This window comes from Heterocephalus glaber, unplaced genomic scaffold (assembly GCF_053883595.1).
Source record: "Heterocephalus glaber isolate CG9 unplaced genomic scaffold, H.glaber_assembly_v1.0 deba00001577, whole genome shotgun sequence".
NCBI lineage: Eukaryota > Metazoa > Chordata > Mammalia > Rodentia > Bathyergidae > Heterocephalus > Heterocephalus glaber.
Window position 1 is genome coordinate 9,215,324 of NW_028258358.1, and position 1,153,433 is coordinate 10,368,756.

Sequence of the window (1,153,433 nt, forward strand, 5' to 3'; positions counted from 1 at the left end):
TTGTTTACACTAACAGTTTCTCACACTAGGGAAACTATTTGCTATTTACACATGTGTGTCCTATTTATTTCACTTAAGAGTATGGCCTCAATATGCATCCATTTAGCTATAAATGTCTCTAGTTTCTCATTCTTTATGGCTGAGTAGTGCTCCATTTTATTAAAAAACCCATATCTTCTTTATCCAGTTTCCAGTTGATGGGCACTTGGGCTGTTTCCAAGCTTTAGCTATTACAAATAGTGTCGCTATAAACATAGGTGCACAAATATCACTATGGTATGATACTTTTAATTCTTTTGGGAAGATCCTCAGCAGGGAAATGGCTGGGTCAAATGGGACCTCTAGTCCTAGTTCTTTGAGGTATCTCCATACTGATTTCCACAGTGGTTGCACCAGTCTGCACTCCCACCAACAATGGAGAAGGGTTCCTTTCTCCCCACACCCCCACCAGCATTTGTCATTGATTGATTTCTTGATAGCAGCCATTCTTTCTGTGGTGAGGCCAAATCTCAGAGTTGTTTTCATCTGCATTTCTCGAATGACCAGTGATGTTGAGCATTTTTTTCATACATTTATTTGCTGCTCTTAATTCTTTGTCTGAGAAATGTCTGTTCATTTCAGATCCCCATTTTTGAATTGGAGTTTTTAATTTGGGGGGGGTTTGATTTTTTTCAGTTCTTTATATATTCTAGATAGTAGTCCTTTGTCTAAGGTAACAGCTGCTAAAATTTTTTTTCCCCACATTGTAGATTGTCTGCTAGCTCTGTTGGAGGTTTCTCTTGCAGTGCAGAAGCTTTTTAATAAGATGAGATCCCAGTTGTTGATTCTTTTTGCTAGTTCCCATGATACTGAGGTTTTGTTCATAAAGTCTTTTCCTATGCCAATGTCTTCAAGAGTTCTACCTAACTTCTGTTCCAGGCAGCTCAGCATTTCTGTTTTAATATTTAGATCTTTAATCCACCTCCGTATTAGTTTAGTGCATGGTGATAGGTACGGGTCTAGTTTTAATCTTTCGCAGGTTGAAATCCAGTTTTTCAATACCATTTATTAAATAGGCTATCTTTCCTCCAATAAGGGTGGTTGGCTCCTTTGTCAAAGATGAGGTGGCTGAGTATGTCTGGAGTTGTTTCTGCATCTTCTAATCTATTCTACTGATCCGTGGGTCTGTTTCTTTGCCAGTATCAGGCTGTGTTTATCACAGTAGCTTTGTAGTACAGTTTCAGGTTGAGATTGTGATACCCCCAGCCATGTCTCTGTTGCCTGGAATTGCTTTTGCTATTCTAGGTGTCTTCTGGTTCCAAATAAATTTTTGGATTGTTTTCTCTAGTTCTGTGAAGTATATTGTTGGAATTTCAATCAGCATTGCATTAAATCTACATAGTAGTTTTGGAAGTATGGCCATTTTTACTATATTGGTTCTTCCTACCCAGGAACAAGTGATGTCTTTCCATTTTCTGATATCCTCCTCAATCTCCTTTTTTAGAGTGCTGTAGTTTTCAGTGTAGAGGTCTTTTGCTTTCTTTGTTAGATTGATTCCTAGATATTTCATTTTTTGGATGCTATTGTAAAAGGAATTGCTTCCCGAATTTCTCTCTCAGTGAGTCTGCTATTTGTGTATAAGAAGGCTATTGTTTTTTGAGTGTTGACCTTATATCCAGCTACTCTACTGGATCTGTCAATTAAGTCTAAAAGTCTTTTGGCCAGGTTTTTTGGGTCTTCTACATAAAGTATCATATCATCAGCAATAATGACAGTTTCACTTCTTCCTTTCCTATCTTTATTCCTTTTATTTCTTTCTCTTTTCTAATTGTTGTGGCTAATGTTTCCAGAACTACATTGAACAGGAGTGGTGATAGTGGGCATCCTTGTCTTTTTTCTGACTTTAGCATGAAAGTTTTCAGTTTTTGACCATTTAGTATGATGTTGGCTGTTGGTTTTTCATAGATAGCCTCAATCAGTTTGAGATAAAGACCTTCTATTCCAATTTTCTGTCGGGTTTTTATCATGAATGGGTGTTGGATTTTGTCAAATGCCTTTTCTGCATCTATTGAGATGATCGTATGGTTTTTGTCTTTGACTCTGTTAAAATAGTGTATTACATTTATTGATTTATGAATGTTGAACCATTCTTGCATCCCTGGGATAAATCCAACTTGGTCAGGGTGTATGATCTTCTTGATGACCCTCTGTATTCTGTTTGCCAGTGTCTTGTTGAGGACTTTTGCATCTATGTTCATTAGGGAGATTGGCCTGTAGTTTTCTTTGTGGGTTGGGTCTTTCCCTGGTTTTTTAATCAAAGTAACACTTACTTCCAGGAATGAATTTGAAAGCCTTGCTTCTCTTTCAATTTCCTTGATGAGTTTAAAGAGTAATGGCATTAGTTCTTCTTTAAATGTCTTGTAGAATTCAGCAGTGTTGCCACCAGGACCTGGGCTTTTTGTTGTTGATAAAGTTTTTATTACATTTTCAATTTCACTTGTAATTGTGGGGTGTTTATAATTTCTATATCTTCTTCATTTAACTTTGGCAATTCATATGTATCTAGGAAGCTGTCCATTTCTTCTGTGTTTTCCATTTTATTAGAGTACAAGTTCTCAGAGTAGGTTTTGATGATCCTCTGGATTTCTGCTGGGTCTGTTGTAACTTCACCTTTTTCATTCTTAATTGCATGGATTTGAGCTTTTTCTTTCCTTTTTTTGGTAGGGTTGGCTAAAGGTTTATCAATTTTATTTATTCTTTCAATAAAACAACTCTTTGATTCATTAATTTGTTATATCATTCTCTTAGTCTCCATTGCATTGATTTCTGCTCTGATCTTTACAATTTCCTCTCTTGTATGAGCTTTGAGTTTGTTATACTCTTCTTTTTCTAGGAGCTTGAGGTTCTGCATTAGATTATTTATCTGAGTTTTCTCTGTTTTCCTAATATGGGCATTCATTGCTATGAATTTCCCTAGTAGAACTGCTTTCATTGTGTCCCATAGATTCCTGTAGCTTGTACTGGCATTGTCATTTACTTGTAGAAACTGTCTAATTTCCTCTTTAATTTCCTCTGTGACCCATTGGTTGTTCAGAAGGGTGTTATTCAATTTCCATGTGTTTGTGGAAGTTTTGTGGTTTCTTATGTTACTCATTTCCAATTTTATTGCACTATGGTCTGATAATATACAGGAGGTAACTTCAATTCTTTTACATTTACTTTCCTATGAGCTAGCATATGGTCTATTTTAGAGAATGACCCACGTGCAGCTGAAAAGAATGTGTATTCTGATTTTGTGGGGTGGAACACTCTGTAAACATCTATTAAGTCCATTTGTTTAATAGCTTGGTTCAGTTCTAGAATTTTGTTGTTAATTTTTTGTCTAGATGATCTGTCTATTTGTGATAGTAGGGTATTGAGGTCCCCCACTACAATTGTATTAGTGCTTATTTAGTTTTTCATGTCCATTAATATTTGTTTTGTATAGTTGGGGGCTTTCATATTTGGTGCGTATATATCTATGATTGTCATCTCTTCCTCTTGGATTGTTCCCTTCACAAGGATGTAGTGACCATCTTTGTCTCTCTTGCTTAGTTTTGGTTTGAAATCTACTTTGTCTGCAAATAAGATTGCTACCCCTGCTTTTTTCTGGGTTCCTGTCATATGGAGAACTGTTTTCCATCCTTTTACTTTCAGTCTGTGAATTTCCTTTTGAGATAGGTGTGTTTCTTGTATACAGCATATTGCTGGATTTTGCTTCTTAATCCATTCTGTCAGTTTATTTCTTTTGATTGGTGATTTGAGACCATTAACATTGATAGTTATAATTGATATATATTGACTCATCCTTGACGTGATGTTTTACTGTTGTTTGCTCTTTTATTTCTTATTTTTTTCCCCCTTTCCCTTAGTGTTTTACCTTGCCTTGTGGCTTCCTTCTGTTGGGCCTCATGGAGTTGTGACTTCCATTGTCTTTTTCTAGGATATTGCTTAGAATTGTTTGGAGTGCTGGTTTGCTGTTCATGAAATTTCTTAGGTGTTCTTTGTCATGGAAGTATCTAATTTCCCCATTGATTTTGAAAGGTAATTTTACAGGATACAACAGTCTAGGTTGGAAGTTATTTTCTTTTAGGGTTTGAAATACTTCACTCCAGGCTCTCCTTGATTTGAGGGTTTGTGTTGAGAAGTCTGCTGTGATTCTGATGGGCTTTCCTTTGTAAGTGATTTGTTTCTTTTCTCTAACTGCCTGTAGGATTTTGTTCTTCAGTTGGGTTTCTGGGATCTTGACTATTATGTGTCTAGGTATAGATTTTTTTTTGATCATGGCTAGTTGGAATTCTATATGCCTCACTTATCTGTATGTCCAATTCTCTACCTCTGTCTGGGAAGTTCTCTACTATTACTTGTGTGAATAGTTTTTTATGTCAATTGTACTTTCTCCTGTTTTTTTCTTGGACTCCTATCAATCTTATGTTATTCTTCTTTGCATCATCTAGCAGCTGCTGGATTGATTTCTCGTGGTCCCTTATTATTTTTAAGAAATCTCTGTTTTCATGGTCCTTAACTGTAATCCTGTCTTCTATATCTGATATTCTATCTTCAGATTCCCTTACTCTGCTGGGGATACTTTCAATGGAGTTTTTAATTTCGTGAATATTTGTTTAAATCTGTTTCATGGATTCCATTTCTTTCTTATGTTGGGTGATCATAGTTTCCATTTCTTTCTTATGCTGGGCATTCATGTCTTCCAGCATATTTCTGACCTCATCTATTTTTTTTTTTCTGTTTCTGTTCTAGAGCCTCTGATCATGTCTTTCACTCTGCTCACCATCTCTGTAGTTATCTGGGAGATTATTTCTGTTTTGAATTTTTCTAGAGCCTCATTCATCTGTTTTGTTACTTCCTGTGGTATCAGTTCAGGGTGTCCAGGTGGTTGATTATCAGACTTTTCCACCTCGTTTCCCCCTGAATTTGCCCTTGTGGGGTGGTAGTCTGAGTTTGTGCCTTACTTAAATGTCTTCTCATTTTTGTTTTTGGTACTGTCTTTTGTTTAGTTCCTGGGTTGATGCTTTGAAGTTGCTTATTGTAAGTATCTTTGTTGATGTTTTTAGAACCCTTATGGAATGATTGCTTCTCAGAGGTGTTTTCAAGAATATAGCCGGTCTTTGGATTTTGAGTCTCTAATGACTCTGAGGTAATCTAATTTTCATTATACCAGGAAGGACAACTGATTAGATCAATCACAACACCTTAGTCCAAGTGATACAATCAGCAACACCATAGCATCAAGTACCTCTTAGAAAATGACAATTTGTGGTAGTTATTAATCTATCACCTTTAACTGTGTGAATTAGATCAAAATCAAGGACCAACCCAACATATGTTTATAGTGAATAAACTCTTCAATATAGCAATTTTACCCTTCAGAATGGGGAGTTAGAAGGAATTGGGGAGGGAGGTAAGTAGAAGGATAGGGGAAGGTTATCAGTAAGGCCAGAGGGCACAGGTGAGAGAAGGAAAGAGAAGAAAAGAAAAATAATGAAGAAATACAAATTAGGGCCAGAACAGGAACACAAAGGGAGATGAAAAACAATGTGGGACAGCAAGGGAGCAAGGGAGAGAGAGAGAGAAAGAAAAGAGAATATAAATAGAAAAATAAAAATTTTAAAAGAGTAGAAAAAGAAGAAAAAAAAATTTAAAATAAGAGCAAAAAAATATTGTGGTAATTTGAAAATAACAAATAAGAGATAAAAGTGAAGGCCCTCCTTCAGGGTATGTCTCTGCTGTCACAACAGACAATGTGGGCAGCAGTGTGCAGTTATAAGTCAATGAGTCTCAGTAAGCCAATCACAGACCCGTGAGATTCAGGCAGATTTCTAGCTGCAAGTCTCAAGTTGAGCTCCCTGTCCTCCTGCAGGGTTGAACTGTGCAAGGTTCTATTGCAGGTTCCAGCTGCCCTTCCCCTAAAGATAGTCCATGTTCTGATGGGAGGTGATGATCCCTCCAACTTACCAAGTACAGTGGTCTGGTGTGCCTTTATTGCAGAGATTCTCTTCACTTTACCAGTGGGTTTCAGTTTTCATCAGGGAGCCTGAGAGGCCCTCTCTCAGTTCACTTCTGCAGCTCAGGACAATGGCTTTTATGTCTCCCTGTGCCTCTGTAGTATGGAACCAGGTAGCTACACAGCCAAGAGCCCAGAGGTGGGGGGAGGGCTCTGTTTTAGGCACCCATGGGACTCGGCAGGCAGCTGGTGGGTGTGCCCGGGGGTCCTCACTGGCTCCTGGTCGCAAGTGGGCGTGGCAGTTTGTAGAGGTTTCAGCCTGTAGTTGGCTGGCTCAGAGGCAGGGTGCTGTGGCAGAGAGGCTCCACAGAGGAGAAATAGTTTGAGGCAGGCAGGCAGAAAGCAGCAGCCTAATGGTTTTTAATTTAAAATAAAATGGAAGTGAGCTTGCTTTTTCTAAACTGTAACAGAGTAATAAAGCTTAAAGGTCTTTCAAAGACATTTTTGGTAACTTCCTTGCCCTTCAGTAGGATAAGGACAGAATGAACGTGTATCAGAGGATGTATCCTTTGTGTCAGCCCCTTGCTGGGTGCTTTCCGTGCAGTATCTCAGTGGAGCCCTCTAAAATGGTATTATATGAGGCATTGAGGTTTAGAAAGATTAAGCAATTTGCCCAAGGCCACAGTGACAGGAAATGGTAGAGTCACATTCCAAGTCAAGTCTTTCTGGTGGAAAGCAGAAAGTAAGCAAGTCCCTGGTCCACTTTTCAGAGCAGAGGCAGTGGTGCAACTAAGGGGTAAAGGGGAGCTTTTCTTTCTCTAGCCATGAGCTTACCCTAGTTATAACTCTGGTTATATAGTTATATACTAAGAAACTAGTACCCTAGCAAAGCCAGTGATTACCCTGTCTCCATCCCAAATTTCCCTGCTGGGCAGGGTGCAATTGGGATTTGGGGTTTCTCCTTGAGGTGGCTGTGAGTTCCTGAGTCAGAGGAAAAACAAAGTGAGAGAAGAATATTTATGTGGAAGACCTGTGTAGATGATCTGGTATTAATATTATATAATACAGAAAACACTTGCAGCATTCTTTATGATCTCTCAGGATATTTTTATTACAATTACGAGCAACAGCTCTTGAAAGATACACCCACAGCTCTCAATTTACCCAAGCAGCTACCATACTCTTTTTTTTTATTTCTGCTCTCACATTAAAAAAAAAAAAGTTCAAGGCTTACATATTACCTTTGCTAATTTTGAAAGAGAAAGAAAATGTGCTGAATGGAAAGCTCAAATAGCTCACTTTAAAAGCACTTGAGAACAAGAGAAAGTTTTATGTGATTACATTAATAGCAGTGACAAATGCATATGAAACACTTAACCATGATCTGTGATGCAAAGAAAACCCATTTAGGTGTCATTCATCTTTTTCACATTAGTACAATGAGTGCTCTCTGCTCTATCTTCTTCTCCAACAACACTTGAATTATAATGCTGCATTTTCCAGAAGCAATCCTCCTAACTTTTCTTTCTAGTATCCTTTTATATAAATGGTTAAAACTCTGAAACCCAAAATAGAAAACGATGCATTTTTTCCTCCAAATTTGATTTCTCAAAAAAATATTATTTTTTGGAAACACTTTTGCTTTGAAGGGACATGATTTTTATTTACCAATTTGTTATCTCTAGTACTTTTCCTCCAAAGAAAATAAATGATGAAAAAATAAGCTAGAACCCCTGATAAGGTATTTCCAAGGTCAGAATCATGAACAGAAGGGAAATAAAGGATTGCAAAGAAAACATCAAGAAACTTCAGCAAGAGTCCTCCTAAGCCCTCCTTCCTCCACCAAGTTTTACAGGTGAGAGAAACTGTATGATGTGGTGAGGGAAAAATAAGGAAATAAAGGATTTTATTGAGAGTCAGGCTGTCTGTCTCTGTGACTCAGCAGGTCAATGGATTGCTCCAGCCTCCTGTTTCCATCTAGAAAGAACAGGAGTTGAACTTGAAGCTTTCATTGTACCTTTCATCTCTAACTTACCTGAAAATTAGTCCTGGAGAAGTTACTTGTGTCAAGTCATTTAGCTAGTTAGAGGCAGGGCCAGGCTAGATGGAGGGTCTCTAGAGGAATCATTAAGATTTTTATAGCTTCCTTTGGGTGGAGTGATCTGTGAAAAAGTTTATTCTATAGCCTACTGCAGGCGCCCATCTTTCTGAGCTGCTTTGTTTCCCCAAACTTCTTTACAGTTTTGTCTTTTGTTTTCCAGTTTTCCTTGAAAGGTCAAGTCGGCCTGTGTAAGATATCCCAGAAATACCAGCTGGCTCATTCTGACTGTGAAAGTGGGAACCCTTGTAAAGAGCAGTCTGTTTATTAAGGGGAGGAAGGAGTAGTGCCTCACTAGAGCAGAAATTAGAAAGCAGGTAGGTAAGGGCTTTGGAGGGTAGAGATGGAGAATCAGACCCTCTTTCTTCACTGTAACCTCATCCCTTCCCCACATCTCTACAGGGAGACTCAGTGGACAGGAGGTCCAGTGTTGGCTGTCTTTCCTCTTTGCCCTCCAAATACACATTTAAAGACTCCCAAAGGGATTCTTGCAAACTTGAGTTTCTGACGTGGAAGGAAATGTTTCCAGATATTAAAACTTTTAGAAAATCACAAGCTTCAACATCACACAAAGAAAAATACTTAGATTTGAAACTTAGAAGGAACATTAAATAAGTGGCAGAAAATTTTGGTTATGCCAGATATGAATGCCAGTACTATAGGAAAGAACCTCATAAAACATATCAAGCCCAGGTAAAAATAAAACAAGTAAAAATAGAATATCATTTGAACTATAGTAGGCCCATAAATTCACTCCAAAATTATAAACCAACACACATGCCATATTGTACAACTGAGCCTGAATGGGGGAAATTAGCAATAAACCAAAAAGCTTTTAAGAGTAGCATATTGAAGTAGAAAAAGAAATGCAAAGCTACAAAAGTCAGAATAAGTAACTATCTGGAAAGAAATACCAACCAAATATGTGCTTTTCCTTTTTAAAGATTCTGGATTACAGAGTGCATCTGAGACAGTGGATGAGTCAATATGGGTGGGTAGGTTCAGTGTGTTTGACAATTAAGTTTTGCTTCTCACCAGGACATTTGGATGCTACATAAATAGAAAACTTCTTTTCATCTTGAGAAGCATAAGGAAATGCTTTCTCAGAGTGAATATTTTCCTCAAATCACTTGGAAAGGAGAAAGAACATTTATTTCCATGTTTCTCATATCTAGCAAACTCTATTGACCTTAGGTTGAACTTGAAAACATTGTTCTAGTACAGCCTCTTTATACATTCCACACTTGCCTTTCCTTACCATCTGTCCGTGATTTTAGAAACATCATCTCCTGAATACCTCTCACTTTAAAGAACACATTTTTATTTTGGGGGGATGGAGGGTAGAATCCTCTGTGGTGTAAATGCCAGTGTGTAAAGTGGGACACGTGTAACCAGAGCGAGCACACTGCCCGTCTCTCAACAAACCTCTGTGATTTCTGATTAGGCTGTGGTGTTCCACCCTGGTGTTAGAAAACTACAACAAATCTACCTCTGAAAATCTTGATTTATTTGCAATTCTAAGACGGAGAACCACCCTCCACCAAAAATTATTCAAAATGCTTTGTCCAGCCCAAGGGCAGGTTATATTTATAGCCTGGGAAACGGAAGTGAGGTAAAGAGGCAGCCTGATTGGTTGCAGCTCTCTTTGAACCCAGTTTGATCTGTCAGCCGTTTGTGATTGGTCAGCTATTTGTTAGGCGGCTAGGTTGCAGGTTCTTTACATATCATGTCAGGATGCAGTACCCTAGGTATGAAGCGACCTTTAGGCCGAACCTAAATATGTCAGGACGTAGCTTTTAGGTGAATAATTCATTTTAACACTGGGTAAGACAAACCAGAGGCCAGTTTGACATCCACTTGTTAAAGTCAAAGTGTTGTTTTTACATGGTTGACCCTACAGTTCACACTTGTGGTCTGGAGGGAATCCGCTGCACGTGTGTGGGAAGGAGGCCCCAGTGCAGGGCTCACTGTGCCAGGTTGCTGTGCTTGCGGAAGGATGCACTGCACTCACTGGAGTTCGTGCCTGGGCTAGAAAGCAGCAGGGGAGGCTGTTCCCTCAGTGCTCCTGTGTTGCCAGGGCCCGGTTCCTGGTTTAAGAAGTGGTTCTGTTTTAGAAAGGTGATAGATACCCTTGCTCTCTAGTTGCTGCCTGCTTCTTACCTACAATGTTCAGAGCACTTTGAAATTTAAAATTCAGATTCACCACTCACACCTGCCGTTATTAGACTTGTTTATTTCAAAAGTGTGTGTGTATGTGTGTGTGTGGGCGGGGGGGGGTGGTCAGTGAATATATATGGGCTCTAAAGAGTAAAAAAGAATTGTCCAAAGGAAACAGATCAAGTGCCTCTGTTTTTTCAATTTATTTGCTCCTTGGCTGCTATTCTCTTTGAGTTCTTCTTATTTAGTCTCTGACCCACAGTTGGAGCAAGAATACAGATCATTATCCTTAGAAGGAACTTGAATAATTAAAGGTCATTCAATATACTACCATTCTTTCATATAACCTCCAAGGGAAAGGCCTTAGAGCTAACAATTGTGTCCATTTCCACTTTGTAAAAGTAGAATTATAATTGTAATTCTAGAATGCCATGCTTTCTATTCAGCATAGGCCTTTATGCCCTTTTTGAATAGTTGTGTTTAAGTTTATTTGTTGGAGTATGTAATGGAGTGAACATTCTAAGACATTCTGTTTCTTCAAAGAGCTGATGTTTGAAAATCTCTAATATTTGTAATTACTTTCATTGCCAAATATATACATATTTAATGGACAAACACATTTAACTGCCAAATATATATATATATATATATTTAATTACATATATATACCCCCATAACACATTCTGTTTTCAAAAACACTCAGATTTTTCTCATGTTCTCTTTTAAATCTAATCTCAAATATAAGATACAATCATTTACTTATTGTTTGCTTATTAAATACAATTGTATGAATATTGAATATCCTATGAATGCAGTCTTGAAATTCCATGGAATTTGTATGGCAGCTCTTTTTTGCTTGCCTGGAGATATGTTGGAGAAAGGCAGAGACATGTATGCACATTTCTCCTGTTGCAGAATGTCTGGTTGCAAGAGTGGCAGGTTTTCTCTACTTTGAGGCAGGTTGTTTAGACTGAGCAAGGGGGAACCTGAGGTTAGGTTCCCCTAACTGATACAGATTCTTTAACTCTGCGTTGGGTTGTCAAAACTAGATATATTTGATTTTATATTACTTGTTGCTTTGTGTCTAAACAGCTTCCCAACCTTTTTTTAATGTGATGTTAACTCAGAAAATAAAAATATTCCCAGCACTGAGGAAGGCTGGAAGGAGGATCTCAAGTTCAAGACCTGTCTGGGCAACTTAGCAATTTTCTGTCCAAAAAAAAAAAGACCTGGGGACCTAGTTCAGTAGTATAGCACCCCTGGATTTGATGCACAGTACAGCAATAAATAAATAAATAAACAATGGAGTAAACTTAAGAGTATTTGGAGAATATCTCAGTGGTAGCACCAAGAAAAAAATATAAAATTTGTAATACAGTTGAGGATACTCCATGCTGCATGTGACTTGCTCAAGGGGTTGTGTCACATCGGATCCCACCTGGCTAACCAAGCCCTAGCATCCTTATCTCATAGCACACTAGTTGGAATTCAAACTCTATTTCAGCAGTCCTGCTAAGGAGTTCATAAAGTAAGCAAAATTTTATCTTTTCTCCCTATCTGGCTCAATTTCATTTAATATCATAAATATGTAATAAACCCCAAACACACAGTCACTGGGTTCTAAAATGCCCTACCTGTGATCATCACAGCTATTGAGTACATGAAACAAAAATCTGACAGTTGCATATCTGGGTGTACTACTGTTATTTCGACATGTATTAAAGGAAAAAGTTTATTATTCTTCATCTTTAACCTCCAATTGCTCTATCTACATTCTAGCTGTCTACATATCTTACTCAGGATTGCCACTATTTCAAAATCATCACTTTCCTACCCCAGTTAAAACTTTCACTCTCAAATAATTAATTAAAGTAATTCAGGTTAAGAAGGGAATGAAGCTTAACTCTATCCATTTAAAAGAGTCTGTGACTATAAATCAATCTTTAATTATTGGAAGCAGAGTGAAGCAGTAGGCATTCTTAATTTTCTCACCAAGTCTCTAAGACTTTCTCTTTCTTTATCTCATTTTTCAGAGAGTGAATATAGGGAAGCAATTTTTCTGTACCAAAGAATCCTATGCTGCCCTCCCTCTTCCTCCCTGAAATTCTCGTTCTTCCCAAATTTAGGAAGAAAAGAGCCATGAGTTTGGGAGAATGTACAGGTAGCTCAATTTTGAAAATTTAAATCTAAACTTGACAAGAAGTGTTTCTTTTATCCCTTACTAAATTGTCTTGAGAGGTTTTGTTTGGGGTTAAAAACAAAAAATATCTGAAATCTCAGCTTCATGTTCAAGAATAGAGAAAATGAGGGCCAGGGATTTAGCTCAGTTGTTCTGCCACCTGCCTTGCAAGCACAAGGTCCCAAATTCGATCCCTGGTAACAAAAAAAAAAAAAAGAATAGAGAAAATGTTTATAATGTCTTGAAGATGAACCAGTTTAGCTCCTATTTGCAGCTGATGCTTGATTGTACACTGATAGAACAGCCCAGAAATGGTATCATGAGGACAGAAAAACCAGAGTAAGAATTTGAACAACTTGAGTTTGAATCCTAATTTGGCCACTTCATGTACAAGTGATTTTGTCCTGATTTCTGAAGCTCTCTGAATTGTCTCTGCTTTCTCATCTGTAAAATGGGCTATTAACCCAAAGCGAATATGCTGATGTGCCAGTGAAATGAGATATGAAAGTGGCTGAGCACATAGAATTGCGTTTATAGTAGCCTGAAATTAAGTGGATAGTGCTAGTTTCAAGTTTCCCTAGGACATTCCTTAGACTTCTCCACCCTGGCACATGCTTTTAGATTTTGATTAGGAGAGTTGGATGTATTTTTTTCCATCCCCATCTTGGAGGTACATTTAATCTGGTCCCAAAGTTGTAATATCAAGGTAGGCCTCCCTAGGGAAGCAAAGATCCCTACAGGGATGCTTATATCATGTTGAAGACATAGCAAAGCCTGGGGCAAGGCCAATCTTAGGGTGTTTCTGTTTGTTCTCTCTCTCTTCAGGACTGAATCTCTATTCCCAGTGCTTGTTAGAATTTCATGTGGCATTTAAAAGAAAAGTGCTGATAGATAGCAAGTCTCTCTCCTCAGAGATTCTGATTTAAATGGTCCCAGTTACATCTGACAACACTCAGTTTTTCAATGCCTCAGTTGATCCCAGTGTGCTGCCAGAGCTGAGATCCACTGGTCTGGACATTGCAGATCTCTCATCTTGACATGTAAGGGGTCAAGGTTATATTGGAAGTGTCTGATGACCTGATACTGAAGAACCCTCCCTCTCTCAGGTGTTTCAGCCATTGTGGCAAGAGCAGAAAGACAGGAGTGGTGTGATAACCTGTCTTCCAAAAAAATAAATAAATAAATAAAATTAGCTCCACCTGGAGCAAGTCCTAGGCGACAATAAACACTCTTCCTTGCCTGCCCAGGGGTTTCAATTTTCCAAGTAGCTGTTGCATAAAGAATACTGCAGATTTTTACAACATAACTTTAGAAACTTCATTTAAGCTGCTATCATTATGGACTTTTAAATCTCCTGCCTACATTTAGTTCTCTGCTTTCTGAATTAAGAAGTACTTAGAATGTAATGACTTACTTAAGATTGCTTGTTCTCTAATGGTGGTTACAGAGCTGTGCTCTTAAACCACCGCACACAGAGGATATTTTGATCAAGTTGCAGTCATTGTCGTAAAAAGCCAAAGTCAGAAAGAGCAGTGTGAAAGCATTCAAATGATGGGAAAAGAATCAAACTGTCTTGATTTCCAGTCCTATTAATTAAACCACATAATAAAACACAGAGAGGACTACTCCTCTCCTTGAAACAGTGAGGTGTATGTGTTTTTCCTTTCTTTGCTGAGGAAGATCTCTGACCAGTTTTAATAACATTTTTCCTCCTTCATCTGATAAAATCATTTTCCTGTAATGAAATCTAATTTCTATTTTCATTCTTGTCTATTCACACCCCCAAGTAAATAGAAGGTGCTTTTGTTAGATACCATGGTCTCCACTCCCCTTCCTCGTGAACAAAGCCTCAGACTGAGCCTGTGGTGGTGTTGAGCATCTTAACAAAGCAGAAGCAACATCTCTTCTGAAATTGTTAAATAATTAGGAGATACTACAAGCACTATATGAAAACTATGCAAAACTGCACAAGGAAAATATTCATTGAATTACCTAAACCTAAACCAAAGTCTTAGGGCCTCACTGTCTTTCTACCACTCCTTCTCCCCAAAGATACTAATTTTACTCATGAGAGAGAAAACTGATAACCTGTGGACATCTGATATTAACTAGGATGAGTTTGATTGCCTTCAGTTAATTTGAGTAGAAAAGTATAAAGGTGGCTCTGAAATTAAGATCCTACTAAATCAGAGCCTGTATATAAGTCTAATGATGGGAGGGCTAAACAAAAGAACACAGTTTTACCATCTAATTTGCAGGTGGCAGATGTTGTAGGAACCAGGGATGACAGTTCCATAAAAGAAAGCACTTCAGAAAGTGAACTCAAGATTAATTACTGGTTCATTTTGCATAGTGGATTCCTTTGTGCCACAAATATTTATTAGGTATGAGGCACTTATTAGACATAGCACAGTGAGTTTATTGGAGGTGTAATATCTCGTTAGGCAAGCGTGGTGACTCTGGCAAGTGCATCAGCTCAACTTAGTATACCCTGAATTTAAAATGATCTTGGCATACTTGGTTCCCTTATAAATGACTTGAAAGTCTCTTGAAAAATCATTCACTTATTTTAGCTTTCAATTTTATTTTTATAGTGATAGATTCTCCAAAATTACAATTCCTCACATTTTCTATCTGTGGTCTCCAGGCACTTCACTATTTCCTTGATTTCATGTAAAAATCTCTTAATTATATTTATTCAAGGCTTACCAACATAGTGTACTGTTTATCAGTAGAAAATTGACTCATGTATACAGATGATTGTTATATATCATAAATACATAAAGCATTAAGTGAAAAAACCAGGGTGTGGAACAGTGTTTTGCTATTTGGATAAAAGTTTATGTGACATGTATTTATGGGAATGAGATGAAGGACTGGACAAAGAAGTTAGTTTTCATTCCCACCTTTTTATAGCACTAACATTCTTTATCACAGTGAATAATATTAATACATAACTGTTTTAAGTGAGTTGAAGGGAATCCAGATGGACATCTAGATGGGGCTCAGCACACTGGGGGCCTGTTTTCAAAGCACTGTGGTCTCAGCCATGCAGGCTTAGGTTTCAGTCCTGTGGAACTTGATTATGCTTTTGATAACTGGCAGAGTGTCATTGGAGTAGACTGCCAAACACTTAGGGAAAGTCACTTGATCAACTTGTCCTTGGCACAAGGGCCATTCTGAAAATAGACATCCTCAAGTGAAATGGGTTATACTAAAAACATATTCCTACTTCTTAGTTAACTTTCTTTTTAAAATGTGGAACTGTTTCATGGTAATGGGAAGAGCTCTGCCTGAATTACAGCATTTCACTTTGAGCCTGGTCTTCTATGACATTAAGTGTCCTTCTGGTCTGAACTCCCTTGCCCTTGTCCATTTAGAGATTTTCAAGGGTTTGGGGCATATGATAAATAAGGAAAGATTGCTATGTCTGGAAGAGAAAAGTTGACTGTGTACCATGTAGTCAAAATTGTTTGCACAAATATGTATACAAAGAGAAAAATCTCTTTGTAATAAAAGTGACACATATAGAATTAACTTTTTATATAAAACAAATTTACAAATTCAACACATACTCAGAAAAATGAACAAAGCCTATAAACCAACAGTTCTCAAGAAGGAAATAAGATTCATTGAATAACTTAATTTCTATTGAGTCTTTGAGACCAGGACATCACATATTTGACACAGGGCTCCTAAGTGAGACTAATCAGCGTTGGAGACTAGGAGGAGAGGACCTCACCTCCTACACATGAGAATCCTCCATCATTAAGTCTTGGTCTGTGACCAAAGAGAACAACACTGTGACCTAACCAAATGGATTTTCTAGGAGCATGGTGATACCTCCCCACTTCATAGGGGTATCACGTGTTGTGCTTGCTTTATTTGTAGCTTTCAGCCACTGCCAGAGTCACCTGTAACTGCCAATAGAACCTGGTACCTACTGTACTTTAACCTTTGGGCCTCCCTTCTGCCATGCACAATTTCTATGTGCCTCACTAATCCTGTTTCAGCCCTCCTTTTCACCTACTGGCCAAGGACTACTTAGCGATTTAGGAGATTGAGATTGTGGCTGACAGTAAGGTAGAAGCAAAAGGGACAGAGAGAGTGGATAAATTCATAAACTACTTCAGAGATGATCAGAACAGAACCCATGGAGTTACAGAGGCTGTGGGTGAAGAAAAAGGGAGGAGCAATAGATGATTCCCAGGGTTTTGACAATGTGAGCACCATGGGCACTGCAGTGCCAGTAGCCAAAACAAAAACCAGAGAAATGGTATGAGAAGGACAGAGATTCAGATCTGAGCATGTTGGGTTTGAGGTATCTGAGAGATACCAGAGCTGTTGCGAAGGGTTTGATTATATTCATCCTGAATTATGCAAAGAGATTGGGGCTGCAGATACATATTTAGTTGTCATCAACATAAAGATGGGAATTGAGCCATTCATAGGTGTGGATGGGATTGCTTAAAACTTGCTTGTTGTGTGAGATGATAAGAGGATAAGTAGGTCCCAGCTAGAGTCCTGAGTAACCCATAATTTTTAGGGGTGGGTCAAAGAAAAAGAGCTAATAAAACAACCACAGAGATAGAAGGCAAACTGGAGCAGTGCCTTTGTTCAAAATGATTCCTTTTGCTGGACTAACCTTCCCATCTTCTTTACATGGTAAAATACTGCTAATCCTATGGCTCCTCTACAAGACAAACTTTTGATTTGTTCTCCAATTCCCTAGGTAGCCCATAAAGATTTCACTGCTCTCTATTCTATGCTTCTATAGCATGTCAAACAAAAGCAATAGTGAAATTGTGAATGTGGCCACATCTCCCTCCTCCCCATTCTCATCATTTTCTGAGCTAGTAGAGAGTAAGGACATGGTAAGTGATTCTAATTTATCTTAGTTTCCTAGCACCAAGCAGCAGCTATGAAATGGCCAATAAATGTTGAACTGATTTTGTCTGCTTAACATTGAAAACATTGTTCCTTATTCTACCAAGGATTTAGGACTAGTGGGATATACTATTCAAAAAAATCTGTAAGTTTTTAAGAACTTTGGCTTCATAATGGAATCTATTTTTTGTGCAATATTGCAAGTTAATTAGTTTGTTATTATTCATGCCACACCTACTTCCAAAAAGAATTTGAGATAGCTTGCAATGAGTCATCTGAATAATTACATCTTTAAAAACAGCATGAAAGCATCATGCAAGGGAGAAGGGTGATAACATCAAGCAATAATTTGGACCAAGGAAAGTTGCTGCAATTGAGATTAAAATATAGCTTTGCACTTCTTAGTAGACCAAGTGAAAGGATATTTTTCTCTTTGAACAGCCCATAAGTTTTTGTGGGGCTTTGTGTAGGTAGAAGACAGCACAGAGCATTACATACACCAACTAAAATTCTGCTAGGATGGTTTATATCCTCAGTTTCTTTGCAAAGTTATATATAATGTGCTTAAAAGTGATCTGTGAACTAAAAGAAAAAGAAAAAGAAAAAATTGACTTGCAGAAAGAACCTGATAAGCCTTCTTCCATGGAAAATGGGCATTCCTTTTAGGATCAAAATGTTTCCTGCTATCTCATAATTGTTCTTAAGCAACATATGGTAGAAAAATTACCATAAATTGAATAACCCTTAAATGTTTTCCATTTATTAGATCATAAAAGTAAATGAATATATTTTAAAGAGATGGCACAAAGATCTGCATCAGCTCACTTGTTTAATACAGAGGCTCTGCTGGTAAACATGTCTGTTTGAAATGTTTTTGCACTAATTCCAGTAGTCTTCTAATCAGAGACTGGGAACCTGTGGCCTCAGTTAGTGGGTTTTCAAATTGTTATTGTAATTAGTTAATTTGTTTAGCTGTAATTAGTTATAGCTCCTTGTTCAAAGAATGCATGGTTTGAAGATCAGCAAATCAGAGCTCTGATTAAAGTTGGAACTGAAGTCTACCTGCTAGAGGTCTGGAAAAGACCTTATCAAAAAGCCTACCATCATCCCACCAAAATTATCTTAAAAAGAAAACTTTTAAATCTCCCCCCATTTCCTGCATGACGATGAGTATCTTAGTATTTAAGATTAGCTTCAGCATATTTATTTATTTATTTTACCTTCTCAGCTTCCATTCACCAGCACATTCATTTAAATAATCATGATTCCATCTTCTTAATATTTATAGAATTCAAAAGATATCATTTTGATTAATAATTTCTTTACATCATCTTTATTTCTTAATTTGGTAGAATGCAGAAGATTTAAGAGTCTCTCTCAGTGTGTATTAAACATCTCCACAAGCCATCATATCAATATCATAGCTAAAATCATATACGTGAAGAGCAAGATTATCCTTCCTACCTTCATAAGCCACCATTTCTGAATCAGCACTCCGTATCATTTTGGGACATCATCCAGCTCAGGAATTCAAGGATTATCTCTTGATTTGACATAGATCCCGAACGCCGAGAATTTGCTACTGACTCAAGCAACTTGAGGGCAGAGTCAACTTTTTGCTTGCTGATTCTAGCATTTCTGAGAGCAAGTAGCAGTCTGATGGGTCCCTTTGCAAGTATAAAGGAGGAGTGAGGTCTTTCTGTCCTCATAATTGTTGCAACCCCATCCCCTCTTCCCCTGTGATCTCCTCAGGCCAACTCTACCCTTATCATCCATCACGAGATCTCCTTCACACCCAGCATCCTTCTTCCTGGACTTGCTTTTAGACTTTTGAAAAATGCTATTTTGTTTTTGAGTAGAGTATCTTTCTCAACCTTTTCCTTGGCTAAGATATACTAATTTTTCAAGTCTATGATTTTTTTTTGCCTCTTCTCTGGGACTATCTTATAACTCCCCCAAGTCAAGATTAATTAACCCTAAAACTGTGTTCTCCTAACAATAGCATCGTAGTTCTCACCTACTGAGTTATCCCCATTAAGTTGTAAACTTGAGGTGGTAGACAGACATTATTTGATTCACCTTTATATTCTCATAATAGTAGCATAATGAATAAACAAATGAATGAATGGATTAGTGCAATCACCAGGAATCCTTTCTCAACAATCCTTTCTCCCACCTTCAATTCAGCAATCACAACTTCATTGTTGACACAGTAGAACAGTTTCAGGTAAATCCTTCTTTCTGTGGTTATAAGAAAAATTGATAAACTTGCTAATGAAATTGGAAATGCCACAGGATCAAATCTTGCAGCCACTATCATCCTGCTCTTGGTAGTCATTGGTGGATTTCTGGCTCTTTCCCTCCTGCTGAAGCTGGCCAACCTGTCTTCTTCTGAAGTTCATTTTCCTTTTTCATCTGGTGAGCCTTTGGATATGGAGATGTGGTCTCTATGTTATCATTTATTCAACAAGCATACAGTAAGGACTTTTATTTAAAAATAAAAAAGTTGTGATCTTGCCATTTAGCCATGCAAAAGCCAGAATTCTTCTGAAGCATACCATCATCTCAACCATCAGGAGCCAACAAATGCCAGGCCAAGAATGGGCAAAGGAAAACCCTCACAAACCATTCCCTGAGTGCTCTTTAAGTTATAAATATGTATTGGCAAAATCCTTTCATCAAATCTCAATGTGTGCCTTTCCTCATAGTGAGGAATCATCCTACTCTCTCTTAAAAACAGATTGAGGCACACTCAGAGCCATCTGGAAGGCGACGCTGGCTGATTAAGGTTCAATCTTACCCCTTAGAGAACAGCTTACACAAAATTACACTGAATAGAGTTTCAGAATCAAGCTGCTTTTCCCTTTTGCTTTTACAATATGTACTTTACCAAATGCAGAATGGTCTCTCTTAAGACATTTTTCTCCTTTATTTCCTAGTCCCTTTCTGACAGGAATTCTTTTCTTTGCAGAGAAATAAGGGTTTTCTTTCATTGCTTCTATTCCCTTGATGACATGAAGTGTTCAATCACAACCAATTTACAGATAATGTTGTGCTCCTTTCTTGCGTGTATTTGTCAGTTTCGTCACCTGTGCCAGATTGTCAAATGCATGCCCTAGATAATGTTACTACCTTAATCAACAAGTTTCATCTTGCTTCTAAATGGAAATGTTTTGGAAAATTTTCTCTTGGCTCCTTTTTTTCTAGCCTGCAACCTTTTGGATGGCTTGGAATTGGCTTTTGTCTGGCTAGTGCCTTGTGCTCTATGGGCTGACAGTATTCGTTCAGTCAGCATGCAGACAAGTTGTCAAACTGATTTCCCCACATCACTATATATAGGTCACCAGCTGGAAAATGCAGAAGGGATGAGAACAAAGCAAATCCTCTATCAACAGGTCAGAAATGTGTATGGAGGACCTTCACTTTTGATCTTAGCAGTCAAGTGAGCCCAGGGTCCTAATATGGTTCCTGGTTTCCCTACAAAAGACAAGAAAAAGTCCAAATGATATGAATTGCTGCAAAGAGTCCACTTCCAATTTTTTCCCGTATGATTTGACTAAAAGAGCTTAGTAAATGTTACTTGGAAGTATAGCAAAACTATGGTTAGAAAAAAATGAATTTTGGTGAGGGGAGGGATTGGCTAGTTTCATTGATCTCATCAATACTGATGATCTAAATTACTTTGCTGAAAATAAAGTGAAAGAAAAATAAAGTGAAAGATAAGAGGCAAGGTAGCTATAAACGAAAGATTTCTAATCCCCAGATCTCTGCCTCTGTATTTATGCAGCCAGGGTTTGGCTTTTCCTTCTTAGTCAACAGCAAGAACTGTGTGGGTGTGTTTGTTGCCTTTCCTCTGATAAGCTGACAACCCTAACAAAAAAGCTGGCATGTCCCTGGCTTGTGGCATGAGGATGGCATCTGATTCTATGATGAGTTATTAGTAGTCAGAGGCAAGCAGCAGTTACAAACAGTAGAGGTGAAAGTTCTGAATATTCTGATCCCCATAAAGGACTGACTTCGTAAGCCTGTGACCAGGGGCATTCCAAAGAGACAATTGTCGTTGGTCGGGGCCCTTACTTAAAAGTTTTGTGCTTGGTTTAATAATTTGAGGTTACTGTTTTGATGTCTATAAAAATTTTTGAACAAAGGATTTCACATTTCTGCTTTGCACTCAAAGTTATATTCCCAGTCCTGAATCCAAGATTACTATGTAGCATGAAAATGCAGAGTAGAAAACTGTATATAATATGTGTACAAAAACAGAGCTCTATACTTTAACTACCTTCCTTCCCCACAACACACACACACACCCCTCTATGTCTTTATTGAGAAGCAATTATTCAACTTTATTTTTTATTAGTACATGTTTATAATACATAACGATTGCATTACTACTGGGGAGTTCACACATGCACATAACACATCTTTTTTTGTATTAAATTCTTTTATTGGTACATTGTAGGTATACAACACAATTACATTTCTCATTGGGAATTGTACCTTTACATAATGCATCTTGGTTCTTATTTTCTCCCCATTCCTAGCCCTCCCTTCACGCCCTCCACCCTTCCCTCTTTACAAAGACTTTATTTCCATTTCTCAGCATTTTTCCTTTCTCTTCTTTCCTTTCCCCTGCCCCTCCCACTACCCCTACCCATTTGGATTTTTTCTTCCTATTTTACATTATCGATTATTCATTCTAATCATTGGTACATTTTAGGTATACAATATAATGACATTCATCATTGGAAATTTGCACCTTTACATAGTCTCTCTTGGTTCTTATTTTTCCCCCTTGCCCAGCCCTCCCTTCAACCCCTCCAGTCCTCCCTATTTACAAAGATTTTGTTCCTATTTTTCCATTTTCTCATATTAATCCCATTCCCTTCTATCCTTTCCCCTAGCCCTCCCACTTCCTTCCCCTTTGCCCCTTTTCTTCCTATTTCACAGTACCTATTATACATTTAGTCCTTATTTACACTTTCAGTTACTCACACCAGAGAAACTATTCGGTATTTACACATGTGTGTCCTATTTATTTCACTTAAGAGTATCACCTCAATGTGCATCCACTTAGCTATAAATGTCTCTAATTTCTCATTTTTTATGGCTGAGTAGTACTCCATTTTATTAAAAAAACACATTTTCTTTATCCAGTCTCCAGTTGATGGGCATTTGGGCTGTTTCCAAGTTTTAGCTATTACAAACTGTGCTGCTATGAACATGGGTGCACATATATCACTGTGGTATGATTCTTTTAATTCTTTGAGGAAGATCCCCAGCAGTGGAATAGTGGGGTCAAATGGGACTTCCAGTCCTAGTTCTTTGAGGTATCTCCATACTGATTTCCACAGTGCTTGCACCAGTCTACACTCCCACCAGCAGTGGAGCAGGGTTCCTCTTTCCCCACAGCCCCTCCAGCATTTCTTATTAGTTGATTTCATGATAGCAGCCATTCTTTCTGGAGTGAAGTGGAATCTCAGCATTGTTTTCATTTGGATCTCTCGAATGACCAGTGATGTTGAACATTTTTTCATGTATTTATTTGCTATATCTACTTCTTTATCTGAGAAATGTCTGTTCATTTCAGCTGCCCATTTTGCGATTGGGTCTTTAAATTTGGGAGGTCTGATCTTTTGAAGTTCTTTATAGATTCGAGATAGTAGACCTTTGTCTGAGGAAGAGCAGGTGAAGATTTTTTCTCACATTGTGGGTTGTCTCTTCACACTGCTGGTGGTTTCTCTTGCTGTGCAGAAGCCTTTTAATAAGAAGAGATCCCACTTGTTGATTGTTTGTGCTAGTTCATGGGCAACTGAGGTTTTGTTCATAAAATCTTTTCCTGCACCAATATCTTCAAGGGTTCTACCTAACCTCTGTTCCAACTGGTTCAGAGTTTCTATTTTAATATTTAGATCTTCAATCCATTTTGATTTTAGTTTAGTGCATGGTGAGAGATACAGGTCTAGTTTTAATCTTTGGCAAGTTGAAGCCCAATTTTTCCAGCACCATTTATGAAAGAGGCTGTCTTTCCTCCAGTGAGGGTGTTTGGCTCCTTTGTCAAAGATGAGATGGCTGAGTGTGTCTGGCATTGTTTCTGCATCTTCTAATCTGTTCCACTGGTCCTCAAGTCTGTTTCTTTGCCAGTATCATGCTGTTTTTATCACAGTAGCTTTGTAGTAGAGTTGCAGGTTGGGGATTGTGATACCCCCTGCCATGTCTCTGTTACCTAGAATTGCTTTTGCTATTCTGGGTCTCTTCTTGTTCCAAATGAATTTTTGGATTGTTTTCTCGAGGTCTATGAAGTATGCTGCTGGGATCTCAATTGGAATTGCATTAAATCTATATAGCAGTTTTGGAAGTATGTCCATTTTCACTATATTAATCCTTCCTACCCAGGAGCAGGGGATGTCTGTCCATTTTCTGATATCATCTTCAATCTCTCTTTTCAGAGTGCCATAGTTTTCAGAGAGGAGGTCTTTGATTTCTTTCGTTAGGATGATTCCTAGGTATTTCAGTTTTTTGGATGGTATTGTGAAAGGAATTATTTGCCCTATTTCTCTTTCAGAGAGTCTGTCATTGGTGTAGAGGAAAGCTATTGATTTTTGTGTGTTGACCTTGTAACCAGCTACTTGACTAAATTTGGTTATTAAGTCTAGAAGACTTTTGGTGGAGTTCTTGGGGTCTTCTATATAGAGTATCATGTCATCTGCAAATAATGACAATTTGACTTCTTCATTTCCTATCTTTATTCCTTTTATTTCTTTCTCTTGTCTAATTGTCGTGGCTAATGTTTCCAGAACTATATTGAACAAGAGTGGTGATAGTGGACATCCTTGTCTTATTCCTGACTTTAGTGTGAAGGATTTCAGTTTTTGACCTTTTAGTATGATATTCACTGTTGTTTTTTCATAGATAGCTTCTATCAGTTTGAGGTAGAGACCATCTATTCCAATTTTTTGTAGGGTTTTTATCATAAATGCATGTTGGATTTTGTCAAATGCTTTTTCTGCATCTATGGAGATAATCATATGATTCTGTCCGTGGCTCTCTTGATATAATGTATTACATTGATTGATTTTCGTATATTGAACCATCCCTGCATCCCTGGGATGAATCCCACTTGATCAGGGTGTATGATCTTCTTGATGATCTTCTGCATTCTCTTTGCCATTATCTTATTAAGGATTTTTGCATCTATGTTCATTAGTGAGATTGGCCTATAGTTCTCTTTTTCAGTTGGGTCTTTCTCTGCTTTGGGGATCAAGGTGATGCTTGCTTCCAGGAATGAATTTGGGAGTATTGCTTCCCTTTCAATTTCACTGAAGAGTTTAAACACTAGTGGCAGCAGTTCCTCTCTAAATGTCTTGTAGAATTCAGCAGTGAAGCCATCAGAGCCCAGGCTTTTCTTAGTTGATAAGATTTTAATTACACTTTCAATTTCATTGGTTGATATTGGGTTGTTCAGAATTTTTAGGTCTTCTTCATTCAACTTTGGTGATTCATATGTATCTAGGAATCTGTCCATTTCTTCTGTGTAGTCCATCTTATTGGCGTATAGGTTCTGGAAGTAGGTATTGATGATCCTCTGGATTTCTGCTGGGTCTGTTGTAGTTTCACTCTTTTCATTCCTAATTGCATGGATTTGGGCCTTTTCTTTCCTTTTTCTGACAAGGTTGCCTGAAGGCTTGCCAATTGTGTTTATTGTTTTGAAGAACCAACTCTTGGCTTCATTGATTTTTTTGTATCATTTTCTTAGTCTCCATTACATTGATTTCTCCTCTGATCTTTATAATATCCTCCCTTGTATGAGCTTTGGGGTTGTCCTGCTCTTCCTTTTCTACAAGCTTGAGGTTCAGCATCAGGTTGTTCAATTGGCCTCGTTCTGTTTTCCTAATATGCGTATTTGCTGCTATGAATTTCCCTCGTAAGACAGCTTTCATTGTGTCCCATAGATTTCGATATGTTGTATTGTCATTGTCATTTAATTGAAGGAACTGTCTAATTTCTTCTTTAATTTCCTCTGTGACCCATTGGTTATTCAGAAGTGTGTTGTTCAATTTCCATGTGTTTATGAAACATTTTGAGTTTCCTTTGCTAAGGATCTCCAATTTCATCACACTATGGTCTGATAATGTACAGGGGATTACTTCAATTCCTTTGCACTTACTTAAACATGTTCTTGTGTGAGTATGTGGTCTATTTTGGAGAATGACCCATGTGCAGCTGAGAAGAATGTGTATTCTGATTTTGTGGGGTGGAAAACTCTGTAAACATCTATTAAGTTCATTTGTTCAAGAGTTCGATTGAGTTCCTGTATTTCATTACTTATTTTTAGTCTAGTTGATCTATTTGTGGCAGTGGGGTGTTGAGGTCCTCCACTACAATTTTATTAGTGCATGTATGACTCTTCATGTCTGTTAGTATTTGTTTTATATAGTTGGGTGCACTAGTGTTTGGTGCATAGATATTTATGATTGTCATCTCTTCCTCTTGGATTCTTCCCTTTACAAGGATGTAGTGTCCTCCTTCAACCCTCTTAATCAGTGTTGGTTTGAAATCTACTTGATCTGCCAAGAGGATAGTTACTCCTGCTTTTTTTCAGGTTCCTGTTGCATGCAGTATTGTTTTCCACCCTTTAACTTTCAGTCTGTGAGTTTCCTTTTGAATTAAGTGTGTTTCTTGTATGCAGCATATTGTTGGATCTTGCTTCTTGCCCCATTCTGCCAGTCTCTTTCTTTTGATTGGTGAATTGAGACCATTAATATTTATGGTTATAACTGAAACATATTGACTTGTCATTGCCATGACTTTTTCTTTTTGTTGGGTTCTCCCCCTTTCCATTTAATTTCTTGTCATGCCAGGTGAGTTCATTCTGCTTTGCTTCCTGGGGTTGTGATCCTCAATGTCTGTTCCTAGGCTATTGTGTAAAATTCTTTGGAGTGCTGGTTTGGTATTCACGAAGTTCCTAAGATGCTCTTTGTCATGAAAGTATCTTATTTCTCCATCAATTTTGAAAGCTAGTTTTGCAGGGTACATCAATCTGGGTTGGAGGCTGTTTTCTTTTAGGGCTTGGAATATGTCACTTCAAGCTCTTCTTGCCTTGATGGTTTGTGTCGAGAAGTCTGTTGTGATTCTGATGGGCTTTCCTTTGTATGTGATTTGTTTCTTTTCTCTGACTGCTTGTAGAACTTTGTTCTTCTGTTGTGTTTCTGGAATCTTAACAATTATATGCCTATGTGTAGATTTTTTTTGATCAAAGCTATTTGGAGTCCTATATGCCTCACTTATCTGTATGTCAAGCTCTTTTCCCATGCTTGGGAAGTTTTCTGCCATTATTTCTGTGAAGAGATTTTTTATGTCATCTGCACTCTCTCCTGTTTCTTCATTGAGCCCAATCAGTCTTATGTTATTCTTCTTTGCATCATCTAGCAGCTGCTGGATTGATTTCTCATGTTCCCTTATAGTTTTGAAGCAATTTTTCTTTTCCTGGTCACTAATTGCAATCTTATCTTCTATATCTGAAATTCTGTCCTCATGTTGGCTCATTCTGCTGTATAGACTTTCAATGGAGTTTTTCATGTCCTGGAAATCTATTTGCATCTGTTTTATGGATTCTATTTGTTTCTTATGTTGGGATTCCACCATGTTCCTGAGCTCCTCTCTAGATTTATTAATCATGTCTTGCAGTAGGAGCACAATTTCTCCTGTTATCTGAGAAATTATTTCTGATTTCATTTTTTCCAGATCCCCTTTTGTTGCCAGTTCAGTGGGTCCAGGTGGTTGAGTATCAGAGTGTTCCATCTCATTTCCCTTTGTGGTTGCTGTAGGTGATCTGGAAGTCTGGTTTTGAGACTTATTTTTGTGTTTTCTCATTTCGACTGGGCCAAGGGGCTGTTAGCGCCTGTACGGATTACCTCCTCTAAGCTGGCTGAGGTGGGCCAGGGGCTGCGAGCAGCGGTAGGAATGCTGACCCAAAAGCCCTTTCCTGTGGGCTGGGAACAGTGGGAGGGATGGTGTCCGGGAAGCCCCTTCCTCTGAACCAGGAGCAGTGGGATGGCGGCTCAGAAGCCCCTCCCTCTGGGCTGGGAGTGGTGGGAGGGATGATGGCCTGGAAGCCCCTTCCTGTGTTCCAGGAGCAGTGGGACAGAAGGTGGCCCAAAAGCCCTTTCCTCTGGGCTGGGAGTAGCGGGAGGGATGGTGACCGGGAAGCCCCGTCCTCTGGATGAGGAGCTGTGGGACGATGGCTCAGAAGCCCCTACCTCTGGGCCGGGAACAGTGGGACTGAGTACCTTGGTCTGGTGGTCTGGTGTCTTCTGCGTCTTTGTGGTGTGGAACCAGGTGGCTGCCTGTCTGCAGCGGGGTGATTCGGTGTCTTCCGCACTACTCAGGACCTTGGTAGTGCATGCACAGACCTTCCTGTGTGCAGCAGGCTGATTCGGCGTGTTCTGTGGGACTCAGGACCTCGGTAGAGCATGGGCAGACCTGCCTGTCTGCAGCAGGGTGATTTGGCATCTTCCGTGCGACTCAGGACCTTGGTAGGGCGTGCACAGACCTCCACATAACACATCTTAATTCTCTTTCTTCCCCTTTCCCTTGACCCTCTCCCTCCATCTCTTGGTCCCCCTCCTATTTACAAAAGATCTATCTGCCTCTTTTCTATTATCTGACTTTTATTTATATTTTGGGTTTCTCATATAAAAGAAGTCATGCAATATTTAAGCTCGTGCTTCTGACTTATTTCACTTAATATTATGGTCCCAAGGTGCATCCATTTTCCTACAAATAACTCTAGTTTATTCTTCTTTATGGTAGAGTAGTTCTCTATTGTGAGAAGTAACTTTTTGCAGTTATTAATAGTACAGATTTTGCAACTAGATTGCCTAGATTTGAAGCTTACTATACCCAAGTTACATTTCAGTGTTCTCATCTACAAAATGGGATAAAAATAGTATCTATCTCACAGTGTTACTGTAAGGATTAAGTGACTTAATAAATAAAAAATCCTTAGAGTTCTTCTTTGTCCTTAGGAAGGCTATATTAACTGTTATGTTGTTATTAATTCAGAATGTTATTGTTATTTACTTAGATTATCTCTGAAATGCTATATAATAAACTAGTGAAAGTGGCTCCCTCTAGAAACAGAGACTAAGGAAAAGGGGTCAGAGCAGAGGTGGATTTTGTGAGATTCAAATTTACACAATTTTAGAGACCTCTTTTTTAAAAAAAGACAAGTTATAAATGAAAACAAGGCAACCATTTATTTAGAAAGAAAACATTTTAGTGTTCACAGATACTACTTAGTGCAGAAAAGACAAAATATTTTTCTTTACTAATTGGTTAATAAGCCTGTAAATTACTTCTCCCACATTTTGGCTGCATAATTTTTGATTGCCTCCATTTCCCAATAATTTTATATCCTTTTAAATTGTGAGAATAGAAAGAAAATTCACCTTTTTTTCCTGTATACTTGCTATAAGTATTCTTAACATGTAATTAGCATACCCTAAAATTTATCATTGTAAGCCAGGAGTGATGGTACACACCTGTAATGCCAGAACACTGGGAGGCTGAGGCACAAAGGTTCAAATTTGAGCCCAGCCTGGACAACTTGGTGACTTAGTGAGACCCTGTTTCAAAATTAAAAATAAAAATGAAGCTGGGGATGTAGCTCCATGCAAAGGACCTGGGTTCAACCCCCAGTATCAAAAAAAAAAAAAAGATACACAATTTGTTGATGTTTAGCATGGTATTAAAGTTGTACAATGTGTTTTAAAGCTTTTCTACCAACTCAGAACATTCTGCCATGACTATTTGTACTTGTTTTCTAAATTTTATTTAAATTAAATATTTTGTTTTGTTTTATTTTAGCTTTTGATGTTATTGTGAGTGGAATTATTTTAATGTTATTTTCTGACTGCTTTTTGCTAATATTTGGAAATAGAGTTGACTTTTTGTTTATTGCCTTTGTATCCTGTACCCTTGATAAACTTAATTATTAGTTCTAGTAGTTGTTTAGGGTTTTCTCATATGTATTTCTTATGATTTTCTACACCTAGGATCATGTTGTCTGTCAATAAAGATAGTTTTACTTTTTCCTTTCCAATTTGCAAGCCTTTAATTTTTCATGCCTGCATTATTGTGCTGTCAAGAAGCTCTTATACAACGTTGTATAGAAGTTGTGAAAATGGAAATCCTTAATTGTTCCTTATCTCAGGGGAAAGCACTCAGTCTTTCACCACTGAGTATGAGGTTAGGCAGGGTGTTTTTGTCTTCTAAATATTAACAGGTTGAGAAAGTTCTCCTCTATGATGGTTAATCTTGATTGTCAACTTGATTGGTTTGAGAAACATCTAGGAAATTAATAAAGCACAGTTCTGGGTGTGTCTGGGGGTATTTCTAGAAACAACTGGCATGGGGACAATAGACTGAGTAGGGACCTACCCAGACTGAGTGTGGGTGGCAGTGCCTAACAGGCTGGGAGTGTAGATTGTACAAAAGTGGAAGAAAAAGGAAGCTTTGTAGTACACACTTTCTCCCTCTCTGCTCTCTGCTTCCTGCTGCCAAGTGGTGAGCAGCTTTTTTCTGCTTCACCTTTCTGCCATGATTCTCTGCCTTTCCACAGGCTCAGAAACAACAGAGACAAGTGACCATGGACTAAACCCACTGAAACAAGGAGACAAATAAATCTTTCCTCCTTTGAGGTGTTTTTCTCAGGTATTTGGTCAATGAAAAGCTGATTAACACACCTTCTATTATTAGTTTGATGAGAGTTTTTATCATGAATGGATGTTGATGTTTTTGAATACTTTTGCCAAACTTTCTAAGATGATCCTGTCGGCTTGTTCTTTAATCAATTAATATGATGAATTACACTAATTGAATTTCAGATGTTAAACCAACCTTGCATTCCTTAGTAAATGTATATATTCCCTTTTTAGTATAATACTGGAGTTGGTTTGCCATTATTGTGTGAAAGACTTTTGCATCTATATTTACAAGGGACATATATCATTTTCATTTTATGATATGTCTATCTGAGGAATAAAGGTCTCATGGAATGAGTTGGAAAGTGTTCCTTCCTTCCCTGTTTTCTGAATGAATTTGAGTTGATCTTTTCTTAACTATTTGAGAAAGTTTACCAGTGAAACCATTTAGACTTGGGCTTTTCTTTGAGGAAAGATATTAAATTACTAACTTAGTATGTGAATTTGTTACACACTTGATTTAGCTTTCTATTACTATAATGAAATGTCTGCAGATAACTAACTTGTGAAGAGAAAATGTTTATTTTCACTCACAGCTTTGGAGTGTCCAGTCTATGATCAATTGGCCCCATTGCTTTGGTTCTGTAGTAAGGCAGCACATCATGTGGAAACACATGGCACAAGTGCATGATGAAGCAAAACCACTCGCCTCATGGTGAGAAACAAAATGGCCAGAAACAAAAGAGCAAGAGAAAGGGGTAGAAGTCCCACAAGAAGACCTAAGAACCTCCCACTAGGCCCACCACTCAAAGGTCTTACCACCTCCTAACTTGGGACCCTAGGGAAAAAGCCATGTACACATTGGCCTCTGGAGAACATTTAACATCCAAATTATGTAGCAAGGTCTATTTAAATATTTCATTCTTAGAGTAGAAGATGTATAAACCACATAACTAACATACAATCTCCACTAACTTGTTTCATTTCAGTGCTACCACATTTTTTTTGTGACTTACAAATTGAAGAATTTTCATTAATTCTATCTTGTGCCATTTTTATTGAAAAAATAACCTTGTGGAACTTTATAATTCTGCACACTATATATTTCTGACAAGAAACAACTTATATTTTGAATTAGTGAGAACTGAAAGTGCTATTTGTAATTTTACCTGCTTGCTGTCAGCAAGAATGTGTATGGCATGGCTTCTGGTTCCATATAATTCACTAGTTTCATTTCCATTGCATACACTTTCATTGCTATGCACTATGGCACACTTTTATGTACTGTGAACTCTAGTCTCCATACCTTTGTTTCACTCTCCCACTTGGGGTGGGAAAATGGTCAGTGCAATTATTCTTGGAGGCCAAGCCTACTTTGAAACTTCTAGTTATCATGTAACTATACACAGTAGTGACTTCAATCTGTTTTAAAAAGTACTCCCAACTCAATTTCCCTGTAACTACAATCCTAAAATGCTCTGGCCATTCAAATGCCAATAAAAAATGGGTATGCCTGGCAGAGTAGGGCTGGAAAGAATGTTTTTGGGCCAACTATAATTAAATTATCTAACTTTTGCAAATATTATAAAAAATATGACCACGTGAACATATTGCAGAGTCTCTCTAAGAACACTGGAAAGATTCATGCAAATGAGGGGCTCTGAGGGTCACACTTTTTAGTCTGTAATAAATCAACCACTGGGTAGAAGAAAGACTTACTCCAAAAAGTACTGGGTTCCAAACCTTGCTCTCATCATCTTAAAAAATATATAACTGATGTGTTGGATAAAGCTTCTGAGCCTTAATTTTCTTACGTGAAATTAATAATTACTATCATTGACATCTAATATCCACTTCCCTCATGCTATAAACTTTAAGTACATTATCTCAGTTAATTAATTCTCATAATCTTTTGACATAGGCTTTATTAAAGTCCCCATTTTATAATTAGGGAAATTAAATGACTTTCCTGAAACATACTAATAATTACCTCACAGCATTGCTCTGTGCAGTTAATGTGAAAATAAATGTAAACATGTCTTGTATGCTCTGAAACATTACCCAAAGACCATTCTCCATCAGAGAGCTGTGAGAAATTTGTCAGATCAGTGACAACTCAGGGGACCATTAACCACCAGAGTAGAGTGAGGTCCTGGAAGAGGGCCAGCCTACTGTTGCTGCTCATCAAAGTACAAGTCCAATGGGTAGGGCAGGGAATAGTCACACAAAGTATGGTGCAGTGGTTTTCAAACTTCTTTCAATGTAAGGATTATGAAGAAGAGGTTGTAATTACTGAAAATGAAAGTTTCCTGGATTCCAGATATTCTGATTCAACAAGGCAATCATGGGACTTGAGGATTTGTGCTTTATTAAGCAGTCTATTTCACTTGATGTAGGGGTTCTGGGTTATAGATTAAGCATAGAAGAGCTGTCTGTTAGGGGAGAAAGCTACTAGTCAACTTGCTCTCCTTTTTTCTCTATCTTTGTATCTCCACCTTAATAAGAGAAAGAATGAAGAAAAATTATTTGCCACAGTTAAATGCTGATGCTTCTGGGACTTTCATATGTTATTTGTATTTTACTATGAATTTCAAGGTTTTCTTAATAAGAAAGACCTGGACAGAAGAAAAGAATGAAAGCACTAGGCCACTGTAACTGAAAATATTTCCAAAAAAAAAAAAAAGCATAGAACAGGGAGGATAAACTTGCCAATTTCTTCTTCTTACAACTGTAGGAAATCCAGGCAGGGCCTCAAAGCAACTTGTTGCTTTGTGGAGCAACTGTGGGAAGACCACAGCACTAATTCATCCACCTTGGAACTCAGAGAAATAGGAAGATCTGAAGTTTGGGAATCATTATTAAATTTCGAACATAAAAATATAACAGATTGAAAGACACCATAAATGGAGACACTATGTTCAGATTTACATTTTACATAGGGATATTGACATTTTCTCCAAAATTTGTCCATAGATGTCACCATGACCAGACATCATTGAGATTCACTGACCTTTTAAATGTAAATAAAATTTAAGTAGATCACAGTCCAGGTGAATTTAGTGAATCAGAACCTTCTGAGTTTTTCTCTATTTTTCTAGAACAATTTTTTTTTCTATAAATGGCAAGATAGAAACTATTTTCAGCTCTTTAGGCTATATAGTTTCTGTCACAACGTTAACCTTGACATTAAAGTATGAAAACAGCCACGGGACACATATAAACAAATGAGTGTGATTGACTTTCAATAAACATTATTTACACAAATAGATGGTGTGCCAGACTTGGCCCACGCACATGGCACCCAAAATGTGGAATGCTTACTGCTTACCTGCTGTCTTTGTCCATTAGGGCAGCTATAACAATATACTATACACTAGGAAGTTCATAAGTGATAGAAATTTATTTCCCATAGTTCTGGAGGTCAGGAACTGCAAGATCAAGGCACCAGTAGGTTCAGTATTTGTGAGAGCCCATTTGCTGGTTCACAGATCTTGTCTTCTTGCTGATCCTCACATGGCAGATGGGGGAGTCCTCTTGGAGCCTCTTTTATAAGGTCACTAATCCTAATTATTTTCCAAGAGGCTCGTTTTCTAATAAAATTGCATTGGCGGTTAGGTTGCAACTTGTGAAATGTGAGAGGTACAAACATTCAGACCATAGGACTTATATATCTCTGGTTTGGAGCCCCTGCTTTTGCTGAATTATTTCCATTTACTAGTCATTTTATTATCCTGTGGATAGCCCCTTGTTCCACGGTGTGTAAGGCTAGAAATAGAGCTTGGGCAGCCTGCTAGGAAGCTCATTTATGCTAGGATCCAATCAGGATCTAATCATGATACTTGTCTCTTGTTGATAACTTGCTTGGCATGCTCCAAAGTCTTATGTAATTCTCAGCTGATTCACCCTTTGCAATATGGGAAACAGGTTATACCACTTCATGCCAAAGGCAGCAGGCATGGAGCTGATGCTTTTTTAGCAATTCTTGGGGCAGGGAGGGGGAGAGAGATTGGGTTCCATATATTACTCTGTAAACCAACAGGCTAAGGCTACAAATTTGGCTGGTCTACTATCAATTTATATTCCCTAACTGAAAAAAAAAAAGTAGGAATTGCTCCATAACACATGGAATGTCACATTTCTTTGCTTTGTCAAATTAATTAAATTTTTTTTTTTTGGTACCAGGGATTGAACTCGGTCCTTGCGCTTGCACAGCAGGTGGCAAAACCACTGAGCTAAATCCCCGGCCCCTTTGTTAAATTAAATTAATGTAGCCTGGCTTTTTTATTTTCCAAGATGGGAAGAAAGTCAGACTCAATGATTTTTTTCCATGGCTCCCCTACTTTGGACTTTATAAGGACCTCCAAGACTTGTGTGGTACAGGAAAATGGAGGATGCTGCCATTTCTCTGTCTCTGCCGGCTCCTGAGTTCTGCATCCAGGTTTTAACGGCTTACTCCGATGTGAGCAGCTCTTAGGAGGGTCCAGTTTTGCTAGCCAAAGATGACTGGGAGCACTTAGCAAAGATTCAAAGGTCACAGGATAGAGGTTTACAGTCTTTCCAGCAGTAAGGGCTACTTTGTAATGAGCTCTGATCTGTGTCACTTGTGCAAACTTATCTTCTGTTTCTTCTTGGTTGTAAGAATCAAACCAATTTCCCAGGAAGCTGGTTGTTCCTCTTATTTTAAATCACCAGGCCTCCAAATCCTTTCCTTGTCAGGCAATCCAGGTTGATATTCTTGGGCCCAGAATTTCAAAGGTACACATTCTCATGTCTCATAGAGTGACTGATTTTACTTTAATCACACTTCAATCCCTTTGGGGCAGGCAGGTAATCTCTTGTTTACACTCTGCACCACTCTAGTATCTTGCTCCAACTAGCTATATTCATTGCCATTGCTCTCTGGGCTTCGAGAGGAGGTGGAATAATTGCTTCTATTTCTTCCTGAAGAGTTTATAGTGACAAAAAAGTGTACATGATTTTTCCACAGGTTATCTTATATAATTTTTTAATTCCTTTGTTGCAAAGGGGCTATTTATCTAGTTCACTGAATCTACTGACGGTCCTTTGACCAGAAGTGTTCATGTGTTCTGGAAACTTGTTAAAATGCAAATTCTCAGGTCTACCCCAAATCTACCTAAATAGAGTTCTGCTGTGGACCCAATAATTTGCATTTCAGAAAGCCCCCAAGGCAAGTGGGAGAACAACTGTTCAAGAACCTATTGAGGGGCTGGGGATTTAGCTCAGTGGTTCCAGTGCCTGCCTCACAAGCGCAAGGATCCGAGTTCGATCTCCAGTACCAAAAAAAAAGTGTCAAAAAACCCCACTAGCAAGGACCTGAGTTCGATCCCCGGTACCAAAAAAAAAAAAGAACCTATTATGCTTTGGGTGTGATAATTCACTAGAGAAAGGTTTAGAATTCTTGATAACTGCACAAAATACATCTAGTTTTCTGTGCCTTTCTTTCCACATACTTTTTTATTTTCTCTTGGAGTGCATATTTGCTCAAACTTTTAATTGATGCCCTCTTGTGGTTATAAGAATTCCCAAATGTATAATTATATCCTTGTCCTATTATTTTCTTTTTGGCTTTTTATTACTTTAACATTTCAGAAAAACTCAATTTTAATGGTATGACATTGTTGGAAACTATATATATCATCTTATCCTTTCACACAATATTTTCTTCCCTCTTTCCCTTTTTATCAGCAATAATGTTGCAACAGGACTGGGCCTAGAGTGAGCTGAATGAATCACTCACTTCAAATTTTAGGGGAGCAACAGAGTCTCACTAACTAATACAAATAACATTTTAATGAGGTATTTTAAAGTTAAAATTAATGCAAGAAAATCCATTGTGACCAAAACAATTTTTAAAAAATTTTTTTGTATACATGCCATGTAAGTCATATTGGAACTTGAGGCAAAAGGAAAATCAGTAATACTGATCATGATATTTGATTCAAGAATTTTAGTATTTTTTAAATCACGGTTCTTTGTGTCAGGTAAAAAAGCCAAAAACCAAGACCAGACCAGCCACAACAAGCCTTTATTGCAGGGACAATCTGCCGGGCTGTCTCTGAACAAAGGAGAGACAAAAGCAATATGGCCGGGACAGGGAGTGCATCTTATAGGAGCTCGGGTGGGGCTTGTAGGAGCTGGGGTGGGGGTTGAGTGAGGTAGTGGCTAGGGACTGGAGGAGCCTGTGACATTACTAGTTGCTAGGAGGAGAGCAAGTATTAGGTTACTCTTTGGGCGGGAATAGGGGCATATTGGGAAGAAGGTTGTCCTTTGGTGGGAGAAGCCATTTTGAGATGGCTTTAGGCAGGGAGCAGGGCATTATGGGAAGAGGGCAACTATTATATATAGTAACCATGTTAGGGTGAGGGAAGTCTATCGCTTTGCATATATTTTTGTTTTTAAAAACATTGCATTAAACTATTACTTAACTATTGTGTAGTTTGGTGCTCATTTTAATTTTTGTGCCTGAAGCAAGCTATTGTTCTCTTCACCAAATTTGAAAGTCAGACCATAAAGTTTTCTCCTATGCCTCACATAGCAACAGGGTTCTTGAGAAAGGGGCCTCTTCTCTGTTCTCAGAAGTCTACTTGTTTGCATGTGGAGCCAGCAGGCAGGAAAGAAAGCTGATGGTATGCAGTGATTTGGGAGGCACCAAGAAAGGCCACCTGATCTGCCAAGCTCATCTCCTCTCTCTGCTTTCAGTTATTATGGCAGAGTTAATACTTTCTCCAAGAAGAAATAAAACATATTTAGGATTCAAAGGGGGAAACAAAGCAAAGTCTGAGATCCATTGCTATGTCCTGTATTGGTTTAGTAGGAAATGGTGCTCCAAGACAGTAATTTTCCAGGTAAGAGGAATATGGAAATGTAAAGAAGGAGCCTAGAGGTGGAGAGAGGGACCATTGCTTGCTCATGGCTGGTGGTTAACTGCTCATGATATCTTTAGCAACCGCACAGTCAGTGTATCCTAAACTTGCTTGATACTTGCTCACAGACTGCTTTGTAATTTGTCTCTGGATGAATCACTTGTGTATATTTGTCTTCTCCAACTAGATTGTACTTTTTTGATTTCAGGAACCATGTTTTCTCTCTCTCTTTGGATTCTATTCCTTAAAGAGGATGAACTAGAAATCCATTCCAGAAACATTGCCTGTATTATATGTAATTGACTTCATTCGGTTGTTTATTCAGTTCACAGTACACTTGAGATTGAACAGAACTGCAGCAATGTCATGAAATTCAACAATTCAGCATTTTAGCAAGTTAGAACCCTGGTTACCTTTGGTATCTATTAATTGGTGTGAGTTGCTGTACATGGAGATAATCTCAGCTTTCCGGGAGCTTCTAAAGTAGCGAGATGGATGCTTCTACTGCAAATATATGTGATTAGTACATATAAAATCATTTAACTCTGTGTATCAAACAAATTGACAGTTAAATCATGTTCTTAAGGCATAGCAGTGTTTCTTTCATATATTTCCAAACAAAATGCTTCATGTACTTATAGCCAAACTCATGGGTCTTTGAAGATGTGAGCATTCTGAGCACAAGTTTACCTTTCATGTAAAAATTTCAAAACCCGGTCCACAAACATGCCTTTCATAAATCACCAAATAGTCTCTTCTGTTGTAATATATATGAATTAAAATTGTCAAGACTGATTTCCTTTTATAACAATTGATTCACTATCTTTTAAAATCCTCAAAGCTGTCAGATCTCTACAATTTGAACTGCAATAAAGAAACTTAGTATTTAGAGGTTTACAACATAGAATTTCAAGATTTGACCTGTTTAAAAATTTGCCTCAGTAGGTTGAGATTTTATTGCTGTAGTAATGTAACAAGATAGAGGTTCTTAAGGACAATTTTCCATAAGATTTCCAGGAGATTTTTCCATTTATGACTTGAGAGAACTGTCTTATTTTAAAAATTATACATTGGGAGGTTATCTTTCATTGGAGGATTTATTTTTATATTCTTTCATGTTCTAGAAAGAAATCACAAATGCATTAAACAGATTATCCTTTGGAACATTTCTACACTGGTGAAAAGTTGTTTTGCGCTTCATGCCATCAAGTCAGTGAATGCGCTAATCCATTCTTCTCAGGTCACCACCAGGCAAGGAGGAATCTGTGTCAACTGCGTAGTGACTTAATTTGTATTGAACTGATAGGTGTCTGTGTGAAATGCCAACAATTGAGAGAAGAAAGCAATTCCCATACTAACACAAGTCCCAGAGATTCACCTAGGGAACCACTTGTAATACATCTTCCAGGCAATATTGCCCCAATATCCTGTGTGTTGGGATATGTGACAGAGAGCTTATTGCAATGGATTTCCAAATCTATGAGGCAATGTAGGGCAGACAGGCAGACAAAGAACAGCATACCCATTTTTATGTATCACGTCTACAGAAGACTCAGCAAAATGGTACCTGCTGGTCTAACACAAGGAGGAGATCACGGTGATTTTATGCATCCACATTTCAATACCATGAAGCACATGACCAGGTGTAGGTCAGGTGCTGTCTAATCACTTACTGTCCAGGGGAATGTGAGTCACAAACAGAAAATTCCAAAACCTTCAGTTATTTTGCAGTCAAATGCTCTACCACTGAGCTATACCCCCATCCTTCAGTTATTTTGTACCACAGTATATAAAAGTAAATTGTGAACCAACTTAGACTGACACTAAATTAACAAGAACTTTTCACTTTAGTTTTACAATGAATTTCAAGAATTATCACAGCAGAAATGGGAGAGAAAATTCATGTGCATATGTTTGCATAGTGTGTGTGCTATGTTCTTCTGGGTTTGCTCTCTCAATACCTGCTAAGGGTGAGTCACTTCTCTTTCAGTTGGATATAATTTGCAGACACATTATCCAGTCTAATAGGAATAAAAAGCAACCAGAAGGATTTCCTAAGGAGTAGCTGCCACATACAAATGTGAAGCTGCTCATTTTAATTTTGATTGTCATGACATTTCCTCAATTACCTCATTGACCTGAATCACACTTCCTTACCCCGTTTTCAGCCTTACTAGCTGGAAGATACAAGCTTGTTTTCTTATTTGGACATCCCAAGGAAAAACTATGAGCAAATCTGAAGGTTACGCTACTTTCGAATGTTTCTTGAATACAGAATGTATTATTTGAAGCTTTAGCCTACGAAGAGTATGATTGAATGAGCCGGCCAGTCAAACATTCATTGTGTACATTTCTTGCCTAAAGAGATATTCCTAGATGATATCTCCATTTTACAAATTTAGAAAAATGTCAATTGTTATGGTTTAGGTGTGATGTCCCCCGCAAATGTCTCAGGTGTTTAGAGGAAGAGCTTTGAGAAAGTGATTGGATCATAGGGGTGCTATACTCATCAATGGATTAATCCTAGCTGCATGTGCTGTTAGGAGGTGGAGACTGGTTGGAAGAGGTAGGTCACTGACAGTGTAACCTGGAAGGATATATTTATGTCCCCAGCTCCTTCCTCTCTGATTCCTGGCTGCCATGCTTTGAGGTGTTTTCCTCCATCACACTTTTCTGCCATATTGCTTCTACCCTAGAGCTGGCAGACTATGGACTAAACCGTCTAGAACTATGAGTCAAATTCAACCTCTCTCTGTTTAAATTGTGGATGTCAGGTATTTTTTCCCAACAATGAGAAAGCTGCCTAATACATTCAGAAATGATGGGTGGATACAGAGCACACATGGCTAAGAAAAATAATAAAACATAAATCTATTCATGTGAAACCTACTGGAAGGCATGGATAAGAATACATATTTGTTCTATAAAGCAATCTCCCCTTATTTCTCCAGGTAAGTACCTAAGGAGTGCTATTTATCATCTTTTCTATAACTTGGATAATTATATTCATAATGGCTATCAGTTGTGTTTCAAAAGAGAAAGCAGAAAAGGATTAGTCAAAGTTTTGTAATCACTATAATTTGTCTTTAGGAGAGACATTTGGCACATATTATAGATCTTTTGGATGATCATTATCAAAGTTTTAGTAGATATTGAACAAATATGTGAATCAATCACTTACAAATAAATATATAAGAAACTGAAAAAATGTAAAACTTTCTCACCCAGCAATAGATAAATTATGGCTTTCCATAATAAGGAAAGAAATAATCAGCCCTAGGTTGATATCTACATGGTCAAGTAATTTCATAAAATTAGCCCAGCCTGGGCAACTTACAAATCTTACAAGATCTTGTCTATAAATAAAACACAAAGGAAAGGCTGGGGATGTAGGTCAGGGCAAAGGCCCTGCATTCAATACCCATTATAGCAAATAATAATAATTATGCATATACACATTTAAAATTTTCTTTTCTTTTAGCTTGTTTATACCTTGCCTTGTTAATGAATGGAGTTGACTAAATGAGTTACTGAGGGAAATGTAGGGAAATACAAGTGGAAGCTCTGTTAATTTTCATTATGTCCAACCTATAAAAAAAATGTAGGCTGCCCTTCCCAGAAGTGATGAGGACACACTGTGCATTTGAGATCAAATGGTCAGGTGCACAGCCTTTGTGAATAGGCCTGATCTGCTAATGTTTATGAAAGACCACAAGTTCCTGTATCTGGAAGATCTAGGAGATAGCCTATTGTTTGAGCAAACTGAAGCTTTCTTTGGAAAATCTTGCCAATGGGAAGTGGATTTGCATATTTATTTATAACAACTGTCATACATTTTTCTCTGTGGAGAAAATAAGTCTCTAATTTCCTATTGAACTTGTTCAGTTGACAGAAAATTTCTTATGCAGCAGCCTCATGTTTAAAACATGAAACAAGAACAAACTACCAGTACTATATGGAAGTTTTCTGAAAGAAAGATCTTTTTGGTTTGAATCATTTACATTGGAAACACAAAAATGATCTTATTGAAAGCAGTCCTGTATGAGGTAGATGGCTGAAATAATTTTCAAGTTTCACCTCTTTAGAGTCCAGAGAATGTAGCAGTAAATTGTAACAGGCTCATGGTGATGATTTTAGGAATGGGGTTGCAACCCGATTATGTCACTTTTTTCATATCATCTCCTAGTGTGATATTTTCCAAATATTGCAGAATACTGGAAAACTTATTATAGAGATACACAGACTCCATTATCTGCATGACTTTTAGTGGCGCATACGTAGCTATTAGTATGTGTAATTTCCTAGAGGGTCTTGTTACTTCAGCATTGCCTTAAAGCACAGTTGTGTTCATGTGGAAATGCCATTTGAGGAAGACATGCAGTTCATCAGAGCCTTTTATTCTCAAGTTCCACCAACCCCACCACCTTGTATTTGCATTTACTGGCCATGCCCTGTTCTCCAGATTCCATAGTCCTCCTTCAAAGCCTGAGGACCAAGTTAAGTCATAAACCCCATAGTAACCTCAGCAAGTCCTCTAGGCCTAATATACCTTTCAGAAATTCTGAATGCAACTTACCTTCTGTGCCCCCCACCCCCAAAGTTGTTTTAAGCCTGTAAAGAAATAGTCTTTTGAACAAGGCTTAAAAAACACATTTCAAGCATTTACCTGGAGGTCTTCAAGTAAAATTATATTCTCCAAAACAGACCCTACTTTTCTGAACAGGTATGATCTATCTTAGCAGTACTATGAGAACGCTCTGGAATCATTCAATCAACAAGGTACTTTGCAAGCTAATTAGCTTTCAGGTTGCTGATAGAGAATTTTCTGTTACCATGCATTCTACTTCCCCAACATGCTAAACTGGCCTGCTACAGTATGAAAAAATATTATGTATGTTTAGTCTACCTGTGTAATTATCTTTATATTCTTTCTGCATGAGCTGATCAAGTATTTTTATTGAGCACCTTCTACTGCTAAGCACTATGTGAGATAGTATAGGTTATAGGAGGAGGCAGAAGGTTCAACCCTTACTTTCAGGTTTACAATTCAGTTTGTAGGATCAAATTAATGCAAGCATCCCCCAAAACGTATCTTATATTGAGTTTAGCATAATATAAGTTGACTGAAGAGTGAAAAGACATGTTAGAGCCGATTTGGGAAAGGTTCAATGAATGAAACAATACTGCGACTTACTGAAGGATGGTCTCTACAAGCAGTGAGAAACAAACTTCCAGAAGGAGACAATGGCATTTCACAAATGCATCCAAAGCAGAGGAGAGAGGAGAGACTTATTTCACATTTACAAATATGAATGACAAGTAAAAATGTTCCCCCTCATGTAACTGTCTTAACCATGTAATTTCCTTCTAAGGCAATACATTATCCTGGATATGGAAAATGAGCACCTGAAAGAGAAACTGTTGTTTCCTCAACTTTCCTGAAATGAAAGTGAACTTTTTTTTTTCCTTGAAGGCCAGAAAGCTAATATGTTAAACACCGTATTTTAAACTGTGTTCTTATTTTGCTACCGGGGATCGAACTCGGATCCTTCCGCTTGCAAGGCAAGCGGCAGAACCACTGAGCTAAATCCCCGGCCTTAAACTGTGTTCTTAATGTCATTAAGCAGAGTGAGATTTGTGGGATATAATCTTAACTAAACACAACCCAATACTTTATAACCTATTGCATGACTACAACACTCTATGGTATTTTAAATACCATAGTGAAGAAGGAAAAAAAAAATACTTCTCACTAATATATCAAAATAAACTACTTTAAATGCACTTTAAGTTTTTTAGGGCTCTAATAATACAGGAAGATAATTATGATACATGTAATTCAAGTAGGTAGCTCTACGTGGTAGCACCTTCCTTTAGCTAGAAACCAGTCTTTTGCACAAGAGTGGTTCCAAAACAAGCAAACAAGCCTGGCTTCCCTAAGTGTTTTCAGGATTGCAATGTTCCACGAAATGTCCCTGAGGGTATTACAATGCCATAGAGCTCTGTACTTCGAATGAACCATTGAGTTCATCATCAACCCTTTCAAGTAACACTAATAAAATTAAAGAAACACCGCCTTATCTCTGCCTTGCTTTAGATTCGGACCATACTGGACTGCTTCTAAATCTCCTTCTCCATGGTAGTCTGCACCCTAACACTTGGAAGCCTTCTGAGTCTAGTCAAAGTGTGACAGGACTTCTAGGGTCTTGGGGGACTTATCTGTGCCTAAGGACACATAAAATGTAGACCACAAGGTTTCCAATTGGTCAGCTAGGGAGGGAGCTGTGCTAAGTACATGTTTGAATAAAGGCGACTGTAGTCAGCCTGAGGCCAAAGAAATGCCTTGTTTTATTCTTTCCCCCAACCAAAAAATTCTGCTATATAAAAGCTGCAACCCACATTCTACCTTTAGAGATGGAGAATCAAACTTGTAAAGCAAACAGAGTAAAATCCTAATAATAGGCTTGTTTGTCATGTAAAAGATAAAAGAGAAGTTCATCATAGTTCTTAAGGGGAAACTTAAATATAGTGAACTAAATTAGTTTCAGATGTTTCAAACTAAGAAGTAAAATTATCTGTTTGTTAATGCAAATTTAATGTATGTTTTAGCAGTTGCTACCATGGGGATAATATTTCTTTTCTTTATACTGAATTGGATTCTTCTGTCAGGTTTACATAGTGTGGCCTTGAACAGTGATATTTTTTTTTTTTGTATGAGATTCTTTCTCTCTCATCTCCCTCCCCAAGGAAAATTGAAGCCATTTCAATGCAGACTTGATTTTTACCTTGTCCTGGAGGACACAAGACATTTCATGGTGGGCAACCTGAAATGAAAGATTGTGGTCTATTTAAAGCTAATAACCAGATTTGGAAAAATGTATTAAAGTTTGTGTGTCATATGTGGGTCAGGTTGAGGTTGTAGAACCAGACCACACTTCTATACATGGGAATTGTGGTTTCTCCTAAAACAGTGGAGAATCCATCCACTGTCTGTCCTTCCGAAAAGAAGCAAATCTTGAGATTGGAAGTAAGAATGCATGATTATAAATTTTAGACTATTAAGTCTGAGGGGCAGGGTGGGGGTCTTTTCTCTTCTCTCTGAAAGCTTATAGGGTCCAAGTAAAGCAGAAATGCCGGAGCGCACACCTGCCGAATGGTGGTTGACTCTTTTTTCCAGATGGTCCCACTCTGGGAGGAAGATAAAGAAGTATTATTTAGGGTCTCCCTGAAGAATGTCATCCTGGTCTTAGTGCTTAGTGTCATTCTGGCCTCCACAGTACGTTATAATTTATTCTGTGTGTGCGTAGTCCCTTCTATTCTCCATAAACTGTCAATAAAGCCTGATTAGAAGCTACTACCTGGGCTCTGCTGGAAGGAAAGAGCAGCATCTCCTTTCAGAGGCGTCAGGGCTGTTTCTTTTGGTCCTCAGTAGAAGAGAGTTGTGCCTTATCCAGACAGCATTTGACAGAGGCTAGCAGCCCAAAGGCAACAAGGTGGCAGTGATGAATAAACACATGAAGAAGAAAAAGAGAGAGCCAAGAAAATGTGGGAGAATACTATGATCATGTCTCAGAAATGGCCCAGAGACACTCTGAAGTTGATTGATTTATGGAAAACCAGTAGGTAGAACACAAGCTATCATTTTCAGAAATTTAAAAGAAAATGAGATCTTATTTTAGATTCACATATATCTGAGGCGTGAACACTTAATTATACATATTTGTGTAATAAGTACCAGAGACTGCTTTTTTTTTTTAAACTGCTGAACATAGTAAATTACCATGCAATGGACCATTTTCCAGAATTTCAAGAATAATTTCTTTAGCTAAATAAGTATAGGGTAACTATTGAATAGTCTTTGCCTGGGGGAAGAGTATGATGGGAATCTTTGGTGGCCTGACCAAGACTACCTTTTCATCATACCTCTTAATCCGCACAACTGGTCCCCAGAGAGGAGCCTGATGAATTGGTATGAGGAATCTAGATTCTTTGGAGAGAAAGTGACTCCGATCCTTCTCACATCTTGTGGTGAATCAGGATGAGTAGATAAAATATTGCAGAGAGGACATTAAGGGCTTCGAAGAGAATTTTACCAACAAGAATGGGGTATGTGACATGGTGATCCTTGGTCTACCTAAGAGGGAGGCTGTTTGTGTGTGGGAGGGGGGGTAATGGCTGAGATTGGAATTCCCTTTGGGTCCAGCTCTCTTGGCGTATTGTGGTTTAAGAGCAAAGGCTGAGCATTTGAACATGGGGCACACTTTGGTTTAGGTATGAGGGATCATTGGTGCCTTTGCAGCTCAGTGCAGAGCTAGTTTCAAAAGTGAAATTCAGTGCATGAAAACAAAGAGTAGTAAGGATCAAACTTCTTTCCTTATGGGACTGAGTAAGGCTTGGGCTTCTTAAACTTACCAAAGGGTCTGTAGGCGTGTGGGAGGGGAATGTTTTCCTGAGGAAGTCTCAGGGGTAAGCTGCTAGATTCCCTACTAACAAGTCCTATGGATGCATACAGGAAATATAAAAGAATATGACTGCTCTGTGCCACTGTGTTACTGAACCAGGATATGCTTACTACATTTGTAAAATTAAAGAGAAATACAGTGTTACATTGTATATGGTAATCCCAAGTCACAGTACATACTGTGATCTCTCTTTTATGTTTATTAATTTGAATAAAAAGTCCAGGGAATCTCAGATTAGCAGAAACTCTGGAATCCTGAAATAAGATTTGGTCTCTTCTGGGAGGTCTATGAGAGTAAGTCAGCACAGAAATTATTTTGTGTGGCTGACTAGAGACTAATTCTTAACTCTCCCCTATAAGTGTTAGTTTACAAAATATATCAATGCTGGGTAATCTGTCAACCAGTGGCTTTATATTTGAGTCAATATTAAATATATTTTGTTTTGTTTTGTTTTTTGTTTTTTTGGTACCGGGGATCGAACTCGGGTCCTTGTGCTTGTGAGGCAGGTGGCGGAACCACTGAGCTAAATCCCCGGCACAATATTAAATATATATGATGTGTTATATAACTTCATAGTCACAAAGTATTTTCATATGTTATTTGTGCCTCACAGCAACACTGACGATTATGTAGAGCAGTGATTACCTATGTTATTTAATATATAAGGACACTAGGGTTCAAAGAGATTAAGTGATATAACTACAAATGATTGCCAGAGAGAGATTCAATTTAAAGAATAGGTACTTATTAACTGCAAAAGGAAACAAGTAATTTTACAGTGGAGAAACTGGCAGACACTACTTTAACCAAGTGGTCAAGGCTAACCTCACCAATAAGGAAGCACACCGAGATTGTTTGCCTCCTCATATGCTCTGGACACAGTGTCACTGCTCTAGGATTGCTGCCAAAAGTACATCACCTGGATCGTGAGGGAACATTAGACAAACCCAAGGCAAAAGATCACCTGTTAAATAATTGACTGGTACTATTTAAAAGTGTCAAGGCCATAAAAGACAAAAAGATGGCAGAATTGTTCAGAAGGTAGGAAACTAAGGAATGATGGTGGCTGAATTCAGTTTGGGGTCCTGAATTCTGCCCTCTGAGGAGGACACTATTGGGCCAACTGGTGAAATTTAAATAAGATCTGTAGATTAGTCAATAGTATCATGGTCAATGTTGATTTTGTGAATTTATTAACTGTGCTCTGATCATATAAGATGTTAACATTTGAGGAAGCTGTGGAAAAGGTATACAGGAAGAACAGTGTAGTCTTCTCCCAACTTTTTTGGAAGACTGAAATTATTTCAGAATAAAAGTTAAAATAGCAAATGTTTCCTCTTGTAGCAGAGACAATATTTCTCCTCAAGGATGATTTTAAATAACCTTAATTCCAACAGCTTATCTAAATAAATAGGCCATTTGCTTGGATAAAGGACCCATTATGCTAGATTTGGATATGAATCTGTCGGTACTTCTACCAGGCTCTTCTGAATTCTGGGGAAGTAAAAATGACAGGTCTTGGATTTGGGTAGAGCAGATTTTAAATCTTAGCCCTCCCATTTTCTACCTATGTGACCCTCAATTTCCTTATTCCACCCCCCAAAATGGCGATAAGTAACAAAATCACAGTGGTTCCAAATTTTGAAGTATAATCAAATTTAAATAAAAAGGTAGGAAAGATAGTTTTGTGGACAAGTCACCACTTTTTGTCAAATAACTACTTGGGTTGATACATCAATTTAAATGGACATGTTTACGCATAAGCTGCTCAAGTCATGCTCAGAACTAATACAAAAAGGAAACCATGCCATTTGCACAAATTCCCCAGGGATGTTTTGAAAATGATAAGTGAATCTCAGCTCAAAGCTTGCCATGGAAAACATCTCAGCTGTCACCACCACATCTGGAGTCAGTTGGGTCCTGTCCCTAGAAGACAAAGTGGAAAAAAGGCTCTGCCCACAGGTTCAGCGCCTCAGTGCTAGGGAGCAGGAAAGAAACCATGATTGCTCCCAGGTCCAGCCAAGCCTGTCCTGAGTGGGTGGAGAGGGCTCTAAATACTTGGACAGGCTCTTCAAAGAACAATTAAAAACAACCTCCCGTGGTGGGAGGTGAATCTGGCAGGAAAGCTCCTGCTTTCTTTCCCCAGGGTGGAATTCCCAGGCTTCTGGATCCTGGTGGAAAGCCCTTGGCAGTGAACACTGACCCATGTTCCCTTTTCACTTTCCTGGGGCTCAAAGTGGTGGTTTGTAGTACACAGGGCAAAGAACATCTGGCTCTCCTGAAGCCGAAAGAGATCTGAAGTCAGCAGGTGGGGGTTGGAGGTTTATGAAAATAGTAGAATGAAGTTCATTTTGTGGACAACTCTTGACCATGGGTGTTATTTATTCCAAATTTTACACTGCTGAGCTCCTGTGGACCTATTGCAGATCTATTCATAAACAAACACACTCTAAGTTGTGTCCTGGGGATAAATGATGAGGTTATGTGACTTTGGGGTTGCATGTTAGAGGTAAGAGGGGAGCCACAGCTGAGGACTTGGTGTAATATACTGAAATTCCAGGATTCTCCTCTATTTAGCCAAGAACTATTCACAAGTTTAAGGCACAATATTAATATCTTTAACATTTTGAAAAGAATTCTGTGAACTAAAGAAAACAAATAATCCCACAGAGTACACAGCTTGCTTTAAGATTATATGAAAAGATGTAATAAATATTTTTGGACAACTAATGTCCTCTGTAAAATAACCTTAATGTGTTTTTAATATTTCTAATAATAGTGATCCAAAATAATCATTTATTCAATCATCTTACAAATATCTGTTTGAGTGTCTGTGATGTATGAGAACTATGTATGAGCCAAAATTTAAATAGCTTATCATAAATATTTTTGATGGCTTGAGAGCTTTCCTTTAATAAAAATGCTTTTCATCATGTAATGAGCATTGAGAGAGCTCCTTCCTAGCTCATAATTGACCCCTGTGTGGCAATTCCATGTGCACATAGGCTGGTATCTCTGTGTTAGAAGTGGTAAAAACTCACTTAATGAATTGAGTTGTCTTAAGAGGTTTATGTATGGGAGTCTGGTCTCAACAGTCAAAAGGAACCTCTCACATCCCCAAGATGCATATGAAACAAAAAGATGTTAATGTCTCACTATGAAGTTCATCTCAACGAGATCTTGGGAAGAAAATTCATCATCAAAGAGAAAGGATTGTAGCTATTACATAAAATCATGAGTCCACAGAGTCTTTTTGCCACACAAAATGTCACAGGTAGCCAACAATAGGGTTGAAAAGAAAAAAATGAGAGAAAAATGAACAAAAAATATATTGGAGATGAGGAGAATTAAGCAGAAGAAAAGAAAGATTAAAGTTAAGCAGGAGAAGAAAAATGGACAGCCGTGGGAGAAAAGAGCTCCCTTCTGACTTTCCTGACCCCCAAATGTGACTTAGTTGTTCCTGTAGCATAAGATGCCCTCCCTGTTTCATTGCCTCACCTCCAAGGGAGGTCCTTCTTCAGACACAGTGGCCAACAGCTTTAGATAGGGCACAAGCCCAAGATTTGATGGCAAGATCATGGAAGGACCGTGCTAGGTAAATAACAGCTGGATGATCTGTTGTAAGTGGAGTAACCCAGAGTGTGCAATGGAGTGAACTGAGTTCCTGGTAGAATCTGCATGTATCTCTGTCTATTCAATAAATAACTTTATTGTACCGTGACATATTAAACATGGTGATTTGAGTAATTAACAAAACAATAATTAGACAGTTCAAGATTTGTTAACATAACTTATCAGTGTTTATTCAGCCTTGTCCATGGGAAAGAGGAACTCTATCTGACAAAAGCATTTACTCCAACCATTGCAAGGGTGAATTTGGCACTTAGGACAAAGACTATCATCTATCATCCACTTATCTATCAGTCATTATCTATCTATCTATCTATCTATCTATCTATCTATCTATCTATCTGTCTGTCTGTCTATCTATCATCTTTAAATTCTGATTATCAATTGTATTCAATTTCCTCTTGCCACAACAAATTTGGGTTCTTTAACATCAACTCAATGTGTCCCCTGATAATCTTTCTCCTTGTCCATTCTAGCTGATTACCTTAGTATACTGCTCTGATCACCTTAAGTTTATTATTGTCACTACTTCTGCTATTGAACCACACATCCTCTCTGTTTGGGAATACTCCTTTGAACTTCTTGTAAATCTTTAGTCTTTAGTACCTGTTTTGCTTGACTTCTTTGAGGTACTTAATTCTATTGTTCCAGAAACTCTCTCACCATTTGGTTTCTAGAAAATCATTCTCTGTAAGGCTAAATTCTCAGACTCTTATCTGCCTGATTTCTCAGACTCCCACAGTGGACTTCAACTCTCCCACCTTCCTCCTCAGTGTTACTATTTTGGCAGGGCTCTGTCCTGGCCTCTTCCTCCATCCTTCTCACTAGGAAATCTCACTTCCCCTAAGTGACTCACTTCTTTGCTCAGCACTACCAAATGCAAATCTCCAGGTCAGTTTCTTCTCCATTGTTGTAAAAAGAAATAAGTAAAACACAACATGTCTGAAAACAAGCCCTTATTTTTATTTTTTCCAAACAGGCTCCTGTAATCTTTCTTGGCTTGGTGAATCACATGTCTATCCAAGTAACCCAAGACCAAACCTGTCTTTGTAAAATATGTGTTTGTAAAATTGTTATAAGTGGAGTAAACCAGAGTGGGCAGTGGGCAATGGAGTAAAACTGAGTTCCCAGGTAGAATCTGCATGTTTCTCAGTCTATTCAATAAATAACTTTACTGTACTATGACATGTTAAATATGAGATAATGGTGATTTGCATAATGAATAAAACAATAATTGGATAGTTCAGAGTTTATAGATTCATCTTTTTCTTTCATTTATTATATTCAAAACTTTATCACCTTAACATTTTCCAATCCTCTCTTCTCAAGTCCATCCCCATATCTAGGCCTCAATATAGATCTTTTTATTTGGGAGAGTCTTAGTACTTTCGCAACTGGGTTTCCTGCCATTATTCCTGCACACAACTAATTGATTATTCACACTTTATCCAGAATGATAATTTCAAATCTAACTAAATTATTTCTCTACTTTAAATCTGTTATTATTTAATGGACATTGGATGCTCTTAACATGCTGTAGTAGCTTGTTGTAGCCCACCCTCTGCCTGATTCCCATATCTTTTCTTCTTACTGCCACAGGCTGTGGTCCAGCCATGGCCTAGCAAAAAAGTCAGAGCAGAACAACTCAACTGAAAGATTCTACAGCTTTTATCATGCCTCAAAAGATAGTCTCAGATAGCTAAGAGTAATTGAGCTTGATATTTCATTTGCCTCTATCAGCATACCCTTTGATTTGTGTATTGTGTTGACTTTTGTCATTATTGACTATTCTTTTGATAGTCTGCTATTTCATTTATACTAGCTGTTGAGGACCCATTTGTTGATCTCACATTATATCCAATATTTGCTCTCATGAGGAAAGGAGCCTGTTTCATGTTCTAACAAAAATGGAAACATTTAACATCATATTGCCAGGATCTGAGGATCTCTTGCAATACCATATGCCATAATTTCAGATTTTGATAATCCAAGAAGTATGGAAAATTCCCACCCCCTACTCTTTTGTAGATTTTGCAACTCTGCCAAATTTGAAGCTCATCAGGACATTTACAAGCTAAATTTTGAGCTGTGGAAAAAAGAAATCTTCACATCTTTAGTTAGAAGTTTTACAAAGAGCATTCAAATAAGGCAGTGTAGTGGTGAGGGAGGCAAAACACTGATTTCATTTCAAGCTTTTCCAGGAACAAGGTGTACTGATTACAGACAAATTCTTAAGTCTTTCTGAGACTCACTTTCCTCATTTGTTAAATACAAGCCTTGGCTAATCTTTCTGAGATTTAGTTTCCTCACCTATTAAATGAAACCCTTTACTAATCTCTTAAGTCACTTCTAGCACTAAAACCAAACACAAACAATAAATTTGACAATTTCATTTCATATTTCTGCCCAGCTAACTGACTATAGAATACTTCCTGCACAGAGGGGGGAAATAAAGGAGGTTTTCATACTTTTTGAAATTAAGTGTCATTAGGGCCTTCAGCCCTTTATTGCCTACAAATGAAGTTATGCCCATTTAAAAGTAGTTACTGAAGTCAGGCATGGTGACACACACAAAATCCCAATGCCCTGTGAAGCTGAGACAAAAAGATTTTAAGCTGGAGCTCAACCTGAGTAAGTTAGTGACTGAGTGAGACCCTATCTCAAAATAATGGATTTAGTGCAAAAGCCCTAAATTTAATCCCCAGTACCACCCTCTCTTCTCCAAAAAAGTTACTGAAAAATTGAGGTCAATTCATTTTTTCTCACTAACTGATCTTACTGGCAAAACTGTTCCACAAATACTGAGAGTTTGACACAACCTGAAGAGAAAGTCTTCTGCTTTCTATACAGGGAAAGCAGTTTTTACCAGGGTAAGAAATATCCAAGAGCATTCACTATCTTGAAGTTAGTGTGCAAAGATGAAAATTTTAAAATTTATAATCAGTCAATGGCTGACCCTGATGAGTGAGGAGTTTGGACCAGTGTAGGAAGGGAAAAGGGAGAATTTGTGTGGTAAGTGACCCAAATGAGCCATTTTCTATAGGAATGTTACAGGGAGGTCCTTTCAATATCCTCGGTCCTTCTACATTTCCCGGAAGAATGTAGGAGTCTTTTCTTTCTTTTCAGGAATGCAGCAGATGTATAAACTAGCCAACATCACAGCCTCATCCAAATTAGAAATCATGGCATATTCTAGGTAACTGTGTTTTCTGATTAAAATATGAATTAAAAATTGGAAATGGAAATATATCTGAATTTTAAAAGCCATACATTTGAAAATCAGTACATGGAAATATATGTATATTTATAGAATAATGCAAATTAGAAAATATTCAGAATGTAAATATGTAAGAAAATACTATATAACAAAATTTATGGGAAACCACCAAAGCAGTAATGAGATTTTTAGCTTTAAATGTTATATTTGAATAAAAGTTAATGAGTTACATGGCCACCTCAAGGAGTTAGAAAAAAAAGAAAACTAAAAAAGAAAAGAAGAAAAAAAAGAGCAGAAATTACTTAAAATAGCCTACAGCCTTACATAAAAATACCATATTAATGATTTGTTCTTTGAAAAGCCAATAAAATAGATAAATCTTCCATAAGATTCCTCAAGGAAAGAAAAACAGAGTAAAAACAATAAACAATATTAGACATAGAAAGAGGAATATATTGCAAATACAGCCTAGATAGAATATAATAAGAAAGTACCATCAATAATTTTATATTAATAAATTTGTATGCCTGAGTGAAGGAACAATTTCTTGGAAAGATATAACTCACCAAAATCGATTCATGAAAAATGTGGTACAGTATATATGACTATGCCTCTTACCACACACACTCTCCTCTCACACACAGCCGACACCGCTTAGGCTATTGTACAAATTCTACCAAGCATTCATGAACTAGATCATTTGTTTCATATGCAATTGTTCTAGGAAAGTCTAAAAGAGACCAGTCCATAACCCTTAACCATATATTCACACAGAACTTGATCAGAAAAATTTATGAAAGTCAGAAAAATGTATGAAGTCAGAAAAGTGTATGGTGAGAAAGAAAAATTATACATTAATTTCCTTTATCTTTGTAAATGTAAACTTCTCTTAAACAGAGAAAGCCAAACCTAGCAATGCAATAATTTAAGTATATTTTCTATAATATAGATTTTTAAAAATTAAATATAGTATGATAATCTGAATAGGTGTAGGAAAAATTAACAATATTTAGCAACATTTGATTTGATACTCTTAGAAAACTAAGAATAAGACTGATTTATTCATCTTGATAATGTCTTTCAAAACCCATAACAAACATCATGCATCACAGGAATTAAACATTCCATTAAAACATGAAAATATTGAAACAGGAAGCAAGACAAAGATACTCAATGTAACCACTTCAACTGGAGTCTAATCAGCACAATAAGACCAATAATAAATAAATAAGGAAAAAAACACCTATTATGATTACGAATTGGGTGAGTATAAATACACAGAATAAAAGATAATCTGCAGAAAATGATAATAAATAAGGGATTTCAGAGAGGGTATAGAATAAAGAATCATTATGCAACAGAAATAACTTGCCCATACATTATTCTAAAAGAGAAAATGAATTTTAAAAATGCAATGTTAACAACAATAATATAAGATACCCAGAAATAAATCTAACAAAAATGTACAGGACCTTTTAAGAAATCATTATAAACTTATGGAAAGATATTAGAGAAGCTCTAACTACATGGAGAGACGCACAGTGTCCAGCGGTGGGAAGAATCAATATTAAAAATGATGTCAGTTCTCTTATAATGCACCACAGTCTTAGGCAAAGCCTGACCCATGAGACAATTCACTATATTTTAACCAATGTGCCCCAAACTTACTTTGTTCTTATTTACATACTTTTACAATAGTAGTCACAAGAGCCAAATCAAATTGTGCTCACTTTTAAACAGACACAACGAAGGTCCTTTATTTATTTCTGGCACCCACTGACCCCACAAGTAACACCACTTTTCAAACACTGACAGTCTACTATGCAGTTTGAAGACAGTACACAACTCTTCTAGGTTTATTTCTAGGCTGTTTTCTTGAGGGATTTTTGTGAGTCAGAGGAGAGACTTGCTGGCCAAGTAGAACTATAAAACAACTTCGCCCTTGGCTTCTTCTCCTACTCTGATTTGCTGAGTACTCACTGTTCTCAAAGTAACAGGAGGAGGAAGTTTTGTTTTGTTACAATAGATGGGGAAACTGAGCATCGTCCACTCCTCTGCATGAGGATGGGTTTCTACCTGGAGAGGAGCGGAGGTGCTTCTAGCCAGGCATGGTCCACCTCACCCTTAGCCCCATTATCCTAGAGAGCACTGTCCTGTTCCTTAACTGCAGATCAGCTTCCTGGACAGCAAGTGAAATGACACAGAAAGAGCTGAGGGGCACTGCTTTTGTTCAGGACTGGGACTTGTTCCTTTATTATTAGCCCCATGACTAGGTTGTCAAATGACTATGGCAACAACAGACATTGGATCTCAGAATCCAGCACAAGGAGAGAATGTTGTGAACGTTTCAGTCTGTCTCTCTTACTGAAGGCTGTTTTCCCCTTTTAAATATTTTTCCTTTCACCCTCAACCCGCTTCCCCTTTTCCTCTTATTCTCCTCTGTATTACGTCTTTCCTGTCATTATCACTCCTTTTGTTTTGTTCAATTCTCTCTCCTTCTTATACTTGCCTCTTATTCTATCCTCTCCTACTGCTCCCACCCCATTTTCTCCAGTGTCTGGGTATATCCTTGTGCTCCCACCAATTTCCCTAGATTCTCCTCCTCCTTGACCCTTTCCCCTAGCTGTTGTAGTTCAGACCTGGAATGTCCCGCCAAACCCTCATGAGCTCAGATGCGGGGCTTTTGGAAGGTGGTTGGATCATGCGAGTGCTATACTCATGAGCAGATTCATCCATTAGTGAGTTCAGCCGCTGAGTGTGCTGATGCAAAGTAGAGTCTGGATGGAAGAGGGGGCTCACTGGGGGCATGATGAAAACCAATACACTTGTGTAGGAGACACAGGATAATACCCTGACCTGAAGGATTATCAACACGGACACCCCATGCCTGCAGATATCTGCTCTGAGAACAGGACACTGCTTTAACCTAAACCTTGCAAGAGTAAAATCAGACAAACCCAAATTGAAGACTAGTTCTCCCTCCTTTGCTGTCTGCTTCCTGGCCATGGTGGTGTGAGCAGCTTTCCTCTGCTATGCCCTTCTGAATGCTGTTTTGGAGCTGGCCAACTGTGGGCTGTGAGCCAAAATCAGCCTTCCCACCTTTAAGTTGTCTGTCAGGCATTGTGTCCCAGCCAAAGTGACTAAGACATGAGCACTTCTAGCATTCACTCTTCTAAAACTTTTCCTCTTTTCACCTCATAATGACATGTAGGCCATCATTCTAACACAAAGGAGCAACAAGGTACCCCGTGTAGCAGATGGACATGAGCGGAGCACAAGCATCATCCAGATAAGACTTCTGCTGTTTACTTATCTCCAAACCTTCTCTTCTCTCAGCATATGTGTTTCTTTCTTTTCTTTTTGTTTTTCTTGGGCAGATAACAATTCAGATAACACCCCAGAGATTAATCATCATGAATTAGCTCATTCAATTTTTACTGCTATTTTTTTTATTACTTTATAGTTAAGTATTGGCTTAGCTAAAATACAAAAATTCTCGCTAGAGCTCTATGTCTCAGTTATTTTATCAACAAGACTGTTACAAAAATAACCAGATATTTGTGTTTATGAAAATTGTAATCACTTGTATGTGCCTCAAGAAATTAGAAGCCAATGATTTGTTGAGTTCAGAGGAAACCAGCATCCTGATAAATTTGCAGAAGATTTTTTTGTTCATTGTGCCTAATATGGTTTCTAATGTCTAGGATAATCTCAGTAAGTGCTTGTTGAAGCAAACATTGGTTTTCATCCAGTGTATCTTCCTCAGACCCTCAAACACAAAATCAGAAGTGTTCCTATAACTATCTTTGTCCGCTCCTACAATGAAGTACAAAATTTGCACATAAAAGATTAATTAATATGACTGAATTATTTCTTGGCATTCACAAGCCATTTGGGAGTTTTTATGAACTGGCTATTCATTATAAAAACTCTATGGAAAAGGAATCTTCATGAATATATTGATGGCAAACCCAAGGATGAAAACATAGATGCACACAAGGGCCACTTTTCTCCCCAAGTTTAATAAAAATATTAAGCAATAAGAGAAAATGATGTATTGTGACACATACTACAAGCATCGCTTCTCTAATAGAGTATGTGAATGAATGGTATGAGCAGGACAAAATAGTAAAACAGCCAGGGTGGACTTAAGGGGTCTCTGGGTTTGCATGATTCACTTGAACACCTGGCTTCCTCCAAGCTTCCTTCTAGGCAAGTACAGATATAGTAACTTAACAGCAGAGCCCACTGCAGGATTACCCAGCAGACACTGTTGGCATGTGTTGGGAGTAACAGCAAAGGAGAAGCACAAATTATTTTTTTTAAGTTGATACAGTATGTTCATGTATCAACTCCTCACAATAAATGTATTCAATATGTATCACAAGCATGTACCAATAAGCAAATAAAATTGATATTTCAAAATTAAATAGGGATCCCAAGAATAGAAAAAATTTTGGTCATATTTTTTTGTTATAGCCTTGGAGTTTAAAAAAAGATTGTCAATTATATAGAGAAGGTGTTGAGAGAACTATAGCAAGGGATGATGTACTGTATTGAAAAGGCTTTAATTCTCTTTGTAAGGAACACAAAAGTTCTAGTTATCTCAGTGTGGTAGTTAAAATAATTGGCCTCAACATGTCCATGTCCATAATCTATGGAACCTATGAACATATGACCCCATGTGCCAAAAGTGATTTTGCAGACATGATTTTGAGATGGGAAGATTAGCCTAGACTATGTAGGTGGAACCAATCTAAATCACTTGAGTCTTTAAAAATGAAGACCCTTTTTCAGATGTGATCAGAAAGAGATGTAATGGCTAAGTAGTCCCAAGGAGGTGCTTTCAGCACTCGTCTTGAAGATGGAGGAAAGCAACCAGCAGCCAGGGAGTGTGAGCTCCTAGAAGCTGGAAATCAGGGAAATGGATTCTTCCCTACAGCCTTGGAAGGGATGTAACTATGCTGACACATGATTTTACCCTAGTGAGATTTTATCAGAATTCGGGAACCGTACAGTAATAATGTCTGTTGTTTTAAGCCAATTAATTTGTGGTAATTTGTTACAGCAGAAATAGAAAACAAAGGCACAAGGGGACAAAAATGAAGGACTTTAGACAAAGAGAGAGGAAGAAGTATCAAGCCAGAGCTATGGGAAGATGACTGGATCACTCCCTTTCCTTGGTCAGGAGGTGATACAGTAGGAGCACTACTATGAGCTGACTGTGGACAAAAGCATAAGCGGGCATTAAAATGTAATAAATCATCTGCACATATTTGCACACTTAAAAAAAACTTGGTTCTCCATTCCGGAGCATTTCTTCTCTAACTCTCTCATTTTATATCACTTTTGCTGTTTATTACCTTCCTATAACTTCTTATGGGTGCCAACATCTTGTTTCATTTCTAGATTATATTTACTACTTTATTTCACATTAAAATATAAGCTCTCTTATTCCACATTAGACTGTAAGCTCCAAGAACTAAAGGGCTGTGTGTGTCTATTCATTATTGTATTTATAGTGTTCACTTACTGCAGAATGAATGGGGCCATTTCCCATCTAAGCCTGCCCTCCTATCCCACACAGACTACCACAATATCTCAGAAAGATAGGTGTGAATACAGGAGGAAACTTGCCCTTCAGCATTTCATAGTCAAGGAATTGATTTATTTGCAGTAGTTAAATGATTTATTAAAGTTCATTTTGTTTTGTCCTTTGGATTAACCTTAGTCTTCAGATATGTGCACGATGAATGTTAACTTTTAATAAGATCATGGGATGATTTTGAGAATCAAAACACTAAAATAAATAGTCATCATACAAGGGGAGCAAAATATCTGTCTTTATTCAGTTAATTTGCTTGAACCTTGAAAGTCCTTGAAAATTGCAAGGAAATTGATCCGAAGGGGAGCCAAAGATTGGACCAGCCAAAGGTCATATATAAAAAGACTGGGTGGAGATGAAAAAGAATCTAGGTTTGATGTTTAATTTAGAGGTTTTTAGGTTTGGGTTTTTTTCTCCTTGTTTTTTCTTAAGCACTGTCTTTCCCCTGCAGGGCCATCTAAAAGAGGGTGGGACCTAGACAAATTCTGCTTTATTTTGTGTTTTTTGGCACCTCTCCTTTACTTCCCCCTCAATTATCTTCGTACAGTTGAAATTAGGTGAAAAGATTTATGAACTTCAGTTCTCGGTGCTTATAAGCACCAATTGGTCAGGGGAGAGTGGGCAGAGCTCCTTTCTCATCTGCTGCCCATTCATCCAACCCAGGGCAAAAGGCCCCTCCCAGCATTGCCCAGGGGGCCCATGATTGGATCCTTAGAAGTTGCTCAAGACCTTCAGACACAGCCACAAGAAGCAAGTGAGTTGCCCTTCCCTTCTGCAGCGCTTTTCTCCACTTCCTCCAACTTCTTACTGGTACCTCATGTTTTCCCTCAGACTGTGATTCTGGAATCTCCCAGATAATTCTGCTCTTGGCCTGTCCCTGCTCTGATATTTAGAAACTGACCTGGCCTTGCTGCGCTACTCCACCTCTGGCTTCCTAGACAGGACTTGATGTTCATCCTGGTTTCCCAACCAAGTACTGGCCTGCTCCAAGTTTCAGTCTCTAACTCAGCATGTGACATGTCTGTGCCAGGGACACCTCTCTGTTTTCCGCTTTCCTTCGTTTTTTCTCACCTCCTATGGTAATCAATGCATGAAGTATTCATAGTGGAATGCTCTTCTCTTCTTCTTTTTTTATTTAATATTTTCTCTTTGGAAATCAAAAATAGAATGGTGGTGGCCAAAGCCTAGAGAAAGAATAGAGAGGAATTGTTTTTTCATGAGGATAGAGTTTTAGATTTGCATGATCTAGATATCTATAGAACTATATTTACAACAGTTGAATATACTTAGCACTTTTGAACTGTACACTTAAAATTGTTGGCATGATAAATTTTATTTTTGTGTGTCTTTTACTTATGTATTTTTAAAATTCCCGTGAGGGAGTTGCACCATTCCTGGAGATACTACAATAGAAGGCTGTTGGATGGAGTGAATTAAGCAAGCTCCTATTCCATTTCCTGCTCCAAAAATCATGTAATATACTGTCTGTAGAAAGAGGATGTATCAGATAGTAAACTGATAAGAACAGATATTATACTTGATCTTAGCCAAAAGGCTAAGAAGTGAAGTGTATGCTCTTTTTAAGTAACAGGTTTTTTTAAAAAGTAAAATAATTTTAAAAATATTTTCTCCTGAGTTCTGTTCTTTATGCTTTTTGGTATTGAATTGGCTGCCAAATTTATAAATGCTTATGCAATTGAATTGTTTTAGAAATAAAACCTAACCACATGCATCTATCCTTGGATTTACCCGAAACATTATTTCTTATTCACAAACCGGATCCAAGCAATATAGAAGTATACATTCCACAAATCGTACGTGAGCACCAACTAAACACTGCTAAACATTGCTGAACACTGCCATGAAAGATGAATTGAATACAGGCCATTGTTACTGAAGTTTATACTCTAATAACAATGATAGATCTGCCGTTTACTAAGGTTATTCTGTATAAGGAACTATCTATGTGTTTTGCACACATTATTTCTTTTACTGTTTTAACAATTGAATATTTTTTTTCTCCACTCTTTGGAGATATTTACCTACTTGGAAAACAAAAATGACATTAAGCTCTATTGAAAATGAAATTAATGTCTGCATGCCAAGCCAAGTGCTGAAGAATCTAACACATGACAGTTTTTCTCTATTTTAAAGATAAGGAAATTAAGGCTCAGCCAGGTTAAAAGTATTTCCAAAGGCCATTTAGTTATGTCTGGCTGATCATCAAACCTGCATAAATCTTTCTGCCATACCACACAGTCTTCTTATATAACAACAACACACATTGGGAAATCGTTAAGTGTATTATGTATTCCACGTGAAATAATATAAGAGAGAAGAGATTTACCTCTATCTGGAACTGGTCAGGTAAGAAAAGGAAGCTAAGAAGGAGGAATAACATCAGTAAAGGAGCAAAACGAATGCAGGGCTCGTGAATGGTAAACAAGCAGTAGAATTGGCTGGAATCTCCCAGGAAAAAGCAGAGCGATAGATTAGATGGAGAGGTGAAACAAAGGCCTGAGCTTGCAGTACTCTGATGTCCACTTAAGGACTTTGGTCTTCAAGATCTATGTGGTGGAGAACCATTAAGATTTGCAACCAGAGAAAATTATAGGACCAAGAGTTTTTCTCTAGGTATGTTCATCTAGCAAAGGTACGTGAAATGAACTGGGGAGACGTCAGGAGAACGTAAAAAAAGTTAGCTGACGCTTCTTCTCTCTCTTTAATTCTACCTCTCTTTAGATTAACATTGGCCTTGACACTGAAACACATCTTCAACAAAATCTGTGACTCAATAGTGTACATGTCTGAAATTACTTGTTTTTAAATGACTTAAATATAATATTTTTTTACCTTTCCCACTAAAAGTCTGTAGGTTTAAAACATAATTTGAATCTCATTTTCCAGAGAGAAATCCAATTTGGCTTTGTTGTTTCTGGTCAGATATTATATGATTTTTTTTTTTATTGCAAGCTTTTAGAATGGTTCACAGATGTTGCTGCTAAAATAGATCCTCCTGGAACTATTTGGTTTGAAAAAAATCTCTGTTGCCATGGATTAAATTAATATGAGACCTCTTTTTAAAATTCAAGGCCATATTAGCTTTAAGAAAATAATAGTATTTCCTTAAATTTCTATAAGGCAGTCATGGGGGCAAGTGACATTTAGAATGCAACCATGGATGCACACCATTACACTTAAGGTTCAGTTATTCTGTGTTTGTATTAAGGCCACTTGTTCCCAAATGAACCAGGCTAATGTTTTTCTCAATTAAGACATTCACGTTCCATGTGGTTAGTCATACTGGAGAAATATGATTATTAGAATAAGACTTAAATCTTACATACGGAGATGCTGAAATGACTTAACAAAATGTTATCAAAGTTAAATATCTGCTAAATAGCCACTGGTCCTGAATGAACTGACATCACATAGGCAGCATCCAAAATGTACCCCTTTATCTCCTCTTTTGCTCTTCCCCTTAGCAAGCTCAGCCTTTTCACTGAGCTCAAGTCTTCATTGCCATCCACATATGAAGGACTTGTACCTCTACATCTCTACTTCTGACCCATTTCTCAAGACCCAAATCCACATCATTCTATTATGCATGCTCCTTTCAAGCACCTGACATTTAAAATGTTAAACCCAAATTTGCCATTTAATCCACAACACTGCTCCTCCTGTATCTGGTGCCCAAAGTAGGACAGCTATATCAGCAGTTTCCTGATTATGTTACACACCATACACACACACACACACACACACACACACACACACACACACACACACCCCAAAAGTTTAAATAATGAGATCCATGGTAAAATAAGCCTGGAAAATTTTATATATCACACTTACTTGAAGGTTTTCAATGAAAATTAAACTTCTAAAAGTCTCCTCCATCAGAGGGGCTACTGGCTAAAATTTTTTCCCACGCTGTGGGTCTTCTTTTTACTCTGTTTGTGATTTCTTTTATGGTGCAAAAACTTTTTAATAAGATGAGATCCTAGTTGTGGATTCTTTGCACTATTTCTCATGCAGTTTGGGTTTTGTTCATGAAGTTGTTACCTATCCCTATGTCCTCAAGGGCTCTACCTATTCTCTCTTCCAGAAGATTTAGTGTTTCTGTTTTAATATTTAGATCATTTATCCATTTTGATTTTAGTTTAGTAAATGGTGAGAGATATGGGTCTAGTTTTAATCTTCAGCATGTAGAAAGCCATTTTTTCCAGCACCACTTACTAAAGAGAGGCTAGCCTTCCACCAGCAAACATGTTTGGCACCTTTGTCAAAGTCAAGGTGGCTGAGTATGTTTGATGTTGTTTCTGCCTCAGGTCTATTTTTTGGCAGTGCCTTGCTGTTTTTCTCATAGTGGCTTTGTAGTATAGTTTCAAGTCAGGGATTATGATGCCCCCTGATTTGTCTTTGTTGCTCAGAATTGTTTTTGGTATTCTGTTCTAGAACATATAAAGAATTTTTAAAAATCAGCCCCCCACAAATTTAAAGACCCAATCCAAAAATGGGCATCTTCATCTTCTCAGATGAAGAAGTAGAAGTGGCTATTATCAAGAAATCAACCAACAACAAATGCTGGTGAGGCTGTGGGCAAAAAGGAACCCTTCTCCACTGTTGGTGGGAGTGTAAACTGGTGCAATCATTATGGAAATTCCTCAAAAAATTAGGATGAGAGGTCCCATTTGACTCAGCTATTCCCTTGCTGGGTATCTTCCCAAAGGAATTAAAAGTATCATACCACCGTGATATATGTGCACTCATGTTTATAGTGGCACAGTTTGTAGTAGGTAAATCTTGGAAACAACCCAAATCCCCATCAACTGATGAATGGGTAAAAGAGATATGGGGTTTTTTTTATACAATGGAGTACTACTCAGCCGTAAAGAAAGACAAACTTGGGCTGGGGATTTAGCTCAGTGGTTTTACCGCCTGCTGCGCAAGGGCAAGGACCTGAGTTTGATCTCTGGTACCAAAAAAAAAAAAAAAAAACCAAGAAAGATAAACTTGAGAGTCATTTATAGCTAAATGGATGCAACTTGAGACTATACTCTTAAGTGAAATAAATCGGACACATATGTGTAAATATCGCACTGTCTCTCTAGTCCAAGAAACTGAAAGGGTAAATAAGGACCAAGATGTATACTAGATAATATGAAATAGGAAGAAACTGTTCAAAAGGAAAGGAAAAGTGTGAAAGAGGGAGAAGGGAAAAGAAAAAAAAATTGATAAAAGAAGGAAAAAATGGAAACAAAGATTTGTAAATAAGGGGAGGTTGAAGGGAGGGAGAGAGAATGGGAAAATAAAGAAGAATCAAGCTACATCATATACAGGTACAAATCCCCCTTGATGAATGTGATCATTATGTATATTTAAATTGTACCAATAAAATTAATTTTAAAAATAAATAAAAGTCTCCTTTAGTAGAAAATATGTTATTTGATGTTAAAATTCTCTGCTAAATAACATCTATTAACAGTCTGAAAACCTAGTGTTTATAAAAGACACTTTTAAAACAATGATTGTAAATCATTTCTTGCTTCTCCTATCTTCTACCTGCTACATACAATTCATTATCTTCTTGTGTAGTTATACCTAAAAGTGTAACTGAAAGTAGACTGCCTGAATTCTCCTCCTCACTTCACCACTTATCAGTTAACACACCTGAACAAGTTACATCATGTCTCCACTCAGTTTGCAGATCTTTCAAATGGTTAACCTTTCTTAAAAGATTGTAAGGATTAAATGAAATACTGTTTTCAATACATTTAGAACAGTGCCCAGAACATAATATCCACTCAGTAAATTTCTCTATTATTACTGTCATTGCCACCTCTAAAATGTCTTTTAAATATGTGTTGTTTCCCAAGGCCCTTGACACCTCCACAGTTTAGGTACTCATTTCTTCCCTGAACCATAACATTAGCAATTTGCACTTAGCTGGTTATTTATACACTTACTCAATGTTTTCTTATACATTATCCAATTAACCTAATAAATGCTTCATTTACCCTGTTCACAAATTCTCTACTTTGCAATTTACTTGCCACGTTGCTATTTAATTATTTTGAAACACAAATCTAATGATACCAGTCCATGCTCAAGAACATTTAATGATCCTCCATTATCTATGTAATAAAGGTAAGTAACAATGCCCCATCATGGCTGACACACTCCTGCCTTTGCACTCCCACCAGACAGTTGCATAATTGGGCCACTCTGCAACACTCATCCAGTGTATAAAATATGTATACTTCCTCTTCCATTTTTTAAAAAATCTTACTCATTCTTTAATTTAATTAGTCACATCTAATTTCACCCACTCTATGAAGCATTTCTCAAATTAATGTGATTAGCATTTTTTATATTTTAAAAATATAACATATAATATTATGCTATATCTCACATTATCAATTGTACAGTAATCAGTTTACTGTTCCTCAATAAATTGAGCTCAATGATGAAAGGTGATGTCCCATCTGTTCTTTTGTACCTTATACACCAAAAGCAATGCCTTACATATATAGTAGGAGCTCATGTAAATGTTTATTGACTACATTTGTTTATATAGAGGATTTCTTACCATTAGCATTACACTTTAAGCAAATGTTACACTTATAAGAGTCAATTATTTGTTAGTTATTTCCTAGCCAAAAGTTTCTGCTCTTTACAAAAGAATTCACAATGAGCTTCTTTTAATAGAAAGGGAGGCAATATCTTTAAATAAAAACACAGTGACGTGGAAATTTTGCAAAACACGCCTACAGCACATACCTATATACACCAATTTTCCCAGGATTCAGACTTCTTGGGATAGTATCATGTTTTTGTTGGGATTCTCTTAAAATAAATATAAAGACCAATTAATATACTAGCCCTATAAAAATATGATATTTTCATTTTTCCAATGGAGATTTCCAGGTTGGGTGTCAGTGAGGTGATCTAATCTGTAGCTCACTCTCTAAGTTCACTTGCAGGTCAGATGTCCCCAGTTTGTTTCTGATTCGATGCCTCATCTCCTTCAAGAGCACTATACTTCCTTCACAGGCCACTATTGGAAAATCACGTTGGAGGCTCACCTACAACAGAAGCAAATTTTCCATATCTAAAGTACAGTACCCAGCTGCTTGTCTTTCTCAACACCTCTTTCTCTGGCTGTTGATTGGTTTTGGAAATACTGGCTGGAAATAGGAGGAGTCATTTCTGAACAAACCTCTCATTTGCCTATAATTACATTTAATCTGTTTCCCAAAGAAGTTTAAGTGTTTATACTTGAAAGGTGTAGTTTTAAATTTTTTCTTCCTTTGTGACTGCTATAGAACTGGTGTCAGATTTAAGTAGGAGATGCCTCTGAGGCAGGAAGAATGTAGGGCTAGTGTTGTGCATTCTGATTTTCACTGATTCACACCTATTATGCACAGCACAATGCTCTGGCCTTCTTAGTCATTACTTCTTCCCATACTCAGATAATCTGATTCCATTTTGTCAGTTAATAATAAACTATTATCTATCCCTGCTACATCTCTGCCAAGAACTTTTTTTTTTCCCCCAGAAACTACTTTATAGTTATTATCTAATCTTTATAAAACCATGGAGGAAGTTTTCCCATCTAACAGACGGTAAATGATTAAGGAGCAGACAATTAAAGAGCCTGCTCAAGGTGACAAGGCAATTCACAGTGGAAAAATACTGAGTGTTCATTTTCCAGTTGCTACTTTTCCATAGTTCAACTTGCAAACCTCATAATATTGCTTAAGTTTATGATTAGTTACAGTTGCCTCACTTTTCTTACAAGTCACTGAATGGCTGAACAAAATAAGACCATGCATATGCATAGGTGTGACAAAATTAAAAGTGGTCACGAAAGACTTATATGATAATTCTATTATTGTTTTTCACCAAGTCTGGCTGTTATTCTCATATGTATGAAGCAATTGCTTAATTATGAAACCAGTTACAACCATAGGTGTAACTACATACATATAGCTATTAAGACCTTCCCAGAAATTATTTAAATTCCCAAAATCATTTTGAAGAATATATTTTATTTAAGTTAAAAATGTTTAAAGGTCTTTCCTAGAATATGTTTGTACTCATATTAGTGCTATACTCTTTTATTAACAATATAATTTGTTACTGACTAACAGCTGGATGGAAGAGGTAAGAAAATGCCCTATTGGGGGTTATCTTCACATTTCTAATAAATATGCATCATGTTAATACTTAATGCACAAATAATGACTATATTATAACTGCTAATTTTTAAAACAATTTTTATTTTATCAGATTCAATATACTCCTTTTTTTTTCTAGAAACTAAAAGTGCCTAAAATCACCTTACATCCCAGAGATTATCGTAATCCAATCCCTTCCCATTCTGCACATTTGACCACGCCACTAGATGTTAGAGCCTAGGCCTATCAGGATAAGACCCCACTACAGAACATGGTCTCCACAAACAAAGGCTTGAGTCATACCTGCTTCATGTATCTAAATAAGTGCCTAGAAACAGTAGATGTTCAATAAATGTTTGTTCTGGGGAAGGGTCAGGGAGGGAAGACTGTAAAGGTCAAATGAGTCTTTCTCTAGTTTCTAGGTTGTAGGAGGAGCTTTTGGATATGGATTTATCATAGATATTCAAAAGCAAATCACTTTTTAAAAGAAATAGTTCATTCAACATTTTTTAATTCAACATTTTTAAACAAAAATGTCGGTGTGTGCATTTGATTTTATATGTAAAACATGTGATGAATGTAGGAAATTTTTAACTGTTCTGAGATGCATGTCTACACCCTGTAAACTTCTTGCTCTATACAGCTAATCATTGCTGAACTTTGAGCGTGCAAGTAGATTTAAAAACACACTCACTGTGAAAATCTGTCACTTCTGAGAAAGACAGACTTTTCTACATTGTCTTAACTCCAACATACTGTATCAACAGCTAGGCCTGGCCGACTTATTTCAGAGTGTGTAGTGGTCCCCACTCACCAATAACTTTTTTCCCTGAATCCGCAGAGAGGTTACATGTCCAGCCTGTGGTTAAATGCCAGCCAAAGGAAAGTAAATTGAAGTGCTATGTATCACTTCCCAGCCAAGTGTAAAATGTCCCATATCTGTTCCCTCTTTCTTCCAGAAGTCTGGAATGAAGGAAACTTCTAGGTTGACCTTAGAATCTATGTGTTAATAATAGCAAACTGCCAGATCATGTCCCTCCCTGAGTGACTATAGTCTCCTGATGCATATGGTGGCTTATTTTCCAAGATGGTTGTCATGAATGTCTGCCTTACCTATCTGTGCACATGGTATTTCTCATGAAGAAATGGAGTCTGTTCCCCTTCTCCCTTTAAATCTAGGCTGACCATCTTCCCCTGACTATTCAACAGAATGAAGTGCCATCCTGTGACTTCTTAAAGCTCCATCTAGGCTTCTTAAAACACAGCCACTATTCTATTAAGAAGCCCAAGGAGGCTTGTTGGTTGACCCCCACAAAACCCTTATCAACTTGCCAGACATGTAAATTATCCTGGAAGGGCATTTTTCCAGCCTCATTTGAGCTTCCTTCTCAATACCATATAGGGCAGAGAACTGCCCAGTGGAAACTTAACCAATTTCTGCATCCACAAAATTCTGAAATATAATGAAAATAATTGTTGTTTTAAGCTGCTAGATTTTGGGGTTATTTAATATACAGAAATAGAAAGCTGAAGCACTACCTAACTTCCATCCCAACACCACTCTGAAATGAAAATGTGTAAGAAATAAGCTTCTATTATTTTGAGGCTATGTGCTTAGGGTCTTTTGTTTTCGTTTGTTTTGTTTTGTTTGCAGTTCTTAAGATTAAAGCCTCAGTGTTTGCACTGAGCTACATGCTTGCCCCTCTCCCTACTTTTTTGATTAAATTTTGAGATAGGGCCTTGCTAAGTCTCTGAGTTACCCAGGCTGGCCTTGAAGCTTTGATCCTTCTGCCTCAATCTTCCAGAGTACTGGAATTACAGGCATGTGCCATGGCACCTGGCTCCTACTTAGGTTTAATCAGCATTACAGGAAGAGGAAGAGATATGTCTTACTCTTTTAATACAATTATTGTAATAACAGAAAGTTGGAGAAAGGAAGAAGAGGCAGAGACAGATAAACACCCCTGGTTTACCCTCTATGTATTGAAATTCATGAGGTGAGGAAAAGTTCTTGAAATCCACTTTGGAAAACAGGGAAGAAAGGCTTCTGCCAAACTTTCCATTAAGATCTGGGAGGAAATCCCTTTGAAGACAGACACTACATTTTCGGGGCACAGCATAGGATAGTGTGCAAGAAGTTGGTTATAAACACAGAGAACATCAAGTGACAAGTGAAATATACAGAGCCCTAAAGTTTCCACATTCCCTAAGAATGGGGGTGGAGTACAGCTAGCTAAGAATTGAGATGGAAAAATTTGATTGGAGAGACCCTGGTAGGAAAAATTGGTGTCAAAGCCAAGAGCCAGAAAGTTGACAGGGACAAACCTGGAGTCACAACTACATTTATAAAGAAGGTGAAAGGAGTCACGAATTTGAGGAATATGGTTAGGCCCTGTCAAACTGAGAGACCAGTGCACAAATTACACTGGCATCAGTCCCCAACAGCAGAGATCCCCAGACTCTGCAGTGACACAGGGGAAGGAACACTCAGGCTCCATCTGTCTTCAATCCAGACATAGCCTAGAGCAACTGAAGACCCTGTCTCCTTGGCGCCACCCTGAAGTCACTTGAATCACATTTCTCTATATGTTTCATCGTTCTTCTTGAGAGAAGCAAAGAGAGAAGCTCATTATATATGAGAGTTTTATCCAAATGAGATTGAGAGTTTTTCTAGAGCTATTTTAAGATATTTGATCAGAAAACACTGAACTGGTCTATAATATCATGTTACTACATCACAGCATTGTGGAGACTCAGGGAAGAAATAAAATCAGCTAAAGGAAAAAATAGAGAGGATCTTTTTGAGTGCTTTTGTTACACCAATGGATGTAAGTCTTAATTTTACATAAGTAAACCAAGTCATCAAAGTCATAATTATATCTATAACACAACATGCCCTAACTGCATGTGGAGTCTTTTCAGGCTCAAACCAAGTGAGCTTTTTGTGTGTATTGTGTTCTTCCTGTCCTCATGGTGGAAATTCATTATCCTGGTTGGGACCTAGACTTCAAATGTAAATCCTGAACTCAGTTTTGAGATCTAGATTTAACCAATGGGAGAGGAAGGGAAATATGGATTGACCACAGGATGCACACAACTGCACACACACATCATGCAGAATCTTGTAAATCTGAACAGTAAATTTTTTCTGTGCAATTATTCACACACAAGCAAACATTGCAGAGTGCATGTGTGTGTGCACAATATTTTGTCATAATATGCGAAGAATGTATTTTGCATACTTATCTTGTGGAACTATGGATACCTGATGAGTTTTGTTAGGCTCAGGGAACTTGTTGTTCCTCTGCCCTATGGAGGAATGTCTGAAGAGGACTGTGGCTTGTTTGCCAAGTACTCTAGTCCTGTGAAGTCCACCACTTCTAGGAGGAATTGAAGGGCTCTACGCTGCCTTGGGTTTGCTGGGACACCTCGGGGAATCTAAAAGCACACTCCAAGCTAGAAGAGAGTTGAGGATCTATGATCTACCTCCGGGACTAATAAATGAGTGTCAAATATCTGTTAAACGTGTGATATCTTGCAGTACCATGAAGATTAGTTTCCTCAAGTGACTTTATAAGACCGTGGACATTCTCTATAAGTATTACATGGTCCTGGTGGACATAACAGAGTAAGGGGTGCTCTGTGCGTGTGATGCTGTCATACCCAAGGGGATTCCAGCAGTTCTTGGCTACTTGAGGAAGTGAGAAACAGTGGCGATCTTACAGAATATTTGGCTATAAGGAAGTGCTATTGTCCATCACCCATGAGTCATCTTCCACAGACAGGGGTAGCAGCTACAGGAGCTACAAGGGGGCACCAGAGGGAGCCGCTAAGGAGCACCACAGACAATGACTCCTAGAGAGGACTTGTTACCCAGAGCTCCATTCAGAGTGAGCTTTTCTTTGCAAGAAGGACATTTTTTCTTTACAAATCATCAGTATGGGAGGAAAAGTGAAGTTTCTTATAAAAAAAACATTAGTGGACTCAGAAGCTCAAAAATTCCAAATTAGAGTTTATGTCAACAGAGACTTGGCCTGCAGCCTCTCAGCCTTGAGAATTAGATTCAAAGAGAGCTGCAAAATATAAAGTAGTGAGAAAACGATTGCTGTTGTAACCTTAAAATCAACAGAGTTTCAGTGAACAGCCCTTTTCTTCTCCATTTGAGATACAAGCTGGGAAACTTTTGAGTTTGAGGGGCTTATTTTGAACAAAGTGCTGGTACTCATGGAAAAAAAAATACCATTTTTAAAAGCAATATCCTGAAACAAAGCTAAAGAGCAGCAGGCATCTCAATCTATTAAGAAACCTCTGTAGTCATGAAATAAATAGACAAATAAATAAATGAATGAGGCCAGCATGTAAGAGGAGTGTTAAGTTAATGTGTTGACTCATACTTGATTTCTAAGGCTTAAGTAAGTATGAAATTCACCTGCTAGAAGTACTCTGTGTTACTGATCTTTGTTCTTAGGTATAGTGACAACTCTTCAGTTATAATGAATCTCTATTCTTTAATTTATCCATTTTGCTATTTTTTACCTTTGCACATTAAATGTTAGTCATATCCCAAAATTCACTTTTTAAAATACATGTTTTCCAGAGCTAATTTCACTTAGAATTACATAAGAAGATAACATGATCATCCCAAGTACAATTGTGTTTTTGCTGTATGGTAGGCAGTATAAGCGCATGGCAGGTCTCTCCAATCACTTTTGAGGGGTGCTTTGTTGGCAATTTTTTGTTGTTTGGTTTTTTTGGTTTTGGATTTTTGTGACAAGGTCTTGCTATGTAGTTAAGGCTTTCTATTTTTTTTTTTTTGGTAGTTAATATCTTCTGACCCAGCAGATTAGTTTGAAAATGATAACTTGACTTAGGAAGAACTCTAGAAACAAGACAAATTCCCCTGTGGAATGCCTTAAACAAAGGAAGCAAAGAATTAGAGTAAAATCTGGAAGATTTCTTTATTTCTATTTCAGATATATTTTAGTCAGATAAATCCCTATCCATATTTTTTAATGAAAAATAAAGAAACTGGAAACAGCAGCTCCTTTGTGCTATGATGCTGGTATTTGTTGAGTGGTTGGATTCTGTGATTACATTGCCTCTTAAGCCACAGAGACTATGATCCTCATAGCCAATTGCCAAAAGCAAATATTTTCTAGAAGTGTTCTTTAAAAAAGAGCAAGTCCACATTTTCAGTCATTTTTCTTGCAACTTCCCTTTCCTTTTGCATACCCATCCACGAAATATGTGGAGAATGGATGTGTGTCTGATCCAATCAACTGTCTTCTATTAATATTTTGCACCCCAATATTCAGGGGAGAATTGAGAAATTGCTCATTTATTCTGATTACATATGGTAACAAAACTATAAAATGTGGCTGTAAAATACAAGAGAGTAGTTTTAGAGCTAAATAAAATGAACTTTTAGAATTCATTGCAAAGAGAAAGAGATATTCTGTCACAGATAGGAAAATCAGAGGAAAAATAAAGGAAGAGAATATGGAAAACAACAGGAAAAGTATTTAAATTTCCCTTCACCTTTGCAACTTTAGTTTTTGATGGAAAGTTTGCTACATAAGCAAAAGCTACTGTGTAATCTATGTTCTCCTAAAAGGCAAGAAATAAAGTTATTGTGGAGTTAGACTGGCAAGAAAAGAGAAAGGGCTAGTATCAGTGAAGAAAAGAGAATTAACAATAAAAGCATAAAAAAGATTCCTGGCCACTTCTATGACTTAGTGGGTACAATTTGGTCTTGAGAAGTTGCCAGACTGAATATAGAATTAAATGTGTTAAGGTCATGTGCTTCTATGAAAAACCAAATGAATGTCTTTGAGAATGCTGAATGCTGAGATTGCAGACTGAGATTTCTTAGGAATCTTCAATGTCTGTATGTAACCTGTTCCTTTAATAAGTATGTGCATCAAAGAAAGAGATGGATAATGGAAATGTCAACAAAGCAAAATCAAAAATAAATTTAGTTATTTGTAAAAAGAATTATTGATTCTCTATTGCTTGTCTGTTTATAAGTACTCAGGACTCAAAAAATTCTGTTCCTTCATATAGTTTATATTCTTATAAGAGGATACATCCAACTGGCCAAAATAAATACAATATGTATATTGATGATAAGCTCTATGGACAAAGTAAAGCAGTCAGAAAAGCTCTTACTGATAAAGTCATAATTAAGCTTATACTTGAAGGAGGCACCAGAGCAAGAATGGGGACAGATGGGGGACATTCCAGGAAGACAACAGAAGCAGTATAAAGGCCCTAAGGTAGTGAAATGCTTGATACATTCAAATTAAAGTTCAGAGTAAAATAGATGAGAGAAAATGTAGAGGAAGAGAAGTTAAAAAGTTACTGGGGGCGGGGGATTTAGCCCAGTGGCGCCACGCCTGCCTCGCAAGTGCAATGTCCTGAGTTCGATCCCAGTACTGCAAAAAAAAAAAAAAAAAAAAAAAAGCTAACTGGGAGTTCTAGTATGAAGGATCTTATAGGACATACATATGTTACCTATTTCTTTTTTTAATTCATTCAGTTTATTGGTACATTTTAGGTATACAGTATGATGACATTCATCATTGGGAATTTGTACCTTTCCATGATATTTCTTGGTTCTTTTCCCGCCCCCCATTCCCCTGTCTTCCCTTGAACCCCTCCACCCCTCCCTATTTACAAAAGCTTTGTTTCTGTTCTTTCCTTTTCTCATATTTATTCCTTTCCATTCTTTCCTTTCCCCTACTCCTCTTACTTCCCCTTCCCCTTTGCACCTTTTCATCCTATTTCACATTATCTATTATATATTTTGATCCTCATTTACACTTTCAGTTTCTCACACCAGAGAAACCATTGGGTATTTACACACATGTGTCCTATTTATTTCACTTAAGAGTAAGGCCTTGAGGTCTACGGACGCCCTACCGAGGTCGCCAGTAGCGCAGAACACGCCCTGGCAGCAATCCACTGGACACACACACCCACCCCCTGCCCCCGCTCCTCTGGCCTCTTCTCTGTACAACCACCTGGTTCCACACTACAAAGACGCAGAGGACACCGGACCACCACACCAGTCTACTGCGTAAGTTGGAGTCATCTTCACCTCCCATCAGGACCGGGACTATCTTCAGGGGAAGGGCAGCTGGAACCTGCAATACAACTCTGCAGAGTTCAACCCTACAGGAGGACAGGGAGCTCAACTTGGGACTTGCAGCCAGAAATCTGCCTGAATCTCACGGGTCTGCGACTAGCTTACTGAGACTCATTGACTTCTATCTGCACACTGCTACCCACGTTGTCTATTGTGACAGCAGAGACATACCCTGAAAGGGGCCCTTCATCTTCATTGTTATTTTTTATTCCCCAAATTAGTATTATTAGTTTGTTTTTTTCTCTTTTCTTTTCTTTTGCTCCTCTTATCTTTAATTTTTCTCCTACTCTTTGCAAATATTTGTTTTTCTCTCCTTTTTTTCTTTTCTTTTCTTCTTTCTTTTCTCTTTCCTTTCTCTCTCTCTTACACTCACTCTCTTGCTCTCCCACATTGTTCATCTTCCCTCTTTGTCCCTGTTTTGGTCCTCATTTGGAGTTCTTCTTTATTTTACTATTATTCTCTTTTTCCTTCTTACCTGTGTCCTCTGGCCACACTGCTAACTTTCCCCATCCTTCTTCCCAACTGTCCCTCCCTCCCCAACCCCTTCTAACTCCCCATCCCAAAGGGTAAAGTTGTTATATTGAAGAGTTTATTCATTATGTGTTGGGTTGGTCCTTGATCTTGATTTAATTCACACAGCTAAAGGTGATAGATTAATAACTACCACAAAATGTCATTTTCAAAGATGCACTTGATGCAATGATGTTGCTGATTGTATCACTTGGGCTAAGGTGTTGTTATTGATCTAGTCAATGAACCTTCCTAGTATAAGGAAAATGAGATAGCCTTAGAGTCATTAGAAACTCAAGACCAGCTATATCTGGAAGACACCTCTGAGAAGCAATCATTCCATAAGGGTTCTAATTACAAGCAACAAAGATACCTACAATAAGCAATTTCAAACTATCAACCCAGGAGTTAAACCAAGGACAGTACCAAAAACAAAAATGAGAAGACATTTAAGCAAGGCACAAACTCAGACTTCCACCCCACCAAGAGTAAATTCTGGGGGAAATGAGATGGAAAAGCCCCATAACCAACCACCTGGATACCCTGAACTGATAGCACAGGAAGTAACAAAACAGATGAGTGAGGCTCTAGAAAAATTCAAAGCAGAAATAATCTCCCAGATAAATACAGAGATGGTGAGCAGGGTGAAAGACATGATTAGAGGATCTAGAACAGAAACAGATAAAAAAATAGATGAGCTCAGAAACATGCTGGAAGCCATGAATATCCAGCATAAGAAAGAAATGGAATCCATGAAACAGATTCAAACAGATATTCAGGAGATCAAAAACTCCATTGAAAGTATCCCCAGCAGAGTAAGGGAATCTGAAGATAGAATATCAGATATAGAAGACAGAATCGCACTTAGAGACCATGAAAATAGAGATTTCTTAAAAATAGTAAGGGACCATGAGAAATCAATCCAACACCTGCTAGATGATGCAAAGAAGAATAACATAAGACTGATAGGAGTCCATGAAAAAACAGGAGAAAGTACAATTGACATAAAAAAAACTGCTCACAGAAGTAATAGTGGAAAACTTCCCAGACAGAGGTGGACAATTGGACATACAGATAAGTGAGGCATATAGAATTCCAACTAGCCATGATCAAAAAAAACTACATCTAGACACATAATAGTCAAGATCCCAGAAACCCAACTGAAGAACAAAATCCTACAGGCAGTTAGAGAAAAGAAACAAATCACTTACAAAGGAAAGCCCATCAGAATCACAGTAGACTTCTCAACACAAACCCTCAAATCAAGGAGAACCTGGAGTGAAGTATTTCAAGCCCTAAAAGAAAATAACTTCCAACCTAGACTGTTGTATCCTGTAAAATTATCTTTCAAAATCAATGGGGAAATTGGATACTTCCATGACAAAGAACACCTGAGAAATTTCATGAACAGCAAACCAGCACTACAAGCAATTCTAAACAATATCCTAGAAAAAAGCAATGAAGGCCACAACTTCATGAGGCCCAACAGAGGGAAGCCACCAGGCAAGGTAAGATACTAAAGGGAAAGGGGGAAAAATAAGAAATAAAAGAGCCAACAAAAGTAAAACATCATGACAAGGATAAATCAATATCTATCAATTGTAACCCTCAATGTTAATGGCCTCAAGTCACCAATCAAAAGAAATAGACTGGCAGAATGGATTAAAAAGGAAAATGCAACAATATGCTGTATACAAGAAACAAACCTTAACTCAAAAAGAAACTCATAGACTGAAAGTAAAAGGATGGAAAACAGTTCTCCATGCCACAGAAACCCAGAAGAAAGCAGGGGTAACAATCTTATTTGCAGACAAAGTAGATTTCAAACCAAAACTAATTAAGAGAGACAAAGATGGTCACTACATCCTTGTGAAGGGAACAATCCAAGAAGAAGAGATGACAATCCTAAATATATATGCACCAAATGCGAATGCCCCCAACTATACAAAACAAATATTAATGTACATGAAAAACCAACTAAACACTAACACAATTGTAGTGGGGGACCTCAATACCCCACTATCACAAATAGACAGATCATCTAGACAAAAAGTTAACAAGGAAATTCTAGAACTGAACCAAGCTGTTGAACAAATGGACTTAATAGATATTTACAGAGTGTTCCACCCCACAAAATCAGAATACACATTCTTTTCAGCTGCACACGGGTCATTCTCCAGAATAGACCACATGCTACCTCATAGGACATGTCTAAGTAAATGTAAAAGAATAGAAGTTAACCCCTGTGTATTATCAGACCACATAAAATTGGAGACCAATAAACATAAGAAACCACAAAACCCCAACAAACATATGGAAACTGAATAACACCCTCTTGAACAACCACAACCGATGGGTCACAAAAGTAATTAAAGAAGAAATTAAGCAGTTTCTACAAGTAAATGAAAATGCCAGTGCAACATACAGGAATCTATGGGACACAATGAAAGCAGTTCTACTAGGGAAATTCATAGCAGTGAATGCCCATATTAGGAAAACAGAGAAAACTCAGATAAATAACCTAATGCAGAACCTCAAGCTTCTAGAAAAAGAAGAGCATAACAAATCCAAAGCTCATACAAGAGAGGAAATTATAAAGATCAGGGCAGAAATCAATGCAATGGAGACTAAGAGAACAATACAAAAAAATCAATGAATCAAAGAGTTGGTTTTTTGAAGGAATAAATAAAATCAATAAACCTTTAGCCAATCTTATCAAAAAAAGGAAAGAAAAGGCACAAATACATGCAATTAAGAATGAAAAAGGTGAAGTCACAACAGATCCAACAGAAATCCAGAGGATCATCAATACCTACTTCGAGAACCTCTACTCCAAAAAAATGGAAAACACAGAAGAAATAGGCAGATTCCAAGATACATATGAATTGCCAAAGTTAAATGAAGAAAATATAGAAATTCTAAACATCACAATTACAATGAGTGAAATTGAAAATGTAATAAAATATTTACCAACAAAAAAAAGCCCAGATCCAGATGGCTCCACTGCTGAATTTCACAAGACATTTAAAGAAGAACCAATGCCATTACTCTTTAAACTCATCAAGGAAATTGAAAGGGAAGCAACACTTCCAAATTCACTCTTGGAAGCAAGTGTTACTTTGATTCCAAACCAGGGAAAGACCCAACCCAAAAAGTGAACTACAGGCCAATCTCCCTAATGAACATAGATGCAAAAATCCTCAACAAGATTCTGACAAACAGAATACAGAGGGTCATCAAGAAGGTCATACACCCTGACCAAGTTGGATTTATCCCAGGGATGCAAGGATGGTTCAACATTCATAAATCAATAAATGTAATACACCATATTAACAGAGTCAAGGACAAAAACCATAGGATCATCTCAATAGATGCAGAAAAACCATTCCACAAAATCCAACACCCACTAATGATAAAAACCCTACAAAAAATTGGAATAGAAGGTCTTTATCTTAACCTGATTAAGGCTATCTATGAAAAACCAACAGCCAACATCATACTAAATGGTCAAAAACTGAAAAATTTCATGCTAAAATCAGGAACAAGACAAGGATGCCCACTATCACCACTCCTGTTCAATATAGTTCTGGAAACATTAGCCACAGCAATTAGAAAAGAAAAAGAAATAAGAGGAATAAAGATAGGAAAAGAAGAAGTTAAACTGTCATTATTTGCTGATGATATGATACTTTACATAGAAGACCCAAAAAATTCTGCCAGAAGACTTCTAGACTTAATTGACAGATTCAGTAGAGTAGCTGGATACAAGGTCAACACACAACAATCAATAGTTTTTCTCTATGCAAACAAAAGACTCACTGAGAGAGAAATAGGGCAAATAATTCCTTTTACAATAGCATCCAAAAAAATGAAATATCTAGGAATCAATCTAACACAGGAAGCAAAAGACCTCTACACTGAAAACTACAGCACTCTGAAAAAAGAGATCTAAGAGGATGCAAGAAAATGGAAAGACATCCCTTGATCCTGGGTAGGAAGAAACAATATAGTATAAATGGCCATACTTCCAAAACTACTATATAGATTCAATGCAATCCCAATTGAACTTCCAACAATATACTGCACAGAACTAGAGAAAAAAATACAAAAATTCATTTGGAACCATAAGAGACCTAGAATAGCTAAAGCAATTCTAAGCAATAGAGACATGGCTGAGGGTATCACAATCTCCAACTTGAAACTATACTACAAAGCTACTGTGATAAAATCAGCATGGTACTGGCAAAGGAACAGACCCGAGGATCAGTGGAATAGATTTGAAGATCCAGACATGCTCAGCCACCTCATCTTTGACAAAGGAGCCAACCACCCTCACTGGAGGAAAGATAGCCTATTTAATAAATGGTGTTGGAAAAACTGGATTTCAACCTGCCAAAGATTAAAACTAGACCCATACCTATCACCATGCACTAAACTAAGATCAAAGTGGATTAAAGATATAAATATTAGGACAGAAAAACTAAACTTGCTGGAAGATAAGTTAGGTAGAACTCTTGATGACATTGGCATAGGAAAAGACTTCATGAACAAAACCTCAGCAGCAGGGGAACTAGCAGAAAGAATCAGCAACTCATCTTATTAAAAAGCTTCTGCACTGCAACCAACAGAGCTAACAGATAACCTACAATATGTGAAAAAAATTTTAGCAGCTGTACCTCAGACAGAGGACTACTATCTAGAATATATAAAGAATTGAAAAAAATCAGACCCCCCAAATTCAAAGACCCAATTCAAAAATGAGCATCTGAAATGAACAGACATTTATCAGACAAAGCAGTAAAAGCAGCAAACAAATATATGAAAAAGTGTTCGACATCACTCGTCATTCAAGAGATGCAGATGAAAACAACGCTGAGATTCCACCTCACCCCAGAAAGAATGGCTGCTACCAAGAAATCAACCAATAACAAATGCTGGTGGGGTTGTGGGGAGAAAGGAACACTTCTCCATTGTTGGTGGGAGAGCAGACTGGTGCAACCACTGTGGAAATCAGTATGGAGATACCTCAAAGAACTAGGACTAGAGGTCTCATTTGACCCAGCTATTCCCCTGGTGGGTATCTTCCCAAAAGAATTAAAAGAATCATACCACAGTCATATATGTGCACCCATGTTCATAGCAGCACAGTTTGTAATAGCTAAAGCTTGGAAGCAGCCCAAGTGCCCATCAACTGGAAACTGGATAAAGAAAATGTGGGGTTTTTTTTTATAAAATGGAGTACTACTCAGCCATAAAGAATGAAAAACTAGAGTCATTTATAGCTAAATGGATGCATATAGAGACCATACTTTTAAGTGAAATAAATAGGACACACATGTGTAAATACCAAATAGTTTCTCTAGTGTGAGAAACTGTTAGTGTAAACAAGAGTTAAAATGATTAAAATAAATAATTGATAACTTGAAATAGGAAAAAAGGTCCAAAGTTAAAGGAGTGAAGGGAGGGAAGGGGAAAGGGGAAGGGGAAAGTAAAAGAGGGAAAGGAAAAACTATGAGAAAAGAAAAAAAAATGGAAACAAAGTCTATGTAAATAGGGAAGGGCAGAGGGGGTGAAGGGTGCACAGGTAATGGGAAAAAAATAAGAACCAAGATACATCATGTACGGTACAAACACCCAATGATAAATGTAAACAAATTGTATACCTAAAATGTACCAATAAAATGTACCAATAAAATTAATTTAAAAATAAAAAAAAAAAGAGTATGGCCTCAATGTGCACAAGTTATCTATTTCTATATAACAAGGTTGTGCCCAATCTAGTATCTTAAAACATTTGCAATCATTTATTTTGTGTACAATTATGCAATTTACTTTAGGATTTCTGTAAATAGCTCCTGATTGCCATTTACAGGATCAGGCAGCTTAACTAGGACCTGGAGCATCCACTTAAATAATGAGTAATCATAGTCCTGGCCATTGGTACTGTCTGTAATCTGGGATCTCAGGCAGAACTGTGGGCCACAGGGATCATTCCTCTTCTTCATGATCTCCCTTAGATGTCTTTGGATTTTTCACACAATGATTTCTGGTTTCCAAGTTGAGCTTCCCAAAAAAGCAAGGAGGAAATGCATGGCATTTATGTAAACTAGCTTTGGAAGTCACAGAGTGTCAGTTCTGACATACTCTGCTGACTGTCCGCATAAAGATCTGACCAGGCTCAGTGCAGAGATATATAGATCGCATTTCCTTATTGGAGAGTGGCACGGCTCTAGAAAAGCACAAGGATAAGAGATAGTGCATGATCATATCTGAAAAATATAATCAGTCATACCATAATATTGGCTTTGGAATTTATTTCAAGTAAAATGGGGACCATTATAATGTTGTATGCAAAGGAGTGACTTAGGTTTTCAGTAGTTGGTTTATTAATATTCTTTCATGTTGAAAGTAGACTGTGTGAGCAAGGGCTTAGACAGGTCCAGTGGTAAAGAAGTTACTGCTATAACAAGGTGAAATTTGAAGGTGGTTTGGACCAGAGTTGTAATAGTGGTGAGGGTGAGAAGTGGGAAGATTTTGAATATAGTTAGAAGGTAGAGCCAACAGAATTTTTTTCTGTGTGACATTATACTTATTATTTTCTAATTTTTAATTTTAATATAATATGAGTAAATATTAATAAAGAAAATATAAAAGCCAGTCTATGAAAAAATACTTTTTCATACCAAAAGTGATTAGAGAATAACAATGGTAAATACACTGAGAGCCAACAGAATTTATAAGAGATTAGCAGTGGGGTATATGAGAGAAGAGTTTTTGACTCCCTGATGTAATGGATATCCTTATCATGCTGTAAATGATTAGCTTTTATCAGACTAGTCCTCCTCCAAAAATACTTTGAAAATGGAATAAAATACAAAATCTGTTGAAGGTGACATAAAGCTCCAATGCAACCATAACTTGAGGGCCCAAGGTATCCAAGAGAAGGAAACACATGCAGTTAACCCCACTTTTTCTCTCTGCTTTTTATTTGACACATCTGTCAGATTATAAATGAGGGATGGCTGAGAGTGGAGAAGTTGAGCACACAAAAACAATCCTTTAAGGAAGGCCTGTGACACTTACTCTGACATCCCAAGGAGAAATTATGCCTATTATAGCATTAACTCTTGGACTAGTTCTGAATTATCTTCCAAATCATGCATAAATTTTCCCACTCAAAAGAATCCAATTTAAAGGATGCGTGCCTCAGTATGAGGCCACACCTGAAGAAGTATGTAGTTTTATTTGTCATGGTATCAGTGTTGGGAACCAGGTGCAATGTCCAGAGGATCACAAGAGGTACCCTCAACACAGGCCACCCTCAGAGGATGTTTTCTTTTCCTTCCATATGTTCTTTCCAGTGAGGCATGCAGTGGGAACTTTGGGGATGCTCCTGGAGCATCTTTTGTTTCTGAAAAGCTAATATTCATTTCCTCATTTTTCTTGGCAAAAAATAAAACAACAATAGTAATAACACTTGGCACCAACAATGAGAACCCAGGGGAAGATTAAAAGTAGCAACTAATTAAGCTGCTCTACTGGATAGATACTTTCAAGGGGATGCTCAGAAAATCCACTTAAAAGCACCAATTTGTACATAACCTCAAACTTTTCCATTCTCATATATTTTTCATGAGTTTACCACACTCATAAAAATTAGACATAAGATGATATTATTCCAACTCTGAGGCTGAATGGACGTTAGGTCTTTTCCTGTACAAGCCTTTCTTTGCAGAGACCAAGTGTCTGTCACTTTTATCATGCTTTTTGCCCACCCTGCCAAGGGCTTGTGAATTTCTCTTAGTTCTTGTACTTGCACAGTCATGCAATGTCTTCTTTAAGAGGAAAAATTAAAAGAACTTGAATAAAACAAACAGTTGATATTGATCTAAGCTCACTACAAAGGAAAGTAATTAAAGGACGGATCATTATTTCTCTGATGCAGGTTTTAGTCACCCCCACAATAAATTCTCCACCCTGATTATGCTGCTACATTCAGAGATTTGGGCTATTGTGTTCGAGGTTTCATGCAGTATAGTTCAATTATATTACTTCACGAATGTGATCAAGGCATGTCTATTTGGTTCTTGTTTTAGTGAGTACTGTCTTAGTCATGTGCTGTGTTTTGTTTTGAGACTCTGTATATATAATTTCAATAGCAAGAAAGAGTTTACAGAAATGTAGCTGTATCAACAATAAATGAGTTTCCATTCACTGTTAGTCCAATTGTGTTTTGTATTATTCCATTGAATTTAAATGAAAGGGAACAGTCTTTAAATTTAAGCTGCAGCCCTAGTTGCTTTTCCTCCATTTTGTATATAATGCCTAGCATATCGTACACACTGCTGTTGAGTAAAATGGATAGTTTCAGTCCTTGTTGAAAGGAAATTAATTTTACTCACTAGTGACAAGCCTTTAAAGCCTATTCCTCATATAAGAAGATAGGATATATATTTTCATTGTTGTTTTCATTTCATTGATTTGATAGTTATTTCCTCCTGTTTTGAATATTGAACTACTCATAATTTTGGAGTAATAGCATTTAGGAAGGTTTCATCTCTCATTCTTTTATGTGAAAGTGGTTTTTTTTCTATATTTATCAGTATATTATTTCCTTCTTTTTCTAAGTGCAACCACTGTTTTTTGGATGTTTTTCTTCCCTGATTGGATTGTACTTTTCTTGCACAAAGAGAAGTATGTCTTTCCACCTTTGTATTTTTATTATCTCAGTCTTGCAACCTTACAGAAAATGGAGATATGTTTAGGATTATAAGTTGGAATTTGCTCAATACAATTTTTCTTTGAGACAAGATTTTGCTATGTAGACCAGGCTGGTCTTAATTGCACTCTGTAGCCCAGGCTGGCCTTGAACTTTTGACAATCCTCCTATCTCAACCTCTAGAGTGCTGGGATTACAGATGTGCACTACCATACCTGGCTATAAATATTTTAAGTGAGAAAATATTAACATAATACATGTAGGATACTATTACAACAAAGAGGATACAGACACTATATTTATACATTATATAACATCCTAGCCTACAGAATCATAATAAACCTTTTGTCTTTATAAATGACTCAGTGTCAAGTATTCTGTTCTAGCAACAGAAAGCAAACTAAGACACCACCATTATATAAATCTAGATCTTTTATTTAATCTATAAGAAGTAAATGTTTCATGTTGCCAATGGTGTTGGTTTCTTTCTAAATTCCATGGAAGATAACAAAAAGGAAAGCACCTTTTCACTAAACTGTGCCACATTAAAGGACAGACTTTGTAAAACTGAGAGAAAAGAAAACTTCTGAATCCAAATCAGAAAATTTAAATGGGAGATGATTCAATGAGCAAAGGAAATTCCCAGTAGAGAAATAGTTGCAATATAAGGAAGAGAGTAAAGAGAGGAAACTCCCAGCTAACAAATTGTGATAGTATAAGGAAGAAAAGATGGTGGTATACAAAGAAATGATATGATTGTAATATTTGGTTTTAAAAGAAGTGCAGAGGGAAAAAGATATGAAGAGATATGAACAGAGTATTTCAGGCAACATCCATAGCAAATATTATTTGCTCCCAAAGAAGGTACCAAGTGCTAGGAGACTGTGGAGGAAGAAGACTTCCTACTACATATTCTTTTTAATGCTTTGCATTTCATATAATAGGACTTTAATACATAATAAAGAATTTAAAAATTAATGATAAGATTGATGTGATTTCATAATTATATCTTGAACTCAGAGCTAAAAAATATTTTAATAATAATAATAGCTATAAGAAGGTTTTATATATATATATCTTAAATGTACACTATACAAACTATTTTGGATAAACTATATAATTTAACTATAATTTTATGTTTTCCCTTAAGAGATGGTGTTTTAAGCTCTATTTCACAGATAAAAGAACTTAGTTTAATCAACTTGACCCAGGTTACACAGTTAATAGATGGCTCTTGAATGTTTTGAGTCTAAGTCAATGTTCCCCATACAAAACATAGCAGAAGAGACAATTCAAAACAAGAAGAATCTCCCTAACTTCTTAGAATGTAGCAAACCAAGTAAAGCCCAGATCAAGATATAACTAATAGAAGTTCAAGACTGAAATTTTTAATATGTTCAGAAAAAGAACAGAGATTTCATGAACCTACCACCTGTGAAAGACAACAGAGAAAAGATGAACTTGGCCACATTCTAATTTGCTTTTATTGTCTCTGTCAACATGATTGACTGGAAGAAAGAAACAGACTTGAGAAGAGGCAACTGAAGCCTGAGATTACTTAAGGCATAAAAAGAGAGTATGTAATTACTCTAATAAGCTTGAATCTCATTACCATACAGATTACATCCAGGGTACAAAAAGAACTTGTGTTAGTGATCTATAGAGGACAAGGGAAGTGTGGAGTGCACAAAGGATGAAGAAAATGGATCTTGCAAACCACATGCACTTACTGTTGACTCAATTCTAGACAGGATTAACAAAAAAGTAGCTTAGAAATCCTTAAAAATGCTCTAGTCATAGTAGAATCAATGTTTCAACTAAATTATGTATTAGATGCCTAAGGCTGCCATAAGAAAGTACCACAAATTGAGTAACTTAAACAACAAAAATTTGTTTTCTCATAATTCTGGAGGCTGGAATTCTAGGATGGAGGTGGTGGAAGGTGGGTTTCTTCTGAGGCCTCTCTTCTTGGCTTATGAATGGCTGTTTTCTCTATGTGTCTTCACGGAGGTTTTCCTTTATTCCTGTTTTTAAATTGCCTCTTCTTATAAGAACATCAGTTGTATTGGCTTAGTCCATGCTAATGATATCATTTCAAGTGAATTGCCTCTTTAAAGACTATTCTCAAATATAGTTACATTCTGAGATGGGAGTTAGGATGTCAATATAGAACTTGGAGAGGATACAATTCTACACATAACAGATCAAATTAGATTTCTTTTCATTTCTAATGATGATACAACTGAAGAGAGCTAAGTACTACTGGCTCATAACTAAAATGGAAGATTGGTATGTTAGAAACTCCTCAAGCATTTTGTGCAAATTTTATCCTGTTTCTAAACACATGGCCATGTACACGTGGAGATTCTGATTACTCAATATTCTCCCACAACTTGCTGAAGCAGGAATATGTGATAACCTTTGAATGATGTGAATATAGGAGAACTGAGAATATGGTTTCTTGCTCCTCAAAGTCCAGGGCTAGGGTAACAGGAAGATGTCTGATGGCAAGTGTCTGTGATCTGCCTGCCAGCAAGAAAGGGAGGTCTCTGAACTGTCCAGAACACAGAAGGGACAAAACAAGAAAGTTCTGATGGTACCTCAAAAAACAAGATGATTTAGTAAATGGACAGGAGTCTTTTTGAGACTATGAGTTCCTTAAAGAGGATGGATAGAGCTGTAGAGGGGGCATGTGTTGAGGATAAGTGTTGATAGATTCTATTATAGGTCTATTAACTCTGTTATTGATGATTATAATATCATTGAGATACAGAAATTAAATGTACTGATATGGAAAAGTTTTAGTTAACTTAATAGATTGAATATTAAGGTAGTTGTAGAAGCAAAATAAGTAATGTGTTCTTTTAAGATTTGCTTTACCTGTAACTCCTTGTTTAAGGTGAAGATTGTCTGACTCTAACCAGTAACTTCATTAACCTAAGAAAGTTACCATGCCAGGGTGAATTTACAATGTATATGTGCCTATCATGTGTCTGTGACTTGTAAATAGGAACTGGAATTGTATTTACATATCAAAGACCACTAGGGATGAGATAATGGCTAAAAAGGATATAAAAGGGAAATGCTGAACAAAGGGCATGGATATTGACCAGACTGGTTTCTGGCATGCCCTTCTGCTTGCTTGAAGAAATTTTATTATTTTATCTGAATTCTGTGTCTCTGTGTATTTCTTTCCACGATTTCCATAACAGTACTATAGGTGGATTAAATAACTCAAAGGATAGGTTCAGTTCTAGAGGATACACTCAAGATCATGCATTGATAAAAGAATGCTGAATATTAGCGTGTCTTTATAGAACACAGTGTTTCACAGACTTTATATCCAGTATCTACATTATCTCCTTTAATTATTTGAAGGTCAAATCACTCATCTAGCTTTCATTTTTACCACTGATGAATTGTTTTTAAAAAAAGATTTTCTGTTTTCTGCATAAAGTAAATGCTTTTTTCTGCCTTACCTTACCAGACCCAAACTTTTTCTATTCCTGCCTACCATAATGCCACATATTCCTAATTCCATTCTTATCTCCTATTGCCATTGTAGACTATTTTTCCTGCACCCTGAAAAGTTAGAGTTCAGCTGGGTGTGATGGCCCATGCTCTCAGGAAGGCAAAGACAGGAAGATAGCAAATCAAAGCCCAGCCTGGACAACTTAGGAACTCAGTGAGATCTAGTCTCAAAATAAAAAATAAAAGGGCCTGGGGATGTAGCTCAGACCAAAAGACCTGGGTTCATTTTCCAGTATCAGAAGAAGAAGGAGAAGGAGAGAAAGGAGAGGAAGAAAAAAAGGAGGAGGTGGAGGAGGAAGTAGAAGAAGAAGAGAAAGGAAGGAAAGAAACAAACAAAAAAAAGATTGTTTCTTGGAGTTTTATCCTTGCTTCTATTCACTTTTGAAGCTCCATATTTGCCAGATACAGTCACACCTAAACCCATGGCTTTAACCAACAGCTAATTATCGATGTTTCCCAAAAAACTCCATCTAAGTCATTGTTCTTGATCTTCAAACCAGTTTTTCAATCATATGCTTCATGTCTTCACCTGGACATCCCAGAGGATTTTCAGCTTTGGCAGGTCTAAAATGGAATGAATCATTGGCTTCCTAATTTCCTCCTTGCTTTTCTCTAAGTGTTTGTAGTGTTGTTGGATTACAACATTGTTTCCCAACTTCCAAGCCATTAATCTGGAGATTATTCTGGATTTTCTGTATTTCACACACATAATCAGTTACCAAATCCTACTATTTCCTAATCATCTCTTGAACCTGTTCCCATTTGCCAGTCCTTTGTTATAGCTATTTCTCCAATAGTTAGTATGCCTTGCTGGGCAAATGTAATAATCTGCTGCAGTCAAAGATTTCAACCTCCGCATCACAGCCCAGGAGATCTTTCAAATACACAATCCTGTGGTGTCACTTCCCTACCACTATTGCTCATTATTTCCTTCAAGATTAACAAACTTTCACCTTTGAATGGAGTACATTCAGGCACATATCTACTTTAGAAAACTTATCACTCACCTCTCCTTCCTAAATGCCACGTTATGTCCACCAAGTCACATTGTCTCTGGATACTTCTGATCTCACATCATACTCTACCATATCTCTGTGCCCATACGGCCCCTTCTCTTGACCATTTTCCTCATTTTTCTCCTCTTGGACATCACTTCCCTTCTGACATCTTTCCTAGGTGTCCCTTTTCCCCTGAGGAATTAAGATTGCCTTCCTCACTTCTGGGGCAGCCTGTGCAAAGGTCTCTGCCTTTACTTATTCCATATGCTGAAAGTCCATATATGATCTGTTTCCTTCAAAGATGTAAGCTCCTTAAGGAGGTTCCATGTGTGTAGGGAACAGGGAAAGGGAACGTCACTAGAACCTCTGCAGTAAGTCCTAGTCTCCTGCGAGCCACGGCAGCACAAGGCAAATTACAGGAAAGATAGGAAAATGAGACTAAGAAGCTGAGTTTTGGGTCTGATCAGTGCTGCTCTGGGTGGCAAAGACAAAAGCCCTGAGTTTACAGAGCCTTTTATTCAGTACATGGGGAGAAATAAATTTAACAAATGACTTTCAGAGAGTTCAGTACATCCACGTAAACAAGATGTAACAATCCAAGAACAATGAGGAACTGAGTAGATGTTTGTTCCTCCCAGGATGTTTTCAACACCCAGGATGTTTCTTGTCCTGGAGAATCACAGCATCACCGGATCATTGAGGTCTCAGTTGTGACCAGAGGCCAAAATGGAATTATGTCCTAGAATTCCATAGCTGGGCTGTAGGCAAGAGAACTAGGCTAACCAAATGATTTTTCCCTAAAATTATGTAGCATTGCTCCCGACACATGTGCATTTATCTTTATACCTTGGCAGCTTACATAAAACAAATATTTGTTGAATGAACAAAACATATCTTGATCAAGGATAGGGGGAATATTAGCCAAAAAAAAAAAATCCTAGAAGAAAATGATAAGCTATGATTGGTTCCCATTGCAGACCATTTCAGATGCAGTTCATGCATCTGTGCCAGGCAAGCCCACATCACCTGAGGTTATTGACCTCCTCATGCTCTTGCACTGCACTGCCAGGACTCCAAGAAAGAAATAAACAAGCCCTTGAGTCTTCCTAGCCCATTGTAATCATCTGGGTAAGTATCAGTGGCTTTGACTAACATCCTAGATACCCATCCTCTACTCCCATTGGCTTTAACAAGATAATGAAGAAGATAGGAAAAAGGGGAAAGGGGTGAATATATAAAAGGAGGTGGGGAGGACTTTTTGGAGAAAGCCAATATCAGCAACCAGGCAGCAAAAGTTCAGCTTTCTACACAAATGGGGAACATCATGTGTCACAGTTCCCAACTGCAAGGGAGACTCAAAATATTAAACAAACCAAGTCAGAAATCCAGTAATCTTTTTTGTACCAGGATAGATGACTTGGCATAATGTTAATATGTTCATAAATATATTCTAAAGTGGCAATGCAGTTCTGTTCATATGGGAAATATGAGCCAACTTTTCTGACTCTGAAAAATCATTTATTAATTCTTTATATAATTATTTGCTGATTCTTTCAATGTGACAACCAAAAGGTTAGGCATTATGGATCAAATAATGAGTAAGACTGAGCTTGGTCATTCAAAGAGCTTATCATTTAGTTTTAGAAATAGACAAATAACCAAACAATTACATGGTAGTGTGATAAATAAGAGTGTAATGTGACCAAGGATAAGTAGCACCCAAAGGGGCAGCTAATCCAGTCCTGTTGTCCAGGAAGACTTCCAGGGGGACTAATGTCTGAGCCCAGGCCTGAAAGAGAGTCCACAAGGCTGTGCAGAAAGTGCACCAGGCCAAGGGAGGAAATGCATACAGAGTCCAGAGGAATGGAGCATGTGTAGGGAGGGAAAACGGAAGCATTCATCACATTAGGAGTGAAGAGACAGAAAGTATTGGGACATGATCTAGAACATGTAGCCAGGGAATTTTCAGAAGTTTCATACATTCTGATAAGGAGTTAGAACTCCATTTCAAACAATGTGAGGCTCATTAAAAAATTTGAAGTACTTTACATAAAGTAGAAATATAAATATATAAAAGTGAATACAAAATTCAAGCCTAAAAATAAACGTGTAGGAATATTATCCTGACGGTGGTGGTGACGGAGGTGGTATGGATGGTGGAAAGTGGGAAGGATGCAGTGAAACAAAATCTCAAAAGAGAAAACCAAAAAGGGAACCAATGAATTTGATTACACTGAAACTAAAGACTCTGCTCACTAAAGGATCCTACAGGCAAAAGTAGTAAAGAGCTAGAGATATCTAAAATTAAAAAGGATTATATCTACATAAGCAATTCCTGAAAATTAGTAAGAGAATAATAGGAAATGTAGTTTTAAAAGATAAAGTATAAAAATGAGCAATTCAGAGAAAGGAATGCTGATTGGCTTAGCCTCACTAGTAAGTGGAAAATTATAAATTAAGACAACTGAAATACTCCTCCACACAATCAGACGGGCACACTTTAGATGAAGTTGTAAGTATACAGGGAAATAGAACTTCTCAGCTGCTACTGGTCAGTGTGGGTTAGTGGCATTTTGCATAGCAGTCTTTCAGAACTCGGTGAAATGAAATATGCTAGCTTCCTACGCTACAGCTGGGAAATTGTACTTCTGTACAGGGCCCAGAGAATTGGGCATAAGTTCACAGGAAACATGACTGAGATTGATGACCACAGTGTGTGGTGTTGCAGGACAGCAAAGAGTTGGAAGTAACCTAGAAGTCCATGCCTAATGGCATGAGTGTACATAAAATGTGGTATTTGCTGTTGATGGAATATATAGCAAGAAGAGGAAGCTAAATGGACACCTATCAACGTGGAAGATCACAAAGATAAAATAGAGTCTGAAGTAATTATGAAATAGACCATTTAAAAACACTATTTATACAAACAACACTGACTTTCAGGATGCACATTTAGATAAGCAAAGACAAAAAAGGTGGAATATAGGACATATATTGTAAAATGAATAGTTTCTACCAATAAAAATTGAAAAGACTGGGAGAAGAGTAAAAGGGAAAACAATAATAATAAAATAAAAGCTGTGCTACATTAAACAGTCCCCCTCCAAAATTCATGTCCTTCCCACAACCTCAGAATGTGATATCATTTGGAAATAGTGTTGTTGTAGGTGCAGTGGTTAAAATGAGGCTGTATTGGCACAGGGCAGGGCCTTAATCTAATATAACCAATGCTAAGCAGAGAAGGGAATAGAAACAAACACATGCAGAGGGAAGATAAGGTGAAGACACACAGAGAGAACAGCATGTGATGAACAAGACAGACCATTGGGAGGCTTGGCAAAGCAAGGAATGCCATGGATTGCCAGAATCTACCAGAAGCTAGTAAGAGACAAAGAAGACCCCCACCTAGAGCCTTCAGAGAGAGAGAGAGAGAGAGAGAGAGAGAGAGGCCTGCCAATACCTACATTTCAGGTTTCTAGCCTCTAGACTGTGAGACAATAAATTTCTCTTATTTTAGGTGATTCAGTTTCCAGTAGTCTGATATGGCAGCCCTAGAAAATTAGTACAAAAACAAAAAAATCATGCTTGGATCCATAATAATGACCATGAGCTGATATATAGGCACCTGTTACTAGAATAAAGAAAAGCTATAGTAGAATTATTTTTTTAAATTGGGGGATGTCTTAGTACAGGCTGCTACAAAAATGCTATAACAGATTAGTGCCAGCATGGTGGGGTTCTAATGAGCGTTCTTTTATAGGTTGTAGGCTGATAAACATCCTTGTATTTTCACATTGTAGAAAGAGGGAGACTAGCTCTTTGGCCGTTCCTTACAAGGGCTAGGGTTAATCCCATTCTGAAGGGTACAGTCCTCCTGAACCTAATTACCTTCCAAAGACCCCGCCTCCAAATGTTATCACACTAAACATCAGATTTCCACATTTGGAACTGATGAGAGGGGGCACAGTAAAGATATAGCACAGAACCATCACCTATACGGGAAGCCCACCTTGTGTCACCCAGGAGTGGCATTGTACTGTCTAGCATTGTTCTTTGCCACTAGTGTGATTTGTGCTTCCACTGTGGTTGGGCACAAGCACCTGTCATCAAAGGGTGCTCCTCCTTCGTATCTAGAAACAGCCTCAACCTAAATCAGAGTATAAGTAAAAAAGAAATACTGTATTTAGACAAGCTTGTGTCAGTCATTTCTATGAGAGTTTCTTAGACACCTACCCTACCAATGAACTTTACTTCTGGGAACAGATATTTTAAATTGTGATGAGAAACAAAAACGCTAACACTGGTCCAAAACTTCTCAGTTAACATTTGGCACTTGAAGAACTATAAGCAAGCCTTTTAGATTATACACTTTTGCATCTCACTCATTCATAGAAAGACCAGACACAAATGTCCCCAAAGTTGGAAACAGCCTGAGCATCTTCTTCAGGTAGGTATTAATCTGAATGAGGAAGCAGACCGGGCCACCTGTCCCTGTTCACACCCACAGTGAACCCTCTGTCTCCCCCTTAGAACACTTCCATGGCCTTTCAGACCCAGGACCTTAGCTATATTACCAAGAATCCCAAGACACATTCATTTTCAGGGACAGTAGTTTCCAATTGAGATGCTCATAAGTTCCACCTGGGTGTTTATTCAGTTGTTGATTCTCCACACTCATTTCACATCCCCAGAAATTTTTATCCAAGAGCTAAGTTGGAACCCAAAATATATGAATTTTTAAAATAAAATAAATAAGTAAATAAAATAAATAACATGATTGTATGTAGGTTCTCTAATAATCCTTTGAGAAATATGTTTCTACTTTTCAACTGTAATATCCCTGGAATCCACGTGGCATTTTGTTCAGATGCAAATTCTGATTCTCAGTGGATTTAGGGTGAGACTCAAGCTCTGGCATTTCCCATAGGCTCTCGAGTGAGGTGGGCACAGCTGACCAACCAATAACGATTAAAGTGGGCGACTATTGACATCCAGTTGCCCTGGCATCATCACAAACCAGGTCATTCAGAATCTCTGTGAGTGGCACCTGGTGTGTGTCCCTAGTGTTTCCTGGGTGCTTCGAACCCATAGCTAGGTACTGAGCCAAGGGCTAGTGAGCACTTCCAATTCAGACTCGCTCCAGTCACAGATTAACAGTAACAAACTTCCCAAAAGAAGAGATGACTGACTTTAAGAGAGTAAAATTTAAGAAAAATAAAACTCTGACATAACTATGATATTTTCTATTTAACAAAATCATTATTTTGTTATTGTTTATTATTATCTGCCTCGAGGGACACTTAAATTACTCTTAATTTATTGTTTCCAGCTAATTAAAAACTGACAATTGTGGGCAGGTCTCATTATGTTTTTGTCCTTTGAGAATAAGTTTATGTTGACATTTCTCTCCTTTGTAACTTGATTTACTTACAATTTCTAAACTGCCAAGAAGTGGTTCAGGGCCATGGCCAGAAAGTCCTCCATGTGCTCTAATGACAAGACTGTGAAAGACATCAAGTCAGCCACATACCCAGCTCAGATACCCACCAAGTTCCTTCAAGTTTCCCAAAGGACAACTCATTTGTGGTCAGGAACTACCTTCTGGCAGCAGATATTTGGAGTATTTATTATGTCCAAATCTGAATCTAGGTTTCAAATACTCCTTTTCATTATCTGTGTGTTTTACCTTTCATCAAATGATTGATTTACAAGGAAGTGATTTATGGAACCCCTTTCTGTTTCTGTACTTGTTTCAAAGGGACTTCCAGGACTTTTGCTTACTGGGATGATCCTCTTTTCTTTATTTCCTAATTCCTAAAGGGGATTATGTCTTCTTCGGAGAGCACCCAGTAAATCCCGGTGTGCTAGGTCCTCTCTGCGTTGATAAGAGAGGTAATCTGAGAGAAGCCTTCATCTGAAGGGCTCAGAAGTAGTATTTGGTTAAACAATCAAGACTTGTACCTAAAAGAAATCACTTAAAAATGGAATCAACTTTCAAAATGTTGCTTTTTAACATAAAATGTTGATAGGCAGAATTGACATTCAGCCATCATGCACCAACATGGCTGGACAATTGTTTAAATTCATCCTTTTCAATGGGACAGGCATTTGTTTGGTCAGTGTTAAACCATATCAGTTATTAAATATTTAGATACAGTCCCTCTATGATCTTCAATCTTTTGACATAATACCAAGGTTATTTCTTTCTGTAGGGGTCATCTAAGGAATTCTGAAATTTTCTTTTGTCCATCACAATCATAATATATTATCCTTAACTTCTAGTTTCAGTTTCTTTATTGTGCATCAAAAATTAAAAGTTGCTTCAAATACAAAGTACACATTTCCACAATTTTAAAGTTTTGCCCCTAATTTTTAACATATTTCACTTATATCTCTTGTCATGAGAGCTATAAAATCTTACCATAATGAATCCTCACAAGCATTCAATCTAGTTTTCACAGCATCAACAACTAACATTTCCAACTCATAGTTATATTCTATAGGTTTGTACACTACCCAGTTAAATTATGTAATTATAAAAACCATTTAAAAATATTCAGAAACAATCACCTTGATAAGCATAATTCAAGTGGTGTGAGTGGAAGCTTTCAGGCATTTAAACTACTATTTAGTTCACTAGCCCTAAGGGTTTAATTTAGCAGGAAAATTGGTGTTAAGTGGAAATACATGAAAACATTGATCTGTTATCATTTTTTGACCCACAGAACTATACTTTAATATGGTTCAACTGGTGTGCATTACAGAGTGATGAAAAGCTGGTCTAGCAAGTTAGTTAAGTGCAGGTTAGTGGTGAATTAGTTACCTAACTGCAGGTTAGTCTGGTGAGTTAGTTAAATGCAGGCCAGCTAAAACAGCTTCTTTTGCAATATTCAAAGAACGGAGCTGCTTTTCAATACTGTGTTTCCTCTGTAATGTTTGTGAACTGCCCTTATTCTTCTGTGTGAACTACCAAGTGTTTCACAGAAAGCTTTCCTCTAACTCTGAGCTCCCCCTACCCACCTCCCAAATGCTATGTAAATAACTTTGGGAAACACCACATACCATTTCTATCTAAGAGATTCATAATGCTTGCTAACATATTAAATAAAGGGTCTGAGAAGTCCAGAGGCAAAGGCCTTTGAGTCACTTCATTTGCCTTAGGGTTTCATAAATTAATTTGACAAAAGTGACCATTTCATGTAACATCTAATCCCAAAGAGCTAATGTTTAATGAAACAAGCACACTTTGGTAAACACTGCCCAACCAACATTAAGGAAAGTATTATTCTGACTATGCAGTAGATTAAACAAACACCATCTTAATATCTGTTTGAAACAGCACAATTTGTGCAGGTGTCCCAGGGCACTGTACAAATTGCATTCAGAGGGGATGTTCCCCCCTTGTGCAAATAGAGAAGCAAAGGTACAAAGAAGCATTAGGTTGCTTGCCAGAATACACACAAGACTGAGACAAACTGGAACCAAAGCTCGCAAGTCCTAACAATGACTTCTAAGCTGTGTTTACAAACAGAACCGAACTGCACATTGTAACACTGGCCCTTTCTAGCTGGGAGTATCTATTTAAGAACTAAGTGAAAATTTTACTCCTTGAACCAGAAACAGAGAATCAGACTTTGGAAATTACGGAGAGGTGAGATAGTCCTGTGTGATGGCAGGTGACTTTTATCAATAAATGAGAACAAGATTCTGTAAAATCTCCAACAGCCACAGCCACTCCAGGATCTATTGTCTTAGCTCAGACACTCATTGAAAAAAAAAGAAAAGAAAAAGAAAGAAAGAGAGAGACATAAATATATAGCTCTCTGTTGGTGAGATTCTGACCTTGAGAAAATGAATCTGTCATTTCTAAGTTTAAATAGATTTATGTGTTCTGAAGCTTGTCAGGGTAATGGGTGTTTCCCAGCACTTTGGAATCACATGCTATGTGACATGCTAACAACTTTTAGAGACTATCTGCCCACTGGCTCTGCTAGGGGTGCAGGTGGAAAGCGGTGAGGTGAGACTTTAAGAATCAGATTTATAGACTTCCTTGCTCCATCTGAGTTATCTTTGAATATGCTCCCACACGGCGGGCCTTGTTGCCTCTGTCAAAAACAATATTTGTTATTTCAGAACACTGCAATATTTTACCTCAAGGCTAAGTGAGAGTTGTCAAATAAAGATGAAGAGCCTTTTGGCAAAAAAGTGCTCTTAAAATGTTTACCTTCTCATACCTAATGGTTTTAGATCATATCTTATTAGCCTAGGAGACCATTATATAAAGCACAATTAAGATCTCCTTGACATTTTCTAGGAGTTCCAATTCAGCTTCGCTAATAGCCATGACTGCATTTCTTTCTTTCTTTCTTTTAATTTAATGCCACACAGTGTTGGAAATGCAATTTACAATAATAGGGACTACCCAGGTTGCACTTGCAGTAATTACACAGAATGTCAACTGCCTCTCAAGCTGAGTCCTGTGTTGATTGCTTTTGGTGTCATTTGAATCTGGACAGCTTGCTGGAATCACACCTCTACCTGCAGGCTCCTACCTCCCTCCAGGACTGTCTAAAAAAAGGGTTCTCAAAACTTTTGTGTTGATCTCTTCTTTTGTGTTTAATATTTCCTAGATTGTAGAAAGAAATTAGAGCAAGGTCAAAGAATAGGATAATTATTTCCACACATCCCACCCTATTGTTGGCAACTTTTGTTCAAGAAATATCCACTGAATGTCTTAAATGCCCAGCCTTGTTCTAGGCACTAAGGATACAGAGTTCAATAAGACCTTTTGTTGTCACTTTATCTACTGAAGTAGGAGAACTGAAAAATGTCTTTCCAGTCAGAAAAATTTCTGCTCAGAGTTAAAACTTGAAGAATAGAGTTCTGTTCCATATATCCTTTCTCCATTTTGTCCTTAATATTTTTCCTCTGTGGACTCATGCTTTTCTGACCCCTTGTCAGCAACAAGTTTTGTGTGGCTCACAATTTGGTAAATAAATAATATCTATTTATGTCATGCCCACTCTGTACCAAACTCTGTTATAACCTCTGGTATATGCCAATTCATTTAATCCTCATGATAAATCTACCTGGCAGTATTATAATCTCCATTTTGTACACAAGGAAACTGAGGCAGAGTTATTAAGTGTCACACAGCTGATGAATAGAGAAGCTGAAGATGGAACTTAGATTATTTGCAGTCAAACAGTCTGAAACTGCTCTGCCATTAAGAGGAAAGTCTCGATAAAGATCAGGTGGTAAATTAAACAAAACAGTTTCCAGAAGAAGATTAATGTGTGCCATAAACCAGGATGGCTGAAAATAAGAGGGTCTGGACAAGATTAGAATAAAGACTTTTCTCTTAACTGTGCCTGCGATAAGTACCTATGACCCCAATTCGTTTATAAAGAGCCATAAGGGCAAAAACAAAAACAGCCCTCTATGTGGTTTAAGTGTAGAATGCTAATACTTATGCTGTTTAGTGTAACTGTGCTGATACTACAGGAAAGGTACATTCAATTGAACTAACCGCTTTTGTGCTACTTATAAATTCTGTCCAACATTATTAATGAAGAAGCTTCAACAGGTAATATCCCCACCTGACAACTGCCCCAGGACTCTGCTGCAGGAAGTGAGCACACCAGGAACTCCTTACCAAATCTGATTGAATCAGGTTCCTCTATTTGATATGTGTGATATATCATTTTAACAATAAAGTACAAACAGGAAGCCAAAAAGGCCCAAATTACATTATGCTCCCAGGGGGTTAAGGAAAGAACACATCTCTGGAAATACCAGCCAGCAGTGATTTCTGAGCTATTCAGTATTTTTCACCCCATTAGGAATCTGGAAAGGAGGCATGAATAGGCAAACAGGTTAATTGCTCAAGTTAGCACTGACCCGAGAAGGTGCCAAACTACACTTGGGAAGTGTTAAGTCCCTGACCACAGAGATGTCCTGCCTGTTGTCTCAGAAGCACAGTTATTCTCAAGCTCAGCAATGCTGGAGCTAGGTTTGCTCTTTATAGTATCGATCATAGTTTTTACTTGGTTGGCTGGTTAAAGAACAGGTCTGGTCTTGTCACTAGATTTCTTCAAGGTTAAAACGTGAAAGAATTCAAAAACAGTTTAGCTTATTTGAATGGGGTTCTGTTACATTGTCTTTGAATAAAATTTATTATATGCCACTTATTTTCTTAAGCTACATAATTACCTTTTTTCCCTTTGACTATGAATCCATTTGAAACTCACTGAAATACACTGACTTTTATTTCTGATTCTCTTGGCCACTGTTAGACTTTTGATCATACTTTAGATATTGTCATACCACACAAAATTGATTATAAAGCTTGTATATTTCCATAACTGTGTTGGCTAAAAAATCTTTATAATGCTCTATCAATAATTTGAAACACTCATAGATACACAAAGAGAAGATGAAGTATTCTTGAGACATTTATTTTTGCCCTGTATCTACATGAGAAGCTTTTAAAAAATTGTGTCATTATTAGCTACATCTGGCTTTATAACCACATATGTATGCTGAACACTGCATTTATAAAGTTTTAATGTAACCTCTTAAGAGTTCTATATTATTAATATAATGTGGATATATTTATAGTGTTTTTAAAAGAATGAAAAGGAGGAGTCTTGTTATGGATAACACAAAAAATAAAATATTGCCTTCACATATTCATTCAGATGAGATGAATTTACTGAAATTAAATTGTTACCTTTTACTCTTGAGTACACTATAGGATATGTGTGACAAATTAACATATTTAGTGATTATAAAACAATATGGCATCACCAAGATTTACTATTTATGATGAGAGCATGAGAACAAAAGGTATATTGGCCAAAAGAAAGAAAACAAGATATAGAATTGCATGCCAAAAGTTATACATGTTTTATTTGTTAAAATTTGTTAACTTAAGAGCTATACATTTTACTGTATATCAATTACTTCTCAAAAATTATACAAAGTTTAGATACTTATGAAATATGGACAGAAATATGGGTATTTTATTGATATTTTAAATTTTTATTTAAAAAATAATACATAGCACAGTTCTATGACTTTTACTCATGGATAGATTTAGTACATTTAAAAAATTCCCTTATGTTGTCCATTTTTAGTTACATTTTTGCTTCATTTTTACTTCTTGTCAATCACTAATCTGTTCTCTTTTTAACTTAGTTTTGTCTTTTGTAGTGCAACATATAAATGGAGTCAAACTGTATGTAACCTTTGAGGCTCAGTTTTTTTACTCAGCATAATGCCTGCCAAGTTTTCTATATTACTTACTGTAGTTCATTCCTTTGTATTGCCCTATAATATTCCATTGTAATAATGTACCACAATTCATTTGTCTACTTAGCCATTGATGGATAGTTATAGCTTTGACAGTTTAGAATTATGAATGTATATGCTATCATCGGTTGTTTACAAGTTTTGGGGTAACTATAAAATTTTATTTCTTTAAGTGAAATACCTAGCAACAAGCTTGCAGCATCTTATGCAAATGTTGGTCTAACTTTATAAGAAATTGCACACCGTTTTCCAGGGTGGCTATGTCATTTTGCATTCTCACCAGTTCCAGTTGCTCTACATCCTTGGCCAGTATTTTATATTGCCAGGTTATTTTTTTATAAGTGTGTTCTTTGTATCAACTTTCTTTGTATCCTTATAATATCATATCAGGCCTTCTTATCCATCAGTACTACAGGTCTTCATTTATTTGGGTTTGAACAATTTTCAGTAAAGCTTAACAGTTTCTTCATTAAGGTAACAAATCTTCTTGCATGCTTGATAGAAAGTACTTCTCAGTTACTTTTGAGGGTTTTTTGTTGCTATTATAAGTGATATCTTTTCTTAAATTATATTTTGCTTGTTAGTAGCATACTGAAATGCTATCACATTTAATTTAGGTAGGTTGATCTTAAATCCAGCATCTGTTATTTCTTTTGGTCTAAGTAGAAATTTGTAGCCAGGGATTTAGCTCAGTGGTTCTGCTGCCTGCCTTGCAAGTGCAAGGTCCTGAATTCGATCCCTGGTACCAAAAAAAAAAAAAAAAAAAAAGTTGTACTCTATGAAGAACTGAGTTGTTTCTTCATTTCCTATCCTTTCACCTTACTTTGTGTCTTCCCACACCAGCGGCATCTCCAACACAATGAACAGACACACTGATTGAGGGCTTCCTCCTCTTGTCTTGACCTTGAGTGTATTACTTCAAATGTGTCATCATCTATTAAACATGGGACTTTTTCTAGGTTTTCTGTAGATATCATTTGTGAGGTTAGGATAGTTCCCTTTTATTCCTAGTTGCTAAGAGTTTGATTTGTTAAATGGGTATTGAATTTTACTGAATACGTTTTCTGCATCTACTGACCATCTTTTCCATTTTTCTTTTAACCTGTTAATGACTACATGAGTTCTCCTACCTCCTGAAAGATACAAAATAAGTTAAAATACAAAGAAAACTTTTAGTTCTTTAGGGTTTGACTTCTTGAACTTAACACAAACTGGCCGATACAGAGACTACATACGAGAGAAGCTGTTTCTCCTGCCAAGTGTTTCCTGTATGACTGGTTTCCAGTCAAGGCTGGACACAGTGGGCAGGAGGCCAGTTTAAGGAGGACTGCTGAAGCCCTGCTGTCAGGCTCAGAAGAGCCCAAGGAACAAGGGACACAGGTGACCTGGAGGACACAGGGTGGCTGCCAGACTGGAAAGGGGACAAGGTAGGCACCTCCTCATCACCCAGCTTTTCCTGAAGCCAAAGGATCCCTTCCTTTCTAGGCAGCCTGGGAGTGGGTGGACCCTCTCCCATGCTCAGACAGTGGTAGACACAGATAACTTTTTTTCCCAAAGAATTCCAGGTGCCAGCAGAACAGTGGAGAAATAATACCTGTAGTAATAAGATTCACAAATGCTGGGCTCACCAGAGAGAAAGCATGCACATCCTGTCATGGCCTAGCAGTGCACTGAATAATTTCGCCTGGTGTGTGGGGACTTTTAGGCCCAGGGAACCCAGGCCCATGAGCAGGTCTTGACTATTCTCTTCATAACTCCAAAGTATTGCCTGGAGAGTGGCCACAGAGGGCAAATCAGTATCAGCAGGAGCTACTTTGGGAAGCACAGAGGCTGACTGAGCACAAGGAAAAATGTTCATACTGCCTCTCCTGATCGGCTGGGAGTGCCCATCACAGCAAGTGAGCAGGGACTTGATGACCAGTAGCCAGGAATTTTGTACAGCAAATACATATGAGGAGTGGGCTGCTGACCTCTGAGGTCCCTTAGCCCTGGAATGTGAAGTGATACTGGCTAACAGAAATGCTTGGGTTTACTTGAGAACCAAGCTAATCAATGCGGTATTTTGGCTCAGGACTGCTTGGCTCATGGCACCATTCCATAGACTTCCCTCCCTGCCCTTTATGCCACTGACTTTCACAGCTTTCGACCCCTGGGTTGACCTGCCCTCTCTCCATGAGCTGTGGAACCTTTAGAAGCTGTATGCTCCTGCATATTTTGCAAACTGGATCAGCATCAGGGACTTAAAACCACAGGAAGGTGCCAGAAGGCAGAGACCTCCAATGTGAATTTTTACTGGTGGAGGGAAAGGGCTGCTCCCTTACTCTTTTTCACGCACCAGTGCAGCGAGAACAGAGGCTTTAATGGTGGGCTTGAGAACTAAGACTAAGCCCAGCATGAGGATTATGAGGGCACGGTACAGTGGCCAAGAAATAGGGATAAGGGCACCAGCGTCTGTGGTGCTACTGCTTCGGGCACTTTGTCTCTTCTCAGTTCTTAAAGGAAGTCTGCAGAAGAGGGTTCAGCACGTCACAAACTGGTGTGTGACCTTGTAGATTCCCATAGACTCCTGGGCCTTTTTGTCAGTCAGTCCAGTCCTTTTCTTGCAGATTAATGTCACTGAAGACAGTCCCTGCCTCCATGTCCTTAGCAGCAAACCCTGTCTGGGACTGAAAATCAACTGGTTCGAGGCCCTGGCACTCAAACTTCACAATTGTCTTGAACTTCTCATTATCTTCAGCATGATAAGACCTGGTGATGCTACTCAAAATCTTAATGGAATTTTCCCATGCTCACAGGTTGCACTTATGGACCACAGAGGCACTGCCATGCTCTCCCTTCAGTGCCACACTGTCCATCAGTCCATCAGTATTGCCACTTCTCTGAAATCACAGTTGCGCATTTCATCTTCAGGTACCACCAGAAGTCCTCGCCCAAGGCTAGAGGTTGGTGATGTTTCCCAACGTGGCTTTGAGCTGCAGCATTGTTTTCCCTATAGTAATTTGGCTTAGTGCAGCAGCTGCTACTTTATCTAATTATTTTTTTTAATTTAGTCATTCTAACAGATATGTGATGATAGATAATTGAGTTTTAATTCACATTTTTTTCTAATGGTAATTATGTTGCACATTATCAAGGATTGTGATGGGTTGGCATATTTATATGCTAACAAATTAATCTACCACAGTTTTATGAATACTTGACAAAAGACATGAGATCCCTTGATCAAAGGACTAACAGCCATAGCAGTAGCTAGAATATCAATATTTGTATCCATTTCCTAAGATGCATTTCCATAGGTTAATGTGACTAGGGCCAGGTGACACTGGCATATGCAACTGATTAAGTTACAGGAAAAGAACCCTGAGCCTAGAGAACCTAAATATTTTATAATAGGCAATGATCCTGTGTATTTGTATTGTGAAAGGAAGTGCCATCTCAGTCTTCCAAGGCTGTTTGCTACACAAATATCCTTGAAAAGATTGTTTGAGACAAATGTAGCTAGTGCCTCTGATCTAATCCTTGGGGCTGGCAGAGAACAACATTCTTGTTCTCATGGAGATTACAACATAAAAAAAGAAAGAGAGATGGGTCTTGGAGGAAATCTGGCCAACAGTATGCTGCCAAACATGAAGTAATGAATAGAGGCAAGGCTTGGCCATCAAGATTGCAAAGACCAGATAGGTGTGACAAGAAGACATTTAAACAGAGATGTAGGATTCATCTTAACTAAGCAAGAGAGAAAAGAAACAACCACTCCCAAATATGTATTTTGTTTTAAATTAAGTTTTATTAATAATTTTTAAATCTTTAGTTTTTGAAGACTGTTTTATTTAAATTAATACTTTTGCAAAATAGCTATTAGATATAGCTTCAAAGCCTATATTAAAGAAAGTTATAAAAATTTGACATTATATATTAAATAAAAGGTATTTAGCAGTTGCATTTTAAATGTCAGACTATTCAGTTGGTGATGTTGAAATCTTTTATGTTATTTTATTTATTTTGGCTTTTTGCCGTTTTATTTCCACATGCAAAATTGGAGTTGAAATATATGTTTTCATTCCTTTCAAAGGAAGACTGTGACTGTATCAGGTAAAGGCTGCAAACATAGTTTTAAGCGAAAGTTTCATTATGGGACTCTTTAAAATTAGAAGTATTTGCTTCTTATAAAAAATAAATGTTTCCCCCTTTAATTAGTTCTCAAAAGTACAAGATATGTATTGAGACATGGGCTTCAATAATCTGATGGAGACAGAGGTGAGATTATGAAAGATAAAGGAGAGATCACTTTCCCTTTCAAAACAATGTCTAAGACAATATTTTCTTCCCTGAAAAATAAGCATTATTTCATATGAATTCTTAAAGCAATCTTCTACTTCAGTGGGAACTTTTGTTTGGGAAACTGAGGCTCAAGAGACTGGGCTGGCTGAGGTTACACAGGTTGGCAACCTGTAGAAATAGACCTGGAGCTACATTCTTCTTTCCAGAGGCTTTTGACCCACCTTGAAGGCACCCCCTTGCCATAAAAGGAGCTATATTGTCCCTTGTAGACCTGCTTACAAGATAGAAAAAAGACCTTGAGACATGCTGAAATCCAATCTGATTTTCACTGGAGATTTGTAAGGCTGATCCAACCTTTTACAAAGCGCCTCTTCTAGGGTTCATTGCAGCCATCAGTACAGAGAACTCTCAATCCCCAGGGCAATTTTACCTGTGCTCTGTCAGTTAGTCCTCTTTTCTGCCAGATGCCAGCCACTATTTCCTTCTCCCTTGCTCTGGGTCCCTTTGATCCTGCTGCCACCAATGATGACTGTTGTAGCGCTGGTGCTCTCCACAGCCTCCCTCATCGGTGGCCACTGATCATGCCCACACTGCAGCTGTGACTGCCCAAAGCATCCATCTCAAAGCTATTAACCTACAGGAAGCTGATTTTTCAGAAGGGCTTAGCCCTATCTTCCAGAGCTCCAGGCGTTCCTCATTGCCAAGGCTACCAGCACAGAGATGCCACTTTGTACTCTTAACATGTGTACCCTTAATATCCAGGCAGATTTTAGTGAATCCCCTCTGTTTCTGTTATTTTTATTTATACACCATGCTTTTGGCCAAAGACTCTTAGAAGCGGGTAAAATATCTGAGTGGCAGACATAGTGTGGTTCTCACAGTATCTTCTTCCTTTCCAATATCAGTCTGTATCTTGAGTCCTTATTTATTACTTAAGATGAGTCTCTCCTAGGATTCCTCTTCACTCAGCCATAAAGGACTCATCTCTGTTATCCTGCACAGGTATCTGGGTTTGCTGAAGCTGAATTGTAAACAACATCATTGTTGATAAGTTTGTGTGTGTGTTTGTGTGTGTGTGTGTTCTCACAAGGTTAATTACTCTTCATATTTCTATTAGAGCAGTGAGTAACATTCCTAATATGCATATCTCCTATATTTTTTAATAATAATAGTGGCTAACATTTATTTATCCCCATATCCATCATTTCACTTAACACCGTCAGTAACCCGAGAGGGGAGGTGCCCTTGTTTCATTTTACAGATGGAGAAAACTGGCACGCTATGAGATTAAACACCTACCCAAGATCACTTAGACTGCGAGTACCAGCAGTGAGTTTCTACTCCAGCTCTCTCTCCAAAACTTAAGATTTAGATCTCTTTCATGTAAGTAGAAAGATGTTTGTTATAAAGTCTGCAAGGAGATCCTTTAAATTGTTTAATTTTATTTTAATATTGCTTTTAAATTGACATCATTGTACCTGCATTTTTGTTAGCCCAGCTTTGTCTTTCTCATATTGTTTCTCAACTTATGTTCTTTTGTAGAACAAAATTTTGTTATAGAAAATATGCCATAAGGCAGCTCAGATAGTAAAATTATATGAGATGTAGTTTTTTTATACTTTCATATAAAACTTGCCCTCATTTTAATTAAATATACTAGAAAACGATTTCTGGGCTTGAATGAAATAGCCCTTTTAAAAATCACAGAAAAGTCTGGCCAAATAGTACATCATTATTTCTCTGAAGGTTACTAGTAGAAACTCCAGGACAACCAGAGTTGCCATGCTCTGGAGCACCATGGGAAAATTATGCATTGTAGAACTCAAAGGGGCCTACTGCCCTCCTCACCACAGGCCCGAAGGAGGGAACTGCCACAGTTCCACTGCCCAGGCCTGCAGATCTTCTGGCTGACTGTTTGGTTCTCCATGTGTGTTAATCATTCACCTCAAGGACCTCCTAAGAGTATTTATTCCCAAAATAGAGATGTGGAAGTCAGCCTGTACCACTTGGCAATAATTCCAGCTCCTGTAACTTTCCCATAGGAGTAAATCTGATCAATGTCACTATTGTTGAAATTATACAAGTAAACCAACTATACAGTGGAGCTTCCCCCCTGGCTCCCGCCCTCTTGTTTTCATGTACTTTGCAACCTGAGGAGAAGTTTCCATAAGGAAGCAGAGTTCGGGCTGAAGTTACCAAGTGACATATGGAAGATCTTAAACATAGAAGCTGCCTTCAGACTTTAAACAATAATAAATGTCTGTTGTGTTCATGGTTGATCCATAAAAAAAGTATGCTTAATTAGAGATGTGAGGTGCCAAGGGTCCTTCCCTCATGTCAGCATCTTTTAACCTGTCCCCTGTCCTCCATTTTGACATCCCCATGTGACAGAGCTACCCAGAGAACATTGCCCATGAAGAATTTCCATTCCTTGGCAATGATACTTGCTCATGATTATGTAGGCAGCATACTTTACTTAAGAAATAATTTCCTATTGTATTGATTCCTGCCTAAGTATAAGCTGCCCTTACATACATGAAACTAAACAAAAAATTGAGTTAGTTATCTAATTCTTCTGGTTAATATTTCCATTTTGAAACAAAAGTGAGCAGGCTTTATAATTTTTTTCTAGAATAATTTATTTAAAGCCATGTAACTGTATATAAAGTTACACTTTAAAGTTGTCAAAGCTTCTTTTCTCACTTTCATCTTTACTCAAAATTGCTTACTTTTTATCTTGTCCATTTCAGTTTTACTATGGAAATTAGTATAATAATGTCAACATTCTGGAGCCACAGCATTTAATAGAATTGAATAAAAAGAAAAATATTTCACCTAGAAGTTTTTGACATTTGGCAGATGAGTTTTACATTTGTTTTCTAAGATAATTACTTTAAATCTAACTCAAGATATAATTTTGTAGGTCTTGCTTTGTATATTGGCACTTAGACTCACAGGACCCATAAAATTCCATTTAATCATTTTTACAGCCAAATTGATTCCAAACTGAGGAGAAACTTTTATCATGAACACAGCCTATTTCTATAGAAATAAGGAAAAATTCCCTAAGGCCCTCATCTATTACTTCAGGGACATTTTCCTTCTAGCCTGTACAAGGTAGATTTGTATAAAGGTCACTGCTAAGAAGGGCTTCCTTGTGTATCCTAAACTTGCATTAGGTGCTTGGCTCAGTCCCTTGCACTAGCTTGGCTGAATGAGTAGGGAATAGCTATAATCATCTAGGGCAATAATTGCTAATTTGTTTAAATTGTTGGATTTTGCCTATTGGCATTTTAATTCTCAGATGGATAGGTGTGTTAAGTGGTGGTCATTGTTCCCATTGGAAGCTAGTAATTCCAAAGTGATGCCAGCACAGCATGATACAGTACTAGTTGCGAGTACTAGGTGCTCCAACACATCCAGCTGAGTGCTATATGCTTTTCATGTACTCCCTCATATCCTTCCAAAACATGAACAAAGTGCAAGTCAGCTCTATCATTATCCTCAGTTATAGATGAAGAGTTTGAGCCATGGAGATTCATGTTTTGTGTGCTTGTTGAATTTGATTAATGGAGAACCTAGAACTGAAGAGAAACAGAACTAACATGCATTGAAGTCCTAGTATCTGCTTGGCACATTATATACAGTTTAATTTAAACCAAAATAAAGCTTAGAAAAGAATTATAGCTCTACTTTAGGCAGGAAGACTAGAGTCTTAAAGCCAGGAGTGTTGGCACACACCTGTAATCTCAGCACTCAGGAGGCTAAAGCAGGAGGATTGTTACAAGTTCATGGCCAGTCTGGACTAAATAGTGAGACCCTGTCTCAAAAACCTAGAATCTCAAGAAATCAAATAATTTCCTAAATGTATTTAGCCAAGAAGTAAAAGTAACAAGAGAGAAATCCAGAATTCAGAATCTGCCCATTCAAGATAAATGAAGGTTCCAGTTAATAGCCCCCCCCCTTCCAGTGCCCTGTGTAATTTCACTCCATCCACAAAGAGAAGGAAAAAAATCTTTGGCATAATGGATATGGAGACCCAGGAGTTGATCATAATTTCTAGGGAAATAAATTATGACTATGAATTTCTTCTTTGTTTGGAACCAAGTTATCTAGAGAGCTTAAATGGAATTTATATTATTTTCCTAGGGCTGCTGTAACAAAGCCACACAAATTGCAGTGGTTTAAACAATAGTGGTACATTGTCTCACAATTTTGGAGTCTGGAAGTCCAAAGCAAAGCTGTTAAGGGCTAGCGCAATGTGAGGGCTGTGAAGCAAAGGTCTCTTAAGGACCTCTTTCTTTGGGTTACAGATGGTCAGCTTCCACCGGTATTTTTTCACACTGGCTTCTCTCTCTGCATGTCCCCTTTTTATAAGGACACCAGTCATTTGGGATTAGAGTTCATCCTAAGGGCCTAATGTCCACTTGATTACCTCTGCAAAGACCTTATCTCTAAATAAGACCACCTTGGAGGAACTGGGTGTTAGGACTCCAACATATCTCTTCTGGGGGGGGCGGGGGGGGGGAGAATACAATTCAACCCATAACAGAATTGAATCTCAGATTCTTCAGAACATGAGCTGTGTTAGGCCCGTGGCACAACCTAGGCTTCTGGGCATCTCTTTTGGCACTTAATCTTGATATGCAGCCTTGTTTAACAATGAACCACTAACAAATGAACAAAAAAGAAATAAAAGTATGGAATGGAATGACTTATTCTAAGTACTATAACTTGTAATACTATCTCCCCCCGGCTGAGAGGTATTGTTCAGCCCCTTTGTTGAGCTTCTAGTCCCTTCGTCATGGTGACGAACATCTTTCCACAGTGACTTGGTGCTGAGTGGGCTTCTGTTATAATTGAGGGAGCTGGGCTGACCTACTTCTTAATCAGGAAACTCAATTGGTTTGTTTCTCTTTACGCTCTTCAGAAAGATCTCTCACTATATCACAAGTGGTTTCCATATTGTTTATGCTTATCTTTTGAACAATGATAAGCTACACTATTTTCTTAGAATTTTTTATCTTCATATTTCACTTAGTTGGCATGTCAAAGAAATGCGACTTTTATATTAATCTAATCTGCCAAGATGGTGCACAAAGAGACAGGCAAATATAGAAAACGCCTTTATTGCAAAGATATTCAGGTGAAGATTTATCTGTAATTCTTTTCAATGTTCAAGGACATGGGTTCTGTTTGATAAGATGTGAAAGTTCACAAGAAAAGAGATAATGTAGATCTCTGAGGCCAAGTTGGGGGTAAACGTTGCTTTGTTATCTCAGCTGATAACACACATGGTACTTATTGTGGGATGTAGGCTAAATTAGCAACAAGGTGAATAAGACACTGAAAATAAATAAGAAAATGATAAAATGGAAGAAGGTTTACTTTATGCACATATCCTGCCCATATACACATAGAGAGAGACAGAGAGACCAAGAGACTAAGAAAGATAAGAGAAATTCTGTAGAAGTGTTTTTGAAACATTCATGGACTACTCTTACAATGTAAAAAGGCATAACTAAGTCAGCACAATCTCCCATCGGTAAACCAGGATGATTTTTGTTTATTTTTATTCCAAGATCCAAAGAATTGCAGTTATTAAAGGTAAGGGATTTCCTAGTAGTGAGAACACAGACATAGATGCCTAAATCCCCCCAGATTCTGACTGAGATCTCTCATTAACTGATACTCAATACTGTTTCCTGCACCAAGTTCCTGTCTGGAGGTTTGTTTCTTCCTAGTGATGGGCAGGAAGAATGATCTTGTCTTTTACACTACGTCCACTCCTACAGAGTGGTGAGGCCTTTTTCCCCAGTGAAAAACTATGTCAGAACACAACATAGCAATTGCGCACTGTCTTAGTCACTTTCTTGTTGCTAAGATGCAATTCCTGCAACCACAACCTGTCTATATCCCTCTAATGTGTCCCTATAGTGAAGGGTCTAGTGGAGGAAAGCTGCTCATGTTAAGGTGGCCAGGAAGAAGAGAGGAGCTGGGCTTGGACAGATAACCCTTCCTGCTCACACCCCCAGTGACTCCTCTCTTCAGATCAGGCCCCACCTTCCAAAAGCACACTCAGCTGCTGAGCTCACCAGTGGTTGAATCCATTGCACCCCCAAGATCCAGTTAACAAGATCCTTCTACAAGCCCTGCCTCTGAGCAAATGAGGTTTTGGGGAGCCATTCTTGATCTGAACCCTAACACACACTAATAGTCATAGGTGTGTTGATACTTCATTATCTTTGATCTTTTGTACCCATCTATAACACTGTTGCCAATGTGGAATGTACCCATTTGGTTTTTGGTTCTATGAATCTTGAGATATAATTGTCTTGAGATGCTAATTGTCCTTTGATATAGAAATGTGTTGCAATTTGGATGGCAAAGCTCACAGACCATGTCTCGGTGTCTTTATTCCTCTCATTCTCCCATCTCCTGATCATTCATGGCTATCAGCAATTTTCAGAAAATACAACCCAGGAAACTCTGACTTGCCAAGAGCCAAGCCAAACTCATTTCTCTTTCTAGGCTTCTCCACCATTAAATCAGCACATTTTTCAAGTCTGCATTTCAGAATTGCATACAGAAGTGTGCAAGATGCAGGCCTTAATCTTTCAGTTGTCTGTTTTAGTTTTTTTGGTACCGGGGATCGAACTTATGCTTGGGAGGCAGGTGGCAGAACCACTGAGCTAAATCCCCAGTCCTGTCTGTTTTAGTTTTATTACTGTATTTTATTTTATTTTTATTTAATTTATCTATTTTGAGATGGAGTCTCACTATGTTTCCCAGGCTGGCCTTGAACTCACAGGCTCAAGCAACCCTCCTTAGTAGTTTAGATATAGGCATGAGCCACCATACCCAGCTGCAGTTGTTGTTATAATGCATTCAGTTAAGTATTTCTCCTTTATAGGCAGTACATATTAACCCATATTTTCCTTTTTGAAAATGACTCCTGTAACTGTGCAGTTATTATTACTTTCTAATAATAATATAATCAAGTACTATTTTTAAATATTTGAAAACACTCCTAAAATATGAATTGATTCAGAATAAATATATTGTCCAGATTTTCTTATCAATGGGGTAAAATATTTTGTTACTTAACCAATTCTCTAGGTTTCAATGGCTTTTTAAATCTAGTCTAATTTTCCTCAGGATCTCTGATAATTCATGAGTATAAGAAAACCATGAAGTAGAAAAAATATAGCCATGACAAATAGTGATGTATAACTGGCAGTATGCTAAACTGTGTTTTATGGTAGTTATATGATGTTTTCTGCAGTCATAATATGTTTACCCTCTTGTCTCCTTACATGTGTTTTGAAGAAGTTGCAGAGTGTGATTTATTATGGATTATGAAAAGTGTCCATTACAGGTATAAAAGGAACACATGTGTATCTTCATATGTATATTTCATCTATCCAATAGAAAAGAACCTAATTTTGGAAGGAATCATATTATTTATAAAGAAACTATATATTAGATTTCCCAAAGGGACATTTTTTATAACGAATCCCACTCCAGAGCTGGGCCCACAGCCCTGAAGATGGATAAAAGAAAGTCTGTCTTGGCATATGTTATAATGAGCTGTAAATATTGGCTAAAAGTAAAATTTCCAAGTAGTAATTTTTTGACAATATACAAAGTACAGGAAAAGCTTCATAACCTTCCCAAAAGAAAATTTTAAGTATTTAGGAAACTAATTAATACACTCTTTAAATTACTTTTTAATCAAAGATTTCTATTGAAATAGAATTTGGGTAAGCAAGATTTATGTAGTAAAGGCAGAAAAAATTTTTATTTACATATTGCCTTAAATTGGGGCCAAGTAATGACCTCCTTTTTATATTATGATAACCACTGCATCTTACGACTTAAAGAACCAAAACAAGTGTTAGAGAAGTTATAACAATTCTGTATATTTTTTTTAATGTGAAATTTCAGAAAGTTTGAAATAGTTATGGGTGCAAAGTGAGAATAAAGCACACTTTCTGGTTCTATTGTGACCACAGTCCACTTGTCAGAGGCCATCTGAAAGTATGAACAACAAAAATAGTGATATAATTTTAAGGATATAGATGTGTGTTGCGATATCCATCTTCCCTTTTCCTATACATGATTACCATACCAAGTCCTATGGCCTGGGTGTAGTCGGTGTGTCCCCTATTGGAACATAGTGATTAAAGGTGTGCACCCCAGGGGTACTGTTGAGGGAGTGTTGGAACCTTTTGGAGACAGGGCCTCATAGGAGCTCCTAAGGTCACTGGGGACATTAGGGAGTTTACATGAGACCCCATGGTAGTTCCCAAGCACGTCTGTGTTCTTACAGGAGGATCATCCCAAGAGTATCAAGGTTGTGGTATAGACCTGTAATCCCAGACTTTGAGAGGCTGAGGTAGAAAGATCACAAACTCAAGCCCAGCTGGGGAATTTAGCAACTTAGCAAGACCCTATTTCAAAAACAACAACAACAACAAATGTTTAAAAGTTACAAGGCTGACCCCATCTTTCCCACCATGTGCCACTATTCCCCATCCTAATCAAAGGCCAATGGAGCTCACTAACCATGGACTTTGAGCTTTCAAAAGTGTGATCTAAATAAAACATTTCTCCTTACAATTTAGCTGCCTCAAGTATTTCACTGTAATAATGCAAAGCTAACCAACATACCAGTTTCCAATAAAATTGATTAGTGAACTATTTCCATAAGTTATTAATGGCACGCTTGCCATGATTGACTTTTTAGTGTTGCCTTTGTAGGCACACACCAGCAAGGCATCTCTATAGAATAAGAAGCTACTAGGGAGACATATGAAGCAAAAAGAAGGAAACAGAAAAATGTCCTGCAACTATGTCTTACTCACTTTCTTGTCACTGGAACAAAATACTCAACACCCTGGGACTCTCTTCTTATAGCAAAGTCTTTCAAATGAGTTTACTTTTACTCTTTTGCACTGTTAACCCAGGAAAGGATCAGGCTTTGCTTATTTCTGAGATGCCCTCAAGGCATCTTTCCTATGTTTTTAAAAACCATGTTCTCCTTTGCTCCAACTTTGCAGGCACTTCCTTTGTGGCCAAATTCCAAACTTCTTGCATCTTTTGGCTCTAATAATTGCTCTTGATTTTCATTACAATTATGGCTAAAAGCTGCCATCAGTACCTATGCCACAGCCTGAACATTGGTCTGCCTTGAAATTTCTTCTACCAGATTCATTAGTCTGCTACCCTTAATCTCAGCCTCCTGCAAAGACTAAGGACAAGGGCAAAATGTAGACAAATTTTCTACCACAGCCAAACAAACATGGTCTTGAGTCCAGCTGCCAAAGCAGTCCTTGCTCCCAATGGAAATATATTGAGCCAAGTCTTTTCGGTCCATATTTCTATCAGCGTTCTGGTCTTCTCAGCTCTGTCTAGAACCTCCCATCAAGCATTCTAGGGTTTCTCTAGCTGGTATCTCCAAACCTTTCCAAAGTTGTCCTACAAGTTCCAAAACTTCTAAAGTCCACAGTCTAGTGTAATCATGGTGTCTTAGTTACTTTATCATCACTGAGACACAATACCTGACACCCACAGCTCTGAGGAGGAAAGGTTCATTTTGCCTCAGAGTTTGTACAGGCTTCAGTACATAGTCAACTGGCTCCAAAGTAGGGTGGAATGGCAGAGGGGCACAAAGGAAAAGTGCTTTCATGGCATGGAGACAGGAAGCAGAGAGTGAGATCAAGAGAAGAGGGAGGAAGACACATTCCTCCAGGCCATGCTGCAGTGACCCACCTTTGACTAGGGCCTACCTCGTAACATCACATTTAGCTATAAACTCATAACTGGACTAATCCACTGATGAGTATCACAGCTCTATGATTCAACCACATCCCTAAATCCCACCTATGAGTGCATGAAGCTTCTGGAGGACGTCTAGATATAAGCCATAACACACAACAAAAACCCCACTTCTCTGGCACCAGAACTTGTCTTTGTCACTTTCTCCTTGCTGAGACAAAAATACCCAACACCCACAACTTAAAGGAGTAGACGTTTATTTTGTCTCATGGCTTTTTAGAGGATTCAGTCCATAGTTGGCTGACTCTAAGTAGGAAGGGTGTGACGAGGAAAGGCTGAGTAGAGAAAAGCTGCTCACATCATGGTGGCCTGGAAGCAGAAAATGAGGGGAGAAGCCAGGAAAGAAAATATACCCTTCCAGGCCACACCCCAAATGACCCACCTCTAACCGGACCCTGCCTTCTAACAGCAGATTCAGCTGCTGTACTCATTAGTGGATGAATTCACTGATGAATATAGTGCCCCCAGTGTTCCAATCATCTTCTAAAAGTTCCATCTTTGTGTGCATGAGAGTATAGGGGGAGATTCTAGATCTAAATCATAATAAATTATAATCCCAAAGAGATTAAGATTACTTTCTTATATTTCATTTTAATGGTATTTTTCTGGTATACAATATAATGACACTCATCATTGGAAATTTTCACCTTTACATAATCTCCCTTGGTTGTTATATTTTCCCCCTTCCCCTGCCCTCCCTTCAACACCTCCCATCCCTTCCTATATACAAAGACTTTGTTCCATGTTTTCATTTTCTCATATTAATTCCATTCCCTTCTTCCCTTTCCCCTACCCTCCCACTTCCCCTTTCCCTTTGCCCCTTTTCTTCCTATTACACATTATCTATTATACCTTTTAGTCCTTATTTACTCTTTCAGTTTCTCACACTAGAGAAACTATTCAGTATTTACACATGTGTGTCCTATTTATTGCACATAAGAGTATTGCCTCAATGTGCATCCATTTAGCTATAAATGTCTCTAATTTCTCATTTTTTATGGCTGAGTAGTACTCCATTTTATTAAAAAACCACATTTTCTTTATCCAGTCACCAGTTGATGGACATTTGGGCTGCTTCCAAGATTTAGCTATTACAAATTGTGCTGCTATGAACATGGGGGCACATATATAAATAGCATTGTGGTATGATACTTTTTTTTGTATTAAATTCCTTTATAGGTACATTGTAGGTATATAACACAATTACATTTCTCATTGGGAATTGGACCTTTACATAATGCATCTTGGTTCTTATTTTTTCCCCATTCCTAGACCTCCCTTCATGCCCTCCACCCTTCCCTCTTTACAAAGACTTTATTTCCATTTCTCAGCATTTTTCCTTTCCCTTCTTTCCTCTCCCCTGCCCCTCCCACTACCCCTACCCCTTTGGATCTTTTCTTCCTATTTTACATTATCGATTATTCATTCTAATCATTGGTACATTTTAGGTATACAATATAATGACATTCATCATTGGAAATTTGCACCTTTACATAGTCTCTCTTGGTTCTTATTTTTCACCCTTGCCCAGCCCTCCCTTCAACCCCTCCATTCCTCCCTATTTACAAAGATTTTGTACTTACTTTTCCATTTTCTCACATTAATCCCATTCCCTTCTATCCCTTCCCTTAGCCCTCCCACTTCCTTCCCCTTTGCCCCTTTTCTTCCTATTTCACATTACCTATTATACATTTAGATCTTATTTACACTTTCAGTTTCCCACACCAGAGAAACTATTCGGTATTTACAGGTGTGTCCTATTTATTTCACTTAAGAGTATCACCTCAATGTGCATCCACTTAGCTATAAATGTCTCTAATTTCTCATTTTTTAATGGCTGAGTAGTACTCCATTTTATAAAAAAACCACATTTTGTTTATCCAGTCTCCAGTTGATGGGCATTTGGGCTGTTTCCAAGTTTTAGCTATTATAAAATGCACTGCTATGAACATGGGAGTACATATATCACTGTGGTATGATTCTTTTAATTCACTGGGGAAGATCCCCAGTAGGGGAATAGCGGGGTCAAATGGGACTTCCAGTCCTAGTTCTTTGAGGTATCTCCATACTGATTTCCATAGTGCTTGCACCAGTCTACACTCCCACCAGCAGTGGAGCAGGGTTCCTCTTTCCCCACAGCCCTGCCAACATTTGTTATTGGTTGATTTCATGATAGCAGCCATTCTTTCTGGAGTGAAGTGAAATCTCAGCGTTGTTTTCATTTGCATCTCTCGAATGACCAGTGATGTTGAACATTTTTTCATGTATTTAATTGCTATTTCTACTTCTTTGTTGGAGAAACGTCTGTTCATTTCAGATGCCCATTTTTGAATTGGGTCTTTAAATTTGGGAGGTCTGATCTTTTTAAGTTCTTTATAGATTCGAGATAGTAGACCTTTGTCTGAGGAAGAGCAGGTGAAGATTTTTTCCCACATTGTGGGTTGTCTCTTCACACTGCTGGTGGTTTCTCTTGCTGTGCAGAAGCCTTTTAATAAGAAGAGATCCCACTTGTTGATTGTTTGTGCTAGTTCATGGGTAACTGCGGTTTTGTTCATAAAATCTTTTTCTACACCAATGTCTTCAAGGGTTCTACCTAACTTCTGTTCCAACTGGTTCAGAGTTTCTATTTTAATATTTAGATCTTTAATCCATTTTGATTTTAGTTTAGTGCATGGTGAGAGATACAGGTCTGGTTTTAATCTTTGGCAAGTTGAAGCCCAATTTTTCCAGCACCATTTATTAAAGAGGCTATCTTTCCTCCAGTGAGGGTGTTTGGCTCCTTTATCAAAGATGAGATGGCTGAGTGTGTCTGTTGTTGTTTCTGCATCTTCTAATCTGTTCCACTGGTTCTCAAGTCTGTTTCTTTGCCAGTACCATGCTGTTTTTATCACAGTAGCTTTGTAGTAGAGTTGCAGGTTGGGGATTGTGATACCCCCTGCCATGTCTCTGTTACCTACAATTGCTTTTGCTATTCTGGGTCTCTTCTTCTTCCAAATGAATTTTTGGATTGTTTTCTCAAGGTCTATGAAGTATGCTGCTGGGATCTCAATTGGAATTGCATTAAATCTATATAGCAGTTTTGGAAGTATGGCCATTTTCACTGTATTAATCCTTCTTACCCAGGACCAGGGGATGTCTGTCCATTTTCTGATATATCTTCAATCTCTCTTTTCAGAGTGCCATAGTTTTCAGAGAAGAGGTCTTTGATTTCTTTTGTTAGGATTATTCCTAGGTATTTCAGTTGTTTGGATGCTATTGTGAAAGGAATTATTTGCCCTATTTCTCTCTCAGTGAGTCTGTTGTTTGGGTAGACGAAAGCTATTGATTTTTGTGTGTTGACCTTGTAACCAGCTACTTGACTGAATTTGGTTATTAAGTCTAGAAGAATTTTGGTGGAGTTCTTGGGGTCTTCTCTACAGAGTATCATGTCATCTGCAAATAATGACAATTTGACTTCTTCATTACCTATCTTTATTCCTTTCATTTCTTTCTCTTGTCTAATTGCCATGGCTAATGTTTCCAGAACTATGTTGAACAAGAGTGGTGATAGTGGACATCCTTGTCTTGTTCCTTATTTGAGTGTGAAGGATTTCAGTTTTTGACCATTTAGTATGATATTGGCTGTTGGTTTTTCATAGATGGCTTTTATCAGTTTGAAGTAGAGACCATCTATTCCAATTTTTTGTAGGGTTTTTATCATAAATGCATGTTGGATTTTGTCAAATACTTTTTCTGCATCTATGGAGATAATCATATGGTTTTTGTCCTTGGCTCTATTGATTTAAGGTATTACATTAATTGATTTTCATATATTGAACCATCCCTTCATCCCTGGGATGAATCCCACTTGATCAGGGTGTATGATCTTCTTGATGATCTTCTGCATTCTGTTTGCCATTATCTTATTAAGGATTTTTGCATGTATGTTCATTAGTGAGATTGGCCTATAGTTCTCTTTTTCAGTTGGGTTTTTCTCTGCTTTGGGGATCAAGGTGATGCTTGCTTCCAGGAATGAATTTGGGAGTATTGCTTCCCTTTCAATTTCATTGAAGAGTTTCAACAGTAGTGGCAGCAGCTCCTCTCTAAATGTCTTGTAGAATTCAGCAGTGAAGCCATCAGGGCCTGGGCTTTTCTTAGTTGATAAGTTTTTCATTACATTTTCAATTTCATTGGTTGATATTGGGTTGTTCAGAATTTTTAGGTCTTCTTCGTTCAACTTTGGTAATTCATTCTTATCTAGGAATCTGTCCTTTTCTTCTGTGTTGTCCATCTTATTGGCATATAGGTTCTCGAAGTAGGTATTGATGATCCTCTGGATTTCTGCCGGGTCTGTTGTAATTTCACCCTTTTCATTCCTAATTCCATGGATTTGGGCCTTTTCTTTCCTTTTTCTGACAAGGTTGGCTAAGGGTTTGTTGTTGATTCTTTCGAAGAATCAACTCTTGGCTTCATTGATTCTTTTGTATCATTCTCTTAATCTCCATTGCATTGATTTCTCCTCTGATCTTTATAATTTCCTCCCTGGTATGAGCTCTGGGGTTGTCCTGTTCTTCTTTTTCTAGAAGCTTGAGGTTGAGCATCAGGTTGTTTAATTGGGCTCGTTCTGTTTTCCTAATATGCGTATTCACTGCTATGAATTTCCCTCGTAAGACTGCTTTCATTGTGTCCCATAGATTCTGATATGTTGTGTTGTCATTGTCATTTAATTGAAGGAACTGTCTGATTTCTTCTTTAATTTCCTCTGTGACCCATTGGTTATTCAGAAGTGTGTTGTTCAATTTCCACGTGTTTATCAAACCTTTTGCTATTGATCTCCAATTTCATCGCACTATGGTCTGATAATATACAGGGGATAACTTCAATTCCTTTGCACTTACTTAAACATGTTCTCTGTGTGAGTATGTGATCTATTTTGGAGAATGACCCCTGTGCAGCTGAGAAGAATGTGTATTCTGATTTTGTGGGGTGGAAGACTCTGTAAACATCTGTTAAGTTCATTTGTTCAAGAGTTTGATTGAGTTCTAGTATTTCATTACTTATTTTTAGTCTAGTTGATCTATTTGTGACAGTGGGGTGTTGAGGTCCCCCACTACAATTGTATTAGTGCATGTATGACTTTTCATGTCCGTTAGTATTTGTTTTATATAGTTGGGTGCACTAGTGTTTGGTGCATAGATATTTATGATTGTCATCTCTTCCTCTTGGATTCTTCCCTTTACAAGGATGTGGTGTCCTTCTTCGTCTCTCTTCATCAGTGTTGGTTTGAAATCTACTTGATCTGCCAAGAAGATAGCTACTCCTGCTTTTTTTTGGGTTCCTGTCACATGGAGTATTGTTTTCCACCCTTTAACTTTCAGTCTGTGAGTTTCCTTTTGAATTAAGTGTGTTTCTTGTATGCAGCATATTGTTAGATTTTGCTTCTTGACCCATTCTGCCAGTGTATTTCTTTTGCTTGGTGAATTGAGACCATTAACATTGATGGTTATAACTGAAACGTATTGACTTGTCATTGCCATGACTTTTTCTTTCTGTTGGGTTCTCCCCCTTTACATTTACATTTAATTTCTTGTCATGCCAGTTGGGTTCATTCTGCTTTGCTCCCTGGGGTTGTGATCCTCAATGTCTGTTCTTAGGATATTGTGTAAAATTCTTTGGAGTGCTGGTTTGGTATTCACGAAGTTCCTAAGATGCTCTTTGTCATGAAAGTATCTTATTTCTCCATCCATTTTGAAAGATAGTTTTGCAGGGTACATCAATCTGGGTTGGAGGCTGTTTTCTTTTAGGGCTTGGAATATGTCACTCCAAGGTCTTCTTGCCTTGATGGTTTGTGTTGAGAAGTCTGCTGTGATTCTGATGGGCTTTCCTTTGTATGTGATTTGTTTCTTTTCTCTAACTGCTTGGAGAACTTTGTTCTTCTGTTGTGTTTCTGGAATCTTAACAATTATATGCCTATGTGTAGATTGTTTTTGATCAAGGCTATTTGGAGTCCTATATGCCTCACTTATCTGTATGTCAAGCTCTTTTCCCCTGCTTGGGAAGTTTTCTGCCATTATTTCTGTGAAGAGATTTTTTATGTCATCTGCACTCTCTCCTGTTTCTTCATTGAGCCCAGTCAGTCTTATGTTATTCTTCTTTGCATCATCTAGCAGCTGCTGGATTGATTTCTCATGGTCCCTTACAATTTTAAAGCAATTTTTCTTTTCCTGGTCACTAATTGCAATCTTATCTTCTATATCTGAAATTCTGTCCTCACATTGGCTCATTCTGCTGTGTAGACTTTCAATGGAGTTTTTAATCTCCTGGAAATCTGTTTGTATCTGTTTTATGGATTCCATTTGTTTCCTATGTTGGGGTTCCATCATGTTCCTCAGCTCCTCTATTTTTTGTCTGTGTCCTCTCTAGATTTATTAATCATGTCTTCCCTTATGGGCACAATCTCTGCTGTTATCTGAGAAATTATTTCTTATTTTATTTTTTCCAGATCCTCTTTTTTTGCCAGTTCAGGGAGTTCAGGTTGTTGAGTATCAGAGTGTTCCATCTTGTTTCCCTTTGGTGTTGCTGTAGGTGATCGTAAGTCTGGTTTTGAGGCTTGTTTCTGTGTCTTCTCATTTTGACGTGGCCTAGGTGGTGGTGCTGGAACTCACCTCCTGTGTGCTGAGATTGGTGCTACAGTGGCTCAGAAGCCTCCCCCTCTGTGCTGGGAGCCAAGCTAGGTTGGGTTGGAGCCTCTTCCTCTTGGCTGGGAGCAGTGCTATGGCGGTCCGGAAGACTCCTCCTCTGCACTGGGAAGATTAAGATTGTTTTTAAAACTAACTGATTTTAAAAACAGAATCTAAACTTTGCTTATAAAAAACTTGCTGGAGCTGTAAAACATGTGAAAGTTCATCAGGACCACAGAGGTTCCAGCCTTCGCCATCAGCCAGCCCGGTGTTAATGTCCATACTCAATATACATGAGCAGCTCCTCACTAACAAGATCCTACCATACATGAAGCTGTATATATTCCTTTTAAAATAAATAAATAAAAATAAAGAGTTTCTCTGTGTAAGGAGGAATCTGCATACTTATGAGGAAAAGTCACTGATAAATAAACCAATAACATCATTTAAGGGTCTCATAGATTCAATGAAGAAAATGAATAAAGGATTCAATATAGAGCAATTGGGTCAGTTTAAGGCAGGTAGAGTTAGGTGTTATTCATAGTGTGATCATGGATGGACTGGACTAGAAAGCAGAAAGGCTGGATTCTCACCCAACTTCTATCACCAACCTGTTGGTTGATTTCAGACAAGGGACATCTGTGGAATGAGAAGTTTGTTCAGACTACATCATTACAGAAAACTTGTACAGTTCTTGGTAGGCAGAATGCCACCCCCCATGTCTATGCTCTAATCCTTGAAACCTATGAATATATTGCAAAACACAGTAAAGAAATTATTGAGTACTTTGAAATGGGGAGATTATCCTGGATTACTTGTAAAGGCCCAATCTAATCACCTATAATCCTTATATGCAGAAACTATTCTCTAATTACAGAATAGGAAAGCAGAAAAGGAATGCGGAAGAGAGATGAAGCAGAAAAATCAACAGAAAGGAGAGATTTGACATTTGAAGGGAGTTTACCTCCATTGCTGAAAGGTTCTACACAGAAGTAATGTGAAGGAATGCATGCTGTCTCTAAGAGCAAAGGCTTGCTCCCAGTTAACAACTAGTAAGGAAAGGGAGACTTGGAGCTACAATTCCAGAGAATTGAATTTACCTCACAACCTGAATGAACTTGGAAACAAATTTACTTACATATCTTCTATGGGGGATGGAGCCTTGCCAATACCTGAATTCAACTTTGTGAAACTCTAAGCAGGAGATCTAGATGAGATGAAGTGTGAGAAATAAATTGGTGTTGTTTTAGGCTGCTAAATTTGTAGTAATTTTTACAACAACGAAAGAAAAGTAATGCACAACCACTGAAGCAAAACATTGGAATCAACCTATTGTTCTTCCCGTATCCCATCCTGTACAGTCTCCCTTGCCATCTCTAAATGATCAATAATTTGTGCTAATTCTAACTTCAAAACATATATTGATCCCACCTTCTCATCTCCACAGAATTTAACTTCATCTATCCCTGGACTGTTCCAAAACTAATTCCTCTTTTCCTGTTCTGACTCTTAACCCTAAATCTGTTCTCCAAACTGTGAATAATTTATTTTTTTAAAGTTGAATCATGACATCTCTTTGTATACAAGCTTTCAAAGAGTGCATATATCCAACAGATCCAAACTCACCTTCTCTTCATGCAACAGTAACCCTAGGATGGCCCCCATCTAGCCTTCCAGCCTTTGTACTCACTTCTCTGCCTTATTCCTTAGCTTTCATGATACAGAAGTGTAATTTCCCTTCCACTCTTAGATTCAGGCACACAGGATATCTGTGCTGACTTTGTCTTTAGAATAGTTGGTTCTGGTGGTCTTAGGTCTTCCTTACAGATGAAGAATCAATATAACTAAAGAGAATTCATTCAGACTCCAAGCTGGAGTCTGTAAAATGACTCAAAGCCCTTTTCAAGGATAGCATTGGTTTAATCCCTGAGTTTATGCTCTGAAAATTAGACTGGTCTTCTAGGCAGGTCTGAAGTGTGCTGGCCAACAGGCATATATTAGCATCATTTCCAAAGAGATGAAGGGAGGGAGTAGATACAGAAGAAAAGGAAATAAGAAAAGGGGAAGGTGAGTGCCTTAGTTTATTTGAAGTACTTTAACAAAATACCATAAACTGGCTGACTTAAACGAGAGAAATTTCTTTCTCACAATTCTCGAGACTGGGAATTCCAAGATCAAGGTGCTGACAGATCTGATGGCTCCTAAGTGTTCTCTTCCAGATTTCCTTACATGGGTGAGGGGCAAACTAAGATAAGGCAATTAATCCCAGCATGAAAGCTTCTTCCTGAATTAATTACTTTCCAAAACCCCATCTCCAGACCCCTTTACATTAAGAATTAGAGTTTTAATGTATGAATTTTTGAGGAACACATTCAGCTTTCACAGTGGGCCTTGGGCTAAAGATTAGTTCTCATCTCCCATTACATTTCTAGCCTGGAATTCCAATAAATTCTAAAATTCCAAATTATAACCCAGCCTGCCAGAATATTATAAAGGTATATTTGTCAAGGTAGGAGGATAAAATTTGCTTTATGTAGTAGTTTGTTAACTTGATTTATAGCTTCTATTTAGATATAAGCTACTCAACCTCTATTTGCACTCTTGCTTTGAACCCCACAAGTGGCAGAGGGATGTTCTCCCCCCACATACTGTGACTTCATGTTGTTTCTTCCTGTGTTGCAGGCTCTTCCTGGGCCTGGAAGGGCTACCACCATTCTTCATTGGCTGATGCTCCCATGTGGCTCAGGGCTCCAGTTGCCTGCTCCAGGGAGCCTTCAATGACTATCCTTTAATGCTCCCACCCACTCCTCATGTGCAAAGGTGAAATGATTGACTAAGTCTCTCCTATACTGTAGGATGAAGAAAAGAGAATACACTTTATCCATTCTGATGCTCACTACTGTGGCGTCTGGTACACGGTATGGGTTTCATTAAAGTTTATAGGACTGAAAACTGAAAGCAAATGGTAAACATTTTATTCTGAATATATTCAGCACCCATTCAAAGAGAGAAAAAAGAAAATTATTGGAAAGGAAGAAAGGAGATGTGGGAAATTTCTTATTCCAAGTAAAATAATAGTAATAGTTAACATGTCTTGAGCAATAAACATTTGCCAGAAACTGTGATGAGAATTTTACATGGATTATGCTTAAACCTTCCACTTTGCAAGGTAGGAACTGTCATTATCTTTATTTTATCACTGAGGAAACTGAGAGGTACAGAAGCTAAATGATTTGCCTAAAAACCCACAGCCAGGAGGCAATAGAAACTAGAAGAATCCCAGAGCCTCTAACCATAAATGTGTGTTGCTCCCTGATATCCCCCACACATAAAAAAAGAGATACACCCGTCATCCAGTTTTTTTAAAAGAGACTATACAAATGGTAACTCTTAAGGGCATGCATAAATATTGGTTGAAAATGAATTGCATGTCCTCAGGAACAAATATAGGATATCTGAAATGCGTAAATATTAAGACTAGAAAAGTGGAAAAGACAATTTGGATTACAGTAAGAAAATGATAACGTATTCTGCTGACATTGAGGAGGGGGTGTGTCCCAGAGGACTCTGGGAGGTCTTCTCTGGAGGCCCTTGCTGCGGTAGTTCTGGAAACTTCCTCACACAGGATGTGAGAGGGGAATGTATGGGGGCTGAGTCGGTCTTCAAATTCAAAATGTAATACCAACACAAGTTTTACATTAAAATATTTTAAGATATAAATTGTTCTTCACAACAGTTTTTCATTTAAAAAAGGAGTTACCATGTTTCCTAAAATGTTATTTAAGGACATTTTACATGCCAACTTATTGGACTAAATTATTATTTTTTAAGTCGAATTTAGAAAAGTAACAATTTTGCAACTTGGGAACACTACGTTTGTGCCAAATAAGCGGTAATGTGTGTAGCAAGGGGGGAAAAAAAAACTTTTGTAAAAGAAGTTTCTCTAGCTTATTTTGTTATAACTGAACTTAGTATTTATTTCAATTCCCCATTTGGCAAAATGACTCAAAATGGGATCTCAGTTAATACAGTATGGTCTTGCATGCCCCTTTTACCTTTCCTTTCATTCCTCAGGATTAGGTCTAAATTTGGGATGGCTTGAGGCCTAGGCAAGGGCTGGAGGGAGGGATGACATCGACACTGCCCTATCTTTGTAGGTCATCGCTGCATCTCTGCCCGTTCACGACCTCAGACCTCGGGTGGACCTTCCGCTCCTCCATTTTGTCCATCTTCCATGGGTGCATAGGATAATCCCTTTTTATCTGAGTGGAAGAGTGGATAGAGAACTTAGTGAGGTTGTCTGAGCCCTGTCTGCCCAGCACAGCTTCTACTCCCTACCATGAAGTCTGGGAATGCTGAAGACTTGTTCCTACTCTAAAGCCTAAGGACTCAGATCCACTTTGCTCTTGGATCTTCCAACTGCAACCAGGGCTCTGTGGCACCTTCTTTCGCTAGGCATTTGACTCACAAGAAGCGGGTCACAACAGGCCCTCTTTCCAGAAACCAATAGTGCCTAACCTCAGCCTCTTCCTTTTGAACTTCTATTATTTCCTCATCCCAAATAATCTTTAGGTATCCTGGGGCAAAAAATCTTACATCACTGCTTTTACGTCATTATACGCTGTTCTTTTGTCTCATTCCAGGGTTTAAGCTTATGAAACACCAAAGCCAAGAATAAAGTTCTTTGACTGGAATTTCTCCTTTCCTGTAACACCACCTACAAGAAACTTTTAATTTGTGTGGGTTAAAGAAGCATCTTTGATGAAGTGGAAAAGAGACAGTATAATAAAGTTACAAAACACAGTGCAACTGCCACAGCTCAGAGAAAAACACCAGATTGGGAATCAGGAGACTGGCCCTGGGAGTATGGGTAGGTCATTTCCTCTTAAGGCCTTGTTTTTTTCATATAATTAAGGGTATGAATAGACAACTTCCCATGTTCTCTTTTGACTCTAGAAATTCTATTTTATCTGATTTTTAAACTGTTTTTTAATGACATAGTTGGTATGATACACAGTATATAGCATGTATGCTGTAAAATGCCAAGGCCATGTTTTTAGTTTTCAGTCAGTGTAAGAAGAAAATTCAAGAAAGAGTCTAATTTCATCTTTGATGTTAGATCCCCTGTGTCTTTTTAGGAATTTCTTTAACCTCATTTGAATTGAGTTTAAGAAAAATGATTTCTAAGAATTCTACCAACCCTCAAAAGTATTTGATTCTACATTTTTTTCTTAGCTCTCAAGTAGGAATAACAATATTTGTAGTATCTATCTCATAGAGTCAATATGAGAATCAAAGTTTTTTTAGTCAATAGAATCTACAATTTTGCATTTACATAATTATTTGCATAAAGCCAATTGTCCCTGTAGGCTTTTAGCTCTAGGAGGAAAGGGAAAATGTCTGCCCGATACACTGCTCTATTTCTAGTACCTAGTAGAGATCATGGCACAGCGTAAGTCTATCAAATAAGAAGAATCAACCAGAGCCAGGGATTTAGCTTAGTGGTGCCACTGCCTGCCTCATAAGTGCAAGGTCCTGCGTTCGAAGCCTGGTACCAAAAAAAGAAGAAGAATCAATCATATTTAGAGCATTGATGAGAAGCAGCAACATCTCAACCCTGCTTTCTCAGAGAAAAAGATACAGAAAATGTGGACATGTTGTTTATCAACCATTGCTAAAAATCAAACTTTTCTATAAGAGAAAAAAATTTGAGCCACTCCAAGTATGGGGCCAGACCAGCAACAGCAATATCAGCTGCGATCTGATTACAAATGCAAATTTTCTTTCCCTACCCAACAATTACCAACAGAAAGTCTGAGGGCAGGGCTAGTATTCTGTGTTAACAAGCTCTCTCAGTGGTTCTGATGTACACCAGAGTTCAAGAGCCCGTCTCCAGCAACTTTCTTTATGTATTACATGCATATTCTTTTATTTCTCAGGGCATAATTAAGTTTCTAGCTTGTGCTTTAAAAATAACAATTTCATCAACAATAAGAATAATTAATGCTTTTTGAGTGCTTTACAAAGCTCTAGGGATCTGATTATAATTCATAAGTCTCACAGAAACTTTTGAGGTAACAGACATCATTCTATTTTGTGAATTTTTAAACAACAAGATTTTATTAAATTTCTCCATGGGCTGTAAGCTAATGCTTCAAATCTCAGTAGCCTGATACTGGAGCTGGGCTTTTAACTACCACATCCCACGGATCCGTGCCAATCACCTAGCTGAAGGTAAACTCCTTATGTTTTGGATCCCTATATAGTGAGGGGCGTAGGTGAACAAGTCCATAAAGCTGACCACTCCACATTTAGAGGAAGAGTGAAGCCTCTTCCCAAGAGACTGGTATTCGCATGCCTAGTGTTGGGATCAGATTATTCTGTAAGAATTATCTGTGGACCTTTTCTCATGCAAGGGTGAAATTGTTTCTTGTTATCTACGTAAATGTCAGTGAGTGCCAAAAACTGATTACTTTTACTTTCCAGACTTAATACTAATCAGGCATTTCTGGAAGTACTTAGATATAGCATCCATTGTTTCTTGAGATTTATTTTCTCCATCCTCACTGCAAAAGAGAATTTTGAAGATAGAAGAAATATATTGAGGTGGGATATAGGAAGAGGAAGCTTGTGTAAGAGGAGAAGAAAAGAAATAGCATGTTGATGTTTTGTCCCGTTTTTCATGGTTGGTGTAGGTACAGTCTCACGTGAGGATTCAGGAGTGGGCACAGAGGTTGAGGCCCACCTACGCAGAGGGTCACAGCAAAAGGTGTAGCAGGGTTGGGGAACTGCATTGGCTCTGCACATGTGGGCCTGGGGAGCGCTGCTTACAGTGGAGGAAGTTGGCAGAGAAATGGCACATGTGGCTAGCATGACTCATATTGAAGAAGAGGCAGGGAGGACAGCAGATGGGTCATGGTAAGAGGCACCAGAGTTCCCAAAGAGAAGCTATGCTAATAGAGTGGGGCTTTCTCTGAGACCTCTCCTGGGACTTGCCTTTTCAACAGCAGCCAGGGTGGTCTCTTTGAGGGACCCAGTCCATGGCAGTGAGGAACAGTAGAGAACATTGTTGACTGAGTGCCTAGCTTAAAATGCATTCACTTCTCTTTATACAAATACTGGTATATCCCTCATATCCAGGAAGAGGAATTAAATTCCTTGTTTCACAAACAAGGACACCGAGATTTGAAGATATTAACTTGTCCAAAATCGTGAACTGGATCAAGAAATAAAGCCAATCAACTTTCTCCTACTCATTGGGAGTTTTACTTTTTTAATTTTTTTGTGCACTTGTTTGTTTTTCTAAGCAAGTGCTGCTTCTTGGAATGATGGGAGGGGGAAAAGAATCGAAAATTTTAGGAAACAGTGCTACACCCTAAGGCTAAATGGGACACTCTTAAATGAGACTGGTTATCTGAATTATTGCTCTTTTAAGTGATTTTTTTCAGGTGAGTTTGATTGGGTCTCTTGGAGGAAGTATTTGAGAAATAGCTCATGAATTAAAAATATTTCAAAAATGAATTAAAAATACCCCATGAATTAAAAATATTTAAAAATGTATATAATTCTGCATCACAGAGTGATGAGAATATGTGCTGCAAAATGTATTATTAGGTGATTTTGTCATTATAAACATTATAGAGGATTTAGATACAACAAAAAGTCAGTTATATAAAATGAAAATGATAAGGGGTATATTTTCAAACAGGCTATTATACTGATTTATTTTTAATATTGAGAGACTTGACTAAGATTTAAGAGGATGAGATAATCTTATTGGGGCAGGGTGACACAAAATAGACAATAAGAATATGTTCCAAGAGTGGGTACATTTGTTCATTTTTTTTTAAAGTAGGACTTAAAATTTGTTTTCCACAAGACACATAAAGGATTTTGTTTCTCTGAGGTTGGGGTAGTCTGTAGATGGTGTTATTAGCAAAAGAAGTATTAAGAATTGTGGCCAGGCAAAGAAACAGACCTGAGGACCAGTGGAACAGATTAGATGATGCAGAAACAACTCCAGATACACTCAGCCACCTCATCTTTGACAAAGGATCCAAACACCCTCACTGGAGGAAAGACAGCCTCTTTAATAAATGGTGCTGGAAAAATTGGGCTTCAACTTGCCAAAGATTAAAACTAGGCCTGTATCTCTCACCATGCACTAAACTAAAATCGAAATGGATTAAAGATCTAAATATTAAAACAGAAACGCTGAACTGGCTGGAACAGAGGTTAGGTAGAATTCTTGAAGACATTGGTGTAGGAAAAGATTTTATGAACAAAACCTCAGTTTCCCATGAACTAGCACAAACAATAAAGAAGTGGGATCTTTTCTTACTAAAAAGCTTCTGAACAACAAGAGAAACCACCAACAAAGTGAAGAGACAACACAGTATGTGGGAAAAAGTTTTCACCTGCTGTTCCTCAGACAAAGCTCTACTGTCCAGAATCTATAAAGAACTTAAAAAAATCAGACCTCCTAAATTTAAAGACCCAATCCAACAATGGGCATCTGAAATGAACAGATATTTCTCACACAGAGAAGTAGACATGGCAAATAAACATATAAAAAATCTTCAACACCATTGGTCATTTGAAAGATGCAAATGAAAACAAGGCAGAGATTACACATCACCCCAGAAAGAATGGCTGCTGTCATGAAATCAACCAATAACAAATGCTATTGGGGCTGTGGGGAAAAAGGAACCCTACTCCACTGCTGGTGGGAGTGTCAACTGGTGCAAGCACTGTGGAAATCAGTATGGAGATACCTCAAAGAACTAGGACTGGAAGTCCCATTTGATCCAGCTATTCCCTTGCTGGGAATCTTCCCCAAACAATTAAAAGAATCATACCACAGTGATATTTATATATGTGCACCCATGTTCGTAGCAGCACAGTTTGTAATAGCTAAAACTTGGAAACAGCCCAAATGCCCATCAACTGGAGACTGGATAAAGAAAATGTGGTTTTTTAATAAAATGGAGTGCTACTCAGCCATAAAAAATGAGAAATTAGAGACATTTATAGCTAAATGGATGCACATTGAGGTGATACTCTTAAGTGAAATAAATAGGATACACATGTGTAAATACCAAATAGTTTCTCTAGTGTGAGAAACTGAAAGGGTAAATAAGGACTAAAAGGAATAATAGATAATGTGAAACAGGAAGAAAAGGGGCCAAGGGGAAGGGGAGGTGGGAAGGGTAGGAGAAAGGAAAGAAGGGAATGGAATTAATATGAGAAAAATGAAAAAACAGAAACAAAGTTTTTGTAAATAAGGAGGGATGGATGGGAAGGCAGGGGAAGGGGGAAAATAAGAACCAAGAGAGATTATGTAAAGGTGCAAATTTCTAATGAAGGATGTCATTATGCTGTATACCTAAAATGTACCCATAAAATTAAATTTAAAAAAAAAGAATTGTGGCCAGGATGCCGTAGGATACCCAAATACTCAGTTGGTCCCAGCTGTCCTCCATTGCAGGCCTCCTGGTATCTCCTGGTGTTGATGGCACTGAGAGACACCACCCTGAACTTTGGTAGATTGAGTTCTAAACTCTGTTCTTCAGGGCTGACCCCAAATGAGCTGGGTAGGACAATCTAGAGGACCCCTTTTCCTTAAACTAGTTAGACATGAGCACGATGCTAAGTGAAAAAAGGCAGGCAGAAAAGGCCACACACTAGATAATTCCATTTAAAGTAAAGGACCAGAATAGGCAAATTTATAGACACATAAATTAGTTTGTCCTTGTCAGGGACTAGCGAGTAGAAGAATTGAAAAGTGACTGCTCGTGGGTACAGAGTTTCTCTTTGGAGTGCTGGAAATGTTCTAGAATTAGTGACAGTTGTTACATAAACTACAAGCCATTGAGTTATGTAATTTAAAATGGTAAATTTTACATTATGTGAAGTACATCTCAATTTTTATTAAAATAAAAAGGTTTGGTTTAAAGCAGGCCATAAAAGTGATTTTGTTTTCTGCACTCTTCCACCTATGCCAAACTGAGCCAAAACTCAGCTCTACATTGATAATAGAAGGGGAGGCTAGAATCATGTGCTTCTGTAGCATCAGAAAAAATGAAATCAGAAGGAAAATAAATGGTAACAACAAAGAGAAAGCGGAATATAAAGAACGTATGTGCTTCTGGAGTCCAAGACTGTGCCGGCCTGGGCTTGGTAGCAGTAGAAGTTTTGTTCTGAGTAGCAAACGTGAGGAAGAGAAGAGGTGAAAGGAGAGGGAGCCGGAACCAAAGTACAGTACGGTCACAGTACGGAGTCTGTTCTTTGTGCGTGAAGACGGGCTCCAGCCTGGAAGAGCAGATGAGGGAGGTGTGGCTACGTCAGGTAACTCCTGTCCTGAAGAAGATATTTTCTACCCAATGCCTCGAAAGCAGACAATTCCACATCAAAATTTCTCTTCATTGGAGGCAAATTGAAAGAAAGAGAAGAGATGGTTTCCTTCTCTGCAAGTAAAATACACGCTCCCAACTGCAGATCAGACAAATGAAGAATGTCCGTGGAAAGAACAAAGGTAAAAAAAGTGAGGCAAAAATAAAACCAACTGCCAGCACTTTCTGTTATCCCCTAAGCGGTTTTTTGTATATCCTTTTATTGGTACATTTTAGGCATACAATATAATGACATTCATCATTGGAAATCTGCACCTTTACATGATCTCTCTTGGTTCTTATTTTCCCCCTTCCCCTGCCCTCCGTTCAACACCTCCATCCCTCCCTATTTACAAAGACTTTGTTTCCATTTTTCCATTTTCTCATATTAATCCCATTCCCTTCTTTACTTTCCCCTAGCCCTCCCACTTCCTTCCTCTTTGCCCCTTTTCTTCCTATTACACATTATCTATTGTACCTTTTAGTCCTTATTTAACCATTTTTGGTATTCAAGAACAACTTGTGTCAGGGAAAGTTGTTGCCAGAAAGCTTAAGAAATACCTGGTTTTGAATAAAATCTAGTCCCCAGGGAAACTAATACAATCTAGGGTAAAATCAGCATGTCAGAAAGACCTTATGACAAGCTTCCAATCTATCCCATTAAAATGCCCTAAAAAACAAATGCCCTAAATTACTAAATGCCCTAATAAATTAAATGCCCTAAAAAATAAATCCTGAGTTGGAAAGGAGGAATAAAATTGAAAAGGAAAGGAGAATTGAGGACCTGAGCTTTGTTCCCTTTCACTCTCGAGGCACGTGGGAAATGGCATCGTCTGCAGGAGAGTGTTTAGATAATTTAGACATGAGACCTGGGCTCCACTATATCAGCTTAAGGCAGAAGATGTTTCATAACTCTAGGAATGGCTTCCTCCTATCCCTTGTAGTTAGGGTCTTTGCCTGGCTATACCCCAAACTCCACCATGGCTTGGAAGAAGTGAACTGCTTCTAAGAGCAGCACATCTGTGGCTCCTAGGACCGGTAGAAAAAATAAGATCCTGTGGAGAGAGACCTGAGTATTAATGGCGGAGGGCCAGAGGGGACAGCTGCAATCTCAAGCAGCACAACCTTCGACAGATGGTTCAGTCGGTCCTCATGGTACCCCAGATATCAGCAGCACTGACTGTCCTTGTCATTTCCTTCTTCACAAGGCACTTTCTCCAGCAGGTTTCTAGTCGTCCACATCTTCTGATTCCCTTCCTATCTTCCTGATGTCTTCTTCAGTCTTTTTTACTGAAACTTCCTCTTCTATGCTATCTAGAAAGCCCTAGGGCTCAGTCTTATTCTCCTTTTCCTTCTCTATTTACAGATGTATCCGAAACCTTTCTGTGAAATCCCCTGCCCTATGCATCAAATGCCATGTCAGGGAGGCTTGTATTATCTAACCAATTTGAAAGAGTAGTCCTCAGTTAGGATTTCCTGTTTCCATACACCTGGGACTATTTCCCCTTAGCAATTATTACTACCTAATAGCATGTATGCAAGTATAAATATATATATACATATGTTTCTGTGAAAACACAAACTTTGTTTTATTTGTTCTATAGACCAGAGTCTAAAACAGTGTCTGTTACATAATAAGTGCACAATAAATATTTCTTGAATGAAGAAATTATCTCACAGGCCAAAAGTCCTCTTCCAAATCCTGGGGCAGGGTGAGGAAAGGATGGAATCTCAGATAGATTAAAGTTGATTTCTCATTATTCTTAGTGAAAAGGAATTTATATTAGAATTAAAGATAGCAAAGAAAGTTATTTGGCAAATTTGAGGTTGTAGCTTTATAGTCACAAAGAAAATTAAAGCTCATTTGAGAAACTTACAGTGTTGAGTAGTTCTCACCTTTTTACTTTATTAGTTGCCACATATTTAGTCTCAACAAACCTTTACCTGCAATGGCAGTGAATTCTAAAATATGAGATGTGAAGGAAAATTATTGTGAATGTTTAAATTTCAAAAGAACATTTATTACAATAAAGGACACATTGCCATTAATTCCCTCAACATATTCCCCCTTTCTCTGAGTGCACTTATCCGATCATTTCTGCCTCTTTCTGAAGCCGTTCTGGAAGTTCTTCTTCATGAATGTCTTTAATGCGTTGTCATGACTGCCTCAAGGTCTTGAACCTATTCAAAACCTAGTTTTAATATATAATATCCTATTTCATCTTACCATGAAGATAAAAGAATAAAGAAGTGCGTATTTTTCTTTAATAAATACTTATTCACCATCTACTCAGGCTCAACAGTGGAGCCAGAGCCAAGTAAACTGAGGAGGCCAGGGTGGCAGTGGATGATTTCTCTGAGAAGGCAAACAAGTCCACAGAGACGAGGGTACAATAGCAAGCTGCTGTGGAGGCTATATCTGTCCACAGGCAGAAACATCTGTCTCAGTCTTGGGGAAAAATGGATGTAGAACTTGCCAGCAAAGGCTTCCCAGAACTTAAAACACCCTAGGATGAAGAGGAGTTACCCCAATACAAGAGGGAAGGTAAGGTAGGCTGACAAGGATTTGGTGTGCTGTATTCAGTCTGGCACTCAGACGAGAGAAAGAAAATAATTTGGGAGTGGAAATTTCAGTAGAGGAATGAGGTTCCTGTAGTCTGACACCATGGCTGAATCGTTCCTGCTCACCCACAACCTCAGCCACTCTTTTCAATAGCAAATGGGAGAAAAGTGAAATGGACAGTCTTCTGACAAAAGAGGTGGGGATGAAGGGTTCAAAAAAGCCAGAAGGTAGTAGAAATTGATAGACAGTGGTTATAAAACATATCCTGGAATTCTAGGAAGCTATGTACTTCAAGGGATGGAGGTTTAGAGAAAATTATGGGACCCACCCAAATGAAAAAGGTGGTGTGAAGTCCTATTATGGCTCAAGCAAAGAAGATGGCTTGGTAGCAAACTGAGATTTTCAATGTGGATGGCTGAAAGCTCCAGGAGTGTGGGGATTTAGATACCCACAGTGGGTGTGGCACAGCCCCTCTGAGAGCAAGAAGCACATGAGTGAGTGCATAGAGTTGCCCATTCAGCTCCTGACTCAGCTTCGTGGGCCCTACCTAAGCCATTCAGAGAGCCCTGCTGGGGAAAGGTGAGGAGAGGCCTCCTTCCAGGACACTTTGGTAGGTGATGTCCTTGGCAGGTGATATCATTATGTAGTATACGTATGGATTTATGTTTGGATAACAGTGACTTACAAGATCAGGAATCAATTAAACCTGGGCATATTCCTCAAACTAAGAGACTGGAACATTGCAAGCAGAAGAATGAGGGAAGCTTCCTGGGAGTGTGCTTCCTGGGAGCACACTTTAGAAGGAATGAAGTAGACAGGGAAACAGAAACAAATACTTGGAAACCTAATGGGCAGGCTTGGAAGTTGCTATAGAAAATAGGACAAAGTCCAGCAAGCCTTTTCTGCTACCAGGCCTCCAGCAGGGCACCTGGTTTATGGCCCCTTAGAGTGAAAGGCAAACAGAAAGGGTTCATATGCCTGTACCAGAAGAAAGAGGATTAGGAATGATGAATATAAAATTGTTTTATGGTTTAATGAGCCTCTCTTTCACCTTTAGGGAAATAGTGACAACTGTATGGCAGTAGTAAAGAAAAGATTTTAAATGTCCTAAAGATTTTAAATCTTCTAAGATTATAAATGTCCTAAGACTTTAAATGTCCTAAGTACCCTACTTTTCGGCTTTGCTCTCTGAAATACATGCCCCCAGCAAAACTCCTTTCCTGAGTCCACACCCACAAATCAGCAATGACCAGAGACTTCAACCTGGAGGTCATACTGCACTTTGGAATCCAAAATGATCTCATTGTTTCCCTCTGTTATTCACCAGTGTGGTTTTCTTCTCATGTTTCCTCCAAAACACTATCACTACTTTTCAGCTGTATAGCTTCAGACATGGGAACAGTCCTTCCCCAACCTGTTTAATCTCCACAGCTAGTCAGTACCTAAGTGCTCTTCAAGACATGTTAATGCTTATCACAGTCTTATAAGATACATCATTTTGTACCCATTTTAAAGATGAAAAATTGAGGCTGGGAAAGTTCGAGTTACATAACTAAATATGGCCAAGGCAATTAGCGATAACTACATGACATGCAAAAAGGTTTCCATCATACTCAGAATAAAAAAACCTTTAAAGAAGAAATCAGCACCTGGACACCCCTCCTTGCTTAAGCCCTATTGTGTTTACCCTCAGGCTCCTTGTTCAAGAGTTTATCCATGCTGATGGTGCAGGAACTCATACTGAAGTTCCTGGCTTGCTATCTGTAGCTTCTTTTCCTGGGAATGGCTCTCTCCTCTATCTTCAAGGCTGCCTGCTCTCCTTTGTGTGACTGCACTGGGGACATCCACTGAGCGGCCTCCTAAGACAGTGCTCCTACTTGGTGTCTCCTCTCTTCCTAGCTGTGTATTATCCAGCACATTCACCCCATGTAAAGTCTATTCTGAGCACAAGATTAGGTTTCTTCTGTATCTCTAATACCGAGAGCATTTATCACAATGGGGAAGACATTTTAGAAATATTTGACAAAAGTGTATTCACCCTGGCAAACCCTTCCCGGGTCCATCCTGGCTCCTCTAGTCCAACAATTCTGCCTTGGCTCAGGTCCTAATGATAGCCCACCAGGACTCAATTCTGATCTCTGTTTAGTTGAATCCAGGGTTTATTCCTAGCTTTTACATTGATGACAAAGTTCTCTTCTTATATCTTATGGATTAGATCTTACATGTCCCCCAGAGATGAATGTACTGAGGGGTTGATCCCCAATAGAGTAACAATTTAGCTAGAGAGCTGACTGGGTCATGAGGGTGCTGACTTCATGGATGGTTTAATTGATGAGATCTCATAGCTCAGACAGCTTATTGGGAGGGGTAGCCTAATTGGATGAGGCGGATCACCAGGTGGACTGAAGGGTATATGCTACCATTTCTCTCTCTGGCTATTCCTTGTTTTCTCAGCTTTCTATTTGTCAGAAGGTGACCTCCTTTCCTCTCCCAGGCTCTTCTGCCTTGATGTTTCTGCCTTGAAGTCAGCCTACCATGGACTGAAACTGATAAACCATGAAAATAAACTCTTTCTCCATTGAGTTGTGTATGTTAAGCATTTCTTGCCAGTAATAGAAACATGACCAATATGCTATGTTACACACATCTGTTATGTCATTTGCCTTCTCAAAGACTTTCACAACCCTCTACTTACTATCAAAAAAACCCCTGCACTTCTCATTGTAAGATTCACAGTACCACAATTTTGCCTCTAATTATCTTTGCAAAAATTTTCTAGTATCTTGTGTTCCAGACACACCAAGCAGCTTGCCAGTATCTGCAAATATGACCAACCTTCAGATATTTGTGTTCTCTACTCATTGCAATTCTTCAAGAACTATTTCAAATGCCATCACCAAAAGAAGAACTTTTGGGACAGTATTTGAAGAAAGGGAGAGAAAGAAAAGAGCAACTGCTCTCATGGCAAATGAAAACAGGTCAAAGTTGGAGAGAATGGAAAACAATATGAAAAGGAAATAGGAAAGAGTCTAGAAACATAGTGGCTATAAGAGAAGTGAGGTTGAAAGAAAGTCATGTTCATTGGTGAAACTTTTTATTTGGTACTAGAATAATTGTTTTTTCTACTTTGTTTTAAAAGGCTGATAAAAATGGCTGTAGTTTTTTTTTAATTAAATTCTTTTATTGGTACATTGTAGGTATACAGCACAATTACATTTCTCATTGGGAATTGTACCTTTACATGATGCATCTTGGTTCTTATTTTTTCCCCATTCCTAGCCCTCCCTTCATGCCCTCCACCCTTCCCTCTTTACAAAGACTTTATTTCCATTTCTCAGCATTTTTCCTTTCCCTTCTTTCCTTTCCCCCGCCACTCCCACTACCCCTACCCCTTTGGACCTTTTCTTCCTATTTTACATTATCGATTATTCATTCTAATCATTGGTACATTTTAGGTATACAATATAATGATATTCATCATTGGAAATTTGCACCTTTACATAGTCTCTCTTAGTTCTTATTTTTCACCCTTGCCCAGCCCTCCCTTCAACCCCTCCATTCCTCCCTATTTACAAAGATTTTGTTCCTATTTTTCCATTTTCTCATATTAATCCCATTCCCTTCTATCCTTTCCCCTAGCCCTCCCACTTCCTTCCCCTTTGCCCCTTTTCTTCCTATTTCACATTACCTATTATACATTTAGATCTTATTTACACTTTCAGTTTCTCACACCAGAGAAACTATTCAGTATTTACACGTGTGTCCTATTTATTTCACTTAAGAGTATTGCCTCAATGTGCACCACGCAGCTATAAATGTCTCTAATTTCTCATTTTTTATGGCTGAGTAGTACTCCATTTTATAAAAAAACCCACATTTTCTTTATCCAGTCTCCAGTTGATGGGCATTTGGGCTGTTTCGAAGTTTTAGCTATTACAAACTGTGCTGCTATGAACATGGGTGCGCATATATCACTGTGGTATGATTCTTTTAATTCTTTGGGGAAGATCCCCAGCAGTGGAAGAGTGGGGTCAAATGGGACTTCCAGTCCTAGTTCTTTGAGGTATCTCCATACTGATTTCCACAGTGCTTGCACCAGTCTACACTCCCACCAGCAGTGGAGCAGGGTTCCTCCTTCCCCACAGCCCCACCAGCATTTGTTATTGGTTGATTTCATGACAGCAGCCATTCTTTTTGGAGTGAAGTGTAATCTCTGCCTTGTTTTCATTTGCATCTCTCGAATGACCAGTGAGGTTGAACATTTTTTCATGTATTTATTTGCTATTTCTACTTCTTTGTCGGAGAAATGTCTGTTCATTTCAGATGCCCATTTTTGGATTGGGTCTTTAAATTTGGGAGGTCTGATCTTTTGAAGTTCTTTATAGATTCGAGATAGTAGACCTTTGTCTGAGGAAGAGCAGGTGAAGATTTTTTCCCACATTGTGGGTTGTCTCTTCACACTGCTGGTGGTTTCTCTTGCTGTGCAGAAGCCTTTTAATAAGAAGAAATCCCACTTGTTGATTGTTTGTGCTAGTTCACGGGCAACTGAGGTTTTGTTCATAAAATCTTTTCCTACACCGATGTCTTCAAGGGTTCTACCTAACCTCTGTTCCAACTGGTTCAGAGTTTCTATTTTAATATTTAGATCTTTAATTCATTTTGATTTTAGTTTAGTGCATGGTGAGAGATACAGGTCTAGTTTTAATCTTCAGCAAGTTGAAGCCCAATTTTTCCAGCACCATTTATTAAAGAGGCTATCTTTCCTCCAGTGAGGGTGTTTGGCTCCTTTGTCGAAGATGAGATGGCTGAGTGTGTCTGGTGTTGTTTCTGCATCTTCTAATCTGTTCCACTGGTCCTCAAGTCTGTTTCTTTGCCAGTACCATGCTGTTTTTATCACAGTAGCTTTGTAGTAGAGTTGCAGGTTGGAGATTGTGAAACCCCCTGCCATGTCTCTGTTACCTAGAATTGCTTTTGCTATTCTGGGTCTCTTCTTGCTCCAAATGAATTTTTGGATTGTTTTCTCAAGGTCTGTGAAGTATGCTGCTGGGATCTCAATTGGAATTGCATTAAATCTATATCAGAGTTTTGGAAGTATGGCCATTTTTACTATATTAATCCTTCCTACCCAGGAGCAGGGGATGTCTGTCCATTTTCTGATATATCCTCAATCTCTCTTTTCAGAGTGCCATAGTTTTCAGAGAAGAGGTCTTTGATTTCTTTCGTTAGGATGATTCCTAGGTATTTCAGTTTTTTGGATGGTATTGTGAAAGGAATTATTTGTCCTATTTCTGTCTCAGAGAGTCTGTCATTAGTGTAGAGGAAAGCTATTGATTTTTGTGTGTTGACCTTGTAACCAGCTACTTGACTGAATTTGATTATTAAGTCTAGAAGACTTTTGGTGGAGTTCTTGGGGTCTTCTCTACAGAGTATCATGTCATCTGCAAATAATGACAATTTGACTTCTTCATTACCTATCTTTATTCCTTTCATTTCTTTCTCTTGTCTAATTGCCATGGCTAATATTTCCAGAACTATATTGAACAAGAGTGCCGATAGTGGACATCCTTGTCTTGTTCCTGATTTTAGTGTGAAGGATTTCAGTTTTTGACCATTTAGTATGATATTGCTGTTGGTTTTTCATAGATGGCTTCTATCAGTTTGAGGTAGAGACCATCTATTTCAATTTTTTGTAGGATTTTTATCATAAATGCATGTTGGATTTTGTCAAATGCTTTTTCTGCATCCATGGTGATAATCATATGGTTTTTGTCCTTGGCTCTATTGATATAGTGTATAACATTGATTGATTTTTGTATATTGAACCATCCCTTCATCCCTGGGATGAATCCCACTTGATCAGGGTGTATGATCTTCTTGATGATCTTCTGCATTCTGTTTGCCATTATCTTATTAAGGATTTTTGCATGTATGTTCATTAGTGAGATTGGCCTATAGTTCTCTTTTTCACTTGGGTCTTTCTCTGCTTTGGGGATCAAGGTGATGCTTGCTTCCAGGAATGAATTTGGGAGTATTACTTCCCTTTCAATTTCATTGAAGAGTTTCAACAGTAGTGGCAGCAATTCCTCTCTAAATGTCTTGTAGAATTCAGCAGTGAAGCCATCAGGGCCTGGGCTTTTCTTAGTTGATAAGTTTTTAATTACATTTTCAATTTCATTGGTTGATATTGGGTTGTTCAGAATTTTTAGGTCTTCTTCGTTCAACTTTGGTAATTCATATGTATCTAGGAATCTGTCCATTTCTTCTGTGTAGCCCATCTTATTGGCGTATAGGTTCTGGAAGTAGGTATTGATGATCGTCTGGATTTCTGCTGGGTCTGTTGTAATTTCACCCTTTTCATTCCTAATTGCATGGATTTGGGCCTTTTCTTTCCTTTTTCTGATAAGGTTGGCCAAAGGTTTGTCAATTTTTTTGATTCTTTTGAAGAACCAACTCTTGGCTTCATTGATTTTTTGTATTGTTCTCTTAGTCTCCATTGCATTGATTTCTCCTCTGATCTTTATAATTTCCTCCCTGGTATGAGCTCTGGGGTTGTCTTGTTCTTTTTCTAGAAGCTTGAGGTTGAGCATCAGGTTGTTTAATTGGGCTCGTTCTGTTTTCCTAATATGCATATTCACTGCTATGAATTTCCCTCGTAAGACTGCTTTCATTGTGTCCCATAGATTCTGATATGTTGTGTTGTCATTGTCATTTAATTGAAGGAACTGTCTGATTTCTTCTTTAATTTCCTCTGTGACCCATCGGTTATTCAGAAGTGTGTTGTTCAATTTCCACGTGTTCATGAAATTTTTTGAGTTTCTTTTGCTAAGGATCTCCAATTTCATCACACTATGGTCTGATAATATACAGGGGATAACTTCAATTCCTTTGCACTTACTTAAACATGTTCTATGTGTGAGTATGTGGTTTATTTTGGAGAATGACCCATGTGCAGCTGAGAAGAATGTGCATTCTGATTTTGTGGGGTGGAAGACTCTGTAAACATCTGTTAAGTTCATTTGTTCAAGAGTTCGGTTGAGTTCTAGTATTTCATTACTTATTTTTTGTCTAGTTGATCTATCTATTTGTGACAGTGGGGTGTTGAGGTCCCCCAGTACAATTGTATTAGTGCATATATGACTTTTCATGTCCGTTAGTATTTGTTTTATATAGTTTGGTGCACTAGTGTTTGGTGCATAGATATTTATGATTGTCATCTCTTCCTCTTGGATTCTGTAGTTTCTTTATTCAATCAGATTCAGCCTAAAACATTTTGCATTTACAACTTATTTAATATTCATACCCTTCAGAGGAATGATTTAAGTCATCTCTCAGTAGAGAGAAGTGAACTTGCAATGATTTGTTCAACATTACAACAGGTAATTAGAAAATCCATTTCTGGACCTAGGAAAATCTGAACACATGTCTCAAGTTCTTTTTATTGCACCACCTGATACCTTGGAAATTAGGAAAAGTGTCCTGAGTAGTTGCTTTTCCTATGCTCTCATTTCTGTCAGAGGCATCACAGACACAGCTACATGTAGTAGCACACTTAAAAGTACTGTTCCATACTAATTTATAAAGTACAGAGTCTCAATACCAGACAGGTACCAATTTTTACAATAACTACCTATACATTTCTCCTTTTAAACATACCTTTCTTTACTGGGGTTAGTTTTAGTTCTCCTTTTTTGGCAGAAAGAAATGATAACTCTACACCACTGTTTTCATAATACCTAAATTTGAAAGTAAAAATTCTGAAATATATACCTAGTAAAACGATACACATTAAGGGGCTAGAATACAATAAGTTAAATGAATGGGCTTTGGAGTCAGCAAATGTGGGTTTCAGATGCCAGTCATGCCATATATTTGCTCTGATACCAGGGAAATTTTCTTAATTTCTTTCCAAGCTTTATTTCCCTAATTTACAAATTAAGGTGCATAAAAGCACTTGTCTTGTAGGGTGTGGGAGACTTCAAGACCAGCTCTTAGTACTAGGAGTAAAAATGACAATATTGGTAATATTACTTGTAAAACAGAGTAAGGAGTTCATCTGGAATCCCCATGTCTTTTCTTGGATACAGATCTATCTGGGTATGATGAATTGATAATGTTATCCTGAAGTATCTACAGGGGGTGGCAGTTTACAATAAGAGAATTAGTGAGGTAGATATGCATTAGTCTATGCATTGGATAGGGTGATCTGAAGATGGACAAAAACTTAAATTCATCTTTTTTTTTTTTTGGTACCGGGGATTGAACTTGGGTCCTTGCACTTGCACAGCAGGTGGCGAAACCACTGAGCTAAATCCCCAGCCAGATTTTTTTTTTTTTGGTGCAGGGATCGAACTTGGGTCCTTGTGCTTGCGCAGCAGGTGGCGAAACCACTGAGCTAAATCCCCAGCCAGATTTTTTTTTTTTTGGTGCAGGGATCGAACTTGGGTCCTTGTGCTTGCAAGGCAGGGGGCGGAACCACTGAGCTAAATCCCCGGCCCCTTAAATTCATCTTTTAGTTCAGTGTCTCTCACAATTCTCTACATCCAAAGGACTTGTGAGAGGTGGGCTATATGGAGAATTTTAAAGATAGCATGTTTTCAAAACACTAGCAGACATTGAGGCACAGGTGATACTAATATTCCACTAACCAAAAGTAATGTGAACATGGCTTTCTCCTAGCAGTGCTATGATACAGTGGGTCATTTTACTGTCCTAACAACTCTACTGCATCAGTGGCAAATGAGCTGGTGTTAGCAAGGAAATTAAATGAGCATAAGGAGAGCAGCATCTGGCAGATCTGGGGCACCAATGAAGAGATGGAGGCTACTGCAAAAGGAAAATATACATAAGTAGAAAGCAGTTGAGAACAATGGCATATTCTTTGGACTTTCTCAGAGATAGACTCTTAGGGCTTTACAGGAAGTTAGAAATTCTGAAATAGTGGGAGTATATATGAGTAATAATATGTTTTGGGATAATAGCCAGGGAAATAATCCAGCAAATTTTGTGACAACTACCATGTGAAAGAACCTAAATTAGCCTAAATGATGGAAGATTGCAAAAACCAAAAGGCCATGAACTCTGCTTATCCCTCTGTGACATGACTTTGTATCTCTTCCCACCTGTGATGGTTGAGTGATTGCATCAACTTGAGAAGTTTGATTAAGAGAAACTTAGCTAAATCAGCTCAGAAATTTCACATCCTAGGGTATGGGAGATCCACTCTAGGGCTGCTCCTTGCCTGGATGTTATAAAGGGGAAATGAGGTTGGAAGCAGCTTCCTTTGGAGAAACTCTTGTCTTCGCCTTGGATGTCATCTCCTGCCTTCCAGTGCTGACTCTTCCACTTCTGGCACAAATCCTTCAGCCTTTCAGCATAGAGTCTTTAGCCTTCCTTTGCAGACCCATCGGCCTCCTGATACGAACCTCCACAGGACACTGCAGTGAGCTCCAGACCTTTAACTAAATCCTTCGGTCTCCAGGGTGCAGACAGACCCCCTGGACTCCTCCTCATCTGAGCACTGTAAGCCAATCTTGTAAATTCTCATATATATTTATATATCTTGTGTTACATCTGTTTCTCTAGTAAATACTGACTGATACACCACCAAAGATAGTTCGTTTTCTTCATTGCTGAAGTCTGGGATTGGTGAGCTCACCTGCTTTGGCCATCTACACATCAGCAAATGTGATGAAAGAACTTGAAAAGTGCTTATAGTGGGATTATCCCTTCTCTGTTGCTCTCAAGAATCCTGTAACCATCATGTGAAAGAGCCTAGCCTAACTCAGTTCTCTTCCATCCCCTCAAATAACCAATAGAAAACAAAAGTGTGAGTAAGGACGTTGGCTCTCAACTAACTTACTACAAAGCATTGAGTCCAAGGAGAGACATGAGTTATCCCAGCTCAACTTTGCACAACCTATATGGCTGACTGCTAAGGCCATTGTTATGGCCATCCCATCCATCCCTAGCCACAATCTCTACTGAGGTAACACAGAGAATTGTAGAAGATATATAATGATAGGAGGCATCAAAGAATTCTAGGAGATATCAGGAATTGTTGTAAAGAATGGAACATGATGGGAGAGAACAGAATTCTGGAAAGGAAAAGACAATCATGAGAGAACATGGAAGACCTTGGGAAATTGCAAGGATTGTGGGTGAGGATGGAAGATGGAGGTGGAAAACTGGATTGTGGAAGAAAACAATGGTGGGAGAAAGCAAGATGGTGGGGAAAAACATAATTATGGGAGAGAAAACAATTATGGGAGAGAATAGAGAATTGTGGGAGTACACAAAGGATTATGGGAGAAAACAGAATTGTGGATAGGAGACGGAACCCCATGTGCTTCTAGTCATTGCTTCTACAAGATCCATCCCTGTCAGATTCTAGCTACACCTTCAAATATGTCTGAGGCATGCCCCTCTCTCTGGCTACACCATCTTTGCTCCTTTATTACCATTCTCCTCCCTGTCCCACAACAGTTGTCCGGCTGGAACCACATACCAGTTATCAATGGCCCTTACCCCACAGTCCAAAAATAGCTACTGAAAATTGTAGGACAGACATGGGAAACATGGGAGAGAAAGAGATTTAGGGAGAGACCTGAGAATTATGAGTGAGAATGAAGAATTGTGGAAGATTCAGGGACTTTTGAGAGAGCCAAGGAATTGTATAGATATAGATAAATGGCATTCTACACTTAGCTTAGTCCCTCCCACAGGAACCATACCCTATTCCTTATGATTATGCTCCTGAAATCAGTCTGAGCCATGGTCTCTCAAAATCACCCACTCTCTCCTCTCTGGCGTGGACCATTGTTCCACTATTCCCCTCCAATTCTTCACCACCACCTCCCAGCCATCTAAAGCCAACCCCTCCACTTCACAAGCTACACTTGTCCAAGCCAGGCCACATCCCTTCTCCCTCCCTACCATGCCCCTCTTTTCCAAGACAACTGTCTGTTTTCTTCCTTTATCCCAACTCTAATGGCAGGGCAAAGCTGATTTTGTTCTGGGCTTCTCCCTGCCTCAGATTCCACTCTTGTCATGGACAGGCTGGGTCCTCTAAGCTCATCTGTGTGCACACTGCTGACCCTAAGGTCACACTTCTTGCACTCTGTCCTAACTATGCCCTTCCAGTCTGCCATGTCCTTTCAGTAGAGGCCAGTTTACCTGCACCATGCCTCTTCCTTTACCAGCTGGACCATGGCCAATATGCTCTGACATAGCACAGTCTCCTGCACCCACCATTCCAAAAAAGTGACCCCCCCCCCCGCAACGTCACTTTTCTGGCTCATCTCTGTTTCTTTCCATGATCACTTTCCTACGACCATATTAATGCCCCATTCACTCAGCCTGTTCTTGGTTCTCATGTCTAGCCACAGTCCTTCCCTAGTCTCTGCCTTGCCTGTCCTGCCTGGGCCATCCTGTCTTTCCTCCCAGGCCACACCCTTGCCCTTTACCAAGGCCATTCCCCTTCCATCGGTCATGGCCATGCTCATTTCATTCCAGCCCAGGTGGGTGCTCTCTGTATCAGTTCTTTATGACATGCAGGCCAGGCCCCCTTTTCTGGAATCCCAAGAGGTGCCTGAAGTAGTTTGGAGTGGGTTAGAGAGAAAGAGGTTAAATCTACTGAGTGGCACTTGTAGAGTAAAAGGAAACTTGTAGATCTGCAACCCTTAAAAACGACTTTCTTCAGGTTTTCCCCAGTTCCAAATGCTCCAACTTGAACAGTGACCCAGTGGTTCAGTGGGGAAACAATTGGGAGATGGATCACAGAACCATGTTCCTTCCAGCTAATTTTCATGTTCACCAAGCTGGTACTTTTTTCAGCCAGGTTTTATGTCCTCTAACCTAGCCTGTTGACTGTGTTCCTTCTGGTTCCTCGCTGATCTTAAATGCCAGGAAGAAGCATGGAGAGAGACACTGCTTTTTTGTGTGTCTTTCCAGTGACCCTTCTTAGTTACCCAGTGCCCTCTTGCCATCTCATGATTGTCAGGAAAAGCACATTTAGACCAATCCTCTGATTGCAAACCTGTGCTCTGAGACTACTCTCCTTTCTATATTCCTTCCATTTGCAACTCTGAGTCTATAAGACAAATGTCAAGTTAATATAACTAGCTTTTTTCCTCGATAGACTCACCTGGGGGAAGGGCACTTTTGGTTAGCCAGTTTATTACTCTTTCATCAAAACCCATGTTTATTAAGTACTGTACATATTTCAGTGACAAATAAAGAAGCTTCAAGAAACTTACAGCATGAAGTTGCCCTACTTTGGATCTTGATAGCACAAAAATTACCTAGAAAGTTAAGGGGCACTTTATAGGTGGAAAAGTGGTTTATAGATGGAAAAGGACTTGATAATTGCAGATTTTCTTGATCTAATTAGGAATGTTTTGGGGGTAGCAAATATAGGAAGCCACTTTCTTAGTTTTTATTAAAGTCCTTCATACAATGAATTCTCAGTCTTCATTGAATATGAAGAAGAAGACAAAGAATTTATTCTTTGATGAAGAAAGAGTTGTAAGGTCTGTCACAAGTATATTAGTGGCTAAAACTCTAAAATTCGAGAGCAAATCATTGTTTAAAGATAAATCAGAATTGATTCAAGAGTGTCACTATTAAAAAATTGCTTTGGGTCATTGGCTTTGTTAATCATGGAGAGAAATGGGTGTGGGAAAGCCTACAACTGGGGGTTGAACTGGATGCTGTCATGGGAGAGTATCATGAATGTGATCCTCATCTATTGTGCGCATTGAGATAGGAAAAAGGCTGAGAATTCTGTCTTAGATTATCTTCTCTATCATTATTCTCATTTAGGCATTTGCCAAGACTTTGATGACGGCTGAAAGTTACTCTGTGTAAAAGTGTGTTTCATGTCCCAAGGATGCTCTGGGAACACAAGACCACATAAGTTCATATTCTGCTTTCAAGTCAAGACACTAGATGGGCATTCTCGTGTTGCTTTTCTTGTACTACAAAATCAAATCCTTCCAACTCAGTGGCTCACAGTGTCCATAGTCTAGAAGTCTAGACATGGCTTAACTGAGTCCCCTGCTCTGAGTCTACCCAGGCTGAAACCAAGGTGTTACCCAGAGCAATGACCTTATCTGAGGCTCAAGGTCTTCTTTCAAGGTCACTTGTTATTGGCAGGCTCCAGTTCCTTGCACAGCTAGGACTAAAGCCTTCAGCAACAGGCCTCTAGAGAATCTTGGGGCCTTTTCAGAATTGTGCCTTCCACTCTCGAGATGCAAGACACTTCCCTACTTTAACATTTGTTAAAACTGTGCTGCTGCTGAAATTCTTGCCTTTCACAATCTTAATTTTGGCCTTGGGTGGGAGAGGAATTATCTTCATAAAACTGTTGCAGAAAAGTTACTTCTTCTTGGCTACTTGGCTATATTTCAGATTTAAGGCACTTGTGTTTGTTTGTTTTGTTTTTTTAAAATGGCTTTTCTATCACAGTTAAACTGTGGGAAGTTGTGTGGGAAAATAAGACTAGTTAGTTGCAAGAAATGTAGATCATGAAAGAGACTCCACAAGAAGAGGTCAAGGTACCACTAATTAAGAAAACATTTTGTTAAATAGCCAGTCACCTGGAGTAAATTAAGTCCATTTCCTTGACTACAAGGCGCCTGGACTCTGACAATCAGTCCGTTCTAGAATCCCTCTGTGCCTTTTCAGTAACTCAAAGAAAATTTAGTATTCAATACTTTGAAACCATAAATCCATTAAAAAAATAAGAGTGCACATTACTCTCTGGGAGGTCTGTTTGCTCTAATGAGCAAAGAATAAAATAATTATCTCACACAATGCTGCAGGTGTAGGGTGGAAGAGCAACTTCAATAACTGTGCAACTGATAATAGGTCTCCAGTGAAAGCACATTTTTAGATCTCCTTTTTCTCATGGTTTCCTTTCTGGTAAAGCAGCAGATGCCAAAATTAGTTCAATTGCTCTTCTTGGGGCCTTCAAAAATTGCAGCCACGTTATTGGGTCTTTTGTTTAATATATTCTATCCATATGTGGCTGGCTGGCCTATTCAGAAAGCTCAAACCTTTGTGTTTACGCTTGGAAAAAGATGGGTGGCCTTGGTTTTGAGTCAGGAAGTACAGTTTCTTATCCTGATTCTGCCCCAACTTAGGTTCAATTGCTTTGGTTCCATTTTTAAATGCTAGTCAAGCTGAAAATGTCAATAGTATTCCAAAAATACCTTTATTTTTGTCCACAAGTAATTGTTAAGTCATTGTATTAAGAACTATAAAGACTAGTTGAGTAGTATTATTTGAAGATGCATCTGTGAGTCGGATGTTGTGAGATGCACGTAGAAACGGATTCCTTTGCAAATGATTGTCCTGCCCATAGTTTACAAAATGCCAGCTGCTTAAGTAAAATACAGACAACAAAAACTTGGCTCTGAACTTGAAAAAGCTCAAAAAGAGAAGGTTAATTTTTAAAATGAAAACATTTTTATTGTATTAAGTAAATTAAAAAACAATGAAATTAATTAAAAGCAACTTAAGTACTAGAAACGCTGTAGCTAACTGCCCTGGTCCTTGCCCCACCTCTCAGCAGATGACCTACCTTACTCCAGAGAAAACAGACCACCCCAGGTGGGAGCTCCACAACCTCCCTTCCTACACTCTCACTGCGCGCTCACCTGCAGGTGCTCCGAGGTGATGGTGGAGGAGAATGGGAGCATGAAGTCAGTCAGATCTCTATTCTTGACTCTCGTACTCTTGTCAGGTAGAGAGATGCACTCCCCTTGCATAAATAAACCTTCGGGGACCAAGTTCTCCATTTGGAAGTCGGCTCCAGTCTCCAAAGCAGTTCTTAAATGTTCCCTCTTCACCTTTCCATGGACCTGGCTCCAACAATCCATCTTTTTATATAACTTACATCTTTCTTAGATTACTGTGTGTGTGTGTGTGTGTGTGTGTGTATTTATACATGCATGTCACAATTTATTCAGGCATCCTTATATTGATAACCATTTGGTTTGTTTGCTTGCTCTTATACACATCTCTGTTTTCTTTCACATATATGTAAGAGCTTTTCTACAGTTCGTGTCTTCAAGGGTCCTATCCCAACCTGATTCTAGGGCTGATTCTTTTTTTTTTTTAACTTTTTTATTTTATTTTATTTTTTTAAAGGGCTGATTCTTGTAAGTGTCACAGGTAATTCTAATAAGCAGGTCAGATTGAAAACTACAGCTCTAGTGGAAGAGAGAAACGTGAAGGGTGTGTACATTTTAAGATTTGCCATATATTGCATAATTATTCCCCCACATAGATGTACCTGTTGTCTGTCCCAGACGTAGAAGAAAGATTTTGTGTTGCTTGATTGATCCCTGTCAGATTTTTTTATTTTTCCAAATGCAGGCATGAAATTGCATTTCATTTTATGTTGGTTCCGATTGTCCCCAATTACTGATGAGGAGAGGCATCTTTTCATGATCTTTTCTATTGTCACATGTGTTTTTTCTCTAAATGGCCTGCTCACATCTCTTACCGATATTTCTCTGGGTGTGTTTATCATTTTCTTATTGACTTATAGGTAGTGTTTAACATATATTCTGTGTAATGATCTTTTCTATGTTTGCAAAGTATCTTTTCCCAGTCTGTTGTTGGTCTTTTAAATCTGTGTGTTCTTCAGTGAAACTCCTTGAATTAAATTTCTATTCTGCTTATGATAAAATTGTTCTTTCCTAGAACTAGAAATAACTATTCTTAGATTTTTTTCATATGGATCTTAGTACTAATTTGTGAAGCCTAATGAAAATGTTGGGATTCTGTCTGTAATTGTCTTAAATGTGTACACTACTTGACATCTTTAAGTTGGAGTCTTCCTTTTCTTGAAAATGAGGTATCTCCCCATTTATGTAGATCTTACTTTGTCTTTCAATGTTTTAAAAATTCTTCATAATGGTCCTCTACATCATTTTAATATCATTCTAAAATGTATTTCTTGATATCTATTTAGAGCTTTTATTGCTATTGTAAATTGGATCTTTTCGTTATGATTCTTGCTTGGCCATTACTGATATTGAAGATGGGTATTAGTTTTTATATGTCAAAACTTTTCAAGTAATCTTGTAAAGACTTATTGCCTCTGGAATGTCTTGGGTTTCTATGTATATGATTTTATTGACTGCAAATGATAGCTTTGTTTTCTACTGATCCAAGCCTTACATCTCATTTCTATCTCTTTAACTGTGTGGGATGTTGAATGGCAGTAGTGTGTAAGGGAACTAGGATACATTCCTACAACCCCCTTTAGGGACAGATTTGTTGCCCAGGCTGAGAGGAGCACTTCCAGCCTGCAGTCTTCAGCTGGTAGCCCCCTCAGGGTGATTTCCTGTGCTGCAAAGTGCCTGAGGTCATTCCTTTCCTTTCAATCATTATGGATCTGGTCCCAGCTTTAGGACAACTCCAATGAGCAATTCTACCTCTAAGCTTCTCTACATTAGCTGAGGGTATTGCTGGGTCTACTTTGCATTCAACTTTCCCCTCACCCAGTCTTGCTTCATTCTGAGCTTTCTTGTTGGTGTTGATCCAAGAACACTTAGTAAACACCCTGCAGGCTACAGTCTATCCCAGAGACTGCTTTTACAGTACCAATTCTGATATAATAATTGTGGGCATCCCTGAGCTTTGCAGCCAATCAGAGTTGGGGGTTACAAGAACAGAGAATGTCTCTGTGTTGTTTGAGCCAAATGTAAGCTAAGGAAATGGAGGGTTATTCATCTGTACATACTTTTTAAAGAAAAATGCATTGAAAAGACTTAGGGCAGTGTATAAGTGACCAGGAAATCCATAGATGTAAGCTTGGGAAGACAGAAACAAAAGGGAGACTTGCAAGCAAGACAAACTCAAACATTGCTGGTGCAGCCAGCATCTTCCCCTGTATCACTGCCTCTAACACCACATGTTGTTGCCATCTCTGCCGAAAAAGTCTTTTCCTGTCCTGTTTTTCTTTCTTAGTTCATATCACTTTCTGCAAAATCAAAGTCTACAAAGGAATGTCATGTGTGCCCATCCGGGCTGCCAGTGTCCTGGATCTTTTTGGCTTTTGAAGTAGAAGCTGGTCCCTGTTCCTCAGCAGGACTTTTGAAATCAAGAACTCTCCAAACAACAATGAAAATTCAAATTCTACACAGCCAAAAACATGAAAAATATCTAGTGTAGCTTCTAAATTTTTATTTATAGGTAGCACTGTGCTGGTAAACATTTTACAACTGCTGCTCCAGGAAAAAGAAAAATTGGTTTGTAGCATAAACCAATTTCTGGGGTGAAAATTCACCCACCATTGTTCATTTCAGTCTACCAACATGATATTTCTTAAGAAAGAGTTGAAAGGCAATGAACTCAATTCTCTCTCATAAGCTGGTATGAGTCAGCCTGAACACATCCGCAATAGTGTGATGATTGTTGTAAGCTTGATTTCTCTTTTGTAAATTGTCAAGAAATTCTGCATTCCACTTTTGGTACAGTTCTTTACATCTGATCACCATGGAAGGACTCCCCATTCTTGCTAATTCCCCCACCTCAAATCTTTCATCCCTTGTCTCTAAGTCCACCCATCAGTCTGTATTATCTAATCAGGTCACAGGGGTCAAATTCCTCAACACTTGCCTGTGTTTCGTGCACTCCATATTCTCTGCTGTGGACTTCCATGTCCTTTGTGCAACTCTTCTGCTAGCCTCTGTCACACCTCGGTGGTCTGCTGATACTCCACCAGGTCGTTTCACTCCTTCTCAGTCTCTTTTATAAATGTCTCTTTTTCTGATCTCCCCTAGGGCTGGAATTCCTCACTGCTATTTCTGGATCTCTTTTCACACCTCACCACTCATAAAACAGAGGCTTCTCATGTATCACTGTTCTTTTTCATTGAGGCCCAGACCTATACAAGTCCTTCAAACTGCTTTAGGACAAATTTGCCTAGATTCTTCAAACCTGACATGCTTAAAACTGAACCCTTCACCTCCCACCCATCTTACTCACTTCCCCTGTTCCAGTTTTTACCAACACTAGCCAAAATCTTTTCCTCCTATGTTCCTTAATAAAACCAGAATATATGAATGAACTTCAAGTCTTTTCTTTCCCTAAACCTCATCAAACTCTCACCTAATTTCATTTGTGATGCCATGGCCTCAGATAAAGCCGCCATGACTCTTGATGAATGCAATATTGTTCTTACTTGCTTCCTTGCACCACTGCAAATTATTGACCTCCCCAAACACAGGTGTTCTTGATAAAGGCACCTCTGATATTGCCACTGTTTGTCTTAAAATCCTTCAATGATTCCTAAAAGTCTTCAGGGGGAAATTTTTTCATGTTCTGTATTGTTCTTTTTTAAAAGTTTTTTTTGTTTGTTTTTACTAGTACATGTTTGCAATACATAATAATTATATTCTTCATGGGGAGTTATGCATTGTACATACCACATAAAATTCTTTTTTCATTCCATTTCCTTTTCCTTCCTTCTCATTTCCCCATCTCTTGGGCCCCTCCCTTTTGGAAAAAATTCAATCTTCCTTTTTGCTATTATCTATCTTTTGTTTTGGTCTTTATGTTTTGAGTTTTTCATATAAAAGAAATTATGCAATATTTAAGCTTGTATGTATGAGTTATTTCATTTAACATTATGGTTTCAAGGTGCATCAATTTTCCTATGTATTCTTCTTTACAGCAGAGTAGTACTCCATTGTGTATAAATACAACATTATCTTTATCCATTCACCCGTTGATGGACATATAGGCTGTTTCCAAGATCTAGCTATTATGAATTGTGTTGCTATAAACATCAGTATGCATATATCAATGTAACATGATATTTTAATTCTTTCAGGAAGATATCTAGAAGGGGAATAGCTGGGTCAAATAGAATTTCTAGTTTTAGTTTTTTGAGGAATTTCCATACTGATTTCTATAGTGGTTATAATAGTTTATATTTCTACCAACAATGTAGAAGGGTTCCTTTTTCCCTGCAGCTTCACTAGCATTTGTTATTTTTTAATTTCTCAGTGGTAGCCATTCTTCCTGGAGTAAAGTGAAATATTACTGTTGTTTTAATTTGCCTTTTTTAGGTGGCCAGAGATGGTGGATATTTTTTAATGTATACATCTTATTCTGAGAAGTGTCTATTCATTTTAATACCCTACTTTTTGATTGGGTATTTTATTTTGAGGGACCTAATTTTTTGAGTCTTTAAATATTGTAGATATTAGTCTTCTGCCTGAGGAATAGCCTGCAAAATTGTCTTTGATACCATAAGCTGCCTTTGTGTTCTATTTGTTGTTTCTTTTGCTATGCAGAAGCTTTTAATTTGGTATGATCCTACTTGTTGATTCTTGGTGTTATCTCTAAAGCAATTGAGATTTTGTTCAGAAAGTCCTTGCCTATGCCTATGACTTCAAGAGTTTTACCTGTTTTATATTCCAGCAGATTAAGTGTTTCTGTTTTAACATTTAGATCTTTGCTCTATTTTGATTTTAGTTTAGTATATGATGAGAGATATGGGTCTAAATTTGACCTTTTGCATGTAGATAGCCAGTTTTCCCAGCATCATTGGGAATAAGAGATGGAGGGATAAAAAAGGGAAAGGAGAAAAAAGGGATTTAAAAAAGAGAATCAAAGAAAAATGAAAATAAAACCTTTTCAAGTGGGAAGGGGAACAAGAATTGGAGGAAGTAGAGAGGGATGGGAGAGGAAGGGGATAAAAAAAGAAGGTGTGCTATCTATGCACATGTATAAACTCCCCAGGATAAATGTAATCATTATGTACTGCAAACATGTAGTGGTAATAATTTAGAAAAAGCTATCTTTCCTCCAGTGTATTTTTTTGGCCCCTTTGTCAAAGATAGCTGAATGTGCTTGGAGTTTTCCTGCATCCTCTGTTCTACGCCATTGATCCACACGTCTGTTTTTGTGCCAGTATCATTTTGTTCTTATCACTGTAGCTTTGTAATATAACTTGAAGTCCAGATTTCAATGCTTCCTGCTTTGCTCTTTTTGCCAGGATAGCTTTTGCTAGTTTGGGTCTCTTCTGGTTCCATGTGAATTTTGTGATTGTTTTCGCTGCTTCTGTGAGGAGTGCTGTTTCTATTTTGATTGGGATTGCATTGCATCTGTGTATCAGTTTTGCAAGTATGCCATTTTGAATATATTGGTTCTGTTTATGCAGGAACATGAGATATCTTTTCATTGTCTGATGTCCCCTTCAATCTCCTTTTTCAGAGTACAATAGTTATAACTGTAGCGTTCTTTTACTTTCTTGGTTAGGTTAATTTCTAAGTTTTTAATTTTTCTTGATGCTATAGTGAATGGTATTGTTTTCCTAATTTTTTTCTTGGTGAGTTTATTATCAGTGTACAGGAAGGCTACTGATTTTTGTGTGCTCATTTTATATCCTGCTACATTGTTGAATTTGGTTATTAATTCTAGGAATCTTTCAGTAGAATTTTTTGAATCTTTTATGTAGAGGATCATGTCATCTGAAAATAATGATAATTTGACTTCTTTTCCTATATATATCCCTTTTACTTCTTTCTCTTGCCTGATTGCCCTGGCTAATGTTTCAGTTACTATGATTGAAAAGAGTGGTGATAGTGGACATCCATGCCTTGTTCCTGATTTTATTTATTTATTTATTTTGGTACAGAGGATCGAACTTGGGACCTTGCGCTTGTGAGGCAGGCACCGGAACCACTGAGCCAAATCCCTGACCCTTGTTCCTGATTTTAGAAGGAAAGCTTTCAGTTTTTCCTCCTTTAATATGATGCTGGCAGTAGTTTTCCATAAATGATTTTTATCAGATTGAGGTAAGGTCCTTCTATAACTATTTTCTTCTGTAACAATTTTTATCATGAATGGATGTTGGATTTTGTCAAAGGCTTTTTCTGCATATTTTGGAAGGATCATGTGTTTTTTGTCCTTGCTCCTGTTTATGTGATCTATTACATTTATTTATTTGTATATGTTGAATCATCTTTGCATCTCTAGGATAAGCCAACTTGGTTATGATGTATGCTCTTTTTGATGATTTGATGCACTCTGTTTGCCAGTATCTTGTTCAGGATTTTTACATCTGTGTTCATTAAAGAAATTGGCCTGTAATTTTCTTTTTTGGTTGCAACCTTGTCTTGTTTTGGAGTCAGGGTAATGCTAGATTCCTGGAATGACTTTGTAAATACTCTTTCCATTTCAAGTTTATTGAAGACCTTGAAGAGTATTGGAATTAGATGTTCCCTGAAGTTCTTGTAGAATTCAGTGGTGAATCCATTGAGTCCTGAGCTCTTCTTAGTTGATAGGTTTTTAATACTACTTCAATTTCATTGCCTTTTATTGGATTATTCATAGTATTTATGTCATCCTGGTTCAGTTTGGTTAATTCATATATAACTAGGAATCTATTCATTTCTTCTGAATTTTCCAAAGTTTTAGAGTACAGGTTTTTGAAGTGGTTGTTAATAATCTGAATTTCAGTGGTTTCTGTAGTAATTTCACTTTTTTTCACTTCTAATTGCATTGATTTGAGTATTTTCTTTCCTTTTTTGAGTAAAATTGGCTAAGAATTTATTTATTCTTTTATAAAATCATCTCTTGGATTAAGTCTTTGTATTTTATTAGTCTCAAAATCATTAGTTTCTGCTCTGATCTTTATAAATTTCCTTCCTTGTACCAGCTTTGGATTTGGGTAGTTCTTGTTTTTCTAGGACCTTGAGGTACACCATTAGGTTACTTATTTGGACTCCGTTGTTTTGTTGTTTTGTTTTTCTGATGTGGGCATTCAAAGCTGTAAGTTTCTATGAACTTCTATAGACTTCTCTGCTAGGACTGCTTTCATTGTGTCCCATAGGTTCTGGCAAGCTGTACTGGCATTATCATTTGATTCTAGGAACTGGCTAATTTCTTCCTTGATTCCTTCTGTCACCCATTGATTATTCAAGGGTGTATTGTTTAATTTCTATATGTTTAGGTAATTTCTGTGGTTTCTTTTGCCATTGACTTTTTTTAGTTTCATTGTGCCATGTCTGACAAGATGCAATTCTTTTGCATTCACTTAAGCATGATTTATTGGCTGATATGGGGTCTATTTTGAAGAAAGTTCCTTTCTGAAAAGAATGTGTATTCTGTTGTTGGGTGGAATACTCTGTAGATATCTATTAAGTACAAAGGATTGGTTCAACTTTAATAGTTCTTTGTTGATTTTTTTTTGTCTAGTTGATCTATTTGCAACAGTGGAATATTGAGGCCTCTCACTATAATTATGGTGATGTTTATCTGACTTTTTATGTCCAGTAGTGTTTTTTACTTGAAGTTATGTATATATGTTTATATGTGTGTGTTTTATGTATATATGTTTATAATTGTTATCTCTTTCTGTTGAATTGTTCCCTTAATCAATATGTGTGATTTTCTTTGCTTCTTCTGATGAGTTTTGGCTTGAAGTTTACTTTGTCTGAAAATGATAGCTATTTCTGCTTGTTTGGGGGTTATTTTTGTATGGAATATTGCTTTCCAGCCTTTAATCTTCATCAATTTCTTTTTAGACTAAATGTGTTTCTCCTCTACAGTATACCATTAAATTTTTGTTTCATGATCCATTACATCAATCTGTGTGTTTTTTTGGTACCAGGGATCCAACGCAGGACCTTGGGCTTTCGAGGCAGGTGCTGGAACCACTGAGCTAAATCCCCGGCACAAACTGTGTTTCTTGATTGGAGAATTGAGACCATTCACATTGAGAGTTATTCCTGAAAGGTGTTGACTTACTTTCCTGTTGCTGACTCCCTTTATTTCCTTCTGTTTAACTGCTCATCCTGCTGCATGTATTCATTCTATTATTCCTTTTGGTATTGTTAGCTTCATTGTCTCTTCTAGGCTAATTTTGAGAATTTTTAAAGCACTGGTTTGATGGTCATAAATTTTTAAGGTGCTTTTTTCATGGAAAGACCTTATTTCTCCATCTGTTTTGAGACAGTTTTGCAGAATATACATCAGTCTGGATTGGAAGTTGTTTTCTCTTAGCACTTGAAACACTTCACTTTAAACTCTTCTAACCTTTAAGATTTGTGTTGTGAAGCCTACTTTAATTCTAATGGCTTTAGTTTGATAAGTGATTTGTGGATTTTCTGTAATGCCTTTCAAGATTCTGTCCTTGTGCTGGGCTTCTGGGATTTTGACAGTGACATGCAGTGGAGATGTTCCTTTCTGATCATGGCTGCATGGGGTTCTAAATGCTGCAATTATCTATATGTTAAATTATTTCCCTATATATGGATCCTTTCTGCTATTACTTCTGTAAACTGTTTTTTATGCCATTTGTGCCACGTTCTGATTTTTCACTAATTTTAATTTTAGGCTCTTCTTCTTTGCATCATCTAGCAGATTTGGATCCATTGTTTTTGTTCTCTTATTATTGTAAAGACATCTCTGAATAATTGGTCATTGAAATCAGCCCTATCTTCTAGTTCTGACACTTTATCCTCACATTGGTCACTTCTATTTCCTATACTTTCAATAGAATTTTTTTATTAAGTTCATTGGTACATTTTAGGTATACAATACAGTTCAATAGAATTTTTAATCCCCTGGGTTTCTGTTTGGTACTGTTTCATGGGCTCTAATTCTATGCTAAATTGGTCGTTCATGTTTTGTATTATTTCTTTAGCTCAGCTAGCTTTTTATTAGTGTCTTCTGTAAACTCATTGATCATTTTGCTTGGTTTTTTTCCATTTTTGATTAGTTATACCACCTTTGAGCTCACCAAGCACTTTATTTATTTGCTTTTTTACAAATCTCCCCTGTGTTAGTTACTTTTCTCATTGCTGAGACAAAATACCCGACAACCAAAGTTAAGGGAGGAAAGGTTTATTTAGCTCATAGTCTGAATTAGTTTCAGTCCATAATTGGTTGGCTCAAAGGCATGGTGGCATTGCAGAGGAGAAACAATTCATGGTGGGCAGAAAGTAGCAAAGGAACAAGGGATGATCACAGCTCTTTCTATCCTTTATATCTTATCCAGGGTATTTAAGGTGGGTAGCACTCACACCCTTAATCTTAGTGCCCTTGAGCCTAGCATTGCACCATGGATCAATCCCAGCATCACACACTCTAGATCCAGCCACTTCTGAAAAGAAACCCCACTTATGACTGCATGAGGCTTTGGAGGGACATCTAGGCACAAGCCATAACACCCTCTTTTATCATTCCTAGTAACTCAGCTGTGTGGCCTTTGATGCCTTTCCCCCTTGATGCCTCATGGGTCATATTTGGGGGAGTTGGGATTTTTTGGAGGCATTTTGTTGTGCTGTCTTCTCATGTTTCGTGTGTGTATATGTGTGTGTATGTGTGTGTGTGCATGTGCTGAGTTTTGTTCATTTATTATAGTTGACAGACTTTGTTGCTAGTATGGAGACCTCTTCAGTTATTATCTGCTTTTCACTGATGTGCTCTGGGTGTGGTTAACCTTCGCCTCTGTCCCAAAATCCAACCACTTCCATTAATTTAGGAAGGGATCCTGCAGTGCAATTGACCCAGCATACAGTTCTCTGGGAATGGGCTGCAGTATTGTTAATGACACAAAGGCAACCCAGATATTGGCATACAAACAAAACCAATTATTCTCAACAACTATGCCTTACTGTCAATAGCATTTAAATCAGGAACAATAATAATGTCAAAAACAAACTGGATATTAATGTACACTAAGAACCAGTAATGTACCACCTTAACCAAAGAAAAGAGATCTATAATTATAGTATAAACATTAAAACAAACCAAATATTGACATATAGTAAATATCTATTAAATGCAACAACTATGCCTTCACTAACAATAGAAAAGTATTCAGCAATAATTGCATAGGGTTAATTGTCTAAATATTAATAAATTTAATGGCTATACTAGTAAAAATAGAGAGGGTGGCAAATAGGGGAATGAAAAAAGTAAAATTTGAAAAATTAATCAACGGAAAATGAGAAGGAAGAGAGAAAAATGAACTCAAGTATCCTGTTAAGAAGTAAAAGAATATTAACAGCATTAGATAGAGCAACAAAAAAGACCTGTAATGGCTTATATCTAGATGTTCCTTAGAGGTGTGTGTCAGGTATTATGTCTTAGTGATTAGAAAGTAACAGATTTTGGTCCAGATAAGTAAGGGTTACTGTGATGCTATGTGACCTTATGTTTCAGAGGCCTTTGGAACTCGCTAGCAGGAGGAATTTGGAAAGATTTGGAGATGCTGGCTGGAGAAGCATCCCTGAATACTGTAAGCTGAATTTGGTGGGACATTCTGGTTAGTGCTCAGAAGACCAGCATGCTGACAGAAATACAGCTGGTAAAGACCAGGATCAGGAGGTTTCAGTTGGGAACAAGGAGTGCATTGGCAGTTGGACTCTAGGCCATGTGTGTTATGCTTTGGCAGAAAATGTGCCTACATTTTGCTCGTGTCGTGAGACTTTGCCAGAGACTGAGATTAAGCATGGCTGACTAATTAATCTGGTGGAGGAAATGTCAAGGCAGCCAAACACTCAGGCTGTAACTTGGGTACTATTGGGGATTTTAGCCAGCTCTAACTTGAGAATCAAGAGCTAAAAGCACAGCTGAATGATTTTAAAAGTTTTGAGTTGGGCCAGAAAGGAAGCTCCTATAAAGATGGAGCCTGCAAAGATGAAGTAGATAAAAGCTTGATTGCTAAAAAGATTAGCATTAAAAGAACCCATGAAGGGGAAGTGAGAGGGGTAGGGGAAAGGAAAGAAGGGAATGGAATAAATATTTGAAAAGGAAAAAATGGAAACAAAGTCTTTGTAAATAGGGAGGGGTAGAGGGGGTTGAAGGGAGGGCAGAGGAATGGGGAAAAAAATGAGAACCAAGATACATCATGTAAAGGTACAAATAATCCCAATAATGAATGTCAGCATATTGTATACCTAAAATGTACCAATAAAATGAATGAATAATAAAAAAGAAAGAACCCATGAACTTGGGATCTGGACAATACAACGATGCCTTGAAGGCATGGGAAGAATCTCAAAAAAATCCACCCTTTGCAGGCTCAAAACTGCAAAGGTTAAAGATAGTGCTTTGAAAAGAAAGCCCCAAAGCACTCTGTCGGAGAAGGACCACCTAGGCAATTGATTCCCCATGATTCAGTTTACTGCGCACAGCCAGCCAGCCAGGAACTTGGGAGGCCTCTGCAACCACCAGCAAGATGCAAAAGGGCTCATCTATGACTCCAGATGGCAGCAGACCTTGGCATCATCCACATTCAGAATGCAAGAGTTGTGGTGACAGGGAGGCTTCCACCCAGATATCAGAAGAAGGCCAGGGAGTCCAGGCAATAAGCCCCTGAGAGGTCAGTGTGTGAAGCTAGAGGGTGAAGTGCAGTGGAGACCCTAGGGTGTTGGAAAAGCCAGGAATGTGGAATGTCTGAGGAAAGACAGCCCAAGGAGAAGCCAGAAGGGCTACAACCATGGGCATTGTTCTCGAGGTGGGGCCACTGAAGCCCTTTGGAGTTCATATCTCACCACAACTTGCCCCAGGTGCTGGATATGGAACTATAGGATTTAATGTTCAATGTTTGCCTTGCTGAATTTTGGTCTTGCTTTGATAACATTCCTTTCTATCCCCCTATGTCTCCCCTTTTTCCCTCTCAGACTAAATGTATTTTGCATAAAGAGATGTACATGAGTTCTTTGGGGGAGAGAAATGGAACATTATGGTTTATATTTATATATCCCCCAAAGCCTCTTACATGGGGCCTCATAGGCGGGGATTTGGGGAGGTGACTGAATCATGACACTCATCAGTAGTTTAATCCACTGATAAGTTTGTAGCTAAAACACTGAGGATGTAGCTCAGCGGCAGTGTGCCTGCCTGGCAAGCACAAGGTCCTGAGTTCGACTTCTGGTACCAAAAAAAAAAAGTTTATAGCTAAAAGTGATGTTGGAAGGTGAAACCTGGTTGGAGGAGGTGGGTCACTGAAGGTGTGTCTTAGATGGGTATATCTCCCTCCTTCCTCCCTTAATTTTTCTCTGCTTCCTGATGCCATGCCATGAGCTCTTTCTCCTCTGCCATTGCCCTGTGTAGGAGCCAATGGCATATGGACTGAAACTATTAACAAACTCTGAGCCCAAAGAGCTTTTCCTCCTTAGAGTCGTGGGTGTTGAGTATTGTGTCTCAGTGACAAGGAAGTAACTAAGGTAAAAACAAATAAGAAAAAGAAGAAAAAAGAGAAAACTTGGAGAAAAATAAAGGAAAAGAGAAAAATAAGAAGGGAAAAATATTACAGAAGAAAGAAAAAAGAGAAAAACCCCAAATCCCCCAAAACAATGAAGGAAGGAAGAAAGAAAGAAAGAAAGAAAGAAAGAAAGAAAGAAAGAAAGAAAAAAAAAAAAAAGAAAGACAGACCAAAAATTGCTAAGTATTTTTTTTTTTTTTTTTGGTATCGGGGATTGAACTCAGGTCCTTGCGCTTGCGCAGCAGGCGGCAAAACCGCTGAGCTAAATCCCCGGCCCAAGCTAAGTATTTTTGAATGGGTGCTTTCTTTCCAAGATCTGCAGTCTTGGAATCCAACAAGTCATGCTTTTCTCCCCCTGATTTATGGCCTGTGTTTTTGTGAGGTGCTCCACCCTGCTCCAGAGCTCCCTCTATCCATAGACTGCAGACGGTGATCACCACCCAAGTCAAGATGTATCCTTGCTCACTTTGGTAGATGGAGAGAGTAATCGAACCACTAGTCTCTGCTGGATGTAGGCAGTGGGGTAGGGGTTCAACAAGACCACTGGACTTAATGCCAGATCCAGGCCCTTCTGATAGCCACGTTTGTCGGTCCTAACTTCTCAACCTGGAAGGCAGAATCTGTGTTTTTCCCAGCCTGCACTTGAACTTCTCAGGGCATCTGTGTCTACCCATACCCTCCCTACAGCAGTCTCTTGTGGCTTTCTCTCACCTAGTCACTGTGGCAGAGTAATACTGGAGACCTTGAGGTAAAGTTGTTCTGTGCCTCAGGCTGAAACAACCTCTTCTCAAAATGGCACCTGATTAAACTTGTTCCAATATAGATTTCTTCTGCACCTCTAGCCTGCTGTGAAGGAATCACTTTCAGAGTAAAACCCTACATTGTTGTGTCATTTACAATAGCTGTGGGCTTTTCTTCAGGTTAGCATTGCTGGCCCAGTCCATTGTTTCACCCTAGAGCTGCTAACTCTCAAGAGCTTATCTTCTGTCCCATGGTGTTGGCCTTATCCCCATGGTCAGGTGGGTCAGTTTGTGCCGAGAGGAAACAAAATGGAGGGAAGACTTGAAGTTAGTGAGTGGATATGAAATCCAGGGCACCAAATTGGCTGGGGTGAATGTGCAGCTTCCATCTATACATGGATATGGCCTCCTTGCCTGTATTGGTGTTTGTGATTTATCCCTTAACCTCATTCTCAATCCTATCATCTTGTTATGCAGAAGTACAATAGTTTTAGGAATTGAACTTTGCTTCAGAGCTCTAGCCAATCAGAGTGATCTCATCCCCTGAATTAATGATTGATTTGGAAACACAGGGCTGAGACAATTGATGCTGATATTCTCCTGGAGACATTTATTGGGGAGCTGTGGATGTGGTGACTAAGTTGAGCCAATCTAATGCTGAAATGAAGCAGTTATATTCCATGAATAAGAGACTTCTTTATTTTTCCATGCTAAGGTCAACAATAAAGAATATAGCATTGATTATTTTTGGCTGCTGCTTTAATAGGCTAAAATTGATTCCATGGAACACAAAGTAGAATGAAGGAAGAAACCAGTCAACACCAAGCATGCCATGATTGACTTTATTTTTTAAAAAACTGATTTAAGGGTTCCTGTCCACGACACGGTGAAGTCCCAGGAGGGGTTTGGAGCCCTGCCTTCATCCAGCGCTCCACTTAGCCATGCGGGCGCCTGCAAGGCCCAATTCCATCCATCCCCCCCCTCCCCCGCCTTATGGCTCTTCTACTACCTGGTCCCTCACTACTGAGGCACAGGGGATTATATTTCACATAGTTAAATGTGATAAACTAATAACTACCACAAATTGTCATCCTCTAAACTGCGCTTGACGCTTGGTATTGCTGATTGTAACATTTGGCCTAACATGTTGTGATTGATCTAATCAGTTTTCCTTCCTGGTATAAGGAAAATAAAATAGCCTCAGAGTCATTAGAGCCTCAAAACCTAAACACAAGCCATATCTGGCAGACACCTCTGAAAAGCAATCATTCCACAAGGGTTTTAAACACAAGCAACAAAGATATCTGCATTAAGCAATTTTGAAATATCAACCCAGGAATTAAACCAAGGACAGTACCAAAAACAAAAATGAGAGGACACTTATGCAAGGCATAAACGCAGGCTTCCATACCATAAAAAGGAAATTCTGGGGGAAACGAGGTGGAAAAGTCAGATAATCAACCACCTGGACACCCTGAACTGATGGCACAGGAAATAAAGCAGATACATGAGGCTCTAGAAAAATTCAAAACAGACATAATCTCCCAGATAAATACAGAGATGGTGAGTAGAGCGAAAGACATCATTAGAGGCTCTAGAGCAGAAACAGACAGGAAAATAGATGACATCAGAAACATGCTGGAAGCCATGAATGCCCAGCATAAGAAAGAAATGGAAACCATGATCACCCAACATAAGAAAAAAATGGAATCCACGAAACAGATTCAAACAGATATTCAGGAGACTAAAAACTCCATTAAAAGCATGCAGAGCAGACTAAGAGAATCTGAAGACAGAATATCAGATATTGAAGACAGAATATCAGATATAGAAGACAGGATCACAGTTAAGGACCATGAAAACAGGGATTTCTTAAAGATAGTAAGGGACCACGAGAAATCAATCCAGCAGCTGCTAGATGATGCAAAGAAGAATAACATAAGACTGATAGGAGCCAAGAAAAAACAGGAGAAAGTACAATTGACATAAAAAAATTGTTCACAGAAGTAATAGCAGAAAACTTCCCAGACAGAGGTGGAGAATTGGACACACAGATAAGTGAGGCATATAGAACTCCACCCAGCCATGATCAAAGAAATCTACACATAGGGATATAATAGTCAAGATCCTAGAAACCCAACAGAAGAACAAAATTCTACAGGCAGTTAGAGAAAAGAAGCAAATCACCTACAAATGGAAGCCCATCAGAATCACGGCAGATTTCTCAACACAAACCCTCAAATCAAGGAGAGCCTGGAGTGAAGTATTTCAAGCCCTAAAAGAAAATAACTTCCAACCTAGGCTGTTGTATCCTGTAAAATTATCTTTCAAAATCAATGGAGAAATTAGATACTTTCACGACAAAGAACACCTGAGAAATGTCATGAACACCAAACCACCACTCCAAAATTTTATGCAATGTCCTAGAAAAAGACAATGAAGGTCACAATTCCATGAGGGTCAACAGAGAGAAGACACCACACAAGGCAAGGCACTAAAGGGAAAGGGGGAAAAATAAGAAAAGAGCCAACAACAATAAAACATCATGGCAAGAATGAGTCAATATCTCTCAATTATAACTATCAATGTTAATGGCCTCAATTCACCAATCAAAAGAAACAGACTGACAGAATGGATTAAGAAGCAAAATCCAGCAATATGCTGTATACAAGGAACACACCTAACTCAAAAGGAAATTCATAGACTGAAAGGAAAAGGATGGAAAACAGTTCTCCACATGACAGGATCCCAGAAAAAAGCAGGGGTAGCAGTCTTATTTGCAGACAAAGTAGATTTCAAACCAAAACTAATTAAGAGAGACAAAGATGGCCACTACATCCTTGTGAAGGGAATAATCCAAGAGGAAGAGAAGACATTCCTAAATATTTATGCACCAAATATGAATGCCCCCAACTATACAAAACAAATATTAATGGACATGGAAAACCAAATAAGCACTAACACAATTGTAGTGGGGGACCTCAACACCCCTCTATCACAAATAAATAGATCATCTAGGAAAAAAATTAACAATGAAATTCTAGAACTGAACCAAGCTATTGAACAAATGGACTTAAGAGACGTTTATAGAGTGTTCCACCCCACAAAATCAGAATACACATTGTTTTCAGCTGCACACGGCTCATTCTCCAAAATAGATCACATGCTAGCTCATAGGGCAAATCTAAGTAAATGTAAAAGAATTGAAGTTATCCCCTGTATATTATCAGATCATAGTGCAATACAATTGGAGATCAATAACATAAGAAACTGCAGAGCACCCACAAACACATGGAAATTGAATAACACTCTCCTGAACAACCAATGGGTCACAGAGGAAATTAAAAAAGAAATTAGACAGTTTCTACAAGTAAATGATAATGCCAGTACAACACACAGGAATCTGTGGGACACAATGAAAGCAGTTCTATGTGGGAAATTCATAGCAGTGAATGCCTATATTAGGACAACAGAGAGAACTCAGTTAAATAACCTAACGCAGAACCTCAAGCTCCTAGAAAAAGAAGAGCATAACAAACCCAAGGCTCATACAAGAAAGGAAATTATAAAGATCCAAGCAGAAATCAATGCAATGGAGACTAAGAGAATGATACAAAAAAAATCAATGAATCAAAGAGCTGTTTTTTTGAAAGAATAAATAAAATCGATAAATCTCTAGCCAACCTTATCAAAAAAAGGAAAGAAAAGGCTCAAATCTATGCAATTAAGAATGAAAATGGTGAAGCCACAACAGATCCAGCAGAAATTCAGAGGATCATCAGTACCTACTTTGAGAACCTGTACTGTAATAAAATGGAAAATACAGAAGAAATAGACAGATTCCTAGATAAATACAAATTGCCAAAGTTAAATGAAGAAGATATAGAAATTCTAAACACCCCAATAACAATGAGTGAAATTGAAAATGTAATAAAAAATTTACCAACAAAGAAAAGTCCAGGTCCTGATGGGTTCACTGTTGAATTCTACAAGATGTTTAAAGAAGAACTATCGTCATTACTCTTTAAACTCATCAAGGAAATTGAAAGGGAAGCAAGGCTTCCAAATTCTTTCCTGGAAGCAAGTGTTACTTTGATTCCAAAACCAGGGAAAGACCCAACCCCAAAAGAGAACTACAGACCAATCTCCCTACTGAACATAGAGGCAAAAATCCTCGACAAGATACTGGCAAACAGAATACAGAGGGTCATCAAGAAGATCATACACCTTGACCAAGTAGGATTTATCCCAGGGATGCAAGAATGGTTCAACATCCGTAAATCAATAAATGTAATACACTATATTAACAGAGTCAAGGACAAAAACCATATGATCATCTCAATAGATGCAGAAAAGGCATTTGACAAAATCCAGCACCCATTCATGATAAAAACGCTACAGAAAATTGGAATAGAAGGTCTTTATCTTAACCTGATTAAGGCTATCTATGAAAAACCAACAGCCAACATCATACTAAATGGTCAAAAACTGAAAACTTTCATGCTAAAGTCAGAAACAAGACAAGGATGTCCACTAGCACCAGTCCTGTTCAATATTGTTCTGGCAACATTAGCCATAGCAATTAGACAAGAGAAAGAAATAAAAGGAATAAAGATAGGAAAGGAAGAAGTGAAACTGTCATTATTTGCTGATGATATGATACTTTACGTAGAAGACCCAAAAAACTCAGTCAAAAGCCTTCTAGACCTAATTGACAGATTCAATAGAGTAGCTGGATATAAGGTCAACACTGACAATAGCCTTCTTATATGCAAATAGTAGACCCATTGAGAGAGAAATTTGGGAAACAATTCCTTTTACAATAGCATCTAAAAAAATGAAATATCTAAAAATCAACCTAACAAAGGATGCAAAAGACCTCTACACTGAAAACTACAGCAGTCTGAAGAAGGAGATTGAAGAGGATATAAAAAAATGGAAAGATAGCCCTTGTTCCTGGTTAGGAAGAAACAATATTGTGAAAATGGCCATACTTCCAAAACTACTATGTAGATTTATTGCAATACCAATTGAAATTCCAACAATATACTTCACAGAACTAAAGAAAACAATTCAAAAATTCATTTGGAAGCAGAAGAAACCTAGAATAGCAAAAGCAATTCTGGGCAACAGAGACATGGCTGGGGGTATCACAATCTCCAACTTGAAACTATACTACAAAACTACTGTGATAAAAACAGCATGGTACTGGCAAAGAAACAGACCCGAGGATCAGTGGAATAGATTAAAAGATGCAGAAACAACTCCAGACATACTCAGCCATCTCATCATTGACAAAGGAGCCAATCACCCTCATTGGAGAAAAGATAGCCTGTTCAATAAATGGTGTTGGAAAAACTGGATTTCAACCTGCCAAAGATTAAAACTAGACCCATACCTATCACTGTGCACTAAACTAAGATCAAAGTGGATTAAAGAGCTAAATATCAAGACAGAAATAGTAAACTTGCTGGAAGATAAGTTAGGTAGAACTCTCAATGACATTGGCATAGTAGAAGACTTTAGGAACAAAACTTCAGTAGCATGGGAACTAGCACAAAGAATCAACGACTGAGACTTCATCTTATTAAAAAGCTTCTGCACTGCAAAAGAAACTACCAACAGAGCTAAGAGACAACCTACAATATGGGAAGAAATTTTTAGCAGCTGTACCTCAGACAAAGGTCTGCTATCCAGAATATATAAAGAATTGAAAAAAATCAGAACCTCCAAATTCAAAGACCCAATTCAAAAATGGGCATCCGAAATGAACAGACATTTCTCAGACAAAGCAGTAAAAACAGCAAATAAATATATGAAAAAATGTTCAACATCACTGGTCATTAGAGAGATGCAGATGAAAACAACCCTGAGATTCCACCTCATCCCAGAAAGAATGGCTGCTATCAAGAAAGCAACCGATAACAAATGCTGGTGGGGGTGTGGGGAGAAAGGAACTCTTCTCCATTGTGGGTGGGAGTGCAGACTGGTGCAACCACTTTGGAAATCAGTATGGAGATACCTCAAAGAACTAGGACTAGAGGTCCCATTTGACCCAGCTATTCCCCTACTGGGTATCTTCCCAATGAATTAAAAGAATCATACCACAGCAATATATGTGCACCTATGTTTATAGCGGCACAATTTGTAATAGCTAAGGTTTGGAAACAGCCCAAGTGCCCGTGAACTGGAAACTGGATAAAGAAGATGTGGGTTTTTTTTTTTTTATAAAATGGAGTACTACTCAGCCATAAAGAATGAGAAACTAGAGACATTTATAGCTAAATGCATGTATATTGAGGCCATACTCGTAAGTGAAATAAATAGGACACACATGTGTAAATACCGAATAGTGTCTCTAGTGTGAGAAACTGAAAGTGTAAATAAGGATGAAAATGATTAAAGTGAATAATTGATAATTTGAAATAGGAAAAGGTCCAAAGGTGGAGGGGTGGCAGGAGGGGAAGAGGAAAGGGAAGAAGGGAAAGGAAAAATTATGAGAAAGAAAAAAATGGAAACAAAGTCTATGTAAATAGGAAAGGGTGGTGGAGGGTGAAGGGCGCATAGGTAATGGGAAAAAAAATAAGAACTAAGATACATCATGTTCAGGTACAAACACCCAATGATAAATGTAAATGTATTGTATACCTAAAATGTACCAATTAATATATAAATTAAAAAACTGATTTAAAATTATCATTGATATTACAAAGTTCTTCATGATATAGTGCCTAATTACCTTTCCAACTCCAACTCTCCTATTTTGACCTCTTGCAATCAATGTATCCTCAGAGGACTAACAGCATTGGCATCATCAAAAGATTGCTTAGAAATTCAGAAGCTCCAGCCCCTCCCTCAAGTTACTGAATCAGAATGTGCATTTTAATAAGATCCCCATGTGAGCATATGTTCCTTAGAGTTTGAGAAGTTTTGTTCTTGACTAGTGGTTCTCAAAGTGTGACTCCCAGACCAGCAGTATCAGCACCAGCATCTCCTGAGAACATAGGAATTAACATGCTTGGCCCCAACTTGCACCGAATGAATCAAGAAACTCTGGGGTTGAAGTCTAGCAATCTCTTTTAATGCCTCCATCACTTCTCCAATACCATGCAGAGGATTTGCATTTTTAGTTGATGTGGATATTACCTGACTAGACTGCTCTTTTAGAACTACTGCACTATAGCAGTGGGTCCTAAACTTAACTTCATGTTGAAATCACTCAGAAAGCTTTAAAAATTACTGATGTTTCCATCTCATCTGCAGAAATTCTGTATGGTAGATATGGAGTGTAACTTAGACATTGGGGAGTTTTTCAAAGCTCCCTAGGTTAGTCTAATTTTCTGCATACTTGAGACCACTGATCCATACTCTAAACATACTAAATTGCCATTGCTGTTTCTCCAAACCACAAAGCTTTCTCCTTTCCTATTCTAGTTCATTTGTTTTTCCCTTTTCATCTATCCTCTCACCTGACAGATTTGTATTTGCCTTCTATGACTTGGTGCAGGTGTCACTTCTTGCGAGAAGATTTCTCTGTTGGCCAAGTTTGGATTAAGTATTACACAATCATACACACACACACACACACACATATACACACACACACACATACTCATATACCACCCTATATTTCTATGACATCCAGAGCAATTCTCACACTGTATTCCACTTCGTTTTTTTCTGGCCTGCTTCCTCACAGAATTGCAGACTTTTGGAGTGTGGAAAATCAGTCACACACTTTTTCATTCCTTGTATCTAAACAAAACGTGGCTTTAAAAAACTGGATGCTCAGTAAGTATTTGTTAGATAAACGCATTATGGCAGAGATGTGTCTTCTAATTCCTTGCTGATTTTTATAGTGTCTGATAGATATTGATAGTTCCTCAAATATTTCTTAGCGGGATTCCTTTAACTTCTTTCTTTATTTACTTTTCATTTTGTCTTGTTTTGAGACAGGGTCTCACTATGTTGTTCAGGCTGGCCTTGAACTCACGGCTATTCTTCTGCCTCAGACTCCTGAGTGCTGGGATTACAGGTGTGCACCACCATGCCGGCAGGAATTCCTTTACCTTTAAATCTTCAAAACAAAATGAGAAAATGCAATAGATATAGGAAAACTAGGGCAAATAAAACTAGGTGAGCATAGTTAATGCCATTGCTTTACTGCTGAATAAAAACAGCACATTGTGTTAACTGTGTCAGTTTTCATGAGGGCCAGGATGTGGATTCTGACTAAGAGTGGATTACCATGACGACTGGATACAGCATCAATGTGATTAAGAGCCTGGATATACAGGTTAGCTTTGGCACTTACTCATTGTGTGTGTTCCTGACTTCCTTAAGCCTCAGGGTCTTTACCGCTAACATCAGTATAGCAATGTTTGCCCTGCAGGAGTATGTAAGGATTAAATGAGACAATATTTATTAGGCACATATTATCAGGGGCACATAGTAAATGCAAGAGCTCTTCAAGTATTTCTAAATTCCACTTGGACTGTGAATGCAGTTTGTCCCTACCTTTGCTGATGAAATTCTCTTAAAAATGTAAGTGTAAGCCAGGTGTGGTGGCACACACCACTCATCTTAGCACTCTTGGAGGCTGAGACTGAGAATTGCATGTCTGAGCCCAGCCTGGGCAACCTAGCAACTTAGTGATACCCTGTCTCAAAATAAAAACAAAAAGGGGCTAGGGTTGTGACTCAGTGCAAAGCCTTGGGTTCAATCCAATCCTCAGTATAATGTACCACTCATATTCATTCAGATACATATATTTATTAATATAAATAATAATAAGTGCAGCACACTCAGAACTTTTCCATTCTATACTTAATGCCTCATTATCCAAGAGCAAAAACAGAAACTGTCTCCACACCTACTCATTTCCTGCACCCACACAATCCTCTGTTCTTGTAGGTATTAGTTTCACTTCTTTCTTCAGAACAATAGCTCCTCTCAAATGTTTCTTCAGAGCAATGAAAAAGCCCAAAAGATGATCAGTAGGAATGGAAGGACAGTAGGGCTAATTTGTGGGTAACTGATCCACAAGCAACAAATTGTCGATCCTAATTGAAAGCCCACACGCAAGAGGAAAGGAGTCACACAATTCTCCTTGAGGTTGAGTTGGGCCCATAGCTATAAAATACAGGCTTTTGTGTGCTGAATGCTGAAACAGGACACATTAAGACAAGGAGTGTTTATTTATGGGCATCAATAAAGTGAAAGCATAAGCTGTATGAGCAGAATTGGGCTGACCAAGGACAGCTAATTCCTGCAAATACCTTGTTACTCACTGAATGTAAATGATCTACTTCTGCATTTTATCATATTTACTCAGTGATATTTTGTGGTGGTTGCTTCCAGGTTTATGTGTATTTTTAATCTGGGAAAGTCCAAGGTTTATTCACTCTTACGTTGAAAAAAAGGTCATTGGTAGAAATCAGGAACAAATCTATAGCAAGAAAGAGATGATAAGTTTGGCTAAACAAATATTAACTTATTTCAATAGCTTCTTTAGAAATCTATTATCTTGAAATAAGAAATAGCTTCTCACATTGCAAATAAAAGATGAGATATTTCAATGAGGTGAACAGTACCAAGAATAAGATCCCAAATGTTTCCCTGGGCATTCACTGGAGTCACAGAGAGGCAGTTTTGTGCAGATGTGAAGGGCAAAAGTGAGAGAAATAAGCAGAACCTCAAACTTTAGACACCATATTTTATTTAAATATATATCATCCAAGGAGTTATTTACCATGCATTCTTCATATTTTACAGGTATAAAGAATTCAGGAATCTGGAAGCCTGATCCATTTACCTGAAACAAACACTACTAGTAAGCTACAGGATTGGTCACAACATCTAGGGTTATTATTAGCCTAATTGAACCCTGAGCTTCCCTCTATAATATGAATATTATTCTTGCCTCTTCAGAAAAAATTTGTATATATTTTCTTTATTTATGATACAACTCCACACTGGTAGCTGACGAGTTCTTTAGCACCATGAAGACTGTGTCCTAAGATATGCACTTGAGTTCTAGGGCTATTTTTAGGTCAGGAGATTTCTGACAAATTTGTTAAATTTTGTGGTCATCAGTTTCCTTATCTGTAAAATGGGATAAAGATCTACACTTTTAATGTCACCATTTGCAGGGCATAACTTTTATAAACATTTTCCTTCTGATTATTACATGGACTACTCCATTTGAGCATTTGATATGTGTGGATCCTTGTGGATGAGTGAACAAATTCCTTCTATCTGTGTGTCCCTTGTTGAATAATACACCCTTTACTTCTTAGGCAGAATTTCCCAAAGAAAAACCACAAATTAAGGAGAGATTTCTTTTCCAGCCCTCTTATCTCTCCTTTATGTATCTTTCAAATGTTTCACTCTACCCATTTCCACTTGTGTAACTCCCAACCACTGAAGCCAACCACAACCACTGCCGCAGAAAAGAATGCAGTAACAGAAGGTATTTTGTACTTTCTTTTTTTTCTCTCTTAATCCAAACCTGTTCCTCAAAATACATTTACAAACACATTCATACTAAGGTGTGATTTTTGCCCTTCAAGGCTCACGTAGTAAGTGATAAGCAGCCTTAGATAAATACATGAAGTCTAATGTGTAATTTCAAATACTATGTAAACAAACAGGAAATATAGTCACTGGGGAGGTGGGTTAGACCACCTTTGAACTGACCATCAAATAAAGTAGTTATCAATCTGCATAGGTTTAAGCCACGTACCATCTTACAGTCCATACTCACAAGCAAAAATATCTCTTGTACTGTACTTTCCAGGAGCTTGAAGGGGAAGCGGCCCCATGTCCCTTATAAGGCAATGATGATGATCAAATGGTCTTTGCTTTACATCTGAAGGAGAACCTGAGAATCCTAAAGACAGGGTGTTCTGAGACAGGCAGAGGACAGAACCAGCATGTATCCTCCTTTCAAGGCAATGAAACAGACTACTTTCTCAACTCCCTTGGGGAGGAAACAGGAGTGGAGAGTGAAGCTGATCTTCCTGAGCATTGCATTTGAAACACATTATCCCATGTACACCTCCGACACTGCAGGGGGATGGCACTGTTACTGGCAGTGTTAGATATGTATGTCCCCTGGGGCAAGGGACTTGCAGGCATTGCTCTGCTAGAAAACTGAATAACCAATGTCTAAGACCACTCCATCTGGTCTTAAAGTGAATGCTCTTCACATTAACATTTTAAATGTAAGATTTAAACCTTGTGTAACAAGGACCAAGGCTGCAGCTCTGTCAGGGTATTTTATCCAAAGGTTCTTTCTTAAACTTGCTGTCCTAGAAACACTCCCAGTTGCACTATTCTACCTAGTTTATTTGGCATACATGAAGAAGAGTCTGTCTCCAGTCTGGCAGAAAGCCCTTTTCCCCACCATCATGCCCCTGATAGCCATGATTGAGGTTACTCTCAATCTGTACATTTACTTCAAAAATGTTATTTGTGAACTGATGCCAACAGACCAGTGGCATTTTCTGAACTCTAAGGCTGAGGAAGCTCTTAACAATAATGTGTTTTAAAGAAGCGGAAATATAATGGGGGAGCCCCACTTCTGCTGATAAGGAAGAGAAAAGATGCCAAACACAAGCATGTGTGGGGTTTTATGGAGCAGTTAACCTTGAGACTTACCTGCATGTAAAGATAAAACTGTAACTTCTGCCTAACAGATTTATAGAGCTCTACAAATACTTTGGCTTCAGCATTTATGCTTTTATCTACTTTTGGACTTTATTATTGGTTTCTGTCCAGTGATAGTCTTTATATACACAGACTGTCATGAGATTAAACAGTGAAGTCAAAAGGTTTCCTTTGCCATCTTTGATGTCTTAAAGGTTTTAATAGAAGCTCACACCTTCCATCAGTTAGCAATCCACAGAAAATGCCACCCTTTGCCCTGCATGGGTGACAAGCATTTTACACATCACACTCCCCAGATAAGGGACAAGAAAATGTCAAAAGAGTACTTCTTCAAGGTTATAGTGGAAAATAACTAGTTTGTGTACATGTAGAAATCTAAATATGTAAGTTACAGTCAGTACCTTGGTGAATAAACATGTCAGTTACACATGATAAAAAAGAGACTATTGTTTTGACTTACGTGAAAGAAGATAGCCATATCAGTGTAGAGAATGAAGTTTTTAAAAAAAAGAAAAAAAAGGAAACACACTTTCTTTAAGCCCCATCTGGGATGAGAGATTCTGATATTACAGAATTTCTCACAAAAGGCAGGAAATGACAGTGTTAGAATAAAATACATTAATATTGGAAGAAAAAAGAAAACAATGGTATGAGGAGGTGGCTTGTTCCCACTTGCTCTGGCTGTGAGAAAGTATCATGTAGGCTGTGCCTTCTTTTCCCTGCGATGTGTACTGTCACAGGGGCTGGCTGATCATCCACTGAACGCCCCAACCCGAGAGAAGCATTTCTCATGGGAACACTAAGTTTCTCATATACATTTCTATGTACTCAGCAAGAACAACAGTCAACATATTTTTTTACTTGAAGAAAAATTCAATTTTCTGATTAGAGTGAATTGTGTGCATCAGCTGCCATTCCGAGTTTCACAATTGTTTTAATCATGATTTTTAAATTCAACCATAATCAAATAATTCAATGAAAGCCATTGCTAAATACTTTATGGTCTCAATTTGGGGCTTTCCAGCTGTGAATTGTCTTAAAGAATTTCCCCTGAAAGATGCAGAAGTACTGAAGTCAGAGAAATGAAAAGACATATACATATTTGAATTGGTGTAAGACTGTGGGTTGAAATAGAAATAGGAAGGTAATCTGATGCTAGTCGGTGTAGTCATTGGCTGAGTGTGAGCAGAAGCTCTTGGATAAAATGGCACTTGTATTTGTAATTGTCTTCAAACTTTTCCTGGGAAGTGCTTTGATATCTTGATAAACAACCTATTTTTAAAGTTTTGAATAAGAGAATTTCAAGCTTTATCATAAAGTATTACAGATATGTAGGGAAATTCCATTGAAAGATTATGGAATATATTTCAATAACCCTCTCACTGACATGTAAATAGTGTGTATGTACGTATTCATTTATTTATTTGCAGTGTTGGGAATTAATCAGGGCCTCACACTTGCTAAGTACACACTCTAACACTGAACTACACCCCAGCCCTAAAAGTTTCATTATAAATTATTTTATTATGCTCCTTAAGAAAACTATTTGTATGTGTGTGAAAGCACTTAAGGTATGACCTAGTTTTTAAAAAATTTACTAGAATGTTCATTTTTAGGAATAAAAAATATCACTAGATGGCCATTGCCTAAATAACAAAGTTCAAATTTCAGAATTTAGTCTTTAGAGCTCTGCGATCTAGTTCAGAGTATGCTTTCAACTTCACTATTTCTCTTTCCTTAGCAAAACCCTGTCTCTAAATTGGATCACTTATACAACTGTCACTGTTTTCGAGTGCTTATCATGTGCCAGGCTCTGTGGACACAGATGAACAAGCCACCATCTCTGCTTGCTAACAGCTCAAATTCACTAAGTAGACACACAGCAAAGGATGTTGAGGCAAGGGAACAGCATGTGTCAGGAATGTATGGAAACAATTAAGTGTATCAATAACCAAATAAATATAAATCCAATCAAATAGAGCTTCCCTAGAAGTTCTGAGGATATAGAAGAATTAGGTAAAAAAAATTTAAGTCAGGCATGTGGGGTACATAGCCATTTTTGCTCAGTAATGGATCTCCTGTTATATAAATAAGTAGGGCTCCTTATTCCAAGATCCATAATTTTCCCATCCATGTTGGGAAGAATACATCAGTGTCTCAAAATAAGAACTCTGGTCTTATGGCACTTCAGCCATCTGAGAAAGTAACCTCTAAATGATATGAAATTTTATAATTGTTTCCTTTTGATTCCAAGACCATTTATAATTAAGTATAAAAGTATGTGAGAATCAAAACCACAGGGTTAATATTTATGAATAACAAATCTGTGTACATTTAACACTATGTGCTTGTGATGACTGAGAGAACTTTGCTTGTTAATCTTATGACTCTAATGTAAAATAAGTCATTTGAGAAATTCTTTGTGGAGATGGGAAGGGGATCTGAGGATGGGAGATGGGAGGATGGGGAGGGGAAGGGGAAGTAAAGATAATTAAGATGCAATATATGTATGCACCAGTTCCCCTAGATTAATGTAATTATAAGGTATCACAAACATATACTAATAAAAATTATAAAAATTGCATTGAACTAAACACATACAGACAGAATAAGTACAAGTGAAACTTGGGAAACCTCATCAAATTTTATGAATTGTATTAACATCAATATCCTGGTTGTGATGTTGTGTAGTACTGTAAGATTTTTTAAGGAAAACTAGACAAAGGGCACAGAATCTGTCTGTATTATCTCTCGAACTCGGGTCCTTGTGCTTGAGCAGCAGGCGGCAAAACCACTGAGCTAAATCCCCGGCTATATTATCTCTTAAAACTACCTGCAACTCTCCAATTATCTCAAAATAAAATTATTTTTATGGAAAAATGCTGACAAAATTAATTAAATATTTTAAAATTTTAAGTTGAAATCTTACATTTACATACGAAACTGAAACAGAATTTTCAAAAAATCACTGTACTCAAAATTTAATAGACTTATGAGAATTGGGACTGCTTGTTGTTAATCTATTAAAGTTCTCTTTTTTTGGTACTGGGGATCAAACTTGGGACCTTGTGCTTGTGAGGCAGGCAGTGGCACCACTGAGCTAAATCCCCAGCCCTATTAAAGTTCTTAAAAGAGAAATCAGTTGTATAAAATTTACAAGTTCAGTTTTTAATGTTGAGGAGAATTTTTTATGAGATCCTTAAAAACTAATGTTATATTTATAGATTTATAAAAATAAGAACACCTATAAGTTGAAGTAAAAAGGTAAGGAAGAACTAAGCTTTGGATTTCTTACTTTAATAAATACACTTATTGTTTAACTAAAGTAACTTCTGCAAAGTCTTTGTGGACTAAGGACATAACAAAACCCAAACTCAAGGAAAAGGTAGGGACCTTTATAGTAGGGATCAAATATGACATTATCATTAATGGGACAAACTGCATTACATCTCTCCTGATGCAATGCACATCACCTATATAGCATCCAGGCTCAAACATGTCTAAGCTGAACCTGGTCATAAACAAACAAATTTACACTGAGGGACACCTTCCAAGCAAATGGCCAAATTCTCCAAAAGTGCTGTTATCATAAAATACCAACATTAAGCAAACAAACCCTCCAGACGTACAACAAGCAAAGATGAAGAGAACAGATGAAAAAGGGCTGGTGATTGTGTGATCCCTATTAGGATCTGGATTCCCAAAGTAAAAATCTATGAAGGACCTTACTGAAATATCTTCATAACTTTGGTAGGAGAATATCTTTATTCTTAGATCCTAAAGTGTTCAAGAGAAAACAATAGAGATGCCCACAATTTGTACTTTAACAGTTAAAAGCTGTGTAGTATTGTGATGCACTGCAAATCTAGCTGGATGGTGTTCATTGTTGTTTTAAACTTTTCTTCAAGTTTAAAAATTTTCAAAATAAAAATTGAAAAAGAAAACAAACAAAAATCTCCAGCTCACTTTGAACCCCCATTTTCCTCCTTCCTTTGAAGCTCTTACCTTTCAGAAGTTGATCCCAACTTTCCACACAAAGGGACTGCACTGGTCTAAAATTTCCTCATCAAGGACTGGCTCAGTATTATGCCTATTTCTAAATTTGGACCAATAAAACTGGAAGAGAGGTTTGCTAAGGGCTTTCCTTTCCATTTGCACTTCTGGGAGAATTTCTAGGTACCGTTTCCTTTTTCATGGTTATTATACTCATGTGTGAGGCCTGATAACCTTGGAAGCTTCCAGAAGGGACAGGGGTGGCAAGATTCAGTGAAGCACAACAGGAACTTTGGGATAAATCAATCTTGAAGCAATTCTGCTTCCTTTCCAGCTTTGAGGATCAGTCAACAACTTCATTTTGTGAGCAAAATGCATCATCTAATCTGAGCCTTAAATTGCAGCTGCCCTCATATTCAAGTGCCACATCCTTCAGGAAGCTAACTTTAATATCTCCATTCCAAACTGCATCTGGCACCAGAATTTTCACAAGGAAAATACTACCTTCATTTGGCAACATATATAGATTGGTCAGGTAGAGAAGAAAGTAGGACTCCCAAGGTCAGGGGGATGGACAGTAAGTAGCTCTAGTAACCACGTAAATGGATTCACTGGTCGGGGTCCTCCAGAGAAACCGAAGCAACAGATGTGTGTACTTACATATAGAGATTTATTTAAAAATTTGGCTTATATGATTGTAGAGGCTTACAAATCCAAAGTTTGATGAGGTTGGCTGGCAGGCTGAAGACTCAGGGAAGCACTGCAGTTCAAGTCCAAGGGCAGTGGGCTGGCAGAATTTCTTCTTGCTTAGAAGAGGCAAGTCTTTGTTCTATTTAGGCCTTCAGTTCATTTGATGAGGACCACCCACATTATAGAGAGTAATCTCATCTTCTTTGTTCAGAATCCACCTACTTAATGTTAACCTCATCCAAAAACATTTTCATAGAAACATCCAGAATAATGCTTACCCAAATATATGGGAACTGTGGCCCAGCCAATGTGAGACAGACAATTAAGCATCACAATGGAGAAACTGCTTAGTGTGAGAGATGAGCACACTTGGCTTTGCTTTAGGAGAAGCTGGACACGGGAAGAGGAGAGATGGAGTAGTGAACTAGATGCTTTCAAACTATTTCTTATATTCTTTCTAAAACACATATGCTTTCTAAAGCACATGCTTACTCCATGCTGTGCCATGCCTTGCTGATCTGTCCCGTTCCATTTCATTCCGTTCTGTTCCAATCCAATCCATTCCACAGATAGCACACAGCAGATCTTGAAGTGAACCTTAAGCCAAGAATAAGGTGATTGTGAAATTGTGATAATGCAAGCAGCCCTGCCTTCTTTGTCCCCAAGTTTGTACTCTCAAAGTTTACAGAAATCTTCTGGAGCCTTTGATTTTCCATTGGGCATAGAATAAAATCTAGGCTTTTATAATACAACGTACATCTCAGGGATGGGAAGTCCAGTGGATTACTTGTACTACAGAGCTATTCTCTCTTCCTCAAACTTTCATAACACTTTGGCCAATTCTGCTGCTGCCTATCCATTTATAGCTTAAATATATAGGAATCGTGTATTTATCTACTTATCTTAATAAGCTGCAGCTTACTTTGGTCAAGGATTTTTGTCTTAAGTACAATGTTTTCATATCTCTTATCAAGAAGTATATTCTCTCTATAGAAGAGTAACTCAAATATGTGCTTTTATTTTATGCAAATAAAATTGCTATGAGTAACTATAGTAACATGGAGTTATGAGTAATTGAGCAGAATAGATGTCATGTAATTTTCTAACTCTATCCCCATGTTTTAGGTACATCAAATAGAAATTGCATGCTCACTTAGATAATATTAATACATATACAGTAATGCCTCAGTTTATGAATGTTTTTGTTCACAAACAATTCTGTTTGCAAACAGAAGCATTCAGCAAAAATTTGCTTTCATTCATGAACTCCACATATGGTGATGAACACAACCTTGGTCATCTTCCCCAGAATCATGAAATGAATGAAGTTCATGAACCGAGGTACAACTGTAGTACAAAGGAAATCAACCCAAGGTTTCAAATGACTATTTGGACTCATGCAGAGCTTATTACACAGCAATGGCTCCAAATCATCCATGAAGAGAAGTTAAGTTCCACAGAATGAACAATGATGTCTAATCCTCCGTGGCCACATCCCCTGTGGCCTACTCTATGGTCAAGCATTAGAGGGTAGAAGGAGTCTAAGACTGAAATGACCTGTATCTTTGGAACAGATGGAAAATTCTAAGGGACCAGGACACCACAATAGCTCATGGCATGGATGTTCAGTGTCTTGCCATCTCTTCCAGATAAAAGATTGTAATATGTGAATGGAAACTATAATTACTGGAAGAGCAAGGGGCTTTCATGATGGCTATACACTTAATTCTTGGTTGGTCCTGTTTTTAGAATACTTACATAAGTCTGTGTTGCTGATGTCATCATGGTCTTATATAACTGGCGCTCTCTCTCTCTCTCTCTCTCTCTCTCTCTCATACAAACACATACCTAACACCATAAAAATATTAAAGAAAAGAGATCATGTAGAAGTTGTTTCTGTATAAGGAAAATGTAATTTATTTCTGAAATCCACATCATTCAAGTGTTTGCCGTGTAGGCGTTCATTGGTGAATATAGACTAAATGGGAAGTGATGTAAATTATACTTATTACACTGTTGGGAGAGAAATATATTAAATCCAGAGAGCACATGGACAAAGCACAAGGACCTCATTGTGTTGACAGCAACCATGTGATTCTGGTGGGAAGACAATGCAGTATGTACTGTGAAAACCTGCACTGGCCATTTGGGACTAAAACAATTTTTCTAAGAGAATACCATTTTGTTATAGCACTGAGTTTTTTAAAAAATAAAGCCCGAAGGTATTTTTAATCTTAAGCATCCTGGTATTCTATACTTTTAACTATTTCATGCTGTTGTTTCCTAGTCATTAAATCAGAGAGAATAAAAAACAGTGAAACTATCAGTGTTTAAGTTGGAGATCATAGCTATAGCCCAAACACCCTGAAGAAAGGCAAGGGTGAGGAAATGACCAAATTATCTAGCACCTGTATAATTCCAGCTATTGATGACGTATGTATCCAGGAATCATCTGCTTGAAGAAATATCAACAAATAAATTACCTTGAGAGCATGGCAACATTCTTGAGACTTTTCTCATTGATCTATTGGCTGACAAAGCCTCCTGGTGTGAACTGAAATGCAAATAAAAACAAGGCTGGAGAGCTGGTTTGGATGCTTGTGTGGCCCAAAGAAAACCCTCAGGAAATCAGGACAAAGACATATAAATCTAACCTACAGCTTGCCATTTCATTACAAAGTCATACCCAGAATGTAGCACCTGAGTAGACTGGGTGCACCCGGCCTTGAAAGTGTTACCATACCTTACCCAAGTGTGGACAAAGCAGACTCATTTACTGACCCCTGCCTTAAATGAGTATTTCTATGACAGTACACAACTAAAAGCTGTACAATGATTTAGCAAAAAGAGACTTCATGGTTTACTGCCTCAACTTTAAAGAAATATATAATCTTTTAGTGAGTAATTTCTTTTGTAAGGCTGATTGTTGTAACTGCCAGTAGAGTGCCTAGGAGGCTTCACTGTGAGAGGAAATGACTTCCCTAAAACTTATCCACAGTATTCAAACAGAGCTGGGTATGGGAAAGTCAAAGCAACAGTGCATGGAGCTTCCCAATGAGGGAGGGGGTGGGCCTCCATAGGAACAGTGTGTGAGGCTAACCTCGTGGCACTTTCCAGTGTCTCTGAATGCAACAGAACATCATAAAAATTTGGAAAGGGTTTTGGGACAGTAGTAAAGTGAGTCAAAAATGTAACTTTGGTCTGATTTTTTTTTTTTTTTGCTAAGTATGAATGAAGGATAGTATTTTGATGTTTTTATATTTATTTGTACATACATAATCAAAGCTATCTGCTGCACATTTTCATGATATTGCTATTCATTCCTTCCCACTTTACCCCTCACCTCCACCTTCCACCCTCTCCATTTCTTTAACACATATCCTTTAGTGGCTAAGGACACTAATCCTACAACCAGACTGACTGGGAAAGTTGCCCAAAGTCGGAGCTTCCTTTTTTCTTCTGTAAAATTAGGACATGGACAGAATATAACTCATAATTTTTGTAATGAATAAGGGGAACAAATATAATACTGAGGACACTGCCTAGTAGCATTTACTACCATTCTTTTTGTAGAAGAGACTTTTCTAGATCTTCAACTGAGACATTATATAGGAAGACACAGACAGACTTTTTCAAGAGATTATTTTACCAATTGCTTAAAAATATATCATACTTATTAATAGTCTAGTTTTGGTAAGTATCTATAACCCAGTTTTCTTAGCCTACAGAAATCAGCTTGCATTGCTATATGGATTTTAAACTTAAATGATACACAAAGTCTGAAGAAACTGTATTCATGAGGATTTGATTCTGAACTCAAAAAGATGTATCTTTCATATCAATTTGATATTTCTGCACCACTTTTTAGTATTGTATGAATTAAAATTTTAAGTGAAAAATCTCTCAGATGCTAAAAATAAGAACTTCATTTTTAGTGTGGATTCTATCTTGTTCTGTTTCAAATTACTATACACAAGTAGGAAAACTTTTCATAACAAAGGTTTAATTAGGATGGTTAATAACTATGATTTCCAAAGTGTCTGAGTCAGCCTTAGTAATAATTAGGGAGTTTTATTCCATACAAAATGCTTTATTTAACCTTCATGCCTTCATTCAGATAATTATACAAATGCATACAGTTAAAGGTTTAAACTCTATTTCGGTTCACAGCTCAATTCATAGGAAAGTTGAATACAGAAAAGCAATGCACCAACAGAATATGTCTGAGACACCATTAAAAACGATAACACTTGTTCATTTAAATCTCTGAGAATAGACTGGAATAATCATCCTCTGAGAGAATCTCATTAGGAGGGTCTCCCTTTACATTATCATAGGGGAAAAAAAAATCACCATTTTACAGTAAAAGGAAAAAAGCTCTGAATATATTTACAATACATACACTATACATAAATACAAGAACAACACTTACATAATATTAATAAACTTATAACAGGGATTGCCTAAACACTAGAGAGTATATAAATGCAGAGGAAACTATTAGGAAATTAGAACTTTAGATAAGCCGGAGAAATAAATTCATTTGCAATTAAAAACTCTGAACAGAAAACCAAACGAAGACTTAAGAATTCAACACATTTGCTTGCCGTCATCATTGGGGGACTTTATCCTTTAATGTGTAGGGTCTCCTCTGGGCCCACTAGCTCTCTGGGTTCAGAGACCCAATAGTCTTTTGTAAATTACATCCCTAAAGTGAATCAGATGCAGCTCATTTATTCAATTTGCTGTTCAGAGGCTTCAAGCCTAGAATAACTGCTTTGTAAACTAAAAAATATTTTTGTATTTTTACACAGAAAGATCTTGTGATCCAATCACCATGTATAATGAGCTAAATGTCAAGAAAAAGAAAAGGGATGCCTGCTTGGTTTGGCCAAAGAGGATATTTTCTTTATTCCTGTGTATTTTTTCAAATATGACTGGGAGATTTATTCAAAAGAAAATGACGTTTGAATTGACCCCCACACACCAAGAGCAAAGTCTAGACTACTACTAATTATAACTAAGTCATTTTAAGTGGCAGGTGGGTATCTTAAAGGTGGTCTGTTCTCATCATTTCACAACACATAATGTTCTGAGTACATTCTTATATGGACAAACATGAATTTGCTGGTTTCTTTTTTTTAAAAAAAATGACCATGATACACATAATTGCATTATGATGCAGGATGACATAATACATAAGACAATGTTTTTAAGCTGGTTTTGTTAAGTAGTTATCTCACATCCACAGAGTTGGTTTGTTATGTGATGCAATGTGTCCCACATAGACATGAACAAAACAATACAGCCAGCATCCCATGGGGGGACAGTGGTTTTAAAAAACGAATCTTTAAACACAACAAATTGTGGACAGACAAGTTGATAGGAAAGAGCCTTGTATATAGGCACCAGTGCCCCAGTTCAACAATACCCATCCAATGTAATAAAGGTTAGAGGAACAAAATATATTCTATGGTGTGGATGTAATCATAAATTCTGCCATGGAAAAACTAGAAACATGAGCGGGGCAAAAGCATTTTCTATTATGTTTTATGTTGTATCTTTAGAGCATGAAATTAGCAGAAAGGGAAGATATTACTATGTCCTTAAAATATATTACTTTTTGATTGCTTGGACATTTTTACTACTAGATTTAGACCCAAATCCTATTCTTCTGTGTTCACCCTCATTTCTCAGTAAAAACGAATCTCTGTGAAAGTCCTGGTTAACCTGCTTTGGAAAAAGCTAATTCACTGGTCACTGGTTCTTGCCTTGCACAAAGGGCAGATTCTGTGGCCTGAAACACTTCAAATTTCTAGAGATGAATTCCAGAAAGAAAAGGTATTGATGTGATTATTTCTGCTATTCATCTCTTTTCAACTCAAAGTGGTGGTTTTGTCATTGAGAAATTACCGCTGGTGAAACTCAATTAACTGAGAAGAGCCCCCATTTGCAAGTAACAGTTGCTTTCAGCATGGAAGAGAATTTGTTGATACAGGTTTTATCTCTTCCCCCAGCCAAGTAACAAGGAGAAAGATCATAATTCAGAGGACTCATTTTCAGAAACCGAAACACTATGAGAAATAACATTCTCTCAATGTTTTCAAAGTCCATTAGTACTTTCATGAATCAATACTGTCAGAGACCTTGTTCTACACGGAAGGGAAGGGATTTCATTTCTCTGATGTTGGACAGCTTCTCACATAAAACTCAATTAAACTAACAATACTATAAACAAATTATTTATAAGATTATTTAAAGCATTTCAAGATGGTGCTGTTAAGTAAGAAATCTGAACAGGAATTATCTACTGACCAAGGCTGATGTTTGTGACTGCCACCCTACTAACACCTGCAAGTGAATTCTGAATTAACAACCAGCTCCACGAAGGTAGATTCTAGCAGGTCTACATAGGTAGAATTGAGAAAAATCAACCTGGGCAAAAATGCTAGTAAACTGGAAAAAGTTTTGATGATTCTTAAGCTCCAGGCCAAACATCTGAGAGGAAAGTGACAAGTTCAGGGAGATACCTTGTTGTTGCTCTTTGTTTATAATGATCTTTCATAATGAATTTCCAGTAAAGGCCTGATTTCAAATATTCTGCACCATTGTCAAATCATGTGTTGTATCACTCCTTGATTGGAAAATGACTACTTGTGCAGGGTGCCCATAATAAAACTTAGAATCATGAAAAGGTGGCTTCCAGGAACACATATCCTGTGTGGGACAGTGGAAATTATGGAGACTTCACAGCCACAGACAGGTGGCTTCATAGTCCCACTCTGGTATTTCCTTCCTTTGTGTCCATGGATATCATCTTTGTACCTCAGTTTCCCAACCATAAAATGTAGAGCTATTGTACAGATCAGAGGCAACGTGTCTAAAAATGTCTCACACTGTCTGGCATGTCATGTTTAATAGAGAACAGCTATACTTTTTATGGTTTGAAGTTTTGGCCTTCCGAGACATTTTGGTATTTTCAGACAACATGCAGACAGAAGCTCAGTCAGAAGACTTAACTTCAGTGGGACTAAGGAACACACCAGCTTCCTGTGTGTGCTTTACTGGTTATTTCAACTCCTGTCCTAGTATAGCTTCTTCTCCTTTTTCTCCCTTCTAAAATGTGGAGGAGCAAAGAGTAGATGGTTTTCTAGGCCTGTGGTCGAGGCCTGGAGAACACTCTCTCTTGTGGTAGTCTACACCACCTAAAGCTCGAGGATTTAATGACAGTCATAATTTTAAAACTGCTCTTACCAAATGTTTGGCTTGGAAAGTGTATAATTTTGCTGATAGCCTCAGCAGCTTGTTTGGGTGAAATTTGTGCTCTGAGATGGTAGGGTTGGAGAATTTCCAGGGTTCATGTCTTTTCACATAGTCTCATTGTTGTACATTTCTACCCAAGACTCCACTCCTAGCAGTAAACTAATTTTAGAAAAAACTTGTGAACTTCTGTATATAAATCAGGTAATTTTCATGACTAACTGCAAAACTAGCTAAAGGCTAGGTTTACCGAGTATCAGTAGTACTTCAGTAGACTTTTTGGGAACATGTGATTTTGTCAATTCATCCCAAAGTGGTTCTTAGATGACAACAGGAAGTATTTTGGGAAAAAGGAATAAACAGAATGATAAATTTGTGCATTGGATAAAATAAAGCAGAAAAATATCCCTCAGTGATTTGCTCTAAATAAACCAGTATTTTTAACTGAGCAAAACTTTTTGAGCCATATATACTGTTTCATAATTTGGGGCAAATCACAGTAAAATTTTCATTTGAAAACTGCAATTGCCACACGCCTGGTGTACACTGAAGAAAACCATAATGTTCATATTTGCATTCTTACATTCTGCAAGAAAAATCAAATTAAGAAATGTTTCTTGCAAATAAGATTATTTATACCTAACAGATAAATGCTTTTTTCCCCCTTGTGGGTATAGGAACGAATTCAATTTACTATGTGCATACATTTACTCTGTGTGTATGTGTTTTCAAAATGTACAGGGAAACTCCAGTTTGATGAATTATTGCTGTGTAAAAGTATAGGAATATCTCATTGGTCATATTTATTGACAGGCACTTTCAGCATTTAATTCATTTCTGAAAATGGGCATTAGCTTATTCCTGTTGCCAGTATAAATTCATTTAACATGTGGCCATACCCACAGCACTTAATCTTGCCAACATGAAGCTATACCTAAAAGCAATCCCTCCAGAATTAAACAAGGAAAATACCTGCACAGTTTTGTGATCAAGAACCACTTAGTTGAGGAGAAAGATAACTAAGAGAGCAATCGCTAGATGCTCTTAGCACAAGTAAAATCTAGCTAGCTGTTTCTCCTTTTTCAGGAAACGACATTATGAGTTTGGAATTAGTTGTCTATAGCAAGTTTAAAATGACTTGATGGGGTTTTAAACCATCTTGGCTAAAACCCTAACAAGTGGCCATTCCATTTTGACAGAGCACAAAGAACATACATTGAGGCAGTGGGACAGAAATCCCATGGCAATATCCCTAATTGTGTGTAAGATATACAAGGCATATCTGAACAAGGTTTTTTTTATTGTGATGAAAACTAGAAGCTCTTTCCCCAACATACTTCATCAAACTATTTATAACCTTTGTAAAACTTGCATGTTTGAAAATACTTTATCCACTATCACGTTACGAATACAGTAAAATATCTTCACTCTATTTTTTAAAGATGCAGTATCCTTCCATTTCATTTTCTTATGAAAATCTGAGTTTCTATAGCAATTGCTCAGTATTTAGCATATTCAAAATACCAATGGACATGGGTTGCTACACAGACATTACTCTATAATGAAACTGTGAAAATATAGTATTTTTAATTTTTATGTACATTTCTTAACTATAAAATGCAGGCAAAGTCATATATAGTATTATAAGCTGATTTCCTAGTAAGGTAAATAACTTACATTTCTAGATAGTATGGATTATTACAAATTCTTTTTTTAAAAAAGTTCTTTGTTGGTATTCATGACCCCACTGGCTGCTGCATATACAGGTGTGTGTACACATGTGCATATGTTGGGGCTGTCTGTTCAGGTAAGTTGAAGGCAGTACGGGGACAAGTAGAAGTGTAAATGGAAGACAGGACTTACCAACCCCTTTCTAAACTAAACCAAGTCAAACTGAAAAGGCTATTTTTTATTGTATGCATTACCTCAGAAAAACTAGAGGAAGGTATTTGGTCAATGATGTGCTAGAACTTATTTACCTAATACATTTGTAGTTATTAATAAAGAATAAAATCTGAGAGTGGATTATGAACTATGAATATTAAGGCTTTCTGGGCCTATTATGGTTTATCAAAATTATCTCACATTCAGTCCCTTCTACTCACTCTGTAGCACAGATGCTGGTATTGTTAACACTGCTTCAGTTCTGTCAGTGCTCACTGTAAATGTTAAGACAGGTGTACAACAACATCATGGCTACATTTCTAAGCTGTCAAAACAACATAACAAAGGCGTGTTAATACATCTGAAGGCCTCACCTCACCAGATTTATTCAATTTCAGCTTTGGTAAGTATAATAAATAAAGTACAGAATAAGGAATACTGCATCTTTATCCATATACATTTTATCATTCTAATGAACTGATTTCAAAGTGCAGAATTTATTTACGTTTAAAACATAAATGGCAATTTAAAGTTAAAACAGTTGTATAAAAATGAACACAATCTTTGCACACGCCATTCCAAATTTCAACCATAATTAAAATGGCCCTCCTAATCACCTTCGACCTGACCTGGCATTTATAAACACTGTAGCATTTTGTGAGTTTGACAATCTACCTTCCTTTTTCCCACTTAAATTTTAAAGTGAATAAAAAGTGCTCATTTTAAAAAGTGGGGTATCCAACTGCTTTTGAAAAAAATACCCTATGAGTTTTGTAAAGGCAGCAGTATAATCCCTATGAGAAAGCCATTTAGAGATCTTGGTTTAAATGCCTTAATAGAACTTAAGACAAGTCACCAAGTAGAGTCCGCACACAGCTGGTGAGGTAAGGCAGGAAGTGGATGGGGAAGTGTGAATCTCTCTCCAAACAACTCAGGATCACAATATAAGGGACTCTGTTGAAACTGCAAAGACTGAACCTCATAACTTTTCAAGTACCATAACTTCTTGTAATCTAGTCTCTGCAATGCAAAGAGAAAGTCGGCTCTCCTGCAAGTTTACGTGATATAACTATGAGTACGTGTATGAAAGTTCCCCACTATGCACTTTATCTCTAGCTGCAAGTTGAGCAGCTTCAAACTTAAAACCAAAGAATGTTTCTAGTTAGAGAACAACTTAAAAAGTCCTTTAAGATTCTATCCCTTTCCTGTAATTCATCATGTACTGTGCTTTTCCAAAGAGATGGAAAAGAGGCCCATGAGACAGAAAAGATGCTTTCCTGTGCCTAAAGACATCCCATTTCCTTCTGCTCCAAACTATTTTCCTTTACACAGGAAAACAGTTTTAGGAAACTCACCAAAGTGAATTTGCTTTATCTCAAGACAAGCCCCAAATAAGTTTCAGTTCTGGGGCTAGCTCAGTGACTCACTCACCTACTTGTGCTTGGATCCCTTCTTAGAACTGTGATGTCAGAAGGGGAAATGGTGCAATGCTGCCGGTTTTGATCAGTTAACTTACAATCTCAGTCTAGTTTTCACTTTGGAAGGTGAGAAAAGCTTACTTCCCTAACTCTTTCTGATATTATTAGACAAGTAAAGCTCATTTAGTTCTGTGCTAACTTTAAATCAAGCTGTCACTCAGGAAGACTCCACTACCTGTCAGTTCAATTAATTCTAAAAACCTTGTCTACTTGCAATACTCTCAAGACACCTCTCAGCAGAGAAAAGGGTTGGCTCTTTTGAGAGCAGGCAGGACCAGCTCAAATCTACACTTTGCATGATGACTCCCCTATTACCTGCCAACAAGGTGCTGGGACCAACCTTGGAAGTTCATAGTTGTGTTTGCTTCTCTTCATATTCTTTGCCATTGACCAGTAACCAGTGCTGGCATGCATCAAGAAACCTTTTTCTATTGTGAATGGTCATAGGCAATGCAAAGTAGGAGTTGCATACAGTACAGATAAAAAATGTTTCAGTTGGTTAAAAAAACCCAAAACCCATGGTTGGTGGGTAGCAAATTGTTAGCTGAAGAACCTGTCAATAGAATTGCAGCCCTTGTTGGAGGGAAATTGCCGCTGAATTTTTCAGATCTGGCAGAAAATATAGAGCACATATTTGTGAAGCCAGAATTTGACCTGAAATTCCTTTTAATACCACCCAACACAAATCATCTTTGTTGCAATGTTCATAGTTCTTGCTTCATCAGAATAAGATTATCTGAATTAGAAGATGATCTTAAAAATTCTGTCACTGGAAATAATTTCAGAATGTTCAAACATTTAAAAATGAGCTAGGAATATTGTGAGGTTGATTTGTGCAATTCTCCAAATCAAGTGTTTGTAATTAAAATATATGCGCAAAGGTCTTTGGTGGAGACCTTTTATATCTAAGCTATAAAAAATCCTAACATCAACAACAATAACAACAACAACAACTACAACAACAACAACAACAACGACATCTTACCAAGCCCCTTAGCCACATAAAGCTGGGAAAAAACAGCTTTTAGTGGGGACAAAAATATGATAATTTTTCTGAAAGAATATTTGTTGGTGCTGCATTGCTTTATTTACTGTATACTTTGCTAGCTGCAAAAGGCTCAAGATTTTTGAGGGTTGATGGGATTCTACTTTCCCCTCATCCTCATCTCAGGATGAATAGGTTCAATATCCCTGCAGATGCCAATGCAGGACCACTGGGTCCTAATACAGTTTAAAAAATGAAATGTGTATAGGAGAACCAACTGGAGAGTCACTTATCCTTGGCTCTCCAAGAGAGGAAGCTAGCACCATGGCAGGCTTTCTACGGAGATCAGTCCCTTCCCACCTCCTCAGTTCCAAGGAGAACTGACCCATTAATCAAAGAGTTAACTCCCAGCTATCTCCTTTGCCTTTCTAGTCACCAAATAACTGTTTTCAAACAAGAAAAGGGGAGGATAATCTTTAATTGTGGTACTCAACCAAGCAGGACAACAAACAGCAGAAAGATTACCTCAGTGCTGTAAATGTAACCAAGACATCTAAAATGCTGGGGTGCTTTTACAATCCCTTTAGTAAGTATGAAAATTGGTAACGTGAGTCCTCAGTGAAGTTACTGTAGAAAAGTCCTTTTATTCATTATTGCTTTTCTCCTCAGGAGGCACATTATTTCCATCTCTGCTTTGTCTGATTTTTCACGTGCACTGACTTTGCCTGGGCAGCCCCACCTCTTACCTTGGTGCCTGTGTGTCTATGAAAGTTTTTTCCCCCTATTCCTTGTAATCAAACACTAGGGATAGGAAGAAATGATGCCTAGGTGACAGAACACTGCAATTTGAAGTGGGGCAGTAGTTTTTTTTAGACAGGCTCTTCCTATTCAACTACAGAACATCTCTGTACCAGTCCATGCCAGGGCAGAGACCAGGACTAGACTTCAACTGAAATGTCGCTGCCCCTCTGCTCGAACAGATGAACAAAACGGAATCAAAACAAAATGAAAACAATCAATGACAAACAAATGAAAGATTCAGTGTTGGTTTTCTTCAGGGCATGGCATGATGACAAGCTGTGAGTGGTATCTAGTTGCTGCCATCACTATTGCAAAGGGCTGCTTGAGTGCACCTTTATTTTCAGGTAATGGAACCTCTCCAACAACTTCTTCCTTTCTATGTTCATGCTGCTTGCTGGTAACAGACTGGATGTGTGTTCTAGCTTACTTAGACAGGAACTCAAATCTTTTTTTTAAAAGGGGCCAAGGAGGGTGGGGTGTGATGAGAGATTTATCCAAATTTAAAAGGTCTTGCTCTAGCCATCAATTTGTGGTAGATGACCTTTAAGGTATTGATAATAAAATGTCTGACAGCTCAGAAAATGTACAGGCTACAAACATCTTTAAATGGCAGAGGACACAGCACGGAAACAATGCCTGTCTCTTCAGCATTTGTGTGGCTGAACTCCCAGGCCAGCAAGAGGACGTCTCTCGAGCAGTCAGGATGGGGGTTACCTTCAGACCGAAAGGAGAAGTGTTCCTTCTTGTTCCTGCTCTGGTTTCAGACATCGTGGGACGGTGATGCCCTTTTGTGTTAACACTTCGAAGGGGATTCAGCCCTGCTGAATTGGAAGCTGCTAAGAGATCCAGCTCTTATGCCCAGCTGGACAGATAGCCTTCCTCACACCAACATATGCCTCCGGCGGTGCAATGCCAAGTGGTCTGACCGGGAAAAGCTGCGATCGCAGTCCGCACACTTGAATGGCTTCACTCCCGTGTGTTTGCGGTAATGCCTCGTCAGTTCATCTGAGCGGGCGAATTTCCAGGTACAGCCTTCCCAGGTACACTTGTAGGGTTTCTCCCCTGGAAGAGACAAAGGCACAAAGCTTTGGTGCTCTATCACTTTTCCCTAACAACCCAGCCAGAACTGTGAGTGGGGAAGACTGGTGTTTTCAATGGGTTTCCCATTTGGTAAAGCTTTGTCGGGAATTCTTACCATCCCTCCAAGAGGGTTTGAGCTCACACAGTTCAGGGTTTCAAACTCGTCTTTCCTGTCTTAACATCAGGCAAATGGGTTAACACTTGCATCCTTAATTTTGAGGAGTGAATTTGTAGCCAAAATATCAAAAGGCATAGGTTGGCTGTCACTGATCACCTCAGGTGACTGGAAAAGGAACATTAGGTCTCCAGTAAGTCCGATTTAGCCCTAAGGCTGGAAGTCAGAAGGAATCATCAAGGGTAATTACATTCAGTTATACTCTCCCTCTCCCAGCAATGTGCATGGCTTAGATGGTTTAAGGCTATTTTAGGACAAAACGTCCATTTATCAGTCACTTAAGGTATATACACAATTTCATTAACCTTTTTTTAACAAAAATTTTAGTTTCTATCTAAGTAAGCTATATACATGTCTAATTTGTAACAAGTAAGCAGTATGAAAGTAGAAAGGAAGAAACTGTATGAGATGTTCCATTTCCTGAAAATAAAGGCACACTCAACCCCAGAAATTAGGCCCATATTATTGATAAACATTGATGGTTTGCTAGGACTCTAGATACCTCAGTAGCAAAGTCTTTAAATATTTTTTCAAGTCTTAGGATTCAGGGTAAGCCTGAGGTCCCATCAAGGTGAACCAAGAGCTGAAACTCCCTGTAAAAAGCGGTGAAGAAGTCTGTAATTTGACCAGGTCCCTCACTCAACCTGTAAGGACTGTCAACTATGCAACGGCTGTGCTGGGAAAAGATACTGTATCCATTGTGCACATGCTGGGGGCTGGGGCGGATAATAGGTGACACAGGTGAGCTGTTTTCCTGGCCCTCATTCAGACTGGGAGCCCTGTCCCCACGCAACCCCACAAACACTGATCTCTCTTGTACCTTCCAGCAGGCAATCCACACAATGTGCGTCTCACTGCACAGGCCCTCTACTGGAAAAAGGGAAGAGAGCTATTTGCTGACCTTTCCCCATATAGAAGCTGCAACGTGAATATTTTTAATTCCACTTTACAGATGAGAAAACCATGACTCTATGCAGCAAAGTGACTTAAAGCCAGTAAAATGATGTATGTGGGTCATAATCCAGTGCTTTCACCAAGGTTCAGAGGAATGGATAATTCTTACCCTGTTGCCTCCTCAGAGTTAGAGCTGCTTCCTATTTCTATTAAATCATCTATCACAATATACCCTAAAGATTTTGTTTTGATGGCTTTCTCATCTACCAGTTGCCGAATTCTTGGAGGCCAGGGACCACGCATCTGATTTCAGTATTCCCAGAGCATAGAGCAGGTCCCAAGCAAGCACCTGCATGAAGAGAACTGCAACACACACACACACGTGCGCACACACACACACAGAGGAAATTACTAAGCCCTATAAATGAGATGTACAAAGTAATGCCTACATAGGAAAGCTAGAGCAAACTAGACTGGATATTTTTCATCCAACTGTTAAATCAATGTTGTTTATATGGGTCCTATTAGGATGGAGCAGCCCTTCCAGAAACAGTGGATGAGTACTTCAAACCTTTGAGATCTAGAAATGCTGATGCGCTAACTGTGGCCCACAGGAAGCCCTGAAAGGGCTCCTTTTAACCAAAAGCCCACGGACTGTGCTGACTCAAAACCTCAACTTCTAATTCATTCTCGTTGTTCCAAGGAAACAAACTGCATTTGTATGTGTCTACTGACCAGAGCTGGATAGAAATTAAATAAAAATCAGTAAAACCTCTAACTTACAAAACTGGAAATCAACTATATAAATTATCAAGGGCGATGATTAACATGCTTTTACATGCTGAGTACCATCTCTATGCTTTTGAAATTTATTATCATGAACACGGGTTCTAATCTGAGCTTAAGATAAATCAACTCTAAAAATACCTCCACCTTTGGGGCACTGTGCTTAGGGAACTGGCTGTCACCAAAGCACATCTCCTAGCTGTGTCCTGTGTTAGGATGGAATCAGAGATAGGGTGTTGAGGATGAAGGAACGAATCAAGGACCTTTGGAATCTGTGTAGGAAGAGGAAGAACATTTTTGTTGGTGGGGAAGTGTCATATGCAACTAGAAAAGCCACTGGACCTGCCCTGGTCATTACAGAGAGTAGAAGGAGGGGCTCTGTCACCCAATGGCCCCAAAGGGAGTAGGGGCAAAAGGAAGCTGGTGAGACTTCCAGGCCCACCCCAAGGAGACATGAAAGGCTGACCATGGCCTTTAGGAGAGTTGGTCATTACCTCAGGTAATGGTCTCAATTTCCTTGTACACTCAGTTTAGGCACATAAAATTCTCTTAACTTATTCCTCAAAATTTAGACAGTCATAACCTCATTTTTATTTTGGTGATTTTATTCTTAGTGGTAGTCCATCTTCTTTCCACTTAAAAATCTATAGCTGGGGTTGGTGAACTGTGGCCTCTTTTATATTTTTAAAGGCTGAAAAAATATCCAAAATGGATCAGTATATGCAAAAGTATATAAAATTTAAAATTTAGGGTTCACATTTGTTTTAGTTATTTTCCAATTGAATTCAGCAGTTGTAACAAAACACGTGGCCTTCAGAGTCTGAGATTCTTACTATCTGGCCCTCTGCAGAAAGTCCACGGACCCCAGATATTAAGAATGGGCGCTTCTGCCCTTTGTAGGCTTTCTGAATACATTAATCTACTGAGTTGGTGCATACAGTACATATTGTTAGTTTAGGATGGGAGGCATGGGAGTATTTTAGTTATGGTATCTGAATTCTCAAATTATAATCCTCAATTCAAATTTTAAGAATTTTCTCAGTAATAAACACAGATATTTCTGATCTTTATTTTATTTTAAAACATTAACTTTAACTGCAAATACGTGCTTGTCATCAAGCCACAGGTGGGTGGGACAGTTCTATGTAAATTTAGTAGGCGTCTTTTAAATACATATATTTAGCTGATACATAAAAACTGTCTATACTTGGGCCGGGGATTTAGTTCAGTGGTTCCGGCGCCTGCCTCGAAAGCAGAAGGTCCTGCATTTGATCCTCTGTACCAAAACAAAAACAAAAACAAAAAAACCACTGTCTATACTTATGGGGTACCACACAGTACACACTGTGTATGATACATACACTGTACTGTTTAAACCAGGTGAGATATATCTTCCTTTTCAGACTCTATCATTTCTTTGAGAACTTTCAAAATCCTTTATGTAGCTTGTTGGAATGTACAGGACATTACCATTATCTGTAGTCTAGGGGTCTTCCTGCCCCTAAGTGTAGCTTAGTACACATTGATCAACCTTGCCCCACCCTCTCTCCACCCTGGTCTCCTAAGTCTCTAGTAGTAACCACCGTTTTCTCCACTTCTACAAGATCAACTTTTTATATTCCATGTATGAGTGAGATCATATGTACTTCTCTTTCTGTGCCAGGCTACACATGCTGTTTCATAACAAACGCTTTAAACTGAGAGTTCTATTTGAAAGAAATTGAGTGACTACCTTAAAAGGCTCACCCAATTTCTATCAGACTTAAAAAAATATCTTCAGGATCTTTTCTGTTCACTAAAAAAGCATCTACGAAGGTGAGGGTCAGAATGGTGCCTGCATCAGGAACACTCTCCAGACTTTACGTGGCAACCCAGAGCAGTGATTCCACATCATGATGGAGTCCTGCTCTCCAACTACCTTAAGATCCCTGTGTTGAAAAGGTTCCTGCAAGCAAGGACAAGTTACCACTCTACTGAGTCAGGCCAAGGGTGACCTTATGGGAAGGATCACACAGTAGGAGTTTAGATATTGCAAATTGTTTCCCAGATGGACATTTTAAAGGGGAAGAGCTGGGAAAGCACCAACTGGCAGCAAGGAATTGTTTGAGCCCATATCATGGAGCAGGGAAGCAATTTGTGAGGTGATCATCAAGCATCATAAGCCATCAAGACAAGGAAAGAGGTCTCATGAATACCAGAAGCAGAAATTTCTGCATGTCCCTACTGAAAACCAATGAAAGTGACCCAGAAGCTTATAAGTTTTGGGGGACTAAATAACAATGCAAACCTTCTCTACTAGGGGAGAGGTAAGGGAGAAAATAGTAAATGTAATTATCTGGGTGATAAATGACTTTCCTTATAAAATGTATACTTTCTTTTTTACTGTTCAAAAACCAAAAACCCCTGTGCATAATATTATTGCATCCCTTGCCTCATTAATGAAATTGGAGTTTAAGCATCCTTTCTCCTTTTAAGAAAAAAGAGGAAAAAAGAAAAGCTCTCCAACATTCTTCAAAATTAGAGGCTGATCTGTGAGCACTGGGGTAGAAGACATGTATCCTCTGGTCAGGCAGGGGGCTGGCTTTGGCCCCTCACTCAAACAAGACCTAGGTATCGATTATATCTAAGCAGTGCATAGCATTTCATTAAAAAAATCAGTAAGTCATTAAATGCTCTCTTTGGATTAGTCAAGTTTTAGAAATGGATAAAAAATTTTAGTAGATATTACACTGTTTTTCATACATAATGTTTATGTTTGTGCTCTGAAAAAATTCAAAGGGTACAATCATATAAAATACATTAAGATAAGAGGAACTAACTCCACAATATGAATAAAAACTAATTAAAATGATAAATGTTTATGAGATATACAGAAGTATGTGTAAATAAGCCCTGAGAGGTGTTAATGAAGAACAGAGTCTATCTTCCATTTTGTCTCTTTCCCTTTAAAAACTTACTAAATAATAAAAAGCTAAGCTTAATTTTAAAAAGCCAGTGGCAGGAACAGAATGGTAGGTGAACTTTCCATGATAATATTCCTATGGGAAAGAGCTGGCGTGGATAATACCACAAGGCAGACACCTCTGGGCTCGGCTGCTGCTACAACAGCTGCTCTGCAACTCGATGAGCACGGCAGTGACAGTAAACAGGATTTCCATTCATTTCTTTGGGAATAGTGAATTTTCCTTACATTGATTTGAACTGGAATTCTGTAAATGTGTTACTCCAAACTCCTTTCCCTGGAAATAAGCTAAAAATAAAAATGGCAAGCCTACTTCTTTCCTCCATGTTTTTAACCCACACATATGCCTCTAATCCTCCTCTGGCAAAATCTTTGAAAATTAAATTGAATATTTTTCAAAATGACCTTAAGTTTTGATTCTAGTATCAGATCAAGGTTGATTCTGGTTACTTATGTTAATCTCACAGGAAAAGGTATGGTGTATTTCTTTTTTCTTAATGGTATTACTTCTTTAGCAATAAATCTTGGTATGTGATTTTGAGACTTAAAAGTTGACAAGAAATACCAAAGGGTCCTAGCTGAGTGATTGGTGGCTAGTGGAGCGACGACACACCACTCTTTGGGGGTATAGTTCATTACCTTCTAGGTTTTTACTTCTGAAATGATTCTCTCTATGCGCCAGGGCAAGTTTTTATGCCATTTCTTCCTTTTGTATTTTAATAAAAGGTTGTGCTAAAAAGTTAATTATTTTATTAAGCAGATATCTAAAGATTAAAAATATAGAACATTCCCCAAAAAGCTTGCTACTTTTGGTTCTAAAAAATCCTTAACTCCATGTTTAGTGTTCAGGTTAAATACAACTTTATTTGCATGTGTAACCTGTGTGCACGTGTGTGTTTGCAGGTATTCAACAGAATAAGTATCTTGGAAAAATAAAATACAACAGAGGGGTTTTTTTGGGGGGGTGTCATAAAATAGTCAACACAATCTGACTTATTATGAGAAGGCTGTGTCTTTCAATCTTGGTTGAAGAAAAGGATTAAGAGTCACTAAATGCATTTCCATGACACTTACCCAGCAGAGGGCATAATAATGTCTAAAGAAAACATCAGGTAGTGAATAGATCCCAAAACTCACCAAACAAAACTTACTTTTTCAGGTAACTCCCATGTCACCCTGTGAAATACTGAAAAGCAAATGTGAACTGAGACAAAAGCCAGGTGCCCTTTCATATTACAATGACATGTGAGCAATAAGCTTGGAGGAATGTGCAGTTGAAAAAGGCCTGTGCTAAACAAAACACCCATGTTCTCATCAGCTTCTATTATTTTCTCAAGCAACTGAAAAGGACACCTTCTGCAACAGGAAACACAGGCATTTTTCTTAGGTTCAGAAGTACATTTCTGAAATATGTCCCTGTTTAACTTTTATAAAGTTACAGGGCCCAGACACTGACAAATGAGCTTCATTACGTTCAAGGCTCAACATATTTGCTGTGACAATCTGTTTCACATGAGGAATGGTATTTGCATATGAGGCGGGGGGGGGTGGGGGGGGAACAGAATCAAGATTCCTATCTTGTCTTCTGGTTTCTGTTACATTAGTTCATGAAAGTTCACAGAATTTTAGATTGAGAAGGAAATTAGGTACTTTCAAGATGAGGAAATAGAAACTTTGAGACCAAGAGGCCAGCTTGTGTGGCTCACCTGAGTCATCCAGGGACTGACTAGGCTACCTTTTGCCTTCATTGATAAGGTGGTATTAACTACCACAAGCTATGAAATCAGACAGAATGCACGGCCAAATACAGGTGCAGTCATGGATTCACAAGTAGATTCTGAGCTCAGACTTAAGCTTCTGGAAGCAGTTTTTCCATCTGTAAAATGAGTATGCTATCTATTCCTACAGAAATTGAATTTGTGAAATTCAAAAAATGCAGATGCCATGTGCCTGGCAAATGGCAGGTTCCCAATAAAGGATATTTAACTTTGTAGTCATGGAATTATTGATTTTTCTGTTTCTGCAAATACATATATTATAAAGTTAAAATAGATCCTGTTTGCTATTCCTAAGGAGTCTTAATCACTTCTCGTCGCTGAAACACAATAACTACACTGTGATTTAGGGAGGGCAGATCTATTTTGGCTCAGGGTTATAGTGAGCTGGGTCTGAGGGAGAACAGCTTGGCAGAGGGGCAGAGTACAGGAAAAAAGCTGCTCGTGTCATTGAGGTCAGGAAACAGCGACAGAAGGGAGGAGCCAGGAATGAGATACACCCTTCCAGATGGTGCACTCGGTGACGCAATTCTTCTGCCTAGGCCCACTGGCAAGTCAGCTGTATCAACTCCATGATCCAATCACCCTCCCAAAGCCCCACTGATGAGTGCATGAGGCTTGCGGTGGACATGCTCAGTTTAAACCATAACAAGAAGTGAATTAAAGTTATCTGGTAACTGGATGCCAATCCTGACCCTAATTTTTAAAAATATTCTAAGTACAAAGCCACTATACGGGCCAAGGAAACCCACAATATTTTGATTCACTGATCTTGGCAATTTAATCAAATAATTAGAAATATGCTATCTCTGCTCTCCTGAATTGTCTGGAATGAACTGACAATTTTTTCTTTATGTGCAAGTAAGATCCAGGGAGTCCCTTCTTCCCTCCCCATGCACTTTTGCAATGGATATTTTGGATAAAGTAATATTTGCTGAGACACATAACATTTTCAGGTATCATATTTTGTCTAAGAGCTTTAAGGACATTAACTCATCTAACTTTGACAACTTCCTAATAAAGGAGTTGCAAAAACTGACCCCTGCTTCTCTCAGCCATCCAGTTAGCATGTCTTAACCACTACGCACCATGCTTCTCAATGTTTTAAACTACTGCTTTAATGAACCAGGGTATCTGGTCAGAGCTGGGGAAGCAGACTGAGATTCTGAGTTACCTCTGACAGGACAGACACATTGCTAACACAGAACCTAGCCCTCCTCACCCAGAAATCAAATATAAATAAATTGTACATTTTACTGAAAGTCAAAAGTGCAAGGTCAAAGGACATTATTTTATTTGGCTGTTCGCAGCTGAAATTTTCAGACACTGACAACACTTATTTTCCTGTGTGTCTGGTTACTGTGCCTTCAGTGTCTTTTGCAGAGACATTTCCTTTACCTGTCACATGAATGTTTTCCAAGATTTTGACATTCTCTTCTTACTTGCTCAGGTTCTCCTTGGCTCTCCCAATTTCCACCACAGCTTGTAAGAGAAAGACTCTTAAGTAGCTGTGCCTCAGTCTCCCTCCTAAGCATTACAGAGGGTATAGGGCATTTCTAACTGGAGGTTCAAAAGCAACCTCAGCATGACTGAAACCTTATTCAGCAGCACCATCTAAACAAGACATATTCATCCTCCTGTTTGCTATCAGAAAAAACATAACCTCATCAACACAAGACCCAACTCATAAACTTCTAGTTGGAGACATTTGTTGGGCTCTTCCTTACAGAAGCAGGGCAGGTATTCCATATCCACGACACCCCAATGATTATATCTGCCACCTCTGCCCTCCCAAAACCTGGCCAGCGGTCCTCCCCAGTGCATTCCCATGATGGTCTTCTACTTTTAAGTTCTCACCATCTATCAACAGGAAAAGCTTCTGATGGTTTTGTTTCCCTGTCATGTGTCCTACCCCCTCAAGTTTACTCTGCCTTGTATTGAAAAAATTTTCTCAAAAGAGTGTGATTGTGTCACTCCTTGACCCCACAGTTCCCTGGGCATGTTTACATTAAAGCTCTCTTCACAGCACGCTGTGACAGAGGATTTTCCTTTCTTTTTGCTCATTCATCCATGTGGTACCAAGGATGGCTCTGAGCCCTTTTCATCACTGTAACCTCAGGGGCTTACACAGTGCTTCGTGCTAATAGTAGCTGTTGACTAAATGCACAAAACCACTTTAATTCAAAAACTTCCTTATGAGATTGATGGTGTGGCTCGGTAGTAGGATGCTCGCCTAGCATCCTTGAGTCCCTGGGTTCCATCCCCAGTACTGCAAAACAAAACCAAACCATCTTCCTTTTCTTTTGAAAACAGAACATATAAGAGTCAACATAAAAGTCATCTATTTTGTAAGATAGTTTTACTTTTCATGTTCTATTTATCCTATGATCTTTTCTAGACTAATAAATTTGAAAATATACTTTTGAAAAGGAAAATAAATTTGAGAGGTTTTATTTAAAACGCTTGCCACATACAGATCTGCAAAGAAGAATCTTATTCAAAACTTTGAAATTATTAACATAATATGTGATTGAGCCTTATATTTTTATTGTTCAAAAGAATATTAATTATTTTAATCTTCAAGGCCATGTTTAAAATTCTTTTTATTGTTAGTTATGATTTTTAATTGAATTAACTTAAGCATTATGAATAAACATTTTAATACATTTTTAATGGTGAATATAGTCTACCAATTCTACCCAAATAGAGTTCCTTATTCTCTTTAATACGTCCTTTGAAAACACAAATTTTGTTAGTATCAGTTAATCACTCCATTAAGGATAAGATCAAAATCTAGTTATTCTCAAGCAGAACACAAGAAAGTACCAAGCCTGGAGATATTATTCACACCATCCTTTTCCATAGTTTTGATGTATTTATTAAGAAAACAGAGCCAAAATCAAAGGAAGATCCATAATGATTCCATGGAAATTTTAGTTTTCCACTGTCATTGGTGATTTATGGGCTAATATAATAAGTAGAATTCAAAAACAAAAGTCATTTAGTAATATATTTATTTAACTGAGATAATCATGGTAGGCTGTTTTAGAAGTCTCTTCTATGTATATGAAAAAAGGTCAACATATTTTAAAAATCAATTCAATAAGGTAAGATTCACAACAACTCTGAATCAAATATGCAGAGCACAGGTCCATTCAGGTATCTTAGATCTGATGTGTTTCTAAACAGTAATTCTCTGATAGGTTAAAATAACTCTCTCATTAATGAACACAAGTACAACACCTACAACACTTCCATAGCATGTTGCTACCAATCTAGAATGGAAATAGGTGGAAAACTTTCCTAGTCTGAGGCGGCCCTAAAATGTGCTTGTTTGTGTAGGTGAGGGATTCTCACCACATCCCTCTAGGCAGGGCCAATTACTTCTTCAGCACAGATAAAGCTCACTCCTGTTTGTTTTCCATGGTGGATATTTGTGGAGGTGGCTGTCTCTCCCCTACCCTCCACCAGTTTGAGGACTCTCTGCTGTCTTCATCTTTATATCACATTCACGAGTATGCAGAGGGATATGAGATGAGCAACCACCACTAGCTGCCTATTTAACGTTATTTTATGATGAATGCTTCTGGCTTATGTTCACTGGCTTTCTAACAAGGAAGATTTTAGTAGATTGGGAAGAAATACCAGCTTACACTAGTAAAAAGACTCAAAAGACAGACCACTGAACTCTCTTGCTATCTCATTATTTCCCCATATTTAAATGGCCAGGTATACATGCACAGGAATGCAGCTCTAGTGAAGAGATGAGTCTGGCTGATCACTAGCAAACCCATCTGAGACCGGGTGTATGACAACAGCACAGGCCCTAAGAAACTACAGCCTCAATCCCAGCTCCACTGCTTTTCTGCTATCCGGCCACGGACAGGTACTCTAAGCCTGCTCCATTGCAGGGATTTATATAGGTGATGAAAATATGTAATGTGCTTAACGAGCTGAGCACAATGGTTGGGACACCACAAGTCCTCAGGAAATACTAGCTCCTTCTGCTTGTGACCTCTGTCTGATAATAACATCCTAACCACACATGCTGGTCATCCTCCAAGTCTTCCTTTCCACTACCCTCATGTCCACTAAGCTGCCTTGTCTGATGTTCCTACTGCTTCAATGTTTCCCGCATACCATTCCTTTCTGCTATCCAATCTCTGAAACAGGGAATGCACAGAATGGTGTAGGGCCTGGAGGATGGAAAGTAGATGGAAGACTGCAATGTTTCCGTACATATGTAAAATATGTTCCTTAAAGGACTATTTATTTATTATAATGTTGATAAAATGGGCTTATTAAATAAGTTAGCTTTACTCCAAATTTACATATATGCTATGTACATTTTAAATTTAGTAAGCATATGAAATAATATTTAATTAAAGCTCACTGACTATGTCCTGGATTATCCAGTTTTTTTCTTTGAACTTAGTGCTCTCAATAACATATATCTACATCTATATCCATGTATACTTTACTTCAACAAATCATTATTGAACCTCTATGCTGTGTTAGTCACCCTATTTACTTGGGATATAAAACTGATGTTTCATGTGACAATTATGCAATGACTTTCTATTCCATAACCATGTTCAAAGTTAAAGAAGAAAATCTGAGATTTATATAAGTTAGGCAACTTCTCTAAGTTTATCAAAAGGGTCAAAGAAAGATTCAACCTTTTGTCTCCTGACTTCAAGCTTAGTAACATTTATATTATTTTCTTACTCCTTGTCAATTACTCACTGCCGTGGTTTGAAAGTGATTTGTGTCCTCTAAAGCTCATGTTGAAATTTAATCTCCATTATGAGATTAGGAGGTGGGACAGGCAGAACCTTTAAGAGGTGACTAGGGCCTTGCCCTCGTGAGTGGGTTAATCCATTCAAGCAGCTGATGGATTAATAGGTTAATGAAGTAATGAGTTTGCTCCAAAGTTGGTCTATTATAAAAGCCAGTTTGGCTATGCCTCTCATGCACTCCCTGCCTCTCACCCTGCACCAGCAGCGAGGGGCTTCGTTTGAAAGCCCATCATGAACAGAAGTGGCCCTTCGATCTCTGACCAGAACTTTGAGCCAAAATAAACCTCTTTTCTTTGTAACTCAGTCAGTCTGTGGTACTGTGTTATCAGCAATAGAAAATGGACTAGGACAACTCTACAGCTCATGTTTCTGAGCTGTCTGGTCAGGACTTGAACAATTTACTAGGAAAGGACTTTTTTCCCTGAAAAAATCAATCTGCTCTTCCGTGATTTATTATCTCGGCACCATTAAGCCCTATGCCTTATGTAACAACTAATCTATATGAGGGGTCCGAGAGAGTTTTACATGCAGTGAGATGTTTAATAAACAATCAGATGTGAAGTCATGAACAGGGCCACTACTCCACCTATACAGAAGGAAGACTCGGTAGCCACACAGCTTCTGTGAACCAAAGGCCAGTGGAAGGGGCAGGTGTCACAAAGCTCACGTTTTTCTTTGTGGCAATCTGAACCACTTCAGAATCTCATCCAGTAAAAAAAGATGGCAAATTAGAAGCAAGAAATACATAAGCAGAAATACACTGGCAGCAAGAATGGATGAGGTAACAACAAAAAAGTACAGGATCTTCAGGCATTTAGGATCAATGTGTCTGAAGTGGGTGTATATGTATATTTTAAACATATAATCAAATGTAACTAGTGCATAATAAATAAGTTAATTAATAGCACTTAATCACAACGGCTTAATTCATCAACAAGATAGTTGTTAAATACTGTTTAGGTTCCTTCATTTATAAAGATAGGGAAGGACAAATTTTAGAAACTGCTTGCAGGGAGTGGAGGGGAAGTAAAAAGAGTTAAGATGTGTTATGTACATGTATCATCTTCCCACGGTGTCACCACTATGTACTGAAAACATGCATAATAAAAAATATTTTTAAAAAGTTGGTTAGTATTTTTAAGGATCCATATGAATAAACTTTCTTAACATGCAAAATTCTGACATGAATTATCGTTGGTAAAGCCAGATGTATAAGAAGTGTGACTGCTTTAATTTGGCTAACTTTTAAGACAAAGAGTTTTCAAATGAATTAAAATGATTATTAAGTATGACTGGCTAGTGAGTCTCACAGATTTATTATGCAGTAAGATATAAATTTGGAATATAAAATATTTCCAGGTTCATCTGAAATGGAAAACTTCCAAGTGTTCTAGTCACTTTTTAAAAATCTGGTCTTAAATTTAACTTTATCTTTTTAAAAATTTATCATTAAAATGCAATACTCTGCAGAACACTGACAATCATGTTCCATTTTAACATCATGTCATACACACCAGAAGAGTTCTAGCTTCCTCTTTTCAGACCCTCAGCTAGTTTAAAACAACAACTGGGCCTAGTGCTCCATCTAGTGGCTGCATGAATCACCAACGCCTCAATTTTATTTGCTTATACTGCACTTCAGAAATTGCCACAGCAGTTACTGAATAGAAAAGTGGTAATTCTAAACAGCAATACCCAAATTATCTTATGAAATGCAAATTTAAATTATTTCATATTCAACACAATTCTTAAAGTGTGGACATCCACAGTACATAGTATTTATATATAGCACAGATTTAAATGACTTAATTTAAATATACTGCATATTCATTTAAATACTGCAACCTGCATCATGTAGAAGAGACACCCAATTTAGGCCAGTTCATACTGAACCTCCTGACAATAACACAGTGTGACTGCTGAGATATATTTTTCCTTTTTAACATGCCTTAATTTATCATTGAGTGTTAAGATAGTACAGGCATGTCAAACTACTTGGCCATGTCTTCAAGTTATTATCTAAATTGGACATCAGTGAAAATATATTTAATTAATTTTAAATTTAAGAAAGTACTCCTACTTCTATAAATTCCTTGGTAATATCTTGAAAATGTTTCTTTCACATTTCCATAAATACGTTTGAAATATTAAGTCTTAGACAACTGATCAAGTATGAATAAAGCACAGAGAGATTTGGTGTTAAAGGCAGAATTAACGTGACTTTCTCATAGAATGTTCTCCCTGCTGCCTGTTCCCCTCCTGCAGTGTGAGTGGTTTTGCTAAGTCATTTGCTATTATCCCAAATGCCACAATAATTATTGTTGGTCACACACAAGTAACTTACTCAATATGCCTGAAGCAAGGGGAAGGTTAAGAAGATATTTATTAAAAGCATGTGAACCAACCTGAATTTCTATAGAAAGTGTACATTCTGAACACTAAGTTATGAAATTTTGTAAATATTTATAAATCAGAAGCCAGTACAGGCTCACTTTGAACCAGTTACAGCAATTAACCCAATTTCAGTTCTTTTTCTTTTTTCCTATTTAAAAGTAATATTATTCTCTAATTATTTTTGTTATAAAAATTATTTTTTCATAGAACTATTTTTATATTTTCTTTATTAATATCTACTTGTATTACATTAAAAAAGAGTAATGCAACTGACTGGTAGTTTAGAAGACCATGCCTGCACAGGCAACAGCCATTTGTTGGTATCCGGGGGGATTGGTTCCTGCCCTTCATTGCAAATACAAAAATCTGCAGCTATGCAAGGCCTTTATATGAAATGGCATTTACATATAACCTACACACATCTTCTCACATACCTTAGATCATCTCTGTATTAGTTATAATACTATCTAACATGCTAAACAGGTGTTGTACTATATTGCTTATGGAATAACACACAAAAAAATCCATGTTATTTTCAGAGCACGTGCAATTTTTTCCCCCAAAATAGTTTCTATCCAAGGGTGGTTGACTCTGCACAGGTGGAACCTGCAGATATGGACGGTCCACTATCACAATTTGTCTGCTGCACGGATAAATGGTTTGACACATCTTGGTTTGGGGCAGGAATTTAACAAGGCTATTTTGATGTAGGTGTAAGACAGAGATGTGGGTTGGAAGTAGGACAATTCAGTGGGTTCTTAGCTATTAAAGAATTAAGACCCATCTGGATGGAGGGCCATAGATCATGTCTCAGGGGATTTTTCTTGAACCTGTTTTATTCAACAACCCAACCATTAACTAGCAAAGATGGAGGAGCTGAAGGAGAGAGCTAACATAGGAAAAACAAGGTGGGAGGGAAGAGGTTTCAAATCATTTCAATTTATTAGAATAATGTACCAAACCGATACAATGGGTATAGAATAACTATTTCCCAGACTGGAAAAAGTATGTGCAACCTGCAAAATAATGATTCTGTCCTCTATCTCCAGCCAATGCCTAAACACTTATAGTGACAGGGAACAGACTGCCCATAGAAAAAGACATCATTTGAGAGGCAACTACTACTGGGATAAAGTACATCCAGTCTGTAGCAGTCCTTGATTTAAATGACCCAACAGAGTCAACTCGTAGAACACTTAACTATCTTTGCATATATTTAGAGATGTCCATAAAGGGGATCTCTTCCCCTAATGTGTGGCATGAACATTTTAACAGACACAGTGATAAGCTCCAGTATAGAAAGAGTGCATGACGCAGGGGTATCTGATTTGGAGAAGAATGGAGATGTAAGTGGCTCCTGATAGTGCTGAGAACATCAGGGCCAGTAAGCAGGGATTACAGTGTAATCATCAGAGATGCCCTACTCACCCAGCAGGTTCTGAGTCCCAAATAGCAAATAAGTGGCATGGACCCTGCCCTCAAATCCACCCAACTTGTCTTGCAGAAGAATAAACTGTTCCTTGAAGTATATGATAAGAGATGGGAAAACCAGTGTTGTGGGAACAATGCTCGACTCAGAGCCACACTTGAGCTAAAGAGATGAACAATGGCTACCATCAGGTTGTCATGAGGATCAAACAGGAGAAAGCCAGTGTAAGTGTGCAGAAAACTGCACAGCAGTGACATGCTCTCCATCACACCGCAGGGAAAGGATTCCTCTAATGAAGAAACATAACAGACTCTGTGACATACCAAGTCCACTGTGACCCTCAGTCTACAATCTCATTTTACTAATAAGCCAAGCTAATTAATTCAGCACTAGTATTCCAGATTTATATTGTGTTAAATTATGGCGCATAAAAGATGTCTCCTTTACTATCACAGTATATGCTAAATCTTGTAAGGTGCAATCCTGTAATGACACCATGGCATTAAATCCCTTAATAGTACCTGATGAAAAATCTGCCTTTGTTTCACTCATCACATGGGTAAGTAAAATAGAGGTGTCTGTGTTAAAATGAGGCTAATATGTATTCCAGAAACCTCAAGAATAGGAATAACACAAAATATGCAACGATTCATTGAAGACAGATCATTTTTCTAAAGAGAAACAATCCCATAAAAAGAGTCAGTAATACGGCCCAATCATAATGCTTGTTCTGATTTGTGTTCACTAAGTCCCAATGGGATGGAGCATGCTTCTTTGATGTTCATGTCTTTACACCCATTCTTTGTCTTAATGATGAAAAAGTTGATTCAAAAATAGTACCTAAGAAACACATGAAAACCTCTCATGGAGAAGCTCGGAATCAGGGAGAAGGAAGAATTTGGATTATATAGAAGGGAAAAGAATTTAGTGCAGAGAGGAAGTGTGGAAAGGGCAACTTAAAAAATGTGTCCAATTAACCACCTTAGAAACATTAGAAGCATAACATGCTAGACGAACAAAAGTAAACTCCAGATTCTGTGATGCTTTCCTGACTTCAGGCAAGTCTCCCATGCCATGACTTCATTGTGAAACAAGGATGCCCAGCCCTGAGGTTCAGAATCCTGGGCCTGTGTTGCAGCTAGACAAATAGCCTGATGTAATCACAAAGATAAGTAAATGGCAAGGAAGGCCGATTTCAATTACTCTGCTACCTGAGCTTGGAAAATGGTTTGCAGCATGTGGTTATTCTGTTTTCCATGGGAATCTTATTTAGATGGCCACGTGGGAATCGTTCCACTTGACGCTTCCAGTTAGAGGCAGATGCTGCAGTCTGATTGCTGTCCAGTGCAGGCACTGGACTAGGCTGCTTGTTGTGTGGCATGTTTTACCAGGAAACTGTGGGAAAGCATTTCCCTCTCCTACACAGTCTGTGAATGGCACCCTCCAGTCTCTGGTCACTTTTCCTAGGAAAGGCAGTGTGATTGTGGGCTCTCTTCCCATCTTCAGTTTTGCCTATGACCCCCACTGTGAGCACACAGGAGCACCCAGAAACCCAGGAGATGCTGGCTCAGGAGCACAAAAGGCAGAGCATGGGTGGGCAAGGGCTGTGACAACTCGTCAGCTCCTTTCCCAGGCAAAGGTATAGATCACAGAGGGTACAGGGGTGGTGGCAAAGGCACTGAATGACCTGTCGTGGCAATGTTTTTCCCTGTATACGGTGAAGACTAAAAAATCCTCTCCCTACACACACCAAAAAACAAAAATAACCCAGTGAGAATAAAATAGAATTATGTGGAGATGTTTATAAAACTTCCCACGAAGCTATATATATGTGAATTTTATTTTTATTTTATTTGCTTAGTATTTAGAGGAAACGGATTGAAAGGAGAACAACGTAAGTGGGGAGGTGGGTAAGATGTAGTTTTAAAAGAAGAGAATAATTCTATTCATCTTTTTGATTACTATGCCATATGGACATTTTCAAATCTGATACACTTCATACTAAGACTTCAATTTTTTTAATGGCAAGAAAGAGGAGAGAGAGAGAGAGACAGAGAGAGAGAGAGAGAGAGAGAGAGAGAGAGAGAGAGAGAGAGAGAGAGAGAGAGAGAGAGAAAATTCATGATACCCAGAAGAAAGGAACTAAATAATTCAGGACAGATGAAAGATAAGATAGGCGAGGGCAGCACATCAAGGGCTTCAGCGCAGAGCTGAGATGCCGTGCGGGCCTGTACCTGTGTGTGTCCTCCGGTGAGCTTTCAGGTGAGAACTTTTTGTGTACACTTTGTTGCATCCCTCGAAGTCACATCTGTGGATCCGCCGTTTCCGGGAGTCTGGGGATTCAGACCGTCTCTGGCGTCTTGTGCTCTCAATACTAAATGGTGAAATTGAACTGGAAAAAGGAAAAATGGAGTTCATGGTGAGAAGCACAGCGCTCTATTCTTGGTCTAGTGGCTATGAGCTTCACAGACCCAAGGTTACCAGGACCACATTTCCTGTCACCACTTTCTTGGACTCATTACTTAATCCCGAAAGTCGGGCAGAATAGCTTATTTCTGACCAAACAGTTCCAGGGAGAGAAAGACATGCTTAAAATGACAACAACAGAGCCAACAACCTAAAACCAAGTGAAAGTAGTGGCAGGCGAGTAAATCCCTCTTTTCAAAAGAGGCCATCTGGTGGTAGTAAATCAACACCTTAATAGTTTTGGACTCTGGAATATCCTTTATAGAGACTACTTTAGGAAGCCCTGCTACAGAGAGATGAAAAGACGATGCATTTAGAAGGTACCAGAAGTGGCTGACTTGCGTGCAACAACACATAAAATCGTGTAAGATCACAACGCAGAACAAGTGAGGTCAGGCTGAGCCGAATGACATCAGTACATCAGTAACAATGACTCACGACAAGCTATTTCAGTGCAGCAAAACACGCCTGACATTTAACTTTTCTCCTTGGTGGTTTCTCATGGTGAGGAATAAAGTACATTGCATTTAAAGATTAGCTGTACTACTATTATGAAAAAAAAGTTTTAGCTATGAAGTTTGGCCCTGACTTGCATGTTGTTTAACCCTAATGCACCAGTAGAAAAACAGGATTAGACTGTAATATTAGGTAATTGATTAACATGCACCCTTTTCAAACCTTAATCTCCTTTGAGACAGAAATAAAGATTATGATTCTCCCTTTTAGTTAGCCATGAAATTCTTTACAATTATAGTGAAATATGATAAAAAGCAATGACCTGTATTTCTATCACAGAAATTCACCACTCTTTATCCTGACAGTTTGTTTTTCCATGTTATGATGCTTTTAAAATTAGTTTTTATTAATGAATCACCTCTTTAATGAACTATATATTTTGGGTAAATATAAATTTCCTACTTGTCACATACAACCCCCCAGATCCTTGCTCTTCTTCTCAGGGAAAAGCTCTACTGTTAATTTTCTTTAGATCTTTCCCATTCTTTTTAGTTATGCTACATATCTGCATTTGTAGAAATTCATAGTATTTTCAACTGAAATCATATAAATAACATCATGTTGTTCATATAATTCTGCAAAGTATTATTGGCCTTTTTTCATTCAACATTAAGCACTTGAAATTTATCCATATTGATAAAATGTGAGTTTATTTGAAGTGCTGTCTACTACAACTCATCAAGATGTATTTTTTTATATTTTGACATTTCTAATACCAAGAAGCTTCTTGCTTGTTATTGTTCAACAGGAATAATTTTTTTATTGGTACATATAGTAATGGTGCATTTAACAATAGATGGCATTTCAACTTAGATCAAAGGCTGGCAAACGTTTTTTCAGTACAGAGAGATAGTAAATACTGTATTTCAACTTTGAGGGCCTTAAGTTCTTATGCTGTAACTAACTGACTCTGAAATTGTATCATGAAAGCGGCTACAGACAATATATAAATGAAGAAGTGTGATTCCAATAAAACTTTATTTACAAAAACAGTGGGCTGAATTTGGTCCATGGCTGACTTTGATGAAGTTAGGAAGTAGAACAATAAATATTCATCCCAGAGCTTTAAAAAAATCCATTTTCTAGGTGACAGACACATACACTATTTCTAATACTGTTCTATCATATTGCTGTGGTAAACTTTCCTAGTATATCTCCTTCTATACATATACCTTTTAAGTTTTCAACATATTTTTCCTTCTACAAATGAGATGAGGCATCCAAGCTTTGTACTAGGTAAGATCAAATATGATGGTCTGTCCACCTGTATCTCAAACTGCATTATGCAAGATCTTTATTAGGGTGAACGAATATGCGCTATGTATGGGTGAGTAAATTTTCTCAGCCTTTGTAGTAGATTTGTGGTTTTCCACATGGCTGTTTCAGGCAAAGAGACAGGAGTTTACTGTGAAGAGACAACTGTGTGCCTGGCTGTCCCATGACAGAGCAGGCTTAGTCACTACTCATACCTATACCGATGCTGGGTGTTAGTCTCAGGAGTAAGAAAGACTGTGTGTGCCACAACATGGCAAGACTACTTCATTTGTTGAATAAGTAGTCATGAAAATAAATAGGAATTTTGCCATCAAGGACCTCAAAAAAGGAAGTAATTTATTGTGTTGTATGATGTTTGACATCTTTTCAAAAATCAAGGAAAATGACAGGTATTTGTTTCCTTCAATGTAAAACTAAAAAATCAGTGGGGTGTCACGGCGCATGCCTGTAATCCTTGCACTTGGGAGGCTGAGGATTCCTGAATTTGAGGCCAGTCTGTGGTACACAGTTAAGTTCAAGGCCAGCCTGAACTACATAGAGAGACCCTGTCTCAAAAAAAAATCTGTAATATTGTTTTGTATATTATTTTTCGATATTAATATGTAGAAGTCTAAATGTAACTCTGCATAAACAAACATAAAGTTTTGCCTACAGCTGATGTCAGCTGTTTATCTTGCTATGGATTCATGTATACCAAGAAAAATGAAAAATAAATTTGAAATTAAAACCAACTAACTACTACACAGACATTAAGGAACCAAGAAGCAAGACTGTGACAAAGTTCATCTGTCATTGACTACACAGCAGGCAAAAAAACAAAAGCAAAGGCCACAGAGTGGCATGAAATTGCTTCAGAAACATTTCTCAAGTTCCACTGGGAGGAGGACAGTTAGATGTCTGGCCTCACCGCTGAGAGACCTCACACCCTGGCTTTCCTCATTTTAAAGTAAAATGTTTTAAGACATCATGAAGAACAGACACCTAAAGGTTTCTGCAATAAAAATAACTTTAAAGACACCTTTTAAAAAGGCATGTGCAATGAGTAGTTGCATTCAATAAAGCTAACTTTGAAATTATATTCAACAGGCAAACTATCTCCCGCATCCCCACATTTAAATGGCACAGAAATCTTTGGGAGATTTCTTTGGAGGAGAGGAAACTTTGTCTAAGCTATACCATTCAGAACTACTTACTTGATCTCTTGTAGAAAAACAGGAAGGTAAGTGTGGACAAGGAAAAAGGGGCTACAAGCTTCAGAAGAGTATAAAAACCCAGGAAGACGAGTGGACAGTCCACTGCCAAGACTGACTGTTGTTGAACCAGACCCACGGCACATTCCACGGTCATCAGGCTGCAAGCCTGGGGGTTTGGCTGAGGTACGTCCATGACCAAGTCCACTACCATGATAGCCAAGGGGCTGGTGCCAAGTAATTTCTTACCTCTAGAGCCTAGGGCAGTGTAGACAGTCAAGAAATGTTGGCTAGATAGAATGAATAAGTGAATTTAGCCAGGCATTCTGAATTTTTAATTTCATATACTTCATAAATATTTAATCAGTTAATGAATCCTTACTATGTTCCTTTGATGGTGAGTCTTCACATAATGGGCACTCAGTTCCTCACCCCTACACCCATTCATTCCCTCAAGGTTCGTATTTTAAATGCTACTAGATAACAGGGCATCTGGGTAACTGTCAAGAAATGTGTATATAGAAGGGTCTCAGTTCTTTCCACTATGTTCAAGAGGAGGACATTCTAAAATATGGGTTATAATTAAAATTCTCAGCGTGAGGCCATTGTGATAGCTATGTAGGATGCTAGTAACTGATGAGACAAAAGTCTTTTAATTCTAACAAGTATCTAGGTAAGCAGGACAACGAAAGGGTGATCCTGACTCCCAGTTATTTCATGCTGTCCCATCTTATTCCAGGGCTACCTGTAAGTATGGGTGTATAGCAACAGAACACGGGACATTACACTTCTGGTTTTCTACTCTTGCCTTCCTGTATTTTCTCAGCAATATGTCCTTTGTTTACAAGGCACTGGCGATGTCTTCAAATGCTTATATACTTCACAAACAGGACTTGTTCTACAGGAATGAAAATGTACAAGAAGCTAGTGCATTACATTAGGCAGCACAGAATTCTCACAATAATCCTTGTTATAATTTTAGCATGAACAAGATGGCCGAGGCAAAGCAGTTGTTACTGTGTTCTCAAATACTGTACTAAATACATCTATTCAGTGCACAAGAGCAATAACTAAGGCCCACTCCCTTCCCCAGGAGGTTGGATCATTTAAAGTGTGAATGCCTGCAGGGCCTCCTGGATACCACGTGGTAATAATTAGATCTAGAGAGAACAAATGAGTGAATCATGACTCCAGCTGTAGAACAGTCCTGCTTGGAATGGCAAGTTAAATCAGAATTACACCTAGAGAGCCTTGAAAAGTCACATCCAGAAAAAGCTCTATTTAAATAGAAGGTACTGCATGGCTGCCATGAAAGAAATTAGGGTTAACTGTAATCAGCAGGTAATAAAAGACCATTTGTCATGGGTGACCTCAGTGTGATGAGATGCCCTTCACTGAAATTGAAGTTCCTATAGGAGTTAATAAAAAAAAGGCTAGGGCAGTTTTTCAAGGCTAGAAGAGGACACATACAGAACATTTAAAAATAAGAGCAGAAAACATGGCCATGGAAGGGGCTTTCACAAATTTCAAGTCACAATCTCAACAGGGCTCCAAGAAGCCTGGCTGAGGATGGTGGTGACAGTGGACGTTTTATGTGCTTTATGCTTCTGAGCCGCCCTCTGAGGGAGATACCATCAGAAGTCGTATCTTACAAAAGAAGAAAATGAGGTACAGAAAAAGGCAAATTCAAGACAAAGATGGTGGCTATTACAGGATTTGGACTCAAGTGGGCAATTCCAGATCTGAATCTCAGCTATTTCATATACTGATTCAGACAAAGAGGTAAGCATTACAAACCACCATATGTTAATATATGAAAAACAACAAACTTATTGGTATCACTTAAAATTTCCCTCTAATCCAGTTATATGAAACAACTGCATGTTAAATGTAGCTAGCTGTCTATAAGACATTTTTAAATTGATAATTTTAAGGTAAGCTGAGAGGCACGTAGTATATTTACTATTTTCCTCCTTCAGAAAATTCTTTCTTAAAGTTACAAACTATGTATTTCTTCCCAGTGTTTATTTTTTTTAATTTATTTGGTTTTTGGTACTGAGGATGGAACCTAAGATCTTTTGTCACAAGTACTTTATCACCAAACCACTCCCCTTGTGAAGGAGGGTCCTCTTTAAGTTCTCCAAGCTGGCCTTAATTGTCAATCTTCCCATCTCAGCCTTCCAAGAAGGTGGAATTACAAGCCTGGGCCACCACTCCTGGTAGGGAAATGGTTTTCTTTTTAAAACCTACAGCTGGCAGTAGTATGTGACAGGGACCATCAATGCCACAGAATTTGCTTTCTCCTGGCCATCTTATCTCATTTACAATTGTACTAAAAGAATTCTGAGTTGGCTACACAACAGAGTTACCTTATAGAAAATGAGGGCACTGCTTTGAAAAGTATATTTCTTACTGCTTTCAAGGTTTATTTTTAAATTATTCTGATAAAGACATTTAAGCATCACCTACAGGAATTCCTAATTAGCTTCTGCCATGTAAGTAGAACAACTTCCTTGTTAGTAATCAAACACCACCTTGGGAATGAATTGCCAAGGCCAGAGCTAAAGGAGAGTGGAGAAGTCGTGGACTTACACAAATCCCAGGAAGAGATTCCGTACACAGACGTACCAAGCACCTGCTACTCAGTAGGCTTTCTCTCAGCCAGCAGATGGCTCTCAGAAGCATCTTCCATGCTACAACACACCTTCCTCCCATCAAACCACATCCCCTTTTTCTTTTTTTGGTGATATTAACTAGGGGAACAGTGCCATTTAGATACTCCCAAATCCCCAAGAGTACACCCCAAAGCAGGATGATTCACCAGTGTAAGATTCTCCTTCATCTCTGTCTATAGTTTCCTGAGTAAGACTGGTATTGAACAGACTGAAATTCTAAGATTAGTAGGTGTCACTCTTTCCAGAAGCTATGACTAAAACATTATAGCACTTCACATTTGAATCTGGATTCAATAAAAATGTTTTCACAAAATGTATAAATCAAGAGCAATGGATTTGCTACAATGTGTCAAAAGCTCAATCAGCATATTCTCAAATTAGTTTGACACTTTTTTCATATGAACAGAATACACCTGAGATACATTTTTAATTATAGTTTTATTTTAGTAAATAAAGTCTCCTGCCAATTTGATTGAAAGAAAATGGGTTTATAAGCCTTTTGGATGTGAGGGTTTAGGAAGAATTCACAGTATATCATGATTTTACTCAAATGTAACAGCTGTCACTAGGTGTTTTTCCTCATCATTTTCTAGACCACTAAAAAAATAAAAAATCTTACAGGTTTATCTTCTTGCTCTTTTTTTTTTTTTTTTTGATGATCACATCTTAGAAAGTAAGATCATCAGCTCTATTAGGGAAAGTTATTAAAAATAATCAAAACAGAAAAATCATGAATGGCAGTAGCCATTCATAGTTTTATTATTATTGTTGTTTTTATTATCAAACTTTTATGATTAAATTAGACCATCAGTTGTGAAAAAGGACTGTTTGTAAATAAAAAATAGATCTATTTCAGATGTACAGTATGTATTCAAAGTGGTTACTTTGGGGGCGGGGGATTTAGCTCAGTAGTTCCTGCGCCTGCCTCATAAACACAAGGTCCCGAGTTCGATCCCAGTACAAAAAAAAATGTAGTTACTTTGGGAAAAACACTATGAATTGCAAATATTTTACCCCCAAAATGAATTTATAATGCAAGGTGAAATAAAGGCTCCAAAACAAAAGCTTGTGAACATGCCTATATTCCCAGCATTCAGGAGGGTGGGACAGGAGGATCTCAGTGAGTTTGAGGCCAGCCTGGGCTACATAGTGAGTTCAAGGTCAGCCTGAACTGCACAGTGAGACCCTGTCTCAAAAACAAATATGCAAACATCAAAAAAAAAAAAACCTGTTTAGATATTTAGAGGAACTTCCATGTAATTTCTTCAGAAAATATTGGTTTGAATTATGTTTTAAATTTTGTTTATGCCAAGAGTCATAGCATGGTAATTTCAAAAAGCTTTCTAGGTCAAAATTGGATTACAGATGATTATTTTAATCTGAATGCCTTTAGACAAGCCCACCCCCCTTGCTGTGGCATGGTCCTTGCGTCATCCCTATTGTTTTATAAGACCACCACTTTTGTAACAGCCTATCCTTGTGGCTCTTGCACACACCTGATTTTGAGATACTCTATAATCATGATTATTTAGAAATATAAATTTTCTTTATTTAGCTAAAGATACACTTTAGCTATTGCAGAGTGAAGACATGGTCTTATACAGTACATGCTTCTGTATTATCAGTAGATGTTTGAAAGGAAAGGAAAAGAAGGGAAGAAGGAAATTAGGGAGCCTTTTCTACCTCTGAAGAATTTTTCACACACATCCACTAAAGTCTCAATGTAACCCTGTTCAAGGGCAGCACTATATGGTAAGGGGTTCATTTCTTCCGTACCAGAAGATCTTACAAAGTAGATTCACTAGTAAGGTAGTCCTAAGGACCTTCTCCAGGCAAAGACAGTACATAATGAATACAATGAGACTCTGTGTTTTAAATATTATAACATGTAAGATGTTTCAAATATATAGTTCCAACAAAATATGGTAAAGTAACCATAAAATAAACTTTTGACATGACTATCAAAACAAGTTTTCATCCATTTTATGGTGATCATTAACTAGATCTATGTTACACTAGAGATTTGTTTTATTAAAGAGCACTGAAATTATAACAGCTAACTGTCTGGTACTTAAGCTTACATAAATTATCGAAAGTTTTTATTGCACACATGGGGATATATAAACAACCAGACCAAACAGGACTCACTGCTAGTGCTCCACCTGAGTATCTTGTGGTGATAATGACTATCTGGTACCACAAATACCCACTTCTCTCACTATAAAATGGGCATGTATTTGAATCTGGGAACATCTAAAAATCTTGCCATTTGAAGGAGGAAAGAATATTCCATCTGTTTTTTATTCCCCTTCCTGAAAACCTCCCTGAAAACGTCAAATACTCTACCGAGTTAGTTTTGGACTAGCAAGGTGATACACTAATGGCCCAATTTAATATTTGGAACACATTTGGAAGAAACTGAGGCTCAGGAAGATTAGAAGAATTACTGTCCCAAGGTCACAAAGCTCAACAGTGGCAGATATAGAGTCAGACATCATTAGGCTTCCTGAACCTTCAAACTAAGATTGTCACTTTTCCAGTCAGGTTTTAGAAAGATGTACGTGATAATTCTTACTAGCACGAAGGAACTCTTGCTTGGCAATACTAACACTGTTCTCTGTCTTCATCAGACAGAATGACAAACCCCACTTTATTTACTTTTTTTGCTTTGTTTGCTAGGAAATGGAGACACAATGAGTTCTGATGTGTTTATTTCCTGCTCTGTAAGATGGGAAGCACAAAACTATGACTTTAATTTTATAAGGTGATTTTTCAAATACGTGTGTCATGATACTCTTCCTGAACTAGGTTTGTTCATGATAAACATGGAAATAAAAACAAAAAAAGAACATGCTATTCTCTAAAATGGAGAAAAAACATGGCTAAGGGTGAAACTCAGTGGTAGAGTGCTTCTGCAAGGCCTAGGTTCAATCTCTAGCACTATTAAATACATATACAATACATAAACACACTTTTAAAATAAAAAAGAATTAAGTTTAATTTACAGACTTTTTAAACTTTTGCAACTAATGAGCTCATATTATCACTGAGAAAAAAGATGAAAATCCTGATTTTTATAGAAGAAAAATACAAAGGACTCATAGTCTGAAGATATGCATATGAGTATAGCTTATTATAAAATACTATCTATGTGTCTCAGAATTTAATCTGATTTTGATACCCATATTTCAGATGTGTATTTCATAGTGACTACTGAATGCAATTTTCATGAAATGTAGCTAAGAGTAATATCCAGTATATCCCCTATACCTCTTAACATTGTACTTCTTTTTCCCGTTTTAATAACTTTATTAAGATATAATTCACCTGCCATAAAAATCACCCTTATAAATTGTACAGTTGAGTAGCACTCAACAATTCACATTTTTTGTGCAACCATTAACTTCCTCTAGTTCTGAAATGTTTTCATCACCTCCAAGGAAAATCTACTACTCATTACCAGACATTCTGCCTTCCTTCTAGTTCTTGGCAACTCATAATCTACTTTCTGTCTCTATAGATTTGTCTATTCTGGACATTCAATAGAAAGAGAATAATACAATACATGGTTTTTATGTCTGCTTTTTTTTTTTTAACCTTAACATAAAGTGTTCAAACTTCATCTTCTGGCATGTGTCAACAGAATATGGACTATCATCAAATATTAGTGAATTGTATGTATATACTGTATTTTATTTATCTACTTCTCAGTCGATGGACATTTGAGTTGATTTCACTTTTTAGCTACTGTGAATGATGTTGCTATGAATATTGTGTAGAAGTTTTTATATGGACATGTATTTTAAAATCTCTTGATTACATACCTAGAAGTAGATTACTAGGTCATAGAGTAACACTATTAATATTCTGAAGAATTGCCAAACTGCTTTTCAAAGTCATAAACATTTTATAATCTTTCTAGCACTGTGAGAAAATCTAGTTTCTCCACATCCTCCAACATCTCATGTCTGTCTTTTTAATTTTAGCCATCTTTAAAGGGTATAAAGTTGTATGACTGTGGATTTGATTAGCACTTCCCTATTGACTAATGATGCTGACAATCTTTTCAAGTACTCATAGGCCCATCTGTATATCTTCTTTGTAGAAATGCCTATTCAAATATTTTCCCCCTTTTTAAACTGCCCTGTCTCTTTATTGTTGAGAGTGTAAGACTTCTTTATACATTCTGAATATAAATCTCTTATCAGGAGATTTATAAGTATTTTCTATAGGCTATTTTTTCACTTTATGTTCTTAAAGCACAAGTGTTTTAAATTTTGATTAAGTCTAATTTATCTTTTGTAGTATATATATTTGATGCTGTATCTAAAATAGTTTTGACTAACTTAAAGTCTCAAAAGATTTACTACTGTTTTAAGAGTTTTGTATATGTAGGTCTTTGATTTAGATCTATGTCCCATTTTTAGTTAATGTTTAGTTAATGTTTGGAAATGGTGTAAGAAAGGAAGAAGGGCCGGGGATTTAGCTCAGTGGCACTGCGCCCGCCTTGTAAGCACAAGGTCCTGAGTTCGATCCCCGGTACCAAAAAAAAAAAAAAAAAAAGAGTCCTTTTATTTTATTCTTTTGCATGGGGAGATCTATTTATCCTAGCACTTTACTTATTCGTTCTTCATTGAATTGTCTTGGAGCCCTTGTCAAAAGTCAACTGATCATAAATATAAGGATTTATTTCTTGGATCCTTTCTTTTATTCTACTGACATATATAAAATATAAAATGTATAATTATCTGAGTGTGAATCTATCTTGATTTCACTGCCCTGAGATAAACTGTAAAACAGGAAAGTATTAGTTTTCAAATTTGTTCCTTTCTTCCCCAAGATTGTTTCCATATGAAGCTTAAAATCGTCTTCTCAATTTCTGTAAAAGAATATGCAGCTGGATTTTGGATAAGGCTTTCACTGACTCTGTAGACCAATTCTTAGAACATTGTCATTTTACAACATTGAGTCTTTTAGGTCATGAGGTCTTTCCATCTAAGTACACAAACACCTTTCTAACAGAGTTTTGTGGTTTTCAGTGCTTAAGTCTTGTATTTCTTTTGTGAAGTTACTCCTAGGTATTTTCTTCTTTTTCGTGTTATTATAAGTGACAGTACTTCCTTAATTTCACTCATTTTCAGATTGTCCATTATTAGTGAATAGATACACAACTCATTTTTGTATACTGATCTTGTGTTTTGCTTTGTTGAACTTGTTTATTAGTTGATAGTTTTTTGAAGAACTCTTAGAAGCCTTTTCCAGATATAAGATCATGTCAATTGTCAATAAAGATAGTTTTACTTCTTTTATTCCAATTCAGAATTATTTTTCTCAATTGCCGTGGCTAGAATGTTGAAAGTTGTCAATCTGAACATCCTTGTTTTGTTCCTCATCTAAAGAGAACAAAAGACTAAAGGGATTCAGTCTTTCACAGTGTATTTTAGGCGTGAGTCTTTCATATATGCTGAGGATAGTCCCTTTTGTTCCTAGTGTGACGAATGCTTTCTCCGTGAAAGGATGTTAGATATTTGTCAAGTGCCTTTTCTCCATCTATTGAGATAACTGTGTGCTTTTGTTGTTCATTCTATTAGTGTGGTGCACTGTGCTTATTTTCATATTAAACCAGCCTCATTCCCAGGTTAAGTGCCACTTGTAGTGACATACAATCCTTTACATGTCACTGGGTTCAGTCCTTGCTTATACTTTGTGTATATTCATAAGGGATACTGATGTGTATCTTTCTTGTGAAGTATTTGTCTGCTTTCGGTATCAAGTTAATGTTGGCTTCTTGGAATAAGCTGGGAAGTGTTCTGATCTCCTCTCTGACCTTCAGATCTGTGGTACTATGTTTACACTAACAACTGTCTGTTGGGGCACATCTGCTATTTGCCCTTCTTTTCAACCTAATTTTTGCTCTCAGTCTGCTTCCACAGAGTTGTACTTTCTGACATTTCTATGTTATTGGCCTTAATCTCACCAAAATGTCTCATTTTACTTCAAGTCTCTGGGCTGTGATGCCCACCAAATGCACAGATCTGGTCTGTGGTCTGTCCACCTAAGAAGGGTTACAGAAGTACTCTGTAAGTTCTGAAGTACAGTGTCCATATTATTTACTTTCCAGATTTCTCTCTTCTCTATCACTGGAAGAAACTGCCCACAGTGTTCATGATTAAGAGTATTGCTAGACAGTGTTCAATCTTCAATGTGTACTGGACTATTTACTGTACACTTAGTGTATACTGGTGCAGGTGGCATAATAATGGATGTTTTACACATAAACTTGGAAGATTATCACAAAAACTGTATAAAGATAGGCAGAGTAAATCAAATTACTACTACTGGCAGTCTTATAGCCCGAAACAGAGGCGAGAAGTAAGTAGCTTGGAATGGGTAAGTGCCTGAGAAATGATAGTTTTAATACCTCTAGTCTATACCTCCCTCCCTACATCACATTCCATAGAAAAGATGAAAAGTCTTTCATATATCAAGGTGACAACAATAAATCTCCCGCTCCATATTTACTGATGATTAAAGGTTATATGCCCCGTTGATTTTTTTGTCTCTTTCTTGCTAAGAGAATCAGTAAGATAAAAGTAAATCAGTAGTCATTCACACAGGTATTTTTCATCTTAATACTACTGACTCAATTAAGCAAAGCAAATATTTCCTGTGAATTCACCATAGGAAAGCAAGTGGCCATGCCAAGGCATTCTCAGGGAGTTTATATTCCAGCCCAGTATAAGGTTTGGATATTTACCTCAAATATGCGAAAAATGACTCAAATATTTGGCAATTGAATGACATACAGAAATCACAGTATGTATAAATTTCTGGTAAATTTGTTTTCAGGGCTACCTTGGTCACTATCATTAATTTTGATGCTAGAACCATCATTTTCTTCAACTTGCACATCAAGAAAAACCATACAACCCCATTTCAGTGTTTAGCGGCCCTTTTTATGAGAGGCAATGGGACTCCTAGAGCTTTGGCTATCTCTAATGTTCCTTCTATTTGTAAAATGGTTTTGGCTACCTCTGCCGTTCACTGGTCCTACCTAGCCACCTCTCTTCATCCTGATATTCACATTCCTTCATTCTTTCATTCTCTCTCTCGCATCTCTCATCTCTTCTCTGGTTTCTTCCCTGTGCCCATGCCAACTTCATGCAAGAGGAAAACAACAGACTGCTTTTGACACGGGCAACTTTCCCCCACCCAGAGCCTTGAGGGTCGGATCCAAAGAGTAGGTGGGTTCAGTTCAGTCTCCTTTTGAGCTTTCTAAAGGCACATTTTACACATCAAGAGTTTTGTTCTGGAGGAATTTGGTGCCAGCTGTTAAGATAATAAAAATTTCTCTAATTTATTATGTATGCAAATCATAATTACCTAAGCCATAAAAGTGATATGTGATAAAGAGAGGCATAGTAAAATGCTATGGGAGCCAGGGGAGAGAGCATCTAATTCTACAAGGGAAAATCAGGGCAAACTTAATGGAGGACAACAACTAGTGAGTCTTAAAGAATATTGGTAAGTATAGCTGCTGGTGGTAAAGAGAAAGAAGAAAGAGCTGCTGATTGTGGAGACTTAAAAAACTCACACAAATCATCTTCTTGTTATTAATTTGTCCAGTAGGTAGCTGAGTAGGAAAGGACACAGACAGACAAAATGACCAGGGCCAAATGGTATGGCTTTAGGATGTCTCCTCCAAGAACCATTTGTTTTGTAGGGCCTGGAACTATCATGTTTTTAGTAGTTTTTCTCTTCCTCTTCCTTCTCCTTTTCCTCCTTCTTTTCTTCTAAGAGGAAAATTCTGGCTTATGAAAGGATTCATAGAAGGAAGTGATTAAAGTCAAGGCCTTTACCAATTACAGAGCTATTTATTGCCATCACTGAAGTAAGTAGTTCCTATCTGAAACAAAGTCGGGTCTTTAAATCTGAATCAGAGGGGACCAATTCGTCGGCATTTCATAAGTAGAACTGTCAGTTCTTGGTGACTGACTGGATAATGGGGGAAAAGGGAGACAGGAATGAAAGGTGACCCCTGCAAACTAGCCTGGGCAACCAGGAGAATAGTGATGTATTAATCAGCCTGGAGTCAGAGGAAAAATGGCAAGACACGAGATGTTAATGACTGAAATTAATCTCCATGTAAACAAGAGATTTATATTTAAAAGACAACAGGGTGGCATTTTCATCTTCTAGACAAGAAATAATGTAAAAGGGTAGTAGTAACTAGCTAATAAAGAAGTATTTTCAGGGATAGCTTGAATGGATTTTATAAAAGAAAGGTCTTGAAATAAATTTAATAGTAATGGAATTTCATTAAATGCTGTCCAGTATGTAGTTCTAAAGGCCAGGTACTTTGTAAAAAAAAAATTAGACTAAAAATGCACAGCTTTTGTTTATTCAGTCAATTAACACTCATTAAATTCTTTTAGGGATATTATCAAGTTTATAGTTGGCAGTTTACATACTTGATGACCTAGGTGATTGTTTTTCTGATTGTTTTTAATTATAGGAGTTTGTTTTTCAGGACCTCAAAGGGATACACTTAAGTAGAGGGAAGGACAAGGGATCAAAGAAATGAGCTCTGACTCACTTACGATGCATGACCTTAGGCAGCTTGCTGAATACACATTAGAGCAGCTTTAAGTGTGGATCCAGGTCTCAAAGATGAGAGCTCAGAACTACCGGAGCAAGAATCCTGCCTATGAAGTTTCAGCTGTGCTTCAGAAAAATCCACCAGCTTTCCCATGCTTCGGTTTAACTACCCTTTGCAGGGTCATAAAAAGGATTAGGGCCTTCGAAAAGAAAACAGCTTGTCTGAATAGGTGGATATTTGGGAGATGGCTGAAGCTCCTGTTGTTTCATCTGTGCTGACCTTAATTATTAGGCCTACTTTACTCGATGAGAAATCAGGGGTCAGTTGGGCTAAGGAACTCTCCCAAGGACACAGATCCTAAGAGGTGGGAACAAAGGCTGGTAGGGGGCCTGCCCACAGAAGTGAGCAGCATTTGAAGGAAAAGCACCTCGCATCTGTGTGTCTCTTCCTGTCCAGAGCTCCCTGTGCAGGAGGGTCCCTGAGCTAGTCCTTGGGCCGCCTCTCTGGGGTTCAATCCTCCCCTGTGACCTCACTCACACTCGTGTTTTGTATGGTGTGCTTCCTATACTATCTTTTCGTAGGCTATGTGATTCTATTTCAAGCTCCCTCTCTCCTGAACTCCAGGCTCATAGATCTTTCTTACCCTCCACTTGTGTGTTAAACACACAGTTCTAACTGAAACTATCCAAAGTTGAACTCGTGACATTCTCCCCCAACCTACTCCTTCCTACTCTTCCCAATCTCAAGAAATGATGAGGGAGAAGGGGGAGGGAAGGGGAAGGGGATAAAAAAACCGTAATAGCTACATGTAACCGCTCCCCAACATGACTGTGAACTGCACTAATTCCAAACATGCACTAATAAAAAAATAACTAGAAAAAAAGAAATGATCACATTTCTAGCAGTTCAGAATAAAAATGGAATTCCTTTGTAATTACTGCTCTCTTCTACTACTAACAGTCTGTCATCAGTTTCTATTTGTTTGATTTTCAAAATGATTTGTTCTATTTCCAAAATGCACCCCTCATCTGAGTACTTCCCACTGTCTTCACAACCATAATCTCTCTTCTGGCTTCAGGCCATGGCAACTGGGACTCCTCCTTTTCAACCTTCCCATAGATCCTTCTGGTGTGTGATAAAAATGCACACAGGATGATATTGACCCCTTAGCCATTAGTAAGTGTACAATTCAGTGGGACTAAATATACAGAAATTATTGTGCAATTATCACCAATATTTTTATCTAACAAATTTCCATTATCCCCAATAGATGCCCTGGTTCCCTGTCCTCACTGTACTGTAACTACCTGTCCCTTCCCTTTCCCTCAAGCTCTGGGAACCACTACTGTACTTTTTGACTCTAAGAATTTGCCTACTCCTGGTTCCTCATATAAGTAGAATCACACAATATTTGTCATTTTATTTGTTTTATTCCACTTAGTACGATGTATTCAAAGTTTATCCTTATTGTAGTATGTATCAGGATTTCATTTCTTTTTAAGGCCAAATAATACTCCATTGAGTGTGTGTATTCTGCTTGTACTCCGTATTTTATTATCCATTTACCCACTGACAGGCAATTGGATTGTTTCCACTTTTCAGCTACTGTGAATAATGCTGCCTATGACTAGTACCTGAGTCCCTGATTCCAATTCTTTGGGGTACATATCCACAAGTGAAACCTCTGTATCATGTGAAAAAAGTTATGTTTAACTTTTTGAAGAATTGCTGAACTTTTACATAGCAACTGCATCATTTTACAATTCTGCAAGCAAAGCACAGGGTTCCAATATTTTAATAGCCCCCTCAAATACTTACACTTGTTGTTATTCTAAGAAATCAAAGGCCCCCTAACAGATGTGAGGCAGCCTTCCAGGGTCTTTACAATACAACTGCGTCCTGTTAAGACACCAGTGGTTTTCCATTTTGTTTAGAACAAAGCCCAAGGTCTTAGTATCACCAACAGGTTCTAAAGGAACCCTGAGAATCCTTTGGCTTCCTTTGCTCCAGCCACAGCGGCCTTCCAACTGCTCCTGGATAGTGGTCAATCCAAGTCAACTCAGAGCCTTCATTCTTGCTATTCTATTACCACGTCACTTCAAGCCTTTCTTAATTTATAACTCTTACCAAGGAGGACATCCCCAGCATCTGATCTAAACAGACTCAACTGACATCCTCTCACTGTCTACTGCTTTCCTTTCCTTCATATCCACTATCACTCCTAACACAATACGGTGTACTTGTCTCTTCATCACCCATCTTTCTAGATAGTATGCAAGTTCCACACTGTGAGGGGACTATTGCTTACTCAGTTTTACATCAAACTGTGGTTGGTAATTATTAAAAGATGAATCCTTGACAGTTTGGGATTTTTGAGGTAAAGCATTTTACTATACTTATTTTTCATCATTTTTCATGTGAGATGTTCAAAGATTTTTTTGATGCTTCACAAATACAAATACACACACACACACACACACACACACAGAGATCCCTTTTCCTTTTGGAGAAGACAGATTTTGCCTCTACCTATTGATCAGTTAAGAAAATATTAGTAATCTTTTGACTAATGTACAGTAACTTCATAAAACCTTTACTTGTACCCAGGACTGTGCTAGGAGCTTAATATACACCATGTCTAATTTTCATGAAATTCTGCAGAATATTTACACTTTGTGGGTGGAAAATTAAGATCACACAGCAAGCAAGTGAAATGCTGGGAGCTCCAACCTGGAAATGTCTGATCCAAAGCTCACTGCTTATCCCTGCCCAAGCCATTTGGCAAAGAAATAACACTCATCCATCTGAAGGCCATGGGCAATTATACCCCATAATCTCTGCCTTGAGATGTTTCATTTATAGTAGGCCAAGGCACATATCCATACACACAATTTAAAAGACATTAGTCAGTAAAAGGTGAAGAATTGGTGCTCCCGTGATTGTTCGAGATCACTGGAGAAATGCAGAGGACAGAGCCACACTGGGGCTTGAAGGTCTGAAGAAATGGGACTTGAGTGGGTCCTGACTGTTGAGTGAGAATGAGATAAGGGAGGCTAGGGGGAAGGTGATGATGTCACTCCAGACTGGACGAACCACCTGAGTGGCCCAGGAAAAAAAAGGTCAAAAAGGTTTGTCTGCTTGAAATTCAGTTTACCTTTGGAGGAAGAGCAGAGGAGACAGAATATTGGCTGGTGTTTACTGAGCACTTGATAAATGATGCCAAGAATTGTGCTATGTGCGTTATAAGGACTACCTATTTAATTTTCAGAACAACTCTATGAGATTGATTCTGCTGACCTCCATTTAACAGGAAAACTCAAACTAAGGGAGTGAGAAGGATGCATAGTGTGATAAGGATACAAAGGCACATTCGGGAAAGATTTTGAACACTGTGACAAAGTATTTATCTTTGTCCTCTATGCACTGATTTATTTATTCTTTTATTTTTTAACCTGACTTGAAGTTTAACTAGTGGTGCCACCTAGGTGTGGCCTTAAGACTTTCAGCTTCCTTCTCACCAAAGCTGTCTTGAATATCACACTGAGTGCACATGTGTCAAGGTAAGTCTGGTGGCCTCTTGCATTATATCAGCCCCTACCCTTCAGTCACTGCCCAGCTGACTGAAATCCCTTACCTGCATATACTACAGCTCCTTGTGCTTCCATTCAAGGATCCATTTACCAGGCACCAAAGACACATAATGTAACTCACTCATTGCTACAGAAAATGGCTGGAGAGTTTGAGAACGACTTCATAGACTTAGTGACATCAATTAAGAATATTATCTCCAGAAAGCCTGGAGTTTCTATAAATTATGATCCATTCCTCCTAACTCAGAGGGATAATTATCAACATAATAAATATTTGATTCTTCCAGCTGCCAACATAAACTACAGTACTTTAAGACTATCTGTCTGACTCCAAGGAATCAGTGAAATGATTCATATCCTAAGATTCATACACCATTTTATAAATCCACCCATCATCTCTCATAATTTCAGTATCAGGTGATGTAAATGTCTGTATGTTAAGGATCCTATTATTAAGCAGGAATTTTATATATTTCCAAGCATTTACTGTGTTTATATAATAGGTAATGTGTAAATCTTTCCATAATGTTTATTATGGCGCCCAAATACTGGCACAGGTGTTGGTTGTCAGATGGGTTGCTGTCAGGAAGGATTAATGGGGTATGCTGTGGTCAAGTGTTCAACCACATTTAACATCATTAGTGCAAGGTCAGGTTCATTCAAAGAGCAAGAAGGCAGAAAAATAAAGTACTAATGCTTATTATGAAACAGAATGACCAAAACAAAAGGGCTTTCCAGTAGAAAGTTACATACTAATAAATACATTCTAATCCTGTTTCTAGCTTTCATTTTTAATTTTAGAGCCACAAATGAAATATTTCTTTGTTTGTTTTACAGTGTTCTCCATTATAAACTAAAAATGCAATGATGTTCTAAGTAAAACAAAATAAAAATCCCAAAAGAGTACCTACCCTTGGATTTCTGAGATTTCTTAATTTTTTACCCTATTTTCCAATCAGCAGCCTAGAGTACCTGAGGGCAACTCCTGAAGTTCTTCCAGAGCTGTACTCCTAACCTCTCAGGTCAACATACAGCTTAATGTGTGCACTACTGGCGATGTGAAAGAATCCTGTTAATTTCATATATAACATCTTGCTTTTTTCAGCTATAACTGCAACTTTTATCTAGTAAATTGAAAAGAATTTCATCCAGAACTGTATTTATTTATTCTTCAAATTTACTTCATTAGCTACTGAAATGGCCTATTTTTAACATTTTTCAAGAGTTCTTTGCTTACGAGTGTCAACAATGGAAACGTGTTTTTCTTAGCTAACCTTTGACAAGTAAGTTAGCATACCATGATTCTACTTCCTTCATTTTTAAAATAAGAAGGTCAAAATCAATAATCTTTCCTGCTTTTCAAATCCTATTATTCTATTATGCTAAAATACTTCAGGCCGACACTGAAGAATTAGAAAGTATCTGTGAATTAGAGACAAAGTTCATACTAATTCCAAGCTTAATTTTCCTTGTCTTTTGGGCAATTAAAATATACTTTCATATAGAATAGCAAAGTTTTGGCTTATAATTCTGTGCATGAATATTAAGCATATATGTAAATATGGGAAACTATCTTGTTTATCTTTACTTTAAAGCATTTTTTATAGCAAGAGGATTAAAGAATATGTACATTATCAATGAGAACTAACTAAACATCTTCTTCAGAAAAAATTTTGTCAGAGCTTCTCTGAAGACAACCAGATGGATAAAATGCAGCTTGGCATTAATATGTGACTGTAAACCAGTGGCATGGAAATATGTAAAGATTACATTCTGGCAGGTATGAGAAACAGCTTCATAATTAAAATCAAGATTATTTTTTAACTTCCCTAAAGCCATATCATTCAACATACATATTTAAGTATTCACTCTATACCTATTTTTTCATGTCATTTTTGGAAAAACAGACTGGTACTAAAAGACACTGTCTGATCTGTGGAATTTCAAATCTAAGTAAATGTGCATTATGTTTGTGAAACATCAGTAACAAAAGCAAAAACCAAATGTGAGCCTCAGACACAATCTCTGCATGCTGGGGGATCTGACAAAAATGGTAGATTACCTTAAAGGGGTGATGTAGTCAAAAAGTTATTAAGAACAAAGGCCATGATAAGCACAGTCATGATGATTTCCATTTAGCTTCATTCAGAATTACAGTAAGTCCCCCACTTAGGAACAAGTTTCATTCCAGGAGAACTGTTCATTAAGTTGGCTTCTTAAGCCGGCAGTGGTTCTAACACCTGCGAAAGTTCGCAACTTGAAGTTGGGGACCTATTGTATTTTGAATTGTGGCCCCTTGGCCACCTATGACAGGAGGAAGGGGGGTTGTATTTAAGGTTCTAGTGCCACAGTCAGACCACCCAGATCTAGCCATGTATCTGTGCAACTCTGGACAAATAACTTACAGCCTCTGTGTCTCAGTTTCCTTTCTATAAAATGAAACATATACTTGTCTTAAAGGATTGTGATAAGGACTAAGTCAGTTAATATATGCAAAGCACTGAACACTGGGTCTGGTACTTGGTTGGGCTAAAAAAAAAGTTGTTTCTCTGTTTCTGGGTTGGAAAGTTTAGATTCCTAATTCTGGGTTGGAAATATCTTACAGGATTGTTGTTTACCTTGTGGGAAATCACAGAAGAGCTCAAATAAAATTCAGCTCTAAAGAATGAATGTCATATAGCCATTTAGGATGTAAAAGTGAAGGCTCCAAGTTAATTAAACATGGAAAGGGTTTTGTACCTCTAAAAAAGGTTAGAAGTCATCATTCTGAGGTAAAGGTTGGGGAGTGAAAATACCACCTCTCTCTCTTTTCACTGCTGTTACCTAATCCTCTCTAGAGGCTCTTACAACACTGTGCACTATAAATAACTTCCAAATCATTTGGCATTTACAGCATTGATGATAAATAATCAGAAAAAAACATATTCACTAACTCTGCTAGTGATAAAATCATTTGTAAATTTATCTGGGGTTAGCACATTCTTGGATAATTTTATTTTTTTAGCAAGTTGTCCAGTTTCCAATTTCCAATCACAATTTTTTTCCTTTTAACAAAAACATTACCTCCTGAGGTGTGTTAATTAAAAATCTGGTAACATGCACAAGAAGTCACAGTTAGCTGTCCATTCAGAGCTGAGCTACAGGGCTTGAAGGGCACAGCATTTGCTGAGTTATTTTATTTTGTAGTCTCTGACCAAGAACCTGTGACCTATCTGAATGCTTTCAAAATGCAACACGAAGCCTTGACAGAGAAGTCACAAGAAGGAACCAAAGCACACCTGAGTCCTAGGGTGCTACAGTGCGACGTCTGTGTTCCCCACAAATTTCTGTGAGAAGATCCCAGTTGGAAGAGTATTAGGCAGTGGGGCCTTGGGGAGGTGATGAGGTCGTGGGGTGGTGGGGTCAGTAAAGAGGCCCCAGGGTGCAGCAGTGCCCATTCCGCTATGTGAGAAAAACAGAGAGGGTATCGCCCAAACCAAGACGGTCCTCACCAGACACCAATCCTCCAATACTTTGGTACTGGACTTCCCAGCCCAGAAAAGAGTGGGAAATCAATTTTTGTGGCATGCAAGCCCTCAGGTCTGGGATATTTTGGGAGAGCAGCTTGAACAGAGTATGTCACAGGGTAAGCCTGCTTCTGCATTATCACAGACTATGATCTGGGACTAGCCATGCCATGCACACTTTAGTTTTATTAAATGAGTTCAAGTCTTAATTTATTATTTCAAGGCAACTATTTGGATGTGCTCTGCCAAATGTTCTTTTCTTTCAAGAAACAGGAATCAGGGAAGCCATTCTTGCACCACCCTCTGCAAGTCCTGGGGGAACTCAGCTTATGCTCTAACATACGTCTCTGCAGCAGTTGGTGCGGGGGAGGACAGAGGAACAGCAGCGAAGTCTGCTCTGGCAGACAGCACAACTCCCAGATGAAGAGTCCATGCAGTGCTAATGCGATTCACACACCCAAGACAGGCCTAAAAATTCCAGAAGCAAAAGGAAAACATATAGGGTAAAATGGGACACCATCTCAAGGTGCTAAGTATGTTTTTTCATGTTCCTCTTTCTTTTAAGCTTATAGTAACTTCTTCCATTGCTATAATGTCTTTCCTTAGAGGAGTTAAATGTCCTGTAAGGACTTTTTCGGTGGTGGTGGTGGTGCTAAAGATTGAACCCAGGGCCTTTGCACTGTAGTACATCTCCAGCCCCTTTTTTCTTACTTTTATTTTGGTAATGGGGATCGAACTCGGGTCCTTATGCTTATGAGGCAGTTGGTGGCACCACTGAGCTAAATCCCTGGCCCCTTACTTATTTTGAAACCAGGTCTCGTTAAATTGCCCAGGCTGGACTTGAACTCTTGATCCTCTTATATCAGCCAGAAAATGCTGGGATTACAGGCATGTGCCACCACACCTGGCTCTTTTATTCATTTTTAATATTCCAGTTCACCTTGACAACGTTTCTATGGAACAGAAGAAAACTGCCTCCACCTTACAGGAGAGAAAACCCAAATCCCAATTAGTCAAAAGATGTCAGCATGAAGAGTGCAGGGGAGGATAAATCCAAGGTCCACACAAGCTCTGCTGTGGCCCAAGCTCAGAGGCTTGTCAGGGCCACTTCCTGACCCTGGTGAGGTTATACCAACAATGTTCCAAGACCCACAAAAATCTTTGGGTTAGTCAAGCATAGCTATGGTTTCTAAGCCTTAAACTCTGGTTTTCTTGAAGGACAGAAATCTTGCTTTCAAATTTGGATACAGTCATATGACACGCGATGGAAACACAATCTGAGAAATATGTTATTAGGCAATTTCATCCGTGTGTATCCTTAACTACACTTTCAGTTTCTCACACTACAGAAACTATTCGGTATTTACACGTGTCCTATTTATTTCACTTAAGAGTATTGCCTCAATATGCATCCATTTAACTATAAATGTCTCTAGTTTCTCATTCTTTATGGCTGAGTAGTACTCCATTTTATAAAAAAACTACATCTTCTTTATCCAGTTAATGGGCACTTGGGCTGTTTCCAAGCTTTCACTATTACGAACTGTGCTGCTATAAACATGGGTGCACATGTATCACTGTGATACAATTCTTTTAATTCTTTTGGGAAGATACCCAGCAGGGCAATAGCTGGGTCAAATGGGACCTCTAAACCTAGTTCTCTGAGGTATCTCCATACTGATTTCCACAGTGGTTGCACCAGTCTGCACTCCCACCAACAATGGAGAAAGGTTCCTTTCTCCCCACACCCCCGCCAGCATTTGTTACTGGATGATTTCTTAATCGTAGCCATTCTTCCTGGGGTGAGGTGAAATCTCAAGTGTTGTTTTCATCTGCATCTCTCGAATGACTAGTGATGTTGAGCACTTTTTCATATATTTGCTTTTATTTCTTTGTCTGAAAAATGTCTGTTCATTTCAGATGCCCATTTTTGAAGTGGGTCTTTAAACTTGGGGGGTCTAATTTTTTTGAGTTCTTTATATATTCTAGATAGTAGTCCTTTGTCTAAGGTATAGTTGCTGAAAATTTTTTCCCACATTGTAGGTTGTAGCTTTCTGATTTATAAGAATGACAGCCAAGATTTCCACTGCAATTCACTGGATCCAACTATTCTTACAGTCCTTACCCCAGTAACATTGTCTTAGGTCCAGGGCAGTGGTTTTTGAACCATGTACTTTGGAACCACAAGAGCCTCAGGGTCACTAGTTTGAATTATGTCAATTTCAAGTATGTAAGGCTAATATATTAAAGACTACAACTCTCAACACTGATCTCCCACATCGATATTGCATGTTCATCAATACCACTGTTCTCAGAGGTTGACTTTCCACAAAGAGGCTGCCTTTCTTTTAAAATATTCCATGTAAGTAAAGGTCTGTTTTTTCCATAAAATCTCAAGGATATCTCCTTGTGAGATTGGTCACTCCTTTTATCACGTCACAGGGATTTATTGAGCACTTACTATGGACCAAGTACAGCAATAAGCTCTGAGGATGTAGCTGGGAGTGAGGCTCTACTCAGCTACAAGTCTAACACAGACTGTGGATGACCAGAAGCGCCACACTCCTGGAGCCACTAGCAAAGACCTTACTACTGAGGCAGGAGAGCCTGGGAATGCGGTTGTGGTTGTTGCACGGAGTTCAAAAAGTCAATAAAATAAAATAAAATAAAATAAAATAAAATAAAATAAAAATAAAATATAGGGTATTCAGAGATAGAAGCAAAGGGGGAAAAAGAGATCAAAGTCCAGGGCTCAGATTCTTGCATTAGATTTGTTAAAGTTTCCTGAATATTTAAGGTTTCCTATGGAACACTCAGTTTTTCACTGAGCAAGCAGAAAGTTTTAAGAATTGAACCAAATCTCTGAAATTATTTCCCAGTTTTACTTCAGTCATTTCAGTCTCACTTTAGAGCATCACAAATAGTAATTTTCCTTTCATTGAGCTTTTTGGTATTCAAATCATAATAGCTAACAACAGGTATGAGTTATACAGCAATTTAATGTTTGCTAGATACTATATTAAATAATTTACATGCATCATTTTACTTTATTCTCCCAATATTCTTAAGATGATGACATTATTATCTCCATTTTACAGCTGAGTAACATCATGCTTAGGAGATTAACCAACCTTAAACAGAATGAGGTCTGACAGTAGAGTACCAGGAACATCAACCTCCAGTACTACAGTTGGTAGAGCAGATGCTTTCAAATGAGAGCTCAGAAATGTAACTTGGTATTTCTTTTAAGAAAACATTATAGGCAGAAAAGACAGTAATAAACTATCCCATAAAGCATTTGGCATGGCCCAGCCTCTCAATGCTCAGAGAAATGACTTTTCTTCAGCTCTATGCTATCATACTCACTAAGTCAGGGAGAGTCACAGCTTCATGCTCTTCTGGTTGCAAAGAAAACATTAGGCTTTAGCAGCACTCCTGTGGTATTCCGTTCCCTTGTGTGTGAAAGGTCCTGCATATTTCCATTACTTTCTCCTCTTAATGGGTAAATTGAAAGTAAGGAGGCAGGAAACAGCATGGACCATTTCAGATGGGCGTGCGCCTGCGTGCGTGTGTGTGTGTGTGTGTGTGTGTGATATTTATTTTACAGTACTACACATCCTTTTTCTTCAGCTCTGGGGTCACTTTATTCCCCAAATCTAGGCTTAAAACATGAGCAAACTCTGATTGAGGAGTTAGGCATATTCGTGTAGGAATGACAGGGATTGTTACCATTATTCTTGCAGAATATTTACCAACACTCCCCTAGGACTGACTCTTGCTCTACAGAGACTTAAATTCTGTTGCTTGATCAGTGATATACAATACTAAACAGAATAGTGTTTTAAGGTCTTGCAATCATCAGAGAATATAACTTTGACTTAAGGATTACTACATAATTATTTAACAAATGCAATGTATCTAAAAATTAAAGAGAGGAGAATACTAGAAGGAACATTCTCTGATTCAATTAAAATTACATGCAAACTTCTTTCCCAATGGCTAGAGAAAAGCCACCAAAAGATATAGCATGTGTATTATATTATAGTCATGGGTTTATGTGCATTTATGTGTATGTATTTGGAAAAGGCTGATTTGAGCAGCAGGTTTTTAAAATGTTTTGATCTCACTATGGCTCAGAAGCACCACAAAAATTTCAGAATAATCACTTATTTTTAAAAGTCCTGCTGTGCAAATGAGAAAAACCAAAGTTGCAGTTTCTAAGAGACATATAACTTCCAAAAAAGGGAGAAAAAAATCATATGACTATAAGTACCTTGTGAGCTCCTATAATTCACCACTTCCTTGAAACATGGATTGTGTCTGAAGCATCTAGATATAGGAAACTAATTTATATCGTTAAAAAGGACTTTAAAAGAACTTTCAAGAAAACCAGTAACCCTACATTTATCTGGAAACTTCTTTATGTAAGCTAAGTCTCCCATCTACATATATTTTCCCAAATGCCTAGACCTATGGCGTCTTTGAAGTGAAGTAAAAGAAAGTTAGTAAGTATTTGGTTAGGTTTTCCATGTACAAATAAGAAGTCCAGTCAGATTTGGATGGCATGACCAGGGTCAGGAGATTGAGTACTTCATTTGGAACGAGACTATGTACATATGCCAGGAATGTTGCACAGTGGCTTTCTATGTACAAATCACCAACTATTTCAGACCCACACTTTTATCAATGATGAATGGGGGTCAATGATACCTAATGTGAATGTCCTGAGTGTTAGGTATGAATTTCTCATGAGAATGAATAAAACAAGAGTTTCAAAGATGCCTGTAGATCTCCTATGGCAGGGGCCTTTTCAAAACCCTTCTGCCATATCAGTGGTAGGACTGGAGCACAGTGGCTGGGTCCGAATGACAGACATGCTGGGTCAGCTAATGAATCTGGCCTAGTATGAAAGGAAGGGATGACAGCCAGTGGACCAGGCCAGGGGAAGTACAGAACTTCTGCTTGGGGCACCAGGACTGTAGAAGCAGGCAAGGAGGTGCTGAAAAAGGCATACAAAAAAAAAAGGAAAAGGAAAAGCTAGGACCAGCATGCAAAAATAGTGAGCATCACTTGCAAAACTTGTATAAGGGCACGTAAAAAAAACCCTACAGGGTAATGTAGGTATGTGTATGCATACATCAATGTGTGTGTTTGTCTTTTCATGAGAGTTCACTGATTTCTGAATGTTCCTAGTTCGGTTTACTTTCAATGAGGGCATTTCAGAAAGGAATGTGACAATTAAGCATCCTGGTGTTGGATCCTCCGGCAACAGCTGCCTGTAGAGGTACAGAACCTTCTAACTGTAGCTAGCTACACTTTTGGGACCAGGGCTTGCTAAGTAATCAGTTGCTTTTGTAAGTACTTTATTAAATTACAGCTATTATATATTTACTAGATAAACTACTCATTTATTATTTATAAGAATTTGTACTTAATGCATTGGTATTCATTTTTTAAATCATAGTTCACTGCCATGAATGATCGGTAGTATGGGGTGGTTGTTTTTATATGTAGTCTTTGACTCAAGGGGACATAAAAGAACACATATTGCAAATGCATCTTCATTTATAAAGCACATGCTTAGGTAAGAAAAAGGTGACACTACTATAATCCAGTTGTGATGAAAGTTGTGAAGTTGGTTAAGAGTTTACTATGAATAGTGCTGTGTCAGTAGTCTAGAAGCCAGCTCTGGTTTTGTTCCTCCAGTGCACAAAATCACCTGATAGGAAACTAGGGTATAGAGGGCTAAAGGATATGCTCGAGCCCATATGACTGTAAGTACACATATTTATAAATAACAGATGCAATTATTATTATGCCTAACATATCTAACAAAAGTTATGTTAGACAACAATTGTATTTATATTGTGAGAAGCTATCACACGCAAGAATGACTGTATCTCACATCCTAGGTCAAAGTCCTTAGTGCAAAAGAAAAAGGAAATGCTCTTTTGTCAACATCTGTCACTGTTCTACACATATGTAATTTTTAGAACAAGCATCCAAATCTATTAATAAGTACCAACTTGCAAAACCAAGGCACTGCTTTAGATGACCCCAAGGAAAAGTAGCACAGTGATTTTTCATTTCACTTAATGTTATTTTCAACATTCTCACCAGTTTGAAAGCTCCAAAGTCAAGGACATGCCACTACACAACTGAATCAATAGCAGTAGAAAATGCCAGTTCACAGTCGCCTGATATGTGATGTATCACATTTACATTTCAAGTATAGCAGTACATGCTGCATGCATGGGGCCAAAGGCCATGACAGAATGTCTGGTGCCTTCAAAATGAAGTCTTTTGACCCAGAGAAAAATAAGCATTCTAAATTATTTCACAGTGGAGTGGCTTCCAGCTGTAAAGATCCATACATGAAACCAACAAACAAAAATATTCTATCACCACAATTCCTAGTATTGTAGAAAGGTAAGTTAATTAAATATCTTCTAGGCAGACAGACAGGGCTGCCCTCAAGGTGCCAGCCCTCAAGGAGCCAACATAGTGAGACGTCAACATAGAGAACAACTGTGGAACATTCACTGGTTAGCATTATGAAAAAGAAAAGATGAGTCACTACTTCCCCTAGAGATAGATAGCAGTGATTGATATTCTAAATGGGAAATTCCTTGCATGTGACTTGTTTCCCTTTTTGATCCCTATTTAATCAATATTACCTGGGTGACTGTGCTTATAATCTTATTGGTTGGTCATGGTTTTGTCCCACCTCATGCCCACCTTGTAATTTTTCACTGGGTCTTATAGTTTTGTCCCATTTTTTACCCGACTCACCTTATGGCTTTGCCATATAAAACACCTTTGAAAGGCGGCAGGGTGGGCAACCCATTTTCCAGTCCCCCTTCTGTCCCAGACAGAAGCTATCTTTCTCTCAATAAGTTTTTCCTATTCTTAACCTCTGTTGCTCCTAGAATTCATTCTTTGATTTTAGAGAACACGAACTTGCGTTTCATCTATCCAGCAGGTTTGGGTGTTATATCTATTGCCCCATATTACTAGCATATATGTATACATGTGGCAAACAACAATGGGACTAGATTAGTTTAACTATTTTCCTCTTTTCATCTGTAGTAAGCACACTATGAGAAGCAATGAAGGGGCAAATGAAGTGAAAAAATGTAAATAATTTCTCATATTGAACAAGGTTTAGTCCCAGAGCCATGATGAAATAGCTAAATACATTAAACTGGTGAGACACAGGAAGACCTACCTGTGACAAAGTGGTGACATTATCTCTATAAGAGACTGTCAGCACATAGCAATAATATAACTTTGTTAACTCATTCGTGAGAGTGTGAGTCCCCCCATGATGGAAGCTCCTTGAAGATACTTTTAGATTCCCAGCCTTAGAACAGTGCTTGGCACATGGAAGGTACTCAAAATATGACAAACTTCTAACTAGCTACTTTAATTACTCTCAGAGTAAATCTTGGAAAGTCTTAAAACATTCAAGTTCTGTGTGTCTTTCTAAAACATTAAGAGTGGTTTAGTTTCAGAGTTGGAATGGGAAGAATCACGATACTTCAGTTTAGACATGTCCTATCTTTTTTACTTCTTCAAATGTTTAAGAGCCTACTACGGGCCAGGTTTTATGCTACATGCTGGGGACTTACAGTCCCAAAGAGAGGCATACATACATACTGACATGCACACACTTAAGTTATGTAAAAGAAGAAGAGAGGATAAGAGGGATGATGTAGATAGATAAGCCCATGTCAGCTTAGTGATAACACACTGAAGAATAATATTAGGTATATATTAGTTATGCCACTATATAAACTAGTCTTGCATTTCTTTGTAACAATGATCAACATTTATGGAGTTTGCTAAATACTGTCCTTAGAGCTTTATATGTAAGACAACACATTTAATCCTTATAGCAATCAGGAGACAGCTATTATTAGGAAGCCCCATTTTATAGATTAAGAAGCTGAGGCAGAGATATTAAATAACTTGCCTAAGGTTGTGGAGTTACTATGTAGTAATGGAGACTTGAAAATAATCAGATTAATCCTTTAAGCCCTACTCTATTTTGCCTCTCTTGATTTTAAAGATTAGTAACATCTTTCAAGACATCTCACAGAATGGTTGTAAGAAATAAATGAAATGGCATACTTGAAACTGTGTGAAAGTATAAAAAGCTTAAGAATATAAAATATCCTAGAAAAGTGGTGCTAATGAGTGATTCACTCTCCATTTCTGGTGAAATCATTCTTCATTGTTTCCCTTTAGGGAAGTGAAGAAAATGAGGAGTTTGTGCAGAATCACTCTGGAGATTTACCTCTACTACTAGGGGCTGAATTATTTACCAGCAATGTAACAGGATGCCTGGGAGCAAATTATTGATTCCAAGGCCTATTTCTAATCGCCTATCAGATTCCTTCCTTTGTTACACAGAAGGCAAAGTCAGACACACATGATGTTTTGATGATTGGTTTTAATGATAATTAAGAGTCGGCACTGTAATGAAAATAACTAACATATATGATTCTGCTGTGAACTTGAATTAATAATTATGAACTGAATGTTTGTGTCCCTCAGAATGCATATATAGAAGCCCTGTCCCGCAATGTGATAATATTTGAAGACTGGGCCTTTGGGAGGTCATTCAGTTTAGTTGAGGTTATGAGGCTGTGGCCACTGGATGGGGATTAGTGTCCTTCTAGTAGAGGAAGAAAGACCAAAGCTCGCTCTATATATACTCTGTCAAGACACATAAAGAAGGCAATCCAAGAAGACAAGTCCTCACAAGGAACTGAATTAGCCAGTGGCTCGATACTGGACTTTCCAACCTCCAGAAGTGTGAGAAACAAATTCCTGTCATTTAAGGTACTCAGTCTATGGTATTTTGTAATGACAGGTAGAGCTATGACAAATCATTTAAATTTCAATCTGCTAAGCTCTGGAAAAAGATATTTTTGTTGTTATTTAACCCCCAAGGAATTGGTATTGAGTTTGATGACTTGCTTAAGGTCAAAAGCCAAGAGCAGACAGGATTAGAACCAGCATCCCTGGATTCCAAAGCCTTGTTTCTTCCACTGAGATGCTTGGACTCCTATTCTTTGTATTTCTTCACCCTAGGTCAGTTTTAGAGGACTTAAACAAATAACTGGAGGATAAAAAAAATATACAATCAGTACTTCAGAGGCTACATCTCCCTCTGTGGCCAATTAAAACAGTAGATTTGCTTTGATGGTCATTTCCTGGAGAGTGAACTGTCTTCAGGTTATTATCATTAGGAGGACCTTTCAATGCATGCTCTGGGACCTTAGGTCCACAGCTTGCTCCCATCCTGGGGAGGCCTGGCTTCTTAGATCTTGGAAAGATAAATGATTAACTCTTTTTACCAACATGGACCAGCACTCTGCACAGTGCCACTTAAAATTCAGTACCTGTTGAGTCAGCTAGCAGACTAAAGAGAAAAAAAAAGATATGATATTTATTCTTTGTTCATGTAAAATGTTATATGCTTTAATCCTATTAAACCCCAGACCCAGAATTTATATGTTGCTCCAAATCCTATTTCCAGAGTTGTGATAGTTGAGGGTGTTTGTGTTTTGGAAGGCATGACAATGAAAAACACAAGGTTCATTTCCTAATCTATTAATGTATACCAGAAACAAAAAGACATTTAAATTAGCTCACTCCAAAAGCAAAGAATTAAAAACAAAAAAGTTGTCCACACAAAGCCCATCCAGGAAGTTATCTTTTTTTATTGGACTAAGTAATATGAAAGGGCAAGTTTTTATTAATCAAGCTTTTTACACTCATTCTTGAAGAACTGTTAGGCAGAAGAAAGCCGAGACACAGTGTTAATGTAAGCCTCATAATGGAATTCAGGATCAAATAGATCAGAAGGAGGCCCACAAGAGTCAGACGGAGGTAGCACCTGAAACCCTAATCCTTTATACTACATAGTTTGTAGAAACAAGATGAGAAAAGAAAGTTACCCAGTTTTTAAAGCATCAATTAGGAAGGTTACATTTAGAGAAAAGTGAAAAGTGACAATACCACTGAAGTATTTCATAGCATCTTGCCTTCTATGGCTAAACGTACTTTCCCACATAATCTCATTTATTATCACATCATCCCTGTGAAATAAGTAAGCAAGAGCAGGCATGAGGGATTCAATCTCTTCCCAAATCACATGATTAGGGAATGACAGAACAGGTATCAAATTTTGGCTTCCAAACTTCAGGTCTGTGTTCTATCTTCAAATATTTTGTTAAACATTAATAATTATAAACAGAAAAATGGCTAAGATGATGTAACCAATGTTTAAATGTTTCTAATATGAGAAAACTTCTCATTGCCTTCTAAATATTTCTACTTTTCTTTGAATACTAAGGAGCGAGAGATAGCCAGCCATCAAAAAGCAGAAAAGAAAACACTAAGACAAAATTACCTAAGCTCTCTGAGCTTCAGTTTCCCCCACCAACAAGGTGAAGATTTTAAAATTCATCATTGTGCACTAAGCCTGCTGTACACACATTGTGCTCCCAACCAGGAAAAGACGATCCTCGCTTTGGAGGGCCTCAGTCTTGGGGAGAAGGCTGGAAGAGCACCATGCTCAGGCCAGTAAGTAAAATAAACTATGACAAAGGCAATAACACGGTGGTACACATAGTGGCCTCCAATCATAAAGGAAGAGGTGGGAGGAGGACCTGTAAGGAAGTCTTCTGAGAAATTTTTAAGTTCTTTGTTTAGAATTGGCTTCCTTGGTGACCAAGGTGTTTTGGACAATGTAACAAATTCAGTGTGGCTGTAAGGGAGGGTCCATACGCGATGAAAAATTTCTAGAAGTGAGACAGGAAATGAGGAAGAACTGTGCAAAGCAAAAGGCTTCATCTATTTGCAAGTTGTTCCTCAGGGCTTTGGATTTGTAAATGATGGCAAATCAGAGCAGAGTTCTAAAGACAGGGAACATCCATTTGCATTTCATAATGATCACTGCAGGCATGGTGAGAACTGAATTGAGGTGTAGAAAGAATCTGAATCTATACAGAGCAGGTAGGAGCTTAGAGTGATACTTCAGGTAAGAGATGATGAGGGCATACAGGGTGAAGAAGGTCAATGTTGCCGAAAAATATTGAGGAAGAGGAGTGCTAGAGCTGGAATTAAATATATATGGGTTTTGACAGAGTTAGTATGAGTTTTCTAGCTTGGGACACTTTGCAGAAGTAAATGGTAAGGAAACTGAGCTTTGGGGATATGAACAAATTCAGGGGTTCTTTCAGTGCTAGAATCTTCTCATGAAAGAGATCAGGGTACTTGGTATGGGGGGGGGGGTTGGAGTTCTCATGTATTAAGAGAGACTTATTTAGTTGGAATTGAGTGTCTAACCAAGCAGCCCCGGGCTAAACATACTGAGGGTAGGTGGCAGTGTTTTACGAAGGGCCATTTGTAATATGTGGAAGTGGGACAAAGAAATGGGCTGAAACTTAAAGTCTTTTATACACTGAGGACTCATGTAGGTGGCTTCAGGTGCACCTGAAATAATTTTTGTTCGATTTACCTGCAATATTTGTGGCTGCATCTCTGTGCTTTTGTAGAACCACCAACTTGATTGCAAAATTTTTTATCTTTATGTTTTCTTTATCTCAAAAACTTTTCTGTCCCTCATCATCTAATACTGATACTTACACAGATATGCCCCCTTGGTTAATATCATTTAATGTCAATGGTGCCTGTATTTTAAACTATAGACATGCCTCTCCTCCAAGGTCCCAACCACAAACACAAGTTGCTCATCCAAAAACTAGACATCATCCTCCAATTCTTCTCCTTTCCTCATTTCCTTCCACATATAGGTACCTTCACATGTACACCCATTTCATCCAAAGCTCTTTCTACTGATATCGCTGTAGTATAAGCCAGCAGCATCTTTCTCCTCTGCCTCAGACACAGCCTCCTCATTGCTCTGCCTCCACTCACACAATCCTATCCCCATTGAGCAGCCAGATGAAGCCCTGAACATATCACTCAATCATTTCACTCTCCTGCTCCAAGCCTTTCATGGCTCCCGCTATACCCACACTGCAGACCATGTTTCTGCTCCTGCCAACTTCCCTTACTCTGACCTGTTTTGCCTTTTTTTGTTTCAAGTCCACCAATCTCCCTTACCCCCCTCACATGAGTTGTTTCTAGCACCTGAATTATTTCCTCCAGATCCCCCTGCAGCTGGCCCCTTCCTGTCCATCAGCTTGTAGCTTCCACCTCACGTTCTTTAAGAGGCTTTTTCTGACCAAGCCCCTAGCTGCTTCGTTATCTGCAGCCACATTTCAGTCAGTGTACTTAGCATCACTAGACATTGGCTGGTGTACTGTGCCTGTGCTCCCTTGTAAGCTCCATGAGAGCAAGAGCTTTGCTGTCCTGTTAAATGAGCTGTCCTCAGAGGCCTGAAGAGTGGACTGCCTACCATGATAACTTTACTGAGCAAGGGAATAAGGAATCTCCACAAATATTCTGGAACAGTGATAAGTAATTGAGGGTTTGTTTTTTTTTAATAAAAGATAATTTCAGGAGTTTAAAAAGTGGCCAGTTTATAAGCAAAATAGAATCTAAATACTTAAACTACTGATTAGAATTAAATACTGGCTGAGAAAAGATAAAAATGGCAAGTGGATGAAGGTCCACAAAGCTGCTCAGCAGAGGAGATTCAGCTAAAGCATTCTATAAAAGCAGAAGAGTTTAACATAAACAAGAAATACTATGATTGCTCTTCTCATTTGCTAAAAGGTATGGTTGGTATCTTCTGGTAGTTTTTGAAGTCCTTCGCTTCTGAATACCATCACAATCATCAACATTCAATCAAGTCTCCCACTCAGAAGACAGAGAGGCAGACGTGGAAACTTCCATACTTTCTCTAGATCTTCTCATCACTCCATGGCCGTCTGTTCTGCTTTAGTGTTCTTGGGAGCATCCTTCTCATAGAACACAGAGTGAACAGCGCAAGATTTCTGGCTGTTTAGGTTTCTTTATTTCCAAGTATCTTCCATCAAAAAAAATCCTGACAATTTTTTTTTTTTAAATTAGGGCTACATACAGTCAATTCCTAATAACCCAAAGGACAGCATACCAATTACATATGCTTCTAGACACTGGTTGTTATGGCTTTTGTCTAGATGACACCCACCCACCCACCCAACGCCTCATGCAGTCATAGGTGGGCTTTTTGGAGGTGGCTGGATTTGGAGTGTGTGATGCTGAGATCAAAGGTGTGTGATTACTGAATCAGTCCACCTGATCGGTCTCGCACAGTTCTGAGTAGGATTAAGGCTGTGCCACCTTGGGTGTGAGTGCTACCCGCCACAAGGGTAGGTAGCCTAGATAAGATATAAGGGAGAGAAAGAGGGTCCTTGTTTGTTGCTTGTTGCCTTGTTGTCTTCTGCCTGCCATGAACTGTTTCTCCTCTGTGATGCCTCTCTGCCATGCACCCTGCCTTAGAGCCAGTCAACTATAAACTGAAACCTCTACGAACAGTGAGCCAAATGAACCTTTCCTCCACTAACTTTGGGCATCTGGTAATTTTCTCTCAGCAATGAGAAAACTAAGACAGAATTTGGTACCAGAGTAGTGGGGTCATTGCTGTGACCATACCTGACCATGTGGTTCAAGAGCCTTTGGAACTGGCTTGTGCGAAGAGTTTGGAAAGGTTTGGAAATGCTGGGTAAAGAAGCAGCCCTGGAATACCTTAAGATGTACTTAATGGGAGATTCTGGTCAGAGCTCAGAAGACTGGAATGCTTATAGAAATGATGCTGGTAAAGACCAGCCTCAGGGGGCTTCTGCTGGGAAGAATGACTACATTGGCTGTTGGGCTCCAGACAATGTGTGTTACGCCTTGGCAGAAAGTCTGTCTGCATTTTGCTCATGTTCAGACTTTGCCTGAGATTGAGAATAAAGGCAGCAGACTAATTAATCTGGCAGCAGAAATTTCTAGGTAGTCTAATATTAAGCCAGTGGCATGGCTGCTGTTGGGGGATTTTAGCCAGATTTATGTGGAGAATCAAGAGCAAAGAGCCCAGTAGAATCATTTAAAACATGAGTTGGGCAAGAAAGGAAGCTCCAGTAGAGTTGTGGCCTGCAAAGATAGAGCAGAGAACTTGGCTGCTGAGAAGCAACAGGACAATGGAAGAGACGGCCTGACAACATCACAAGAAACAGCAGGACTCCAGCCTTTGCAGCCTCAAGGTTGCACAGGTGAAAGAGTTTGCTTTGAGAAGAAAGCCCCAGAGCACCATGATCCACAATGGCAGTGGTTTAGATAACCTCTTCTTCTGGATTGAGTTCAGAGTACTCATTGATCCAGTAAATTAATCTCTACAGCCAAGAAAGAAGTCTGACTACTGCTCCAGCTGGCAGCATACCTTGGTGTCATACACATGGTGTGGGCTTTCGGTGCACGCAGAATGCAAGAGATGTAGGGTCGGGAAGGCTTCCATCCAGATTTCAGAAGAAGGCCTGGGAGGCCAGGCAGTGTGCCCCTGAGAGGGCAGTGTGCAAAACTGTGTGAAGCTACAGGTGCAGTAGAGCCCCAGCCATTTGGAGAAGCCAGAACATGTACAGATTGTCTGAGGAAAACTGCAAGGAGGGAGCAGAACCGGCCCAACAGAGAAGCCATGGAAGCTAACCAATTGCAGTGCTAAAGGGGCAGAGCCATCCAAGCCCTCTGGAGTTTGTATCTTGCCACAGATTGCAGGGGATACTGGACATGGAACTACAGGACTTAATGTCTGCCTTTCTGGATTTCTGACTTGTTTTGGTCCCACTCCTTTGTATCTCCCTCTTTGTACCTTTTGGATTAGATCTACTACTGATTGGTTTGGTATAATTCTGGGTAGGATTAAGGCTGTCCCACCTTGGGTGTGAGTGCTACCTGCCCTAAGGGTGGGTAGCCTAGATAAGAAAAAAGGGACAGAAAGAGGGTCCCCCCTTTGTCCCTTGCTACTTTCTGCCTGCTATGAACTATTTCTCCTCTGTGATGCCCCTCTGCCATGCCACCTTGCCTTGGAGTCGGCCACCTGTGAGCTGAAACCTCTATGATCTGTGAGCCAAACAAACCTTTCCTCCTTTAACTTTGGGTATTGGGTAATTTTGTCTCAGCAACAAGAAAAGTAACTAAGACACTGGTGCTGCACATAGTTTGAGGTATCAGCCTAACTCAGGTGAGGCTCAGGGCCTGATCGTGTTATTCGTGTTCTCTCATATGTTCCACTTGCTATTTGCCACTTCCCAGGAGAAAGGAGGCACACCAGCCACACAATACCATGAAAAGTGTGGTCTCAATAGAGCCTCTGACATAGTATTTGAAAAAGCTAGCCTGGAGTGTAGAACAGACATTCTCTACAGCCAGTGTAATGGTGGCTTCCAAACCACTGAGACTGTGTCACACAGGAGGAGGACTTCCAGTGACTTAGTAATCTGTTGCTATGGGCAAAAATGGTAAAACCAACTGAAGTCACTATAATTTCACTGGCACACTACAATGGGAGTGGTGGAAGGGATGGATTGAATCTAGTCCCACTTACAGGTGGAGATTTAGTCATCCAGCTGCATTTCAGTTTTAGGATCATCCTACATCTACTCTAAAGATCATTTCTTAAGTAATCACAGTGCATGCTCAGAATTTATCACCTTTTACCTCTAGGTGGCAGTAGACTTCTTCTGTTCTTAACATGGCTGCCTTTGGCCTTTTGTTTCCTACCTCCAATATAATTCAGTACTCCCTTGTCTTTTACAAATAAATACTTCTCAGCCTGTGTAGTGTGGGGAAGATTACTGTAAGTCTCTTTCACTGTAAGAAATCAGTTCATTCTTCAGTTAAGTAACAGGGTTCTTCAAAGAACACAAAATAATTCAGGTCTAAAGTGAAAAATAATAGTAAGGTATTTTCTTTCTCTGTTCTTACAAATACCAAGAAAAGTAATGCACCCCCCCCTTTTTTTTACAGACTTTTGAGAAAAAAGAGAATGAGTAGAGGAATTGGAAAATAGATGGAATTGGAGAGACCGGTATTTTATAATGACATCAATACTATGGGCGACTGAATCATTGCTTTTCTACAAGCTGTAACCTGATATGATCATTTATAAGGGTACACCACATATACTATAGAAGATATAATAATCACATGAAAATTATTACTATAAAAGTTACCTTTCTGGTTTATTTGGTGTTCACTGAAACTGAAGGAAACCGGCTAAACCGCCCTTATTTCAGCTTAGATGTTGTATGTGCCCTTTCTAACACACTTATTTACCTAATGTTTGGAACCACAGTCCAATTTAAACACACCCATTCTGAATTGTTAGAGTAAAGAGGTGTAAATTACAACCTCATTTGAGGCTGTAATAAGTGGTGGGTGTGTCACTGAGTCACCTGAGTGGTAGTAAAGAGTCTTCTTTCATGTACAGTTTAAACTCCATTGTGGGCTAATACCTTGGTTTTATGACATACTTTCTTCCAAGGTTATACTATGAAGAATACTGTCTCTTAGGCACTCTTCCTAATACCTCAATTTAATACCTTGGGTCAAGCATCATTCATTCATTTACTTAAGAGAAATGTGAAATGCAGAGGACATGAAGACTAATTTAGGAGCTGGGGATATAGCTCAGTCATGAATGTGTGCCTAGCATGTGTGAAGTACCCAGCATTCCAACCCTGGTGCGTACGCGCGCACGCACGTGCGCGCACACACACACACACACAAACAAATTTAGTGTAAGTGACAAGCTTATAGCAGAATGCAAGATTGTAGACATAAGCTTTATGTATTTTATAGGAGGGCCTCTGTTTTCTGCCTATTTTATATATCAACACAATAACCACATACACTTAGGTTTAAAGGATGTATCTTTAAATATATGACTCAAAGCAAGATTTTGAAGAAATGATGGGTCTAGGTGATTAGGATCAAACGCTCTGTTTCAAGGAGATGAGGGTCAGAGTGTATTTTGACTAAACATCTTTATGTGTTGCCTATTCAACAACCAAGAAGACCTGAGAGAAGCCACACACCTTAGTTATTAGCGTACCTTTGTTAAACAAGAGAAAATTATGGTTGCAAAATGAAAATATTAAAGTGCATAATTTTGTCATGTATCGCCAACATATACTAGTAAAAGTGCATCATACAATAAAAAATAGAAAATAATACAAAAAAATAAAGTTCATAATTTTGGAAAAGTTGGTATCCTAAGTGACAGTTTTTAGTTTTAACAGACGGACCAATTGATGGTGCTAGTTTATGAAGAGCAGTCTTTTCCTATCATTTTTTGGTACTAAGACCATCTTTTCCTCTGGCAATTATTTCTCCCTCAAGTGGCCTCAGGCTTGTTAATCAAATATCCCCACCCCCATCCCCACCCTGGCAGAGGGCTGGGCACCTGTCCCCAGGCTGAGACCAGTCATCCGAGGTTTCTTTAACAGTGATTCTGGGTGGTGATGTAATGGAGCTGGAGCTGAGGTACTCTAAATTCTGCTCCTGGGTCCCAGGTGCTGTCCTGGTTCCTGTGTTTCCTGAGGCTCCACTCTCCTTGTATCCTTTTGAAAATTACCTTTGCTTAAGGCATCCAGATTCAGTGAGTTTCCATTACTTCCAGCAAAAGAATCCCATTTGACCAAACTGAATGAAAATTCAGACAGCAATACTGGCCACAGGTGGACAGCTGATTCCAGAAAGGCAGCCTGTCCTCCTGCTGGTTCTTAGCTGTGGGCTTCTGTACCTGTGAGCAACACTGGGGTACACCAGCTTGGTTTCAAGTTTTTGATATATACACTATCTGTTGTACTTATAAAACTGATTATGAGAAGTATATTAATTATGAGGGTACTACTCTTACCTTAGGTGATCCAATGCTATACCGAGGAATGGAATAAATAGCCAACTCTAAGAAAATGACTAAGAAATTTTATGAAAATCAGTGGTCTGCTGAGAAAAATAATATTTACGGGGTGAATACAGTTAGTTGATCTTAAAATTGCTAGTTACAGAGAAACCTTTGGTTAGAAAGATGACACTGAGAAAGTAACTGACAGTTTAAAACCCAAACGAAACTTCTGGTATATGGAACATGATTACACAGAGCCCTTAAAATTTATTATCCTGATACTCTTAAGTGAAATAAATAGGACACACATATATAAATACCGAATAGTTTCTCTGGTGTGAGAAACTGAAAGTGTAAATGGGGACTAAAATGTATGATAGGTAATGTGAAATAGGATTTAAAGGGGCAAAGGGGAAGGAGGTGAGAGAGGTAGGGGAAAGGAAAGATGGGAATGGAATTAATATGAGAAAATGGAAAAACAGGAACAAAATCTTTGTAAATAGGGAGGAATGGAGGGGTTGAAGGGAGGGCTGGGCAAGGGTGAAAAATAAGGACCAAGAGAGATTATGTAAAGGTGCAAATTTCCAGTGATGAATGTCATTATATTGTATACCTAAAATGTACCAATGATTAGAATGAATAATCGATAATGCAAAATAGGATGAAAAGGTCCAAAGGGGTAGGGGTAGTGGGAGGGGCAGGGGAAAGGAAAGAAGGGAAAGGAAAAATGCTGAGAAATGGAAAAAATGGAAATAAAGTCTTTGTAAAGAGGGAAGGGTGGAGGGGGTGAAGGGAGGGCTAGGAATGGGGAAAAAATAAGAACCAAGGTGCATCATGTAAATGTACAAGTTCCCAATGAGAAATGTAATTGTGTTGTATACCTAAAATGTACCAATAAAATAATTTTTAAAAAATTTATTATCCTGAGCAGAATTCCCAGGGTATTATGAACACATTAGGATTTTGATTGGACTTTAATTTTAATCATTATTCTTTCAAATATGTATTTAGAAGACAGCTATGGTTCATAATTGACAGCCAACTTTTTAAGTCAAATGTATCTACTGAATAACACTACAAAACAATGAATTTCTTAAGCTATATAAAAACTAGCATCTTTCATTTTAATTTGATATGTTAATTATAACATGAGTGGTACTATGAGTAACATATATTTTTTCATATCAAGACAGAATTTTCTGTATCCTATGTTAATGACTCCCCTGGGTCTCCATGTTTCACTATAGTATGATCATTATTTCAAACATCTGATCAAAGTTTAAAAAGAAGGGAGGAATGCTATAAGACAATAATTTGTGATGAAATTTAAACCTGTAAGCAGCAGACCTCTAAGCAGCTTTCCCAGAGTAAATCAGGATTCCAGATTGTGAATTTTAAATACTCTTTGCTGTATAAAATCAGCCTAAAAATAATGATTATATGCAAATATGGTACAAATTCCAGAAATATAAAAAAGTAGTCATTTTTACATTGACAACTAATATCTCTTGGTCATGGTATGATGACACAGATGTTTTATTACATTATAGTGCTACACCTAACTACAGTTCTGAGAATCAACAAAGAATATACGAGATGTTCTATAGTTTCATGTTATCAGATTTTTAATATAATGCTCTATGGGCTAGAGCTATAGGCTGCTAAAAAATATTCATGGACCTTTAAAAGAAAAATATCTCAGAAGTGTGACTTTTAAGGCACAGCATGATCTTTTAGCCCTAATTCTCCTATAATTAGGGAGATAATTGCAGAAAAATAACCTACTTTAATTCCTTTCCTAAATCATCTTTACTGTGACAAAAGCAACACTAAAGAAAAAAATCAGTTGATACTAATAGGCATGTGATCCCACAGAGGTCTCTCTAGCTGAAATTCAGGGTCATAGTGAATTTTTAAAAATCAGGCCAAAGTTCTTTCATAAGGTCAATTTGGAAGATGGATCACAAGTTTAAAGTACACGTAATTGTTACCAGGCTACATTTGAGGAGGTAGTTGAAGTTATTAAAGAATTAAATAGCTCATATGGCATATGCAATAAAAGATGAGAATTTGGAGGAATTCAAGATATGGGTGCACCCTGACAGAACTTCTTTTTATGTTATTTAGTAAATATGCAGGAAATGGGCAACAGTGGTTTGTGATTACATCAACTATGGCCCAGTTTTTAAGTCTGTTTCCAAATCTGGAGGAGCATGTTTCCAAACCAAACCTAAAGGCAAACCCATTACTTATTTACCAATACATACATACATATATATATATATATATTTACCAAACTTTATATATATATATATATATATATATATATATATATATATATAGTTTAAAACAGACAAAAAAAGAAGAAAGGAAAAGAAAAGGAAAGAAAGAAAGACAGACAGAGAGACACACACACACACACACACACACACACAAAGGCCAGGCACTCTGAAAACAGAAATTTTCATATATTAATGTCCACATATAATGTCATAAATTTCTCCTCTTTAAGTCCAGATGCAAGGTGTGGAAAACTCTGGTAATTAAAAGAACACAATCAATCTTATGTATACATATTGAGTATGCAAGGGTTTGCAAGATGATGAGTCAACATTCCGGCAGGCAGTTAACTGCCACATATTTAGTGTGAACAGCCACGTCTTCATCATGTCTTTCCTATCTCTCCCGCGTGCCCAGCACATTGATCTATGGGAACAGCCCAGGCAAAATCCTTCTGCTTAACTCATGATGAATTAAACATTCATCTTACTTATCTGTAGCATTTCTCTTGCTTTCCATACTGGTAGACAACTGCCTCATGGTGGAAAGACTACTGGACAGGTGTGCAGGGACTTGGATTTATGCCCAGGTTTGACAGCTTACATTTTTTGTCTTGGGGCCTCTAATTCCTTACATGTAAAGTAAGGAGGCCGATCTGAACTTCATGATGCTTGTATTTCCTTGACACCTCTGAAACTGACAATTTGTAAATGCCCTGTCCCTTCTTAAAGGGCTGGTTCTGAATCAGCTTTCTGATAGCAACAATCTCAGTGCTTTCTCTATTATGGGAAAAAGTTTAAAAAAGAATGTTCTTATTTTTATGGCAAAAACTCACCCTAGCTATATCCTTCAAAAAGATTCCATAAAGTCATATGTAACATGTGCAGCTCTATGCATATAAATATTTAAGTTCACTGTAGCACTATATATTCAACATTAAAACATCAAAGTGTGAAAATGCTCTTCCTGCCCTCTACAAAAATTTGTTACACAAAACTTTTACATATCCAAATGTTAAATGTAATTCACATCCAGACTGTATCATAAGTTGCCTAGAGACTTTATTAAAATTAGAACTTTTTTGTATATATGGCTCTAAAAAAATCTCAGGCATATTGGTAAGAAATAAACTATAACTGAGGCTGGTTGTGATAGCATACAATTGGTTAGAGAAAATTACTTCTGTTTTACTGATGACTATTTCCATTAATAAACAAATGCTCTATTTTCGGTGTCATAGAAACAGCCCGTGAAGTCTCCATTATGTGGCACCCACTGCCACTGTTATGTAACAGTGTTTTGGGGACAACACCACTGCCGTCAATGCCAAACAGCAGGTGCTCAAGTCCTGTGCACCTGTAGGAAAGAAGCAGGGTGGAGCAAACAGGCCAGAGGAGAGAGGAAAGGACGAGATAGTAAACATGAGCACACACAGATGTGCACACACACTGATCCTGGACAGTTCTGGAGCTTTATTTCAATTCAACGTCCATTTCACAGATACTCCCCACTAAACCCCTCACAGTCCTTCTTGCTCTTGTCTACACATGTACACCAAAATTCCACTGGAATTCCACAGATTCCAGGTTCATACCCCATCTTCAGGAATAAGATAGCAGACTGTGAATTAGAAACAGGCACTCTTCTGTGGGTTTGATATCAGGATATGATAGCTTTATGCAAAAATATCTGTACATATTCACATCACTCCTCCAATAAGGAATTCCCTTTTTTGCCCCAAGTGGAGCAAAGCATTTTCTTCTGGTTATATTATATGCAAGAAAGAGTGGCAAATGCTCTCACAAAAGGTCAGATGATGAAGGATGACAGCATATGCTACCCCAAAATATGCCAGTTTGGCATAGGAATTATTATGAGCTAAAGACAAGTCAAAGAACAGATCCAAAAAAAACTCTACTCTTGCCCTTTCTTGCCAGGGAGGCCAGGACAATTCTTAATCATGAGAGACAATTTTCCTTATCAACCCAGGAAGAACTGACACAACAAATCTTACTAACCATCCCTAACCTGCCCAGTGGTTTCCTGCATTCTTTACTTCTCATAATTTGCCACCCCTAAAAGTCCTTTTCCTTTATCTTATCACTTCACTAAAACAAAAACTGTTGGGCCGGGGATTTAGCTCAGTGGTTTCGCCGCCTGCTGCACAAGCACAAGGACCTGAGTTCGATCCCCGGTACCCCACCCCCACCCCCGCAAAAAAAAAAAAATTATTTCGTGAAGATGTTGCCTAAGCCTAAATCCTAACCGCCTCCCCAAACTACTCAGCTCTGGGTACTCCCTCTGTGTTCATGTACGTTTCTTTCCTTTTCTCTTATTAACCTGTCTTCCCTTGGTCTAATTCACAGGGCTCCAGCTAATGAACCAAAAATGGGTACAAGGAAAAGATTTCTTTCTCTCCCCTGCAACAATTATTGGCCAAAGGAAGACACTGTCATGTCTACTTAGGGCCCATGGCAATGAAAAGAGAAGAGGCCTGAAGCATAAAACAAAGAAATTCACATGGTTCATCAAATCTTCAACAAATATTCCTATCAGTATGGTGGCACTGGGGAAAAGGCATTCTGACAGAGTTTATATCTGGACTGAATTGCTGCCTTTGATCAGTTCTATAGTAAGCAACTTGTGCAGTGATTTGATATTCTTTATTGGGGTGTTAATACAATCTGCAATAAGTTCTCACTGTTATTCTTTAATTCCTAAACCAGTACATTCTCCTCCCTGAAGAATGCATCTCCTCCCTGGATAGGTAGACTGTTAGCATATTTTCTCTGGGTTCTAGCAGATTTTGTTTGTCCTGGGCAGTTTCTTGTCCACACATTTCTTAGGCTCCAGAGGAAATGCTACCACACAAAAGAGGCCAGCTGATGCCACCTCTTGAATGAACATTATGCAAAGACAAACGCTACTTAAAATTTTAAACTCTCTTTACTCAGTAATAAACACTGGCTGGGTAGATGTCAACTGCAGCCACTGACGTCTTGAATCTACCAAATGTCATGCATTACTATATATAATCTAATAAGTTTAAGGCCTCTCATCTTTAACCAAATTTTAATTGCTTATTCGAGCATTTGTTAACCTACTTCATAAAATCACTATTTCTAACTCTCAAGCATGTGTTTGTAGATCTAACTCAACCCAGAGACAAGCTAGTGATGAACTTGACGTCTAACTCTATAAATTTTCTTGAACTTCTACACTGAGGAAAGTAACTATCCCTTTCCCTTCTTCTCCAGCACTAGATGAATATTTAAACCTTCTGAATTTTTCAGTCAGTATTTAATGAAAAATATCACTTGTTTATCACTTCACTAGAAGGAGATCCTGGGTGATTCACGGGGCTTTTTTCTAGCCAGGTGATTTATTTCCATGAAGGAGTCTCACAGTATTTACCTAAGGAAGATTCAAGGTGGTATATATCACAGAAATTTTAGCTAACTCCTGACCAAATAAAATATATGTTATCAAATTCATGCATGCTCTTGCTATAGTTAACTCAGAAATGTCTCTAGGACTTTATATGTCTTGCTTCAATCTATAAAGGAAGCATTAGCTCAACTCTGCTTTCCCTACTAATTCTAGCTCTTTACTCAAAAGCTTTCTTCTCTGAATTTTCTAAGTCTCTTCCTTAGTTTACATTTTCTCCTCTCCCTATGATACATTCTCAAACTGGTCTTAAGTAGAGTTAATAATTTCTCCTCCAAAGACTGCAATATAAATACATTTCCACAGAGTATTTGTTACATTGCATTATACTGTATACTATGTGTTCACCGTATAATGCACGCGTGTGTGATAGCCATGTATGCACCTAGGAGCGATGGGAGAGCATCACACCGCCCCCAACTGACACCTACACACCTCTCCCCTACAAGACAACCCTGTGAGAATATCCAAACCATGCCTCATTTATCTTTCTAACCTAGTGCTTTTAGTGTCTGGTACTATACATAAATGTTGCTGAATAAATAAAAGTTGAGTATTCTCAAGGCTAGTAGGCCAAATCTTTTTTGTTTTTCACGGATTACTTCTCTGGAGAGAAAAGCAGTTACTAACTAAATAATTTGCTATGAATTATGAAGAAACAGGTTAGCATTACTCCAGTAGTCCAGAAAGGAAAAAGGGAAGAAAAGAATATCTATTATTTACTCAGTGTTTCAGATCTTCTGAGAAGGAAGAAGTAGAAACTGAATTTCATGACTGATTATTCCTTGGCTCATGTTGCTTACTTGAGTATCTTGCATTCTGTACATGTAATGAAGTTTCTTTAGCACAATATGCCTTGTATTGAGAAGTTATAAATTCCATGTAGTCAAAAAGAGACCTGGTTTTTTGCCTTTCCTTCCATGTAATGACCAACAGCATTACTATTCCCACAGCTTTCCAGGTTTCACAGGGGACAATATGCTTTAGCTATCGTGAGAGGCCAGGAAGGATGCCCTAGCTTTTGTGTGTAAGTAAATGGTTGTATCCTCTGTGCTCCATTTCCCTCTCTGTGAAAAAGAAAAGCGTAATATTTAACAACGTCTCCAAGCTATTGTGAGGGTTAATTAGATGTAATGGGGGAAGGGAGGCAAGCTGATTAGGTACTATTCAAATTCAAAGTATCATTATTTTGTATCTAAAAATAATCCTGATTTAGGAATAAAAATAATTTGGAAGCTCAATCTTTGGCAATCATGTTCTCATGCTTAAAAAAAAGTTTCTAAACAGAATCCTATTCTAGGTACAATAAATGGAGATCTGTAAATTTCCATGGATCTTTGTAACAGCATACTGCACAGCTCAATTCTTTTTTCTCTCCTTTTATTGATAACATGCTGAAAGGTTAATTTTGTGGAATGCAGTAATGTAAATAAACAGAACCCATATTATTTTCTTTGTTTCCCAAGAATATTTATAAAAACCTTTACATTGCTTCAAGGACTCAATAATCAATATTTTGTGGTTGAAATACTTCTCAGATTGTTTCATTAAGTTCCGTTTATAATTTTATTCAAGAACTTGTCAATTAAAGATCTTAATATGCTCCAAAATTAAAAAAAAATATCCCTAGATATTTAAGGCTAAAGCCAGGGTGGGAGGAATTACCTCAATAGTAATCACCAAAATTAATTATAACACACTAAGTAACTGAAAATCTTCATGTGCATGTGAAGGCGGTACCTGAGAAAAGTCTTGGTTGTTGAGTAAATTTCACTAAAAATAGGGAAACATTTTTTTTAAAGGTTATGGTTGAAAATCTTGTGAAACAAGATCATATCTGTTAGAAGAAAATGTTCCATTCATAGTTTTCGGTAAGAGTTTTGGCTGAAAAGGAAATATGACTTTCTTTAGAACTGTTCAGAGGAAATGGACACTGCATAGTCCATTTAGAAATATAATCTCTATATAACAATGGGAATAATTCTCTTTAACATAGCCTTATTAAAACTCACCTAGACTAGACTTACTAAAAATAACCAGAACTTAAGACTGCATACTCACCAAGAAAACTTCTGGTTATTCATTCGATTTCCCCGGACCCTTGATACTGGGGATGGATGTACCCTGTAAGTAAATAAGAGTAATACAATCACTGAAAAAGCCTATTCCTGATTGCAAATGAAAAAAAATAGTACCTCTTTTAGAAATAATTGCTTTAAGGTTTGTTTCAGATAAAATGCCCTGAAGTTGATTGCCTAATAAATGGATGTAAATTCCTATGCCCACAAATCTGCAGGCCTTTTTCCTTCTTTACCTCTCTCAAGATAACAAGGGCCTTGTTATCACCTGGTTACTGGGAAGCTACCAAAGGCAGGAACACCAGTTTCAAATCTTATAGATAGCTGAGCAGGCAGACATATTATAAGGCAGTCAGATAGGGCTTTGTCCTTGAGAGTCAGGACAAAGGTGAAACACACCACAAGTGCGGCCAGAGACATATCTGTTGGAGACTGGGCCTCAAGATAAAGGCAAGATGACAGACTTGTATACTTCCTCCAAGGATAAACACGGAGCCTAATGAAGTCTAGATAGACATCAGCCACCTTAGTAGGTGACCAGGACCTCTGGATCCATCATTTCCTAGAAGAAGTCTTTGTTCCTTCCATCCATGCTTATTACGTGACTTGTTTCCCAAGTGGACCACTATTACCTAAGAGACTATACTTGTAACCTTATTGGTTGATCATGGCTGAGTTCCACACTGTACCCACATGGGTTTTGCTCTATAAAATTCCTCTATGAAGTAGGGTCCCTGGCTACTCATTTGGGTCCCTGGTAGCCTCTCAGGAGCTATTCTATCAATAAATATCTTCCTACTTTTAACCTCCATTGTTCCTAGAATTCATTCTTTGTATTTTAAGAGAACACGAGCTTCGCATATCAGACAGGTAACAGGCTAGGAGATACAATATTTTGATATTTCATCTCTGGTATCATTTTCTGTATCACAAAGACCTGATGAAATCATTCAACTGAACAGTGACTGAGCGCCTAATCTTTGCCAGATACAGAGTGGGAACAAGTACGGTTCCTGTCCCCCGTGAGCTCAGTTTGTACCTGTTCCTGAAAGGGGTACACAAAGACAGCAAAGAGTCAAATCTTAAATTGACTTCTAGATTTGAAACCCCAGAAAGCAAAACTTTACCCAAGTGTGCAGAAACATTATCTTGGGGCTGAGAGAAAAAGCTTGAATAGGTATTTCTGGGAGAAAGGCTTTCTGGAAGCGACACTGTACAACTGGGCTCTGAGGAAGGCGAGTTGATTCAAAACTGAGGAATATAAGGCTTGGCAAGTTTCCGGGGCTGGTGCCATTCAGGGTTGCAGTTGAAAGCTTCCAGGAACTGCCCATGGCCTCTAATCAGATGATAGCTGCTGGACCTCCATGTTTTCGTGAGTCACCAACTGGCAAAACACTATGCCAGCTGCCTACTTCCAGCTTCCTGGGAGCCAACATCCTGCTCTGGTCTATCTTTCTCAGGCTTTGTGAGCTCTACACAGTCTTTTAGCTTAGAGTATCTTCAAAATTTGTGCTTCAACGTAACTTTTATTCACAAGACCAGAAAGATAAATGAGGATTTTAAATTAGTTCCATGTCCAGTTGTAACCAACAGCTCCAAGGTTCTTTAAAACCTCAGTTCCTCCTCAGTGTTAGCAAGTGAGAATCAGGTCAAAACAGATACTGCAGTTCCAGTCCCTTCCCAGGCCCAACTGCACTTTGCACTCTAAAGGCTGATTTTTTTCCAGCATCCCTTATTAACATTCTTTTCCTTGCAGGCTTCTCAATGGCTGCTGCAGTTCAGCTGCTCAGCACAGATTTTCTGCTCGGCATGGGGGAGGGGGTGTTAATTATGCAGAAAGATGGAGGGAGGCCAGACAGCCCCTCTGGTGAACTGCCTCATTCAAGCGGGGCCCACTTCCTGCTGTTTTGCAGCTACAAGGATCACCTGTTGGTCTTGGCATCTGGCCAAACTGGGGCCTAGCGGAAATGACAGACTCAGCTAGAAATGAAAGCCGGCTCATATTCCAGGACCTCAAATTAGAGGGAGAAAAGGAAAGAGAGAGAGAGAAAGAAACGGAGGTGAGAGAAAGGGATATGGAGAGAAAGAGAGAAACATGCAACAAGAACACATTAAGACTTACAGAAAAAGTAGCACAACTCTTTCCCTCTGTCTGCATGAAATATAATCCTCAAAATGGACATGAGCCAAAAAATTTCTCCCCAGATAAAGCACCCTGACCTAAAGGAAATGCAAGAAACCCCCTGAATTGTCTCTGTACCCTCCCTGAGGTATGAGAATCCTGTTAAAGTGTCAAGGAGTAATCAGCCCCAAGTTCTCACAGTTCTTTCATTTACTCTATATCCTTTACCTCTTTACCCCTTTTATTGTATCCTAACCCTAAAAATACAAAAGAACTGTTTCATTTCACCATGGTAATTCTACCCACTCAAGTATGATGATGGAAGCTTCCTTTCATTGAGCTGATTACGATATAAAAATTAAAATAATTAAAATAAGAATAAAATAAATACATATAATAAAAATATATATAAAATAAAAATTATAAATATACAAATGTAAATATATATAAAATAAAATATAATAAAAATTAAAAAAATAAATATATATCGCTGGAGAAAAATGGCCTTGTTTAATCCATAATAACAATATTTTCTAGGCATTTGCATCATTTAGAAAAACTTGATTGATCACAGGTCTGATGCCATAAATGGATAATTTCTCTAGTGGCAGAGCAGTTAAATTAGGAAAATAATTTCTTAGGAAAATCTTAGAAGAATTTCTGATTATGTGTATGATCAAATACTTGTAAGATCTCTTAAATTAAAAAAATAAATCAACATGTCCCAGTACATTGATAACCTGAAGCTTATTCCATCCAAAAAACAAAACAAAAGCATTCCCTTCAGCCATTTTATTTCTTCAAAAGAACAGACAGAATTTTCATGTGCTGGGTCTTCACATGGGGACACTTTCTGCTATCAGCCTTCTCTCCACATATAGCAGCCAGGCAGGTAGCAAAGTCAAAGCCCCAGTAGGAGAAAGCACCATCTCATCTGCATGTCATGCATTATTCATGACCTCCTGATTCCTGCACCTGCATCTAGGCAGGAAGCTCACAGGGAAGGTTCATTCTTCTTCTCTTAGTCTCACGCAGGCTCCATTACTGCTAGGCCACTTTGTTCTGTAACTAAGGGCTTTAGGCCCTGCTACTAACTGCTGGATATGAAAAGAAAAAAACATACCTGCTGAAGAAAAGAGCAGTATCTTGGTTGTTGTGTAACTTACTGAATCCTACAATATGTTGTACTTAGACTGATAGCTTATATCAGATGGAAATGCTCACATTGGGTGATTAACAGTACACAGAAGAAAAGTTATGTCATCAAGAACATGTATATTAATCATTCTATTTATATAAACTTTCTCATCCAGGGCAGAGTGCAATTCAGAACTTAATTTAGCTTTCTTCTCAAGCATCTAAGAGCTTTGTAAATGTCTTAAATATAACAATGACTCTTCCTTGTTTGGGTATAAACACCAAAAAACCTGATTCTCAAATCTCGTACCTTAAGGACTCACATGCATAGTTAAGAGAATGTGACTGCTGTATTTCTCAATGTTTTCACCAACCTACCTGAGTGACCGGTGGCTGGAGATGGGATGTGAAATTCGGTTTCTCAAATTAGGGACCAAATGAGAAGGGCTGGTCCTACCTCCTTATCTGCATCACTGAAAAGCTGTGGCAATCTAAACCCATATTTTTCACCTGAAGTGGAACTGGGCTAAAGAGTGGCAACTGTGGCTTACCTGGGACTGAATTCTAGCTCCACCATTTACCAACAGTGTCATCGCTGAGCAAGTCATTTAGCCTCTCTGTACCTCAGTTTCCTCATCTGTACAAATGGCGGGGATTACAGTCAAGTGCACATAACAATGCTACTTTGGTCAATTATGCATTGCTTATAGCATGATGGTCCCAACAAATTAAAATAGAGCTAAAAAGTTCCCATCATGTGGTGACATCATAGCCATCACAGTGTCACAGCATAATGTATCATCCACATGTGTGTGGCGATGCCAATTTAAAACCTGTTGTGTTTTCAGTGGTACAAAAGTGTTGCACATATAATTATGTACAGCACATATTTGATAATGATAATAAATGACTGTTACTGCTTTACTACTGTATACTTTTTAATTAAAATTTTACAATGTACTCCTATTTGTTAGAGAAAAGTTTATTGCAAAACAGTATGTCATGTTCTACTGGCAGTATCCTCAGATATTTCATGATTACCAAGTCTACTGCTTCTCTCAAGAGGTCAGGTTGGTGCTCCATCTGTACCAGCTGGGTTTGTGTAAGCACACCCATAGTGTTCCTACAGTGACGACATCACTGAACAACATACTTCTGAGAATGATGTAATAGCTGTAAGTTGTTTAGAAAAGTGCTTAATTCCCAGGAAAGTCAACGCACATTGCTGATTGGAGTGGGCAGGATGGGAAGATGGAAGTAGAATGTGAAGCTAATTCCAGGTGATGGAGATCACAAATGTATTCTACAGAGCTTGCAGATTTAATGATGATGCTTACACTTTACTAAAGGGAAGGAAACAAGAGAAATGAACATATACAAAATAAGATGAACCCAAAACTGATTTACAAGGTATGGTTTGGTCTCTGACATCTCAGTTTTCTGATCTTTATTAGAAGATTTTTGTTTACTAGGTTGTATAGTGTTTAGCAAATTGATAAGCCTATCTTGTTTACTACATTGCATACCCATTCAAGAACAAGACAGCATTCATAGGAATACAAATTTACTCCCACTTAAGGGGGCCTTACTAAATGACTCATATCGTGAAATACTTAGATATTTTATCTTAATTTATCCATGTATCATTATTGTCTGCATTTTATCTTTGAGAAAATAGGGCTGAATGAGTTAGGTTGTTAAGTGCCAGGGTTCCACAGCTACTGAACATCAAAATTGGAACTTGACCTCAGCTATGTCTAATGTGTTCTCCACATTGTCATCCAACACTTACACTTACATACTCCTATAGATTTCCTTCACCCTATCCCACAGGAAATAATAAAATGAATTAGTACCAGGAGCTTTAATGAGACTTAGCATTTATTTTAGCTCAACTGAATATTCTATGAAGTAGATATAAAGTGGACTAATATTGGCATGAGACTTAGTACAGCCACATACCATGTAACAATATTTTGGTGGAGCAACAGACTGAATGTACAGCGGACTGAATTTATGATGGCATATAACATATACCATACAGGACAATGATGCAGTAGGCCATCTCTGGTATAAGTAGGCTATACCATCTTATTTTTCTGTTCTTTATTAGAAGAGTGTGTAAGCACACTCTATGATAGTCACACAACAACAAAACTGCCTAATGACACAGTTCTCACAGTGAATCCCTGTTAAGTGATTAGTAAGTATTACAAGTACTTAAAATACAATCAAAGTAATATACTTTGTTTTCCCTTTAATTGTTTATGAAAGTTCTTTGTTATTACAGTTAAGTCCCTGACTTACACACAAGTTTCATTCCAGGAGAAATGTTTGTAAATTGGATTCGTTCCTAAACCTAACCCTAATCCTAAGCCCACAAAGTGAGTCTTATACAGCACACCTGTGAAAGTTCACAACTCGAATGTCTGTAAGTGGGGGACTTACGGCATTAGCAGTGCTATCTGAATATGTAATTATGTAACATGTGAACTGTAAGAAGCAGAAATTACTTCTAGCTATATCTACACTTCCTCACATCCTATTTTCTCTAGGACCAAATCCTGTCCAGTTTGTGTCCACACACTCTGATGAAACTAGCCTTGCTACATTCATTAATAACCTTCAGGCTTTCAAATCTAGTGGCTAATTCTCAGTTGTCACTGTCAAACACTGACATACAGATCACTCCAGCTTTCTTGACCCAGGATCAATGATGGTCTATTGGCTCTCCTCTTCTTGCTTAAACTTTCTCCCCTCATTCTTTCAACTCCAAATGTTTGTGCGGCATAAGGACACTTTCCTATAATCTTTTTTCTCTCCTCTTTAAAGTCATCCTATAGAGCCAGGGATGTAGCTCAGTGGTGCCACACATGCCTGGCAAGCTCAAGGTCTTGAGTTTGATCACTGGTATTGCAAATAAATAAATACATACATACATACATACATAAGCAATACAAATAAAGTCACCCTATAGTTGAAAGCGTCTCAAATACAGCTGCCCTCACAACCTTAACACCCATATAACAATGACTCCCCAATTTCCATCTGCAGTCCTGTATCTTCACTGAGTATCAGTGTTGGGCTCAGAAAACGAACCCCCAAAACAAAGGCCTTAGAACCAATGTTTCCCTCTGGCCCTCTACAGGCACAGAAACTAGATTTCCTCTTTCCCAAAGCAGGCCATAGAAAGCAGAACACCTTTCATCCCCAAAGCCAGCCATAAAACCTAAAAATACTGCTTTAACTTTCTTCCACCTTTCTGTGGCCATGAGGACACTCTGACCTCCCCCATCTGATTATGGGTCCTAAGACCCCCATTTCAGAAAGATCTTTTGTCAGAGCTACAGGAAAGGATGCTGCATAAGAGACCAAGAAGAATCTGAACAGAAGTGCTCGCTCTTTGCTCTTGCTAATCTGTTTCATGTTATTACAGGGGTGACGGTAATAACCCTTGATTTGTGAGGAGGATTACTACCTCTTTTTTTTATTCTCCTGTCCTGGCTTGGGTTTCTCAATCCTAACCCTTCTTTGGAGGAAGAAAAACAGGACTTGTCTCCTCTTTTATCTTCTCAGTCTCAGGAAGTGGCAGCATTGCTCACCCAGCGGCTCACTGCAAAATCTGGAATAATACTGAAGCCCACCTGGATGCTTTCAATCCCAGGTTAGAGAAGTTGCTTCACACTGACAAAAATAGAGGCAGGAAGATCGCAAGTTTGAGCCTAGCCTGGGCAACTTAGTGAGACCTTGTCTAAAAAAAAAAGAAGAAATGACACATCAATACATTTTTCTTATAGTACAGTATTCTTGTAAGATAAACTAGTTTATATTTAATTACTAGAAATTATGTACAAATATTTGCTCTTCACAAGTTCAATTTTTCTGTCACATGATAAAATTAGCTCATATTTTCATCTATAAATTGTGCAACATAATGGAAATTTTTTTTTTTTTTTGGTACCGGGGACCGAACTCAGGTCCTTGTGCTTGCGAAGCAAGCGGCAAAACCACTGACCTAAATCCCCGGACTCATAATGGACATTTTTAACAACTCATTTTACATTTGTTGAAAATTAATCTAGAAATAATTCCACAATTATGAAATATCTGAATATTCCTATACTGAAACACATGAAAGATAATTTTTAAATTCTTGGTATTGCTTCCTTCTTACATATAGCTAAATTAAATATAAGTTCTCATAAGTTTTAGGTAGTCCAGATGTCATTTTAATAGATATATATGACAACAAGATAAAAATAGTACAGTGTTAGTGTTTAAATTAAGTAGGCCCTTTTTATTCTTAGCTGTTTATCAAGCCAGTGACAACACGACCATGAGAAATACCATATATCAAGAGGCGGGGTTGTAGCTCAGTGGTAGAGTACTTGTCTAGGAAGTGTGAGGCCCTGAGTTCAATTCCCAACACGACACCCAGACACACACACAAAACCAAACAAACAAAACAGCCCAAAACCAGAATACCATTTTAAAAAATTCCTTTTATCCATTCCTTTTTTATACTTAAAATTCAAGCTCACAAAAACAAACTGATGCTAGTTTTAGAGGAATGGGGGGCTGAACTTAGACCACCACTTAGAATTAATATCCTGATCATTTTTTTCACTATTTGCTGTGACCGTTATTCTAATGTCATAGACACTTAGACTGTTAGGGTAAATTGTATTAAAAACCTAGCACCTTGAAGGGAACAATAACCTTTATTTTTACTCTATCTCCACATTCAAGGAATTCTGAAAACAGAACATGTGGTGCACAATTCTAACGCTTTATTATTCCCGACCCCATCTCCCACCATCCCCGCCTGCCGTCTCTTCCCTCTTCGCCTGTTTAGCTGAGGCCCAGCTCTAAGAAGAGGTCATCTCTGACCTCCAGGTCTGTGAGCCTCTCTGAGTTCCCATTTCATAGGGCATTTCGTGCGTGTTCTATGGAGATACTGAGGATACTTAGTTTATTTTGTCTCTCCAACTCAACAGTGTATGCTCTACCTCAAGAGTGCAAGGAGCTTTTCTCTTTTGTCACATCTCCATTACCTGGCAAAAAGTAGGCACTCAGTAGAGAGATTTTGTATGATCAGTCCTATTTTCCTACTGAACTATAATTTCTAGAATAAAGAGCAAAGACAACACTGGCACAAGCTGTCACCACTGTATCCTTAGGACTTAACACAATGCAGATCCCACAGTAGGCATCTAATAACTAGTTGTGAAGCAAAGGCATGCAGAAAGAGAAAATGTTTTAGATTTATAAATTACAGTTATTTCACTGAGCTACTTACTGAGAACCTGCAGTGGAGCTAAAGCATCAGTAACTGAGCAATATTAGTTCAATACAAGACACCTTGCTCATCAGCTACCATGCATGAAGTCTTGCATTGAGAAGTAGACACGCTTCTTGCCCCAAAGCAAGTTACAGTCTAGCTACAATAAACAGACAGGGAACTACCTATTCCCTACCATAAACGGCCATAAACCAGGGCTGGGGATTTAGCTTAGTGGTTTCGCCGCCTGCTGTGCAAGAGCAAGGACCCAAGTTCGATCCTCAGTACAAAAAAAAAAAAAAACTGCCATAAACCAGGGTAGGGAAATTAGAAGAGATCTCAGGCTTTATAAGAATAAGAGGGCCACAATCAATTCAGATGATGAGATACCAGAGGTTTCAAGAAGGAAGAGTCCTTTGGGAGAAGCTATGCAGCGTAACAACAGTTTCCAGAGAATCAGACAGTGGCAGGGATACACTCCAAGATACACTAAATGAGCCACCTGAAAGAAAGTGAACTGAAGGTGTAAGGTGAGTAATATGGTATGAGCAGAGGGGAATGTTTCTCAGAAATATTTGTGGGAGCTGAGCTAGAGTTAGAGTACAGATCCATCAATAAACGTCTGACTGAAGAATTAGGAATTGGGGCAGGGAGCCGAGGACCAACATCAACATATCCTCTATTGCTTAGAGACACATATGCATCTCTTGTACCTTTTATTTAGCCAATGTGTTGTACACCTATTATGTCTTAACTAATTTAAACATTAATTGGACATTTCTCATACCAGACACTGGTTTGAGGCTCTGAAGTGTGTTCTAGGCTCCTTTGTGCTGTGACTGTATTCATGCCTGGCTCCTGGCTTAGAAAGCCAATAATCCATTGTGAGTTTACAACAACTGGCCATTCTGGTGAGATGTGATAAACAGCGGTGGGAGCAAATAAACCACAGAGCACTGAATTAAGCTTTGGATTAAACATAGAAGTCTCCTAGGATGATAAATCAAGTAAATTTTAAGGGATAAGATTCTCAGATTTGGATGAGGAAAGAGGAAATCCTTCCAGAGACATGGAAAGGCACTGAAGGCTGGGAACATAGACAACAGCAAAACTACCACTAGAAGAGAGAAACAGAGTAACCACTGGGCAGGTACAGAAGGGGAGGAGACTAAGTTCTGTGAGTCATTCCAGCCAGTGACAGGTCTTGAGTGGGGATTAAGGAAACCTTCCAATTTGCAGGTAACCACACAGAACTGCGGGCAGTCTTCAGAAACTGAGGCATTGACCTGTACTAACTCTGGGTAGTTACTTGAAAACTGAATTGAATTGTTGAGAGCCCCAACGAAGGCAGAGAATTGGAGAAATGCTTCTTTCTTAGAAAAATAATCATACAATTTATTATTCCATCTACTCTAAAAAGGGCTTTCATAAGTCTCTTATTTCCTTTGTGGGCAGGTAAAACATGAGAATTATCCATAGTACAGCATTATCAACAACTGAGATTATAACTTTCAAAGATTATAATTTTCAAAGCATCTATTAAAATTTGTGCAAATTTTTTGCTGGAACTATTTCCCTCAATCATTGTTATTAGAACATGTAGATGGAGGAATAGCCATAAAATAGAATTAACCCATATTTAAATCTACCAATCCTAATATTCTTTTAACTAATAGACAAACTTGATCTACAAAATAAGATTAGATCAGTTTGCTAAAATTTGTAGCCCCTGATTAAACAGAGATGTTATGCAAAATAGACTAGGTCTGGAAATCACCCATAAATACAGAACATTTCCCTGAAGAACTTTCCAGGATAGAGGAATTTAATGCAAAGGCTATACAATACTTAGTTAAGAGTACAAGCTCTCGACCAGAATGCCTTGCCTCAGACCCAGGCCCCACCATTCACTGACCGTGATGTCTATGGGTGAGAAATCTAATTTTCTATGCCTCAGTGTTCCTGCCTTGACAGTGGGGATAATTACAGCCTCTCATCCAAACTATTGTGTAAAGCACGTTTTCCCAGACAAGCCACGGTGCAATGATCTCATCCTTATTCACAAAAAGTTCCCACCTTGAAGTCTCAGTGCCTGTTCCTGGCTTTCCCATGTCCCTGTGCCTAACTTTCACCTAAGGTAACAGCAATAACTAGTTAAGAGGATCCTATTTCTCTGGGGGCTGGTATTGACCTACCCCCAAATGCTAAGAGACTAAAACGGACTATTTCAAAGTAGCCAGCTCCCAAGTTGCACATAACAGGGAAATTTATCATGGGGAGATGTTTAAGTGTTTAATTTTAGAATAAAAAGTAACCAGAGTATTGCCACACTCTGTTAAGTAACAGGATAAATCCTGTAGCTGTGGTAGACTGGATTCTATAAGAATCCCAGAAAAACAAACATTTTGGAAATTTAATGTTAAGTGACTATATAAATTACCTGCTGATTAGGAAGCATGATCCAGTAGTTGCAAAGTGACTTAAGGTTTGAATCTGTGTATTTTCAAATTTGGTGTTGATTGTATATCAAATGAGTGATTAGCATGGCAGTAAAGAAAGTACTGTACTTCTGCAGAAAGCTCTAATTTGCCAAGTTGCATCCTAATCATGACTTGTGTTTACAAATGCACCCACAAATTGGACAGGGCAAAACAGGATATTCAGTTGGACTGATTTGCTGTATTCTGCATGAAAAACAGTGTTAAATGACAGAAACCTTGAAATTCTCATCTTACAAATATATCATTATGCTACACACAGGCTTGCTCCTGTGTGAAATATTCACATTGGGCAAAACAAATCACAGACTGAATTACAGTTGTTGCAGGTAACAGCAAGAACCATTAGAGGGGTTTAAGGGCTTAAAAATAGAAAATTTCTATTTTGCCAAGGTGAATTACTGTGAGTATCTACAGTGGAGTCTCACGATGGTTTGTGTATATCCTACTTTTCTACTTTGAGCATGGATAAACTCAGATATAGTGATTTGGAAATGTATTTGTCCAATACCAAATGGAAGTTATAGCATCTTGTTCTCTTAATATCTTCTATAATGTTTTAATATCTTTGTGATCTTCTGTGTGCTTTGTTGTAAACCAAATACAGGTCTCACACAAACACATCCTTATAACTGGTTATTATGTTAAATTTCTATTTTATATATATATGTCTACTAATTCCAAACCACCTCCAATTTAGCCAGCCCACAGAATAGTGCTGAATTTAGTTAGAACCTCAATAGCAGTTTTGAAAATGTTAGCAACATTTTAATTTCTGAGAAGAAACATCTGCTTTAAATAACTTCTGTTCACTAAGTTTCTCAGCTCTTGCATTCAGGAATACAAGGCATTGAGTTCCTTTTAAATAAACAGAAAAAGGTCACAATCTCAAGGTTCTTTCACAGCTGAATTTCTACAATGCTCTACATCTGACTCCAGATCTTACCCATCTTTCTTTTTCTTTTTCTAATTTCTTGTGTTCTGCTTTCCATTTTAGAATTGATTTTAATTCAGTTTAAACCTAACTCACTATGTTTTTTTTTTTTTGGCAGTACCGGGGATCAAACTCAGGATCTTGTGCTTGTGAGGCAGGCAGCGGCACCACTGAGCTAAATCCCTAGCCCAGTGACTATCTTTGTTGATTCCCACTCCCTGGACACCAGGCCTAAAACTGCACTTCCGTTGGCATCCACAGTGTCTGTGTTGTCCCCTACCTCCACTCTTCCCAGTACTTCTGACAGATACCACCATCTAGGCATCCCCTCCTCTACGCTCTCGACCCTCAGTCTCCAAGGGTAGTAGAGCAAGGATCTTTGAAGAACATCATGTTGGTTATCTGCAAAAGATATCTTTGACCCAAATCTTGCCTAAATTTTAACTAATTTTTCACTTTGAATCTTTTATCTGATATGTTCACTTGTAAATTAAATCTCATTATCAATAAACTCAGCACATTTAAAATCAAATTTATGTTACACTGGTTACCAATTCTCGACTCACATTCCTCTTACTAAAATGAATTTTTTTCAAGTTACCAATCTTCAAAACATGTAACTACTGCTGACTCTCTGGCCCTTTAAAAGTCACTCTGAACTTGTGATTCACTCTCTGAAACATCTCAGTCCTCCTTATTCTCTGTTGTGCAATCCCTCTGCTGGATGCCACGCGTCCATCTCTGTCTTGCCAATCCATCTGACACACCACTAATCGATAAGCCATCTGGGCAGTACTGGAATTTGGCTTGCTCAACATCCATTCCATCCCCATCCTTTTATTTTTTGGCACCTTAAGAGTCTGGGAAGCTAAACACAACATGGCCCAGAGACTTTTGCAGCTAAGGTTCTGTGTGTAAGCTAGTGCTCACCAAGCTAAAGCATGGCAGCTGTGGGCAATGTGTAGCAGCAGCCCTGTGCAGAGAGGCTGGGTTTCGGGCAAGAGGAACAGCAGAGACTAAGTGCTTCTGGGGCAACTGGAAAAGGATTCTGGCATCAGGTTCCACTTGGAGGTACAAGTGGGCAGGTGGAGGCAGAAGTGTTTTACTAAAAGTGTACTCTGGTAGCTTTACTGGCATAATATTTAATAACTCATTTTCACTATAAATATTAAGACTAGATTGTACAATCAGCAACTAAGAACCTTAAAACACTTCCCACACTCTACTACTACTACTACTACTACTACTACTACTACTACTACTACACTACTACCCTCATTTACCTCGCTAAGGTGACATTAAAGACCCTCATGGCTTGGCATCAACTCACTGGTGCTACTTCATACCACTTCTCTACAAGAACCTTTCCTTGTAGGCTTGTGTTTCTCTGCTACAGAGATTTAGTTCACACCACTTCACTATGGGAAATGTCTTTCTCTGTCTCCAAGTAGAGTATACAGATCCTTTCAAAGCACAGGATGAGCCCCATCTCTGTCATAAAGCCATGCTTAACTACTTCAGGAAGAAGGCATCTTCTCTCATTCACCTCTTCAAACATACAGAATATATACTTTCCCTTATGGTCTGTGTTCTTGATCATCTCTTCCTTTTTGTGGGGTTTTTTTCTAATTCTGTTTTTTTTTTTTTTTTTGGAGAGGGTCTCACTATATAGTGCAGGTCCTGCTTCAGCCTCCCAGGTACTGGAATTAAAGGCATGGACCACCATGCCCAGCATGACTTTTTTGGGGTGGCTGGTGTTGGAGTTCAAACCCAGAACCTCACACATGCTTCCACTGAGCACATCATCAACCCAGCATGGATTTTTTTTCTTGTTCCTTCTTTCCTTTCCTCTTCCCTCCTCACTTATTCCCCTTCTCATCTGAACATTTTCTTCCCCATTTCCCAATGTCTATTGTACATTTTAGTCCTTATTTCCTTTCCACTTTCAGTTTCACCGAAACAATGTGGTATTTAAACAAGTGTGTTCGATTTATTTCACTTAAGAGTATGGTCTCAAAGTCCATCCATTTAGCTAGCTATCAATATCCCAAGCTCATCCTTCTTTATGGCAGAGTAGTACTCCATTGTACAAAAAAAGCACACTTCTTTTTCCATTCATCAGTTGATGGATATTTGGACTGTTTCCAAGACTTAGCTATTACAAATTGTGTTGCTGTAAACATGGGTGTGCATTTATCGATGTGGTATAATGCTTTTAATTCTTTCAAGATACCAAGAAGGGGAAGCTGGGTCAAATGGAACCTCCAGTTTTAGTTTTTTGAGGAATCTCCACAGATTTCCACAGTGGTTGTACCAATCTACACTCCCACTAACAGCCCTAACAGCCACTCAGCCCCACCAGCATTTGTTATTGGTTGATTTCTTGATAGCAGCCATGCTTTCTGGAGTGAGGTGGAATCTCAGTGTTGTTTTAATTTGCATCTCTCAAATGACCAGTTATGTTGAACATTTTTTCATAAATTTATTAACTGTTTCTACTTCTTCATCTGAGAAGTGCCTATTCATATCAGATGCCCATTTTTGGATTGCGTTAAATTGGGAGGTGGTCTAATTTTTTTGAGTTCTTTATAATATATTCTGGATAGCAGTCCTCTGTCTGAGGAATAGCTGGCAAAAATTTTTTCCCACATTGTGGGCTGTCTCTTCACTCTGTTGGTGGTTTCACTTGTTGTGCCAAAGCTTTTTAATAAGATGACATCCTGGTTGTTGATTCTTTGTGATAGTTCTTGCACAACTAAGATTTTGTTCATAAAGTCTTTGACTATACCAATGTCTTTGAGAGTTCTACCTACTCCATCTTCCAGAAGATTGTTTTCATTTTAATATTTAGATATTTGATCCATTTCTATAGCCTATTTAATAAATGGTGCAGGAAAAACTGGCTTTCCACTTGCCGAAGATTAAAACTAGACTTGTATCTTTCACCATGCACTAAACTAAGATCATTTCTTCCTATATATATATTCATATGCTCAATAATTTTCATTCTTGAGGAATTTAAGTTTTCAATATTCATTAATAACTATACTGCTAATTTATTGAGCAACTAACTTTTTTCTCTAGGCACTGGAATAGTTCCTTTTCCTATCTTGTTCCTGAAAGTATCACATGACAACAATTGGTTGCAAACAATCCATTTTATGGATGACGAAACAAGTTCTAAGAAATTACACAGCTTGTCCAAGGTTGGGTAAAGAAGTAGGAATTATACTCAGATCTAATATGGATACCCAAGCTGAATTCTTGGGAGGGTAAAATATAGTTCCTTTACAAAGTTAGTGCTGAGTAGATACTTTATCTGATTAAATAATCAGTGCATTAATTTTCTTTTTTTTTTTTTTTTAAACTTTCAAATCTGGTTTTATTTTCTAAAATGAGATTTACATCTTTACCTCCTCCCTTCTGATCAACTTTACAGCAATCTTGAAAATATTAAAAATGGTTCTGACAATTTTTAACCTGAATACACTGTGGAGTCTTTTATAAGTGATGAGATAACCTATAAGCTCTTGCTCAGGAATTTAAACTCTGTATACTTTTAAGTTCCTCATGTGGACTTGATACCTTCCCACACAGCTCATTTTAGTTCTGTTTCTCAAAGGCTATTAGAAAAAAGATTCAGATTCAAAATTGTGTTTAGTGCATTAATTTTCAACTGAATATTTCTTAAGCACTATTTGCCACATTCTCTTTTACATATTTATGTGTTGCTGTATTTAATCTACTCAACCACTATACAACTTAAGTTCTTTACATATTTTATTTTATTTTGGTACCAGGGATCGAACTCCGGATCTTGTGCTTGCGAGGCAGGCGGCGGCACCACCGAGCTAAATCCCAGGTCCTCTTTACATATTTTGAGGATAAGTAACAATCAAAGGAACTGGAGCTTAAGAGAAATCAGGTAATCTGCCAAGATCACAGAGCTGCTACAAAAATCATCTGGCTCCACAGCACATGTGCTGGGTTATGTCTGCCCTCAAAGACAGATTTGGCTAGGAGGCCACTCAATGAAATGGGTCATGGAGAATATTTTCCAAAGCACATCAGAGACCATTTTCTTTATTAAAAGAACCAGTAGGATTACTTGGACAACTTTAAAATTTCTAGTTTTCAGGAGGTAGAAATAGCAAACAATTGCAAATCTCATAGGAAATGAGGGGAAAGATAGAAATAGGGTGAGCAAAGGAATTCTGGGGGATGGACACATCAATGGAAGGCAGGATGGCAACTGACACGCTGGTCCTCCTGACAGAAGTCTGCATATGTTTTATTTAATGAAAATAATGACTAAATTATCTTGGGGATTCTTATATTTCATTTCTCAATAAGATACTCTTTAGTTCTTTCCCTGTTTAACTTACTTTCAATTATGTAAAATAGTAGTGTGTTGTTTATCTAGTGGTAAATAGTACATTCTCCTAGGTAAAATTATCACTATAAAAAAAACAGTAAATATAGTAAATACAGACAATTGTATTTCTTTTGGGGACTCACTGATAATCAACTTGTTTCAAAGTTCAGGTTTTAAACAACTGATCTAGAAGATATGGTAGGGAATGTGAAGTGTTTGTTCTAGCTCATCCTGAGTGCTTCTTTCCTTTATACTGTATTTTTATTTTTTCAATATTCATTTTAATCATTCAGGGAATCAAGGAAGAAACGAAATAATGGCTTATAGGAAACAACAAATGCACTTACATTTCAAATGCAGATGTAGGAATATGTGTTTCAGCACCATTCAATTCGGTAGTATGAGGAGGGGGTAGTTGTGATCCCGAGTACAGGTCTGTAAGGGTTAGGGGCTCATGCTGGGGGCGTGGAAGCCACCTTTGTACTCTTGTATCAAGTGCACATAATATTCCTTTTGCCCAGATGCCTAATTTTTTAAAAAGATTCTGTTTCCTCTATTAATTTGCTTTTACCTCATTTTGCATTTTTGTTTCAGAAGATTTCAATTATATATTACATTCCAAATTAAGTAACTGATAGACAAATGGGAATCAATTCCACTTAATTTTCTTATGGAGAATGAATCTTGCACCTACACCTTTTAATTATGATGTAAATAAACATCCTACTGTAGTGAAAATTGCTCCCTTTTTATGGCTTTCTAGACCACATTATGCTTGTAAGTTTCAGAAAACTCTGCTGAGTTCATTCTAAAATGTTCCATTTTGTGTACATTTCAAAATTGTTTGTTGCTACTTCTGAACACTATGATGGCAGCATTTTCTTCAAATTGTAACACTTCTAGTCATTAATTAAATACAAAATTACTGAGACTTTTCAGAGTTAAGAACAGAACCACTCCTAGTAATACGCTGCCATTGCATAAATCACAACCTATAAATGGAAGGATTACACACCTTGTTTTGCTACATAGTTTCAACCACTGTTCCTGAAGTGAGGGTGATTACTGCATCACAGTGACACTCTACACATGTGAGATACCTTAGAGTCACATAACACCTTCTCACATATCATCTGGTCCACAGAACATTCCTGCAGCAGGAACAGAGGCATTAATTACTGTATTTCCATTCTGTAAATGAGCACCCTGACGATTTCAGGGACTAGATGGATGTTACAACAGTGCTAGGCAGATTGCTCATGAGCATGAACGCAATCTTTTTCTACCATTCTGAGAGAATACAGAACCAGAAAACATTTTGGTGTTCACTGGGTCTATGCCTGCCTTGGCCCTAACCTACTGACTGTAGAATCATACTCCATCTACCCCGGGTCACAGAGAGTGAGATTTTGGCCATGCATGGACTAAGAATGTCTGTTCTTTCACTGTGCAATGGAAAGAAGAAAGGTTTCAGAGTCAGATAGCTAGGTTGGGACCCTCATTCCAAAAATACGACACCTCTAATATTGTATCAGTTATCTGAACTTGTTCAACTTCAGATTCCTCAGCTCTGAAGTGGGAATGATAAGACCTATTTTGTGCAGTGGTGGGGCTTGAAAGCAGGAAGGGATGGTATACCCGACACATCATATTACTGCACAGCACATATGACATCTTCCTCTTTTTCCAGTTCACTATTTAACTGGGCTGCCACAGTTTTGATCTTAAGTGTCTCCCTAATGTCCATGTGTTAAATGCTTGAAATCAAGCAGGATTCTACTGATCAGGCCTTGGAGGAGGTCTGCAAGTCACTGGGGACATGCCCTCACCCAGGCCGCTTCCTCTTTCTCTTCTTTGCCATGGTTTGTTCTGCACATATTCTCACCATGATATTCTACCACAGGCCTGACGGAATGGGGCCAACTAATCATGGACTAAAACCTCTAAAGCTGTGAGCCAAGATCTATCTCTCTAAGTTTACTGTCTCGCATACGTGTTACAGTGATGGAAAGCTAACACAAATATCTAGCTTTCAAATTTCAAATTCTAAACTAAAAAATAATGCAGCAATCCCTAATAGCTTATGAAAATGGGCTTTAAATGATTTTCTTTCATGGGTAATTCTTAACTTACTTTTAATTGATTGCTCAAACTTTTCACTACATGTAGTCCTTTTCATTAAAACACTGTGGTAAAATTTGCTATTCATTTTAGAATTTAAGGTTTTAGTAGGACAAAACCTACATCAATCTGTCCTGCCCAATGTTATTTTTTGATAACTTTATTTTTATACTCTCTTATTTTATTATACTCTTTGTGATTTGACTGAAAATTATTAAGTATTTTGTGAAGGGATTCACGCTGACACTACTTTGCAGCAATAAAAACTCTTAGGCAGTACTAAAAAGCAAGATATAGAGATGGATATAATTTTGTACTGCATTCTATCTGCTGCATGTAATGCTGGGCATGATTCCCAGGTCATAGAAAGCATCCTTTGGATAATTTTTTCATCGAATGCATTTAGAGCCAAATTTAGTAAAAAACTGAGGAACTCTCCAGCTAGAACTTGATGTTCCCCTCTTTGCAATCTAATGAGCAAGAAAGGTGCAGATATCCTTAACTCTACTTTGCAGATGTTGATGCTGAGTCTTCAGGAATTGCAAAAGGATCCAGCCTGGCACAGAAGTGGGCTCCTATTTAGGACTAAGGACCCCCACGCTGGGGGTCTTCCAAGTGAGAAAAACAACATATTGTCTTAGATGAAATCTTTTTCTATTCTGAGCTTGATGTTTTTGATGAAAAGGGGAAGTGTTCCTTGGAAAATATGTTCTGTATTTCAAATTCACCAGAAATACATTTTAAAAGAGTTTACTTTTATTCTTTCCAAGATTTCTAAACAAGTTCCCTTTACTTATTTTTGTTATCTGAAAATTAAATGGTCACACAAATACAATAGAGTAATTATATGTAATTCACATTGTTATAAAGCCAAAGCATAGAATTTTTTACTAGATTTAAGTGAAAGTATAAATTCCTATGTGCATTCACACGTAATGAAAGTTAAAATTTACTATTACACAATTACCTAATGTCATTGAAATTAGAAAGTCTTTATAAAAATAAGTGATACTATGGCAGAATTTCAATGCAGTTTGTCACATTTCCTCTTCAAGTTATCATTTTTTCCTGCCACGTTGACTGTTTGTCATTCCAAATCAGCTGTCAAGTCAGAAAGATTCATTTCCTTCTTTACAGCAATATTTTGTGGGTATTCTTCTAAAATAAAAGTCTTTGAAATGTGTCTTTTGGGTATACATAGATGACACATCTTGCCTCTATTTATTAGACAGCCTTTAGGCCTTGCTTATCTAGGTATGAACATTTCTCCAGCTTTATCCAGCTGTTCTTGCAATATTTTCCCTGTACCTCCTTTTATTTGCTTAGTTGTTATTTTTTCAGTGATATTACACTGGATGCATTTATATAAATTATTCTGAAATTCCCTTTAAAATGGTAAAGAGAAGAAGTAAAGATACAACATTCCATTCAGTTGTCAGATTAAATGTCATGCCTATTTGGTGTGGGATTATGAACCTTCCAGATCACAGAATGCAAGCATCAGAACAGGAATCTAACTCGGCATCATGCTGTAGTAGCCTCAAAAATGATTCTCTATGGCATGGTATCTTGGTTAGAAGAATGTACTAAACATGGCAAGTCACTGACTGCACCAGCCATTTCAATTGCTTTCCTCCATGTTCACAGACATGCATTGCCTATGTCCACATAGTCCAGTGATGGCGAACCGTTTAGAGGCGAGTGCCCAAACTGCAACTCAAAGCCCATTTATTTACTGCAAAATGCCAATACTGCAATTAAATCTGAATACTGAGATTTTAGCTTAGAAAAAACAATTCATACATTAACATCTTTTGTCTTCAAAGAAAAACAACACACGCGCCACCAGATATAGTCTATAAATAGTACTCACATCCTGGAGGAAAACTGCTAGTTAATTCTATTGGAAGACTTTTTACCATAAAACCATACAAAGAATCCCAAAGTATAAAAAGATAAATCAAGAGCTGAGTGTAAAAGTGCTCACATTTAATCCCAGCACTCTGGGAGGTTGGTGAGGAGGATGGCAAATTGTAGCCCAGCTTGAGCAACTTTGCAACCTAGTTAAGACTCTTGTCTCAAAAGAAAAAGAACTGGGGATATAGCTCAGTGTGGCGGCCCTGGGCTCATTCCTGAGTACTGAAAAAATAATCTAGTTATAATAAATTTACTTTATGAATGAAAATCCTTAGTAATTCTGAAGTGAATATTCTTTGTAATATCCATGGCAACATCCAAATTATCTTGTATTTTATTTCCATCAGAGAATATATAAGAATCTGGATCCACTGAAATTCTCCGTTAAAAATGCTAAGAGTGGGGCTGGGGATTTAGCTCAGTGGTTCCACCACCTGCCTCGCAAGCGCAAGGTCCCAAGTTTGATCCCCGGTACCCCCTCAAAAAATTGTAAGAGCATTCAACAAGCCGTCTTGCATTCTGGGAAGCCTCTTCATTAGCATAATGCAGATGACCATCAGGAGAAGTACTAAAATAATCTAGATTATTACTGGGGTGGAAGGGCTAAAGCAAAACTTGCAAGTGCTCAAATTCTTGATCTGTATGAGGGGTCACTTGAATGTAAAATATGTAAAAATTCACTGGACTGTACAATTGAGATCTGTACACTGAACAATGGAAATGTTGTACCTCAATAATAAAACAATGACCCAGAAGCTTGAAAAATAATTTTTGATGTCAAAGTTAACAATTTCTAACAACAGTGTAAACTGTTCATCATTATGATAAACATTAGAAACTTAAGAGCCAAAATGATTTATTATGCATTACTGTGGCTGCACGTATTAGCATTCACTTGTTACACAAGCATCGGCCAGGCCATGCAGAGGGCACATGGGGAACACATGTGCTTCACTCTGGATGAGTTTAATCGAGGCTGGCACATGTGTGCTCCAGTCAGGTACTCAATTGTGCACGGAGATGTGAGCAGACATATGCATGCCCAGATTTGGAAAGAGCTAGTATAAAGTGACAACCTTTCTAATCAATGATTTGTCATGAAAAGTGGTAACAGGAAGCAGCTACGACTAACATTTATTGAGGATTTACTACATCACAGGCACTGTGCTAAATTCTTACACTCACCGCCTCAGAAATCACATTTTCAGGAATTTTAAGCACATGAGTCAAGAGGGTAGAAGCTCTGTTTTGTGATCTGCTCCCAAATCAGATAATCTGGTCATGCAAATTAACACATTTACAGGCTCCAAGTTTGTAAACATGTTAGCACAGTAGTTCACTTATATGTGATTTTATCACTGCAATTTAAAAATAATTAAAATTCACTGAAAGGAACCCTAAACCCTAAATCTACAAAACCTAGGTATCTTTTCTTTCCTTTTTTGTTGAGACAGTATCTCATCAAGTTACCTAGGCTGGTATTGAACCTCTGGGCTCAAGTAGTCCTCCTGCCTCAAATTCCTGAATGTCTGGGAAAAAAGGAGCAACACCACAGTTGTAGGCGTCTTCAGACATTATTTTAAAAAGCACTTTTTCTGAAACTAAACTCTTTATTTTCCCATTCTCAAGAGTTCATAGTTGTGAAAATCCTTTGTTAGCCTAAAATAAGAACAATAAACTTGGAGCTGTGAATGAAATTCTCTAGATCAGGATTCTCTTGCTGAACAAGCATTATCTTTGTAATTAATATTTTTCACACATAAATTTCTTAATATTTTGTACTGTATCTCTTAGAAACCATCTATTATTACATTAAATCTTATTTAATAGTTTTACTATAGAAATTCTAAATTCTAAACTCATTTAAATATTGAAATAATTGGTTATTAAAGAACTGTGCAAATGTGAATCTATGTTAAATCACAATACACATATTCTTTAAGGGGAAGCTGTCATTTCAGACATAGTCACTGTGTGTCCTAATAACAAAATGGAAACATAAGCCTTGAACCACTTGAATAAATGGCAGAGGGAGTATTGTGGATATGAGAAGTTACATTTACCAAGAATGGCTCAAGTCTTTGAAGTATATGAATAAATCTTTCAAGTATGTTGTCATTACATAATACACTTAAATAGGACCTACCTGAGAAATAATTTATTCTAAACTCCTTATTTTCTTGTTTGGGGCAGGGGGAAGGTTCACAAAGGCTGGCTAATACTTTGGGTACACTGCTTTACTGTGAGGGAATGGAACCCACTCCTCATGCCACCTGTGAAAATGATTCTACTTCACGTATTGGGATAACTTTTCTTAAAAATTACAAATTCATAATTATATACATCTATAAAGATATTTTTAAACATTCAATATTTATATGTAGAGCCATATATACATACCTTAATACATACTGACATAAACATATTCACATTCCAGCTGAATCACATATATAAATATTCCAGTTGAATCACAGTGCAACCCTGCCTATTGTCTGACAATAAACAATATATTTGAAGACAACTCTGAAAACATCTGTTAAGTTCTCTTTTCCCTGATGAAGCAATGTCAAAAACTTTAATTCCTCCTGTTAGTATATCATTCCCACCTTTTTTTTGTCTGTTTTGGTGCTGGGGGATCAAATACATGCTCTATCACCGAGCTATACACATCCCTCATGCTGACCTTCCAGCTCTCTTAAATTTGTCACAGTTTTTCTTTAATGGATATTTTTAGTAGAATGCAAGGCCCGTGAAGGGATGTTTAGTTAACCTATCCCCTATGGAGAGTTCACTTCTTTTAAAACTAGCCCACAAAATTAAAAACCATTATACAAACAAATTGATTACATTGCTTATGTACTCTGGGTGACACCCTGCGTGGGATGTTTGACCTCAGGTGTACAATGAAGGGGTCCACATGCATCTTTGTAATTCCTTTGACTTCCTGACAAAACCAGTATATTACTGTTCTGCTCTATCTATTTTCAACTTGTTTCAAAATCAACGAAGTCTGGATCTTAAAGTATCAGATTTTTTAAATAGGTTTGGATAATATTTTGGGGGCCAAAATTGGTTAGACATTTGGGGTAATCTTGAATCTCATTTTTCCCCACGAGGAAGATAGTTTTTCCTGATTCACGCACACCTTCCATAATGATGGATGATTTCTTGGCATATACTGGGTACTCAATAATGTACTTCCTCTGGGAAAGGAGCAGAAATTACTACAATGCATAGAAAAATGTTACCTCACGAGAAAATTTTTATTGAATGAAAATACCCTGTTATGATGGGAAAAATTAAATTTTTGTAGTTTGACAGAGATGGCACTTTAATTGTTGCCTGCATATCCCTCACATGGAGTCTTACATATGGCCAATGTTCAATAAGAATTGAATGAATGGAGCATGACAATGAAGTAATTCCCTTCTGATGCTGGTCATGTCACTATGTCGAACAATGCATTCATTTAAAGTGAAATGGTAGGAGTCTCTAAATAAGTAAAAAATGCTTATCTGCACTTTGATTTTATAATCTTAGCTCTACTCAAATAAGCAACCATGTAGTGCCTGTGTGTGTTGGAAGTACATAAATCCAGAAAGCATTTAGGAGACTCATTTCTTCACATAATTGGCAAAGGGAAGGTCAAAGTGTCAGAGTGCTCTAAAGTACTATGGAAAGAGCAAGGGAAGGAGCTACCATAAAAAGAAAAGCTCCTTATTTTCTTATTAGGATGAAGTGTCACCTAATGTACAATTTGGGGTTATAGTTTACAAATATTTATTCATATTTGAAGGTCAAAGATCAAAGAAAGAAAGGAGAATCTCAAATTTCATGTGGAAAAAATGACAAAGATGTTGTACCTAGAATGAAAATTAAACAGAGGAGAAGATAAGAACAACTCTGGCTGATATTGGGCCTTTCTTAATGCCTAATACAGTATTCAGCATTTTTAGTGGATACATCTTCATGATTGCTCCTTATACCAATTTATCCAGAAAATTATCAGATAAGCAAGTTTATTTTACATGGAGAGGCAAAAGCCTATGCCATTATAGTGTTTTTTCAAACACAATTATTCGAAGAACTGTCTAAGCTTTGTCCTACTCTGAGCATACCACTGACTGGTGTATACAAATGACCATTACTATTTCACTTGTCATTCTTATTTTTCTCATCTCCCTTAGAGCCATATTTCTTATATTGTACATACATGTTCATATAGCCTTATTCTAATGGTCCCAGACAGAAAAACCCAAATGTTCATCAAGAAGTGGGTGGATAAACAAATTATTTTATATCCACACCTTGGAATACCATTTAGCAATGAACAACATGTGAGAATCTCAAAAACAGTATTCAACAAAAGAAGCACGAAACAAAAGAATACATCACAAATGATTCCATAAACAAAGATCCAGAACTACCCAGCTATCAGAATTTGGGAAGAGAATTCACTAGAAAGAGACACAAGGCAACTTTTCAAGCAATGGAAATGTATCGTATATGAAATGTATTTTATATAAAAGTAACCTTAAAAGTAGTGTTTTACTGTACACAAATAATACCTAAAAAAAGAGAGAAATCCTTAATAATTTTTCTATGTCACTGACTAGTTTTCTATTTCCAGTCCTTCCTGCCTGGTCAGTTATGGCTCTGGATCTTCAAACAGCAACAAGAGAGCTCCATCTAGATGTTTCATCATTGCCTCAAAACTGTTACCCACCCCTCTTTCATCCCTTGGTATCTCTGGGGAACTGTCTCAAGGAGGCCCTCGGGGGTACCAATATCCATGACTGTTCAAGTCCACTGTATAAAATGGTGTAGGCTTTTGCAAAGATGATACACATATCCTTCTGTATACTTTGAATTGGCTCTAGATGACCACAATACCTAACACAATGTAAATGCTATGTCAAGAGTGGTTATAGCGTATTGTTTGGGAACACAAGGAAAAAAGTCTGTACATGTTCAGTAGAGATGTAACTTTTTAAAAGCATTTGTGATCTGTGTGTGGTTGATTCTGCTGATGTGGAACCTGTGGAGATGGGCAGCTGACTGTACACCATGCAGCTCAAAGGTAGAATCACACCTTCTCTCCTCTCATCCTTTACAGTCTAGTTACCATCAGAATCATCAATACTCCCTTTGAAATGCCAACATAAATCCCTTCCCTTCAAGAAAGAATGCAGGAAACAGCAATTTCAATACACGGTAGAAAGAATATTTAATTTGGTATCAGATTCATCACTTTGTTTTATGAAACTGGCTAAGTCTCCGCATTTCCCTGAGTCTTTGAATGAGAGAATTCATTCATGGGCTCTACCAAGGAACACTGTGAACTATAGATAAGTAAGCTGATAATTATAAAGGATTACATTTTTAATACATTTAGAGCCAATGAGGGTGCCCTCGCCCAGGCCTAGGGCTGCTTGTGTCTGAACTACTTCAATAACTTTTGACTTTTTTGGCATGTGACCAATCTGTTATTTATTTTCATGACCAATCATTCACCACGTAATCTCTTGTCAAATACTAGTATAATCATGCTCTTTTAAAGATATATTTGTCAAGATTTATGAAATGCCACCATTTGTTTCAAAGCACAGTACTTTGTGAACTGGTGTCTGGGTAAAAATGTTAACACTCCTACCCAATAAAACCCTTTTTTTTTTGAAACAGGGTCTCACTATGTAGCCCAGGCTGGCCTTGAACTCATGGCAATCTTCCTGCCTCAGCCTCCCAAGTGCTGGAATTACAGGCCTGGGCCACCACACCTGGCCAAAAATATACATTTTTATATCAAGCCGACTTTTTGATTGTTTGTAAGGGATAACATACTTTTAATTCCATAACTATTTTGTTTTTCCCCTCTTGAACAATTTCTAATTCTGCTGGATATTTTTCCCATTATAAAATCTTTAATGGTTTGGTGACTTGACTGGCTAAGTCCATAAAAATTGTAATAAAAATTAATGTTTGAAATGCCCAATGTATTCTACCAAATAAAAATGGCAAGAAAATATTTTTAAGTTTTTGATTGAAAAAAATCATTCATTTTTCCTAATCAATTTTCTTATTTGCCTATTCTTACACAGTAGGAAAAGTTTTTCTAATATAAAATTTAAAAATTAGTTTTATGTTTCCATTAGAAAATGAATACTCCAACTATAAGAATCAATTTCATCCTGTCTCACTTGTAATAATGAAGACAAAATGGAGAATGGATGCACAATTGGAAGACCAAAGCACTTTTCTACTGAAAGGCCATGAAATTCTAGCTCAAATATTTTATTTTCAATTATCTGAATAATAGTTTGAATTTTTATGTTATTAGTGTTGTTACTATTATAGCCCATAGCTATATAATTCCAGAGATCAGAGTGAAAGGGCACAATAGCTAATAATGTTTGGTTATTTTGTATACCATGAGAAGTTAATCAATGTTAATTTGAGTTTATAAATTCAACATAACTCATTTCACCGATACTGCTTATACGGCTGGAATGAGTCTTTCATCAAGTTCTATATTTTAATAATGGTACTCTGACATTCTTGACAAAACAAAAAAATTTTCTGGAGATAGAAGAATTTACATTAAGACATAACAAATGTACATGTTACTACTGATTTTAAAAAAAGATATGCCATTCAGTCAATCTAGGGCAAAGAATTTATGAGAATCACCAGAACCATCTAGAAATTTTATAGCAGAATGTCACTAAAATTTGCTCTATCTTCAGAAATTAGATTTAAAAAGTGGATAAATTAGTTCACTTGACTTGTTTCTATTAATAGTGTCTCTTTTCAAAAATAGTCATAATTTTCCTAAAGACTCCTATTCTCCACAGGAGGAGGAACCTATTTCCAGCCCCACTGATAATGGGCTTGATCATGTGACTTTATTCAGATTACAAGAGATCCAGAATTTTATCTAAAAGCAATCATTTTGGCTAAGAATATCTACTTATATTTATGTTAAAGGATCAGTTTTCATATATTAGATTTTGCTTTTCTATAAATAGGAATAAAATAGCACTAACAATGTCTCAGACAGTTAAGTTAAAAGTTTGGAATTCTTTCCCTGATACTAATATTTCACTATAATGATCATGAATATAATTCTTAAAATTTGTAGCCCTTTTACTATACCAAGTGTACATGGTTTGGGATTTAATTTTTAGGATAAGCCATGATGTATGATGTAGTAGATTTCAACTGGCTGACAACCCTTGGCTATGTGACTGTGAAAGTAGATGGCATAAAATGTTAGCCTGATAAGATTCACTTTATCCAAGCTATCTTTTTCTATCTACATCAGATTGTTCTATACAGCAGCAGGCTTCCCCTGAAAACATCTTTCACATTTTTACTTCTACCTGATATATGTAAGCAAATTTATTTAATAAGATTTAAGCATATGGGAAAATATTATAAACTAAGGAAAAATTATAGTACAATGACAGTAATTCATGGACAGTAATGAGAGAATGTCCAGAGCATCTGACTGGAAATAAGAGATTCTACATTGGTAAACTAGGTTAATCTCAAACATATTACTGTTTGGTTTTCATCATGTGTACTTTTACTGAGTATATTAACAAATGAAATAGTGATGAATGATTCTGGGAACTTGCAATGAGACATTAATATTTCAACATATCCCTGAGTATTTATGTCAGCACACATTAAAAAGGCATGAGAAATGGCTACCTGTACTCAATAGTTACATTCATTAAGAATACATACATATCAGAAATATAAATTGTATAAATAAATTTGCAATGCAATTATACATAGAATATATGGCAAGAAAAAGCAACATAAAGCTCTCACATGGAAATGTCAAACAACTGAATTAAGAATTGCAATCAGTTTGGAATAAACTGTATGACAACAAGAAATACTGCATTTAAATTATAAGTTCTTAGAAATTACTAACACTAAAATAAATTACAAACATAGTTTAAAAGCAGCAAAAATAAACAGCTACTACCAAGTAAAAGCAACTTGTCAATTCTATTCATAATGTAACTTTTCGACCCTCTACTTAAAAAAAAAAACAACAAATATTTTGTCTTTAAAAAATTTAATTTGGGGCCGGGGATTTAGCTCAGTGGTTTTGCCGCCTGCTGTGCAAGCACAAGGACCTGAGTTTGATCCCCGGTACAAAAAAAAAAAAAAATTAATTTGTTTTAAGTTGATCACCAAGAAGTAATAAAATTCACAAAAGAATGAGGCACAGCACTTTTAAAAAATTCAACATTCAATTAACTCAATAATTTCCAAATGGTTAGGGAGGCTAAAAAAACCCAGTCTATAGGGCTGAAGGTATAGCTCAGTGGTGGAGGGCTTTCTTAGAGCACTCAGGACCCTGGGATCTTCCCAGGCACTGAGGCAAAAAAGGAGGGAAGGGAGGGAAGGGGAAGATAAAAGAAAAGGTAAGTCTATAGTGGGGTCAGATGAATGGTTCAGTATCATGCACAGAGTATAAAATGACAAGCACGGAGATAAGACCTACAAATCATTCTCAGGACAGTAACATCTCTGTGGCAGCTTTCATACAATATCTTTTAATCATCATAAAGTTTGATGAACAAAAAATTGTGAAGATAAGTTCCCTCTTGGAACTAAAGTTACACCATTTTTAGGAATAAAGTCCCTATTGAAAAATACTAAGAGTTACTTGAAGATAAATAACATGTAAAAAATGCTGCAGGACAGTAAACGGTTTTGACTCATCAGGGGAAATTTTATGCACTACTGAGGAAAAATAAGATATGCTCCATAAAAGCACTTTGAAAGAATCAAGTAATACAAACGCAAACTGTTATTATAATTAATAATAACGTTCACATTAATACTGACACTCTTCCTTGCACATGTGTATGGTTTTTGTTTTTGTTCCCCACAACTTAAATACAAAGAAATGCCTACATGTATATAACAGGATTTCAAGAGGCTAGGCAGAAAAAAAAGGTACAAGTAAACAAATGTTTGGAAAGAAAATTGTTTTACTTGATTGGTGTGGGTAGGGAATTAGGTTAAACAAAACTCTGTGTGGATCCTCTTTTTTAAAAAAGCAATTTTATAACAGCATAGAGACGAAAGCAAGTAGGAATAAAAAGATTCATTCCTGACCGCTTCTCCGATATGATGTCAATCTCCTCTGCAAAATGAAGGCATTATAATTAATGTTCTTGAGCTGGTCACTTATTCACTGTAGAATGCTCCTGCCTCCGAGCAGTTTCTCTGCCTGGGATGCTCTTATTTTAGGCACCACGTGTTTTGACCTCATATCTCTTTTGATCTCAGTCATCTAAACACAGTCTCATAGTCTTCTAAGAGTTCTTCCCTGAATCTCTTACATCAAACAGCATCTCTACCTCCAGCCCCCCCAGTGCCTGGCTCCCACACCCTCCACCTTTACCTCCATCACAGACATGGTGTGGAATTACACGCTCACTCTCTGTTTCTGCCTACCTCTCCACTAGGAGACAAGCACCGTGAGCTCAGTGAGTGTCTAGTTTACTCACTGTTTTTGTAGTTTAAAAACAGGGCCTGGCCAGACACTGTGCTAGCCTTGGAGATACAGAGAAGGCTCGCACATGTTATTTGACCCCTGAGCAGCTCAGTGTATAACAAAGTCATATGCTTATGTCTTACATACAAGTGCTTGTACCACAAGCTGCTGGGTCCAACTGTGGAGGCTGTGGACATCTAGGTTGCACTATTCATATCCAAGATGATAGGAATGGCAACTTTTGGAACATACGGTGCTCAACTTTCACAGTACCCAGATACCTGGTATCTGTAAAGCACGAAGTTGACCACTGCTTAAAATCCACTGGTGGCTCTCCACTGTCTATAGAGAATAAATCTATCTTTGCTGATCAAGTCTCCACCTACCTCTGCAAACAGCATCTCCTCACGCACTGCTGCCCCAGGCATCATGAACTTATGCATCCACTCCTCATGCTAATGCTCTCCTCTGTTACAACCTGACTTCCATATTTTCCCTCTGTCCTCTCATAGCAGCACCTCTGGCTTTTATTCCAGTGGACTTTAATTCATCTCATGTACTTAGACTATGAGCCCCTTGTGGACAGGAACTGTAAGTCCTTCATTCAGTATCTCTAACATGTAACACAGGGTTCAATGAATTAATGACTTACCAAATGAACACATGACTTAATTTGATAATTCATAAAATGATTCAGTATTAAATGACTACCTTTAATCATGACATCGTCTTACTTACAAAGGGTCCAACCAAAACAGGTAAGAGAGACTGTGAGGACATACCATCTCCATTTGTGCTTAAATACCCAGGGACTTAGTTAATTAAGTGACCACTATTTTTAATTTTTTCAGGTGCACAAGACTGTTGGGTTGATGATGGACAAGCACATACTTTAGATTTTACCTGAAATCATTCATAGTAAATCAGGGCTTTTTCTGGTCTCCTTAAAAAAAAAAAGAGCAAACAACCTTGGCCAGTGTGAATGCCCTCCCTGTCTCATGTTACACCAGGAAAGGAAGTCGGTCATGCTATTAGAGACTTACACTTCTCAGACAAAAGGTATTTCTATGAAGGATTTGGTGAGGTTCTGAAGATGTCTCAGCTCCATTAGGATTATTAAAGGAACAGATAGCCTCTTACTGTCCCAAAAGTCTGGAAAGCATTTCAGAGAAGCCCAGGAAATAATTTAGAGAACAAATACACGAAGCTCTGACTTTTTCACAGAGCAGAATCAACTCAGTCTATCAGTAAAAAAAGAGACATAACCCAAACATGCTCAAATCTTTCAGTCAAGGTGTGAAAATAAGATCATAGCGACCTTTCAACCTTTAGACAACTTTTTATTTTATTTACAGCTGGGCAGAAAGCAATTCTACAAAGAATATTCACTTGGGGGCTTGGAAGTGTCAGCATAAATGTTATATTAAACCACACCTGAAATTACATTTTCCCAGCAATAGTTAAAAATAAAGAAAATAGTAAATAGCATTAAAGCTTAGTTAAAGAGCACTCTTACAGTTTATATTATATTAATACTTTATATTATTTCTGCATAGTTCAATACAATGCTGTGATTTACAGAAGCTGAAGCTAAATCTTTTTTTTTTTTTTTTAAATGGCAGTGGTACTAGGGATTGAACCCAAGGCCTCTACACTGAGCTACATCCCCAGACCTTTTTTGATTTCTAATTTTGGGACAAGGTCTTGCAAACTAAGTTAGGCTTCATTGGAATTTGCAATCTTCTTGCCTCAGCCTTCCAAGAGTGCTGGGATTACAAGCATGCACCACCACGCTCCACTGCTAAATCCATTTTAGAAAAACATTTCTGAGAATATATTTGACAGAATTTTTTCTCCCTATACCAGATTATTTTTGACGTAACAATCATTAGGAACTCTATAATTATGTCACACAAGTTATATGTTTACTGAGGTTTAAGGCTCAAAGACATGCTGATTTTAAATAGTTATGGTACAGAGATTTTTAAAGCCATAACAGAAGAACAAGGGACTGTTAGTACCCTTTAAAGAGGGATTGCAGGTTTGCAAATTTGAGTTTGTATATGAACTCTGCTAATTACTTGCTGTGGGATCTCCAGGAGTTGAATAAACCTCTCAGTGTCTCTGTTTCTTTATTTGTGGGATGAAAACAGTACCATGGGCAAATTAAATGAAAATTAGGAGTTATCACAAAATCTGCCAAAAGTATGCTCTCAGTAACAGTTTCTGTTTTCTCTTCTCTAGCACCTTCTCTGCTATATTTAAGAGACCTTAACACAATCATCCAGAGGAGATGAAATTAAGAATCATGACGTTTGAATTACCTACAAGGGAAGTGTCAAGGAAGTTATAGGGTATCTAACTTGCTACCATATCAGTTCTTCCAAATAGCATTTAAGTGATTAAAAGCACTAATGGTAAGACTATTCTTTTTCAGAAGCTCACAAGTTATTTGTCTTCAAGAGGAGGAACATGTCACATAAGCCATATGATAAAAATAGGGGAAGGAAGACATGTGTTTTAATTAGCTTAAGTGTGATTGACAAAAAGCCTCTTACAAAGAATATCATTTTAACAGGTGCAGGTATCAGTAGGTTAGTCACAGTGAAAGTTAGTAATGTTACTAATTTGGTTGTATTTGTTTCCTTTTGAGAGTTATAATCAGGATCAGAGACAGCAGGCCAGGCAGATACGGAATGAGTGACTCAGTAATTTGCATTTACCAATTTTGAAAGGACTCATCCTGGGAAATGGGAATATCTTCAACAAATTTCCATCTGCTTCCTCCGTCCTCTACACACCCTTTCTACATTTCACCCTGACTGAAATTACTCTTTCTTTATTATTTTATCTGGATTCTGGTAAGACAGAAATTCCTCTGGTGAGGACCTTCTTTCACTTATTAATCCTTTATACTTTAGTTTAATGGAACTTGATTATTCCATGTACATTAAAAAATAAGGATCAGGCAATGGTTGGAATTAAGACAAAGTAAAAAGAGAGAACAGTAACTAGAGGTTCTGGGTAATAAAACTAAACTTTACTACTTAAAAAATATTGTTATTTTTGTGTAGGATTTGAGTTAATTATAATAATTTGTTCTAGTCATGTGCCTTTACCCCTCTTTCTCTAGACACTTATTTCATAATTATGTCTGTCAAGTTGTTAAAGAGACCAAAACAAAGCAGATGTTCTATGAATCGCTGGAAGTTGGCTTTATCAGAATTACTGAATGCCTGACTTCTGACATGAGCAGTATCTATAAAATTGAAACAAGAGGAGAGCCCATCTGTGAATATTTTTGTAGCTGCTTCCTCCAGTTTATGTGAATTCACTAATGCCAAACTGACCAACAGGAATCAAGTTAATCGATGAAAATGTGGAAATGATCAGTTCAAGCATACAAGTGTAGTATATTTGGACAGTTTGCACAATTCAGCACCCTCACTGCATAAGTCTGTATAAATTGAGGTGGCCTCAGGGAACTGGTCTAGTCACCAAGCAATGTTCTTTAAAGACACACATATCTGAACATCTGGGGAGAAAATGCATTTTGGCTAACAACTTTTACATTTCAAATCAAGGGAAACATTTTTTAAACCCAAGTTTTCATGAAAGTTCATTTTAAAAAACATTAACATGCATAATACTAGATAATTAGAGGGGAAATTTCTAGCACATTAAGGTTTGTGCTATACATATGAATGTCATTTAAACATAACACCAAAATAAAAATTCAAACTATAATGGTTATGCATGAGGCAATATGAACCAGAATGGGGAAGGGCCAAAGTGTTCCCACTGAAAATACTTAACCCATGGTTTAGCATTTTGTCAGAGACCCACACAGAGAAGAGGTGGCTTAGAATAAGGCAGTCTGATGCCCCTGTAGCATTAATCTTCCTAAATACCCTTCTTTTTCATCTTTTTCTCATCACCAATGCTCTACTGATGGCCCCAAAATGAAGAGATGATAAACCCCTGAACCCTTCTTTACAAATAGCTCCTTTAGTCTTTGCTTGGAAAGGCAAATGTGAACTCATCTCTCAGGGTTTTTAAAACTTGCTTCTTACATTACAAAGAAAATTCTGACTTTTATCAATATTCATCCTTCTTAGTCTTAGAAAAGCCCTAGAAAGTGCTAGAAATAAAAAGATCAATAGGTAGCTTTAGAAATCCTCTTCTAATTTACAGGCCAAGTTAATGTCTTATCCCTTTATTATTTAGCACACTAGCTTCTCAATCATATACTAGAATATATGGGTTCATTTTTGGTTTTGACAGCTTTTTTGTTTAACAGAAAGCATCAAGATACAAAGGCAAACAGAAGAAAAGGGAAGAAAAGTTTACAGTGAAACAGTCATACGCGTTAAGGAGAACTAAGGGGAAACTAAGTAGAAAGACAGGCTCACAATTATATATATTCAAAGTTGAATATGAGTCCACCTATCTGCACAATTTAAAAAAATGTTATAAGAATTATGTATGTATTTAAGAATAAACATTTTCTTCACTATATTATTGTAAGTTTTGGTAGACATCTATTTCTAAGAGGTCTCCGAGGACATTCTTGTTCCTTCACCTAACAGCATCTAGCACTTCCCAGTGTTTACACAACATACCCAGGCTTGAATGACAACTTATTAACTGTTGATGGACCTGGACACTATAGGACTTCCTAAGTAATAGCGTGGTATATTCTTTACCTGTCTTTTAATGAAAAAACCATGACACGAATAATACAACTGGCACATCCTAATATACACATATGATTTAAAAACCGAAATTTGCCCTTTTATACAAAGTACAATGGCTTGAAAAGTGTATAAAAAACAAACTGAAGAGCTATCACTTATGTGTGGAATCTCAAACAACCAAGAGTCGAATCCACAGGAACAAAGTAGAATGCTAGTTTCCAGAGGCTGGGGACAAAAGAGGAAATGAGATGTTGATCAAAGAATACAGCTTCTGGTTAACGTAAGCTCTGAGACTCTCATACATATCATGGTGTCTAAGATTAGTAATAATGTACTGCAGTCTTAAAATTTTTTAAGAAATAGATCTTTAGCATTCTCACCAGAAACCACAACAAAAAGATCATTATGTGAGGTGATGGGTGTATTAATTAACTTGATCATGGTAATCATTTCACAATGTATATGTGTATAAAATCAGCATGTTGTACACTTTAATATATACAATTTTGTCAGATATACCTCAATAAAGCTGAAAAAATATTCTACTAAAAAGATGACAAGGACTGACACAAGTTCAATTCTAGACAAAGAGGTGACAATGATAGAACAGCAGCTATTTTCAATAATCAGGGGCTGGAATCTAGACCTATGTTCTGGGTAAAAGGAGAGAAAAAAATGTCCTTTGGAAATTATGTATGATTCCTGTATTTCAAAGGGCTAACATATTCCAAATTTAGTCTTCCAAAAAGCTATTTTGTAATTTCTTGTCAAAATAAGATACTTGCTATGTTTTCTTTCTCTTCATTTTATATATAAAAATGATGACGATACTAGAATAATGATATTAAAAAAGAATAATTTTTTTTCCCCCTCAGAGTTCAGTGAGGTGCAGAGGATAGTAGGAAAGATGCAAGGAGGTCTTGCATCTAGTCAGGACACACACTTCTATCTCTTTGAAGATGCTCCATGCTTCACCCTAATCTGCTCCCGTGGAGCACTGGCTGCATGGAAAGATGTGGTCATGTGTGCCAGTTGAGAGCTAGAATGACACGCCTGGGGAACTAGAGATGTGGCAGTTCCCATTATGCACTGATCACCGTGGCAATTCTCATTTCATCCTGAGAATGTGATACTTACTCTTGTACTGCTCTGGCTATGGAAAGGGCCGTAGATCCAGTTTCATTAACGCTATCTAAGGTCACATTTGGCAGGTCATCATCATCACTGTCACTTTTACTTTGTCTGGGAGATAGGCCTCGGGGGTCCATTTGTGCTAGGAAAAAAAGGCATATATAATGAATTAAAATTAGTGTGCAGAAGTTAACCTTGTCCTGGACCAATATCAAGCATGGAGTATCTCTTCTGTGCATATCGTGCAAATGGAATTCTCTAGATATTACAGGAATTAGTGAAAGCTAGGTATTGTATGTACTGAATACGCACTGACTCTTTCTTCCTTGTTCATTTGACTAACAAAGTCTACATCAGACTCCAAGAGTTTCAGGGATGACTGCAGAATAGAAACTATAATGTCTACAATATTATAAATTCCTGGGTGGTTGAAAGTTGATTTTGTGGCTTATGAGTTACCTCCCCACCCTTTAGTTTCTTCTCTTCCTCATTTTTGCTGCCAGTATTCTGGCTAAAAAACTGCACATTAGCACTTTCTCTGGAAGGTTGAAAACATGAGGCAGAAGAGGTATTATTTGCTTAATGTTCTCATGATAAGTTTCAAAAAGAAAAAACAAGGTTGACATGACTACAATAAAGTTGAAAGTATATTTCATACTTTAGTGAACGGTCATCTTGCAGTTCATCATTGTTGTAAGTGCAGATTTGAGTGCATAAAAACAGCAGAGGTGGTGAATAGGTTTATATATGCTAACAAGTGCTCATCTCCATTCTGACTGCATTTTCCGAAAAGGTATTTTCAGATATCATTTCTCTCTAACCATAAACTTGCCAAAGCAAGCTATTGAAGTCCTGACACCAAAAACCAGAACCATGAAATCCTTCAGTAACATGCAGTATGTAAAAATATATCTTTAAATTAGATTTTATTTCTACCACCTTTTCTCTGTGAACAGCTTTAGCAACCACTGCCTACAGTTTCTACTGGCCCTCACCTCCAGGACAAAAAAGCATATCTTCTCGACCAGAAGTTTGCCCTTGGCTACAAAATTGTTATAAAAACATACATGATTTTCACAGATTTATCCCAGAAAGATGTTGCTTAAAGATGTTTACATAAGATTTCTAAACTACTACTCCTTGTAAAGGAAAGCAAAATATATTTTAAATAATGGTTATAACGACATTTGGGTACAAACATTTAAAATCATGGTCACAACATTTGGATTTTGGAAAAAAGACCTTTTTTCTCAAATTGTTTGCTAGTAAATTACACATTAGACAGAATCAAATGGAAGTGATGATAATTCACCATTTTTTAACCTACAAACAAGCGATGCCTTATGATTGTACACAATATTTACAATACACAAAAAAGAAATAACTATATCTATAGAGTTTATACATATTTCTAACTGAAGTTGGTTAAGAACTGGTTTCTGTTTGACTTAGTACTGAATATACTAGTGTATTTGACATACATTTTGCCTGGAAGTAACTATAAATCAAAATGTGTTTTTCACAGTGGAAGTGCTTAGTAAATGCTGGTTGAATTAAAATAATTCAAACAATATAAAGCAGTCTTCAACTGAGGGCAAATTTGCCCTCTAAGAGATTCTGGAAGTACCTGAAGACATCTGGTTTGTCATAACTTGCTGGAAGAGCGAAGGTTGCTGATGGTATCTAGTGGCAAGAGGTCAAGATATCTATCGTCAGATATTTAACAATACACTTATTGGCAATTGCATAACTATGCTCTAGTTTCAAAGTCACTAACAAAGAAGTTAAGTCATACACTGGATCATCCATATTTTCTGGCCTTGTCCTCCAATGAAACAATTCAGTTGTCAGGGACTGAATTCATGACTTATTCAAATACAACACTCACTTCCTCAAATGCCAGAAATTATGAAGTAACAGTCATAGAAGCTTTTGAACGTCTGCTTTGTAGCACACACTGTGGAACAAAATCAGTTAATTTCCCATCTGATCTCTAGAGAAGGTGCCCCAGAAAGGGGTTTTTGGACAAACTGCAGGACTGTGGTTCCATCACCAACTAATAACACAGAGCTTAGCTGTGCAGCCAGTCAAATGGCACTGTAGGAACCATATCACTTTAGATTTATTTTGGCTTTAGGTAACAGAAACTACTTCAAGCTAACTTACACTGAAAGGAATACACAGTCATGCATTGCTTAATGACACAGGTAGAAAAATGTGTTGTTAGGTGATCATTAAAGAGTATGCTTACAGCTACAAAGGCAGCAGGTGATATCATCTCATGGGACGACTGCTGTTATGTGTGGTCTGTTATCTGAAACACCATCTATATGGAAAGATACTGAGCAGCTTGCAGAACAGAAGATAAAGATGAATAATTCTTACAGGACTCAGGGAAAATATAGGCACTTTGAAGGCAGGAATTCATAGACAGTTCTTTTTGAGCAATCCTGTTCTAGAATGATTCATTTAACAGCTGTTCGTAATTATTCAAAGCCAGCCAAGAAAATGAACATCAGATCTATCTAGGCTTCTGAATCCCATACTGTGTGGTGTTACATATGCCTTGAAATGTCAACAATACAACATTTAAAGCTGGTGAAACATTGTACACTAAGACACATTTGCCAAGTATCAAACTGACAAATAGCCAAAAAAGAGAATATTCTGGTGGTGCTTTCTGCCCAAGACAACTGGAATTCTCATGGGTAAGTAATTCAACTCAAGGAAAAAACAGGCAGTTAACCAAGAAGCAATCTGGCTCTAGAAGTTCAAATTATTCTAAATAACTTGCGTAGGAGTTGTAGCATGATCATCTAAATTATGTTATGTTTATATCTTAATGAAAGTATAAAATATGTTAAATAACATATCTTTTTTGATGTACTTTTCAGGAGCATCATAATTGAGGATTTCTTTCCAATATTTTCAATAAATATTATGAAATACATCTGATACCATCATGCTGGGAAACTCTTTTTATCCATACATTCAGCCAAGATGAGGAAGTAATTAGAAAGGTTTTTTTGAAAAATTTGCATTGCTGATTAGGTCAGATGATTAGCTTATCTACATACTTGCATAATTTCATTCTATTTTTATTAAATGCAGAATAGGGACATCTACCCTAGTTAAACCTCCATTAGTCTTTGCGTATCTGAACCCATTTAGAAAGGGCTAATTCTATGTGGTACTCATTTAGGGATAATATAAAAGCTACCTGAGCAACACCCCCTCACACATACATAAAGAATCTGCTTCCCTAAGACAGCAGATGATCTATAAACATCTAAATATAATTTACCTTTGGGATTTTATTTTTTTAAAATGAAACAAGGATCAGACAGTTTTGGGAAACAGAATTTGGAGGTATGCTGGAATACTGTATGAGTTTCATTTTATGTAACAAAATCCCAAAATCTCAAAACCTGAAATTGAGCCTATGACTTTAAATACCAATCTACGATAGACTGATACTACGAAGGTCCTCCCAATATATCCCATCCTCCTGTACCCATCCCTATGTGGCCACTTCTCACGGTGACTGGGTTTGACTGTATGATTTAATGTAGTCAATGAAACATTAGCAAACATGACACAAGTAAAGGCTGAAAAGCACTTGCACATTGGTTTTTTCCTCTTTCTTGCTGCTTTTAGAAGCCAGTCACTATGTAAAGAAGCCTGGGAGAGCCTGCAGGAGACATACTGTTGAACTGGAAGCCAGGTCTTTAGACTGACCAGCCACCCTCTGCCTTAGACGTACATACAAGGGACCTCAGGTGAGGCCAGCATGAAAGTTCCCTAACTAAAGCCTTTCCAAACTTGTGATCCACAGAACTATCAGTAAATATTAAAGTTGTTGTTTTATGCTACTAAACCTTGGGGTGTTTTCTTAGCAGTGCAAAATCAAGGCATGTTACATTCCTAGCTTCTTCCATATATTTCCTAGCAATGTGGACCAACTACAGCTACAATTACAGTCAACCTACCCTACTCTTGTGGATTCTCTTCCCAAGTGGCAAACTTGCCTTCAGTGATAAAATTTTAAGTGGGATACTAACATAAAAAGGAAAATAAAAGGTACATAACTACATTCGACATTATTGACTTTTAAATTCAAAATATTCAAAATGTGGTTACATGCGTTCTAATTTTACAGACATCTTCAACCCTTTGTTATTGCTCAGGCAGGGCTCCTCTATTCCAAGGGCCCACCTAATGGACATTACTGCTCAGGAGAGCCAAGCTCAGCCACCCCTTTGCTCACACTCATGCTTGACAGGAGGATCCTCCAGGTAATCCTCCCAGGAATGTGGTCACCCAAAGCTTTGTGTCATATATTTGGCTCCTTTCAACCCACACAGTAGATTTAAACTTTACAGTCATACATTGGCACCTGACTTCTTTGAAATTTGGCCCTTGGCATATTTTTTTAATGTAAAAATTTTGTCCTCATTTGTTTGTTCCTCAACATACAAAATGTAATTTATCAATGTCGACTGCCTTGTAACTTGCTTCCCTTCCAACCAAAACAATTTGTTTGCTACTCATCACACATCCCAGAATCAATTAACAGTGAGTACCAAAGTACCACTGTATTTATTTCTCGACATAACAGTGGACTGATGCAGACACATGGAGCCAATGTCCATTCTGACAGCCCCTTCTCCCAGCCCAACCTGGATGCTATTGAGTCTAATCACTCTAACTTCTGCAGAAATCACCTTCCCATTCAGCATTCACAGAGGAAATGAAGTTTGCCCCTAAGTCTGTGTTAAATAAATACTATTCAACAATCTATGTACATTCATTAAAACTTACAGACTAGTATGAATGAGAGGCCAGTAGTGTGATTCAGGGGTCCTGTGTCTACTTGTCATGCAAAAGTCACAGGGTCTGATCCCCACTACCTCAAAAGCAAAGAAAGAAGAAGAAAAAAAAGAATCCCACATGGTGGTAGTGGATCCCTTCTTTTCACCCATCGGGGCTGGGGGCAGGGATACCCACAGATGGAAGGGGTGAGAGGCCATTGGGGAGGCAGTGGCGCTGGCACTGGTGGTCTGTCTTCTCTCTCTTCCAGCCACTGACAGACTGTCTGCTACCTGCAGATGTCCTACTTGTTCGCCCTGCCAAAGCTAAAAGCATATCCTATTAGAGAACACCTGGTTTCTAGAAAAGCTGCTGCTATATATTAAAAACAAGAGGAGTGGAGGGATGGGGTGGGGATGCATCCTTGGGGAGGAATCTGTAAGGGAAGATGTGTAGAGAAATAGTCAAAATATCACTGAGGAGAGCAGTCTTCCTCCAATACATTCAATGCAGAAATCATTCCAATAAAGGAGTCATAGAGCCTCTCTAAGATAAAAACACAGCTCTTGCTTCAGAGAAAATGAGGTGACTTCTGGCCCCCATCATTTGCAACCATCTGACTTTGGGCACTTAGTGGTCAACCATCACCTAGCTTTACCCTGACCCTAAACATACTGTTTCTTCAATCATCTCCTAATATGAGATGTGATCGAAAATACACTGAAGAGTAAACAAAACACACTGTTATTAATCCCTCTCAAAATTTTCCTCACTTTGAACACATATATTCCATCATTCTTGCCACTTTCTGAAGCAGTTCTAGAAGTCTTTTGTGAATGTCTTTTCACGGCTGCCTCAATGTCCTGAATTGATTCAAAATTTTTACTGCAATTTCTGTCAAAAACATTATGGTGTGTCCTCATCCACTTTATTCATCAGATCTGGCACCATGCTACTTCTGGTTGTTCCTCAACATCAAAATGACCATGAAAGGTAAATGTTTTAAACCAATTCAGGTTATCTAGGCAGCCACAACAGTGCAACAGAAAGACACCAGGCTTGAGTGAGCTGGTTTCTTCTTGGTTGTGACTGGGGAAGGGGGGGTGTTGAGGCATAAAGAAAATAATAGGTGCCAAGACTTTGAGGTGGGCATGTGTTCTCCATGTCTTAGCACCTGCAAGAGGGCTGCAACTGGAACCAATGAAGGGAGAAAGAAGTGGAAAGGACAGAGAGAGGAGAGCATGCAGAGAACAGATTCTGAGTTTTGCTCTAGGTTGAGAAAGAAAATCATTAGAGGATAATGCCAGAAGAATGACATGATTGAGTTGTCTTTTGACAAGGATCCCCCTGGCTATGTGTGCCAGGGCACCTGGCTGGAGATGCACACATAGGACTCATTAGTGACATTAACATTACTATTCTCTAAAAGCTGCTCTCACTTTTTCTTCTTTGGTCACTTCATGCTGGCTTCATGCAGTAGTCAGTTAAAACTCAGGGCCATAGTACATGAAGGATTAGGAAGCATCATCTTCATAATATACTTGTACAACTGAAATTCTGAGCTCTTTCTGTTTCAGAGTAACAGTTGTTCAGGTATATGACTGATTGCTCTATCATATCAAGATGTCATGAGAGAAATATCCATGATTAATAAAGACTGACTCAAACAGTGGTGAACTTCAAACATTCAAGCCTGCTCTCCAGGAGCCCAGTCTGCGGGCGGGTGTTCTGACTAAGCCTTGTTCCTCGCCTCCTTTACTTTGCTCCAGCCAATGAGACTGTCTGCCTCCACAGAATGGCAACTGTGACTGCTCACATCACCCCAAATGAAGATTTAAAGTTCAATCAAGTTTTGCAAATTCTGGAATGTTAGCACTGTGAAAATGTAGTATGCATTTTATTCATCCTGCCCCTGGATTCCTGTTGTACACACACTTGACAGTGTAATGGTTTCTGCTACCATTATGTGATGAAAATAACCTCTTAGTGTTCTTACAGTTCCCTCGTGCATGGTCTACTTCCCAGTTCTGATGGGGAGGACTCTGCATAGGTTTCAACAGTGCTGGCCAGCAGCCTTCTTCATAGTCATTTCCAGGTTTTTAAAACTTTTTCCTTCTCTTGGCTTCAGGCATGGGAAAATTAAGGCCTGGGGAACTTGTCACTTGATTCTAAAGTTTGTGAGTAAAGTTTTATTCAGCCATGCTCATTTATAACCTACCTGGATGTTGTAGCACCATAGAAGAGGACAGAGCACTTGTCATGGAAAGCCACCCAGCTCACCATGAAGTACACCTGGCCCTTTACAGGAAGTGTCTTCTTTCTCAGTGGTCCCCACTGCACTCTCTGATTTTTCTTTCTCCCCTGATTTTCTACCTTCTATCTTCTCGTTTTTCCTTTTTTCTGCATAGCCCTAATAAAGGGTTTGCCTGCTAGGTTTCACTACCTCCCTCTTCTTTCTGTGTCTTTATTGACAAGCTTCTTAGCAACTCCACCAATTCCACAACTACTATGTCAGGAGGAATGACTACCAAATCCATGTTCCCAGCTCTAACGTCTCCCCTAACTCTAGGTTCATAGTTCCACCATCCTACTGACTACTCTACCAGCATATTCAAAATTACCACAAACCATTCTCCAACTCATCTTTCATTCACAACTCTTACTCCAAGAGTCCCTTCATCCAGCTTGATCAGACTATACAGAATTCAGCTAATAAAAACCTAGCTATCCTGTAGAATACCTTCTTCAAGAACCTTCCTTTCACTTTCTAATTATACGTAATCTCTCTTTAAATCACACAAAAAAAACAAGGGCCAGAGATTTAGCTCAGTGGCATCGCACCTGCCTCACAAGCGCCAAGGTTCAATCCCCAGTACCAAAAAAATAAAAATAAAAACCAAAACAAAAAAACCCTGATACTCTGAATTTATATATTTTATGGGGTTTTTTTTCAGTGCTAAGGATTAAGTCTAAGGTCTTGTACATGATGTTAGGCAAGTGATCCCAACTACTGAGCTAAAAATTCTAGTCCTATTTTTGCACTTTCCATTGTGAACTACAGTTAAGTAATACTTATTTTACAACCTCTGTTATTCTATCTGTTATATGAAGGGAGAGGCCATGTCAATTATGCTCCCTTGTACAATGTAAAATGTAGTTTTTACTGGTGCAGATGATGGTAATAAATGCAGAGCTCTACTTAGAATAATCACAGTGGTTCTCACTTGGCAAGTTTCTGCAATATAATGATAAAAGTGTCCAATTCACATTTTACTTTAAAAATTGCATTCTGACTTGCATTCTAATACTAACATTTGTGGAGGGAAAGTCCCAATCATTACATTTCCATTACTCTGTGAAGTCTTAGATTATTATATTTTTGGCTTGAACGGGCCATGGGATGACATAGAAATGAAAATGTTTGTAATTCCTATTCACTTTTCAGCTAAATTACATTTAACAGGCTTACGTTCTTTTCAGGGAATCATTTTAAATACTTCTGCATACTTTTATTTCTATTGCATGAGTTACTGCAATAGGGAAATATCATTTAAAATAAATTTAAAAATTAATGTTCATTGAGATCATCACAAGAGCTACTAGGATTCCATTTTTCTAGAGACTCATGACTAAAATTACTCCTCTTGTTTGTAAAAAGAAAATGAATACAGTTTTACAATTGACTTGTGTTCCCTGCAAGTTTGTCTTAAGAGCACAAAAGTCTTTTGTGATAAAAAATCAAAAAGCTCATAAAGTTTTCCATTAATAAGTGGGTTTTCCATGACGCTGGTCCTCTTATGTCACTCCCTGAACACCAGGGACTGAGGTAACAGCACACCATTATTCCCCACCACCTTTTCATTCTGCCAATTCATTATAAATGATCCAAATAGAGCCAACCAGCTCCAAGTGACTTATTCAAAACTGAATTCACAAGATTTACAAGTTTTACTAATAAAGTCATTTTGTGGTGAGTCCACAGGGGAAATAATGAGATCATCAAACTCAAGCTTATTATGCACAGGGAAGATTTTAGCTATTTATTCACTTTTCTTATCTCACCTAGTTGGTTTTTCTGCTCTATCTGCATTTTCTGGGAAAATTCAGTCCTTTAAAACATAGATTGAGATCTATAATAATAATTTCAAGTATTACTGAATCATGGCCCTCATCTGAAGTGCTTTAGAGTTAAGAAATACTTAAGGAAGGAGAAAATTTACCTTGAACTTAGTTTTATTTCTATATCAGCTCTGCCTTGTGCAGCTAGGAGGCACATAAGTGAATGATCAGAGCGAATGCTAGTTTTAAAGTAAAAAGGTTAAAAAAAAATTTGCAGGCAGAACCAATATGCCACACTGAGAATCAATCCATTTCCCTCTACCCCTCTTCAATTAGTCAGCTCTGCATGTCTCATTTTAGAATAGATTTAAACCTGCTGGACCAAGGATAAGTTGATATGTAACAGTTATGTCATCTGTCTTTTTAAAACTGCATAAACTTGGCATTCTTGAAGATCTGATCAAAGACTGTCAGCAATCCTCAATTTTGCTATTATTTATACATGATATCTGACCTCTCCATAACCTTCAAGACATGGTTTTCCCTCTTTGTGTTCATTTCTAGTCTTCAAACTCTCTCCTCACGTGGCTTTGGGAAGGGCATACCTGTCCCAATACCCAGCAACACATTTCCATCAACAGTGACACATTTCTTGTGTACATGCTTCTATCACGTGAAAAAAAAAAAAAACCTTATGAATGTTTTCTTTCTCATTTGGTTATCAGACACACAGAGGTATAGAAACCTTTCTGAGAATACACAGCACCACTGAGTCCTGTTGATGAGGAGGCTCACCGTCACATGTTCCCTATGCACATGATTCTAATTTGCAATGTTACACAACAGAAGTAAAGACTGTGAACAGCACACCTCTTGGGCATTGTATGTGTGAGTGCCAGGGTCTACCATGTCAAAATCACAAAGAGCAATGTTAATGTTGCAGTTCTGCTGAGACACTGGCTAGCTGAACAAGTGTTTTGGGAACAGTTTCTAATACGTGCTATGCTACACCAGAACAGCATAGGTTAAAAGATCTACAGTAGGCATTTCCATTTTCCAAACTTAACACTGGGTTTATACTAATGTCTATGTGAAAGCCCACTCTTGATTTTGTGAGAAGAGTGTGTTTCTGAAGAAGATAAGGGCTGTGAGGGAGGATGAGGTCTTTGGCTTTTCCAGACAAATGTCTGGTACACTTGTGTGCAGCTTACACTTGGAATGGTTAGTTTTTAAACTCAAATGTATGATATTTAAAAAATATGGTAATAAAGAGAAATAAGACTTTTTACTGTTAAAAACCAGTAGCATTTGTGTTTAGATAACTTTTAAGGTGTATATTTTTGCAATAATACATATTCTGAGTGTTGTCTAGATAGTTTTCTTGACCAAAGCTGACAAGTTACCTCAGCCCTAAACATTGGTGTTCCTGAGGCTAAACTGTGATCTGAGAGCCTGGGTGTCTCATTACAATCTAACTGAGCTCACCTGCTAATAGGAGAGTGGCTGAGCTCCCTATGTGCCTGCCACCTGTAGACTATCAATTAAATAAGATGTCAGGGGCCAAATCAGTTCTTTACTATTTTATTCCTTTACTCTTTCCTAAAAGGAAAATTCAAATTCTGAAAATTATTTCTTTCTATTATCTTTCACACCCAACTGTCCCTGATTTTAAAAATATAAAGTAAGAAGAGCCATTTGGGAGAGGATCCAGGCCTCAATCTTTCACTAACTTGCTTATAAATTTGAGTTAAATTACTTATCTCTTTTTGTCAAGTCATTTAATTCCAAATATACACATAATGAGCATCTATTCATTCTTCTAGAAGATTAAAACAAAACTGTAATATTTTTACAGTATTTTCTTTAAAACATTAAAAAAAATTTTTAAATCAGGAAGGTGAAAGCCTCTTGGGATTTTTTTATTCATATTTTATTCCCTTCTTTTGCAGTATCCTGGTATCTAACTTTCTTATATATGTATGAATGAATGGTATCCGTAAGATTTTTTTTGTACACAACATCATATTTTACAATTTTATTTACTTAATATAGAAACTGAGATTTAGTCATTTATTTTAATTTCTGAACAGTATAGTAATAGTACAGAATTGTATTCTTCTAAATAGACCTCTATTATTCTTGTAGTGATGGAAAATTAAGTTATTTCAAACATCCACTGCTAAAAGTACAGCTGCCAAGCTGGGGATATAGCTCAATGGTACAACATTTGACTAGTATGCGTGAGCCCATCGGTGCAATGCCCAGAATGGCAAAAATAAATAAATAAATAAATAAATAAATAAAATAAAAAATAAACTCACAAAACAAAATCACTACAAGTTGCTTCATACTACATAACTGAAAATCAGGGGTGTGCTTGTTATTGAATTTTATCATGTACTGCCAAATTATTCTCCAAAGTGGCTGGATCAATTTATACTCCCATTGGTGTAGGAATGCATCATTTTTGCATATTATAAAACTTAGTAATGCCAGATTTAAACACTTGTCTGAAGTCTAAGATCACTCAGTGTTGTCTATTCTTCTCCCAGACACAAGATTCAGCTTTCTGGAACAACCCAGTGACATGTGCATCCTCCCTACGTATCATTTTAGCCTAGAAATTTGGTGCATGTTTTACTGTCAAGAGATAATTGAAAATTATATTTATGCAGATATGTATCCACATTTCAAAAACCAGTCTGAAGCTCTTTCTTCTTTGGTTATTTTTCTTCTTTCAAAAGTATATCCTTTACTAGTCCTCTCAGCAAATTTATGTGAACAGTAAATGCCTAGTCAATCTACATTGATTTTTTTTTCTTTTACTGTTAATTGAATTTTACTGTAGCTAATGAGAGAATTCTAGGATCCCTAAGCCTTTTGAAGAGGCTGCCTCATTGTTCTCTGGCATTTGCTGCTGCTGACAGCCTTTGTCATTCTTAAATTACTTTGCAAATAATCTTTTTTTATTGTTGTTGTTATTTCTAAAACAATTATTTCTTTTTTATTTGTTAAATTCTTTTATTGGTACATTGTAGGTATACAACACAATTACATTTCTCATTGGGAACTGGACCTTTACATAATGCATCTTGGTTCTTATTTTTTCCCCATTCCTAGACCTCCCTTCATGCCCTCCACCCTTCCCTCTTTACAAAGACTTTATTTCCCTTTCTCAGCATTTTTCCTTTCCCTTCTTTCCTTTCCCCTGCCCCTCCCCCTACCCCTACCCCTTTGGACCTTTTCTTCCCATTTTGCATTATCGATTATTCATTGTAATCATTGGTACATTTTAGGTATACAATATAATGACATTCATCATTGGAAATTTGCACCTTTACATAGTCTCACTTGGTTCTTATTTTTCACCCTTGCCCAGGCCTCCCTTCAACCCCTCCATTCCTCCCTATTTACAAAGATTTTGTTCCTATTTTTCCATTTTCTCATATTAATCCCATTCCCTTCTATCCTTTCCCCTAGCCCTCCCACTTCCTTCCCCTTTGCCCCTTTTCTTCCTATTTCACATTACCTATTATACATTTTAGATCTTATTTACACTTTCAGTTTCTCACACCAGAGAAACTATTCGGTATTTATACATGTGTGTCCTATTTATTTCACTTAAGAGTATCGCCTCAATGTGCATCCACTTAGCTATAAATGTCTCTAATTTCTCATTTTTTATGGCTGAGTAGTACTCCATTTTATAATCCTTTGAGACTTTATGTATCATACTTGACAATTTCACTGTTCTGTGACCACAGATGTACTTTTTTTACTTAATTTGTGTATATTCTGAGATTCATGAGCTCCCTTAATTTCTTCAAATTTCTGGACATCTCTCTGAATACATTCCTTTTTTTATAGATGTATTTTAAGATATATTTTGGAATATTTCAAATGACATCTCTTCAATTTTATTTCTTGCTTTGTCAACTTTTCTACTCATGTTATTTTATGGGTTAAATTCTCAATATAATCTTTCAATTGAAATATTTTCCACTGAACATTCTCAACATGTTTCAGCTTGCAAAACAAGAACCAAGGAAATAGTCTACATACTTCTTTTTCTCCATCCTTAAAATTCACTTTGGCCAGTAAGTTCTATCACATTTCTATTGATACCAACTCTGGCTGAACCCTTAAGCTCTCCAATGGCTTCAGAAATAGCATTCCAATTTGTCTCTTTTTCTGTGTTTTTCACTACATTCATCTTTTGGCCCACAGATTTCATGTTAACTCCTATCTACTTCTAACTTTCTGTCTGTAGCTCTCAGGAAATATAAACTTCTTAGCTTGGCACACGATGCCTGTGGAAACTGAACCCAGGAATATCCCTTTTTTGCCTCGTTTGCATTTCTTATAAATACTCTTCATTTGAATCATATCAACCTATCTGCTTGTAAAAACCTACTTCCATCAGAACCAGGACACACTATGCTCTTTGATGTTTCCAAGACTTGCATTTTAAAACATGAGCTTCCTTCCCCATGTCAACCTGAGTAATATAAATAAATACACAAGCCTTTCCTGTGAGAAGCAGCCTTCTCCTGAAGTGCAACCACTTCCTCCCAACGACTGAGTTTACTGCTTCTTTCCCAGGAGTCCATCTCTGTCGGGCTGTGCTCATCTGTATTGCATAACTTGCCTCATTACAGATATTTTTGGTTCAGTCTGTGGCTTGTTGTGGGTATGGTCTGTATACTGTATATGTGGCAAAATGAGGAATGTGTATTAATGGAACAAGTAAGTGAATGGAAAGGAATATGCTGCAGTATTCCTGGGAAAGGCAAAAGGCAAGTAATGAAATTAAAGGATATTTTTAATTCTTAGTTTTTCAATCTAGTAGTTTAAATTTTATCCAGTTTGACGAATCAGGGAGCAACAAGAAAATGGACTGGTACTACAATCATCACATTTGTTTAAACAGCAAACATGAAGACTCTTATTTAAATGGTGCAACATATGGTATAAAATTCTAGTTTATAAACCAATTAATTTCTTTCATTTATAAGATACAAGTTTCTTATAAAGGTATTAATTTATATGAATATACACATATGTCCACATATATACATCTTTATGTGTACATGTGACCTACATTTACAGTTGCATGCCTAAAGAAGGTATAGTATGAAGTTCTAATTTTAGTATATTCTAACATGCCCAGACATTGATTGTATTATGAACCTTACAAATACAGAAGGCCTCTCTACATAAACTGGCTGAACAATAATATCCATATAATTTACAGTTGAATTACTGACTGAACAATAATAGTGAGGTTGATGTTCCTTGTATCTTTCTTGGAATAAGGTATGGAATAAATAAATAATGTTTACAACTCAAGTCTGCATCTGGGAATGGTATGCTCTTGCCATTAAGGATGATTACATTCTCAGTGTTTATCATAATTATAAAACACAGCATACCACTAAAAAATAGTTAATAACCATTCAGTGGCTTATTTGGATCTGTAAATGGAAAAAGTTGCAATCTTCTATTTATAGCAGATCATGCAAAATAATACAGTTAAAACTACTTATCTTTCAGACAAGAGATGAATGGGGAGGAAAGGAAGCAGAAAAGGATTTCTTAAAAAGAGAATCAAAGAAAAAAATGGAAATAAGAGATTTTTTAAATGGGAAGGAGATTAAGAGTTGGAGGGAGAAAGGAGGGACTGGAGAGGAAGGGGAGAGAAAAGAATTGAGGTGTGTTATGTACATGAACAAATTCCCCATGATAAATGTAATCACTATGTATGGCAAACTTGTACTAATTAAAAATACATAATTAAACAATACTATCACAGAAAGAGGTTTACTTTTAAGCACTGAGGCTTATGGTGATTAACATTAAAAATGATCACAATTGGCCAAAGAAGAAAAAATTTAAAAGCCCGGGCCTTTTAACAGTTGAATTAGTTGCAAGGTAGATATGAGATAATAAAACACATAATTGGAGGTTATACTACCTTGATTACTGCAGATTATACCAATGGGCACAATAATGCCACCAAACAGTGCATCACCAGCTACCACTCATTTATTAGATGATAAATGGAGTATGTTCCATTAAAATCAAAACTTTGGGAATACAGTAGTAAGTATCACCACATATTATCATGCCAGTACATTTTGGACAGCATGCAAGGTATTTTACTCTTCGACGAGCTTAATAAATAGCAAAATCTACAAAAATACAGAAAAGATACTGAAATAAAAACTGAAAATTTCCAGCTCTTACTATAAAGCTATTCTCCTTAACCAAACATACACCTTTTTTTAAAATTTACTTTCCAATTTCAAAGAAAGCATTTTTGAACATCTGCTATATAAGCTAGGATAATTCTAAGACTGTAATGTTATAATGATTATTAGCTATTGGCTAGTGCTAAGAATTTTATTGAACTCATTAATCTAAGAAAAATAAACATAATTATAACAGTAATAATAAATGTTAGCTGTGTCTTTATTTTGTGTTTTGCCCTTATGTTTTTCAGAAAATAACACTATTAAAACAAGGCAAGATAGAACAGCCACGTCTGTGTTCTATGTGTCTTTGTAACCAATTTCCTGCTCAAAAGAGCTGCAGGCAGGGACCAGATATGTCTAAAAATGACACAGATGTCTATCTCTGAAACTCAGTGAACCATATTTGACCAAATTTCCCTACACCTAAAAATGTTAACCTACAGCTTGAAGCTGTTGTTTTCCATGCTGAAAAATGTTGCAGAAATAGAAATACATAAGATCTTACTATTATGTAACACTTAGCTACATGAAATTAGGTAACATAATTTATAAACATATATACACTTAATTTTATAAGCATAAATTTCATATTTAATAAATTTTAAACCTTAACAAAAATGAACTAAAAATATAATACTATACTAATTTGAGGCAATATAGAGTTGAGATATTTAATACTGACAAATTCTCTAACATTTCATCATTAATTCTAAATACTAAAAAATGCCTTTGGAAGTATTTTAAAGATTTTATTTAATTCAAGGCTCTACCACTTTTTAGCTCTGCATTTAAGAAGTACAGAACGTTACACAAATCTCAGTTCTCTTGTCGATAATGACTGCAAGTTGGTTATTTCAGGGCTTAACAATAACATGTAAAGCACAAAGAATATGTAGGCATTCAGTAAAGTTAGTTATTTAGATGGTTTTAATAAATATCTTTGTAAGATTTATTTCATATTTTGCAGCCTTATTCAAATAGAGGGAAATAATTTAACCTTTCTTTCATTACTAATAGTCATTATTTCAAAAGCAATTATTATGCTGTAATAAAGTATTATCTCCAAGGACTGAAGAGCTGTGTAAGCCTATTTGCTTCCATCTGGAAAGATCTGGCTGTGATTATTCAAGTCCTTATTTTAATAATAATTTTGACATCTTTGTTGGCTGCCACTTTTTGCCTTTAGTGTCCCTAAAGAAAAGGGAATTTTCCCATTGTGTGTAAGGGGTTACCACATGAGGATCATGTTATCAAATGTCTGTAGACTGGTAATGTAAACTTCTTAGGGCTATTTACTTTTTCATTTTTATTTTTAGCAAAGAAAACTACAGAAAGTGAAATGGTACCAAATTTTTGTGGCAAATGAGAATACATAAAAATCTACTGAGAAAACATTTTAGAAGACCCACATTATAAAAATAAAAACTGAGAAACATTCCTTTCACTTATTTTACCTTGGCTGTTTCTATTTGCAATTATTAATCTGTGCACACTTGGAAAAAATCATATTCACAAAGAGCATAAGAAATAAATCTAAAAAATAAAAGACTCTGCAAGGGAAGATCTTAGGCCCTTTCCTGTAAGTAATGTACAGTCCACATCACACATGCAATGTATGTATTAGATCACATGTGCTCTGTTATGTGAGAATACATCCCAGCCAACATTTCAATAAAACTATGCTGTTCTTCATTCTTTATGCACCCTCCATTCTCTGCTCTCATTGTTCACTTTCTTCTGGTCTGGAATAGTCCTACCTATTCTGAGCAATATGCTTCTTCAACTTTTACCTCAAATGTCACGTAGTGTACCTTCATTATAATTTACAACTTCCTCTAGAGTTTTTTCCACATTCTTGAAGGATTTATTAGCTAGGTCTCTAGAAGGTTTCCTCTGTTTAAAAGGTCCCTGTGTTTAGAAGGACTGATTTAAAACATTCACTCTGATAGATGCCACGCTGGAGATGATCAGGGAGCCTTTGGGTTTAATACAGAGACAAAAAAACCAATCGAGAAATTGACAATTTCTTCTAAACACAGAAAGATTTGAAACAATTCACAAAAAGCTATTTTCTGAGCCTAGGTTTACTTAAACACACCTTGAAGTTTACAGACCTGGGGAGAGAAATCAAATCTTTGTTTTATGGATGTAACAAATGGGCCCATGACGCTGAATACATCATTTATTCTTTCTCACAAAGAGACATTTAACCATGTAGTACAAATAGAAGTAGCATTTTCCTTCTACTTAGGTTAGTTAAATATAATTTATGCTTTTAACACGCACTGCAAAAACCAAAAACTGATTGTACCATTATCAGCTTTTAAATCAAAACAGCTTGGTCTCTGGTAAGGACAGGAGAACCGCTCGATTTATTTCATAAAACTTTATGTACAAAGAGAAAGTATCTATGAACTTAATGGAGGGAATATAGAGTCTGGAGGGGTAATTTTTATTACAATTTATAGTGGGATTATTCATACTCCACTGTTTTCCAATTTTGATTGGACTGCGACGCTGATGCGGTTAACTGCAGTAGGGTAGGAGTTATAATTTGTTTCACCCTGACTGGGTGATGAAACCGAAATTACTATTATACAACAAACCTAGCTGACTCTACTAACTGCTTAGATCCAACCAAAGCCATAATTCATCCTATGTTCATAGGTAAAATATTTCAGATGAGAGTAAAAGTATAAATAAGAACTGACCATAATTTTCATAAAGCACTATCTTTCTATTCATACTGGTTTGGAAGTTATAGAATATTTTTTACTTGCAGGGCCTCAACTCCAGAAACTATTAAGACCTAAATCATTATCAAGAATCTATAATGGGCCACCAAACATTATTTGAAAATATTAAGTAGTATGAAATAGAGCAAACTTGGGAAACAGCAGAAATAATACATAGTCAAGAACACCATGGAAGTACGAATAGCTCATTGAATAAAGCAGTAACAGCTTTGCGAATGGTATTCATTAATTCTGTAAACATTCAAGTGTGTTTACTGCAAGTGAGGCACTGGTCAAAGCAGTAAGAGCTGTGTATGTGTATGAAAAGCCTTATAATTCATTAAAGCAAAGGAAGACCTCACACACATACCTTTTTTTTTTTAACCTGGTAGCTTGTCACCATGAAAAGCTATGGAACGTGGCTGGGACGTGAGACATATCTGGTATAACATGTAAAAGGCATGGAGAAATGATAGGAACCTTGCTGGCTTTTATGTTGTGGCACTTCCTACTTTAGAGTACAAGGGAGTCTTTTTTGTTTAGTTTAGGACCACAGATCAACATCTGCCACAATATTCCCAAATACATCATATAAAACACCACCACTGCTGGGTATACTAATTCACTCATTTTTTAATCTCGCTCTTCATTCAATAAATATTTACTGAGCATTTCCTGGTATCATACACAACATTAATGAAATAGCACCTAATAAAGCTCTAACGGTACTTTCATGAAGTTTAAATTTCAGTGAATAATTTTGGTAGACACCCCACCCAGCCTACTGTACTACAGGAATATGCTGTGGCTTGTGTCTAGATGCACCCCCTAAAGCCTCATGCAGACACAGCTGGGGCTTTTTCAGAGGTGGCTGGATATAGAATGTGTGATGCTAGGATTAAGGTTGTGTGATTACTAAATTAGTCCACTGCTTGGTTTGGCACCCGCCCTAAGCCCAGCAGCCTGGACAGAATATAAAAGGGGCAGAAAGAAGCTGCTATTATCACAGCTTTGTGCCTTTTGCCTTCTGTCTTCTGCCCATCATGAACTGTTTCTCCTCTACAATGCCACCCTGCCTTGGAGCCAGCCCATCATGGACTGAAATCTCTATAACCTGTGAGTCAAATAAACTTTTCCTTGTTTAATTTTGAATATCGGATATTTTGTATCAGCAAAGAGAAAAGTAAGAGTGATAATTTATAATAGTATAAAACACATGAACAACTACATTTGTCATTAATAGCAGAGCTTATTCTTATCATAGGTCACCCAAGTCCTGCTAGGTCTTTCTATCCTCAAGAAAGTCTGACACCCATGTTACAGGACTACCTTTCAACTCCTACCGTTTCTACTGAAGTAAGCTCCTAACTAGTAAGGAAGCAGTTCCTCTCTCATGAATTCTCCAAGGGCTATCCCAATTCTCCCAGGTTCACCAAATTCTTTTACAGTTTGTCCTTTTGAATTTTTGCTGTCTTGAGATATAACTTTCTATTTTAATTGTATTTTACTCTATAACATTCTAGAACACTGGTTTCTTTGCTCAGTGGGCTCAGCTGTCCGTGAAACCTGCTAACAGCACACAAGTTGGCAAGCATATGTTTCCATTTAGCCTACAAATATAATCCATAGTTTAAAAAAACACTGTACACATACACAGAAAGTAGCATTTTATTTAGAGCCAATGCTGAAATGTACAGGGCAGGAAGTGGGATGAAGGGGTAGAAGACATGATTTTTCTTTCTGGATCAAATTAAACATAAAGAAATTCATATACAGTACTAGGGCTTTAAAAGCAAAGTAGATAAAATAAGTTTCAAATTAAGGTTTGAGTATTTCTTAGGACTATATTCATTGGTTGGGGAAATCCAGGGACAATTCTAGAAAAAAATAAATAACTGTATTACATACAGTTCGTAGTTGGTCCGTTCTCGTTGCTCCAAAATTCTCCACTAGATGGCAGTAACAATGTTGTCATTTTCTAAGTGTCCTAATTCCATAATGTATGATAGGCATAGGTGATTTAGGATAGGTGATTTGGTTAGATATGGAGAGCAAGAACAATCAAAATTCAGCAAAAGCATAGTGAAGGATGAAGGGAGATAAAGAAGGACAACTAAAAAAGAAGATACAAAAATAGAAGGGAAATGGAGGGCAGAGAAAAGGAGGTAGAGCCAAGGTGTGTAGCCTGAGAGGGAAGTGCAGAAAGAAAAAGGGAAAAAGGAAGGAGCCAAGTAAAACTGGAAAATTTCCCGTGAGTTTCTTTCAAATTTTCTGGATGGAACCACAGTAAAACATATACTTTATCAAGAGCCAGCTAGTATGCCGCATATGCACGCATGTGCGCACGCACACACACACACACACAGCTTTACATTTGCAGGTATGTAAATAACAGAATAATCCACAAGTTTTATGAAGTAACACTTATTTTGGTGAGGGCCTAAGATGTTTTTAAATCTCCATTCTGTTTCATCTCTTTAAAACTGCTGACTGTGAGCTACTAAACTAGTTTCACAGGAAATGACCCACAATGTATAATATTATTGCAGTGCATTATAGACTACAGCTGGCGTTTAAGAATTACTTTTCTTTAAATTACTGTTGCTGGGAGTTAAGGACATTTCTGGCCCTAACTGGTTCATACAACATTTACTGAATGAATGAACTAATTATTAGGAGAAAAAAGGGTGATGATGGTGCCTAATCATGAAAAACACAAACAAATGGTCAGTAATCAAAGTACTATTTCACCCTAGGTAAAAGTATCTAGAAAAAGAATTGAGTATGTGATTGTTACTCTGTAAATTGGTAATTTCTCTTTTATTTACTAGACAGACAAATATCAATTAAGTATTTTCTAAAGACTACAAAGCAGAATACCAATTAATCAATTCTGCATTAACAATGGAAACTACAGTGAAAGAGCTAAGAAAATAGTAACAGAGTTTGCAACAGAAAAGAATTATTAAGGGAATAAGAAAAAACAGAAAACACTGCCTCCGAGATATAAATTATTAAAAGGCTAATTTAAAACAGTGCCGGCAGTGATTCTAAAACTCAGTTTCCCTGTTGGATCTTATATTGTTCCTTCTTTAATTTGTTCCTACTTTTATGTATCAGTAGAGATGCCCAAATACTATCAAAATAATTCTATGAAAAACTGCAATCTAATATGTAAAATAAGAATTCCCATGTTGCATAACAGTACCAGGGCTATATCAAATTATGTTTAAGAACATTATTCCAAAAGAACAAATATTTTTTAGAAGTATTCACAAAGGAAATGAAAGATACTATACATAAAAGTCCAGTATATAACATCCTGTGTACTAAATATCAAAGGGAGCTTTTCAGGTGTGGTGAAAAGTGATTATGAAAGCTACATTAGAATACTATATTAATGAAACATAACACTCATGGAGAAATCTATTTAAACATAAGTTAGGTGTCTTTGCTACTGGAGTAACTTGTTCTAACAAATAAAAATGGTAATGTAAGGTTATTTTATTTAGTAGTTCTTAACACTGCTTTAAAATGAATGAGCAAACTATTCTGTTAGCCTCTGCCTTTAGCTACTTTTCCTAGTAAATAGATTTGTCTCTATCTTCACTTCCTTAATACATCTATCACTGAAAGAGGACTGTCCTAGATATCCAAAATACTTTTTGTCTTCTTTTTCCCTTTTTACTTGCATTTATTATTTAACTCACATGGTGAGGAGCCAACCAAACTCATCCACTGGCATTTAACAGTCTGTGAGGAGCTTACCTGCAGTTTTCTCTTTTCTGCTAATTCTCTTACAATAATACAGAGAGCTTCTATTTCCTCTTTGAGCCAGTTATTTTATTTAATCTTAGAATTCAGCCAGTCTATGCCACATGAAGTGGTGGAATCTACAGATTGTAGATATTTCAGATAAGCAAGAGCACAAGAGGTCAGTTTTTTTATGGAATATATTCAACCTCATTGCATGACCAAAAGTGAGAAAATACAAATAAGTTTCTATTCCATACTGAAAATCAGGTACAAACAAATAACAAATCACCGAATTTATCTACAAAATAAAGCATTCTGAACTTAGTTAAAATTAAATTTTCCATAAATATAGGCTGCCTGCCTTCTCTATTTAATAAGCTATCTTTGTTTCACAGTAATAAGTGAAACACAGCTTCTTATCAAAATCTATTATTTTAGAGTAATAAACCAAGTATAGAAACACTTTAGGCTCATTTCCTAATTACCAAAGTTCAAAAAAATAAAGAACATAGGTAACTGTACGGTTTTTTGGTAAAAAAACACATTTAGAATTAAAGTATTGGTCTGTACTTAACAAGTACCACACATAAGAATAAATAGAAGAAAATTAGCAAGAGAAGAGATGGTAGCTCAGTCACACAAGAAGCCAAGACAACTGTACATATAAGCATAGGTCGGCTGCCCAGGACTATTTTGGTCATATGGACAGATGACACCAGGATCCTACCCAACGGTGAGCTAAAAGAGGACAGTCATGTGTAAGGTGGACAGAAGGAGTGGGTCTGTGACAAGAACCACGACCTGAAATAACAAGACATCACAATCAACTTGTGGGAAATCTGACGGCAGAAGGAAATTAATGAAATCAAGAACTCTGAAATGAAGAATATCACGGGAGCAAACTTCCAGCACGTTTAATGGTTCAGGAGCCAGGGTCATACTTTCCAGCAAGCTGTGCAGCAATCACTGTGATGGCCGTATTTCCTTTTGCAAAGATAAGTGGCATGAGACTAAAAATACACTTGTGGCTTCTTCCTGTAGGCTGCTGAGAAAGGCAACAGCCTGCAGGAAGAAAACTATATTGGCCACACCCCTTTGAAACTCCTGAATGGGTGCTATGAAAACAAGGTATATTTTTGGAGGGTTCTTCACTGAATGTCTATATCTAAATAGAACAAGAAAGCAACACTCTTTCAAATGAGAGAACAAAGAAATTTCACACCTAAGTTGGGTTGGTTTTTAAACAGCTGAATCAACATGTTCTTAGATATTTTAGGAAAACAAAGTACTTTATATTCAAAGACCTACTCATACAATTGTTTTAAATAAGGAACAATGTACTAAGGATTTATAGTAAGGTATTTACCAAATATAACACTATTCCAGTAAAAGCTTTTAATGGAATAAACATGTATTGTATAATTCTGGTGAACTCAGCTGCTCCCATCACATCTGCATAAAGAAAATATGGTTGCACAGGAAACTGAAGCTAGGGTCTTTACCTTTAGATAAATCTATTTCACTACTGGACAATGGGTGGTTAAGGAGAAGATAATGATAGAAAAGAGAAATGACAGGCCATCTGCATAGGCTAATGATGAAGAAAAGGAAAGTGGTTAGGGACGAAAACTGGACAACAGTGAAACACTCACCCGGCTGTACCAGGTCTTTTCAGGCCCTGACAGTTCCAAAACCACTAATTCCTCACATCTTTGTCTCATCCTAAGTATCAAAGTTACCTGTCTCTTCAACTACATGTACAAATGATCAGCTCACATATGAGATGGAAGTGATAATTCCAAATATTTTAAGCTCTTTGACTGGATTTTCTGAAACTAGTTATAGCATAAATCTTTATGTATTTTGAGTTTCTAAAATTAATATGAAACTATTTTTTATATCCCTTTCAAAGATTACTACAAATTTATTACAAATTATTTTGCTGTTTTAATTAGTCTGTGCATTCTACTAAATGAATGAGAAGTATCTGATCTTTATTTATATTATTCTGGCATCACTTTCACAATTAGCAGTAGAACCCAATTGTACTTATCTTTTATTTGCTTTCCATTGTTTATCCCAGATATCAGTATCTTGTTTCTGTATTTGTAATTGTCAATGGAACCAATTTTACTTTATATGTTTTACATTTGTCAATCCTAGATCACTATCTTTTGCTTTGATATTTTCTTTCTTTTTTCATTATGTATCTTTTTCCAATTTGACTTTAGAAATAAAATTAATTACTGTAAAATATACATTACTCCACAGTATAATATAAACAATAATGTGCAATGAAGAACTTAATGGACTCAGCTTCTAATTCTTCCCTCTATAGCAGTGGTGCTGAATCTATGGAATGTGTGCTGCAGCAGGCTATATCACTGAAAGCTCTAAAAGGTTTGCCATTATTGCTCTATAGAACTACCGTAGCTATTTTCAACTGTCTACTGGGTAATTCTTGACAGCACACAATTAGGCTATGTGCTATCTCCCACCTTTGAAACTCTCCCCAGAGTGCAAAATGCTTTGCGAACTATCATCCCCATGTCTACAACTCATTACAATGAAACCACTCCAAGAGAGATGTGTAGATTTTCAGACTCCCATTTCCTTCCCCTCCCATCTGAATAAGAGCTCACTTCAGTCTTTTGTCCTCTCACTCTACTGACATGAACTTCTCAGTGTCACTGATGAACTCTCTGGCCTAGTCCACCAAACTCAGTCCTCATTGAATTCAGCACCAAGAAGCATTCGATGATATTGACAAATCCTTCCCGAAAACATTACTCACTTGCCTTCACTTGAAGCTTCTCTTATTTTCTTCACAGCACATGGGTCCCACTTTACTGGATCTTTCTTCTCTTTCTAATCTCCAAAGGCTGAATTGCTCTATCTTCCATCCTTGCTTATGTTTCGGCTCTCACCCATGATGATTCATGGCAGTCCACAGCATTAAACACCTCCTCTATCCAAAAGCATCTCAAATTTACTTTTCCAAACCCTTCTTTCTGAGCCCTAGGCTCACTTGTCCTACTTACATCTCAAGCTCTCCAATCAGAAACAGGCATGTGAAACTGAACACACGCAAAAGGGAATTCCTTTCCCAACCTCACTCTTCCTGTCCAAGTAAAGAGCACTATTTGCTAAATGACTCAACCAAAGGCCTGGAAGTCCACCCCTACCTCTGTTCCTTTTCTCATATCCCACTGCAAATCATATTGCCATAGTTCCTTATCAGGCCTTACTATTTTTACACCTGACCCATATTCTTTACACTATACCATGATTTTTTGTAAAAGATTAAACAGAACCTGTCACATTCCTCCTCTAAGTTCCAGTTCCACTGGCTTCCCATCATTAAAAACCCAAACCAAAACATTTATACGCTGGCTTTCCAGGCTCTACCTACTCAGGCCCTGCCTACTCCTGGGCGTTCATTTCTACCACTTTCCTATTAGCTTACTCACCCCAAGTCCCACAAGCTACCTTGCTATTCCCCCTCACACAGGCCACACTCATTTGAGCCTCAGGGCTTTGAACCTGCAGTTCTCTTTTTCTAGAACAGTCCTTCCCAAGTAGTATTAACATAGCTGATGTCTCAGAGAAGCCTTCCTTGATTAAACATAAAGTTGCATTCTTCTTCAATTAAGTTTTCAACTAAGTTTCTACTTAGGGTTAATCACGGCCTAGTTTTCTTCATAGCACTTTTAAGCCATCTGACAAATATTTTTTCCTATTCAATGTAAGGTCCAGGACAGCAAGTACATGCTTACCTTGCAACCGTAGTTCCTAGAATTGTGCTTGGTGCACAGTGAATATACATTATAAACTCAAAGCAAGGAGAATTCTAAATATGCCTAACTCTTGCATTGTTCAAGCAATAATGAAATGAAGAACTTTTTATGTGATTTGCTAATGACACTCTGGTTTTCTGCTAGCAAGTATCTGTAAAAACCAATGAAAATCTAGGAAAAGTGGCACAGACTTCTCCAAACTGGAGTGCAATTCCTGGGCTGATATTATGAAGCCAATAATCCTTTTAGGGTCTTGTTTATAGATGCCATGTTGTCAAGGCCAAGGCTCCCCAAGGGCACCTGGAGAAGCGTTCATTTAGTCCATATAGTCCTTTGTTCTGTGAGTTAATTCCCCAATAAAAAAACAAGATGTGGAGCCATTCATCATCAAAAGAGCAGCGTCAGAGCTCAATAGCTCCTTGTCTTTATTCCTTCAGCAAAAGCAGCTACTAAACAGCTACAGTGTTCTTTAGTTTACAGCAGTTATAGTTTCTGTGATCAGCTTACTGGGACATGGTGAGAAAAAACACCTGCTGCATGACCTTGACCATGTTGCACATACATGCTTGAGTATGTTGAGTCACTCTTATATAACTGTGGCCCATTATTAGCATGCCCCTGAGAGTGGTGTTGTGACCTTAAGTGTCCTCAGGTGCACTTGTGTTTCCCAGGCCTTGAGTAAAATCAGAAGTGGCACCCCACACAAGTCCCAGCTTACATGGTAAGGACACTTCTACATGCAGAGCTCTGCACTCACAACATCACTTTGGGGCTAAGTGCTACCTGTCCTTTTGGTATCAAGTGTAAAAATATCTTCCTCAGGAGACCCCTTCTCACATCTTTACTCTCCTAGCACTATTCTGAGTTATTTTCATTTACTGTACTTTCTAGGATATTATTCCATGTTTGTTCCTATTTTATATTACATTCAAGACCTCACTGAGATATGGGCATGCTCTCATTTAACTAACAACTCTCCCTTCCTTTAAGCCAATACTATTTACCTACTTGGATGGGCTCAAGTTTAAGCCTCATCAAAGAATTTGCATATCTTCCTGTTGATTTCTTATGGAATCCTAGCCCACCACATCCCCAAACCCTCATCATTTTCTCTTTATCAGGGTTAAAGTATTTCTTCCACCCATATACAGCATCCTATATGAAAACACTTTTATGAGAAACAACTTTCTTTTTTAAAAATTATAAACTCCTTCCACTGGGCATATCTCTGGCAGTCTGTTTTAATTCAACTCTAGGCAAAATGAACAGTTTCTATAACTTATTTGTTTAATGTTGATGTTTCCTATTAGACTTTAAAGACTATAAGATTAAAACACCAAGTGTTTTGTTTAACACTGTATCCTTGGCATCAACAATGCTCGATAGTGATAGACAATAAACACTTGCATGAACAAATGACTCAAATTACGTGCTATGTTAGCTTAGATATAGATGTATACATCCATATTCTTTTGTGTAATATGACATATGATGGTTAATATTTTTCTATTAGACATCAGATACATTATACAAACTTTAACGGTAATTAGCCAGTACAGTTATCTAATTCATATGATTTAAAATTTGGTATTTTTTTTTTTGGTATCTTTATCAATACTTTTGAAAATCCAACTCCTATATGGTCTTTTCTTTCCTTCACCCATACCAGATATACAGGTCCTAAGCAGGAAGGGAAACAGGCTCCCTTTATCACTCAGTCATTTTTTTGCTGGTGCAATGTCCAGTTGCATATATGCAAAATAAGACTTGAGGAATTACTGAAATGCCCTTTCCTTTATTCATTCTATGCTGTGGGCAAGCCTCCTCCACTGGACACTTTTAGTATCATCTAATTGATCAGTTAAAGATAAAAAACTTACAAAATGCTATAGCAGTATTTGTAGAATATGATGATTATAAAAAATTAATATGAACTAACAAAAGTAGTAAAATGTGATCTTTCCAGACAATTTCTCACACTAATCTCTCATCATTTGTAATATTATTTTAACAACTTTGAGAACCATCATCACACCAACATTTTGGGATTGCTTTTTTTTTTAATATTCAGCAAAATTTCTTTCTTCCAACTTTGTTTTTACAAGAAAAAATTTGAACATTAATGCTTCAGTATTTTTGGAGAAAGAGAATAATAAATTACTACAAACATTTATTGATACTTGATCACTGTTAGACCTTTACAGTAGACATCCAGTAGAAAAGGCAAGCTTGTAAAAACATTACAGTATGTCCTCATTGACTTTATTCACTACATCTGGTACCATGCAACTTCTGGCTCTTCTCCAAAGTCAAAATGAAGCACAACTAAAGATAATCACTAAAGAGGACTTCCAGAACTGCTTCAGAAAGTGGCAAGAATAATGGGAAAAGTATGTGTGAAGTGAGAGAGAGTATTTGGAGGGGAATTAATGGCAATGTGTCTTGTACTGTAATAATTTTCCAAAATATGTATTTAAACATTCACATATTTTTCAATAATACCTCACATTTAATATATGTTATTTATTTAAACCTCCAGTTAGTTTATTGCTGTTTAAATAGGTTAATTTGACCAGAAATATAGCTACATCAAAGAAGATTTGGCTGGAGTAAAATCAATGAAAAAAGCTTCCTAGTTCATACTTTTTCTCTACCCGTTCATTATAGGGTGGTAGGACTACTCCCTTGCCCATAATACCAAGAAAGACACAGGCTACCAGTGAAGTTGAAAAGATCTTGAATTTGCAAACTAAAATTCTCCTATGCTCTGAATCATGAAATTTTAATTTTGTTAAACTGGGAAGGGGCAATTTATTTCAGAACTGTGAAGAAACTCAATGTAGGTAAAACAATAATTTGTCAATGGTGAATATACAATTTTGTAGTATACGTTTGCAAAAATTTTTCTAAGTTTGCCATATTCTTCTCTATTGAATTACACCTTATACAAGAACCAAAATAATGTTTACTAGCATTTTATGAAAAGACGGTGTTTCAATATTTACCAATCACACTTTAACTATAGGTTTCAGTAGTGACACAGTTTCAAAGCAAAAAGTAATATGTCTTAAAGTAGCATCATATTTAGGCCTTAAAGACAAAGGAAATATAGATGTATTCAGTTTAAAATGGAGCAGGTCAGTGACTATGAGATTTTACATTTCTATGGAAAGGCGGCTTCTTTTTTAGATTTGTGTACAGAAAAAACATTTAACAGGATGATGCTATCACAATTCATTCTAACAAAAATGACAAATATAAGAACTTAGAAGTAGAAAATAACTTTAGGATAACCTGCATAACCATGAAATTAGGTGAAATAACTAGATATTATTACACACATTCATGTGGCAAAGTACCTTCTAAACCCTACACAGGAAAATTAAAATTGCATTTTGAAATATTTCCCCTAAATTATCCTGTTATTTGAAATAACTTAGACTCTTAAGATTATAAGAATATAAATATCTTTTATAGCCAAATACTTGAATTCAAATTATTTTAAGGGTAATCTCAATGTGAATGATTAGATTCTAGGGATTAAAACTTCAAGGCATTTATATTACTTCAAGGTATTTTAATATCTAAAGAAGTTTCAGTCTGAACAAAAGAAAAAACATTATGATTTCCTTTTTAAAAACTTTATAATGCATAATTTTCTATGAGGGATTTATGTATTTGTACTTCCTAAGTAATTCTACTAACCAGTTTGGCCTTTCCATCTGAACATTTACATAAGGTAACATTATTTTAGCATTTTAAGTACCGAATGCAGACATTAAATGATTTGATTTTAAAAATACAACTGAAGAAAAACCTACATAAATAGCTCCTGCTACACTGTGCTCTACTCAATGAGCACCTCTCTGCACAGAGCTTTTCGGATGCAGTTTTTACATACAATTAAGGTTCCATTCATTGAAAAAATTAATAGTTATCAGTACTGCTGAAATAAATCAAGGCTTTGTGTCTCTTACCTTTGCCATGGCTTCTCCCATCCTCCAAAAGCGGCACAACAATAGTGTTGTTCACATTTCCAGGTGAACGTACAGCTGTGTAGACAACAGGCACCGATTGTACCACCACGGGGATTCGGTGAACGTGACTCAGCTTGTTAGACTGTAAATTCATGGGGCTCGAAGGCGGTACAGGATGGATAATGTGCAAAAACTGCTGGCCCCCCACACCAGATGCAGAGGCAACAAGGGGTCCTGGAGTTAATACTGTTGACGAGGGTGATGCTGAAGACACTGATGTTATAACAGTTGGGGATGAGGCTGGGCGACTGGAAGATGATGAAGAGGTCGAAGTGGAAGAAGGTGAGGAGGCAGAGGCTGTCATGGAAACTGGGGAGGATGAAACAGCAGTAGGGGATGTCCTGGCTTTGTTGATTGACAAGTCCACAGGCTCAGTCTGTGTTTGGAAGTGATCTACCGATAATGAGTCCTCCGCAGGCTCCCCTTTCACGTTATTTAGCAACAGGGGAACGGCTTCCATATCGGGATAGTTATGGACGTTTGGAGACTGTGGGGAGAAAAATGGAACACATATTTATGTGTTAATCACACATTTTAATAGATGCATGACTTATTACTTGATATTAATTTCCCTTTCTGTAAGATGCCAATTATATTCCCAAATATTGGAAGCAGTGCTCTATGACAGTAAGAGTGATTAAAAGTGGAGGTACAAAAGTACCAGAGTAAGACAAGACATCTACCAAAGAGACATTTCATTCCAGTGAGAAAGATAATTGTTAAAATGGTCTAAATCAGTTCTTCATGGAAGTGGCTATAGGAATCTTAATAGGAACAGTAAATTTACATATAATTGTTGAGAAGACAAGTCTGGAATACAAAAGATTACTTAGAATTGTATAAATACAATATTTAATTAAAAACATTCATTTTCTTGGTTTGATTCACTACTACATTTAAGAGTCTCACTTTCTTGTTAAAAGACTATTGAGTTTTCATTAGATAATTATCTTTTCTAGCTCTAAAATTCTATAATTTACGGATCGTGCCCATACCCAACAGTAATCTAATCTGAATGCTTACTACTAACTGGCAACAATAGCTGGAAAACTAACTACAACACTACTTTCATATTTGGTACATGAGCTAATATATTATGTTCATCTTGGGCATTAAAAAAGATAAAATTTTACAACTTCCCAAGCTCAATCACTAAATTACTAAATATGAATTATTTATAATGACTGGATTATAACTTTTAGTGTAGAATAAATTTTTTCATAAAATAACGTACAGAACTACTACACTAATATTTTAGGAAAATTTTATATTATAAATTTTAAATTGTCTATAATTTTTTGTTTAATTTAAAATAATGATAAATTTGTCCAAGGTTCAATTGAATTCTTATAATTTCTACTGAGCAAAATTTAATAATAAAAGAGTTTAACATTTGACCCAGACTAATGTTATCCACATGCTTTTACTGGGCATGAAAATGTATATCTATTTATATACATATTACCTTATAAATTCAACAAGCATTTATTGAATTCCTACTTCTGAGGCACAATATGGCCCAAGAGTTGCACTGATATATGTCAATCTGACCTTGACAGAGCAAGCTAGACTATCTTCGTTACATTTACTTTAAGTAGGCTAACATAGACACTATTGTTCTATTAGATAGAGACCAAAATCTTTTCCTCAGCTTTATTATGGTAGCAGAACAACACTGTCAAAAATTATGTTAAGTTTGTCATTTCACTCTGGTTTACTGTTCACCCTAAAAATGTGAGCACATATTTAAAGGAACAAAACATTCCTTAAAGCCTTTCTTTATAGAATATAAATTATAGCTCCATTCAAAATATAAAATAGGCAATAGTGCAAGGGGATTTTGTTCAGCAACAATGAGAAAAGAAAAAAATACATCAACAATGGTACCAGATCAACTAAAAAAGGAACTGGGTTGGTGTTTTAATGTTTCCTCCCTTCTTAACTAACATAATTACTTATTTACAAAAACATACAAAAGTTTACATACCATCAAAATCTGTATGAAATTCTAAATGGCAAGATTTTCATTTCATGTGCTGAAATTGAGAAACTTTTAAAATCTCAAAAACATTAAGAAACAAAAGAAAAACACTATAAATCAAACTATTTTATAAAAGCTGTTAGCATCATCTACTTTTCCAACTAGAATATTTCAGCTCTCAGATTATCATTTAATTTCTTTGCAGAACAATGTAAGGTGCTCCTTATTGATATGTTTACCCATATAGAAAATCGCTGTCAGATATTTCTGAAAGTCTTATTTTGGAAATAGTGATTATTTCCACTGCAAATTTGTTTTTTCTTAACTCAGACACATTTGTGAGTTAAGTCAAGGGCTGAGCACTGTACATCGCTATAGAGACAGCTCCTAAGCCAAATGAAGGACTACTGTGGCTAATGATGACAAGACTGGACTGAGAAATATGGAGATTATCTGTAAAGAGACTGAGTCTCTATTAAGCTTCACTGAGCTTTGAAGCTGCTCAGATTCTTTGAAGGACAAACAGGAGTCCATCTTCTGTAGGTCTCTATTTATTCCTTCACTGAGAAAAATCTCTCTTCCTTAAGTTCTTTTACAGCCACAGAAGAAGAATATTTCTCTCCTGAATCTGCTGCACATGCTAGAAATCTGCAAAGATCAAATAGTAAGACCCTCAGATGCTTTCAGAAGCTTGAGAATTATATAGCTTTCTCATATTCTCAAACTAAAATAATCATAAAAATAAGCAAGGATAAAATAAACCTTTGGATCAAAGACTTGGGACCTTGGAGAAATTATTCATGAATATATAAATGCAAACATCAGACAGACATATGGTGTTTTCTTTTTTTTTTTAATATGTGGCATTTGAAATACTGCCAGCATATTAAAAAATAATACTTCATCAGTAGAAAGAGGACAAAATTCTTATTGCACCATTCATCTGTTTTCAGTGTTGATGAAGCATCCCATACTGACAGCCCCTACTAACCTCCTATGATGTGATGACAATGTGTCAGGTAAAGCCATCCATTATTCTAGATCTGGGCTGCACACACATACTTGTAAAGCCAGCAGCAATATAAAAACATGGCCTCTTTCACATGAAAGGCTCATGCTCAACCCCAGAATCACCATTAGGAATTCATGTCTTTACTTTTAGGAAGTAGAAACTGAAATGCATTGGCTCTGAGGTTTGGGTCCCTAAATAGAAAGCTATGGTAGATGCTGAAAGCAGAGCAGACAGCAAAAGGGGAGTGAAAGCCATGGAGAAACAGAGGGAAAACATAAAATGCAAAGCACTTAACCAGCTAGAGGCCAAAAGGAAGGACAGTAAGTCCATACTTGAGAAATTGAGAGGGGGCAGGGGTGTGGCCCTTACGGGGTAAAAGTACTGAAAACACAAAGAGTTTACAAATTTTAAGCATGATGAAAAAGATATGTTTCTTCCAAAAAGAGGACTTCATACTAAAATTTTACCATTGATTATTAACTTGTCAATTCTGGATGCAATAATAATGGGCTACTTGTGGCAGTGTCAACTGTTTGTTTTTAAATAAAATCTATCCATATTTTTGCCTAGGAGTGCTGACATCAGCTGAATTTTTGCTGTTGATGTCCCTGATATGAAAAGATCAAACTTATTATGTTTCCTTGATATGTACTATCAAGCAAATACAACATTCCTTCTAAAGGCATGAAGGTTGTATGGAAATACTGGATTTTTGTCAAAGAGAAGACTGATTTCATTTTCCAAAAGATTAAATAACATCCATTGAAAGGGTCTAGTAAAGCTTACATTTTTTTCACAAAATATTTTAAGAAATAATAGCATGAACAGTAAAGTCTGGAAAGATAAATACAACAGTATACCTATAAAAACAATGTGTGAAAACCTAAAGATAAATATAAGCATATTATTTTCTTCACAAATCCAAGTTAGTTTCATTCACAATTCACTTAAAAAAATATTGCACATAATCTTCTAGTGAACATATTCCTATAATAAGGACCATATTTGAACTTTTCTAATCAGAGTTTTTTCCTGAATAAACATTTTAATCTAACTTCATCTTTAAGCATTTTGCTGAATGAAGGAATCTAAAACCTCCCACTTGTTTGTTCCCAGAGTACTGGGTGTACTTCCTACAGTCAGCCCTTACACCAGGTGAATCTTATCATGGTCTTTCAGTGAATTCCAAGTACTTTTAATGCTGGTCATGGATTTTAATCACATGAAGCCTTAAAAGAAAAAAACAATGTTTAGACATTACCCTATCTTTGGAAAGGTCCCCATACAGTCCCTTGAGTCATCAGGATTAAAGACCATTTGCATAATACACTGCTAAATGTTATCCAAGATTTATATGCAGTCTGTTTTGCCTTCAACAGCACCAAGGATTTTTAAAGATGTGGGCTTTATACACACAGATGATGATGACAACTGTCCATTCATCATTTAAATAAATTATGGTTTAGTTTGCTTCTACACATTTTTGGGGAAATAATTGCACAGCAGTTCTTAAAAAGGATTATAAAATGACTTGCCTAATATTTATAATTTGTGGCTTAATGATGACAAGAATCCTTACTTTGTGGCCTGTTGTGTGATATTATATTATAGAAAATAAGAACTGTATATAAAAGACTAAAACTATGACCTACTCCTGCTGCATATGAGCAGTGCCATTTTGGTACCATCACTAAAATTCTCTAGTTCCCAGCTTTTCTCAATTGATAAAAAAGTAACATTAATTCCAAACACAGAAAATCCTTGTGAATTTGAACTGAAGAATCAGGTGTTTTTAATAGCCAGAAATGTGACAGCCAAGCAAATGAGCACAATTCTATTGTCTTAGAAATGGAAATTCCAAACACAAGGCAGTCTGTTACTAACACTACCTCAGAGGTGACTTGACTAGCTAACTTCTAACTTGGGGTCATATAAACAGAGCAATAGGGTTTGCTAAACAACCAAATAGACAGGTTGTATAAAAGCAGTTGAACAAGCTGCCTTTAGGGACCAGTCATGTTTTTAACAATTCTCTTGAAATATAGAAGGCAGTGATATCATGATGCTTGTTGGTTCTATACATTTTTATATATTTTATTACATTTTTATATTTTTATAATCAGGTTGAGCCACAGGAGGATCATGTAAGAGCTGATGGAACACATTTTAATGGACTGATCTGGTTTTTAAATTTCACATTATAAAACCAATATCAGTCCATCATTTAGCATATTCTGAAAGTAATGCATAAATATACTGAAATGTCTAGCAGATATTGGTCCTTCTTAACATCTTACCATGAATGAAACAGCAGAGCTTATTTACTTCTTATGGCTTCTAAAGTTCAAGTCTGACTTAATGATTAATTGAACATTAATTATCTTTTATGGGCTAGTTTTAAAAAGCTTACTGTGCACTTCATATAAAAAAAAGGAATCAAGGTGAACCCACACACCTGTAGTTCTTGTTCTTTTGGGTTATATTGCTTTATTTTAAATGCAAGCATATTTTAAATAATGACTAACTTCTTTTTGAACACAGTTTGTATAGTAAGTACAGACCTTAGTTTGTGTACTTCATTAAAACATGAAATTTTAAAGATATAAGCACCATGCTTTAAAAAAAATCACCTTGCAACAATGACTAGCTGTTTTGGTCTAAGTGTCTGTTAAAAGTCACTGAACATTTATTTATGAATAGAACATGCACTTTACTCTCCTTCTGTTCTTTTATTAAAAAGGGAAGACTTTCAAAATTTGTCTTGCCTGTGTCCTGATGGTCATAATTTACCTTGTTTTCAGTGATTTTTCTTCTTTATATGGTCAAGGGCATGGTCTCAAATATAAGTGCCAGAAAAGTGTGAATTTATAAAAGTGACCAAGAAAAAAAATTAAAGTAAACTAAAAAAAAGATAAATTATAATTCCTCTAGAAGTATACACGATAGAGTAAAAGGAAACAAGTAGAATTATCCTAACCTGACAACCTGGAATTTAAAAGTATTGAATGAGTTATCTAATGCAGGTAAGGGCAAAATATTTAAGTAAATATTTAACTCAATTGTTTTATATCAATATCTCAAGAGTCAATTAAGAAATTATCAATTCCTTAAGAAAACTCAGAACATATACATAATAAAATGAACTCTTTGGACTTTTACATTTTGTTTGTATGCTTTCACATTTTAATTTAAAAGTCTAATACATTTAAGTTGCCTGGGTTGTTATATTTTCCGATAACATATTCTTGGACTGTCATAAATCGTATTATTTACCTAAGTCAATCAAAATTCATGTTTTTATAATTGACTAGAACTCTGAAACTCTGGTATGGGACACATATTATTACAAAGTAGGATTGGTAAGTAAGAGAATGGACTTTGTACATTTTTCAGAGTAATAGTGGGGATCCCCAAGAACTCAAAAGATAAACATGTTTGGTTATAAATGTATTATATGTAAATATACAAATACTTAGCAAATGGTAGCTTTAACATTACCTAACCGATGAATATTTACCACATTTACTACAAGAGAATATGGTCCTCAAGATATTTTGGAACTTAAGCCACTTAAACTCTGTCCATTTGGTCAAATTACATGAAAAAGTACTGTCATTAAAACAAAGGTTAAAAAAGGAAGTCTAGAAAGCTAGTTTAATTGTTGTCCTCTTAGACTGCTTTTAAATTGAACCTCACAAAGGACACCAAGATATCTTTGGAATCGGTTTTATCACTTTAACTGTATGCCAAGCCAAAACTATTTAGACAGTAAACCAATCAGTGGCCACTAAGGATTTGGGGGAAGGATGGATGGTGGGGGGGGATGGGTAGAACACAGTGGACTGGTGGATTAGTGAAACTGTAGGAAACTGTGCCGCAGATACACATTGCTATGCATTTGTCAAAACCTACAGAACTCCACAATAGAGAATGAGCTTTAAATTAAATTATGGACTGTACAGTAATGATACTGTATCAGTATACCTTCATTAAATCATTAAATGCAACATATATTACACTTACACAAAATGTTAACAGGGGAAATTATGTGCAAAGATGGGTATGAGCACCTCATGTACTCCCTGCCAAGTCATTCTGTAAATCTAAAATTTGTACTAAAAATGTAGTCTAAATTGTTTTTTAAAATTAAATTCGCCACTGATGTTGATGAGACCCTATTTCATCTTGCAAAATTATCACTTTAAACCTATTATGACATTTACAAATTTTTAAAGAGATAACTATTAAAGGCTTGTCTTTTCTATCTTCTTTTAGCTTTAAATTAATATTCAGTAGATGATTTAAATATTAAAGTTTTTGTATAAATGAGAGGAAAATGTATTTTACTGACTCTTAGATAAAAGCTTCATTTACATATTTCTGCTGAACTATAATCTCACTCCAGTACTTGAGACAAATATTCTGTGCTACTTTCATATTTTAATATATACAATACTGTTTACTATACTTAAACAGATCAATCTTCTCTGTTACCAGATGGGCCTTGCTTCCACTTTTCAAAAATGTTCACGGTAAACAGTTATTTTTATAACAGTATCTCACAGAGGCAAACTACAGTGGACCCTTGACTTACAAACTCAATTTGTTCACGAGGGCTGGTTATAACTCAATATGGTCAACTGAAGGCTCAGGCACCTCTACACAGCCTTCAAAGTCTCTCCCCTATATATAGGCAGATCGCAGTGTCCCTAGAGAGATCTGGCCCAAGATTTTTCAATTAACCCCACACAGGAAAGGTTGTTGTAATGTTCCTTCCAGAACTCTTTAAAGGTTAAATCTGTATCTGAGACCATCTGGAAACACAAGCGGCAGACATTTGGGTGGTAACTGGAGAATGTGTTGGTAAGTTAAAACTAAAATTCCTAGCGTATCCCCAAGTTGTTTGTATGTCAGGCGAGTTGTAAGTCAAGGGTCGACTGTATATCAAATTTCTGAGAAAAGAAAACTTGACCTCACAGTGGCTGTGCAGTCAAATGATACATCAGGAAACCCTGACACCCCCCAAAAACCCAACCTTTTCCATAAAGAAAGGTCTACTGGCAAATAAGAGTTTCACTTTTGGGATAAATAAAGCAAGCCAGTAGTCTAGAAAAGCCTGTGCTTGTCTGCTAACAGAAAAGTTTTAAAGAGAGAGAAACCATCAGGCTGAAACAAGACCAAAGGAAAGAGAAATATCAACCTTCTTTCACTTCTCCCTGGAAACAGAGGTGGGTGTGACGGACAAGTACCACAGGTAGGAGAATAAGCAGTTCCACAGGCCTGAAAGGTTTTCATGAGCAGTAGATTTTTTTTTAATTCTTTTATTGGTACATTTTAGGTACACAACACAATTACATTTCTCATTGGGACCTTATACATTCACATGATGCATCTTGGTTCAGATTTCTTCCCCATTCCCCTGCCCTCCCTTCACCCCCTCCACCCTTCCCTATTTATAAAGACTTTATTTCCATTTTTCTCATTTCTCATCATTTTTCCTTTCCCTTCTTTCCTTTCCCCTGCCCCTCCCACTACCCCCTACCCCTCTGGATCTTTTCTTCCTATTTTGCATTATCGATTATTCATTCTAATCATTGGTACATTCTAGGTATACAATATAATGACATTCATCATTGGAAATTTGCACCTTTACATAATCTCTCTTGGATCTTACTTTTCACCCTTTCCCTGCCCTCCCTTAAACCCCTCCATCCCTCAGTATTTACAAAAATTTTGTTTCCATTTTTCCATTTTCTCATATTAATTCTATTCCCTTCTTTCCTTTCCCCTACCCCTCCCATTTCCCCTTCCCCTTTGCCCCTTTTCTTCCTATTTCATTTTATCTATTATACGTTTTAGTCTTTTTACACTTTCAGTTTTTCACACCAGAGAAACTATTCTGTATTTATACATGTGTGTCCTATTTATTTCACTTAAGAGTATCGCCTCAATGTGCATCCATATAGCTATAAATGTCTCTAATTTCTCATTTTTTATGGCTGAGTTGCACTCCATTTTATTTAAAAAAAAACACTTTCTTTATCTAGTCTCCAGTTGGTGGGCATATGGGCTGTATCCAAGTTTCAGCTATTACAAATTGTACTGCTATGAACAGGGGTACACATATATCACTGTAGTGTGATTCTTTTAATTGTTTGGGGAAGATACCCAGCAGGGGAATAGCTGGGTCAAATGGGAGTTCCAGTCCTAGTTCTTTGAGATATCTCCATCCTGATTTCCACACTTGTTGCACCAGTCTACACTCCCACCAGCAGTGGAGCAGGGTTCCTCTTTCCCCACAGCCCCACCAGCATTTGTTATTGGTGGATTTCATGATAGCAGCCATTCTTCCTGGAGTGAGGTGGAATCTCAGCATTGTTTTCATTTGCATCTCTCGAATGACCAGTGAGGTTGAACATATTTTCATGTATTTATTTGCTATTTCTACTTCTTTGTCTGAGAAATGTCTGTTCATTTCAGATGCCCATTTTCGGATTGGGTCTTTAAATTTGGGAGGTCTGATCTTTTTAAGTTCTTTATAGATTCGAGATAGTAGGCATTTGTCTGAGGAAGAGCAGGTGAGGATTTTTTCCCACATTGTGGTTGTCTCTTCACACTGCTGGTGGTTTCTCTTGCTGTGCAGAAGCTTTTTAATAGAAGAGATCCCATATGTTGATTGTTTGTGCTAGTTCGCGGGCAACTGAGGTTTTGTTCATAAAATCTTTTCCTACACCGATGTCTTCAAGAGTTCTACCAAATCTCTGTTCCAGCCAGTTCAGCATTTATATTTTAATATTTAGATCTTTAATTCATCTCGATTTTAGTTTAGTGCATGGTGAGAGATATAGGTCTAGTTTTAATCTTTGTCAAGTTGAAACCCAATTTTTCCAGCACCATTTATTAAAGAGGCTATCTTTCCTCCAGTGAGGGTGTTTGGCTCCTTTATCAAAGATGAGATGACTGAGTGGGTCTGGCCTTGTTTCTGCATCTTCTAATCTGTTCCACTGGTCTTCAAGTCTGTTTCTTTGCCAGTACTGTGCTATTTTTATCACAGTAGCTTTATAGTATAGTTGCAGGTTGAGGACTGTGATACCCCCTGCCATGTCTCTGTTACTTAGAATTGCTTTTGCTATTCTGGGTCTCTTCTTCTTCCAAATGAATTTTTGGATTGTTTTCTCAAGGTTTGTGAAGTATGCTGCTGGGATCTCAACTGGAATTGCATTGAATCTACATAGCAGTTTTGGAAGTATGGCCATTTTCACTATGTTGATTCTTCCTACCCGGGAGCAGGGGATGTCTGTCCATTTTCTGATATCATCTTCAATCTCTCTTTTCAGAGTGCCATAGTTTTCAGAGAAGAGGTCTTTCATTTCTTTCGTTAGGATGATTCCTAGGTATTTCAGTTGTTTGGATGCTATTGTGAAAGGAATTATTTGCCCTATTTCTCTCTCAGTGAGTCTGTCATTGGTGTAGAGGAAAGCTATTGATTTTTGTGTGTTGACCTTGTAACCAGCTACTTGACTGAATTTGGTTATTAAGTCTAGAAGACTTTTGGTGGAGTTCTTGGGGTCTTCTATATACAGTATCATGTCATCTGCAAATAATGACAATTTGACTTCATTTCCTATCTTTATTCTGTTTATTTCTTTCTCTTGTTTAATTGCCATGGCTAATGTTTCCAGAACTATATTGAACAAGAGTGATGATAGTGGATATCCTTATCTTGTTCCTGATTTTAGTGTGAAGGATTTCAGTTTTTGACTATTTAGTATGATATTGGCTGTGGGTTTTTCATAGATGGCTTCTATCAGTTTGAGGCAGAGACCAACTATTCCAATTTTTTGTAGGGTTTTTATTATAAATGCATGTTGGATTTTGTCAAATGCTTTTTCTGCGTCTATGGAGATGATCGTATGGTTTTTGTCCTTGGCTCTATTGACATAGTGTATTACATTGATCGATTTGAGTATGTAGAATCATCCTTGCATCCCTGAGAGGAATCCCACTTGATCAGGGTGTATGATCTTCTTGATGATCTTCTGCATTCTGTTTGCCAGTATCTTATTAAGGATTTTTGCATCTGTTTTCATTAGTGAGATTGGCCTATAGTTCTGCTTTTCATTTGGGTCTTTCTCTGCTTTGGGCATCAAAGTGATGCTTGCTTCCAGGAATGAATTTGGGAGTATTGCTTCCCTTTCAATTTCATTGAAGAGTTTAAACAGTAGTGGCAGTAGTTCCTCTCTAAATGTCTTGTAGAATTCAGCAGTGAAGCCATCAGAGCCCGGGCTTTTCTTAGTTGATAAGTTTTTAATTACGTTTTCAATTTCATTGGTTGATATTGGGTTTAGAATTTTTAGGCCTTCTTTGTTCAACTTTGATAATTCATATATATCTAGGAATCTGTCCATTTCTTCTGTGTTGTCCATCTTTTGGCATATAGGTTCTGGAAGTAGGTATTGATGATCCTCTGGATTTCTGCTGCGTCTGTTGTAATTTCACCCTTTTAATTCCTAATTCCATGTATTTGGGCCTTTTCTTTCCTTTTTCTGATAAGGTTGGCTAAGGGTTTGTCAATTTTGTTGATTCTTTCAAAGAACCAACTCTTGGCTTCATTGATTCTTTTGTATCATTCTCTTAGTCTCCATTGCATTGATTTCTGCTCTGATCTTTATAATTTCCTCCCTTGTATGAGCTTTGGGTTTGTTCTACTCTTCTTTTTCTAGAAGCTTTAGGTTCAGCATCAAGTTGTTTAATTGGGCTCGCTCTGTTTTCCTAATATGAGTATTCACTGCTATGAATTTCCCTTGTAAGACCACTTTCACTGTGTCCCATAGATTCCAATATGTTGTACTGTCATTTTCATTTAATTGAAGGAACTGTCTGATTTTTTTTCTTTAATTTCCTCTGTGACCCATTGGTTATTCAGAAATGTGTTGTTCAATTTCCACGTGTTTATGAAATTTTTGTGGTTTCTTTTGCTATGTATCTCCAATCTCATCACACTATGGTCTGATAATATACAGGGGATAACTTCAATTCCTTTGCTCTTACTTAAACATGTTCTATGTGTGAGTATGTGGTCTATTTTGGAGAATGACCCATGTGCAACTGAGAAGAATGTGTATTCTGATGTTGTGGGGTGGAACACTCTGCAAACATGTTAAGTTCATTTGCTCAAGAGTTTGAGTTCTAGTATTTCATTACTTATTTTTTGCCTAGCTGTTCTATCTATTTGTGACAGTGGGGTGTTGAGGTCCCCCACTACAATTGTATTAGTGCATATATGACTTTTCATGTCCGTTAGTATTTGTTTAATATAGTTGGGCACACTAGTGTTTGGTATTTTGATATTTATTGGTATTTAGATATTTGGTATATAGATATTTATGATTGTCATCTCTTCCTCTTGGATTCTTCCCTTTACAAGTATGAAGTGTCCTTCTTTGTCTCTCTTAATCAGTGTTGGTTTGAAATATACTTGATCTGCAAAGTGGATAGCTACTCCTGCTTTTTTTCGGGTTCCTGTTGCATGGAGTATTGTTTTCCACCCTTTAACTTTCAGTCTATGAGTTTCATTTTGAATTAAGTGTGTTTCTTGTATGCAGCATATTGTTGGATTTTGCTTCTTGCCCCATTCTGCCAGTCTATTTCTTTTGAATGATGAATGGAGACCATTAACATTGATGGTTATAAGTGAAATGTATTGACTTATCATTGTCACGGCTTTTTCTTTTTGTTGGGTTCTCCCCATTTACATTTAATTTCTTGTCTCACCAGATGGGTTCATTTTGCTTTGCTTCCTGGGGTTGTGATCCTCAATGTCTGTTCCTAGGATATTGTGTAAAATTTTTTGTAGTGCTGCTTTGGTATTCATGAAATTCCTAAGGTGCTCTTTGTCATGAAAGTATCTTATTTCTCCATCCATTTTGAAAGCTAGTTTTGCAGGGTACATCAGTCTGGGTTGGAGGCTGTTTTCTTTTAGGGCTTGGAATATGTCACTCCAAGCTGTTCTTGCCTTGATGGTTTGTGTTGAGAAGTCTGCTGTCATTCTTTTGGTCTTTCCTTTGTATGTGATTTGTTTCTTTTCAATGAGCAGTGGATTTAATTCCATTGCAGTTCACTACAAAATTACTAAAATGGTCTCGTGCCAACCAATACTTTTAGTCTAGGCTATTGGCTTCCAGGTAAAAGGAATATAGACTCACACTGGTCTTCTGATATCTGAGAGGGTAACATTGTTTAAATGTTGTATTAATGGTCCCCTTTTGGCCTACAAGCACCATGGGACACACAGGTCTATCCAATTAACATATTTACATGGAATTAATTATACAAATCATGCCCCCACTGACTATTCCCATCAAGACAGCCACACAGCAGAGGAGAGACAGAGGAGCCCCAGAGGTAGAGGCAGAAACAAGAAGGCAGAGAAGGAAGGGCTGCTGGTGTCGCCCCAGAGGGGGTCATGTCAGCCCTAGGAGAGTTCTGCCAATCAGGTGTAACACAGAATGAAGGGGGCAATCTCAGTCCAGTGCACCTCTTGGCTGGGACACTTATTTATTCACCAAAAATAAAGACTGTAAAAACCCGTGGTAGCTATGCTGACAAGGATATTATAAAACTGACACTGTATCATGCGGCCGGATAGGAGTGTGAATGGTACACACTTTCAGAAGCACTGCTGAGCTGTGCCTCAAAAGTCTTAAATACCTTAGAAGCAATAATTACATTTTTCAGAATCTAGCACTGCCATCCTTCTCTCTATTCTTCCCTCACTCCTGCAAACATACATGTCTCCTGTGAAGCAGAAAGGAAGTGACCTTCTATTCAGAGTCCACTCAAGATACGTCCCCAATTGTGCTGTTTTAAAAAGCAAAACAGTGTTTGGAAATCACATCCTCAATCAACACTGCTGACTTTCAGGAATCACCCAAAGAGAATATAGTGTACTTCTGAAAAGAGACGGATAGAACAAAGAAGTAAGAATGCCAAGACTAGTAACAGATTTAGTCATGACCCCTGTGTTACTCAAAATGTCAAATGCTGGCACAGAGCAGCAGCTCCTCTCGGCCATTCTGTCTGGAAGATTACACATGCACCAACCATCCCAATTTCACACGAGTTGAGTGCATTGGGGACAAATCTCAGAGGCACAATCACTGCTGACTTAGATTTAAAATGTTCAATTAAAATGTATGCAGTATTTTACAGAAAATGTGATTTTAAAACTTGTATAACTATTATGTTTAAATTAACAACGAAATTACATATTCAAGTTGGTCATAAAATTTTCTATCTGGTAAAATAGGTGATAACTGAGGGCAAGGTGCTGCATGCAGACATACATGGAAATATGGGATTTTTGACAAAGAAAAGTACATGGACACTTACCTTTGCCTTATTTGTAACAGAAAAATTAGAAACAGAAAAGCAGGCATAAAAATAGAATCAAATTTAGAACAATGATTTTTATGGTAACTATGAACTGGGTCTATCTAGGAAACATTTCAAATATGCACAGGACAGGTACTAATTACTAATGGTAGTGGGTATGTTGCACATAACTCTATTTTAGTTTTAAAAACATTTATGATGATTGCAATGATCAGGCAAGCTGAGAAATAATATTCAATAGTATTGGAAGACACTATTCATATAATTCCAAGAGTAAAAATTTACTGTACAAAATTGTCCCTAAAGAATGAGCTCAATTTTGTCCCCAAAGCATTTTTTGCACATGAAAATGGGAAAAACTAAAGAAAAATACTCCAGAATGTTAAATAAATGGTTTCTCCACTAGGTGAATAGAATACATGGATGAACTATATTTCCTTCAAAAAATATTTTCCTATATATTCTGTGTTTTCTAAAGCGAATGTGTGCTACTTTTAAAGTTAAAAGGTTACACTTGCAGAGAGAAAAATATATTAGTAATTAAAGTTTTTATATAAATGCATTTTTAATTGATTTGATTTTTTCTAAATCACGTTAATCCTTTTTTATATTAATATGAATATATTTTAAGAAAAAAATTCAAAAAGGAAGAAGAGTCCTTTCTAATTTTTAACCTGGTTTTTGTGTTTCGGGACTGTAGTGAACTGTAATGTTATTAGAAGAAAATAACTACATTACACTGTGATTAGAAGAAAATTACAGATTCCTATTAAAGTTCGATTTGTCAAGGGAGTTTTTACTACTATCAGTTTTAGATTAGAGACATGGATAGTCTATAGAAATTAATGTGTGTATCCACCTATAATTTGAATTAAAGTATAGAAATGAATTAAGCATAATTGATAGCTAAAGGTATACAATTCCAGTCACCCCAGTGTTAGAAAACCACGCTATTCCTTGGATATACAAAACTGCTACATAACTACTGAGCAAATATTTTTGTATTGAGAAACTACCACAAACAATTCTGAACCTGTTTACAGAAGCTGTTTTGGCTTCTGATGAAAAGCTTTCACTAATCAATAAAGGCTTAGTGAACATTACTATATAATCAGCCTAGCACTGTGATAAATCTGACGATGCTACCAAAGATTTTTAATCCTAACCCTGATAGCAGCAATCCCTCAAAATCAAAGGCATTTCCACCACTTTTTGGTTAGCTGCATTTAGAAAATATGAAATATATAAGTAATGCAGAATATTTCAACTTTACATTTCATAAAAATAAGAGATTAAAAGTGAATTTAAATCAACCAAGTGTACAAACAAAAAAGCAAATGTTTAAATAGTATCACTGTTACAGTAATGTCAATTTTATTAATTATTTTTCAATACCAGGAAAATAAACATTTATAATCATACTATATTATCTGGTAAACATTTTCCCCTTCATTTTGTAAATGAAGAAATATTGTCTCATAGAAATCAAAGAAATTGCCCAATGCTATAATGCTACTTGGATCTGTCATCTACACTTAAGAGTAATTCCTAAGACTTAATTGACTCCCCCACACTGCCCTCATAACCCCTGGAAATGGCAGAAAAATAGTTCATGGCTTTGAGAATTTTTCTCATGCAGTTCAAGTGAAATTGGTACTTGGTAATACGGAACTGAATTCAGACAGTATAATAAACACTTCTAGGATAGTTCTTTAATAAGCTGCAACCCACTTCACCAGTGTACCTACAAGTAACTTATTTAATAGCATGGGGCAGATATCAATTACCCACACCATAAAGTCCATTTCATATTTAGTTCCTATATTACCCAACAGGTTTTAAGATAACAGTAACCAGAAAATCATTCTTAATTTGGGAATAGCATCCTGCATTTTGCGTACTGGCTAAACTGTCTGGAATATACGTTTGAAAGGAACATGAGAAAAGATGACAGAGTAAAATGAAAAAAAATCAAAAGTCTCATTTAAAACAGGAGTAATTAGAAACATAAGTGGAAAAATCAGTTGTCAAAATTTTATTTATTTTCCTTTTAACACATAGGAAATAAAAAATTTACCTTATTTTATTCTGGGCCACTGATGCATGCTCCCTTACAAAAGTGGTGTAAGAAAACTTTTTTAAAATGAACAGTCAGTGACAAGCAGTGGAGTCTGGTTTGGTAAAAGGGGCACATGCCTGAATTCCCATCTAGGTTCTACCGCATTTGACCAGTTCACTCATCGTTTCCCTCACTTTGACTACTAATTGAAATGACTGTGATTATGCTTTTGCAGTCCTACCAGAGTTCACTCACCCTGAATTAGACACACTCTTCTGTGTCTCTAAAGCATGCTGAGCTCTGGGAGTCTTTCACTTTCTAGACAATGAGCCCAGTGAAGACACAGGTTTCATCTGGCTGCACTGTAGTGCAGCACCTATCACTCCAGGTGGAGTGAGCTCTTATTAAAGCTCATAGGGAAAGCTGTCTACACCTTTATGGTTCTTAGATTCAGAGTCTATGAAGTTGGCCCATATCTAAAATTTACACAGTAAATGTATGAACTTAATTGTACCACATATACAAATTAGGATTGAAGCTTTCCACCTAGTCATTCTTTAAGAATATTTAAATAATTAGTTGCTACTTTATTCATTCCTCTCACTACAGAAATTCAAGTGAATGGTTTCAATGTAGTAGTATAAATCTTTTTATCTTTTATTAAAAAAAAGGATGAAAGATACATATATCCAGTGGGCCTAAACCAAATGCAAGAATAACATTTTAGCAGGTGTGCTGGTGCATCCTCTAATATCAGTACTCTGGGAGGCTGAGGCAGGAAAATCACGAGTTCAAGCACAGCCTGGGCAATTTAGTGGCATACTGAGACCCTTTCTCAAAATAAAACAGAAAAAAGGGTTGGGGAAGAAGCTCATGAAAAGGTGCTGAGTTCAATCCCCAGTACCACACACACATACATACACACACACACACACAAGTCACATTTTATATTTTTGTTAATTTGAAATATATTACCTAACAGGAAATTTCATAGATAAGAATCCAGCATATAAAGTTACATAAAATTTAAAAATAATGTTCTCACTGGTTTCAAAATTTAGTTTAAACATCTATCAAATTCCCTGAAGTTAGTTATGACTCTGTATAAATTGTTTTCTGCTAATCCGGTATACTAAATGGCAGGGAGATTATAAATCCTATAATTAAGCACAATGAGAAAGGTATGTGTCTGATGATAATTGTGTTGATGATTCTACCCCAAATGAAAATAACAAATGAAAGGTGCTACTCAAATCCTTTCTATGTGGGGATGTCCTGACTTGATTTCTTTCTTCCAAACTCTAGTGCATGCTTTCAATATATAGTATTTAACTCCACTCTTCCCTTTTCCTCCTGCATAGTTCTTGCACTCAGCATCACCCTGTTAATCTTATGCTTTTCGAATTTTTATACACTGCATCCTACAGCCTCCAATTTCACCTGCATATCTAGCATTCCTATTTATATCTAGGGAGTGGTTTTCAGCCATTGGTGGTGATATCCCCCAGGGGACACAGAAGAATGTCTGAAGACAATTCTGATGGTCACATATGAGGGAAAGTTGCCAGGGCAGTTGCCAAAACAAGGACAAAGGATCAGTAGTAGTGCCAAAGTCAATAAATTCTATGCTAAGCTATCACTCCTTCTATCTCTGCTTTTTCTCTAACATGTATTTTCCTATTTGTGAGATTCTTGTACTTTTCCCCCCTTAGTTTTTCTTCCTCTAATTCTTCTACACATATTAGTCATGCAAATATAACCATAAAGTCCAAACTTGCATGTATGTAAATCCTGTGGGCATGGGGATAGAGTTTATATGCTGGTATGAATGCTAGTAAGTATATATATATTCTTGTGATGTCTTAGCATGAAAGGCACTGAAAAATAGGATGAATGACTGCAAGCGTGGGTGTGTGTGTGCACATGTCTATGTGCTGCAAGGAGGCAAAAAAAGTTAATTTGAGGAGTCAGTTTATGACCTATATGTACAAATGCATGTATGTGTACATATACATATGATGCCCTCATTTTTAAGTACTGTGTAGCTTTCATACTTGTGAACAGAAGAGTGTAGACGTATGTTGTTTTAATCAAGGATGTGTAAAGCTAGGTCACACACTTTAAGTCACAAGTGCATTAGATGATATCCCAAATCCAAAGAATCTGCTTTTTTTAAAATAAGGATTCTGAACATCAGCTCATAAGATGTCTGCACTAGTTAAATCCTAGCCCCAAACCTGAATCCCTTTTGCTGCATTTAAATGATATTTAAAACTTAATTTTGCCTATCACATCACAGTGTATTGCTTATTCTTCACAATTTCTCAGTGTAGAAAACTATTATTAATCAGAGTTTACAATAAACTGTGAGTTGGAGAAGTCAAGAAATGTTCCAGTGGTTCTACAGGTGATAAGTGACAATGTCAAAACACAATTTTTTGTGATTTTTGACAGTGAAATTCCTGGCCTTCATATTAGTGTAATACTAACTCCTACATTTGAGTGTCTAATTTGTGCCTAAGATCAAGAGGCACTGCAATCACTATCATCACTTGTATAAAACATTTTACTTTTACTTCATGCAATTTACAGAATACTATAATATTGTTTAATAAAATTGAAAGGGTCTAAAATTTAAAAGCTTTCAGAGATGTCCCAAACATATTTTAGCATATTTTTCCTATAATAATTTTCCTTACATCTCTTAAAAAAAAACATCTGTACATTATTTAGTTGTTTATTACTGAACATAGAAGAGTCAAGCACATTAGTCACTTCTTTAATCCAAATAATAGGAGTTCAGTTCCCATGAGATAAAAATTACTTTGTGGTTTGGATTTAAATGATTCCTGTGATGAAATCCCAAATTAATTATTAAGTAAATAAGCAAACTTATGCTTACATAGTTCATTTTCTTCTCAACATAAGAACTTACAGTGTCAATAAAATACCCCACATTCAATCATCTAGTCATAGAAAGGATCACTGTGTAAGTTATCCCAAGTGACAGATAATCCAAAAAGCATTTGTGTTAGGTTTTAAATTCATTATATGATTCCAGCAGATTTACTACCATAATTGTAATTTTTTTCCATAGGTTTACACTAAAATCTCATTTGTAGTTCTTGAACACAAGCCAAGTGACACCAGGAAAGAGGACCTCAGATACAAGGTGCATAAAAAAAGAAACTGAGTTGCTAGTAGCATTTTGTTACTGTAGATAATAGACATGAAGATAAGAATATCAGGAGTTGATAATGAACTGTCATTTCATATTTAAGATTGTTGTGCAGGTCATTAAAAATGATATGTTACAATAGTTAGGAGAGATGTTAAAGGCATGGGCTATGGATTTCAACAGCCTTAGATTTGTGGTCTGGCTCTACTTCCATTCTATGATCATAAGCAAATTCTTAATTTTCTAAATTTCAGTTCCTCACTTATGAAATTGTATTAATATTTTATCATAATTTAAATAGAGGTCTGAAACTAAATTATTCAGTGTACACTGCCTGACACACAGTACTCAAACTTAATTGTGGTTCTTCTTTTTTGTTGTAGCTATTATCTATTTCACTCAAGGGCTAAAACCAAGGAGAGATTACTGCATCATATACTTTATATTAATTCGGCTTCCATAAAATAATGTGACCTTTGAATATTCACTAAGTCACACAGTACATTGTAGGGCCAAATGTGGGGATATGTTCGTCACTTGTGGAGAAGACATTTAAACCTACGCATAACTATCAGAACTAACGGAAAAAAACTGGAAAACATGATTTCTTGCTTTAAACTTATGTTATCATACATGGTTCAGAACTCAACAATTTCTAAATGTAAGAGCACACTGCCAGGAGGGCTTAAGGTGGTGCTGGATAGTCATAAACATTAACACATTTGCAGTAAAGGAAATGAGCATTAACAATAAATGCTATAAAGACTCTCTGCACATCCATCAAGCTTTTTAAAAAATAATTTTCAAAATTTTAAATATTGTAGAATTCAAGACAAACTGTGAAAACAGATTAAATGATACCATTCATATCAATTCTACAGTTTTTCATTAATACATATCAAAGTATTAGAGTTAAGATAATCAAGGAATTAAAGTCTCTTGGCTTATATAAAAGGGCCCTAGATAATTGTTAATGCAACTCTAAATAGTAAATCTAATAATTATTCCTTAATTTTAAAAAGATGGCAGATATCCTGAGTTTTACAATGCTGACATTAGATGGCATTATTTCTGTACCCTTACTTTTTAATTAGGAATCAATTTATTTTCATACTTTACTTTCATATTTACTTACTGGTGAGTTAGTTGGATTATATGATTTGAGTCTTAAGCTATTAAATTCTTCATTGCCTTTACTGATCAGTAGAAAAGACAGAACATAAACAACAGGGTAGGAATTGGAACCGGTTCTTGTGGAAAAACACTCTTCTAGACCTATACCTTCTTACAAATACACACAAATTTTATCATATTTGAAACAGTCCCCACTATGAAGAAGATAGAACGATGATGCAAATTTGTAAAAGACTGAAGGAAAGAATTTATATAATCACTAAACAGACATAAGCAAAGGAAACATTGACTATAAATCTAGTATCTCTAATCTGAAGAATTTTAAATTATAAAGTTGTTCAAAAGTTATTCTAACTGCCAGGCCAGAGTTTGCTGAAAATTCTGTTTAAGGGAAACATCGATCAACACAAAGTCCATCATTCAGGATATGCTAAAGTTTCAGGAAGATGTGACATGAGGGGATCACAGCAAAATGAAGGAATATCATAATAAAAGTGATATGTAAGGAAATAACATGAAAATAAGGATTTTAAAAATGATTTCATCTTGTAGATTTTGAGTAATAGCTTTTAATCTAATCTAGAGAGTAAGGGGGATTTAAAAGCTTCACTTCCGCGAGGACAGGTCTAAGGAGAAGCTATATAGAAAATACATGATGAAAGCCAGGTGTGATGGTACATGCCTGTAATCTCAGCACTTTAAGAGGCTGAGGCAGGAAGAATGAAGTTCAAGCTCAGCCAGGGCAACTTAGCAGCTTAGCAAAATCTTGCCTCAAGATTTAAACAAAATTTGAAAATTGAAAAGTGGCTGGAAATATAGCTCAGTGTGAAGGGCCTGGGTTACATCATTTAAAAATATGTAGGGAATGAAGGGTAATCTACATGCCCCCTCCACCCAGGGGAGTCTACAAGTGAGGTAAATATTAAGGTCAACTTCACTGACTGATTGCAAATTTAATCTTATGTTTTTAGTCAACACAAAAACTAATAGTGATACATGAGTAGCTCTGTATATCACATCATGTCACCTGAAGTCCATTCTCACTTTTAACACTGTTTCAAAACTCACTTTGAACTGCACAACTTTATCCTGAGAGGCTTCATGAAAAGAACAAAGGTAATGAGATGAAAAATATTTTAAAACAATCCCAAAATTAGCCTTTAAATTGACAGAGAAGTAGAGATTTTGCATGGCAAATCCTAAATAAACACATGACCCCCAAACCAACAGAAAATACTTGAGGAAATACTAGACAGAGTCAGAGAGGTCACCAACATCACAAGCCAAAGGAAAGTATACATTTAAATGAGTGACTAGTTAAACAAAAGAAAAGAAAAGAAAGAAACCAGGAATTAAAAAGTAATACAATAACAAGGTTCTATAGACACCTTGTAATAATAACTCTCAATGTCAATGATCTCAACTCCACAATCAAAAGAGACTGGCAGATTAAATTTAAAAATGCAACCATATATTGCCAGAGGAGACATAACACCACCGAAAGGAAGTACACAGACTGAAAATTAAACGATGGGAAAACTATACTCCATTCAACAAAAGCCTGAAAACAAGCAGGAGTAGCTGTCCTATTTTTCAGACACAATGGACATCAAGCCAAAATTGATTAGAAGAGTCAAAGATGGCCACGATATACTGACAAAAGGGAGCATTTCAAAAGGAAGAGATAATAATTGTAAATATCTTTGTACAAAATGTTGGCATACCCAACTTCATAAAACAAAATCTACTGCATTTAAAAGGACAGACAGAGCCTTACACAATCATAGTAGGGGAATTCAATATACCACTCTCATAGCTGGACAGAGAAACCAGCCAAAAACTCAACAAAGCAACATGAACATTAAACCAAACCACTGAACAAATGAGTTTTATCTACAACGTGTTTCATCCAACAACACAACACATTTTTCTCAATGGCACATGGAACTTTTTCCAAATTTCATCATATCTTAGGCCATAAAGCACACTTAAATAATTAGAAGAGAACTGAAATAATCCCCTGAATACTAATGGGATCATAGTAGAAAGAAACTAGAAATCATAGCAAAAGAAGCCACAAGTACTACACAAAAACACAGAGATTAGATCAACACAAAAACTAATGAAATTGAGACTAAAAAATACAAGGGATCAATGAATGAAACACTTGGTTATTTGGAAGGATGGGAAGGGAATCTGAGGAATAAAAGGAGACAAGAGGGAAGAGAGGGGTGGGGGTAATAAAAAGGAACAAGATTTAATATGTTTATGTACCAATTCCCCCACAATTAATGTATTTATCATACTGCAAACATGTATTAATTTTAAAACTGAGGGAAAATCTCCAATCTAATCAATTTATAGCAGTAGAATATGGAAAAGGACTGAATTTCCACTCACCTAAGGCAGGATAGCTTGTAGATCAACATCCTTACTAAAGCAATAGTGACAAAACCAGATTATCTTGGTAACTTTGAAGAATGACCTCTTGACAAAGATGATGAAAGTCATGAGGCAATAGGGAGAACATTTAAATTGCTCAAAGAAAAAACTCAGTAACTTTAATTCTTAAAAGATAAGTGTCAGAAGGCCATGTTTTGTGTGTGTGGTTAGAATAGTTGTCTTAAATACATATTTAAGGTGATACTTGTTCTCAATGAAGGTTAATCTTGATTTTTCAACTTGACTGGGTTGAGACCACTAGAGAAGAGACAGGATTATAAGGGTGCTCATCCACTGAAGAGATCACAGCTCAAGGGACTGTTAGGATTTTTTTTCCAGGATATCATTACAATAAAGGTAGTTTCTTTGGGAGCACTGGGGGTCAGGAAAAAATTAAATTTCACATTTTACATAACATACAGACAATTACAAACTAGAGCACTCTTCTCGTTATGACTTGGGGTTGCTTGTCATTGACCATCACTGCTTTCTCCTACTTTTCCAAAGCAGAGGGGCTAGAACTACAGCTTCCCTTACATGAAGGTTCTAGGTTCTGCCAGTGAGGTTCCCTCATGCAATCATCAGAAGGTGCAAGTGAAATTCAGCCCAGCTCCTTGCTGGTGTGGCTGCTGGCTACAATATTCAACGTAGCAGAGTTCAGTTAGCAATCTGTGTGACAGGCAATTGAATCAGTAGTAGTAAGGCAGTCTCCCTATCTGCTTCACAGCAGTGACACTGTGTCCTGAAATCAATGACAGGGAGGCAGACCTGACTCTATTCCTTTCTATTTCAATAAACTATTTATTTCTCTTTAATTCCTGTCTGCCTGAAATACCTACAGTGGTCACTGTTACTTGTGCTAAAATATGACATAGTTGTTAGGAGGATGGCAAATAAATAATATGAATGTAAATTTTTTTAAAAAAGGTAAACAGTGGAAATAAAGAACATGATTATCCACCACCAAACACAAACTAGGTTCCTGACCACTGGATGATGGGGTTGCATGGTCCCAAGCTTGCCCCTCATCTTCTTCCCCTCCCTCCAGCTGCCTGAGTTTCCTTACTTTCGTGACACTTCTGGGTCATTCACACGTTAGTACTTATGCACGTAATTTTTTCCCAGCCACTTTTTCTTTACACTCAATATTTTCTTAACTTCTGCACATCTTCAAGATGTTCATATATTTCCTCTTCCACTCTAATACTCTCTTTAGCTCCATCAGGAGCTTTCTTCTGGAATCCCATTATACTCTGTATCTACTCAATTTTTCCACTATGTTCCACACACAAAAGATTGTGATTATCTTTGCAGTTTTGAAAGATATTTAATAAATATCTGCCATAATAAACAAGAGAATGATTCCATAATTTTTCACTGGTCCACCATCCTGAAGAGACTAATTACCATCAGTTTAGAAGAATATGCACCCTCATTTATACAAAGAAATGTTACAACTTTGTAGGGTTCACAGAAATAACCACATTAAGGCTCTAATCAAAGCAAAATTTCCTAGAAAGATTCTAATTCCTCTTATAAGCTACGTGTTTTAGGATGGATGAAGGCTATGTGTGCTTGGTGCTGTGCCCTATACTACGGGAACTTATCTGACATGTTCTATTCATGGTGACTAATTATACTTTTAATCTCAATTTTCCCACATGTTTGGACATCCAACTACAAATATATCTCAAAATATACACATTTGAATGTCAGCAACACTAACCTTCACCCTGAGTAAACTGATTAGCTGAAGTCTCACATTTAGATTTTTAAATCCCTTCCAATAGGAATGACATGTACATGTGGAATATATACATATATGGAATACAACAAGCAGACTATTAGCTTCATGTGGTATTTTGAACACTAGGGCTTTTATACAGTTTGGCAATATACTGATAACCTAGACTCCTCACAGTGTAAGGTGGAATTGCTCACACAAGAACTGGGACTAGACCTCTGCTGAGATAGGAAGCTGGCCGGAAATCCCAAGCACTAAGAACAGGAACCTGGGTGAGACTGATTGAAAAGTCCACTGAATAGACAGAAGGGGAATAAATCTGGGAGCACTGAAGAAGCCACTCATCATCATGGATCGGTGAGAAATCCAGTTCTTCATGGGCAGAATCCACTCTGATTGGTCTTTTCTCTACTTGCTTTCAAATGTTTGTTTCACCTCACATAGCTAACACATCTTCACAAGTTTATATGGTAGTAGTAAATGGGGTGAGCAACAAAATATTGGTGTTAAGTATTGTCTGACAAATTAAGAGAATGTTAAGGAAAACAAGAGTCAAACTTCTAGGAGTGAACGTCCTTAGATTCAGCTATGCAAACAATTGTGAGAAGTCAAAGAACTGAATAAATTCTTATGACAGTCTTTATTTGTTCTCTGCTACATTCCAAATACATGGCATGTTTGTGAAATGAAGTTTGGTGTTCATAGGTGCTTATCTTTCTCCTATCTGCTCATTTTTCTTTTAGATACTGCCTTTGTTCATTGCACTGACCATTTCATCTGCCATAATTTTCATGATTTTAAGCCTAAAGGAAGAATCTCTACTATATCAAGGGTATGTGAGTATGTGTATGTGTGTGTGAGAGAGACAAAGAGAGAATATAAATGTAAACAGAATTATATGAAACATCAAGGGTGAAAACCTAATCACATTTATTTTACCCTAGAACATTCTGATGGATCTAGCAACTGATGTAAATACCTAGTTTTATGACACTGGCTATCTGATAATGGCCTCTTAAAACAAAGTAATCAATGATCAATTTCACCAGTTTTGCTGTCACTTCTGTTCCTGTTAAATAAGAATCTCAATAAGTAGTCAGAGAAGGGCTCGGGGTTACCTCTGTGGTACAGCCCTTGAGTTTGAACCACATCACCACACACAACAAAAAAAGGTATCAAAGAAAATACTTCAGTAAATTCATCATCTAAAGTAAACAAAGGGAGAATAAGTAAAAACTTAAAATGAGCTTCGAGAATCATTTATCAGACAAGTTTTCCAACAAAGCTTTATTAAGTATGATTTGAGATTTCTATAATTTTATCATGAATGTAATTTTAAATAGATGGCAATTCTCAAAACTGTGTCAGACACTGTTGAGAAGCCATATGCATCTTATACATAACTATAAAATCAATTTACATAGAAGGCTCCAACTTACCAAAATTATATTCTGCCAGCAAAGCACTGGTAAATGAGATACTAAAAATATACCTTATTACTCTTTTTGACTTTTCTGAAAACTATATGAACTTATTCTTAAGCATGAACTCTTTAGTAAAATATTTTGTCTAAAAAATAACAGATGATACAGTAGAACTCAACCAAAACAAAACTGAAAAGCACTTAAACATTTTTCCATATAACTTAAAAAAGCATCTCAAGCACCAAGACGAAACCAGAGGATGTGATTTGTTTCAGAAAGATCCCCAAAATCAACACTGAACAAATAATAATCTGGAAAAAAACTCCAGTGAGTTAGCAGACTCCACATAAGGCAAACTTATGACATGCGATGGAAACACAATCCAAGAAATATGTTATTAGGCCATTGTAGTTTTTTCCCCTTGCACTGTTCTTCTTTGAATGGTATGAATTTTTTGTATGTGTGTGTGTGTGATAATAAAGGTACTTAAAAAAAAATAACAGATGAAGTTGACTATGTTCTATTTCTGTTCCAGGTAAAAGAGATGTAACATGAAAAGAGTCATATACTATTCTCGGAGCAAAGGAAATAGTGAGTTATAAACTATCAGTAAAGTGAACTAATAAGGCATTTCAAAAATATCACAAAATAATTCACATTGGTGAATGATGTATTTGAAAGCCTGACTACAGTATTTAAGAAGGCACTCAGAATCTGTCATTTGAATAGTAAACATATGGCACCACTCAAAAAAAAAAAAGAGCACTGAAGAAAATAATTCATTAAAAATGCAAATAAATACAAGTGAAGTTGTTTAGAAAAAGCAAGTCAGGGAACCAAAGGCTCTAATGGCAGTACAAGGCACGGTCAAGGGCTGTCCACAGTGGAGAATTCTGATGAGGTCAAGCACAGCCTTGGGAGCTGTGGGCTACTTATTGAGGAAGTGGCTGTTCTGAATTTTTATTACTGAGCTTTGCTCATACTGTGATGATTTCAAATAAGGCATTTTCGGATTGAATGAGTACCTGACCTTGCAACTACTTTATAGACCCAAGATACATTGCTTCTTATGGAGAAAACAGGCAGTTCTATGTAAGTAATCATTCATATCATCAAAAGAGAAAGAGCAAAATTGGCTGGGGCAGAGGGAGTGAACAGGGAAACCTCTGCCTCTAAGACATTTTGTGCCTATTCAATAAGTTTCAGCAATTATGCAAGCAATAAATTAGAATACATTATAAATCAATTAGCGAATCTTACTAAAAAGCCAAATACCCATGTAAAAGAAAATACATCACAATGCCATTTTTACAATAAAATTTAGTCCTTACAAATTCAGTTATTTAGAAAAATACAGTGATTTCAGTCTACTGAGAATTATAATCGGCCCCAAAGCAGACTTATTTTCTTCAGAAGAGAGCACTGTTTTTAATGAAAAGTCTAGTAAGCAGCCACATGGACTTGAGGATTACACAAACACATTCTTTCCTATTACATCACCCATCACCTTGGCAAATGCCCTACCTTGACTGACAGCATTAAATACTAACAATTCAAGTCAGTGAAATCAACCAGTATGAGAGAACTGGACAGCAGCTTGTTGATTGTATTATTTTCCTCAAATACAATGTTAGGTTTGGAATTTTCAATGATTCATTTAAAGAAGACCTCATTAAAATATTCTCTGGATATGATACAAACTGAAGTGAAGTACAAAGATTTATAGCTCTTAAAATCCGGTACAATAACATACATCTCAAATCCCCAGCTACTCAGTGCAGAAGGATCATCTGAGTCAAGAAGTTCAAGGGTGATCTGGACAATACAGTGAGATTTGGTCTTAAAATTAATTAATTAATGTATAAAGTTCTTTGCCCTTATAAAGTTGCAAATATCCATAGCCACTGCTAAATATTATATTTTAATTAATCATTTCAATGATGAGACAAACAAAAAAACACTCAAAAACAATTTGAGCATTATTTACTACTCTATCAATATTGGTCATTTTAACTTCATATTCTGTTTGCAAAAGAGAATTTAAAGGAAGAGAACAGAATTATCATGGACAAATTAAAAAGATCACAGACTATTCAATATGTTTAAAAGATAATTTAAGTAAATTAACTTTTGTAATATTTGATATATGCAAATGAATACATAGTAACACAGGGAAGTTATGAAATATAATAAAACAAATGCCCACAATTAGCATTTCTTTTCTAATATATACATGAATCTATTTGAAATTTATAAATACCAGTTTTACAGCATAGTACAAATTTTGATATGTAATAGCTTTATCATATAGTCCTGAACATTTTCATAAATTTCCATTGTAATTTCTAATTAGACTCATGAACAGCTTATAAAGATGTTAAATTTAAATATCCTAATACTATTATCCTCTAATTAAGGACAGTAATTAGAAAATGTACTCTATGATAAAAATTTTTAGAAATTTGCTTTTCACTTTATTTCACTTATTGTGTGATCTACTTTAGAATTATAATATATCCTTGAAAAAAATTCCTACTTTCTAAATTGTTGGACAGAAGGATCTGAATATGTTTATTCTATTTATCTTACTGTACTATATAAATCATCACTAATCTTTACTAGCATCTCCTGCTTGACATAAAAATAACTGACAAGGATGAATTAAAATCCACCTCTATGCGGTAGAAGTTTTCCAAATTCTTATATTCAAATTATCTTGTTTTATATATTTTCATGCCATTTTAAAAACTGCTTACAAGTTTAGACTTGCCATATTGTCCTGATAAACTACATAGTAAAACTCTGTATTTCTACCTAATTATGTTTTTCATACTAAAATCTGAACGGTCTGAAATAAAATGGATGCATTTACATGGCAAACCTCTCAACTTTTTTCAAAAAAATTTTTTTTAAAATTTACTTTCAAATTTTTTTATGTTAAGGTAGTTTTTTTATAAATCATATATAGTTATACTTTTAATTCCAAACTAATCTCTGTTTTTTTGGTCTTTTGTTTGCAGTCCACTGTACTAGTTTTCTATTGTTGCATACATATATTGGCTTAAAATAACATTTATTATTTCACGGATTCAGGTTCACAGTCCAACATATTTTAGTGAAAACAGTTCTCAGCTGTCAGAGGTTACCTTCAGAACTCTGCAATGTGGCATTTTGAGACTTCCCTTTCTAAGTCTTGACTTTCTAAAGTTTTTCCTTTTTAAGACATTCCTTCAGATTAACTGGAGAAAACTTTTTAAAGGCTCATGTGGTTAGATCAGATCCCCTGAGATACAATTACATCAGATCCACTCTCAAAGTCAACTGTGCCATGCAACATAATCTAATTACAAGCAGGAAATCCACCAAATTCACAGTTCCAAGGATTATGGGGGGCGTGTATGCTGGACCTAGGCCAACAGGAACTCTTGCAGGACAGCTAGAATTCTGCTTACCACATTCACTGATATCTATTATAAGCAGTTCTATTCAGATTTACTTTTTTCATCATTTTGCTTTCTATTTGTCCTGTCTTTCTGTGTATTTGCTGTAATGACAGAGAAGGGAGAGAGAGAGAGAATTGTTTTACTATTTGCTTGTCTTATGCATTTTTCCCTTACACTGTTAGTTTGGGGAATTATGTAATGTATTCTTATTCTTGTATTATTTTGGTGTTTTTAAAACCCAGAATTATTAATTAATAAGGTTAAACACAAACAACATAAGGACATTAGGAAACTGACTCCCACTATCTCTGAATTTAAAACGTTATCATACTCCAATGTTTTAAGTTTTATTGCTTTATTAAAATCCTACAAATCAAATATTAGTAGTGGTACTGTAAGAAGAAAATGGGTGTGAACTTATGAAATATTCCCACTTTGGTCTTCATTCTTTTTACTTTTCAGATCATCTTTTTGGGACTTTTCTCCTTTTCTTCAAGTATAAATGTTAGAATTGTTTAGAATGAACTGCATTTACTTTAGGTGTCTCAGTTTTTAGTCACTCAAAAATGTCATTTTTGCTTATATGTTGGAAAATATTTTATGGAATTATGGTGAGTTTCCATACAATTTTATGTGGACATTTTTCCTCAAGACTTTGAAAATATTAACCCACTGTCCTGAGATGCCATCATTGACAAAAGTTGAGATTCATTCTACTAGTGTTTCCTTACTAAAGTGATACATATTTTTTCTTGCTGTTTATCATAAAGAAATTACTTTCATCTCTTTTCAATTTTAACAGTACAGTTTGGGCTAGGGATGTAGCTCAGCAGTAGAGTGCTTATACAGCAAGCACAAGCCCTTCATTTTGATGTGCTACACTGCAAAGAAGCACAGCAAGTGTTGTATAACTACTGAGTCAACTATATTTGTACCCATAAAAATTCGTTTCATTCTCAATTGAGATCAGCCCTTGCTCCACTATTAATTGATTTAAGAATAATTCCAATTTATGGCTTCATGATGAAGTTTTAGTGTGCGTGTGCGTGTGTGATTTTGTTGGTAGGGGTAATTTAACAACTGAGAAAGGTAGGAGAATCTAGAGATCCCTTACTTTTTTCATTGTTTTGTAGTAGCATGACCATCAGTCCTTGGTCCTCCACACTGCAGTTACATAGCATTTTCTATTAAAAAAAAATTGATCAAATTTTTAACTATCAATTTAAAGTTGTTTTCTTCCTTTCTCTGAAGGTCTTTTTATTACCATACTTTGTACTACAGACAAAAAATTTCCCATAGTTCTAAATTTTTCGCCCACATTTTGAAGAAAGTGCATGCCAACTAAAACTTCTAGCTGATATAGCATACCAAGGCCTACCTATGGGAAAAAGCTGGATATGCCAACAAAACAACCCTTAGCATACAACATTAAGGTGACTAGAGTAGTTTTCTTTAGGCATAAACATATAATTTAAATAACAAAACTGAAAAAACTTACAACATATGCAGTGGTATGTTGCTGAAGAATTCTCTTCCAAATAAGTCACTGTGGTGGTAGATTGCTGACATATACAGAGGGAGGGAGGGAGGGAGGGAGGGAGGGAGGAATAGTTTCCCGACTCTCATCTAGAATGACTGAGAACACTCTTTGTTTAGTTTCTCCTGAATTTAGGTAATTGTACCCTGCATCCCGTGCCCCAGAAGGAATCAAGATACATGGAATATTTATCTGGTATAAAACAGTTGTTTAGTATATTCTTTCTGAGGTCTGGAATATTCTCCCTCCAGAAACAGACACATGTATAGTTAATACATCCTTATTTTATCTACTTGCCACTTTTCTTACTACTTTATCTGCCATAAAGAACTTCATGATAAAACAGTAATAACTCCATTGGCATTTTCCATTGACCTTCAAATGTGAAATGGTGTTAATAGATACTTTGCATGAATCTTCAACTCTTAATGGGTCGTAAGAGTTACACTGACTTTATCCCTGGTTTTGGAAAAGCATGAACTCAAAGTAAATTTAATTACTTATTCTACAACCTCTTTTCTCAACAGAAAATTATATTCTACATGGATAATCACATAAAATTATATAAAGACTAATAAAAACTGAAAAATCTTTTTTTTTTCCCTACAGGGGCCATATAGTCATAAAACTTAACCTTAAAAGATCAGTATTTTTTACATAAAACTAGACTTTTATCTGGGCATGGCATAATGTCAAAAGTAAAAGAGAATGAAGAAAAATATTTAAAAAGTATAAAACTTCTATTAATTATTTCAACATATTTCTGGCTTAACTTATCCAGAATTTGTTCTATGCTATACTGCTCATAATTCCTCAGCTTTGGCTCCAGTTATGTCCTTGTTTGCCTCCTGGTTCTCAATGACTTTGCAGTCCAGCCTCTACAGTAATATCACTTAATTTCCCAAAGAAAGATGATCTAACAGAAAAGATAAGGCAGGAAAAGGGTCCCAAGAATGACACAGGAGGAAGAGCTACTCGAAAGGGCTGTGTGTAGGTTTGTTGGGTAAGGTGAGATTCGGTCTGAAATCTGAATAAAACAAGGCTGGTGTCCTTGTGAAGGGTGCTGCAGACAGAGAAGCCAGAAAGGCAGCCTTCTAGGCAGACCTGAAGAATTGTATGGATAGTGCAGGTGGAGCAGGAAACACAGAAAGCCTTGAGGTCAGACTGGAGTGAGAAACTAAGCGACATAGGACTTTCAAGAGATGGCAAGAATTTGGGCCTCTGAGAAGGGAAGCTGTGAAAAATAGACGTGATATTAGACTCATGTTTTAAAAACGTCATTTTGACTGTGATAAGGATCAAGGTCTCTACAGAACAGCAAGAACTTTCTGAGGTTTACAAGATAGTCCAAACTCTGAGAATGTCAATTATGACACTTTTAAAACAAAAGATAAACCAGGTGCAAGGGCACATGCCTGTAATTCCAGCTACTCTGAAGGTGGAGACAGGAGGATCACAAGTTGGAGGCAACATAACAAGACACTTTCAAAATAAATTTTAAAATGGGCTTACTCAGTGGTAGACTGCTTGCCTAGAATGTGTCAGGCTCTGGTTTCATTTTCTAGTAACCCCCAAACAAAACAGAAAACAAGAGACAAATCTATATACTTCTTAAATGCTATGTTTACTAAAGATCTGAGCTACTTGGTGCTCAGTAAGTATTACACTGTCTTTCACGTTATTTTTTATTCTTACTTTTTTTTTCTAGCTCTGGGAATTGAAGCCAGGACCTCACACATGCTAGCCAAGCACTCTATCACTGAGCTACACCCACAACCCTTTGCTTATGCTATTTCTTATATCTAAAATATCATTTCTTCTTTCATTGCCTGAAAAAAATCCTACTCATCTCTTATATGAGCCAGCTTAGATGTTATTACTTGGTGAAGTCTACCTTTATGATCTCAGGATATTCTCTTCTACAACACTTTGAATGTGGCACTAACTTAAGACAAGAAAAGAAAATATAGTAAGACAGAAGATTATTATACTTTGTAGATCAATGCTATTATTTGTAAGCTAAGAAATGTTAGATTCTCTGTAACAGAAAACATGGATCAGATATTAAAACACGTGGTAAAACTACAGTATTTTTAAAACAGAAAGAAATATTGACAATAAAAATATTGACAATAAAAACAATAATAAAGACTGTATACAGTCTAATTACATCATATACAGATCAATATTATGAAGATATTAATCAAAGCAATCACTAAATTATTCAAAGGACTAGAGGGTCTTAGTACTAAAGCAACCTCTCTTCACACCAGAGTTCCACAAACGGGCTTTTGGGCAAATCTGACCAGACATTAAACACATCCATGACTGCTCAAGTACATGTTGTCCAGGGCTGCTTTTTCAGAACACTGTAGCCCTGAACCTTTGAAGGAGGCCTTAGGGGCCACGTGTCCCGCATAGTCAAATTTCTATAGCCATTGCCAAGTGAAAATTAAACAGAAATTAAGCATGTTGTAGAAATGAAAAGGTAAATTGGGGAAAACTATTCCAGTTTTACAATTCAGAATTATAAACCATTATTTACAAAGATGTAAATTTCATTTTTATAATTACATTTTAAATGTAGACTATGTAGACTCACTGTATGCTATTTTTGGCAGAAGATAGAAATATTTAAAATATTACTTTTTTTTCCTCCATTAAGTTTATTGGTACATTTTAGGTATACAATGCAGTTACATTCATCATTGGGATCTTGTACCTTTACATGAGTATCTTGGTTCTTACTTTTTCCCCCATTCCCCTGCCCTCCCTTCACCCCCTCCACCCTTTCCTATTTATAAAGACTTTGTTTCCTCTATTTATTCCTTTTCTCATATTTTTTCTTTTCCCTTCTTTCCTTTCCCCTACCCCTCCCACTTCCCCTACTCCTTTGCCCCTTTTCTTCCTATTTCACATTATCAATTATACATTTTGATCCTTATTTACACTTTTAGTTTTTCACACCAGAGAAACGATTCGGTATTTACACGTGTGTCCTATTTATTTCACTTAAGAGTATGGCCTCAAATATTACTTTTTGTTTGAAATTCTCCAAAATCTTAACGCAGCAAAATGAACTTTTTAGCAAGGTACATTTTTCTTATAATGAATATGACAAAAGCAAAATATTTCAACCAACTTATTCCCTCAAAAAACAACAAAATCTAGCAGAAGATCTAACTTATAAATACTACAAAACCTAAACCAAATGTTGTTTATCAGCTAGCAGTGAAACAGTAAGCAAGGCTTAATTTACACTAACAAACCTAACAATTATTCACACTTGCTTTTGCATTCCAAATTTCAGGCAACTTTAGAAATCTAATCCTGGTCCTGGCCCAGGATTGTAAATGTTCTTCCAGTTTTTATTTTGTATGTTAATAGAGGAATGGAATTAATTCTTAACTCAAGTAATACGACATTATGTTAGCCTTATAACACTGACAAAACTTATCATAAAATACAGAGCTAAGCCAGGCATGGTGGTACACACCTGTAATCCCAGTACTCCGGGAAGCCAATTCAGGAGAATCACAAATTTGAGCTCAGCTGGGGCAACTCAGTAAGACCCTATCTCAAAAGTTCAAAAGGGCTGGAGATGTAGCTCAGGGTGAAGACCCTGGGTTCAATCCCCATTACTCCCAAGAAAAGAGAAGAGAAAAAGGAAAAGTCTTTCCAGGAAAAGTCATACTCATTCTCATTTTTATTTACATTTTATTGTTAAATTAGTGTCTTTGTAAACCATCCTTTGTGGAATTAAAACAAACATCTTTGAATGTAAAATTTACTAATTCATTGTTGGGAAGCTTGCCAAATTAAGAATTCCTTCTCCTAATAATTATGAATGACATAAACATTATATTGTCCCCTTTTTAAATGCATCCTCGAGTTTGTTAGTAGCTGTTAAATAAAAGATTGTCTTATAATTTATCTTCTCATTATAAAGCAACTTCAATAAGAATGGCAACAATATTAAAAACACAGTTATTTAGATGAGAAAAATGATTAGTATAAAAAGTCTCAAAAGTTCCTCTATGCTGCAACACCAGCTTTTTCTATGTAGGTCTTTAAAAATGTATGCCATAGTACTGCAGAAAAACAAAATGATTTATGCATCCTTGCTAAATCAGTAACTTGCCTTACTTAAACCAAATGATATTCAAAGGACTACAAGGTAGCATATTTTTGTATTTTTCTTCCTTTTTGGGGGGGAAGGGAGGACATTGAAGAGATATGCCAGGGAAGGACACCTAAGATCAAATTCAAAAGGAAAAGAGATAAGGGACCACTGTGGGCCTGAAACTGAATCAGCAGCAGTAAAACAGTAGTAAATTCAGTCCAACTTCCATCTATTAAATGTGTAATTATTGCTAAGTTTGGGCAGAGCACTCCAGAATAGAGGAAAGGTATGTACGCATTTCTATGTCAAGGAGCTTGCAACGCAATATGAAAAATAAGTATGTACATGGTTAATAAATTGTAGGAAACAACATGACAAAAGCAAAGATATTTTTCTATAATGGACAGTTGATAAAATAATTTTAACATGCTATTAACAACACACTACTTCTCACTGGATGTTAAATTTAGGGCATGTTCTATATGACAATGGGTAAGACGAACCACATTCCTACTCTATACTGCATGGCTATTTTATTACAGTACAACCTTAATTACATATACAGGTGTTTGGAAAAAATGCCACCCTGAGGCATCTTCCCCAAATTTAATATAGTTGGAAAAAAAAATTATGCTCAAACTTTAATTTCTCTTCTCAGTTTCTAAAGATTTAGAGAACAAAACCTCAGTTTACCTATAATCTCATTTATTGAATAAGATAGAGTTCTTTTCTCATCAGGAAAATAAAACTATTAACTTAATCAACTTCCTAAAGTTGTTCTGAGGATTAAAATGTGTTGTTCTGTCTAAAACACAAGTGTCCCTATATTAGCCTCTTTCCTCTCCTGAAGGGACCTATCAATGTCCTCTTGTGTTATGAATCTTACTCACTTTCAGGCTGCGTAAATTCTGCTTATGAAATAAAATCTTCCTAGACAACACAAGCCCTCTGTCTGCCATGTCCTTGACCTGCAACAGATGCCACTTCAGGAAACAACTATGTGGAAGACAAGTGAAGGAGGCCAGAGGAAATGAAAGAAACCAATGAGATCTGAGTGAGCAAGCAGGGAGACAGAAATCAATTTAGACAAAAAGCATATTTCAATGTGGAGGTGACTGAATGAAGGAAATCAAGGATAATTCCTATGATTTTGACGTAAGAAACAAGGAAGGTTGATGTTCCCTACCGAGATAAGTCAGAACTCCACGGAACAGCTTTGATGGATAGTAATGAAGCAGGCTAAAACCAATATTTCTGTTTTGTAAGTTCCAAAATGGGACAAGGGTCACCAGGTATAAGTCTATCTGTAGACTTATTACAAAGTAGAAAATCTTAAATTCTAGCCTTCAAATGACATTTACCCTCAACATGCCAACAATATTTAAGATGTGGGAGTGCTGCCACTCTGCTAGTCAAAACAGTTTCATACATGAGTATGGGGTACTCAGAATCTCTCAAATTCTGTCTAGTTACCACCTAAGATGCTCTTTACTTCTTCAGGAATCTGTACTCGGTGATAGAAAATTGGGGTTCAGTAGATCTGCTCATCTAAATAAGTGTTAATATCTTTGTAAACTTCAGGATGAAGATTTGAGATTAGCCAAATATTCCTATAAAAAGAAAATGACTGCTGAAGGTGCTCCCTTAGGAAAACCAACTGAAAGACTGCATGATGGAAAGTGATAATACATAATAATATTTTGACCTTGTATAAATTTTATGACTACTGATCATTCTCTGCAGCTGATAAGAACTACAATTTTAGATAAAAATAGTTTACACTACAATGGCTTTTGAACTTGTATTTTAATTGTAACAGATCTGCTAAATCATTAAGACTATCTTGGGCCAGGGATTTCGCTCAGTGGTTTCGCCGCCTGCTGCACAAGCGCAAGGACCCGAGTTCAATCCCCAGTACCAAAAAAAAAAAGACTGTCTTATAACTATGAAGGCTTTTGGTGAGGAAAATGGATTTTGCTACTATTCAAAGTACTAAGGACAATATATAAGGATATATATATAAGTATTAAGGACATATATCCTATGATATATATAATTCTATCACTCATTGTTTCATAAAGTCTTTTATGAGAATAATAGATCTTGTTCTTTTTTCATTTGTGTTAGTTAAAAAGAGGTTATTAGAGGCTACTGTGGTTTGGTGTTTTATAAACAATATGGTAAATAATTGCCAGGGGGAGGGGGGATATGTACATGCCTTACTGGGACTGTTCAGAAAGAATCATTCTGCAGATAAATGTTTTTATGTTTTACAAATCTTCCTTTCTATGTCATTTGACATGTAAGAAATCTCATCAGATTTTAGGGACATCTGAAGACTCAAGTCTTGATTCTTCGCTCTGGTCTGTCAAGCTTTGTGCTCTTTGTTTATCCTGAAGAAGCCTAACTATGGAGATTTCACTGCATTTGGAAAAGTCACTCAGAAATTACGGTAAACAACTGAAACACTACTAAAATTTCTAGAAATGTGTTCATATAAATCTCCTGCAAGATAGTAAAGACACTGATTTTTGTAAGCAAATGGGATTTTATAGATTATTTTAGGCCCAGATTGATTTATTTACATTTATAAGAGTCTTTTGATATATTTAGTTTTTTTTCATTACAGTTTCTAGTAGAATCCACATGAATTTGTGTAACCCTGCCCATCTTTTAAAAGAGGGTAAGAGAGTTGAGCAGAGGCACAGAAAATCACAAGATAGGCAGATATTTGTGTGTAAAATGGACATTTATATACAAAATGTCCGTATCAAATATATGTGCATAAATGTGTGTATGTACTGTACGTACATACAGTTTACAGTTAAATCTCCATTTTATCTATCTCTTTATTTTGCAATGATGTATGGTATTAGGGGTCTAAACTACAAATTACTCTAAACAGCTGTAATAGTACTGTCTCTGAAAACTGGGATAGGCACTTACAATACCCTAACTCTTAATGTCTACAATGCAGTCTTCATTTAACATATTCAAAAAATTTGAAATCTGAGAGGTTAGCTTTCTTTTAAAGTCTGACCATAAAAATTTAGAGTCCAAGGGATTATTCTGTTTTTCTCACTAACCATATACTGTGATTTCAATCTCCACCTGCTAAAACATATCTATAGAAAATTCAATGACAAATGTGTTATGTAATAAGTATCAACTTTTGAAAGATTGCTTTTTATTCAAGAGAATCCAAGAGTATCCCTGAATTTGTGAATCATTAAAAAGTTTCAGCAAAGATAATGTAAAACTAGTAGATTAAAAAACAAATTTAAAATCTAAAAGCAAAATAAAATTTAAAATAAGCACAATGCTGCTGTGCTTCTGCTTTTTAGAATATTATGAGATAAAAGGAAATACATGTAATCATACTTTTTCAAACAGTAGGTTGTTAAAGTATCTAATACAAAATAATTTTTACAAGTTTTTAAATTAAAAAAAAAAAAAAAAAACAGAGCCAGGGTGGAAGAGAACCTGACTAACGTGCACAAGACCCTGAGTAAATTCCTAGCATTGGCTCCAATAAAAGCAGAACAGTGCTTGGCCTACTCTTAGATTTCCTCTAAGTACTCATGTGGTTAAATTATGAATATTATAAAGATGTCATAATTTGCATTATGAGGCATACACTGATGTTAAGCAAATCTGAAGCAAAGAACACACAAGAACAAGTCCATAGTAAAGCATGTCTACCCTTATTTGTACTTTATTAACATCAGATAAATAATGATTGATTTCCTCTGACTCACTACCCACCCAATAAACTATTCCTTGTCATTTGCCTCACATAAGCATCAGATCAGAGTAATGGATTTTACGAGCTTTATTTTGAGCTATACTTCAAAATAATTATCACCAAAAATACCTATTTTTAAGCAACCATTAAAAAGTCAATCATAAAATTGCTTAAACTTTCTGATTAGAAAGCAAAATACACTTTCCACAAAAATTTTCATTTGAAATCAAGATTTTCTCACAAAGGAAAAAAACCCTTTTCTCTCATTAAGTCTTATTTTTTAAAAATCACTTTAACATTTGTAAGTAGGGTTATTTTCATATAATGTTAAATGCTGTGATGGAGGGAAAATAGATTTAAATTTTCTGGTGAAATCTTTAAAAATTGATGGACATTTGTTTTAATGGCTTTTATCATGTTTTAAACAAAGTTTGTGTGAGGCCACTGTGTTGGACTAGCTTCCTGCACAAGATTCCAGAGGCCAGGCCAGGGATTTAGCTCAGGGGTTTCCCTGCCTGCTGCGGCAAGGACAAGGACCTGAGTTCAATCCCTGGTACCAAAAACAAACCAACCAACCAACCAAAGATTCCAGAGGCCACAATGGAGTCATCTATGCTAAGTGCTTGTAATCAAACTGAACTTTAAATGGATCAGTTTGCCAAAAAACAGGAAAACTCCAGTCAACCTGAGTCAAGATAGTAAGGAAATTTCCTCTACTTCAATCCCTAAGCAAAGTAACCTGGAAATGAGCAATCCTTTTTTGTTTATTTTGGCCCTTTGCTGCCTATAAAGCCAACCCTCTCTTCTCAACTCACAAGAACATTTATTTGACTTTATGGAACCAAGTGCTGCACAATTCTAGAATCCTAAGTAAGAACAATTTGATCTTCACATTAAATTTGTTGCAATTTTGTCTTTGGCCAATGTATAATCCAATGATTTGTTCTTAAAGACAGAATTCAAAAGAAATAAGTAATTTCATACTTTTAAATACAATGTCAATGAAGAGGAAAAAAACTGTGAAAGTGCTTAAACCTTCCATGAACATCTCAAAAAATGTGAATTCTAGCATTTTAGCTGACACAGCAAAGTAAGGGGTGAATTTTGCTAGGCTATCCCAATACTTTTCACATTAAAAGTAAAAAGTCAAAGGCTAAAAACACATATTTCCAATAAGAAGTTGAAAGCAAAAGATATTTTGATAGGGAACTCTAATTTTTAAGAAGATATGCACATATACACAAATATACTCTCATTGTACGGGTAAGGGGGAAAGAAAACATTAATATGTTTGGGGAAAAAAGAAAACAAATATTATTTAAAATATATTTTCATATATTTAAAAAAATGGACATCTCTCACACTATTACTATGTATAAATAAAAATCCCACTTGCCTAGAATGACCTAAAGTGAGAACTGTATCTTCTCCTCTGAACAGCTGAATATATTAACACTGGGACAAATAAAGGTCACTGTTCAAATTTTTATATTAATGCAGTCAGTAACTAAATTAATTCTGCCTCAAAAATGAAACTTAAAAATAGACTGAAGAAGTACCATTTTGAAGAATCTTGAGAAATGACTTCTGAACAAGTTAACTTCAAAGTAAGCATAATCAAACTGGCTTTGAAAGAAAACACTTCTTATGTAATTATGCATTTCCTTGCTTTCATAACCAAAATGGAGATGCATACACTCTAACTTCTTCCTGGGTTGGACATGTTTATATACCTCAAATTTTGTCTTCCTCTAAAAATGTATTTGCTGTTGCATGTGTAGATGACAACAAACTGGGAAACACTAAAGTTTCCCTCAACTTCTATTTCTAATGAAGTTTCCACTGATAGCTTGCATTTTTATTCATATTTCTCATGAATTAGGCAGATTAGATGGAGGGGGAAGGTAGTAAAGGGGGGAGGTAGTAAAGGGGCTCTGAGCCCAGAGCCTGATACATGGTGGGCCAGCACTCCACCACTCATCTCCATCTCCTAACAAAAAGCAATGCTGACCTCCAAACCAAAGCAATAATTTTATAAGTGGTGACCAATCTTCCAGAAAATAGCCTCCTCACTGCTTTTACGTATAGTCAACTTGTCAGAAACATTCATTTGTCTTATTTTTGTGTTGGCACAAGTAGCTCCTACAAGTTAAGTATTTATCTTAGAGCCCAGTCTGTTGATTCAACTGACTTAGAAATTCTAATGCTTAGATTAGGATATTTAAGGTAGGCCTTGTTTGAAAATCTACAAATTCTTCATCATCAGAAATCTTTCCTTGTTTTATAATCTGAGTAATACTGTGGAATAACCAACAAAAATAACAAGAACCAAGGAAAGCAAAGAGTTAGTGAAACTATTCCGTATGTGATCCCTCTTCTTCAGGATGAACTTCCTGAAAGAACTTTTCCTGAAGATTTTGAAAGATGTTAGAATCAAATATCTACATATATATTCAGGTACATTTGAAACTATGGCTAGTAAGATTTTCATCTGCTCTAGCAGATATTTAAGTAAAACAGGAACATTAACTATGACCACACAGCCACACACACACACACACACACACACACACACACACACACACACACACACACACAGTGCTTATTTTGCTTAGGTCTCACATCCACCAAAATAGAAGCCAGTGCCAAAAAATCAAGTGTCCATCAATAAGGAATCTGACAAAGAAAAAAATCTGCTGCATCCACATATCAGAGTACTATGCAGCTACATATTTTAAAAAAGCACAAAGTTACTGACTACACAGAAGAGGTCTAAATTATTCTTTTTAGTGAGAAAAGTTGAAAATTCAATTTGCACAGCAACATGCAACCTGCATATTCCTAATATATGCACAAACCATTATCTCTGCTGCAAGGAAGCCTGATCTGGGTTACATGTGTGGAAACAAAGGTGGATGGAGTGAAGCTATTATTTTTTTTAATTTTTTATTTTAATATAATACCCATTTTTTTAACCACAATCTACTTTGAATTTTTGTCACATTATAATGATGATGATGATGATGATGATAAAAGAATAAATAGAAATCCACACTTTTGCTAGTAATGTAAGTTTATTCAGATAACAGTGTTCAGAGAGCACTTTAAAAGTTCAAAAGAAGGTTCTTCTCCACTATTTTCTTGAGTGCTTCTCAGTCTTCAAAGTTGACTTTCCAACATCTTATTCTGAAATGGCACTCTTCCACATATCCCTGAGCCACACCTCTGCAATGCTTCACCAATTAGCCCTGGGTCACAGAAAAGGGCACCTTCGAATCTCTTTTCTAATGACTGACTAAACAAAATTTATGTGATCTAGTTTAATTATGTATATTGTGTGGGTCTTCTCATTAGCTTTCATTGACTGAATATCTGCAAGTAATTTGATGAGTACATTTTTTCTCAGCCTCATTGTTTTATAATGCATTCAATCAACAATATTGATTATTTACTATATGCCAGGTATTGTTCTTTTTTAAGTAAAGGAAAGCACAATCGTGCTTCTACATAATTCAATGTTCAGTCAAGAAGAGGTATTCTACTGAGTATTTAAATGGAAGAAATTGAATGCAAGTGACAACAGGTATGAGAAACAAAAAAAAAAAAAAAAAAAGAGGAACAGTGAAATAAGCCAGATTAGCAACAGTGAAAAGCCTAAAAACTACTTTCACCTCTAGAACTAAAAAGACAAAAGAAGGAAATGTCACAATACAGGGATGACTCCATCCAAGGGGAACAAGATAACAGAAGAGGCTTCCTGGGTGGCTGGATGACCACAGCTGAAAAAGCTGCCCAAGTCAGTGACACAGTGAAGTGCCGTTTTGGTGGGTTCTTTAATCATCTAAGATGCTTTGCAATGCCTCTCTTTGGCTGAACTTTGCAATCCAGGGGGTGTGGTAACTTGGGAAACAATATTTGCACAAGTGAGGAAGGGAAAAGACAATGCAGGAATAAATCCAGTAATAATCAGCACTTAAAGTACTCAAAAATCTATAAAACTATCTGCTTTTATAAAACTATAAAACTTTTAAGATGTCTTAAAACGAAACATGCACACATCCTTGACACCAACATACACATAAATACACCTGGGGAACCATATTCACCATAAATTGATGTTCCTGAGTAATATACACAGTACAGTTTTCAGAGCTTACAAGAACCTAAGACTTTTGACATTCCATTATTATCTACTTTTTATTCTTTTAAAATTTATCTTCAGGTAATTCACAATAGGTTGTGACCATAAATGCCATTATATCTTCAATTAATGATGCACAGATATGCTATTTTCTTTAGCATTTTTACTAAATGAGTGTTTTCAGTACTATTTCTCTACTTTGAGGTATTAAATCAACTTCTTTCAAACTAAAAGAATTTTTATCTAACTTGATCTAGAATTTACTTTTTGTGTTCCATATGTACATTGAGTAGATTTTCTAAAACAGTAATAATAACAATTGCGCTAGTAGGCCATTTTCTGATTATAATGGAGACTTTAGGTTTTTTTAAAAAAAATTAAATATCCTTTTGACTGTTGGTTAGAAAAAAATACCCATTCCAATAATAATAAGTTCTGTTTTTATTTTTTTAATTAATTAATTTGGGGGGGTACCGGGGATCAAACTCAGGACCTTGCCCTTGCGAGGCAGGTGTGGTGCCACTGAGCTAAATCTTCAGCACAATAAGGTCTGTTTTTAGAGATTTGTAACGCATAGCTATGGGGTTCCATCAAATTTAATGAAAGACTTACAGAGTGATAGTTCTTATTTAACAATGGATTGCCTTCTTGTTCTATCTCCTTTTCCTCTTATTTCACCTGTATCTTTTGGCTTGTGTCCTAGTGACTTTTTCATTGCTGGGACAAAATACCTGACACCTACAAGTTAAATGAGGAATGGTTTATATTAGCTCAAATTTGTAGAGGTTTCAGTCCATAATCAGCTGGCTCCAAGGTAGGGTGGTGTGGCAGAGGGGGATGGTAGAAGACAAATAGCCCATGGCAGGGCAACCAGGAGGAAGTAGCATAGCAGCAATCTTTCTTTCTCTTTTATTCCTTTCAGGCTACAACCTATTAATTGATGCCATCCACACCCAGGGTGGGTCTTCCCACTATTTCACTATTTCACACCCAGAACTGTGCTAAACAAATCAATGGACTTATATATTGCACACTCATAGTCCAGTAGCACACTCATGATCCAGCCACCTCCTAAAAGCCCAACCAAAGCACAAGGCTTTGGGGTGACATCCAGATATAAGCCATAACATATTGTATCTAAAATTTCTTGGCATTTATAGTAAAGCCAACCCACAGAGGTATTTCTTACTTTCTTTGTGGTTACATTTTAGTTTATGAACTACACACTCACAGCCTTTGTTGAATCTGTGGTACTTCAACACTCTTTCACTGGTTTCACCATTGCTGGATAATGAGAAATTGTTTTTTTGTGGACAACTCCTTTCAGTCAGGATTCAGATTCCAAGTTGTTCTAGATGGGTGATGTTACCTAAAGTGATAACTTTCATATAACAGAAAAATATTGTACATATTCCTAAGACCCTAGAATTGCTAAAGACTTTAGAACACCTTTATTCACACTGGACAGTAAAAATAAAGCAAACTACCTACAGTCTAGAAGTAAGTAATTTTTCCAGTAATATGCAAAAGTGTCACGCAATGTTAGGACAAAAATCTCACCTAACAACCTAGTATTATTTTTCATGTACCATAATGTTTCTCTCATGCACTTGATTTGGATAGTGGAATTTTTAACATATGAAATTCTATTTAGGAACTGAAACATTAAGAAAGGAAATTAGGCAGTTTGATCTATAACAGCTACAGTACCTTCTTAGTCAGTGGCTAGAAATGGTAATGGTGAAGAAAAAGTTTATATACAGTAATGTTGGAGCCATGTATGAAAGAGTAGATGGCAGTGAACGGGTACAGAAGGAATGTCCAGGACACACCAGGTAGAACCGAGTGACAGTAAACAATAAAATCCTGCCCTTAGTTTTATATTAGGCCAGCAAGTTTTACAGCCCTAGATCAGAAGTCCAGTCAATGAGAAATGAACACAAAACTGGTAAAACAGAAAATGAATTATTGAGGAATCAGATCCCAAATATACTTCACCTTTACAAGGAGATGATAGTATCAAAGTTATTTACTATAAAGCAAAACATCACCACCTTCGTGTTCACTGTTAATTCAGATTGTAGGTTATATGAAACAAATAATTTCCAATTAAATAATTTTAAAACTTCTGATGAGAAATTGTTTCTGGTAAAATCAAACTGTCATAATAAGAACTGTATTTTTTCTCAAACAATATACATACATGTGGGTGAGAGGAACAAAACTTTCTGAATGTCTCCTATGTCCCAAGCACAGGATGGTGGTGATGACTGTTGATCCCTGACACATAAGTCAGGGAACCTCCAAATCCTTGACCAAGACATTATAAAAAGTTGATAATTCTCCAACATTTCTCATAATCTGATTTCTCTTTGTTCTTCTAAAATTATGTTAGACAACTCACTTGAGCCTACTTGCTCCATAAGCTTGCTCCATAAGCTCCACAAGTCCATTCTGGACTTTCAATAATTCAAGTTTCTGTGTTCTCTCTTCATCCTGGTCTCTTGTAGAGTTATCTCTGCCAGGAACACTCTTCTTCCTCCCTTCCCTCACCTGCCTAATTCCTACTTTTCCTTCAGTCATCTACTGAGCCTTCCTTTCCTCCAGGTGGGTTACCTTGACCTCTTAAATCTGGAGTACTCTGCCCTCTTGGCTGTATGCTTCCCATTAAAGCACTTTTCTTCCTCTTATTAAAATTTCTTCCCTTTTGTATGTGCCTGGAAAGGAATAAATGGCAAACTATTCAGAGAGTTCATTAATCTTTACTAAAGGAGGGACTAACAGGTTAGTAATTGTCATATAAAAAGGATACCAATATATATCCCCTGCACCCTGCACTCCATCCTTTCTCTTTTTCTCTCTCTCAACCCCTCTCTTTTCTTGTCCCTGGTTTTTAGTTTGGGTTTTGTCTTACTTGTTTGCAGTTCTAGGGATTGAACCCAGGATCTTGTGCACATTATGCAAGCACTCTACCCTCTGCTACAACTATATTCCCAGCCTTCTTCCTACCTCTTTATCTCTGTCTCAGTCTCTCAAAGGAATTGTATAGTTCTTGTAGAACGTTTCCTATTGTACTAGATTTGTCCACTAACCCCAAACTGAAGCTAAAATGAAGTAAGCCACTTCCTTTTAAAGAGAGTTGTAAATATCCAGGGCCAGACAATTCTCTCAGGATCCTTTTACGATGTGGCAGAAAAATCTGTGCTATTCATAACTATCACCTTAACCTGAGCCACTTGTATGAGTTCATAAGAAAAAGGTAGAGAGGGGAAAAAAAGAAAATACTAGAGTTATGTGTTTGCTGGGTGGGCAAGGAGAATACAGGCAGGTGATTAGGTGCTTACCCTAACCAAGGACAAAGGGGATAGATGCCAGTAGACCCTATCATAAATATAACAGTATCTGCAGGAAGCAAGTATTATTTTTCAGTCAGCTGGCCAAACATGCATGTAAGCAATACTCCCCAATGATTATCCACCTCTTCAGAAATGGATAAAAAAGAAATTAGGGACTACAGATAACAGAAGGGGTGGTGGGTTTACTGCACAGCCTACACTTCCACCTTTTGGCATTATAATGATATGAGAGTTCATGAATTAAGACACCATGTAGAAGGAAGGTGGGCTTGTACCTCAAAAGGCACCTGCAACAGAAAGAGGCTGTGAGATATGATTTTTTGTCTCTCTGTCTCTGTCTCTGTTTCTGTCTTTGTCTATGCTTCTGGCTCTGAGTCTGTGTCTCTCTCTCTCCCTCCCCCCTTCCCCTCTCCATGTTACTTTGATGGCAAGAGCCCAGGGAAATGGGATGAAAAGGGATATGCCAGCACCAAATAGCCAAGATCAGGACACTGGAGCTGCCCAAGAGACCACCAGGTAGGGACACTCTGTCCAGAGAGGGGCACTGAAGACAGGGACCACTGGCCAACTGGGAGGTAATATGGCTGTCCAGTTCTCTGAGGTTTTTGAGAAGGTGAAATAAAAGGTATTCGTGATATAAAGAACATCACAACACTAAAGCCACCTACAGCAAAGAACCAGACGAAGCCAGATCAGACTGTTTGCACTCCATTATTGCCTTCTCTCCCCATTCCACCATTCACACCTATTAGAAAAGGGAGAAGGAAATAACAGAGTTCAGTAATGTAGTCCTCTACCACCTGCAACACATTCCAAAATGAATGACAGAAAGGTAAAGAAGCAGAATGTACTTTCCTCCTCTAAGACATTTAGAAAAGGGAAAAGAATAAAGAGCTTAAAGTTAGATAACAGTCTGAATTATGAAACTGAATTTAAACTTTTTTCCTTTAAATAACCAAAAAGTCATTAATAAGTTATAGATAGTATTTCAAATGTCAATTATAAGATGGCAATAAGAATTCAGAAGACTCAGGAAAAGTATAAAATCATTTTGTATTTATACTTTAGCAAATTATGTCTATTCAACAAACTGATCAGAGGTCTAGTCATCATAAGACATTCTACCCATACATGAAAATAAAACAATGATTGTCCAGAGCACAGAAGACCTGACACCTAATTAGACCTTCACATATCAAAGAGAACATTCATTTATACTAGCCCATATACTCCATACACAAAAGCATTCTGTTCATAATCACTTCTCCTTTCAAGACATTTTATTAATTGCTAATTACAATAACTACCAAAACAACTGTCCAAAAAACACAAAAATTCATTCTAATACATTTTTTCAATATAACCATTATAGCATGAATTTAGACATTAGTGAAATTCATTCATTCAGAGTTCTATATATTAACGGAATGATTACATGGTTTCCAAATATGGTGTTATGCAATTACATTATCACTCATGAAAAATCCCAGTAGGTACACAGAATATTGCCTGTGAAACTCCTATAGTTAATAATGTCTAAGAAAAATGACCATATAGTAAAATATAAAATTTTGCAATGCTACAATTGAAATCAATTTCTTGAAAAAAGTGAGGTAAAATCATTTTGCTGCCAAAATTAGTCTAATTTCTACATGCTTTTCCATTAGCAATGACAATGTATTGGTTTATTAGATATATTGCTCATGGCTATAAATGCAGGGAAACAAAACACTCCAAACACATTCTAGTCAGAGTGAGATTACTGTTGGCCCATATGCTTTTAATTTTATGCCTAAATCTAGGAAGTTCTGAGTTCCAGTTGTAAAAACAGAAGATAAATCTGAATCGTAGACTGTTGAGCCCCTGGAAAACACTCCAATGACAACCTGATTCAAAGGCTGCTTTGACTGAAGTGTCTTCCCCTAAAAGAATATGGACTTCTAACAGTGTAAGTGGCATATGCACTAAATTTACTTTACAAACGGTAGTCACTCTTGTGTTTTTGTATTGCTGGTTATGTTGTCTGGTCAGACACTTCATCCACATTCAGCAAGCATCCTATAATTAGCTATGGATTCATCTACAGAGACAAATAGCATAGTGATCTCAGATTCTTAATATTCTCTTGGAATTTATTTCAAAGCTGTGCTAAACAAATCAATCAGTCACAAAGCATCAGCCAAGCAGTCCACCCACGTTCAGAAACCTTTCTCTACCTAATGATAATTACAGTCTGTAGAACAGGCAGCCTCTAATAAACAGCACCAAGCCTAGAAGACAAATATCTGTAGGGGCCTTTTTGTTGCCACAGAAATATCTTCAGGCCACCTTGTCCTCAGTACTAAACATTACCTTCCTGTTACTCTGCTATTAGTGTGTGTGTGAGCCTGTATGTGTATGTTAGGCTGGGTCGGGGGTATATATATATTAGCCCAAATTATGGGTTAGTTCACCCTGGCCTGATGGTTACAAATGATAGAGAGTCCTTCATTCTAAAACATTCCCCAAAATGGAGAGCACAAATCTTCTCAGTGACAGCAGCCCCTGACTAATAGGCTCTTGCTCTCTGGGCTCAATTGAAAACTTCCCTAATGCAGCAGAGCAATAAAGATCAGCTGAGAATTCTCTATATCCTTTTTCTTCATTCTAAGCCCAGAAGGCAATGGATTCTGAAAATAAAGGTATTATCCACAGTTGTAAAACAGGAAGACAAATCTCTTCAGGTCAACCCACACATAAATAACATTTTAAGAATCATTAACTGAGGGTGGTGAGCAAAACTGCTCACTTGTTTTATAATTATTTTAAAAATTGTTTTTAAAAGAATAAAATGAAATTTGTTAAGGTACACTAATAGCTAAAAAAAGTAGTAATTCATTTCACATACATGCAAATACTTTCAGTGGAAACCATACACAGTTGAGACCACAGGTGTAAAATAGAACTTAGTTGTGTACAGTGGTTGTACTTTAAATATGTAGGTTTTAAAGGCATTTAAACATAAAATCCTACCACAAAATAAGGGATCACTTAAAAATAAAGCAACAAAAGTATACTTAGTTGGACTTATATTATACCAAAATTTTTACTGTGCATCAAGGAATAAAGAGGAATGGAATGGGAAAGAATGCTAGAGGGGAAGAAGAGTGAAAGTAGAGGGGGCCACTGGTGCTCACCTGTGTCTCTTAAAAGTCACTCTATACACGCAATTTGCTTTAGTCAAGACTGCCAGGCACTGTAACTGGTCCTTTGACTTGGGTTCTCTCAATTACTTCTAAAAAGCCACCTAGAGAGGAGGTAGTATTAAAATATAATTTCCATTTTAACAGAGGCAGACGCAAAGCCTAGGAAGTTGAAGTGATTTGCCCAAGTTCACAGACCTGCTCTTTCTAGGACTTCATTACTACATTACTTTAGGTGTTCCTTTATTTTGCCTAATGGCCATATTTACATAAAATATTCTAAAAAGTTCTTTAAGCTGGCAGTGAATAAACTTCCTCAGTTCACACTAATCATTTATTCTTAAAGCAAGAATCGGAAACATTTCTTCTTTCTAGTTTTTAATGTTATTCTCCAAGGTAATTCCTAATTGTTTAAGTACTAAAGATCCCATGTTACTTTCACTGAGATGATATAGTTCAGAGTCAACTTTCAATGAGATGACGTAAAGTCCCTCGTTACTTTCAATGAGAGCATTATAACTAGGACTGGAGAAAGTCTAACACAAGGCGAATCCTAAAATTAAGTACCCTCCAGCTACCTGACCTTGAGTTTTGTTATTTTTTTCAACGCTACTTCTTTCGAAGAATCACAAAGGCATGTATCTGTACATTCTCCATTAGTTTATGGTAACAGGAGACAGCTGCATTATTCAGTTCCTCTGATGTGCCACTGGCAAATTATCACTATAATTTTTTTGACAAAATGTCAGCCTACAAATCAAGACATTATCCTTTTTCATCTGTGCTAAACAAGAGTTTTTATGCAACATGATCTAAAAGAAATATCTTCTCATTTGGCTCTGTCTAACTGACACATTAATTTTCTGGCAATATCATTTTCTTTAAAAGAGCTGCTGTCTGTGTGTGGCATGTGTGTGTGCCAGCAATCTCCATGCTGAGACGGCAATGAAGTGATCTTCACATCGAGAGATGGGCAACAGACACTGAAATTAACCACAGGGTCTAAACTCTTATTAATTACAGCATTCTACAAATACACAGAAGACTGTAAGTACAGCAGTGACAAGGAAAATAAAAGAGAATAATAAATTTGACATAATATTTGGAAATATACCAAAAACATAAAAATCTGGCCACCTTTCTCAGATATTAATGTGAGCACGAAGTAAAATCGAGTTTATAATTAAAGTCAAATTCAAGAACAGGATTGTGCATTTACAAGTCTATTCACACATCAAGTCATAAAACTCCCAAATAAGTAGATCACACTAAATTTAAACAACAGAGTACATGGGAAAGTTAATGCCCAGAAGTTTCAAAATGTCCCATTGCTCATAGGCTCTACCAAAGTCAAGCTAAAGATATACTAGTGAATATTTTTTAAAAAGGCCTACGTCAAGGTTGACCATATCAAATTTTTTTTATAACAATTACAACATGAGCAATCAACAACCTTAAGAAAACCTCAGGAAGGCAGTTACAAGCAAAAGGAATGCTGGAAATAGAAACTAAATAGGAAAACTGCAATCAAAATTATCTCAATCATAGTCAGATGAAAAGTTAGTCATATTTAGAAGATAGAAACATTGATTATAACCATTAAAGGTCATTAATAAAATCTATAACTCTATAACAAATCTCAAAATAGTATTTTCTGGGATATACAGTTTGATTTATGTAACAATAATTTCTCAAAAATATCTGAAGTTGTTTCCTTTCAACATGCACAAAATGTTAATTCTTATTGAAGAAAGCAGAATAATATATTTAACTTTATCACCTTTACTAAGAGATGGAAAGGTAGTTTCTTATTTAGTTGGTTTTGTTTTTTTTTAACTAACTTAATTTAACTGTGATCCCATGAACTCTTTGTAAAATTTGAGTCCAAAAAGGTGAAAAATATATACTAATAGGAATCCTAGTTATTTCCAGGAAAATACTTGTCAATTCACTTTAGTGATGACTTTAAAAATTAATACAACAAAATCCTGGATCACTTTATTACAGGAATATCCCATAACTTCAGTGTCTGCACTTGTTACATGTTTATTACCATCATACTAACACCACACTAAAATCCAAGTTTAAGCTCCAGGTTAATTTAGCAGGAAAGGAATAGAAGCCCACTTAACAGTGATGCACAGAGCTGAGCACAGGCCCACTGACAGCTATAACAATGAATGGTCTTCATGTTGACAGCAATTTACAATCAGTTTAAAAAAACCATTATCCATCAGAGAGGTAATTTGAATTTTATACCTTTCTGAAGTGTTGATTCCATTTAATTTACATATGTTACACACAAAGCCTGTTAATATACTTATTTCATGCACTATTATGCACCAAAATTTAAATATAATTTGAGCTACTACAGATTTCTTCTCCTTTAGAAGGATCCATTCATAAAATAAAAAGAGAGAAAGACATGCATAGAAGGGAGGAAGGAAGGGAGATAGGGAAAAATAAAGAAGGATCCCGTTCATTTCTCAAATTTAACCTGCAGTTTACCATTGCTTAGCGTCACCTCTGATTTTCAAATTATTATTTTATTTGTGCAAGTAAAAGGCTTTTGGTCTTTTTTCCCTCACTAAAATCTGGGGTAATGTGTTATCATCATGGTTAATTATTCCATTGGTATATTAACAATAGATAACAGTACAATAGCTTTACAAATACATCATTAGGAGTAAAACCAACAAATTTGTGTCCATGTCCAAAAATTTCTTCAAAGATTATCTCCTGCACTCTTGCCATTGTTGATTTATGTTAAGAAAACTGTAACTTTGAAAATTTAATTTCCAAATAGTTTAGTAATAAAATTTATACTGTATTATTCTTTTTATTACACCACTGTGATACACACATAGAAGTAGACTACATACTGAAATATTGTACTGAAAATGACCCTTGTATTTTCAACTCTGAATACATAAAAAAATAAAATTTTGTGATGATATATTTTTCTTTACTTAAAACATCCATCAGAAAATTTGTAAGTATTCATGAGAATGGATTCTCTACTTGAAATTTTCATTTCAACATGCTATTGTTCCCCAAAATTGCTGTGTCTAAAACTAAACATACTTCTTTCTTCACAAAATATTTTAGCTTCCCTAATTGAGAGTTAGTTTATCCTTCTCCAGTAGCACTCACAGTGCCAGGGGAAAATGAACCAACAACGAGCATTTGCTAGTCACCAGACCCAGGGCTTACATGAGAGATCTTTCAAGGAATTACAAAATCTTTAGATGGTACTACGAAAATACTATCTTCTGACCTTTCTATCCCAAAGAATCCCAAGTAAAATTATGAAAAATATTCAACTAGACACTGTTCCTGTGCTACCAATGATTAAAAAGAAAGTTGTCAGAAAGGATTCTCATATGATATGATTCCCAAATCCCCCACTAGATTGGCCATACACAACTTCAGAGAGTCCACATTTTTAAATTATGTTGCTATAACACTATCTTAGTTACTTTTCTCATTACTCAGACAAAATATCCACCAGCCAAAGTTAAAGGAGGAAAGGTTTATTTCGGCTCACAGTTTGTAGAGGTTTTAATCCATAATCAGTTACCTCCAAGGCAGAGTGGCATGGCAGAGGGGAATTATAGAAGAGGAACAGTTCATGATAGGCAGAGGACAGCAAAGCATAAGACAGCAAGCAGTGAAACAGCAGGTGGCCAGCAGCTCCAGCAGCCCTCTTTCTGTCCCTTATATTTGTCCAGGGAACATAGGGCAGGTAGCACTCACATCCGGGGAGAGCTTTCCCATTATCCATTCCGAGAATTATGCCAAACCCACAGTGGACTAATTTAGTAATCACATACCCTTGACACAGCATCACACACTTAATCCCAGCATCACATACTCTAGATCCAGCCACCTCTGAAAAGCCCCACCTATGAGTGCATGAGGCTTTAGGGGGTGTCTACACACAAGCCATATCAAACATATACAGCATTTCCAGTACAAAAAACAAAGGAATTTTGAAAGTAGTAGTATCCAGCCATCTGTTAATCATTAATGTACATGTACTGAACATTCACTACATCTCAGAAATGCTTTCTATTACACATACACAGCTTTGAGCAGTGGCATTTAAGCATCTATGAATCTTGCAGTTTTCTTCACTCAGGCCACATTTTTCTATCTTGTATAAATTTTTCCCAGTTTTTATTTTTTATTAGTCTATGTTTGCATTCTATCAAGATTATATTCTGAGTGGGGGATTGGTACATATACATGACACATCTCAATTTTGTATTCATCATCTTCCCTTCCCTTCCCTCCTTCTCCCGATCCCTTTCCCTACTTCCTATTTCCTATCTTTTATTTTGCTATTTATTTGTATTTTGGGTTTCTCATATTAGAGAAACCATGTGATATTTAAGCTTATGTGTCTGACTTATTTCACTTAACATTATGTTCTCAAGGTGCATCCAATTTCCTACATCCAATCTTCTATTAATGGACATAAAGGCTGCTTCTCAGACTTAGCTATTATGAGTTGTGCTGCTATAAACATGGGTATGCCATGTATCTGTAATATGACATCTTTAACTCTTTTGGGAAGATACATAGCAGGGGACTACTAGGTCAAATAGAATTTCTAGTTTTACTCTCTTGGGGAATCTCCACACTGATTTCCATAGTGGAAATATGGAAATATTCCATAGTGGTTGTACTATTTTTCATGGCCACCAATTCCACATAGTGGTTGTACTATTTTTCATGGCCACCAACAATATAGGAGGATTCCTTTTTCCTCAGAAGCCTCACCAGCATTTCTTGTTGATGGCCACTCTTTTTTAGGGTAAGATGTTTTAATTTGCGTATCTCTAATGGTCACTGATGTTGAACCTCTCTTCATGTATTAGAAATTTCTGAGATGTGTAGATTCATTTCAGAAAGTTTGCTATGATCTTAAGCAGCTTACTAAAATCAAAGTTTTTAACTTTTTCTTGATCTGCTATTGAAAAATCCTCTCAATACATTTTCTAAAAATGTAGTTTTGCAGTTCTATATTAATTTACAAATTTTAATGTTTGAAACTTTAATTCTCTAGATGTACACGATAACTAAGCCAAGTGAGTAAAAAAGAAATTCCTTGATCCATCTATAAATAAGCATAAGCTCACAGACATTATAAAAGTTGGGTGTGTAGCTGGTATCAAATTCCAAGCCTTTTGACTCCTCATTTGTACTAGGTCTTCTCTACCTTGCTCACTTTCTAAGCATTTTTTTTCTTTGTAATTTCTAGGTTTACTCCAAATTAACACAATCTATTTAATGTAATTTTCCAAAAAGAAACACTTGTGTATTGACAGTAACTTTAACATCCCATAGTTTCTGAGATCCACATGTTGGCCTTATTTTTGAATGGTACTATCCTTGACAGAACTAAAAGCAGACTTAATACTGCTTTTTGGCACTGTGTGTTCTAACATTCAAATGTCAAAATATATTGGAAAACATTCGACCATCAAAACATGAATGTAACACTGTATAATAAAATAAAACTACAGATTGTTTTGCTATTAGTCTTTATTAAGTTAACTGAATCTTAGCCACAAAATTTGTAGCTAATGGGAATATTAAAGTATGTAGTGATGAATTGAAGGGAAGGGAAGGGAAGGGAAGGGAAGGGAAGGGAAGGGAAGGAAAGGGAAGGGAAGGGAAGGAAAGGAAAGAAGGAAAGGGAGGGAGGAAAGGAAAGGAAAGAAAAGGAAAGGAAAGGAAAGGAAAGGAAAGGAAAGGAAAGGAAAGGAAGAAAGAAAGAAAGGGGGGGTGGAGAAAGAGGGGAGGGGAGGGTGAACCTTATAAAACAGTTAAGGGATTTGGGAAAGGGAGTGATGAGTTGTTGATCAAAGGGTATAGAGTTTCAAAATAGGAAGAATAGGTTTTGATATCTATTGTACAGAAAGATGATTATAGTTAATGATGTATGTAGCATATATAGTATTTCAAAAAAAAGACTAAACTTTAAATGCCCCACTATGAAAAATAATAGATAAGTGAAGTAACAGATTTTTAAATTCTACTTTAATCATTCTATACTGTAACCATATATCCAAATACTGTATCCCATAAATATATACAATTATGATCTATGGATCAAAAATAATAATTTTTAAATACTTAAAAGACAAGAGTATAAGGTATTGGTGTTAGATGCATAATGAGAATATTTACTTAAACTGCATGGCTTATAAAAATGGAAAAATAATATTAGGAAGCTATTTCACCTTTTTGTTCCTATGGGAAATAAAAATGATAAGAAGGAAAAGATGACTGTGGCATAATATTTGAAGAGGCACTTCAATACAACTCAGGGGCTCAGTACTGCTCATGTACCTTGTATGTTAATAGCCACACATGTTCCTACAGTCATGAAACAGTGAGAAAAGTACAGTTTTTAAGTTTACAGAAATGTTCTTGAGAAAGTACATATGCAATGAATGTCTACAAACTGGAAAGCATTCATCCACTTCTCTATGTATGTATGTAATAAGCACTACATTAGGAATTATAGAAGAAAAACATTCAGATAAGAGCTTGCATTCTGTTTTCCATCATAGAAAGCTACCTTGTATATTTATGCTTTCATTCTATGATTTCAAAGCAAATATGTACAACCTTTTAAATAAACTGCTTTGTGGGCCAGCAGTCCTGTTGCTAGCTTCAGTGTTTCTGTTCCCTCTATGCTTCTATAAAGTATAATGATTTAGCTCCGGACATGTCTACTGCACCCCCTAAGGACCTGCTGAAGGCTTACCTACTTATTCTACCTCACAATACTTCCACAAAGGGAGTTTCTCAAATAGCTTCTACACAGCTGCTTAGAAAATGCTACTGTTTACTTAATGAGGGCCACTAAAGTTATTAATGTTCAGTGTTCTTTTTCTCAGTTCACTGTGTTCACATTTGCCTTTTTCTTCTGCAGGCTATTTAAAAACCACCTTGGTCTTTCAGCCCACAAGTGCAGGTTTCCACTGAGTGGTCTTCCTTTAAGCAGCGCCCACGGGAATATATAAATGTAAACACTCTCTTACGGATACTGTTTTGGATTGAATTGTGTCCCCTAAAATGATTAACACCCAGTACCTCAGAAGGTGACCTTATTTGGAAACAAGGTCATTCCAATTATGATTAGTTAATGTGAATTCATGCTGGAATATGAAGGGCTCTTAATGCAATATGACTGGTGTCTTCATAAAAGGACAAGACACACAGTGACACACAGGAAGACAGAGACAGAATGGAGCAATTCCTCTGCAAGCCAGGGACATCAACGTCATTTTGACGAATGGCAGAAGCTACAGAGATTAGGAAGGATTCTCTCCTATAGGTTTCACAGAAAACGGGGCCTGTCAACACCTTAATGTTGGACTTCCAGCTGTGAAAGAATAAGTTTCTGTTGGGGTAAGGCACCAAGTCTGTGGTAATTTCTAAAGGCAGTGATTGGAAAAAAATAAACACACACACAGGTGTGCGTGCGTGCACACATGAACTCACTACTGTTCTTCCACTCAATCTTTTTATCTCTTCTTCTGGTTTCATCCTCCTCCTCCAGTGTAAGGTATTTATATTACCATTCGTTTCTCTTCTGTCCTTTCCCAATGTTTTCATATCATTAACTCATGCTCCAATTTTATTTACTCATTACCTTCTCCAGAAACCCTTCCCTAGCCTCCTCCCAGACTGATTTTTATGGGAGCTTGTTTTCCTCAACCACAGCCTTCATTTGAGCTCTTGAAACATGGTGACTCTTTTATCATTTCAGCACAGCCAGGTCAGAACTTAGCATGAGGCACAGTGTTTGTGGCACAGGTGAACTACGTACCACCATTTGGATTTCTCTGTGCTTCCCTTTCTCCATTATACAGTCTCTTCTACTATCCATCACTTAACTCACTAATTTGAAATACTGCAATTTCAGAGTTTCCTTTCTTTGAGGAATTTCCTATGCATAGCTCTAGGAAAAACCAGCTGTTGCAGCACTTAAGGGCCACAGCCCAGCTATAGGAACCTCACAATTCCTCAAATTTGCCAGAATTTTAATCATCACCTGTAAATCATGGGACAAATTCCATTCAGTCTGCCTGTCTGTCCTACTAGTCAGCAGCCAGGCCAGTGGGAGCAGCATTCTGTGTACCCGAGCATAAGAGAATCTTTCCTTCCTCCTAAGTGAAACAAAGCTCTGACTCCTAAGTGTCTCCAGACCACAGTGTTCCTCCCCTAGGGCGAAGGGAATGGACCTGAACTGGCTAGGCTTACAAATGAAAGCAAGCATTTATGTCCACAAAGGCCAAAGTAAGGGATTCAAACTTGGCAAAGGCCATAAGCTTTATCTACCTTTTAAATAAAACACAAGTTTTAAAATTTTATTCATATTTAGAAAACACTTTCATGTATAAAGTACTGTTACCTTCAGTGTATTTTCAGCTGTTACTGTTTTAAGAGCAGCACTTTTAAAACTGTACAATATAGGCAACATATGCCAAATTTCTAAACATGGCACTACAAACTTAATATAATTGTATTCGGGACAGCTTTATAAGCACTTTCTGTTAAAAGAAAAAGTAAGTTAAAAAAGAAAGAGCACAATCAAATGTTTTGTAAGAAATATTTTACACATAAGGGCCAGGGATTTAGCTCAGTGGTTTTGCCGCCTGCTGCGCAAGCGCAAGGACCCGAGTTCGATCCCTGGTACCAAAAAAAAGAAATATTTTACACTGCATAGCCATGAATTAAAGGAACATATTTTTAATCTCTTGGTCCCTAGGCCAGACTGGTCTGAGTCTCCTGCTAACTGGTTTGCTTCTCCAAAATCAATCAACGAACCCTGGCACCTTCGCCTTTACAGACTTATTTCTCCAAACCACTATGCTTTGACTTACTTTAGACCTCAAGGTCTGACATCTGCTGCTGAGCCCTTGAATTTCCCTTTCCAGGTCTTTCTTTGGCAGCCTGGATGGCCATTTCAAACAGAGCCACTCTCCCCTGCAGCTCACTCTGCCCTGAGTCTGAAGTCCGGAGAACACCACACAGGTGTGCTGGGACCTTCAGCCTGATATGGACCCTCACTACCAACTGTTATACTCCAGCCTCAAGAGTTTCACTAAAATGATGTGTTTTCTCTAACTCTTATCTCTACTACACTTCAGTGGTGCACACAGTAGGCAATGAGATATATATGAAATGAGCCAAATAATTTTTTCCTTATTAAGAAAAAAGTTACAAAATTGTAGGTATCAAAAAAGCTAAATCCTACAGCTGGCTTTTGATAATAAGCATGAATCCAGGAAATTTATTCCAAGTCAGGAGACTCCACAGTGAAGGACCTCCTATCTTCATTCTCAGTTTTCAAGAAGAAAGAATTCAGAAGGCTGCCCGCAGGGCTGTCAGCACAATCTCTTAGCACTTGCTTTGTACCACATTTGGGGTTACTTTCAATTTGAAATAAACTGAAACTTACATGAGAATTACAAAAACAAAATACAAAAAAAAAATCCCACATATACTTTTACTTAGATTTTAAATTGTTGCTCTTTTTATATCCATTTGTACATGATCATATCCAATTGCTTAATCATTCATCTCTTTATCTCTCATCTAATAGCAAGGCATTTATGTGTGTGTATACACACACATATGTATATACACATTTACATATATACACACAAATATATCTGCACAAACATCCATTTTTTCCCTGAATATTTGAGAGTAAGTTCCATACATATTGCCCCTTTATTCCTAAATAATTCAGCATGTATGAATATAGTAAGAACAAATGCACAGTTTTTGCAAATGAATGTTCAAAGCTATTTTTTATTATTATTTTAGTTTATTGGTGTATAAGAAACCCTGAGCAAAAATATAGAGCAAAGTAGAATAAAGATAATTAGGATAGGAAGTAGGGACATAGATTATTCTCAGAGGAGAAGGGGATCAAGTGATGGAAGGAGAGTGAAGGGAGGAGAGTTAAAGATGAAAACAAGGAATTGGGATGTATTATATATGAATACCTACTCCACCAAGGAATGGAAACATTATGTAGTGCAAAGATGTACACAAGAATATACTCTCTTATATAACAACAAATCTAATTCTCAAAATCAATTAACACTGATTTAATAATAGTACCTAATCCACAGGCAAGGATCAAACTTTTTTAATGCTTTCCTACAACTTTTTAAAATTAGTTTTATTGGTACATTTTAGGTATGCAGTATGATGACATTCATCATTGGAAATTTGTACCTTTACATAATCCATCCTGGTTCTTAATTTTTCCCCATTCCCCTGCCCTACTTTCAACCCCTCCACTGCTTTCCTACAACTTTGTCAGAACATTTATACAGTATTCTTCTATTCATGTACTCATCTTTTTTTCAGACTTAGGTCTACAAGTAAAAATACTGAATGTTCACTATCAATATATTCCCTGTCCTCCCTTGTTTGTCAAAGCCATCCTCTTAAAGTCCTTAACAGGGTTTCTTGGGTGCTAAAGTCCTTAAGTTTTTAATCTTTAGAACTGCTTTTCCATAGTTTTGATACTTCATAAACAGACTGCCTGGATATGAAATTCTCGGTCCATATTTTGAGTTTCCTAAACTGTTGCCTCTTTCGTATGTTTCTTTTCAGAAGTTTGAGACCAGCCTATATTATCTTGCCCTTATTATTTGAGTGCATACAGTTGGTGTTTTGTTCGGCTTTGTTCCTGAAGGCCAGGGATCAGCTTGAATGTTCTGCGGAAGGGCCAGGTAGCAAATATTTTTGAGACTCTCTGTCACAAATACTTTGTTTCATAATCCTTAAAAAAATACAAACCTTTCCTAGTTCTAAGCTATGTAGTTTAACAACCTCTGCTATAGCCATGGGGATTTTCTCTTTATCATTAAGGTTCTCTCTTCTTAGTAGGCATGTATAGGAATTGATCATTCCTCGTCAATTTTCCTAGGTACATGGAATTCCCTTCCATTTTGGACATTCAGGTCTTCTTTTAATTCAAGAAGGTTTTCTTAGATTTAGTTTTAAGTATTAGTTCTGTTTCTTCATCTGCAGAGATTCCCGTTTTGTATGCTGAATATTTTGTCTTTCATCTTAATCACTTCTGTGAGACCAGTTTTGCCTTTTCTTTACCTTATTTCCTTTCACTTGCTTAGGTTTCTGTATCTGTTTGATGCTCTCTATTAAGGTTTCCTTCTAACACACTGCCTTTTGAAAGTTGCTTGGGATTTTACTCATTTTTTCCCCTTCACTTAAGTACATCTTGTTTATTTCTTCCCTTTTTGGTCTATTTCTTTTATTAAATTTCAAATTCTAATATAAGAGTTTCCCTTTCCCCCATAGTCCCAAATAATTGTTTGGGACAACTAAACTGAGTTTGCAGTGATTGAGGTTTTAAGGAGAATTTACATCAACCGACGGTTTGATTCTGATTTTGTTTTCTTCTTAGAGTAGTTCTAAAACCTATCTATATCTGCATTTCATGAACAGGGATGATGGGTTGGGAAACTTAATATAATTTTTAGTTGTTTGTTCATCAAAATGTAATTAAAAATTAATAAATGTTTGAAGGAGTGATGGGCAGGGAAACTTTTCCATTTACTTTTTTTTTCTGTCTTTTAGGATCCTAAATTTTCCTCTTGGATCTTTCTTTTTTTTATCATAGAATGCTCAAATTTCCTATTTGCCTTCTATATATTAATAGGGATGGTTCCTTTAGAGATTCCAGGTGAAAATCCATTCATAATTTTCCAGCTTTCAGTGTTCTTGGCACCAGCCCGTACTACTCCAATCTCTGTTCAGTTCTCACTTTGCCTTCTCTTTTTCCATACTCAAGTCTCTTTCTTTCTTTCTTTTTTTTGGGGGGGGAGGTGTTACAATGTCACACTTCAAATGGAAACAAAGTCTATGTAAATAGGGAAGGGTGGTGGAGGTGAAGGGTGCATAGTTAATGGGGAAAAAATAAGAACTAAGATACATCACGTTCAGGTACAAACACCCAATGATAAATGTAAATGTATTGTATACCTAAAATGTACCAATTAATATATAAATAAATAATTTTTTTTTTTTAAAGTCACATTTCATTTCTCCATTCTTTCATGGATAGACAGCCAGGTTGCTTCCATTACTTTGGCAATTGTGAATAATGCTGTTATGAACATGGTTATATAAATATCCCTCTGGGATTCAGTTCTCAATTCATATACTCAGAAGTGGGACTGCTGAATCATGTGATAATTAAGGATTTCTCAAAAAATAAAAAATAGCATTATCAAATGATTCAAGTCTTTTTCTGTTTCTCCCTTACAAAGACACTTATAATTTCATTTAGGGACTACCCAGATAATCCAAGATAATCTCATCTCAAGATCCTCAACATAATCAGATCTGCAAAATCCCTTAGGAACAAACAGGTCGCAGGGACCATCACCTGACTGCCTACAGGGGTCGAAGTCTGTCACATCTTTCCCCCAAGCAGCAGTAGCCTCTGAAAGCCTGCTTGCTTAAGTCCTACACACTTTACATCCATTCGACAAAGTCAGTACCTCTTTATTAGCTTTTGTGAAGTTAGGACTGAGTTTCTCCTTTTGAGGGTTGATGCTAGCTCAATTATATGTGCTTATTTCCATATATTTCTCCCTAGAAATCCAGCTCTTTACATAGAATTGAGAAGGAAACATAAGAAATAAATTCTCTGGAGATTGATGTTTGCCTTTCTTCTTACAGGTTATTTGAAGTTTATAGTGTACTCTGTTTTCTTATTATATGTAAAGAACAGGGTTTTATGGTTTTATTTGTTCTTATTGATATGCATTGATTTTTAAAAGGACGATGTAGTAAAGCTGTCATAATTACGAAGCATAAATCCTGTATGAAACAGGCAAATAAAGAGTACTCCTGTTTGAGGGAGAGTAGCTTCTGTCACACATATACACATGCACATGCACACACACATGCACAAACAGGCTTAAAAAGTTAGTAATTGTATATAATGGCTAAAGTCTTATGTAGTTATTCATAGATAACAAGCAATTAAAAAACATAGATTTATGGAATCTATAAAGCTATCAAGCATTTGGGAAATCTTTGCCTGGCTTTAACAGGGAAAACACACATATTACTTCTTCTGCAAGCATCACTCTTCATCATTGGAGTCCAAAGCATTAAAAACCTGTGAATTATTATCCTTATGTTGAATGAAACACTCTAGGCACAATGCTTGTAAATAAACACCGTCAATGTCTTTGCTTTCTATTATCTGTCTATAAAAGAGCAATCATAATATTTAAATAAGAACCATCTTAGAAGGCTTATGATAAATTAGCCAGAGTCCCTAAGTCACTTTCTAAATGAAGGTTTAAGTACAATCATTTAACTTGGATGTATGGAGTGATGAAGCAGAAGTTTTAATGGCAGACGGTAGTCATATAAATTAATATATTAATATTTAACAAAGAAATGGGAGATGAGAAATCGGGATGTCTGCATCTTGCCATTAGTATTCCAGGGTGTAAGTGCAAGGACAGGCTTTATGCTCTTGAAATGGTGTCACTGTTTTTATTTAATTGCTGAATTCATCTGTTCCCAATTAACAGATATAAAGGACACTTTCAAAGCAGTGAAATGTGATCAGCAATCATTCTGAAGGTAGGAATCCTTGAGCCACTCTCCTGCACAAATAAGTCTAAGAATGACCATCTCTTTAAACTACCCTCTGTAACTAACTACTGTGCAAATTTGAGTATGCATCAACAAAATATACTACCCACAAGTCCCACATGAATTGGATACCTTGAGTTAGGGGAAAATATTCCTTCTTCTTAGTGCCCATTTTATCTTTTTATCTGCTATAAAAATGCTTATAAGTGCTATTAAAATACTCAGTACAGAGCATTTTAACTAGGAAACATACTTATTATAATAACAAATTTAGACACCTTTCCTGGCCTTGTTCCCTCTGGTTAGAATGATTTTTAAACAGATTGCTCTCGTCTTTATACCTCTTTAGAGGTCATCACCTGGGACTTTCCTAGATTTTTTTCCATCAGATATAATCACCACCTGCTTAGGCATCCATTATTTGTATTCACTCCTATTATTTATTACATACATACATTATACCACCATACAGGTAGTATATATATTTAAAAGCTCAGTATTTGGCTTACATTAGGTATCAAGTTATGCTAAGCAAATTACTTGCAATTATCACCCTGATTGCCTGGTCTTTGAGATTTGGTATTTTTGAGGAAAGAAGAAGATAATAATAGCTGATTTCCTAGGTTTACTGGACGAATTAAATGAAATAATATGTGTAAGGTGCTATGTGATGGTTAACAGTGATTCTCAACTTGACTGAGAGATGCCTTAGCAAGGTGACTGAGCTGTGACAGAGCTCAACTTATCAACAGATTAATAGCTGGATGGGGCATCATTGGAGGAAGCAGGCCACCAAGGGAATGCCTTTGCAAAGTGTATCTTTTCTTGGGCTCTCTTCCTTTCTCTCTGATTCCCGGCTACTATGAGGTGAGCAGCTTTCTCCACCATGATACTTTACCTGGGAGACACCCAACAACGGACTGAAGCCTCTGAATGCATGGGCCAAAATAAACCTTTCTTCTTTTAAGCTGAATGTGCCAGGTATTTTGTCCTGGTGAAACAAAACTAATACATTCTGAATCTAGCAAGTAAGTAGTAAACATTCACAATATTCAAGTTCCCTGATACAATCTTATCCTGCTTTGTGAGTACAAATTCTCTTTGTGTCAGATATTGTCATGTTATTTGATGTCCTTGAAATATCTAGACTAATGCCTTGAACGACATACTCACAATGCATTTTTTTAAAAAATCAAACAGAGGAAAAAGTAACCAAACAACATCTGCTGAGCTCTTCCATCGTAAAAATACAGTGAGAAATCGGGAGAAAAAATTACTCCTGACCTGTAAGTAGGTAACTGCTTAGTGTAATTTTAAAAGTTAGTTGCGTAAAAGGCCAGGTAATTTGCAGGGGGTGTTTACTGGAAATCGAACTCAGGGCCTTACGCACCACTGAGCCACATCCCCAGCCCAGGCTAGTTAATTTTTAAGTGCCAGTTTAGTTAAATGTATTTAGTTCACTGACAAGACTGAGTGAAAAGGATCAAGGGGAGAAGCTGGTAAATGCTAATCAAATTAATTTACTTAACACAAATTTAAGAAATCAAAATTCAGAACTTCATTTTCTGTCCTTCATTTTTTTTCATATATACTTCCTCTTGCAATTCTCCTTCCACCTACTTAAATCTTTGCTTCCATGACAAAGTCCCCACCTTGACATTCTACCATTGGATGATGTACAAGTATTCCTATTGTGCTGTCTTTTAAACTGCTACTAGAGAAATCCAATTCTCCATAGATGAATTATATAAATATCTCCTAATAAGACACATTTCTTTTCTCATCCTCCAGTATTATGTAGGAGTTTTTACACAGATCTACTTTAGGTATGTTTTAATACTTGATAACAAAGGGCAACATTGAAAGAGCTACCTAAGAATCAGAGGAAGAGAGACAGAAAAAGGAGAAAAAAAAAACACCAAAAGAATCATCCAACAAGGACTTATTTTCTACTACTTGATCTTGAGTTTGGCTAGATACTTGATTTCTCCTGCCAGAACCTGGGAATTGCTAAAGGAACCCTAATAGCTATTGTGAGTTTTTCAACTGATGTATTCTAAATCCCACTCCTATTAGGCTCTTTAATAATGCTTCGTTTACTCCTAATTCCTCTGTTTTGAGTTGTGCTGCCAAAGTTCTGAAGATCTGAAACACACTATTACCTCTGAATTGACCTGATCTGATTACTATGAAAACTAATCAGATTCTAGAGAATACCTGACGATGTCACAAGCTAATGGACTGCCCTGTAATCAAACTATGGATGCTAATACTGTACCAGGTCTTCTCAGGAGGTCCCTGGATGCTCAAAAGACCATTTTTAAGAAACCTCAAAACTGACATTGGATTCAGAGATTTAGTTCAGGTGTTCATCCAAGAATTCCTAAGTAAACAACCACCAGAGAATCACCTATTTTTACAACGGTTATCCACAAGTCAAATCAATACCCTAAAGCAGTGGTAGTGAACCTATGCCACACATGCTGCAGCAGGCTGTTTGTATCACTGAGAGCCATGAAAGGTTCGCCATCACTGCCCTATTACATTTGTTGACTTCATGGCAGAGTCTGGCTGCTATGGCAAGACAAAACCCTAACTAGGCCCATGCCATAGCTCATTTTTATGATCTCTCTAGACTGCATAGAAACAACCTGGATTTTCTCCCATTTATTTTGATATAAAGATGGAAGTTGTTATTTACTACATTCTAAATCTAAAATCAACAACAACAAAATTAACTCTTAATACCAAACAAGAAAAGCCAAGTCCATTCAAGTTGTAATTACATCCAAATTGTAAGTGGTATACAATGTGTCCTGTTGAGTTAAATCATTGTTTAATTTTTTGTGCACTTTACTCACCTGTGATTCCAAACTAAATCATGAACATAATACACCACTGTCATGAGTTAATCCTTAAAATTTCATTTGAATGCATCCAGAAATGTGGATCTTATATCCAATATTCCATAAAACAAAATACCTTCCCAAGGTTTTGCAATGGAAAAGCACTGCTTTCATTCCTCACATGAGGTGCGTTTCAGTACAAGTCTGCCCTCCAATAGACTGAGGCTATTCTTAGATTCTGACCCCTTTTTCAGAGACACCCAACCTAACTGCTATTATTATTTATCCATATTTTTCTCCACCAAATTTCTTCAATTTATGAAAATAGAGGCATTCCACCTGGCAGCAGCAGTTACCCCAAATTCCAATGAGGGCTTTCACCATACAGACATCTCTCTCTTTTTTTTTAGGGACTCAATTATTGACATTGGTCCTCCTTTCAAATTCAGAAAAATAAAGTAGTTTGAACAGCCTGTTCTAAGCCATGCAACATCGCCAATACTGTGAGAAGTGCCTCCTCTTTTTTGTGTATGAGCTTATTTATGTATAAATATACATATATATAAAAGTTATATGAATATACATGTATAATACACACATATATTTGAATGTATATAAATGTATAAAAATATCAAAAATAAACTCATACATATGCAAATATGTGTGCAATCTAGATGTATTTGTGAGTTTATTTTTTAAAATACACAGTAAGTTAAGGCAAGCAACCTTATGGGTAAACCACAGCAAGGTCTCATTTAAGAAAAGGCCAGCCTAGTATTAAAAAAGAAATGTAGGGATGGGGATTTAGCTCAGTGGTTTTGCTGCCTGCCTTGCAAGCACAAGGACCCGAGTTTGATCCCCAGTACCAAAAAAAAAAAAAAGCAAAAAACAAAACAAAAAGAATAAAATAAAAAATAAAAAAGAAATGTAAGTATTCAGTCAAGTCTTTGAACAAAACATTAATAATTAAAGTGTGGTTTTAATCCACAGACTTTTGGGGATGGGAGTGAGATGAAGTTTCTCTCTGTAGTTCATTCTAGCCTTGAACTCACTATGAAGCCCTGGCTGGCCTCAAACTTGCAGCGATTCTCCTGCTTCAGCCTTCCAAGTGCTAGGATTACAGGCATGCACCACCACGCCCAGATAAGACTTTTAAAATCTTATTTTCCTCCTCTTCCCAATCTGAAAACATGGCAAATTCATCTCTCCCTGTCCACTCAACTTTTAAACTTTTTATCCAAATCTGCCAAAACATTTAGTGACTCTACTTTCACCTCCATATACCCTTTCAAAGTTAGTATTCTCCCACTTGGAACCATTTTCTATCCTTTCCAAAATAAGTCATAGCATACTGGTTTTCCTTATTTTTACCTCTAGCCTCACCCACAATTGTCATCTTTCTCCCATTATCCAGATTCTGTATAAAAAAGGCCTACCACAAAGCTAGCAAAAAGAAGAGATTATAAACACTTAAGCATTCATATTTTCCTGTCCATGTCTATAAAAGAATGTGCCTAAAATAGCAATTTTCATTATCTGTGCAGTGTGGAAAGAATACTCCTAAGCTTTGTGGTCAGATGGACACTTACAGATTTGGAGACTTCATTTCCTCAATTGCAAATGCAGTTATTTTAAGGATCAGATGTAGTAATACACGTTAAAAGACTACAAAAATGTCTATTAATAGAGACTGATCTCCATTTCCCCTCTAGTTTTAATATATTCCCTAACATAAACTCGTTTTTAGCTTAATACATTTTAAAGCAGTTTAAGTATCTAAAAATTGCCTTCCCCCAGTACTAAATAACATACCTATTGAAAACCCAGGCTATAAGCGTTCTGAATGCCATGACTTTTGATTTTATTTTAGCTGTATTCTATTCTCTACCATCAGGAAGAAAAAATCCTCCAGATTTGTTAAAGCTAAAAGAAACCCAAAAAAATAAAAAAACTTTAAAGCTCTATTATCACACATAGAAGTTATATAGAAAAGAGGGACTTCAGAACCTGTGGGCTTCCTAACAAGTGCTTGCAGAACCAATAAATAATATCACTTTTTAAAAACCATTCACAATTTCTCCCTTTTTCAAAAGTCATGTACTTCAAGCAGCACACAAAAAAAGCTGAGGATTTTCTACTATCGCATAGAGTTGTTTTGGTATTTCTTTCACTTAATTATCTAGTTTCAAGGAAAATGTTTTCTATTTATATTGGTATTACTTTCCAAGAATAAAACCTTCATATTCTATATACACTGAAAAGTACTTGATTATTGCTCTTCTTTGATTTGAGAGTTGACTGAGGAACTACAGACCACAGTTATGTTTACTTTTTCCTTCAGTGGCCTATGATGGAAATCCTGCAGATATTCTGATGTTGTAAGTGGGAGATCCTTCATGCATTCAAATATAGTATCAAAGGTGACTCAGCATCTCAGTATTCACGGAAAAAACTGGCAAATTAAAACAAACAAGTAATACACTGCCAAAAAAAAAAAAATCAGAGACTGGATTCTGGACATTTAGAAGCATAATTAAAGGGGAGAGGGTAGCACGGGCTTTGTAGATTCTGTATATTTGGGTTTTTTTATTGATTGTGGGTTTTTTTGAAGTTGAGGGAATGTGATCTCTTTTTACAACCAGGACAGTGGCAGACTTCCGATAATTTATGTCAGAGGAGAAGAGAGAAGGATTCTCTCCAACAATTCCTTGACACTGTATCACAAAAACACAGTCACAGCTCTCTAGTCAGGAGGAAGAAATTCATAAGAAGTAAACACAGATCAAGAGCTTGTTTTGTGCAATGACCTAGGTACTGTGCAAGCCCACCAGTTCAAACTTTTTTAAAAATTAGAAAAAGACACTTTTTCAGTCGAATAACTAGGAGAAGAAGTCCCAGAAAAATCACACACTAGGACTCTCAATTGGCCAGGGGAGCAGAAATTGATTATTAACCCCAAGGCCCCCTCTGCAGGGTGGCTTTATGTGGCACTCAACCGGGCACTGAAGCCCTGCTGCTAGGCATTCAGAGGTGAACTCAGAATCCAACAGGTTCACTCCAATAGTGAATATCATTCTATATAAAAGAACTGGAATCTTTGGAGACATCATTTAAAATGCCAATTTTCATGCTTCCTCTTCGGAGTTATGGCACTTATAACATCAATATTTTAAACAGTTCAAGTATTTTTTAACTTCTAAATGAGTCATTTACTCTCTCAGTAGAGAAGAGGTAAAATAAAATGTCAATGACTAAAATGTGAGCTACTTCTTCAAAGACAGAGTTAAGTACATTACTCACGATTCAGTGGTAATTGGCTTGGAAATTGGAAATACAATGCTGCTCATGACAATGGCGATTCACTGGTATCTGCAGGAATTCAAAGACTACTAGAGAAAGCGGCCCAGTATTACCTACGTCACACTTACTGTACTTCTCTTAGGGCAATTTTCTCACCACTCTCACTGAGTTTTAAAGGAATCATTTGTGCCACTCAAAATTTACATTTATCTACTAATCAATTTTGGGTATTGAAAGTTCCTAAGGTGTCTCCAGATCACAGCACCGCTGGCCACTCTGATTGGTCCAGACCATCAGCCAGGGCAGTTTTCTCCAAGAGTCATAGGTACCATGTGAAGTTTTCAGTGATTCCTTTACAGAAGAGAGGTTTAGGTAGCAGTGGCATCTCAGAGTCATAGTAACCAGAGGCCAAATGAGCCAGGACCCATATTACCTCACTGTGTATCAGGAGGTGCCAAAATGCTGTGTGAGACTCACCTGGGAATTTGCTGAACAGAATTATTTTTTCCTATTTGCAGGTGGTGTCTTGATAAAGGTTACGTTCTATGCCCCAATGTGCTAAGTCCTGAGACTGACATATTTTTCCATCAACTCAGCTTGGCTCATGCACTGATCATCATTTGAATGCAGGAACATCAGCACATAAAACTATTTATTGGAAAAAATTATTAAACTTTACTACATCTGAGTAAATACCCTACTTCTCAGTTTTCTCTTATAAAAAATAATGACCACACTATCTTCTCAGTGAATTAATAAAGCATCACATAATAATGCATAAGAAAGAAAGTGACCTGAAGGCAAAGGTTATATACACATGTAAAAGAAAGCAAAGGTTATATACACATAAAGTAGTACTCAGGCACAACATGGGCAATTCTTTAAATAACAAAGCATGTAACAAAGCATAATATCCTAAAATATGCATTATACACATACTTTTCAATATTTTCAGGGTTCTCCTACTATTGATGTCTGTTCCTCACTGCCTGATTGTTTTTTAGTACAAAACAAGGAGTCAATGATATAGAAGGATAACTTAACTTGCAAAATGAATCAGACTATCAGTCTACGTCAAGATTCAAAGACACAGAATAAACAGTTGGGGTTGAAGTACCTGTCATTTCCCTGCTTGAATTACCCAAATGACTGTGACTTTGCAGAATCACGCATATTCAGTACACATCTGTAGGACTTTATGATTTTGGTAAAATGGAGTGTCAGTAGGATCACACTCACGACATTCTGGAAGTCAAGTGAGAATATGAAAACGCAGCTCTCAACTCCCTGGTTCTGTAAAAATACGGAGCCAGAGCAACCCTATGGCTTCTTCCCAAACTGTTACACAGAATTATAATAAAGTCATTAAATAAATAAAATGGTATAAAGAATTTGAAAGCGTGTGAAGCATGAAATACAAATGTCTAACCACTTAACTATAACACTATAACACAGCTTTTATGTGAACAAATACCAATAATTCCAATTTTTTCTAAATATCTTCTGGAACAGTGAACAGGCTTGAAAACTTAGTACCACAGAAGTGGGAAACTGCAAAAATGGGTAAGTGGAGAAGGGAAAGAGAAAAAAACAGTATTTCCACTAGGAGTGGAAAGATCTTCAGAAAATGTGGATTATCAACACCACCACCTGCCTCCTCTAAGAATCAGTACTTAGCACTCTTCTTCTACAAGTAACTGAATTCCAAATAAAAGGATGAAAATGCCCACTTTTATTCACAAGTATCTGCTTCCAGATGGCAGTCCATATGAGGACAAGTCCTGTTTCCACTCATGACTTCCTCATACCCAACTAAGCAAGTTCCCTTCTCGGAGTCTTCTCTCTATACCTCCTCTCTCTACTTTGACCAATAAGACTGGACTTCATGGCCACCTACATCATGAGGCCATCACTTCCCCATACCAGGACTGTACTAGTAAGAGCATGACACTGTTCATTCACAAACCTCACTAAAAGCCCAAATACGTCAATGTATCAGCACTTGAAAGACGCAGCCAGCTAAACCTTTTAGCTAAAGGCTAAGTGGTAGAGCCTTGGGCTATATTTCCACAACTGTCACTAATTATCTCTGGGCTTAGGCAAATGATCTCATTGTTAATTCCCAAATTTGCACGTGGAAAAACAGTGCTCATAATACTCTGTGCCATCTTCTCATTGAACTGATGCAAACATCAAATAACAGATAACATACAAGTGCTTTCCCAATTCTACAAAGGAAACACAAACTCAAAAGGAGTCAGAGAAAGTGCCATCACAACACCTAGATTGACCAAAACTAGATTGAAACTAGATTGACCAAATCAGTTTCGGGAACTAATCAACAGATAAATTATTTCGTTAAGTATTTTTCATGAAACATAATGAAATAATGAGAATAACTTTCAACATCTGTAAAAATAAATGATTTTCCATGACACTTTCACAGAGAATGTTTTTAATCCTTGTTAAATGGTAGCTTAGTATCACAGAAAAGTGTTTAAGATCAAACAGAGCTGTTACGACACAAAGCTGCTGTGTGAGTTTGAATTTCATCATTGTTAATAACCACTGCCCTCACTGGGAAAGTGGGATGATCCCTGCAAAATGACCAGATGAAAACATAAATGGCAAAGCACATACAAGTGACCATAATTGGTTCCCATCATTTATTTCCCAATTCTTATAGGGAAAGTTAAAATTAAAATCAGTCTCCAAATAAAGTATGGTGGTCCTTAGACTCTTGCCTACCTTCATCCCTAACAACCCACCATATTTTTGAGACTGTACTGACAAATGAACATGCTTGAAATCAAGCTGAGAAGAGAGTTCAAATACAAGATTCAAGTTGAGGTCAATTAAGTGCTAAATTGGGTGGACAGTAACCATAAGTAGATTGAATAAAAGTGCAGAGAAGGCAAAGATCAATGGGAATGCTTTGTGGAAGAAGGAACCTGGGTTGGAACTTGCAAGTTAGCCATGACTACAATGAAAAAGCAGAAATGATATATCAGGTTAAAGCAACAGCTAGTAGTTAATAAATTTTACATGTACTAACTCCATTATGTTACCCAAAACTTCACGAGATAAGTACAACTATAATTCCCATATAACAGAAGTACACAGAGGGATTAAGTGGCTTGCTTAGCTCACAAAAAAACAATATTAGAATTAGAGAAGTAAATATAGGCAGTTGTTCTCTAGAATCCATATACTTATTCATAGTCACTGAGATAAGTCCTGGTATAGTTACCAAGAAAATGAATATATTTCTCTTTGCAAATAACAGAATTCACCCTAATTAAAGTGGAGAGAGAAGTTTTGTTTTTTGGGTTTTTTTCTAAATAGCTCAGAAAATGTCTGGGTAAGTCAAAGAATCAAACTTCCTTACCACATAGCCAAAAACAATATGGGTGGACCAAAGGCCAAGCATACTGGGTCTCTTCCAATAAAAATACTACTACAGCTGCCTCCCAGTATCTGAGGCCAGAAAATATTCCATGGGCTCCCCAGAAGACCCATAGCCTCTGCTCTACTATTGCATCTACCTGAGAGTACAGCAGACTTTATATACAGGGGAGGACCTGCTTTTCTGCCTTCTGCAGCCAGTTCCTGCATGCTACAACTTACAGCAAGCACACGTCCTAGCTGCAAGAGAGTCTGGGGAAGGCTGATTCTAAAAACTCTATCTTGGAGGATTAAAATCACAATATGAGAAGCTAACTAAATATCAAGATGATAAAAGATGTCCGGTAATCATAAAGGGCCACTACACACTCTGATGATGGGCAGGCTAGAAAGGTTTGGGAAATAAACTCCGGTACATAAAGTAGGATCAAGCTCATGTAGGTGCAACTTCACTTCATTTGGAAACAATTTATTCCTTCCAATTCCTTCCAACAAAGGTTGTACATAGGTCCGTTATAATAGCAAGGCATTTTTCAAATCATCCTATAAAGACAATTGATTAAAAAACTATGAATAGCAAGTTCTTGAATTTTTTCCCAATGATTTCAAATTGTTATTTTTCCATAAGACAAAGCTAACTATTACATAAAAGCTATTAAAAAGCTGGTTACTTCATATATCATACACTACTTTTGTCTCTCACAGTTCTCTTATCTTTCCCTGAGGATTGTTTTCTAAGGCAGTGGATTGTAAATGGTTGGAATGTTTTATCAATTTTGAAACAGAAATATGAAATAAAATCCTATATAGTCACTATGTATTTTTAATTTTGGAATAAAAAATGTTAAAACATCACTCACTTATCATATATGTCTCTCAATAATATTTCAAATGTTTTGCATAGTAATAATAGTTCTAATAGTTTAAGAAAACATTGCCACATACACTGAGACATAGTATTTCTAAGTCTAAAAATACAGAATTAAAAACATCTACTTTTAAGTCAGTCTATTGGAAAAAGACAACTGTGTAACAACACAGTATCAATATATATTAGTTATTATGTAAACACATACATTTTTCTTTCCTGCTAATGGAGTCATTTGAAACAGCATCACCTTAGAACTTCATTAATGTTGAATCATTTGCAACATTTATGTAAATAATTAGACACAGACAGTATTTTAATTTTCAAATGCAAAATATTTGTATCTCAAAATGAAAGAGAAATGCAGATTAACAAAAACATATGCTAGAAGAGTTGCTTTTTATTACTCAAATCCACATAGTGTACTATGCTATCATATCTATATAATTTTATTCTAGCTTAATTCTATACATTTTACTATATATAGCATCTGAATTTAAATAGGAACATGTTTCACAGCCTTCTCAGAAACATTTCTGTACCCAACAGCAATACCCCAAAGAAGGTTAAGGTAAAATCTCCACTTACATGCATTTATGAATGTCAGTGTGGAAATGAGAAAGCAATGTGGTAAATAAAATTTGGCGGAGAGCAAATGACAACACACAGTCATGTAAAATGAATGGAAAGAGTTCATCTCAATATCTGTATCTATGTTCTGGCTTGAAAAAATAAGACATTAAGGTTTTTGATGATGATGTCTATGAAAATCAAGTCATTCTGCAAAACAGTTGATGGCAAAGATTGATAACGCTTTTAGATATACACACACACACACGTATTAGTTTTTAGTGAGAATACTATTGCCTGGGGGGAAAAGTATATGATCTTGTACATGAGCAGGTCCTATGTAACATGAAAATAATATCCAGACTCCAAGTTCCCTAAAATGTGCAAATAGCAACTGCAGTGTTCATACAAAATTCTTTAGCAGCGCCGCCCTGGCGCCGAGCCCGTGGACAAGTGGCTGCCGCTCCACGGCCCTGAGGCGCTGGTCCACCCTCCCACAACCCCCCTGGACAACGCCTCCTCGCCGTGGCGCCCGGCGCACGGGTCCTGACACGGTCAGCGGCCAGGTGGGCCAGGTACTGCGCGCCCGGGTTGTCGCAAACGGGCCTTCCCCACTCCGCCGGCCCCTCCTGCTTAGACTCGGCCCTACTTCCAGAACTCCCGGGTCACAGTCGGAGGGCCGGGCTGCACCAGAGGCCAAAGAAATGGGAATCTCTCCGCGGTGTACCCGGAACCGCTACTTTTTCAGGGGAACCAGCTGTGTCTTCGAGGAAACCTGAAGCCCGTGGTGACCCCTGATGACCTGGTTTGTTTTCGGTCCTTTTCCAAACAATTGGGGAATCGAAACTCAGCAGCCCTGGGGGCGGCCCTACGTTGCCTGGGTTCAGGCTGTCATGGATGCACTGGTAGAAGATGATATCTGCATTCTGAATCATGAAAAAGCTCATAGAAGAGATACAGTGACTCCAGTTTCAATATATTTAGGAGATGAGTCTGTTGCTTCACATTTTGCACTTGTCACTGCTTATGAAGATATCAAAAAACGACTTAATGATTCAGAGAAAGAGAATTCTTTCCTAAAAAAAAGAATAAGGTTTTTGGAAGAAAAGGCTTGTAGGAGCTCAATTAGATGAAGAAACAAGTTCTGTGGGACGAGAACAAGTAAATAAGGTCTATCATGCATATCGAGAGGTTTGCATTGATAGAGATAATCTGAAGAGCAAATTGGATAAAATGAATAAAGACAACTCTGAATCTTTGAAAATATTGAATGAGCAGCTACAATCTAAAGAAGTAGAACTCCTCCAGCTGAGAACAGAGGTGGAAACTCACCAGGTGATGAGGAATTTAAATCCACCTTCATCAAACTGGGAGGTGGAAAAGTTGAGCTGTGACCTGAAGATCCATGGTTTGGAACAAGACCTGGAACTGATGAAAAAAGAATGTAATAATCTCAAAATAGAGCTACAAAAAGCCAAACAAATGGATTCATCTCAGGAAGACAGTCTGAAGAGTAGCGATCTCCAAAGACTAAGCATTTCAAGGCATCAGACACCTAACAAGATAGTGAAGAATCTCTGTGCCAGGATTTGGGGAGGCTAAAAAACCAAGGAGTGATAATATGCAACATGCATACTGGGAACTGAAGAGAGAAATGTCTAATTTACATCTGGTGACTCAAGTACAAGTTGAACTACTAAGAAAACTGAAAACCTCAACTGCAATCAAAAAAGCTTTCACTCCAGTTGGATGCACTGAAGACCTTGGGAAAGACTGCACAAAATTGCACTTGACAAATTTCACTGCAACATACAAAAGACATGGCCCACCTTCACCAGATGGCAAACCTCTTTGTCATACTATATCTTCCCCTTTATCAGGGGATATAAAGGTTTTATCAGAGAAAGCAATTCTCCAATCATGGACAGATAATCAAAGATTGATTCCTAATGATGGTACAGACTTTCAGGAACACAACTCTTGTGGCAGAAATTCTCTGGAAGATAATTCTTGGGTATTCCCAAGCCCTGCCAAATCTAGTGAGACAGCATTTGGGGAAATTAAAAGTAAAACTTTGCCTATACCCAACCTGCCACCACTGTATTACTTGGATCAACAAAATCAAAACTTTTTATAAAAGTTAATTCTGAAGAGATTTGTGATTTGATCATGAGGTCACTGTATCTCTCAGTGGTTCTCCCAAGAAATTATTTAACAAACTGAAAGTGGATTTTGATTAAAATTTTGCATTTCTTCAGTATGTACATTTCAACATAAGGTATTAGTTGATTTTCCAATATGAAAGAAGAGCACCCTTCAGCTTCTAAGAATCAGATAATATGCTAACTATACTAATGAATAAATTTAAGGGGTTTATGAAGATAAATCTGCCATTTATAACAATTGTGAAATTTACTATAGGTAAAGAATAGAATTGGAGATATTTGGACATGGTGTTACAAAGTATATGAAATGCCTAACTATCCATTCATTAAAGGAAAAGGAAGCCTTTAATACAGGAGAAAAACCACGTACATTGGTTCAGAATGCATAAAGGGGCAAATGACAATGCGAATAGGTTATATTTGTTGACTTTATGATATATAAAATCATGAAATATAATGGAATAAAAGTATCTAGGTTATTACAAAAAAAATTCTTTGGCATAAATTTTCTGCCTGTTTTTTCAATATATAAGATAATATAATGGGTAATACACTTTTAAAGGGTCCCAACATCCATCTATGTGAAAAATGTAACAAAAGTTGAAGCAACACAGGATTGTTCTACGACTTTATTATAGCTGACTTAGCCAAGAGAAGCTGGAGCTTTTAAACCCACACTGGCATGAATTTCTTTCAAGTTAAAAAATATTTTTCAAGTACATAACAGAATTTTTTGAAAAAGAAAATAAAGAAATAATTAAGTTTTAAAGAATAACAAGACTGCCTTACTTAGCTGATGCAGGCTTTCAAAGTGAATGATCTACCTCAATCATCACCTTCAGAGCTTCACTGCAAAGATATAATTAGTTATGACATGAACATAGGAATGGAATTGAAGTTTGGCAGTTCAAAAGAGAATTAATTATGGTGACTATGACTCATCACAGTGCATTTGGGAGTGATGAGAGAAAAAAGTTCATGTTTCTTTACTAAGGAGATTTTCTGGCAATACTTAAACCTACAAAAAGGACTGACCACTGACAGATGGCACAGTTTCATTCTTTTATAGCCACGGATGTGACCACTCACTAAGTCATTAAATTGATCACACTTGCTTCTAGGTCAAAGGCCCTGGTAACATTGCATAATTTTTCCTTCAGTGGTGACACTGTCATAAGCTGAAAAGCAATGAGGGAGGTGTTGACATCTTTATGTTGTCATACGTTAATGAAATGCAAAGTCCTCAAAATGAGAGAAAGATAGAATCATTCTTAGATGCTGAATCTAAAATATATCAGCTCTGATCAATCTACTGATTTTGAAAGCAAATAAAGTAACAGTGAAACTAACAGACAAATTAATAGTGAAATAGAGGTCTGCCCATGTGATGGACAATAAGATGGAAAACACAGAAGAAATGGAGGAGAAATTCCTATGAATTACCAAAGTTGAATGAAGAAGACCTAAAAATTCTAAACAACCCAACATCAATCAACGAAATTGAAAATGTAATTTAAAACTTACCAATGAAGAAAAGCCCAGGTCCTGATGGCTTCTCTGGTGAATTCTACAAGAAATTTAGAGAGGAACTACTGCCACTACTGTTTAAACACTTCAATGAAATTGAAAGGGAAGCAATAGTCCCAAAGTCATTCCTGGAAGCAAGCATCACCTTGATCCCCAAAGCAGAGAAAGACCCAACCAGAAAAGAGAACTGCAGGCCAATCTCACTAATGAACACAGATGCAAAAATCCTTAAGATACTGGCAAATCAATAAATGTAATACACTATATCAATAGAGCCAAGGACAAAAACCATATGATCATCTCAATAAATGCAGAAAAAGCATGTGACAAAATCCAACATGCATTCATGATAAAAATCCTACAAAAAATTGGAATAGATGGTCTCTACCTCAATCTCATCAAAGCCATCTATGAAACACCAACAGCCAATATCATACTAAATGGTTAAAAGCTGAAATTCTTCACACTAAAGTCAAGAACAAGAAAAGGATGTCCACTATCACCACTCCTGTTCAATTTAGTCTTGGAAACATTAGCCATAGTAATTAGACAAGAGAAAGAAATAAAAGGAATAAAGATAGGAAATAAGTCAAATTGTCATTATTTGCAGATGACATGATACTCTATATAGAAGACCCTAAGAATTCCACCAAAAGTCTTTTAGACTTAATAACCAAATTCAGTAGAGTACCTGGATACAAGGTCAACACACAAAAATCAATAGCTTTCCTCTACACAAATAACAGACTGACTGAGAGAAATAGGGCAAACAATTCCTTTCACAATAGCATCCAAACAACTGAAATACCTAGGAATCAACCTAACAAAACAAATCAAAGACCTCGTCTCTGAAAACTATAGCACTCTGGAAAGAGAGATTGAAGAGGATATCGGAAAATGGAAAGACATCCCTTGCTCCTGGGTAGGAAGAATCAACATAGTGAAAATGGCCATACTTCCCAAACTGCTATATAGATTCAATGCAATCCTAATTGAAATCCCAGCAGCATACTTCATGGACCTTGAGAAAACAATCAAAAAATTCATTTGGAACAAGAAGAGTCCTAGAATAACAAAAGCAATTCTAGGCCAACATGGATATGGCAGGTTGTATCACAACCCCCAACTTGAAACTATACTACAAAGCTACGATGATAAAAATAGGTAAAGAAACAGACCTGTGAACCAGTGGAACAGATTAGAAGATGCAGAAACAACTCCAGACACACTCAGTCATCTCATCTTCAACAAAGAAGCCAAACACTTTCACTGGAGGAAAGACAGCCTCTTTAATGAATGGTGCTGGAAAAATTGGGTTTCAACTTGCCAAAGATTAAAACTAGACCTATATCTCTCACCATGCACTCAACTAAAATCAAAATGGATTAAAGATCTAAATATTAAAACAGAAACACTGAACTGGCTGGAACAGAGGCTAGGTAGAATTCTTAAAGACAGTGGTATAGGAAAAGATTTTATGAACAAAACCCTAGTTGCCTGTGAACTAGCCCAAACAATCAACAAGTGGGATCTCTTCTTGCTAAAAAGCGTCTGCAGAGCAAGAGAAACCACCAGCAGTGTGAAGAGACAACCTACAATGTGGGAAAATTTTTTCACATGGTGTTCCTCAGACAAAGGTCTACTATCTAGAATCTATAAAGAACTTAAAAAAATCAGACCTCCCAAATTTAAAGACCCAATCCAAAAATGGGCATCTGAAGTGAACAGACATTTCTCACATAAAGAAGTAAAAGCAGGAAATAAACATATGAAAAAAATATTCAACATCACTGGTCATTGGAGATATGCAAATGAAAACAACCCTGAGATTCCACCTCACCCCAGAAAGAATGGCTGCTATCATGAAATCAACCAATAACTAATGCTGGCAGGGCTGTGAGGAAAGAGGAACACACTCCACTGCTGGTGGGAGGGTAGACTGGTGCAACCACTGTGGAAATCAATATGGAAATACCTCAAAGAACTAGGACTGGAAGTCCCATTTGACCCAGCTATTCCTCTGCTGGTTATCTTCCCCAAAGAAGTAAAAGAATCATACCACAGTGATACATGCGCACCCATGTCCATAACAGCACAATTTATAATAGGTAAAACTTGGAAGCAGCCCAATTTCCCATCAACTGGAGACTGGATAAAGAAAATGAGGTTTTTTTTATAAAATGGAGTACTACTCAGCCATAAAAAATGAGAAACTATAGAGACATTCATAGCTAAATGGATACACATTGAGGCGATACTCATGTGAAATAAACAGGACACACATGTATAAATACTGAATAGTTTCTCTAGTGTGAGAAACTGAAAGTGTAAATAAGGACTAAAAGGTAGAATAGATAATGTGAAATAGGAAGAAAAGAGGCAAAAGGGAAGGTTAAGTGGGAAGGGTTGGGGAAAGGAAAGAAGGGAATGGACTTAATATGAGACAATGAAAAAATGGAAACAAAGTCTTTATAAATAGGGAGGGATGGAGGGGTTGAAGAAAGGGCAAGGGAATAGGGAAAAAAATAAGAACCAAGAGAGATTATGTAAAGGTGCAAATTTCCAATGATGAATGTCATTATATTGTATACTTTAAATGTACCAATAAAATTCATTTTTTAAAAAATAGAGTCCTTCTTTGGCCATTGAATCATATTTGATATCTTATAGTTACCTATAAATCTTTAGCTCTCTTGCACTTGCTTTTAATTTTTTAAAATGCTGAACTGTGGTGAAGAATACATAACATAAAAGTTATCTGCTTACTATTTTCAAGTGTTAACTATATTCAAATTGCTGTAAAAGAGATTTTTAAATTTTTTTTACATCTTACAAAACTGAAACCCTATACCCATCAAACAACTACCCCTCATCCTTCCAGCCTGCACCCAACGCAACCCCTGGCAATCCCCATTCTGCTTTCTCTTTCAACAAATCTCAGTATTCTCAATTCTGTGCTTACACTTTTGACCCATCTGTGTCTTTATAGTTACAGATTTCTTTTAGATGGCATGTAGTTTGGCCTCACTTTTATTTCCAAAATGATAATCTGCTACAGTTAATAACTGAAATAATTTTACTATTTGTATTTGATGTAATTATCATTATATTCTGTTTAAATCTTTCTATTTTCTTTCTATTTTTTCTATCTCCTTTGTTTTTCTTTCTCGTTTTCTTTTCCTTCTTTTTGATAAATTATTTTTTCCATTGTTTCTAGCTCATCTTCACTACTGATTTACTATGTCAGATTGTGTGCATAGTTCTTCTATGATTTAAAATATATGCTTCTCTTTATCACAGTCTACCTTCAAATAATACCATGCCACTCCTCACATAGTGAAAGAACCCTACAGCCTTATACTTCCTTCCATTCCTGCTCTCTCTGTGCTAGTTTCTTGTTTTCATTCAATGTTAGAAACTTCACAATAATCTATTTGCTTTAAGCAGCCAATTCTCTGTTTAAAATATCCTTAAATCTTTTATTTTTGCCCATATATCTACCATTTCAGGTGCTCACTTCCTTGGCTACATTCAAATTTCTATCTAGTTATCCTTTTTCTTCTGCCTAAAGAAGTTTACCCTCAGGCCCAGGAATTTAGCTCAGTGGTTCTGCCGCCTGCCTCTCAAGCGCAAAGACCCGAGTTCGATCGCCGGTACCAAAAAATAAGTTTACCCTCAGAAAAGTTAAGTCCATCACCTCTCCTCAGGAGGAAAGTTTCTTCTATCCTAAATACTACAGTTTGACAAGAAGTCTAAATTTCATTCCTTCATATATGAAGTATATTTCTCCCCTCTGGTTATTACTTAGGCTATTTTCCTTCATCTCCTTTTTTCTAGCAATTTGATTATTACGTGTTTAGATGTGGCTGGGGTTCAATGAACTTCTTGGGATTTGCAGGTTCAGAATTTTCATATTTGAACAATGTTCAGCGATTATTTTTTCAGATATATTTTATGATTCTCCCCTCCTGATATTCCACTTGTACTCTTGCTAGACAACTCAATAGTGTTCCATGGCTCACTGAGGTTCTGTTCTTTCTTTTCAATTTTTATTTCTCTTTGTCTCGTATTTTAGATAATTTCTGTTGCTATGTATTCATAATCATTGATCTTTTTCTTCTGAACTGTGTATTAATGCGGCCGATGTTATTTTTAAATTTTCAGATATATTTTTCATATCTATTTAATTCTTAATCTTTTCTCAAATCATTCATGTTTTCTTTCAAATTCCTAATATATTTTTAAGATACAGATATTTTAAGGTCTTTGTCTACTGATTCATTATTTCTGTCATAGCCAGATGTGTTACTATTGATTTTTTACTTGGTTATGAGTTATATTTTTCTCCTCCTTTGTACATCTGGTAATTCTGACTGGATGCCAGACACTGTGATTTTGACATTATTAAGCACTAGATTTTGTTGAGTTTCTCTGGAGAAGATTTTTATTCTGACACACAGTTGAGTAACTTGAAGATCAGTGTGGTTCTTTCTAGGGTTTGTCATATTGGATTCAAATCAGATTTTTCTCGGACTAACTGTATCCAAACCCAATACTAAGCTGTGACACTTCTACGGTCTGTCCCCAGTGCCCTACATGTGAAGAAGTCTGTCCATTCTGGTTTGAGTGAATTTTATGTGAGCTCCAAGAAAGGTTTAGCCTGTTGCTTCCAGACGGTCTCTCCTCACCTTTCTCAATAGTCTGGAAGACAATTACTCAGCCAAATGCTTATGGGGACCCCTCCAAAGACCTCCACAACTCCCTCTTTGTACACTCCCTCTCTGATATTGTTCCCCTTAAAAGTTAGCTGCCCTGACCACTTCCAATTCCTATCTCTGCTTAACTCAAGGAGATTGCCGGGCCCTGACTGAATTCTCTCTCCATACATGGCCTCCAAAGCAGCAAGCTGAGCCACTAGCAGAGCTGCTTTTCTCCCAAGACTCACTGCCTGCTATCCAATATGTGCCAAACTTTTCATTTACATTCCTTGGTTTTCTAGTTGTTTATGGTGGGAAATCAATTCCCACAGCAGCTCATCCTTCATGCTCAGAAAGTAAAACTCCTGTAAGAGTTAATAGGCTATTTCTGTGAGGTACTGTAAATCAACTTGCAAATGTTAGCACAAGAAAACAAACCAAATAGAGAAAAATGCATACATATCTCATGGTACAGGTACTTTTTTCTTCTACCACAAAGACAAGTAGACAAACTAGACTACAATCTTACATAAGCTGAAACACTCTGGAAAGGTTAATTTGCCTCAACTCACAATCTCCAAATTATTCAGAGCATAAAATTTCTTTAAGAAGTATTCTTTTTTATGAAACACTGACCCTATAAAAATGCAAATAACTCTCAGAGAGGACAGCATTTCATGTTTTCATTTAGTGAGACTACAGTTACAACTAGGCATCTGTAGGTACTTTGAGCACAATGAAACCATCAGGGTATTAGGACTATAGGTGACAAGAGAATCAAGTTGAAGGAGAAAGCACACTGCTAGTGAAGGAGGAGGAAAGGAAGAAATATCAACTTCATAGCAGTGCCCAGGGCAGGCCCTCAGGGAAAGGATTTGTCTGCCTGCTATATTTCCCTTGAGAACTATCTGTAATTACTATCACAGCTCATTGATTTTCAGTTCTTTCTATTAATACATTTATTGGCCATTCTGACATTAAACTCAGTCCAACTCTGCATCTCTAGTAGAGGATCTCTCTTCCCTAAAACATGAGTTCTGCAAGTGCAGATATTTCTGCTTAAAAAAAAAAAAACCTGGTCTTCTCACATTAGCAAAAACACAGCTTCAGCATGTATGTCTTTGAAGCTACATAGTGACAAGCAAAGATTTCACTACAGATCAAAAGATTTCAAGCAGTGGGTCATCAGAGAATATTAAATGATAGGCAAATTCATATTCCAAGATAATTCTACCAATTTACTAGTGACAGGGCCCCTGTTCCACAGTAGGAGGGGAAATAATGAGCCCCTATTAAAGGGTAATGTAAGTGGCATTTTAATAAATGCCTTTTCTTCCCTTCTGATTAAAATAAGTGTCTTACTAAGCCTCACACACAGATGTACATTAAATCTTTAATGTGAAATTAAACACAGAGGTTTGTTGAGGGAATAAGTAAGGTTTGTTGTTGCGCTCTTTTCCCCTAATGCTACTGAATTTTAATGTAACTGCCTGTCTGAAACAAGCATTGCATACTAGACCTCTGGGTTCAGCTACAATACTTGTACCTGTCTATATTTATTTATTAAGCCTAAGGAATGGATGTTTTTCAAAACAGCACTGGTCTCAAAATCCTTCCCATTCTATGGTGTACCAAACATGCCCTCACTTCCAATAAACAGTATCTGAGTGAATCACAATTTACTGAGCCTTGCCTATTCATAAGCTCCTGGGCTGAGCTGATGAGGAGTAATGAGAAGCAAAAAGCATAAGCTCTACTCTTCAGGAAGTTCCATTATAACTATTTCATGGTGCTAGTCAGCTCTTTGAGATACAGGAATATCCTTAACACAGCATTACAAATGTCCTACAGAATGGTTTGTAAAGCTACTACTGCAAGCTACCATAAGGGAAAAAAATCATTGCCCTCTTTTGTCTTATTTCCAAAATAAGGGTGCTCCTAGGGATCTGTTTTAGGGTAGGCTGAGATGTCCAGCTGGTAAGAAAACAGGGTGACCTATATCAGTCACCTTCAACCCCTGCAGCCATGCTAGGTACATGGCAGTGTCAGGAGGAGCCTTAGCCTTTCTCCCTAAGGAGTAACACAAGAGTCTTTCACCACTCAATTATTGGCTACTTGCAGCACTTAAAATTGACCAACCACTCCTTCTCTTCCCTCCTCTCTCTGCCACACTAATACCACTCTTCTTCACTATGGCTCCATAGGGAGAAGGCAGGGTAACAAAGGGCTCAACACTCTAGTGGCTGGTTAGGGATTCAGGTCAGCTCCTCCCCTATGGCAGATCTACAGGGCTTAGAAAACTGGCAGTGAAGGAGATCAAGTAAGAAATATTTCTTTCATCTCTCCTTTATAAAGCTGCTGCACTTATGTAAAAAATTTCTCATATTTTTGTTAAGAATTATTTTCTTTTTACAGATTTTACTTTGTAGAATTTTGAACATATACAAAATTAGGCAGAATATACAAACTCCTCTTGCACCCATCACCCAATTTCAATGACAATGGATTCATGAACTTTCTTGTTTTATCTCTATTCATATGCACTCTCCTCTCCTGTTCCTTTTACAGCAAACCCCAGACATCTTTATCATTCCATATGTAAATAATTCCATAAATATCTTTAAGGAATATTAACTCAGAACTTCATTTTTTTAAAATGTGGCCAAACATCATTATCACACAAAAATTTTTATTTTTTTATATAGTTATTTTCTCATCTCATTATTCTTTTTTCACATGATAAATCTCACCAGAATTTGAAATATTTTTGTAGGTACATTTAAATAATACAAATTTTAAAAGTTTTATTTTGAGATTTATCTTAAAACTACTTGTAGGATTACAAAGTGATATCAATTTTGAAATCTCTGCTAAGTATCTCATGAAAACTGCAGGAATAGAAATGGAAACAACAGAGCCTTTTCTCCTGTTTATCTTCAAAAGGCAAATATTTGTTCGCCACCTACCACATACTGCAGCCTCCTTTGAGTTTGGGTGGTTAACTCCGCTTCCTGGCCCAGGGTAAGTAAGGTGACAGAGACTAAAGGGAAAACTACACAGCTGGTACCTAGATGAACAAGTGTCTGAACTAAGTCTGCCTCACTTGAAAGAGTAGGCACTTTTGCTTCATTGTAATATGATCATTAAACTCATAATAAGAAATGCTTTCTCTCTGCCTTTCCTGGGATCTTAGAGTATCAGTCAAACCTAAGAAGGAAGGGCTGGTTTCCAACACCCCAGCTGCATGGATAAGCACTGAGAGGCCTGGAGGTATGAAGGAACTTTCATATCTTTCACACTGTCATTCAAGTTAGTGACTTCAGGCCCAGGAATAAAATCACATTTTATGTCTTTGAGGCAGTGCCCTTTCTCCCCATACTGCCTTATCTCTGGGAATAATAGTTCCAAAACTCTTCTTCCTGCTGTAGTTTTTTGCTTAATAACATGTTAGAACATCCAAAGGCTGACAGCATTTGGGAAGCTCTTGTAACAGCAGGGGACAAGCACCAAAGGTCACAGACAAAGTCACTCAAATGTTCCTCGCTGAGGCCCCGAAGCATATCACAAGAGCACATACTCTTCCTGTAGACTGCTTAGCAGCATGTGTTCGATTACCAACAAGCTTGAAGAAAAGTGAAGTCACATTTCAGGAAACCCTAGTGATAATCTACTGAGATATGCCACAACTGAAAACATGAGACAGAGATATCCACAAAGAAAAGGATTTCAGAGCTGCTACAATACTTATCTGGTTCACATAGCCACAGGATCAAGATCTCCACATCATTGAGAATGTGTATGTTTTTGGTATTTCCAATATGACTTGTATGTTCACAATAGCTTCATGAAGCAGGCAAAGCAGGTTTCCAGCTAGCTACAGATGGGTTTTATACTTTACTCCATACACAGTAGTTATAATGTGTAGACAAGATGAATAAATCTTGTCTTTACTGACCACTTACCTTGTACCAGGAACTACAAGAGATTCAAGGGAGAAATGTAAAAAACAGGATTCACCCTCAAAGAGATCTCAATCTGACTGAAGAGACATGACCACAAATACAGACCACAGGACTTATTAAAGAGAATAGGACACTGTAGCAGAATTTTTCAGGTAAGAGGCTTGGTCTGGTGTAGAGTCTTCTTTTAACCCTTGAAACATGCTCATCAGATTCTGAGTTCCTTAGAAAGATGGGAGACATGCAGAGACCAGCTGACAGCAAAAGACCTGAAGGCCTGCTTGCTTGATTGCTTATTTATTTATTTATTTATATCAAAAATAAACTCAGACCTTGCGCTTGCGAGGTAGGCATAGCACCACTGAGCTAAATCCCCTGGCCCATGAAAGGCCATTTATAATAAGCGGGAGGGAACAAACATATCCCTCAATGCTGCATATGAACAGAAGGCCTATGAAAACCAGCATCTTTAAAATGCTGCCTGCAGCCTGAAAGAAACACCAGTTTTCTCCATCGAAGACTGAAGTTTAACATCTGGGTCTCAAAGACAGAATCTCTGCACTAGGTTTTTCAGAGTGATTATGAATGGATCAACTTCAGGCTTTCTCATTCCCTTCTGAGACACCTTCAAGTTTTTGTAATTTTTTTGCTCATAAACATTTCTCATCTTTTCAAAACCACATGTGATTACTTTTATTTCATTAACATATTTATATTTTCTTATAAAGAATCAAACTTGAAGTTATAACAGCCGTTACGTATAAATAAGCACAAAGTTTTAAAAAGCCCTTCAAAATTCTAGCATTCCTTATAAAAAAAATAGGTCTGAGATTCTGAAATTATATGGTAGATGGCACCTGCCCCATCATCTCCAATGAAAACCCCAAAGTGGCCTAAAATGAAATCACCAAACTTCTATATTTTATTACTCATTTTAAGTTGCAGACATAAAGTATTACAAATTATTAAATATAAATTACTGTAATCAATAGTTAAGTTCTAATCCATTTCAGTAAATCCTGCAGACTGCTTCTCTGAGGCTTTCCCACAAAAGAATGAAATTATATTTGTCATATATTTAAGAAGTACATATAAAACTAAGGAAAAAATAAAGTCCCCATTTTGTGCCAACATACACAATCTAAATTAGGGTTAAAGTACCATTATCAGGGGCCAGGGATTTAGCTCAGTGGTGCCTCACCTGCCTGGCAAGCACAAGGTCCTGAGTTTGATCCCCGGGTACCGCAAAAAACAAAATACCATTATCATCTCCACTCACAAGAAAGAAAACTGACTTTAATGAAAAGGTATTAATACTTAAGAATCCTTGTCCCTCTTTAAGGACAAGAAAAGAATTTTCTAAAAATAATGTGATATAAGATTCTTATTCATCACACAGGAAGGGCTGTGCACACCCTACCGAGGTCCTGAGTCACTCAGAAGACACCGAATCACCCCGCTCCAGACAGGCAGCCACCTGGTTCCACACTACAAAGACGCAGAGAACACCAGACCACCAGACCAAGGTACTGAGTCCTGCTGTTCCCGGCCCAGAGGTAGGGGCTTCTGAGCCATCGTCCCACTGCTCCTGGTCCAGAGGAAGGGGCTTCCCAGTCACCATCCCTCCCGCTGCTCCCAGCCCAGAGGAAAGGGCTTTTGGGCCACCTTCTGTCCCGCCGCTCCTGGCCCAGAGGAAGGGGCTACCAGGCCACCATCCCTCCCACCCCTCCCGGCCCAGAGGGAGGGGCTTCTGAGCCGCCATCCCACTGCTCCTGGTCCAGAGGAAGGGGCTTCCCGGCCACCATCCCTCCCGCTGCTCCCAGCCCACAGGGAAGGGCTTTTGGGTCACCATCCCTACCGCTGCTCCCGGCCCCTGGCCCACCTCACCCAGCTCAGAGGAGGTAATCCGTGCAGGCGCTAACAGCCCCTGCCCCAGTCGAAATGAGAAAACACGTAAATAGTCTCAAAACCAGACTTCCAGATCACCTACAGCAACCCCAAAGGGAAATGAGATGGAACACTCTGATACTCAACCACCTGGACCCACTCAACTGGCAATAAAAGGGGATCTGGAAAAAATGAAATCAGAAATAATTTCTCAGATAACAGGAGAAATTGTGCCCCTAGTGGAAGACATGATTAATAAATCTAGAGAGGAGCTCAGGAACATGATGGAATCCCAACATAAGAAACAAATGGAATCCATAAAACAGATGCAAATAGATTTCCAGGACATGAAAAACTCCACTGAAAGTCTACACAGCAGAATGAGCCAATGTGAGGACAGAATTTCAGATATAGAAGATAAGACTGCAATTAGTGACCAGGAAAAGAAATACTGCTTCAAAATTATGAGGGAACATGAGAAATCAATCCAGGAGCTGCTAGATGATGCAAAGAAGAATAACATAAGACTGATTGGGCTCAATGAAGAAACAGGAGAGAGTGCAGATGACATAAAAAAATCTCTTTACAGAAATAATGGCAGAAAACTTCCCAAGCAGGGGAGAAGAGCTTGACATACAGATAAGTGAGGCATATAGGACTCCAAATAGCCTTGATCAAAAAAAATCTACACATAGGCATATAATTGTTAAGATTCCAGAAACACAACAGAAGAACAAAGTTCTACAAGCAGTCAGAGAAAAGAAACAAATCACATACAAAGGAAAGCCCATCAGAATCACAGCAGACTTCTCAACACAAACCATCAAGGCAAGAAGAGCTTAGAGTGACATATTCCAAGCCCTAAAAGAAAACAGCTTCCAACCCAGATTGATGTACCCTGCAAAACTATCTTTCAAAATGGATGGAGAAATAAGATACTTTCATGACAAAGAGCACCTTAGGAACTTCGTGAATACCAAACCAGTACTCCAAAGAATTTTACACAATAGCCTAGGAACAGACATTGAGGATCACAACCCTAGGAAGCAAAGCAGAATGAACCCATCTGGCATGACAAAAAATTAAATGTAAAGGGGGAGAACCCAACAAAAAGACAAAGTCATGGCAATGACAAGTCAATATGTTTCAGTTATAACCATCAATGTTAATGGTCTCAATTCACCAATCAAAAGAAATGGACTGGCAGAATGGGTCAAGAAACAAAATCCAACAATATGCTGCATACAAGAAACACACTTAATTCAAAAGGAAACTCATAGACTGAAAGTTAAAGGGCGGAAAACAATACTCCATGTGACAGGAACTCGAAAAAAAGCAGGAGTAGCTATCCACTTTGCAGATCAAGTAGATTTCAAAACAACACTGATTAGGACAGATGAAGAAGGACCCTACATCCTTGTAAAGGAAAGAATCCAAGAGGAAGAGATGACAATCATAAATATCTATGCACAAAACACTAGTGCACCCAACTATATAAAACAAATACTAATGGACATGAAAAGTCATATATGCACTAATACAATTGTAGTGGGGACCTCAACACCCCACTGTCACAAATAGATAGATCAAATAGACTAAAAATTAGTAATGAAATACTAGAACTCAATAGAACTCTTGAACAAATGAACTTAACAGATGTTTACAGAGTCTTCCACCCCACACAATCAGAATACACATTCTTCTCAGCTGCACATGGGTCATTCTCCAAAACAGACCACATACTCACACATAGAATACGTTTAAGTAAGTGCAAAGGAATTGAAGTTATCCCCTGTATATTATCAGATCATAGTGCGATGAAATTGGAGATCCATAGCAAAAGAAACTTAACAAATTCCATAAACACGTGGAAATAGAACAATACACTTCTGAATAACCAATGGGTCATAGAAGAAATTAAAGAAGAAATCAGACAGCTCCTTCAATTAAATGACAATGACAATACAACATATCGGAATCTGTGGGACACAATGAAAGCAGTCTTATGAGGGAAATTCATAGCAGTGAATATGCATATTAGGAAAACAGAACGAGCCCAATTAAACAACCTGATGCTCAACCTCAAGCTTCTAGAAAAAGAAGAGCAGGATAAACCCAAAGCTCATACAAGGGAGGAAATTATAAAGATCAGAGGAGAAATCAATGCAATGGAGACTAAGAGAACGATACAAAAAATCAATGAAGCCAAGAGTTGGTTCTTTGAAAGAATCAACAAAATTGACAAACCTTTAGCCAACCTTGTCAGAAAAAGGAAAGAAAAGGCCCAAATCCATGCAATTAGGAATGAAAAGGGTAAAATTACAACAAACCCAGCAGAAATCCACAGGATCATCAATACCTACTTCCAGAACCTATATGCCAATAAGATGGACAACACAGAAGAAATGGACAGATTACTAGATACATATGAATTACCAAGTTAAACGAAGAAGACCTAAAAATTCTGAACAACCCAATATCAGCCAATGAAATTGAAAATGTAATGAAAAACTTATCAACTCAGAAAAGCCCAGGCCCTGATGGCTTCACTGCTGAATTCTACAAGACATTTAGAGAGGAACTGCTGCCATTACTGTTGAAACTCTTCAGTGAAATTGAAAGGAAAGCAATACTCCCAAATTCATTCCTGGAAGCAAGCATCACTTTGATCCCCAAAGCAGAGAAAGACCCAACTGAAAAAGAGAACTACAGGCCAATCTCACTAATGAACATAGATGCAAAAATCCTTAATAAGATAATGGCAAACAGAATGCAGAAGATCATCAAGAAGATCATACACCCTGATCAAGTGGGATTCATCCCAGGGATGAAGGGATGGTTCAATATACGCAAATCAATCAATGTAATACACTATATCAATAGAGCCAAGGACAAAAACCGTATGATTATCTCCATAGATGCAGAAAAAGCATTTGACAAAATCCAACATGCACTTATGATAAAAACCCTACAAAAAATTGGAATAGATGGTCTCTACCTCAAACTGATAGAAGGCATCTATGAAAAACCAACAGCCAATATCATACTAAATGGTCACAAACTGAAATCCTTCACACTAAAATCAGGAACAAGATAAGGATGTCCACTATCACCACTCTTGTTCAATATAGTTCTGGAAACATTAGCCATGGTAATTAGACAAGAGAAAGAAATAAAAGGAATAAAGATAGGTAATGAAGAAGTCAAACTGTCATTATTTGCAGATGACATGATACTGTATATAGAAGAACCCAAGAACTCCACCAAAAGTCTTCTAGACTTAATAACCAAATTCAGTAGAGTAGCTGGATACAAGGTCAACACACAAAAATTAATAGCTCTCCTTTACATGAACAACAGACTCACTAAGAGAGAAATAGGACAAACAATTCCTTTCACAATAGCATCCAAAAAACTGAAATACCTAAGAATCAACCTAACAAAACAAATCAAAGACCTCTTCTCTGAAAACTATGGCACTCTGAAAAGAAAGATTAAGATGATATCAGAAAATGGACAGACATCCCCTGCTCCTGGGCAGGAAGGATAAATAGAGTGAAAATGGCCATACTTCCAAAACTGCTATATAGATTTAATGCAATTCCAATTGAGATCCCAGCAGCATACTTCATGGATCTTGAGAAAACAATCCAAAAATTCATTTGGAACAAGAAGAGACCCAGAATAGCAAAAGCAATTCTAGGTAACAGAGACATGGCAGGGGGTATCACAATCCCCAACCTGCAACTCTACTACAAAGCTACTGTGATAAAAACAGCATGGTACTGGCAAAGAAACAGACTTGAGGACCAGTGGAACAGATTAGAAGATGCAGAAACAACACCAGACACACTCAGCCATCTCATCTTCGACAAAGGAGCCAAACACCCTCACTGGAGGAAAGATAGCCTCTTTCATAAATGGTGCTGGAAAAATTGGGCTTCAACTTGCCAAAGATTAAAACTAGACCTATATCTCTCACTATGCACTAAACTAAAATCAAAATGGATTGAAGATCTAAATATTAAAATAGAAACTCTGAACCAGTTGGAACAGAGGATAAGTAGAACCCTTGAAGACATCGGTGTAGGAAAAGATTTTATGAACAAAACCTCAGTTGCGCATGTACTAGCACAAACAATCAACAAATGGGATGTCTTCTTATTAAAAGGCTTTTGCACAGCAAGAGAAACCACCAGCAGTGTGAAGAGACAACCCACAATGTGGGAAAAAAATCTTCACCTGCTCTTCCTCAGACAAAGGTCTACTATCTTGAATCTATAAAGAACTTAAAAAGATCAGACCTACCAAATTTAAAGACCCAATCGAAAAATGGGCATCTGAAATGAACAGACATTTCTCAGACAAAGAAGTAGAAATAGCAAATAAATACATGAAAAAATGTTCAACATCACTGGTCATTCAAGAGATGCAAATGAAAACAACGCTGAGATTCTACTTCACTCCAGAAAGAATGGCTGCTATCATGAAATCAACCAATAACAAATGCTGGAGGGGCTGTGGGGAAAGAGGAACCCTGCTCCACTGCTGGTGGGAGTGTAGACTGGTGCAAGCACTGTGGAAATCAGTATGGAGATACCTCAAAGAACTAGGACTGGAAGTCCCATTTGACCCAGCTATTCCACTGCTGGGGATCTTCCCCAAAGAATTAAAAGAATCATACCACAGTGATATATGTGCACCCATGTTCATAGCAGCACAGTTTGTAATAGCTAAAACTTGGAAACAGCCCAAATGCCCATTAACTGGAGACTGGATAAAGAAAATGTGGTTTTTTCATAAAATGGAGTACTACTTAGCCATAAAAAATGAGAAATTAGAGACATTTATAGCTAAGTGGATGCACATTGAGGCGATACTCTTAAGTGAAATAAATAGGACACACGTGTAAATACCGAATAGTTTCTCTGGTGTGAGAAACTGAAAGTGTAAATAAGATCTAAATGTATAATAGGTAATGTGAAATAGGAAGAAAAGGGGCAAAGGGGAAGGAAGTGGGAGGGCTAGGGGAAAGGATAGAAGGGAATGGGATTAATATGAGAAAATGGAAAAATAGGAACAAAATCTTTGTAAATAGGGAGGACTGGAGGGGTTGAAGGGAGGGCTGGGCAAGGGGGAAAAATAAGAACCAAGAGAGACTATGTAAAAGTGCAAATTTCCAATGATGAATGTCATTATATTGTATACCTAAAATGTACCAATGATTAGAATGAATAATCGATAATGTAAAATAGGAAGAAAAAATCCAAATGGGTAGGGGTAGTGGGAGGGGCAGGGGAAAGGAAAGAAGGGAAAGGAAAAATGATGAGAAATGGAAAAAATGGAAATAAAGTCTTTGTAAATAGGGAAGGGTGGAGGGCGTGAAGGGAGGGCTAGGAATGGGGAATAAATAAGAACCAAGATGAATTATGTAAAGGTACAATTCCCTATGAGTAATGTAATTGTCTTGTATACCTACAATGTACCAATAAAAGAATACAAAAAAAAATTTCTTTATTTTATGAACATCTAAATCTTTCAGGCAAATCTTACTGTTACACTGGAAATGATAGTGAAGGAGAAACTCTCCGGGTACTGTTAAATGTCAAGGGACAGGTGACAAAAAGACTTTGTCACTTTGACCATTGGTCCATGTCACAATTTTTGACTACAGAGTTTCTATAGTTTTTGCCTTTGTCCAGCATCAGTGGTTTGAACAGATTATTGCTATTTAAGTTGAAAAAAGTATTATCAAGTAAAACCAATACTATGAAATATGAGACATTTTCCTTCCCCAAAAAGCATTAAAAAAGACTATTTTCCCTGAATGAGACTTTATGATCTGTACAGACTATGCAGAAATTTATTTTATTAAATTCATGCATCTACATTTTAAGAAATGAAATGAGACATCAGCATTCTAAAGAAATAGGACAAATCTTTCTTGTGGTTAAGTTAATTAATCAAGGTTGAAACTACTGTATCTTCATAGTTTGGAGGATACATAGAGCTTAACTGGATGAGTTCCGCTAGAAAATCCAGGTGAACATATAACTTTTTCTGAAAAGCTGTCTATGAACAAATAATGTAGTAACTTGCATAGTTTTTTCTTTCATGATGCTCTACTCCCTCAGTTTTGGGAAGAATCTTTACAAGCCTGTCATTACACCATGCAGGGACCTATGGAGATGTATTACTGGTTGATATAATCCTCAAAGTTCATCTCAGAATTACAAAACTCAATGCTGAACACAAGAGTAAAAATGACATCCTCTACTATACGAGATCTGCTTCAAACATAGGCTTACACTGAAAAGAAAAAAATCATACCAAGATGGCATACGCATGCCACAAAATGTGGACTGTGGAAGACACCAAGAAAACCATCTAACTGCCACTGTCTGGGTCCATAACCTCGGATGGCAGCTTTCGCTTTTGTCTGCCTGTGTCCTAACCATTAACTGGAATCCCACATGAACTCATCTACAATAATTTTCATATTCTTAACAATAAGATTTTACACACATTTAAAATTTCTCTTTTGAGCACTGAAGTACAAAACATTGCTAACTATAGTTCCGATTTTTAAAAAGGTATAAGATAAAAATTATATATTTACTTATGTATGTCCTTTTATCAGTCATCTGTGCTGCCTTAGTGATGGTGGTTTAATGAGACAGGCAGCCAACACACACTTGAGCATATGACCAGTACTTTCTCTTTGAGATATAATATATTTATTGGCCAATGCTGCCACCAATTATACTGTCCTTATGCTTTTAGTGAAGCTACCAATGTTAACAATTATAAAATGCCCTACCTTCTTTAAGAGACACCTTTGCTCTTAGTGCTTATATTTTAAATATTCATAAATTAATTCATCAATTTGATTATACACTGCTAAATAACCATTATCTTGCTTTTAGGCAAATTTTAGATTCATTGATTTCAATGTCATCAACCATTCCCTATTCCTCATGGAGCTAAAGAAGGTAAATACAAATGTCAAAAGAAAAATTCATCCAATAAATACTAACATTCCCATACCTGTACTTAGAATGAACCATGATATTTTAACATTAAACTTACATTCCCATTTTATTTCTTAGTACGACTTCTTTGCTTAGGATTTTTATTAGCTTTTGAAAATTTCACACATTTAAATATAACAATATGGTTCTTATAAGGCCATTGTCCCTTCTAATTCGAGCACTCTATCCAAAGGACTGATATTTAAGCTTGTAACTGGGTGAGAATCAACCAAAATCTGAAAATGATTTTTACCCGAGAGAAAAAGCTTAGGCAATGGGGGGGGGGGCACACACAAATAAATGGAATTGTTCTGCAAGCCTCAGGACAGTCTAGAAATGAATGGCGTGATGAGAAAGACCAAGGGAGACATCGCTGGAAACTTCTGCTTACCCCTTGTTCAGATTCCAAAAGCTCTGTTTTGACTCTGACTGCCGGCATCCCATCAAGCATTAACATTCTGTTCTCAAAGGTGTTGATATTCTGAGAATAAAAGAGAGAGGGGAGAATCAGCTATAAAGCATCAAAAGAGGACATCTGGTGGAGTCTTCCTTCATTGGAATATCTTTAGCATTGCTAACCTAACTCTTTTAACAATGAAGTATAATTAAATGAGAGTATCAGCATAACCAATTATTTTGAAATAATGGCCAAGAAGTTGAATTAATCAGTCTGATTCTTTGACCTCTGGGTTGGAGGTCAGACTGTAATAAACTGAAGTGTGGTGACCTTACATTAATTTATATGGGGCTGAGACAATTTATCGCAGTTTCTCAACAGTGAAAGAAACTATAAGGCAAGTTTCTCTTCTCCTTAGTTCTAGAGGTTGTCTCATGTATAGACATCCACAAAGGAAACAATCAGATCAAAAATAACCTATATATTCTCAAAGCCTAAAAGCCAGAAAAATATAATTCTAGAGTAAATGAATTTATGTGGTATAAATTATATGGCAATTCTGACCAAATGAAAATTTCTGTATACGAACCGCCCCCCAAATATACTTTAAAAACAGCCCACATAATTGTAGCTTAAGAGTGACTGCTTAAAGCCATAACAGACTTTTTTGCCCCTGTTTTCAGGTATGTTTGGCTCAATTTACTACCTCTTGAAAGAGAAGCCTTATTTATATTCTGGCTCAATAGAAATTTAAACAAGATTTGTAAGAAGATTAAATAAAGTTTATTCTCTACTACTTTTTGTTGCTTTAGGAATTTTCTTAAGTCAGTAACCTATGAAAGGAGTCGGAACATCACACTACCAATGCTTACCTAAGACCAAATCGGGCTTGTACTTTAGAATGTGTTTAGAATTCCACCTTTACCATCCTGGTGTACTGAGTGAAGTAAGAAACTGACTGAGGTTTTAGAATGCTTATTTTTGCTCAATTACAGAATATAACCATGATGCTAAAGTGATCTTGATACAGGGATGATACAGAAGATGAAACAGGATCTCCAAATGATGTAAGGAAAATACTATAATTCTCAACCTGTTAGATGCCTGATACGCCAAGTCTGTGTTCTCTAAAATCAAAGAATGAATTCTAGGAACAATGGAGGCTAAGAGCAGAAAATATTTATTGAGAAGATAGCTCCTGAGGGGCAGGAAGGGTCCCAAATGGGTGTCTGAGGACCCTACTTTACAGGGAAAGTTTTATAAAGCACAACCACTTGGGTATTGGCTATGATCATCCAATAAGGTCACAAATATAGTCTTAGGTAACAGTGATCCAATGGGGAAACAAGTCACATAAAAAGTGTACATGGAAAGAACAAAGATTTTTTTCTAGAAAATGATGGATCCGGAGGTCTTGGTCACCCTCGGGGTGACTGGTGTCTATCTAGAGACTTCATTAGGCCAAGTGTTATTGCTTATCTTGTCCTTTGGGGAAGTACGCAAGCCTGGTCATTTTGTCTTTATCTTGGGGCCTGGCCATGGTTGTAATGTGTTTTTATCTTTTGCACTCTCTGGAGGACCTAGCCCTATCTGAGTGGCTATGTTTTTACTTAACATAGCTGTCTATAATAATTTTGCTAAATGTAAAAAAAGGTTTAATTATTAAATATTTTGGATACAGGTTAACAAAGTATAATTTCTGAACCTTGTTTTTTTACAATTAAAAAATTTTTTATTTGTACATGTTTATAGTACATGATGGTTACATTCATCATGGGGAGTTGGTACATGGACATAACACATCCTGATTCTTTTCACTCCCATCTAAACATTGATATTTTTGCCTTTCATAAAAATGCTTTTCCATAAAATAGTAAAAGTCTCATTTCAATCTACCATAAATTAAATGTTTTTATTACTAAATAATACCAACAGAGTACAGTATAGTGAAGCTCTACTCATGTTTCTTCATTCTACTTTTTAAGAAAAATATGAAATAAAACTTATAGGGCCTCATTAAAAATTGCTCTGAGAAGCCAACAAGAAAAAGCAAATTTATTCTAGTTATCTAATAAGTATTTTTAAAAAAATCAATGCCACCTAGACTAACTAGATAACAAAAAGAAGAAAACACATTACTGTCCTTTCCTTGAAAATACATGGTATTTTCAAAATTGGGAAGACATTTTTTCTTAATTTTTGCTTTTGATTTGTCTTGGGGTGGGGGGGTTGCTCCTTAGAGCAGAAGGAACTGTGGTATTGCTGGTGAGCTCAGTTAATTTGTTCCAAACTTAAAATTCTTTCATCAAGGCCTGTGGTTGTTTACACACTGGGCACAGATCTCAAACCCTAATGTGATCACTTGCTTCCGTCCTTGGAAGTGGCCAACTTGGCATGCTACCAGCCCAGTCTCAGGAAAGCCTTCCTGTAGCCAGAAGCCCTCAACTCCCAGCCTCCCACAGCAGTTCGCAAAAGCCTCCTTAACAAAGCATCCCATAGCCTGCTTGGTTGGTAGACAATGAAGGATGAGTTGAAATTGCTTCCTACCCTAGAGGTCTTGCCTGGATGAAAAGGGAAGAAGGTGCCTGGTAATGGAGCCCTAAGCAAAGGCAGAGAAAAGACAAAGAGCAATTCTGGAAAGACAGGTTTAATGAACTGTTAGAATCTGATTAGAGGCTAATGTCCCCTTTAGTGCTTTGTACCAATTTACAGCTGATATACTTTAACCATTTTCCCCACTGGCTGTGATAAACTCATTAGTTTTAAAAAATGCAAGCTAACCAGAGTCTTTGAAGTTAAAAACGGATAAATCATGAAAACCTGGTTGGGTCCATGTTCCACTTAGCACATTTAAATATGTCTTCATTTTCATATTTTTTTAAATTTTTCATTGTTGGCCATGAATAATTCCAGATGTGTTAAGAGCTGGGATGTACATTTTAGTTCATGTAAAAGAGAAAAATTATGAATTTTTAAAAACAAATCAAGTTTTCCCTGGAAATACGATTTTACCTTCTATGATTTTCCAGGATCATTCACAGCCATAACTATAATAAATTCAGTACCATAAATAACAATGTTAGTTGTTAGGGAACCTAGTCTCAAATGTCAAACTATTTCAATTAGTGTAGATAACGTCCAGGTATGTAGGGTAACTACAGTGTATATATGGAGCACATTATTCTGTGCATTCCTGATTCTAAGCCTGCTTAGCATACAGATTAAGCACTAAGCACCACAGCATGTTCAAACCTCCCAGGAAAGTGTATGGTTTTTAATTACACAGCATTGAAGATACAGTCCTTGGAACAAAATATCAATAGATTTATCTCACTAAGCTCAGACACATACAATCTCAGGTGACTACAGACTTTAAATATGTGATAGGTTCTAATAACATGGAATTACTGTCAAACATATCTTGCTACAATCTTAAAACACATTTGCTGTGAAATCAATAGCTCAATTGGTTCCCAAGAGGGAAATAAAATTATAGAGTCATCTATTTTAGATGGCACTTTTTGTATATTTATGGTATAAGCTCTTGATATATGATCCTAGACTTATACTTTATGTGTAATATGTATTATATACACAGGTGCACAAGCTACCTGTGTACAAGCTACCTGTTTCCTATGAGTGAATTTTATCAAGTAAAATCTACTACAGGATTTGTTAGAGGGCTTCTGATCAATACCTACACTGAGTAAGAACAACAGAGCTCTGGATAGCCCTACTTGCCAAATAAGATCTGACAACACAGCAGCATACAAATTATCAGTTTTCATACTCAAAAGCCATACCAAGTACAATAGCCATTTATCCCAACATCTCAAAATATCCACAATGGCACTTGCATCAAGGAAAAGGGACAGGTTTTCAATGACAGCAACTCATAAATACACACAATGAGGGTGACTCATAAATACATACACTAAGGGTGACTATGCAGGCCAAGGTCTACTATGTGCCTTCCTGCCCCCACAATGCAGGTCTTTCTCTTCCCCTCCTCTTGACTGTGGGTCAGTCTGCAAAACTGGAATAAAAAACTAGCCAGTGAATATTCAGCAAGGTTTCCTTTCCTAAGCCAAAAATGTTTTCTGTTGTTTTGCTCTCTGTAGATACAGGGCATATTTACTTATATATGTATTGACCTAAATCTTCATGATTGGTGACAGATGATGAGGCACCTTCACCCCATGCCCATTGTATTAAACAGTGATGTAAGGAAACAAGAAGTGGTTCAGGATTCACCAAGTCAAGTTTCTGAGGTACTTTCATGGCAGACCCTTAAAGCTTTATGATGCAAGCATGTCAAAAGCTAAGTGTCATCCTATGGGAAACAGCAACAGAATCACATTACAGGAAAATGAGTTTTGCATAAAAAAGACTTGTTATAGAAGTCACATCTCTCCTCTCTCTTGGCTAACCTCTACATAGTGACAACAATTAAAAAAAAAATCCAACAAGATCCTGAGTTCAATCCCTGGTACAAAAAAAAAATAGCAAAATTTTTCAAATTCTACACTAAAGATGTGCCAGATCAACCAACTAAGGAGCTAATAACTAATTACACAACATGTACAGTGAAATACAAGAGAATCAGTGAAATCCTCTGGATAATGGGCTATCAAACTAATCTTTCTGGACAAAGGGCTATCAAACCTAATACAGTGGACCCATGCTTAGGTAATAATTTTAGTTATCTCTTGCTATGTGATAAATCATATAGTGGCATGAAGCAAATAATCATTCTTATTATCGTCTTGGTAACATAATAACTCATGTTTGCATATTTCCATGTCCTAAGAGTTACGCATACAGATACTCATTTAACTCTCACAGAAACCCAAGAAGTTGAAGCTATTATTATCTGAAATTAAAACATCTGAGAGACAAAAAGGTCAAGTTGCCCGAGGACACACTATTAGTAGGTAGTGCAGCTCTGTTCTAAACCCAATCAATCTGACCCTAAGCTTCATGTGATTAACAACTATATGCAATCTACTGCCCTCCTTTCCTGTCAATATGCACCCTCCACACATACAAATGGAAAAAATATGAGCAACCTTACTGAAGGTCTCACCAGAGGAACTCTGGAATCTAGGTAAAAACTCTTCCCAGGACTTACTTGACTTACCCATGGAACTAAATGTGAAGTTTCTTGTCACTGATCAGTATCAATATTTGGGAGAATAATAATATTAAGTCAAATCAACCTGTGGTTTTGAAGCTATTTCAGATTTTTCCCATTAAATCAAGTTTCCAGTATATTTTTTAACTTAATGAGATTATATATTCCTATCCTAAATATTTCCCATAATTAATTTAGCAAATCAGTTCATCCTGATTACCATCCAGAGTAACTATGGTCGTCTCATCTGCTATGCAGTGTTTTGAAAATATTCACATATTTGGTGACTGAATATTTTCACAACAATTTCATGTACTTGGGTAAAATAGTAACTTATTCTTCTACATTTTACACTCAAAGATAGATGCATTTTGGCATTATATTTTAGTTTATAATTGTCAAGATTAAGTGTAAAAGTTCTTTTTCTATGCTCACATATCCTTCTTAGTAATTCAATTTTATACGAGATACATGAATAACCAAAGTATCTAAAAAGGTACAAAATAAACATCACTTCAAACAGAGACTTTGCCATTTGAACCTAGCCTTTCATCTTTCATTCCTTTGCAGATCAGGAGAATAAATATCACATTACCAGCTCTATTTCATTAACAGAACTAAGAGCCAAAACAATGGAGGGTCCCCCCAGTAAGATTCTCAATTTAAATCTCATTCATGGTTTCAATGATCCATACATCCATTACCCTGAAGTATTTGCTTTCAGTCTTTTTTTTTTTAGTAAATTCTTTTATTGGTACATTGTAGGTATACAACACAATTACATTTCTCATTGGGAATTGTACCTTTACATAATGCATCTTGGTTCTTATTTTTTCCCCATTCCTAGCCCTCCCTTCACGCCCTCCACCCTTCCCTATTTACAAAGACTTTATTTCCATTTTTTCCATTTCTCATCATTTTTCCTTTCCCTTCTTTCCTTTTTCCTGCCCCTCCCACTACCCCTACCCCTTTGTACCTTTTCTTCCTATTTTACATTATCGATTATTCATTCTAACCATTGGTACATTTTAGGTAGACAATATAATGACATTCATCACTGGAAATCTGCACCTTTACATAGTCTCTCTTGGTTCTTATTTTTCCCCCTTGCCCAGCCCTCCCTTCAACCCCTCCAGTCCTCCCTATTTACAAAGATTCTGTTCCTATTTTTCCATTTACTCATACTAATCCCATTCCCTTCTATCCTTTCCCCTAGCCCTCCCACTTCCTTCCCCTTTGCCCCTTTTCTTCCTCACATTACCTATTATACATTTAGTCCTTATTTACACTTTCAGTTTCTCACACCAGAGAAACTATTCGGTATTTATATATGTGTGTCCTATTTATTTCACTTAAGAGTTATCGCCTCAATGTGCATCCACTTAGCTATAAATGTCTCTAATTTCTCATTTTTTATGGCTGAGTAGTACTCCATTTTATAAAAAAAACCCACATTTTCTTTATCCAGTTTCCAGTTGATGGGTATTTGGGCTGTTTCCAAGTTTTAGCTATTACAAACTGCACTGCTATGAACATGGGCACACATATATCACTGTGGTATGATTCTTTTAATTCAAGAACTCCACCAAAAGTCTTCTAGACTTAATAACCAAATTGAGTCAAGTAGCTGGTTACAAGGTTAACACACAAAAATCAATAGCTTTCCTCTACATAAATGACAGACTCACTGAAAGAGAAATAGGTCAAATAATTCCTTTCACAATAGCATCCAAAAAACTGAAATACCTAGGAATCAACCTAACAAAACAAATCAAAGACCTCTTCTCTGAAAACTATGGCACTCAGAAAAGAGAGATTGAAGATGATATCAGAAAATGGACAGACATCCCCTGCTCCTGAGTAAGAAGGATTAATATAGTGAAAATGGCCATACTTCCAAAACTGCTATATAGATTTAATGCAATTCCAATTGAGATCCCAGCAGCATACTTCATGGACCTTGAGAAAACAATCCAAAAATTCATTTGGAACAAGAAGAGACCCAGAATTGCTTTCATTCTTAAAAACAAAACCTTTCCATAAAAATCTCATGGTGAAACACATGCAACAATCTCTCTCCACAGGACTAGCTGAACTCTATGTATAATGCAACAACTTATATCATCCTAACAGCAAGAATCACTTCTGTTTCCTATATCAGTGAAGTATTAAACTATCTCAATGATGTATAATTTACACAAATATTTTAGAAATATTTCCTATAAATGAGTTGCTAAACTAGCAAAGAAAAAAGAAGTTCTTACACAAATTGCAAACAGACACTTTCCAAAATGGCAACCAAACCAACCCAAACTGAAATCCAAAAATTACTAAAGGCATGTTCAAAGAGCCACAACAAAATCATGTATCATGTGGCAAAACTTCCGATGGACCACACAGACAACAGTGGTCCTACAAGATTACACCAAGCGAGGTTGTAGCCATTCCAAGTACATACAAGTACATGCTATGCTATTTCCACAATGAGAAAAAAGCTTAACAATATATTTCTCCAACCATCCCCATCATTAGACAACACAGGGCTACAAACTTTTAGAAGCAACAGGTACATGGCCTTCTAGTCTTTGTTCATCCTACAGAACCGGTTAAAATGACATCTGAGCTTCCAAATAACACTTTCCCACCAGCATTAAAACAGATTTTAATAAGAAGGTATTTATGTCATCCACACTCTATAAAGAAGTACACACACTTGAGTTTGTGAGTGGGTCCATGAACATCAATGAAGGCCTCTGCTGTGTCAGAGTTACTGCCTTCCATCTGTATCACCATATTCATGAACCATGAAGCACTATGGAAATATCAGGAGCAACCCGCAGACTGCAGAACAAAAGTGGTCAGAAAACAAGAAACAACAGTGGCAAGATAAGTGCCAACCTACCACCAACCAAACCGCTGAGAGAAAGGACAAACTCCCAGTTTCTCTAGGCAGGAATCAGAGCCTCAGTATGTGAGAGAAGATACTTCGTGTCAAGAGGGACTGAAAAGTGGGCTTGGTATCAGGTGAAGATACCAGAGAATTGAGTTCAGTTCTAGAAAGGAAGCCAGAAACAAGATCCTCTCCAAGAAACAGGGCTAGCAGGAAATAATTCTCAGGGCCTAGTCTGAGCAAAGTCCAGAGCTAGAAAACAGAAGTGGGAGTCAGAAAACTACCGTGTGTTCTATCCTGTTTTCCAGACCTTCTTCCCGGATACATACATGATCACAGAAACCAGGGCAGAAAGGGCCAACGCAGGAGAAAGGCCCCACATACAGACAATTAGGACTAATACTTGTGACACAATGACAATATGAACTCAGGGGTTCCTAAATTTTTTAAGAAGCAACAATAACATTTATTGAACATTTATATACCAGATGTTGTTTCATGTGCTTTATATTCACTACATCATTCATTTATGCCTGCAGTGACTCATTTAAAAAACAACTAATGATGACCAGGCACTCTTTCAGCTACTTAGGATTTAACCATGAACAACAAAGAAAGTTTTATGGGTATCATTCTAGTCATTTAATTCCCCAAACTTTTTTTTACTACAGTACATCCATATTAGAAAAGAAAATTATTAATGTTCAGAAAGATTAAATAATCTGCCCCCAAATATGAAATGATAGTACAATCCTGATACAAACTGTTTTTCATTGCCACCAGAAACACAGCTCCTTGCCACTACAACACAGCTATAATATAGTAAGAACTGTGCCAGCTACTCCAGCTAATGAGCTAGAACTTCTAACATGATAGCAGGCTGAGATGAGAGTTGCAAAGCAAAAGCAACTGGATCATACATGCACAGAAAGGAAAGAGCACCAACCTCATGGGAAGTCCTTACCCTTCCCCACAGCAGGAACCTCTAACCATTTACACATTCCCTTCTCTACCATTCTACTCAGGCTGTATCTTGACCATGTTAAAAATGTTCCCACCTCCAGGGCTGTGAATATTCTACACCACTGTAGTATTCACACACAACAGATTCTGTACACTAGCGTGTAAATGTCAAGAGGCAGAGATTTGTCTTTTTGTCTATAACAGTCCTCCTATCCTCAGATTTAACACTGTGTTGAACACATAATATGTCCTAAGTACTTGTTAAGATACTGAAAGAAAAATGTAAATGAATAGGTCTAAGATAGACAGAATATAGTAGTCAAAATCTTAAGAGCTATGAAATTCTTCATTAAAAAAATGCTCAAGAGAAGAATAAAAAAATTTAGTATCACTAGAGTATTTCATTCACTGGAGCAGTAACTGATCAGACCAGAAAAGGAACTTGGTGTCAAGTCACAAAGTGTCTTGTAAATTATGGTAATTTATTGATTCATTCAAAAAATTTCTCTAATTCTGTGCTGTGTGCAAGTTGCTAGGGGTACAACTGAATCAGACAAAAAGTTCCTTAAGAGAATCTGGGCGGAAAAAATTAAAAAACAGGGAAGAAATGTGTTTGAGCATAATATAATAGGTTGTGGAGGTCATGAAAGCTTATTAAGCAAAAGCGAATGTGTTTTTCTTTTATAAAGATAGCACTGAAAGTACTTGGAAGATGGCTTATAAAGAGGATATAACAGAAGGGACAACAAGCAGCTCATAGTCTACTACCACTGCCCAAGGGAACAGTAAGGTCTGAATTCATGAAGTGGCAGCAGAAACAAAAGGAAGGAAAAATATTTGGGTGAGAGAGCATGGAAGAATGAATAGCCTTTGAGGAAAGACCAGGTAGAAGTGTGGTGGTAAAACAGAGCATGGGGAATGGCATTGGTGTGTCTAGATTTTACACTGAGGTTGAGGTAACCAAACCACGTTATTCCTGTGTCCCATGCAAGGCCCACAACACTTGGAGAGAGGTGGATATGTGCGCATACTGTTTGCATTGTTGTGCTCACTCAATATTTTATCACAGAGGAGAAATTTTCTCTTAAGATGAGTATGTTTGAGTCATATAATAAAAATTTAAAAAGTAAAATGTAACCAAACATGGAAATACAGTACAAATTTGGTTAAAGTTTAAGAAGCTGTATAAACCAATTCTCTTGGTTAACTATATTATTTTTTAATTCTGTTTTTACTATCATATTTTATGGGATTTATCAATGCTACAGATGGCTGTAGTTATCAAAACTTAAAAAAAAAACCTCCTATTTGCCAAAGCAGAGGTTTTAATACTGTACAGTGACATTCATCACTCATTTCCCTTTATGAAAAGTCATTTGTATAAAATGAAAAGAATATCCAGAACAGTGAATGGAATAAGTAAGGAAATAACATCTCTGGTCTTTTGTGCCTAGAGAAAATGAAGATTACTATCAAGAACTGAGTCATTTATTTTCTGTAGAAAAAAGGAAATGATTATTGACCTATATATCTACCTTTCCTTGTCCATAATAATGTCAAGTGGCTCCATTTCAAAACCAAAATAGATTAACCTTCTAAAACATGAGCTGCTGAGTATTCATCTCCTCCACAGATTAAGGAAAAAAAACTTAGGAGTTGAGACAAGTAAAAAAAAGTTAAAGGAAAAATAAAAATCCAAGTTAAGTTTTTACAATTATGACTATTCTAATAAGAACAAAAAAGAGAATGAATAACCTTATAGTTATCCTCACTGGCCAAAACCTGCAAACTGCTAAACAAGTATACAAGAATTTATTGTTTTCTTAAAATAATCCAAATTAATTCCCTATTTGTATTTCTGATTTAACCCTTTAGTTAAGACTGTATGACAAATATGTAATTTTATCTTCCTTGAAAGATCTGAGTAATGACTTTCCTTTCTTATTTTGTCCAAGGTTTATCAAAGCACGTAAAAGATTATGTAGTACATGGCCATTAAAAATTGTAAGGAAAGCAGTTAGTATTAAAAGATTGTATCAATAATAACCAAGATGCAACAGTTTGCAACCCCCAGACAATAAAACCCGACACATAACAACAATGGCCTCCTCCCTCGACTGGCCCAACTCTCTGCATCCTAGGAATACAGTGGAGAACATTAGTCATTGGCCACCAAATAAACAAAGGCATAAAAACTGTAATCTGTCAATGTCCATCTCGAGCTATGATTTTGCCAGATTCTAAAAATCATGTCAGCAGTTACCATAATAAAAAATATATGTATAATTCATATAAGAGTATTCACTGGACATTTTTTACTGGGATTGCTATTAAATACTTATTTTCATTTTGTTCCCAATATCATCCTCAATAATTCTACTCATCTTTCATCTTTTAAAAGCATTCTGTCTTCTGCACCTATACTTTCCTCTGTTCATTCATTACTGTGTAATACTATAAATTAGAATAGGATATTGCCTAGGAGCATGGGATAATCAGATATTCCTGATTTAGTCCTTATGATTTTACTTTTCTTATCCATAATATGCTAATAACCTATTTCATAGAATTTTCAAAGGCTTCAAAGAGAGAATGTATATGAAATGCTTAGCATGTACTGAACTTTTATAAATGTTAGTAGATAACACTTAAAAAATTACAATTACTAATAGAAGTAAGTCATTAATATCTCAAATAATTCTCAAACTGATGGGGTCCTAATCTGGTTTTGACTCTGCAGAACTCACTAAGTTTTATGTATTAGCTTCTCTATATGAATTACTCTATAATAAGAATGAAAATGTTACATTTGAGAGAGAAAAAAACTGATGACAGGAATTGATGAAAGACTAACCTATGTATGATCTGTCTATCTATCTCATGTAAATAACAGCAAAGAACTATTTTATCTGTTTAATTAGCTAGGGACACAATTAACCTCTCCATGGACATTCTAATGAGGACATTCAATGTTTTCTGACTACTAAAGACAACCATTACCCAGGTGTGGTGGCACATACTTGTAATCCCAGCACTCAGAAGGCTTGGGCAGAAGGATCACCATGAGTTCGAGGCCAACCTGGGTTACACAGTGCGTTCAAAACCAGAGAGACCCTGACTCAAAAAAGCAAAAAACAAAAAACAAAACAAGGATAACCATGAAGTGTCTGACAGCCCTTTTTAAACAATCAAATGCTAGATTTGATGCAGTGCTAAATAAAAAAGCATTAGTTCTCCTTCACATGACTATCAGAAATACACTGTTTTAAAAAATGATATTTACTGCTGTAACATATTAACTAATACATTATTGGATAAGTTACCGACAAAATGTTCTGTAATTTAAGCTTACAAAGTTTCAAAAGAAATTTGTGGAAAACTTTCAAATATCATTTGAGGAAGACAAAAGAAAATAAAAATAAATCCAAGCTGCTAAAATTTTAAAATTAGCCTGCATGTAGGGCAGGAGAGGCCAGTGATACTAACACCTCCCTGCCATGACACATGCTGCTCTCAGCAACCAGATGATGTTCTTTTCTCCATCCCTCTTTTTCCATTTCTATTCCTTCTTGGAATATTTAGTGTGTGGGGGGTACAAGGATATATATATATAAACACACACACACATTCAATCTACAGGTGTCTTTCCTTTTATGAGTACTTCTGACATTTTTAAATATAACACAATGAAAGAAAAGAAACAAAACTCAATAAAACTTTAGAATACAATTTTTTATTAAGGAATTATATAACTAGACAGCATTTACTCAGGCTTTGTTGCTTCCTGCCCACCTCTTAATAAACCTAACTCATAAAAATAGAAACAGTATAATTTTGAATCTGCATAACTTATTATACCCAGGAAGTTTCTATTACCTTCTATTACCTTCTGCTGTTATTTGATACTGAACATGGTTAAAATGAATGTACACAAAAGTATACTTTCAATGGGCAATAGGGCTGGTAAATCTGCTCTGCCTAATAAGCCCATTGCTGTAACTCAGATGTTCTTTTAGACCAGAACATCTCCGCTGTGGACATTTTCACCAGACAGCCAGGGGTCATCTTGTGCACTGAAGAATATTTAGCAGCATCCCTGCCTTCTACTCTGAACACTCTCAGTTGTAGCAATCAAAAACATCTATAGACATTGCTAAATGTTGCGGACTGGGGACAGAGGTGCCCTACTGAAGAATCATTGTTTTATAATTACTGATATTATGAACTCACTAGGAAAGAAGCTTAGTTTTACATTGAATTATGCTGTCTAAGAGAATAAACAGTGCCTCCAAGCTAAAAGACAGTACTTGATATAAAGAATATTTATAGTCAACTTTGAAAATTACATTTGTCAAGAACTTAGGAATGTTTTATATGATTGTCTTATTTGAATTCCTTTGCCCTTTCTGCATACAAAAATTCCCACTAAACACAAGATCGATCTCAGAAAGGAACTGGGAATGTGCTTATGTTCAAGCAATGGGAACTGAAAGAAATCTATAGAGATTTTAGTGTTAGCACAGCACTCGGGGGAGAAATTCAGTCTTATTCTTAGATATGGCCAATTAAAAAAAAACAACCAAATTAGCCTCAAAAACCCCCAAAATAAGAAAACTGTAATCATCCAAACATCTACAGTAATTGAAACTTTCACTGCTGAACTAAAAGATACAGTTTTCATCTTGGGTCCTATAACTAGTTGCTCTGTGGGCTTTTTATATTTTGTGTTTCTGAAAAGAAATAAGGATGGCTTCTATATCAAGGACAAAGTATTTCATAATATGAACCTCTGAAATATAAGCCTGTTTATATTCACATTACTAATAATTTTGTTAGAAATGTTTTTAAGTAAAGTAACGTAAAAGTCAATATATCCTCGTGACGATCCTTCTACTCCCTGGGAACTAAAAGAACACCACACAGTATATAAATGAGGTTTCCAAAGAAAAGATGTAAAGGTAAGGTGCTTTCTACAAAGAAAAAAAGAAAAGAAAAGATGAACCTGGGTGTGGTAAGTCACCCCTTTAATTCCAGCACTCTGGGATGCAGAGGCAGGATAACAAATTTGAGCCCAGTCTGTGCAATTTAATGTCAGAAAGACACGGTCTCAAAGTACAAAATAAAAATAAACTTTTAGAAAAGAGGACTGGGGATATAGCTCAGTGCATAGGCCCTGAGTTCAATCCTTAATGCAACAGAAAAAAATAAATACAAGATGTGAGAGGTAGTACGGCAAGAAACAGTTTTTACTTTTGAATCTTCTAGGAGATCTATAAGCTGATTCATACAAATAAAAGGAACTGTTTTTAGAGGGCAGGAAACACACTGAAAAGGCAAACCCCAAATTCACTTCCCATGCTATATGCAGTTTCTGTACAGACTCGTGCTGTCTGGGTAGCTACAGAGCAGCTAAAAATGACTAGTCTACATCTAAATGTGCTTTATATGTAAACTGTCCACTGGATTTTTGAAGATGTAGCATTAAAAAGAGAATTTAGAATGCTTTGTCAATTTTGAATTAATTATATATCAAAATGTTTTTAGTTATATTGGGTTAAATATTAATTTTTTAAGTTTTCTAATGTTTACCAGGAAACATTAAAAATCATTACTTTTTAGGGTCTACTAGAAACTTTAAAATTACAAATATGGGTTATATTGTGCCTTTTGGTTAAAATTGCTCTACACTATCACTTCAGCACATCTCAAACTGAACTGGTACCATAATCGTTCCTACAGCCAGGACATAAGGAAACTGGGGGAGGGAGAGGGGGAAGGGGAATGGAACATTTTGAAAGTCATAAAATTGGAGGAGTACCATTGACCCTTATTGCCCAGGGATGCCAAAAATCCTCAATGCATGAGGTCAGTCCCAAACAATAAAGAGTTTCCCAGCCCACAATCTTAGTTGTATTCCCACTGAAAAACGGGCAAGCGATCTCATCTGCTAACCAGACCCCAGCATCTAGCTCCTGGAATCCAACTTTTTATTTTCAGCCATCATTTCTTTCTCTCAGTATCCAGAACTACATTCCAACTGTCCCCTTAACATCTCCAATTGCACATTCTGTGGGCATGGTATAATTAATAAACCTAAACCATGTGTAGTAACCCTCAACTTCATAACTCCTTAAAATTTTTAAAAATGATTTTTTAAATAAAGAAAAGCCAGCAAGACCTTGTTCTGCTTTGTGAATTTTCCCTTGAGGAATGACATCGTCATCAATCATTTTTCCAGGCTAGCAAACTTTCCCGTACAACACTACATGGAATTAGCTACAGAATAGTCAATCACTATTCTGATTAGTCTTTGATCCATTTGTGATGGTCCTGCTACCATCCCTTTTCCTGGCTTACTACCAAGACACCTTGTGTTAGAGAACAATTATTCCTCTGTATCTACAGTTTAACTAATTTTGACAGTAGCAGTGGGAAAACTTGGCAAACTTTCATGCTAGCTAAAATGTCAGGTCATAGGAAGACTTAGGTAAAATAGAACCCTATTTTTTAGGACGCAAAATTAGTCATGTTCTCATAACTTTAAAAATAGTGCTTATAAAGGAGAAAGGAAGAAAGAGTGCAAATAAAATGATATATACTCAAAATTTGGGCCAACAGAATGTGGGCTATTTTTCATTCTTACTTCGATGTATTTTCTTATATTTTTATAAATTCCATATACTATGCAAATAATTAAAAGAAATGTATGACAGTTCAGAACGTTAGGTAAAAAAAAAAAAAAAGAGCTAAGCAAGCTAAAAGAAAAAAGAAATGATCAGTACAGAAATCAAAGCTCTTATACAGGTTGACATTCAACAATGTTCTCTAACCAGGAAAGTACCCAGACATATAAACATTCTTGTTACAATGAAATTATAACTAATACAAACCTAAAAAATATGCAGGAAAAGGCTAGGGGTTTAGCTCAGTAACAGAGCTATAAATTTCAACATATAATAATTCAAAATTAATGGAACATTCTAAACTCTTTTTCATGGTACATTTTCAAAATTCAGTGGACAATTTATACATAAAGCACATGTAGATTTGGACTAGTCATTTTTAGCTTCTCCATAGCATAACTGATTTCACTCTCAAGCACCACCAAAAACCAGGTGAAACTGGAAGAACTTACTGCCTGAATTACATTTTAACTGATACACTGAATCCTATATTGTTTAACATAGCAATGTGCAGAGATATGTGCTATATTTTTATCTAATTTGAGAATGATATAATCTTTTTGTGTTCTAGGGAAATCCATGACAATAAACGGACATGTTATACTACTATCCTCTACTCAATATGTAGCATTCTGAAAAAAGCAAGCATGTAAGTGTATGAAATAACACCCCCCTAACAGAGGAGCCAGTGACTATATTTCAAAATATTTTAGCCATATGGAAAATCAATCTTTTCTGGTTTTTTCTGGGAAAGCATACAGGAGCAACAAGATTTATACTAGACGTATTTTTTTTAAACAAACTATACTAGGTTACAATTATCACAATTAGACTCTTTGGCCTTTGTGCTGATATCTCATACCCCTGGGTCTTTCATCATTAAGCCACATTCTCAGATTATATAACAATATTGGAAATGTTATATGAAAATTTCCTAGAGAGTTACTGTGAAAGAACTGAGTTCTTAGCAATAATACATTTTTGGAAGAGCTAAACCTGTCCTCTGGGGCTTCTAGTTTGCTCTCCAGCATGTAAAAACTTGTAAGTCACCACTAAGTCCTAAAAACAATAAAAAAGGCAGAATAAACTGAAAAAAAATCAACAGTTCTTAGGTTCATTGAGAAGTAAGGTCATAGAGTAAATCTTGCCCCCAGTAGAAAGACAGGAGGTCAAAGGGAAACCTGACTTTGGGACCAGTGTCAGGCAAGAAAACCATAGTGTAACTGATAAACCTGCTATATGTGGAAACTTCTGAGAATTCTGAGAGTTAAAAACTCCATGGAATCAAATGACAGGAGAGTCCCCTGCATTCCTACAGTGAAATTCATAATCTTTTTAAAAGAAAAGTCTCATGTTTAATAAAAGCAATCTGGATTAGTCTATTTAAGGCAAAAGACCTGAGCAGACACCCTATCAAAGATGTCACAGATAGTATGTAAAAAATTGTTCAACACCATATCATTGGGACCAGGGATTGAACTCAGGACCTTGTACTTGTGAAGCAGGCAGCAGCATCACTCAGCTAAATCCCTGGCAAATCATTAGGGAACTGAAAATCAGAATAATGAAATACTCTACACTCTTACTAGAAAGGTCAAATCCAGAATACTAACAACACCAAATGCTGTCAAAGATGCAGGGCTACAAGGATTCTCATTTGCAAAATGGTATGATCACTTAGGAAGATAGTTGGGCAGTTTCTTAAAAAACTCAATATACTTTTATCACAGAACCCTCTATCATACTTCTTGGAATTCACCCTAAGGAACTGAATATGTATACAAAATGTTTAGAGCAGCATTATTTATAACTGCCAGCAATCAAGATGTCTTTCAGTAAGCAAATGAATAAACTGTGGTATATCTAGACAATGAAATACTATTCAGCCTTAAAGAACAATGGCCCGTCAAGCCATGAAAAGACATGGGGGAAACTAAATGCGTATTACAGAAAGAAGCCAGTGTGAAAGCGCTGTGTAATGTATGAGGCCAACCATATGATATTCTGTAAAAGGCAAAACTACGGAGACAGAAAAACCATCAGTGGTTGCCAGGGTTTAAGAGGAAAGGAAGGGTAAACGTGAAGAACATAGAGGACTTTAGGGCAGTGAAACAATTCTGTATGATATTATGATAATGGATACATGTTATCACCCATTTGTCAAAACTCACACAACATAAAACAAGATAAGCCCTAATATAAACTACAAATTTGGATGATAATGATATGTAAATTCATCAATTATAAAAGCCATACCACTATGGTGTGTGTTTCTGCAAGTGGGGAGATTATGCATGTGACGGATGGAGAAGTGTATAGGGAACTCAGTATTTTCTGCTCAATTTTGTTTTGAATCTAAAACTCTCATGATAATTAAATTTATTATGTTAAAATGCTTTTAAAATTTAATTACAAATTCCACCCTAAAAATTCAAAACAAAAAGAATATATTCTGTACAGCAGTCCCCCAAAAAATAATTAAATAAGTGGGAATTTACTACTACAATTCTTACTGCATTCAGAGGATACTGGAATAATTAGTTTCTGAAAGTAATCACACTGCCAAAACACAAAACTATGCAAAGTAGCAGGGTGCTGCTAAGAGTTCAAAGGAACAGACTTCTCTCTCTCCTACACTATTTCATATTTTTAAAGCATACTTACAATAGAAATTTGAATGTAATTTTATTACCCTACATTAATTTTAAGCATTTTGTCAAGACCAATACATGGGACTGTGTAATAATTTTAACTATTGGGGAACATATATCATTCTGCATTTAATTGTTTTTCTCTTGGCCCTCAACTTTTTCAATCTGTTTCCAATTTTAGAGTGCAATAAATACACATTAAAAATAATTTAAGTAATAATAGGTTTTACTAGTTCTAGAAAATAGGACAAGTTATTCAGTAATGTTTTCAGAATATTTATTTCTATCAGTTATGCTTTCAGCTAAATAATGTTCAGAAAAATAATTCCATTTTTCTATGTGGAAAATGTCTTGATAATTTAGTACTTATATTTCACCAATAATGGCAATCGATAATTTTTTATTTTAAGTACTCAATTTGACAGACTGATTTAATATATAGACAGAAAATAAGGTGTCAACCAGAAGCAGAAGTGTTAATACATTTATCTACACATAATCACAATAAAACATTGTTTATATTTCTACAGGTTATTAAATTTTAAATAAGAAACCATGACAACACAGATGCTCAAATCTAGTTCTCTGGTTCACAAATGCAAACATGCAAGACAAATGGCAAGAAGACTCCCCCCCTCAATGACAAAGGGGAAGAAAATCTGTGAGGAGACTAGGAGAACCTGACACTAACAGTGTCTCAAGTTCAACACATGAGCATATTTTTACAATTTTAATTACCAGTGAAACCAGTGAACAGTGAAACTAACTTAAAAGCACTGATTGATCCTTCCTAAGGTATTGTTGCAAATGTCTAATATGTAATATTATACCATGCAAAATCTTCAAATAGTAGGCAATGAGAAAATGATCTGTGCTATTGTCACTGAACCTTTCACGGGAAATTTAGGTACCCAGTACTTTTTCACATTAAATGAACTATACTCAAAGATGCAGAGATACAAAGATTCCACAAGAAAACACAAATATTAATAAGCAAGTCCAAACAATGATGAACTTCTTAATGACTCCTTCCAGGGTAATGGGCATGGAAGAGAGAAAAGCTACCGTACAATTTCATAAACATTCCTAGAATCTTAGGTCACCCTAGGCTTAGTGTATATTGCCTTAAAAAGCTCTTGAAATTTCCCAATTCTTGAAATACGGTATCAGAGTAAATTGCAATAGGCGGACAAAGAATAAGAGTTGATCTGAACCTGACTTACAATATTCCAAGAAAGCCAAAAGCAAAAATAAGGTCTGTGAGCCACGCTTCCCCAGTGTTTCACACTATGCATTGCACAGAAAGGGTCATGGCTCTACTGCACAATGGGGCAAAACGATACAGCTGGCCTGGGGAAGGAGGCCCAAGGGCTGTTACCTCTGGTACACCTGTAACCCATATGGGGGAAGCAGTATGGCCTGACAGGCCATACCTGTTGAAAAGCTTTACCTTAAATATGGTGTCCTTAGCATGACTATATTACACCCTTCAAAAAAGTGCTGTGAATCAAAGTACTGTTCTGGGCTTTAAGATTTTTATTTTAACAGATAAATGCTGCTGCCATTTAAAGTCATTTCCCCAAGACAATACATCAGTCAGATATTTATCTCAGATGAAAGACTACAAGGGAAACATTTTAATCAAGTTCTCATAAGAAATATTTTATTTTACAAGCACACATTAGTTTTGATGGCCCATTCTTCACTGTTCTCCAAAACTTAGAAACAGTCTTAGCCTCATCTTTCTAACTAACATTTACAGGGATTCCAGCCTCAATACAATTCTACCCACAAAGAGTGATGAGATTAGGTCTGATGGATGGGGACTCTAGGGTAGCCCACTCAGAGACCTTGAACTTTTATCTACATCCCACCCTGTACAGTCCATTAAGGAACAATGTGAAGGCCTACTCTGACATACTAGGAGGAAATGTGGAAAATATTCACACACATAATTGCTCCAAAACTGCTATTCCTTTTTCACCATTTTTTATCTTTTCAAAAGTGAATAGGTTAAAGTTTCTCACTCTCACCAAAAGTCATAAAGTGAACAGAATTTCATTATAGTTATTAAGTCCCTACTATGGCACGCTCTTCAAGCTAGAAGATGACCACACCATGCCCGTAAACAATCTCTTCTAAGCTGTTGTGATGTAGATGCAATATAATTAAGAGCAGGTCACTCTCATACTCTTGTGGGTTGAACTGTAAACTGCAGAAAATTTGGCAGAAAATACCCACAGCCATAAAAATGCAAATGCCTTTGGTTCTAGAGACTATACCTCCTGGAATTCATCCTAAGGTAATAATTAAGGATGTGCAAAAGAATATTTATTTCTCTGCTGTTCATAATTACCAAATCTTGCAAGCAACCTAAACTTCCAAAAAATAGGACAGTAGTTAAATAAATTATCAAAGACCCATTAAGTAAAATATCACAAATTATCATTTTTAAAAATGCAGAGATGTACCCACAGACATGCACAGGCTTCCACTATATATTTATATTCTTATATATAAAAATCAAACTACAGATGGAACATAATGTTACTTCATTATTCTGTGTGTAGTTAAAATGACAGTAGCTTTACTATTCTTGTGTCTTATGTTTCAGAGGTTTCTCTAATGAGTATAGTAAGCATGTACTATATTGATAAAGAATAACTATACGTGGGGGAAAAAAAACAGTGAAAGTTAAAAAAAAAAAAAAAAGGATACCAAAGAAAGGAAGGTATCTGAAAGAGGAAAGATTGGAAATAAGAGTCAGAAAGAAGTCCTTACAAGTGTGATTGTGAGACTCTGAAATGTGCAGTCAAGAGAGGTCATGGAATCTCTTTACCTTGGGGATTTGTAAGAAAAGGGAAGCCAACTCTCATTCGAGGACAGCTTGAAAAGAATTCTGACCTCCGTGCCCTCTGTAAGTCTATGTCCAAAACAACTGAGCCAAAGTACAATTTTCACTCACTGACACACAAAGTACTCAATTTCTTATATTGTCCCCAATTCTCCACAATCCTTTACCCCTTTCAAGAGAGAGTAATCCTAACATCTCCCACCCAGCACTAACACTCAATGACCTTCAATTTATTTATCTAGTAACTTTCCAGTGCATTCTTCAGGAAATAGAATGCAATCTTAGTTAATATTCTGCAGTGCACAACGTTTTATTGAGTGACTTTTCCACACTAAAAAATAATTATAACTAATTTCACCCACTTAAATATGCCACCTGAGTCAAAGAAAATGGTGGTACCTATGTAAAATCATATACGTTTTTCTGTAAGTTTTATAGCAAAAACACAATGACTAAAATAATTGTTGGAAATGGTTAAAGACAAAAATGTTCATTTCTGACAAGTTTCTTTGCTTTAAAAAGGCCTCTGTCTGTTTTCTGATCTCTCCTATGAACATAAATGTAATGTTTTCCAAGACTATAATTAAGTGCATTTTTTTATTAGAAATCACTTTTCTTGGCCTAGGTAAAGAAGGAAAGAAAATAAGAGGTTGAGTGAGAGTCAGCAGAATTAAACCAAGAATGATCAATTAAGGTGTGTTTACAGCAGTTCTCCAAACTGAGAAAATTAGTTTGAATCAGTGAACAATTTATAGAAATGCCAAGATGAGGTGACCAGGCAGGACACACGGTCAAAAAACAGAAATCATGCACGGTGGTGCTCAAAGTCCAAAGAAGAGGGTGGATGATGGTAATGGGCTGTTAACAGACTCAGTTCCAATGGGAAGTCAAGTCTTGAATAAAAGCCCATCCTGCTGAGCTCAGGTCTTCCACAAAGAAAGAACCTTGGCATCAGCTTTGTAAGGCAGGCATCTGACACAGGTAAAGCTATGCAACACTTAAGGACTATTATTCTTTGCCCCAAATAGCTAAGTTTTGTTGTTTTAATAGAACATGGTCACAGAAAAAGTCTGTCCATTTATCAATATGCTTCATTTAAATAGTATTCTTAGGGATACTGTGGGTTTTTTTGGACAGGTGAGGGGTTCTTTTCATTCTAAATTTAAAAGAAATACATTAAGCACTTAGAAACAGTCCTAACATATCTTACATAGAAGGTAAAGGACATAAGCTAACTTTTTCTTGATGACTCAGACTCTTAATTAGGAACATCAATGACCAGAGAATGCTGCACACAGAGAGAACTTCAGGGCTCACTGAAGTGTGTCTACACTAAATGACTTGAAGCTGCAGGGCTCCCGAAGTTCTAAAACCTGCATATTAGAATCTGGCAGGCTAATGTTAGTCCTTGATCTTGTCAGGTTCTTTGTATTAATGTTCCTGTTCTGTTAGGTGGAACAGAAAGAACAGTGTTTCAGGGGTGATCAAAACATATAATGAATGTATGTTTTTTAACTTAAACAAGTTAAAAAAAATTACAGTAAAAAGCACCTTGTCATCAACTCCCCTCAAAGTGATCCTCCTCACTTCAAACACACTTACCTCACTGTTCTTGCCACTTTGTGAAGTCCTGTTTCATAAGTGTCTTTAAGAGCTGTGGCCAAAACTGAGATAAATACTGCTGCCAAGTGTCACCCAATGGAAAGGCAGGCTAGTAAAGACATGAAGGTGTGTCCTTATCCACAATATCCATTGAATCTGGTACCATGTAACTTCTGACTCTTCCCTCAAAATCAAAATGATCATGAAAGGCAATGCTTTCAATTGAGGTGGCTGTGACAGAGCAGCTAAAGGCACTCAAAAAAGAAGATTTCCAGAACTGCATGAGAAAGTGAAGAGGAGGAGGTAAGTGTGTTTAAAATAAGAGGGAATATTCTGAGGCAGATTCATAGCCGTGTGTCTTCTACTGTAATAATTTTTAAAATTTAAACATCATATTTTCAACCATGCCTCATTATGATTCACACTGATTTAGGTTATCATTTCTAGCAAAATGATCTTGGATATGTTACTTAACACCTTTAGACCTAAGACGAAGAGTTTTTCAATTAGGTAACTTTCAGGCCCTTTTCTTTATGTTTCCCATCATGAAACAGAAACATAAGTATACAACTGCTCTCTTGTAAGTGACATGGTTCATACCATTTTATTATAGTTAGTTAAGTTAATTAGATATCTTATAGGTGCCAGCCCTCCAGGAGCCAACACAGCTAGGAGCCAACATGGAGGACACTGAAGACACATTCACCGAAGGCCAGCATTATAAAAGGAGAGAAATTAGCACACCCATGTAAGATAAATAGCAGTGACTGATATTCTAAACAGGTATCAATCACCTGGGTAGAGGGCCAAGGTCTTAACCCAGCCTCTCCAAAAAACATCCCTGACCTACCCTTACTAAAAATCGTTGTATGCTTGCTACATGACTTGCTCCCCCATTTGAGCCCCATTTAATCAATATTACCTGGGTGACTGTACTTGTAATCTTATTGGTTGGCCATGGTTTTGTCCCACCTGATGCCTACCATGTAAATTTCCATTGGGTCTTAGTTTTGTCCCACTTTGTACCCACCTCACCACATGGCTTTGCTGTATAAAGCATCTTTAAAAAGTGGGGTGGGTGGGCAACCCATTTTCCGGTCCCTCTTCTGTCCCTCTTAGGGAAAAGCTTTATTTCTCCCAATTAATTTTTCCTACTTTTAACTTCCGTTGTTCCTAGAATTCATTCTTCGATTTTAAAAAACATGAACTCACATTTCGGATATCTATTAGGTTTGGGAGTTACATCCCTTCCCCCTATATCACTTTGACATCTATTTGTCTTTTACAGAGCACTTACTTATATGATTACCAATGATTGGTGGGACGCTAGATAGTCATGGTTTCTGGATAATGAACATCCTGCTAGTGACAGCTCACTATATTTCCATTTGCCTCTACCTTAGATATTATCAATACAAATCACTGATTATTTGATACTAGTCTATATCAGCCCACCTAAAAGTAAAATCTATTAAGTCTTCCCCTCTACCTATGAATGTGAACAACCTGACTGTAAAATTAGTACTGTAATTTGGAGACTTGATTAACTGCTTGCTTAGGTTACAGAACTCCTTAAGAAACTTTACTAAAATATGATACTTCTGAAAACATAATACATAGAATATTTCTATAACTCCTGAAGAGAAGGAAATGTATTCATCTTTTTATTTTCTGAAGTCTCTAATGGAAGCTTTCCATCTACTCATTTAATATCATCAGCTGGAACCTGAAAATCCTACACCATAGTCTGTATCTCTACCCCCTACACAACGGTCCCTGAGAAATCCAAGTTGTGCTCACTGCTACAATTGCATCTGTAGCTCTCTACTGAGCTCTGGATCCCTACGTCCTATCACCACATCAGTCTACTGGATTTCACATAAACTAGTATCCAAAAATATTTATATAGCTTCCTTGTTTCCTATATTTTTCCCCCTACCCCATATTTTGAAAAATCTATTGCAACTTCATAGTTTCAAAATTCTACTGATATATGATATGTATATGTACCAATTCCCCAAGATGACTGTAATATGTATTATATACAAATTTTAATAAGAGAAGCTACTAAAATCAATCTGTGGCAAATTCTCAAATTTTTCCATCATATTGGAGCAGATGGATACTAATTCAAGAGCAATACTGGGCTGTGTCTGGGCCAGGACTCCAATATGGATCCATGTTAGTAAGGGGCCAGAATACAAAGCCTATCTTCTCAAAGGGCCTACAACACATCCTACATAGCTATTATGAGTAAAGAAAATTTATATGGATGGGAATGCATTGACTATATGAAGATATAAAGGAAAATGGGTTATAAGCCCATGTTCTTGGGTGCTATGTACAATTCTCTTCCCTTTATCCTACATCCAAGAGACCCACTGAGGCTGGGTTAGCTTTGTGACCTCTCTTCTATTCCCCCCAACAATGTGCAACCACTAGAATTTGTTATACTCCCTTCTACACCTTAGACAGTATTTACCTAGGAGGAATACCCTTTCCTCCTTAGTTTCAGAACTCTTACTCATCCTTCTTCAAGTCCTCATTCAATTATGAGCCTATAAGTATTCTTCTATCTCTCCCATCCTGAAGAGTCATTTCTTCTAGTAGATTGAAAACTGCTTGAGGCTAAGCCCTATGTATTACCTGTCTTTGTATACATAGTCCTCAACATACTGCTTGGCACAAAGCATATCTAAATAAAGCATGCAGTACACTTGCACTGATCTCACTTAACAATATGCCGTTCTCCCAATCCTCCTCATTGAGCTACCATCAAATCTTTTTAAAGCAGTATATTCAGAGAAAATGTTTTATTTATGTCTACCTGCTAAACACATAAAATATACATCTTCACTTAGCCAATGTTTGTTCTTAATGTTTAACCTTTCAGTTTCAGACCTCACCTAATCAAACCTTTATTAATCCCATAGAACTTAATTAGGAGCAACAAATTTTGTTACTAGTTAAATGCCTGATGCTAGTGGTACAAGCAGAGGTCTTGGGTCCCCAATTTGATGTATATTTGATGCGATTTTATATTACACTAGGTCAATCTTCAAGAGACAATGCCTTATTTTTAGTGCTGCATAGAGAGAACACAGAAGGTGCAATCTGATGAGACGGAGAATTTAAACAACAACAGTTCCAGCTTATGTGGCTAACTTATCTGTAAAATGGAAATAATATCAGTAGCTTCACAAGTACTTTTTGATTAATCAAATGAGAAAAAATGTGGCACTGCACCTTATAAACCATGGAGCATTACACAAGTATTTTTTTTTTTACCATCATGTATCTTTTATAACAACATAATAAAGCTCAGTTTTACTGTCTTGGCTACCTCATTTCCAATCTGAGTAGATAATCTGCCCTAAGAGTTCTGATTTTTTTTCTATCACTGTCACGTGGGATCTAGGTAAGCTTCTTGAAGCCACTATGGACAGGCTGAGGAAGCTCATTAGTATCTATATGCTTCCAGGTAGGTGGGGCCAACTTATGCCAGTTCTAGCATATGCCAACTGGCTAAACACAGGAGCATTCTAATGCTACCAACTCCCCATACACACACCCACTTCCACCCCCAAGAGGTACCAGACTGTTGGACAACTTGGCAGCTAGCCTATGAAAATATGGAAACACTGTAGAAACATTAGCCAAGACAGCACATACTGGCAGCTGAATCAAATGTTTAGGCTCTTAGATGTACCCAAATAAATCACTTGTGTGTTCTAACAAATGTTTTCTTTGGAAAGCATTTCTCAGTGCAGATGCTGTCAGAAGCACCCATTTTCAGTGGGTTAAATCAAGGCTGGAAACAGCATAAAGGGAGGGGGAATTTTTTTTTTTTAAACAAAATTGCATAAACCTCAAAAAAAGAGGGGTTAATATTGACTAAGGGAGGACATCCTTGAAAAACAGGAAAGTTTTTAGTGGTATTCAAAGTTAAATTTTTACAAATTGAAAATGTTACAAGATTATAAAAATTCCAAAAGATGAGAAAGTTACCAGAACTTGACAAGTTATAAAAGTCTGGGCAGGGCCAGGGATTTAGCTCAGTGGCACCACGCCTGCCTCGTAAGTGCAAGGTCCTGAGCTCAATCCCTGGTACCGCCCCCCCAAAAAAAGGTCTGGGCAACTTTTAGAGAGATAGATATACAGGTATATCAATAAAGGAAGTTGGCAAAAAAAGGAGGAGGAAGAAGAGGAAAATGTGCTCCAACAAGGAGTAAAAAAGTAAGCAATTATACTCTTTGGTTGTCAGAAACTTTTAACAAGCAATCAGTCACAAACACATTTAGAAGTTTTTATATTGAGGTTAATCATTTGGGGGAAGAGTCATCATGCAAACCAAATATATGAACATGCTTGCCAAAATAAACTGCAACCAAATCCCAGACAGACCTTGCGACACCTGCCAGCTTCTAGTACAGGCATGATAATGTCCTCTAAGAGACCCAAGCAATGGCCCAATCTCTGTGCATAGGCAGTGATGAGATGCATATGTAATTTATCTGGGCTGCAACACCCTTTCCAGTTTAATTCTAACTCCATAACAATGCCTTCAGAGACAGGAAAAGTTATTAAACCGCAAACTATAAAGCTGAGTCCTTTGAGAATGCTTGTTAAGAAATGCATGGTAAATACTTCACCTGAGGCTCAAAAATAGAAACTATCATTAAGATAGTGGGAAGTTTCATCACCAACAGATTTTATATATAACTTCTGATAACCATGAAAATACTATATTCACAGGGCTACCGTGAACTATGAATAAATAGAGGTAATAGAATTTTTAGCTGAATTTATCAGATGACACACGGGCAAAAAAGAAAGTTTTTTCAAAATGTTTCTCTTTCATACTCATCAATTGGCTGTACAAATAAAAGGGCTAAATCAATGTGATTTTTGGTGTTAGTCATCAAATGTCTATTAAATTAAAGCAAAAGTACAAACTGAAGGATACAAAATGATGTTCAGAAAAAGAAAGGGCTGATTATGACTGTCAAAGAAAACCTTAAAATTCTAGAATGTTGAAAGTTGAGCCAGGGATTTAGCTCAGTGGTGCTGCACTCCCTCACAAGCATAAGGTCTGGAGTTCGGTCCCCAGAACGAAAAAAAAAAACAAAACTAGAATGCTTCAAGAAAAGGGGGTGGGGGAATCAATATGTATGAATATGAAATCACCACAACCTGTTAAAGGTAATGCTGTATAAGAATTTTAAGACTATTTTAATGAGTTTTGATTCATCAGAACAAAAACAACAAATCAAATTTTCTCCTTTTATTCTGACACATTTTCACTGTAGATTTCATTTTCACTATAAAATTTTTCATTTTTAATTCCATTAAAGAATCATGTAAGGTCCGTAAAGCACTCTTAGAAGTTTAAAGTCCTATAATTAATCCAAACAATAAAACTATCAATTAAATAATAATTGGTAATGGCAGAGTGGTTCCTCTGTCACAGATAGTCAATTTCAAGGCACATTTCATTATGAATAATGAACATCCTCCGGGTCATCTCAAGAGTACAAAGTATCATACCAATTGCATTTATGCACAAAGTTCACAAACTGGATTCAAAGGGAGATTTCAGATTTCCTGTTCACTTTATAAATTTCAATTTATTTTTATCATCTGATAGATCTTAGGTGGAGTTCAGAGCAATCACAGCTACAGTGGAGCAACTTCAAACATAAACAAAATGAATGACTAGGAGGTCAATAGGTGACACAGGCTGGACTGAATCTCGCCCTGGTGTGACCCATTACTGCCCTTTTGCACTCTGAAGACTTAATGAATCACCAGGAGCACAGTAAAGATGGTGTTATGTTTTGCCCAAGTGACAACTGGATTCATATCAGTACCAAAAAAGGATCATGCCCCTGCCACGAAACAAACAAACACAGTGAAGTAAAGCATGTTTCCTCAGGGTCCTGGAAAGAATGGTTTCATGCAGTTGTGTACCTGTGTTATAAAAGTTTAAATTGACAGAAAATCAGAAAGTTGAATGAGGGAATAATTTTAAATGATAGGTACTCTATAGCTATCTATTTTCATGTTTACACTAACAACACACAAAATTGCTAGCTGGCACTAGCAATATGCAAAAAAGGAGAAATATTCAGTTTTCTGAATATATTTTGCTCTAATAAATGTGTAAAATGACTCTACTATTTAACTTTGAAGATGCTCCTAGTGGCTCCAAGACAATTGTAAATACTTAATTAACATGGTAAAAAAATTTCAGTTCTTTAATATAAATCCATTCAACAGTCTCATCTTGGTAAAAAGAAAAGCCACATTATGGTTTATAACTAGATCTCCCCACAAGAGCCTCATATGCTCATAGATGGGGCTTTTAGACAGACTGATTACAAGAGCTTATACAATAGCTGACTTCTTGTTTGCAGGTGGGCTCTGGTGGGAAAAGGCGGGTCACTAGGTGACTGGAATGGGATATCTCCCTTCTGGCTCCTCCTTTGATGCTCTCTGTGTCCCTGCCTGGATGCCATGAGCTCTCCTCCACTATGTGCCTCTGCCATGCTGTCCTTCCTTGGAGCCAGTAGATTATGGACTGAAACCTCTATAAACTGTGAACCGAAATAAATCTTTCCTCCTTTAAGTTACAAGTGTCAGGTAAACAACCCGTCTCCAACTTTCCTAAGGAAAAGTTTCACACCACTTAGCTGAAAGGTATAGAAGCAAACTGTATGACTCTCTAAGTAAGTTTTATACTTGAATGCTCCTATGAAAAGACATAATGGTTCGCACATGGTCAGAATGGATAGTGGAGACAAGGATATTCCAACTGAGATGGAATGCAAATAATCCATCCCAGAACTTCCTTAGAATAAATCCCATCCCAGTCCTCACCCTAAATTACAGCAAAACAGAAGAGAGAATAACTAATTCTCAAACTGTAGCCCCCAATGGAAATCAGATAGGTCTACTATAATATCAAAATAGAAGGAAGGATTAAGTTACCATGACAAGTTAAAATAAAATGATAGGACAGATACGCAAACATATGACAGGACAAAAAGGAAAGCAAAAGGAGGAGATATTAAAGAAAATAAAAGATAGGAAACAGTATGCAGCAGGCAGAAAACACTCATTCCCAAATCAAACACAAGCTAAAAGCTGAAATCTTCATATTACAGAGGATGTCCAAAAATTAAAGAAAAAGAGGGCCAGGGATTTAGCCCAGTGGCACTGCACCGCCGAAAGTCCAAGGTCCTGAGTTTGATCCCCAGGGCCAGAAAAGAAAAAAGACAAGACAGGACAGGACAGGATAGGACGGGACAGAGGGAAGGGAGGGGAGGGGAGGGGAGGGGAGGGGAGGGAAGAGATGAGATAAGATTAGATTATCAGTGGACAGGGTTTCAAGGATAAAAAAGTAAAATAGAAGTCTAAAAGATTTTGCAGAGGCAACAAAACATACTGAAGATGAAAAACTGTCAATAAAATAAGAAAATAAAGACATAGCTAAAAGATGCAGTGACATAGCTAAAAACTGAATTATTAATATAAAAGAAAAGCTTAATTTAATTCCAATGAATATAGAGGACAAAGACAAATACATTTTTTCAATAGAGAAAAGATATAAACAGCCAGAAAAATGCTCATAGTGAAAAAAAGAATCCAAAAATTGGATAGAAAAATATTTCAAGTAATAATAGTATGAACTTTTGCTAACATGAATAACAGACTGAAATAACAGACAATGTTCCAGGAAAAAGTAATACAGAATGATCCAAAAATAAAAGTTATATGCTTAACTTCACTGAACTTCAAGACAAAGAAAAACACTGTAGGTAAATAAAAAATTTTTAAAAACAGTTCGGGCCAGGGGGATTTAGCTCAGTGGTTCCACCACCTGCCTCGCAAGTGCAAGGTCCCGAGTTCAATCCCTGGTACCAAAAATTTAAAAAACCAGTTCACTTTCTTGGCAGTGAGGTGGAGATATCAGATTGGCCTTACCCTTCAATTAGGAACATTTAACACTATATGACAAGAAGTAATGTCTACAGATTTCTAAGTGCAACCCAAGCACTTTACAATGAGGCCAAAATGCTTTTAATGTAAAGATATTCAAACATGCAAAAATTCAGGTAATACAGTATCCATAACATTTATAAAATGAATTATTCAACATAATAAAATCCAATTAAACAAGTCAGTAAGACAGAAACTGTGGCAAAAAGATGACTTTGCCACTAAATTTCTATAAATTTCTGAAGAAAGGTGTGATCCAATTACTTTATTAAGTCATGCTGGCCTGAGAAAATAAAAATAGCAAATTAATATGTTCAAGCACATATCTCAGATAGTGCAGAACTTATGCTATTTTCCTAAAACTATTTGACAGTTAACTGTTAAATCTCATTGACCACAAAATACATTAAAAAATAATTCAGAATGAAAGAACCAGGGATGAATATCAAACTGATTTAAATTCAAGAATATCATTTGCCAAATAATAAGATCATTTCATACTGCAGCTTTCTTACCTTTGTGGAAGATCAGATAAAAAATTCTATGCCAGCATTTTACCAATAAGTTTACTAATGTCTTAATAAACCATTAATAGGAAACCTTAGAACAATAAGAATTGCAGTTATACTGTAGTTTTATCATGTGCTTTTAATTCTTCAATTAATGAAACATTAATGTTCATTTAAAAATCTAAAATCCCAATCAAATACATATAAAGTATGTAATACAAAAGTAACCTTGTAACGCCAGAATACTTGTTACTCCATTAAATATGTATACAGAATCTTTGATTTAGAATCTCAGTATTTTGCAAGTCTGATCTTCCATCACCCAAGTGCTATGCTTTGGTGTCTTTTCTAACTTCCCTTGTATCTTCAACCCCACATACATTCATTCAACAACCAAAACTCCATTTCTCTAAATATGCTTTGAATCCATCTGTTTCTCTTCACATTCAAAGCTGAGCCAAGACCCACCTCAAGCACACCCCTCATCAGGTAATCAATATCAGCCCTGTATCTGGAAATCCTACATTATTTCCCTACCCAATGCTTTCTACGTACAATCAGTTCTCTAAAATGTAAACTTCATCATGTAAACTTCTTCTGGAAAGTTCTTCAAAAGCACCTCACTGCTTTACAGAAATACTAAACTTCATAGGCTGTAAAGGTCTTTATGCTCCTCCCTCAGCAGTTATGTTGCTCTTACCACTCTATTCTTATATTCCTTTTTTAAAACTTTATTGTAGATATTTTCTTTTTACATACTTTATATTTTTATTAGTAGTATATGTTTACAGTAAATAGTAATTACATTCATCTTGGGGAATTGATACACACACCTCTTCTCAGTCCCTCAACTGAGTCATGATCTGCTTCGCACTCATGTCTTTCTTCCCAGTTACTAACCTTTCTGTGGCATCTTTAAATCTCATTCACCTTCAACCTCACTTTCCATGGAAAACCTTCATAATAGTTGAAGGTTTTTCTGCAAATCTGGGTTGAGTGCACCCACTGTGTGCTATCCCAGAACCATGTACAGTTATGCGTGGCTTAATGACAGGTCTGGGTTCTGAGAAATTACTGTACAAACGTTGTAGAGCTGTAATAATGCAAACCTGGATGGTTAGCTTACCACACACCTAGGCTATCCAGTATATACATATACTGTAACCTTTTTCTCCTAGAACCATGATGGACAAAACAATACAAGATTAAATAAAGAACAAGAGAAAACCATGCAACAGAGAAGCACGTGAACACAAGATGAATGAGACTGCTGCTAGTGTATATAACATGACATACTGTTTTACAGTGAAATTTTTTAAGTAGGCAAATCATCTACAGTAATGATGAAATGTATAGGAAGAACATAAGCTAGTAACAGTCATTTATTGTCACTACCAACTATCACTGTACATAAATTGTAATGCTTTACCTCACTTGACTGGCAATTGCAGGTTTAACATCAGAATCACTGCAAACATGTGTGTAATACATTAGGCAACGGCATTAATACAGCTGCAAAGTCACTGGGGGATAAGAATCTTTCACCTCTATTATTATCTTATGGGACCACCATTGTATATATGCAGTCCACTGATGACCAAAACGTTACTATATGTCACATGACCTTACATCTCTGACCAAAGCTCTTCTCACACTGTATGGATAAACAGCATGGACTGGTCTATATTTACTAATAAACTTAGTGCAGGCACATACTAAGCCCAGCACAATCATAGCTGTCAGTCAAGAAAATGAAAATGACACTGTTCCTAGCATACGCTAAGTCATCAAACAAAATTTAAAAGGTTAGAAATTAATGGATGTGCCTTGAGCTAAGTTTTTTTCAGAACAAAAATATGAAGGTTATTTTTATCTTCGACAAAGCAACAAGTATTAATGTTTTGTAGAGATGTTCAATAAGTTCTTAAAAAAAAAAAAGTAGATGCAAGAAGTACAAAATTAACTTAGGAGCCTGCCCCTCTGGCACTTCAAATGTGTTGAACTACGAGCTCAAGGAAACAGATGCTAAAGACAGAAACTAAAGCTTCATCATTTACACACTTTGTCCCTCATCCTCAACATCACATCATCCATCTGTCTATTCTCCCACAGAAATATGTAATGAACTTCTGTGTATCTACATGTCAGGTGCCGACACTAACCCAAGCCAACACCATCTCGTACTCAGCTACAATAGTGTTCCCAACTCTAGTTTTTTTGCAACCTTTCAATGTATTTTTCCCATATGAAACCCATGTCATTTTTATAGAACTCTTGAGTACACAGCCCTCCTGCTTACAATATTTAAATGACTCCTGACTATATTTAGAGTGAAATGGAATAATAACCTCCCAAAGGGAACAGTAACTACATTGCTAGAGTATGTATGTTAAATTCTGACCCATGAGGTGTATGGATAAAATGCATTTGGAAAAAAAAGGGAGGTCCGTAGGCATAGGGCTGATTTTCCAAAACAATTAAAAAATTCTAAGTGAGTATACATTGATTTAGAATAGTTCAATATGTGTAAAGCTAAAACACACAAAAATACAAAGAGAAATTGATGGAGCCAGAGTAGGAATTAAAGATTTCAAACAACTCTTTCAGTCATAAGAAAATTAGCAAAAGTATATTTTTGAGAAAAATAAGAAGCTTTATCTAACAGACAAATATAAAATTATATATATTGATATATAAACATACATTATTTTCCAACATATAAGGCAATTACAAAAGTTATCCTTGAGCTAGGCCATATAGTATCAAGACCATAGTATCAAGTAGATCCCATGATACAAATATAACACAAAAAAGTTAACTGATAACTTAAAAATAGTTCAGAGTATATATGAGAATTAAAACTTTAAAAGAGTTCAGAAAAAAATTACGACACAGAAAATACTTAAGATTGAACAACCCAGAAAACACATGGAAATTCATGGTATTTCATCAAGTTCTTTAGTAGTTCTCCACAAACTTATTCTAAAATTTATATGAAAAGGCAAAAATTCCCAGAATGACCAACACAATAGTAAAGGAGAATAATGTTGAAGGTCTAATACTACCTGATTTCAAGATTTACAGTACAGCTATGATAATCACCACTGTTTGGCACTGGCAAAAGGACAAACAGACTAATGGAAGAAAAGAGAAAGCCCAGAAATTGACCATATAATATATTTAACTAATCCTTGACAAAAAGAATAAAGGTAATACCATGGTGCAATGGCAGTCTTTTCAACAAATAGTGTTTGGACAGCCACATGTCTAAATAACAAAAATAATAACAAAAAAGAATCCAGACACAGACCTTATGTCCTTCACAAAAATTAACTCAAAATAGAACACAGGCCCAAATGGAAAAATCATAAAACTTCCAAAATATACCATGGGAAAAAAATTTAGATGACTCTGGATGCCTTTTTACATGCAACACCAAACACATAACCCAAGAAAAAAGTTGATAAGCTAGATTCCAATAAAATCAAAATGTTTTGCTCTCCAAAAGCCATTACTGTTTTTGGTGGTTTTTTTGGTACCGGGGATTGAACTCAGGACCATGAGCTTGAGAAGCAGGCAGCAGTACCACTGAGCTAAATGTCCAGCTGCAAAAGCCATTATTAAGAGAAAAGAAAAGCTACAGAATAAAAGAAAAATTTGCAAAGGACATAACTGATTAAAGAACTTTTAAAACAAGAACAGAAAACAAACATCTTGATTAAAAAGTAAACCTCCTAAATGGAAACTTTGTCTAAAAAGGAATACAGATAGCAAATAAATATGTGAAAAGAATGACCCCAAACTTCATATCATATGCCATCAAGACTGAATGTAGTGTCCCCTTCAAAACTCATGGTCAAGCTTAATCTCATGTTATAAAGTGTTCTTTACAGTCTCCAGATGCAAACATAAAACCTAAACCACAATGTTTGTCTATTTAAGACTTACGAATTTTTGTATGCTGTAGGAAATAGAGTTTTTTCTACATGGACAGCGACAGTATTATTTAATGAATTCAAATTCCCAGATGTATCAAAAAAGTTCCCATTAATACACTGATCTGGATTGATTTCCCTAGGTTTTTGTTTTTTCCTTTGCTGCTGTATTTTTTCACTATTCAAATGTAATATATGTATTTATGCCATGTGCATGTATACCTGTATCACCACTGCAAAATCTCGATATATTTCCTTATTTCTTAATATTCTTAGAAGTTCTGTTTACTCTATTTGTCTTCATATAGGGAAATTTTAAATTTTAAATTTTTTCCAATTTTCTAGGAATTTGCATACCTGAGTCTATGTAGTGACAGCTATATGTATACTTCACTTTTCTATCCTCTAAGCCATGATGGTGGGGGATTGGGAAGGGTAATTCCTCAGAGGAGGCTTTGTACCCCCTAAAACAATTTTTTTAAAAAAGAAAATCTCATTATGATGGTCTTAAGAAGTTACATATTTGGAGAAGTGATTAAGTATGTGAGAAATAAATTTCTGTTCTTTATAAATTTCCCAGACAATGGTTCTTTGTTATATTAGCACAAATGAATTACATCAGGAAATGCAAATGAAGACAATGAGATACCACTACAGAGTATTAGAATGGCCAAAATCCAGAGCACTAGCAACACCAAATGCTGACAAAGAAAGCAACAGGAACTTCCACTCACTGCTGTCAGAAATTCAAAACTGTGCAGCTACTTTGGAATACAATTTGTCAGTTTCTTGCAATACTAAATCTACTCTTAAAATATGACCCAGAAATTGTGCCCCTTGGAATTTACCCAAAGGAACTGAAAACTTACACTTATACAAAACCTTATATACAGATGTTTATGGCAGCTTTTTTCACAACTGCAACATCTTGGAAGCAATCACAATATACTTCAATAGGTAAAAGAACAGACTGCAGTACAATGAAATACTATTCAGAACTAAAAATAAATATTTTATAAAAAATAAATGAGCTACCACAAAAGTCACCTAGGAAACTTACATGCATATTGCTACATGAAAGAGACCAATCTGAAAGGGCTACATAATTCCAACTACAATGTATGACATTCTGGAAAAGGTAAAACCACCGAGATGGTAAAATAATCAGTGACTGCCAAGAACTGGGACTAGAGAAGATGAACAGGCACATGCTAGTGATTTTTAGGGCAATAAAACTATTCTTTGTAAAAAAAGAACAAAACAAAAAAAAAAAACTATACTGGTAGACACATGTTGTGTATTTGTCAAAACCTATAAAATGTACAACACTAATAAATCTTAAGGCAAAATATGAATTGTAGGTAACAATTATATACATTAATGTATGTTCATCAATAAGAAATGTACTACACTTGTGGGGAATGTTGATAGTATAGGAGACGAGGTGTATGTTGGGAAGAGGTAATTAAGACAAAATGAAGTTCAGTGGTACAATCTAACCCACTACTATCAGGTTCAAGAACAAAGATTAGGACACAGTTACACAGAAGAAAGAAAAAGCTAAGACACAGTTCAACTGCAAGGGAAGGGAGAAATCAAGTTTGCCAACACCTTATCTCGGGCTTTTAGCCTCCAGAAATGGCAGTATGCTGATAAATTTGAAAATGTAAACAGACAAAATACAACCTACTAAAACTGACACAAGAAGAAACTTAAAACCTAAATATCTGATACAGTGTCAAATTTTATCCACAGAGAAAAGGCTAGTGCCAGACAGTTTTACAAACAAGTGCTATCAAATTTTAATTCATTAATTTTATTGGTACATTTTAGGTATACAATATTCTGGCATTCATTATTGGGAATTTGTACAAAGACTTTATTTCTATTTTTTCCTTTTCTCATATTTATTTCCCTTCTTTCCTTTCCCACACCTCTCCAACTTCCCCTTCCCTTTTGGACTTTTTCTTCCTATTTCACACCTACTATCAATTTTGATCCTTATTTATACCTTCAGTTTCTCACACCAGAGAAACTATTCGATATTTACACGTGTGTCCAATTATTTCACTTAAGAGTATGGCCTCAGTGTGGATCCATTTAACTGTAAATGTCTCTAGTTTCTCATTCTTTATAGCTGCATAGTACTTCATTTTATTTTATTTTTTTTAATTTTTCTTTATCCAGTCTCCAGTTCATGGGCACTTGGGCTGTTTCCAACTTTTAGCTATTACAAACTGTGCCACTATGAACATGGGTGTGCATATATCACTGTGGTGTGATTCTTTTAAATTCTTTTGGGAATACACCCAGTAGAGGAATAGCTGGGTCAATGGGACCTCTAATCCTCATTTTTTGAGGTATCTCCATACTGATTTCAACAGTGGTTGCACCAGTCTACACTCCCACCAACAGTAGAGAAGGGTTCCTTTTTCCCCACAGCCCCACCAGCATTTATAACTGGTTGATTTATTGATAGCAGCCATTCTTTCTGGGGTGAGGTGGATTCTCAGTGTTGTTTTCATTTGTATCTCTCCAATGACCAGTGATTGAACATTTTTTCATGTTTATTTTCTGTTTCTTTTTTTTTTTCCATGAAGTTTATTGGTACATTTTAGGTATAAAATACAGTTACATACATCATTGGGCTCTTGTACCTTTACATGAGTATCTTGGTTCTTTTTTTTTTTTCTTCCCCTGCCCCCCCTTCCCTATTTGCAAAAACTGTTTCCATTTTTTTCCTTTGCTCACATTTTTTCTTTTCCGTCTTTCCTTTCCCCTAGCCCTCCCACTTCCCCTACTCCCTTAGACCTTTTCTTACTGTTACACAATATCAATTATACATTTTTAAAATTACAATATCAAGATCTAGAAGATATTACCACAGATTTTATAGAATTTAAAAGGATATAGAAAGCATATAACAAAAATCTTTTTTGAAATAAATTTGACAACTTCTGAGAAGTACCTTATTTGTACATCTTTGTCTAAGAAGTGTCTGTTCGTTTAAGATGCCCATTTCTGGACCAGGTTTTTTAATTTGGGAGGTCTGATTTTTTTAAGTTCTTTATAGATTCTAGATAGTAGACCTTTGTTTGAGGAATAGCTGATAAAATTTTTTTCCCACATTGTGAGCTGTTCTCGTGATGCTCTGGGTGGTTTCTCTTGCTGTCCAGAAGCTTTTTAGTAAGAAAGAGATCCCACTTGTTGATTCTTTGTACTAGTTCACATGTGACTGAGGTTTTGCTCATGAAATCTTCTACGCCAATGTCTTCAAGAGTTCTACCGAACCTCTGTTCCACCCAGTTTAGTGTTTGTTTTAATATTTAGATCTTTGATTCATTTCAATTTTACTTTAGTGCATGATGAGATATACAGGTCTAGTTTTAGTCTTTGCCAATTTGAAACCCAGTTTTTCCAGCACCATTTATTAAAGAGGCTATCTTTCCTCCAGTGAGGGTGTTTGGCTCCTTTGTCGAAGATGAGGTAGCCAAGTGTTTCTGGAGTTGTTTCTACATCATCTAATCTGTTCCACTGGTCCTCAGGTCTCTTTCTTTGCCAGTTCCATGCTGTTTTTATCACAGCAGCTTTGTAGTATAGTTTCAAGTTGGGGATTGTGATACCCACCCGTCATGTCTCTGTTGCCTAGAATTGCTTTTGCTATTCTAGGTCTTTTCTTGTTCCAAATGAATTTTTGGATTGTTTTCTCAAGTTCTGTGAACTATGCTATTGGAATTTCAGTTGAGATTGCACTGAATCTATATAGCAGTTTTGGAAGGATGGACATTTTCACTATGTTGGTTCTTCCTATCCAGGAGCAAGGAATGTCTTTCCATTTTCTGATATCTTCTTCAATCTCTTTTTTCACAGTGCTGTAGTTTTCACTGTAGAGGTCTCTCATTTCTTTCATTAGATTGGTTCCTAAGTATTTCATATCTCTGGGTGCTATTTTGAAAGGAGTTGGTTCTCTAGTTTCTCTCAGTGAATCTGTTGTTTGTGTATAGCAAGGCTATTGATTTTTGTGTGTTGACCTTGTATCCAGGTTCTCTTTTGATTATTAAGTTTAGAAGACTTTTGGTGGAATTCTTGGGGTCTTCTATATAGAGTATCAAGGTCATCTGAAAATAATGACAATTTAACTTGTTTGTTTCCTATCTTTATTCCTTTTATTTCTTTCTCTTGTCTAATTGCTGTGGCTAATGTTTCCAAAACTAGATTGAAAAGGAATGGTGAGTTCCTGAATTTTAGGGTGAAGAATTTCAGCTTCTGACCATTTAGTATGATATTGGCTGTTGATTTTTCATAGATGGCTTTTATCAGGTTAAGATTGAGACGGTCTATTCCAATTTTCTGTAGGGTTTTTACCATGAATGAGTGTTAGATTTTGTCCAATGCTTTTTCTGCATCTATTGAGATGACCAAATATTTGAGGACTAAGTTATTCTATTTTTTCACATTCTAAGAAGAGAAAAACACAAATTGTAACAATTTTAAATTTTAATTGATAATAAAAACCCGCCAGAATACCATGAGAAATAAAATTTAGAAGCCAATCTCACTTTGAAAATGGATCCAAACCTCCTATATAAAATATTACTAAACAGATTTCAGTAGGATATATTGTCATGATCAAGTTGACCAGAAAAAGCACTAAAGAGAAATTTGTAAATTCAACCAAATTAGCTATTAGAGCTAAAGTAAAATTGAATTCTACAGTCTCTGAGAAAATACTTCTGTCTCATATATTTTATTAAACCCAAAATCTATCCAAATTTTTTAAAATCCATACTATATATATTAAAAAATAAAGGCATGAAAATTAATCCTATAGACAATAAAATACAATCAATTAACTATAAATAAGAATGTGCAATAAAAGCTATAGTGTGATATTTATTAATACATACTAGATTAATAAAACTTTACATGTTAGAGAGATAGGTGTTAAGAAAGAGAACAAATGGCACTACTAAACAGTTTTATTAACAGTGAATTGCTACAACCCTTTGGGTAAAGAACTAGTCATTATCTTCCCAAGTTGTAAAACAGCATAGTCAACAATCTAGAAATCCAACTCCTGAATAAATATAGTAAATATAATACACACACACACACACACACACACACAGCACACTAGGACACATTTAAATGACTATTCATAGCAACAAGGCAGAAAACAGCAAAAAGTTTCAAAACAAAATGTCCACCGCTGAAAAATGACCAAATAAATTATAGCACACTCATTGGATAACAAAATCCTTTTTACTTGTGCAAATGAATAATCTCACCTATACACATCAAAGAAAACAAAGATTGAAAGCAAAAACTTATGAGAACATTAACAGTATGGTACTGTTATTACAATGTTCCAAAACAAGCAAAGAAATAAAGACTATATAGTTTTGAATATGTAATTACATATAATGGAATATATAATAAAAAGCAAAGAAACTAATGCAAAATTCATGTTAATGGTCTGTCTATGACTAAAAGGGGTCTTTAAAAATACTGGAAACAAAATCTATTTCTTAAGTTGGTGGTTTGTTTGATTATACTGCCTTGTAATTTACATACTTCTTAAGTTCTTTTGTAGCTATCAACTTACTGAAAGCATTCATCCCTGCTTTCTCAATTAGAATGATTTATTCTTTTTATTGGTTAAGTTAAATTTTTTAAAGTACTTATCTTGAATAAAATGATTTAGTTGGCTAGGATGAAGACTATATTCATCACAAAACAAACAATTATTGTTTGTTTGTTTGTTTTTTAAGTACCGGGGATTGAACTCGGGACCTTTCACTTGTGAGGCAGTGGTGGAACCACTGAGATAAATCCCAGACCCCCAATTATTGTATTTTTAAGGCAAAAATGGAAGCTTAACCTACAATACCGCTAAGGTACAGAAAGAACATATGAAAAAGTGAATAGAGGGACCCATTCAGAGCACTCTACTTAACAAACTAAACAAAAGGTGTGTTTGTTGTCATTCCAATAGCATATAAAGTAAATATAAGCTTAGATAGGCAAAGAGAACTGTAAAAAAGCACATCATCTTTCACCAAAAACATAAATAAAACTTAAAAATATGTAAATATATATCAGAAAAGTATTTACTTCCCAAAAAAGGTGCTTTTGCTAGATGCCTGATATAAAATTACTGAGCTAGGCATATGCTACTAATAATCATAAGTACATTCAGTATAAGAAAGTATTTTCTTAACATTTGTTACTATACTGAACCATAGCCCAAGCAGTAAATTCACAACATTTTACAGGAAGACAGACTAGCTGAATAAGGTAACTATTTACTCAACTCCCAGACGGTGGAAAAGTCAACTTTAATTAAAGAAATTTTCAGCATTTCAGGTTTTACGTGACTCATCTGCCCATCTTTCAGGGTATCATTTTTCTTTCTCTTCCACCCCCATACATAATCACATTCTTTTTACCTTTTTTCAAGATAAGGAAAAAGGTAACAGATTCATTTTCATTCTGTTTCTCACCACTACTACACCCCCCAACCTTGAGTTCCAGGTGCCCAAGCTTAAGTAACACTCCTGGCTCAGCCTCCCAAATAGCTGGAACTACAGAAATGTGTTGCAGCCACCAGCTTTCCTCATATCCCTCCCCTCACTCATGTTTTATCCAGTTCTTTATTCAAACACTCTTTAAAAAGATACATATTAGGCATCTTAACACTTGAAACAAATTCAGAAACAGGTAGGAGTTAAACTTACATATTAAATAGGGTTTTTAAAATCTGTGAATTGCAAGTAACCATGTTCCTGACATGCTTTTCTTCCTTTCTTTCTACCAAACTCACTAATCTATAACAGGATATATAACCTTAAGCAAGTAGCTTAATTTTTATTGATCTTTTTCCTCCTATTTATATCAGCCAGTTAAATGAGATAATTCTTATAGTATTATCCTGTTCCACATTTCTACATTTCTAAGACATACGTCTGAAATTTTCGGGACTACTTGAGAAGAAAAATGCTGTTTTTCTGCCAACAACAGCATCATCTCCCTCACATGTAGACCTGCATCCCTGACTACTTAACAAGACTCCACCTACATAAAAAGGGTAATTAGCTAGTCCACTGTTCACAATTAATTTCCTCTCTCACCCTGTACACATAATTCAAGGTGGAAAGAGCAACTGTTATTACCATCAGTTTCTGCTGGGGCTTTTTATAGTATCCCAGTTTCATACACAGCGGTACAATAGTTAGGATCCAACTTCTCATTCAGAAAGCATCAGAGATATCTGTACTATAACTAAAATCTTGTATTATAACAACATATATTACCTTTGGCAGAACACGAAGTCAGCAGTTCCTGTATAATTATTCAAAACAAGAGAAGAATAGAGTCCATTCTCACTTAGTGCCAATACAGAAATCCCTAAACCTTTTGTCTGTGCCTCTCTTTGACTTCTTATATGGCTGCTAGCCAGCAGTGGGCACTGGACTTGCCAAAATGCTTGCCAGTGGACTTTTGAGTATCTGGTATTTAAATGCTTTGAACTCTTATGGGAAGAGCTGAGAAGATGGAGCTGCAATCCTTAGCCAGTTAGACAAGTATTTAAGATGCTTTTAAGTCCTCCTGGAGAGCACAGAGAAATTATACACATAAATCTATCATTTCATTCCTTAAAAAATAAATTTTGCTTACCACTTCTCTACCTGTAATTGCTCAATCTCCTCCCCTCCCACACAGATATTTTCACAAGTACCACCTCCATCATAATTTCTCTGTTGGAGTCTTTCACTCTAAAAGGCTCTTTTAGACATGATGTACAAATAAATGTTATAAAACAGCGATTAAATATATTCAGTTTTGTTGTAACTAGTGTGCAACCTGAGGGTGCAAGCCCCTCAGTGTTTCAGGGACTGATGAAGGTTGTCACAGATGAAAATAACAAATCTGGCCAGAAGCCAAATCCCTACATTCTTAGACGAAAGGAATTTATAAGCAAAAATATGATCAAGTCTACATACAACTTTCATAGCAATAGTTCGGTAAGATTAATCTCCATGAGCCATTTTTACCATTTGGAAGGACTGAATCCACAACAGGAATAACCAGGTAAAGTATTTTTATCCCTTCCTTTCTAGTGTTTTAAAAGACTAAATTATATATTCAATTCAGTTTAAAAGTAATTTAGCAATTGAAAAAATAAAATTAACAACTCAGAAAAACCTAGCAAGCATGTACCCACAGAAAACTCACTCTCGCCCCCACCATTGTTGAAAGAATAAATTAAATATTCTAGTACTCTACTAGTGGACTGATCTTTCGACAATTTTTTAGTTCTTATTCCTTCCTGATTAGAATGCAACTTCTGAATTCATTCTAAATAACAAAATACAGTCAAATCTTTTCTGTGGTTAGTTACAGGATCCTGGGATTTGTAAAGCCCAGTTATTTTCAAAAGCCTTTTATTTTCATTGCCTGAATCGAGACCAACGATAGCTCCTTCTCCCTCTCTATGCTATGGTCACTCACTTCACCAAGTGTTCCTTTTGGCAGCCCTGCTGTACAAGATTTCCTAGTCTTATACCACAGCTTAAACAGAATCCCAGGAAACCTCACCAAGATGAGAGTGCCATGTTGAGATCGGAGGCCATTTGCCACTCTAGGCTTCTTACAGAAATACTACCCTGTGCCAACATGCTCCCTGATGCCAGCATGCTTCACCTTCACAAATGCTGTTTGATGTGGCCCTTAGCTCTCAAACTGCCTATCTATTCCTCTCTCTCTGTTAGTGCTTCCTGGTCCAAGAAACTATGTCTGAATTACAACCTGCCTCCACATTAGATGCTCCCCAGCATCTGTGTCTTCCCAGTTACTTCCTGTCACCTTTGCCTCAGTCCTACTGCTGATCCTGATAGTTATACTCTTGACTACAAACCACTGATATCACTGATGCTCATAATTCTGCTTTAAACTTTACTACCCAAATAAGCCCTTCACATCCATAATACTCTTGTATTTCTACCCTTTTTCTCATGTATGTGTTACAACCTTTCTTATACTCTCAGTTATGCTCCTCTGGCCACATGCTCCCTGGATGAATGGAGTGACTTACAGTCAAGATGCAAGATCCAGGGAGAAGAGTGGCCTCCATCACAACACACAGCAGTAATTGAGTCAAGTCTCACATGTGGAGAAAAGAAGAGGCCACAAATTATCTTATAGGTTCTCAAGGGATGAGTGGAGTTCATAAACGGTGAACCCGGGCAGATGGCCTTCTTCCCAGGGAATGTTTCCTTGTGTGGGGGCAGGTCCTCTTCACCACAAGGTTGCATCCCAGGGGCAGACTTTCAGGTCCTCAGATAGGAATGGAAAGATCAAGCGAAAAGGGCAAGAATCAAACTGGGTCTGCCATCATCTATAATCCTCAGGTGGGGAGAAGGGTGGGGAGGGAAAACAGCAAGAAGGGAGATATGAGACAACACAGGACTCAGCAGATCTGAACAGTCTCTACTTGGCAAAGCCCGAAAGCGTGATCCACATAATTCTCTTCCATGCATAGTTCCAGAGCTCTAGCATGTTAAGAGACATTCTGGTGGGATGCAGAAGACAGAAGTGAGGCAGCAGCCACAGCATTTCACAGCAGGAAAGTTAATGCAGGGCTCCGGGCCGGGGAGCAGGTTGCACAGTGGTCCCTTGATGGACTTGCTCTACTAGCTGGACAGGGAAGCAGGAAGCCTAGAGCTCCTCCAGCACCCACAGGATCTTCCTCATCAGCTTATCTGATTCTTAGGCTGTGATATGTTTTCCTCAATGAAGGGTACCAGCTTTTCTCAGAACCATGGAAACTGAAGATCAGAGAATAAGCAATAAGAAATCCACGTGGACCTCAGCATGTCCTCAGTCTCCACTCCGTTCTTCCTCTCCACACTTCATGCTCATCCCTGCTGAGCCTGTCCTGCCAACTTCATTCAGTCTGCCCCCAAATATACAGAGGCAATAGAATTTGCTTAACTAGTTCTCTAATTTCAGAACAAAGCCTTAAACCAAATTCCACAATCTACACCATTCCCATGGTTCTGTTAGATCAAACTCTGACTGATATAAAGAATTTGGGACAAAAACTGGTTCCAGAAAAACAATCTTAAGGATTCCTCCAGTTTGAAAAATGTACCAGGGCTGACACCTTTTTCCTGAAATCTTCATTATGATACTTCCACTCACAGGAGCTCTTCCAGAATATTGCTACTCCCAACAAAATGGTGGGAATATATTTCCTGTCCCCTTAAAATTAAGGGTCAGATCTCTATAAATACCTGATGAATAGGGTATACAGGAAGCAAAGTGACATGGCTTCCAAGATAAGGTCTAATGTTCTCACCATTCAGTTGCCCTTGGAATGTAGCTTTTCTTTGCAAAGCAAACTCAAGCCATATGAAAGTGTTGTAGCCAACAGGCCCAAGTGAAACAGAAGCATATAGCCAGCAACAAGTGGCAAACGCATCAATGAGTCTTCAGAGCACTCTGGCCATCAACCTGTGAACTATCTCTGCAACCATCAGACAGAGCAAAGAAAAGCTATCTCCACCAAACCCTGTCAAAATAGTAGTTTCAAGGGCAAAATAAGCATTGCTTTTAAGCTACTCAACAGGAGATTATTTGATCTGCAGCACTAAATGATGAAAGAGTGGTTGCCACATAGTCCTGGATTCGAACTCTGTCAGTTAGAAAGGATACTCCCTAGCCCCTGGGACCCCATCCTTCAATGTGGATGCACAATGACTGATGGGGAGAAGGACTGGCTCACAGCAGGAGGATGCAGAGCAAACACCAATGGTTCTCACTATGTACAACATTAGAGGAGCACCACTATGTACAAGGCCGGGGCATCACATCCCAGCCTCTGCCCTTGTAACTACTGTCCTCTTTATTACTTACAGTCCTGGCATGGACACCTTTCTCAGAGTTTGCTCTCAATCCTTCAGCTTATCTTTATCCAGAGGTCAGAGTTTTTCTCCTAGATGCAGCAATCAGCATTGTGCTGTGGAGCTCTGAATATGGCTAGTGTTCAATCTCACAGTCTGTGCCCTCTCAGACATACTCATTCACTGCTGTGGGGAGATGGGTAAAGTGAAAAGAGCTATACAAAACTCCCCGATCCTCCACGCACCCTGGCTCCAACCCTGTTCTAATGGACAGCTGCCAGCCAGGTGTTAACTAAAGTTTACTTCCAACTCCTGAGCAACTGCTACAAGATGTACAGGTGTCTCTTGCGCTCTTCTCTCTCTCTCTCTCTCTCTCTCTCTCTCTCTCTCTCTCTCTCTATATATATATATATATATATATATATTTCCTGTGTCACCACAGAAACTTTAATAAAACAATCAATCATGTTTTCTGAAAGGAGAATTTTAGTACTATCACATACGCTCCACATCACAGAGTGAAGACGTTTGCTGGTGAATTCTAGAAATATTTCCTTTAGCATTGAAGACACATGGAACACAACTATCACCATGAGAAACTGGGATAATGGAAATGGTAAGATGAAAATTCCCTCAAAACGTGCAACCACATGTGCAAGGCACCTGCAGTCTCAGTCATGGACATTCTTTTGGCAGTGGAATGGTCCCCACAGATGTCCATGTCCTATTCCCTGCAATCTCTGACTGTAAAGGGCAACAAAGGCTGATGAGAAAAAAAAGTTAGCTAATTAAGTGGCCTTAACATAATCAATGATCCTGGATAACCTGGTGAGCCCAATGTAACCACAAAGGTCTCACACGTGGAAGACAGAGGCAGAGCCAGACAAGAGGGATGGCACTATGAGAAGGACAGCCCAGTGCTGCCTTTGAAAGCAGAGAAGAGGACCAAGGAATGGGCCTCAGAAGCTAGCAAGTGTACGGAAGTAGGCTAGGCCCTAGGTGGAGCTCCCAGGATAGAAATGCAGCCCTGATAACATCTTAATCTTAGCCACACATGATCACTTTGGACTTCTAATTGTATGTCCCTAAGATCATAAATTTTTGTTTTTTCTTTGAAAAAGCACTATTTATGATGATTTGCTACAACATTAAAAATAAATTCAGAAAATTTCACAAAAGTAAATTCACTTCCACATTAAACTCTCTTGCTCTAAAAACATACAGGGTAGCTGGGCACAATGCCAAACACTTGTCACACCAGCATTTAGGGAGGCTGAGGTAGGAGGATTGCAAATTCAAGGCAACTTAGCAAGATTGTCTTTAAAAAGCATATTAAGGATTAATACTCAATTGACACTTAAACTGGAATGCTGGCAAGCCTTACATTAGGCTATAAGATATATTGTAGAACTGAATTACATAATATAAAGAATTATACTTATTGAGCAAATAATTATTCATGTTTCATTAAACAAATTCTAGAGAGCTATAAAAAATTAATCTGCTGCTAACATAAACTTGAGAAAAGAAATCTGCTTTAAAAAAAATGTACATTGATCACCTAAAACCAGATACTATACTTTAATAAATGCTTTTTAGTAATTATTGTTACTCTAACACAACAATGTTCTTATTAAATCAAAATTATTTAATGAAAATGGTTACATGTAAAAGATGTTCATATTTTTATGATCACCTGAAATATTCTTGCAAAATATACAGGCTACACTGGAAAAGCACTCTATGTAGAATGACAAAGTTTAGCTGAAGAAACACTATAATCATGCGGCAAGAAAAAAAATGTATAAGGCAAGGAAGAAAGGGAGACAGAGTAAGGAGGGAGGTGAAAGGAAAAAGAAGAAAGTCATTTGGACACACACAATATGAATCTCAAAAGATTCTGCCTGAACTATTTAATACCATCACCAAATAGTATATTTATCCTTAACTCTAACATAAAATTCTGTAGAGTACTTTTGTGACCAAAGTCAAGAAAATAAGTTTTGTATTTGCTAATAACTAACTGGAAGTTCCTGAACTTCCTTGATTGCTCCCATTTCTTCCAGTCAACATCATATTGTCACTGAAGTCTAAGCTTAAATGACACTTTCATATTTTTCAAAACTGTGTTAAATATATTAAAGCACTAACTACATCAAGCTTTGGTAACTTTTTTTTTGCACTGGAGATGATGAAAACATGAAATAAGGGTTTAAACATGATTTGTCTTTGTACCTCAGTGTCTTAACAAGTAAGGAATGCTAAATGTACGGTTGCTGAATTTGATCACACTACAGGATAGATACTGTCAACATTCTAGTGTCTTCAAGAATTTCATTTTCGCCAGCCCAGAGGAAGGGGCTTCTGAGCCGCCGTCCTAGCGCTCCCAGCCCAGAGGAAGGGTCTTCCGGGCCACCGTCCATCCCGCTGCTCCAGGACCAGGGGAAGGGGTGCTTTTGGGCTGCCAGCCGGCCGGCCGCTCCCAGCCCAAAGGAAGAGGCTTCTGAGCCCCTGTCCCACCCCTCCCAGGTCTGAGGAGGTAAGCCACACAGGCACCAATAGCACTCCGCACCCCCGGGTCGAAATGAGAAGACATGTAAAAAAGTCTGAAAACAGACTTCCAGATCACCAATGGGAATGCCAAAGGGAAATGAGATGGAACACTCTGATACTCAACCACCTGGATTCCCTGAACTGGCAACAAAAGAGGATCTGGAAAATATGAAATCAGAAATAATTTCTCAGACAACAGCAGAGATTGTGCTCCTAGTGCAAGACATGATTGATAAATCTAGAGAGGAGCTGGGAAACATGATGGAAGCCCAACATAGGAAACAAATGGAATCCATAAAACAGATGCAAATAGAGTTCCACGAGATCAAAAACACCACTGAAAGTCTACACAGCAAAAAAAGCCAATGTGAGGACAGAATTTCAGATATAGAAGGTAACATTGCAATTAGTGACCAGGAAAAGAAAAATTGCTTTAAATTGTAAGGGACCACAAGAAATCAATCCAGCAGCTGCTAGACAATGCAAAGAAGAATAACATAAGACTGATTGGAGTCAAAGAAGAAACAGGAGAGAGTGCAAATGATATAAAAATAAACTCTTCACAGAAGTAATGGCAGAAAACTTCCCAAGCAGGGGAAAAGAACTTGACATACAGATAAGCGAGGCATATAGGACTCCAAATAGCCTTGATCAAAAAAAATCTACACATAGGCATATAATTGTTAAGATTCCAGAAACACAACAGAAGAACAAAGTTCTCCAAGCAGTCAGAGAAAGGAAACAAATCACATACAAAGGAAAGCCCATCAGAATCACAGCAGACTTCTCAACAAAAATCATCAAGGCAAGAAGAGCTTGGAGTGACATATTCCAAGCCCTAAAAGAAAACAGCCTCCAACCCAGATTGATGTACCCTGCAAAACTGGCTTTCAAAATGGATGGAGAAATAAGATACTTTCATGACAAAGGGCACCTTAGGAACTTCATGAATACCAAACCAGCACTCCAAAGAATTTTACACAATAGCCTAGGAACAGACATTGAGGATCACAACCCCAGGAAGCAAAGCAGAATAAACCCATCTGGTGTGACAAGAAATTAAATGTAAAGGAGGAGAACCCAACAAAAAGACAAAGTCATGGCAATGACAAGTCAATACGTTTCAGTTATAACCATCAATGTTAATGGTCTCAATTCACCAATCAAAAGAAATAGACTGGCAGAATGGGTCAAGAAGCAAATTCCAACAATATGCTGCATACAAGAAACACACTTAATTCAAAAGGAAACTCATAGACTAAAAGTTAAAAGGGTGGAAAACAATACTCCATGAGATGGGAACCCAAAAAAAAAAAAGCAGGAGTAGCTATCCACTTTGCAGATCAAGAAGATTTCAAACCAACACTGATTAAGAGAGACAAAGGACACTACATCCTTGTAAAGGGAACACTCCAACAGGAAGAGATGACAATCATAAATATCTATGCACCAAACACTAGTGCACCCAACTATATAAAGCAAATACTAAGGGAGAGAAAAGTCACATATATGCACTAATACAATTGTAGTGGGGAACCTCAATACCCCACTGTCTCAAATAGATAGATCAACTAGAAAAAAAACAACCAATGAAATACCAGAAATAAATCGAACTCTTGAACAAATGAACTTAACGGATGTTTAAAGAGTGTTCCACCCCACAAAATCAGAATATACATTCTTCTCATGTGCACATGGGTCTTTTTCCAAAATAGACCACATACTCGCACTTAGAACATGTACAAGTGAGTGCAAAGGAATTGAAGTGATCCTCTGTATATTATCAGACCATAGTGGGATGAAATTGGAGATCACCAGCAAAAGAAACGGGAAAAATTTCCTAAACACGTGGAAACTGAACAACACAAATCTGAATAACCAATGGGTCACAGAGGAAATTAAAAAAGAAATCAGACAGTTCCTTCAATTAAATGACAGTACAACATATCGGAATCTACCAATATGCCAATAAAATGGAAAACACAGAAGAAATGGACAGATTCCTAGATACATATGAATTACCAAAGTTGAACGAAGAAGACCTAAAAGTTCTGAACAACCCAATATCAACCAATGAAATTGAAAACATAATTAAAAACTACAAAAAGCCCAGGTCCTGATGGCTTCTCTGCTGAATTCTACAAGACATCTGGAAAGGAACTACTGCCACTACTGTTTAAACTCTTCAATGAAATTGAAAGGGAAGCAATACTCCTGAATTCATTCCTGTAACCAACTATCACCTTGATCCACAAAGCAGAGAAAGACACAACTAAAAAGAGAACTGTAGGCCAATCTCACTAATGAACATAGATGCAAAAATCCTTAATAAAATACTGGCAAATAGAATGCAGAAGATCATCAAGAAGATCATACACCCTGATCAAGTGGGATTCGTCCCAGGGATGCAGGGATGGTTCAACATAAGCAAATCAATCAACGTATTAAACTATCAATAGAGCCAAGGACAAAAACCATATGATCATCTCCACAGACACAGAAAAAGCATTTGACAAAATCCAACATGCATTTATGATAAAAACCCTACAAAAAATTGAAATAGATGGTCTCTACCCCAAACTGATAAAAGCCATCTATGAAAAACCAACAGCCAGTATCATACTAAATGGTCAAAAACTGAAATCCTTCACACTAAAATCAGGAACAAGATAAGGATGTCCACTATCACCACTCTTGTTCAATATGGTTTTGGAAACATTAGCCACAGCAATTAGACAAGAGAAAGAAATAAAAGGAATAAAGATAGGAAATGAAGAAGTCAAATTGTCATTATTTGCAGATGACATGATACTCTACATAGAAGACCACAAGAACTCCACCAAAACTCTTCTAGACTTAATAACCAAATTCAGTAGAGTAGCTGGATACAAGGTCAACACACAAAAATTAAGAGCTCTCCTCTACACGAACAACAGACTCACTAAGAGAGAAATAGGACAAACAATTCCTTTCACAATAGCATCCAAAAAACTGAAATACCTAGGAATCAACCTAACAAAAGAAATCAAAGACCTCTCTCTGAAAACTATGGCACTCTGAAAAGAGATTGAAGATGATATCAGAAAATGGACAGACATCCCCTGCTCCTGGGTAGGAAGGATCAATACAGTGAAACTGGCCATACTTCCAAAACTGCTATATAGATTCAATGCAATTCCAGTTGAGATCCCAGCAGCATACTTCACAGACTTTGAGAAAACAATCCAAAAATTCATTTGGAACAAGAAGAGATCCAGAATAGCAAAAGCAATTCTAGGTAACAGAGACATGACAAGGGTATCACAATCCCCAACTTGAAATTATACTACAAAGCTACTGTGATAAAAACAGCATGGTACTGGCAAAGAAACAGACCGGAGGGGGCTGGGGATTTAGCTCAGTGGTTTCGCCGCCTGCTGAGCAAGCACAAGGACCCAAGTTTGATCTCCAGTACCAAAAAAAAAAGAAAAAAAGAAAAAAGAAACAGACCTGAGGACCAGTGGAACAGATTAGAAGATGCAGAAACAACTCCAGACACACTCAGTCATCTCTTCTTCAATAAAAGAGCCAAATACCCTCACTGGAGGAAAGATAGCCTCTTTAATAAATGGTGCTGGAAAAATTGGGCTACAACTTGCCAAAGACTGAAACTAGACCTATATTTCTCACCATGCACTAAACTAAAATCAAAATGGATTAAAGATCTAAATATTAAAATAGAAACGCTGAACTGGCCGGAACAGAGGTTAGGTAGAACTCTTGAAGACATTGGTATAGGAAAAGACTATGAACAAAACCTCAGCTGACCGTGAACTAGCACAAACAATCAACAAGTGGGATCTCTTCTTACTGAAAAGCTTCTTCACAGCAAGAAAACCACCAGCAGTGTGAAGAGACATCACACAATGTGGGAAAAAATCTTCACCTGCTCTTCCTCAGACAAAGGCCTACTATCTCGAATCTGTAAAGATCTTAAAAAGATCAGACCTCCCAAATTTAAAGACCCAATCCAAAAATGGGCATCTGAAATGAACAAACATTTCTCAAAGAAGTAGAAATAGCAAATAAATACATGAAAAAATGTTCAACATCACTTGTCATTCGAGAGATGCAAATGAAAAAAATGCTGAAATTCCACCTCACAACAGAAAGAATGGCTGCTGTCATGAAATCCACCAATAACAAATGCTGGCGGGGCTGTGGGGAAAGAGGAACCCTGCTCCACTGCTGGTGGGAGTGTAGACTGGTGCAAGCACTGTGGAAATCAGTATGGAGATACCTCAAAGAACTAGGACTGGAAGTCCCATTTGACTCCACTATTCCACTGCTGGGTATCTTCCCCAAAGAATTAAAAGAATCATACCACAGTGATATATGTGCACCCATGTTCATAGCTACACAATTTGTGATAACTAAAACTCGGAAGCAGTCCAAATGCCCATAAACTGGAGATTGGATAAAGAAAATGTGATTTTTTAATAAAATGGAGTACTACTCAGCCATAAAATATGAGAAATTAGAGACATTTATTGCTAAATGGATGCACATTGAGGCTATATCCTTAAGTGAAATAAATAGGACACACGTGTGCAAATACCGAATAGTTTCTCTAGTGTGAGAAACTGAAAGTGTAAATAAGGACTAAAACGTACAATAGATAATGTGAAATAGGAAGAAAAGGGGCAAAGGGGAAGGGGAAGTGGGAGGGGTAGGGGAAAGGAAAGAAGGGAATGAAATTAATATGAGAAAATGAAAAGAATGGAAACAGTCTTTGTAAATCGGGAGGGATGAAAGGGTTGAAGGGAAGACAAGGGAAGGGGGAAAAATAAGAACAAAGAGAGATTATGTAAAGGTGCAAATTTCCAATGATGAATGTCGTTATATTGTATACCTAAAATGTACCAATGATTAGAATGAATAATTGATAGTGTGAAATAGGAAGAAAAGGTCCAAAGGGGTAATGGAAGTGGGAGGGGCAGGGGAAAGGAAAGAAGCGAAAGGAAAAATTATGAGAAATGGAAAAAACGGAAACTAAGTCTTTGTAAATAGGGCAGGGTGGAGGGGAGGAAGGAAGGGCTAAGAATGGGGAAAAAATAAGAACCAAGATACATCATGTAAAGGTATAAGTTCCCAATGAGAAATATAAATGTGTTGTATACCTAAAATGTACCAATAAAAGAATTTTTAAAAAATTAAGAATTTCGTTTTCTACAAGAGAAAGCCAGATGTATCTACTCCTAAGGAACAGAATGTTACAATTTTGAAATATCCAGTCAGACCCTTAATCAGAACCGGATATAGATGGAGGACAACCAGTGCCACTCTGCATAGCAGCATACTCCTTAGTAAGAGCAAAGAAAATACACAAATACTCCCGTGTGCAGCCAAATCTCCTAAAGCCAAATTGACTACACTCTAAACACAACTAACATGACTTAAATTTCAATTTTTTCAAATAGATGCTTCAATGAGTACCAATAAGTACCAGGCAATATGCTCGTTTTGAACTTTTTTTTTTTTTTTAAGATTGGGTCTTGCTATGTTACCCCAGCTAGTGTCAAGCTCCTCAGGTCAATTGATTTTCCTGTCTCAGCCTCCTGAGTAGCAAGGACTACAGGTTCCTGCCTGGAAAATATTTTTCTCATTTAACTTGCACAACAATTTTAAGGACTAGGCACTATTATTATCCTCCCAATCACAAAAGTGGTAACTGTGACATGGGAGCAAATTTAAACCTGGGCACCACCAAGAGCAACACCAACAGTAAGGTTCACAACCCTGTCTTTAATCACTACACTACAGTGAGTTCAATACTCTCTCTGTGGCCCCTAAGTGCCTTTAAAATCCACTGGAAACTTATAAAGTAAATTCAGGAGGGAAAAAAGTGAAAAATTCCATTTTTAGTGGTGGTGAAGTAGAAAAGTCACAAACTCAAACTGCTCATCAAAGTGTTCTGTCAAATTGTGTGACATGTGTGCCAGCCCAGGAGATGACACACACCTCCTCGGACCTGGAGCAGAACACAGAATTTCCTTAAAGTACAAATCACCGCTATGAAAGGCCTAGCCGGTGACCCTTGGATTAGCACAGACATCCGGCATAATCAAATAAATACCGATCAATAGCTCAGAAAGCAAAGAAGTTGGTGATAAAAGAGCAAACACAGACACAGCACGTTACAGGGCCTCCTTCATCAAGGAGGCCTACAGATGTGAGCAGGAAGGAAGACAGGAGCCCTTGTCTTAAGAGACTTCGCTGCACACCAGAAGTAAGTGAGACTTGGAAAACGGCATCTTTATTTACAAAGTAATAGAAATAACAAACCCCAACCAAAGATCTGGACATAGGCAACTTACACCCCAGGCCTTAGTGCCCCTGCTCACACTGTACTCTTGCAAATACTGTAAAGATGGGTAACCATCAGGGAGAAGCCACAGAGGCACTCTCTGTGAAAGCAGCAAATGTCAAAAGCAAGAGAGGAACGTAACCAAAAGGCCAGCGAAGAACAAACATCACAGGAGGAATTACCCAAGTGAACAGATTAAGAATTTAGACAAATCGGGCTGGGGATTTAGCTCAGTGGTTCTAGCGCCTGCCTTGTAAGCACAAGGTCCCTAGTTCGATCCCCGGCACCAAAAAAAAAGAATTTAGACAAATACCTCTAAGAAAACTTAAAAAAAAAACAAGTTGAAAGAAGTAAAAGTGTGAAGAAATACAGAGTTTTAAAGAATAAAAGAGAACTAGAAGACATGAAAATAAACTGGCAAAGCTATGAAATACAGAGATGAAAAGCCTCTTCAGAGACAAAAATATAAATGAGTGAAAACATAGTAAGAAAAAATGTTGAATGGGAAACAACATTAAGTGAAATAAAGATGAAAACCACAGGTCAGAAAATCAAAGAAAACCATTATATATATTTTCACAGTAAGGAAGAGAGTAAAACATAAAGCAGACTATAATTTTGAAAGCTTTTGACATTAAAACTAACTCTGCTTCTCAGAGGTCACAGGCAAGATTCAACAACATAAAAAGATGTGGAATGATAAAAACCAACACATAATCAATGAATTTACTGAACTTCTAGGTTAGTAAAAACAATCCTTGGACAAAAAAGCAAAACAAGAAGAGGAAAGATCAGTCTGCTTCAGCCTTCAGTGACACTGATGTTAGATGACAGTGATGCTATTTTTTTGATGCTTCTGAGTTATGACAAACAGGTTTGATAAGAATCAGAAAATAATGTTAATAACTTTCATTTTAAAGAATAGTAAAACAAGATTGGGAGAAAAAGAATTAGAAATGTCACTAATTATCCCATCTTTAATAGCAAAACTTAAAAGGTGCTGTTTAAAATCAAATTTAAACCAGGCAGAGTGGCACATTCATGTAATCCCAGCACTCTGGAAGGCTGAGACAGGAAGATTCCAAGTTCAAACCTAGCCTGGACAACTTAGCAAGACCCTTTCTCAAAATAAAAAATAAAAGGAGAGGCTGGGGGTGTGAATCAGTACAAAGGCTCTGGTTCAAACTCCAATCTCTCCTCCCTCCAAAAATAAAATAAATAAAATAAAATAAACTGTGTGACCAGAAAGCCCTAGAACTTTATGGAAAAGAAATTTAAAGTACTCACAACGAACACACCCATCACTCTGAAACAAACCCTTTTTTGTATAGAATGAAAGCACTCACAGAGGAGCTTGCTGTTGTCCTCTAGGTTTCCAAACACGAAAAGGAAAAATCACCCCACAATAACACTAATGGTTTAAGCAGCTGTTCATCAAATGCAGTCACAGAGCAAAAGTTTTTATGTGAACTCTGATAAGTAGGTCTAATGTAAATGCATGTGCAAGCTTTGAACATCTGCTCTAAGTCAACTGCTGAGAAGCACTGGGTAAACATATGAAATGGCTAGAAAATCAAGGAAGCAAAGAGCCAGGTCCACAAAAGGATACCACACTGACAGTAAGAACTGCTGAAATAAATTAAAGAGTATATATGCCAGATTTTATGCTGATGTTTTTGAGTGGGAAATGACGAAAGGCTGGATCTTTTCAGAATGCACTGAATGTTTCCTATTGGCATATGATAAACAGGCAAATTCATGTGGGATGAAATTGAGTAAAGGAACAAACTCAATGCTAACACATTTTTTAATGAAAGGGCAGATGAAGACCACTCCTAGAAGTAAGAGCCTTGCACTCAAAAGAAATTTTATAAAATCCCAAGTCAGCTATTTACATTAGAGAACCTAAGTAAAAAGGCACGACAGGATACTCTGTGGCTCTTGGCATGATTTTATCATCACTGGAAAGCTGGAAAGGTTCAGAATTGTTTAAGAGCCGTATTCAAGTCCTTTTTCAATTAAGTGGTCTGTGGCAAGTGTTTCCACAAATGACATTTTTAAAACTTCACATTAATACTGAGCTTGTTAATGTAGTTAAAATGCAGAAAACATAAATTTCAAACTATACAATTTTCTCTCTGAATCAGACTGTGAAAACTAACAGCAGCAGATTCAAACAGACTTAAAAATAAGCATCAACATACTTTTGGTTTTAAAGGATCTATAACTAAAAATATGGAAAAAATATGAAAAAGATAACCAGAAAAAATGTCAAGTGACAAACACAATAAATGAAGTACTCACTGTTCCTCCCCCCATAAGGACTTTTGAACCCATGAATAATCAACTATGAGGCATGATCATTAAAAATTAATCACATACAAAAATTAAAACCATTCAAAGAACAATGCAAGGGAAAAAAACTAGAATAATATTAAAATACAGTAGAACTCAACCAAAACAAAACTGAAAAGCACTTAAACATTTTTCCATATAACTTAAAAAAGCATCTCAAGCACCAACAAGACAGCAGAGGATGTGATTTGTTTCAGAAAGATCCCCAAAAACATTGAACAAACAGTGGTCTGGATACCAAGATGCATGATGTAAAGGTACAATTCCCAATGAGAAATGTAATTGTGTTGTATACCTAAAATGTACCAATAAAAGAATTTAACAAAAAAAAAAAACAGAAAAAAAAAACAGTGGTCTGGAAAAAAACCCCAGTTAGCTAATTTAGTTAATCAGTTAATTTTAGTTAGTTAATTTTTGTATGTGTGTGTTTGATAAAGTTATTTAAAGAGAAAAAAAATGAATCACATATAATGTAGTCAATCATTATATTCTCTATATTCTATGGGTAAGTAGTAATATGATTCTGTCATCATCTTCACTTGTCATTCTAAAATTAGTAACAGAGCAAGGACATTGCCAAAATTTATAAATTTATAAAGCTAACACCAATCCAGTCAATAAAAATTTAATGACAACTGAATGAAAACAGAGTAATACTATATCAACATCATACATAAGGAGAAAGCTAAAGATATTTCACACGATAATGAAGAATACTTTCATGTTTATATAAAGCAAAAAAATTAAATTTACTGCTTTTGTCTCACTAGTCTTAAGGAGTATATAATTTCTAACTTTACTGTATGGGTGGAATTATCAAAGATGTGCTAGAGCTAGCTCATATTCAGGTTTTAAATGCCACTTGTTAAATGTTAAGGATTCTCTCAAGCCAGTTGGTAAACTTCTGAAGCCAACCACAGTAGTAGTTACACCACAGGAATTGATAAGCACAACAAAAAATCAGGCCTTTCCCCATTCTCCTTCCCAAGAGAACCAGTTTATTTACATTACTGTTCCCCACACAAAAAAAGTACACAATACAAGTAGCTCTCACAAAGTAAATGAAACCACCCAGACAATATTGAGGTCGTGAGAAAGAAGACTTTCTATATCCCATGTCATAGCTTGTGTCTAGGTGTCCCCCCAAAAGCCTCATGTGGTCACAGGTGGGACTCTTGGGAGGTGGCTGGATCTAGGGTCTATGATGCTGGGATCAAGGATATGATCCTGGGATTGATTCATGGTGGGATGCTAGGATTAATGGCCTGGATAAGATAAGGGATAGAGAGGGTTGCTTGTCACTTGCTGCTTTGCTTCTTCCCTACCTTGTGATGCCCCTCTGGCATTCCACCCTGCCTTGGAGCCAGCCAACTATGGACTGAAACCTCTATGAACTGTGAGCCAAATAAACCTTCCCTCTTTTAACTTTGAGTATTAGGTATTTTGTCTCAGCAATGAGAAAAGTAACTAAGATACTCCTGCAAGTTTCCCTTATGCCAGCTCTGAATCAATCCTCCCTCTTTGAACACTTTTCATACACAAATACTACAATGGAAAAATTTTAGCAGTGAAGATGGAAGAAGGCACTTTTAAGGGGAAGACATAACCTGGAAAAATCATTTGTAAGTAACTGTGAAAGCTGGCTGGCAGGAAATGACATAGCATGCCATACATTTATTTGAAAGTAGCCACAGTAACTGGAGAAGGGAAACATGGTATTGTATGTATTATGTAACATATGAAGAGTTACGAGGCATCTATCTTTGAACCAGATCTGTTCAGTATTAAGCTATTTAACAGATAGTTTAATATACTGTAATTTCTTTAGTGTTACCTATGATTTTTACATTATAACCAGTATGAAGTGCAAGAAAAACTCAGATAACTACCACAAATAAAGCAATGCCCAGAATTTGATTTCTCTAAAATCCACAGGGTTTCCCCTCCACTACTTCACATTTGTGAGAAGCCACAGTAAAGCCTTTCATGGTGATCCTGCTTCTCCCCAGAAAGCTGACTGCAGGGGCAAAGAAGACCGCATTTGACAGAAATCAGCATCATACAGTGGTGGTTCCAGATTATGCTTGTGGGAACCGATGTACCTTAACAAAATCTGGCTGTTTGGAGGGGTCCTGGTGATCAGTTGTTATCAAGTGGTATTCAATTTTTTAATACTCATCTAAAAGTTAATTCTTAAAATACCAGTTGAGGTTCTGGAAAAGAATGACAGCTACACTTGCACAAAAATAGGTAGCTTCCCTATAAATGTCTTTATATTTAAGGGCTTAAAAAGAAAAATCATGGGAACAAAGATTAACCTCTATTTCATATTCAGTCAGACAAGGAAATGTTCTAATGGATTGCCTAAAAGTACTGTTCAAAATAGTAGTATTTTCAATGCAATTACAAAGCTTGACCAACCTTTATCGTTTTCCTCTTCATATGGATACTCATACATCCATTTGTTAAGAGAGTCACATTGATCCTATAAGAAAGGCACAGAAAAAGATAATAGTGAGAGTAAATTCTACAAGTTGATAATAAGTCTTTTAATGGGAAAAAGAGAAAAAAAACACATCTCAATCCTATATTTAAGCTCAGGAGCAGTGAAGCAACCCGCTAAAAAAAAATGGTTGAGGAGTATCTTTTGTTTATTTGCTCTGTCTTTGGGTTTTGTTTTGTGTGTGTTGAGACACAAGTCTCCCGATGTACCCGAGACTGACCTCAAACTCAGGCCAATCCTCCTGCCTCAGCACCCCAAGGAGTGCTAGGATTATAAGCATACACACCACACCTGGCTACCTAGTGCCATGTAAGCACAAACGGAGAAATGAGGGAACAGAGGAAGCAACAGCAGCTACGCCAATATCTTGAAAACAAGATGACAAAGATGAGTGGGAATCAAAGGGGACTGAGGGGTGCAACAGAGAAAGATGAGCAAAAAGGGCAAAATGCAGCTTCTGTGTGAATTTCTTGTATGAAAGAGAACTCACAAATATTCAAATTGGAGCACAATTTCATTATTCTTAGCAATTAAGAAATTTTAATGAAATGATCTTTTAAGGAGGAAATGAACATTTTTCTCTTTACAACTGATACAAATGTTCAAAGTAATTAAAACAAATTTCCATGACTCAATGTTGGCTAATACCAAAGTAACTTTTCCAATTTTTGAAAAATGATTAAAGTTTCCATGTTATTTCTTAAAAGTTAAATAAATAGAAATTAAAATGTTTATGTGATTTATAAAAGTTCCCACATCTCCAGGACTATTTAGATTTTACCAAATATAATTTACTATTACTGGATTGGAAAATTCTGATTACAATAAACCATTTGCCCCATTTGGATATACAGTATCTTAAGAGTCTATTTAGTTGCTCAGCATTATGTAACTGGCTTCAGAATTTCCATTTCATGAGGCTAATTTTCTTTGGCATTCAGTTGAGGCAGTTTATTAGGCACAGATTGATTTCTTTTTCTTGGGTTTGGAATTACACTCAAATGGGGCCACACCTTGGCATTCTTAGTAGCACCCATTCTGTCCCAATGCCTCTGCAAGGGAGCAAGGGGCCTGGCTTCCTGTGTATGTAGATCCATGCACAGGGACAAAACAAGAACTCACTCATGAAGCCCTCGAAATGCAGCCGAGATCACATTATCCACTGGATTGGCCTTTCATTTTATTTAAATTTTAATATTTTTCTCACTCTTACAAAAGATATCCCCTAATATGTATTGTAGTTTTTACTACTGCTACTAAAAATGCTACTAACAAAATCAAAAATGCAGTATTTACATATTAAAAGAACAGAAAAGAATTATTCTCTTAAAATTCAGAATATAATTGTTTTACATATGAAACCATAATATAATCATCTTCTGAAATCCTTAAAAGTCATCTAAAATTCTTGTGTTCTCACCAAACACATCTTGTCTTTTGTACTCTTCAAATTCTATCTAATCCAATCAGATCCTATACCTCAGAACAATGTACAAAGTACTTCAAAACCAGCTTCAATCTTATATTCTGCCTTTACACTTCACAATGTGATTCTCTGAATTTTTTCACATGCTAATATGTAGTTAGCCCTCCATATCCTCAGGCTCCACACCCATGAATTCAACCAAACACGGATCTGAAAAAATTCAAAGAAAAAAGTGCCATCTGTAAATGAACATGTACAGACTTTTTTCTTGCCATTTCCCTCTAAACAATAGAGTATAATGCCTATTTGTGTAATATTTATATGGTATAAGCAATTTAGAGATGGTTTTAAGCGCCCAGGAGATGTGTGTAAATTATAGATAAATACAATTCACATACTATAGGAGACTCACCATTCTCGACTTTGGTATCCAGGGGATTCCTGGATCCAACCCTCTGTAGATACAAAGGGACAAAAGTACCATGAGTATTTTCATTTTAAAAGGATTAATTCTCTGTCCAAAATTTTAATATTGCATTGCAGCAACACAACATTAATTACGCCCTCATTTTCGTCTAGTAATTTATGATTTTTACTATCAATAAGATAAATATTCTTCCACATGAATCCTCTGCCAATCTGGGTGATATCTGTGCAACCAGAAGAGATGCCTCCTCTGGACAGACACAGACAGCTCTAATCAGGAGGAGAAGGGAAGCCTAGTACTACACAGGTTCCAACCACCACTGATCCTCAGAGTCACCTCCATCCTACTCCATTGTTCTCAGCTGTACCAATACACTGTATAGCCCTATTAGAAGAAGGAAGACCACCAACACAGGGCTATTCTCATCTCTGCATCCCAATACATAGCAGAAGCCCTACAGTAGCAAATTTTAAGAGACCACCAAATGTTTAGGATGAAGGAATGAAGCTAATAACGAGAAACAAGAAAAACCAAATAAAGAAAACTCCCTTCTACATGAATGATGGAGATACATTTTACCTAAGTGATTTAGGCTTTATTTACATAATCTGTACTTTTAGGTTTATACACTTAAACATTAAATTATGTGAACAATAAATAACACAGTATTCCACATTTTTTGAGCATTTTAGTAATCAAAAAATATCCTGTTATCATTTGTTCTGAAAGTAGTTCAGTGAGTTCAGCACATGAACTACTTTAAGATCCACTTCATAATGGTAGAAGTTATCAGAGGTATATTTTATACCCTACATAACAAGGTAGGTAGTGTCAGGATCTTTTTAAAACTGCTATTTGAGTTCCAAGTTTTACTGCATGGCTCTTCATGGTTTATCTTACCAACTGGTCTTGTAATGACTGATAATTTGAATGTATACTTCTATACATTTTGAAGTCAGAGAAGGTCTGGCGTAATACTAGTTTTTGCTATCCATCAATTCAAAAGGCTAAGAGAGTGTTCAGAATCCATCACTTGCTCTTTAGTCCCCAACACCACCCTCTGAGGAGCACAAATGAAGGTAAGCAGACAAAGACAGTTTACAGTTGAGAAGATCTGTCCCTCCTCAAACCTCTAACAAGCACTGCCTATGAAATCTTAAACAGCTCATTCAACATCACTGAGTCCAATTCTCTTCACAGAATCAAGGATAATTCTTCTGTCTCCTCTGATTCTAACTTAAGTAACTTAACAATCTGTAAAATGATAAGTGCCATACACGGAGCAAATTGTCACTCCTTAGTCATGGCTGAGATATTTAATAGGGAACACAAAAAAAGATTTTCCTAAAAAGAGGGCACATGATAGTACAAAAAAATCTCTAATTTCATTCACACTAAAGGGCTTTTGGGTTTTTTCCCCAAACCTTTATAAAAACCAAACTATGATACAGGAAAACTACATATTTCCCCTAACGGTATCTCATCAATTTCTAAATTAAATTTGCTTTTTCCTATCAAATATGTAAATCTTCCCCCAAAGCACAAGTATTTTAAAGGCCAGTGTCCCCACCAAAACAATCATTACACATGGATATTGTACTCATTTTCCTGCTTTAAAGAGTATTTCCAATTGCCATTAGGTGCAGGCCAGCAAAAAATTAGGCAGTTATTTCAGTGTCAAAATGTGAGAAAGAAGAAAAGGCGTAAACTTACATCCTGGGAAAAATGTTAAATTTGCTTTAAAAAAAAAAATAGTGCTACCTGGAAACACGGGTTAACACTGGTATTTTAGGAAAGGGTGGAGAAATTCCAGTTACACCTGTTTCTCTTTAGCAGCTACAGGAACAGAGAATGATGTCCTAAAGACCTTACTTCATTTTCTCTTTTGAATCTTTTAAAAGTTTCTATACATGATCATCCATCTTCCTTTATAATTCAAAGAGAGTGCACTCTGGGCAACAGAAATGACCTTGGCCATAATGGGAGTGGATACAATCCATGTTAGCAAATAAGGAGTTACTCTGGAATAACTACTTCCATAGTAGAGACAGTATTCTGTAGTATCAGGTTGTTCACTCTCAACTACCTCAACAAATGATCTCTTAGGTTGTCAATCTTTAAAGGTTAGTGTTTCATACATTTAAATACCTCAAGACCAAAAGTAGGCTTTGTTGCTGGTGCCTCTGAAAAATCCCTTTATGGACACTTTAAATGGAGACTCAGAAACACATTTTGGATGTGTTCATAGACATCTGACTAGTCAAGGCATTCCACTCTCTGCCCAAAGGTAACGTAGTTGTTCTGTTTCAAGTAAATTGCATTCTGATGCTGATTCAGCAATCCCATTTGGAATACCATCTTTTAGATTCAGGTTTACAAATCACTACTTCATTAGTCGTGATTGTGTTTTCCAGTACTGATAAAAAAATTTTAAAAATCAAGTAATGAAGGTTTATATACATACTCAGTTCAATAACCATAACTTTAAAAGATGATGGAACTGAGATGCATACTTAGTGCATCTAAGTTTGGGATATTATATAAGAATGCCAAGTTTTCCTTGCTCTGAGTCTCAAGGTTCCTACCATGTGAGCTGATTTTTGTTTCATTTAAAGTTATTTCTGTTTTATCTGTCACAGTAAATTATCTTGGGAACTAAAAATATTTGAAGGCTACTCTAAATATTTCTGGAGATAAATGCAAATCTAAAAGCTATGTTTTCACAGCTATTTTGACTTAAAGTGAAGGAAATCTAAAGATATAAAGCAGAATGCCTGTTGCTAGGTGACAGGTAATACGGACTGTATCTCCTCTAAATTTGTACATCACAACACACCTTGCTACTGAAAAACAAAAACAGATTTCCACTGAACACATGTCATTCTGCACAGAGATTTTTTTTAACATAGGCCATAAGGAATTAGAAAACCCTATGTAAAGACAGACACCTCTAACAATAGTAGAGGACAGTACTTTACTTTGTATTTAGGTACAAATGTTCTATATTCTAAATCAAAAAAACTTCAATGTAGATGATTTCCTAGACATAATTTGTAATTGCATACCTACTTTCTAATATACTATCCCTTTTTCTGAACAAAAGTCCATGAACAAACTTCTACCTACTCTCCTTTGGCTCAACAAGGAAAGGCAGGTGGCAATACAGAAATTTCAGAAGGCCATTAGACCCAAAATTTCAGGATCTCACATGAATGAATGGCATGCTCCCACCACATGTGAGACCAGCATCACAAAAAAGGTCCAGATATGAAACCCAGACAGAATGAAAACAAACTTTAACAACTGGGGGCAAGGTGGTTACTTTATTATCCTTAGAGTTTTTGTTTGTTTTCCAGTACCAGGGACTGAACTCAGGACCTTGCAATTGCGAGGCAGAGCAGTGCCACTGAGCTAAATCCCCAGCCCTAAGGTGGTTACTTTATAAATGTCCCTTTCCCTCCTTTGTTAAATGTGCACCATATATACCTCCTTTCTATTTTAAGTAAGAATACTGAAAATGAGAATGTCATAATGTGAACACTAGACTTTCTGGTCCATATTAGGTATTTAATACATGTCAGTCCCATTCTATTTATAATCAAGTAAACAAATTCCACTTTCCACTTAAAACTTTCCTGAGAACTAAAGGGAAATTCTGACCTACCTTAGACAAAGTTCCACTTCCAGAATATGACCTTCTACTATGATAGTGTGTTTCTTATGGGAAAGCCCTGGGCATATAGAAGAACTAATATCTCTACACTATAATCTCATAGTATGGTCTTTATAATTCATTTATTAAATAAACTCAAAGATACAACAGCTAATTGAATTAGAAGAAAAGTAAGTCAAAGGTTATTAATAACCCATATTCAATAATGTTCTCCATAAAATTATAATGGCATATAAATCCATCGAAATTTTTCCACTTGTAAAGTATCCTTCCCTACTTCCAGTTTTATGTTTCCTTGAAATTGTGCTTACATGTAGGAATTCTTCACTATTAGGAAAAAAAGCCAGTAATAATAAAGACAAAAAACTAGGAATTAAGGTCCCACTAGGAATAAAGTCTGCCTGGAAGCTTGAGTAGTCATTTAAGAACAGAGTTGGCTGAATAAACAGCCCATTTTCAAAGGGAGGAGGTAAAGAGCACACTGACATGGAAATTACTCCTTTAATCTGTTTTCAGCTTCTATTCCATTACATGGAATCATTCTGTGCACCCAGAGAACAAATAAACCTTTAAAGGAAAATAACCATACCAAATGAATTAAGCATTTCTTTTATATACATTGTACTCAATAAAACAGTTTGAAAAGTAATTTATGCTATGCTTATATTCAAGTATAATTGCCATTTTATCAGGACTGCATAGTCAAAACTATGATTTTTACTGTGAAGGATTGACAAGATGAGTAAATTTTGCCTTTGTGTGAATGACGTTGTAGGAGAATACAAGCATTTGCCGTTTGTACTTGTATATAAGTGCATGGGTACTACAACATGTACTACTACATTCTGCCAATAAAAATATGGCAACACACACAAGTTCCCAATGTCAGATGAAGAGCACTGAAATACTTCCCTTAATCCTAATCTATCAAAAAGTGTTTTTAACCATCATGATAAAGATGTTAAAATCTTTGGTGTGTTTAAGAGGTGATGAGAGTGAGAACAGAATGAGCAACTATGGATTAATCTCCCATTTGTTTTTTGATACTATAAATAAGTATGATTCTGGGATTTATGCATAAAAAGGGAAAAAATTTTAAGAGAAAATAATCATAAACACATATTTCATACCCATTAAAAATGCTAGTTCACTCACTAATAGTTTATCCAGTACTTTAATGGGTGTTGTCTCAGCATAGCTAGACACAATGAATTAAGTGGCATCTAAAACTTTATACATTAAAGATCTATGATATAATGTAAAAAATAACTCACCTTATTCAAAATACAGTATACATATTTGGCTTTCCTATTAATTATTTCTTTGTATGCTTAATCTGACAATGCTAAGATAAATCCAATTCAAATTCACAGTAAACAATTTGGTTAGAGAATAAATTTATTTTCTAGTCCATCACAACAATAGTTGATTAAAATATGTTGTTTTTGTCCTTTTTGAATTAATTCACGTGAAATACAGCAAATATTTATTAAATTATGGGGAAAACATTTCATCAAACTGTAAAACCTGAATAGAAAAACAAATGGCACAAGCTTAATTATGGTTGACATTTAAATGAAATTTGCATTCTCAAAATATTTAGCAATAGCTAGAAAGTATCAGACAAAGTATTTTTAGGATACTTTTATGTTCAGTCTCTTCACACATCTGAATCCAAAGAAGTTTTAATGAAGGTAGATTTTACAACATAGTTTGAAAGATGGCTCAAAGAACTAAATAATTTGTTTTACTGACATTTTGATACAGAAAAAGAGGATTTATTTTGATATTTTTAATGAATATCTTATGGTCTACTGAGTGCCTTACTGAATGATAGTTTTGACTGGCTGAAATCATTCCTCCAGTCTGTGCATTTAAACGTCATTATCTTTGTCTTATGTAGCTCAAAATCTAGCCCATAACCCAAAGCTGGCTATCTTAATAAATGCACTTTCCTAATCAATTACTCTTTCTTAATGATGAGAAAATTAATAGACTGTCAAATGGATTGCTTAAATATGCTTCTTTTGTAACTAACACTACAAAAATCTAAATAGTACTTTATGAGAATGAGAAGCAATTTATTGTTTATAAGACCCAAGAGACTCCCTTAAAAACTGACAAATACTGAAATTAGACAAAACAATGCAAATATACTCTAGCAACTGATAGGACATGATTAGAGTCATTAATCTGTAACTATGCTATGTACTAGATGGTAAATATATTCTGTTATTAATTTATGTCATCAATCACCTATATCCCAGGGACCAAGGACATGAAGAATGATATGCCAAAGTACCTGCTTTAAAGATTATAGTCAACAAAAATGAGCCAAATAAAAGTAAAATAACTAACAATGTCACAAAACAACTTTTCAGTGATTATTATGTTTAATACTGACTAGGTACTCTTATGTAGATCACTCAATTAAATCATGTGTAAAACATAGCTATTACAGCTGTAATAGATTTTCATACTTCACAATGAAAATAACTGATTCAAGTCAATTTTTCATCACCCTTATCAAGATGCCATCCTTACTAACATCATAGGAGTAGTGCTAAAAACACGCATACAAACACAAACACGAGTATTCTTTGAAGTAACACATTTAAACTAGCCACCCTTTCCCACAAAAAGAGGAACTCTAATACAGATTTGTTTCGAGTAAATAATAAAAAACAATTCTAAAAGTCCAACCTCCAGAGTTGCAGGCGTACAGCTGCTTTACAATGTAAAGGGATTCACACTATTATGCTAAAATTGGGAACTCTGAAGATGAAATTTCTATGAAAATCCAACTTAAAAATTTTTATTAACTATGTTGTACTCTAAATAATTCTTAATATTCTAACTTCTCTGATCATAACAGATCAAATATTTTGGATTATCTATTATCACATATGAATCAATGAAAATATGCTCCCACTGGGGTACGTGCATGTGTACACAAACACAGCTCAGCACTGGTGAAAAGCTGAGCAGAGATAAATTCCTGAAGAGTCTGGAATTTATGTAAGTTTATCTTTTGTTACAAAAACACTTCCAAAAATAAAACTATTTCAAAAAAAAATAGTGTAGCAGTCAAAGAGTGTCAAAAGCATTTTAAAAAATAATCTCAAAACAAATATTGTAAAATTATTTTCCATTAACTATTAATATAACAGGGTGACCATAATCTGTAACAATTTATATATTTAAAAATAACTAGACCAGTTGAAAGATATCACTAGTTAGACTGGGACTGTGTCCACCAAGGGTTCACATTGGAGGCTTGGTCCTCCACATGGTGAAGGTGGGGGGGCAGTGGAACTTTGTGAGATGCAGTCTCATGCAATGTGACAGGCTCACTGGAGAGGTTGCCCTTGGAAGAAATAATACAGTCTTCATGGGACTCTTGTTAGAAAGAAGATGTCGCAACAGAGCAAGTCTGGTCCATCCCACTCTCCGTGGTCTCCCATCTCATCTGGCTGTGTGATCTCTCCTTGTACATGTCCCCTCCAGGAGCCATCTGCCAGGATGTAGCCAACAGGAGGCCTAACCACAGCTGACCATATGTCAGCACCATGTTCTTGAGCCTCCGAAACTGTGAGCCAAATAAAACTCTTTTCCTTACAAATTAGCCAGTCTCAGGAATTTTCTTATAGCAACAGAAAACTAACTTCTCAGAACACAGAAATTAGAAAAACATGAAGAGATGGAATGATAATGATTCCAACTTAATCATTACCCATTGTGCACATGTATTACAATTATCAAATCTACAATTATGTATGAAGTTAATAAAAACTGTCCAACCACAGGCTTACAAACCTATGTGAAGATCTATATATATGTATAACTATTAATATCAAGTTTGGGCCTGTAAGTTTAAAAGAAAGACAATTTCTACCTTTGGGGGGGAGGGCTTAAGACAGAGTCTCACTGTGTATTCCAAGCTGGCCTTGAACTCACTACGTAGCCCAGGCAGGCCTCCAACTCACAGTGATCTTCCCGCCTTGCCCTCCTGAGTGCTAAGATTACATCATGCCAGGCTTCTACCCTAATTTTCAAGAAACATTCATAAGTGAAATAATTTGATCAATATGTTTTTATATATTAGTTTAAATATACTACCATTTGAAAGACACCAGGTTTTAAAAGAATGCTTCAAATTCTCTAGCTTTATTCCTGAAGATGGCTAGTTACATCCTGGGAACTAAAGAGAAGGAAAATTGTGAGCCAAAGAACTAAACTCAAATCGTTCTCTGCGTGGATTGCTGTTAATTTTCAGTAATAAAAGTAGCAGAGGTAACAGTGGTCCTAGCACCAGCAAATACTTAACACAAATTTAATAGGTGATAGTACTATTCCAACCGCTTTATCATATATTAACTTGTGTTATTCCTTACAGCTTTGTGAGGTGGATGTAATTATTGTTCTTAATTTGTAGATGTGAAAATACAAGTAACTGGCCTAATAAGCAGCAAAATCAAGATTTTTAGAACCCAGCAACATAGGATGAAAACAGCTGCACTTCAATCCAAGAGAAACAAGCGGATGCCAACTTCCTAGTAATCAGGAGCACAGCTATCAAATATATGCATGAATCTGTTGTGCAACTTCAGTGTGAAAAGAGCATCAAAACAGAATCCAAATGAACACAAGAGCAAGGTGTATACTATTTGGAGCTCATTTTAGATAGCAATTTTGCCCAAAAGCATCTGAACTTTAGGCTAGTTCTACTTTACACACAGTTATAGACCTGTTTCTGTCCCTCCTCAGATGTATGATCAGAGTTCAAATCTACACTGGCCCCACCCCCACTTCCAAATGACTGCTGTTTACATTGAATATGTACCTGAAAATTCAGTTTCAATAACCTCTCTTATTCTTATCTCTGTTCTCTCTAATCATGACCGTTATATATTTTTTGAAAATCCTATTGCCCTGAAAAGGAGTGTCTTTCAAGACTGTCCTTAATTTCAGATGTGCTTTCTCTGTGTTCCATCTCTTTGGCAATTCAAGTACCACAGTCTCAGTTATTAACCTCCATAAGTAGCTTCCAAATCAACATAAATACACCAAATTTCCCATTGTAACCAGAGTCTACTATTTCTCTACTTAGCTATCATTAAATAATCCAACATACATTTATCACCTTCTGACCATTTGTCTGGTACTGTGACAGACACAAGACCTAGAGCCATGATTTCTCCCCTACACACAACCAGCCCATCACCCTCTGGGCTAGACAATGCCACATGCAAGAAGCCAAAACTGAAGCCAGTATTTTTCTCTCAAGGAAAATCCTATTCCCAGTTTCCCACTTCAGTCTGTGAAGCCATCAACAACCAATCAATGGAAGATTACAACTTTGGCTCAATTTTAACTTTTTTTTTTTTTAACCATCATATAACAAAAATCCTAGTGCTTACTCCTTCAAAAACCGTTCAGACTTTTTTCTGCAATTTTCCTCCACCATCTTATCTCTTTTAGGACCTCATTTAACAATCCAGAGGGCTGGGGATTTAGCTCAGTGGTTCCACCGCCTGCCGGCCTTGCAAGCACAAGGTCAAGTTCGATTCCCGGTACCAAAAAATAAACAAATAAAAAAAAAAACCAATCTAGATTAGTGTTAGTCTATGCTCTTTTCAATGTACATGAAAAACCAAGCTGATATTTAAAATAACATGTTATTCTTGATCTCAAGAACTTATTATTTCCTTCCAATTAACTTCAACTTCTTTTGACTTTCATGAAGTTTCCTAGAGGTTTCCTCTCCCTTATGGGAGAGGTTTCATCTCGGCTTCCAGCCTAATTTCTCCCACACTACATGCCCTCAAAGAGCCACAAAAAAGCAGTAAGTAAAATCAACACTGTCATTTTTAAAATCAATAAATCAGTAAACCTTAAAATCTAGAAATAAAACAGAGCAACCATTAGTTATCTAGGCATGTTGACATACAGACTTATAATCCCAGCACTTGAGAGGCTGAGGCAGGAGAACTGCCTCGAGGCCAGCCTGGGCTACACAATGAGTTTAAGACCAACCTGAACGATATAGCAAGACCTCGTCTCAAAAAAAAGGGAAAAACAAGCAAGGCATTTTCAGTAAATGATGCTTGGTCAACTGAATACCTTATGGGGAAAAAAAAGTAAATTTTAACCCTTATCTCTCACAGCAGCACACAAAAATCTATTTCAGATGTACATGGATATAACATGAAAGTTAAGTCAAAGTTTCTAGAAAAATAAAGGAGACTATCTCCATAATCTCATGACAAGCAAAGATTCATAAACCAGGATACTAAAAGCACCAATCACTAATAAAATGTTCAAGATCAACATCAAGAATGAATGGGACTGGGAACACAGCTCAGTGGTAAATAAAGCACGTGCTTAGCATGTGAAAGGCTCTGGATTCATTCCCCAATGCTACAAATTATTTTTTTTAACTCAAGAATGAGTTCATATCTGTACCAAAATGAGTATATACTCAAGGAAATATAAATAAAACACATAAGCACAATGAGAAATACAATTGTCAGTTACAAAACTGCACACGGGATACTTTTCTGTATATTCAAATTAATAAATGGTAACGGAGGGCCGGGGATTTAGCTCAGTGATTCCACTGCCTGCCTCCCAAGCACAAGGACCTGAGTTTGATCCCCGGTACCAAAAAAAAAAAAAATGGTAACAGAAATCAAAGTAGTGGTTACTTTTGGACACAGCAATGAGTGGAACTGAAAAGAAGGGAGACTTTTTGGATGAGAATGTTTTAATTTTTTAATTTGGATGTAGTAAAATGAAATGTATTCACCTGGGAAAATTTACTGAGGGACATAAGATGTCATCTTTGCACCTATTTTATTTCATGAAAATGAACCAAAACAGCTTTCCTGAGTTTGATGTGACAAACTCATAACTGTAAGTCAGATTGCCTAAATTGACGGTGATGTCCTGGGTGCATGAGTCACCCAATCACCCAGGGACCACTCAGTTAAGAAGTCACGAGTGGCCAAGTAGCTCAAAACACATGCAGCACTCCAGCTCTCGGGCAAACCCTTTTACCTACCAACAGTGTTTGATGCACACAAGTTACTGGGTACATTTTGGGGAAATTTCTGTTAGCGATATTCTGAATTATTGTAGCAATTACTAGCTATTATATGATTGGAGATATGTCTAAGTAGATGAAAAAAAGCCATAGAGCCATCCTTTCTTGCGTTTTTTTGTTTTGTTTTTTTTTTTGGTACCGGGGATCGAACTTGGGTCTTTGCGCTTGCGCAGCAGGCAGTGAAACCACTGAGCTAAATCCCCAGCCCAAGCCATCCTTTCTTAATTACATTACATTAGAGGCATTAAACACTGTGTTCTAGCTAGCAAGTTAAGCTTTCTGGGCCACAGGCAGTCATCTACGAAACTGAAGGGTAAAGGATCTTAACATCTCCTTCCATTTTTAAAGCTGAGGATCCTATGAATCCAACATGTTAAAAATGCCCAAATCTATATAAGGCATATGTAATGATCTGGGATAAATTAATACTGTTTCAGAGTTTGAGTTCTTATCTACATTGATGAACTCATAATGTTCTCATTTCCAGCAGCTCCTAACCTGCTCTGGACAGTGATAAAATGGATAACTATTATGTCAACTGTGAACTACAACTCACATTCCTCTTGACTTTAACTATACAGTGTTCTGAACAGAAAATTTTAGGAGGTAAAAATGGAGGCCGTGGAATGAAATATTTTCACTATTTCCCAGCTAAGCCTGTGGACACAGCAGTAGTTGAATGATCCTCTGGAGATAGCAAAAGATGTACTCAAGGCTTCGAGAATTTTGAAGGTGAGCAAAGTGGATTTCTTTGCTAAGCACAGTTCAATAAAGCACAGCATTATAATAGAGTTTATCTGTGACTGTAAATAATCTCTTTCCCTACAGTTTTACCACAGCTACTTGGAGGGCTCAAAAATGTACCTGTCACTTTGTCCTATATAATTTAAAGGAGTGCATTATTTACAATAGTATCTCAGCAGTAAAAATACAACCCATGAATCAAGTATGTGCCACACAGATGGTAGATACTTCACACACATTATCTTCCGTAATCCTCATGGTAACCTTGTGAAGAAAAGGCATTAACCTCCACTTTACAAGTGAAGAAATACACAGTTTGATAGCCATAGAACTGTATAGCTGGGATTTGGACTCACTTTTGTTTGATCCCAAAAACATACTGTTTCCCTCATGCCATTGTGCCTCTTACTGAGGCATTGAGCTTGGCACAACATGGAGGTGGTGAGCCACTGCAGCATCAGCCAGATGATGAATGGGAGAGCAACAAGAGATAAGGAGATAAATAAAGGATGGGATTTTAACAGCTCCAGAAGCAGCGTATTTAGACACGACTGGACGTCACTTGTGTGTACTGGAAGCATGGACAGTATGTGTGCCAGGTACAGACATAGCAGGTCTCAGGTGCTTCCCAGTGTGACATTACAAGACTCTTCACTGCAGCACGGACTCTGGATCCAGGCAGCCACTGAGGAGTCACATGCTGTCCACGAGGAGCCACAGGCAGATAATCCTGTTGCTCTCTGGGTAGCACTTCTCCACCTGCATTTGGTAGACTGAAGCAGTCTCAATTCAAGTCTAACAGCATTTGTTTGACAGAGCATTGTGTTTGTAATGGAGCTTTTCTCAGAGACAAGAGGCAAGAGCATCCCTGACAACAGCCACACACTCCTAGCGTGAAGTTTCAGACTCACAGGTCACCGGAAAGCAAGGCCCAAGACACTGATTAACTGCAAGGTTCATCAGAGCAGGTTATGTTTCCTTCAATCACTTTACCAACCTCCTGATGTTGGGTCAGACTTGAAACCTTATGCCCCTGAATTCAAATTCCACTTTTCCACCACCACCACCAAGTGATATAGCTCTGGCTTAGTCACAGAATCTCTAAAGTTCCATTTTCCCACATCCATGAGATTGCTAAAATAATACCTGCCTCACGGTATCTCTGTCGTATTTGAAGGATGTAACAAATGCAATTTCCAGAAGGCATTTGATAAGAATAGTCATTATTAACTTATATTTTTCTTATTGATAAATATATTTTATGTTTTTAAAACACAGAACTAAGCAATACTATTAAGTCACAAAAGTTGCTTGTGCCCAAGATTAGGAAAAAGCCACAGAAGCCTCTTCTCATCTTAAATTATGCTAGGAAAGGGGAAATGCCCCTAAAGACAACCAGATTTACAGAAAACATACATCATCATGTCACACTCTCCTTTCACAGAAAAAAAGGCAAAAGACTTTTCATAGTAATATGATTCAAATACATTAAAACACTTAGGAGTACAAGATTATTTGGAAAAACCATCATCCAGAATTCCTGCTCAAGGAGATTTTTTATTATTTTTAAAAATGTAATCTATTCTGGACATAGGCTTTGATTTTCGATGTTGTCTACATGTACCATGTTATTGCTCCTTTAATATCATTGTGCCTATTAATTATTAGGAAATCCACACCTTTATTACTTTAATCATTCACTACATCAAATACTTAAAATCCTCCTCTTTCCAACTAAATCACTAGTCTAGTTAAAAATAAAAAACTCTACATATCAGAAGGAAACATGTCACATTTTTACAAACATCATGAATGTCTGAATCAGACTACTATAAAATCTCTGCTCATAGAACTGAAGAGGCACACTGCTCCCTGTCACTTCACGCATGTTCATGGAGCATAGGAAATGTGGTTGGCCCAATTTCACTTCTGTGAGCATGAAATACATACCAGATTTTGAAGACACTGTAGTAAAAATAATTAAATGTTATGGTTAAAATTAATATCCACTATGTCTTTTTATTTTTTAATGTAGTGATTAGGAACTTTAAAATTACTTAAGTGGCTTGACGTTTTTATGGTACAGTCTTGGTGGAGGTCCCACATTTCAAACCCTCGTGACCTTTTACAACACAATGGAAATTTTCCTGGCCTTTTATTTATTTTACATAGACCTTAATGACATGTGTGCTTTGTCCAATAATTTTCAAAAGACCTATTTTCTTGTTTAATCTAGCATTTAATGTATTTTGATGTAAGTGTATCACAACATATACTGTTAATTTAGCACAATCTTCTATTCCTTGGTGAGCTATGATTGTACAGAATGCATCTGATTCTTGCTGGTACCTGATTTTTATCTCACCACATTATCAATCTTGAGCTCACTGAAATTCTTGCAAAATGATCTCAAAAGTGTGTGTGTGTGTGTGTGTGTGTGTGTGTGTGTCTTCTGCAACAGTCATTCATGCACAGCCATGCTTGAACAGAAGTGTGTCAAGGGCTTTCCATAATCCTCATAGCCTATTAAGACTTAACAAGTCTCAGAGGACCAGAAACAGAGCCCAGTATCCACTCCCGGGTCCACTGTTCTGTCCTGAAGCACAATTGTGTTTAAACTGATAAAATGAAATGTAACCTATTCTGCATCACACAGCTAATCCACTGGTGATGGGAAATGTACTGGACAATATACATCATTAAGCTGAATACAGGCAAGAATACTGTGTTTCTGTGCCATTTGGAAACTTAGGCCAAATACTACTAATTTCTAAATGTCAAACATACTGACAATAACATTTTCATTCTGTGTCTTACTATTGCTCCTTGTACCTTTCTCCTGAGGCACTCCTCTAAATAAACAAATTTTATTAAGAGTTTAGAATTTTCATAATGTGTAATTCACAAAAGAGCTCACTGTACATTTAAGGAACTGCATAGCTCTTTAGCTCTTTCATAGACAACTAGCAATACCTAAAAAGAAAAAAACCGCATATTATAACTAATCAGTCATTACTGTTTTATTCATGGAGCTATATGCAGAGACAGCATTTTCAAACATACAGTCGTTAACAAATATCTCTGCCTTGCTTGGAGAGGGCACTTAAACTGTGAGGATGCTGTCATCAGGGCCATATGGTCACATAAATAGGGCAGTGCTCAGGGGACACTGAAACTCTGATGAATCAAAAAACCTCAAACAGCAGAGAGAGGACATACCAGGTGAAGAACACGTGGATTTACTTCTATGTCTGTAGAAACCCTAAAGCTGACAGTTCTCCACAGCTTGGAATAAACTCAGGAGAAGCTCCTATTTAAAAAGATACTCTGAACCCCCAAGCTTGGGACAGCCTGGAGGTGCAAGGCCATGCATAAAATTACCAAAAGGTGAACCAATGCTTCCCAACTATATTCACAACACCTCATCATATCTGTAACTAACACACAGTGTATCACTGGGAAGCCCTGGGCTCATTTACTTTAGGAACAACAAATCCAAATGCTCATAGAAGGTGGGAAGTTCCAACAAAGGAGTGCAGGTAGCCAAGGTAAGAATGAAAGTCACAAGGCCAATGAATGTCCTCTTGGAAAAGGCCTCTGGTATGGCACTCCTGACAACCTTGTAGTTGCAACCCAAAAAGAATAAAAAATCAGTACCTACCTATGAAATCTAAGTTTTAAAATATGGGATGAATTATTTTAAACTGCTGTACTGACCCCAAATACATTTACACATCAGCCAGTTGATATGTGCTATACAATTCTCACCTTCAATTTCAAAATATCCAGGATGACAAAAAAATTACAAACTATAGAAACCCCAGATTTATTTGGGACCTTGCAATGGTATGCCAGAGAAACATAAATTCATTGAATAAAATATGGTGCTTCTTACTGAACCATCAATCTCTATTTTTTTATTTTTTTGAAAATTTATATTAAAACAAACACCATATTGTGAATTTTAAAATCACATGATTTAAAATAACAAGAGAGTCGTGGGCCAGGGATTTAGCTCGGTGGCACCGTGCCTGCCTCATTAAGCACAAGGTCCTGAGTTTGATCCCTGGTACCAAAAATAAAATAATAATAAAAAAAAAGTAACAAGAGAGTTAGATTAAACTCCCTGATCACAGGAGGCTACTTTCAACCACACAATTGGAATTATTTTCCTGTCCTAAGGAAAAGTTTGAGAAGTAGACTATGGGGTGATTCTCAAAAGTGACAAGAATCTTTTATAATAGCTATGAAAAAATATGATTTTTCAAAGATTCTCCCATAATTTAGACTTCCAGTCCACTGTGGGCTATTGAAATTTGTTTAAATACAACTTGTATTGTCAAAATGTTCTAGAAACCCTCAAAACATTGTGTTTGAGTAGTTTGGGTACATTATCCCAATAGAGGACATTCCACTAATACAGTGAAAGATTTCCCTAGCCCACACTAATAAACAGTCTTCATTGAGTGCCCTGCATTTATTTACTGGTAATGAATAAAACATTAAGATTGCCATTTAGAATGTAAAGCACTCTAATTCCTGCAAAAGGTAAAGTTATCCTGGCTGCAGTTTAAGGTACTGAGGCTGTTATGTATAGAATAAAACCCATTATCACTACTCAAATATTGAACGAGAATAGTTTGTATTCAAAGATAAAGTTGCCACAAGGGACTACTGATATAGGAAATGTGGCTGGAAAGGTACAGAGCGTATATTAAAATTTATATGCTGAAAAGAAAAAACGCAGTTAACAGGTATACTTAATATTCCAGTAGCATCAACTGCAATCATCAAAGTTTTATTTGCTGACATTTCAATTATAACCTCCTTTTTTCAGAGCCTTCCGTCCAATCGAAAACTTTTCTTCAGGGCCCAAAGTAAATACTTTACAAAGTCTCAGTGTGCACATGAATTTTTTTTGTTAGTGTTCAGCAGATCAAAACTTCAGGAAACAGATGAACAGCATATGCTTTGCTGCACAAGATGACCAAACTTTGAAATGGTCAAAATACAGGCTTATGACAATATTTTTCCAAGTGATCATGAGGTTAAGAGTTGTCACAGCTAAAGAGCAAGTAATGGTGTCAGGAAACAAATCCAGGAAGAGGAAGGAGACGTAAAAAGAATTAAGATGTGTTACATACGCGTACCTACTCCTCACTATAAATGTAATCATGTACTACAAACATGTACTGATAGAAATTAAATGACAAATTTTAAAAAGAGAGAATAAGGGAAGTTTTTCAGTTTGGGGGTATTTTTTTTCCCACCAGCTCTTAGGAGTTCCTTTCATCAAATATAACCTGGATTATTGTATTTGTTATTAGATCTCTAGTACCAGCTTAGTGCTGGACACCAAATACTTGATAAATTTTTTTTTGTAAGAAAAGGAATCAAACCCAAATTCTATGCTCAATAACTTCCATACTTGCCTTTTATTTATCATAATTGGATACAAATAGGTTTATATATAATTACCTCTAGTATTATGTATAATATATAATGTATGAAGTATACTATATATTATATAAATATAGAATTTTAAAACAATGCTAAGAATGTTTATTCTTACCTCTTCCAGTGTCTTACAACTCTTAACTGTTATCATATACAGACCCCACCACTAATTTAATTCTGTAACCCTTGATACATTTACAGTTTAGAAATTACACAACAAATTACACATATAAAGTCTTCACTAGATTATAAGTTCCATGAGCACAAAGGTATTGCAGGACTTACTGAAGATACTTAGCCTCTCTACAACCAATACCCTCAAATATAACAAACAAGTAGTAACAGCGCCTGCGCCATGAACTGGCTATGGGAATTCAACAACATAATGCAAGTAAGTACCGAGCACAATGTCCAGCACACAGTCAGCACTCAGTAAATTATGGTGCTTATCATCATCATTGTCGTTAATACTTTTATCCCCATAGTGTCCTCCTGACTTCCACGGGGTTGGCACATGAGAGGTGCTCAGTAAATAATATTTTAAGACATTTTTTAAAAAATACCACATATACCCTTTCTCTCCACAGACATTATGGCCTCTCAAACACGAACATTTACACTATATACTGTTCCCTCTACCACAATTTTGCTAACTCCTACTTTTCATTTAAGTTTGGGCTCTTTTCTTGTTAAACCAGAGACTTACCAAGCCCCACATATGCTTTCATTGGACACTCCCTTAGCCCTTAATTTCTGAACAAGTATTCTTGATGTCTTTTTACTTACCCTAAAATACCACTGAACTGGTAGATCCTTAAACCAAACACTATCCTATTACCACTGTAAAGGTACAGACACAAGAGGCATTCAATAAACACTGGCTAAACAAATGAGCAAGTAAGTATTTCTATCTGAATGACATTTCCATGATTCTTACCCTCCCTACTAAATGTCCTATTGTATTTAGGCTTTGGTTCAATTTTAGAAATATTAAAGAAAAAGAGATAAGCCACTATTTTTAATGGACAAGAATAAAGTGGAGTTCTTTCCAAGAATACGGGGACAAATGGACATTAACATGTGAAAGACATCAACACTGACCATTGAGTATTAATTAAAATCATGAGACACCGACATACGGCCACTTAAATGGCAAAATGTGAGCATGAATACAGAGAATGGTAAGAACATGGGAGTATTTTGAACCCTCACATACAGTGGATGAGTCTAAACTGATACAACCACTTAGGAAAACTGTTTGGCAGAGTCTAGTAACATGGAAAAATATTCCCTAAGACTTAGTTCCACATTTACAAACATACCATACAAAAATATGTACACAGTGTGCTAAAAAACACTTAAGAAAATTTACAACAGTATACTCCCAACAGCTAATAAACAGAATCAACCCAAATATCTATCAACAGTATAATGGATAAACTGGACAACGTAAGCTACACAATAAATTTCTATGAATAAATATTATATAGCAATGAAGAAGGAAAAAATAAATGTGGATCCCAAAAACAATTCTGCATGAAAACAGCTGTACTCAAAAGGGGCATATGTTCCTCTACAGTGCTCTGGGACAGATGGTCTCTGGTGATGGAGATAGCACCAGAGTTGACTTGGGCAGGTAGCTGCTGGTACTCTTTTATGACTCGATCTAGGTGGATACTGCAAGTATGTGTTTGTTTTGTGTGAGTTCATCCATCTGCATGTGTCTAATATGTGTACTTTCCTACATGTGAACTACACAGATAAACCGAGAATGAATATTCTCAACCAAAAGTAAAAAAGTCAGCAAAGACAATTCACACAACTTCAGGAAGTCTGAAATCCTCTGAATGGTACGTCGCTTATTTCTATTTAAAATGAGATCTCTTCTTGATTGTATTACTGGGATATTCTATTTTAATATATTTGCTAAATGTACACTACATAGACACAGGTCTACTATGGCCATAAAAACCAACAGAACAGCAGAAAGAGGGTCATTTTCTCTTTAATAAGAGAGAGAAAAGGAACAAAGAGGTTTTACCAAGATAAACTGGCAACTGTCCGAAGAGACAGAAATCTCACATACGTGCGTGTGCTCACTTATGTATCTCAAATGGCCTGAATTCGAAGTACTTGGCCAAACAGCAATGCAAGCCACAGGAAAGTGGAGGCTCTCAAGTTATCAATGATTGTCCATTCCCAGGGGAGCAAAGGGAACAAGAAAATTTGGGAGGAGACAGTTCCAGAGCTGTTGGCAAGGGGCACTTTCAACTGTACTACAGACTAAGAGCGTGTAAGGGGTACTGATGATTCACTGGACACGTGCCGCCTCCACACTACCTTCCTGAATACTGGCAGGGGAGAAGGGGAGAAATCAACATTGGGACAAACACAGCCATGGGAAAACTTTTGAAAGTCTTTATAATCACTGCTTTTCATTTTATTTTTATTGCACATATACCCACATACCCTTATATGTTATATACACACATATATATTATTTATACATACACATATACGGATACTATCCACAATAAGAGAAACTCCAGTGGCATTTTACCATTTTAAATTAGTAATAACTTTTTGTACAACACATTCTTCATTTCCAAATCTCTTGCTCATTAGAACTTTTAAAATCTCTCTATCCTTCCCCTATCTCTCCCTGTACTCACCTACTTTCTTACTCACAGTACATGCCTACTTATCTCCCACAGAAGTGACTTAAAATGTACAACTGTCTACAGAATGCTTCTGCTGTAAATGATGTAGACGAAGTAAATCCATACATGTATTTCAACAAGGCAAATAAAATATCATTCATAAATGTAGTTTAAACATTTCTGTCTCACTGAAAATTGTATATGAACTCGTACCATTCTAATAGCCATCATCCTCGCCTTATCATAGTTGACTCAGCAAGACCTATTAAACTAAAAGCCGTACCATGTTTCTTTTTTTTAATTAATGTAAGCAACCAATCTCAGGTATGGTTTATTGATCTAATAGAAATTACAAAGTGTATACAGACCAAATATGTTTTATTAAAGTCTGAAGAGAAAAATATTTCATTTTAATTATAATTACCTAGAAAGAGGTCCGCATTTTTGGATCCAGAGCTCTTCACCAGACAACTGAGTCATTTTAAAAGTCTCATTTAGGAATATTCACTAACAAGCACATATATAAATAAATTTTAATTTTAATGAATTATGTATCTAATATAAATAGGCAGAAACTAAGACTGGCCTTGTGTACTAAGGTTAAAATTTTAAAAAGTAATTTTGCCAAATAAAATTAACTCACTCTCAAACTTTCCATTCAAAAATATATTTCTATTTCCATCTATATATAATGAAGACATCAAACTACAGCATTTTCAGCCATAAAGCAATTGAATTCATTGAATTTCACTGTCATCCTCTTTAGATAGTAAGTATTCTCATCATAAATCAGTACAAAATTATAGAATCATCACAGAGAAAAAGCAATTTCTATTGATGTTGTTCATCAATGTAATCAGATTTGTCTGTCAAGAAGTTTACTGACAATAGATATATATATATTTTTTTTTTTTGGAACCAGGGATCAAACTTGGGACCTTGTGCTTTCGAGGCAGGTAGCAGAATAACTAAGCTAAATCCCCGGCCCAACAACAGATCTTTTAACTTAATAAAATCCTCTTATAATCCAAAAATCTAACATTATATGCTTAAATAAAAGTAAAGAACAGATCAAGGTAACTTTGCATCTCTTCCTGTAAGAAATAAAGTTTATTCTATTCTTGGAAATTTCATTTTATGGCACAAAATGCTTCCGATTTTAACATTTAAGAAGATAACAATCTACTCCTTCATTACCTCAGCAAAAGCTGAGACTGCAAACCACATTTGAACCCTCTGGTTTTTTCTGCCAGTTGCCTCCAAAACAGTAACTCCATTCCATGCTTCCCTGCCCCTTATGCTCTTACTGCTCAGTGTCATGGCTTAGACATTAAGTGTAACTGTCAGGCAGTCATAAAATCTCAACAATTCCAAAATATTTAGGGATCAAATATAAAATGACATTTTGTTATGTGGGGATTGAAATCCCACGGCCTGTATTCATGTTTTAAAGGAGTTTGAGAGGCTGGGAAAGAAAAGAAGAAAAACTCAAGCTGCCTTTAAAACAAGATCATTCTTACACGGAATGTGTTTGTAAAAGAGACATATTTATATGCACTAAACTCTTTTCATGCATATATCTCCAGAATCAATTTCAGAAATTTTTAAACTCTGATTTCTTTAAAATTTCCAGGACACATGAACAAAAGTAACATCCACACAACCAAAGCACTGCAGAAAAAGCAAGCAGTCCATGTCAGTGATGGAGACAGGCTCTTCCAACTCCCTACTAAGCCTTTTACAGCTCTGCTGAAGAAAAAAATGGGTATTCTACTCACTACAGGGCAAATCCTACACACACTGTAGCACTCCTTAGTAATATATCACACTTTAGGCCTTGACACTGGTAGAAAAGTTGACAAAACGCAATGATTTAAAATGCACTGATTTCTAAAGTCAGTATTATAGCCAGAACCAAAAAAAAAGAAACCTAAGATGTGTATTCACAGATTTATAACCAGGAAGAAATTGAAAAAGAGGAGATTAGGTAAGTATTTAGATTTTTCACCAAAATACAGAATGGAAAGGGAATATTAACATCAGCAACTTCCTTCACAATTTTGACGAAGTCAACTGTCAGTTTTCATAGTGTTTCATTACCATCAAGATAGAGACCCCTTCCATGTCTGCTACTATAAAACTATATTAAGTATACTCTATCTTGGAGAACAGTGGTTTCACGTAAAGCCTATGCAGAAAAAATAGAAAAATTTTTGAAAACACTTTGAATTAAACTAAAAAAAATTAGTTGGTATCACAAATAAAATCAGTTTGATTTGTTACTATTAAGTACTAAAAATTGCTACTCACATCTGCAAAAATCTTTATTAAACATGATAGCAAACACACACTTTCGTCATGAAGAACAAAAGAGTCAGACATACAGAGACAAAGAGACAGACAGAGATAGAGACAGAGACAGGGTAGGGGGAGTTCTGCTACCATGATGAATTTGTATTTTGGTTCAAAGAGGCTTGTAGTAGAATATTTGAGGGGTCCTGTATATAAATGATCTGTGAATATGGAATTTCTCTTCTTTTTTTTCCTGTATTTGTTCCTTTTATTCTTTTATCTTGCCTCATAACTTGGGCTAAACTTTTAAGTACTATAATGAATAGAAGTGGTGATAGCAAAGCATCTAGTATGGTTTATACCTAGATGTCCCCCAAAGCTTCATGCGCTCATAACTGGAGCTTTTGAGAGGTGATTAGATCATGGAGGTATGTCCATTGATGAGTCAGCTAAATGTGATGTCAAGAGGGGAAGCCTGCTCCAGGGAGGAAGGCAGATCACTGGAAGGGTATGTCACTCACCCTCCTCCCTTGATCTCTCTCTCTCTCTCATTACACTTCTTGATTTACATATGTTGAACCATCCTTGAATTTCTGGGATGAAGCCTATTTGGTCATGATGTATAATCTTTTTAATGATTTGTTGCAGTCTGTTTGCCAGTATCTTGTTCAGGATATCTGCATCTATGTACATTAAAGAGATTGGCCTGTAATTTTCTTTAGTTGGGTGTTGGTATGGTTTTGCAATCAGGGTAATGCCAGCTTCCAGGAATGGGTTTGGCAGTACTTCTTCTCTTTCAATTACATTAAAAAGTTTGAGGAATACTGACAATTAGATCTTCCCTGAACTTCTTCAAGAATACAGTAATGGGTCCGGAGATTTAGCTCGGTGGTTCCGCCGCCTGCCTCATATGCGCAAGAACCCCAGTTCGATCCCCGCTACCAAAAAAAAAAAAATACAGTAATGAATCTATCAAGCCTTGAGGTTTTTTTAGTTCAAAGGTTTTTTATTACTGCTTCAATTTCACTACCTATTAATGGATTTTTCAGAATTCTTATATCATCTTGGGTCAATTTTAGTAATTCATATACATCTAGGAGTCTATTCATTTCTTCTGGATTCTCCATTTTACTGGCATACAGGTTTTTTGAGGCAATAATAATTTTGTGGAATTTCAGTGTCCATTGTGATTTTATCTTCTTTTTTTTAGTACCGGAGATCAAACTTGGGACCTTGCTCTTGCAAGGCAGGTGGCAGAACCACTGAGCTAAATGCCCAGCACATCATCTTTTTTTATTTGTAACTCCTTATATGGATCTTTTCTTTCCTTCTTTTGGTAAGACTGGCTAAGGGTTTGTCTATTTTTGTTTAGTCTTTCAAAGAATCAGCTTTTCAATTCATTCATTCTTTGTATCGTTATTTTAGTCTTAAATTCAGTAATTTCTACTCTGATCCTTACAACTTCTTTTCTTGTAGTAGCTTTAGATCTGGGTTGTCCATGTTTTTCTAAGACCTTCAGGTACATAACTAGACTATTATTTACGTTCACCTTGTTTTCCTGATGTGGACACTCATAGCTATAAACTTCTTCTTAGGACTGCTTTCACTGTGTCCCATAGGTTCTGATATGTTGTACTGGCATTATCATGTGATTCTAGAAGCTAATTTCTTCCTTGATTTCTTCTGTGGCCTACTGATTCAAGAGTGTTGTTTAATCTCCATGTGCTTGCATAATTTCTGTGGTTTCTTTTCCCACTGATTTACAGTTTCATTGCACTATGACCCAATAACAGGCATGGTATAATTTCAATAGTTTTGTATTTATTTAATCATGCTTTATGGGCTAGGATATTCGCTATTTTGGAGAAAGTCCTGTGTGCTCCTAAGAAGATGTGTATTCTGTTGTTGTTGGGTAGAACACTATGTAGGTATCTATTAAGTCCATTTGTTTGAAAGTGTGCTTCAACTCTGATATTTGTTGATTTTTTCCTAGTTGGTCTATTTGCTATGGTGGATAGCATTCCTGTATACCAATAATGAACCCACTAAGAAAGAAAACAGGAAAAACATTCACAAAACCTTCAAGAAGAATTAAATATCTAGGAAATAACCTAACAAAGGAAGGAGAAGACCCCTATAATCAAAATTATAGCATTCTGGAAAAAAAAGAGATCAAAGAGCATATTAGACAATGGGAAGATACCCCTGTTCCTGTACAGGCAGAACCAATATTGGCAAATACTACCAAAACCAATATATAGATTTAATGTAATCCCAATCAAACTACCAACAGCATCCCTCACAGAACTAAAAAAACAAAAGAAAAACAAAAACACCAAAAAAAACTAAAATTCATACAAAGCCAGAAGAGTAACAAAATAGCAAAAGCAATCCTGGGCAACAAGAGTAAAGTAGGAAAAGCATCATAATGCCTGAGTTCAAATTATACTACAAAGCTACAGAGATAAAAACATCATGGAGGGCCTAGGATTTAGCTCAGTGCTGCTGCATCTGCCTGGCAAGCTCAAGGTCATGAGTTCAATCCCCAGTACTGAAAGACAAAAAAAAAGCACGGTACAGCACAAAAACAGATATGTGGATCCATAGAATAGAATAAAAGATACAGAAACATTCCCAGGCACATTCAGCCATATGATTTTTTAAAAAAGGGGTCAAAACCATACGCCGGAAGAAAGACAGACTCTTTAACAAATGGTGCTAGAAAAACTGGCTACACACGTGCCAAAGATTGAATCTAGACCCCTATCTCTCACACTGTACTAAAATAAAATCAAAAGGATCAAGCGTCTGAATATTAAAACAATCTGCTGAAAGACAATACCAAGCAAAATTCTTGAAGACATAGTCATAGGCAGGGACTTCCTAAACAGAACCCCAATGGCACAAGAAATAACATCAAGAATTAACAAATGGGATCATATCAAATTAAAAGACTTCTGCACAGTAAAAGAAACAACATGGTGAAAAAACAATCTACAAAATGGAACTCAAAACAATTACCCCCAAAATAAAAGACTCAATAAAAAACTAGGCAACTGAAATGAATATACTTCTCAGAAGAAAAAGTACAAATGGCCAACAAATACACAAAAAAACATTCAATGTCTCTGGCCATCAGAGAATGCAAATTAAAACAACACTGAGATGGACCAAGGATTTAGCTCAGTGGTGCCACTGCCCGCCTCACAAGTGTAAGGTCCCAAGTTCAATCCCCAGTACCAAAAAAAAAAAATTACTGAGATTCCATCTTACTCCAGAAAGAATGGCTATCATCAAGAAATCAAATAATAGCAAATGCTGGAGAGGCTATGAGGGAAAGGAATTCTACTTTGTTGGTAGAAATGTAAATGAGTACAACTATTACAAAACTCAGTATGAACATTTTAAAAATATAAATTGCATTCTACCTAGCTATTCCCTTTCTAAGTAGAAAATATTTGAAAGCTATGTGTTCTAGCTAATAACACCATAAAGGTCATTATTCATTATTGGTGAAATTCTTATGGGTTGGATTTTGCAATATACACTTGGTGGGAATTCTTGAAAGTAAATATTAGTCATAGCTATCTGTCATTCTTAGGTGTCTAAGAATCATTACATTATTTTAAGTTTCATATAAATCTTTTGATGTCCATTATAGCATTTTTTTTGGAAAGGAGACTACATTAGTAAGAGTTAATGGCGTCTTATTATAGGTGATACGTGCATACCCAATGTTTACAGCAGCACAATTCCTAACAGCTAAATCTTGGAGGCAACTTGTATGTCCTTCAACAGATGAATGGATAAAGAAAATGTAGAACTTATACACAGTGGAAGACTACAAACTTGAGTCATCTGTAGGAAAATGGATATACCTTGAGACCATAATGTTAACAGTAATGCAGGGAATTCTGTAAAATGACTTGGAAGGGGCAGCTTTGGTGTAGGAAGCTGCCATAAGCATAAGCGAGTTTATTATTTCCATCTTTTCACAAGTCTATGTCTAGTGAAATGAAATAGTCTGCATATTTATGTCAAAGAAATTAACAAATCAAGTGAATACTTTTTATTCAGAAGGCTATTCATGAGCCATTTACCACTGGGTAGTTCTAAATCACAATAATAATGTAGTCTCCTTTCCAGGAAAATAAAAAGTGTCATTTATGGTGTTCTTAGCTAGCATACATAGCCTTCAAATAGTTTAATAGCAGCCAAATCAGCAGTGGAACTTAGGAACAAACTGACAAAAAGAAACAAAGTTATGGGTTATCAGAAAGCCAGCAAAGCACATAGACTTGACAGCACAAAATGAAAGTCAATACCTTGGCATTCATTCCAAGCCCTCTACATGAAAGAGATGTACATGAAATCTGATGTTTTGAACATATTGTCATGATGTAAGAAATAGCAACAATGGAATAGTGCAAATTAGTCACCAGCGCAGCATCACCACGCAACAACTTCTCTCTTAGTCAACAACACTATATTACAGGCACAACCCAAATGACAAGTTTCTTTGCCAAGAAATGGGTGTCTAGGAATTCAATACATAATACATTCCCTGCAAACAGAATTTAAGAAAAAAAGAAAATAACGTATTATACATACACTTTTCTACAGCACACAAAACCCTCCCACACATACACTCTACTCACTTTTCATTGGCCACCTTTTTTTTGTAGGAAGCTGTACCATGTTTTTCTCTTAGTTTCTGGTGCTGTCAGCAGACCCTGGTGTTCCTTGGCTTGTAGTCACATCACTCCACTCTCTACCTCTGTCATGTGGTGCTCTATGTGCCCGTCTCTCCTCACCTTGTAAGAACACACTCATTACAGATTCAAGGCCACCCTACTGCAGGATAACCTTGCCTTAGAAACTACACTGCAAACCACCAACCCTATTTCCACTAATCACATTCTGAGGTTCTGAGAAAGACATAAACTTTGTTGTGCCACTATTTAACCCAATATAGGGGGAAAAGGGTTGAGGAATATAGCAATTATGATAAGAAGAATCACTGTTTACTATAAACAGCAGATTAGTCAAATTTCTAGGCACTTAAAAGAAAACAAAACAAAACAAAACAGGAGTACATGAAATGCAGCTATAGTTAAGAGTGTCCCTAAGAGATTAAAGTAAAAAGAGATTCTACCACCAGTGCACTGGGGCCTGTTCCAGCTCCCAGAGTCTGAAATATCAGTTGTGTATAACTTATAACTTTCAGATTGATATTTATATTGTCAGAGCTACAGCAATACCAATAAAAATTCACAAGAAAACAAACATTTCCCTGTAATGTGTCAAATACTTGGTTACCATAAAATGGTAGTACCATATAATAACTGGTGGAGGGAAATTATAAAAGAAATAAGCTTTGAAGCTTAACAAATACATACCAAGCCAACTATATTCATAATTCCAACTCCACATCCTAACCACCAGCCAGCAAAAGAGTGAATTCTCTACAGTTTGGTTTTATATTTAGCAGGTGTGTATACATTACTATACTCACCAGGAATAATACAGAACTTTTCTTTCCAATAATCAAAAAAGTTAGTATGTATGATATTTTTGGCATGTTCAAAACTTCTTTTTGATATACAAAGAGATCTTAAACAATGACAGCAATGATCAGCTGCCAGAGAGCAAGCATACACATAATGAATATATATGATGCAAAATATTTTAGGACAAATCATAAATCCATAGGTACAAATTAGCTCCATCTCCTGATACATTTCATCTTCTTTGGCTTTAAATACCTCGCAAAATAACTGGCAGTATAAACAAATCAGTATGATTCACTAAAACATTATTTTTAGGGAAATAGACAAAATAAAAATCATCTCTTTAATCTAAATTTTGTTTCTATAAATGCAGACATGCCTAAGAAGGACAAAGCCTCTCTAAAACAAAAAATTAGAAGAAATTCCAACAAATCTAATAGATTTTTATCAATTACATTACTTCAGCTACAACAGATTTCAGATATCTGAGGCTGTTCAAAAAATGCATCTACTTCTTTCTAGACACCTTTCAAACTTTAAAAACCCACTGTTTTTTCAACTAAGTTACATTCTAAACATAAATAAATCTTCCTTTTTAACACAGCTCAGAAAGAAAAAAATCTCTTCTATTTACTAAGCTGGCATTTATTTTGATCTCTTACAAACGCATTCAGGTAGCAATTTATATATAATAGGGTTTAAAACAAGCAAACTCCTTTGGGAATTTAAAATACCTCAGAAATCATGAACAAATGCAAATAAACTGCAAACACAAAAGGGCTGTATCTCTTTTGCTTGCCTTTGCCTATTTTGTTTGACAGCAATGTTTTACAACATAGGCGAGGAAATAAATCCTTCCATTTGGCTGTGATCCTTGGAAAGAAGCTTAAAGCAGTTTAATAACAGGAGTAAGATTAAACCATACTTCTAAAAAAAAAAATTCAAGGTGGTAAAAGGAAGTGCCTTTATGCAAATGCCACTCTTTCCCAATGACTTCTATTTTCCAAAAATGAACTCTGTGGGCTAATCCAATCAGATGAAGGGTCCAAATACTACATTTGATCCCTATCTACTGCAATAGCATTACGGTCAGGTAGAGCAGTCTTAATTGTGCTAAAAATAGGTTATGAACACTGGTAAATTATGCATGTTGAACAGTTTTCAGAGTCTGACATTACTGAATATTTCACTTAGATGCAAAGTCCTGGACACTTTGCTGCCATAGGCTACCCAGTACATAATAATCATTTACTAACATACACTGAGCATGAAAAGTACCCAAAGAAATTGAGAATAACCTAAGTTTATACACCATCTTAGAAAAAAACAAAGTCACTGTCATAATCAATGCAGATTATATCAATAAAGATAATGCAGATTATATCAATAAAGCAAAATGAAATGCTGATCACTGATAATATAGCCATACTTTGGTACTTTGATACTTTGATAATTGCCAGACAATCATTTCTCTGTAATCCCCATAAGAGTGCTGAAAACAATTATTTGGTAAAATGCAAAAGTGATGTCCTTAAAATAACTTAGATTTGCCAAAAACTTTTTGCTAAGTTTTGTTTTTGGTAGTCTTACTCAGAAACTTGACATTATCAGTAATCATAAATCATGCCTACTGAAATGTACCCACAACTGTCAGTTTCATGATAGTTTTATTAAGAATGATTGCATGTATAATTCTAGGTAACAGAGACATGGCAGGGGGTATCACAATCCCCAACTTGAAACTATACTACAAAGCTACTGTGATAAAAACAGCATGGTACTGGCAAAGAAACAGACCCAAGGATCAGTGGAATAGATTAGAAGATGCAGAAACAGCTCCAGACATACTCAGCCATCTCATCGTTGACAAAGGAGCCAACCACCCTCATTGAAGAAAAGATAGCCTATTTAATAAAAGGTATTGGAAAAACTGGATTTCAACCTGTCAGAGATTAAAACTAGACCCATACCTATCACCATGCACTAAACTAAGATCAAAGTGGATTAAAGATCTAAATATTAAGACAGAAACACTAAACTTGCTGGAAGATAAGTTAGGTAGAACTCTTGAAGACATTGGCATAGGAAAAGGTTTTATGAACAAATCCTCAGTAGCACGGGAGTTAGCACAAAGAATCAACAACTGGGATCTCATCTTATTAAAAAGCTTCTGCACTGCAAGAGAAACTACCAACAGAGCTAACAGACAACCTACAACGTGGGAAAAAATTTTTATCAGCTGTGCCTCACACAAAGGTCTACTATCAAGAATATATAAAGAACTGAAAAAAATCAGAACCCCCAAATTCGAAGAACAAATTCAAAAATGGGCATCCAAAATGAACAGACATTTCTCAGACAAAGAAGTAAAAACAGCAAATAAATATATGAAAAAATGTTCAACGTCACTGGTCATTCGAGAGATGCAGATGAAAACAACACTGAGATCCCACCTCACCCCAGAAAGAGTGGATGGTTTCGAGAAATCACCCAAAACCAAATGCTGGCGGGGGTGTGGAGAGAAAGGAATCCTTCTCCACTGTTGGTGGGAGTGCAGACTGGTGCAACCACTGTGGAAATCAGTATGGAGATACCTCAAAGAACTAAGACTAGAGGTCCCATTTGACCCAGCTGTTCCCCTGCTGGGTATCTTCCCCAAAGAATTAAAAGAATCATACCACAGCGATATATGTGCACCCATGTTTATAGTGGCACAGTTTGTAATAGCTAAAGCTTGGAAACAGCCCAAGTGCCCATCAACTGGAAACTGGATAAAGAAGATGCGGGTTTTTTTATAAAATGGAGTACTACTCAGCCATAAAGAATGAGAAACTAGAGACATTTATAGCTAAATGGATGCACATTTAGGCCATACTCTTAAGTGAAATAAATAGGACACACATGTGTAAATACCGAATAGTTTCTCTAGTGTGAGAAACTGAAACTGTAAATAAGGATTAAAATGATGAAAATGAATAATTGATAATTTGAAACAGGAAAAGGTCCAAAGGGGTAGGGGTGGTGGGAGGGGAAGGGGAAAGGGAAGAAGGGAAAGGAAAAATTATGAGAAAAGAAAAAAAATGGAAATGAAATCTACGTAAATAGGGAAGGGTGGAGGGGGTGAAGGGCACACAGGTAATGGGGGAAAAAATAAGAACTAAGATACATCATGTACAGGTACAAGCACCCAATGATAAATGTAAATGAACTGTATACCTAAAATGTACCAATAAAAGAATTAAAAAACAAAAAGAATGACTGTATGTGGATACAAGTTCATCTCATGAAAAAAATATTTTTAACACCTTTGAGAGAAATCTCTGCATTATATAAAAATTAATTTGAAAGAACCTGACAATATTCCAATTACTAAAATATATATGCAGAAAATATATAAGGGTGGAAAAAATAAGCAATTTTCAATTCAAAAAAGGGGAAGAAGTTTGCAAATCAACTTTTTTCAACTTCATGATGCTCTAACGAAACTTTATAGTTTTTTTTAAATCATATAATGAATAAAAATCATCTCATAGTTAACATATAAAAATGTTAAAATTATAAATGTGTCATATTTTACAACATAAAATAAAAATCATACTTAGAAGTGCTACTATCATAAAATAGGGAAAGAATGGTTTCACTTTTGAGACTTATATATGCATGCAAATATAGGTTTAAGTACAGTTTTACTCTTTCAGGATGAAAATTAAGTTTTATTCATCTATGTATTCTGGTAGATTAGAAGTGTTTGTTAAATAAACATATGTAAAAGTAGTTAAAATAGGTTAATATATGCTATAAATCTTGTATTAGTATTTTTTTTAAACAATATAGGGGTCAGGGATTTAGCTCAGTGGTTCTGCCGCCTGCCTCACAAGCACAAGGTCCAGAGTTGGACTTAAAGTATTAATCAATGTTATTCACACTGATGTCTATCCAGATGAATCTGAACATTAATGGTAACTCCTATTTATGTTCTAGGATAGGAGTTAGAGGCCCAAAGGTATCTAAGAGTCTAACAGGTTGATCAGCTCCCCCACAATGAAGTTGTGTACCCCATGTAGTTTTTCTGGTCCCTTCCTGTGTGAATCACCAAAAGTGAGAGGCCAGCTCAGGGTTTCAGAGTTTCTAACAGGAAACAGTGCCCCTGAAGTGCAAGTTCACGTGGTGGGTAGTTGTAGAGCTGAGGCAATCGCACCAGCGGAGGAGAAAGAACCTGTAAGTGGCACAGTGCTTCTCTTAAACCTAAAATGAGTAGTACAGAAACGAACAATGACAAAGAGATGCAGAATTAGTTTGACCAAAAATACAAACCAACTACATATCAATAAAGCTAACTAGGATAGCTGGTCATATAGTTTATAGAGGAATGAAAACTCAGAGTAAATCTATTTCCTTCTAAATTTCTGTCTTCTTCCTTCCCTAATCTCCTCCTCCTTTTCTCTCTAGTTCTCACATCACCCCAACACTCACTTTCCATCATCCAGTGATGCATCTCAAGGAAATCCCCCACCCTTTAATGTCTATTTATTCCAACCCTCTCCAGTTTGTTTTGGAGGAACATCTGACATTGTTTTTAAAATACTAAGGTCTATTCTCCTACAAATAAGGCAAAAAAGAAAGCTAAGGAGGAATACTTGTATAGTTAGCTTTATAAAACATAAGATAAAGATTCCCCAAGGCTGTTTTTAAATGATCATAAAAACAAAACATTGCTTTCCAATTCTATGTACAGTGAATTGGCCTTTTAATGGAATGAGTTCAAAGCAATGTTAGCTTAAAGCAAGTAATCAGGAATTAAATCTATAACCCAGAAATACATATTTTTCAAGTTTTGGGGTTTTTTTAAAACTTCTAGTTTCAATTATGAGCATGCAAACTCATCAGGTAAAAAGTCAACATGGGACTAGGGGTGGAGATGAGTGATAGGGCTCATTCTTAGTATGTGTAAGGGCCTGAGTTCAATGCCTAGAACCAAAAAACAAAACAAACAAACAAAAACAGGCAAAATCAGCAAATTTCATTAATGGTTTTTTCTTAGCTCTAACCACATATAGCTTTATTATAATTATTAATAATTCAAGATTACTCAGATTACTCCAAGACATGACCATTTACTTTTAATACAAAATTCAGTACACAACCAGATCATTTTTCTCTCATGTAAAGAAAAAGAAAAGGTGGATTATCACTTAGCACTGATTTAATTAGCCAACTGTACCTATTGCCATTATTTCCATTGCTAAAAAGTGATAGAAAGGACCTTATTCACAAGCTGCCTCTGCATATCAATGATCACAACTCTCAGAAAGGCACTTTAGTTTCGAGAATCAAAAACAGAGTCACTGAATTGGTCAGCTTTCCCTTTCCTGGGTCAAAATACCTGACACTCACAATTTTAAGGAGTTTACTTTGGCTCACAATTTCAGATATTTCAGTCCACTGTCAGTGGGCTCCATGGCAAAAACCATCATAGCTGAAGGGCATGGTGGAGAAAAGCTGCTTAACTCATGGTATCTGGGAACCAGAGGGCAGAGGAAGAGCCCCAGAGAGGAAGAGGCAAAGAACATGACATAATCCCCAAGGACATGTGTGCCCCCCTACAACCCTCCCCCTCCCCACCTACCCAGGCTCACCAGGAAGTATGCTTTACTAATCTCCCAGGAATCTCTTGAGCCAATTAGGCTAATGATCAAAATTAACCATAATATTCTTTCAATCCATAATAACATTCCTGAATTAGGTCTATAACAAATGGAAAAGTCATCAGTATAAAATGGTCACTGAACTATTCTTCATAATATTAAAAGTGGAAATAATTCATTATGAGAAAAGTTGATTTATGATCTTTAAAAATGATAGTCAAAAAAATAAGAACCTAGATACATCATGTAAAAGTACAAGATCCCACTAATGAATGTAACTGTATTTTATACCTAAAATCTACCCCAAAACTTAATGAAAAAATAAACAAAAATATGATAGACTGGTATGCTGGCATGAAAAGCTTCATTTTTTAAAAATGACAAGCTGGGCATGGTGACACGGCTTGTAATCCCAGCATTTCTGGAAGTTGATGCAGGAGGATCACAGGTTTGACTCCCAGTTGGGCAATTTACTGACACTTTGTCTCCCCCCCAAAAAGAAAAGGGTTGAGCATTTAGTTCCATCCCCACTATCACACCCCCAACCAAAAAAAGGGAGACAAAGGAAAGTAAAGGAAAATAAGGAAAGGAGTTTAGTTTAATATGCAATTTTAATAAAAGATGACCTGTATATGAAGAAGAATGAGTAAAATACAAAAAAAATTGGCTGAGTATGTGTGGTAGTTTGAGTATGGTTTTATCCTATCTTAATTTGCATTACTATCATAGTTTCATAATTTTTTCTAAGAACCTAAGGATACACTCTTTATACATATTTTGCAAGTATATTTCCTAATATTTTAAAATATTAACAGATTTTTAAATAGCAACATTTTTTAAATACTAATGTTTAGTAAACTCATATCTAGAATTGCTCTTAATATGAACAAAATAAACAGGGATCTAATGTGAAAAATGTTTCCATTTTTTAAATGTTTATATTAATATGATTTTACAAAGCATTTTGCTAGGTGCTTCAGATTTACAAGTGTGTATGAGAAAGAAGATAATAACATTACCTTATAAGCTTACATTAATGAGATAGAGAGCATTTTCAATTTTTTTAAAAAGGATCATCACATTATATAACCAATTACAAAGCTCTAGAGAAATAACTGGCAATAATACAAATTAAAAATGATTTCCAATTATCATAAATATTATATTCACTGCATACTCATTAGCATTCATACTAATATAGCATTCATTGAGTACTAAATTCTAGACACTGTGCCAGATGTTTTCCAATATTTTCAACATTTGTTAGTTTTGAGACACTATCAAGCAGGTCTTTTTGGTAGCTGTAGTTTGTAGATGAGGAAACAGAAGCTCAGGTATGAATTGTAACTTTTCCAAGATGACGCGGAAGATATCTGATCAATAATAAAAGGATTGGTGGAGCTAGCACTTTAACCAATCCTGATCCTATACTTCATACTTTTCCCAAATACTCATCAGTCTTTAAAAGAAGAAAACACTTTATAAATCACATAAAGCCAGCAGTTTTATTTCTTTATGTAACTATATTGTTTGTTTTTACTCAGCTATTTTTTCTGTTCTTCAAATGGTAAAATTGCTAAACTATATACAAGAAAATTTCACCATGATGTGTCATCGATTTCATTTTTAACATGTTTCCTACTAAGTATCTCCAACTACACTGAAATTTTATCTTTCAGATTATAAAACTGACACAGGAATGTTACCTGATCATACTTTTTAAAAGTCAGATTTAACTACCTCAAAACAAATCAAAAGAAATTGGCAAAAATTTTTTCCTCTAGTACAGAAGTCACTCGTGATGCCTCGGGTAAGTTCGTTGAGAACCTAATCATGGGTTGGGGCATCTCAGGCACTGAGTATTACCCTTACAATTTGTTTGCATGCTTTTACTTTCTTTTTACTTACTCTGTTGTTTTAATGAGACAAGGTCTAGTCACATAACCCTGAACTCACTGTGTAGTCCAGTCTGGCCTCAAACTTGAGATTCTTCTGCCTACGCCTTCTGAGTGATAGGATTACAAGCATGTGCCACTATGCCCAGCACTGCTTCCATGCATTTCTAAGCCTGTCTCGTTCTATACACCAGGTCTTAAGAGGAACCTTTAACAAACAGCCTCTTCCAAGGACCTCCTCACAGGCAGGTAGCTCCCCTCCTTGCTAAAGAAATTTTGTCTTCCATGAGTTAATTTTCATAGTTTAACTCCTAAGAGCATTGTTCATCAAATCTCACCTCTGGACTAGAGAGCAGGGCCAAATACAAAACACTAAAGAAGTGTGGGAAAAAAAGGACAGTTGTTGCCTCAGGTAGAACCTAATTTACCTACACAATAAGTGACCTATGTTATCTGAAAATCTATACTTTCTTATGGACAGATCTAAATTTTCTCTATAAAACTCCCCTGTAAATTGTTTTCTGGTATATTAAAAAATGTTTAAGTGACTATGAGCCATGAATTATTTCATTGCATGAGTGGCCTCACATACAAATCAAATACCCTTATAGACCTGGATACCTGATGTTGTGGCTTGTGTCCTGATATCCCCCAAAGCCTCATGCAGTCTTTTTTTGAAGATAGCTAAATCTGGAATGTGTGATGCTAGGATTAAGGGCCTGTGATTACTAAACCACTACACATGAGGATTGGTTTGGCCCTGTCCTAATCCTAGTAGTCTGAATAATAAGATAAAAGGAGCAGGAAAGATGCTGTTAAGGTCCCTTGTTTTTTTTTTTCCTATCTTCCGCCACCATGAACTGTTTCTCTTGTTGACTTTGCTACTTGTCCGCCATCCCTGCTTTGGAGCCAGCTGTTTATGGACTGAAACCTCTACAAACTGTAAGCCAAATAAACTCCTTACCCTCTAACTTTGGGTGCTAGGTATTTTATCTCTGCAAGGAGAGAAAAGTAACTAATACACCTGGTTAGAATAGAACAGTCCTGCCTGGGAAGGGCCAGGGGGAGCATGTTTTGCTTTAACTAGTGGGGCAAAGGGCTTGCTAGAAAAAAAAAAAAGAGAGAACAAAACATTACCAAGAATTGAACTCATGGAGGACAGAAGTATCACCAATTTGGGCAAAGCAAAGAAACAAACACAATCAGGAAAGAGACTATTAAAGGAAGGCAAAGGAGGAGAGAGCTCTCCACCCTACATTACATAATTCTCTTCCTATGTTATTGCCTCTCCCTGATTCAAAATGTGTGTTAATTGATCAGGTCATTCTCTGGTCCAATTAAATGCCATTTCTTTCATTAAAAGGGGGGTGGGTATCTCTCATTCTTCCTTTAGATGATCCTTATTCTTAAATAACTAGATGAGGAAGAGGAAAGACCCAATGAGCTCTGTTGTACCAGATCAAAAAATTGCTATCCTTTGCTCTCCTCCTTCTCTCTCCCAGTTTGGACCTCTTCCAATTGACAGAGAATTTCAAGAGAAAATGATTATATGCCACAGATAACATTCAAGCCACTTTGCATCACTTCTTAGCCACTAAGAGAAGAACATAAAGAATATAGTTATATGTTAATGTATCCCACAAAAGTAGCATTCTGCCATGTCCCTGTGTCTCTTATTTAAGGGTAACATTAAAGCACTTTGCAAGACTGACCTCATTAAAATCAGAAATCTTGAAAATAGAGAATCAACATACCATCTTCCAAATAGGGACACTGTAACTTGAACAGTAAAAATCTTGACTAGTTTCATAAATACAAAGCTCTGGTTAAACCAGGACTCAAACTGCAATCTCTTTTACCCTAAACTAAATTTTGAATTGCTGTTCTGTATGTACCAAAGGTTGATGAAGTCTGCTTTCTGCATGAAAATGTCTAAGAAGTAGGTACTTTTGTTTTTTTGGTACTGGGGATTGAACTCAGGACCCTTCCTGCTCTTCAGAGGCAGGCAACAGCACCACTGAGCTAAATCCCTGGCCCTAGGTACATTTTTTTAAAAAAGAATTATGTACCAATACATACAAAGCCTTGTACGGTATCCTATAATTACAAACATTAAATAATAGTCGAAGAAAATAAAGGTTCAAAGATTCCAACAATTTGTCATCCCTTCTAGATACAAAACATGTTGTAAGTCCACAAGTCCCCATCTTTAAGGCTCTTTCAAAATTTTTGCCCACTTTCTCCACAATATCTTCCTTGCAGAAAAAACACTACAGCAATACTCTTCTACTAGCATTTTTGGTCTTATATAAGATTTATAATTCATTCCTGTGATTTAAAATTTGTGTTTGAACAGCTTTATACATTAGATTTACATTCAACAAAAAGACCATCTTCTGCTTTGTTCTAAATTACCAGCTGTACCTACAACCCACTGTATACTGTGTATCATGTAGATTACACAAACCAGTCTAACTGGGTATAATCTCAGGTACATACAAAGCTGATTAATCTTGATCCTAGATTCGTGAAAAACTATTATCATAGGTCCTTTTTATTTTCTTTAGAAGAGATATATGTTACTTGTAATACCCTAGTTCTTAGTTGAGACACACAAGAGGCTATTTAATAAAAATGATCTGTGTGATTTAAATCCCTACTACGAAAAAGCTGTGATCTTTTACCACATCAGAATTTATTTTTTGTATATCCTTAGCATGCTGCCTAAGTCAAATACAACTCTTTCCCGTTAGGTGTACATTAGAAAAGAATAATTCAAATAACAAAGTACCCATTATCCTGGTAGATATTCTTGCAGGTTGCATAGAAAATTGAAAGATTTATTTCAAAACATATTAAGATGATAACTTAGTATTCCACATGATTCTTTTCCAAGAAATAAAAATCTTCTGAAAAGTGTATGCTTTTTAGTGTTCATTCAGTTAAATATACATACTTCAACAGATGAAACAGGCTTAAGTATTAGTCTAAGTGAGTAACTCATTCTTCATTTTCCTCTTTTCAGTATTCACTATTTTAGGCAAAGAATCAGCAATAACTCCCTTTTATGATTAAGATAGGAGGTGACAAGACAGGCTAAATGCCATAGTGGGAAGCCAGAGGGGGGAAGCCAAGGTAAATGATGTCCAAAGCCCCCTCTCAGGGCAAATTTCCTTATTTAAGAACTCTGTTCACAAGTGTGCAAATCCCTGCTTATACCAAACAAGTTCATTATTTCTCATGCAAAACTCACGGAATGCTGTTAGTATACTATAAAAATATAGTTTGAAAATAAAACTTGTGATAAATGATAGGAACTTCCAAATCTGTTAGGCACAGATTTAATTATGGGACTTCCTTCAGTATTTCATAGAAACTAAAGAGGAACTTGAGCCAAACAATATAATTAAGGTCTTACAGAGTGTTGAAAAGTACATTTAATGAAAACCTTCACACTTAAGTTTCCCAGCGGAAGCTATATTCTCTGCCTTGCCATACTTCCCACCACTCCAGGTCAACCAGCCAACACCTACTGAATTTGCTGCCTGCTCATTCCACTCATTCTCGCCTCCACTCGAGTTATCTGCTGCCAACTGCTGCTGCCCCCCAGCTCTTACCCAGGCTGTCAACTACGGGCTCACTTTCTCCAAGAACCCGCTCCATTATACATGAGTACTACTCAATCTCATCTACCTCATATACAATTCTCACAGTCTTAACACAGGCCTATATTTCTACATTTTCATCTCAACTTTTTATGATTTATCATCTGGTCATATTTTGTCTTAAGATATAGGACAGTTCTTCCTACAGTTTTGTTTTCATACCTAGATTATTAATTCTGCATCATATAATTCTTTGCTTCTGGCAATATTTGGTCATCAGAAAATAAAATTACCATTCTATGCAAGTAATTATACTTTTGGTTTGACACTGTACTTTTTCATATTGATTTAATGGCTGGTGGTAGATTTTATAACCAAACCAGGTTCTCATGCAGTACATAAACTGTAGATGCATGTCCTTGTGTTTTGTGTAATTGTTGAAGTGCAATGATGTATAAAAAGTGGATTCACCTGTTTTTAACAATAAACTATTGATGATAAAAAAAAAAAAAGAAAAGAAAATTACCTTTATAGAGCTTTTGTTTTTTGACTTTCCAAAGAGTATTGTTATGGCTTATATCTAGATATTCCCCCAAAGCCTCGCTCACTCACAGGTGGGGCTTTTCAGAGCTGGCTGGATCTATGGTGTGATACTGAGGTTAGGGATACAGCAGTGGGATTATTAAGGGTGCCCCACTCTGGGTATGGGTAGGACAGCCCAAAGGGCAGGTAACCTGGATAGAGAGAATATAAAGGGACAGAAAGCAGGCTTCTATTTCTGATGCTCCTGCTACTGCTTGCTGCCTTCTGCCTGCCCTTCCATGCCACTGACTGTTTCTCCTCTGCAATGCCCCTCTGCCATGTCAACCTGCCTTAAAGACTGCCGATTACAGGCTGAAGCCCCTACAAACTGTGAGCTGAAATAAATCTTTCCTCCTTTAACTTTGACATTTGGTATTTTGTCTCAGCAACAAGAAAAGTAACTAAGACTAGTATTTACATTTTTAAACTAAAATTTGTTTAATCTTCAATTATTTTTAATCTTTAAAACACCATTTCAACTGGGTGTGGAAGTGCATGCCTGCAACCCCAGCACCAGCAATCAGAAGGCTGAGCCAGGAGAATCCCACTGGTTCAAGCCTCGGCTGTATAGTGAGTTCAAGGCTACCCTAAACTACATAGAAAGACCCTGTCTCAAAAACAAAAAACAAAACTTCTTTGCATCCATCCTAAAAGTTACCTCAGCAAAAATCACTTCCTAATTACCTAATGATACCCCAAGGCTATTATTTAAAGTCAACTAAATATGCTAATCATTCATTTTCCTTCATCATTTCCTCAAGCAAAATTTGACATACACTTTATAAATGAAAACTAGTACTCCCTGCTGTTCTAAATATCAGTTTATTATATAATACAAACATTAAAATATAAATTATTTTATGATATACACACAGCATTTAGTAAAGTACTATGTAGTTTGACACAAACACTATTTAGTAACCTTCTGTATCAACGAATTCAAAATTACTTCATTTATAACGGCAGCCTAGGGCTTCTTCTATCAATGTCATATTTATTTATATCTATAATAGAAATTTTGATTGCTTCACAATTTTTAATTTTAGCAATAATCTGGTAGCATCACTGTAGCTAAATCTCTGCATATAGTGTATTCATGATTACATTTTTGGAATAAATTCCCAGAAATAAAATTTCTGGGTCAAAGGTAATCACATTTCAAATGTTTATACACATTTCCAAAGAAAACCCTTTAGTTTGCACATGCTTCATCAATGTATAGACAAGCATCCTTACCACACCCTTCTTACTAACATTAGATACAGTCATTTTCAATTTCATTCAAACTGACAACAGAAAATTGAAAGTTTTATTTCAATCTGTGTTTCTAGTCCACCAGTTGGATAAAACATCAATTCATCCACTTGTTGGTCATTTGTATATTTTCTCATATGAAATTCCTGTTTAAAATTTTTCTGTATTTATATAGGGGCAGCTGACTAGTTCTAGTCAAAAAATTTCTTCATTAAAAAGGTACCTTTTTCATTGTCACAACATTTTCTCCAGTTCATAGTTGATCAAGTAAATTTAAAAGTTTTTTATTACAAAGATGTGTTTAATTTTTAAGTTGCCAAATATATCAATGTATGTCCAAGTTATGACTTCTGAATATGGAATTAACTCTTGACATCTCTTTTCCACTCTAGATTTATAAAAATATTCACCTAAATATTGCTTTTGTACATTATTCAGAATTTGTTTTGTTTTGTAGTCCTGGGGATGAAACTCAGTGCACCACTTGCACTAGGCAAGCATCCTACCAGTGAGCTACACCCCAGAGCTGATTCAGATTGTATGAAGCACAGCATTAGGGAGATGGATTCAAAACCTTAAGAATATAGTTTCTGAAATTATTTCAGGATGTACAAACCATAGGCAAAGAACAACACTGAGACAGAAAACACTTTATGTAATCTTCCCAGAGTCTACACTATAAAAATATTTCCCATATTATCACTATGTTAGCAGTTTATTCTTATCCAAATCCATATACCTCTGTTCTGCTTTCCAGGCTTGTTTATCCCACAGAGCTCACTTCACATCTGTTCTCAAAAACTACTTCCTCAAGAGAAGAGGGTCTCACCAGGTCCCTGTTTTAAGCACTTCTAGAACTTTTCCCTTTATTTAACTGCAGGTTTTAGTTGAAAGTAATATACCAGATGTGATCAGAAAATATGGTGAATATTTAATTTTTTTTTTTTTTTTTTTTTTAATTACAGTAAAAAGACACATTGCCATTTATCAGTTTTCCCTCTTGGACCAGGGATTTAGCTCAGTGGCTCCAGTGCCTTCCTTGCAAGCGAAGCACAAGGTCCTGAGTTCGATCTCCGCTACCTGCCCCCCCAGAAAAAGTTCTCCCTCTCACTTCGAACACACTTATACCATCTTTCTTAACCAGTTCCAGAAGTCCTCTTTCATGTTTTCAGTTGCAGTCAGTCATGGCTGCTTGATCGCCTGATTCAATTTTAAATGCTTACCTTTCATGGCCATTTTAACTTTGAGGAAGAGCCAGAAGTTGCTAGAACCAGTGAATAAAGTATATGATGATATAATGTTATGTTTTCTATTGGACTGCACTTAGAAGCAGCATTCATTGTATTTTTTATCACACCTCATAAAAACACTCATGAAAGAGGACTTTCAGAACTGCTTCAGAAAGTGGCAAGAATAATGAAATAAATATGCTTAAGCAAGTGGGAATATTTTGAGGGGAGTTAATGGCAATGTGTCTCTTACTGTAATAAAGTTTTTAAATTAAACATTCATTGAATATTTTGATCACACCTTGTATATATATACTGTTTGACTTATGGTAGGGGTTACAGCCTGATAAACTCTTCATAAGTCAAAAATATTGTATGCCCAAAATGCATTTAATACATTGAACTTAGCAAAACTCACAGCTTGGCAATACAGGACATTGTAGGGCAGTGTTTGCTTCCCTCCTGACCTCCTGATCCTATGGCTGAAGGGGAGCTGAGATTCAAAGCCACTGTCCAGCATCATGATATCACATACTGCTAGCCAGGAGAGGACCACAAGCCAAATTATGGTTGCTACTGAATGTGTATTGCTTCCACACAAAGGTAGGGTTGAAAAATTTAACTCAAACTAGTACAGGTCAGGGAGAGTCTGTATTTTCATATTAGTTTGATTATTCTGACCTTGGCAAAGATGATGGTTATATTTGAAGCCCAGTGCAAGACCTGCCAACCAGGACAGGACAGAAGATAGGAAGAAAACTCATCGGATAGGTTTTTGTTTTATTTGTTTAATTTGTTTGTTTCTGTAAGAAAAAGTCTGAACCTAGCTAAACAAAGAGATATTACACAGTTGTTCTTTGGAAGTAATGAGTCTTTCTCTCACAGATTTTTACAAAAGCTAAAGAATATAATCATTCTAAAATCCACTCCTGGTGGGTTGAAAGGGGAATGCATCTTTTGTTCTAAAATGATCTGCTGCATCGTTATTTCAAGATCATTTCACATTCTTAAAAATGTGTAAATACCAGCACCTTTTCAGAAGCTATAAAGTGTGCACAATAGAAATTTTAAAAAACTGATTTCTGAAACTAGTAATCACAGAATAAAAACTCAAAGCTAGATAGGGTTTTTTAATGTAAATAACTTTTATACAATCATTTTGTTTTTTGGTTTTTTTTTTACTATTACTGCAATCTAAAGATAGGGATTTCTAGTCAGAAAAGAACTCACCTTGAATGAACCAATCTAGTAATTGGAAGGACTTGAACCCATAACATTTGACCAGGTCCTGCCCACACATGGCCCAGCCTGCACTCAGCCGAGCTCCCAGCCCCTACAGCTCTCTGCACCTGTCTGCCATACCCAGCAGTCATCAGCTTGTATAAACCATCTCAAAACAGACTCCAAGTCTTCACCAGTCTCCCTCAGATCATGTCCATAATTTTAACAACATAATCTTTTGTGCTTAAACAATCCTTTTTATCATGGCCTATAGTTTTGCATTACTGGTAAATCTCTTTTTCTCCTGCTTATAGATAAATCCTCAAGAAATTGTTAGCTCCACAAACATTTTTTTTAAAGATCTCAAATTACCTAAGAGTTAAAAACTGATTGTTAATAAACTGGAACCAGGAAGTAATGTTCTCTAAAATGAAAAACAAGCTATTTTTAAAGACCTTGCATGACACCCAGGCTCACTGTCCCCACACCCACCTGCAGGCTCCCAGATCCACTCACAACTCATACACAAGAACACATGACAGGACCAATAGGGACACAGTGTTCCCAGGGCAGGCTAGAGGTTTTTAGTCCTGAGAATGTGGAAGACTTTTCTATCCAAAGGCTGGGGCAGTATCCTGTGGATGCTTTTCTCTGCAGAACAGGTTTTTCCTGCTAGCTTCTGCCCAACAACAGTGCCATGGTGGGAAAGGAGGCAGCAGAGAAGGAAATGAGTCAGCAGGGGACAATCTTCTCACTGCCATTGATGCAATTCCTAAGAAGCTCCCATTACTCCATCTCCCAGCACCACGAAATGTGCAAGAGTAAATGAGGGCAGAGGATGTAGACACTCTTCTCTCCAAGCCAAGACAGCTCTCACGTTGGTGCCTTTGCAACCCAAGTATAAACTCTGCCATGTTGGCTATTTTTACATTTGTAACATAAAAGATTTTCATTTTAAAAAATGTGAACTATTTCTTATAAGAAAAAGTTCTACAAGCTCCGGCTTTTTCCTTCTATGTCAATTTGGTATTCGCTTCTAAAAACACAGATGGTTAAATTTGCAACCCAGTCTACAGTAGCCACTGCAGAGGATGGATTTCCTTACAACAAGCAATCACATGTTTAGATACCCCTGGGCCTGCCAGATGCATCCATCTTACACCCACAATCATGCCAGTTAAAACCTGCTTGACACTCCAGTCCATTGCATATGAGACTATGGATTCTTTGCTCATAAGATTTTAAGATGTACTTGTCAATATTTAACTCATTAATACTGTGAATCCTGGTTTTTAGCATTTTATTCCTACTTTGAAACTTTATGTATTTTCTAGATAGTGAATATAATATGTTCACCCCTACCAGCCTCCAGCATGCCAAGGAACAGACTTTCAGAACTATAAACTCAGTGCCAACACCAGTACGCCTGCATTGCCTTTCCATTTTCAAACTATGTTGATTGACTAAAAGGCTGTTAGACTACTTCATTTAGACCACCTGAATATACTACACAGAAAAGTTGTTAGCATAAACGGGCATTTTCTCTGGCAATTTTTTTTTAGAAAGTGCTCCCTCTCCTTCAACACCTGTCCTGTATGCAACATTACCTCACACAAACCAGTGTTCCAACAGCTGAAGTTGTCAATAATGTTCATGCCAAATGTCACAATAATCCTTACTTTAGCAAAGCAGGCCAAAATGAAACCCAGCTTTCCTGATGTATAGCCACTCTCTCCAAAGTCTCCTCCTCTCAAAAGCTGATCATCCTTGACCCTCTTCACTCACACCTTTCCCATTTATTAGATGCCAAGTCCCAAATTCTACCTGAGAATACAACCTCAAACTACGTCTCTAAAGTAATTCCCCCACATGCCTTAACCAATAATCATACCAGACTAATTGTGCAAGCCGTTCCTCCTCAGAACCTGTGTCCACATCACCCCTTCTTCCCTAAACACCTCTATGGAAACCATCTTCCTCTTGCTCTAAAGTAGCTTTCTCAGCAAAAGTATGTCCTAATTCTCTGCCATCTCTGAACCCCTCCAATATTTTGCACCATTCATATGCCTCTCTGCACAAGTACTCATTAAACTACTTATAATGGAAGTCATTACTGGAAAGGAAGACACATTGTTCCACACAGCTCAGGGAGGTATGTTATTTGTGCTAAGTGTCCCTCGCGGGGACATTGTGCACAAGGTGTGGTTAAGAAGCATTTATACAATGACACTGACTATGTATATTCATGTTAAGAAACTTATTCTCAAACGCAACCATGATGTAATATAAGGACTTTAATAGCTTACTGTAGCAATTGGTCTTTCTAAAAACTCATTTTTAAAATCACTAACATCCACAGCTCAACTTAATAAAAGAGGAATCCAAAATCAAAGACATGGTGATTCAATTCTTGGAGACAGATACCCAAACATCCTCAGGTCAGGATAACAAGGTTTTTAGAGCTCTTTCTGGAGTAAGAAAAGTTGGTGCAATCTTGCCCCCACCACTTGTTATTGTATAAACACCAACAAAGCAAAGTGTAGCAACTCTCTAATTTTATCATCAATAAATGACAATTATAACTGTTTAATTCATACAAAATGTGCATGTGCTTAATAAGTGCTATGTTTGCTATTATTTTCTGTAATATATATAATTTAATATAACGTATGTATCAAGAATGAAGTTATCAGGCTGGGGACTTAGCTCCATGGTAGAGGCCCTGCCTAGCCCTTGGTTCAATCTCTATAACCACCAAAAAAAGGAGGGGAGTTTCCGTCTTATTTCCTTCCAGGGCTGATGCTCAAACCTAGGGCCTGAGCTATACCTCAGCCCTTGTAGCTAATCCTTAATAAATAAGTTCTCAAGTGCAATTAGCATGAGGAGTCAATCCTGAAAATGTATCTGACCTTGATGCATCTCCTGCTGCCAAGCAACACTCCATGTTTTTGGTATGATTATAATCTCAAAAGGTCAGAGTGTCTCCAAAGTCTGCTATAAGGGAGCAAACCCCAAAGAGTACCCACCCTGACTCAGCTATGTTAAGCACTGTAGGGGTTAGGGCTAAAAGAATCCATGTTCCAGTGTGAGTTTGAGGTGAATGAAAGACTTTATAGAGTGCTGAGTCTTAACATCAATTAAGTAAGACCTGATAAGTCTGTCCAAAAGGGCAATAAAATAATTCAAGAGGCTCTCATAAATATGTAACATCAAATATTTGCAAAGTATCACTTAAACAGATAAGATCTATGCTTCAGAGAACAGAATCTCACAAAGCATCTGAATGAATAAGAGAGGAAAGCATGAACTGAGACACAAATTAAAAATGAGACAGTACAGTGCATCTCTCTACGCAGGAAGCCTTTCTAGCGCCTAAATATACTAAGAGACAGAAAAGTAGGAAGAAACCTAGAGAATAAGAATCAAAGATTCAAGGAAGCAGCAGGGACTAGTCAGGATCCTCTTTCACAATATTATCAAAATACAAGAAAGAAAAGATAAAAGGTAAAAAGGATTGCACACATGATAAGCAAGGTCTTACTAATTGAAAAACCTCTCCACAAGGTTAAGCTGAGATTGCCTTCATGAAATATTATTTTTTATTAAGACTGTAAACCTGAAAGATTGGATGAAACAAGGGTCCAGCGCAGCTCAAACTTTTCTAATTATACAACTAATGGCCAGAAGGAAAATAAAATTAAGACCCTCATCCTTTGACAGATTAAACTGTTTCAAATATGAAAAATTAATGCATTCAAATGCTTCAAAAGAACAAGAGTATATTTAGTGACAACTAAATACAGGGATGGGGGATCAAGGACAAGGAAAATTCAAGCTCTACCTTAGGCTACTCTGTCTGTGATAACACAGAAGCAATGAAACTGAGTCAACTTCAAACTTCAACTCAACTTCCCTATAAACACTTAACTGGCCCTAATGCAAACATGAAAATCTACCATGAGAGAGTGTACATTTGAGTACTCTGCTGCTGTAATGTTTTGCCCTTGATAGCTTACTCAGAAAGAGTAAATAAAGCAGAACGATATGGTTACCTTAGTCCTTGACCATGACAACCAGTAAAAGCTACCCAACTCCCATTTCTGAGCAGTACTGATTGGTGCAGAGGGATAAAAACAGTTTATGACAGTGTGAGTTAAAATTCTTTCCTTAGAAAGAGATTCTTGAAGAAAGCTTATGTTTCTCCGTTCAAATTAATATGTTTCCAATAAATGTTTCCTAAAATTGTAAAAACTGGACAATGGATCTAGTTGTAATGAATGAGGCAAGTCCTCACAGCAATTGCAGTATGGGTTGAAAGAAGGTGGGGGAACAGTAATTCCATTAAAACCTCCCAAAACATTCTGTGTGGATGATCTTGTAGCAAATTCTACATCCATTTTTAATGCTATCAACAATATATAGTATCTTTAACACATGTTTCATTTCTATGGCTGTTTGCCAAAACTGCAAGAAAACAAAGAAAATGTAGTCAATCAATAAATAAATTCTCCAGTTAGAGCATAAATAAAAACTTTCTTACACCTCACTGGAGTACCCAGGAAAATAAATCATCTTGCAAAAATATCCACGAAAGAGAAAAAAGCTATCACTTCTTCATTACAGAGGAATCAAAGGGAAACTATCCCAAAAGAAGACCTCTTTTTCTTCACTCTGATACAACCTCTTCCACTCCTCCTTCCTTTACTAGCGCTATCATTCAGGGTGTGTTCCATTCTCTAGCTCTCAGATCTGGATTTCCAATCAGAGGAACTATGGTTCCTTAGAGAAATTACTGATTCTGGGATTGGAGCTGGAGATACACAAGATAAGAAAGAAGCATCTTGTAGTGCCATAAGGCAGAGAAATACTTTTTTTTTTTTTTTGGTACTGAGGATCGAACTCAGGACCTTGCGCTTGCAAGGCAGGCTCAGAGTCACTAAGCTAAATCCCCAGCCCAAGAAATACTCTTTTTAAAAAAGTTATTTAAACACAAAAATGGCAGTTGACCAGGATACAAGAGTATTGCATTACAAACTACAGTATGAAATAAATATCCCTGAATCCATACTTATACTAGAAAAAACAACTGACAGATCGACAGACAAATAGACAAGAGAGAAGGGAAAAATACCATCAGCAAGTTTCCAAGTAAATTATGGTATACTTCATAATCAAGGAATTGAAGTGTAAAACCCCACTTCTTCCTTATGGAATACACACAATGACTTCCAAAGACTTCAGTAAGGAAAGGTGGAAAGAATAACTGTACAGTGAAAAAAACCTGACAAACCCTACTTCACACAGGTAACACAGGAAGTCATTTTGATAGTATGAACATTTATGATTTGATGTAATGAGAATGGCAATTTACCTCTATGGTTCTCCTCTGAAAAAAACCATAACTGCAGAGACTAATCATGAGAAGAACGTCAAGCAAACACCAATTGAGAGGCATTCTATAAAATACCTGACCAGTACTCCTCACACTGTCAAGGTCATCAAACAGGAAAGTCTGACAAACTGTCATAGCCAAAGAGGAGTCAAAATGATGTGACCACAAGATATTATGTGGTATGCTGGATGTGACACTGGCACAGAAAATGGGGCTGTAGGTAAAAACTGAAGAGATCTGAATAAAGTATGCATTGTAGTGTTTTTTTAAGTCTCAAAACTGGCTCACTAAATGAAACAAATATAACATCCCAGTGTAAGATGTTAATAATGGAAGGAGGGCACATGGGAACTCTGTATTTTTCTGTAAATGTACAACTTCTAAAAAATATAAAACTTATTTTTCAGAACTGCCTTCCTTACCTTCCATACAAGGTTAAATTTTCACAGGCTACATTACCCACGATATATTAAAAAATACATGTATTTTTCCAGATGTTTTGGAAAAGAAACAACATATTTCATTTGGTTTGGGCACCAATTACAAATTTGTTTTTCTATTTAAAAACACAACAAAACTGAGAACATCTGTGACTGAGTGGGGCCCTTAGAGAGAAGCTCAGGAGATAGTTATCTGTACAAGATTACATATTAGAAATGAATCATACAGGTTGTTCCTTTTTCAAGTGTGGCTAAGATTGTTCAGGTACAGTGTAACCACTCTCATATGAATGCTTAATTATCACTCATAGAAATGACTGATTTCTACTTATAAAATTGTTTTTCAGTAATGGGGATGAAACCCAAGGGAATTCTTATCACTGAGCTACATCCACAGCATTTTTTTTTTTGAGATGGGGTCTCACTAAGTTGCCCAAGCTGGCCTCAAACTTGTAATACTTCTGCTTTAGCCTCCAGAGTAGCTGGAATTACAGACATGTGCTACTATGCCCAACCCATTATGATTTTTCTTAACCACAGATATTTTCATTTGATCATCTTACCACTGACTGTTCTACAGAGGCAAAGAATACTTTTTACTTTCCCTACCATATCATATGCATTAATTTTATTTTTAACTATTTTAAACTTTTATTTTTATTAGTACATGGTTATAGTACATAATGATTACATTCATAGTAGAGTTGATACATGTACAGAACACATCCTCACTCCTTTTTACTTCCCCTCCCTGCCTCTCCAGTTCTCATTTGTAAAAGATTCCCCTGTTACCTGTTATTTCTTTTTATTTTGCTCTTTTTTTATACTTTGGGTTTCTCATATAAGAAAAACCATGCAAGAATTTAAGCTGTGTGTCTGATTTGTTTCATTTAATATTATTTCAAGTGCATCTGTACATTCACTTTACTACAAATGATTCAAAGTACTCCATTGTGTATAAACACACTTTCTTTATCCATTCCTCTGAAGATGGACATACAGAGGGCTCCAAGATTTACCTAGTATGAGTTATGCATATATCACTGTAATAGGATGTATTCAACTCTTTCAGGAAGATACTCAGAAAGGGAATAATAGCTGAATTGAATGGAATTTCTAGTTTTAGTTTTTTGAGGAATATCCACACTAATTTCCACAATGGTTGTACTAGTTTACATTCCCACTAACAATGTAGAAGGGTTTTTTTAGTCTCTAAAACATCATTGATTCTCAAAAATCAGTCATTTTAACATTATTGCTTTCTTTAGAATTACCCAAAAATGGGAAAAATTATCAAGAAATTTACATACATATATAATTTTTTAAATCATAGTAATGTGAAGGCTGAATGTATATAATGCAGCTGGACATGTATATTCTTAACATTCTTTTCTACACCAGCCCTCCTCCATTCTAAAGAAATTCTGTGAGCATGTGCCCTGTGCTTAGGTACGTGTGTCCCTTCTCTTCACACCAGCAGTGGGCATGGATCCCATGTCAGAAATAGGGGAACGGTGAATAGGTGAACAGAAGAATGCATGCTCTTTCTCGGCGAATACAGGATTCTGTAATGATGGAAATTTGAGGCAGCCAGCTGGTGTACTGCTGTCACATTCTGACAGCCTGAGAATAACGTCAGTAGAGGCAACAGGCTACAAAGTGAAGAGAAATAGAGTACTAAGGGTACTACGTAATTGCTGCATGAAGCAGTCAAGGGCTGCCATGGAAACTGTATTACCCTCATCTTTCAGAACCCCTGTGTATTCGAACTCACAGCTCCACCTATCCCACCCTAATGGCCCCATATGGCAACTTGTTCTCCAGCCATCACATCCACATTCCATGCAGAAAAACTGAAGAAAGGATGAGGTGTTGGGCAAAGGAAATGTACCAGGTGACTTTGAAGGTGGTTTCTTAGAAGCAGCTATACTCCACATCCATTTAATCCTCACTGGCTAGAACCTACCTCACCACACTCAGAGGCAAGAAAATGTCATCTTTATTCTGGACACTCATGTACCCAAGTAGAAATCCTATCATCGTGAAGCAGGCAGTAAGGAAAAGCTTCTGGGGGACAATGAGGCTGTCATAGTTGGGTTTCTATAATTTCCAACACAACTAAAACAAACTACCTGCTACAGAACAGGTGTTATCTCAGTGACTATTTTATTTTAACCTCCAAACTGTAAGGCACTAATCACTGTAGTATTTGTTTTAGGAATCCCACATTGTAATGACACGCACATAGAAGATAGCAATTTTAACACCTAATTTAACATTTTAGAACATTAAAAGCTGAGAGTAGAGCTTTATAACATGACCCAAAGTGGCCAACTCGAGGGTTTAAATTTAATAAGAAATTAAAATCCAGAAGAAAGAAATTCTAAGAACCAATTTTTAAAAACCCCAAGAAACCCAAATTAAAAACCTAGCAAACCATACAGATGACTGACAAAGGCACATTAACAAGGTGAACAGGAATATGACTTCTGAGCAAAATAGCAGGTTGAGCATATGCACAGCCTTTCACCCTCTTCCCCCATTCAAGTAAAATGAGAGGTAATTAATTTTTCTTTGGGTATAGAATATAAAAACAAAATTATTTTCAGAAAAACAAAAAACAGATGAATGAAAGGTAAATGATTTAACAGAAAGCTGAGTTGAGACTACGCCAATGGGCATGAGGAAAACTGAGGAGCAACCTGAATCATCTACCCAAACCTCCCAGAATCTTGGAAGCTGTCACCTTCATATGATTGGAAATGGAAATAAAAGTCTAGCTAACAAGAGAGACTGGTAGACAATACATCTAAGAATTAGAGCTCCTAAGAGACACAGCTAGGTTACTGCTCTCCTCTTATTTCCTAGACAGAGTGAAACAGGACTGTCCACCAAGAGACCAAGAACACTGCGTGGGAAAAGAAATCAGACTGAGGATGGACCAAGAGAGGGAAGGATGATGCGCAGCGTGGTCCGGTCAGTTCTTATTCAGGCTATGAGTTTCCCACCCTCATTCTCTATACTCAGGATCAGGTGAGGAGAATAAGTTTTACAGTAGTACTCTTAAGAAAAAACAGTACCCAAATCCTCTGGTATGTCCCTTTACCCCTGCTTGCCATTCTAACTTGTGACATAAATTAACTTGTGTAACAAGGGATTTCTACATTTGAAAAAAAAGAAAAAGATCCCTAAAATGAAGGATTTAAGTTTACAGAATGATTGAGGCCACTGAGTACCCGGTGAAAGGAGACCACACATAGGTACATCATTGAGAAATTCAGAACACTTGGAAGAAGACATTTCTTTTTCTTTTCTTTTTCTTTTTTTTTTTTTGGAGTACTAGGGTTTGAATCAGGACCTTTGCACTGAGCTACATCCCCAGCTATCTCTTGTAAATTTTTTGAGACAGTGTCTCACTGGGTCACTAAGTTACACTGCCTCAACTCGAACTTGTGATCTTCCTGCCTCAGGCTCCCAGTGCCTGATTACAGACATGTTCCCACCATGCTGATCTACTTCTGTAAGATTCTAGAGAGAAAGGAAAAGAATGGGGGGGAAGAGTTTAATTAAAAGCAGAATTAGTACTTATAATGGCATCCGAATGAAGAAATGCTTTAAAATTCCAAAGGAAAATTACTTCCAATCTTGAATTATAGACCCAAGTACACTACCAACAATGTGTGAAGATATTTTACACATGCTAGATTCCAAAACACTTACCTCTCACACAACTTCCCTCCTTAGAAAGAGGAACATGCTCTGCACAGAAGGGAGTATACAAAGAAAGAAACCACAAGATAAGGAGACAGTGGGCACAAAGAGAAGAAAGGATGGCTAGGAAACCCCAGAATGAGAGCAGGACACGAGACAGAGCAGACTTTATGGCCTCCAGAAGATGGACGTGAGAGAAGAACATCTCCTGCTATCTGAGTGTACTGAGAGGAGAGCAAGCAGCCCTGGGCCTGAAAACTGAACACTGAAAACAGGTCAAGCTCCATAACTTGATCTCAGCAGTGATTTTTTTGGATATGATTTCAAAAGCACAGGCAACAAAAGTAAAAACAGAAAAATGAGACTGCATCAAACTCAGAAGGTTCTGCACAGCCAAAGAAATAGTCAACAGAGTGAAGGGACAACCTAAGGATGGGAGAAAATATGTGTTAAACATATCTCTGATAAAAGATTAATATGAAAATTATAATAATAGAAGCTGAGAGCATCTGAGGTATACAAAGGGAATGAAGAAGCCAAATATGGTGGGTGAACATTATGGAATACCATGCAGAAGTAAGAACCAATAACTACACAGATGTAAGTTTAAAACACAAAGTGGTATAAAACTTTTTGGGGTTTTATTTTTTTGGTACCAGGGATCAAGCTGAGGACCTTGCACTTATGAGGCAGGCGTGGTGCCACTAAGCTAAATCCCGGCCTGGCATAAAACTTTTAAGAAAAGGAAAGTTTTATAGCACAGAACCATTTGTGAAAATTGACAACACCAAATACCAAGGCCATTTTGCAAGGACATATTTCAGGTCCATAAGAAAGTGTGGTTGGGTGGTAAGGTCCAGATATAACAGGAAGAAAGGGGGATGTAGAGAATGAAGATGAGGAAAGTGAAATGAATGGAACGGAAGAGGTGTCCTCCTGATACCAAGAAGGGTGCTCAGGCGCAAACTGAGGGGGAAGATGGACTCAACTGTCTACCCCAGAGGATCAGTAACACTATCACCACTCACCACCAAACCCCAAACAGAGAAAGAGGAAGAACAACAGGTTTGGTATCAAAAAGAAATGGAAATGGGATCCAATATAAAGAGGATTTAAAGTTGATATTAAGACTTCCAAGTTGGCTCCAAAACCTGCAATATATGTGATTTTAAAACATAATTTTCACCTTTCTATGCCTCAGTTTCTTATAAATATAGATATAGATATCATATAAAAAAGACACAAGTAACTTCTTCGAGTGAGGGTTAAATTATAAAATTTTGTATAAATATCATGTTTTTAAAGCCCTGAAACCAGAGAAGAGCCTGAGTGTAAAGTCTCCCCCTTATTGGACATCACAAACACGGACCCCAGGGCAGGTCTGTGGGGTAACTGCCACATAGATAGGATTCTCAGGTTTTGTCCACCTGCTACGGATTAGATAACTCTGAAAATTACACTTTGTTTTTACTTGTATTTTTTATTAGTATATGTTTGCAACACACAATGGATCTACTCATCACTGGATGTTGGCACTTATGCACAGCGCATCTTGACGCCTTTTACTGCCCTCTCTCCATCCCCACATGCCCTACCCATTTCCACAAAGTCTATCTTGCTGTTTCCTACCCTCTTTATTTTGCTCTTTAAATTATTTATATTTTGAATCAATTATTCTAGGCTTCTTGGCTTTTTTTTTTTTTTTTGCATTTTCTACTATTCTCATTCTTGGTAGAACTATTTATACTGAAAATAAATTATGAGGGTACTTTCTAGAAAGGACATAACAATGAGTCTCCTTATCGAAGTTATCTACCCTACCCCACACCACACTCTATCTTGGCCAGATCTCACCTCATAGGACTCAAGAGGGAAAATTCTTCCCTGGAGCAAGTTTCCATTTCTGTTCCCTACATTTTAAAATCAATGTCCACAAGGCAACACTTGCACACCACAGCCACAGCAAAGTAACAAGCAAAATCAAGTCACTGCAGCTAGAGAAGGTCACCCCTCCCAATGTCTGTTCTTCTCTATGACAACAGCTAAGGCAAAAAGTTCAAGGACAATCGGTGCTCTTTCTCCCATGCATAAAACTGGCTCATTTCTTCCCCCAAACTACCCAAATATCCTACTCCTGGCTGCCAGTTCTTTCCCTCAAGGTCCCAGGCACTATCTTTGCTTTCCCTCTAAAACCAAGTCTTCCTGGCTGCTTCATCCTCTACCTCCACCACAGCTACACCAGATTAAGCCTGTTCAGAGAGATGATCTGACACCTAGCCAGGAGGAAGCTATGGTGTCAAACAGGAAACACTAGTATTTAGATTTTATTTTCAAGTTAAATGTATGGTGATAAGGAGCATTTTTCCGAAAGCAACAAAATACTTGAAATAACTAAGGATAAATTATGTCTAAAGTGTGCCTAATGTATAAGCATGCCCTATACTGAGTATAATATTTACAAAGAAAATAATTCACTTTCCGTTTATGGTCAACTGACTATAAACATACTTACACTTAATGCACATTGCTTGTAATAGATCTCTCAATTTTCCATTGAACTACAGAAATGATGACGAGGAAAAAAATTTTATTTTCTTTGTCTTTCCTACTACTGCAACTATAAAGAATAGCTACCACCATCACAAGGGTTATAATGTAATCTACATTATAGATTGTCCCATGCCTGTCCCATGCCCTTTCCACATATTAAGTAATTCAATGCTCTCAACAACCTTATGAGCCAGAGTTGACATATTTATTTTACAGATAAGGAAACTGAAGTATAGACAAGTTAAAAGACTGCCTTTGTCACATGTAAGAGAACAAGGAACAGGATCCAAATTCTAGCAAGCAGACACTGGAACTATTAACTGTTCAACAGACTGCCCTCCATCAGCTTCCATAACAGCAGGGCAATGCTTTGAAAAGGTACAGGCTACAGGCCTGGAATATAGGACTAAGCAAAAATAGACCTTTAAAAAGCAGAGAATGAATGTTTGCAAGCTTGAAATATTACATCAATCTCTTTCAGCTAAAAAATACTTTAAATAATTATATTAGTACGTAAGAGAGAGAGAAGATAGTGTAGAGGAAAAGCAGAAAACTTTTTGGCCTGCCTGCATGTTGGTCACAAGGAAGGGTAAAACGAACCTAGAGATGACATTCACTGAAAAACTAGAGCTAAACTGACTTTGTGGGACTAGTGGGTGCAGAATATTACCTTGAACATTTAAAGCACACTAATTAGTGATCTTTTTTACACAATCCTAATCCCAGCAAACATTTCTGTATATTTCATCAAGTAAAATATGCTTATGGTGTTTTAAATTCAAAAATGCTCCAGAACATCTTCAACAGGAACTTCACACTATTTACAGATTAGAACAAAGGGAACAAAAACAAAATATATAAAGTCCACTCCTAATTCTAAAACCTGATCATCAACAGGATCTCAAGTTCAACCCCAGACTGGGCAACTCAGTGAAACTCTGTCTCAAAATTTTAAAAGGGCTGGGAATGTAACCCAGTACTAGTGTGCTTGCCTGGCACATCCAAGGCCCTCAGTTCAATGATCAGTACCTTTGAATACACACATGTGTGCACATACACACACACACAAACACACACCAGCTTAGACTATTCTCCAAGTAAGTAAAGCACCTGACTTCAGAATAATTAAACTTTGACCAAAAATAGTTTACACGTGATACAGAATATTTTTAAAAAGCCATTATGGGCAATGTGGTTAGAAGCTGTAGTTTTTCATGAGTATCAAAAATCCAAGTCAGTTCACTTCAGCCTGCATCAATTACCTCACAGAAGGCTACCTGATCCTGACAGGAGGAGCTGGCTAGGAAAAGAAGGGACGTGGACACTTGGTTTTAGACTGACAGAACAAACAAACAAAAAAAGGAACTTTACAATCATCAAGTTCAAATGCCTCAATTTACAAATAAGAAAACTAAAAACTTACACAAGAGCACGTAACTTCAAAGATCAGAGCACAGATACGGTGGGTTACTGCCTCCTCTGCCTCCTCTGTTAATGCAATCTAGGGAGGGGTTCTTACTATATTATAATGCCTACATGACAGCTACATTAACACCAGTGTTCTTTCCATTCTTGACAGAACTGCTTAACTCTCATTTTCCAACATTAAAACAAAACAAAAGGAATGTATATGATCTTAATGACACATGCACTTAAATGATTTCGATGCACATCTGTCATCATTTCAGTTAACAAGCAAAGATTAAACACTGAAAAAAGTAACAGAAGTTTCATTATCATATTGTACTTTACATTGACATAGACATTTATTCCGAAACATCACAGTAGAGCATCACAAATCACAGTCTCTATGAAGAAAATGGAAAGAATTACAAAAATTAACATCCACGGGCAGGGTAATTAAAACAGAGAAGTTAAATGTTCCATTCAGGAGCATCTAGCAGGATTTGCAACAACGAATAAAACTTTACAAGTCTCAGGGTATCAGCCACTGACAATACCAAATATATTTTAAGGCATCAAATATATTATATTAAGAAAAGCTGCCAAAAGAAAGCTAACTTTAAATTTTAATAAATCAAATTCTGCCCTTTATATCCTCACCAAAATGCCCTGTACTCTTCCTATCAAATAAATTGGAAATTTAGATTTCTATTACTCAAATCGGTTCTACTCACTTATATGCCTTTAAATAAAAAGCAAAACCCTGAAAAAGCAATTTTTACTAGGGAAAAGTTACACTGCATCAAGAAATAAACATTTATTTACTTTGCCATTAGAATATCTGACGATACCTGTAAATTCTATTTTCTTCGTTCTTTACATAATGCAACAGAAAGTGATAAAGCTTCCCTTAGCAAGTCCGGTCTCTATATCACTGTGCACACATAATTACTATCACACAAGAGTATGAAAACAAATTGCAGGCACAATCAACACCCTTTAACCTACTTTCCAGTGTTTTTATAAGAACCTTCTGCCTATGGGCTCATCTTAGCTTCTCTGCAGCTGGAACTCAGTGTCTCCAGCCAGAAAAAGCCAAGATGGGTCCCTAGGAGACTTTTTCATGAAACATAGGAGGGGAACAGCTATGCAATAATGATTGGAGGGAGGGGACATCAAATTACCTGAAACCTTGAGTTACTCCAGATAGCACATGGCCAGTAAGCAATGAGTGTAAAGCACATTGAAGCCAAACTAAATAGGCAGAGGAAGCAAGGACTGGGGAGGAGTCGAGCACAGGAGTAACACTACGGAAAGCAAGCGGCCATGATGTGCACAGGTGAGCACAAAGGCAGCAGAAATGAAGACAAGAAGTACTGAGCATGAGTGGTACCAGCACCTTCCAATGCTATCCTCAAATGAGTTCGGGAAGGATGGGGCCACCTGACCCCTAGATGAGAAACCTGCAGGCACTCAACCAAGGAGAAAAGGAGGTGGCTTCAAGCACAAAAATGTTTAGTAGGATTAAGAGAGGGAGGGAGAGGACTCACACTGTGATTTGAAGAGAAAACCAAGGACCATATTGGGCACAGACACCAGCCTGTCAGTTATGTAATATACATGTAACCCGAATTTCACTGACTGTCACTTTTTCCCAAAGCATCTGTTAAGAAATTTGTTCCTGTGTGTTTGTTGGCAGTTTTTTAAGGTCTGACTTTTATTGCTCACTTGTCATTCTACTTACAGTGAAGATTAATAACACTGCATATGGTGCGTGATGAATAAGAAATTCAACTTACATGGCATTAGGTATAAAAATTGTACAGTATATCCCTCTGAGTATATAAAAGTTCTGTTTAACCTGAAGAACTCCCTACACAGAAGAGAAAAGTGAAAATTATCTGAGTACTTGCCATGTCTTGGTATACAAACAGGGTTGGGAAGGTAATCCAAGACAATAAAAACTATTACTATACTGTCAAACTAAAATAATGTTAGTTCAGAGTTACAGTAAACTCCCACTCACCTAAAATCTACCAGACCAAAACACTGAGTTTTGGCTTTAATTCTGAGTGCAAGACAGGAATGGAAAAAATATTCAATATCCATGTCTGACTTCTTTGGGAAAAAGGAGAGTAAAATTCATCTCAGTGGAAAAATAAATCTGCATACTTCCCCCTCCCTTGTGGGGGCTTGGAAAGGAGGGAAGACAACCTGGGGAAAATATTAACAGGGCTCTGGATGAGCCAGAGCAGGCCCAGACTGGGTCTGCACACAGACGCAGAGAAGGCTGTAGTGCTCTGTGAAACTAAGTGCTCAAAAATAATTTCTTTTAAGTTGCTGAGAGAGAAACAGACAACCACATTTATCTGCACAGCCCAAGCTGTTAGATCCTAATGAGTCCCTTTTGAAAAATATGGTCTAATATTTAATATCATGCTTTTTTGATTCTGAACTTCTGAACTTTTCAGTTTCCCTTATCACCACAAAGTTTACTCAACATGCTCTTTGAAGGAAAGAAAGCGGGTGAAAGGCTGTGTTTTTGAGTGGGTAGGTACAAAGTGCAACACAGCCAGCCAGCTCAAGACTGTGGGAGAGAAACAGAGTGGGGCTCTAGTTGCCCATAACCTCCAGTCCACCCCCAGAGACAGGAGGGAAATGTGCCCTCCACTAACCTCATGCCCCTGGGCTTGCAAAGTTCAGGCTACCAGGGTATCTTCTGCACACTGAGAGTCAAATTTAAAAGCAACTAGAATGGTGGCTACTGTGGTGCCTCCTAAAACCAGAGCACACAGTTTGTGTAAGTAGAAATGTCCATACATGAAAAATTTTTAAGATATGCATCAATAAGCCATTTCCAACTCTTAACCTGGGATAATAAATTAGTTCTATCATTCGTCATTTTCACAGGGGAAAAAAAGGTGGGAAATTTTCGATAGCACACAATGATACAATAAAATAAAAAGTAATTCAGAAACTATATTATCTGTTTTTAGAATTGAGTACAAAAGTTCAGAAATTATTAGAGACAGCAAATTCTCAAGTTATTTTTGCTATACCCATAGGAAATGAGGCAAAATTAAACAGGGGAGTGGTAATATTCAGCAGGAAAAGATAATGGGTAATGAGTATGAGGCCCAGAAGGTACACTGAAGGAGAAGAATCCAGTGAAGATGGAATATGAAAAAACAAAAATTGAAAGTCAAATCCAACTGCTTTTTAGCTCTGTCAGCTTTGGTAAGCTTCTCAGAACTTTGGTTTCCTCATCTGTAAAAAAAAAGGTATAAACGAGTTTCCTTAATTTTATCTTTGTTTAAATACATACAAAAGTGACACATATAAAATGCATACCCACAGACAGCAGAATATAAAATGTATAAGAGGGAAAGAGATTTAAAATATGACAATGAACAAGATCTGCTACTGTGAACTTAGGATTATTCCTATTTTTTTCTCTGAAATGTTCACAGACCTCTGCTGACAAGTTTTAACTTCTTCACTTGACAACTGATAAGTACTTATCACTGCCTACTGGAGGCACTAGTATACACAAATGAGGGGCGTAGTACCAACTCATGGGCTAAATCTAGACCTGGGTCCCTTTGTGTGGTCCAAAGCTTTTGACACAAATGAATTAATGGTCTTGAGGTACTATTCGGTAAAATAACATCATTCATCAGAGCAACAATTCATATTTACTGTCTTTTTATGTGCCAGGCACCATACTGGGCATTTCAGATCTATATTTTAGAACACCAAAACAATCCTTGTAGGTAGTTTTATTATTAAGCTCATCTTACATAAGGGAAAACTGAGGCCCTGATACATTAAGTAACTTGCCTGGGTAACACAGTAGTAAGGGAAAAGATGGGTTTCAAACACAGATGGGTGGATTCTATAGCTTGTCTTTTAATCACTACAACAAATTTCATGATCCTTAAGTACTTCTTTCAGAGAAGGCTTTAATATACAATTTTTCCTAATTCCCCCCAATAAGTGGCAAACCAGTTATTGAACCCTCTCAGATTCTATCGCCATCCAATTTTCACAATACCTCGATTGCAAGACTTCAGATAAGAAAGATATCTTTGGCTACAAATGCTGCTTCAACTCGTAGGTAATTACTCAGTAGCACCTAGCCCACCTCCCAGCTATCCCAATGCTATTCTATTCTTTTCCTTCTGGAACATGATGGCAAACTGAATAAATGCATTACGGAACAGTTTGAAGAAAGTACCTTCCTATATAAAGATCACATTGCTATGAATGTTTAAGTCAGAAGTCAAAGCCATGCGCATACCTTAGTTTATATGAAAGCTTTGGAAACTTAACTGTTTCTAATAAGAAATCTCACAGTTGAGCCTTTTTAACTATACATTTTAAAAAGTAAAAAAAGACTACATGTGCTTTAGTAATATATAAATGGTTATAATAACAGGGGAAGAGGGCACTAGGACTTGCTGTTCAGAATGAAAGTGCCAGCAGACTCTGTCAGTTGTGTGAGACTGTGGTTACCCTATTTCTAATAAACAAGGCAGCTTCCTGTCTCTGGCTTGTCATTGCTAAATCGGGGCTGCAGTCCTGACCCCTGAATGCACTCATGCTAAGGACTGCGTGTCACCGTTGCTTTGCTCCTTATCATAAAAACCTATACGGTGAGTGCTTCTTCCTTCTAGAATCTAAAATGCAATACTTTCATCAGTGACACTGAAAAAAAAGTTCATTTCTTACACTCAGAACTTGATATCTCATTATCTCTAAATTTATCTCCATTTGGTTGAAATATCTGGACCTTTTCTAAGTCCCCAAAGGGATGAGGCTTTGTGTGTATTTTCAGAACATTTCACCACTGGTTAAAACAGAACCAGCAGATAACTCCATAATCAAATGTTCATTTATGCTTTTGTTAAGAATTTGTACAAACAGCTCACAAGGCAAAGTTCAGACAATTAAAAAGTATTTCAGTCCAAAAATCAATTTTTTACAAATGACAGATCATTTTCAAGAGGATTTAAAATGCAATTTGCCAATTTTTCCTCCCACTTTGGGATTCTTCTGAAGTCATTTATTGTCTGGGATGGTATTCTATTTGTTTCCACTATGCTGGTAAGTGATGTGTGTCCTGCTTCCTTTCTTTTGCTCACAATCTTACAGGACTGTGTCAGCAGAGAAGAGATGTATTTCTGACCTTTTCTGAGTTAAAGTTGGGGGGTTGGTTCTATAAAGAAAAGATTTTGTCTCTAGCTTCTCCCATCATGATTGCCCTTGACCATCACAACCTATCCCATTGGCTGGGTCAGTCTCCTGACAGTGCCAAGGATCTGTCACCCCTCCCGCTAGGCCTCTGAACAAACCCCCCCCCACCCCCACTTCTCAGAGGCATCAGGCCCAGCCAGTGTGAAATGGTGATGCTTTCTGCTTCTGCAAACCTGCCTCTCAGAGGTTTCTCTGTGCCGCACCTCCAGCTGCCTCGCTGCACCATGTCCGGTATTAAAATAGCTCGGGCTTGATGACTTCACTAGTTCTCACAAACAGGCCAGTTGGCAGAAAGCTAATGCAGTCTGCTCCTGCATGGAAGGCATTTTCTTCTTTCCCCACCAGCCCCTAATATGAATACTTAGTTTCAGTATGACTCTGGAAAAAGTCTCCTTTCTGAGGTTCAATGCAGCACAAATGTGATGCAAATATCTCAGAATGTCTACAAAAGGTTTGAACTAAAAGAGGTCACCTAAAGCCAATCACTACAATCAGGCTGTATAATAACTTAAGTGAAACCTCAAGGACACCAAAACTGCTAGGTAAGCTAAGCCTATGGAACACATTCACGTACTGTTTATTTTAGGGCCAAATATTTTAAGAATATTAGTGATACCTGATAATCAGACAAAAATTTTAAAATCTTATTTCTCATGTTTACTCCATGACCACAAGAGGTCAACATCAAGTATTAAAGTAAAAATAAATTACCATTACTAATCAACATAAAATGACAAAGGGCCTTTAAAAGGTTTTTTGTGGTTTTTTTCGCCATCATAGCAAGCTTCAGAGATTAATGCTCAGAAGAATTTGAATTTTTTTAAAACATCTAAGGCATTCATGCAATCAAAAGTGCTTTTCTTATCGCTTCTCTGCCTTTTGGCTAAGATCAAGTGCAAAAGTGCTTTTCTGTTTTAGGTTATCACATTTTATTGTTTATAATTTTCCCTTGGTTTTTCATTTCCTTTTGTAACTACCACATACTAGTAAGAGAACATTCTATGAGGAAAAATCAGACTTCTAACGTCCCAGTATCTTAACTCAGTGCTATGTCTGCACTGCATTTTGATTCCAAAAGACAGCATTTAGATTAACTGCTTCAGTGCCCTATGGACACAAGATATATGCCCAGAGAAAAAGCTCCCATATGACTCTATAGACATAGAGCTAATGAAATAATTTGGTTCACTGCTTTAAGATGGTTTCTCTAATAGGGGTGCAATCACTGTCCCCAAAGAGGGAATATCACAAGCATTTTTTCCCAGCACCCCTCAGTTCCTCTCACGATCAGTGTCAGTTACAAAAGTATTGACAACTTGTAATCATGATGGGAAAACCCTCTACCAGTCCCAACCAAAGCATCATAGAGAATTTTTCAGGAAACACATGACCACATATTTGACAGTGAATTTCAAAATGCTCTGCCATGCAATGATCTGGACATTCCATAAACAGCTGCTGAATATCTTGCATGTGGCAGGCACAACGTGTGTCACAGATGAAGGTGACACCAAGATAATCTTCAAAATTTTTCTGTCTTTTATTCGGACAAGAGGGAGGATACCAGGGATTGAATCCAAGACTTTAGCTCTGAGCTGCATCCTGGCCATTTTTTATTTTGAGAGAGGGTCTCACTAAGTCATTAAGTTGCCCAGGCTAACCCTTAATTTGCATCTTCCTGCCTCAGCCTCCTAGAGTGCTGGGATAACTGGTATGTGTCACCATGCCCAGCCAGTCAGTCATTTTTAGTTAAATATTACACAGCTACACAGCCTTAGCAAGATGAGACATGACCTGCTACAATTTATTTAACTTATGCTAATATGATTATGTAGAAAGTTTAATATTGGTATATATCTTAGGAACTGTTACAATTTTCTTAATTATAATAACCAAGAGTATTTTGGGCATAACTCACAGAAATGCCATGAAATTAAGAGTTACAGTGTCTTTCTCCTGCAAAAGCTAATAAACAAAGACACCTGAAGAGTGTGAATGGTGAAAGGTTAATTATAAATGCTATTATAGGTAAAATAATTCCTACAGTGATCCAGTGGTGGCAAACCTATGGCATATGTGTCATTACGTTTTTCTTTCAAGACAAAAGATGTTAATATATGAGTTGTTTTTTGTAAACTAAAACCTTAGTATTCAGGTTTAATTGTAGCACTGGAACTCTGCAATAAATAAGTAGGTTTGGGGTTACAGTTTGGGCATGTGGTCTCTAAAAGGCTCACCATCACTGGAGCAGGCTGAGCAGCTGTTAACTACACTAACCACTAGATTTTAGAACCAGAAAAACCTAAGCCTTAGGTGGCTATTAGATCTAAAATTTCACATATTCTAATGATGCCTAGATAGACCACATGAGTTATACAAAGTAACAAGTATAATAAAGTTATATTGAAATCAAACAAATAAGATAATTTATGTTGGAATCAATATTAAGTTTTATTTATCCTGTATTTTCCCATTATACTACTCTGAATCTGTGCACATACACCTATGCATACAGTACTGTCTTACTCCTGTTGAAATGTACATGTATAGAAATAAATATACCTGTCCCCAATTCATACACATTCTACTGTTCTCCAATTCACACACACACACACACACACACACTCTACGACTCTGCATACCCTGCTTGATCTGTATATACAATTCATACACTACGAGGCCTGATTCATACTTATCTAATTTATATGCAAATTCATATTAAATACATACACACTAAAATATATTTTTACAGTGAGAAAATGCAAATGTGAACCAGTCACCCACTAACTACAGTACTTCAAAATTAAAACATATTATGTGTTAATTTATCTGTACCCTCATTTACATCTAAGACTGCCCAGGGACTTGCAAGGAATGAGATCAATGACCATGTGGAAATTTGGTCAGTCTCTGGGCATCCAGTGGCATGAAAATTTTTATTTCTTGGTTCAAGGATGTGGCTATGAGTGTTATGTTGTACTGTTCTCTAGACTATAGGTGAGTGAGGTACACAAAAACTAGGGACAGAAAATAGCATTCTATGTCTTTGCTCTAGGATAAATTCCCAGTTTCTGAGTCCACAATGCAGGACTGAAGTGGGGGAAGAGCATGCACAAGTGGCTTGGGACTCTGGCTACCAAGTGTGACCTGATGAGATATTCTTCCCTTTGGCCAAGGGCTGACAATACAGAGAGCACTGTACAATCTCTCAAGACCTATAACATCAGTATTTCTACAGTAGTTAGAGTGCGTAATGATTAGGGCCTCTAAGTGATTTATGAAGAGGAAGGTTTAAGACTCCTCATGGTAACTCAATGATTCCATGATTCATGAGTACCTTCCATGCCTCTTGGGACTCAGATTTAAATGGATTAGAGCAGACATGGAAAGGAGCTGAAGGTGCTGCAGGATCAAGTACGTGCATAAAGAGAAAATGAGTTGTTGTGGGTGTTTGGCAATGCCTGTGGACCTGCAGGCAAAACTGAAAAGATGCAAATATGAAGAAGAAATACAGAACTGAATGACTATAGTTTCAGACTGTACTATGTCATTCTCAAAAAATCTAGTGAATCAGAAAGCCAATATTTTGAACATTTGCTTTCTTAAGGTACTTACTCTATTAGTCTAGACAACTTTTCTTTACCCATAATTTCCCTAGTTATTAGACATAGCTATTACCAAATAATATATACATTATATTCAAAGATCCTCTATATTGAAACTATGAGGTATTATGTTTATGATCCTTTTGTAAAATATCCTAGTTTTAATGAAGATCTGAAAAGAAAACACCATGAGTAGTAGTGGTGATATAATATGTCAAGTATACACCTCTCCGTGTTTTATTTATTTAAAAAATAGATAGCTACTGAAAGGGTCCTCCCAAAATGGATGGAACTATCACTCTGGTCTTGGAAGGCTGCTATAAAAGTCACTAATCAACTCTTAAGAAGGAGTATTACTCCTCAAAAGGAAATGTGAAGCTTTAAGCAAATAAACCATAGGTACTTCGAAGACCATTTTAAAGACTTTTATCCATAGCCCAAAATAAATGCCTGCTAAGGATTAAAAAGATCAGACCCTGGGCAAAGATTTAGAGGGCAATTCAGGCTGGAACATAAATAACTAACTGCTTTTCAAAAATTGGAATGAAAATCCTTCTATCAAGAAATACAAGGAAACCTGCAGTTTAGCAGGTCAAGTACAAACTAATAATCGAGCCTGCCAAGAAAGAATTTGAGTAACCATGCAAAGTACTCCAAAGACAATAAAAAATGTTGCTTATTAAGATAAACCCTTTAAAAATAAAGGATCTTCTGCAAAGCTTGTATGTAAGATGAAAAAGAAATGTGTATAAAACTGAACAACAGTTTCCTTGGTATTTATTAGGAGAAGTATTAATATTTCACAAATACCAACTTATCTTTCAAAACAGATTAAAGAAACAAACAGCAGTGACTAAGGAAGAATCTAAAGCTAATTCTAAACTAGATAATTATAAGGAAGACTCTAAACTTCATTCTAAACTAGATATAACAAAATCAAAAATCAGATTGACATTACCAGGGTTAAAAGACTCAAGGTGGAATCTTTAAATTAAATGTTGAGGCAAATGCAAATGTAAATTACAACCAGGCCACTACACAGAAGGATGTAATTGTTAACAGGGTACCTAAGCACTGAATTTGCAAAATGAATTCATTCCAGTATTGAAGAAAACACAATGAGGGAAAAGCAACCAGGAAATAATATGACTACATACTCTATTTAAAGGCCATCAACAGACACAGACGAATTTTAAAATTACTGTATGCTAGAGTTTAGATGCAAAGTGTCCCTGAAGGCCCACATATTAAAGGCTTGGCCACCAACCTGTAATACTACTTGGAGGTTTTGGGACCTTCAGAAGCTAGGGCCTAGAGAAAGAAGGTCACTGAGGGCACACCTTTGAAGAGGACTTATAGGAACCTGGAGCCTTCTTTTCTTTTTTGTTTCTGAGTTGCCACAAGATGAACAGACTCCTCTCACAGGCATTCCCTCCATGATGTACTGCCTCTCAAAGCTCCAAAGCAATGGAAACCAGAAACCATGAACTGCAAACTATGAACCAAAATAAACCTTTCCTTCTTATAAGTTGATTGCCTCAGACATTTTAGTCACAATAATAAAGCTAACTAGTAGACTAAAACCCAAGACTTGTTTTAAAAATTACACTTAACCGATCAGCCTGCTGAACACAGGAGGGTCTGTGCGCGCCCTACCAAGGTCCTGGGTGGCGCGGAGGGCACCGAATCACCCCACTGCAGACAAGCAGCCACCTGGTTCCACACTAAAAAGACGCAGAGAACACCAGACCACCAGACCAAGGTACTGACTCCCGCTGTTCCCGGCCCAGAGGTAGGGGCTTCTGAGCCACCATCCCACTGCTCCTGGTCCAGAGGAAGGGGCTTGCCGGGCACCATCCCTCCCGCTGCTCCCAGCCCAGAGGAAAGGGCTTTTGGGACACCTTCTGTCCCACTGCTCCTGGCCCAGAGGAAGGGGGGTTTCAAGGCCACCATCCCTCTCACTGCTCCAAGCCCAGAGGGAGGGGCTTCTGAGCCGCCATCCCACTGCTCCCAGTCCAGAGAAAGAGGCTTCCAAGCCACCATCCCTCCCGCTGCTCCCAGCACACAGGTAAGGGCTTTTGGGTCACCATCCCTACCACAGCTCCCGGCCCCTGTCCTAACTCACCCAGCTGAGGATGTAATCCGTGCAGGTGCTAACAGCCCCCACCCCAGTCGAAATGAGAAAACAAGTAAGTAAGTCTCAAAACCAGACTTCCAGATCACCTACAGCAACCCCAAAGGGAAATGAGATGGAACACTCTGATACTCAACCACCTGGATCCATGGAACCGGCAACAAAAGGGGATCTGGAAAAAATGAAATCAGAAATAATTTCTCAGATAACAGGAGAAATTGTGCCCCTAGTGCAAGACATGATTAATAAATGTAGAGAGGAGCTCAGGAACATGATGGAATCCCAACATAAAAAAGAAATGGAATCCATAAAACAGATGCAAATAGATTTCCAGGACATGAAAAACTCCACTGAAAGTCTACACAGCAAAACAAGCCAATGTGAGGACAGAATTTCAGATATAGAAGATAAGATTGCAATTAGTGACCAGGAAAAGAAAAATTGCTTCAAAATTATAAGGGAACATGAGAAATCAATCCAGCAGCTGCTAGATGATGCAAAGAAGAATAACATAAGACTGATTGGGCTCAATGAAGAAACAGGAGAGAGTGGACATGACATAAAAAAATCTCTTTACAGAAATAATGCAGAAAACTTCCCAAGCAGGGGAAAAGAGCTTGACATACAGATAAGTGAGGCATATAGGACTCCAAATAGCCTTGATCAAAAAAAATCTACACATAGGCATATAATTGTTAAGATTCCAGAAACACAACAGAAGAACAAAGTTCTCCAAGCAGTCAGAGAAAAGAAACAAATCACATACAAAGGAAAGCTCATCAGAATCACAGCAGACTTCTTAACACAAACCATCAAGGCAAGAAGAGCTTAGAGTGACACATTCCAAGCCCTAAAAGAAAACAGCCTCCAACCCAGATCGATGTACCCTGCAAAACTATCTTTCAAAATGGATGGAGAAATAAGATACTTTCATGACAAAGAGCACCTTAGGAACTTCGTGTATACCAAACCAGCACTCCAAAGAATTTTACACAATAGCCTAGGAACAGACATTGAGGATCACAACCCCAGGAAGCAAAGCAGAATGAACCCATCTGGCATGACAAGAAATTAAATGGAAAGAGGGAGAACCCAACAAAAAGAAAAAGTCATGGCAATGACAAGTCAATACGTTTCAGTTATAACCATCAACGTTAATGGTCTCAATTCACCAATCAAAAGAAATAGACTGGCAGAATGGGGCAAGAAGCAAAATCCAACAATATGCTGCATACAAGAAACACACTTAATTCAAAAGGAAACTCATAGACTGAAAGTTAAAGGGTGGAAAACAACACTCCAGGTGACAGGAACCCGAAAAAAAAGCAGAAGTAGCTATCCTCTTGGCAGATCAAGTATATTTCAAACCAACAATGATTAAGAGAGACGAAGAAGGACACTACATCCTTTTAAAGGGAAGAATCCAAGAGGAAGAGATGACAATCATAAATATCTATGCACCAAACACTAGTGCACCCAACTATATAAAACAAATATTAATGGACATGAAAAGTCATACATGCACTAATACATTTGTAGTGGGGGACCTCAACACCCCACTGTCACAAATAGATAGATCAACTAGACAAAAAATAAGTAATGAAATACAGGAACTCAATCGAACTCTTGAACAAATGAACTTAACAGATGTTTACAGAGTGTTCCACCCCACAAAATCAGAATACACATTCTTCTCAGCTGCACAAGGGTCATTCTCCAAAACAGACCACATACGCACACATAGAACATGTTTAAGTAAGTGCAAAGGAACTGAAGTTATCCCCAGTATATTATCAGACCATAGTGCGATGAAATTGGAGATCCTTAGCAAAAGAAACTCAAAAAATTTCATAAACACGTGGAAATTGAACAACACACTTCTGAATAACCAATGGGTCACAGACGAAATTAAAGAAGAAATCAGACAATTCCGTCAATTAAATGACAAGGACAACACAACATATCAGAATCTATGGGACACAATGAAAGCAGTCTTACGAGGGAAATTCATAGCAGTGAATACACATATTAGGAAAACAGAATGAGCCCAATTAAACAACCTGATGCTCAACCTCAAGCTTCTAGAAAAAGAAGAGAAAGACAACCTCAAAGCTTATACAAGGGAGGAAATTATAAAGATCAGAGGAGAAATCAATGCAATGGAGACAAACAGAATGATACAAAAAATCAATGAAGCCAAGAGTTGGTTTTTCGAAAGAATCAACAAAATTGACAAACCTTTGGCTAACCTTGTCAGAAAAAGGAAAGAAAAGGCCCAAATCCATGCAATTAGGAATGAAAAGGGTGAAATGACAACAGACCTAGCAGAAATCCACAGGATCATCAATACCTACTTCCAGAACCTATACGCCAATGAGATGGACAACACAGAAGAAATGGACAGATTCCTAGATACATATGAATTACCAAAGTTGAATGAAGAAGACCTACAAATTCTGAACAACCCAATATCAACAAATGAAATTGAAAACGTAATTAAAAATTTATCAACTAAGAAAAGCCCGGGCCCTGATGGCTTCTCTGCTGAATTCTACAAGACATTTAGAGAGGAACTGCTGCCACTACTGTTGAAACTCTTCAATGAAATTGAAAGGGAAGCAATACTCCCAAATTCATTCCTGGAAGCAAGCATCACCTTGATCCCCAAAGCAGAGAAAGACCCAACTGAAAAAGAGAACTACAGGCCAATCTCACTAATGAACATAGATGTAAAAATCCTTAATAAGATAATGGCAAACAGAATGTAGAAGATCATCAAGAAGATCATACACCCTGATCAAGTGGGATTCATCCCAGGGATGCAGGGATGGTTCAACATACGCAAATCAATTCATGTAATACACTATATCAATAGAGCGAAGGACAAAAACCACATGATTATCTCCATAGATGCAGAAAAAGCATTTGACAAAATCCAACATGCATTTATGATAAAAACCCTACAAAAAATTGGAATAGATGGTCTCTACCTCAAACTGATAGAAGCCATCTATGAAAAACCCACAGCCAATATCATACTAAATGGTCAAAAACTGAAATCCTTCACACCAAAATCAGGAACAAGACAAGGATGTCCACTATCACCACTCTTGTTCAATATAGTTCTGGAAACATTAGCCACGACAATTAGACATCAGAAAGAAATATAAGGAATAAAGATAGGTAAGGAAAAAGTCAAATTGTCATTATTTGCAGATGACATGATACTCTATATAGAAGACCCCAAGAACTCCACCAAAAGTCTTCTAGACTTAATAACCAAATTCAGTCAAGTAGCTGGTTACAAGGACAACACACAAAAATCAATAGCTTTCCTCTACACCAATGACAGACTCACTGAGAGAGAAATAGGGCAAATAATTCCTTCCACAATAGCATCCAAAATACTGAAATACCTAGGAATCATCCTAATGAAAGAAATCAAAGACCTCTTCTCTGAAAACTATGGCACTCTGAAAAGAGAGATTGAAGATATATCAGAAAATGGACAGACATCCCCAGCTCCTGGGTAGGAAGGATTAATATAGTGAAAATGGCCATACTTCCAAAACTGCTATATAGATTTAATGCAATTCCAATTGAGATTCCAGAAGCATACTTCATAGACCTCGAGAAAACAATCCAAAAATTCATTTGGAGCAAGAAGAGACCCAGAATAGCAAAAGCAATTCTAGGTAACAGAGACATGGCAGGGGGTATCACAATCCCCAACCTGCAACTATACTACAAAGCTACTGTGATAAAAACAGCATGATACTGGCAAAGAAAAAGACTTAAGGACCACGTGGAACAGATTAGAAGATGCAGAAACAACGTCAGACACACTCAGCCATCTTATCTTCGATAAAGGAGCCAAACACCCTCACTGGAGGAAAGATAGCCTCTTTAATAAATGGTGCTGGAAAAATTGGGCTTCAACTTGCCGAAGATTAAAACTAGACCTATATCTCTCACCATGCACTAAACTAAAATCAAAATGGATTAAAGATCTAAATATTAAAATAGAAACTCTGAACCAGTTGGAACAGAGGTTAGGTAGAACCCTTGAAGACATCGGTGTAGGAAAAGATTTTATGAACAAAACCTCAGTTGCCCGTGAACTAGCACAAACAATCAACAAATGGGATCTCTTCTTATTAAAAGCCTTCTGCACAGCAAGAGAAACCACCAGCAGTGTGAAGAGACAACCCACAATGTGGGAAAAAAATCTTCACTTGCTCTTCCTCAGACAAAGGTCTACTATCTCAAATCTATAAAGAACTTCAAAAGATCAGACTTCCCAAATTTAAAGACCCAATCCAAAAATGGGCATCTGAAATGAACAGACATTTCTCAGACAAAGAAGTAGAAATAGCAAATAAATACATGAAAAAATGTTCAACATTACTGGTCATTCGAGAGATGCAAATGAAAACAATGCTGAGATTCCACCTCACTCCAGAAAGAATGGCTGCTATCATGAAATCAACGAACAACAAATGCTGGTGGGGCTGTGGGGAAAGAGGAACCCTGCTCCACTGCTGGTGGGAGTGTAGACTGGTACAAACACTGTGGAAATCAGTATGGAGATACCTCAAAGAACTAGGACTGGAAGTCCCATTTGACCCCGCTATTCCACTGCTGGGGATCTTCCCCAAAGAATTTAAGGAATCATACCACAGTGATATAATGTGAGCCCATGTTCATAGCAGCGCAGTTTGTAATAGCTAAAACTTGGAAACAGCCCAAATGCCCATCAACTGGAGACTAGATAAAGAAAATGTGGGTTTTTTATTAAATGGAGTACTACTCAGCCATAAAAAATGAGAAATTAGAGACATTTATAGCTAAGTGGTGCACATTGAGGCAATACTCTTAAGTGAAATAAATAGGACACACATGTGTAAATATCGAATAGTTTCTCTGGTGTGAGAAACTGAAAGTGTAAATAAGATCTAAATGTATAATAGGTAATGTGAAATAGGAAGAAAAGGGGCAAAGGGGAAGGAAGTGGGAGGGCTAGGGGAAAGGATAGAAGGGAATGAGATTAATATGAGGAAATGGAAAAATAGGAACAAAATCTTTGTAAATAGGGAGGAATGGAGGGGTTGAAGGGAGGGCTGGGCAAGGGTGAAAAAGAAGAACCAAGAGAGACTATGTAAAGGTGCAAATTTCCAATGATGAATGTCATTATACTGTATACCTAAAATGTACCGATGATTAGAATGAATAATTGATAATGTAAAATAGGAAGAAAAGGTCCAAGGGGGTAGGGGTAGTGGGAGGGGCAGGGGAAAGGAAAGAAGGGAAAGGAAAAATGATGAGAAATGGAAAAAATGGAAATAAAGTCTTTGTAAATAGGGAAGGGTGGAGGGCGTGAAGGGAGGGCTAGGAATGGGGAAAAATTAAGAACCAAGATGCATTATGTAAAGGTACAATTCCCAATGAGAAACGTAATTGTGTGGTATACGTACAATGTACCAATAAAATAATTTAATACAAAAAAAAAAATTACACTTAGCCAGGGCCGGGGATTTAGCTCAGTGGTTCCACCACCTGCCTCACAACTGCAAGGTCCCGAGTTTGATCCCCGGTACCAAAAAAAAAAAATTACACTTAACCATGGCCAAAGCAGGAAATAAATGACAGAAAACTGGATGTATATCCATTAAGGCTTACAAGAGACATGTACTCAAAGTGGACTTACTTAACATTTTTATAAATGATGTGAGACGGAAAGTAGACAAGTTTGTACCAAGCTCTTCTAGCTACCAAAATGCCAAGTAACAGAGATAAATGCCCTTTTCGTATCCATCTGACAAATATGGTAAGATCCTTTTAAAGGACATCCACTTAACCAACTGTCCAGATTAACCAATGGTCTCCATTTCTTTTGTAAATCATTTTGACTGACACACCTGGAACACTCTCAAACAGTCAGCTCCTCTCCAGGCAAAGGAAAAACCTCTGCTCCCTGTGGCTGAGCTATTATTTTCAATAAGAGTAGTCTTTATACTAAGCCTGCTTATGCAATAAATAATATCATACCGAAATATGATTTAGATGATAAATTGTTTAAAGAAGTAAAATTGGAGTATAAAAAGCAGCATAATACCTTTTATATGAAAAAGTAAATATCTTAAAATGCTGGGTGGCCAACCATAAAAAATTTTTAAATTGCCACTGAATAAAGTATCATAATTATACAACAACAGGAAAAAAAGTAAATCAGAAATACCCTCAAAAGTTTTACTTTAATTTAAAGAAATATATTAGAGGTAACAGAAAATCCATAATGAGTGTAACTTTCTGTAGAAAGATAACACTGCACTACATTTGTGGACCCACACCAGAAGTCTTGGCCTTCTATCCAACATTTGCAAAAGAGAGTTTAACTTTCATTTTTGAATAAAATACTCACGACATGTATTATCATTTTTGTGCTCCTCTACTGTCACCAACTTTGGACATTTGATTCTTATTTGTTCTGTCAGGAAGCTCCAGTGTATTCATTGGTATGCCTACTAAGTGCCAGACACTTTATTAAGGAGTGTGGATGCAGAAAACAATCAGAGCTGAGTTCTTCAAGAGGCCAAGTGCAATAGGGTGGATGGACATGACAATGAGGAGAAGCTGTACATCACACTAATCACTGTAAGAAATGTACTCTAATAACCATAAAAACATAACTTGGTCGGTTGAAAGACAGATTGAGTTGATGGTGGTGAGACTTTGAAACCTGAAGAGTTCAGGTGATGTGAACTAGGTAGGAAAGCAAGTACTCCCAGAGCACAAAGCCAAGGCAGCACTAAAGAAAGCCAGGAAGCGCTAGATACTAAAAATTACCACAGTGGAGAAGTGCAAAAATAGAATGGGAGCCAGACCACAGAAGAGAGACCATCAATTATGAGGAATCATCATATTTTAAACAAAAGAATGCCAAAATTATATTTCAGCATCCTTTCCAACAGTTTAAACAAAGAAGTGGAGGTAATTCAGGAAGCATTCCATTATCAGATTATAAAAATGGCCTAATAAAAATGGAATAATAAAGGAACAATATTAAAGGTAAAATGAGTATGACTTGGTGACTGAAGAGAGATAAAAAGGTGAAAGGGATAATAATGACTTAACAATGATTTTCAGGTTAAAGGATTTAGCACCTGGTGGTCAGAGATTCATGAAGTTAAAATAGAAAGCGAAGGCATTTTGAAAGAACAGATAAAGAACCCAGCTGGGAACATGATGAGTCTGAAATGCTACATGTTACATACAGAAGGAAATATTTAATTGGAAGTTGACTACCTACATCTAGCACTCAAGGAAGGTAAATTAGTCTATTTCTGTGTGTGTAGACTGTGAAGCTGCTGAAATAAATGCGCAACTTATGTAAGCAAATATAGAAAGGAGAAAAAAAGATGAAACTCTTCCAAATACAATGCTGGAGGCAAGAAGAAAATATCAATATGAGAAACTAAGAAGTGACAGAAAGAAGCAATGAATTTCAGAAAAGAGCTTCTAGAGGAAGATGGATACAGTTATTACTATGGAGACCTAAACCCACCCAGTATCCATTTTGAGGGCCCCACTTTTTAAACTCTAAACATTTTTTTGTTTTTGTTTTATTGAGAGAGGGTCTCACTATGTACTTTGAGCTGTCCTCAAACTCAAGGCAACCCTCCTGCCTCAACCTCCCAAGTGCTGGTATTACAGGCGTGCACACCAGGCCAGTGAAACTCTAAATTGTACTACAACAAATCATAAGGCACTGAAGCTAAAGAATCCAGTCTTTCTGCTGTATTACACACTACATGCGTATGTGTCCCACAAATTCATATGCTGACAGCCTAAACTCCAATGTGATGGTATTAGGAGGTGAGGCACCTGGGAGGTGATTAGGTAATTGGGTGGAGATTAGTGTCATGAATGGGGTTAGTGTTCTTATGAAAGAGATTCCGGGCTGAGGATGTAGCTTAGTGGCAGAGCACATGCTCAGCATGCACAAAGCATTACAAAAAGAAGGAAGGAAGGGAAGGAGGGAGGAAAAGAAGGAGATGCCAGAAAACCCTCTTGCACTGTTTCTGCCACATGAGGATACAAGAAAAAGTCAACCCTCTGCAATGAAGAAGAGGAGCCCCACCCAAATCTAACCATGCAGGCATTCTGAACTCAGATTTCCAGGCTCAAGAACTATGAGAAATAAGGTTGTGGTAGAAGGAAGAGAAGAGGAAAGGAAGGAGAGAAGCAGTGGCGGCGGCAGCAGCAGCAGCATAGGAAGGATACGAGACTAGAGAAGGAAACTGAAAAGACAAGCAATTGACCATGTCAAATGGAAAAGCAGGGTCAAATCTGCCAACTCAGGAAACCACTGCATTTAGCAATTCAGAGGCCAGAAGCCAAGTGGGAGCCTTACAGCAGGTACACACATACACTCAAGCACACGGGCTGCCGATGGAATGGAAGACAAGGAAGTGGAAATGAGCTCTTTTCTCAAGTTCTCCTTCAATTACGAGCAAAAGAGAATGAGAATCTATCCCAGAGAATAAAACAAAGTAAAGGAAGACTTAGAAACAAAAGTACGTGACTTTAGAGGTTTTTCACCTGAGAAAGGAAGAGCTGGCAGAGAGTAAAACCTGTAGGAGGAGACCTGGCATGGGCAGTTCAGAGAGGCAAGCAAGGAACTAGATCAAGAGGACCAGTGTCAGCAACAGCCTTATCCAAAGAACTCACCCACTGTGGAGTGAGAAGGAAGGAGGGGCGACAGCCCTATGCAGTGATCGTTCCCTGCCAGATCCAGGAAGAAATCAAGGAAGTTTCTGAATTAGAGACAAGATTAATTCAGGAACCCAGAGACCTTCAGAGGCTCTGGGGTGGGTTGACAGTATTTCCTTATGGATAAGCACAAGGTACTTCACAGGAGAGGAAGCATCCATTAAGTTTTTAAAATCATAGGAGGCAAGTTATTAATACACTTAGGGAATGGGTCTTATAGTCATTATGAGAAATTAATACAAGATACTTAATGCACACTTAAAATACAAACACATTAACAAAATATGAGCATCACCAAATGGAAATGAAAATAAAGCATACATTACCTTTACAGATCTGTGATGCTTGTCATACTGTTAACCACCACACTTTCCTAAATAACGTTAAAGACAATTAATGACCGTAGTAATAGGATGCCATGTTAAAATAATGTGTTTTAGTCTAGAAGCATAAGCTAAACAATCTACATGCTCCTGGCAATCATAGACTTTCCAATGCAACTTGTCCACCTCACCCTAACATCAGTACACCCAGGAGTATCGCAGTAAAACCTGAAAGAACTAGAAATAAAATGGATCAAACACTATTTTATGGCAGGCAGTAGACCTACATAAAATAATTCCTTAATCCACAAGACTAAAGTTTTTATATCATTCATGAAATGTTTTTAAATGAATGGATGCTCCAGGTGGCAGATGCCGATCATCTTAACTACTCAGGAAGCTGAAACTGAAGGGTAGTAAATGCAAGGCCAGTCAGGGAAATTTAAGGAGACTTCTTCTTAAAATAAAAATATAAAAAGGTCTGAGAGTTGAAGTGGTGGTGCATGCCTGTAATCTCAGCACTTGGGAGGCTGAGGCAGGAGAACTGCCCCTGTAGTTCAAGGTCAGCCTAGGCTACGTAGTGAATTAAGGGCCAGCCTGGAATACACGGTGACTCTCAAAAAAAGCAAAAACAAAAAAACACTGGGATGTAGCTCAGCAGTATAGCATTTGTATGGCACAGACAAGGCCCTGGGTTCAATTCCTAGTACCACCAAAAATAAATAAATAAAATTTTTTTTAAAAAAAAGATGGCAAATCAGGGGCTGGGAATTTAGCTCAGTGGTTTCACCACCTGCTGCACAAGCGCCAAGGACCCGAGTTCGATCCCCAGTACCAAACAAAACAAAACAAACAAACAAATCCCCCCCCCCAAAAAAAGATGGCAAATCAAAATGGATTCAACAGAAACAAGAAACAAGGAGCAGTTTTTAAAAATTAAAATATGAGTGGATGATGTCAAATAGGCAAGCTATCATGTTGCTAAAAGAGAAAATAACTCCCTAATTGGCTGTGGGTCTGATCTAATATGGTGGGTTTTTTTATTATTTTAAATCAATGCTGATGGGAAAGACTCTCTATATACTAAGAAAAAGATATAAAAAACAATGGAAACTAATAAGCAACATCTCCTAAATTTTCCTTTTCCTCAGAACAAGTGGACAATCTACCAAAGAAATGCAGATCACAGAGTACAGAAGGCAGAGGAGTATTCAGACTTCCTTATGAACCCTCTTATTTGCTTTGCAAAAGAAATTCAACTAGAAATACAAATGTGTCTGGAAGTAAAACACATGCAAGCAGATCTGTACTTGACTTCACTCCAAATTATATTCCATCTACTACACTTAAGTGTTAGCATATTAGCATGTATTCTTCTATACCGTTAGAATTTAGCACAGTGTGTGGTGTAAGATACATGCCCCCAGAAAAGAAAAATTCATGAAAATATGATTTTAAAAATACATGAATAAATGTTTGCCAACCTTTATAAAGCTTTACTGTATCTAAAATCTTTATAGTACATTATACAAATTGATACAAAAGATTATTCCTTTTTAATTATCTATAAGACCCTAAACATGTTAGAAATAGCATATAATCACTACAATCATACACACATACAATCACCTGCAACTTTTACAACTTCTGAAACTTTCTTGTGCTTAAATTAGCCACCATTTGTGTTGCCACAATCCTAGACATTACTGAAGATTATCAAAAAGTAGTGATACAATCATCTGCTTAAGTATTTCTTGTTTTGTTTTTTCCTTAAATACATTTTTAGGGTCAGATGCCCAAGGCAAGAGAAGGGAAGAGGAATCAAGAGCAATCATGTTGACCTTTGCACTTCCTTAAATCTCTCTAACTCTTTTGAGGGATAGGAAGTTCCAAATCCTTCTCCACACTGCTTCAGGAAATGCTTTGTGCAGGCTGTTTTTAGAGAAAATAGTCAATGGCTATGGTGCTCCTTTGAATTCAGCTGCACCAGCTGCTGGCTTAATGACACTGAAATCACGAAGCTGTGTTCTAGTGGTGGCCACACAGAAACTCCTTTGGTGTACTGAAAGTGTCCTCAACAAACAAAATCTCTTAAAAGGCGCACACCAATCCACACATGTCCACAGAATAAATTATTTGCAGAATAGAACAACCAAGTCAAACAGCCCAAATAAGTGCAAGAACTGAGAAGGAAATGCAGTAGAAGGAAAGAGCCTCCACGACTGAACTCCTCTGGCATCACATACAAAAGAAAAGCAGAATTTACTTCTGAAAATATTTTCCTAAAAACTTAGGGCATGCCATCTCCAGTTAACATTATTCTCTTTCCCATATATAAATTTAATCATGCCAACAGTGGCACTGACGACCGAAACAGAAGAAAACCTCTTACTCTGCAATCTTCCTTCCCCTGCTTCATTTCCAACAGAAGCACCACAGCAACATCCATTACTAGTACAGTACTCGCAAGGTGTTTTCTATATGCTGAATGGTTGTGAAAAGCTAAAAATAACAACATGAAAGAATTACCTACTTTATAAAGCAAAGCAAAACATCAGCCCTTGTGCTACTGATCTCTCACTCTTAAACAGGTGGGTGTATGTGCATTTTACTGCTTCAAAGCACTTTTTTCTGTAACTTTAAAATATCTAAACAGCTATTGGGAAGCACAGGAGAGAGGATCAAACCCAGTGAGCACAAGTAGGCTGCGACAGGATCACAGCAAGCCACCTCCCCACCTGTCTCCAGGGAAGAAAGTTTTTGAGGGGCCTAATAGAATGCTGGGAGATGAAGCCTGCAGGTCAGGCTGTAGAAGTTCTGGATGTCCTTCTCTGGCTTAAAGCCCACCTATCAGACTGCCCCTTTCCTCTATCATCTAACCTGACCTGATTCTGATCCTACTCAAACCTGTTTGATGGGTTTGTGACTCAAGGAGAATCTAAGAGCAAAGTCACTAGTCTTAGCCAACTCATCACAATGGCCTCATCCTGGGGAAAGCTGGAGTGTCCCTGAATATAAAAGGTAAAAGACACAAGTGAAGAAGCGACAGACAATGCTTGGAATGTTCCTGGACATCAAAAAGGCACAATTTCTACAAAAGATTGGAGGCACAGAACACAGCATTAGGCCAAGAGGGCTCAGCTGTGGTGCCATTCGATTCAACAAATATTTATTAAGTATCTTTTGTCAACTCAAATATAAGAAGGACTCGGAACTGTATTTATAGCCTCAGGATATAAAACAGTGCTGGAACAGATAGTGGGCATTTAATAAGTGTGGAAGGAAGGAAAGAAGAGAAAGAAGGGTAGTAAGCAACTTCCACATGACAAGTATTTGCTGAAGTCCCAAGAATGCAAAGGTGAACAACATGGCAAACAAGTTTAAGAGATGCTGGCCAGTGATTTAATCATGGCTTCAAGCCCATCTTCTAAACTAGTTTTGATTCAATCAATCTTTTTTCTTGAAGGTTCAAATGAAAAAGACAAAGCAGCTTTTAAAAAATTAAGCTGCTGATTCCTGGTTACTAAAATTTCAATAAGAATCTAAAACAGGGATAGGGATTTAGCTCAGTGGTTTCGCCACCTGCTGCACAAGCGCAAGGACCTGAGTTTGATCTCCGGTACCAAAAAAAAAAAAAAAAAAGAATCTAAAACAATGGATCTCAATACTGCCAAACACTGGAATCATGTAGCAAACCTAAATTTGTGAGCTATCAACAGTGAATTACATGCCAGATCAAATTATCATTTAATTACAATCTCTGGGGAGTAAGTAAAGGTACTAATATTTTTAAATACTCATGCAATTCCAATATGCATCAAATATTGAGAACCATTGCTCAATAAATAACACTAGTTTTAAAGAAAACTTTATGTAACATTTTCTGTCCATGATCTGTTATGAACCTAACTAAAACTAAACTCTAATGTATATTTAATAACAATATATATGCTTATAGTTCCTACTACAATATATGAAGCTCACCTGTCTAAAAAAAGACAGCCTCTTCATGTCCACAACTCACCAAAATAAGAGTAGAGAAATAGTAAGACAATGATATAATAAGAAAAAAGGCCACACACAAGCTCTTTATAGTTTCCCAGCTCAGCATGCTGGCAAAAACCCTCTCTAGATGTTAGAGAAATAATTATGACATAATCAAAAGTTTCCAAACACTATTCTGACACTAATTTGAAGATTGTTTTAACAACCTATACTTTTTTAAAGCAACTCTATTCTTTATTGACAGAAACTGAAAACAAGCCAGATGTTCCTGAATACTACTACTTTTATAAGTATGTGTTCTTACATTCTAAAATTAACTGCGATGGTTACAACTATATTAACCACACTAAAAACCACTGAAATGTACACTTAATAAGTGAACTGTTTGATACGTGAATTATATCCCAAAGTTGTTATATTTTTTAAAAGTAGATTTACTTTCCTGACTATATTTTTTGCTTGTTTGTTTTTGTTTGGTTTCTTTTTTGGTACCAGGGATCCGACTTGGGACCTTGTGCTTGTGAGGCAGGCGGTGGAACCACTAAGCTAAATCTCCAGCCCCTGACTATACTTTAAATGAGTGTTTTAGTAATTGAATGTCTTAAGTTTTTGTGCAGCTATAATAAATGCCCAAGAGTGTGTTATTTATAAAGGACAGAAACTGAATTCCTTGCCATTCTGAAGACTGGAAGTCTAAGATCAAGGCACTGGCAGGTTCAGTAACCTGGCAAGAGCAGCCTTCTGCTTCTAAACTGGCCCCTTGACATTGCATCTTCCAAAGGGGACAAACACCACATCTTAATATGGAGGGAGGCCACAGGACAGGTGAGCTGCTTGAAGACTTATTAATAAGGAACTTGATCCCACTGATGTGGAGAGGGGCGCTCAAGACCTAATCAGCCTTTAAAAACCCCACCTCTTAGTAATGCCACATGGGTCATTAAGTTTCAACACCTGAATTTTGGAGAGAATATATCCAAACCAAAACATTACACAAGAACCGGAAGTAGTTCACAAAATATTACTACAAATCACTTTTTAATGTTAAATCTCATTTTCTTTTTCCTGTTCTTCTCAAAGAGTACATTCTTCACTGAACAAATATGTGCTTTTACCTTTCAAAAATCACAAACTGCAGTAAAAATTTGAAACCATAAAAATTAACACTAAAATATCATAGTTAATGGTATCATAATTGGAGGTAGAGGCCAAAATGTGATCAAGTTAGTGAATCACTAAATTGGATGCACTGTAAATAAAATGAGCCTAAGAGCCAGAAGTCCCAAATACAAGTTCTGGAGCTGGGGATTCAAAGTCCTGAGTTCAAGTCCCATGGGGAGGGAGTATCCTTGGACAAATTACTCAAAAAGGCTACAAAAATTATAAATCACAAGTATATTGTGAGAATAAGCTGAAACAATGTGTAAGAAATCATTTGAAAATTGTGTGGTGTTTTTAAAAAAGTGTTGAAATCATTTTGGCTTTATAACAGAAAAAAAGCAACAGGTTCTTATAGGTTCTTTCTCCGAAAATCTCCAAAACTTTGTTCTCAACACACTGTTTTTTGTAGCATTAAGCTGTTTAAACTTTTTTGTGTCTGTATTTTTTATCTAAAGAGAGAGCCGATTTGTCTTTTAGAAATTAAAATCTCAATTAACTCTGAAGGCCCGGCTTCCTTTAGACCAAGGAAAATATAAGTGTGTTTTTATAATATTTCAATAATTACACGTTGGTCTTGTTTGTTTGTTTTGTGGATTTTTTGATCACAGTCCCAACCAGGCAGGATAAAAAGCTAGAAGGAACAGTTACTAAGGGACATGAGAATTTTGGAATATAAAAGAGCAGATTTTTCACACTGGTTATTATACGGAAAGGTCCATTTTTACGTAAAAGCAACAAATGTAAAATTCTATGCCTAGAAATGTAATCATTTTACAATAATTACTGTCTTTTCAAAAGTCCCATCATCGAGCACTGTGCAAATAAACTGACTTCCTTTCCAAAAAAACACTTTTCTCCAAAGAATGGCATTGCTATCACAAAAGTATTAAATTCATTTAAAATGCTTCCCATCTAGAAATGGAAAACACAAGGTTGAGGAATTGTTTTTCCAAACTTTTCTGAGCATTACTTAGAACTCTTACAAGGAATAATTATAAATGACAATAAATTTCATACTACATTTTGTTAAGATATTAACAAACTTCAACTGTTCAACTTCAACTAATTTTGTTAAAGATTATTTCTTATACTAAATTTCCCTCATTGCAAGGCAATATGGAAATATATTCCCACATATGTGTGAGCTGCTCAACTGTAATTAATGATATACCCTTAGTCTCTATGATTGTGTGGAAAATATTCTGACACAAAATAAATGAAGCATAATCATACAGAGAAATGATTTAAATGTACTGATTAATAACACCAAATAGCTTCCCTGTTTCTGAGTTAAATTAAAAGATTTACAGTCTGAAAATAGTAAGGGGTATCCCTAAATGAATGCTTTCTAAATAGTCATTTTTCTTCACAGAAATCACCTACCCTACTTCACTAGAAATGAGTGCCCATAGATTGTAAAATGTACAATTATTTTATGTCCAAATAAGGAACAAAAGCATGTCCAATTAAACCATTATACAATAAATATTTGGCAGAGGGGAGGGGGGAGAGAATATCTGCACAAACATTTCACAGCAGCAATATTTACAGAAGTCAAGAGGTGGAAACAACACAAATCTACATCAATGTATGAATGGGCAGTATACACACTACTGAATATCACTCTGCCTTAAAAAGGAAGGAAATTCTTCCATATTCCACAACTGGGATGAACCTCAAGGACATTATGCTAAATGATGTAAGCCTATCACACTTAGATCCTACTTATTTAGAGTATCTAAAATAGTCAAAAGCAGAACTGTGGCCAACAAGGGATAAGGAGTTTTTCAATGATTAGCGAGTTTCAGTTTTGCAAGCTGAAAGATTTTGGAGGGCTCCTGCACAGCACTTTGAATACACTTAACATAGTGAATTGGTTTTCATGCTTAAAACTGATAAAGATAGAGAGAAAAAGAAAGAAAAGTATTCAATAAGTAAACAGAAGATTTTCTGGGCCCCAGCCCAACATAACTGACTTTGAATTTCTGGGGATTGATCTGAAATTAACTGGTGTTTGTAAAAGGCCTCCAAGGTGATGACCTACAATCAGCATAGATCTATCAATTACACTACTCTCCAACAAACATAATAGCATATAGCAGCCATGTTGAATACTTCATTATGTTTTTAATATTTGCTTATGGTCCAAGGCCCAGGGGTTGGGGACCACAGTCTTCTACTGTATCTCCTCTTCCACTGATAAACTGACACCACTGGGTGTAGCCCAGGTCCACTGACAGCAGTAATATTTGCATGACACACCAGTTGAGGAAGAACTGAAGTATGAAACCGGGTTTCTAAGAATCTGGAAAGTCTCTGGCATGAAATTCTACAATGGATTAATCCTAGGAGCCTTCCAGGCCCATGAACCACCACCAAAAGCACTGAGGAGGAGCCTTCCTAGCCACCAGACTATTGCCCACAGCACCAAGGAGGTGAGCAGCACACCTCCCCCCTTGAAATAAGAAAACATGTAAACAAGTATCAAAAACAGACTACCAGATCACCTAAAGCAACACCAATGAGAAACAAGTTTGAACAATCTGATACTCAACCACCTGGACTCCTCTCAACTGGCAACAAAAGACAATCTAGAAAAAATGAAATCAGAAATAATTTCTCAGATAACAACACAGATTGGGCCCATACTGCAAAACATGGTTAATAAATCTAGAGAAGACACAGGTGAAAAAATGGAAGAGCTGAGGAACATGATGGACCCCAACATAGGAAACAAATGGAATCGATAAAACAAAAGCAGATTTCTAGGAGATTAAAAACTCCACGGAAAGTTTACAAAGGAGAATGACCCAAAGTGAGGACAGAATTTCATATATAGAAGATAAGACTGCAATTAGTGACCAGGAAAAGAAAAATTTCTTTATAATAGTAAGGGAGCATGAGAAAGCACTCCAGCAGCTGCTAGATGATGCAAAGAAAACAACATAAGACTGATTGGAGTCAATGAAGAAACTAGAGAGACTGCAGACCACATAAAAAAACTGTTCATAGAAGTGACGGGAGAAAACTTCCCAACTAGGAAAAAAGAAATTGACATACGGATAAGTGAGGCAATAGGACTCCAACTAGCCTTGATCAAAAAAAATCTACACATAAGCATATAATAGTTAAGATTCCAGAAACCCACCAGAAAAACAACATTTACAAGCAGTTAGAGAAAAGAAAAAAATCACATACAAAGGTAAGCCCATCAGAATCACAGCAGATTTCTCAATGCAAACACTCAAGGCAAGAAGACCTTGGAGTGATGTATTTCAAGCTCTAACAGAAAATAGCCTCCAACCGAGACTGATGTACCCTGCAAAACTATCTTTTAAAATTGATAGAGAAATATGATACTTCCATGAAAAAGAGCACCTTAGGAACTTCATGAATATGAAACCAGCACTCTAAAAACTTTCAGGCAATATCCTAGGAAAAAACGAGGATGACAATGCCAGGAAGCACAGCACAATGAATCCACTGGGCACGACAAGAAATTAAAGCAAAGGGGGAGAATCCAACAAAAAGAAAAAGTCATGACAATGATAAGGCAATACATATCAGTTATAACCATCAATGTTAATGGTCTCAATTCTCCAATCAAAAGAAACAGACTGGCAGAATGGGTCAAGAAGCAAGATCCAACAATATGCTGCATACAAGAAAAACACTTAATTCAAAAAGAAACTGACAGACTGAAAGTTAAAGAGTGGAAAACAATACTCCATGCGACGGGAACCTGAAAAAAGCAGGAGTAGCTATCCTCTTTGCAGATCAAGTGGATTTCAAACCAACACAGATGAAAAGAGACAAAGAAGGACACTACATCCTTGTAAAAGGAACAAACCAAGAGGAATACATGACAATCATAAAAATATGCACCAAACACTAGTGTGCCCAACTACATAAAACAAATACTAATGGACATGAAAAATCAACTAAGCACTAATACAATAGTATTGGGGGACATTAATACCCCACAGTCACAAAAAGAACAACTAGACAAAAAATAAGCAACAAAACACTACAACTCAATCAAAGTCTTGAACAAATACACTTAACTGTTGTTTACAGTGTTCCGCCCCACAAAATCAGAATACACATTCTTTTCAGCTGCACATGGGTTGTTCTCCAAAATAGACCACATATTTGCTCATAGAACATGTTTAAGTAAGTGCAAAGGAAGTGAAGTTATCCCCTGTATATTATCAGATCATAGTGTGATGAAACTGGAGATCCATAGCAAAAGAAACTGCAAAAATTTTATAAACACAGGGAAATTGAACAACACACTTTCGAATAAGCAATGGGTCACAGAGGAAATTAAAGAAGAAATCAGACAGTTAATACAATCAAATGACAATGACAATACAACATATCCGAATCTATGGGCCACAATGAAAGCAGTCTTACGAGGGAAATTCACAGCAGTGAATACTCATATTAGGAAAACAGAGTAAGCCTGATTAAACAACCAGATGCTGAACCTCAAGCTTCTAGAAATAGAAGAGTAGGACAAACCCAAAGCTCATACAAGAGAGGAAATTATAAAGATCAGAGCAGAAATCAATGCAATGGAGACTAAGAGAATGATACAAAAAAATCAATGAAGCCAAGAGTTGGTTCTTCGAAAGAATAAGCAAAATTGACAAACCCATAGCCAACCTTATCAGAAAAAGGAAAGACCTAGATCCATGCAATTAGGAATGAAAAGGATGAAATTACAACAGACCCAGCAGAAATCCACAGGATCATCAATACCTACTTCATGAACCTATACGCCAATAAAATGGAAAACACAGAAGAAATGGACAGATTCCTAGATATGTATGATACAATTACCAAAGTTGAATGAAGACCTAAAAATTGTAAACAACCCAATATCAGTCAATGAAATTGAAAACGTAATTAAAAACTCACCAACTAAGAAAAGCCCAGCTCCTGATGGCTTCACTGCTGAATGCTATAAGACATTTACAAAGGAACTACTGCCCCTATTGTTTAAACTCTTCAATGAAAATGAAAGGGAAGCAATACTCCTGAATTCATTCCTGGAACCAACTATCACCTTGATCCACAAAGCAGAGAAAGACACAACTAAAAAGAGAACTGTAGGCCAATCTCACTGATGAACACGGATGCAAAAATCCTTAATAAGATACTGGCAAACAGAATGCAGAAGATCATCAAGAAGATCATATACCCTGATCAAGTGGGATTCATCCCAGGGATGCAGGGATGGTTCAACATACACAAATCAATGTAATACACTATATCAACAGAGCCAAGGACAAAAACCATATGATTATCTCTATAGGCACAAAAAAAGCATTTGACAAAATCCAACATGCATTTAAGATAAAAACCCTACAAACAATTGAAACAGATGTTCTCTACCCCAAACTGATAAGAACCATCTATAAAAAGCCAACAGCCAGTATCATACTAAATGGTCAAAAACTGAAATCCTTCACACTAAAATCAGGAACAAGAATAGGATGTCCACTATCACCACTCCTGTTCAATATAGTTCTGGAAACACTAGCCACCGCAATTAGACAAGAGAAAGAAATAAAAGGAATAAAGATAGGAAATGAAGAAGTCAAATTGTCATTATTTGCAGATGACATGATACTCTATATAGAAGACACCAAGAACTCCACCAAAAGTCATCTAGACTTAATAACCAAATTTAGTAGAGTAGCTGGATACAAGGTCAACACACAACAATCAATAGCTTTTCTCTACACAAACAAAAGACTCACTGAGAGAGAAATAGGGCAAATAATTCCTTACACAATAGCATCCAAAACACTGAAATACCTAGGAATCAACCTAACAAAAGAAATCAAAGACCTCTTCTCCGAAAATTAAAGCACTCTGAAAAGAGAAATTGAAGACAATATCAGAAAATGGAAAGACATCCCCTGCCCCTGGGTAGGAAGGATTAATATAGTGAAAATGGCCATACTTCCAAAACTGCTACATAGATTTAATGCAATTCCAATTGAGATCCCAGCAGCATATTTCATGGACCTTGAGAAAACAATCCAAAAATTCATTTGGAACAAGAAGAGACCCAGAATACCAAAAGCAATTCTAGGTAATAGAGACATGGCAGGGTGTATCACAACCCCCAACTTGAAACTATACTACAAAGCTATTGTGACAAAAATAGCATGGTACTGGGAAAGAAACAGACCTGAGGACCAGTGGAGCAGATTAGAAGATGCCAAAACAACTCCAGACACATTCAGCCATCTCATCTTTGACAAAGGAGCCAAACACCCTCACTGGAGGAACGATAGCCTCTTTCATAAATGGTGCTGGAAAAATTGGGTTTCAACTTGCCAAAGATTAAAACTACACCTATATCTCTCACCATGCACCAAAAATAGATTAAAATCAAAATGGATTAAAGATCAAAATATTAAAACAGAAACACTGAACTGGCTGGAACAAAGGTTAGGTAGAACTCTTTTTTTTTTTTTGGTACATTTTAGGTACACAATATAATGACATTCATCATTGGAAATTTGCAGCTTTACATAATCTCTCTTGGTTCTTGTTTTTTCCCCCTTCCCCTGCCCTCCCTTCAATCCCTCCATCCCTCCCTATTTACAAAGGCTTTGTGTGCATTTTTTCATTTTCTCATATTAATTCCATTTCCTTCTTTCCTTTCCCCTACCCCTCCCATTTCCCCTTCCCCTTTGCCCCTTTTCTTCCTATTTCACATTATCTATTATAGCTTTTAGTCCTTATTTACACTTTCAGTTTCTCACACTAGAACTCTTGAAGACATTAGTGTAGGAAAAGATTTTATGAACTAAACCTCAGTTACCCATGAACTAGCACAATCAACAAGTGGGATCTCTTCTTATTAAAAAGCTTCTGCACAGCAAGAGAAACCACTAACAGTGTGAAAAGACAACCTACAATGTGGGAAAAAATTTTCACCTGGTGTTCCTCAGACAAAGGTCTACAATCTAAAATCTATAAAGAAACTTTAAAAAATCAGACCTCCCAAATTTAAAGACCCAATCCAAAAATAGACATCTGAAATGAACAGACATTTCTCACACAAAGAAGTAGAAATAGCAAATAAACATATGAAAAAATGTTCAACATCACTGGTCATTCAACAAATGCAGATGAAAACAACGCTGAGATTCCACCTCACCCCAGAAAGAATGGCTGCTATCATGAAATCAAGCAATAGCAAATGCTGGCAAAGCTGTGGGGAAAGAGGAACACTGCTCCACTGCTGGTAGGAGTGTAAACTGGTGCAACCACTATGGAAATCACTATGGAGATACCTCAAAGAACTAGGACTGGAAGTCCCATTTGACCCCGCTATTCCACTGCTGGGGATCTTCCCCAAAGAATTAAAAGAATCATACCACAGTCATATATGTGCACCCATGTTTATAGCAACACAGTTTGTAATAGCTAAAACTTGGAAACAGCCCAATTGCCCATCAACTGGAGACTGGATAAAGAAAATGTGGGTTGTTTTTTTTTAATAAAACAGAGTACTACTCAGCCATAAAGAACATGAAACTAGAGTCATTTATAGCTAAATGGATGCATATTGAAGCAATACTCTTAAGTGAAACAAATAGGACACACTTGTGTAAATACCAAATCGTTTCTCCAGTGCAAGAAACTGAAACTGTAAATAAGGACTAAAACATATAATAGATCATGTGAAATAGGAAGAAAGGGGGAAAGGGGAAGGGGAAGTGGGAGGGGTAGGGGAAAGGGAAGAAGGGAATGGAATTAATATGAGAAAATGAAAAAATGGAACCAAAGTCATTGTAAATAGGGAGGGATGGAGGGGTTGAAGGGAGGGCAGGGGAATGGAAAAAAAACAAGAACCAAGAGAGATTATGTAAAGGGGTAAATTTCAAATGATGAATGTTATTATATTTGTATACCTCAAATGTACGAATAAAATTTTTTTTTAAAAAGAAATTAATCAATAACAAACGCTGGTGAGGCTGCAGGGAAAAAAGGAACCCTTGTTGGACAGGGTTTAAATTGGTAGGACCACTATGGAAAACAGTATGGAGATTCCTCAAAAAAAATAAAACTAGAGGTTCCACTTGACCCAGCTAGGTACTATTCCTAAAGAGTTAAAGTCATGTAACCACAGTGATACATGCAAAAAAAAAAGACTAATCCTGATCCAGACAGTTCCAGAGAACCAGTAAAGTCGTTCAAAAACAAAACAGTAAAAGAGGTTGACAATTCTTATAGCTTAGCCCTGCCACTTAACAGCTTGGTGACCTTGAGCAAGACATTGAGCTTTGATCACATCATGGAGGAATAAAAAATGATGTTAACAATCACAGATGCCTGGCAAAGATTCATTGAGATAATGCATGTAAAACATTCAGCACAATAAATGATGCAAAACAAGTATTCAGTAATTAGCAGTTGACATTATCAGTCCAGGTGGCCCCTTCAACTATCTGCTCTTTCATTAAAAATTACCTTGTTAAAGTACTACAGAATTCAGCAATTATGGCAGGCATGGTGGCACACTCCTGTATTCCAGCACTTGGGAGGCTGAAGCAGGATTGCCATGAGTTGGAGGCCAGCCTAGGCTACATAGTGAGTTCAAGGCCAGCATGAACTACATTGCAAGAGACTGTCTCAAAAAACTTAAAAAAAAAAAAAAAAAAAAGAATTCAGCAATAATCACTCCATTATATGCACTGATCTTTGTGTCTACTTCTAATATATCTCAAGGGCCCTGTTTTATATTATTATAGATTTTTCTATGTTCTTTGAAGCTCTTCACATGGTACTAAGCAGTAAACATTTATTTACCAACTCAATCATCTGCTCAACAGAAAACAACTGTACATGTACCATGTGTCAGGAACCATCCTAAGCCCTGGGAACACACTGGTCTCTCCTGAGTTAACAGTACAAGCTCAATAAAACCTATTCTATTTTATTATTCATTAAGACAACACAAACATATACACACTGTTCCATACTGGTGTGAACAGCCTCCTTCCACAGATTTATACCTGTTCCCCACATTCAATTCCTGCCAGAGAAAAACCAGCCAATTTCAACTATATAAACTATGGTGTCTCATGTGCCAACCTGCTCAATGAATAGGTCTACAAATGAAAAACATCTATACATACTCAAAAAAGCTTGCAAAAGACTACTGCAAGAAAGCCAAACAGATAGGAACAGTGGCTCCAGCCTCTAACACTCTGGGAGGCTAGGCAGGAGGACCACAAGTTTTAGCCCACCCTGGGCAACGTGATGATTAGCAAGACCATGTCTTTAAAAAAAAAATTTTTTTTTTTGGTACCAGGGATGGAACTCAGGACCTTGCACTTGCTTGCAAAGCAGGCAGCGGAACCACTGAGCTACATTCCCGGCCCCTCTTTAAAATTTTTAAAGTAAAAAAGAGGGCTGGGAATGTAGCTCAGTGGAAAGGCCCCAGGTTCAAACCCCAGCACTACCAAAAAAAAAAAAAAAAGACTTTTTTACGAAAATTAAGGTATGACACTGCTACATTGTTAACTAAAGAACAAAAGGAATTCATATAAACAAAAGCATTTTATACCTGATGCTATAAAAAATTTTAATATATTCAGAGATTAAGCATTCAAATTCCAAAATGTCTTCCTCTCAAGTAAAATTTCTTCCAGTTAGGAAAAAAATATAACCATATCTTGAGGAAATTAAACTACAGGAAAGAATCTATTAATAAAGCAAAGGTCAGATTTTCTCCATTTCTGCAATACCACCCACTTCTCCCAACCAAACCCTTTTCCTTCCAGTTCCACTGACAGCCTCACCCCTCCTCCAGATTCCACACGGTTAGCTGAATTCTCCTCTAAGAATGATCAAATTCAACACATTTTTAGTGAAGAGGAACATGTACATATTTTTGTTCAAGATGAGTATCTAGTTTGCTATTTCTGGCAAAAGGGCAGGAAATATCCAAGGTTGTCAGTATAACTTTTATCTCTTGTGATTTAACTGGACCTTTTAGCAAGCACAGAATTTAAAACTTCAAAAGAAAGAAAGGATTTTTTTCCATGATTGAACAAACAAACCCAGAGAGCATTTTCCCCAGGGTAGAGAACACACTGACAGACCTTCAAGCCAGAGTTAGGTTGGGGAGGGAGGGACAGGGACAGAGGGACAGAGGGACAGAGGGAGAGAGGGAGAGAGGGAGAGAGGGAGAGAGGGAGAGAGGGAGAGAGGGAGAGAGAATAAAATAATCTTTACTTTTGCATTAAGCAAAATGAGAAAAGTATAGACAAAGTAAAGAAAACAAAAATCTTTCTACAAAGGTAACCCAGTGTAAATCTAAAACATAAGGACCAATCACTTAAGGACAAGAAGTTTAACTCTGGTTACCTAATAGTAATATTGAAATAGATTTGGAAATGGATTTGTAACCAAGTACACAATAGACTAAAATATCCTGACTTTAAAATGATGTGGCTCACAGAACAGGTATCCTGTCTAGATCACCAATTATTAAATGTGTTTATTTATAAAGAGTAATGACAATCCAACTGAATTTACTTCATTTCAACAAGCCTTTGGTGAACACATTGCCATCTATAAAACACTCTAGTTCGCTAATATTAAGATACATAAATTCAACTCAAAAGTATGTTTTAAGTAACTCAGACAACTGGTTATTTTCAAAAGCTTTTTGCAGTTTATGTTGAAATATGTATTAGCTTCAACTATATGACTCTGTCATGTTTTCTAGCTTAAAAATATTTGCATAATGGTAATTTCACAGGCTCAATTGGACCTACCTTTTAAAGCTAATGAAACACAGCGGACCCTTGACTTAAGAACTCAATTCATTTGTGAGGGCTGGCTATAACTCACATTGGTCAACTGAAAGCTCAGACTCCTCTACGTAGCCTTCAATGTCTTTCTCTTGTATACCTCAGATCTCAGTGTCCTTAGAGAGACACTGGCCCAAGATTTCTCAACCCCACACAGGAAAGGATGTTGTAATATTCCTTCTAGAACTCTTTAAGGGTTAAACCTGTATCTGAGACCATCCAGAAGCACAGCAGCCAGCATTCAGGTCATAACTCAAGACTTTGTTTGTAAGTTAAAACTAAAATTCTGGTCAAACCCAAGTTGTTCGTATGTCAGTCTAGTTGTAATTTGAGGGTCCACTGTAACTTAAATAGAAAGGAGTCTATGCAAAAATGCCTCAAAGTATGCACATTAAAATGCCAAAAAAAAGAATTTATTCTGACTTTGGAAAGCAGGATGACCTCTTGGAGCAGAGGGCATATGAACTAGACATGAGAGTTTTTGAGAGTTGAAATCTGAGAAGAAAGGATATAGTGAGTTAGGATAAACAGGGATCTTAGATGAGAAAATCAAGAATGTTAATGGAACATCCTAAAGCATGAAAGACTAAGTCCAGGGTCAAAATCATCTATTGTAATGTTATGAAACAGGGATGTGAAATTCACTATTAGAAAATAATTCAGGCAGAATGTGGCAGCGGCAGTGCACACCTGTAATGCAGCACTCTGGGATATTAAGATGGGAAGATCCCAAATTCAAGGCCCGGCTGGGCAACTTAGTGAGACCCTATATCAAAATAAAAATTTTTAAAAAACAAATTACAAAGCTGAGAACATAGCTCAGTGTGCAGGCCCTGGATTCAATCTCCAATATCAAATGAGAAAAAAAATTTTATAAATTCAACTCAGTGATTTTGATACTGTATCTCACACCCAATAAATATCTATAATGAAGCAAATATAAAGGTTTTCTGATAAACTATAAAAGAAAAATGAAACAAAAGCATCAAATCATGCATTCCCTCTAAAAAGACTACAAACACTCAACTTCATAAAAGTCTCATCACAGAACCTGACAAGCTGTTACTCTATTACAGATGCTACAGGACCAGGAATCTGTTCAGTAATGGGCTTTAGATTTCCCTTCGACTTTTCCTTACCGCTGTTCCTGGCATCAAGGTTCCTGAAACTGCCCGAACATTAAGGTTTTGGAAAGTCTCATTAAATTTCAGAAGTCAAATTGTTCTCACCACCCATTTACAGATCAATAGAAGCTGACTATCATTTACCAACATAGTGACAAAACATAATAGTGACTACAATTTATTGAATGCCTTGTGGGAGTGCTGGTTTTTGCCTGTTTATGAAGATGATAATGAAGTTTAATCTACTGCTCCATTACACATATTATTCTTAGCCACAATAACAGTGTTCCGTTTAAACTTTAGGACTGTATTTAAATAGACGGCTTAGGAAACAATAAAGCCAAAAGAATGCTGTAGGTGTATTCCAAATTTAGAATGAGTAGGAAATATCAGAAGAATTTAATCTATTTCATCGCACAATAAAACACCCTGAGCCAGCAACAGAAAAAGGCAAAAAAAAAAATCAGGGGATGGGAAATTTTTTTTTCCTTTACGGGAGAGTCACCGTGCTAATAAAAATATTCCTCAAAGGGCATTCAAAGTCTTGTTATTGTTTGTTGGAAGTTCTTTCTAAGGACAATGTTAAGTGCTGTTCCTGTTATATAAATATTGGATCCAAGTAATATACTACAGTTATATATCATGACCAGTTAACAATCAAGACCTAGGCAAGAATGGAGTTAGAAGTCAAGTGAAAGAGACAACTACTCAGAGAAAGAGACACAAATACCTAAAGAAAGAAGCATGCAGAGAAAAGTACCAACAATCAAACCCACAAGATCAGAGAATATTCTAACTGCTAGATCTTTCAAAGCATTTTCACTGAAGATATCTGTTATGTTTTTATGAACATGTACAAAAATGGGAATACTTCTGACATGGCTGAGGGGTCATAAAGAATTATCTCCATGGTTAAAGATAAAACACATATTCCAGAGGTTCTTTCCCAGCTAAAGCCCACATAACAATTTTAAAGCCAAACACTGGAAGGATACAGATAGAATTAAAACGGGCACTACTACAATGACTCCTAAACTTTCCTAAATCCAGCATTCTTAAATTCTGGAAAAGGAACTTAACCCAGATGGTTAGAGTTGATTCTGAGCGGCCATCTACTAGCCAAGAGACCTCTAACCTTAGAGTTCGTCACAAGCAATGGGGGACATGTTAAAATGCCAAATGATGGGCATTACCTGCAAAGGTTCTGATTTAGTCATCTGGGCTTAGGCCCAGGACTCTGCATCTTAACACATACTTCAGGTAACTCTGGTGTATATACTGTCTGTGGAAGAAACGATAAGAAATCTACAATGCAACTTCCAAGCAAAAAGAGCAATTCTCTATATTAGAATAGATTATTTACACCTTCTAAACTCTTAATTTAAGCAAATGATTATCTTCAACGAGTAAAAGCTGCAGTAAATTTTAAAGTAAACTGTACCTTTAGCCTGTTTTTATAAATTATGAAATTAATATTTCATATGAATATAAAAATTGGCTTAAGTTTGGAAAACTTTTTTTTGTACTAAAGAATGCAATAATGCTTTAGGTTCAGTGAGGGGTTGATCACCTGCTGGCATTTTTGTTTTAAAGGCTTTAAATCTGTAATACCTCTCTCTTGTATCTTCCAAAATATATACTATCTAGAACTTTATTTATGTGCCACTGCGCATGGTGAAGAATTATCGCATTATTTTGGATGATTTCATTTACAGTTAATTCTGAAAACACAACTTGTTGAACAGGGAGTAGAAAGCACAGCTCAAGGAGCAGCTACAGGTGTTCTGCCATCAGTAGCACATAGGACCAGAAGCTCCAGCACCAGCAAGAGCACGTGACTGAGTATGGATCCAGGTCAGAGGCAAGACAGCAGAATGCTTTCAAAAACTTTTTTTTTTTTTTTTTTTTTTGAGGATTTTCACACCCATGAAAGTAGCTGATGCCCTCTGGGAGCTGGTATATCCAGGAACAGTGCAGAATCTTCTGCCTAAGCAATCTCACAGTAGAACAGGTGGGATGATGCTGCATGGGATGGAGCAGGGACTCAATATCTACTCAACACACAGAGGATTCTGATCATGCGCCAAGACCTGTGCAGCAGGGAGTTTATGATCTCACTGAGGTCAAGTTTTAGGACCAGGTGCACCAACTTCCAGCTGTGTCATTTCAAGTAAGTCACTTAACAGTTACTGAACTTCAGATGTTTTTAATTGTAAAGCAGAAAAAATAAGTTCTTTGGGTTGTAGCATCAAATGAGAATATCTGTAAAGTGTAAGATATTAATGTATAGTTAATTGGTATTTCTTAGTGCACTATGGAGAGAAAGCTAGAATTGGGCTACCAATGATGCTCAATCAATGCACAAACAGTAAATGAGCAGAAAAAGAAGCCACCAGTTACTACACTCAAGTCCACTCCTAATGAGTAGAACACTGACGAGGGGCGTGACCCAGTGTACTTTTTACCAAAACACTGTATTCCAAGAAATTTCACAAAGTGAGTGATGGAAAAGGGGAGTAGTATCTTACAGACCAGGAATAGAAAGCATGGTTCTGCCCTCTCTCAGCATCAGGGGGCCCCTAAGAGATTGAAGTATGATTTTTTTTTTAAACTGCATGAAAGATCGATGGTAAGCTCAAGGCCAAATACCAAGCAATTCTCACTACTAAGCAAACTCTCTCCTCAGAAATTCCATTAAGGGTAAATACCCTTCTTTGAAGAAACTCAATGTATCACAGAAACTACTACACTGGTAAAAATGTTGGCTACTGCTATTTTTCAACTTTAGAACACCAAAGGACAAAAAGAGAAAAGGGGCCATTCAAAAATCAACAAGGTCATTAGATGGCACTTTTATATATACAATCTGATTTGCATGAAAAAAGCACAGGGCTGTGATTCTCTACACCTGAGCTCCTATCTTTACCATATATAGACTGGCAAACCTAAAGTTTTCAACAGCCAAATTTGTTTTTCTGACAAATGAAGATAACACTAACTTGACCTTTTCTGATAGGCTTTTGATGACTAGATGGGATTATGAATGTGAATGCACATTGAATTATTAAAACTACTCACAAGGAATTATGATTAAAGATATAAACTTCAACCATATGCCCAAGGGAACGTTGCAAGACAACAGGCTTTCATTATTCTGGATTGCACTGCAAACCACTTTATGACGAAGCTTTGAGAAATAAGAAACCTATGCAGTAAATTATTTTAATACCTCTAGTGGAAACTGACAAATAGTTGTAGAATTATTATGTACTAATAATCAATAAAAACAGTTAAACCATAAATGTAATTATAAACCTCCATAAAATGCATTTTACTCTGTTCACACTATGAGATAATCATTGCTTTCAGACACAACACAATTGAGTCATACATATGAAGGGGAGGAGACCGGGACTGGGACTGGGACCAGGACCAAGACCTTTCTACCCAAAAATAAAAACAAAGGTAGAGCATGGAAGATAAACCAGGTCCATAAATACAATAAACTCTGTTATCCTACTTTCGAAACTATTACTGTATTCACTTTCCAAACCTAAAAAATTAAGTTCCTTTCAAATGTGATGGTGAACGTTAATTCCTAGGCCATTTTTCATATAAGTATATATACTTAGATAAGCCCATAAAGAATGAGTCACCAATAACAAGTTTAAAATTTCACAGATAATCTAAGTATTTAGGCATTTATAAATGAATTATCTGTGACAAAGACACCATAAGAAAACTGAAAACAGGTATCTCTTATAAACACGAATGCAAAAATCCTACACAAAATACCTTCAAACAAAATCCAGCAATATAATTATAAAAAACTACACACCATGATCAAGTGAGATTTATCCTGGGTTTCCAAAACTAAGCTAACACATGAACCATTATTTGATGTAATACACCACAGCAGGTGACTAAAAAACAAAACCACCTGATCATATCAATAGATGCAAGGAAGGTGACAAAATTCAAACACTTTTTTTGACAAAAACAGTCATACTACGGAAGAAGGGAATGTTCTCAACATGACATAAACATCTACAAAAAGAGTCGAAAATAATAGCAAAAGATTTTTCTTCTAAATCAGAAAGAAAATAAGGATGCTTGCTCCCACAACTGTAATTTAACTCTCCATTGGAAATTCTAGCTAATTAAGCAAAGTAAAAGGCATCTTGATTGAAAAGAAAAAAAAATCTAACACTTCACAGATGACATGGTCCTGTATATAAAAATTCTAATACAGTAAAAATGAGAATTAGAATACGTGTACCCAGCAAAATTGCTGGATACAATATCAATATATAAATATCAACTGTATTTCTATACATCAGCAATCCATGAACAATCCAAAAAGAAAACAGCTCTATTTACAGTAGTATTGAAACTGATAAAATAAGAATAAATTTAATAAAACTACAAAACTATAATCTGAAAACGATAAAACACTAAAGGAATAAAAGATTTGCATAAATGAAAAAAGTTCTTAGATTAGAAGGCTTAATACTCTAAGATGGCAGTATTCTCAAATTAATTACTTACTGAAAGCAATGCCTATCAGAATTCCTGGGCACTTCTCCCTAGAACTTGGAAAGCTGAGCTGGGTGTGCTGGTGTATGCCTGTTCTATTAGCTATTTGGGAGGTTGGCTTGAATTCAGGAGCTCACGGTCAGCTGGGCAACATGGCAAGATTGTGTCTCAAAAAATGGAAGGATGGGATGGGGATTTTGCTCATTGGTCCCGCCACCTGAGTTCAAGCCCCGGTAACAAAAACAAACAGAAATTTTCCAAGATTCATATAGAATTGCAAGGGATGAAGAATAGCCACAATTATCTTGGGAAGGCTCATGCTTTCTAATTTCCAAACTTACAACAAAGCGTTGATAAACAGGACTCCATAAAGATATGCATCAATGGTACAGAAATGAGAGCCATGTGTCTATGCTCAACACATTTTTGAAAGCAGTGCAAAATCACTGAATAGAAAAAAGAACTCTGGCGGCTGGGGATTTAGCTCAGTGGTTCCAGCGCCTGCCTTGCAAGCGCAAGGTCCCGAGTTCGATCCCCAGTACCAAAAAAAAAAAAAAGAAAGAAAGAAAAAAAAAAGAACTCTGTGTATCTGTGTGTTCCTGTGTGTGTGCATTTGCACACATGGAGGAATGAACCTAGGTCTTTGAGCTACACCCCTAGCCAAAGAATGATCTTTTTAATAAATGATGGTGGAAAAATGTATAACCATACACAGAAGAACGATTTTTGACCCTTACCTCACATCATGTGTAAAAGTTAATTAAAAAATCAATTGGAAGTCTAAGAACTAAAACAATAAAATTCTTAGAAGAAAACACTGAGGATGTTTCATTTTATGACCTCAAATTCTGCAATGATTTCTACATATGACACCCAAAAAAACCACAAGTAACAACAAAAATTATAATCTTTTTACTGTCTCTATATTTTTGCATCTTCCAGAATGTTATATAATTAGTATCATATGGTTTAAAGTGTTTTCAGAATGGCTTTTTTTTTTCCTATTATGAATGTAAATTTCCTTCATGTATTACCATGGCTTGACAGCCATTCTTTTTTGCATTAATAATATTCCATAGTCTAAATGTACACAATTTATTTATGCATTTACCTACTAAAGAATATCTTGGTTGCTTCCAAGCTGTGCCACTTATGACTATAAATGTAAAAAGATCACTAGTTGCCAGGAGTTGGAGAGGAGAGAGAGAGATGAATAGATAAAGCACACAGGGTTTCTAGGACAGTGAAAATACTCTATATGGTGCTAATGGTGGATATGTATCTTTATAAATTTGTCCAAATCCATAGAAAGCACAATACCAAGAATGAACTCGTGAACTATTTAGATTGTACAATAATGACTTGTCAATGTAAGTCCATCAACTGTTACAAGGATACAACTCTGGTGGAAGGATGTCGATTATGGGACAGGCTATGTATGGCTACACAATTTCCCTATGAATTTGACACTGCTCTAAAACAAATCAAGTCCTTAAAAATAAAGATTAAAAACTGGATTAGGGCCAGGGATTTAGCTCAGTGGTTCTGGCACCTGCCTCACAAGTGCAAGGTCCCGAGTTCGATCCCTGGTACCAAAAAAAAAAAAACTGGATAAAGAAGATGTGGTTTCTTTTTTTATAAAATGGAGTACTACTCAGCCATAAAGAACGAGAAACTAGAGTCATTTATAGCTAAATGGATGCATATTGAGGCCATCCTCTTAAGTGAAATAAGACACACATGTGTAAATACCAAATAGTTTCTCTAGTGTGAGAAACTGAGAGTGTAAATAAGGATTAAAAGGATTAATAACTAATAATTGATACTTTGAAACAGGAAAAGGTCCAAAGGGGTAGGGGTGGTGGGAGGAGATGGGGAAAGGAAAGAATGGAAAGGAAAAATTATGAGAAAAGAAAAAAAAAATGGAAACAAAGTATGTAAATAGGGAAAGGTGGAGGGGTGAAGGGCGCACAGGTAACTGTGAAAAAATAAGAACCAAGATACATCATGTACAGGTATAAACACCCAATGATAAATGTAAACATAATGTATACCTAAAATGTACCAATAAAAGAATTTAAGCAAAATAAATATAAGTTTGGCTTCATCAAAATTTAAAAACTATGTGCAAAGAGCACTATACTTTCCAGAAAATGAAAAGACAACCTACAAAATAAGAAAAAAGCATTTTCAAATCATTTATCTACTATTGGTCTAGTATCCAGAATGCATAAAGATTCCCTAAAGCTTAGCAACAAAAAAGCCCCATGAAAAAGCAAACAAAGGACTTAAATGAACATTTTCCTCCAAGAAATTATGAAAATAACTAACAAGCCCAGGAAAATATGCTCAACACCATTAGTCATTAAGGAAATGCACATCAAAACCACTCAGTAGGATGGCTATAAGAATCCCCAAAAATAAGCACAAAGCCTGGCACACAGAACTTTTTCAGTAAGTGGTTTTTCCACCCTCACAACCAAAAAAGCTTCTACATCCATCATTCATTCTAAGTGTATTTTTGAAGCTACATACTTTTCTATAAAACACCTCATGTAAGTATTATAGGCTACAATTATTCTACTCAATGTACACAGTACTACTTCTTTTACTTGTTTTCCACCAAATACTGTTCAAATTTCATGGGAAAACTCAACTGAAATAAAGATTTCTGAGATTTGACATAATAAAAGTCTGCATTTTATGGACTCTGATCATATATCCTGCAGACTGAGAAGTTCACATTTGTCAAACTTCCAGTTATAGAACAAAGATCAGTTCACTACCTTTTTTTCAGATCCACGTCTTTCTCGAGATAACTTTCAAACCCCGAAAGGGATGTCAGACTAGATATTTCAGAAGTTTATGACAATGAAACTGCAGTGAGTGATACTTCAGTTTTCTAAACTCAAGAAGTAAATCATCTGAGATGGGTGAATTTTTGTTATAGTGAACAATTTTAGTGCCATATTTTTATTATAATTTTTAAGTGAAATGTTTCTAAGTTACACTGTATTTATCCAATACCTTACAGAAACTATGCTAAATTCAAAGGGCTTAAAACTGTTGTATCTTGGGTTACCATTTTGAACTGCAGAACATCTCTGTGCAGAACAGCTAGCTCTCGGGATGCTGGGTTGTCTTCACAAAGACATTCTGGTAACATCAAGGACCAGTTCCATGCACAAATCCATGTATCTCTTACACCTTCATGAAACCCTCTGATGGAGGTAGAAGGCTTTCTACCAGACTCCCTCTTCTGCCCATCACTTCATAGGCTGTTTTGATCAGAAGAGACTCAATTTTACACACACTGTTAACAGTTTCCTTCTGTCATGGTTATTTGCTGGAGAGTATCCAGAAGCTGCTCCTGAAGGTTTTCTTCTTCCCTAATTATAAAACTCAGAATGCTTGCATCTGAATTAATGATACTGAAAGGTACCAAGTTCAAATAACCTAAAGTTTTCAGTGGAAAGGATAACAAGTGTTTGTCATTAAAGTCTAAGCTTTGCTATGTTTACTTTCCTTTGTACCCACTGTACCTTTCACAGGTACTCAGTACAGTGCTCCTAGGCCACATAGTTCCAGCAAAAAATAAGTCCCCTATTTCTCCAGCACAGAAAACTAAGGACAAGCACAAAGTACACAATCACAATGAACCTCTATCTAACTTTCACAGAATCATCTACTATGCAAAATGTATTCTAAATAAAATGCCATTGCTCAAGATTCAATGATTTAACTTTATTCCTTCAGATAAACTATTTTAATGGCAGAAACAAAACCCTAGGTTCCTTTAAGCTTTTGCAAATCAATATTTGTAAATCACGTTTCTGTTTCCTCGGAAATTAAGTAGGTAATACCTATGGCAAGAAAAACTCTACCAGTGTCATTTTCCTTCTATCCTTGGCTCACACTCATGGTTACTACTTATTAGAAGAAAAGAAATTACCTTCTAGTATCATTGAAAATCACAATAAAATGGGAACGGAGACAGAATGCCAATTTCTCAGCCTGTCTCGTTTCTTATGGCCTGACAGAAGAGTAAACAGAATGAAATCCTCCACAGAGAGCTCCGAAAGGCTGGAAAGTAGTTTACGCTCCAGTTTAATGCATGCCCAAGACAGTGCATGGCACTGTGAGACAAAAGAGTTTAAAAGCTGGATTCGCGCTGGGGATTTAGCTCAGTGGTTTCGCTGCCTGCTGCACAAGCGCAAGGACCTGAGTTCGATCCCCGGTACCAAAAAAAAAAAAAAAAAAGCTGGATTCGCTACAAACACCAGGCCAGACATTTCGGAGTTTAAATTCCAGCTCTCTTTCCCTTGGATAAGTTACTTCACCTGTCTGAACCACATTTTTCAACTCTCAAAATTCATATTGTAGAAATATGAATGCAGGTAAAAATAAACATAAAATACCAAGTTCAAGGCTATTTTCAACTCTATAGACTCCAAGCACTCTGTTCAAAGATGATAAAACTGGTAGTTTTTGTTTTTGTTTTTGTACCAGGGATCAAACTCAGGACCTTGAGCTTGCAAGGCAGGCGTTGGCACCACTGAGTTAAATCCTCAGCCCTAAAACTGGTAGTTTTTTAAGAACTTTACAACAAGTATAAAATAAAGTTTCTTTCTGAGTTCTTGTCTGCAAGGTTTACACGGAATGAGAGTATGAAGCTCCAAAGATTCAATGGAAGATCACATCTACAGACATCTGCCAGTGACCTTTCAACTTGGAGGATGTGATTTTTTTACTGTACATTTTTGCTAGGACTGCATTACCTAAGCTTGCTCTGTTTCACGAATAGTCAAATACAGCAAGAAAACAAGGCACTAATCATAACACGATTGAATTATACAATATTGAGCTCCACATTTTTAAAAAACACTATTATTAAAGCACTATAGTTGTAGGGCATCACAACCCTGGTCCAAAGATCCAAAGACTACATGCTCCCGAGATTTTTCAGTTCAACTAGACTCAGATACTACATCCCAACAATTTTAGTACATTTTAAAGTATTTTCCTAAACATTTAACTGCACAGCATGCTTTAAAATATAAATATATTATACATATATTCATGTGCCTTTATGATTTAAAAATTTGCAATTGCAAAGCAATTTTTTCTTTACACCAACTCATTACTTTCCATACAGATCTTAACACAATGAACTGCTCCTCTAAATATGTTTGTTTAATTCCTTTTAACTTACAGGTGGATCTACTGGCCCACCCTGCAGATAACCAGAATTCAACTTTTTATTCTTTCTCTAATAATACATTCATATCCAAAACAGAAAAAGACTAAAAAGTGGCAACAACCAACCAGTTAGATTTATTTTCTTAGGCTACAGTTAGCCTCAACCATCAGGTTGATATTTAGATACTGCAGCTTTAATTTCCATAAACTGACCACTCTGTACCACTCACCTCCCAACAAAATCCCAGAAATCATGATCCCCAGGGATGTAGTCATTTCAGCTGTAATATTAAGCTAAGGGTAATTCAGATCTTTTTAATCATCATACTAATGCTGAACTTCCACCTTACTATCTTGAATTACACAGCACAGGACACTGTACACATCTTTATTAAGTACTAGAAAAGGACCAAGTGATTATTAACCACCACCCATTCTGGCAAAAATCTGGTTTATAAATTACTAAGCTAATCAGACAGTAATAATAAAGATAATTATAATTACCGCTACTACCAAACCCAAAAGCACTAAGACTTTGGAGGTACAGATTTTGACCTCACACCTGGAGAGCTATACAGGTTCCTATCTCTACTGAACTCAAACTCTATGACCTAGTGCAAGTTACGTCACATTTACCTAAAAAAGAAAGATAACTTCTAAATTTCCTCCAATTCCCCATAACTCCTTAGGCCTAATGCCCCAGAAAACTATATAGTGTATAATGAACAGGAGAGGCAGGCCTCAGACATGTATTTTAAGCCAAGGTTCAAATACACATTTCCCAAATATTTAGCCAATACTACAAGAATAATTCTGTAAAGCCAACCTTGATAATCTTTGTTTTTAAACTTTTTTTATGCAGTCTCCATAATAGGCTAAACATTATTTAGAAAATATTTTACTAGGTATTTATGTAACATTTATTATTAAGCAATTATATTCAAAATATAAACAGGCTTAAACAAACAAGTAAACAAGTTCACACAGAACACTTAATATTTTCAATCCTTAACACACTAATATGTTTTAAGTCATAGGTCTTGTTATACAACACAAAGTAAAGTTTCAATAAACTAGGTTAACTTTCTAAAGGTTAAGAAGGCCTCTTGTCTTATTAGTTTTTTGTTTGTTTGTTTTTGGTGGTACTGGGATTGAACCTAAGGCCTTCGCACTGAGCTACATCCCCAAGCCTTTGTTTTTATTTTGAAACAATCTAAGTCACTAAGGTACCCAAATTGGACTTGAACTTGTGATCCTCCTACCTCAGCCTCTCACAGTGCTCAGATTAAAGGCATTCACCACCATGCCCCACTGGGAAGGTCTATTTTTATAATTCCTTTTTTCTACTGGACTTACTAAGAATCACTATAAATTCACTATAAAAATGCTTTTAGAAGCTGGGCGTGGTGGTGCATGCCTGTAATCCCAGCACTTGTGAGGCTGAGGCAGGAGGATTGCCATGAGTTCAAGGCCAGCCTGGAATACATAGTGAGTTCAAGGCCAGCCTAAACTAGTGAGACCCTGTCTCAAAAAAAAAGAAATGCTTTTAGAAAAATCACTGTGCCCTATATCAACCCCCCTAAGTATCTGAATCTTTTACAATACAAATTTTCATTCTGCTCAGAAACATAACTGGTCATTCTGCAACCAAGAAAGGAAGAGTGGGTGACCATCAAAATGAAGTACTGCTCTTACTATTCTCACATCCTACAGCTCTCAGAGTCACTTCTTCAGCTAATCCTGCACCCTGAACATATCATACACCCATATGTCAGACACTAAATCCATTCAATAAAGCTTAGACTACAACCATAAGAAGAAAACCCAAGTACAAGGCTCAGGGATACAGCTCCAAAATACCCTGCTCTTCCCATGTTGTAAATCTCATCACAGCAAACTGCAGTTTTGCCCCCCAGCAAGCTCTATATAGTTGGAGTCTGTCAATCTTCACTTCTGCACCAGACCTAGCATGATGCCTCAACACACGGTAAGCATTCGTTTTTTTAAAACATAAGTGTTGATCTAAACTGAAAATAGAAAAGAAAGTACCTTATAACAGTATCACAATATAAAATGATGTATGGTTTTCAAATTCAACTAAAAACTTTACTGTATTTTATGCCCAGCAGCATCCAAGGAAGTGCAGGAAGTACTAGAAAAGGAGGAGGATGGCCCACACACAGGGTAGCATGCCTGTGGCACCAAGCCCCTGGAGAGCTAGACAGGGAAGACAGCAGCAGGAAGCACACACAGCAGCTGTCAGAAACCAAGAAAACAGGGAATTGGGCCGGAGGAGAAGGAGACAGGAGGAAGGCAAGACAGACAGGACAAGCAAAATAAGGAAAATGATTAAGCAAATAAAATCCTAAGGACTTACCAAAGCCAGGTATCTCACTACTGTAGCAGGTATTTACAGAAAGAACAGGTGAAGAGTGGAGATAACCCTAAAGTGTTAGATTGAAACTGGAAATATCAATATGAAATTGTAGTTTTAAAAAACATGAAAACAGATGTAGGCATAGCTATAAATATATGTACTATGTGTGTACATATACATGCAGATACATACAGTTTACGGTGTCTGCTGAGGACCCAGTACATACACGCACATGAAATGCTCAGATTTTAGTTTCTAAGTACCACACCCCACTGCAAGTAACCAGAGTTACTGAGAGAAAAGGCTTATTACAAGGATGGGACAAAGAAAGTACAAAGGGAGCCTACTGTGGCCCCAAAGGAGGGAACTGTCCAAAGACTGATGAGGATAAGAGCCACCCTGAGGATCTCTCACTGATTAAATGACAATATAAACATCCCAAATAAATAAGAATAGTAATAGACTATAGCCCATTCAGTAAATTAGTAATCTGTGATATAATACATGAAAAACACAAATGAAGGAGAAGGGAGAGCTCTTTCATAAAGCAGGCTCCTGTAGAAGAATGACAGAAAATGAAAATCACCACCTGGCAAATATCACTATGGTAGCTGATTCAGGCACAGGAGTCAATCCAGTGGGTGGAGTCTTGATGAGGAACACTGGTATAACCTCAGATTATCTCCCCTGACAGCTATACTTATATGATAATGTGCTGTGTTTTATTTTACAGATATTTTTGGAAGGGAAAGCATAACCATTATTTAAAAATGTTTTTATTTTCCTTGAGATGATCCCAAAACAAAAAGACTTCAAAATTACTATGGTATGTACCAATGAGCAACAATTCAATTATGCCTAATTTCAAAAGATCTGATCTACGATACTATCAAAGTCTAAAGATTATACATAACTCACTATCATACCATGCATAGCATCAGTTCACATAATGACTCAAACAAATGATAGAAGTTTGGCTATACATATAAAAGGTTAGCTGAAACTTGACATTGTGATAGATTTGAAATTACATTTAGTATTAGAAAGGTGAGAACAATTTTCCAAGTGCAAAAATGGGTCATGTTTATTTTATCCTACATTAAAATATAAAATATACATCTCATATAAAAATGGAGAAGCATATGGAGATTAGGAAATTTATCAGATAAAGAGTTTTAGAAACCTATGAGTCATCACTCTTGAACATATTTTTAGTACATTATTTCAGTGATTTGTACATTTTGTTTCTGGACAGTTTTGAGTAGTGCATCATTACTCCTCTGTGGACAGGTAGAGCTGTTTGATGAGTGATTATACTCTTGCTCTGTGTTATCTCACATTCATTCAACCCTAACTTTACAGCCTGACATTTCTGCACATTTGCATAAATTAGGATTCATGGCAATTCACACAGTGTAGCAAAATTTCTTGACTTGTGAGTCTTTTGAACTATTAAAGAGTAAGTGCTATTTAACACCATACAGTTTCAGTGAATGTGCTCACACACAGTTTTCAATGACCAGGACCCAACTTTCTTGGTCAACTCAGATGTCAGTTTTACTAGTCTGTCTCTAGTTCTTCAACATTTGTTTCTGTGAATGGCACCACCACTTTCTCAGTGTCACAGACTTAATATATAACACTGCTTGAGCTAGCATACAATTTCTGGAGTCAATAATGTTCTATGAAGAAAACAATTTTCCTACTTTATAGTGTATAAGTTTATACACACAAACATACACACGCACACACACATCTTGCTCCTAATTAAATCTGAGAAGCTCTAAATTCATTAGATTTATTTTAAGAAACAATATAATAGCAATAGGAAATAGAATTGCAATTGAAAACCAATACACAGGTGACTGGGAGACAAAACATATATGGCACAGACTCTCCTTTAAACTTTCACTACTAACCATTAGTAAAAGTGGTTTAGATCCTCTGTTACACTCTGCCCAAATCCACAATAGCACCATGTGCTTTTCCCCTCTCTCTTTTTACTCATTCTTATTAACTTCTAAAATTAACTGTTAAGAGTCTGTCTTTTCTTTCAGATCATAAGCTGCATACTAAATAGTGAGTTGGGTCCACCATTATATTCTGTCCTTTCTCCTGGGACAAGCACAACAGAAGTCACTGACTGAAAATCTCACTGTTTAATTAAATAAAACAAAGTTTACTGGATGACTAGATTCATAAACCGTTCAAGTATATTGTAAATAATTATGCAGTTCAAATGGTCTATAAGAAATATCAGCAGATATACTGTCCAAGAAAACACTGATTTGTTTAGCAGTTTCAAAACTCTCAAAATAGAAGTATCTTCTAGAAATACAACTGTGTGAGCTATAAATCTCTCAAACAGAATAAGGTTTGTTCCAATTATTCCTATTTCGATTGGTAGGGCGTTTAATTTTTTTAAATATCAATCTGATTAATGAAGGAAAATGGGAACCAAAGCACATATTTATATATACACACACACATATATGTATCACATTTTTATCACATTTGAAATAACAGCATCATCCAATACACAGTAGAACAATTTGACATTACTATTGCCCCTCCCTTATACACAGGAAATACAAGACTCCCAGTGGATGCCTAAAACTGCAAATAGTAACAACCCCTATATATATGATGTTTCTCTCCTATTTTATAAGACTGTGATAAAGTTTAAGTTATAAATTGGTTAAAAAGATTAACAATAACTAATAAGTAGAACTCTAACAGTATACTGTAATAAAACTGCCAGCCAGCATCACTACTCTAACACTTTGTGACCATTATTAAGTAAAATAATGGTTAAACACAAACATCATGACACTGAGACAATGTAAGTAGATAATGGAGATGGTAAAGTGACTAACAGGCAAGTGGCATATACACCATGGATACACTGGACAAAGAAAGGGATGATACATATACCAATCAGGATAGAGGGGAACAGTGCAAGATTTCATCATGCTATTTAGAATGGTTTACACAATTCAAAACTTGTTATTTCAGGAATTTTCTAACAGATACTTGCAGGTAACTGAAACCACAGAAAATGAAACCACAGGTAATAAGGGGCCACAATGTTGTAGGTTTATTCACAAAGGAAAAAAAAAATACTGTAGTGAGAAGGCAACTGGGGAAAAAAGGGTAGACAAAAGAGGAACAGGTCATTGTTAAGAGAGTACACTCATATGGAAAGGAAGGCACAAGCTGAATTTTGGGTGACCTCATCAAGTATACAAGTAGAGCAGATATTACCTTAAGCTAGTATTCATCCAAAATGATTCTGAGATTATTTTGATACTACAAGTATTTTAACAACTATCTGTACTAATTTTTAATTGGCCATTTTAGACATTAAAAGTTAATTCAAATATTTAATAAAATATTTCATTTTCCAAAAAGTTTATTATTTTAAATATTGGTGAAAAGCATGATTCATAAAACTGACCACAAGAAGAAACAGTGTCTAACATAATAAAACCGAAGCATATTTAGCATACTATATAACTGAATTTTTGTTTCTTTTAACCTATATTTCAAGACATAAATTGTTTAAATTTTTTAAATATACATTTTATTGATTAGAAATACAGATATTTACTACATACTTCATACAACTGTATTCTTAGGAATTCAGGACCATGAGTTTAAATAATGTTCCACAAATCAGCTGCCAAAAAAGCACATGAATGCAATATGCTAATCAGATGATCACCAGACAAAAGTTCAAACGCAAGTGCTATTAGATTATTTTTTTCTATCTGCAAAGACAATAAGGTATATATTAACTCGATGCTCTCTTCTCTGTTCATATAACATGGCCAACCCAAATAATTCTGAAATATCTCTTATCCTTCCTTTGTATCATTTCATTAAAGTCTTTACAAGGGAGTTCCAATTCAAAAAAAAGTCAAAGGAAAAAAGGCTAACCATGATACCTTGGTCTATTTGGACTACTATAACAAAATATCTTAGGCTGGGTAACTTATAAATAAAAATGTATTTCTCATAGTTCTGAAGGCTGGAAAGTTCAAGATCAAGTTGCTAACAGATCTGCTTTCTGAGGAGGGCCCAATCCTCAGAGGTGGCACTTTCTACATGTCTTCACAATTGGGACTGAAGGGTTTCACCTTTAACCTCTTTTATAATAGCACTAATCCTATTCATGAGGGCAGAGGACTCAGAACCTAATTGCTTTCCAAGGGGCCAATTTCTAGTACTACTGCAGTGAGGATTAAATTTCAATATGTGGATTCACCTCAGCAGATGTCTTTCTGTGATTCAAATGTATTCAGGCTTCGGTTTCTAAATATTCCAGATAGGGGTCCTGTTTTCTCCAAACTTTCCAAACAGAATCTGCAATGGCAGTACCACTAAGCTAAAATGAAGAAACAAGTTGAATTGCAAGATAATATTTCTACAGAAGCAACAATAAGGAAGAGTGTTAACTCATCACTTTCTCAGACTATGTTCCACTTAAGTGTGAGGGATCTCTCTCTCTCTCTATCTCTCTCTCTCTCTCTCTCTCTCTCTCTCTCTCTACATATATATATATATACACACACACATATATATACATACACACACACATTAACACATTACATATCAGTTTAAAGAAGAAAAGGCAACTTAAAAATAAACCATATATGAGAAATTAGAAATCATGGAAAGCAAAACAAGTTTACGGCTTCTCCAACATTGGAAGAATAGTATACCTAAGGTGGGTCACAGCCAGATTTGATTAGGAGCAAAAAGAAGGAGGGAACCCAAACTAAGAAATGACTTTTGAATTAATATGAAGATGTGTTCAAAACAAAATCTCTGTACAAAAATTTCAGGAGAAATAAGAAAAGGCAAAATTATTTGATCATAAGATATGATTTAAATAATTTGCCTTGGTAGTAAAGTTTAGGCTTAGTACTATACATATGACACTTTAATTTCCATTCTATGAATATGCTAAGCCTTCATTGAAGTTTTAAGTCCCTTTTTTAATATTCTGCCTCTTCCTTTGTGGCATTATTCATTTTCCTTTTAAGAAACTAAATATATTACAGATATTTAACACTCACTATGGATCATAAAATAGCTCCAAGTTATTTTATGTTACTCATCATCATGAATAGATTATTATGTTCTCTTCAATAGTAATAATAATGTATTCATGTCTGTACCATTCTGGTTTTCTTAGACTCTTTGGATCAACTTTTTAAATAGTTATCAAATCAGAAGGCCACTGCATTCCTATTTCAATTGCTGCAACTCTTTTAGAAACTCTGAATAATGTTCGCTCACATACTGTCTTACTTCTAGAAGCTGAGCAAAATCAAGCACAAAAAACAAAAGTTAAGATATTTACATCAAGTTTTAGACAGTAAATCCTAGTCACACATTATGCGATAGAATTTCCAATAAAATCCAAAGTACCAAAAATACATATGGTAAATTGCATGCATATAAATTTCTAGAAATTTGTAGCTAAAAATAAAGTCTAAATGCTTTGAAATTAACGATTAGAAAATGCAATAGCAAATAAAAAAAAAAAAGTTTGAGGAGGAGGATCAAGCCTACCCTGTGCATCTTAGAGACTTGATGAAACCAGTCTCAAAATTTTAAAAAGGCTGAGGATATGGATTAATACAAAGGCCCTGGGTTCAATCCCTACTACAAAGAAATAAAGAAAAGAAATACAAGAAAGAAGAAAGGGGAGGAAGGAGAAAGGCAGAGTGAGAAACAGAAGATGGATGAGTTGGGCTCAGTGCTAGAGCGTTTGCATAGCATGCAGAAGGGCACAGGACCTGGTTTCAATTACTAATATCGCAAAATGAGCAAGATAAAACAGAAAACTCATTATATGACTATTTTTTCAAATAACAAACTATAAATTAATTTCTTTTTAAAGATATAAAAATATAAAAATCACGAAACTAAGAATTACTTTTAACCATGAAATAAAAATTTTAAACATATGCTGTTTTTAAATTTCTGCTACTAAACTTGAAAATACCCAAAGAATTCTGAAAGGTAATTTTAAATAGTAAGATTGATTTTTTAAAAAACAAGAAAAGTGACTGAGTCAATCACTACAAAACTGATTTGGTGGAGTGCAGGGGGGGAAGCAAGTAAATATTTATTTAAAAATTCAAATGTTAAACATTAAATTTTGCAACATTTAAAAAACAATGTATTTTACAATAATTTTCAAGAGAACAGACCATTCCAATGCTACAAGAACTAGTGCATGGCACAGAGAAAGACAGAAAAGCTTCTAATCTGTTATTTGAAAGCCACACACCACGAGGCCAAAGCATCACAATTTCAAAGAGGAAAATCCTAACATAAGGTGTTCGAATGCATTTGATAAAATTTTAAATGTATTCTTGTTCAAAATTCTCAGTAAAAACATAGAAATAAAAATAAGTTATTTGCTCATAACATGTCAATCCAAGTGAATGGAGCTTTCCTATGTAACATACCAACAAAGACCACTTAGAAAATACAAAGACCAGAGGGGACTGTATCTTAGCCAACTTTCCCACTGCTGGGTTGCTGGGACGAAACACCTGACACTCACAATTTAAAGGAGAAAAGGCTTGATTTGGCTCACTCTTTTAGAGGATGCAGTACAAAGTCAGCCAGCTCCAAAGCAGGAACATCATGGCGGAAGGGTGTGGCAAAGCAAAGCTGCTTAGTTCATGGTCTGCCTGGAGCAGAGCAGAGGGGAACAGTGCCAGGGAGGAAGGGGTGAAGGACCAGACAGCTATCCAAGGTCCCGCCTCCAGTACCCACCCAGGCACACCCACCAGTGTACTCCACCAACCCCACAGGCAATGCCAAAGCCAATCAGGTTAAAATGCCACCCTAATTGCCACAGGGACAATAGTAATTATAAATATAAAATATTAGAGCTGATCTAAAACTGAATTTTACTAAAAACAAAAGGTCTGAATAAACTGGAAATACATACCATGTTTCCACAGAAACAAAATAATTACAAATATCAAATGGAAGAATTAAGTAACAATAATAGTGGGTACATTTCTGAAAAAGAATAATGAAAGAAATCTGAACTAAATTATTAAAATGTCTTCAGAATATTAATTTCAGTGATGCAGGACTAAAGAAGGTAGTAATTGTTTTAAGATCTTTGAACTTTTCAAGAGAAATTGGAAATCTACATTTTTTTTAAGTGAAATATCCCATGTTTCTCTATAGACTGAAATCTTTGAAAATGTTAGGTGTTTCCAAAGAAAGCCTTTTGTGGGCTAAACTGGCCAGAGTGGACCTCGCCCTATACACACCCAGTGTTTCCTGCCTCACCCCTAGCTCCAGTTGCTTCCTGAGTGTGGACAGCCCTTTCCTCTCCCTCCACCCGCTCTTGTGCAAACCACCCATCCAGGTGTGGCTCTCCAAGCATTCCCTCTAAAAAGCACTCTCAGAACCCCTGGGAGGGATTATCACTGCTCTCCCTCTACTGTGACAATTACTGTTCTTGTCATTGACTTTAGAAGGAGGTAATCCAAGTCTTCTGGTCTCTGCCTCTGGCTTGAAAAGTAAGGATGGCATCTAACAATAATACTAGCCTACTATCTACTGGCCAAACCCCAAGCCAAGCACTGAAATGATGCTTTGTACACAGCTTCTGTAACCTTCTCAACAAACACAAAATAGATATTATCTCCACTTTACACTCAATGTCATGCTCAGAGAGGTAAATAACTAAATAGATCCTGGGAAAAAACTAGATTTAAATTATTTTTTAATCAATCACACCACAGTTGACGGTCTCAATTTAAATAAAATGCCCTCGGGACCTTATCTGAGAAGAGAAACAAGACGAAAACAAGAGCGAGCGTTAAGAGTAGAGACTAGAGTTTAGAACCTACAAAGAGGTTATAAGTAGCACATGAAGCACAAGAAGACACTAAGTAAAAACTATTCTAATTCTGTATTTGAGGCTGATTTTACTAATGTAATTGATACCCAAAATTACCTTTTGCTTTAGCAAATTGAGTCACTTGAACTTGACACACTTAGCAGGAAAAAGAAGAACAGATGGGAACTATACTGTCATAAAAAGTTTGAATTGTAATACATCTTTTAAAAATATGCTTAATATTCTTATTTTAACTTAGATATAAAGGCTTTTCTGATAGCTACTTTATATCTGTTTTGTTGGAAATAAATCATCCTATAAAGTCTTTTTTAAAAACTTAAATAAATCACCTCTAATCTATCTATACCAATTTACCCTAAATGAATTTAAAGTAATTTTAATGTAACTTGCCGACAATTTCTAAAGCTACCAGCTCTTTAAGATGTTTCAGGGCCTGAGACTGAAGAGAAGACAATCTAATAATAAAGTTCCTTCAGATTATCTAAAGCATCCAATTAATCATTCACCCTAAATAGAACACAATTTTGAAGGATCTTTAAAAATTTAACGAAACATTGCACATAGGGAAACATTTGTGCCAATGAAGGGCAGTCTGTTCAGAGTGCTATTAGTTACCTCACTAGCAATGTATTGCTGCAGAGGTTAGAGGAAAAAGTCCAGGTGTTTAGCTTCTGTGCTTCTTTTTAGAACCCTGGAAAGTTTTTACAGGTTCACTTACAAAGAAAGAGAAAATGAAGAAAACATTTTTAAACATTTTTCTAGCTAACCCTAACCTGTATTCGATGTTTACGGTTTAGAAAGCCATAAATTGCAACTGCACATCCTGTGGGCTCAGATTTTAAATTATTTGTATTTGATACCTGTTCTTTGTAACAGAGACACTTGACTACCCTGTAGTAATAAAGCAAGAGCCCTAACTTACCACATTATTGCAGATGTTGGTCAGCCAACTTTGCCCTGTGAGCCAAATACAGTCTATGACCTCCTTCTCTAAGGCATACCCTTTGGGAATAATAGTTTTTACATTTTTAAATAAAATTTCAAAACAAAACAATAAGAGAACAACAGTTAAATATAATTTGTGTCATTATCTTCAAAATAGTTACTCAGAGTATAAGACATAAACCAAAAAGGTTATTACAAAGAAACAAACAAACATGAATAACATTAAAGGGGTCTTAAAAACACTTCTGTGTATGCACGCAGGTGCAGATCTGTACATATGGAGGGCCATTCCTCAGTATCTGTAAGTTTCTCATGGCCAAATTCAACCAACCATGCACCAAAAAAATATTTTAAAAATACTAGAGTCTATTTCACATAATAGATAATGTGAAATAGGAAAAGGGGCAAAGGGGAAGGGGAAGTGGGAGGAGTAAGGGAAAGGAAAGAGGGAAATGGAATTAACCTGGGAAAATGAAAAAAATGGAAACAAAGTCTTTGTAAGTAGGGAGGGATGGAAGGGTTGAAAGGAGGGCAGGGGAAGGGGCATAAAATAAAAATCAAGATACATCATGTAAAGGTACAAATCTCCAATGATGAATGTCATTATACTGTATACCTAAAATGTACCAATAAATTTTTTTAATATTAAAAAATTTAAAAATTTTAAAAATACTAGAGTCTGAATTAAACATGTATAGACCTTTTTTCTTGTCATCATTCCCCAACTACTCTAGTACAACAGCTATTTACACAGTATTTACATTGTATTATTGTAAGTAGTCTAGAGATATAAAATATATAAGTACTTTAAATCAGTACTAAATAAGTACTATTTAAAGTATATAAGCACAGCTATTTTGCAAATGCCACACTATTTTATATAAGAACTTGAGAATCAGTGGATTTTGGTACCCAGAAGGTCCTCGAACCAAACTCCCAGAGGTTAGGGGACAAGTATTACAATATATATGTATGTGCAGAGAACTCACGTGGCTGGCAAAGCCTACAATCTTACTGTCTGGCCCTAATGCAAAAGCTTACTGACTTGGTCACAGAGTACGAAGTTCTTTATCACTGTGGTCTCATGTGTAAGCCACTGAATTCATACTACTCCTATTCCCTAAGCTGCCAAAGTGAGTGAGTCGGGAGAATAAATGATGAAGTACGGATAGCGAGTGGTATTTGAAATTTCTAGAATATTTACTGCAGAGACAGGCTACTAGGGTATGAGACAGAGCAGCTTCCAGTTGACAATGCAGTGTCAAGACATATCTCTGATCTCAATACTTGAAAATACTTTCAAAACTTTCAGGCCGGGGATTTAGCTCAGTGGTTCCACCGCCTGCCTCGCAAGCACAAGGGCCTGAGTTTGATCCCTGGTACCAAAAAAAACCCCAAAACTTTCAAAAGTTCTAGAGGTTACACCGCTCATTTTCCAGAACTTTCCAGGAACAGAACATGCCATTTCACACACGCTTCCCCCTGCATCTAGTCCTCCATCCCCTTCCTCAACCCCACAATTCAAATGTTTCTTCCTCAGTGACTCCTCCAAATCAACAAAGGTCCTTGTATCTTTCAATGTTTGCAGAATATTCTATACAAACACACAATTTATTGTAATGCTTTATTGTAGGATTTTTTTGCTTTTTGCTTAATTTTAAGAAACAGAATTGTTGTATCAAGGACCTTGTCTTGCTCAACTCCATACCTATAGCACTTAGCATAATGCCTTCCCAGCTGTGTTTATTAGTTTGGTATGGCTGCTCTAACAAATTATGACAAATTTAGTGGCCAGTAATAGAGGTTATTCTCCAACAGTTATGGAGAAGGTGACTGCAAAGCCAAACTTCCTCTGAAGCCTCTAAAGGACAATCCCTTCCTTGTCCCTTCCACCAACTGGCAGCCACTGGCACTCCTTGGCACTCCTTGGCTTGTAGCTACATCACTCCAACCTCTGCTTCCTTTTCACATCATCTTTCTTTCTGATTCCTGTAAGGTCATTTGTCATTAAAATTTTCCTGGACTGGACAATCCAAAGTGTTCTGATCTTAAGATCTTTACATCAGTAAAGATCCTTTACCCAAGTAAGGGCACATTCACATGTTCTATGGATTCAGACAGGAACATATTTTTTTGATAGGTACCATTCAACTCACTATTGTATTTAGTTAATATATTTCTTGTCTTAGATGCAAATGAAATACAAAAACCTCAATAGGAGGAAAAGTTTTAAAATCTTTATTTCCTTCCCTTCTCTGCCAAATGATCTGCTTGAAAAGGAACCACTGATGGATAACATGAAATCTTCAACAGCATTTTCTTGCTGAGCTGTAAGAATTACTCTACACAATGTCCTCGAACAGATCAATGGAGACTATTTTTCTGGTCCTAGGAAAAATAGTCCAGAGTTCTATATTCTTCATCACAAAGCAACACTCTTGATCACACAGTAATTTTGCAAAGACCTGCTTTGAGTGAAGTTTCAATTTCTTTAAATTCTTTATACATGGTCATGAATGTTTTATAGCATGTGTAGTTTTACTTGAGTGACAGAAAGTCAAACTATTAAGAACTCATTCTTATAAGAAACCTAACCAAGTATTAAAACCATAGTTCTCAAGATCTTAGGCTCTCAATCGAGACACAATCCCCTGCATATTATAAATACTCAATGAGAATTAGTTGATTTCCAAGGCTGTGACTGTTCCCAGCACACAGTTTAAAATGTCATAGGACTTTTCAGAAAATATTTTAATCAGACTGCTGTGCTCTTCAAATGTGAGAAATAAAAGATAGCAATTTCAAAACTTCTTTAAACTGTAATTAGGGCTGAAATAATCTTTCCGTTCAAGGTTTGCATTAACTGAAGAGATGAAAGAACTAATATAAAAATATCTAGCAAGTTATAAAATAGTGCTAGTAGTACAACATAACCATAGGTTCAAATTCCTATTATAAGCCAAGTGTGGTGGTGCATGTCTGTACTCCCAGCACTCTGGGAGGATGAGGCAGGAGGATTACAAACCCGAGCCCTGCCTGGGAAACTTAGCAACTGGGAATTTAGCAAGACTGAGAATTTAGTTTTATGAGAAGGTCCTGAGTTCAATCCCCAAAACCACAAATAAATAAATAATTACTCTCATAGCATCTCTAGTACTCTACCATACCAAATCACCAAGATAGTAAAAACTTACAAAGAAATGCATGTAAGAAAAATTATAATGACTTCAACTTAAGACATAGTGAAAAATCTATTTTCTCTACTGATACACAGCATACTAGATTATGAAATCCCAAGTAATTAAAGTTCTCCATTTCAAAAAATTATTGATATTTCATTCACTTATTGGTTTACTATGAAACAACAGTTACAGGAATTAATTTTGACCAACTATGATTCACAGTGAAAACAACACTTACTAAGTAACAAAAATACCTGGCACCCAGATCTTGTTTTCTAAATATCATTCTCCAATAAAATGAATTTAAAAACCCTTGGAGAAATGGCTGATTTAGCAGCTGGAACACATAAAATTTAAAATCAGCATGGAGAATCTTCTAACATCAGTCAGTGAGAAAGTGCTCAACAAAGAAAAGAATAGAGGGATGTCACAAGGACAAAAGAGTAAGCCTGAAAGAGCTCTTTTGCCAAAGTTGGGAAAATCTGAGTATGAAATAAACAACACAATATTAGATTATGAATCCATAACTGATAATCATGGATTATGAATTCACATAATTCATGTGTCCATGCTAATGTAAATTTTAAATAAATAAGAGAAAAGAGCTACAGAATTCTAAACATTATGCAAACTATGATCAACAGATATGATGAATTTTTTAAAATTATTACAATGAATGACACATTCCCACTAATCCCTCTCAAAATCCTCCACCTCACTTCAAATACACTTTCCCTTCATCCTTATCATTTTCTGGAACAGTTCTAGAGGTCCTCTTTCCCTTCATGAGTGTCTTTGCTTGGGCTGTTCTGGCTAACTCACTGCCCTGGCTACCTCACTGCCCTGAGTTGATTCAAAACATTTATTTTTCATGGTTGTTTTGACTTTGGGAAAAAGCTAGAAATCATACAGTGCCAGATCCAGAGGGACGCAAACACATAGTAAAATTTTTGTAAGCTTGCTTTTCTGTTGGATGGCATGTAGCAGAAACATCTACCATGTTTCTGATTTCACCTTATAGACACTCATGAAAGAAACCTAAAACTGCTTCTGAAACTAGTAAGAACAATGAGATAAGTGTTTTCAAAGGAGGGAGTACTATGAGGAAGATACTGAATGGCAATGTGTCTTTTATGCTAATAAATTTTTCTTAATTTAAATATGCACCATATATCTTGATCATACATTGCATGTAGTTACTTTCACCCTCAACTACCACCATAGCAGTGGGTAAAAGTTAGCAACTCATTTCTAAAGAATACAGTATGGGGAGGGGGGGAAGCAATTTTGCAGTGGAGAAATGGCAAAAACAACTTTAAGTGAATATGTAAAGTTAAGTTCATAAATGGTATCTTGTGGATATCACGTTACAACACAGTGATTACACTCTTGATGTGATACACTGAGAAGGGCACTTGATCTCACTTTTTTTCTAAAACCCCATAATCCAAACTAATCACAAGAAAAACATCAGACAAACTAAAATAAAAGGAATATCCTATAAAAATGACTAGTACTCCTCAAAACTGTTAAGATCATAGAAAAGACAAAATATGAAACTCTCAGAAAACAGAAGAAAACAGGGACACAGGATAATTCAATTCAATGTACTACCCGATTTGTCTCTGAATAAGAAATAAGACATTAATAAAAACTGGTGAAATCCAGTAAAAGATTCAAAAACATTTAAAAGATCTATGGTTCAGCCTGCTTTCTTTAAATAAAAGTTTTTTTAACAAGTTCTATCATATGACCATTTGTGAATTTGATATATTATGGAACATACTATATAGTTAGTTCTATCAAATAAAATTCCTAAGTCTCTGAAGAAACAAATATCATACAGTATTGTCTATATGCACTTCACTTGAGCTGCAAAGGAAAGCTCAGTTTTTTTCTAAGTAAAAACCCTTAGGAATCCTGTGACTGTCTATCCAGGTGTTAACCCATTTCTTGGTTGATAAGAGGATGAAGGACAATGTGGAAGACAGCTCTGAAGGTGGGTAGAGTGCGGCAAAGAAGGAGAAATGCATTCTCAGGTGCCTTAAATTCATTAAATTACGGTAAATAAAGTTTCAAAATTGGATATAAAAATGGAAATAACTCCTTTTGATATACTGTCATCTCCAACTAGTTTACAAATCAACTTTCCCAATGACCTTAACTGTAAGAATTTGCAAACAGCTGCATGCATACATTTATAAACAAACACACATGCCACCCAAAGAAGAAAGTAAAATTACAAGTTTTTTAAAGGAAAGAAATGAAAAGATACAGTAATTGGAAAACAAATCCCGAAGACCAAACATGAATAAGAGGAAACTAAAAAATAAAAAGAAACAGATGAAATATAATGTACATATTTTAACTGCCTGCTCTCAATACAACTGCAGATTCAAAGGGTCATTAATAAATAAGGATTGATGAGAAATGTACATTTTTTTGTCATGCACTAGCAAAAACCCAAAATTCCCGAGATAATTTTTAAAAACAAAATATTTATACACGCAAATCGTTCAAAATAAAAAGCAAGCTATTACTATAACCATCAGAAATGCATTAATTATAATGAAAAATAACCCGACAGATTTATTTCTCTGGAGGTAGATTAGCTGGTTGGTTCAATTGTTCAAAAGGCCATGAAGAACACATTTCCATAAGACTTACTATGATGAGTTTCTTCTGAAACGCATGCTCATGCTTTCAATTCATGCTTTCAATTCATTCTTGCAAAGTAGATTCTACAGTTGCTAGGCATGGTGGCACACACCTGTAATCCCAGCACTTGGGAGGCTGAAGCAGGAGGATGATGGAGAGTTCGCGGCTAGCTTAGACAATATAGTGAGTTTAAGGCTAGTCTGAAGTACACAGTCTCAATAACCAAACCAAACAAAAAAGAGTCTATAGCCTCAAACAGTAAGTCGGCCATTTTTGAGTATCTGTCCCATTTTACCAAAAACAAATTCCAGCACACCTTAGTTTACACCTAACTACTTTATCCTAGTTGAAGAAGGATGAAACAGTATATATACAGCTTTCAGTATCACTGTGAAGAGAAGTGAAGGTTAGACTGCTGGAAAAGGAAGATTAGGGAATCAATTCACTGAGAATACAAAGGAAACATAATCACAATAGCAATCGGACTTGTACTATAAACAAGAGGTCTAGGAAGATGGTGATAGGTCTCTCTAGTGAACTGAGGAAAAAAAGAAACAGAACCCAGGCACTATTCACTCAACTTAGTGAGAAATATTTGAGTATATTTAAGGGTAAACAAGAATACATTGATAATTATATTAACACAGCCCTTCTATTGAAAATACTGAATCATCCTAGCCAAATAACAAATGAATCAGAGCAGTGCTGAAAACTCCAGCTAAGAATATAGGAAAAAATGAAAAAGTAATGGGAAATAAGCCATTATGTAAATAATCATACCAAAAATGAATGACCTGAGTATATGCAGAATAATCACTAAGAAGGACCTGCAAAAGGATTTCTGAGAAAAAAACGTAGGAAAAATTTCAGCAAAAATGAGCAGATAAAAGCAAGAGAACAGTGGAGCAAAGTGCACCAAAGCTCCCATCAGGTGGGAGAGGTAAGGAAGGAATTTAGAGTTCTCACTGTGTTGAATTGCTTTCAAGTAAAGAGAAATGTACCTCTAAATATAAGTAGTGCATATACTCTGTGGTGCAAGATACATATACCAAGGGCATCCCAACTAAGAGGGGCCATTCACACTGCAGACATCAAAAATGTGTGCATCTGTCACTAAAATGTTCGCTGGTGGCAGTACAGTACAAGTTTTTTCACACAGGTGGCTTAAGGAAAGGAAACATAGACATCATTATAGTATGAGCTGGTGATGGCTATAAAAGTAAAGCTAGAGAAAGAAAAGTGACCGCTATCATGCAGCATAGCCCAGCATATATTCCAAACTGATAGAGGTCAAGTAGGAAAGAACAGGAAATACACACCAATTTGAAAAAATAAGCAGTAGAAAAGTTTAAAAAATAACTAATTCCAAAATCTTAAGAAAATCAATCACAGATATAATTATACTAAATGTGATTACTAAAAAGCAGAGATTAAAAGGAAAATCCAGACAAAGAAAAAGAAAAAAATTACTCTATAGCAAAAAACAAACAAATCTAAATAAGAAGAAAAGTAACTGCCTGAATAAAACCTTAAAAAGAAAAAAGATGAAGAAAATGAAGATCCAGGCATGGTAGTACACGCCTGTAATCCTAGCACTCTGGGAGGTTGAAAAGAATCATAAATTTGAGCCCAGCCTGGGCAATTAAGTACACCTTGGTGAAAACTTATCTCAAAATTAGATAAAAAAATGGTTTAGGATATAAAGAAGGCCCTGAGTTCAATCCCCAGTACCGCCCCCAAAAAAGAAAGAAAAAAATCAATCTGGGATGAATTATGAATTGAATGCATCTAGTAGAAAAAATAAACAATTTAATAAAGTAAACAATTTAATAATCTTTAGGAAGCTAATGTATTGAGCAATATAGAGGTAAATACACAGAGCAAGTGCTATGAAAAAACTGAATGAGGTAATACTATAAAATGTTTAGGAAAAAGCAGAACAAAGACACCAAAAGGATAGACCAAAAAAAAATTGGACTATATCAAAATTAAAGACTTTTGTTCATCAAAGGACACTATTAACAAAGTAGAAAGGTAACCCCCACAGAATAGGAGTAAACATCAAAAAATTACACAACTGACAAGGTGCTAATATCTAGATCACTGGTGGTGGACCTATGCCATGCATGCGGCAGTAGGTTGTACTGCCCAAAGCTCTAAAAGCCATCACTGATCTATGTAAAGAATGACTACAATTCAACAACTCTAAAAATGCACCAAAGATTTAAACAAAAATTGTTCTAAAGAAGACACTCAACTGGCCAACAGGGAGATCTGTTGCGCTGCAACATGAATATACTTTAACATCACTGAACTATACACCTAAAAATAGCTACAATGGTTAATTCTAAGTTACTTACACTTCACCGCAATTTTTAAAAATAAATTTTAAAATGCAACAGAAGATAAAAATTTGATTAAAATGCATTCAATATGGGTGTGGTGGTGCATGACTATAATCCCAGAACTGTGGGATGCTGAGGCAGGAGGATCACAAATTCCAGCAGAATCTGAGCAACTTAGCAAGATGGTGTCTCAAAATAAAAACAAAAGGGCCAGAGATGTAGCTTAGTATGAAGATCCTGGGTTCAATCTCAAATACATCAAAAACAAACAGTTAAAATGTAGAGCTCAGCATACCAATTCAGCGAATAAACCAAAAATAACTAGAACATAGAAGGATTTAAAGCAAATCAATACTCAGTAGATTAAAATGGAACATCATATTCCTCAAAAGACAAGATGCCTCTGATCAAATCTCTACAGAACATTTATAAAATTAACTATTGCTTAGCCACAAAGATTATTACAATAGTTTAAAAATCAGAATTTTTTACAGGTTCCAATTTCTAAATATAAATATATAATACAGGGCAAAGAACTTGTCAGAATAGTATTTATAACTTTAATGTCTTCATGGTTAGGTTTTTTAAAAACTAAAAGAAAAGAGGAAAGCACAGAATTAAAACTGTAAGTCATAACTGAAATTTTAACTGAAAGTCATGCAAGAAAACAAGGAAAGAACAGAGCAAAACTAGTGAAAAATCCAACATTTTTTTTAACTACAATGACAAAAAGATAGTAAACTAGCTTGTGGAACATTTAAAGAAAAAAGAAAAGTAAAAAATAATATGAAATACAAGACAAAAGTTATATATGTTTATAATATAATTATAAATTAGAGAATATAATATGCTATCCTGATGCAAAAAATTAAAAATCAATAGCCTAAAGCAAATAAGCAATTTTCTAATTAAAGCTTGGTACAAAAAGGAGTAAAAAACTTTAATGGATAATACACAGAACAGGCTACAAAAATAATAACAATAATTAGCTAAATATCTACATATAATTCAATACTGCCTCTAAGGAAGTGAAAATTCCAGTGACAGCTCATGAAAAGGCACAAGTGCTTTTTCAACTCATTTATGTAACCACCAAAATATTTATTCAAAATTCTGGCATACCATCCAGAGAAATTAGATCAATTCCACTTTGGAATATAAGTATACATATTCTAAATATCATTCCAATTTTGCAAAGAGAAGTAAGCAATACAAAAATAATAAATAAAAAGCAAGATTTGTTTCACAATGCAAGGATAGTTTGATGTCAACAAATCCTTCAATATAATCATTTATAACTGTCAACTAAAGGAAAAACAATAGATTAATCACTAGATTTGAAAGCACTGATCAAAAAATTCAATGGTATTTTAAAATGAATGCATTTAACATAAGTAAGCATAGAAAGAAAATATTTATATGAGGATCCTACAAAATTACTGTTTTTAAGCCCAAACAGTTCGCTGAAGTCCAAGGAACCAGACGAACTGAATTCCAGCAGGTAACATTCCAGAAGGTAATCCCCATCACAGAGAAACAGGAGATTGTATTTGGCTAAGAAAATGGAAATGTGTCAGGTCATAAAAGTAGGTAAGAAACAGAAAGTAGAATAATAGTTGCCAAGGGCTCTCAGGTGGGGGACCAAGGCACTGGTATTCAACAGACATGGAATTTCAGTATTGTAGATGAAAAAGATCTAAAGATCTGTTTTACAACAATGTGGACGTAGTTAGTACTACCAAACTGTACACTAAAAATTGTTAAGAGAAAATTTGTTATATGGGTTTTTAACCACAATTAAATCTTTTTAACTTTAAAAACCCTGTTAAAAAAAAAAACCCACCAAAATCTTAAGCTTTAAAGCCTGAATGTGGGCTAACCAAGCAACTCAGTATACCAGGAAGCCTGTTAGGAAAGTTCACAGCCATGTATGTGTTATTTGCACAACCCTCTTTCAGGTGCTGAGAAAAACAGATTAGAAAATAACAGGAGACCTTCCTTCTCCTTGGAAGTGCTGGCATGCACGGAGAGATCAACTACTACTTGGGCACAAGCATAAAAATTGGCGTCATCTCAAACTGTACTATCAAATGAAGCAAAGCTATATGCCACAGAGAAGGGGACAGTAAATACTCCTGATTCATCCAAGCAAAAGTAGTCTAACACTAGTCGAAGATAAAATGGTACCTGTCACTAAGAGAGAGTCAAAGGACCCCTCTTTCAACCCTTCTCCTCAGAGTATATTATAGAGACAAGGTAAAAATGAGACAGATTCCACCGGTCTCTGAACACTAGGTAAAATACATTGCTCTTGGGTCAAGGCAGGTAACATTCAGGCTCAGAATCTTGCAGTGACATGAAAAGAGTTTGGCCAAAATGATGGAAGGATCAGAAATACACTTGCTCAAAAGCCTGCACTTAACAAGGCAGCTTGGTTAACCACAGGAAGAAATGGCAGGAATGCTGACAAGTCACAGCCCAGACTTGGGTAAAAAGGATCTGCCAAAGACTTCAATTGGTGTATGAGAACTGAGAAATGCCCCCAATCATAAACACAGACACACAGACAGAGACACACACACACACACACACACACACACACACACACACACACATTCAACCCTGTCCTATGGAGGAGATAAAACCACAGAGAGGCCTCTTGCGTCCCTGGAGATCAGGGCTGGCTGAAAGTTGTGGACATAACAGGAAGACTGAAAAGAAAACTCTGTGGCAGACTTGATCACTAATAACAATTCAACAGCAAACTCAACAAATCTAGTAATCACCAACTGACTAATTTTACCCCTCCACAAACACACCTTGAAGAATCAAAGACATGTCCATTTCCTAGCATAGTAATTACTCTTCTCGGTCTCTCCTGTTTTTATACATGCTTATGAAAAACTACAAGACACAAAAATTAAGCAAAAAAACTTACCCACTGTCAAGAGATAAAGCTGTCGATACAATTAGACCCCAAAGTAGCAAAGAATGTTGAAACTATCAAAGAGATATTTTATGATAACTGTGATTAAAATGTAAAACTATCAAAAGGAAAAAAGTGGATAATATGCATAACCAGAAATTTAGCAAGTTGTAAGTGGTAAAAAAATTTTAGAAGTCATGTGAGAGGGCCAGGGATTTAGCTCAGTGGTTTTGCCGCCTGCTGCACAAGTGCAAGGACCGGAGTTCGATCCCCAATACCAAAAAAAAAAAAAAATAGAAGTCATACGAGGGACTAAATGGCAGGGCTTTTGCCTTGAATTCCCATGGGTGTGGGCTCAATCCCCAGCATCCAAAAAGAAATTTTAAAAGTCATATGAAACTACTAGATGAGTAATGATGTTAAAGATGGAGAATTACTTAACTGGGCTTACAAAGAGATACAATATAAGAATTAGTAAACCTGAAGATAAATCAACAAATTACTCAGACTAAAAATTGAATACACAAAGGAAGGGTGCAGAGGATCCAAGATCTGTGCAACAATATTGAATACTCTATTTGTCAATACAGACCAGAAGCAAACACAGAGAAAGAGTGGGAATAGGAAATGTTTGGAAGTACTGTACAGTACATAATAATTTATGAAAAATTAGGAAGGACATTAAGTTAGAGAAAGCACCCTAGAAAAAAATAATATAACCAAAGCTGGTTATTTCAAAATACTGATAAAACATAAATCTCTAGCCAGACTGGACTGAAAAAGTAACAAGCAATCACTATCAGGAATTTTTAAAAGGAGTAATATCAATCCCCATCCTATAAACATTAAAAGAAAAATAAGAAAATGAAAACACACACCAATAAGTTCTACAAACTAGATAAAAATGTTAAATTCATTCAAAAATACAAACAAGGTTCACTTAAGAAAAAACAATCAGAATCCATCCTGCAAATCAAAGAAAAGCCTCCAAACCCAGATGGATTCTCCGGTGAATTCTTCCACAGTTTTTTTGGAGGAGAGGGGGTTGAAACCAGGGCCTTGGCACTGAGCTACAGTCCCATACCATTTTTATTTATTTTGAGAAAAGGTCTTGCTTAATCACTAAGTTCCCCAGCTCAAACTTGGAAACCTCCTGCCTCAGCCTCCTAATGTGCTGGGATTACAGGTTTGCACCACCATGCCCAACTTCTTGCACACTTTTAAGGAAGAAATATGAACCAATTCTACACAAAGTAATCCAGAAAACAGAGAATGTGAAACTCTCAAAATCAATTTATGAAGCTGGGAATTCCCTGAAACCAAACTCAGACAAAGACATTAAGGTGGGGGGGGGGGGGGAACACCTACCAAACCTTCACAAAATAAAATCCAGCTACAAATAATATCAGGATCAAGTAAACCTTGTATAAGCAAATCTAAGTCTGATATAACATTCAAAAATCAATTAATGTAATTCTATACAAGCAGACTAAAACAAAAAAACCATATTATCTCAATAAAGTGGCCAAAAACCTGTAAAATATTTAAAAATAAACTCAACTGAAGAGAAAATGACCATTACAAATAAATATATATGTAAATATTCTTAAAAGATAAAAAATAAGACATGAGCAACCGGAAAGCCAGCTAGGATAAAACAAGGCATTACAACTAACATTAAAATGTTAATTATCCCAAGATTGCAGGTAATTTATTGCAACCGCAAATAGAATCACAACAGGGCTTTATGTATTTTTCCCCAGGGGAGGTGGGAGGCTATATGCAGCCCTCATATATTAATTACATAATATATATAAGGTATAATACAACCCTTATATAGTAACATTACTTACACATCTGAGAATACCTAAGAAAATTATTTATTTTTTTTTAAATCTGGTACTATAGGCTATAAGAGAATGGCAAGTACAGCAAATGTATTTATATTCTCTGAAAAAAAGGAGATGGTACTTCAAAAATGATACAATGCTATGGCTATGTGCATATCTGAAAAAAATAAATATATCCCTTTCATACCATATTGAAGAAGTTCCAAGTGAATCAAAGACCAAAATGAAAAGAAAATTAAACAGGTGTAGATTGTATATCCATCTTATCAGTGGAGAATACCTTAAATCAGAGCACCATATGGAAAAACAATTGTTCACATAAAAATGTTAAAAGTCTACATCATACTGAGCAGGGGAAAACTGAAAGCATTTCCTCCGAAACCAGGAATGAGACAGGGTGCTCATTCTCACCACTCTTGTTCAATATACTACTCAAAATTCAGCTAGAGCAATCAAGCAAAAGAAAGAAAGGGGATACAAATAAGGGAAGAAGTAAAATTATCCCTGTTGGCAGGTTACATCGTTTTTTACATGGAAGACCCAAAAAACTCCACAAGAAGACTCTTACAGACAGTAAATTCAGAAGTGACAGGATACATAAACCAACACACAAAAATCAATAATGTTCCTCTACACCACTAATGAACCTAAGAAAGAAATCAAGAAAACAATTCCATTCACAATAGCTTCAAAAATAAATTAAATACCTAGGAATCACTCTAACTACTGAGGTAAAAGACTTCTACAATGAAAATTACAGAAAGAAACTGAAAAGGATATTAGAAAATGGAAAGACATCCCTCATTCTTCGATCAGAAGAACTTATATTGTGAAAATGGCATTATTACCAAAAGCAACTTACAGATTCAATGCAATGCCTATTAAAAAGATCAACAACATTCTTCACAGAACCAGAAAAAAAATTCTAAAATTCATATAAAATCATAAAAGATCTAGAAGAGCCAAAGAATTCCTGACTAAAAAGAGCAATGCTGAAGTCATCACAATATCAGATTGCAAGTTATACTACAAAGCTATAGTAATAAATACAACATGGCACTGACACAAAAATAGACATGTAACCCAACACAACTAAACAGAAAACACAGAAACAACCCCATGCACCTTCAACCACCTGATTTTTAACAAAATCATATGCTGGATAGGCAGGTCTTGTGGCTCACCCCTGTAATCCCAGCACTCTGCAAGGCTGAGAAAGGAGGATTGTGGAATCAATCCAAGCCTGGACAATTCAGCAATTCAGCAGCACTGCTTCAAAATTAAAAAATTTTAAAGGGCTGGGGATGTAAGTCAATGTGAAGGCTACCAGTACAATCCTCAGTACCTCAAAAAATATATATACACACACACACACACACACACACACACACACACACACACGCTCACACACTGGATGGAATAAAGCTTCTTTAATTGGTGCTAAGAAAACTGGATATCCACTTGAAGAAGCCTGAAACTAAATCCCTATCTCTCACCATGTACTGAAATCAAATCAAAATGGATCAATGACCTAGATATAAAACAAAAACTTTGAAAGTGCAGGAAAATAACATAGGGGTAAACACTTGAAGCTACAGGCACAGGCAAAGCCTTCCTGAGTAGGATTCTGTTACCACTGGAAATAATATCAAGAATCAACAAGTAGGATTGTACCAAATTAAAAATCTTCTGCACAGCAAAGGAAACAATCAACAGAATGAACAGACAACCTACAGGATGGAAAAAAAAATTGTAGCTATTTTTCTGATAACTAATATCTACAATATATAAATAACTCAAAAAATGGGCAAATGAACTGAATAGATACTTCTTGAAAGTACAGTAGTAGTATAAATATCCAGTAAGTATATGAAAAAATGTTAAACATCTTTAACTATTAGGGAAATGTGAACCAACACTACTTTGACATTGCATCTTACTGCAATCAAAATTGCTATCATCAAGAACACAAACAGTAAACACTGGTGAAGATGGTGAGCTACATGATTGGTGGGAATGTAAACTAGTACCACTATGGAAAGTATAAAGTATAAAGATCCCTCTGAAAACGAAAAGTAGAAATATCACTTGATCCAGCTATCTCTCTTCTGGGTATATTCCCAAAAGAATCAAAGACCATATGCTATAGTGATAATATGCATACCTATGTTTATAGTAACATGATTCACAGTAGCTAGGTTCTGGAAACAGGCTAGATGCTTGTCAATATATAAATGAATTAAAAAATTGATACATATATGAATATTATTCAGCCATGAGAGTAAAATCATGTCATTTGCCAGAAAACAGCCAGAACTAGTGACCATCATGCTAAGTGAAATAAACCAGTCAGAAAGAAACATTGCATGTTTTCTTTTATATGAAAAACCAATGAATGAATGAATGAACGAGAGATGCCAGGAAACTAGAAGGTAAACTTTGAGAGAAAAGGATTAGGGGGAAAGAGGAGAAAAGGGAGACAGGGGTAATGGGATTTTAAATGATCAAGATAGGTTAAGTGAACGTACCAAATTCTCAAAACAAACATCACCATTCTGTTTTACTAACATGAACTTTAACAACAACAAAAATATTGCTAAAGTTTAAAAAGTTAAAAATGAAAAAAATTAAATGCTTCATATCAAAGGTATCTGATGAACAATCAAGAGACCAAAAAAAATCAGTTTTAAAAAAAATGATTTGTAATGCAGCCACAAAACAACCACCACCAAATAGAAAAAAAAAAAAAAAAAGAATGGCCAAAGAAGATGTAAGTACAATTCTTAGAACAATCCAATTTGCCTACGAACATAGGAAAAGTTTCAGTCACTAGCAATCAGGAACTCAAGTAAAAATCAGATACCACTGTAGTATACAACTACCAGAATAGAAAAGTGTCAGCTATTGCTGGTGAAGTTTCCGGGCAAGGATACTTGTCTGCATTGCTGGTAAAAATGAACTGTTATCACCTTGAGAAGTAATGATGTGGGGAGGCCGAAGCCAGGAAAATGGCGGCCGGTAAAGGCGGGACAGGAGAAGCCTGAGAAGCCTAAGGGAGCCGGAGGCGCCAGAGGACCTGAAAAAGAAGCAGAAAAACCTGTGAAAACTAAGACTATTTCTTCCAGTAATGGAGGGGAAAGTTCCAGTCGCAGCGCTGAGAAGCGATAAGCTGAAGAAGAAGCTGCAGACCTCCCAACAAAGACGACAAAGATTTCCGAGTTTGGATTTGCCATAGGTAGTCAGACAACAAAGAAAGCACCAGCTATGTCCATCAAACTTCGATCAAATAAGCCTAAAGAAACTGTTCCAACTCTTGCTCCAAAAACCCTTTCAGTAGCAGCAGCTTTTAATGAAGATGAAGATACTGAACCAGAGGAAATGCCCCCAGAAGCAAAGATGAGGTTGAAGAATATTGGGAGGGATACACCAACATCAGCCGGACCAATCTCTTTCAATAAAAGAAAGCGTGGGTGTTCTGATAACCAGAAGCTATGGGAACGAAATATAAAATCTCATCTTGGAAATGTCCATGACCAAGACAATTAAATGATGTGTTCTGAATTGGGGTGTGGGGTGAGTGTAAAGTTAAAAGGAACACTTTCCTTTTTTAAAATGGTATAAGGCAATCTTTGGAGCTGCTTTTTATTTTTATTTTTCATTTTTTTTAAGATTGCGTGGTACACTAATAAATGAGAGTTTGAAATTAGAGGTAATTTGTTTTATATACAGATTTCAAGACATTTGCTAATTTTGTAGTTTCATGTGATTAGTTCCCAAAGGTTACAGATAATAAAGAAATCAGAAATGGTACCTTTTTAAGAATTGCATATTTTTTGAGACACAACTATTAGCACATTAAGAGGGAAGCAAAAAATAACTCTATTTAAAACTGTCAGCAGTTACTCCTAAATTAACTCCCTCGTTACCTAAACTGCCTTTCTGGCTCCCAGGAACAGCCTTATAAAGGGGGAATATTGTATTGAAAGGAAAATGTTGCTGGACTATTGACTGAAAGTAAATTTAGATAAAATTTAAATAGTTTTTTTCTTTATGGGCATTTTTTTTTGTTATCATATTATTAGGTATTGCATTGCTATCAATGGATACAGATGCTTAGCTCTTTTACTAAAAATAATTTTTTAAAAAAATTTCTATGTGAAGTATCGTATTTGAAATAGCCCATTTCACTTTAATGGTCTTTTCTACCTTCATTGGTCTTCAAAGAACAGCCATTTGCTACCAAAGTAAATCAGTATTTTGAATGTGCTTCTCTTGGTTTTTGTTTGTTTATTAGGTAATTCTTGTAAGCATTTCCACCAGAACTTGAGGAAAATCATAAGGAAGCTGTTTCTTTTAAAATAAAAACCACCACCAAAAATTTAAATGTACATACTGTTTAAGTATTTTTTATTTTTTTAAAGGTATAAACACACAAAAAATTTTAAATTGTAGAAGATGGAAGACAATAAGATGCATTTTCTGTAACTCTGTCTACACATTTACATTACTAAGTTGTTAAATCCAATTTGAATTGAACTCACTACAGAATTCCTTATTAGAACAATTATATGGTTTAAGTGTATACATACTGCCCAGTGGCCTGGGCTTATTGTAGGTACTGAAAATGAAAGAAAATGCATCTTCAAACACATTTTATAGAATTGTTCATCACATATACTGTTAGATTTGTGTACTGTAGGGTGTTTTGTATTTTTGTATTGTATACGGACTTTTTTAAAGTGACAGTTAAACACATCTTTGAAAGCACAGTCACAGACAAAAGAAAAATGATACAGTGATTTCCTTCAGAATTTCTACAATGTTAAATTTGGAGGCAGCTTCAGACTATTTTATTGGTGGTAGTTACTTGCTGATCTTTTTTAATAGTAACTTCAGAGAAGAAACCTGCACATATGCCTAATAAGTTGTTTTTTTACATTAAAGTTTAGATTAAGCCCCAAGTAAAACAATGGAAATATATACAGAACTATTAGTTCTTACATGATTTAATTATACCAAGATACATGAATTTAACTTTAACTTTACTTTTATGTAGGCAAACTGTTCATTTTTGTCCACTTTACTGTTAAAATAACATCCCTCTCCTACATACTCTTTTCTTGACCCAAATGAAATACTAATCTAAGGTTAAGATGAGGAGAGAAACGACTGAGATGTCTTTACTAAAATAACCAATAAATTTTGTCAAACTCAAAAAAAAAAAAGTAATGATGTGACATTTATGAAAATTAAATCACTTGTCTATTTGTCCCTCTCCCTGGGAATTTATTCCCTAGGTCTATCAGGATTTAGCTCTAAAGACATTACAACATTGACTTTAGTGGCAAGAACTAGAAACAAAGTACTCCCCCCCATCAATAAATGAATAAACAGACTAGAATATAATTGTTTCTCAGAATACTACACAACATTTTTAATGGATTACAGCTGTAGAAGCTCATAAAAGGATTTCCCTTAAGCAGTACTGATTGAAAATGAAAGAAAAAAATTTAATCTCACTTTTACAAAAAGTGAACAAGAAAACTTTGTCTTCCTAAAGTGGACATGGAGAAAAAAATAAAAGGATATATAATAGTTCTGATGATGTGGGTTACAGACAAATGGAATACTATTGTTACCTAGAGGAAGAAAGGGAGCCAAATAAAAGATACAAGAATTCACTAAAAAATAAGAACTTTAAAGTCTCTATCAAGTAATACACTTATAAGAAAGATACATGTGTAAATATTGCCCATGAAAGTTATTTTCTGCAAAACAAAGCTTATTGCCTTTGAGAAACTGAAGTTACAGAAGTAAAAATTAATTGACATTTAAATATCATAAGTAACTATCAATGAACTGGTTGATTAAATGAGATAATGCCTTTAAAGGGCATCACATACATTTAATGGCAATAAATGTTTAAAAATTTTTGAAAGAAAAAACTTGCAGAACAACGCTCAAATAAAGATTTTTCTCATAAGAGTAAAAGTACTTTTAAAAGACTAAAGCATAAATTTTAAAATATGTAGGGTATTTTTAAAGACACCTTGAAGAACTTCATGAAGAAAATAAACTGAACCAGAATACACTCTGGCCTTCCTTTGGGCTTAGCTATGATGCCTCTTTCCTTATCTGCCTACAGCCCATGTTTTATGGCCCTTCATATTCTTAGCACCTAGCACGAGCTCTGGCACATGGTGAGTTATGAGCCATTACAGAGTATGGATGTCTCCAACTACACAATCCCTTTCACAGCTGATTGGGCTGATCTCTTAGGATTGATACATATGGAGTTTTTAATCCCTTTTTAAAGAGCATTTTGGAATAAGGTAAAAATTCATCCAGTATAACTGAGCATTTCATATGAGATAGACAATAGAAGGTGACACCATTTTTGTACAATGCGGCCTTTCCAATTTTGACTTATTGACACTAAATAAAAGGAAGACAAGAGGAATGAGATGAAATGGAAGAAAACTTTTTTATGAGTACTGGCAATCAGGGTCCAGCTCTGACTTTGCCACTTTCTAGTCATTTTACCTTTTATCTTTAGTATCCTCATCAATAAAATGGGTAACACAGGTCCTACCCAACAGGACTATCATGATAAAATCATCCTGTAAACCACTAAGCAATATGTCTCAGTTCACAGTTCTCAAGTATTTTAAAGTGTTATAATTTCCAAGCTATTTATAAATACATCCCAAGTGCTTCAGTCAAAAGTCTTGGTGTAGTAGGATATAACATATTTTTAACCCCACCATACCACAGAGGGCTTAATATAAAATAAGAAAGCCACTAATGCTTTTTATAGACTCATTAACAGTTCACTCATCATATAATCTCTCCAAATGAAATATTTTGTGTTTACTAAGAGTTCCTGTATTTACACATAAAACATTAGCACTAAATCATGTTCCAAAGGATGTCACTCTTGAAATATATTCATCCATTTAAACTTTCTTTCTAAATGTCCCTTCTAGCAACACAACTAATAAACTGCAATGGATTTTGACCTTCTCTACAAGTTTTGTTATCAAGTTTCTCCTTCCATTGTTCCTATCTTTAAAAAACTTCTTATGCCTACATTTAAAAATTTTTTTATCGAGGCTAAAATTCCAATCGTGTGAAAACAAAAAATTATGCACTGAAGTATAATTTGCTACATAAGTATAACTTCCCCTTCTTGATTTTCAGCTAATAACAATATCTTTCCTATTTCTGTATATGGTTCCGTGTACATACAAGTTAAAAAGTATAGGTCAAATGGATAAATGCAGCACTTTTTTATAAAAATGTTTTTATTACTTTTACTATGGCTCTAACTTTAAGAGCTTCATCTACTGGCAGAATGGACATTAGCAAGAATTTATTGTCTACTATTATCACTATTGTGGAATATCCTATAGCAGTTTCCTTCTAAAACAATTTTTTGGATTAGATCTCATAATTTTAGTACATATTATCAGCAAACGTAAGTGGCTCATGTATAAATACTGTAGTAAATGTAGTCTAGATGTACTAAACCAATATAATCTATAACTATTTAAGCAATAGACTCTAAACAATACTTATCTGTATTAATAGTCCCATTTTTGCTGTATTCCATAATAAGACTAATTCTAGTATATTATATTTAATGATAGTCAAAGAGAAGAGTCACAATGGGAAAGTTCAAAGACCTTTCTAATGTTAAAATCTCTACTTTAAATCTAACTGGCCATTGCTCATGATTGTATTACTTAACTTTACTCATAATCTGCTTCCACAACTATAAGATAGAAATCATAATAGATACAAACAAATCATAATATAGCATAGTGAAATAGAAATCATAACATAGTACAAACAGTATAGATGTACCATACATGTTACAACATTTTGTATATATTATATATGATACATATCCTATATGTGTATATATGATGCATATATCATGTGTGTATTTGTATATGATACAAATATCAATATTTGTTGAATAAAAGGAATCTCATGTTTTTATATATAATGCACTACAGAAAATTAGTACAAACTCAAGTATGTCAAATTCAAAGGACCCAATATATTTTAAAGAAGATCTATTCCCGCAGACAAAACGAAAATTACCAAACCAGTAATTGTATGTATTCTATTAAATACAATCATTAAAAGTAACTGTGGAGTATTTTGTACGTTCTATATTTTATTATTTTGTTACAACTCATTGACTTAACTCTTATTACACACTTTCAATAAAGATTTACCACTTTCACCACACTGAATGATTACAGCCTCAATTATTATCAAGATAACATACCTTATTCTGCATAACTAGAAGCAGCACTTTCATTTTCCGTTTCCTATTCATTTTAGCAAAATAGGACAGGTCAAAGCAATAAAACTTGCAGATAATTTTTGAAATTACTGCCATAGTAGCAAACTTACTGGGTGGGGAAGGGATTAATTACTTGGCAAGAAAGCATCATCACACAATAGCTCAAAAAGTGCATTCGTCAAATGATATTAATAAATCAATATCCAGCATATAGAAGAAACTTCAGGGGTCACCACATAAACTAGTCTATGTGCCAATGACTTGAAAATCAATTACACAAAAGCCAAGGGCTACTGGTACCTATTCACTAAAGAGTAAATGTTAAATAAGCTAACACATGAAAGGCCTAGTGACTAACTTCTGTATTATGGTAACTCACAATAGTGAGGAGCTATTTTATTACTACTATTATCTTTTTGTTGGTGCTGGTGATGATGTTGTTTCCAGGATAGCATTGCTGGGGATTGAACTCAGGGCCTCATGCATCCTGGGCAAACACTCTACTAATGAGCCATATCCCCACTACTACTCATTATGAATGAGTAGAAGAGTTATTAGTACACCAGAGCAGAGTTAATATTTAATGAACAACAAATATGTATAAAGTTCTACACTAAATGCTTCAAACACATTTTAATCCTCAAAAACATTCTGGGATGTTGCCATAATATTTATTGTTATTTCTGTTTTTACTTACTAATGAATAAACTGAGATTTGAAAAAAAAATCTGCCCATTAGACAGCTAATAACTGGGTAATGTGATGTTTCAAAGTCTGTCGGTTTGACATATTATGACATGGCTTCGTTTTACAACAAGAAGAAAAAAAATTCAGGAAAATACAGTGGATTGAGGAATAGTTGAATAAATTTAGGTACAGACAATGACCTAGGTAGGAAAAGACCATGATAGTGGCATTTAGCTACTAACAGAACAGTCTTAAGGACTGAAGAGTAAGTATCCTCACTATGCTCTTCAATATGTTTTTCAGCACTTACTATGTATCAATTAGTGTGGTAGACTCTGTTTTAGATGCCAGTAAAATTAACTATGAAGAAGATTAATTCCTACTTTCTTTTGGAAGAATCAAGGCAAATTAACAAGGAACAAATATATTGCACAGCCAAAGAATAAAGACTGGAGCTCAGAATACTCTTAAAGCAGGGGATGATAAAGAAAAAAATTCCACGGACCATGTTGTTGATGTTTACAGTGATAGTTGCAACATGAACAGGAGTCAGGAAAGATGGACTATTGACACATAAGGAGTAAGTGAATGATATTGAGGAGTTTGAGTCTGTTTCTATGCTCTGGCAAGAATACAGTGTTCAGGCAGAGTGTAAAACAAGAATACAATGTTTAGGCAGAGTGCAAAAAGGATGTTTTTGTTTCTTTTTTAACTGGAGAAAATCCACTCTGGGAGAAATCATGTAAACTAATATCCTTAATTTTCTCAAATTTGTAAGTATAATGAAATGTACATGATGGAAAAATGTGTGACTATAAATGTGTTCCATAAATTTTCAAATAACAATATGAGATTCCCATCATCTCCCTTTCTTTATAGTGTACTTTAAGCCACATATCAATCATAACTTAATCAACAGAATCTTAAATTAACTTGAGATGTGCAATTCAATTCACTGTCCTTAAATACATTACAAATTGATTTTTTTAAAGGGTATGTTTAATGACCAGCTGAGAGGAGCTTTAGCGGACTCCTTGAAGTCATCTAAAGGTTTTTCAATCTTTAAATAAACATTGTTCATCACAGCTACTCCGAAGGCTGAGACAAGTGGATCAGAGGCTTGAGGCCAGCCTGGGCAACTTAGAGAGACCCTGTCTCAAAATAAAAGATAAAAAATAGGCTGGAATGTATCTCCCCCTCTCAAAGTCTTGAGTTAAATCCCCAGTACCAAAAAGAAAAAGGGGGGTTTGGTTTGATGGTTGAGTACACCTGTGTTCAAATCCCAGGTGAGAAAGAGGTGGGGGAGGAGGGTAATGTTAACCTTTACTTTCAATTTTCTCTAAATGATCATGTTAACTGCATTTTTATGCACTTTTTTTCTTTTGAAAAGCTCAGATACTTCATCTGTATTATATAAACGTTAATCATCAGTCACTTTTATACCAACTACACAGAAACTTTTTCCGAGTGACTTTCTCAAGGTCATGGAGGAAACCTCTGGTGGAGACAAGAATGGAATTCACGACCTTTGACTGCCAGCAGTTTTCTACCCACACGGAAATTCCTTCTCCATAAGTGTAATTTATATGCTCACTTTCAGAAGCTAGAGAGCCCATCCCTTTTTGTGGGGTGGGAGATACAGGATGGGGGTGAGGGGAGGAGTTTTCCTAAGGAATCAGTTGCTACACTAGTACTTTACAGTACAAAGTGGCTTTTGCCCACATGACTTCGTTTAATCCTCATCACAGTTAAGAAATTTGACCAAGGTCATCCAGAGTTAGTAAGGAAGAGAGGGCAACTCAAATTGAGACATTCTGCCACTGAGATGAGAGCTCTGATTCCTTAATGAAGAGTTTCCTTTATTCTTATTTCAATTTTCTTACAATAATTTATGTTAGTTGCCTTTAGTGGGTTTTTTGTTTTGTTTTGTTTTTAGAGGTGGCATGGTTTTTACATGTTGTTATGGACTAGCTTGTTAATCTCAAAGTGAGAATAGTACTGTATTACTAAAGATAGAATTTTAAAAATACAGACTCAGTGTGTTTGTCCTTTTTACACTGTAATTGTTGGTCAAAATGTGTATTATGTAGGGGTATATATCCAACATAGAGAATATAAAAACATAGGCACAAATACAATACTATATAGATATATGAATAGTAAAACTACATCACACATAGCATATACATACACATCATGACAAAAGTATTGTCAAAAGCTGTATCAACTGAAAAGCTCAATGAATACTGCCCTTTGGCATATAATTCCCGGCTATCAAGGCCCACAGGTAGTAACCCACAATAGATTCTACAGCTTCTGATGGAGGTGAGAAAACTATCCTAAAGCTTTCCAATTTTTTTTCCCTCTCACCTTCCATGCAGGAAAACAATCACAAGGGGTTTCTGCTACTCTCTACCTAAACAATACCATTTGGACCAGGCCAATTACTACATAGACCATGAGATAAGCAACAAAAGAAAAATACTGCTTTAAGTTAGAAAAAAGACTATGCTAGAGCAGACTGCTTTGGGTGAATATCCTGTATCTAGTGCCAGGCCAAAACAAATTTTCATGGAGCAATATGATTACTCAAGTAGCCACTTTATGATAATAAACACCCAAAACCGAAAAATCCTTTTGTAACATAATTACTGAGAATATACAGAGAAAGTAACCATTTAATCCACAGCATGTGTTCCTGACCAAAGGAACTCAGTAGCTGACATCAGATGGGGTGTGGCCGGCCTAGGCCCTGAAAATGAATTCTGGCCAGTGGCAAGCAGGCAGCTCTCTGGCAGGGCTTGGAATCTAGAAATCAAGCAGGACTGACCAAGCCTGAGGCAGATGACCTTCTGGGCATAGGGCAAGGCCCATCTGTTTACTCCCATTCTGCTTCTGGGAGGAGTGGCTGTGGTGGGTGAGTTGAGGCTGTGGTTCTAATAGGGTGTTGCCAGTGACTTAATTTTAATATTTTTACTCTTACATTTTGTACACATTTAAAGCTGAAAGCTGTAACTTATAGACTGAAAAATTTTTTAAATCTTAATTTAAAAAGGCAAACACACGAACACAGCAAAAATACAGTCATTTCTAGTCTCTTCTCATATGGTATTTTCAAAACACTCACAGATAAGCAACTACCACCCATTTCAGAATTTATAAAAATGAAAGTTATTTCGTGAACAAAAAAATACAATATATCAATTTTGATTGTTTTTTTCTAGCTCTGGTGCATTTATTAATCAACATGAACGTACAAGTGGGTAAACATTTATTCAAAAAAAGAGGAAAAGTTTTTGAGTTTTAAATGAATTTGACACAAACTACAGGCTAGATTATGAACTTGACACTCTAAAGATTGCCTCTCTCAAAATACAAAGAAAACAAGCCACTTAAAATCACAATTTAATATAATTATCCTAAAGTTATTTAATTTGCATAAAGAGGAAATTCCATTTTTTTCATTTTGAATATGGGAGAAAATGCCCAGAACCTCTGTATGTTCCACTGTTTTCCAGTATCATCTCACTGGGTAAGGTTACTCAAAACTAAATTAACCAACATTTCCAATTCAAAACGCCCTCAGTACAAGCCTGAAGGCCTAAGCACTTAAGTCTTCTTTGCTGAGATGAAACATGCCTATGTTTTAGATCAAATTATTTCATTAAGTTGATAACAGTCTGCTTCGCCATGTAATACCTGAAAACTCACTCTGAGGCTGTGAAAATACATGTTTCCCTTCTCAGGCCAGAAGAAATCCCTGAGCAACACATATTTTCACATGACCAGAACACTATGGATACACTACAACCGATGCACATTCTGTGAACTCAACATAAGGCTGGATTCACTCTCCCCTGGGCCTGGGAGAGACAGAGCGATCGAGCAGGGAGTTTGCTTGCAGTCCCTTCCCATTCAGTACACGCTAAGGCTGCAGCGGGTAGTAAACAACCACCAGCCAAGAGTTGCTAAGGTCAAGGTCTCAAATGCTACACCAGGACCATTTCCTTCCAAAAGACATGCATTTCTTGAAAAGGAACTTGGAGAGAGGGGAATATTTAGAGCTCATTAGCACAATAATTTTCATTCAATAATCTAATAAAAAGCATCCCCTCGATAAAGTTTAGCTGACTGAAGTTTCTTTCAAATATGCCCTACTAAGTAACAGAAAACATAGTAACTGAAGGATTTCAAAAATAAATCCTTCAAAAGTGTTCTAAGCTGACATGGCTATATTAACTACAATGTCAGTTCATAACCCATGAAATTTTTATGTGAAAAATATGTTTTACCACCCTAAGTATATTTATTTCACAATAGTTATGAATTGGTAGAATGCTGTCTTTCCTAAATAATTTCACAAATTTCTGCCAATTCTTGTGTGCCCACACTGATCTCTCCTCAGCTCCAAGGAGTTTAATATACTCAATCTAGTATGAAGATTAACCAGGCTGCAGAGATAAAGACGTACCTTGTGCAACTGAAATGTCTGTCCTTCAACATTTTATTTCTACAAAGATAAACTATACCTGATATTTTTCTACCCTAACAGTCTGTAACCCCTTTTAATGTTACCTATTTCTGAGTTTTTTAAAATTGTAAGCAACATGCGAATGAGGTCTGCCAAAGGCACAAGCAGGTTTATTCTCCTTTGGGAGGAAAGGGTTCCGCTAGAATTAAATGCCAATTCTAAACGCATTTCTTAGAATATAGTCCGCTCTCTTCAAAGTGCCCACTCCTATTGCCATCACAAGCTGCTGCTTGCTAAAAGCCACCAAATTTATTTCAGTGCATTTACTTATCTAATCAACTCTATCCTCCACTAAGAAAAGGGCATGGAGGCACCTAGGTGGATTTGCAGAATGACGTGTACGTGATTGGCAGATGTCTACCGAAGCAACTAGATGCACATGCACTAAATGTAAATAGCGCTGCTTGGTGTTCTAGAGAAAACATTATTAAAGCTGAATTAAAAATACCTGTGTGCTCGGCACAGAATTCTATTAGCCAGTGGAATTACTTAAAACAATCCATACAGAAGGATACTTGAGCCATTTGTACAGTTCAATTAGAGACCTGACAATACTACCCACACAAACTGTTTATCCAGATTACACATTCCGTCGTACTAATACTCTAGCTCAACAGTCAGCTCCTATCAGCTGAGTTAAGGTTATTACTACTAAAGTATGCAAAACTCGAAGAGCAGGGTGAAGGGGGTGGGGAAGCAGCAGGGCATATAACAAAGGAATTGGTACTTTTTTCAGGCATTTGCCTCCCGTGCACAGTGAAACAAAACTGTTGAGTGCACCTCACCCTTTTCCCCAAAGATAAAAGTTTTCAAAGTTCCAGGAGGCAGTTCTCTACCCAACAAAAGCAGGATTGATTCTCCCTGTAGGCGAGCATCTAACAGGAACACCAACTAAAGTCGTGGAGTTCAAGTCCGAGCCCTGGAGCGAGCTTCTACCGCACGAAGTGGCTCTCCGGCTGGCTCCGCGGGCTTCCCGGCCCAGGTGGACGTGCAAAGTTGCCCCTTGTCAACTCCGGCCAGATCCCCCGTAATTGAAAATAACAACCACCGGTCAGCCTCTGGCTACCTCCACGGACCAAGCACTGTAGCAACTGACAGTTACACATCATTACTACCGGAGACAATAATGAATGTAGCACCAGGACCACTATTCATGCCAGCAGTGTCATCGCCGCCTTAACCCCTTCTCCTCCGCTCGGCAGCGTGCACACACAGCCCACACGGCCCGGTGCGACAGCGATTCCTCCCACCCACTCTATTCCTGGGGCCAACTACTTCCACGACCCCCACCCCCACCCCAACTCAGCCCTGGGGTTTTATGCCTCATCCTTGGCAGCTGTCAGGCCAACACCGCAACCAACGATCCCATTAGGGGTAGAAAAACATTTGCTCAATTCACGTTACTTGTTAAGTTCTTTTTTTAAAAAGAACATTTTTTTAGGGGAGTGGGGGAAGTAACCTCCCTCTTTCTTCTCCACGAATCCGACCGACGCTACTTGTTTAGCAATAGCATTGCATTTCCCAGGCCCCCTCCCGCTTCCCAACACTTTCCCCCTTTAAGAGCACAGACCAACCAAAATGATTTAACTTGAGCAGATGACAGAAGGAAAATAAAACACGTTAAGAGAATACGGTCTGATCTGGGATGGCAAAAAAAGGAGGGGGTTGTTTATTTTGATAAGAAACGGAATCGGCACAGACCTGAACAGAAGCTGCAGAGCAGGAGAAATTGTTTTCTTTCCCTCACACAGAGTCCCTCTCTCCCTCTCCCTCGCCCTTTCTCTCTCACACGCGCGCGCACACACTCACACGCACACGCACAAGCAGAGCCTCTCAGCTGCTCTCTGCAGTTCTCAGGAAATGAATGGGGGGCAACCCAGGGAACTGTTGTACTTGCAAATGACTTACCCGGATCACATGATGCGCTAAATGTAGGGTGGGCCGGTGGGTGGAGGCTGCCGAGACGCTAGCCCGGGTCTAGCGTGGGGAGCCTCTCCAGGCCCGCATCGAATTACCCCGGGGCCCAGCCGAGGGGGGTTGCAGGACGCCGCTTCTCCTCCCTGGCAGCCCGTGGCTCAGGAAACCCGAGAGGCGCAGGGGGTGGGGTAGGGTGGTGTGGGGTGGGGTGAAAACACCAAACCCCCAAACAAAAGAGCTCGGGGTCCTCCTCCCCAGAAACAAAGCTCCGCCGCTGCGGGCGAGCCCCGGGGTGGGGCCGAGGGCGGGGGCGGCGGCGGGGAGGGGCTCGCTCAGCAGGCGCTAAGTCGCTTTATTGCCATAAAATGGGGCCCGGAGCCGCTCCGCCGGAGGATTAGGAGGCGGGCCCTGAGTGTGATGGTTGAAATCCCCTGTGGGAAACTAACCCCTCCCCGCTCGCAGAGGTAGAAGCCAACACCCACCGCCCGGCCCTCGCCACCGCCCGGCCGCGGGCTGGGGGTGGGTCCGCCGCGCCCCCCGCCCGCCCCGCCCCCGCCCCGCCCCCGGCCGGGCCCTCTGCCCGCGCCTCCACCTGCGCCACCTCGCCGAGGCGCCCCACGCGGCCCTCCCATGGCCCTCGGAGCGCCGGCCGCCTCCGGCCGAGGGGGCAGTGGTGGGCGCGGGCGGGACGGAGCCCCGATGGCAACTCGCCGGGCGCGGGCCGCGAGAAAGTCCCCTCTTTTGTGTGAAAGCGCGCAAGGCAGCCTGAGGAAAAGAATTCGGAGACGAATAAAGCGCCGGGCCGCTCGGGCCCCGCTCCTCCTCGCTGCCGTCCGGGTGGGGGCGCCGGGGAGGGCGCGCGGGAGGGGTCCGGGCGCCCGCGCCCCCCCGGCTCGGCTCGCCCGCCTTCGAACTTGGAAAGGTGTAGGCGGAGCCGGCACGGGCGGACAGCCGGGCTGCGGGGGCCGCTCGCGGGGATCCCACCGGGCAACAATGGGGGTCCCGGCGGGGTCGGCGGTGGGCCGGGAGGGGGAGCAGGAGAATCATTGTTTGGTTCCGGAGCGACGCACGTTGCGGGCGAGGCTGGGGCGTCCTCCCGCTGGCGCTTCACCTTGGCGGGATGGATGGGGCGAGGCGGAGAGGGGCGGCGCCGGCCCGCCCCGAGCCTTTAGAAAAGCTAGGGAACCTGCGGACGCCCGCCAGGGCCCCGGGGCAAGAGGCTGCGCCCCGCGGCGGAGTCCCAGAGGCGCGCGCGGCGGGGCGCCGAGTCCCCGGTCCCCTCCTCAGCAACCCCTCCTGCCCCGGGGACTGGATCCGCCGGATTCTGGGCCGGTAGATGGAGGAAGCGGCCCGGCAGTTCCCTCGGGGCTCGGAGGGCGTTGGGTCAGCGGGGTGCAGGAGCTGGGCTGGGCCGGCAGGCGGTCACCGATAGGCGGTGACTGCGGGGCCGCTTTCTCGAAAGCCTAGGTGCGCGGGATGGGCCGCCGGGGTAACCAGACACCGCTCTGCGAGCCACGGAGCCCGCCGGCCTAGGAAGGCAGGGAAGGGGAAGTTTGTGTTAGGAGAGAAAGATTTGCAGTCTTGTGGCATGAAGTGGGGTGGGAAGAGAAACGAGAGAGGCCGAGGACTTGGAAATGAGAGCGAAGGAGCTTATTCAAGCCTAGAAAAGCTGGGCTCTACTTCTCTTGTGGCACTGTGGCATTTTTCAAACAGTTCTTAAAGCTGGCTGTGCGTCGGAACGAAAACAAAGGCGGGGTACTGCCTGGAGCGCATGGGCCCCCCACCACGTTTGGTGCTATGGGATGGGGAAAGGTGGTCCCTCCCGCCTAGTGGAGGAGTCCTGACGAGATGCATCTGCAGGCCTGCGTCTTGTTAGAATAAAACAGGTTTGATGGAGCAGTCCTGGGCTCAGGGTTTCCAAGAACAAATGAGATAAGTCTGAAAGTGTCTGAAATTTGAGGAACAAAAGAGCCCTAGACCAGAAAGCAGTAGGAGCGGGAAGGCGAAGGATTTTGGAATCCTGAATGGAAACGGGGTCTGGACGCAGAGTTTCAGACCCCACCCTCTGGTGATTCTAGGCAAAGGAGCTTTCCACTCTACCGCATCCAGCTAGAAACAACATGAGAAGACAAGTTTGGAAAACGGTAGAAATACCAACAAATGCACAGCGTTTAAACGGAAAACTTGCCTGTACTGGAATCACTGCAAAGTTTCACTCTGGGTGGGACAGGGAGTGAAGGAAGAGAGTTTAACCATGAGGCTGGAAGGATGCTATAAGAAATTATGTCATCGTGGCAGTTCTTGCACCAGCAGCTCTTTTGCAGAGAGCTGGGAGCTGAGTGCTAACAGACCATAAGTATGTTCTATAACGAGTGCTTCTACACGTGGAAAAGCAACTGCACACTCCCTTTCTATGGCAACAGCCACGGGCATGTTAATAGAATGATGAAAGATAGGAAATAATGTACAAGAATTCATTCCAGAGGGATAAGAAATTAAGGGGAGGTCAAGGTTAATATCTACAGTCTGAACAGGGTGTGTGATTTAAAAAAGGAAGTACATCAAGTATTACAAAGAAGTGCTAGGAGCTTTTTAAAAGTTAGGTGGTGTTTTAAAAAAATAGAAATGTTAAAATAAGGCAACTCCCCATTGTAAAAAGGGAAAAAAAAAACGAGAAGGGAGAACCACTGTGTCAGTGGATGTGGAAGAGCTAAAACAAAGAATTTGAAAGGGTGGATGTTATTGGCAGAGCCCTAGACTGTGTGTACATGGCACACTTTTTCCATGCAGGTCATATCAACTGCCTCCATATAGAGCTTAACCAGTGAACAGAAGCGAAGGAAGTACCCTAGCCTGGCAAAGATACTTGCATTTTTTGATGTTTAGACCTTTCTACTTTCTACCTACATATGTTTCCAGAGATGTGAAAAATCAGGAAAAGTAAAGATGGCAAAATTGTTTAACCACAGTGTATAATTCTGACAATGTGTAAAAAGAAATTACAGAATCCTAGAATGTGAAGTTCAAAGAATCTGTCAAATAGAATCCTATATGATACTCACTTCTAAATGTTGACCCATTTACCTAATTTTAACTGTATGTATTTCATTTACTTAGTCTGTATCAAAATATCCATTAAAAATGAAACAAATTGGGGCTGGGAATTTAGCTCAGTGGCGCCGCGCCTGCCTTGCAAGCACAAGGCCCTAAGTTTGATCTCCAATACCAGGACAAAAAAAAGAAGTAACAAAGATGGTAACAACTTGGTATTCTGAGTTTCTTATGCATGATACATGTATTGAATATTTTTTGCCTAACACATAGCCCGAAAAGAGCACCCCAAATACCCCAGAGCACATAATACGTCCAAATCATACTGATGATACAGTAAAATTTACAGCTAGAGATTTTAAGTAGAGAATGTAAAAACAAATGTTAACTACCCATAAACTTTTTTGGTTTTTTACAACTTAGGCAGTGGAGATACTGTTTGGAATATTAGTGTCTCCATTTGAAAATCTTTTCTAGTTCTGAGTTATGTTACCCATACTACTCCCTAATGTCTGTCGTATAAAGACTCTTGAATGTGTATGCACATTTAAAGTTTCTAAGTCTTTGAATTAGGACAAAGATTGCATGAGTGATTTCACACTAACATAATTTGGGAGATGGAGGAGAGTCCATTTTCGGAGATAAACACTTTTTTGAAAGATCAGAATCAACTAGAAGTAAAAATAAAAGTGATTCCCAGAGTTATACATAAATTTTAAAATACAGTCCTGATTTTTCCTAGGGCCAAATGTGCATATGTACTGTTGGGCTTTCAATGCTTATATTTTTACATGTCATATTTTGGCAATAATGTGCAGAAAAGAGGAATTTTCCTCTTCAAATATGGAAAAGACATTTAAAAGCCTTACTACAAATTCAAACAGCTGGTGATATTACGTGATTACATGGTAAACAACATGTTTTGATTTGGGTGAGGAGCTGTCTGCAAATTAGGAGAAAAATGCCATTTTATAAGTTTGTTGCAATCAATACAGATTTTCGTTCTTTTGCTCTACATATCTTCACATTTTCAGATGGGGACTCGTTTCCAAGTCCCTCCATTCACTTTCATTTAGATCTTTTCCAGCCGGTCTCCACTATCACATCCCCTCCCCATCCTCCAACTCTACACTTCTGGCTCCTCCTTCCTAGATCCATTTCACCTTTCCCAAGGCAAAGCCTTAAGTATGGCAACCTATATTTACAAAGCTAAATTGGCACAAATTAGTTTCAGTACAATATGATGCATAAGGGCCCTATTTCAATTTCCATATCTCATACTTTGCCTTCTAGCCCAGGTAGACAGCTTGTCATGCCGCATCCTACCTAGATGCCTTTACGCTACTGAAGGATGCCCTTCTGACTCCTCCCATTGAATCTTCTGGAAATGATTTGATGACACTCCACATAAATATGGACATAGTCCATCCTCTCGTTAAAAAATAATCTCTCCTGTCTTGAAGATTCTTTTGGTGTAATGGGAAGAGTACCTCAGCCACTGTTAATTTAGTTTTTAAGCTTCTTTCTGATTCTCATTTTTTTCCCGCCTACTTTATTTTTCTCGTATTGAAGGACCAATAATCATTGGATGCCTACTTGGGCCAACGTTGGCCCAGGTCAGCATCTAACAAACGTTGCTTTCCTTACTTATCCATAAGGTGCTAATACCTTTCTACTCCCATTAACTACCATTGGTTCACCTCGTATTACCTGTGATCCTTTAAGAATAAGACCTGCACCTTAGTCACCTAGCTTTTCTTTTATTCTTCACGCTGTTTTGTACATACTAGGTAATTAATGCTTGTTGAATCAAAGAAACAATTGTATATAAAATTAGAATGACATACCTTAAACATAATTCAGCAGAAAACTTGAGGTTCCATTTGGTTGCATATATTGAAAGTAACAAACAAAACTCTGGAATATGCTGATAAATACCTTTGAACATTAATTTTGCCAACATCCTTTAAACAGCTTTAAGTTAAAGTTTTTACATAAATTTGGAGCATTCTACTTAATTTCATTGTCCTTTTCATGTTTAATCATTTAAAAATTATTCAATCAATTGCACTATTTTTATTAGCATTATATACCACTATGCTGAATTAAATAAAAATTGGATATTTTGATTGCAGAAGGAAAATTCTCAGCAAAATTAGTTTCATAAACTGTTAGGTTATAAACATTGAAGATGTAATAGAGATAATCTGTAATTTCAAATATAATAAATTGAGGCATATGAGATTTGAAATTTTAATTTTGCAAATGTAAACAATACCCCCATGGAAATAATTTAATTCAGTAAAAGTATAGATAATTTACAAAATACCACTTTAATTTCATGCTATATGCAAAGCACTAACATATAAGTGTAGGAAGATGAGAAAACTAAAAATAGCTAATAGCTATAATATGAGGTACAATTAAAATACTCCAGATGAAATTATATCTACTTAGAAATATTAACACTATGGAGAAGGTTGTACTTAAACATCTTCAAAAACTGAATTAGATATTTTATTTCTTAATATGAACTATGTCATACATGTGAAATATGTTAAGGTATGTTCCTGTGGATGCTATCTGCCTCGGGACATAGAATGTTTGCAATAATCTCTAAGCCTCCCTACCCCACTGCACCCACACTGTGGTCATTACATCAGCTCTCCCATTTCTGTCTCTTTAAGAAAATTACTTTCCAACCTGGGGTTTATCATTTCATTGAAATTTTTATTAGTACTTTAACCTTGCCCTTAAGTTTTCATAGTTATCATTTTTCCTACCAGTAGATTGCCATTATTCATTTAACTTCTTATCTCTGTGTATTAGCTTTTCCACTGGTGGACAGAATACTTGACACTCAAAATTTGAAGGAGGAGAGGTTTAATTTAGTGAATACTTCAAGGGACTTTGTCCATGGTCAGCTGGCTCCACGGCTTTGTCCATGTGACAGAAGGGCACAGTGAGGCAAAGCTGCTTAGTTCATGGCGGCAGGAAACAGCAGACTAACAGAGGCAGAGAGGAAGGGCTGAGGGACCAGATATAGACCCTCGCAGACCCACCCAGACATATCCAGAGCATGCTGCACCAGTGAACTACACAGATCCCCAAGCCAGTCAAGTTGACACTGTAATCACCTATCCCACTGTATTGGAATTTTTCCCAAATTTTTTCAGTTGTCTTTACATTACAGTAAATATCTTAATTTCTGTCTTAAAAAAATTTTATAGTTTCTCCTAAGTTATGTTACTGAAAGAGAATATAAAATTTCAACTTTACAGAAATACACTACCAAATTATTTCTTTAAAAAATTTACCCATTTACAATGACAATATCATATCTGAAATTGCCATTTTCCCTATGTTCTTGTTACAATTGGATGATTCTTTAGTATGCTGTTTTTTAAAAGATGAAAAACTGGTAACTAAGAATAACTTCAGGTTTAATTCTTTGATGAGTAAAGACTTACTCTGGAATATAAATAACATATTGTCAGGAAGGATGCTTTACTCTGCCATAGCAGAATAATGCTATTGCCATAGCCTGGTTAAGAGATCAGGAGAGTTTGAAATCGAATAGTTATGATAGAAAATGAAGATTGGAACAGCTGTGAAAGTCATTAAAATTCACACTCTAAAACCCTATAACTTGTTTGGGAAACGCGTACAAGAGAAAGAGAATAGGAAACCATGTCTCATATTTCAAGTCTTAATTCAGTATGATTAGTTTGGTTTTAATTTCGATAAATGTGGGCGACATCTAAATAGATCATTGATTCTTCCACAGTTAAAGCTAAAATAAATTAGCTGATAAAGAAGAATGGAAAGGAAGAAAGGAAGAAAGAAGTGAAACCTGGGCAGAAACTTGAGAATAGAGTAAAATGAAATGAAAATAGGAGGGGAGAGAGGAAAAGAAGGGCCGAAAGGGAAGATCATGAAATTGATTGGTATTGCTTTCATCTGCAGAAAACAGAATACTTCTTGAATGTAAACCTAAGATTCATATATTTTGTTCATCCCTTGTATTGGGATGAAAAGTCTAAGATAGGAAGCCATTGTTGAAGACTGTGCAGCTGCTCTCTGGTACCAGGAAATGCCCAGCTTATTTTACTTTCCTGTTCCCCTTCTTAAAGTGTAGCTTCCCATCTCCCCCTGCCCTCCCTAGTAGGAAGAAAAGTGGCTAAGAGCAAAAACTAAGTCTCTTCTTTTTAGAAAGATTCCCAGAAGCCTCATTCTTGTTATCTGCTTCTATTCATTGGCCAGAACTGGGACACATGACTTCCTAGAGACCAGTCACAGGAAAGAGAACATGGAGAAGGGCCTCTTGGGTAGTATTTGAGATAACCAACAGAAAGTGTCTGCCTTTTTTGCTATACAGGTTTTTTTTAGTCTTAAATGAGAAACCATTATATTACCAAGGCTTTCTGCTGAATTTTTTGCAGGCAGAAGATTTTCAAAAAAAGAAAAGCACAAGCACAAGTTATTGCCACTATCATTTTAAGGACAGTAATTTATAAATTACATTTTTAAAAAATATTTTGTATTGTTTCTTAACATGTATTTGCCACACTATATGGAAAATAAATCAGTAAACTATACAAACCATAATCTCGTCCCTTTTAGATTAATCCATGTGTGATTTACCTAAGGCAAAATGTGAATCTCAATTTGCTTTACCCAGTTATATAGTCTGGTTATGCCTCATCTTTCCACTCTATCAATTTACATGTCTTTGAAAAATGAACATTACTTTTTAAAGATGGATATGCAAGTCACAATTAGGTAAATCTATGCCACCAAAAATATAAACTACATTTGCATTTCACATTCAGATGCTAGCCAGACTCCTAAGAACCAGAAAGATCCAAACTGATTCTGGGTTTGTTGCTCAGTTGTGTCCTTTCACAGCAGATTGCTCAGGTTTTATTGGTTTAAATTACTTCTCGGGTACCACTGGGCTGGCACTTTTTTTATACAGATGTGAAGAACTAATGCTTCTTAACATACTTTCCCTTGCAAGACTGTAATCTCCATGAGGCTTGGCAAGAACCGTCTAACCACTTCTCAGTTATTTCACCAGGGCCTAACTTAGCACCCTACACATGAATCCTCAAAGCTTTGTGCTGAAGCCAGGCATGGTGGTGCAGCCTGCTATCCCAGCACTCAGGGATCCTGAGGCATGATGATTACTAGTTTGATGCCAGCAAGGGAAACTTAGAGACTGTCTCAAAATTTTAAAAAAAAAAATTAAGGAGTGGGGATGGGGCTAGGGTTGTGCCAAGACTGAGGGTTCAATCCCCAGTATCACAAAAAAACAAAAAAGCTTTTTTTTTTTTTTTGGTACTGGGGATCGAACTCAGGTCTTTGCCCTTGCAAGGCAGGTGACAGAACCACTGAGCTAAATCTCCAGCCCCCAAAAAAGATTTTTGTTGGACAAATGAAACTTATTTCCAAATCACCTAGTATATTGTAGGTGGCGTATAATTATTTACTTGCCCTTTGTAATAACTAGAATTGTTAGTGTCTTTAATACAAATAACTTACTATTTGAATACTATTAAAATATACCTAAATATAATCACCTACCAGAATAGTAGAGATGTTTGTTAGGAAAAATAATCTAAAGAAAAATATGTGATTTCTATACTCAAATTCTATAAAATATTAACAAGCAGGTAATTCAGGCTAGGGATATAACTGAGTGGTAGAGTGCTTACCTAGCAAATCTAAAGCTTGGGTTTGAGTCACAACAATGCAAAAAATAAAAGCTAATTTGTTAAGGTTAATATTTTTCTAGATTTAATATGCACCTGTTTTGAGTGACTCAAGTTCTAAGTGAAAATGTGTATATAATTAAAATAAATTATATCTATGACTTAAAACTGTTATACTTAAAATAGATTCTTAACAAAGAATTTCCCTCTGAGCATAGTGCCTCTGGGGGACTGAGGCAAGAGAACTGTGAGCTCAAGCCTAGCCTGGACAATTAAGCAAGATCTTGTCCCAAAATAAAAAAGGGCTGGAGTTAATCTCAGTATGAAAGAAATATGTCTCCACAGCCCACCTCTCCAGTAGGAGCTCCACAAGGGCAAAGGACTTTTCTGTCGTGGCCTCTATGGCAAGTCATTGTGTGAAAATATACCTAGTATGTAGTAGACAATAACTATTTGTGAATGAATGAATTTGTGTTGCACAGGTGAGGAAACTGAGGCATCTGATGCTTTCATATTGCATAATCTTCAAAAATACAATGACCAGGATTTTGTGCAATTTGTCATTATGTGTTATGAAACAAAGCATTTTCACATGTTACTTGTTTGCAGGTGTCTTAGCATCTCTTTTCATTGCTGGGACAAAATATCCTCAATCTAAAGGAGTAAAGATTTTCTTGGCTCATAGTTTACAGAGGTTTCAGTCCATAGTCAACTACTCCAAGGTAGGGTAGTATGGCATAGTAGCAAGGCAGAAGAGAAACAGTTTATGGCATGTCAGGTAGGAAGCAGCTAGCCCTCCTTCATTCCTTTTTCATTCCATTCAGGCTATAAGCCTATTAGTTGGTGCCACCCACTCCCAGAGTGGGTTTTTCTTTTTCAGTAAATCCATCATCCACACCCAGAACTCTGCTAAACCAATAAGAAAACTAATCCAGCATCACACACTCATGATCCAGTATCACACACCCATGATCCAGTCACCTCTCAGAAGCCCCACCTATGAGCACATGAGTCTTTCTGGGGACATCTAAATATAAGCCATAATAGCAAGAAAGAACTTGCTAACATTAACAGGCCCAGCAGATGAGTATGGGTCTCAAGAACTCAACTGGTTATCATAAGGTCATGTTAAAAATGAAAGTTTACTCAAACATGGTAATGAAACCAGGACAAGAACAATCAGATGCATGGCTATTAGCTACCACCAGTGTATCTGCATATTTGCATATTATTCGTATCTAAATAAACTACAGGGTCATTTCCAAATCGAGTGCTTCATGTTTTTTTTACATCAATAAATACATTGTATTTATAGATCATAAGGCATTTTCAGTCTCAGAAACTAAGCAGAGAAACATGGGGGAATATATGCATGGCTGAACACTGTACTTTAATTCACTGAGAAAAATTAGAATAATATTTTCATCCACATATTATGCCTGGTACTTTTATGCCTAAGTATTAAGATGATAGGTGTTATAGAAATAGTAAATAAATACAACAGAATAAGTCTATTCAGTTATTTTAGAACTGTTTTGTTGAAATACTGTTTTGTTTACAATTTTCAACTCCACCAATCTTCATCAATTATTAAATATTTTTCTCATTGAATTAAACAGGGTGGCTGTATTTTCTCAGGAGAAAACATCAGGTGAAATGAAAGGCTTACTTTAAACAGATATCAATTTTTCTACATGGAGGGAATTCTCTAGCTTAATAATACTGCCTTCCCCACACTTAACAGGAAATATGGAATTCAATTTATTACATAAAGAGAAATACTTAATTTATTACATAGAGCGAAAATGAATTTGAACTGCATTTTTCATTTATTTATATTTAAAACTACAAGCAGTGTTTTTCCTATTGCAATGAAAAAAATAAACAAAACGTTTCATAGAATTTAACATTGGGTTAGACAGTACTATGCTTGGGCATGCCCTGCTGACTATATAGTTAACAATGCAGGTAACTGGGGAAAAGGCAGGGAGTAGATACAGCCATCATGTCTTACTGTGTGAAATGCCATACAGGCTTTCACTATCAAAATTCTGATTATTTTTTCAATAAGATGATTATGTTAATACATTTTTCATTTATCAAAATTAGTTATTAAAAATTTTTGGTTGAGTAGTGTTCATTTTAGCAATACAATGGGCTGTTACCGTGCCTCTTTGTTTCATTATGAGCTATACTCATTGTTTATGTGGCTGCTTCCCTAGAACTGTTCCCCACATGCATGAATTCATTGGGCAGCCACTGAGACAAGAAACATATGGCTGGGTCTGCTGTGAAAATCTAGACACACACCATAGGTAACTCTATCTCTTTTTGTGCATGTGTTTGACTTGTGTCCATTCATGCACATCTACTTTTGGGATCTGTATCTCTTACAATCATTTGGTAATAAAAATATTTATATAATTTAACCCTAGCACTACTTATAAATATCTCCTTTATTTAGCAACATATAATCAAGCAGCAAAAAAATATTTTGCCATTTTATCTGGAAATAGCAGAATTAGAAGGAAGATGCATAATTCTCTAGGGATTTGGCAATAAAACCTAAACTTCGGTTTTTTAGTTCCTATTTCTGAGCTTGGTCTTGGATTGGGGTCCAAGGTTAATAACAGACATACTGAAACTCATTTTAAAACTTAAACGCAAAATGTAATTCTTAACATCACATGGTCTAAGAATTATCTTCTTACAACAAGCAGGCAAACTTAGTTCTTTGAAATTTCCAATCTAAAGGAAGGTTTTATTTTTAACTTAAACATGTTTTTAAAAACACAATTCCTATAATTATCTTGGAATTTTATCAAAGTAGAACTCTCTGAAAATTGGTAGGTCCAGATTTTAGTGTGAACATAAAAAAGGTACTTAGAGGGCATTAATAGCTAGCAAAGCGAGTCTAAGTTAAAAGGGGAAAGGTTTAAATGGCCAGAGACCTTAGAATAAAAAAGAGCATTAAGCAAACATCTTAACCACAGAGTTATAAATATGTCAGAAGTACAGACTTTCCCATTGGTCTATGGGCAAAATGACTGTGCCATGATCTTAACCTTCACTAAGTTAGTTAACCCTTCTGTAACCTTTATTTTCCTTCAGGAGCAATACCTGCTTGTAAAAATAATGCTAGACCACAGATCTAAAGCAGTGTTATTTTATTACTTTTATTATCCCCAACAGAAAGGTCATTTCTTTCTGTTGTAATGTAGTAGAAGTTTGATAAACCTCTTGTGTAGACTGTTGTCTAAATACTGGGGGAGAGGGGTTCAGATTAGAGATACTGGTTTTTAAAGGGATAAAGAGCAATAGATTAGAACTAAATTTACTTTTCTTTGCTATGCTATTACAAAAGAACTAATGCTGCTTTACAATTTCATGTGAGTTTTAATATATAGAATGTTTTACAAAAGTGATTGCATTCTGTTTTTTCCAATACATGTACAAAAAGATGCACTGTTTGATGTGTATTTCCTCATTTAATCCTCACAGCAGCTGGTAAAGTATATGTCACCTTCTTTTTCTATCTTACAAAGAAGAGAGCTGAGACCCAGGGAGATTAACTTCTTTTCAAGGTAACACAGTTGGTAAGATGTGGAGCTGAGATTTGCTTCTCTGTTGTCTGAGTTCAGGAGAGTATTTAGAATTTCTGTGTATTCTCTACCCACTACTGGTAGACAGGTGACTTGTTAGTGAACATTTAGGCAATAAGGGTTGAAGCCTTGCTAAGATCACATAGTCTGTGTATGCCAAGTTTGGGATCCTGGATCAGAGCACATTGTTCTTCTAATGAAACTAAATTATGGTTAAGCTTTTATAGCCCCTGCCCATTATGAGGCATGAATGAGGAGCTTCAGGAAAAGATTAGTGAGTTTTTCCCTAATCCCTTACCTAGAGTTGGTGACGTTTTGTACTTTTCGTCTGGTTTGCATACTGTGCTTTGTAGATGAAATGCAAGGACTGCAAGAGCCTTCCTTAGGGAACAGATAGACCTCTTCCATGACGCTGTAGATGTGTCAGTGATTTCCGAGAGTGGAGTCAGTGGACTACTATTTGATTGGATGCAAGTAGGTGATATTACAAAGAGGTCTGTGCTCTCAAACATTTGGAAAAATTTTGGCTATGTATATTAAACATCTTTCTTTGATGAAGATGCTACAGAGGCTAATTTGTTACTTGATATATACTGTGACTCTGAAAGACGACCCCACACAGTATACAGTGGTTTGCCAAAATATGTAATCACACTCTGTCAAACACACTTTTTAACCTTTTGGGAATCTTTGCCCAGGGAACTTAGGTTCTGAGTGGCTGGTGTGTGTGTGTGTTAGGTACTGCCCAGAAATCCTGCATGATCCCTCAACCCATTGACTGTTTCATACCTCCTATCTCACCTCATCCTTCTAATACCTTGTCCCTCATCCACATTCTCCATTCATGGGCTTGCTTCTTATTTCTCTGAGAAATAGAAGCCATAAGGAGTAAATGAGTACATGTGTAGTTTCACACTGTAACTACCAGCTTCTTACATTTTGCCTTCTCTGTGCTACGAAGGAGAAACCATCAATGCTCCTGTCTAAGGCCAACACCTTCACTTTGGGTATTAGATTGCTTGTCTCCTCATCCACTCGTGTATATTGTTCCAAGAACTACTTCCTCGCTTCTGCATCACCAGATTTTCCTTCTCCACTGAATCACTCCATTCAGCATGCAATATGCTATCATTTACCCAGTATTAAAAAAAATACAAAAACCATTCTCCTGGCCACATAGTCTCATCCCATTTCTCTTATCTTTGTAACCACAAAAGTCTACCTAAAAGCACTCTATTTTTTTTTCTGTAGTATTCAATTTTTTTTCTGTAGTATTCAATTTCTTTTCTCCCATCTTCTCTTGAAACTAATTCAGTAAAACTTTTGTCCTACGAGTCTATTAATCTGCATTGATTAAGGTTAGCAACAATTAAATCCAGAACATAGTTTAATCATAGTTAGTGCTTGGTCTTCATCATCTTGACCTATCAGTACTTTGGCATGGATAGGTAAAGAAGATGAAGTTAAACAATAAGACTGACTGTTGAATAGACAGTTGCACCATTTTCCTCCTTAAAACATTTTATTTTCCTGCTTTCCAGAACATCACATCCTCTGACCTCTTTTTTCTCCTTCCCTCCCTCTCTCCCTTCCTTTCTTCCGTTTTTTGGAGATAGAGTCTTCCAATGTCTCCCAAACTGGACCTGAGCTCCTGGGCTGGCGTGATTCTCCCACCTCAGCCTCCTAGTAGATGCCCTATAGGCAGATACTACAGAGCCAGGCTTTCTGATTTTCCCAGTGTTCACCAGTGGCACCCTTAACTATCTTTGCCTTGTCCTTTAGTGAGCTCATATAATACTGATGACCTTAAATGGTATCTATACACTGGTAATGTTCCAATGTGTATGTTAAGGTGCCTTTAACTCTAGATTTGCATATTCTACTTCCTCTTCTATCCTTACACACATATCTGCTATAAGCATTTCAAATTAACTTGACTAAAACTAAACTCCATTTCATATGTGATCCCAACTTGGTCCTAAATCTACTCCTTGTAGCCTTCTTCAATTCAGTAAGTACAGTGGACACTCGAGTTACAACTGACCTGACATATGAAAAACTTGGGTTACTACCAGTATTTTAGTTTTAACTTATGAACAAAGTCTTGAGTTACTACCCTAATGCCAGTTGCTTGTGCTTTCAGATAGTCTCAGGTACAGACTTAACCCTTAAAGAATTCTGGAAGGAACATTACAACATCCTTTCCTATGTGGGGTTAACTGAGAAATCCTGAGTCAAGGTCTCTCTACTTAGATTTGCCTGTATACAGGAGAGAGACTTTGAAGGCTGTGTAGAGGAGCTTGAGCCTCCAACTGAGTTACAACCAGCCCTCGGGAACAAATTGAGTTCCTAAGTGAAGGGTCCACTCTAGTAATTTCTTGTCCTCCCCCATGCTTAGGATAAAAGCTTTAGTTTCATTCTTGGCTTATTCTCTTATAGTTCATTTATGTTTAGTTAGTAAATCCTGCTGAATCCTACCTTTAAATTATACCTAGAATCTGGTATTCTCTCACTTCTATTCTTACAGGGCTTCATTCTTCTCTTGGATTATTGCAGAAGACTCTTAAATTGACTCTGTGCTTTCACCCTCCCTTCTTCCAGACTCAGGATGCTATTGAGAGGGATCCTCTTAAAACAAGTCAAATCTTATCTTACCAACCCTCAGCTCAGCACTCTCACAGTATGACCCCTTCTATTCACACTGCAAAGTTTTTCTCAAACACTGTCAAGTCAGTCATGTCTGGCTACCTGTGATCTCTCCTATTCATTCCATCAATTGCTTCTTCCTTGTTTTCCTGCCCCTCTGATCTCCTAGTGATTTCCGAAAATATCAGGCCTCTTGCCACAGGGCTGTGCAATTGCTATTCTTTCTCTCTCTGCCTGACATATGCTATTCTTGCATTTCCTCCCTTCTGTTATCTTCTGACCCTGTCAGTGAGATTTTCCTAGAAAAACATTTGAAAAACAGTAAGCTTCTTCCCATCTTGTCCTATGCTTTCATCTGTTTTCTGTTGCTATAGCAGAATGCCAGAGACTGATTAATATATAAAGGAAAGAGGCATACTTTGGCTCACAGTTCTGGAGTTCAGGATATCCAAGAACATGGAACCAATTTGTGCTTGGCTTTTGGTGGTATCTCATGCTGCTTCAACTCATGATGGAAAGTGGAAGGGCAAGTAGGTGTACATGGAGGAGATAAAACATGAAGAGTACTCACATTTCAAATTAGTAAATCCAGTCTCACAAAAATTAATCCAGACCTTTGTGAAAGGCATTAATCCCTCTTAATAGCCTGATCACCTGTTGAGGGCCTTGGGATAACCACACTGTCAATCAAATTTCAAAATGAGATTCTGAGGGGACACCATATTCAAACCACAACTTTCTACCTTCTTTACCCCCCTATATTTTTCTCTACATATCAACATGAGCAATAAACATACTTTATTTTTTAATTTTTCCTCCCTATTATGTTATAATCTCAGTAAGAACAGATTTTTTTGGTATATTTTGTTAACTGATGTATTCACATTACCCAGAAAAGTGCCTGGAATATAGCAGATATTTATTATCTACTGAATTATTATTATTAGCAATACTGGATTTAAACCCAAGGCCTTTGCACTGGGCTGTATCCTCATCCCTTTTTTATTTTGAGACAAGGTATCAATAAATTGCTAAGTTACCTAGGCTGGGTTTAAGCTTGTCCTGCTGCTTCAGCCTCTCAAAGTACAAGGATTACAAGTGTGTGACACCAGGCTCAGCTCTGAATTAAGTTTTGAATGAATGAGGGAGATACCTTTCTAACTTATAGCCTTATATACTCATACATGGAACAGTATTGTTTTCAGTAGAAAGGCTTTTTTCCATGAATTAAAAAACAAAATTCCCTTTACTATTATTAATTACTTGTAATATAATGAAATGGTGGTACTGTCTCCCTGATTAGGATTTTCAATAAGTGAGTTTATTTCCAATTAGTTATATGAATGTAAACTCATTTAAATCATTAGACGTGTGGATTGAGAGATTTCTTTAGAGTATGGACAGGAGACTGAAGACTAATAGCTCCAACCTACAGATCTTGAGATAGCATTAAAAAAATGCCATTTTTTGAAGGAAATCCTAATTCCACTTTAAAATACCAATTACAACTAGATAAAAATAAAATGTAATTAGGTTTTTAGTCAGACAAAGCTGTATGAACCCCAAACTAAGAAGCCCCACAGATAGGAGAAGGTCCAGGGAAACAGTAAGAAATTCTGGTTAGGAAATGATTGAAATTTATAAGCACACAAATCATCAGGAAATAGACTTGACAGAAGTAAGTTATCTCCATTGAGATTTGAAAACATTACAGTAACAACATTTGTAATAAAGATAGTTCCTCATATGCTGGTGAAAGTAATATGAAAGTTAAAAAATGATCTACTTAATTAGTTTAAAATGTTTGCTGGAAAGAAGACTGGTGGCTTGGACCAGGATGAAATAAAGAGTATTGACACTCCCAGAGAATAAAAAGAGATGCTTACTAATGTAAGAATGGTTCGTTTTTGGCAATATTTTCCAAGCAAGAGGATGGCCTGACTTTGGAATATAAATAGACGTCTTTGGTGACACAGTCTGTTAATGGAGAAAAATAGTTCACTGGGCTCCTAGAGTGATGAAAATAACCTTCAAGACCACCCAGCACATCACCTTTTATCCTAGACTTACCAAGACATTTAAAACATTTTTATTTTTCAATACAGGCTGGTGGGCAGGGATATTAAGCTAAATTTCTCATTATTAATTCTTTGCCATCCTTGTACCAATAATTCATATGTGATAAAGGGCCCAGTCTATGGCCATACCACCCTGAATGCTCCTGATCTCATCTGATAAAGGGCCCAGATAAGCTTGTTTTCTTTTTCAGGTGAAATTATAAGGTAGAGGCATTTTTCTAGAGTACTCCCCATCAGACATTATTCTTTATCTTCAGGTTTCAACCCCATATCCTTCCCATGATTGTGTCACTTCCCTAAGAACCAAAGGTATATTTGCTAGTACTTTTGTGCCACCTGATAAACTTATGGGACATTTAAAGATGTCTGTTTTTAGGCAAGTGCTCTATGACTGAGATACACCCTCTAGCTTAGATATTTGTTTTTAAATAGAGAGCTCTTAAGATCTAAAGGTTGGCATAATCAAAGCATAAAATACAAGTAAAAGTTGAAAGATACAACATATTAAATAACAAGAACCACCATTTATTGAATGTTTGCTATGTGACTTGTTTTCTTAACATATATGTTATGATTTAAAACATTTGGATGTTAAGAATAAAATTGCTTTTTACTCCTCCATTATAACTCATACTACTGAAATTTAAGACACCCAATGTCCCTGATGGTGGAAATTTTTGTTTTGTCAGTTCAAGTTTACTCATTAATTTCTTGAATTCAATGCAGTGAATTTAAAATTTCAAATCAGTTCACAATTTGCTCTCATTTTTTTTTGGAAGCCAGGAATTAAGCTAATACGGGGTCAGAAAGTAATTGAAGGAGGGACTGGCAAAAACATCATCCTGGCCTTAGGATGGATCATGTGGTGCAGTTGTGATATCCTCTGTGCTTATTCAGTCCAGGACATTGTAGCTGGTTCTTCCTGGACTTGAATACGTGGTGCACTCCCCAAGGAGTCTCTAATTCTCCAGTGGCTTCTGGAGGTAAGACCATGCTTTTTTCATCTTCCTTATTCAAACATATAGTCTCATATGGACCAGCTCTTGTCTCAGTGCAAGCCCCTAATGGCTTTCTACACACTGAACTTTAGGTTAGGGATCTCTAAGATCCAAGAACCTGGAAACTTTACTCTGCTATTGTTAGCCCACAGCAGTGGTTTGATGTTGGAATTTAAGCTTCTCTAGAACACTTGCAATGCAGTGGGGAAACTAAGCTAGGTCCTTCTGGTCTTGGATCCTCTTGAACCTATTGCCCACCATCCTAGGTTTCTAAACATGACCCTTATCTTTATACGTGCTCATTCTAAATTTTTATTTTTATTTATTTGTTTATGTTTTCATAGTACCATGGATCAAACCCAGGACCTCATATATGAACAAATGCTCTATCACAGAGCTAAACCCCTCAGCTCCTGCTCTGAATTTTTAAACCCCTACTTTCAAATTTAAAATGATAGAGTAACTTTTTGCCCCTCCTTAAGCAATAAATATTACTTATCCAATAACAATTAGAATGGCTACATTAGAGAACATTAGAATGACTACAAACATGAATTATATTTGCTAAATTTTCAAAACCATTAGCCCCTTTCTTTTATACTTCTAATATGTATTTGCACCCCCAAAATTATTTTTCCAAGATGATACTGGCTTTACTCAAATTTTGTTCATCTACTAATTTACCTTCCCTCTAATCTAGTCTGAGATTATAGAGATACATGTGCATTAGAAGGGAACTTGTTGCTTGTTTCATAATTAGGTTGCCATGATTTTCCTAAGATTTTCTTTTTCTTTTCTTCCCTTTCAAGTCTGTCCTATAGAAGGGACTACCTTGAAGTTGGCATAACTGAAGGTAAACAGGAGTTTGAATTTAGGCTTGCAGGACATGATTAATAGCATGTCAGTGGATATGACTGTCCCATCATTGGGCCCTGAGGCGCATCACCATGGCACCTTCATTCTTCAGGATGTCAAGGTCCCCCTTGCCTATTTAGCTTTTGCATGGCCAACTGGGAGTTCTCTTTGCATCTTGAACCTGATGTCTTTTTCCTTCTTCCAAACTCAAACTCTTTAAGCAACCTGCCATCTATCCCATTTCTGGCATAAGTTGGTACCCATAAACTTCTATGACAAAAAAGTTTCTTTCTTTAAGCATTTCACAGTCAAAGCTATTGGCTTTAAATACAACACTCTATATCACTTCCTTTATTTTTCTCACCTGATTGTCAATATCTGCTCAGTGTACTTGATATCATGGCATAAGGTTGCAAACTTTGACTTCACTTCTTTCATAGGATCATGGTTCTGACCTGCTCCAATTCTTTTCTAAGGTTTGAATTACTTCATGGTGTAAATATGCTTTGCACGAATGTTCCTGGAATTCAGGCACATCTCCACATGTAGCACATTAAAAATGTTACAGTCCCCAACTCAAGATAACTAATCATTGATAGTCTATATATTGCCAATTGAAATTAAATATTCAGTTAATGTGCTATTCTCTTCCCATCTTTCCTTCTCTTCTGGTATAATCTGTGTTAAGATGAATGCTTTTGCCTTTCTGTCATCCTGGCTTTGGGGACAAGTATTCATGCCAAGAAATTTCTTTTGACCCTGCTGGCTTCCAATGAGATTTAGCTCACCCTTATTTCTTCCTTTTGTAGTGCTACTAATGCCACAATTCCTTCATGGCCTGTTGTCTCAGCATATGCATAGTCTTGTTCCTCTCTTGACTGTGCTGTTTCTATGTTCATGGGAACTTTCATGTAAACATCTTTCTCAGTCCATTTTTTCTACTCTTTAGGTGCTGTGTTGGAAACTTGCTCCAAAATACATCTTCCAAAATTGTATCTTGGGAAGCTAAGCCATAGTCCTTTCTGCTCTCAGAATCTCCCCCAAAATAGAGAGTTACTCACTGCTAGCCCTCTTCTTAATTTTCATTCCAAATTGGTACAAAATTCTGGGGACTTCTCAAAGACCTCTGTATGATCTAATCATGTTTGTTCCAAATTAATTAATTCCAGCCATCTAATTCCTCTCTTATCTCCTTTGGGATGAGGGGAACTGCTCTGTTTTCATCATGTGGAGTCTTTGATACTATAGTTTATAGTATAAAATCTATGTAGTAAGTCAGTCAAGCTCTGGATCTTTGTAACCCACAAATCTCTTTCTTTTTAAGGAAGTCCAGTTCTTGTGAACCAAAAGTGCTTTGCAATATTGACATGAAAAATATTGTGTGTGTCTGGATTTCTCCCTTCTTTGCATAGAGAAAAGACAAAAACCAAAGGAAGAAAAAGTAGATATTAGGATCTATATTTAATCAACTGGCTCCAAAATCATGTAAGTGTGGCCAAAAGCCAGAGTAGGAGGTGGAAATAAGCAGCACAGAGGATTAGAGCTCAGATGGAACCACTTGCTGAAGACCAGGAACTCTCCAAAGTGCAAACGCTGGTCACTTGTTTACAAGACTGGGGTCAGAACTGTGTCACCAGGGCTGTCCCAGAGTCCCTTAAGATGTGCGTGGGTAAGGTATGGAAAAGAGGTGTGGCTAAATAGCCACATGGAGGAGCCATCACTGTAGAGAAGAGTCTGCCTCTGTGCTAGCACACAACAGGAAAAGTTTCTGCTGGGTGGGCTTCCTGAATCAGTGACCCATGCAGAAATGTATATAGTCTGATAAAAAGTACAAAGTAAAAATATGTAAAACAATAATAAAATTTTAGCTGTAGATAAGGAACATATTTTGAACATTATACAGCATTCCTAGAAGAAACTATGAGCATATGATTAAATATCCAGCCAAACTATCCTTCAAAAAAGAAGGCAAAAGTCAGTTGAGAAACTTCTGAGCCAAGAAGAACACAGGAAATATTGCCTCAATGAACTATTTTGAGAAAATTCTTGCAGACAACTTGGGAAACTTTGGCTGGAGCTTTCATGGAATATTGAAAGTATAGGGAAAGCTTCAATCAAATGTAAGAGCACATGATGACAGAATAGATATATATGTTCTATATCCCCAAATGCAGAAAGTATATAAACAAAGAAAATCTGAAATGAGTAGGGATGAGAGTTGGAGTAAATTTGCTGATGGTTTCCTCTGTAATAGTTGAAAGCCAGGAGATATGATTTAAAGCAAACAAATCAAGTGACACAAAGATTTGCATATGTAACTACACTATTAAACTCTAAAAAACATAATAAAGAAGGGGAAGGAGAGAAGGGAAGAAATAGGAAACATGCTAATTTTATCATTGCTCATGATAGAAAGTTAATAGGAGGACAGGCTTTCCATCAGCCACCAGGACAGGGTAAGGAGGACCCCCCCCCCGCCCGCAGGCCCACCAGCTGATGGCTTGGCTGTGTGGGTGCCTCCAACAATCTTCCCCATTCCCCCCCCCACCCCACCTCCGGCCTTTTGGCTGTGCAGCTACTTGGTTACACACTGCAGAGGCACAGGGGGACAAAAGCCATTGTCCTGAGCTCCAGAAGTGAACGACAGAGAGAGTGCCTGTCTCAGGCTCCCTGATGAAAACAAGCCCACTGGAAAAGTGAAGGGAATCTCTGCAATAAAGGCACACCAGACCACTGTGATTGGTAAGTTGGAGGGATCATCAGCTCCCATCGGAAACTGGTCTTTCTTCAGGGGAAAAGCAGCTGAAACCTGCAGTAGAAACTTGCAGAGTGCAACCCTGCAGGAGGACAGGGAGCTCAACTTGGGACTTGCAACCAGAAATCTGCCTGAATCTCACGGGTCTGGGACTAGCTTACTGAGACTCATTTACTAATAACTGCACACTGCTGCCCACATTGTCTATTGTGACAGCAGAGACACACCTTGAAGGAGGCCCTTTATTTTTTAAAGGTAATAATTTAGTAACTACCATAAATTGTCATTCTTTAAGAGGTATTTGATGCTATAGTGTTGCTGATTGTATGACTTGGGCTAAGGTGTCGCGATTGATCTAAACAGTTTTCCTTCCCGGTATAATGAAAATGAGATTGGGCCAGGGATTTAGCTCAGTGGTTTTGCTGCCTGCTGCACAAGTGCAAGGACTCAAGTTCAATCCCTGGTACCAAAAAAAAAAAAAAAAAAAAAAAAAGAGAGAAAATGAGATAGCCTCAGAGTCATTAGAGACTCAAAACCTAAAGACCAGCTATATCTGGTAGACACCTCTGAGAAGCAATCATTCCATAAGGGTTTTAAATAGATCAACAAAGACACTTACAATAAACAACTTCATAATATCAACCCAGGAACTAAACCAGGGACAGTACCAAAAACAAAAATGAGAAGGCATTTAAGCAAGTCACAAACCGAGACTTACACTCCACAAAAGGCAATTTCTGGGGGAAATGAGGTGCAAAAGTCTGATAATCAACCACCTGGACACCCTGAACCAATAGCACATGAAGTAACAAAACAGATGAATGAGGCTCTAGAAAAACTCAAAGCAGAAATAATCTCCAAGATAACTACAGAGATGGTGAGCAGAATGAAAGACATGATTAGAGGCCCTAGAACAGAAACAGATTTTTAAAAATAGATGAGCACAGAACCATGCTGGAAGCCAGGAATGCCCAGCATAAGAAAGAAACAGAAACCATGATTGCCCAACATAAGAAAGAAATGGAATCCATGAAACAGATTCAAACAGATATTCAGGAGATTAAAAACTCCACTGAAAGCATGCAGAGCAGATTAAGAGACTCTGAAGATAGAATATCAGATATAGAAGACAGGATTGCGGTGAAGGACCACGAAAACAGAGATTTCTTAAAAATAGTAAGGGACCATGAGAAATCAATTCAACAGCTGCTAGATGATGCAAAGAAGAATAACATAAGACTGATAGGAGTCCAAGAAAAAACAGGAGAAAGTGCAATTGACGTTAAAAACCGTTCACAGAAGTAATAGTAGAAAACTTCCCAGACAGAGATGGAGAATTGGACATGCAGATAAGCGAGGCATATAGAACTCCACCCAGCCATGATCAAAAAAATCTACACTTAGACATATAATAGTCAAGATCCAAGAAACCCAAAAGAAGAACAAAATCCTACAGGGAGTTAGAGAAAAGAAACAAATCACCTATAAAGGAAAGCCCATCAAAATCACAGCAGACTTCTCAACACAAACCCTCAAATCAAGGAAAGCCTGGAGTGAAGTATTTCAAGCCCTAAAAGAAAATAACTTCCAACTTAGACTGTGGTATCCTGCAAAATTATCTTTCAAAATTGATGGGGAAATTAGATACTTCCATGACAAAGAACACTTGAGATATTTCATGAACAGCAAACCAGCACTCCAAACAATTCTAAGCAATATCCTAGAAAAAGGCAATGAAGGTCACAACTCCATGAGGCTCAACAGAGGGAAGCCACCAGACAAGGTAAGAAACTAAAAGGAAAGGGGGAAAAAGAAATATGAGCCAACAACAGTAAAACATCATGACAAGGATGAGTCAATATCTTTCAATTATAACTATCAATGTAAATGGCCTCAATTCACCAATCAAAAGAAGTAGACTGACAGAATGGATTAAGAAGCAAAATCCAGCAATATGCTATATACAAGAAACAACCTAACTCAAAAAGAAATTCATAGACTGAAAGTAAAAGGATGGAAAATGGCTCTCCACGCGACAAGAACCCAGAAAAAAGCAGGGGTAGCAATCTTATTTGCAGACAAAGTAGATTTCAAACCAAAACTAATTGAGAGACAAAGATGGTCATTACATCTATGTGAAAGGAACAATCCAAGAGGAAGAGATGACAATCCTAAATATATATGCACCAAATACGAATGCCCCCAAATATACAAAACAAATATTAATGGACATGAAAAACCAAATAAGCACTAATACATTCGTAGTGGGGGACCTCAATACCCCACTATCACAAATAGATAGATCATCTAGACAAAAAATTAACAATGAAATTCTAGAACTGAACCAAGCTATTGAACAAATGGACTTAATTGTGTAAGCATGTTTCTGGATGAGATTAGCGACTGGATGGGTGGGAACATCTATCTCTAGTTCTTTCTATTGGGCCTCTCCAGCTTGGCAATGGGTGCTGGGCTCCATAAGGGCAGCCCAGGGCTCCAAATTCACATGGAAACAACACTAATTTTATGACTTAGTCTTGGAAGTCACTAGAAACCTGTCCTCTAAGAATTGAGGCAGTCATAAAGACCCACCCAAATCTGAGAGGAAGGGACATAGATTCTGCCTTTTAATGAGGGAAGTGGAGGGAAAGGTGGTAGCACTGTTCTGGAAGACCATTTTTTTATTGGCAATACTACTGTGACCATTTGTAGGAAGTACTGTCTGCAAAAGTACTTTCAAAGATTTATCATACATAATATTGCATGTAGCTGTGGTTTATTTGCTTTAACCATTGTATAAAAATACTTCAGTTTATGTAGACATTCTTCTGTCCAATGATCTTTGACTTGTTTTCATTTTTCTTGTGCTTACAGTGTTATGATATGCTAGTCTTGTATAAGTCTCTGGATAGATGGATGTATGTGTGCAAGTTCTGTCTCTTGAAAATATGCCTAGGAGTGGAATTGCTGCTATGTTACAGAGTTCCCAGATGTTCAACATGGTGGCCCAGTACCAAATTAGCTTCCTCAGGAGTTGAGCCATCTACTTTTGGTTGCTTCACAGTACACTTCCCCTTTATAATTATAGTAATACAAAAATGCATTACATATTTTACAAAGTAAATTTGTAAAATTAAAGAAGGTTTTTTTCTCACCTCTACATTCTAAGTGCCTAGAATAATGCTGGGAAAAAGATGTTGAAAGAATAAAATGTTCCATTATGTGATAAATAAATGAATTAGATTTGGAGATTTGTTTAGAAGTTGAAATTCAACTATTCCCTTTTAAAATTAAAGAGATTTTATTTCAGATGTGATACATTACAAAAAACATGGAGAAAACAAGCAAGAAAAAATTTTTAAGTGGCATGTGGATTTAGAGTCCACTGTCTCTTCTAAAAATAATAAATTTTTTTAGAATTTAAGGACAAAAATATAACTGTTAACCCACTATATTTGCCGCATAATGTTGTATTTCTTCTCTTTCTTGAGGCTCTGAGCCTTAGCTTCCCTATTTGAGTTTCATTAGTGGTGTAAAATATTGAAAGAAAGACATATTGGATAATATTTCAGAAAAGTTTGTCACTGTTTTCTCATATTATGTACAGTAAAAAACTTTTTTGGGGGGTATTGGGGATTGAACTCAGGACCTTGCACTTTCAAGGCAGGCATGGTGCTACTGCACTAAATCTCTGGTCCCAAACAACTATTATGTTAGAGAGGGGATAGTTATATGGGTGAGGCACTTGCAGCTCACCATAGGTAAAAGAATTGTCCAGGATCACATGAGTAGTAATTGGGAGTCACGATTTGAAACTACACCTGTCTAATTGCAATGTCTATATCCTTTTCTTTTTTCTACCCTTAAAATAAGGATAGATAATTAAGTTTTTTTCCTTTAACTTCTAAAAAATATTAATTTTACTTTAGCAAGTTCAAAGAATACAGAAAGAGGAAATGTTTGAAATCACTAAAATTCCACATTGGAGATTTGATAGGCACCGTTCAACTTTTTGTTTGTTTGTTTGTTTGTTTGTTTTTTGGTATCGGGGATCAAACTCGGGTCCTTGCGCTTGCGCAGCAGGCGGCGAAATCACTGAGCTAAATCCCCGGTCCAACTGTTCAACGTTTTGATGAAAGTTTTTTCTGTTTGTGTATATGTGAGGGGTATGGGTGTATATACATCATAAATGAAATTATAGATGTTGTTTTTGATACTTTTTTAAATTTAGTAATGAACTGCAGGGAACTTTCAATATCAATCAATAAAGATATACACTTTCAGGCTGGGAATGTAACTCAGTGGTAGAGTGCTTTCTTTCTTTTTTTTTTTTTCTGGTACTGGGGATCAAACTCAAGACCTTGCACCTGCAAGGCAGGAGCAACGCCACTGAGCTAAATTCCGAGCCCTAGAGTGCTTTCTTAGCATGCATGAGGCCTTCGTTAAATCCTCAGCACTAAAAAAATGAAAAAAAGAAAGATATGCACTTTAATGGCTGCTTAGTGTTCTAATATATCGATATGTAGCAATTATTTTATTAGTCTAAATATTTGACTTAGTAAAATTTTACAAATATATAAAATGCTGTAATAAATACTCTCACACAAGTATCTGTATTTTTCACCAATTATCTTTTTATGAAGATATTTCTAAAATGAAACAGAGCTCATATGATGAAGCATTGATTTACCTGATCCTACACCCAAAAGGTCCCTCTAGCAAGGCTGAAGTTACCTGTTAAACCAAACTCTTCTATTGATCCAGAGCTGATTAGGTGGAAAAAAGCATTATATTTTAAAGAACATGTTTCCCTAGAGCTAAGATTTAACTTTTGTAAGAGAGAGGGCAGAGGTTGGTTATCCTTGCCTATGCTGAACTGAGGTAAAGCAGCAACTCATGACACTGTGGACACAAATACTAGTACTATATAGGGAAAAAGAAGAAGAGCATAAGGTGGTAATTAGAGGCCACCAATTTATTGCCATATTTTGCCTGACTACTTAGGGTTCTTGTGGATCCCTTATAAAATGCTGAATAGTACCCTAGACATGTCATTAATCCTAATCCTGCCCTCAAACCTTCAACAGAGTATGCCACCATGCTGGGATAGGCCTATTGTTTAGGTCAGAGAAACTTGTTAAGAACAAGGAGTTTAGTGACTCGGGGTTCTGGTTTTCTTAGATGTGATTTTCTTGGGTCTTGGTTGATTGGGACTAGGGAATATGCTTATTGAGTTGGTAGAGATTTCGCCATCTTAGATGACATGAAGATACCCTTGCAACCAACACCCCTTTGTGTAATAGGTACAATCCCTTTTACTTCCTGTACCTCTTTCCTCCTCATTCTTCTCTTCATCCTTGTATGAGACACTTCTCCTTAACTTTTTTGGCTTGGTCTTATTCAAATTTAAAATATTAAGGTATTTAAAATCATGTTTTTCTTTAAAATTCCCTTTCTAATGACCTTGGTGAGATAAGTGGGGTGCAGAGTGAATGCATTTGGACAAGACTGAAAGAAGCAAGCATGGGAAGTGGCATGCTCAGGACTTCAGGGAGGGCTCCGTGGGTGGTCCAGGGAAGTCCGTGTGAGGGCAGAGACCTGTGCAAACCTGCAGGAGTGAGAGTATGAATGGACACACATGTGTGGCTGCAGGATGTTTGGCTGGATTCCTTCTTAGCCACCCTGGTGGTGGTGGGGATTTGGAGAGGGTGTAAGATGGAGACCTGGGTGCTGCTCATGTTCTTGGAGCAATCCCATCCTGGGACAGAGATGTTGGTGACCTGCCAGTATTCCAGATGTGAGCAGTTCACCACCTGGGATCAAATAAACAGACAGCCACCAGACTTCTTCACTCATTCTCTTGTTTTCCTGTTAAAATATACTTTTCCTGAATTCCTGAACTTGGATTACAAAACAATAGGTAATGAGAGAGAGAGAGAGAGAGAGAGAGAGAGAGAGAGAGAGAGCGCAAAACAAGCATGTCTCAGAAAGAAATAAATCTTGAGGCAGTTCACTGGGAAAGGAAAACATGGACAGAAGGAGTTGGTTTTAAAGAGAGATGCCTAGATTATTAGCATACAAAGGTCATTTTTGGATGGAGTGCAGGGGTGGGGATGGAATAAAATATGTAAGAATATGTAGAAAACATTGAAATGAATAGGGTGAAGTAAGCTTTTCACGATCTGGGACCTTGCCTGACACATAGGTCATTTGCAATGAATGTTCACTGAATGATTATATAGAAAACTGTTCAAGAAAAAAATAAATTTATAAAAAATTCATTTATCAATTCAGATTTATTTATTATTTATTTTTTTATTTTTATTTTTTGGTACCGGGGATCAAACTCAGGACCTTACACTTGTGAGGCAGGCACAGCACCACTGAGCTAAATCCCTGGCCCTATTATTTGTTTATTTATTTATTTATTTCGGTGCAGTGGAGAGCAAACTCAGAGCCTATGGACAGTAGGCAAATGATCTACTACTGAGTTACACCCCCAGCTCATCAATCTGGATATTAATGCATCAACATTTTGTAAAAAATTTTAGAGTTAAAAGAAATTTCAGAGATGATCTGTCTTTCAACAAGCATGAGCACCTCTGACTACCACTGGATATTCCAGAAACAGTCTGACTGAAATAAAAAAAATTCACACAAAGGTGGCATCTTGGAAGGGGGAGTTTTTAAAAAAAATGTAATTTCACAATAGGATGGCTCATATAAGTATGGTACAAAGAAAAAAATATATATATAAGTTTCTGTCAGGGAAAGGTGAATCTAAAAATGTACTGAAAATAAACGAAGAGGTGGGTAATAATGCTGAAAAGTCCAATACTGAGGACAACTTTATTACTTAAACTTTTGTCCAACAATGAAGAAGAATGAAAATTGAGAGCTAGGTAATGTACATATTCCATTATCACTTTAGCTCACTCTTGAAAAACATGAGAAATAGTCCGCTTGGCACGTGAAACCCCAAGGTAGATAGATAAGTTGCTGTATGCCATAGGGTCATTCAGGTATTATATTCTATTCAATAACCACAGATAGTTTGTACTTTTAATTTTATTCCTCAAGTAGACATTTCCATTTAGAAGGTACCTTTCCAAATGTTGAAGTGAGCACTACAATCTACCTAGAAGTTAATTTTTCAGTGTAATTGGCATTTTCTCTTATGAATGTGTTGTAATTTGGTTGGTGTAAATTAGCTCCCTGGAGAGAACTGAAAATACAATTTTTGATTTTGTAAAAGTAAAGAATATAATTTTTTATTTGATCCAGGACTGTGGCATAATGGTATGTGTTCCACATTCTGCATGTGTGATATTTCTCCTCCATGTATGGAAATTCTGGACCCATGCAGGCTGCACTGATCTAGTAATATAATTATAATAATACTTATAATATATATAATAATACATAATAATTATTAATAATAATGAATATCTAATGGTACTCATTCTAAAATATCTAGCTAGTAGGACTCTCATACCCATTTTATTTATATAATTTATAACTAGGTGCTCATTAAGTACAAGAAATGGAATTAATTCTTGTATACTCCTCATTGCTGGGAGAAACAAGAAAGTTTATCTACAGAAATGTTTCTATGTGTTTAGGGAGAGAGTTTCAGTCTAATCCATATACATATCCAGGCATTTCCAGAGGACAGAGAGCATAGAACAAATAAAATGTTTTTAAGTAAGTACTGCCCAAGCAAGAGAAAGGTGAGAGAAAGATGATGAAAGGACACTTGGGGTTTTGGCTTCTTCCCTGGAGCCCCATCTCCAGAAATCAAGATAAAGAGTTCCTTGTTTAGAGTATTAGAAACAAAGGTGCAGACACAAAGCTCATGTTTCGTGGAAATTAAAGAAATTCTGGTAGACAAGAGGAGAGAATAGTTTCATCACACCATCTTCAGCAGGGCAGCCTCAGAGCAGAGCAGGGGAGCAGCCGTGATGAAAATACAGGTAGGTGACATTATAACAAAGAGGCCAAGGTGATCACGTGGGATGTGTCCATAGGATGGAATGTAGGTATCACTTTGGGACATTCAGGGGTGTGTGTGTGTGTGTGTGTGTGTGTGTGTGTGTGTGTTTAACTGACAAAAAAGTGTTTTGAGTGTACTACGGTAATGCTTCATAAGCTGGAAAAGCAGAATTTGGGAAGGGTGACTGAGTTGAGAGTTTCAGCAAACTTATGGATCTGAGAAAATAGGTTGAAATTTAATCCTATTGTGAAGTATTAGGAGAGTCAAAACTTAATACAAGTATGGAATTTGGAGATGGGACCTTTAGGAGGTAATTAAGATTAAATGAGGTCATAAGGATAGGTCCCTAATCCAATGGGACAGTGGCTCTTTAACAAGAGCATCATAAATCTGAGCTAGGATGTTCTATCAGGCTACATGATACCCTATGCTGCCTTCCTTGCCTTCAGAATCATAGGCTGAGTAAACATTTATTCATTGTAAATTACTCAGTCTGTGGTGTTCAGTTATAGCAACAGAAAACCAACAAGTTAAGCTTCTAAAATAAGATAATCTTACCTATGGACTGTTTTCTCTATCAAAGAATGCAAAGGGACTTTTAGGCACAAAAGGAAAGAAGGCTGTGTAAAGATGGAGACAGAGATTGGAGTGATGCATCTACAAGCCAAGGAAAGGCTTGGGTTGCCAGAAACTGCTAGAAACTGAATTCTCCCTCAGTGACTCCTTCTTACCCTGCCCACACCCTGTCTATGGATTTCTGGCCTCTAGACAGAGAGAAAACACTTCTGTAATTTTAAACTATGAAACTTTCCATAATTTGTTACAACAGCTCTAAGGAAACAAGTATCTAACCCCTCACCCAGATTCCTCAATTTTAGATCCAGCCTAGGGTGACCTGTGGAAATCTGGACTGTGTATTTATTATTTAGCTATTGAGTTGAGATAATTTTCATTCTTCCTTACCCTTTTCCCCTCAATCACTCCATATACATAAGCAAACTACATACCAGTGAGTGCTTCAAACAGACAAAGGTCAGGAAGAGTCATAAGAAATATCAGAAGGGCTGGGCAGCCTTACCACAGTCTGCATTGCCTAGGAGCAGAGCTTCCCCCAGCATAGAGGAGGTGAATCTTCTGGGCCGCTGTACCACCAGCCTCAGCACCAAGGAGGTAAGCCACATGGGTGTCAGCAACACCCGCCCACCCTTTGAAATGAGAAGACACTTAAACAAGTCTCAAAACCAGACTCCCAGTTCAGCTAAAGCAACCCCAAATGGAAATGAGATGTAACAATCTGATACTTAAACAACTGGACTCCCTGAACTGGCAATGAAAGAGGCTCTCGAAAAAATGAAAAGATAAATAATTTCTCAGATAACAGCAGAGATTGTGCCCATAGAGCAAGACATGATTAATAAATCTAGAGAGGATACAGATTAAAATAAATAGAGGAGCTAAGGAACGTGATGGAATCCAAACATAGGAAATGGAATCCATATAACAGATGGAAACAGATTTCCAGGAGACTAACAACTTCACTGAAAGTTTATGCAGGAGAATGAGACAATGTGAGGACAGAATTTCAGATATAAAAGAAAAGATTGCAATTAGTGACTAGGAAAAGAAAATTTCTTTAAAATAGTAAGAGTCCATGAGAAAGCAATCCAGAGCTGCTAGACGATGCAAAGAAGAATAACATGACTGATCAGAGTCAATGAACAAACAGGAGAGGGTGCAGACGACATAAAAAAACTGTTCATAGAAGTGATGGCAAAAAACTTCCCAACCAGGGGAAAAGAAATTGACATACAGATAAGTGAGGCATATAGGACTCCAACCAGCCTTGATAAAAAAAAAAAATCTACACATAGGCATATAATTGTTCAGATTACAGAAACCCAACAGAAGAACAAAGTTCTACAAGCAGTTAGAGAAAAGAAACAAATCACATATAAAGGAAAGCCCATCAGAATCACAGCATACTTCTCAATGCAAACACTTAAGGTAAGAAGAGCTTGGAGTGATGTATTTCAACCCCTAAAGGAAAACAGCCTCCAAGCCAGATTGATGTAGCCTGCAAAACTATCTTTCAAAATTGATGGAGAAATAAGATTCTTTCATGACAAAGAGTACCTTAGGAACTTCATGAATACCAAATCAGCACTCCAAAGAATTTTAGACAATACCCTAGGAAAAGACAACAAGGATCACAACCCCAGGAAGCCCAGCAGAATGAATCCACTGGGCACAACAAGAAATTAAAACAAAGGGGAAGAATCCAACAAAAAGCAAAATTCATGACAATGGTAAGTCAGTATGTATCAGTTATAATCATCAATGTTAACAGCCTCAATTCACCAATCAAAAGACTGGTGGAATGGGTCAATAAGCAAGATCCAACATTATGCTGCATACAAGAAACACACCTAAGGGCCAGGGATTTAGCTCAGTGTTTCTGCTGCCTGCCTTGGAAGGGTAAGATCCCAAGTTCGATCCCCGGTACCAAAAAAAAAAGAAAGAAAAAAGAAAGAAACACACTTAATTCAAAAAGAAATTCATAGACTAAAAGTTAAAGGATGGAAAACAATACTCCATGTAACAGGAACCCCCCCAAAAAGCAGGAGTAGCTATGCTCTTTGCAGATCGAGTGGATTTCAAACCAACACAGATTAAGAGAGACAAAGAAATACTTTACGTCCTTGTAAAAGGACCAATCCAAGAGGAAGAGATGACAATCACAAGCATATATGCACCAAACACTAGTGCACCCACCTGTATAAAACAAATACTAACGGACATGAAAATTCAAATAAGCACTAATACAATAGTAGTGGGGGACCTCAGTACCCCACTGTCACAAATAGATCAATTAGACAAACATAAGCAATGTAATACTAGAAGTCAATCAAACTCTTGAACAAATGAACTTAACAGATGTTTACAGAGTCTTCCAACCCACAAAAGCAGAATACACATTCTTTTCAGCTGCACATGGGTCGTTCTCCAAAATAGATCACATACTTGCTCATAGAACAGGTTTAAGTAAATGTAAAGGAATTAAAGTTATCCCCTGTATATTATCAGACCAGAGTGTGATGAAATTGGAGATCAATAGCAAAAAAAACTGCAAGAATTTCATAAGCACATGGAAAGTGAACAACACATTTCTGAATAAGCAATGGGTCACAGAGGAAATTAAAGAAGAAATCAGACAGTTCCTACAATTAAATGACAATGACAATTCAACATATCCGAATGTATGGGCCACAATGAAAGCAATCTTATGAGGGAAATTCACAGCAGTGAATACTCATATTAGGAAAACAGAGCGAGCCCAATTAAACAACCTGATGCTGAACCTCAAGCTTCTAGGAAAAGAAGAGCAGGACAAACCCAAAGCTCAAACAAGGGAGGAAATTATAAAGATCAGAGGAGAGGGCCAGGGATTTAGCTCAGTGGTTTTGCCGCCTGCTGTGCAAGCGCAAGGACCTGAGTTCAATCCCTGGTACCAAAAAAAAAAAAAGATCAGAGGAGAAATCAATGTAATGGAGACTAAGAGAATGATAGAAAAAAAAATCAATGAAGCCAGGAATTGGTTCTTCGAAGGAATAAACAAAATTTACAAACCCTTGGCCAACCTTATCAGAAAAACAAAAGAAAAGGCCCAAATCCATGCAATCAGGAATGAAAAGGATGAAATTACAACAGACCCAGCAGAAATCCACAGGATCATCAATACCTACTTTGAGAACCTATATGCCAATAAGATGGAAAACACAAAAGAAATGGACAGATTACTAGATACGTATGAATTACCAGAGTTGAATGAAGAAGACCTAAAAATTGTAAACAACTCAGTATCAATCAACGAAATTGCAAATGTAATTAAAAACTTACCAACTAAGAAAAGCCCAGGTCCTGATGGCTTCAAAGTTGAATTCTACAAGACATTTAGAGAGGAACTCCTGCCACTACTGTTTAAACTCTTCAATGAAATTGAAAGGTAAGCAATATTCCTGAATTCATTCCTGGAAGCAAGCATCACCTTGATCCCCAAAGCAGAGAAAGACCCAATGGAAAAAGAGAAATATAGGCCAATCTCACTAATGAACATAGATGCAAAAATCCTTAAGAAGATACTGGCAAATAGAATACAGAAGATCATCAAGAAGATCATATACCCTGAACAAGTAGGATTCATACCAGGGATGCAGGAATGTTTTAACATACACAAATCAATCAATGTAATACACTATGTCAGTAGAGCCAAGGACAAAAACCATATGATCATCTCAGTAGATGCAGAAAAACTATCTGACAAAATCCAACAAACATTTATGATAGAAACGCTACAAAAATTTGGAAATAGACAGTCCCTACTTCAATCTGAGAAAAAAGCCATCTATAAAAAACCAACATCCAATATCATACTAAGTGGTCAAAAACTGAAATCCTTCATACTTAAATCAGTAACAAGACAAGGATTTCCACTATCACCACTCCTGTTCAATATAGTCTTGGAAACATTAGCCACCACAATTAGATAAGAGAAAGAAATAAAAGGAATAAAGATAGGAAATGAAAAAGTCAAATTGTCATTATTTGCAGATGACATTGATACTCTATATAGAAGATCCCAAGAACTCCACCAAAAGTCTTCTAGACTTAATAACCAAGTTCAGTAGAGTAGCTGGATACAAGGTCAACACACAAAAATCAATAGCTTTCCTCTACACCAACAGGAGACTGACTGAGAGAGAAATAGGGCAAACAATTCCTTTTACAATAGCATCCAAAAAACTGAAACACCTAGGAATAAACCTAACAAAAGAAATCAAAGACACTAAACTTGCTGCAAGATAAGTTAGGTAGAAATCTTTAAGATATTGGCATAGGAAAAGACTTTATGAACAAAACCTCAGTATCACAGGAACTAGAACAAAGAATCAACAATTGAGATCTCTTATTAAAAAGCTTCTGCACTGCAAGAGAAACCACCAACAGAGCTAAGAGACAACCTACAATGTGGGAAAAAAATTTTAGCAGCTGTTACCTCAGACAAAGGACTACTATCTAGAATATATAAAGAACTGAAAAAAATCAGACCCCCCCCAATTTAAAGATCCAATTCAAAAATGGGCATCTGAAATGAACAAACATTTCTCAGACAAAGAAGTAAAAACAGCAAATAGGCATGTGAAAAAATATTGAACATCACTGGTCATTGGAGAGATGCAGATGAAAACAATTGTGAGATTCCACCTCACCCCAGAAAGAATGGCTCCTATCAAGATATTAACCAATAACAAATGCTAGTGGGGGTGTGGGGAGAAAGGAACCCTTCTCCATTGTTGGTGGGAATGCAAACTGGTGCAACCACTGTGGAAATCAGTATGGAGATACCTCAAAGAACTAGGGCTAGAGGTTCCATTTGACCCTGCTATTCTGCTGCTGGGTATCTTCCCAAGGAATTGAAAGAATCATACCACAGTGATATATGTGCACCCATGTTTATAGCGGCACAGTTTGTAATAGCTAAAGCTTGGAAACAGCCCAAATGCCCATCAACTGGAAACTGGATAAAGAAGATGTGGTTTTTTTTTTTTTTTTTTTTTAATAAAATGGAGTACTACTCAGCTGTAAAGAACAAGAAACTAGAGACATTTAAGGACATACTCTTAAGTGAAATAAATAGGACCCTTAGTGTCTCTAGTGTGAGAAACTGAAAGTGTAAATAAGGATTAAAATGATGAAAATGAGTAATTGATAATTTGAAATAGGAAGAAAAGGTCCAAAAGGGTAGGGGAAGTGGGAGGAGAAGGGGAAAGAAGGGAAAGGAAAAATTATGAGAAAAGAAAAAAAATGGAAACAAAGTCTATGTGAATAGGGAAGAGTGGAGGGGGTGAAGTGCACACAGTTAATGGGGAAAAATAAGAACCAAGATACATCATGTACAGGTACAAGCACACAATGATAAATGTGAACGTACTGTATACCTAAAATGTACCAACAAAAGAATTTGGGCAAAAAAAAAAGGAAATCAAAGGTCTCTTCTCTGAAAACCATAGCACTCCAGAAAGAGAGAATGAAGACAATATCAGAAAATGGAAAGACATCTCTTGCTCCTGGGTAGGGAGAATCAATGTAGTGAAAATGGCTATACTTCCAAAACTGCTATATAGATTCAATGCAATCCCAATTGAAATTCCAGCAGTATACTTCACGGACCTTGAAAAAACAATCCAAAAATTCATTTGAAACAAGAAGAGACCTAGAATAACAAAAGCAATTCTAGGCAACAGAGACGCAGCAGAGTGTACCACAACCCCCAACTTGAAACTATACTACAAAGCTACTGTGATAAAAAACAGCTTGGTACTGACAAGGAAACAGACCTGAGGACCAGTAGAACAGATTACAAGATGCAGAAACAACTCAGACACAGTCAGCCACCTCATCTTCGACAAAGGAGCCAACCACCCTCATTGGAGGAAAGATAGCCTCTTTAACAAATGGTGCTGGAAAAATTGGGTTTCAACTTGCCAAAGATTAAAACTAGACCTGTATCTCTCACCATGCACTAAACTGAAATAAAAATGGATTAAAGACCTAAATATTAAAACAGAAACACTGAACTGGCTGAAACAGGGGTTAGGTAAAATTGTTGAAGACATTGGTGTAGGAAAAGATTTTATGAACAAAACCTCAGTTGCCCCTGAACTTGCACAAACAATCAACAAATGGGATCTCTTCTTATTAAAAAGCTTCTTTCTGCACAGCAAGAGAAACCACCGATAGTGTGAAGAGACAACCCACAATGTGGGAAAAAATTTTCACCTGCTGTTCCTCAAACAAAGGTCTACTATCTAAAAATCTATAAAGAACTTAAAAAAAAATCAGACCTCCCAAATTTAAAGACTCAATCCAAAAATGAGCATCTGAAATTAACAGACATTCCTCAGTCAAAGAAGTAGAAATAGCAAAGAAACATATGAAAAAATGTTCAACATCACTGGTCATTTGAGAGATACAGATGAAAACAACGTTGAGATTCCACCTCACCCCAGAAAGAATGGCTGCCATCATGAAATCAACCAATAACAAATGCTGGCAGGGCTGTGGGGAAAGACGAACTCTGCTCCACTGCTGGTGGGAGTGTAGACTGGTGCAACCAGTGTGAAAATTGCTATGGAGATACCTCAAAGAACTAGGACCGGAAGTCCCATTTGACCCAGCTATTCCCCTGCTGGGTATCTTCCCAAAAGAATTTAAAGAATTATACCACAGTGATACACGTGCACTCATGTTCATAGCAGCATAATTTGTAATAGCTAAAACTTGGAAGCAGCCCAATTGCCCATCAACTGGAGACTGGATAAAGAAAATGTGGGTTTTTTTATAAAAGGGAATACTACTCTACTATAAAAAATGAGAAATTAGAGACATTTATAGCTAAATGGGTGCACATTGAAGCGATACTCTTAAGTGAAATAAACAGGACATGTGTAAATACGGAATCGTTTGTCTAGTGAGAGAAACTGAAAGTGTGGATAAGGATTAAAATGTATAATAGATAATGTGAAATAGGAAGAAAAGGTGCAAAGGGAAAGGGGAGTCAGAAGGGTAGGGGAAAGGAAAGAAGGGAATGGAATTAATATGAGAAAATGAATAAATGGAAACGAGGTCTTTTTAAATAGGGAGGGAAGGAGGGGTTGAAGGGAGGGCAGAGGAATGGGGAAAAATAAGAACCAACAAAGATTATGTAAAGATGTTACTTTCTAATGATAAATGTCATATTGTATACCAAAAGTGTACCAATAAAATTAATTTAAAAATATATTAAAAAATAGAAATAGCAGAATTTCATTCTCTGATTAATCAAATACTCAGAAACAGAGTACTTGAATCGCTTTAAACACCCACACACACTTGATTGGTATCATCTAAGAAACTTTTAAAGAAAATATTTTAATTTTCAGAGTTCATTTTAATAAAGTATACAAATGCCACAGTGAGGTGGAATGCTGAAAAACTGGCAGCAACAGATAGTACTTTCCTTTTCAAAAGCAAAAGCTTTAACTACAGAATCACAAATCAACCAAACCTGTAAGAACAACAAAGAAACATGAGACTTTTTTTGTCAGTGAGCTGTTAATCCCACAAAAACAATATTGTCCTTCTCTTTGTTGTTTGTCTAGTGCCTTTCTCCTCACCACACTGGATGAGTGACACTACAAAAGCACCCTCTTGTTTGGTAACAAAGATTGATCAACATGAGAGACCTTGACCAATGTCTCTTTATCTCTAAACAGGTTCTTTCTGTTCTACCACTGACCTCTTCAGGTTCAATTCTTCAATTAATCCAGATGCTCCACAGAGGGATTCCCTATGTCTTCCTCAGGCAGCAATTCTAACAACCTGAAACCTTGATCACTTTTTCTGTTCTCTATGGCTGAAATAAAGTGGCTTTGAAATAGTACGATTTAATGTTGCTGATTTCACTTCTTTTTTTTCTCTCATTCATGGCTCTCTTACCTTTTGGGAGTCCCCCTGGCCTGCTTTTTCTCTCCTACATCCTCAGCATGTGCACTGTCTCTATTGCTTGTCAGAGGTCCGTGGGGCAACTGTGGAATGAAGTGCTTTGACAAGAGTGTCAGCCCCTGGTCCTTATGATTATTACTGCCCTGCTAACTTTGGAAAAATGGCAGGGAATAATGAATAAATTAATAAATAAGAAGGTTGTGTATTTAAAAAAGAATTTTAAAAGTGAAAAAAGATCATAAAACCCAGATGTAAACACTGGAATGAACAGAGGCAAATAAATGAATTGGTAAGGGCTTATGAGTTTACGTTAAGGAGAGAAAATTGATGACTTGTTAGAAAAATGGAGATACCAGTGGAGGGTTAGTAAAATAACATAAGAGGTAATCAGAGGGGAAGAGAAAGTTCATGTGACAGAAAGAGAAGAAACAAATGAAATGAAAAAGAAAAGCAAAAAAAAAAAAGAGGAAGAAATTTTAGTACAGTGCAGAAGAACAAGAATAAGAAATAATAAAGCAGGAACTTAAAATCACGGACTGAAATTTTGGAAAGGTCACAGCTGGCCATTGTTTCCTAGGGAATGAATTTCAATAATTATGTCAGTATTTCTATTTCTTCATTTAGAAGTTTGATATAATAATAGAGTACAAAAATATAATACAGTGAGAAAAACTTTAGTTTGAAAAAATAGTGTTCTAATCTTGCTTGTCACTGTCTAGTTGAGTGATCACTGACAGATCACTTAATCCTTCTGTTTCTCCCAAAGGTAGAATAAACACATATTTGTGATCTTTTTACTGTCTAAGAAGATATCCCTTTATATATCTCTTAAATAGACTTTAGTTAAAATGATTAAGCAGGAGCCAATATGGAAATGTTATCTTAGAATATCTGTATTTATTTGTATATTTGTGTTTTTACTCCACGTTAGTCCTATTTTAATTTTCTTGTATAGGCTTTTTTATGTTACCCAATGGAAAGTATTAACACATTCAGATATGTGGAGCCACTTTGTCATGCTTAAGCTGTCTGGGTCTGTGACAATAAAAGAATATGTTAAATTATTTTATTAAATGTTAGTTGGAAATGGTTTGTTTAGTTTCTCAAACTATTGAAGAAATATATATATATTTTAAAGCATAAAACATACGCAGAAAGTTATAGTTTCATTGGCCTGTATGATCAAGAGATGAAATGCTTTTGGTAAGAGATAATCCAGCTAAAAAGTGGCTTATACAAGTTGCATATGTAGAAGTTAGCAGTTGTCGAAATGTTATTCAGGAATCTGCCTTTTTCCATCCTTTCCATCCGTCAAGCTTACCATTCTCAGTGGGCTTTTCAGATTTTCATGTTTGCACTTTCATCTCATATGTGAAAGATAGCTGCCACATCCATCTCCAGGTATTATATCTTCACATCAGTATCATAAATAGAAAAGGATAAGCTCTTGTATTTTCCTTTTTTAGGTTGGAAGGAAAATATCAGCTTAACATTGAAGTTTCATTGGCAGGAAGTGGTTCACAGGCCACTTCTTGTCCAAAAGAGAATGAGATTTTTATGAAGGGCTAATGGAAACTCATTCTATAAGGCTGTGTCAGGGTCCTATTTTGCGTGAGATCACCAGTTCTCTGGCCCCTGCAAAAATCATCTATTTGCAGAGAGGAAATGTTTAATGACTCACTGGATAAGCAAGTTATAAAAAAGACTTGTGATATCTAAAATAGTTCTATGTACAAAACTTGAAAAGGTATTTAATTGATAGTTGTTAGTTCATAGTGAATCACTTGTGTAGGATTTTGAACTAACATATAACATTCTTTTGCTGAAGAGAACATTTTATTTCTTAAATCATTTTGGAATGAAATCATGAGCAAGTATGAATTTAAAAAAATCTCTGAGTTCAGTGATACATTGCTTTGACTCTTTGATGCTCTCAAAAAGCTCAATAATAAAGCACATAAATTCCACAATAATGTCATTTAAATTATAAATCACTACTACTACCTTCATCATGATCAGTATGATTATGGCATAAAATAGTCTTGTCTGTGTTGTCAGATCACAACAGACTAGAAATAACATGAGGATCAAAATAATGATCAGTAAATAGAAATTTTAAAAAGATCTGTACTTATTTTTAAGTTTCTCATCTCTATTTCATTGCTGGAGTTCTCCAAAGATATTTCACACATACTTGCAGGTACAGATCTCAGTGACTGCATGGTATGCACCATTTTCCTCTCCTGCCTGCTGTATTTCCCTGCCTTCATCAGCTCTGATGCCTCCAAGATGTCGATTAAGGAGATACTGCTTCAGGTGGCTCTGCCAGACACTTGTGAAACGGCTCCCTATTGCTTCCAGTGCTCCCTTTTGACAAATGTGGGCCCTCTGTGACATGCAGAGGCAATGTAATGGTCAGTTTTATGTGTCAACTTGCATAAACACTTTCTTTTTAAGAACTAAAAGATACTCTAAAAGGGGATGTATTATATGAGTATGATCCATCTGAGGGTATTAGGAGACTGAAAACTCCAAGCAAAATCATGTGTAAGAATGCAATTAAAAAAAAATTTCCAGAAGGAAACACTGAGGAGTGGAATGGTCAACTTACATTAGAAAACTGTGATTGGCAGTGTGCACATGTAGTACAAGCTACATGGAAGGTTAAGGTAGGAGGGTCACTTCAGCCAAGTTCAGGACCACCCTGCACAACATAGTGAGACTTTATCTCAAAAGCAACAAACAAACAAACAAAATATAAGAATGAAAAACTCAATACAAGTTCTCTTGATTTCACTTTTTATATATATTTCCCTCTATATAAATTTTTCTAGTATTTATTTTTAATTTCTGCACTGATTTGCCCCACTCTTTCTGTCTACAAATTACCTTTCATTTTTCTTTCATTTTTCTGACTTACATCTACTTGTTAGTAAACACAGAGTAACATACATTTGATACTAATAAACAGGTTTTTTTATATTCTTCCACACTTTCTTTAACCTCTTCCAGATGCTCAATTGACTCTTTTCCCACTGATGCCTGGATATATTGACTGATTTGTATCACATAGGCTTTAGTTGTACAGTTTTGGATGACTTAGTGTCCTGAATATTTGGCAGGAGCATTCACCATATTTCTGGTCACATCTTGTAAAGACATCAACAAAAGAGAACTGCTTCAGAAAGTGGCAATATTGATAGGATAAATGTGTTTGAAGCAGGGGGGAATATTTTGAAGGAGTTCATGGAAATTTGTCTATTATGGTTTAGAACTAAAATGACCCCCAAAAGTCTCATGGCCAGAAGGATCAGGTCACTGGGGCATGACTTGGAAGAATGTATTCTTGTCACTGGGTCCTCTTTTCTTTGCTTTCTGGCCACCATGCAATGAATAGCTTTCTTCTGCAGTGCCATTCTGTCATGTAGTTTCTGCTTGGAGCTAGCCAACTATGGACTGAATCTACTGAAATTGTGAGCCAAAATAAACCTCTCCCTCTTTAAACTGCAGAAGCTGGGCATTTTGTCCCAGAAATAGGAAAAGGATAAATACAGAATTTAGTACCAGGAGTGGTATCATTGCCTAAGACAGAAAATTGTTACTGGGGATGAGACCACTGCTGTGGCTGTGTCTGAGCATATGGTTCAAAAATCTTTGGAACTGGTTTACAGGAGAAGTTTAGAAAGGTTTGAGATGTGGGCTACAGAATCCCAGATTGTTATGAGCAATGAAAGATATGTGATACTGGCCAGAGCTCAAAAGACCAGAAGGAATATGGACAGTAAAGGTCAGGCATAGGAGGTTTCAGTTTAGAACAAGGACTTCACTGATAATTGACTAGAGGCCATGTGTGTCATGCTCTGGAAGAAAAGTTGTCTACATTTGCCTCTGTCCTGAGACTTTGTGGGAGACTGAGATTAAGGGCAGTAGACTAATCTAGTGGAGGAAATTTCAAGGAAGCCCAAAATTCAGTCTGAGCATGGGTACTGCTGGCTGCTTTTGGCCAGATTTACTGCAAGAAGCAGAAGCAAAAAGCAGAGCCAAATAATTTGAAGCTTGGTCAGAAAGAAAGCACCTGTTAAGTGGGGCCAAAGGGACTGTAGTTGCTGAAATTACCATTAAAACAAACCATGTAGTTTGCATCAGGACAATAGGAAAAATGGCTTGAAGGCATCTCAAAATTGGCCAGACACCAACCTAGGTAGGCTCAGGGGTGCAAAGGGATAAGGTAAACTTCTGTGAAAAATTTTGCTTTGAGATGAGATGAAACTTTGACTTTGAGATGAGAGCCCTAGAGTGCCCTACTCTAGAAGGGCCTCAGAGGATTGGTTCTCTGGGATTTGATTCATTGTGCTCAGCCCTCCAGACCCTCAGAGACATTACAGCCATGGTTCAAGGTGGCAGCCAGACTTTTGCATTATCCATCTGGTATGGTTTTTCAGGCATGCAGAATGGAAGAGTTGTGGGGTCATGAAGGCTTCCATCTGGATTTAACAAGAAGACCTGGGAGGCCAGGCAGTGTGTCCCTGAGGGGGCAGTGTGTGAAGCTGTAATAGTGAATCTGAAGATGAAGCAATGCTTAAACTGTTAAGATTTTGACATCTTTTACAGATGGACTAAATGCATTTTGCATAATGAGATGGACATAAGCTTTTTGGGGGGCAGGAAAAGTATGTTACAATTTAGGTCTAAAATGTCCCCCAAAGTCTGATTGCCAGGTGGGATCAAAAGGTATGAGTCATTGGGAATACGACTTGGAAGGGTGTCTTCTTGTCCCTGGATCCTGCTTTTTGTTTATTTTTTTGATTTTTCCTCTGATTCCTGGCTGACATACAGTAAACAGCTTTCCTCCACTATACAATTCTGCCATCTCATTCCTGCCTTGGAGCCAAGTAAACATGAACTGAATCCACTGAAACTGCATCCTGGCAATGAAAGTGGGTTATATAGCCTGGGAAAGTGGCTAATATAGTGGTTTTTATACTGTAATGAAAATTTTAATTTAAACATTCACAGTACAGTTTGATCAATGCTTGTATGCACTGTGATCCTTCCATTCTTCTCTTCAGAGATATTTGTGGTCATTCTTGTGCCTTTATAATTATGCAGAAGCAAGTGCAGACAAACAAAATCATATTTTCTTTTTTCACCAAACTAGCTCTATGTATTGATCCTTTCTGCTCACCTTGAATTTTTTCATGATTATAAATTCCAATGTCTATGTCCACATTCACACATTCTCACCTTGAACCTTGTTTATTCTTCTAACTTTCTTTGCCTCTTTATCTGGCTAGCAACTGCATATAGAGGTGCTTAACCAAAGAATGCATCAGAGCATAACTGAATGGGCTTTTTCACCCACAATGTGTCTTGTGGGGAGATGTAATTCTTGGAACATCTGATATACCTCTTTCCTTTGTTTACAGAGGCCAGAAGGGACAGGATAGAAGGATAGAGGTTTGGTATTAGGTGCACAGGTACCAGTATAAACTCAAGTGGAAATTCCTCCTTTTCTAGCAGCTGTTTTTAAGTGCAGTTAGGGAAATACATAAAATGAACTGGAACCTCTCATGTTCTAAAGAGGAATATTTATTTAATTATTCTATCAACTTTCCACTCATAAAAAAGTTGATAGGATTGAATATGAAGTGAAAATTTAGAAAAAACTGGTAAGTCTGAGATATATGAAATATCAACCAAAACAATTTGGGACTGAAAATGCATTTCTCATTTCTCTAGAAGGAGCTAATATTAACCAAGTAGCTACCATATGCCAGATTATTCTTAATCTCAGATTTAATATAACCCATTATTGAACTTAATCCTCCATTGCACTTCGTTGTACCTGTGTCTGCATCACAAATTTATAGAAAATCTTTTCTTTATTACTATCAAAGCAGCAAATGTCTCATTAAGTTGTAGCTAACAAAGTTTATTTGTTAATTTAATTAATAATTTCATATAGTTTATGAAAATATTTATTAAATGATGCAAGATATTCAACAAAATGCATTTAATAAATCATCCATAAAATTATCATAAGTATACTTTAGAAATATGAAACTAAAATATGAGAATGCTTAGGCAAATTGGCTGTACATCTTTAAATTGTTCCCAAAGCAGTAAAGTTTTATACAATGCCTATTGAAATTCAAAATTTTCCAGTTATTGAAATGGTTATACTAAAGGTTAAGTACATATGAGGTATGATTTAAAAATCCAGAGAATATTAAATAAAAATTAAAAGTATAGAAGCAAAAGACACATTACCATTAATTCCCCTCTCACTTACAACACACTTATTCATTGTTCTTGTCACTTTCTGAAACAGTTCTAGAAATCCTCTTTCACTAGTGTCTTTAGTTGCTCTGTTATGGCTGCTTCGTTGTGAATCAACTCAAGACATTTATCTTTCATGGTCATTTTGACTTTGGGGAAGAGCCAGGAGTCACATGGTGCTAGAACCAGTAAATAAAGTGGATGAGGAAACGTCATAATGTTTTTATTTTACAGAAATTTCCATAAACATTTTGAATTCATTCAGGACAATGAGACAGCCACAGAAAGATACTTATCAAAGACTTCTAGAACTGCTTCAGAAAATGGTAAGATAGATGGGCAAGTGTTTTCAAAGTGAGTTGGAGTATTTTGAGGGGAATTAATGGTAATGTAGCTTTTTTTTTTTTTTTTTTTTTGGTACAGGGATCGAACTTGGGACCTTGTGCCTATGAGGCAGGTGGTGGAATGACTGAGCTAAATCCCTGGCCCCTATGGCAATGTAATTTTTACTGTAATACATTTTTCAAAAAATTATTCACTGTACTTTTTTTTTTTTATCACACTTTGTGTTTCTTGTACAATTGAGGTGACTTTACCATTAAATGAACTGACTTTAAGCCTGTAATCTTTTGTGTATTTATCTGATAAGATATCAAGGTTTTGGAAACAGTAGCTGTTTAAATTCTCTGCATCCTGAGTCATCTCTAGCTGTATTAACTGGTGCCTGTGAGACAATGAACCTACAGCATTCTTCTTGCTGGTGCCCCCCATGAACAGTTTTAGGATGGTCCTCAGTTTTAGCTGCTGTGTAGCTTGCTCCTGTCCTCTGACCCCTGACTGGACTCTGGCTCCATGTCTTATCTCCCTCCCTGTGTGACAATTACTTTTGGCACAGGCCTGCTTGCTGTCAATGTTTACTTGTGTACACCTAACACTGCCTCTGAGTTTTAACTTCTGCCCAGTCCTCTTGCCAACCTGGGTGTAACAACTTGTGAAATAGTCTATGGGTGATATTTGACACAGAGACCATGTGCCTCTCAGTGAAAAGATCAAAGCACTCCCCACATCTGACCTGGTGCTGGCTGGAAAGGCTGGGTTATTTCAGCAAACAGTGACTACAGTGTGTGAGCTTTCCTCAAGGCCATTGCTGACAATTTAAAATGAGGCATGTTGTTAGAAATTGAAATAACTGGTGACAAATAATCAGTAAATTAGGAGGCTGCTGAAGAACATCTGGAATTTGTTTTTGGATAAATCACCTATAAACAATTTATAATTTGAAGAAGTGGGGCTATATTGGTAATTTTAAGTCCGAAGATTCTCTAGAGGATAATTTGATGCCTCTAGGATGAATCAAAGAAGAAAAGGTTATGTGTGCTAATGGTGGAGATTCTTATGATATGGATTAGGGATTGAAATTTATAGTCCTAGAGTATCGCCTTGTACTTACTGGCTAAGAACAGAGCATAGACCAACCATGGCTGGAGACAGCAATGCTTTTTGTTGATTTATTCACTATTTGGCAGCTTTGTAGAATAAATTCTAAAAGATTTTATGGTTCATTCTGAGGAGAAGGGTTAATATTTGTGGATTTTTTTAACCAGTGCTATCCATTCATCTAAATTATAGGCCAAAATGTTAAGGAAAAGTATTATCTAATAAAAGATTTTATTGGGACAAAACCATGACTTTCAATAATATTGTAACATCTTAATATGCAATTTTTAATGTTATTTTGGCCATAGAGTTCTACTCAGATAATTTATTATTAAGTAATTATCATAATTTATTATTATTAAATAATTAAAATGTTAAATTTAGATAAATTAAATTAGATATGTACCTGGTATATATCTGATACTGTGAAAAGTGCATTATAGATATGATCTCATTTGTGTAGGTATTTTATTCCTGTTTTATAGTTGAGAATATTGATTCATAAATACATTAAATAATTTGCCCAAGCTAATAAGGGGCAGAATGAAAATTTAAATCTAGGTATCTTTTTCTGTCTATAAAATGGAGATAATGATAACTAACACACAGAATAATTCTAAGTTTAATGAAACTATGTGTAAGGAAGTATTATGTAAGCATTAAAGTGATATGCAGCAGTTAGATATCATCAATATTGTTGATAGGCTTTGTAATAGACAACTGTCTTTTGCCCTTGGACAATTTGAAGTATTGAAGCACATATTGGGGTGTTTTTATTCTCCGCATGGTATCATCAGATTGTGAAAATGATGTAAAAGAGGAACTATAAGTTGAAAAGAAAATGCCTCTGGACCATTGAGTTATGGTGCAGAAACAAAAGACAATGCTTTAAATGGCATGGAGGAGGAAGAGACCTGTGAACCTGAAGATTCTCTGGAGGGTGAGAAAATCACTTGGGAAAAGTCTGCTTGCTTCAACTTCAGGTTCGCTAATTAGCTTTACAGAAAAGCAGCTGTGTTACATTGCCCAAGGGGTCAACAGCTGCACATTTTTCTGTCCACCTTTATGTGAGTCAAATTATTTAAAAGCAAATAAATATTAGTGTTTCTTTTTCAGTAAGCAAAAGTTGGATACATTGGTCTAGTCCTTTCCATCTCAGCCTTATATCTCAGATAAGTTTTTCACATCCACATTTATAGCTAACAACTATAAACCACAGCCAAAGATATTTATGATTATGAACTCTCAAATCCTTTCTAAATGTGAAACTATGCCCTGTATAATCTTCTAAAGAGGCAAGAAATTATAGAGTATGCTACAGAAATATTTTCTATTGAAATAATTAAAATGTTAAAATTGTTTTCAGCTTTCAGTTTCAGTTCCTGGAAATATGTTTAATTAAGATTTATATGTTAATTATTATTCAATAAGAGTTTACTGCTATTGACTATTTCTATTGTAAACTGTTAAATAATAGTTTATAATTTATGTAGGCTTTTATATGTTTGATGTACTGAGCCCTGGGAGTGGGGCATTATTATCCTTATGATTTGAGAATATAGTACCAAGAAAATGCTATACATCCTCAGAAGAGCTGATAACCATTCTCCTTAATGTAAATCACAAACACATAACCTCATTTTCCCTTCATGACCTGGCTTCTAGGAACATCAGATTCTAATGTGATGAATATTTTTGAGTAATGTATCAACCTTTATAATTAACACACTTTCTTTGTTTTGTTCTGATTTTCTATTGCTGTTTTGAGAACCTCAAGATGACTACTGTATATATGATTTTTCAAAATCTGTTTCAAATGTGTGAAAGAAGGTAGTATGAGAAAAATAAATTAATGAATAATTTGGCTCTCCTTACCTTAATTTTAGAGATAAGTGAAGCTACATGAATTTTATAAGCTGCGGCGCTGGGCCTTCAACCCAGGTCTCTTGACTGTCTTGTTATTTTTTTTCCCCCCAGAGCATTCCATCCCTTGAGAATAAAGTGAGCTAAGAATTAATGCCTTGCCTCAAGGGGGTGAAACTATCACATTTTCTGCCCAAGGTTGTGCAAATCCACACTGTTGTCTCCAGTATCTTCTTGGTGATCTTTAAAAGCCAAAGAAAAAGCAAAGAGACTGCTCTTGGCATTCTCTGTTTCACACATTAATCAGGAATTTGGCAAAAACTTGGCAGGGGGTGGGAGGTGGAGTGGGTGGGGCATGGGATGATGAGGGAGGGTGGTGCAAGAAGGGGGCTGGGGTACAGGGGTGAGGAAGGGAGGTGAGGGAACGGGGCTCTGGAACAGCCAGATGACTACTGTGCACATACCCACCCATCTAATCCCAAATAGGAGGAAAAACTGCTTCTTTCCAAACAGCTCATACATCTTTGCCTGTTGAGATATTGAAGCAGCTGCCACCCGGTTCTCCCTGCAGCTCAGCATGAATTTTTCTCTTTGTTGGAAAGATGATATAAAAAGTCAATGCATTATTTATAGTAGTTATTTTCATCATTACATATTCACAATAATTGAAAGGTGGGAGTAGAGTATAATAGAATAGAATGGGAAGTAAACGATCTGCAGTAACTTCAAACACATTCATCAGAAATGTTCAGCTGCTTAAAAATAACAAAAACAGAAGCCAAAAAAAACCAAACAAACAAACACTGGATCTTAAAATACTACATTAGCCATCCACATCTGCAAAGCTTTATTTCTGCTCTGATTTATTTGTCCAAAGCGATAGCATTAGTGTATTATAGAACCTGAAGGAAAATTCTCGAATTTCTCTGTGTTGCAAGGCGTATAATGAAGTTATTTACTCTTAGATTGAGCAAGCTTCTGATGTTTAGCCCACCATCCCAATGAGGCCAAGATAATGGGTTCTGCTTTGACACAGCTATAGTCCCTTTCACATCCAAGCACTGTATCATTGACCTCTGCCAACTGGCTATTGAGTATGTGTTCTCGGTTATAAGGAGAACTGATTTAGATAATGTAGATGAAGCAATCCAAATTTATCATCCTCATGAAACAGTACTATCTTCATCTACCAAGGATGCTATGCACTGGGCAGGTATTAAAAAGGTATTTTCTAAGACAAGGCACTAAACCTTGCACTCCCCATGGCAAAAAGGCATATTTGGGCTATTGACAAAAAAAAACATAACCTATCTTAAACACTAATACAATAAAATTGTATTGTTTTACATAATAAGAGTTCTAAAGGCTCTCTCTGAGTGTCTCAATGGCCAGTTAATTTAGTGGCTTAATGATATTATCATTATAGTTTTAGACTCTCTCCCACATTTGGCTCTTTTATGCTCCTGTTGACTTCACCTTGGTCCAGCTCCTACTTGGTCACACGGTGTTCACACAGTTCCAGGTGTTGTAGGCATGTACAACAAGATTAAAATGAAAAACAGATCCTTTTTTCATGAGTCTCTTATTAGTATTGAAACCTTTTTCTGAAGGCATCGTTAGATTTACTTTAATATTTCAATGGCCATAATTGTCTCAGTGCCTTTTGCTATATTATAGGCAAAGAGAATGAAATAACCATGGTTGGCTGAAGTCAAGAAAAGAATAGGTCACCTGAACAAAATTTTAATTTTGTCCAAATGGAGGAAGTGGGGGGAATAGATGTTTGGTTAACAATCAAAAATGCCTCTTTAGTATTACACTTGGTTCAGCCACATGTAAACATATACCATTTGCCTCATTCTTACTTGGTAAAAAGTACTCACATCTACATAAAGCACACACACAATTCTCCTTAACCAAAGACAACCTATATTCACTTCAATCAAGAGCCAATTCTATGTCTAAGATTTCTGGGCTTTAAAAAATATTTATTTATTTATTTTTAATATTTTTTGTAGTACTGGAGATTGATCCTATGGCTTTCACATTGAGCTACATTCTAAGCCCCTTTTAACATTTTTATTTTGAGACAAAGTCTCCCTAAGTTACTAAGTTGCCTAGGCTGGCCTTGAACTTCCAGTTCTCTAGCCTCAGCCTCCCAGAGTGCTAGGATTACAGGAGTGTGCCACCAACCCCAGCTCTCGGACTGCTAACCTTTACCTATTCCATCCTGGTCTGTGAACAATATGCTTCAAAACCAAATTTTCCTTAATAGCGTAACTAATATAAAATAGAATAAAGTTTTCCCTTAACCTCTACTGAAAATCAATTTTGATTCTGAAAAGAAGACAATTGGAAACAACCAACAACAGTTGGTGATATGTAGCACTTGCCCTCCATTGGATGAGGGCCGAAAGAACTTTGTACATATCTTGGCAAAAGAGAAGGGATGATGGTCACCAATTGTATAGCCCAATTCTGCCCTCAGGAATAGACTTTCTTTTCTTTGTTGTGGTAGAAATGGCTCACAGAATTTCAATATTTGTTATTTCTTCCTCTTGGGGACATAGCTTAGCCACCTTTTTCGGACTTTCTTGAATTTAGTGGTGGCCACATAGACTGACTTTCATCCCATAGGATAGTAGTAGAACTATCATGCATGACTGTCTGAACCATAAAACCACCAGCATATGTGCATACATGCTGTCATCGTTCCTCCTTTCAGCTCACTGAAGTGGAGCTACCTGATAAATTTAAGCGATATGTGTTACATAGGGTAGAACCTCTTTCAGCTTGGATCCCTGAATTACCATGTGGATGAAGGCTATACTACCTAACTTTAACCTGGCTTAGTCCTGTTACGTGAATAAGAAATAAATTCTTATTATATTTGAGATATTTAAAGGCTGGGTCTATTTATTATGGTAGTTACCCTACCCAGATCAGTATAATCTTCCTTTGTGGTAACACTGGAGATGAATATTGAGGAAAATGTGTTTCCTGGGTCTACACAGCTTTAGTAGTCTATAACCTGTTGGTGAAAGTTTAGGAGATAGAGAATTGCCTTAGTAACTGAGCACTCACAGGCCATTGTTTTTTAACCTTGGGCTTTCTTTGGTAATACAATTCCTGTAAGAACTCAGTAGGTTTCAGGTGCTTCCAGTCAATTCCATGGGCTAATAACACAGCCAACAGTTTTTTCTAGAAATAGACTGTGAGTCTGTGAATTCCTGACTCTATGCCAGGGACTTCTACATGAGGCTGGTGTTCCTAGACCTCAGATTGATGACCCTTGCCCTGAGGCGATTTAAAACAATAACCTTGGGTAGGAAGGCAATACTCATAATCCAATCTTTGTCATCTGGAGTTTTCTCTTTGTCAAGCGGAAACAACTTTATAAAAATTATTTAAGACAGGCCTGGACGATTAAACTTGTCTTTTGACTCAGATTTATCTGCTGCTGCTAAATCTCCTGTTTTTCTCTTCAAGATGGTCCATCATCAGTGGCAAATTGTCCCTTTCCCGTGGAACCTCACTGAAAGGCATCTACTGATGCTTCTCCCCCTTCCCCTAAGATCAATGTCTCCCAAGGCTCCAGGTTTGATTTAACCGATTGCTTCACTACTTCATAAAAGGAGGTAAAACTCTCAGGCCATCCACCGAACTTCTCCCATTTACCCATTTTCTCATTTAGTCTCTCTTGTTTTCAGTATCCCATTTTTATTTCAACACCTGCCATCATAGAGTTTTTAGTTTCTAGAATAAGAAGTCAAATCTACCTAAGAACAAATTGAGTTTACTAAAAGGAAATTAGGAATCATATGGGAATGAAAAATCAGGATCAGAGATTGCGTTTTCAGGGAAAATGGCACAAATCACATGCAGAACTCCATGCTTGGGTGAGAACACAGCTTCCATTGTCACCAGGTACAACCCCCCTGCAGCTCACACTGCTGACACCTTCAGAATGGAGCACTGAGTGTTGTCATTGCCACATGCTGCTCTGGGATATTAATTCTGCCTCCTTTGCTGTGCCACAATAAGAATTTCTTTGTCATTTCACATTTCAGATCCCAATCTCATTGGACTACTTTAGGTCTCATGGATACTCCTGACCTGCAAGAGAAACTGGAAAAAATAAGGTTCTAGCATTCATTTCTAATTTTAACTCATAAAATAGGAACTCCCTCAATTATAAAAGTAACTCAGAGAGGGTCGGGGATTTAGCTCAGTAGTACCATGCCTGCCTTACAAGTGCAAGGTTCTGAGTTTGATCCCTGGTACAAAAAAAAAAAAAGTGACTCAGAGAAAGGGCAGCCAGAGAAGATGAGTATTTCCTATTGTTCTCTTCAGCAATTTGAAAATTGTACTATCACTACTGCTATTTTCTAACAGAAAGTTAGAGCCTACAATTCATATTAGTCCATTCAACAAATACTTCCCATGTTCCTTACGCATGACATTCAGTGATTAGTTGATTCTCTGATCTTTTCATGTCTTTGAGAGTAAGAATATCCTTTTTCTAGATCTTACCTCTGATAGATCCCTGTCATTGAGAGATTTTTGGTAGGAAGTGGTTATCTGGAGACTATGTAATTTTAATTCCAGGCCACCTGGATTAGAATTTAGTTAGAGACATTATAACAATTTCTTAGCAATGTTTACACATGATCCCAGAGCAAAGGCCACAAGAGGCTAACACTATCTGTCCTAGGGCAAACTCACCCCTCAGCCTGAGCTAGGCCTTCAAGCTCATCCTCAATGTTTCTTTCAAATCCTGATGCCAACTAATTCTGTGATACTTCTCAATCCCAAGGAACACCCCCACCCGCCAGCGATCTGGCAATCTATTCTCTCTGTATTGTTACACCAATGATTTTCTGTATTTCCATTACTCTGACTAGCTTCTTACTGTTCATTCCCTTGCAATAGTTTAGATTTTTAGAAATATCACTTCATATTGAAGAAAAATTCCATTACCCTGATCATCTTCCTAGATAACTCACTATACCTTCTTGAAATTAATTTGAACTTTGTTTTCTTCAAAGCATATGATTTCCTTTAACCATTTCAATGAAAACTAATTATTTCTCTCTTACAGTTTAGATCTAGAATGTCTGCCAAGAGGCTCATGTGTTCAGAGGCTGGGATTTTGGAGAGTGATTTGATCATAGGGTGTTAAACTCATGAGTGGGCTCATCCACTGAAGAGTTCGGAGCTGACTATGTTGTTAAGAACTGGGGTCTGGTCAAAAGGGGTGAGTCACTGGGATCATGACCTGGAAGGGTTTGCCTCCCCCCAGTTCCTCCCTTCCCTCTTTTCTTCCTGGCCACCATGACCTGAACAGGTTTCCTCTGCCAGACCCTTGGACCATGCCCTCCAGCCTTTGAGCCAGCTGGCTGTGGGGTGAATTTTCTAAACACTATGAGCCAAAATAAACCTCTTCTCTTTTAAATTGTTGGTGTCAGATATTGTGTCCAGTGACGGTAAAGAGACAAAGACATCCTCTTTACCATTAGGCTTTGGTATATGTATATGAGGGAGATGGAGGGGAAGGGAATGCTCAGTACTGCTTCCAAATCATTGCCCCTCTGTGATTGTACAAATACTCTTTGTGTTATGATGGTTAGTTCCCTATTGATAATCATCTATAAATACGTGGAATTTTTCATTTGGCTTACATTATTGACTTACATTACATTTCTCTTTACCTCAACTCTAACCATTACTTTGGAAAATTTGTCTGTCCATGGGGACAAAAGCCCAATCTTCTAACTTCAGGGTACCTTGTCATCCTCACCCTATTAACTCACAACTCTCACTTCATGTGTGTCCATGACTATTTAAGGGTGTTTATTCCCAGGGACTTCTTTGACACTACAACTTTTAACTCAGATTTACCATTCCTCATCATGATCTCCTGTTCTAGTATTTTCACATCTATTATACTGATTCGTTCATGCATCCAGACATTCAATTGGTTAGTCTCTTGATTTTCTCCCAATTTTGTTAGTCTCTTCCGGTTCTCATTTTCTTTCTCATCGAATCTAAACTTAGGGACCTGATAACTTATTTTCTTATCAATAGTCTCAACTCTCTTGCCTCATTACATTTATATCTTTTCCTTCTCTCCTCTCCTCAGGAGAACCCATGCTTTATGTCAATCTGTGAACTTCGTTAGCAACTCCACTTAGATTCACACATTAACTGCTTAATGGATATTAATTTAATTAAGCTGGCTGTATTTGTTGCATTAGATAGCACCATTGTCTCTGACCATCGTAGAGCTGAACATTTTAGCTGCCTTTTGGTTAGTGGGAATCGACTACAATGAAGTTACCATTATAGCCAGTTCTAAAGCATCTTTCTTGATCTCTCTAACAGTATATTATTATCACTAGTTAATAACCAGAAACCTGACTTATCTGATGTAGATTATGAATAATTCTTTTCAAAATTTTAATAACTTCTATTCTAGGATGTAGAGGGAAGATACAAAACATGAGCTTTGATTCTCTACATCATCAGAATCATCTAGAGCTCACACCATTGAAGCTGAGTCTTGGATTCTGAACAGAAGATCTTCTGGGAGGGAAGAAGAACAAGACACTTTAGGCAAAATTATATGCAAACTCAGAGGCTATGAACATGTATGGTATGTTTGGGGAAAGGCCAAGGAAGGCAAGTCACATTTTATTACTGCCTATTTTTGTTTAACCTTATATAAGATGCTTTATAAGCATTACTTAGTGGTTCAGTGAGCTTGAAAATAGAGAACTTAGAAGAAGAAGGTAATGGAAAGCGGTGCAGGGAAGCTGGAGAGTTAGCTTATTACAAGATTCTCAAAGACCTTACAGGCCTTTACAAGCTTTTAGTTTTACTTATAGGTTATGGGAAGTCCCTTCAGGATTTTAATTGAGGAATGACATGTACATATATATATGTTTTAGAAATCAACACAGCTAGATTGGCAGTGGCATTAAGTAAGAATTCCAAGTTATTTGGTGGCACGAATCGTATGTATCTTTCAACACTATTTTTTCCTCAGAATCCACTGTTGTGCTTGACATTCAATAAAGAGCTGATAAGTGCACCTAAAATAATGAATGAGGCCAAACATAGGAGAATAATCTGGGGGTGGGAAAACTGATCTGAGGCCATGGTGGTGCAAGTGGAAAAGAGAGCTTGGAAAGATGGGGAGTGGAATGGGGTAGAGACTTGATTTATGATTAATGATTTAAATGGGACAGGAAAACTCAAGATAACTAAAAGATTCGAAGCTAGGTAATTCTTTGATGTCTTGTGATAATAATTTCTACTCCAGTGAATTTTACATCATCAAATATTAACGAGATAATATATGTAATATGTTATATGAATGAATGGATGAAATATCCTTGAGGTTTGTATTTGAAAGCAACAGAAAGTTCTAGTATCTAGACTTAACATATGCTAGGAATTTTATTTTCTCACATGAAAAAACTCAACTGATGTAGCATTTTACAATGTTACCAAGGAATCTGTTACTTCTGAAACTGGCTCTGCCATTTTTATTAATGCATGGTTTTGCCTGGTGACCACCATCTAGTCGCTATTTGGGTGCATATTTCATAAAGGATAAGGGGCAGAGGAGATACGTGGATTGATTCTGCCCCCTTGTTCGGTGTTTCCAAAAACAGTGAGTGGCTGCAACATCACATTGCTCCTGGCAAGAATAGTTTTTTTTTTATTAAATGCACTGAAAAGCAGAAAAAACAAACAAACAACAAATAAACAAGCAAACAGAGAAAAGAGGGTTCTCTTAAAAGGCAAAATGGTGAACAAATATGAATGGCAACATTTAGCAATGTCTGCCACAGCTCTAAGAAAAAAGAAGGTAAGAGTGTTTCCTGATAGCTTTGATAGTTTCTATCTTAGAAACACTAGAGTTTTTCCTTGTGCTCCTCTGTGATATTCACAAGAACAGAAGGTTCATACTGATACTAAATTTCAGGAAATTGGATGAGGAGTTATAGAAAAAAGATAATCTACCAATAAATATTTATTTCATTAGGGGGCTAGTTCATCTCCTTAGTTCTTGAAGACATACATTTCCTATTTCTGTATGTACTCCAATATATAGGTTGAGTTTGAGCCCAGGAAAAACTCTTTTGTTAGGGAGAGTTTCTTTTTTTGGTTCCGGGGATCGAACTCTGGTCCTTGTGCTTGCACAGTAGGTGGCAAAACCACTGAGCTAAATCCCTGGCCCAGGGAGAGTTCTTTGATTAGACCCTCTCCAGTCCCAGAGTCTTTTTGTAATGCTTTGTTTCACTAGTAACCCAATGAAAAAACTGGACTCCCATTTTTGCCTGGCCTCATCTCTATTTTTATTAACATTTTGTAAACTGTTATTCTTTAGTTATCATCTTTTTCTACTTTTTAAAACTATAACTTTTGCCTTATCCTCACAAATGAGATTATGGCTGTTATGCACAGTTTCTGGTCATTAAGTACTTACTGTGTCTGCTGTGTTTATGTGCATTAGATGTTTCTAGACCTGTCATTATTGTCTTCCTTTGCACATACCTCAAATCTAGGCTGTCAGCCTGGAACATGAAACAAATTATTCAGGTTCAAATGCTTTAGATTCTCAAACCCACAGTCTTTGAATATGAAGAACAGAGAGGCAAGAAAGTCTTATGTGTGTAACAAGAGCCCATTGGACAGCTGCAGAGGCTGAGCAACATGCCTGTTAACAGAGATGAATAAAACCATGTAGTGATTCACATGTACATTCAACATGATTGATTTGATCTGTCCTGCCGGAGAGATAGTTGCTTCTCTGACAATAACAGGAGGTTTAGGAAGGTGCTTTTACTCATTACTGCTATGTTGGAACACCTACGCTACTTACTTACCTGTACTCCTTTTACTATGAAGCAAAATGTAGAAATAAAATAATTCAAATGAATTTAGTCATATTATCTTGCCTGGAGATGTATTGAAAAATTAGGTTCTACATCAGGAGAAAGATTTTTACTTCAGTCAGTAATGTAACATCTCCTGATCTCTATTTGAAGACAGACTGATGGCATGGTTCTTCTGCCAGCAAGTTTGATTCTATGTAGTTTTTCAGTGGTTTATGACACTGAGGTTGTTTTGTCAAGATCAACAGTAGAAAGTAGCATTCTTCTTTGGATAAATACTAACAGTTTTATCTCTCTTGTTGCTGTGAGTGAATGGAGTTTTAACTCAAAATTACTTTAATATGTCCTAAGAAATAAGATTTCAGGTGTACAACCTGTTCTCTCCAAATGGTCCGTCGAATCAGCACCTGGTAATGTTGAATGATTGCATAATTAATTTGTATAAAAGGTGAAGGAAATTTCTTATTCATGTTGAAAAGCAATAGTTTATGGGGGAGCAACTCTACTTAAGTTCAGAACATGAAAGGGTATCTTAGTATATAGCCAATTTGGAAGGCAAGGATAAAGATATCTTCACATATCATTTGCATGCTTATTTGAGACTTTCTAGCTCATTGCTTGGCTGTTTAAAAGTGTTTTGATTAACTGGTTATGGAATTATGCAATGGATTACTGTTGTGGATTTCTCCATGGAAGGTAATCCCAACCTACATATCAAACCTGAACTAATAGTTGGTGTTTGGTGTTCTTGATTGGGCAAAATGCCTTAACAAATTGCAAAGACTATGTCAAAAGACAGATTGAGTTGGTTTGCTGAATTTAGAGAATTGCTTGGTCTGACAGTTAATCAATTGAAATACCTGCAATTGAAAGATTGTGTTACTAATTCTCTTCACAATTTATCTTTTTGTTCCTCATTTCTTATAAGTAAAGGCTCAGAAATTACTGCCTTTGCCAATGAAGTGACCCATTTAGCATGGAGCTTTTCTTAAACAGGGATGGCTAAATGGCAAAACACTTAAGGCAGCCAGATACTGCTTCTGAAAATAATTAGATTTTGCCTTGTATGTTTCTTTGCAGTCCTGGTATATATGACACACATATATAATGCATTGTGAACTCTAATGATTTCAAAGTAATTCACTGAAGTACCACATGTACCCCACTTCTGTGTATGATTTTTATGTATCAATTAAAATAAATATAACTAGTAAAAACCCCCCAAAATATTAAAGCAGTTAAAAAATCTAGATGGGTAGAGGCAAATATTTTGAGAAGAATGTATTAACTCAACACACTTAAATATTTGACTTAATCAAGACTGGGCTTTGTGAGCTGGGCATGGTGCTATTTGCCTGTAGTCACAGTTACTCAGGAGGCTGAGGCAGGAGATTCATTAAATTCAAGGCCAGCATGGGAAACATACCAAGACTCTCATCTCAAAAAAACAAAACCAAAAAATATCACCAACCAAACAGAAGAAAAAAAAATAGCAGTAAAGAATGGTTATTGTCATGTGTAGGAATCAATGAATTTGGGTTAGAGTACCACCTAATTCATAGGAATGACAAATTACATATATAGAATTTCTTTATGGAAATATAGTTACTTATAAGGGAATGACCACTTTTTCTTTTAGAAATATAATTATTTTTCCCAGAAACTATTGATTTTTCTCTACTAAAACCTAGTCGAGGACAAAAGATTGACATTGACAACATAAATGTTGAAACATTAATTCTATTTCATTTTGTATGTTCCCTGCTCAAATTTTAAGAGATAATCTACTTATTTAATTATTTCATGTCTTTTGACTATATTAGAAAAATAGGGTCTGGAAAATATCTTAAAAATACATGTAGTGTGAAAAACCCACTGCAAATTGTAATAAAAATTGTAAAAAGGGAAACAGGGATGAAAATTGAGCACAACAGAAGAGAGAAAACACTTACATCTATGAAGGAGTTTTTTGGATCTTGATTTCATTTGGATATACACATGGTATAACTGTATCTTTGAGATAACTCAGAATTTTGAATATGAAATACATATTATGTAATATTCAGGAATCATGAATTCTGTTAGGTTTGATAATGGTAAGGTATATATATGTGGTATGATACATATCATGCTGCAAATATGTCTTATCAGTTAGAGGTGCAGAGAGTAGCAAAGATTTCACAGTTGAAATGGCGTAATGTCTGGAGTTTGCTGTAATTCAGAAAACAAACAAAATATGTTGGAGGACATAAATGAAAACCAACTGACGAATGTCATACTTGGTGGATGATGAGTATAAAGGATTTTTATACTATTCTTTCTGCTTCTATCTGTAGCTTAAATCTTTGCAAAATAAAAATTTAGAGTCTCAGTTCATTGTTTTAGAAAGGAACAAGTGAGCAAATTAGAAATAACTTCTTTTTCTTTTATTAGCTCTTACTTTGGGTATATTTAATAAGGAATCCTTTTTAGAGCTATGCACATAAAGCCAAAGTCAGTTTTGTCTAGGGGTATTTCATTTCTCTGTTCACAATTATCAGAGAATTAAAGGAGAAGCTGATTGCATCGTTGTAACACTAGTCTTAAATTAAGTGGAACAGTCTGCTAACACCACATACATGGTGATGTGCCCCAGGCTGCAGTAAATTTTAGGGGAATGGCCAGGATTTACTTCCCTTTCTGTTTCCTCTGCAAAGGTGGAGGTAGGAATGGCCAGGATCAGAAGGCCCTCTCCTGTCTTTCCCAGCTTCTGAGGAAAACCAGGAATTCCCTCTAACTGCTGTGTACAGTGTTCATGAGAAAGAACAGAAATCCCATTTTGCTGTGAGGAATTCAGAAAGAAACATTCTTGGCATTCTCATATTAGTGTAAGCAGCGCACTTCCTTAAGGAAATCAAGGGATTTCTTCTACAAAGTACTAACAGACATGTGGAGGAGCAAGAGGAATGGGAACACACCACATAGATACATTTGGGAACTGCTTGGGTAAATACTTTAAGAATTCCTCCCCTACATACATAGTAGGTGCATAATGCCTTAATACCCATGACAGGCTTCCTTAAGGGCATGTCTGGGGGACATCAAACACTGTATTTCTCAAATTATTTGGACTACTAACCTTTTTAATCCCCTAGAAACCTCCTGGGAGAGTAATATTTCTTGGAACATACTTTGGGAAAGGCTATCCTTGACCAAACTATTTTCAACTCAAGCCTCAAGTAAACAATGGACACATACTTTTCTTTCTTTTGTGCTTACTTCAGTCAGATCAAACTTCCCTTCTAAGAGCATTGAAATATTTAATGTCTTCTATATTCCTATAGGAGATAAAAGGATGAATAAGACGTGGTCTCTGCCTTCAAGAGGGTCATATTCTACTATCACCACTCTTGCTCAATGTAGTTTTGTAAACATTAGCCACAGCAACTAGACAAGAGAAAGAAATAAAAGCAATAAAGATAGGAAATGAAGAAATCAAATTGTCATTATTTCCAGCTGACATGATACTCTATATAGAAGACCCCAAGAACTCCACCAAAAGTCTTCTAGACTTAATAACCAAATTCAGTAGAGTAGCTGGATACAAGGTCAACACACAAAAATCAATAGCTTTCCTCTACACCAACAGGAGACTGACTGAGAAATAGGGCAAACAATTCCTTTTACAATAGCATCCAAAAAACTGAAATACCTAGGAATCAACCTAACAAAAGAAATCAAAGACCTCTTCTCTGAAAACTATAGCACTCTGAAAAGAGAGATTGAAGATGATATCAGAAAATGGAAAGACATCCCTTGCTCCTGGGTAGGAAGGATTAATATAGTGAAAATGGCCATACTTTCAAAACTGCTATATAGATTCAATGCAATTCCAATTGAAATCCCAGAAGCATACTTTGAGACTTTGAGAAAACAATCCAAAAATTCATTTGGAACAAGAAGAGGCCCAGAATAGCAAAAGCAATTCTAGGTAACATAGACATGGCAGGGTGTATCACAATCCCCAACTTGCAACTATACTACAAAGCTACTGTGGGAAAAACAGCATGGCACTGGCAAAGAAACAGACCTGAAGACCAGTGGAAAAGATTAGAAGATGCAGAAACAACTCCAGACACACCCAGTCATCTCATCTTCGATAAAGGAGCCAAACACCCTCACTGGAGGAAAGATAGCCTCTTTAACACAAGGTGCTGGAAAAATTGGGTTTCAACTTCCCAAAGAGTAAAACTAGACCTATATGTCTCACTATGCACTAAACTAAAAATGAAATGGATTAAGGATCTAAATATTAAAATGGAAATGCTGAATCACCTGGAACAGAGGTTAGGTAGAATTCTTGAAGACATTGGCATAGGAAAAGATTTTATGAACAAAACCCCAGTTGCCTGTGAACTAGCACAAACATTCAACAAGTGGGATCTCTTCTTATTAAAAAGCTTCTATGCAGCAAGAGAAACCACCAACAGTGTGAAGAGACAACCCACAATGTGGGCAAAAATCTTCACCTGCTGTTCCTCAGACAAAGGTCTACTATCTCGAATCTTTGAAGAATTTAAAAAGATCAGACCTACCAAGTTTAAAGGCCCAATCCCAAAATGGGCATCTGAAATGAAAAGATTTCTCACACAAAGAAGTAGAAATAGCAAATAAATACATGAAAAAGTGTTCAACATCACTGGTCATTTGAGAGATACAAATGAAAACAACACTGAGATTCCACCTCACCCCAGAAAGAATGGCTGCTGTCATGAAATCCACCAATAACAAATGGTGGTGGGGCTGTGGGGAAAGAGGAACCCTGCTCCACTGCTGGTGGGAGTGTAGACTGGTGCAACCACTGTGGAAAACAGTATGGAGACACCTCAAAGAACTAGGACTGAAAGTCCCATTTGCCCTAGCTATTCCCCTGCTGGGTATCTTCCCCAAAGAATTAAAAGAATCACACCACAGTGATATATGTGTACCCATGTTCATAGCAGCACAATTTGTAATAGCTAAAACTTGGAAGCAGCCCAATTGCCCATCAACTGGAGACTGGATAAAGAAAATTTGGTTTTTTTTGTAAAATGGAGTACTACTCAGTCATCAAAAATGAGAAATTAGAGACATTTATAGCTAAATGGATGCACATTGAGGAGATACTCTTAAGTGAAATAAATAGGACACACGTGTAAATACTGAATAGTTTCTCTAGTGTGTGAAACTGAAAGTGTAAATAAGGACTAAAAGGTATAATAGATAATGTGAAATAGGAAGAAAAGGGGCAAAGGGAAAGGGGAAGTGGGAGGGGTAGGGGAAAGGAAAGAAGGGGATGGAATTAATATGAGAAAATGAAAAAATGGAAAGAAAGCCTTTGTAAATAGGGAGGGATGGAGGGGTTGAAGGGAGGGCAGGGGAAGGGGGAAAAATAAAAAACAAGAGAGAAGGGGGGAAAATAAGAAACAAGAGAGATTATGTTAAGGTGCAAATTTCCAATGATGAATGTCATTATATTGTATACCTAAATTGTATCAATAAAATAAAATTTAAAAAAATAAAAAATAAATCACAAAAGGGTCATATTCTACCAGAGGAACTCAATACAATGCAAATGATCTGGTTAAGTATTCCCAAGCCCTAGGAATGTGGCACATGGCTACAACAGCCCAAAGAAGAGAGTAGTTGTACCTTAAACTTGGGGGAGTAACATGGGAAAGAAGTGTACCTTCAGGCACTGACTGATTTCTGGAATCTATTCCCCACCTCCTTGGCATTTCCTTTGGTTCCTCTCAAGCAGGAGCCATCACTCCCTCTCTTTTGATCTCTCAGTTTCTGTGTGGACCTCCTTGCATTGCCAACTACTAAAGAGAGTTTTCTTTTTTTTTGCTTAAATTCTTTTATTGGTACATTTTAGGTATACCATATGTTTACATTATCATTGGGTGCTTGTACCTGTACATGATGTATCTTGGTTCTTATTTTTTCCCCATTACCTGTGTGGCCTTCACCCCCTCCACCCTTCCCTATTTACATAGACTTTGTTTCCATTCTTTACTTTTCTCATAATTTTTCCTTTCCCTTCTTCCCTTTCCCCTCCCCCTCCCACTTCTCCTACCCCTTTGGACCTTTTCTTTCTATTTCAAATTATTAATTATTCATTTTCATCATTTTAATCCTTATTTACACTTTCAGTTTCTCACACTAGAGAAACTATTCGGTATTTACACATGTGTGTCCATACTAAAGAGAATTTAATCAGCACAATCCATCCCTTGGGACAGGGTCAGGTCCAGGAGCAGTGAATGGCCTGAGCCAGTCCAGTTAAAGTTCAGTTACAGGTACTCTATATGGAATTCTGTGACCTTGAGTTTTTGTCTCCTGAAATGCTGCATTCATTTCTGCTACTTTGAGAAAAATCAGCCTGGAGCACAGTAGGAGACAGAGGAGGGTGAAGCTGCGAGAATCACAAGGAATGGAGCAAAGACCTCAATGAAGCCCATGCTATTTCTGCATCTTTTAGTTCTCTGAGTAAAAAATTTCCTTTATTGCTAAAGCTAATTTGTTTTAGATTTTGTGTTTCTTGTACCTGTAACGTTCTAATTGATGTATTCCTGCACCTGTACCTTTGCCTCATCACTCTCTTCAGCCAAGCTAGTTGCCATTCCACTCATCTAGGTCCTACTGTAGTTTCATCACCCTGTATCCTCCTGCACCAGCTAAGCTCATAGGGCTCTCTCCCTCCTGTACCACTTATTTGCACAATATTCACTTAGCCCTTGGATACTTTTATGTGAAAACATGCACACATACATGTCCAGACACTCAGGTGTATGTTTTATCTCCTATTCTAGATTATAAGACCTTTGAAAATGTAGCTTCTAAATGCTTAACATTAAATGGGATGCAATGCTCTATGAACATTTTTTGAATAACAATTAAACTTTTTCATCATGCCCCATTTTCTGTAGTTCTGATCACAATACTTGTCATATATCAGAGTTCTATCAGTCGTCACATTTTACTTAGCTGCCCCATCATCTTGGTATTTCCCTTGATTCCTCTCAAGTAAGAGTGATCCCTTTATATAGCTATAGTATCATCACAGTTATCACACTATTGCTTTTGTTTATTTTTGAAGCTCTTTCCCTGCTAGATTTTAGGGACAGAGCATATTTTTCCTTTGTTGTTTCCCCAGCACCTTATTAGACACACAGACTCCACAGATATGTATTTCTAGTTCTTACAGTGGCATTAAAATCTCTCTACAATTCCAGCTGATACAGTAATTCTTCCATTTTGGGCACACATGTCATAGAGAACAGGCCAAGTGGTAAAACAGGGCTAAGCTGTACATTTTTTTCATGCATTCACAAACAAAGCATATTGGTTCAAATATAATCTTATCAGAAAATTTTTTATGTCAAAGTTTAGTGCTAGAAAATGATTTCTATTTCTGGGTGACAACCTATACTCACGCCACTTTCCTCACTGTGATAAAATGAATTGTATTGAATCTGAACATAAAGTAGAAGAGAAGCAGGTATTATTGAATTCTGTTACAGCACCATGACCCTTTGATAAATACTGAGTTTACCCGGTGTGATGGCTGGAATGGTAAATGCCTTGAGTGGCTGCCCTAGGAGATAACATATCATTAAAGAAGCACAGTGGCTAAAAAGCTCAGCCTCCTGGTCAGCCTTGTATCTTTTTCTCTTTCCCAGAGTTCTTGACCTTTCATGGATTTGTATTTATCTGAGCCCCATTTCCCAGGTTTCTTGGTTTTTAATGGATCCTTCACATCTGCCCCTTTGCTCAAACTAAAATACTTTTTTTCTAAATGCTACCATCGTCATCAGCCACATGATGTTTTATCTAGTCTCCTTGGACTGTCATTCAGAAGCCATTATAATATTTTTTCCTAAATCACAAAAAATTTTTTTTTCTGGTTATGGAAACATCATCATGACTATCCATGATACTTGTCATGCAGGGCAAGATATTTATTGGTGCAATACATTAAAACCTTTACAATGTGCATTCAGGATCAACAGATCCTTGGCAGTTAGGGAAAATATTGAGGAATCCTTCTTTGATGTCACAGGCAACACATTTCCCACTTCAGGATAAGTAAGAAAAATAGAGAAAAACATTCCACCTATGGTACGCTTGGGAAAGCTAAGAAACATTTTTAAGAGCACTTATACTGTACTCTGTTGAAGTTATAGCAGCAATTTAAATATAGGGCACGTTGCTAAGATGTGATTCATGGACCAGCAGCCTCAGGATCATTTAGGAAGTCAGTAGAAATGCAGATTCCCAGGCCCCATTGTAGCTTCCTGAGACAGAATTCACATGTCCTCAGACAACTCCTATTAAGGTAATGTTTAAAAAACACTAACTGTAAGTACAAACTCTTAAACACCAAAACATTTTGATTGCTATTGTTGACAGATTTTTAATTTTTATACTGTACTAAGCTTTCTGCCATGAAAATCCACAGTAGATAATTTTCCAAAAGATAAATAAAATATAGTCTCAGTCAACCTAATGCTCACAGACTTATAAGGACAACAAACTTGTATGAGAGCTCATAAATGAATGTGGTCAACTCAATATAATAAACCAGGAGAATATTCAGTCAGATATAATATTCCCACTTGACTGCCTCCCAAGGATGCTGTAATTTTCAACTCTGTAATTTATGGAACACAGTAAGTAATATGTATTGAGAAAGAGCTGTGAAACCAACATTCTTGCAAATCATGTTTTGATGAGGATTTCCTTCAGCAAATATTTTCTCCATTATAAAAATTTCAACAGCATGCTCATATCAACCATAATTACCAGAGACCTTGTAATTACGGATGTGATTTCCGAGCAATCCACTGTAGGCGATGGGCTGCATTCACAGAAGGGTGCAAATGTTTGCAGGAACCAAGGGACACAGTATACACAAACACAAGAACCAATAGAATTCTATTGACCAACTGGCCTATCCAGAAATAAAAATATGTTTACTGGTCTTGTTTTCAAGCCATATTTAAGTTTCTATATAGAAAACCTGCAGTATTTATCTAAAATATAGAATAATTTTGTTATCTCAGTACATGTACTTCAGATCCGACCTTTCACTACTGAAATACAAAGCTGGCATTAATTTTACATAGCAATTTGATACAAGTATTTCAGCATCATACAAAGTATGTACTAAGTGCCCTTTAAAGTAGGTGTGATGTCTCTGAAAAAGGAGATCAAGGAGGATATAAGAAAATGGAAAGACATCCCTTATTCCTGGGTAGGAAGAACCAATACAGTGAAAATGGCCATACTTCCAAAACTACTATATAGATTTAATGCATTGCCAATTGAAATTCCAACAATATACTTCACAGAACTAGAGAAAACAATCCAAAAATTCATTTGGAACCAGAAGAGACCTAGAATAGCAAAAGCAATTCCAGGCAACAGAGACATGGCTGGGGGTATCACAATCCCCAACTTGAAACTATACTACAAAGCTACTGTGATAAAAACAGCATGGTACTGGCAAAGAAACAGACCCAAGGATCAGTGGAATAGATTAGAAGGTGAAGAAACAGCTCCAGACATACTCAGCCACCTCATCTTTGACAAAGGAGTCAACCACCCTCATTGGAGGAAAGATAGCCTATTTAATAAATGGAGTTGGAAAAACTGGATTTCAACCTGCCAAAGATTAAATCTAGACCCATACCTATCACCATGCACTAAATTAAGATAGAAGTGGATTAAAGATCTAAATATTGGCGGGGGATTTAGCTCAGTGGTTCCAGCGCCTGCTTCGCAAGCACAAGGTCCCGAGTTTGAGCCCCGGTACCAGAAAAAAAAAAAAAAAAAATCTAAATATTAAGACAGAAACACTAAAATTTCTGGAAGATAAGTTAGGTAGAACTCTTGAAGACATTGGCAGAAGAAAAGACTTCATGAACAAAACTTCAGTAGCACAGGAACTAGCACAAAGAATCAATAACTGGATCTCATCTTATTAAAAAGCTTCTGCATTGCAAGAGAAATCACCAACAGAGCTAAGAGACAACCTACAATGTGGGAAAAATTTTTTAGCAGCTGTACCTCAGACAAAGGTCTACTATCTAGAATATATAAAGAACTGAAAAAAATCAGACCCTCCAAATTCAAAGACCCAATTCAAAAATGGGCATCCGAAATGAACAGACATTTCTCAGACAAAGAAGTAAAAGCAGCAAATAAATATATGAAAAAATGTTCAACATCTCTAGTCATTCGAGAGATGTAGATGAAAACAACACTGAGATTCCACCTTACCCCAGAAAGAATGGCTACTACCAAGAAATCAACCAATAACAAACGCTGGCTGGGGTGTGGAGAGAAAGGAACCCTTCTCCATTGTTGGTGGGAGAGCAGACTGGTGTAACCACTGTGGAAATCAGTATGGAGGTACCTCAAAGAACTAGGACCAGAGGTCCCATTTGACCCAGCTATTCTCCTTCTGGGTATCTTCCCCAAAGAATTAAAAGAATCATACCACAACGATATATTTGTACCCATGTTTATAGCAGCACAGTTCGTAATAGCTAAAGCTTGGAAACAGCCCAAGTGCCCAAGTTTCCAGTTGGAAACTGGATAAAGAAGATGTGTGTGTATTTTTTAAATAAAATGGAGTACTACTCAGCTATAAAGAATGAGAAAGTAGAGACATTTATAGCTAAATGGATGCATATTGAGGCCATACTCTCAAGTGAAATAAATAGGACACACATGTGTAAATACCAAATAGTTTCTCTAGTGTGAGAAACTGAAAGTGTAAATAAGGATTAAAATGAATAATTCATAATTTGAAATAGGAAAAGATCCAAAGGTGTAGGGGTTGTGGGAGGGGAAAGAAAAGAAGCGAAAGGAAAAATTATGAGAAAAGAAAAAAAATGGAAATGAAATTTATGTAAATAGGGAAGAGTGGAGGGGGTGAATGGTGCACAGGTCATGGGGAAAAAAATAAGAACTAAGATACATCATGTAAAGGTACAAGCACCCAATGATAAAAGTAAACGTACTGTATACCTAAAATGTACCAATAAAAGAATAAAAAAAATAAAGTAGGTGCGATGTACAAGTGATGTAGAAAAATAACCCTACCCACAAGACATGAACTTATAATGTAATATTTATCTTTACCTAGTCTAGTCTAGGTCAAGCAATATGAGGTCAAGTTTCCCAGCAGAATTTATGTATGTGCCAATATTTTCTTTGAGATATGTTGAGAAACAAATTATAGCAAGAAAAATTAGATATGCATTTCTATTCTATTAATAATTTAAAAAATATTTAAATCCTTCTCTCTCATCTCCAAATGCTCTTAAATGGCCTAAAAAGTTATAGCAATGGTATTACTGAGGCCCCTAAAACAACTCAGGAGACTAAGAACAGAGTGAGGCAGCTGTATACAGCAACAAGCTAAGCAATAAGCAAATAAGCACGTTAGTTGATTAATAATAATAATTTCCAAACTGACCAACAACTTGGTGTGTATTCCTCACCAGAGGGTATGTTGCACTGTGAGTCTGCAGGCTTAGTGTAGTTTAAGGCCACAGAAGTTCTGGCTGTTGGAGAGCAGTTGGGAAAGGCAGGAGGGGTCAAGTAACAGTCTTGGAACTTCTAGCTTGGTATGGTGCTAACACTGGTCAGACTAATGACTTTCACTGGTAAGACCTCTTCAGTTTGCTGTAGGTCATCTGGAGTTCTTTAACGAGCACAGTGATGAGCCAGGGTTCTTGCTATGACTGATGATTAATGAAGCATTTTGGAGGACTGAGGTTTTTAGACACACTGGCTGATAATGTATCTGTTAAATATGCAACCATAGAGCAATCACCAGATTCTTCCAGAAGAAAAGCACAACAAATAGCTGACAGATATAATCTTACTGATCATGTTTTTCTAAATTTTTTTTCTTGGGGGACATATAGGAAACTAATTTGTTAAGAGCCTCTCTTGCTGTTGTATTCCCATTTTAATATGTGGTGATTGTAATGTATTTTACTTAAAACTTACTAGGCTCAAATCCCCTTACTTGGACATGGCCCTCCCCTGATGTTGATATGAGGTCATGGGGACCAAACTCAACTCTGGGTTTCAGGTCACAGAGTGGTCTGGGCTGTTGCCTTCATTCCCAGAAGAACAAGCAGTAGCCCTTGAACCTGAGGCAACTTAAGTTCTCCAAAGGTAATGTTTCAGCATGAATTGATGAAGACCAAAAACATGCTGGTGGTCAGAGAAATATCATCTAGATCATGAGAGTGGTGGATATCACCACATAACATCCCAAGGGGTGGTCTACATTCCTCCACCCCTTCCATTTCACTCCATGATTCTTCTGTTAAAGTGCCTTTTGCTGTTTATTTAAACCACATTAAAAAAATTGAGACACATAGAGCTTACTATGTGCCAGTCATGATCTAAGTTCTGTGTTTATGTAATTAACTCATAGAATAAAACTAACCGTATATATGGCATGTACTTTGCCCTTTCACACATGAGGAAAGACAGATGAGACACAGCCAGTAAGTGGCTGAGTTGGGATTTAACCTAGGATTTTAGATCAGTTATCTTATGCTCTTAATTGCTGCTGTCTTTTGTTGTATTGAATACTCATAAATGAGACCATCAAAATAACAAAAGACAGGTTCCACACATAGAAGATATTCCAGAAAGATTAGCTCCTCCAATGTAAAAATGTATTTGCATATGCTTGTGTCTAGGGAGAGCACAGTCCCTTATTGTTTGGGAGTTAGGGTTATAGGTTCATGAGTTAACCAACATGGCTTCAAAATCCTGCCGTCCCTTAGTAGCTGTGTGGTCATGGGCAAGCGATATCACCTCTCTTGCCCTCATGAAAACAAGTGTCACTATCCCAGAAGGTTGCTGTGAGATGGAATACTATGGAAAGTTTTTGCACAATTCTCCATACATAGTTAAGTACTCACTAGATTTTATTGTTGCCTAAATGGAGTGATTTAATATATCCAGCACTCCATGGGGAACATAGTAGACAGTAAGTAAATATTTAAGGAATGACTGAATGAAAGTATGACTTCATTAATTTGCCCAAGTCTGATTTGCCCCAGGGATGTCTGGGGGCCAGAGTGGTTATACAATGTTTTCCGGTTCCCTGAAGGGGCCGGGATGACTCAGCAAGCTCTCCTTCCAGCACTTGACAGTGACATGCTAAGCTGCTTGGGCTCTGTCTGACTTTGACATGATCCCAACTCTGACGCATTTCATGGTTGGAGACACTGACAAACCCAAGTCAGGACAGTGCTAAGGTGCTGATGGTTGCTGCAGATCCGAAAAAATTACAGCTATTTACAATCACTCATTAAATGTAGCACATACAACTTTCTAATGACCAGAACTTACTAAATGAAAGTTATTACTTTTTGAAAATGTACCTGTATATAACAAAGATGGTGTTTACAATGCTATTCCTTTGAAATAACGTAAGGTCCAGGAGTACATTTGGAATAACAAAAATAAAGCCAAAAGATGTGGCTTAGTAGAGCTGTGGGGTTTTGTCTACATGAGTCTAATTTCTTTTAAATTAATAAGTAGGTAAGAAACCAGGTATGGTGGCCCCAGCACTTGGGAGGCTGAGGCAACAGGTTTGCCACAGTTTTGAGGTCAGCCTGGGCTGTGTAGTGAGTTCAAGGCCAGCCTGGACTGCACGGTGAGACCTTGCCTAAAAAAGCATCCCTCAAAAAACCCCAAAAACAAAAAACCCAAAGCAAAACAAAAACATTATGTTATCTAGTATATCCTATTCATCTAAAAAATATTTATCAACTACCAACTCTGTGTTGGATACTGTTTTAGGAGTTAAGGATATACCAATGAACAAAACATATCAAAATGAGGGCTGGGGATTTAGCTCAGTGGCACTGCGCCTGCCTTGAAAGTGCAAGGTCCTGAGTTTGATCCCTGGTACCAAAAAAAAAAAAAATCAAAATGATATCAAATAACCAGGCTATACAGTAGAAAATTTACATTAGATTATATTACTTTGATATAACCATAATTTTCTGATAATATAAATTATTAGTCAGCTTTTCTTCACTATTGTAAAATACTGGTTATTGGGTAACTGTATCAGTAAAGAGATTTGTCCCACAGCTTTGGAGGCTGAAAGTCCAAACATCATAGTTTGGGTTCTGGAGAAGGCCCGTCAGGTGGCAGAGTGTGCATGGGAGAAAACACCTTGAACCTGGAAATAGAAAGACAGGGAGGGGCCAGGCTCACTCCTTTATAAGCATCCTTGCAAGTTGAAGTGTCAAGAAGCCATAGGAGAAGTAGCTCAGTCACTTTTGAAGGTACACCCCCCATGGTCCAAGGACCTCCTGCTAGGTCTCATCTCTTAATGATTGCACTGTTGCCCAATATCTCCACCCTGGGGACCAAGTCCTTACCATATGGATCCTTGGGGACACTTGAGCCATAGCCAAACCATGGCATACCATCAAGCTGACACCTAAAGTTGATAACCCAAGGTTCTGCAGTTCTAAGCCCTTATCTTTACTAAGTCGAAAACATACTTAAAACATGTTATTGTGTCTTTTTAAAAAACCGTTAAGTTGTGGCTCAATTATTATTACCTGGTAAAATACGATGTTAAAATCTTTTATAGCTAACAGAGCTAATTTCTCTAAAGCAAGTTTTGGATATGATTTTCTGTGGGCTGTTACTGGTATTCAGTTTAAAAACAAGAAGTATTTTTTCTGCTTAAAGAAGTTAGGAGATGTTCCTCTGTCTCATGTATATGCAAGAATGAAAAGTGACACTCAAGGTTGTGCAAACCTCTTTGATTGTGGAACCCTTTTTCTAGCAGAGCTTTTTGTGGAACAATTGCTTCACCAAACACAGTTTGGAAAAAAAAATTGCTAAGCTTCTTCAATAATTTATTTGCAGTGCATAGAGAAATTAAAGACATGGGTAGGCTGGGTAAGAAAAAGAAAAATTCAACTTTTCATCTGGTTTTGTAAGATCAACAACAGGATAACAAAAATGTTTCTGAGATCATCAGCTTTCTTTCTTGAACAAGGTTTGTATCTGGCACCTGCTCTTCACAGTGGAGAACTCAAGGATTCTTCCCTTTTTCTGCTGAGGCAAATGACAACAAATTTGTTCTTTATTTACTTTATGTAGCTGACTCTGTATGTGGGACTGTCCTTATTTAACAGCTCACATTCAAGCATCTCTCTGGTCAGTCCTTTTCCATTTCTAGGGCTTGTTCAGATCACTAACATTAGAATCAAGGAGATGGTTTCATTTTGTTTTGTTTTGTTTGGAGATAATACATTCACATGGCTCAAAACTTAAGAGGTACAAAAGAGTGAAAGATGTCTCTTTCACTCCAGTTTTCCAAACATTTGTTTCAACCAATGCTGCTAATTTCTGGTATATCCTTCCAGAGAATTTTTTATTCCCATATAAATAACATGTACATATCCATATTCACCTACCCATATGCACCATACATACTTTTCACACCTTTTCCTTTTGTTTTAACAAGTTATATTGGAGATTATAATTATTATGATAATTGCTATGATTTTGCTAATAGTGGGAATCTAACCTACAGTCTCACTCATGTTAAGTAAGCATTCTATCACTGAGCTACAACCCCAGCCCCTGTCCACCCATATATAGTATACATACTTTCCATACCTTTTTCTTTTCAGTTATGTTGGAAGTTATTATTATTATTGTTGTGGGACTGGGGTTGGAACCCGGGGCCTTCTCACTAAGTTACATCCCCAGGCCTTTTTATTTTTTATCTTGAGACAAAGTCTCATTAAAGCTAAATTGCCCAAGCTGGGCTCTTGTGATCCTCCTGTCTCAGCCTCCCAGTGTGCTGGGATTACAGCATGCACCACCACATCCTACTGGGAATTATTTTTGACCAGTCCTTGAAGAGCTTCCACATTCTTTTTCTTTTTTTCTTTCTTTTTTTTTTTGGTACTGGGGATCAAACTTGGGTCCTTGCACTTGTGCAGCAGGCGACGAAACCACTGAGCTAAATCCCCGGCATCACATTCTTTTTCTTTTTTTTACTTTTTTTTTTTTCACATTCTTTTTCTTAATGTGTGTGAAGTATTCCATTGAATAGATGTGCCATAAATTATTTAATTAACACACTTCTAGCTAATATTATTTCCAATATTTTGCTACTGCAAAGATTACCACGAAGAATAACTTTGTCACATACATCAGTTCACATGCTTGAGAGCATATTTTTAGTATGAATTCCTGAAGTGGACTTACTGAGTTAAAATATATATATTAGTAATTTCATAAATATTGTCAAATTACCCTCCACAGGGGTTGTACCAATGTGCATTCCCACCAAAAGTATATAAAAATGTCTCTTTCAGCTCCATCCAGGACAACAGCGCACCCAACTTTTTTTTTTTCGGTACTGGGGATCGAACTCAGCACCTTGCACTTGCGAGGCAGGTGGCAGAACCACTGAGCTAAATCCCTGGTTCCCCCACTTTTTGATCTTTGCCAAGGTAGTAGGTGGGAAAAAAAATCTTAATCTAGTTTAAATTTCAAGTTCATCTCTTAAAGAAGAATGAGCTTTTAAATTAATTTTTAAATTTTTCTCTTTTGTTTTGGTGATTGAACTCAGGGCCTTGCACATGACCACTGCTATATCCCTAGACCCAATAGATTTTTTTCTTAATCGAAAAATTCTAACAGAAATAATTTAAGAATATGTTGCATATTTCAGTGGTCTTGGTGTACAGCCTGTACTAATGTTAATCTTTCTTTGATAATTCACTGATGTCATTATGGACATAAATTATGTGCTGTAATAAAGTGATACTTTTAAAGGGCAGTGGTGAATAGTGGCCTTTTGTCATGAGTCGGGTTGAGTTTTCAACACTGCTCAGGTTGTTCTTCTGGCTAGTTAATTTCTTTCAGCTGATACTCTATGCAACTATCATTTTGGCTTCTAATCTGTTTCATAATTAATATTTTATCATCTGAAGGGAAGGATGAAAGAGACTCCTAGAGTCTACAAAATAATAATTATGATAGCTACCATTTACTAAGTGTCTTTTATGTTTCAGGTAGATGTTTATATGCATTAACTATTAAATATTCATAAAGACCATATAAGGTAGATATTATTTGCATTTTCCTGATGAAGTAACTCAGCTACTCCACAGTTTATAAATTGGAAGGCTGGGATTTAGTGCTCCACAGGCCATATGGACTCTTTCCTTCCTGCAGAAGTGACAATTGTTTCCCTCACTGTCCCAAGACCTTTCTCTCCACTTATTCCCAGATGGGTGGTAGGGTCTGAGGTTACTCTCCTCATGACCTCTGGAAGCACAAGGCACAAATACACATTACTTTACACTCAATATGCCTTTGAAGCCAGAAGCTTGGAGTTTCTTAATGTGAACCAAAATAACTAAAACACCAGGTCAGCAATCATTTTAGCAATAAATGTCTGCTTCATTATATGGTGAACCTTCTTGCTAATGAATTCTCTTTTCAGAGGATTTTATGTGAAGCATGTGACAAGCAGTATATTCTGTGTTTGAGTTAGCAAGGAAATTCAAAGAGCTTGGCATCTGTATCACATAGGTGGCTGATTTATCATTTCCTATCTGGCTAAACCACATGTGAGGTTTCTTTATCATTGCTTTATCACAAGATAAGATTTTTCTTTCTTGACCACTCTTAGTGCCATAAGAATATAAATCTCCAAAACTCTGGAAAAATCTTTGTATTTTGACTTAAATTCATTCTCTTTCAATTTATGTTTAACAAAGCACTATCAGTCCATTCTAATACAGTCCTGGGAAGAACTCATTTCCCCTCTTGCTTCTTAGTAGTTAATGAGGTTAATGAGAGACACATGCTTCCATGTTCGGGCTTCAAGTTTCTTGTGACAAAGACATAAGTGGTCTTGGATGTTTCCTGGTGTTGCCCCCAAGAAATTCTCACTAGGTGGCTGTGCACATCTAGCACACAGCCCAATTTAGAAGACCCATTAGGAGGAGCTGAGCCCCTGACTTACAAGAATGGGTCATTCTTAAACATCCTAAAAAAGCTGCATGCTTAGGGCATCAGAAAGGCCAATTCAGGGGTAGGTATTTGGTATATGTAGGCTGTAAAATTTTATCTTGGCCCACACTATTCAGTATTTTTACCTTCATCAGCTCTGCCTTACAAATAGAAATGACTTAAGATCTTCTCTCAAGATTTTATGATATTTATTTTTAAAAGAAATTGTGATGGACTGGGATTTTTCTCCTTTCAATTCAAATCACCTATGTTGATTGGGCATCAATGGGTTTTAGGTTTATGGTCCATTTTAAAACCTCAACAGACACATTCAAACTCAGATAACAAAGACTTGTAAATGAAAGGCAACAAACTGGTGAGCACTTGAGAAATTTGTCCTTCCCTAAAGAGCAGAACAAATCAAAAGGAATGCCTTTGAATACTGACCAAATTTTAATCCTTTCTTTTTCAAAAAAGCAAAGAGTAACAAATTACCAGTGGTGGACTATAATAAAAGCAAATCAAGGAATGTGTTAGTAATATTATAAAAATATTGCTTATAACTTCTTGTTCCAGTTTGATTCCTTTGGCAAGCTATATTGCAGAGTTATTTAATTTAAAAAAGCCACAGTTTGTTAGATTCGTGGAATAAAAGTAACAATTTAATGTAGGTCTCCTGATTTTCCCTTTCAAATATTACTATAGCGTCTGATTTTACTTGGAAAAAAAGTCACTTTTCAGACATCTAAAAACACTTATTGGATCTGTTACAAAGATATTATGAATTTGAAAGGTGTGGTGGCTCTGTAATATGATTTATGCATGTTTATTATATTTTGGTTTCATGTAGTATGAGATGTGATCGCAAGGTAATGAAATGAAATTTTGAAGTGGCATGAGAAATCAGTTCCATTACTTCATCTTTTAATAGTTTGACACACGTTTCATAGATTGGACATAAGTTGTCAATTCAATGGCAAAGTTATTATCTGCATTTGGATGACTTACATTAAAGAAGAACCACTAAGAGAAATTATTTTTATGCCATGGATATTTTGGGCAGTCAAGTGAAATATATAGACTCCTCCAAATAATTTTATAATTCTTAAAATACATAGGTTTTCAAGAAAACCAATTATGTTAACATAGTTTATTCTTTTTTCCACTACTTTCTGCCATCTCCCAAATTATCACCATAGGCCCCCCACAAAGGATATATAGTTGAAAGTGCTTTCTTTCAAGATGTTTCTTCTTAGCAAAAGAGAAAAGATGTGGAAGAAGCCAGCAAGTCTAGCTGTTGCTCCTTCCCTCAGCTACTTCCTCCCCTGCTCCACATATCTTCAGGATGTCTATTCTCTTCTTTTCTTCTGGTCTCTTCTCTCAGGAGGAAAGTCCTGATCATTACAAGTACATCCTTATTCAATAATTTAAAATGTGATTTGCATTGTAATAGCAATGTATGCTTATGTTCTTTAGTTTTGTCCCTTGTCTTTTATTATAGCCTTCTGGAGACAATGGGTTTCATTATAAGGATGGTGATTTGTTTTGTTAAACATGTTTAGGGGTTTGAATACACAGATGCATCTCAATAAGATGAGGTTATATTCTGATAAACTCATCATAAGTTGAAAATATTATAATTTTAAAATACATTTCATAACCTACCTACTGATTATAGCTTACCTGTGTCTAACTTGATGGTACCCAGAACACTTATATTAACTTACAGCTGGGCAAAAATCATGTAAAAGAAAGCTTATTTTTTAGAAAACAAGCTTTTGCACCATATCAAAAAAACAAAAAACAAAAAAACCCCCCCAAAACCATAAGGCAACCATCATAAGTTGGGGAAGGTCTGTTTAAGTTTGTTGTAAAGGAAACAAGTCATTTCTCTTTTTTCCTACAGGGAACATAATTTGGAGGACTGGGACCATTCTGGGGAGGAAGGATGAGAGAGGGAGGACAAGAAAAGAGAAGACAAGAAATGACAAAGATGGATGTAACATCTCAAGGTATCTACTAATGTTATTTTGCAGGATGGTAATGATGAAAGCCAATGAAGGAGGCACTTTTTGTTTGTAAAGGAGAGTATGAATGATTCAGGAATCAGAATGACATTAATAAACCTGAAATTTTATGGTAAATTCTCTAAATCAACTTATGAGTAGTTAATGGATATTATCATAATTTGTTTGTGTTGCAATAACAAAATGCCTGAGGCTAAGTAATTTATAAAGAATAAAAATTTGTTTTCTCACAGTCTGGAGGCTGGGAAATCCAAGATCAAGGTGCGGACAGACATGGTCATATGGTAAGGGCTGCATGCTCCTGAGGGGAAGAGCGATGTAAGGCAGAAGAGCAAGCTAGGCTGACTTCCTTATTGAGCCTCTGCCCTTCGCTGTCTGTGTGGTACTGGGGACTGAACATAGGGCTTTCACATTGAGCTACATCATCTCCAGACTTTTTTTCTTTTAATTTTGAGAGAAGTTCATGCTAAGCTGCTAAATTTTTCAGGCTGGGCTCAGCCTCAATACTACTGCCTCAGCTTCTCAGAGTGTTGGGATTATAGGCCTATACCACTATCCCTAGCTCATCAAGTCCTTTTTTAAGGATACCTAATCCTTCATGACCCAATCAATCACCTCTTATAAGTTTTAACTCCTATCACATTGATGATACCTGAATTTGGGAAGGAACCCGTTCAAACCATAGCAGACACCAAATATATCATACTATAAGGACTAAGAGGATCCCAGATGACTTTTGAGCTTCACATTTAAAGATGCTTAAAGCAGCTGGGTATGGTGGAGCATGCCTGTAATAACCCTCAGGAGGCTGAGGCAGAAGGATCACCAGGAGTTTGAGGCTAGGGTACACAGTGAGTTCAAGGACATTCTGCACTACATGATGAGATCTTGTCTCAAAAGAAAAATGCTTAAGAGAAAAGAAAGCAAATAAACTCTGGTGTTTTCAATGCCAGGTAGATGTCACTCGCCCTTTTCATACAATGACTCAGAGCACTTTTCTGCTTACCCCATACTACCCCTGAATGTGGCCAGTCTCATCTGTCTACATTGAGAACCCATTGGATTACTGTTTTCCTTTCATATTTTTTGGTTGTATCTATACAAGCCTCTTCACTGCTCATTGTCTTCTTGCTTCAACTTTCTCTGAAGTACCTCTTTCCAGACTCAATTCTTTGGAAGAGTTTGCTGTTGAAGTTTTAGTGAATTAGCTAGCAAAAAGGGTGAACAGGTCACTGGAGCATTGGCATCGGAAAGATCTCTTTGTAATTGTATCTTTGGCTACTGATAGATCATGTGATCTTCACTTGTCCAAGCTCCAGTTTCTTTATCAGCAAGAATATCTCATAAGATTGTAGTAAAATGTTTTTTGAAATGTACATCACTTAGTTTTTTTTAATTTAAAAACATCAGAACTTAATTTAGCCAGTGTTAGAAAATAAATTTATTTAAGCTATCTTACAGACTGTTTGGGATACATAGAGGCCTCACAGCCAGAAAATGCATTGAATCCACCTCCTTGCTGGGCCTGGCCTTGGAGTCCATACTGAAAGACTCAAGAGAAACTTCCTGCTCTGAACCCTGCCTGGGTTCTGTGCCAGGATCCACCATGACTGCTGAGAAAGGAAGTCCTCATTCTAGCATCTTTCTTCCTCATTCTTCTCCAAACCTGTCTTGGATGAGTCTCATTGGTCTAATCTAAGTCTGAGGCTGGACTCAGTCTTAGTTCTACTTTGTGATTCCAGAATCACAAAAAGGGAAATCCACAAACATGACATACCTATTTCAATTCAAGAATGTATGACACCTGGCCCATAATGAAATCTCAAAAGATATATTTATTATTGCTACCACAAGGTATTGTGAAAAGAAAGTATGATCTTTGCATACTCTTTCATAATTTCTAAGCTTACATCTGGTGCAAAGTATTTTTATTTTTTTTCGTACTGGGAATTGAACTCAGGACCTTGTGCTAGAGAGGAAGGCACAGCACCACTGAGCTAAATCCCTGGCCCTTGGTGCAAAGTATATTAAAGAGCATGCATGCAAAAGTGCGTCCTCTTGGACACATGCTGCAAGATGTGTCAGAAGTTTTTCCTCTTTCCTTCTAGCTTCACTTTTCATTTTCCACCCTACTCTGGAAACAAGGACTGATGTCCACCAGCAGGCTTCCTGAGCCTCTGAGTACCAGGTGATTCTGCCATGGGGAACACCAGCTGGAGGGAGGGGAAGGGGAAAGACAGTGAAGACAGGAGATTGGCTCCCCAAACTCCTTGCAGGGAGGAAGGTCACATGAGGTTGGCTACATCCGTTGACCTAAAGTTACAGGTGCTGTTAGAGAGGAGGTGACAGCGGGTGGTGGAAAAGAAGAATACACTCACTAGATGTCATTTAAATGCTATTTGTATTTGTAACAGAAGTGTGATTGTGCTCTTTAGTTTGGTTTCTTTGCCTTTTGGCAGGACCTTTGAAGGATGGTGGGTTTTGTTAAGAATTTTTCCCCTAAGCTTTCTCCATCTTGGAGTTCTGCTCCATGGTTGTTTTAGCCTAAGGGTGGTAACAATGTCCCCCTGATTCAAGGCTTGTGGCACAGCACTGTCTTTTCTAAGGTCTCTACATTCTGACCAGACCCTCAAGAGTGATTCCTTTATTAAATTCTCTCCAAATTGTACAGTGTAAAGGTATCCTCTTTTTTCTATCTGGACTCTGGTTTATACCCCGAGATTGGATTGTTAAAAGATATGATAGGATATTGAGCAATATTTGTTTAGAATATAAAAAATTATGCATTTTCTACATCTTTTTAAGTTAATTTAGTTTAAAAATGCACATACACATAGGAAGAGTAATAAGACAGGATATTAAGGTGTGGCCAATGAGCTGAGCAAGTGGGTGTGACCTGTCAATCACAGAGATCCAGGACGATTGCACAATTCTCAGCCCCTGCACCTGGACCAATCAGGAAGTGAGATCTTCAGTTCTGGTGTGAAATCAATCAGGCTTTGGATAGGATGGTCTAGAACTGAGGTCAGCCCAAAGAATAAGGGATAGAAAGGCATTAACCTCATGGTCATAGTGAACTTCCTCAGTGGCCTGCTTTCACTCTGCAGAGTGTATTTCTCTTCCTGCCTTTAATAAATGAAAAACCTCACTCCTTTTTTTTCATGTCTTGTCCAATTCTTTGTTCAGGATATCAAGGACTTGAAAAGAGTCTGTGGACCCCCAGATCCTGGTAACAGTGTGCTCAGGAGATGATAGGGAAAGATGAAATTTCACTTCACCATTAACTAATTTGGTGAGCATTTATTTGGTGTCTTCTAAATTCCAGACCCTGAACAAAAATTTCAAATAGTAGGATGAATATGACTTGCATTCAGCTTTAAGCCTTAAAGGGGTAAGGTCTCAGAAAACTAAAATTTATGGTTTTTACAATAATTTTCAAATATATAATAGCTACTGAAATAGAAATAATGACTAGAATAATTCATATGGCTATAATAAATAGTCAACAGAAAAAGAAAACATACAAAAACTATTTAGATTTTGTTTCCTTGTGATGGTTATTTTGAATTAGATCATGTATTTTTTTCAAGTTCTTTACAAATTGTAATTTTTGAGATATAAGAATATTGAGAAGGAACCATCAAGTTTTCTCCAGGCAACTCAATTTTCATGAAAGTAAAGTAAAGTTAGTTGGTATGTGACGTAAAAATTCCAAAAGTGCATAAAGATTATTCACTTAGAAATGAATTCTTTCAGGTGTTCACACACACACACACACGTACACACACACGTGCACACAAAAATATGCATCCCTCCGGAGAATAATTCTTACACTTGTAATTTTATTTTACACCAGTGATATTATTTTTGGCTCTCTCTGCATAAAGACGTAAAACATAGACACTTTTTGACCTCATAGTTAGATGGATGTATAGTAAAGGAATATGTACAAGTATCTATCCCAATCATCATTTTATGCACTTTAAAAATATAATGTAATAGCTACGAAGAGTTTTAAAGTCCTTCATGATCATTGCTATTTTTGTCACCTAGATGAGTGTAATAGGTGTTTTAGGAAATATTTTCAAATCCTGTAAGTTTTATTTTTGCCTCTGAGGCTCCCCACCCATTTTGTCAATGGCAGTTTTCCCTCTGGGAGGAGGGTGGATACCATCTCTAACAAAGAGGGCATTGATCAGCCTTGAGTTTCAAAGCCAATTTTAAAAAAAGATTTCCTAGCGAGAGAGTCAAGCCTTTTAGATAGTGAGTTTTCAAAAATGCTGAAAAGGATTAAAAAAAAAAAGAGTAGAGAGAGAGAGAGACAGAGACACAGAAAGGGACAAAGGAAAATAAACCCTTCCTGTTCAGATATTAAAATCAAAGACAGTGAATTTGGTCTCTAAACTTCAAGTAGACAGAAAGCAAGAGGAAACAGGGGAGAGGCTCCTGGTGAGAGACCAAGGCAAGCAAAGAGCGGTGTCCTGGCTTCACCTCTGAGGCTGAAACCCCAGGGCGTGAAGACAGCAAGTGTAAGTGGATGTGTTGCTTAGAAGCTATTAGAATAAATATAAAAGGCAACTGTACGGTATCTCAAAAAGGTGGCACTTGCTCTTCCCAGCCCTGAACAAGCCCTGTGAAGATGAGATATCACAACTAAGCAGTGTTCTGTCCAACATGGCACGTTCTAGATGAGCGGTACTCTAAGGATGGTTCCACCGAGATGCTGGTCCGCAACCTTTTGTGAGAAGATCTGCCATCCCAGTAGAGGAAAGTTGTGAAATGGAGCATCAGCCTCTAGAAATTTTGTAGCAATTTGATAGACTAATGTTATGCCTGTTGAACCAACTTTTTAGAAACTGGGGCTTGTATTGTGTACCTCTGTCATTTTTTCCTAATAATGAATTTTTATGATATTTTACAAAAATATTAATGCAATGGATTTTGGGGAAAAAACCCACCACAGATAGTTTTCAAAGTGTTGTACTAGGGTATATTTTACAAGTGACCCAGTGAGGGATTGAGCAGAGGGCCAGATGTTCTGCTCCCTACTTCTTCAACTCTCTGTTCACACCTGAGTCTCATGATCCACGGAAAGGATTGAGAATTATGTGTGCTTGACCAGTAGGAAACATAGAAGATGCCTGGATGGAGAATCCATGAATCAGCTTTGGGAATAAGAGCAGAATGACCCTGTGTTGTGGCTTGTGTCTAGATGTCCTCCCAAAGCCTCATGCAGTTTTTTTTTTTTCCAAGATAGCTAATTCTGGAATATGTGATGCTAGGATTAAGGGCCTGTGATTACTAAACCACCCATGCAAGTACTAAAAAAAAAAGCGCCTTACTATTGATTGCCCATGGTGGACTTGATGGAGAAATTAAATATATTATGCTTTACAAACAAACAAACAAACAAACTACTACATGTGAGTGATTGGTTAGGCACCTCCCTAATTCCAAAAGGCTGAGTAAGATAAAAGGAGCAGAAAGACACTGTTAAGGTCCCTTGTTGATTTTTGCTGTCTTCCACCATCATGAACTGCTTCCCTTGTTGCCTTTGCTACCTTGTGCATACCATGTTGTTTCTCCTCTGTGATGCCTCTCTGCCATGTGCCACCCTACTTTGGAGCCAGCCAATTATGGACTGAAACCTCTATGAACTGTAAGCCAAATGAACCTTTCCCCCTTCAACTTTGGGTGTTGGATATTTTGTCTCAACAATGAGAGAAAAGTAGCTAACACACTCTGCTTCTGTAGAGTAGGCATCATTAGACAGAGGTGGAGGAAAGACTTGGTTGATATTCAGGCCCACAGTACCAGTGAGACCCACATGGCATCAAAGCAGCAGAAGAGTCCATGAGGCCACTAGAGCCAGACTTCAGTAGCTGAGCCCACAGGTTGTCCAGTACCCAGCAGATAGGGCATCACTGTACAGGTCAATGAGGTCCCAAATTTCATCCATTTCTATGGACAGCCCTGAGATGCCTCTATCCCAGTAATTCATAGTCTTGAAAGTCCTCCCTGGATCAAAGGACCATTTTGGAAGTGCAGGTGAAGAAGAATAGAAGGACTGAGGATTTACTCCATAATGACTGACCTAAAGATATTTTACATGTCATTAAATAGTCATGTTGCAGTGTGGTAGCTTGAGAATAAAATTAGATTAAGTGTACAAAATAAAAAACTACATTTTCTTTCACTCTTGACTTGCAAGGCATAAATTATTGACCTTGCCATACACTCAATAAATTGTGACAATAAAAATCGTGCCTGACATATAGAACACTCTTAAAAAAGGCTTGCTGAAATATTGAAGGAAACTCTTAAGAATGTCACATTTCAAAAGCAGCCACATATGCAGAATTAGGATGTTATTGAACCTCCAGAGTCTGTCTCCACTAGGGTGCCATAGCCACCGCTTTGTTGCTAGGAAATTTAGGTGAAACCAATGAATTATATAAGAGAGTTGTGGCCATGTTGACTGACAATACGATCCTGAGTAAGTGATGAGAAAGGAAAATTTTCAAGTCATGGGAATAATTTTTGGGGGAGAATAGTCACAAGTATTGTATTTAAAAAAGATTTGCTCAGCTTCTCCAAAGAATGGGATACAACAAATGCAGGTGATCTGCCTCCCTAATCCAGAGATTTCCCAAGTCCTCTCACAGTCATTATCTGTGACTTTTGCTGATATATATACACTAGTAACACATGCTAATGACTTCTACTAGTAAACACCTAGTAACTGTGCTGATGCTGGACATTTAAATATTAAAGATGATTTTTTCTCAGATTTAAAGAGGATTTTTCACACTCTTAAAGAAATCACATTAAAGTGGGAAAAACAGAAATATTACCTGAGAAGACAATGCTGTGATCATTGCCATATGCAAGAGAGCAGGAAGCCATAGAAAAACAGAGGGAGGAAACTCTTAACTTTTGGGTCTTACTCAATAAAATGTTCCTTGAGAAAGAAATGTTCTTTTGGGCTGAGTTCCTCAAATGTAGGTGGTGGATTGGGGCTTAACAGAGGAAGAAAGCAGTGGGAAGAGACAAAGCTAAGTATAAGATAACCAAGGCACCAGAGTTGATAAGTTTAAGAACTTGAGATGGCTCTGGAACTGGCACATTAAGAAGGGGAACTGGATGGATCTGCAAGATCTTATTGTGTGCTAGGGAAGGTTTAAAGAAGTTGTATGGCAGGCAGAATGGAGTGGGAAAGGATAGAAGTTAAAAGAATTTAAGGCCAGCTTGCAAATGACCTGGTAAAAGATAATAGTCAGGATCTTCTGCTGCCCAAACCAGACTCTCTCAGGCTTTCTTAGGAAAAGGGAGTGACATCTCATGCAAACTAGACATGGCCAATATGATGTCTGTGACATACATTCAATCAGAGAAGCATTTCTTCTTCGCTTCGTAGTTAAATGCCTCTTCTTCAATAGCCCATTGTCTCAGTTTCTCTTACTTCAAATCCTAGTTTGCACACTAATATTACCCTTACCCAGACAATCTTTCTTGGAATGATTATTACTTTGGTTTTCTTATAGTGCTGGGAACCTGGGCATAGGTGAATGAGTTTTAGGCTTCACTCTGTAGCACTAGAAATGCCATACCCACTTGGGTGCTAGCTACTATTTTATTTAATGCAGATATACCTGAATGATTTATTTGTTTTTAATAACCGAGCCCTTTAACTATCTTCAAATCCTAATCAGGAAGGTAGTTCTATTCCCAAGATAGTTTTTCATGTTAGTTATTTTTAGTGAATACAAATAGGGTGTATCTTTTAGTCTCAATAGAGATTTGATTAGAACAGCTGAGGAGGATACTATGAGGGATAAGTGTTTCAACATTTTTATCTTCTGCATCATTTGTAAACCTTCTTTTACACAGGCCATTGGTGGTCTGACTCTTCCTTTTGCCTGATTGGATTATTGCTGATTTTAGCAAACCTTTGGAACCATAGAAAGCTGCTAGGGATAGAGATCTGGCTGCAGATAATTAATTTAGAAGTCCCACTCCAGCCCTATGCCTGTACTAGGCACATCTTTTTCTTGTAAGGTACCATGGAGCTCAGAATGTGCCTACATTTGCTTCTTTTTCCTCTTCTTTTTTCATGCCAAGCTTGGAATACATTTGGCTAAATCTTCTCAAATCATGTTATCTACTCTTTGGTTAAGCAAATGTAAAATTCATGTCCATGTATTTTTATGATACTCTTCCTCATATTTGAGATAAATCCTATAATTTTTAAAAATATATTCCTTTTTCCCCCTCTACACCAATTTTGCACATCGCTGGATCTAATGCTGCATTTGAATAGTCATGACTAGCCTGCACTTCATTCTACTCTCAGGGGAAGCTGGTGAATGCAGAGATGTAATTCAAAGGGGCCCAGGAGTTGGGAAAGCCAGGCTCCTCTGGCTCTTCTCAGATGGCTCCAATTGCTAGTATGGTAGTCTTTGCCAAGCAGTGCATTAATTTTAACCATAGAAACCTGCCAAGTCGGACAATTCAGCTTGACATTACAATTCAGCAGCGGGAACTATTAGTTTTGGATCTGATTTTAAGTGGTCTCAGAATACTGGTTACAAACAGAAAGGGTTTCCTATAGCCAAGTCATATGGTGGCCCTGAGTTTCCTTATCTGCTTTCGGCCAGGCTACCTGGGACCAGAGCATGTGCTTCTCTATGGCAGCTCATCTAATTGTATGAGAGGCAGTCATCCAGCTCTGCTGTTTATGAATTCCATTTTCCTTCTCTTTTTTCTTCTCATCCTTGCTTTATTATTTCTTTATTCTAAAATCAGTACATTTACATTGTTAAAGAAGGAAAGAAAATACAAATAATTTGGGAGATCTCAAAAATATCTTGCATTTCCACCATGCAAAAATAACTTCTTAGCAACTTGGAGCCTCTTCTTTTTGAAGGGGTGAGGGGGGACTCAGGAAGAGGGAAGATTTTACTTGGCATTTCCTATGTCCTTGAAATTGTTCCAAAGCAAAATGACCAAAGCCTTGGTTTCACTAGGGTCACGACCACTTCATCTTTGCTGCACATAGATGTCTCCGTATCCATCCTGGAAGGAGGTATCCCGTCTTCCACAGTCCTACAAACAAATTCACACCCCTGCTAAGGCAGTGGGACTTAAAAACTACTCAAGATTTCCCTATCTTTCTGGTTGCATGCATAGAAACTAATCTCCTTAATAAAAGTAAGTGTTCATTATGTGCATTTGTATGCCAGATTTGCAATCATCCATCGGTCTATGCTTCAGCACTTTCAATTTCTCTTTTTTTCTCACACAAAATTCTTGGATTCATTCAGCTTGTCCACTCTGCTCTCTTCTTTCTGTGGATCTGTCCCACTCCTCCCATTCCACATCCAAATTAGGGGAAGAACTAATCTGCTATAGTAGCTACTGCTAGGCAACCTCATTAATCACAAGCCAGATTCTTGAGTCAGGTGTTTGCTTTGATCCATTTAGTGGGAGAAAAATGAAATAATATTTCTTTTCTGAAAGAGGAAGGGTGAGAAAGGCTGGATGCTGTGCTAGATGGCAGGACTAGTGTTTCAATAATGAGGTTGCAGTCAAAAGAAGTGCCAAAGAAGGTAAGAAGTGATTTGAGTGAAAGTTGTTTGTAAGTTAAAAATGATGGGATGGAACTTAGTGATTATTACATTCTTAGATTTTTGGCTTAGAATGAATGGATTAGATGAGGTTCTATTAGGAGAGACACAAAGCATAAAAGAGGCATTTAGTTTCAGAATTTATGAATATATTTAGTTTGAAGAATGTGGGGGGCATCTAGGAGTTGATATCTCTCTGCCAATATGAATATAAATCTAGAGCTAAGAATAGAGATCTGGCAGCAGGTATGTCTTAGTTACTTTTCTCATTGCTGGGACAAATTACCTGATACCTACAAGTTAAAGGAGGAAAAGTTTATTTCAGCTCACAGTTTGTAGAGGTTTCAGTAGCTGGCTCCAAGGCAAGGTGGCATGGCAGAGGAGCACCACAGAGTTGAAACAATTTATGGTGTGGTAAGCAGAAGCAAGGAAGCAATGAGGGGCAGTAGTGACAAATCTGCCTTCTTTCCGTTCCTTTATATTCCATAATTGCTGTAAGCCTACTGATTGGTGCCTCCCATATCCAGGGTGGGGCTTCCATATCCATGCTCTTAATTCCAGTATCACACACTTAATCCACATTCACACATCTTAATCCAATCACCTTCAAAATTCCCCACCTACGACCACTTTCAGGGATGTTTAAATTCAAGCTGTAACAAGGTATTTAATTGGGGTCATCATACATAGATTACAGATCTCAGTCTGTTGCTCAGGAACCTATGTTCTCTCCACCTCAGAGTAAGACTAGATGTAAGAAAATGGTAGCACACATTTGGGCTTTGGAGGGAACATTATCTATTTTTAGAGGTGGTCCTCTCATCAGATTTATAAATTAACAGCACCAGTAGCAAAAATCAAGCATCAGTACCTTAGTAACTTTGCTAACAAGACGATTATGATTCACCGTGACTCTTGATAGGCTCTAAGATGAGCAGGCTGTTAGGGCAAGGCAATTAAAGGTAAGGCCAGTGAATTGCAGCTGCCATCTAGATGCGTAATGCTGAAAACCAGGAAATGTTATGATCCTATGCAATGTTAAAATATGTAGTTGACTTGATGGTTTATAGCAGCAGGTAACTTTTCTTGGCAAAGAAAATTTAAAATGCCCTTCCCCTAGCTGCAGGACACTGGAAGTTAATTATGGCAGGGAACACAGCTGCCAAAGAGAAGGCAGACCCAGTGCTCAGGTTACAGAGACAGAGAGCTATGTACAGTACCACCCACCTTTCCCGAGGCCAATATAGGAGGCAGCTTACCAACGTGTAAAACAGTTTATGAATATTCAGTTGTCAAAACCTCCATTTTAAACTTGCCTAAATGGATTCTCAGAAGAAGCTAAGTTGGAATAATTAGATACAGAAACATCTTTAAAAGAAGATGTGGAGACAAGATGGATTTTTTTTTAAGCATATAATGAAAACTCCAGAAGATTAGGGAGGCGTTACAAGGTGTGAATGGACATTTTGCAGTGTCTTCCTCACTACATCATTGCTGATCCAAGGGATTTGAAATGATACAACTCTTGTTTTACATCCTATTCTTATTATTGTATGATATGTATGACATTGGGCAAGTTAAATTTCATCTGTAGGATGGGAATGCTGCTTAGCACAGTTGCTAAAACTGAGATAATGTATGCAGAATGCCTGGTACAGAAAAGAGATTGAAATGTTTGCAATTACAAGCTAAAAAATTCTTTTCCAGTCAATACAAAAACACCTATAAGAGTTCCAGTCGGCCTTATATAATTACTTAATTCATTTCCTACTCTGTTTGGAAGTCTGTGAGCCACAAAATTTTTCCTACTAAAATCATTTAGAATTTTAGAAATCTCACCCTACCATTTGAAAAGAATTTACTATAGTTTTGAGGGATACATTGAATGACTGTTATTTTTCTCTAAATCTTAAGCAATTTTCAAATGTAAAAACATGTTGAAGATTCCATTTTGTGTGTAAATCTGGCTATTACTTGCATGACTCAGAGACCCAGGTTTCTGTGTGGCATCTGGAAAGACTTCGGGCATCTGAGTTCGGGGGGTGATTGCCCTACTATTGCTGCATGTTTGGGATTTTTGGGCTACAAAGAGTGGTGTAGCATCCTAGCAGCTATTTTCTAGTTTATTGTCACTATTGCAAATTTCAGGAGGTCTCTAGCCCTTTCACAAGGGACCTTCTACAAAGCCAGCAGCCAGGCAAAAGGAAATCTCTCCTGAGGGCAGAAAATGATCATTGAGGCATCTTCCAATTTACCTTCCTTTGTAATATTTGGAGAGCCAGCTTCCCTTGAGCTTGACATAGTGCTGTATTTATTTTTTATCCTTGTTTATATTTTGTTCTGTAAATATCCTAAGAGTTGTATCACTAGTAGTCATCTATATTAGCAAGAGGCCAAATTCTGTAAGGACAAAGGCTGATAGCAAATTCCTTTAGATAGAGGGATATCACTAGATATGATATTTTTGTATTAAACCAACTTAGTGAATGAAAATAGCTGGCAAACTTCTATTGCACAAGAAAGTGTTGTCAGTAGTTCTTTGCGACTGTATCTGGGATAACATGAGAAGTAACTCATCTTCCTAACATAACTAGAATCTTTCCTCCTGAGATTTACTGGGCTCCCCAGAAAGCTAAGATGGCGACTGAGGTTTGCAACACATCTAGACTGGCATTGGGCACTTTTTTGTGTCACTTCTTTCCTTCCCAAGTGCAAAGAATAAGGATGAAAAGAATTATCTCAAATGTGATGATTGCTTCTGACTTAGCAAACACACTGTGGCACATAAAGTTTGGCGGCCATATATAATTGAGGATGAAATTCCTTTTCTTGCCATGTAACTTTTCTAACTCTCACAAGGACAGAGAGAAAGGACAGGGTTCCCTTGATATTATTCATAATAAAGCTGAAGAGTCAAGGGAAACAAAGGCATCTGGGGACTGGAACTCCTCACTGGGTAGAAAGGATGAGGCGGTGCTCAGCTGAGTTGAAAGCTGCAACAAAATGAAGGGACAGAATGTGTGTACAAAAGATCACAGAGATTATATGATTACAACAGAACTGCCAAATATGAACTCTGCCACTGGTAAAAACCAATGGGGTAACTTGGGCTTCTACTTGCCTCATAGGTAATGTCTGATACTGAGGTGACAGTAGATGAAAGTTTATGAACATGACCTTTGAGTTGAATTGTCATACTGGAGAGACCATTTTTTTCCCTTTTGTTCTTTGCTTTCTAAACTTGTTTATGATCCATTTCATTAACCTGATCTTCACATTTATGGCATTGTATCCTACCATGACAAAACCTAGAGATATAATTGTCAAGAAACATGGTCTCATCTGTTTTCATTACCCGTTCATAATTGGCACCTTCTTATTTTACAATACATTAACATTTTGCAATAGCTGGCTTAAAGAACAAACTTTATAACACAGAGTATAAATAACTATATTTAAAGTATTTTTAGATGGAGAGATAGTGGTGTACAACTCTGGTTATCTTTGTTATAAAAACATCGATTTTACCTAGAAGTTATGGATTTTTCAAGTATTTTAAAGTAGTATTAAACAATAGACTCATTCAGTTTCAAACAATTACCTCAGGTTTCCTTTCCCTCCATTCCAGGCAACCGCTCTGAGTAGACTATTTATTTCTGGCTACTCTGGTATTTTCCTTCTGTATTCTTTCCTCTTCTTTGTGTTCTCATTCACCCACAGGAAATTGGGTAATCTGTATAAATTATCACTTCCCTTCATCCACTGATCCAGGGGATATGAGCTGCATTGCTAATTTTCTAACAGGGAAAATGAAAAATGTTGATTCTAGAATGAGAATGAATGAGCTTATGGTAAAAACTGGTGGTGTTGATCTACACTTTGTTTTTCTTATAGGCAGTATGCTCACTATGCATAGGATTATGAATAACAAGACAAAATACAACCTAATGCATTGACAATTCATTTAGTCCTGTGCATTAGAACAAAAACCAGAACAGTTATAAGTCTAATGCCAGTCTGCAGGAGTTTCTAAATGCTTGGAATCTGCCTCCTTGCCAATAATATACTAATTAGCACTTTTCTTCTGCTTTACTAACCTTGTCTACATCATGCACAGCACATAGTACAGGACAGGAATGTATAGTTGTTCTCTTTGCTTAGGACAGAAACTGAAGGTCACATGTTCTGAGTGGCAGAAAGAGGATTTCACCCATCCTCAAATCAAGTGACAGCCTGTTCATTTTTCAGACCACTAGGGCATATGCTTAGTCGACTGTTCCCTTTTATTTTTTTAATCTTATCATGATTTCTTAAATCAGAGCAAATCATTTTACCACTTGAAAACTGTGGTGAAAAATAGAAAGTATAATTCCTAGTATGCTATTAGGTTGGTCTACAACACAGGCAGTGGTCATGAATTGTATCTTTCTAAAGTGAAAATGAATTGTAAATATCTTTCTGAAAAGTATTTTACAGATTTTGACTCATCATTGAATTTGACTTTTTTGGCAATTCTGGAGATCAAACCCAAGGCCTCATGTATGTTAGGAAAATGTTCTAACACAGAGCTGTAGCCAGCTTCTGAATTGGACATTGTAAAAGTGTCACTTCTGTGCTCAAAAAAATGCAGGCTAAATTGAAATTCCAACAATATACTTCACAGAACTAGAGAAAACAATCCAAAAATTCATTTGGAAAGAGAAGAAATCTAGAATAGCAAAAGCAATTCTAGGCAACAGAGACATGGCTGGGGGTATCACAATCCCCAACTTGAAACTATACTACAAAGCTACTGTGATAAAAACAGCATGGTACTGGCAAAGAAACAGACCTGAAGATCAGTGGAATAGATTAGAAGATGCAGAAACAACTCCAGACATACTCAGTCACCTCATCTTTGACAAAGGAGCCAACCACCCTCATTGGAGGAAAGATAGCTTATTTAATAAATGGTGTTTGAAAAACTGGATTTCAACCTGCCAAAGATTAAATCTAGACCCATACCTATCACCATGCACTAAACTAAGATAGAAGTGGATCAAAGATCTAAAAATTAAGTCAGAAACACTAAACTTGCTGGAAGATAAGTTAGGTAGAACTCTTGAAGACATTGGCATAGGAAAAGACTTTATGAACAAATCTTCAGTAACACGGGAGATAGCACAAAGAATCAGCAACTGGAATCTCATCACATTAAAAAGCTTCTGCACTGCAAGAGAAACTACCAACAGAGCTAAGAGACAACCTACAATGTGGGAAGAAATATTTAGCAGCTGTAGCTCAGAAAAAGGTCTACTATCTAGAATATATAAAGAACTGAAAAAAATCAGACCTCCCAAATTCAAAGACCCAATTCAAAAATGGGCATCTGAAACGAACAGACATTTCTCAGACAAGAAGTAAAAACAGCAAATAAATATATGAAAAAATGTTCAACATCACTGGTCCTTCGAGAGATGCAGATGAAAACAACACTGAGATTCCACCTCACCCCACAAAGAATGGCTGCTATCAAGAAATCAACCAATAACAAATGCTGGCGGGGGTGTGGAGAGAAAAGAACCCTTCTCCATTGTTGGTGGGAATGTAGATTGGTGCAACCACTGTGGAAATCAGTATGGAGATACCTCAAAGAATTAGGACTAGAGGTCCCATTTGACCCAGCTATTCCCCTACTGGAAATCTTCCCCAAAGAATTAAAAGAATCATACCACAGTGATATATGTGCACCTATGTTTATAGCGGCACAGTTTGTAATAGCTAAAGCTTGGAAACAGCCCAAGTGCCCATCAACTGGAAACTGGATAAAGAAGATGTGGGGTTTTTTTATAAAATGGAGTACTACTCAGCCATAAAGAATAATAAACTAGTGACATTTATAGCTAAATGGATGCACATTGAGGCCATACTCTTAAGTGAAATAAATAGGGCACACATGTGTAAATACTGAATAGTTTCTCTAGTGTGAGAAATTGAAAGTATAGATAAGGATGAAAATGATTAAAATGAATAATTGATAATTTGAAATAAGAAAAGGTCCAAGGGTTTGGGGATGGTGGAAGGGAAAGGGGAAAGGGAAGAAGGGGAAAAAAATGCAGGCTAAAAAATTTACCAAGTAAAGAAAAAGAAAAAAAATGCAGTTATAAGCTTAAGATCATAGATGTTAATCCCATTTTGTAGTATTATGATTGTTTACTAATTCAAAATCCTGTTTGTTAGGTCAGAAGGTATGAAGTATTGAGATCACATTTTTACATTAGTAATACGAACTTGCAAAGCTGGGTTATTAGAATCAATACACTGAAGCTCTTTTTGAAATCTGTCTAAACTCTATTGTAGAAATCTTGATGGAGAATTGACTCTCAAACCTTGTAACATGATCTTGTAACCACTGGAAATTCTCAATGCTATGATTTGGTACGTTGAGTATTTGAACTTTTGTAGCCAATCTATTACTAATATGTGTAATTAAAGAAAAAAATATACAGCACTTCAAAATTAAAAGCGTATTTATTATTATTATTGTTATTATTATTTTTGTTTGTTTGTTTTTTGAGTCAGAGTCTTGATATGTAGTTCAGGTTGGCCTTGAACTCACTATGTAGTTCAGCCTGGCCTTGAACTTACTGAATCCTCCTGCCTCAGACTCCTGAGTGCTAGGATTACAGGTGTGTGCCACCATGCCTTGCTTGAAAGTATATTTAAATACACACCTATTTTATCTGAGAATTTTTCTAACATTAATATTTTTGAAGTAATATTATAATATTAAAGAGAATATATATTATTTTGTTAAAAGGCAGAGGTAGAGTCCTTAAACTGAAGAGATGATCTTCTAAGCTTCTACTTTCCTGTCATAATGGATCATCAGAAAATCTTTTGGTTAATACTTTTCAATGTAACAGGACTGTACTGTTAAAAGTGTTGAAAAGCATATGAATATCTGGGTTATATGGCTCAGTGATAGAGTACTTAAAACACACACACACACACACACACACACATGCAGAAATGCACTCATGCCACTTCTTCAAGAACCAAACTTCTTTATTTTGCACTGGGAATGGGAATTGTGAGCAAACTGTACTTTGGTTACCTCTGCAGTGGCCTAAGTGCTGTGAAAGAGAGATGAGAAATTTCCAAAGGATTTCATGGAAGGTCACTGAATAGATAAAAGATTCTATCTCAATTCAATTAAACACAATCTTGAGTGACATAACAGTGTACCAGGTTTTGTGGAAATAGCAAAAAATAAAAAAATGTCTCAACACTTAAGGAACTTACAATCTTATCACACAGGCAAACATATTAAAAGTATGTTCCATAGCCAAGGATAATGACACAAAACCCATTTGTATTCTGTAGATAGCAGATTCTGATCTTTACAGTGTTCAAGTTACCCTCTGTGAACTACAGTGGGAGCCACATAATTTCCTTCCTGTGAAATCTGAATTTCCTAGGTTAACATTGAGGAAAAAGCACTCAATCCTCTTTTATTTTTCAATTAAAAAGTTATTTTAATTAGAAAACATTAAATATTTACTAAAAACTTCTGGGTATTGAAATTGATTTTTTTAGTCACTTCTGGCTCCTACTGAATACCCTGTATATTGGTTAATACTCTAATGTTTGATAAGATACTCTGAAAGAAAATATTTTTGATTAAAACAATGAGGGGAAAAAGAACACACACACACACACACACACACACACAATAACAAATACACAAACAGCTTACAAATTAAAGATCTGGGTTAAAAACCCCATGGCTGTATCTTAGAAGCTGCGTGATCTTGGACAGGTTATGTAACCTAAAAATTTGTCCAAAATTTCAAATGTAAGATTAGGTAATTGATAGAACTTTGTGTGGCTTTAATGAAATGATGTATATAAATGTGCCTATGTAAGTTCATGCACATAAACTATGTTATTTAGCACATAAGTGCTAAATGATTAACTATATTCTTTTTTTTTTGCTTAAATTGTTTTATTGGTACATTTTAGGTATACAATACATTTACATTTATCATTGGGTGCTTGTACCATGACGTATGTTGGTTCTTATTTTTTCCCCATTACCTGTGCACCCTTCACCCCCTCCACCCTTCCCTATTTACATAGACTTTGTTTCCATTTTTTAAAATTTTCTCATAAATTTTCCTTTCCCTTCTCTCCTTTCCCCTTCTGCTCCCACTTCGCCTACCCCTTTGGACCTTTTCTTCCTATTTCAAATTATCAATTATTCATTTTCATCATTTTAATCCTTATTTACACTTTCAGTTTCTCACACTAGAGAAACTATTCAGTATTTACATGTGTGTTCTATTTATTTCACTTAAGAGTATGGCCTCAATATGCATCCATTTAGCTATAAATGTCTCTAGTTTCTTATTTTTTATGGCTGACTAGTACTCCATTTTATAAAAAACCCCACATCTTCTTTATCCAGTTTCCAGTTGATGGGCACTTGGGCTGTTGCCAAGCTTTAGCTATTATGAACTATGCCATTATAAACATGGGTGCACATATATCGCTGTGGTATGATTCTTTTAACTCTTTTGGGAAGATACCCAGCAGGGAAACTATAGTCTTATATTTAAAAAGATTTGAGACAACACTGAAAACATACATAATAAAACTAGAAAAAAGATAATCAGGATATATTGTTGATACATAAGCTTTTCAGTCTTTGTTCAGATATATAAAGTTGATTTGTAGTTCTTTAAAAAAACCCACAAAATAGGTAGTATTTTATGGAAGAAGATAGATTTTTGTTAGATATGCAAAAATTGTGTTAAAGTTTATTCTTTACATCATTATTTGGGGAATGAAAAATATTCTAAAACAATGAATGGAAAATAAACTCAAAATACTATTGCAAACTTCTCTCAGGTCCTTAATTAATAACTAATGAATTTAAATAGTAGTTGATTTAGGTTTTTATCAAGCCATAGAAAACAGTATTCTCTAGGAATTCAGATATAGGGTGCTAAAATGCTGACTCAATAACTGACACACTTTTTCTTAATGACTATGGTGAATGAAGAAGCTTCTCAACAAATGCTCAGCTCAGTATAGTTCCCTTCCCTTTCACCCAATTGTTTGCCTTCGAAACTTGTTCAAAGACTTTAAAACCTGTTGTTTCTTAAAATCTATTTTAAGTGGCTGTCCCCTTAATCTCTTGGTTAGCTATTCTATGAAGTATTATCAGCTTTCTATGTTAGACTGTTTTGAACTGTGAGGTTATGCTACTTCCTTTATCTATGCCTCTTTCAAGGCCATAACATCTGGGTGGATTGATTTCTTCTATGCCAGGTATGATCCAAAGCTACTGAGCCTTTTTTAAAGTTGGAAATATCTATCACTTCAGGGCCTGCCCTTCAGTTCCCCTTCCTTCATAGTTTAAGATCAAATCATATGGTTTAAAATCAAGTTCCAGACATGGAACCCTGTAACCCAGTCGGTTTCTTGGCTTCCCACAGTAAATTATTTCTGTTGATCTCCAGACCTGGATCCAGTGTTCCCTTAGGAGTCCAGTAAGTATCCATGTTTCTTCCAAGTCTTGGCAGTCTACTAACGTACAGAAATTCTTAGTCTGTTTTGATCTGACGTTTGCATTACTCTTTGCACACTGAAGTTGGCCCAGTAACCCTGCCCAGCCTAGGTTAGGAGCAAAGAGCTCACACCAAGTGTGTGGTGCTCTAGCCTGAATAACGTCTGAGTTTTTCTTCAAGTCTGTGAGCCCCCAACACAACTAAAGAATGGTGGTAGGTTTCCACACAGATTCATACTGTGTTGCTTAACCTATTCCTTCCTTTCTTATGCTCTGGCCTTTTTGGAACTCTTGAGCTGACTCTTATCTAAATCATGACTTTAAAAATAAAATCATGACTTAACCTAGAATGCTGCCAGAGGCTGTATCTCAGCTGTTCAGTGGCATCTCCAAACTTTAGCACTTAGCTTGAGTCAGATCAGTTCTTCTAGGTCATTGACAGTCCAAGGTTTACGTCTTCATCCAGTCCCAAAATTTTCCACATTGAGCAGACTTATCATGATTAAGGCTTCAATATTAAAACATGAGCTTCTCTCTCTACTTGATGTGAGATATATATTCATGTTTTCCACTACTAATGTACATATTATGTATCATAAACATATACTAATAAAGGGGAAAATTTTAAAAAGACTAAGAAAATCTCCATAAAACAGAACATGAACCCAGCCATCCACCAGATCAGTTTGAGGACTAGGGGAAGTATTTCAGAGAAGTACCTCACATTGAAAGATTGTCTCATTAGTCTTGTTGTTGCATAGGATATTGAAATTAGTGACAGTGCCTTTTAAGTGAAAGAGCCAGATATATCTATTTTTTTCCCTTAAAGTTATTTAAAGCCGAACACCGTGCCTAGAGTCAACTTGGATGTATAGAGCTTAAAAATTTTTTAAAAATCACAGATATTTTTGAATGTAAAAATAAAGAATGTGACATAATGTTTTTTCAAAGGGAGCCACTGGAGGTTTTCAAGAGACAAATATTTATTAAGGGCCAGGTATTGGATTAGTACTGGAGAGTAAAGAATAACGAGATCAATGTCCAGTGTTTACTCTCAAGGAGCTAACATTCCAGTAGGATAGTGACTTTTATTTTCAGCTGAAACTCTTTAATGCAGTCTGGTTCAGAAGTTGGTTTATTAACCAAATAAAAGCTTGGTTATTAGAGGGAATTAAAAAATACATTTGTGTATTTTAATTTAAAACATAAAATTGTACACCCTTTCACTGATCTTTTGATATAAGCCATGGCTTTCCTTTTGGGTAAGAATCTTCTGCTTGTAATTATGATTGCTTTTTTCACATAAGCAATGTACATAATGCATGGCATATGGTTTATTATTTTTATTTTTTAGAGGGGAGTAAAAAATCAAACTTGCAAAGCCATGAGTGAAGATATCACCAGGTCACATTACTGTAATTATGTGAATTAATATTTTAGTTTTTATTTTGCCAACATGTAATGCAGTAGTAGTATTACTTTTAGCAACTCATCTTTATCCAGTCTTTAGAATAATCACATGTATTTTCACAGAAACAACTCTTCTCACATGTTTCATATATAATTTAATCATGTAATTAAAATGGTAAGGAAAGCTGGTTTGGGAAGAAATGTTACCAACGTTTTGGCAAATGTACCACTAGGCTGGCAGAAACAGAAGTTCATGGTCAGACTGGAGAACAGCTGAAAGCTAAGAGCACGGTTTGAGCATCAGCTATTGTATTTTACAAAGGGAGTGGACACTGTCAATCTGGTTTAGGTATAGAGACTGGAGATTCATTAGGAAAATTTCTGCAACATGAAGACAGAACAAGCTCAGATGCTGTGGGAGAACAATCTAAGAGAAATATCATATTTACTGTATACATACTGTTATAAATAATAAACCAAGGGGAACTCATGGCAGAATTGTGGGAAACATCAGCCTTGGGATGAAAGATTTGTGATATAACTGTCTTGATGAGTGTAAATAACAACAAACTTTCACAATCAAAAGAGAATTAATTAGCTACTTGGGAAACTGAGATGGGAAAATTGCAAGTTCAAGGCCACCCTGGACAACATAGTGAGAATTCATCTTAAAAAAAAAAAGTTTAACTCATAATAGCTTTCATAGAATCTATCCTGTTTAGTTTGGGTGAGACAGATGGAATACAGATGGGGAGGGTGACCTGAAATTACAAGAGGCAAAAAGGGAGTCATTGGAGACAAATCTCTTCAATTTCACTGTTTTATTCAGGGTCAATTCTTCTCTAAAGTGTAGAAGACTACATGGAAGTGATGTAAAAATAAATCTGTGAATTCAATTTTTGTAACAGTGATAAGTTTACTGAAAAAAGAAGAAAGAATGAAGGAGAGGGATTATAAGAACGTGATTTTTTATGTAAGAAAAATAGAAACGTTTTTGTAATCAAAAAGAGAGTGGTACTAATAAAGATATATAAAATGTAATTTCCATGTGTAGAACGTTCAGAAAAATCTGGAAAAGTAAAAACTGCATACATATATAATTAAATAAAAGTAAAAGTCACTTTTAAGTCTTATTCACAGAGATAACCTATATTAAATTCTGTTTCATTTTTTGAAGTATTATTTACACACACATACACGGGATCATACAAAACCTTTTTTGACTTTACAATATATTGTGCCATTTTTTTATATTGTGGCCATTTTAAATGATAATTTTATTTTTTCTCATCTGTGGCGTTAGGTATGATTATAATTAATGAATTTTAGTGTTGAGAACAATTCTATTTATTTATTATTTATTTTTTAAAAATTTACTTACATTCTTTTATTGGTACATTTTAGGTATACAACACATTTACATTTCCCATTGGGAACATGTACCTTTACATGATGCATCTTGGTTCTTTCCCCCCCTCCCCCATTAACTTTATTGGTACATTTTAGGTATAAAATACAGTTACATTCATCATTGGGATCTTGTACCATTACATGAGTCTCTTGGTTCTTATTTTTTTTCCCCTTCCCTTGCCCTCCCTTCACTGCCTCCACCCTTCCCTATTTGCAAAGACCTTGTTTCCATTTTTTCCTCTTCTCATATTTTTTCCTTTCCCTTTTTTCCCTTCCTCTACCCCTCCCAATTCCCCTGCTCTTTTAGACCTTTTCTTCCTGTTACACAATATCAGTTATACATTTTTAAAATTACAATATCAAGATCTAGGAGACATTACCACAGATTTTACAGAATTTAAAAGGATATAGAAAGCATATTACAAAAATCTTTTTTGAAATAAATTTGACAACTTCTAAGAAGTAACTTAGAAGATAAATTAATGAAACTAACTCTGGAGGAAATATAAAATTCAAACAGCACCTATTAAAGAAAGTATACTCCTAGCTTGAAAACCTGCCTATATGACAACAGCAGGCTCATAACTGATAAATTATATCAAACATTTAAAGCAGAAAAAAGAAGGAACACTTCTCCCCTCATTTTAGGAACTCAACATTGTGCTAATCCTAAAACTGGATAAAGATAATAGAAGAGAAAAGTATGAACATAGATAGAAATTTGTTTAACAAGACAAACTCTTAGAAGTCAGATCTGGCAGTATGTAGAAAGTGGTTTTATTATAGGGATGGCAGTGTTGGTTCAGTATTGGAAGATCCACCCCAAAAGTAATCATTTTAACAGAGGAAAGGAGAAAGCCATATGATCCTGTCAGTAGTTGGAGAAAAAGTATTGGACTAAATTCTGCAGGTGTTCATGGTAAAAGCCATCAGGAGACTAGAAGTAGAACAGAACCTTCTTAACAGATCAAAGACATATACTCCATACTTCCAACAAAAACTCCTTCTATGAATGGAGATGATACAATGCTTTCTCCCTAAAGTTGGGAACAAGGGCATATATGCCTACTCTTCATCTGTCCATTAGACTTTGAAACACAGGTCTAAACCAAAATAGTCTGGCAATAAAATGACACAACTAGGATAGGATTGGCATGGCAGAAGCAAAATCTTTATATGTAGATGAAATGATCATCTACAGAGAAAATACTAAGAAATCTCTAGGAGCCCCTAGAACTTGCACTTTAATTTAGCAGGATTAGAAAACACAAGGTATATATAAAAATTCAGGTCTGTGTATACTTGCTATAAATGAAGAACTGGATTTTGAAATTTAACAGTTATGTAGGAGTACAAAGGACCCAGAAAAGCCAAAAACAAAAACAAAAACAGTGTTGGAAGACATTTAGTACCTAATTTTAAGACTTTTTCTAAAGCTACAGTAATCAAGGCAGTGTTGGTGTAAGGAAAGACATATAGATCATTTGAATAAAACAGAGAATCTAGAAATAGAACCACACATATATGGTCCACTGAGTTTTGAAAGATTATTTAATATTAGCATTTTATAGAATATAAACTCGATTCAAGAGCTGAGGAAGAGATAGTGTCTTCAGCAAACGGCACTAGAACACCTGGTATTCATATATAAAAAATTAACCTCAACCCTTATTTTCCATACATGAAAATAACTTGAAGGGATCTATGAACCTAAATAAGAAAGCCTAAAAGTATGAAACTTTAAGAAGAAATTATAAAGGAAAATATTTATGAATTCAGGGTAGGCAAGAACTACCTAGGATACAAAAACCATGATGTATAAAAGAAAAAAAATTGATAAATGAGATTCCTTCAAAATTTAGAACTTTAAATGACATCATTAAAATGAAAAGTAGTCCTCAAACAGACCATATTTACAATGCATATAACCTATGACCAGAATATATAAAGAATTCTTAGAGCTCATTAATAGACAACCCAATTAAAATGTAGACCTAAGAAGATGATAAATAGCCAGTATAGCACAAGAAATGGTGTGCAATTCTAGAATCAGAAAAATACTAATCAGTACAAAAATAAGATTGAATTATACACTCATTAGGGAGATGAAGTCAAAAGTTTTAAAAGCCTTGTCATGACTTTTTCTTTTTGTTGGATTCTCCCTCTTTGCATTTAATTTGTCACGCCCAATAGATTCATTCTGCTGGGTTTCCTGGGGTTGTGATCCTCATTGTCTTTTCCTAGGGTATTGTCTAAAATTTTTTGGAGTGCGGGTTTGGTATTCATGAAGTTCCTGAGGTGCTCTTTATCATGAAAGTATCTTATTTCTCCATCAATTTTGAAAGATAGTTTTGCAGGGTACATCAATCTGGTTGGAGGCTGTTTTCCTTTAGGGCTTGAAATACATCACTCCAAGCTCTTCTTGCCTTAAGGGTTTGCATTGAGAAGTGTGCTGTGATTCTGATGGGCTTTCCTTTGTATGTGATTTGTTTCTCTTCTCTCACTGCTTGTAGAATTTTATTCTTCTGTTGGATTTCTGGAATCCTAACATTATATGCCTATGTGTAGAATTTTTTGGACTAAGGCTAGCTGGAGTCCTATATGCCTCACTTATCTGTATGTCAAGTTCTTTTCCTCTCCTTGGGAAGTTTTCTGCCATCACTTCTGTGAACAGTTTTTTTATGTCATCTGCACTCTGTCCTCTTTCTTCACTGACTCCAATCAGTCTTATGTTATTCTTCTTTGCATCGTCTAGCAGCTGCTGGATTGATTTCTCGTGATCCCTTACAATTTTAAAGCGATTTTTCTTTTCCTGGTCACTAATTGCAACCTTATCTTCTATATGTGAAATTCTATCCTCACATTGGTTCATTCTGCTGCGCAGACTTTTGATGGAGTTTTTAATCTCTTGGAAATCTGTTTGTATCTGTTTTATGGATTCCATTTGTTTCCTATGTTGGGATTCCATCATGTTCCTCAGATCCTCTATTTTTTTTTTATCTGTGTCCTCTCTAGATTTATTAATCATGTCTTGCACCATGAACAAAATCTTTGCTGTTATCTGAGTAATTATTTCTGATTTCATTTTCCCCAGATCCTCCTTTGTTGCCAGTTCAGAGAGTCCAGGTGGTTGAGTATCATAGTGTTCCATCTCCTTTCCCTTTGGGGTTGCTGTAGGTGATTTGGAAGTCTGTTTTTGAGGCTTGTTTATGTGTCTTCTCATTTCCATGGGGTGGGGATTGCTTCTGGCATGCACCCAGCTCACCTTCTCTGCCCTAGGAGCTTGGGATGGCAGCAGGAGAGCTTCCTTCCAGGAGCTGGGACTGGCTGAGCTTCACTGCCCTAGGAGCCTGGGATGGAGGTGGGGAGCTTCCTTCCGGGTGTTGGGGCCGGCTGAGCCTCTCTCCCCTAGGAGCCTGGGATGGAGGCGGGGATCTTCCTTCTGGGTGATGGGACTGGCTCCAATTCTTTTTATTTGTAACTTGTCATTTTTTTTTTTTTTTGGTACCGGGGATCAAACTCAGGTCCTTACACTTGCGCAGCAGGCGGAGAAACCATTGAGCTAAATCCCTGGCCCTATAACTTGTCATTTTAATGACATAGTGGTTGTTATAGTTTTCTGGAAGTCATTTTTAACAGGTAAAGACAATCTCATTTTTTACTTGAGTCTTTTTTATTTCATTTATGTCATCAATGGATGCAGAATTTTATCAAATAATTTTTCAGCATCAAATAGAATTGATTATTGGGATTATCTCCCTGAAATGGTAAATAAAATAAAATATATGGGTGAAAAGTTCTCCATTCCTTCCTTTATTACTTCTCTCCCTTCTTTCCCTTCCTTTCCTCCAAGTTTAATTCATTTGTTTTCTACTTGAAATATTTTTTAAAGTTTTCAGATATAAAAGCATAAGGTATGTACATAGCTTAAACAGTAAAAATATCTTTAGAGGGCTGGGGATTTAGCTCAGTGGTTTCGCCGCCTGCTGCACAAGTGCAAGCGCAAGGACCCAAGTTAGATCCCCGGTACCCCCCTACCCCCCAAAAAAATCTTTAGAAGGCTAAATATCACACTCAGCCTCAAATTACTGATTCTTGTTTTCTATTTCACAATTTCTGTTGGTGATTTCTTTTGGCATTTGTTTTCTTATATTCTATCCCATTATCCCATTGTTTCTTAACTTGCTAATTCTAATCATTATATTTTTCTTTCCTCCTTCTCATGTTTCCTCTCTCTTTTGCCTCAATATAATGCTTTATAATAGTTTTGTTGACTTGATCAGGATGTAACTATGATTATGTTAATGATGTTTAGTGGTGAACCAAATAGTATAATTATATTTTCTATGTTGTGCAATTTTTGTTTTCCTTAGAGTTATTAATTTCTTCATTTTTTTTGCTTGCCTAAATTTACATATCAGCCATTGAATTAAACTCTCCAATAAGGAGCCATAAGTCCCTTTTGAATCTTGGGTTTCCATATGATCAAACACATGTGGGATTTTATCAGTACAGAGCCCTCTCTCCCCCTAGGCCTTAGAAACCCTCGAACCCTCCTTCTCCTCTCTCCTGTGGGCTAATTTCTCCTTAGAGCAATTGCATACCTATTAAAAACTTCTCTCTCCTAGTCTGGGTTCCTTATTTTGAAGATTCGGGGTCTATAACCTCATTGTACAGTAACTTTGTGATATAATGTGCATGGGAAGTAAGTTTTTCAGGGCTCGCGTATCAGAAAATGTTCTAATATGCTGCCACACTTGATTGATAGTTTGGTATAGATTGATTGGTAGTTTGGTTTGGAGCAGAATTTTAGCTTGAATAAAAATTTCCCTCAGGAAACTGAAGATACTGCTTCATTTTCTTGCTGCAAACCTGGCTGTAATGTTGTCTGGTGATATAATTTTAGATCTGTTTTCAAAATATATTTCTCTCTGAGAGCATTTGTAATATTCTGCTTATCCTTAGTACTCTGAAGTTTTAGATGTCCATTAAAACAAGCACTCCGCCATTTATTTTGTAGTGATTCTTTTTTGTAAACTCATATTCTTGGGTTTTTGGAAAATTTCTTGAAATTTTGATAATGTCCCGTTACCTCCTCACTCATCTTTTTGAATTCTGATTTGTTGAGTATTGTATCTCTTGAACTGATTTTAAAAATTACTTTATAATTACCTTATTTTTATACCCCCATGTTTCATATTTTTATCTTTTTATTATGATTTCTGGTGGAATTACTCCATTTTATCTTTTACATTTCTGTTAACTTTTTAATTTTATCAATTTTATTTTTATTTCTCAATAAAAATGAAATTATTCTCTGATTATTCCTTTTATCTTGTAATTATTTTATGCGTGAAAATCTTCCTTTAAATCTCTAGGGTCAGGGCTGGGGATTTAGCTCAGTGGCACTGCTCCTGCCTCACAAGTGCAAGTTTCTGAGTTTGATCCTTGATACTGAAAAAAAAACTTTTAAAAACAATAATTTTAACCTTTTTCCCCCCATTATAACATTGCTCATTGCTTCCTTTAAGATGCGCCCTTTCTCTCTCTCTCTCCTCTCTCTCTCTCTTTTATATTCTCACCCTTATTCCCAAGGTACTGAAAGCACAATCAAGCAGTTTGTTTCTTGGGTCTCTTTTCTGAAATTGGACGCTTTCCTCAAAGTTCTGATGATTTAAAACACTTTGTATTTAAGAGAAAGCCCTGAATGTATTGATTGGAAACTCTGTGTGGTTATATTTTGTTCCCTGATGGGTCAGCTTTTGGAGACCTGGCTGTTTTGTTTTAGAACTCCCCCTTTCTCTCTAATGTCAGTACTCATGTGTTATTTCTCTGGACCAGAATTTTGCAGAAAACAAATTAACAAGCTATTCCTCCAGTGTTCTTCCTGCTCAGTTAGTTCCTCACTGCTTTTATTATTGAAATGCAAGAACACAGAAAGGCTGAGAAGGTAATTTCACTGTGTTTAATATAGATTTGTAATTATCCTTCTATTTCCAGGTCAGCTCCTTTCTTTTCTCTTCATTCCAAGTTGTGGTGCCCAGAATATGGAGCAACTTTTGCTAGAACAGGAAAGGGGAGTCATCAGCTTGTTCCAGGATGTGGGCAAGGGCACAGAGTCCAGTCTCTTCTCATACCTGCTCTCAGAAAATGGCAGTTGGAATCTCTCCATGCTTTTTATGGCCAGGCACATATCTTGGAAATGAGCCTGCCCAGTACTCCTGGCTGACTCTGTTGGCCTTTGGTATTCACTCTTCCAAGTTCCCCTAATTCTAATTGTTTGCATCTTCCCTGAGTTTGATAGCTCATTTCCACTGTAAAGTCTTTGCCATTTTTGTTTGTGTGTGTGTGTGTGTGCATGTGTGTGTCTGTTTATACTTTAAAAAATTCTTTAAATTTTATTTTAGTGAGGCTAGGTGCTAAATCATGTAGGTATTCCATTTGCCTTGACTAAGTGGAAACTTAAAAATATTAATCAAACATATTAATCTTTGTCTGAATGGTTTCCATGTGGATGTGTGCATGTGTGGTGTTTGAGATGTGATGTTTAGATAGATGTTTGTGTATTGTAAAATATAAATTTAGAAACAGCCATTATATTTTTATCAAAATCTTTTACATTATATTACTATCCCACACACACATACTGTACTAAAAAGATCATATAATTAAACTCTGATTGTTATAATATATGTATACATTATATATAGATATAGTATGAGATAGCCCAAATTTTCTCATACAGAATAATTTCGTCAACATTCAGCATATGCTTAATGTGGTATTGTGCATAACTGATGATATCTATCAGCAAATGAAGGAACATAATTCATGCAGGGTATTAACTTGTACTGAAAATCAAACGAAAAAAGAGCCAAATTCAGACACCGGATTTTTTCATGTTATACCAGATTCTATTAGTGCTAGGAAACTTGAAAAGCCTTTTTCATTTGGAAATAAAGATTAGTAGACAGCAAGACAATTCCTATGAGACTGAATTGGTTTGGGCACAGTAGCATAGACAAGAAAGAAAAAGATATAGCATTAAGAGTCACTTAATACGGATCAATCCACGTCAGTACAGAGGGTTAAGTAAAAGAAAAGTAGAGGGCACTTTCTCTGCAGATTATGCTGGAAACAGTGTCCCTGAGGATGGGCAGCATGATACCCTGCCTGAGCCTTAGCAGATGCCCTGGGTGAGTGACCACGGTAGAGTGGGTGACCCTACATTCTTCATTTATCTTTGATTTTTAAGAGAAGTGTACATCAGGGTATACGATGAAGTGGAATGTGGTGTCTTTAGCCTGTAATCTCAGGACTTTGGGAGACTGAGGTAGGAAAATCAAAAGTTCAAGCCAAGCCTGGGCAAATTACTAACTTAGTGAGACATCTAAAAATGACTGGAGATGTAGCTCAGTGGGAAGGCATTGGGTTCAATCCCCAGTGCTAAGATAAAAAAAAGTTACGTGATGAAGAGAAAGATGTAAAAAGGAGTTTTCAAACTTTTAAAATTAGAGTGATGATAAAAGAAGTTTCAGAAGCTTGGAAAAGGAATTCTATTAATAATTTTGTGGGGACAACAGGCTTAAATCAACCAGGGTTGTTTAGGAAACTTAAAGGCACATTTATTTCCCTTAAAGTTTTCTGTGGCCAGTAGTCTTAACCCACTGTGGCAGAAGGGAGAGTGTCAAAAATAAGTTTAACTGATCGACAATGAGTACCCTCTCAGCACTTTTATATTTGTAGTAGTTTTCTGTAGAAATTTATGACTTCTTGTTAACTATTCACTTAACAGTCGGCTTATATGACACAAATCTTGAGAATTATTTTATTACATGTTTTCCCCCATATTCGCCAGTGGGAAATATCAAGGGATTTCTAAAATATCCAGAGGAAAATAAAAACCATAACTTTCTAGAAGATATTGATTTTCTTCTTGGTGACTTGTAGTAAAACTATTTTTGATGTGTAAAATGTCTTCCACAAAATAAAGAGACCTGAAAAATTATTAATTGCTACATAAAGACACAGGATGGTGCAAAAGAAACATGGAGAATGCCAGAGACCTTATTTCTTCTTAACAACATAGCCACATGCTAGATATTCTTTCCAGAATTGTGAAATGACTTGTTTAGAATTTTACATAGTACATCATTCATAATGATGCACTGGAATGTATAATCCAATTCTTCCATATATTGCATATAAACAATCCAACACGTTGCTCAAATTCCTCCCATGATTCCTGGTGTAAACTGACAGTGATATATTCAGATTGGAATGAAGCTCTAGGCTTGCATAGTGGGTTCCATCCTAGACAAACTCCAAACAATATTGCCAGGATTTGCTTGCTGTGAAGTTGAGAGGTAAAACTGTGGGCCTGAAAAAAAATTGTGAGATCACAATCCCCTAGTGTTTAGGTTCCTCAACATAACTGAAAAACTGAAACACTTTTTTGAGGCCACAGGAAGTGGTTTGGTCAGCCTCTACTTCTTGAGATTGTTATGAGAATGAGTGTGGGGGAAAGAAAAAAAGACCCCAAGACCCAGAAAGTGGGAGAAAATAATAAGGCAAGTGAAAAGGAGTCAGTAAGAAATGAGAATTTTTTGCTTCATGCAGTTTTGCTTTGATTTGATTTTAATTAAATCTGAGAAATGTGGTAGTCTGGGAAAAACAAAGGTCAACTTTTGGAAGAGTAAGACATGAATCATTCTTTGTAGGTGAAAGTGATACAAGCTGCACCCACTCCTGAGGTTCTCATGGTTTTAGTTGTTTTTCCCATTTTCTATGCTCTACACAGCCACGTCTTTTCCCTTGCCATGGGACTTGGGTAGATTTGAAAGCCTGGCTCCTTGGATGAAAAGGTAAGCCACAAAGTCAGATTCTTTGTGCAGAGCTAATTGACTTACACAGGACACAAAACTTCACAGTAGATTTCATGAACATCATGTCCTGACCAACTAGGGTAACAAGACTAAACATCATGATGGTAGGTAGCTGCACAAATATAATTTCATAATAAAAGTATCAATAAATATGAGATACTCCTGAAAAGCTTTTTCTTCTTTCTGAAAAAATAAATTTCTTTCCGAAAATTTTTTTCTGAAAAAACATGACAGCAAAGAACACAAATAAAACAATATTAAAAGATCCTCTTATCTGTTACCCTGAGAATAACTGCATTTATACTCTTCTCAACTTTTCTGAATTTGTAAACTTATAGAACATAGAAATTTATAATTTTAAAGTGTATTTGATCAAATGAAACATGCTGTTCATAACTTGCTTTTCACCTTTTATTTCTCCTACTTATTGTAATATTGAGAATACCTTTCCATGTAAGTAGAAAAGATCTTTATAATCCTCTTAATGCAAATTTTGAATGCATCATCTTTTATTTCAACAATCCCTTACTGAGGGACATTTCACTTGACTTTAGATTTTTCAGAAAATAAGCAAATTTGTAACAATAAATAACCTTGTATGGTATGTACATCTTTTCACACTTGTCTTATTATTTCTTTTAGATAAAGTCCTAGGATTGGTGGTACAGGAACTACAGATGAGTATAATTTATGTAAAACAAAAACCAAAACTTAAAAAAAATTTCTTTAATGGGTCTCTGCTTTGTTGTTGAAAGTTTATTTCACCCTTATTTTCCCTCCAACTGCAGCACAAGCAGTTACCATTTTCACTTCACTTTAAAAATTAATTCTAAACTGATACATAAAAAACATAAAGTGTGTACTTTCGTACATTGGGTTCCATATGAGATTTCAATGTATGTCTTTATTGTATGATGCTTAAATCAGGTTAAACATACCTTGTCTCCTTAGATACTTAGCATTTCTTTATAGTAAAACTTTTGAAATCCCTTCCATCTTCTTGGTATATCCAGTACTTATTAATCACTATCTTTAGTCACCCTCCTGCGCAGTAGGACATGGAAACTTCCTGCTGCTAAGTCAGTATGGGATGATAAACCTTTCCCTGCCCCTCTCTTCGTTCTATTTAACCCTTCTTCCTGAATGATATTTCTGCTGTGTGTGGAATTCAGATTAAGCCATTGAAGGAAACTTTCTACAATCTTCAGAGTAAGATTGCTGTTGTTGAAAAGTCAGCTCTTGGTGTTCTTTGAAGTAATCTATTTTTGTTGGCTGGTTTTAAGAATTCTTTGTCTTTGGATTTCTACAGCTGCACTCAGATATGTTCAAGTGTGGAATTTTTTCTTTACTTTTAAAACTTGATCCTTAAATCTATGCATTTCATCAGCTTTGGAACTATCTTAGTTATCTCTTAAAATATTATTTCTGTCCCAACTCTCTCTTTTGGAAACTTTTGCTCTGACTTCTATGTTTTTCTCATTTATTGTTTTTCCTACTTTTCATCTTTTTTGTGCATTGTTCTGATCATTTCTTTTGATGAAACTTCCAGAAAAAAATTTCTTTAATTATATTTCAGCGATTGTTAAATTAAATTCATGGTATTTTTCCTCTCAGCTCTGGAGATGACCTCAGAGCTTTTATATTGAGCTATGTCATCAGCCCTTTACAAACCATTTTTTTTTTTTTAAGTTTCAGACAGGGTCTTATGAAGTTGCAAAATTTCCCTGGCTGTGCTTGAATTTACTATTCTTTTGCTTCAGTCTCCCAGATACTGGGACTAGAAGCATACACCTTTATGCCTGGTTTAAGGTCCTGCTTTAAGTTTTTAATTTTGATTGTGGCGTAGAATAATGTCTTTGAGTGTTTTCCTTACTTCATTGAATTTTCACATTATAGATTTTTGTCTTCAAAATAAGTCATTATTCTGTTACATCCCAAATATTGTTAATTATTTTAAAAGCAGTAATTTATTTACTCATTTAATTGACAAAGAAAAACTGTATTTACAGTATGTAACATGATGTTTTGGTATTTGTATACATTGTGGAATGGTGGTAGCAAGTCACTTTGCATATGCATCGTCCCATGTGCTTACCATTTTTTGTGGTACAAACACCTAGTCTACTTTCTTAGGTATTTTAAAATAAACAATATAATGATATAAATTGTAGATACCATGATATACATTAGATTTCTTAAAATTTTTCTTCTTGTCTAATTGAACTTTTTTGTCTTTTGAGCAACACTTCCCTAGTCTGCTTACCCTCAGCCTCTGGTGATCATCATTCTACTTGTTTACATGAAATCAACTTTTTCACTCCAAATATATGTGATGTCATGGTTGTACTTGTCTTTCTGTGCCCAGGTTTTTATTATATTTTAAAGTTTTTATTGGAGTATTTTTTTCCCCCTTGGTACCAGGGGTCAAGCTCAGGACCTTGTGCTTGCGAGGCAGGCGTGGTGCCACTGAGCTAAATCCTCGGCCCATTATTGGCATATGTTTGCAACACAGAATAGTCATGTTTATTTGGGGGAAATGGTACATGCATATTACATATCTTAATCATTTTTGACTCCTTTACCTCCTTCCCTCATCCCTTTCCCATTTCCAACATTCTTCTTATTTTCTACCCTCACTTCTCTCTCTCTCTCTCTCTCTCTCTTCTCTCTCCTTCCTTGCCTCCCTCCTGTCTGCCTGGTTGGTTTCTTGTATAAGAGATAAGAGAGAACCTGCAATATTTAACTTTCTGTGTCTGATTTATTTCACTTAGCATTATAGTCTCAAGTTCCATGCATTTTCTTGCAAATGACATGATTTAATTCCTCTTTATGACTGAATAATATAATAATATTCATATATATACATATATATGTTACATTTTCTTTATTCATTTCTCTATTGACAGACATATATTTGTGTTTTCAGAGATTAGAGAGTTTGGGAATTTACTCAGGAGGAATATAGCAGGATCAAATGGAATTTCTATTTGTAAGTTTTGAGAAATCTCCATACTGATTTCCATAGGAGTTGTACTAGTTTACACTCCCACCAACAATGTAGAAGGTTTCCTTTTCCTCCATATGCTTGCCAGCATTTGCTGCTTTTTGTTTTAAATGATAGCCATTCTGAATAGGTTAAGATGGAATCTTGAGTTGCTTTGATTTTGTATTTCCCTAAAGCTGTTGAACATTTTTCATATACTTATTGGTCATTGGTACTTCTTTAGTGAAATGTCTTTCAGTATATTTACCCAGTTTTAATTGGATCATTTTTGTTAGGTTTTGTTTTAGTTCTTTGTATATTCTAGATATTAATCCTTTATCAGAAGAGCAGCTAGCAAAATATTTTCCATTTTGTATGTTGTCTGTTCTCTCTGTTGATTGTTTCCTTTGTTGTGCAGAAGCTTTTTAATTGGGTGTAATATCATTTATTGATTCTTGGTATTATTTCCTATGCCATAGGAGTTCTCTTTACGTCTTTACCTGTCTTTACCTGTGCCTATGGCTTCAAGTGTTTCCCCTATGCTATCTTCCAACACTTTCAAAGTTTCTGTTTTTATATCTAGGTATTTGATCAATTTTGCTTTGATTTTATTTAGTACAAGTTGAGAGATTGGGATGTAGTTCAGTCTTCTACAAGTACATACCCAGTTTCCCCAGAACTATTTGTTAAAGAGGCCATGTTTTCTCCAACATATGCTTTTGACCCCTTTATCAAAAATTAGACAGGTTGTTTCTGTGTCTTCTGTTGATTCCACTTCTATTTTTGTGCTAGTATGATGTTGTTTTTGTTACTATAGCTTTGTAGTATGACTTTAAATGAGTTATTATAATGCCGCTCAGTTTGTTCAGGATTGCTTTGCTATTCTGTGTCCCTTCTGGTTCCATATGAATTTTAGGATTGTGTTTTCTAGTTCTGTAAAGAATGCTATTGGTATTTTAATAAAGATTTCATTAAATCTAGATATCGTTTTGGTAATATGGCCATTTTCACAGTGTTAGTTCTTCCTACAACAGATGTCTTTCCATTTTCTAATGTTCTCTTCAGTTTCTTTCTTCTGAGTCCTGTAATTTTCATTACAGAGGTCTTGCACTTCCTTGGTTAGATTGAATCCTAGCTCTTTAGTTTTTCAGAAGCTAGTGTGAATGGAATTGTTTTCTTGATTCCTTTCTCTGGTATGCCTGGATTATTTCACTTAACATGATACCCTCCAGGTTGATCCATATTGTTGTCATAAAAAATGACAGGATTTCCTCCTCCTGCTCCTCCTTCTTCTTTTGAGCAAGAAAAAGTAAACGCAAAATTTAGTACATGTGTAAGGCATGGGAGTAGTAGCCTCCAGGATTTCTTCCTTTCATAAGGCTAAAAATTATTCCATTGTATATACCACAATTTCTTCATCAGAGTCTTGAAAATATTTTATCTAAGTTTTTCAATTGTTCTGATTCACCTAACTTGCCATTACTAAAAACTTATAATCATGTTAATCTTACAGAATTAAATTGAATTTTTTTGTGGTACTGGGGATCGAACCCAGAGTCTCATGTGTGCTAGGCAAGGATTCCATCACTGAAATAAATCCCCACTATTACTTAGACTTTTTTAAAAAATAAAGTTATACATTCTCTTTCTATTTCTTTCATTGTTTTCCTGTTTTACATATTTTTTCTCTATATTTTTATTTTTAGTTTCCCACTTTTTTTTGGATCACATGGAAATTCCATGGCCCATACTTAGTCCTGCATTTCTATAGCTCTCGTTTTCTTAAACTTATTTCTTCAATATAAGCTTTGGTGGGCAATACTTATTCTAATATTAAAATGAGGAAATTATCAAAAGTACACTTCCTTACATTCCTATCTTTCTATTTTTCTTTCCTATTTTTGCTTCCTTATGTTTTGTAACAGGTACCTTGTTTTTATAACAGGTTGTTAGAACCAGTTTATATCATGTGGCCCTATGTTTAAGCACAGTTGATATTAGATTTACAAAGAGGCAGTTTTGTTTGCTGACACTGTTAAGTCAGGGCAGCATGATCTCAGGAAACTGCAGCCTCAGTTTGGGTTTGTCATTTCTGGACAATTTTCTAATAAGGTCTACTCTGTTTGAAGGCCTCATCCCTCCTTTCCTGTGGGAGCTCACAGCACAGGTAGAAGGACAAGATTCATGGCACAGCCCCATAGCTCACAGGTCATTTACTTCCAAATTCTCTGCTCAGTTAATGCTACTTACTGGTTCCCTTCTCCCCTTCACCCCATCACACTTGAATGCTCTTTATCCAGTATTGTTTGGTGGGGTGAGAAGAGATAGAGCACATGTGTGCCTATGTAGGCATCTCAGTTATCCTCTTGATGCTGTTTGGTGCTAGTTTGACCTCCACACTCTCCCTTCTCATCCATGATCCCAATTTTTGTAATTTCGATTTAAAACTTTGGTTAGCTTCTTGGGACACTCCAATCTTATTTCAGAGAAATTTATACTTTAAACGAGATCTGGAGGGCATTGAATTAGTATTTCGCATCCTCTTTGAGGTTAGAGTAAATTTCCCTGTTTTGTAGTTTGGATCTGAAATGTTTCCCAAAGGTCCATGTGTTGGACTTGGTCTCTAGTGTGGTGCTATTGGGAATGGTAAGAACTTTTAAGAGGTGGAGTCTAGTGAGAAGAAGGGCTGGTGTGTCCTTAAAGGAGGTATGGGGATCCCAGCCTCAACAGGTAGGAGCAGAGAACACATCCGAGTTCTTCTATCTTTTCCAAAGCACATGAATCTGTTTCTGCAAGCTTTATTTCTATTTATTGATTTGATCATTAGCATCTGTGCAACTACTATACTTTTTCAATTGCTGAAAGTTTGTACTGTATTTTTAAAATTCTAGAGCAAGTCTGTTCCCCCTTTAAATATATTTCAATGTTTAAACAAGTTAAATATGTTTAAACATGTTGAATATGTTCAAAGAAGTTTAAATATGGCTTTGTTAGTTACTAGCACTTATTCTGCTAAAAAGATTTACAACCTATTGACAATTTTGAAGTAGTCATATTGGAATTTTCCTTGTAAGTTCACTAAGTTCTCAGATAAACTTGAAGGGTTTGATTGTCACTCAAATATTAAATCTGATAGACTAAATAAAATAATCTCTAAATTTTGCACTCTTTAAAAACAGTTACATTTTATTGATAATAAAAATGGAAAATATGTTATTCTATGATAACAGTGGTCATGTTGGTCTTAGTCATTGAAATAGTCCCAGAACCTAGCACAGTAGCTGGCATAGATTATAAATTTATACAATAGATGAATAAAACAACAGTTGACTTTAATAAAGTGCATACAGTTTTTAGCAATAGCATTCTTACTTTGTAGGACTGAGAAAAAAACTACTAACCTTACTTAGTTTAACAGAGAGCTTTGAATGAAACATGCCAAGATAGAAGGAAATGAGTACATAACACTCCTACCCTTTTCCTTTTGTGGACATCTGTATCTTTTTTGTAGGGCTTTGAAAACTTTAAAAGGACTTAATTTATTTAGCTAGGATGTTCTATATGAAAATTAGGAAAGAAAAGTAACTTACTTTTGAGCAACTGTATTGTAAATATCTCACTTCCCTTCCCTTATTACAACTGAGTTCTTCCATTATAAAGCATGACTTTCTATAAAGTGATGGAACCATACATGCTATAAATAATATCTAGAGTGTACAAGTAGAATTCCTCTTAAAATCTACTGCCATCCTCCCATCTAATTTTTAGACTCTTATGCTATGGTTTATGTATCTCATTGTACTGAGTAGGTATTTTTATTTATCTTCTCTGGATTCCTTGGATCTTCTTGACCATAAGACAGTTTCCAAGTGAGGAACATGGTCTTGCATGAAGGACTAAAGACCTTGCTATTGAACTCTCTGGGACCCAGGAAGGCCTTCCCAAGCCCATGTCCTGAATGCAACAGAAGTGAAGGATGGATCTTTGTGTGGCCCAAAAAGCCCAGGGTATTTATTTCCTACCACTTTCATGTTGGGTCATCCAAGCTGAGTTGCGTCAGTGTCAACATATTTCAATATAGATCGGTCTCAGTCAATTTTCTATTTCACTTTGAACTGTGGAGTTTTGACTCTGTGCTGCTGACTCTGCAATGGCTCACACTGTGTGTGAATAGTTTCAGACCTTCACAGCCACATGGATTGACTGCCTGTGACTGATTCTTTATGGTGCACACCCACATATTTCACTTGCTTTAACTTCCCCACCCATTTTTTGTCACCAGTGGAGTAGGGAAAGTGAAAGCTACCTGTCATGTCTCTGAGGCCATCTCACTTATTTTCTAGAAGAGGACTTTGTACATTGAAGAACTGAAGTGTTAGCTGCTTTCCTGTCTGCTCCTCCTATTGTGCATTTCCACTAAAAAGCAAAATCTTCCCCAGAAACTTTTCCCTTTCACACAAGATAGGAAATCCCTCACAAATGTTTTCATCCTACATCTCCCAAAATTCCAAATACAAATAAATCAATGACAGTGGAAAAATGTAATCAACATATTCATTGATCATCTACAGAAAAATAAAGACCTTTGATGCTTTATGAATTCATGCATGTGTTCAAATAAGATTTCATTGCAGGTCCTGGGTTACCTGCTGGGCCCAGGAAGAAATCATACAAATATATTTTCTAGACCTTCAAATCTTTGATCATAGGACTTCTCATACTTAGGTTAGTGAAATTTATAAAATCCAGGATCTTAAAGTTTTCTATATGGAAAAACCCAATACACTAGTGAATCAATTAGCCAACCAACCTATTACTCTACACAATGTGATCAATTGGTACTAAACGGAGATTTTTTTAAAAAGAAGAAATATTCATTATTCAATGTCCCTAGCATCTAAATTCGTCCTCAGTTTTATCACACACAAGAACCACTATAGCATATAACTGCTTAGAATTTACTGTTTTAAGTCTCTATCAAGTAATCAAGAACACAATGTATGAAAAATTCTATTAGAGTAGTAGGTCTTACTCTGAGTTGGTAGCATTTTTTTCTTTCAAAATATCTTATAATAGCTTTGAATAAGTGATATATTGAATAAATATTATGAGGAAAAATTTGAATTTAAAATATTGTAATTTTACCAAGCATGCCAAACTGTTGGTTTAACTTAATCAGAAACACAATTTAAAGAATTGGCAAGTAATTGGAATTCACATTATTACTTGTTTAAGTGAATGAAAAGAGACATGGTAAAGCAGAAAAAATACAGAGCATTTTGATGTTGTCTTCAAGTTTTTCCTTGAAAAGAATATTTAGGAAAACTGGGACTTTCAATTAACTGAAAGCATTCAGGCTTCCAAAAGACTTTCTCTTGATTGTATGCAAGTCAGAGAATATCAGTGACATAACATAACAGAACTAAGCAGCAGCTAAAATGTAGTACCTCAACCATACCTGGAAACATAAATGTTTGGGCTGTGGTATCCTCAGGAAGAATTTGAGAGTCAACATGGATTATGCATGTAGTCTTCTCTCCTCACACCCGATCCCTTGATATTCTCACCCTATTCTGAAGTTTCAATTACACTTCTACAAAGAGGATACCCAAGACTAGAATGAGTGTCCCTAATTTCTCTTTCACACCCAAAATTTTGATTTCACACTATCTCAAGGATATTAGTTGATTTATTGTTATCAAAATTATGTTGGTAACATGGACATAGTTGTGTTTTCTTTCAAAGCACTCCTTTCAGATGAATCTCTAAATGCCTTTGAGATTTATTTCCTACCTCTTCTTCATGAAGTATTGTGTGTATCCCTGGATTATATGGCTATTATTCCTAAAGGGCAATTACTTATTTGTACAGTGTCCAAAAGTGATAATCAGCCATTCATTTATTGAACACATGCCATTTACCAGGCTAATTAGAGATATAGAAAATTGAAAGGTCAATGAAATCCAGTTCCTACCCTTGAGAATTTTGTTTTCTATTGAAAGAGCTCTGTCACACAGACAGGTAGAGTTGCAATAAAATGGAAGTAAATGTAAAAATAAAGAAAAAACAATATGCTCCATGGATACAGGGAAAATTAATTTTGTCAGGGGAAATTAGGGAAAGGAAAATAGATTTTTCATATGTGTCTGGAAGGATGAAGAGATGTCAAGGCAGAGAAAAAGGAAATGTTTGCAGCAGGGCAAATAGCATGTGCAGTGGCCATGGAAGTATATTCTGCAGTGGTGATGGATAGAAGATGGTGCTAAGTTCAAAACTATTCAAACTGGAAGCATGCTGACTAGATGTTGGCAAGTTGTATTATGTCCCCTTTTAAAATGTGCTTTCATACTATGTACATAAGTTTGAGTTTTGTTTATCAGATATGTTATGAAATTATAGATTTACAAAATGGTAGACAGATGAGTAATGGGAGTAGATTTTTTTTAAAAAGGAAGCTAACTTTGGAAGTTGTGTGAAGGGTGACCTAAATAAAGAGAAAGCTATGAGAGCAGAGAGAAGACCAGTGTCATAATCTAGGTGACAGTTGATGGAACCTCAACTAAGAAAAGGCATTGGCTTGGGAAGGAGAGGAGGGATAGACTAAAGATTATCTGAGAAATAATAGGCAGGACTTGGTAATGATCTGGGTACGTAAAAAAGAAACATATCTTTGGAATTTTGGGCATGGGGGGCTGGATAAATCTTGGAAGACATTAAGTAGGAGAAGCAAGCTAGCCAAGAGAGGAATGTGTGTTTTATCTTGGATGTATCCATTTAATAAATTTGTGGGACATCCATGTGGACATGTCCACTAGGCAGTACAAAATATAAATCTTCTGGGCAGGAAGGCTAGCAATGGAGGTTTTAGTATCATTAACAAATAGATCATGATAAAAGATATGGGTTATGGTGAAAAAAATTAACACAGACTGCTCATATATTAGCACTCTGTACTCTTAGAGAGTGTTGTACTTCCATCATATCATTAAACCACATTATTCCCTAAATTAGTGTGTTTGTGGTTAATATTATATCTCTGTGAAAATGAACTGTGAAATGAACTGTCTTACTCATTTTTTTATCACTCCTAATTGAACCCTGATGTTTCTTGCAGAGCGGTTGCACAGTTATGGTAGATAAATTGCATCTTCTCATAGTTTTGTCATCTCTTTAACATTATAGAGTCTCAGACGGTAATTCATTTATATATTAATTTTGAATCCCTGACCAAAGTGTGTGTGTGTATGGGAGTGTGTGTGTGTGTGTTTGTGTGTGTGTGAAAATGGCTCCCTGCTAAAAGTTCTTTTTCTCTTATCTGCATCTATTGCCAAGGCCAATGATAAAAATAACTCGAGTGGTTATAGAACCTACTCTTTACAACATTAGTCTTCTCATTCAAGAGTGGAAAATATTACAAGAAAGGGGATAATTCATGGAAATTTATCCTTTATTCTGATCATGAACAGATACCTACATGTTTATATACTTCCTCTAAAAATTCCTCATTTCTTTGTGAAAAGGAAAATATAAAACCATTGTCCAAACAAATGATATTTGAGCTGATACATCAGGATAATAGAGAATCTGATCTTTTAAAAATGTGTTCAATTTTTTTAGTTTTCCTCTTTGATGGAAAGATATCTAGTCAATTTTCATGGACCTTAGACAGAACCAAAGATCACTATGTTGAAATTAATCAGTAATTTGAAATGCCTTTTTCATGTGTTTAGAAGAAAAAGAGACAGATTGCTGTGAAAGTATAAGATGTTATTTCTGCAAAAATACTTGTATCTCTACCAATTTTAAATGTCAGTTTTCTTCTCCCTAAGTTTATTTTACCTGCCTACTTGGATGAGATTCAGAACGATCCACTCGGAGGAATATTATCTGTCTCTTCTACATTTTGCTGTAAAGCATTTTGTCATATACTCTGTGCACTGTATGTTAAAAACTCTGAAACCATATTATACCGTAGAAACAATTTGAGTCTTACCTTGGAAAAGAATCACAAATTAGACTGAAATGAAGGTAATATATTCTGGAAAAGCAAACCAGTAAAAATTGAACATGTTATGTTCTAAAATAATGAGTTACATTTCTTTAATCCTTGAAATAACATTACTGTAATAGTTTTCCATGAAATGTTACATATTAATAAGATTTTAAGTTAGAATGTGATTTTGAGGTCACTTTGGCCACTTATACCACTTCATGGATAAGGAAATGTTAAGCTGAGGAATGTTAAATCCGCTTTCCAAGACCACAAAGGAATCAGTAGCGGAACGTATGTGGGAATTGAGGTTGTATGATTCCAAATCTGTGAATCATTTTACCTATATGTTGTGTCTATATGATATGAATTTAATTACAATGTAAGGAATTACAGTTTGATTTAGATTAAGTGGAAATAATGGAACAGAGTATTTGAAGTAAAATGTACGGCCACCTCATTGTGCCCTAAATCAGTGCACTTGATAATTACGACACAAGTATATTTACAACATTATTTACTGATGCCCTTAGGGTTTTTTCCCACTGTGAAGATTAAATTCTGATACTTTTATCAGTTTTCATAATCTTCTTTAAATTAATTTAAAAAAATGAAAGAAACCAAACACTGATGCTGCATACTTAATGAATAACTTTTAATATCATTTGATTCTCCATCATTAAATATTGGGAACTCTCAGTACTTACCAAAAGTAAGTACAGTGGATCTTTATATTCTAGGAACTGACATGCTAAAACATGCAATAATGAAGACCATCTTAAAAAAAACAAGGAAACAAATAATCCCTTGGAGTTGCTAGTTGAGGTGGTATTATATATTCACCAAAGTAATTATGATGCCATATGACTGGCTTCCTAGACTGTTGGAGCTCATCATCAAAGTTATGTCACTCTTATGTACATTTATAAGGAGGATAGTCTTTAAGAAGAATCAAGTGTATGGCTTAGATCTAAAATGTCCCCTAAAATCTCGTGTGCGTGCAGTGTGATTTAGAGTGCTATAATCATCAGTGAACTCACTGGGGACATGACCTGGAAGGGTGTATTCTTGTCCCCAACTCCTCCCTTAGCTCTCTGCTTCCTGGCTGCCATGGATTGAGCTGAGCACCTTTTCCTCTGCCCTGCCCCTCTGCCATCCTGTTTCTTCCTTGGCATCAGGTGACCATGGACTGTAACCATGAGCCAAATTAAGCCTTTCCTCTTTTAAGTTGTGGGTATTGGGTGTTGAATTTCAGTGATGAGAGAGAGACTAAAATATAAGATAAAAATATATAATAAGCAACATGTCCCTAAATATTCTGAAGAATACATTTTTAAAGAGTGAAATCCTGTCCCTCCACCCACCTCTAAGGGCCTTTGACTCCTGGATCCATTTTTCACTGTTCTGAATATTTAGGGTTCACAAGCTCTCTCTGTACTCGCCAATAATTTTGTGTTTTCCTCTGCTGTATGATGTGCACAGTTGCTTGTAAAAATAAGGAAGTACTGGTGAAGGTGATGCATGGTAACAAAAATGTTTATACCTGTCAGACTCGAAAGGTTGAGAATTTGGAAGAGGTAAAAGCTTATGATGATAGTCTTAATTAAAGAAAATTATTCACTTGCATAAACACTTGGAAAGTCATCTAAAATAATAACTACTTCGTTTAGATTCCAAAACTTAAAAGGCAACTGTTACTTTGCAATTTTTTTCCTGAGTTCCCTAAGGACAGCCTGGGAACCACTAAAAACCAATGGCTGAACCTAAGAAAACAATGCAAGTCCTATTTCATTACAGACTATTTCACTCTTGTTTCTGTAGTGTTCCCAACTAATTCCAACTCTCCATTTTCTAAAGTGAGACATGCTTCCATGGCCTTTTCAGAGTACTCTGAAAGGTACAATGGAAAGTGAGAAAGATTCAAACTATTGTCTTGTCATTTGCTGTGTGAAAATAGGTGTGTTATTTGATTTTTCGGAGAAGCACTTTTCTCATCTTTAGAATGGGATCATAGCATCTTTTATACTTGATTTTAGCTAAAAGTCTGAGAAGTGATAGATAACATCTTTTTAAATTTTTTTGTTGTAGAAATTAAATATACAGAGTGCATACTTATTAAATATACAGAGATTTAGAGTACAGAGTACATACTTATTAAATAATAGTTATGATTGTGTATACTCTACTCACTCTGTTCAAAAGCTGGACTTTTCTCCAATCCAGAACTCTTCAGTTATACTATGGTTTTTCTAGTCCACTACCCAAATAGGCAACAGTTGGTTTTGTGTGGAAGTGAATGACTGTGGAGACAAAAGATTTTCTTCTCATCCCTCACACCTGGAATGAGATCTGTTCTGAGACACCTCATTCTGTTGGTCCAGTCTTGGGAATGGTCCATGCATGCATCACTGCTAGGTGATTAATTATGTATTGTTCCCAGGATCAGCCTCTCTAAACCTGGAGTTTGGTTTCCTTTTTATTCTTCCATCTCCTATTGACCGCCCTCCCAAATTCCTTCCAGTAAATCTGTGGAATTTTTATTCTGCTATGAACCATATTTTTATCCCTTTGCTTTGATTAAACTTTGCCTAGACTTGAAGGGCACCAATTATCTTTTTGTCATGCAGAATTCAAAACTCAGCCATCAGTCTTCATCTCAGTTTAATTCTTACCACTTCTACCCTTGTGTAAGCCACTATCATTTCTTGCCTGAAATGCTACAGTAGTCTATTGTGGTTTTGAATATTTAGGGTTTACAGGGGCTACTGTACTCAGCAATAGTTCTATACTTTCCTCAACCTCATGGTGTGCACTGGTGCTTATAAAAGTAAGAGGAAGGTGATGCACAGTAACAAAATTTTGCCTTTGCTATCTCGGTTTCCACCTTTACCCACTTATCATTTGTGCTCAGCATAGTGGCCATGATGAGTCTTATAAAGCTAATCAGATCATATGGCTTCATTACTATTTCAGATTAGAGGCCATGCCATTTTATCTCTGTATCTCCAATGCTTATCATTGGAGCTTTATAAACAACAAATATTTTGCTGAACAATTAAAACTAAAAAAAGAAAGAGGGGGAAAATATGCCAATTATTTGCCACATCCTCTCTAACCTCTTGAACATCTTGACAATACCTTATTTTGTTATTAATGACACATGATTTTATTTGATGAACAAATATATATATATGATGAACATATATACATATATCTGCCCTACTCTCTCTCTTTCTCTCTCTCTCTGTCCCTCTCTCTCTCCTCTCTCTCTCTCTCTCTCTATATATATATATATATTATTAGTATTAGTGAGATTGAGGGCTTGGATTTGAATTCAACCCTTTTCCTGAAATTTTTTTGCTGTTTCTGTTATGCCATACTTCACCTACACATTTGGGGATCATTTGGCCTGCTCATCCCAAGTGCGTGATTTCACAATATTTGTTGCTTTTGGAAATATGTCCTGCAAAGGCCTAACTCTGACACTGCAGGAAAACATGAAGTGGTTGTGGAAGCTTGTCAGTCAGTTCGATTCCTTCTAAAAACCTCTTTTTTCATACCAGCTTCAGAGTACAAATCATTCAATATAGAACCAGGGGCACCAGAATTATTATTATATACTTGCAAATAGCTTTGACTCAGGATTTAAAGAAAATAGTCTACCATCTAGGAAATATGATTTCTTAAAATTGTTTTTCATTATTACATTAGATCTGTTTAGAGAAAAATTGACAGAAAGCATCTGACTTATTAAATCAGATATTCAAATATATTTAAATTTTTGTCTGAAATGATGATATATTATATTGATGTTAAAATTCTAGAAGGTGTATTCACTAGATGAATTTATGGTGTAACGAGATCTCAGAGGAACATAAATGAAATTACCTTCCCTTGTTAATAATCATCTTCCAAAGGGCCGGAGGTTTAGCTCAGTGGCACCAGAGCCTGCCTTGCAAGCACAAGTTCCTGAGTTCGATTCCTGTTTCCGAAAAAAAAATCATCTTCCTTTAGACCCTTGCTAACAGGGGTAGAGGTTATAAGGCAATATGAGAGGAGGAGGGAGTTCTGTTAGTTTTATCTCGTGCTTCCAGCTCCAATCCTAGAATAAAACTTTCCTTTTCCAAAGGCTACAGATTATTGTGATATGAACATACATTTCTGAATAGGCTTTTATTTCCAAAATGATAACCGTGGTCAACTAGATTTACACGATTCTTTGCAATTGACTCTGTTATGCATCCATTTGCCAGTAACAGAAACTGCTACATAAAACTGACCTTGATGGTTTATTCCTTCACATTTATTTGCCTAATTTTTTGAACTAGACTGTGATGAGAAACTGTCTTGCTCTCATAATGTCCTCATTTAAACTCCCACACCTCTAAGTAATTATTTCAACCTAAAAGATGATAAATCAATATTTCTGAGAAATTTAGTTTACATTCCAACAAGAGTATCTTAGTCTAGGTTCAAGGATTTCTAACTTCTGAAAATGGAAGCTGTATCAATAAAAGATTTTAACACACCATTTAAAGCAGTTTTAAAAATTGATAGGCATCCACTCTATGGCATCAGAAGTGTTGATTTGTGCCATCTCATGCAAGTTGGCACAATTAGAGTAGAATCACACCTCTTCTTTCCAGGAGATCTAAATGACTATTGTACACAGTCTCATGAAGGCCATTGTCAAAGACAGTGGGGCTCCTTGGCTTAGCATCAGGGAGCTTTGATTCCAAGGTTTTGGTTTGGACCATTGCAACCTGGCTTATAAACCAGGATTTCCCTTTAAATGAAACAAATGAACAGGTTCACATGTCGAGAAAGCTACTCCTTTGATTTGCATGGGTTTTACAGGAATAGCTGTAGCCATCAGAGGGACAAGACCTTTGTGCACCCACCGGACACACTGTTCAGATCCAATTTGATTATTCTCACTCTATGGCCCAGCAGCTCCGACCTGCTCCATCTACTACCTGCCCTTAAAGCATTCCTGCAGTGGGCAACTGTCCCCTCAGATGCCTGTATCACATATCCACAGCAAGAAGATCATGAGGACACCTTGAGGAGGGTATTTTTTTTTCGGTACCAGGGATCGAACTCAGGACCTTGAGCTTGCAAGGCAGGCACGGTGTCACTGAGCTAAATCCCCGGCCCTAGAGGAGGGTAATTTAAAAGCAACAAAACATATGTTGGTGCCAGTTCTTCCAGAAGCATATCTGTTATAATGCAATTCCTTTGTTTCTAGCTATGTATTAGAGTCTGGAAAAGCATGATGATGTTCAATTAAAAAATAACTTACTAAATGCATATTAAAATCCTTCAGCCAATTAAACATTCTATATGAAGATAGATGAATGAAGTAATTTTAACCTCAAATTTGGAATATAGTTTTTAGAATTAACAGCAGAGGATCTTTTATCATAAGGCAGACTGTCATTTTATAGGCACTTGAAGATCATCCTATGACAAAGATGTATTATAATATTAAAATTGTCATCCTAATAAGTGATATATCAAAGTTGCAAGATACAAAATTCATGTACAAAATCCATAGCTTTCTTAAATACCAGAAATGAACAATTCAAATTTGAAAGAAAAAATAATACCATTTACATTAGTAACAATAAAACATATTTCATAAATCTAACAAAATATGTACAAGTTCTAAACAAGGAAAATTAATAAAACTCTGATGAAAGCATCAATATTGGAACATAAATTGTAACCAGTGCTCCAAAGGAACACAAAATATAAATAATAAGGGGAATCAGGGTAGAGAGGAGGTATATAGGCTCTCTGTACTCTGTTCAATTTTTCAACAAACCTAAAACTGCTTAAAATATAAAGCCTATTAAAATAAATGCCCTCGAAGTGATGTAAAAATGCTGCTACATTAAATATAGCACACAGACAGAAATATGTCCCAGGAAGCTGTTCAGCATTTGCCGATAATTTTCTGAGAAGAAGCATAATACAGTGTAAGACCCAGCTTTTTAGAAACAGACAATTCTGGACTCAATTTGAAATCTACAATTTGCAAAATTTGTGAAAATCAAAACAAATGGCTGAATTTTTTCTTAGATCTTATTTGTATCATCTATAAAATATGGGTAAGAACAGCTACCTCATTTAAATAACATTATTTTGGCAAATTTTGTAAAACACTGCATGACTCATTGTAAATGTTCAGTAACTGGCCATACTCAGCCCTTAATAAACAAAACTTAATACACAAAAATTAAGAGCTGTCCATTTCAAAAGCTATCAGAATGAAGCTAGGCATAAGGAAGGTTATTGGAAGGTAGGAAAGGTCATTATGCAACAAAGAAAAAGTTATTCATTTGTTTGGCTATACATATACATTGAAAGTCCATTTATTTACCTACCTTTGTAGATTTTATTTCTGTTATTTGTAACTGAAAACTTTTTTAGAGATCTCTCTTCAAGTCTCTTTCCCCAGCTCCAGACTCTCTCTCTCTCTCTCTCTCTCTCTCTCTCTCACACACACACACACACACACACACACACACACACACAAGATTTTAATAGAAACATTTTTATTTAGTTTGTGAAAAGGTTTACATTTATGGTATGTAATGATAGATTTATCTATCTTTTATTCTATTTTAAAATATGGCATCATACAGTCTGTATGCAAAAAATCCAAAATGATTTAATGACACCTATGTTGGCTTTTTTTCTTTTTTAACATAGGATCACGCTATGTTGTCCAAGTTAGTCTGAAATTCATGGGTTCAAGGGACTCTCCTCCTTTAGTCTCTTAAGCCCTGGGGCTACAGGCAAGTGCCACTGTGCTGGGCTTCTACCCCAGTTCCTGGTAAAACAGTTGCTGAGAGTGTTTACCGACTCATTTCCTGAGGGCAGGTGTATCTCAGAGCTCTGAGGGACACAGGATGTCTTTAACAAAATTGACTAAAGTACAAGTTGGGCTTTCCTTTCTCTTGTTTTGATGCCTGGTATAAATCATCGAGGCAATAGTTTCATGCAGTTGCTAATTGTGGTAGGTGCTGGTAAGGAAAACCAGAGGCATTTCTCATCTTTGAAGCAGATAAAGCAAATTGGTGAAAGAAGATTTGAAAAGCCAAGCAAACTTATTTTCAGCTCCTTAAATACTATTTTCCTGGATTTTATTTTAAATTAAAATTCCTTAACAGCATATATGAAAGCATTTCAGTAGGTCAGCAGTAGAGTTTGGATGTCTATATACTTTGACTCTCAGCAGCCCAGTCTCTAAATTAGGGTTTTTTTCTTTTTTTGGTGCTGAGGATCGATGCCAGAGCTTTGCACATGCTAAGCCTGCAGTCCACCACTAAGCTACTCTCCCAGCCCTAAAGCAGAATATTAAAAACTTTCTACTCACTTCAAAGTGTTATTGGAAATTAAATTTGAAAACAAAATTATATATCTTCATGATGATTAATCTTCCCTGAAATATAATATGTTGATTAATGACATTATTACTTCTAAGAAATATCAGTTGAACAATCACATTTTATAGAAGGTGCATTTAATCTTTTAAAATAGGCATTTTTTTGGGAAATAGTTTTATATGTTCCTGCATTTTCTTTGACATACATGTGTGTATATGGGATATAACAAAGTAGTGAGTCTGGTTTCTTTGTGAGTTTTAGTTCTTTAGTGTTATCATCCAGTAAGTTGTGATTATCTAATACGGTGCTAGTTGTTGGACAGGATACTGGAGACACAAAGAGAAAAGAGGCATATCTCTATTTGGAAGACCACACAATCTAAAGGGGGTGAACCTGCAAACACATCATTACCCTGCACTGACGAGAGGCTATCAGAACCAGATGTGGGAACCTCTGAAGACCTGGAGACAGAGCTTTCTCTCCTTATGCAACTGTAGCAATGGAGCATTCTTTAAAGGAGTGTTTTTTTTGAAATACAGTTAAAGGTTCCAAAGTTGGCATAGGGCCTGCAATGATAAAGACGTTTTAAGCAGTGAGACCAGAACGTGCATGCAATGTCAGAGGCTGTAGTATACCAAATGTACACGTGACACATTTTATCAAAAACAGTGTTTCATTGTTTTTAATTTATATACACTGGGGTTAGAAGAATTGAATGTGCCTTCACTAACTGAGTATCTGAAACATCTACTACAGGATGTTTACCAAACGAATCATTATCACAGTTCCTTTTGTGGTTGAATTTTTTTGTTTTTTACTTCAAAGCACTAGAGTAAAAAGTGTCACTTACCTTCCCACGATCAACTCTTAAGTGATTGTTAAGAATTTCATCTTTTGCTGGGACCACTGCTGGAATCTCCACTCTAGTCTTTTTACCTATACATCACTTTACCACCAGACATATCATAAATATGTCGAATAAAAGCCTGTGGTTTTTATTTCTAGGAGATCCTGTCATTCTTTTACCTTAACATTCAGAGGCTCCACATTACTAAAGGGACTAAGGCTTATTATGACAATGCTCTTCATGAGCTGGCCCTATAATTCTTTCCAAACTCATTCTAAACTCATCTCTTTCTACTTCAAATCAAGTCTACTAGAATTTTATCATCATACACTATTGAGTTCCATTGTCTCTCCCACATTCTACACCCTTTTCTAACTTGTGTACTTATGCATAAAATGCACAGAGTGTTGAGATAAGGGTCATTTGCTATGTGAGGAGCTGCAGGTGGGACAGAGTGGAAGAACGGGATGAGGCACCTGACATAATGGGGTGGACCAGATGATGGAGAATTACAAATGCTGTGTTAAGGCTTTTCTTCTGTGTTCACAATACTTCTCAGACATTTCAGCTAAAGAACTCCAAAGAAGGAAGAAGAATATCTTGCTTACTACCATGAGTCTAGGGAGCAGAGCCTGAAGTGGGCCATTACAAGGGAAAAATTTAGGTTTTCCTCCATAGTTTTTGCATTCCACAGTATATTCTCCTACTAGTTTTAATACTAAATCAATATTCTTAATTTTCACCATTAAATAAAATTGAAGTTTGAAGATGACATTCTCAAGTGTTCAGTTCTTCTGGAACATTGCCAGGTTTTCTGGGAAATGTATATTCTGATTGAGAAGCACATTTGGGTGATGGAAAAACAATGCTGATAGCAGAAAAACCTTGTTGTTACGTGTTTTAAACTTACAAAAGGAATGGGTATATACAGTTGGGATTTGGAAAGGTCATTCTGGTGGTGCTCTGGAAGATGGAATGGAGGCATGAAGATGTAAGAGGAAGAATGCACAGTCAGGCAGGTACCAGTTGGATGGCTAGAGAAAGTATTGAGGAAAATTCTCAGTTCTTGGGTTTGCTATTTGAAGTAGATATTATTATTAATCCAGAGAGATACAAGAATAGGTTTTTAATTTTGAACATGAAAGCTTAAGATGAATTTGGGATAGATAGGTGGAAACATTCCATAGAAAGCTGAATATAAGGTTTGGAGATGGGGAAATATGTCTATCTATCAATCATCTATTTATCTACAATTGGGAATAATAAGTCTGTAAGTGGAAAGTAACATCACATGAATAGATGAAATTGCACAGGAAAGCAATATAGGGTTGGAAGGAAAAATTGTTGCATAGATAAAAAGCAACAACAGTAAGAAAAATAAAAGAGTCCTCTAGTGAAAGTTGAACCAGTGAAAGAGAATAAAGAAAGACCTCAGAAAAAATGTTAACATTATAAACAGATTTAGAGACCTACTAACTCATTTTCTTATTGGATAGATTAAGAATTTAAGGCTTAAAAACAGTAAAGATCCTTAGTCTTTGTTTCATTTTCTCATTTTGGTTGACTGTTCCTTACCATATTTTATTGATCTTGCTTTGTCATGTTTATTAATTAATCTTGCATCTACTATGGCATATAGAAGATGTTTTGTAAGAAGTGGTCACTTAATTCAAATTTCAAGGAAAGAAATGAATTGACCATTACCTCTTAGAAATAAAGGGACAACAACTTTATTTTGAATGGACCAAATTAAAATGAAAGACTAATAAGGAAATAAAAAAATAATAGCAAGTACTTATTAAGGGATCAATGAAACATAAATTGATCATATGGAAAAGGTAAGTTTCAGTACCATTTCCTTGAATTTTTTTTGAGGTAAAGCATTGATTCATGTCCCTTCAGAATTTCTTTGTTCCTAGAGGTCACTTTCTCAAATCTCCTTTGATGACAATGCCCTCATCCTGCTTTCACATGACAAATGCCTTAGAACTCTAGTCATAAATGTCAGAGGAAATAGTGAGCAATTTCAGATCTGCTTCTGTTAGAAATGAATGCATGCTGCTTTAAATGGATGACAACTGTGTACTTTTCTATGCATTCATGGGAGGACCATGTGGTTGTAGGATTTGATCAAATTCTGCTTGTGAGTTCCAGGATGAAATAGAAACAGCACATTCCTGTACTCAGAGAATCAAAAGGTGGGTGGCTCCCCACGAAGACAGCTCATTTCCTACGCTGCTTTTTTGTTCTTTGGAAAAGAAAAGCTGAAACATTTAGAACGTTGCCTAGGCTTATTCCTCAGGCTTAAAAAGCTGAGGACTCTGTTCTTTGCTGTCATCCTCTAAGTAGTGATTAGGTTGAGTGAGGCAGTATTTGCCTTTTTAAAACACAACGGAACCACTCTCTCTTCCTCTGATAAAACTGAGTGGCTGCCTGCCAGAGATTTGTGCAGTTTACTGGCTTTAGAAGGTAGAAAAACCTGCACAAACCAACACGAGGGACGTTTCAACTCCCTTCCCTTCACCACGCACCTATGGCGACTCCCCAGAGATGCTGGACAGATGGCAAAGATCACCTTCCATCAGAAACCCAAGCCTGTTTAGAGGGAGGCTCCAAGGAGAAGGAGTCTCAACACAGTGATGCTCGTGGGCTCTTTGAAGCCACAGTGCTGTGGCTGAGATTTGCCTTTGGATGTGGCAAGCACGAGAAAGCACATCTGGCACAACGCTAATGACAGTAGTAGTTCACAGTGTTCAAAAAGATGAGGGAGGGTCGGAGAAGTTAATTACTTGTATTAAAAAAATCTAAATGCGCAGAGGAATTAACTGGTATTCTATAATTAATTTAAAAAGCGACTCTTTGAGTTGAAAAATATGATCTTAATATAGACATCAGTAGTTTAAATTCCATCCATAGTTATTGCAGTCTGTGAAAATGATCTCATTGTCCTAATAATGAGTTTGAAGGCAATAAGTTACATTTTTCTGGGGGACCAGATTTCAAAGGAAATAAATTGAGGGTACAAAAAAGACAAAGCAAGGAAAACAATACCTTTGATATGTTGCTTTTTACACTGCAGTAAAATGAATATCACAAATGATCTTGATGATGTAGATGGGTTTAGATTGCTTTGAACCAAAAAAGAAAATGACAATATAAAATAATTTCCTTATTATGGATTTTATGGTGGACAAGGATGACATAGATTAAATAGTCATGTTACACTGTTATGCTATCTCTTTTGAAAAAATATCACAGGCACATGGGCAATGTGGGATATCTTTGCTACTATTAAATTGAATTTTCCTCTGTGATCAGTTTTCTGGTACTTATGAAGATGTACCAGCCTTGTGCATAGGTGGAGAAGAAAGATGAAATATTTTAAGCATCGTGCCTTGTTTTTCTCATTTCCCAACATAGACCTCAAATAGCACTTTCATCCTACTCATTCTGAAATCCTCCTCTGATGTCCTTCTGTGGAGACTGCAGAAAAGGATTTCTAAGATTTAGTCAATAAGTGGAATACAACTGAATTCTGAGAATTCACCTATTAAGCCAATGCATAAGAAATCAGAGTTGTGTCAAGTTATCTTAGAATGATTTTCAGATCTATGAGACTTAACAGTAACCAGGCTGAATGAATTTATGTTGTTAAATTTATGTTGAATTCATCTTTCAATTAAAGCAAGGGGTGGGGAGGACTACAGAGGCCATGGTAAGTAGATGTCATCCAAACACTGCAAAGAAGAGAGAATAGGACCAACAGAAGACCAGAGTTCCTGCCCTGCTGATGAGGCTTTTCAGTATCATAGCACCTTATGCCTCAGGCCACCATCCTTTAACACTACTATGATGTCAATTAAGTAACACCTTTTCCCATGATTCTAATTCCCCAATAAGCTTCTGCTTATAATTTGGCTTTTCATATAGGACAGTGATGGTAAACTTTTTAGAGCCTTCAATGATACAAACAGCCTGCTGAGGCATGTATGCCATAGGTTCGCCACCACTGATAAAGGGGAAGAGTACTGATTATGCCAATTCAAAGATTATAGTAATGCTACTTTGTAATGGGTGATTTGCAGTTGAGTTTTGGTTTCATCTGTTTGTCAGTTTTATTATTGTGAATTTACACTGAGGATATGTATTCACTCTTAGTGCCCTGGAAATGTTCTGGTTTTGATCCCGAGATGTCGGAGCAGCCAGCATGTGTTCCTCTGCTGAAACAGCAATGGCGTGCATTGCTGTTGGCTGAGATGCACACCATTCACACTCTTGTAATTGCCATTTGAATTTCTCTTTTCTTCTACTTTAGCAAATGTGGGGATATTGGTTCTAAAAGCAAACTTCCCATTTTATCAGGAAGAAGAAGGAGAGCTCAAGGAAAGTAGATGAGACAGCCTTCGTCAATGAATACAGGTCCAGCTAACACTTAGTCGTAAGCTAAGCTTCAAATTTAGAAGCACTTGGGAAGTTACAGAACTTATTTTATTCAGTTTTATGTTATAGACGGTCATCTAAACACATATTGCCACTGTCATAACAATGCCCACCATTAAAATCTGGTCTGAAGTTTATGGCTCATAAGAGACTAGTCTTCTTGGTTGTTTTTCTCTTCAGCTGTGAGTGTGTGAGCTGGGAGGGAATAGACACGGGTTTTAATCATTTGGGATTTTATCAAATGAACATGAGCAGGGACCAAGCCACAGTGGCAGCAAAGGTGTATGCCAAGGAGCACTCACGATGATCAACCATGAATTTCAGGAGGGAAGGAAGGACATGAGAGGGGTGGAGGATATTGAAAATATGGTAGGACCAATGGACAATTGGTCTCATCTCGGGGAGCCTGAAGGATGATGAGGTGGTGATACTACAGATGTGAACTGGAAACATTGGAAGTGGTGGTGGGAAAGTAGATTGTTTGAGACTGAGAAACTTCATAGGTGCTGGAATCAGGAAAACAGGAGTTCAAAACCTATCTCTGACACTTGATATGTGGTGATGCTAGTGACTTGCCCTTGCTCTGTCTCAGGCCTTTATTTTTTTTTAAGTTTCTAATGTGTGAAGAGTAATGTTTACTTTATGGAAAAGCTAAAATGATTGAGTGCTGAAATGCATATACAGAACCTACCACAGTTACTAGCACAATTCTGATAGCAATTGTCAAAGCTTGCATTTCTACTATGCAGTAAAGGCTTTGAAAGCAGGAGTATCTCAGACACACACACACACACACACACACACACACACACGCAAGCACTAAGAGGAATACATGTTCGATGAAAGAGAGCAGAGCTGGGCCTGGTGCTGTGGGAGTAAGGGAATGAGTCTGACCATGGGGCTTCTCAAGATTTCCCCAAGCAGCTGAGCCTGGTGGGGTTCAGGTGGGGGTGGTTATGTGAGAGGCGCTTCATCACAGCAGGTGAGAGCTGGGAAAAACCACAGGCTTTCTTATGTTTTAGATTTGGTTTTCATCAACCATAATTCTGTTTGAGAGAAGCATATGGAACCTGAAAGTTCTAAAGAACAGTTTTTTTTTAATATGTAAAAAATGTTTTTGAAAAAATTTATTCTGTCTCATTGTTCTTTTGAGGAGTAATTAAGAAATGCTCTGTGGGGTCCTTGGAGAATATTTTCCTATTTTTGCATAAATAAAGAAGAGATTCTTCAGCTATTCCCTGATGAGGCAAATGGATTCAGTGGACATTGCCTGGAAGTTCATGGAGCCTGGGTGCCACACTGGGGAGGATCCTGGCTCTCTTTCTGGTATCCAGATCACTAAACAGTATCCATACTGTGTGGCTGTAACAGCCTGGCTGGAAAAATTCATTTGTAGGCTCAGTAATGAGTCAGATTTGAGACATCTATGCCATATGTCTGAGGTGCTCAGTTTGGAGAGAGGAAGGAGAAGTCATTATAACAAACCAAGATGAAAGATAATCAAGTCCACACAAACACAAAATCAGTAAGTAAATGGATGGATCTACAGAATGAGTCCTGCTTTGGGAGAGAATTCAGAGTGGGGTAAGCTCTTCAGGGAATGAAGAAGATAAGGACAAGGAGTCCTGCAAACCTAGAGCAGTATGTTTGGAAAAGGAGCTTGGACAACATCTGTTTTATTTGTGCTTTAGGCAGTGAGGAATGGAGATGACCAAACTGTCACATGGTTCCAGAGAGATCTTGAGATCGTGCACAGACACTGCAAGGTCATCAGCAGGTAGGGTGTGGACAAGAATTGGCAGCCAATGAAAGGAGGAACTGAGAAGAACTGGAGGAGAGGGATGCTGAGGAGCAGGCTGTAGAAGGTTAGAACCATCAGGGACAACTAACGTAGGAGCAGAGTAAGCTCTAGGGACAAGGTGAGGACGAAGCAGGCCAGACCTAGACCTCTTGGTGAAGGGGTTCAATCCTTTTTTTCTGGTAACAGGAATTCTGCCAATTCTGCACTATGGCTGTCAGGCACTTCTTGTGTTTAACTCACTAGTAACGGATGGGCTTTTATATCAAACTTAAAGAAATGAAACCTGCAATAAAAATCAACCTAGCATTGCATATTTTATATATGTTTTTCTAACCATTACATGCATTAGTCACTCTGCTGAACAAACAATGAGAAGACAGACATGCCAAAAGTGATAGAGAAAATATGTTAACATTCAAAGAATAAATAATGAAAAGTGTGGCTGTTTTAATACCACAAAAGGAGTCACTTTCCAGTTCTTCTCACACCCATGATGCCCATTCCCTGGATACAGCCATGCCTGTTTCCTGATCTGACCCCACCACAGGCAACAAGGTTAACAAAAACTTTTTCATAATAGCTCTGAGCCTGGTGTTTGTTGTAACCAAATAAATCAGCCAGATATCCACCAACTGAACTGAAGTCTTCTTGGCCTCATCTGTGCTTTCCTAATTTTCACTGTTTTTACTTTCTAGATCTTCCTTGTGCCTGGGTATTTGCCTTCTTTCTTTTTTTGCATAAATTCTTTTATTGTTACATTTTAGGTATACAGTTCGTTTACAATATCATTGTGTGCTTGTACCTGTACATGATGTATCTTGGTTCTTGTTTTTTCCCCATTACCTGTGTGCCCTTCCCCAGCTCCACCCTTCCCTATTTACAGAGACTTTGTTTCCATTTTTTCCTTTTCTCATAATTTTTCCTTTCCCTTCTTACCATTCCCCTTCCCCTCCCACTTCCCCTACTCCTTTAGAACTTTTGTGCCTATTTCAAATGATCAATTATTTGTTGTAATCCTTTTAATTCTTATTTACACTTTCAGTTTCTCACACTAGAGAAACTATTTGGTATTTACATGTGTGTCCTATTTATTTCACTTAAGAGTATTGCCTCAATGTGAATCCATTTAACAATAAATGTGTCTAATTTCTCATTTTTTATGGCTGAGTAGTACACCATTTTATAAAAAAATCCCACATTTTCTTTATCCAGTCTCCAGTTGACAGGCATTTGGGCTGTTTCCAAGTTTTAGCTATTACAAACTGTGCTGCTATGAACATGGGTGCACATGTATCACTGTGGTATGATTCTTTTAATTCTGTTGGAAAGATACCGAGCAGGGGAATAGCTGGGGCAAATAGGACTTCCAGTCCTAGTTCTTTGCGGTATCTCCATACTGATTTCCACAGTGGTTGCACCAGTCTACACTCCCACCAGCAGAGGAGCAGGGTTTGTCTTTCCCCACAGCCCTGCCAGCATTTGCTATTGGTTGATTTCATGATAGCAGCTATTCTTTCAGGAGTGAGGTGAAATCTCAACGTTATTTTCATTTGCATCTCTTGAATGACCAGTGATGTTGAACATTTTTTCATGTTTATTTGCCATTTCTACTTCTTTGTCTGAGAAATGTCTGTTCATTTCAGATGCCCAATTTTGGATTGGGTCTTTAAATTTTGGAGGTCTGATTTTTTAAAGTTCTTTATAGATTCAAGATAGTAGACCTTTGTCTGAGGGACCGCTGGTGAAAATTTTTTCCCACATTTTGGGTTGTCTCTTCACACTGCTGGTGGTTTCTCTTGCTGTGCAGAAGCTTTTTAGTAAGAAGAGATCCCAACTCTACTTTATACAAATGGAGTCAAGTTGGCTCTCACAAAATGCTTTGTAGATCTCTCTAGTAAACCACATATTCCTGAAGTTTTCTTTAGAGGTACACCTCTTGAAGACATAGGCCCAGGTAAGGGCTTTCTGGAGAGAACCTCTGTGGCACAAGACATAACACCAAGAATCAACAAATGGGATCACATCAAATGAAAAAGCTTCTGCACAGTAAAAGAAACAATCAACAGAGTGAAGAAACAAAATGGGAAAATTTTTTTGCCAGCTATTTCTTGCACAGAGGACTAATATCTAGAATATATAAAGAACTCAAAAACATAAGACCCCCCCAAAAATAAAAGATCCAGTCTAAAAAATGGGCAACTGAAATGAACAGACACTTCTCAGAAGTACAGATGGTCAATAAATACATGAAAAAGTGTTCAAAAAAAAAAAAAAAAGAAGAAGAGATCCCACTTGTTGATTGTTTGTGCTAGTTCACCGGCAACTGGGGTTTTGTTCATAAAATCTTTTCCTACACCAATGTCTTCAAGAGTTCTACCTAACCTCTGTTCCAGCCCAAAAAACCAACTCTTTGATTCATTGATTTTTTATATCATTCTCTTAGTCTCCATTGCATTGATTTCTGCTCTGCTCTTTATAATTTCCTCTCTTGTGCAAACTTTAGGTTTATCATGCTCTTCCTTTTCTAGTGGCTTGAGGTTCAGCATTAGGTTGTTTATATGAGCTCTCTCTGTTTTCCTAATATGGGCATTCACTGCTATGAATTTCCTGCATAGAACTGCTTTCATTGTGTCCCATAAATTCCTGCATGTTGTACTGGCATTATGATTTACTTGTAGAAACTGTCTAATTTCTTCTTTAATTTCTTCTGTGACCCATTGGTTGTTCAAGAGAGTGTTATTCAATTTCCATGTGTTTGTGGGGGTTTTGCAGCTTCTTATGTTATTGATCTCCAATTTTATTGCACTATGGTCTGATAATATACAGGGGGTAACTTCAATTCTTTTACATTTACTTAAACATGGCCTATGAGCTAGCATATGGTCTATTTTGGAGAATGACCCTTGTGCAGCTTAAAAGAAAGTGTATTCGATTTTGTGGGGTGGAATACTCTGTAAACATCTATTAAGTCCATTTGTTCAATAGCTTGGTTCAGTTCTAGAATTTCATTGTTGACTTTTTGTCTAGATGATCTATTTGTGATAGTGGGGTATTGAGGTCCCTCACTACAATTGTATTAGTACTTATTTGGTTTTTCATGCCCAATAATATTTTTTTGTATAGTTTGGGACATTTGTATTTGGCGCATATATATTTATGACTGTCATGTCTTCCTCTTGGATTGTTCCCTTCACAAGGATGTAGTGACCATCTTTGTCTCTCTTAATTAGTTTTGGTTTGAAATCTACTTTGTCTGAAAATAAGATTGCTACCCCTGCTTTTTTTCTGGATTCCTGTTGCATGGAGGACTATTTTCCATCCTTTTACTTTCAATCTGTGAATTTCTTTTTGAGTTAGGTGTGTTTCTTGTGTACAGCATATTGTTGGATTTTGCTTCTTAATCCATTCTGCCAGTCTGTTTCTCTTGATTGGTTAAATGAGGCCATTTACATTGATGGTTATCATTGTGGGGTTTTAAAAAAAATTTATTGTGTTTTCAATGGAGAAATACATCACCTGTTTACAAAATAGCTCTTGAAAAATACAAGGAGCACAGATACTATAAAACAAAGCAAACTCCAGTCATGAGACACTGCATACATCATGCGAAAGCAACAGTCTGATTTCCAGATTATGAGACTAGAGTTAAAAAGTCACTACACAGAGAAAGTCCAAGTTTACAGCTTGGCAAAACTTGGATGCAGTTACATGAAATGTTTAATAAACTGAAGTTTTTTCCCAACGTGTAAACAAAATGACAAGACTAAATCTGTGCCTGCCAATTTCAATCTAACTCTGAAGCTACACAACACACACAGACACCTTGTACACTTCACCTGCTAGTTGACCATCTTTCCTTCCTAGGTGGTTGGGAGGAATGGCAAGGCGACTGTGCGGAGCAAAGATGTGGGAAGTAGAAATATTGCATACTAGATATTATAAAGTCATGGGGAAAAGAAAGCCTCAATTAATGCATAGCCTAAGGGGAAAAGACTATACTCCAACTTCAGAAAATTAATTTAGAAGGATGGGGAAGAGTCGTAAGTAATTGCAGTTTAATGTGAAAAATGTACATGTGATAGAATGGAGCACAATGGAAGATTCGAAAACATGCTCACTGGAGAAATCTTGTTAGGTTTGCTTTGTCCAGATTAAGAAACAGTAACTTTATCAACATCTGGCATCCCTTATACATTGTGAAGATGGATGTTATGTTGCTTTATAATGAGAAATTATTTTCTTTACAGAAAGGTGGTTCTAATCCTTTGCTGGAATAAAACAAAACAAAAAAGGAGTAAAGAGCTGACTAGATGTTAAGTGCTTGCTAGAAATGATTTTTAAAATGTTTTTGTATGTAAAATTTGCTGACAAATTTTGGTAAACTAGTTAAAAATAAAAATTAGTTTAAAAATCTTGGAGAAAATGCCTTTTTGCCCCCATGCTTAAAATTGAAAATCAATTTATAGACAGGGAAAGGAGATCTGTGGAGTGTACAAAATTCCTCTGATTTAGAGATCAAATGGCCATCCAAGTTAGATATCAGTTTCACAGAGTCATTACTTTTAGTAACCATAAAATTTCAGCCATGGGACCAAAATTTAGTGTCCTGTGCCATGTAGCCACCCGGTCACTGGTTTCACGTCATGGCTTAAGAAAATACTGGCATTTTAGTTTTTGTGAAGTAAGTCCTACCACCTTGTGCATATACACAAAAATCTAAAAAGGGGAGGGGGCTCAAAAAGGTTTTTCATTTGTTTTAAAGATAACAGATAGACGGCAAAAGAATATGGAGCTTCAGTAAGCTCAAAAAAATATATTTGCTGGCTGATCACTGATTTGTATGCACTACAAAATGATTCTATAAATAAAACCAATATATCATTTCTTAATCATAACCCCATCAAAACCAAGTATTTCCTAATTATTCTTTCAGTGTCAAACGTACACCCAAGAGTTGACATTTCATTTTTCCGGGCTACCGCTACCTCACGTGGACTGAACTAGATGTACTCTCGTAAGTAGGCCAGTACGCCCCTGCACAATGGTATCCAATTTGAAAACTAAGGGTAAAGGAAATTCTTTGGGAAAAAATGAAAACCCATCAAGCTGAAAAATCTAAAATTAGTTCTACTTTCTAATAAAAAATACATAAAAGTGCATCATCAGAATAAGGAATTCTTATGCCAGTTTGTATTGCAAATTTTCCAAACAATGCATCAAACATAAATCAAATCCAGATGTCAATTATGGATACAAATATAGCTTGAGGTTCTTTTTTTTAAAGGCAGTAATTTTTTTTTTAAATAGTTAATGCAACTGTTGCTAACACAATAATAATAGTACTCCTGGCTTCACATACTAACCTGGACTTCCGATCAAATGCTGATTAGCCCAGTGAGGGAGGTCACCAAAAAAACCTAATAAATTTTCAGTCTTGTCTAGTCTTGTACCCTCCATTCTCCTTTTTTAGCATTTGAAGACAACAGGTTGAATTAGCAGATATTGTTTATGGACCCCTGAGGTTGTTTTTACCGATTCAATCTCAATTTTATTGAATTCTTGATAACCAGAATAGGATTTGCAGGGAGAGCAGGGATATCAGAAAGGTCTGTACTGGATGTTTTCTGAGAGGCCAACAGAGAAGCCGCTGTCTGAGTAGTTTCTGATTGAGGTGTACTTGTCTCTGTATCAAGTTGTTCCTTTGCTTCTGTTTTATCATGTCCACTCAAAGCAACACAGCATCTTCACTTGTTTCATCCTCTTCTGTTTTGGGTTTCTCGGACTCTCTTCTTTATGAGGGGAAGATGTCCTCTTGACTCCTGCTATAGTATTAGGTATTTTTGTTGCTGCGTTTCCTGAAGGTCTAGGTGGTGGGTTTACCAGACGTGTTGTAGAAACAACTCTGGAGGCTGTAGGCTTTGGTGGTGGCAAATTGGCTGGCTGTGTGGCAGTTTGAGGAATGCTTTCACTCGATGTACCCCCTGAGCTGTCACTGGAATTTTTTTGTGGCACGGAGACTTTCAGGAGACTGGAAGTTGGTCACAGATGCTGCCGTCACAGCTGGAGCAGGACTGTTTCCGCCCTGAGAGCTGCCAGAGCTGTTCAATGGACTGGTCTTCGTAGCACTGGTGGGTGAAGGCACAGACATGCTGTTGTCACTGTCCATAGACAAGTCAAGGCTGCTGTCGTTCAGAGCTGTTAATTTTACTCCTTCTGTTGAGTGCTTTTTCTCTTTCTGAAGCACATGATGTAGTAGTTGATGGAGTTGCTTTCTTTTTACATGCATTGTAGCAATTTTCATATCCACCTCAAACATCTTGCTGTTTATTGCTTGCCTATAAACTGTATCTGTGAAAGACTGAATATCATAGGTGAGATCAACACTGAGATTTTCAGAATTTTCTGTTTTTTTAAACACTAACCCAATCACCCACATTGTATGAAATTCTTCCTTGTCAGGATTTTCTTTGGGTGCTGGAAATGACTGGGGAGTCACATGAGCCAATGTAATAAATTCATTCTTCTCCAAGCTTCCAACCAGGATTCGGATTTTTGATTCCACCAAACCCACCCATTCTAGGTGCAGTTTTTCCGTTGGTGCACTTGCTAGAAGTACAATATAATGCTTGTACTTTTGAAAGAAGTTTGGAGCTTCAAAAAGTTTGGACCACTCTGCCTTCTCAGCAAAATTTCATCTGTGATAGCAAGACCTTGTTTAAACTCCTCAAACATGACCATCCGTGTTGAAACGGACACATTGTACGTGGAGTTCTGTTGTGGGTATGCTGGTGTAATTATAGGCATAAGATGGTACCTATCACTGGGGTTTACCCTTGGGTCCCATACAGGCAAATTAAGATTGCATTCTTCAGGCTGTTTCAATAGCACTGGATTTGGCCATTCCCATTTAGAAAATACCAAGAAAAATTTATGTACAAGAGTTGATGCTATTGCATTTGGATAAAGCTGGCAAGTTCTTGCTACTAGCATAGCCCAGGAAACACCACCGAGGAAACCTAATATATTGGAATAGATGTTGTGGCGTTTGGCCCACAGTTTGATAGCTCTCAGAGTTAACCTGAAGTTGTCAATGTTTGGTACTAGATGTAAAATTTCATCGGTTACCCTGCAACCATTAAGACTTTTTATGCATCTTATATCTAAATTTTTAAGCAGACTGTCATCTCATAGGTCCAAATCTTCGGGAATAGTCTGCAGTGCTAGTCTTGGAAATAAAATATCAATCTCTATCCCATCAAAACAGAATTTGATGACTGGTACAAATGCCTCTTCAACAGCTCTTAAATCTTTTACTTCTTCCTGTAATTTCAATTTATCATAGAATGAGGTGAAAAAGTCACTTCAATCAACGTGTCTCGCTGCAACACATAATGCATCAATATCGGCACCTTTTGTATGTACTCCTAATCTGTAAGATCCAAATGTAAACATTTTTCCTCCAACATTTTCAGTTACAGACTGAGGAAGATTCTTGCTTTCACTGATTTCTCGTATCCACACTTTCACCAGGTTATTTAATTTTCCCAAAATTAAAATCCTGCGCTGCAGTTCTTCTTCCTCTTCAAAAACCCCTAAGGGCTTCAGAGTCTCCATGAGTTTCTGCGTCAGCACCCAGTCGGTCTCCTTGGGGGCTGCTAAGTTGACAGGCGAGGCGATGCCATAGTGCTTCGGCGGCGGCTGCGTCTGTTGTGATCCCTGTGTTGTAACTGGAAACGGCATGGTCTCCTGCTGCGCCAGCACCGCCTAGTCACCCCCCCCCCCCCCCCGCAAGCGCTGCCGCTGCCGCTGCCGCTGCCGCCCTGGGCATGATCCACTGAGGCAGGAGGGAGTGGAAGCCTGCCGCCTGCCTCAGCCGTGGGTCCAACCCCGCTCCCGTGCCCGCTCCCGCCGCTTTAAGCGCTTCTCCTCCTTCCCTTCGTCCTAACATGGCGACCGTGCGCTACCACAGCAACGTTCTCTGATGGTTATAATTGCTAGATATTGACTCGTCCTTGTCGTGATGTTTTACTGTTGTTGGCTCTTTTATTTCTTATTTTCCCCCCTTTCCCTTTAGTTTCTAGCCTTGCTTGGTGGCTTCACTCTGTTGGGCCTCATGGAGTTGTGACCCTCGTTGTCTTTTTCTAGGATATTGTTTAGAATTATCTGGAGTGCTGGTTTAGTGTTCATGAATTTTTTCATGTGTTCTTTATCATGGTAGTATCTAATTTCTCCATCGATTTTGAAAGATAATTTTTCAGGATACAACAGTCTAGGTTGGAAGTTATTTTCTTTTAGGGCTTGGAATACTTCACTCCATGCTCTCCTTGACTTGAGGGTTTGTGTTGAGAAGTCTGCTGTGATTCTGATGGGCTTTCCTTTATAGGTGATTTATTTCTTTTCTTTAACTGCTTGTAGGATTTTGTTCTTCTGTTGGTTTTCTGGGATCTTGACTATTATATGTCTAGGTGTAGATTTTTTTTGATCATGGCTAGGTGGAGTCCTATATGCCTCGCTTATCTGCATGTCCAATTCTCCATCTCTATCTGGGAAGTTTTCTACTATTACTTCTGTGAACAGTTTTTTATGTCAACTGCACTTTCTCCTGTTTTTTCTTGGACTCCTATCAGTCTTACGTTATTCCTCTTTGTATCATCTAGCAGCTGCTGGATTGATTTCTCATGGCCCCTTACTATTTTTAAGAAATCTCTATTTTCATGGTCCTTAACCACAATCCTGTCTTCTATATCTGATACTCTACACATTCCCTTAATCTACTGTGAATGCTTTCAATGGAGTTTTTAGTCTCCTGGATATCTGTTTGAATCTGTTTCTTGGATTCCATTTCTTTCTTATGTTGGGCGATTATTGTTTCTGTTTCTTTCTTATGCTGGGCATTCCTGGCTTCCAGCATGGTTCTGTGCTCATCTATTTTAAAAAATCTGTTTCTGTTCTAGAGCCTCTAATCATGTCTTTCACTCTGCTCACCATCTCTGTAGTTATCTGGGAGATTATGCCTGTTTTGAATTTTTCTAGAGTCTCATTCATCTGTTTTGTTACTTCCTGTGCTATCAGTTCAGGGTGTCCAGGTTGTTGATTATCATATTTTTCCACCTCGTTTCCCCCAGGACTTGCCTTTTGTGGGGTGGAAGCCTGAGCTTGTGACTTGCTTAAATGTCTTCTCATTTTTGTTTTTGGTACTGTCTTTGGTTTAATTCCTAGGTTGATACTTCAAAATTACTTATTGTAAGTATCCTTGTTGCTTGTGTTTAGAACCCTTGTGGAATGATTGCTCTTCAGAGGTGTCTTCCAGATATAGCTGGTCTTTAGATTTTGAGTCTCTAATGACTCTGAGGCTATCTCATTTTCATTATACCAGGAAGGCACTCACAACATCTTAGCCCAAGTGATACAATTAGCAACACCATAGCATCAAGCACAGCTTAGAAAATGACAATTTGTAGTAGTTATTAATCTATCACCTTGAACTGTGTGAATTAAATCAATATCAAGGACCAACCCAACATATGTTTATAGTGAATAAACTCAATATAGCAACTTTACTCTTTGGGATGGGGGCTTAGAAGGAGTTGGGGAGGGAGGGACAGATAGGTAGAAGGATCAGGAAAAGTTAGCAGTGAGGCCAGAAGACACAGGAAGATCACACAAACTCTAAGACACTATTGAAGGCAAGAGGAAAAGGCAGAATGAAAGAACAAAGATGTGAACAGATTCACCTAACAGCAATAGGGAGGTTAGATACTGTATTTACTTTCCTTTAAAACTAATGATAATCGAGGGCCAGGGATTTAGCTCAGTGGTTCCAGCACCTGCCTCACAAGCGCAAGGATCTGAGTTTGATCCCCGGTACCAAAAAAAAAAAACAAAAAAAACAAACCTAATGATAATTGAGAGAAGGAAAAAGAGAAGAAAAGGAAAAATCTGAATTCAGTCCGGAAAGGAACAAATAGGGAGATGAAGAGCAATGTGGTATAGCGAGAGAATGCATGACAGAGAGAGAGAGAGAGAGAGAGAGAGAGAGAGAGAGAGAGAGAGAGAGAGAGAGAGAAAAAGAGGAAAGAAAGAAAAGCAAAAAAGAAGAAAAAAATACAAATTTGAAAAGAGTAGAAAAAAATAAAAATTAAGAATTAAAAATAGGAGAAAAATTTTTTTTTGCAAGTAATGAAAAATAAAAATGAGGGGCCTCCTACAGGTTATGTCTCTGCTGTCACAATAGACAATGTAGGCAGCAGTGTGCAGATATAAGTCAATGAGTCTCAGCAATCCAGTAGCAGACCTGTGACATTCAGGCAGATTTCTGGCTGCAAGTCCCAAGGTGAACTCCCTGTCCTCCTGCAGGATTGGACTCTGCCAGGTTCTACTGCCGGTTCCAGTTTCCCTTCCCCTGAAGATAGTCCAGGTTCCCATGGGAGGTGATGATCCCTCCAACTTACCAAGTACGGTGGTCTGGTGTGCCTTTATTGCCGAGATTCTCTTCACTTTTCCACTGGGCTTCAGTTTTCATCAAGGAGCCTGAGAGAGGCCCTCTTTCTATTGCTCACTTCTGCTCTATCTTGTGGAGCTCAGGACAATGGCCTTTATGACCCTCTGTGACTCTGTAGTGTGGAACCAGGTAGCAGTAGAGCCAGGAGCCAGAGGTGGGGTGGAGGTGTATGGAGCGCAGGGAGGGAGAGGGGACTTCCAGCTGCACTGGGTCCTCACCCTGAGCCCTTTCTCGCGTTCTTTCATAATGTACTTAGTTAAATTCCTAATGCACAATTGCCCTTGGTTGCTTCTGAGTTGGGCATTAAATTTCTCGCATCATCCCTCTCCTCTCTACCCACCTCAGTAGATGAGGAAGGTTCAATGTCTGAGTTGGCTGGCTGATGATCAGAGGTAGATCCTGTTCCCTACAGTGGGGAGGACACTTGCAAGGGAAACCAAGCATTGCATATTTGAACGGATGGGTCAGTTAGACAAGCTGGCTGTGACAGGAGGGTGAGTTAGGGAGCCCAAAATATAATATTCTTTCTGGCACAGAGAATTCTGTTGACCTCCAGGCTCAATGACTTAAGACAGCTCTGGGCACTTTCCAGACCCCACTGGCAAATGGGCAGAGGCAAAGCTTCTAATTCTGCTGGGCTGAATCAGTCATTGGTGCTTAGATGGGCGTGGCTGAAACAGATGGCAGGTAATCATTAGCGGGGTTAGGATGGGGCTGGGACAGCCTGAACTTGACAGCTGTGGTCTGAGTCACACAGGCAGGCACCCATTTCTCCAAGGACCATGCAATCCACTCATCTTGTTCTCTCTCTCTGCATGTGTTTCTCTTTCTTTATCCCTTAGTTATTTACAAACTATATAAAAATTACATTATTAATGTTACCCCATTTTTTTGTGTGGTACTTGTAATTGATCCCATGGCCTCAGGCATGCTAGACAAACAGTGCTCTATCACTGAGCTTCATCCCTGGACTCATTAATACTAATTTCTAAATGTGCATTATTAACCAAAATCTTGTTGACCCTCCGATGATTCTTGTTACTGGTCTCTGACCTCCCAGGGATGCTTCCATGGAAAGTCAGCAGAGTCAGCTGACTTCTGTTCCTTACACATCATGACATTGGCTGTGGTTGTCGCTGAAGGGTCTGCCACAGAAATGTGCTACACTCCGGCCCCAGGCTCCATTTCCTATACATCCCTTTCCTGTCATTCTTAGAATCACCCTTTCTGTTTGGCCAGGGTACATCATCAACTTCTCAGGAAAGACGACCATATCACTGCTATTAACTGCCCTGCCACCTCAGCCTAGGGAGCCCCTACATTCCATTTGGAAAAGGACAGGGAAGGTCTACCTCTGAGGGAAACAGCACTTAAACTATAGCATTCCTTGAAGCTTAACCATTGCTTTCTACAGGCATTAGGTTCAGTAGTATGAAAGCAAATTATGTGTTTTCATTAACCATGTTGTATAAATTCTTCCTTTAAAACTGTCTGAATCACATCAGAAACATTTAACTACAGCACCAGCTCTGATCCATCCCCCTTTCCTTTTTTTTTTTTTTTTTTTTAAATAAATGATGTGGAAGTTTGAATCCCTTGTTAATGTAGATTATTTAGCAAAGAGTGAAAACTCCCTAGTCTAGATTGTCACTACATATTATGTCTTTAAACCCTTGGGATCTCCTCTAGCTCTGCCCCCCACTTTGAAATATCTATGTTTTGCTGAAATACCTACATTTTGTAGTGGTGCACACCTGTCATTCCAGCTGTTCAGAAGCTAAAGCAGGAGGATCACAATTTAGCAGACCTCTGTTTCAAAATAAAATGAAAACGTAAAAGGGTTATGGATGTAGCTTAGTGGTATAGTGCTTGCTTAGCATGTATGAGGCCCTGGATTCAATAATCAGTACTGAAAGAAAGGACTGTTTTGAGAGTGTGGTAAGAGATCAACATTTATTACTATATATTTTCTAATTAACATTAATTTGGAGTACTATCTTAAAAATATGTGGTCTCCATATAACCAGCATTGAGTTACTAGAGGTGTTTGCTAAATCATCTGACTGTGGGCAGAAAATCAGTAGTCCTCACAGGCCTGTACCTGCTGCTGCACCCCTCAGCATTCTTCAGCACAGTGCCTTTCTGGAACCTGCATAGGAAGGCTTTGTGTGCCACAGTGATCATATAACGCCAAGGACTGTTTTAAAGTGGACCTAAGAGGTCATGAGTGGTAAACTTGTCTCTGGAAAAGGCCTCAAGTCTCTTCTGGATATTAAAATTATGAGTGAATAAAAGTGAAAGGATAGAAATGAAATGAAAAGATAGAAATAAATGAATAAGTAAAAATATCTTTAATTAGCTATCATAACAGTTAATTTTTCCTCTCAATTCCTACCTTGGGTTATCTATTCTGTCCATTTTTCAAAAAGATTAAATCTCTTTTCTATTAAAACCTGCAAGCCTGTTAGCATCCATGGAGCTATCTGCCTTCTAAAGTGATAATTTTTTTTTATTTTAGCAATGTTATGTTCAACAGGGAACAAGTTCACGAACTATCTTAAATTTTTTTTGTATTAATACGTTTATAGTACATAATCTTTATGTAAACATGAATGTTATCTTAGGGAGTGGGTACATATACCTAATATACCTTGATTCTCTTTATTTCCCTTTCCCCCTCCTCCTTCCTCCATCTCTAGATCCTCTTCCTCCATTTTCATTTTTCAGTTCATGTTTGTGACACATAAGGATTACATTCATTGTGAGTAGTTGGTGCTGTGCATGATGTGTCTTAGTTCTCTTCATGTCCCTTTCCCTTCCCCCCACCCTCCATCTTTTGGCCCCTTTCTACTTGCAGAAGATCTATTTCCCCATCTTTACCTTTTACCTTTTATTTTAATTTTTACTGTATTTATGCTTTGGATTTCTCATATGAGGGAAACCATATGGTATTTAAGCTTGTGTGGCTGATTTATTTCATTTTATACTGTGTCTTCAAAGTGCATCTATTTTCCTACAAATGAGTCGAGTTTATCCTTCTTTATAACTGAGTAGTATTCCATCATGTATTGACAACCTGTTCTTCATCCATTTGTCAGCTGATAGACATGCAAGTTGCTTCCAAGATTTAGCTATTATGAATTGTGCTGCTGTAAACATGGGTATGCATATATCACTATAATATGATATCTTTAACTCTTTTGACAAGATGCCTAGTAGGGGAATAGGTGGGTAAATGGAATTTCTATTTTTAGTTTTATTGAGGAACCTCCATGCTGATTTCAATAATGGGTGTACTAGTTTACATTCCCACCAGCAATGTAGGAGAGTTCCTTTTTTCATTCCTGCCTTGCCAGCATTTGTTATTACTTGATTTTTTGACTATTGACATCATTTTTGGGGTAAGATGAAATCTCATTATTATTTTAATTTGCATTTCTCTAATAGCACAGAGATTTTGAACATTTTTTCCAGATATTTATTGGTCATTTGTGTTTCTTCTTCTGAGAAATATCTATTCATTTCAGTAGCCTATTTTTAATTGATTCTTTTATTTTGGGGGGCTCTAATTTTTTTAGTTCTTTATATATTCTAGATATCAGTCTTCTGTCCAAGGTATAATGGTAAAAATTTTTTCCCATTTTGTAAGTTGTTTCTTCACTTTGTTGGTGGTCTCCTTTACTGTGCAGAAACTTTAGTTTGATATAATCCCATTTGTTGACTCTTAATGTTATTTCTTGTGCAATTGGAGTTCTATTCAGAAAGTCCTTGCCTATGGCTATGATTTCAAGAGTTTTATCTACCTTACCTTTCAGCAAGTTAAATGTTTCTGTTTTAATATTTAGATCTTTAATTCATTTTTATTTAAATTTAATGCATGGTGAGAGATATGGGTCTAGCTTCAAACATCTGCATGCAGGCAGCCAGTTTACCCAGCACCATTTACTAAATAATCTACCTTTCCTCTAGCATATGTTTTTGGCCCCTTTGTCAAAGATCAGCTGACTGAATGTGTCTGGCATTGTTTCTACATCCTCTATTCTGTTCCATTGATCCACATGTCTATTTTTGTGCCAAAATTATACTGTTTTTAATCACTGTAATTTTGTAATATAACTTGAAGTCACATATTATGATCCCTCTTGCTTTGCTCTAGAATTGCTTTTGCCATTCTTGGTCTCTTCTTGTTCCATATGAATTTTAGGATCATTTTTTCCAGTTATGTGAGAAACACTATTGATTTTTTGATTAAGATTGCATTTTACATCAGTTTTAGTAATACAGCCTTTTTAACAATATTGGTTCTGCTTATGCAGGAACAGGGGATATCTTTCCATTTTCTGATATCCTCTTTGATTTCCTTTATCAAAGCTCTATAATTTTGGCTGTAGATATCTTTCATCTCCTTAGTTAGGTTAATTCTTAAGTATTTAATTTTTCTTGATGCTATTGAGAATAGTATTGTTTTCCTAATTTCTTTCTCAGCAAGTTCATTATTGTTGTACAGGAATATTCTTGATGTTTGCAAGTTGATTTTATATTCTGCTACCTTGCTAAATTTAGTTATTAACTGTAGAAATCTTTTAGTAGAATTTTTGAGTCTTCTATGAGATCATATCATCTGCAGGTAAACCTGATTTTTCCCTTTCTTGTACAATATTATCTTTTTTTTTTGTAAGACTCAAAGTTCTTTTATTAAAAATATTAATTGTACATATTAACAGGGTTCAGGGTGGTGTTTCAATGCACATATACAGCACTCACTGATCACATCCACATTCTTACATTCTTTTCATCCACTTACCCCTTTTCAACCTCTAACAACCACGCCCCTACATTCAGGTTCACTTTTCTTAAACTTCCATATGAGAGAGAACTTAGTAGTACTTGTCTTTCTGCATCTGCCTTATTTCATGTAACATAACCGTCAGCTCCATCCTTGGTGCAAACAACAGGGTCTCATTCTTCTTTATACCTGAATAGTGTACGTATTCCTCACTTTTTCCATTCATCAGTTGATGAGCACCTAGGATGATTTAACATCTTAGCTATTGTGGGTAGTGCTGGATAAACATGGGCACACAGATATCCCTTTGGTGTGCTGACTGCATCTCCTTTGGATATATTCCTAGAAGTGGAATACCTGGATCACATAGTAAACCTATTTTTAGTTTTATGAGGAACCTCCATGCTGCTCTCCACAATGCCTGCACTAATTCACGTTCCCATCAGTGCTGTATGAGAGTTTCCCTTCTCCACATCGTTGTTAGCATTTTTTAAAAGAAATAACTATAGCCATTTAAACTAGGGTGAGATAGTATCTCATTGTAGTTTTGTTTGGCCTTTTCCTGATACTAATGAGAAAATGATGGAACTGAATATTACATTGTTTTATTAAAAATATTAGATTGGCTTGTGAAAGGATATAGGGATTATATGTATCTCTCTGTGTGTATGCATATGGTGATTCTTAAGACCACTTTGTGCAGTTTAAGAATTATAAATGTTATGAACTTTTAAAAATATCATTGATGTGTTAGCATCAGCCAGGATCTCGACTGGATAAAAGAGCCAGGTAATACCTGTGTTCCAGGAGGAACAAATAGAAAATAGACTATGGTCTATCTCTGATAGGTTGGGGAGGTGGAGGCAGAAGGAGGGGTCCCGAAGGCCCAGGAGGCTGCAGCACCCACTGTCCTGGAGCCTGGGGAGGGGCGGGGCTGTGGCTGAGCCTCTTCTCCTCACCCCTCCCCCACCCCAGGAGCCCTTTGTGATGAGGAGGACTCAGCTCTGTGATGCAGGCCTGGGCCCTCCTCCCTACCCCTGGAGAGAACTCTCAGGGCTCAGTTGCCTGAGAGCTACACTGTGATTCAGATAATGGAGAATCTTCTCGTTCCTCTGAAAAGCCTTATTGCCACATGGCTGAGCCCCAGCCACACTACCTTTGCGATGGATATGATCCTCACCTTTGTGGGTGGAGTGGGGCTCTTCCTTTTGTTACTGCCCTGGCTCCAGGGTAAATCAACCTTACAGCCAGGGAGGAAAACTAGAAACCTCAGAAAGGTAAGAAACTCTCAGCCCAGAGCCAGCAGAGAATGATTCTCTCTCCTTTTACCACAGTTTCCACTTTTCCGAGTCAAGTAGACAGATTGGTGAGAGGGAAAACTTAGAAAAGAACACAATATCCTTCCTCTGGGACAGGCAGGGCAGGACAGGGGAAGTGGGCCCCAGGACATCTGTCTGGCAATCTCAGATCTCTGGGTAGTTTGCTGGCCAGAGTAAAGGAGAACACAGTAACTCAGTGGATGAGGACTGGATTCCTGAGAGTTGGGGATCTTTGGGGAGGGCCAGGCCCTGAGCACTGGTTCATTGTCCCAGTCTCATGGCAGGTGTCTCAGGGCCCAGCCTTTGCTCTGTGTTGGGCTGAATCAGGCTATGCTGAGGGCCTGAGTCCAGCCCCATCCCGGGCTACAGCTGCCTCTGGTCTCTAGCAGGTGAGATGCATGTGTAGAAGTGAGTTCTTATACGGGATCTCATGTTAGAAAGTTGCTGTGTTTCTACAAGAAGGACAGAAAAAAATACTGTAATTTAAAAAATGAGTAAAAGGAAAGAAAAAACACAGGTTCCTTAATTCATTGTTGAGTAGCATAATATTCGTGAGTACTGAATGTCTGCAGCTTGACTGAGACAGGAGAATCCAACCTGGGCCTCTCACTGTTTTCCTTCTTTCTCAGCATCCAGTGCTGATGAGGTGGAAGCGCAGGAGTAGGAAGAGGACAGGTGCTCACCTAGGTAAGGCTCTGCCTTTCAGTCCTGCAGTCCCAGAATTAACATGACCTTGCTTACCCCTCAGGGGCCAACACTGGGGCTCCAAGGTTGTCAGCTGCGGAGCCCTGAGGGAGGGGCTCCAGGAATGGCAGTCAGCAGGGGGGATGCTTCTTAGGCTCCCTGCTCAGAATGAAGCTGAGCTGGGAAGAAGGGTTTTGTTCAGTAGGGGGCAGTGCAGGCAGCAGAGGAGCAGTACAACCTGGATTTGGAAATGGGACCTCCAAGTCCAACTGAGGCCCAGCTGTTAAAATTGGCAGAGGCTGATTCCTTTGTGAGATGACCCCATCCATCCAGCACAGCATAGTTGTGAGGACCGTGGATGTTGAAGGATGTGGAAGCACTTTGTACTGATAAAGTGCTGCCCATCTGTGTACTATGTAACCACTGTCAGCCAGGGCCAGAGGGCATTGGACACCAATGCTTGGGCTCTGGAGTCAGACCTCCAATGGTGTCCTCTAAGGGGACATTCTCTTCAGCCTTCTGTAAAATCCCAATCCCTCCCTTACCCTTCATCCTTTATAACCCAGTTTCCCACTTCCCACCTTTTGCAGACTACCAGATTTACCGGAAGTTGGATAAGAAGCTAATTTCCCTTTTGAAAAGGTAAAGAACTTTGTCCTTTCTTCTTTCCTTCTAAAACCTGTGATGTCACAAAGCAGCACTGGTGTAACCTGGGAGGGGAAGATCCTGGGAGTGGGGGATGTTAAGACCCTGGGGTGAGGAGTAGTAGGAAAACTAGAGTTGGGGTATGGGGCAGTGGAAGGGCCAGGGCCCAACTGAGCTCACCCCAGCCCCTAGCTACAGTTACAACTCCTATTTATTACAGCTTGCAGAGGCTGTTCCCTGGCCTAGGATGCTCTCAACAGCCTGTATACTAACACCACCCTGCTGATGTGTGTACAAGAACACCTGTCATGGCCCCACAGCCAGATGGGGAGAAAGCAGACCCTTCTGCTCCTTCCCTGGTAGAGGCTGCCCCCTCTCCTCTCATTCTGCACCTTTCTCCTCCGGCCTCCTCTCCATCACCAGGCCCATCAGCAACCTCCTCCGATTTTGTGTGTTCACCCACACCCTTTACCAACTCTCAAACCCCAGAGCACCTGCTTCCCCTGGGAAGACTTTCACCCCGGCCACTTGCACTTTCCCTTTCCCCACCATGTACCCCAGATCCTGCCACAACCCCGCAACCCTGGTGGGACACAAAAGAGAAGCCAGAACGGCAGCTCGGTCCTCAGCAACTCTCATATCCCAAGATCCTGGGGACCTACTTTTGGCAGAAATGGACCCAGCTTTTCTGGGGTCTGCCCTCTCTGCACAGTGAATCCATAACAGCTGCTGCCTGGGTCTCTCAGAACCCTCCCGTTCCACACCTTCCCACCTTCTTATTCAACAGAACCTCACCTGTTTGCCCAGTTCACACACAGGATCAAATGTCCCTGCTGCTTTCCCTGGCCCAGGCCCCATCCTGTCTGGAGCCCCAATCCCAGGCCCCAGCTCTGGGTCAGGCCCAGACTTGGACCCACCTGCAATCCTCTCCCCCCATCCTGTTAGCACCTTCTCTGCTCCTCAATAGGGGCTGTGGATCATCCTGTTCTACATCCCATAACCCACAGTCACTCATCTCAGATGAAATTCAACACCCAGGAAGGCCCTTGTCAAAGAAACACCTAGAACATGGGCGGACTGTTCCCTCAGCAGTCCAAAGCCCTCAGAAGGGTTACTTTCCCTCCACTCCCAACCTTTGCCAAGGCAAGGGTGCTGCTACCACTCTTCATGAGAATTTTTCAATCAGCTCTGAGGACTGGGAAAAACTAGAGCAACACATTTGAAAGTGGCACATTCATCACCAGTGGGACCTGCCCTGCAGGATCCAGGAGTCTCAAGAACTCACACAGCCTCAGTGTGACTTAGCTCATTCACCTCAGGTAAAGGACAAACCCGGGCTCTCACAGTCATCTGTGCCTACAGATGAATGCAGCAAGGATGTGCAGAAGATGAAGTTCCAGCTAATGAGGGACTCAGGCAAGAATTTGGGGCATATTCTATGCAAGGTACCCAAAGATCTCTCCAGGGACCTAGGAAGCTCCCCCAGTGAAGATTCTGGAGACAGTCTCTGAGGAGTCAGAGAGAAACCTGATGTGGCCCATAGACAGTGACACAAGAAATGACTCATTCGGAAGCAGAGATAAGACATGTCTAGAAGTCATGCTGAAACCACATTTGGATGTGAAGATGTGGCAGATCGGTGAGGGGCTGATCCCTCTGAGAGTGCGCCGGTCCTGGCTCATTGTAAACGGTGTCTTTTCCACGACTCACACCCCCAAGAAAACCAGAAATCCAGCATCCTCCAGGAGTCAGAAAACCTGTGTGAGCACTATCCAGAAGTTTTTCCCCAATCCACACACTCTGCAGGACCTGGAGATGCACAGTACAAGGCTTAAGGTGTGGCACAGGTGGAGCCTCCCCCTCAAGCTCCTCAAGGTTGTAAACATCTTTAAGTCAACAAAGGCTGCACCCTCACCCTTTCCACAGTGTGCCTGAAACTGGACAGCTCAACAGTGAGCAGCAGGGCCAGAGGCATCCCCACCCCTCCTTCCCCATCAAGGCTGTGTCCCCAGTCAGCCCCTCCCAGTGTGGCCCAACAGTGTCCAGGGCACCAGGCCAACAATATTACTGTTCAAGGCATAGTATTCTTCAGAGAGGTGTCTTGACTGGACAACAGGGAAATTTCTCTCCAGGTTGTCTTAGTAGGAAAACATATGTCCAAGAAAAAAATAATCTATATAGAGGAAAATGATTTTTCTCATGTTATGCATCCAAGATATTTACTGTAACCCAAAACACCGATGTTTCCTCCTAAGAGAAATGGCTTCTGTCTGCTCTGTGCTTGGTGTGGGCTCTGGTGTCTAGAAGGGAGCAGTGTAGTGGAGGTGACGGGGGTACAAGCCCACCTTCATCCTTATTTCCTTCACTGATCCTTGCTTCCATCATTACAGGAACAAAAACTCTAAAAACAAGCTGGGGAAAACCAGTGACAATCCTCCAACCCCAGGATCTGGTTCAACCCATCTTTCCACTGCTCCCTGCTCCCCTACCTTATGGCAGTGGTAGGACCAGGGACACAGAGACATTTTAAGCTGAAAATTCCCCCATAGGTTCCACAAGGGTCAGAGCCACATAGCTCCACTGCTCCCAAAATGGGTGGCAGTTTGCACGTGAGGATGCTGGGCCCTGAGTTCAGAAGTGGGAGAAATCTTGCCCTTGATCTCCTGGTGGGGGACAGATGATGTCCACCCTTGGGAAGCCCCTCCTCTCCCTGGCAAAGGCCTGGATAGAGAGGACCCTTCTGGGTTCAGCTGAGATGGAAAGTTCAGAATGCCCATCCCAGGGCCTTGGCCCTCCTCACACTAGAGCAGCAGTGAGGACAGAAAATCCAGCTGGGGGGGAGGGGGCGTGGCTAGCAGTGGTGGGGGGCCCTCCTCATGGGTGAACAGATGGTCCTGCTCACAGCTCATTTATCCTGGTGCATCTTGTGACTCCAGTTAGTGGTTCTGGGTGGAGGCACCAGGGCTGTGCCAGCACAGTAACTCATGGACAGTCACCGGGAACAGGGAGATGTGGAATGAGAATTGAAAATGCTGGAGCCAGGCAGGAAGCAGAGTGGCACAAGGATGGTGAAGGGAATGGGGCGCTCCCAAGGTTCCGCTGTCATCCACCAGCAGACAGGAGGCGACATTAGGGGCCAAGTGGCTCACCCTGGCCCTGTCACAGGGCCCTACCTGCTCCAGATCCCAGACCCAGAGAAGCCACCTTCAGCTCCCACACAGAGGGCCAGATTTGAGAGGGAGCAGAGCATGTTAGCAAAGATCGATTTCTTATCAATACATTGGGTAACTGGTATATGCTCACCTCTTGCAGAAAGGATGAACTGACAATGGTGGAGAACACAGGACAAGGGAACCTGAGATGTGACTCAAAGTCTGGTGACCTGTACATGTGTATGCAGCCCCGAGCCTGTCCCTAGAGGAGAGGAGGGACTCAGAAGGGTCCAGAGCCTGCTCAGGAGTCACACAGCAAGTCTTGCCTGGCTCCCAGCCCTTGCTTAGTGGGGAGCCCACAGGGGAAGAGGTGGTCACACAGGGTTTGTGCCACAAGGAGGCTGGAAGTGACCTGTCCAAATCCCTGGGGGCTGGGCCAGTCCAGGAGGAGAGCACTCAGTTTCTAGCATATGTTTCCTTTCCAATGGGCCCTGGTCCTCATGGAAAAGCAGAGGAGCTCAAGTGGCAGGGAGAGGAGCAGCCCCTTCTCCAGAAAGCATTTCCTGTGGTGTGTGGCACACTGGGCAGCCACAGGCACAGCCGGGGGGCCTCAATCCTGGGGCACAGCATCCTACACCAAGTGAAGGTTATCCAGACAAGGGGAACAGGGACAGAGACCCTCCTCCAAAGAGTCCTCTTGGTCAGCACAGAGACCTCTCAGTCAGTCAGCACACAAAGACCCCCCACTCCCCAGAGACCCCACAGATTCTTCAGGTTGTTCTCAATCATTGCAGAAACCTCACAGAGAACCCTCAGACTCCACAGACATGTTGCAGAGCCCTCCCACAGACACCATGCTTACACTTTCCACAGAGACCTAACTCAGCCCTTGGTAGAGACTCCCACAGAGCTTGAGCAGAGACATCACATTGCTCAATAGAGCTCAAAATCAGGAACCTCTGTCAGAGACCTCATGGGACACAGCCTTCCCACTGCCCCACGAGCCCACACCCTCCACAGAGCCTGCACACGGACTTCTCACAGGGATCTGTGCTGCCCCACAGGCCATCACACAGAAACCCAGTACAGAGCTTTCACAAGGGGCTTCCCTCAGAGACTTGACAGAGAGATGGCTCCCACACAGACACCGCAACAGAGCCCATACAGAGCTCTCCCACTCCACAGAGTCCTCCTGTGGAGACCTCACACAGAAGCTCCCAGGAGACCACAAAGCTCACAAGGAAACTCTGTAGTCCCCACAGAGACCTCATCTGGGGTTGTCTCCAGAAATGGGGCACAGAGACCTTACACAGACACCTCACATATCCTTTTTAGAACCCTGAGCAGCTACTTTTTGACAGGTCCTTCCCAGGGGAGGTGGAATCACTGAGCAAACTGGCAGCATAGGTGGGATCCCCATGGGTTTTGCCCTTGAGAATCTCAAGACACCCAGGCATTGTCAGCATCACACTACCGCAGACAGCTAAATTAGAAAATATTATGAGACAGTTGGTGATATATGTGCACTCATGTTCATAGCAGCACAATTTGTAACAGCCAAAACTTGGAAGCAGTCCAATTGCCCATCGACTGGAGACTGGATAAAGAAAATGTGTTTTTTAACAAAATGGAGCACCACTCAGCCACAAAAAATGAGAAACCAGAAACATTCATAGCTAAATGGATGCATACTGAGGCGACACTCTTAAGTGAAATAAATAGGACACACATGTGTAAATACTGAATAGTTTCTCTAGTGTGAGAAACTGAAAGTGTAAATAAGGACCAAAAGGTATAATAGATAATGTGAAATAGGAAGAAAAGGGGCAAAGGGGAAGGGGAAGTGGGAGGGCTAGGGGAAAGGAAAGAAGGAAGTGGAATCAATATGAGAAAATGAAAAAATGGAAGCAAAGTCTCTGCAAATAGGAATGGAGGGGTTGAAGGGAGGGTGGGGGAATGGGGAAAAAATAAGAACCAAGAGAGATCATGTAAAGGTGCAAATTTCCAATGATGAATGTAACTGTAATGTGTACCTAAAATGTACCAATAAAATTAAGAAAAAATAAAAAGACGGGCAGGGCTGGGCCCTCAGAATAGAAAACAACTGAGGCACATTCACTAAAGGTTAACATTAAAAAGAGAGAAACTACTACCCCCACGTACTTCCCCTAGAGATGAAGAGCAGGGATTGATATTCTAAATAGACATCAATCACCTTAATTGGGGACCAAAACATCCCTAGTTAGTCCATTCCTTCCGGATAATCCACGTACTCTTACTAGGTGAGTAGCTTCCCCTCTCATCCTCAGTTAATCAATATTACCTGGGCGACTGTACTTGTAATCTTATTGGTTAATCATGGTTTTGTCCCACCTCATTCCTACCTTGTGATTTTCCATTGGATCTTCAATTTTTTTTTTCTGTATTAAATTCTTTTATTGGTACATTGTAGGTATACAACATAATTACATTTCTCATTGGGAATTGTACCTTTATATAATGCATCTTGGTTCTTATTTTTTCCCCATTCCTAGCCCTCCCTTCACACCCTCCACCCTTCCCTATTTACAAAGACTTTATTTCCATTTTTTCCATTTCTCATCATTTTTTCCTTTCCCTTCTTTCCTTTCCCCTGCCCCTCCCACTACCCCTACCCCTTTGAACCTTTTCTTCCTATTTTACATTATCGATTATTTGTTCTAATAATTGGTACATTTTTAGGTATACAATATAATGTAAATAGGGAGGACTGGAGGGGTTGAAGGGAGGTCTGGGCAAGGGTGAAAAATAAGAACCAAGAGAGACTATGTAAAGGTGCAAATTTCCAATGATGAATGGATCTTACAATTTTGTCCCACTTTGTACCCATCTCACCTCATGGCTTTGCCCCATAAAGAACCTTTGAGAAGTGGAGTGGGTGGGCAACTCACTTTCCAGTCCCCCTGCTATCTCTTAAACAAAAGCTATCTTTCTCTCAATAAATTTTTCCTACTCTTAACCTCCATTGTTCCTAGAATTCATTCTTTGATTTTAGAGAACATGAATTCACATTTTGGATATCTAGCAGGTAGAGAGTTATAATATTTCCCTTATTTGGATTACTTGGTCCTCTATATCAACACCAGATGGGATTCTCTGCCAGGGGAGATGCTCACAATGTGTTTTACATTTTCTAATTCCTTTGTCTCTGAATAAAAGAATTATAGGTTCTATATGTAGACTTCCAAAATTCTTTCTTTCACAGGTTTTCATGAGCTACAACTCTGACCCACCATGAGTGAACCATACAGCAGGACAACTGCTTGTAGCGTGAGTGCAGTAAATCTTCAAGTGTTTTCTAGAGCCTGGCTTTGGTGAGCCAGCATACTAGGCATAGAGTCAGCAACACAGTAACTTTACTCTCGGGACAGTTACAATGCACTGCCAGAAACAGGCATGCGGACATATACCATAATTCTAGCACTCTAGAAGGTGAGGCAGGAGAATCACAAATTGGAGTCCAGCCAGGGCAATATATGAACTTAGTGAGACTCTGTCTCAAAATAAAAAATAAAAAGGTATGAGAATGTAGCTTACTGAGAAGGTCCTGGGTTCAATCCCCAGTGCTACACACAAAAAAGAGGAAAAAACCCAAATACCATGCTGCTAGGAAGCTCAAAAAAGGGAAGGCATAAGGTTTCCCCTCAGAGAAGCCAGGGAATGCTCCATCTTACAGCTCTGCAGATCAGACACTTTACAGAGCTCTTCTTGGATAAAATCCATGAGTCAATCAAACCATGTTCCTTTTTTTTGGAGACTTTAGGGGTGAATCTCCATTTTTACATTTTCTGCCCACTCATGGCCACTTCTATCTTCAAAATAATCAGACCACTTTTCCTTCTGTTTTTTCACATCTTCTTCTTTTCCACTTTTTTTTTTGATAGTATCTTGCTATTTTGCCCAGGCTGGTTTAAAATTTTTGTGATTAAACAGTGTGCCCACCAGGATAATTCAATATAATCCTATTTTAAAGTCAGCCAATCAGCAACCTATCTGCAATTTTAATCTTCCTTTCCCATTTAAGGCAACATATTAACAGATTCTGGGGATCAGGACTTGGGCAACTTGGATGAGTCACTCTTTTGCCTCAGAGCATGTTTCGAGTTGTTGGTGTGAAGATGACTGACAGTGCTTTGGCAGGTGCTCCAGGACAGGCAGGGTGCTATAAATGCAAAATTGGGGGTACTGGGAGCTGTGGCACGTCAACCTAGAAGCCTCCTCTGTGCTGGGAGTGGTGGTAGGTTGGCCCAGAAGCCTCCTACTCTGCACTGGGAGCTGCTGCACATTGACCAGAAACCTCCTCCTCCACACCAGGAGCCATAGCTCAGCAGAGAGACCTTGCCCAGCATGGACAAGGCCTTGGGTTCAATCCCCAGCACAGAAAAAAAAAAAGTGCAACATAGAAAAAATCACTGAAGTGTTTTGTGCACTGCTCCTAACCATAAACCACATTTATACAACATATATGGGGTGGCCAGGCATGAGTGTGTATATACGAACATGTGAGGGTATGTACATAATTACTAGCTTGCTCCTTAGGGTTATTTTTGCAAGCTTGTGTCTGTGTGCATGTGTGTGTGTGTGTGTGTGTGTGTGTGTAATTTTGAATCCATAGCTTTTCACATGCTAGGCAAGCAGTCTACCACTGAGCTATACCTGACCCCTACGTATTACTGTATCACTGATGCTTATAACAATATATGGCACACAGAGAGTACTATCAAGATGTTTGTTGATTACATGAATGAATAAGCAAACAAAATGTACAATTCAAGAAAAAGAATCAAGACTGAAATACAAAAATACCTTAATGTATAACTTAGTATCTAACAAGACTGATTCAATAATGTGTTTTCAGAAGTTATAAATACAGATAAAGCAAAGACATGGCTCTGATACATGATATGCTTCAACAGCTTATCCCAAAGAAATTGAACTAGCTATTTAATAAAGTGATCTACAGGAGTGACTGTTATTGCTGTAAATCAAAAACTCCACCTATAACATAAAAGCACTGGCAATTAAATATAATTTAATTTTTCCCTCATGTAATTAAGCAATGTAACCAGAATGTTATTCTTTTTTTTTTTTTTTTTTTTTTGGTACCGGGGATCGAATTCGGGTCCTTGCGCTTAGAATGTTCTTCTGCATCTTTAAAGAAAGCATAGGATTTATGGGGAAACAACAGCTTTAGAAAATATACAGAAATATGTGCTTGAAAATACAAGTGTATAGTAGAAATACAACATTCTTTAGTGGCTGCATTTGAAAATATAAAATATCCTACCTGCAAAGTACAGGGGAGTGGCTCCTGATACATTTGGCCTGTTAATATCAGCACTACTGTCTAGCAAGCATTGCACAGTGGTTTTGTGACCATTCTGGCAAGCCACGTGCAGTGCTGTCTGCCCCATCTCATCCTCAACATCAACATCACTGACATGCTGCACGAGGTCACGGAGTAATTCTGTACGTCCATTCACAGCCAACCAGTGTATTTCTGTAAGACCTTCATTATTACAAACATTGACATCAGCACCGTGTTCTAATAATTTACTCATGCATTTCTTCTGTCCATTTCTAGCTGCCAAATGAAGGGGTGTACAGCCTGAAATATCTTGATAGTTAGGATTTGCTCCTTTCTTTAATAGCAGAACCAAGCATTCTACCGATCCACAATTTGCTGCAATGTGAAGTAAGCTTCTTTTCACACATCCAAATGAATAACTGACATCAAATTTTGAATTTGATAGTAGTTCAGAAACAGACCTTAAATAAGAGGGCTCAGCTTCTTTTCATTGTTCTCAGACAGCACAGTGTCTTACTAGATTCTTGAGAAATAAAAAGAATAGATCTGGTTGCTCCCCTGCCAAAAATTTGCACCTAGCTGTGTTGATCAGCCATAACCATTGGCATTAACGTATAAACAGCAGTTTCATTATCCTCGGGCAACTCCACAGTGTGCGCACGGCGGAGCGAGCGCGTGAGGCGGTTCAACGGCTCCTTCGCTCTCTCCATCGCTCTCTCCATCGCTCTCTCCATCGCTCTCTCCATCCTCAGCGCGCCCTCCGCAATCCCCTCGCGCACTGCGGCCTCCGCGCCCAACGCTCTACATCCCGCCCCAGGCCCGGTGGTGGGCGCAGGAGCTGGCTCCCCGCGCCGGGCACCCGAGGCTGTGACCGCTACACTGGGCCGCGTCCTCTGAGCACAGCGCCCGGCGGCCGCGGGACACACCACTGGAGACCCGGACACCCACGGCAGCCGACCCCACTCGCGCCTTTCCTGCCGCGGTCACCGCTTCCCTCCTGGGCTCGCAGGGCCTTCTGTACAATATTATCTTGAGGTTTACTTTGTCTGAGAGTAAAATTACTATCCTGCTTGTTTTGGGTCCTGGTGTTTGAAATACTGTTTTCCACCCTTTGATTTTAAGTCTATGAACTTCTTTTTGGATTATATGAGTTTATTGAAAGCAACATCCAGTTGGATTCTGTCTTTTGATCCAGTCTGTCAATTTGTATCTTTTAAATGGGGAGTTGAGGCTATTTACACTGAGAGTTATTACAAAAAGAAATTGATTTATTCCTATCATTGCATACCTTTTCTGTTGACGACTCCTTTATTTTTCCTTTTTTTGTATAACTATTTGCCTTGCTTGATGTATTCATCTCATCTGATTTTTTTGGCTTCGTTGTCTTCATTTTTTCTCTCTAGGATATTTTTGAGTATTTTTTTCGAGTGCTGGTTTGGTGTTTATGTATCTCTTAAAATGTTCTCTATTTTGAATGTCCTTATTTCTCCATCAGTTTTGAAAGATAGTTTTGCAGGATATATTAGTCTGGGTTTGAAGTTGTTTGCTTTTAAGGCTTAAAACACTTCACTTCAAGTTCTCCTAGCCTTTAAAGTTCGCGTTGAAAAGTCTGCTCTAATCCTTATGGGCTTACCTTTACATACAGTTTTTTGCTTTTCTCTGACAGCTTTTAAGATTCTGTCTTTTTGTTGAACATCCGAGATTTTAGCTAAGATGTGTCATGGGGACCTTCTTTACTCATTTTACTTGGTTGGTATTCTGTAAGCTTCGTTTACCCATATTTTGAAATCTTTTCTTATACTTGAAAATTTTCTATTATGATTTCTCTAAATAGATTTTTAAAAATTTCATGTGCTGTCTTCTAATTTCTCTCCAATTAGCTTTAAGTTAGTCTTCTTAGTGTCATTTAGTAGCTGTTGGATGAATTTTTCTTGTTCTCTTATCATTTTTAAAGCTTCTCTGAGTAATTTGTCGTAATTTACCATCTTGTCCTCAATTTTAGAAACCCTGTCTTCTTATTGGTCATTTCTGCAATTTACAAATTCTATACAATTTTTTTTTATATCTGGTATTTCTTTTTGGTACCTTTTTGTGGAAACTATATATTTGGTAAATTTATCATTCATGTTTTGAGCCATTTTGATCAGCTCTTCCAATTTTTTTGTTTCTCCTATATCCACATTGGTCAGATTGTATGTTAGTTCAATCATATTTTGTGTCATGTCCTCTTTGAACTCACCAAGTTTTTTTGGCTGTTCTTCAATAATTTTGCAGACCTCTGCTACCTGGTGCTTGCTTTCCTTTTCATTGGTGCCACTTAGATCTGCATTGGGAAAGTTGGGAGACTTTGGGGGGACTTTTGTTGCCTTGCTTTTTCATGTTCTTGTGTATATATATATATATATATATATATATATATATATATTTGTTTTGGGGTTTTTTGGTACCAGGGTTGAGGTCAAATGGAGTGAGGAGATTTTGTAGTTGATATGAGGATCTTTTTATTTAGATTCTGTTTTCCAGTGTTGTGTTTGTGACTTTATTTGTCCAGAGATAGTTGTCACCCCATCAGCTATGCAATTTAAATGGTTTGGACTCTGTCACTGTGTTGTGAGGAGAGTATTTCTACTGCCTGTAACAGCGTTAATGATCTGATCATACATCTGTCATGTGAATTAAACTTTGGTTTTACACTTTTATATTTTTCAGTACTCTTTACCATCAATAGTTTATTGTTAATAGTTCTTGGTCTGCAATGTGGAAAGAAAAAGGAAAGGAGAAAAAGGAAGAAATGAGGGTAAATCACTAGGAGGAGAGGTAGATAGAAGAAATAATAGGTAAAAAAATAGTGGATCAGACTCTGTGGAGCAAAAGCAAGAATTGAAGAAAATGAATAAGGAGAAGAGAAGAGAAGTGAAGAGAAGAGAAGAAACAACAGCAACAACAATAAAAGAACAAAACCAAACCCAGTGAGAACTCAGAACAGGCACTCTAACAAGAGACTATACAAACATTCCCCGCATGGCCACTTTACCATAAAGCCTGACTATCCACACAGTTCCCTTTCTGCTTTAGCTGTAGTGTGTTTTCAATCAGCCATACCAATTTTCAATCTGTCTGTAAGATGTTTACCAGCCTAACCAGGAGTGGTGAGGAATGTCAATTTTTTTTGACTCCACCTCCATGATGCACGTTGTGCTTAAGGTATGTTTAACTGGTCTTTTGTCTATCCCGTAATCCAATCACCTCAACTGATTTGAGAAGGGGAGGATGTGAAATAATTTTCCTCATGCCAAGCTCTCCTTTACCTTCTGCCAATGTTCTGACTCCTGCTGATGATGCTGGGCAAATCTTTATATTCTTGATTCAGACATTTTTCACCTAGTATATCTCCAGAAGTTCCCTGATCCAGCCTATTTCATCTTTTAATTTGTACTCAAATCTCAAATTGAGACTGTCTGAAGAGCTCCTCTTTCCAGCTAGTGGAATCTGGCATAGTCACTGTGCTTGGTTCAGGGACTCTTCCTGCTTCCAAGCATGACAGATTTTTATTAACTCAGATTTTTCCAGTCTATGTGGAAATGACAGAGAAGAGCTCATTCTGGATTAGCTGTTTTGTCACTCCCTCCTTTGTGTCTCCAGGGATGTGAACCATGGGTCCCTGATGACAGATTAAGTCCTGTCCCACTATTTTCTGTGTTTAGCTTTTCTTGGCTTAGAGTGTGTGTGTGTGTGTGTGTGTGTGTGTGTGTGTGTGTGTGTGTGTATGTTGTTCTCTTGCCCACTGTGAATTCTGGAGAGGAAGCTGCTGGGACATAGTGTTTCTTAGTGTTTAAGGGGATAATGAGGGGAAGGGGCTGAAATATGAAGCACCTATCCAAGGAGTCTGGCCTCTGCAATAAGCCCGTTCCCTCAGGTTGTTAGGGCTGCTCACAAAATGGCTGCTCCATGCAAGGTGTGGGAGAGGGAGTGATGTGGCCAGCCATGGCAGTGCTGCTTTCCCTTTACAACAATCCAGATATTTTATTTGATTTACATGGATCATCTTTCAGATTGATTTTTTCATTTCTGCATGTAATTACCTCCCCTATTTCAGAGTACCTTTCTGGTAACTCTTCACTGAATCTCTCTGACATACCACCTCCTCTAATCAGCCATGTTAGATCTCCACCTGAACTATTTTTACCATTAGAAAAAGTACACTTATTTGCACAAGTCCATCATTAGGGAAATAATATAGATGGTGTACTCACTATTTGGGCTCCTGTCTTAGTCACTTTCCTCATTGCTGGGACAAAATACTTGACACCCGCAATTTAAATGAGGAGAGGTTTATTTCGGCTCACAGTTTCAGAAGTCTCAGTCCTTGCATGGTCTGCCAGCTCCAGGCAGAAGAGCCATGGTGGAAGGGCCTGGGAGGAGAAAAACCTGCACACATCATTGTGACCCGGAAGCAGAGAGTGAAGGTAGATGTTCAGAAGGGAGATAAATCCTTTCTGATCATGCCCCAGTGACCCAGTTCTTCCAACCAGACCTCACCTCCTAACAGCATGCCAGCTATATCACCGCATGATTTGGTCACATTCCAAGTACATGATACTTTCAGGGGCCATTGTCAATCCAACTCTCATGGTGCCCTTTAGGTTTTTAAATATGAAAATGTTGGCAGGAAGAAATTTTTAATGTTTTCTAAACTAAGATTTCTAAATTAAAAGCATAATTGCCCCTCCCCCAAGCCTCGCCTACATAATTTGCATTTGCTAATTGATCCTGTGAACTTTAGAACTAATTCTTAATTATTGTTTAACTCTTCATGCATTTATAACTAAGTTATCTCTACCAGGTATATGTATATGTCATGTAGAATTGTATGTTTAATGTATTTTATTGAGTGACTTATTCTGCTTTTGCCCATTAGAAAGACTAAATGCTAAATATGAGCATAATCTTTTATAAGAGTGAACTTTTTTGATGTTAAGTTATTTAGAATGAGGGAAGTCCTGAAACAAAAAAGGAAAATCAAGATGCAGGTTCTATGCAAGTAGAGAGGGAACTCTATTTATTTCAGGTTGTCCTCTGTTTTATGCTTTTAGATGATAATTATTATAATGGTGATAATACAATCATACACTAGATAATGACATTTTGATCAATGATAGCCTGCACTTATGATAGTGGTCCCATAAAATTGTAATGGACTTGAAAAATTCTTATCACCTAGTAATTTTCTCTATGTGTTTTTGTCTATGTTCAGACATGCTTAGATACACAAATATTGTGCTATAACCATCTGCAGTACAGTCTAGTAGTAGTCAGTACAGTACTATGCTATAAAGGTTTGCATCCTAGAAACAGAAGACTATGCTATATAGCCTAGGTGTATAATAGGCTATTCCAGCTCGGTTTGTGTAAGTACATTCTATGATCTCACAGTAATGAAATCACCTAATGATGTATTTCTTAAAATGTATTCCTATTGTTAAAAAGATACTTGACTATATTAATTACCATTTGTTGTGTACTTATGGCCTGCAGTGTACCAAGCACTCGTTATTTCTTTTAATTCTGAAAACCAGCCCAATGAAACAGGCATTATTAATGTAATTTCCCAGAAGGTTATAGATATTTACAAGTTGAAATTTGTGTAGATATGCACCAAAGCTGAGATTTGAACTCACTTGTATGTGACTGTAAAGACCATGATCACAATCATCCTGTCATATGAATTTAGAAGTCTTTGAGTGGATGCCTGAGGTGGTCAAGGTTAAAGGTAGCCACTTCCATGTGGAATGAGACTAGGAGTTGTCAGGAAACCACTCCCCAAACCAAATACAAATACATACATGTTCTAAGCCATAGCATCTTGTGCCATGTTGTGTGTGTGCGTGTGTGTGTGTGTGTGTGTGTGAGTAAGCATTATTTCTCTTTTTTACCCTTTAGATGTTAATAAACCACATTGAAATATTCAAGCTTTACCTCAGTATGAATAAGTAAGATGGCCTCAAATGGACCCCAGGAGTCATCAACTAGAGGTGGTCTTGGAGAAGGGGATGCAGCAGAAGAGATTGCTTCTTTCCAGAACTGGCTGCTTTAGTTGCTATCATGATCTCTAATGACTAGGATTTATATTTAGAAATTTAGGCATTCTAAAAATTACATCTTCTTTAACAAATGTTTAGAAAACTAATGAAGGGACAATTTCTCATTATCATTTTTAAGGCCCCATAATGCTCAGCTTGGTAATGTGTCTCCAGCAGATCCTTAATAAATACTGGTTAATAAAGGAGAAAAATCCTCTTTAAGTTAATAATGGAAGATACTTGGGCAGAAAGACAAACTTCCCTCAGCATATTGGTTGTACCAGGATGTAATTTTGGGACTAATATCACACCACTGTTTTTGAAGTATACTTATTTGCTTAAGATAGAAGGCTAGTGGAATTTCTAGTTGCTTAATCAATTTAGTGACATTTAGCCTTTTATGTTCTATCATTTAACAGCAGGATACTAATCAGAATTTGATTTATCTTTCAATTGTATGATGTAGTGAGACCTAAAATGGATATAATTTCAGGAAGTTGATTTACCAAATTATTTTAGACCTGAGAAGGATCTCCACACAACAGTTATTTGTAGCTTGTATTATATATATTGTATGATTTCTACTTAATTAAAATTGTATCTATAGCCTAGAAATTATTTTTCTAAGAAGTGCTTTCTTGCTAAATGAGATTTTTATGTAAGGAAAACTAACTCTATCCACTGATGGTTGCTTTTTATTGAGGAGAAAAATGTATTTCCACAAAATTCAAATACAATGTTTGTCAGTTCCAATCTAATGCTACCATGTACTGAGATGAGGACTAGTTCACTTAAAGAAGTCAAGCACAAACAACTTCCACTTTGAGATACAGATCCCTGACAGTGGTTGGAATCAGCATTAGATGGCTAGATTAGGGTGAGGGACAAACCACAAACACAACAGAACAAAACAAGGAGCCTAAATAAAACTTCTGCAATTCCTATACCTGCTCTGACTCGGTTTTGTTTTGTGGGTCTGGTTCCTGTTCATTGCAAATGAAAAGATTGGCACTTCATGAAAAATCCAGTACCATGTGTGCCTGGGCTTGTCTGTATTAAAGATTGGTGCAGTAAAACAACTGTCGTGAAGTGACCAACAGGGTACAAACACATGAGTAGGTAAATTACTGTGGGTGGAATGATGCAACTTTTAGCATCCCACTGTATTAGCAGAGCAGTTCAGCTCTTTGGTTCATCAGCACAACATTCACAAAACTCTGGTGCAACAGGGGTTGCCTTCATTGACTTTTTCTAGAAGTATTTAGCTTTAAACCACCTTTCTCTATTTTATTTTCATTTCTTAGTTTCAGGGAGTGATACTTTGATGAGCAGCAACTCTATATTAATTGAATGGTCTTGTCTGTATTTAATAACAAAGTTCACTTAGATACATGCCTTATCATCACTAGAGGGTACTGAACCTCCTCTCTTACACATTAACTTCTATTATCTTTCAATCCAGAAAAAACACCACATGGCAAGTAGACAAGTTTTAGAATTTCAGGAATCAGGATTTTTTTTAGTTTAAAATCTGCTCTTATTAACTCTAATGGTTACTTCCTTCAAGGTGGCTTGTCTGAGTCAATTACCATACCTGTATATCTAAAGACAGGTAGCAAAACAACAATTTTCTACTAATTTTGAAGGCTTTTCCCCTGTTGGCAGACAGCTGGGGGTTGGGTGCACTTGACAGAGAAACAGGGAAGAGGAACTTATTCTCAGGCCTCCACTCACCACGTGTGTGCCTTTGCTGAAGTCATTTCTTTTCATTGAGCCTTAGTTTCTTTATGTGTAAAATGACTGATCCAACTAGATGTTGTTTAGGTCTTTATTAATGCTGAGATGTCCTGATTTCTTGGGTGCTTGTTCAGTGTGAGGTAGTAGTTAAAACAAGCTTGGGCCAATAACAGGGGCACAATTACATAATTACATAAAACACGAAAAAGTATATTTTTGTAAATGCAGGATTGAACCTTCAACAAGGGAATATCTCTTTATCACCATCTCCAAACACTCTTCATTCTTTTTTAAATTTCCTTAGTAGCTTCTCAGACTGGACTCCACCTAGAAGCTGACCCTGAGATAAGGATTTGGTGCTGCATTTGGAGGTGATCCCAGAAAGCCTGGTTATAGAGAGGAGGAATAACAGAGAGAAGGGAAGAAGCCTGACTTAAATATTTTATGTTCTCTCCTGCTGGAGACCTCTGGAAGAGTGAATAGAACATGCTCAGAATTCTCACTCTGTGCTGCAGCAAAGGAACTGGAGTGCTAATACACTGATTTCTATCCTTTACATATTAAGGGAGTTAACTCCCCCAAATTTCTAGCCTGTGCCATAGATAGATCAGGAACACTTTTGTGGCTACAGAAAGCCCAAGGGTGAGAGTCACAGATGCTTGTGGTAGGTAGCAGGTGGTGTCTATGGAAATGGGAATAGGCATGCCAAGGGGATTCGGGCAGGACACCAACAGCATCTGCCATACTACCCTAGTCCAGGCAGTAATACATTTGTGCAAGGATGTCCCCTTTTAGCCTCAAATTCCATTTATGTCTACCTTCTAGAGCATACTTCTTTCAATATTAAAGGTTCTACTGACATTTATTTCCCTTCTCTTCTATGATCAAGACATTACACACATAATTTTGCCTTCTATTTTTGCTAAGTTGTCTCTTGGAATATGTTCCCCAGTCATTTACGTGAATCCACATACGTCTTAGCACACAGAATTTTCACAGAGAGTGTTGCCTTTTTTTGTTCAGATTGAATTACATGCCCTCTGACGGTTTCTCTCTTTCCAAAGCCCAGTCTTACATTAATCTGTTAGCCAGTGCCCATTCAGTCCTGCATTCTCCTCCTTTTCCTTTGCTTACCCAATGTTATTAATCCTTTTAGTGTAAACATCATTCACTCACAGAAGCCTTTCCTTATCCCCATGATTAGATTGGATTTACTTCTTGTCAGTTCTAAAAGCATGTGATGATTTTCCTTGGTGTTGCTCACTACATTTGTGATTTCTATTCACTCTCAGCCTTCCAGGATACACTTCAAAGGCCATGAGTCCTGCTACTATGACTTGTTCACTCTTACAGTGCAACAGCTAGAGAGGCTGGTATGCAGTAGGCACTGATTAAAACTTCCCGAAATACTGTCTGAATAACCTATGCCATTTTGGGCTGATTAACATTTTAAAGAATAATGGATTTTATTTTTTTTTTTTGAGCATTTTTCTAATGAACTCATACATATACTAAAGGTGAGGACTGTTTCTCTTGCATCCCCTTTAAGGGCCATCTCTAATGTTTCACATACACTAGGAGCTTCCAAATGATTTTAAACTAAATGAACTTAATAACAGTGAGGTCACACATTACATGCATTGGTAAGCAATAAGTTTGACACCCACAGGCATGTTGTTCTACTCAGATGAATTTCTGTAACAATTTAAATGGAGTGAATTAATTGCTAGAGAGGGCCTAATAAATAAATAAAATTGAGTTTCAAATATGAAAACAATGAAGACATGTATCTTATGTTTAGAAAAGGTTACAAAAGTACCAAAATGGAAATGGACATTAATTGTAAATACATAAGGAATGCTTGGAAAAATTAAAATATTGCAATACATTTGCCAATTGGTCTTAATAACACAAGCAGACCAGGAAATACAAATTAATTTAAAGAGCAAGAGCAAGCATAAGATTTATAGGTATTAATTTTGGAAAAAAAAATAGATGAGAGCAAAGAAAATTAAATTAAAAAAACTAAATAAGTTAATTAAGATCAATATGCATTAAAATAGTAGATAGCTTTGAAAATATCTATTATTTAACAGATTAATATTAGTAATTATTATGTAAAGAAAAGTCCTCAAAATATTTTGTGCTTTCCTCGTAAAAACACAAAATTTGAGAACAAACAAAAGAAAAGAATATTATTATTTTTACACTGATACATTTTAAGTTCTTATGGACTCAATTTTCATAATATATATGTATATATATACAGACTTTTTATAAATAGAGGCATGAAAATAAAAATATCTCAAAATAAAAAGTACTTTTGCTAAAGTATTATATACAGTATGAAAGGAAATTTTACTTGTCCCAGAGTATTCAAACAAAATTCAGTACAAATTTACTAGCTTTTCTTGAACATTATTTCAAAAAAAGATAAAAATGAATAGTATAATGTAGCAAAATATCAAGTAATAGACTATGTACTTATAATCAGCCTCCACCTTTAAAAATACATATAAAGAACAAATACACAAATACATAAACAGATATGCATGATTTGTAATTTAGTATCTTTTAGTATTTCCTGTAGATATTTAAAAAATTATATGTGAATATTAATAATGACAAAGAAATTTAGTTGTACTCCATTTTGTTTTTTATGGCATTGATTTGTCATAAAACGGTTTGTCTTTAAATATCTTCCTGAAAAAGTGTGAGCACACAGCTACAAACATATGCCTTATAGTACACCAGTAAGCAATGCTTGCAAGGTGTTCTTGTAAACTCTTAGCCAATGGCGGCTGCATATGACATTGAACACGCTCAGACAATGAATGTTAGCACTTCATTCAGTGCTGTGCTCTGCTGTCCTGTCCTGAGTTGAATGTGTGCTGTGCATTTTGGTGGGACATCTCTTTTTGCCACATACTTCATAGTCTCGTCTACAATTCTGAACAATTATGGCTTACAGAAGGTGTGTAAATAAATGGTCTTCAAGGAAACAAAAGAAGAGTATTATAGTTGATGATAAAATGCATGTTTTATATTAACTCAATATATTTGCCAAGAGGTAGCTAACTAGAATTGAACAAATGAGAAGTAACTTGGAGTTACTGTTGTATCTTTGCCATTGGTAAAGACATTACTCATATTGGAGCTGTAGCTGAGAAAGATGGAACAATGTAATGTGAATGGTGGCTGGAAGAACATGACCTGAGATATATCCTAACTTTATGGGATTTGGGGAGAACAAAAGAGCAATTGCAAATTTTAAATTTTAAGAAAGTATTTCCATAGGACACCTGCTGGATCCAGATTCAGTTACCACCTCCAAGCCTAGGAATGCCTTTGTGAATAATAATGTGTTTACCACAGGCTCCAAAATGTTGTTAATAAATATCTTAGGGATAGATAGGACCCCTTAGGTAAGGTCAGATAGGACCCCTCAAGAGTTTAGGAGAAAAACCATCTCTGCAGTGTTCCAAAAATGTAAACAACAGATAGTCAGCTGTCTTGCTTTTGTAACATCTTCCACATTGTTGTAATGTGTACCCAAGATCCTCTATTAGCCTGTGAGACCCACACTCCTAGCAACAAACCAACCAATTGGATGGGGCTGCTGCCAGAGGGCCGGACCACAAGCTTCACTCCAAAAAACAGGAGCACTTCCCTTTTCTCAGCCCTTACCCAGATCTGGGGTCCCTACTCCTCAGAGTGGTGTTGGCTTTGCACTATTTTTTGGCTCCTCTTCCTCTTTCTATCTCCGAGAGATAAGCTCAGGAAATTTGAGGGTGGGCTTGCAACACCAGATCCACTCAAGGACATGACAATATTAATTCATAATAATTCTTAACAGTGTGAAAATACAGAAGAAAACAGAATAAGATTTAAGTATAAAATACTAAATACCAGCTTCAGAGTCAAATAATTTCCAATAGCTCCAAGACATAAAAAAGGAATGATTAAATGGATGAAGATTATTAAAGAAAAGGACATTTCATTTACAAAAGGGGATAGGTATTAAAATAAGTTCTTTGTACTTCTAAAATACTTCTCATTTATAGCTCATAATGCCACTTAAAAATAAAATAATGCTCCACGCTCATCTTTTCACATTTAGTAGCCATGAGAAAAACCAGATATAATTTTTTTTTTGGTACCAGGGCTTGAACTCAGGACCTTGTGCTTGCGAAGCAGGCGTGGTGCCACTGAGTCAAATCTCTGGCCCAAAACCAGATATAATTTAAATCAAATGCTCAAATCCACCCCAAATTCAGAGAAACTGAATAAAATAATGTTAAAGATGTTGTTCACATTTAAATTGCAACTGTGTTCAGGAGATTAAAAGGAACAAACTACGAGGTAAAGATGGTGATCTCTGTGAGTACATGTTTGAGTAAAGCATATAGAATTAGGTGTGGGAGACTTGCTTTCTTAAATATCTGTCAGTTTACGTGTACTCTGTATGACACTCATTCAGTTCTATGGAACTGATATTCACCTTTGCCTTATCCACACTTCTTGCAGAACATCAAGTTTAACTCTCACTTTTCTTTCTGGGAAAGTTAGTTGGGGCTGAGGATAAGCAGACATTCCCTCTACTTCATTAGCTTGGATCTGGATATGTAACTCTACTTCAGCTGACATAATCTCCATGGATTCATGATCATTTTGAAAAATCTTGTTCTTCACTCCTATTGACTCTAGAATATCCCATCAATATCCTCCAATTAACATTTTTTTTCTTTATGGTCATAGTCTTTTTTTTTTTCCAGGAAAGCAAAAGCCTTAACTAGTTTGGAAGTTGGTTCCAAGAATAGATTATATACTCAAGACCTCAGGGAAATGAGGAAATCTGGGTGTGTGCCCAGCATAATTAGGGCTAAAACCAGTGAAAATACAGCTGTGTTAATGATGAAAGATGACAGACAGGGCAGACCATGATAAGGAGTAGTTACCTTTCCTGTCATTACTTGGAATTCAGTGCACAATTTGGTCAGACTTTGGATATTAGCTTGTTGCTGGTAAGTAACGGCTGAAGGAATTAGAATGGAAGTAGGATCAGGTGCTCTTAGCTACAGTGGGTGTCTTTAAAAAAGAAGAGAACAAACTTAAGTAGGAAATTCTTAAGTCACAAACTTAATGTCCAGGGGCCTGTATCTGTTGCTGGTGCTATCTTTTGACTCTTACAGCTATAGAAAAAGCTGAGATACTCAGTGACCAGATGAAAAGGTTGGTCTTGGGGTGTCAAGGTAGCATATTATTTAATACATCTCCTCTCCAGGTTTCTGTGGTATTATGGTTTGTCTCTAGATGTCCCCCTAGAGCTGCAAGGCTCTCAGGTCTGGCTTTTGGAAGATGACTGGATTGTGAGGGTGCTATAGCTGACTTGCTGTTAGGAGGCAGGGCTAGTTGGAAGAGACCACTGAGTGTGATCCAGAGGGTCTGTCTTCCTCCCTAGCTCATTCTTTCCCTCTCCACTTTCTGGCTGCCATGAGGTGTCCACCATACCTTCCTGTGTTGGAACTGGCCAACTTGTGCCAAAGTTCTTTTCTAAATTGTGGGTGTCAGGTACTTTGTCCTGGTGACTAGGAAAGTGACTAAGACATGTGGAAAGGTTAAAATATTAAATGGAAAGAGGGAGACCTTAAATATTAAATTAGGGATATATAGAAGTATCTGAAGTTCTTGAAATTGCAAAGAATACTCAAATCTCTAAGCTTCCCTTGCCTGTTGATGGATTCTAAATAATTAAAGTGGACTTCTTTTTTTAAAAATCTTAAGAGGTTGTTTCTCCCTTGCTTGAGTCACTTCTCTGAAGTTTTTTTACCTTCTTTCCCTATTTTCAACTCAAATCAATATCTAGAGTTGGATTTCAGCACACTCAATTATGGTGTCAATCTTTGTTTTGGGTTTAGACAACAGAACAAATATATGTACAAATTTAAATAACAAAATACCTAGGTAGGGAATATATGGGACTAAATTCTGAACCTGCTCAATCAAAGAGTGGAAAAGATAGCTTTAGTTTAGTCTAAAAATATAGCTTTAGTTTAGTTTGGTTTTTTAAAACCAAAAACACAAGTGTGCAGTTATCTGAATTCCTTGAGAAGGCAAAGTGGTTTTAATTCTTAGGTAGGTTGGTGAAAAGGAAGCTGCATTGAAATGTGATCATGCTAAAGAAAGATAAGATGCAATGAATTATTTTCCATAAAATATAGAAAAGAACTGAAAAAAAAACCCCATCCCATCCATTTCCTAACTGTATTCCCTAAATAGACACAGAACACTATCCTTGTACTAGGGTCTTGAGAAATAATTCGCTGAGGGAACAACTGGCCATATGATTATGGCTTCTGCTGTAGATTGGGGATATTGCCGGGGGGCACTAATATTGAAATGGTCTGCCTGGTTCCAGTGAAGATGGGATAGATCTGGTGGTACAGGAGGGCAGGTACAGAAGCTAAGCCAGGCACTTAACCTCTAGAGGCTTCGTATCTGCTTTTTCCCTAATAGGGACAAGTGGGTATTTTACATTGATTTATTGATCATGGAGTCTATAGATCTAAAATATATGAGCAATTCACAAACTTCCTAATAAATTTGCATAAATTTTCCACATCTGAAATTTAAGATTGCCAAAAGGGAGACACAGTCATTACAGTATTTTCAGGCCTTCAGAGTTCATTTTCTGGTGTAAATATATTCTGAAAAAAGAATATATGTATAGCTTTCATTGGCTTTTAGATAATGGCTCCTAAATTACATATTCCTGGTAAAGAAGAATGGCACTGTGGTTCCCAATGGTTAGAAGCTCATGATGTTCAGGTGACAAATAGAGTCTTAATTCAAGTTCATCTCATAGTAGGCACAGTGGCACTTACACACATCTTCTTTTCCCTTCATTTCTTGAATGTGTTCTGGGAAAGATAATCTAGGCAACACATTTGCTTCTTGACTCAACAAATATGAATTATTATCAGGGAAAGGAACAGGATGGAAAACCTAGATCTCACCTTCCTTAATAAAAGAATACACCAAGAGCAATACAACACTTCTACGGATGCCCAAAGATTGGTGCCATCACGAGTGACTGAAAAGATGGGGAGTGGTCATTTCCACCATAGCTCCATTTAGCTCTCCAGTTAGGCTGATGGGGAGGCCAGATGGGTCTTGGAGAATGGGAGTGGATTATCATAAGCTTAATTAGGTGGTGCCTCCAAGCACAGCTGCTATTCCAGATGTTGTCTCCTTACTAACTCAAATCAGTACAGCCCCTGGCAGTCAGTCCAGGCTGTGGTGCAATCAGCTCTACCTGGCAGCCCATATGACCCAGCAAATCCAGTGAAGCTTGAGTAGTTTGTGGCAGATTGGGATGTTTTATGAAGCCCCAGTAGTAAATTCACAGTCAAGACTCCTCATATTTTTGAAATAAAAGGTATGACTTCTTCAGCAATTATTCCTCTTTGGAGAAACACTCTTTAATTATTACTGAAACCTGGTAGAGACTAGATCCCTGACCTTGTGATTTGGGTTACCCATTCTGAACCGGACTTGAAACCATCACTGAAGAGTAAAGCCCAGCACACAGAGGAGTACTCTATCAAATGGAATATAAATGAAAGAACTGAAACAAGCCACTGTTGAGTATGTACATTAAATTAAAAAAGAACACTCATTCTCTCCATATTTGTCTTCCTGTTGTACATTACTACTTTCTCTCAACCCCATAGGAATGGCCTTATGGAAGGATTCCCCTGACTAGTTAGGAGACTGAGAAGTCAAATAGGTACATAGGTAAATGGAGACATAGGTAGGTGGGTCAGTAGATAGACAGATAAATAGCTTGGTTTACAAATGCTTCTTGCTGATTTTCTGGGGCCAGAGTGGGAGGGAGGCTTTATAATTTTATTGCACTGCTCAACTCAGTGTTGGACCTCAGAGGAGGCATATCTTGTTGCATATTATTTGGAAGATGTCATGAATTTCATCAAATAATAACACAAAACAATGGGTAATGGTTAATAGTGGGAGAAGGTGATTAAAAATTTGGAAGTAACAAGACTATTTTGGTTGAGAGTAGTGAGTAAACTTCTTCCCGGAATGCAGCCAGAATGGGAAAATATTAGTGTACAAGTTAAATTGTTCTCAAAATTTTTTTAAGGTCAGGACAAATGATAACCCACTCTCTGGAGGTCATTCTGCCTTTTCTTCCATTTTCTCAGTGCTCACTTAATGGTCTAATGAATGAATTAGCAATAGTGATAATGATGAAATTTATTGTAGTGGGTTGAATGGTGACCCCAAACACATGTCCATTTCCAAATATTCAGAACTAGTGAATGTGACTTTTTTGAGAAAAGATTTTGTGGATGTAATTAAGTTACAGAATTTGAAATGAGGTTATCTGGATTACATGAATGGGTCCTAAATCCACTGAAAATTGTCCTTATAAGAAACAGAAAGACACGGAAAAGTCAATGTGAAGATGGAGGCAGAGACTAGAGTCATACAGCCACAAGCCAAGGACTACTCAGATATCACCAGACCCCAGGAGGAGCAAGGAATGACTCTCTCCTAGAACTTTACAAGGATCAATTCCCTATTGACCTCAATTCTGACTTCTTGCCTCTAGAACTGTGAGAGAATGAGAATCAAGATAATATGTTGTTTTAAGCCACCAAGTTTATGGTAATTTATTATGGAAGCCACAAGAATGATATACCAAGAATTTCTCTATAGAATTGGTGAACCTGAACTAAGGAGCTAGAACCTGGGAGGAACTCTTGACAGGTTAGTTTGGATGGCTTCCATCAGGTATTTGTGGCATTGACAAAAACATTTAGGATATGGATTTTCTTTTCCTGCCTTTTATAGTCTAGAAGAACCACTGGTTATGGACTTAACAGGCACATTTTACTCCATTAAAATATATTGTTCAACATTTCTCTGGCTATGCACCTAGATTATAGTGAAGGCAATCAGGCAATCTGCTACTGCTCACGAGATTGATGGTTTTATCATGTAGCCCGTCATCCCAAAGCAGCTCACTTACAAAATACATTAATTGAATGGCCTCTTGAAGACAACCTTATGATCCCATCTAGGAGGTTTCCTTCTGAGGTTGGAATGCCTATTCAGAAAAATGACACACAGAGCAATTTCTCTCAGGGGAGAATATGTGAATCTGGTGAGGAAGTGTTAATAGAAGTTTCGATTTTCTCAGGATACACCTTATAATGTACTCTAGAAGCTGTGCTAATTCCAAACACTTCTGAATTTGAGGATTTCATAAGCAAGAGATGAATGTATCCATCAGGTACCATAACAAAGATTCTCTTGAGTTAGGGGCTTAGACAGACACTTGGTGGGCTAGGTTCTTCATATGAGCTGAATATATTTAAAAAAAGGATTAATGTGCTCCCTTGGATGATTAATCTTGACACTGAAGGAAAAACAGAGTTTCTAGTCACAATGGAGTCAGAAAGGAGTACAGACAGAACCAGCTGAGACAAAAAATAGGGGCTGAGATTTTTGTATTGACATGTCTAACAATGAAGATACTGATAATGACTTCAATCCTATATTGTAGCACCATCCACAGCTCAGAACTCTCTAAGATAAAGTATTGAGATACCCAAAATGTAAAGTTACTCAGCCAGACTCTGTTCTGACTGACAACAAAGGAATCAGGTGGGGGCATATTTGTCTTTATGATTTTGCATAAACAAGGATTGTAGACACTTCTATATTACCTTACTTGCTCTCTCTCTACATCTTTCTCTCTCTGTGTATGCACATATTTATATATTTAACTCATTTACCTTTTATTTTTTGCTTACTTGTACCACTATTAAATATGTTTTAGTTTAGAGGATGAACAATGTTTTATGGGATGGAGAAAAATAAGGAATGGATGCTAAAAGTCTGAGACATGTAGTTGGATTTATATTTAATGAGACTGGATGGTCTCCTTGTTGTAGAAGTAAAAATGTGTGTTTTAATTATATGATACAATATTGTATTTTGTAGTAGAACATTTATAGGAGAAAGGTATACCCTATGTGGATTTTAGTTAGTGAAACAATTATAATGTATGGAAATTTGTCATATTTTTTGCTGCCTGGGGAATCAACTTGTGGATTTCCATTGTTTGAGGCAGTATCCTTACTTCCACTTCAGAAGCCCAAGAGGGGTAAATATTCCTCTCTGTCTGTGAGGTAGGGTGTGTACACATGAAATTTGGATGAAGTGAAGCACTCATGCCTAGAACTTTTGAAACTGGAAGAAGTGATGCAAAGAAACTAGATGATATCCAGTCATTTTGAGGGTGACATTAGTGTTGCTGGCACCTGGGATGTGTGGTACTAGTTGTGGCAATGTTAGTGGGGAGTTTGAGGGAAGTTCATGGAGGTGGCTGTTGTGTCCTGAGGCAATCATCCAGTGGAAAAGACTTGATGGTTATGCTGGTTCTTTTTTTTTGTTTTTTGGTACTGGGAATTGAACTCAGGACCTTGTGCTTTCGAGGCAGGTGGTGGAACCATTGAGCTAAATCCCCTAATGCTGCTTCTTACTAATTTCCTGAGCCTGAGTCTTCAGTATTAATAGAACATAAAATCTAGCTGGTCTTTGTTCAGGTTACTAGGATGGAACCTATAAACGCTCTGAATTTCCTGTGGGATATGCATGTCTTTTTATTCATGATGGACCTTTCAAATCACATCTGGTAATTATTGTGAACATGGTGACTTGTGAAGACCCTTAGATAGTGACTCAGTATTAGCCTGTTCATGCCAGAATGCTCCACCACATGACTAGAGAGTTGAGATTTTGAACTACAGTGTATCAGCTCAACCTAGTGACTTTCAATTGAGGTAAGGAGAGCTGGAGATTGAGTTCTACATGTGGCCAATGATGCAGCGAATCTTATGAACATAATGAAAGCCCAATAAAACTCTGGACACCTAAAGTATGAGTGAATTTCCCTGGATAGTAACCATACATTGGTGTGCTGGGATCTTGAAACATTCTGAGGACATGAAACTTTATGTTTGGGACATTCCAAGACCTTACCATACATCTCTTCATTTAGCTGTTCTTATTTGTATCATTTATAATAAAAATTTAATGATCAGTAGAACACTTTCCTGAGTTCTGTGAGTTGTTCTACAAAATTATTGATCATGAGAGGGTAATAATAACCTTTAAATTTGTGGGTAGGTGGTTAGAAGAGCAGTAACCTGGGAACCCTAGATCTTAGGATTGATGTCTGATGTAAAGAGACCTAGTGAAATTTGATCTAATGCTGAGCAGTGAGGATCAAAGCTGGATTGCATCTAACTTTCCTGTCAATTCTATGAGCCACCTAATATTACTGCAGCAAATCCTTTTGTTTTCTTAGATTAGTCAGAGTAACTTTCTGTTGCTTTCAATTAACAGAAAGCACCTGATTGGTATAAAGAATAATAGAAACAACCCATACCAAAACAATATTAGGAGCCAAGGGTAAGTTTTTGACATTGATCTGGAATATTTATTTATCTAATTTTTCTTTTTAAATGAACTATGGTCAAGAAATAGTAAGAACATAAAAAATTCTAAGGTAATTTTGTGTTTTCATATCACAGAGAATAGACATTTGTGAGGCAAGAGAGCCTCTTGAGATTTTTCTTAAGTTGCACCTGTAATAATATAATTTTTTCCTCAAACAAAAATCGCATCGTTAATACTGAACCCCACTTCCTGAAATATCTTTGTTTTAAATTTCATATGAAACTTTATTCTCATTTATTTATTTTTACTCCAGCTGTTATCTGCTAATACTATGTTGGGAACTGGGAGTATAGCTCAGTGCTAGGGTACTTACTAGCCTGAACAATGCTCTGGATTGATTTCCAGTGCTAAAAAATACTTTTTTAAAAAACAGAAAAGAGCTAGGCATGGTGGTGCATGCCTGTAATCCCATCACTCTGGGAAGCAGGAGGATCTCAGGTTCAAGACCCGCTTGCATAACTTAGCAATGTAATGAGACCCTATCTGAGAAAAAAAGATTTAAAAAGACTACAAATGTAGCTCAATACAAGGGTGCTGGGTTCAATCCTCAGTACTGAGAAAAAGAAAAAGAAGACTGGTAGCCTACAGGAACTCAAAAAACAGTGGCAGCATAAAGAAGGGTTAATTTTTTTCTTGTGTAAATTGAGTCTGTGAGTCTAGAGGTAGGTAAATCAAGTATGTTATGCACAATATTATAAGGAATCCAGGCTCTTTGTACCTCCATTTTTTGAATAGCTCTCTTTTTCATGATTTCAAGATAGCTTTTGTCCTCATGGGCATAGTGACCAGACTATATCTAGGAAGAAGAGCAAAGTGCAAGGAGCAAGAACTCATGCCACGGAAGTACAGAAGTTTTTTTTTTTTTTTTTTTACCATTCTTGGCTGCAAGGAGTCTGGGAATGCAGTTTATATTTTGCTGCATATATTGTCCTCACAAAAATAAAAATAATTTACATTTCTGCCAGTGTAATAGTTGATTAATAATGGATGGATACTGCATTTGGCAACTATTTCTACAATGGCTAAATACTCATGAGGGATAAAATTAAGATTTCTATCATATTACCTTGGTGGAAATTCCTGCCAGTCACTCCTTGATTGTCATTGAAGAGCAAAGTTAAAATATCTGGGAGGAAAGCGTAATAAATCTCATAAATAATTGTATAGACTGAGAAGCCGTAGTGATGCTGAGTATAACTTAGTGTTGTAGGGTGTGTGTATGAGAGCTGTCATAGTAAAATCTTTGAAAAGAGAATGTGTCTACACACAGAGCCTGAAGATAAGACTGCAGACTTTAGACAGGCAGATCTGGAAAGGAGGACTGGCGTCAGACGTGACCTTGGAAGGGACATAGATAGAAAGTTGTAGGACATCTAGGGAATGCAAGGAGAAAGACTTGGAAGAAACAAGAATGAATGCACCCACTAAAGTGGTACGAAGAAAGGGTATTCTGAAAACTACAATCTTGATTATTTAGAATTAGGCTATGTGTCCAGAATGGAGAGGGAATGATCCAAGAAATGCTGTCAGGTTGAGAGCAGACAACTGGAGGAGGATTCTGATTTGTAGATTGAAGAGTCCTTGATATAACATTCATTTCTGAATGAGATAAACAGGTGGTGGGCAAGGAATAAAAGTAATACCGAATTTTGAAAAGGATAGACTAGCTATAAAGGTAAAGATGTAAGGAAAAATTGCATATTCTCTTAATGTAAATTAGGCAAACTGGGTCAAATGAGCCTGGTAAACCACAAATTTAGCAGCTCTTTTCCTTCTGGAAGAGTTGTGTTCTACTGGCTCTCTTTCAAATAGTTTTAGTTTTTTTCTTTCCTGCTTGGAAAAATGTAGAGACAGAAATAATGGCTAGGTAGTCATGACAGAATTCCTTATTTTGTGGCCTTAGTTATGATGCATCTGGAGAAATAATGCCAGATTTTGTTTGTTTGAAATATGAGAATAAATTTTTTAATATGACTTTTTAAGTTGTAAATAATTCACTAATGCCCTTTCTGTTTTCTATATAAGTAATTTATAGTCTTTCTCCTTGGACTTATTTCTTTTCCTTGGGAAGTGTATCTGTGCTGCCTTGAAAAATGTTTAGAATTGATTTATTACTCATTTATTCTTGTAACAGTTTTGATATCCAACATTTTCTTGAGCATGTGAAAATCTTTTCCCCTTATTTGTGAAGTTTACTTTTTATATCAGAACTCACAGTGGTAGTGTCCAATTCTGTTAAACTCTAATAGTATCATGCCTGGTAATTTTTATGACCTTAGTCTTCAGTGGTCAGTAGAAGAGCTATAACAATAATAAGAATTATAATAAACCTGAGTGAGTTGCAAACTAGAAGCCTGACTCCCACTGAAACTGGAAAGAAGATTTGGAATATCTTTTGCCTTTTAGAGGGTTAATAAATTTGTTTCAGACTTACAGCTTTCTGGGAAAAGAAAGATCACCCAAAGGATTTCAAATATTACTGAGATTATGTAATGCATGGCAGCTGGTGGGTTGAAGACAGATTCCCCTCCCCAGTTCTTACCAAGAAATTTATTTCATTTGTGTCTTAAAAATAATCTTAAGCATTATTCTAGTGAAATTAAGTGATAATTACTCTAATATGGACCCTACTATTATACAACACACAAAGGCACTGGTCAAACATCACAGTATAATTTAAAATAGAAGACTGAACATGAACTTAAGACCAAACCCTGCGCTGAAAGGCATGCACCCCAAATCATCTTAATTTGACAAAAATCTATTCTGTAGTAAATTCCTCCAGGGAACATGATTATACAACCTCCACCTTTACCCAACACTAATGTTTACAAATCTTCTCCTAAGGATATACTTTCTTATACTTTATATAAATCCCTATGTGGAAGCTTAAACCGACTACTTACTTTCCTAGCTTTAGTGAAGATGTAATACAGCTGCCCTTTCCAGACGGTCTTAAAAAAAAAAGAAGACATAGGGCTTATTTACATATAATCAGCTCATATATCCCTTCTCTATCCCCATCAACAAAAGAAAAATATTGCAGTGTCTCATCTTACATTCCTTATTCTATCTAAGGTTGCACATTACCATTTTATGATGTCTTTGTAGTTAAATCTTTCTACCTGCCCTTAATTGTTTCCTTATGATCAATTTCCAGAAGAGAAATTCCAGGGTCAAAAGGTAAGCACATTTTAAATATTTTTTATTCATATGGCCAACCTACTTTTGAAAAAAATTGTTCTTATTATGTATTTGTTGTCTGTGTGGGAAAAGAAATCTGCTTTCTTACACTTGCCAATGTTGTATGTTTTCATTAGTTTTGTCCTGGCCAATTTGACGTCTTTTCCACTTTAAGTTCTTTTCTTATCAGTAAGGAATATTTTTTTCATGTATGTTGGGCATTTATTTTTACATGTATGTAAGAATTTTCTTTTTCATTCCTCTGCTCATTTTTATATCGATATTTTCTCATATGTAATAGTTTTTTTTTTTGTAGAAAAGAAATTAACCTGTTCAGTGCATTTACCAATAGAGTTCTTCCAGTTGCTTGTTTTTTAATTCTTTCATGTTTGGAATAAATAGATATTTTAAATTTTTATGTAATAAAATTTATTAATCAATAATTTGTGGGTAGGGCTTAAGGAATTCATTTACATCTCAACAACATCTAACTATTCACTAGTATTCCAAGGATATGTAAAATGTGCATCAATATTTCCATCATTTCAGGGAAGTAAGGCAAAGCCCTGAAAAGGTAACATTTGAGCAAAAGGTCTGAGTAGGTGTAGACAGAGCTCACATGCATATTTAGGCACAAAACATTCTAGGCCAAAAAAAACATATGTGCAAAATCCTTGCTACTGGAGCTTTTCTGTGTTGTTTGAGGAACACAATGTGTTTGAGGCAGAATGCCTGAAAGTGAGGGAAGTATGAAATGAAGTTGGTGAGAAAATTTGAAGTATGTTATATAAGGGTCTTAAAAGTACTTCGAACTCTTTCCTCTTGGAGAGGTGGGAAGCCATCACAGTGTTATAAGCAGAGAAGCCATTTGACCTAATTTTCATTTTAATAGGAGAATTCTTTATTTTATTATAGTTTAATCAGTTAACTTCAAAGAATTTACTGAATAATCTATTTTTTTTGTAGAGCTAGAAGATCACTTTAAAAAAATACAACTTATATAAAGTATTAAATTCTTATATAGAGAGTTAATATATACTTGGAATTTTCATTTTATCTGCTTTACTTTTTTGAATTTTTCATGCATAAATACAATACTGTTTTAATTATTGAACATTAAAATATATTTAAAATAAAATTGGACAGATTGCTTTTTATTACTCTTCTTAAAATTTTCTTCTTTTATTTTTTCTCTATAACTTTAATAGGATCAAGTTAAAAGATTTCATTGACTTTTGATGTTGGAATAAATTACTCGCATTATTTTGAACAAGAATTGAAATCTGTACAATCCTGTCTTCCAGATATCCAGGCTTGACTTAAAGTTCTTTGGTAAAGTTTTTTTCACATCTACTTCTTGCCCATTACTTGCTTATTCTATGGTTTTAAGATATCTTAATGCTTATTGTAACCTGATTTCAATATTATAAAAAGTATTTTTTCTAATAAAGCATTATACAAATGAGTTTGTGTTTTCCTGTTCCTCTTGCTTTATATACTTTGTACTCGAAAGTATTTTGGTATTGTTGGAAGAGCAAGGACAAATTTAGACTTAAATTTTGGACAAATCTAGATTTAAATCTTGGTCCTACCACATAAGTTGCTTTGGATGTTTATTTAACCTGTTTAAGTCTCAGTTTCCTCTGTGGTATAATGATATAAGGCTCTTATTGAGATTAACTGAGGTAAATTATGCAGGATACAGTGCAAAATAATCATTCAATACATTTTATTTCCTTGTCTTTGTAGTGATTTGTATTTTCCTCCTAGACTTACAGTCTATATTTAACCTTTCCAGCGCAGATTCAGCACCACACAAAAAGTAGATGATGTTTCTACTAGGTGCCTGGAGGCTTTTGGCTCTCAAGAGCCTTCACACTTTATTTTTTTTTCCATTTTCTCAATCCTATATAAACTAGTTCTCTCTAAATCATTCTGAAGTGTTAATAAATAATATACTGAGAAGTGATCCTTTGTGACAGAAAGCAACTTCTAAATATAAGGATTCCAGTGGTCTTTGTCATGCATGTCATTGAAATAACTTTCTGTTACCACCAACTGGGAGATTTGAGGACGTTTTCCTCAAAAGCTATCACTACCATGAATCACTGCCTTGCTTGTCTGTTCTCTGAAGTAGCATCCCTATCAGTAAGGCAGGAGAAACACCTGAATGAATGAAACAAGGCTTATAACAGGGTTAGGGAATTTGGGGTATTAACCATGTACGGGATAGATAATTATTGATCTTACCTAGCCCAGTTGGTTTGACTCAGTCAAACCCATCCATTTTCATTCCCTTCTAGTTGGCCTCTTTGCTGTATTTGAACACAGTCTTTTGTTCTCATGGTTTTACTTTTAACTCCTACTCTGAGTGTGAGCTAATTTTCTTCTGCTTGCAAAAGAAGACTAGAGCAGCAAAGTCCTTTTATGTCTGGAAAATACACTTGCTCTACAAATTCAGGTAGGCACTGCTTTCTTTTGAATTGGGTGCACACTCTAGACAAGGCCTATAACAGTGCCTTTGGTAGGTCTCTGGTGTGTTTCCCTATATAATTCTCCTCAAATAACCTTCATTTGTGTCTGTTTTAGGACCTGACAGCCACCTGATAGCCTTGGCATCTCCACTGCCATAATGGTTGTCTTTTTGCTCTCTATTCTCATTTACTGTAAAATGATAATACATGTCTTCAGATTGCCTTCCACAGAAAAGTCATTTTTTTCACTTCAGGAGGTTATTATATATCTTCATGTCTACACTTTTTCTCCTGCCATTATATCCTTCTTGAATTCTGTTGGTCTCTGTGTGTCCCTGGTGGAATATTAGTCTTACATGGTCTCATGATATATGTCCATAAAGTCTTATTGATCTATCCATGAGGATCTGTTTTGCTTCACTCTCCCATTCATGAATTCTCTTTACCTGTTGCTCTCTGGTTGTCATGTTATACTCCTTTGGATTATCCAAGAGGGTACTTAGTGTCAACCACATGCCAGTTACTAGACTAGGTACTGAGAATACAAAAGTGAGCAAGAGAGAGTAGCTGCCATTTGGCTTGCCAGAGTGGGTAGCTAGGCATGCAAAAATAACTGTCAGTAGTCTATTGACACAAACATAGTGAGGAGATGTAATCATAAGGCAACCATAGATTGTTCCTCAAAGCTCCTTAAAATGAACTCTACAGGGCTATTTCCTTCCTCTGGGTAAAAACTTAGAAACTATGACTGTTATTCTTAGGGCACAGAAGATTCTTAGGTCTCAGGGCTATCTCAGTTTAATGGTTACAATGTCTTGTTCCACGGAGTGATTACAAATGTCCTTGTGTCCTGCTGAAATGTCTCTCACTGGTACTCAGACTTGTCTCAGGTTGGGAGTTCAGGATTGAGAGATGGAGATTACATGGCTTCTCCCTCTCTGACTTGCACATCTATCCCTCCTCATCCTATTTGTAGGTTTTTCTTTTCCCTTTGGGGTCATATCTGGGGGAGGAGAGTAGAAGGAGAGAGAGGGTTTGGGACAAGCTGTTCTGCAAGCACCTTTCACCACTGTGTTTTATGTGGTGGTGTTTTCGGTTCTTGTGGGTGCATAATGCTGCCACTTGCTTCATTCAGGGTTTTCCAGAGCCTCCCTCTCCTCCAACTTCCCAGCTTTCCAAGCATCAGTGACCTAATCAATGCCTGAGGATTTCTACGTCTATTTGGGCCAATCATCCCCTGTTCCCTCCGTCCCTGGGATCCAAGGATACTTCCAGGTTGTCTGGTGAGGTCTATTCGTACTTTGGATAGCTTTCTAGATCAGGACATAGGATGACCACAGACAATTCCTCTTTCACATATTTGGCTGCATCTGGGGCAATGGAAACTTTCATGCATTCATTGTCCAGCCTTCTTCTCTTCCTGTCTCCATCTAAGTTATTGGTTTACACACTGATGCCAGGTCAGCAACAATGCTCTTCTGTTCTTCTCCAAAGGAACCTGGAAGTCCACCTCCTAAAGGGTCTACTTGCCAAGTGAGAATGAAGGCATCAGTCCTCTGACACCATACTGCCAAGGAGGGATATTAAATCCTTCCACTTGTCCTTTTAAAATGCTCTCTTTTGACCAGAGACAGCGGATAAGCACTGTGCCCTCTGTCCAATAATTCTTCCCAAAACCGTTCTCAGTCTCCACTGTCAATTGTCTCAGCTCTTCATAAATTTTTAAAAGTCTGTTGTCATCACAAGGACTACAAAACTAATTTTCTGCCATCTTAATTTTTTTCAAATCTCACTGTGAAATATGCTATCTATTATTTTCATGCCCCAGCCAAAACACAGGATCTCAGTTTAATATCCAGTTACACAATTATATTAGGGTGTCAATGTTAGGAAGGAAGACTCAGTCTCCTGATCCTCTTATTCCCATAGTGGAGGATGGTTTTTGCTAGGAAGAGGGAATGCTTCACATTCCCCAACTTCCACTATCAAGGAGCTCAGATAGTATAAAACTGGAGACCCTTTGAGCTACATCCCATGTATGAATGGCCTATGTTGTTCTGCCCACTTTGCTCTTTAGTTGATACTAGACAGCTCCATATAAAGGTATTGTATTTCGATCAGGTCTTTGTGCTTAGACTTGGCTGAATGGAAGACACATTAATAGGCTTCTCAAAATAAATCTTTCACATTGGTAAAATATCCTCTGACTTATAGTGGATAAAAGTTTTTTTCTTGTGCAATAATTCAATATCTTTCAGAAAGATTTCTAATAAACAGGAACTTTGTTGACATTTTCCTTAGTCACAAGTGCTTTTTAAGGAGTATAATTAAAGTACTGAGCTTTATTCAGCATATTAAGCATAGTGATGGAGCATTAGGTCTGTATCTGATGCACAAAAAGTTGTAAGACATTCCAGTTTTAGAGTTTAGCTGGAACAAAAAACATAGCATGGGAAAGTACATCAGAGGGGTGTTCCACAGTGGACTCATGGAGAAAGACCACAAAGTACACAAAGAGAATGGTCAAGAGTTGTAGAGCTAGTTTGGCCTGAGTTTTTTTTTTTTTAAGAAAACTCAAATTCCGTGTTAAGAAGCTTAGATTTAGTCTCATGGGTGAAGAGGTTCAAAAGCTTGAGCAAATATATGGGAGCAGATGAAAGTTTGAAAGCTGAGCTGAGAGATATACAAGGACATTATCTTAAGCTCAGAATCCTGGAAGTGTAAAATGTCCTTGGACAGGACAGTAGGATAAGGATGGAGTCTAGTGGTAATGTTTTACTCTACCAGTCACTGTGGGATGTCCCTAGGGTTGAAATGGGCATATACATCTTCCTTTGTAAATGTATATTGAGTAGTTGGTAAACATATTAATAATTGTTAGGATTTATTTAATTTTACTTCATCTCATATAAATAATTACCAATCCTCACAATCATGCTACAAGTCATTCTTATCTTTCCTTTATAGGTGAGAACACAGATGCTCAGAGAAGGTTAAAGAATTTTTCCAAGTTTCCAGAACCATGACTGTGACCTGATGGGGTCTAATGGGATTTCTAGGTTTTCTGATGATCAACTTTAGCCATGCTGCCCCCAATACAGAACTCCCTGAAATCATTGGAAACAGACTGATCTTACATCTATTTCTTGGATTGTTGTTAAAGGTATGGTGAAGGAAATGAACTTGCATTATTACCTGATTTATCTTTCAGTATTTATGAGGTTTGATCAAATAATATGCTGAATATTCAATTTTTAAAAAATTTGTTACAGTAAAACTTCCATTGCTATTAATCCCCTTCATTATGAATACACTTTTCCCATTGTTCTTGTTGCTTTCTGAAGCAGTTCTGCAAGTCTTCCCTTGTGAGTGTCTTTAGTTATTCTGTTGTAGTTGCCTCAATATCCTGAATTAATTCAAAATGTACTTTTTATGTCATTTTGACTTTGAGGGAGAGCCAAAAGTTGCATGGTGCCTGAGCTGAAGAAGAGTCCACCTTTGTATTGGATTACATGCAGAAGTCACATTCACTATATATATATATATATATATATATATATATATATATATATATATATATTTTTTTTTTTTTTTTTTTTTTTTTTTTGGGTACCGGGGATTGGACTCAGGACCTTGTGCTTGCATGGCAGGCACCGAAATCATCATATTTTTGATCATACTTCATGAAGACATGAAAAAAGACTTCCAGAACTACTTCACAAAGTAGCAAAAATGATAGAATAAGCATGTCTGAGAAAGGGGGCTTTTTGGGAGAGGAATAATGACAATATGTCTTTTATTGTAATAAACTTTCAACAATCTTACACCTTCACCTTATCATATCTTTTGAGCATACCTCATAGAAACACACATTGGAAATATTCCAATCTGTGTGGAAATTATGTATCCTGATAGTGTAAACTGCACAGCTTGGGGTGTAGTAGGGAGGCAGGTGAAAGAGACACTGGGGAACACACATTTTGGGATGGATGATGGCTGGTCACACTCCCGAGTCTTCTGCAAGTCGGTGGTAGAAAGAGCCCCTGTTGGGTGATGTCAGACCCAAGAGTGCCTTTGGTTTGCAACCACTTGGTGAGAATCATAGAAAACACTATTTCGTTAGCAATCCTATTTAATCTTTTCCTCACAGACCTTTGAAAACAAATCTAGCTCCATGTAGAAACCACGCCCACTGTTTTTGGCTAAATACTGCAATCATAACAACTAATAAAAAATGGGTAAACTGAATTTCAGAACATGTTAACTTTCTCTAAAGATGCAATCTAATAGCCATGACTTTTGACATGTCTGGTCCTCCATCCCATGGCTAATTTACCCTCAGGTAGAATCTCTGTGTAATCTATTATTTCTAGATGGCCACCTCCCATGGCTGGTCTTGTGTATCTATGCTCTGTTGTATCTTATTTTTATCCTCAGTTTTCTTTTTTTAACCTTTTCTTTTTAAAACTAATTTTAAAGCACTCTTCTATTTTTTAAAAAGGTAGTATCTCGTGAAAGCCACATGCTGTGTCCCACAACCTTTTATGGATGGTGATTTTGCTTGGTAGGAATGCAGCTTGCCCTCCACACCTGGATGATGAGGCACCTTTACCAGTGACTACCACCAGAGGAAAAGGCAAAGGGTACTCCTGGCCCGCTTTCCCTCAAAACTTGAAAAGGTAAGAATGAAGACTTCTAGGATGTTAAATATTTTGGCATAACAAATGAGGACAAAAGACAGAAATGGTGTATAGTTATTAATCAGAGAAAATCAGTTCTTGTCTTACATAAATAAAACTAAAGTACTAGGATATATACTTTAATGACATAAAACTATAAATACATTCAGAAATTATCTAGAATCTACATTTAGGAGCTGACAAGTATTTTCTTCTGTCATGGTAATGGAATGAGGCTATAAAATGAAGTCAAAATATGCACAAATTCAGTGGCTCACATAAATCAATTTTTGATCTTGGTTACAAGGCATTCTCCAGTTGGGAAGATTGTTGCATTCTTCTTGGTGGGCAAGGAATATATTTTTCCTGCACAATATTTCAATATCTCTCAGGGTAGTTTGAAATAAATGGGAACCTTGTTGACATTTTCTTCAGGTAGATGTAAAATTGTTCCGACTAAACATTGCTAGTTTCTGCAACTGAGAGATTTCCCTGAAAATTCTTTTCAGAGTGGACTCCCTTTTGCCTGCAGAAATAATGGTTTTCCTTTGCACACACCTTTAGATGCACAGCTCAGCCTCTGAACACTCAGGACCATCTCAAAGTTCAGTTCAGTCAACCTTAGGAAGATCAGTGAATTACTGGAGGAGGCTGGTGGGAGAGAGGTGGAGGCTGCAATTTCATCACAGCCCTAGCTTGGATGATTCAGTTTCTAGTGGCAACAAGCTCAAAGTTCCTTAGTGAGGTAGGTCCATAATTAAATGTTAAAATAAAAACACTTTTCCTATGCAGAGGCACACTCTTCTTCTCAAAACTTAATATTCATCTTCAGTGTTCTGAGAGTAGTAGAATATTCAGTATTAAGATTCTACAGGTAGGATGTGATTAGGACAATGCCTTGGGAGGCTGAGACAGGAGGATTCCTTAAGTCCATGAGTTCGAGATGAGTGTGGACTACATAGCAAGAACCTTGTCTCAGTAAATAAATTAACAAACAAAATGAAAAACTATGGTTTTGTTACAAGACTTTTAAATCTGTGCTCTGTTTCCCCACATATATGGTTGATGGCTATTCGCAATCAGATCTGTATATTCCTCCATGTTAATATCCACATAGCGCCAGCATTTTTCTGGAGCCTCCTTGTAGGAGGTGGGCCCGAGAGAGTGAAGCACATTAGTGGTATGATGTTCCCGAGAGCTACTGGGTGATGATGCGAAGATCCTTGCACACCAGCCTGGCCTCAGTGTGACAGAGGGAATGAAGGGCAATGAAGTAGGCATGGTCACACAGCTTAGGGCCTCCCTTAGGATTTCAGTTCTGTCGCTGCTATGTGACTTAGGGAAGGCACTGAACTTCTCCAGGCCTCAGTTTCCCCTCAGGTGTGTTCTTACCATATGATTCATTAAATAGCTTATAATTCTAACATTCTAGTGTTCCATTTCCTCTGCACTCCTATTTTTTTTCTTAAATTCTTTTATTGGTACATTGTAGGTATACAACACAATTACATTTCTCATTGGGAATTGTACCTTTACATAATGCATCTTGGTTCTTATTTTTTCCCCATTCCTAGCCCTCCCTTCACCCCCTCCACCCTTCCCTATTTACAAAGACTTTATTTCCATTTTTTCCATTTCTCATCATTTTTCCTTTCTCTTCTTTCCTTTCCCCTGCCCCTCCCACTATCCCTACCCCTTTGGACCTTTTCTTCCTATTTTGCATTATCGATTATTCATTCTAATCATTGGTACATTTTAGGTATACAATATAATGACATTCATCATTGGAAATTTGCACCTTTACATAGTCTCTCTTAGCTCTTATTTTTCACCCTTGCCCAGCCCTCCCTTCGACCCCTCCATTCCTCCCTATTTACAAAGATTTTGTTCCTATTTTTCCATTTTCTCATATTAATCCCATTCCCTTCTATCCTTTCCCCTAGCCCTCCCACTTCCTTCCCCTTTGCCCTTTTTCTTCCTATTTCACATTTTAGTCCTTATTTACACTTTCAGATTCTCACACCAGAGAAACTATTCAGTATTTTATACATGTGTGTCCTATTTATTTCACTTTTTTTTTTGTTTTTTTTTCTCTTTTCCCACTAAGTTTATTGGTACATTTTTGGTATAAAATACAGTTACATTCATCATTGGGATCTTGTACCATTACATGAGTCTCTTGGTTCTTATTTTTTTTCCCCTTCCCTTGCCCTTCCTTCACCCCCTCCACCTTCCCTATTTGCAAAGACCTTGTTTCTATTGTTTTCCTCTTCTCATATTTTTTCTTTTCCCTTTTTTTCCCTTCCCCTACCCCTCCCAATTCCCCTGCTCTTTTAGAGCTTTTCTTCCTGTTACACAATATCAGTTATACATTTTTTAAATTACAATATCAAGATCTAGGAGACACTACCACAGATTTTGCAGAATTTAAAAGGATATAGAAAGCATATTACAAAAATCTATTTTGAAATAAATTTGACAACTTCTAAGAAGTACCTTGGAAGACAAATGAATGAAACTAACTCTGGAGGAAATAGAAAATTTGAATAGCACCTATTAAAGAAAGTATATTCCTAGCTTGAAAACCTACCTATACGACAACAGCAGGCTCATAAAGATTTTAACTGATAAATTATATCAAACAATTAAAGCAGAAAAAAGAAGGAACACTTCTCCCCTCATTTTAGGAAATCAACATTGTGCTAATCCTAAAACTGGATAAAGATAATAGAAGAAAAAAGTATGAACATAGATAGAAAATTGTTTAACCAAACAAACTATAGGAAGTCAGATCTGGCAGGATGTAGAAAGTGGTTTTGTTATAGGGATGGCAGTGTTGGTTCAGCATTGGAAGATTCACCCCCAAAAGTCATCATTTGAACAGAGGAAAGGAAAAAGCCATATGATCCTGTCACTAGTTGGAGAAAAAGTATTGGACTAAATCCTACAGCTGTTCATGCTAAAACCTATCAGGAGCCTAGAAGTAGAACAGAAACTTCTCAACAGATTAAAGACATGTGCTCCATACTTCCAGCAAGAATGCCTTATGTAAATGGAGAAGATACAATGCTTTCTCCTTAAGGTGGGGAACAAGGGCAGATACACTTACTCTTTATCTGTCCATTAAACTTTGAAACCTAGTCCCCACCAAAATAGTCTGGCAATAAAACGACACAACTAGGATAGGATTGGCATGGCAGAAGCAAAATCTTTATATGTAGATGAAATGATCATCTACAGAGAAAATACTAAGAAATCTCTAGGAGCCCCTAGAACTTGTACTTGAATTTAGCAGGATTAGAAAACACAAGGTATATATAAAAATTCAGGTCTGTATATACTTGCTATAAATGAAGAATTGGATATTGAAATTTAAAAGTTATGTAGGAGTACAAAGGACCTAGAAAAGTTAAAAACAAAAACAAAAACAAAAACAGTGTTGGAAGATGTTTAGTACCTAATTTGAAGACTTCTTCTAAAGCTACAGTAATCAAGGCAGTGTTGGTGTAGGGAAAGACATATAGATCATTTGAATAAAACAGAGAATCTAGAAATAGAACCACACATATATGGTACACTGAGTTTTAAAAGATCATTTAACATTAGCATTTTATAGAACATAAACTCAATTCAAGAGCCAAGGAAGAGATAGTGTCTTCAGCAAAGGGCACTAGAACACCTGGTATCCATATATAAAAAATTAATCTCAACCCTTTTTTTCCATACATGAAAATAACTTGAAGGGATCTATAAAACTAAATAAGAAAGCCTAAAAGTATAAAACTTTAAGAAGAAATTATAAGGGAAAATATTTATGAATTCAGGGAAGGCAAGAACTACCCTGGATACAAAAAACATGATGTATAAAAGAAAAAAATTGATAAATGAGATTCCATCAAAATTTAGAACTTCAAATGACATCATTAAAATGAAAAGTAGTCCTTAAACAGACCATATTTACAATACATATAACCTATGACCAGAATATATAAAGAATTCTTAGAGCTCATTAATAGACAACCCAATTAAAATGTAGGCATAAGAAGATGATAAATAGCCAGTATAGCACAAGGAATGGTGTGCAACTCTAGAATCAGAAAAATACTAATCAGTACAATAATAAGATTGAATTACACACTCATTAGGAAGATAAAGTTAAAAGTTTTAAAAGCCTTGTCATGATTTTTTCTTTTTGTTGGATTCTCCCCTTTGTGTTTAATTTGTCACACTGAATGGATTCATTCTGCTGGGTTTCCTGGGGTTGTGATCCTCATTGTCTTTTCCTAGGGTATTGTCTAAAATTTTCTGGAGTGCCAGTTTGATATTCATGAAGTTTCTGAGGTGCTCTTTGTCATGAAAGTATCTTGTTTCTCCATCAATTTTGAAAGATAGTTTTGCAGGGTACATCAATCTGGGTTGGAGGCTGTTTTCCTTTAGGACTTGAAATATATCACTCCAAGCTCTTCTTGCCTTGAGGGTTTGCATTGAGAAGTCTGCTGTGATTCTGATGGGCTTTCCTTTGTATGTGATTTGTTTCTTTTCTCTCACTGCTTGTAGAATTTTGTTCTTCTGTTGGATTTCTGGAATCCTAACTATTATATGCCTATGTCTAGATTTTTTTGATTAAGGCTAGCTGGAGTCCTATATGCCTCACTTATCTGTATGTCAAGTTCTTTTCCCCTCCTTGGGAATTTTTCTGCCATCACTTCTGTGAACAGTTTTTTTTATGTCATCTGCACTCTGTCCTCTTTCTTCATTGACTCCAATCAGTCTTATGTTATTCTTCTTTGCATCGTCTAGCAGCTGCTGGATTGATTTCTTGTGTTCCCTTACAATTTTAAAGCAATTTTTCTTTTCCTGGTCACTAATTGCAATCTTATCTTCTATATGTGAAATTCTAGCCTCACACTGGTTCATTCTGCTGCACAGACTTTTGATGGAATTTTTAATCTCTTGTAAATCTGTTTGTATCTGTTTTATGGATTCCATTTGTTTCCTATGTTGGGATTCCATCATGTTCCTCAGATCCTCTATTTTTTTATCTGTGTCCTCTCTAGATTTATTAATCATGTCTTGCACTATGAGCAAAATCTTTGCTGTTATCTGAGTAATTATTTCTGATTTCATTTTCCCCAGATCCTCCTTTGTTGCCAGTTCAGAGAGTCCAGGTGGTTGAGTATCAGATTTTTCCATCTCGTTTCCCTTTGGGGTTGCTGTAGGTGATCCAGAAGTCTGTTTTTGAGACTTGTTTATGTGTCTTCTCATTTCCACGGGAGGGGGTGCTTCTGGCTCCCATGCTGCTCACCTTCTCTGCCCTAGGAGCTTGGGATGGAGGCGGGGCCTATTTATTTCACTTAAGAGTATTGCCTCAATGTGCATCCATATAGCTATAAATGTCTCTAATTTCTCATTTTTTTATGGCTGAGTAGTACTCCATTTTATTAAAAAAAACCCCACCTTTTCTTTATCCAGTCTCTAGTTGATGGGTATTTGGGCTGTTTCCAAGTTTTAGCTATCACAAACTGTGCTGCTATGAATATGGGCACACATATATCACTGTGGTATGATTCTTTTAATTCTTTGGGAAAGATACCCAGCAGTGGAATAGTGGGGTCAAATGGGACTTCCAGTCCTAGTTCTTTGAGGTATCTCCATACTGATTTCCACAGTGGTTGTACTAGTCTACACTCCCACCAGCAGTGGAGAAGTGTTCCTCTTTCCCCACAGCCCTGCTAGCATTTGTTGTTGGTTGATTTCATGATAGCAGCCATTCTTTCTGGACTGAAGTGGAATCTCAGCATTGTTTTCATTTGCATCTCTCGAATGACCAGTGATGTTGAACATTTTTTCATGTATTTATTTGTTATTTCTACTTCTTTGTCTGAGAAATGTCTGTTCATTTCAGATGCCTATTTTTGGATTGGGTCTTTAAATTTGGGAGGTCTGATCTTTTTAAATTCTTTATAGATTTGAGACAGTAGACCTTTGTCTGAGGAAGAGCAGGTGAAGATTTTTTCCCACATTGTGGGTTGTCTCTTTACATTGCTGGTGGTTTCTCTTGCTGTGCAGAAGCTTTTTAATAAGAAGAGATCCCACTTGTTGATTGTTTGTGCTAGTTCACGGGCAACTGAGGTTTTGTTCATAAAATCTTTTCCTATACTGATGTCTTCAAGAGTTCTATCTGACCTCTGTTCCAACTGGTTCAGAGTTTCTATTTTAATATTTAGATCTTTAATCCATTTTGATTTTAGTTTAGTGCATGGTGAGAGATACAGGTCTAGTTTTAATCTTTGGCAAGTTGAAACCCAATTTTTTCCAGTACCATTTATTAAAGAGGCTATCTTTCCTCCAGTGAGGGTGTTTGGCTCCTTTGTCAAAGATGAGATGGCTGAGTGTGTCTGGCGTTGTTTCTGCATCTTCTAATCTGTTCCACTGGTCCTCAAGCCTGTTTCTTTGCCAGTACCATGCTGTTTTTATCACAGTAGCTTTGTAGTAGAGTTTCAGGTTGGGGATTGTGATACTCCCTGCCATGTCTCTGTTACCTAGAATTGCTTTTGCTGTTCTGGGTCTCTTCTTGTTTCAAATGAATTTTTGGATTGTTTTCTCAAGGTCCATGAAGTATGTTGCTGGGATCTCAATTGGAATTGCACTAAATGTATATAGCAGTTTTGGAAGTATGGCCATTTTCACTATATTAATCCTTTCTACCCAGGAACAGGGGATGTCTGTCCATTTTCTGATATCATCTTCAATCTCTCTTTTCAGAGTGCCATAGTTTTCAGAGAAGAGGTCTTTGATTTCTTTTGTTAGGATGATTCCTAGGTATTTCATTTTTTTGGATGCTATTGTGAAAGGAATTATTTGCCCTATTTCTCTCTCAGTGAGTCTGTCATTTGTGAGGAGGAAAGCTCTTGATTTTTGTGTGTTGACCTTGTATCCACCTACTTGACTGAATTTGGTTATTAAGTCTAGAAGACTTTTGGTGGAGTTCTTGGGGTCTTCTATATAGAGTATCATGTCATCTGCAAATAATGACAATTTGACTTCTTCATTTCCTATCTTTATTCCTTTTATTTCTTTCTCTTGTCTAATTGCCATGGCTAATGTTTTCAGAACTATATTAAACAAGAGTGGTGATATGCACTCCTATTTTGATTTTCAATATGTTGACAGATTTTTTTGTTTTCCCTTTTTGTTAGTATACATTTGTGATACATAACAATTACACTCATTGTGGGAAATTGGTACATATGCATATCATATGCTGATCCTTTTTACTTCCTGTTTGTTCCATCCCCAGATTCCCTTACCATCTCCACAGAGTCTATCTCTCTGTTTCCTATCACTGATCTTTTATTTTGTTTTTTATATTTATCACAGCAAAATTTAGATGTGTCTCGATTTGGATGACACATTGAAATGGTTTAGCAAGAATATCACTTAAAATGTGGCTAAGAAGACTTAAAATTCATAAAATTCTTCAGTGTCACAAACAAATATGCAGGTTCCCAGCCTTCCTGATTAGTGAAACCAGAGGAAATGCAGAATGCAACCTGCCCAGAAAAATCCTTTCTGTGACAATCATCTAAGACAGTTAGAAAATGTCCTCCCAAAGCTCAAGACTATATTAATACCTACTACATATTTTCAGTGGTTACTTCATAAATATTCTAATGTAAATATGATGCTTTCTTTTGATTATGAAAACTAGTTGGAAGAAAGTATTAGTATAATCCAAAACTTTCATGAAAACCTCGATTGCTATTACCCCCTGAGCTATAATTTGGAAAATAACAAAACAATTAAAAAATGCAGATAAGTTCACTGGAATAACAAAGAACTTTTGCATTAATAAAACTAAAATCAATTCATCTAGACAAGGTATAAACTAAAGAATCATACCGCATTCCCACGTAGCAGCTCCTTCTCAGGTGTTTTGAGTTTTTCTTACTCTGTAAGGAGTGTATGTATGTCAATGGTTAGATGAGCATGAGTCTGGAGGTTAGGAGAATTTGGGTTGGAGATTGCATTCTTTCATTGTTTTGCTCTGTGACTCTCAGCACTGCCAACCCCTGTGACTTTGTCTCCAATTCTGTTAAAAATAAAGAGGAAAGGCTAGGGGTTTAGCTCAGTGGGAGAGCACTTGTTTAACATGTATCGGATCCTGGGTTTGATCCCCAGCACTACAAAAAATAAGTAATATGGGGTTAATGATACTGATATAACCCATGTGAAATTACAGTTTGGATTTTGGGAGACCTAGAGCCTATGCTTTTCTGGAAAACATAAATGATTATTTCTATTTGATTGAAACTTTTGGCAGAAGTATTATCCATAGGCATGTACAAAAGTACTGTAAGAGCTGGCACATTGGCATGTACCTGTAATCCCAGCTATTCAGGAGGCTGAGGCAGGAGCTTTGGGAGTTTGAGGCCAGCCTGGGTAGCATAGCAAGATCCCATCCCCCTGCAGAGGTCTTTTATGTTTCCTGGCATTGCTGAAGATGTTCAGCCGTGCTTATGATTTTTTAGTAGGTAGACTCACCCTTTATCCCCTCAAGTCCACCTCCTCACCTATACCTTGCAATCCCACAATGAAGCTAGATGGCAGTAAAAAGTGAAAAGTCAGGAGTTGGCAAATCTCTAAAATAGACTCTGAAGCCAAGTTGTACTGGAGAGTAAGACCCCACCTCAAAGAACAAATGTAAAGTAATGTGATGATGTTTGTAGAACTTCATTAGTCCAGTCCTCTTTCATTTAAGTAGTAGTAGAGTTGGAAGCCAGAGCCCTGCCCCTTCTGGCTGTTCCCCACTTGCAACTGATTCTTCCCTTCCCAGTGAAGAGGAAGAGAGAGCTCTAAGCCTTATGGGCTGTGGCAACTGTGGAGGTGAGGGGAGGTCCTTTCAATGGGAATATCACTGAAGGAAGTACATGCCTCACTTCCGTGTTCTCATCTCTTCAATATGGTCCAAAAACTTCATAGTATTTAGCATATGTCATAGAATCTTGACAATATTCTTTTTATGTCAATTCTCATATCATATTTGAAAGTGGGAATCTATTGGTTTTCACCTGCCATAAACATGACTTTTTGGATAAGACTGAGCTCCCTTAAACGTGAGCTAATAAATCCCACTGTCATGGCCATAAGATCAAAAGTTTATGCAAGTTTCCTCTCAATTTATCAAATTTCTCACTATGTGAAGGAGGACAAGTAACTTCATACATCAATCCATAGGGCTCATGGTTTTTCTTGTGGGCACATGAAATGTACTTATAACATTTTATAAGATTAATTGTGTCAAGGCACATCCAACTGATTTTTTCCACACCATAGAGAATCTGGCTTCTTGTTAATTGCAGCAGCAGTCTCAAAGCTCTTTATAGAATCTTTCATAAGTTATATTAATAGTAATGGTGGTCTTTTATTAATAATGCATAATAACAATAGCTCTCATTAAAACAACATCAGTTAAATGATTAGAGAAATGGCTAGAGTTGTGGTTAGAAAATGGGCTTGTAGACATCAATACTACTGAAGTAATTTATTCTTCCCCCATAAACAGAAATAAATATAATGACCGATTAAGACTTAATAAAATTCTGCTACAATTGCATAACTGCAGACTAGGGTTTTCATTTATGGGAGAATCTTTAGTGGTATTGCATGATGCGGCATCCCCAGAGAAAGAACAAAAAACAAAGGATTATTTTTGTGATGTTCCTTTTTTTTTTTTTCCTTCCCAGCTATAGTTACCATCACTAGCAGAGATGTGAGACTGGGACTTGTGTTCTAGTCAGTCCTGGTTTTATTACATAGTGCCAGGTCACCACATGATCATGACCTTGAGGCTCACTTCCTCAAAAATGTGAAATGGAAAGGATTACAGGTACTGGGTAGAACTTTCATTTAGATTGTAAGACAAAACTGCTTTGGATGCCTTGTGAATCTCTTTCTAAACACTCCCCTAAAGATGATACCCTTTTTCTTATACTCACTCCTCTGTTCCCAGCTTCTCTGCTTCTACCTGGTAGAGCCCGCCCTTTTTAGATGCTGAGTGCTTAAGTTATCTTCTTAAGCACATGGAGGCCTCTTGTGCACGTTCAGGCTTAGTGCACTGTCTTCCAACCACTACTCTGTTCCTTTCCTATATTCCAAAGGATAGTTGAGGATACACATGCTTAATAAATTCATCATAAGTTACTAAATGTTGGCAACAAGGTTATGCCGCCTCTTCATTTTTTCTTTCCACCTGCTACTTGGGTACATCATGCCCACTTTTAAATATGTGAAAACTATAAAACAATTAAAATGAGGTAGAAGGCCATTGTTTGAGTGATGGAAGATCGAGAAAGTATATATGAAAATCTCAGCTAGGGAAGCTACTGAAATTCATGCTGAAATTTTTTAAACATTGAGTTTCCAGGCAGACAAGGGAAGGGAAAGCAGTAAGAAAGTATTCAGGGGAGGACAAATTTTCCCTAAGTCTAAAGTCTTAGAAAAAATTTATTTTAGGTATATTTTTAGGCATATAAATGAGAAGGTAGATAATATCTTCAGTGCAGGTTATTTTTAAAGTGAGATAAAATTTTCATACAGGCATGTTAAAATATTAAGCATTGATAAAATACAAACTGACCTCACTTATACAGGGACTTGTGGGATATTTACCTTTTTAAAGTGAACTCTGATCTTAATCCCAAGATTACCTACTAAATCAATATCTAGAGTGTTAGGGTATGGAGACTCATTTTATAAGCAAGAATCTTCACCATAATAATAGCCCCGCACTTGCTTTGGCTTTGCCAGTGTATTTTCCCACTCTTGGGTTCAGGGTGCCTTTTGTGGGTTTGATATTCCTGTGTAGTTTTTTGGAATGGGGACATAGAAATGGAGATGGAGCCTTGAAGAGAATGGCCCAGAAATTATCTAAACCAAGTTGAAGCTATCATTTTAATTTCCTTTGGAAGGAGAACGCCTTGAAATTATGTCTCATATAGCCTCTCAAACATATTTTTAAAGAAACTTCATTAATCATTTTGTGGCGGTTTCCTAGCCCTAGTCCCAAAGGTCTGGCAAGCTTTAAATCCCTAGTGACACCTGCTGGGCAGACCTCTGCTCACTGTGGCAGGCTTTCCACCAGCCTGCCTCTTCTTTAACATGCAAAGCTGCAGGCCCTGAGATGAGGGGCGGGCTGCCGCCTCCTCAGCTCCCAGCCAGTCTGCTCCTTGCTCACGCAGGTGACCTCTGACGGTGCTGTGGTGTGCTAGAGTCTTCCCGCACTCTCTTAGGGAGAGATGATTTCCAACCTGTCCAGGTCCCAGGAAACAAACAAGACTACATCAAAGTGGAAGAGGGAGGAGGGAGAAAGGGGGAGAGGGAGAGGGAGAGGGGGAGGGGAGAGGGGGAGGGGAGAGGGAGAGGGGGGAGGGGGAGGGAGGGAGAGAGAGAGAGAGAGAGAGAGAGTGTGATTCAACACTATATGCCCCACCCCAGTCCCAAATTACTAAGCTGCTTCTTTGTCTGAAAACTCAGAGGTGAAAGATGCTACTTGAGCCGTATGTTTTGTTCAAGCACAAACCAAATTATGCTATACTTGCTTATATCTGAACATATTGGTTTATCTTACATAGACTTTAATTGATGCAAACTTGAACTTCAGTATGTTAGATTTTCAGGGAAAACACCATCCCTGTAATTTAGATTGCTATGTTTTTCTTTGAACAAAGCAGAGGAACAAGGCAATTACTTCCTGCTTCGGTTTATTTTTTCCATATTCACCAACCATTACAAAAATAATGTTTAACCTTTTGTAGAGTGACCTCTTCTGTCCTTTACTGTCCAATTGCAAGATTTCTTTCTGAGCCAACATCTGCATCCTTGGACAGATCAACTTGTGTGCAAAGTCCATGTTAGCTGATCAAGCATGGCTTTGTTTGCACTTATTCATTGCTCATCCAGCACCGTGTAAGTGGTTTTGCATATTAACTAAGTGCACAGTAACCTTCCTTTACCTCCTTAAAGCTCCACCCCCTCCCACCAGGCCCGGGAAATCAACACTGTTACTTGCTGAGGAAGCTGCCAAGAGGTTGCCATGGCAACTGTTCTGCTTTCAGCAGCTACTTTTCTGGCTTCAAGGGGAGGGGGATAGAAAAAAAAGAAACACAACAAACCTAAGGAGAACTAGGCAGCTTTCTGATCGGAGTTCAGATAAAGAAGGTCACAGTAATTTGTGGGCACTGACTAAAATAACTGATTTGAGAGTTACTGCATATGGAGCAAATAGACTAAAAAGGTAAGAGAGTGGATGGTCAATAATTAAATTATTTGTTAGTGGTCTTAACCTGAAGCATTTCGAGTTTATATCAGCCCATGTCATCTTGGATGCTATTTTGGAGTTTTTCGTTTTCATCCCTAGCCAAAGAAAGATGGTGAGTTTTGCGGGATTCCAAAGGGCACAGAAGCAATGCAAGAGAGTGAAACAGCCCCAGAAGAGAAACTTGACATCTGAAAGTCATTTTCCAAAACTTCATTCAGCATAAGAACAATGCAGCAGTCAAGCATGAGGAGTTGGAACTGGGTGCTGTGCCAGGTCAAATCACAACCTCCAGCTCCCTTCAGCAGGATGGCTTGCCAAGGTGGGCCAGGACACAGTCTGATTTCAAAGGAAGGGCTGGGGCAAGGCAGGGAAAGGTAGAAGGAGTCAACAAAGGAAAGTCAAGAAACCTAAAACTGGTGGGTTTCAGTAACATACAGAGAGGGTGCAAAATCTATCTCTGGTTACCTAGAATTTGGAAGTTATGAAAGAGCGAGCTCGTGGTGACTCTTGACGGAAAGCTGGAAAGGTGGCCACAACACCAGGCCAGGGGCACTAGTGACTTGGAGCCTGTGCTTCTTCCTTCCTGCCTGTCTGCCTTTCTTCCCTATAAACACCTGCTCTCAGCCGACCAAAAAGCTTTTCAACGCTCCTCTGGGTCAAGCTTCTCTTGCATTACTGATTCCATTTAAGAAATAGCAATGATAATGTAGTGCTGTAAACCATCCTCTTACAAATTACTGTGTTCCAAGTCTTTACAGTTTTGTTTAGAACCCAACGGCAGCTCCACCTAGATGCATTTAGATTTATTGTGGAGAAGTGAAACAGATATTAAGAGACGGCAACGCAATGTTGTTCCAGTGACATAGTCATTAACACTCTAGTGGAGTAGTTAGGGAAGGACTAAGCTTTCAGGGGGTCAACACTTCTTTAAGGAGGTGTCCTTGCATTCATGCAATAAGACGTGCTTAATTTGAACCAAAAACAGCTAGGAACTTTGCTCATAGGAACTTTGTCCATAGGAACTTGGTTCTGATCTGAGATATGACCACGTTTGCCTAATCTCATATTGAGGCAGAGATAATAGGTTTATAGTCAGCTTTCAGTAGACTTTTGTCACTTGCATTGTAAAGATATTTGCCTCTAACAATTAGTTTTGAAGTAGGAAGGAAGAGGTAAAAAGAGAAGGAAGGAAATGACAGATACTGGAAACAAGAAAAGAAGAATAAAGAAAATACACTAAAATAGGGTTTAATATTTTACATGGTCTGTATCCTGAATGATCTTTGTAAATGGCAAGAGACAGTAAAACAGAAGTTAGAAGAGGTAAAACAAAATAAGACCAAAGACCTGGAACATTTTATTTAGGTAAAGTTCTATAACCAAAAAAGAGACACGTGTGGTCGAAGGGCTGCCCCCTTCATGGGAGATCTCACTTAGTATGCTAGATCAAAGTACTCAGTGTTGGACAGAGTAGGCTCTCCGTGGGTCACCCATGCAGCTGAGGGCCCTGGCTTACGTAACACAGTAACAGGATACAGAATGACAGTTCCTCACAGCCTACAGTATGTGATTAAATTATCTCATCAGCCTCACACTCCTGAGTATTTCTACAATGCCCAGAAAACCATCCATTAATCTGACCCATCTGCTGGACCCCTGACAGCACAGACTAGAGATATTAGTATTCAGAGAAACTTCCCCCTCAAATGGCCGATTGGAAGGATACCAAGTTTAGCCTCTGCAGCCGGACACCAGGAATGCGATGTGGAGAAATAATAAGGGGGAAAGAATAAAAGTGGAGAGCAAAATTCAGGAATTTGTTTTCACTCTGCCACAAATTCTTTTCCATTTCTTTCCACTGACCTGATCTAATTCCAGCAGCTATTATCCCTGTGAAACACTGCCACAGCTGAATTTATTTTTATTTTGCCTGCTCAAAGGCAATGTAAAGCGAATCTGAGAGCACATCACCTTCAGGGAAAAGACTGCAGCGTATTACTCACCACCTCCCTCCTCCCCTCTGTGTGAAAGGTTAATTTGAATAAGGCTGCTGCTTCCACAAATAGAACAGTAAAGGCATACCGAGGAGCCACCAATGAGAATGGTTTGCAATGATGTCATACTTATACCTGCTTCTTATTATTTGCTGAGTAGTGACAATATTTTCCTTGAATCTCACATTTTATTGGTTAAAAGCCCTGTCATTCTGAGTACTTCTGGAGAGTTTTAGGCAATGTAGTTTCTTTATATACCCCAATTTTTTTCAGTTGCTGCACTTCAACAAATTGTTGGAGCATATAGAGTGTTTTAAACATTTGTTTACCTGAAAACAAATAGGACAACTTTAAAAATCTGTACCTGACTTACATAATCTCTCACACCAGTTCCATTTACAGGGAAAAACAGTATAAGAAAAATCAGATTTTCGCTGTAAAAAGAAAGCAATACTTGAACAGAACTTTTATTGAAATGCTCATAGAAAGAGCATGCTTAGTTTAACGTTGTCCAATGGGTCTAGTGAAAAACAAACTCATTTCATTTATTCTACAACTTACTGTTTCATGAAGCAAGGGCTTTCTTAAATAGAACTAGATCCACATTTTACTAGGTTGTAGGATAGAGGGCTTCGGAGGAAGGGAGACCTGCCCAGTTTACTTTTCTCCTGAGTATGTTTTATTTTAAAACCAATTAGTTTTTTGTGTCATTAAGATGTGTGCCTCGGGTCACTCAAACTCTTGGGCTTTTCCAGGGAAACTCCTGCAAACAAGTTTGAAAATCATACTACCTTGCACTGAAGGTGACCATTAGATAAATCAGTTTTGCCTGAGTTAGGAATCAGTCAACTAACCGGAAGATTTAAAGGCATATGCTGGTCAACATGAGATAACAAGTATGGGTGGAGGCCAAAAGTAAATGTTGGTGCTCAGAAAGTCTCATAATATGTGGTGGTGAGGGAGGCCCTGGGCCGAGTCGGATCCTCAGAAATACAGAAAAAAAAGTCAAGCTGTCCACAGTCAGTTGGTGGAGCAGAACATGTATAGAGAAGGTTAATCCATTACACAGCCAGGACAGTGCATTAAATGCTCTGGCGAGGAGGACAAGACATTAAAAGAACAGTCAGATTTTAAAGAGCAGAGTGTTGGAAGTGTTCTTGTGTAAGAGAACAAAATGAGAAAGGATGAAGATTATGGCTTCACTGGATGTATGTATTTTGAGAGAAATTTAGAAAGGCAGTTGCACGGATTAGCAGAGATGATGTAAATTAGAAAGAAATAGACAGTAACAAATACTCTGAACATCTACATCTCCAAATTTTGTAGCTAACATTAAGTAGTTTTGAAAATGAAGTCTTCTCAGCTGTGTATCATGGCTTATTTTCTTCGGGGCTTCATGAGGGACTAGCTAGATGGTATAAACATTTGATTATTTTTGTACCTTATGTAAACATTTACACAAAATTATTATTGTCTTTGAACATGCAACAAAGCTCTTGGTTTGTCAAGAGCATGAAAAATAAGAATAAAAATAAAACACTGAGATTCCACCTCACCCTAGAAAGAATGGCTGCTATCAAGAAATCAACCAATAACAAATGTTGGCAGAGGTATGGGGAGAAAGGAACCCTTCTCCATTGTTGGTGGGAGTGCAGACTCGGGGGAACCACTGTAGAAATCAGTGTGGATATACCTCAAAGAATTAGGGCTGGAGGTCCCATTTGACCCAGCTATTCCCCTGCTGGGTATCTTCGCCAAAGAATTAAAAGAATCATACCACAGCGATATATGTGCACCCATGTTTATAGTGGCACAGTTCATAATAGCTAAAGCTTGGAAACAGCCCAAGTGCCCATCAACTGGAAACTGGATAAAGAAGATGTGTTTTGTTTTTTTTTTAATAAAAACTGGAGTACTACTCAGCCATAAAGAATGAGAAACTAGAGACATTTATAGCTAAATGGATGCATATTGAGGCCATACTCTTAAGTGAAATAAATAGGACACACGTGTAAATACTGAATAGTTTCTCTGGTGTGAGAAACTGAAAGTGTAAATAATGATTAAAGTGAATAATTGATAATGTGAAGTAGGAAGAAAAGGTCCAAAGGGGTAGGGGAAGTGGGAAGGGTAGGGGAAAGAAAAGAAGGGAAAGGAAAAATTATGAGTAAAGGAAAAAATGGAAACAAAGTCTTTGTAAATAGGGAAGGGTGGAGGGGGTAAAGGGAGGATAGGGAATGGGGAAAAATAAGAGCCAAGATACATCACGTAAAGGTACAAGTACCAAATGATAAATGTAAATGTATTTTATGCCTAAAATGTACAAATAAAAGAATTTAAGGAAAAAAAATAATTGTGATAAAAACCAGAAAATAAAATTCTACCATTCTGTTGAATTGAGTATTGAAAGCTGTATGTACTCTACTTGAACTTCACAATATTTCCACTAATAAAGTGCATGTACATTTTGATTTGAAAGATCTGTGTATAGTAACAGATGAGTGAAGTATCTGGTGTTAGATATACTGGGTTCAAATCCCAGTCACTTAGTAGCTGTAACCTCCCTAATTAATCTCCCTAAATTTTAGTTTTCTTGAAGGATCATGGGAATATTGTGAAGATTAGATTGAGTACTGAATATATATGTATAATATATATATATATTTTATTAGTGTCATACTTATCTCAGTAAATGAAAGATTTTTTGTTCATTGTTTTAATCTTACTATGATCTTAAAGTACTTTAGGGACATTACATGATCTGGCTCTTGGTTGACCATTTCCTCTTCTCCCTTATTCTGATACCACCATATTGACCATCTTTCCCCTTCCCTAATTTGCTTATGCCAGAGGACTTAGTCTTTGCAGCTTCTTTTGTCTGGAACTCTTCACCTTTCAAATCTACCTTCATCACTTTACTCAGACCTTAGCTCAAATATAAACAACCTGGAGAAACCTGACTGTAATTGCTGTCCAACACAGATTTTGTAATGCTCTTTCTCATTTCTCCATGTTATACTTCTTTTATTGCCACCCATCGCTACTTGACATTAATTTTTGGTTGTATTTTTATTATCTGTTCTTCTCAATTGAGTGTTAGGTCCATGTGAGCAGTGACTCTGTTTACTTCTGTGTCCGAGAGCCTAGAAAAGTGATGGGATATAGCAAATTCTCAAAAATCATTATTAGCAAACTATGATGATGAACACAGTGATGGGAACCATAAGTGGTTCAGGACAGTGATCACACACATGTGGGTACAATGACCAAAGAGGGTTTCTTGAGCACCTGTGACTCAGTCTGATCTTTAAGATGTACACAACCTTTTCTTCACTGAGCCAAGAGGAAATATTTCAACATGACCACCACAAGTAGAGGATTAAATTAGAAGGCAATGGGACTATATCATTTTGATATTCTTTACACACAGGTCCTAGTGCTTATAAGACTAGATGCTTATAAGAAGTAGAGTAAGCTGGGCCAGTGGTCCAGAAGGGATTTCAGGAAAGGGTTGGGGAGGATTATTAGTTGATTTGCCCTTTCTGAAGTCCACCATTTCCCCCCTCTCGACTGTTTCAAGTTTCTGTGTCCCCAGCACCTGAAGGTCAATATAAAATGGCATAGAGCTTATGTAAGCATCATACCTGCTGATATTCCAAATGAGCAGTTCAAATGTTACCTAATCATTTGAATACAGCTTGGATTTGTCATTCTATAAAATACTATATTTGAAGGAGCATCTGCCTTTTATACTTCAGTCAGGTCAGCATGTGTGACTACATCTAGAAACCTCTTAACATAGCAAAAGTAATATAAAACAAAACCATTGCTAACCAGAATGCTTTTGAAATCTTGTAGATTAATGGTGAAGATATTGTGGGTAGATCCCATTTTAAAGATAACTGATGGTCCTTTCATGCCTTTCTCTTCCTGGCTAGTTTTAGCTCTCTTAGGTTAGTGCGTCTTGTACTTTAAAGTAAGTATAATCATCCACAAATCACAGGGCTTTTGTTAAAAAACAGAATGTTTTAGATTGTCTAGAGTACAGCAGAGGATAACACATTTCCAACAAATTTCCAGGTGAAGCCACAGACCAGAAGGTCTGTGGACCACACCGGGGAGTAGCACAGGTGTAGCTGACATATTGCCTCCTTGGTTCTCCTGTTCCAAGTTAACATAAAGATTTTGATCTCTCTCTCTCCCTCTCGTCAAAATATAGAGATTTTATTTGGAGGTAAATTCACATCCAACTGAAAACGAAGCCCTTTTGAGTCTCTGTAGGGAAATTCTTCTCTACCTAACCCCAGGGAGCTGCCTCAACTGAGGCTTTTCTCTCTTTCCCTGCAAAGCTGAAATAACCTCTATCTTATCTTTGAAGCTCCAGCCTTACCTCCCCCTCCAATTCATCATCTTATAATTCTGTCACTTTATTTGCTGTTCAAAAAACTTTTTATGAAGTTGATTAAAGCCTTGATTAAAGTCCCCTGATGGTTCTTCTTTCTTAAAACAGAGGTTGACACACTCTGACCTGACAAACTTGGACGGAGCCTGAACATCTTCAGTTTCTTTCTATGTAACTTTGGACAAACTGCTTAACTTCTGAGAGGCATGCCTCCCTCAACTGCAAAGTGGAGATGCTACCACTTATTTCATAGTGTTGTCACACAATTCAATGAAAAATCATACCTAAATCACCTAGTACTATGCCAACCATATAGATGTTTAATAGTTTAATTACTCTTCCATCCACTTTCCTTCCAGCCTGACCAACTTCAGCTTCTCCATCTTCTTATATAGATCCTCTTGACTCCCTTTCTTCTTGTCCTCTCTCCATTCCCTGCAGGCCACTCATATGCCTTCCTCAGCCCCACGGAGCATCTTATTTCTTGATTTCTATTGAGAGATCATTTCTACTCTTATTCATCCAACGTATCTCCCAGGATTTACTGTCTTCCCTTGGAAACACAAGTCTTCATACCTGGCAGCATCTGGCACTCATTTCTTTCCTCCCCAGCCACTCTCAGAATGTTCTTGTGGTGAGATTCATCTCACAAGGTGTTGCCCTGATGGATGCTTGTCACCGTGGTCTCAACTTGATTGTGGCTCTCAGTGGCATGGACTTTCCCTTATTTCTCAGTTCTCATGCCTCCAACATTTGTTTAATAAAGAACAGGATCAATATGGTACATCGTTTAAAGAAATTGGTACTTGAATACTACATTCCAAAAACCACATACAGAGAAAAGTACTTCTAGCACATTTTAATTGTTCTTCAGGACTCATTTTAAATGTTTTGCATATACTATCTCTTCTGATTTCTCAGTTATTCTCTATTGCAGGAACTGCAATACCCATTTTACAGATTGGGAAACTGTTATTCAGAGACATCAGACAGCATGCATGATTAAAACTTATACTCCTTACAGCAGGGATTTAGACTTCCACTTACCTACTCCAACATTTATCTTCTATACTGTACTATCTCATACAACTTGCTGCCATAGCTTGGTTTCAATTTCTTCTTAAGTATAGATTAAAAGCACAGATAGAGATCTTTACTAGAGGAGAATTTGTGAGGGTGATAAAAGTGATCTCTGCAAGTCACATATTTAAGTGGTTTGGAGATAGTTGTTATTAGGTAGATAAAACATAACTCAGAAGTATAAAATTCTAAAATCTGGACAACTTGTAAATTCTTTCACTTATGCATTCTGAAGAAGGAACAAAGCAGTCTTGCTCCCAAGGGAAAACTATGTCAATGATGCCTTTTTTATTTTTTAAAGGTACTTTTCACTTTACCCACACAAAAGTTTCATAGAAGATCCTTATTTGGGTGATTTTCTTGATTAAATCATGTAAGAGAGATCATTCCTCTGGTTTCAAGGAAATCAAGCTAAAGCCCAGGTAAATAATGCAAACTGCTGTCTTCTTATCCTGTCCAGGGAGCTGCTGTTTGTTACTGACTCCCTAAGCATTTTCAGTGGGAAATGCCTACCTATAAAAGCCTAGTGATATAGGAAATAATCATATAGCTAATTGTATGTGTAGTTAATGGTAAATCTGTAGCTTTGTGAGCACTTGTGATCCTAAATATGTTTGAAATACCCTCTTGTTAAGCCAACTGCAAATGACTAGAAATATTCTCAGGGCAGACTCTAGGAATATATGGATGAAATCATTCACTCATTCATTCATTTATCAACCTTTTGGAAGCCTCTCCAACCTAGAAATACTTGGCATTCTAGCAGCTTTATAGGATTTTTAAAAATCTGTTGAACATGTTGAGATTTGTTGTATACTGGAATATTTGGAAACAGGAAGCTGATCCCTAGGAATAATTTAATGCCTAGATAGGATTTCTCAAAGTGTATGTCCTGTTGCACTAACTTAGAGGCTATTTAGAGATCAAGTGGAAAATACAGTGTTTAAGGCCAGTAGACGGAGAAACACTGAGTTTACTTGCTAGTGGGCTTCTCAGAATCTTTAATATGTTATGGTGTATTATGATTCTTCTGGGATAGAGATACATGTTGCTTAAATAGTTGTATTTTCAATTTGTTATGTTAAGAGAGTATCTCAAAATTAGCAATATGAAGGGTTGGAAATGCACACCCAAAGTGTCTCTGGAGGCACTGTGGAGCTGTGAGAACTATATTTTCCCCCCTGTGGTGTGGATAGATTTTGTTCAGCTGGGTGCTAATATCCTTCTCACTGGAGTATGATCATTATAACAACTTTGTGCAGACTAGATGTCTACAGTGATACAAAAAGAATTCTACCTAACACAACAATACAAGGAGAAATAAAGCTGTTATAACCCATGATATAAAGGGATTTCTGTAATTATAAAGGTAGAAAATTTAAGAATCAAAATATTCCATACAGCACTTTAATCAGGTTTTAAATTGAGTGAATTCATTTGGATAAGCTTGACATTTTATATTTTCTCCACAGTATTGCTGAGAACACTGTTAATTTTCAAGAAATGTCAAATTATCACAGGTAATAATAAATACTGATGAGAAATGGAGAATTTACATTTTATATAATCAGACACTTATGATATTTTAGAAGTCAGGTTATCAAGATCTCTGTGTTATTACTTCTTCCTCTTGTCAGTTTTACCCTCTGGGAATTGTGGCTTGTAAGTACCTCTACAGTCCAGCCAAGAGAAATGAAACTAAACATGTTCTACCGTTGTAGCAGAGTCAGTGGAGAAGACTGTAAACCTCAGTTAACATGAAGTCTCAGTTTTGTCATATTACTGATAACGGTGGACCCTCTCACTACAGATGCCAAGTAATATGATAGCATCAAATGCTTTTCTTTTTTTTCTTTTTTTTTGGTACTGGGGATTGAACTCGGGTCCTTGCGCTTGCGCAGCAGGCGGCGAAACCACTGAGCTAAATCTCCGGCCCCAACATCAAACGCTTTTCTAAGAAATTCACCAAAAGACAGTGGGAGCAATAAATTGTGTGACCAAGAAAAGAAAATGATATGGCTATGAATGTCCGTATCGCTGTAGATGGTAAAGTTGGGCAGGGGTCAGCCACTCCTACCCTGCTTGTTAGGGGAGCATCTACTTCATTAAAGATGACCTCTAGAACTAATAATTTAGTTCCTCAACTGTAAGAGCTATATCTCAAATTCTCGAGAGCCATATGTGGCTAGTGGTTTCTGTGTTGGACAGTGCCAATAAAGAACACCTCTATCATTGCAGAAAGTTCTATTGTGCAGCAGTGTTTAAATACAGATCTCAGACCCATGTGGGAGGTGGAAGTAGGGAAAAAGAGAAAAAGACATTAAAATGGCAAGGTTTTATCAGCAAGTGTTAGTTAAATTACAGAAGATGGAGAAATATAATGTCCTGAATTCTTTGAAAGTTTTGAGATCTATAAAAAGTTTTATGTATAAGAATAAAAAAGTATTAAATATGCAGAAACATAGAGAAAAATAAATTAACTTTAAGCTTGGATGAATTTCTCCTTCTCAGTTTAGTAATGTTAAGGAAGGAAACGGAAGTTTGCTTTGCAACACATCTTTGACTGATTGAAATCAGGAATTTCTGGGTTTAAATGGCTTCATAGGAATTCAGTTCCATGAGTTCACTGTGTTTGTCCAAGGATTAGAGCTGGATCAGCTCCCAAGAGCTGAATTCTCATCAGGGAAAGAAAAGGCAGTGTAGAGGATGAGGGTGCGACCACGGCAGACAGAAGTTAGAGAAATCAGTTGAGATTGCCCAGTGCAGTTTCAGGGGCTACAAAAATATGAGTGGGAGTGGGGAAAATATTAGTTTCAGCCCTACTGGAAAAAAGGTATGGGATTTCTTCTAAAACTAAAAAATAGAACCACTATATCATCATGGAATTTCACTACTGGGTATATATCCAAAGAAAATGAAATCAGAATGTTGAAAAGGAATCTGAATTGCCATGTTAATTGCAGTACTATTCACAAAAGCCAAGAGATGGAGATAACCCAAGTGCCCATCAAAAGATGAATGAATAAAGAAAATGTGGTATATATACACAATAGAATACTATTTAGCCATATAAAAGAGTGCAACAGCAAAATGAACTTGTGGAACATATATTAAGTGAGATGATCTAAGAACATGAAGACAAATATCACTTGATCTCACTCATATAGGAAATATAAAGAAGCTAATTTTAAGCTGGGAGTGTAATTCAGTGGTAGAGCAGGTGCCTGGTATGCACAAGGCCCTGAGTTCAACTCCCAGCAACACACACGCGCACACACCCACACCCACACACACACACACACACACACACAGTTGGCCACCAGAGAGTGGGTGGGTGTGGGGTAAAGGAAAGGTGGGATAGGGAGAAATTAATCAGTGGGCACAGAGTTACAGTTAGATAAAAGGAATAATTTCTGATGTTATATTGCATAGAAGGGGACTGTGGTTAACAATATTGCGTTGAATATCTTGAACTAGCTAGGGGAGAAATTTTGAATGTTCTAACCACAAAGAAATGATAAATGTTTGAAGTGATGGGTATGCTGAATACATTGACTTGATCGTTACATAATGTATACATTTATTAATATATCACACTATAATCCATAAATATATACAATTATTATCTACCAATTACAAAAAATAAGAAGGTAGAAGCTTTTAGTGCTGGACCCAAGAGAAACACTGGTTGAAACCAATAAAGTAAATGATCAGATGACAGTTTGTTGAAAGTGAGCACTACTTTTTAGGAAATAAGAAAGGAAGTATGTAAAATAATAAAGAGTAATAATAAAAAAGGATTATATTTGAAAAATGTCCCCCACATCAGTGTATAATTTTAAATATGAAAAACACTGTAGATTTGTACTTTAATGTTAAATATGTCTAATTAAGACTGACTTACTATTTGGGAACAAAGTTAAATACAATTTTTCTGTGAAGGCATAAAAATGAAGAGATCTTAGAAACATGGAATTATTTTAGTATTAAAAAATGTAAAGTTAAGTCATTTGGGTCCTTTATTTGCGTGGGTCATTGTTGTAGATCCTGGGGATGGGACAGAAAACAAAACCAAGTTCGTACCCTAAAGGAATTTGCTTTCTAAGGGTGAACACAGGCAATAAGCAAATCAACAAATATATCGGATGTCAGATATTTATATGTTCTTTGGAAGAATAAAGAAGGCTGCTGCAAGTACTATTGACTAATATCAGTGGCTATTTTACATAATTTCAGGATGTTCTCGTGGAGGAAAAAGATTGCACTAAAATATATATATTATGCTACTTTAAAAAGATTGCATTTGAGTAGAGATATAAAGGAAACCTAGGAGCTCACGTGTGACCACCTAGAGGAACACTGTTGCAGTATAGGAATTAGTTTATGCAAAGGCCCTGAGGCTGATGGACCTCTTGGACTATTTGATAAATTGCAGGGATCTCAGTCTGGCTGGAATTAAGTGAATGACAAGGAGGAGGATAAGCTGGTTCATATGGGAAGGAGGAATAGAATGCAGATGGAAATCTAAGCCTTTGTAAGTGTACTGGATTTTCTCCGAAAGAGATAATTCTAAGGAGGAGCAACCCAATCTGACCTGGGCTTTGCAGGTGATTTTTTTGTCCTTGCATCTCATGCATTCCTTGCTCAATACCTCTTATTTGTTTGTCTCTTAAACTGCAGTAGATATAGTCAGTTGTGTTACTGTCATCATGTTCCTTCCTACCAAATTTGGAGCAAATATAGTTAACTGTAGAATTTCTATTGTAGTCTTCAAATAATATCAATTTGCCTTAGATTACACAGAAATTATCATCAAAAGGCAATGAAATTTAAGTTTCTTTACATCTCCTAATACTTTTCCAATTTTAAACAAACTGTCCTAACTTGAAGTGCTTATTAAGAGATATTTTGAAAGGGAATGCCGCAGACGATTTGATGTAAAACTTTCAGCATATGTATGTCAGGAAGGAAATTCAAAGCGGGGAAAGTAGAACTAAGGAATTGTCAAGTAGTGCTCTTGTCTTCTACTTCTTCTCTTTCTTCTTCCCCTCTTCTCCCTTCCCTCTCCCCTTTCCTCTTCTTTATTTAATCAAGCACTCTGTTGCTTTTTCTGACAAGTAAATCTATCTCTATTTGTTTTAGATTGCTGCCATATGATTTTCTTTAGTTCTACAGAGTAGCAGTCCTTTAATTTCTAAAAGTATGAACAAGGTGGGGCTGTCACTATGACTGCTAAAGTTTGAAGGTCAAAGAGGCTACAAAGATGTGAGAATTAAGAACTCATGTTCAAGGGGTCTGGGGTAAGGATAGACATATGGACGTGTTTCTTTTTTTCTCTTCAATCTCCACTCAGCTGGTTTCATTTCAGAGAGAAAGACCACTGTCGTTTTACCATTGCTTCCTAAATTAATGACTGAGAGTATGGAGAGTGAAAGATATGCCCACACCTTGGCCTGGAAGTGATCTCATATAGTTGTTGTATAAGATTCACCTTCATTTTGTTTGCCATCTGATAATATTGAGGAAAGTTGAATGGAAAATATCTTAGTGATCATGCTCAATAAAGAAAAGCAGTTTGCAGAATTATCTCAGAGGCTAGTTTGTGGAAAGTGCACAGTTGGGCCTGGTTGCCTGGGAATGAGGAAACCAGGTGAGTGCTGAGCCTTGGTGGACTGTCTCTGTGCATGCTCATGTTCCTGCACTTGCTCCCACAGGCTGACAGTGGCAGACAGAGAACTTCCTGAATTTATTCTTTGACTTAGGACAGTGATTAAGCCAACAGTATGTTGATGAAAAGATTTTCATCAGGGTTTGGTACGTTGAAGGTTTACTATTTCTAAGTGACTAGCTTCTTAAGTCATGGTCACAAGTCAGCTAATTTTGATGTGTTGAAAAAAACCTTTCTGACCCACCTAACTTTTAATTTTATATTTAGTAGTATTCTACAATGAAGAATAGCACTGCTAGGACAGTATTTCAGTACAGCCTTTAGTTGATTGTCTTAAATATACCAGATCTCTGATTACTTTTGCAGTTAACAATGTGAACCCAGAAAAATGGAAATCCTTGTCTTCCTAAGCACTGACTCTGACCACTGTACTAGAAAGGCCACCCAAAATAAGTCAGGGCCATAATTTCCATGATGACAGTCCCCAGTACAGCATTTTGTTATTGTTTCCTTCAAAGCACTAGAATTCTTCCCATGTACTGTCATGTCTTTCTTCAGATAACAGCCACAGGGAGATAAAATGTGATTTTAAATGAACTTTTACTTGTCTCTCTATATTCTTCCTGGATTTTATTATTTTTACAAGCAAGTGATGAAAGGTTATTCCTTGAAAGATTTAGCCAGTTAAACATGCAGCCTAAAGACCTGAAGCCCTGCAGTCAGACACAGAAAGAGCAAAGGAAGAAATGTGAAAATGTTCCATTGGGGCTGCAGCTTTTTAGAGTATGCAGGAATGACGTCATTTGTTTTTACAAAATCCAGTTTAAATTTGTTCCTGCCTTTCAAGAACTGCAGCAGGGAGCATCTGTGGAGACTCCTGCATACCATATTTCAGGATGTTAGAGTGTATGCTGCACCAAAATCCAGCCAATCACAATGTATTGTCTTGCCCTCCCTAGTTTGCCTTTGTCCCCTACCTGAAGTAGGAGTGTGCTGTGGGTGTGAGGTGACTGGCCAGCACCCCCTAACTGTGTTACAACTGCAGAGCCATCACTCTGCACCTTACATGGCTTAAAGGAGAACAATGTCTAAATAAAGGCTTCCTCTGGTCACCCCAAGTATTCTTTTCACTGACAGGTAACCTCAAAGGAAAGGACTATCTCTGAAGGCTGTTTTGGTTTGGTTGACTGTACATTAAATCTTAGGCTTTTGTTTTTAGCAGCCCCTAGGTAGCACTGGGATCATCCTAAGGATCATGGAGACAGACATTCTGGGCTCTTGGGCTGTCAGTGGCAGAAGTAGGACCTTCAAATTCTTTGCCAACCATAACCTTCTACCAAGCAAAGCCATTTCTATGTATATATATATATATATCCACATTCCATGATTGGAAAATAAGCAATGCAATTGAAATAGCATTTTAAGACTGTATTCAAGTGATAGTAATTATGGCCTGAAGTTCTTAACAATAGTTAAGATACAAAGTGAACAAGAGAGTGCTGGGTGGTCCACCACCATCTCACTTTCCCTTGGGTCTTCCCTCTATATAGAAGTGCAGCATATCCACAATAGAATCAGTGTGGATTTTGTGACTATGAGCAGCAGAACCTGAACTCTGACTAAGTAAACTGAAAGGGATTTATTGGAAGTCTATGAGAAAACTCATAGAATAAAAGGAAAGAGGCAGAAACTGACCCATAGGTTGTAGAGGTCATGCTGTGATGGGGTCTCCATAGCAGGCCCAGTGTCAGTCTCTCTTAGAGTGAATGGTCTTCAAGTGTCCCTCTCTCCCCAATTCCTGTCACTCTGCCCTGGAGGCTAAGATCCAGGAGAGCATGGTTTGGAGAAAGCAGACAGATTTCAATTTACTGATTCACAGAGACTCCTAGCAAAGGGAGAGGAGAAATTCTCTCACGGGAGGTAAGATTCTGGGTCTAGAAGAACAGGGGAAATGGGAATTATTTGCTCTTCTCTATACCTTAATCACTGCCTTGGGTTCGAGCCATATAACTTTCTTGCCTGGGCTATTGGTCCTTCTCCTTTAACCCACATTTTAAATGTTTTTAAGTGTTGCTTATTTGTAAGGCCCAAGTCAGGACAATTTTGAAAATGAAGAGAAATGCTATTGGTAAGTGTACCAGGACAAGAGGCATAAACTGGGGCCATTTTTGGCAAATGAAGACACATGGTCATGCTTCCCTTTGTCTTACTTCTGCTTTTCTAGGCTTATCCAATAACTAACCTATCCTTTAAGTGTTAAAAATTCAAGGAGAGCGGAAAGCTCTGTAAGGATGAAAATTGTGCCTCCCTTTCTTTGTGTCTTCAGCATCTCATCTGGTGTTTGTCACATGGCAAGTGGCCCACTCTGTCCTCAGGATTAATCATAAGAGTGTTAGTCCTTGTTGGGTCTCAGATCCTGCCAAAAGATTTTTCCTTAAGAAATATCTTCCTTAGAAGACACTGTTTACAAAATTCTTCCATTTTTCTGCACAGATATATCTCAGAGTGAGAATTAGAGGCGTTCTAGATCAAGTGGAACCATACACAGATTCCTTGAAGGGCTCTTCGAAGGCCAACCTAACAAATTAATGAGCTGAGCTTTACTCCATGCTGATCACCATTCAGCTTTCAGCTGGGCACCATGGGCACGGGAGCCCAAGCCTAATGAGCTACAGTGAGTCACAACATAGCCCTGTGACAGAGGCACCAGTGTTTTGTGTAGACTGAGGCCCCAAGACAAACTATCAGAAAGCCAGACCAGCTCATACTGTTCTTCCACCTCATCCATTCTGTTTCTCTTTCCTGAGAATATTTTTTCTATCAGTTGTTCCAACGCACCACTATTCATTCACTCAATTCTAATCATGTTTACTTTATGCTGACTAATATTTTTTAAATTTAAGTAGGGTTTATTTTAGAATATAAATTATTTGGGATTGAAGTTATCAACTTGAGAGAAAAATGAGCTAATGGTAGAATAAAGAGAGGAGAATAATTTTATGCCAGGGGTGAAGAGTCTCTTAGCCAGTTAGGAGGTATGGTGGGTAAACAGTCAAGTTTACTATAATGTACCATGAATGAAATGCAGCAGAAACTAATCTGTTCTTGGAAAACTCAGCTGAAAGTAAAGAAGAGCAACTTTTGAGCTAGAACATTGAGAAGTTTTTAAATAAACAATGCATGCATTAGTACTCATCAGACATTAAGCCCTACAAAACAACAAAAAGTATTTTTCATGTTAGAAAGACTACAACATTAACATTTTGTGTTGTTCCTTGTAGCAGCAGTTCATTCTTCCACACTGTTATGTTAGATGCCCTGGTCAGAGTCTGTGTATATTGTCAGAGTTAAGGGAAAGATGGGTAATAATTGGGGCAGTTCAGTGGTGTAGCTGGTATTGCATTATTAAACTTCCTACTCTTCCCTACTCATTCTATTTTCCCTTGTAGCAATCTTGAGGGTATTATTTTCTTAATCTTGGATTATCTGGATAATTGTTTCTGTTTTTTACATTCTTAGAATATACACAACTTGACTGATTTCAGTAACATTTCTTTAAAATCTCCTACTCTGCAGAGGTATCATGGTGGGGTGGATAAAGAGTCACATTTCCTTTGGTTGTACTACTGATCTTGTGAATATTAAAAAAAACTATATATTTAAAAAGTTGCTTATGTATTCAAGCATCTTCCCATCCATGTATTGGAACTGGTTTATTTACTTACATTAAACTTCTCTCCGTTTAACTTCATACAACTCTTAGGCTACTGAGGGTCACAAAATCTTTCTCTTTTTTACATTGTTTTTTAGCTTAATTAAAAATTGGAAAAATGATTAGTGTGTTTTCTCTTTCTCTCTCTCTCTCTCTCTCTCTCTTTCTTTAGGTTTAAATTCTGTGAGGGCAGGACCTATATATTATCTATTTACAATAAAAATGCAACTTTATCCCAGTGATTACAGTTCAGGTTGACTCAATGAGATCAGTCAAATTCAGTGTCAACCTTTAAAAAGAAATCTTTTTCATCTTGCTGAAAACATCTTTCTAGTAAAACTTATTTGTTAAATGACTAGAGCTCCCTTAACAAATAAAACATAACAGTGTTTGCTGCTCTTTGCCTCTGAATTGATGATAAATTGCTGAGGAGTAAAAGCCTTCATACTAATAACAGAGGAAAATTGACTCTAAGATCCCATCATTTTGTTTACCAGCTGTCTTTACAATTCTATAATAACCCAGCCCACATTTAAAAAACATTGTTCAGAGTTAGTAAAATAGACAAGAAGCAAATGATCTCCCTGCTGAAATTAGTTTAAGCAGGGGAACAGGCTGGAAAGAAAGATATGATCCAGAAACTTACCTAGCTCTCAGGCATGATACTCGGTGACCACACACTCGGTGCTGAAACACAACTCAGGAGCATTACATCATCGTGACAAACTTTCATTGGCTGCAGAAACCCCAAGGATAAGACAGGCTTTTAAGGTGCTGTGTGAAAGCCCCTGTTGGTTTATCAGGGTTATGGGCAAAATATTGAAAGAAGGACTTTTCCTCTAGCCATGGCTGGGCTGACAAAACATCATTAACCATTTGTTATGCATGTTTTTCTCCACTTTAGTCACTAGTTTTATATTTAACTCTAACCTGTTGGGAAATTTTTTCTTATTGAGAAAATTTTTAAAAAATCATTGTTTTTACTTTAGCTTGTTTTTATTGAGGGTGCATAATATCATTCTTGTGAATGACTTATTTCTCCTGTTACTCTTCAGGCCATCTTTCTCATTTTAAAAACTACATTTGAATCAATAAATCCATTTTCCTCTCTCTTATTTTGTTCTTAGTCTCTCTAGGCAAGGGGGACAAACACCCACAGATTCAAGTAATCACAAATGTGTTTATTTATTTATTTTGAGCAGTTTAAGAGGAACTAGTGCACTTCTTCCTAATTATCATTTTCATTGTTAGAATTCTTTCTCTGTTGAACTCTAGGAGTTATTTATGTCATGCTTATTGCCATGGTGATTTACAAACCAAAACCATGTGTGTAATTTGAGAGCATGAGGAGCTTTAAGTGAGTGAAAACGATTCCACCACCCCACACCCCTCTCTGCTGCCTAAGGGGGAAGCATTTGATGTAGGAAACCGTGCTCTGGTTATAAAAAGTGGAACATTTGGACAATTAGACTCAACATTACTAGTGAACGTCAGTTTCTCTTTCTTTATCTCTGTGTCTGTCTCTCCTTTAAATTTAGAAGTGTTGAGAGGGAAGAGAATGATGATAAGAGTGAACATCAGTGTCTTTTTAAAGTACTTCATGTGTACTTTAAAGATTTTGATTCCTCTCTCTCTCTACCTGGGATTGATCTCAGCTATCTTTGCATTGAGCGATATCTCCAGCTTTTTAAAAATTTTGAGTCTCACTAAGTCACTAAATCACCTAGGCTGAGCTCAAACTTGTGATCCTCCTGCCTCAGCCTCCCAGGGCACTGGGTGTTTTAATCATGTTCTTGTTGCTGCAACAAAATACTGGACATCTACAACTTAAAGGAGGGGAAGTTTATTTTGACTGTTACAGTCCCTGGTGGTCTGGCTCCAAGGGAGAAATTACACGGTAGAAAGGCCTGGGCAGAAGAAAACTGCTCATGTCATGTCAGCCAGGAAGCAGAGAAAGAGGGGAGGAGCCTAGAAGGGAGCTACACCCTCTGAGCTCATGCCCCCAGTGACCTGCTTCTTCCAACCAAACCCTACCCCAACAGCACATTCAGCTATAGATTCATCAGCGGGTAAATCCACTGGGAATATAGTGATTCCATGATCCATTCACTTTCCCAACTCATGAGAATTTGGGGGGGCATTTTACATCCAAACCATAACACTTGAATTATAGGCATGTACCATTATGTCCCAACTTTCTATATAGCCATCTACATACAAATACCATCCCAAATTCCCAGAAGTAGGAACTGAGAAATGTTTCCAGTGCATGCCTGGGCTGCTCAGTTCTCTTGCAAAAGTCCTCTCATTCCTCCCAGACTCCCTTTGCCAGCCATGTACTTTGGAGGAGGCCAAGCGACCCATTGCAAGAGAAGGCTTGGCTGTTTAGAATATGACCTACAGTGAGGTCTTTCTACCATTTTTTCTTAGACTCTGGCTGGTCTAAAAAATTTGGTGATCATTTTACCATTATATAGAGTGATACTGAGGATTCAAAGCCCTAGTTAGGGTTTCTGGAGCTCTAGGAGTATTTCTGACATTGACCAGAATGAAGAGAGAAGGCTTTATTATTTCGGCTCCACTAAGAGGAGGGAAGGAATAGGCCGGTCAGTCTTGCTGATCTGCAGCTAGAATAGGCAAAGTAGAATACATCATATTATCTTTTCTAGAGATGTTTAATGGGGGGCACCATTAATCCATAATTATGATTAAAGTATGTTAAAATATGATAGACATACACACATTTATGAGCATCTAAATGAAACCAGAAGTGCCAACAAGAGAGGCATTTGAGCTTAATTTTGAAGAAGGGTTGGCTAGCTGAAGAAAGTAAAGAATTCATTGAAGAGAAAATAGAATAAAAAGGAAGGGGGAATGAATACAATGTTTTGGTTGGGAATCAGCAAGTAGTTTTCTGTTTATGGAAGGAAAAAAAATGATGTTGAAGCTAAGGTTACTAAGGTTAGATCAATAGATATGGAGGGATTTGTGAGCTAAGCTAAGGGATGTGGACTTTAACTTGAAAGCTATTCTAGGTCCCTAAGGACCCAAAATCAGATTTGTAACTAAGCTGTATTAGTCTAGTGGTGGCCTGGAATGGATGGGAATGGGCTGGATCCAGGAACGTGAGTTAGCATATATTTCAGTTAGAGTCTTGTCAGGAAAAAGGTGCAACATTCAGATGGTTTATCCATAGAGATTTTTCTGAAAGGATCATTTCCTGGGATGAGGACAAGGTGAAAGAAATCAACAAAAGACAGTAAAGCATCCAAGAACTCATAATAGTTCTGTTATCAGAAAGTAAACCTAATAGGAAGCCACAGAGAAAGAAATCTGGATGTTGCATTAAGTAGAGGTTAGCCTCTTGGGCATATAGAAGGATAGAGAAATGTAGAGAAAATATGCAGAGGTCAAAGGAGATTTACTTAGCAGACCTGCTGTGTGTGTGTGTGTGTGTGTTTGTGTGTGTGTGTGTGTATGAGAGAGCAAAGAGAGGGAGAGAGGGAGAAGGGGGGATAAAAACAGAAGAAAGTGAGGGAGAGGGAGAGAGAAAAGGAAAACAAAACTATCAAAAGTATCTATATAGAATAACTTGTGAATTGCTTTTAATCTTGACAAATGGATGAAGCATTGTTTGAAAAAGACTGTGGATATATGCTAGCCTCAGTCTAGAGAAGTTTCGTGTGCATGATCTTGGTTTATGTAGACAGAATATCAAATACTTCTGCATCTGAAGTTCAGAAGAGCAGTCAGGAGTCAAAGATGGGAGATAAGAGTGTAAGCATCATCTCTGTGGCAACAGGTAAAGATGAACTCAATGAGAAAGAGGAAAATGTGGAGAGAAGGGGACTTGGGAACACTGACCCTGAAAGGGCAGCTTGACTAGACAGGTATTGAGAGGAAAAGAGAAAAAATTTTCTAGAAGGAGAAAAGAGAAACATAGGGAAGGGAACTGTCACAAAATATGAGGAAGAGCAAAGCTTCCAGAAAAAGGAAATGACCTAGAGAACAATTATGGAGAAAAATCAAGTGAAATAAGAATAACAGAAATACTGCTGGTTGGTATGCAATACAGGGATCATTGGTAATTCTGGAAAGAATAGGATCAGCGTAGGGATTAGAAACAAGAATCAATCCAATATCCACTGCTTTTGAATCACATCTGGCCTTCTACCTTGTTTTTGTGAAACCAATAAACTAAAAATATTTTTTTATAGTTTTAGATGATTGGAAAACACTTTAAAGCCAAAAGGTAATTTTCCATTTAGAAAAATCACATTAAATTGAAATTTCACTGGCTATAGAAATTTTATTGGACTGCAGCCAAGATCATGTGTTTATGTATTTTTGTACATCTGTTTTTATGCTGTAACGACAGACCTGACTCATCCACGCAGACTTATGGTTTGACAAACTTAGGAAGGCCTTTGCTGAAAAGGGTGGTGACCCCTGGTTAGTAGAATGTTGATGTCAAGTTTTGGGAAGGTGTCATGAATGTGTGATGAGGAATTGAAGAGAGCCAGTATAGATGTCTTCTGAGACCCGGCTATGAGGGAAAGGAAAGAATTAGAATGGTCCCTGAAAGGAGATGCAGGGGCGAGTTTTTTCCTATTGTTTTTTTTTTTTTAAATTAATAGGAAAGAAAGATTCTTGCTTGGAATAGGATAAAATCAAAATATTTTAAAAGTTAGAAAGACAGGAAAAAGAGGGAATAAATGATTTAAAAGTGTCCTTTAGGAAGCAGGAATGAATTGGGAAAGTTTGCTTCTTCAAATATGATGGGGAAGGCAAATTACAAAGCTCTGGGTTTCCCAATTAAGCAGTTGGCAAAGTCACTTGCTGAAGCCCGAAGAGGGTGATAACAGTTATGAAGTTTGAAGAAAAAAGTGAAATGTTTGAAATTGAGGAAATTAGGAGAGGAAACTGAACAGAAGCACAAGCAGTAGGAATCTATGGTGATACCAAATTAAACTTGTTTGATTTTCCTCAGTAGTGTTTGGCAGAGTAAGTGTGAGAGAGATGAAATGAAATAGCTCTATCCGTTCAGGCTTGGGATTTGTAAGGCAGATGCAGTAGGAATAAAACCTGAGCAGGGTAAGTTAAGAATAATGGTTAGAGTTTGTGAGAGGAGACAATCATGGGTTTTATCCTCATTCTTTTCCTAGCACTGGTTGCAAACTGTTACCTGGAAGATGTATAAACTTCCCACCAGTTGGACCTCTCTCGTGGACACCTGGAAATGTCCACACAGAAACAATAAAGCTAGGTCCCCAGCTCTGTTTTATTTTTTATTTTGAGACAGGGTGTCAGTTACTAAATTACCTAGGCTGGGATTGAATTTTAAATCCTCCTATCTCAGCCTGCCAGAGTCCTGGCATGCTACCGTGATGTTCATTGTGGAGTTCTTGATGAGCTGGTGAGTAAGGTTAAGGAAAAAAAAAAAGTTAAAAATTAAAAGCTGAGAAGATAAGCTGTTGTATTCAAAGAAAAGTTTGGACTTTGGTGTTTTAAAGGTCATGTCCAATGTATTAGTCTGCTACAAAATACTATAAGCTGGCTGCCTTACATAACAAAAATTTATTTTCTCATAGTTCTGGGGGCTAGGTGGCCAAGACTAAGGTACTGCCAGGTTGACTACTCCCAAGGCCTTGCCCCTTGGCTTGCAGATGGCTGCCTTCTTGCTGTGTACTCACTTAAACCTTCCTCTGTGTGTGTGTGTTGTTTGTTGGTTGTCTCTTCCACTTCATATAAGCACGTCAGTCATATTGGATTGGGCCGCCACCTTTAGGACATTCATGAACCTTGAAGACCTCATTTTTTTTTTATTTTGTAGATCCTTTTATTGGTACATTTTAGGTGTACAATATAATGACATTAATCATTGGAGATATGCACCTTTACATACTCTCCTGGTCCTTATTTTTTCCCCCTTCCTCTGCCCTCCGTTCAACCCCTCCATTGCTCCCTATTTATAAAGACTTTGTTTCCATTTTGTCATTTTCTCATATTAATTCCATTCTCTTCTTTCCTTTCCCCTACCCCTGCCACTTCACCCTCCCCTTTGCCCCTTTTCTTCCTATTTCACATTATCTATTATACCTTTTAGTCCTTATTTACACTTGCAGTTTCTCACACTAGAAAAACTATTCGGTATTTACACATGTGTGTCCTGTTTATTTCACTTAAGAGTATTGCCTCAATGTGCATCCATTTAGCAATAAATGTCTCTAATTTCTCATTTTTGATGACTGAGTAGTACTCCAATTTATAAAAAACACACATTTTCTTTATCCAGTCTCCAGTTGATGGGCATTTGGGCTGTTTCCAAGTTTTAGCTATTACAAACTGTGCTGCTCTGAACATGGGTGCACATATATCACTCTGGTATGATTCTCAAATGGGACTTCCAGTCCTAGTTCTTTGAGGTATCTCCATACTGATTTCCACAGTGGTTGCACCAGTCTACACTCCCACCAGCAGTGGATCAGGGTTCCTCTTTCCCCACAGCCCCACCAGCATTTGTTGTTGGTTGATTTCATGATAGCAGCCATTCTTTCTGGAGTCATGTGGAATCTCAGTATTGTTTTCATTTGCATCTCTCAAAAGACCAGTGATGTTGAACATTTTTTCACATGTTTATTTGCCATATCTACTTCTTTGTGTGAGAAATGTTTGTTCACTTCAGATGCCCATTTTTGGATTGGGAAAGACCTCTTAAAAGAGCCAAATTGTGTTACCCATTCCCTTCAATGCACAACTTTTGAGGGGACACAGTTCAGTCCATAACACCTAAGCAGAGTGTGAATAGGGGAGAGGCTGAATTTGGTGGTTCTGGTGAAGATCAATGGAATTAAAGCTAATGCCTACTATATTCGCAATAATATGATCCACACTTAGTAGTTGGATTTTTTGAATCATCATGTCCCAGTGGTTGTTGCCACATGAGACTAGTAGAATAATGAGCACCACTAGCAGTAGTATAATTACCAAATTTATCTACGAATCTTGAGGATAGGGTGAAGTATTGAACATTAAAAATTGTCCTCCATTTATAAATTGAAGAGTCTCTCTTCATATGTATATATGCATGTATATTTCTGTGGATATACTATACTATGCTAACATACTGTTTATTTTGCCTCTGGAGAAAGTTATTTGAAAGGAAGTATAATTAGTATGAAAATTCTCATAGAATAGTTTAAAATGAAATTCATATCAGATAGTCTTTTTTTCCCACACTGAAATACTCTTAAGGCCTCATAGAGAATGATCTAATTCTGAAAATGGTCAATACATACTTAGTTGTGTTTTTATGTATATATTTTTGGCCATTATTTTTAGTAGCTGGTAAATGCTAGAGAAAGCCTAATCAAGTATTACTCATTAGTCTCATTTCTCTGAGAAAGAAACTGAGGCTTGAAAACAATATATAATTAGTAAAACACTGGCAGGAGATAGTTTACTACTATGTTTTCCACCTTTTACATTGACACATACTCAACTAGTTTTTTGTTTCTAAGTAAATGGAGTTGTTGTAAAGTTAACTCATTATACATATCCTTTCTGTGAGGCATATAATTGTCATTTTAAAGAAAAAGACAGTGAGTGGAACCATGTACTTAACTGACTTGCCTATCTTCGACTCAGTGTAGCAACGCTACTCAGATGCCTGCCCCGTCTTAGCCACCCGAGGCTATCCCTCGGGCAGGTCCCTTTACATACATCTCAGGCTTCAGTTGGCTCATGTGAAGACGATTTTTTCATACTCTCAGATCCTGTGTCCCTAACTCTTGCTTCCCAAGAATTGTAGGGATGTCCAGGGAGCCAAGTTTAGTGCGGCTGTAACCCTTGAATGCAGATGATAGTACCAGGGATGTAGCAAGGGATGTGGTGAATTCTGAAGATTGCTTTCATGTGTGAGTGTGTTTGGGTATGCCAAAAGGCATTGTGGACATTAAAAAATGAGATTAATTGTATTTGGCTTAATTCATACATATCAGAGATGAGAAAACAATTTAATGTGTTGATTGATCAAATGTAATTATTGTCAAAATTCAAAGACTATTGAAGCCATTAGTATTAAGAGTTATTACAGAGATCGGAAATTATTTTTTAAGGCGAGGAAAAATTAAGGTTTTAGAAGCACTGACTATGCAAAGAAAGAAAATTTAGTTATAAAACAAGAAGAGATCTGAAGTTTAATAAATGACACAGAACCTATGAAGAAATAAACAAAAACTTTGATTACATCACAAGATTAGATCTCAGAGATAGATTATGTGATATAAAATTCAGGTTCCTTCAAAATTCTCATTTTAGGAACATGGTTATAAAAAGCCCAAAATACTTACAAGATATTGCTAACTAGTGGTTTTTGGCTCCAAATGTAACTGCCATTGAGCAGTTCAAAGATCATTTCTGAGGCAAGCTGTTTATGGCAATTTCTAAGTACAAACTTTCCCTTGAGGCTAAGCATGTACATGCTTTAAGAGACTCGAAAGAAAGACTGGAGAAAAGAATAAAATAAAAATGACAATATCACATTAAGAAGATGTCTGGATTACCAAGTGTGGTGGTTAATTTTATGTGTTAATATGGCCAGGGAATAATACCCAGATATTTTGTCAAACATTACTCCAGGTGTTTCTGGGAATATATTTTAGATGAGATTAACATTTAAATCAGTAGAATGTGAATAAAGGAGATTACCCCCCATAATGTGAAAAGACTTTGTGCAATCAGTGGAAGGCCTTAAAATACAGCAAACTGGGGCGATTCTTCCAGACAGTGGCCTTCGGTCTTAAATGGCTACACTGGTTTTTTCCTGAGTCTCCGGCCTGCGGGCCTTCTTAATCTTAATCAAGTGGGCCAATTCCTTAACTAAATCTCTCTCTCTTTCCTTTTTTTTTCTTTTCCCAGAGGACCCTGAAAATATACCAAACTTGCATCTAATGGAAAAACAAAACAAGGGAGAATTTAAATTGATGACAGAAAATTAGGACCTCTTTACCATTTCAGTTAAAATTCCAAATCTGGAATACAAGCGAAACAATCAAGCATAGGACTAAAAAAAATCAGTTTAAAAAATTTAACTTTAGTATTTCATTCATTTTTGCAAATCATTTTTTTGTTGAAAAGCAAAATGATTTCCTAAACATCATCAATTTTATTTTTCTTGCTGGATATGAAGTATGCCAAGCTCACGTTTTGTCTTGTCATGTGCACGAGAAGCCCAGCCAGCAAAGCACAGTGACACCGGTTGCTCAGCCCCCCTTTCCTCCTGTGGAGCTGTGAGGGGATGCTGCCTTTCCACTGTGCCCTAATACTTCCCGTCCTATGCAAAATGCATTTTTTCTATTTTAAAATGTCATCATCATTACTGCTTTAAAATAGTCATAACAATTCTTGGAAGGCAGGTGTTCTGGAATGAATTGGGTGAGCATTGAGGTGGGAAAAAAAGACCTTAATTGAACTAAAGAAAGGTTGGATTTTGAGGTGTTAATTTTCAAACAGCTTCTCATTGTCTGCAAATTTTCCAGCCATCTTTTCTCACTTTGGAATCAGATATTAAGTCTTCCTAGATTCATGTATTGCATAATGTTATTAATTCTATACTAAGTATTATGCAAAATTTCACAAGAAGTTTCAGACTTGGCAAGTTAAATATGCTCTTTGAGTTTGGTTTGACATTCATGATCTGTTGAGGAAGTCCTATCTCTTAATTTCATGGCAGGGATTTAAAAACAGGTATTTTTATGGACTAAATACATAATTTTCTCCAGAAAGGATTGCCTTCCTCTCCAGCTGGGCCACACAATATTCCAACTGTGGCTTTCAGATGTGGGTAACTGCACATATTCTTTTTTTTCTGAGTTCCAAACACAACATACATAAGAGAAGCAAACATTCTCTAAGGTTCAAAATTGAATGGCAACAGGGATGCACATAAAATTGTTCTTACCTGGGGATTATCTCTCATTGGTGACTAATAGACCTTTTTTTTGTCATAGAGAAATCAAGATGCTACTTTTATGGTTGTGGTCCTAGTATAGTCAGAGAGTTTATTTCTTATGTTTTGTCATTTATTTGAGAATGTAGTACTTTTTTTTACTCAACTCCACAGCAACCAAGTACCAGATTCTCCCTCACACAGCAGCCATCAAACAACAGTAGTCAAGGAAAGAAAGAGAGGAGGGGAAAAAAGAAACCTCCTAGTAACTGACAGCCTAGAATAAGCCCGGGCTGTGCTAGACAAATGTGTTTGAATGGACTACTATAAACACAAACAGGAAGGGGAGTGCTCATACTCTTCCCATTGATTACTGTAAGTAATCTGTAGCTTAAAATTTTATATCTTAACAGAAGGTGGCTTGGCTTGTTTATTGAACAGAAGTGGACTTCTTGCTATACATATTATGAATAATCACATTTAAAAAATTCTTGACCTGGGAGAGAGCACAGCCTATAAATGATCTCAGATTTTACCAGGAAACAATGTAGTTCACTTATCATTTTTTATCCTCAACAGTGGAAATCTATTTTTTTTTTAAAAATTAATTTTATTGGTGCATTTTAGGTATATAATATAATGACATTCATCATTGGAAATTTGCACCTTTACATAATCTCTCTTGGTTCTTATTTTTTCCCCATTCCCCTGCCCTCCCTTCAACACCTCCATCCCTCCTTATTTACAAAGACTTTGTTTCCATTTTGTCATTTTCTCATATTAATTCCATTCCCTTCTTGTGTTTCCCCTACTCCTCCCACTTCCCCTTTCCCTTTGCCCCTTTTCTTCCTCTTTCACATTATCTATTATACCTTTTAGTCCTTATTTACAGTTTTAGTTGTTCACACTAGAGAAACTATTCATTATTTACACATGTGTGTCCTATTTATTTCACTTAAGCGTATCACCTCAATGTGCATCCATTTAGCTATAAATGTCTCTAATTTCTTGTCTTTTTATGGCTGAGTAGTACTTTGTTTTATTTAAAAAACCACATTTTCTTTATCCAGTCTCCAGTTGATCGGCATTTGGGCTGTTTCCAAGTTTTAGCTATTACAAACTGTGCTGCTATGAACATGGGGGAACTTATATCACTGTGGTATGCTTCTTTTCATTCTTTGGGGAAGATAAACCAGCAGGGGAATAGCTGGGTCAAATGGGACTTGTAGTCTTAGTTCTTTGAGGTATCTCCATACTGATTTCCATAGTGGTTGCACCAGTCTAGACTCCCATCAGGAGTGGAGCAGGGTTCCTCTTTCCCTACAGCCCCGCCAGCATTTGTTATTGGTTGATTTCTCTTTTTTTTTTTGGTACCGAGGTACCGAGGATCGAACTCAGGTCCTTGTGGGTGAGCAGCAGACAGCGAAACCACTGAGCTAAATCCCCGACCCTGGTTGATTTCTTGATAGCAGCCATTCTTTCTGGGGTGAGGTGAAATCTCAGCATTTGCATCTCTTGAATGACCAGTGATGTTGAACATTTTTTCATATGTTTATTTGCCATGTCTACTTCTTTGTGTGAAAAATGTCTGTTCATTTCAGATGCCCATTTTTGAAGGGGGTCTTTAAATTTGGGAGATCTGATTTTTTAAGTTCTTTATAGATTCTAGATAGTAGACTTTTGCCTGAGGAACAGCAGGTGAAGATTTTTTCCCACATTGTGGGTTGTCTCTTCACACTGTTTTGGTTTCTTTTGCTGTGCAAAAGATTTTTAATAAGAAGTGATCCCGCTTGTTGATTGTGCTAGTTCACGGGGAACTGAGGTTTTGTTCATAAAATCTATTCCTAAACCAATATCTTCAAGAGTACAACTTAACCTCTGTCCCAGCAAGTTCAGGGTTTCTGTTTTAATATTTAGATCTTTAACCCATTTTGATTTTAGTTTAGTGCATGGTGAGAGATATAGGTCTAGTTTTAATATTTGGCAAGTTGAAACCCAATTTTTCCAGCACCATTTATTAAAGAGGCTATCTTTCCTCCAGTGAGGGTGTTTGGCTCCTTTGTCAAAGATGAGGTGTTTGATTGTGTCTGGAGTTGTTTCTGCATCTTCTAATCTGTTCCACTGATCCTCAGATCTGTTTCTTTGCCAGTACTATGCTGTTTTTATCACAGTAACTTTCTAGCATAGTTTCAAGATTGGGGTTGTAATACCCCCTGCCATATCTCTGTTGCCTAGAATTGCTTTTGCTATTATAGGTCTCTTCTTGTTTCAAATGAATTCTTGGATTGTTTTCTCAAGGTCCATGAAGTACGCTGTTGAAATTTCAATTGGGATTGCATTGAATCTATATAGCAGTTTTGGAAGTATGGCCATTTTCACTATGTTGATTCTTCCTACCCAGGGGCAAGGGATGTCTTTCCATTTTCTGATATCCTCTTCAATTTCTCTTTTCAGAGTGCTGTAGTTTTCAGAGAAGAGGTCTTTGATTTCTTTTGTTAGGTTGATTCCTAGGTATTTCATTTTTTTGGATGCTATTGTGAAAGGAATTGTTTTCCCTATTTCCCTCTCAGAGAGTCTATTGTTCGTGTAGAGGAAAGCTATTGATTTTGTCTGTTGACCTTATATCCAGCTACTCTACTGAATTTGGTTATTAAGTCCAGAAGACTTTTGGTGGAGTTCTTGGGGTCTTCTATTATAGAGTATCATGTCATCTGCAAATAATGACAATTTGACTTCTTCATTTCCTATCTTTATTTCTTTTATTACTTTCTCTTGTCTAATTGCTGTGGCTAACGTTTCCAAAACTATGTTGAACAGCATTGGTGATAGTGGACATCCTTGTCTTGTTCCTGATTTTAGTGTGAAGGATTTTAGTTTATTTATTTATTTATTTTGGTACCAGGGATCGAACTCGGGACCTTGCGCTTGCAAGGCAGGCACAGGAACCACTGAGCTAAATCCCCAGCCCAGGATTTTAGTTTTTGACCACTTAGTTTGATATTGGCTGTTGGTTTTTCATGGATGTCTTTTATCAGATTGAGGTAAAGACTGTCTATTCCAATTTTTTGGAGAGTTTTTATCATACATGCATGTTGGATTTTGTCCAATGTTTTTCTGCATCTATTGAGGTGATCGTATGGTTTTTGTCCTTGGCTCTATTGACATAGTGTATTATATTTATTGTTTTGTGTATGTTGAACCATTCACGCATCTCTGGGATGAATTCCACTTGGTCAGGGTGTATGATCTTCTTGATGATCTTCTGCATTCTATTTAGCAGTATCTTAATAAGAATTTTTGCCACTATGTTCATTAGTGAGATGGGCCTATAGTTCTCTTTTTTGGTTGGGTCTTTCTCTGCTTTGGGTATCAAGGTGATGCTTGCTTCCAGGAATGAATTTGGGAGTATTGCTTCCCTTTCAATTTCATTGAAGAATTTAAACAGTAGTGGCAGTATTTCCTGTCTAAATGTCTTGTAGAATTCAGCAGTGAAGCCCTCAGGACCCAGGCTCTTCTTAGTGGGTAAGTTTTTAATTATGTTTTCAATTTCACTTATTAATATTGGGTTGTTTAGAATTTTTAGGTCTTCTTCATTCAACTTTGGTAATTCATACTTATCTAGAAATCTGTCCATTTCTTCTGTGTTTTCCATCTTATGGCATATAGGTTCTCCAAGTAGGTATTGATGATCCTCTGGATTTCTGCTGGGTCCATTTTCATACTTTTCACTCTTAAGTGCATGGTTTTGGGCCTTTTCTTTCCTTTTTTTCTGATAAGGTTGGCTACGGGTTTGTCAATTTTGTTTATTCTTTGGAAGAAATTCTTGACTTCATTGATTTTTTTGTATCATTCTCTTAGTCTCCATTGCATTGATTTCTGCTCTGATCTTTATAATTTCCTCCCTTGTATGAGCTTTGTCCTGCTTTTCTTTTTCTAGAAGCTTGAGGTTCAGCATCAGGTTGTCTAATTGGGATGGCTGTTTTCCTAATATGAGTATTCACTGCTATGAATTTCCCTTGTAAGATTCCTTGCATTGTGTCCCATAGATTTTGATATGTTGTATTGGCATTGTCATTTAATTGTAGAAACTGTCTGATTTCTTCTTTAATTTCCTCTGTGACCCACTGGTTATTCAGAAATGCATTGTTCAGTTTCCATGTGTTTATGAAATTCTTGCAGTTTCTTTTGCTATTGATCTCCAATTTCATCGTACTATGATCTGATAATATACAGGGGGTAACTTCAGTTTCTTTGCATTTACTTAAACATGTTCTATGAGTGAATATGTTATCTATTTTGGGAACTACCCATGCACTGCTGAAAAGAATGTGTATTCTGATTCTGTGGGGTGGAACACTCAGTAAACATCTGTGAAGTTCATTAGTTCAAGAGTTTGATTGCGTTTTAGTATTTTGTTCTTTATTTTTTATCTAGTTGATCTATCTATTTGTGACTGTGGGGTATTTAGGTCCCCCACTATTGTTGTATTAGTGCTCATTTGATTTTTCATGTTCCTTAGTATTTGTTTTATATAGTGGGGTGCACTAGTGTTTGGTGCATAGATATCAATGCTTGTGATCCCTTCCTCTTGGATTGTTCCCTTTACAAGGATGTAGTGTCCTTCTTTGTCTCTATTGTGTTGGTTTGAAATCCATTTGATCTGCAAAGAGGATAGCTACTCCTGTTTTTATTCAGGTTCCTGTCACATGGAGTAGTGTTTTCCACCCTTAACTTTCAGCCTATGAGTTTCTTTTTGAATTAGATGTGTTTATTGTATGCAGCATATTGTTGGATCATGCCATCATTTTCTGCCATCATTTCTGTGAACAGTTTTTTTTATGTCATTTGCACGGTCTCCTCTTTCTTCATTGACTCTGATCAGTCTTATGTTATTCTTTGCATCATCTAGCAGCTGCTGGATTGATTTCTCATGATCCCTTAGTATTTTTAAGAAATCTTTCTTTTCCTGGTCACTAATTGAAATCTTATCTTCTATATCTGAAATGCTTTCCTCACATTGGCTCATTCTTCTCAGTAAATTCTCAATGGAGTTTTTAATCTCCTGGAAATCTGTTTGCATCTATTTTATAGATTCCATTTGTTTCTTATGTTGGGATTCCATCATGTTCCTCAGCTCCTTTATTTTTTTTAATCTGTGTCCTCTCTAGTTTTATTAATCATGTCTTGCACTATAGGCACAATTTCTGCTGTTATCTGAGAAATTATGTCTGATTTAATTTTTTCCAGTTCTTCTTTTATTGCCAGTTCAGGGCATCCAGGTTGTTGTGTATCAGATTGTTTCATCTTGTTTCCCTTTGGGGTTGCTTTAGGTGATCTGGTAGTCTGGTTTTGAGACTTGTTTGCATGTGTTTTCTCAATGGGGGACAGGGATGTGTGCTGCTGGCACTCATGTGACTCACCTCCTTGGCACTGGGAGTGGTGTTATGGTGGCCCAGAATGTTCACCTCCTCTGTGCTGGGGGCAATTCTGCTCCTTGGTGCTAAGGCCCACGTAGTCAGGAACCTGGCCTGCCAGGTCACTCCTGTGGCACAGACTCTAGGTGGTCAGGTTAGTCAGTCACCTGTTGCTGTGTCCAGGAAGCCACTAGGATGTCCCAGGGTGGGGGAGAAGCCTGAGGCAGAAGACAGTTCATGAATAATAAGCACACTCTCTTCCCATCACTAGCATTCCATTCTAACAATACAAATGAGGCCTTCATTTGGAAATTTCTTTAAATATTATGTATAGCATCCACATGTGGTAATATAGAGATTCCCATCATACCATGTAGTGTTAACTGTGACACAGAGCTTTAGTTTCTCTTTGTTATTTTAGTTCTATAAGTGTTACTGAGTTTCTGAAGTAACTGTTTTGGTGTTGATGATGCAGGATTATGAATTTGACTCCCCATAAAGATCATTTCTTTTTTGAATATGTGGGATTCCAAAAAGTTAAAGACAGTGAGGAAGAAAGACCATAGTAGAGTTATGAGTGATAATTTTTGTTATAACTTAATTTAATTATCATAGATAATTTAATATTATTATGCAGAGTAATATTGGTTAATAGGGTCAGGGTTATGTGAAAGCAGAGCATTTGTATGGAAAATACAAATATTTACAATATCTATGATGTATTCACTTATGTTTTACCTACTTTTGGACAAATGGAAGAAAGTGAACACTTATTGAATACTTCCTTTCAACGAAGTGTATGTCTATTAGTGCAGTTAGTGCTCTCAATATTGATACGCAAGTAGGAAATGCAATTTGATCACTGTTGAGAGACTGGATTTATTCAGATCTGTTTTATAAATCTGCATAGTAATGCCTCTCCATTTAAATACACCAGAAACTACTTTAAAGATCATTAAGTTGGCTAAAAGTTACAGGAAAAATAAACGCTTTCTTCTTTTATTGCATATTTTTGAATATTTTCAGTAGTAATGATCAGAAGCTGAATACAGCTAACTGGTTGAATGTATATAATTTGCTTCTTCTTAGAGCGTATGTTTCATCTCATGACTTCCCAAAGTAATTATAATACTAGATATATCTATTAATTCCAAAAAAGTAAATAAAGCTATGGTGAGCATATATAAATGCTAAATTACTTGTTGCTAAAGGAGCTGGCCGCAAATATACAAAGTATTTAGTACCATTACCATTTTAGATGCCAGAAATTCTCCACTTTTATTTTCCTGATTTCTTTTAAGCTCCTTAGGTACTCTAGAAAACTCAGTCTTTTTTTCTCTATGTCCACTAGGAACCTGTTTTGCTTTTTAAAAACATTTCATTTCTAGTTATCTCTGTTTAGTTTCATAATCTCATAATTAACTTATTAGAGTTACATACAGTATATCATTTTATGACTAAAATATGAATATATATGTATTGATATGGAAGCCTATTTCTGTTGCCTCAACTCTACATTTATTGCACGTTCATCAATGGTTCTCTCAATCTTTTTTGCACCTGTCTTTATTGATTAATTGACTCATTCATTTATTCAGCACCCACTATTGAGTGCTAGTTGTATGTAAGTCATTAATCTGGTGTTCTAGAAGAAATAAAGATGTCTCTTAATTGATGCTTGCTTTCAAGAAGGCTAGTTGTTATCTAGTGGATAAGAGAAGTGTAGGAAGAACAAACTATGACTCAAATCAGAATTAGATTAAACTACATGTTAGGAAATGAATGAGTTAGCTCAAAATCTTCAGTGGTTTGCACTCTCCTTAACCTTATACAATTTGCAACCAACATTCATGGATTCAGTGATGATTTAATTTTAATCACTCCAACCATATCTAACCATTAGCCTTTAGTGTTCAATGTCCCCTAAGTATATTCATAATCTTACTTTAACCACATTCTCTGGAAGGTTTTCCTTACCTGGAAGCATCCTATTATTAATTGTTATTAATTACTTTTTTCTCTTCCTATTTGTGCTACTACTTTAGTATTATTGTTTAATTCATTAAGTTGATAACACATTTTATTCATGTTTCTGAGTGTGACTTGTTTCCTCATAAAATTCTAAATTCCTTAAGAAAAGATCAAGTATATGCTTCTCTGGATTCTCTGTGGGATAATCACATAGCAAATATTTGTTGATTTATTTATATAGCTTCAGATATCAGAGCATATGTTTGATCAATATTTTTTAAGCTTCCTTGCAAATGTAGTTATTGAGAATAATTGCACTGCTGGTATTAAAGTGCAATAATATTATCTATTATGAAGAAATTGGCATTTAAAAAAATTTGGCCAAAGTATTTTTTGTAAGATCAAAATTTCATTGTGAGATATTTTCATGAGAAACAAGAAATATAATTCAAACTACCATAATTCACTATTTAATATCTAATGAATGCATAGAAATGAAATGGCTAACCTAAGAAACTAAATAAAAAATTTATCTATTTAAATTTAACATGCATACTTGCACAAATCACAAGAATACAGCCTGATTACAGTACACCCATATGATACAGAATACAATAGCTACCTCTTACTATGACTTATTTTAAAATTTACAAAAATTTTTTCTCCAATTTTCATTCCCTCCATGAGAATACAAGATTTCCAGTTCTTCACTATCAGTAGTTTTATCAATCTTCTTAATTGTAGCTATTCTATATTGGCTTAATTTAGAATGTGTAGCATTATATCATGTTTTGCATTTTTGCTTTTTCTTCATTATGATCATAATAAGTGTGCCTGTGGGTTTTTTTTTTTGTTTTTTTTTTTGTACCAGGGATGGAACTCAGGACCTTTTGCTTGCAAGGCAGGCAGCAGAACCACTGAGCTAAATCCCCGGTCCAATGTTCCTATGTTTATTGGCAATTGGTACTGCCTCTTATGAAGACTCCTAGTCTTTTGCCTATTTTTCTATTTAGGATTCCTCTACGTAGTTCACCCAAGTGTCATTTGTTGTTAACAAGTGTTTCAGATCATATCTTCTCCCGGTGCAGCTAACCTGCTAAACATTTTACGGGTTTATTTGATAAAAAGATTTTCTTAATTTTATGACTAACACTTTTTATGTTCTGTGTAGAAAATCTTTGTCTATTGCAAATTCTTAGATATGCTCGTGTTACTTCCCTGAAGTCATATATTTTGCCATGTACATGTAAATCAACAGTCTATTTGGAATTATACATGGTGTTAGTTTGAAGTCAATGTCATGTATTTCCCTTTGGGTGGCCCAGCATCCTTTTTTGAAAAGTACATCCTTTACTTACTATTTTGTAGTATCACTTTTGTTATAAGTCAAGCATCCTATTACATATGGCTTTGTTTTAGACTTTTTGCTGTATTTCCAAACTAGAGATTTAAGAAGTCATATAAGTCCTCAGAACTTTTAGACTGCAGGATTACAACACAGAGCTAGAGGGTGTCTAGGCCCAGCACATTATGCTACCTAAGAATATACTGGTGTTTGAAAAAAATGATAAACTTCACCTATGTTGCTATTAAGTACACTATTTACCAGGTATTCCCAGGTTCCTATCTGTAAAGCACTCTCCTGAGTACAATGACAGAGGTTCCTATTTGTAAAGCAATCTCCTGAGTACAATGACACATACTTTTTGTTTTCTACTTGGGAATGAAAAGATTATATACACTTTAAGTGTACTTTTTTTCTTAAATGAAGTGTATACTCTTAAGAAAAATGCATTCAATGTTACATGTTAGGTAGATAAATACCATCTATGTGCTTCCTTCAGAAATGGCTACATGTGTGTGTTTGAGCCATTTCTGTGGGTCTTCCTTCAGGACTACTGAGAGAAAATGGAATGCTTTTGTGCTGCCGAGAAATGATGAAGTCTTCTTTGGTTTCACAGATTTGCATCTGATGCTGGGTGTTCTCCTGAGGGCAGGAGAACAGAATAACTGAGCCTTCCCTGGGGATGCACAATTGTCTCTTGAGCTAATTAAGAAGTAATACTTTGATTTTGTATCTAAGAAAATTGAAAAGAAAAAAGTATTAGGTGTGTAAAGTTTGATCTTGTAATACCTAACCAAGCCAACCTATAAAACAAGGCTGGTACCTCTCTGTTACATTCTCTACCATAACCCCCAATTTTTTATGTTGTAAGTGCCTTGTGGGAAGAGACTATGTTGTCTTTATTTCTGCTTTTTTGGCAGTGTTACTATGATATGACTACATAAGGATTTCTTTTAACTTATCTTGCTGGTGATTTGTTGGGATCCTTGAATCTGTGAATTGATGTTTCTCCTTAGTTCTGGGAATTAATTATTTCTCTAAATAATACCTTTATTTTTGTACTTTCTGATGTATCCTTCTGCTCAGAGTATTCTCTTTGTCTTTCTATTCGGTATTATCATCTCTTTGTCAATTTATCATGGATTCTGGATAATTCTTTATTGTCCATTTTCCAGTTTATGAATTCTTTCTTCAGCAGTATCTAATTTTAGGTAAAATATATCTATTGAGCTCTCAGCTTCAGAGCTTGGGAGCTGAAATTGGGGTCTGGTTTATTAGCATTCCAAATTGGGGATCCTTGCTTTGACAGCTCCAGTAATCTATAAGAACATAAATCTGTTTTGATGATTTCCTCCCAATTAGTAAATGTCTATCATGGTTTGGTTCTAAAATGTCCCCCCAAAGTCTCATGTGTTTAAAGGTGTGGGTGTTTGTTTATTTTTGGTACCAGGGATCGAACTTGGAACCTTGAGCCTGCGAGTCAGGCAGCGGAACCACTGAGCTAATCCCCAGCCCTGGAGTGGGTTTTTTTGAAGTGATTGGATCATGATTGTACTATGCACCACAGTGGATTAGTCCACTGATAAGGTCATACTTGAATGTGTTGTTGGGAGATGGGACCCAGTAAAAGGAGGTGGGTCACTGGGGTGGGTCTTTGGAGAATATCTCCCTATCTCTGGCTCTTCCTTCCTGCTCTGCTTCCACATTTTTATGAAGTGAACAGATTTCCTCCACCATACCCTTCTGCCATGATGTTTCTGCCTTGAAGTCAGCTGATCATGGACTGAATGTTCTGAAACGATGAGGCAAAACAAACCTTTTCTTCTTAAGTTATGGGTATCACATATTTTGTCCTAGTGACATAAAAGTGACTAATACAATGTCCTTAAATTAAAGAAATTTTGAGCTCCAGTCTTATTTTTCTGGTTCTCATTTCCTGAGGTCTAGGTCAGAAAATTATTCACTATGTTATCATCAAATTTTTATTTTCAGGAAATTACAAAAACTTTTAAAAAGCCTTTTTAGTTACCCTAAATGAGAGAGATGATGCTAATTACACCTTTACTGAAAGTAGAAGTCTCAATATTTGTCATTTCTTAACTTGTTTCTTAGTTGAGTAGCTGAATAAATGAATAAAGTGAGTTGATGTTTATGACTAAAGATGACAGTATCATTCAGCTTCTAACCATACCGCATTGCAGTGCTCAGTAGTGGTGAGTTTGCATACCCTTTTACTTTAATGTGGACTCCACTGTGGCATTATCACGTGTATGCAGGTCCTTAGAGCTGACCATGGTGCCATTTTCACTTGAGAATTAAATAGCAAGCAGTGACCATGCAAGTCCTTCTTTCAATCAATTTCCAAGGGCCTATATAGCCAGAAGACTGTGGTGAAAACTGATCTGCACATTAAAGATTAGGGTTTATTAAGTACATATGGAAAGATTTATAAGGGTGGGATGTTGTTTAACATCTCTATTAAAGTTTTGGCCCTCTCAGCTTATGGTCTATAAGTGAGGCTTTTATTTTGTGTAATTTGGCCTTGGCAGCATAACCTTACCGCTATAATTAGCCTGTCTTACAATGCATTCTGTTACAAGTAGATGGTTTGCATTAAGGTGTTATTTTTTATGTAACAACAACAACAACAACAACAAAACATATATAGCACATACTTTGTGTCAGAATCTCTTCTAAAATCTTTACATTTTAAAAATAATTTTATCTTTCTAGTAACGCAGAAGGATATGAAAGAAAGATACTTGGTAAAATTGCACAATCAGATGAAGGGAGACAATAAGGGATCCCAGATAATCTTAGAATATAATTCAAACTCTAATCTGCTATAAAAACATAATAATTACAATAATGACCACCGTTCAGACATTTAGATCTCATTCATGAGAGAAATGAAGATTACACCTCTCTACTAAAGCTCTAGTTTTTAAGGAGGAAGTTGAAAGAAAAATAAAGAACTACTTCGTAAGTGAGTTGTCAGATCAACAATGAAATGATTTTTCCAAGGGTATAAAGCAAGTGTCACAGCCATGTTTTAAGTCGGTATTTTCACTAGAGTTTGGTCATATGTCTATATAAGAACAATGTCAAATAAAAGCTACTGAATCACTTAATTTTACAAGGTGACTACTGTGTGTAAGCACTTCTGCTGGATCTGTGATTTACACATCTTTCAATCACGGATAAAGACAAAACCACTCTCAATGTAGCCAAGAATTCTCTACTAATCTGGCTTCCTGCCAAAATACACTCAGCTTCCACACTCTGCTGTCCACATTGTTGCCTGCCCAGAGAGAATAGGAGAGCTTTGTGGCTTTTTGGTTCTTCTAGTGGAAAATTTCCATAGACTAAGCAGAGAGATAGCACAAGGCAGACAATTTACAAATAGATACCGTTCCATGCCAAAGGCGCTAGAGATTATTAAAAAAGAAAGAAAGGAAAAAGAAAGAGGAGAAAGAAGAGAAGGAAAAAAAAAAGCAGACTCCTCCAATACGGATCTGCTAGTTTCATATTGTAAATGGAAATTGTTTTTTAAAATCTAAAGAGGTTGCAATGACTGAACATCAGTACTATTTGGCTTTGTCTTTGATTAAAAAAAAATGGCAAAAGGCATTGATCTCAAACCAACCAAGGAATGATTAAGAAAAGGTCTAGATAGCACCAAAGGACATCACAAAAATGTATTCTATAAACTAATTGCTGAGAATGGAAAAATCCATTGAAAGTTTTGTATGAATATGTGTGTTTCCTCTATGTGTGTTTTCACATAAATAAGGAAGCATGCATTTGTGACATGATTAATGGTAAAATTTTCCTCCTATTCAACAGGAATTATATGGCCTTTGTTTATCTGTTTAAAAGATCATCTAAAGAGGTCAATAACTTTTTAGTTGGAGTCAGGAAGGTTGGTTACAGTATTCAGAATTTGTTCTGATTTGTTCTTTTATCTTTTTGGTGAAAAGTCCCAAATCACCCTAATATATTCAATGTAGTGACTGTTTATGAACATGCCATATAATTCTACTTGTTTCATGAAGTAGATAATGCTTTCAAGTGGTCCTGGGGTTTCTAAACTAGCGAGCAATACACCTGATCCATGGTTTTTTTTTTCTTTTGGTACCGGGGATTGAACTCGGGTCCTTGTGCTTGCGCAGCAGGCGGAGAAACCATTGAGCTGTTCCATGATTTTTAAAAGTTATTTTCATTTAAAATTGTATAAGTAGAGACCATTATGATTTTTCTCTCCGAAACTGTCACTTGCATGGGAGTTACAGTCAATTAGGCTAATGATAAACATACATAAAACGTGGAATGGCTTTAGGAGATAACCTGTGAAGGTAGCTTTTGCAGCTTGTTAAAACTGGTAACTTGCATATAGTAATAAACTCATTTTAGTGAATTTATTAAACAATTTGAATATAGATTGGGTCTTTAAATTTCCCACCTTTTCTATATATTGTTAAAAATGCAAGTAAATACAGTACATTTTTGTGTCAGTCATATGAAAACCAATTATGTTGTTGTAACAAACAATTTTTAGGTCTTCTTGGCCTTCAGCTACAAAAGTTTATTTCTTACATAAATTGCCCATCATAAGGTGACTGGAGATCCTGGTATACGCGTCTTCACTCCAAGACCCAGGCTGATGGAGCAGATCCTATCTTGACAGATATTTTCAGCCAATGCAGGTGGAAAGAGAGTGTAGTGAATTCTCCACTAATTTCTTGAATCTTACACCTGGAGATGGCACACATTACTCCTGTAAGAGGTTTTGTGTCATGTAGTTTGATAGAGAACCACAAATATTTGGTGAAGAGCATAAATGAATACTATAATATTTGGTCCCTTATAATGGAAACAACAAAACCCAAAATGACAACAACAACATAATGAAAGAACAACAAAAGGATGAAAGCATGCATGTTAAGAAGCATGTCAGAGTGCAAAACTCCTCAGGTTTGGGCAAGCAGGGCACCATCGGTGTAGTCTCAGTTCCCTGTTGCAGCTAACTTTTGTGAGTTAGTTACACTGCTTTCTACTGATTCCTACTCATTCTCTCAGTAACCTGTTCTAATCTCGGCTCTTTTCTGGAGCCACAGCGGCCTCTATAATTTCTTCCATGACCATATGTTTCCTTCCTTCTTTTTTGTTTGCACTTTCTTTCCTTTTTCTTCCTTCCTGGTTTCTTCCTTCCTTCCTGGTTTCTTCCTTCCTTCACTGTGCTTTCCTTTTTCCCTCTCTTTAGTTTTAAACTTTTGATTCTGCTATTCTAGGAGACAAATTTGGGATCTCTTTCTCAATGTGAAAGAAATATAACAGTTCTCTTAGATGGTTTGACTTTTTTTTTTGTATTAAATTCTTTTATTGGTACATTGTAGGTATACAACACAATTACATTTCTCATTGGGAATTGTACCTTTATATAATGCATCTTGGTTCTTATTTTTTCTCCATTCCTAGCCCTCCCTTCACACCCTCCACCCTTCCCTATTTACAAAGACTTATTTCCATTTTTTCCATTTCTCATCATTTTTTCCTTTCCCTTCTTTCCTTTCCCCTGTGCCTCCCACTACCCCTACCCCTTTGGACCTTTTATTCCTATTTTACATTATTGATTATTCATTCTAATCATTGGTACATTTTAGGTATACAATATAATGACATTCATCATTGGAAATCTGCACCTTTACATAGTTTCTCTTGGTTCTTGTTTTTCACCCTTGCCCAGCCCTCCCTTCAACCCCTCTAGCCCTCCCTATTTACAAAAATTTTGTTCCTATTTTTCCATTTTCTCATATTAATCCCATTCCCTTCTATCCTTTCCCCTAGCCCTCCCACTTCCTTCCCCTTTGCCCCTTTTCTTCCTATTTCACATGATCTATTATACATTTAGTCCTTATTTACACTTTCAGTTTCTCACACCAGAGAAACTATTCAGTATTTATACTTGTGTGTCCTATTTATTTCACTTAAGAGTAGGGCCTCAATGTGCATCCACTTAGCTGTAAATGTCTCTAATTTCTCATTTTTTATGGCTGAGTAGTACTCCATTTTATTAAAAAACCACATTTTCTTTATCCAGTCTCCAGTTGATGGGCATTTGGGCTATTTCCAAGTTTTAGCTATTACAAACTGCGATGCTCTGAACATGGGTGCACATATATCACTCTGGTATGATTCTTTTAATTCTTTGGGGAAGATCCCCAGAAGTGGAATAGCAGGGTCAAATGGGATTTCCAGTCCTAGTTCTTTGAGGTATCTCCATACTGACTTCCACAGTGCTTGCACCAGTCTACACTCCCACCAGCAGTGGAGAAGGGTTCCTCTTTCCCCACAGCCCTGCCAGCATTTGTTATTGGTTGATTTCATGATAGCAGCCATTCTTTCTGGAGTGAAGTGGGATCTCAGCATTGTTTTCATTTGCACCTCTCGAATGACGAGTGACGTTGAACATTTTTCATGTATTTATTTGCTATTTCTACTTCTTTGTCTGAGAAATGTCTGTTCATTTCAGATGCCCATTTTTGGATTGGGTCTTTAAATTTGGGAGGTCTGATCTTTTTAAGTTCTTTATAGATTCAAGATAGTAGACCTTTGTCTGAGGAAGAGCAGGTGAAGATTTTTTTCCCACATTGTGGATTGTCTCTTCACACTGCTGGTGGTTTCTCTTGCTGTGCAGAAGCTTTTTAATAAGAAGAGATCCCACTTGTTGATTGTTTGTGCTAGTTCACGGGCAACTGAGGTTTTGTTCATAAAATCTTTTCCTACACCGATGTCTTCAAGGGTTCTACCTAACCTCTGTTCCAACTGGTTCAGAGTTTCTATTTTAATATTTAGATCTTTAATCCATTTTGATTTTAGTTTAGTGCATGGTGAGAGATACAAGTCTAGTTTTAATCTTTGGCAACTTGAAGCCCAGTTTTTCCAGCACCATTTATTAAAGAGGCTATCTTTCCTCCAGTGAGGGTGTTTGGCTCCTTTGTCAAAGATGAGATGGCTGAGTGTGTCTGGCGTTGTTTCTGCATCTTCTAATCTGTTCCACTGGTCCTCAAGCCTGTTTCTTTGCCAGTACCATGCTGTTTTTATCACAGTAGCTTTGTAGTAGAGTTGCAGGTTGGGGATTGTGATACCCCCTGCCAGGTCTCTCTTACCTAGAATTGCTTTTGCTATTCTGGGTCACTTCTTGCTCCAAATGAATTTTTGGATTTTTTTCTCGAGGCCTATGACATATGCTGCTGGGATCTCAATTGGAATTGCATTAAATCTATATAGCAGTTTTGGAAGTATGGCCATTTTCACTATATTAATCCTTCCTACCCAGGAGCAGGGGATGTCTGTCCATTTTCTGATATCATCTTCAATCTCTCTTTTCAGAGTGCCATAGTTTTCAGAGAAGAGGTCTTTGATTTCTTTCGTTAGGATGATTCCTAGGTATTTCAGTTTTTGGGATGCTATTGTGAAAGGAATTATTTGCCCTGTTTCTCTCTCAGTGAGTCTGTCATTGGTGTAGAGGAAAGCTATTGATTTTTGTGTGTTGACCTTGTAACCAGCTACTTGACTGAATTTGGTTATTAAGTCTAGAAGACTTTTGATGGAGTTCTTGGGGTCTTCTATATAGAGTATCATGTCATCTGCAAATAATGACAATTTGACTTTTTCCTTACCTATCTTTATTCCTTTTATTTCTTTCTCTTGTCTAATTGCCGTGGCTAATGTTTCCAGAACTATATTGAACAAGAGTGGTGATAGTGGGCATCCTTGTCTTGCTCCTGATTTTAGTGTGAAGGATTTCAGTTTTTGACCATTTAGTATGATATTGGCTGTTGGTTTTTCATAGATGGCTTCTATCAGTTTGAGGTAGAGACCATCTATTCCAATTTTTTTTAGGGTTTTTATCATAAATGCATGTTGGATTTTGTCAAATGCTTTTTCTGAGTCTATGGAGATAATCATATGGTTTTTGTCCTTGGCTCTATTGATAGAGTGTATTACATTAATTGATTTTCATATATTGAACCATCTCTGCATCCCTGGGATGAATCCCACTTGATCAGGGTGTATGATCTTCTTGATGATCTTCTGCATTCTGTTTGCCAGTATCTTATTAAGGAGTTTTGCATCTAGGTTCATTAGTGAGATTGGCCTATAGTTCTCTTTTTCAGTTGGGTCTTTCTCTGCTTTGGGGATCAAGGTGATGCTTGCTTCCAGGAATGAATTTGGAAGTATTGCTTCCCTTTCAATTTCACTGAAGAGTTTCAACAGTAGTGGCAGCAGTTCCTCTCTAAATGTTTTGTAGAATTCAGCAGTGAAGCCATCAGGGCCCAGGCTTTTCTTAGGTGATAAGTTTTTAATTACGTTTTCCATTTCATTGGTTGATATTGGGTTGTTCAGAATTTGTAGGTCTTCTTCATTCAACTTTGGTAATTCATATATATCTAGGAATCTGTCCATTTCTTCTGTGTTGTCCATCTTATTGGCATATAGGTTCTGGAGGTAGGTATTGATGATCATCTGGATTTCTGCTGGGTCTGTTGTAGTTTCACCCTTTTCATTCCTAATTGTGTGGATTTGGGCCTTTGCTTTCCATTTGCTGACAAGGTTGACTAAAGGTTTATCAATTTTGTTGATTCTTTCAAAGAACCAACTCTTGGCTTCATTGATTTTTTTGTATCGTTCTCTTAGTCTCCATTGCATTGATTTCTCCTCTGATCTTTATAATTTCCTCCCTTGTATGAGCTTTGGGGTTGTCCTGCTCTTCTTTTTCTAGAAGCTTGAGGTTCAGCATCAGGTTGTTTAATTGGGCTTGTTCTGTTTTCCTAATGTGTGTATTCACTGCTATGAATTTCCCTTGTAAGACTGCTTTCATTGTGTCCCATAGATTCCGATATGTTGTATTGTCATTGTCATTTAATTGAAGGAACTGTCTGATTTCTTCTTTAATTTCCTCTGTGACCCATTGGTTATTCAGAAGTGTGTTGTTCAATTTCCACATGTTTATGAAGTTTTTTGAGTTTCTTTTGCTATGGCTCTCCAATTTCATCACACTATGGTCTGATAATATACAGGGGATAACTTCAATTCCTTTGCTCTTACTTAAACATGTTCTATGTGTGAGTATGTGGTCTATTTTGGAGAATGACCCATGTGCAGCTGAGAAGAATCTGTACTCTGATTTTGTGGGGTGGAAGACTCTGTAAACATCTGTTAAGTTCATTTGTTCAAGAGTTTGATTGAGTTTTAGTATTTCATTACTTATTTTTAGTCTAGTTTATCCTTTTGTGACAGTGGGGTGTTGAGGTCCCCCACTACAAATGTATTAGTGCATATATGGCTTTTCATGTCTGTTAGTATTTGTTTTATATGGTTGGGTGCACTAGTGTTTGGTGCATATATGTTTATGATTGTCATCTCTTCCTCTTGGATTGTTCCCTTTACAAGGATGTAATGTCCTTCTTCATCTCTCTTAATCAGTGTTGGTTTGAAATCTACTTGATTTGCCAAGAGGATAGCTACTCCTGCTTTTTTTCAGGTTCCTGTTGCATGGAGTATTGTTTTCCACCCTTTAACTTTCAGTCTATGAGTTTCCTTTTGAATTAAGTGTGTTTCTTGTATGCAGCATATTGTTGGATTTTGCTTCTTGACCCATTCTGCCAGTCTATTTCTTTTGATTAGTGAATTGAGACCATTAACATTGATGGTTATAACTGAAACGTATTGACATGTCATTGCCATGACTTTGTCTTTTTGTTGGGTTCTCCCCCTTTGCATTTAATTTCTTGTCATGCCAGATGGGTTCATTCTGCTTTGCTTCCTGGGGTTGTGGTCCTCAATGTCTGTTCCTAGGATAGTGTGCAAAATTCTTTGGAGTGCTGGTTTGGTTTGGTATTCACGAAGTTCCTAAGGTGCTCTTTGTCATGAAAGTATCTTATTTCTCCATCCATTTTGAAAGATAGTTTTGCAGGGTACATCAATCTGGGTTGGAGGCTGTTTTCTTTTAGGGCTTGGAATATGTCACTCCAAGCTCTTCTTGCCTTGATGGTTTGTGTTGAGAAGTCTGCTGTGATTCTGATGGGCTTTCCTTTGTATGTGATTTGTTTCTTTTCTCTGACTGCTTGGAGAACTTTGTTCTTCTGTTGTGTTTCTGGAATCTTAACAATTATATGCCTATGTGTAGATTGTTTTTGATCAAGGCTATTTGGAGTCCTATATGCCTCACTTATCTGTATGTCAAGCTCTTTTCCCCTGCTTGGGAAGTTTTCTGCCATTATTTCTGTGAAGAGATTTTTTATGTCATCTGCACTCTCTCCTGTTTCTTCATTGAGCCCAATCAGTCTTATGTTATTCTTTTTTGCATCATCTAGCAGCTGCCGGATTGATTTCTCATGTTCCCTTACAATTTTGAAGCAATTTTTCTTTTCCTGGTCACTAATTGCAATCTTATCTTCTATATCTGAAATTCTGTCCTCACATTGGCTCATTCTGCTGTGTAGACTTTCAGTGGAGTTTTTCATGTCCTGGAAATCTATTTGCATCTGTTTTATGGATTCTATTTGTTTCTTATGTTGGGATTCCATCATGTTCCTCAGCTCTTCTCTAGATTTATTAATCATGTCTTGCACTAGGGGCACAATTTCTCCTGTTATCTGAGAAATTATTTCTGATTTCATTTTTTCCAGATCCCTTTTTGTTGGGCCAGTTCAGTGGGTCTAGGTAGTTGAGTATCAGAGTGTTCCATCTCATTTCCCTTTGGGGTTGCTGTAGGTGCTCTGGAAGTCTGGTTTTGAGACTTATTTATGTGTTTTCTCATTTCGACTGGGGCGGGGGGCTGTTAGCACCTGCCCATATTACCTCCTCTGAGCTGGGTGAGGTGGGACAGGGGCCGGGAGCTGTGGTAGGGATGGTGACCCAAAAGCCCTTTCCTGTGGGCTGGGAGCAGCGGGAGGGATGGTGGCTGGGAAACCCCTTCCTCTGGACTAGGAGCAGTGGGATGGTGGCTCAGAAACCCCTCCCTCTGGGCCAGGAGCAGCGGGACAGAAGGTGGCCCAAAAGCCCTTTCCTCTGGGCTGGGAGCAGGGGGAGGGATGGTGACTGGGAAGCCCCTTCCTCTGGATCAGGAGCAGTGGGACTCAGTACCTTGGTCTGGTGGTCTGGTGTCCTCTGCACCTTGGTAATGTGGAATCAGGTGGCTGCCTGTCTGCAGTGGCATGACTCGGCGTCTTCCGCGTGACTCAGGACCTCGGTAGGGCGCGCACAGCTGACTTTTTAAGTATTCTATTCTTATTCTCCAATGCTGATCTTTGAGAATTTACAAATGATTTTTTACTTTTATTTCCTTTTAATTTGCTAGACAAAATGTTATTTTGGCCTAAAAATGATGCATTTTAATTTATCTGATAACCTATTGTGCTTTTAAGAGTATGTTGTTCAGTTTCTGTGTTATTCATACAATTTCTAAAGTTGTTGATTTGTAGTTTTTTTCACTGTGGTCAGAGAAGACAGATGATATGATTTCATTTTTTAAAAATTTGTTGAGACATGTTTCTGGCTTAATATATGGTCAGTGTTGGAAAATACTTTGTGTGCTGTTGAGAAGAATGTATATTCTGCCAATGTTGGGTGAAATGTTCTCTAAATATTTGAGAAATCCATAAAAGGTGCATGTTTTACATCTTTTGTCATATCTGAGGGCAATGGAATGTATTTTTATAAATATTTCACTTAAAAATTCTAGTCAAATAAACATAAATATGTAAAAGTGTCTATAGAGCCTCTCATGTTCTGGGAGAGTTTTACAGCACGGAAAGAACTCTCCTTTCTGGGCCATGTAAGATACTGTACCTGAAGATCATTGTTTCCACTAGACTACATCACTGAGTCATAAATATTCCCATCTCTCTGGCTTGTTTTTGCATTTACTCATTTCAATACTGTTAAAGAAAAATAATGTGTTTCCCATTTTAGGACAAAGGTAATCAGCTTGATCTGACACTTGGTTTATTTTTCAAATTATTTTTTATTAGTACATTTTTTTAGTACATAATATTTACATTCCTTGTGGGGAGTTGGTATGTGTACATAATAAATCTTAATTCCTTTTTTCAACCCCTTCCCCTTCCCTTCTTCCCTCTATCTCTTGGTCCCCTTCTCCTTTAAGAATGATCTATCTCCCTACTTACTATTATCTATCTTTTCTTTTGCTCTTTATTTATACTTTGGGTATCTCATATATGAGAAACTATGTGATATTTAACCCCAAGTGTCTGATTTACTTCACTTAACATAATGGTGTTAAAGTGCATCCATTTTCCTACAAATGACTCAAGTTTATCTTTCTTTATGGCAGAGTAGAATTCCATTCTATATAAATACCATATTTTCTTCATCTATTCATCTGTTGGTGGACATATAGGCTGCTTCTAAGATTTAGCTATTATGAATTGTGCTGCTATAAATATTAGTATGTGTGTAGCATTGTAATATGCTATCTTTAGATCTTTTAGGAAAATACTTAGAAGGGGAATAGCTGTGTCAAATGGAATTTCTAGTTTCAGTTTTTTGAGGAATCTCCATACTGATTTCCATTGAGTTGTACTAGTTTACATTCCCATCAACAATGTAGAAGGCTTCTTGTTTTTCTGTTGCCTCTCCAGAGCCTATTTTTCTTCACTATGACCATTGTTTCAGGGGCAACATGAAATCTCAGTGTTGTTTTAATTTTCATTTATCTATTGACCAGTAATGTTCAGCATTTATTCATGTATTTATTGACCACTTTTGCTTCTTCTGTAAAGTGCCTATTAATTTTATTTGCCCATTTTCCTCCGTAAGTTTATTGGTACCTTTTAGGCATACATTATGATCACATTCATCACTGGGAATTTGTACCTGTACATGATATATCTTGGTTCTTGTTTTTTCCCATTCCCCTTCCCTACCTTCCATTCTTCCTCCCTTCCCTATTTACAAAAGCTTTGTTTCTTTTTTTCCCTTTTTTTCTCATGTTTTTTCCCTACTTTCCTTTCCCCAACGCCCCTCCCTCCTTGCCCTTCCCCTTTGAACATTTTCTTCCTATTTCACATTATCTATTATACATTTTGGTCCTCATTTATACTTTTGGCTTACCCATTTTTGATTAAGTCTTTCATTTAGAGGGATCTAATTATTTTGAGTTCTTTATATGTTCTAGATATTAGTCCTCTGTCCAAGGTGTAACTGGAAAAATAGTCTCCCCATTCTGTAGGTTGTATTTTTGCTCTGTTATTTTTTTTGTTGTGCTGAAGCTTTTTAATTTGATATGATCTCATTTACTGATTCTGAGTACTATTTCCTGGGAACTGGGGTTCTGTTCAAAAAGTCCTTGCTTATACCTGTGACTTCAAGAGTTTTACCTATTTTATCTTCCAGGAGGTTAAGTATTTCTGTTATAACATTTAGTTCTTTTATCCATTTTGATTTTAGTTTAGTACATGGTGAGAGATACAGGTAAAGATCTAAACTTCTGCATGTGGATATCCAGCTTTCCTAACACCATTTATTAAGGAGGCTATTTTTCCTCCAGTGTATGTTTTTGGCTCTTTGCAAAATTCTAATAGTTGAATATGCTTGGAGTTATTTCTACATCCTCTATTTTCTTCCACTGATCCTCATGTCTGTTTTTGTGACAATATTATGCAGCTTTTATCACTGTAGCTTTTTAATATAACTTGAAGTCCAGGATTGTGATGCCTCCAGTTTTGCTCTATTTACCCAGGTTTGCTTTTGCTATTTTGGGTCTCTTCTTGTTCCATATGAAATTTAAGAATATTTTCTCCAATTCTGTGGGGAATCCTGTTGGGATTTTGATTGGAATTATATTAAATTAATGCTGGAAGTATGGATATTTTGACTATATTAGTTCTGCTTATCTAAGAACAGGGGATATCTTTCCATTTTTGGATGTGCTCTTTGATTGCCTTTTTCCAGAGTGCTATAGTTTTCATTGTAGAAGTCTTCCTATAGCACTTGATTTTTTATATGACTGCTAGATTATATAGAGAAAAATTGTTTAATCAAGTTCAAAATTCTCAGTACATGGGTCTTCCTGAGTCTTGATCTATCTGAAGATGAATATATCTTGAACAATGATTAAAACATGTAATACAGAACAAAACTAAATAGACATAAATCTCACTGAGTCCCAAATTTCTCCTTCAGCAAACTCCATGGGAAGCTGGGTGCCCCCAAAAGAATAGATGAAAATTTGTTCTTCTGATCCTTGGAAAGGGTGTCTAGTTTATGGGAGCAAGGTGGGTCAATAGATTATTTATTTATTTAATCTGTGAATATTAAACCACTACATTAACTTGGTATTGTTTCTGCAGTGGATTGCCACAACTTTCATAGCTTAAAATAATGTAAATTTATCACCTTACAGTTCTCTAAGTCAGAAATCTGACACAGAACAATGAGCTAAAATCAGGGTGCTGACAAGGCTGGGTTTCCTTCTGTGAACTTTAGGGAATTACTGTTCTTGCCTTTTTTTCTGTTGCCACAGGGTATCTATAGTCCTTGGCTCATGAGTCCTTCCTTCATCCATATTCAAAGCTGGAAACATTGCATCTTTCTTTGATTCTTCTTTTGTCTTCACATCCTTCCCTTTGAGCCAAGACTACAAATGTTCTTTTAAGATTTATGTGATTAAATGGACCCACCTGGATAACCCAAGACAATCAAAAGGTCCACATCTTTAATCACATCTGCAATGTTCCCTTTATCATGTAAGGTAACATAATCACAGGTTCTGGAACTAAGGTGTGGACAATTTGAGGACCATCATTGTCTCTACCACAACACTCTCATGGTTTGTGCTTTGTTCGAGGCACAGTAGGCATGGAAAGTAAATGAACAAGGCTCTTGTTCAAGCAGCTTTCATTATTTGAAGGTGACTCATAGGCCAGGCTCTTGTTATGTCTGTGAGGAACATAAGCAATCATTTAGGCAATTCCATCAATGGGCTGAGCTAAATTAAATAATGTTAATGAAGAACATTGTTGTGAGGTAGGTACATCTGAAGTGCAATTTCAGGTTTATTATTTACCCAACAGAAATTCAGGATCTATCTACTCTTGGCTGAGGTCTCTTTTTTTTTTTTTTACCTGTAAAATGTTGGCAAATCGTACCCATTGCACAGTACACTGTTGTTACCAGGAATTGAATGGGATTGCATAACTCACAGGACATAGAACTGGAGTGAGGGCTCAAGAAATACTACTTCTCATCTGCAAAGAAAGCTTATCTTTATATGAAACTTGGATTCAAAACTCTAGGGCCAAACACCACAGCTGTTTTCAGTTGGTGTTTTTAGGAAGCACAGGAAATTTTCTCTGACTCTAATTTATCTTTTATCACATTTCCTGAAACTACAGAACTAGTTTGGCTTATGGTCTTTGCCTTCCAAGTGTCCTCATTATACATATAGTTGTTATCAAGAAGGAAAAAGCACGGAGCTGTTGAAGTAATTGCCACTGTGATGTGAATTTGTTTGTCACAGGCAGGCTGATTGAATAAAAGTCAGGGGTCATTTTTCTGTTTGCTGGTTTTGAGTGAAATGGAGAAGAGAAAATAAGTTTATGTTGTATGAATTTCAAGGAGGGCAGACCTAGCCAAGGTGCCAAATTTGGGAGTGTAGGACTTCTTATTATGGAGAAAGAACATAAAGGAAGAAGAAAGTGACAAAAGTGAAAACCCACAAGGATTTAAATCCACATTTTACCACTACTCATTTGTATCTGAGATGGTCCTGCTGGCTTGACTCAGTAGATATCATCTGTTTGCAGGACACCAGAGGATGCTGAAAGAGAATTTTAATTGTACTACAGTTTGGGAAAGAAATGCAGAGTTTCATTCAAGAATAATACCTCTGCTGTTGGAAAATTGAGATTGGAAGAATCATCTGGGTGGGGTAGAGAGCCAGACTGCTGAAAGCTTATGTCTTGGGGGAGAAGGAAGCAGTGTAGACTCAGGCAGTGACTTCCCTATATGTGTGAATGAAAGCTGAGGGAACAGAGGAGCAGAATCAACTCAATCCAGTCGGGGGCAGTGGGAGGCACCATGGGCCATGGGATGCCACAAGTGTCCATTTGGGAGGTTGACATAACCAACTTCTGGAACGTGAGTCCAGAATAGTGGGTTAAAACCCAGAGCTTAGTTCTGAGGTTGGAACAAGGCAGGCTATATGTAACCTGACAAAGGACAAAGTTAAATCCAGACTAATTATTAGAGTCTGAATTTAATTAGGGAACAGAAGGCTGAGCTAACATTCTAGAACTCAGGTCCATGTTTGATAATGATTTGAATATTATTTAAAGATTAAAAAAATTTCACAAGCGGGGAGAGCAGATAAAAGTAATACAAAAGGCTGCTGGTTGCTTTATGATTGTAGGCAAATGAATCCTACAGTATCAGGTTTTGGAAAGTTGGTCACTGGAGGTTGATATATAGATCATGACATATATTAGAATATAATGGCTAAATCATGGTCCTATGGGGAGAAATTATTGTGGAGGAAGAGACTTAAAATGACAGAGACAATACAAAGGAAAGCTAAGTGTGAAACCTGTAGGCTAATGTCCCAAGGCTCTCAGCTCCTTGGCAGCAATATGAACATAAACATAAAATGATCTCCACCCCCTAGGTTTGTGATGAAATTAAATGAGATGATGCCTACAAAGCAATTGATGGAGTGACTGATGCATAGTAAGTGCCCAATACATTTTAGGTTTTTTAATGATTCTGAGCTACTCTACTTCTTCTATGGCTGGAGACTTAGACTTGCTCCTTGTTGATATTCAGGCCCTTCAGATCTGAAAGTAATACAGTGGGACATTTACAACCTGTTCTATGCTGATGTTTTACTGGAGATTAAAATTTAATGTGGGGAGTGATCATTTTGCTTTGGTAATATTTTCTTCCAAATATTACCATACAGAGCATCTTCTTCCTTCTTTTTTCATGAAATTAGCATCATAACTAATAATTTATCCCATTAAGCACTTGAGGAGCACATATATAGTAGGAGGTATTGACCTATGCTCAGGGAACACAAGGCTGAACAAAGTTGAAATGTCCTCAACACATTTGCTGTATAGAAGTATCTAGTTGTGGAAATGATAATCACTGCAAGTTGTCTATATATACTCCAGCTATTTCAATAAATACAATCAAGATAGCCAGTTAATTTTCTTCCTAATATTATCATGGTGTAAATTTTCATAACAAAATTTCAGAGTACTGTATTGTTTCTGTCAAAAATAATAATTGCATAAATTCTGTATTGCTTTCATTCATGTGTTTGTCATTATATATCATCACTATTAAAATCAGACTTGAGTGGAAAAAGAAAAAAAATGAATGTAAATCATACATAGAAATCAAATTGATTCAGTACATAAAAATATTCCACTTTCAAATCCCTTGCAATATTGGTGAAATAGATTGAGTAGTGCTATTTTAGAGGGGACCCCTGCTCAGCATTTATGATGAACTTTCTATAACCAGAGAGAACATTCAGTTTTCATTCAAGTGCTCCTGGTACATTTTATGGAGATGATGTTGAGAGACTGCAAGCAATAAATATCAAAGAAATCTATGCGGGGACCATTATCATGATTAGGTAAATCTCACGTCTTGAAGAATTTAAATTAGAGTCTTGATTTTTAAAAATGCACTAACAAACCACAGGCTATTAGCAAATTTATATGTGGGAGAATTTAGCTTTTGAATATTTAAACTCATGTATAACATGTAAGTAATATATTAATTTAAATGTTAAATAAATTCAGTCCAACACCTTCCAGTTCCATGTAGATATTTGACCTGGCTGAATCCATTAATAAATGAGTTCATATTTGTTAGAATTTTCTATATAGCCATTTCTGTGGCAGATGTTATAAAATTTAAAATAGAAACCAATTATAAATTATAATCCTTGCCATACAGAAGTTTTTAAAAAATCAGCTTGAAAAAATAAATATAGAAAAGTATATGTAGTACAATGTTGTATGTACCAGGCATGGTGGCATATGCATGTAGTCCCAGCACTATGCCATACTGAGGCAGGAGGATTGAAAGTTTGAGCTCAGCCTGGCAACTTAGTGACTTAGCGAGACTCTGTCTCAAAAAAAAAAAAAAAAAAGGAGCTGGGATGCAACCCAGTGTGAAGGCCTTTGTTTCAATTGCTATACTGAAAAAAAAGTATGGTTAAGATCAAATTATAAGAGCAATAGGGTTTAAGAAATGGAGAGTTTACTGTGATTCGTATTACTCCACTAAGACTTCTTCAAGGAGACTGTATTTACCTGATGCTTCTTTTTAAAAATTAATTTTATTGGTACATTTTAGGTATAAAATATAATGACATTCATCATTGGAAATTTGCACCTTTACATAATCTAACTTGGCTCTTTATTCCCTATTCCTCTGCCCTCCCTTCAACCCCTTCACCCCTCTATATTTACAAAAACAGTGTTTTCATTTTCTCACATTAAATCCATTTCCTTCTTTCCTTTCCCCTACCCCTTCCACTTTCCCTTCCCCTTTGCACCTTTTCTTCCTATTTCACATTATCTACTATAACTTTTGACCCTTATTTACACTTTCAGTTTCTCACACCAGAGAAACTATTCAGTATTTACTCATGTGTGTCCTATTTATTTCACTTAAGGGTATTGCCTCAATGTGAATCTATTTAGCTATAAATATCTCTAATTTATCATTCTTTATGGCTGAGTAGTACTCCATTTTATTAAAAAAACCCTACATTTTCTTTATCCAGTCACCAGTTGTTGGGCAATTGGGTTGTTTCCAAGTTTTAGCTATTACAAACTGTGCTGCTATGAAAATATACCACTGTGGTATGATTCTTTTAATTCTTCTGGGAAGATACCTAGCAGGGGAATAGCTGGGGCAAATGGGACCTCTAGTCATAGTTTTTTGAGGTATCTCCATACTGATTTCCACAGTGGTTGCACCAGTCTACACTCCCACCAACAGGAGAGAAGGGTTCCTTTTTCCCAGAATTCTGCCAGCATTTTTTATTGGCTGATTTCATGATAGCAGTCACTCTTTCTGGGATGAAGTGGAATCTCAGCGTTGTTTTCATTTGCACCTTTCCAATGACCAATGATGTTGAAGATTTTTTCATAGTTTTATTTGTTATTCCTACTTCTTTGTCTGAGAAATGTGTTTATTTCAGATGCCCATTTTTGGATTGGTTCTTTACATTTAGGAGGTCTGATTTTTTAAAGTTCTTTATATATTCTAGATAATAAACCTTTGTCTGAGCAACAGCCAGTAAAAATTTTTTCCTGTGTTGTGTGTTGTCTCTTCATGCTGCTGGTAGTTTCTCTTGCTGTACAGAAGCTTTTTAATAAGAAGAGATACCACTTGTTGATTCTTTGTGCTAGTTCATGTGTGACTGAGGTTTTGTTCATGAAATCTTTTCCTATGCCAATGTCTTCAAAAGTTCTACCTACCTAACCTCTCTTCCAGCCGGTTTAGTGTTTCTGTCTTAATATTTAGATCTTTAATTCATTTTGATTTTAGTTTAGTGCATGGTGAGAGATATAGGTCTAGTTTTAAAATTTTATTTATTTTTTTAAAATTTTATTTTATTGGTACATTCTAGGTATACAGTATAATGACATTCATCATTGGAAATTTGCGCCTTTACATAATCGCTCTTGGTTCTTATTTTTCCCCCTTCCCCTGCCCTCCCTTCAATTCCTCCATCCTTCCCTATTTACAAAGATTTTGTTTTCATTTTCTCATGTTAATTCCACTTCCTTCTTTTCTTTCCCCCACCCCTCCCACTTCCTCTTCCCCTTTGCCCTTTTTCTTCCTATTTCACATTACCTATTATTATAGGTCTAGTTTTAATCTTTGGCAAGTTGAAACCAAATTTTTCCAGCACCATTTATTAAAGAGGCTATCTTTCCTCCAGTGAGAGTGTTTGTCTCCTTTATCAAAGATGAGGTGGCTGAGTGTGTCTGGAGTTGTTTCTGCCTCTTCTAATCTGATCCACTGATACTCAGGTCTGTTTCTTTGCCAGTACCATGCTGTTTTTTTTTTATCATAGTAGCTTTCTAGTATAGTTTCAAGTTGCAGAATGTGATACCCCCTACCTTGTCTTTCTTGCATAGAATTGCTTTTGATATTCTAGGTCTATTCTTGTTCCAAATAAATTTTTGGAATGTTTTCTTAAGGTCTGTGAAGTATGCTGCTGGAATTTCAATTGGGATTGCATTGATCTATACAGCAGAGTTGGAAGTATTGCAAATTTCACTGTATAGGTTCTTCCTACCCAGGAGCAAGGGATGTCTTTCCATTTTCTGATGTTCTATTCCATCTCTTTTTTCAGATTTCTATAGTTTTCTGAGTAGAGGTCTTTGATTACCTTTCCTGGGGTTGATTTCTAAGTATTTCATTTTTTTGGACATTATTGTGAAGGGAGTTGTTTCTCCAGCTCCTCTTTCAGTGAGTCTGTTATTTGTGTACAGGAAAGCTATTGATTTTCTGTGTTGACCTTGTATCCAGCTACTCTACTGAATTTGGTTATTAAGTCTAGAAGATGTTTCATGCAGTTCTTGCGGTTCTTCTCTATAGAGTATGATGTCATCTGCAAATAATGACGGTTTCACTTCTTTGTGTCCTATCTTTATTCCTTTTATTTCTTTCTCTTGTCTAATTGCTGTGGCTAATGTTTCCAAAACTATATTGAACAGAGTGGTGATAGTGCACATCCTTGTCTTGTTCCTGATTTCGGGGTGAAAGATTTCATGTTTTGACCATTTAGCATGATATTGGGTGTTGGTTTTTCATAGATGTCTTTTATCAGGTTGAGATATAGACTATCCAATTTTCTGTAATGTTTCTATCATGAATGTGTGTTGGATTTTGTCAGACGTTTTTTCTGCATCTATTGAGATGATCATATGGTTTTTGTCTTTGGTCCTGTTAGGATAGTGTATTAAATTTATTGATTTACATATGTTGAATCAACCCAGCATCCCTGGGATGAATCTCACTTGGTCAGGGTATATGATCTTCTTGTTGATCTTCTACATTCTGTTTGCCAGTAACTTATTAAGGATTTTTGCATCTATGTTCATTAGTGAGATTGGTCTACAATTTTCTATTTTGGTTGGGTCTTTCTCTGCTTTGGGGATCAAGGTGATGCCTGCTTTACAGGAATGAATTCAGGAGTGTTGCTTCCCTTTCAATTTCATTGAAGAGTTTAAACAGTAGTGGCAGTAGTTCTTCTCTAAATGTCTTTGGAATTCAGCAGTGAATCCATTGGAATCCAGGGTTTTTTTCATTGGTAAGTTTTTAATTATATTTTCAATTTTGTTGATTGATATTGGGTTGTTTAGAATTTTTAGGTCATCTTCGATCAAATTTGGTAATTCGTACATGTCTAGGAATCTGTCCATTTCTTCTGTGGTTTCCATCGCATTGCTTTATAGGTTCTCAAAGTAAGTATTGATGATCCTCTGGATTTCTGCTGGGTCTGTTTTAATTTCACCCTTTTCATTCCTAATTGCATGGATTTGGGCCTTTTCTTTCCTCTTTTGATAAGGTTGGCTACGGGTTTCTCAATTTTATTTATTCTTTTTAATAATCAAGTCTTTGTTTTATTGATTCTTTGCATCATTCTCTTGATCTCCATTGCACTGATTTCCACCCTGATCATTATAATTTCCTCCCTTGTATGAGCTCTGGGGTTGTCCTGCTCTTCTTTTTCCAGAAGCTTGAGGTTCCACGTCAGTTTGTTTATTTGAGCTTGCTCTGTATTCCTAATATAAGTATCCACTGCTTTGAATTTCTCTTGTAAGACTGCTTTCATTGTGTCTCAGAGATTCTGATATGTTGTACTGACATTGTCATTTCATTGTAGAAACTGTCTGATTTCTTCCTTAATTTCCTCTGTGACCCATTGGTTATTCAGAAGTATGTTGTTCAGTTTCCATGTGTTTATGAAATTCTTGTGGTTTCTTTTGTTATTGATCTCCAATTTCATTGCACTATGGTCTGATAATATGCAGTGGATAACTTTAATTTCTTTTCATTTATTTAAACATGTTCTATGAACAAGTACATTGTCTATTTTGAAGAATGACCCATGTACACCTGAAAAAAATGTGTATTCTGATTTTGTGGGGTAGAACACTGTAACCATCTGTTAAGTTCATTTGTTCAAGAGTTTGAGTTCTAGTATTTTGTTCTTTATTTTCTGTCTAGTGGATCTATGTATTTGTAACAGTGGGATATTGAGGTCCCCCCCTACTATTGTATCAGTGCTTATTTGATTTTTCATGTCTGTTACTATTTGTTTTATATAGTTGGGTGTATTAGTAATTGATTCATATATATTTATGATTGTCACCTCTTCCTCTTGGATTTTTCCCTTTACAAGGATGTAGTGTCCTTCTTTGTCCCTCTTAATCAACGTTGGTTTGAAACCTATTTGATCTGTGAATAAGATAGCTACTCCTGCTTTTATTCAGGTTCCTGTCACATGGTGTATTATTTTCCACCCTTTAACTTTCAGTCTATGAGTTTCTTTTTGAATTAAGTGTGTTTTTCATATTGAGCATATTGTTGGATCTTGCTTTTTGACTCATTCTGCCAGTCTATTTCTTTGTATTGGTGATTTGGGACCATTAATATTGATTGTTATAACTGATGTGTATTGATGTATTCTTGTCATGTTTTTTCTTTTTGTTGGATTCTCTCACTTTGCATATAATTTCTTGTCTTGCCTGATGGATTCATTCTGCTGGGCTTCCTGGGGTTGTGATCCTCATTGTCTTTTTCTAGGATATTTAAAAAAAAAATTTGGAGTGCTAGTTTGGTATTCATGAAGTTCCTAAGGTACTCTTTGTCATGAAAGTATCTTATTTCTCCTTCAATTTTGAAAGATAGTTTTGCAGGGTACATCAATCTGGGTTGGAGGTTGTTTTCCTTTAGGGCTTAAAATACTTCACTCCAAGCTCTTCTTGCCTTGAAGGTTTGTGTTGAGAAGTTTGCTGTGATTCTGATGGGCTTTGCTTTGTATGTAATTTCTTTTCTCTAATTGCTTGTGGAATTTTGTTCTTTGGTTGGGTTTCTGGAATCTTAACTATTATATGCCTATGTGTAGATTTTTTTTTGATCAAGGCTAGTTGGAGTCCTATATGCCTCACTCATCTCTATGTCAAGTTCTTTTCTCCTGCTTTGGAAGTTTTCTGTCATCACTTCTGTGAATAGTTTTTTATGTTGTCTGCACTCTCTCCTGTTTCTTCATCAACTCTGATCAGTCTGATGTTATTCTTCTTTGCATCATCTAGCAGCTGCTGGATTAATTTCCTGTGGTCCCTTACTATTTTTAAGAAATCTTTCTTTTCCTGGTCATTGAAATCCTATCTTTTATATCTAAAATTCTATGCTTGCGTTGGCTCATTCTGCTGCATAAGCTTTCAATGGCATTTTTAATATCCTGGAAATCTGTTTGCATCTGTTTTATGGATTCCATTTGTTTCCTATGTTGGGATTCCATCATGTTCCTCAGCTCCTCTATTTTTTTATCTGTGTCCTCTCTAGATTTATTAATCATGTCTTGTACTATTGGCACAAACTCTGCTGTTATCTCAGAAATTATTTCTGATATCATTTTCAACAGACCCTGTTCGCTACTAGTTCAGTGAGTCCAGGTGGTTGAGTATCAATTTGTTCCATCTTGTTGCCCTTTGGGGTTGCCTTAGAAGATCTGGGAGTCTGGTTTTGGGACTTGTCTATGTTTCTTCTCATTTCAACAGATGCAACCTGCTGTGCCTTTGTTAAGGTGACTTTTTGCTCACCCAGTGGTCTTCAATTCTCAGCAAGCCACTGAGGGGCCTTTTCTCTGCTGTTCACCCCTGCAACAATTCCTGGGTTCAGATTGGTGGCCTTCTGGATCCCTGTGCTGCTCTATTGTCCACGCAGTGTTTTGGCTGGGGTTTGTGCACACTTGGGATCCAATCTGGGCATGCCTGTGGCTGTGACCTGCCCCTACTATGTAGCTGTTGTCTGGGAGGGCCTTTGGGTGGGGGCTGTGCACCCCAGGTGCTGATATTTGAGCAGGCTTCTGGCTGGGGTCTGCATGCACTTACCAGTGGTATCTGGGTGGGCCTCTGACTTTTGCTTGTGTACCTGTGCAGCTCTTGTCCAGGCTAGTTTTTGCTGGGCCTGTGGGTCTCAGCTGCTGGGTTGGGGCTGGGCCCTGTCTGGGACCTGCCCACAATCCCTCATCTCTGGTCTATGCAGGCTTCTGGCTGGCATCTGGAGCACTTTCAAATGGAATCTGGGTGGGCCTCTGGCTGTCTGTACTTATCTGATTCTTAAAAGAGGTGTTGGTTTTGAATGAAAGGCACTACACTGTGCACCTGGGTGAGCCAAACAGGGATTTCAGTGGGTTGTCACTGGAGAAGAGTAGATTACAAGAACAGAGGACTCAATTGGAAACACTTTGAATATGTAGGGAAGGGTTAGGATATAGAGGACCTAGAAGTGAAAGTTGAAAAGCAACAAAAACCCCAAGTGTTTTCCAAGAGTTAGTTTGTCCTAGCCCATGTGATCATCTAAAACAGACACCATGATTCTGGTGGCACTTGAACTCAGGTACTCCTGAAGGAAGATTAGGAGTTAAGTGTTTTTCACCTTCATGTTTAAATAAGCCATATGATTTTTTTTTCAATTTTTTCTTTACACCAACATACATATAGAAGTAATGATATCATGTGTGCTATTTACTTTAAAATAACTGAAAGTGAAAGGAAGAATAGGTGAGGATAGAAATAAAATTAAATTTAACATGAGTTGGTAGCCATTGATGTTGAATGGAGGGCAGATGGAATTTGTTAAACAGTTCTGTCTACATATTTTTCTGTTTGCAGTTTTCTATAACAAATGATTTTACAAAACATCTCCCTACTTTATATGTGTGATATATCATTCCTGAAAGTTGACCCGCCACTCCATCCCTAAGTGCACTCAGATCCTGGGGAGCAGCTCTGTGGACCAGACCAGTGTGGCTGCAGGAGGATCCCAGCCAGGGCTCCACCCCAACCCTGGAGGGTCAGGTATGCCTGCTCAAACCAAAGGCCCATCCAAAAAAGAACTGCACAGGCACCCAAGCTCAGCCAGAGGCTCACCCAGATACCACTGATACCTGCATGGAGACCCTAGCCAGAAGATTGCTCAGACAACAGGAACTGGGGTGCACAGACCCCAGCCAAAGGCCCTCCCAGAAAATAGCTACATACAGGACACCAGCGAGAGGCACACCTAGATACCCTCCCAAGTATGCATAGGCCCCAGCCAGAAGCCTGCCAGACAACAGGTCAGCTCAGGAATACAGAAGGCCACCACTCTGAACCCAGGAATTGGTGTACTGGTGAGCAGCAGAGTAAAAGCTGCTCAGTGGCTTGCTGAGAATTGAACACCACTGGGTAGGCAAAAAGTCACCTCAACAAAGGCACAGCAGGTTGCATCTGTTGAAATGAGAAGAAACATAGACAAGTCCCAAAACCAGACTCCCAGATCTTCTAAGGCAACCCCAAAGGGCAACAAGATGGAACAAATTGATACTCAACCACCTGGACTCACTGAACTAGCAGCGAACAGGGTCTGTTGAAAATGATATCAGAAATAATTTCTGAGATAACAGCAGAGTTTGTGCCAATAGTACAAGACATGATTAATAAATCTAGAGAGGACACAGATAAAAAAATAGAGGAGCTGAGGAACATGATGGAATCCCAACATAGGAAACAAATGGAATCCATAAAACAGATGCAAACAGATTTCCAGGATATTAAAAATGCCATTGAAAGTTTATGCAGCAGAATGAGCCAATGCAAGCATAGAATTTTAGATATAAAAGATAGGATTTCAATGACCAGGAAAAGAAAGATTTCTTAAAAATAGTAAGGGACCACAGGAAATTAATCCAGCAGCTGCTAGATGATGCAAAGAAGAATAACATCAGACTGATCAGAGTTGATGAAGAAACAGGAGAGAGTGCAGACAACATAAAAAACTATTCACAGAAGTGATGACAGAAAACTTCCAAAGCAGGAGAAAAGAACTTGACATAGAGATGAGTGAGGCATATAGGACTCCAACTAGCCTTGATCAAAAAAAATCTACACATAGGCATATAATAGTTAAGATTCCAGAAACCCAACCGAAGAACAAAATTCCACAAGCAATTAGAGAAAAGAAATTACATACAAAGCAAAGCCCATCAGAATCACAGCAAACTTCTCAACACAAACCTTCAAGGCAAGAAGAGCTTGGAGTGAAGTATTTTAAGCCCTAAAGGAAAACAACCTCCAACCCAGATTGATGTACCCTGCAAAACTATCTTTCAAAATTGAAGGAGAAATGAGATACTTTCATGACAAAGAGCACCTTAGGAACTTCATGAATACCAAACCAGCACTCCAAAGAATTTTACACAATATCCTAGGAACAGACATTGAGAATCAGAACCCCAGAAAGTCCAGCAGAATGAATTCATCAGGCATGACAAGGAGTTAAACACAAAGGGGCTTTTTCTTCTTATTTCACATAATCAATTATTCATTTTTAATCATTATCTGCACTTTCAGGTTCTCACACCAGGGAAACTATATGGTATTTACACGTGTGTCCTAAGTATGAGGGTAGGGTAAAGGAAAAAAGGGAAAGGAAAAATTATGAGAAAAGGAGAAAATGGAAACAAAGTCTTTGTAAATAGGGAAGGGTGGAAGAGGTGAAGAGAGGAAAGGAAATGGGCAAAAAATAAGAACCAAGATATATCATGTAAAGGTACAAATATCCAATGATAAATGTAAATGAAATGTATACCTAAAATGTACCAATAAAAGAATTTAAGGAAAAAAAATAAATGCAAAGGGGGAGAATCCAACAAAAAGGAAACGTCATGACAAGATAAGTCAATACATATCAGTTATAACCATCAGTGTTAATGGTCTCACTTCACCAATAAAAAGAAATAGACTGACAGAATGGGTCAAGAAGCAAGATCCACCAATATGGTGCATACAAGAAACACACCTAATTCAAAAAGAAACTCATAGACTGAAAGTTAAATGGTGAAAAACACTACAGCATGCAACAGAAACCTGAATAAAAGCAGGAATACCTATCCTCTTTGCAGACCAAGTGGACTTCAAACCAACACTGATTAAGAAAGACAAAGGCGGACCCTACATCCTTGAAAAGGGAACAATCCAAAAGGAAGAGATGACAATCATTAATATGTATGCACCAAACACTAGTGTTCCCAACTATTTAAAACAAATACTAACAGACAAGAAAAGTCATATATGCACTAATACAATAGTAGTGGGAGACCTCAATACCCCACTATCACAAATAGGTAGATCAACTAGACAGAAAATAAACAACAAAATACTAAAAAGCAATCAAACTCTTGAACAAATGAACTTCACAGATGTTTACAGAGTGTTCCACGCCACAGAATCAGAATACACATTGTTTCTGCTGCACACGGGCCGTTCCCCAAAATAGACCACACACTTGCTCATAGAACATGTTTAAGTAAGTGCAAAGGAATTGAAGTTATCCCTTGTATATTATCAGACATAGTGCAATGAAATTGGAGATCAATAGCAAAAGAAACAGCAAGAATTTGATAAACACATGGAAACTGAATAACACACTTCTGAATAACCAGTGGGTCACAGAAGAAACTAAAGAAGAAATCAGACAGTTCCTACAATTAAATGACAATGTAAGTATAAAATATTGGAATCTCTGGGAAACAATGAAAGCAGTCTCATGAGGGAAGTTCATAGCAGTGAATATTCATATTAGCAAAACAGAGCGAGCCCAATTAAACAACCTGATGCTGAACCTCAAGCTTCTAGAAAAACGAGAGCAGAACACACCCAAGGGTCATACAAGGGAGGAAATTATAAAGATCAGGGCAGAATCAATGCAATGAAGACTAAGAGAACAATACAAAAAAAAATCTGTGAAGCCAAGTGTTGGTTGTTTGAAAGAATAAAATCGACAAAGCCTTAGCCAACCTTAGCAGAAAAAGGAAAGAAAGCCCCAAATCCATGCAATTAGTACTGAAAAGGGTGAAATTACAATCAACCTAGCATAAATCCTGAGGACCATCAATAGCTACTTTGAGACCCTGTATGCCAGTAAGATGGAAAATACAGAAGAAATGGACAGATTCCTAGATATGTGTGAATTACCATAGTTGATCAAAGATGACCTAAAAATTGTAAACCACCCAATATCAATCAATGAAATTGAAAGCAAAGTTAAAAACTTACAAACTAAGAAAAGCCTGGGTCCTGATAGTTTCACTGCTGAATTCTGCAAGACTTTTATTTTATTTTTTTCCCTTAAATTCTTTTATTGGCACATTTTAGGTAAACAATACATTTACATTTATCATTGGGTGCTTGTACCTGTACATGATGTATCTTGGTTCTTATTTTTTTCCCTATTACCTGTGTGCCCTTCACCCCTTCCACCCTTCCCTATTTACATAGACTTTGTTTCCATTTTTTTACTGCCACTACTGTTTAAAATCTTCAATGAAATTGAAAGGGAAGCAATACTCTCAACTTCATTCCTGGAAGCAAGCATCATCTTGATCCTCAAAGCAGAGAAAGTCTCAACAAAAAAAAAGAACTATAGGCCTATCTTACTAATGAATATAGATGCAAAAATGCTTAATAAAATATTGGCAAACAGAATGCAGAAGATCATCAAGTAGATCATACACACTGACCAAGTGGAATTCATCCCAGAGATGCAGGAATGTTTTAACATACACAAATCAATACATGTAAGATACTATATTAATAGAGCCAAGGACAAAAACCATATGATCATCTCAATAGATGCAGAAAAAGTATTTGACAAAATCCAACATGCACGTATGATAAAAACCCTACAAAAAATTGGAGTAGATGGTCTCTACCTCAATCTGATAAAAGCTATCTATGAAAAACCAACACCCAATATCATACTAAGTGGTCAAAAACTAAAATATTTCACACTAAAATCAAGAACAAGACAAGGATGTCCACTATCACCACTCCTGTTCAATGTAGTTTTGGAAACATTAGCCACAGCAGTTAGACAAAAGAAAGAAAAAAAAGGAGTAAAGATAGGAAATGAAGAAGTTAAATTGTCATTATTTGCAGATTATGTGATACTCTATAGAGAAGACCCCAAGAACTCCACAAAAAGTCTTCTAGACTTAATAACAAAATTCAGTAGAATAGTTGGATACAAGGTCAACACACCAAAATCAATAGCTTTCCTCTACACGAACAACAGACTCTCTGAGACAGAAATAGGGCAAACAATTTCTTTCACAATAGCATCCAAAAAACTGAAATACCTAGGAATCAACCTAACAAAACAAATCAAAGGCCTCTTCTCTGAAAACCACAGTACTCTGAAAAGAGAGATTGAAGATGATATCAGATAATGGAAAGACATCCCTTGTTCCTGGGTAGGAAGAATCAACATAGTGAAAATGGCCATACTTCCAAAACTGCTATCTAGATTCAGTGAAGTCCTAATTGAAATTCCAGCAGCATACTTCACAGACCTTGAGAACACGATCCAAAAATTTGTTTGGAACAGAAAGAGACATAGAATAGCAAAAACAATTCTATGCAACAGAGATATGGCAGGGGGTATCACAATCTCCAACTTGAAACTATGTTAGAAAGCTACTGTGATGAAAACAGCATTGTACTGGCAAAAAACCAGACCTGAGGACCAGTGGAACAGATTAGAAGATGCAGAAACAACTCCAGACACACTCAGCCACCTCAACTTTGACAAAGGAGCCAAACAACCTCACTGGAGGAAAAATCGCCTCTTTAATAAATGGTGCTGGAAAAATTGGCTTTCAACTTGCCAAAGATTAAAACTTGGACCTATATCTCTCACCATGCACTAAACTAAAATCAAAATAGATTAAAGATCTAAATATTACAACAGAAACACTGAATTAGCTGGAATAGGGCTTAGGTAGAATACTGAAGACATCAGTGTAGGAAAAGATTTTATGAACAAAACCTCAGTTGCCTGTGAACTAGCACAATGAACAAGTGGGATGTTTTCACATTAAAAAGCTTCTGCACAGCAAGAGAAACCACCCACAGTGTGAAGAGACAACCCATAATGTGGGAAAAAATTTTCACCTGCTGTTCCTCAGAAAAAGGTCTACTATCTAGAATCTATTAAGAACTTAAAAAAAAATCAGACCTCAAATTTAAAGACCCGATCCAAAAATGGGCATCTGAAATGAACAGACATTTCTCAGACAAAGAAGTAGAAATAGCAAATAAATACATGAAAAAATGTTCAACATCAGTGGTCATTTGAGAGATGCAAATGAAAATAGTGCTGAGATTCCACCTCACCCCAGGATAGAATGGCTGTTATCATGAAATCAACCAATAACAAATGCTGGCAGGTCTGTGGGGAAAGAGCAACCCTGCTCCACTGTTGGTGGGAATGCAGCCTGGTGCAACCACTATGGAAATCGGTATGGAGATATCTCAAAGAACTAGGACTGGAAGTCCCATTTGACCCAGCTATTCCCCTGCTGGGTATCTTTCCCAAAGAATTAAAAGAATCCTACCACAGTGATATATGTGCACCCATGTTCATAGCAGCACAATTTGCAATACGTAAAACTTGGAAGCAGTCCATTTGCTCATCCACTGGAGACAGGATCAAGAAAATGTGTTTTTTTTTTTTTTAATAAAATGGAGTATTACTCAGCCATAAAGAATGAAAAACTAGAGACATTTATAGCTAAATGAATGCACATTGAGGTGATACTCTTAAGTGAAATAAATAGCACACATATCTGTAAATACCAATTAGTTTCTCTAGTGTGAGAAACTAAAACTGTAAATAAGGAGTGAAAGGTATAATAGATAATGTGAAATCAGAAGAAAAGGGGCAAATGGGAAGGTTAATTGGTAGGGGTAGGGGAAAAGAAAGAAAAATTCATTCTGAGCTAAATCCCCGCCTCCATACTCTTAAGTGAAATCAATAGGACACACATTTGTAAATACTGAATAGTTTCTCTTTTGTGAGAAACTGAAAGTGTAAATAAAGACTAAAAATCAAATGGATAATGTGAAATAGGAAGAAAAGGAGCAAAGGGGAGGGGTAATTGGGAGGGGTAGGGGAAAAGAATGCATGGAATGGAACTAATAGGAGAAAAAGAAAAAATGGAAACAAAGTCTCTGTAGATATGGAGGGGTGGAGGGATTGAAGGGAGGGCAGTGGAATGGGGAAAAAATAAGAACCAAGGTGAATTATGTAAAGGTGCAAATTTCCAATGATGAATGTCATTATACTGTATACTTTAAATGTACCAATAAAATTAATTTTAATAAAAAAAGAAAGTTATATCTTCCTTACCAATTTTTCTGATTCACACAAATGTATAAAACCAGAAAAGTAACCAACAGGAAAGTAAACACACATACACACACACACATAAGGACATGCATATGCACATACACACATTTCTGAAGAATCAGGAGAAACATCTTAACAACCATATAATTATAGTTTGTAATTCCTCTTCACTCTAATGAGAGTGAGACCTTGGCCTTACCTACTTGCATGTTATGAGTATAATCTATGTACTTTAAGGCTTTGCATGGGAGTTTCATGAACACTTTTTTAATCTAAGCTAGTATCCATGCAGGACATTTATTCTGCACTGAGTTGTGTGCCTTACTGACTGTTGAAACTAGTGTCTACCTCTTTACATAGCTACCTATTTAATGAATTTCTAGTAAAATCAGATTTTTCTTTAGTCATGCTCAGTTATGTATCAATTATTAAAATAATTTTTTTGTGCAGTGGAGCAGACACTGAGTTGGTGATTAAAATTGCTAGAAGAGTCAACAAATGATGTGTCAAGTGGAAGGCCTTTTGGAGAAATAGACTTGGCCAGGCTTAGAACCCTGGTCTCAACTCTGCTGCTTATGAGTGCTTCAGGCAAATTATTTAACATGTTTGAGTTTTGGTTTCATCTATAAATGGACCAAGGCAATTCCAGAGTGGTTTAGAAAATTAAATTACACTTGCCCTTGCCAAATTCCCTCCTCCCATTCTTTCTTGAACCAACTTCAAACAACCTGGAATATGTATGTATGAAGAGGTGTCAGTCAGGATCAGATTTGGCAAGAATGGACTCTAAAATGTGATGTGGCTGGATGTCTCTTATTGTCATCTCCCTCTTACACTTGCTTTTTTTTTTGTAGCTGGTGTAGCACTACAGTAAACTGTATCTTACCTACAATCATAAACTTATGTTTTTATATCTTAAAAATACTCTTCTATGGGAGCAGGTCCCTTTAGAGTATGTAATCTCTACATGAGAAAACAATATATTGCAATTATAATAATTGCATAAGACATGTAAAGATATTTTAAAGAGGTTAAGCATTCAGGTTGAAAAAGATAACAACTTGCTGTGTCAGGGGAAAAAATCTCTTGCTTAGTTCTTTCAAAAACTTGTGTTATAAAAGAGCTAATTTGTTCAGTACAACATTTTGCACATAGAGAAAAAAATTTGCTTATACTGCCTGTAACAAGCCAATTGAGACTTATAAAAGGAAGAGTCTAATACTTTGGCAAATCACAATTAGGTACAATTTGGGAAATTAAGAATTTGAAAATTAAAAGCCATGAATATTCAAAAAGAGAATTTCTTACAGTTGTGTAAAAAAGAAGGGTGCTAACATTTTTATTTTATTTTCTAGAGAAAAATAATCTTGCATTTGTCAATTATGGAAATTGTAATACTTATATAATGACTTTGTACAATGACCAAATTAGGGGCAGTTTATGAAGCTTAGGAGAGCAATATTGCAAAACAGCATCCTCTGATTATTCATCACAACAACCTTGTGAGGCAACATAGGAAAACATACTAATTCTGTTTCATCAGGGAGTGAACACATGCATTTCAAAGGAGATTTACACTTGCATTCCAGATGTGATACAATGGTTATAATTCCAGTGTGATGCAATGGTCCAGATAATCAGAGAACACTTGTAATTGCTAGGAACTCTGATGATCAGTTATACTATTACTGCAGGAAACTTGTTTACTCTAGTGCATTCTTCCCTCTGTCCCATCTCAAGGCTGATGATTATATTTCATCACTTCCTTGCAGCTATGTGTGACCTTTGAGTTAATGGGATTTGAGCAGATGTCATTGCTGTGATCTTTGCCTCATACGTCCTCTTAGTTTCCTGGAAAATGGCTATGTCCGTGGCCTTGTGTTGGTGAAGCAGACAAGGGTACTGTGGTAACTTTGGAAAATAGAAAGAGCCTGAGTGTGAGAAATAAACTGTCATACTTTAATTATTATACTATTGGTGTTTGCCATAATAAATATAATTATTAAATATATTTATTTCTTTGTGACTAATTATTGGATGTTCCAAACATTTGATGGTCAGAAACCTAACAGCAAATTATTGAAGTCATTATGTCTAAAAGTGCATGAAATAACAAATTATAAAAATAACTAATACCTTCCTTTGTAGTTTGTTTGTTGGCAGTTAATTTTATCTGTAACTTTGCAAACAAATATCTGAATAGTTTCTGTGGCTATATTTCATTCATAAGAAAAATATTTTCAACATTATTTTAGCATAATTTTATTTATTTATTTATTTTTAAAATTTTTTTCCCCATTAACTTTATTGGTACATTTTAGGTATAAAATACAGTTACATTCATCATTGGGATCTTGTACCATTACATGAGTCTCTTGGTTCTCATTTTTTTCCCCCTTCCTTTGCCCACCCTTCCCTATTTGCAAAGACATTGTTTCCATTTTTTTCCTCTTCTCATATTTTTTCCTTTCCCTTTTTTCCCTTCCTCTACCCCTCCCAATTCCCCTGCTCTTTTAGAGCTTTTCTTCCTGTTACACAATATCAGTTTTACATTTTTAAAATTATAATATCAAGATCTAGGAGACATTACCACAGATTTTACAGAATTTAAAAGGATATAGAAAGCATATTACAAAAATCTTTTTTGAAATAAATTTGACAACTTCTAAGAAGTACCTTGGAAGACAAATGAATGAAACTAACTCTGGAGGAAATATAAAATTTGAATAGTACCTATTAAAGAAAGTATATTCCTAGCTTGAAAACCTACCTATATGACAACAGCAGGCTCATAAAGATTTTAACTGATAAATTATATCAAACAATTAAAGCAGAAAAAAGAAGGAACACTTCTCCCCTCATTTTAGGAAATCAACATTGTGCTAATCCTAAAACTGGATAAAGATAATAGAAGAAAAAAGTATGAACATAGATAGAAAATTGTTTAACCAAACAAACTATAGGAAGTCAGATCTGGCAGGATGTAGAAAGTGGTTTTGTTATAGGGATGGCAGTGTTGGTTCAGCATTGGAAGATTCACCCCCAAAAGTCATCATTTGAACAGAGGAAAGGAAAAAGCCATATGATCCTGTCACTAGTTGGAGAAAAAGTATTGGACTAAATCCTATAGCTGTTCATGCTAAAACCTATCAGGAGCCTAGAAGTAGAACAGAAACTTCTCAACAGATTAAAGACATGTGCTCCATACTTCCAGCAAGAATGCCTTATGTAAATGGAGAAGATACAATGCTTTCTCCTTAAGATGGGGAACAAGGGCAGATATGCTTACTCTTTATCTGTCCATTAAACTTTGAAACCTAGGCCCCACCAAAATAGTCTGACAATAAAACGACACAACTAGGATAGGATTGGCATGGCAGAAGCAAAATCTTTATATGTAGATGAAATGATCATCTACAGAGAAAATATTAAGAAATCTCTAGGAGCCCCTAGAACTTGTACTTTAATTTAGCAGGATTAGAAAACACAAGGTATATATAAAAATTCAGGTCTGTGTATACTTGCTATAAATGAAGAATTGGATATTGAAATTTAAAAGTTATGTAGGAGTACAAAGGACCTAGAAAAGTTAAAAACAAAAACAGTGTTGGAAGATGTTTAATACCTAATTTTAAGACTTCTTCTAAAGCTACAGTAATCAAGGCAGTGTTGGTGTAAGGAAAGACATATAGATCATTAGAATAAAACAGAGAATCTAGAAATAGAACCACACATATATGGTCTACAGAGTTTTGAAAGATTATTTAACATTAGCGTTTTATAGAATATAAACTCAATTCAAGAGCCGAGGAAGAGATAGTGTTTTCAGCAAATGGCACTAGAACATCTGGTATCCATATGTAAAAAATTAATCTCAACACTTTTTTCATACATGAAAATAACTTGAAGGTATCTTTGAATCTAAATAAGAAAGCCTAGAAGTATGAAACTTTACGAAGAAATTATAAGGGAAAATATTTATGAATTCAGGGTAGGCAAGAACTACCTAGTATACAAAAGACATGATGTATAAAAGAAAAAAATTGATAAATGAGATTCCATCAATATTTAGAACTTTAAATGACATCATTAAAATGAAAAGTAGTCCTTAAACAGACCATATGTACAATGCATATAACCTATGACCAGAATATATAAAGAACTCTTACAGCTCATTAGTAGACAACCCAATTAAAATGTAGACATAAGAAGATGATAAATAGCCAGTATAGCACAAGGAATGGTGTGCAACTCTAGAATCAGAAAAATACTAATCAGTACAATAATAAGATTGAATTATACACTCATTAGGGAGATGAAGTTAAAAGTTTTAAAAGCCTTGTCATGACTTTTTCTTTTTGTTGGATTCTCCCCCTTTGTGTTTAATTTGTCACACTGAATGGATTCATTCTGCTGGGTTTCCTGGGGTTGTGATCCTCATTGTCTTTTCCTAGGGTATTGTCTAAAATTTTCTGGAGTGCTAGTTTGGTATTCATGAAGTTCCTGAGAAGTATCTTATTTCTCCATCAATTTTGAAAAATAGTTTTGCAGGGCACATCAATCTGGTTGGAGGCTGTTTTCCTTTAGGGCTTGCAATACATCACTCCAAGCTCTTCTTGCCTTGAGGGTTTGCATTGAGAAGTCTGCTGTGCTTCTGATGGGCTTTCCTTTGTATGTGATTTGTTTCTTTTCTCTCACTGCTTGTAGAATTTTGTTCTTCTGTTGGATTTCTGGAATACTATTATATGCCTATGTGTAGATTTTTTTGATTAAGGCTAGCTGGAGTCCTATATGCCTCACTTATCTGTATGTCAAGTTCTTTTCCCCTCCTTGGGAAGTTTTCTGTCATCATTTCTGTGAACAGTTTTTTTTTTTTATGTCATCTGCTCTCTCTCCTGTTTCTTCATTGACTCCAATCAGTCTTATGTTTTTCTTCTTTGCATCGTCTAGCAGCTGCTGGATTGATTTCTCATGATCCCTTACAATTTTAAAGCAATTTTTCTTTTCCTGGTCACTAATTGCTATCTTATCTTCTATATATGAAATTCTATCCTCACATTGGTTCATTCTCCTGCGCAGACTTTCAATGGAGTTTTTAATGTCTTGGAAATCTGTTTGTATCTGTTTTATGGATTCCATTTGTTTCCTATGTTGGGATTCCATCATGTTCCTCAGATCCTCTATTTTTTTTTATCTGTGTCCTCTCTAGATTTATTAATCATGTCTTACTCCATGAGCAAAATCTTTGGTGTTATCTGAGTAATTATTTCTGATTTCATTTTTCCCAGATTCTCTTTTGTTGCCAGTTCAGAGAGTCCAGGTGGTTGAGTATCAGATTGTTCCATCTCGTTTCCCTTTCTCGTTGCTGTAGGTGATCCAGAAGTCTGTTTTTGAGGCTTGTTTATGTGTTTTCTCATTTCCAAGGCGGGCGGGGGGGGGGTTGCTTCTGGCACCCATGCGGCTCACCTTCTCTGCCCTAGGAGCTTGGGATGGCAGGGGGGGAGCTTCCTTCTGGGTTCTGGGGCTGGTTCAGCTTCTCCACCCTAGAAGCCAGGAATGGAGGTGGGGAGCTTCCTTCCGGGTGCTGGGACCGGCTGAGCTTCTCTCCAAACTGATTAGCATAATTTTTTGATCTCAGACATATATTCTAGGACAGTAGAAGGTAATATATAAATAAATTAAAAATACATAATATCATTTCTGATTTGGGGAACCATATGTTGAGTGACTCCCACTGAGTCATGTCACTGTTTAATCTCCTTCGAGTGGAGGCAGATTTGTGAGAAATTAAATATCCAAGAGAGAATGGGATGTCATGTTTTCAACTGTGTTGCATCATATTAGACTGTCTCAGTGGCCTGTAGATGGAGATTCTCTTGCTGGCTTTGCAGAGGCAAATAGTTATAGTGTAAGCTGTCTGTGGAGAGGAGCATGCAGCAGTGAACTTCAGTGATGACAGCTAGTAAGAAGTGGGGACCTCAGTTATTTAACTATAAGATGATGAATTCTGAGCAGAACAAGGATGGACATAAATGTTAATTCTTCCCCATTCAGACTTCCAAATGAAGTCACCTCAGCAAGCACCTTGATTTCAGCCATGTGAGAAAATGAGCTAAGTTAAGCCTGACTTCCACAGAAACCTTGAGAGAATCCATATGTGTGGTTTTATGTTGCCAAGATTGCGGCAAATTTTTACATAGCAGTAGAAAACTAATATACTGACAATGGGGTACTTTTATGAAAAAACAAAGCAAGACAACAAACCAAACCCTCACTAATCCAAAAATCTGCCTAATTCACTCAGGTTTGGATTTCTGTGTGGATGAAATTCTTGCTCACTCTCCTTAAGTAATTTTCCTAATACCTCAAGATAAAATAATAAACTTATTCACTAAAATAATTGAATTCTGTAGCAACAATCATAGCAAAACAGCTCATCTCATGTTACATCTCCATCTGGATAGCCACTTTTAATAAATGAAATTTCTTTCTAATATGCTTTTAAAAAAAATAGTCATCTGTATGACAAAATTATTTGACCTATTTTTGCTTGCTTTTAAAAAATTAGCTATTGCTATTTGCTGTAGATAATTATCATAACAAGGACAGAGAGAAAAATAAACATTTGTAGTCTGAGAAAATTCTGTACTAACAATTTTTAGAAATTGCTTGTATTTTTGCACTTAGAAATTATGTAAAAAGAGACATTTGTCTTAAGTAAATATAGACATAAAATATTTATAATTAGATGCAGTTAAACTTTGAAAATATCTTACTAAATTAACAACCTGTTGCTTGGAGGTTTAGAACATTATTAATTTATTAAAATTAAGAAAAAAAATTTATTCCTTGATACATTTCAAAACCCATAATTTGCTAAGGGCATGTTTGCATAAAAGCAAAATTTTGTTTTAGTAAAAATGCAAGTGGAAATGTACATGAATATAATTTTTAAACTAGAAAGCTATTAATTCATATGGAAGGTTCTAGTCCTTCATCTTCAAATTCAATATCTATCACTCAAAATTCTGATTTAACAGGCCCCCATGGTTTTAGAATAGGGACAGAGGAAAATGAAATGCCCGTGTCTCTGAGTTATTATTAAGTTCCCCTGCAGATTTTGATAGGCTCTCAACTTTGAATTCTATTGATTTATTTAATCTTAGCTCAGTAGGTCTACTGTGAAAACCAAAGGTTTCTGGTGATTCTGTAATCACATGAACCTCTTATTTGTCACCATCTTTTAAATGAAATTTGCTGCTTCAAGAATTCTCAATAATTGATGTAAATCATGTCCCTGATTAGTGGATCATCTCTTCCACCAATAACTTCAAGTTTCTAGAAAATAGAGGAAGAGAATCAGAAAGAAAAATTAAATGTTTGTGGATGAGCACCAGAGGCTGGGTGCATGGCTGCAGGACAAATAACATTTATATGTGGTAAAGGAAATACCTTTGCCTAGTTGTCTAATGTAGTCAATCTTTAAGACTCGGTTCAGTTATCATCTTGCCGAAGAACTATCCTTTCTTCCTCAGGAAAGTCAGGATACACTTGATCTCTGCTCTCATAGCTCTCTGTGAAAATGTCTCCAAAGTCATCATGACATTTCAGGGCCATCTTTCTCTACCAGTATGCTGAGTCCTTGGATGTAGGGATTTTATCTTGTCTACTGTGGTATCCTAAGTTCTAAGCACAGTTTGTAGCATAGAACAGGCTCTCAACCCATGGCAGAAATTTGAATTGGGAAGTGATGAAAAGGAGTTCAAGTTGAAAAGTATGTGGGTAAGAAAGCAGAAAAGCAGATGGGTTAATATTATAAACCTTGATGATTTGGGTGGGGCTTTTTATTCACTCAGAGTTTGTTACCTGTGGCTCCTTTTAACCCTGCTATTCATTCCCCTTATTTACTTCTTGTACTACCAAACTGATGCTGAAGATTTTAATATTGTTGAGGTAGCACCTATTTGCTGCTACTTTATGATGATGTGGTTATTAATATATATATATATTTGTACCAGGGATCAAACTTGGGAACTTGTGCTTGTTGAGGCAGGCAGCAGAACCACTGAGCTAAATCCCAGGGCCATTATTAATATTTTTTAATGCCAACAGACTTGCTTGAAGTGTAAGAAACATGATAATTCTCCTCTGTAGTCATTTACTTAATGGTAAAAGTAGATGTAATTCTAATAGAGGCATGGATATGAGGTGTGATAAAAACTAAGACAAATGGTTAAATTAAAAAAAATTATTACAGTAAAAGACACATTGCCATTAATCTCCCTTAAAATAATTCCCTCACTTTGAACACAATTATTCCATCATTCCTGTAACTTTCTGAAGTAGTTTTGAAAGACCTCTTTCATAAGTATATTTTATAAGATGTGATTAAGTATATGGTGAATGCTGCAGTTGCATACCATCCAATGGAAAGGCAGGCTTGCAAAAACATGATGGCTGGTCCTTATCTACCTTATTCACTAAATTGGGCACCATGAAATGTCTAGCTTTTCCCCACAGTCAAAATCACAATGAAAGGTAAATGTTCTGAGGCTAAGGTAAACAAGGAAACAGCTTGGAAAAAAGGGAAGGCCGACCTAAGAGTCTGTTTTCTGAAACTAGAACCACCTTTGGATTTAAAGATTAGCCCAGAACCAGGATGCTCAACTCTAAATACAATGGGAAAAGGTAACTGGGTAACTTCTCGTATACCGTAAGTCCTTGAGCATGTGCCCAGAGGTTTTCTGCAACCTGTGGCTGACTCCAATCCTAATAACCATGCCATTGACCATGAAGATTTGACTCCCTCCCACCCTCCCTTGGGCTTGGGACATCATGACAGCTCTTCTAAGGGTCAGAACAGGTCAAAAACTCCACTTCCCTATGGATGGGCTGAGTCAAACTTCTCATTGGCAGGAGTCATACCTTAGACCAAATCCCCAAACCTCAAGGCTAAAACCCTCAACACAGTCCCTTTGGGGCTTTGAGCACTTCTCCCTGGCCCACTGCCACTGTGTAGAGTATATCTTGGCTTTTTCTCCTTCAAGTAAATCATTGATCCTGCTGCTACTTTGGGGCATCCTGCTATTTTTTGTTTAGTAAAAGAACCTGGAGAAGATTCTCAACCAGGTAGCAGGTGGAAATGAAAAGGGCATAGCAGCAGCCAGGCAGGGAAGATAGTGATTATTTTTATGAGAGATTTGTTCAATACAGCAGAGCTCTTAGTTTGAGATTATGATTCAGAAAAAGGAAGTAAGAGCTAAATAGGACATTTGGGCATTATTCAAGGTATGAAGACTTGAAGGGTGAATCCCTAATTGATCAATTGCCTCTTTTTAGAACATACTTCTCTCCTATGCCTACTTCCCTGTTTTGAGATTGGATGTTGAGTGGAGAAAGCAGACAGGCTACAAAATTAAAATTAATGGGAAATGGCATTTTAGGGTGTCTTTTAGTGGTCTGCACACTGGTATTCCTTTTTTGCACACATATCTAGACTCGATTTGATTGAAGAGGGCTTTGGTGGCAACACGAGGATGCATAGTCTTGCTCCTGCTGAGCTCCATCCCCATTTCCAAATACTTTCCTTTTTACTTCAGCTACAGCTTCAAAATAGGTGAATCATGTTTCCATTAAGGCATTTACACTTAATATTTCCCTCGAAAGATACTTCCTACTCCTGTCCACACAGTTTTATTTTCTTATTTTGTTCAAGCCACTTCTCCATGAGAATAGGGACTTTGTTTTGCTTTGCTTGCCATCATTTTCTGAGGGCCCAACACATAGTAGGTTCTCCATAAATATTGAATGAACATTTGCATAATTTCCAAAATGTAGGTCCAAGATGGAGCTGCTTAACCAAGACCCATCCACTGGTGGACCAAGCTGGCTGTCACTTTATCTGTTGTGATTGTCCTATGAATGATAAGCGGCTGGAGACTGCTTTGTGGGGCTACTAGTGAACAGACACATCCTTGTGTAGCTGAGATAGGCTGAGGCAGCAGAAACCAGGGGAAGTGGAGTGTTGCATCATTTCTGAAGGTACACCCAAAGGTTTGGTCCTTATACTGCTGATTATAAGCTCTTTGAAGGTGCTAATGTCATACTTAAGTAACGTTAATAGCAAGTAGCTCAAGGCTGTCCATATATGCATTTCAATGACATTAAATGAATGAATGATTTGATATTAAAATCACAAAGCTACTTAAAATAAGAATATCTGTAATGACTTACTTAAGATTAAAGTTCAGATTTATAATAGAACGAACTATTATGCCATTTTAAAAATTAGAAAATCTTAATGTTAAACTGAAACAGCCAACATAATATACTGATCTATCACAGGACCATGAGAACTCAATGAATTAATACATGGCAGGCATTTACCATCACTGGGTGCACAGTAAGATCTCAGTGCTAAGTAGCATTATTATCATTAGTAGTAGTGCCAGTAGCAGCAGTAGTGGTGCTGTACTGTTCTCTCTCTCTCTCTCCTCAGATAGAAAGAACATTTTTTATAACATGAATCATGCAATATATGTTTATGCACACAAAGAAACACAATATGAATCTATTGGATAAAGGAATGAATTATATTCTATTTGAATATATTTGTTATCTGCAGAAAACAAAAAATGATTATGCTCCTTTTGGAATGTTCTTGTCATTGCTATTGTAGGGAAGGGCAAAGAAGAGAGTTTAAGCACAGTTGTATGAGAAGTGTGGATCTGACGTGAGAATCTGACAGCACTGGGCTTCAGTCTCACTTGCTAATTATGTTTGTGTGGAAAGAATTTTTTTTAATCTTCTAGTACTGTTTCCTTCTCTGTAAAATGGAAATAACTACTTCTCAGGGTTGTTTTGAGGATTGGGAAAAAATTGTGCAAAATGCATGGCACTTAACTTTCACATTATATCACCAATCATAACTTGCCAATCATAGTAATGATTATAATCACACAAGGAGCCATAGCTACATCTTATAAGAAGTACAGAAATTTAACACCCTTAACATACAACACACATTTTCCTTCCTATTCTATTTTGTGGGCTTAGGGACATTGACAATAAGGCAGTAAGTAAGTGCTTCTTCCTTCATCTGGAATGCATCCTGCTTTGTTTGGGTATACTCCTGAATACTTGTCTAGTATTATTAGGGAGATTGCCGCTTCTTTGCCTTGTCCTCCACAGGTGAGATTAGAAGGCTGTAGGAGGCTGTAACCCTGATTGTGTTAAAGTCCCAACTGTGTCAGGTTGTTCTTTATGTTGAGCTTCCTAGTACTGCATTTAGTATGACTAAACCACAGGCTTTAGGTTTCCAGTTTGGTTCCCAATCTCCCTAGTTCCATTAAGCAGTAACCTACAGCCTGGTCTCCAGGCCATCTGTGAAGCTCTTTCCTTATGAGTAAAATCAACACAGTAATCCAAGTGCTCTCAAAGGCTTATTGTGAGAGGAAAATGGGCTAATGTATGAATAAGTGCTTTGTAAGCTGTCAAGTACTGCACAGGAAGGTAATATATGACTAATAAACTGACAATGATTTATTGATTAAAGCCAGAGCGAGTGACTACTTTCATCCCAACCTAAGGCATTTAGCAAGTTATGTTTGTGTAGTATTTTCACAATTTCAAGTTCTTGAACTATAAATAATTTAAAAATGATTAATCTGGGAAAATGATCTCAAAGATACCCTATGTTCCCTTACCTTTAGTCTTACTCTTAGATTTTTTTGGTTATTTATTATGTTTGAAGTTTGTGCTTATTTCATGTTAAAATTAAGGAAAAGTTAACTAATACGTAGTTTAGCTATATCTCCTACTTAGTGCTTGTGAGAGAATATTACTCTTCAGATGGTTGAGACATACCAAAAAATGCATTTTGGTCCTTTATTAAGAAGCTTTACACCCAGATCAGCAAAGAAAACAGTGGCAGCTGCTTTACCTGAAATAATTTCAAAGACAGTGGACTGTCATTATAGATTGAGAACCTTAAGTGACAGAGGAATCAGATGTAACGAATAATTTTGTTACCCACAGATTTTTAAAAACTGTTTTGGAGGCAGTAAAATCTGTAATTTTCTCCTGAATCTAAATCTAACACCATTACAATGACCAAAACTTTGCTAAAAGAAAATGAGCATCAAGACAATGCTGATTTACAGTAACAGTGTTGGTGAATTTTTAAGGCTCGCATAGTTTTTATATCCCTTGTTGTATATTAGTTATTAGAGTCCCACTTTGTTCTCTGTGCTCAGTGAAAGTTAGTATGTGCTACATGAGTTCCTTGGCTAACTTTAGAATAAGATTTCTTAAAACATTATTTTAGTGCAAGAGAGTCACATATGACTAAAGAAAAAAATCCTGAGAGTAAAGATCCATGAACATGTCTGGATTTGCTCTTCTAGATATCAGAATTAAAGCATCAAGTTATGTGTTAAGTAAAAAACTTTTCTCATATGAACAATTTCAAGAATCCACAAGAGACAAAAGGAACCTCAACATATTGCCGTTATCTAGATTCCAAAATCATCAAAATTTTGCCATTGGGGCTTCCTGTGTCTTCCTTCTTCCCCCTCTGTCCTACTTCCTTTTTTTACTTTCTGGAAGAATTTTAAAGCAAATCCCAGCCCTCGTGCCACTTTGTCTTTAGGTACTTCAATACTCATCACTACAAAATGTGAACTTTTCCCAGTGTTACTGCAATACTGTTACTACATATAGTGAAGGTAAACATATTATTTTTCTTGGTATCATTTACTAATCAGTTCATAAAAATTACCCACATTTTCTCAGAAATGTGTTTTTTTATTTGGCTTGTTTGAGGCGGAACCTAAACAGTGTCTCCATTTGGTTGTTTTAGTTTTTTACCCACCTTAAATCTTTCCTTCCTGTTTCACCCACACTGTTTGCTTATTACTGAACCTGGATTTGCTGTCTTTTTCACATTTTGTATTTGTTTTCTTCCTTGTGGTTGCATTTTCTTTGATCTTCTATCTTCCATAATGTCTATATGAACTAGCTCTAGGAACTAGAACAAAATTAGGCACAGTTCTTTTTTGGGGTGGGGTGGCTAGCTGGGGAATGTAAGAGAAGATGCTGAGGAATTTGGGTTGCATCATTATCAGGAGAAACCACATTTCTGATTTTCATCTTTTAATGAGACAGCCAGAGCTGTCCACTGGAAAGTTTCAATCTAATTTTTATCTAGTTGTTTCCTCTACTGCTGATTATTGCTTGAATCAATTATTTCACTGAAGGTTGCACAATGATGGTTTCTAATTTTATCCTGATTGTTAAATGTCAGTTGAAAGTCATCTGAAAACATAGCCCTTTCGCTCCACTTGGGGCTGTTTGTATGGGAAGATTATGTCTTTTTCTTCTAATTGCCAGTTTTTAGAGTAACTAGTACCCTAGTTACCTCTAGTAGTGAGCAATGGGGATTTAATCTCTCTTTTTCCTTCTTCACTCTTTCATTAATTCAAAGGTTGTGATATATTCACATGTACCAAACAAAGGTCATAATTTTAGATTTACACACAAAAAATTGCAAAGATAATACAGAGAGGTTGCACATCCTGTACAGCCAGTTCTCCCTATAATTAGCAATTTATATTAAATGGATCATATATCATAATTAGTGAAGCAATATTAATTATTAATTAAAGACCATACTTTATCCATGTTTCCTTAGTTTTTACCTAATATTCTTTTCCTGCTCTAAGTTCTCATCTAGGATGCCACATACATTTAATTACCATGTCTCTTCCTAGGCTCTCCACATCTGTGACAGCTTCTTGCACTTTCCTTCTTTCTCATGATCTTGAAAGATTTGAGTACACTAGTCAGGTATTTTGTAGAATGATGTCCCATTAGGACTTGTCTAATGACACTGTCATAATTAGACTGAGGTTGTGGTTTTTGAGAGGAAAATCAAAGTGGTAGAAAGTCGTTTCATTATATTACATATATCAAAGGTATAATCAACATGATGGTGACCTTGATTGCCTGGCTGATGTAGTGGTTTTCTTATTGGTCCACTGCAAAAATACTCTCTTTTTCCCACCTTACCATCCAGTACTCTTTGGAAGGAAGTTAGTACATGGAATCCATTTTAAAGGATGGAGCATCTTCATAAGTTATTTGTAATTTTTTTGCATAGGAGACATCTTTATTTGATTACATATTAGCAAGACTCATAAACATTAAATATTTTGAGTTATAATTGAATATCATTTTATTAATTTATTATTTAAATTTTTCTAGCTTTGACCATTGAGAACTTTTTCAATTGGTTTCTGTGTCCATTTAATATACTTCCATTATTGTGAGTTTTTTTGTGTGTTTTTGCTTTTCAGAACTTCTCTACTTTCTGACACTATATTTGAGGCTCATCCAATGAGCCATTTCTCTGAGGAGCTCTGGTTCTTTTTCTAAGAAAATGATATTAGAAACCAAGATCTAGGTACAAAGAGTGCTCATTGATGCTGAGGTATATTAGCTTCTGAGTTCAAAATTCATTTTAATTCTCATTTTTTTTTTCTTCTTGGTCTAAAGACAGCTTCTTCAAGTTGGCTTCCATGTTTTAAAATAATTCCCTTAGCCTTTGATAGCTTTTATTTTTCCTTGCAAAAAAAAGGGCCTCCCAGGCTCAATTGGCACATTTTTTCCACTTTTTTAATTAGCCATTGTTCCAAGCTACAGATTCTATTGTTAGAAATAGTATCTATAGACCAAAATCTGAGCACCAAGATTTCCCTTACTGGGCTTTTATTGTTTCTAGGATTTTATAACAAACATACTTATGATATATGAAATATACACACATATATAGGTATATGCAGTCTGTGGTTTTCTTGAGACAGAGTCTTACTGTTTAGCCTAGGCTGACCTTGAACTCATGGTAATCCTCTTGTCTCATTCTTCAGAGTGCTGGGATTACAGTTGTGTGCCACTATGCCCAGCAGTATATTTTTGAAAAGAAAAATCTCCATATTAATATTTAAAATTTTATACTTGCATTTCTTTTCTGTTACAATAAAATGTTTTATTTTGTGTAAGATAAATATATATATTATATTTACTTATGTATACATAAAATATATATCACATGCATGTACATATATGTATATGTATTTGTATATGTCATCTTAGAACAATAATACCATCATTACTACAAACAATAAAATTAAAGGTTTACTATATTTTAGTAGCTCTTTTTTTCTTTAGAAAGTTTTTCAACATTAATATAAGCCAATATTGTGTGCTAATGTTACTTAAAGTTCTCGTTTTGTTACACTGTTATTAATTTTGTGTATAATTTGGTTCATTACTTTTGATTATTAGGGAGCTCTCTTTTAATTTAAAATGTGCCAACTATTTACATGTTTTAAAGTTTTAAGCTACATAGCAAAGTATATTCAAAGAAATCTTTGCATTTTTCACATTGTTCCTTTCCTTACCATAGAAGTAAACCATTCTTGTTTGTCTTTAGTTTTCCCTCCAGTGTTTTCTTTAGCAAATTTTGTTTACCTTGCTTTTTAAAATTCAAAAATATATCTCAGGGATTATTACATATGACTATACAGAGAACTTCCTTATTCTTTTTATATAGTGCACATCATTTCATATGTCTGTGGCGTAATTTATTCAACCAATCTGCTACTTATGGATGTCCTGGTTCTCTCCCATCTTTTGCCTTTAGGAATAATGTCATGATGAATAACTTTGTGCATTTGTCACTCGGTATTTTTGCTAGCATATTTTGTTCCTCCTTTGTAGAGTATAAACAACACAAATACCTTATCGATTTGTTGAGCCCCTAAGATGTGATAAGGTGCATAATATGTTTGGTGCAACCTCTGGTACATAGAAAGCACAGCTGCAAGAACAATTACTGCTAAGTTCAAAGTGCTGCAATTCATTTCACAGGATATTATGAAACACCATGGAGAAGTGTTTAATCCTAACTCTGTGTGTATGTGTATGTTGGACACAATATGTATAAGTGGAGGTAGGAAGGGTTAGAAACTGACACCTCAACTAAGGCTTAAAGGAGAAGAGATTTTTGAGTCAGAAAATATGTTCTAGGCAAAAGAAGAATATTGGAAAGTCAGATCATGAGAGAGAAGAGATTTTTTTTTGAGAATAATAAGTAGAATTTGGGTCAGGAAAGAGAGGAATGATGACAAATGATGTGGGAGAGATAAGTGTGTGGCAGATACTGAAGGGCTTTTTCTGCTTTCAGGTACTTGATTCTGGGAAGTTACTAAATGATTTTAAGCCAATAAGGAACATGAAAAAATTTATTTAAAAAACCCATGCTAGCATTTCCTCAATTCAGGCAGAAATTAAGAGAAACTGAACTATGTCAGTGACTGTGGACATGGAAAGATTATCCCTGAGACTCTTTCCTCTCTGACTCTACACCTGAGATTCTCTTCCTTTTCCCTTTTGGAATTCTTTGCCAGTCTTTCCAGGTAGCTATTTGCAAAGGTTCAACTTGAGATCTCTTTCTTCCTTGAAACTCCTCAGAGGTGATCTCACTTATTTTCATGACTTCAAATGTGAACTCTGTAGACATGTCTGCATCTCCCTTTCTAACCTCTTTCTAGAATTCTAATTTGGCATCTCTACTTCTTAGCTGGAGATAAATCCACTTGGTTTGCCTCTAAACACTGTGAATTTATCATTTCTCAAACCAAAATCATCCTTTCCCACCCTTCCCCACCCCTCCCAACCCATACAATTGTGCTTTTTTTGTTTCCTTTCTTGTTACCTGCTCTACCATGTACTTGTAATTAAAGCAAGAGCACTCTTTACATCTTATCCACACTCCTACAAACACCCATGTGCCAGACACTGTCAATCTACAATCTGAGTCTAACTTCTTTTTTATCCACAACCCCAGCCTAAGTTCTGGTCCTTATCACTCCTCAATTGTACTATTATCATAACGTCAGTGATTTTTCTCCCTAATTTTTCTTCTTCTCTTTACTTATCTTTTCACCAAATGGTGCTTTCAAAATCTGCAATGGATTCTGGTTATCTTCAGAATAAAGACCATGGTCCTTTGATTGGACAGTGGGAGGAGTGCAAATGCTCATCAGCCTACCTTTCCACTGTGCAGCACTGCCACAAACAATGAACATAAAGAGGATGAATGAATACTACCCATGGTTCCTTCAAGCTCCTCCTTGCTAACTCTTTGGTGGGCACTACCATTCTCCCAAGTTTTATTTGTCCTTCAAGATCCAGTTATATGGCACTACTTCAATAAAGCTCTATGTGGACCAGTCACCTAGTATCTTAGCATGAACTATTTCCTCCCTGAACGGCCATAGCACTAAGAACCTTGATTTAGACAACTATTGCTATAATTGTCCTTTGTGTACTCAACTGTACAAGTGACAGAACTATTCACTTTTAAGAAGCTGGCATCATCCCTTATATGTTGTGGTGCTAAGAATATCACTATAGAATTATTTGTACATGATCCCCTATGATTTGCTACCTTCAGGAAAAAAAGGTATAGTCAGTATAAATAAAAATGGTTACATTTTTATAACAGTAACAAAACATTTAAACACAATATATTGAGTATTTATCAAGAATCAGGCAACCTGCCCAGTGCTTTCAGACATTTATTTACTTATTCATCACACCTGTCCCACAGGTAGGCTACACTATTGCCTCTATTTTATCAAAGAGTAAATTAAGATTCAGAGAAATCACTTCAATTACCAAAATAAGGGCTGAGATTTAAGCCCAATTGAAAAAAGGTCAATGCTTTCAGCACTACATCAAGTGTTTTCCTGATTTAAGATGCCAAGTGGAGGAACTCTGATGTGCAAGGAGTGAGCTCAGAAAGTCATTACATATCAATAACTGCTACGACTTTGGTGAGATTTGGGTCTCCCCAGATATGAGAACTTGGCATTGAGAAAACAGTGGAAGCAGGAAGGACACATTCACCTTTCTGTGTGCTTCTCCTCTGAAGCAGGTCATACGACCTTCATTGCAGAGGCGCCCTTCTTATACCCAGAAAATGCAGAGACCCAGAGACATGGAGAAGTCAAGTTGTTCCCAAGTTAATCCCCCTGGATTGCATCCCCTGTGTCAAATCGCACATCTCCACGACTGTTCACTTCTTCATCAAAACTACCACAAAAATACACAGGGTTCCTGATTTTTCTGGTGTTCATTTCTGAAGGTTTCTGTGTCATGTAAAACTTATATTAAAGAAATTTGTGGGCTTTTCTCTTGCTAATCTGTCTTTTGTTCTAGAGGAACAAAATCTGTCTAATCTGTCTTTTTGTCCTATGAACCTAGTAACAGGTAGAAAGAGATTTTTTTGTCCTCTACAATTTTTGGAGAATTTATAGTCTTTATTTAGTTTGTCCTTAGTTTAACTAAGGACAATAATTCCTGTAGTGGACATATTAAGAGTAAGTCTAGGAGTACTATAAAATGGTAAAGAAATCAACTTTGGGAGAAAAGTAAGACGACTTCTTTATAAAAAAATTCTGAATTCATTAGGGATTTTTTATTACTTTCAAAGTTTAGTTTTTCTAAGATACTGACAACAGTATAGTACTGAAAGAAGGTAAAGTAGTGGATTCAAGACAGAAGATATACAGACTTTAAATTTTGGCACATTCATTTAATAAATATATTATAGATATCTATTCTGTTCTAGGTGTATGAGATGAGAAGATAAAAGTGATTTAAAATGTCCACACACTGTTTATAGTCTAATAAAGGGTATAAAAATTATGTTCCACAGTGTACAAAAGCTAGAATAACCTATTATTGCCATAGAAGGGCATTTGCCACAGCTGTAATTTTGGTGGGAATTCTTTGAAAATTCTCCTCATACCAGATGTATTATAAATGAATTTTTGGTTGAAGACAAGTACTGGTGGAAAAGTTACAAAAATACAGATGGTTTTACTAGGATCAGACTTAATATCTTCAATAATTTCTTTAATGCTTTTGAAAAAAATCATTTTTTTATGAGTTTCAGGTTCAGTCAAATAATCAATACGCTCAGTTTGGTTGGAATTGTATATGAATGTCATACATTTAAAAAATATCTCTACCATTCCAATAAAATTACAAATGATAAGTTTTGTCAATTATCTGCAAAATAAAAGCCTTCACTTGATCTGGTTTGCAAGTGCTGAGGTGGTATGGGTACTGCCTACGGGTTAATAAAAGGAACAGACTGTCTCCCTGAACTGAGAGCAGTTCTGAAATTTGCGTTCTATCCTGACAAGAACTAGCTGTTCTTGAGACTTAGAACAAATCACTCAATCTTTTATTTAAATTGAGGTGCTACAGTATTTTTAAAGTCTCCTCTGTCCATTAAATTATTTGATTTAATATCATCTCATTTAAGCCCTTGCTAATAATGGAGATGATAGTGGAGAGTTCTCAAATGAGTGTAAGTCCCTATAAAGGCTTTTTACTCTTTGACAAAAAGAAATAAAATGTTCTCATTCTTAAAATGAGACCATACATTCTTGTTGTTAATTTGATCTTAAGGCAGTCAAATTAAGGAGAGAGAGAGATAGAGATGAGAGAGAGAGAGAGAGGTGAAGAATGAGACTTCCCTAGAAAGAGTTTTCAGGAGCTTTAAGAATGCCTGTAAGGCTTGACATATGTGTCCTGGAAATGGGGTGAAGTGGGGGTAGGGGACTGCTGTTAACTGTTACAGAGAGGCCACGGAGGAGACGTAGTTGGTAGAAAAGAGAAAAGTGGCTGCCATGGGAGAAGATTGACTTATGCCAAAGTGCTGGGTGAGGAAGGGTAAGTTTTCATGTGGGTCCAGGGCTACCTGAGACAGCCTCAGGTTATGCCTGGAAGAACAGAAGCCCTCCAAAAGAAGTAAGTGAGATGAGACACTCACTGCTGCCCACTGCCTAGAATGCTGTAGGCCGACTTGTGATTCTTCCTTTGCCTTAAAGACACCCACCCCTCTTGGGTATTCCATGAATGGATAGCACTGTGCTCCCCTGGTCTACAGGAGCCCCCAGCACACCATCCCTGCATTTGGCCTCATTTCCCAAGAGACCCTCTTGCTTTCCCTGGTGCTGACTAGTGAGGGCCTAGAATTAGAAGAGGAGAAGCAAGCTGGGCCTGCTGAGCTCTGCTACCAAGGCTTCCATCCCTGAATCAGTCTGAGGTGTAGAAAGCTTTATCTTCAAGGATGCTAAAGATTGTACTTATTTCATTGGTCTGGCTATTTTCAAATCTGTAATGAGACTTTTCCAGTGACTAAGGGGGACCAGAAGAGCTGTGGGACCTGGTAATTTCATCTGAGAGTAAAAATATAATAAATCCAGAGAGAAGCTTTAGAGGGACCATCTAAAGAAAAGAATTTGCTTTTATCATCATCAGTCTTACTCATTTAACAGGGATTATTTCACATGACTCATGCACGCATGCATTATATGTTACAGGAAAGGATTATAAATGATGCATGTAGGATCCATGTACATGATACATGTATAGTCTAACAATAATGAAAATGAAGATTTAGACTAAGATGCACACACCACTTCTTTAAGAATCAAAATTCAGCAAAATAAAGACACTGAATATTTACTTCCCTTCCTTCCATCACTTCCTATTCTTCATTTCCTCATTTGTTTAATTCATTTCCAGCACTTGGGGCCATTTTTAGTTTAGTTTGATTATCTCAGATTCAGTCCCATGTTGGAGCAGTATAGAGATTAATATGTCTGTGAATCAGAAATATCACAACTACCAAGACTAACGATCACATTGCTCTGTCACACTGCTCAGTTTGCCCAGTCAGAAAGTAGAGTCTCAAAGCTCTTAATGTGCAATTCTTGTAGAGGTGTATTTGATGTTATTTCTTTGATAACATTGTTTTGTGGGAAAAGATCTTCATCTTGTTTTTTACTTTCAAAGAAGAATTAATGATGATTAAAAATAATTATAATTAAAAATGAATAAGTTGCAGAAAACTGAAAGTGAAAGCTTCATTTTTTCAATACTGTTAAATAGAAAATGATAGTGTCTAGATATTAGTGTTAGAATATTACAAACATTTGATTGCCAAAGTATGTAAGTATTTGGATGTTCAAGAATTACCATGATATTAATACTCACCAGAATCTTAGTGTCTCATATATTTGTCTACCTCTGTATTTATTCATATGTATTTATTCATCTTTTTTACATTTACAAGAATAGATGTTCATTCTTATGGTAAAGATGACACCCCGCCCCTCTTTTTGCCTGAAGATCACCTCCATGACTAATTCTTCTTTTTTGTATAGACTCATTCTTTCTCTCCCATGACCTCTGTTCAGCCTGAAAAAAGGTTAAATATCCTTCAGGTTAGAACAAAACCCTTCCTTGAGTTTGCATCCTTAGGTAGCTACAGTCTAGTCCTTCCTATGTTAGCAATCATTTCCCAATGGTCAAATTCAACAGGTGATTGTCAATTCTTATTGTATTTATGATAATACTAACAGTAATAACAACTGCCCAAATTTCAGAATCTTAAAAGAATTCATTAATTTATTTCTTGCTCACATCATAATCTGATGTAAATATGGCATCTTCCCTCTTTTTGGTTTTCCATCCCTTAGGACCTTGGCGTTCTCCACTTCCAGCTCTTAGATGTGGGAGTGGATGGAGATGATGTATCTCTTTTTCAAGTGCCTTGACACTCACATTCTGCTGATGGAAACTAAGAAAAATAGACTAACAAAATGTGAACAAGGCTTAGAATATAGGCCTGGTTGCACCACTGGCAATGTTTTACTAAAGAAAGAGGAGTATATTTTCAATAGAAACCACTTCAGTGGTGGTTTGACCACTACCTATTTCTTGAAACTCTATATTTTAAAGATAATTTTATAGTACTTACTTCTGCCTCTCTTTCCATCCTTCTGACAATGTGGGATCTTCCTATTTCCCCTCTTTCACACTTCACTGTATGCCAGACTCTATTTCCACTTTGTGCTTCCCTATCCACATGAGTTCTTATACATTCAAGTAAAACTTGTGTACTGATAGTTCACAAATTTGCATTTCCAGCCAACTTCTCCTTGAAACTTCAAACATGTATTCGATATTTTTTTTGACCCATACACTAATCTTTTTGAATTTGATAAGTCTGAAACAATTCATTTTTTTCCCTCACCTTAATCTTCAAACCTAATCCTACTGCTGCATTGACTGGTTAATAATATTATCATATATTTAGTTAGGTAGTATAGAAATCTTGGAGTCACCCTAAAATACTTTTAGCTTCCCACCATTCTCTACCTTCCTATGTCACCCTCCTCATGGAAAATCAATATCTAAATAGCACATTTAAAAATTATTTCCCAAGCTTCACATTTCATCTATTTTTCAATAGCTTTAAATTATTTTATAAAATAAATATGATTATCTATTATATTCCTTATTATGACTTAAAAGCAGTTACATATGCTATGATAGTTAATTGTAGGTGGCAAACTGACTAGATTGAGGGGTACCCAGCAGGCTGGGAAAGTATGACTTTCTGAGTGTGCCTAGGAGGGTGCTTGTGGAAGAGATTTACACTGGGTCAATAGACTCAGTAAGAAAGCTTTGCTCTTATTCAGTGTGAGTGGATGTCATTCAGCCGAATGAGGTCCTGATGGGAGAGGATGGCAGAGAAAAAGTACATTGTCTCTCTTAGTCCCCATTTCTCCTTCATTCCTAAAGGGGGAAATCTTTCTTTTTATTTTGGACAAAAGAACTACAAATTCTGGACTTGAGGACTTACACTTGTGTATATATATGATCCATGTTCATGATACATGTATAGTCTAATGATAATGAAAGTGGGAGTTTAAACTAGGATGCACACATAACTTCTTTAAGAAACTAAATACAGAATAATAAAGATACTGAACACTTTTTCTCCCCTCCTTCCATCCCTTCCTATTCTCCCAACCTACATTATCATACATTTGGCCTTGAGCTGACTTTCACCATTGTTTTCATTCAGTTTTGGACTTGAACTGCGGTATGCTTGTGGCTTCCATGGTTCTCCATTGCAGGAGCAGCTCAGCCTCCATAATCATGGGTGCTAATGCCTCTCATAAATTCTCTCATATGTTGACATGGTGGCTCCATAAGATTACAGAAAATGTATTATTTTCTTATTGCTTAGAGGTGTGGTAACTGTTGTAATGTCATGGTATGATAACCATTACTCACATGTGTGTGGTGGTGTTGGTATAAACAAACCTACTGCACTAACAGAACATATGATTATGTATAATACACGATACTTGACATTGATAATAACTCATGATGTTATTGGCTTATATATTATTCTATACTTTTAATTGTTCTTTTACAGTGAATTCCTACTACTTACAAAAAAAAGCATTTATTGTTACATAGTCTGGGTTGTTACACAGGTAGCAATTTGACTGCATTAAGAGACTGCATATAGTAATCTGTCTATAACACTTAGCTTTATGTAAGCATAGTCTGATGTTGGCAAATTACCTAATGATGCATTTTTCAGAATGTTTCTTCATAATTAGCTAACACATGACTATATATCCTACTGGAATCCCAAGTAATACATAAACAGTATATATGAGATTGATTAAAACCATTTTAAGAGATAAATTGGCAAGGGTTTGAAAAACAAGAAGTAAATTAAATGAAAATTAACTAATGAATTAATGAATATGAAATAGGAAATTGGCACATGTGGCTGCAGAGACTTGAAACTCTCATCATCTAAAGCCAGCTGGAGACCCAGGAGAGCTGATGGCGAACATACCATTTCAACTCTGATACTGAAATCAGGACTAGAACAGTGTTCTATCTTAAAGACATTGATGCAGAGAAGGTGAATTCTCCCTGGCCCCACATTTTTGTTCTGTTCAGGTTTCCAATAGATCAGATGAGGTGTTGCCCACACTGGGGAAGGCAATCTGTTTTACTCAATCTATTGATTCTCATTTGATCTTATCTAGCATCATCACAAACACATCCAGAATAATATTCAACAAAATATCTGGGCATCCTGTGGCCCAGTCAAGTTGATGCATAAAATTAGCCATCAGACTAATATATCATGAATATTCCTTATGTCAAGCCATGATTTTATTTCCTGGATATTTTAACACCTTATGGATATATTGTTAATCATGTAAAATTGTTGTTGAATAAGAAATTATTCCACCCAGATACCATCCATAAGAGCACACAGGTCCCAGCCAGAGGCCTGCCCAGATACAATTGGTAAGTGGGTGCAGGCCCCACCCAGAATTCCACCCAGATAAAAGCACAATGTGGAAATCCAGAAGGCAATCATTCTGAAACTAAGAATTGGCACAGTGGTGAGCAGCAGAAGAAGGCCTTTCTGAGGCTTGTTGAGAAGTTAAGTCCACTGGGAGAACAAAGATTCACCTCAATGAAGGTGCAATAGAATGGCACTGGTTGACATGAGAAGAGACCTAAACAAGACTCAAAAACAGACTTCCAGATAACCAAAGGCAACTCCAAGGGCCAATGAGATGGAATAATCTGAAACTCAACCACCTAGACTCCCTGAACTGGCAGAAAAGAGAATCTAGAAAAAATAAAATCAGAAATAATTTCTCAGATAACCACAGAGACTGTGTCCATAGTAAAAGACATGATTAATAACTCTAGAGCAGACACAGATAAAAAAAAATACAGGAGCTGAGGAACATGATGGAATCCCAACATAGGAAACAAATGAAATCCATAAAACAGATGGAAACAGATATCCAGGATATTAAAAATGCCATTAAAAAGTTTACACAGCACAATGAGCCAATGTGAGGACAGAATTTTAGATATAGAAGACAGGATTGTGATTAGTCACAAGGAAAAGAAAGATTTCTTTAAATAGCAAGGGACCAAGATAAATCAATCCAGCAGCTGCTAGATAATGCAAAGAAGAATAACATAAGACTGATCAGAGTCAATGAAAAAACAGGAGAGTACAAATGACATAATAAAACTGTTCACAGAAGTAATGGCAGAAAACTTCCTAAGCAGGGGAAAAGAATTTGACATACAGATAAGTCAGGCATATAGGACTCCAACTAGCCATGACAAAATAATAATCTACAACTAGGCATGTAATAGTAAAGATTCCAGAAACTCAACAGAAGAACAAAATACTATAAGCAGGTAGAGAAAAGAAACAAATCACATACAAAGGAAAATCAATCAGAATCACAGTAGAATTCTCCACACAGACGCTCAAGGCAAGAAGAGATTGGAGTGACATATTTCAAACCTTAAAGGAAAACAAACTCCAACCCAGATTGATGAACCCTGCAAAACTGTCTTTCAAAATCAATGGAGAAATAAGATACTTTCATGATAAAAAACACCCGAGGAACTTCATGAATACCAAACCAGCACTCCAAAAAATTTTAAACAATATCCTAGGAAAAGACAACGAGAGTCATGACCCCACAAAGCCAAGCAGAATGAATCCATCAGGCAAGACAAGAAATTAAATGCAAAGGGAAAGAATCCAACAGCAGGAAATCATCATGACAAGGATAAGTCAATACATATCAGTTATAACTATCAATATTTATGATTTCACTTCACCAATCAAAAGAAATAGATTGGCAGAATGGGTCAAGGAGCAAGATCCAACAATATGCTGCATACAAGAAACACACCTAATTCAAAAAGAAGTTCATAGACTAAAAGTTAAAGGGTGGAAAATGAGACTCCCAAACGATACTCCATGTGACAGCAACCCCTCAAAAAACAGAAGTAGCTATCCTTTTGCAGATCAAATGGATTTCAAACCAATACTAATTATGAGAGACAAAGAAGGCCACTAAATCCTTGTAAATGGAACAATCCAAGAGGAAGAGATGAAATCATAAATATATGTGCAACAAATACTAGTGCACTCAACTATATTAAACAATATTAACAGACATGAAAATGAGCACTAATACAATAGTAGTGGGGGAACTCAGTACCCCACTGTCACAAATAGATAGATCAACTAGGCAGAAAATAAACAACAAAATACTAGAACTCAACAAAACTCTTGAACAAATGGACTTAACAGATATTTAGAGTGGTCCATCCCACAAAATCAAAATACACATTCTTTTCAGATTCACATGGGTTATTCTCCAAAATAGACCACATATTTGCTCATGGAACATGTTTAACTAAGTACAAAGGAACTGAAGTTATCCCATGTATATTATCAGGCAATAGTGCAATTAAATTGGAGATCAATTACAAAAGAAACCACAAGAATTTCATAAACAGATGGAAATTGAACAACACACTCCTGAACAACCAATGAGTCACAGAGGAAATTAAAGAATAAACCAGACAGTTTCTACAAATAACTGACAGTATCAATACAACATCAGAATCCAGGGGACACAATGAAAATACTATTACAAGGGAAATTCAAAGAGGTGAATACTCAGGAAAACAGAGCAAGCTCAAACAACCTGATGTTGAAGTTTCTAGAAAAAGAATAGCAGGACAAACCCAAAGTCATACAAGGAAGGAAATTATAAAGAACAAAGCAGAAATCAATGAAATGGAGACAAAGAGAATGATAAAGAAAATCAATGAAACAAAGAGTTGCTTTTCAAAAGAATAAACAAAATTGACAAACCCTTAGCCAATCTTATAAAAAAAGGAAAAGAAAGGCACAAAGCCATGCAATTAGGAATGAAAAGGGTGAAATTACAACAGACCCAGCAGAAATTCAGAGGATCATCAATACATACTTTGAGATCCTATACATCAGTAAGATGGAAAACATAGAAGAAATGGACAGATTTCTAGATACATATGAATTACCAAAGTTGAATGAAGAAGACCTAAAATTCTAAATAACCCAATATCAATCAATGAAATTGAAAATGTAATTAAAAATTTAACAATGAAGAAAAGCCTGGGTCCTAATGGCTTCACTGCTGGATTCTTCAAGACATTTAGAGAACTACTGCCACTACTGTTTAAACTCTTCAATGAAATTGAAAAGGAAGCAATTCTTTCCTAGAAGCAACCATCACCTTGATACCAAAAGCAGAGAAAGATCCAACCAAAAAAAGAGAACTATAGGCCTAATGAACATACATGCAAAAATTCTCAATAAGATATTGGCAAACAGAATGCAGAAGATAATCAAGAAGATCATACACCCTAACCAAGTGGGATTCATCCCAGGGATGCAGGGATTATTCAACATACAAAAATCAATAAATGTAATACATAATATTAACAGAGCAAAGGACAAAAATCATAGGATCATCTCAATAGATGCAGAAAAAGCATTTGACAAAATCCAACACACATTCATGATAGAAACCCTACAGGAAATTGGAATAGACAGTCTTTATCTTAACGTGATAAAGGCATTCTATGAAAAACCAACAGCCAACATCATACTAAATAGTCAAAAACTGAACTCTTTCATGCTAAAATCAGGAAGAAGACAAGGAGGTCGACTATCACTACTCCTGTTCAATATAGTTTGGGACACATTATCCATAGCAATTAGATAAAAGAAAGAAATAAAAAAATAAAGATAGGAAACAAAGAAGTGAAACTGTCATTATTTGCAGATGACATGATACTCTATATAGGAGACTCCAAGAACTCCAACAAAAGTCTTCTAGCCTTAATAACCAAACTCAGTAGAGTAGCTGGATATAAGGTCAACACACAAAAATCAATAGCTTTCCTGTGCACAAACAACAGACTCACTGAAAAAGAAACCGGAGAAACAATTCCCTTCACAATAGTATCCCCCCAAAATGAAATAACTAGGAATCAACCTAATGAAAAAAATCAAAGACCTCTGCTCTGAAAACTATAGCACTCTGAAAAAGAGATCAAAGAGGATATCAGAAAATGGAAAGACTTCCCTTGCTCCTGGGTAGGAAGAACAAATATAGTGAAAATACTATCCAAAACATACTTCCAAAACTGGTACATAGATTCAATGCAATCCCAGTTGAAATTGTAGCAGCATACTTCACAGACCTTGAGAAAACAATCCAAAAATTTATTTGGAATAAGAAGAGACCTAGAATAGCAAAAGCAATTTTAGGTAACAAAGACAAGGTAGGGAATATCACAATCCCCAACTTGAAACTATACTACAAAGCTACTGTGATAAAAATAGCATGGTACTGGCAAAGAAACAGACCCAAGGGTCAGTGGAACAGATTAGAAGATGCAGAAAGAACTCCCAACATACTGAGCTACCTCATTTTTGACAAAGGAGCCAAACACCTTTACTGGAGGATAGATAGCCTCTTCAATAAATGGTGCTGGAAAAATTGTGTTTCAACTTGCTAAAGATTAAAACTAGACCTATATCTCTCACTATGCACTAAACTAAAATCAAAATGGATTAAAGATCTAAATATTAAAACAGAAACACTGAGCCAGCTGGAAGAGAGGTTAGACAGAACTCTTGAAGACCTTGGCATAGAAAAAGATTTCATAAGAAAGCCTCAGTTCCATGTGAACTAGCACAAAGAATCAACAAGTGGGATTTCATCTGATTAAAAAGCTCTGGACAGCAAGAGAAACCACCAACAGAGTGAAGAGACAACCCGCAATGTGGGAAAAAATTTTTACCAGCTGTTTCTCAGACAAAGGTCTACCTATATAAAGGTCTAGAATATATAAAGAACTTAAAAATTAGACTTCACAAATTTAAAGACCCATTCCAAAAATAGACATCTGAAATGAACAGACATTTCTCACAGAAAGAAGTAGAAACAGCAAATATTTTAAAAAATATTCAACCTCACTTGTCATTTGAGGAATGAAAATGAAAACAATGCTGAGATTCCACCTCACTCCAGAAAGAACGGCTGCTATCACAAATCTACCAATAAAAAATGCTGGTGGAGTTGAGGGCAAAAAGGAACCCTTCTCCACTTCTACATTGGTGGGAGTAAATACTGTGGAAATCAGTGGGAGATATCTCAAAAAACTAGGACTAGAGGTCCCATTTGACCCAGCTATTTCCCTGCTGGGTATCTTCCCAAAAGAATTAAAAGAATCATACCACAGTGATATATGTTCACCCATGTTTATAGTGGCACTGTTTGTAATAGGTAAAATTTGCAAACAGCCCAACTGCCCATCGACTGGAGATTGGATAAAAATGTACTTTAAAAAAAAAAATGGAGTACTATCAGCCACAAAGAATGAGAAACTAGAGACATTTATAGCTAAATTGATGTATATTGAGGTGATGCTCTTAAGTGAAATAAATAGGACACACTTGTGTAAATACCGAATACTTTCTCTAGTGTGAGAAACTGAGAGTGTCAATAAGGACCAAAATGTATAATAGATAATGTGTAATAGGAAGAAAATGTTCAAAGGGGAAGGGGAATTGGGAGGGGTAGGGGAAAGAAAAGGAGGAAAAGGAATAAATATAAGAAAAGGAAAAAATGGAAACAAAGTCTTTGTAAATAGGGATGGGTGGAGGAGTTGAAGGGAGGTCAGGGAAATGGGGAAAAAATAAGAACCAAGATATATCATGTAAAGGTACAAGTTCCCAATGAGGAATGCCATCATATTGGATACCTAAACTGTGCCAATAAACTTAATGAATGAAGAAAAAAGAAAAAATTATCATGGACTTTTAGCAACATTTATAATAATGTAATGATCATTTTTGGATAATTGTCTTTGTGTATATATTTATCACAAATACCTGAGAATGCATGTCTACCTGTGGAGATACATTGTAGCTTTGTCTGTCTATTCATCTTTGCCTCCCTTCAGGACCTACCTGCCTCCTACTCATGTGACTCTAGTGGGACTATTTAGCTTCATGTACCCTCATTACAACCACTACCACCACAAGAATGGAAGCCAGATCAAGTTGGCCATCACAGTAGTCCATCTTCATGGGTGAAAGACTGTTCAGCGGTGTGCCAGAGTGTCAGGAGCAGTGATTGGAGCATTCCCTTCCTGTCTCTAAAGTGAGACTTTGTTCCTGGCACTGTCAAGGACAATAGACTTGTTATGTTGGGAGTTATGAACTGAGTAGATGTGATCTAGATTCATGGAGTTATCTCTCTGGTCTTGTGTACAGAATATCTCCACAGGATGAGGTCAGCACACAGTAGCAGGAAGGTTAGAAAGTACAGATAAGGACAGATCTAACCATAACCGCATTGAATCCTTATGCAGTATTGCCTGTGGAAGATCCATTTCTAGAATTCTCAATTACTTGCATTAATAAGTCCTTCTCATATGTACAAACTCTTTTGAATTATAGATTTCTCATTTTCAATGAAGGGGACAGATTTAAACATTAGATTACTTAGGTAATTAACACAATCAACGCTTATTAAATATTACCACATTACTTTTTTAAAAAGATTGTAGTCATTCATTAGTTCATTATAAACAATAATAGAATAAAATAGAAAATTAGTAGAAACAATAATAATAGTATCAGCAAAAACTTTTTAACTGAGTATTACTACATGTCAGGTACTAAACTTAGGCTACATTTGCTAGGCAGCAAATTATACATATGTTTGCTTCCTGTCGCATTGTTTGGTGAGGGCATATTGAAATAGATATTAGAAAAATGGGTTCAGAGCTTTAAATATACATAATAAATCACAGGCACTACAATGTTGTGTGTGTGTGTTTGCTTTTGTTTTAAACTTTCAGCATAAAAGAGCCTGCTTAGCCATTATGTGCTAAAGAAAATAAACAATATAAAATGAATAAAACCCAGTGTCTTATTAAAGTGTTGTTATTTGTCATCATTTATGAATCTCTGTGGCCTAATACTGCAGAGACTATATTTATTGTTCAAACTAGAGCACTTGTGAGAATGCGACAGTGAACTTTTAGTATATATTGAAACAAGTGGTGTAAATTGGGACTGTTCTGTGATTAGTGGGACATCCAATCACTTTAGCTAATACAGTAGATGTTTGTTTCTTACTTATAAGATGGTGGTACATTGGCAGATACTTTGTGCTCTGACCCACACAATTATTTGTGGATCCAGGCTCACAGAAACTATTTATCTTCAACATGTGGCTTCTAAGGGTACACTGGCTGTTGCCATCTATGCCGGGAAATGAGGTAAACATCTTCACCCTCATTCTACTGCCACAGACTCTGTCATTGGCCACATCTGAATGCAATGGTGGGTTCAAATTTTAGTGCTTTAGATACCCAAGAGAAAAAAGGAAATGGTTTAGTAATAGGCAGCCTACATTTTCCCACAGCTGGAACATTTAAGGTAATACTTATATGTTTATAGATGTGTAAACTTATATGTATAAATATTTATACATTTTAAAAATTTGACCAAGGAGAAATAGAATTATAGGTTGATATTATATCTCTTTAACATTATTATTCTGATATTTCTAAACTAGCCTTGAAAGAATGAATTAAAATATTTTAGACAAAATTTACTTCCTATTATTTCAAAAGTTGAAAATTATTGTTTACGGGCTAGGGATTTAGCTCAGTGGTTCCACCGTCTGCCTCGAAAGCACAAGGTCCCAAGTTTGATCCCTGGTACCCCCCCCAAAAAAACAAGATTTAGAAAATTATTGTTTAAAAATTCCATCACATTAGGCACAGAACTCATGTGTCTAATCCCATTTTGTTTTGACAGCCTTATATATACAGCACAAGTTTCCAGAGTCAGGAACATCTGAATAACAATACTGACTACCATTCACTAGGTGCCAGATCTGGAAGAAGCTATTTAACCTTCTTGAGTCTCAGTTTCCTGCCCAGTAGGATGGAGGCAATGTCTGTCTCACAGGGTTATTGTGAGAAGTAATTAAGATGAGTGTGTAAAGTGCTAACTTGAATGGTTTAGCCATGCTCAATGCACTGTAATGTTGATCTTTTTCTCCCAGAGTGTCTGACTTCCATGGGATATACTTAAATAATTGCTATTTCTCTTGCAACAGTCTTTTCACTCTAATTAATAAGCCATGCCAGCTGGAAATAAATCATATAATCCTGAAGTATAGAAATTGTAGTTGCTAAAGTGTTTGCAAAAATCACTCTTTTTCAAATACAATTAAAACAAATTTTAATGCAAAAAACCTTAGTTCTCCCCAGATCCCTAGTTTCATATAGATTGTGATCACATAATAGTTTCATTGTTCCAAAAATTTCTGTGGGTACAGGAAGGCAAATCCTAATCTTCATGCCAGGCTAAATTTAACTTTTCATCAGAAGAATGAGGAGAATTTTTTCAGAGATGTTAAGGCCTTAAAATATAGGTGAGAATAGTGGAGAATGATGTGGAAAAGGATGAGTTCTTAGGACTTGACAATGTACCACTGGAAGATCACACTCTCTCATGTTATAATAATCAGTGCCTGCTATAAATTACTTTATTGATCAGAAGGTGAAAAGTGGAAATAGTCTTTGCAAACTTCATAACTAAATATGCTGTTTGGCAATTTATTTTAGAGCTTTGATAACATGTACAATAAATATACTTGAGTTCTACAACTGCTTTTTTAAAATTAATGACTCTAAAGCTACTGAAAGCAATTCAAGGATAGCTACTTAAATCGGAACACATTGTCACAAAGCTTAAACTTTTTCCTCAAAAAGTTGAGAGCATGTTGAAATGCTGTGAAGGGGTAATATGAGTACATTTCTGAGTAATTTTCATAGTTATCACTAAATCATGCTTTTAAAGGAAATTAAAAATGCAATGTTTTAAATCTACAAGTGCTACCAAATTCTAACATCTTCACTTTGATGATTTAAAACAATATTTATGGAATAATTTCATTCCAGATTACTTTTAGAGTTTAGGGAAGAAAGGAATACTTCTGGAATAATTTCAGTCCAGATTACTTAATGACTTTAGGGAAGAAAAGAATACATTTAGAGATAAGAAACCATAGGGAAACCTCCCACGATTTCCTTGTCCATTTCCACTCCACCCTATCATGGATAGACCCTGTATAGTCACCACCTGCACTGTGTCTCTTTTTGGCGATCTTCCTATGAGTTTTTAACTGCCAAATTCTCCATCTTTGGCAGGTCCCAGAACTCAGAGGGAAGCTCCCCCCCCACCACCAAAAGCTCCTAGGGCAGAGAAGCTGAGCCAGTCCCAGCACCCAGAAGGAAGCTCCCCTGCTGCCATCCCAAGCTCCTAGGGCAAAGAAGCTGAGCCAGTCCAGAACCCAGAAGGAAGCTCCCCCACTGCCATCCTAAGCTCCTAGGACAGAGGAGCTGAACCAGTCCCAGAATCCGGAAGGAAGCTCCCCCGCCGCCATCCCAAGCTCCTCGGGCAGAGAAGGTGAGCCGTGTGAGTGCCAGAAGCACCCCCCCCCCGTGGAAATGAGAAGACATGTAAACAAGCCTCAAAAACAGACTTCTGGATCACCTACAGCAATGAGAAAGGGAAACGAGATGGAACAATCTGATACTCAACCACCTGGACTCTCTGAACTGGCAACAAAAGAGGATCTGGGAAAAATGAAATCAGAAATAATTACTCAGGTAACAGCAAAGATTGTGCTTATGGTGTAAGACATGTTTAATAAATCTAGAGAGGACATAGATAAAAAAAAATAGAGGATCTGAGGAACATGATGGAATCCCAACATAGGAAACAAATGGAATCCATAAAACAGATGCAAACAGATTTCCAGGAGATTAAAAACTCCACTGAAAGTCTGCACAGCAGAATGAACCAATGTGAGGATAGAATTTCAGATACAGAAGAAAAGATTCCAATTAGTGACCAGGAAAAGAAAAATTGCTTTAAAATTGTAAAGGAACACAAGAAATCAATCCAGCAGCCGCTAGACGATGCAAAGAAGAAGAACATAAGACAAATTGGAGTCAGTGAAGAAAGAGGAGAGAGTGCAGATGACATAAAAAAACTGTTCACAGAAGCATTGACAGAAAACTTCTCAAGGAGGGGAAAAGAAGTTGACATACAGATAAATGAGGCATATAGGACTCCAGCTAGCCTTGATCAAAAAAATCTAGACATAGGCATATAATAGTTAGGATTCCAGAAATCCAACAGAAGAACAAAATTCTACAAGCAGTGAGAGAAAAGAAACAAATCACATACAAAGGAAAGACCATCAGAATCACAGCAGACTGCTCAATGCAAACCCTCAAGGCAAGAAGAGCTTGGAGTGAAGTATTGCAAGCCCTAAAGAAAAACAGCCTCCAACCCAGATTGATGTACCCTGCAAAACTATCTTTCAAAATTGATGGAGAAATAAGATACTTTCATGATAAAGAGCACCTCAGGAACTTCATGAATACCAAACTGGCAATCCAAAAAATTTTAGACAATACCCTAGGAAAAAACAATGGGGATCACAACCCCAGGAAACTGAGCAGAATGAATCCACTGGGCATGACAAATTAAACACAAAGGGGGAGAATCCAACAAAAACAAAAAATCATGGCAAGACTTTTAAAACTTTTAACTTCATCTCCTAATGAGTGTGTAATTCAATCTTATTATTGTACTGATTAGTATTTTTCTGATTCTAGAGTTGCACACCTTTCCTTGTGCTGTACTGGCTGTTTATCATCTTCTTATGTCTACTTTTTAATTGGGTTGTCTATTAATGAGTTCTAAGAATTGTTTATATATTCTGGTCATAGGTTATATGCATTGTAAATATGGTCTGTTTAAGGACTACTTTTCATTTTAATGATGTCATTTAAAGTTCTAAATTTTGAAGGAATCTCATTTATCAATTTTTTTCTTTTATACATTATGTCTTTTGTATCCTAGGTAGTTCTTGCCTACCCTGAATTCATAAACATTTTCCCTTAAAATTTCTTCTTAAATTTTTATACTTTTAGGCTTTCATATTTAGGTTCATAGATCCCTTCAAGTTATTTTCATGTCTGGAAAAAAAGGGTTGAGGTTAATTTTTTTTATATGGATACCAGGTGTTCTAGTGCCGTTTGCTGAAAACACTACCTCTTCCTTGGCTCTTGAATTGAGTTTATATTCTATAAAATGCTAATGTTAAATAATCTTTTAAAAAACTCAGTGGACCATATATGTGTGTTTCTATTTCTAGATTCTCTGTTTTATTCAAATGATCTGTCTTTCCTTACACCTACACTGCCTTGATTACTGTAACTTTAGAAGAAGTCTTAAAATTAGGTACTAAACGTCTTCCAGCACTGTTGTTTTTTTTTTTTTTAACTTTTCTAGGTCCTTTGTACACCGACATAACTTTTAAATTTCAATATCCAATTCTTCATTTATAGCAAGTATGCACAGACTTGAATTTTTATATATACCTTGTGTTTTCTAATCCTGCTAAATTCAAATACAATTTCTAGGGGCTCCTAGAGATTTCTTAGTATTTTTTCTGTAGATGATCATTTCATCTACATATAAATATTTTGCTTCTGCCATGCCAATCCTATCCTAGTTGTGTCATTTTATTGCCAGACTATTTTGGTGGGGACTAGCTTTCAAAGTTTAATGGACAGATAAAGAGTAAGCAGATCTGCCCTTGTTCCCCACCTTAAGGAGAAAGCATTGTATCTTCTCCATTCATATAAGGTGTTCTCGCTGGAAGTATGGAGTACATGTCTTTAATCTGTTGAGAAGTTTCTGTTCTACTTCTAGTCTTCTGATAGCTTTTACCATGAACAGCTGTAGAATTTAGTCCAATCCTTTTTCTCTAACTACAGGATCATATGGCTTTTTCCTTTCCTCTGTTAAAATTATCCAATGCTGAACCAACACTGCCATCCCTATAACAAAACCACTTTCTACATACTGTCAGATCTGACTTCTAATAGTTTGTTTTGTTAAACAAATTTCTATCTATGTTCATACTTTTTTCTTCTCTTATCTTTATCCAGTTTTAGGATTAGCACAATGTTGAGTTCCTAAATTGAGGGGAGAAGTGTTCCTTCTTTTTTCTGCTTTAATTGTTTGATATAATTTATCAGTTAAAATCTTTATGAGCCTGCTGTTGTCATATAGGTAGGTTTTCAAGCTAGGAATATACTTTCTTTAATAAGTGCTATTCAAATTATCAGTTTCTCACACTAGAGAAACTATTGGGTATTTACATGTGTGTCCTATTTATTTTACTTAAGAGTATCACCTCAATGTGCATCCATTTAACAATAAATGTCTCTAATTTCTCATTTTTGATGGCTGAGTAGTACTCCATTTTATAAAAAACCACATTTTCTTTATCCAGTCTTCAGTTGATGGGCATTTGGGCTGTTCCCAAGTTTTAGCTACTACAGATTGTGCAAACATCCTAGGATATTGTTTAAATTTTTTTGGAGTGCTGGTTTGGTATTCATGAAGTTCCTAAGGTGCTCTTTGTTATGAAAGTATCTTATTTCTCCATCAATTTTGAAAGATAGTTTTGCAGGGTACATCAGTCTGGGTTGGAGGCTGTTTTCCTTTAAGGCTTGCAATACTTCACTCCAAGCTCTTCTTGCCTTGGGGGTTTGTGTTGAGAAGTCTGCTGTGATTCTGATGGACTTTCCTTTGTATGTGATTTGTTTCTTTTCTCTCACTGCTTGTAGAATTTTGTTCTTCTGTTGGATTTCTGGAATCCTAACTATTATATGCCTATGTGTAGATTTTTTTTGATCAAGGCTAGCTGGAGTCCTATATGCCTCACTTATCTGTCTGTCAAATTCTTTTCCCCTGCTGGGGAAGTTTTCTGTCATCACTTCTGTGGACAGGTTTTTTTTTTTATGTCATCTGCACTCTCTCCTGTTTCTTCATTGACTCCAATCAGTCTTATGGTATTCTTTTTTGCATCATCTAGCGGCTGCTGGATTGATTTCTCATAGTCCCAATTTTAAAGCAATTTTTCTTTTCCTGGTCACTAATTGCAATCATATCTTCTATATCTGAAATTCTATCCTCACATTGGCTCATTCTTCTGTATAGATTTTCAATGTGGTTTTTAATCTCCTGGAAATCTGTTTGCATGTGTTTCATGGATTCCATTCATTTCTTATTTTGGGATTCCATTGTGTTCCTCAGCTCCTCTATTTTGTATCTGTGTCTTCTGTAGACTTATTAAACATGTCTTGCACTATGGGCACAATCTCTGCTGTTCTTTGAGAAATTATTTCTGATTTCATTTTTTCCAGATCCTGTTTTGTTGCTAGTTCAGGGAGTCCAGGTGGTTGAGTGTCAGAGTGTTCTATCTCATTTCCCTTTGAGGTTGCTGTAGGTGATGTGGAAGTCTGACCCTGAGGGTTGTTTACATGTCTTCTCATATCAACTATGGGGGTGGGGGTGCTGCTGGCACCTGTGCGGATCACCTCCTTTGTGCTGGGAGTGGGGGTAGATTGGCCTGGAACCCTCCTACTCTGCACTGGGAGCTGTGGTACATTGACCCGGAAGCCTCCTCTGTACTGGGAGCTGGGTAGGTTGGCCTGGAAGCCTCCTACTCTGCACTGGGAGCTGTGGCATGTTGACCTGGAAGCCTCCTCCACACTGGGAGCTGCAGCAATCAACCCAGAAGTCTCCTCTGTGCCTAGATTTCTTATCTTTTTCAGGTTCACATGAATCACTTTCTTCAGAAAATTTAAGAAGTGTAACTAAAACAATAAACAAAGTATGATACACTGAAGAGATAAGTAGGATATGTGAAAGATTTTGTTTATATGCTCAAATATATTCAGAGAGCCATTAGAGGTATATCAGATTTACAATTATCAAAGCATCTGTATGTTCACATGTGCCATTTATAAATTAGATTCCTGAAATTATGTTTGCAATCTATATAGCTGATACAGGCTGAGTTAGCTGATTTTTAGAGTGGTTTACAATTTCCTCCAGATCCACCACATAAACTAGAATCAGAAGGTTTTTTTGGGGGACACTGTTGATTTAAATGATAGCATTATCATCCCACCAAAATTAAAGTGAGGTTTTCTAGTTCTTTTTGAAAGGGGTGTGTGTGTGTGTGTGTGTGTGTGTGTGTGTGTGTGTGTGTGTTTTAAGCATTGACCAAAGCTAGAAGCTGACATGGAGTTTGCTGTGGAGAGATGCTAAAAGACTTTTTTCATTTCTTGAGTTGAGTTGCGACAAAAGTTTTCCTAGTGTTCCACTTTAACCAAAATTCTTTCATTCTGTCTCCTTACAGGCCCCTGGGCTCTTGTTTTCTGAGATAAATCACTCTCTTCTCTCTCAAAGCAAAATGAGAGGGGCAATTATCCCCTTGGTGAATCTTAATTGTTCCAATTAACTAAGTCAGTTTCTTGAGTCTGAGCTGAAAATGAAGCTTACCATGTACCTCCAATAAAAAGGAATTGTTAAGTCAAATTGAGCTTTTTTTTCCCCAAGAAAAGCCAGCTATTTGAATATTGAACTACAATCACAGTTCTGGTGCCCTCAATTTAACTTAGCATAAAAATAATGTGCTATCTGAAGCCTTCTTCAAATTAAATTAAAGGAAATAAAAACAAAGAAAGCACAATTCTGAGTATCAGTTAAACATATTTTTAATTTATTTTATTTTTTACAGTTGAGAGGTTTTAAATTTTTCTACACTGATTATGTCATGAATTCTGGCTCCTTTCTGTTGATTTTCACCAAGTTGCTTTTCTGAGCAGACTAGGGCTTCACTTGAACCCACGGGCCTTTCTTTTTGGCTTCCTTTTTAATTTGATCATTTTTTTTCATGAGTTTCCTGGCTTGTAGAATGTTGGATATGCTTACTACACAAATGAATTCTCTTGTCAAGGATCTTGTCTTTATCTTGTTTGTTTACTGTCCTTCTAGTTGTAGGACATCCTTTTTCAATAGCTATATTCCCCTGAGATTTACCATGTCTCTTTTCTCATAAATTAGAGTAATGTGGTCAAAGGAATAACTCCACATTTTTTACAAGGCCTAGAAAACACTTATCAATCCTTTTCCCCTTCGGGTTTGCCATTTTGTCAAATTTTTGGAAAATGGTGGCTCTCACCAAAATGTTTAAACAAATTTTAAGCCATAAGTTTTCACTTCTTTCAACTATGCCCCTTTTACATAAATCAACATTTAATTTTTTTCTTGTATTCATAGAGATTTGCCAGTAAATATCCATGCATCATATGCTTTTTGCTAAGTACTGGTATAAAATGCACTGAACTGGCCCAATTAAACTCTGGTTTATATATAGTTAAAACCTAAATATATTTATTCTTACACATGGGAATGTTGGAAAGATTTATTAATTCTTGACTGTGATAATTAGAGGAACTTAGAAACATGTTTTGGAAAAATTAAAATACTATCACTAGAGGGAATTAAAAGGACATATATATGTTTTAAATCACTAGATCAGAAGGAAACAAATACAACATCCATTAATCCAAATAACAATAAAAAAAAAAGCAAGAAAACAAAGTTTATGGTCTTTTAAGAGATAGAATCTCTCCCAAAAGATTTAAAATCCAGCTGTTTTACAAGAGAAATAGTATGAAACCAAATAATACAGAAAAATTTATCATGAAATGCAAGCAAGGATTTTTTACACAAACAGGAATGCAAACATACACTCTTTGTTTCAGGTGACAAACATTAAATAAGACAAAAAGGACAAAAGACACTGTTTTATATTATTAAGTGAAACAATTATCTTTGTAGTTCTAGCACTCATGATTCCTTATGAAAAATAATATACCACTGTAATGCTTGAAAAAAAATTCAAGATATAAGAGAAAAATGAGAAGAAATTGAGTTGTGGGAAAATTAAACAATTTCTCCATTGTATTCAGAAACATGTATATACACATTATTTGCCAAGACACTTTTGATCGAACATTACCCAACCAGTTCTTAGCTGGTCTTAGAGTGAGCAGACTCAGATATTTATCTCATGTTAGGTTACATCCTGTCCTAACAATGGCAGCCCGATTAATGACTATTGTAGTTGCATTAGTCTGCTTTCCTGTTATTGGGGTAAAATATCTGACACAACTTAAAAGAGGAAAGATTTATTTTATCCTACAGTTTGAGAGGTTTTTCAGTCCATGGTTAGCTGGCTGTAAGGCAGAAATATCACAGCAGAAGGATGTGGTAGAGCAAAGTTGCTGGCTCCATGGCAGCTGGGAAGCAGAGCACAGGGGATAAGGGCCAGAGAGGAAGGAGCCAGGGACCTGATGAAGTCCCCAGGGTGATGCCTAGGAACCACCCTGATAACGTGCTCTATTAATCTCCTAAGTGTCTCACAAGCCAATCAATTTGACAGTCAAGATTAACCATTACAGTAGTCATATCAATATCTCAACTATTGTTCCCTCCCAAACCAGTTCTCTGGTGCTATAGCTCATTAATTGTAACACATTTCACTTTTAAGTGAGATTCTCAGTTTTTAAAATAATTATTGAGATGTTTGCATTTATTTCTGACATTCACTATTTGTTTGCTTTCTGTTCTATCTGTTCTTTGTTATTTATTTCCCTTTTAATCAATTTCCTGTTTCATTTGCCTATGTTTCAATATTCTATTTCACTGAGGCTTAATAATCATTATTTGTTTTATTATTTTAGTAGTTGTTCAAGTGTTAACAGAATTACCTTATTATAGCCTATTTTAAATAGTATTGTATCCCTTCATATCTAAGAACTTTACATATTTTCATTTCTTCTACGCCACATCCTCTGGACTGTTGTTTTCTTACCTTTCATTTCTACATGCTATAAATCACACATTATTAACCTACTAATTTTGTTTTAAACCATTACTTGTCTCTTACAGTGTTTTATTTTGAAATTACTTTTTACACACAGAAAAGTTACAAAAAATAGTACAATTCCCTTAATATTAACATCCCATATTGTCAAGTATAATTATAAAAACAAAGAAATTGACCTTAATATAATATTGTATAATCACCAAACAATAGCTACTCTCTGAATTCCATCGGTTTTTTACTAGTAAATTTTTCTATTCCAGTATTCAAGCTAGTATTCCACATTGCATACACATTTTGTGTCTCTTTGGATTCCACAAGTCAATATTAATTCTTCTTGAATGTCACATTTTCTTTGAGTACCGGTCAGTTGCACTGTACAGTGTTTCTCAATTCTGGCTTGAATGATGAATTCCCATGATTCATTGAGGTTACACATTGTTGAGCACGCAGTGCTATAGAAGTGACTTACACCCTTCCTGGTGTATCCTATCAGGGTGCGCATGATGTTAATATGTCTCATTACAAGTTGCACTAAGTTTGATCATTTTGCTACAATTTTGTCTTCCAGGGCTCTTCACTATGAACTGACTGCTCCCCTTTCTGTAATTAATAAATATATTGGGAATAATTCTTTAAAATTTTCAAATACCAGTATCATTTTTTCCTGAGAAATTTTTCTCACTTATTTAGCAATACCACTGGTCTTGCCTGCAGGAATTATTGCTGTGGTATTTGTCCAATGGTGATTTTGTATTTCCCTCTTTCCTTTTATATCTATTAATTAGAATTTTTAAGGAAGAACTAGCCCTTCTCTGTTCAGTAACAGTATGGAGTCATCAATGCTTATTTTATTTTATGAGCTATCATTCAGTATTTTCACTATTTTATTGCACTGTTGTAGTTTTATTTTCATTAAATTTATTGGTACATTTTAGTATACAATACAATTACATTCATCATTGGGATCTTGTACCTTTACATGATATATCTTGGTCCTTATTTTTCCCTATTCCCCTGCCCTCTCTTCACCCCCTCCACCCTTCCCTATTTACAAAGACTTTGTTTCCATTTTTTTCATTTTCTCATGTTTTTTCTTTTCCCTTCTTTTCTTTCCCCTACCCCTTCCACTTCCCCTACTCCTTTGGACATTTTCTTCCTATTTGACAATATCAATTATACATTTTGGTCCTTATTTACAATTTTAGTTTTTCACACAAGAGAAACAATTTAGTATTTACACATGTGTGTCCTATTTATTTCACTTAAGAGTATGGCCTCAATGTGCATCCACTTATCTATAAATGTCTCTAGTTCCTTGTTCTTTATGGCTGAGTAGTACTCCATTTTATAAATAAAGCACATCTCCTTTATCCAGCCTCCAGTTGATGGGCATTAAGGTTGCTTCCAAGTTTTAGCTATTACAAACTGTGCCGCTATAAACATGGGTGAGCATATATCACTGTGGAATGATTCTTTTAATTATGTTGGGAAGATACCCAGCAGGGGAATAGCTGGGTCAAATGGGTCTTCTAATCCTAGTTGTTTAAGGTATCTCCATACTGATTTCCACAGTACTTGCACCAGTCTAAACTCCCACCAGCAGGGGAGCAGTGTTCCTCTTTCCGCACAGTCCTGCCAGCATTTGTTATTGGTTGATTTCTTGATAGCAGCCATTCTTTGTGGGGTGAGGTGGAATCTCAGTGTTGTTTTCATCTGCATCTCTCCAATGACCAGTGATGGTGAACATTTTTTCATATGTTTATTTGCCATTTCTACTTCTTTTTCTGAGAAATGTCTGTTCATTTCAGGTACCTATTTTTGAATTGGGTCTTTATATTTGGGGGGGGTCTCATTTATTTTTTGAGTTCTTTATATATTCTAGATAGTAGACCTTTTTCTGAGCTACAGCTGGTAAAATTCTTTTCCCACATTGTAGGTTGTCTCTTAGCTCTGTTGGTGGTTTCTCTTGCAGTGCAGAAGCTTTTTAATAAGGTGAGGTCCCAATTGTTGATTCTTTGTGCTAGTTCCCGCGCTACTGAGGATTTGTTCATAAAGTTTTTTCCTACACCAGTGTCTTCAAGAGTTCTACCTAACTTACCTTTCAGAAAGTTTAGTGTTTCTGTTTTAATATTTAGATCTTTAATCCACTTTGATCTTAGTTTAGTGCATGGTGATAGGTATGGGTCTAGTTTTAATATTTGGTAGCTTGAAATCCAGTTTTTCCAACACCATTTATTAAAGAGGCTATCTTTCCTCCAGGAGGATGGTTGTCTCCTTTGTCAAAGATGAGGTAGTTAAGTATGTCTGGAGTTGTTTCTGTATCTTCTAGTCTATTCCACTGATCCTTGGGTCTGTTTCTTTGCCAGTACCATGGTGTTTTTTTTCACAGTAGCTTTGTAGTACAGTTTCAAGTTGGGGATTTTGATACCCCCTGCCATGTCTCTTTTAACTAGAATTGCTTTTGCTATTCTAAGTCTCTTCTGGTTCCAAATGAATTTTTGGATTGTTTTCCCTAGATCTGCTTAACTGTAGTTTTCTGAGTCAAGCAACCCAACACCTGGATAATACAACAATTAAGTGGTATTAGAGGTGGAGCCATTTATTGCCATTCAGTGAGTAGTAAAACTTATCTTCCTGCAGTCAAATGTCTGCATTCCAGGGTAGACCTTCCTGAGGGGGAGGGGGAATATATACATATTATATTATTATATAATATATATGATATATGCAGTGGTTCTGCTCCTACATCAACTGTCAGATTCATAATATTGGGGGCCTTATTCAGTACGGAGGCTACATATTTACAAGTTACAGCACTGTATTTCTCTTCTGAGAAACTGTGCTAGGCTGTTTTTCCAAAGCAGTGTTGCCACTTTACTGCCTACTAGCAGTGTGTGAAGATTCATTTCTCCATATTCTCACCAACTTGTTATTATATTTTTTCACCATAACCATTCCAGTATTGTCTTTTTTTCATATTTAGAGGTCTATGAATGTTCCTTTATACCTCAATTTTTCCTACTTAATAATGTATCCTGCAAATAGCTCTAAATCATCTTTTAAATTCTTCTGCATTCTTTTTGCAGCTCCATAATACCCCATTGTTGGAAATGTTTCACAATTTATTCAAACACTAATGGCTTATTTCCATTACTTTGCAAATACAAACAATGTGGAAATAAATATCTCTATGCATATGTATTTTTATATTATTGGAAGAATATCTTCAGGTTACATTCCTAGAAGTGGAATTACTGGGTCAAAATGTAAATATGTATCTAGTTTTACAAAATATTGGCAAATTTTTCTCCAAAAGACTTTTATAAATTTTCATTCTCATAAACAGTGAATGAGAGTGTTGTTTCTCTGCAGCCCTACTGAAAGAATACATTGTCTTGCTTTTTAATTTTTGCCAATCTGATAGATGAGAAATGGTGCCTTATTTTTAAAAATTTTAATTGCTCTAATTTTAGTGAGATTGAATATTTTCATTTTTTGTTATCTTCAAACATTTTTAGTGAATTTTTGTTTACTTCTTTATCTTTTAAAGAGGCTAATAAATCTAAAACTGTCCTTCACATCTATTCATTTTTATCATTTTTAATACTGTATTATCTATGGATCTGGATTTTCATTTCTCTTAACTTGAGGAAGTGTCCTTTAATGTTTTTCTTAGCAATAGGTCTGCCAGCAACTTTTTTCAGCTTTTATTTATTTATTTATTTATTTATTTTACAAATTGTTTTTGTTGCCCTCTTTTGTTGACAGATATTTTTGCTAGAAATAGAACTCGAGATTACTGGTTATTTTCTTTCAGTACTCTATGTTTACCTGCTTGTCTTCTGGCTTCCACTTTTTTTGGTGTGGGTGGTTCTTGGAGTTGAACCCAGAACCTGACTGAGATATTTTCTCGTCCTTATAGAATCTGCTTTTATTTTGAGATCAGATCTCACTAAGTTGCTCAGTTGCTTAACCGTTTCTGATGAGGCTCTGTAGTCCTTCTTGTTTCTCTGCCTACCTCCAGCTTTTGGTTTGCACCCCAAGCCTTCAGTGACAGCTCTTCCAAAGGATGTTCAGGTTGGCACAGTCCTGCATTGTGTCACAGTCCTGCACCTCCTTCACGTTTGTTTGTTTCTTTCACACTTGCCCACATGGTGCCGTTAAATGCTCATTAGCAATTTGGCTGGTTATCTCATCATTCTCCTATGTCCTGGGGATGAAAGCAACCTCATGTCTTTTGCACCCATGTAAAAACTTTATTATTTTCTGGAATTTTGTTCATTCAAGTTTGTTCATGTGCTTGACCTTGCAGTAAGTTAAAAAAATGACTATGATTTTGTAGCTTCTCCAGCTTGGTTTGGTTATTTGGATGATAACAATAGTCTTTTATGATCTGGTTCTGTTGGGGCAGAAGTCCCTGGCTTCAGTGCCAATGTTTGCAGTAACTGTGCTCAGTTCGCTTGTCCTCACAGCTGGTGTTTACTTACCCCCAACCCTGTGGGCCCCTCTTATGGGATCATCTTTTTGTTACTGTTGGAAATGTGAATTTCAGCAAGATGAAATAAAGTCTACCTGTTAAACCTAGAAATAATTGAATCTGTGGTCTCCTATCATAATGGAACATTAACTGTATCATCTCTGAGGAATTTAGTGCTACGATCCTGAAATGCCCCTCTTGTGTTCCCAAGACAGTTGCCAAGTCAAGAGGCACTAAGTGGACAGAGGAGAGAATGTCTGAATAAGTATTATTTGAGGAACACTGTGAACTGGGCAAAGGAGTGCTATCTGTAGGAACTGCTTTCATGCCCATAAGCTAAGACCACTTTTCCTTGGGAGGTGGAGGCTTTTCATACAATGGAACAAAGCAAGCTAATGCTGTCATTTACTTTATAAATCCCCTCCCTGTAACTGTTGGGCATGAAACAGGGCACCATAGAGTGATGAGGTCCAATTGGCCCTAGTGGATGCTCTGACTACTTCCTGGTAAATGCTTTTCCAGATTATCACTGGATATCCTCCCGAGAGGTGTTATTGCTAAGTACGCACCCCTCGTTGACTGGGTGAGCAATGCAGTGGTAGAGTACAAGTTCCTCAGGGATTTTGCTGAGCCAATCTGTTGTTGAATATGTAGTCCTTGTGGGAGTTCCGTGGCAGTGCTGTTGTTCAGTCCATATCCCATTTGCCAAGTGGTGATATTGTTGAATACACATCCCTTATAGGATTTGCCAAGTGTTGATAATGGACCCATAGCTGCTTCCTGTGCACTTTCCCTTGTTAGTAATTCACAAGTAACTCTATTCTTTTTATTTTAAACATTAGAATTATAGAAAAGTTATACTGAATTTTCAAATATCCTTCTTCCAGTCTCCTGCAATGTGACCATCTTATGTAACACAGTATATTTATCAGATCAGGAAATTCACATTGGCATAATGCCATTACCAAACTGAAAATTCCATTTAAACTTTACCAGCTTTTCCTTTAATGCCCATTTTTGTTCCAGGATCTGATTCAGGATTCCACATTGTATTTTGTTACTTTTGCCCGGTCTCCTGCTGTCTGGATTCTCAGTCTTTCCTCATTGTATATAAAGGAATCATGAGATCAAAAGTCTGGGAACTGCAAACTGCTACTACAATATTGACTTCAAAAAATGATGTTTGTGAATAAAAGTGCTTTTAATGAATACATACACATGTAATTGCATACATTATTTAAAATATTTTTATTCAGGCAAATTTAAAAATTTAATTTTTTTCTGCCAACTTGGATGGGTAATTATTATCAGATGCAGTTCAAAACAAAATAAAAGCCAAAACAGATTTTCCTAGAGTTTTAAAGAAATTATTTCTTAAAATTTTTCTTCAATAAAAAGTTAGGTAGCATTTTTTGAAGTATACTGGCATGACTAAAAATCACATTTAAAATAATTTCCCACAAAAGACTACAGCATCAATTCTGCTGGCCTGAAGTATGTTCCAACTAGCTCTAAAATATCACTGACATGTCTTAGAGTTATTTTATGTATTAGTTGGATTATTACACTTTGTGTTTATACTACTAAGTGAAATTTGATATTGTCTCCCAAACATATTAAAATAAAAATAAATCTTACTCTTTGTGTTTTAAAATATATCGAGTCTCCACATTACAGAAAAGTTAAACATTGACTTGAAACTTTTACCATTCATTTATTTGGAGACGCTCTTAATGGCTTATACAGGAAGGAATTATATTTCCAAGACTATTTGGCATGGCTGCAGGGATGACTTTAGTTTGTATAAATGTATTACTTAAGGAAAAGATGACTGTTCAGAGTTAAGAGAAGGCATATTGAATTAAAAATTTTTCCAAGAAGTAATTTACTTTCCAATATAATGGAATCTTGCTAATGTCCATCTTTGATGACAGGCCTAAAATAACGTCAAATTTGTTACCCAGGTTCTTCCTACCTTTAACTCCAAACCACTGTTTTATTCCAGGGAATTGGACTTGTGTGATACATGTAAGTCCATGCAATGACAAGGTTTTAGTTTATTATTCTTTTTTTTTCATGCAGATACTTTGTTTATCTTACTGGATTTTAGCAGTCTTTTATTTAACCATTAATGAAACATTGGTGGAAATAAATTTAGCAAGAAAAATGTTCTGTAACTATTTTATTGGAGAGTTGATGCTTAACATAAGTGTTGTCTTTGAAGAGATCGATGGATTTTTATTAGAATTTATAAGATATTTGAGTTGATAACTGCTATATTTACTCCTTTATAAGTTTAAAAAGTTATCTATATTAGAATAAAATTTAGACTATAATGAGAACAGAAGAAAACTATGTGAGATTCGATAACCACTTTGATGAAAATTTGATTATTTATCAATAAGCCTGTAATTGGTAAGACTGACCAATCAAGTATATCTAAATTGGGTAGAAAAATATTCAACTTCTGGGGCTTATGTTTCTAGTGATTGATAAAGGAGAATAAGAAGAAAAGTAAGAAGAGAGAGAATTATAATTAATGCTCATCTATAAAGACTTCAGAAAAACCTTTCCTGAACTCAAACTCAGCTGGTTTACAATAAAGAATATGCCTCAGGTTGGATCAATTGATGACTTCCTCTATTCATTAAACTTAATAACGCACTATAGTGTTCTACCTTCTGAATTATATATATGTCCTGTCCATTCACTCAAGAAAACATTTCATTAGTGCCTTTTAGGCAGTATGCAAGGCAATGTGGTTATAATGAAAGAAGCCCAGTCTCTGACTATAAAGAGCTTTCAAATGAATTATAATAATACAAGCACAACATGTAGTCATAGGTAGCAGTAAAGGAACATTTGCCTTTTGGTTAAAGAACTAAGTGCTATAGTTGGTTGTAAACAAGTGATCATGGAAGCCAAGAAGAGGTAATGTTTAATTTGGACTCTGCAGGAAGAACTGGCTTTGCATAAGCAGAGGTAAGAGAGCAGAGATCATTCTGGGTAGAAAGATTAAAGACATGAAAGAAAAATATATGCAGTGTGATAGGAAGATTGGCCCACCACTATTTTCTCTTTCACTATCTTCTAATTCAAAGACACTGATTCTGATACTGTTAAGATAATTTTAATGGCACTCTATGTAATTCTTGTTATATGCAATTTACAACTGTTACACATTTATTTTTCCCTGTTATTCCTCTTTACTTTGAATCTCACTTGCATTCTTATTTCCTTTTCCACTTTTAAACATTTATTTATAGCTCTGATGGACACTATTCAGGTATGTTATTGGATTTGATTATATAGAAGCTCTTAAATTCATTATATCTGTAGGAAGACAGGTGAGAATTGGGGTGAAGGTGTGGGTAGGTGATTGTAACTGCAACATTTCTTCCAAATGAAATTCTGACTGTTAGCATATGATCTGTTCCCCAAAAGAAGTGTTTGTTGTTCAGGTTTAAATTGTGAATATTATAATGTATGTATTGGTAGCATATGTAAAAAATTATGTCCTTAAAAAAGTAAACCACCAAAAAGTAATCAAAATGTTGTGGTAAAGAGAAAAGAAAAAAAAAGATTTGATTGTGATGTTACCTTTAAAAAATGAAACTTTGTATTATGTAATGTTATAATTCCATGTACAAAATGTTATCAAAATATATGGTGAATGCTTAAATTAAAAAGAAACAGTGAAAGATACATTGCCATTAATCCCCATCAAAATACTCCCCCTCATTCGGAATTCACTTATACCATTCTTGCCACTTTCTGACACAGTTCTGGAAGTCTTTCATATACTTATGATGTATGATAAAAAATACAGTGAATGTTGCTGCTGACTGCCATTCAACAAAAAGGCAGCTCATACAGTGGGTCATCATCCACCTTATTCACTGGATCTGGCACCATGCAACTTCTGTTTCTTCCTAAAGTCAAAGTGACCATGAAAGGTAAACATTTTTATTTACTTTTTTCTTTAAATTATTTTATTAATACATTTTAGGTATACAATACATTTACATTTATCATTGGGTGCTCGTACCTGTCCATGATGTATCTTGGTTCTTATTTTTTCCCCATTCCCCTGCCCTCCCTTCAACCCCTCCACCCTTCCCTATTTACAAAGACTTTGTTTCCATTTTTTCTTTTCTCATAATTTTTCCTTTCCCTTCTTTCCTTTCCCATTCCCCTCCCACTTCCCCTACCCCTTTGGACCTTTTCCTATTTCAAATTATCAATTATTATTATTTTTTATTTAAAAATAACTTTATTATCAAACACACATACAGAAATTAAAACCATTCAAAGAAAAACAATGCAAGGGAAAAGAAACTACAATAATGTTCAAATACAATAGAACTCAAACAAAACAAACTGAAAAACACTAAAACATTTTTACATATAACTTAATAAAACATGTCAAGCACCAACAAGACACCAGAGGATGTGATTTGTTTCAGAAAAATCCCCAAAACCAACATTGAACAAATAGTGGTCTGGAAAAAAACCCTAGTTAGCTAGCATACTCCACATAAGCCAAACTTTTCCCTAATTTAAATTTCGATAGTCATATGACACGTGATGGAAACACAATTCAAGAAATATGTTATTAGGCAATTTCATCCATGTGTATCCTTAATTACACTTACAGTTTCTCACACTACAGAAACTATTCGGTATTTAGACATATGTTTCCTATTTATTTCACTTGAGAGGATGGCCTCAATATGCATCCATTTAGCTATAAATGTCTCTAGTTTCTGGTTCTTTATGGCTAAGTAGTATTCCATTTTTTTAAAAAAACACATCTTCTTTATCCAGGCTCCAGTTGATGGGCGGTTGGGTTGTTTCCAAGCTTTAGCTATTACAAACAGTGCCGCTATAAACATGGGTGCACATATATCACTGTGGTATGATTCTTTTAATTCTTTTGGGAAGATATCCAGCATGGGAATAGCTGGGTTGAATGGGACCTCTAAGCTTAGGTTTTCGAGGTATCTCCATACTGATTTCCACAGTGGTTGCACCAGTCTACACTCCCACCAACAATGGAGAAGTGTTCCTTTCTCCCCACACCCCTGCCAGCATTTGTTATTGGACGATTTCTTTATAACAGCCATTCTTTCTGGGGTGAGGTGGAATCTCAGTGTTGTTTTCATCTGCATCTCTCGAATGACCAGTGATGTTGAACATTTTATCATATATTTATTTGCTGCTTTTACTTCTTTGTCTGAGAAATGTCTGTTCATTTCTGATGCCCATTTTCAGATTGGGTCATTGAATTTGGGGGGGTCTGATTTTTTAAAGTTCTTTATAGATTCGAGATAGTAGACCTTTGTCTGAGGAAGAGCAGGTGAAGATTTTTTCCCACATTGTGGGTTGTCTCTTCAAACTGTTGGTGGTTTCTCTTGCTGTGCAGAAGCTTTTTAATAAGAACAGATCCCACTTGTTGATTGTTAGTGCTAGTTCATGGGCAACTGAGGTTTTGTTCATAAAATCTTTTCCTACACCAATGTCTTCAAGGGTTCTACCTAACCTCTGTTCCAGGCAATTCAGCGTTTTTATTTTAATGTTTATATCTTTAATCCATTTCGATTTTAGTTTAGTGCATGGTGAGAGATATAGGTCTAGTTTTAATCTTTGGCAAGTTGAAACCCAATTTTTCCAGCACCATTTATTAAAGGGGGTATCTTTCCTCCAGTGAGGGTGTTTGGCTCCTTTATCAAAGATGAGATGACTGAACATATCTGGAGTTTTTTCTGCATCTTCTAATCTGTTCCACTGGTTCACAGGTCTGTTTCTTTGCCAGTACCGTGCTGTTTTTATCACAGTAGCTTTGTAGTATAGTTTCAAGTTGGGAGTTGTAGTACCCCCTGCCATGTCTCTGTTACCTAGAATTGCTTTTGCTATTCTGGGTCTCTTCTTGTTCCAAATGAATTTTTGGATTGTTTTCTCAAGGTCCATGAAGTATGCTGCTAGGATTTCAATTGGGATTGCACTGAATCTATATAGCAATTTTGGAAGTATGGCTATTTTCACTATGTTGATGTTTCCTACCCAGGAGCAGGGGATGTCTTTCCATTTTCTGATATCATCTTCAATCTCTCTTTTCAGAGTGCTATAGTTTTCAGAGAAGAGGTCTTGGATTTCTTTTGTTAGGTTGATTCCTAGGTATTTCAGTTTTTTGGATGCTATTGTGAAAGGAATTATTTGCCCTATTTCTGTCTCAGTGAGTCTATTGTTCACATAGAGAAGAGCTATTGATTTTTGTGTGTTGACCTTGTATCCAGCTACTCTACTGAATTTGGTTATTAAGTCTAGAAGACTTTTGGTAGCATTCTTGGTGTCTTCCATATAGAGTATCATGTCACCTGGAAATAATGACAATTTGACTTCTTCATTTCCTATCTTTATTCTTTTTAATTCTTTCTCTGGTCTAATTGCCATGGCTAATGTTTCCAAAATATATCGAACAAGAGTGGTGATAGTGGACATCCTTGTCTTGTTCCTGATTTTAGTGTAAAAGATTTCAGGTTTTGACCATTTAGTATGATATTGGCTGTTGGTTTTTCATAGATGGCTTTTATCAAATTGAGGTAGAGACCATCTATTCCAATTTTTTGTAGGGTTTTATCATAAATGCGTGTTGGATCTTATCAAATGCTTTTTCTGCATCTATGGAGATAATCATATGTTTTTTGTCCTTGGCTCTATTGATGTAGTGTATTACATTGATTGATTTGTGTATGTTAAACCATCCCTGCATCCCTGGGATGAATCCCACTTGATCAGGGTGTATGATCTTCTTGATGATCTTCTGCATTCTGTTTGCCAGTATCTTATTAAGGATTTTTGCATCTCTGTTCATTAGTGAGATTGGCCTGTAGTTGTCTTTTTGGTTGGGTCTTTCTCCGCTTTGGAGATCAAAGTGATGCTTGCTTCCAGGAATGAATTTGGAAGTATTCCTTTCTTGTCAGTTTCATTGAGTTTAAAGAGTTTTTTCAAGAGTCTAAGCAGTAGTGGCAGTAGTTCTTCTCTAAATGTCTTGTAGAATTCAGCAGTGAAGCCATTGGGATCTAGGATTTTTTTGATAGGTAAGTTTTTAATTACATTTTCAATTTCACTGACTGATTTTGAGTCGTTTAGAATTTTTAGGTCATCTTTGTTCAACTTAGATAATTCACACATATGTATGAATTTGTCCATTTCTTCTGTGTTTTCCATCTTATTGGCATATAGGTTCTCAAAGTAAGTATTGATGATCCTCTGGATTTCTGCTGAGTCTGTTGTAATTTTACCCTTTTCTTCCCTAATTGCATGGATTTGGGCCTTTTCTTTCCTTTTTCTGCTAAGTTTGGCTAAGGGTTTGTTAATTTTGTTTATTCTTTCAAAGAACCAATTCTTGGCTTCATTGATTTTTTTTTGTATCATTCTTTTAGACTCCATTGCATTGATTTCTGCTCTGATCTTTATAATTTCCTCCCTTGTATAAGCTTTGGGTTTGTCCTGCTCTTCTTTTTCTAGAAGCTTGAGATTCAGCATCAGGTTGTTTAATTGAGCTTGCTCTGTTTTCCTGATGTGAGTATTCACTGCTATGAATTTCCTGTGTAAGACTGCTTTCATTGTGCCCCATAGATTCAGATCTGTTGTATTGGCATTGGCATTTAATTGAAGGAACTGTCTGATTTCTTCTTTAATTTCCTCTGTGACCCATTGGTTCTTCAGAAGTGTGTGGTGCAGTTTCCACGTGTTTATGAAATTCTTGTGGTTTCTTTTGCTCTTAATCTCCAATTTCATTGCACTATGGTCTGATAATATACAGGGGATAACTTCAATTCCTTTGTCCTTACTTAAACATGTTCTATGAGCAAGTATGTGGTCTATTTTATCTGAAAAGAATGTGTATTCTTATTTTGTGAGGTGAAACACTTTGTAAATATCTGTGAAGTTCATTTGTTCAAGAGTTTGACTGAGTTTTAGTATTTTGTTGTTTATTTTCTGTCTAGTTGATCTATCTATTTTTGACAGTGAGGTATTATGGTCCCCCACTACTATTGCATTAGTGCTTATTTGATTTTTCATGTCTGTTAGTATTTGTATTATGTAGTTGAGCACACTAGTGTTTGGTGCATATATGCTAATGATTGCCATCCCTTCCTCTTGGATTGTTCCCTTTAAAAGGATGTAGTGTCCTTCTTCATCTCTCTTAATCAGTGTTGGTTTGAAATCCACTTGATCTGGAAAGAGGACAGCTACTCCTGCTTTTTTTTTGGTTCCTGTCACATGGAATATTGTTTTTCACTCTTTAACTTTCAGTCTATGAGTTTCTTTTTGAACTAGGTGTGTATGCAGCATATTGTTGGATCTTGCTTCTTGACCCATTCTGCAAGTCTATTTCTTTTGATTGGTGAATTGAGACCATTAATATTGATGGCCATAATTCATATGTTTTGAATTATCTTTATAATGAGTTTTTCTTTTTGTTGGATTCTCCCCCTTTGCATTATAATTTCTTGTCATGCTAAATGGATTCATTCTGCTGGGCTTCCTGTGGTTGTGATCTTCATTGTCTTTTCAAAGGATATTGCTTAAAATTTTTTGGAGTCCTCATTTAGTATTTGTGAAGTTCCTAAGGTACTCTTTGTCATGAAAGTATCTTATTTCTCCATCAATTTTGAAAGATAATTTTGCAGGGTACATCAATCTGGGTTGGAGGTTGTTTTCCTCTAGGTCTTGCAATATGTCACTCCGAGCTCTTTTTGCCTTGAGGATTTGTGTTGAGATGTCTGCTGTGATTCTGATGGGCTTGCTTTTTATGTGGTTTGTTTCTTTTCTCTAAGTGTTTGTAGAATTTTGTTCTTCTGTTGGGTGTCTACAATCTTAACTGTTGTATGTTTATGTGTAGATTTTTTTTTTTTTGATCAAGACTAGTTTGAGTCCTACATGCCTCATTTATCTCTATGTCTAGTTCTTTACCACTGCTTGGGAAGTTTTCTGCCATTACTTCTGTGAACATGTGTTTTTATGTCATCTGCACTCTCTCCTGTTTCTTCATTCAGTCCAATCACGCTCATGTTATTGTTATTTTAATGTCTAGCAGCTGCTGGATCGATTTTTCATGGTCCTTTGCTATTTTTAAGAAATTTTCTTTCCTGGTCACTAATTGAAATCCTGTCTTCTATATCTGAAATTCTATCCTCACATTGGCTCATTCTGCTGTGTAAACTTTCAATGGTATTTTTAATTTCCTGGAAATCTGTTTGCATCTGTTTTATGGATTCCATTTGTTTCCTATGTTGAGATTCCATCATGTTCCTCAGCTCCTGTATTTTTTTTATCTGTGTCCACTCTGGATTTATTAATCATGTCTTGTACTATGGGCACAGTCTCTGCTGTTATCTGAGAAATTATTTCTGATTTCATTTTTCCAGTTCCCCTTTTGTTGCCAGTTCAGGGAGTCCAAGTGGTTGTGTATCAGATTGTTCCATCTCATTGCCCTTTGTGGTTCCCTTAGGTAATCTGGAAGTCTGGTTTTGGGACTTATTTACATGTTTTCTCATTTCAACAGATGCAGCCTTCTGTGTCTTTGTTGAGGCAACTTTTTGCTCACCCAGTGGTCTTAAATTCTCAGCAAGCCACCAAGCAGCCTTACTCTGCTGCTCACCAGGACACCAATTCCTAGGTTCAGAGTGGTGGCCTTCTGGATCCCTGAGCTGACCTGTTGTCTGGGTGAAGTTCTGGCTGGTGCCTGAGCACACTTCAGATAGTATCTAAGCATGCCTCTCTCTGGGGCCCCTAAGTAGTTATTGCATGGAAGGGCCTTTGTTTGGGAGCTGTGCACCCCAGTTTCTGTTGTCTGCACAGTCTTCTGGCTAGGGTCTCCTCCCACTTATCATGGTATTGGGGCAAGCCTCTGGGTATTGCTTGTGTGCCTGTACAGCTCTTCTCTAGGTTGGTCCCTGGCTGCAGCTAATGGTAAGGTAAACCTTTGGCTGAAGCCCATGTGTCTGTGCAGCCCCTTTCTGGTCAGGCCTTTGGCTTAGGCAGGTGTGCCTGAGTCTCTGGAGTTGGGGCAGAGCTCCAGCTGGTATCTGCCTGCAGCCACATCTGGGCCACACAGATGCTCCCAGGGACCTGTCTGCACTTAGAAATGGAATGGTGGGGCTCCAGCAGGAGCCTGCATGCTGGTGCAGGTCCTCTCCGCACAGGCTCCTGGCCTGGGTAGGGGTGTGTAGGAGCCTCTGATGTGGGCTGGACCCCCAGCTGGGATCTGCCTGCAGCAGCGCCAGTTTGGGACATCCAGCTGCTCCCAGGGATCTGCACTCACTCACCGATGGAATGGTGGCCTCCGGTGGGAGCCCGTGTGCCTGGGCAAACAATTCCTCTTTAATCATGAAAAAGGCCCAGGGGAAAACAGAGCTTATGTTTGCTATTCTCCATATGATCAAATGAGGCCTCCAATATTTATTTATTTTAAAATTATCTCCAAAAATGTAATTTTAGAAATCTAGTCCCAAAAAGATGTATTTCAATTAGTAGTTCTTAAGTGCTGAAAATATACTAATATAGTTAGGTATTGTGAACAATTACATTTTTACTCTTTTCATTTAAATTTAAGTGAAAACAACAAAATTGCTGTTATATTCCCATATTTGAGTCCCCACTTTTTAAAAACATGCTGATAATCAAATATATATATATATATATATATATATATATATACAAAACACTTTTTGCTCATTCAATATTTTTCTAAGAAATTTGTTTCCTATGTATTAAATCATTTACCAAACTATGTTCACAAGTACTCTAGGTTTAGAAAAATTAAGAACAGAAAGCACTTTTTAACTATGTGTAATACTTATACTAAATTCTTTGAAGTCACACAAATAAGAAATGTAACACTTTAAAAATCAAGATATGGTACCAGATTTAATATGAGGAAAAACAAATGACACTAACAAAATTACCAAAATGTTTAATAATGCAAATTTCAAAATGGAATTTACTGAGAAAAAATTAACAATGGCATCTTTAAGGCCTTGAGAAATATTAAAGTCTTGAAAAAAAGGTTTTGGTTTGTTAAACATTGCATGAAAATTCCATAAAATAAGACAAAATATGGGTATGGCATAAACTTTTCCTTAAGGTAGGAATTTTTTTGAGATATTTCAGGAGGATAAAAAATTTAAAATTTCACTACAAACTAACTTGTGAAATAATAACAGTAAGATATTTGTTAGTCCAAAATTATGACATTCCAAAAATACTCAGTGTTTTGAAGTGTCTGTGCCAGGTTCATCTTGACCAGCATCTTATTTTCCAGACTTTGTCCATTGGTCTATAAAAACCAGTTCTGGGATCTTCATTTCCTTCTCAGTTTGACAATGCCAAGCACAGCAATTGCCAGGAGCACCCAGTTAGAGAGAGAGAGGTCCTTCTCTGTAGTCAACCTAGGCAGTTATCCATTCTTTTTGACCTCCAGAAAAAACAAAACAAAGAAATTCGACCAAAAACTGATCTTCATAATCTTTAACTGTATGATCAGGATTTCTGTTAATCCACAACCATATGCTACTTAACGACTTGACAAATGTCCCCTTCAGTGATCTTGTCATAAGGCCTATAGTGACAGTAGGTGAAATAATCTTACTGGACCACTGTTCTACATGTGGTCTGCTGCTTACCAAATCATTTTGTAGTGCATGACTACATTGAAAATGAGATACATGTTTTAATGTCTTATCATAAAGATCCTTCACCTGCTACAGAGCACTGGAGCAAAGGCAGCTAGAAACTACAATCACAGGCCAAACAGTAATCTACAACCTTTCATGTATATCTTCAGTGCCAGTTAAACTTGATACTGGAAAACACTATAGAACTTGCTTGTATTATAGGCATGTGCAATGTGTGTCCTTCACCCTCCATCAAGCCCTGAGAGTCCTTCATTCCTGCTCTCTTCCCTTTGATCTTCAGGGACAGCAATCCTTTATTAACACTGCCAGGAACACAACACCAAAAAGCCTTGACCAGACTTCCTACTCCCAGTTGTGTATAGATCACTTTTATAATCTTCTTGCTGCTTTCCTTATGCCTGTGGTCCTTGAGCCTAGGACCCAGTTCTTTTCTTCTTTGCTTCCAGAAACCCATTTTCAGCTGACTTCCTGAAGGCATTTCCCCCCATGTTCATTCCGCAGATTCAGGCTGTGTCTTTTGCTTTTTTCCCATATCTTCACTGGTCTGTACATACTAACAATTCACTCCACTCTAGGGTTATTGGGAGATTTCTTCTTATGATTTGAAGAAAAAAGGAAAGTAAAATACCATCTGTAGTTTGGTTTGAAATGCATAAAATCTATGCAGCATGGGGGAAGATTAAAAGGAAATATTAGAAATGCTAGTAATTGTTCCGGTGACTTTTCCCCTCCTTCATTATGTTCTTTACATTTTCTATTCATGAGTTTGTCTGATTTTCATAAAAAATACTACTACCATTATTTAAAAATATATAGATCTTTTAGAAAGTTATATTTTCTTGGGTAATTTTAATGGAATGATGATGTTTTCAAATAGAAAAATCAAGCCAATGACTACAAAATGTGTGACCTATGACTGTCAGTATTTGAATTAAAGTACAAATTGAAACCTATCGTAAACACAACCACAAAAATAAGGTTCAAGATGGACCTTTCTTAAGATCTGAAGTTAAAACAACATCATAAAACCATTTACTGTAAAATAGAAAAATTTCCTGATATTAAATGACACAGATATATAATTATGAGTATGTACACTTTTGTTTCTTCATGGAAAATGGACAGTAAGATTGTATTTTCTACATGTATTCAGATACTTTCTTAAAGATTTCTCTCTCCCCAATTTTTCTCTTTTTTTGAAAGTGTATATTGTAATGCATATGTTAATCGGTTCAATTTACACATTTAATAATGTGCACATATTTTATAACATCATGTTGTACATGATAAGTGTATATCATTTTTATTTGATAGGTAATTAAAAAGGTACCTATTGATTTGCTTTTTAAAATAAGCACCATCTTTATGTCACAAATAGGCAAAGAAATTCATGTTCTGATAAAAAAAAAAAGAGCACCCAACAGTCCAAACAATCCCCACACAAATGGTGTATGTTCAACCAGGGTTCTGGAGACACAAAATATTTAAAAATCTAAAGAGGCAACTATGTATAGTTGGGATCTTCTACATGTAGTCAGAAATAGTAATATATCCAAATTTTCATTTTACAGGTGTCTTCTGTTGTGATGTTGCATACATAAGCAAAATCCTAATCTGAAAATACTCACAAAATGACACTATTTCTCACATTACTCGTGTCTAATAACATCTTTGAGTATCAATTTTTCATCAGTTTGGAATATCTGGTAATATCACACAGATCACATCACAGGGAAGTTAAAATGGGAAGATTGCTTGAAAAATACACAAAGATTTTGGAAAATTAATGTTTAGAAAACAAACCACTCAATAATTTAGAGAAAATGAACATAATTATATGAAAAAAAACAATGATTAACTAGCAAAGTATTTTTTAAAAATAGATTCTCGGGACAAATGACTTTACCTATATAGTTAAACATGAAATGAAAAAAATGTCTTATATTAATTTTTCTAAAAAGTCATACACTTCAAAATGAATCCTTGTTCCATTGTTAGTCATATTAAAATTCACTCCATATAAGGTGTGCTTACAAAATACAATGAATGTTTAAATTTTCAAAAATGTATTATAGTAAAAGGTAAATTGTCACTAATCCACTTCGATATATTCCCCCTTACTTCAAATATACTTATCCCATCATTCTTGTCACTATCTGAAGCAGTTCTGGAAGTCCTCTTCAGTCAGTGTCTTTCAGTTGCACTTTCTTGGCTGCCTCAATGTCCTGAATTCATTAAAAATGTTTACCTTCAACACTCAAAAAACAATAGCCTTCCTGTTCACAAATAACAAACTCACTAAGAGAGAAGTTAGGGAAACAATTCCTTTTACAATAGTATTCAAAAAATGAAATATCTAGGAATCAATCTAATGAAGCAAAACACCTCTACACTGAAAACTACAGCACTCTGAAGAAAGAGATCGAAGAGGATATAAGAAAATGGAAAGACATCCTTTGTTCCTGGGTAGGAAGAACCAATATAGTAAAAATGGCCATACTTCCAAAACTGCTATATAGATTTAATGCACTGTTGATTGAAATTCCAACAATATATTTCACAGAACTAGAGAAAACAATCCAAAAATTCATTTGGAACCAGAAGATACCTAGAATAGCAAAAGCAAGTCTAGGCAACAGAGACATGGCAGGGAGTATCACAATGCCCAACTTGAAACTATACTACAAAGCCACTGTGATAAAAACAGCATGGTACTTGCAAAGAAACCGACCTGAGGATCAGTGGAATAGATTAGAAGATGCAGAAACAACTCCAGAATACTCAGCCACCTCATCTTTGACAAAGGAGACAACCACGCTAACTGGATGAAAGATAGCTTCTTTAATAAATGGTGTTGGAAGAACTAGATTTCAACCTGCCAAAGATTAAAACTAGACCCATACCTATCACCATGCACTAAACTAAATCAAAGTGGATTAAAGATCTAAATATTAAAACAGAAACACTAAAAGGTATAATAGATAATGTGAAATAGGAAAGGGGCAAAGCAGAAGGGGAAGTGGGAGAGGTAGGGGAAAGGAAAGGAGGGAATAGAATTGATATGAGAAAATGAAAAAATGGAAACAAAGTCTTTGTAAATAGGGAGGGCAGGGGAAGGGAGAAAAAATAAGAACCAAGAGAGTATGTAAAGGTGCATATCTCCAACAATGAATGTCATTATATTATACACCTAACCAAGAGAGATTATGTAAAGGTGCAAATTTCCAATGAAGAATGTCATTATATTGTATACCTAAAATGTACCAATGATTAGAATGAATAATTGATAATGCAAAATAGGAAGAAAAGGTCCAAAGGGGTAGGGGTAGTGGGAGGGGCAGGGGAAAGGAAAGAAGGGAAAGGAAAAATGCTGAGAAATGGAAAAAATGGAAATAAAGTCTTTGCAAATGGGGAAGGGTGGGCTAGGAATGGGGAAAAAATAAGAACCAAGACGCATTATGTAAAGGTACAATTCCCAATGAGAAATGTAAATGTGCTGCATACCTAAAATGTACCAATAAAATAATTTAACATAAAAAGTACCAATAAAAGGATATACAAAAAAAATGTAGTGTACATGAATTTTATTTGGCTAACCTGTGTTAGAGAATATAAATGAATAGATTTTTTTCATTTAATTCAACATTCTCAAGCCAATGAATATTTTACAGAAATTGTGAGTAGCCATTTGTTATTACTCTGTGGCTTATTTTTATCATCCTGAACAGAGGAAAGTTACGTTCCAAGTAGGTTAAGAGTAATCTGAAATGGTTAATTGCCCAGGTATCCACTCAAAATTTTTCTCACTTAAGGTATACATTAATTAAGGAAATTTTACACATTACCATAGTTCTTCTGACAGTTACTTTATAGTTTAAGTACAAGTGATTTATATCCTAATGTGAATCAATATTTTTGTGGCAATTCCCCAGCAGTTAAAGCTTAAGCATGAGAACTGCTTTTAGGGTCTTAATTAGAGAGTTTGGTCCACACTATTTGAATTCTTCCTGCATAAACATTTTGTATGCAAATCTATTTCTCATATATCCAGGGAATTAAAAAAAACTCACCAAACTAAACTTAGAGACTTTAGGGAAAAATGTATTACTAACTATCTGTAAGATTCTCCTTGCTTTGAGTTTCCTTTATAAGCTTTTAACAGAATTTGATGGTTAACTCAGGAGGTGAACTATTGAGCCTGATTATTGTAATTTCTATTGTTGTGTTTTCTCTTTAATTTGGTCTTCAGGTCTTTTTTCAGAGTTGGCAGGATTGCTACTCTCTAAGTGAATCCTGACATGGGGAAAGTTAGCTTTAGGTGTGTGTCAGGTAAGATGCAAGCAGAAAGTGAAACCAATATGTATGAAACAGAATAAATGTGTTATCCACAATCAGAGAAGTTAGGGGTACAGACAGAAAGCCTGTGTGAATTTCATAGGTGGTCAAGAGATCACCAGCTGGTGAAGAGTAAGGGAAAGAGAAGGAAGGAGGAAGGGAGCTGGGCAGAAGAGAGAACCAGCGGAGTTTTGCCTTTATTAAAGTCTATGGACATTTTCCTTAAGTTTTCTTTTGGGGATGTGGGTTGGATGGTTTAAAGAAAATTTATGGTGGAGGAATTTATTTTTATGACTCTAGTGTTGGCAATTAGGCATAGTCATTGCCAATAGCTATGGGATATATTATGATTTGAGTCAGTAGGATGAAGAATAAATAGCCTATTTTGCAAAAACTCACCCAGTGAGAGGAAGCTTTAACTAGATCAAAGGCGATAGGATCCCACTGTTCTCAAAGAACTTATGTCAGGCCTTAAAGTGGAGGCCATGGCAGCAGCTACTCTGAACACATTCATAGCACTCATAAGAGGCATCACTTCTTCCTTTTGGTTCCTACAGGTGAAAGGCTTTCAGTGGTCATCATTTTATTTTCTTATACAGTGGCACCTTGTTTCAAAATGCTTTTCTTTGCAATTTGGTTTGCAAACAGAAATGTTTGGCAAAATATTGTTTTTGTTTGTAAACTCTGCATTGGGTGACAAACATGACTATGACCATCTTTCCCACACAAAAACCAACATGACCATCTTTTCCAAAATCATAGAACAAATTAAGTTCACTGTACTTGCAAATTAGAAATATCATCAAATAGGCTCCATAAAAAATAAGGATTTCAAGAAATGTTTTCTAAACAGAATAGCCAATATCACCAATGAATAAAAATAGTGGCTATGCCTTTTCTGTTTCAGTGTTTAATCGATGTATCCAGTGTATTATTTAGTTCGTAAATTTTGAGGCATTTTTAGCTGCTAATATTTCATATTTTCTTGCATTTCTCAATCTATGATTAATGTATAAAGCATGCACATACAATTCTTTTAAAATAAAAATAATGTGTGGGGAGTTTTCAATAATCCAGGGATTTTCAAGTAATTGAGCTTTGAAAAGAATGGATTAGAAGTCAAACCTTGAACTCAGTTTGTGGTAAGGGAATCTTAAAGCTCTCCATTAAAGAAACAGAAATGGAAAACAAGAGAATCTTTATAATATAAAAAGGAGTCAGGTTAGTTAAAAATAGTATTTCTTGAGTAACTCAGTATTATAAGTGAGGTATCTCCCTTGACCCTGTAACCCTTACATATATGTCCTGCCTGTTGGCTTTAGCATTGAGCCCCATTGTAATGAACTTCTTTTATGTTTATTTGAAATTAAGAGTCAGGCCTAAAATGAACTCCAGGCCTCTGAGGACCTGCCTCTTTTCTACGGAACTACTGGGGGCCTATGAACTGTCCCATCATTGACGATCAATAAGGGGAAATTCATTAATATGTGTCTGCCTTATGGTTATTATTTGCAAGTCTTACTTCAAGTTTTATAGGATGTAATCTGGTAAATGTAAATAAAACTCAGAGTTCTTGAAACAAAAATCATAAAAGTAGCATACTGCAATGAAAGTGCAGATGTTTTGTGGTGTCATGCTGAATATTTATGGCCTCACTCTAAACCAGTCATTAAAACTGCCAGCATAGCACAAATTGTTTGATTATCTAAAAGAGGGTAATTTCACTAGAAAGGTGTTGAAGATTTGCCTTGGTAATAAATAATTTTTTTTTTAATGGGGCTGGGGATTTAGCTCAGTGCTTCTGCCCCCTGCCTCTTAAGCACAAGGACCCGAGTTTGATCCCAGGTACAAAAAAAAGAAAAAAAAAATTTTTTTAAAGACAAAAAGAAAGAGCTGGGCATGGTGCACATCTGTGATCTCGGCATTCAGAAGGCTGAGGCAAGAGGATCGGTGGGTGTCTAAGACCAGCTGACGCTCAAGGGGCCAGCCTGAACTAAATGGAGAGACTGGAGGAGGAGGAGGAGGAGGAGGAGGAGGAGGAGGAGGAGAAACCTAGTATAAGACTGAAAAATTCTACAATATAGTCAAGAGTTTTTGATCTAGTAATGATTGACCCATAACAACCAGGTTAGATACCTCTCAGATTGTGCTAAGTATTTCAATTTATCTGAAAGTTGAAAAATGTACTCTTAATTTGGTTCTTGACAATTCTCAACAAAAACAACTTTATTGATTAAATTTAATTTAAAAGGTGTTTGCTTAAAAAACATCCTATTTGATGGTTTCAGAAGATTTTCCAGATTATTTTGGGTATTTTGTAAGTATGAAAAAGAACTTGATAGTTTACCTTCTAGGCATAGCATTCTGACCATATTTTTATAAAATGAGTCAGAAAGAATACTAACTATTACACCATGTTTCTTTTATCTTAAAACACAAAAGTTCATAATTGAGGAGGACCATAAGTGAGGTCATTGTAAATCTCAATGCTTAATTGAAACTTGAATCTCTTAGATGATATCTCTGCCACGTTGTCATTCTGCTCTACTGGGGTGTTTCAGTGACATAGTAGTGTGATCCATCTTTAGAGGGTCGTATCATCTCCAAGTTCATCATATTAAAAGAATTTCAATGTAGTGACCCTGTATGACACACATAATCCTAAGAAATAGAGCTACCACAGTAAACTAAATAAACATACTTCCTGACCATGTGGAATTTATAGACTGTATTTTAATATGTTAAATTTATCTTTCTTTAACATCTTTTTGTTATTAGTTTTCATCATATCCCCCCCCCCCTTGCTACCATCATCTGCAAACTTATTTTTTAACAGGGTCTTACTATGGAGTCCAGACTGGTCTTGAACTCTTTATGTAGCCCAGGCTGTGCTTGAAATCCGGGGTTGGGGTGACAGGCATGCACTCACTGCTCCTGTCTCATCCTTTACAAATGTAACCAGGCTTTCTTTTGTTAACTGATTTCTAAAATGACAATGTATATATCAAATCTGAAAAAAAAGTTTTGAATGTGAAAATTTGAACTAGCCATGGTGTAGTTTACCTGAAAACATTTCAACTAAAACATGCACAATTCTAAATGAAAAACAGATGCACTGAAAGTTTTATCATTTTCCTTCCTCTGGCCCAGGTTCTTGAGCTTGCTTCATTAAAGTTCAGTGAGTAAAGCTGATTGACAGGTAAAGCAATGTAAATGTAAATGCCTGAATCTACAATAGGGCAGCTCCTTTAGAAGGCAATTGATAGCTCTATAAATACAGTACTAACTAAATAAGAACTCATGTATTAGAAATCGCTCACAAAACATTGTTTGTCCTTCAAAATGTTTTAGTATTGTTTTGTAGTCACCAAAATTATTTTTTAAAAATGGCATAAAATAGATATTAATTATCTGCAGTTTATATATGAGAAAAATCTCAGTATATAATCTCATGAACCACCAGACCAATTATTCTTTGTACCAAATCTTCTACCACCAATAATGGAATGCCAGCCATATTTTCTTAATTGGCTCATGAATATGTTAAGAGACTAGAGTTATGGTCCTTTGCATATTTATTAATTCTTTATTTTCCTATTTGTCTTGAAATATTAACTTTAGCAAAGGAAGAAGTTATACTGACTTGACTTACTTTTTTAATTCACAAAAATATTTATGTCTCAATTTATTATTTTCATAATGTATATAGAATAACAGTGATTTCATCATTTTATAAAAGGTAAATAAGTTGGTTCCAGAATTGCTTTTTATTTTATATTAATTCAAAACATTTTCAATAGTTTGGAATGCTCTATCAACCTTATCATGTAGATCAAGTTGTTATAACTGCCATTATATAAACTATTTTCTGTCATAATTGTTTTCATCATAAATCAAAGCATCCATTTTATTTTTGTAGCTCTCCATCAACACTGATGTGAAATATTTTGTTGTTGATAAATATTGGAAAAAAGAGATCAACTGAGTAATGGGAAGAAAGTGTTGTCTGGAACCTATATATTCAGTACACTGACCATCCCCTTGCTTTCTGACCAGGAAAAGCCAGAATATGCTTCGTAGGATTTGCTGTCCTGGAATAGAAGGATAGGTCATAATAAATTAGAAGACAATTTAGCTAATGATAGAATGAAAAACTAAGAGGAGAGCAACATTTCAATGCATGACCAAATCTAAATAGGGAACTGAGTCAACTAAAGAATTCTCTGTTGTATAATTACTCTTCAATCCAACAATTCAATCCACTGTTCTCATGGTTAGCTGTCAGAATTAAAAGATTAATTCCTGAGGTCTGTCCAGTTTCAGTTAATGGGAAACTAGTAGGTTCATATGTTAGAATCACATTGTCTTTTGCCTCTATGTATTAGCACAGTGCTCCTCAATCTTTATTCCAGTAATGGACATTTTTGAAAATTGTAAAAGTGTATATACCTTCTTTTAGAAAAGTACACACAAACATTTATAAACACATAAATTTTTGTAAACAATTTGAAGGGGTTTGCCCTCTTCCCTATTTTCCTTGGGGCCATGAATTCCAGGCTAAGAATCTCTGATGTGATAGAAAAAGGAAATAGTATTTATTAGTGTAGTCCATGGATCAGATTAATAAGCACTTTATATGCACTATCTTATTTACTCTTTACAATAACCCTGTGCAGTAGTTTTATTGTCCCCATTTTTCAAAGGAGGGGTGAGCATCAACGACTTTTCCATGGTTAAGCAACTCATAAATGAAGACCTCAGAATAATTATTCATCTGTTCATAGGCACTTATTGTTATATTCTCTCATTCTTTATTTTTCTGTCTTCCACTCTGTGAAGCTAATATTCCAAACTGATCAGTACAGATTCCCAGTTCTTATTCTCTAGAGTATCACTTGTTTTTCCCTTGTCCTCATCAGGTCTATATTTATTCATCCCATCTCCCCACTGGGTTCCCCTGTGCTGCTCCCTGGATGGCCTCCTGTGCCATCTTCTTCTATCTCTATTTCCACCAGCTGCTCAGAAGCTGGATCTGCCCACAACCCCCAGGACCTTATCTATGCACCCCCTGCCAATTACTCCACAGGTTTAGCCCCACATCTGTTCCTAAGCCAATACTAATTGAGGCAGGAAGTAAACCTGGATGTAGTGAAGCTTGGAATTAAATTATTTTAACAAGATTCTCTGATCTGGCTACCAACAGCTGGGCCCCTAAATGTCCATTTCTACCAATCAGATGAAGAACACAATTTGTCTAGTGTATGACTTTGTGTGCTTCTGTAGCTTTCCTTTTATGGTACTCCCTAGCGGCATGATATGAGGACTTTCACTCTCTTGGATATTAACTAAAAGAGAATATTCCTTGAGGGTTAAAACTTTAGGTAATAGAACAGCACAAAGATAAGAAAAATCATGGGCAAGATAAAGAATTGTTCTCATGTTAAAAAGATGTGATTAAAAGTCAGTTGTACACATTGATTCATTTAAGGACTGTATCAAAAAATTGTACAAATACAGAATAAGGGTGGAATACAGAAAAGGAGAGTTTTAGGGAAATAAATATTGGCAATGTTAATTCATGAAGAGTCAAAAATATGTAGGCCTCTACATAAGCCTTTGAAACTCAAATGCTTCCCTTCCCAGCCGTAGTGTCTCTGTTGTGAGGAGAAATGCAAGAAATTGTAGGTGGATCCTCTGAATCCACGCAGAAGAAGGATATTTCTATGGGGAAGTGGATGTATTTCATGTTATCTTATCCTAATGCCATTAAATGGTTTATACATCATTCATCTTTCTACTAGTTCTATGCTTACCTAATTATCATCTAATTTTGATTTGCTTTTTTATTTAGTTCTTTCTACAGGTGAACATTTGCTGCTTGTGTATATGGTAAACATTATTGATGTTTGTGATGGTGGTTTTTCCAGATGACTAAATAAAATGGTCTTTAGATGTTATTTGATTTTTCTTAGTCAGACCATGACTAAATATTTGCCTACGCAACTGTGCTGCATACTGAGTTTTCATGACAGGGTTTATATGTCTCCTCTAGTCTTGGGATCATTCAAGTTGGTATCATTCAGTATCTTTTTACCTGTAAGAAGAGAATACACATTCACTGCCAAGGACAATGTCTGAATTGCCTTACTTCCTTGAGCCATTTCCCAGGAAAGTCATATATAGCCTGAGCTAGCCATCTCTGTATGACTCCATGACCAATTTCATGTTCTCTGAATGAGTTTTTCTATTGTCTGCTCTCACATTAGAATGTGCCTTTCTTTGCTCCCCATTCCTTACCCTGGTTCCTTGGCTTATGGATCCACTCCCTTGTTCTGCTAAGCTTAGAGCCATTTGGATGGTATCCAGAAACTTTAGAGTTTGGCTTGAGTTGCTGATGAACCTGCCAAATGCCTGGTTCATGGATGATTCTGTAGCCTGTTCTGTCCCCTTGAACACGTGGCTGAGGCCCTTTAATAGAGAGGAAAACACTATGAATGATGGCTTCTGGCCACGTTGTGTGTGACAGCCTTTAAGACCTGCCTCTGTAGTTTCCAGAATTACTGGAAATATTTGTAGGCACCGATATTGCTCTGGTTTATGCCTGAAGCTTCTGAATCTTTTGAAAATGCCCATCGGACTGCTTTCCTGTCCTCACTCAAGCTAGCCTCTATGGTTAGATGAGTTTTCCCAACATTTTCTTCTGCTTCATCCCATTTCTTTTTCCTTTGTTTTCTTTTTTATTGTAGAAGATCTTAAATGCCAGCACAAGAAATAGCTATAGACTTAAGTTGTGTCATGTCAACAGGGAAAGTTGTGACCTCTAAAGATTAATGAAGCAGAGAATGCAGAATAATTTGAAAGGGGGGGCATTTTTAGATGGGGACTAAATAGTCTAAAATAGGGTTAACCAAACTGAACTGTGAGCCATATTTGACCTACCACCTATTTTTGTAAATAAATTCATGGGCACACAGCTGTGTCTATTCATTTCAATATTTTCTACAGCAACTTTGCCCTAGTATAGAAAAATGGAATAGAAAATACTGTACAGAGCCTAAGTTTGCAGTCCTGTGGTCCCCATGATAATTATGAAGAAAGGAGTTAATAATATCAATGAAAGAAGTAGTAATAGGGAGTACTAAAAATGTTTATTGTAAATTCCTAATAAATTTATACCTGATGTTTTAATGTCCAAATTCATCTCTGGTATTGCATTCTACTTTTGGAGTAGTTTGCCACTGTGAATTCCCATACTAGTGGCAAGAAAAAAGTACCTATTTCAGTGTTCTAAGTTGTTAGAATACAGCAACATATTATTTTAAAGATATTGCTCATCTTTTAAGTGAAACTGTATGATCTGGGGAATAAGCAGAGTGCCCAGTCAGCTCAATGGCAGGTCAAGTGCAATAATTCCAGGATGAGGGCAGAGAAAATGCCTCAAGTGGACACTGAAGTAGAGTTTCCAGCAAAGTGGAGAACATTGTAAAATTCTGAGAAATGAAAGCAATGGACATGCTTGAATTCTCTAAAGAAGAAAAAAAGCTTTCTGCAAAAAGAAGAAGCTAAATAGGCAGGTGGATGGACAGATTTTAGATTTCTACTTACCTGAAATTCTTTTCATAATCCAATCTATTTCTTTTTGCTATGCCTATTCCCCTATTACTTCATTAATATGCACCCTTCTCTTTCAGAGAAGAGATTTCATAGAATATAAAGGACAAACTCTCAATATTTTGGCATCTCAGATGCAAAATAGACTCTTGAGAATGATAGAGAAATTCTTGAAGACTAGGACTTTTGACCTGGAAGGGCCAGAATATTGTCTTTAAAAGACTAATCCTGGAAGACAGCTCTAGTCTTTGCTATAACTAATACTTTTGCAATATAATAAGAGCCTATGCCTGTAGATTGGATAATCGTTATCCAAGCTGTAGGAGGAAAACTGGAGAGGATGTAACTTGGTTTTAAAAACTTGTGTTGAAAAAGTGTCACTCCCCTAGGAAAACCTAGAAATGAGGTGCAAGTGAGTAGAGTTCCAGAACCTCCAATTAAATTTGGAGCAAGGAAGTAATGTACTAAAGAGACTTGCATCATGGGTTTGCATCATGAGACTGAAAAGTTGGTAATCTTTGTAGAGAAATTCTGTGTTCAGTGTGATTCCTAAGATACGGAGTAGCAATGGCCACAGAAGTTACCTAGACAGATAGGATTCAGGGAAGCATCCTATGGTTTTAGGATAGCAACTAATTATTTTTCTTTCAAACAGGATGTGCATTTATCTGGAAGACAACTGGAGAATTAAAAGTCATTGAAGCCAGAAAGAAGAGGATGGAGAAGCCATACCTAATGAAAGAATATGAAACTGTATAGAATATCTCATTAACGATTAATACAAATAAATGTGGACAAAGTGTAGGATGAACAGGTAATGTGGAGTGAACAGGTTATGTCACAGGCTACCCACATTCTCCCCACTGTGGTACTGCTTAAGCTGAGCCAAAACTTGGATATGATTCTAGAGATAAAAACATAATTTATTGAAAAATTCTAATTTTACTGCGAAAATACTGCATGGGATCTAAGTATTCTGATAGGAATGGGTTTACATTGAATTGAAGAAGATTAAGTTCTTCCCTATAGACAAAATTATTATTATTTTGAGGGAAAACAATATTTAAAAAAAATATATAGCAGAGATTTTATGCTCTGAATATTTGTACTTAACCATTTACATATTAAGAGAATTTTCAAAATTTGCTTGCCTTTAGGTAGTAGAACTACGATCATTTTCTTGCTTGTATATATTGTGTTACACATGATAAATTTTTACAATAGATATGCATTATTTTAACCAATATAAGCAATGATATGTTCCAGAAGTATTGGGTTAGCCTTAAAGAAAAAATGTGCAATTTGTACCAAGAGAATTTTGATTGTGTCTTTTGTGTACTTATGACTCTCAGGTGTGATTATATTTTGAAAAAGGGATTGCATCTCTCTTTCTTTGAATGCACACACATGGAAGTGTCTGTCTCAATCATGCAGGAAAGTGGGGCTACCCAGAGAGTGCACATGCAGTCTTAGCATGGGGAAAGAAAGATGGGATAATTAAGGGGGGTGTTTGCTGTTGCTGTTTCTAGGTAGGGAGAGGGAGGGAGAGGAGAAGGAAAGGCAGAGGCAAGGGAGAAGGAAACAGTGGTCCTTGTAGGTAAATTACAAAACTTTTTTTCCCCCTGAGTACCACAGCAGTTGTAGCGGATGTGATGATATAACAAATAAATCACCCTGAGAAATCATCTCATTTCTTGTCTTCTTAGTGTCAAAAACAACTTACAAAACCAAAATCTCATCTCAGCATTTTGCAGAAGATTTATAACTTTAATACTCCCATTAAATAATAAAAAGAACCTTGAAACTAACCAAGAGTTACTTTTTATGGCCTAATTGAGAATTGTTTTCTCAATAAGTATAATGTACTTTTGTCAATATTAATTTTCTAGGTTATTGATGATGATGTGAAAAATTTATTGTTGCAATGAATAAAAAATATTTTGAGGACATAGGAAATCTTTTGACATAGGTGCTGAAAAGAAATTGCTTATATAGAACTCTCAGCAGCACATTTAAAATGCCTTTTACTGAAATTTAATCTTGCTATTTATAAGTTGATTAATGCAATTATTAGAATTATATAGTATATTCAAGTAATGACCTGTAATACATGCTTTTTGCTAATTTATTTTTTAATTTTTAAAAATTTGTTATTTTATTTAATTTTTTTGGTACCGGGGATCGAACTCAGGTCCTTGTGCTTGCGCACCAGGAGGCGAAACCACTGAACTAAATCCCCGGCCCTGCTAATTTATTAAGAAAAAAATCATGTGTGCATGTGTGTGGGAGGACCAGATAATTCACTGACATATATTTACAAATATCCTTGGAAGTGGAAAGGTTTATTCTTTTGAATGAGACCCAAGAAATATATAAATCAGTTGTCATAAAACTAAATGAAAAGAAGTGGAATTGAGTTGTTTTTTGTTCTTCTGCTCAGGTGCATATTTTAAGTATAATTATTACCCTAAGGGGCTACATTAAATTACATGGTTGATTTAGGTTGGCTAAGTGAAAAGAATTTTATACCTCAAAGTTCAATAGAAATAGGCAATGACAATTTATGTCTTTACTGCCAAAAAAACAAAGAGCTTTAGGAAGAAGATTAGATGTAATGATAGTTTAAAATCTTTCATTATTGCTATGAGATAAATCCCTGGCCAACTAATAAAATTGTCAAAATTGAAAGCTAAGACTACATATAAGGGAACTTGCATTAAGTTTAGAAATAAAATATATTGAATCAGAGTTAGTAATTTATTTCTACCTTAACAAATTCATCACTTCTATATTATTAATCAAACTTGGTTTATACATTTTTTCTTCTCTTTCTTTTCTCCCTAAACTTTCTATCTTATTGGTCACAGATTGAAACTTATTACAGGTGTATTTATACAAATATAAACATGAGTAGCACCCTATTAGACAACTTTGGAAATTCAACCTTTGGCTATGCATATTGATAGTAACTGCTTATTGAGTAGATCATATCCTAAGTTAAGACTGCTGTCATTAAGAGTATGTAAATTTTCTTTTAATTTTTTTATTTATAATTTTTATTAGTATATGTTTGGAGCAATAATGATTATATTATTTATGGAGAATTGTTACATGTAAGTAACATATCTCAATTCCTTTTTCCCCTTCCTCTTGAGCATTTGAATTTTCAATAATTAGGTGCTTGATCCTCAAAATAGCTTTGTCAGTTAGGGAGTTAGATATTATTCTCATTTGATCAGTGAGGAAGACAGGGATCAGAATTGAATATCTGTTGGCATCAGAGTCAGATCAAAGGATTATTTATTCTTTTTTGAAAAAAAAAAGAAATTTAAGGAGAGCCTGGTACTTATTTAACTGAAGAACAAGTCATAAAATCATTTACAAGCAATGTCTGGAGGTGGAATATTACACATTTGGATGTCCTGCAGTCAAGTTTGTCACTGTAATAGATATCCAGTCATTTTTGTTTTGCCCAAATGGTGACTGCTAATAGGGATACTTTACTAGACAAGATTCTAAGAAGTTAAAATTTTCTAGACCTAAGGATCTGTGCTTTAAATCATCTATAAGCATATAGAGATATTTTACTTCTTTTAAAAAAATGTTTCACAATACAAATAATTTATTATATTTGAGTGTTCCCTTTAAGACACAATTCAAGAATTATTTTAAAGTGATCTACTTTCTTATTCATCAAATATTTACAGAGCAACTACAATATCCTTATAATATAAGAAAATTCTATTAGACTTGGGGATAAAGCATAGTCCAGTAGAAATACAGTCTATTCCTTTTAGGTGCTTAAAAGTGGGGAAGATCAATATGTTACACACAAATTATCAAATAAATATACCATGAGAAAGTATAGTTGTAACTGAAGAAAATGAAAGAGTATGATGATGTAGGAAGATTTTTTCTCTTCAGTGTCAGTGAAAAAGTGATATTAAATTTAAAGACCTGAAAAAAAATTAGGAATTAGGCTAGGAAGGGGTGGGGAGATGTCCCGGATAGAGCCAGACACAAAGCTGGAGATGTAGATAGTACCAAATCACTGAGCCTTTTTTTCAGGAAAGTGTTGAAGAATTTTAATTTGCCCATTACAAAATTAGATTAGCATTTTCAGTTCCTCTAACTGCTAGAAAGAAATCAGACTGGAGAAGAATAAAAGAAGATACAAGGAGTCTAAGTCAGAGATTATAATGAGTTACATTAGAGTCATGGCTGAGGAGGTGGAGACAGGATCCTATCTAAGACACATCTATGTCACCATACAAATGAGCACCACATAAAATGAACACTGCATGGACAAATACTAATTATCATTATTTTGCCATGCTTATGTCTTTTATTAATAAGTAATAAACATTATTATAGAATGAAATTTATAAGCTACAATATGAAAGAAATACTTACTGTTCCTATAACCTTGCAGGTCTGATGCCAAATATATGGACAGAAATTGAAAGGAAAATGCTGAAAGCATGAACTTCTCAAAAACTCTGAGTGTCTGATATAATGTTCAAAAGAAGTGAGTCCTAGATTTGCTCAGTTTTGAGGCTGCACAGCAATGAAGTACCTAGAAACAGCAGTGCAAGTCCCCATGTCAGAATGCAGAAAGTCTAGTCTTTCTTGAATTCTCCAGGTGTTTTCTCAGTATCTCCAGAGAAAGCTGACCTGTTCCCCAAGTCTGTCCTGGTGGCCACTGGCTACTTTAGTGGACCAAGGGTCTGTACAGCACAGCACGGCTTTTGTGAATGTCACCATATGTGGTCCTGAGCCTGGATTCTCTCAGTAGGCCCTAATTCTGTTTCCATTTCCCCCATGCAGTCTACATTCTCTGGCCTCAGATTCCCTGTGGTGATAAGTGAGTCTATAATCCTTAAGAAGATTGTTCTGAAGGCCTGGGGATAATAGAAGAGATTTGCAATTCAGAGAGAATAAAACTGGAAACTATAAATAGCTATTCTCAGTCTACAACCTAAGATCCTGAATGGGGTGAGAGGTGGTCACCATTTCTCCCCATTTCTGTACCCTTCTGGGTACAGAAGAAGACTTCTCACTCTCAAAGCAACTCCTCTTCAATTTTTATTCTCCTGTCTGGAGCCCACCCCAGCCACCAGAGAGAAAATATACTTTGGTGAAAGTATGCACAGATGTGCAACTTAATCCCAAGTGAAGACTTTGTGTTACTTTGTAGAGTGTTTTAATCTCTTAATCTTGGGTCTCTCTAATGTCAAGTGGGATTTGTGCTTTACAGTTGCAAGGCAAAAAGATCACAAAGTGAGCTTTGCGAACAGAACAATAATTTTCCCGCAGGATCATTTCAAACTTCAAATAAATCGACACCTGATGGAAGTAACAATCATTCTTTAGTCTTTATTAATTTCCTAGGTACATTTAACAAAGTATCACAAACTAGGTGGCTTAATCAACAAAAATTTATTGTTTCACAATTCTGAAGACAATAAACAAAAATCTTAGAAGACAAGATGTTTATTAAAATTGAAATCATCAGTTTCATCATCCTGCCTTTTCTACTTAGTACTCTTGCCCTTTAACATATAATGTGGTTCAATATTTTCTTTTTTCACTATCTAAATGCATGCATTGGTTTTTTTCTGGAGGCTTTGTGGGAGAATTGGTTCTATGTTTCCCCCAATTTCTGGTGGCTTGTAGCAATCTTTGGTGCTCCTTGGCTTCAAGCAATATCACTCTGATCTCTGCCTTCATTTTCTCATGGTATTTTCCCTACATGGTATATCTGTCTTTCTTCTGCTCAGGTCCCTGTGTTCAAATTCCCCCTTTCTATGGAGACACTGTAGTACTGGATTTTTGGATCCACTCTACTCCAGTATGACCACATCTTAACTAATAGCATCTGTACTCATCCTGTTTCCAAATATTTCAAATCTTTTTTAAAAAATTATTTTATTGACACATTTTAGGTATACAATACATTTACATTTATCTTTGGGTGCTTGTACCTGTACATGATGAATCTCAGTTCTTATTTTTTTCCCTATTACCTGCGCGCCCTTCACCCCCTCCACCCTTCCCTATTTACATAGATTTCGTTTCCATTTTTTTCTTTTCTCATAATTTTTCCTTTCCCTTCTTTCCTTTCCCCTTCCCCTCCCACCACCCCTACACCTTTGGACCTTTTAATATTTCAAATTATCAATTATTCATTGTAATCATTTTAATCCTTATTTACACTTTCAGTTTCTCACACTAGAGAAACTATTCGGTATTTACACATGTGTGTCCTACGTATTTCACTTAAGAGTATGGCCTCAATAGGCATCCATTTAGCTATAAATGACTCTAGTTTCATGTTCTTCATGGCTCAGTAGTACTCCAGTTTATAAAAAAACCCACATCTTCTTTATCCAGTTTCCAGTTGATGGGCATTTGGGCTGTTTCCAAGCTTTAGCTATTACAAACAGTGCCGCTATAAATATGGGCTGTGGTATGATTCTTTTAATTGTTTGGGGAAGATCCCCAGCAGGGAAATAGCTGGGTCAGATGGGACTTCCACTCCTAGCTCTTTGAGGTATCTCCACACTGATTTCCACAGTGGTTGCACCAGTCTACACTCCCACCAACAATGGAGAAGGGTTCCTTTCTCCCCACACTTCCGCCAGCATTTGTTATTGGTTGCTTTCTTGATAGCAGCCATTCTTTCTGGAGTGAGGTGGAATCTCAGGGTTGTTTTCATTTGCATCTCTCAAATGACCAGTGATGTCGAACATTGATGTATGTGTGTTAAGACTTCAACATCAGAATTTTGAGGGGGCACAATTCAATTGATAACAATCTTTTCTCAATTGCAGCACCTTGGTAAAGAGAGAGTGCCAATCCTGTCATTTTATACACTGACTTGACCAACAAATCACCAGGCACTGAACCTGTGTGCACTTAGCCTGGAGGAGATCTAGGCATCTGCCTCCCTTTCCTCAGTAAGAGTCAGTGAAGGTGTACTTGCTGTGGAGAGGCAGGGTGGTAGGCAGAGCCAACTGAGTTACAGCAAGTTTAATTTTTTCCTTCTAATAACCTCATTGTTTTATTTTAGATTATAAAAGTGTTAAATCATCACTGTAAAATATGTAGAAAATAACAGTCAGGTCTCCATATCCATGGAGTCAATGAACTATAGATCAAAAATATGCAGGAAAAAAATTGTATCTGTTCTGATCATTGACAGACTTTTTGGGATCATTATTCTGCAAAAAATACAGTATAACAATAATTTATAATGTATAGCATTCACATTTTATCACATATTATAATGTAGCAGTGATTTAAACTAGCATCTTGAATGGGTGCATAAGTTATATAAGGGACGTGAACGTCGATGAGTTTTAGCATCTGTAAAGGTGGAGGGGAAGTGGGAAGTTTTTGGAACTAATCTGCTGTGGAAACTCAGGGTTGATTGTGTAAGTGATTGTAAAGGAGCTATAAAAAAAACCCATAATCCTATCAGCTAAAATATGAATGTTTAAAAATGGAATCATGTTTATTAAAAATTGACATCATTTTGTATTGTTTGTATTCTGCCTTTTCCACTTATACACTGATGAACATTTTAAGATATAACAATTTGCTTTAATACTATATTTTTTCAGTGTCTAAATGCATGGTATTTTGTTACCAGATACATTATAATCTATTTAGTCATTCTTTTCTGATTGCTACTTAGATTATGTCTGTATTCATATTAACACAGCAAGGCAGTGAGGTTTTTATACATAAATCTTGTGTGCAGTTCTAATGGATTTCTCTGTGTACATTCCTAGAAGTGGAGTCACAGGTCATATTTTTAAGGTTTTTGATATTTCCTTCAAATACAGCTCCCCAGCACAGTGATTTATATGTTGCATGATGTCAAATAATACTTATTTGGCTGATCCCTTGTCAATATTGAACATCAATTTTGAATTGAGAAGTAAAATATTTCATTATTGCTTTATTTTCTTGTCTTCCTTTTTTGAACTTTGGGGGGACATTCATATTTCTGCCTTTGTGACTTGTCTTTCATATTCTTTGAGCATTTTTCATTTGAGATTTTTATTGTTATTTTCCTTACTGATATGTGAAAGCTCTTTAACCCTCATAAGTGATGCAATGTATATTTTTTCCAGAATGTCATTTGCCTTTTAATTTTGTTTATAGTTTGTTTGAAAGTATAGAAATGTAATTTTTATGCTACTTATTGTGTCAGCCCCTTTTTAATGGTTTCTATCTTTGATTTTATGCCTTGAAATTGATCCTGCAGCTCAAAAGCTGATAAAAATTCATCTATATTTTCTTCTCATTTTGTTTGTGCGTGTGTGTGTGTGTGTCTGTGTGTATTTTTACACATTTAACTTTTTAGGCTGCTTAGAATTTATTTTTGTGTGTGGCATAAGGAAGGGACCACATTTATTTCTCTTACATAAAGATTTACAAAATATATCTGAAGTACATATTCCATAATTCTACCAATACTTTGAAATGTCATTTTTGTCATGTACCAAATTCTTCATATAGAAGAGCTGGATTTGGGATTTTGTTTTCCCTTCCACGGAGTAATTTTCAAGGTCTACCATTTTTATGATCATCCTCTTTACATCTTAATGTAGTATAGTTGTATAGTCTTTTTAAATTTTGTTCAAAGTAAGGCTTTGGATTCAGTCTCCAGTGTGACAAAAAATAAAAATAAATAAAAAATTTAAAATTCACTTGTTGTTTCTTGCCAGAAACATGATTTAAAAAATTAACTTACACTAAGTTCTCCAGAATTTCCTTCTTCAGCTTAGAGAGCTGATGTCTGCTTATCTTTGCAGGGGGTTCTGGTGCTTCCAAGAGGATACCGGAGATCATGGGAGTGGTCAGTTTGAGTGTGGTCAACAGGGAGGGCACTGATTAACTGATTATAAAGAGTTTATCAACAACTGAAGAACTGTTAAAATTGATCTTTTTTTTCTTTTTAAACCATCATGTACCAGGAAGTTGAAACAATGTTAATGATAAGATACTGCTCTGGGAAAGAAGCTTCTGCCATGGTTAAGGTTCAGTTTTAATAACTTGAGTATGGTTTGAAATGTGTGCATGTAAAATCACTTGACATTTAATAAGCATTATATTCTCTGTGGAAGATAATTCAGAGAACTCCAAATTGTAAAGTCAGTTCCTAACATAGGAGCTTAGCTATATGCATATGTATTAAGAATAAATTCCTAAAGGTTTGCAATCATTTGAGTTTGCTTGGGGAGCAATTTTCCAACACTAGAGGAACTAGGCGTTCCTAGATTCAAATAATAGATATAAACTGAACAAGAGAGCACAGAGATTATAAACTGGAAGAAACAGAATGTGATGAATTTTCTGTGAAAGCTATTTTGTGAAAAGTTTTTGACTGCAGAGAGATTTGAGAGCTACTAGAATTAAGCCTGAAGAAAGATAGATGTGGGTGGTATTGAAAGTTCTGAAATTTATTGTAAAATGAAATTTTCATAAATGCCTGCAGTACTGATCTGCACATTTAAGATTTTCCTTATTAGCAACAGGAAGAGAGGTTAGAGGAAGATGTAGAGATGCCATTTTCAATGTAAAACCAGCAGGTGACTGTTTTTCCTTCCAAGAAGAGTAGCAAAGTGTGTTCCCCTTGAGAGGCAGGAAGAAAGCAGCTCATCCTCTGGAATGATGCTTAAGCCTCCCATGTTATTTCTGGTAATAAGAATTCTGGTTTTGAAATTAGTGCCTGGAATGCATTTTCTTTGATGAAATATGCACAGAACTTCTGAGCTAGAGCTCATAGTTTCAGCTCTTCATTTTATAGATAAAAAAATTAAATCTCAGAGGACCCAAGTCACTTGAGTTAATTCCTCAAGGTGGTTACTGGAAGAATTGGAATCAGACCTTAGAAGTTCTTACTCCTAATTAAGCATGTTTTCTAATTGAGATATTGCTGTGTTGCCTTTGACATCACTCTTAACCTTTCCCCACAATTCCTGCCTCCTGGCTGCCGTGAACATTAAGTAATGATTATATAGGAAGAATGTGTCTAAACCTCTAAAAGCGTAAAAAACACCTGGCAGCCTTACTGTTATTTTAATAAATGCTCCAGATGAGAGTGGTTTTAGAAGGATATAAATTATGTCTTTCGTGCAGTTCTGAACAGATTGCAGCCTTTCTTCTTTTAGAGTGATATTGACATACTTCTCCCCCAAGGAACCAATGTTATTTTCTCACATGACTTCTTTGGCAGTAATAAAAATTAATATGTTAATGCAAAAAGATACAGGAAGGACATAGACATAGGAATGGACAGAATGTCTTAAAAGTTATCCAGTCAAACAGTACTTCATTTTTGTGTTAAGAGAAAACATTCAGCATTTATATTAGAATCTTAAGTACATAGGTAAGAGTTCATTATCAGAACCTTTCCCCTTCTTCTGCATAATTTGCCAGTCTTTTTGAGTTCTTGGTGTATTCATTTCTTCCTTCACTTAAACAAGAATATATTGAAATACTGTTTCAAGACTACTGCATGGTTACAATAAAGAAAACTGTGTTAGTACAATCTAGGGAGAGAAATAGATAATTGTAATAAATTATGAAAACACTAAGGCAGCAAAAGTAAGAACTAGACAGGCAAAGGAAATAAAATTTAGTGAATCTTGAAACATTCAAAATGTCATTCATAACTATTTTTGTTAAAAGTATTTACTGAGGGATTTGAGTGAAACCAAAAATTTAAAACTCGTCTTTGATGAATTCTCATGTGTTAGGCATGTGATAAATTTTGTGTGTTCTTTCTCCTGTCTAAAAAGAAAGAAATAAAAGTCATCTTTGGAGTCTCACTTCTCAAAAATTTCATCTATCTAGACTGAGGATATATGAAGATGGCTACTATTTGAAATCATTTGAAATTTCTCCTCTGATTAATTCTTCACTCTATGAATATAATTCTGGATTCTTTGGCTTGGGAAGTAAATAAGGAGCTGTATTCTAAATATTCTATGTTGTGAAGGCTGATATTTAATAATATCCAGTTATTAAAGAATCTATTGAAATGGAGGGACTTGGGACAGAATATTTGGCTGTATCAGCTATGTGATCAACAGGCACAATTAAAAACCAACAGCTCCATAATACAGAAAAGACTGTCAATAGATAGAGATTTGGAAATAAGGAAACTATGAATGCATGGGAGAACTTAGATTAAATAAAGTAGAAAGCATTTTCATAAAGAGCCATTTTAGTTAAACAATTTTTGACTGATGCACTAAATGGCTCAGTGTTCCTAGAGATGTTTTATAAAATATATTCCCAGCTTGAAAATAAATAAAAAAATGTAAATAGGGCTATTACCCTTAAGTGTACCATGGAGGAATTTCTGTACAATGCCAATAGCAACAATAACAACAATGAAAAAAGAGCATCAATTTATGATGAAGGGATAATTTCTTTCCATAAGAGAATTCCAATAATAAATTCTAAAGACATACAACCTTAATGTAGATACAGAGAAATACTGAAAATAAATAAAAATTAATAAGTACACATTAGAGTGTGACAAGAAAGGAAGAGGAAGACAGATGAATAAAGTTAAAAAAAGATAAATAAGAGCACTCAAAAACTATTCTATGTTCCCACTGTGTACAATATTTGTGAACAAGGTCAGTAGGAAAGACAATATGAACATTCAGAGATACCAGAGAATATTTTATTTCCTGTGAACAAGCAATTTTAAAAACTACAGTGAATATATTTATCATTATTTAAAGACATAAGTGATATAACTACAGATTATAGAAGTGAGTAACTTTTTCCATAAATGGAAATAAATATATGGAAAAAATTGAATAATAATATCTACAAGACTTTAGTCTATACATTTAAACTTCAACTTAGTCATAAACCAGAGCAATGTAACACAAGATAAGTGAGATTTAATTTAGCATTGAACAGTAAATTCTAACTTTTTGAGGTCTGTATGTTGAAAAAACAAATGAAATTTTGGAGCCTCATAAGGAACCGTACATCTTATAATACTTAAACAAATTTATCATCCTTTGTGGGATCCTTGGTTATGGATGGGGTCAGAGGAAAAGTCAGAAGAGCATTTTGGACACTGCCAAGAATCTGATTATCTGTGATTTTCATCCACCCATCTACAACATATGCAAACACTCACAAGCCATAGACTTCAATTTTCCCTTCCTGAAATACAGTCTTATGAATTGAATAGATAAGTATTATTTTATTAAAATTTTAATTTTATTGGAAGATTTTAGGTATATAATATAATGACATTCATCATTGGAAATTTGCAACTTTACATAATCTCTCTTGGTTCTTAATTTTTCCCCATTCCCTACTCTCCCTTCAGCTCGTCCTTCCCTCTCTATTGATGAAGACTTTGTTTCCATTTTTTCATTTTCTCATATTAATTCCATTGCCTTCTTTCCTTTCCCCTGCCCTTCCCACTTCCTCTTCCACTTTGCTCCTTTTCTTCCTATTTCACATTATCTATTATACCTTTTAGTCCCTTTTTACACTTTCAGTTTCTCACACTGGAGAAACTATTTGGTATGTACACATGTGTGTCCTATTTATTTCACTTAAAAGTATGGCCTCAATGTACATCCATGTAGCTATAAATGTCTCTAATTGCTCATTCTTTATGGCTGAGTAGTACTCCATTTTATTTTTTAGAAATACATTTTCTTTATCCAGTCTCCAGTTGATGGGCAATTGTGCTGTTTCCAAGTTTTAGCTATTACGAATTGTGCTGCTATGAACATGGGTACACATATATCACTGTGGTATGATTCTTTTAATTGTTTGGGGAAGATACCCAGCAGGGGAATAGCTGGGTCAAATGGGACTTCCAGTCCTAGTTCTTTGAGGTATCTCCATACTGATTTCCACAGTGTTTGCACCAGTCTTCACTCCTACGAGTGTAGAAGTGGAGAAGGGTTCCTTTTTGCCCTCAACTCCACCAGCATTTGTTATTAGTTGATTTCTTGATAGTAACCATTCTTTCTGGGGTGAGGTGGAATCTCAGTGTTGTTTTCATTTGCATCTCTTGAATGACCAGCAATGTTGAACATTTTTTCATATTTTTATTTGCTATTTCTACTTCTTTGTCTGAGAAATGTCTGTTCATTTCAGATGTCCATTTTTGGATTGGGAGGTCTGATTTTCTAAAGTTCTGTATAGATTCGAGATAGTAGACCTTTGTCTGAGGGACAGCTGGTGAAAATATTTTTCCCACATTGTGAGTTGTCTCTTCACACTGTGGGTGGTTTCTGTTCCTGTGCAGAAGCTTTTTAAGAAGAGATCCCACTTGTTGATTGTTTGTGCTAGTACACAGGAAGCTGAGGTTTTGTTCATAAAATCTTTTCCTACACAAATGTCTTAAGGAGTTCTAGCTAAGCTCTCTTCTAGCCAATTCACTGTTTCTGATTTAATATTTAGATCTTTAATCCATTTTGATTTTAATGAATTTTTGGTGCATGGTGAGAGATATAGGTTTAGTTTTAATCTTTGGCAAGGTGAAACCCAATTTTTCCAGCACCATTTATGAAACAGGCTGTCTTTCTTCCCATGAGGGTGTTTGGCTCATTTGTCGAAGATGAGGTGGCTGAATGTGTCTGGAGGTGTTTCTAATCTGTTCCACTGGTCCTCAGGTCTGTTTCTTTGCTAGTACCGTGCTGTTTTTTTTTTTTTAATCACACTAGCTTTGTAGTATAGTTTCAAGTTGAGGGTTGTGGTACCCCCTGCCATGTCTCTGTTGCCTAGAATTGCTTTTGCTATTCTAGGTCTCTTCTGGTTCCAAATGAATTTTTGGATTGTTTTCTCAAGGTCCCTGATGTAACTTGCTGGAAATTCAATTGGGATTGCATTGAATCTACATTGCAATTTTGGAAGTATAGCTATTTTCACTATGTTAATTCTTCCTACCCAGGAGCAAGGGATGTCTTTCCATTTTCTGATATCATCTTCAATCTTTCTTTTCAGAGTGTTATAGTTTTCAGAGTAGAGCACTTTGATTTCTTTTGTTAGGATGATTCCTAGGTATTTCAGTTTTTTGGATGCTATTGTGAAAGGAATTGTTTGCCCTATTTCTCTCTCAGTGAGTCAGTTGTTTGTGTAGAGGAAAGCTATTGATTTTTGTGTGTTGACCTTGTATCCAGCTACTTTAGTGAATTTGGTTATTAAGACTAGAAGCCTTTTGGTGGAGTTCTTGGGGTCTTCTATATGGGGTATCAAGTCATCTGCAAAAAATGACAATTTGACTTCTTAATTTCCTATCTTTATTCCTTTTATTTCTTTCTCTTGTCTAATTGATGTGGCTAATGTTTCCAAAACTATATTGAACAGGAGTGGTGATAGTGGATATCCTTGTCTTGTTCCTTATTTGAGTGTGAAGGATTTCAGTTTTTGACCATTTAGTATGATGTTGGCTCTTGGTTTTTCATTGATGGTTTTTATCAGGTTAAGATAAAGACTGTCTATTCCAATTTTCTCTAGAGTTTTTCCTATGAGTGTGTGTTGGATTTTGTTAAATGCTTTTTCTGCATCTATTAAGATGATCATATGGTTTTGTCCTTGGGTCTATTGATATAGTGTATTACTTTTCTTGATTTGCATATGTTGAACCATCCCTGCATCCCTGGGATGAACCCCACTTGGTCAGGGTGTATGATCTTCTTGATGATCTTCTGCATGCTGTTTGCCAGTATCTTAGTAAGGATTTTTGCATCTATGTTCATTAGTGAGATTGGCCTATAGTTCTCTTTTTCACTTGGGTCTTTCTCTGCTTTGGGTATCAAGGTGATGCATCCAGGAATGAATTTGGGAGTATTGCTTCCCTTTCAATTTCTTTTTTGTTTTGTTTTGTTTTATTTTTTTGGTACCTAAGATCAAACTTGGGTCCTTGCGCTTGCACAGCAAGCCGCGAAACCACTGAGCTAAATCCCCAGCCCCTCCCCTTTCAATTTCATTGAAGAGTCTAAACAGTAGTAGCAGTAGTTCCTCTCTAAATGTCTTGCAGAATTCAACAGTGAAGCCCTCAGGACCCCGGCTTTTTTTAGTTGGTAAGTTTTTAATTACATTTTCAATTTTATTGATTGGTATTGTATAGTTTAGAATTTTTAGGTCATCTTTGTTCAACTTCGGTAATTCATACATATGTAGGAAGCTCTCCATTTCTTTTGTGTTTTCAATCTTATTGGTGTATAGGTTCTCAAAGTAGGTATTGATGATCCTCTGGATTTCTGCTGGGTCCGTTGTAATTTAACCCTTTTTATTCCTAATTGCATGGATTTGGGCCTTTTCTTTCCTTTTTCTGATAAGGTTGGCTAAGGGTTTGTCAATTTTGTTTATTCTTTCGAAGAACTAATTATTGGCTTCATTGATTTTTTGTATTGTTCTCTTAGTCTCCATTGCATTGATTTCTGCTTTGATTTTTATAAATTCCTCCCTTGTATGAGCTTTGGGGTTGTCCTGCTCTTCTTTTTCTAGAAGCTTGAGGTTCAGCATCAGGTTGTATAATTGAGCTTGCTCTGTTTTCCTAATGTGAATATTCAATGTTATGAATTTCCCTGGGAAGACTGCTTTCATTGTGTCCCATAGATACTGATAGTTTATATTGGCATTGACATTTAATTGTAGGAACTCACTGATTTCTTCTCTAATTTCCTCTGTGACCCATTTATTCAGATGTGTGTTTTGCAATTTCCAAGTGTATATGAAATTCTTGAGGTTTCTTTTGCTATTGATCTCCAATTTCATTGCACTATGGTCTGATAATATACAGGGCCTAACTTCAATTCCTTTACACTTACTTAAACATGTTTTATGAGTGAGTATGTAGTCTATTTTGGAGAATAACCTATGTTCAGGTGAAAAGAATGTGCATTCTGATTTTGTGGGGTGGAACATTCTGTAAATATCTGTTAAGTTCATTTGTTCAAGAGTTTGAGTTCTAGTATTTCCTTATTTTTTGTCTAGTTATCTATCTATTTGTGACAGTGGGGTGTTGAGATCCCTCACTACTATTGTATTAGTGCTTATTTGATTTTTTATGTCTGTTAGTATTTGTGTTATATAGTTGGGCACACTAGTGTTTGGTGTATATACATTTATGATTACCACCTCTTCCTCTTGGATTGCTCTCTTTTCAAGGATGTAGTGTCCTTCTTTGTCTCTCTTAATCAATTTTGGTTTGAAATCCACTTGATCTGCAAAGAGAATAGCTACTCCTGCTTTTGGGGAGGTTTCTGTTGCATGGATTATTGTTTTTTCCCCTCAACTTTCAGTCTACGAGTTTCTTTTTGAATGAAGTGTGTTTCTTGTATGCAGTATATTGTTGGATCTGCTTCTTGACCCATTCTGCCAGTCTATTTCTTTTGGTTGGTGAATTGAGACCATTAACATTGATGGTCATAGCTGATACATAGTGCCTTATCCTTGTCATGACTTTTTCTTTTTGTTGGATTTTTTCCCTCTTTACATTTAATTTCTTTTATTTTCTTTGCATTTAATTTCTTGTTATGCCCAGTGGATTCATTCTTCTGGGCTTCCTGGGGTTGTGATCCTCATTTTCTTTTCCTAGGATATTGTTTAAAATTTTTTGGAGTGCTGGTTTCATATTCATAAAGATCCTAAGGTGCTCTTTGTCATGAAAATATCTTATTTCTTCATCAATTTTGAAAGATAATTTTGCAGGGTGCAACAATCTGGGTTGGAGGTTTTCCTTTAGAGCTTGGAATATGTCACTCCAAGTTCTTCTTGCCTTGAGGGTTTGTGTTGAGAAGACTGCTGTGAAGAATCTCATGGGCCTTCCTTTGTATGTGGTTTGTTTCTTTTCTCTAAGTGCTTGTAGAATTTTGTTCTTCTGTTGGGTTTCTGGAATCTTAACTATTAGATGCATAGGTGTAGATTTTTTTTTTATCAAGGCTAGTTGGAGTCCCATATGCCTCAAGTATCTGTATGTCAAGTTCTTTTCCCCTGGTTGGGAAGTTTTCTCTCACTTCTCTGAACAATTGTCTTATGTTGTCTGCACTCTCTCCTTCTTCTTCATTTACTCTGATCATTCTGATGTTATTCTTGTTTACATCATCTATCAGCTGCTGGATTGATTTCTCATGGTTCCTTACTATTTTTAAGAAATCTTTCTTTTCCTGGTCACTAATTGAAATCCTATCTTCTATATCTGAAATTCTAACCTCACATTGGCTCTTTGTGCTGTGTAAACTTTCAATGGTGTTTTTAATCTCCTGGAAATCTGTTTGCATCTGTTTTACGGTTTCCATTTGTTTCCTATGTTGTGATTCCATCGTGTTCCTCAGCTCCTCTATTTTTTAATCTATGTCTGCTCTAGATTAATTAATCATGTCTTGTACTATGGGCACAATCTCTGCTGTTATGTGAGAAATTATTTCTGATTTCATTTCTTCCAGACCTTCTTTGCTGTCAGTTCAAAGAGTCCAAGTGGTTGTGTATCAGATTGTTCCATCTTGTTGCCCTTTGGGATCTCCTTAGATGATCTGGGAGTCTGTTTTTGAGACTTGTCTATGTTTCTTCTCATTTCAACAGATGCAACCTGCTGTGCCTTTGTTGATGTGACTTTTTGCTCACCCAGTGGTCTTCAATTCTCAGCAAGCCACTGAGGGACTTTTTCTCTGCTGCTCACCAGTACACTAATTCCTCGATTCAGAAAGGTGGCCTTCTGGATCCCTGAGCTGATCTGTTGTCTGAGCAGGCTTCTGGCCAGTCCACGTGCACACTTAGGATGCTATCCAGGTGTGCCTCTGGCTAGAGCCCTATGTCCCTATTGCCTTTTGCTGGGGGCTTTGCACCCCAGTTCCTGTTGTTACCAAGCTTCTGGCTAGGGACTTATGCACTTATGGATGGTATCAGGGTGAACCTCTGGTTGTTACTTATTCACCTGTGCAGCTCTTTTCCAGGCAGGCTCTTGGCTTGGGCTGGTGAGCTTGAGCCTCTAGGATCAGGGCAGAGTCTGGCTGGGATCTGCTTGTAGCCACAAGGCTCTTGTCCACACCACTGTTCCCCGGGACCTGGGCACACTTATGGATAATAGATAGATATTCTGTAATTTTATAAAACATGTTGTATATTTAAAAGTATAGGGGACAAAAAATATGATTATAGGTGACAATATATGCCAATCACTAAGGCTATGCATCTGCATTAAATTATGGAAACTTCATAGCAACCTGTGAAGAAGGCACTGTGTCCCCCCTCTCTATGGTAAAATAAAGAGGGAAAGCAACTTGTGCAGTGTCACACAGCTGTCAATAAATGGGACTAGGCCATGTGACTTCAGATTGTGCTGCTCAATACCCACCCTTTTGATGTGGGTGAAAATGCAATAAGCATCAAAGAAAATGTTTTAATAATATTTATCCATTAATTTCAAATAACAGTATAAAATCTCCTTAATTTTATTGTTTGAAAATAACCTAATTTTTTGTGCTAACTCAGTGCCTGCATTTTTTTGTCTTTCATACCATTTCTTTGTCTCTTTCAAAATCTGAAAATTTTTAATTCATTTTAGAAATATTCCAAGGACAGTTTGTGAAAATATTTAATTGCCGGCAGCTTATCTGCATCAGTGAGAATCATGTGGCTCAGAAACTAGCAAAGTAACTTATATCAACAAAGTTTATTCTTTCATGGAAACAGACAACAACAAAGTTCAGACAAAGTCTGGAAATGGCACAGAATCTTCTTTCTGTCTTTTTGCTGTTACTGGCTGTCTGCCATCTGCAAGATAATGGCCCAGTGTCTGATCACTGCAGGAGTCTCATCTGCCTCAGGTGGGAAGAAGTAGGGGAAGAGTGAGCAGCAGGGAAAGGAGGAAGATCCACATGTATCGTGGACACCTAAGAAAGCTGAGAAACCTAGTGTTTGAAATGGATACACTTCTACCAAAATAGAACCATAGTTCTGTTATTTATTTATTTATTTATTTATTCATTCATTTATTTATTTTTGGTACTGGGGATTGAACTTGGGACCTTTGCTTGTGAGGTAGGCACCAGAACCACTGAGCTAAATCCCCGGCCCTATAGTTCTGTTATTAAGATGAACAGTGAAGGTGAATTTCATGGAAAGAACAAAAGCATTTACCTGGGTAACAGCAAGAAACTTGGGGGCATCCAGAGTGCAATGATAAGGAGGACTGGGGATCAAAGCCTAGTCTAGACACCCATTCAAAATCTGAAAGAGTAAATGGGGCTAACTGTATGCTAGAGACCTGGACTATGGTAAGCAATTATAATGGATTAAAGGTTTAAACTGCTGGGTGTCAACTTCTACCTTAAGGGTATTCTTATAGGTTGGATCGCATAGGAGACATTTTCAAAATTCTCAATCTTTAAAATTCTTTTAGGAATGAATAAAAGTCCTGATTATGTATTCTAAGTCTGCATTCCCTAAAACCCATCAGACACAGACTTAGGCTCGCCTTTTTGCTCCCCAGAATGCAATGGCTTAGGAGCATGAAGAGAACTTCTTTTTCTTGTTTTCTTCATCTTAAAACATTATCACTGAATAACAAGGTACAGCGACAATACACTAAAAAAAATCTGTAGATGATTATACTTCGTTCTTTTTATTTCACTTCAAATGATCTAAATGGAACTACCACCAGATAAGGACATTTTCATAAACACTGTACTTCTATGTTCCAATAGATGCTGATGAGAGAACATATGTACACAGAGCCATATTCACAAACATTTCTAACCTCCAGCAACTATAAAGTCTCATCTGTTGTATAAAGTAAGGCTCTGTTCCCAGTGCAATTTGCCAGTGGACGCTGATCACTTGACAGTTATGTTTAAAGGCAGCAGGCTCCTTACTCCCAGTCCTATGCACTAAAAACCTGTTCCCTGTCAAATGGTGCAGATGACATTTTTCTAAGAGACTTAGTTATTTTGCTGGGATAGTTCTTCACCCCATGAACATCATAAAGAGAAGTCTGTGATTGTGTGAGATTTCAACAGGCTCTAAGTTGAAAGCAGAGTTCTACAAGGCTATGTGTGAACAGTCACAGAAAAGCCCAAGTTGGCCACCAGACAAAATGCCTTTTCCTGCTTTATCCCCAGTCATTTTCCCCCAAGAAACCAGCATCTGCTTATACTATTGTCACAGTGTAATTGGACATTGCACCTGGCTTTTGGATTCTTTTTAAAAACAAGACATATCTGTTTATAAAGTTCATTCATGTTTATTATCATAAATAGCAAGTGTATAAAGATAGAAAGAAAAGCTGAGCAATAGCAAGCTGAAAAGTTAGCCTTTCACAATTCCACAGGCTGGTAAAAAAACATGAGATTCCCAGGCCAGAGATAAACTATAGCTTCTTAAAGCAGTCAAATGTCAGCATGTTTTGAAACAGTTCCTGAGCCCCAATTCCCACAGAGGGACACAAAGAGGGCCCAATGTCACCTATACATAGAGGAGATTATAGTACAGGAGAGAAACATTGAGCTTAGGGATCCCAAGGTTTTTTTTGTTTTTTGCTTTTTGTTTGGTACCGGGGCTCAAACTTGGGACCTTGTGCTTGGAGGCAGGTAGCAGCACCACTGAGCTAGATCCTGGCTCACCCAAGGTTTTTTTTTGGGTGGGGCACTACTTTGCCTGAACTTTGCATTGAAAGGGAACATAATGTTTATTAAACTGGACAGTAAACTACCTACACTCTAGAAGGAGACTTTGTTTCTCTTTTCTAAGGCTGTTCACAAAACCAGGATTCTTAGAAAGATAGTTGGAAGAAAGAGCAGTCAGTGCCTCTAATTGCAAAATAAGTAGAAATTCAAAAGACCCATGGAAAATTGGCTCCCAACATACATAAATGAACTCCACAGAGGAAAGGAAAAACATTGGCACCTTGGTGTGTATGTTTGGACAAACACACATTTATTCAAACTGTAAACTCTTCAGTAATGTGCATAACTTTAAGTGTATATTGTGCTTTTCACTTCATAATTCAGTAGAATATAGTGTTCCAAAACACAGATTAATTAATTAACATTTTTTCTATTGTTGGGCATTCAAAGTGTTTTTAATTTTATTTTATTTGTTTTTTGATACTGGTGATTGAACTCGGGTCCTTGAGCTTGCGCAGCAGGCGGCAAAACCACTGAGCTAAATCCCCAGCCCTCAAAGTGTTTTTAAATTGCTACTCTTATAAATAATACTGAAATTTTTGAGTTAAAAATTTTTATGCATAAACATGTTTTCCATGAGGATAAATTCAAAAAATGGCATTTTTAGGCAAAATCTATGTGTGAAGCTTTTGAGAATCTTGAAAAATTATTCTAAGTAAAGATTGTATCAATTTACAGTCTTACTAACAACTTGAGAAGGAATTTCCATTTTCTGATGACATTTTAATTTGAAAATAAATCCATTAAACTATTACACTAGTATTTATTTTAATAATTAAATAAGTAAAGATATTCATACAGAAACACAATTAAACACTAGTTTCCTTCCTTTTCTAAGTGTTGTACCCAATTCATTGTCAATAAAAGAGTTCAAAATAATTACTGTTCTCCATCTAGCAAGCACTCAATCAGGAGAGACCTATGAATGCTGCTCCAAATCACCTTCTGGTTTATTTAGCAAATACAAGCAAGTCTAAATCAGATCCTAGGCATGAAAAATTAAAAAAGGAATAGGCGTCTGTCTGTATAGGTGTCTGCAGTGTAGGGTTTACTATGCATAAAAATGTTCCTAATAAACTTTGGCGAAACATGAATTTTAGTCTAAAAATGTACTTTTGTGTATGGGACTAACTGAGACTACATACATTTATACATGTTACCCCCCCCACTGTTTGTGACTGTTAGATTGCTTCATTTAAATTAGCATCTATATAAAAAGTGTTCCTTTATCAAATAATAGTAAGCGTTCAATTTGTCCATTAACTTATTCACCCATTTAACAAATATTTTTCAACTTTTCTTCCTCCCTTACTCCTTCCCTTCTTTTGTTCCTTCCTCAACTCTAGTTGTTTCTTGAGGGGAATAATTTTGCTTTCCTAATAGGGATTTTTTTCAGAGAGGTTAACATGCAACAGTTCTTCCTTACTCCTTCAAGTTTAGAACCAATATAGAGAGCTAAGCAGGAGTCAGACAAATGAACATCAAATTACCCACTTTATGACTTACAGAGTTTTCTGAAGAATATGGCATGAGATGTGCTCACATTTGACTCCAAATGAAATGGTCATAGTCAGCAGGCTTCTGCCTTGGAAAACTGAAGACTTAAAAGACTCAATCTTCCTATAGTCAGGATGATGTCGGAGAGGTGTGGGCTTCCAAATTCATTAATCACAGGGCCGTGAGGGAAAGGCCCAAGTGACCCCTTCTGAAACTTCTTCCATATGGAAACAGGAGAGAGTACAATGTTCCTTCCTGATGTTCATGAGATATGAAGGGAGGAGAAGAATTCAGAGATCTCTTGTCCAATTTTCTCAGTTGCTATAATAGAAAAAGAGGGTAGAATGCACCACTCTATTTCTCCTAATGAGGTAGGATTAAAACCAAGACCAGATGCCTATTTTCATGGACGTCAGTACAGTGGTATTTAATAAAGTATTTGGAAATCGGCAAGTGTAAATCTGCATTTAAAAAAATATAATCAGGATTTGAGATTACCAAAAATTTTGTTTCCCACCACCCCTCTGGTGTTTTTTTAAACTTAATAATGGCTGCTTTTTACAGCAGTGATTTATGTTTCACAGTAATGATTAAATATTTACATTTAAAGGGTGAATAATTTTAAAAAATCCTTACCCAGTTTTTTAGAGAAGGTGAAAGTTATTTTTAAAAAAACCTATATTTGCATTGTTTCAGAATACAGTGCTTTAGGATTAATATACATGAAACTTGGCCTGAGAAAGGAGAGTGAAGCCTGAATTTTAAGGGCTGGTGGTCACTGCTATGGCCATTTGGTTGAGCTGATTCACTACTCCTTATGCTTTGGAGGAAGTTGGGATAAGGAGAAACAAACATTCAGAAAACATCCTAGGATAACAGTTCTGAAGAATTCACAGTAGAGTGGAGAAATTGGCTAAACCACCCTGTAATTTTTATGTAATGATTTTGCACCACACTGGGGGATAATGGCTGTTTCTCAAAACTTCTTTGTTCAGAGAGGAAGAGGGTGTGGTGCTGTAGAAAGGGACAGAAGAAATGTCTATTGTTTATGGTTGCTTGTCATTTATTTCACAGGTTTCTTACACACTTGCACACATGTGCCTTCGAGAAATGGCAAAAGAAAGAGAAGAGCAAAGATAATCTTGGGATTACCCTATAAAACAGACACTGGACCTGAAGAGAAATGATTGGCAATCAAACCCGAGTGACTCCACAGTGCCTTTAATTCTCCTTTAATCAAAGAGCAGCACATGGTTGTGAGAAATAGCCAGACCATTAGAGACTATGCAGAGTGACTTTATTCAGAGAAATCTTGGCACGATTCCTAACCTCTTAGCCTGAGGGAGAATTTCTTAAATTTTATTTGTGTTTTTTACCTGAGAGAATTGATGCCTTCAAGAGAGCACAAGACAGAGGCTAAACAGACATGCAATAAAATTATCCTCCTTGGCTGGGTCAGGAGCTGCCTGATAACTTAGTCTACGCCTACATCAATCAGGGAGCACAGCAGGGGCGGCTGCAGTCAAGGAGAGCTGAAGGTGGCAGGGCTTACAGCTGCAGCTCTTAAATCAAGGTACAGAAACCAGACCCTCAAAAAAGAAACCAGCTGTGAATAACAACCTCTGTTTATTGTTCCGAATGGTTTGCAACTTTGACAACAAGCCTGCATGGCTTTCTTAAATAAACAGCAAACTAAGCTAATAAAGATAGGGGATCAATTTTCTCTGGATACACTAAGAGGAATCCATGTTTCCTTGTGTTTTGTAAAGATAACAAGTGTATTTTTCTTTTTTCTCTTCTTTTTAAAACATAGATTCAGGCTGATCGGTGAGTCTGAGCTTCTAGATAAACAGATAAGCAAATATTAAATTTTGTGTCACTGTTTTCATTACTACTCAGTTTAGAAATTCAGGTTTATAAAATGTATTCTACTGGAGTTTTAAGGAAATCAGGCTATCTTGTGGGCATCAGAATTTGTGGAACTCTGTCCAGTACTTTCAACTGGATTAGATTTTTAGCTCCTCAAACAGTCTTATCTCTTAAGAGCTAGGATCTGAAATTAAATTATAAATTGATACTATCAACAGCAGCAATGTTATCTTGAACCTGGAAGGCCAGAAGCCTGATTAAATCTCATTCATCACAGATGCACTTTGCTGGAGATGGCTGTGCTGGGGTGTGAGGGTGGTTTCTGTGCTATAACCAGTGGGCTGGTTAGCTGAGCTGGTTAGCACATAGTGCTGATGACAGCAGCAGGAGAAGCTCTATGCTCCACAAGCCAATTAAATGCTTTGTTTAGGGTGACTGAGAGTCACTCAGATCCTATATGGAGGTCTCATGTCCCACTGATGATCCTGATGATAGAACTAACTTTAGGAATAGAAAAATTAAAGCAATTTTGTCATAGATTTAGAGATGTTGCCATCTAATACAATGGAATGAATACAACAAATGTGTTTGTAGACTTCTTTTGAGATTCCGCAGACACTTGTCATGCCTGCTGTTCCCTTGAGAGGAATTTCCATGTCTTGTTCCGTTTGACCCATAAATACTAACATTTAAACTAACCCTAGAATGAATGTCAGCTAAAATCCAGCCCACTATGGAATAGCCAGGGGTGTTAATGAGGGGTCTTAATGAGGAGACTGGCCCCAAAAAGTAAATGGCAAATCTGACAAGATTCTCTCTTCCAGGAGGTTTAAATGTAAAATACAAAGGAAGAGAGAGATGTGAACCCACACATGATACAGAAATGCAGCTTTGTGCAGAGAGAAGGTAAGGAGGAGAAGTGACAATCCAGTAAAAATTATGAGGTAGCAGATGTTGTGAACAAGCAAGAAGCTTGTGGCAGATTGCAGAGTACAGAACGTTTCAATAGGAGCAGCCGGAACACAGAAAGTAGCAACAGAGAGTAGGTGAGTAACAGTGCTGAGTAATGTGAATAGGAAGACTGCTGCTGGGGGATGAAATGGTCCTGAGGCCTTTATGGCCAGGTTATAAATGGAAAAGTAGTTCTTCTCTCAACCGTACCTAGCTTTGTGATTGTGAGAGGTTTATGGAAATTATTCTAGTGTTTGGGAAACCTGCCTATACAGTTCTTTCTAATCTCTTTTACTTAACTACACATTGTTATAACAAAACTAGACTATTTGAAAGAATCAGAGAATGGCTTGTGTTTATTACTTGAAAAGTCCTGACATCCAAATGTTATTTGTATTAATTCAAGTATATTATTATCTTGGGAATTAGTGTCTTAAGTCCCAAGTTCTCATCAAGTTTCCACCAGTCCTCAATTTTCACTTTCCTTTCCCCTTTTGAGATGATATTTAATCTAAGTCCTAAAATAATTCAAAACATTATTGAATATAATCCCTATGAAATGGATGTCATATATATTAAGAAACTTTCACTGTACTAGGACATGAAGAAATCAGTCCTCTTGGCTTTAACATACTCAATAAATAAGAATATTTTGACAGTTGCTCTGAGGTGGTGGTTGGGAAAGAGTTCATGGAGAAATTTATATGTTGAAGTGCTTGAGACAGAGATTACTACTTGGTAACTGATTATACCTCTGCATTTCTCCAGTGAAAAGCTATTAGAAACCAAAGCAAGTTATTATGTCAGTTCCTGGTCATGAGTTTTTCAAAACCTTTTCCCATTGTGTATATCATTTGAAGGCTAAATTTAATTCTTTGGGGACAGATGTACATTAAGTATAATTGAACTTGAAATAAATATGGCTTCATATGCATAAATCTATTTTTGCATATCATTTCCTTATAGTTTGATTCTGTATATGTCAGGTGGTTAGAATTGGGTACTAATTCTCAAGCTGGAGTAGAGACATGGAAGAATGATGTAGTGAAAAGCATGTATCACTCATGATCATGAGATGAAAGGGAGATAAAAAATAACCTTCCAACTTAGAAAATTAAATGAGTTTCTTTTTATTTGATGAATGAAAAATTGATGAATGCTGTCATTGTGTTAATTTGAAAATAACAGTTCTTTGGTAAATTGCTGTTTCAGTTAAAAACTGAGGCCTAGACTGAATGGTTGTTTTGGCAGGGTTAGCTATGGGTACAACTTTGCAGGATCAATTAAAGTATCCAGATCTGGAGAGTAATGGTATTGGCAATGTTAGAGTAGCAGCAACAGTGGAGGATGGAGAGGCCCATTTGGTAGTCATTTTGGTTTGTACTGGAAAAAGACTTGATGCAATATGGCAACAGCAGCAATAACCTTAGGAAAATAACTGGAGAAGGAGGTACTCCAAAGATAGGGCAGGTCTGTACCCGACTGCATCTGTGCCTAAAATGTATAACACAACCCCTGTTGTGGAGAACAGTAGTGGTTTTAGTAGAAATGAAGTCTCAGTAACACATACTGTTGGGTGAGGTAGGGCTGGGATGTAGGATGGAAAGAAGCAAACACAGCATAAGAAATGAATACAGCTAGGTTTTCTCTCTTTTCCTCCCTCCCTGCTTTCTTCCTTTCTGTTTTACTTTCCTTTTCTTTCTCTCTATTGTAAGCATTTATTTTTTGCACTAAATTTACAGACACAAAAAAGTTGTAAAAATAATACTTGTAGTTCTCATATACCTCCACCTTCATGTTAATCAAGATACAGTTATCTGAAGCAGGAAGTTAATATTGATGTAATAGCATATACCTGTCTTCAGACTTACTTGAATTTTGGCAGTTGTCCTTTGTTGTAGCTAATATCTAGATATCCCCCAAAGCGTCATGCACTCATAGGTGGGACTTTTCAGAATGACTAGATCATGGGCATGTGATACTGATTAGTTTGTTGATGGTTTAACATAGTTCTGGGTGTGAATGGTGGACTTAATGAAGAGGGAAGCCTGGTAGCACCAACCAATAGGCTTGCAGCCTGGAAGGAATAAAAAGGGGAAGCAGAAGGAAGACTGTGTTGCTTCCTGACTGCCTGCCATGACCAAGCCCCCTCTGCCATGCTGCCCTGCCTTGAAGCCAGCCAACTAGGGACCGAAACCCATACAAACTGTGGAATAAAGTCAGCCTTTCCTCCTTTAACTTGTGGGTGTTGGATATTTTGTTCCCACAATGAGGAAGTAACTAAGACATTCCACTAGTGGCTTTTACATGGTTCAGGCTGTACTTCGGTGGCACATCCTCAGACTCTAATCTGATAACATTTGTGACTCTTTTCATTTGTGTTTCATGAACTCAATAATTTTGACCCTGTCATTTCATAGAATTTGAATAGAATTGAAATTTAGCATTCTTGATAAGAATATAATAGTGATAAAAAAGGAATATAATAGTGATGTTGTGCCTTTCCCAGTTATATTGGAAGTACATTGTTTTGGTATGCAGACATTAACTTTGATCACTTGGTTAAGGTGGCATCGGCCAGCTTACAGTTTTCTCCTTGTAATTAGCAAGTACCTTGTAGTAAGGTAATTTGTGGAATCTTGTTCATTGTCCTACTTTTATGCCTAACTTTAGCATCCAAAGATGATTCTTACCTGCAGCAATGATTACATACTATGCTATATACAAATGATGCTTTTTTTTCTATTTTCATGATTCTTCTCTATTTATTATTTGGCATAGTACTGCAAAGAAGAACTGTGTATTCTCTGCCATTTATTGACATATGTATTTCCTTTTATCTCCAATTCTAGCATTCCCATCCATAACCTATACCGTCTCCTTCGTGTTAACATAGCCTATGGGGAGACTATGTTGCTTTTTTCTTTACTGGAGGCTCCAGAGTTGGCAGTGGACAAGAGTTCACTGTTCTTCCATATGTTACCCATTATCCCAGCTTTTTTTGTCTTGGGATGTGTCTATAATGATTAACTCAATCCACTGCTGTGGGTTTCCAGGCTAATTCACTTAACGACATTTAATTCATGTCATTCACTCTGCTGGCCCTGGTTTTCAGAACTGCATTCTTGACTGCCCACTGCCATCTCAGAAAATTTCTGCTGAAAGAAAAGTAATTTTATTTAAGTCAACAAACTGAAGAGTTTGTGCTGCTATTATACTTGTGGATAGGCATTTTATGTGCCAGCTTCTATTCTTTCTAATTTTCATTAGTGGGTAAACTCTGTTGTATAAGCATGGTGGATTATCAAAAATGGTCATCTGCCTTTCTCAGGAAGGTATAGACATAGCCATTGAATTGTGACTATCTACACCCTCGTTCAGAGCTCCAAACCCTGAGTGTGGTAAGGCCAAGATAGAGAGACAAAATGGAACAAAAGGATTTGGCTCATGTTCTTTTCCATGATGGAATCCCAAAGGTACAGTTAATTAATTTGTGCTAATGAGAAGCTTTCTTCATTTCTGTTGTTTTCAGATTCTAGTTCTCCAACTTACGTAAGTTTTCTAAAATTCTCCCAACAAATATATTTGTATACCTTAGCCAAAGTCATTTTTCTGCAGCATGCAGGCAAAAAGTAACACATACATATACTTTTATCAGAGGAGTAAGAAATATTACTGTTTTCCTGAAGGTAAAACTTCAAGAAGGAAATACCAGATCCTCTGTTGATGAGAACTAGATTGGCAGCAAGGTAGGGAGGCTGACCTTTCCTCAGAAGCATTAGCTGGTTGATGGGGAACAGAGGGCATTTAGATCATTTTATAGGGAAGACTTAGAGAAACAACCAGTGAAGACTCACATCCTTCAGTTATCAAAGTTCTGTGTGTTTCTCTCCTGGACTTGCTTCTGTTTGTTTGCTTCCTGGATTCCCTTCCTCTGTTCCCATGTCCCTTTGTGCCTGATGATCTTGGCTTGCCTTTGACTCTCCTAGTATGTCATAGTTTGGGCAAAGGAAAGTTTCAGTTGTCATTTTCTCTCAAGTTACCCGGGAACTCCACATTACTTCCAAGGCATCCCTATTCCTCAGGTTGTAACCCTAACTTTTCCACTGAGTGGAATAGAAGCTCATATTCCTGTATTGCGCTTCAAAGAAAGAAAATTATTTTAAAATAAATTTTGTAGTGACAGGAGAAAACTATGATCCCTCTAGGAAAGTTAATTTTATCCGCCGAGGCTGCAAACTGGACCTCTAGTCTGCCTTCATAAACCGTGCTCCTCACTGTCAGAGATGGAATGGTCCTGACCACTTAGGCAAATTTACAATTCACTATAACAAACTACAGTAGTTTTCTCTTACCTGCAGTTTTGATCTCTGCTGTTTCAGTTACTTTAGTAAAATATGATTCAAAACTATTAACTGGAAAATTCCCAAAATAAACAATGCATAAGTTTTAAATTGCATATTGTTCTGAGTAGTGTGATTAACTCTTGAATCACCCCACATACCCCACTCAAGTTGTGCGTCATTTCTTTGTCCAGTGTATTCACACCGTATATGCTACCTTCCCATTAGTCACTTAGTAGCCATGTTGGTTATCAGATTGACTGTCATGATTGTGCTAGCATTCCAGTGACTCTTATTTTGCCACTTAGTAGCCCAAAGCAAAGAAAGTAGGGATGCTGGCAATTTAAATATGCTAATGAGATCCTGTGAAGTACCTCCTTGAAGTGAAAAGTTCAAAATTCTTGACTTAATAAGAAAAGAAAAATAATATATCCTGAGGTCACAATGGTCAGAATAAATCTACTGTTCATGAAGTTCCAAAGAAGGAAAAACAAATTCATACTAATTTTGCTATCACATCTCAAAATGAAAAAAATTAAGGCACAGTGCATGAAAAATATTTAGTTGGGAAAGAAAAGGCATTCAATTCTAGGATTTTGTACTACTCTGGTTTTTGTCATGGCATGCACTAGAGGTCTTAAAATGTGTCACTCCATGGTCAGGGAGAACTACTAAAATCTTTCACATTGAACAGGGGAAATGAAGCATCACCCTGTGATAAAAGTGTATAAAATATTTTAATATCTTGAGATTATGGGATTCAATAGTTAAAAGCAAACTCTCTACATACTGATCTTTCTGGCATTATGAAAATTCCAGTAGTTTGTATAAACTAGAGATCTATCAAAAAGATATTAAAATGAATGAGATAATTTTATGACTCAATATTGATAAAACATTTATTCTCAGATAATTTTCAAATTATCTTCTGAAAGCCAATGAAGGAAGTCATGTCAGAATAGTTCAAAATAAAGGGATAATTACCATAATATTCCTGATCTCAAATACTCCGGTGTTTTACTTGGGAAAACACTGATACTTGGCTCAGAAAAAGGGCCATGAGTACATTTGTCCATCTCCTTTCTCCATCGTTTTTGAAAATAAGACACATTCTCTTTCCTCTCAAAAAGACATGGACAGGCAATCATATAATCATTTCTGGTGTGTATGTGGCCAGAGTTGCTCAGAAGTAGTGAAGATAAGATGGTAACTATCTTACTAAAAGAATATTTTATTTTTATTTTAAAGCTTTACAATACCAATTTCCTCTTTCAATAGGAATGCTGGAGAGCTCTAGGGATACCTCTTAAAGTGAAGAAGTCCAAAGATCCACTCCAAAGGAGCTGAAATATTGCCCTGTGTGCAGGGGGCATGTGCATGTGGAGAAACCTACCCTCCAAATGGAGCAGAGAACTTCATCCTCTGAGGTATTCACCTCCAACTCCACTTCCTATTTTCTCCTCTCTGTTGCTCTAGAGGCTGATTTCTCTGCTTTTGATACTGTTTATATTGTGTTATAATTGCTTGTTCGTGCATTTTTCTTGTTTTGCTGTGCATTCCTTAAACACAGACTGTGAAATTTTCAACTTTGTATCCTAGGTACATAGGAAAGATTGGCCTCATATGAAATGATAAATCAACATTAAAAAATAACTTCCTTAGCTTGCAGTGTCCTTTTATATACTATCTCATATCATCATTTTTATTTTCCTGTATCCATTCTTCAAAAAGTCTGCATCCACTATGAAAGCGTAAAATTTTGAATTTCAGGCAAAATGGACAAATTTAAAAGAAAATCTGAAATATAACTCCTTGCATAGCATTTTTATTTCTTTATGTAAAAAAGTGAAAATGGTTTAGAATCAAAGACTATAAATGTTGTGAGAAAAAAATCCAGACCTTATGTCTCAGAATGTTACAAATTTTTTTCTCATATCAATATGAAAGACAAACCAACACAGAAAGGAATTAACTCCCTCAGCTTGCTCTTCCTGGGTGCCTACAGCATATCTGCCTCTCTTTGCTTCTGGAATTTTCCAGACTATCACTACAACACTTAGTCAAATATAGATTGTCAATCACTCAATGAGGATGAGGAAATCCCTTTTCTTCTTAATTCATCAATGATAAGACCAAAATTCTTAATAATAATCTTTTATTAGAAACTTATAGTAAATGAAAAAAGCAGAAATAATTAAGTGAGTAACTCTCAGAAGTTGCTGTTTTTATGATTTAAGCAATATTGGATCACTAATTGCTTAGACCTTATTCCATTACTTTCTTCAGCTTTGGAGTTTTCCTTCCATATTCTCCAAGGACATACACTCTATCATCCTGTACATTTTGGGGGCAATATAAGTATTGTTGTTTGACTATAAGAATCAGTGGGAGCAAAAGGACTTTCAGAAAGAAGGGTCTCTGAAAAAACGCTTCTTAATAAAACAATGAGGACACTGGTAAAAATGGTCAAAAGACAACTTTTGAGGAACTCTGGAAATTAACCGAAAGTTTGCAAGAATATGAGGAACATTTACTTGGTAAAAACAACTGACTCCTAATAAACACAGTTAGATTTTGATATTTTAAAATGCTTCATTCTCATTTTCCTCCCCCTATTTTTTTCTGAGCTCTGGACTTATAGCATCCTTTTTTTGTATGTACAGTTTCATGTTGTTATTTTTCTTTTCCTGTGTGAAATTTTTTCAAAAAATCTGTCCAGTATAAAAATGTAAAATTTTGAATTTGAGGTAGAATAAACAAATTGAAAGGAAATTTAAAAATAAGATAACCATAAGAGACTTTGAAATACTCTGAAGTAGTTCTGGAAGATTTAAAGGCCATGCATATGCTTATCCTAAGAAGTCACTATCTTTAACCTTTGGCTGACCATGAGATGCTCAGTACAAGCAAGAATTAAAGGTTAAGGTGGTACTGTTAACCAACCAAGTTAACCAAATACTTAAACAAAGGGCCCTAACAAAGCTGGGAAACTTACTGGATCAAAACGTTTAAGGAAATATCCAAATTACTAGCTAACAACTAAGCTTAATAGCAGAATCTTCATTGGCCACACAGGTCAAAGTATAGCAATTAGATTGGGAAAGTCATTAAACAAAAATACAACAAAAACAACAGCAATAAAAATAACAAAACAAACTCTGGGGAAGATGAGACTGATTTCTTTTTTTTTTGGTACTGGGGACCGAACTTGGGAACTTGCGCTTGTGAGACAGGCAGTGGCACCACTGAGCTAATCCCCAGCCCTAGACTGATTTCTATAGTTGCCACATTATATTATGAAGTGTCCAATTTCCAACAGAAAACCATGAGACTTGTAAATAAGTAGGAAAGCATTCCCCAGACACTGGAAGAAAAAGCAATCAAGATGAACGATCTCTGAAGAAGTCCAAATGTTTGATTTACCAAGTAAATATTTCAAATCAGCTATATAATTATGTTCAAGGAACAAAAGAAAATGCTATTTAAAGAACTAGAGGATATTATGAGAATGGTTCTCACTAAATAGAGACTATCAGTGAAGAGATATAAATTGTGAAAAAAAAGAGAACTACATAGCAATTCTGGAGTTGAAATGTATAATTTATTGTAGTTCAATAACAAAATACATCTAGTAGAAACAGTAAACCTGAATATAGGTAATGGAGATTATCCAGTTAAAGAAATATAAATAAAAAAGAATGGGGTTTGATAGATAACAGAATCTATATTAAAAAAACTACAAAACCTTGATAAAAGAAATCAAAGATGATTTAAATAAATAGAAAGATATTCCATATATATGAAAAGGAAGACTCAGTATTGTTAAGATGTTAGTTCTTTCCAAATTAATTGGTAGATTCAATGTAATCCCAATCAAATACCTGAGAGTTATTTCATAGATAATGACAAACTGATTCTGAAATTTGCATGGAAAGGCAAAAGACACAGAATAACTTGTAGTCAGCATTTTCAAGGGAATATTTAATGGAGGACTTGTGGGGAACCACTGCTGATGGACTCAAAGCCTGAGGGCACCTAAGGATACTTAAGGACATGACTCCTCTGACGGGCATGTGCATAACAGGATGCAGTTATGTAAGCATGACTCAGCATAGACTACTGCATATGTGTAACTTGGTCATACAAGGACACACAGCTGTTGTATCCCAGTATGTCTCATTATGTCTGATAAGGAGTATATAAGGGCTGAAGGAATAAAGAGGGGCAGCTCTATCTCTGGCTAACTTGCTCCTGCTGCTTTCATGGATCTTGGCTCCCCATCCTTTCTTTATTAGGGGACTCACTCACGATGGAATAAACAGATCCCTCCTGGGGCCCGCCAGGAGGGTTGGCCCTGACAGAACTCATAACTTATAGGATTATTTTATAATGTTCACCCAAAAAGTCAAATGCAGAAGAATATAAGAGATCTGTCCACGTGCTAGAGATCTGAAGAATCTAGCCAAGGGTCTGGATCTCATGGCAATGTCCTGCATGAGTCCAGCTGAAGGCCTAGAGCCCAGTGGAATGTCTCAGGCAAGTCTGAATCAAGGATATGCACTGGAAAGGCCCAAAGTCAGTGATGGAAGCTAGAAAGTCTGCACTGGCAGGGTGAAGGATCTGTGCCAGGAGCCTGAGGGTTCTGCACTGGACCCAGGAAGCTACACTCAAGGCGAAGACCAGTTTTTTGCTTTCATTATTTCAACAACAATTAAGGAATCTTACCCAGGCAATGTTCTAGATAAATATTGAATCTGGAACTTTTTTTTCTTTTTTTGGTACCGGGGATCAAACTCGGGTCCTTGCGCTTGCACAGCAGGCGGAGAAACTACTGAGCTAAATCCCCGGCCCCGTGAATCTGGAACTTTTTATGGAGAAATGCTAAATGTTGTTTATAGGGAGCTTATAACACATTGTTTGTGATTGTAGATCTTTACACACTTTATCTGATTAGATTTGTCCAGTAACTCTTAGGAGGTAGACTAGGCGGGAGTCATTTATTTCTATACTCATTTTATAGATGTGGAAACTGACCTAAGTCAGCTGACCCCATAGCTCTTCAGGAACTATGTAATTAGTTTATTTGAACTTCATCCTAAAGAAAAATGAATGCTGATAAAAATCACTTGTTTTGTTTTTATTTGTCACAAGTTCTTACACTGAACTTGAAAACTGTCTTGTGGAGTTTAAGGAGTGTGAAGTTTTAGTTTGCTATATATCTCCTTTTAGCCATTTATAGTCTTGTATACCCAATCTTCTTCTCCATCTTTGTCCAGTTAATGAAAAACAAATAAATGAGTAAAACAAACACTGTATATTTCTCAGCTTCAGAATCACTGGCTTCCAGATATCCAGCTATAGCTCTTAGTTAATAGAATCATTTTACCTCTGTGTATCTCAAATTTCTTCATTTGTAAGTTGGAGTAAAAATAGTATTCATTTCCGTGGTATTCTTGAGTATGAAGTGAATTAATATAAAGCATTTAGAAGAATGCCCAACAGATAGTAAGCACTTAGACAGCATTAGATTGAAACTTGAAGCCTGTACCCTCCTAACAGGCACCTGGCTTCAGAAACTCATTTAAAACATTTTTCTTTTTGAGCCTGGTCTCAATTTGGGTTTTTTCTATATCAATATAAATTGCCGTATATATGATTCATGACTTTAGACAAAGAGTTAGAAAGAAAACAGAAAACCAAGTCAGGAGAAACAGCAGTGAGGTTGACTTACCTCGGTGGGAGGACAGGAAGTTTACACTAGGCCTTAGAAGGACACCAGGAAGGACTTCAGGAGAAGATAGTTAAAAATAATTATGGGATGATTTGAATTTAAAGAATATTTTTCTTCCTTCATCTTTTTCCTTTCATATTTTAATGGCAATATAAGAACTCTTCATAGTATTTTTCATTATTTTTTTGCTATAAAACTGTGCACTGCATATATGTATGTGAGGTCAAATTTATTCCACTTTTAAAGGTGAATTATCCTTAGGCCTAAAGAGTTAAACACTAAATACATCCAGAGATATGGACTGCAAGAAAGATTTGAATTTAGAAGAGTAAGAAAATTGAGCCTCTGGGGAACATTACTAATACTGAGCTACTGTTTTATCCCACTTTGCCTTATGAAAGTATTTTTCATTTCTGTTATGAACCATGCCACTGTTCAGAATTCTTAAATACTTTTGAATGGTGAATTAAGATTGAGACATTGGTACATCTCCATTTTCTTTTTCCTAGTTTCTATAAGTTTTCTCTTTCACAGAAAAATGTAATTTGAGCCTTTTTTTTTTTTTTGGTACCGGGGATTGAACTTGGGTCCTTGCACTTGCGCAGCAGGCAACGAAACCACTGAGCCAAATCCCCAGCCTCTCTTTCACAGAAATATGATATGCCTATTAGCCTGATAGCATTTTTCTCTTTGGAAGGAATGGCTAGAATACAACTTTTTTGGAACTCTACAAAACTATTTATATGTTTTATTCTAAAAACTGTTTTTATATGCTTGAACTTTATTTAGCTACTATAAATTCTCAAAGATAAATGAGGTTAGCACCATTAATGACTTCTCTTGCCTCTTCAGTCACTATTCTGACTTTTCATTCTTTCTCAGGCTAAGTAAAACTTACCGTGTTCTTCTTTCTAATTAGAAGGAGACTATGAAGTTCTTAGTGGCAAAGCAAAGGACAGATGTAGAGTGGATTCATTCGACAACTTTATCCAGTAAGTTCCAGAGCCAGGATTCACTCAGTCTGCCCCAGGCAAGTGAACAAAAAGGGAACAGAGATTGAAAATGCATCTGTACCTTTGAATCAAGGGCAAGGTCTTACTTGCAGATCACTTAACTGAAAAATAAACACAGGCTAAAATTTTTAGCTTTTATTGGTTGCATTGTAGACCAATACTATTTCCTCCCAGTACTGGGGAAAAACTCCAAGTACATTCTATTACTGAATCTGAGCCACATACCTAGCCTTTTTTTTTTGTTTTGTTTTGAAACAGGGTCTTACTAAGTTGACTAGGCTGTTTTGAACTTGCAGTCCTCCTAACTCAGCCTCCAGAGTAACTGGAATTACAGGCACACATTCCAGCCCAATACTTTAACTACGTCAGACATGTGGCAAACCATAGAAATTACAGGTTATTCTCTCAATAACTGTAAAAATTTCACTGTATGTATAATTACAAAATTAACTTCAAGAATCCAGATTTTTATATTGATGTATGTATGTGATGTATTTATAAACACCACGGATAACTATGAGCTTTGTATTTTTACTAACAAAATATTAAAATCTCCAAGGTAACATGAATTTTATAGCAGCAGCAATTCAGTAATCATGCATCACTTAGCAATGAGGACAAGTTTTGAACAATGTGTCATTAGGTAATTTTGTCATTGTGTAACCATCATAGAGTGTACTTATGCAAATTAAGATAGCTACTGTCAGTTAACATAGTCTTATGGTACTGTTGTATATACAGTCCATTCTTACATGGTGCCTGACCGTGCTTGCAGTTTTTCTAGTCATTTGAACATAACCACATTGTCCATATACAGAACTAGTGAAAGATTTAATTTGTATGCATAGTGTGATTTATAGGGGAAATGGTATAAGAAAACAGAGTTTGGTGTCACATTGATAAAAAGCTTTCTAGAATTTATCAGTAAGGGTTTCATGGGAGACCTTAATGCTGTTTTGTTGTTGTTGCTGTTATTGTTTTTTTAAATTTTGAGACAGGGTCTTGTAAGTTGCTCAGGTTGGGGTCAAACTTGCAATCTTCCTGTCTCAGCCTTCCCAAGGGCTGGGGATACAGGCCTGTACCACCACACCAGCTTGAAGTTTTTTTATTCATCAGTTAACAAACAAGTTCTACCTTTTAATTGGAGAAAGTGTCTATTCATAAAAGAACTTGGCATATATTTAGGAATAACTTACATAAACTGAGACAGGTTCACATACAATGTAAAGCATGACCAAATTTCAAATATTACAAATTTAATGTTTTAATAGCCACAGTAAAATGCTCAGTGTACTTGTAATGGAAGGAGGTAGGCAGGAACTAGGGAAGGACTGTATCATGGAAAATACTGTCAGTGGGATGTGGGTTCTGTTTCTTCCCTGCTATTGTATCTTATAACACTAATAGCTCAGGTTCTCTTCCCCTAGCTCTGGCTCCCATGGAGTTTTCAGATCATGGGTGTTTGTGCTTTAATTCTTTCTATTTACCTGTTGCTCTAGCTAGTTTAGGGGACAGTGGTTCGCTCTGTGACTTCACTTTTATTATGGATCTAAGAAGAGTTGTTTCTTTTTCAGTTTGTTTAGCTTTTACTTGTTAGGTCAGAGTGGTGCTTTCCAAATTTCTTATCTGGTGGATCAGTTTTATAGGAAAGGGGACTGACTTTTAGTATAGCTATGAGGTATGAGTTCACTGGTCTGGGTTAACAAGAGAAAGATAAGTTTCATGAGTAGTCAAATTTTTGAAGAATCTGAAAGATCTGCACCTGCATGCAGGATGGCCGGCATAGGAGGCTTTTCCTTCCCTCTTGTAGGTGCTCTCCTTTCACTCAAGGTGTGGCTAGCATCTTGATGGAATCGCAGAGGCAGGAGAGAGATGCAAGGCAGACAAACATTTCCAGGTGTGCAGTTTGTGTTAATGGGAAAAATGAGAACAGCATTTTTGAAGGGGACTATTAATAACTGTTTTCTCCTTGGAAATATATTGTACTTTCTACATCCTTCAAGAAATTACAGGATACAATGGAGAGCCTCAAAATAGTCTGAAGTGGTTTCAAATGTGCACATACTTGGAATTTATTTCCTACTAACGTTTCTATTGTAAAATCAAATCTTGAATGAAATCCATTCAAAAATTTTCTAAACGACTATATTAAAGGGTAAAAAAAATTATTTTACATATATTTCTCCAAATCACTCCCAGTTTACGGAAAATCCTGTTAAAATTTCCAGGGGAGGTGCACATTGTAAAATTGGCCCAAACCCCAAAACTTGCTGTGTAGCCGAGAAACAGCTGCTAGGGTAGTTGTTCCCCTCCCTGCTGTTTTTCCCTCACTCACAGCTTTGCTAAATGCTGCCCAGTGAGCAAATTTATCTCCGAGCTGGTTGCCAACCAAGAAAGACAAGTAGCTAGTTAAACAAAGCAAAAAATGTCTTCCTTTCTTTGTAAGCCATTAAACCAACATTTTATTTTTTTAAAGGTAGGACAAATAGGGGCATACAACCAGTGCTAAGTAGAAACCACAAATTCCATCTTGAAATCTTTGTTACATTTGCAGGGATCCCTGGATGGGGGGCACCTGAGGGCCTGGCCTAGGCTCCAGCAGCTCATCATTTCCTGGGCTCTGATTTCCATCTAATCAAACCTACCTGTCTGAATTCATGGTTCTTTGCCACCCACATCATAAAGACATTTCCTTCTCCCTCTCTTTTCTATATATAGTCCAAATTGAACTTGTCATTTTTACCCTTCAAGTTCTACTTTATAATAAACAAAAATTTCCACTGGCACTGGGGTCTTCCCTGGGGGTGCCCAGCTGCTATTGGGGTGATTAGGGTGTTTCCTGCAGCTGAAGTCTCTTGTAATTAGCAAGCCCCTCAGGCAGTCTGGACTCTGAATTTAGCTGCCATCTGGTATCATCTGTAAATGACAATAGCACTGTATCATCTCTGTGGTCTCAGCCCTGCCTCCACCCTCACTCTTATTCCAAGCAACACTTTCACAAAGATCTCATTGCCTAATTCCAATTAAATCCTTCTATCTCAAGGCACCGCAGGGAGCTCTAACTAAGAAGGTCAAGGTCATTGGGAGACAGGAATTTCCAGAATCATCAAGAGGACACAGCAAAAGACCACAAGGGGTCAAGTACCATCACTTGGCACTCTAGGCCAATGTTTCTCAAAGTGTGGCTTGTGGACTGGCAGTAGTGGAATTATCTACGAATGGAATAGAAACAAAGTCTCAGGCCTCAGCCACTAGACCTATAGTTAGAAGATCTGGGGAGAGGACCAGTAATCTCAACCAAGACTCCCCAGATCATTTCTGATACAATTTACTACTCTCCTCTGGTTCTCACTAGTGCACTGTTGGCATTTGGGCCCAGGATAAGTTGTTGTAGGGGCTTTTCTATACATTGTCAGAATTTTAACAGCACCTCTGATCTGTACCCATTAAATTCCAGTAGCATTCCCTTCGTGGGACCCATTCAAAACATCTCCAGACATTGCCAAATCATTCCCATTTGAGAATCACGGTTCTACAGCAGTTTTCTGCAGGTTCTGTGTCTAATTGCTTAGTGCTGTTTGACCAAAGATTGTGGATGTGAAGAACTCTATGTGCATTGCACATAGAATGTTGTGAATGCAGTGCTTCTCAGACTTCAATATGCAAACAAATCACCTGGGGATCTTGTTAAAAACCTGTTCTGATTCAGGAAATCTGAGTTGGATTCTAACATGGTGTATTTTTAACAAGGTAAAAGGGATGCCTATGTTGGTACTTTGCAGACTACACATTGATTAACAAGATCCTACCGGATCCCAAAAGATTTATTGAATGAAGGATTGAATGAATAATTATAAGCCAAGGATTCCTTTTGTGAAATTTGTAAGCATATTTTCTCCTTACCACTGAACTCCCCATCTCCAAAATTTATTTCCTTTTATTATTCCTTATTGTAGCATACTATAGTAAATATATTATATTTAGTAAATATAGTCTCTACATGAAAATATCAAGGATCTTTGCTTATGAATCATATTACATTTAGAATTGCAGAAAAATAAATGCCCCAAATTCATTTACAGGTACTATTCATTCAAGGAGTATGCTACTCTGAGTTTTAATTTACTCATCTTATGTTTTCAAATGTTTATCTGTCCAAGGCATGCTACTCAGTTGTTCATCTAAAAACATAGATATGGTAATTACAATAAATGTATACCTATAATTTTATGCTTTAGCCATAATATATTTTAAAAAATAACATAAAAGTCTTGTTTTCTGGGAGAGGTAAATGTCATTTGGCCAAAAATACACATAAAAAAGAGAATCCATCAGCAGGTCTAACTTGCTTTTATTGTCATCTCAGTGAGAAACTGGTTTCAAATGATCTCCTATCACTATAGGAGAATGACAGCAACTGCAGAAGTGGCAAGGTAATTTCCTTCTAGAGCTAATGAATACCTGGTGCTTTCTTTGTTTCTCAGTTAATCCATTGACAGATATGTCTCTGAGGTGCAAAGAAGTCCTAAGACCTTGAGAATTGAGAGCTATTTTTTCAGAAGTTCAAGGGCTTTTTTTTTTAACCCGAAGCTGGAAAAATCAAAGAATGGCACACTGAAATATTCCTCTATACAGACTGGCACCATGTGATGGATAACAGAGAAATTGATATACTTGACATGCTGTTTTGCACCAACGCGTGAGGCAGAACAGTGTAGGATGCCTCAATTTGAAGAAGACAGGAATGAGCTCAATGGGCTCATTTTCAGGGCAGCATCCCATCATAACACTGCCTTGCAACTTAAATTGTGCTGTGTTGCAAATAAATCATTGGCCCAAGATGCACACATTATACTTAAAATGCAATTTTTAAAAAGCATATGAATACTCATTTTCGACTATGTGACAGAGACTTAAGCCTATTTCCTCTCCTGTTCAAGAAGCCTGTTTTCCTTTCCACTTGGGCACGTAGCGAGACTATATTTCCCTGATTCCTTTGGAATTAGATATGGCCATGTAACTATTTTTTCATCACTGAAATGTAGATGGAACATATATGTACCACTTCTTCACCTGGCCCATGAAATCTTCCATGAATAATCTTCCATACTCAGATCTTCTGGCTTGATGTACATGAGCTCGGTGACTATGGAAGCCATGATTTGAAGATAGAGAAGGTAAAATATGAAAAATTAGATTGAAATTTTGGGTCCTTGATTTTAGAGAGCTTTACATTCACTGATCAGGAACATTTGTTTTGGTCTTTTTATAAATAAAAAAACAAATTTGTCTTGTCTGTGCACTATTGTAGAATTTTAGACTCCTTTGTTTCAAATGCTAGCATTACCCTAATCAATATACAATGAATTTCTCTTCTATAATTGATAATTCTTCAGTGAAACCCTTTTTTCCATATTAGATGATATAGGTACATGTTGGTTTTGGTTCCTTTGCCTCTTTTGTTGCAGAATGTAGCTTATCATCACCTTCTGTAGGTTCCCATCATTGTTTCATGCTCACTAGCCTAATTTTGTGTCTCTGTGGGGGTAGGGGTGTCGTGATTACTTTTCACATAGTTAAGACACAATACCCAACACCCATAAGTTAAAGGAGAAATGACAAATTAAATGAGAACATAGACAGTTATTGAAAATTTGTGAGGTAAAAAATTATAGAGTTCTACAAAAATGGAGCAGGGGTAACTTTTACTTCAGTTCACAGTTTATAGAGGTTTCAGTCCATTGTTGGCTAGTTCCAAGGCAGGGCGGCAGGCCAGAGGGACATGGCAGATGAGAAAAAGTTCATGGCATGGCAAGCAGGAAGCAGTAAAGCAGAAGCAGCCAGCCTCCTTTTCCATCCCATTCAGGCTATGATCCTATTGGTTGTGCCATCCACACCCAGGATGAGTCTTCCCATTATCCATACCCAGAACTATGCTAAACCAATCAGTGGACTAATTTAGCTACCACACACCCTCAATCCATATTTCCACACCCTAGATTCGACCTCTGAAAACCCCACCTATGAGCCCATAAGGCTTTGGGGGACATCTACATACAAGCCATAACAGGTGGAATGTCAGCTTGATTGGTTTTGGACTCTGTCTAGTGAAATGATAAAGCATACTTCCTGTGTGTCTGAGTGGGTCATGGGAATGTAATCTTGGGTGCTGTATCTGATCCTGGGCCTCTTCTTCTCTGGTGCTGTTCTCCTGCTCTGCTCCCCAGCTACCATGAAATAAGCATTTTTGCTTTGCCTTGCATTTCCGTGCCTTTCCATCTGCCTTGCCATGATGTTTTTGCCTTGAAGCCAGCCAACCATGGACTGAATTCCTTAAAACTATGATCCAAATTAACCCTTTTCTCCTTCAAGTTGTGGGTATTGGATATTGTGTCCCAGTGACAAGAAAGTTGACTAATACAGGCCCTGTTTCTAATTATCATTTCATATTAGAGTTCATTGCTGATCAACCATGTGATAGATCAAGGGGAAAGGAAAAGACATTATATTTTTAATTATTTTTTTCTCTTTGTGGTATTGGGGATGGAGCCCTGGGCCTTTGCACTGAACTACATTCCTGCCTTTTTATACTTCTTATTTTGAGACAGGGTCTTGCTAAAATGCTAAGATGTCCAGACTGGGGTAGAACTTGTGATCTTCCTGCCTCAGCCTCTCAAAGGTTTGGGGTTACAAGTGGGTAACAACATGCACTATCATTATAAAAGCTACTTCACTATTCATATTCTTGTTCTCTCTGTCAATCTCCTCTTATTCCCTTCCTCTATGTCCCTACCCTGTGCACATTAGATTTTCTTCTTATTGTCATTATTTTCTAAAACTTTTATTTTTATTTTTCTCTATGCTAGTACCTTATTCCTTGCAGTTGATTATGTAGTCTTAACTTCTTCCATTTGATCAACTTCTGGATGTAACAAGTTTCTTGAAATCCATGGGGCATCTCCTTATATGAATGTATAATTATAAATGAAACAAGACAGAAATGTGGGAAGATCACATAAAAAGAGAATAGAAAAAGAAGGAAATAACTCCAAGTGTTGGGTCAAACCATGAGAAGAAATAATTGGCCACCATATCATTGCCTCCAGCACCAAAGAGGTGAGCTGCGCAGGGGCCAGCAGCACACACCCTGTCCCCTCCAATTTGGAACAAGAAGAGACCTAGAATAGCAAAAGCAATTCTAGGCAACAGAGACATGGCAGGGGGTACCACAACCCCCAACTTGCAACTATACTACAAAGCTACTGTGATAAAAACAGCATGGTACTGGCAAAGAAACAGACCTGGGGACCAGTGGAACAGATTAGCAGATGCAGAAACACCTCTAGACACACTCAGCCACCTCACCTTTGACAAAGGAGCCAAACACTCTCACTGGAGGAAAGAGCCTCTTTAATAAATGGTGCTTGAAAAACTGGATTTCAACTTGCCAAAGATTAAAACTAGACCCATATCTCTCACCATGGACCAAAAATGGATTAAAATCAAAATGGATTAAAGATCTAAATATTAAAACAGTAACACTGAACCAGCTGGAAGAGAGGTTAGATAGAACTCTTGAAGACATTGGTGTAGGAAAAGGTTTTTATGAACAAAACCTCAGTTGCCTGTGTACTAGCACAAACAATCAAGAAATGGGATCTCTTCTTACTAAAAAGCTTTTGTACAGCAAGAGAAACCACCCACAGTGTGAAGAGACAACACACAATGTGGGAAAATTTTTTCACCTGTTGTTCCTCAGACAAAGTATACTATCTAGAATTTATAAAGAACTTAAAAAAAATCAGACCTCCCAAATTTAAAGACTCAATCCAAAAATGGGCATCTGAAATGAAAAGACATTTCTCAAACAAAGAAGTAGAAATAGCATATAAACATGAGAAAATGTTCAACATCACTGGTCATTGGAGAGATGCAGATGGAAACAACACTGAGATTCCACCTCACTCCAGAAAGAATGGCTGCTATCATGAAATCAACCAATAACAAATGCTGGCAGGGCTGTGGGGAAAGAGGAACCCTGCTCCACTGCTGGTGGAAGTGCAGACTGGTGCAACCACTGTGGAAATCAGTATGGATGTACCTCAAAGAACTAGGACTGGAAGTCCCATTTGACCCAGCTATTCCCTTGCTGGGTATCTTCCCAAAAGAATTAAAAGAATCATACCACAGTGATATATGTTCCCCCATGTTCATAGCAGTACAATTTGTAATAGTGAAAACTTGGAAGCAGCCCAATTGCCCATCAACTGGAGACTGGATAAGAAAATGTGGTTTTTTAATAAAATGGAGTACTACTCAGCCATAAAGAATGAGAAACTAGAGACATTTATAGCTAAATGGATGCACATTGAGTCACAACTATATGTGAAATAAATAGGACACGTGTAAATGCTGAAATTTCTCTAGTGTGAGAAGCTGAAAGTGTAAATAAAGAGTAAAAGGTACAATAGATAATGTGAAATAGGAAGAAAAGGGCCAAAGGGAAAGGGGAAATGGGAGGGGTAGGGTAAAAGAAAGAAGGGAATGGAATTAATATGAGAAAATGAAAAATGTAAGCAAAGTATTTGTAAACAGAGAGGGGTGGAGGGGTTGAAGGGAGGGCAGGGGAATGGGGAAAAAATAAGAACCAAGATGGATTATGTAAAGATGCAAATTTCCAATGAAGAATGTCCTTATATTGTATGCCTAAAATGTACCAATAAAATTAATTTTTAAAAAGGAGAAGAAATTATTTAAAGAAGGAGGAAACCATTTTGTTGAATGTGAATGAGATGCCAGCCACCTTAAGACCCAAAAAGTGTTCTTTTTTCTTGGCCATTGAGGTCACCACTGATTTCTGTAAAAACTGATGCAGTGATCAGAAACAAAAATCTACTCGAAAAGTGTTAGTGGGAGATCTGAAAATAAAATGAATATTTGGACAACTCTTGAACATTTGTGAGAGTAAAAAATTAGAGTTCTACAAAGATGAAGCAAGGAATAACTTTTGGAGAAACTGGGATGATGAAGACTGAGGAAGACATGGATAAACAGAATTATAGGCCAGGTTGTAGGAGATAAGTAGCTACAGGGAATGAAGAAGATCCTGAGTGAATGGATAAGGAAGGAAATGCATGGAAAGAGAACATTGAGAAGGAAAATGTATGCTTCTTGTACTGAACAGTTACGTCCATAGAGGACTCTGATGGAATCTTTCCTGTGAGGAAATGTATTCTTATAAATAACAATAGTATTAAGCATGATTAGAGATGAGAAAATGGAGATGACAAGTGTAACTAACATTTAAATTTCCATGTACGCACATTTACATATACTTTTTATATGGTAGAGAGACATACTATTAAAAGCCTATCAAAATGAAGCTAACATGGTCAGAAGGAAAGGTGGATTTCCAGGTTTGTCATCGTATCATATTGAAATGAAAAAGATATCACACATTTGCTCTTTCTATAACTGATCACTCCATTCCATACCACAACTGGCCACTATATTCTAGTCTTACTTGGTTAAAGATTATAGAACTTTGACATGGTCAGCATTTAAAGCCTAGGGATTCTGTGATCTTTGTTCACCAGCACAAAAATGGAGATCAGAAAATATCCAAGAAGGAAACTGACCATTCTAAGGAGCACACTGTATAATATTCATCCCTTTAATTTCAGTATCTAATATATGGAATCAACAGGGATTAAAATTATAGATTTATCTCCAGCATTTAGGATTCTAATGACAAAGTAGCAATATAGCAGAACTGATCATTTAAATAGCAGTGTGAATTTGATAAAATCAGAATATTTTATAGTCATATTTTAACTTAGCTCTACAGTCAAACTTCATTAAAAAAGTGAAGCATAATTCAAAAATTCAACCTAATTCAGTTTCTTTCAGTTCAATCCAATTCATCTTGGTTCAAGTCAACTTAATTAACATTTATTTAGGAAGCCAAAAGTCATACCAAATATTGGACTTTGAAAAAAATTGATTTTTTCCCAAATACAAGTTATGTCATGACTACATTAGTGTAGCATGAATATATATTACACTTGAACTCAGAAAATTTGGCAATAGAGTATATTGTAGGTCTGGCATCAGCTACAAAAGAAGAGCATGTGCTAAATGTAGTTGAGGATATGTTGAAGAAATTAAATGTTTTCTTCACTATCATTATGATGCAATTGATGCTTCCTGCTTTTACCAATGAGATGAAAGGAATGAAACTCAAGAAATTTTTCTCAGGATTTATAAACTGAAATCGTATTCTCCAGTTTGTCATTTTTTCAGTTACCAGATTAGAACATTGGTGAGTTGGAGTGTCCATGACTTTCTTTATCACTGGGACAAAACACCTGACAGCTGCAACTTATAAGAGGACAGGTTTATTTTGGCTGATAGTTTTAGAAGTTGTAGTCTGTGTTTGGCAGGCTAAAATACATAAATGGCATGAGGTGGAAGGGCCTGGGTTTAAGAAACTACTCTCCTCATGGCTGAGAGAGAGAGTGCAAAGTGAGGAGCAGGGAAGACAGACACATTTGGCCAAGCCACGCCCCCAATAGCCAATCTTCTCCTGAAAGGAGGCTCCACCTCCTAACAGCTAGTCAGCTGTGTCATCCCTGTGATTCATTCATCTAAAAGCCCCACCTGTGAGTTCAGGCAGACTTTGGGGGACAGTCATGATCTAAACTAACATGGGAAGAGAGAATGTTTTAGAGAGAGACTGGTGGCATCTGAGGGGGGAGGCTGGGGAATGTGAGGAAGAAAGTAGTTTTCAGTGAACACTTCTTGTGTTAATTAACACAGCAAATACCTCACGATGATTGGCTTAAAACAAATTAATTAATGAATTAATTGTATTACAATTAGAAATCAATTGTATTACAGTTCTTGAGGCTTAAAATCAAGATGTGGGTAGAGCTGTGAGAATCCTGCCTTTCCTCTTTCCAACTTGTGGGGGTGGCCATCAGTCGCTGACTTGCAGCTGCATTTATCCACCCTCTGTCTCTCTTGTCACATAGGATTTTTCCCTGTGCATTCAAATCTTCACATAGTGTTTTCCACTTCCTATAAGGATGGCAGTCATACTGGATTAGACTCCATGCTAATTATCTCATCTTAACTTTATTACATCTACGAAGACATTATTTCCAAAAAAGGTCACACTCACATGGATCATAGGTTAGTATCTCAACTTTTGGGAGGTACAATTCAACCCATGACAGCAGGTATGACTGAAATTTTTGTATAAAGAATAACATCTAATCTTCTGTATAAGGCTTTCTGTATCAGTGTGCTGTGTTTAATGTTACTAGATCCTCAGTGTTGCTCCCAAGTTTTCCTTCTCCCCTCCACTCTTTTTTTCCTATTTGCTCCTCCCCTCCCCTCCCCTTTCCTCTTCTCTACTCTCCTTTTCTTTTCTTTTTTCTTTCTTTGCCTGTACTGGGATCTGAACCCAGGGCCTTCACATTGAGCTACATCCCGAGCCCTTTAGAAGAAATAATTTTTACAAAATTTTGAGACAAAGCTTTGCTGAACTGCCTAGGCTACACTTGAACTTGGGATCATCCTGCTTCAGCCTCCCAGAGAGCCAAGATTGCAGGCATAAACCACCACACCTGGAAATTACTCCCACATTTTCAATAAACTTCTACCACTTCCTGATATAAGCAACATTTTCACAATATCATGGTAAAGGAGCTTTGTTTCATGCCTTAATCAGTGTGAGAAAGACCAAGGAGAACAGGTTGGAATACTAAACAACATAGAAGAATATAGAATACAAACTAAGTTCCTAAAAAGAAAGCAAACCCAAATACAATAGCTTCAATAAAACAAAAGCTTGATTCTCTCTGATCTTATGACCCTAAAGAGGCCAATTCAGCTAAGGCAGGTAATTCTGCAAAAGGCCATCTAAAGACTCATGTAGCAAGTATTTCTTGGCTTAATTTCATTGTCACTTATTTTTATTCAGTAAATATAAAGACAAACATCTTTCTTTTCTTGGCACTGGGGATTTAACCTTGGGCCTTTGCACTGAGCTATTATATCCCAGACTAAATTTTTTATTTTGAGATAGGGTCTCACCGAGTTGCTAAGTGGACTTGAACTTGTGATCTTCCTGCCTCAGATTCCCAGAGTGCTGGGATTATAGTTGTGTGCCACTATGCCCAGCTAAATAGCTTCTTTTTTGAAGGATATGAGACGGGTCAGAGTATCATTTCCTCCAAAATATGACTGGCCAAAAATTAATCAAATAGTTTTACTTGGTTGTAAAATAGTCTAGGATACATAATCATTATCTGAACAAAGATACTCCTTGGTAAAACATGTTAGGAAAGGTGGGTAGGGGGTTATGCTTCAAATAATAAATGAGGAAATAGATACTGGGGAACAATTAGCAGTATCTGTTACAGGTCACAATAACATGTGTGAGACAAGAGTTTACTGAGAATAAGAAATTATTATTAGACTTAACAAAGCTAATCTAAGAATCCTCAGAGACCCCAGTACTTCCAAGAAACAGCATAGCACTTGAAAATGTGTAATGGTTGGTAAGTGTGGTGTTTGACAAAGAACTTGCCCAATATGTATTATTTTCAAAGTGAAGGCAATCACAGCTGATGAATAGACTTTATAAAACAGAAGTGAGAAGTTGGAATCTCAGCACTGAAAAGGTAAGAGGGAACTATAGTAAGTAGTATTAAAGAAGTGTTGCAAATTTAGTTTTAAAAAGGGAAAGAAGATCCAAAAAGCAACCTTTCCACTCTGGAAGGAAAAGAAGAAAAATGTGCAGCGAGGTTGAAAAGCTCCTAGGGCAGAAAAGCTCCTAGGGCAGAAAAGCTCAGCCGGTCCCAGCACCTGGAAAAAAGCTCCCCCACTGCCATCCCAAGCTCCTAGGGCAGAGAAGGTGAGCCACGTGGGCACCAGAAGCACCCCCTCCCATGGAAATGAGAAGACACATAAACAAGTCTCAAAAACAGACTTCTGGATCACCTACAGCAACGAGAAAGGGAAACGAGATGGAACAATCTGATACTCAACCACCTGGACTCTCTGAACTGGCAACAGAAGAGGATCTGGGAAAAAATGAAATCAGAAATAATTACTCAGAGAACAGCAAAGATTTTGCTTATGGTGCAAGACATGATTAATAAATCTAGAGAGGACACAGATAAAAAAATAGAGGATCTGAGGAACATGATGGAATCCCAACATAGGAAACAAATGGAATCCATAAAACAGATACAAACAGATTTCCAAGAGTTAAAAATTCCATTGAGGGCAGGGGATTTAGCTCAGTGGTTCCAGTGCCTGCCTCAAAAGTGCAAGGTCCTGAGTTCGATCCCTGGTACCAAAAAAAACAAAACTTGGAACAAATTTTTGGGCTGGGGATTTAGCTCAGTGGTTTCGCCACTTGCTGCACAAGCTCAAGGACCCGAGTTCTATCCTTATACCAAAAAAAAAAAACAAAAAACTTCATCGAAAGTCTGTGCAGCAGAATGAACCAATGTAAGGATAGAATTTCACATATAGAAGATAAGACTGTAATTAGTGAGGAGGAAAAGAAAAATTGCTTTAAAATTGTGAGGGAACATGAGAAATCAATCCAGCAGCTGCTAGACGATGCAAAGAAGAATAACAAAAGACTGATTGGAGTCAATGAAGAAAGAGGAGAGAGTGCAGATGACATAAAAAAACTGTTCACAGAAGAGATGGCAGAAAACTTCCCAAGGAGGGGAAAAGAACTTGACATATAGATAACTGAGGCATATAGGACTCCAGCTAGCCTTAATCAAAAAAAATCTACACATAGACATATAATAGTTAGGATTCCAGAAATCCAACAGAAGAACAAAATTCTACAAGCAGTGAGAAAAAAGAAACAAATCACATACAAAGGAAAGTCCATCAGAATCACAGCAGACTTCTCAATGCAAACCCTCAAGGCAAGAGCTTGGAGTGATATATTTCAAGCCCTAAAGGAAAACAGCCTCCAACCCAGATTGATGTACCCTGCAAAACTATCTTTCAAAATTGATGGAGAAATAAGATACTTTCATGATAAAGAGCACCTCAGGAACTTCATGAATACCAAACCAGCACTCCAAAAAATTTTAGACAATACCCTAGGAAAAGACAATGAGGATCACAACCCCAGGAAACCCAGCAGAATGAACCTATTGGGCGTGACAAATTAAATGCAAAGGGGAAGAATCCAACAAAAAGAAAAAGTCATGACAAGGCTTTTAAAACTTTTAACTTCATCTCCCTAATGAGTGTATAATTCAATCTTATTATTGTACTGATTAGTGTTTTTCTGATTCTAGGGTTGCACACCATTCCTTGTGGTATACTGGCTATTTATCATCTTCTTATGTCTACATTTTAATTGGGTTGTCTAATAATGAGCTCTAAGAATTCTTTATATATTCTGGTCATAGGTTATATGCATTGTAAATATGGTCTGTTTAAGGACTACTTTTCATTTTAATGATGTCATTTAAAGTTCTAAATTTTGATGGAATCCCATTTATCAATTTTTTTCTTTTATACATCATGATTTTTGTATCCTAGGTAGTTCTTGCCTACCCTGAATTCATAAATATTTTCCCTTATAATTTCTTCTTAAAGTTTTATACTTTTAGGCTTTCTTATTTAGATTCAAAGATACCTTCATTATTTTCATGTATGGAAAAAAAGGGTTGAGGTTAATTTTTTATATATGGATACCAGGTGTTCTAGTGCCGTTTGCTGCAAACACTATCTCTTCCTCAGCTCTTGAATTGAGTTTATATTCTATAAAATGCTAATGTTAAATAATCTTTCAAAACTCAGTGGACCATATATGTGTGGTTCTATTTCTAGATTCTCTGTTTTATTCCAATGATCTATATGTCTTTCCTTGCGCAAACACTACCTTGATTACTGTAGCTTTAGAAGAAGTCTTAAAATTAGGACTAAATGTCTTACAACACTGTTTTTGTTTTTGTTTCTGTTTTTAACTTTTCTAGGTCCTTTGTACTCCTACATAACTTTTAAATTTAAATATCCAATTTTTCATTTATAGCAAGTATACACAGACCTGAATTTTTATATATACCTTGTGTTTTCTAATCCTGCTAAATTCAAGTTCTAGGGGCTCCTAGAGATTTCTTAGTATTTTCTCTGTAGATGATCATTTCATCTACATATAAAGATTTTGCTTCTGCCATGCCAATCCTATCCTAGTTGTGTCATTTTAGTGCCAGACTATTTTGGTGGGGCCTAGGTTTCAAAGTTTAATGGACAGATAAAGAGTAAGCATATCTGCCCTTGTTCCCCATCTTAAGGAGAAAGCATTGTATCTTCTCCACTTATATAAGGCATTCTTGCTGGAAGTATGGAGTACATGTCTTTAATCTGTTGAGAAGTTTCTGTTCTACTTCTAGTCTCCTGATAGCTTTTACCATGAACAGCTGTAGAATTTAGTCCAGTACTCTTTCTCCAACTAGTGACAGGATCATATGGCTTTTTCTTTTTCTCTGTTAAAAGGATGACTTTTGGGGGAGGATCTTCCAATGCTGAACCAACACTGCCATCCCTATAACAAAACCACTTTCTACATCCTGCCAGATCTGACTTCTTATAGTTTGTTTTGTTAAACAATTTTCTATCTATGTTCATACTTTTTTCTTCTATTATCTTTATCCAGTTTTAGGATTAGCACAATGTTGAGCTCCTAAAATGAGGGGAGAAGTGTTCCTTCTTTTTTCTGCTTTAATTGTTTGATATAATTTATCAGTTAAAATCTTTATGAGCCTGCTGTTGTCATATAGGTAGGTTTTCAAGCTAGGAATATACTTTTTTTAATAGGTGCTATTCAAATTTTATATTTCCTCCATAGTTAGTTTCTTTAATTTGTCTTCCAAGGTACTTCTTAGAAGTTGTCAAATTTATTTCAAAAACGATTTTTGTAATATGCTTTCTATATCCTCTTACATTCTGTAAAATCTCTGGTAATGTCTCCTAGATCTTAATATTGTAATTTAAAAAATATATAACTGATATTGTGTAACAGGAAGAAAAGGTCTAAAAGACCAGGGGAATTGTGAGGGGTAGGGGAAGGGAAAAAAGGGAAAGGAAAAAATATGAAAAGAGGAAAAAAAATGGAAACAAAGTCTTTGCAAATAGGGAAGGGTGGAAGAGGTGAAGGGAGGGCAAGGGAAGGGGAAAAAAATAATAACCAAGATACTCATGTAAAGCTACAAGATCCCAATGATGAATGTAACTGTATTTTATACCAAAAATGTACCAATAAGCTTAATGGGAAAAAAAAGGGAAAGAAGATAATTCAGAGTTGATTTGTAATCAACTAATATATTTATTAAGAGATAAGCAGATAAAATGTTTATAAGAAATTATGAGAAACATATGGGAGAAGAATGTTAATTTCATTTTGAATTTAACCAAAGCGTTACGCGTGTATTAATAATGCTGCTTTCGTGTGTGTGTGCGCACACATAGATTGTAGACTGTTTCCAGCTTATGATGATACAACTTGTGATTTTTGGCTTTATGAAAATGTGAAAGCATATCAGTTCAATCATTTTGTTTTTCACTTTTAGTACAGCATTTTATAAATTACATAAGTTATTTATCATTTGATTAAAACAGACTTCTTGTTGGATAATTTTGCACAACCTTGGGCTAGTGCAAGTGTTCTGAGTATATCCAATATAGGCTAGGGTAACCTATGATGTTCATTTGGGTAGGGATATTCCATGTACTTTTAACTTGTCATCAGTTTATCAGGGTATGACATCTTATAAGTTGAGGAATATGTGAACATAATGTAAAATAGTTCTGTAACAATAAATTTGATTGTCTTTAAATAAATCTAATATTTAACAAATGTGTTTAAGAAACACTACCACAAACATAATACTTAATGGAAAACTACCCAAAGCTTTTCCCTCAGCTTGGGAACAACTGATGATAGTCACTATTATAATATATTGGAGGTTCTAGTCACTATAATAAAATTAGCAAACAAATACCCTACCCCTTTATTTCACAAAATAACTGAGAAGTAGAACTATAAGTCACTCATTTCTTTTTTTCTAACAGATAACATAATTTTGGATATGGAAAACCCAAAAGAATTTACATGTAGATGATTAGGACTTATAGATTTTTCTGAATAAAAGGTCAATATAAAATTATTTTATTTTCATGCAATAGTAGCAAGTAGAAAATAAAGTAAAAAAATATACCATTTATCGAAGTATAAATAGCTACTTACACATAAGTCTAAAAACATATGCAAGACTTTAGTGAAATTATTGTTATTGGAGTTATTAAAGAGAACTGGTATAAATAGACATGTTATGGACTGGAAAATTATTTAGATGTTAATCCTCCCAGAGTGTTTTGTAGATTCATCATAATATTGATTAAATCCTTAGTTAAGGTTTTTTTTTTTGTAGAAAATAAGAAAACTTAAACATTTATACAAAAATGCAAAGACAAAGTATTAGTAAATTTGAATTCAAATAACACAGGACTTACCCTAATAAAAGCTAATTTAGAGAGCTGGTATTACAACTAGATGGACTCTCCTGACCCTCAAAACTCCACACATACATTCTCACTAGATTTCTATAAAAGGTGATACTATAATATATTAGAATGTCTTTTCAATAAATGGTGATGGGTCAATTGATATCCACTTTGAAAAAAAGTAATCTTGACTTCACATCATACACAAAAATCAATACGAGATATATTGCATATCTAAACTTGATATGCAATACTTTTAGGAGAAATCAAAATATTTTTGTGATATATATGTATGCAAATATTTCTTAAATAGAACACAAAATGCACTATTTCTAAAAATGTAAATGGATAAATTTAAGTATACTAAAATTATAAGTATAGACATTTACATTTCACCAAAATATACAACTCAAAGATGAGAAGGAATGACCATAATAGAATTCATAGATCTGAAAATGTCTATATTAAGAACACAAAAAATACCTATTAATCAATAAGAAATAAATAGCCCAACAGAAAACTGGGCAAAAATCTTAAAGACACATCATAAAAGAGAATATCAAAATGACCAATGAATATGAAGTATATGAAACAACAATGAATTTTTGATAAAGTGCTAGACAATGATGAAAATACAAAGTAAATGCATAATACTATATATATTAGTCACCTTTCCCATTTCCAGGACAAAATATCTGACACTGAAAAATTAAAGTATGAGAGGTGCATTTTTGACTTACAGTTTCTGAGTGTTTAGTCCATGGTTGGCTGTTTCAAAGACACAAACATCATGGCAGAGGGTCATGGCTGATGAAAGACGTTCACTTCATGGCAGCTGAAGGCAGAGAGAAAGGGAAAGGACCAGAGTAAGAGCCATATCCTCCAAAGGCACACTCCCCAGTGCCTCACCTCCTCCAACTAGGGCCCACCTCTTAATAGCATATGAGCAATGGGCTCATCAATGGCATATTTAGCACCCCAAAGATCCAATCACTTTCAGAAAGCCTCACCTCTGAACACATGCAACTTTTGGGGAACATACTCATTCTAAACAATAGCAATATACCATGACATGTGATTGATCAAAAGAGGAAAAAATACCCTGGTGTCATGCCTCCCACCCTCAGAGGCTTTGCAACCATTAGTGCTCTCTTCTACAGGACCCAAGAACATACCTTTCTATGGCCAGTACTCTTAGAATTGTGGCAAGTGCTGCTACCATGAGTGGTCAACTTAATGTGATTCCTGAGTGTGATGCTTCATGGTCCACACTTTCAACTCTTAAGGACACACTGCTCCCATCAACTATTGCCTCTGTGGGGTCTGTGGTCATATCCTCCCCCAGTGTCCCATGTCCACAGAAAAGTTGTACCACTAGCTTCACAAATATCTTTAGTCCAGGCTACTGAGGCATTCACAAATACTGCTGATGCTGATTAAGCTGAAAAACAATCACATGGAGACTATAGTTTGGTATACTTTCAAAACCAAAGCAATGACTTCCTGTGAAAGATGCTCGATAAAATTTGAAAAGAGGACTCTTTGATGTTCAGATATCAAAATAGGGACACAAAAACCATGAAGAAAGGAAATATTGTAATTCCAAAGAAACAGATAGGTAATTAAATGAGCAAAAATATTTATGATTTGAAAAAGAACTTCAACAAATAAATAATCATACATGTAACTAAATTTCTGAATTTGGAAGACAGATTTTTGAAATAACCCAGTCAGCAGAAAAGATTAAAAAGAATAAAGAAAGCCAATAAAACTTATGAAGCACCATTAACTAAAGAACTATTTATTCATGAGTGTTCCAGAAAGAGAAAACATGGGGGGAAAATCATAGAAAATCTATATTTTGAAAATTAATTTTATTGGTGCATTTTAGGTATACAATATAATGACATTCATCATTGGAAATTTGCACCTTTACCTAATACATCTTGGCTCTTATTTTTTCCCCATTCCCCTGTCCTCCCTATATAGAAAGACTTTGTTTCCATTTTTTCATTTTCTCACATTAATTCCATTCCCTTCTTTCTTTTCCCCTCCCCCTCCCCCTCCCCCTTCCCCTTTGCACCTTTTTTTCCTCTTTCACATTATCTATTATACCTTTTAGTCCTTATTTACATTTTCAGGTTCTCACACTAGAGAATGTATTTGGTACTTACATATGCATGTCCTATTTATTTCATGTAAGAGTATCACCTCACAGTGCATACATTTAGCTATAAATGTCTCTAGTTTCTTGTTCTTTATGGCTCAGTAGTACTCCATTTTATTAAAAAATCCCCACATTTTCTTATCCACTCTCCAGGTGATGGGCAATTGTGTTGTTTCCAAGTTTTAGCTATTACAAATTGTGCTGCTATGAACATGGGTACACATATATCACTGTGATATGATTCTTTTAATTCTTTTGGGAAGATACCCAGCAGGGGAATAGCTGGGTCAAATGGGTCTTCCAATCCTAGTTCTTTGAGGTATCTCCCTATTGATTTCCAAAGTGGTTGCACCAGTCTACACTCCCACCAGCAGTGGAGTAAGGTTCGTCTTTCCCCACAGCCTCACCAGAATTTATTATTGGTTGATTTCATGATAGCAGCCATTCTTTCTGGGATGAGGTGGAATCTCAGTGTTGTTTTCATCTGCATCTCTCAAATGACCAGTGATATTGAACATTTTTTCATGTTTATTTGCTATTTCTACTTCTCTGAGAAATGTCTGTTCATTTCAGATGCCCATTTTGGGCCATTTTTGGATTGGATCTTTAAATTTGGGAAGTTTGATTTTTTAAAGTTCTTTATAGATTCTAGATAGTAGACCTTTGTCTGAGGAACAGCTGGTGAAAATTTTTTCCCACGTTGTGGGTTGTCTCCTCACACTGTTGGTGGTTTCTCTTGCTGTGCAGAAGCTTTTTAGTAAGAAGAGATCCCACTTGTTGGTTGATTGTGCTAGTTCACGGGCAACTGAGGTTTTGTTCATAAAATCTTTTCCTACACCAATGTCTTCAAGAGTTCTACTAACCTCTGTTCCAGCCAGTTTAGTGTTTCTGTTTTAATATTTAGATCTTTAATCCATTTTGATTTTAATCCATTTTTGGTCCATGGTGAGTGATATAGGTCTAGATTTAATCTTTCACAAGTTGAAACCCAGTTTTTACAGCACCATTTATTAAAGAGGTTATCTTTCCTCCAGTGAGGATGTTTGGCTCCTTTGTCAAAGATGAGGTGGCTGAGTGTGTCTGGAGGTGTTTCTGCAACTGCTAATCTGTTCCACTGGTCCCCAGGTCTGTTTCTTTGCCAGTACCAGATTGTTTTTTTCACAGTAGCTTTATAATATAGTTTCAAGTTGGGGATTGTGATACCCCCTACCTTGTCTTTATTGCCTAGTATTGCTTTTGCTATTCTAGGTCTCTCCTAGTTACAAATGAATTTTTGGATTCTTTGCTCCAGGTCTGTGAAGTATGCTGCTGGGATTTGAATTGGGATTGCATTGAATCTATACAGCAGTTTTGGAGGTATGATCATTTTCACTATGTTGATTCTCCTTACCTAGGAGCAAGGGATATCCTTCCATTTTCTGATATCCTCTTCAATCTCTTTTTTTTAGAGTGCTGTGGTTTTCATAATAGAGGTCTTTGATTTCTTCTGTTAGGTTGATTCCTAGGTGTTTCAATTTTTTGGATGACATTGTGAAAGGAATTGATTGCCCCATTTCTCTCTCAGTGAGTCTGTTGTTAGTGTAGAGGAAAGCTATTGATTTTTGTTTGTTGACCTTGTATCCAGCTACTTTAGTGAATTTTGTTATTAAGACTAGAAACCTTTTGGTGGAGTTCTTGGGGTCTTCTATATAGGGTATCATGTCATCTACAAGTAATGACACTTGACTTCTTTGTTTCCTCTCTTTATTCCTTTTATTTCTTTATCTTGTCTAATTGCTGTGGCTAATTTTTCCAAAATTATATTGATTTGTTTTGCTTTTTTTTTTTTTTTTTTTTTGGTACCGTGGATAGAACTTGGGTCCTTGTGTTTGTGAGGCAGGCAGTAGAACCACTGAGCTAAATCCCTGGCCCATCCGAAATTATATTGAAGAGGAGTGGTGATAGTGGACATCCTTGTCTTGTTCCTTATTTTAGTGTGAAGGATTTCAGTTTTTGACCATTTAGCATGATGTTGGCTCTTGGTTTTTCACTGATGGCTTTTATCAGTTTAAGACAAAAACTATCTATTCCAATTTTCTGTAGGGTTTCTAACATGAATGTGAGTTGGATTTTATCAAATGCTTTTTCTGCATCTATTAAGATAATCACATGGTTTTTGTCCTGGCTCTATTAATATAGTGTATTACATTGATTGATTTGCATATGTTGAACTATCCCTGAATCCCTGGGATGAACCCCACTTGGTCAGGGTGTATGATCTTCTTGATGATGTTCTGCATTCTATTTGCCAGTATCTTATGAAGGATTTTTGCATCTATGTTCATTAGTGACAGTGGCCTATAGTTCTCTTTTTCAGTTGGGACATTCTCTGCTTTGGGGATCAAGGTGATCCTTGCTTCCAGGAATGAATTTGGGAGTATTCCTTCCTTGTCAATTTCATTGAAGAGTTTAAACAGTAGTGGCAGTATTTCCTCTCTAAATGTCTCATAGAATTCAGCAGTGAGGCCATCAGGACCTGGCCTTTTTTTAGTTGGTAAGTTCTTAATTATATTTTCAATTGATTGATATTGGGTGGTTTAGAATTTTTAGGTCACCTTCATTCAACTTCGGTAATTCACGTGTATCTAGGAATCTATCCATTTCTTCTGTATTTTCCATCTTATTGATGTGTAGGTTTTGGAAGTAGGTATTGATGATACTCTGGATTTCTGCTGGGTCCGTTGTAATCTCATCCTTGTCATTTCTAAGTGCATGGATTTGGGCCTTTTCTTCCTTTGTTTTGATAAGGTTGGCTGAGTGTTTGTCAATTTTGTTTTTTCTTTTGAAGAACCAACTCTTGGCTTCATTGATTTTTTTGTATTGTTCTTTTAGTCTCCATTGCATTGATTTCTACTCTGAATTTTATAATTTTCTCCCTCGAATGAGCTTTTGGGTTGTCCTACTCTTCTTTTTCTAGAAGCTTGAGGTTCAGTATCAGGTTGTGTAATTGAGCTTGCTCTGTTTTCCTAATGTGAGTATTCACTGCTATGAATTTCCCTCATAAGACTGCTTTCATTGTGTACCATAGATTCTGAGAGTTTATATTGGCATTGTCATTTAATTGTAGGAACTCACTGATTTCTTCTTTAATTTCCTTTGTGACCCATTTATTCAGAAGTGTGTTGTGTGGTTTCCCTGTGTTTATGAAATTTTTGAAGTTTCTTTTGCTATTGATCTCCAATTTCATCGCACTATGGTTTGATAATATACAGGTGATAACTTCAATTCCTTTACACTTACTTAAACATGTTCTATGAATGAGTATGTGGTCTATTTTAGAGAATGACCCATGTACAGGTGAAAAGAATGTGTATTCTGATTTTGTGGGGTGGAACACAGTAAATATCTGTTAAGTTCATTTGTTCAAGAGTTTGATTGCGTTCCAGTATTTTGTTGCTTTTTTTTTCTAGTTGATCTATCTGTTTGTGACAATGGGGTACTGAGGTCCCCCATTACTATTGTATTAATGCTTATTTGATTTTTCATGTCTATTAGTATTTGTTTTATATAGTTGGGTGCACTAGTTTTGGTAGATATATATTTATGATTGTCATCCCTTCCTTTTGGATTGTTCCCTTTACAAGGATGTAGTGTCCTTCTTCATCTCTCTTAATCAGTGTTGATTTGAAGTCCATTTGATCTGCAAAAAGGATAGCTACTCCTGCCTTTTTTCCGGTTTCTGTCATATGGAGTATTGTTTTCCACTCTTCAACTTTCAGTCTATGAGTTTCTTTTTGAATGAAGTGTGTTTCTTGTTTGCAGCATATTGTTGGATCTTGCTTCTTGACCCATTTTGCTGATCTATTTCTTTTGATTGGTGAATTGAGACCATTAAATTTGATGGTTATAACTGATATGTACTCACTTATCCTTGTCATGACTTTCTTTGTGTTGGGTTTTCCCCCTTTGTGTTTAATTTCTTTTCCTATGTCATGGATTCATTCTGTAGGGCTTCCTGGGGTTGTGATGCTGGAGTGCTGGTTTGGTATTCATGAAGTTCCTAAGGTGCTCATTGTCATGAAAGTATCTTATTTCTCCATCAATTTTGAAAGATAGTTTTGCAGGGTACATCAATCTGGGTTGGGGGTTGTTTTCCTTTAGGGCTTGAAATACATCACTCCAATCTCTTTTTGCCTTGAGGGTTTGCGTTGAGAAGTCTGCTGTGATTCTGATTCTGATGGGCTTTCCTTTGTATGTGATTTGTGTCTTTTCTCTAAGTGCTTGTAAAATTTTGTTCTTCTGTTAGGTTTCTGGAATCTTAACTATTAAATGCCTATGTGTAGATTTTTTTTGATCAAGGCTAGTTGGAGTCCTATATGTCTCACTTATCTGTATGTCAAGTTATTTTCCCTGATTTGGGGAAGTTTTCTGCCAGTACTACTGTGAACAGTTTTTTTTATGTCATCTGCACTCTCTCCTGTTTCTTCACTGACTCCAATCACTCTGATGCTATTCTTCTTTACATCATCTAGCAGCTGATGGATCAATTTCTCATGGTCCCTTACTATTTTTAAGAAATTTGTCTTTTCTTGGTCAGTAATTGCAATCCTATCTTCTGTTTCTGAAATTCTATCCTCACACTCTCTCATTCTCCTGTGCAAACCTTCAGTGGAGTTTTTAATCTCCTGGAAATCTGTTTGCATCTGTTTTATGGATTCCATGTGTTTCCTATGTTGGGATTCCATCATGTTTCTCAGCTCATCTATTTTTTTTTTATCTGTGTCAGCTCTAGATTTATTAATCATGCCTTGTACTATGGGCACAATCTCTGCTGTTATCTCAGAAATTATTTCTGATTTCATTTTTTCCAGGTCTTCTTTTGTTACCAGTTCAGAGAGTCCAGGTGGTTGAGTATCAGATTGTTCCATCTCATTGCCTTTTGGGGTTCCCTTAGATGAACTAGAAGTCTGGTTTTAGGACTTATTTATGTGTCTTCTAATTTGAAGAGATGCAGCCTCCTGCGTCTTTTTTGAGGAGACTTTTTGGTCACCCAATGGTCATGAATTTTCAGCAAGCCTCTGAGCAGCCTTTTACCCTGGTGCTCACCAGTACACCAATTCCTGTGTTCAGAGTGGTGGCCTTCTGGATCCCTGAGCTGACCTGTTGTGTGGGCTGGCTTCTTGCTGGGGCCTGTGCACACTTGGGATGGTATCTAGGTGTGCCCCTCACTGGGGCCCCTATGTAGCTGTTGTCTGTGAGGGCCTTTGGTTGGGGGCTGTACACTCCAGTTTCTGTTATCTGCTCAGGCTTTGGCTTGGGTTGCCATTCACTTATCAATGGTATCAGGCAAGCCTCTGGGTATTGCTTGTGTGCCTGTACATCTTTTATCCAGTCAGGTCCCAGGCTGTGGCAAATGGTTTGGCAGGCCTCTGGCTGCAGCCCCTTTCTGAGCGGGCCTTTGGCTTGGGCAGGTGTGCCCAAGCCTCTGGGATTGGGGTATATCCCAGGCTGGGATCCACCTGCAGCCTGCTGGTCTGGGCCACACAGCTGGTCCCTGGGATCTGTGTGCACTCACCAAAGGAATGGCCAGCTTCTGGCAGAAACTAGAAAACCTATTTAATAAAACAATGGCTGAAAATTTTCCAAGTCTTGATATTTGAAATTCAAATCTAATAAAATTAAAAGACTCTTAAGTAGACTCAACAACAAAAAAAAAGAAAGAAAGAAAGAAAAAAAGGACTATTTACAAGACATGTAAGGAATAGTATAGTCCTATCAAAAGCCAAAGAGGAGAATTCAAAAAATAATGAAAGAAAACATAAAGTTACATATAAGACCCCTTACATTAATAGTAGATTTCTCAGCAGAAATAATACAGGTCAGAAAAGAATGGCATGATATATTCAAAGTCAGGAAGCAAAACAATCAGAAAACTGCCAACCAAGATTACTTGGTATGCTTGATATGCAAGGTATGCTTCAGAAATGAAAGAAATATAGTCTTACATAATAAAAAAGTGAGGAGAGTTATTACCACTAGACCAAGCTTAAAATATAAATGCTTAAGGGAGTTCTATATGTAGGAAAAAAATGGATGATAACTACCACCATGAAAGCACACAAAAAAATAAAACTGAAAGTTACTGGTAAAATAGGCACAAAAATGAAAAAGAGAAAACAATCAAAGCTTATCACTGAACAAAGCCAACAGACCACAAAAATGAACAGCACAGGAGGTGGAAAAGAACAAAGAATACACAAAACAATCAGAAGACAATTAATAAAATGGCAGGAATAAGTTCTTACTTATCAATTATAAGATTGCATTTCTAATTAAAAGATATAGACTATCCAAATGGATTACAAAGACCCAATTATACACGGCCTACAAAAAACTCACTTCATCAGTAAAGATACATATAGACTGAAAGCAAAGAGATGGAAAATATATTTTATATGAACTAAAACCAGAAACAAGCACAAATATGCATACTTATATTAAATAAAATTGATATTAAGTCAAATTTTTAAAAATAAGAGCATGACAAAGAAGATCATTATATAGTGATAAAGTGATCAATACAGAAAGAAGATATAACAATTATAAATATATATGAATCTAATACTGTGATACCCAAATATATAAAGCAAGCATTTTTGGATCTAAAATGAGAAAAAAATACTAATATAATAATAATTGGGGAATTTGATGGTCCAGTTTCAATAATGGACAGGTCATTGAGACAGAAAATCAACAAAGAAACATCAATATTAATCTACACTATAGACAAAATTGGCCCAACAGACATCTACAGGACATTTTATCCAACAGCTGCAGAATACACATTATTCTCATCAACACATGGAATATTCTCCAGGATTAACTTTATGTTAAGGGATAAAACAAGTCTTGGTATATTAAACAACAATTAAAATCATATCATGTATCTTCCATAATTAAATAAAACTGGAAATCAACAACAAGAATAACACTGGAACCAAGATACATCATATACAGGTAAATGTAAATGTATTATATACCTAAAATGCACCAATAAAAGAATTTAAGCAACAAAAAAAAATAACACTGGAAACTAAGAAAATGCATGAGAATTAAACAACATGCTCCTGAAATGACCAGTTGTCATTGAAGAAATGGAAGGGAAATTTTTTAAATTATATAAACAAATTAAAATGGAAACACAACACGTCAAAACCTCTGAGATACAGTAAATATAATGCTAAAAGAAATGTTTATAGAAATAAATACTTACAACAAAATAGTAGAAGGATTTCAAATAAGCCCCCTACTGATATACCTGAGACCTTGTAAAACAGAATAAACCAAACCCAAAATTAGTGGAAGGAAAACAAAGTAATAAAAATCAGAGAATAGATAAATGACATTAAGACTTAAAAAGAACATAAAAGATACATGAGATGAAAGTTGTTTTTTGAAAAGATAAAGAAATTGACAAATCTTTAGCTAGTCTATCAAAAAGGGCGAAATCTCAAAGTTTGAGATGAGCAAGAAAACATTGCAAGTAATGCTATAGCAATACAAAGGATCATGAGAAACTACTATGAATACATATATGCTAACAAATTGGAAAATGTGGAAGAAATGGATAAATTACTGGTCATATACAACCTACTATAACCGAATCAAGAAAAAACAAAATCTAAACAGACTAATAATAAATAACAAAATTGAAGCACTAATTAAAAGACTCCTATCAAAGAAAAGTTCAGGACCTAATGGCTTCTCTGCTGAATTCTACAGAAAATTTACAGAAGTAATTCCAATTCTTCTCAAACTATTTTTTAAAAAATTAAAAAGAAGTGAACACTGCCAAATACATTCCATAAGCCCAGTATAACCTTGGTTCCAAAACCAGACTGACACACAGGAGAGAATAGAATACTACAAAGCAATATCCCTGATGAACATAGAGGTAAAAATTCTCAACAAAATACTAGTAAACTGAATTCATAAGCGAATAAAAATTATATACCATGATCAAATGGGATTTATCCTTAGGGATGCATGAATATTTCAACATACAAAAATCAATAATGGTAATACATCATATCAATAAAATGAAAAAGAAAAATGTGAATATTTTATAAGATGTAGAAAAGGTATTTGAAAAGATTCGACATCTTTTCATGATGAAAACTCAACAAATTAGGTGTAGAAGGAATATATCTCAACACAATAAAGCCTATATAGGACAAACCCACAGTCAACATCTTACTGAATGTGAAAAAGTTGAAAACATTTCTTCCAAGATCTGAAACAAGACAAAACTTTGCTACTCATATTCAGCATAGTATTGAAAGTCTTAGCCAGAAAAATAAGGCAAGAGAATGAACTAAATGATGTCCAAGTTGAAATGAAGGAAATGAAATTATTTCCACTTACAACTGACATGATTTTATATAGAGAAAAATATAGACTCCACCAGAAAAATAGTTAGAACTTATAAATAAATTCAGTTGACTTACAAAATGTTAAATCAATGTACACAATAGTAGGGTATTTATGCCCAAATAACAAACTTGCTAAAAAAGAATCAAAAAAGAAATCTCATTTACAATAGTAATCAAGGAATCTAGGAATAAATTTAACCAAGAAAGTGAAAGATCTCCACAGACATAGAGGAAGAATAACCATATTTATCATTTATTGTTATCATTCCTACCACAATAGTGATTGTTATGTAAAAATATAGATGGACCAATTGCACAAACATTAAATAATAAATGGATAAAAAGCTTTAAAAACAGAAAAAAACAAAGTGAAAGATCCCTACAATGAAACTTATAAAGCACTGAAGAGGACATACGTAAAAAATGTAGATACCCAATTCTTATGTATTGAAAGAATTATATTGTTAAAATTTCCATATTATGTAATCTATAAATTCAGTGCAATCCCCTCAAAATATTAATAGCATTCTTCACAGAAACAGAAAAAAAAATGATAAAATTTACATTGTTATGGATTATATCTAGATGTCTCCCCAAAGCCTCATGAGCTCATAGGTGGGGCTTTTGGGCAGTGATTGGATCATGGGGATGTGATAATGACCAGTGGATTAGTCCACTGATGATTTTATAGCTGACTTGCTTTTGGGAGGTGGGATCTGTTCTGAAGAGGTAGGTCACTGGGGGCATGGCCTGGTAGGGATTATTTCTTTCCCACCTTCTCTTTGCCTCCTCTCTGCCATCCAGTTCTGAGCAGCTCTCCTCTCCCATATCCCTCTGCCATACTGTCCTGCCATAGAGCCAGCTGACTAAGGACTAAAACCTCTACAAATTATGAGCCAAAATAAACCTTTCCTGTTTTAATTTGTGGGTGTTGAGTAGTGTGTCCCGGGAATAAGTAAAATGACTAAGATATACATAGTGCAAAAACCAGGAATAATCAAAGCAATCCTGAACAAGAAGAACAAAACTGGAAGCATCCAATACCTGATTTACAAAACATACTATAAAGCTATTCTGCCCAAACAGCATGATTCTGGCATTAAAACTGACACATAGGCCAATGGAAAAGAATAGAGAACCTAGAAGATAATTTAAATACAGCCAGTTTACTTTTGACAAAGGTGCCAAGAACATCCTTTGGAGAAAGTACAGTCTCTTCATTAAATGCTGCTGAGAAAAGCAGAAGAATGACTCATATTTCGCCATATACAAAAAGATAAACTTAATAAATATCAAAGGTCTAAATGGGAGACCTGAAACCATGAAACTACTGGAAGAAAACTTAGTAGAAACACCTCAAGACATTGATACAGGCAACAAATTTATGGATACACACAGGTAGCAAAAGTAAAAGTAAGTAAATGGGATTATATCAAACCAGGAAGCTTCTGCTCAGTAAAGGAAACAATCAGCAGAACAAATTGAATAGACAACCTGCATAATGAAAATACTTGCAAACTATTAGTCTAAAAGTTATTAATATTCAGAATATATAATGGACTGAAAAAACAAACAATCCAAGTATAACTGGGCAAATGATCTGAATAGTGCTTTCTCAAAAGAAAATATGCAAATGGTAACAAGCCTATGCAAATACACTCAGTATCACTAATCATCAAGAAATCCAAACCAAAACCACAGTGAAATATTATCCCACACTGTTTAGAATGTTCACAATAAAAAAGTCAAAAAAATGTTGGCAAGAACCGTGGTGAAATGGATATTCTTATACACTCTTGGCAGGAATGTAGATTAGTACAATTATTAGGGAAATTGTACTATGGAATGCGATAGTAACTGATTGTGTCGACTTGAGTAAGAAATGTCCAACTAAATTGGATCAACATAGTTTTGAGTGTGGCTGAAGGGATTTACTGAAGGCAGAAGGCCCACCCTGGGTGTGAGAGCCATTCAAGCTTGTCACCTGAATGGAATAAAAGGTAAACTAAGACGGAAGGCTTGATTCTGCTTCTTTGGAGGAGCTCCATTCTTCACTTGCACCTGGGGTGGTGTTTCCTGGCTTCTAGTGCAGACTCTTCAGCCTTCCATCTTAGACCCTTCAGCTTCCTGATGCAGATTCACCCATGACCCTAAAATGAGCTCCAGGCTTTTGATCGGATCCTTCAGATTTCTAGAACATTGACTGCCCTTTTGCACTCTTCCACAACTGACTGCAGGTGGCTACATAAACCAATCTTGTAAATTCTTATATATTTGTACATCCTGCATTAAATCTGTTTCTCTAGTAAACACTGACTGATACATGTAGGTTCCTCAAACAAGTAAAAATAGAACTACTACACAATCCAGCAATTCCACTAGTGCACTAGATAGTGTACATCCAAAGGAAATAGAATTGCTGTATCTAAAAGATACCTGCACTCCCATGTTTATTTGATCACTGTTTACAGGACTTAAGATATAGAATAATCCCAGGTGTTCATCAATGGATAAATAGGTTTGAAATATTTATATGCACAGTGGGATACTGCTCAGCTGTAAAGATATAAGACAATCCTGTGATCTGTGGTAACAGGGTGGAATCAGAGTACATCATACTTATTGAAGTAAGCCAGGCAACTAAAGACAAACACAGTACCACATGTTCTCACTCATTTGTTGAAGCTAAAACTCTGATCTCATAGAAGAAAGAATAATGGTCACTTGAGGCTACAGAGAGTGGGATAGAGGGGGAGACCAGATAGAGACAGGTTAGATAATAAGAGTGAAAATCAGACAGTAGGAATTAGTTTTAGTGTTCTGTAACACTAGAGTAACTAGTAGGGCTACTATAGTCTAAAAAAATTTATTATATATTTCAAAATAACTAGAAAAAGAAGGACATAAAGGTTTCCAACATATAGATATAATAAATGTTTAAGAGGATGGAAATATTAAGTACTTAATATGATGATTTCACATTGTATATGTATATTGAATTACTGTATTATATCCCAAACACACCTATGAATATTATGTCAATTAGAAATTTTTTTAAAATCCTGAAAGACAAGTGTTGACAAAGATATGGAGCAACCTAAATTTTTAATTTTATTTCCAGAATATAAATTGTTACAACCACTTTGGAAAATCTTTGGTAATATTAATTAAGCTGAAAATATGCACATCCTATGATACAGAAATGCCACTCTTAATTATATATTTTATTAAAATAAGTTCATATTTTCAATCAAAAGATATGTACAAAGATGTTCATGACAGCAATATTTATAGTAGCCTAAAGCTGGAACTTGTCAAATGTCAGTTAATAGTGGATAGCAGAAACAAATTATAGTGTGCAAGTTTTCTTTTTTTTTAGTTGTGGTATGATTCTTTTAATTCTTTTGGGAAGATACTCAGCAGGGGAATAACTGGGTCAACAGGACCTCTAATCCTAGTTTTCTGTGGTATCTCTCTATATATTGATCACCACAGTGGTTGTACTAATCTGCACTCCTACCAACAATGGAGAAGGGTTCCTTTGTCTCCACACCCCCGCCAGCATTTGTTATTGGTTGATTTCTTGATAGCAGCCATTCTTTCTGGGATAAGATGGAATCTCAGTGTTGTTTTCATCTGCATCTCTTGAGTGACCAGTGATGTTGACCATTTTTCCATATGTTTATTTGCTGCTTTTACTTCTCTGTCTCAGAAATATCTATTCATTTCAGATGCGCATTTTTGAACAGGGTCTTTAAATTTGGGGGTTCTGATTTTTTAAAGTTCTTTATATATTCTAGATAGCAGTCCTTTGTCTGGGGAACAGCTGGTAAAAAAAATTTTCCCACATTGTAGGTTGTCTCTGAGCTCTGTTGGTGGTTTCTTTTGCAGTGCAGAAGCTTTTTAATAGGATGAGATCCCAGTTTTTGATTCTCTGTGCTAGTTCCCATACTACTGAGATTTTCCTATGCCAATGTGTGAGACTTGAAGATTCTTTTTTTTTTTTTTTTAACCTAAGGGTATATACTTGCTTCAGCACCTTTTGTTGATAAAGTCTGTCTTTACTACATTGAATTTCTTTTGCATCTTTGTCAAGAATAAGTTGTCCATATCTGTGTGGGTCTATTTTGGTGTTATTTATTCTTTTCTATTGGTTTGTGTCTATTTTACATGATCTTGATTATTGTAGCTACATAGAAAGTCTTAAGATGGGGAAGATTGGTTTCCTCCTTGATAGAATTCTCTGATAGATAAAATGGCCCTGGCAGCCCTGCATACTAAAATGGCTCCTGTGTGCAGGAAATGAGTCACTCCAGGGCAAGTACATGTTTTCTTACAATAGAATGTTGTACAGAGATGAGAAACTCTATGCCACAACATGAATAAATCTCACATGAAGAGAAACAAACAAAAATTGAGACACAGAGGTATCATAATATGTAAAACAATTGATTAGTTTTTAAAATCAGGCAAAAGTAATCTCATGTTTAAAGTGGTTGTCCTTTGTTGAGGTAGGTAACTGATGGGAAGGGAGTAGGCGAGTCGGAAGAAAACTTTTGGGAGTGCCAATAATGTTCTGTTTCTGGATCTGCTATTTTGAATATGGATGATTTTGATTTATTAGAATTCAGAATACTAAGCCCATATAATTTGTGTACATTTCCATATATAGGTGATAAAATTAAAGGCATCAATTTCTATATCTCATGGTTATATGTCATACAAGATAATTAGAGGGCACACTTTCAGTTCTTTAAGTAATGTCATATTCAAAGTGAGGAAAACAAAATTCATGCCATGATGTGATTTGAAGGCCACAGAAGCAATAATGATAAGAAAAATAATATATCAAATTTAAATGATGAGAGTTTTAATATAAGGAAAATAAATAGGATTAAAAGGATTACTAGGATAAGCTTTTTCTTTAGTTTCATTTCATTTTAGTAACAGTGCTGAAAAAACACATAATTACATTTTTAAAAAAATTATAAACATATAACTTTTAATATAAAAAGTGATGACTTGCAAAATAAAATTTAAACCACAACCCTCTAAGAAGATAAAAAGCTGATAGGATGAATCAATTTTAATTAACAAATGATAAAGTTTTAAAAGAGTATTCGTTTAGCAAGTGAAGGGCTCATGAGGATAAAAGTTCATGATTTCATAACATGTGATAGATATTTATCTCCTATGAGTGAATATTGTGCTTTATGAATGATTTTTTCTGATATACTTTCCTATTCCTTTTTTCCCTTGGCCAAAGTGCACCTGTATAATTGGGATTTCAGTGGAGATTTTGCAGCTGATACTGAGTAATTATTATAATTGCAATGGTTTCAGCGGAAGCCTAGAGAAATATGATCTCAAAGTGCAAATAACATCATCCCATTCAACAACAAATTATGGCACTTTTCAGTGACCTGAAATTTTAACTACATAGAAAAATTAGGGCTACAAAATATAGACACAAAGTGTAGCTTGTGTAATATACTCAACTTCAAGGCAGTTGTCTACAACTCATGGTCTTTTTAATGGGGGATTAAAAGTGAAAACAATTTCTCTACTCACTGTAATTCTGACACCAGATGTGTGGGCTTTCCTCACCAAGCAATTTTCCAGTTCTTTGGGAGGTCAACTAGATGTCCTACACTTTAATTCAATTCTGAAACTAACTACCTAGAGTTAGCACCATCTCCATAAGTTAGGAGCTTGTCTCCTAAGACTGTCCCCCTGATTCAGTTGTCCATTATAAACAATGGATCTGCAGATTACCCATACTTCTATCTGACATAGCTTAAAATGAGGGTTTTGCACAATCCCTTCCTCCTCTTTCACGATTTGCTATAATGGCCCTTGGAATTCTGGGAAACACTTTACTTATGTTTACCACTTTATTATAAGGAATGCCATGTGGAATAGTCAGATAAAGAGGTAAATAGGACAAAGCATAGGGAAGATGTGTGGAGCTCCTATCTCCAATGTGGCAATGCTACCCTCTAGAACCTTGATGTGTTCACCAAACTGGAAACTCTCAGTCCCATTGTCTAGAGATTTTATGGGGTTGTTATTATGAAAGCATGATTGATTAGATTACTGGCCATTGCTAATTTAATTTCTAGTCCTTTTTGCCTCCCCTGAGTTTGGGGTGTGGGACTGAAAGTTCCATTATTTTAACAACATGTTAGTCTTTCTTGGTGACCAGTCCTTATTCTGAAGCTATCTAGGAAGCCTAGCCACCAGTCTCTCCTTAGCTTACAAAAGAAAAAAAAAAATCCATCACTCTGAAGACTCCAAAGGTCTTAGAGGCTCCTGTGTCAGAGATCAGGCTGAAAGATGAAATATTAAAGCAGAAGATGCTCCGGGGACCCCTGTCACTTAGAAAATTAAAAGGTTTGAGGAGCCTTGTGCCAGGAACTGGGGGCAGAGACCAAATATATACATATAAATATATATTTATTTATTTGAAGAAAAAAAATATATATTTCTTATTAGGTCACAGAGATCTATTTCTCCAAACAGACAGAGATTGAATTGAATTTCTTCTCTGGAGTACCTGAAGCTTTGACATTCTGTTCTTATCGTATCCTTGTAAAATATCACCTTTATGAGGTCTGAGGCAATAATCCTGTTAGCCAGTCTCATCCAGGCCACTTGAGAGAGATTCTAATGAGATGTGAGGATTCATAAAATAGTTTCTCAGGAGTAAGATTACGTGTTTGTTTTGTACATATGCCCAGTGGTTTTGCAATGAGCGCATTTTTATCATTCTAATAGATTTCCAGAGCACTGCCTATTCTTTTTTTTTTTTTTTTACTAGGCTAATAGCCAGAGGCTGTTGAGATGGGAATAATTTTAGAAAATCCTGAATAAAAACAAACAAGCTAGAGATTCCTGCTAACTTGTGAATCAGCCAAACCTTCCAGTTGCCAGTTTTATTTTATTTTTTGGTTTATTTGATTTATCTGGTGTGTTGACAAGCAAAAAATGGCAATGACTTCTGGTTTCTCCTCTCTATTTTGTTTAGCTAATCTTTAACTTGCAAGATTGACTGAAATAGAGGTGCCATTATTGCTTAAATCATAGTTTGAAGAAATTAAGATGGAAACAAAAACAGTGATATTAGAGAAGCTTCTTTTATAAATGCAGTACATAAAAGTGATTTTGGGGTGTGGTTCTTTCTCCCCCTGCTGTTGCAGGCACTCAATCTTGGTTTCAAGTGTTGTACCTTCCTAGTGAGGAAGTTCTGTGGCTTAAGTTTGAAAAAAACATAATTAAGGATAATGAGAAATTTTTTCTAGAGAAATTTCTCAAATCGAGAATTGCTCTTGAATAGAAAAGTCTCTTTGATTCCATGGCCATTTAGTCCATTATGTGGGTATAATAAACCCATTCCAGCCAAGTCACTTGTTTCAATCACCATCTGACTCTTATATTTTCATGGTACATTGTACATCTGTGTAGAAATAATCAAAGATATTGTCTACTGTGTTCTTCTACTTGGGTTCCAACCTTGGCACCTACTAGGAAAGCCTGTAGAGAGTAGAAAGACAAAAAGTTAGCTTTTGAATGACCATCTCTAGTCTTTCTTATTCAGTCAGGAAGTTCAATATTTCCCTCTGAAGTGTTTTGTAGTTGAGTCTACTGAAATCAAGTGACATAATAAGAGACAAAGTATACAAATTCATTTAATGTGCACATGTACACAGGTGCCATACAAAATAGGAAACTGAAAGTCCAGATGGTTGTGGTTTAAAAATCCTTCTCATAGGGAAAAGAGAAGTGAGGGGCTGTAGGGAATTTTAGAGGTGTAGTACATGATTTCTAGGGGAAATGAATGGGCCCAAACACCAGAGTATAGCCTGGGGCAAGTTCCTTTGGGCCCTAGATGTGATGTCTGATTTTGAGTCTGGTCTCCAGTGGTTAATCCTTTCTGGCTATTGAGATTCCAAATAAATTGTATTTTTTCTCCGAAGGGAACTTCATTTAGTCAGATAAAGGAGCTTCAGAGGAAGCCATTCCCTGTGCTTTGAAAGAAACAGAGAATCAAAAATGATCCAGAGTCAGGGAACGAGGAAAGGTCAGAGTCTTTAGTTTTGAGTTGGATTCTAGAGCTTAATATGTAATTGAGCTTTTCTATTTTTTATTTTCTTTTGGTACCAGGGATCGAAATAGGGACCTTGTGGTTGCAAGGCAGGCAGCAGAACCACTGAGCTAAATCCCCTGCCCTAGAGCTCAATATGTAAACACCAGACTTTGGAGTACATTGTCTGAGCCCCAGTATACACATCACTACTTCCACTTTCAGTTCCCTTTACTTTACAATTCTGCAAGTTAACTGTCGTTTTGTTCTTCATTTTTACACCCATCTAAAACTTTAAAATTTGTTTTTACTTTTTGTTTTTCTATATCCCATAGCTGAATCTGTTTGTGATATGTATTTAAGGAGATTTATATATATATATATTTACCTCACAATCAAACCATTTAATATTGAGTGGAAAAAAAATTGGTCCAAAAACCATAGTCCTTTCTTTGGAAAGGATTTAACAGTTTGAATAGAGACAGAGTAAACAGTGGGAAGTTGTTGTTTTGTTTTGTTGCTAGGGAATTACTAAAGGAAAACAGCAATCAAGAAGTAAGGCAGAGTTTCACTACTGTATAGACTATTGCTTGGCAGTTATTGGGAAAAGGAAAATTACAAAAAACCTTTAAGATTGTTCTGGAGAAACAGCCATTGTTTCTGAAAGAGGAAATGAACTTTCATCACTTCTCAAGAGCAAACATTCTATTTGACTTTTTAATCTTTCTTTTTCTCTTTTCTAGAATGCCTATAAATAAAGTGTAATCTTTGAGAAAGCACATGATAAGCCAGAGGTAGTCATTTAGCCTTCAGAGAGGTACAAGATGCAAGAGATTTGAGATCTTTTCATCATCATGGAAATTTGAGCCTGGTGAAATAAGTTGTTCAAGGCAAGCAATTGGTATAAGATAGATTAATTAGATAAGTCAATAAGCTCACAAATTAGTACTTGATGGAGAAATCATAGAATGAAAGAGAAGGATGAAGGGAATAGAAATTTAAAAACTGAGACGTGAAAGGCAATACCATGAGCTTGTGTTTAGGACAAGGCATTCCTATTTGAAAAGTGTCAAGTGAATCACAATTTGTGATCCAGTTAGAATAATGATGGAATCAGTAATTTCTGAAAATCTATTTTAAGGTTAGCCTAACAGACTTTCTGGAACTTTCTGCAAAGACTCCTCTAACTCAATATTCCATATCTTATAGTTTCTAGCTCTCTGGGGATTAAAAGTGTGCACTGATTTAAAAGTTAGTTAAAGCTGGGCATGGTGGTGCTTGCCTGTAAAACTCAGCAACTTGGGAGGTTGAGGAAGAGGGATTGCAAGTTCTAGTCCAGTTTAGGCAATTAAATGATTTAGCAAGTTGTTGTCTCAAAATAAAAAACAAAATAAGGGTTTGGCATATAGCTCAATGTAAAGGCCCTTGGTTCAACTCCTGTATCACACACACACACACACACACACACTACACCTCCCAAACAAAAACAAAGCTTAAGAGTATCCTTTTAGGGTATCGCTATTTAAATTTTCTTGATACCCTTATTTGCCTACCCTTATTTATCTAACAGACATAACCCAGTGGAGGTCTCTTGCTTAAGGTTTTAGATCTCTCATAAAAGTAAAGAAAATCTGAAATAAATTTAAGGACAGCCTCCAGATTTTAGTGGACAGACATGAAAATTCTTAAGGAAGTACCCCAAATGCTATGAAAACTCAGCTCTCACTCTAAGACTTAATAAATAAGGGAAATATAAGATACAAACAAGCATCCTATATCTTAGATACTTCCTGATAAATACAAGTAGGATGATATTAACTGTACCAAATATAGTGACAAAGCAAGAGAGATAGGCTTAAAGTACAGAGCAATGCAGAACTATTAATAATCAAATGATCTAAAAAGAATTAACAATTGACTAGATTCTTTTTTTTATTTCTTTGATTTGAGAAAATAGGTAACACCTGACCAAAAACATAGCATCAACCAGTTAGTTGTCTAGATACAGTAAATTTTTTGAGGATTAGACTAGATATAAGGAAACAAATACCTATGTTTGAGGCAATGCAAAATGATAGCCATGTTATTTGGGCCCAATATATAATACATACATGTATTGAAACATCACATTATGTTCCATAAATATGTACAATTATTATGTGTAAGGTAAAAATAAAATAAACCTTAAAATAAAATAAAATGATGTTATGACGTGCACTGTGTTCAGGTGTTAAACTTCTCACAATCCAACATTACTCTTATAATAAACAAACAAAAGAATAAAACTTGCTAAGCTTTCGTAGCTTTTATGGTAAGAGAATAGGAATAATGAAAGCTTAGGTTAGATTATTTTCTAAAAGTACCTTCTCTTTTTGCCATACTGATGGTATAAGATTTTCATGGGCAATATTAAAAATGTGGAAACATTTATTTTGTAAAGGAAATATTTTCTTTTTAGGGATAAGGTTATAAAATGCTGGATGAAAAAGTAAATAATTCTTAAATGTACATTAGATTGATAGGTGGATGAATATATAGACATACACATATATAGATACAGATATAGTATTGTTAAATAAAATTTATGGAAGGCTGTGGTTTTAGGCTGAACTCTATATTAGGCCCCAATAGATCAAACAAAATGTGAATGAAAAACAAACAATGCTAAATGGTGCATAACCAAACTGAAACTTAGAAAACAGGGAAGTTTTCTGGAAAGAAGAAGAAAATCACAGCAGCCAGTCATAAGGGACCCAGTCAACATGAGCTAGCATGTTAAAGAAACCCCTTCTGGTTCAATCTTGTAAGGAAAGTTACCAGAAGTAGCATGGTGTTAACCCACCTGTTTGTTTGTACTGTGCTTGTCTGTTTAGTTCAAGCTATCTTAGAAAAACTCAGTGGTCTCTCCCCACCAGCAGAGCACCCTTTTCCTTTGTAGATGGGATGCTGCCCAATTCATAAATAGCTAATGAAAGCCAATTAGAGCTTTACTGTTGAAATTTTATTCTTTGATTCTGTATGTATAAAGATATACTGAAGGAGGATTGAATTAAGAGTGGACAAAGAAATAAATATTTTCACCAACATTCAGTTATTTGCACATATAGCCATGACAATGAACAAGGAAATGTAAAATGTTTAATGGTGCCTGTACTCAGTTCACAGCCATAAAAACCTACTTTGAATCATGTTTAATGGAAACATATGTTTTCCAACAGTTTTCACATTTGTTGTAAAAGTTAACCTGATTCATTTTTACCTAAAGAAAAGATGGATCAAACATATAATACATAGATATAGAGCCTTGTGAATGATGTGATATGTTGCAGTAGATGAATGCAAAGTAAATAGTATTTGGGTTTTCTGTAGAATTCTTATGATGATCATACATTGAAAGAACATTGTTGGTAACATCTTTGCCCAAACTCTTTTCAATAATTGAGTCATCTTTATATACTCTCATCTCCTCCAAAAACATTAAAAAGCAGTTTCAGGCCTCCCTTGACAGGCTGATTTATGCAATGGTGATACTATTCTCAGAGTGTTCCAACTTCAAATGGACATGAATTGAGTTACAATCAGGGAGGAAAAGGTAAGAAAAGACATGTTTATTTTTTCTTAAGAATAAATTCTGATAATGCATGACATTCAGTTGATTTCAGCTTTGGCAGCAAGTTTGAAATTAGGAGACTGTTGTATTGAATCAATCTTGACAAATTGAAATGATACAATGTGCAAATGAAAATAAAAAAGAAATTCTATCAAATAATTGTAAAATCTTAAGCACCAAAACTACTAATATCTTTCATTTTATATAGAAAGTGCTGGAAAATTTGAATATAAATGGAAAATAGCTAGAATCTTACTTTAAGGAAAATAGAAGACTTTGATCTTCAAAGAGTTCTCACTTTAAAGGAATTCTTCTGCAAACTGAATAACAATCATACCCTATTGTACCCTATAATTTAGACTAATTCCCACTCATTTATATGATAGCATATATTAGATTAGTTGATATAATTTGACTTATATATGCCAAATGTAACTTAGGTGCTAGCAACAATAACAACAACAACAACAAAACACAAATAAGAAAAAATTATAAAAATGTCTTATCCCACTATAAGTATGAATCTTTTTAATGGAAAGGGAAGAAATATTTTTTGGTTTCCTTATTCAACTACAAAAAGTCATTAATAAGTAGTTACAGCCATCTAATAAGTTTTAAAGTTTGAATTCTTTTGAAAAGCACTAAGTTTGTAATTATAGTTAATATTGTTTTAAAACAATACAATTTAAAACACTACTTTAGAAGCTATCAGCTACAGTTTCTTTTCCAATTTCACCTGATTATCCACAAAATTGTGATTTAAATGTAACTTTATACAAGCGAAGTATTTGGTGGAAACATAAAAAGGAGCTATTAATTCTCTTAAACCCATAAATACTGTTTTGGAATGATGAAGTAATGTCTCTTTGAAGCACAAAGGTAATTAAATCCAGCTATAATATGGCAATAAATGTGTACACCTTGGACAACCTCTGAATAGTATCACAATGTTTTGAGAACCACAAAGGATGGGACGAATGTCAAAGATTTCTGCACCTAATTAATTATTCAGTGTAGCTAAGAGATATTAGTCTTAGATTAGATCAAAAGCGCTCATTATATGAGAAAACAGACTGAGGGGACTTTAGAAAAGATAAGATATATCATAAAAATTATAGACTCATTTTAAAATCTCAAACTGAAATAAGTTCCAGGGGCATTTTGCTCAATATTTATTCCTTAAATTCACTTTACAACATTTCTGTCAACTTATAAACCTCCGCTCAGATTCCTCCATGAAGGGCAACTCACTGTTCCTTAATGCAGACTACTTTTGCAATGGTCGAGGGCTTAGTTTCTCATATTGATGTGAAGCCTACCTTTCTAAACTTCTCCTCAAAGGGCCAGAATACTCAAGGAACTGAGAAGACTCATTTTCTAAACTCCTTTACCTATCCTAACCTCTATCCTACCAGGATGCAAAAGATTTTTCCATTCACATTTTCTTCCTCTCTCTTTGAAGTCTAAAATAAAGAATATACTTTATTCTGGAAGAAACATCTTAGGCCAGTAGAACAAACATTAATAACATAAAAGATGCCTACTTCTTCCCTGGAGAGGTTTATCCACTGGAAAAAAAAAAATATATATATATAGTCACTGGAAGAACTATGTATTTTATAAAGGAAAGAACCAATTGAACAGGTTAACCTGCTATAGCAGCATAGAAAATGATTAAGTGTAAACACTGAGCAGAAACAGTGGTTTCAAATTCCAGTTTTGCCGCTTACTAGTTGTATAATCTTGGCAAGCTACCTCCCTGCTATTGGTGTCCTTACCTCTGTGGTGAGGATCATACAAGGACAGAACATTTGGCCCTCTAGGTCTATAGATTCAACAGATGAATCCACCTGGGTCCCTGGATCCCTCTAGGTCCATGGATCAATAATATTTGCTAAAAATGCTATACTTAATATGTATAGACTTTATTCCTTAGACAACGTAATACAACAATTTGCATATTATATATTTTATATTAGATATTACAAATAGTTTTGAGGTGATCTAGAGTATACTGGAGAATATGTATAAGGCAGTGGTGGCAAACTTACAGCATGCCTGTTATTTTTCTTTTAAGACAAAAGATGTTAATATATAAATTTTTTTTTCTAAACTAAAACCTCAGTATTCAGGTTTAATTGCAGTGTTGACACTTTGTGATAAAGGTTGGCCATCACTGTCATAGGTTGTGTGTAAATCCCATGCCATTTTATATAATGACTTGAGCACTTGTGGCTTTGGTATCTTGTTGGTGCTCTGGAACCAGCTAGCCCCAGATACCTAGGTATGGCTTTACTTTTTCTGTGGCATTAGTGTTATATTTTAAGGTGTGAATTATTTAACACAAAGCCCTTAGAACAGTATCTAGCACATAGCATACATGCAACAGTAACTGATTAGTGTCCAAGAACACACGGAGGGAGGGGAGCAGAGAGGATAAGGGAAGAGGCCGGGAGTGAGGAAAAAGAGCTGGCCTGGTGGAGGAGAGAAAGCACTGAGCTTCTGTGGAGTGTAGGCCTTAGACTTTTCCTGAGCTGCATTCCTGGAGCTGCTCCTCCAGAAAAGGGGTCTGCAGGGAGGACTGCAGCAAGTGTAGAATAAACTAAGTTCAGAGCACTGTGTGTGGTGAGGTCCACTGCTCAGTGGCCGGCTGAATAATGTCAGATAGGTTTTAGCTGTTGGCATAAACCTATAATCTAAGTACTCTGAAGCAAGGGGATTGTAATGGGTAGCATAGCTAATTACAGAGACTGTCTCAAAATAAAACAAAACAAAAGAAATATTTGTTTATTTATTTATTTTCCACATGTGCAAAGTATAGTTGTTTAAAAACAAAACAGGAAAAAGAGGCTGTGGCTCCATGGGACAGTGCCAAAGCAGAGTCCCGCACACTCAGACCTGGGGAGAGCGGGCCCCAAGCTTCAAAGGGTCTAGGGGTGGCAGGCAGGGATGTGAGGTCTGAAGTGTAGGCCCTCATGGTAGAGGAGGGACTTCTGGTGGGGCTGATGGGAGGCTGGAGGGAGCCTGTTCAGGATGGGGCTGTGGCTTCAGCGCCCTCCTCTGGTTCCACACCTCAGACTGCAGGTAATCAGCAAAGAGAGCCTTGACTCCGCACAGGACCCGCCCCGGGTGCTGTTTGCGCACAAGGCGGTCGAAGCGCAGGGCCAGCTCCTTGTAATCCAGCCAGTTGCGCAGGATGTGGTCACGGTGCTCCAGCAAGATGGCCCGGCCGAGCAACAGCATGAATGGGTTTCCGGGGCCAAATTCCTGGGGTGGGGGCTGGCCCGCTGGGGCTGGGGGTGGCAGGGACTTCCTAGGGTCTGGAGGGGGAGCCTACTTCTAGCATCAGGGGGGATCCCACGGCCATGTCACCAGTGGGAGAGGCCTCGGGGGTTAATGGTGGAGAGGGGGAAGATGGGGAATCGGGGCAGGAAGAGGAGGAGAGCAGTGGGTCTGGGGAGTTCAGTAAGGGCTCAGAGAGGGACTTGGAGCTGATGAGGGCAGCAGGGTGGGCAGCTGGACTCGAGGGTTCCTCCAGGAGCCCATGTTATCCCTGAGTTGCTGGAGGCCATCCGGGCTGGCTTGTCTCAGGAGAAGCCCCCCACCACCAGGCCCCTGGCTGGACCTAGCCAAGTGATCAGCCACATCTTCGAAGGTACCACCTCCTCCGCTGCCAGCAGGCCTTAGCATGTGCTGCTGTCGCACAGGTCGCCCCCTGCGGCCACTGAAGCCAGTGTCTGCCACTTGGCTGGGGGTTCCAACAAGCTCTACTTCGTGCTCGGCAGGATCAGGGGGCAGTGAGCTCCAGGTGACCTCAAGCATGCGAAGGGCATCGTCAAAGGCAAACTCCTGCTTGAGCTCTAGCAGCAACCGGCGGTAACAGAAGAAAAGGTCATCAGCACTGGCTTCTTGCAGGTACTGGTAGAAGTCCGGGTCAGCGTGTCGCAGTAGCAGCTTGAGGTGGGCAAATTTGATGGCCACGGTGTGGCCATCAGGATGGAAGTTGGCAGCTAGGCACTTCCTGATGCCACAAAAGCAGACGAAGGTGTAGCCCTCATGGTCCATGGCGGCAAGGATGGGTGAGCCCAGGCCGCTCATGCCCTGGCAGTAGGACCCCGGTGGGTGGGTGACAGCGTAGGTTGTGAACAGGTCATGCAGTGCCCGCAGGTGAGGGCCATCCTCAAGCCCAGCGTAGTAGGGGTGGGCCCGGTTGGTGCGCAGGACATCCTTGAGGACCCTGCTGCGGATGAATTCCAGATCCTCGGGACTCGCCCGCTGAGCCCACTCACTCTTGAGCTGCTCGGCTCCTCGGGAGCAGACAGCTGGCCCTCATGGTTCAGATATGTGTGAAACTCAGCATCGCTTAGGGGTGGCTTGAAGGGCTTCATGTCCTCCCCATATGACCAGCTCAGCACCTGCTGGACCTGGGACAAGGTGCGGCCCACCTGAGAGAAAATGGACTGTGTGGAGGGCAGGGCAGCAGTCGTCAGTGATGAGCGTTTCTCAGCCAGCAGCACATCAGAGCCAATGACATCCTTGGGGCTGATTATGTCCCAATCTTCCAGCAGTGGGCTGTCCTCTGAGGGCCGAATGTCCACACGCAACTGCACGCAAGGTTTGGAGGCAGTGGTGAAAGCTACGCTGAGGTCCCAGTCAGACAGGAGGGACAAGCAAGCTAAAAAGGGACCCTAGCCGGTCCCGGGCAAAGCAGCTGATGCCAAAGTTCTTCCCGTTCAAGTCAAAGGCTCGGATGAGGATGTGCTGTAATATGTCCAGTGAGGTGATCTGGGGATCTACAGCAAAAGGCCGGAACTCTGGCGGGAAGAAACATTTCCTTACTCGGACGGTACCACCTTTCGCTCCTCCTCCTCAGCAGCTGCCTGGGCTCCCCCGCCCCCCCCATCCGAGGACGGAGGCCATCGCCAACCCGCCACCGATGGCTGGGTGACAGCCGTTGCCCCCCACTACTGCTCGAACCCTACAGTAAAGGCGCTCGCGGCCCCACCTCCGGCCCCACCGCATGCGCAGAGGGCACCAAGCGAACCAGCCCCCCCACCCCTCCCACCTGGCCCCGCAACAAAACAAATTTTAAAATTAATTCCAACTTTCTGACTTTGGAACTTAGGGAGAGCAAACAGATGATTTTGAGACATGCTTTAAAAATATCTCGGTTTTTTTTGTTTCAACACTTAGTGGGATAGTTATTCCTCCTGAGAAAATTTTGGAAACTGAATAAATCTTTTGAGGATTCTTCTTTGTTGTGTTTACTTGCTAAAATTTTATATATTTCATGCTGCCTGTATACCTTATCTATACCATAACAAAAAATCTATTATGAAGGAAAACTAGATATTTTATATTTTATGTAGCCTTTGATCCATGAATTTGTCTTAGACTTAAGTTTCTAGAAAGAAAAAACAAAAAACAGCTTGATACAGTTTTATCTATCAAGCCCTGCTTCTTTAACAAAGTCTGAGTGAACCAAATCATATTATGTTGGTTTGATTTGACTTTTCCAGGCAGTATATAGAAGGGTAAAAGGTCTCTGATTCTATCAAATATGCCCTGAAAAATAAATCTTGTGATATGTTCATCTTCTCTCCATCTGTCAAAATGAAAGTAACAAACAATCCCAGATGCAGACTTGGAAAAATGAAAAAAATAATTTTTTCCTGCTCCAACTCAATAAAACCTAGTATCTGCTAGAAATAGAACTGAGTGTCAGTATTCCCTCACACTAACTCTACTCACTTGAAAAAGAATTAGTACAAACAATGGAAGTACCAACACTTCTATCAGCAGAAATTTGCTAGTAAATACTGGATTTAACCAAAAAGTTAAAAGATGGATATCCTGGACTAGTGAATAGTGGCAAACACCACAAATTATTCTCTGTATGCTATTTTTTGGAAAAAATATAAATTTGGGCTCTATAATCATATATCTTATTTCCAGCTTGCAGTGGAAATGCTTCAGGAAAGACCTGTGCATGCAAGGCTATATTTCATCTTTTTACACATGTAAATATACAAAACTCCTGATATTATGGCACAGGTGAACTGTGGTATTGCTTTGAAAGGATATTCATATGTATGAGCTTCAGGTAACTAAATTGGGTTCTTTATCCATTACACTATTGTATTAATTTTATCAGCTCCGTCTTCTGCCTGCTGTTGTTATGGTATGAATGGTCAAGATGATTCTCACCTTACCAGAAACTTTTACTCCAAAATGAAGGTGGGTGTATATATTAGTTGGAACATTATGTTGCTACATGTCTATGGAGGGTTGGCAGGGACCAGTGTTGGGGAGGTCTCTGCTCCATATAGTCATGCAGGGATCCAACTGACAGAGGATCTGCCATACTGTGGGGGCACACAGCCCCGTTAATCATCACAGTAGGAGAAAGAATGCTTAAATATGTCATACCTGTTGTGTTCTTTAGCCTGGGTCACATGTTTGCTATACTCTGTCTTCTAGTAACCAAAGATTTAGTCAGTTCTTTCTTTTGGATGTGGAACACATGCACTCTTTTTTCAAGTCTTTTTCAAGACTTCTTCTGGGGGACCTCCTGTCTCCAACTTTGTGACTACTCAGGCTTATTCAGTCATTGCTTTAAATGAAGGTTTCTGAGTGATTCACAATAGCCCTCACACAAGGTGTGAATATGGTTGGTGTTGGTCTGGAAACTTGGAATAAAAATATGAGTTAGTTGCTCTCTTGACAAGTGCTTGTCTTCCTACACACACACACACACATGCACACACACACACACACACACACTACAGTGGCAGCACAAGGAAAGAGTTACCACAATAAACATTCCTCCCTGAGAAAGAGCAAAAACACGTAGCAACCATTTTTCTGTATGATTATGAACTCTAATTGATGAAGCACAAAGTGAAAAAAATGTCTGCTTTTGCTGTGAGAATAATGCACTTAAAAGAAACCCTCAAAAATCTCAGTTACTCAGAACAACAAATGCTTGTTGCCACTCTAGGATATATCCAGGGACAGGAATGCTCCACAGCCTGGCACTGGTCCTACTCTTTGGGAAGAGCTTCTTTATCACTGGGCTCCAGAGTCTGAGACTTTGCCTGCTTGGCAGTTTCTTTGCCTTTATTTTTCCTGGCCAACTCAGAAGCTGGCATTGGATAATATGCCCAAATTGAGGCTGCATAGCTTTTTCAGTCTTCTTTCTGACTTTCTTCTCAAGCCAGTTTTGGAAACCAAAGTTCATTTTAAATATTCAGTAGGTCATAGGACTTGGGGGTAGGGGAGATATTCAGGTGTTAGCAAATCTCACAAAATGTATTATATAACCAATTTTTTTTTAATCTCAGTAAGTTCCAAATTCTAGAAACTACAACCACAGTCATTTTTGAGATATATTTTACAGATTTGTTATGTGTTTTTGCTTTTTATCTTTCAATAATAGTAGCCTTCTTGGAAAAAGCTTGGTTCCTTTTTTTTCCCCCTTGATCCTCTTTACCCATTGTGAAATTTTACTCTATACCATGTGACTAGAGATGTTATGAACATTCATTTCTAGGGGTTTTGGTATGACATAAATTTTCATTTCTATAGAGGGTAAATATCTAAGTTGGGTTGCTCCGTCACTTGGTAAGAGTAGGTTTAACAGACTGTTTTCCAAAGTGGCTGCACCATTTCATGTTACCACCATATGTTAGTCAGCCAAGGCTGCCATAACCGAATTCCATGGACTGGCAGCTTAAATACCACCTCTCTATTTTCTCACAGTTCTAGAGACTGGGAGTCCAAGGTCAGGGCTCTAGTCTATGGTGAAAGTTGTTTTTCTTTTTCTGCCTTCTTGCTATGTCCTCACAAGTGAGGAAAGGGAGAGAGCAAGCTCTCTAGTGTCTTTCCTAGAAGACATTACTCTTGTATCAGTCCATGATTTTACAACTTTCTTTCCTTCCTTAGGGTCCCATCTTCAAACACATCCATAGCGGAGTTAGAGCTTTAACATACAAATTGTGGGTGGACACAAACAGTCAATTCATATCTAGAAATGTGTGAAAGTTCCAATTGCTCTACATCCTCCTCAGCCTTTGTTATCATCAGGTTTTTAAAAATGTAGTCATTTTAATAGCGGGACAGTGGTAACTCAATATAGTTTTATGCTGTATTTTCCCAGTGGCAAAGGATGTTGAATGTCTTTTTATATATTTGCTTACCATCATAATATCCTCTTTAGTATAATATTTATTCAAGTATTTTGCTCATTTTAATCCAATTGTTTCTTTCTTTCTATTGAACTTTAAGAGGGTTTCAAGAATATATTCTAAAGGTAGTCTTTTGTTAAATATGCAAATATTTTCTCATGTTTCGTACTGTCTGATTGTTCTATTAATAGTAGATTTCATAGAACAAAACTTTTTAACTGTGATGAAGTTTAATTCATAAATGTATTTCCATTTATATATCACTCTTTTGAGGTTACCCTAAACAACTCTCCCAATCTCCAGGCCATGAAACATTTTCTCCTATGTTTTATACTAGAAGATTCACATTTGTAAGTTTCACATTAAAATCTCTGATACATTTTTTCTTAATTTTAATAGAAGCTTAGTTCAAGGTTCTTTTTCTTGGTTTGGAGATTATTATGGATGGAGTGTCTGCATCTCCCTAAAATATATATGCTGATTCTTTAACTCCCAGTGTGAGGTTATTTGGAGGGAGGTATTTAGAAGTGATTAGGTTTAGATAAATTCATGAGGGTAGAGCCCCTATAGTGGGATTAGTGCTCTTCTGGGTAGAGGAAGAGAGATCAGAGTTTTCTTTTTCTCTTCTCATTATTTGGAGACATAGCCAAAAAGCAGTCTATACAAGCCAAGGAGAAAATTTCACCAGGAACTAAACCTGCTGGTACTTTGATCTTGGCCTTCCCAGCTTTAAAAACTAATATATATCTGCTGTTTAAGAAACCCAAACTATAGTGCTTTGTATTAGCAACCAGAGCCAAGACATGGATGTATACTTTTAACATCCCTATTTGTTGAAAAGACTATTCTTTCTCCATTGAGTTGGTGGTGGACCTTTGATAAAAGATTTAGACCTATTTTTAGATATTCCTTTCGGCTTGAATGATTTGTATGCTTAGCCAATATCACACCGATTTGAATTCTGTAGACTTATAGAAAATTTCAAAATGAGGGTACAATTTCTCCAGATTTATTTTTTCTTCAAAAGTGTTTTGGCTTTTTCTTTGATTTTCAATATAAATTTGAAAATCAGTTTGTTTATCTCAAAAACTTTTGCTAGGATTTTAACTTCCCCAAATTGAGGCAAAAGTGTAACAAATCTGTAATAAATTTGGGAGGAGTTGCAATCTTTAATTATAGTGCATCTTCCACTCTATGAAGGGTGTGTCTCTATATTTACTTTGCTCTTCTTTGATTTCATTTATTTCATTCATAATCACCTGCATACATCATGCTCATGCTTTGTTAGTTTTACACATATATATTTAAGATTTTTTATTCAGTACTGGGGCTTAAACCCAGGGCCTCAGACATGCTAAGCAAGCTCTCCAATGCGGAGTTATAGCCTTACCTCTTTAAAAATTTTTATTTTGTGACATGGTCTTGTTAAGTGGCCAAGGCTAGCCTCAAATTTGTAATCCTCCTACCCTAGCCTTCTGAGTAGCTGGCATTACAAGCATGAGCCACCTTGCCTGACTCAATGTTTTGTAAGATAATGTAAATACAAATAGCTAAAAAATTTTGGTTTCTGCTTGTTCATTACTGTCATAGAAATTGAGTTAATTTTTGTGTGTTGACATTATATTTTATAATTTTACAGAACTCACTTATTAGTTCTAGGATTTTTACATACTCAGTATTTTCTATACAGAAATTATGTCATCTGCAAATAAACCTTTAATGTTTTCCTTTAATTTGTATATTTAAAAAATTGTTTTCTTCCCTTACTGTATCATCTTGATCTTTGATAATGTTATTAGTTTCCTATTGCTGCTGTAACATATCATCACAGTCTTAGTGATTTTGAAGGTAAGACATCTGAAATGGGTCACACTTGGCTAAAATCAAGAGATTGGTAAGGCTATTATTTTTTGGAGGCTATTGGGGAGGATTGACTTTCTTTCCCTTTGCATTTTCTAAAGGATACCCAAATTCCTTTGCTCACAGCCCCTTTTATCTTTGAAGTTATCAACATAGCATCTTCAAATCTGTCTTAGTTACTTTTTGTTGCTAGGACAAAATACCCAATACCTACAAGTTGAAGGAAGAAAGGTTTATTTCAACTCACAGTTTGTAGAGGTTTCAGTTCATAGTCAGCTGGCTCCAAAGCCAGGTGGCATGGCAGAGGGTCATCACAGAGGAGAAACAGTTCATGGTAAAGCAGGAAGGAGGCATCAAGCAGCACACAGCAAAAGCAGCAAGTCTACCTTCCCTCTTTCCCTTTATATCCATCCAGGCACCCACATTCTGGATGAGCCTTCCCATTATCCACAACCAAATCTGTGCTAAGCCAACCCATGGACTAATTTAGTACCATGCACACTTCATTCCAGAATTACACATTCTAGGTCAACTTTTGTTGTTGTTGGTACTGGGGATCGAACTCGGAACCTTGCACTTGTGAGGCAGGCACTGGAACCACTGAGCTAAACTCCCGGCCCTCAGAATTACACATTCTAGATCCAGCCATCTCCAAAAAGCCCCACTTATGAGCACATGAGGTCTTGGAGGGACATACAGATATGAAACTATAACAGACTCTTCCTTCTTCTATTTAACAGGTCCCTTGTGATTATATTGGGCACATGGGGGACACCACAGAATTTCCATCTCATGGTTAATTGACTAACAACATTTAATTTCATCTGCAAGCTTAATTCCCCTTTGCTACAGGAATTACTCACAATATCTAGGGATTAGGCTTGAATATCTTTGGGTGTTCCCTACTTTGAGTAAAGTAGTATGGAGAATGTACATCTTTGCCTTGTTTATGATCTTAGGATGAAAACACTGTGTATTCCATTAAGTTTCTTGTTAGCTATGGATTTTTCTGAATAATTTTTATAAGGTTAAAAATTCCTTTCTATACCCAGTTTCCTGAGAGGCTTTAGCAAGCAATGGTGCTGGATATTGTCAAAGGACTTTTCGACATTGATAAACATATTTTCTTTTTCTTTTCATCTTTTAATGTATTGCATTACATTGAATTCACAGATCCAATTGGCCTTATTTTCCAATAATAATTCCCTTCCTCATTACATATTTTTCTTTTTATGTATTTCTGGATTCACTTCTATGTTGTTGAATATATTTTTCAACTTTTTTTAGAAGGTTACTGATTTTGGTATCAGAGTCATGTTGACCTCCTAAAATACAAAAGAGGAGCTTTCACACCTTTTCTACCAAATATTTTGAAAGTAATTATGTAGGATTGATATTTCTTCTTTGAATGCTCAGAAAAATTTACCAGTGAAATCATCTGGGCTTTGTGATAATTCTTTATCGTCTTAAACTATGAATACAGTAACTATAACAAAAGACTCTTTGGGCTACTGATTTCTTCATTTATGAGTTTTAGATACACATCATCTTCAAGGAACCTGTCATCCCAAGTCATGAAATTTATGTGCATCATTTTGATTGTACACTTTATTTTAATTTTAATGTCTGTGGAATTGATTGATACCTATGCTTTCATTCTAATCTGTTTATCCCTTTTTTCATTACACGTCTTCCAAAGAAAGAGCTTTAAGATTATTTTCTCTTTTACCTTTTTAAAATTGTATCAATTACTGTTCATATCCTTATTCCTTTTCCTCTGCTCATACTTAGTTTATTTAGCTATTATTTTTAAGTTTCTTCAAGCAAAACCTTCATTGTTACTTTGTAATAATTCCTATTTGTATCACAAGCATATAATGGAATAAATTTCTCCTGAAGTGCTTCTTCAGTTGCACCTCACATATTGCTATATGTTCAATTTTGTTACTTCAAAATATGTTCTAATTTCTCTTGAGATTGTTTTCTTTGATTCATGGGTCGTTGGTGAATGTACTGTTTAATTCTTAAGTGTTTGGAAATTTACTAGCTCCTATTATTAATTTTAATTTAATTTCATCATGTTAATAGATCATATTTATATGACATAAATTCTTTTAGATTTCATGACCTTGATATGATTTATTGCATTAAATATTTCATTTGCACATTATAATAATGTTTATTGTACTAGTGTTGCATAAGTTCTTCTAAAAATGTGAATTAGGTACTGTTGTTTGATAATATTTTTCTATACCTTTTTATTTCCTCTTTATTTTGTTTGGCTATTATAGACAGAGCAGTGTTGAAATTACCACTTACAATTGTAAATTAGTGTATTCTTTCTATATTCTATCAATTGCATTTCATATATTTTGAGACTGTTTTAGAGGAAAGCATATTTAAGACTTATTTAATTTTGTCTTCCAGTTGAGATAACACTTTCATCATTATGAAATCTCCCTCTTTATCACTGGAAACTTCCCTTGCTCTGATATCTACCTTGTCAGATGTTAATACAAGCACTTCAGCTTTTTTTGATTATTGTTAACATAGTATACTACTTTTAATCTATTTGTATCATTATGTGTAAAGTGGATTTCTTATAGAAATCCAGGGAAGGAAAAATTATCAGAAAAGAAGGAAATAATGGAAACAAAAATTTTTGCAAATGGGGTGGGGTGGAGGGTTGGAGGGGAAGGAAGGGGAATAAGGAAAAAGCAAGAATCAAGGTATATTCTGTGCAAATTCCCATGATGGATGTGATCATGATGTATATCTAAAATGTACCAATAAACTTAATGGAAAAAAGTAAATTGTACCACGCTTTAAAATCTATTCCAACAATCTATTTTTAAAGTTCAGAATTTAGTGCATTTACAATGAATGTGATTCCTAATATAGTTAATTGTAGGTTCAGATATAGAAATTGGCTTTTCTTTTATCCTTTATATTATTTTCTCCTTTTTCTGCCTCTTTAAAATTAATTCAGTACTCTTCACACCTCTGTTCATTTCTCTTTTTGCATTGCTTTCTATAACCCATTGTTTCTTTACTGATTGTTTTCTGAATATTGAGGTTTTCATTTGAGTTCTGTTTTTCACCTTCATACTGCTATTTAGACCATGTAGTCCTATATCTGGAACCTTGCAAGTGCTGCAGTCTATATTTTCATTCTTAAAACTTTGTTATTTTATCTTGAGTCAGATGCATGAACTAGTGAGCTCAGAAGTGTACTGTGGGATTATTGTCTTGAGCTCCTGCTTTGCCAGAATCTCCTCGACACCTTCTGGTTCTCTGAGGTCCCCATTTTACTTCTTTTGGCCTAAAATCAGATACTTAAACTTCTTCACTCTGTGATACACTTCCCCCAACTTTGTCTACAGATATGGGGTCAGGTGATTGGAGAACAAAGAGAGAAAAAGCCAACAGATGTTCTTTACATGACTTTGGGACCACTGGTACTCTGGTAAGAAGAAATGATTCTCCTTTCTTAGACTTTTACACTATACTGAGTCTCTATTGATGCCTTGCCACAGCTTGATTGGAGGGTGAGGCAGAAAAGAATAAAAGAAAAATACCAGGCATTGCTTACTCCATGACCTCTTTCCTGCTTCTCAGTCCAGAAAGCCAGGATACTTCTTAAAGCTTTTCCAACCACACCTGGCTGCCTTTTATTCCAACCCAGTTATAGTGGAGTGGGAAATAGGGAAACTTATTGCAGGTTTGAAGGTCCTTTGAATCCTTGTCTCATTTCTCAATTTGCCTCCTGCCATCTACTTTTCAGAGACCTCAGATAGTCCCTCCATGAATTCTGTAAAATACATGTATTTTCATTCAGTGGGAGAAAGAGGATGGAGTTTTATTCAGTTTTGCCTGAAACCAGAATTACTGAAAGGATTTTGAAAGATGAATTTTTAAACACAGCGTCTGGAGTGAAGTGTGGGGAAATGAAAGTCAAAGGAATGGATTTGCACCTTTTCTTGGTTGAATTTCCAGTTAGGAAGACTAAGCAAATTTCTCAGCATTCACAAATTAAAAAGAAAATTATTCTAAAAGACATTGGAATTTATTATTGTTTTAAAAATGTATCAAAGTAGTCAGTGTAAGAAAAAATGTCATTGGATACCATTTACATGCATTCTGCTGGTTAGTGCATATTTGCTTTGGTTTGTACATAGCAGGATTGCTATTTCCTGAATTTAAAGCTTCTAAATCCAAGTTACTAATGATGGTCTCAGGCATACTGATTCAGTCTCTAAACATAGATCAAGGTTTCCAGAGACTAGAAAGCTTTAAAAAGTAATTATTTGTGTTTGTATAAAATGAAATTTTATAATCTTTTCTATGTCTTTCTTGCCATGTACACTCAAAATACTTGGCCAGAAATTTTTACATAGCGGTATACTTGGTACTGTGGGAACTAAACTGTTACCATTCAAATAAGAAAGATACAGGACTTCTGCAAATAGGATGAGGATTTTGAGATGGAGGGAGAGAGGAGGGAGACGAAGGATAAGTAAAAGGAATTAAAATGTGTTATGTACATCTAGCAACTCTCCATGACTAATAGAATCATATGTACTGTAAATATGTTCTAATGAAAATTATACAATAAGTGTTATCATTTCAAAGGTGGGGAAAGCCATAACATTAATCAAGTGCAGCAAGTAAGGTATTTTCATCATCTTACTTTCCACTACAGGCAGGTATTGTGAAGTCAGCTCAAAGTAAACTGGACACTAACTTGTCTCAGTTTGGTAAGACAGAACATAATCACATGCCACAAGTTATGTGAGGCAGATTTATTGTTCATAGATAGACATCAAGGTGGAAAAAGGCCTAGAATCTATTGTAAGCCAGACCTCCAAATTTCCTAATAGCAATCTGTGGTAGAAAGTGTCTTGATGGTATGTGCTCCATTTGCACCAAGGATGAAGGACTCCAAAATGCAGCCTTCTCTAGCTTATGGTCTGGAGGGGCTGCATGACTCACTGGACCAAGCTTTGAATGACATCCTGCTTAAGGGAGGGAGGAATGATGCCCACACTGTCCCAGGGTATTTCTTCCTAACTCAAGATTTTACATTCCTCAGGAAAGAGAGAAACTGTTTCAAGCATTTTCTTCCTATCTCAGAATATTGCCAGGAAATATTCCCAGGAAATTTCATAGTTACTACTAAAGACTACAAGCTAGGAAGGTGGGAGAACAGAGTCAGCCTACAGCAACCTGAAGAACTTTTAGTTCAGTATGGCTATCATTATGTTTTAGGTGAAGAATACAAGATATGCAAAGATTCAGTAAATTGTCCAGTGTTGCAAAACTGTTACGCTTTACATTGAGAATGCCTCTCAAAGGCTCATGTGCTTATAGATGGGGCTTTTGGCAAGTAATTGGATCATGGAGGTGCTGTGCTCATTGGTGGATTCATCTAATAGTGAGTTCATCAACTGAATGTGCTACTGGAAGGTGGGGCAAAGTTGGAAGAACCAAGCACTGAGCTGTGACCTGGAAATGTATATCTCCCTCACCAGTCCCTACTTTCTCTGCTTCCTGGCTGCTATGACATGAGGAGTTTCTCTCTGTTGTGCTCCTCTGACATGGCATTTCTGCCTTGAAGCTAGCTGGCCATGTACATGAGCTAAAATAACTCTCTCATGCTTCAATTTGTTGTGTCAGATATTCTGTCCCAGTGATGATGAAAGTTGCCAAGACATATTTTAGTACCAGGAGTGGGGTTTTGCTGTGGCTATCTGAACATGTGGATCAGAACCCTTTGGAACTGGTTTTTAGGCATTTGGAAAGGTTTGGAGATGCTGCCTAGAGAAACTTCAGAATGCTGTAAGCTAAGCCTAATGGTAGGTTTTGGTTAGAAAGGAGAAGAGTATAACATTCATAGAGATGTGACAATAAAGTCCAGGCTCAGTTGGTTTCAGTTGGGAACAAGGGTTCCATTGCATGTTGACCTAGAGGCCATGTGTATTACATCATGGCAAAACAAAAATTGTTTACATTTTGTTCATATCCTGAGATTTTGTGAGAAACTGAGATAATGGAATTAATATGAAAAAATGAAAAAATAGAAATGAAGTCTTTGTAAATAGGGAGGAATGGAGGGGTTGAAGGGAGGGCAGAGGAATGGGGGAAAATAAGAACCAAGAGAGATTATGTAAAGGTGCAAATTTCCAATGATGTATGTCATCATATTGTGTACCTAAGACGTACCAATAAAATTAATTTTTTTAAAGAAGAGGTGCAGACTAATTCATCTGGTAGAGAAAATTTCAAGTCAATTCAGTGTTCAGGTGGTGGCATAGGTATTTTTTTTTTGCAGCCTTTTATCAGATCTATATTGAGGATAAAGAGCAAATGGCACAGCTGAATGATTTTTAGAAGTTTTGACTATCATTAGAAAGGAAGCAGCTGTATACTTGGCCCAGCCCAGGAGAGTTTTTTTTTTTTTAAAGATTACCATTACAAAAAAGACAAGAACCAAGTATATTTCATCAGGACAATTGAAAAGATGCCTTGAGAGCATTTGAAGAATCATCAAGACCCCATCCTTCACAGGAAAAGAGGCACAAAAGTGAAATACTTTATTTGAGAAGAGAGATCCAGGTCATCCTGGTCCAGAAAGACCACCTGCAGAATTAGTTCCCTGAGATTTGGTTCACAGTCCTCAAACATCAGGTGCTCAGAGGCCACTGCAGCTATGATCCCAAGTAGCCCAACAGATGCTTAAGCTGGTGACAGACCTTGGTATTATCCACTTGGTGCTAGTTCTATGGGCATTCAGATACAAAGGTTGTGGGATCAGGGAGAATTCCACCTAGATTTCAGAAAAAGTCTTGTGATGCCTAGAAGTGTGGTCTTGAGAGGGCAGTATGTGAAGCTGTGAGAGTGAAGCTGAAAGTGCAGTAGGGACGACAGGACATTGGAGATACCAAAACTGTGTACTGCCTGAGGAAAACCACAGGCAGTGAGCAGAGCTACATGAAGACGGAAGCCAGGAGGGCTGCAACAGGCAATGCTGTAGGGGCAAGGCTGCCTAAGTCCTTTGGAGTTTACATCTCATTGCCACAACTTGCCCCCAGGGTTGGACATGGAGCTACAGGATTTAATATTTGCCTTGCTGGATTTCAGTCTTGCTTTCATCTGACTGTTTTTCTATTCTAATATTTCTCCTTTTCGATATGAAAATGTTTACACTATGCTGTTCTGTGTTTGGAATGTTTAATTTTCATTTTGATTTTTAGAGGCGTTCACATATAAGAGTGCCTTGAGTCTCAGAGGAGACTTTGGACTTGGACTTTTCATTGATGCTAGACTTTCTAGGACTTTGGCAAATCTTAGAGATGCATTTTGCATATAGAGATGGACAGATGGTCATAAATCTTTTGGGAACCAGTGGTGGAATGTTATGGTTTGGATCAAGAATGTCCCCTCAAAGTCTCATGGGCTGATAAGTGGGGCTTTTAGAAGGTGACTGAGTCATGAGGGTACTGTACTCATTGGTGGACTGATCCACTGGTGAATTCAGCAGCTGAATGTTCTATTTGAAGATGGGGCCCTGTTTGAAGGTGTGGATCACTGGGGGTATAACCTGGAAAGGTATGTCTTCCTTCTTGGTTCTTCCCTTCTATCTCTGCTCCATAGCTACCATGACATAAACAGCTTTTCCCTACCATGCCCCTCTGCTATGCCATTTCTGCCTTGGAGCAAGCCAACCATGGACTGAAAATGTGAGCCAAAACAACCTTTTTTTTCTTTAAGTTGTAGGTATTTGATGTTTTGTCCCAGTGATGAGGAAAGTGACTAAGACAAGCACTAATTCCACAATGCCACACATTTCTACTCATCTAGGTCATCCATTGCTGAGAATAGAGACTTTAAGAGCTATCTTAGAGAGCTGGGATGTAGCTCAGTGGCACCATGCCTATCTGGCAAGTGCAAAGTCCTGAGTTCAATCCCCAGTACCCCCCCCCAAAGCTGTCTTAGAATGGGAGATATTGTAAGAGATTTGCATCTGCTGGTTGTGGGTGGGGTAGGAAGGAGCAAGTCTTCTAGTAAGAGATCTGTGTTTGTTCTTTTTTCCCTTTGGATATTGGGAATATAGAGAAAGAAACAATCTACTTTCTTTTTTCCCTTTTCTTTGTTTCTTCCTTTAAGAATATTTTTACTGAGACTATAGTATTGGGATAGGTATGCTATATCTCAATCCCTCATACTCCTTGGCACCATTGTCCTATTTTTCTTACCCTTTCTGTGTTCTGGAACCTCCTCAAATCTACACACTAATTTTACTTCTGTTATTCTCCTCTACTGTCTAAGAGTTCGGCTTCTGGTGAAAAACTCATGTACAGTTTTTTTAGGTGTGGCCATAGGCAATTACAGAAGCTTTAACTGTCAGGCTTCATGGGGAAATCTGCCTTTCCTGCACCACAGGTGGTGCAGAGTCAATGCATTATACAGTAGATAGTAGTCAAGGCCTCACATCTTGCTGGCTGGCTGTGTTCTTTCACACGTTTATATTCCTAGCCTTAGTGCTTTTGTTCCTAGGAATTTTTTACTTGAGATTTTGGGCTCATTTTCAGTGGCCTCTTCCTTACAGGAAGAAGAAAGGAAAAACTTGAAGACACTTTTCCCCCTTCTCACTTTGTAACCATTGTTTTTCCACTCATAACCTTCAGACCTTTCAACTGCCCTAAAGTCCATAAAACTTCCTCAACAGTAAAATGACCCCCAGATCTGTACTGATTCCTTAATCTTTAATCTGTGTACTGTTCTCTGGGGGCAGGGGCAATAAACCAGGGAGAATATTTCCTCTGGTTCTAGACTCTTACACTATGCCAGTAAGTGATGAAAAGTTTGACCCTTTCCTTTTCTGCTTGTTGCTTCAGTTGGCTACCCAGATACCTTAATGATCAGTGCACTCTCCTGCCTAGCTCAGGTGAGATTCTGACAAAAGGAGACATTCCAAAAGTTATAATAAATGTGGACACAGTGGCTGCACTGAGTTTTCTTTAGGTAAACTTGCACTGCAGCTTTCAGAGGAAGAAAGCCAACTGACTAGCAAATATTAGTCCCACTCTTATTTCCTAAACTCTGCTGAATTTCTCCTAAATTCTAGATTTCATACTTGTCATCTTTGGCCTGTTTCCCATGGTAGGAAGCAGTTTTTGAGTGATGTCTGCTGTATGCTTATCACATCATTAAATAAACAATTGTGTTTTTATTTCATAAAATTACACAAATAATATAAATGCTAACATGATATTAACACTCCACATAATATGCACATGTTTGCTAAATAACTGACTGACTGAATGGCCAGACAATCATATAAAGGCCTCAAAACTGAAGCATGGAATGAGAGAAATGAGTAGCAGTAAGCAGAATACCTGGTTTAATTGTAGGATCTGACAAGGGAACAAGGAAAAGAATAGAACAGCAGGTAGAAGGTGGGAAAGGAAAAAACACAGGAAGTAGAAAAGGCAATATAACTTCTGTTCTTATCACAAAAGCCAAAACTCAATTCCCTGTCTCTTGATTGATGTTTCTGAAAGTTTAATATGCATCTGTAAAACAAGACCAGAAAATTGGAGAATGTCCCTAGCACTACCCTGCTGAGTTCCACCATGTCTAGTTTGAATGAAATGAAATATCAAAGTATAGATGTGCTCCATATCCATTGGAGGCTGAAAGGATTTTTCCTTCATTATTTTTTCTCAAGAAAAGTATGACTCTTTGAAAAACTAATATGAAATCTAGATCTGTATTATTTTTTCCCCTTCAGTAAATATAATGTTGACCAACCTTATCCTAGCTATTTCAATGTCTTGCCAACAACATGGTAATTGGTATGAATGCCTGAGAATCAAAGCCTTTCAGAAATGATAGGCTTGATTTAGTACCACTGGCAAGGCTCTCATTAAATCAGTGAGACCTGTGTAGTGCAAATGTACAGATTCTGTTATTCATCACTACAACAATCTCAGGGAGCCTCATTGAAAATGCACATGACAGATCAGGTGGGTAATGCTGTTGCCCAAATAAAGAGAAAATAGAAAATCAGAGCAGGAAAATGTGAAATTTACCTTACAGAAATCATTAAGTGATCATTACTTGAGTAAAGTATGCTTTTTCCATAATCTGAACTATTCTGTATTTAAGAGCCTTGCAGGGACAAATACAAGTTCAAGTAGATGTCTGAAGATTCTGAGTCAAAGCAGGAAGGGATTCTTCCTGATTAGTAGCTCTTAACAGAGGTCCACTGGATTACCTGGGGCAAGGATATTCAAATAATCTCACTTTGAAATGAGAATGTAGAATTCTGCCTCAGTTGAGCACTGTCTCCTTTCACCGTGATCATTTGTGATACACCTGTGCACCTGCACCCACACCTGTGCATGCACACTCAGACCATGAGAATGAACTCTAAGTAAGTCTCTACAGAGAAGAAACCATGGCCAATAGAGGGAAGAATGGAGCAGGAAACAGGATGCAGACTGAGGAGAAAAGAAAAACATGAAATGATGGGGAAAATAGAGAAGAGAAGAATGTATGGGAAAAGGAGATATACTTAGGAGGGAAGGAAGAGCAGAATCTGGAGATGAGATTCAGAATACCCTACATGTGCCTCTTACTGTTAGAAAATAAGGAGCCCATTTAAAATCTCATTCAGTACAATATAATTACCAAAAGAGCAAAAGGTATTTTAATCTGTAAGACTGACTTCAAGATTAATGACTAAAGAAAGTGGGTAAGGCACCAGGCTGGCCTTTCCAGGTACAGCTGGATTTGATGCATGACAATCTGATCTGCATAAAAACATTTAGGAGTGAGCTGCAGCCACCCTTAGCAATAAGAGCCACTGAAGATATAGCGGATGTCTTTGAATAAATGACATTGAGGACTTTGAAAGATTTGGTAGTCTGGTAGCCAGGAAAGGGATGAAGTTTGGAAGGAGCTATTTATAGACAAATAGAGCATAGCTCATGTGTCTGTGACTCACCCAAGTAAAGTTACTGAAGAGAATGTGTAGCACATCTACCTTGTTGGTGGAAACAGTGTGCATGGTGAAAATACAAGACAATTCCACAGCGAAGGTGAAGTCAAATAGTTCCATCAATGACAGGCTGGGTGCAACAGTTAAAATAGGTGGTGAGGTGGAAGAAATTCACCTTTTGTGATTACTGCAAGTACATTTGGCTTGTCCTGATAATGTTCCTGACAGGTAAACACACCCAAGACTATTTTTCTCTTTCATTGCTCTTGTGACTACTCCTTCTTGATTGACCTCCTGTGATTCAAAGCAGACCAGGGATTCCCAGACCAGGCAATGGTCGCAAAAGCATAAGACAGGAGTCAAATAAACTGATGTAACAGAGAATGCTTGGGTTGTGCTAGAGTAAAGTGCTTCACAATTTAAAGTAAACCAACATGAAAGGGGAAAGCATCACTCTTTTAGAGACTATAAATAACGCAGCAGTCTTCCAGAAAGAAGCTAGTTTTTTCCTTAAGACCATGTTTGTTGTTAGGTTATAGAAAACAACATCAAGCCTAGAAAGCTGTCAATCTTATTTTTAAACTGCCCCCAAAATTCATCTCCCTACATCCCCAGAGACAGTAATAGTTGATTTTCAACTGAATCTTAATGAGTTTTTTTTAACCTATGCAATGTGAAAATGTCCGTTCTTATTTACATAACTAGGACACTTATAAATATACCATTTAGTTATTTAGGTAAGATGTAGTCTTGTCTCAAAGCTATTCCTTTTAACATTTGGTCGGCAAAGTTTTCAGCAGGCAGGTTCTCAAATATTGAAAAATTCACTCTTGCCAGTCTCAGATATTTTAAGATTAGCGATGGAAAAATAAAGTACACTGAAAAGTAGCTTAGATTAAGCTACAAGATACTGGTTGAGAATGAGCTAGAGGATATGTTTGAATTATTTGCTGAATTGCAACCTGAAGTGATGTAACATCATAGTAGAGAGCTGAACACAACTGCAGTCAAGAGAATGACTAGTGAGTGGCAATCAAGGACAAGGTGACTTAGCTTGAGAAAAATTGCTGTCTGTAGCACAAGAGTAGCATTTTTCACTCAGCAACAAGAACCGTGGTAGTCACAAAATGCAGTCACAAGCAACAGATGTTAGGAAACTTTTATCAGTGTGACATAGCTTTAAAATCAGATATTCTATATTGATCTATTTCTGTATCTAGAAAGAAAAAAATCATCAGTGTATTGTCTTTATTTTCAAGAGACTGGAGCAGAGGGCATATAAAAAGTATGCACAAATATTATAGCCTCAGGATAACATTGTTTGATGGAGAACAGAATTAGTATTAAGAAAATGAGACATATCCATGCCCAACAAAATGGATTCAAGAAACCAGGAGTTAAATTATAAAAGAGATTTACCCATTGATTTTGTGGCATGAGTTCCAAGAAAATTCGCTAATTAAGGATTTCAGTAGGATGATCTCATACTCTCTATCCATGTCTTGTTAGTGCTTCCCACACTGTCTCAAGAGCCTTGTGACCTGCCTGGTGATTTGCTCTTGTCAGCAAGATACTAGTAGATGTGAGCTGAGCAAAAGGTTGGAAAGTGTTTAAATAAAGGGACTATTTCTCTTGCTACTGTTTGAAACCCCAAGACCCTCATATGTAGAATACTGGATTAGCCTGCTAGGGCATGAGAAACTGCATAGAGTGGAAATGATCCATACACACTGAGGATGGCTTAGACTAAAAAGATGCCAAATGCCCGTCAGGTGGGTGCAGATATCTTGACTAGCATAACTCCAGCTAAGCTGGGTCTGAACTGCCATGCTGATCCATAGAAATATTTTAAAAAGTTTATTATTTAAGCAATTAAATTTGGAGAGATTTTATTATGCAACACAAGCTTACCATTACATACTTAATATAATGGTAATATTGATAATAATGATTATAACATCTAATAACAGTTTTTATTATTATATTATCATTATTATTATTATAACAACTATCATATGATTTGTTAGACACCATAATGTCGGTCATTATACATTTGCTAACCTTTAAGTTAGTGCTGATATCATCATTTCAAAAATATGTTAATATTTTTAAGCATGGAGCTAGTCATGTGAATAGTAAGTCACAATGCCAAAATTCATTGACAAATCTGCCAAGCTACAGGTCTTATACACTTTATATTGAGTCAGGTTCTTGATGATGGCTCCCCACATGAAGGAAGGAGGCACAGATTTACAGTAAGTTATGATCAGATTTACTCAAAGCGGTATAAAAATTCACAATTATCTGTAATTGACTGGAAGACTTTATTTGCCTAGTGCTCAGCTTAGCAAAATATTTTCAATAAACATTTCTTAAACTGATGTGCAAATAATTGAAATGCATCAGAGCAGGGTGGTCTGCTTATCTTGTCTGAAAATAAGATGGAATAGTGGTAATGGAGCACAATTTTGTGTAAGAAAATGTGAATTTAAAACCTAATTTGAGCTATTCATTAGAATATGTGACCTGATGCAAGATACTCTACCAGGTGCAAGTTAATGTTGGCAGTGGAAAATGAAGGTAAAAAATTCTTACAAATTTTAATGTAAATTAGTTGAGTAAAATTTTTAGAAAATTACTCATCCAGTTCTCCCAAATATGCCATAAATAGTAGATTTACTATTATGTAAATTGCAGCATCAATAAACTAGCCCATGTATCCATTTTTAGCACAACTCTTTATGGTTATTTTAGAAAGTTGGACCTCCATTTTTAACCTAAGAGTTTTCAGTAAAGTATGTAAGAAAATACCTTTCACCATTTTGGTTATGATGAAGTTAAAAAAAAACTATCTTAAAATGATTATTTACTTTTATTTTAGGTATAGTATATTTTTTTCCTTTATTATATTGTATCAAAATTTTTAACTCCATGTTTCTATATACAGTAATGATTCAAAAAGATAAATATAAAAAGGAATTTATTAAAATGTTGTCCTAATCTGCATTAAATGAATCTGTATTAAATGAACATAATGTCACAAAATTATACAGCATAACAACTTCTTTTTTCTGATTTACACATGAACTCAGATACATACTTACTGAATGAAAGAAATTTGTCATTATTATGATAAATCTTACTGCATTTACAGAAAAAAACCCAAAATCTCTGTGGCTTTACAAAATTAAATTTTATTTTTTATTCACATAAAGTCAAGACAGCTACTTTAACCTTTCAAGGTCTTAAATATCTGGACTTTCTGTTCTTTTTCATTCTTGCTTGCAAACCAATAAATTCTGTCCTTGGTTGTTCCCTTCCTTGTGAATACTTTTCTAACGAGTACAGGGATACACTATTACTGTGACGTGTTCCCACCAGTGCCCCCTAATCTTAGCCTTAGTGCGTGGGTAGACTGCCTTTCCCTTTAACATAGGTGTCGGCTTTTCTGGATGTTTTATCTTAGCATACTTTTATTTTAAAATGTATTTATTTGCCTTTATTCTTGAAGGACACATTGGACAATAGGTTGACAGATTTCCTGCCCTTGTGTCCTCATCCTCCCTGCCACCTTGTCAGGATGTTAAAGATGTTGCATTGTCCTTTGGCCTCTATTGTTTCTGACGAACAGTATGAGATCATTTCAATTACTATTCCCCTTCTTTTTTCTTTTGCTAGCTGCTTTCAAAACTTTGGTCAGTAATTGTCTCTGAGAAACCTAAGTATGGCTATATGTGCACTAATCTTTTTTGGTCTTCATCAAGCTTCATGAATCTGTAAATTTATGTCTTTTAGGAAATTAGGAAAGCTTTGGCCATATTTAGTCAAACATTTTACTGTGTCATATTTTTTATCTATTATTTGGACTGTAATTATCCGTATGTTTTAGCTTTTTATGTTATTCTTCAGGTCCCTAAGACTATTTTTATTTTCCTTCAATTGTTTTTCCTTCTGCTCTCTGGATTGGAAAGTTTTATTGAACTCTTTAAATTCACTGACCACTTTGTCATCTCCATTTTTCTCTTAAGTCCACCCAGTGAATTTTAAAATTTCAGATAGCCATTTTTGTTCCAGAATTTTCATGCTTTTTTTCTTTGGTATTTATTTTTCCCCTGAAATTTTCTATACTTTACTCATTATAAGCACATTTTTGAGCTTAAATGTCTCTAAAGAATGAATTGAATTTCCTGATATTTTAATATCTTCAGTACTTTTGAGTTATACTGTGGATATTTTGTATAAAGACTCTGGATATTTATGTTATTTTGTGAAATTTTAATTTTGGGGTTGTTTTTTTTTATTGTTGTAATAGTTGTACTCAAGAACTATAAACCCTATCTCTTGAGCAGGAATAAAGCAACATTTCCATTCTTTAATCACAGTTGCAGTGAACCCTTGATTTACAAACTCAATTCATTCCAGAGGGCTGGTTGTAACTCAAGTTGGTCAGTTGAAGGCTCAGTCTCCTCTACACAGCCTTCAAAGAATCTCTCCTGTATACAGGCAGATCTTAGAGAGTCATTGGTCTAGGATTTTTCAACGCCACAAAAGAAAGGATGATGTATTTTCCTTCCAAAACTCTCTAAGAGTTAAATGTATCTGAGACCATCTGTAAGCACAAGTGACTGGCATTCAGGTTGTAACTCAAGACTGATCGTAAGTTAAAACTAAAATTCCAGTCATAACCCAAGTAGTTTGTATGTTAGGCCAATCATAACTCAAAGGTCCACTGGCTGAGGTCTTCTCCACAAGTGTATAGCTCAGAGATTTGTAGGAGATTTAGGCAGAGTTTATATACAGAATATGGTGTACTACTTCTCAGGGTCTCCTCTTTCCATTATTCCTTTTCACATTTTTGAAGTGTGCTTGCCTGAGAATTATCCACTGATATCATACTGTAAATACCATAGGTTTTCTGTCAGTTTTATTCACCTGCATATTAACCAAATTAAGCCTATTCTTGGATTAAAAAGCATATAAATAGAAAACTTCCTGGGGCTCTTTTATTCTTCCAAGTTTTGACTCCTTCCCAGAATTCTCCTGCTTTTACTACTCTCAAATACACTCAAATTGTTGGGGTTTTTTTGTTTGTTTGTTTTTTCATTATTGCCTGATTAAGCGCCTGGACTGATTTGGCCATTCTGGCATCAGAAACATGTTTAACAAATGCTTTGCTCTTGCATAATGTGGACCTTTATTTATTTGCAAGCTTCTGATCTGAGTTTCCTTCCAACATTCTAACACTCAGCCAGTGTCTTATATTTTAGACTTTTGATGTGGAAGCAACTTATTTTAAGATACATATTTTGGTATTAATTAAAACAGCACCAGCCCCTGATAGATAAACCCCTTATTTTGATATCTTAATACATTTTAAAAGTATTCTTTTTCTTTATGTACCTGTGCAACATGGATATTCCTTTTGGGTAACTTCCATTCATGTGATAAATCAAAGCCCTGGGTTCTTTCCTTTATATGTGTCTATCCATAAACCCTGGAAGTTCATCTCCTTTCCAGCAACCTGGTAAGGCCAAGCAATTGGGAATTGTATGGAAGAAACCTGAAAGTAGTAAACATTATTTCTGACCACCTTCCTGGGCTTAAGTCTCAGGTTCATGGTAAAATTTAACTGTAAGTAAAAGTGTGAAATTCATCCTAGATGTGCTATCAGGAAGAAAGGGGAATGAATTTGGTAAATGAGCAGCTAATCTCTTCTAAGACAGATAGATACTTTCTTATTGCTCATTGTATTCTGGCTTGTGTGTTTAGTTTTTCAGTGTTGTTTCCCCAATTAATTTTCCTTCCCACTGCCCTTCACCAACAGAGTGTCCAGGGGAGGGAGAACTCACTAGAGACATCTGTGAAGAAAAGACTGAAGTGTGGGTCTGTTCCTGGGACATCTCTTTGAGTTGTGTAAGGTTGGACAAACATTTACCGAAGCTACAGTTACCATGGTTAATTATATTGATTGAGGAAGGGATGGATGAGCGAGTAAAGCATATATAAGCAACTGAAAAAATGTACTTTTGGTTAAATGCCCAGCTCTGGGTGGATAAATGGCATTTTTTTAAAAAAATGACCTGTTAGGGAGGAGAAGGAGCATGCCAGGAAGGTGTGTCTAGGCTGGAATATGTTGTACATTTTTGGCAGCCAGGTTTGTTCTTGGCAAATAATCAAATAATCATCTCAGCTTAGACATTTATAAATATACATGGTTCATAATTTTAGCAATTCATATCCTTCATACAACTTCATGTGGATTGCTTCAAGAACTGGTTCTGTCTCAGTTTTCTAAAATATGGCTCCACCTTGCAACCAAGTTACAAAATGGAAAAACTGACTCAGTAGCACTTTACTTGGACAAAAAGGGGAAAATTAAATCTATATAGAATTTATTACAACATTTGGAAAATATTACCAAATTTTACCAAATATGTTTTATAGCATCAAAGTAGTGACAGAAAAAAAAATACAGCTTTGGAGGCATTTATCTTTTTTGTAATTTGTAAAGTCAAAAGCCCTTCTGTTCTTTAAGCTGGTTATTGTTTTCACACAGAATGCATGAAAAATTAAATGAAAATACAAGTAGATCCCATGATGGTATATATTTTCTTCCACATTTTTATGAGATTTGGAAAAACATATATAGCTGTAAGTCTTGTTAATTTGAATGTTACTTGTGTATTAGAAGTAAAACTTACAATTTTATACTGTGAGTTCCTCTATTGTCACAACATTGAGATATTTATTACGTGAAAATAAATGTTTTGGAAATTGTGAGAAGTTGAAGGAAAATTAGCCTCCGTTATTTGAAAAATTCACAGTTGAAAGGAGAAATAAGAAGAGATAAAAGGACATTAAAATAGTGCCAAATCACTGAATTATCAACAACTGATGGATTTAGAGTTACAGAAAGTGCTGAAGGAATTGTCTGACCAAAGGCAAAGTGGTTGCTATGGTTCAGAATTTGCATGGCCCATCCCCTATCCCAAATTCACACAGTGAAACCCACACACCTTCACAGTGATGGGATTAAGAGCAGGGGGCACTTTAGGAGTTGATTATATCATGGGGTAAGAGACCTCTTGAAAGAGATTAGTGCCCTTACGAAGGAGGCTGGAGAGAAACCCCCACACCCCAAACACTGTGAAGGTGCCTTTTATCAGGTGCCAGATGCTACATCTGGCACTACCCTGATCTTGGACCTTCCAGGATCCAGAACTGTGAAAAACAATTCTCCAATATTTAAAAGCTACCCAGTTTATGGAATTTGGTTACACCAGCCCAAAGGGACTAAGACAGAAGTAGGGACAACATTCAAGGGGTAGCAAACCATTTACCAAAAAAGAAAAAGTTTCAAAATCTGTATATATTAGAAATACAACTAACAGAAAAATAAAAGAGTATTTATGGAAAGGAATGGGAACATTGCTGTGGATAGGAAGAGTCCTGAGTGAGCCTTCAGCAAAATCTTCACAGAGGCTCTTTGATAGATTTGGGGCAGCTCTGACTGAGGGACAGGAACTGTGGAAGGAGAATACAGGAGCAGTCCTCACATAAAGTGACTTGTGAGAAATGCAAAGTTCAACACGTTGTGCTGGGAGAATCATATAATGAAAATGAAGCCAAGGGGAGAAAAGAGGAGAAAACTGACAACTATTGTGTATACTTGTGGAGTATATAAAAAAGTAGACTGAACGGGTTCTCTGTTCAGCATTAAGCTCATAATATTGCTTTCTACTGAGGAGCAAATCAGTGTTTAAATTTAATGAATGATTTTACAATAAGCAAACTCCCTTAGTGTGATAGCATAGATTTGGTCTCAGCAAGAATTAAGCTTGAATCTTATCCTTATTTGTTACCAGGTGTGTGATTTGGTGCAAATCATTTTAGTTTTACTAAGCCTCGGTTCCTCCTCTAGGTAACGATGATAAAAAACTTTTCTTTGTAATGTTATTAGTGGTTTTATTAGTGGTTTTATCTAAAACAATTACTAAATAAGCTAGTATGTTGTTTGATGTATACAAAAGCCTCAGTAAGTGGTGGCACATTCTTTTTATTAAAATGTACGTGATTCTGTGCTCAGGAACACAGCAACCCTATAGGTTTAATGCAGGAGTTAGTTCCTGGGCAGTGGTGCCCTCCAGAACTCTGTCATGCATAAAATTTGAATAATGAAACATCTACACACAAATAATTCAACTCTTAAACCTTGCATAGAAAAAACTAATTGAGTATAAATAAACAAACAAACAAACAAATAAATAAATAAAGTACGACTGCCCTCGATTTTGGAAATGGAGAATATGCTAGAGGGAGAGTCTAATTAAAGTCACTGGAGCCTTAACAATCAATCAGTTCCTGACAGAGAAGGAATCAGGGAAAGAGAAAGAACTATAAGAGGAAAAGAGAGGGAGAGAGCAGCTTTCAAGAGTCATGAGTGAACTCCAGGATCATGGTTCAGTGGGCTGTAGAGCAGCTTGTAATTTCTACCTCTATTTCATAAAAGAGCAATGGTTTCACGGTGCCTCAGCTCTATCCCCTGCAACTAAGAATTAATACCAAATAGATTATTTCAACCAAGTTATGATAATTAAAACAACTTACCATTTTCTGGTGTGCTGTGGTTTCCTAAATACTTTCAATGACATTATCTCATTTAACTTATGGCAACCAGCAAAGGTATGTAGAACTGGATCGTCATATTTATGAAACTATCTTTCCTGGGGAAAAAGGCAAATAGGAATATTTAGAAACAGCAATGCTATAATATTAAAAATAGCTGTCATATCTTGGCTTATCTGTATTATACATAGGAATAATTAAGTCCAATTTATAATTCTTAAAAGACATAGTACTGAAGTTGAGTTTTGTATTTTTAAAACAGGTTCATGTCATATTTCTCCTTTGGTGTCATCTCATTTATTTTTTTAAAAACCAAGAGCTAAGTGTAATTATCTGAAGCCATCAAATAGTTGAGCTAGAATTCATTTCAAATTATTTTTCAAAATTTAAATTGGTACACAATAATTGTACATACTTATAGGGACAAATGTGATAACACATGTATAATGTGTAATGATCAAATCAAGGTACTTAGCATTTCCATCTCCTTAACCATTTATTATTTCTTTATGTTGGGATTCATGAAATTCTTCTGTCTTATTTCTTTATAAAGTATATAATAAATTATAAAAACTAGAGTCACCATAGTATGCTATAAAGGACTGGAACTCATTCCTCCTCTCTAATTGTAATTCCTCTCTCCCAACCTCTCTTTACTCTCTTTCTCCCCATCCTTCATAGTTGATAGTGACTACTATTCTATGCTCCATTTCCACAAAGTCAACTTTGTTAACTTCCACATATGAATGAGGATGTCCAGTATTTATGGCAAGCTTTCTTCTTATGTTTGCTTAAAAGTATGATACTGAACGTGATTTCACTCTGGGAACTAACTGATGACTACAAATGAAGGTAGAAAGTGAATAAAAATAATGAAGACTTGGTTTGCATTTGAGGTGGGATGGGAAGGAGAAATATGCTACCCAGCTCTCTGTTCATCTCTAGCATCCATGTATCTTTTTCAGAGCATTCAGAGACAGGTTGCATCAAAGTGGTGAGGAATATAGGAAATACAATAAGAAAATGCAAACAAATTCTCACAAATTAAGAAAATTTGCTTAATGTTTTGAACCTCATTTTCCTAACCTACACATAGGGATAATTTATTAGAGTATTATTAGAGTAGAAAATTACAACGTTTATTTCAGAGTACTGTGGTAAAGATGAATAAAGTATACACAACAATAATCCAGAATACTAGGAAAATAAAATGAGCTCAATAAATATTCCTTCTTCTCTTCCTTTATTAGCACGATCTTACTTCATTACCATTATTCCTGAATTGAAATTACAATCAGACACATGGTTCTCTTCAGTATTTGCTTCCTAATAATCTCTATATTTGTAAATGGCACTGGATTTGTCATTTCTTATCAGCCATCCCCTCTCTTGGGATTTGTTTCTCTTTTTTTCCCCATTAAGTTTATTGGTACATTTTTGGTATAAAATACAGTTACATTCATCATTGGGATCTTGTAGCTTTACATGAGTATCTTGGTTCTAATTCTTTTTCCCCTTCCCTTGCCCTCCCTTCACCCCCTCCACCCTTCCCTATTTGTAAAGACCTTGTTTCCATTTTTTTTCCTCTTCTCATATTTTTTCCTTTCCCTTTTTTCCCTTCCCCTACCCCTCACAATTCCCCTGGTCTTTTAGACCTTTTCTTCCTGTTACACAATATCAGTTATATATTTTTTAAATTACAATATTAAGATCTAGGAGACATTACCACAGATTTTACAGAATGTAAGAGGATATAGAAAGCATATTACAAAAATCGTTTTTGAAATAAATTTGACAACTTCTAAGAAGTACCTTGGAAGACAAATTAAAGAAACTAACTCTGGAGGAAATATAAAATTTGAATAGCACCTATTAAAGAAAGTATATTCCTAGCTTGAAAACCTACCTATATGACAACAGCAGGCTCATAAACATTTTAACTAATAAATTATATCACACAATTAAAGCAGAAAAAAGAAGGAACACTTCTCCCCTCATTTTAGGAACTCAACATTGTGCTAATCCTAAAACTGGATAAAGATAATAGAAGAAAAAAGCATGAACATAGATAGAAATTTGTTTAACAAAACAAACTATTAGAAGTCAGATCTGGCAGGATGTAGAAAGTGGTTTTGTTATAGGGATGGCAGTGTTGGTTCAGCATTGGAAGATCCACCCCCGAAAGTCACCATTTTAACAGAGGAAAGGAAAAAACCATATGATCCTGTCACTAGTTGGAGAAAAAGCATTGGACTAAATTCTATAGCTGTTCATGGTAAAAGCTATCAGGAGACTGGAAGTAGAACAGAAACTTCTCAACAGATTAAAGACATGTACTCCATACTTCCAGCGAGAATGCCTTATATGAATGGAAAAGATACAATGCTTTCTCCTTAAGATGGGGAACAAGGGCAGATATGCTTACTCTTTATCTGTCCATTAAACTTTGAAACCTAGTCCCCACCAAAATAGTCTGGCAATAAAAATGACACAACTAGGATAGGATTGGCACGGCAGAAGCAAAATCTTTATATGTAGATGAAATGATCATCTACAGAGAAAATACTAAGAAATCTCTAGGAGCCCCTAGAACTTGTACTTGAGTTTAGCAGGATTAGAAAACACAAGGTATATATAAAAATTCAGGTCTGTGTATACTTGCTATAAATGAAAAATTGGATATTTAAATTTAAAAGTTATGTAGGAGTACAAAGGACCTAGAAAAGTTAAAAACCAAAACAGTGTTGGAAGACATTTAGTACCTAATTTTAAGACTTCTTCTAAAGCTACAGTAATCAAGGCAGTGTTGGTATAAGGAAAGACATATAGATCATTTGAATAAAACAGAGAATCTAGAAATAGACCCCACATATATGGTCCACTGAATTTTAAAAGATTATTTAACATTAGCATTTTATAGAATATAAACTCAATTCAAGAGCTGAGGAAGAGATAGTGTTTTCAGCAAATGGGACTAGAATACCTGGTATCCATATATAAAAAATTAACCTCAATCCTTTTTTACCATACATGAAAATAACTTGAAGGGATCTATGAACCTAAATAAGAAAGCCTAAAAGTATAAAACTTTAAGAAAAAATTATAAGGGAAAATATTTATGAATTCAGTGTAGGCAAGAACTACCTAGGATACAAAAACCATGATGTATAAAAGAAAAAAAATTGATAAGTGAGATTCCATCAAAATTTAGAACTTTAAATGACATCATTAAAATGAAAAGTAGTCCTTAAACAGACCATATTTACAATACACATAACCTATGACCAGAATATATAAAGAATCCTTAGAGCTCATTAATAGACAATGCAATTAAAATGTAGACATAAGAAGATGATAAATAGCCAGTATAGCACAAGGAATGGTGTGCAACTCTAGAATCAGAAAAATACTAATCAGTACAATAATAAGATTGAATTATACACTCATTAGGGAGATGAAGTTAAAAGTTTTAAAAGCCTTGTCATGACTTTTTCTTTTTGTTGGATTCTTCCCCTTTGCGTTTAATTTGTCACTCCCAATGGGTTCATTCTGCTGGGTTTCCTGGAGTTGTGATCCTCATTGTCTTTTCCTAGGGTATTGTCTAAAATTTTTTGGAGTTCTGGTTTGGTATTCATGAAGTTCCTGAGGTGCTCTTTGTCATGAAAGTATCTTATTTCTCCATCAATTTTGAAAGATAGTTTTTCAGGGTACATCAATCTGGGTTGGAAGCTGTTTTCCTTTAGGGCTTGAAATACATCACTCCAAGCTCTTCTTGCCTTGAGGATTTGCATTGAGAAGTCTGCTGTGATTCTCATGGGCTTTCCTTTCTATGTGATTTGTTTCTTTTCTCTCACTGCTTGTAGAATTTTATTCTTCTAATAGTTAATCTCAATAATGCTCATCATAGGGAAACAACATTTAAATAAAAAAAAAGTGATGGAGCACAAGAAAACTATGGATCATATGTAATAGTATTGATTCAAAATACCCATTAGAAGAAAAATGCAGACCTTCTTAAGCACCAACATATCTACTTAAATGAGAGAAATTAAACGTTGCTTTGGAAATCAGATATTCGTATCCTATATTAAGAACAGGATCTTTGCAAATGGGAAGGAGACCAAGGAATGAAAGAAGGGAGGGGAGGGGAAGGAGAAATAAAAAGAATTAAGATGTGTTGTGTACATATACCAACTCCCATGTTAAATGTAATCATTATGTACTGTAAATATGTAGTAATGAAAATAAAATTTTAAAGTGGATTAAAAAGAAGAGAATAAGGAGGAAAGTCATTTAATAATAGACTGTACAAAATATTTGTATGAGTATTAATGTAACAAAAATATGATTAAATGGAATATATTTATATCTTTACACATATACATACATACATTATCTGGAAATTTCCTTTTAAAAAAGTTATGTATGTGTATATCTCACTCATTAGCACATATAGATAGATTTATAATTAAAATAAAAGTTTTAGATTGGCTGAAAGGAAACAATAACACACTTTGAAGAGAGTGACTTAGATGAATGTTTTTATTTTTGTATTAAGGATTGACAAAAACATACTAAACAAATACAAATTTAAAAAACAGGGTCACAAGCTCAATTTCTGTTAAAATAGAATTCAGGACAAAATAAATGCACAAATTATGATAAAGAAAGCCATTTCATGATGTCAATGACTGTAATTGAAATAATTTCTACCTGATATGCATTCACCTGGCGCCACAGCAGCATCTTTCATAAGGAGCAAAATATGGAAAATACAAGGAACATAGAAATACAGCAGAAAAGAAGGGCAATGAGATGAACTAATCCTACAATATACTGAAAAATACTATTAAGTCTATATTGTTAAAACTATGGGACAATTGAAGATATCCAAGGGAACAGAAAAGAAAATTTAGAATTAGGCTCAAGGATGAGTAAATTTAGTATTCAAATTAGTGGGAAAAAATAGTTTTTTAAAGTGGTCCAAAAATTACCTGGATAAATTTCAAACAAATCAGAGATTTAATTGTAAAATGAAGCTGTGCAAATAATGGCAGGAAATTTGGGTGAATTTTCTTATTTGCCTAGTGGGCAGGATTTCAGAATTTCACACAAAGTCCAGAGATAATTAAAAAGTAAATTCGATTAATGGAATTTTTAAGAATAATAATATTCTTTGAAAAATATTTGTAATTTATATCACATATAAATTGTTAATATTGCTAATACATAAAGAGCTTCAAACATAACAAAAATCACCAGGAGCTCTTTAGAAAATTGAGCTGCAGTTGTGAACAAGCAGTTCACTGTGAAGTAAATACAACTGGATCTTAAGTATTCATAATATGATCACCTTTGCTCACAAAAGAATGTGGATTAAAGCTACACTGAGATACTATGTTTTCACATATTTTATTGGAAAATATCATCAAGTTGGATAATATATTGTTTTGAAAACTGTGGGAAAACTAACATTTTTAAATATTGCTGATGGGAATGCATAAAATGTGAAGGGAAATTTGACAATGTTCATGAAAACTGTGTATACATTTATCTTTTGACATTCCACCCCCCGATATAATGTAGGAATTTATCTTAAAATACAAGGGATATTTTCAAAAACAGATTGTTATGGCTTGTATCTAGATATCCCCCAAAGCCATATACAATTATAGGTGGGGTTTTGGGAGGTGTCTATATCTAGAGTGTGTGATGGTTGGATCAAGGATGTGATGCTGGGATTGATTCATGGAGTGATGCCAAGAATAAGGCTGTCCCACCCTGGGTGTGAGTGCTACTCTCCCAAATGGTGGGTGGCCTGGATAAGAAATAAGGGACAGGAAGAGAGTCCTCGCTTGTCATTGTTGCTCGTTGCTTGTTGCTTTTGATGTCTGCTCCCTGCCATGAAATGTTTCTCCTTTGTGATGCTCCTTTGCCTGCCACCCTGCCTTGGTGCCAGCTGATTCTAGACTGAAAGCTCTCCAAACTATGAACCAAAATAAGCCTTTCCCCTTTAACTTTAGATGTTGGGTATTTTGTCTCAGCTGTGAGAAAAGTAATCAAGACATAGATATGTATAAGTTACATGTGCACCACAAACATGCACAGGTCTCAGACTATTTGTGAAAGCAAAAGACTTAAACTAAATGTCCATCAACAGAGGAATGGATCTAGAAATTCATACACATTTGAGCAAAAGGAATCATTAGTTGTGAAAAAGAAGTAAGTCTATTTATACACGCATAGACTTGTATGATATTGGGCCAGGAATTGAGTTCAGTGGCACCATGCCTACCTGACAAATGCAAGGTCCTGGTACAAAAAAAAATTTTTTTCTATGAAATAATAACAAGATTATAGCATTAAGTGAAAAAGAAAGTAGAGGAAAATATGCACTTAGAGAACTTATACACTGATCAACATATTACGATATATATGCACATATGCACTGTGATATATGAATGTATATGTGCATAGTTTTTTTGTTGTGGTTGGTTTGGATTTTTGCTTTGCTCTGTTTTGCAGTGTTGGGGATTAAACCCAGGACTTTCACACTGAGCTACATCTCTAGTCACTTATTTTTTATACATTTGAAACAAGTTCTCAGTTGTTAAATTGCCCAGGCTGGGCTCAAATCTTGATCCTCCTGCCTCAGCCTCCCAGAAAGCTGGAATTATAAGCAATCACCACTATGGCTGAAACATAGTTGTATTTTAATAAGGCTGTCTAATCTGTGTTTATGATAATTAACTTGATAAAGTCTTAAAATAAACTTGATGCTGGCACAAAACAAAATGGGGGTAGAGGAGGAGGGAAAATAAAAAGAATTGAGATGTATATGTACATGTACCTATTCCCCACATTGAATGTAATTATTAGGTACTGCAAACATGTAGTAATAAAAATTTTAAAATTTAAAAAATAGAGAAATCATAACATTCATTTAAGAAGTTGATATTTCTAGGATTGAGTGATGGTACAGGGTGAAGAGGAGAAAGAAAAACTATGACTATGGAAACATTATTTGGTTGATATTTGCTGAAACTCTATGTAAATGTAAATATAAAATACATATATTCAATGTATTTTAATGCTATTCAGTAACATGAATACAATAGCCGTTTAAAGAGATACTTGTATAAGGATCATCTGTAATGATTTTAGGATGAACAGTAAGAGCTTGTTCATAGAATCTGATTACGGTCTAATATCTTTGGGAAATGGTGCATCAGCTCTGAGGAAAGAAATAGAGGATCTGAGGATTTTTCAGAAGTCCTAAAGATTTTCAGAATGGCTAAGTAAGGAGATTTGGCATGGCACTAAGTGAGTGAGATTCTAGGCTTAGTTGCCAATCTTCAAGCAGAATATTTCTACTTCATTATATATTTTGGAATTCAACGTAAGATTTTCTTTATCTGCAGTTATAAAACAATTTGAAGACTGTTGACTTAGAGAAGAGATCAAGTTTTATTAGAATTATCATCTATATTAAATCTACATAAGATTCTATATTTTAATTACTATATAAATGTGGATTGCATCAAAACATCAATATAAGTCAACTTGTTAGCAAAAGGAAATATTGAAGAATTCCAGGATCAAGAACAAATAGAGAAAATAAGAAGTCAAAAACCAGATAAGTTGTATTGCTCTTATTTCCAGAAAGATAGGAGAAAAATAATTAATCAAAGATACAAAGTATTTAATGGTACTACATTCAGAAAGAAATGTACAGAAAAGTTGTTTGGAAAATAAGCAGTGAGTATATTAGAATACCTTCAGCAGGAAGTGGTGGAAAATCAACTCAAGCTAGCTTAAGTAATAAGGCTGCTTTGGGGTATGGAAAGGGGGAGGTAGATCATTTCCAGAAGTTAAAAAATGTGTCTCTTCATGTCTCCACCAAAACTGCACTATTTTCTCCTCCACAGAAGAATGGGAGGTTCTGTTATGCCAATGTTTGTGCTGGATACCATAACAAAACTGACTTCTGTTAGATAAAGAATGAAGGATGGACGCTGTCATAGGCAAACCCCAGTAACCATTAACAATCATTTAGTAAAGAAAGTCTTTATCATCAGCTTTACTACAATCACCAAGATGGATTTCATGTGACTATTTCTTGCTCATCTTTGTTAGAAGTCAGAGGACTGAAATAAAAGGACATCTCAGCCAAGGTCAATGGTATTTAAATATGCAGCCTGGTTATTTAGCTTTATCTAAGTGAAATTGAACTAAGAATTCCTAAATAAATCAATTGAAAGCACTCCCTTTTGACTACAGTTTTCTAACTTAAATTCAACTTCAGGCCAGTTAAGTATTAAGAGTTGGGAAGGGCTGGGGATTTAGCTCAGTGGTTCTGCTCCCTGCCTCATAAGCGCAAGGTCCCAAGTTCATCCACTGTACCAAAAAAAAAAAAAAAAAAAAGAGTTGGGACTAGGAATTCCAGAAATCTGGAAGCAAAAGATAGTAGAGGCAGAAGAAGCCACGCTGTTGGAAGATCCACCAACAAAGAAAACGAGGAAGACAGCAGAGTTTTTGTTATGTTATAAACAGTCCTGACTAAATAGCACTCATTGTATTGATAAACACTTACTCTAGGAACAAGATAGCAAATTACTTTAGGTTACCTCTACAATAAGGAACTTTTTATAATGGCGAGATCTATAAGCATGAAAACTAGGCAAAAAGAGTTTGTGGCATTCATTTGATTATGAGGTGTTCTCACCAAGGGAAAGCCTACTCTCCCTCCACACAGAAATAGGCTGTTGGGGTTTTTTTAGGCAAAATTAATTCTTACTTAAATATGGCTTTTTGAATTGAGCTCTGTGGCAAAATTCTCGACAAAGATCATAAGCTTCCAGACTAGGAAACAGGACATTATTTTTTTCTTGGATCACTTGCAGAGGATGTGTTACCATAATAGCACCAAAGCCATAGGGTAATCTCAGCAGCATCCTTGTGAAGTTTGGCAACTAAACAGCTTAAAAACCAAAATTAAAATAAGGATATCTTATTGCTCTGACATAGCTACCATCTTGGTAACCAAACAAATTTTCAAAATATGCAGAGTTATTTTAAAGTGATCTATGCAGCATTAGGGCATGTCTGTCAGAGTCTGTGCTTTAGTTTTCATAGTTATACTAAGCACTTCTCCTCTGATAGTAGTTAGATTCTGGAATCATTTGTCTCTTAAGACCTTGCTTGCTTTATGTTATTAAAGCTGTCATTGCTTACTAGAAAGGCCTTTACATAAAGTTTATCTGAAAAAGGAATCAGATCATTAAGATGTAATTTTTCTAAAGAATGAAAAGAAATTGAATCAATGCTTTCTGTTATTTTAGAATAACTAAGAATCTGTGTTAACCTCCCACAGCTTGGCCCATAGCCATTTTCCTGTCCACAGAAGCTATGACAAGTGAAAAGTTAATAGACGCTACCAAGAGACATACATTGTTTAATTGTTAAAGATTGTATTCAGCTGCATATTACAGAAACCTGACAATGGCTCAGTCAAATAAAGCTTTTTTAAAATTTCACATAACAAGGAATAAAGTTGAAAGCCATTTACAGCTGATGCATAAGGAACCAAGCTACTTCTGCACAGAAGAAAGAAAGACTGTTATACTTCTAGTCATCATATCCATGTTTAAGAAGATGGAAGATGGAGAAGTAAAAATTTACAGCAATTTATTTTATACATGTATGTATGTCCCATCACACAACCATATCTACAAACTAAATTACCAGAAAGTTCTATTTTTAAAAAAACACTTCTATTTACATCATATGGCTATATGCGGAAAACATAACTTCCCTCTCCAAAGATATTTAAGGAAAGTGTTTTAAATACAATACATTGCTTTATACAATAGAATTCTGCTATTTGTAAATAAGTATTTGCTAAATAAGAGGGAAATGGGTGTTAGGTGGACAAGTAGGAATATCTACCTCAATTGTTCTTAAAAGATTTCTCTAGACTATTAAAAATGGCACAAATATTTATATTCTAAAAAAAAAAAGTGGACCTAAAACTTACTTGCTTATGACATCATGTATTGGAATAAAATGACATTTATTTATTCACTCAAGAATCATTTTATGCAAAATCTAACCAGGCACTGTGTTAAATGTTAAAGACACAAACAAATCACCAAGCTGTCCTCAAAGAGCTTACAATCTGGTAGGTGAGATAACAACAAACAAAGATAAAAGAGAATGGGGGTATAATATATGCAATGGCCAATAACAATGATGGAAAAAGCAGTGAATTATACCTGCTGAGATAAGAAATTGGAAATGTCAAAAGCTACATCATGTCAGAGTTAGTAATTAGAGCACTGTCTTGAAAAGCAGTAGGCATCTATTAGATTGTATGGAGTAATATAGAAAAAAATGGGGCTTTTACAGTTTTACCAAAACTACATAGGATTTAAAGAGCTTAGAATATTCACAGTACATGACTCAACCAAACAATTTTTTTTTGTTGTACCAAGATGAAGGAATATAAAAATGAAACTCTTAAGTGGAAAGATAAATGCTTGTACAGTATAGTCAATTATCAAAAGAAACTGTCCTTCAAAGAAAAATCACATTAATTCTCAAACTTGTTTCTTAGCAAGGAAGCCCCAGCAAATCTTAGATTGATTTCTGAGAGTTTACATAAAAGTGACAATACTATTTTTCTTTACCACAGCCATGTAGTAGTATTGTATTACCATGACTGCTAGCCTGAGGGATCTGTAATTCCATAGTTCATCTCTTCTAGCTATATTGCTAAATCCATCACTTCCTGTGGTTTAAAGGGCAGGAGTGTCTCTATGGAGTACCTTGCAGTATCTTCATTACACAGGCCTCTATTTTCTTGTTCTCAGGTTGTTTACTGACTTACCCTGACTGACAGTTTCCAGTAAAGTTTTTATGAGAACTTCTGTGGAATATGAATATTGTTACTGATAGGTAATCCCTGGAATATCTGGCTAAACATTTCTCTCTGGATTTTTGTTTATTTGTTGTTTGTTGTTTGTTTTTGTTTTTGTTTTTGCACAACCAGACACTCCTTGTTCAGGCTATCACCATAACTTTCAAGCACTATTGTCAAAATATCCTGCCATTACAATATCTTTTACCAGAAAATGTAATTTATTGATTTATCTAGTTTGCCTATTTTTCCTGCTCCCTTAAATCAGGATTCTGGTAGGAAACAAAACTCAATCCTTGAAGTTTCTAACTAAGCAGATGCTATCAAGAGGATTGCTTATGGTGTGGGTGAGCAGAAGTGAAAGAGCAGCAAGGGATGATGAGGTTTTCGGAGGTTAGCAACAGTGGCAAGCCATTGTTACACCCAAGGATAAAAGGAAAGGTATTTCTACAAATCAGTGAGAAGTGTGATTTGGAGGAAGAGCCCACAGGGCAACTGGGAAAGGATGCCAGTATTGCCAAATACAAGGCACCAAAGTTTGGAAGGAGGGAAAAGTAATGCTTTGACTTTCTCCTCTTCCCTCTCTTTTCTTCTGCTGGATCTGTCCACTGGCCTACTTCAAAGAAAAATCAGACAGGCAACCTCCACACAGAGTAGTGATGCAGGAGAAGACTGGCTCTGTTGAGAGGCATGCAAATTCAGAATAATCACCGAATCACTCTGTATATTTTTAAAGCCTACAACACTGTTTTTTCACATTCTAGAAAGCTCCAACCAAGTACCAGATGACAAATTACTCTTTTGCTTTTGGTTAAGATCAGGTCTCCTGCAGCTTGGGCACTTAAATAATGGGGGAAATCGAGGAACATGTAATATAAGATTTTCTCAAGACTTCCTTTTTTTTTTGGCCTGGGTTTGAATTTTACGGCTTGACTACTTATTAACTTGGCCAAGGTACTTTACTTCTTTCTATAAAATGCTTTCCCATTTAAAAACTGCAACAAATTCATAGAATTATCAGGAAAAAGAGAAATGAAATAATTTATATTAAGCAATCACAATGACTAGACCATTATAAGTACTTTGTAAATGTTAGCTACTGTTATGAGAAGTTATAAACTTAGCTATTTTAACTCTGTTGCTTTTTATATAGTCATAATATCTATACCATAAATTTCAAAAATTAATTGAATAAATGTAAAGCACTTAGAAGAAAAGGCCAAAGCTATTATTATTGTTATCATTATTTAAAATCATGCTTTAAGAATGTATTTATTGAAATTTTTTAAAAGTTCATAATTCATTGGTATGTTTTTAAAAGTAGGAGATTAGAGAACAACTATATTATAGTTTTATTTTTGTAGAAATTTTATGTACCATGATGCCCAGAAATGAACTTTATTTTATTAAAACAACAATACCAAAAATTTGCTGTCACTTAGAAACAGTACACTGCCGCTATGAAACATGACTCTGTTTTGGAAAGGACACCAGAATGGTCTTTTAATTTTACTTATTATAGAAAATGACCCTCATCATTGACTAGTCCACAGATCTTGAGAAGCTACCCTTAGGGGATTTTCTATTGTAGAGTGTGGTTACTGACTTTAAGAGCAATGATGTCTGATGCCTATTTAATTATCCACTTTGGCATCATAATTCTCTTATGATATAAGATCTGTCTTAAGCCTCAGGCTGTGTAAGGGGAAATTCTACTGCTTTGAAATAAAGTAGACTGAAGTAAGGTAGTATTGGATTGAGAACAATGATGAGAACCATGTGACTATGAAAACTATTAGGAGCTCTAAATGGAAAAAGGAAGATGCTACTAAACTTGAAAAAAAATGCAGCTCTTTGCTTACTTAAAACATTTATGTTCTATTCCTGAATGTAAACATTAAATTGCAAAAATTGACAATTCAATGTAAATAATTTACCATAAGGTTGATGTTTTATATAAAGATTTTAGAAAAATAAAGATTGACCGGCAGACAAAACCATCTAGATTAAATGTCAGTATTCTGAAACGTTGAAGACATTGATTTAATTTTCCAGAACAAAATGAAGTTTAAAAAGGTAGAAATCATTAAAGATGATGTAAATGAATATTTTTTATATTCATCAATTGCATATTAAACTTCATTGTTTCTATCATCACTGTAACTGTAACTGCCCTACTTCAGACAATACCATGGCTACCAGGACCCCCTAATGCCCTTCAATGACTGCCATTTACACTTGGAATAAAACAGAAACTTCAAGTCCTCCCATTTAAAGCTACTCGGACTTGTTCCTCCACAGCTCAGAAACTCATCTACAAATCACTGACAGGGCACCGACTACTCTTGGATAAGAGATATTCTTCCTACACAGGAACTTTACACAGCTTCCTCCAAACATCTTCCAGTTGCTGGCTTTTTAAAAATGCTAGTTTCAATTCAAATGTCAATTCAAAGTGTCTTTCCTTGGTTATCATTTCTGAAGTCCTTCAGTTGATTACTTTCTCTGAGGCACATATCATTATGTGAGTTATATCTTTTTTTTTTTCCTGCCTTGTGAACTGGGGAATATCCCTGGAGGTGATGAGGGGCAGCTGAGAAGCTCCACTGGGATGCAGAGTTGATTAAAGCTGGTGTGGGCTGACCAGCTCCCTTCAAGCATTCACTACCCCCTTCCAGCCCTAGACCCTGCCTAACATCTGCAGTCCAGGTTTAGTGAAACATAGCCTACTGTAATGCCTCTTCTATACGCTGCTAAGTTTATGAAGCATCACTTGGCTGAACACCTGTGCTATTATGAGATATAGCTCTATAGGAAGTAGGTCCTGAGGGCTTAACTTTGAAGGGCATATCTGGTCTATACCCTCTCCTTCTCTGACTCTTACCTTGCTCACTGCTTCTTGGCTGCCATGAGGAGAACAACTTTCTTTTGCCACATCTTTCTACCATGATGTTTGGACCTTGGAGCCTCTGAAACCTCTGAATTTGTGCCCTGAAACCTCGAAACTGTGAGCAAAAATAAATCTTTTCTCCTTTCAGTTGTGTATGTCAATTACTTTGTACCAGCAACGGAAGTGGAAAGCTGACCAATCTCTCTCTCTCTCTCTCTCTCTGTCTCTCTCTCTCTATATATATATGGTTCGATCAAAATACACAGTGAATGCTTGTTTTTTTTAATTACAGTAAAAGACACTGTCAGTAATCCTCCTCAAAAATATTCCTGCTCCTTCAAACACACTTATTCCATCATTCTTGACTTTTTCTGAAGCAGGTCTGGAAATCCTCTTTCATGAGTGACTTTGTTGTGCTGTCCTGGCTACCTCAATGTCCTGAATTGATTCAAAACATTCAAAATAAAAGGATGAGCAAAAAAATAGCAAAAAGAAACTGGGCATGGTGGTGCCTTCCTACAATCCCACCAGGAAGCTGAGTCAGAAGAATTGAGCCGAGCCTAGGCAATTTAGTGACTTAAAAAGACTCTGTCTCAAAATTAAAACTAGAAAATTGCTAGGAATAAAGCCCAGTGTAAAGGCCCTGGGTTCATCCCTAGCACTAGGGGTGGAGAGGGGAGAAAAAATTGAGATCTTTACTATAATATCATCAAGCAACCAATAATGATTCATGTTTTACGAGAATATGAAATCATAAATCATAATGCATACCGATACTTGAGGTGATTGTCCACTGTGCTTAGGGGTGGGGAAAGGATGAGTATGAGGAATGGGGCCAAAAGGAAATAAAATAAGAAAGAAGGTATGCAGCATGAACAAATGAAGGCAGTCCCATAAACCCAGGACTGTAGCTAATGTGATTTTTGGCATTTGATACCCAGAGAAATAATGAAGATAACCTCATTGTACCTCTTGAAACAGCTGCAGTCAGAGCCTCTGCAACATCAGCAGCAAAGGGGAGGCGAAAGGGTTAAGGCCTGGCTGCACTGTGAGCAGATCCACAAGATAAATGATGTGAGGAGACAGCACCATTGGTTCTGCGCTGTGTCCATCTTTCTTGCAGCACAGCAAATAAGACAGCAACACATTGATTTACAGGAAAGGGGCCTATCTTTGCAACCAGAAGGGCTAGAAACTTTATTTTTTTCTGATGAGAGCAAATCACTCTTTTAAGAAAGTCACTGAACATCTAAAGAGAAGCTTTGAAAAATAAGTTGATAACATAAGTAGGTTCTTCATGTGTCTCCACAAAGAGTATCATGATTCTCAGCCTTATAACAGCCATTCCTCCTACCTCACCTAGTCCAACTGCAATGCAGATGAATACAAGACTTACTGCAGACAACCTTGAAATGGGGAGAGCTAACTGTTGCCTGCGTTCCTAGGCCAGGGTCCTTAAGAAACATTACATAATTTATAACATCATTATTATGCCCTAGAAAAGACACAGAGTGGGTCATGCTCATGGAGAGATGAAGGTAAGGACATCAGACCAAATCCCAGACGGGACTGGCATTTAAAGAAATGAAGTATATTATTTTATGCAAATGATTCTAGTTTTGCTAACAAAATACCAACTAAGGATTCACATAATGCAAGAACCAGTTTGCCACTTGAACCTCAAAAGGTAATAGTCTCAATCTGTGACTTCTTCAATTGCTTTCTTCAATTGCTAATGTGCCTTGGCCTGCTATCTGAATTATATTTTCCTAAAATTTATCTAGGGGAAAATATTTGTTTTTAATTTATTGAGTGAGAACCCTATTTTTAAGGAAGGAGGGGAAAGGGAAGGCATGATAAATTTGGGCAAACTTTCAAAGTTACTTCTTCAGAAATTTGAAATGATATTAGTAAGCTTATTGATAAAGGCATTGTATTTATTCCATTAGGAAAAACATGAATATTTTTCTATTTATTTAAGAGCCTGCTAGGAATGGAATCCATAACATTAAGAAATAGAAAATGTGCCAGTAATGTTGTCTCCTGGGCATTCAATGTACTAAGGATTCAATGTACCAAGGATAATAAAATCTACCTGTTTGGCTTTTTGTATCTCCAAAATTTATATTTTTTCATCCAGCCCATAGTCAATGAGGACCTACAGTAGCTAGGTACTCTGTGTGGTACAAAATATCACACATATGTTATGATATTAATGTGTCCAACTCCTCACTACAGATTGTAATGAAATCCATAAGGTGCAAATACAGTAGAAATCTAGAGAAAGTAATGTAAGATGGAATTAAAGTGGGAAAAGTTCATTGTTGACAGGGAATCTGGAAATAGTTTGTGGAAGAAATGACATCTGGGAAGCGCATTTGAGGATTTGCAGAATTTCAGTGGACTGATGGGGAGGCACAGTCATTCCAGGCAGCAACAACATGGACACAGAGGTGTCCAGGACAACAGTCTGTGTTGGGATAAATGCTCTTTTGCTGAACATATGGAACAAATGGACTTCTCAGGCCATGTTAGTAAGAGGCCTGGCTGTGGAAGACTTGGTTTTAATGCAAAGTAGCCAGGGTTTTCTCTGTTGGAAACCTTGTGTTCAGACTTCCAAATGCACATGATAAGGTTGTGATTATATTTGACTATTGGGTGCACAGGAGTATGAAGGACTAATTGTGGAGGAGAGAATGAATCCATGGTAATCAATTATAAATATAATGGCATTTCAAGAGAAGAGCAGAAGGAATGGAAAGAAGAACTGCCTTCAAAAGCTATCATGAACACATCATCTTTTACAGATTATGTTACAGGACATCTTAATATTGTTTTGTTGCTTTGTTTTTGTTGTTATTATTGTTTCTTTGTTTTGTTTTGCTTTGGTTTGCTTTTACAGGATTTTTGCCTCCTTGTAGACAAGCATATGACTTTGGAATAATTAAATTGTTAATAATAGAAGTGAATAGAGAAATAGAAAGTTCATGTTAAGCCTTTGAACATGAAAAGAAAATTTTGACGATACTCTTAAAGAGTGGCCCTATTCCACCAAGAATATTTCTTGTGAAAGATAAAGGGAATTCAATGTGGAAAGGCTGATCATTTTTGAAAAAGATTGTTATGAACTTGAAGAAATTGCTTTAATCAGGAAAAGATTAAGTATCTTTAACTAGTAACTTTATTCCCAATTCTTCCCTGTAACCTACCATCATCATCAGAATTAGTAAGATATGAGCTCAAAAGTGACATTACAACTCGACAGTGAATAAAGTTACATATCCAATACATACTGTCCATTCTTTACATAACCAACAGCATTTGCTGACTATATGAGATGAAAGTAAAGGATAATGAGACAGAAGAATAAAAGTGACAGCATACAGCAGCAGACTTTTGAACCTGGGTAAGAGGGAACATAATGATACTAATAGTTAGTTACATGAACAAGCTGAAGAGGTGGGAGTGACAGGATGTGTTCAGAGCTTGCTAACTCTAAGATACCACCCATGCTCATGGGCCCTCATGCAGCTGGAAGGTGGGGTCTGGTGGTAATCTCTGCCAGGGAGCCATACCATCAAATCCACATCTGAAGCTCCCTGGGATAAACTGCAAGTAGAAGAGCAAAGGAAAGTGAGAAATTACCCATGAAAACAAGCATTTAAGATAGATGTAGAGAAGGGTGAGAAGCTGAAGACTGAAAAGAATCAGTCAGGGAGTAAGGAAAAAAAAATCGAGGAGTGTAATAGTGAAATGTGGAAAGTATCAAAGGAAAGGAGTATTGAGTAGCAGGATGTGGTCAACTGGTCCATATGGCAAATATGAGAAGGACTTGAAAAGGCCACAGGATATGGATGCTAATAAATCACTGGTAATATTATTTGATATCCTTTCAACTGCAGCAGAGCCAGATGCTGCCAGAGTTGTTCTTTAAATGACAATATCACATTGGCACTTAAAAACATTTTATCTAAACAGCTTTGCCCTCTGGTTCCTTGTCTAAGGGATAAGATATATAATGATGTTTTAGTAAGTCAGCCAGCTTATGAAGATGTTAGAAAATTAACAGCTTCAAGTAAGTGTTTCTCAACAGATCAAAATTATGATCTTTAGACCTGTCCTGGTTAACAAAGGTTCCCAAGTGCCTAATTAATTCACAGTGAATAGTATTTGCAATGGGACACTTGCTGTGCTATAAGTTCCTCTCATGCAGTAAGTTTTCTGCAAGGGTATCAATTAGTGACCTGCAGCCACTAAATAGATTTCTCTTTCCAGCCTTCACCAAATGACCTCTAAATTTACAATTGCTATAATCAGTCACTATGCTGTGTACCTGGTACTTAGAGATGTCTTCATATAATATTTGGAAATTACTTGTGTGCTGGTATTATGCATTTGAATCCAGAAACTCCAATTTAAAATTTCGAAAAGTGGGCTGGGGATTTAGTTCAGTGGTCCCAGCACCTGCCTCACAAGTATAAGGTCCTGAGCTTGACCCCTGGTATCAAAAAATTAAAAATTAAAAAAGTATTCCTTGATCCTTTTTTATAAAGCCAAACAAACAGGTCAAAAGTGAAACACAATCCAACAAAATAAGTGTTTGCAAAATCAACTTACTCATGGCAAAAAAAGAGCATTACTTGTTTCAATTCTTAACAATAATATAAAAAATTAAACATAAACATAATTATGTTATTAGTTAAAATAATAAAGTTGTGTAACTAACACCTTGTATTTATTGATTATAAAGTTGAAATGACTATGAAAATGTCTATATATGATGAGAGTCTTAAAATGAGATTCCTAAATCTTCTACAGAATATGTAAAAATCTTATAGATGGGTTGGTTTCTTTGGATTAAGAAACTTTAAGAGTAACTATGGGGCAGGGATTTAGCTCAGTGGTTCTGCCCCCTGCCTCACAAGCACAAGGACCTGAGTTCAATCCCCAGTACCAAAAAAAGAAAGAATGACTATTAAATATTTTGTTATTATTCTGTTGTTTCCAAAGAAACAAATCCCGAGAGAGGCTCAGCCAGTCCCAGCACCCGGGAGGAAGCTCCCCACCTCCATCCCAGGCTCCTAGGGCAGAGAAGCTCAGCCGGTTCCAGCACCCAGAAGGAAGCTCCCCACCTCCATCCCAGGCTCTTAGGGCAGAGAAGGTGAGCCAGTCCCAGCACCCGGAAGGAAGCTCCCCACCTCCATCCCAGGCTCCTAGGGCAGAGAAGCTCAGCTGGTCCCAGCACCCAGAAGGAAGCTCCCCACCTCCATCCCAGGCTCCTAGGGCAGAGAAGGTGAGCTGGTCCCAGCACCTGGAAGGAAGCTCCCCCACTGCCATCCCAAGCTCCTAGGGCAGAGAAGGTGAGCCACGTGGGTGCCAGAAGCACCCCTTCCCGTGGAAATGAGAAGACAAGTAAACAAGTCTCAAAAACAGACTTCTGGATCACCTACAGCAACGAGAAAGGGAAACGAGATGGAACAATCTGATACTCAACCACCGGGACTCTCTGAACTGGCAACAAAAGAGGATCTGGGAAAAATGAAATCAGAAATAATTACTCAGAGAACAGCAAAGATTTTGCTCATGGTGCAAGACATGATTAATAAATCTAGAGAGGACACAGATGAAAGAATAGAGGATCTGAGGAATATGATGGAATCCCAACATAGGAAACAAATGGAATCCATAAAACAGATACAAACAGATTTACAAGAGATTAAAAACTCCATCAAAAGTCTGTGCAGCAGAATGAACCAATGTGAGGATAGAATTTCATATATAGAAGATAAGATTGCAATTAGTGACCAGGAAAAGAAAAATTGTTTCAAAATTGTAAGGGAACATGAGAAATCAATCCAGCAGCTGATAGATGATGCAAAGAAGAATAATATAAGACTGACTGGAGTCAATGAAGAAAGAGGAGAGAGTGCAGATGACATAAAAAAACTCTTCACAGAAGTGATGGCAGAAAACTTCCCAAGGAGGGGAAAAGAACTTGACATACAGATAAGTGAAGCATATAGGACTCCAGCTAGCCTTGATCAAAAAAATCTACACATAGGCATATAATAGTTAGGATTCCATCTCAGCTACCTTAAAGCATATGTCTTGATGTAATGTTTTTTTCTGGAGAGTAATCTTTTAAAAATTTCCATTTGTTCTCTCCCATCATTTTTGATGATTGTCCTATATCTATATTGTCCTATATTACATTCGCAAAGAATACAGCCATTACATATACTCTCTCCCTTAATAAGCAGTATTAATCTTAGTTCTACAAGTAAAATTATTTCCAATATTTATTATGAATCCTTAAAATAACATTTTTCTTCTATTTTGGTTATTGAGAGCTACCTAATAGCTTTTTCCGTAGGAGTTCATAGGAATATGAAGAATAATCATAGCATTTTTCTGTGACCTTTTCTTTATACCTGACAGTTTAGCTGGATATAAAATAAATCCTCAACTTTAATTTCTCCTCTACACAATAAAAGGATAATGATTAGTGTGTGATACATGACACCTGAAAATTCATACTATGATGGAATCTTACTAGATGTTAAAGTTTGTATTGTCCCTCAGTCCCTTTGCAACATGGGAGGAAATTTATTTTGTTATGGAGAAAAGGATTTTTTAAAGCTAATTCTGAAAGAATCAGGGAGGCCCGTTGTTGCCTCACATCTCTGTCTCACCTTACGCAGGTGTACAGGGGCTTTTATTGTGAGATAGAGAGAGGTGGGGAGGAATACACTGAGACAACAGGCAAGGAAATTACTGTATTATTATATCTTTTCATTTCCTGACTATTCTCATTCTTCTTTTCCAGTGCCATGATCAAGCACATCAGCAACCTGATACATGGAGCAGGGCCCAGGTAGTAGCTTGGTACGATAGCATGCTGAGTGTCCAGTTTTCTTGCAGGCTTTGATTGACCCTGGATTTTTCCCTTTGAAAACTGTGGTGCTTAAAGCATCACCAATTGCAACAACCATAATTTTGATCTGTTTTATTTTCTCTTTTATTCTCCTTTCTCTTCATCTAGATGCTGATTGTTGAACACAGAAAAGGATGTGTTCAACAATTGCATCACAGGGTGAAGTTCCCCAGACTGGGGATCAGCATGGGGACCTCTGCTTGGTGACTCCTTCAGCCACTTGAGAAACAATATCTTTTACCCAATAGTAAAACAATATCCTTTTGCCACAATAGTAAAAGGATATCACCATTTTTGGAAACTCACAATTTCATAAACTGACTTTCACTGGCTGTTCCTTTGTTCTGCCCAGGCTGTCAGGCATATACAGTATTTTTAAATTACCTGAATGTCTGTAAGAATAAACAAAGAGATATAATCCAGTTCAAAAGAGAAGAGAAGAGGAGGGCCATATGTTCCCTAAAATAGGAAGCTTATCTCCTATCTATAAGGGTGAGATTTCCTGGTGACCAGGAGGCCAATTGAAAAAAAAAAAAGAAAAAAGAAAAGAAAAAAAGAAAAAGAAATTGTCAAAGTAGCATGGTAGAACCATGTGACCAACTCACATGACCAACTAAAATGGCTGACAAACATCATGACCCATGTGATGAACCAAAATGGCTGACTCATGTGACTAATTTACATGATGAACCAAAAGGGCTGCAAGTCATGGTGGGAAGGTGGACTACAATGAAACAAGATGCTGACAAAGCAACTCACTAGTGATACCTACAGATAGGAGACCATCTAGGGGAAAAGAGCAGATAAGACTTTGAACACAAAATGGAGTAAACTGGCATAGGTGGCTATTCAGGCAAGACACCAAGATACCAATAGCTATTTTTCCCAAAAGAGAGCAAAACCTGAGTAGACAGATGACAAAAAGTCATACTAAACTCTAGATTGCACACATGGACCCTGAATGATCTGTTCTGAGACTAGGTTACTAATAGGCTCTTTGGCTGCATTTTTTATGACCATGAATGACCAAAAATGGAAAAGAAAAGTATGAAAAGGGGAGATAAGCTTGAGGCAAGCCTATGGGCCTCTTACTGGCTGGAAAAAACAGAACTCATGGGGCCCACACCCCCAAACACATACACACATGGTGGGAAAGGTAGGAATCTGTTCCTGGCACCATGAGAAAGCTTCCTGTCTTCGCCAGCCTATGGGAGAGATAGGAAAGAAAAAAAAAACTTCACTGCCAAAGACTATATATATATATATATATATATAGAGAGAGAGAGAGAGAGAGAGAGAGAGAGAGAGAAAAGTGCCCCCAAGGGCCTTACCTCCAAACTGACTTTGCCAAATATGTTTCTGGGTTTTGGGGTGCTAAAGTCTCCTTCTAAGGGCGGTTTCTGGGTTCTTTCTGTCCTAAGCAAAGAATTGGTAAAGACAAGTGCAAAAGATAGTGAAGTTTTGTTATTGGGTACCCTGCTTCTAAAAGTAACTTGCCGAGTAAATGTTAACAGGGTTCTTGGTTGTGCACCTCTTCCTCTGGAGTTGGATTCCAGGTTCTTCTGGTCTCAAACAAAGAACTGAACAAAATGAGCAAAAAATAGTGACAAAATTTATTCAAGAAAGTAAAAGTGAAGCATGGGGGAGAAACTGGTTCAAGAAAAAGCAAGATAAAAGAATACCCTAGGGAAAGCAGGGAGAACTATCTTAAGGGAAAGCCATGATAGCAAATTCTTCTTGTGGTGCCTCTCCTTTATACTATCCAGGTCTTAAGGAGCCCAGTGAGAACTTCTACATGTGGGTCCTGAGAGGCAGTTCTGGGATCTAATGTCTCAGGCTGACATCAGGTGTAGGCTATCCTACTGAAAACCTATTTGAGTTCTTGGGAGAAGTCCATGTGTTGGACTTTGGGAACTGTTCTGAGCACATGCTCTGAAATATTTATAATTAACAGGTCACATCTACTTTCCCAGCCAGCTTTGCCACGCTCTACTCTCCTATCTCAGTTTTACATTTATTAAAGGTAGGAAAAGAAACATGCTCTACATAGTGAGTTTGGGACAAGTAAATAAAAAATACATTCTATAGCATGGACTGCTATGAAAGAGCACAGCAGCAAAGAACTCAGTGGTGACTATCTTTTTGTATCTCTTGCTCCTCAAGCTGACATCAAATCTAGGCCATCCTATCAGAAACCGCTCAAATTCTTGCAAGAAGTCCATGTGCAGGGGTTTGGAAACTGTTCTGTCTATGTGTCCTGGGATTTTGCAATTAACAGGTAACATCTACTTTCCCAGCCACGTTTGGAATGCCCTAGTCTCCTGCCTTAATATGGTCAAGGAAAGACAATGACTCATCTTGACAAATGAATGATACAACCAAAAGGAAACAATCAAACAAAAAAACTACAGAAGCTAAGAGGCTCTTCCCATGGTCCCAAAAAATAATCCCCAAGAAGCTTTAAGTGATTTTAAGAAATGTATACATAAAAAAGATTAATTTTGATTAACACAGGTCTGATTTTGACTTGATTTTAAACGTCTAGAAAAAAGCGTAACAGTATGAATGTAATGATTGGCTCTAGTTAATATAAATGTATAAAATTTATATTTTGAGAGAAAGAAAAAGCAATATTAAAAGCTAGGTTAGATATAAAAGTGTAGCTCAACTACTGTGCCAGACCCTGCTGACAGTCTCCAGTTACACCTTTAACTTATAGCCATAAAAAGTTTTGATTACACCACTTGCTGCACAAGAGCAAGGACCTGAGTTCGATCCCCGGTATCAAAAAAAAAAAAGTTTTGATTGCTAGTCTCACTAGCTATTCCAAAATGTGGCCTTCAGCCTCTCTTAATATATTCCCATTATGTTATTTCAGCATACTTTCAAGAAACTCTTAAATAAAGATTCAGCTTCTTAAATAGGTATGCCTATAAAATAAAAATGGCAATATAAATATTCTGTTTATTAATCATAATTACTTTTGTGGTATAAACTTTCTGCTATCTACTTCAAACTTTATATGTTTATATTAACTACAGCCAATCATTGCAAAAGGTCTTCAGGTCTAAAAAATAGAGCCTTATAATAAAAAATTTAGTGGCTCAAAGTTAAAAAATAGATATCTTTATTTACTATATTCTGTTGCCATTGCTATAAATTAAAATAAAAACATTAGATATTTTTAACATAGAAGTATCCACATGTTCTTAAACTCATATATTTGGATAAATGCCTCAAAATAAATAGAGATTAAACATTCAAGATAGAAGGCTTGCACTAAATGCTACTAACTTCTACCATTTTTTGGAGCCACTGTTCATTAATATTCTACTTTTAGTTCCTGTCCCCTGTATGTTTATAAAATGAACCTTAAACATCAATAACTTGCAGATGTCCTTATCCTCTTTTCCAAACTATCAAAAGGGGATGTTTCATCAAACAACAAAACCCATCATCCTTTATCTCCTTCAAATCAATCACTGAGATACTTTTGATCTCCACCTAGGCAAAATCAGTGCCTTCCTCAGTCTAAAGAAGTTACAAAAGGCAGACCATGGGGCCCAGGATTTAGCTCAGTGGTGCCACCGCCTACTTCACAAGTGCAAGGTCCTGAGTTCGATCCTCAGTATATAAAAAAAAAAAGACAAAAATATACAAAAAGCAGACCTTCAGCCCTTCTACATCCCTTCAAAGTAAGAGGTCAAAGTCTTGAGGGTCAGGGGAATGAGGTATGAAAGAAAAAACTAATATAAGTAAAAAGGAGAAAAATCAAATGTAAAAATCAAAATAAAGACATAAATCAGTTTAACATTTTTTCTTTCTTTTCTTCCAAAACATAAGTATATAGACCACATTTTCACCTATACAGTGGGCTTCCCCTTATGAACAGAACATTATCTTTCTGTGGGTCGACCATCCGTGTCCATCCACTAAACCAAGAGACTATAGATTGTCATATTCCACAGCTTTCCACTCCTCAAAGCACATAAATACTCCCAGTTCCAATTTGTAGTGTTCCTCTGTCTCTTGAGGGTCCACACACCTCTCTTGAATATCTACTAAGATTTATGCCAAATAAACCCTTTCCATGCCTCTTCCTGATTCCTTCTAAAAATTCTGACAGAAGTTGGCAAACCTCCAAACATTCTATCTTTAGGGGGAGGTTAACTTCTTCATTTCAGCTTCAGGAACCTCCTCAGACCAAGTCTGGTGGTAAATTCATCTGAGCTGAAGAGCTACTTAGGTTGTGAACATAATAGTGCAACTAGGGGTATGGGGCCACTCCCCTCATGCCTATCAGAACCTAGGCAATGCCTCAGGGGAACCCCCCTTGACCACTATCCCAAAGCAGAGATTAAAAATAACAAAGAAGCCTGGATCTTCCTAAAATTCCATGCCAGGGCACATGCCTGTTGAATCCCTTGGCAGGACTTACAGTGACCTTCCTTCACTGGGAACTTGTTAATGGTTCACACATATGGACAGCATCTCATGCATCCAATTGTAATAAAGTGAATTACGGGAAAGGATATGCTCAGTAGATACAACTAAGCTGACTCTGCACCCTGTCAATCATATTGTCAATCACTCCTTAAAAGATCCAATGGGAGGCACCCTACGCAGGACACATGTTTCAAATCCTTAAGCACAATTTATTCAGTGTCCATCCCATTTTTCTTTGCGCCTGTGTCAATTTTTTTTTCTGCTCATGATATATTCTTTTTCTGCTGGCATGAGTCCACTTGCTCTGGATGTACTTTCCCTTTAACTTCATTAAACTACTTTTTCCTTACTGAAGTGTATGTAATGTCCATTTCTTTGTTGTGCACAAGAACCTGGAGTCTATATCCACCAAACCTGTCTCCCAGGGTGGGTGTCACTGTCAGCATAAGGAAGTTGAAAAAGCAGCCTATCTCGAAAAGGAAAAAATTCTTACTTTTTAAAGATCCATTTTACATTTTTGGTCATACGAAGTACTTTATAATAGTTTATCAAATACTTTAAAAAGTTCCAATATGATATCTCTAATGATCTATCTCTTTACTAACTCACAAACTTGTATATATTTTGTAACCTCACAAAGATTCTTGTAAGTGTGCTTATATTATTTGCTTTTCAGATTTAGGCTATGCACCCAGTCAAAAGAATTACTGTCATGTAATGACCTTTCCTGCTCACTAGCATGTTTACATAGTGATATTATTAACAGAACTATCTCTACAAACAATGAATGGCAATGAACACTCAACAGATATGTTGTCAGTGGCTGGATATTTTATTGAAAAAGATCAGGCTTAAAGAAAAGTTTTTTTTAAGATCAAGCTTTTCAAAGGCAATTGCATTGTAAGTATTTTGACAAAAAACAGTTCATAATGTAATGTTGATTTTTCTACTTATGCCTCAGCAATAATAAAAATATGATTACTGGGCCGGGGATTTAGCTCAGTGGTTCCACCGCCTGCCCTGCAAGCACAAGGATCCGAGTTTGATCCCCGGTACCAAAAAAAAAAAAACCCAAAAATAAATAAATGCTAAAAAAATTTTTTTAAAAATATGATTACTATAATTTTCTAAAATTCACATTTTCTGTTTCTTTCACAGAATCAAAATATCAAGAAGTTTTGCTGAATAATTAATATGTACACAAATTTGTGTTACAATGCACATTTCCCAGATGATCGATTAAAATGTTTCATAATGGTTTAGTTGTTATTTGGTGGTTTATTTATTGACCAGCAAGTTAATGTGCAACTTTAGCAAAAATTCAATGCTTTTTGTCTAGTTTCAATGTGAAAAATAACTAGAACCAGCAATGTCTATAACAACTAACAGATTAGAACTATGTATTTAGGAGACCTGTTGAGCCCATGGCAGAATTTGTTCAGTGGTCCAAGAGGAAAATTTTCTAGCTGTTCTTCTCATACTTTTGCTTATAAAGTGATGAAGAATCCATGTTTCAGGGAACTGGGAGATATAATTTCAGTTTATATCCACTATAAGAACAGCAGTTATTCTTCCTGTCAAAAGCTGGGACAGTTTAAAATCCTCTCCACTACTGATGTATGAGACAGACTAGAGGTAGCAATCCTTAGAGCTGAGGGAGCAGATGGAAGAAGTGCTAAAGACATGGTGGACAAAGAATCACCATCTCACAGATATGTAATTAAAAGAAGTCCTTCCCAGAAGTAATGTAATAGAATCAACATTTGTTCAGTGCTGATTATTGACAGATATGTTACTTGACCTTCATTAATTCATTTAATTCTCACAAGATTCCTGGAAGCCGGTATTATTATTGTCCTAATTTTACTGATAAGTAAGAATTTAAATGACTTGTTCATGGTCACAAGACAGTGTGTAAATAGCATTTAGACTGAGAGCTTTCTATATTGGGTTCAAGTATGAAAAGCAATCTGGAACGAGCTGAGTTATTAGAAAGTTCTTGGGAAAAGGCATATTTTCACTGAACTATGCCAGGGTGTCATCATAATTTTCATTTGAAATTTAATTTTTGCTTCATTAGTATACTTTATTTTATTTTCATTTTAATAGTACATGATTCCTGTACATAATGATTATATTCGTCATGAGTAGTTGGTACATGTACATAACACATCTTAATTTGTTTTAATTCCCCTTTCCCTCCCTCCATCTCTAGATCCCTTTTCTGTATGCAAAAGATCTATCTCCCCGTTTTTGACTATCTACCTTTTAGTTTGTTCTTAAATAATTTATATGTTGGGTTTCTCATATAAGAGAAATTATATGATATTTAAGCATGTGTGCCTATTTTATTTGACTTAATAGTAGGTCTCAAGATAACATCCATTTTCCTACAAATGACTCAAATTTATCCTTCTTTATAGCTGAGTAGTATTCCACTGTATGTGTGTGTGTGTGTATATATATGTGTGTATATATATATATGTGTATATATATGTGTGTATATATATATGTGTGTATATATATATATATATATATATAATCACATTTTCTTTGCCCATTCACCTGTTCATAGCCATATAGGCTGCTTCTAAGATGTAGCTATTATGAGTTCAGCTACTATAAACACAGTTATGCACTTATGACTATAAATGATATATTTAACTTTTTTGGGATGATACAGAGAAGGAGAATAGCTTGATTGAATCAAATTTCTATTGTTAATTTTTTGAGTAAACTCCATACTGATTTCAATGGTAGTTGAAATAGATTACATTCCCACTAACAGTGCAGAAGTGCTCCCTTTGCCTCGCAGCCTCACAAAACTGTTATTATTTGATTTCTTGATAATAACCATTCTTTCTGGAGCAAGATGGAATCTCAATGTTCTTTTAATTCCATTTATTTCATGGCTGAAGATGTCAAACATTTCTTTATGCATTTATTGGCCATTTGTACTTCTGAGAAGTGTCTACTATGTATTTCCCATTTTTATTTGGTTTATTTTGAGGAATCTAATTTTTCTAAGTTCTTCATATATTTTATTCCTTTTTTTCTTTTTTTTGGTACTGGGGTTCGAACTCGGGTCCTTGCGCTTGCACAGCAGGTGGCAAAACCACTGAGCTAAATCCCCGGCCCTCTTCATATATTTTGTTTTATTTTATTTTATTTATTTTTTTTTGGTACTGGGGATCGAACTTGGGTCCCTGAGCTTGCACAGCAGGCAGCAAAACCACTGAGCTAAATGCCTGGCCCTCTTCATATTTTAGACAGTGGTCCTCTGTTCAAGAAGTAGCTGGGAAATTTTTTTTCCCTTTCTGTAGGTTATCTCTGCATTTGATTGTTTCTTTTGCTGTGCAGAAGCTTTTTAATTTGTTATCTCATTTGCTGATTCATGATGTTATTTCTTATGCATTTGAGGCTCTGTTCATAAAGTCTTTACTTATGCCTATGTCTTCAAGAATTTGACCTATTTTATCTTCCAGCAGAGTGTTTATGTTTAATATTTAAGCCTTTCATTTATTTTGATTTCATTTTAGTACATAGTGAGATACATGGGTCTGGATTCAATCTTTTGCAGGTGGATAATCAGTTTTCCCAGTACTATTTGTTAAAGAGGCAATCTTTCCCTCAGTGTATATGTTTAGCCCACTTACCAAAGATCACATGGCTGAATGTGCCTGGGGTTGTTTATGCATTCTCTCTTCTGTTCAATTGATCCATAAATATGTTTCTGTGTTGGTATCATGTTGTTTTTATCACTGTAGATTTGTGATATAGCTTAAAATCTAGGATTGCAATGCCTCTTGCTTTGCGCTTGTTGCCAAGGATTGCTTTTACTATTCTGCATCACTTTTGGTTCCATATAAATTTTAGGACTTGTTTTTCTAGTTCTGTGAGGAATTCTTTTGGTATTTTGATTTGGATTGCATTAATCTATATATACATTTTGGTAGTATGGACATTTTGACAATATTGGAACCTATAGAGGAACAGGTGATATCTTTTTTATTTTTTGCTTTCCTCTTTCATTTCTTTTTTCACAATAATATGGTTTTTGTTATACAGGTATTTGACTTTCTTGGTTATGTTTATTCCTAAGGATTTAATTTTTTTGAAGATATTGTAAATAGTATTGTTTTTCTAATTTCTTTTTCTATGGGTTCATTATTATTGTAAGAATGCTATTAATTTTTGTGTTTTGATTTTGTATCTTGCTACTTTGATAAATTTTAAAATTATTTCTAGGTTTTTTTTGGTGGAAGTTTTGGGATCTTCTATGTAAAAGGATCTTGTCATTTGTGCATAATGGGTGGTTTGAGTTTTTCCTTTCCTATACATACTCTTTTTTTCTTTCTCTTGCTTAATTGCTCTCGGTAAATGTTCAAGTACTATATTGAACAGGGGTAAAAATAGTGGCCATCCTTGTCTTGTTCTTGATTTTAGAGAAAAAAAATCTTTCTGTTTTTTCCCCATTTAATGTGATGTTGGCAATAGATCAGTCATAAATGACCTTTATCAGATTGAAATAAAGTCCTTTTATACCTATTTTTAATGATTTTTTAAATCATTAATGGATGTTGGATCTTGTCTATGGCTTTTCTGGATCTATTGATAGTCATTTGATTTTTGTCCTTGCTTCTGTTTATTAGATGTATTACATTTATTGATTTGCATATGTTAGACCATCCTTGCACCCCTGTGGTGAAGCCTACTTGGTCATGATGTATGATCATTTTAATTCTCATTGCCAGTCGTGTTGACAATTTTTGTATTTATTTTCATTAAAGAGTTTGTCCTACAGCTTTTTACAGTTCTTTTTCAGTTGAGTCCTTGTTTGATTTTGGAATCAAGGTAAAACTGGTTTCTAGCAATGAGTTTGGCCATATTTTCTTTTCTTTCGATTTTATTAAAGATTTTGAGAAGCATTGGCACTCTGTATTCCCTGAAATTCTTGTGGAATTCAGTGGTGAATGCACTGGGTCCTAGGCTTTTTTAGTTGGCAGGCTTTTAATATTGCCTCAATTTCATTGACTATTATTGGATAGTTCAAAGTTTCATCTTCTTGGTTCAGTTTTGGTAATCCACATGTGTCTAGGAATCTATATATTTCTTCTACTTTTACCAGTTTATTGTAGTATAGGTTTTTTAAGTATTTACAAATAATATTCTGGATTTCAGTATGATTTTATCTTTTTCATTTCTAATTGCATTAATATAGATCTTGTCTTTGCTTTTCTTTATTAGAAAGATTGGCTAAGGGTTTGTCTATTTTATTTATTCTTTTAAAGAACCAGCTCTTAAATTTCATTGATTCTTTAGATTTTCTAGCTTTACTTTTATTGATTTTTATTCTGATATTTATTTTTCCTTCCTTGTACTAGCTTTGGATTTTAATAGCACTTTTTTTTTCTAGGACCTTGAGGAACACATTAGGTTATTTATTGAGGATGCTCTGTTTTTCTGATGTGAACATTCACATTGATAAACAACTTTCTTAGAATTGCTTTCATTATATCCCACAGGTTCTGAAATATTGTACTGGGATTATAGTTTTATTCTAGGAACTGTTTGATTTGTTCCTAAATTTCTTCTGTGGCTCATTAATTATTTCAGCATGTATTATTTAATTTTCATAAGTCTGCAAAATTTCTGTGGTTTATTTTGCCATTGATTTCTAATTTGAATGGTGGTCTGAGTATATGTATGGGAAAACTACAGTTCTTTTGTATTTATTTAAGCATGCTTATTATACTGCTATAATGTGGTTTATTTTGGAGAAAGTTTTCCATTTTATTGAGAAGAATATGTATTCCCTTGTTGGGTGGAACACTGTAGATATCTATTAAGTACATATTTTCAAAGGTGTGTTTCAACTTTGATATTTATTTGTTGATGGTTTTGTCTAGTTGATTTATTTTTGACAGTGGGATATTGAGGTTCCCTGATATTGTTGTATTGTGAAATTTTATATTCAGTAGTATTTTATGAAGTTAAATGTGACAGTATTCAGTGCATATATATTTACAGTCATTATATCTTTCTGCTGAATTCTTTCCTTCCATAATATGTAGTAACTTCTTTTGATCAATTTTGGCTTGAAGTCCATTTTGTCTGAAAGTAAAATAGCTACTCTTGCTTGTTTTGGGGCTCTCATTGCATGGGATATTGTTTTTAATCCTTTGATTTTTGGTCTATCAATTTATATTTGGATTAAATATTTTTGTATGTAGCGTAACAGTGGCTTTTGTTTTTTATTTAACTTCTCAATCTGTAGCTTTTGATTGGGGAGTTCAAACCTTTTACATCAAGAGTTACACTGAAAGGTATTGACTTATTCTAGTTATCGTATTATTTTCCTGTTGCTGATTCCTTTATTTTTCTGTTTTGCTTAACTTCTCACCCTACTTGTTGTATTCATTCCATTAAACTTTTTGCCATGATTGGCTTCATTATCTCTGATTAGGATATGGTTGAAAAGGTTTTTGGAGTGCTGATTTGGTGACCATGAATTTCTTAAGGTGCTCTTTGCCATGGAAACTCCTTATTCCTTCAATTTTGAGAGATAGTTTTGCAGGACATCACTCCACACTCTCTATGGTTTGTGTTGAGAAGTCTACTAATGCTAAAAGATTTGCCTCTATAAATGATCGGTTGCTTTTTTGTAACAGCTTTTAAGATTCTGTCATTATGTGGGCCTTCTGGTATTTTCAAGTTGTCTTTTTTTTTTCTTTTTTGAGACGTTCTTTCCTGATCAGGGCTCTTTGGGGTTCTATGCCTCACTTACCTGTATGCTGAATTGTTTCCCCATACTTGGAACATATTCTGCTATAAGTTTTGTAAATAGATTTTTTTCATGCCATTCTTACCATCTTCTTGTTTGTTTTTTGTTTTGTTTTGTTTGAGACAGGTCTCACTGTGTAGATCAGGCTGGTCTTGAACTCATGATATAGTCCAGGCTTGCCTGGAACTCTCATTGATCCTCCTACTTCAGCTTCCTGAGTGCTGAGATTATAGGGATGTGTCGCTCTATCTTTCTTGTCATCTTTTGACTTTTCTCTAATTCCAATTATTCTTAGGTTAGTTTTATTTGTATCATTTAGCAATTGTTAGAACCATTTCTTCTGTTCTCTTGTTGCTTTTATTGTATCTCTGAGTATATGGCCATAGTCATCAGCTCTATCTTCTAGTTTTGGATTTTGATAGCTCTTTTTTTTTTTTTCTAACTCTATTCTTTACACATGATCTTAGCCAAAAGGCTGAGAAGTGCTCTAACTCTCTTTATCACTTCAGCTGCCCATATTTTCAATAGAATATTTTATTGCCTCAACTTCTATTGGGTACTTTCCATGGATTCTAATTCTTTGCTAAATTGTTATTCATATTTGCATCATGTTCTTTAGCTCAGCTGCCTTTTTATTTTTTTCTTCTTTAAGTTCACTGATCATTTTGTTTAGTCATTCCATTTTGCGTTTGCCAAGCTTCTTGTGGTTCTATTTTCTTTTCCTTCTTTTATCACTTCACATAAATCAACCATTTGGTCTTTTCATTTCCTCCTTACCAGTGCCCCTTGGATAAGCTTTAGGGATGTTGGGAGTTTGGGGAGCATTTTGTTGTCTTCTTTCCCCCTATTTCTGTTCTCTCTTTCTCTCTCTCACTCCCTTTTTTTTTTTTTTTTTGCTGAATGTGGACAGTCAATTAGAGTGTAATAACTTTCTTGCTAGTTTTGAGATCTCTTTACTTAATGTCTGTTTTCCAGTGATGTAATCTTGCTTTGTTTGTATTTTCGTGTTTATATACCTGTTTGACCTCCTCAGTTTAATGGGATTGAGTTTGGTGTTGCAAGGACAACATCACTAGAAATTAGACCAATGCCAACAGATTCAACCATATGTCAGTCATGTACATTTAAACTTGTTTGAACAATTTTACCCTTTTATTGTTGCCCACACAGACTGGACTATACTGGTACTAAAAGGTAGGTTTGGATGTGGAGGAAGCAAGGAAGGCAAAAAGAAGAGATAAAGGAAGGGGATAAGACAATAAAAAAAGAGAGGAGATATTAATGGATGGAAGACAATCAGGAGATTGGAGTTATTGAAATTATTTTTATATCTGGAATAAAGTGCTAATGTTGAGGAGGTTTGAGAGGAAATGTGTGACAGTGGAAGCAAGGACACAGATGCAGGGAGGTGTAACTAGAGTTTGGGGGAATCTGTGAGAATGTTAGAACTTGTTAATATGTTGTTTGTTAGCGTATGTTGGGATCTTTACGCACAATTTTGCTGAGGGTTACTCTGATTTGTTCATGAAAGATATTTAAAGTAATGCACAGGGTAATTTTTATTCCCCTTTGCTCATCCACAAACACTTCCTATATATATGCCAGATGAAAGGAAGAAAAGAAGAGAGGAAAGATAAAGGAATAAGAGGGGAAGAAAGAAAAAAGAAGAGAAAAACAACAACCAAAAGGAAAAACTCACCAGTTGTGAAACATAAAATCAAATCAGAATCAAAGCATCATCCTGGTCTCATGTATATTGCAGTCTGAGTTCAATTGGATGCCTCTAAGCTCCTCTCATCACCCCCACGATTTGCTCAGTTGCTTGCCTATGATCTAGGTGGCCTGTTTCAGGATGGCCCTCTGTGCCCATTTCCCAGCTGCAAACTGTTCTCTGGGCCTAGATAACTAACTATAGGCCTTTGTCTCTGTCTCAGGATCCAAACACCTCAGTTGATTTAGGAAGAGGAAGGTGCAGTGTAATTGTCCAGCACCCAGTTCTTCAATGACTTCTGCCAGGGCCCTCTCAATCCCCACTCCTTTCCCTGAATGGCAAGTCCTTTTATTGCCTTATTAGTTTCCCTCTACAAGCCTTCTGTCTAGCACATGCCTAGATACCCTCTGGCCAGGATGCCTCTCTGTTTCTCCACCTGTGGTCTTTCTTGTTCATTCTCCCCAAAGCATCACTTAACCCATGAACCTAGTGGAGCCCTAGGCTCACTGCGTTCAGCAGCCCCTGTGCAGGTGCCTAATATTGGGCAGGAAGTGCACAGGATGTCTTGTGGGCAGGACATCACTGGTGTTTGGGGGAAGGAAAGGGCCACTGTTTATTTCTGGGGAAATCTTGTCTCTTCTCTCCCTAGGGTTCCAGCATTCATGGATGCTGCTTACTTACATAGCCTCTGAGCTACAGTTATCTCAGTGTTCAGATACAGGTCCCTAGTCAGGATGGTGCACTTGTTTTCAACCTCCCCAAGCACCCACTGGTGTACTCTCATACACGCTTACATGCTTACACTTTCCCCAATGCCCTGGTTTGTGAATATCTTGCTTGCTGTGTTCTTCCCTGTGGGAAGGGTAGAAAGATTTGGAGCTTATTCCAGTACGCTCTTATCACTGGGCCAGCTCCCTCCTTCAGGTGTCTGATCCTCTCCCAAGATGGCCTGCGTGCTGAACCTAGGGTAAAAGGGGTGCCATGGTCCACTCCTGCACCAGCTTCCCTGGTGAATCCAGTGATACTGGATTTTGGTCCAGTGATTTGCTTCTTCTGTTTGCCTCCCTGCATGTATCTGGCTTTTTGTACTGTCCCAGCCGCAGTGTCATACCTAGTTCCCTCCAGTACACATACTGGAGCTTCCCTTGCTGCTGCTACCTAGTAGGCTACGATGAATCTTGCCTTACTTTTGTTTTGGTCAGAGACCTTTGGATAAAGAATACAATTTTTAATAAAACATGCATGTTAAACAAAATTTCTTTATGATCAAACATAAACCATCAAACACAGAAGACCATTGCCTAGGCCTCAAGAATATCTTTATCCCAAATCAAAAATTGAACAGTTCAGTCAATAATCATAATAAAAATAGTAATAATAAATTTAAAATAAAATATATGATATTCATAACTATTGTCTCCCAGAAAAACCTAAAATAACTTCAGACGACATAGAATATAAAAAGATACCAGTATCCCTTAACTTTTCAATGTATGCCTGTTTCCTAAATGAAAACAGGATGAAAATATATTAAGTAGAAAACTAGAGAAGGAAATTAAAAAAAAAATAGGAATCATAAAGATAATAACACAATCCAGTGGATAAGGATACAGAAAAGTAGAAAAAAATGCTAAACTTCTATAGCTTAAAAGATATATACAAAATCCTAAAAGTTAAATTTCAAAGCACTAGAAATCATCCCGATATGTTTTATAAGAAATAGTAAGACAAATTAACAGAAAATAAAATATAAAAATCCTTGTTAATATTTTTAAAATATCAATGAGATGTTTGGATCTTCATTAGTAAATAAAAATTCCAATTTAAAAAAATCTCAGAAGACAGTTTAACAGTTATTATGTAAATACTCAGATAATTTTATAGGTAAGTTCTTAAAAGTTTCAAGAGTAGGTAATTCTCATTCTATTTCTTTTCTTTTTTTTTTTTTTTGGTACCAGGGATCTAACTTGGAACTTTGCGCTTGCGAGGCAGGCACCATCCATTCTATTTCATATATGCTTTCTGAGTTAATGAAATTCAGAATAAACATATATTTTCTAATCAATATTGAAAAATCAATGGATGGATAATTACCTAATTATTTTATGTAGTTAAGACATTCCTGATAGATCTAAGTGTAATATATTTGCCCATTCCCTCTCAAAATGAGAAGAATAATCTTCAATGAAAGACCAACAAATTGAATTCTTCACAGATCATATACAAAGCAGTTCTCTGAAACTGTTTTCTAAGGCTGGCTTCAAAAATGTAAAGATACCATTTTAGGGGGAACTCTATTACATTGCAGGCTATAATAGTCCGTGGCTCACCAAAGGCAGCCTAGTAGGAGTCATCAGTTGTGCATACAAGTCAAAAGGTAAATTATTCTTACAAAGAATTTAAAAGCAATAGTAAAATTAAACAAAAATCCCTCTGTTTCTATTATAAGCACGCAGTGACAATTCTAAATAACGTCTGTGATAAAATATTCGTTCTAGACAATACAATTTTGTTGGTCTAAACAATTGCCTATACCCAGGCCACACAGCTCCCTCTGCCTGTCTTTGACACACCACTGGTCCTGAATGAAATTCAAACAAAGCAAACCAAAACACACACAACAATTAAAGCACATAAACCTTTGAGAAAATTCAACATCTCTTCCTGATTTCTTTCCCTTTGTGGTAAAACTAGATGTAAATGGATAACTTGGCATGATAAAAATTGTGGTCTGAAATTTACATCATAATTGATTTAAAATATTATAAGGATTTCATTAAAATCTTTAATAAGGCAATGATTGTTAATAGAATTATGACTTTCACATTGCCATTGAAATTCAAAGGAATACAATGAAATAGGAGATAGAAATAAGGTGAATACTGATAGGAAAGAGACAAAGCATCATTATTAATAAGTTATATATACTTATTAAACCCAGAAAATAATGAAATTACTTACAATCATTGAGTATACTATGTAGACTCAAGAACAAATGAAAAATATTATTTTATTTTCCTATGACTTATAAACTAGGAACTATAAGGTATGATGAAAATATAAAAATCAAAACACAACAAAAATGAAAATACTTAAGGATTACACTTAGCAAAAATATGAAAATTATGGAGACAATATTTCAGAGACTATGAAAATAACTTTTTAAATGCTGAATTGCCATATTAGGAGATGAAAATTGTATATATCTAAAGCATATTTATTATTTTAATTTAATACATACGTCTAACGATATTCAAATAACAGTCCCAGTAGAACATTTTTGAATTTATTAAAATTTAAAATTTCCATTGCAGGAAAAATAAACATATAAGAATAAATAATTTTTGGAAAAAATGTTTCATAAATGAAGACAGAAGGGGTGCTTGCCCTAGCAGTTATTAGGGAATACTATATAATTTGGAAAAATAAGATAGTAAAATATTAATGTAAGAATTAATTGACTAGGAGCTGAGTTTGCAGCTCAGTGGTAAATGTTTGTTGTTACGCACAAGGCCCTTGGTTTGATCAATAGAACCTCAAAAAGAAAAGAAAAGAAAAGAAAAACCTATAATGAAAATCAATAGGCACATATGATACAGGCTAACAATAATACTTAAGAACTTAGAATGTGATATTAAATTTTTAGAAACTAGTGAGTATTACAGAGGACCATGACAGAGCAAAAGCGATTGATAGAACAATTTTGGGAGAGACTTACCCTATTAAACAGGAACAATTATAATAAAGTTGTAGTAAGAATATATACATGGTACTGATGTGCAAGAAGACAAAAATACCAAGAAGCCAGAGTAGAATGCCAGACTCAGAGCCATCCATGTAAGGAAATGTTCCTATGTCAGAGGAGACACTGCAGAGTAGCAAGACAAGCATAGACTTCTTAACAAGTGGTCCAGAAATAGTTCACCAGAGGAAAAGGGGATTCCTTCCTCACAGCAGGCCCAAAAGACCAAATATGTGAGGAAACCATGTGTAAGAAAACTCTTAAACTTTAAAACAAACTACTGTGTAATACCTTTATGCTTTAAGGAAAGAGTTGTATCTAAAACAAAACACAAATCACAAAGCTTAGTTACATGAAAATGAACACTTCTGTGAATAAAAACAAACCCTAATTAATGTGAGAAATAAACTTCAGCCAGGCACAGTCATTGGTGAACAGTTGGTCACAGTCTCACCTGGTATCCAGGATCTTAGTATCCTAAACAAATAATTGAGTAGTTAGAAAGGCAGAGATTTATTAAAGGGAAATCAGTCTTCTGGCCCAATGAGAAAACTCAAGAGCAAGTTTACTAATGGCAGCCCTGTCTGTTTTAGATTTGAGGTTCAAGTACACTGGGGAGAGTTCCAAGTGGGCATTGCTCATAGATGGCAATAGCCAGTAATGAAAGTGTACCCCTGAAGAATGGAGGACAAGCAGAGTCACAGATAGATGGCAGCTGCAGTGAGTTCCAGGGCTTGCTTCTCATTTGTTTTCCTAGAATTTGGTGAGGGATCAGGGCTGATAACTAGCTGGACTTCTTTCTAATCAACTGAATCTCCATCCTCACATTGCTAAGTCTGCTGTGAGCTTACAGCCAGGATATCTCCCACACTATTTCTTGCTTTATAGTGATGCATACCTATAATCTCAGCTAATCTAGAGGCTGGAGCAGGAGGGTTGGGATTTCAAGACTGACTCTGGCAACATAGAGAAACCTCATTAAACAAACAAAAAAACAACCAAAACAAAACATAAAAAAGCTTCAGAGTTTGAAGATATTTGTAATTAACAAAGAAATGAATTACCAAATGTATAAAAAGCTCCCATCGATCAATAAAGGATTAAAAAATAGATAAGTGGACCAAAAACAAGAATAGGAAAATTACAAAAAGACATTCTCTCTGGAGAAACCTTTATGGAAAATTTATAATATGTAGGGAAGCAGCTTTAGGCCAAACTTAATTCACCGAGAGGTATGTATAATTGTGATATCTGTGCCTGAGAAGAGGGAACTGAATATTCAGAGAAATAAAAGAGTAGGCTGTGGCCAACCCCACAAGACTTTAGTGATGTTTGCAGTTCTCCTTGCTCTGTCCTTTTCTCAGTGGGTGATGGCTACATAACTGCACCTGGCTACACTCTTTTAGGAGAAGAGCCCCAAAACCTGTAGGAGCTGGTACATAGTTTTCTGTGTTCTCTTCTCCTGCCACAGTGAGCCCAAAGCTTTAGGTTGAGATGGAGGTGCCACAAGATTGAAGCACTCTTGATGGGTGTGCTGGGCCACACCTGTAATCCCACCACTGTACAAGGCTGAATCAGGAGGACTGAAAGTTCAAGCCTACCTAAGATGACTTATTGAGCCTCTGTCTCAAAATTAAAAAAAAAAAAAATAAATAAGTATACAAGATTAAGGATGTAGCTGAGTATGAAGGCCCTGGGCTCAATCCCCAGTACTAAGGGGAAAAAATAAATGATTAGATTGAAGCACATTGGTAAACAGCTTACCATACAAGGATAGCTGTCCAAGAAGTTCTAGGATTCATATAGACTTTACAGGATCAGAAAATTCTTTGACCACTGAGATGTTAAGAATGACTGCTACCATAGCTGGTCCCCCACAGAGACATTTATCTTTGACCATTGATTGAGTTCTAAATATATACATTCATACATACAAAGACACCTATAGCCACTCCCCTTATATGTGGGTTCTGTATTCAACTAAGTTTGGGTGAAAAATATTCAGGGAAAACTACTGCATCTATAGTGAACATGTAGAGACTTTTCTTATCACTACACCCACAATAAATATTACAAGTATTTATAGTAGGTATTATAAGTAATCTAAAGATAATTTAAAGTATATGGGATGATGTGTATATGCAAATGCTATATATGCCATTTTATATCACAGTCTTGGACATCTAAGGATTTTGGTATCCATAGGAAGTTGTAGGACCAGTCCTCATGAATAGCAAGGAATAGCATAAATATCTGATGGATTAAACAGTTAAAACAAATTCCAACTTTTAAAACAAGAAAATATAAGTAAATATTTAACATATGTCAAGGGAAAAGGCTTTTCCAAATATAATGTAGTGAAAAATATCACAGGTGAAAAAAATATGTCTGACTACCTGCAGTAACATTTTATGTATCAAATATGTCATAAACTTAGTGGAAATTAATGACATAATGGGTATAGAAGCTATCAAAAATGAATAACTTGACATGCCAGCATTATACATAATACAAAAGGACCAAAAATGTGAACTTATACTTCCTATAATTTATGAAGAGTGAAATATAGACAGCTACCTTCCAGAGCTATCAATATCTGAACTAGTGACAAGGTATGTGTCTGAGTTCCTTGCTCAATTAGCAAAGATAAAACACTTCCAGAACTGCCCCTGGAATACAAATAAACAAGCCCAAAATATTTTACATAGGAGGCTGTATGTATATATACATATTTATCAAAGGTGTGAAAATAATCTTGGATTTTAATTTTTAGTTACTTTTTTGTATGTCCAATTTTCTTTAATAAGTACCTATTTAAAAAATTAAAAATATTATATATTTATATATATATATATACATATTTTTTTTGGTGAGGTAAGAGAAATACCATTAGGTCTTTTTGTTACAAATCACGGATCTGATACATAACAATGAATATTCCCAGGAAGCTTCCATTTCCCAAGAAGTTGTTGGTTGAGTGGCATGATCTGGAAAAAGTTCTTATCTTTTGGGAGAGTGACATAAATAATTCTCACTTTGTATGACTCACGTGTTTTGGAAGAACAGCTGAAGTCTCTATTAAAAAAAGCATTATGCCCCTATGAGATTCTCCCATTCCTAAGATGAATATAATATTTGAGAAGGCCTGAGTATTTTTCTACCTTGTAGTCGTACATGAAGAATTATTTTGTGTGGTGCCACAGGTTAAATGCATATCATGAAATTCACTTTCCTCCCTACTGCCATTTCTGTCACTTAATTCAATGAAAGTCTACAAAAATACAGGATGACTCAGAATATTGGAGCTGTGGCTAAGCGAGAAAAGTTCATTCAAAATTGATTTTCTTTCAGGACTCCTTGATATTCTTCATTCCAATTGTTCACCTCTACTGTAGGGCTCAGTAAACACTTAAGGAAGTTACCATGCACTGCAGCCTGCCGGAGACATGAAGGAATGTAGAGCAGGATAATCACAACATCATCAACCCAATTCTCCAAGGTAGCTGGCCAATAATGCTGTTCTAATTGAATAACTTATCCACAGCTATTTCCCCTGGGAGAGCTGAAGGCTCAGCCTCGGCAAAGAGGCAGATGGTGCTGCATATACAATGAAACCTGTAATTTTCTCTTGCCATTGGACATGTTAACAGTGGGCTGTTTCTGCTTATTCTTTAATATTTTATTTTAATAGTCCCTTCCCAAATTATCATGTGCCGTGAAGCAGCCAAAGACAGATTCACTGATACATATCATATTTAATTTATCATACCTCTAGCTCACTGAACAACTTACTTGGTAATCAGCAGCAGTATATGTCAGAATCAGGTGCAAACTGAAATGAAAACCATAGAAAAGAACCCAATTAAAACAAAAAGGGGAGATGAGTCTTCGCGGTGACACTGCATTAACTAGCGGCAAAATATGGAATATCAAATCCATTCTAATTCTGATTTTTTAAACAATAATTTGCTGTGTGATATACATACCCAAGATATTTGCGCAGACAATGGAGAGGTTCTGTTTTCTGCTGTGAGGATGATTCAACCACTGGGATCAGGAAGGCGAGGAAGGGGGCTGTGTGGCTGCTTGATTTTCCTGACTAGTGGCAGCCAAAGTTGGAAAGAGGGAAGTGCAAGCTTAAAGGGCAAGCAGAGACAGCCCATCAGTGGGCTAACAATGCGACAGATGACAGGGCCAGAGGCAAACCCAGAGCCTCCAGCCCATCAGCCTGCACAGGCTGCCAAAGAGCAGCTGCAGCAATGGAATAAGATCATCCAGACTTCAAAGCTGGGGCCTTGCTGGAGCCAATGATTACTTATCTGGAAACAGCCTTCCATGCCCTGGAAACAGCCCTCCATGCAGTTTTCCTTCTTTTCCTGGAAGAGAAGGGAAAGGAATCAAGGTGTAATAGATGAAGAGAAAGAAGATCTCTTTGTGCAAGATTTCCTTGTCAGAAACTATGTCATAAAGAATGTTCCACTCTGCAAAGCTATTTCTCTGTAGTTTGTCTAAGAGGAGGAAAGCTTTCCCGGCACTAGTGAGCAAGTGCACCATTGCTGATACCTGTCAAATATGCCAGAGCTCAGGAAGAAAGTACTGGAGGTCACAGGGCAGCACAAGTCGTCCTGTGGTCATGGAAAGCAGATGATAAGATTAGGCCGATTTTGTTTTGGAAAGGTAAACCAGTGCTGCAGCACCCTGATGTGGATAATTCATGAAGCTTCTGGTTTGCATTGGACACCCGACATGTCTTTCACAAAGAAATGACACAACAATTAATGTGTCAAATAATAATGCAGCACTTGGAGGAGGATAATTGTACCCAGCGTTAGATAGTTATTAGGTCAGAATGAATGCTCATCTTTTCAAAGGAAGTGGCATCTACTCACTCTGGCATCCTACTGTAAGTACAGTATTGTGTTCATAATCACACAGGCTTCAGCCAGGAATGCTGGATTTTATCATATTTTCCTCCATTTGGCATAATACTCTGATGATTTCCTACACAGCAAACTCAGTCATGTGAAACACAAATGACTGTGATGAAAGATAGATTGTTACACATGGAGGAGACGCTTTCTTTGTTTTTCACATAAAATAAAGCATGAGAATTGTCCCTCAGAAGGTTGGAGAATATGTAACAAAAACTATCAGACCTGAGTTTGCTCATGTGTAAAAGATAGTCTTTCCCATTGATGATTTAATGCATGAGGGTATCAATCATTCACATCATGGCCTCAGAAGTCTTTGTTCAATTTCTGGTTCCATAACTTACTTGATGTGGGTTTTGGACAAGTCATTTAACCTCACTCTAACATTCCATTTCCTCATTTGTAAAACAGAAAAAGAAAAATCTGCTATATGTTTAGCTCCCAGATCTGTTGAGGTCAGAGAAGAAAGGAGAAAAAAGATGTTTTGTAAGTATGAAGGACCATGTAAATATTATTACTGATTTGTCTGATCAATGCTTCACATCAATTAATGCTTAATTAATGATCAAATGTTTTATCTTTTTTTACTTTAAGAAAAAGTAGGCAAAATCATAGGTGCTTAAAATTAAAGGGCTTGTGAGTGAATGGGGGAATCTCACAACCACTTGCTTGAGACCAAACTAAAATATTTCATCCAATCAAGAATGAGGAAGTGAAATATATGCTTATTATATATGTATTTGCTTCTGCTTCATGTACTCCAACACGGTTATGGTGAGTTATGAAAAAAATATTTAGTCATTTTTGGAAGGAGAAAAACACTGGGGGCACTTCATCACAATTCATTGAGCTGTTTCTGTTAGAAAGTACTTTAAAATAAAATATAATTACATGTTTTATAAAATATTCAAAGTGCTCAATGGGATTTTGTGGACAAGAACAATTTCTATGTCTTGTCCTTCCATGAAGGTACATTCCCAAGTGACATTTTGATTGTGGTGGACCATAAATGATAAAGATAAAAGAAAAAGGGTGCAGTCCATGGCTTTGAGTAGCTAATGACTGACTCTCTTACCTTGAAGATTAACTTATTGGGGAAATCAGACTAATATATAACAAACTGATAATTAAAATAAGTGGTTCTGTACTAAGACAAAAGGGATATGGTGAATTAATCTGTTGAAGATAAACACTTCTCTAATTCAGATTAGGAAATGCAGATGTGTCTATTTTGACATGATATAAGTGTCCTTCCCCAAAATCCTTGTTTTCTGCAAAGACTGCTTAAAAATTAACAGGGCTTATAGGCAAAATATGGTTGTCAGTAGGAGTCTACACCCTAGTGAAAGTTTTTTCCAATACTATTTTAAAAGTGACATCCCATCACTTCTGCTTTTCAATATTCAATAGAGTAAGTTACTAAGTCCAGCCACCCTCAACAGGAAGGCAAGAAATATCAGAAAAATTGTGGGCTGCATGTGTGTTGTACTGGAGATTGAATCTAGGGCCTTTGTTCTGAAGCTACATCCTTAGCTCATTTTTTACTATTTGTTTGAGGCAGGGTCTCATCAAGTTACTAAATTTCCCAGGCTGGGCTTGAATTTGTGATTTTCCTGCCTCAACCTCCAAGAATGCTGGGATTACCATGCCTGGCTCATTGTATATCTTGTGGGCTGGAGATTCTTCAAGGAAGAGGAAACAATATAGGTAGAGAGGCTTGAGATGAGGTGCAAAATGTATAAACTCATAAACCTATAGTTTTGGGGTCATGAGATATTGGCAGCCACAGAGGGAACCAGTGGCAACAAAAATGGAAAATCCAGCATGAGTCCTATCCTTTTTTTCTGGATGATAGAAGGAAGTGTCCCCACTGGTCCTAGGTTTTAGGTAACTTGAGGGATGAGAGCATCAAGGCAGATTCTCTTAAGTTAGTTGGCCATTCCTGGCATAATTTCAAAGTATAAATCAGGCTGATCTTCTTTCAAATTATTTCCCAGCAAATAATCACTTATATATACCATTTGAGAATAACAGTCAATGATATAAACAATGACTTTCTTAGTCCTGATAATCTCTTCAAGGAAGGTGAATCCTTGGGTGCCAGTGTTTTAAGCACAGTTTTAAACTTATATTTTATAATACTTCTTTGGCATCCCCTGGTAATTATTATCCTCCTGAGGTGTCTACTTCATCTTTTGATCCCATGAATCATCTTCTGTCCCTTGAGGTTTTCACATCGCCTCCTACTTCTGGGGAGATCCTTTTAACCCTCTGATACCTTGTCTTACCTCCATTGATTTTTATTTTTTGTACTCTACACATGCTCTTGGACCCACAGTCATCTGTGTTCTAGGTTTGTTGTAGGTGAGTGATTTTTACCCTGCAATAGCACAGTTCCAGGCCCGTACCCCAGACAATTAATTCAGAATCTCTGGTGATCCTAACAGGTAGCTAAAGTTGAGAAACCTTAATCTCTAAAATCTTAATTTAAGCATCTAACTCAGTAGTCACATTTTCTACCTATCCTCATTCAAATTTCCTTCATTTCATTGACTTCTTAATCTCATAGTAACCTCTAATAATTGATACTTTTTAACAAATCAACTCTCTTTTCTTGAACTCACCTTCTAAGTAATACACCATAGTTCTACACTACATCGCCACTTCTATTCGAGGTATACAATATCCTTATTATTGTCTCTGTCATACCTGCTAGCACAGTCTCAACTATGACTAAATCAACTATGCACCTGCTTCATATTGGCATGCATGTAGCGGAACATTGCTAAGAAAAAAATCACACAATTGTATGTGGACTGGTCTTGTTTTAACTTATCAAAAGTATATAGGGATCCTTGACATTGCCAGATAGTCCCTCCATATTCCCTATTATGGTTTGGATTTTAAATACTGCACAGAGGCCATGTGTTAAGGCTTAGCCAAAAGCCTACTGAGGTGTAGAACCTATAAACTCATATACCTACTGAATAGAATTTAGACCATTTAGGGTATGCCCCTTCTTTTCTCTCTTTGCTTCTCCGCCACCATCAGAGGAATAGTACTCTTTCATCACATTCTCCAGCCACTGGAGAACTGCCAAAGACCCTAAGCAAGAAGGCCAAGTGACCATGGACTAAAACCATGAGTCAAAACAAATCTTTTCTTTTTTTAAATTGTTTGCCTCAGGTATTTTTCACAACACTAGAAAGCTGACTTACACATTTCCCTAGTTATTTTATTTTGCTGATTTAGATGATTATATCACCTCTATAGTTGGATGAACAGTGTTGCTCAAAAAGATATATCCATGTATTAAGCCTTGCATATAAGTGTGACCTTTCATGAAAATAAAGTCTTGTTGCAAGCATAATTAAGGATTCCAAGATGAGATGTCCCTAGGTTTAGGATGGTCTCTATAGCCAAAGTTGAATATCCTTATAAAAGATAAGAGAGGGAAATTTGAGACCCAGGGAAGAATATCATATGAAGATAGAGGCAGATTAGGGTAATACTGCCACAAAGTGATGGATTCCAAGAGCCTCCAACAGCTAGAGGAGACCCATAAGGATGCTCCTAAGAGTCAACTGAGGAAGTACAGTGAGCAATTTGATTTTGGATTTTTGGGAGGTGAAGCCTGGTCCAAGGAGGTGGATCATTGGGGGTATGGCCTGGAAAGATGTCTCTTTTCCTCCTTCCTTGATCTCTCTCTTTTTTTTTTTGCAGCCATGCCATGAGCTAATTTTCCTCTGCTATGTCATCTTGCCTTGGCGCCAACCAAGATTATGGACTGTGAACCAAAATAAACCTCTTCTCCTTTAAATTGTGGGAGTCAGTTATTGTGTCTCAATAAGGAGAAAGTAACTAAGATAGGCAGTAAGGAACTAATAAGTTAATATAATCTTTCATCTCAAAACTCCAATCCCTCCACTTCCTTCTGCTCCCTGACACCACTCTGCAGATGACCTCATCTTGTATTTTATTAGTAAAATGAATATATTCAGATGAAACAATCTAATCTTGTCACCAAGCCCATAAACCCACTTGTATCTGTGTACATGGTCATCTTCTCTTCTCTTAGAGTCCCTTTTCTATCAGAGGCCATGTGCTCATTATTTTTTCTTAGTCATGTGTATGCTTAATTATTTCCTTCTCTGTCCTGTACTATTATCAGTATCTACTAGATTATTTCCATTGGTTCAAAAATTTGCCTTGATAGTTCGTCTTAAAACTGTGTGTGGTTTTTTTTTTCTTGACTTTATACCCTTCTCCAATAGTTTATTTTCTTTTTTCCCTGTGATAGTTATATCCCTTAAAAGAGCTATTAAGATTCACAATTTCTACTTTCTTACATACCCTTTTCTGCCCAATTTATTTTAATCAAGTCTTTTTTTCCATCGCTCTACTCAAATACCTTCTATCAAAGTCTCTTATATCTTGGAACTTTGGGTTTTTGCCAAAACCCAAAGCTAATTCTCTGTTTTTATTTTCTCCAAACTTGCAGGAGTTGACATAGTTTACCGTTCCCTCATATGGAACCCTTCCTGCTGTAGGCATCTGTAATTCTTATCCATTATCATCGCTATGACAGATTGAAATAATTGGAGAATGACATTTGTGAGTAGCTGATAATTCTCTTTTTCTTTCCTTTGTGCTTTTTGGTATGTTGTTTTAAAGCATAGTAGAGGTTTTGGGGTTATTTTGTTTCACTTTTTTCACCATCATGTACTGTACATGGGCCAAATTTTTGAGGAAGGCATTTAGAGGTTTGAAAGCCACAGCAAAAAATACATACATTATTTTAAGGCCAAAATGGAATCTCTATTAGCAGCATTCATTGATATGACACAAAGAAAACTAAGATTGCCAAATATTTTAAGGAAACAAGTTCTACATTTTTTCCCACGTTATGTTTATTTTCCTGTCTTCATGGCAGATAAAGAATGGAGATGAATGCTGTTCTTAGTTCTTAGAGTAGGAGTCCAGTTGGGAAGTAGTTTAATATCCAGAGTGATGCTGGGCTGTAGATGATTTTTTTGGTGCCAGATAAAAGGCTTGGGAGAAAATCTTGTTTAACATGGATGTTTCTAAGTATTGTTCGGATATAATAAATGAAGATTAGCAGGAATCCAGATTAGTACTCACAGAAGGAAGGACTGGAAGTAGGTTTGTGATGTGGTTTATGTCTTTGCTCATTAATATGTGTTCTTTCCAGAGATAGTTGGTCTAGGCTAAAGCAAACATTGGAGAGAGACAGAATAGAGGATACAGCAGCCATCCACTAATGATATGGAAGTATACTGGGGTTTAAATACCACTGTTTTTTACCTCTCTGGAGGGGTAACTGGTTCCTTCACATATTCCATCTATGAGATTAATGTAAATATACCAATGTGGTACTGAATTTCCATGCACTGTTTTGTATGTCACTTCTCTGCTATCCTGCTCATGTCCTTATACTCCTCAAATAACTACTTGCTCTCAAAATCTTGCCTCAGGATCTGTTGACACCATCTAAAGTATTGGATATCATGGTTCCATAAAAGGTGACATAGATGTTATAGGTTGAATTGTATCCCCCACCAAATTCAAACGTTGAAAAAAACTTGGGGAGGGGTGTAGTGTGGCGATCAAAACCAAGGATTCACACATGCTAGGCAAGAGTTCTACCACTGAACTTCTTCCTTGGCAAATTTGAAAATTTTAATCCTTCACTTATTTTGACATACAATCATTTGCTGATGTAATTAGATAAGATTAAAGTGGACTCCCAATTCAATAGGACTGGAATCTTAATAAAAAGTTACTACTGGGACAGAGACAGATAATACAGAGAAAAGAGTATGTAAACATGAAAGCAGAGATTATAATTTTTCTGTACTAAATTGTGTCCTTCAAGAATTCATACACTGAAGCCCTAACTCCAAAGATGACTATATTTGTAAATAAGACGTAGAAGAATTCCTAATATGGTTAGATTTTTCTCTTCTTATAAAGATGCCAGCTAGTCCTATCACACTAGGGCTTCATACTTACTACCACTCTGCCTGTCTCTGTTTCCCTTCATCCCCACATTGTGTGTGAGGACACCAACAAGAAGGTGACCGTCTACAAACTGGGAAGAAAGCCTTCATTAGAAATGAAATCAGCCTTGATCTTGGATTTCCTGGTCCCTGGAACTGTGAGAAATAAATTTCTGTTGTTTAAGCCACCAGTTCGCTGTGCTTCATCATGGCAGGGCTAGCAAATTAATACATGACTGAAAGTTTGCAACTTAGGCACCCCTGGCCAGTGTCTGAGTGAGCTGGACCTCTGCTTTGCGTATGTCCACAAGGAAGCTAGAAACTGGATCAGATCTAGACTTACTCCAAGGAAAGAAGCTGTGTCTTTTGCAGCACAGATTTTGGCTTTTGATTTCCTTATGTTATTTCTCTTGACCCTTGTCAGACCTTGGGCTTTTATTTTATTGCTCATTTTTTTCTTCATCATTTTGATAATAAAATTTATAGATCACAATACTTAACAAATGTATCAAATTTTTGTAAGTAAATCTTAAATCTTACTTTCTTAAAGAAGTATAAATAACTTTGATCCTCACAGTCTCTTTTTCTTTGCCTTCATGGTGAAATAATCATAAACTAAACTTTTAAAGAAAATTCCTATACACAAAAATATGAAATAACTAAGTCAATTAAGACTTAAGGAAAATAAAGGAATATATAACTAAATAATCTATATTATGGAGAAGAGCCTAGGAATTGGAGTAAGACTATTTGAATTTCAAGACTGTCTTTGCTGCTACTCATTAGGTAAATTTCAAAAGTCAATCTTCCTTCCTCATGGCCCCATTTTTTCAACAGTAGGGTTACTTGGTTGGACTTGGTTACTACTATAGCACATAGGCTTTTAAGATTTCAGTATGCCTGTGATCTGTGTGATTCAGCCTCAATGCCAGACTCTGTTGCAGCACTGGGGCCATAAGACTGATTGAGCCATGAAGTGGACCCAGGTGGGGATGGAAGTGTCTGGCTCTCCTGTATAATTCAAATGCCAGACCCAGCCAACATCAATGCATTTGCCAGCAGTGACCTGGTGGAGAATTTTCAAATGCTGAACATTTATTCCCATAGATTTTTCCCATTATTTTCTGCCTCATTGCACTTTTTTTGTTTTAAAAATTGTTTTGGAACATTTTCTATTACTAGAAACTTTGACAGTATTGGTAATGTTTCCCTCTCACTCTGTGATTTAATATAGAATTAGCCTCTTCCCAGAGCATTTACATATTGCAGATGTGTGAGCTGTTTTGTTTTATTCCGAAATCAGTTTTCCTCCCTCAGATATAATGGCCCAAAGAACCAGTTCTTCTAAATTTATTTGGCTCTATTATCATTGCAATAATAAATTGTGAAATAAAATTCTATGCTCAATATAATCCTAAGGAAGAGCATCTTTCATCATTGAAAGATTGTAAGAAAAGCTGATGCTGGAATTCAGAGGTGGTAGACAAGCAAACCCAATTTGTGGGATAGTGGAGAATTCATAAATGAAATTTGATTTGGAACTTAAACAAGTTTTCTACTGGGCAATATGGAGTGGGGCATTCTTAGAGAAAGACCATTGTGAGACAAAGTGAAATAAGAAAGGCATTGTCCATATTCAGAGACATAGATTGATCTCTAGCTTGAACAAGATTAAAAGTACATTAATGTAAAATCTTAATGAGTATCTCTTTAGGGATGATGAACAGTGTTTGGAACTAGATAGAGATACTGTTTGTACAACACTTTGAATAAACTAAATACCTCTCAATTGTTTATTGTACAAAGGTTAGTTTAACATTTAATGAATCTTCAATAAGGGCAAAAAAGGAATAAAATGACCATAATGGAAGGTCCTATGTGAATTTCTGATTAGTCTGATTAACTTTTGGCAGTCTTTGAAGTCAATGGAAGCCCAAAGAGTTCACATAATTAACAAAACAAATGCTCACAAAGAATATGGGGGATGAATTGAATGGGAATATGCATAAGGTGGGGAGACCAGGTACATTAGTTTTTTTAAATGGTTACTTTGAGGCTTAAAACTAAAAGTTATCTTTTCTTTGAACAGACTTCTGTGGAAATTTCTAAACAAAAAGTTAGAGAAAATGGATCAATGAATTGCACATATATATCACCCAACTTCAGTCATTTTTAACATTTCGTTGAGTTGATTCTATCCTGTACTCCACCCTGATTCAACTTCCTGCACATTTTGTTTCACTTTGTGTCCTGAAGTATTCTAAATAAACTCTAGACATCAGAGTATCACTGCATGGGGTTCAAGGAGGTTCCCCAAAGAGGAGATAGGGGACTTTACCCATCAAACCCACAAGGTAGACTGTAGGTTCATTGACGCACCACACACACACACACACACACACACACACACACACAGAACTTTCAGGATGCATCACTGAGAAGTATGTTTCCAGTTTTCCTGTTGCTACAACCCAATACAGACAAGCACAACTTTAAAAATGGAGGTTTAATTTGGCTCATGTTTTAAGGGGATTGAGTTTGGTCAGGTGGCCCCAAGGCATAAATATCATGCAGAGGTGTGGTGGGACAAAGCTGCTTAGTACATGGCAACTGGGAAGCAGAGCAGGGGAAGAGTTCCAGAGAAGAAGGGGTGAGGAACCAGACATAGACCTCAAAGCTACACCTCCACGACCCACACTAAGAGAAATGTGCTTCATCACTCCCCAGCCAGCTCCCAAAGGCAATCAAGTTGACATTCCACCTTACCTGCCACAAGGCGTAAAATCATTTATTAGACATAACTGAAAAAGTATAGACTTAGAAAGGACAGAGTACTGGACCTTGAGAGAGAGGTACATTATGGTCTGGAGCTGGGTATATTTATGTAATCTTGGGGTGTCTTCAAGATGGGTTATCTATCATGTATATTCTTACTGTTCATCAAGTCACCCATTTGGTGGGGCTATTTTAAAATGGGAACAATTTACATGTGCTCAGAGTTGAGATATGCTGCCCACTAATATTACAGCTTTCTAGAAAAAGAAGATCTGTAGGATGAAGGTCAATTTATAGGTGAAAAGCATGGGCCCAGGGCCCAATTTACAGGCTTACTGTATCTTTAAGACACTTAGGAATTTTTTGGGATGAGTTTCCTGAATGGGAAAAAGGCTTGAGTAACTTTTGTGTCCCAAAAAAGGCAGTTTTTCTTAAAAGTACAATTTTAAAATTATGATATTTATTGTCTTCTTTCTACCTATCTTTTTATCTATCCTATCTCAATAGATTTTCACTAGAAACAAACAAGAAACGAACTTTAGAATATTGTTAAATTATAAGTACATTTTTCCTTCCTTTTCCTCTTTTTCCTACAGATAGGAATAAGGACAAATTCTTAATTCCATCTAATGCTCTTCTGATCATCCCAGGAATAAGTATGAACAGTTTGGTTATTCTAATTAGATAAAGAAAGGCCTTATCAATATAAGTTAATATATTTCAATAGTATCTTTTATCCCTATAATAATATCCTGTTCATTTTTTGTATGCCACCTATTGGTTGGGGAAAATGTGCCATTTTTCTTGCTGAATACTCCATATTCTGAATTTGACTGCCTGCCAGCAAATGATCCCATCTCAGGCCAGTAGAACCTATTTCAGGTTGGATTCTGTTTCCTGTTGACACGAACACAGTGTTCAGAGACAATAACCAAAGAGCCAAAGTGCTCATTATTATTGGTTGTCAGAGGACAGAGCTAAATATGTATTTCATATTTAGAAAAAACAGTGCATGAGTTGAGAGTGACACTTAAAATCAAATTTAAGATAACATGATTTTACTTAATTTCCATTACCAAATGTTTTGTTGGGTTTTTTTTAATTTTTTTTTTTTGGTACCGGGGATTGAACTCGGGTCCTTGCGCTTGCAAAGCAGGCGGCAGAACGACTAAGCTAAATCCCTGGCCCAAATAATCAATGTTTGTTTTGTTTTATTTTAGGTACTGGGGATCGAACTCGGGTCCTTGCGCTTGCACAGCAGGCGGCGAAACCACTGAGCTAAATCCCCAGCCCTTACCAAATGTTTTTTATATTTATTGTCCCATACTTCAAATATTAACTTTTAATTTACTTAGTGAAATTATTTATTTAAAAATAGTTTTGAAGTACCTATAATATTCTTACTCACAAAAAGCCCACCAAAAGTAGCTTGCATTTTCACTGCCAGGATTCATCTCTGATTCTCCGTTTTTCGACATCACTCAACTTGCTGGCATGCCAGTTCTTTCTGGCTTTGTTTGTGAATGTCTGTCAAAACTGTCTCTCCATTTCCATACCTGATGTCAGCACCCTAAGTCAGTTTATCAATTCCTTAAATCAAATTATTTCAACAGTCTCAATCTGTCTTTCTTCTTCCCAATCTTGTCTTCCAACTAGTCCCTGCAGTTACGGCAGAGGTATGTTTCTAAAACATAGATTTGATGAAAACAAATGAGGAAAAATAAACCAAGCTTGAGCGACTCCTCATCATCTGCTTACTAGAATACAGAGGCCTTTCCTTATGGGTTGAGCCTTCCTCACAGGAGGACACAAAATCAGCAGTCCTCACAGTCACGAGCTTTTAGAACTCCTGTTAGGAGCTCTGCCCCTGTGGAGACAGAATTCAGTGCTCCTGAGTATCCACTCTAAAGGGTTCTATACATAGGAGAGGCAGAAAAAGGGACCCATACCACAGAAAATAATTTAAAAATATCTCATTAGATGTCTCTCTTTTCTTAGCCTTACGTCTCTCTTTGGCTTCTTTTCAACTATTTTTTCTCCTCATTTGGCCTTCTTTCTAAACACACTTAATCTTATTGAATCTTTATCTTCTGAATCTTTGTCTTCGATTTTTAAAGTGGGAACTTTACTTTTTATCTATCGCTTGGAGGGAATAATTTATTCTCTTCCTGCTCACACCTTGACACATATCTGCAAAGCCACCAGTACATGTAAAACAATGGTGTTTCCCAATAATAGGACTTATTGCCTCTGTGGTTTAGTAGCCGTATTTCAGAATTTAAATATATCTCTTTGCATTTCACTAACTTTTCAATGGCTTATTTACATTTCATGCAACTAGTTTCTCAGACATCAAAGGGATTCTCTTTTTAATTTTGAAACACAAATTTATCTCAAATTGTCTTGACTATTTTTTATTGCAGGATTACCCTGCACTCCAGTGGAATGAAACTAATATACTTCTTTCCTTTTTACTTCTATGATATTAAATTTCTCTAACTGGATCGCTTTTTACTATTACTTCTACCAACTGATATTCTAACCATCATTCAAAATTTTGCTTATATACCATCTTTTGCATGATTTTTTTTTATTGTTCTGATTTTAATCTAGCCCTTCCTAGAATTCCAGGAGTTGGGCCCTGGATGTAGCTCAGTGGTGCTGTGACTGCCTGGAAAGCACAAAGTCCTGAGTTCAATCCTGATGCAAAAAAAAAAAAAGAATTCCAGAAGCTTTTGTGTGCCTCACTTTAGTCATTTGTGTCATCATGAACAGCTTTCATTGTCCATGTCCATGTATATTTGTCTGAAATGCTTTGCCTGTCTATATATGTCTTCTTTATTAGAGTGCAGAAGGTCCTTTTTTACTCATATAAAGCTTACCAAGCAATTTAATAAATTATAAATTGAAACAATTAGTGCAACTTACTATCACCCAGATTTAATAACATACTGTCTATCACCTTTATTCTCATTATGACTTCTGAAATTCAAAAATGAATAATAGACAAGGGAGGACAGTAGGCGTCACTGGGTACCCAGTACACTCTCTCTAGATAGGCAGCACATTTCCAATATTTTATAATCAATTGCATGTTTCCTTGTGCTGCCTCGGTGGAGCTAGAGAACCACTATTCCCCATGTTACTTCTATTTTCACGTCTGGGGTGTTTAACTCTTCCTTTGCTCTGTCTATTAGTTGTTCCTCCATTTGAAATTAGTGTGACTAGTGACAGTTCATGAAAATGTCCCATTACAAAAGAAGAGTTTATGTATTGGAAAAAATGTGTTTCACCCAATAAACTACAGATATGCATTATGGAACTAAATCTTATTGAATTGTCAGTGAAGTATCCTTGTGTGGATGGGTGGGGTGCATTGCTAGGCATTATCATTCAAGTCAGGTATTCAGAAAAAAATAAAAGAAAACAGAACTAGCTCATACCTGAGAAAGTGTGGGCTCTATACAGATGTACAAAAAAATCACACATAAAATAAACTGTTAATAAATGTAATTATTCTGTTACATCCCACTTATAAGTCATTTCCTTAGGGAGCTATGAAAAAGCCAGATGCTAATCTGGGAATTGTCCCAAAATTATTCTTTTGAAAAATATTAACACTCTGTTAAAAAAGGTTTTTGCTTGGAATTATACTGAAACTCACCTCTTGACAACCGTAAATGTTTATAAGCAGCAACAAATTGGAACAAAAGTTATGAGTCAAAGGTAAGCATTTTACAATGGATTGGAAGTCATACGAACTATGGAATTATATTTTAAAAGGATCCTATGCCTCATGGCATAAATAGAACTCTTCCTGTGGTGTTGAATACACGACAGGTGCTGTTGCATAGTTGCTGGCATGGAGTGGCTGCCCAGCTTCACTTCTTCTGGAAAAACTGGTGAATGTCACTATTGCTACATACTGAAGATTCCACGCAAATGATCACAGCACCCTCTCTATCTGCCAAGTAGTAGTGGAACTTGTGAATTTGATTTGAACTGAAAGGTGGAAGATAGAGGATACCATTTGTTTTGTCTTGTTAAATGCAGAAGAATCCTTTGTGAGCACAGCACTATGGCGGTAAAAAGTGAGGAAGAGATAATGCTGAAACACACTTGTCACTTCATGAAACTTAGCACTTGGCATTTTTTATGAAAGCAATTTTAGCATCTGATTTGGTACCCTGACAGAATAAGAACTTACAAATGTTTTTGTGGATGAGAAGATTTTGAATTCTGAATGAAGACCTTGGACTTACAAAATGGAATAAAATAGTAACTTCAAGCTCCAGTGCCAGTAGAGCTTTTGGAATGAAACTTTTAAAGTACCAAGACATAAGATTTCTGGTGTCAGTGGCCTTACAAACATTAGATTCAGACCTATGCTGTACAGTAAAGGAATTTATAGCACAGTTAACTATACACCAAAGGATCAAAACACAGGGGATAGGGATTATGATATGTCTGTTCTGTGGGATATGATGACATGTCTAACTTTCCTCCATTATGCAAAAAAACCCATATTATGAATGGCAAGGACCTTATGAAAGAACTAAAAAAGCTAGAGTAATGTTTTTCTAAAATGAACCACCTGGTTCTTATTAAGAACTAATCACTGTCTTAATTGCCTTGGGTTTTGTGCATCCTAGTGGTTTGGGGAGTAAAAGAATTACTTAAATATATTTATAAAATATACTGTTTAGATGAAAAAATAAATTTAATGAGTAATTATAATCTGAAGAACACAGAGGCTATTTTTGCCATGTGGCAATTTAACTATGTCTGATACTGGAACCTTTCTTGAAAGCATGTAGTGACCACTTTTAGGGAAGGAAGACAATCCTTTCTAATTAGAAGGAGGATAACTGTGCACACTGAAAAAGAGTTCAGGCTTAGATGAAGAGAGCTAACCTAGTGTTCAACTCCTATTTAGCAGGTAAGATGAAGAGTTCTAAATTCAGGATGAGCGCTAGGTGCCACAGTGAACCAAGAGCTGTTTTCTTGGTGTATAAAGTAAGACTGAGAAAACAGATTTTTTAAAAATGCCTCTTTAAAATTATCAGTCCAAATCTTTGTAATTTACCCAAATTGAAGGTACTCCTGTATTGTTGAAGTGTTGTGTTAAGATGCAGAATCTGCCCTTTTTATGCCTCTGTAGAAAGAAGTACTTCAGAACTTGACACACAGTAGTATACTAACTTTGCTTATGGATTTTCATTCCCTAAGAAACTATCATAAGGTTTAAGGAAGAATCTGGTTTGGATTTCTTTGTATTCCCAACCCTGAATTAAGTGATTGGTATTTACAAGAAACATAGAGTTGGCAGTGGCTCAAATTCCTTGTGACATCAAAATCTTCAGTCTAAGCCGGACAAACACCTGCAGACAGTAAGGTATGACTTATTTGCTTTTATTGTAATAAAATAAAATGCACAGCTGATTTTGCACAATTACTAATCCTTTGCTTATTTGTATGATTTGTAAAATTCTCACCTGAGATCATTCAAAGTGAGAAAATTCATAAGTACATGAATTGAAGTATCTTTACTCTCTGGAATAGAAGGACATTTCAGAGCCTTCCTGAAGATTGCGTAGACAGTAGAAGATTGAGATGACCAAGTCATTAGGAGAACTCTGGGCATCAAGAGTTCAGGGAGGTAGGGAGAATACATAATAATATCAACTGTTAGTTCAGTTTATGCAGATTTTGTTTGAATTTTTTGTCTTACATCTATTAATAGCCATTGAACAAATATAATTTATAGTGGAATAAAAGCATATTTAGAAACATAATTGAGGAAATTTAAGATATGAGGTATGATAAAATATGGTATGTGCTTAAATTAAAATAAACTGTTACAGTAAAAGACACATTGACTTGAATCCCCTTTGAATTAGCCCCTTTGCTTTAACACAGTTATCCTATAATTCTTGCCACTTTCTGAAGCAGTTCTGGAAGACCTCTTTTCTGAGTGTCTTTGGTTATACTGTGTGGCTGCCTGGATGTCATAAATCAATTCAAAATGCTTACCTTTCATGATTATTTTGACTTTGAGGAAGAGCATGAAGTTTCTTGAGGCCAGATCTGATCAATAAGGTCGATGAGGACACGCCATAATGTTTTTATGACTCTTTTTTTTTGTATATCCTTTTATTGGTACATTTTAGGTGTACAACATTATGACATTCATCACTGGAAATTTGCACCTTTACATACTCTCTTGGTTCTTATTTTTCCCCCTTCCCCTACCCTCCCTTCAACCTCTCCATCCCTCCCTATTTTCAAAGACTTTGTTTCCAATTTTTTATTTTCTCATATTAATTCCATTCCCTTCTTTTCTTTTCCCTACCCCTCCCACTTCTCCCTCCCCTGTGCCCCTTTTCTTCCTATTTCACATTATCTAGTACACCTTTTAGTCCTTATTTACACTTTCAGTTTCTCACACTAGAGAAACTATTCAGTATTTACACATGTGTGTCCTGTTTATTTCACTTAAGAGTATCGCTTCAATGTGCATCCATTTAGCAATAAATGTCTCTAAGTTCTCGTTTTTTATGGCTAAGTAGTACTCCATTTTTTAAAAATGTATTTACATTTTTATAAAAATGTGGTTACATAAATTTGGTTTATAAAAATGTGGTTACATTTTCTTGATCCAGTGTCCAGTTGATGGGCATTTGGGCTGTTTTCAAGTTTTAGCTATTATAAACTGTGGTGCTATGAACATGGGTGCACATATATCACTGTGGTATGATTCTTTTAATTCTTTGGAGAAGATACCCAGCAGAGGGTCAAATAGGACTTCCAGTCCTAGTTCTTTGAGGTATCTCCATACTGATTTCCACAGTGGTTGCACCAATCTACACTTCCACCAGCAGTGGAGCAGGGTTCCTCTTTCCCCACAGCCCCACCAGCATTTGTTATTGGTTGATTTCATGATAGCAGCTATTCTTTCTGGAGTAAGGTGGAATCTCAGTGTTGTTTTCATTTGCATCTCTCGAATGACTAGTGATGTTGAACATTTTTTCTTATATTTATTTGCCATGTTTACTTCTTTGTGTGAGAAATGTCTGTTCATTTCAGATGCCCATTTTTGGATTGAGTCTTTAAATTTGGGAGGTCTGATTTTTTGAAGTTCTTTATAGATTCGAGATAGTAGACCTTTCTCTGAGGGATTGCTGGTGAAAATTTTTTCCCACATTGTGGGTTGTCTCTTCACACTGCTGGTGGTTTCTCTTGCTGTGCAGAAGCTTTTCAGTAAAAAGAGATCCCACTTGTTGATGGTTTGTGCTAGTTCACGGGCAACTGAGGTTTTGTTCATAAAGCCTTTTCCTACCCCAATGACTTTTTGTTTGTTTGTTTTGTTTTTTTGGTACCGGGGATTGAACTTGGGTCCTTGCACTTCTGAGGCAGGCAGCAGAACCACTGAGCTAAATCCCCGGCCCTACCCTGATGTCTTGAAGAGTGCTACCTAACCTCTGTTTCAGCCAGTTCAGTGTTTCTGTTTTTATATTTAGATCTTTAATCCATTTTGATTTTAGATTAGTGCATGGTGAGAGATATAGGTCTAGTTTTAGTCTTTGACAAGTTGAAACCCAATTTCTCCAGCACCATTTATTAAAGAGACTACCTTTCCTCTAGTGAATGTGTTTGGCTCCTTTGTCAAAGATGAGGTGGCTGAGTGTGTCTGGAGTTGTTTCTGCATCTTCTAATATCTTCCACTGGTCTTCAGGTCTGTTTCTTTGGCAGTACCATGCTGTTTTTATCACAGTAGCTTTGTAGTATAGTTTCAAGTTAGGGATTGTGATACCCCCTGCCATGTCTCTGTTACCTGGAATTGCTTTTGATATTCTGGGTGTCTTCTTGTTCCAAATGAATTTTTGGATTGTTTTCTCAAGGTCTATGAAGTATACTGCTGGGATTTCAATTGGGATTGCACTGAATCTATATAGCAATTTTGGAAGTATAGCCATTTTCACTATGTTGATCCTTCCTATCCAAGAGCAAGGGATGTCTGTCCATTTTCTGATATCATCTTCAATATCTTTTTTCAAAGTGCTATAATTTTCAGAGAAGAGGTCTTTGATTTCTTTTGTTAGGTTGATTCCTAGGTATTTCAGTTTTTTGGATGCTATTGTGAAAGGAATTATTTGCCCTATTTCTCTCTCAGTGACTCTGTTGTTCATGTAGAGGAAAGCTATTGATTTTTGTGTGTTGATCTTGTATCCAGCTACTTTACTGAATTTGATTATTAAGTCTAGAAGACATTTGGTGGAGTTCTTGGGGTCTTCTATATAGAGTATCATGTCATCTGCAAATAATGACAATTTGACTTCTTCCTTACCTATCTTTATTCCTTTTATTTCTTTCTCTTGTCTAATTGCCATGGCTAATGTCTCAAAAACTATATTGAACTGGAGTGGTGATAGTGGACATCCTTGTCTTGTTCCTGATTTTAGTGTGAGGGATTTCAGTTTTTGACCATTTAGTACGATATTGGCTGTTGGTTTTTCATAGATGGCTTTTATCAGATTGAGGTTCGATTTTTTGTAGGGTTTTTATCATGAATGCATGTTGGATTTTGTCAAATGCTTTTTCTGCATCTATTGAGATGACCATATGGTTTTTGTCCCTGGCTCTATTGATATAGTGTATTACATTGATTGATTTGCGTATGTTGAACCATCCCTACATCCGTGAGATGAATCCCACTTGGTCAGGGTGTATGATCTTCTTGATGATCTTCTGCATTCTGTTTGCCAGTATCTTATTGAGGATTTTTGCATCTATGTTCATTAGTAAGGTCAGCCTATAGTTCTCTTTTTCGGTTGGGTCTTTCTCTGCTTTGGGGATCAAGGTGATGCTTGCTTCCAGGAATGAATTTGGGAGTATTGCTTCCCTTTCAATTTCATTGAAGAGTTTAAGCAGTAGAAATCCAGAGAATCATCAATACCTACTTCCAGAACCTATACACCAATAAGATGGAAAACACAAAAGAAATGGACAGATTCCTAGACACATATGAATTACCAAAGTTGAATGAAGAAGACCTAAAAATTCTAAACAACCCAATGTCAATCAATGAAATTGAAAATGTAATTAAAAACTTACCAACCAAGAAAAGCCCAGGTCCTTATGACTTCACTGATGAATTCTATAAGACATTTAGAGAGGAACTACTGCCACTACTGTTTAAACTCTTCAACGAAATTGACTCTGCTTTTTCATTGGATGGCATTCAGCAGCAGCATTTTTTTTTATCATACCTCAAAAAGATACAAAGAGAACTTCCAGAATGCCTTCGCAAAGTGGGGAGAAATATGGGAAAACTATTTTTGAAGTGAGAAGTAAAATTTGAAATGTTAATAGCAATGTGTCTTTTACTGCAATCCTTTTTCTAAATTTAAGCATCCACCATATTTGTTGATCACCCCTTGTTAATGTGAAATTCAAAGGCAATAAGAACTAAAATTATCCAAAGAAAGAGCCTAAAGACTAAAGAGAGATAAAAGAATGTTAACCTCACCCCTAAATTTTCTTTGTGATGCTTGATGAAGAAAGATCCTGAGAGGATAAGATGAAAGAGGGGAAGAGATGAAGATGATGAGCTGCCTGTGATAGAGGGAGGAAGGTATTGCCAGCGAGGACCAATAAATGAAAGATGTGCTGCTCTCACCGATGATGCTGAAAATGACGATCATGGAAGAGTTAGTATTTGGCAGCCACTGTCCTTGCATCTCACTTCCATTACTTATTTCATCCTCTTAGCAACCTATAAAATAAACATGAGATCTACATTTTAACAGATGAGAGAACTGCTACTTGTCTGGTAACACAGATAAATAGTAGGGAATGCAGGAAACAAATTTAAGCAATGAGCCTAGAGCCTAGAGCAAGAGATCTTGGGATAAAGATACAGAAAAATTGGATCTTTCCCTGGAGCAGAAAGTCACCAGGTACCTATTTCAGAGCCTGTCATGGTTTCTTCTTCAACATTCCCACTACACATGAGAATATTGTGGAGTTAGCTCCACTGCATTCTATTAGTTGAAATATATATGCATTTTTCAGAGACATACCAGAAAACAAAATAACAGATTTCCAAGTAAAGCCACAAATGCTGTTCTAACCTGTCACATAGCTTTAATATGCCTAAATTATTCATTTCCACTTTTAATAGATCTACTTACTGAGTCCTTACCTTTGCCCCTTCCTTGATATACCTTCCCCTGTCTTCTTGTTTGACATTGAATGTGTTCCTGGTGTAAACAGTGTGAATCAGCCTAGTATTATAACCACTATGTATACAATTGTTTCCATAGAATATTCTGCAGGATGTACTGTTGTAAGATGAGACTGTGGCAGCTCATAAGAGATGCAGTATGCCTTGCTGCAGCTACAATAGTCACTGGGAGATTGACCCAAGGGAAGAAAAATGAGTCATGACCATATGCGTGCCTCGCCAAGCACTGAGCATAGTGCATGGTGACTCAGGGAAGAAAGCTCCCATTCAGAAACCATAGACTGCTGTGTCCTGGCACTTGTGTATTATCTATTCAGAACCCAGGAAATGAGAGGAGTTTTTTTTAAATCTAGAAATATAAAGTATACTTCTCAGAAACTGATCATTTGTTTTCTTGCCTATTCTAAACACTGAAAATATACTTAGAAACTTTTTAATTTGTAAAAGGAAAATTAGGTGGGAAAAGAGAAAGCCAGATTCTTCCACCTTCTCCACCACTCCTTGGACAGTAAGAGAGCAGACCAGACAAACCAAAAGTTTTTCAGTGTTTAGGAAAACAGGCACAAGCATCTTCTAGATAAATAGAACAATGCACAAAATGGAACTATGCACAGAAGAACCATGTGTGAGACTGACTCTCAGCAGATGATGTCCTGACAGTAAGGTGATAAAATGGTTGGTTATTGCTTAGTATGAAACTAAAGTTTAACATCTTGGTAGTTCATTTTTTGAGGGCAGAATTATCATAGCATCTGTTATGGTTTAGATCTACAGTGTTCCCCCAAAGTCTCAAGGGTTCAAAGGTGGAATTTTGGAAGGTGATTGGACCAAGGCTGTGTGATACTTACTTCTCAGTAATCCATTGATGAGTTCATAGTTGAATGTGCTGTTGAAGGGGAGCACAGCTGGGGGAGGTAGTCATTTGGGACAGGACTTTGGAAGGCATAACTCGCCCTGGCACTCTTCCCTTGCACTCTTTGCTTCTCAACTGCCATGGACTGAGTGGCTTTCCTCTACCAGGACTTCCTCCATGCCATTTCTGCTTTAGAGCCAGCCAACCATAAACTGAATCCTCTGAAACTCTGGGCCACATAAACCTCTCCTCCTTCAAGCTGTAGTTGTCAGGTATTTTATCCTAGTGACAGAGAGGCTGATGATACAGCATCTACTAGCCTGCCAAGCATCTTAAAAAATATTTGCCAAAATTAACAGCTTAAACCAGGAATCTACTATATGGATTCTCTGAGCAACAGAAACTTCAGATTTCCCTCCAAGACAGATGAGGAGAGAGACACAGCAGATGCCTTCAGGCCCAGCTCAGCTCTGACTTAGTTTCACCCTAGAGCTCTGCTTTTCTTTCATTGACATTGATGTGATTACACTTCATGAATAAAGACAATCATGACAGTGATAAAATGACAACCACCACAATAATGATGATAATAGTCATATGTAAAATCAAGTGCTTTAAACCACTGATCTTTGAGGAAGTTTTTAATACTTACTTTTATTTAAAAACTTGCTACTTTGTAGAGTTTGGTGATATAAACATTTACTTAGAATACTGATGGAGATTAGCTAAGCTATTTAGATTTGATTTAGAGCTTTAGACATATCTGAAGATATTTCACTTGGGACTTTTACAAAGCAAACTAAAAGATTCACTGAAAATAAATAGAAATATTTCATAGCATGAACAACATAGTATTACACTTAACAGTGATTTTAAGGGTATTAGGAACAAAAACCAGGCAAAAATAAAAAATACAAATGGGTGTACAGTAAAGGGGTCAGGTTTTAGAGTTAAACATACCCTTGTCCTGTTTATTGTTCAACTACTTTGGAGATAATCCCTAGTAAATCGAGGAATCTCAAGCTCTTCGTCTTTAAAATAGGGATGAGAATATTTCCCTTCTGAGGTTGTGGGGACAACAACAGGTATGCAAATTGTCTCATAGTTGTTCACATTAGCTTCTCTCCATTCTCATGTGGGCAGAAGTAGGCAGCCGTGCTTCTGTTTTGATGTGGCTCCTGGATCAATGTTTGTAACCTGAATTTTTCACTTCATTTTTTCATGTGCTTCTTCTTTTTTTTCCTGGTGCTGGGGGTTGAACACAGTGTCTCCTGCATGGTAAACAAATGCTCTGCCACTGAGCCACACCCCCAGCCCAGCACCCTTCACTCTAATGTGATGATTGCCACGGTTGTACCAGTTTTTAACATTAATGCTAATAAACTAACATCATTATACACTGGGCAAAGTCTGTCTTGAACTAGGCACGGTGCCAGTATTAAGGTTCAGTTTTTTTGTTTTGTTTTGTTTTTTGCCTCAGTTATAAGGACTTTGTAAGAGCTCTTGGTCTCTCTGTGCCTTATTTTTCTTGCACATGTTCTGCCTTCCTTGATAGACATGATTACTTTATGCAACTCTTCCCAAGGCTAAGGGACATTATATTCTCCTTATTACAAAAGAATGAGATTTTGGCTCTTTTCAAGTTAGGATATACCCTAAGGCAGGACTGCTATTTAGAAGATTTTTTCCCATTATTCAAAGCTTTTCTCTATGGAAATATCTGTTTTGCACAATACATGATCTCACTAATGAAGCTGATCCATGTCTAACGTGCTAGGAAGGAAGCAAAAACATATTTATCAAGTACCTAAAATGTACCTGCCACTTGTGGACAAGTTCACATATATTATATCATTTAACCTAATTTATTCTATTCTAGATACCTAGTAGAAAAGACATTTAGAGGCTACATACCACAGGGGAAGAAATGAAGCCTCAACTATTTTTTAACTCTTTCCTCAACCACTGCACATTTAAAATTTTATTTGTTATTGTTGAGATGAATGAAAATTGTTTTTGATGGTTAATAGTTAGAACATGTATTTACATCACGAAAACCAGAATGATAATTATGAAATTAGCATGCATCATATTTTATATCGCTCTACAGAAAAATACTGCACACTGTGACAAACATTACTATTTACGCAAAGAGCCTCCTTGAAGGCCATGACACATGTGTAACATGAATTTATCTGTCTTGACAGTGGTCTCAGGACTCTATTTTCTCTGTGCTGATTCTTGCAGTGTAAGAGCCACCAGTATGTAAGACATTGGCTGGGGTATTCCAGCTCAGAGAGGGCATGGCTCCAATGAAGATGGTGCTCATTCTCACTGTTTTGAAATTTTCTTTCCCATGCTCAGTGGAGAAATAGACTTAGAAACCAAGAAGAAAGATTGACATCTTGTGATCAAATTAATCCCTCAAAATTCAACTTATTTATTTTTAAAGAAATGTTTTCAAATTAGACTTCTGGAAATGTTCACCTTTGAATACACAGCAGTGGTTCAAAGATTCAGCTATCATGGCAAAGACCCTCTTTTGTTGTTTTTCTTTGACTTCTCTCCATGTTATTCCTATGGATTTCACTGAACAACTTTCCTTGTCAAAAATAAAGCAGCACTCTTGGCAACCACACCTTGTCTTCCATTGGGGCCATTCAAGAGCCTTGTCATTAAGAACTGTGGAATACACCCTACCTGGCATTCTCAGCAAGAAATGTGAGACCAACAGAAAGATCCAGGCTGTGATGAATCACCTCTCCCTAACTTTCAACTCAGTGGAGCAGGATTTTTCTTGCCAGAGGTGAGGTGCCCTCCTCCCCTTCCTAAGTACACTTCTTACTGAGAAGCTCCAGAGAAAGCAGGGAGGGCCCTAAAAACAGCAGGACAGTGTGGAAAGGGTACTTATGGAAAGAAAGGTTAAGCAAATCCTTGTTTCTCTCTGTCTTCCTTCTTTCTTCTTATCTTCACTGCTATAAAAGATTGCATGGGATCAGAATAAGTGCTCCCACCCCTCCACAACATGGTACACTGAAGAAGCATTTGTTTCATACAGGCAGGGCCCAGCTCATTGGGCAGTTGCTCCCATGACCACCCAACCCCTATTTAAAAAGAACCTTCAGTGATCAAAGACTCAGAACAGGGGCCACAAGCAAAAGGATGGTGCAAAAGATGCTCTCAGCTGCTCCTTGAAGAGGATGAATATAGTTTTAAGCTGTTCCTTCTCATTTCTTAGCTAGTGTGGGCCAGCAAGGGATTAAGCCAGCAAGATACTTGGAATCACTAAAGATGTTTTGGGGGCAGAAAGTGTCTGCTTACCCCATCTCTTAGGGGATTTACTTTAAGCTTTAGAACTCATTTGTTTCTCTTGCTTCAATTACTGTCATTACTTTAAAAAAATCTTTTAAAACAGTGATCTTGATCTGGCTTGTTGAGAATCCCCCTTTTTCATTTATTTAGCCACTTAGAGATTGGACGAGGCAGTGGTTTTGATGAATATTAGAAGAAATCCTTTTCCCAAGTAGAAGAAGCCAAGAGAAAAAAGCTTCTTGATATCCCACATTGTAATTCTTACATGTTTCCTGGAAGAGGAAATAGCATTATAAATACTTGTAGTTTACTTGAACCCAGAATTCTTGGCAAAACAGTACAAGGGAGGCAATTATATATCAGGGGTGAGGTGGCCAGTAAACTGTGTTCATTTTGGGGAGTCTAGAAAGTGAGTATGTTTAAACTGAAGAGGGGGCGGGAACTTAGGCCTGAAGCAATATGTTCATCTCAGTGACAGAAATCAACTTTACCTTTGGGGTGGAGTCTTGTACCTTACTAAATCCATAGAAACTGTCAGAGGTCCAACTCAGTAAGTACTTTAAATCCATGGCGAGGCTCATGCCAGGGAAACAGGCACTATTCTGTCTGTATTTACTGTCCCTTTTTTTTGTACAAGAGTGAGGATAATTCTTCAGGACTGGGAGTAGAGAATGCACTGCTGTCTGATAAATGTTTTGTTCTTTCCTGACCTGGTACCAGAATATCTCATTTACCTTTTCATGTACATTAAAAAAATATGCCGTTTCCCTCCAAATAAGCCCTACCTGGAAAACAAGTTCTAGCATGAATTTTGGAAGGCACAATAGGGCTCATTTTCAGGGAGCATTTCTTCTAAAATCATACTAGAACTTGTTTTCCAGATAGGTCTTTTTTTCAGGGAAACATGGCATTTATCTTTAGGGAAGCTTACCCATGTATTATTGGGTACCTACTGTGCGTTTTATGTATCACACATGGAATCCTCCCAATATTTCTGGAAAATATTTATTACATTTCAAAGATTTATACATGAGACAATACAGTCATAGGTGTTGTTAATTTGTTTAGCCAGGGCACTCAGAACATAGAGAATAGAAGGCAAACTGGTTTGATGTCCAAACTTATGTTCTTCGCAGTGAATTTAAAGTCACCCATAAAGTCTGATTTTAGGCTCTCTGAGTTTTTCACCCCAAATACCCACCAAACACTGGATTTTCGGCAGTGTCCTCAGGATGGCACAGACTCCTCTTATCAGGTAGGGCCCCTCTCTGTTCCAGCTCTCTCTCTGCTTTGAGCAGGCACCAGCTTTCTCCTCCAGCTGGGGTGGCCTGGGCTGCTGGGCATGTCCAACTCCAGGGGGCACTGTTCACACAGCCCCAGTGATGGCAATAAATCTTCCTAGCTTTTTAACTCTAAAAAATAGCTCGAATTTGCTATGATTTTGCCTTTCCAGGTCAAATTGAAGCCACTTCATCACATGGCCTCCTCTTCAAGATTGTCAGTATTTAATACTGTAATCCAGTTCCTAGAAGGGAATGTCATATATCAGCAGCTTCTGATATAAGAGGGAAAATTTTCCAAAGAGGCAATGTGATGGTGAACGGAAGCTGATTTTCATAAGCAGAAGGATTTTTGTTGTTGTTTCTTTATGCTTCTTTTCTTAGTTGTTTCATCTCCCCAGTGACATTGGCCAAGATATTTAAGCCCATGAAAACCTGCCCCCTACTTGCTCTGACTTTATATATTTGTTTAGAGAATTAAACAAGATAATAGGTGTGAAAAGATTCTGAAAACTATAAAACACTCACAACTATCTTACACAAGCACTTGTATTTATCTTTGAGAAACATAGCTCTGAATATGTCATTCTTCTGCTTATTGACCTTCAAAGAGGTCCTATTACCTGTAACATATATAATGTCTGAGGCTCATATCTGGTAGTCTGTATCCTTTGGTTCTTTTATTTCCAGTGGCCTCCTGTCATTCATCCTCTGCTTCAGTCATTTCAAGTTCCTGAGCATTCTTTTTACTTGTCCTGAGTTTTTCTAATGCCTTGCCTTCCTTTATGGGAGAGAACCTCTCAAGAGACCATTCTGCAATGATAAACACAATACGCCCTATCCAATATGGTACTCACTAACCATGTGTGGCTATTACTTTTCCTTATCACTTTACATCCTCAAAATAGCCATGTGTTATTATCCAGGACATCAATCCATTCAACCTTAAGGTCACCATTTGTGCTCTTAGACATCTTCTCCTTACTGTCTAACTCTATTCAGGCTTTTGGTTTATAAGCTGCAGGTTCAATTTTCTTATATCTTCTCTATTAGGTGATTAGCTCCTCCTGGCAATATCTTAGTCCATTTGTGTTGCTGTAATAAAGTACCATAGAAAGGGCAATTTATGAACAATAGAATTTCACTTCTCATTCTTCTGGAGGTCGAGAAGTCCCAGAACACAGCACTGGAAAGCTGCAGGATCTACAGAGGGCTGCTATCTGCCTTTAAGGAGCCTCATTGCTGTAACCTGTGAAAGGGACAAATGTTGTGCCCTTATGTGCAGGAAGGCACAGAAGAGATGAATTTATCCCTTCCAACCCTTATAGCAGGTTGTTAATCCAGTTCATGGGTGATCTGCATTCATGATTTAATCACCTACTAAGGCCTACTTCTTAATCCCATCATAGGTGAGTTAGGGGGACACTAAGACCATATAAGACAACATCTGATCTAGATCAGCATTTCTAGAACACTGACTACTCTACTCAAACACACTCACTGAGACACTGTCGCTGCCTGCCCAGAGGGAGGGTTCCTTCCCTCCTCACTGAGCCCACCAACCCACCACCAACAGAGAGACCCTGTGCGCAGCATCGGGTCCATGTTAAGTCAGAGTTGGACAATGAACCCAGGAGTCCCTGAGACAATCCGATCCTCAGCCTACACATTCTTCTGTATTTTCATAGTATTTTTTTTATTGTTTTGGTACTTAAAATACACCCTTACTCAGTGATCTCATTGTAACAAGCATTTCTGAGGGCCATCCCCTGATTTGCTAGGCATAGACAACAGAGACATGGATAGAAAACTACCTGGCTTTGGAAACACTCCCCACCTTCATGGAGAGAGAAGAAAGAGGCAACTCTGAATATCACTCACAAAAAAAGGTAGGTGGGATGTTGTGCTGTTCCCTTGCCGCCCCCAACAAGGAAATCTCTCTCAGTCCTCTGAGGCAAGCCACCCTCTCCAGCAGCTTCAGTGTGTAGCCACACTGACCTAGGAAGACGAAAAGCCCAAGCATGTACATGTCATTTCTTCCTAGCAACAAAATTGAAAGTGTACACCTAAGTCAGATGGGACACATTTGGCAAATGTTCAGACGTGCAGCATTTCAATTGATGAGTTCTCTATGTGGAACCCTCTTCCCAAGGGCAAAGGAAATTGGAGGGTGAACAATCAGATGCTGGCTGGGCCCAGAGAGGCTGGCTGCTGGCTGGCCGCGCCTCTGCGGGATGTCAGAGCCTGCGGCACTATCAACTCCTGTCACTATCAGTATCCTGCCAGGAGCCCGCCCGCGCCCAGCCCAGCCCGGGCGGGAGCGAAAAGGAGAGCGAGGAGGGGAAGTGGAAAGTGCAGGAAGCTGAAGATAAGTCTCCAAATCGGGCTGGAGCTGGGAGTGGGGACAGGCGAGGGGGAGGGCCGGGAAGCAGCGAAGTCAGAGGCACAGCAGCGACTGCAGCTGAATCAATTTGGAGATAAAAATAGTGCCTCGCCGCCCCTGCCTCTGCAGTGATTTCATAAAGGTCTCAGCTGCGTTGGGGGAAAAAGCCAGCATGTGTGTCCCCACCCCTCCTCCAAACTGGCGAGCTGAGCAAAATAGCAACAACTAGATACAAAATGTTCTTCATCTCCTCGGGTCTCCTTTGTGTTGCTGTCTCCCACTTTCTTGGAGCCCCAGAGTGTCTCTGGCTTCACCTGTTTTTCTTCTTAGTGGGCTAATTAAAGACTGGGACAAAGAGATGGAGATTCAGAGGCAGAAAAAGGTACAGATTTCACATTCTCAATGAATCCAGATGGACCTTTCCCTGACTCTCAACCCCAGAGACTGTAAACTAGGTAGGTGGCTGACCACTCCAAAGACCGAGATCTTCATCAGGCAGGAGGATGTAAAAGCCCATCCTTGCAAGAATGCATCCCAGTAAATCAAACCCACCCACTGCTTCCTCTTTTCTTTTTGAGCCTTTAGAGAAAACAAACTCTGGAATTGCCAGTTAGTGTGACTGTCCCAGGAGATGCAGATTTAGGGACCAGTTTTTGTGACTGATGCTAGACACCTTCCACTGGATCTGGAAAGTAGGTGGAGTGAAATAGAGGTTTGGCACTTTGCAGAGTGATTATTCCTGCAGTGTGAGGAGGTAACCTTTCTGCTGCTACATCCTGACATTTACATCGAGGCAAATGCATCATTGGTAATTGCACCTGAGTGTCAAAGCCACTTGATGTGTGTGTTCCTACTCAGGTATGAATGAGGACTTTAGTGCTAAGGGATGGGAAGCAAAAAAGAAGTGCAGACAAATTATAGGAGAAGAGATAATGGAATTGGCCATAAAAAGTAACAGCTTGAATTGATGTCTCCTCTGCACTCCTACAAAAGGAATATGTTCAGATTAAATAACACACTGCTTATGAAAGTGACCAAACTAGTCTTGCTCTTAAAAACACTACTTAGTAAATCTTAGTCAATACTGTCCTATATGTTTTCCAATTGAGTATGTCTATACATCTCTCAGGAGGAAATATAAAACTAGTAACATTCCACTGAATCCAAGAAAATCAACAATGTTATGCATAGGCAAAATGTTCAAAGTAGAACCCTAATGTACTCCTGTTTTCATTGGTGATTCTTTGATATCAGGCATACTTTAATTGTAGACTTTTAATTCAGTAGGTATTAAATACAGGACAAAGAGGCATATTAAAGACACAGGACACAAAATTTTCATAAATCTTGAGACCTAAAATGAGCATCTTGTTGACTTTTACATATAGCTCTGAAATAATTTTATTCTCTTGGAAGGAAGACATAGTTCCTGTCGGAGAGAGAAATAGAACATTGCCAAACTCTCCAATTTGGCAAATACAACAAACTATTATCAACCACATTGGGAGTCTGGCTTCCTCACAGGGGCCTATTGTTTACAGAAATATCTCAGCTGAGAAATAAGCAAACATTCCTCCTGAACTGCTGTGATACAATTCACATGGATTTTCAAGGTTATTTATAACCATTGAGGGGAAATCTACAGAAAATTTAGAATTGCTACTAAAGTCCCTTTTGGTGCTTCTGCAAATTTTTGCACTCTTTGGATATCCTGATGACTGTTTTCCCACTGACAAACAAAGACATCTGAAGCAAAGCCAGTTTATGCTGTGTTGGGTTCCTAATAGAAATTAGTGGTAACAGAGCAAGTTTAGAATGAATGGGGTATACTTGATAAAAATAAATCAATGTCTGAAATAAAGCTAACCTTCATTTTCTTACATAGACATTCTAAAATCTGAAATATTTTTTGAAATTTAGCCAAACAACCTTAATCCTATGAATATTCAAAACACAGCTGACAATTTTACAGACCATCCTCAGAACACTCTGGATTTTCTGCTTCTGGGTTATATTAGGACAGATTCAAAGCTACTTGATTTGCAATGTCCTGCTCTGTTAATTTCCAGAAGAGAAGGCTAGGGCGGGCCAAAGGATATCAAAGAGTGAAGTTGTGATGGTCTCTGTTGTGATTTAGTCCTGTTTTAAGCTTGTAAAATAAACATATAAGGGACTTTTAATAATCCTATTGTATCAGTCACTTTCTCATTACTGGGGCAAAATACCGAACACCCACAGTTTAAAGGAGGAGAGGCTTATTTTGGCTCATGGTTTTAGTGGATTCATTCATTAGTTGGCTGGATCCAAGTAGAAAGGGCATGGCAGAACTGAATGACAGGAATGACAGAGAAAAGCTGTTCAGGCATGGTGGCTAGGGAGCAGAGAGAGAAGGGAAACAAACATACATGCTTATTGGAAACAAGTACATATGTTTCTAAATCACAACCACACAAGCTGCCCTTTTCTACCATGCCCCACTCCAAACATAAAACTTTTAAGGGACATTTTGGATCTAAATCATAACACCTATCATTAGTCAGGACCTTTCCTACACTGGTTCTGTCATGATTAAAATGCCAAGGTTCACCTGAAACATGATAGGGGTGAAAGTCAGGGAAGATATTGAAGCACATAAGTACTCCAAACATCTGGGTCCAGCACTGTGTTAGAATAGGATAAAGTGAACTGTCTCAACTCTTAAGACATAAATATGCAGCATCATATTTAGACTATTTATCCAGTCAGTATTGAAAGGAAGAATGAAAATGTTCAGAAGCCTCAAGCAAGGATGGAAACTTGAGAACTAAATGTGTAATCCTATACTGTACAGCTCTGGGAGGCGGGTATCAGTTTCAGTCATAGGCCCAAATACCAAGGCCTGAAATTTCATTGCCAAGACAGAGTCGAAGACGGGACCTGTGCAAGGAAAGGGCATGGAAGTGTTGTCATGTAGAAGGGCAGGATTTTGCAAAGGCTGCTTTCTCCACGAAAGTGGATCAAGAATTCCTCCTCTCTGGACCAAGTAACACATGAAATTTGTGAGATGCTGAAATTCAAGAACTTGGGGAGAAGTGGGCTCCGTGCCTGATGGGATATGGTCAGCTTCTGAATTCCTTAATAAATGTCACTGTGGGTGAGTGGCTGTATGCAGCAAAGACAGCTGGACCTGACATAGTAATGTCTTCCTACTATTGCTCATCCTGTGGTGTTTTGGTGCCCTTTATCAATTTATTATTACTCTTTTTCTCAGCTTTATAAATAGTCCATTCATTAAACTGCCTTTAATTACTTCCTTTGTGTCATATGTTTACTGTGGGACCCTAACCCATACAGTTGTTTTGCAATTTACACACCCACTCAGTAGAATTCCTTTCCATTCTTGCCAATATTTAGTACTAACAGGTCTGTTCATTTTCTCTCAATTGGATGAGATTATCTTAATTTAAATTCCCTGATTAATAGAAATAGAGTATCTTTTATTATTTACATTGGTTACTTAGATTTCTTCCTCAGACATTTTTCTGTCCATCTTCATGGACATATCTTATCAATTGATTTATCTCTTTCTAATTGATTTTTAATAATTTTGTATATGCTCTGAAATCTAGTATCATGTCAGTTGCAGCTGTGAAAGTATCTCTTCATGGTTTGTGGCTTTTTAAAGAGGGTAATATGGTGTTTTTTTAGTACAGTATTTTTTCCAATGAAGTATAATTTATCAGTATTCATATTTTCATATTTTTTGGCTTCTTTGGAAATATTTCCATGCTCTGTATCATTGAATTATCCTACTAATTTTTCTAAGTTAAAAATTCCTGTTACATATTTAATGCATCTGGCATTTATTTTTGTCTGCAGTATGCTGATATAATGTTATTATCTTCCATATGGACAGTTAATTGCCCAAACATCTTTCAGTGAATAGCCTATATGTTCTGCACTGAGTTATAATACAATATTTGTCACTGAACAAAGTTTCTTTGGTGCACCAGTCTGCATCTATCTTCCATATTTGGTTCTTCTTTTATATTTGTCTGACATTGCATCAATAGTAAAATATGGATTATTCTAGCTATCTCAGTTTTTCCTAGAAAGAGCCTTTCTATTTCACTTTTTCTTAAATTGCAATTTACTGCTTTTGCCCATTTATTTTTCCATGTGAATTTTGGAATAAGGTGGTTAAACTCTGTAAAAATAAAAATCTTAGACTAAAATGCACACATTGGAAATACATTAAATCTTTACATTAAAACAGGGGACCGGAAAAATATATATATATATACATATATATATGCATATACATATATATATATACATATATGTGTATGCATACATATATATACATATATATACATATATATATGGAGGGGGGATGATATTACATTTTCATATTCTCTAATTGGTTATTGTTCACACATAGGAATGCTGTGTGACAAAATTTCTATTCAGAGATTTAATTCAAACTTTATGAGCAATATTAGTACTCATTAAAATATTTTCTTAGATTAATTTTATTATAAATAATCATATCATCTGGAGCAAATGTAAATTTTATTTCATCTTTTCCTTTTTTGAGTGTGGTGTTGTGGATAAGAGCCAAGGTCTTCTGCATGCTAGGAAAATGCTCTAATAATAAGCTATATCCCCAGCGCTTTTGTAACTTTTATATCTTCCTTCCTTCCCTCCTTCCTTCCTTGCTTTGTCTTGTCATATTTCTGCTATACTCTCCCATAAAATATAGAATAGTAGGAGTGAAACCAGCTACCCTTGTCCTAGCCCCATCCTTAATGGTTCTAATCTCCAATCATTGGTATGATTTCCTTTTCATGTATTGATAGAGACTCTTTGTAAGACTAAAGATATTACTTTTACAGACTACCAAAAATTTGTATCATGAATCTGGATTTAATTTTTATACGTTTATCATGTTGTTTCATTTTTACCTCATCTATGCCTCTAATATAAGTTATATTAATTGAAATTAAAATTTCATTCACTGGGTAAATATTTTAGTGTATTTGTTGGGTGCTAATGGGTTATTTTTTGTATCTATGATCACCAGTGAGACTTGTGCAAATTTTTTCTTTCTTATATTGCCCTACTTATGTTTGATAATATGTACATTTTTATATAGGGCTTGAGAGTATAGGAGATGCTTAAAATATGAGGAAAATAGTGTCATTCTGATTCTAATTTTAAATCTGGCTTCTTTAAGGAACTATTGATCTAATTGGGAAACCGTTTTGGAGTATTACTAGGGAAAATGATTAAAATGAAGAGCAGAATTATCTCTTCAGCGTTGAACAGCTTAATTGTTCTGAAATCTACAAGCTTCTGGACATAAATTTGTCAATTATCTGCACATGAGCTAAGAGTGCAGTTCTGCTGCATGGAGAGGATTGAGACCACACAGCATCCAGCATTACACAAACCTTCACAGAGGTTTCTACTTGCTGAGAACACATTAGGCACATAAGATTGTTTCTGTCTCACAGCCAAGATAAATGGAAATATTGTTAGGAATGAAATTATCATTTATTTAAAAAATAATTTTTTCCTAGCTTTATTCTTTAGCCACTTTATTTCCCACATATTCTATTATTCTCTATTAAAATAGTAAAAATTAATGGTGGGCTATTTCCAAATTAATATTTGACGAAAACTATTAAGAAATGTTGAGTGGGCTGCAGATTTAGCTCAGTGGTTTCACCGCCTGCTGCGCAAGCATAAGGACCCAAGTTTGAACCCCAGTACCAAAAAAAAAAAAAAAAGAAATGTTGAGGAAGAAAAATATATGAAATAATAGTAATTGACAGCACTCAAAATACTTTAGATTAGAAAGAAAAAGTGTTTCAAAGTCAAGCATACTAAACTATTTCTGCTTTATTAATGTATTTTTAGAAATTTAGCTTAGGCCAAATGATTTATGCAGCAATTTGTAGTATATTAGTAAGTGCCCTGTAGTATATTTTGTAAATATAGTGACATTGTAGTGATAAGAGCACTCATTACAAGTCTCTTTTATGAAATTATTCCTTCAAAGACAGATTAAACTGCCAGGTTTTAGGTGAGAATTATAGGGTGTATAGATTCATGAAGTGAAAATCAGTAAGCTTGAACTGTATAATGTACAGTATATTCACTTTGAATTTAGGACACAATACAACAAGAAATGACTGAAATACTAAAGAACCAAAAAGGTGACCAAAAGAATTTGTGTGTGTCTGTATGTGTATGTGTGTGCGCACATGTACTTAAGGTCTGATAGAGTGACTTTAAAAACTGTTAGTTTTTGCTCAGGTGAGGATAACATGTCACCATCAGCATTGTCATTTTTATTTGACTTAATCAAAAAATAGTAACCATCTTGGTAGTATTTTCATTAAATGATTCTTAACTCAGATTGAGAGTAATACACCCTGCTGGCCTAACTGACAGAGAGGGCCAACTGCTGGACTTGAGCAGGAATTCTGGCAATTATCAGAAGAAATAAAAATAAAATCAATTAAGAATACATTTTGATGAAATATTACTGATTCTAATTCAGCAACCGCTACATTTTCATCTATTAGTGAATTGAACCAAAGAAGCCCCTAGATTGACAATACAGCCGTATAGTCTGATTTTCTGCATCTCCTATTCAGGGCAAATCATACTGTGTCCTTAAATAGGGATGAGGTTCAATTGTACTTCCCAAGAGAGTCATTGAGTTTGTCCCATTAAATAAGTACTTGTTCATAAAATAAAGTTAATAAACATGTAGATCTTTTATAACTAGATCAGTATTGATTTTCTACTCAGAACAACATTAGTCCTCATTTCATAGCATTCTAGTCCAATATAACCTTGCTGCAATGGGCACTTTCCTCCATGTGAAGGTAATATAAGAAATTGATATTCTGCAATCCAAAAGAGGGGCCCTTACCAGAACTCAACCAGACTGTCACCCTGATATTGGATGTTTAGCCTCTAGAGCTGTGAGAAATAAATTTCTGTTGATTGTAAGCCACCTAATTTATGGTACTTTGCTGCTTAACTAAGACACTTGCTTACAGATTTGGGGCTAGAGACTACCAAGGCAGCATGGATAACACTAAAAAGACTTAGGACACATGACTTCTTAGTAAAGGAGAAAGTTGTTTTTGGACTACTGCACATCCGTGGTTCTCAAACTTCATTTTGCTTCAGAATGATCTGGAATGTTTGCCTAGACATTAAATGTTGGTCCTCCAATTCCAGACTTCTTGATCCAGTAGGCGTTGAATAAGTCCCATGAATGTGCTATTCTAGCTGGTTCCCAAGTGGCACAGTTACTGCTGGCTGGCCACGACTCCTGAGATCCTGTGTTCTATATGTTGTGGCTATCAGTACATCAATTTTGCATACTGGAACAGCCAGAGGAGTGTAGGAATCTGCTCGAAGAGTCTAATACAGTAGCTTTCATCTTTTTGGCAAATACTGGGTGCCCATGTAGTCTCACCAGATCCTAAAATATATACTGTAAACAAGATTTAGATCATCATTGCCTTTGAGGTGCCCAAAGGTTACCCATGGAATTCTGAGCAAGGGTGTGATGATTGTGAGGATGGTATGACACCAAATAGAGGACCACTGCCCACAAACTTGCAAGGTGCCCATGAATTACTTTTCTGACTTATCCAATAATAGTAACAACAAAAAGCTTATGGATATCTGGAGGTGGTATCTTTACCCCTTGAATTACTTTAAGAGTACTGTATCCTTAGAATGTTCTACCTGCTGCTTCTCTTAGCTGTTCACCAAACTGCCACAACACCACTCTCCTCTTACAAAAATGAAATTATGCCTAATATTTCCTCTGCTTTCAGGATAAATGCCAATCTTCTTCAAGATCTTTTTTCGATCTGGACTTTCAACCTTTCCAAAAACTACAGCCCACCCAAACACTTATTCTCTATTACTTTTTGCCCAGTCCAAACATGATCTTTTTTCATTCACCTCTTAGATGTGGTATATGCTCTTTCCCTAGTTGGGTATTTTTGTCTTTGGATTGCCTGACTCCATCTTATCTATGGGAAACCCAATATTCTGGTCCTTTGTGAGGCTGTCCTGATCTCCTTGGCAGATAACACTTCTTTTTCTGTATTATAAACATTTGGTTGCAATAACCTGATGGGCCAATTGTTTGTTGTCATCATTTTATAATCATAGTACTTAGCACAAAACTTACAAAGTAGGTGCTCAATTAATTGACACAGCTTGAGTCTATAGTCCATTATCTGTCCTCTGAGATGTCCTCTGCCTGGTGAGGGTGAGGTTCAGTTGTGTGATACAAAAGTTTTTTTCTTTCTTTTTAGAAGCACTTTATTAAAGTATGATTGATATAAACATATAGAATTTGATGAGTTTGGAGACAAGTATACATCTATAAAACCATTACTACCATCAAGGCCAAGGACATATCTAATAACTCCTGAAGATTTTCCCACTTTTTTTTATTTATTAATTTTTAAATACTTGCTTTTATCAGCTATGGGTAGGCAAGTTAACTGCCAAGGGTGAAGAAGGGCATGAGTAAAATGATAGGTTCTTCTCTCTCATTTACTTAATGTCATTATTAATGTTAATACTTTAAAGATATTAACATATAAGTATAAGAAGAATAAGACAGAAGAGAAAATATTAGAAAGAATATTCATTGCAATTGAGGAAACTAGAAGCAGAAGGAAAATAACCAATTTAGGAGAGTAGTGATATTTTAAACCTAATTACAGTGTGTGTGTACTTCCTGGAATTCTGACAATTTTAGTCATCCTATATACAAAGAATGAAGGGTGAACATATAGTAATGTTTCCATGTGGGGATTCTTTCCTAATATTTTCCAGGAAACATATATATTATTTTCTGATTTCATAGAGAAATCAGCTGGGAATACAGGAAAAGGAATGCTAATTCTCCTGTTAGAATTAAAGCTAAACAGTCACCATATAGATGTTACTTAAAAGAATAGACTGACATCAGATGAAACTAAGAGCAGGAATTACTGCTGTGCAGTGTGGAAGGATAAGCCAGACATTTCTGGAACAAGCACAGGAGTAGGTAGAGGGATGCAGTCACATCTCATCAGTGGCCATTACTGTGCTTTGTGTCTGTTTGTGACCCCATCTGCTCCCAAAGATGCATCATTCTTGCAAATGAAATAAATATTAAGATATCCTGTGAATAGTATGTTTAATACAAATCCTGTGCATTATTCTAAGAAATAAGTTTTGTGAATTTCTTAAACTGACAATACTGACATGTAATTCTGTGTAGGATCATCAACTGTTAGAATATCTGAATGTTATGTTACTGTGACACTACTCAATAATGTTACTTAGCATTTTCCAGTGTTTAGAAATACTTCATAGGCTAAAGTTGTTTGTAAGTACTTTCACAGAAAAAAATACAGAGGGAAAATTTTGAATATTGTCATGGTATATTTCAATAAAGAATTAGAAATTGGTTTAAATTTGGATCAGGGAAGCGACACAGATTTCAACCGCAAAACCAAACTCAGGGGAAACAAATAAGATATTTTCACCATTAAAAAAGAAAATGAAATTTGTGAATATATACCCTAAGTTCTACTTGAAGATCTTTGGATTCACTCTGCAAACACCACCATAAAATAAAAGGAAATTTTCTACGAAAGATCAGAACTATTAGATATGGATATATATATATATATATTTTGGTACCGGGGATCGTATTAGATATGGATATTAGTGCTTTGTGTGCTTTAAAATTTCAAGAATGACTTCTACATGTTTTACATGTTTGCAAAATTTGTATTATTTTTTAACACTGAAGGACTTTTTAATTTAGCATTTATTTCATTTTGTTTTTCCTTCTTTAAATGTTTTATATTATCAAATGCTTATGTCAGATAGAATTTACTTTTATGTTATTAAAATACATAATATTGTCATAAAATATCAATTCACAGTAATTATAAGTCATGCATTTATTATTTATATACTTACATTTTTCTAAAACTCAGCAAACTTTTTAGCCTTATCACACAAAAGTGATTTACTGGTTGTTGTTATTATTATCACTCATTATTATTTAAAACATGCAAATAATACATTATGAATGATATACAATGACTTTTGTTTGGAGAATTTCTAAGAACTCTGCTTTCTTAGCCTTAAAAACTGTGGTGACAGCAGAAATCCAGAGGATCATCAGTACCTACTTCCAGAACCTATACGCCAATAAGATGGACAACACAGAAGAAATGGACAGATTCCTAGATACATATGAATTACCAAAGTTGAACGAAGAAGACCTAAAAATTCTGAACAACCCAATATCAACCAATGAAATTGAAAATGTAATGAAAAACTTATCAACTAAGAAAAGCCGGGGCCCTGATGGCTTCACTGCTGAATTCTACAAGACATTTAGAGAGGAACTGCTGCCACTACTGTTTAAACTCTTCAGTGAAATTGAAAGGAAAGCAATACCCCCAAATTCATTCCTGGAAGCAAGCATCACCTTGGTCCCCAAAGCAGAGAAAGACCCAACCAAAAAAGAGAACTATAGGCCAATCTCACTAATGAACATAGATGCAAAAATCCTTAATAAGATAATGGCAAACAGAATGCAGAAGATCATCAAGATCATACACCCCGAACAAGTGGGATTCATCCCAGGGATGCAGGGATGGTTCAATGAATGCAAATCAATCAATGTAATACACTATATCAATAGAGCCAAGGACAAAACCCATATGATTATCTCCATAGACTCAGAAAAAGCATTTGACAAAATCCAACATGCATTTATGATAAAAACCCTACAAAAAATTGGAATAGATGGTCTCTACCTCAAACTGATAGAAGCCATCTATGAAAAACCAACAGCCAATATCATACTAAATGGTCACAAACTGAAATCCTTCACACTAAAATCAGGAACAAGACAAGGATGTCCACTATCTCTTGTTCAATATAGTTCTGGAAACATTAGCCATGGCAATTAGACAAGAGAAAGAAATAAAAGGAATAAAGATAGGTAAGGAAAAAGTCAAATTGTCATTATTTGCAGATGACATGATACTCTATATAGAAGACACCAAGAACTCCATCAAAAGTCTTCTAGACTTAATAACCAAATTCAGTCAAGTAGCTGGTTACAAGTTCAACACACAAAAATCAATAGCTTTCCTCTACACCAATGACAGACTCACTGAGAGAGAAATAGGGCAAATAATTCCTTTCACAATAGCATCCCAAAAACTGAAATACCTAGGAATCATCCTAATGAAAGAAATCAAAGACCTCTTCTCTGAAAACTATGGCACTCTGAAAAGAGAGATTGAAGATGATATCAGAAAATGGACAGACATCCCCTGCTCCTGGGTAGGAAGGATTAATATAGTGAAAATGGCCATACTTCCAAAACTGCTGTAGAGATTTAATGCAATTCCAATTGAGATCCCAGCAGCATACTTCATAGACCTCTACAAAACAATCCAAAAATTCATTTGGAGCAAGAAGAGACCCAGAATAGCAAAAGCAATTCTAGGTAACAGAGACATGGCAGGGGGTATCACAATCCCCAACCTGAAACTCTACTACAAAGCTACTCTGATAAAAACAGCATGGTACTGGCAAAGAAACAGACTTGAGGACCAGTGGAACAGATTAGAAGATGCAGAAACAACGCCAGACACACTCAGCCATCTCATCATTGACAAAGGAGCCAAACACCCTCACTGGAGGAAAGATAGCCTCTTTAATAAATGGTGCTGGAAAAATTGGGCTTCAACTTGCCAAAGATTAAAACTAGACCTGTATCTCTCACCATGCACTAAACTAAAATCAAAATGGATTAAAGATCTAAATATTAAAATAGAAACTCTGAACCAGTTGGAACAGAGGTTAGGTAGAACCCTTGAAGACATCGGTGTAGGAAAAGATTTTATGAATAAAACCTCAGTTGCCCCTGAACTAGCACAAACAATCAACAAATGGGATCTCTTCTTACTAAAAGGCTTCTGCACAGCAAGAGAAACCACCAGCAGTGTGAAGAGACCACCTACAATTTGGGAAAACACCTTCACCTGCTCTTCCTCAGACAAAGGTCTACTATCTCGAATCTATAAAGAACTTAAAAAGATCAGACCTCCCAAATTTAAAGACCCAGTCCAAAAATGAGCATCTGAAATGAACAGACATTTCTCAGATAAAGAAGCAGAAATAGCAAATAAATACATGAAAAATGTTCAACGTCACTGGTCATTCGAGAGATGCAAATGAAAACAAGGCTGAGATTCCACTTCACTCCAGAAAGAATGGCTGCTATCATGAAATCAACCAATAACAAATGCTGGCAGGGCTGTGGGGAAAGAGGGACCCTGCTCCACTGCTGGTGGCAGTGTAGACTGGTGCAACCACTGTGGAAATCAGTATGGAGATATCTCAAAGAACTAGGACTGGAAGTCCCATTTGACCCCGCTATTCCACTGCTGGGGATCTTCCCCAAAGAATTAAAAGAATCATACCACATTGATATATGTGCACCCATGTTCATAGCAGCACAGTTTGTAATAGCTAAAACTTGGAAACAGCCCAAATGCCCATCAACTGGAGACTGGATAAAGAAAATGTGGTTTTTTAATAAAATGGAGTACTACTTAGCCATAAAAAATGAGAAATTAGAGACATTTATAGCTAAGTGGATGCACATTGAGGCCCTACTCTTAAGTGAAATAAATAGGACACACATGTGTAAATACCGAATAGTTTCTCTGGTGTGAGAAACTGAAAGTGTAAATAAGGACTAAAATGTATAATAGATAATGTGAAATAGGAAGAAAAGGGGCAAAGGGGAAGGAAGTGGGAGGGCTAGGGGAAAGGATAGAAGGGAATGGGATTAATATGAGAAAATGGAAAAACAGGAACAAAATCTTTGTAAATAGGGAGGACTGGAGGGGCTGAAGGGAGGGCTGGGCAAGGGTGAAAAATAAGAACCAAGAGAGACTATGTAAAGGTGCAAATTTCCAATGATGAATGTCATTATATTGTACACCTAAAATGTACCAATGATTAGAATGAATAATCAATAATGTAAAATAGGAAGGAAAGGTCCAAAGGGGTAAGGGTAGTGGGAGGGGCAGGGGAAAGGAAAGAAGGGAAAGGAAAAATGCTGAGAAATGGAAAAAATGGAAATAAAGTCTTTGTAAATAGGGAAGGGTTGAGGGGGTGAAGGAAGGTCTAGGAATGGGGAAAAAATAAGAACCAAGATGCATTATGTAAAGGTACAATTCCCAATGAGAAATGTAATTGTGTTGTATACCTACAATGTACCAATAAAAGAATTTAATACAAAAAACAAAAACAAAACTGTGGTGAATTTGAAAACATAAAATTGCAGTTGAACACTAAACAGCTCCTAGAAGGTCTAAATAAGAAGGGCCCATCTTACTTCATCAAGAGACTAGCCCTCCTCTTCTGGACTCTCGAACACCCAAACTCCCACCATACCACACATAACCATGGGGCACAAGGAGTTATGGTTTTGGCAAAATATCTTTGTAGTCATGGACCTTGCAGTTGAGATCTAGGTTGACTTATTTAGATTAAGTAGAAATCTACATTGTCTACTCTGGGGATTTTTTTCACCTTTCTTCTGTTTATGTCCCAAAATGTCACCAGCCAATAGAACCTAGCTCTAATTTGATTGTCCTCTCTTCATCCTGTCAGATTCAGGTATATGGAGAAGTCAATATCCATAGCTTATGAAATGAGTGAATTCCCCTAAAACAGTCTGCTGGTCCTTCATTCTTTACCCACATCATCTCACATCAGTAAGTGTTATAGTGATTTACTCTTAAAGAAGAAAGGATGACCAGATTAAAGAAGTGTAAAGAATTTGAGGAAAGCCTGCAACAAAGAAATTTGAAATGAAGATATAAGAACTATGTAGAAGATATAAAGATATACAGAAAAGAACAAAGTAAAGAATTCAAAGCGAGATTTGGATGTTGAGATTGATGAAATATCAGATAATATAAAATAAACAAATGCATACTTAATGGCTATAGTATGATAGATTATTTTTACCGTAAGTTGGAAGAAAAAATATTAAATTATCAGCTCCACTATATAAATAATAGGCATTATAGAATTAGAACCCCTTTCCCCCAAGTATAGAATCTAAGAGGTGCCACTGAAAATTTTTAGGTCTAAAAATTATTTGTAATCCTGATTAAAAGGATTCAGTGAGTACTCACCACCATGAACTATATGTCCTAAAAGCATGGGAATTTCAAAATACTATGAATAATAGGAGATTCTAAAAGAATCAGGGAAGAATAATAATTTGGAAGGAGAATGTCTTTAGACTTTTCAATAACAACATAATAGAGTATTCTGTGTAGCAGGCTTTATTTATTTATTGTACCTGGAACTGAACTCATGACCTTGCACTTGTCAGGTAGGTGTGGTGTCACTGAGCTACAACTCCAGCTGTAACAGGCCTTTCTGAGTGAAAATATTTCCAACTTAGAATTCTCCATCTAGTTGAAAAATGTAAAGGTAAGAACATTGGAGATCATATGTTATTTCTTAGGAAACTTCTAGAAAATGTTTGAGGCACTATTCATAAAAAAATGCTTGAGATCCAAAAAACTGAAAGGTCATCTAAGTTGGCAGAAATATGAAGGAAAGTATCAGGTTCAGTGACTAACACTACATATTAGAATCAAATGATAGAACATGATAGAAATTGTTTCCAAAAACAGAGATAAAGAAATTGATAGTTGCTTTCATATATTTGAGTACTTGGAAAAATAATCATAATAGAAAAAAAGGAGTGAAAAGTTCATAGACAATTTAAAAAAAAGGAAGAACAGAAAAATAAATTACCATTGTATATTATTTGTCCTTTGTTCTGAAAAATGAATACCCTAATCAGGTAAAGAGTTGATTATTCAAACTGTCTAATAAAACTACATTGTAGAGACCCACTGACAAAGAACTCGTGTTTCTGATCAGCAGCTAATAACTGCACATCTGCCAACAGCCTCACAAGTAAGTTTAGAAGCGGATCCTTCCCCGCTTTATTCTTGAAATGACTATAATGCTGTTCCATGCCTTGATTGCAGCTTTATAAAAATCTGAGTCTGCCGTACCCAGCTAAACTGCTTCTGGATTCTTGACACACAGACACCGTGAAATAATGTTTCATTGTTTTGACCAGCTAAATTTTGAAGTAATTTGTTATGTAATAATATATCTTATAATACATCTTTCCAATTATAGATATAGTTTTATAGCCACTAGGAAGGTAATCTTCAATTACATAAAAGTTTTGGTTGATATGAAACTTATACATTTCAGAATTGGTCAGTAGTTAGAGAAGATGCTTTGCTTCCTTTATTTTGGACTCAGGAAATATAGCAGAGGAATTAGAATCAGACAGACTATGGAAGAAATGTATCTAATGATATATTTGTTTGTCTAAATATCTTAGGGAGAATGCTATTACAGCCAGAGGCTGTAGTACTATTTATGCTACACTTATCCACCAACACTTTAGCTCACTGATTTTCAGATGAATAGCATCCTTACTCTGAAGATACAATCCTATATATTGAAAAACAAAAAAATCTTCCAGCTCAAAGAAGATTGGTTGGAGTGGACACCAGACTCTAGCTGAGCCAATCAGACAAAGAAAAAGCCCATCCTTTCTTCTAGAAATTAGAATTGAAATACAGTGATGGAGTGATTTAACTGTGAGTATCTAAAAGGAGTGGTCTGTACTCTCAGAGTCTAACATACAGTGATTATGGGAAATGTGGAACCAACAAAAAGGAGACCAGACAGATTACAGAGTGATAAAGCACAATACCAGGAACCAATACATAAGAAGATCCACAGTCAGGCAAACCCAGAGATGCATGAGTTGGACCCCCCCACACACACACACAATGTACAGACGTGTTCAGATTCATGGTTCACTTAGTCAAGTCTCTTTCAAATGGGTTCTGTGAGCAGTTCCTCTATTTAAGTTTGGCAGATTTTGGTTCCTTACAAATTAACCATAACTTGGATGAGGTGGAAGTGAGAGAAATATTCAGTGGGTATGCATGAAAGGTACCTGGAAGAACCACTTCTTCATTTTTTTTGTTAGGGGCCTTTATCAGGAAATATAATCCTGAGATGCTGCCCTGAAGACATACAAGAACAGTGTACTAGCAAGCTCTTCTTAAAGACTGCAATCAATAAACTAGCAGAGGAGTTGTGATTTCTTTCCTTTGAAGTATTTCTATATAAATTAAGCTAAGTATCAGCTGATCTTAATGGGAACCATGCAATCTTATTCAGTAGCCTGTAGCATTGGAAAACTGACAGTTCTGAATTTAATAGGCTCCATTGTTATAAAAACTGCCTATAAGAGCAAACTGTTTATTTGTTTATAGTAACCAGAATTATAGGTGCACATTGAGATTATCTTGTTTTCTAATTGTTGTAGATGTTGTAGATTACACTTTGACACTGATTTTGAAGTTCTTCTAAGATCTTATTATTTATTAGATCCATTTCCTATACTGTATCTGCAATAGAAAGCATACAATTTTTAAATGAAAATCAAAGATAATCTCAAAGGTTACTTTAACTAAATTCACTATTCCTACTCACTCTGTTGTGAAAATATCTGCTGTTATAAAGCCAGACTGCCTAAAATAATTTTTGTTTATTAAAGAAACATTTGATGAACATCTATTGACATATGCTTTGTTAGTTTTTGCTGAATTTATAAATATGCATGCTTTCTATAATTTCTCTGAACCTCAGTTTTATGATCTATAAGATGGTAATTTTTTTTGTATGTTCATTGTGTGGATAAATGATCAGCTTATTCTTGGGTAGATAGCAGATATACAATAACTGTTGGTTTCTTTATAATTATACATACACATGAGGAAATTAACTTGAATTACTGGATGTCCATTTGGGCACTGGAATTACAATAATGTAGCAGGCAGGAAATGTAATAAACAACAGAGGAATGAGAAGTCTGCAAACTGAGAGTAAGTCAAAGGCTGAGATAAATACTCATTACAATGGCACATGCATAAACAAGCTCTTTCTTTGGCCCAGCTCTAGCAGAGCAGTGAATATAAATGTATGTACAGCAGGCTGATTAGTGACCCAACAACAGTCACAGAGCCTTTTACTAGAACTCCACTTCTCTCTAGATGACTTCTTTGAAGCTTTTGACTCTTATTTGGGGCAGAATTATACTAAATTAGTAAGTAGCTTCTCAGCCCACAGAAACTTCAGAGTAGAGTATAATCCTAAGGAAGAGGGATAATCTCAAGCAGTAGTTAACAATTTAATCGAGTCAAGGAGTAGGAGAATCAATGACAGTAGGTAAAAACACTACATTCACAATAGACCGAGCTGGTGATAATATAGTAGCCTTGATTACAACCTACACGGGTAATTAATGTCCAAAATAATGATAAACAATCAAGGAAAAGGCTAATCACAGTTGAAATATTCTGTTTAGTAAGGTAAGGTGGTAACTCACAGAAATAAAAAGTGTTTAACATAGAAAGAGAGAATGATAGAAACTTGAAGTTTTGAAAATTAAATTACAGTTTTCGTTATTCTTTAAAATTCAATTACCTGAGATACTAGAATCTCTAATAATGCTAAATAATAAAAGCATTATTTAATATATTCTACAGAAATTGAGCCAAATTTTAATAATACAAAATAATTTATTTCTTTTGGCAACTACGAAAATCTAATGAGAGGTTATAAGAGGATGTATCCACAGGCACCCATTAAAATAGCCTTTCACTTAAGTATTTCTGGCACAAGAGCTACTACTAGGGGTCTATAAATTCCTTTCAATGTTTATTTGAAACACCATAAAGTAAACACAGCAGGGGACTATGTGAAGAGTATATTCAATTTGGTGTATTACACCAATGACTCTTGAAAGAGTTGCACAGAGCACGGCCCTACAGTAATGCCAAAGTAGGAAAATATATAAAGGTCAGGGATCCAAATTTTTGAGTGGAGAATGAGGAATAAAAGCAGACCAATTAAAGATTACTGCCTCCTCTTGTTAGTAATAGGGTCTCTTGTCATTACAGGTGTACTTACTAGTGTTAGATGTAATTTAATGTTAAAACTTCTACCTGATTGTATGCTACATGTTTAATTCCTTTCACATAATGTTTTTTTCCTGATTGAAAACTGCTTTTTGTAAGAAGCTGGAGCTAATTTTTATGTCATTTAAAAGTTCTCACCTAAAACAGGGCCTTCTCATATAGATTATTTGTGGAGTTGACTTTACGGGTGCGTGATATGTGTAGTTGCATACAGCTCCATATTCAATAGGGCCCATCTTGGTTTAATGCTCAACTGATCCCAAATTAAAATTCTTAAAGTTTTTAATAAGAGATCCCACATTTTCAGCTTGCACTGGACTCTACAATTTGTGGCACTGGTCTCTTTAATCTTGTTTTACAGTTCTTCCCCATTAGTTTATAAAAAATGTTCCTGGTGTTAAAAAATGTATAGTACAAATGCTTAACATCGCTATCCACCACAAAATTAATTCTAAATTGTGTGTATTTTTCTTCTTTTTTCAATGTTATTTCTCTCTTCTCTAAAGTGGCATGTTAGACACATAGATCAGTGCAACTGAATTGTCTAGAAACAGATTTCTGTATATATGTATGCTTGTTACTTGACAGATTTGATGATAGAAATTAATCAAGGAAAGTGCAATGATTATTATGGCAAATGATGCTAGTATACTGAAAAGAAAATAAAAACCATAATTCAGACTTTCACTAAACCAAAAAAATCAATTCTATGTAGATTAAAAAACTAATTGTGAGAAATTAAGAGGTGTAGTGATAAATGTGGTTATATAAAAATACATTAATGGGCCAGGGATTTAGCTCAGTGGTTCCGGTGCCTACCTTGCAAGCGCAAGGTCCTGAGTTTGATCCCTGGTACAAAAAAAAAAACCCAACAAAACGAAACAAAACACATTAATTTGTTCATCAAGACACCCTAATGGAATCAAAAAGTCCAAGCCACAAAACTCTGAGAATATAGCTACTCATATAAAGTATAGAAATGACTTATATCCAGAAGAAATTTTCAAATAGTTAAATAGAAAATTGGGCCAAATATAGGCCCATTCAAGGAAGAGGAACAACAGTAAAAATGTTAGAGATATGTAGATTCATTAATAATCAGGAAATACAAGTAAAAAATAGAATAAGATACCATACCATACCCACTAGACTATCAAAAGATTTAATATTGCCAAATATCAAAAAAAGATATAAATAAAAAAAAATTTCATGTAGTATTGGGTGGATCATAAATTGGAAAATTTTTTAGAAAACAGTCTGATCATATCCAAACGAGAAACACTCATGACTCACCAATTCTATCATTATTCTTTAATAAATTAAATAATCTCTTGTTCATGCCTTTCAGAAGATGTAACAAGCATCGATCTTAATAGAATACACTGAATATATAAAGTAGGATATCATTATTCAGTGGCATAATACAGACATGAATATGAACTACTGATATAAACATCACCACCTAAGAACTTCACAAACGTAATAGCGAATGAAAGTTAAACGACTCAAAAATGCATATAATCCCATTAATATAAATTTCAAAAGCAAGTAGATTCAATGAATATAGTGTCAGAAGTACATACATAAGGTACAAAATTACAAAGGAAAGCAGGATAATTATTCTCACATTAGTAAAACTAAGAGATACCCGTAGGGGCAGGAAGGGAGGGATAAATATTCGAAGATATCAGGGGCTTCTAAGTTATTCTTAAGTTTTGCTACTTAATGAGGATTTTGATGTTTTTATTATTCCTTAAAACATACATTTAGGGTTCATATACTCTTCCAAATAAAAATTATTTAATTTAACATAATTTTTAAGTCATTAAAAAATTTAAAATACCTCATATTTCAATGTATTACGTACCTGATGTTAGGTATTTCAGAGCCCCCACAGAGCAAGCCCCCTCCTCTCCTTTCCCCTTGCCCTACTCTGGTCACAGGGAACAGGGAACTTCCACATAACTAAGGCTTGATCTTCCTTTGTTAGTGACTCCCTGCCTAGTTAAGGTCTTTCTGCCCCACCGGTTTCTTGGTCAGATATTCCAGTAAGATAGGGGCTTCCCGAAAGCAGTGACTCCCTCCCCGCTGACCGCTGGCCGAAACCTGTTGTTACATACCCCAGCCACAATCACCCACCCCCACCAATGGACTAGTGCTCTCCCACCTGCAAGAGCCCTATGTAAGCTTCCAGCTCAGCCCATGCAGTTGCTGGTCTCCATTCTGTGAGTCAGCCCAGCAGGCTGCAGAGTGCCGCCCCAATAAAGCTTGCTTGAACGTCCGTGTGTGCCCCCCTTCTTTGGCGACCCTTTCACCTAATACCTACTGAACTTAACAGCAACACATTTCAAAATGATCTCAGATTGTTGAAAAACTT

The 1,153,433-nt window shown here is 36.8% G+C and overlaps 2 protein-coding genes, 1 long non-coding RNA gene, 1 other non-coding gene and 6 pseudogenes across 15 annotated transcripts; 4 read left to right on the forward strand and 6 right to left on the reverse strand.

Moving 5' to 3' along the window:
* Window positions 1-59,181: 59,181 nt before the first annotated feature.
* On the reverse strand, window positions 59,182-59,370 carry LOC147823497 (U2 spliceosomal RNA). The gene has a single exon (XR_015443751.1). It is a non-coding gene; the product is annotated as a U2 spliceosomal RNA (small nuclear RNA).
* Window positions 59,371-100,722: 41,352 nt separating this feature from the next.
* On the reverse strand, window positions 100,723-101,191 carry LOC101718883 (CXXC motif containing zinc binding protein pseudogene; annotated as a pseudogene).
* A 75,042-nt stretch (window positions 101,192-176,233) lies between these two features.
* Klf12 (KLF transcription factor 12) lies at window positions 176,234-839,897 on the reverse strand. Of its 11 annotated transcripts, XM_087193030.1 has the most exons (10): window positions 620,563-621,017; window positions 477,582-477,624; window positions 475,662-475,725; window positions 415,855-415,944; window positions 369,520-369,629; window positions 319,571-320,117; window positions 290,190-290,325; window positions 254,431-254,493; window positions 207,209-207,366; window positions 180,256-189,742 (listed from the first exon to the last, which is right to left on the reverse strand). In XM_087193030.1, the coding sequence occupies exons 6-10, from the start codon at window positions 320,088-320,090 to the stop codon at window positions 189,561-189,563; spliced, it is 1,059 nt and encodes a 352-aa protein (XP_087049156.1). In that variant the 5' UTR covers window positions 320,091-320,117; window positions 369,520-369,629; window positions 415,855-415,944; window positions 475,662-475,725; window positions 477,582-477,624; window positions 620,563-621,017; the 3' UTR covers window positions 180,256-189,560. The 11 variants fall into 11 exon arrangements, 10 of the variants coding, with proteins under 10 accessions (XP_087049153.1, XP_087049152.1, XP_087049156.1 ...); XR_015443733.1 differs by lacking the exons at window positions 180,256-189,742; window positions 369,520-369,629; window positions 477,582-477,624 and adding exons at window positions 176,234-176,869; window positions 178,031-178,826 and having other exon boundaries at window positions 620,563-621,020; XM_087193027.1 differs by lacking the exons at window positions 180,256-189,742; window positions 369,520-369,629; window positions 477,582-477,624 and adding exons at window positions 176,234-176,869; window positions 178,756-178,826 and having other exon boundaries at window positions 620,563-621,020.
* Window positions 395,292-395,799, forward strand: LOC147823498 (5-azacytidine-induced protein 2 pseudogene; annotated as a pseudogene).
* LOC106009421 (5-azacytidine-induced protein 2 pseudogene) lies at window positions 395,699-396,334 on the forward strand (annotated as a pseudogene).
* Window positions 608,078-611,016, forward strand: LOC101718539 (PEST proteolytic signal-containing nuclear protein pseudogene; annotated as a pseudogene). Its single transcript, XR_015443730.1, has one exon. The product of XR_015443730.1 is annotated as a PEST proteolytic signal-containing nuclear protein pseudogene (transcript).
* Window positions 758,830-761,479, reverse strand: LOC101720755 (poly(A) polymerase alpha pseudogene; annotated as a pseudogene).
* Window positions 770,021-774,229, forward strand: LOC101718190 (spermatogenesis-associated protein 31-like). The gene is given in 6 exon segments (XM_021258554.2): window positions 770,021-770,031; window positions 770,033-770,288; window positions 770,960-771,017; window positions 771,605-771,656; window positions 771,931-773,158; window positions 773,160-774,229. Coding segments are annotated over 6 exon segments (2,040 nt in total). The 3' UTR covers window positions 773,595-774,229.
* Window positions 839,898-1,036,799: 196,902 nt separating the features above from the next.
* LOC101717846 (TBC1 domain family member 25 pseudogene) lies at window positions 1,036,800-1,044,518 on the reverse strand (annotated as a pseudogene).
* A 19,028-nt stretch (window positions 1,044,519-1,063,546) lies between these two features.
* Window positions 1,063,547-1,105,467, reverse strand: LOC147823499 (uncharacterized). Its single transcript, XR_015443743.1, has 3 exons — window positions 1,105,082-1,105,467; window positions 1,104,888-1,104,927; window positions 1,063,547-1,063,768 (listed from the first exon to the last, which is right to left on the reverse strand). It is a non-coding gene; the product is annotated as an uncharacterized LOC147823499 (long non-coding RNA).
* Between the last annotated feature and the right edge of the window lie 47,966 nt (window positions 1,105,468-1,153,433).

Bases quoted from the DNA above. Each gene is read 5' to 3' on its own strand.
- Klf12 (XM_087193025.1), bottom strand. From the start codon at position 475,694: ATGAGTATCCATATGAAGAGGAAAACGATAAAG. The intron at 415,945-475,661 runs GTTGGTCAAGCT...TTTTATTCTCAG, and splicing joins TGAAGAGGAAAACGATAAAG to AATATCAACACCTTTGAGAA. The intron at 207,367-254,430 runs GTGAGTATGCAG...TCCTTTTTCCAG, and splicing joins AATAACCAGAAGTTTTCTTG to TTCAATTTCACCATTTAGTA.